This window comes from Typopeltis vanoorti, chromosome 16 (assembly GCF_054136105.1).
Source record: "Typopeltis vanoorti isolate ZY-2024b chromosome 16, IOZ_Tvanoo_1.0, whole genome shotgun sequence".
Lineage (NCBI taxonomy): Eukaryota > Metazoa > Arthropoda > Arachnida > Uropygi > Thelyphonidae > Typopeltis > Typopeltis vanoorti.
The window spans coordinates 48917904-50071336 of NC_143564.1; the positions used below are offsets into that span (position 1 = coordinate 48917904).

A 1153433-nucleotide genomic window follows, 5' to 3' on the forward strand; every position below is an offset into this window, starting at 1 on the left:
GATCAATTCACTCCACTAATTTTTCTCAGAAAAATTAGGGTAGTAATTATGAGGGGACCTCAGATATCAGGATCTCTAGTCTTTGATCAAGTTCTTTATTTCTAACCAAATTCTCAGATCCATAACTTAAAATGGTATTAACATTGTCTTGTATACTGCTAGTTAGGTGTTTGGCTAATTTCTCTCTTATTCCATATTAATTTATTCACTTATTCTGTGATCTATGATGGTGGTCTGAAAAGTTTTCAGCCTCGACTGTAGATGGCAACACTATCGGCAAGATTTTTTTCTAAGTTGGTACATCTGTCATAAGCATCCATGTGAAATCGCAAGTCATTCTATCAAGTAGTTTGTTTTATACAGCTGTCTGAAGCAAAAGTGTTGTCTGTATCCCTTGAAATGGATAAAATTGAGTATTGTGTGGGTATAAAATTATTTGTAAAAGAAGGTTTAACGGTAAAAGAAATTCATTCGAAGTTCATAAAAGTTTATGGGCACTTTTCTCCTTCGTTTTCGATAATTAAGAAATGAGCTGCCGAGTTTAAATGTGGCCGTACCAGCCTTGATCCATGTGAAGGACTTCCAAAAAGTGTAACAACACCAGAAATCATTGATCAAGTGCACAATATGATATTGGATGACTGGCGAGTCAAAGTGCTTGAAATTGATGAGACTATAGGCATTTCAAAAGAACATGTAAAATATATTTTGCATGAAGAATTGCAAATAGAAAAGCTTTGCGCAAGATGGGTGCCACGCTTGCTCACAGCAAATCAAAAACATGCATGAAAAATCTCTGAACAGTGCTTGGAGTGTTTTAACAAGAATAAAACTGATTTTGTGCATCAATTTATTACTATGGATGAGACTTGGATTCACCATTACACACCAGAATCCAAATCAGCAGACAGAAGCCAGTTGTTCAGCACCAGAGAAGACAAAGTTGGTTCTATCAGCAGGAAAGGTCATGGCATCAGTGTTTTGGTATGCTAAAGGCATTTTGTTTATTAATTAAACAAAAAGGGTAAAAACAATAACCGGGAAATATTATTCCAATCTTTTTAACCAGACGACAAAAAAATTCATGAGAAAAGACCTGGTTTGCAGAAGAAAAAAAATCATCTTTCATCAGGACAATGCACCTGCCCACAAAGGTGTTTTGGCAATGGGAAAATTAAGGGAGCTGCACTATGAATTGTTGGAACATCCACCCTATTTCCCAGATTTTTCTCCCTCTGACTTCTATCTCTTCCCAAAACTAAAACTCTTCCTTGCTGTCAGCATTTTTCTTCGAATCAAGAAGTGATTGCAGCTGAGAGGGGTATTTGGCAGATCTTACTGAGAACCACTACAGGTACGGAATAATGGTGCTGGAGCTTTGCTGAAATAAATGTATTAGTCTTAATGGAGATTATGTTGAAAAATAAAAATAATTTTGAAATTATAAATTCGTTTTTTCATTGCTAGGCTGAGAACTTTTCACACTATTTCCAAATATAACCTGCCATCCTCACTAAAAATTGCACCTAAATAGCCAAAATATTTTACTTGTTCTATAGGCTCTCCATTCAGAATGCAGCTGATTTATATATTCCTGCCTATTTTCATAGATTTAGTCTTTATATTGCTAATTTTCATGCCAAATTTATTACAGCTGTTGTTCAATTTAATTAGGGAATTTTGGAGATTTGCACTAGATGTATGTAGGAGCAGAACAGTACTCGAAAATTTTCGAGTACTGTTCTGTCACTGCTTGGTTCGATTAAGTCTTTCAAATAATCATTCCAGACATTTAGGATATCCTTATCTTCAGTTTTCACATCACCTCTATCATATTTGATTCTTTTTACAGTACTCTTCCCTCCATTTCTAAGCTTCTTCAATAGCCTCCAGAAGATTTTACCACATTCCTGATATTTATTTTTCATATTCTTACGAAAGTCTTCCCATGACTTTTGTTTAGCTACATTTACACATAGCTTAGCTTACTTACATTTTTTTCTGTATTCTTTTAAGGCATCTGCTGACTTATTTGCTAGAAACTTTTGGTATGCTTTCTTCTTTGCCACACCTGCTTCTTTAACTTCTTGTGTCCACTGTGGTGTTCTTATTTTTTTCTCCTTCCAGACAACTGCACCATATACCTCTCTAGCTGAATCAATCGGTGTCTTCATCAGAATTTGCCACTAAGACTCCAAGGCTAGGTTCTTGTTTTCAATTTGTTTCATTTTCAGTGTTGTTTGTGTAGTCAAGTTTACAATTTATCTGTAAAAGCTGCTCAATTGTAATTAATTTTAAAACTCTCTTACATACTGTTCTTTTCAATGTGGTATCGATTTTTATCCTGCTTAGTACTAAGTAATTGTCACTTTTAATTTCGAATCCTTTGTCCATTCTTGTATCCTGGTTCAGGATTATGATATCATGAAATTATGTGAAATTATTATACGGTCATCCCTCGATTTACATCCGTTCAAAGATATATCTACGATCCCATAAGGGAATAAATAACATTTTCGACTATACTTTCGAACAAGATGCAAGCGGGCATAAAGTAAAAAAGCAGGGCTGCATGCATTTACCATGAGGCACAAGCTTGGGGCCTCACTCTTCATGGGGGCCACATTTTAAAACCTTACTCCTCACAAAGAACAATAAAAAAAAGCGTAGTTATAGTTGCAAAATAAAATACTTATTTCTAAATATTAAATTCATAATATAAAAACTAGAGGCCCCTAAAAAATTTTGAGGCCTCCTGCTTCCATTTGAAATACATTGTTCTTTCCTTAGAATATAAAACTAACAGTATTCCATAAAATTCATGTATGTAAGCGTACCATTTCTTTGCTGGACGTGTATACACATCTAGCAAACCTGGATAATATTCTGTTAGAAGGAGCAATAATCCTTCATGCAGAAAAGAACGTTTAGCTAGATTACCTGGCATACATAGTAGCTACGTTCAGTTGCCTACAGCAAGAAACGCAGTTGCTTGCCATTTGCTCAGTAACCGGAATCTAAGTTATATTAATTTTTTCTGCTTGTTTTTATCGTATAAATATAGTTTTTAATGGCAGTTCAAAATAAGAAATCCTTTCATGCCTTCTTTCTCTTCATATTGTGTCTTTGGAAGATTACTGTCACTATCAATTTTTTTGCTAATTATTTTAATCTCCAGTACATTTTCAAATTCTCCCAGAACTTGATTGAAGGTAATTATTTTTTGTCAAACAATTATTTTATAAATTCATGAAAATCCGAGCCTCCATCTGTTCCAAATTAAGTTGTCTTTTTTATTCATAATCTTAGTTCGAAGGTTCGTTCACAGATTGCGCGAAGGTTCACACTTTTAAATTTTGCTTTATAGAGAATCATACGTAAATCTTGAATGATATCATGTAATGCATAATTTTTATAACGTAATCTGTAGGTTTTTGAACTTTCTTGGTTTCCCCTAATCACTCACTACAAATCGAAATAAATGGCAGTTTTGAAGTCAACTGTTATGTACATTTTTTCGGCTAATTTTGATATGCGGCAGTTTTGAAGTAGAGATATTTTCCCCACATTTTATCTTTCGAAACGTGTAGGTGCATGCGTCAAAATGAAATTTTTATTTCCAAAATTTTCATAAAAATTCTGTTATGAAAATTAATTCGCCTTTAATGGCTAACTCCCCCCCTCCCTCCCAAAATTATCACCACACACACAAAAAAAAAAAATACTGCTAGATAACTTGTGTACTTTCTTTTTTTTTTTTTTTTGCAAAGTAATTGTACGAGAGAACTTTTAATATTCCGATACCGAAATTAAATTGTGATTATTATAAATTAGGAAATTTTGTATATTTTTACATTTATATTATTTCCTGATAAGTATAAATCATTAAATTATGTAATATTGGGGAAATTAATGTTTAAAAAAAAAAACAGTTTCATCCTACAAAAGCAATATCAGAATAAAATGTTTTTGAACATCGGTAAAGCAATCAGAAATGTGAAAAATATAATAAAATAAAATAAATTTCTGTGTGTATTCGGCTATTGTTAGGGACTTTTTGGTGCGTTTACTGGACGTGGTCGTTTTTTGTTAGCTCATGGACTGTTATTTGAGCAGAAAGGAAGAGGTCTATAACCCTCTCCCCATATGTATTACGTAATCATATATATATATGATTACGTAATACATATGCGCTTTTCTTTTAAATAATTCAATTTTTTTTATTCAAGATAATTGTATCATATTATTTAGAAATTTTCGATAATAAAAATGAAACCGATCTTAATTTAGAAATCATTTTGGTATAACTGTTGTATCAGCCAGTAAAAGATATGTCAGTATTTCTGTGTTAGAATGTCTGTAATCAACAATGGAAAACGAAACGACATTCTTGATGTATTCTGCACTACAGCTGGGCAATTCAGTGTGATTTCTGAGGAAACTTTCTCTCTTATCTTTCTCAATAGCAGTGAGAGTAATCGCTGGAGGCAAAGTTTAGCTTTGCCTCCAGCTAAGAGGATTATTGAGTATTTCGAAGATGCAGTAATATTTAGAATTAAAAAAAATAAATAACAAAAATAACACTGCTGAAATTTCAGCAGACCGCTGAACAACTGATTTCTGATTGCAAAGAAATAGTACAGAATTAGAAGCTTCGACGGGACAACAATATTATGGCTGTATTTTATTTTATTTTATTTTTTTTGTCAAAACGGTAAATTGAAATTACAGATTTTGAATACTGTCTGAAAGCTTTCAAACCAGTGGAAATTTAAAGTAGTTATGTAATTGAGTTCCAGGAGAGGAGAAGAGAGGTAGATGCGGCAGAAAACCTTCAAAATGACATAAATTTTGAATTACTTCGAATAGGATATCCTTCATATTATATTTTCAGCATATGGTGGTTACACTGGATATTATAGTAATGTGGATCCTAAAAAAAAAAAATCTTGCAGTTTTAAGCAAAAGACAAAGGCGAAGAGTCTGATGAAATACCATTGGATATAAATTTTTGATATTGAAAAGACTCGCATTCGGAAACCCCGAGTAATGCAGTTTAACATCATTTGTTGTTCACAAAAAAAAAAAAAAAAAACGTTCCTAAAATTGAAATGTTACGATCCATATAACGATATTTTGCAAGGAAAGAAAGCAAAATGTCATATTTATTTCAATAAATGTTATTTAAAAAAAATATATATATTTCACACAATATTTTAAATGAAACAAACATTTGAAAATTCGCGAAAAAAAATCTATATTGTCAGTAAAGTGAAAGAAAATAAATTTGTCGTATTCCGTGACTGATCTGAAAAATAAAAGGCGTTAAATTTACTATTTCTAATTAGATTCATTGCAAAGGCTGATCTCTGGTCATTTCAGGATTGATTATTTTCGCACATGTGAAATTCGATTTTATTTTGGGGAAAAGACAATAATTGTACAGGAAAATAAAGCAAACAAACAAAACAAAAAAAAAATCAAATATCGTAGGACAATAAAGAGCGTTCCAAGTAACATTGCACAAGTAAAGTCAAAGGTTGTTGTTCCACCACAGTTAATCCGTTAACGGCTCTAAAATCGCCGTTAAGGGATTAACGGCGAAGGGAGGTAATTGCATGATGAAAAGTAGAATGCAGTTAAATTCGTTAAAATTTAATTGGCAACGATGTCCCGGATTCTTGTCCGGAAGCAGTATTTTTGTTTTATTCAAAACGTATATAATTACTCTTCATCTTCAACAAGAAGATGGAGTATACTTCTTAAACATTTAGGGAAAAAAAAAAAATCTTTAACAGTTAAAAGATTGAGTGAAACGAGGTGGTCCACAAGAGCTGAAACTATTGCTTAGAAACTGTGGATATAAACAAATTAAAGAGGCATTACTTGAAGTATCCATTTCTCCTCATGAAAAACCTATTTCAAAATTAGAGCTGATCATTTTGACAATTCAGAAACAGCAATTTTAACAGTTGTGTGGGACAAAATTTTACAACGAATAAATACTACTACTAAATCTCTACAAGATCCCGTTATGGATTTGTTTTTAGCTAATAATTTGTTAGTCTTTAGTTGGTTTTATTTTTCATATAAGAAATTGTTTTTGCTGCTTTAGATGAAAAAGCAAATTTATTAACAGATGAGAAGGAAAGAGTGAAAAAACGAAAAAAAATGTCTCACGAAATTTCACAATCTAACGATGAGATTACTCATATATTACACTGGAAAGAAAATTTCATTGTTAATACTTTTAATGTCTTTGCGATAAGCTAATTTGGAAATTAATGAAAGAGAAAAAAAGCTATTTAGACAGATGTTTGGCATTTTTTGAAGAAAGATATAACTCAAGACTAGTATTAATAAAATTTCACAATCTTATGGGACTGATATTGAATCAGAAAAATTTATTGGTGAAGTTAAGCAATTTTTAATAATGATAAAAGAAGAAAATTTTTCAATTAAAATATGTACAAATTTATAAACGATGGGTTAAAGCCTACTTTTCCGAACGTAGAAACAATTCTAAAAATATTTTTGAGGATGCCTATTTCAAATGCAAGTGCTGATGTAATATTTTATGTTTCGTTGTTCTATCGTTTCCTTTCAGTTTATACCCCTTTTTCTTACAATTCACTCGTGATCCCTTTGCATATTCTACCTTCAGTGATTCAGTACTTCTTTTACCTGAGAACCATGGATATTCATATTAATTTCTGACTGCGTCTCCATGTCCCAAGATTGGTACAAGAAATTATGAAAACTTAAGGCAGACTATGATTTAACCAAATTTCAAAATATCTTAACAGTCGTGGCATCTCTCTCTAGTATGATTCTAGTGATTGCCCGCTTACAGGCTCGGTTTATTTCACATCAGTGCATTGCGATGAAATAAGATCATTCAACAAATTTTTGTAAAAATTCAAAGGACTTATTTAATGAATGCTAAGTAAGAAATACACAATACAAAAGGTACAGGGGAACTATCCTCTGTTAAATCTCAAATCAATCAAAATCATGCAGTTTATCTAAATACCTCTCCTAACAAACATCCTTCTGAATATTCCGTTAATTGATAAAACTTTTCTAAGCTAATATCTCACACGTCAAATCCTCTGGTATCGCAACAATAATAAGATATTAATTGCAAATACTCTGATTCATTAAAATAAATGTCGATCCTTTCCAGTCACTCAGTTAACTTATGTTACTTAATTTATCACATGAATTTTAGTACCTTAGTTTAAACTGCATTTTTATTATCAGTACATATACATTAATTTACCAATTATATCAAAACGCAGACTTAACTATTTACAAGTTGCAGATCACTCTTAAAACCCATGTAACTCTTCAGGAATTTGCTATACTCTGCTCTACACATTAACTATTAATTTCTATGACAAAGAGTGGATTATTTTTTCTCTGGCTATCCTATCCTATAAATCTCAACAGTCAGTTATGTCTTTCTTACAGCACACGTAACTTATAACAAATGATATCACACTCACGAGAAATATTCTTCTATTGATGCATCGGCTATTTCTATCAGTCACGGCGTCTGACGTTCCTATATTTTCGCTGCGGGCTTTAGGATTCTTTACCTCGAAGTTCACAGAGTACCGTCGGGTAAGCAAACGGGGTGCGAGGGACAACTTTCCCGTGTGGAAACTTGGGCGGGATTGCGGTCGTCGACTTTTCACAGACTCTGTAGGAGCGGAATAGCATTTGGACATTTCGTTTTCCCGCAGTGTTCGCCTCGGGACATCCGTGCTTTTAGACTGGAACGGCTTTATGGCAGATCGAACTCCGGATTCTTTCCGCCAGATTCTCTCTGCATCTGGGCAGCAACTCCTCCTGGTTCACTCACTAGGTGACTATCTCTCTGGGTATCGATTCCTATCACTCCCCAATTCCTCACTTATATCTTCCTCATATTCCATGCTTTGTTTTCAGTTTTGGATCCGCCTTACAATGTCACGTGATAGCTGGTTTCTCGAACTTTCGCTGCTATCTCCTTTCATGTTACTAATCCGATTGTGGATTCTGCAACTTTCACCGCTGTCCTCTTATGTTCTTAATCCCATTCTGTTGGCCAGCGGAACTCCTGTTTGATTTCACTCGTTCCTTTCTGCTCTGACGTTGAAGGCCACCTGTGACTGACTATGCAATCAGGAATCAAACAGCTTCCGGACTGCTCAGTGTTGCCATTGGCATTTTCAATTTTACATGTTTTGTTTTGGTAAGGAGTAAACTAATTCCTGTACATATTCTATAAACAACACTAAGAGATAATACAATAGGCATATTTACATGTTCTCGAGGTTTGACCTTCAGTAAAAGGTCGATGCGTTAGGCGAACGAAAATTTCTGCCGCATCGAACTTTTACACAGGCCCCCCCTTTCATGAAAAATTTTCATACATTGAATAAATGGAAGACGAGTTTTTTTGTTTCTCATGTCCCTTGGTCTCTGATCATAAATTCTCTAGGGTGGATAGTACTCAGTTTCATTGGCCATTTGCGAGATAAGAAAGCACTCAGTCTGCCGTGTGGGCTCTCTCTCTTTTGTGACATGGGTTGGGACCCATATATCTTAGATTTGGTGTTCAATTTGTTTCCCAGATGATTGCTTTCTACCTTATCCCAGGCTCTATTTTTGTTCCCTTTCTTTATCCGTGGTTTGTCGCGATCCAGACGCGTGGGATGTCTAGTGCTGATCCCCTTTTCTTTTTTTTAAAAAAATTTGTTTTTTCATTGTGTCCTTGGGTTCTGCAATCTCTATGTCTTCTGCTTGATTTGTTTCCATTTTCACACTCGAGATGTGAAAAGCCTCCTTTATTTCCATATACGGGGCACCTTCATTCTCTGAGGGACTATTCTTGCTTTCTCTTTCAATTTGACTCACCTCAACATTTTCATCCTCCTGGTTGTTGTGGTTATTTATACTTCTTTATTTGCTGGCCTTGTCAGTTCGAAATCCCTGATTATTTCTTTTAAAACATTTAACTCCCATCAGAGAAAATCCCTGGGTATTGAAGTTGCATTGGAACCCATGACCTTTCTAAGAAATATGTCCCGAGTATAACTCGGTTCCCTTGTCTAGAGGTTTCTGGTAAAATTAGCATCTCAGGCATTACATTTAACTCGAGACTGGGGAACCACAAGTTTACTCGTAGCTGTTTGGAGCATAAATAGAGGAGTTTATGATTCCAGACAGCTTCACCGGTCTCCTTAGCTCCATTACCCAATCGGATACTCTGGATTTTAACTTTCTGAACAGGGATCCTGTTATCACCAATACTTGGGATCCAGTATCCAGTAGGACTTCACACTGTATCCCTTTTATTCTGCCTTGAACTACAGTCAAGAGTTCAGTGTGTTGCTTCTGACTTTTTCTCCTAAATCTCAGTAGGTTCGTGGCATGGCAGCTAGTGTCCAGCACATTATTTCAAACTTCCTTATTTTATAACAGTATCTGGCTATGTGCCCAAATTTGTTGCGACTATAGCACTGGGGTGCTTTACCTCTTCTTTCCCCCTCATTAGCTACTCGTTCCTGACTGGAGGTCTCTATGGATGGCCTTTCTCTGATTTCTTGCAGCTGCTTAGACACAGAGTCAAGTTTATCCATTAGGGGTCGAATTGCCCTTTTCAGCTCTCTTTTTATCATTGAGTGTATCTCTTTGTTTGTGAAAGAGTCTGTACCACTCGAGGTGATCACTTCATCTCTTTCCATTTTGTTAATCTCACTTGTCATACTTATGTTTTCATTTTTCTCTATTTGCTGTTCCTTCATCCTCTCCTTTGAACTTTCAGAATTCTTTTTTCGTTTTTCATCCTTCCCTAATTCAATTTCTTTAGCGATAATGTGAATTGATTGGCGCCCGATGTTGGATGAAAATTGCCTAACCCTTCCTCCCTTTCCTTTACCGCTAGGTAGCACTCATTTAATGTATTAATTTTATTTTTGAACGCTGTTTCCCTGTATTCTTCCCTAATCTAAATTGTTGAAACATTGCCCAGTCTAAATGGCTCCTGTCATTATTTGATATGCTAAAGCTGTTTCCCAAAGTTATTTTCCCAAATTCATACATGCATTCCTTTCTGTCCTGAGTGCATTTCTGTAATCTCCAGAGGTTTGGACCTAATGCTTCTGACCTTTGAAAACTGGGCTCTTCTCGTATTGCAAAGTGTCTCTTAGTATGCGGGACGAATACAGGAAGTTTTTTGTCCTGCCAATGAGTTTGCGCTTTGTACTATCAGAAGCTGTAAGTCCAACCACTTGCCGATGTTCCTTAATTCTTCAGCATACCTGAAAAAGGACAATACATCATCGTTGTCCTCCCCAGAGAATTGTGGGATAACTAGTTGGGAATTAATTGTACGAAAAAATTCCCTGTCACCCATTATGTTGGTACTTGTGGCTTTTGAGCTTATGTTATCCACATTCATGTTAAAAAAAAATTTCTTACAGAATTTCTATCTATTCAAATATTTCTAAAGTTAATACACTTATTCAATTTGTTAGCCTGATCTTATCGCAAAAATGATGTAATCCACTCTTCAATTATTGTGGATTTTTATCCTGTCGATTGCGCCATTGTATTATTTAATGTTTTGCTTTTCTATCGTTTCCTTTCAGTTTATACCCTTTTTCTTACAATTCACTCGTGATCCCTTTACATATTCTACCTTCAGTGATTCAGTACTTCTTATACCTGAGAACCATGAATATTTATATTAATTTCTGACTGCACCTCCATGTCCCAAGATTGGTACAAGAAATTATGAAAACTTCTGGCAGACTATGATTTAACCAAATTTCAAAATCTCAAAATATCTTAACAGTCGTGGCATCTCTCTCTAGTATGATTCTAGTGATTGCCCGCTTACAGGCTCGGTTTATTTCAGGTCAATGCATTGCGATGAAATAAGATCATTCAACAAATTTTTGTAAAAATTCAAAGGACTTATTTAATGAATGCTAAGTAAGAAATACACAATACAAAGGGTACAGGGGAACTATCCTCTGTTAAATCTCAAATCAATCAAAATCATGCAGTTTATCTAAATACCTCTCATAACAAACATCCTTCTGAATATTCCATTAATTGATAAAACTTTTCTAAGTTAATATCTCACACGTCAAATCCTCTGGTATCGCAACAATAATAAGATATTAATTGCAAATACTCTGATTCATTAAAATACATGTCGATCCTTTCCAGTCACTCAGTTAACTTATGTTACTTAATTTATCACATGAATTTTAGTATCTTAGTTTAAACTGCATCTATATTATCAGAACATATACATTAATTTACCAATTATATCAAAACACGGACTTAACTATTTGCAAGTTACAGATCACTCTTAAAACCCATGTAACTCTTCAGGAATTAGTTATACTCTGCTCTACACATTAACTATTAATTTCTATGACAAAGAGTGGGTTAGTTTTTCTCTGGCTATCCTATCCTATAAATCTCAACAGTCAGTTATTATATCTTTCTTACAGCACACGTAACTTATAACAAATGATATCACACTCACGAGAAATATTCTTCTATTGATGCATCGGCTATTTCTATCAGTCACGGCGTCTGATGTTCCTATATTTTTGCTCCGGACTTTAGGATCCTTAACCTTAAAGTTGACTAAGTACCAGCGGCTTCGTCGGGTAAGAGAGCGTTGTGCGAGGAACAACTTTCCCATGTGGAAACTTGGGCGAGATTGCGATCGTCGGCTTTTCACAGAATCTGTAAGAGCAGAATAGCATTTGGACATTTTGTTTTCCTTCCTTGTTCGCCTCAGGACATCTGTGCTTTAGACTCGAACGGCTTTATGGCAGATCGACCTCCGGATTCTTTCCACCAGATTCTCTCCACATCTGGGCAGCAACTCCTCCTGGTTCACTCACTCACTAGGTGACTATCTCTCTGGGTGTCGATTCCTATCACTCCCCAATTCCTCCCTTATATCTCCCTCATGTTCCATGCTTTGTATTCAGTTTTGGATTCCCTTTACAATATCACGTGATAGCTGGTTTCTCGAACTTTGCCACTATCTCCTTTCATGTTATTAATCCGATAAGTGAGGAATTAGATTACTAATTCCTCACTTATATCTCCCTCATATTCCATGCCTTGGGTTCAGTTTTGGACCCCTTACAATATCTTTCGCCGCTATCTACTTTCATGTTACTAATCCAATAAGTGAGGAATTAGATTACTAATTCCTCACTTATGTCTCTCTCATATTCCATGCCTTGGGTTCAGTTTTGGATCTCCTTTAGAATATCACGTGATGGCTGGTTTCTCGAAATTTTGCCACTATTTCCTTTCATGTTACTAATCCGATTGTGGATTCTGGAACTTTCGCCGCTATCCTCTCATGTTCTTAATCCCATTCTATCGGCCTGCGGAACTCCTGTTTGATTTCACTTGTTCCTTTCTGCTCTAACCGTGAAGGCCACCTTCGACTGACTATGAAAACAGGAATCAAACAGCTTCCCGACTGCTCCGTGTATCCGTTGGCATTTTCAATTTTACATGCTTTGTTTTTGTAAGGAGTAAACTAATTCCTGTTGGATTGTACATATTCTATAAACAACACTAAGAGATAATACAATAGGCATATTTACACGTTCTCTAGGTTTGACCTTCAATAAAAGGTCGATGCGTTAGACGAACTTTTACACTGAACGCTCATTTTCAGTGTTGAAATGAATAAAAAACGATTTAAGAAGCAACGTGCACCAAAATAAAACGAGTGACCTGTCGCTGTCGTTATTATGCATTGAATCCGACGTAATAGACAGGATTAATTATGATATCATTTTAGATATATTTTCTAAAACCAAAGCCAGAAAAAAACTTTTAGTTATTTTTTCTTTTTTAATTTATTATTATTATTAGTTTCGCCCATTTCTCCAAACTTTTCCGAAACATTTCTCTATGCCAGGGTTTCCCAAACTGTGTTCCGTGGAAGGCGAATAAGTGTTCTGTGAGAAGTTCTTTTGGAATTTGTCATTATACCTTTCTACGCATTTTCATGAATAAATACGGCTATTTAGCCTGTTTTTGTATAGGAGTGTCCCTTATTTAAATACATTGGCTATCAATACTCAAGAGGTGTATATATATTTAGGGCATTATTGGTGAGTATAGAAGGCAATTAAGGTAGAATAAAAGAGGTGGAAGAATTTGGTACATACTTTTTTGATTCTACGATGTCTTCCACTTCCATGATCTCGCTGAAGGTTGTTTACAGATGGGGGAGAAGAGGGAGGGAGCATGGGGGTGTGTTTAGCCGTGGGAAAATAAGTTTGGATAACCCGGGTTAATATTAATAATATACATATAAATATATACATATATTATTTTGAATTAGGGCGCATTTTTGTGGGGGGGATAAGGGGAGGAAGGGTAAACTTATGTATAAGTTTACCCTTCCCGGGTTATCCAAACTTATTTTCCCACGGCTAAACACACCCCACGCTCCTTCCCTCTTCTCCCCCCATTTGTAAACAACCTTCAGCGAGATCATGGAAGTGGAAGACATTGTAGAATCAAAAAAGGTATGTACCAAATTTTTCCATCTCTTTAATTCTACCCTAATTGCCTTCTATACTCACCAATAATGCCCTAAATATATATACCCCTCTTGAGTATTGATAGCCAATGTATTTAAATAAGGGACACTCCTAAACAAAAACAGGCTAAATAGCCGTAATTATAATAATAGTGTTTAAGAGGAGTAACATGGGAATTTTCCCTTAGACTATACTTAATGAATAAATATTTTATAGTGGAAATATTCTGAGGTGAATAATCGTGAATATTTCGAAAAGCTCAGACCCAGAACGCCTAATAACATCTATGTAGCAAATGTTAGTGACCAAGCCATGTATTTTTAAACTTGAAAGTACAGCAATCCCTCGATTAATGGGTTCTTTAAAACATGCGCATTAATCGAACCGCACTAATCGAATATAATAACCTATGGGAAAAGTATAATTCGTTCCTCAAATTTATTTTTTGACACTTAATTTTTTTATAAACGAATTAGGGTATGTCTCATGGCCTAGTAAAAGGAAAACCATGAAGCTGAATGACAATAAAACATTCAGAATATAAATTTATTATTCTGCTTCTTAACAAAGAATTCAGTTAACGTAATTTGGCGGCCATTCTGTTTCTTTTTTTCATGCAACTGACGGTATGGCCCTATTGCCTCTACGTCTGCAAATTTTACTGCTTCTCTCTTTATCAAGGTCAGCCTCTAAGCATTACTGTTTAAGATCTTCGGTTCCACGAAAAATATTTCAATTTGTTTCTGTGAAATCTCTTTGGACTTGTCGGTGATTAAATTTTCTTCATATTCTTTGGGATCTTCCTGCTGTGCATCTAAATTTAGCAGGTCGGAATCACTCAATTTCTCAGAATGAGATATAATTGACTTAGATTCATTTAAAAAGCCTCTAAAATTATTTGCACAATGTGGAAGAATGTGCTTCCAAACGGCTCACATATTGCTCACAGTAATTTCATTTGACTTTGCGACTTTATAACCAGGCTGAGATTTCTCTGATTTGACCAGAAAAGCATTGGAAGGCGTTCACTTCCAAAAAGGCCAGTTTCATTGACATTAAATATTTATTGGTCAAAATATCCCCCATTGTCCACAATTTTCTTCCAAGTCTCTGGATAATTTGCGGCCACTTCCTTATCTGCACTTGTAGCTTCGCATGATTAGAGCACTATGTAGGCTATTTCTCTTTATGAAACGTTCAAACCACCCAGCACTAGCATGAAATTCTTCTTTTCTATCATTGATAGCCCTTTCCTTCAAGGATGCAAAGAGACGTAACTTTTGATTTAATAAGGTCAGTGCAGTGGATCCGTTTTTGGTTACAATCTTCGATCCATGTAGAAAGATGTCTCTCTAATTCAATGATCATAATACCTTGATTTCGGCTGCATGCATGATGAACTTGAAGCAACCTTACCTTTCTCTATGTATTCAGCAGTTTTGCTTATAATTGCTGTTATAGTTGATTCACCTGTTTTTGTGTTCTTGTCCTATCTTTGCTATGGACTCGACTTGTTCATTTACTTTATTATTTCAAGTTTTTCTTCCAATGAGATTACTTTTCGAATCATTTTCACACTTCCAGATTTTTGCTCACTAATTCTTTTACTCATAATGAAAGATTGGGAAAATGCTTTAAAATAAAAAAACAGTAAGGAAAACAATTGCAATGGAGGCACGAGATATGATCATCAAAATGCTATGTAATTAGCAGACGACATTAATTAACCGTTAAATTTGGACCATAGTGTAGATAGAAATAATGTAGTATTCCATTAAAAAATAACTTTGTAAAATGTTTAAAACCGGTAGCTAAATTATTTCATCTTGGTGAGTGAATTTTTAAAATAGTTAGCCATAAAAAATGTATAGATAGAAAATTTTTAAAATCAGTAACATTTATTTTTAAGGTGTATGTTGGCGCACTAATCGAATTTTAAAGGCGCACTAATAGAACTTGGGTATAGAAAAAAATTACGCACTAATCGGGGGTACATTAATCTAGGCATTGCTATATTCATGAATTATCGTTAATTTTCACACATCGAAATCTTTCAACAGTCGGGAAAGAGAATACATCTGCTTATGACCATTCATAAAAATTGCCTGCAAGCGGATTATAACAATGGGTGGAGTATCCTCTGTTCTCAAAACTGAACGAAATAACATCTGTGTTGCAAATGTTAGGTGACCAATCAGCAAGGAAGTATCAATAAAACTTTTCCACTGAAATTGAATATCAAGGTAGTCTTTATCCGGTTATCAAATCTAGTGATACTGAATACTTTCTTTGCAAGTCGTATTGTAGGGTGAAAGTTTCGAAACCGTAGTGCCATGATTTTTTAAAAGTAATAGGCCTGCAGATTTAAATTTGAATATCAATAAGAGACAAGGGACTTTGTTTAATTTTGTATTAAGAAATCTCTTATTGAAGGTGTTTGTGACGCAACAGATAGTGAGTCATCCACCACCAGCCTACAAAGCGATCTCCAGGATGTACAAAAGGATGGGAAAACTACCAGCACACAGGAGAAAAAGTCTGCATTCACTCGTAAGTACTTATATAATAATATTATAAATTTTTGGTGATCAGAATGGGATATGTCAATGAAAATCAGCACAAATTAATTTAATGATGTTTATGTTAATTGAGGTTTAATTAATAATTAATAATTAATGATCAATTATTAATTAATAATAAAAATCAGATAAAAAACGGCCTCGCCTACTCACTATGCGGGAATAAAAGGCATCAGTTGATTTAAAAAAAAATAAAATAAAAATCAGCTAAATTAACAATTAATTATTAATTATACATTATGAACTAACCAAGGTGTTTTGTGAAAATTTCATGATTTGTGAAGTGTTGGGTCATAGGAAAAGTTTGGGAAATGCTGCTCTATGCTTTTGCAGGATTCATTTCCTACTCTTTTGTTTATATCTCCAACAAGTACCACTTTTTCCATTTCCTTTATGTCGACTGCCTGCCTTAGTGGCTCAAAAAATTCTTCCACTTCTTCCTTAAGACAACCTTTTCTCCTATGGGACCATAGCCCCAAATCGGTTTCATTCTCACTTTCCCCAATTTAAACTACCTTCCAATCAAGAAGTTTAACTTCATGTTTGTCATTGAATGCTAATCCTAGTCCTTCCTTTCCTTGACCATTAATTACGAGAATATAACATCCTATACTTCTTTTTTTAGTAAGATCTCACCTGTTTTTGTCTTCTTTATATCAGTGATTTAAGCATGGTATTTCTCTGATGTTGGGTTTGTTCTTCTAGATGGCGAACTTCAGTCTGTTCCACGAGCTGACCTTTCACTGTTCGGCTTGCTTACCTGACTAAAATAGTGGAGGCATTGTTTAGCCAGTTGATGCCCCCCCCGGCTGTTGCATTATCATGATATTTATCGTTTAAATCAATGTGAGTACAATTTGGTCAGCTAAGTTCAAAATTGCCAATCCATCCTTGTTCATTCAGTACCTAGTGGATACCTACTAATGGGACTCACCATTTGGGGTGAGGATTTGGACATTAGATCAGTTGCCCAGTCAGTTCTCCACATTCCTTAAAGGCACTGTGAAGGTTTCCTCCCATTTATTTGGCTTTGACCATTAAGTAACCAATCATATTTGATATATGATATTAAAAGGTTTTGCATTTTTTTAACCATCTTGTGTTATATGTCTCCCTATACTTGCTCTCTGAAGTAAAATCAAATGAAAAATTGAAAATTGTTCTTTCTCTCTCATTAACTGTGAACAAAATCAGATCTAATACAAAAATATGCAAACATATGTTTCTGTGTGCACATTCATCTTCATTTTTGGCATGACATCTTGCCAGCTTGGTACTTTACTTCCAAGCACATACTTGCTAATAGTTTATGCCTAATTTCGCTCATTACAGCTTTGGTTGGGGGGGGGGGGGGGGAATTGCACAGTAAGGCATACGTCCAACAGAAAATTCTGGTAGCAAAGAAGTAGAGAAATTTTTTCCCTTTTTTTAATCATTAGAGTGGGAAGCCAAAATATAAAATGAAAAGCTGTTTTTGTTGGATATCTAAACATCAGATAGATAATCTATCATAGACATAGAGGTGTTACTGGAAAATTTGAAGAAAGGAACGTAGGTAATAACAATGGTAATTGCTGCTAACTATGACCTACTTTACTGATTATAGTTGAACATCTTCGCACTGGTTCACTATATGCAAAATGTGATATAGGAATAGGTAAGACGCTTTCAGAGCTGAATTGTAGACTCAAACAAATATTATTGCAGAAAGAGGGAAAGCATTTGAAAACAAAAGCAGACCTTAGAGACTGAGGACAAAATCTGAAGAAAACATTTAGATTGATTCAACAAAGGGTAGATGTGTAAAAAATGTTTCTTTTTACACATAAACTTAATATCGCAGGTATATTAAGTTTATTTTCCATTTGGTTAGACTATAATAAATTTAGTTTAATCCTTTATCCATATGTAAGCAAACAAAGTTTGCGCATGAAGTATCTTCAGGACTGAGGCAACTCGTAGTAAAGGTGTTTCATCACTCCTTGTCTCAGTATCTCCTATAATGCAAAGCACATCTCCTTGCGGACATGTATAATGCTATGCATTAAGGAAAGGGCCACTATCCAGACCGGTTTCGACATTTATTGAGGTCTCGTCAGTGGGAGCCAGACCGAGAAGTGGTAATACTGAGGCAGAAGCAATATAGGGGTCATATTTACTTATTCGAGTTTCCAAAAGGCAACTCGATTACTTATAGTAATTTAATAATGTGTACCACTTTATTATTAAATTACTCTGGATTTAGAGAAAGATGTTAAAAGTTTATTTTCCACTTGGTTAGACTATAATAAATTTAGTTTTATCCTTTACCCAAGTATAAGCAATAAAAATTTGCGCCTGAAGTATCTTCAGGACTGAGGCAACTCGTAGTGAAGGTGGCCCAAGCTCTCATCACTCCTTGTTTCAGTATTTCCCATAATGCAAAACACATCTCCTTGCTGACATGTATCATGGATTAAGGAAAGGGCCACTATCCAGACCGGTTTCGACCTTTATTGAGGTCTCGTCAGTGGGAGCCAGACCCACAAATGGTGAACGTCTGGGTCTCTATTGTTTCTGCCTTAGTATCATCACTTCTGGGTCTGGCTACCACTGATGAGACCACAACTCGATGTACGAGTATTAACTTTGCCAAATGGATTTCGTATCCAGTCATAATTGTGTGTATTTAAGGAAGGAAAGTGATTTGAAATCTTTTTTTCCGATATTGTTAATTGTTCTGTTATAACGCAAATAATTCCATCGACATTTTTATTTCGAGTAGCTAATTACACTCAGAACTGTGTTATGTGACATCTTTCACCGGCGGAACACTTGGAACCAGTTCGTAGAACACAAGTGCTCCTGGGAAAACGCCCGTTAAGAACCACTGCTTTAAACCAACAGACAGTAACTTTAGGTGAATACAAAGGAAATTGATGGATTGCATGTGAGTTTATAAATTTCGCACACTGGGAAATTTTGGGTCTTCATAGCTCCGTTCAGGAGAAAGTCAGCCTCATCTCACCACAAAATCATTGATGTCCACGAAGTGTTAGATCCACTAGAGCAAGGAACGTTAAAGAAAATTTCAGTTCACTTTTCAAGTCATGCTGGGGCAACTTCTGTGTCAGAGTTATCTTGAATGGAAATTCAAGAAATGCAGACTCTTTTAGGTTTTCCAGATACTTGTGTAAGGTCCATCTATGTGTCTTGACACAGCACGTGCACTGCAGGAAGTAACGCTGTTATTCATGGCCTATTCCAAAACGGCAGTAGCAGCTTCATACGCTTGCTGTGAACTGATTGGTTTGCGAGCTCTAACAGATCTAATTCCCAACGATCCCGTTTCTTCAAAACGACTCATTTCGTTGCAGAGGACAGAATTAACGAACCTCATCGACATTTGTTCAGGGGTGGAAATTCGTGGAATGCTATTAAAACTATACTTGCTTATAAAACTATACTTGGTAGTATAGTTTTATAAGCAAGGAATGAGGGGGGGAAGGTTAGTTCCATTACTATGAACATTATTAACACCATAATAAAGGAATAAATCATGTGTCCACCTTTTACGCTCTCCAGGCACCTGATGAGTTGCGTGATATATAAATTCCGTGAATTTGGTATTTATAACGTCAAGTGGTGGTGGATTTTGGAACTGCTTTTTTCTCAGATATCGCTTCCGTATCACGCATAATGTATTCCTGTAAAGCTTTAGCATTTGGATCACTGAACGGCGCTTCACACATCCTTAAACAGGGATACTTTAATTATGATCATTCTGTATTATTTTCTGAAAGCGTATTGTTTCTGTGATCTATATTCTTGGGTTCACCAGACGTAAAGGTGTAAGGTCTAATTTTTCTGAGTTAAAAAACGCTTGTTTGTGCAGAAATTGAGTAACTCCGGACCGTATCGAAGAAAGGCATATGTAAAGGGTTCTCTAGTTAGCTACCAGAATCGAACTTAGGATGGTCTAACGTTCGGTAGTCTAGCGATATCGATTCAAACTCCATATTTAGAATATTTAGAAATGGTTGCATTACTTTTATTGCCATTCCCTGCTTAAAATCATCAAAAAATAATGGAATATTCACTTAATTATTCCTTGTATATATATATATATTTTTTTTTTCCCCCCTATATATATATATATATATATATATATATATATATATAGGAAAGAAAAAGGAGTGTTCTTAGCACAGAGCCCTCAGGCATTAACTCAATAAATTTAGTTTAATCCTTCATCTAAGTGTAAGCAAGCAAAGTTTGCACCTGAAATATCTTCAGGACTGAGGCAACTCGTGGTAAAGGTGGTATAAGTTCTCATCACTTGCCTTAGTATCTCCCATAATGCAGACATGACATGTATAATACTGTAAATTAAGAAAAGGGCCACTACACAGGTTTCGACCTTTATTGATATAATTGGTAGCATTGCCAAGTGAAAAAACTTCCATTAACTTATCTCTAATGCAGAGAATTTTAATAATATGGTGTGGCACCTTTTGGCAACTCGTATAGGTAAATACGACTTCTCCATTACTTCCACCTTAGTATCACCACCTCTGGTTCTGGCTCCCACTGACGAGACCTCAGTAAAGATCGAAACCGGTCTGGGTAGTGTCCCTTCCTTAATGCATAGCATTATATATGTCTGAAGGAGATGTGCTTTACATTTTAGGAGATATTAAGACAAGTGATGAGAGGTCCACCCTTACCACGAATTTCCTCAAGTGTAAGCAACCTTTGTTTGCTTTCACATGGATAAAGGATTCAACTAAATTTATTATAGTCTAACCAAGTGGGGAAAAAACTTCCAACAACTTCAAACAGGCATTAACTCGTTACTGGAATTCTTATGGATCAAACTCTACCATATATACATACCGGTGCCTGAATTAGAAATTTTTATTTAATACCGGTTGACTTCCTTTAGCCCGAATTACAGCATGTATATGTCTTTGTTATAGATTCCACAAAGTGTTGTATTTACCCAACAGTCTTTTATCTGTCTGAAATTTGATGGAAGAGGACTTTGCTCCTGGATCACTTTTTCGAACATATCCCTTACATTCTTAACCACGCTACTGGCCAGGACGTATATATACGTCGATATTACCGTGGATGCGAAGTGCATATTAAAATTGTAATACCATTGATATTACATTGAAATTTATGATGGATACGAAGCTTTTGAGGATGCATATTTGATCATTAATTTCCGGTAAGGTGGTTAATGGGGGCTCAGATCAGGACATTGTGGCCAGGAAAGATGGTTAAACTCGCATCATGCCTGTGAACGACTGCTAAGTAATTCTTGCAGGATGAACATTAGCGTTGTTGTCCATGAAACAACCATCACCTGCTGGATAAAAAGGCATCAACAGTACGGGACGGACGTGATCGGCAACAATGTTCAGATATTCGTTGGAGGACACTCACCTTCCAGCAATATCAGAGAACCTCTTTCGTAACAATAGAATACCCCACATTATTACACCATCTCTTGCACATTGAGTTGTCTTTACAAGGTAATCTGTGTTCATAGATTTATGGAGCTCCCACCAAAATCTCTATGTACCTGCAGCACAGAACAAGGCGACCGAGTCTCTTGTGATCAAATGACATTTTCCCAGTCTTCCAGCCAAGGTGTGCCTCACTAATGTAGACGAACTCTCCGATTCGCAGAAATCAGTGGTTTCTGTATAGTTATGAAACTGTCAATACCAAACCTGTTCAATTCCCTGCACATGGGTGCGCACATGAAGCTCTATTTTCGTATTAGCCTTCTCAGACGTCGCTCTGCTGAATCTCTGTCCTGATAGACTCTCTTAGAAACACATTTATTCCACTTAGACAAGAAATGTAGGATAATTTCCCACTGATTAAACACCCAGGATACATTAGCTTTTGAGATACCAGTCAACTCTGCTGTTTTCATTATAGTAGCTCCAAATAGACGGGCACCAACAGTATGTCCTTAATCGAACTCCGAAAGATCCTTTGTTTTTCCCATTGCGATCAACACTCTTGACAATTACCGACCAGAGTTTCCAAAAACGTTGCATAGAAGAAGTTGTGACACACTCTTGAAGTATTTTGCATATATGCTGCGTAAGTGACGTTTACGTACATTTACATGAAAGGTTCCACTTCATTGGGCGGTATATGTACTATTATCCGATGTTATTAATTTATTTCTCTCGTCTGTTCTATCAATTTCACATTCATTTCGATTTTTTACAACTCATGCAATATCTTTCGATGAGGTATTTTGTGTAATGTCTTTGGAAAGCGCAGCAGCACCATCGTGTAGTAATTTCGTTTATCTAATCCATGGTCGTGCAAAAACCGGTGTATCCAACAATCAACCAGTCAGTATCTCAGCAGTGGTCTTGAATATTTGGAAAAGTTGGTCAGGCTCACGTTCAAAAATGGATTGACAGAGAACTTGCTCATATTCTATTATAATGTTACTATTGAGTTAGACAAGGAGAATGGATACACCATGATACTTTTGGATTTTGATAAGGCTTTTGACAAAATAGAGCATTGAACACTGTTGCATAAATTGGAGAAAATGGGATTGAATTATAAGTAATTGGAATGGATAAGAGATAGCTGATTCACAGATATCAAAACGTGGTCTGTAAGGAATTTACTGATGTATTGGTGCTTCAGAGCGATTTGCGTAAATTGGCCATGTGGACTAAAATGTGGAACATCGATGTAACACCAGTAACTCTAATGTTTTGCACTTTGAATCTTAAAAAAGTAAAGCTGTTTATCATATTAGAGACGTTGTATTACAGGAGATGGAAGAAGCGAGGGATCTTGGGATATTGGTGGATAAAGAATTGATGTTCAAGGGACATATTACAAGTATGATAAAACAGCCAAAAGAAATGGCAATATACTAAGAAAAACACTGATGAGTGGAGATATGGATGTAGTCACCTACGTTCCTGGATGAGAAACAAACGCCGCAAAAAGTTCAGAGGCGAATTACAAAAGCAATATTGGAACTGTGGAATACTGACTATGAAGACCGGTTGAGAGAATGTAAATTACAGACTTTAGTCAATAGGCGGAAAAGGAGCAATATGGCTGAGACGTATAAATTGTTAAGGAGTGCTTATCAAATAGATATCTAGAATAGTTTTCAAAGGATTGAAGTAGGGAAGGGAATAGAGACAAGAAGACATTATTGTGAGTTGTATAAAAGTGTGGTGCATAAAAGAGTGCGGCATGACTTGTTTGCATGGAAAGTGGTTGGTGCGTGGAATTTATTGCCAAATGAGGTAGTAGTGCTTGAACATTGACCAATTTAAGATGCGGTATGATAAACATTATCTCTGTTAGAATGTATTTTACTGTTCCTCCCTTGAAGAGTCTTGACTACAGGATATGTTTGTATATTAAAAAAGTAATAAATGTAAGAAGTATTATTTTTATTATAATATAATATTTTTATATTATTTAATATGTTGTATTATTATAATATTAATAATTAATCAATAATAATATGTTATTAATATATTTATTTTAATATATATATATATATATATATATATATAAAGTTTTTCAAATACCACGTGTTATTATTTGTGGTTTGATATAGGGTTCATTCTGCTATGACGAGAGTTTGAATATTATTCTTATGAGTGCACTAGTGTTCCACTATGGATGAAATGTTGGTGAGTTTGGTATTTGCTTTGATTTTTTTTTTTTTTTTTTTGTTGTAATATGAAAATTGGCTCTTCAGATTTTTAACTATTTCGCATTATTTCAGGTTTCTCCCTTTATGAAAGATTTGCCTGTCAAAATTCAGGCAGGAGAGCTGTCTATAAGAAAGCAAGTTTTTTGGGAGCTGCAGCGCATGTTGAAATTGGGTAAGTTAACTACTCTTGTTATTTACCGATTTTGTTTTCAGTGATATTGAGTCAGTTGTATTTGGTAAGAGACAGGTATCTTTTACTGGCGTTATGTACATGTCTTCATTATTATTTGCAGTTTTATTTGTCTCATCTGGTCCTGCATAAAGTGCAAATAATAGTGACTTGCTGCATACAATTTATTATAATAATTCGCTGTACATTACTTACTGCACTAGGATTAGTAGTTTACTTAAAAACTATCACTTGACTGACTTAAAAGTGTGCTTAGAACTGACATTATATGTTGAACCCTGGACTCCATAAAATTGCTGATGCAGTAGTAATTTATGATGCTCCTCAACTTTGCACCATCAGCAAATGGCTGAAGATGCAGTTATAAGAATCACTGCTGGTGTAAATTCCCTTCAGGAATATTTGAACTGACTTTTAGCTTTGAAAAATAAGTTGGGTTGTAGTTTTGATGTTAACAAGTGCTTCAACTTTGAGTGCGGAGATATAAGGCTATCTACAGAATCAGTGGAATTGTGCTTCAGGAGGTGAATGAGATTTGTAGTTGGGACAGGGGTTACAGTGGACTGAAGTTTAGAGGTCACATTGCAAGTGCTGCAAAGATTGCACATCACATTTCTGCTTTGATAAAAAAAAATATACTAACATGTATGGATAAGGGATTGGTTGTGCTATTGTATAAAGCACTGATCACACCACACTTGGAGAGTAATGCTCTATTTGGATACCTAGTTCCAGAGACAGATGAGTGACTAAACTTAGCACTATCAGGATTGGAATGAAAATTTTTGTTTGTTGGATGGGAGATAAAGAGGTGATATGATAGGAACTTAAGTTAGTGAGGGGAATTATAAAAAGAGGTAATCCATGGAGGTTGTGTAGGAAGGTAGTGAAGAAATGTCAGCAGTAGATTTTTTCAAATGGAGAATTATGGGTGAATGGAACACATTACCAGAATACACTGTAAATGTGGTATTTTGAGGTTCAGTATGATTAAACATGTAGCCTCCATAGCCTCAGTTGTTTTTGATGGAGCCCTTTGGTTCTAAAAATCTGGGTTCGAATCCAGTCTATAACATGAAGAACCTTTATCAGGGCTTTTCAATTTATTTATTTATTTATTCGTGTGGAGTTTCCTCCCTTTTTCTCCCCTGTCCTTATTGGACTGAGTTGAGCCCCCTCATGGGGGGTTAAGTATTTATGGCTGTAGATCCGCGTGTGTTCACAGCGGGTTTGCCTGCTTTGCGGGATGAAAAACGCCAGATAAACTGATGGAAAAAAACCTTACTGCCCATGCCAAAGACCAGCTAACTTGGCTATGCCTAAGGAAGATCCTCAAGTTCCTCACGTCTTCGACGGGAATCGAACCTGGGACACTCCTTCCCCAGGCATATGGTTGTGAAGCGCAAAGCCACTAGGCTAACTGTGCTGACAGTGCTTTTCAATTAAAGATAAGTTAGCCAGTCTCATACAGAATGGATTTTTCACCCTCCAAAACAGGCAAATCAATCTCATGACAAAACCTATCTATGACATAAATACTTACTGTTGGGCAAGGAAGGCAACAGGAACCACCTTGTTCTGTAATTCTTCCCCAGTGGGGGAAAAAAAAAAATAGATGAAAGGTAGCATTGCTATCCAAACAGTCATTAGGTTGAGGAGAGATGATAAATGTTGTTGGTTGAATGAACTTCTTGTGATGAGCCTGCTGATTCTATGGAAGTTGGTGAGATATAGTAATATATTGCTGCTCTTTGTTTTAGTGCTTTTATTATGACATAATCTAAAATTTTTCAGGTGTTTATTTGAGTGAAATGGAACTATCATAAGAGTGCAGAAACAGGTGAGGAAGTAGCTAGCATGGAAATCAGTAGCCACACAAAATGTACTCTCATACTGTATTCCAAGAGTGGGGGGAAAAAAAAAGGAAAAGTTCATCTAGAAAGCATGAAATTAATTAATTTATTAATTTATATTTTTACAGCAGGACATGGATATGCACACTACATATTTTATGGTTAGTAAAAGAAATGCACCGATAGACTATGAAATTAGGTAATTACATTTGTTTCACACTTCAGTGATAGAAGTCAGTAAACCACCATGTTCTGTTCTAATGTGCTGGAAGTTAGTAAAGTGATATGTTTTATTGAAACATGCCATTATCATGATAACATGCTTTGTTTATTTTCAACCAGATTTCGTAAGATTCTGATAAAAATCTTACAACAGAGCATGAAATCAGCTTCCATTTCTTTATGGGGTGATATGAGTAGATGGCCATAGGTATTTTTATCATATTCCATATTCATTTTGAAAAAAACGAACAGCTATTAGTTTATAGTCCTAGAAATTATTAATGTGAACCTTGCCATTCCTGAATGCTAAATATCTCATCAGTTCTGGCTCCCACTGATGAGATCTCAGTAAAAGTCAAAACTGGTCTGTATAGTGGCCCTTTCCATAATGTATTATACACATCCAAAAGGATGTGAATGTAATTTAGCTTTCAGTTTCAAGAATAAAATACTATTCATGGTAACTAAAGTATCAGCAAACTTGTGATTGCAAATTATTTAACTGCTACCAGAAAACGGCATCTATAGAAGTGTTGCTTCTAATCAGTATCTTTTCAACTTTATTTGTCCTAAAGAATGGAAGAAAGTTAAACAAGACCCTGTTTTTTTTTGCCAGGGAACAAGGGCAAACATCAAAGTCATCTAATGGAGCAAATCCTGAAACACACTCTGAATGGCAAAGAAATGGAGCTAGCTGAAAGCCTATTTATGAATAACTGTTGTAATAGATTTGGTATGAAGGTCAGCAATAACAAGTCAAAGACAATGACAATATGCAGAAGCCTTAAATGTCAACTGCATTGTGAATGGAGAACCTATAGAACAAGTGAAACATTTCAGCTACTTAAGCATGATTTTTAGTGAAGATGGCCAATTAAATATGGAAATAGACAACAGAATCATTAAAGCTGGTATGGTAGGAAGTCAATAGGATAAATTTATACGGAATAAGAGAAATTAATAAGAGAAACACTAAATTAGCTATATACAAGACAGTGTTCAAACCAATTTTAACTTATGGATCTGAGAGCTGGGTCAGAAGTAAAACACTCGACCAAAGACTAGAGACTACAGATATGAAAATCCTGAGAAAGATTAGGGGCATGAACAGATTGCATCAGTGTCATTGTAATATTAAGAACGAGGATATTAGGAAAGAACTTGACATGATTAGCATCCAGAAATGTGTTAGAAGAGCTAATCTCAGGTGGTATCGTCACTTAAACAGAATGGGAAAGGAAAGTGTTCTCTGCCAGTTTGGCAGGAAAAAGACCTAGAGGTAGACCAAGATATAGGTGGATTGATGTAGTAAAAAGTGCCTTAGAAGATAGAAATATAAGATCTGATAGTCTTGACAGGTAACCGATTGATTTGGAGGAAAATTGTAGATAGGATGTTAGTAATGATGTAAGTTTTTCATGTAGTACTACCATTGGTATTATTTCTGGTAAAATTTCCATGTTACTCCTATAAGTAAATATTATATTTTTGGCCGTTTAGCCTAATTTTGTTTAGGTGTATCCTTTTTTATAACGTCATTGGCTTTTTACTCAATTTTAGGGCATTACTGATGTTTTATAGACAGATTTATGAAGAATATATCGGAAGGATAATTTGGACATATCTTTGTAGGATGTTGCTGGTTGTCTCCTTATCCATCGGCATCCAGCTTATGGCAATATACATTCATCTGCTGTTGAAGTATGACTGAAAGGAAGGCGGGTTAGAAATATGTGGGAGAATTATTGGTGTGGCAAGAAGTATGTGAACCTTTAAAAACCTGGGTTTTTTAAAAGTAGGGTGGGCAGAGAATTTTTTGGGAGGGAGGTGGAAGATAGAAATTTTTGGGGAAAGAGAAGGATATGATGGGATAGGATCAGGGTTGGGAGTAACAGGATGTGAGCCGTTCCGACTGTGCATCGTCTTCGGAACTCGTGTGGGAAGTGGAGGCTATATCATGCAACCTTGGTGTTTTTGTCTTTGGTATATCTGTGTTTTCTATTGGTCGGGGTCATGATTTAATTTTTTTGTTTTGGAGCTTCCGCCTCTCGGAGATTATGTAGGGTTGGTGGGCGTTTGAGTTTTTATCACATTTTATGGCTATTGTTTCTGATATTCTAAGCATTGTTTCATTTTCCTGTATATCTATTATTATGGCTTTGTCAATTTTTGGGGTATGCTTGTGTTCAAGGATGTGGACTTCTATTTCTGTTTTTCCTGTATTTTGTATTCTTTTCTTTTGGTTGTTGCATTTTTTATTGTTTAAATGTTCTGGAATTGGTATATTGCAGTCACGGAAGTGTTCTTGTAGTCTTGTCCACAAAGATCTGATCGTAGAACCTGTGTAGGTGACATCACAATCTTGTTGGCAAAGAAATTTGTAAACTGCAATTGTGGTGTTCTAGTATTTCTTTGTGTGTGTGTGAGAGATTTTTTAGGTTTTAGAAGTGTTGCTAATTTTTGGTTTGTGGTGAATGCCAGTTTATAGTTTGTGTTTGAAAATCTTTTTGTAGGCTTTGATGTGTTCTGGATGTATGGCAGTTTGATGATTTTTTGTGTTGGAAAGTTTGTTTTGGTTGTTGGATTGTTTTGATGGATTTTTGCTGCTTTTTTGGTGTAATTTATTAGCTGTGTTGGGTAATTTCGTTTTTTTAAAAATCTGTTCATTTCTTTATTTCTGTGTTGAGATAATTGTGTGTAGTCGAAAACTTGTAAGCATTTAGTATTACTGATTTTTTAATAGAAATAAACCCACACAAACCCGATATGTGTGGGTTTGTGGAATATTTTTGTGGCTGTTTTGTTGTTTGTTCTAATTAGTGTCATGTTTAGGAAATTAGTGAATTTTTCATGTTCTGTTCATCCTGTACACCCTTTGAGGATACATATGAAGAATTTGATGATGGTTTGCTTATACTTGGATAATGGATTACACAAGAATAATAATTTCTTGGCAAGTTTAATGTATAACAAGTGAATAATTTTTACTTCCATAGATGTCCTCTTATTATACAACGGAATACTTACTGAGGAAGAATTTTACATTCATAAAGCAGTGATATTACCTTCCCTTCTGGAAAAGATTCAAAATTAGCAAACAGTTACTGTCTAGTTGCTGTGACCAGCTCTCTCTTTGCAAGATCAGGGGAAAATGCTGAATGCCAGCTTTCTATGGTGTTTAGAGGGTAGTGATCCTTCTGTTACTAGTTGATGTTAGATACCTTTCAAAACAGAGCAAATTGTCTATCAGACAAACATTCCTGAAATTTGAACATATGATTTCAGTTTTCTTTGATATAAAAAAAAATCTTGCAATATAATCTGGAGATAAAACTGAGATCTACATTATAGACGACCTTCATAATGTAGGGCTTGGTGCATCTCCTTCTTTGTATTTAAAAACTTGCTCTAGCTGAATCTTCTAAGCCCATGAGAAAAGCAGTTTATCTCATGCATGCTCACCAGAGGAGGGTTTTCCTTAAGGCTTTCTCAGTCACTGAACAGCTTTCTTATATGCAGTGCTCTGTTTGCTGATGACTGCAGTTTTCTATCATTCTAATTACGTGAGGGCATTGAGAGAGAATTTCAACAAACAGTTGATATATATGTTCATGGGTTCAGTTTTTCAATAGATAAGTGTCTATATACATTTTTTTAGAAAATGCAGTTTTTTACACAGACCCAGAGTTGAGGACAGGACAGTTGAATATCTTAGTAACAGAAGCCAAGTATTATTATTATTATCAGATCTCCATGCAGTCAAATGACTCATCACTGGATGTCTCTCACACACACACCCACCCTCATCATATACCATGACCTGAATGCATTCACTGTCTCCACACTCACACTTTCAGGCAGTGCATTCTAACCACCTTCCACTCTATACAAAAAATGTACTCCTTACCCCCTTGTTCACTCCCCATTCCATTAAAAATCTTTTCCTTATTAATCTGTAATAATCTCTTGTCAACTTATGTCTCAATCATGCCCCCTCCCCTTCTAACCACTAGACTGCAAATTTCATTCCTTTAATCTGTCTTTATACTAAAGGTAAATACTTCAGTCTAATCAGTGAACTGCAATATATGGGGATGGATATAGGGTTGGTGAGATGGATAAGAGGGTGGTTGATGGAGAGATATCAGAGAGTAGTTTATTCAGGAGTAGAGTCCAAAAGACGTCCTGTGACTAGTGGTGTGATGCAGGGTTTCTGTTCTTGGACCACTACTATTTAATTTATTCATTAACGATATAGGAAAGAATTTGAGAGGAACTGTTAATTTGTTTGCTGTTGATGCAAAGTTGGGTAGAGCAATAGTGAATGCACATGATGTCAAAATTTTGCAGGATGATTTGGATAGATTGAAGGACTGGGCTAAGGAGAATGGATGTCAATTTAATGTGGCAAAGGGTAAGGTTATGCATTTTGGGGTGAAACGATTAGCAGCAGTATACCACATTGGTGGAACTGTACTCCAGAAGATTGACGAGGCCAGGGATTTGGGAGTGTTGGTGGATAGGGAGTTGAAGTTTAAGGGGGCACATTGCAAAATTGGCTAAATCAGCTACTCAGATCTCTTGGTTACTTACTGAAAAATACTTTGATGAGCAGAGACAAGCAAGTTATTGTTCCTTTGTATCGAGCCTTAATAAGACCCCATCTTGACTACTGTGCCCAGATTTGGGCACCAGGGTTTCTTCTTGATGGGGAGGAGGTGGAGAGGATCCAGAGACGAGTGACCAAGATGATAGCAGGTTCTATGGAATGAACCTTATGAGAACAGGTTGAAGATTTGTGGGTTGCACAACTTGGTTGATAGGCAGAAAAGGGGTGATATGATTGAGACATTCAAATTACTGAAGGGTTTCTATAAGATTAATTCAGAGGATATTTTTGAGAACAGGACTGGTGGTTGGAGGACTAGGGGGCCATCCATGGAATCTGGTCAAGAGTGTAGTTAGCAAGGGTGTTAGAGCTAAGTTTTTTACTTGGAGAGTGTTATATGAGTGGAATAAGCTGCCAGAGTCTGTTGTGGGTGCCATGCCTATGAATGAGTTCAAGGCAAAGTATAATAGATACTGTGTGAATGTTGAATAGTTGTTCTTGACATGATGTTAGGGCCTCCCTCGATGAGTCTAAGGACTCCTTGGAGTTGCTCATAATAATAATAATAATACTCAGCATTCCAGATACCAGCTTAGTCAACTGTTTCTGAATCCTTTTGAAAACCATTTGAACAAATTTGTACATGGTAATCCATATGTGGTCTGATCAAAGCCTTACAGTGGAATCGTAATATCCTTACTTCCACACGTTAGTGTTCTCTGCATCATTGCTGTAATGTGCTCTGCTGCCCTCACAATTTAGCAAAATGTCTCTGAAATTTCAGGTTTCTATTAACCAACACTCCCAAATCTTTCATTTCCTCCACCAGATATTTACTCTGCATCCAATCTTAGCTTCCTGAATTTTAAAACCTTACACTTTGAACATTGCTACATTGAACTGCTATCTCCCCACTCATTTGCCTGTTCACCCAGTCTATTCGAGTCCATTTGCAAGGCTACTACATCCATTCTACTACTACACAGTTTCCCAACTGCACATCATCTTCAAACAATGGTATATCACTAGCAAGCCCTTCTCAATAACTTGTATAAATTAAACAGAACAGATCCTTGCAGCACACCACTAGTATGACTTTCCTCTTCTGGAATATTGCTTCCCCATACACAACTTGCTCATACCTATCAAACAGCGATAAATGTCACCCGAACTCAACTCCTCCCTATGATGCACATATTCATGGTGGAGGGGATCTCCTAGTGATGGTAATGGCCTTTTTCATTCCTTTTTTTTTTTTTTTTAATCCAGTGCAGTCATTTACTATCCAACCTTATCTGTTTTATTTTAATTACCAGCGTTTTGTGTGGCAGTCTATCAAAGGCTATAGCAAAATCTACATTTGTCGCCGTGTATGTGTTGCCCTTGTCCAATGCAGCTGTCACTTTGTTATAAGTAATTAGAATGATGAAACACAATCTTTCTTTAGCAAACTCATGTTGTCCATCAATGAGAATGTTGCTGATGGCAACCCAATTCTGAATCCTTGTCTTCAGTAGCCTCTCTTAACACATCAATTTCAACTCCAGACAAACAGATGGGACTGTAATTCAAATCCTTAGTCCTATAATTTTCTTTATGATGTAGAACAATTTTGCCCTCTTACCATTCCTTTGGAACCTAGACCAGACTTCTTTAGCAAGAAGCTTCTGCTATCAACTGAGTCACCTTTCTTGCTTGCTCTTTGTGCTCCTCATGATGAAAGCATTGAATATCCTCCAAACTGTCCTTTCCAAAATGGGGTGCTAATTGATGGGCCCTGTTTCACCTTTATCATGCACTCATTCATTCATTCTAGGCATGATTATGGGCCACAGGTCTATTCTTCTGTAAGGGAGAATATCTTGTGATGGTTGGAACTTATCTATCATCAAAGTATATGAATTGCTACTAGTGTATTTCTCATTCAGAGCCATTTTATGGAAGCAAATGAATCTATTCCATGTGTATTTGTGTAATTTTCCTTGCATTTGTAAGTTCATTATAAAACTACCTTGTTTCATATCTCTATGAAAGAGATTACACAATTGCTTAGCATGAATCTAGACAACATTATTTGCACTGAAGGTCTTTCCCCATGGAAGGTTGCACTATATCATACAACCTCTTGCTGTGGTAATTAAGAAGTTTCTTATTCCATATCATCTCCATCTATCTGCAACTGTTTAATGCACAGAGTAGAGTATTTGGTGCAAACTCTTACAATTGGCACCGAGTTCCCGGCATCCCTTAAATGGGATAGGGGGTGCGAAAAATCTCTGGGCTCAAAATGATGTCCACTTTTAAAATTGCAACTTGGAATGTCAGAACTCTATATGAAGCTGGCAAATTAAGAAATGCCACAAGAGAAATGAAGAGGCTGGGCATCTGGATTTTGGGAATTTGCGAGACAAGATGGCCAGTATCTGGAAAGTGCCAACAAGATAATATGACAATGTATTACTTTGGGATTGATGAGAACAAACATTGACATGGTGTAGCCATAATAGTAGATGAATAAATCAGTGATAAATTGGATCCCATTTTCTGAAAGGATAATGCTGTTACAACTTAAGGGAAACCTTAAGGGAAACGTTAATATTGTTACACCCTGATATCTTGAGAATGTAAAATTCTCTGCTATCATGGTGTAACATGAAGAATAAATAAAATAAATTAGAACCCTGCATAAAAGATAATAGTTGAATTTGTTAAAAGAAAAAGAAAGATTCTTGCATTTAATAAAATATATAAAATATAAAGGTTTTGTTAAACTAACTAACAAAAGAAAGAATATATTAATATTGTGATATGATTTAAATAAGAAAAGTTAAATAAATAAGACAGAAAAGGATTAGTCATAAAAGATGGTATGTGAGAGGCTAGAGATTAAGTTTTTAAGTAAGTTCATAGAAAAAATTTGAAAGGGGATTAAATTAGAGGCTAGCAAAGGAAAACAACTGACTATCGCTCAGGGCCAATTCCCGGATTGAGACATCGTTACGGGCCCGCTGATCAAATGACGTTTGGCAGAAAAACGCCACCCTAATTGGTCGGTGAAGTAAAAACAAGTAGGGGGCGGAGAAAAGAAGTTAGAAAAAGTGCCGAGAGGAGAACAGGTATAAAAGGGTTGGAACCCCCCCCCCCCCCCATGGGGCTTTTTTGGTTTTGATTTTGATTCTGTTCCAGGAGAGTCCTTCGCGAGCTCTTTCGTAGGGATTTCACGGTGTTTTCCTGAGTGACAATATGGGTTATATCTCCACGTCACAACACGGAAACGAAAGTGAGCGGAATTTCGGTTCCGTATTTCCTATGTGAGAAGCGAAGAATTCCATATAGTCGAGGAAAAGAAAGCATATTCTTTGTGTTTCGACTTCAGTGACAACTACGAGAAGGGGAAAGAAGTAAAGAAATCGACGTCCACGTGGTGAGCTGCACAGCCGATATATAGATGATCCAAAGTGTGTTCGGAGTTACGAAAGGTTAAGCCAGCGTAAGCCTAATTCAATTCCAAAAGGAACATAGGAGAAGCAGATTATCAGTGAGGTTATATCAAGATAGTTCAATCAGAAGAAGGTAAAGGTCCATATGAAAATCCTAAGAAAGAAAGGTACTGTAAAATATATCTAATGTTAACTAAAATTTTTCTGTGATAAGTATCATTATTCTAATACGGAACTGTTAAAGTGACCAAGGAAAATTTATACTAGGACTTTAGTATCTGACAGAATATATTAAAAGTAAGCTGGCTAGTGTTAATGTTATGTGAAAAATTAAGTGTCCTGAGAATTTTGCATGTCTATTGTAATGTATTGGAAAGTTAAAATGTCATAGTTGTGTGTTGGTGCAGAAAAAGGTTTAGTTAATCTACTTAAGTTTGAATAGTGTGAATTAATCTTATTTGTCCATGTCAAATGAAATTACGTGTTGAATGTGTATGGCGGCATGATCGTAATACTAGTTATGTGTTAGTGCAGTAAATGGTTTAGTTAATCTACTTAAGTTTGAATAGTTGAATAGTGCCATTCTTATTTGTCCATGTCAAGTGAATTTATGTGTTGAATTGTTATGGCGGCATGATCGTAATACTCATTATAGGATCATAGCCTAATTACTTGTAATAAGCTAATATTAGTTTGTAAGTATTTTGTTTAGCATTAAATTGAGTGATAACAAAAATTAAATTGTACCATGTTAAGGAATTTAATAAACCTTTGTTCAATGAAAAAAGAGTTGTCTGAAATTGCTGTCCAATGCACCACTTGAAAAATTACGAACCTAATCACGCGGGAAATTAATATTAAGAAACGAGATAAAGTGTCACGACTGCAACATAGTTACACTTTCAGACATATTTGCGTTCTTTCTCCTTGTTTTTGTATATAATATCTTAAACTAAATATCCCAAAAGGCGCAGTATAAATACAAATATTAGGGGTACTAAGGGGAGAAATAACTTAGATATTAGTAAAAATTTTGGTGATATTTCGTGCGTAGATAATAGAAGAACATAGATAAGAGGAAGTTATAAAATAGAATAAAGATAGTAAATGGGACACAACATAAATGGCGCAGCCGGTAGGATATAAAATATAAGAAAGTTAATAGAATAAAATAAGAAGGATGGGACACAACAATATAAATATCATCCAAGCTTATGCACCCACAGCTGAAAAAGTGAAGAAGACATTGAAGAGTTTTATAAACTCTTAAAAGAGATTAAAAAGCTAACAAAGAAACATGATATAACCATAGTGATGGGTGACTTCAATGCAAAAGTTGGCAGAGGGGGGGGATGGAGAACATGGCTTAGGCACCAGAAATGACAGAGAGAGAGAGATCGCCTTGTGCAGTTCTGTCAGGAAGAAGATCTAACAATAGCAAATACCTGATTTAAGCTTCCACCCAGAGGACTGTACACTTGGGATGTACAGTCTTCTGGGTGGAAGACTGTACATCCCAAGATAATCGCCTCAAGATAACCAACATAACATTGTCAGAAATCAAATTGATTATATACTGATAAATAAAAGATTCCACAGTAGTATAAAGAGTGCAAAGACTTATCCTGGAGCAGATATCTCATTAGACCACAATTCTGTAGTTGCAGAAATACTTCTTAGATTAAAATCAGCTAAAAATCACAAAAGAAGAAAAAGAAAATTGATGGAGAAAAACTAAAAGATCCAAAAACTAAATAAACGTGTCAGGACATAGCTTAAACCTTTGATTACAACAGATTAACATAGAAGAAAATAAAAGAGTGGAATCTCTTTGGAATAGCTTAATGAATGCCATCGTAACAACAAGTATTGAAGAAGTAGGTTATGTGAATAATGTAAAACAACAAGACTGAATGACAAATGAGATTCTTTCTCTTATTGATACAAGAAGAATGTACAAAAACAAAGATCTAGCGACATATACGGAAACACATAACATCAAGAAAAAAATAAAAGAAGCCAAGGAAAATTGGATGAAAAATTTATGTACTGAGATTGAACTGCTTCAGAAGATGCATGATAATTTCAATCTGTATAAGAAATCAACAAAATTTCTGGAAAACTCAGAAAAAAGCAAACAGTGTCTCTAAATGGAAAAATAGTTCCAGAAGAAGAGAATAAAGCACAGATTTGGATAAAATATGTAACAGAACTTTTCAATGATACTAGACAGAAGCCTATAAATATATAGGTTTCTGTCTAGCCTATATGATATGTGAGCCAGCAGTTATGATATGTGAAATAGAGAATGCTATAAGATCAAGTAAACAGGAAAAGCCAGTGGACCAGATGATGTGCAAACAGTATTTTTAAAATTAATAGAACCAGATAACACCAAACTTCTTGAAAAACTATTTAATAAAATATATGAAAGTGATGAATTTCCATCAGATTGGCTCAAATCTACATTTATCACTATCCCAAAGAAACCCAAAGCGAATTCCTGTGGCAACTTCCGACTTATTAGTCTAGTGAGCCAAACATTAAAAATATTTTTGAAAGTAATTCAGAATCGTGTTTATAGAAAACGTGAAGAAACTCTAAGTGAAACGCAATTCGGCTTTTTCGGAATGGTTTTGGTACTAGAGAGAGAGAGAGACCTTTTTCTGTGCCCAAATATTGATACAAAAAATGCATAGAAAAACAGAAATCTGCCTTTATGTGTTTCATAGATTTTGAAAAAGCATTCGACAAAGTCAGACACACTAACTTAATAGAAGTCCTTCAACAAATAGGGCTAGATGAACAAGACATAAGACTAATAAGAAATCTGTATTGGAATCAATCAGCTACCATTCAGTTAGACAACATTACCACCAGTCATATTAACATCAAAATAGGAGTGATACAAGGTTGTGTGCTCTCATCTCTTGTTCAACATATATGCAGAGGTAATATTTAAAAAAGGCATTGGAAGAATGTTCAGAGGGAATCACAATAAATGGAAAGATTGTTAACAACCTACGATATGCAGTGACACCTTGCTAATTACAGATATTATGTTGGAAGCTCATTTTGTACTTGGTTAGACTATAATAAATTTAGTTTAATCCAAGTGTAAGCAAACAAAGTTTGCACCTGAAAATATCTTCAGGACTGAGGTAAGGTGGTACATCCCTTGGCAACTCGTAGCAAAGGTGGACCAAGCTCTCATCACTCCCTGTCTCAGTATCTCCCATAATGCAAAGCACATCTCCTTGCGGACATGTATACTGCTATGCATTAAGGGAAGGGCCACTACCCAGACTGGTTTTGACGTTTATTGATGAGACCTCAATAAAGGTCGAAACCATTTGGGTAGTGGCCCTTCTATATATATATTTAAATCTCTTATTGGACAATTAATCTGGAGATTAGTAGTTCACTGTAGTTATGTATGTTCAAAGGCTTAACAACATTAGGAGCTAGGTTGTTCCTGAAGGTGCTGATTTGAACAGAAATGAAATATGTTTCAGTACATATTAATCAACTCTGCAGCGATGCATTGGTAATAAGTGTAGATATAGATATATGGTTATAGATACTGCAAGTGATGTGCACTGTCCATCTTGCGTTTGCTGGAGAGGAATAGCAGATGCTTATTAAGTTACTTGTGTGCCATCATATCCAGAGTAAATGCCGTGTGTGTGTTTGAGTGAATGCTTTGCAAATGTTGTCACATCCATTTTGAATTGTAGGACATCAGTACAGTGATTAATAATGTGCCCCATTACCATTTGCATGTATGAAAACACCTGATTTAACACATACTGAACTTCATCTGATACAATTAGTATACCTTCCCTTTCTTCACTACATTTTACATGAATTCTCCTTTTTTGTTGAAAAGACCTTGGTGTGAATGCCATCTAGGATGTGAATAACCTTCACAAGGGCTTTTTTTTTTTTTCAGCTGAAGGTGAAAAAAAAGCTGGTTTTATATTATAGGTGCAGGGTTTTCCTTCCACAAAACAGGCTAACCAGACATATTGGTGTTCTTGTTTTAGTTGCTTAGGTTGTAATTTCAAAAATTGCTTCTTCCAGAAGGGTGGAATGTCTTTGTCATATCTGATATTCCATGCCAGAGATTACTAAACCTTGAATTCTCTCTATATGATCTGCTTTCCAAAATTTCCTTCTTTGCTTTGTTGCCTTTACTGTGCTGCTAATTTACGAGGGGGGGGGGTTGGAATGTTCTGATAAACACATAGAACAACAAAAAAAAAGACATTAAAGCAACTGTTTCTTGTGGTTAAAGACATTAACCACAAGAAAGAACATACCAGTAACAGAGTTGTTCTTATATCTTCATATGTTCTTTCTTGTGGTTATATCAGTTGCTTTAATGTCTTTTTTTTTTTTTGTTGTTCTAGGTGTTTATCAGAACTTTCCATCCCCCCCCCCCCATTCCTCGTAGATCATTAGGCTAACTCCTTTGATTCTAATGCCAAATGTCAGTTTCTTACAGTTTCAGGTATCCAAATAGTGAGCCTCTACAGCTTAGTCAGAGGTGGTAGGATTTTTCCTCTTAGAAGCTTGGGTTTTCATAAAGAATATCATTAACAAATTTCAGTGCTTTTAAAACATGGTCTTATTTCTTGGAAGAAAGATCTTATTTCACTCTCCTGCACTTTCTTTCTTTTTTTTTTTTAATAGCATTCTGAGTTGAAGCATGTCATTTGCATGATGAAGAAAAACATATTCCAAAACAGATGATTAGATGCTTGCTTAGTTTTTGTTCAAAATAGCTGCTTGTGAAACCTAGCATTCTAAAACAGCATTATTACTCTGGACAAGAGTTAGTGTTTTTATTAATGATATCCTCTTGCCAAAAGATAAAGCTCAGAATGTTGATTACCAAGTTCACCAATACCGAAAGATATTTAGTTTAATCCTTTATCCAAGTGTGTGCAAACAAAGTTTGTGCCTGAAAGTATCTTCAGGACTGGGGTAAAGTGGTACAACACCGGGCAACTCCTTGCAAGGGTGGAGCAAGCTACCAACACTCCTATCTCAGTATCTCCCATAATGCAAAACACATCTCCTTGCAGATATGTATAATGTTATGCATTAAGGGAAGGGCCACTACCCAGACTAGTTTCGACCTTTATTGAGGTCTCTTCAGTGGGATCCAGGCCCAAGTGGAGATACCAAGGCAGAAGCATTAGCAAGGTCATCTACTCCGATAGGAGCTGCCAAACGGTGTGCCACCTTTTTATTAAATTACTCTGGATTTAGAGAAAGATGTTGAAAGTTTATTTTTCACTTGGTCAGACTATAATAAATTTAGTTTAATCCTTTATCCAAGTGTGTGCAAACAAAGTTTGTGCCTGAAAGTATCTTCAGGACTGGGATAAAGTGGTATAACACCGGGCAACTCATTGCAAAGGAGTTTTCTAAGAGTCCTTTCTCTAAGTCTTTATCCAAGTGTGTGCAAACAAAGTTTGCACACTTGGATAAAGGATTAAACTAAATTTATTATAGTCTGACCAAGTGAAAAGTAAACTTTCAACATCTTTCTCTAAATCCAGAGTAATTTAATATAAGGGTGGCACACCGTTTGGCAGCTCTTATAGGAGGCGATTACAATACTTCAGTGATTTGAAACTTCATCTGCAGGGTAAAAATCATACTATGTTTATTATTAAGAATGGAAAAGTTTTGCAAACAGACTTGTTTTATTTAGTAAGGATAGACATTGCAGATTTTTCCGTGGTAAAAAAAAAAATAAATAAATAAAAATAAAATTCATGACAGTGGTCAAGAGCCAATTGAAAATTTAACTGTACAATTCTTAAATGATTATATTGAAAATATGAAATTGGAATTTGAAAATTGATTTCAAAATTTGATTGTGCATGGTGCTATATTTAACTACATAATTAATTCAGAACATTTTGATGAAACTAAAATTATGCATATGTTGGTATTTTGAATTTTTAAGGATAGATAATTTAGAAATAGAATTGATTGAATTTAAAAGTTCAATCATATGGACCAATAAAGTTAAAGAAATGCACAAGGAGCTAGAGAAAGTTATCAAAATCAAATTATCACAGAATGTTGGCATAAATTCCTTTAACATTTACATTAATGAAAAAAAAATCGTAGTAGCTATTCTATCTGTATTTGGTTCATCATATATATATATATATATATATATATATATATATATATGCGAGCAAATATTTTCTCAAATGAATTAAATTCACAAAGAAACAAACTAATGTGAAAATTTTTTTGAGTCATCTCCATGTAAAAGTTTCCAATTAAGAACCAAATTTAGATATCCTCTGCAAAGATAAACAGAACCAAGGAAATCATTGTAATTGTATTTAAAATAGTATTTTTCTATTATTTGATTTTATGTATACATTTTATGATTGTTATGTATATTTATCATTATTTATATACTTTTGTGATAATTTGCATATAAATTTGATTTAAATATGTTTGTGTTTGCTAATATCAAAATAGTAATCGACAGATTTTTATACTATTTTTTTCATATTCATTTATAAGATTTTCTTTAATGCTTAGTACTTTGTTTATAACCCCCCCCTTTTTTTTTTTTTTTTTTACTGACATCACCCCTTTCCCTTGTATGATCTCCACGTTAAATGACTAACATGCAAATTGCAAAACTTGACCTATGGTGAAAAGAGGTTGCCAAACTCTGCTTTATACAATGGGACCACCACACTTTTATCTCTCTCATGTGTCAGTGTCTTCGACATTGTAGCAGTTCTCTGAGATGTTTTACCATCTTTCACAATGTGTTCTCTGAACTTCAGATTTCTATCTACAATCACCCCAAGATCCTTTGCTTCCTCCACTTCTTCTTTTAGTATAATTCCAGAGTATGAAGCATCCAGAGTATGAAGAAAAGAGGTTGCCAAACTCTGCTTTATACAATGGGACCACCACACTTTTATCTCTCTCATGTGTCAGTGTCTTCGACATTGTAGCAGTTCTCTGAGATGTTTTACCATCTTTCACAATGTGTTCTCTGAACTTCAGATTTCTATCTACAATCACCCCAAGATCCTTTGCTTCCTCCACTTCTTCTTTTAGTATAATTCCAGAGTATGAAGCATCCCATCTGTGGATCTCAAAATTTAAAACCTCGCATTTTGTTGCATTAAACCGACATCCCTATTCGTTTACTCACCTTTCCAGCTTATTCAGATCCTCTTGAAGAGCCAAAACATCAGCACTATTACTAGTAGTTCTCCCAAGCTTCACATCATCTGCAAACGGTGAACATCTCTGTAGTCCTGTAACAATATCATTGACACAAAGATTGAACAGTAATGGTCCCAGTACTGAACCCTGTGGACCGCAACTTATAACTTTCCTATTCCCTTATACTGCACTGATATCTATCAGAAAGCCAGTCCATTACATTAACTTGATATCCAAACTCATATGTTGCTGTTGCAACTTAAAAACCAACTTGTCATGCGGCACCCTGCCTTTAAAAAATATAATATAAATGTAATCTTAAAATAAAAACATGATAAAAAATATTAAAAAAATAAATAATATATACATTTTACTTATTTTTCATATACTTGTATAATAAATTTATGCTGCATAAACTGTGTTACATTTAGGATAGATGACGGATGATTGTGAAAGATGAAGACAGTATAGGGAGAATCCAATTCGTATTTGGGGGAGGGACAGGCTTGTTGGCATGTGTAAGTTATTCAGGATACTTCCGATTTCTTTCTGATGAAAGACCAGAGGCAGCATGGAGATTGATGATTTTCTAAGTACATCAATTTGCCATGGTCATTTGTACAGGAGTTGAAGAATGATGCCAGGAAGTTAGCTTTATCTTTGGTCACAGTTCTGACAATGATCTGGTTATGAGAGAGAAAGGTATGGAAAGCAGACATTGCATCAGTTGGCCATTTCCAATCTCATGCAGACTCTTGGTCTTACTATTTTCTGTTTATATTATCATCATCATCATCATCATCAAATTCCTGATATATACCCTTGAGGGGGTGTATAGGATATGATAGTACTACATGAAAAATTTACATCATTACTAACTTCCTATCTACAATTTTCCTCCAAATCAGTCTTACCTTGAAGACTCCAACATTATCAGATCTTATATTTCTATCTTCTAGGGCACTTTTTACTGTATCAATCCACCTATATCTTGGTTTTTCTGCCAACTGGGCAAAGAACACTTGTTTTGCTAATCTTTCCTCTCCCATTCTGTTTATATTATTATACAATAATTTGGTATATTATTGGGTATTATTATTTTAGATGCAATATTCAGCCCAGTTTTTGTTTAATTATTTCATTTTACTTTTATTTTATTGCTTATGTAGTAATTTGTTTTCATATTCAGATATTGTAAAATCAAATTGTTGTTCTGTGGAGCTGCATATTCAGCTGTTTTCTAGACATATACATTTTGTATTATTTATAATGGAAATTTTCATTCATTTTTCCAGAATTACCTGAACATCTTCTGAAAGATCTCTGTAAAGTTCTGCAGTTGACTCTACATCGTTACTGTGATGTCAAGTCCAGGCACCTTGTTGATAATTCAGTGAAAATACTTATTCATCATCATCCACTTGCATCTAAATATATCATTAGAATGGTTGCTGGTATAGCTCAAGACCAAAAAAACCTCACAGCAACGTAAGGAGTTTTAATTACATGAAAAAACAACTGAAGTTTGTATTATTGTTTTTTATATGTAGCCAGTAATAAGAAAAGTAATTGACACTAATAAAAAAAAAAAAAAAAAGTATTGTAGATGGGTATGCAGTAGGTGCTCACTAGTGCAAGGTTTGTAATAGTGAATTTAAGAGGTGGGGGGGAAGCTCCTTCCACACCATTCTGAGGATATAAAATATAAATAACCAAGAAGGTATTGACATTCAGTGTGGTAACTATGACTTTTTGAACTTATCGCATCAAGTTTTAATGTGTTTGTGGAGATAATTTCCCCTCCCACAGAACCCTGTAATTGGTCCTTTTAATTTACTTCCTATCATGCACTGCATTGTCTCAAGTGTTGGTATCCTGTGGTTGGTATCATTTGTCATACAGTGGTCATTTAATTGAAGGATTATTGTTTTGAAGGTCATATAAATGGTTGATCACTGTTATTAGATTAGGCAGGGTGAAATTTTTAGTTAGATTTTGCTATGGAATTAGAAAGTTTTATTGGATTACAAAGTATAATATATGGAAACCAGTTCATCAACAGTAAATAAAGTTTGTTTGTGAAGTATTTTCACACTAGTCTACTTGTAGAGGTTGTTGACTTCATGTCAGTTGCCTCAGTATCTCATAATGCAAAAACACTAGAGGAATGGGCCACTACCCAGACCAATTTTGACCTTTATTGAAATATCATCAGTGGGAGCTAGACCCTGTACCAAGTTAAATGCAGAATCATATATTTTGCACATAAGTTCTAAAAGGTGTATTACCATATTATTAAATAACCTGGATCAGGAATAGTTGTAGAAACTGGTCTGAGTAGTGGCCTTTTCCATAATGTTTTTGCATTATGAGATACTGAGGCAGTTAATATGGAATCAACAATCTCTATATACAAGTAGACTAGTTGTGGAGATACTTTGTTTGCATATGCTTGGGATGAAAAATGAATATAATTTCTTGTCAAGTATAATATACTTTGTGATCATCTAGTGGTAAAACTTTCTACGACTATCTCTAAGTGTTTAATAATATGGTGTATAGTTCGCCCACCGATTAGAGATCCTTCGACATTTCTGCGCATGTCAGAAAAAGGAGAATCCCTTCCAATAATAGGGTAATCAATCTGTCTTCTGGGATGAGTTTGTTTATTATTACAGGTCGGAAAATTTAGCTTTTCTTTTACGAACATTGCTGTTTTTAAAGTGTAACTATTTTGCTTGTATAACAGTTGGAAAAATATACGTAGAGTATTAACAAAATTAAAAAAGGTATAGCATAAAACAAAAATTTAACTAAGATTATTTTTAAGAAAGCTTTCTATAAAATAAAAATAATTATACAGAAAAACAGAAATTTTTTTCAAATGAACTTAGATATTCTAAACTTACAGTTTAGAGAACTGAGACACTTTAATGTCCTAAACCGATTCATTATTTATGACTTGTTGTGACTCTTTTAGCAAACCCATGCAAAAAAAATGTTGGAAAACAATACCATTATCAAATCCTTTTAATCTTCAGAGTCCTCTGAATTGGTATCCGAATCGCCATCACTTTCACTTAAACTGATCCAAAGGTTTGCATGAATTATGCAAAATTCTTTGATAACACCGTCTCTGTCCCAATACATATTTTCCAATGAGGTGACATGAGAGCAATATTTTCCCCAGTTTTGAACTGTAATACTTTCAATCGCCTGTTCTGAAAGCTTAAAAAGTTTCGACATGTCAATATCCCCGGTACGTTGTGATGGCGAATGAAACTTTTCACTTCTGCCCAAACATACTCAATAGCATTAATATCGCAATGATATGGTGGTAGCCTCAAAGCTAGAAATCCATGCTCTTTGAGCATCGTGTCGAATTTAAATAGTTCAGTTGTGGGCGAGTTTCTTTTGACCAAATTAAGCAATTCAATTTTTTGCATGTCTGGAGAATGAGAAATGTTATTTGCAGAGAGCCAATCCATAAGAATTTGCTTCTTATTAGACCAATTTGGAACTTTGTTTAATCGAATAGAGTGATATGAAGCGTTATCAATTACGACAACAGCATTTTTAGAAAGGTTTGGAATCAGTTTTACTTCTGCCCACTTTTTGAAGATCGTGGAATTTATTCGCCCATGGTAATCTCCAGTAGTTGAATTGGCTTTGTATAGTAAGTTTGAATTCGGTAAAAAACCCATTTCTCCATCCGCACACAATTATTATGCACCACGGGGCATTTCCGGTTTGTAGCACTCTGCATTCTTCTTTAGACTGCCAACATTTTCCATAAGTTAAATTACTATCAATCCAAGTTTCATCTAGATACACAATCGGTCTTTTCTCCTCCCCGAAACGTCTTATTGCTCTCAAACACTGCGTTCTAGATAAAACAATGTCACTTCGTTTCACGATAAGTTTCATTTTATTCTGGGACTTTTTAAAACAAAATCCGATTTTCATGAAGTATTTTCCTTAAAGTTTCTCTTTTCCAAGGAAAATTAATTTTTTCTTTAAGTACAGGAATCAATTTCGGAACAGTGGCACTCTTTTCTCGACCACGTAAAATTCGTGAATAGTTCTTCTTATAACGTCTACATCAAAATCATTCAAAGCTACGATTTCGATGGTTTTCTTTCTCTGGAAAACCATCGGCGCTTTTTTTTTTTTTTTTTTTTTTTAGGAGATTCAAATTTTGGCTTACCTTCACCTTTTGATTCCCTGCGAATTCTTTTAACAGTCGACCCCGATATGCCCGCAGTTGCACTTGCACGTTTTATAACTTGAGAAAGGGGAACAAGGAGATGGCCTTCTGATGATTTTTTTCGCAGAATGTCAGCACATTATTCAACATTCTTTTGCAAGAGCTACTGAATTTGTATGATGGACTGGATCCATCATACAAATTAATAATTAAAAAAAATGCAAAAAAAGCGACAACAAAAATCAAGCTACTACTAGTACAGCGACAGAGAAGAAAGCACGTGATTTCGCATGTTGGCGACCAATTCGTACATCCTTCAGCATGAATCGACTATTGGCAAAATGCCAAGGAGAGACCTACAAATGGTGGGCATATTACATCATTTTACTATTTGTACTTAGAAAATATGATTTTTGCATTGATTTAACCTTGGTATTTTCATGGATCACTGATAGACAAGGTCAAAACTAGTCTGGGTAGTGCTTCTTCCAATAATGCTGTTATATAAAAACTGTTACATAAAGCATTATGTAACAGTTTTTGCACTAAGAGAGAAATTATTCAAACATAAAACTAGATGTATTCAACTTATGGATCTGAAAGCTGGGTTAGAAATAACACTTGTTCAAAAGCTGGAAACTTGGATCTGAGAGATCTTAGATAACAGGAGTGAAAAGATGGCAGTATCATATTAACATTGGAGATATTTGGAAGGAACTTGACATTTTAAGCATACAAGAATGTAGGAGCAGAGTTAATTTCAAGTGGTGTGGTTACTTAAACATTCATTGGCAAGGTTAACAAAACAGATACTTTTTGTAATGATGGCAGGAAACAGGCCCAGATGAAGACCAAGATTTAGGTAGATTGATATAGTAAGAAGTGCCTTGGAAGTCCTAAATATGAGATCTGGTATTGAAGTCTTGACATGAGATGAATTTGTTGATAGGAAGTTAGTGATGTAACCTCTCCATGTGGAACTATCACGTTGTCCTGTACACCCGTTGAAGATACATATCAGGAATGTGATGATGATGTTAATCACCAAAATGTCTTATACACTGAGTTAGCTTTGCATTAGGAGCACCTACCTAATAATATGTTGGTCCACCTCTCTGTCAGTCACAGCTCACAAATGCCTAAGAACAGATTCCACGAGGTGTCGGATATCCTCCTTGCGTAACTTGACCCATATCTGCTGCAACAACTCCATCAGTTCAAGTTCATTCCATGGAGGATGATCAGCAGCAGTTCTCACATGTGTTCCGTTGGGTTGATGACAGGGTGTGTTGTCCTGTTGAAGGTCTGTGGTTGGGATAGACCACCTGCAGATATTGATTGAGATAGTTGGCACAGGTCCCTGTAGCATTCAGTGTTTGTGGGGTGATAACCAACGTACCTAGGGTATGCCAGGAAAAAGCGTATAGGGTATGCTTATAACGCGGTACTCTTATAACCCGGTTTCCATTCAACAACATTCCATCAACTTAATTGGTTTAAGAAGATTCTCTATAGCATGAATTTATCTGTGTGTTAAATTTTTACAGTTGAAATTAACGGGGAATTCCCTTCTTTTTGGTGAAGGTACATCACCATTTTCCAATTTCGGTTATCAGGGAATTCCCCTATAAGCGAAGAAACAATGCGAGATTGTTCACACTGCTCTGTTTTAATGCTTAAAATAGACCGTATGATTGGCTGTTGCGTATTTGCGTGAATTTTTTATCCAGTAGCTGCCGAACTTTCGCTGTTGCAACCACTCACTTTGTCATCAATTTTAAGTGCAACTTAGTAGGAAACTGTCTGTAAATCCGTGCAGACGTATATATCACGATTAGTGTTCAATAAAGTGCCTTTTGCTCGCTTAATTTGTGTTATCGTAATTGGACAACATTACACAATACTGTAGGTAATATTTTTTATTTGTTGTGATATAATAATAAAATAATTGTTAACCCCAGGTTTGCATAATGTCAGACACAAAAGAAACAAGAAAACAGTTAAAAAGAAAGTTTATATCTCTTGAGGACAAAATCCAAATTTTAAATCGTTTAAAGGGTGGTTCCCATATAACGCGGTACAAATCAATCTGATTCGTACTAATTCTGAGTTTCTTATAGTGCGGTTTCCATATAACGCGGCACAAATTAACCTGGTTTGCACGTTAAATCTGAGTTTCTTATAACACGGTTTCCATATAACGCGGCACAAATTAACCTGGTTTGCACGTTAAATCTGAGTTTCTTATAACACGGTTTCCATATAACGCGGCACAAATTAACCTGGTTTGCACGTTAAATCTGAGTTTCTTATAACACGGTTTCCATATAATGCGGTACGAATTAATCGCGTTATAGGAGGGTTGACTGTACTGTACTCCAGTCATAAATTTCATTTCATTGGTTACTGAGCTACACTATTTTATGTTATCTATCTCAATGGCTTTAACAGGCCTTTAAGGCCCACAACCTTCCAAGCATGCTTGGATTTCGTAACCGAAATACGAGGATAGAATGGTCACTCCTATGCCTCAAGGTATTCTTGGCTGTATCCCTGTGTGTTCAAGGGGCCGGTTTGCCTGCTTGCGGGATGAAAAACACCAGATAAACTGGCGGAAAAAACCCTACTGCCCGCGCCCAAGACCGGCTAACTTGGCTATGACTGAGGAAGATCCTTCAGCTCCTCACGTCTCCGACGGGAATCGAACCTAGGACACTCCTTCCCCAGGCATATGGTTGCGAAGCGCAAAGCCACTAGGCTAACCGCGCGGACATTTTATGTTATGCTTTTGTATTTTAAAGTAATTTCATCTATTCATATGAAAATCATAGGACTTCAAACAAAATCCCTATAACCCAATCATTATATTATTTGATTCCTTTTACATTATTCTTTTCTGGATTTCTCATTTTTTTTTTCAATAGCTTTCAGACCATTTTTGCTATTTAAGTGATGTTTATATTCTTCTCAGTCTTCCCATAACTAGCCTAGAGAACCACTTTTACACATAACTTAAATTGCATCTTTCTTCAATAATTTCTAAGTTTATATGCTGACTTACTAGGAACTTTTGCTGCTCTCTTATTTTTCTTGATTATCTTTTAAACTCGAGTCTTCTACTGAGTTTTCAGTTTTGCAGATTTATTTATTTATTCATATGGCATGAATATCAAAACATGCAGTACAATACACTTTAATAATATATAAAATTAAGTCAAAAGTCATTTTAAAAACCAATAAAATTAAAAGGTTACATCCATATTGGTCAGATAGTTCATAGCTTCGGGTGTAGCACTTAAAAAGTCCAATTTGTCTCCTGGTTATGCTCTGAGATAACACTGAGTCACAATATGGTTCACAGTTTGTCTCTGAGCTCCACAATCACAATGCGGGGATGGTCGTTTACCCCATTTAAAAAGCATGTCCGCACATACACCATGACCAGTTTGTATTCTATTAAGCTGAGTCCAGGATTTTCGTGGGAGGTGTGAGCAAGCATCAAAACTTTCTTGTAATTCATTGAGAGAAAATTTTGTGATGTCATCTGTATGGCTCCCCCACTGTTCTTGCCACTTTTGCTTCAGTTCAAAGTTAGAATGTAGTAGTAGTAGTAGTTGGGCTAATTGTAGTGGTGGATGTCTTGATCTCAATCGTCGTACACTTAAGTCTGGGAGATCTAAATGTATTGGTAGGGCTGTGTTCTCCAAGATTTTCTTATACTCCTGTAAGAGAGCCTTAGTCTTGCGCAGATTCGGTGGAACAGTGTTACTAAGAGCTGGAAGCCAGTGTGTGGGTGTTGATTTAATTGTGCCAGAAATCAGTCTCATTGTATTATTTAGTTGGCTATCAACAAGTTTAACATGTGTGCTATTTAGCCACACTGGTGAGCAATATTCAGCAACAGAGAAAACTAGACCAGGAACAGTAATCCGCAGATTATCGGCTGTTGCTCCCCATGTCGTGCCTATTAGTTTTTGTATTATGTTGTTACGGGTTCTTAACTTAGCAGAAACGTTTGTTAGGTGTTGCTTGTAAGAGAGCATGCGGTCCAGGGTAACGCCCAAGTACTTTGGAAACTTATTGTGTCGTAGTAAACATCCTTCAAAGAAGATATGTAAAGTGACATCTGCCATGTGATTATTAAGGTGAAAGCTTGATACTTCTGTTTTGTCTGGATTGCACTGGAGCCTCCATTTTTTATAATATTCACCTATAGTTTTCAGATCTTTTGTAAGTACGTCTTCAGCCTGACTCATGTTTTTGTGTCGAATGGCAATTACAGTGTCAGCAGCATAACAGAACTTGCGTGAGATGGTAGCAGGCAAGTCATATGTGTATGGGTTATAAAGTAAAGGTGCCAATACTGACCCTTGTGGAAGACCATTATTAAGTTTTCGTTGTCAGGACATTTTATTTTCTAATATAACTTGAAAGAAACGTTCAGTGAGCATGGAGGAAATTAAGTGTGCAGTCTGTTTACATGGGGACAATGCTAAGAAACTTGTATATAAGACCTTCACGCCATACTGTATCATAGGCTGCTGTTAGGTCCAAGAAGACAGCTGATGTTTTATCTTGCTTCTGAAATCCAGCTTCTATGTATGATGTTAAAGTGAGCAATTGATCACAGCAACCACGTTTTTCTCTAAAACCAGCTTGCTCAATCGGGACATGCTGCATAATTGGTGTGGACAGTCTGTTGTAGAAGGCGCTCTAACATTTTATAGGTGCAACTCAATAAAGCAATAGGTCTGTAACTTTTTGCCTCCTGGGGTGGTTTTCCAGGTTTAAGAATAGCAACTATTTTTGACTTCTTAAACTGGCTAGGTAGTCGGCCAGTCAATAATATATCAGAAAAGAATTCACAGAGCCATTTTATAGTATTTGGCCCGCTATTAATCAGATTCAGGATGGACACCGTCGAAGCCTGGGGCCTTGCCTACTTTGATATCTTTTATGACGGCTTTTACTTCATCTATAGTGAAGATTGAGGCATATTGTGAGAAAGCAAGGCATTTATTTTTAAAGCTCTAAGTTCTTTCTTAACTTTCTTGGTATGTTCACGGTCCTTAGGTGCCCTTGATATATTAACTATTTTCTCAGGGGAGATAATTAGCTATTTTAGAAATAGCTAATCCCTGAGTAAATAGCTAATCAAGTGCCCTTGATTAGCTATTTTCTCAGGGGAGATAATTGTGCTTTTTCTTTTAGGTAGATTACTTGTGGATAGTTGTTGGAGAAGATAGCTTTTCTACTTGATCGTTTGAAGTCAAAATTTTCAACCGTATCAATCCATTTTGTTTTTCGAGATGAGTTCAGGCTATGTAGTAATTCATCTGCTATTTCAGGATCTTCACTTTTCAGGAACTCTCTGTAGAGATGTTCACTCTCTTCATTCCATCCAGGGACATAATCTTTTCTGTAACCTCTAGGGATATATTTTTTTGCAGTTGATATGATTGCTCCTACAAATCTCTTGTACTCTGCAACTCTAGCAGGTATCCACCGAACACATTTATCCAATTCATTCGCAAAATTTCTCCAATTTGCTTTTTTAAAATTCCAACACGGTCGTGGAAAGGTCGTGGAAAGGATAGTTAATGTCATACCAATTTCCAGTAACACCGGTCGATGTTGACTGTGTGGGAAGTTAGAAAGTACATATCGTTTTGCTGGTAATGTTTGCCCTTCTGTGTTTATTGAAACAAAACATAAGTCTGGATTAGACTCTGTTTGCCATGCTGATGATCTAAAGGTGTTTCTATCTTTGGCATCAAATACAAGGTGTATATTATTTATTTCTGCCCATTGAACGAGGGTAGTCCCGCAGTCGTTGTTATCATGGTACTTCCATTCTTCATGATGGCTATTAAAATCACCAATCCATACTGTTGGATGTTGATAAGTAGGTATCACATCAATAGACCATGATGTTAAAGGAGGTTTATAGACATTGACTATTATGTTGTGAATTTTCACACTCACAAGATGGGTATCGTTATCACATCTCATTGTCAGGATAGAAGCATTTTCTATATCATCCTTGATATATGTTGCGATGCCATAATTTCGGTGGTATGTAGCACCAGTCAGAGTGTAACCAGTTAATTTTCCTCTTCTATTAAGGTCGTCTTCGTTTTCAGCATGTGTTTCTTGAAGAAGCACAACGTCAATGTTATTTTCTTGTAGTATTTTGCAGAGATAGTCACATTTTGCTCTGTTAATTCCCCCGATATTCAGTTGACACATCTTAAGGCTAAATCCCAGTTTTTTGTCAGCATCAATAAAATTAGAAAAATCAGTATTGTTTGACTGAATGTGTTAGCCATGAGAACTAAGTGTTAGACTGGCTGCCAAATCGCTCTAGCTCAATTAGCGTTACCCAGGGTGCACCATGAGGAGGCGAGCTAGATTACATCCCAGTTTTGCAGATAATTTTATTCTCTTTAAATGTAGATTATTTTGCAGAGCAATATCTCATTATTTTCTTCTGATTTTGTTACCGGATTGTGTATTTGAGTACTATTAACATCTGAAAGTTTGTTGACTATGTCTATTCTTAAAACTTTTTCTCTATTCATTGTTGATACTCAGCATCATACTTTCTCATATCTGCTATTTACTTTTGTATCCTGGTCCAGCATTAAGATATGCCCCTCTAATGCAATTGGAAACACAACTGGGCAGTGCATCCTTTGACTGGAAAAGGCCTAGGTTCGATCCTTATCATGAGAGTAATCATTATATGGACTTTTTTTGAAGGGGAGTTAGCTGATTTCATTTGGAGATAACAGAGTTTGATTAATAAAAATCAGTTTTTCAGCTCTCATAAAGGCAAATTGGCCAGAGAATGTATGCGATTAATAATATACAAAAATACAATTAGTATTCAACAGTAGATGAATAATAATATACAAAAATACAAAAATAGTATTCAACAGTAGATGAATCATTTTGGATGGAGGATTAAGTAGTGTAAATGGCGGATTGTGTGGGGTGCAGAGTGCCCTTTCATAGTCAGTTTCTGAACATCACCATGGAGATATTACATAATAATCATTCACTATTAAGACAGTATGATGTATTTCTTTTGTGTTCTGTCTTAGGTGGGAGATGAATTTCATTGCATTTGTGTGAAACCACCACCAAATTTAATGGAGGCCTGAAGTTGCTTGAAAAATATTCATGAGTTGATATAGAACAGGGTTTCTGGACTTATGTAAAAACATAAAATTAATAAAAAAATCCTTAACCTGCCCATGGTACAAATGTACTATAGGTTTACAAAAGCTTTCATGGGTGGGGTCGATATATATATATATATATATATATATATATATATATATAAAAAAAAGAGAGTTTATGCATATCATGTTTATGGTGAGACATGGTGTTAGTTGATATCCTCTAGAGAATATCAACTAACACCATGTCTTTTATTATTATTAGCTACTCTGTTTTCTCAAAACATTTGTGAACTTCTGGGAATCATTTCCTACTCTGCTGTTTGGGTCTTCAATAAAAATTTACTTTTTCTTTGTTAGTTTGTCCTCTGTAATGACTCATCATTCCTTCTACAGTATTAGAACCTTTTGTAGGTACAGCACATAATATTATTGTCCAGTGTCCCATTTTAAAATTTGTTCATAAGGAGAGTCATGACCCTCCTTAAAATTGGCTACTATTCAAGTTTATCTTCATATTTAGTATTGAATACTCTAGCTACTACTTCCTTTCTTCAGTCACACTTTTCCAAATACAGTAGATGCCACTTATTGTGATCACTTTGGGACAGTTGCTTTTCGATAACAATAATTGGCTTTTAACATTAAGCAAAGGATATAAAAAAATTGCATAATTTATTTCAATTTATTGTTATAAACAACTTTTTAATAAGCAACAACATAAAATTTATTTTAAAAACTTATCTAGTGTTTTTTGTTGTGTCTTTGAATATAGTAGGTTACGAATCAATTGCTCATACTCGTAATGCCTTTCGAAGTTTGTTGTTCTACGTTGCACACCACAACGAAGTATTTGTAGAGCTTCTGGCATTGATTGTCGAGCTTCTAAAATTTGTTCTTCTATACTTGTATTAGATTCACTTTCTTCTATTAGTTTAAAGTTCTCATCAGAAGCAGCTTGCCATATTTCTGACACTGTCATTGTCAGAAAAAAAAAAAACCAATTTTCTAATTCTTCTTTTGACATACTGTCTCGAGTTTTATCAAAAATTTCGTTTGCAAGATATTCAAATTCTTCGGAAGGAGTTTCAGAGTTTGTCTTAAAAAAATCCATCTTTTGGAAGCAGTTTTCAATAATCTGAAACTTGCTTCCATGACATTGCTACCAAATGCAATGCATCAAGAAGGGGAAATCTTTTTTTTTTGCAATTGCATCAGATTGGTCTTTTATATAATCAAGTTTAGCTATAATTCTTGCACAAACTTCCCTGCGATAATAAGCTTTAAAAGCTTGTGTGATACCTTAGTCACATGGTTGAATTAACAATGTAGCGTTCGAAGGCAAGAAAATTACTTTGATGTTCTTTAATGATAAATTGTTTGTATGCAGTGCAGTTGTTTACTAACAAGACAATTTTTCGCTTTAATTTAAGATCCTGCTTAACTAACCAATTGTTGAAAATGTCATTAGTCATCCAAGCATTTGCACTAGATCAGTAGTCAACAGGCAAACTTTTGACACCTTTAAAACACCAAGGATTTTTACTTTTTCCAATCACTAGGAGCTCTCGTTTCTCACTTTTCCTATTGACACAACAAAGAATTATCATTCGCTCTTTTGAAGATTTAAATCCTTTAGTACTTTCATTTTTAAGCAAATAAGTATGCTCAGCCACTGCATGAAAATAGAGCCCTGTTTCGTATGCATTGTAAATATCCTCGGGAGAATATTGAGCAATAATTTTTGGCCACTCGGTCTTAATCCACACATGAGCTGATAAAAAAAAAAAAAAAAAATCAGCACTTTTTCCTTCACCATGAATGCCCTTGTACACAATATTCTCTCGCTTTTTCCACATGTTAAACCATCCATTAGTTGCGTGAAATTTTCTTTGCCCATTATTTATGCAAGTTCTGCTTTTTGACGCATCAGAGGCCCATTAATCGTACATCTTTTTCATGAACATTACTAAACCAAATTTTTAATGCTGATTCAACTTGAGTATCCTTACCAGATCGGGATCTCGTCTGATCTATCTTGTCATTAGTAAGAACTGAAGTTTCAATGTTTGATTTGTTTATTGAGATCTTACACAAGAGTGATTGTGAAATTTTTAAATGTACAGCCGCACTATGCTGACTCATTTTGGGCAGCTTATCATAGAACTCCAAAAAAAATTCTTTGTGTTTCTTGAAAAGATAAATACGTATAAATCTTACTTCTGCTGTAATGCTAAGGGTGGTTTTAATGGGCACTTAAAGTTAAATTCACTTACTGAAAGAGAGCATGCAAATAAACTTGAAAAATCACAATTAGACTGTATTTCTGTATTTATCCCCCCCCCCCCCCCCCCACACACACACCTGGAAGATTTAAGATTTACGGAAGATTATGATTATCCACCTGCATTTGCCTGGAAGATATAAGATTTACGGAAGAATAAGATTAAAGGAAGATTAACAAAAAAGTCAGATTTCGACAAATGTTCTTTGTCAAATTTTCTCCTGATTAACCCTTATTTCTTAGAATTCTGAGATGCAAAAAGGATTTTGATAACAATAACCGGAACTTTGATTATTATAGGCGGATTATTTTTAATTCATTTTAAACTTTGATTATTATAGGCGGATTATTTTTAATTCATTTTAAATGCCGTGTTTTGGGACTGACTGATTTTGATAACAATAGCCGATTGATAATATTATCCGTGATCACAATAAGCAGATTCTACTGTAACATCTTGTAATTAGAAGTTTATTTAGAAGAATATCATCTGCTCTCTTCATCTTAGCAGTCCAATTAATTTTGACATGGTATTTTTGTCTGCTAGCCCCACCTATTTTTCAGTGTTGCTCCTTTTGCATGCAAGTTGCTGGCTGAAGACTTCTTAAAAGTTAAGTTTAAAGAAACTTCTGTATTAAAGATAATGTTAAATTTTAACATTGTTACATTTATTTAAAAATTTCATTTAGGAAAAGATTATTTTTTAAAATAAATGCTGTAATAATTTTGTAATTTATAATAATTTTTTCTCTCTCTCTCTCTCTCTATATATATATATCTTTAATTTTCTTCAGGAAAACAACAGCCATAACATCAGTGACGGCACTTAGTTGGTCTGTTCATGCAGCTAACTGTATATTATCTGATAATGTAGAATGTTCTCAACAAGAAATTAAATTATTGGTAAGTATGCACTAGTACTGCTTTTCATTAGCCTGTATGGCATGTGGGTCTCTGTATATCGTCTACTTGATCCCATAAGTTAACTGTATATTTAATTTTAGTCAACATAATTAAAGAAAAACATCATCATCAAATTCCTGCCATGTACCCTCAAGTGGTGTACAGGATATGACAGTACTACATGAAAAATTTACATCATTACTAACTTCCTATCTACAATTTTCCTCCAAATCAGTCTGTTACTTGTCAAGACTCCAACATTATCAGATCTTATATTTCTATCATCTAAGGCACTTTGTACCGTATCAATCCACCTATATCTTGGTCTTCCTCTGGGTCGTTTTACTGCCAACCTGACAGAGAACACTTGTTTTGCTAATCTTTCTTCGCCCATTTTGTTTCAGTGACCATACTACCTGAGATTAGCTCAGATAACGCATTCCTGGATGCTGACAATGTCAAGTTCTTTCCTAATATCCTCGTTTTTAATATGATATTGCCATTGATGCCATCTGTTCACGCCTCTAATCTTTCTCAGGACTCTCATATCTGCGGTCTCTAGTCTTTGGTCAAGCGTTTTACTTCTGACCCAGCTCTCAGATCCATAAGTTCAAACTGGTTTGAACACTGTCTTGTATACAGCTAATTTAGTGTTCCGACTAATTTCTCTCTTATTCCATATGAATTTATTCAATTGACTTCCCCCCATACCAGCTTTGCTGATTCTTGTCTATTTCTATATTTAATTTACCATCTTCAGTAAAAATCGTGCCTAAGTAACTGAAATGTTTTACTTGTTCCACAGGTTCTCCATTCACAACACAGTTGACATTTTCAATGATTCTGCCTATTTTCATTGTCTTTGACTTTTTATTGCTGACCTTCATACCATATCTATTACAACAGCAATTGAATTTAGTCAGAGAATCTTGCAGACTTGTAGCGGATTTATTTAGAAGTATAACATCATCCGCATAAAGCAAAGAGCTGACATTAACATCTCCAATTTTGATATCAGGTTTAATACCACTTTCCTTCATAATGTGATCCATATAGATAATGAATAACAGAGGGGATAATGTACATCCTTGTCTCACACCAGATTTAACATTAAACCATCTTCCTGTACTTCCTTCAATTCTAACTGCTGACTTACAACTCAAATAAAGACTAAGTATTGCTTGATATAATGCCCCATTGACACCATATAACTGCAGCGTATTGAATAGCTTCTCTCTTGGCACCTTGTCATATGCCTTTTCCAAATCGACAAAACTTAAATATAGATCTTTGTTATATTCCCATGCTTTCTCAACTATTTGTCATAAAGTGAAGATCTGATCCTGACAGCCTCTATTTGGCCTGCATCCAGCTTGTTCTTCACCCAGCTTTTCTTCCACAATTCTTCTCAACTGTTTCTCAAGTATACTTGCATAGATTTTGCCAGGAACACTCAGTAGGGAAATACCTCTGTAATTCTCGCATTCAGTTTTATTTCCCTTTTTATATATGGGTACTATGAGAGCTCTACTCCAATCATCGGGAATTCGTCCCTCTGTCCAGGCTTTCTGAACTATGCAGTGCAGCCACTGTAAGACTTTTATACCACCATACTTCAGCATTTCTGGTCGAATATCATCTACTTCTGCTGCCTTTCCACATTTCAAGCCTTTGATGGCTTTTTCTACTTCCAGTATGGATATGTATTCCTGACTGCATGCCTGGTCAGTGTTTTTTATCACTGTGCTGTCATCACTGCTTGTTTCATTTAGCAGTTTTTCAAAGTAATTACTCCATACTTTTTCTCCATATTTTTTTCCATTGATAAAATTCCATTGATAAAAGATATCAATGGATATCTTTTTCTCCATTGAGAATGCAGCTGAAGTTTTCTATGTTTCTACTTATTTTTATAATTTTGGTCTTTTTATTGCTGAATTTCATGCCAGATTTATTAGAACTGTTATTCAGTTTAGTTAGAGAATCCTGGAGACTGCACTAGATGTGTTTCGGAGTACATCATATTCATAAATCAGAGAGCTAAGTTTGACATCTCCAATTCTAATATTGTGCCTAATGCTACTTTCTTTCATAATGTGATCCATACAGATGATGAATAAGAGTGGAGATAATGTGCATTCTTGTCTTACCCTTCATTTTTAGATCAAGCCATCTTCCTGTATTTCCATCAATTCAAATTGCTGATTTATGACTTAAGCTATGTATTGTTCTGTATAATGTTCCATTTACTCCATATAATCATAGTGTTTTAAAAAGCTTTTCCTTAGGTGCTTGTCATATGCCTTTTCCAGATCTAGGAAACTTAAATATAGATCCTTGTTATATTCCCATGATTTCTCAAATATTCATCGTAAAGTGAAAATCTGATTCTGACAACCCTTCTTTAGCCTGAATCTCATCTTCTCTTCCACAATTTTTCTCAGCTTCTTTTCAAGCATACTTGAAAAGAAGCTGAGATTTCTTTGCATATTGTCCTCACAGGAACCATATTCTACACAGATGCCCATATGAAAAATGGACCATGTTGACTAGAACACTTTTTACCATCTTGCAAAATTTAATGCTGATATAGTCATTCACACACCAATTAGTGAAGCAGTAAAGTATCTAACAGACTGCATCGTCAGGCAGCAACAGCCTCCATTTCAAGAAAATCAACTAGGTTTCCACTGTATCCAAAGCCTTGGTAGAACTCAGAATTCCAGACAGCCAAAAAAGATCAACACAGAGCATGGGTTATATTTCATAGATACCCCATCACCATGAAACTTAAAGTTTTTAAATGTAATAATGTGCTCAGGCCAAAGCATATTATGTGAGATGTCAGAGTCAAAAACAGTCTTGGATCTACTTTATATCAATTAATCAAATGACCAGTGCAAAAATTGTTGTTTCTTTCTTAATCTTTCCCTCTTTTACCTTTATGGTGTTGAGGGTTTCTATTCCTTATAACCGCAACCATTATACTAGGATAAGGTGGTTGGCTCTATCCCTCCCGGTGTATCCTATGTCTGTAGAAGCATGATGATCTCAAGGCCGGTTTGCCTGCTTGAGGGAGGGAAAACCCTAGATAAACTGGAGAGAAAAACCCTGCAGTCCACGCCCAGGACCGGCTAAATTGTCTATGTCTGAGAAAGATCCTAAGCTCTTCACATCGGTGATTGGAATTGAACCCAAGACTCTCCTTTCTCAGGCATATATGGTTGTGAAGCGCCCCACTCGGCTAACCACACGACTTGCAAAAATCGTTCAGGGTAAAACCTAGAAAATGAAAGGTGGATATAGAACACACCGTTTGTGTTCCAGTTTACCTTATCAATTAATCAAACGAACAGTGCAAAAATTATATGGGATAAAATCTGGAAAATGAATGGTAGATATAGAACACACTGTTTGTCTACATTAGACCATAATGATTATTGCCGATCATAAAGCTATTTACAGACATGTTGAGAGAAAATTTTGCCAGAATCTCACCAACAGCTTCATATCCTCCTGAATTTTTAATACTGAAAGAACAGCAAGAAAAACAAAGACTGAATTTTTCTACCAGTGATCTTGAGCCATATAATCAGCCATTTGTTAAGGAGGAACTAAAACATGCTCTTTAGTCTTGCCCTAGTGCAGTAGGGCATGACATTTCAACCTTATAGTTCAACCCTATCAATAGCAGAATTGCTCTAGTCCGCCTGAGAGGAATACCACTCAATATCACCATCATAGAGGTCTATGCCCCAACCACAGATCACGAGGACTCCAAAGTAGAGGAGGTTTATGGTCAGCTTAATGCAACAATCACCAGAGCAAATAGAAAAAACCTTTTGATTGTACAGGATGATTGGAATGCCAAAATTGGAACAGACATCGGCAAGGATTATCTCACATTTGTCGAACTGGCTATGGGGAGACAAACAAAAGAGGTTTTGAATTGATCAATTTTGCCTCACAAAATGAACTTACCATTACTAACACTCTATTTCCCTATAAACCTTCCAGAAGATGGACATGGACGTCTCCGGATGGTAAAACACACACCCAAATTGGCTTGTAAGCACAAGATTTAAAAACTCCATCAATCTCACCTATGGGCCTCGCACCCACTCTGGGTCACAGCCCTGTTCAGGGGGCTTGAACTCACTCTTCAAAGTTCTTTGCAACTTTCCCTCACGGTACTTGTTTGCTATTGGTCTCACGGACGTATTTAGCCTTAGGTGGAGTTTACCACCCACTTAGGGCTGCACTCCCAAGCAACCTGACTCCAAGGAGATCACACCCGACGGAGACAGCATCAGCTATGGGCCTCGCACCCACTCAACCTCACATTGGCAGTGACCACAACATGGTCATCGCAATTATGAATATGAAAATGAGGGAAAGATTACTTACAAAATCAACTCATAAAAGATATAGAAAAATTAGAAGATCTCCAAATAAATACACTACATAAATAGAAATTAAAACAAATTTTTGACACAAACTTCAAGAAATATAATAGTATCGAATCTAAAACAAATACTTCTCACAAAAGATAACTGAGACAGCTGAAGAAATCCTTGGACCTATGTGATGAAAGAAGATATTTGAAATCTCATATTAATAGTGGTGATAATAGAGAACAGTATAAAAATATTACTAAGATTATTAAAAAAGAAATCAAACATGCTAGAAACTTATGGATATTGGATGAATGCAAAAATATAGAAGAGGACTTAAATAAAAATAATTCTAAAAGTGCTTTTCAAATTATCAATAAGTTAACCTAACCTTTTACCGCAATTAATTGGAGCATAGAAGATGAAGATGGAACTCCTATCACGGATAACCAGAAAATAGTTGATAGATGGAAATGTTACGCAACCAAACTTTTTCAAAAAGACACTCAACTGACTGATGATATTTTGAACAGAATTTTACCAGGAGGTTCGGAGGAAGGAGATTACCCGATATTAAAAGAAGTAATTGCAGCAGTTAGCTCCTCAAAAATAGGAAAATTACCGGTAAGTGATGGTGTCACAGTGGAACTGATACGCGAAAGAGGTGACATCATCATAAACAACTTGCTAAATTTATTCCAGGAAGTATGGAATACAGAGACTTGGCCTTCTGATTGGCAGACTTCTGTCCTTGTACCTATTCCTAAAAAGGGAAACAGCAATAACTGTAGCAACTATAGAACAATAAGCCTTATTAGTCATCCAAGCAAAATCCTGTTAAAAATACTATTGTCAAGAATCGAAAAGAAAATAGAAAGTAGACTATCAGGTGAACAAGCAAGTTTTCGGAAGTCCAGAAGTACAATTGACCATATTTTTACAGTACATATACTAGACGAGGGGTGCTTAAGGGTCGAAGCTGTATAACTGAGAGGAGACCTCCACATAGCCTTTAAAGGAATGCGGACAACCGACCAGGGCTTCTGACCTAATCTCCGATCCTCGCCATCTCGTGGTGCACCTTGTTGGGTATCTACTTGGATACTGAACGAACGAGAATGGCCTGGCAATTTGGGATTTAGCCGACCAAATTGTATTCTTATTGGTTAAACCAAAATAAAAAATGATAATACAACATGACAAAATTTCATGCCGGCTGGGGTGTCGCCCAGTTAAACAAAACCCCCATTGTTTTCGCCAGGGAACCAGGGCAACACAGCGAAAAGTCAGCTACTGGAACAAATCTGAAAACACACCCTAACTCAACATCACTAAAGATCGGTACTATCAACAAAAGAAGCCTGAATGGCAAAGAAATGGAGCTAGCTGAGGAATTAGATAAGTACCAGTTTGACATAATAGGGGTGACTGAAACAAAAAAGACCAAAACTGGTGAGATCTTTCTGAGCAATAAATGCAAAATGTTATATTCAGGCAATGACAATCAAGGAAAAGGAGTTGCCATAATATTCAACACAAAATATGAGGCTAATCTCCAGTTCCCCATTCTCATATGGGCAAATATGAGGTACTCAGTTAGAAGTGGAGGAATTTTTTGAGGCTTTAGAAAAAGCAACTGACAAAATGAAAAAGGAAAAATTGGTCCTTGTTGGGGATCTAAATAGCGGAGTAAGAAATGAGTGTGAGACATACAGAAATATTTTGGGAAAATTTTAGAGAAAAGAGCAAAGCTAATAATAATGGCAAATATCTGTTGGATTTCTGCTCAGGACATGGACTGGTTATTACTAACACCATGTTCCAACATAAAAATGTGCACAAATTCACATGGAGAGAAGAGGCTAGGAATAAGAAAAGTCTCATTGACTATGTTATTGTTGATAGTGATGTTTTCTCCCTGGTGCAGGACCCCAGAGTGTACAGAGGATTTGAAATTGGAAGTGATTACTATTTAGTCTTGACCAGGATAAAATTGAATTTCATATTGAAAAGAATAACATATAAGAAAGTTTTAAAGCGAATAAAAGTTGAGCAGCTCTCAGATGTGAACTGTAGACTAAAATACACAAAGATTATTGAAGAAAAAATGAAGGAGTTTGAGAACAGGAATCAGACCTTGGAGATTCAGTGGCAAGCCTAAGAAAGCCCTGATTGATTCAGCTAGAGAGGCATGTGGTGAAGTTGTCTGCAAGGATAGAAAAATCAGAACTCCATGGTGGACACAGGAAGTTAAAGCGGCAGTGAAGTAAAAGAAGAAAGCCTATCAAAAGTTCCTGGCAAATAAGTCAGCTTGTGCTCTTAGAGAATACAGAGACAAATGCAAGAATGCTAAATACTGTGTAAAACTAGCTAAACAAAAGTCATGGGAGGACTTTGGCAAGAATATAGAAAATAAATATCAAGAAGGTGGCAAAATATTCTTGAGGTTGTTGAAGAAGCTTAGGAATGGAGGAAAGAGTGCTGTAAAAGGAGTTAGAGATGATAAAGGTGACAATGGAAACCGGAGAAAAAGATATCCTTGAAGTATGGAGTAATTACTTTGAAAAACTGCTAAATGAAACAAGCAGTGATAGCACAGTGGTAAAAAAACACTGACCAGGCATGCAGTCAGAAATACGTATCCATACTTGAAGTAGAAAAAGCCATCAGAGGCTTGAAATGTGGAAAGGCAGCATTAGTAGATGATATTCGACCAGAAATGCTGAAGTATGGTGGTATAAAAGTCTTTCAGTGGCTGCACTGCATAGTTCAGAAAGCCTGGACAGAGTTACGAATTCCCAATGATTAGAGTAGAGCTCTCATAGTACCCATATATAAAAAGGGAAATAAAAGTGAATGTGAGAATTACAGAGGTATTTCCCTACTGAGTGTTCCTGGCAAGATCTATACAAGTATACTTGAGTAACTGTTGAGAAGAAATGTGGAAGAAAAGCTTGGTGAAGAACAAGCTGGATTCAGGCCAAATAGAGGCTGTCAGGATCAGATCTTCACTTTACGACAAATAGTCGAGAAAGCATGGCAATATATCTATATTTAAGTTTTGTAGACTTGGAAAAGGTATATGACAAGGTGCCAAGAGAGAAGTTATTCAATACACTACAGTTATATGGTGTCAATGGGGCATTATATCAAGCAATACTTAGTCTTTATTTGAGTTGTAAGTCAGCAGTTAGAATTGAAGGAAGTACAGGAAGATGGTTAATGTTAAATCTGGTGTGAGACAATATGTACATTATCCCCTCTGTTATTCATTATCTATGTGGACCATATTATGAAGGAAAGTAGTATTAAACATGATATCAAAATTAGAGATGCTAATATCAGCTCTTTGCTTTATGCGGATGATGTTATACTTCTAAATAAATCCACTACAAGTTTGCAAGATTCTCTGACTAAATTGAATAGCTGTTGTAATAGATATGGTATGAAGGTCAGCAATAAAAAGACAAAGACAATGAAAATAGGCAGAATCATTGAAAATGTCAACTGTGTTGTGAATGGAGAACCTGTGGAACAAGTAAAACATTTCAGCTACTTAGGCACGATTTTTAGTGAAGATGGTAAATTCAATATAGAAATAGACAACAGAATCAGCAAAGCTGGTATGGGGGGAAGTCAATTGAATAAATTCATATGGAATAAGAAAGAAATTAGTTGGAACACTAAATTAGCTGTATACAAGACAGTGTTCAAACCAGTTTTAACTTATCCATCTGAGAGCTGGATCAGAAGTAAACACTTGACCAAAGACTAGAGACCACAGATATGAGAGTCCTGATAAAGATTATAGGCATGAACAGATGGCTTCAATGGTAATATCATATTAAAAATGAGGATATTAGGAAATAACTTGACATTGTCAGCATCCAGGAATGCGTTATCTGAGCTAATCTCAGGTGGTATGGTCACTGAAACAAAATGGGTGAAGAAAGATTAGCAAAACAAGTGTTCTCTGCCAGGTTGGCAGCAAAACGACCCAGAGGAAGACCAAGATATAGGTGGATTGATACGGTACAAAGTGCCTTAGAAGATAGAAATATAAGATCTGATAATGTTGGAGTCTTGACAAGTAACAGACTGATTTGGAGGAAAATTGTAGATAGGAAGTTAGTAACAATGTAATACTATCATATCCTGTACACCCCTTGAGCGTACATGGCAGGAATTTGATGATGATGACATACTTGACGAAAAATACATTGTACATAACAAAATAATCTGTCACAACTTTTTAGACCCTCAAAAAGCTTTTGACTCAATATGGCATGAGGCATTATAGAAAATTTTAGAACAATATGGTATTGACAACAAAATCATTAGGATTATTAAATCTCTTTATTCCTCATCTGATATGAGAATTTAAATTAAAAATTATAGCAGTGAACCGTTCCAGGTGGAACGGGGGGAATAAGACAGGGATGCATCTTGTCCCTTCTTCTTTTTAATTGTTTTCTGGAATATGTTTATAGATGATGCTCCTTATGAATATGACACTGGAATAGTAGTTGGCGGACTAAGAATAAATAACTTACGTTTTGCTGACGATATCGATTTTCTGTCAGAAAGTGAAGAAGAATTACAAGAGATAACCTGCCGTGTTTTCAGAACATTAAAAAATATGGATTATACATAAACCTACAAAAAACAAAAACAATGATAACCTCAAAATTAGACATTGAATTCTTAAAGATACAAATTGGCAATTAGCAAATTGAGAATGTAAAGAAGTTCACTTATCTAGGAAGCACGTTGAGTCAAGATGGTCGTTCAAAAACTGACATTAAATACCGTATTGCTAAGGCAACCATGGCCCTACAGAAGTTAAAACCATTGTGGGGAGATAACAGAATGGCAATCACAACCAGACTAAGACTAATTGACACCTTGGTGAATTCTGTCATGGTTGTGAGGCCTGGACTTTATTGAAGGAAGATGAGAGGAGACTCCTGTCTCTTTTGAAATGAAAACTTACAGAAGACTTTTGAGAATTCCCTATACCTCTCATGAAACCAATGAAAATGTATGAAAACTGACTGATTCAATAGATGGGAGAAAAACGGAAAATATTCTGACAGTCATCAGAAGAAGACAGATGAAATGGTTCGGAAATGTGGAGAGGGCTAATGGTATTCCAAAGCAAGCACTAGAATGAATCGTTCCGGGATCAAGGGTTAGGGGCCGACCTCGATTAAAATAGACTGATAACATCAAAAAATGGACAAATTCCTCAACTGACATCAAGAACAAGAGACCGAGATGACTGGAGGAGGCTAGCAAAGAGCATCACCTACCAGCCACGAATGACCCAACGGTTTATTTAGGACTATGGGAGAAGAAGAAGTGCAGTAGGGCCTGATGGGATCCACTATAAATTGATCCACAAACCTTTCTTTCAGTGTTGCACAGTGATCAGCATTCATATTAGAAATTATGGACTTTACAACGTGTTATAAATAACTCTTTTAATTTCCTGACGTTTCAATCTTCATATTAAGATCATCATCTGGAGCATATACAGATATACTGGACAAGCTGAGTTACATTACATACAGTAAGTTAGAGAAACAATGATTTGATCATAGGTTATTCTACTGGCATGACCTCAAGTGAAAAAAAAAATTTTTAATTATTTAGAAACTGCATCAAGCTAAATTCTATTTATGATAACATGAATAAACATTCTTTCTCACCATCATCATCAAATTCCTGCCATGTACCCTCAATGGGTGTACAGGATATGATAGTACTAGATGAAAAAAATTACATCATTACTAACTTCCTATCTACAATTTTCCTCCAAATCAGTCTGTTACTTGTCAAGACTCCAACATTATCAGATCTTATGTTTTTGTCATCTAAGGCAGTTTGTACCGTATCAATCCACCTATTTCTTGGTCTTCCTCTGGGTCGTTTTGCTGCCAACCTGGCAGCAAATCTTTCTTCGCCCATTCTGTTTAAGTGACCATACCACCTGAGATTAGCTCAGATAACACATTACTGAATGCTGACAATGTCAAGTTCTTTCCAAATATCCTCGTTTTTAATATGATATTGCCATTGATGCCATCTGTTCATGCCTATAATCTTTCTTAGGACTCATATCTGCGTTCTCTAGTCTTTGGTCAAGTGTTTTACTTCTGACCCAGCTCTCAGATCCATAAGTTAAAACTGGTTTGAACACTGTCTTGTATACAGCTAATTTAGTGTTCCGACTTTCTCTCTTATTCCATATGAATTTATTCATTTGACTTCCCACCATACCAGCTTTGCTGATTCTGTTGTCTATTTCTATATTTAATTTACCATCTTCACTAAAAATCGTGCCTAAGTAGCTGAAATGTTTTATTTGTTCCACAGGTTCTCCATTCACAACACAGTTGACATTTTCAGTGATTTTGCCTATTTTCATTGTCTTTGTCTTTTTATTGCTAACCTTCATACCATATCATCTATTACAACAGTTATTCAATTTTGTTAGAGAATCTTGCAGACTTGTAGCAGATTTAATTAGAAGTATGACATCGTCTGCATAAAGCAAAGAGCTGACATTAACATCCCCAATTTTAATATCATGTTTAATACCACTTTCCTTCATAAAGTGATCCATATAGTTAATGAATAACAGAGGGGATAATGTATATCCTTGTCTCACACCAGATTTAACATTAAACCATCTTCCTGTACTTCAATTCTAACTGCTGACTTACAACTCAAATAAAGATTAAGTATTGCTTGATATAATGCACCATTGACACCATATAACTGCAGCATATTGAATAGCTCTTCTCATTTGCCTTTTCCAAATCTACAAAACTTAAATACAGATCTTTGTTATATTGCCATGCTTTCTCGACTTTGTCGTAAAGTGAAGATCTGATCCTGACTGCCTCTATTTGGCCTGAATCCAGCTTGTTCTTCACCAAGCTTTTCTTCCACATTTCTTCTCAACTGTTTCTCAAGTATACTTGCATAGATCTTGCCAGGAACACTCAGTAGGGAAATACTCTGTAATTCTCACATTCAGTTTTCTTTCCCTTTTTATATATGGGTACTATGAGAGCTCTACTCCAATCATTGGGAATTTGCCCCTCTGTCCTGGCTTTCTGATCTATGCAGTGCAGCCACTGTAAGACTTTTATACCACCATACTTCAGCATTTCTGGTCGAATATCATCTACTTCTGCTGCCTTTCCACATTTTAATCCTTTGATGGCGTTTCCTCCTTCAAGTATGGATATGTATTTCCGACTGCATGCCTGGTCAGTGTTTTTTACCACTGTGCTATCACTGCTTGTTTCATTTAGCAGTTATTCAAAGTAATTACTCCATACTTCAAGGATATCTTTTTCTCCTGTTTTCATGTCACCTTTATCATCTCTAATTCCTTTTACAGAACTTTTTCCTCCATTCCTAAGCTTCTTCAACAACCTCCAGAATATTTTGCCACCTTCTTGATATTTATTTTCTATATTCTTGCCAAAGTCCTCCCATGACTTTTGTTTAGCTAGTTTTACACAGTGTTTAGCATTCTTGCATTTGTCTCTGTATTCTCTAAGAGCACAAGCTGACTTATTTGCCAGGAACTTTTGATATGCTTTCTTTCATTGCCTCTTTAACTTCCTGTGTCCACCATGGAGTTCTAATTTTTCTAACCTTGCAGACAACTTCACCACATGCCTCTCTAGCTGAATCAGTGAGGGCTTTCTTCAAGGCTTGCCATTGAATCTCCAAGGTTTGATTCTTGTTCTCAAACTCTTTCGTTTTTTCTTCAATAATCTTTGTATATGTTAGTCTACAGTTCACATCTGAGAGCTGCTCAACTTTTATTGACTTTAAAACTTTCTTACATGTTATTCTTTTCAATATGAAATTAAATTTTATCCTGCTCAAGACTAAATAGTGATCGCTTCCAATTTCAAATTCTCTGTACACTAGTGTCCTGCACCAGAGAGAAAACATCACTATCAACAATAACATAGTCATTGATACTTTTCTTATTCCTTGCCTCTTCTCTCCATGTTAATTTGTGCACATTTTTACATTGGAACATGGTGTTAGTGATAACCAGTCCATGTCCTGAGCATAAATCCAACAGATATTTGCCATTATTATTAGCTTTGCTCTTTTCTCCAAATTTTCCCAAAATATTTTTGTATGTCTCACAATCATTTCCTACTCTGCTATTTAGATCCCCAACAAGGACCAACTTTTCCTTTTTCATTGTGTCAGTTGCTTTTTCTAAAGCCTCAAAAAATTCCTCCACTTCTACCTTAGTAGAACCTTCTGTGGGACCATAGGCACAAATGTCTCATTGTCCAGTTCCCCATTCTCATATTTGCCCACATTACTCTACTTGAGACTGACTGCCATTCAAGAAGATTAGCCTCGTATTTTGTGTTGAATACTATGGCTACTCCTTCTTTTCCTTGATTGCCATTGCCTGAATATAACATTTTGTATTTATTGCTCAGAAAGTTCTCACCAGTTTTTGTCTTTTTTGTTTCAGTCACCCCTATTATGTCGATCTGGTATACTTATCTAATTCCTCAGCTAGCTACATTTCTTTGCCATTCAGGCTTCTTATGTTGATAGTACCGATCTTTAACTCTTGTGATGTCGAGTTTTAGGTGTGTTTTCAGATTTGTTCCAGTAGCTGACTTTTCGCTGTTCGCCCTGGTTCCTTGGCGAAAACAATGAGGGCCTTATTTAACTAGGTGACGACCCAGCCGGCATGAAATTATGTCATGTTGTACCATCATTTTTTATTTTGGTTTAACCAATAAAAATACAATTTGGTTGGCTAAATCCCAAATTGCTAGCCCATTCTCGTTCGTTCAGTATCCAAGTAGAAAACCCAACAGGGTGCACCACGAGAAGGTGAGGATTGGACGTTAGGTCAGAAGCCCTGATCTGTTGACTGCATTGCTTTAAAGGCTGTGTGGAGGTCTCCTCTCAGTTATACAGCTTTGACCTTTTTCAGTAACAATGATGTCCTATTTTTAGCATTACAATTGTTTTTTTTTTTGATTTAGGATCCTGGATTAACTACCGTCCTGTTTATAGTTACTCTTAGAGAGGTAGGTTCTGTGGGTCTAATATGTACCTTCCATATGTTTGGGATTTTTAGACCATCATTGTTCAGATTGGGGTGGTTGATAATAATCTCACAAGCTCCCTTAAATTTGCATTCATTCCATGTTTTGGTGTGATGTAGACAACCAGTGACTATCAGACTTTTCCAGTCAATTTTATGTCAGGTGTTCAGGGCATGATCAGTAAGGCCAGCTTCACCATAATTATTATATTTAATGTGTTGTTTATGTTATTTTTGTCTGATAGGAATTGTGTATCCTGTTTCTCCTATATATGGTATGTTACACGTGCAATAAATACGATATACTCCAGGGTGTGCCAGCGGAGGGAGTGGGTCTTTGGATGAGTTGAGCAAGCTCTTTAATTTTGCAGGAAGTTTAAAGGTGACTTTGAGGTTTTATTTTTGTTGTATTCTGTTTATTTTATCTCATGTCCCTTTAATGTAGGGAATGGTTATAGTTTTATTGTAGTCTGGTTTGTCTTTGTTTTTTATTGAGGTCTTGTAGAGAATTTTGTTAATAGTGTTTTGACTCTACCCATTTTTTTAAAAAAGTATTGCTGATAACTTTAAATTCATCTTTCATTGCATGTTCATTGGAGCAGATCTTCAGAGCCTGTTTTTTAGAGTATTAATTACACCTAGACTTTGTGTTGGGTGGTGGTGGGAGTTTATGTGTATATATTATCCAGTTTGTGTTGGTTTCCGGTAAACAGTGAAGGAAAGATTGCCAAAAGGAAGATGCGTGACAAGTGTATCTAGAAACGGAAGTGTGTTCTGTTTTTCAATCTCAGTTATTAATTATATGCGTTTGTGTTGTTTGTTTAGGTGGCTAAGGAATGTGTCTGGTGTCTGGCGGCCATGCCACCAGATCGCAAAAACATCGTCAATGTATCTAAGCCAGACTTTGGGTTTTAAAGGAGAGGAATCTAAAGCATGTTGCTCAGAATGTTCCATATAAAAGTTAGCAATATGGGGGAATAATAGCAAGCCCATGGCTGTGCCTGTGTTTTGTAGGTAGAAAGCGTTTTGCCATACAAAATAACTAGAGTGTAATACATGTGCAAATAGCGCTGTGATATCTGGAGAGAATTTGTTCTGTAAAAAATGTCCCAATCAATGACAGAAAATGTTCTGTCATTGATTGGGACATTCGTAAAGAGGGCAGAGATGTCAAAACCGACTAATAAATCATCTTTTTCTAATGTAATGTCTTTGATAATGTTTATGAAGTGTTGTGTGTGTTTCTGATATAGGAGGAGGAATGACCTACCAACTCCTTGAGTGTTGGTAGGTCATTCCCCCTCCTATATCAGAAACACATAACATTCATAAACATTATCAAAGACCTTATGTTAGAAAAAGATGATTTATTAGTCAGTTTTTGACATCTCTGCCCTCTTTAAGAATGTCTTAATCAATGACACAATCCTTCTTTTACAGAACAAATGCCCTCCAGATATCACAACGCTATTTGCACATGTATTACATTCTGGTTATTTTGTATGGGAAAACGCTTTCTACCTAAAACAAAGGCACAGCCATGGGCTTGCCATTATACCACCTATTGCTAACTTTTATATGGAACATTTTGAGCAACATGCTTTAGATTTCTGTCCTTTAAAACCCAAAGTCTGGCTTAGATACGTTGACGATATTTTCGCAATCTGGTCCCATGGCTGCCAGACACTGGACACATTCCTTAGCCACCTAAACAAACAATGCAAACGCATATAGTTCACAATTGAGATTGAAAAACAGAACACACTTCCGTTTCTAGATACACTTGTCACACATCTTCCTTTTGGCAATCTTTCCTTCACTGTTTACCAGAAACCAACAGATACTGGCCAATACATACTCATAAACTCCTACCACCACCCAACACAAAGTCTAGGTGTCCTTAATACTCTAAAAAACAGGGCTCTGAAGATCTGCTCCAATGAATATTAATTGAAAGACGAATTTAAAGTTATCAGCAGTACTTTTCAAAAAAAATGGGTACAGCCAAAACACCATTAACAAAATTATCTACAAGACCTCAATAAAAAACAAAGACAAATCAGACTAAAATAAAACTATAACCATTCCCTACATTAAAGGGACATGAGATAAAATAAACAGAATACTACACAATACAACTCAAAGCCACCTTTAAACCTCCTGCAAAATTAAAAAGCTTACTCAACTCATCCAAAGACCCACTCCCTCCGCTGGCCCACTGTGGAGTATATTGTATTTATTGCACATGTAACATACCATATATAGGAGAAACAGGATGCACAATTCCTATCAGACAAAAAGAACATGAACAACACATTAAATATAATAATTATGGTGAAGCTGGCCTTTCTGATCTATGCCCTTACATAGAATTGACTGGAAAAGCACAAGTTATCTACATCATGCCAAAACATGGTATGAATGCAAATTTAAGGAAGCCTGTGAGATTATTATCAACCCCCCCCAATCTGTACAATAATGATAGTCTAAAATCCCAAACATATGGAAGGCATATATTCAAACCATGGAACCTTCCTCTCTAAGAGTAACTATAAACAGGACTGTAGTTAATCCAGGATCCTAAATCAAAAATAACAATTGTAATGCTAAAAATAGGACATCATTGTTACTGAAAGAAAACTATCTATAAGAAAGAATGTTTATTCATGTTATCATATATAATATAATTTAACTTGATGAAGTTTCTAAATAATTTAAATTTTTTTATTTATTTTTTCCCCCACTGGAGGTCAAGCTAATAGAATAATCTATGATCAAATCATTGTTTCTCTAACTTACTGTATGTAATGTAACTCAGCTTATCCTGTATATTTGTATATGCTCCAGATGATGATCTTAATATGAAGATCGAAACGTCGTTAAATTAAAGGAGTTATTTATAACACGGTTGCAAAGTCCATAATTTCTAATATGAATAAAACATCTACCATCATCTTTTATGGATCTTCTTCTCTTAATATACAACAGAATACTTGCAGAGGAAGAGTTTCTGGATTCAGTCAGTTGTTATTGCTATTCCAGAACGAGGAAAGGATCCAATACAAACAAATGGACTTATTGCTCTGACCAGCTGTCTTTGTAAGATATTAGAGAAAATGGTTAATGTGAGACTTCTCTGGTATTTAGAAAGCAACAATCTTCTCTCCAATACACAATGTGGTATCCATAGATACTCAATTTTAGACCATTTGGTTTGTTTAGAAACTTGTATAAGAGGGGCATTTCTGAAACAAGAACATCTGGTGTCAATTTTCTTTGACATGGAAAAAGCTTTTGACACAGCCTGGAGATATGGCACATTAAAAGACCTCTATAACCTATGTCTCTGAGGATACCCTCTTATATTTATTAAAAACTTGGTCTGGACAAAATCTCCAACTCAGATTATATCATTTCCCAAGGCTGTCTTAAGTGTGTGACACTTTTTTGTTAATTCAATCACTGAACAGCTTTTTTCCACTGTAGGCAATGCTCTATATGTTGATGACTTCACAATTTACTGTCACTCTCATAACAGTAAATTGTGAAGTAATTGAAACGCAATCAGTGAGTAATGATCATATTTCTCTATGGACTCTTAGTCACAGGTTCATGTTTTGAACAGAAAACATTGTCTGTGTACACTTCTGTTGAAAACATGCTTTTCACACTGATCCTGAATTAAGAATGGAGTGAACTGTTATTCCAATAGCAACAGAAGCGAAGTTCTTGGGACTCATCTTTGAAGAAAACTTACATTCCTTGCACACATTCAACTAAGACAAAAGTGAAAGAAAGCATTGAATCTCCTTTGCACTTTATCCTCTACTGAATGGGATGTTGATCGATCTTCATTGCTTCATTTTTATCATGCACTTAAACGTTCAGAGCTGGATTTTAGCTCTGAAGTCTATGTTTCTGCAAACCTGCAATGGTTTGATAGCTACTGGTGCCATTCACATGTCAGCCACTCAAAAAGTTGAGTGTTGAAGCAAATAATCCGGCTCTATCACTTTGACGGAAACAGTTTTCTCTTAATTATGCCCTAAAGATAAAGTCTCTTCCAGATCATCCTACGTGGGCTAGTCTCATTTCTCTGTGTTGGGAAGCTCAATATCACTTGCTTCAGACTACCATACGTCCTTTTGTTGCATGTGTCAAAGAGAACATGCAAGCTTTTGGCATGAATGTTGACAACATTGCCTGCAGCAAACATAACAGCATCCCACCATGGCAGGTTTGCACTCCATCCTGCAACCTCTCACTTTGTCAACTATAGGAGTCTCGTATGCCATCATCTAATTACCTGTAGTTGTGTAATGCACACAGAGTAGCCCACTCTGATTTTGTGCCCATCTATACTGATAGCTCAAGAACTGATGCCTATGTTGGTTGTGCTGTGTTTCCTGGCATTACTTTCTCCAACCAGATCCTGCCTGATTGCAGTAATTATACAGTGGTGTTGTATGCCATTCAGCTTGCACTTTTGCATATAAAAGAAAACTATCAACAGTGTTTAATTTATACTGACTCATTGAACTGTTTACAATCTATCTCCTGTCCTATGTATAATCCACATCCAGTGTTGTATGAGGTGTTACACCTGTTTCACAAAACAAAACCCCTTAATTTTGAGGTTCGGTTTTGCTGGATTCCCAGCCACATTGGAATTAAGGGAAATGAGACTGCAGATTCAGCCTCATACTTTTTCCATGTACTGTTTGACAATACCATATACAGACTACAGACAATTTATAAGATTTGAAGCTAATTGCTCAATGGCAGTCATCATGACAGGAAGGATTGACAAACAAGTTATATAACATTAAGCCTGAAATTAAGCATTTGCATTCTAGTCAACGTAGAAAGAGAAGAGAGGAAGTAATTCTTGCTAGGCTCCTCATAAGTCGATCATCTTATACATTTTTATTTACTGAAAGCTGATGACCCAGTTTTGTGTGTGAAAAATGCAATACACATCTTCCTATTTGTCATATTCTGGTGAAGTGCCAGCACTTTACATGAGAGGAATAAAATTTTTGCCTATTTAGACAAGCCATATGCACTCAAACAGGTGTTATCAGACTCGGGCAGATTGCATGATGTTTTTAACTTTCTTCAAAGAATTAATTTGTACAAACATGTTTGACTAATTTTGTTTATATGTAGATAAGGCATTGCTTTACTTAATTTTTGTACATACATTTTGTTTACTAATTTCTCACTAACTTTTTATGTACTGCTGTAATTTTATTTATATGATATAGTTAAGCTGGTTAACAGATAAATCTTGTAATATTTCTGTATTATTCAGTTTATTATAAACCAGTGTTTCTTAAACTGTCCTTAACTTTTATATGTTTTTCATATATATTGTATGTTTTCTTGATTAAAATATTTTGCAGGAAGTGGTTCATTGTCATGATTCCTTTCTGATCATTTATGAAAATTTGCATAGGGGTTTTTGAAAAAAGAAATATTTTTGTATTGGATTCCACAGTCTCAAAAAAAGTTTAAAAAAATGCTAATATAAATTATTTGGTAATCTCTAGGTCCACTTTAATTTGTTTTGCTTTTTAAAGAAATTACCTACATATACAATTCTTGCCCCTGAATGCCATGTTTTCGTCCTCTCATTTCTTTGTCCCACGCTGCACACAAAAAGCACTTTCTTCTTTTTCCGCACAGTTAATAATCAGAGAAAATAGTTCCCACCTCTCTAAATGAAGAAATAACAGAAAACAAAATATTTCTTTTCTTGCACAAGTGAGGCTTGTTTTTTATATACAAAATATTTGGTTGAAAGGGTACTGATAATACATAACATATAAGAATGATTTAAAACAGTATTCCAAGATGCCCTTAATTGTCATAGCCTAGTTTTTAAAGGATAATTCTTTATTTGGTTATTGAAGCTAGATTGATACATAGACATGATAAACTTATTACTTTATACATGTAAAAGAATAAGTATTTATCTTGGGCTCTTGGTAAAAGCAGTAATCTTATTATTGATATGTTTATGCAAATACTATTTTTTACATGCATATACAAATATTTAACATTTAATATGTATATGACATTTTCATGCAGATATCTATTTTTTACTTTAGCCTTAGTACTCAATTGGTTTTTGGCTATTTTATATTTTGTCTTGTAGTTTCCCAGTAGGGTCATTACTTACTGGCTTGAGAATGGTAGAAAGAATGCACTCTGTATTATATCATGTAATGGTATGTCTTTGTATGTGCTCACTCTGATGTGATAAGATGCCCATCACAAAATGTGTGTGTGTATATTAAATACTTAATTTTGTCTTTGTTATATATGTACGGGGGCTGTTCAATAAATAATAAGACTAATTTTACTGTCATGAAACCACTCATCACAATATTAATTTCTGTAGAATAAAGAAATGTTGGTGTCTGTATTAACAAAAGAGGTTGATAGATGCCGTATACAGGCTGATGTGCCAGAGTGTCACGTGACTAAACGCAAGCTTGTTTCAGCGTGCCTATGAGCCGCGACCAGTCGTCGAAATGGAAGCATCCTTGGAACAGCGTTATGCGATTAAATTTTGTGTGTGTTTGCAAAAATCTGCATCGGACACTTTTAACATGATACGCGAAGCTTTCCACGATGAAGCAATGTCGAGGGCAAGTGTTTTTCGCTGGCATAAAACTTTTAAGTAAGGAAGGCAAAATGTGGAAGATCTTGAACGTGAGAGAAGACCTTCAACGTCCATCACAGAGACAATGATCAACACAGCAGCGATTATCATCAAGGAAGATCACAGAATATTACTGTGATCACAGATCACAGTACGGCAGCTGCATGTTGTCCTGAATATTTCTGTGGGAAGTGTTCACTCAATCATGGCTGAACATTCGGGACTGAAATGTGTTTGCGCCCGATGGATTCCCAAACTCTTGACACCAGAGCAAATGCAGCATCGAGTGGATGTGTGCACAAAATGGAAAGAAAGACTGGAACAATAAGGCGAAAACTTCTTAAAACGCATCATTACAGCAGATGAAGCTTGGTTGTGTCACTATGACCCTACAATGAAACAACAAAGCAGTGAATGGAAGCATCCGTCTTCACCTACCCTCAAGAAAGAAAAACTGTAAAATCGGCTGGTAAAGTTATGACCATAATGTTTTTTGACTATGACGGCATTGTTTACCAACACGCTGTAGAACCCAGGAATACTGTAAACGGCTCGTATTATGCGGATGTTTTTCGGACAATGGTACAGCACATCAAAAGGAAGAGTCCATTGCTGAAGAATGGCTTCTTATTGCACCACGATAATGCAAGGCCACATATTGTGGTTGTGCAGTGGACGTTTTGAAGAAGAACAACATAGATATCCTACCACACCCTCTATACAGTCCTGATCTCGCACCGTGCGATTTCTGGCTGTTTCCTCAGCTCAAAAACCGCTAAGAGGCCGCCATTTCGAAAGCAACAAAACATGTGTAAAAGATGCGGAGGGGGTTTTGAAAGAACTCTCAAAAAACGGACTTTCACATGTGTTTAAGAAGTAGATGCAACATTGGGACAAATGCATCGCGTCTCACGGTAGTTACTTTGAAAAAGACCATGTAAATGATGACGATTAAAGGTAATCTGTTTTCTGTTTAAATATAGTCTTATAACTTATTGAACAGCCTCCGTATATACTAAAGTTCACCACATCATTCTTTATGTATTTGAGAAATAACTGTGGATGGCATCTTTCATAAATAATTCTAGTTTGTTGTGTTCCATGAAAGTTTTTTCAGTAGACATTAATTTCTAGAACTGTTTTTTTTTTTAATTTTTAGTGGAACCTGTGGCATAGTTACGTGTTGATTTATTATTTCTAGAACTGTTTCATGCTCTGGTTTGGCCAGGTTCTCTTTATTCACTGTTTATGCTTCTGCGACCGAATAATGACTTTCTCTCGGTTAAATATCCACACATAAAACTTAGGGGAAGATATCCTTCTTAATCTTGACAGATATATCAGCAAATCCTTATTAAAAGTACATCCCCAGAAAGAAAAAAAAACATAACCCCTTGCATTCTCTACTTCGAATGTTATTTCTCTCACTCACTTCATTATGCTGTTTTCGAGCATTACATCATATGGTATCAATGACTCGCTTGCGTCACATTAGAACACAGCAGTTCTAATACAAAATTATTGACGACTATTGATGTTGTCACTAATTTTGTCCATGGTGCCAGAACTGATGAAAATGAAACTTGCAACATTCAGTTAAATATATTTTCACCATTTAAAGGAATAATGTTAACCAAGTAGCTACTTGGCTAAACTGAAGGCAACCTATTGCTTTTTTTTTTAACTGTTTTATGTATATGAAAAGTTTTTCTTAAAGACATTACCAAGATCTGCACAGCTCACATAGTGCCTATTAATATCATTATTATATCTTGATATAACAAAATAAAGTACTGCTTTTAATTTTTGATTAATATTTATATTATTAATAAATGTATTTGTCTGCAGCTTTCTAATTTTTACATATTTTAAATATCTAATGTCTATCTTTCCTTTATAGATTGAGAGTCAGGCATTATTGCTTTATTCAATTGAAAGTGTAACTAGTGAACGAATAAGTAGGAAAGGATATAAAAAACTTTATCTTCAGTGGAAGAAGGTGTGTAGGTTTTTTTTTTCTTTTTTTCCCCATTACCATACATTAGAAATACAAGTTTTATATATACATGTTGATTATGAATTTTTCCTGTTACTTTTCAATTTGCAAGTTTTTTCTTTCTTCCATTGTGTTGGATGTATCCTGCTGAATAATCATTCTAATTAGAATTCTAATTAGCAATAATAATTGCTAATTAGAATTCTTATTTCTAATTGAAATTTTGATTATCATGGATTATGAGCCTCTGTAGCTTCATCTTTATTGGAGCTTTTCATCTGAATGTGAGTTAGCTAGTCTCGTACGAAGATGGCAGGATTCTTTTTTTCCTGGAAACTTGAGTTTTTCGTCCTACAATACAGGCGAACCAATCAGAAGAACTCTTGTAGTATAGAGACATAAAGAGACTGTGGAAATAAGGATTAATCACCCAGTTCTGTTGGATTCTGATTTTGAAAGCCTACATAGTATGGTGTGGGGTCTATGCGTAAGTGTAAAATGGAAAGAAAGGACCATGGGTTAAAAAAAAAAAAAAAAGTTGATTAGAGACAATGGAAAAGTAACCTTGTTTGGTTTTGTTGTCTTCTCTGCCTAAGAACGAGGAGAGAGAGGCTCAGATCACTGTGATTGGTGGAAATTTATTAGGCCTACTTCAAACAGTACTAAGCCCACCTCTTTTTTTTGGCTGAATTGCTTATAAAACAAACTAATCAGAGGTATTACATAATTTATAGTATCATTTTACTATGTAATATTTATTTTATTATTATTCTGAGACTTCTAGGGAGTCATCCTCTTTGAAGGAGGCCATGGATCACCCACACCAGCTGTCAGTACTTTCTCTTAAACTTATTCACACTGGATGCAATCACTATTTCAACAGGCAAGCTGTTCCACTCACTCACTCCTCTGTGAGAGAGAAATCAAATCTAGCTCTCATCCCTTTCTTAACTGTACACACAGACTTTGATGTCCCCTTGTTCTCCTCCAACTTTTATATAAGAAAAAATTTCATCAGTTAATGCTCTTTCAGAAGTTTATAGACCTCTATCATGTCATCTCTCTTTCTCCTGTTTACCAGTGTCTGCAGTCCACATACTGTCAATCTGTCCTTGTAAAATACATTCCATAATTCCAATATCGTCTTTGTTACTTTTCTTTGCACCTTTCCACAGCTTCTTTACCTTAACTTTACCTTAACTTTACTTTAACTTTACCTTCCACATCTCCTTAACTTAATCCTTAACTTAAAGAAAAACAAAGATATCATCATTGCCAAGGCTGATAAGGGAAATTCAACAGTCATCTTTAACTCTGAAGTCTATTATGATAAGTTAAATGTATTACTATCAGACAACTCTACCTATAAGATCCTAGACAAAGATCCCACCATAAAAATCACAATGAAACAAACCAACTAATCCCGTAATTGCAACATTTGGCCACAAGAGGTGAAGCGAAGAATAAAATCCTCACATCTCATTACTCCCAGACTATATGAGACACCTAAAATACATAAAAAGGATATACCTCTCAGTCCAATTGTTGATGGGAGATCATCCCCAACTTACCTTTTGGCTAAGCATCTTGTAAACTTATTAAATAACAAAATAAGATCAACAGAATCCTATATCAAGAATAGTCAGCATTTTGTAAATAAACTCCAAGCCATTAAGATTGAACCAACTGACATATTAGCCAGTCTGGATATTGTGTCCCTCTTCACCAATGTACCATAGAAGAGGTAATAAACATCATTCAAGAGCTCTTTCCTCTAGACATCACATACATGTTTAAACACTTCCTTCAGTCTAATTTCTTCAAGGTTAATAACACCATATACCAACAATTAGAAGGCCTAGCAATGGGAAGTCCGCTATCACCATCTTGTGCAGACCTTTTCATGGAAAAACTTGAAAAAGAAATTCTCTCAACAATCTCCCCTAGACCATCTATACAGTGGAGATATGTTGACAATATCTTCATTATATGGCAAGATAGCTTAGAAAACCTAAAATTGTTTGTGAATAAAATCAACTCCATACATAACAAGATAAAATTCACTCTGGAAGTTGAAAACAACAACCATCTGCATTTTCTAGATATCTCGATAAAAAGACAATCAAATAGTGTCAATTTATCTATTTACAGAAAGCCGACAGACACTGGAAAATACCTTCATTATACTTCTAACCATCACAAGACACACAACTAAGCATTATCCATAAGTTGAAAATTAGAGCACGTAAGTTTATATCAGAAGAGGAGGATACAGTGACTGAAATCTCACTAATAGCCAAAACATTATCACAAAATGGATACTCTCTGAACATCATCAAAAAATATCTATACGGTGACAACCCCGGACAAGTAGAACCAAACTCCCAGCACATTTCTACTAGTGATTCCCTTCAAGTCAATTTCTTACCAGAATACTAAAAGCCCACAACATCAGAGTGATCTTCAAACCAACCACCAGCATCAAACATTTTTTAGGATCAACAAAAGACAAGGTGCCATTCTACAAATATCCAGGAGTATATTACATTCCTTGCTCCTGTGGTCTCGCCTACATCGGACAAACTTCACGGAGTTTGGAGATCAGACAGAGAGAGCATGTTGGTGATGTACACAACAGAAGTATTTCTTCTGGCTCAGCACATCATTTCTGTACGTCTAACCACACGATAGAGTGGCATAATAGCTCCATGCCATATTTAGACGACGATTATAGACATCGTTTATTCAAGGAAGCTGCAGGTTAAAAACTGGTGGAAACCTCAACAGAAACCGGGATACTATTCTTAACAGTTCATGGAAAAACCTCATCCTCTCTCTCTAAATCCATCTGAACTACAGCTAGCTAGTAATCACATTATGTGTTTACAACAAACACGCATGCGTGATAATGATTAAGAACAATAAGTCCACTCAGTCTCTGTCATGCGAATGTGCAACCTTAGCTACTAGTGTTTACAACGTTTTTAATGTTCCTTTCAATTTGCATTTACTAGTATTTTTTATTCTTTTCCGTCGACGCCTTGAAAAAGCTAGACAGTTTGCTAGCGAAACTGGTAGGCAAAGCATGTTCAAATGTATATGGTCAGTATTAAACAATAAGTTTTTTATACTTAAACATGAAGCATATTGGATGTAATAAATTCTGTGCTTTCTGTATGTGTGTTCAGTGAAAATAATTTTTCTTAATGTCATACAATTACAAGGGTGGTCTGAAAAGTTCTCAGTCTTGACCATAGATGACAACACTATCGGCAAGAGATTTTTTTTTCTAATATGGTACATCTGTCATAAGCATCCATGTGAAATTGCAAGTCATTCTATCAAGTTGTTTGTTTCATACAGCTGTCTGAAGCAATGTCTGTATCCCTTGAAATGGATAAAATTGAGTATTGTGCGGTTATAAAATTCTTTGTACAAGAAGGTTTAACAGCAAAAGAAATTCATTTGAAGTTCATAAATGTTTATGGGCACTCTTCTCCTTCATTTTTGACAATTAAGAAATGGGTTGCCGAGTTTAAACATGGCCATACCAGCCTTGAAGATGATCCATGTGAAGGAAGTCCAAAAAGTGTAACAACACTAGAAATCAATTGATCGAGTGCATGATATGGTATTGGACAACTGGCGAGTCATAAGTGCATGAAATTTCTGAGACTCAAAAGAATGTGTAGGATGTATTTTGCATGAAGAATTGCATATGAAAAAGCTTTGCGCAAGATGGGTGCTGCGGTTGCTCACAGCAAATCAAAAATGAACTTGTATAAAAATCTCTGAACAGTGCTTGGAGCGTGTTAACAAGAATTAAACATTTTGTGCATCAATTTATTACTATGGTTGAGACTTGGATTCACCATTACACACCAGAATCCAAACAGCAGTCAAAACAGTGGACAGAAGCCGGTTGTTCAGCACCGGTTCCATCAGCAGGAAATGTCATTGTGTCGGTGTTTTGGGATGCTAAAGGCATTTTGTTTATTAATTATCTTGAAAAGGGTAAAACAATAATGGGAATATTATTCCAATCTTTTAACCAGACTAGACGAAAATATTCGTGAGAAAAGACCCAGTTTGCAAAAGAAAAAAAATTATCTTTCATCAGGACAATTCACCTGCCCACAAGTGTGTTTTGGCAGTGGGAAAATTAAGTGATCTGCACTATGAATTGTTGGAACATTCACCCTATTCCCCAGATTTTTTCTCCCCCTGACTTCTATCTCTTCCCAAAACTAAAACTCTTCCTTACTGTCAGTGTTTTTCTTTGAATCAAGAGGTGATTGCAGCTGTAGGGGTGGGGGGTATTTTGCAGATCTTACTGAGAACCACTACAGGGACGTGGTATGGTGCTGGAGCATTGCTGGAATAAATGTATTAGTCTTAAGGGAGATTATGTTGAAAAATAAAAATAATTTTGAAATTATAAATTCGTTTTTTCATTGTTAGGCAGACCACCCTCTTAAAATGGATCAGGAAAATAAGACTTTTTTTCATTTACTGTTGCACAGTTTGTTTTTCTTCCTTCTGTATAATAATTCATTTATCATATCACTAGTGTCCTTCAAACAAGAAAGAGTAAACATAATTTTCCTTTTATCATTCTTTTTTTTAATATTGAAATAAATTCCTATTGAGTGTCTTTTTTCTGGTTCTATCCATTTTAATTATGCTATTAGTTTGTCAGCAAATATGATTCACCTTTGCTGAAAATTTGATTTTCTTCCTGTCTGTTATTTCTTGAATCCAGCTGTTACTCTTCCATGAATCTCTTTGCTTTCTGTCTGTCTGTTACATTGATACTGATGCTTGAATCCAGTTGTCAATCTCTGACGAATCTCTTCACTGCATCTGTTCAATTGTTGTTGGACCAGATGGCAAGCAGAAATCAATAATGGCTGCAAACTTGGGAATATCTTTGCGACAAACAACTAGTATTACTGTACACTTAACAAATTCCATAAACTAAATAAAAATCATTGAAATTATTGCAAGTGTTATATCTGGTAAGTAGAGTTAGTATTACTGTACACTTAACAAATTCCATAAACTAAATAAAAATCATTGAAATTATTGCAAGTGTTATATCTGGTAAGTAGAGTTATAATCTAAAACATCTAAAACAAAAAAAATCTAAACATCAATATCCATACTCTAATTTATGATAAATGCCAATAGTATAAAGTTATGAAACAAATCAGTTAAGAATTTTAACATACAAAAGCAGTGTTGTAAAAAGATTCTTCTTCTTCTGCAGCTTATCCCACTTAAGTAAGGTCGCTGTTTCTATTGGGCCTCCTCTACATCCTCCTGTCTTGGGCTGTAACCACGTCCAAGTTCTTCATCATCAGGTCCTCCTCCATCTCTTCTTTGGCCGTCCCTGCTTCCTTCTCCCTCGCACATCCATTTTGATGACCTTTCTTCCCACATAATTGTCTTCCCTCCTCGTCACATGACCAAACCATCTCAACTTTGCCTCCTGTATCTTTGCACCTAAGTTCATGACTTTCATCGTTTCCCTTACGTAGTCATTTCTCAGACAATCCTTTCTGGTCACACCACAGATCCACCTAAGCATTTTCATCTCTGCTACCTCCATCCTGCAAATGTTATTTTTCCTCATGGCCACAGTTTCCATAGCATACATCATAGCTAGTCTTACCACTAGATTGATATTTTGATTTTTTTTTTTATACCTACCCTACATTAAAGCTACAACAGATAAACTGGGTTTGCTTTAAAACAGCAGAGAATTAGAACGGTCTAACACAGGGGTTCTCAACCGGGGGGAAAGGTTTGGGACCATAGTGGGGATGGATTATGTGTTATGCAAATATTTTAAATACTGTATGCTTTACAATTAAAAAAGATTTCTTAATAGTTTATCATTATATTTAAAAATTTTTAATTGATGGCCATAATTACTGAAGTCATTAGACAGAATTAACTATAGCGTGAATCCATAAATTTAAGATATTAGGACTGTAAAAAAAATTTTTAGGTTGTAACCTATTAATTTTATTTAGATACATCTGTGAAACTGAATATGATTTTCAGAATTCAAGAGATTAACAAACATTTGTTACGAACCAAAATATATTTGACATATTTAGAGAATCCGATGTGTCGCACACGTGTGATCTTCACACTAAAACATGACTAAATAAGCCCTGCCTTTCAAGTCAGTTACATCTTTTCAAACTGATAACAGCAAAGTTGTTGTAGCAATTGTGATATGCTGAAGTGGTAAGGGTAACATTAAGATTATCATCGCTCTGCTTTCACTTGCAGTATTTTGAGATGTGTATAGTAGTATGTACATGTACGTTTTTTACTTGTACATTATTTTTTCCCATCATGAGTGTTAAAAAAGATACAATGATTGATATATTCAATATGGATTCAATCTATCATCAGTGGAAAAGAAAGGCTTCAATGTGTTATTTGTAGCAAAGCTTTGTCAAATGATTTTATGAAACCAACAACATTGGAGCAACATTTGCAAAATGTTCATCCTCAATGCAAGGACAAGGACAAAAGCTTTTCTGAACGTCATGGGAATTCTCTCAAAAAGATAAAGCTGGATTTAACAGGGGTATTCCAAGAAATGAACCACAAGGTTACCGAAGCTTCCTGTCTTAACACTGGATATAGCAAATCAGAAAAAACCACATACAATTGGAGAAACTTTTGATCAAACCTTCCACTCTCAGATGGTGGAAATTATGTTGGGAAATGGATTGGAGTAAAAAAATTGCCGCTATTTCACTTTCAAAGAATACTGTTCAAATGAGGATTAGTGAGATGGGCAATGACATCAAGGATCAAATTGTGCAGGCGATCAAGTCTGCAGTTTCGCTTATTTGCAATTCAGCTTGATGAATTGATTGATCTGGCATCATGTTCCCAGTTGTTAGTGTTCACAAGATATGTTCACTCAGGTTTATTTGAAGAGGAGTTTCTCTTTTGTTCTCCTTTTGATACAACTACTGAGGCCTCAGGTATTTTGGAAAAAGTTCCATCTTTCTTTGAATCAGAATCTATTGTGGGATAATGTCTGTGGATACTGTACAGATTTAGCACCAGTTATGTTGGAGACAAACTCTGGATTTCAGGCTTGTTTGAAAAAGCGAGCTCCAAAAGTGAAAGGCATTCATTGTATGATCCATTTCAAGGCACGATCTCAAAAACACTTCCAAATCCATTAGAGAAGATTTTGGATCAAACAATTTATATTGTGAATTTTATCAAAGGAAGAGCTGACTTTTCAAGCAGAGGACATGGACATTGACTTAGATGCATGCCATCATTTGCTTCTTTTCCACACAAATGTTCAATGGCTTTTAAGAGGAAATGTAATTCAGCGAGTACTACTTGTGCTTAGAGATGAACTGAAATTATTTTTTCAAGTTCAGGGTAAAACAAAATATTTCGCCTGGTTGGGTGATGTGGAATGGATCGTGCACCTTGCCTATTTGGTTGACATTTTTGAGCAGCTGAATAAACTGAATCTTCAGAATCCTAGGAATGAATACAAATATCATATATTTATTAATTCCTTAAAAACTTTTATGAGTAAGTTGTGAAGAAAAAAAGTCAAGATAGAAAATGTTACAATGTTTGAAAAACTGTCATCAATTCTTGTTGCTGGTGAAACCAACAACAAGGTGCTTCCAGAATTTATGAAACATGAAATTTTGCAGCATTTGACAGCACTGTGAAATGAATTCAGCCAATATTTTCCTGAACTTAGTGATGAGTTGAATTTAGTGCAAATTCCATTCAAGTTGTCAGTGGAGAAAGTTCCTGAAGATCATCAAGATGAATTTCTGGAGCTGAAGACTGGTTCGGGAGCAAGAGATATGTTCAATGAGAAAACGATCACAGAATTTTTGCCCTTGATGTGCAATTCCTACCCAAAAGTGGCAGAAAGATATTGGTTCCATCTGTGGTGACATATCCTTGTGAGTCAGTCTTTTCAACTTTGTTCCAATTGAAAACGAAACAACAAGGTAGGATGGAGATTGAAAATGACCTATATTGTGCCCTTTCAACCACTTCTCCTTGTATCCAAGAATCGGTGAAAGAAAAACAATCAGATTTTTCATCTGAATAAAATGAATTGCAATATCCTGTCATTCTTTTGCACTTTTTGTTTATTGAAGTAGTTTTGTCCGTTAATTAGTTATGAATATAAGAAAACTATTTTTATTCAATTTTTAAAATCTATCAACCAACATTTTCTATTGCTACTAAATGTGTAAACCTCCATCATAAAAATAATCCCAGTGAATGTATATGTACTAATATAGAAAATTAATGAAAGATTTTCAATATTGGTCCATTTTATCTGAACGCACCTTTTAGTCACACAATATTGGAAAGGGGGGAATGATATTCAGACATGGTAAAAGAGGTGCATGGACCAAAAAAAGGTTAGAAATCACTGGAACAGATATCTGAATATTTTCTACCTCCTGAGAGAAATCGAGGGCTTCCAGGATCATCTCTCCATCCTTGGTGCCTACAGTATTTCCTGTCATTTGTAGGACGTAGTATTTTGGAGATCACCTTGGTCAGAAAGAAAGAACATGAATGCATTCACTACCAGCAGCATAAAAGTAGAGTAGTCCAGAATTTGTTGGGCTAGTCTACTTTTAGGCCATTTCAGTAGATGAAAGAAAGCTAGACTGATTCACAAAATTGCAATTTCAATTTAAATCTCACTTTAAAGCATAAACTAATTGAAAGTGGCTCTAGTTGTATAGAATCCCATTTAACTGCAACAGAAACTGATTGTGTGGTACACAATCAGTACAAAATTTTGCAGCAACCTCCCCTTCTCATGATCAATAATCACAGAAGATTACTACGAGTTGCACTGTCACTTTCATGTATGTGGTTGTCTTGAGAATGTTCTCAAGGCCATTTCATTTTCAGTTTAGAGTGTGTAAAATGCCTTTGAGAATGTTACCTTAAGGTTGCAAAATGGTAGTGCATAAATATTTAATTTAGTTATTTTTAGTTATGGTTTCAAATCACAGTATTAGAAATATTTAACCTTGTATTAGGTTGAAAAACATATTTAATTAATTGAATTATTTGCACATTGATGTATACATTTTTATTTAATATATATTGTTTTTTAATATAGCATCCATCTGTCCTTGAAAAATACATTTCGCATCTTTCTGACTTGGAGCCATCTTTCTGTTCAATAATTCTGTGGGGCTATTTGATAAGATTTCTCTCAGAAGATAAATCTGGCAACCACATTTTGAAATATAAGGTATGAAGGTTAGAATATTTTACATTAAGAATTCTGCATTATAATGTTATGGTCATGTTTATGGTCGTAAATATAACAATAGCATGATAGTTAAACATAGCTGGTGTCAGACTGTGGTAATGCTGTACATCCCTGGATGGACACAGAAATGAGACATGATAACTATTAATTTTTATTACTGTTTTATAATTATGTAAAAGTTAAACATAAAAATAAGACCACCAAGAAAGTTTTGCAATTTTTGGCTGGTACTATTCTTCAGCTACCTTTATTTGTATTTATTTTCTTATTTATCCCATCCAGACTTTGCTAATATACCATTTGGTCATTTATTCATTTTTTAGAATTCATAGAATATATTTTATTTTGAATATAAAACTTTAAAAATAGATATCCAAATTATATTAAAAAAAAGGTGCAATTACACAGCCATCCTATTTACACAGCTGATCAAAAATGTTATCATTTTTGTTGTCAGTTTAACTGTTATCATTTAAACTGACTACTTCAGTCACCTAGTTTGATTAACATTATTACCATATATGCTAAATATATTATCATTCATTAACACAACAGTTGAATCTAGCTTTCTTCTTTTTTTGTTCTCTGTAGGCTAGACTATTGATTGTCTGACATGTAAATATGTACAGCCCAAATTGTTTTATATATTTTGGGAATAAAAATGTTCAAATAAAAACCAAAATTGAGACAAATTTTAGGCAAGATTACAAGTACCAATTTCCTTTTAAAATCTGCCCAGTCTTGACTAATTATGTAGGTAACTGGACTAACAGATAGACAAAATGAATTTAATAGACCCTTAACTAGCATTGTTGCAAAGTGCCCAGTGTGTACTTTGTATAAAATAAATTTTATGCATTTGATTTTTATTGATTTGTAGGCCGCAATTTATAGACAAAGTAAGATGTATGAAATTAATACAAACAAATCAATAAAAATCAGCACACTATACTTTATAGAGAATTTATTTGGTCAAAATGGGGAAACTTCACACCATTTTATGTATGTTGATGGCAGTCATGCCACATGTGCAAATCTCCAAAGACCAATACAAAAATTGACTAATTTTTATATATCGTCTTTGTGTATTTGGCCATTAAAAATATAATTACATCTTTTCACTTTATTAATATGATTTAATTTGTTTTTGTATGAATTGCTTTTTTTTTTTTTTAAGTTCAGAATATAAAAAAAACTCTTTTGATTTTTGTGTTCATTGTATCATCTGATGTATAAAGATTGATATTAATTGTATGCAACAATTTTGTTTAAACATTTGGTATTAAAATGTGATAATGTTGTTTAGTATGTTCCCCCATCCCCAAGTGAAATTGTTAGTAAGGGTCAAAGCGGTATAACTGAGAGGAGACCTCCACATAGCCTTTAAAGGAATGCGGACAACCGACCAGGGCTTCTGACCTAATGTCCAATCCTCACCTTCTCGTGGTGCACCCTGTTGGGTATCTACTTGGATACTGAATGAACGAGGATGGGCTGGCACTTTGGGATTTAGCCGACCAAATTGTATTCTTATTGGTTAAACCAAAATAAAAAATGATGGTACGACATGAAAAAATTTCATGCCGGCTTGGGCGTCACCCAGTTAAACAAGGCCCCCGTTGTTTTCGCCAGGGAACCAGAGTGAACAGCGAAAAGTCAGCTACTGGAACAAATCTAAGAACAAGCCACAGCTCAACATCACCAGAGTTCAAGATCGGTACAATCAGCATAAGAAGCCTGAATGGCAAAGAAATTGAGCTAGCTGAGGAATTAGATAAGTATACCAGATCGACATAATAGGGGTGATTGAAACAAAAAAGACAAAAACTGGTGAGAACTTTCTGAGCAATAAATACAAAATGTTATATTCAGGCAATTGCAATCAAGGAAAAGAAGGAGTAGCCATAGTATTCAACACAAAATACGAGGCTAATCTTCTTGAATGGCAGTCAGTCTCAAGTAGAGTAATGTGGGCAAATATGAGAATGGGGAACTGGACAATGAGACATTTGTGCCTATGGTCCCACAGAAGGTTCTACTAAGGTAGAAGTGGAGGAATTTTTTGAGGCTTTAGAAAAAGCAACTGACACAATGAAAAAGGAAAAGTTGGTCCTTGTTGGGGATCTAAATAGCAGAGTAGGAAATGATTGTGAGACATACAAAAATATTTTGGGAAAATTTGGAGAAAAGAGCAAAGCTAATAATAATGGCAAATATCTGTTGGATTTATGCTCAGGACATGGACTGGTTATTACTAACATTTTGTTCCAGCATAAAAATGTGCACAAATTCACATGGAGAGAAGAGGCAAGGAATAAGGAAAGTCTCATTGACTATGTTATTGTTGATAGTGATGTTTTCTCCCTGGTGCAGGATACCAGAGTGTACAGAGGATTTGAAATTGGAAATGATCACTATTTAGTCTTGACCAGGATAAAATCGAATTTCATATTGAAAAGAATAACATGTAAGAAAGTTTTAAAGCGAATAAAAGTTGAGCGGCCTCAGATGTGAACTGTAGACTAAAATACACAAATATTATTGAAGAAAAAACGAAAGAGTTTGAGAACAGGAATCAAACCTTGGAGATTCGGTGGCAAACTCTGAAGAAAACATTGATTGATTCTGTCAGAGAGGCATGTGGTGAGGTTGTCTGCAAGGATAAAAAAATCAGAGCTCCCTGGTGGACACAGGAAGTTAAAGAGGCAGTGAAGGAAAAGAAGAAAGCATATCAAAAGTTCCTGTCAAATAAGTCAGCTTGTGTTCTTAGAGAATACAGAGACAAATGCAAGAATGCTAAACAGTGTGTAAAACTAGCTAAACAAAAGTCATGGGAGGACTTTGGCAAGAATATAGAAAATAAATATCTAGAAGGTGGCAAAATATTCTGGAGGTTGTTGAAGAAGCTAAGGAATGGAGGAAAGAGTGCTGTAAAAGGAGATAGAGATGATAAAGGTGACATGAAAATGGGAGAAAAAGATATCCTTGAAGTATGGAGTAATTACTTTGAAAAACTGCTAAATGAAACAAGCAGTGATGACAGCACAGTGGTAAAAAACACTGACCAGGCATGCAGTCAGGAATACATATCCATACTTGAAGTAGGAAAAGCCATCAAAGGCTTGAAATGCGGAAAGGCAGCAGTAGTAGATGATATTCGACCAGAAATGCTGAAGTATGGTGGTATAAGAGTCTTACAGTGGCTGCACTGCATAGATCAGAAAGCCAGGACAGAGGGCCAAATTCCCAATGATTGGAGTAGAGCTCTCATAGTACCCATATATAAAAAAGGAAATAAAACTGAATGTGAGAATTACAGAGGTATTTCCCTACTGAGTGTTCCTGGCAAGATCTATGGAAGTATAATTGAGAAACGGTTGAGAAGAAGTGTTGAAGAAAAGCTTGGTGAAGAACAAGCTGGATTCAGGCCAAATAGAGGCTGTCAGGATCAGATCTTCACTTTACGACAAATAGTCGAGAAAGCATGGCAATATAATAAAGATCTGTATTTAAGTTTTGTAGATTTGGAAAAGGCATATGACAAGGTGCCAAATGAGAAGAGCTATTCAGTATGCTGCAGTTATATGGTGTCAATGGGGCATTATATCAAGCAATACTTAGTCTTTATTTGAGTTGTGAGTCAGCAGTTAGAATTGTAGGAAGTACAGGAAGATGGTTTAATGTTAAATCTGGTATGAGACAAGGATGTACATTATCCCCTCTGTTATTCATTATCTGTATGGATCACATTATGAAGGAAAGTGGTATTAAACATGATATCAAAATTGGAGATGTTAATGTCAGCTCTTTGCTTTATGCGGATGATGTTATACTTCTAAATAAATCCGCTACAAGTCTGCAAGAATCTGTGACTAAATTGAATAGCTGTTGTAATAGATATGGTATGAAGGTCAGCAATAAAAAGACAAAGACAATGAAAATAGGCAGAATCATTGAAAATGTCAACTGTGCTGTGAATGGAGAATCTGTGGAACAAGTGAAACATTTCAGCTACTTAGGCACGATTTTTAGTGAAGATGGTAAATTCAATATAGAAATAGACAACAGAATCAGCAAAGCTGGTATGGTAGGAAGTCAATTGAATAAATTCATATGGAATAAGAGAGAAATTAGTCGGAACACACTAAATTAGCTGTATACAAGAGTGTTCAAACCAGTTTTAACTTATGGATCTGAGAGCTGGGTCAGAAGTAAAACACTTGACCAAAGACTAGAGACCACAGATATGAGAGTCCTGATAAAGATTATAGGCATGAACAGATGGCATCAATGGCAATATCATATTAAAAACGAGGATATTAGGAAAGAACTTGACATTGTCAACATCCAGGAATGCGTTAGCACGGCTAATCTCAGGTGGTATGGTCACTTAAACAGAATGGGCAAAGAAAGATTAGCAAAACAAGTGTTCTCTGCCAGGTTGGCAGGAAAATGACCCAGAGGAAGACCAAGATATAGGTGGATTGATATGGTACAAAGTGCCTTAGATGATAGAAATATAAGATCTGATAATGTTGGAGTCTTGACAAGTAACAGACTGACTTAGAGGAAAATTGTAGATAGGAAGTTAGTAATGATGTAATTTTTTTCATCTAGTACTATCATATCCTGTACACCCCTTGAGGGTACATGGCAGGAATTTGATGATGATGATGATTAACTCCTACTACAGCAAAGATCACTACAAATTCATTTACTGGAACAGATTGTTTAAAAGTTATGAAGACTTTTATTTAAAAATTTTTATTTTAAAAGAGATACTTCTTATTGGTCCCATACACAAGAGATCAAAGAATCTATGAGCATATCAGTGCTGTGTGGGGTGCAGATGAGTCCTGAGATTGATCTTTTTTTAAAGAGTTGCAGGTTGTAGTTGTTTGTGAATACTTCATGAAGAAATCTGTTCCAGAAGACAGAAGTGGATGGAATAAAAGAGGATGAATAGTAGCAGGTTCGATGTGTTTGTAGTTGCACAGTAAAGGAGTGTTGAACAGCTGCAACTTTTGTATTAACAGGTACAACAGAAAGTGGAGGAATGATTGCTTTCAATTCACCAGAGCAGTGACCATGGAAGTACCTGTAGAACAGACACAGTGCTGAAACACTGTACCTGTGAAATAGAGGTTGAAGTGAATTCACTATAGCGAATTATCTGCAATAACAGATCTTTGGTCCATATGAGTTTGCTATACTGAAAGCCAGCTGTATTGCATTGTTTTATTTCACATATTATGCTAAAATTTGTGGCATGTGTGGATAGGTGAGAGTGTTATTACAAGTAATGATCTAAAAAAAAAAGTAAGGAAATTGTTGTGTTATGCAGTTGTAAAAAGGTGCATTTTTATAATTACATTCTATATTGGCTATCATTCATTGAAATAACTTTGTAAGGGGAACAGTGATAGTCACAAAATTAGGAGTGAAGATACAGGAGACAAGGTTGAGACGGTTTGGTCATGTGATGAGGAGGGAGGATGAGTATGTGGGAAGAAAGGTCATGTAGATGGATGTGCAAGGGAGGAGAAAGCGGGGATGGTCAAAGAAGAGATGGGCAGAGCTGGTGGAGGAGGACCTGAAGATGATGAACTTGGATGTGATTACAGCCCAAGACAGGAGGATGTGGAGGAGACTCATTAGAAACAGCAACCATACTGAAGCAGGATAAGCTACAGAAGAAGTGACTATCATTCATTATCACACCATTTGAATTTGCCAGTTTTTTTTTTTTGCATGTGTAGGCATTTCTTCTTAGAGGGGTTCTCGGACTCCTCTAAGAAGTCTGAGGACTCATTGAAAGGATTCTTCGTCCCTTGTACCTAAATACCTATCATATCTTCTTGAACATATTCACCAAAGAGGCATTCACAACTTCTAATGGTAGCCCCATTTCACATACCACTTGCCATGAAAAGAACATGGATCTCATACACTTTCTAAACTCACATTTGTTAGCTTCCATGGATAATCCCTTGTTCTACCTACACCTGCCGTAAACTGCAAAATCTTGCTCATATCAGTACTATATCATTTCTTCACCAACTTATAACTTCCATCTATTCTTCCAACTCTGAAGACTTCATTCTTTTAGTCTGTCCTCAAATGTGCAGGGACATGGAAGAGCCTTTACAGCTCAGTTGATATTGATGATACCCTTGGTTGGAAACACCTAGGTTTGAATCCCATCTAGGATATGAAGAACCATCATGTCTATTCAACTGACAGTGAGTTAGCTGGTCTCATATGGAAGTGACAGAGTTCCCTCTGTTTCTGGAAATGCAGAGTTTTCTTTCCACAAAACAGGCAAACTGGCCAATTTACCTGTTTTGAAATATGGCCATAATGCAAAACAACCCAACAGTTTCATAGGCCAATTATCATCTTGGTTCACCAACACTCTCATCAACTTGAATCCATTTGACAATATATGCACTGCATCCAGTAGCCAGATGGAATCTTATCAGAGCCTTGTAAAGTGGAAGAATATTTTGCTTTTTGTTAGGTTAGTGTTCTTTTCAACAGTGCAGTTATTAATTCAGTGACTTAACTATCTTTAATCCCTATCTGTTAACCCCCAAAAGCTTATAATTTCATTAACTATTTTTAGCAAATTCCCATTAATATAATTCTGCTTTTTATGTTTTACATTAGTGTATACAGGGGATAACCACCCACCTAGTTGAGTGTTCAAGTAGCAATCTAGGGGATTCTTCAACCAAATCCCCACCACATTTCCACAGTTTCTACATTTCTTAGTTCCATTGTTTCTAGGGTAAATCTTAACTTACTTCCGTTCTCTCTTTCACTCTCTCTCTCTCTCTACTGTTACATTCACAACATCAACCTCTTAACTTAATGTAAATGTTCATGCAGCTATCCAGACACATCTAGATTTCCTGACTATTTATGTTCACTCTTTCATTGAACAAAAATTTCTCTAGGCACATACTCAAACTACTCAAGTATAATTCATGTTGAAAGTACAAGTCCTTTTGAACACCAGAATCATCCCATACATTAACATAGTGCTCATTATTGGGACCAAGCTGTATAACTGAGCATTTAAAGGAATGTGGAGAACCGACCAGGACTTCTGACCTAATGTCCAACCCTCACCTTTTCGTGGTGCACCCTTTTGGTATCTACCCGAATATTGAACAAAAGAAGATGGCAGTCTGAGATTTAGTCAATCATATTGTTATTCTTATTGATTTAAACCACAATGAAAATGATGGCACAACATGACAAAATTTCATGCTTGCTGGAAGTTGCCCAGTTAAACAAGACCCACTCTCACTGTTTTTGCCAGGGAACCAGGATGAACAGCGAAATGTCATCTAATGAAACAAATTCTGAAACACACCCCAACTCAACATCACCAGAATTCAAGATCAGTACCATCAATCTAAGAAGCCTGAATGGCAAAGAAATGGAGCTAGCTGAGGAATTAGATAAGTACCAGATTGATATAATAGGGGTGACTGAAACAAAAAAAGGCAAAAACTGGTGAGATCTTTCCTAGCAATAAATACAATGTTATATTCAGGCAATGACAATCAAGGAAAAGAAGGAGTAGCCATAGTATTCAACACTAAATACGAGACTAATCTTCTTGAATAACAGGCATATCAAGTAGAGTGATGTGGCCAAATATCAGAATGGAGAACTGGACAATGAGACTTATTTGTGCCTATGGTCCCACAGAAGGTTCTACTAAGATAGAAGTGGAGGAATTTTTTTGAGGCTTTAGAGAAAGCAATTGACACAATGAGAAAGGAAAAGTTGGTCCTTGTTTGAGATCTAAATAGCAGAGTAGGAAATAATTTCCTGATATACAAAATTATTTTGAGAAAATTTGGAGAAAAGAGCAAAGCTAATAATAAAGGCAAATACATGTTGGATTTCTGCTCAGGACATGGACTGGTTATTAGTAACTTAAAGTTCCAGCATAAAAATATGCACAAATTCACATGGAGAGAAGTGGTAAGGAATAAGAAAAGTCTCATTGACTGTTATTGTTGATAGTGTTGGTTTGTTAACCTTATCTTTACTTCTTTAAATTCGTTTTTATTCATTAGTTGTTGATTGATGTTCATCTGAATATAAAGAATTTTATATTATACTGCGCCAACCCATATTCAGATTAGTCTAAATAATCTAAATAATATAGAGGAATGAATCATCAATATATTTATATTATCACTTTATCTTCAGGCCAAGGTTATTAATAGCTTTTAAGGCTTCCGCAAAGGTCTGATTAATTTTATGAGCGGTACAATGAAAGAAAATCAGGCAAACACCAAGTTTAACTCAACAAAAGAAAACATTTAATGTGGAATAGTACAATATATATATTGAAGTATAACTATCTGCTAAAGGTTATCAAATTGAACAATTACAAAAATTCATATTCAGATATTAGTAACTTCTTATTTAGGTTTGAGGATTATGGCTAATGTTGACACTTCTTAATTCTTAAAGCATCAGTAATTCTTTCACATAGTTCTCTCTACCCAATTAGATGAATTAAGTCATAAATATATTAGCTCAGTATTCAGAATAATTACAATCCGTTAACTATCAAACATTCATTTTTCAGTTCTTTATGCAATTTCCTGCTTTTTGTTCTTTTGAACCCTCTCTTGGAAGCATTGATTGTTTTTTTGCATCTCTTTTGGGCTTGGTTATAAACTCTAAAGGAGGATGGAATTCTTGATTTGAGTCTGTTGTGATATGTTTGGTTTTTTATTTGAACAGCCTTGGTGCATCTTTTGGAAAAGCAGGGTTTAGTTAAGGAATGGCAGATCAGAGTACTGTGGGGAATGTATGTTTCTATGCCAGTGAGGATTACTTTGGTTATAAGTTCGGTGCACATGTTTGGGTTGGAAGGTCGGAAGCAATAGTCCATCCATGGGAATGAGGCATAGAAGTTGTGCAGGCTGTCCCACTTGGCACTGTTATAATGCCAAACTACTCATGTATGGGAGTAGCTGTGTGAGCATTGCTGCATGGGGGAGGAGATGAGCACTACTTTGTTGTCAGAATTGCCTGGGGCAGGGGGACAATCTACATGTATGAAGTCAGATTGAGGAAATAGTTTGCAAAGACTGATGGATGGTAGGAGGGGTGGATATGATTGAAACATAACTTGCTAAGGGGTTATTTCCAGATTAATCTGGAAGAGGTTTTATGTAGAATGGGAGAAAGACGGGGAGAACAAGATATCATCCTTGAATGCATTGTATGATAAATTGTGTGTGTGATAGTGGTACTTACTGCGATGAGTCAGACTCCATGGATGTCTGATGATGATAATTTTATTATATGCAGATGTTAAAAAAGAAATAAATATCTGAAAATAAATTTCATTATAATTATTTGTGTTTGAATGAAATATAACTTCTGTCAAGTTGCCTTTACCTAAGAGGGGATATGCTGGTGTTATTAAAATTTGAAGAGGATGTGCCGATGTTAGTAAAACTTTAAAAGTATTATGCAGATACTGAAAGCTTGAGAAGCATTGATTTAGAATGATGTATGTGACTGATGTTAATGTTACTGCTAACCATTGTTTTCATTCATGCAGAATGATTCTGAAACTGAAAGATAATTCCTTTCCACATGTGTGTTTGTTTTTGGTACCAAATAAATGAACCAGTTTGTTATCTTCAAGCATTTTTCTGGTCCTGTAGATGACAGGGAAAGATTGTATTTCTACAAATATTTATCAAAGGAATTTTTTGCAGTTATAACAAGTTTGTGTCAACCTTGGCAAAACACAAAATGGTAATCAGTAGTAAATGCTTTACCTTGTTATCTAGAACAGTGTATAGTTTCAAATACAATTTCAAAATTAGAAGACTTTTTTTGCTTTTCCTCACTCATCATGGTCATCTGTTGCCATATGTACTTGCAAACTGATTTTTGACTTTTTTGGAATTGCAAAGTATATACAGTGTTCAGGTAACTGTTCTCTTTGGTTGATAATATGGGATGCCAGTGCAGATTACCTAGGTCAAAAGGGAAAAAATATAGCAAGTTCACATGCATGTATATGTATGCATAGAGTAATGCACTTAGAAAAGCAAAATATGAGGGACATAAAAAGAAATGCCTTCTTTTTTGTTTGGTATTTAAAATTCTGAATATCAACATGGTATGGGATATACCTTTACAATTGATACCAAACATAATGTACAAGGAAAGAATGAATGAATAATAAATATCATCATTATCATAATCAAATTCCTGATATATACCCTCAAGGTACAAGATATTATGATAGTACTACATAAAAAACTTACATCATTACTAACTTCCTATTAACAATTTTTAAATAGTTGAAATTGGTTTCAAATCATTTTCAAATATGGAAGATCCAAGGCCTCAGCTCAAATCAAATTCTAAATTTTGCAGATCAGAATGATGTCCAATCCACCAGACATGTAATAAAAATGAGACTTCAGAGAGTTTATACCATTGCTATGATGAGATTGAAGGAAAATATTAGAATCTATGGAAATCATACTCAACCCTGTTTGTCTGAATAAGTTTAATCCCACTACAACTTACTCGATAGTTACTCAGCTGCAGTTTAGCTATGACGAATGTGAGCCTCCATGCACACGAGTTCAAGCATTTCAGTCTAGAATAGCTTCAAATGAATCAATCATTTTTAATGTAGTGACAGTTATTTTACTTCTATATTTATTGTATGTCTGTATCTTTTTTTCTAAAAAAACAAAAAATAAAATATAAAAAAATCAACTAACACCTTTTATTCCCTAATAGGGAGTAGGTGAGGCTTTATACCCTATCTAGCTTTTGGAGACTGAGTGGGCAGTTCAATCTCCATCGGTAGCTAATCAGAGATAGCTTGCCCATGTCTATCATTAATTATAGGCGGCTACTGATGAAGAGATTAGCAACCAAGTGCTGCCATCTCTTGGTGCCTAACCCTAACAGGATATTTTATTGTCTGAAATAATGTGGGTACTACGGTCAATTTTCTTGAGTTTCCGGGAGGGAAAACCCAATTGCCTGTGCCAGAGATCGACCAACTCGGGAACTGTCGAAGATAGGCTTAGAAAAAGTTCCTCCAGTCAGCGAGTAGACTTGAACCTAGGTCTAACTTTGAGCAGCCAAGCGCCACTTCCACTGAGCTACACAGGCCTCTTCTTTTTTTCTATTAAATATATATTTAATTTATATTAAATTTAATAGAAATTTCTAAATTTAAAAACCTGTAGTATCACCACCATTGGTGAGCCAAAAGCTTTATAATCTTTGAGTGTTGCTTGTTCTAGAGATTGGACATGGCATTCCTTTGAGTCACTTCATGCCTCATTAGCAGGCTGGTGGTGGTGGTTTTGTACTGGTTAATGAAAAATGTCTACTGCCTAAAGTGGTATATAATAAGTTATGTTATCAGTAACTGTAAATAACTTATTAAAAATTCCAAATAATTTACAGTTTATAAGTCAGATCTAGTTTTGACACACAACCTACAAGTTCTCTACAAGCCTACTTGTAGAGAACTGTAGACGTCACTTCAACCGTCTTAATATATAATATTTATAATACTACATAATATAATATTTAATGAATTTATATAAATCAGTTTTAAATTAAACAGATTGATAGGTATTTAGTTACTATTCCATTTTAAGGAATGTGCTGCTAAATGTCTGTCATTGTGTAAATGTTTACTAAGTATCTAACTTTATGTATACTGAAAAAATGACTTCTTCATTGATTTAAGACTGGTATCTTCCCGAGTCTAGCTTCCACTGATCAGACCTCAAGAAAGGTTGAAACTGGCCTGGGTAGTGATACTTCCATAGTGTTTTTACATAATGGGATATTGAGACGGTTGAAGTGAAGTCTACAGTTCTCTACAAGTAGGCTACTCATGAAGAGACTTCACCTACAAACTTTGTTTGCTTACACAACTTCAAGCTAATTTTAGCTATTTTTTTTTCTCTTTTTCAGCATGTTTAATTAATCAAGAGTAATTAAATCATGAATTGAAATTATTGAACAGAACTGGCGTTTTTACTCTTTTAAGTATTAATATTGTTTGTTAAAATATGAATTATAAAAGTTTTGATATTATATATTAACCTTTCTTATTTTATTTTATTTTTTAGAAAACCTTCCTTGATTCATTTTCCAGGGTAGTAATTGGCAGCAAGACAGAGCCTCCAGTACATGCCTTGGTAATACAATTTTCTTTATTTATGTATATATTTATGTATGTATTGAAGCAATAGTGTTCAGGGAAAAAATATAACTAGTGTATTTATTTACACTAATTACAACTATAAATATCTTGAATGGCAGTGAATTCATGTAGTGATGTGGACATACACATTGCTCAATTCCTCACATATTTTAAAATGTGAGGAATTGAGCAATGAGTTTTTTCCAGGATATTGACTAGTCATTACTTGCACAATGTTCCAGCATAAATTCTCATGGATTGTAACACACACAGGATATAAGAGAATGCTTATTGACTGTTATTTTGATAGTAATTTATTCGAGTTAGAATAAATTACTCCCTCCCTTGGAAGGCTTGGGAACTTTCACTTACTCTCAATAGTGCTTGTGACTGGTTAATTGAACTGCCAACTGTATATAGTTTTGCTCGTTAATTTTTTCTGATTTTACCCATGCGTTACATAATTAAATAAAGAATAATTACTAAAAATTATAATGCTGGTTAACCATATTTTTACTAAACAAAATTTTTACTGAAATTCCTTGGGTGACTTCATGTTATTGCTTAAAGGTTACCTGCAAGAATAGAATAATCATACAAAATTGTGTTAGAATATTGTGAAGATATTAAGAAAAGACTCATAATAATATTTATTATATGATTATATAGCTGTATTGGCTTATTTCACTTCACACGTTCGTTGGGAAGGTCAAGTTGCACATTTATCTTCCTGACAGAACTTCTCATTTCCTTTTGTGTGCTGCTCCGAAACTGTTACGAAAGTTCCGACACACAGGAATGAAATTGGCAGTAATTTGCTTCTTTTGACAGATGGTTGGTTTTGTGGTGAGTAAGCTACGATCACCCTGACCTGAACATGTTAAAGATTATTGTGTAATTCATGCAGAAAGCTGTGTTAGCCATGTGTTGTTGACCTAGACCAGTGATGGTGAACCTTTTTACTCAGGTGTGTCAAACATTTTTTTTTTTTAAATATTGACATTGTTGATGTGCCATTTGCATACATGCATGCATTATAAATTTAACTACATAATCATAGATGGTGACTTATACATATCATATTAGGCTATTTATTTAATAGGACGGGGTGCTTAAGGGTCAAAGCTGTATAACTGAGAGGAGACCTCCACATAGCCTTTACAGGAATGCGGAGAACCGACCAGGGCTTCTGACCTAATGTCCAATCCTCACCTTCTCGTGGTGCACCCTGTTGGGTATCTACTTTGATACTGAACGAACGAGGATGGGCTGGCAATTTGGGATTTAGCCAACCAAATTGTATTCTTATTGGTTAAACCAAAATAAAAAATGATGGTACAACATGACAAAATTTCATGCCGGCTGGGGCGTCGCCCGGTTAAACAAGGCCCCCGTTGTTTTCGCCAGGGAACCAGGGCGAACAGCGAAAAGTCAGCTACTGGAACAAATCTGAAAACAAACCCCAACTCAACATCACCAGAGTTAAAGATCGGTACTATCAACGTAAGAAGCCTGAATGGCAAAGAAATGGAGCTAGCTGAGGAATTAGATAAGTACCAGATCGACATAATAGGGGTGACTGAAACAAAAAAGATCAAAACTGGTGAGATCTTTCTGAGCAATAAATACAAAATGTTATATTCAGGCAATGACAACCAAGGAAAAGGAGTAGCCATAGTATTCAACACAAAATACGAGGCTAATCTTCTTGAATGGCAGTCAGTCTCAAGTAGAGTAATGTGGGCAAATATGAGAATGGGGAACTGGACAATGAGACTTATTTGTGCCTATGGTCCCACAGAAGGTTCTACTAAGGTAGAAGTGGAGGAATTTTTTGAGGCTTTAGAAAAAGCAACTGACACAATGAAAAATGAAAAGTTGGTCCTTGTTGGGGATCTAAATAGTAGAGTAGGAAATGATTGTGAGACATACAAAAATGTTTTGGGAAAATTTGGAGAAAAGAGCAAAGCTAATAATAATGGCAAATATCTGTTGGATTTCTGCTCAGGACATGGACTGGTTATTACTAACACCATGTTCCAACATAAAAATGTGCACAAATTCACATGGAGAGAAGAGGCTAGGAATAAGAAAAGTCTCATTGACTATGTTATTGTTGATAGTGATGTTTTCTCCCTGGTGCAGGACACCAGAGTGTACAGAGGATTTGAAATTGGAAGTGATCACTATTTAGTCTTGAGCAGGATTAAATTGAATTTCATATTGAAAAGAATAACATGTAAGAAAGTTTTAAAGCGAATAAAAGTTGAGCAGCTCTCAGATGTGAACTGTAGACTAAAATACAGAAATATTATTGAAAAGAAAATGAAAGAGTTTGAGAACAGGAATCAAACCTTGGAGATTCAGTGGCAAACTCTGAAGGAAACATTGATTGATTCTGCCAGAGAGGCATGTGGTGAGGTTGTGTGCAAGGATAAAAAAATTAGAACTCCCTGGTGGACACAGGAAGTTAAAGAGGTAGTGAAGGAAAAGAAGAAAGCATATCAAAAGTTCCTGGCAAATAAGTCAGCTTTTACTCTTACAGAATACAGAGACAAATGTAAGAAAGCTAAACAATGTGTAAAACTAGCTAAACAAAAGTCATGGGAGGACTTTGGCAAGAATATAGAAAATAAATATCAAGAAGGTGGCAAAATATTCTGGAGGTTGTTGAAGAAGCTTAGGAATGGAGGAAAGAGTGCTGTAAAAGGAATTAGAGATGATAAAGGTGAAATGAAAACAGGAGAAAAAGATATCCTTGAAGTATGGAGTAAATACTTTGAAAAACTGCTAAATGAAACAAGCAGTGATGACAGCACAGTGATAAAAAACACTGACCAGGCATGCAGTCAGGAATACATATCCATACTTGAAGTAGAAAAAGCCATCAAAGGCTTGAAATGTGGAAAGGCAGCAGGAGTTGATGATATTCGACCAGAAATGCTGAAGTATGGTGGTATAAGAGTCTTACAGTGGCTGCACTGCATAGTTCAGAAAGCCTGGACAGAGGGACGAATTCCCGATGATTGGAGTAGAGCTCTCATAGTACCTATATATAAAAAGGGAAATAAAACTGAATGTGAGAATTACAGAGGTATTTCCCTACTGAGTGTTCCTGGCAAGATCTATGCAAGTATACTTGAGAAACGGTTGAGAAGAATTGTGGAAGAAAAGCTTGGTGAAGAACAAGCTGGATTCAGGCCAAATAGAGGCTGTCAGGATCAGATCTTCACTTTACGACAAATAGTCGAGAAAGCATGGGAATATAACAAAGATCTGTATTTAAGTTTTGTTGATTTGGAAAAGGCATATGACAAGGTGCCAAGAGACAAGCTATTCAATACGCTGCAGTTATATGGTGTCAATGGGGCATTATATCAAGCAATACTTAGTCTTTATTTGAGTTGTGAGTCAGCATTAGAATTGAAGGAAGTACAGGAAGATGGTTTAATGTTAAATCTGGTGTGAGACAAGGATGCACATTATCCCCTCTGTTATTCATTATCTATATGGATCACATTATGAAGGAATGTGGTATTAAACCTGATATCAAAATTGGAGATGTTAATGTCAGCTCTTTGCTTTATGCGGATGATGTTATACTTCTAAATAAATCCGCTACAAGTCTGCAAGATTCTCTGACTAAATTGAATAGCTGTTGTAATAGATATGGTATGAAGGTCAGCAATAAAAAGACAAAGACAATGAAAATAGGCAGAATCATTGAAAATGTCAACTGTGTTGTGAATGGAGAACCTGTGGAACAAGTAAAACATTTCAACTACTTAGGCACAATTTTTACTGAAGATGGTAAACTAAATATAGAAATAGACAACAGAATCAGCAAAGCTGGTATGGTGGGAAGTCAATTGAATAAATTCATATGGAATAAGAAAGAAATTAGTCGGAACACTAAATTAGCTGTATACAAGACTGTGTTCAAACCAATTTTAACTTATGGATCTGAGAGCTGGGTCAGAAGTAAAACACTTGACCAAAGACTAGAGACCGCAGATATGAGAGTCCTGAGAAAGATTAGAGGCGTGAACAGATGGCATCAATGGCAATATCATATTAAAAATGAGGATATTAGGAAAGAACTTGACATTGTCAGCATCCAGGAATGCGTTAGCAGAGCTAATCTCAGATGGTATGGTCACTTAAATAGAATGGGAGAGGAAAGATTAGCAAAACAAGTGTTCTCTGCCAGGTTGGCAGCTAAACGACCCAGAGGAAGACCAAGATATAGGTGGATTGATACGGTACAAAGTGCCTTAGACGATAGAAATATAAGATCTGATAATGTTGGAGTCTTGACAAGTAACAGACTGATTTGGAGGAAAATTGTAGATAGGAAGTTAGTAATGATGTAATTTTTTCATGTAGTACTGTCATATCCTGTACACCCCTTGAGGGTACATGGCAGGAATTTGATGATGATGATGATGATGATGATTTAATAGGACATTAATATGAAATCTATGAATTCATATTATACAATTAATTTAATAAATTGAAATTACAAACTTACATTACATTTAATGACTTTTCTGTTGCTGAGTACTGGTAGAAAGTTGCTTTATAGAAGAGCTATAGTGTGTACATTTTAATGCTACACAGGCAACGCTCAAATCATTGCTCAATCTATTTCTCCCTTTTGAATTGATATTATTTAAGGTAGAAAATAGAGCTTCACAAGAGTATGCAGAAGAGAAAATTGTTAGAAGAGCTTTAGCAAAGATTTTAAGAGCATGAAAGTTTTCGGGAATGCTCTTCCACACGCTTAGAATTTCACAGTCTGAATTTTTACACGTGGTATCATGCAGACGTTCTTGCTCAAGTACTTCTAATTCATTTCTAAGAGCAATAAACTTTCTTTTCCTGATAAGATTACATTGGAAGTCAGCTAGTTGCATTTCTAGATCTTTTAAATCCAACCACTCAAAACCATCCAATTTAAGATCCATGAATTCTGTTTCATCTGGATACTTTTGAATTGGATTGTTTGTTCCAACATTCGAATTTGCTCAAATCTAGAAGAAAACTGCTCGATTACTGACTTCAGAACTTCGATAGATTGATTGATATATTGTTCATGATTTTTGGGGCTGGTTTCGTTAAAAAAAATTTCAGTCTTGGGAAATATTTGAAATTGTTACTTTCTAAATCACATTGAAATATTTTGAGTTTATTCTCAAAGCTCTTGATCGTGCCAAACATAACATCGACAGATTTTCCGAAACCTTGCAATTATATATTAAGTTCATTCAGGTGCAGTGAAAAAGCTGTGAAAAACATCAGCTTACTGAGCCAAGGAGAATCGTTAAACTGAGGAAATTCGTGCTCCGTGCCCTTCGTATTTAAATATAATTTAATTTCATTTAAACATTCAACAAACTGTTCAAGTACTTGGCCATGAGTCAACCATCGAATATTATTGTACATTAATAGACCATTGTACACCGATTCAACTTTGCTTAAAAGTGAATTAAATTCTCGTTTGTTTAAAGCCCTGGCAGCAATAAAATTAGTTACTTTTGTGACAATTCTCATCACATCATCCAAATCCTGTAAGCCTGATTTTGCACACAATGTCTCCTGATGTATAATACAATGGAAACAAACCAGGGGATGATCAACATATTCTGGAAATTGTTTGATAAAACCGACATTACGGCCAACCATATTAGGCCTGCCATCAGTTGTAATCGAAAATATTTTCGATAAATCTATCTATTTCTCACGGAACTCTTTAACAACACAGTCACATATGGCTTTACCTGTCACGTTTTGATGTAAATTTTCTAACTTTATCAATTCCTCGTGCATAGAATCACCGTGAACATACCTTGCAATAATAGCCAATCGAGCTGATGACGTAATATCTGTAGTTTCTTAGAGACAAATGGAAAAACAGTGGTATGAGTTCAAATCTTGTTGTATTTGATTTTCTATACTAGTATTCATTGATATAACTCTGTCTTTAATAGTATTTCTACTTAATGGTAACTCTTTCATGCGCTTTACAATAGCTTCCTTATTATGAAAGTCCTGAAATAAAAATGGTGGACACTTTACGAAAGCTTCTTTAATATAATCACCATCACTAAATGGTTTCCCATGTTCAATAATAGTATGTTAAATACTGTAACTTGAGGCTACGAAATTTGAAGGTCCTGAAACAATTTTAATTAAAGTCCCTGATTGTGATTCTGCCAATTTTAGATGTTGCGATATGTATTCTTTGCATTTTTCAAAAGTTTTTTCTAGGAGCCATTTGTGCTTAGTTTCAAAATGTCTTCTTACATTCCAAGTTCTACTCACAGATAGCTCACCACACAATTTACAGAGAACTTTATCGCCTCTATCAATAACACCATATTGTTCAGTCCAGGCATCTTGAAAATTTCTTCCACTTCCTTTCTCTGATAATTTTAGTTTTTTTATTAGCGCTAGCTGCCATTGTAAAAGGGTTCACAAATTAAAAAAGAGCACAATTATATACAGCGGTAATTAAGCAGTAATAATTAATAAGAACTAACGATTACTGGAAATGAATTGCACACCAGCAACTCAAATTACTTAAGTGGCAGACCATGCAATACTACCGCTGCTTCTTTCAGCAGGGTTGCCAGATTTATTACCGGTACGTTCGTAGCAACCTTGTTACGTTTTGCTCTCTATCATGCTAATAATAGCAGCTAATTAGTAGGTTTTGTTACAATGTCATCGTAAGTTGTTACTATTTGCATTATTTAACAAAATTTACTGAATTTAATGCAACTATAAAAATGTTTTCATTATTTTCTCAGATAAATTCAATATTTAATGCTGTGAATTATATTTTTCTAAACATATTTAAAGTGGTTTTAAATATGTTTAGAACTTGTATCAGCGGAGAGACTTGGAATGCATGGATGAACGAACTGCACACAGAAATCAAATGAAAACTTTGTTTATAATACGGAGACTGTTCAATAAGTTAAGACTATATTTATACAGAAAACAGATTACCTTTAATCGTCATCATTTACATGGTCTTTTTCGAAGTAACTACCGTGAGACGCGATGCATTTGTCCCAATGTTGCGTTCACTTCTTAAACACATGTGAAAGTCCGTTTTTTGAGAGTTCTTTCAAAACTGCCTCTGCAGCTTTTACACATGCTTTGTTGCTTTCGAAATGGTGGCATCTTAGTGGTTTCTTGAGATGAGGAAACAGCCAGAAATCGCACGGTGCGAGATCAGGACGGTATGGAGGGTGTGGTAGAATATCTATCTTGTTCTTCTGCAAAACGTCCACTACACCACCAGCAATATGTGGCCTTGCATTATCGTGGTGCAATAAGAAGCCATTCTTCAGCAATGGACGCTTCCTTTTGACGTGCTGTACCATTGTCCGTAAAACATCCGCATAGTATGAGCCGTTTACAGTATTCCCGGGTTCTACAGCGTGTTGGTAAACAATGCCTTCATAGTCAAAAAACATTATGATCATAACTTTACCAGCTGATTTTACAGTTTTTGCTTTCTTGGGGGTAGGCGAAGACGGATGCTTCCATTCACTGCTGTTGTTTCATTGTAGGGGCATAGTGACACAACCAAGCTTCATCTGCTGTAATGATGCGTTTTAAGAAGTTTTCGCCTTCTTGTTCCAGTCTTTCTTTCCATTCTGTGCACACATCCACTCGATGCTGCATTTGCTCCGCTGTCAAGAGTTTGGGAATCCATCGGGCGCAAACACATTTCAGTCCCAAATGTTCAGCCATGATTGAGTGAACACTTCCCACAGAAATATTCAGGAAAACATGCAGCTGCCGTACTGTAATTCTGTGATCCTCCTTGATGATAATCGCTGCTGTGTTGATCATTGTCTCTGTGATGGACGTTGAAGGTCTTCTCTCATGTTCAAGATCTTCCACATTTTGCCTTCCTTACTTAAAAGTTTTATGCCAGTGAAAAACACTTGCCCTCGACATTGCTTCATCGTGGAAAGCTTTGCGTATCATGTTAGAAGTGTCTGATGCCAAATTTTGCAAACACACACAAAATTTAATTGCATAACGCTGTTCCAAGGATGCTTCCATTTCGACAACTGGTCGCGGCTCGTAGGTGTGCCGAAACAAACTTGCGTTTAGTCATGTGACACTCTGGCACATCAGCCCATATATGCCATCTATCAACCTCTTTTGTTAATACAGACACCAACATTTCTTTATTCCTCAAAAATTAATATTGTGATGAGTGGTTTTGCGACAGTAAAATTAGTCTTATTACTTATTGAACAGCCCTCGTATATAAAGCACGTATTTATAATTTTGTATCGTATAATATTGATTATGATTTTTATAAGTTTGTATCATATAATATTGATAATAATTTTTATAAGTTTTTATAATATCATATGACTGCAGAAATTATAATGATTAAGAAAGAAAACGTAAACTTAAAACGCTCGTTGTTTATAGGCTAGTTACAAAATAAAATAGAAATAGGCTAACATTAAAATATAATTCTTTCAATGAACCAAAACCTACCTCCGTCTTAACTGATAGCGATCTTACACGATTTATCACAATTTTTTTCATCAGAATAGCAATATCTTTCAACATCCAAGGTGTGTCACCTGAAACCCTCAAGTGTGTCAGTGCTGACACAAATGATCAAATGTTTTATTTCTATTCCAGCCATCTGGTGCACATGTTGAAACTGGTTTGAATACTGCATTGTATACTTGATTATTTAACTTGCTGATTTGTTTAACTGAGTTCCACATTTATTTTGCCATCTTTATTAAACATTTTTCATAAATGGTTAAAATGTATATCAAATTCAGCAGATTTACTGCTTAAAATTGAGTTTTTTCTATTTTCCTGACCACTTGCAGGTTTTATTGCTAGTGGTCAGGAAATCTAGCAGAAAATCTTTTTCTGCTAGATTTTTCTTAGCAGTTGACCAGTTGATTAAACAGTAACTGAAGTATGCCCTTCAGTTCTTTATAAAAAATTGTCTAATTTGCTACTTTTGTCTAAGTTGTGTATTGCTTTATATAAGATTCAATTATGCCATGCAGTTTTAGATTTCCTTACCTAGAACCTTATTTGCTTTTTTCAAGAAGTCTGAAGAAGAGTTACGCATAAATAGAAATCCTTATTATATTTGAGTATTTATTATGTTATCAGGCAAAAAATGTTTCTTAGAAACCTCTGTTTTTGCTAACAGTTTTTTCTCCAATAATTTTTCTTGGCTTTTCTCAGGTATGCTTGCATAACTCCTTTCCTATAAGGAAATTCTCTATAATTCTTATATTCAGTTTTTTTGTATCTTTTAATACTTGGGTACTAGGATAGCTCTCCTGCAGTCACCTGGGATTTGACTTTGTGACCAAGCAGGAGACGCACAGTTGGAGATATTACCACCACTGTTTTGGATTTTGGAATGGTGAAAAAAAGGCACAAATTTATTTTTTTTGTGTAATTCCAAAAAAAGAGCTGTTCTTATCTCAAAGAATGAAGGAAATAGATGAAGAAAATTTGTACTTTTATTTTTTATACATGCAACTAGCTCTACCAGAAACAAAATCAAAGTAAGCATGGGGCTAGGAAGTGTACCACTTGCTCATGATTGAACTACACTCACACACCCAAGAGGTCATTACAAGATCCATAGAGAAAGTGGCTAGGAAGAAAGAGAGAATCTCTTAACAAGTTTCTTGAAAAGCTGGCTGTTGTATTTATTAGGAAACACAGTATGGGGAAGCAATTTTCCTAATCTGTTTTAGAAGTAAAATTAAGCAACCGTACTTGAGAAGAAGCTAACAAAAATTCTGTGAAATGAAACTTGGAAAGAACAAGCTGGTCCACATAAATATGGATTGTCAGGAATAATTTTAATTTAAGACAAATTAGTTGAGAAATCATATGAACATAGCAAGGATTATAATTATCTAACTTTGACCCTAGAGTGACCCAGGACAGTATACTCTTATACTAATTCTGTGCAAGTCTTCAGGTTTCTTCAACTTAATTGAGTAACTTCTGGAACAGCTTTTGTAGTCAGTGTAGTAGTTGACTTTTCGTTTATATATAAGTAGATGATTTTTAAATTATGTTGGTTTTCTGCATATTTACAGATACTTTTTTCCCACTGCAGCCTTAGAGCCTGTATACTGCTCTGTACTGAAGCCTTTTTCATGCACTGAAGTCATCATCATAGTTTATTCACAATATATGATGAAATGTGAAAATAGAAAAGAGATTTACATCAAATATAATTCTTCCCTTCTTCTTCAACCTTTTGGTTTTGTCCATCCACTGCTGGATGAAGGTCTCTCCCCATGGTTTTCCAGATCACTCGATTTTCTGCCTCTCCCATCCATCTCACTCCTGCAATTTGTTCCAGTTTATCCCTTCACCTTCTTCTTGATCTTCTTCTTTGTCTTGCTTAATCCATTGGTCTCCACTCTGTTGTTCTCCCATCATTGCAATTGCATCTGGCAATATGGCCAACCCATCTCCACTTAGCCTGTTTATCCAGGTATTTGTCTTCCTATCTCTTAATGTTATTTTTAGCATACTTCTCTCCATGCAATGTTGTGTTGTTAAAGCTTCTGTTAAAGTCCGTGTTTCTCCCCCGTATGTTAGGACAGAAAGTATGCACTGGTCGAAAGCTTTCCTTTTTAGACTCATAGGGATGTCTCTCATTTTCCCATAAGCCATCCATCCAAGGTGAATTCGTCTTTCAATCTTTTCTTTGCCAATCCTCAAAGGATAACAGTTGGCCCAAATATACATATGAAGTAACTTGTTCTATTTCATGGTTTTCAACTTTGACAGTTCTACGGTTTATGTATTTATTCATCATCATTATTATTTTTTTTTTTTCTATTTCTTTTTAATCCAATTACTCTGGAGGCTTCATTTAGCTGATTTAGCCTTTCTTCCAGATCTTCAAGATTATCTGCTATTAGGACAACATCATCTGCAAATTTCAGATGATGCAGCCTTTCTCCATTTATGCTTATTCCTTTTGTTTCCCAATCAAGGCTTCTAAAGACTTCCTCTAGTGCAGCTGTAAATAATTTGGGAGAAATGGTGTCGCCATTCCAGATGCTTTTTGTATTGGAAACTTTTCACTGTTTTTATATAATTTAATTACAGAAGTTGCATTATTGTAAATATGTTTTAGTGTTTCAATATATGGTTTCTCAGTTCCCTGAGTTTCAAGTGCTTTTAATGTTACAGATGTTTTAACTGAATCAAATGCTTTTTCATAGTCGTCTATATAGGCTAGACACAAGGGTTTATTGTATTCAATTGATTTTTCAATGAGCTGTCTTAATGTGTGAATATGGTCCAAAGTATTGTAATTCTTCCTAAATCCAGCTTGTTCACAGGATTGCATTCTCTCTAGTTTAGATTTTATTCTATTATTTATAATTCTTGTGAAGACTTAGGTCTGTAGTTTTTAATTTCCTCCTTATTGCCCTTTTTAAAAATTAATATTAGAAGTGAATTTTTCCAATTTTTTGGAATTTTTCTTTGTTTTAGGCATTTATTATAGAATTTAGTCTGTTGTTTGATGACAGGGCTTCCTCCCAGTTTTAAGAAGTCTTCCATAATTCCATTCTTCATTTCCTTCAGTGCCATTTCCACTCTACCTTGTAAGATCTCAGCGGCATTGTATTCTTCCTCACTCGAGTTATCCATAGATGATTCTTGGATGTCTTAGTCTTTGTCTAAAGTTCAGTATAAAATTCCTGAATTCTTTTGATTATTGCATCTCTATTTTTTTATAAGTTCACAATTTTTACCTCTTACAGCAGCTATTTCCTTTGTTCCAACTAATCTTCATCTTATCTTCATCTTCAACTAATCTTATAATCTTCATCTTAGGACCTTCATATTACTATTTTCTATTGTTTCTTTAATTTTCCTAGTATTATACAATCTAATTTCATGTTTCATCCTTTTACTTGTAGTTTTACAAATTTCCGCATATTCTATTTTATTGGTGTCATTCAAATCTCTTTTCTTCATCAGATCTAAGGTTTCCTCTCTTTGTTGCCTTTTTATACTTCCTATTTTTAGTGCACAATTCAAGATAGATTTTGTTAAGATTTCTTTAGCATCATCGATGGTAGTAGTTGTGTTTAGCTTTTTTAGTTCATTTTTGAGTGATTCTCTATAACAGCTTTTATTGTGGTAGAGGTTTTGTAGATTCACTAAATTGGACTTTTTTCCTTATGAGCTTCTGTTCCCATTTTTTTTGTTAATCTATACTTTTGCCCTTACTAGTCTGTAGTTACTTCTTGTATTGAATCTATTAAGCACTTTGGTATTATTTATTATATATATTCTGTTGGAGAGGATGAAGTCTGTTTCATTGTAAGTTTGTCCATTTGGGCTTCTCCAAGTCCATTTTCAGTTGATTTTCTTCTTGAAAAAGCTGTTCATAATAAAGAGGTTATTTTCTTCTGCGAATTCAATAAGTCTTTCTCCTCTTTCATTCCTCTGTCCAAATCCAAATTTACTGATAGAGTTCAGATTGTCATCTCTGCTTCCAATCTTGGCATCAAAGATTGGAAGCAGAGATGACATTATAATTATGTAGAATTCTTTAGAATTATTTAATGCAGATTCTAATGTTTCATAGAAATCTTCTATCTCTTCATCTGGATGGTCCATAATTGGGGCGTATATTTGTGTAATTTTCAGTTGGTTTTGTATGAAGAGACTTAGTTCAGCTATTCTTGATGTTATTTTATTAACAAACAGGACATTAAAACCAGGTTTAAAATAGCTTGGTATCTTTAACATTTATTATACCCAAGGAAAAATACTTTCTACATTTATATCTCCTCCTGAGATTTTTATTTAATAATTTTATTTAATACCAGAACAAGTTACCTTATGGTAACTTGTTCTGGTAAAATACTTATAAGCTCTATATTACTAAAATCTTGGTATTTCTAGCCTGGCTCCCACTGATGAGAGCTCAATAAAGGTCGAAACCGGTCTGGGTAGTGGCCCCTTGCCTTTAATACAAAGCATCATACATCTCCTCCAGGAGATGTACTTTGCATTAAGGGTAAATATTAAGATTAGTGATCAGAGCTTATACTACTTTTACCATGAGTTGCCTTGGTCTTGCACTACGTGCAGGGTCAGCTTGACTTGCAACACTTGCAGGCACAAACTTGACTTGTTTGTCTGTTTGCTTACTTGGGATATGGAGTAAAACCAGGTTTAAAATAGCGTGGTATCTTTAACATTGTCCTTGATTGTTTTATTTATTAGGAATCCTACACCACCAGTTGAGTTTCTGTCACATGCACAGTGGTAGAGTAGATTTCCATCTTTTAATCGCATGAGAGTTTCTTCTTTCCTTCTTATCTCTGATATGCCCACAACATCCCATTTTATATGGTCCAATTCCTTCATCAGTTCTTGCAATCTATCATTATCCCGTAGAGATCTGTAGTTATATGATCCTACTAATATCCTTCTATCATTGTGCACTGTAGGTGGTCTCATTGTAGCTAGTGGAGACTGTAGCATATTTTTTGACCTAGACCCTCTGCCTAAGTCCAGGACGCATCCCTTTTTATGCTGGGTAACGGACGAGCCAGTATGTAATTTTCCTACTTGATTCATCATTTGCATTGTCCTCATGGTTAGGTATTTGGCCTTATAGCACCATGCTGGCCAGATGGGTTGGTGCCTCACAATAGTACATAAGATGAAATGACACAGCAAAATAGGAAAGATTCACCCATAGCCCTTGAATGCTCTAATAGCATTGGGGTAAGGAGCAAGGAAGGAAGAGGAGGGACCATTCTACAGATAATGTAACAGATGTATATTACATGAAGTAAGGCATGGTCCAGCATCAGGGACCTCGGGTTTGCCACACCCATACTCACTAAAGTGAGCCCCCCGAGGATACAAATTATGGTCTTCCAAGGCTCTCTATATTGTGCTAACTGGTAGATGTCAGGTGGAGTTTTACAGTTCAGTCTATTAATGGTTTCACAGATGTATTGCCAAAATTGTTTGCATGGTCCTCCTCTATGGCAATTGCCATTTTCTGGTTTGTACAGAATGAGAGATTTAAAAGGGGTGAGACTTGAGGATGTCTGAGTTGATGTCCAAGCCATTAGAGTTGTAATTTTTTGGCTGTATTGATAAGTGGTTCTTGCTTATCTAGATTTAGCACAGTAGTGTTAATGACATGGTCCATCCAAGTGTATCCAAAGATCAGTCTGAGACATGTAGTTCCAAAGGAGTTAATTAGATCTGTAGTTTTTTTGGTGCTTATTGTCCAGGTTTGAGAACCATACGTGATGATGGATCTGCTGGTTGCATGATGGTTTCCAGATGGGTGTAGTTTTTTGTGGAAGACTAGAGCCAGCTGTTTAGGTTTTCTTATATCATTTTCTGTATTGCTGATGTATGATCCAAGATATTGAAAGTCTTCCTGTTGTCCTTTCCGGTGACAACAGGAGTCCTGCAAGGTGATGTACTGGCACCTTATTTGTTCTTGATGTGTTCGGACTATATCTTCTGGACTATCAATACAGAAAATATTGGTTTTACCATTAGAACACTTCGGACTTTTGGATGTTGATCTATAGACCAATAAGTTTAGCTGGTGCCTCTAGTAGACTGAGATGTTTTTGTGCATTAGTTGGTTCTGTATCAATAAGTACAACATTGTCTGCAAAGCTAAGATCAGTTATTTGCATGGTGTGGGTGGATGTTCTATTGGTAAAACCAAGATCTTCTGTGTTGATTTATTATTATTATTAATTATTGGATTTTCATTGGAGCTTAAGAGAAACGTCATCATGGTTCAAGTACGCATGAGCAGAAACTGTGTTCTTGGTATTTTCCATAATGTAAAACACATTTCCTAGGAAATGTATGCTGTTATTACATTATGGTGGGCGGTCACTACCCAGACCGGTTTCGGTCTGGAAGATGTAGTCCAAGCACATCAAGAACAAATAAGGTGCCAGTGCATCACCTTGCAGGACTCCTGTTGTCACTAGAAAGGATTCAGATGTCTCTGTTTTAAAGATTACTGTAGCATTGTAATCTTTATCAGGTGCTGAGATTGCTTGTATGATTTTTGAGGTAGACTATAGAAGCTGAGTATTTTAAACACTGAAGTAAATAAAAAAAAAAAAAAAAAAAAAAAAGAAACCATGATATGCTATACTTCAATTTTTTTAAAAACAGTTTCATATTTCAGAACACCAGCAAGTACTTGTTGAAACAATCTACCCACGATGACTTTAATCAAGTTCTTCTCCCAGCTATTCAGAAAGCATTACTTAGGAATCCTGAAATTATTTTAAAAAGTAAGTTCTTAGATTTCAAGTGATCTTAAGGTGAACTTAATTTTTAATTAAATTTAATCTAAAATTTGATTATTGCCATTGTATATCAATATAATTTTCTTATGTATACACAAACATTGTTAATAAAATATTTTAAAAAAAATTAATTTGAATATTTTGAATTCCTAAAGTCTTATTTTCTAGTATCTAGCATAGTTAAATTCTAAATTTAATTTAATCTAAATGAAATCTAAATTAAACTCTAAATTATTGGCCTGAGGATATTAAATAGTTTAATTAGAAGGGGGAAAAGATATTTATATTAGATGGCTTAGTCCATCACAGGATTAGTTAACTCAGTAATTTTGTTAAGGATTTAACAGAATTATAGTTAACATACTTGTATTTATTCTCCCACTTCCCCCCAAAATCATTGAAACAAGCGGTACTGCTAACCAACACCCTTTTACATTCCATCTTGAAACTCACTGCATTCTCTTTGATTCCATCTATCCCTGTCCTTGGGAACAGTTTCTCCCACTCATAGAAGTTTATACTGATAAAGAAATGAAGATACTTTATCAGTATAAAGATTTCCCATGCACTACATTTTTTGCTGCTAGTCCTGAACTCTGTTGTAAATAGTGACACCCAGCCAACCTCCAAAATAACCATCTCATATTCATGCTTGCAATAAGTATTGAAAAGTTGCCCACATTCTTATTCTTATTATTTCTTAAAAAATTCTAGTGACAACAAAAAAAAAAAGGTGCTTTTTTGGTTATAACATAGCTTATCTGCAAAAAAAGATATGTTTACTATGGAGACAAACGTGGACTGAAATTATATTTAACTGTATTAATAGTTGTCATGAGAATTCATTGAGCAGTCAGATAATTCTGTAAGTACTGCTTCTAAAGATTGGGAACTTTTTTTTTTCCCTGCAGTTTATCAAAATCATATATTCTGCAAAGTGGGTCACAAGTTTGTAAATTAGTGTGGCCTATGATTCTATTAAAAATGATATTTTTTAAGCAGAAAAACATATTATGAAAAGGTCAAACACTGAAACAATGTTTTGAAAAAAGCTCATACCTACAACAGAATTTTAAACGAGACATCTCCACAATAAGCATTAATAGAAAAGAAGAAAGATGCAGAACTGGCAGGAAAAATTAAAGAATTAACCACTGGTGACATTATTGGTATTATCCAATTATGTTACCAGTGGTGACATAATTATCCAATTATGTCACCACTGGTGACAATATAAAAATAAAAATATATATAAAGTATAAAAATAAAACATAAGGATAAACAATTGCATGCTAGGCAGGTTCCCTTTCTAATGTGGACAGATTCTAAAATAGATAATTGGACAATGAGATATACCATTCCACGGAGTGCTTAAGGATCAAAGTTGTATAACCGAGAGGCGAACTCCATATAGCCTTCAAAGGAATATGGAGAACTGACCAGGGCTTCTGACCTAATGTCCAATCCTCACCTTCTCGTGGTGCACCCTGTTAGGCATCTACTGAGATACTGAATGAACGAGGATGGGCTGACAATTTGGGATTTAGCCAACCAAATTATTCTTATTGGCTTAAACGAAAATATAAAATGATGGTACAACATGACAGAATTTTATGCCAGCTGGGGCATTTCCCAGTTAAACAAGCCCCCCCCCCCCCCATTGTTTTCGCCACGGAACCCTGGCAAACAACAGAAAGTCAGCTACTGGAACAAATCTAAGAACAAGCCCCAGCTCAACATCACCAGAGTTCAAGATCGGTACAATCAGCATAAGAAGCCTGAATAGCAAAGAAATTGAGCTAGCTGAGGAATTGGATAAGTTCCAGATCGACATAATAGGGGTGACTGAAACAAAAAAGACAAAAACTTGTGGGATCTTTCTGAGCAATAAATACAAAATGTTATATTCAGGCAATGACAATCAAGGAAAAGGAGTAGCCATAGTATTTAACACTAAATATGAGACTAATCTTCTTGAATAACAGTCATATCAAGTAGTGATGTGGTAAAATATGAGAATGGGGAACTGGACAATGAGACTTATTTGTGCCTCATTATCCCACAGAAGGTTGTACTGAGGTAGAAGTGGAGGAATTTTTTTGAGGCTTTAGAGAAAGTAACTGACACAATGAAAAAGGAAAAGTTGGTTCTTGTTGGGGATCTAAATAGCAGAGTAGGAAATATTCAGACATACAGAGAGATTTTGAGAAACTTTGGAGAAAAGGGCAAAGCTAATAATAAAGGCAAATACCTGTTGGATATCTGCTCAGGACATGGACTGGTTATTACTAACACAATGTACAATCAACATAATAAATTTGTGCACAAATTCACATGGAGAGAAGAGGCAAGGAATAAAAGTCTCATTGACTATGATATTGTTGATAGTGATGTTTCCTCCCTGGTGCAGGACACCACAGTGTACAGAGGATTTGAAATTGGAAATGATCATTATTTAGTCTTGAGCAGGATAAAATTGAATGTCTTATTTAAAAGAAGAACATACAAGAAAGTTTTAAAGCAAATGAAAGTTGAGCAGCTCTCAGATATGAACTGTAGACTAAAATACACAAACATTATTCAAGAAAAAATGAAAGAGCGTGAGAACAGGAACCAAACTTTGATGATTCAGTGGCAAGCCCTCAAGAACATACCTGATTGATTCAGCCTGCGAGGCATGTAGTGAGGTTGTCTGCAAGAATAGAGAAATCAGAACTCTATGGTGGATTAAAGGGGCAGTGAAGGAAAAGAAGAAAGCATATCAAAAGTTCCTGGCAAATAAGTCAACTTGTGCTCTTATGCTTCTTGAGAGAATACTGAGACAAATGTAAGAAAGCTAAATACTGTGTAAAACTAACTAAATAAAAGTCTTGCAAAGACTTTGGTAAGAACGTAGAAAATAAATATAGAGACGGTGACAAAATATTCTGGAGGTTTTGAAGAATGGAAACAGTGCTTTAAATTGGAATTAGAGATGATAAAGGTGATATAAAAACTGAAGAAAAAAGATATCCTCGAAATATGGAGTAATTACTTCAAAAAATTGGTAAATGAAACAAGCAGTAATAGCACAGTGGTAAAAAACACTCAACAGCCATGCAGTCAGGAATACATATCCATACTTGAAATAGAAAAAGCCATCAAAAGTCTGAAATATGGAGAAGCAGCTGGAGTAGATGATAATCAACTAGAAATGCTCATGTATGGAGGTTTAAAAGTCTTACAGTGGCTGCACTGCACAGTTCAGAAGGCCTGTGCAGAGAGACGAATTGCAGATGATTGGAGTAGAGCCCTCATAGTACCCATATATATATAAAAAGTTAAATAAAACTGAATGTGAGAATTATAGAGGTATTTCTCTACTGAGTGTTCCTGGTAAGATTTACGTAAGTATATTTGAGACATGGTTGAGAAGGATTGTGGAAGAAAGGCTTGGTGAAGAACAAGCTGGATTCAGGCCATATAGAGGCTGTCAGGGTCAGATGTTCACTTTCAAACAAATAGTTGAGAAATAATAGGAATATAACAAAGATATGTATTTAATGTTTGTAGATCTGGAAAAGGCATATGACAAGGTGCCAAGAGAAAAGCTGTTCAATACACTACAGTTATATGGTGTCAATGGGGCATTATATCAAGCAATACTTCGTCTTTGAGTTGTAAGTCAGCATTTGGAATTGAAGGAAGTACAGGAAAATGGTTTAATGTTAAATCTGGGTAAATCAGACAAGGATTTACATTATCTCCTCTGTTATTCATTATCTATAGGATCACATTATGAAGGTAGGTGGTATTAAACATGAAATCAAAATTGGAGATGTTAATGTCAGCTCTTTGCTTTATATGGACGATGTTATACTTCTAAATAAATCTGCTGCATGTCTGCAAGATTCCATGACTAATTTGAATCGACAAAGACAATGAAAATAGGCAGAATCGTTAAGTTGAAAATATCAACTGCATCGTGAATGGAGAACCCATAGAACAATTGAAACATTTCAATTACTTAGGCACGATTTTTAGTGAAGATGGTAAATTAAATATGGAAATAGACAACAGAATCAACAAAGCTAGTATGGTTGGAAGTCAACCGAATAAATTTATATGGAATAAGAGAGAAATTAGTTAAAACACTAAATTAGCCCTATACAAGACAGCTTTCAAACCAATTTTAACTTATGTATCTGAGAGCTGGGTCAGAAGTAAAACACTTGACTAGAGACTGTAGATATGAGAGTCCTGTGAAGGATTAGGGGCATGAACAGATGGCATTAATGGCAATATCATATTAAAACGAGGATATTAGGAAAGAACTTTACATTGTCAGCATCCAAGAATGCGTTAGCAGAGTTATTCTCAGGTGGTATGGTCACTTAAATAGAATGGGCGAGGAAAGATTAGCAATACAAGTGTTCTCTGCCTGGTTGGCAGGAAAAAGACCCAGAGGAAGACCAAGATATAGATGGATTGATACGGTAAAAAGTGCCTTATATTAATATAGAAATATAAGATCTTATAATGTTGGAGTCTTGTCAGGTAAGAGACTGATTTTGAGGAAAATTGTAGATAGGAAGTTAGTAATTATATAAATTTTTAATGTAGTACTATCATATCCCATACACCCCTTGAGGGTACATGGCAGGAATTTGATGATGATACCATCCCACAGAAGGTGGAGCATATTTTAAACGTGTTTGAGTTTCAAAAGAAGCAGCTAATCCCTTGAAAATATTTGGAAATGCAGAACTAATAATAATGGTGATTATATGCTTTATTGCTGTTCAGTACGTGGACTAGTCATTACTAACACCATATTCCAACAAAAGATATGTACAAATTGACATGCAGAGGACACACAGGAAATAGTCTTATTGATTGTTATTTGTTAGTGATGTTTTAAAATTGGTTTAGGATGCAAGGGTATACTAGAGATGTGAAATATAAATTAATCATTTAGTTTTGAGCAGGATAAAATTGATCCTCATGTTAAGTAAAAACATTTAAGAAAATTTTAAAAAGCATTAAATTCAGAATTTTAGTAGACACACACGCATGCACACATGCTATAATAAATATTACTCACACAAAATGGTGTGCGATAAGATATTATAGCACACCAATAAGGAAAAGATCCTATCTAAGTTCCATCGAACTAATGCTATTTTAAGCTCACTGTTGCAAACAGTAAAAGTATGGCATGTTCTTGATAGCAAACTGAATTTCATCTGAAATGTTGTCAGAAGATACAGCTTTTTTGCAGTAATCCTATGGGAAGTACTGCTTAAAATTTATTTGTATTTTGTATTAAAACTAGAAAATAAAAGAAAATAGAAAACTGTAGCTGATATCAGTAAGCATTTTAGACATTTTAAAACAAACGAAATGGTGGGAAATCATACATTGACGGCAGAACATAAAAAGGCTTAACAGGAACCATACATGAAAAACACAAAACAAAAATAATATGAAAAGTAGAAATGCAAACATTAAGGGATATATAAGAAAGAGGAGAACTAAAATAGTATGAAATTATAAAAATGAAAATCCAGGATGAATGTTTAGAACTGTTATGATAGCTTAAATCATTGTCACCTGAAATATTCATAATTTATTATGATGATTCAGGTGGCAATGATTTATGTGTGATCTGTTCAGATGAGATCAAAAATAACCTGAAAACTTAGTTATTCAGCTTCATAATTTGTCACCTGCATTTATAAAGAGGAAAGGGACACAAGTGATGAACAGGTAGTTTGCATCAGTCAGCTGACTTGTTGACTTCAGCTGTGTCAATGCATGCCTTTAGGCTGACTAATTCAAGCAAGCTTTTCACTACTTGAATCTTTTCAAATGCAAACAGTAATGGGGGACATGAAAGAATTAGAAAAGTATGAAATTAGAAAAAATTAAAAATCAGAATTAATGTTTACATTTTTAAATTTTACTTTAGCTTAAATTAATGATATTTTTATCCGAAATCTTCATAGTGAACCACATAAGTGCACTGTGTGCCATTAAGATAAAAATAACCTTACAATTTTCAGAAGTCAATGAACTTCATAAAATTGACTAAAAGTTGAGCCATGATTTTCAACTTAGATATTCTGGTTACTTCAAAAACAAGTTGTCAACTTAAGGCTTAGTCTGATAAATCCATCCCATTTATGTGCCATCTCCTATCCAGGAGGTTGACTACCATGATATGAATCATCGCCGACTATGGGCATAACGACATGTGATCAGGACTATATCTTCCACATATTGTTGTAAGTATTCCTGGCTGTAATCCATGTGTGTGTGTTTTTACGGCACGTGAACACACATGGATTACAGCCATGCATGTTTACTGAGGGATGAGAAACCCGAGTTTCCAGGTGAAAAAAACTCCCTACACTTGTATGAGACCGGCTAACTCAACCCTTAGTTGAAAGAGACCATATAAAGGTTCCTCACATCATGGACGAGAATTGAACAATGGTTTTTGACCAAAGGGCTTCCTCTGTATCAGAGGTCGGCAAACTGCGGCTCGCAAGCCACATGCGGCTCTTTGGGTACACACGTCTTTGAAGTAAAAATTAAAATAAAGCTATCATAGTTTCATTTATAAAATTTTTAAAGGATTTTATTCACATAGCAAATGGCATCCTTGAATGCATGGAAAAAAAAATCATATCCCACTCAATAAAATTGTGTCAGTTGCAACCGATGGTGCAAAAAGTATGACGGGAGCGAAAAGAGTTTTGTTTCAATTTTAAAAGGGAAAATTAATCATGAAGTGATTACTTTCCATTGTATACTTCACCAGGAAGCACTTTGTGCACAAACATTTACAGAAGAAATTGGTAAAATTATGGAATTGGTAATTAAGATTACCAACACCATTATAATAAGGGGACTTAACCATCGACAATTTAAAGAATTGTTAAGTGAAATGGAGAGTGAGTATTCAGATCTTCTCCAGTACAACATGGTTCGATGACTTTCCAGAGGCAACATTTTAAAGTGTTTTGCATTTTGCATAAATGAAATCAAACTATTCCTCGACAACAAGGATGTTCAATATCCAGAATTAACAGAAGATCAGTGGTTGCAAAAATTGTACTTTATGGTGGACGGTACATCACAACTGAATCAGCTCAATTGTAAATTACAAGGCAAGGGAAATACTGCTTTTTCAATGCCAGAGGAAGCTATTTTGTTTGAAAAGAAATTGATTCTGTTCGCTGAAGGTTTAGAGAGGGGAACTTTAGTTCATTTCCCAAACTTGTCTCAATATCGCCGAGAAAACCATGCCCTCATTAACAAAGATTATTTCAAGACAGCAGTTTTAAACATGGGAGAATCTTTTCTTCAAAGGTTTCAGGAATTCAGAAATAATAAAGCGGCTCTAGCTTTTATTATAAATCCTCTTAATGCCAATGTGAAGGAATTAAATTTTTCTCCATTTGATATCGACACAGCCAATTTTGAAATACAATTGCTGGACTTGACAAGCCAAGACTTATGGAGCTCCAAATTTGTACGTCTTGGTACTGAAATAGAAGAACTGGAAAAAGAAAAATGCACAGCGCAAGCAGACTGCTATAAAAGAACTACAGAAGGTAGACTCAATGATTTTCAATACTTGGAATAGTCTTCCAGACTAATCACGAGTCAAAAAAAATTTGCATTTGGTGTTCTCAGTATCTTCGGGTTTACATATATTTATGTGAACAATCGTTTTCTAACATGAATTTCATTAAATCTAAATTGAGGAGCCAAATTACTGATGCCAACTTGGAATCATGCCTTAAATTAAAAACGACTAGTTACAAATCAGACATACAGAAACTTTGTAAGCAAATGCAAGCTCATTGCTCACACTGATTAAAACTAACGAGAGTAATTTTTTGTGATTTTTTTCTTCATTTAATAAAGATATAATTAATATTATAACTTGTTATATATTAATATAAATTTCTATAATATTACTTTAAATTTTCCTTATTTGTAAAAATTTATGGCTCTCAAATAATTTTTAAATTGTGAGGGACAGGTTTGGCTCTTCTGTCTCAAAAGTTTACCGACCCCTGCTCTATACCATAGGTGGCCAACAGCAGGCCTGCAGGGCATGCGGCCCGTGACGTGATTTTGTGCGGCCCGTGGCAGGATAAAAACTATATTAAATTATATGTATTATCAATCAGATTTTCTGATTGATATACTACTTATATTCATTCTTTCTAATGACAGAAACAATTTATATTCTCAACACAGAATCAAAATTGCTTTAAAAAGATTACTCAGTTTATAAAATATACTGCTTCTCTGTGTGAGTGGTAGATTTCTACATGCTCTAGAATAACACATCATTGAAAGTCACTTGCCCTGCTATGGTTACAGCGACCAGTTTCAGAGACTCAGTTTCACAGTTAACAGTGTTGTTATTGTTGCAGAGTTTGTGTCCCCTGGTTAGTTTCTTCAGCCTTTGTGTACTATGAGTAAGAAACGTAAGATCTGTGAAGAAAACAGTTATTTCAGGAGAAATGGGAAAATGAATTTCTGTTTATAAACAATAATGACAACAAACCACAGTACCTTGTGTGTTTGCAAGTATTGTCTGTGCACAAGGAATATAACCTCAAACACCACTACATACAGCACCATGCCGCTAAATACCAAGAATACGTTGGACAAGTATGTGATAAAATTGTACATAATTTGAAGAGAAAGGCTAGTGCTCAGAAATCTTCACTAAATTTTTAAAAAATTTTTACTAAACCGACATCAATACAAAAAAGCTCACTCTTGGCATCGTTTGTAAGCGCAGAGATAACAAAAGCAAAAAAATCATTATCTGATGGTGAATTTGTAAAACACTGTTCTGCGAAAATGGCACATGCATTTGGGGAAAATAAAATTGCCAGTGAGTTTGAAAGCGTCCACTATCAAAATAAACTAACCAAAAAGATTCGAGGAAATAGGTTCTCACATATTAAATAAATTAAAAAGTGTTATTACAGATTCAGCTTACTTCTCATTGGCTCTGGATGAATCGACTGACATAACAGATACAGCTCAACTTCTAATTTTCATTCGAAAGACTGTTATTAATGAAGAGCTACTAGCATTAGAGTCATTGCATAACACAGCCAAAGGTCAAGACATTTATGATGCAGTTATGAAGATTGTAAATGGTACTGGTGACATCAACAATCTCACAGCTATTGGGACAGATGGTGCCAAATCAATGTGTGGTACTCAAACAAGCTTAGTTGGTTTACTACTAAGGAAGACTAGAATCAATTGCACTGCATTTTACATCAGGGGGCTCTGTGTGGTAAAATTCTGGAAAAAGAGGATATTATGAAAACTGTAATGAAGTGTGTGAATCTAATTAAGGACGGAAATCGGGCCTTGACACACCACAAGTTTCTTTCTTTTCTAACAGAAATGGAGGCAGAATATGATGATTTAGTGTTGTACACAGAAGTACGTTGGCTAAACAGAGGGAACTGTTTGAAATGGTTTTTTGCTTTGAGAAAGGAAATAAAAGTTTTTAGAGGAACACGAGAAGACAAACAAAGAACTAATCACAAAACTTTGTGATCCTTATTTTAACAGCTTACTCACCTTTCTAACAGACATCACACACTACATGAATGAACTCAATGTGAAGTTACAGGGACGTAACTAAACAATCTCAGATTTAGTTGGACTCCTAGATGGGTTCATAAGTCGACTGAAGGTTTTTAAATTCACCCTAGTCAGAGGAAACTTGGTACATTTCCCTTCCTGCAGTGAGTTGATGGAGGAGAGCCATGACATTGACTTCAAGTTTTCTGTTCCAATGTTAGACCAACTTTTGGAGCAATTCAGTAAGTGATTTTCTGACTTCAGTGATATGCGGCCACAACTGATACTATTTAACAATCCAATGAAATGCGACATTTCAGAGCAACATGACACTATTCAATTGGAGTTGTGTGACCTTCAAAGTGACCCCTTTTTCCAGTCAAGGGTGGAGATAGGCATTGACTTCTGGAAACTGGCACCAAGGGAAAAATATCCTACATTGAGTGATTTCAGCTTGAAAATTGCATCTATGTTTGGAAGCACATATGTGAATGCACTTTCTCAACTATGATGGTGGTTAAATCATCACAAAGAAGCTGACTGACTGATGACCACCTTCAGGATTTGTTACAAATATCAAATACGTCATCATCATTGTAAATAGACTTTGATGAACTTGTTGCCACACATGAACACCCACAGTGTTCTCATAAGTTGTGTTGCATGTAAACAAACCAGAAATATGTAATTAAATTTAAGTTAACAACTTATATTTAAATCAAACAAGTATTTTATATTGTTCTCCCGGTAGTAAAATGATTTAACAAATATAGTCATTCAATACATATAACTATTCCCTTGAAAAAAGGCAGAGTTTATTTTTATTTAAGTTCTGTCTAAAAGTGTGCGGCCCGTGACGCTACCACTCATCACATATTGGTCCTCGTATAGAACGAAGTTGGCCATGCCTGCTCTATATACCAACTGAGCTATGGAGGCTCTCAAGCCTGATAAATTGTCTAGGTTAAAAAAAAAAATCACTTAAAAAAAATCAGTGGGGACAAGAACTGAACAGAATTATTAACATATAAAAAATGCTGTAGGAAATAATTAGCTTTTAAAGATTTTAATTTTTTTATAGTTGAAATGAAAATAATCATTTTATATGTCACATAATTATTTTGTTATAGAGAAAATTTCATGCTGTTGTAGAGAAGTGGTTTGTCAAGTGGATAACACTCTTGCTCTTCCACAAATACAGCCTGTATTTGAATCCTACTGTATGTTTTTTTGATGAATGATTTGGTGTAGATTAAATTCATTGTTTGGTGTAAGACCATCATCCTATTTAATGGAAGCCTGAAATAACTTTCAAAAGTTTTGTTTAGTTTCTAGCAGGGGTTAAGATTTATTTAACCTGTAGTTCACCTGCTATACTAATGCTTGATAAGGTATACAACTGTTCATGGATTGGCATGAGATTAAAATTGTCAAGCCAGAAACAAACACTGGCCACCCCTACTCTACAGTATAGTTATTAAATTAATTATAGTGATGTTCTTGAGTAAAATTTATATTTTCTGGTTCCATAATTTTTTTTTCTATTTTTACTTTTCAGCTGTTAATTATATTCTTCAGTTAATTCCTCTTGATTTAAGTCAGTATGCTTTGTACCTTGGAAGAAGTCTTGCAAGTAAGTGTCATTAATTTGCCATTCTGTGTTAAAGTGATACCTGTCTTTTAAAAAAAATTGTTTTTTGTTAATAATTTGTTTCTCCTAAAAACGAAATGAAGGTAAAAGAGCTATTCAAATGGTAAGTAGAATTAGTACATAATGCAGGATGAATTTACTAGGATGACTACTTTTGAGTAAAAATAATTTTGGAAACATAAGTCCAATTTCTTCTGAGTAAGCATGATTTGTCCTGCTCACAATAGCACATTATTTTGAAGTTTATGATAAATGTTACATTCAGATAAAACATAAATGATTCACATTTGGCATCTTGTTTAATAAGAGCACATAATGAACACTGTCATCTCATAACACAACTAAGTTCTCACAATGCATGTACAAGAATTAGACTATAACCAGATCATGAGACATTGTAGTGAGGTAGCATTTTAACTACTGGTGGTTGATTCTTGAAATTACCATTTTCTCATCTGTCAGAATCTGATGATGAATATGAACACTTTTTTTTTTTTTTTTTTACTTAAAATTACTCGAGAAAAAAATCCAAGGAATATCAAACTTCAGAAGTTTGATATTCCTTGGATATTTCAATGAGGATATTTGGTGAACAGCTGCTGATTGAACAGAAAGGATGGAGCAGATAGATAAATATTCGTCTTTCTGCTTCATTTGCTAATAATATTAGCAGTGCTTTGCTGATAATTGAGTGTGTGATAGTTAGCCATTAAGAAAAAAGTTGTATATATTATACTCAATATTGTATACTCAATATTGTTACCATGGTGCCAGTACATAATTGTGTAATGACAGTCAAGATGCCTTTGTTAGGGAATCAATAACAACCATGGCAAAAAACTGTCTATCTTCCTTCCTCCTAAGGGGAATCTGGAAATAGCCAGAGTTCAGGTCTAATTTTGAAAAGAACGTTGCTCCCTCTAGACTTGTTAGCAATTCTTCTATGTTGCAAAGGGTAAAATCAATGGGCTTAGTGACCTTATTAATCTCACAGGTGCAAGATAAATCTTAGGCTCCCATCAGGTTTCTATACTAATATGAAGGGGGCTGTTCCACCTGGAGTTTGATTTTTCTATGCTTCCCACCCTTTCATATTCACTCAAGAGGTCCTGAAGTCTATCCAGATATTTTAGGGGGGTCTTGTACTGTTTTATGTACACGGGAGAGTCCATGGTAATCTGAAGGGAGTGCTCGATTTTCTCAGCACAGGTTAATGAGCCATCCTCCATAAAGACTCGAGGATATTTTAGGAAGATTGATTGAATAAATTCCTCAATTTTACTCTTTATAGTTTCCGATTCGGTTGAGCTGATGGCTTCACTCAATAACCTCTTTTTTTTTTTTTTTCAAGACCCTCCTCGGGTCTTACTACTTCTATCTCCATTGTATCACGCTCTTTGTTCCCAGTTCCTTTTGAAAACTTTGGCTGGTAACTTGTGCCATTCAATGCAATGGTTCCTGAGGCAAAATCGCACATGAACTTATTCTTTTCTAGGAAATCTTGACCATATATGTCTGCAATCTCAGGAAAAATGATGGGCTCATGCGAGAATGAAATGGGGAAGCAAGGAATGTGGAAATTAGCGACTATCTTTATAGGGTTCTGGATCAAGGAGGCATTATCAGAAATTTGATTATTGAACTTACTTACCAGGGAACTTGAAATAACAGATATATGGGTGCCAGTATCCAAAAGCATCTCACAAGGAACCTCCTCGACTAAGCCCTGTATGAGTGACAATGGCAATCTCCCAGTTACTTTGGCTACAGCTGCATTTTGCATTTTTAGAGAATTGAAACCGCGGGAATCTGGGCTGTCTTTATAGCTGATAAGGTTATCAGATGATTGATCATATCTGCAGAAGTTTAAAGGCTCAGCTTGTTCTTTTAGAGTCCCAAGGTTACAAGGGATTTTGTCAATAGACTTAGTTGAACTTATCAACTTAGGGTTTGTCATCTCATGGGGTCTAATATAGGGTATTCATCTTCCTTTCTTTCAGGTTTGAGTGGCTTCCCTATCATTTTCCCATCCAGAGATAGTTTCTGAGGGACAACAGAGAGCCTCTTTGGTGTTGCCTTTGTTAGGTGAGTGCCACCTGATGGATACATAAGAGTTGATAAGGAGGGGACTTGAGCATTACAATCTTGGGCTAACATTTGCCTCATTGAGGAAATTTGATGCATTTCCTCTAGGATCCTCTCTCTTCTTTTTGCTAGTTCAAAACACTCCCCCCCAGATCAGTAGCCCCCCTTCTTGTAAATAGCTTCCCTTAAATTATCATGTTATCCTATTCTAAATTGCTGGAAGGTAATCCATTCTAAGTGGGGTTTCTCAGCAAAGGATATCCTCATTGACTTGGCAATGTTTAACAGTCTATTGAAATAGGTAGTCACACTTTCCTTATCACTTTGAACACATTCATGTAGTTGTTTAAGGATTTGGTATCGATTTGTTGTGTGGGAGAATTCTGAGATTAGCACTTCTTTAAATCGTTCCTATTCTAAGGTTTTCTTAAGGACAGGGGAAGAGCATAAATACGCTTTAGCCTTACCAATTAATTTGTTTCTGAGCAATATCAGTAACTGAAAGTCAGTCCAATTAGCTGTCTCTCTGAGTTTCTCAATATAGGTAAAAAATGACAATACATCATCTGATTCCTCTCCTGAAAATTTAGGAAATACCTGTTGGGGGTTCACCATTCTGAAGAATTCACTGTCTTCCATTTCTGTGCTAGATGCAAGAGCCATATTGGATTATCATTTACTACTTTAAATTTCATCAAGTTTAAAGCTATTCAAATTATAATTCTTTGCCTGATTTGTTTCACAACCAACTCACCGTGATTCACTTAACTTTACCACTAAGTTTTAGGAAATAGTTCCTCTAGTTAAAAATATATAAAAAAAAACTTAATCTCTCAAGCAATACTCGTGAATCAGCATCCTGTCGGCTGCGCCATTTTGTTGGATCATAACTTCTTCTCAATCACGTTTTATCATCTTATAATTCTCTCTCTTTAGTATTTAACTAGTTGTAGGCTGATATATCAATCAAATATGAAGAAAATTTATATTATACTGTGCCACTCCATATTCTGAATTGCAAGAGCAACTTAGATAAATCAACCTTCAACTGTACTAGGCTCATAAGCTGATTTTAGGCCGAGATTTTTATTTTTATTACATAGGGTTCCTGCTGAGATTCATATTATTTTAATGAGCGGTGCAATGAAACAATCAGGCAAATACAAGGTTCGATTCAAACAAAATTATTTAATGCAGTGTCACATAAATTACATCATAACACAGCATTCCAACAGGGACATTACAATTAAACGAATACAAAACTTTCATTAAGATTCTAGTATACCACTCAGCTGAGCTCAAACTTTATAATTAAAGATTATATTTAACAGATCTTACCCTTCTTGTTACAAAGGATTTCTATCATAACTTTACTCTGATCAAGGTTATATTTCAAAACATTGAAATATCAAATCAGTTCAAGATATTCAGAATGAATACAACTCATGAACCATCAGACATTCATTTGTACTTCTCTAAGCTCAGTTAATCAATTTTAGTTCTTGTAAGTTCAAGATTCCTAAATTACAACAAATAGGCTTCTCAGTATTCTCATTCAGTCAATGAACACCATTCAATAATATAGCATTTATCACTTGAAGAAGGAAAAGTCTTAGCACATCACACATTAAATCTTGACCCGCTGAATGCAGCAACTAGGAACAATATACTATCGGTGGAATTAATTTTCGTTACTTCTCCCTAAGTATAGCAAAGGTAATCTTACCAGGATATATTTTCAACACATAAGTAGATTGAACAACAATTTTTAAGTCCTTGCTGACTTTTACTATGCACTAACACAAACTTAAAAAAAAAGTCTTCCAATTCCAGGACTGATATATAGACTCGGGAGAATATAATCTTTATGCACTTGGTTTAAGTTACCTACTTATTTCTTCGTTTTCTTATACGTATTAACCTATTTCTTGCACTATTTCACTGCGAGGCGTTAGGAAGTTTTGGTAAAATTCCAACTCAGAAAAAAGGTAAGTTAAAATACCAAGCGATTCCCGGTCATTTAAATACCGTTTTCCGCACGTCAAAATTCCCCTTCAGTCTCCAGCTACCATTCTCTGTACTCTCCTATTCGATTCTGTTTTTATTTTCGTTTTCATATCTATTCCTTCCCTTTTCCCTCAAACAACTGGTTCTCATCGGTTTAGCTTTCATCAAACTTGCTTTTCCTTTCATATATAGCAGTTCGCGTTCCATCATGCGCTAGGAGAAATTTGCATGTTCTCTCATAGCAACCAATCAAATGATACCACAAAGAATCTTCTGGATATATTAAAATTACATATATTATAGTTTCTTATATTATATTAAAGGAATCATTCACAAAATTAATGATATTTTAATACACAGCTTTTCATAACTGTAATTTATCCCAAACATATATATATAAATAAATAAATATAGATTAGCATAACTTGAAGAAATTTAAATAGCAAATAATGAGCATGAGACTATTAGTTTAAAAAAAAAAAAAATGTTCAGGGAATGTTAGATTACATTGGACTCTGAATGATATATTAACAATTTCCATTTCTCTTCATTCAGAATCCAACACAATTCTATTCCTTCATGAAAAGAGCTGCTTTCAAACACTATATTGTTGAGTGTTACCACATGACCCCTTTCTGTGCAATTTGAAAATTTGTTTACCTACCTGCTTACTACTCAATATCATCACTTACACAAATTGCTAAAGGTGATTCGACTGAATTTGCATTTGCTATCTTCAGAAATAGTGTTCATCCTTAGGTTTTTGGACATCATTGTAGTTAAGTTCTATGGAAAGAGTTGCATCATTAGGACAAATAACCATGGCTCTGTTTGTAATCGTTTTTAGAATACCATATTATTGGATTGGATGATGTTTGTTTATATAAGTATCTTATGTGTGTTGACTTTTTATAAATAGAAAATGATAGTGAACCCTCTAAAAAGTGAGTGACTAATTGGTACAAGGAAAGGCAAAATTTATTAGATTCTTTTTCTACTGTGAAGTGAATTTTGGAGTGTTGGCCATTGAGGTAAGATATAAAAGAATCCAAAGTGGCTTGCCCATGGGTCCAAATACAAACTCATCATCAAGAAAGTGTAACCACACTAAGTGTTTGCGAGTAGCTGCAGTAAGTATTTTTGTTCTTGAAGTGTTCCATGTAAAAGTTAACTAAAACGGGAGGCGGCATTGCAGTACTATTAATCTTCTTGTAGATTTTTCTTTGACAAGTAAAGAGTTATTAGTAAGGTGGGGGGATACAAGAACTTACTTTCTTGTTGAGCAAGTTTATAACTAGGATATGCTATCGACTATAGGACATAGGGAAATATTAGATTTATGGATTTTAGTACCCAATAAATGTTAGGTGGTTTAATAGAACAGGTTTGATTTTGTTGATAATTTCTTTGAGCCAGTGATTCGTGATAACTGTATTATTACCCTTATCAGCTTTAGTATTAACAATATTTTATGTTTATATAGCTTTTTTAAAGAAGCTATTTCTAAACCATGTTTAAGTGGTTTAGATTTATTTATGATGCTTTCTAGTCTAAATGAACATTATTGGCTATTGAAGATTGTAAATGTAGCATTCTATGTTCATCATAAATTTTTGTGTTTAATAACTTGTTTAGGTGTAGCAGTGAAATTGCTACACCTAAACATCACCCAAACTACATCACCCAAACTACAAGCCATTATTTGGCTTGTAGTTTGGGTGATGTTCGTAACAATACCAATTCTCTATATCTGAGGTGCACCTGAAAAGATAGTCTAATTACTAATAAAATATAACTTTTTCAAACCACATTCAAATGGCATGTAAAATTAGCAACTTTGATCCACTCTCGTAAGGACAAACTCCATCCTCTAGCTCAGTGTTTCCCAAACTTTTCCTACGACGGAAGACTTCACAAATGTTGAAATTTTCACGGAACACCTTGGTTATTTTGTAAGGTATTAATTAATAATTGTTAATTTACCTGCTTTTTTATTAATTTATAATTGATCATTAATTAGTAATCATTAATTAATTAAACATCAATTAAATATAAACATCATTAAATTAATTTGTGCTGATTTTCATTGACATATCCCATTCTGATCACCAAAAATTTATAATATAAGTACTTACGAGTGAATGCAGACTTCTCCTCTGTGCTGGTAGTTTTTCCCTCCTTTCGTACATCCTGGAGATCACCTTGTAGGCTTGTGGTGGATGACTCACTATCTGTTGAGTCACAAACGCCTTCAATAAGAGATTTCTTAATATCAAAATTAAACTAAGTCCCTTGTCTCTTATTCATACTAAAATTTAAATCTGCAGGCCTATTACTTTTAATAAATCACGCCACTACGGTTTCGAAACTTTCACCCTACAATACGAACTCGTGAAGAAAGTATTCAGTATCTAGATTTGAGAACCGGATACAAGACTTGATCTTCAATTTTAGTGGAAAAATTTTCTTTATACTTTGCTGATTGGTCACTAACAATTGCAACACAGATGTTATTTCTTTCAGTTTTGAGAACAGAAGATTGGCCGCCCATAGTTGTAATCAGCTTTCAGGCAATTTTTATGATTATTCATAAACAGTAGTATTCTCTTTCCCGATTGTTGAAAGATTTCGATGTGTGAAAATTAACGATAATTCATGAATATTTCCATGTTTGAAAATATGCCGCTTGGTCACTGACATTTGCTACACAGATGTCATTTCCTTCAGTTTTGAGAACAGAGGATATGCTGCCCATTGTTATAATCTGCTTGCAGGCAATTTTTATGATTGGTCATAAACACTGGTATTCTCTTTCCCAAATGTTGAAAGGTTTCGATGTGTGAATATTAACGACACACAGATGTTATTAGGCATTCTGGGTCTAAGCTTTTTCGACATATTGACAAATATTATTCTCCTCAGTATATTTCCACTATAAAATATTTATTCATGAAAAATTCACTGACAAATTCTAGGAGAACTTCTCACGGAACACTCATTCTTCTTCCGCGGAACTGAACACAGTTTGGGAAACCCTGCTCTAGCTTATCATGGAGTGTATGAAGTTGTTCCCTGTGACTTAGCCTACTGTGGATTGATAGAAAGATCTGTTACATCTATCTTGGAGAACATAAAAAATACATTCACTACCATTATTATGGCAGGTCTTGACTGGTAGACCATGCTTTGGACATCCCTTCACATAGAATTACATGGAAAGAAAACCACTATTCTATATGTCAAAGATTATTTTTAGAGTCAGCAGTGTCTATGAAGCATTCTCCTAACCTTATGTAAGGTTGCATTAATTGGGTGACTGTTATCTTAACATCAACCCTTACAACTGTAATACTTCTTTTTAAAACCTTAGAGGGTGCCAAATTAGGACTTCAGATCTTTCGTACGTTACAATTTGAAGTGTTTCACTTCTTTACTCATCATCGTATGTAAACTGTCACATCTTGTTTGCTCTGAAGATGCTGGTTCGAAATCCAGTGAAATATGAACCCACTTAATAAACATCCTTAATAAACATATTTTAGTTCATCTGGCATTGTATTATTGTTCATGTCCAACACTTAAGTTTGCCTATTAGATGGAAAATACCTGTGAAACTAATGCAAAAATTCTATAATTAAATACATTTTTATGTGAGTCTCCTCTGTTTTTATAAATTTGTTAATATTATGCAAAATTATGAGGTTCCAATTTTGAAATAAATCAGTGTTGAATATGTTGTGCTCATTTAAAAAAAAAAAAAATTTCAGATTAAAAAGATTTGAAATAATGATTATATATTGCAAAGAAATTTCATGCTAAGATTTCTTGGCAGTACATTGTAAATTGTGTGTATCCCCTAATGCTGGAATCCTGAACAGTAGTTCAAGTGTCTTCCCAACAGCTTATCATATAGCATGGGTCATAAATTATCTTTCGGAAATTTTTTAAAATGTTTTTTTAAATAACCATAATTATATGGTTCTGTATATTTCACAATAATTAAAGAACTTTACAAACCATAATGTTCCAGGAAAATCTTGTGGAGTAATTTTATAATTTTACTTGTAAATTATTAAATTATTTAGCCAGTTATTCCAAAAGAAATGCATTTAGGCTTCGTGAAATAAAGCATATGACAATCCACATATAATTTAGAATGCATATTGACTTTTTATCAATGCACTAGTATATAGAGTTCACTTGTAAGAACAAAGGAATAGTTTGTTATTATAGAAGGTTAGTTAATATTCTTTAACATAGAATTGATGCTGTGAATCTCTAAGTTTTTTTAGCACTTTCCTCTAGTAGTATGCAGTTTTGCTATGGTGAGTCAACCATACACCAAAGGTATTTCAAAAACAAGGTAATTCAGAAATGTGTTGAGTGGAAGTGGCCATTACTTTATTAAATTTTAGTTGAGTTTCTGGTCTTGTTTTTTTTTTATTCACTGATTTTTCTGATCACATTCCTTTGGAAAGCATCTTAGTTTTTAGTGACTTGTACATATAATGATACTTTTTGCTTTATTTAGTTTATTATTTTTATTTTTGTTTTGTTTTTAGCTTATTCACATTCAAAAGAATCTGCTTGTAGAGAAAGAGCTATAGAAGCATGCAAAAGTTTGGCACAGCAATGCAGCAGCAAGCAGTCTATCACAGAACTTCTTACACATTTCTTTGGTGTTTTGAATGGTAAGAGTTATATATAAACATTGTTTTTGTATGATAAATCCAAAGCTATTATATAACATTATTTTCTGAATGCTTGATCAGTTTCATTTTTTTTAATACATTCATATTTTTGTTTTGTTTAAATAGTATTTATCTGTGTCACAGATCTCTGACTGAATAGATTAATAAAATGTTTCAAAGGTTTTATATTACAATAAATATTTTGTTGCAACACCGAGATTAAACATGGCATTACTATAATATTTCTTTTTATTTGATTTTTAAATCTTAAGCTTTCAGTGTTGCTAGGTTTCAAATGCATGAATTCAATAATTAGAGATTTCTCTATATCCACCCAGTTCATGAACATAAATTAGTGGCAGTTGATTTTATTAGTTAAAAGTTAAAATTGAAAATGTTTAGTTTCTTGAAGTGTTGTTAATAAATCATATTTTTATCTATAGACATTGATTCTTGTTTGGTCATTTTGCTGGTGGTTTGTGATCAGGAATTGCCCACAGATGTCATTATAATGTATATTGCAACACTGTTATCAGCCACTGATTTATTTTGTGATTTCAGAGAATGTATAAATATAAACTTAAATTCCACGTGGAATGAGGCTTAGAAGTCTGACGATTGTTGATTTTGATTGTTGATCTTGCTGATATTGTGCATCCTATAATAAGCTTTTGCTTTATCCTTATAATGTAAGGTAGTTCACATACATCATACATTCACGTATCAATAGTATCTAATTATTACTGTCTTTGTCATATCCCCATGTGCCCTCGAGGATACAGAGATCTGACATATGTCAGTTTACAGGCTGAAATTAATCCTGCGAGAATGGCCAGTCCTCAGCAGAGTGGCAACAGCATTGAACGATTTTCCCCTTCTAACTACTAACCGTGCTCAGACTTGCTTAACTTGGGTGAGCCATTAGTTGCGGAGACTCTACCAATTGACCAACCTTTGCTTGCATTACTGTCTTTAGCTGACCCAATTTTTGTTGAAATATATTTTGACAAAATTTAGGTCAGCTGAAAACAGTAATAATTAGATAGTCTTTTCTGATGTATGAATAATACTGTCTGTTTGTAGTGTTGGAATAATGTATTTCAGAAAAACAACATTCTGTGTCTCTCCAGAAGGTTCATGGAATATGTAATAAATGCTGAACATTAAATCTAGTTCTATCAGGTAAAATTATTCTGTCCTTCTAGGTATAATTTTGATGAAAAATTTTGGGAAGCTCTTGAAATTAGAAAATAGCCAAGAAATGTGAGAGGAATGCAGACAACATAATGAAGGACATATGAACAATTCTGGATTATAGGCTACCAATATAATTAGCAAACAGGTTACCCTGTAGAAGTACTCCTTGTATGTGGACACTAATGAACTCTCATTAAGAAAATTTGCAGCTATTTTTATCAGGAATGATTATTACAAATAACTGTTGGTTCATATGGGATTCAGATGTAATTTTTGAATTTTGGTGTATGTAGATCATATATGAGAAAAATGTTTTATTAGCTGAAACTCTTGACTAGCATGTGTACTGTTTAGTATATTTCTTCAGTAGAATTACAATATATAAGTAGGATGGAAAGAAAAAAGATGGTAGCTGCATTCAGGCTAACTGTAAAGTCTCCGTTGTTGAAATTTTTTACTAAATGAGGACCAGATTTAATTATGATAATTGTTTTGTTTTTATTACATGGGGTGAGTTATATAAGATTCAGCAAGTTTCTTTAAATTTTCTGACAAAAGTGTTGGGTATATTTCTGTTAGCTGCCAAAGTACTTGATGATTTTGATTTTTGTATTGAGGACCATCCAGATTTGCGTTATTTCTTTTCAACATCTTTGCCATTTTCAGACATGCAGATATCTCTAGTTAATATTTCCAGTATTTCAGCAAAGTCAATGCCATCATTAGGGATCGAAGAACAAATTGATGATGGCATTCAGGCACTACATAGGGTAAGTATGACTGAAGCAGAATAACAGAGACAAGTCCAAAATTCTAAATAATGAGATTTATGTAGTTACTTAAAGCAGAGGCAAATTCCAGGCAAAGTCTCGTATTTAAATATGCTTTGGTGGAGTATGATGGCCTTTTTCCATTGTATTCTGTGTTGAGTGTTCGTCCAAGGTGTGTTCAGTAAGTCCCAAGTTGCTGTAGTGGTAGAAATGGAGAGTTCCTGTGTTTAGTGATTAGATGTTGGCCATCCTGCCTGTTTGGCAACAGTAGGACAGCTTCTTACAGTTGCATGGTGCCTTGTAGACACTGACTCTGTTTCGAGACATAGGTGGTGCTACCAGCACCACCTATGTCTTGGGACAGGGTCTGGAATGCCAATTTGTTCATCATCAAATTCCTGCCATGTACCTTCAAGGGGTGTACAGGATATGATAGTACTACATGAAAAAAATTACATCATTACTAACTTCCTATCTACAATTTTCCTCCATATCATTCTGTTACTTGTCAAGACTCCAACATTATTATATGCCAGTTTGTTATATGATTAAAAGATTGTTTTCTTGAGAATTTTTGCGAGTTTTTCAGATGTGCTCTGATATATGGGATGTGATATATTTGGTGCAGCCTCTGTTCTGAAGAGGAGTGTGGTTTTGGGGTTGTAATAATTTTGGGATTTTGATTTGTACCAATGGCTAAGAAAGTGTTGAGTATGTTCAAGCTCATTAGTTGGGAGCATCATTATCAGAGCTAATAAATTTTACCCTTTTATATGGGTTGTAATAATCCCAAATTGAGAATGCCAAGGATCTGTCAGATGGATGTATAATCAGGGTGTCTAGGAAGGGGAGTACTTTTCAAGTTGAACTGGATCCTGAGGTGCTGGTTATTAAGATGTGGTAGGAAGGTGTGTTATATGAGCCGCCTCAGAACTGTATGGTTGAATGGAGAATATATTATGTATGCAGTTTAGCCAAACAGTTGGCTGTGTGGGGCAGAGGTGAAGGCCTTTTTATTCAAAAGTTTTGATGAAGTAGTTTACTTTGTTTATAGAATTTTCCTTGCCAGGCGAAATAGCTGGAAAAAAACTCTGCTTTTGATGAAGTATGCTTCATTAAGAGGAACATTGGTGAATAGAGAGGCAACATCAAAAATGATCATTATGTCAGTGTGTTGGAGTATGATGTTTTCTATACTGCCCTTTAAAGTTTTTTTTTTTTTTTTTAATGTGTGAATAGGTGTTGCAGGTGAGTACTTTGGCTAAGTGTTCAGCTAGTTTGTATATGGATGAATAAATGCCATCCATAGTTCATAGTTGGACATAATGGCATATACTAGTTGTGGATTTTTGGCAGCCCATGTATCTTGGGGGTGAGGTCTGGAATTGTATGGTTTATTTGTAATTTCCACAGCCAGGAGGTAACTTTTTTTAGGAGACTGGGGGAGGGTTCTGATCTGGGTTGGTAGGATTATACCAACACACAGATCGACTACAGTATCATTCCTGTTTATTTGTAATTGTAATTTTTTTTATTTAATTTTATTTTTTTATATCTCTACTAGTGGTTCAAATTCCTTGCAGGAGAGGTTGCTTTTTGGCAGTCTTTGCTTGTGTTAAGACTCTTCTTCTTCTGCAGCTTATCCCACTTAAGTGGGGTCACTGTCTTTGGTGAGTCTTCTCCACATCCTCCTGTCTTGGGCTGTAACCACATCCAAGTTCTTCATCCTGAAGTCCTCCTCCACCAGCTCCCTCCATCTCTTCTTTGGCTGCCTGTGCTTCCTCCTCTCCTGCACATCTATCTGCATGACCTCTCTTCCCACATATTCGTCCTCCCTCCTCATCACATGACCAAACCATCTCAACCTTGCATCCTGTATCTTCGCTCCTAAGTTCGTAACTTTCACCATTCCCCTAACACAGTCATTTCTCAGACGATCCTTTCTGGTCACACCACACATCCACCTAAGCATTCTCATCTCTGCTACCTCCATCCCACTGATGTTATTTTTCCTCAGGGCCACAGTTTTCATAGCATATGCCATAGCTGGTCTCATTACTGTCTTATAGATTTTGCTTTTTAGATTTATCGGCATCCTCTTATCACATAGCACTCCAGCTATCTCTCTCCAGTTCCTCCATCTCGCTTGTATCCTGCATCCCACTTCCTTCTCAGCCTCTCCATCCTCTTGAACTGTTGAACCTAAGTATCTAAAGTCCCTAACCTTCCTGATGACATTTCCTTCCAGCTCCAGATCTGTCTCCTGGCCACCGTCCACTTTGCAACACATATACTCTGTCTTACTTCTGCTCAGTCTCGTACATTTCTCTTCCAGTACTTTCCTCCATCTTTCTAGTTTAGCTGCCACTTCTTCTCTTGATTCTGCACACAACAAGATGTCATCCACATACAACATTGTCCAAGGCATGTCTTCTCACATCTCCTCTGTTATCGTCTCCATCACAATATTAAACAGGAACAGACTTAATGCTGACCCTTGATGCAAGCCAACTGTCACTTGAAAACTTTCTGTCTGTCCCAGGCAGGTCTGAACTTTTGTCTTTACATTTCTGTACATCTCTTGCACCAACCTGACATATTTCTCCCGTACCTTCTTCTCCCTCAGACACCTCCAGACTTCTTGCCTTGGAGTTAGACTTCTCAACTTCCCCAGATGTGGCTCCCGTTATTTCTCTTGAAACTTTTCCATCATCTGCCATAACTCGAAGATAGCATCTGTCGTTGATCGACCAGGCATGATGCCTAATTGCTCCTTTGCAATTACCACCTCCTCCCTCAATATTCCATTAAGAGAACCCTTCCTAGGATTTTCATTGTGTGGTTCATCAACTTTATTCCTCTGCAATTCTTAGTCTTGTGTATCCCCTTGTCCCTTGTAGATGGGGACAAGAGTACTTTCCCTCCACTTCTCAGGTATATTTTCTTGTTGGTAAACTTTCATAAACAGGTTCCACAGCAGGTCAATTCCCTCTCCCTCCCAATGCCTTCCATGCCTCCACTGGGATCCTGTCAGGGCCCACCAATTTTCCATTCTTCATCCTCTTCATGGCCTCCTTCATTTCCACTCGTTTTAATTTTAGATTCAAGGGAGCAATAACCATGTTGTGGTCACTACCAAAATTGGTTCCTGGAAAAGATCTAGTCTTAGGAAGGTTATCTGATGCTTTATGTGTTGTCCAAACAAATATATAATCAATTAAATTGTGGGCCGATCCATTAGGGAATGTTCATATCCATGTTCTTGATGGTTTATGAGGATAGAAAGTGTTAGCAATTGTTAAATTATTTTGAAAGGAAAATCAATAACTGTATTCTCTGTTATTGATTTCACCAAACCCAAATGCAACATAATGAGAGAGAAAATTTCTTCCAGTATTTCACACCTTTTTGCATTCCTGTCTCTTTGGACAGTGATATACTCTTTATTTGGAATTTGTTTTATCATGGAGTTTATTTGTCTGTAGAGGTCATTAATACCCTCTTCATCATATAACAATATAGGTGCATAGACCTGTACCTTTATTGTATTATTATTATTCAGAGAGACCTGCAGGAGGAACTCATCGAGGGAGACCATACTATTCGCACCAGCTGTCATATTTGTTCTTGAATTCATTCACACTGCTTGCATATACCATATCCAATGGCATTCCATTCCAATAGCATACCGTCCTATGAGAGAAAAATCTAACCCTCACCACCTTTTTATGGCATTCATTCTCAGCTTCCAAGGATACCCTCTCGTCCTTTTCCAACCCTCCATAAAATAAAAAATTCCATCAACTGAAATCCTGTATGACCCTTTTAGAAGTTTGTATGTCTCAATCATATTACCCCTCTTTCTTCTGTTTGCTAGTGTCTGCAGTCTACAAATTCTCAATCTGTCTTCATAATCAATATTCCACAATCCTGATATCATTTTAACACTCTCCTTTGCACTTTCTCTACTGTATCAGAATCACAACGGAAACCAGGAGACCAGACCTGTGCACAGTAGTCCAAGTGAGGTGTTATCATGGCCTTGTAAAGAGGTAAAATGATATCCTCATCTTTACATGTCAAGGTTTGTTTCAGCAATGTCATTATTTTCTGAGTTGTATTCACAATTTTTGCTATATGACCCTTGAACTTCATCTCACTGTCTACCAAAACTCTCATGATCCCTTGCCTCCTCAATTTCTTCTAGCATTATCCTAACCCACCAATGTAATCTAACATTGGATGTCTAATCACACCAAAGTGCATGACTTCATTTACTGATATTCAACTGATATCCATTTTCACATGCCCACAATTCTAGCCTATTCAAATTATTCTTCAAGTACTGCATATCAGCAGCGCTTCTGATTACCTTACCTATCTTTGCATCATCAGCAAATAGCTGTATGCTGCATGTTAAATCCTTCCCAATGTCATTAATGTACAGATTGAAACAGGGGACCAAGGATTGATCCTTGTGGTACATCACTGGTTACTTTGAATCTTGCAGATTCACACCCCTATATACAACTTTTTGATATCTGTCAATTAGCCATCCTCTTACCCATGCCAATAATTTATAATCCAATCCCATATTCTCCAATTATGTAAATGTAACAGTATTTCATGCTGCATTCTGTTTAAAGTTTTGATGAAATCCAAAAGTATCATTGGTATGTCCATTCCTCTTGTCTAACTCAGTGGTAATATTATTATAGATTGTGAGCAAGTTGCTTAAAACATGACCTTCCCTTAGTTAAGCCATTTCTGAATGCGAGTCCTGACCAACTTTTCCAAAATCTTCACCACCACTCCTGAGATATTGATTGTGCAATGGGATCACCATATATTCTTTTCACTCCTGTGGAATCTTCCCTGTTCTGAGACTCATTATGTAGCCTAATCAAAGGAATAGCCAGTTCAGCTGAACACTCTTTTAGCATCCATGCTGATATCCCACCAGGTCCTGTTGCAGAATTCATATTCAGTTTATGCAACTCTAATACTTCCTCCTTGTCCACATGAGTTTCCTCGTACGGAGAAGAGGTAGCTGTGAGTTCATTGCATATACCAGATTGATAGCTTTTATTTGAACTATCACTTGTGCATTGGTTGCCTGCATACCGTCTGCATTCAGTTGAGTTATTCTTTCAGATTGATTTTTTTATTTTATTTTTACTTGCAGCATAATGATAGACGTCTTTTGGATTGTCTTTAACTTGCAAAGCCAGTTTCTTTTCATACTCAGACATAGCTTTCTGTACAACACTCGTGACTCTTCTGCCCTGCTTCTTATAATTGCCATAACAGACATATTTTTCTTAAGAATCTCTTGTTTTATTAGATTACACATTCATTTTGCTCCTACTCTATTTATTCTTTGAACTCTAGGGACACATTCTGATATCTCATCATTTAAGTACTTTTTAAACGCTTCCCATGCACTGTCGATATCCTTCCCATCCAACAATTGATACTATAGCACATAACCTAGCATATCCTGAGGTGGTCATACTTTTCGGCTTTGTAGTTCTTTTTTGAATTTAGCCACTTCACAAGTGAGTACTATTGCATGATTACTGTCACCAGTAATCATGCAGTAGTAACTTTCTGGAGGCAGAAAGTTAAGTCTTTAACTGAAACCTCCTCTGGCACTATAATCAGATCTAACACTCTTTGACCACTAGCTCCTTCTGTCACATGTTACTTGAGGAAGTTGTCTTGTAACAGCTCAACAAATTCAGTTTCATTCTTCTCTTTTGATTTCATATCTACCCAATTAATGTTCAGATAATTAAAGTCCCATACTATGATTAGTCTTGTCGCACCCATCGTATTTATTTGGTGCTGCATTTCTTCATCACTAGCAACCAATCCACCAGGTCTGTGACAACACTCCACTATGTATTTAATCTTGTTAGACTCCACTTCACATTAGATGGCATGTAACTCACTGTTACATGAAAAACTGTTACTAGTATTAGAGTCGCAAGTCTCAACTGACTGGATTCACGTCATCTGATGTCATTAGCAGCATTCCCCCCCCCATCTCCTTTCCTATCCTGTCTATCCTTCCTAAAAATACTGCATCCTTTGCACTAGATTTCAGTTAGTACGTCTATTTGTGATAGCCAGGTCTCGCTAATGCCTACAATTTGTGGTTGCATTATATTAACCAAGGTGACAAACTCTACTCCTTTGTTTCATATACTCCTAGCATTCATGTACAGACAATAATTTCCCTGCATGCTCTTTTGCATATACTTGTCTGTGGTCTGCATAACACAGTTTGATACCTTGCAGATCTGTGTTCTTATCTGTAGCCTTACTTATGCAGGCATCATTACACATTCTTGATAGGCCCAAACTGGATGAATACAGAATCTTTCTCTCTTCATAATAATTTCCATAATAATAACAACCATTCCCATCGTTAACAGAGTTACCTAACATTGTCACTCTTACACAGATTCTCACGATTCCTTCCACCAGAATTCAGCTTCCCTCTATGTTAGGTCTTATATCAATTGTAAAAATAATCATAATTTTAAATTATGAATATTTTTACAAATTGTTTGGGTTAGTATATTATTAGTTTAGGTTTCATAACATGTACATCGACATTTGCAATGTGCCCATTATTGATATTATTGTAAAAATGAAATGTAAACCATGTGAAATTGATATACTTACCTGGATTCTGATAGTTGTATTAAATTTTTTTATTGTAATTTAAAATGATTAAGTGTTGTGTTTTGAAAAGTCTTTTTCGTTACTCTAATGGAGACATGTTCAGCCATTATACTTAGCTTCTCACTTGCCATTTACATGGGGTGCGCATACTCGCCGAAGATGATGGGTGATTGCCAGCCGACAGAGAGCATTCGGTATTGGAGTAACGAGGAAAACAAGAGTGAGCTAATGGAAATTTATGAGCACAGACCAGAGAAATTTTACTCTTAGAAAGTTTTTTAAGTTTTATGTGACATTCGGGTGATTATTAATACAATATTCCGAAAAGAAATCGTAGAACTGCGAGTCTTTAAACTGGAGGAGTTGTGACTGTCAAGTATTTAGTAAATAATAGAAGATATTGCAGCCATTATACTTAGCTTCTCGCTTGCAATTTACATGGAGTGCGCATACTCGCCAAGGAGATTGATGGGTGATTGACAGCCGACAGAGAGGGCATTCAGTATCGGAGTAACAAGAAAAACAAGAGAAAGCTAAACGAAGTTTAAGAACACAGACTAGAGAAATTTTGCTCTTAGGAAGTTTTTTAAATTTTGTGTGCCGTTCGGGAGAATGTTAATACATGATTCCTAAAAGAAATCGGAGAACTGTGGGTCTTTAAACTGGAGGAGTTGTGACTGTCAAGTATTTAGTAAATAAAAGAAGATATTGTAGTTGGTATTCTAATTGAATGTTTGAGGAAAACAAGAGAGAGCTAATGGAAGTTTTAGAACGCAGACTGGAGAAATTTTATGGTTCTGTGTTCTTAAATTTCCATTAGATCTCTCTTGTTTTCCTCATTACTCCGATACCAAATGCTCTCTCTCTCTGTTGGCTACCCATCAATTTCCTCATCGTTTTTTGTGACAGTCGGAAGAATATTAATAGAATATTCTGAAACAGAATCGTAGAACTGTGAGTCTTTAAACTGGAGAAGTTGGGACTGTCAACAATTTGTTTAGTTTATAAAAGAAGATATTGGAGTCGAAGTTTTAATTTGAATGTTCAAGGAAACTCTGATTGGAAGGTTTCATTTGTCTTAAAGATGTTGAATCTATTTGTTATTTCTACTGGAAAGGGTGATGGAATTAGCTCAACTTAGATATGTTGTTTATGAAGTAGTGGAAGAGACTTCTTTCTTCGGTACAAAAAATTAGCAAATTATGAGTCGAATTGAATTGCAAGTGGTAAGAATATTTATACTTAAGTGAGACAGGAGGAATAATATTGTATGCTACATAAAAATGGATCCTGTGAAAAAGAAGAAAATTTTATTTTTTTTGGAAAGGGCCTAACAAAGAAACTGACTGAACATTTTTGTTATTGTGTAAGCAGTAATTAGTCTCATAGACATGATTAAGTATATGTCAAACAATTCAATAATAGAAAGAGTCAGAGAATGAATGATATTAATATTTTTGGATAAGAAAATCTAATGTATAGATTTACTTTAGAAGGCCTTGGATCTAGTATTTTGTAGTTATGTAATTTTATTTAAAGTGAATATATTGTTTCAGTTTTATTAAATATTTCTGTATTTGGTCTTGAGTCAGTGATTTTCTGGATTGTAAATGAAACATTAAAAGTTATTACACCAATTGGAATTGAACCCTTGCGTGAATAATAAACTCTTGGAGTAAAAAATCTTCTTTATAGAGATGAAATAAAATAAGCAATCTTAACAATTTTCATAATAATAATCATTCCCATCATTAACAGAGTTACCTAACATTGCCACTCTTACACACACAGATTCTCATGATTCCTCCCATCAGAATTCAATTTCCCTGATGCCAAACGCATTCAAGTGTAGACCATCCCTCTTATACAAATTTAATCTTCTCTGAAACTCACTCCACACATCCAAAAACTCGCATCCATTCTTTCTACACAGCCTACATATTGAATCGTTTGCCATCATAGCCCCTGCTTCGTAATTCATTTCTGTCATATCTAGGTAAATTACTAATGATTCTTGCTTTCTCACTCTTCATTCTTGCTTCTTCCAACAAACTTTTCATGTCCTCTCTCATACTGAATTTATTGTTAGTTAAGTCATTGGTACCTACCAGAATTATGAAATCTTTTGCTTTTCTTTTGTTTCTCAATTTATTGCTGTTTGCCTTGTAATTTTGTGTATATCAGAATTTAATTTTAGGTACCTTTTGTAACCTTTTTAATAGCACATATGATCTTTGCTTTCCTTTCCTGGTAAACCTCAAGCCAGCCAATCAAGGTGGGACTTGTCCCCTTTTACCTGTTAGCTGTTATAGCTTTCGAGATTATAGGTATATCCAAGCACTTCCCCATGTACACCATGTCAAGGTGCATTTTTTTTTTTGGTGAGTGGGGAGAGAGATTGTAATGATGTTATTTCCACTATCATTTTATATATATATATATATATATATTGTTTTATGAAAAATATTGAATGACTAGAACCGAGATTTAATTAAAAAGGTTTTAATATAAACACACTACTAGTTTCAGCCTGTAACAGCCTTCTTCAGGTGACATTATAAAAGAAAAAACACTAAACATTGAGGGTTAAAAGACTATGAACATCATAGACAGTCTTTATACATAATTAGCATTAAAACGCTGTAGTTGTATTTGAAGCTGTTCTTTCATTTGTTGCATTGTTGGGAGAGTGCGTGCTTGCTGCATCACGTGAACGCCAGTACATGATTACAGCTGAATGACTATCCGGGAGGTTGTAGCTTAAGTTATTTAGATGAACAGGATTGAAGATGATTTCTCTCGATTCCACAATTTTTCTCTCTATTTCGTCACTGCAACGGAAGATGTTTGTAGATTTTTCCCAGCAGACTTTGTGACTTTGGTTATTATCATTAGGATTAGCCGAGAAGAGGATATGACTTGATAATGCACTTGCTCGCTGTCTCTTGTAAGTAATGTCTCTCATGTGTTCTTCCATATGCATTTCGACAGATTTGTCTGTCTGCCCGAAATAAGGAATATCGCAGTCACATAATATTTTATATACGCCAGGGTATTTGAGTTGATGATGACAAGGTTTTGGGTGGCTAATTAAGGAACGGATCTTTGGAAGTGGAGTGAACAAGGTTCTGATATTGTATTTTTTTTTAGAACTTTTGCTAATTTATGTGAAACAGTACTTATGTAAGGAATAGATATATTGCTTTTGAATCTATTTGTTTCTTCTGAGTGATGTCTGGGAGGATTAAGAAGGAATTTGTTAATGATTTTCTTGGAATATCCATTAACTTCGAAAGAAGTTTTCAGATGGTTTATTTCTGTAAGCAGTTCATTTGGATCATCAAGAAGAGAACGGGCTCTATGTCCCAAGGTGGAAATTATTCCAAGCTTATGAGGAGGGAAATGATGAGATTGACTGTGCAGATATCTGTTGGTATGTGTGGGTTTTCTATATATCGATATTTTTAGTTTACCAGCAGAAGAGCGAGTCAGTTTGACATCAAGAAAAGGCAAGGAATTATCCGTTTCAAGCTCAGCAGTAAACTTGATACTTTGATGTCGGCTATTGAGATGTTCGAGGAAAACCATATGGGATTCATGTCCATGGCTCCAAACAATGAAGACATCATCCACATAACGTTTCCAAACTTTAGGTGTTAAAATAAAGGAAGAGATAGCTTTGGTTTCAAAATCTTCTAAGTAAATATTTGCAAGAACAGGAGATAAAGGATTACCCATAGCCAGTCCATGATTTTGTTTGTAAATATTATCTTGAAATTTGAAGTAACCGGACCTGATGCAATGTGTAAGCAAGGCTAACATTTTTTTGGATAACTTGTCCTTGAGTAATGTTAGGACTTCATCTGTTTGGAGCCATGGACATGAATCCCTTATGGTTTTCCTCGAACATCTCAATAGCCGACATCAAAGTATTAAGTTTACTGCTGAGCTTGAAACGGATAATTCCTTGCCTTTTCTTGATGTCAAACTGACTCGCTCTTCTGCTGGTAAACTAAAAATATCGATATATAGAAAACCCACACATACCAACAGATATCTGCACAGTCAATCTCATCATTTCCCTCCTCATAAGCTTGGAATAATTTCCACCTTGGGACATAGAGCCCATTCTCTTCTTGATGATCCAAATGAACTGCTTACAGAAATAAACCATCTGAAAACTTCTTTCGAAGTTAATGGATATTCCAAGAAAATCATTAACAAATTCCTTCTTAATCCTCCCAGACATCACTCAGAAGAAACAAATAGATTCAAAAGCAATATATCTATTCCTTACATAAGTACTGTTTCACATAAATTAGCAAAAGTTCTAAAAAAAATACAATATCAGAACCTTGTTCACTCCACTTCCAAAGATCCGTTCCTTAATTAGCCACCCAAAACCTTGTCATCATCAACTCAAATACCCTGGCGTATATAAAATATTATGTGACTGCGATATTCCTTATTTCGGGCAGACAGACAAATCTGTCGAAATGCATATGGAAGAACACATGAGAGACATTACTTACAAGAGACAGCGAGCAAGTGCATTATCAAGTCATATCCTCTTCTCGGCTAATCCTAATGATAATAACCAAAGTCACAAAGTCTGCTGGGAAAAATCTACAAACATCTTCCGTTGCAGTGACGAAATAGAGAGAAAAATTGTGGAATCGAGAGAAATCATCTTCAATCCTGTTCATCTAAATAACAACTTAAGCTACAACCTCCCGGATAGTCATTCAGCTGTAATCATGTACTGGCGTTCACGTGATGCAGCAAGCACGCACTCTCCCAACAATGCAACAAATGAAAGAACAGCTTCAAATACAACTACAGCGTTTTAATGCTAATTATGTATAAAGACTGTCTATGATGTTCATAGTCTTTTAACCCTCAATGTTTAGTGTTTTTTCTTTTATAATGTCACCTGAAGAAGGCTGTTACAGGCCGAAACTAGTAGTGTGTTTATATTAAAACCTTTTTAATTAAATCTCGGTTCTAGTCGTTCAATATTTTTCATAAAACTATGTATGTTAACCGAGTCAATGATCATTCTGTCATATATATATATATATATATATATATATATATATATATATAAAATGACTTTATATGTTTTATATATTTATTTTAAATGACTTTATATGTTTTATATATTTATTTTAAATGACTTTATATGTTTTATATATTTATTTTAAATGACTTTAAACCGAGATAAAATATTAAATTTTAATGATAATGATACAACTAGTTTCAGCCTTTTACAGCCTTCTTCGGGTATCCACTAAAGGTAGAACACAGTAATAAAAAATTGAAATTTCTAAAAACTTAGAATTACAGGTAAATGCAATACATAATTTTGTGTCAATTATGTATTGCATTTTATTGATTACATCAATAAAATGCAATACATAATTGACACAAAAACGTATTTTTCAAGTCGTTCTATCTAACGTGCTGTTGTTTGTTGCATGCATGCATGCTTGCAGGTTCTCGTGAGTGCCAGTATTGAACAACTGCAGTATGGCTGTTAGGGATGTTATAACTCAAATTGCTGTTCAAATGTTCAGGATTAAGGAGGATTTCTCTGGACTCCACGATTTTCTTTCAAACTTATCACTACAGCAAAAAATGTTTTCGGATTTATCCCAGCAAACTGAGTGACTCTGTAGATCGTCATGAGGGTTATTAGAGAAAAGAACATGACTGGATAGCGTAGATGCATGTGATCTTCTATAGGAGATGTCTCTCTTATGCTCCTCAATACGCAGTTCAACAGATTTGTTAGTCTGTCCAAAATAAGGAATATTACAGTCGCACCATAACTTGTAAACAACTGGATATTTCAAGTTATGATGAATAGGCTTCAGATGGCTTATAGAGAACAGACTTTAGGGAGTGTAGTGAAAAACGTCCTGATGTTGTAGTTTTTAAGGACTTTTGCCAATTTATTGGAGACTGAACTAATGTAAATTATTGACATGCTACCTTTAAAATCAATAGTTTCCGTAGTATGCTGCCTAGGAGGATCCAGAAGAAATTTCTTAATAGTTTCTTCAGAATATCCATTTTGTTTAAAGATAAGAGAAAATTGTTCAATTTCTTTTTTGGAGTTCATCTGGTTCATTTGAAAGAGATCGTGCTCTGTGTCCTAAGGTAGAAATAGTTCCGAGCTTTTGTGGTGGAAAGTGATGAGATTGACAGTGCAGATATCTGTTAGTATGAGTTGGTTTTCGGTATATGGAGATTTTAAATCTATCAGAGTATCATGTAAGAATTACATCCAGTAAAGGAAGGAAGTTATTTTGTTCTAGTTTGGCAGTGAATTTTATATTAGGATGCTGGTTGTTAAGATGTTGAAGAAAATCCATGAGAGATGTGTGTCCTCCATATAATGAAAATGCCATTAAAATAACGTCTCCAAAGTTTCGGCTTAAATGAGAGGGACGATATGGCTTTTGTTTCAAAATCTTCCAGGAAAATGTTTGCTAGAACTGGGGATAAAGGGTTGCCCATTGCTAGGCATTTGTTTTGTTTGTAAATGGAGTCCCTATATCTGAAGTAGCCAGATTGAATACAGTGCTTTAATAAAGCAAATATCTTTTTAGACAATTTGTCCTTAAGTAATGTTAATACCTCCTCAGTAGAGATATATATATATATATATATATATATATATATATTTCAAAATATTTATTAAAATAATAATATTGATGTACAAAATTAATACTTTTGCTTTTCTATAAATAAAATAACTAAAATTATGAACATTTAATCACAGAATTGTTACTTGCTTTTAGGTTCAGAAGGCAAATTAACAGTTGTTACTCAGAGACAAGGTGTTCTTAGTGGTATTGGTAATCTTAGTTTCCACGGAGTTTCTGGCAGTTCCTCTGTACAGTTATTGAGTGAGATAGCTGCAGAGCATTTTATTGCTGTTCTCAAACAGGAAGGTAATGATTTTAATTAAAATTAATGTAAACAAAAATCTATTAATGTGAAGATTTCATATTTTCTTTATTTTTTCCCTCCTTAAGAAATGCAGCAATAAAAATTGCAAGAATCACTCAGAAAAGTTTTTTGAATTTTGCTGTTATATGTAGAAATAAGTTTGCAGGAAGTGATCAGCATATATAAACTTTGGAATTGGAGTAAGATGGATTCAGAACAATTGCATGAAGTTATTACAAACACAATATGTTACTCTGACATAAGCAGCAGTATTTCAATTTCATGAACACCCACTTCTACTAAGGAAGAAGTGGAGGAATTTTTTGAGGCTTTAGAGAAAGCAACTGGCACAAATGAAAAAGGAAAACTAGGTCCTTGTTCGTGATCTAAATAGCAGAGTAGGAAATGATTGTGAGACACAAAAATATTTTGGGAAAATTTGGAGAAAAGAGCAAAGCTAATAATAATGGCAAATATCTGTTGGATTTCTGCTCAGGACATGGAATGGTTATTACTAACACCATGTTCCAACATAAAAATGTGCACAAATTCACATGGAGAGAAGAGGCTAGGGATAAGAAAAGTCTCATTGACTATGTTATTGTTGAGATAGTGAGGTTTTCTTCAGGATATGCCACTCAATCTCCAAGGTTTGGTTCCTGTTCTCAAACTGTTTCAATTTTTCTTGAATAATATTTGTATATTTTAGTCTACAGTTCACATCTGAGAGCTGCTCAACTTTTATTCGCTTTAAAACTTTCTTACATGTTATTCTTTTGAATATGAAATTCAATTTTATCCTGCTCAAGACTTAAATAGTGATCACTTCCAATTTTAAATCCTCTGTACACTTTGGTGTCCTGCAACAGGGAGAAAACATCACTATCAACAATAACATAGTCAATGAGACTTTTCTTATTCCTAGCCTCTTCTCTCCATGTGAATTTGTGCACATTTTTATGTTGGAACATTGTGTTAGTAATAACCAGTCCATGTCCTGAGCATAAATCCAACAGGTATTTGCCATTATTATTAGCTTTGCTCTTTTCTGCAAATTTTCCAAAAATATTTTTGTAATCATCATCATCATCATCATCAAATTCCTACCATGTACCCTCAAGGGGTGTACAGGATATGATAGTACTACATGAAAAAAATTACATCATTATTAATTTCCTATCTGCAATTTTCCTCCAAATCAGTCTGTTACTTGTCAAGACTCCAACATTATCAGATCTTATATTTCTATCGTCTAAGGCACTTTTTACTGTATCAATCCTCCTATATCTTGGTCTTCCTCTGGGTCATTTTCCTGCCAACCTGGCAGAGAACACTTGCTTTGCTAATCTTTCCTCGCCCATTCTGTTTAAGTGACCATACCACCTGAGATTAGCTCTGCTAACGCATTCCTGGATGCTGACAATATCATGTTCTTTCCTAATATCCTCGTTTTTAATATGATATTGCCATTGATGCCATCTGTTCACGCCTATAATCTTTCTCAGGACTCTCATATCTGTGGTCTCTAGTCTTTGGTCAAGTGTTTTACTTTTGACCCATCTCTCAGATCCATAAGTTAAAACTGGTTTGAACACTCTTGTATACAGCTAATTTAGTGTTCCGACTAATTTCTCTCTTATTCCATATGAATTTATTCAGTTGACTTCCCACCATACCAGCTTTACTGATTCTGTTGTCTATTTCTATATTTAATTTACCAGCTTCAGTAAAAATCTTACCTAAATAGCAGAAATGTTTTACTTGTTCCACAGGTTCTCCATTCACAACACAGTTGACATTTTCAATAATTCTGCCTATTTTCATTGTCTTTGTCTTTTTATTGCTGAACTTCATACCATATCTATTACAACAGCTATTCAATTTAGTCAAAGAATCTTGCAGACTTGTAGCAGATATATTTAGAAGTATAACATCATCCGCATAAAGCAAAGAGCTGACATTAACATCCCCAATTTTGATATCATGTTTAATACAACTTTCCTTCATAATGTGATCCATATAGATAATGAATAACAGAGGGGATAATGTACATCCTTGTCTCACACCAGATTTAACATTAAACCATCTTCCTGTACTTCCTTCAATTATAACTGCTGACTTACAACTCAATTAAAGACTAAGTATTGCTTGATATAATGCTCCATTGACACCATATAACTGCAGCGTATTGAATAGCTTCTCTCTTGGCACCTTGTCATATGCCTTTTCCAAATCGACAAAACTTAAATACAGATCTTTGTTATATTCCCATGCTTTCTCGACTATTTGTCGTAAAGTGAAGATCTGATCCTGACAGCCTCTATTTGGCCTGAATCCAGCTTGTTCTTCACCAAGCTTTTCTTCAACAATTCTTCTCAACCGTTTCTCAAGTATACTTGCATAGATCTTGCTAGGAACACTCATTAGGGAAATACCTCTGTAATTCTGACATGCAGTTTTATTTCCCTTTTTATATATGGGTACTATGAGAGCTCTACTCCAATCATCTGGAATTCGTTCCTCTGTTCAGGCTTTCTGGACCATGCAGTGCAGCCACTGTAAGACTCTTATACCACCATAGTTCAGCATTTCTGGTCGAATATCATCTATTCCTGCTGCCTTTCCACATTTCAAGCCTTTGATGGCTTTTTCTACTTCAAGTATGGATATGTATTCCTGACTGCATGCCTGGTCAGTGTTTTTTACCACTGTGCTGTCATCACTGCTTGTTTCATTTGGCAGTTTTTTTCAAAGTAATTACTCCATATTTCAAGGATATCTTTTTCTCCGGTTTCCATGTCACCTTTATCATCTCTAACTCCTTTTACAGCACTCTTTCCTCCATTCCTAAGCTTCTTCAACAACCTCCAGAATAATTTGCTACCTTCTTCATATTTATTTTCTATATTCTTGCCAAAGTCTTCCCATGACTTTTGTTTAGCTAGTTTTACACAGTGTTTAGCATTCTTGCATTTGTCTCTATATTCTCTAAGAGCACAAGCTGACTTATTGGATAGGAACTTTTGATATGCTTATTTCTTTTCCTTCACTGCCTCTTTAACTTCCTGTGTCCACCAAGGAGTTCTGATTTTTTTAACCGTACAGACAACCTCACCACATGCCTCTATCGCAGAATCAATCAATGTTTTCTTCGGAGTTTGCCACTGAATCTCTAAGGTTTGATTCCTGTTTTCAAACTCTTTCATTTTTTCTTCAATAATCTTTATGTATTTTAGTCTACAGTTCACATCTGAGAGCTGCTCAACTTTTATTCGCTTTAAAATTTCTTACATGTTATTGTTTTCAGTATGAAATTCAATTTTATCCTGCTCAAGACTAAATAGTGATCACTTCCAATTTCAAATCCTCTTTACACTCTGGTGTCCTGCACCAGGGAGAAAACATCACTATCAACAATAACATAGTCAATGAGACTTTTCTTATTCCTAGCCTCTTCTCTCCATGTGAATTTGTGCACATTTTTATGTTGGAACATGGTGTTAGTAATAACCAGTCCATGTCCTGAGCAGAAATCCAACAGATGTTTGCCATTATTATTAGCTTTGCTCTTTTCTCCAAATTTTCCCAAAATATTTTTGTATGTCTCACAATCATTTCCTACTCTGCTATTTAGATCCCCAACAAGGGCCAACTTTTCATTTTTATTCTGTCAGTTGCTTTTTCTAAAGCCTCAAAAAATTCCTCCACTTCTACCTTAGTAGAACCTTCTGTGGAACCATAGGAACAAATAAGTCTCATTGTCCAGTTCCCCATTCTCATATTTGCCCACATTACTCTACTTGAGACTGACTGCCATTCAAGAAGATTAGCTTCATGTTTTGTGTTGAATACTATGGCTACTCCTTCTTTTCCTTGATTGCCATTGCCTGAATATAACATTTTGTATTTATTGCTCAGAACGATCTCACCAGTTTTAGTCTTTTTTGTTTCAGTCACCCCTATTATGTCGATCTGGTACTCATCTAATTCCTCAGCTAGCTCCATTTCTTTGCCATTCAGGCTTCTTGTGTTGATAGTACCGATCTTTAACTCTGGTGATGTTGAGTTGGGGGTTTGTTTTCAGATTTGTTCCAGTAGCTGACTTTTCGCTGTTCGCCCTGGTTCCCTGGCCAAAACAACGGGGGGCTTGTTTAAGCGGGCAAAGCTCCAGCCGGCATGAAATTTTGTCATGTTGTACCATTATTTTTTATTTTGGTTTAATCAATAAGAATACAATTTGGTCGGCTAAATCCCAAATTGCCAGCCCATCCTCGTTTGTTCAGTATCCAAGTAGATACCCAACAGGGTGCACCACGAGAAGGTGAGGATTGGACTTTAGGTCAGAAGCCCTGGTCGGTTCTCAGCATTCCTTTAAAGGCTATGTGGAGGTCTCCTCTCAGTTATACAGCTTTGATCCTTAAGCACCCCAGGTTTTTTTTTGTATATCTGACTATCATTTCCTACTCTGCTATTTAGATCCCAACAAGGACCAACTTTTCCTTTCTTATTGTTGCATTTGCTTTCTCTGAAGCCTCAAAAAATTCCTCCGCTTCTACCTTAGTATTACTTTCTGTGGGACCATAGGCACAAATAGGTCTCATTGTCCAGTTCCCCATTCTCATATTTGCCGACATCTCTCTACTTCAGACTGCATGCAATTCAAGAAGATTAGCCTCATATTTAGTGTTGAATACTCTGCCTACTTCTTGTTTTCCTTGATTTTTCTTTGCCTGAATATATCATTTCGTATTTATTGCTCAGAAAAATCTCACCATGTTTTTTTTCCATCAGTTTGAGCCATCAGTTTTCATCACCCTGATTATGTCGATCTGGTACTTATCCAATTCGTTAGCTATCTCCATTTTTTTCCATTCAGGCTTCTTATGTTGATAGTATTGATCTTGAACTCTGTTGATGCGGATTTGGGGTGTATATCAGGATTTGTTCCAAATTTTCGCCTGTTTTTCCCTGGTTCCCTGGCAAAAACAAGTGCTTAACCAGGCGACTCGCTAGGCAGCAGTAAATTTTGTCATGTTTTACCATTTTATATTTTGGTTTATTTCTATAAGAATACAATTTGATCAGCTAAATCCCAAATTGCAAGCCCATCTTTGTTAATTGACTATCCTTGTAGATTCCTAACAGAGTGCCTCACGAGAAGGTGAGGATTGGACATTAGGTCAGAAGTGATGGTTGGTTTATACAGACAAAGTTTATGTAGTTATACAGCTTTGAGCCTTTTTACCAAGTTCATTTAAGTGCAAGTATTGCAGAACAAATGCAGTTTGTTCTATGTGAGCTGAATCAGGAGTTGTATCAACTGTTATTGAATGATATGTTGCCTCTGCTCTTTTGAGAATTCTTTTCCTTACAGATTTTGCACAGCACTCCATGAATTAATTTTTATCAACAGATAAATAATACAGTTGCATTTGGTTATATGATAATTGGGATTGTTTTATGTTACCCAAATGTTTTTTCATTAGACATTCATAGTGACCTAAAAGTTCTAAAATTCCTAAAAATTCTATTTCTGGAATCACCCACCAAATGTGTTTTTCCTCTGGATGCTAAACCTCTTTTGCTCAAAAATAAAGTTACATTTAAAACTTTATGTAATATCTTCTTCCATTCATGTTCGTGGTACATAATATGCTTTTGGAGATAATGATGCATAGTTGTTGTTGAATTGCTAAGACTTTTTCTAACTTCTGCAGCTCTGTATATTGCTTTTTATGATTAACATTGTTTTAGTGTTCACAAATTTTTTTTTCATGACTTTTTTCCATTTTTGTTTAGTTGAGTAACTAGACTTTGAAGCAGAAAATGGATGTGTAGGCCAACAAATTTTTATGGAAAAGTCTGCAATAGAAGAAAAAGTGTGCTTGTTTACCTTTTGCTCCAGACAATCCAATCTCTTGATTTTGTTCACCATTCTCCAGCATTATTTTAAGTAAATTAACAGGAAATTTGTGATTATATATATACCATTAGGAAATTCAGTAGAATGTTTTGGTTTGCCTTGGCATACCACTTTCTTTACTTGAGCCCATGTACAATTTTTTGTTTGTTATACCTACATCAAAATCAAAAACATTTACCGTATTTGCCGGCATATAAGGCGCACTTTTTTTCTTTGAAAATAGGTGTGAAAAACAGGTGTGTGTCTTATTATGTACTTTCATTTCTGGAAATGTTCTCTTTTCTGAGTTACGCAATTTCTTTCTTGCTTCCTTGCGGTGTGTGAGAGCATTCCAGTTACGTAGAGTTCAGTGGATGCGCATGCGCTGTCATCGACGATCACAGCTGTTAAAACACAGATATGCCATTAAATTTTCTCTAAATTTCTTTAGAGAAAATTTAATGGCAAATTAGAGCAAATTATGGCAGAAAAACGTTGGCATTATTGCATACAAGCTACTTTGTGTATGCTAAAGAACATGGAAACAGGGCTGCAGAGAGGCATTTCAGGCCACCCCTAACTCAGAAAATGATAAGAACTTGGTGAAATCAGGAAGAGGATCTAAAAAAAAAAAAAAAAGCAACTCACAGTAAACATAACCTATGAAGTGGAACTGCAAAATGGCCAGAACTTGAGGCTGAATTGAATACTTGGATTTTAGTCCACAGAAAAGCAGGTCTTTCAGTGTCTACAAAAATGATTATTCATCAAGCGAAAGCGATAGCCACTAACGGAAAGATCGCCAACTTTACTGGATCAACATCATGGTGTTCAAGATTCATGAATAGAAACCAGCTATGTATGTGGACTAAAACAAAAATATCACAAAAGATGCTAGCTGAATATAAAGAAAAAATTATTGAATTTCCTTATGTAAATTCATTATAATATTCAGTGATAAAGTTTTTTTCCTAAAAAATGTGTACAAAAAGGAGGTGCGTCTTATACACTGGCAAATACACTAAATTTGCTGCACCAGTGTTGTCTAACATAGTAACGTTAAAGTTTGAATGTTTTATCAATTTTTCTAATACATCATTGTTATAGACTCGTATTTTTTTTTAAATTTGTACGTTGCTTTCAGTCTTATTTTCTGCTTCTGGTTCTTGTACTGGCAATTCATTGGTATTTGGTTGTTCTCTTTGCAAGTCATCATTATTATCTTTATTTGGTGCAGTTTTGTTGCTTCTTTATACTGTTTATAGCTACTTTATATTGTTTATCCTTATTACTATAATAAATTTAGTTTAATCCTTTATCCAAGTGTATGCAAACAAAGTTTGCACCTGAAAATATCTTCAGGACTGAGGTAAGGTGGTACATCCCTTGGCAACTCACAGGAAAGGTGGACCAAGCTCTCATCACTCCTTGTCTCAGTATCTCCCATAATGCAAAGCACATCTCCTTGCAGATATGTAAATGACTATGCATTAAGGGAAGGGCCACTTCCCAGACCGGTTTTGACCTTTATTGAGGTCTAGTCAGTGGGAGGCAGACCCAGAGTGGTGATACTAAGGCAGAAGCAATGGAGAGGTCATATTTACCTATACAAGACAGTGTTGAAACCAATTTTAACTTATGGATCTGAGAGCTGGGTCAGAAGTAAAACACTTGACTAAAGACAAGAGACCACAGATATGAGAGTCCTGAGAAAGATTAGGGGAATGAACAGATGGCATCAATGGCAATATCATATTAAAAACAAGGATATTAGGAAAGAACTTGAACTTGACATGGTTATAATTCCAGGAATGCGTTAGCATAACTAATCTCAGGTGGTATGGTCAGTTAAACAGAATGAGAGAGGAAAAATTAGCAAAACAAGTGTTTTCTGCCCAGCTGCCTGGAAAAACTCCGAGAAGGAAGACCAAGATGTGGGTGGATTGATACAGTAAAAAGTGCCTTAGAAGACAGAAATATAAGACCTGATAATATTGGAGTCTTGACAGGTAACAGACTGATTTGGAGGAAAATTGTAGATAGAAAGTTATTAATGATGTAAATTTTTCATGTAGTACTATCATATCCTGTACACCCCTTGAGGGTATATGTTAGGAATTTGATTATGATGATGATGAACATCCACTTGGAACATGGAACGGGGGGTGGATGAGAAGAGTAAGTGGATCCTTAGGAGGGCAGATAAGGTCAGCTAACTTTAAACGAATTTTGATACCAATGTGGAGATTGTATTCAAAGTTTTAGCTTTTTTTTCCCCTGAGGTTCTCCAGTTATAGGGAATAGTAATAGCATTATTGTAATCAGTATGTTGAGAGGGATATGAGAAAATGGCAGTGGAGAGGGAACTATTTTATTAATCTTTTTGGCATTATAGCCATTTTAGATGAGCAAATAAAGGAATTGTGAGGAAAGCCTGTTTGAAATGTCTGTGAGTTGCCAAGGGATGTACCACTTTACCTCAGTCCTGAAGATATTTTCAGGCGCAAACTTTGTTTGCTTACACTTGGATAAAGGATTAGACTAAATTTATTACTAACCAAGTGCAAAATAAACTTCCAACATCTTTCTCTAAATCCAGAGTAATTTAATAATAAGGTGGTACACCGGTTGGCAAATCGTATAGGTAAATATGACCTCTCCATTGCTTCTGCTTTAGTATCACCACTCTGGGTCTGCCTCGCACTTACTGGACCTCAATAAAGGTCGAAACCGGCCTGGGTAGTGGCCCTTCCCTTAATGCATAGCCATATGCATGTCTGCAAGGAGATGTGCTTTGCATTATGGGAGATACTGAGACAAGGAGTGATGAGAGCTTGGTTCACCTCTGCTGCAAGTTGCCAAGGGATGTACCACCTTACCTGAGTCCTGAAGATATTTTCAGGCGCAAACTTTGTTTACTTACACTTGGGTGAAGGATTCAACTAAATTTATTATAGTCTAACCAAGTGCAAAATAAACTTCCTACATCCTTGTTGCTACTTTAAGAATTTTTCTTTGTTTCATTGTTCCCCCAATTTGTGATGATAGTTCATCAAAATTATTGTAAAAAATCACATAAAATCGGTATTCTTAAAAAATAGATAATAAATGGAAGTAATGGTGAAACTTATTAGTTGTTGTTAGCATCATTAAAATTTATAAGTTTCAGAATGTATACATGAACATACTGTACATTCATATAAAATGTGTCTTTTATTTTTTGAATATTGTAGTTATTTTATGCTTCAAGTTATATTGTTCAAAATTATAGCATTATAGCTTCATTTTCAATATTAGGGTACATATGCCCATAAACAGTGACAATACACGTTTTGTTTAAAACTATTCTGTAAAAATATCGCATGCAGTTTATTTTCATTCCAAAATTGAATTCTAAAAAATGCATTACTTTCAGTATTGTGTATGTTATCAGGATTTCTAAATTGAGAAAATTCAAAGTATTATTTAAATAAACACATAAATGAAATGCCAATGTGCTAGTGATACCTGATACTCACCGATTTATGTTTCATGCTATTGACAGTGATTTGTTTTATATAGATATACTGAACCAAAGTTAATAAAAACTGCAGAAAATAAGATGCAAATATTAACCACTCATCATTAGATGTTCACTACTTGTATCCAGTGAATGGTTAGGCGATGGTAGTGTGGACATTTGATAATGTAAAGCTTGTATATGTAATGGCCATAAAGTCATCAAAAATGTTATTAAGACCGCTGTCGCAATTTCTTTATATTAGATGAAACACTAACATTAACTGATCATTCTCAACAATGAGTACTTCCAGAAACCTGGAGAGGTTATAGAAATTAAATTTTACAAAGTTAAGATAGCCTGTCATGATGTAGCCATTTTTGACAGTGGCTGTTGGATGTTATTTCATGCTGCATGATACATTAGCATTTTAATTATTTTATTGTTTATTTCATTCACAAAGAAACAACTTATGTCTGGGCTTTTAAAAAATCATGTGCCCAGAAAAAAAAAAAAAATCTCATCTCCTTCTCATCAGCCCTGATGAGAAGGGAGTGAGAAGGGTAAACACATGGAAAAATGTGACCATCTTCAGAGATCTTTTTCTCAGCTGCAGGGCCACTCTCTTCAAATTGTCATTATCAGAAAGACCTGAGAAACAGCCAACAGTGTCTTTAGCCTTGTTTGCAACTTTGTAGGAACCTGATGAGAAGTCACATGGCATATTGAGCAGGGCATCTGCAACTTCCCTTCAAATTAGGTCCAGTGTAAACTAACATCCTTCTGTAAGCTTCACCACCTAAAAGAAATCACTCCAGCAACCAGCTCTACACTCTCTCTAAATTATGCAAAGACAGCATCATAATTATTAGAGCTGACAAATTTTCCACTTATAGTCACTTGTGACTATAAGTGGAAAATGAATGTATTACTTGGAGACTGCATAACCTATAAAAAACTACTAGATTATGATCCTACTGATTCTTGGATGGGGAATTAAAAATCTTCTCAAAATGTCACATCTTGGCTTCCTAAAGTTATAAAAATGAACTCGAACCTTTTAGCACCCTCCTTACCCTCCTGAGATATATGGGTTGCCTATAATTCATAAATATAATTATCCTCTCCACCCCATAGCAGATGCCACTGACACCCCCCCCCCCCCCTTCCAGTTTAAATTAGCAAAACAGTTATCATCATTAGATTCCAGATATGATAGTACTACATGAAAAACTTATATCATTATTATTATTATTATTATTGTTCCGGGAAACTCCAAGGAATCGACAGACTCATCGAGGGAGGCCCTAACATCATGTCTGGAACAACTATTCAACATTTACACAGTATCTATCATATCTTGCCTTGAACTCATTCACGTTCGTAGCACCCACAACAGACTCTGGAAGCTTATTCCACTCATTCACCACTCTCCAAGTAAAAAACCTAGCTCTAACACCCTTGTCAACCACGCTCTTGCCCAGCTTCCATGCATGGCCCCTAGTCCTCCCACCACCAGTCATATTTTCAAAAATATCTTCTGGATCAATCTTATAAAAACCCTTCAGCAATTTGAATGTCTCAATCATATCACCCCTCCTTCGTCTATCGTCCAATTTCTGCAACCCACAAATCCTCAACCTATTCTCATAAGGTTCATTCCACAGATCATTACTAACTTCCTATCTATAATTTTCCTCCATTAGTCAATGTGTTACCTGTCAAGACTCCACCATTATGAGATCTTATATTTCTATCTTCTTAGGCACTTTGTACCATATCAATCCACCTATATATTTGTCTTCCTCTAGGTCTTTTTCCTGCCAACCTGGCAGAGAGCACTTGTTTTGCCAATCTTTCCTCTCCCAAACTGTTCAAGTGACCGTACCACCTGAGATTAGTTATGCTAACGCATTCCTGGATGCTAAAGCTCTTTCCTAATGGCCTCATTTTTAATATGACATTGCCATTGATGCCATTTGTTCATTCCCCTAATCTTTCTCAGGACTCTCATATCTGTGGTCTCTAGTCTTTGGTCAAGTGTTTTACTTCTGACGCAGCTCTCAGATCCATAAGTTGAAATTGGTTTCAACACTGTCTTGTATACAGCTAATTTAGCATTTTGACTAATTTCTCTCTTATTCCACATAAATTTATTCAGTTGAACTTCCTATCGTATCAGCTTTGTTGACTCTGTTGTCTATTTCCATATTTAATTTACCATTTTCACTAAAAATCGTGCGTGTCTAAGTAGCTGAAATGTTTTGTTCTATAGGTTCTCCATTCACAGTGCAGTTGATATTTTCAATGCTTCTGCCTATTTTCATTGTCTTTGTCTTGTTATTGCTGACCAACAGTTATTCAATTTAGTCAGGGAATCTTGAAGACTTGTAGTGGAGTTATTTAGAAGTATAGCATCATCCACATAAAGTAAAGAGATGAGATTAATACCACTTTCCTTCATAATGCGATCCATATAGATGATAAATAACATCACAGAAATTTCACAGAAGCATTCCAACAATGGAAGAAACATTGGGAATGGTGTATTGCCAGTAGAGGGAACTACTTTGAAAGGGACAGTGCTTAAAATGTACAATGAACAATCAAATCTTTATAACTAAAGTTCGGTCTTTTTGAACATGCTTTGTAAGTGGCAACAGAACTATACTAAAGCATTTTCAAGAGGAATGCAAAAAAGATTAGTACATACCAGTACTTGACGTAGAAATGGGAGTTTATTCCAGGAGAAATATGCACTATGTTGATGTAATAATCTGTTTATTGTCAGTCAGATTTTAAATAAGCAAATTGGAAACCTTATTTAATTTCTGATCATCATATCTGTACCTAATCTTATAGAAAAAGTTAGAATTTTTTTCCCCCTGTAAATTCTGTGATTGTCCTTTTTTACATTAGTCATCATTTTATTTAGTTTTATATGAATGCACACTCAGAGTGATGACTTTGCACTTTTTGTGGGATTCATTGCAGAACATCTGGAATGAGTCATCTCATCACTAGACATTTTTTTTTCTTTTAAGAGTGGTGTCACAGTACTTCAGAAATCTGTAGGTATTTTTCAGGGGTTATTTCACCTATTGATAGACGATGCTATTTGCTTATGAATTAAACTTCCAGTGATGTTGTATAACAAACCGACAACATTAAGACTTTTCAGATGCAAAGTTTTTTTCTTTGAGTACATGGTTAAAAGCTTCATGAATCTGCATGTTGCATAGAGAATTTGTATTTGGCTTGATTGATGAAAAATACTGCACTTTTTACATCTAAAAATGTCATTGTTCGGTATTAGCACAAAACTAGACCACCACTACTGCCTATCTTCACTTGTGCAAAGCCAAACTTTAGATATAGATGATTTCTAATGGTGGTGTCACTAGTTATTTTTCTTCTTCTTCCTTTTTCCCTCTTTTACCTTGAGGTGTCGATGGTTTTCTATTCATTTAACTGCAACCGTACACAAGGATGAGGTGGTTAGCCCTATACCTCCCGGTGTATCCAATGTCTTTAGAAGCATTGTCTTTCTGAAGGCTGATTTCCTGCTTGCGGGATTAAAAAACCCAGATAAACTTGGGAGAAAAACCCCGCAGTCCATGCCCAAGACCTGCTAATGTGGCTCTGTCTGAGAAAGATCCTAAGTTCCTCACGTCGGTGACGTGAACCGAACCCAGGACACTCCTTTCCCAGGCATATGGTTGCGAAGCGAATAGCCACTGAGCTAACCACCAGATTGTTATTTTTCTTAACACCCATATTTGGTGATTTAGTGTTTGGAAAGCTGGCAATCATGTAGGTTTCCACATAAGCATTTAAGCCAATTAACAAATTGTCACATTTTTTGGCCAATGATTAAAGGTTCTTTCAATAGGAATAGTATTTACTGATACCAATTACTTTAATTTTCTTTTTTATTTTAGTGCATGAAGATACTCTCCTTCATACTTTAAAAATGTTATCTCTGTGGTGTACACGATCTACACTTGAAGTTCCTACTTCTCTACTTGAAGGATTCAGAGTAGGTATTATGTTCTAGTTAGACATTTTAGACACAATTATCATTAAAAGTGGAATTGTTTTATGACTAATAAGCTGTTGTCTATTTATTGTATATTAAGTATATTTCGTGTATTATTAGTATATTACTTGGTCAGAATATCTGGCAGTAATAAAGAGTAGAATTGAAAGTGTAGTATCTAGACATGTATATATGAGAACTAGTAGCCATAAAATTAGAAAGTTACTCAGTGTTCTGGAGTGATTTTTAAGCAACTTGATTCTTTAGCTGTGAAATGTATCAGATGTAAAATGTATAATTCTTCAGCTGTAAAAGGAATGTGTTACTGTATAAATTATTATATATACTATTATTATTATTATTCTTATGGGCAATTCCAAGGAGTCGATCGACTCATTGAGGGAGACCCTAACAGCATGTCAAGAACAACTATTCGACATTCACACAATATCTATCATACCTCGCCTTGAACTCAGTCACAGTCATGGCACCCACAACAGACTCTGGTGTTGTGACGTTCTATTTTCATGTTGTGTTCTAATCTGCCATCTTGTTTCAAGTCACTCTTATTAATAAAAGAACTAGTTGCAAATTGATCACCGATCCAAAAGTAGGGAAATTTATAATTATACTGCGCCACCCTATTTTTAGATTAGTCTATATAAAATAGTAGGATCAATTCTTAATTAAGTTAGCAGCTTCTCATTTAGGCCGAATTATTTACTATTCTGCTTGGGGCACCCGCAAGATTCGAATTTTTTATGAACGGTGCAATAAAAGGGAATTCAGGCAAACACAATATTTAGATTAATAAAATAAAACATTTAATATATGATATATAACAAATACAAGAATTCTACTTTTAAATGAAACAATACAAATAACTTAATACATCTTGCTAAGTCACTCATTCCAGATCAATGTTCCAAACTTTAACATACAATTCACAGCTTCAAAATTACAAGCTTTCTTAACTCAAGTTAATAAAATAAAAACTTCTCATTTGATCAGTCTGCACATATCTATCAGTTGTACTTAATGTTTAAATTCACAGCAGGCACTAATCAAGGTAGACAATATTCCAAGCAATCTTATTTCGGACCTTGAACTTCGAAGATGTTAGAATAAACAAACATATATGACTACTCTTACCAGATACAATCTTCAATACATCAATTTATTGTGAGCACACTTATGAATTAACTTATTTAAGCTAGCGGAACACATTAAATAAAATTCTCCAACGCTTTAACTGAACTACTGTTAATCGCGCTACTCTAAACAACAGCAATAAGGTACTGATATCCTTGTTATCTTTTCTCCAACTAGTTAAATTCATTATAATTCTTCTCAGGGCAACATAAAATTAAGACGTAATCCTAGACTAACTGGAACTAATCAGAATTTCCCATTGAATGTCCAGTTCTTTATTTATCCGATTACGACATCAATTTTCCTCTGCAACAACAGCTGATTTCACTTGCAGCTGAGTATATTATTCACTACGTTTTTGCTCACTTCAAAACACTATTCTCATGAATTTCTGCCCTAAAGAATTTATAATTTTCCTTCACGTCTTTGCTTGTATCCTACCTTCCTTCAGGCTCCGCAAAACTCCCTCTTTTTCTCTAATTCATAATTCTTATTGCCTTTCTTTCTCCTTTTTGTTCCAAGGTCACGCACTCTTCGACTCGTGCTTGTTTATTTCATGCGTCTCCATGACAACCAATCAACGCAAACATTTCGCTAATGTAATACAACGCTCTACTACTACATAAGTGATTACATAACGTTAAATTTTTACAAATAAGAATAAACAGAATATTTGAGCTACTTAATCAGCTTTTTCATCACGTATACAATTATTTATAATAACACTTTTCGTTACTTTATATATATTTTAGTTATCATAAATTTCTACACATATTATTATTTAATAAATTAATAGTAGGTTAAGTTTAGAATAAATATTTAAATAGTAATCCTTAATTTAGGAACAATAAATAATTTTTATACAAATCATGATTAATATATAATAAGCAATGTTAAATGTGAATGAAAAAAATAAATTACACAACATAGTTTCATTCACAATTTAACACTGGCAGCTTATTCCACTCATTCACCACTCTCCAAGTAAAAACCTAGCTCTAACACCCTTGCTAACCACACTCTTGCCTAGCTTCCATGTATGGCCCCTAGTCCTCCCACCACCAATCCTATTCTCAAAAATATCTTCTGAATTAATCTTATAGAAACCCTTCAATAATCTGAATGTTTCAATCATATCACCCCTTTTCCGCCTATCAACCAATTTTTGCAACCTACAAATCTTCAACCTGTTCTCATAAGCTTGATTCCACAGACCTGCTATCATCTGGGTCACTCGTCTCTGGATCCTCTCCACCTCCTCCCCATCAAGAAGAAACCCTGGCACCCATATCTGGGCACAGTAGTCTAGATGGGGTCTTATCAAGACTCGATATAGAGGAACAATAACCTGTTTGTCTCTGCTTGTTAAAGTATTTTTCAGCAACCAAGTGATTTGATGAGCTGATTTAGCCACTTTTGCGATGTGCCCCCTAAACTTCAACTCCCTATCCACCAACACTCCCAAATCCCTAGCCTCGTCAATCTCCTGGAGTACGGTTCCACCAATGTGATATACTGCTGCTAACTTTTCACCCCAAAATGCTTACCTTACACTTTGCCACATTAAATTGACACCCATTCTCCTTAGCCCAGTCCTTCAAACTATCCAAATCATCCCGCAAAATTTTGACATCCTGTGCACTCACTATTGCTCTACTCAACTTTGCATCATCAGCAAACAAATGAACACTTCCCCTCAGATCCTTTCCTATATTGTTAATGAACAAATTGAACAGTAGTGGTCCAAGAACAGAACCCTGCGGGACACCACTAGTCTCACAGGTCGTCTCTTGGACTCTACTCCTGAATAAACCACTCTCCGATATCTCTCCATCAACCTTCCTCATATCCATCTCACCAACCCTATATCCATCCCCCACATGCTGCAGTTTACTGATTAGAATTCCATGTAGTATCATGTCAAAGCCCTTAGCAAGGTCCAGTAGAATCACTGTAAACCCATTACCCTTATCAAGTCCAACCATCATAAAACGTGAGCAAGTTACTGTGGCATGATCTTCCCTTCACAAAACCATGCTGTCCCCAATACAGTATCCCATTTTCATCTAACCAATCCTGTATTTTCCTCTTGACTATTTTCTCCAAGACCTTGACAACGATTCCTGATATGCTGATCGGTCGAAACAAAATGGTCAAGGGCACTGACAATTCTTTAGCCGCTTCACGTACGACACAAGCTGGTATACCATCCAATCCCACAGATGTATTGACATTGAGGTTTTGTAATAGACTATTCACCTCCACTATATAAGCTATTACATAATTAAAAACTTAATTAAAATTAATTTTTTTGTGTGACACTGGCATCTTTACAACTAACAAAATGTCTTAATGAGTGTGTAAAAACCATTCAGTATCAAAGTATAATTATCCTGGAATGTAATGCATTGTCTCAAATATATTTTTAAAAAAAATAATACATACATCCACATAGATCTATGTCATCTGAACATAATGGGTTTCAGAAAAAGGCCACTTAAAGTGACCATTCAGAATGGAACAAAAATTCATTAGTAACAGAATTCACTTCAGAAATGAAATAAGTAACACTTATGAAATTAAGTTCATCTTATATTTAACAAAATGTGCTCTAATTGCAAATGTACTGATTCTGAGTTAATTATAATCATAATTGCTTTCTGAATTGTAATTTTTGTGATGAAATTGTAAGATGGTACAATACAACATCCTTCACTTTCACATTTTAATGTTAATGATGATTATTAAGTGTATCATAAAAATATTAAATATTCAAGAACTTCATTAGTTTTCCTAGACACTTCTCTTAAATCTTTGATATTCAAATCATTCCATTTTTAAAGCTGTTAACATCCCATCATCCTGGTTATAAATTTATGTTCCCTTTCTATTTGCTCAAATGAATCTCTTCAGACTAAAACATTTGTCTGTTAATTATGCCCTAAAGATATAGTCCCTTCCTGAGCATCCTACATGGACTAGTGTGTTCTCTCTATGTCAGGTGATCCACTATCATAGTGTTGGAACGTCCTTCTTGGCTCTATGGTTCGCCATCTTGTTGTAATGTTGTTGTTAATAAAACCAATTAATTGCTGGTTGATTACTAATCAAAATGTAGGGAAATTTATATTTATACTGCACCACCCTATATTTAGATTAGTCTATGTAAAATAGTAGAATCAATCTTCAATTAACTTAGCAGTCTCCCTATTCGTACAGGCCGAATTTAATATTTTTCACTTAGGGCTCTTGCAAGGTTCAAACTTTTTTTATGAACAGTGCAATGAAAAAGAATCAGGGACACACAATATTGAAATCAACAAAACAAAACATTTAATACAAGGTTATATGACAAATACATAAATTTAATTCCGAAAATAAGATAATACAATTAACTTAGTTCTTCAGGTCAAAACATTCATATTAAATTAGACTTCAAATCTTCAGATACAAAATTCACAGTTCTCTCAATAACAAAGATTGTTCACGCTGATCAATACTACAAAATTTCTTGCTAAATAAATTTGCTGGTATCACTCAATTACACTCTATATTTAACACTTAGCAAGCACTTATAACATTATTAATTGCAGCAGTTATTGCTTCAAGGGGAATTATTTTCAACTTCTAACTTCGGCTAAATTCAGTGAAATGCCACAGTAAATGTTAGGATATTCAAGATGGAACTATCACTTAAACCTTCACATTGAAATAAATAAAATAGGACTGTTCTTACTGGGGTTAATCCTTAGCACATCAGATTCACTGCGAGCACATTTCAAACTTATATTCACTTATTACTCTGATGGAACACTATTCAAAAGAATTCTTCAAGGAGATAACTGAATTATTATTTATCGCGCTACACAATTCTTGACGGGCTTACTATAGGGCAGAATAATTATTCCATGTTTACTACTGTATAACAAATTGATCCTTGTACAATCTTTCTTTAAAGCGATATAGGAATACGTAGTAATTCTAAAACTTAGTGGATTTATTCTGAATCTTCTATTAATCTTCCGGTCTTTTAGTTATCTCATTACGGCACTAAATTCCTATTACTGCCACCGTTGACTTTACTCTCAGCTATCTATAAGTTTTCTCCTCGTCTCCTTGCACTTCTGAATGCTACTCACTTGAATTCCCTGCCCTTCAATGATCTTGTTTACTTTTACCTCTTGCTTATATGCCTTCCTTCTTCCCGCCTCAAACTTGTTCACCTTGTCCAACTCATTAATTTCTCTTCTCCCAATTATCGAAGCTCATGCCCTACGCTCGCGCATTCTATTTTATTTCTATCTCCATAGCAACGATCAAAACAGAACGTAAACATAAGCATTAACATTACATAAGGTTATACCTTTACAATGAGTAATGAAAAATAATAATAAAAATATTATAGTTACTTAATTTTCTCTTTCATTTCATTTACAAATAATAATAATGAAATATATGTTACAGTTTATATAAGGCACATAAAAGTTACATACATAGAATTCCTCATAATATTATTGAAGGAATAAAGTAATAAGATAAATGTTATTTACTACAGAGTCCTTTCAATAGTATAATATACATTAAAATTATATAATTAAATAATAGCTGATAAAATTCAAGGATAATACATGAATAATAATTCTTAAGCAAGGGACTAACAAATAATATTTAAACAAATCTTGCTTAGTATATGGTAGATTATGTTAAATGTGAATGAAGAATAAAAACATACAAAACAATTTCATTCACAGTTTAACAATAGCTTCCCAGACTGTGGGCCGCAGCCCCTTTGGGGGCTGTAAGTTTTGTTGAGGGGGGGGCATGAAATAATGAAAACAACTTTAAAATGTTTTAAAACTAAGTAGATTTTTTTTATTTTAAAAGAAGCGTATTTGATTTTTATTATTTATTATTTCTTTTTTGTTATTTTTTATATTTTAATGGAAAAAACCACACGTTGGTGTTGGTTCAGAAATTTTGCTTCCTGCGCATTTTGGTGCTTAATGAATATTAGTAAATATATGCTTATTCGTATAAGTTTCATTTCAAAGATATTCATAAAAAGCACAAAAAAAAGTTACAAATGCAAAATCTTGAATATAAATTGTATTGAATACAAATATAATAAATATTATAATAATATATGTCTGTATTATGATTTTTTTTCGATGGGGGGGGCCATGAAATATTTAAATTTTTCCAAAGGGAGCCTTTACATCCATAAGTTTGGGAAGCACTGCACTATCACACACATGAGACTGCCATTCGTCCTTTTGGTGTGCGTGTTAGAGGCTATGGAAGCTACAGGCATGAATGTTGACATTACCTGCACCAAACAAAACAATAATCCTCCTTGGCTTCTTGCCCATGTATACTGATGGTTCAAGATCAGAGATCTTTTGGGCTGTACTGCTGTGTTTCCTAAAATCCCACTCGATTGCAGTAAATGTGCAGCAGATTTGCATGCCATTCAGCTTGCATTTGTGCAAATCAAAGAAAACTCCTACGAAAAGTGTATAATTTATACAGACTCCTTATGTTCTTTACAGACTATCTCCTTTCTGGTGTATAATCCATATCTAGTGCTTGGTGAGGTGTTAAAACTTTTGTACAAAACAAAGACCCTTAATTTTGATGTTCAATTGTGTTTGAATCCCAGTCACATTAAAATTAAGGGAAATGACATTGCAACTGCCAGACCACCTCATACTTTTTCGACACACTGCTTGAAGGTACCATATGTTGACTACAAACAATTTATAAAATCAGAGTTAACTTCCCAATGGCAATACTCCTGGCAAGAAGCACTGACAAACAAATTGGATGAAATTAATCATTTACAGTCTAGTCAATGTAGGAAGAAGAGGAAGTTGTTCTTGCTAGGGTCTGTGTAGATCAAAGTCATCTTACACATTCTTGTTTGGCTCACCTATGTGTGAGGAATGCAACTACCATCTCACAATTAATCATATTTTAGTTGAGTACCAGCACTTTACATGAGAGAGGAATGATATTTTTACTTATCTGGCTGAGTCCTACATATTTAGGCAGATGCTATCACTTGGATGACAAATTGCATGACTTTTTAAATTTTTACACAGAATCAGATTATACAAATAGATTATAGATTTTTTTTATGTAAGTACCATGTTGTGGATACTAAACCTTGTACTGATTATAAAATATAGAGTCAAAAGCTTCAGTTCGGCAATGTAAAATTATATAAGTCAAGTGGATATTAGATCAAAACCAAAGAGCTTACGGAATGGGTTTCCTGGCATTCACGCATCGACCGAGAGTTCACTTATGAAAAATACATCTCTGACATTTCAAGTTCCTTAGTACTGAACGAGAGTTTTTGCTCTCTTAAGGTTTTTAACTGATCTCTGAGGAGAACCAACCAGTTTGAAACAGCTGTCAGGTCAGTGAAACCTTATCAGAATGGACCAATAAAATATGAATATATAGACACTTGGGTGGCAATTATGTCTTCTATATGGTCCATATTAAGGCAACTCGTGAATGCTGGGGAATGTGTTCCTTTAAGTTCTCTGGTCAACTTACTTGATGAAACTGTTATAGTTTCTACATTCGGCTTTATCATATTTGTCATAGTTTCTACATATCTTCTCATAACTATTTTTAATACTTTGTATAGATAACTATTTATTAATACCTTTAATATATAGATGTTCCATGTTTTGTGCATACTTTATTTATCACTTCTTATAACTATTTATTAATATCTGCTGTACATAATTTTATTGATATCTTTAACATGCAGATAACAGTTTGTGGCTAATTTATCTCCTTATAACTATTTATTTATCTGTGTTATGGTGCAGCATGATCTTAGCTGTCCTTGCAGCTTAAAACCCTCCTAGTCACAAGTCAGACAAACAAACTGCAGTCCAAGAACAGAAATTTTAAAAGCTGCTTCATGTGAGCCTCCGAATTAGCAGGGTAGTTATCCCACAATTGGCAATGAAATATACCTTGCCAAAACAAGAATTCATGCCATTAGTGGGATTTGGATTCACAGCCTATTGATAAAAATGAGCTACAAGAGCAGCATGTTAATGAAGTAAGAAGATAAAATTCTGCTGATGTATTCATGCAGACTTGTGATGTATGGTTAAGGAAAAAAGAGCACTTATCACATATCTCAAAGACCTGGCTGACATTTCCAAAGTATTTTTTTTTAAAAAATCATCTACTGGATTAACAAGTTTAAACATGCTTAACTTGTTAACATGTTTAAAAATGTTAACAAGTGTTTTAACTCTCTTCCTCTTATCTGTGATATAACTACCTTATGACATCATCTCACTCATAAATTAGAACTTTCAGAGTGATGTGACACAAAAACTATTGCATAGAATCAGTTTTTGTAGCCTACCTTGCAAAATTTTTACCTTAAACTGTGTGTGTACAACATATACATATGTTCTGCATACATGTATATATATATGCCTAAAAATGTTTATAGTGTATACAATATATATATTAATAAATAATTATAAGAAGATAAATGAGTAAATAAAATCTGTATACAAGGTTTAGTGTGTGTGTGTGTGTATTAGTTTTAATGTATCCTTAAATACACTGCTAGAAAAGAAGTCAGTGGACCCCCCCTCCCCCCAAGGCATTTTACCTTGTAGCGAGTCACATGTTTGCAGCCAGTATAAATTGGGAGAAATATTATGCTCCCAAGTCAATGCAACTGTCTCCGGGTGAAATGACTGCATTAAGGGACTGATGGAGTTTGAAAGAGATGTTGTGATAGGATGCCATTTTGCAGGCCTTCCTGTTCGTCAAATTGTTGACAAGTTGGGCCATCCCAGATCAAGAATGAATGTTACAATGAGATGGAAGCATAGGAAGTCAACTGCAAGTGCTGCCTTCAGTGGACAACTTGCCACACTCACCAAACGTGACCGTAGGGTGCTACGAAGGATAATATGTAGAAACAACTATTTGTCAGCTGTTATGTTGAATCTGGAGTTCCATTGACTGGAGCACAAATACAAAGTCATTCAGAACTGAGGCTCACAACATAGGTTTCCATGGACCAAAATATGCAGGTCCCACATTACCCGAACCAACATGCAGCATTGTTTTCATTGCTGCAAAGAGCATGTCCAGTGTGACATGGAAACTTGGAAAGCTGTGTTATGGAGTGACGAATCACACTACATCCTCTGTTAAGTAGATGGATAGGTGTGGCAGATGCCCAGTGAATGTCTCTTACCAGGGTGCATAACCCCAACTCTGAAATTTGGCAGTGCGATGGTATGGTCCTGGTTTGTCCTCAGACCTGTATTTGTGATTTTATGGAACTGACCATTGTCTCTTTCAGCAAGACAATGCACCATGTCATAATACTGCTGTTGTAACTGCGTGATTTGTGGACAGACTAGCCTCTACAGATCTCAAGCCTGTTGAACATAGGAGCATTGGGTGAGATCAAGGACCATCCATCTCAACAGTCCAGGACCTCATTACATGCCTACATGATGAATGCTTCAAAGTTCCACATGTCTACAGGATGAATAGTTCAAAGTTCCCATTGATTGTTATTGGGGAAATATTCACCCTTGTGGAAAGTGTGTCTCATATGATTGCTGCAGTCATCTCATTGAAAGGAGGTCCTACATTTTATTAAGATGGGCATCCTGGCTGTTTGTTCCTCACACTGTGTTATATGTCAACATATATTGACTTCTTTCCAAGCAGAGTATATTCTAGCTGTCAGTTAATGAGTAAGTACTGTCATTATGATCATAAACCTTCAAATGACCCCTTAACTACACATGTGCACTAATGTGCTGTGGACTGCATAATCTCTCATGTGTAAGATTGATTTCAAGAAAAAAGAAAAATGGGACCTAAGTTTTCTTTTTAGTCATGATTTTAAATCACATTGAGCCTATTCATACATAAGCATGAATAGGCTCAATTCTGAAAAACTTGTGCATTTTTATATCATGATATAATTTTTTTTTTTTTTTTTTTTTTGCATAGTAACTTTTGGTTGATTTTCTTGAAGGTTGGTTTAGGATTAAAGACATCCACTACATTAGTGAGAAATGGTTATTTTCATTGCATGAATTGTGCTTTCCATGGTAAGTAATTATTTTAATTAATTTAATTTTTTTCTATTTAAGAATTATCACTAATTATTTCATTATTTTTATCATTACACCCCCATGAAGCCAAAAATTTCTCATGGAAGGTCTGTCACACGCATAATTCATTATAGCATTTTCTTAAATGCATTCACCATCTCTGCACTAACCACAATCTCAAAAAGTGCATCTGAATCGCATACCACTCTGAATGCTAAGAATCTGATTTTCCCCCACCTCACCCTGTGCACATGCTCCTTATGAAGCTTCATAGATGGCGTCTTGTTCTCCCCATTCTATGAAACCTTATTTATATTAATTTGGTAATTCCTTATCAACTTATGTCTCAATTATACCCCTTTTTCCTAATCTATAAGACTGCAGATTATATTTCCTCACTCTGTCTTCATACTCACTTATAGAGACTAGAAACCATCTTAAGTCATGGCCCATTTTGAAGGATGGGTCACAGTTGTCTGTAGTTTATCCTTCTGAAAACCAGGTAACCAAATCTGTATGCATCCTGATCCAAACCTTGTACACTGGAACCATAACATACTTCCACACATCAGTGTCCTTTGTATTGTTGTCGTAATATGATTATGACAAAGTTCCTATCATAATCATATTGCTTTCATAATTTGCTAAAATAGCTACTACAATATCAGCAGTTTCTCCAAAATTTTAGATCCTTATCCACCATCACCTACAGATCTCCAATCTCCTCCATTTTCTCTTAGATATACCCACCAATGTATGCTCTACAATCCCACCTTTGCTTCCCAACTTTTCATTGTTCCAAAGTTTAAGGTTTTCACTGGTAACCCTACTCACTTGCTCATTCAACCATTTTATGCAAGTCCTCTTAAAGAGCCAACGTCTGCTCTGCTCGTCATAGTTTTTTCCAACTTTGCATCATCTGAAAACAGCATATTACCATTCAAACTTTTCCCAATGTCTTTAAGACATTGGGAAAAGTCTTTTATACAAATTAAATAGCAGTGATCCCAGAAAACAGACCTTTGAGGCATGTCACTAGTGAATCATCTTCTGGGATATCACTTCCCTATACACAGCTTTATGATACCTATCAGACAGCCAATCTATGCACTAACCACAGTCTCAAAAAGTGCATTCCAGTCACACACCACTCTGCACACTAAGTATCTACTTCGCAAGTATCTACTACTGAATGCTTCACATTCAGCTTTGTTCTTCCTTTTATAGATGGGAACTATGAGAACTATACCCAGTCACCTGAAATTTGACTCTCTGACCACACCTTCTGAATCATACCGTGTAACCACTGTAAAACTTTTATATATATCCATATTTCAGCATTTCTTGTCAGATACCTTCTTCCCTTTTCTCTCTTTTACTTTGCATTGTCAAGGATTTTCTATTCATTTAACTGCAACCGTACACAAGGATAAGGTGGTAAGCCCCATGCCTCCCAGTGTATCCTATGTCTATAGAAGCGTTGAGTTCTCAAGGCCATTTTACCTGTTAGCAGAATGAAAAAACCCCAGATATATTGGGGAGAAAAACCCTGTAGTCCACACCCAAGACCGGATAACTTGGTTATGGCTGAGAAAGATCCTAAGCTCCTCACATCAGCAATGGGAATCGAGCCCAGGACACTTATTTACCAGTCAAATGGTTGCAAAGAGCATAGCCACTTGACTAACTGCATGGATCTGGTCAAATATCAGGTTTATTTAACTTAACTGAATGGAGGAATGATGGTGGACAGGTCAGTATCATTTGAGTTGTATTTTCAATCTTTGCTTTATGGCCCCTGAACTTCCAACTTCTTACCAACCTTTTAAAACTCCAAGGATTTCTGATCACATCAAAGTGCATGCCTTTACTAACATTAAACTAACAACCAGTTTAATATTCCCACAATTCCAGCCTATTCAAATTGTTCTGCAAATACTGCACTGCATGTTATTTGCATTCCTGATTACCCTGCCTGTCTTCAAATCATTGGCAAATAGGTCTGTATCTCCCTTGAAATGCTTTTTGGTATCATGAAAGTAAAGATTGAATAACAGTGGACCACAGACTGATTCTTGGTATACACCCCCGTCACCTTAAATCTTGCAAACACATCTCCCATACGCTACTTTTCTTGATACCTGTCAATCAACATTCATCTTATCAATGCTAATAATTTATAATCTAATTCCATATCCTTCCATACTGTATCCTGTCAATAAATACCCTTAACAAATTTTAAAAAATGTCATGGTGTATCCATCCCCTTTTCTCATTCAACCATAAGATTATGGTAAAAGTGCAGGCAAACTATTCAAACATGATCTTCCCTTAGTAAATCCATGCTGTTCATGGCAAAGTATGGATTCTCTGCCAACCGATTTCTGTATGTAAGTTCTTACTACATTTTCCAAAATTAGCACAAGCTCTGCAGATAGTGGTAGGTCAGTAGTTAGATGCATTATTTTTTCCACTACCCTTGTGCATTGGCATTATCTTACATTCTTTCCACTTCAGTTGAATCTTCTCTGTCAGACTCAAGCTATACAGTTAGATCATATTGCAACCATTTCAGCTGAGCACTCTTATAGCATCCATTCTTGTATCCTGTAGTTTTGCTTGTGGGTACTCATATTCAGTTTATGCAGTGACTCTGGTACCACCTCTTATGCACTTGAGTTTCTTCATCTGGTGTAGAGATAACATTGGGCTCCATGTTGCGTGTGAGCACTCATTAGACAATATTCACATTATTCTATTCTTTTACTTGTAACATAACGATAGAATTCTTTTCTGGGTTACTTTTAGCTCACAAATCAGTTTTTCATATTTAGAATTAGCCTTCCATACAGTGTTCCATATCTTCTGGCCTGCATCTTATAATTTTCATAATGGACATTTTTTTTTTTTTTTAAACACAACATTCCCTCCACATAATCATTTTCTTGAGAATATCTTGCTTAATAAGATTGCATAATGCAAAGCACACATCCTTTTGAGTGTGTATAATGCTATGCACTATAATAAGGGCCACTGCACAAACCAGTTTCAGCCTTTATTGAGTTACTGTTAAAGTGCATACAGGTACCTCTCTCAAAAAAAACCAACTGATGATCACTCTGGATCACTCCTAAACTCATCAAACTCTTTATTGGTGGCTCTGTTCTCCAGAATCGAGCCCAAAGATGAATATTACTTAAATGTCATCAGTTGGAACCAGACCCAGTAGTGATACCAAAGCTTAACTGTTAATTGTTCTGATAAGATGGATTGATTGGACCTGTGGTCCTTTATCCCTTTGTTGGATTTGCAGTGAAATTTTTGGATAGATGTTATTGATCACTTGGCTCACATATTGTGGACTATTGACCATAAATGTTTTTTTTAACTTGTTCATTATGGGTTTTTTTGGGACATTTCCTTGAGATATTTGTTTGTTTTAATCTACTACTCGGTGGTAGTCTTTAAGGTTTTTAAGGTCTCAATAAGATCTTGGGATATTATTGAGCCTTTAGCTTGCCAATTTTGGGCTTTTGGCAGTGGGTTTAAAAAATATTTATCTGTTCAGTATAGTTTTGGGAAGTTGGTGTTTTGCAGTCATGCTCATTGTAGTTGACTGCTTGCCAGATTAATGGATTAGGACAAAAGCACCAATTTTGTCAGAATTTTGCAGCCTTTTCATGTAGAATGTTTTTCATCTCAGAGATATTGGCTTCTCAGTGAAGCTGTTGAACATTATTTCGAATAAATGTTTATTCAAAATAAACATTTATTTTGAATTAACTGTAGTTGTCTTACATTTTAATCTACTCTGTGGCTCCACCCATATGGAGCTTACAGTGGATTCAAATGTTAGAAAAATGCAAATACTTTTCCACTTGGGTGAGCAATATATTAGGACTGGCCTGATCAGCATCTTGTATAGCAGTACTTTAAGTTCTGTCCTTAGCTGTCTATGATGATTCAGTAACGGGTATAGTTGTCCCATTGTCCTATTTGCTTTTAAGTAAACATAATTGATATGTGTTGTGAAGCAAAGCCGTTTATTTAGCCTTTTATTTAGCTTTTTCCATGACAGAGTCATGGAAAATGTGGCTCTGTGTGATCAAATCATTGTTTCTCTAGCTTACTGTATGTAATGTAACTCAGCGTGTCCTGTATATTTATATATGCTCTAGATGGGGTAGTAGTTCCTCAGAACTACCACCCAATTAGCTTGATCTCCTGTCTTGGAAATATTGCTGAGTGATACTGATTGAGATCAAAAAAATCATTGGGGGGGGGGGGGGGGGCTCTCATATCCAACGAGCAGTTTGGCTCATTGGGTATGAGAGTTTGCCTCATTCAAATCATCAGAATTCCAATACAGCTGGAGACAGCATGCTGGTGCCATCTTTCTTCACATTTCAAATCCATCTTTCTTCACATTGCAAAGGCATTTGACAAGGATTGGCATAAGAGGACTACTCTGTAAACTAATGAAATCAAACTCCCATTAGGCCTGACCAGCCTAATCAGTTCCTATCTTGAAGATCAGAAGCTTCATGTGAAACTATAGTGAATCAGATCATCTGAATATAGGATTACAATGGCAGTTTCTCATGGCTCCCTGTTTGATATCCTCTGCACGGTTACAACAGCACTGGCTCTACATGGGCAACACTGCTTTACTGGTGCAATCCCTAAGGCTAAGATTGGCAACTGAAAACTGCAGACTGCTATCTCAGAATCAGAGCAGTGGTGCAGGAGATAGCGCATCGACGTGAATGCAGACAAGAGTATTGCTGTCATTTTTATGAGGAAACGGACACATCCTGAAGGTGAATTAATTTTTCACATTCCCATCCCCTGGCAGTCAGTTGCCAAATATTTAGAGGTGCAGCTAGAGAAAGGACTCTGCTTTGCATTCCATGTAGATTATGACTACTCAAAAGCAAACAGACCAATAGGACAACTTTATTCATCACTAAACTGACACAGTTAGCTAGACACAGAGAATGAGCTGATCCTATACAAAACGATGATCAGACCTATACTGATGTATGGATTGCCAAGCTGGGGATATATGGCAGACTTGAACATTAAAAAAAATAAAAAATCACACAAATCAAGTGCATTCGCAAGAGGAATGCTGATATCCCAGATATTGCAACCCTCCTACACAACACAATCACAAACTCTGTTGGAAGTTTTTCCACTTGGTTATACTATAAATTAAAGATACCTTGAAATTGTATACTTGATTTAATCCTTTATCCAAATGTAAGGAAACAAAGTTTGGATAAAGGATCAAACCAAGTATATAATTTCTTGGTATCTTTAATTTATAGTATAACCAAGTGGATAAACTTCCAACAACTATCTCTAATCCAGAATACCTTAATATTAAGGTGTGGTACCTTTTGGCTACTCGTACATGAAAATATGACTTTTACATTACTTCAACTTTAGTATCATCTCTGGGTCTGGCTCCCACTGATGTGACCTCGATAAAGGTGGAAACCAGTCCGGGTAGTGATCCTTCCCATAATGCGCATTATACATGTCCATAAGGATATGTGCTTTGCATTATGGGCTACTGAGGCAAGTGATGTGAAGTCATTAGCTTCTATATACAAGTTACCCCAGCCCTGAAAATACTTCAGGCGCTAACTTCGTTTGCTTACACTTGGATAAAAGATTAAACCAAGTATATAATTTCTTGGTATCTTTAATTTATAATCGCAAACTTTTTTGCAAATACTGCCACCCACTCTAACTCATTAATCTGCCAGGCAGTGGACTATAATGAACAATTGTCTTCAAGGCACAAATACCACAAAACCGCATTGTGCAAGTATGAAATACACTGATAATCACCCCCAATGGACAAGCCAAGTACACTCACTAAACAAACCTAATTTGCATTTTTTCTGCCAGAAACTAATAAAGAATCAAAGATTGAGTCGTTCTCCCCAGACTTGGTAACCCTTCTGCATCTGGCTCCTACTGATGGCAGCTATCTTCCTGGGGGAGTGGAGTGGTTCTACTTGGTGAAGGTTTTTTTTTTTTTTTTTTTTTTTTGCTGTCATTCTGGTCCTGGAGTGTTTCAGGTCATGAGTTTAGTAGTGATCCTTCAGGGTCCCTCCCTGAGATTTAGAATGATCCTGTAGATCACTCCGAATGTTGTTTAGAGAGGTCCCCCCCCCCCACCCACACACAGCAGCATCTCAATAAAGAATGAAACTGATCTGGGTAGTGGCCTTTCCCAAAATAGCCTTGACCAGATGCAAGGTGGCATCTGTGCATATATCCACTCTGACATACTCTGTAACAGAGAGCAACTAACCTAGAATTGCCCACCTTTGACCTTCTTTGACAAAATTCCTCAGCAGCAAAATAACTCGAGTTTTTGCTGCTGAGGAATTTTACTATTCAAGTCTTTTTGCTAGTAAACTTTTAAGACTGCTTTTCACACACACAATAATTTTATATCAGATTAATCAATACTGTAGAAAGGTGACCAGTTATGACAAACTGTTTACTGTTCATTGGTTTGCCAGTTTCATCAGCCTTTATTGTTTAGTTGATGTCTTTTTATCTAGATATGGATAAAAAGACATCAACTAAACAATAAAGTTTAGTTGATGTACAATTTTTAATTTGAATTTTGTTTTGAATGAATTGTATACTTTTTCATTGCTATTGTGTTTAAGTTCAGAATGATAATTTTCAGATGAACGTCATAGCTGTATAAAAATACTTTTCTTTTTATTAGGAAATACACTTCATCAGGCTAAGGATTTCTTACCAATTTTAATTAAGGCTGCAGAAAAAGCTATATCACAGTCAAGCCAAGCTTTACTAGTTTCTGAAGGCTTATCTGCAGTTTGTCTTTTACTTCGGCTTTATAATGTAGACATAGAAACTGGTAAGGAGTATTTCAACTATGCATAATTGATTGACTTGGTTAAAACAAGAAGAAAAATGTACATGCTAACATTTTCTGAATTGGAAATTTAAAATTATATATAATATATATATATATATATAAAGCAATATAAATAATTCTTTACAAGCTTCAATCTTGATATTTAATATGTTCATGCTGGGATGTGTTCAGAGTGTATTAATGCATCATAAGGCACAAGATACAGCATGAACATGTTAAATTCAAATTGCAAAGGAATTTCTTTCCAAACTAAAAGGGAAAATCTTTTAGAAACTGATTTTGGCAAAAATCAGTTTCTAAAATACCTACTTAGAGATACTTAAATTTATTTCCTTACTTGTATTAAATGTTTTGAAGAGAATGGTTAAGTACAAGGGATGTCCAGAAAGTAAGTTCTGATGGGCTGTCAGAGGAACAAAAATATACTTACAAAAAAACTTTATTGGAAATTAAAGTAGACATCTTTCACTGCTTTTCTACATAATTTCCGCCATTGTTCAGGCACTTATCATAACAAGGCACCAAGAGTTGTATACTTTCATCGTAGAAGGTTGCCGTCTATGACGCAAACCGCATATTGACTGCTTCTCTGACCTCATTGTCGTCTTGAAACTGCTGGCCACCAAGGAGAGATTTCAGATGTTTAAGCAGGTGAAGGTCGCTTGGCAAGAGGGTAGAACTATATTGGGGGGGGATGATGGAATTGTTCCCAGCTGAAGGTGGTGAGAAGTTGTGTAATGCTGGCCATGTGTGGTGGCAGGCGTTATTGCAGCGAGAGATGTTATAGGGAATCCCCTATTCTGTTGAATCTTCTCTTCAACTAAATGCACCAAATCGTCAGCCACTAAAGATGGTCTTACCCATCTTTGCACCATTGAATCACTCATTACGTGTTCTCCATAAACCTCAATAATTTGCCGATGAATTTCAGCTGCTTTAACATTCCTCACACTCAAGAAATGGATAACTGACCTAATTTCACATGTGGCAGGCAATTCAATTTTCTTAGACATTATATACACACACTAAGAAATGTACACGCTGCGAGAATATCTGAAAATGGCACTCCAATACCTTGCTAATGAATCAACAAACGCATGCATGCACACCATTGCTATCACAGTGCTGCAGTGAAAACATTTAAAAATGGAACTTACTTTCTGGACATCCCTTGTATATACTTACTGCCTACCTATATATACCATTTATGGGTAGATGGTAGTACAGAATCTAATTTACTGCTGCTGCCTTTGATTCACACAAGTTAGATAGTCAAAATGATATCTGTAAAGTCCACTTTTGCAACAGTGGATATTTTTTTATCTCATAGAAGCTTCTGATTTTATTCTCAAAACAGATTAACTGGCCTGGGAACCTCTGTCACCAACATCACAGATGCAGTCATCTGACATAATGCACTCATCACATAGCCTTAGTTCCTGTACAGAGTACATGAAGATCTCACTTGAATTTTTTTTAGTTGATGAATGTGTTCAAGGAAGACAAGCTTTCTGTTAAAATTGAGTCCAGGGAACATGGCTTCTGTTACTAGTTGGATAATGGTCTGTCCCATCCAAGCCTGGGTCTTGGTGAGAAGGCTGTGGTTCTAGATTCGATGATCAGATGCCTTGGAAATATCAACAGCGACCACATAGATCTTTCTGTGATCTGTGTTTAAAGGTGATGCCAGGCCAACAAGTCTCTAGGTGATGAACAAGCTGGTTCTTGATCTTTTTCTCCATCACTTTTGTGGATATTGAGGGATAATGGTTTTTTGAGTTTTTTTTTAATGAGATAATGATTTTTTGATGACATCTCCTTTTTAAGGTATATGATGGATAAAACTTTGCATCCATGCTATTGGATGGACACCAGATGAGTATGACAGTCAAGAGGGTATATTATCAATATTGTTTCTGGAGTACAGGTTTATGGTACAACTGGAAGAACAGTTTACGGGGGGCAGGGTATTAGTATCAAGGCTATCAAGTTTGAGTATATTTCTGGTGTCCTTCTGGTGAAAGATCAGAGAACACATACTTGGGTATCTTGTGGAATAGCAAAAGAAGATTTGCTTTGTTATTTAAACATGAGTTACAAGAGGTGGAGAATGCAAGAGGTCTGCTTATCCTTAAAAGACATTACTGAAGTCCCATCAGGATGAGAGAGAGAGAGACATAAACATAGGACAGAAGTTTTGCACCACAAGGAGACATGCTAAGTATTTTTTCCCCTTATCTGCTTCAGATTTGTTGATTGTTTTGCAAGTGTTATGGGCTGTAGTACAAACTGAGTGAGAGGCCAGAGTTTTATCTCGAGCCATTTGAGCATATGCTGTATTTTTATTGTAGACTGCTTCGGCACTTTTGTTGAATAACAAAGGCTTACATAAAGGTTGAAAATTTTGAATTTAGTTAGAGAACAAAGGGGCACATACCAAAAATGACAATTTCAGTTATTGGACTCGGAACAAGTACTAGGACTTGTTCTGAGTCTTTTTTTGCTTTCCTATTCTCCAGACTACCATCAACTGGATCCAATATTTGGCTACTGTGTTTTCCACATGGACATCAAGAAAGGGAAATTCTGGTGGTGCACATACAGTGTCCATGACCACCCAGCTAGCAGGCAATGCATTTGATTCTGGCTGCTGGACTATTTGGGGCTGCCTATCTTTCCAAAGGAGAGACCAAAAACTGAAATTGTTGTTTTTGGGATCTAGTTAGAGAACCTTTGTTCTCTAACTAGACTCAAAATTCTCAGGTTTTATGTAAGCCTTTGTTATTCAACCAATGTGCTAAAGCAGTCCATGATCAAAATACATCATATGCTCAAGTGGATCAAGATCTCTGGAGTGAAGGTCACTCCAAAGATACAAGGCCCCAGCAAAATGCAGAAACTGCAGATACACCATTTAATAACAAAAATAGACAAACAAGAAACTTTTCACGCTTTATTTAAAATGTTTAGAAGGTTTTCCTAAAACTGTTTAAAAAAAAAATGCTTTGGTAATATTCTAATGGAAACATAATGTTAACAACTCAGAGAAGCTACTGCAAGCAAATTCTCTCGGGGAAATACCAATTATAGTAATATCCTATAAAATGCTCAATGTTTTTACATGAGTGTTATTGGAAGGATGGGATCGCCTTGATGTTCCAGATGAGGAGATATGTTCAGTGCTAAAGACCAAAGAGTGACATGATTAGACTCATTTTGATACACAGATAAGGAGGTCAGCATCGGTAAAAGTGAGATATCACAACTGATGGGCTTTACATCCTTAGATCATTTTCAGTGCTTTAAATGCATAGCTATTATGATCTTCAAACTGCTTCCTCCCTTGGTAGCATATTACATTATGTGAACCATCACTGTATCAGTCCTGAAACAATTCCTAAAGTGATCCCATTAGTAAAAGAAAATAGTGGACAGAGCACTACATGAAATCAGACACTTTCATATAAAAAGCTGATAACACCTTACCAAGATATAGTGGATGATGTATTAAACACTTTTCCTGAGAAGATGGATGCTAGTTGTCCATACCAGCAAAATAAAAGGTCAGCTTTTAACCTCATGGAAATTGCATAAGTCTACAAAGCTAAATGCATAGACATTCTTATGATTGAAATATGGAATCTGCTAACATATCAATGACCTTCAACAGAAACAAATCTCTTACCAGTCTCTTGATAATTTGATAGTCTCTTGATGACTTTAAACAACACAGTACTCTGTTGTGGGGTAGTGCAAACAGCAATGAGACAGAGGGCAACGTGGCATATGCTTTTTTAATGCAGCTCCCACCCAAGTAAGATTGTAAAAATCTATAGTACATTAGTACCTTGGTTTGGCAAAGAATTTTTTCCTCATATTTATTTTATATATTTTTTGTATTATTTATTAATTACATAATCTGAAAACACTTCTCCTTCAAGCCACTTTAGGCTTCCAATAAGAAAGGTATGTCTCACACCAGGCAATGAAAATCCAGCATCCTTGCCCATAGTGGGATTCAAATCCACAACCTGTTGATTGGAAAACAGATATGTTAACCACCCAGTTAGCCACAACGGCAATGCTTCTCAGCTACCCTTCCACTCACTCATAAATTTTGGATTAAAGATTTGGAATTTGAAATATTTGAAATTAATATATGATAAAGAATAACCTATAAGTGGGGGGTTAAGGATTGGGGACTCAGTAGTATCCATTATAGGATGGGAAGGTTATTGAGTTTATGAATTTTTGGCAGTCTGTATATTGTGGGGAAGGGGAACTAAACAGTTTGAGTTTAACTATTTCAGGAGGCCATGATGTGACATTTTTAAGAAGCCCCCTTTTAATGTTTTCTTTTGAGTAATGGTAGGATTATAATCCATTGGTTTGTAAATAATGTGATCTCTGTGCAAGACATTCATCTTCTGATTATATTCACAAGCAGTGGCATTACCCTTATTGACTATAGTGTACAATTGTGTGTTTTTGCAATTTTATTAGTTTCTCTGACAGGGTCTCAGTGACAGACATAATATGGGATTGATTAAACATGTTTAATTATTTATATGTGCTGTATTCCATTAAATCTTATAATAAGACCACCCTTCCACTATTCGTGGGTGTTGTAGAAACATACATGAAAGCAATCACTCCACTGTCCTTTCCAATATATCCTCAGAGCCTTGGTCTCCTTCATGTATGCCCAGCTGAAAAACTAATGAAACTTACTGGAATGCCTTTTCACAAACTGAAGGAATTAATCCTGATAGTCAACCATGTAGTGATGTATGTGACAGATTACTGTCTGACTAATGATAACTGCAGTTACAGTTCTAAATATCTCAATTTCACTCTATCCCAACCTATGATGGAGCCCTGAGTGACAGAAAGGCAACCATATTGGGATTTTAATTCAGAGATGCACTGCATACATCAAATCTTACAGCTATTATACATGCATAGACACAGTTTACATCATCAGTCAATCATACAACCATTGCAAGTAATAATAATGCATTCATCTACAACTGAGAAGAAAGCTTTACAAGGATATCAACAATGACTTCATATCCTCATAAATTTTTGGTATTCAAAGAATGATAAAAGTAACAGCTGCATAACTTCTCTTCAAACGATCTAGAACTATGGAATCAGCTTTTCATTAAGAGGAACTGAAAGAACACTTTAACACTCCTATGCCATTGCCACAGATTTTGATATCTTCATTAGAAGATGATAAAACATCTCCCACAATTTTCTATGATTCTCCTCCACTATACAACAGAATACTTACTGAGATAAAACTCTGAAGATTGATGGGAAAAGGAAGCTATCACTGGCATCCCAAAGCCAAGAAAAAAGATTCAAGCTAGCAACAATTCTTGTCCTATTTTTTAAGCAGTTTTTCTTTGTATGCTCTCAAAAAATAAATTAAAAAAAAAGGAGAGGCGCCTGGTATCTATAGTATCAGGAAAGTATGGGATGTAAAATGTTCTGGCTGTAATGCCAAGAGAGAGGTGTGAAAACAAGACTTAAGTGCCAGTGCATTTATAATTTTTGGCTCTTATGGTGTTATGGACAGACTGGTCGTTTTGCACAGATTTGTGTTAAAAAAAACATCAAGAAAGATTTATTGGGCTCTTTAAGTGGAATATTACTATTACTATTATTACGGGCAACTCCAGGGAGTCATTAGACTCATCGAGGGAGGCCCCAAATCATATTCATCACAACTATTTGACATTCATACAGTATCTATCATATCTCGCCTTAAACTCATTCACTGTCACAGCATCCACCACAGACTCAGGGAGCGCATTCCACTCATTCACTACTCTAAAAGTAAAGAACCCAGCTCTAACACCTTTACTAACCACACTTTTGCCCAGTTTCCATGGATGTCCCCTAGTCCTCCCACAACCAGCCCTGTTCTCAAAAATATCTTCTGAATTAATTTTATAGAGACCCTTCAGTAATTTGAATGTCTCAATCATATCTCCCCTCCTCCGCCTATCAACCAATTTTTGCAACCCACAAATCCTCAACCTGTTCTCATACAATTCATTCCACAGACCTGCTATCATCTTGGTCACTCGCCTCTGGATCCTCTCCACCTCCTCCCCATCAAGAAGAAACCTAGGTGACCAAATCTGAACACAGTAGTCTAGATGGGGTCTTATCAAGGCTCGATACAGAGGAACAATAACCTGCTTGTCTCTGCTTGTCAACGTATTTTTCAGCAACCAAGTGATTTGATGAGCTGTTTTGGTCACTTTTGCAATGTGTCCCCTAAATTTCAATTCCTTATCTACCAACACTCCTAAATCTCGTGCCTCATCAATTTCCAGGAGCAGGGTTCCACCAATGCAGTAAACTGCTGCCAATCTTTTCACCCCAAAATGCATAACCTTACATTTTGCCACATTAAACTGACATCCATTCTCCTTAGCCCAGACCTCCAATCTATCCAAATCATCCTGCAAAATTTTGACGTCATCTGCATTCACTATTGCCCTACCCAACTTCGCATCATCCGCAAACAAATGAACTGTTCCTCTCAGATCATTTCCTATATCATTTATGAACAAATTAAACAGCAGTGGTCCAAGAACAGATCCTTGTGGCACACCACTAGTCACAGGCCGTCTTGTGGACTCTACTCCCGAGTAAACCACTCTCTGATATCTCTCCGTCAACCACCCTCCTATCCATCTCACCAACCCTATGTCCATTCCCATATGCTGCAATTTACTGATTAGAATTCCATGTGGAATCCTGTCAAAGGCCTTGGCAAGGTCCAGTAGAATCACCGTAAACCCATTACCCTTATCCAGTTCAGCCGTCACTGTGTTATAATACGTGAGCAAGTTACTGAGGCATGACCTACCCTTCACAAAACCATGCTGTCCCCGATACAGTATCCCATTTTCTTCTATCCAATCTTGTATTTTCCTCTTGACTATTTTCTCTAAGACCTTGACAATGATTCCTGATATGCCAATTGGTCGGTAATTTACAACAGCAGTCTTGGAACCACCTTTATGCAGTGGAACTATTTTCCCCTCTTTCCACCCGCTCGGGACTAACCCAGACCCGAGACTCAAATTAAACAAAATGGTCAAGGGTACTGACAATTCTTTAGCTGCTTCTCGTACAACACGAGCTGGTATACCATCCAATCCCACAGATGTATTGACATTGAGGTTATGCAATAGACTACTCACCTCCACTTCATTAACCACAATTCCCGTATAATCTACTGGTTTATTCGTTTCTGCAATGTCACCACCTGGATGATATACTTTTGCAAAGTGCTCACTCAGTAACTAAACTATCTCAACTGATTCAGTTACCTCCCTACCATCGGCATTCTTTAAAATCAATCTGCCATGTTCATTTTTCCTTTTACTTGCTACATATCTAAAAAACTGTTTAGGATTCTCTTTAGCCTGCATGGCCAATGTTCTTTCGTAATCCTTTTTTGCTTTTCTTACCACACTCGTCACCATTCTGGCCTGCGCTTTATACCGTTCATGTGCCTGCCGGTCACCCTTCTCCTTAAATTCCCTCCATAGTTGTTTCTTTTTTTGCAACTCAAGCTTAATGGTGTTATTCATCCATTTAACCCCTACTTGATTTATTATTCGGACTCTAGGTATACAGTCAGCCATTGCTTCATGCAAGCACTTCTTAACTACCTTCCATGCACTATCAACTTCTAGTCCTTGCAGTTGTACATGCCATGGCACTGAACCAATCAAACTCCTAAGTTTGTCATACTTTCCAGCCCGATAATTCCACATGTACCCTGTCTTAATTGAAAATTCTACACCTTTAGCCACCTCCCAAGTTAAGACCCTATGATCACTCTCACCGATTGGTGGCAATGTGGTCATATTTGTTACAGCCAAATCCTCAGATGTAATTACTAGGTCAAGCACTCTCTGACCCCTAGTATTTTCCATTACATGCTGTCGCAGATAGTTATCCCTTAATAACCGCATAAAATCCAGTTCCTTCCTCCCGTGTGTCCTCTCTTCACTCCAATCAATGCTACCATAGTTGAAATCTCCCATAATAATCACCCTCCTTCCACCCATTTCTTCTATTTGCTTGTGCATACTGTCACCACCATCTTTTCAATCACCTGGTCTATAGCAGCACCCAATTGTATATTTAGTTCTGCTAGCCACAATCTCACACCAAATGGCCTCAAATGTGCTCTTTTCTCTATCCTGCAATTCAACTTCTATTCTCCTTGGCTGGAGCTCATCAGCTATCATCAATAATACTCCTCCCCCATTTTATTCTCTCTGTCATTCCTGAACACACTATACCCATCACATTCAATCCCACTAGTTATATCATCTACAGTCAGCCATGTTTCACTAATACCTATAACCTGTGGTCTGGAAGTGCCAACCATGGCCAAAAACTCTTCCTTCTTGTTCCTAATACTCCTAGTATTAGTGTACATGAATTTAAGACCCCCATTAGCCTCAACCCTACCTTGATGCCTTATATTAACTATCCCACTCAGATTTGTTGTCCTTATTTGCTCTGGCATATTATATTCATTCTTACATTCAACTGCCTCCATAAGGACTGTATCTCTACTCCCCCCTCCTAACAAATCTAGTTTCCCTGAATTTGCACATCCACTACATTCAGCAACACTTTCTCAAGTCTTCTTACACCGTAACCATTCAAATGCAAGCCATCCATCTTATATAGATCCTTTCGCCCATCAAACTCACTCCACACATCCACAAATTCCACACCACTTGTCATACATAACCCACGCATAAAGTCATTTGCAATTATAGCCCTCCTTTTAAACATTTCACTGTCATACCATGGCAAAAGACTAATCATTCTAACTCTCTCACTCTTTTCTTTTGCTACCTCAAACAATTCATTCAGGTCTTCTATCATTTCCATTTTATCTCCTTTCAAATCATTCGTACCTGCCACAACAATCATTTCTTTCACCCTTTCCGTTTGCTCTCTAATAGATGCAGTTACGTCCTTTATGGTCGCACCAGGTTGGTACGATTTTGTCAAATCCTCTACTAACACACCTCGTACTAACGAGTCTCCATACAGCACTCTATCCTTCATTTTGTTCATGTTCACATTCATACGTCTATTTTTCCTGTCATACCTTTTATTATTGGTTGGTTCATTCAGTCTACTTTTGTTCATGCACTCTAGCTGCTGTTTTGCTCTTTCTATCGCACTATTCAACAACGCGATCTCACTCAATGCATCTATCTCATCCTTTTTGTTCTCTGAGAAACCATTTATACTATCATTCACACTTTCTACATTCACACTCTCACAATTTTCATGTACAACCTTGCCGTTTCTTGTCATATCCCTATTTCCTTCATTCTGAAGGTTGACAAAAATATCACACTCACGATCCGAAATACACTTCAATTCCGCATTCTCCCTACATTTTCTACACACATTCAATCCTTTATTATCATCTAACCACACTCCGACCGCACTCCGCAAAGCGTACATTTCACAGCTAGTACACTGACTCATTTCTTTTATGCTACCGTTCTTTGATAACGATGGCGAACCTTCATTACTGGACGCCATTTTCCTTCGCACAGGTGGCATACTTATTTGTAACGTTTTTTGTCAAATTATACGTTATAACACACCAAAAATAGACGCACTAAAATACGCAAGGCAAACAAAACAAAACTACACAATATTAAGTAATTTGTATCGATAACTGAAAATGATACTTATCTTATCTGGAGCTTACACTACACATTACGAATTCATCTAGCGGCGACTTCCCGACATAGATTATGTTATAAAACACTTTAGTACACTAACCACGCTAATAAAGTTCCAATAATATACCAAAATTAAACACTTAAGTCCATTAAATTGAATCCAAAACACCAATAAATCAACAAAAAACACAAATCTCTCAGGAGCTCTCCGATAGCACGTCCGTTCACCAGCTAGCCTCGACACCAAATTCCCTGGAGGTAGCTTATAACTAAATTCTGTAATGGGTGACCTACTGCTATTACATGCTCATTTTCTATGAACTTAAAATTAATATTCCCAACTAAATTTTATATACACATTTATAAACACATGAATAATAATACACACAAAATAATGTAAAATTTAGAGATCTACACTATTTCTTGTTTTACTCCAAAATTATGCAAGCTTATTAAATAACTTAAAGAGCCCAATAAATCTTATTTAGCAAGCCATGCCTTATCTACAACACAGAATTCAGTAGAATAATACCAAAGTTCTACACAAAAACTATTTTCTTCTGGAAATACCGTATGAAGAAAGCCCTAAAACATTCATTCACCATCCTAACCTTAAAAAAAACAATTGCCTTAAACTTTCTCAATTTTGGGAAGTTATCCTATTACTTGCCATTTATATGTTTCAGAAATTTGTAATTATTTAAATTTAAAATATTTTATTATTTTTATTTTATTTCTTGATGTCTATTAATGCAGTTGGAGTTGTTCTCATGTGGTCAATTACATGTATATCACACACACTTTCAGTTTAATTTGTGGTTATCTTCTTGCAATGTATTGAAAAAATCTATGAAACAAAGCTGAAAATTCTGCAAATAAACAATTTTGTGTAAGTTTCCACTTATGTCTTAATTTTTAAATCAGTTCCTTAGAATATTGTTCTCACATTTGGGTTAATGCACTAAAAGCCTTTCCTAGGATGCTTGATTATATCCAGAAGAGAACTATTCTCAGTATTATGTGATATTAGATCTTAGATGTTCTGTTTCTGCATTATGAACTATGGATTCTCCTCCACTGAAATGGTTGGCACCATTCCTACCCTTTTCCTTTATTCTAATTGGGTATGAATATGGGTAGCTGCTAATCAATAACTAATCCATACACAATTTAGCTCAAAACTCACCAAACCAACTTCTCATCCTCTACCTTCATTCCATATATATATATATATATATATATATATATATATCCTTTGGAAAAGTTTTCCCTAATTATTATGACCAGCAATTTTCAAGAAACACACACACATGCCTATCTTCTCTTTGTTCATTTGCCTGCTCATGCACAAAGTGATTCTCTATTCTCACAAATAATTTGAGATTGTTGCTGTAGACTAATTAGTGTTATTACCTAGATTGCAGCATATGGAGGTAGCTTATAACTAAATTCTGTAATGGGTGACCTACTGCTATTACATGCTCATTTTCTATGAACTTAAAATTAATACCTCCCCAACTAAATTTTATATACACATTTATAAACACATGAATAATAATACACACAAAATAATGTAAAATTTAGAGATCTACACTATTTCTTGTTTTACTCCAAAATTATGCAAGCTTATTAAATAAAGAAAAGTAATAATTAAATCATCTAAATGATAATACAGCAATCCCTTGATTAATGTGCCTAATGCATTCTTTAAAACAGGTGCGCACTAATCAAATATAATAACTTATGGGAAAAAGTATAATTCATTTCTCAAATTTCTTTGTTGATCCTTATTTTTTTTATAAAGAAGTAGGGTATGTCTCAGGACCTAGTTAAAAGAAAACTATGAAACTGAAAGACAAAGCATATTCAGAATATAAATTTATTATTCTACTTGTTAACAAAGAATTGAGAGCTAGCGTAATTTGGCAGGCATTCTGTTTCTTTTTTTCATACAACTGACAGTATTGCCCTATTACCTCTACTGCGACTTCTGCAAATTTTATGCTTCTCTACATCAGGGTCAGCCTCTAAGCATTGCTGCTTAAAAACTTCGATTGTATGAAAAATATTTTCGATTTTCAAATGTTTATCTGAAATCTCTTGGGCTTGTCATTGATTAAATTTTCTTTTAGCCCCCCCCCCCCCCCCCCCCTTCTTCCACAATTTTCTTTAAAATCTCTGGGATAATTTGCGACCACCTCCTAACCTGCACTGGCCTGTGATTCGAACGTTAGGTAGGCTCTTTCTCTTTTTGAAACGTTCAAACCACCCAGCACTAGCGTGGAATTCTTCTTTTCCATTATTGATAGCCCTTTCTTTCAAGGTTGCAAAGAGACTTAATGCTTTTGACTTAATAAGGTCAGTGCTTAGCAGGATCTGTTTTTGGTTACAATCTTCAATCAACATAGAAGTCTTTTTAATTCAATTATTATAATACAAAGGGTCAAAGCTGTATAACTGACAGGAGACCTTCACATAGCCTTTAAAGAAATGCGGACAACCGACCAGGGCTTCTGACCTAATGTCCAATCCTCACCTTCTCGTGGTGCACCCTGTTGGGTATCTACTTGGATACTGAACGAATGAGGATGGGCTGGCAATTTGGGATTTAGCCGACGAAATTGTATTCTTATTGGTTAAACCGAAATAAAAAATGATGGTACGACATGACAAAATTTCATGCCGGCTGGGGCATTGCCCGGTTAAACAAGGCCCCCGTTGTTTTGGCCAGGGGAACCAGGGCGAACTGCGAAAAGTCAGCTACTGGAACAAATCTGAAAACACACCCCAACTCAACATCACCAGAGTTAAAGATCGGTACTATCAACATAAGAAGCCTGAATGGCAAAGAAATGGAGCTAGCTGAGGAATTAGATAAGTACCATATCGATATAATAGGGGTGACTGAAACAAAAAAGACAAAAACTGGTGAGATCTTTCTGAGCAATAAATACAAAATGTTATATTCAGGCACTGACGATCAAGGAAAAGAAGGGGTAGCCATAGTATTCAACACTAAATACGAGACTAATCTTCTTGAATGGCAGACAGTCTCAAGTAGAGTGATTTGGACAAATATTAGAATGGGGAACTGGACAATGAGACTTATTTGTGCCTATGGTCCCTACTCTACTAAGGTAGAAGTGGAGGAATTTTTTGAGGCTCTAGAGCACATATGGGCAACCCCCGGCCCTCTACTTCTTTTGATCCAGCCGTAATCTATTTCAGCGAAGTTTGTCTGATTCATGGTGAAAGAAAACATGGTGTGTTCTACTAACTCACATTAAGCTGACGTCATATGACTTGCACAAAACACATTTTGTTTTTTCCAACCAAGGTCTCTTTCTCACTTTGACTAGCGGGGTGTGTGAATGGGTTACAACGTGTCAGTTCGGTACTCGCGTTGGTGTTGTGCTTTGTTCGGTGCCTGCATTGATGTTGTGTTCTGTTGAGTGCCTGTAGTGTAGAAGGCAGTTTTGTTTGACAGTTCTGAATATCGCTTATAAATTTGGAACAGTGTCAGGGGTTATTGCAAAAAAAGAAAAGTAGATGCAGAGAATTGTTAATTTCAAGACAACTGGACAGAGGATTATTATTTTATTCTGAATAAAGGTTTGCCTGTATGTTTGCTGTACAACGAATCCGTATCCGTCAACAAAGAATACAACTTGAAGAGACACTTTACTTCGAGACATGCAGATCACCCAAAAATTGATGGACAACTACGAAAAGATGAAATACAGAAGTTGAAGAAGAACTTTGATACCCAGCAGCAAATGTTCAACAAGCAAAGAAAGCAGCACCACAGCATTGTCAAAGCCAGCTTTGTGGGAAGCTAAAAAATCGCTAAGCATTCTAAGTCATTTGGTTAAGGAGAATTTATCAAATAATGTCTGCTGGATGTTACAAGTATAATATGTCCTGAAAAGAAAAAAGATTTCGAGAATATTCATTTGTCGAGACATACTGTTGTTTGATGGATAGAAATTATGGCTAATGATATCAAAAAAAGTTTAAAAGAGAAGATTGCTAGATTGGAAGCATTTTCAGTTGCTTTGGATGACAGCACTGATGCCTCCGATACAGCACAACTAGCAATAATTAATCGAGGAGTTGATGCGGATTTCAACATCACAGAAGAATTATTGGTGCTTTGGCTGTTAAAAGGAACAATTACTGGTGAAGACATATTTGAAACAGTCAACACAGTCTTCGAGAGATTTGGGCTTAAATGAAGTTCACTATCTGGCATGTGCACTGATGGAGCCCCTGTAACAGTTGGTGCACAGAAGGGATTTATTGGAATAGTTCATGGAAGAGCAGTAGAACTACAGATCCATCTGGAAAATTTAACAAACTTTCACTGCATTATCCACCAACAAAATCTGTGTGCAAAATCGATTAAATTCACAAATGTTATGGAAGTTGTAGTATCCAGTATTAACTTTATTAAGTCACATGCACTTAATCATCGCCAATTTAAGGAGTGTTTGGCAGACCTATTTTTGGATTATGAAGATGTGTCTTATTATTGTGAAGTGGTTGAGTAAAGGTAAAATGTTAAAACGATTTTATGATCTGAGACAAGACATTGCAGATTTTATGGACATAAAAGGAAACACAGTTAACCAAATAAAAGATGATGAGCGGGTGAGTGATTTAGCATTCCTTGTAGATGTTCACCGGAAAAAACAAGGACATTTGGTTCATGAACTGCATGGACATGTCGAAGCTTTTTGTAATAAACGAAGATTGTTGGAAACAGATAAGAGCTAAAAATTGTTATTGTTTTCCTACTCTAGCAACTCATAAAAATATCCCTTATAATTGTTATGGTGAACTGAAGGCATTAATAGAGCACTCTGATACAAGGTTTGCAGACTTCAAAAACAAAGACTCCACATTCACTATATTTGCTCATCCGATGGATGCTGATGTAAATAATGTGCCAGAAAACTTACAGGTGGAACTTATTGAGCTTCAGGCAAATTTAGTGCTAAAATCACAATTTAACAACTTTTCAAGAAAAGTCATTTGTCTTTACAGCAGCACATATGTGTGAACAGTTTTTTTCGAGGATGAAATAAAATAAATCAAAAATTCGGACAAGAATAACGGTCGAAAACCTCAAATTCTATGCGATTATCCTTAAGTAATATTAACGTCAGTATTGATAGTCTCGTAGTTGAAGTACAAGGCCAATCTTCACATTAAATTGTTATGTCATTCATTATATTATAAAATTTATGTAGAGCTTTATAACAAAGCATTATAATATAAATAAATGAAATATGAAGCAGCAACTTGTTTTAATTCATTTAATATTAATTTATTTTATTTAATAATTTGGTCCGGACCTTGACTCGGAGACAGAATGATAATTTGGCCCCCGAACTAGGAAAGTTGCCCATGCCTGCTCTAGATAAAGCTGCTGACACAATGAAAAAGAAAAAGTTGGTCCTTGTTGGGGATCTAAATAGCACAGTAGGAAATGATTGTCATACATACAAAAATATTGTGGAAAAATTTGGAGAAAAGAGCAAAGCTAATAATAATGGCAAATGCCTGTTGGATTTCTCCTCAGGGCATGGACTGGTTATTACTAACACCATGTTCCAACATAAAAATGTGAACAAATTCATATGGAGAGAAGAGGCAAGGAATAAGAAAAGTCTCATTGACTACGTTATTGTTGATAGTGATGTTTTCTCCCTGGTGCAGGACACCAGAGTGTACAGAGGATTTGAAATTGGAAGTGATCACTATTTAGTCTTGAGCAGGATAAAATTGAATTTCATATTGAAAAGAATGACATGTAAGAAAGTTTTACAGCGAATAAAAGTTGAGCAGCTTTCAGATGTGAAGTGTAGACTAAAATATACAAAGGTTATTGAAGAAAAAATGAAAGAGTTTGAGAACAAGGACCAAACCTTGGAGATTCAGTGGCAAACCTTGAAGAAAACCCTAAGTGATTCAGCTAGAGAGGCATGTGATGTGGTTGTCTGCAAGGATAGAAAAATTGGAACTCCATGGTGGACAAGAAGTTAGAGGCAGTGAAGGAAAAGAAGAAAGCATATCAAAAGTTCTTGGCAAATAAGTCAGCTTGTGCTGTTAGAGAATACAGAGACAAATGTAAGAAAGCTAAACACTGTGTAAAACTAGCTAAACAAAAGGCATGGGAGGACTTTGGCAAGAACATAGAAAATAAATATCAAGAAGGTGGTAAGATATTCTGGAGGTTGTTGAAGAAGCTTAGAAATGGAGGAAAGAGTGCTGTAAATGGAGTTACATATGATAAAGGTGACATGAAAAAGGAGAAAAAGGTAACTTTAAAGTATGGAGTAATTACTTTGAAAAATTGCAAAATGAAACAAGCAATGATAGCACCGTGGTAAAAAAAAAAACTCAACAGGCATACAGTCAGGAATACGTATCCATACTTGAAGTAGAAAAAGCCATTAAAGGCTTGAAATGTGAAAAGGCAGCAGGTGTAGATGATATTTGACCAGAAATGCTGAAGTATGGTGGTATAAAAGTCTTACTGTGGCTGCACTGCATAGTTCAGAAGGCCTATACAGAGGGACGAATTCCTGATGATTAGACTAGAGCTCTAATAGTACCCATATATAAACAGGAAAATAAAACTGAATGTGAGAATTAAAGAGGTATTTCCCTACTGAGTGTTCCGGGCAAGATTTATGCCAGTATACTTGAGAAACGGTCAAGAAAAATTGTGGAAGAAATGTTGGTGAAGAACAAGCTGGATTCAGGCGAAATAGGTCTGTCAGGATCAGATCTTCACTTTACGACAATTAGTTGAGAAAGCATGGGAATATAACAAAGATCTGTATTTAAGTTTTGTCGATCTGGAAAAGGCATATGACAAGGTGCCAAGAGAGAAGCTATTCAATACACTACAGTTATATGGTGTCAATGGGGCATTATATCAAGCAATACTTAGTCTTTATTTGTGTTGCAAGTCAACAGTTAGAATTGAAGGAAATACGGGAAGATGGTTTAATGTTAAATCTGGTGTGAGACAAGGATGTAAATTATCCCCTCTTATTCATTATCTATATGGATCACATTATGAAGGAAAGTGGTATTAAACATGATATCAAAATTGGAGATGTTAATGTCAGCTCTTTGCTTTATGCAGACGATGTTATACTTATAAATAAATCTGCTACAATAAATTTAGTTTAATCCTGTATCCAAGTGTGAGCAAACAAAGTTTGCACCTGAAAGTATCTTCAGGACTGGGGTAAGGTGGTACTACACCAGGGCAACTCCTTGCAAAGGTGGAGCAAGCAACCAACATTCCTATCTCAGTATCTCCTATAATGCAAAACACATCTGCTTGCAGATATGCCTAATGTTATGCATTAAGGGAAGGCCACTACCCAGACTAGTTTCGACCTTTATTGAGGTCTCTTCAGTGGGAGCCAGTCCCAAGTGGAGATACCAGGCAGAAGTATTAGCAGGTCATCTCCACCTATAGGAGTTGCCAAATGGTGTGCCACCCTTTTTAATAAATTACTCTGGATTTAGAGAAAGATGTTGAAAGTTTATTTTTCACTTGGTTAGAGTATAATAGATTTAGTTTAATCCTTTATCCAAGTGTGAGCCAAAAAAGTTTGCACCTGAAAGTATCTTCACTACTGGGATAAGGTGGTACAACACCAGGGCAACTCCTTGCAAAGGTGGAGCAAGCTACCAATAGTCTGGGTAGTGGCCCTTCACTGAATGCATGACATTAGACATATCCGCAAGGAGATGTGTTTTGCATTATAGGAGATACTGAGATAGGAGTGTTGGTAGCTTGCTCCACCTTTGCAAGGAGTTGCCCTGGTGTTGTATGTTGTACCACCTTACCCCAGTCCTGAAGATACTTTCAGGCACAAACTTTGTTTGCTCACGCTTTGATAAAGGATTAAACTAAATTTATTATACTCTAACCAAGTGAAAAATAAACTTTCAAATCTGCTACAAGTTTGCAATATTCCGTGACTAAATTGAATAACTGTTGTAATAGATATGATATGAAGGTCAGCAATAAAAAGACAAAGACAATGAAAATAAGTAGAATCGTCGAAAATGTCAACTGTGTTTTGAATGGGGAACCTGTGGAACAAGCAAAACATTTCAGCTACTTAGGCACGATTTTTAGTGAAGATGGTAAATTAAATATGGAAATAGACAACAGAATCAACAAAGCTGGTATGGTAGGAAGTCAATTGAATAAATGCATATGGAATAAGAGAGAAATTAGTCGGAACACTAAATTAGCTGTATACAAGACTGTGTTCAAACCAATTTTAACTTATGGATCTGAGAGCTGGGTCAGAAGTAAAACACTTGACCAAAGACTAGAGACCACAGATATGAGAGTCCTGAGAAAGATTAGAGGCGTGAACAGATGGCATCAATGGCAATATCATAATTAAAAACAAGGATGTTAGGAAAGAACTTGACATTGTCGGCATCCAGGTGTGCGTTAGCAGAGCTAATCTCAGGTGGTATGGTCACTTAAACAGAATGGGCGAAGAAAGATTAGCAAAACAAGTGTTCTCTGCCAGGTTGGCAGCAAAACGACCCAGAGGAAGACCAAGATATAGGTGGATTGATATGGTAAAAAGTGCCTTAGATGATAGAAATATAAGATCTGATAACGTTGGAGTCTTGACAAGTAACAGACTGATTTGGAGGAAAATTGTAGATAGGAAGTTAGTAATGATGTAAATTTTTCATGTAGTACTGTCATATCCTGTACACCCCTTGAGGATACATGGCAGGAATTTGATGATGATCATACTTTGATTTCTTGTGGTCTGCATGCATGATGAACATGAAGCAGCCTTATCTTTTTCTCTGCATTCACCAGCTTTGCTTAAAATTGCTCTTATAGTTGATTCACCCATTTTTGTGTTCGTGTCATGTCTTTTCTCTAGAGTTGCCTTGTTCATTCTTCTTTATTATTTCAAGTTTTTGTTTCAGTGAGATTGCTTTACGAATGATTTTTACACTTTCACTTTTTTGCTCAGTAATTCTTTTACTCATGATGAAAGGTTGGGAAAATACTTTAAAATGAAAAAAAAAAAAAACCAGTGAGAAAACAATTGCAAAGGAGACATGAGATACGATCAACAAAATGCTATGTAATTAGCAGACGATATAAATTTTTCTATATAAATTTGGAACATAGTGTACATGGAAATAGTGTAGTATAACATTAAGATATAACTTTCTAAGAGGCTTTAAATTGGCAACTAAATTATTTCGTTATGGTGAGTGATTTTTTAAAAATAGTTAGCCATAAAAATGTATAGATAGAAAATTTTTAAAATCTGTAACATTTATTTTTAAGCGGTATATAGGTGCACTAATCGAATTAAGTTTAGAAAAAACATGACGCCCTAATCAAAAATGCGCTAATTGGAGGTGCATTAATCGAAGGTTTGCTGTACTTAAATCAACTACCTCCAGTATGAAAGTAATTATTTCTTCAGTGAGGTCTCTCTGAAATGGGTAAGGACCTTCTCATCCTGTGTTTTATGCTAGATTAGTATATGTGAGAAAGTCAATCTCTTAATCTAATGCTACATTTTGCATCAGGATTTTTCTTAGTCATAAGTATTTTGAGAATTTGTATTTTCTGAAAGATGGAATCGTGACTCAGTAGGGAAGAAGACTGTGTCATCCTGTTCTTCTGATTAAAAAATAAAAAAAAAAATCCAAATAGAACAGTCACAATTACAAGGTTCTTTTACTTCAGTTTGAATGCAGTACACTTTTAAGGAAACATTAAATTCTGTATAGCTCTTTCGGTCTGTTTTGCACATTTCTGTAGAACTTGCAGTGACTCGATTTAAATTTCAAAATTGAATTTCATCAAAGACCCTTAGTACAAGCAGAGAGTAATGCTTTGAGACTTGGGCATTCCCAGTCTTTTTGTACTCTTTCACAAACTTTCAAGCTGTGTTTTTAGTGCTTTAATAGATTCAGATTATTGTCAGTCATGTTTCCCCTCCCCCCTTCCCAAATGCTATTTATATTGCCATTATATATGTGTTATTGCCATTTCTTATTGCCAATCTGATTCCTGTGGTATGTTGTTATCAATACTTTCAAGAACTCTCACTTCTTTCAGACTCCCTGTTTACTCCTTATATATACAATTAAGAAATCTTATTTGTTTTCAGAAAATAATCTGAAGGGACTTATTGGACTATTATTGGAAACAGAGAAGCAACCATTTCTCTCAGAAAAATTTGTTTTACTTGCTAATGAAGACAGTAAGTTTTTGAACTGAGATTAATAGTAAATAATATTAAAGGAAATTAGTTAAGTCTATTGTTCGTATTAACCCTTTTTAAACAACCTTGTCCTATACAGGGTGTTTTTAAAATTTGGCCAAATTCTGGATACTTATTCCACTATCAATTCTGATGACAAAAGGTCCTTTAAATATATGACTGAAATTGCTTTCCTATAGAACTATTGCATGTGTGAAACTGCAGTTCATATGCACTGAGAAAGTAACAAGTTTGTATTCCAGGTAGTACCATGCATAGGAAATGATAGAGGAGAGCAATTACCTACAGCTTCATCATAACAACTGTTCAAAATTAGCTCCGTGAGGAACAGTAATTGGCTGAGCAATTGTCATACAAAACTAAAATCTTTTGATGCAAAGCCTGTTCGTTAAGCACAATTGTAGCTCAAATATTAGCCTTTAGCTGGTCCCCATATAAAGAAATTTAGTGGATTCTTATTGAGAGATCATAGTGACCTCTCGACTGACCATCCTCTACCCATCCAACAGCCAGGATAGACACAGTTGAAATATTCCCTAACATTTAGATAAAAATGTAGTGGTGCTCCGTCATGCATAAACCACATGAGCTGGTATGTTGCTAATGACACATCCTTCAAAAAGTGCTGGTACTGCTTACCATTGAGTATTGGTGGCAAGAACAATGGATAAGTGAGGTGGCCTCCAATCTTAAGGCCATCCAGACATTCACATTGAGATTCATCCATAAAAAGCACACAATGAAGAAAACTTGATTTGGTAAATCTTGCAGGAGTGATTGAGCAGAGCTGACTTGAGAGAAAAAATGCTGCTGAGAATGGTTGTACCCATTACACCTGGTAAGGATACAATTACTCCTGGATGCAGATATGTACTGTACAGTTGAATGTGATCCTGCAATCTCTGCAGCTGCTCTTGTGCATGTTCGGGGCAACTCCAACACTATGTGCAGCACCCATTCCTCTAATGCAGGTTATATACACATGTATGGATTGCCTCCAAAATTGTGAGGCATTATTAATCCCATTTCTTGTAGGTGAACTTTGGACAGCTGTAAATGTAGCTGAGATAGGACATCATCAGTGTGGAAAAGCCATCCTGTCAAGCAGTTATGCTTCCATGTACTCATCCATACATGAAGTGAATGTCAGCCTATTTAGTGTTGGTAAATGACGTCAGCATGTTCATGATTTCATGCACCTAACTTTTAATCCAACCTGCATGTAATTAATACATGGGTGATAAGTGAAACAACTACTGATAGTTCATTTTAAATAGTCTTATTGCACACTGGAGTTGCACAATTGTGTCACACATTGCATTCATGGCCAATGCCAGGCAACAACATGCTGCAAATGAAGTTCATTCTCATATCACTGCTGTTGTTTGCACACAGGGATGACAGTTCTCCTCATGTCTTGTTTCATACTTGACAATGTGTGCTAGATCTCTGTAGGAAAGCATTTCCAGCCTTATATCCTTTTGTTATGAATCAGTAATAGATGCAGAGATTAGCCAAACATTTTAGAAACACTTTGAAAGAAATATTTAAGTGATACATCCCATGAAAATAATACTATGTTCAGTTTGAAACAGTACGCTACCAGCCACTACTTGCTTTAGAACTCATACGGACTAAGTTACAGCTAGAGTGGGATTTGCTGTAGTGTATTTCCTTTAGAATATTATTGATGCTGTGGTTTTGGGGGAGACTTTTCTTTAGTTTGTTATAATGAGTAAGTTATAATCTTCATGCTAAAATTCTGTTTCACTCTCCTTTCAGGAGGTGGTGGTGGATTAAATGACGGTGCAACCTTAACAAACTGCTGAGTCCAACCAAATGCATTTAGGTGCTAGTTTAAACTCATAAGTTTAAGAAAATTTTAATGGAATGAATAGAGACAAAGAGAAATATTTAAATAGCCGGTTTAATTATTGATATTTCATCTTTATCATAGAGACATCTTCAGGAATTATTATTATTATTTCGGGCTACTCCAGGGAGTCCTTAGACTCATCGAGGGAGGCCCTAAACATCATGTCCACACAAATATTCGACATTCTCACAGTATCTATCATACCTTGCCTTGAACTCGCTCACTGTCATAGCACCCACAACAGACTCTGGCAGCTTATTCCACTCATTTACCACTCGAAAAGTAAAGAACCCAGCTCTAACACCCCTGCTAACCACACTCTTGCCCAGCTTCCATAGGTGTCCCCTAGTTCTCCCACCACCAGTTCTAATCTCAAAAATATCCTCTGTATTAATCATATAGAATCCTTTTAGCAATTTGGTCTCAATCATATCTCCCCTTTTCCGCCTATCAACTAGTTTCTGCAACCCACACATATTCAACCTGTTCTCATAAGGTTCATTCCATAGACCTGCTATCATCTTAGTCACTCGCATCTGGATCCTCTCCACCTCCTCCCCATCAAGAAGGAACCGAAGTGACCAAATCTGGGCACAGTAGTTGAGATGAGGTCTTATCAGGGCTCGGTACAGAGGTACAATAACTTGCTTGTCTCTGCTCGTCAAGGTATTTTTCAACAACCAAGTGAGTTGATGAGCTGATTTAGCTACTTTCACAATGTGCCCCCTAAACTTCATCTCCCAATACAATATAATTACAATATTATAGAATACAATATTAAAATTGTAGTAACGCATACAAAACAATTAGTGAAGGGTGCCCTCTATGGGTGCTGTTGGTGGGAGAGCTAAGAATTAGTTCCCCAAATCTTGGGAAGTTTAGCTCAACCATATTTATTTAGATCAGGTAGTTTTTTAAATCAGATGCTGATTTTAAAAAGAATCAGCAGCAGATAGGGCCTCCTGTCCAACATCCAAGGTTGACTAGCCAACAGCACCCATCAGGGGTACTCTTCATAGAACTTAAGGCTTAATTATTATTATTATTATTATATGACACTTCCAGGGAGGGCACTGACTCTACAATTCTCTGTCTCCACCAAACGCAACTACTATCATCATCTACACTAACGCCGTCTACTTTCCACCACCACTAGATTTTCAAATGCCCATAGCGGGATCCAAGCCTGCAGCCTTTTGGCTGGAGAGCGGATACACCAGCCACTCACCCAACCAGGCTGGCCATATAGTCTTATATGTTCTTATTTGTTCAATTTATTATTTTGTATGTTATTAAATTTTAATATCGTAAACTGCTGTTTAATTATTTCTCATTATGCTATATTCATTCCATTAAATTTTATTATGAGAAATTCAACAGAAATCCAGTAGGCACAATGTTGTTCTAAAAGAATTTTGCAGTAGCATACTATTTCTGTGGTCTTTAGAAGATTTGTTTTATTGAGAATTGACTGTGTGTTTGTGTATATTCTGTGTTTAAGTTGTATTATTTTAAAAGAAGAGTGCAGATGGGGGGAAGTTGCTCTTGAAATTTACTATTGGCCTGTACCTGCCTTACATGTACTGATATAGCTAAAAAAAGCCATTTCCGAATTTAAACAGGATCCGAACTATAAACATAACTTAGGCCATGTGAAGCCTGTTTGGGTTTGATATATACAGAGTTAACAAAATTAAAGTATCCCTGTTTAAGGGCTGGTGGAACTTCATCCAGTGATCCAAATGCTGTGAAACTTTGCAGGTATACATTGTGTATCATGCAGAAGTGATATTGGGGTGCGATGGGGGAATAGTTCCAAAATTTACACCAATACCATTCCACCAAATGCATGGAATTTGCATATCACTCATCTTGGCAGGTACCAGGAGGATTAAAAAGATAAACATGAGATTTCCCCCTTCATTCTGGTTGTTAATACTGTTCACAACAATAGCACTAACCTTGTCCCAATGTGCTTTGCTTGTGAAGTTGTACTGCCTAAATAATTGCAGTGCTGTTGTTGCACTCTGCAAATTTCGTCACCTGAACAATAGTGGACCTCAAACGAATGTCTGAGGTCCACTATCTCCATGTGCTCTGTGACAGATGATTAGTTGTTTTGAAAAATGGGATTGTTGGGAGTTAGACCTGGCAGAGGTCACAGAACAGTCAATTCACAACAAGTGAATAAAGCTGTTACAGGGATGTGCCATAAACAACTGTCTGGAAAATTCTATGGAAGATTCTGAATTTCTAACCATTCAAGATTACCCTGACACAGGGTTGCACCCACAAACTTTGAAAGTTGACTGACATTCACTTTACCGTTCCTTGTTCGAGTTGGATATTACGTGGCTGTGGATGATTTTGTGGGGAGATGAGGCTAACTTTTGCATGAATGGAGCTGTGAATACCTGTAATTCCTGTGTATGGACTACACAACTCACATGTTTACAGCTTCATTTATCATTGGACTATTCTTCTTTGAGGACATTTGCCGGTTGGATTCTGTGACCTGCTCAGTTACTGCCGAGAGATATGGTATGATAAACAATTTTATTATGCCACAGCTACAGCAGCACCTCTGCATAGATTCAGTCATATTCGTGCATCATGGGGCCCCCTCCACACATTGATCAACCTATACAGAAAGTTCTTCAAAAACATTTCACAGAAGTTAGCTATGTGTTTCCTACTGATGGCCACCTCGTTTACCTGATCTGATCCCCTGTGACTTCTGGCTCTGGGGGATTTCTTAAAGATGGGGTTTATCAGGATCATTCTGATAACTTGCTGAAAGACAGCATAATGCAGCATGTGTGTGTGTGAACATCAGTCTTGACCAGCTGCATTCTACTGTTGAACATACTTTGCAAAGGATGCAGTTTGTCTCATACCAGGAAGGTAAGCATGCTGAACAGTATAGCCTGTGAATGCATAATAGAAGTGAATAAAAGTGTGTTATTTATGTTTGTGTTGCTTTTCTACTACTTATACACAGAAAAATTACTACATCTACATTTGGTACAGTGGCGAATTTTGGAACTACTTTTTTCAGATATCTCTTCCTCATGACACACAATGATTTCATGCAAAGATTTCTAGCATTTGGATCACTTGGTTGTGCTCCACAAGGACTTAAACAGGGATACTTTAATTTTGATCACCCTGTACACGCACACACGCACGCGCGCGCGCGCTGTTCGGTTCTCATTCTAAAAATGGGTTCTGTTCTGACAATTGCTCTATAGGTTGGAAATCACTACATGAAACAAAGATATGTTAAGAATTAACATGCCTGAATGCTAAAATATGTACGTCTGTTCTGTTACATTCTTTAACTAATTTTACTCATTGTTTATAGCAGTTTGCCAAAATTTCTATACCTGCCTACCCTTTTAAAATTTGGTAGTACTGATGTATCCTCTCTCAAGCAAATGCAATTTAGGAGAAATTATATTTCATTCAAACACAAATAGTTATAAGGTATTTTTTAAAAAGTTTTTTAAATTATTAAATACATTTTAACTGTATCAATACAATATACATACATTAAAAATTATGAAATTTAAATTTCAATAATAAAAAAAAAAAGAAGTTTAATCAGATGAATGAAATTTAGTTCTGACCATGTGATAGTTGGAACTCACTGCTAAATTTCATTCATCTGATTAGACTTTTTTGAACTATTTAAATTTAAACATTTATTGCAAGCAATTTAAACCACACCTCTGAATGTGACTGTGCCATGAACCAGACACATCCCAAATGGAGGTCAATCAGTAGGTGTCAACAGACACATTTTAGCAAAAACCTCTAGATTTTTTATGTTGTTGAAAGTTTTATCACTTGGTTATGACTTAAATTAAAATGCCAAGTTTTTTTGGCAGTCCATGGGACTCTACTGTGTCATCTGCATATCTTGAGTTGTTTATATTCCTGCCTCCTATGCTGACTCCTTTAAATTTTTCTAATTAATGGAAGATATTTTCAATATAGAGGTTAAACAATATATTGTAACAACAATTGTTCCTGTTGTATATTGTCAAAGGCCTTTGTGTAGTCAATAAAACATAAGTAGACCTCTTTCTGCTTCTCCAGATATCTTTATATAATAGTTCTAATGTTGAAGAGTCCTCTGGTTTCTTTATTTTCCTGGAAACCAGATTGTGTTTCATTAATTTCCATCATCATCATCATCATCATCAAATTCCTGCTATATACCCTCAAGGGGTGTACAGGATATGATAGTACTACATGAAAAATTTACATCATTATTAATTTCCTATCTACAATTTTCCTCCAAATCAGTCTGTTACTTGTCAAGACTCCAACATTATCAGATCTTATATTTCTATCCTCTAAGGCACTTTGTACCGTATCAATCCACCTATATCTTGGTCATCCTCTGGGTCGTTTTGCTGCCAACCTGGCAGAGAACACTTGTTTTGCTAATCTTTCCTCTCCCATTCTGTTTAAGTGACCATACCACCTGAGATTAGCTCTGCTAACGCATTCCTAGATGCTGACAATGTCAAGTTCTTTCCTAATATCCTCGTTTTTAATATGATATTGCCATTGATGCCATCTGTTCATGCCTATAATCTTTCTCAGGACTCTCATATCTGTGGTCTCTAGTCTTTGGTCAAGTGTTTTACTTCTGACCCAGCTCTTAGATCCATAAGTTAAAACTAGTTTGAACACTGTCTTGTATACAGCTAATTTAGTGTTCCGACTAATTTCTCTCTTATTCCATATGAATTTATTCAATTGACTTCCCACCATACCAACTTTGCCGATTCTGTTATCTATTTCTATATTTAATTTACCATCTTCAGTAAAAATCGTGCCTAAATAGCTGAAATGTTTTACTTGTTCCACAGGTTCTCCATTCACAACACAGTTGACATTTTCAATGATTCTGCCTATTTTCATTGTCTTTGTCTTTTTATTGCTGACCTTTATACCATATATATTACAACAGCTATTCAATTTAGTCAGAGAATCTTGCAGACTTGTAGCGGATTTATTTAGAAGTATAACATCATCCGCATAAAGCAAAGAGCTGACATTAACATCTCCAATTTTGATATCATGTTTAATACCACTTTCCTTCATAATGTGATCCATATAGATAATGAATAACAGAGGGGATAATGTTCATCCTTGTCTCACACCAGATTTAACATTAAACCATCTTCCTGTACTTCCTTCAATTCTAACTGCTCACTTACAACTCAAATAAAAACTAAGTATTGCTTGATATAATGCCCCATTGACACCATATAACTGCAGCGTATTGAATAGCTTCTCTCTTGGCACCTTGTCATATGCCTTTTCCAAATCGACAAAACTTAAATACAGATCTTTGTTATATTCCCATGCTTTCTCGACTCTATGTCGTAAAGTGAAGATCTGATCCTGAGAGCCTCTTTTGGCCTGAATCCAGCTTGTTTTTCACCAAGCTTTTCTTCCACAATTCTTCTCAACCGTTTCTCAAGTATACTTGCATAGATCTTGCCAGGAATACTCAGTAGGGAAATACCTCTGTAATTCTCACATGCTGTTTTATTTCCCTTTTAATATATGGGTACTATAAGAGCTCTACTCCAATCATCTGGAATTCGTCCCTCTGTTCAGGCTTTCTGGACTATGCAGTGGAGCCACTGTAAGACTCTTATACCACCATACTTCAGCATTTCTGGTCGAATATCATCTACTCCTGCTGCCTTTCCTCATTTCAAGCCTTTGATGGCTTTTTCTACTTCAAGTATGGATATTTATTCCAGACTGCATGCCTGGTCAGTGTTTTTTAGCACTGTGCTGTCATCACTGCTTGTGTCATTTAGAAGTTTTTCAAAGTAATTACTCCATACTTCAAGGATATCTTTTTCTCCCATTTTCATGTCACCTTTATCATCTCTAACTCCTTTTGCCACTATATTTTGCCACCTTCTTGATATTTATTTTCTATATTCTTGCCAAAGTCCTCCCATGACTTTTGTTTAGCTAGTTTTACACAGTGTTTAGCATTCTTGCATTTGTCTCTATATTCTCTAAGAGCACAAGCTGACTTATTTGACAGGAACTTTTGATATGCTTTCTTCTTTTCCTTCACTGCCTCTTTATCTTCCTGTGTCCATCAGGGAGTTCTGATTTTTTTATCCTTACAGACAACCTCACCACATGCCTCTCTGGCAGAATCAATCAATATTTTCTTCAGAGTTTGCCACTGAATCTCCAAGGTTTGATTCCTGTTCTCAAACTCTTTCATTTTTTCTTCAATAATCTTTGTGTATTTTAGTCTACAGTTCACATCTGAGAGCTGCTCAACTTTTATTCGCTTTAAAACTTTCTTACATGTTATTCTTTTCAATATGAAATTCAATTTTATCATGCTCAAGACTAGATAGTGATCACTTCCAATTTCAAATCCTCTGTACACTCTGGTGTCCTGCACCAGGGAGAAAACATCACTATCAACAATAACATAGTCAATGAGACTTTTCTTATTCCTAGCCTCTTCTCTCCATGTGAATTTGTGCACATTTTTATGTTGGAACATGGTGTTAGTAATAACCAGTCCATGTCCTGAGCAGAAATCCAACAGATATTTGCCATTATTATTAGCTTTTCTCCAAATTTTCCCAAAATATTTTTGTATGTCTCACAATCATTTCCTACTCTGCTATTTAGATCCCCAACAAGGACCAACTTTTCCTTTTTCATTGTGTCAGTTGCTTTTTCTAGAGCGTCAAAAAATTCCTCCACTTCTACCTTAGTAGAACCTTCTGTGGGACCATAGGCACAAATAAGTCTCATTGTCCAGTTCCCCATTCTCATATTTGCCCACATTACTCTACTTGAGACTGACTGCCATTCAAGAAGATTAGCCTCGTATTTTGTGTTGAATACTATGGCTACTCCTTCTTTTCCTTGATTGTCATTGCCTGAATATAACATTTTGTATTTATTACTCAGAAAGATCTCACCAGTTTTGGTCTTTTTTTGTTTCAGTCACCCCGATTATGTCGATCTGGTACTTATCTAATTCCTCAGCTAGCTCCATTTCTTTGCCATTCAGGCTTCTTACATTGATAGTACCGATCTTTAACTCTGGTGATGTTGAGTTGGGGTTTGTTTTCAGATTTGTTCCAGTAGCTGACTTTTCGCTGTTCACTCTGGTTCCCTGGCAAAAACAACTGGGGCCTTGTTTAACCGGGCGACGCCCCAGCCGGCATGAAATTTTGTCGTGTCGTACCATCATTTTTAATTTTGGTTTAACCAATAAGAATACAATTTGGTCGGCTAAATCCCAAATTGCCAGCCCATCCTCGTTCTTTCAGTATCCAAGTAGATACCCAACAGGGTGCACCACGAGAAGGTGAGGATTGGACATTAGGTCGGAAGCCCTGGTCGGTTCTCCGCATTCCTTTAAAGGCTATGTGGAGGTCTCCTCTCAGTTATACAGCTTTGACCCTTAAGCACCCCTCATTTTGATTTTGTTTATTTTTTTCTAGGATGATATATAACATAACTTTTGCTATCTGACTGATCAAACTGATTGTTCTATATTCTTCATATTTGATTGTCTTCGATTTTTTAGGTATTGGTAGGAACCATTGTTACATATGTCAGTCAGTGACTGACATATGTAACAATGGCATTTGTTACTTTCCAGGTAAGAATAGTAGGCCCTCCAAATCTTATTGCTTTTTCATGAAGTTTTCTGGTGTTGTGCTTTTTGTCCAGAAGTTCAATTTCCTTGCATTTGTTGTTGAGCCATAGTTCTTTTGCAATCCTACATTCTTTCCTGATCTCCTTGTTTAAGTTCTTGTATTCAGGACGATTTTTCTGTTTCTTTCTTTCCTCCATCATTTTCAATATCTTGTCATTCATCCAGGGTTTACTCATTTTCTTTTCAAATTTGGGAATTGTTTGTTTTACTGTCTTTTTTATGCCCTCTTTAAATTTCTGCCATCTGTCCTCAATCTCATCTTTAGGGTAAGGATACTTGGTGGGATCAGGAACATTAACAGCAGTGGATTGTGCCAGTTCCTTTAAAAATTTACCTTGTATTTCTTGATTTTTCAGGGGGCCAAGATCATATTTTTCTATGTTTAGAGGTTTCATTGTTTTCTTTAATTTTATTGCTGCTTTAATGACCACAGGGTTGTAGTCTGATCTAATATCAGCCACTGGGTATGTTTTGGCTTGTAAGATGTTATTCCGGAATCTTTTTTTAATCATTATATAGTCAATCTGGTTCCTACAGCTGTCTCCGGGACTTTTCCATGTGTAAAGTCTTCTAGGTAGGTGGATAAATAAAGTATTTGCTATTACCAGATTGTTTTCTTCACAGAACTGTATTAATCTTTCTCCTCTTGGATTTCTATGTCCCAAGCTCTGGTTTTTCCCATGCAGAAAGAGATCTTTTCTGAACCTACTTTAACATTTAGATCTCCCATAACGATAGTTATGTCATCCGATTTAGCATTGTTTAGTGCATTTTGAATGTGTTCATAGAAACTTGCACCATAACATTCCACCATTTACCAGAAACATTCTACCACTTTACTACACCATAGCTGATATAAATATGAACGATTGCTCTTGGAATCAGCATCAGCTCTAAAAAACTTCCAAAATCTCAATAAATTTGGGTGCATAGATTTCCCCAAATTTGGGAAACTTGCATCCTTAGAACATCCGTTTAATCCCAGTAGAGTGCACCTTTAGGATTCTAGGATCAATGCCAGTTGCCTTTTTCAGCCTCATTTGCTCATTATTAGTGCCTGTGTGCACATATCATAGTTTTATGTTCCCAGAAGATAGCAGTGTAACGTTGCCGAAATATAGAAAGGTATTGATTAAAGTTTTTTAATTAATATTTTAATATATGTTGTCATTTCCTGAAAAATTTGTGTAACTAATGTAAAACCAAACAATGGCATCTAAACCCAAACCTTTTAAAAACTGAAGTGTCTATCTCCCATCTTAATAACCATCAGGCTAATTTCAAACCTACTGTCTTCTTCAGAGATACATTCCTGAACTGTAATAGTACGCCTAAATATTTAGGTGTTATCCAAGATAGAACACTCACCTTCAAAGAACATCTAGTGAAATTAGCCCAGAAAATAAATACTTGTAATAACATAATTCAGAAGCGGGCTGGTTCAACTTGGGGTGCAGATGCTGAAACCTTACGTCTATTAGCTTTGGCCTTGGTTTATTCAACTGCGGAGCACTACTCCCCAATATAGCTCAGCAGTGTTCATACTTCTATGGTGGACATTCAGCTTAATCAAACAATGAGAATAATAACAGGAGCTATAAATTGTTGGCTCCCTGTCATTGCACAAGGAGCCAACATTGCACCTCCTAACTTACGCAGAAAAGCAGTCCTTGCTAAATTATGGACAAATTTTACTAACAATGTTAACCTACCTAACCATGAAGACATACGAAATGTCCTTACAAGGAGACTAAAATCAAGAAATCCTAGTTGGAGAACAGCAAAGGGATTAATCTTTCAACCTGACTATATGGAAAGTCTTCAACACTATAACAATCCCAGATTAGTAGTGCAATCTGGGATTGTTGCACATATAGTGCAAATCTAAACTACCTAGATTTGCACTATATGTCATCTTTGGATAACCTTAAACCACATTAGAACTAGCCATGGTAGAAGTAAACACCATATACATAAATGGAAATGGACCGACTCTCCTACTTGTGACTGCGGTTATCACTTTCAAACTATTGATGATGTTTTACTGGACGGCCTGATATGTGCTTTTGAGGTCACTATACAAGATATATTGTTACAACAGAAGCTATAAACTAGCTTGAAAAATTGAAAATTTGCTTCGTAAAACTTTCGTTTATATGACTTTTAGTTGCCATACATCTGTTATATTGGTGTATTATATTTCTCACTGTATTTTACCATCATACGATAAACAAATATAAATAAATAGGAGAAATTGGCTATGGTCTTCATAATTATAGTTAAAGTAAACTTTATTATTTTATTTTATGAGATATGAAAAAAAAATTTAGTTGTATCATTTTCAATTTTGTAGCCCTGAAATATATCTTGGCAATGATAGAACGGCTAATTCTGGATCACGGAAACATCTTGAATAACAGAATGAGGTATGTGTTTGTGGATATATTTATTTATATATTTGCATTGGGGAAAATGAACCCCTGTTGTTTTTTTTACATATAGGAAGTTTGCCTGTCAATGACAAATGCCAACTTTTTATGCTTTTGCTTTTCCTTATTTGTTGTTATCTTCTCCTTTTAAGAAATGTTTTGCTATTCTCACATATCTAAATAACATCATATTAAGAAACTCATTATATATTAATATATTTACTCTATCTTAGCCCATCAATATGATGATTATAAAAAGAGAAAACGTTTCTTCTTTGTGGAACTCATAATATATATATTATGAGTTCATATATACATCATCTCCTACACATGATCCATCATCAGTGTTGGGATCTGATAATGGTATCAGAAGATGTATCCATAACTTTTGGAAGAGCGCCATGGCTGGAGAAGCTACAAGGTAAAGAATGTCGTTAGTGCATGGCAGGTGGTCAGAGACTTCTTGAGATTAGCAGTATCAGACTGCATACCCTTTGGGTATACAGTCTGATTGTTGGAATTATGTGGATAATTAGGGATATAAAGCAAGAGCTACAAAAGAAAGATACCATTTTGCAGGAAATATAAAGAAAAAAGTGATCAGCATACTCATGAGCAGTACAACGTGCAAGCAAGAAGAATGACTAGTATTGTAAGGAAGGCCAAATCAGACTATGAGAGAGAATTAGCCAAAGTAAACCCAAAATATTTTTTCGTTATGTAGCAAGTAAGAGGACAAATAACTATAGTAGAATATTATTTATGACTATTTTAGCCTGTTTCCGTTTAGGAGTGTCCCTTATTTTAAATACATTGGCTTTTTACTCAAGAATTTTTTAGGGCATTATAAATGTATTTTAGAGGTAAATATATGCAGACTAATAGAGGAAGAAATTTTGCGCATACCTTGTTTGGATGTTAGGATGCATTTGTTCTCCATACTTCTGCTGTTAGGCCGATAAAGGGGGATAGGAAACGTGGGGAGGGGGGGGTTGTTTGAGGCAAGGTGGGAAGATTAAATTAGAAAACCTGGGATTTTTTAGAAATAATATATATACATATATATTATTATATTTAAGGGCGCTTCTTTGGGAAAAGGAAGGGATTTATGGGAAACAGGGTCGGCGGGGATTGTTAACAGGGTGAGAGCCGTTTCTATCGTGTATTGTCATCGGAACATTTTGGGAAAAGTGTAGGGCTCTATGTCATGACGGCTTGGTGTATTTGCCTTGGAAGGAGTTTTGTTTTCACTTATTGGTCAGAGTCGTGACCTAATTTTTATGTTGTGGAGCTTCCAACACTCGAAAATTAGGTAGGGTCGGTGGACGTTGATTGAGTTTTCGTCACATTTTATGGCTGTTGTTTCATTGTCTTGTTTGTCTATTATTATGGCCTTGTCAATTTGCGGGGTATGTTTCTGTTCAAGGGCGCGAACTGCTATTTCTTCTTCCCTGCACTCTGTATTTTATTTTTCTTTTTGATGTTGAGTTTTTTTGTGTTTAAATGATCTGGAATAGGGATGTTAAAGTCACTGAAGTGTTCTTGTAGTCTAGCCCATAAGGACCTGATTTGATGGTAGAACCTGTGTAGGTGCTATCACAGTCTTTTTGTCAAGGAAATTTGTAGACTACATTGTGGTGTTCTAGCATTTCTTTGTGTGTGAGAGATTTAATGGATTTTAGGAGAATTGCTAATTTTTGATTCGTGGTGAATAGTGGTTTATAGTCAGTGTGTTTGAAAAATGTATTTGTAGGCTTTGTATGGGTTTTGTTTGTATGTCAGTTTGATGATCTTACATGTTGGGAAGTCTGTTTTGGTTATAGGGTTGTTTTGATGGGTTTTTGCTGTTCTGTTTGCATAATTTATTAGTTATGTGGGATAGTTGCGATTTTTAAAAATCTGTGTTAAATTATTTAATTCCGTGTTGAGATAATTACGGTTAGTTGAGAATTTGTAAGCATTTATAAATTGTGATAGGATGACCGATTTTTTAACTGAATATGGATGGTATGAGCTGAAATGGAGGTAGTTTCCGATATGTGTTGGTTTGTGGTATATTTTTGTGGCTGTTTTGTTGTTAGGTCTGATTAATGTCAGGTTTAAGAAATTGATGGATTTGTTCTGTTCAGTTTCCATGGTGAATTTTAGTCTGTTGCTGTAATTGTTAAGGTATGTTTTGTAAGGTTGGTGATGTGTGTGTAGGTTCTCCAATGCATAGAATGTCGTCCACATATCTGCCATGAAAAGTGATGGGGGGGGGGGTGAGTAGGAGTGATTCTATGTGTGCCAGGAATAATTCTGCTAGTTGTCCACTGATGTTTTCGCCCATAGGGAGACCGAAAATTTGAACATATATGTTGTTGCTGAACTTAAAGAAGTTAGCCGATATTATGAGTTTGATCAAGTTTATGCTGTCATTGGGTGTTAATTTTGTGCATACATGCAGAGTGTGGTCCTCTGTGAGTAGTGTGTACGATGTCTGTTCTGAGGACGTCCACGTTAGTGTATAATGAAGTTGGATCCATGCACCATTAAAGTTACCCATGAGTAGTTTGGGCTAAGGCAGTTACAATATAAGAATATCAAATTCAATCTAATTTAACTCACAACCTGGTGGTAAATAAATAGAACATACTGTAATAAGAAATTGCACAGATGTGCAAAAATTTTGTCCTTATGAATAACAGTAAAATGCCTTAAGGTTTGATCCTCACTGAGTTTTAAATATGTTTTCTGCAGACAGAAACATAAAAGTTTGTGTTTCTACATCAGAACCCTGATATTAATATTATGGTGAAACCCACGACAGTTTTACTTTAAAAAAAATTCATATTGTTTTGGCTTTGTGGGCTTGTCCAATTTTTGAGATGTTGAGGACTTACCTTTGTCAGTCATTCTTATATTTATCTATTGACTCAGAGAGGTATGGATGGCCAGTATCCATTTCCTCTTAAAAACATTTAATACGTCATCTGATGTGTCAGATCATATGGTGAGTTTAGCTTACTTTCAGTGGATACAGAAATATCCATTTTTTCTGTGGGGGGATGCCTAGCAGTATAACTTGAGGTAATGCTATAATTTTCTTGACAAGTGCATGACCTTAAGGATCCACTTATCTCATCATGTTCTTAAGGACACGATGAGATAAAAAAAAGCAACCATTATTTTATCTCATCATTTATTTTAAGGACATGATGAGATAAAAAAGCAACCGTGAAAATGCAAATCATTTTTGGAGTTGTTTCAAGAGCGAGACTATGTGATATGACTGACACACCCCACAGAGAAGCATGCATGCTCATAAAGTTCAGGTATGGGGAAATTATCAGATACAGGTGTAAGTTGCCATTGATATTTTCTTAATTGATAAATTTTCTGCATAAGCAGATTTTAGTATAGGTGGGATGGTTGTGGTAGCTAGTTTTCTCTTTGTCTCCTGATATCATATATTTTGTTCTGTTTTTATCTTTTGTATTTCTTTTTCATCTTTCCACCTCTGATATGCATGGGAGTAAGCTGAATGATCTCCCTGACAGTTGACATATTCAGCTTTGTTTTCAGAGCAGTATTTATTATCATGTCTTTACTATTGCATTGGGCAGGGTTTCTCAAACAACTTTTTTTATGACGGAACACTTCACAAATCCTGAAATGTTCACGGAACACCTTGGTTATTTTGTAATGAATTAATTAATAATTAATTGGTAATTTAGCTTATTTTATTGGCAATTAATTATTGACAATTAATTAAACATCAATTAAACTATCATTAAATTAATTTGCGCTGATTTTCATTGACATATCCCATTCGGATCACCAAAAATTTAAAATATTATAAGTACTTACGAGTGAATGCAGACTTTTCTCCTGTGTGCTGGTTTTGTAGGTTAGGTAAATATAAATAAGTAAATCTAAGCATTAAGAAAAAACAATCATTTATTGTCAAATGTTAATTAGTGAAAACAAAACAGATAAAATTAGTAAAACGTATAGTACAAATTAAGTCTTAATGTCACCGAAGTTTTGGGGTCTTTGAATTACAAATTCTTTTGATATCAGGCACAATATTAGAAAGTTTAATTCTCATATTTGGTGTAGCGTCGAATCTGTTCCTGGACTTAGATTTGGTTGCAGCATAATATGAAAATCCTGCCTCGCATAAATATGCCTTTGTAAAAGGAAGTAAAACAAAAATAGCTAGATTTGACGCGCTTGTCCAGATATTATTTATTGGCAGTTCCTTGTATTTTTGTTTTAAATCAGTCACTAATTAAGTCAATTAGATTTTCATAGTCACTTGCGCTGAAGCCTGCTGGCTTAGCTGTCACTGTAAATGGATTCAGAATCCAGGAATTGTCCTCACTGGATTTTGTAAAATATTGCAAAAGGGTTGATTGCAAGTCATGCAAGGGTTCTAAAATTACATTAGATACCTCTTCATTTACTTTAGATTGCAGCATAATATGAAAATCCTGCCTATTTCAGTCAAAAATTCATGCAAGGTGGGAAAATAATCAAAATTATTCTGTTCAACTGTAGAAATCCAGAATTGCAACTTCCTATCAAAAGATGCAATTTTATCTCTTGTATTAAAAATTGTAATATTCTTTCCTTGTAATGATAAGTTAATTTCATTGCACTTTGTAGAAATATCTGTCAGATACGCAAGACTCATCAACCATGAAGAATTTCTTAATAATTCAATAAAATTTTGTCCTAAATTATGTGACATCAAGAAGACCATTATCTCACTACGAAGTTCAAAAAAAGCCTTGATAATGCTTTTCCTCTGGATAGCCATCTCACTTCAATATGTAATAAAAGTGCATTATGCGCACTACCCATTTCATCACACAAAATTTTAAATAATCTGGATTGAAGTGGTCGAGATTTTACATAGTTGATCATTTTTCGGCTTCATCTAAATGGTTTTTAAATATGTACGAATTCTTTTTGTTACTAGTGCTTGTCTATGCAAAACACAATGCCTTTTGGTGGCTCTTGTAGCTACTTGCAGGATACGTGTTACAACTCTCTTCCTCTTTCCTGCGATTGCTTGAGCACCATCTGTACAAATATCAATACACTCCTCCCTACCTTTTTCCTGTTTTGTAATATAATTATTAATACAGTTGAAATATATCTTCTCCGGTAGTGTTTTCTTGTAGATATTCAAATATGAGTAAATCTTCTTCAATACTTTTATCAAATATGTAACGAACAAACACTAGTAATACAGCGAGTCCTGCGACATCTGTAGGTTCATCCATTTGCAATGAATATTCACTGCAGTCTAAGTCAATGAATTAGCTCTTTTTCTATGTCAGCAGAAAGATCGTTGATGCGGCGTGAAACAGTATCATTTGATAATTGTACTGCATCTATTTTTTTAGCAACCTGCTCGTTTAACATGCATGATACAATGTCTTTCACACAAGGCTTAACGAGCGTCTCATCAATTGTATGAACTTCACCATGAAGTGCAATGCGGTAACTCACGCGAAAAGACGCCTCTGTTGCATTTTCAGTTGTAGCAATTGTAGCCATTTGAAGTTTAGATTTTTCTAGCGAGTCACGTCGCCTCTTAAAAAAATGTATATCTTTTCCTTTGTAATCAGTGTGTTTCTTTTCGAAGTGCCTACGAAATTTAGCTGGAGCCAAAGAACTGTTTACTAGTATTTTATTACATAAAACATCAGGAGCATGTGTATTGCCAATACACGTAAATCCATAATTTAAATAACTTTCATGGTACTTAAGTTTTGGTCTGTTCTTAGATGACCCTTGTTCTTTAATATTAGCTTTTGAAGAAACCACAGTTTGCAATTCCATGTCTTCTCCAATCATATGAGTAGATGTGTCAGCAAAAGTACTTGCTCCTCCTTGTGTTAAAGTTCCTGTCTTTAAACAAGTATCCATGGGTATTTTTTCAATAACATTCAAATTCCAATAATTGTCAGAACTATAATAAAAACAAATAGAATTTTGTTGTAAAGGTAACTTTAGTATGAAAAACAATAAGATTATAAAGTAGAAATGTCGAATAATATAAAAGTAAATGAATAATGCAAAATAGTAAAAAAAGACTGCAACACACAAAAGTAAATATGAATTGTAACAATACTTGTAAGAAAAGTACTAAACTGTATCAAATAATGTAAAAGCAGTTGTAATAAGAATGATTTGATAAAATGTTCAGTAGCAAAAATTAAACAGTTCGAAATAAATTGGATATTAATTATAAAATTAGTTAAAAGAGTAAGAAGAATTCTTTTTTTTAAAAGTCGCCTCGCCTACTCCCTATATACGGAAATTAAAAGGCGTTAGCTGATTTTTTTTTTTCCCCAAAGGCCTGGTCCCAACAAATTTACTGGACTAATGAAATGTTGTAGCATGTCGTAGTTTATTCAGGCAAACATCATTAAATTAATTTTTTCTGATTTTCATTTACATATCCCATTCTGATCATGAAATATATTTATAATATTATTATAAGTACTTATGAGTGAACGCAGACTTTTTCTCCTGTGTACTGGTAGTTTACCCCTCCTTTTGTACATCCTGGAGATCATTGTAGGCTTCAGGTGGAGATGACTCACTATCCGTTCCGTCACAAACACCTTCAATAAGAGATTTCTTAATACCAAAATTAAACAAAGTGAATTGTCTCTTATTCATATCAGATTTTAATCCTATATTCCTATTACTTTTAAAAAATCACGGCACTCCGGTTTCAGAACAAGCACTTACACACTGCAATACGAACTTGCGAAGAAAGTATTCAGTAGTAATTGATTTGAGAACCAGATACAGACTACCTTGATCTTCAATTTCAAAGTATTAGCAAAAATTATTGTACAAAATGATAACATATCATTCCAGCTGAAACATTGTGTGGAAAAAACTCCCCCCCATTACCCCCACTCTTTTTTTTGACAAGAAACCAGGATGAACTGGTAAATGTCAGCTACTGTAACTGATTGAAACAAACTCAACATCAACTGAATTGAAGATAAGCACAATAACTGGTATAAGTATCAATGAAAAAAAAAGTGGAACTGGCAGAAAAAGTAGAGAAGTAATACCTTGCCAACTTATTTTCCAAACAAAAGTGACAGAAACATGTTAGTTTCTTCTAAATAACTCTACATTATCATCAATTTCCTGATATATATACCCACAAGAGGTGTTCAGACTACTATGACAGCACCAGCACTACATGATTAAGTTTACATTATTATTAATCTCCTATCCACAATATTCCCCAAAATAAATCTCTTGCTTGTAAGCACTTCGATATTGTTATATCTAACAGTTATTAGTTAGGCTATTAGAATCAGACCTACTAACTGGTATCAAGTGCCAAGGGTACAGTATTTTTAGGAAGGATAGAGAGGAGGAGATATGCTGCTAACGATATCGGATGACTTGAATCCAGTTAGATTGAGACCTATGATTGTAGTACTACTACTAACAATATTTCATGTAGTACTACTACTAACAATATGCCACTAAGTTTGAGGCCATCTGGTGTGAGGTGGAATCTAACAAGATCAATTACATAGTTGGGGTGTTGTTACAGACCTGGTGGATCGGTTGCTAGTGATGAAGAAATGCATCACCAAATATAAAAGATAAAAGCACGAAAAGAGTAACCATAATGGGAGACTTTAATTATCCAAATATTGATTTGGTAGCAGTAGAATCTCATGAGAAGAATGAAAATGCATTTATTGAGCTCAAGCAAGCAACATGTGACAGAGGGTACTCAAGGGCAAGGAGTGTTAGATTTGATTATAGTGTCAGAGAGCATTTCAGTTAAAGACGTAACTATTCTTCCTCCAGTTGGTGACAGTGATTCTGTGGTTCTCACTTGGGAAGTGACTAAGTTTATGAATGTACCCTTCAGGAAAGGTTATATGCTAAACTACAAAGCAGGAAATTATGACCAACTGAGGAGTATACTGAGTTCAGTGGAATAGGATTGGTTGCTGGATGGAAAGAATATTGACAGTGCGTGGGAAGTATTGAAATAATATTTAAATGATGCAGTATCAGAATGTGTCCCGAGAGTTCGAAGAATAAACAGAATAGTAGTCAAATGGATGTGTGATCTTATTAAGCAAGAGATTCATAAGAAAAAGGATGATGTGGAAGGTATACCATTTGCATAAGGATGAAATCCGTTATGAACGTTATAAGTAGCAGGCTGGAATAGTCACACCTGTTGTGTGGAAAGCAAAGTCTGAGTATGAAAAGAAACTGGCTCTGCGTGCTAAAGACGACCCACAAGAATTCTATCGATATGCTACAAGTAAAAGAAAGAATGGATATGAAAGGATTCTTCTTCTTCTTCTACTACGCGTTATTCCCGCTTCCCATGCAGGGTCCGCGTGTTACTTTAGATGCGACTTCTTGTTAGTACTACTCCCAACCGACCCGTCGCCTGGTCTGCCGCTGGGGGGATCTATTTTTTGACTGTAGAGGCGTATGTTCATGGGGCCGGTTTGCCTGTTTGCGGGATGAAAAACGCCAGATAAACTGGCGGAAAAAACCCTACTGACCGCGCCCAAGACCGGCTAACTTGGCTATGCCTGAGGAAGATCCTCAAATTCCTCACGTCTACAACGGGAATCGAACCTGGGACACTCCTTCCCCAGGCATATGGTTGCGAAGCGCAAAGCCACTAGGCTAACCGCGCGGTTAATGAATATGAAAGGATAACTCTTCTAAATCCAGATTGCATGAGGGTTACAGATGCAGAAGAGGTTGTTTAGTTAATGAGTGCCCATTTTGTTAAAAGCCATGAACTTGGTGAACGCAACATTGAGCTCACTGTTACCTCTTCACTAGATGAAGAAATGCAGGTGTGTGAGGATGTGGTATTAGAGCTGTTGCACAAATTGAATAAGAATTCAACAATAGGGACTGATGGAATATCAGCATGTGTGCTAAAACAGCGTTCAGCTGAACTGGCCATTGCAGGTGGCCATTTCATCTGTAAATAGCCTTTGACCAGGCTGTTTAATATGAGTCTCAGAACAGAGAAGATTCTGCAGGAATGGGAGGAATGTATGTTAATTCCATTGCACAAGGGTGATGTATCCAACTATCGACCAATTAATATCTGAGGCGTGGTGGGGAAGATTTTGGAAAAAAAATGGTTAGTGCTCGTATTCAGAAATGGGTTGACAGTGAATCTCTACTTTGCAATGAAAACATGGGTTTACTAAGGGAAGGTCATGTTTTAGCAACTTTCTCACATTCTATAATAATGTTATCATTATTATAGAATGTGAGCCCCCCCCCAAACCGTTAGACATTTCATTGTTATTCATAAGGACAGAACTAGTAATGGTCCTGCTCATGGTGCAATTGCTATTGTAATGGGCAACAATATTCCTTTCTAATGTGTCCAGCTTAATAGAGCTGTGGTGGAAGGAGCCATTTCCCTGTCTGTGGAATATCTTGTTACAGTACTTCCCATTTACCACAAGGTTTCATATTAAATGAGTGCAGCCTTTATAACCACACATCGAAACTGCCTCTACCTGTACTTCTTATGGGTGACTTCAATGGATCCAATACTATGTGGATTGGTGCCAACATGAATGCATCAGGCTATATCATCATATGCTTGACAATAATGACTGCTCCATTCTTAATAATAGATTCAATACCTTCTTCCTACCTCATATTCCACAACTGATCTTCATTCTATTCCATGCTCATCGAAAAATGATGAAATGATCAGTCAAATGCCTATCAATAAAGCAGTGATGTATAGAATAGATTGTTATAGTCCAGGCAACAACTGCAATTCCAAACACCATATCTTGATTTCCACTCTCTCTAAAGCTCTCAGAGAATCATGATTGGGGAAAGAAAAAAAAAATCAACACAGAGCATGGGGTATATTTGACTAATATCCTACTATATCAAATCTTATAGCGTTTAAACATGCTCAGGAAAAGCATGTTAGATTAGATATCCAAGTCAAAAACATTCTTGAGTTCGGTTTACATCATCTCTTAATCAAACAAAACCAGTGCAAGAATTGTATCATGTAAAATCCAGAAAATGAAGGGTTGATATTGAAAACACCATTTGTCCATAATGGATGTATTTTATTGAATGAACTCAAATCCATTCCAAGACAGTTTAGGAGAAAATTTCTGTGAACCTCAACAACTTCATATCATCCTGAATTCTTAACAATGAAAGAACAACAAGAGAAATGGCAGCTAAACATTTTTACAAATGGACTAGAGTTATACAACTAGCCATTCATTAAGGAGGAACCAAAACAACTGTTACTCTTTTATGCCAATGCAGCAGGGCTTGATGTCATCCATTATGAGATGATAAAACATCTTCTATCATTGTTGTTGTTGAAAGTTTTTCACTTGGTTATATTATAAATTAAAGATACCAAGAAATTACACTTGGATAATGGATTAAACCAAATATATCATTTTTTGGTATCTTTAATCTTTCATCATCTATAGTGAATCTCCTTTTACTATACAATAGAATATTACAGAAGAACATTTTATGAATTCTTGCCATAAGTCAATTGCCACTGCAACCCCCAAACCAGGAACGATTCAACAAAAACAATCAATTGCTGACCTAATGCTCTGACTAGATGTATTCATAAGATATTGGATAAAATGATAAATGCTGGACTTCTTGGTATTCAGAAGGAAATGATCTACTCACACACAATGTGGCTTTCCTGGACACTGATTGATACTGGATCATTTAGTACATCACAAAACCTGTATAAGAGATGCATTCCTGAAACGTGAACGTCTGATTTCATTTCTCTTTGACATGTAGACAAGAAACCTGGTGGCGTCTGTCTCAGAGATCACCTAACCGTTTCTGTTAAAAATTTTTTTGCCTAGCCAAGTCTTCCAAGTTGGAGTGAGAAGCACGTTATCTTCCCACTCTTTTATCATGGACCTGTTCAATAAAAGCTGGATTATTAGGTCCCAAGGTTACTATTCTGTAAAGGAGAGCACACCACAATAGTTGATCCTATCCATCATCAGGGTATACAGTATGCAAAACTGGTGTGTTCTGCACATTGCCCATTCAGAGCCTTTATATCAAAGCAAATGAATCTGCTCTTTTACATCGATGAAAACAATTGTCTCCTAACTATGCCAGAAAATAAAGTCGCTTACAAATATTCTGTTTTGAATAGTATTTTTTCTGTATGTTGGAAAGATCAATATCACTCACATCAGACTGCCATTCCTACATTTGGTATGCATGTGCAGGGCTCCAGAAATACCACTTAAATTACTAGTCACAATAAAATTTACTTGCACAAAAATATGAATTATGGTAAAAGATAATATATGAGGTGATATATGTATATCACTATTTCAATTTCAACAACAAAGAGCACATCTTAATAAAAGAATTTAAAACGGCCAGTTTTAAATTTGAGTGTTTCAGGTGACACACCTTGGATGTTGAAAAATATTGGTATTCTGATGAAAAAACTGCAATAAATCGTGTAAGATCGCTCTTAGTTAAGGCGAAGGTAGGTTTGGGTTATTTGAAAGAATTATATTTTATAGTTAGCCTATTTCTATTTTATTTTGTAGTTAGCTTATTTCTAGTTTATTTTGTAACTAGCCTATAAATAATGAGCGTTTTAAGTTTACGTTTTCTTTCTTAATCAGTAGATTTTGTTAATTATAATTTCTGCATAGTCATGATATAAAAATTATTATCAATATTATACGATACTACAAACTTATAAATACGTGCTTTATATGTTATAAACTTAAAGTTTTCATTTGACGTCTGTGTGAAATTCGTTCGTGCATGCATTCCAAGTCTCTTGACTGAGTAATACAAGTTCTAAACATATTTAAAACCACTTTAACAGAAAATATAATTTGCAGCATTAAATATTAAATTTATCTGAGTAAATAATGAAAACATTTTTATAGTTGCAATAAATTCAGTAGATTTTGTTAAATAATGCAAATAGTAACAACTTACGATGACGTCGCAACAAAATTTACTAAATAGCTGCTATTTAGTAGCATCATAGAGAGTAAAACGTAACAAGGTTTCTACGAACGTACTCATAATAAATCTGGCAACCCCGCTGAAAGAAGTAGTAGTGGTAGTATTGCATGGTCTGCCACTTAAGTAATTTGAGTTGCTGGTGTATAATTCATTTCCAGTAATTGTTAGTTCTTATTAATTATTACTGCTTAATTACCGATGTATATAATTGTGCTCTTTTTTAATTTGTGAACCCTTTTACAATGGCAGCTAGACTAATAAAAAACTAAAATTATCACAGAAAGGAAGTGGAAGAAATTTTCAAGATGCCTGGAATGAACAATATGGTGTTATTGGTAGAGGCGATAAAGTTCTCTGTAAATTGTGTGGTGAGCTTTCTGTGAGTAGAATTTGAAATGTAAGAAGACATTTTGAAACTAAGCACAAATAGCTCCTAGAAAAATCTTTTGAAGAAAGAATACATATCGCAAAATCTAAAACTGGCAGAATCACAATCTTGTCATCCCTCAAAACAGGCAAACTGGCGAAGTAAAGTGAACACTGCTACCCCACCAACCATTTTAATTAAATTTGATTCAGGACCTTCAAATTTAGTAGCCGCAAGTTACAGTATTTCACACACTATTGTTGAACATGGGAAACCACTTAGTGTTGGTGATTATATTAAAGAAGCTTTCGTAAAGTGTGCACCATTTTTATTTGAGGACATTCATAATAAGGAAGCTATTGTAAACCGCACGAAAGAGTTACCATTAAGTAGGAATACTATTAAAGACAGTTATATCAATGAATGCTAGTATAGAAAATCAAATACAACAAGACTTGAACTTATGCCATTGTTTTTCCATTTGTCTTGATGAAACTACAGATATTACGTCATCAGCTCGATTGGCTGTTATTGCAAGGTGTTCACGGCGATTCTATGCACGAGGAGTTGATAGATAAAGTTAGAAAATTTACCTCAAAACACGACAGGCAAAGACATATTCTGCTTTGTTAAAGTGTTCTTTGAGAAACAGATTTATCAAAAATATTTTTGATTCCAACTGATGGTTGGCCGTAATGTCGGTTTTATCAAAGAATTTACAGAAAATGTTGGTCATCTCCTGGTTTGTTTCCATGTATTATACATCAGAAGACACTGTGTGCGAAATCAGGTTTAAGGGATTTGGATGATGTAATGAGAATTGTGACAAAAGTAACTAATTTTATTGCTGCCAGGGCTTTAAACAAACGAGAATTTAATTCACTTTTAAGTGAAGTTGAATCGGTATACAATGGTCTATTAATGTACAATAATATTCGATGATTCACTAGTGGCCAAGTACTTGAACGGTTTGTTGAATGTTTAAATGAAATTAAATTATATTTAAATACAAAGGACACGGAGCATGAATTTCCCCAGTTTAACGATTCTCCTTGGCTCAGTAAGCTGATGTTTTTCACAGCTTTTTCATTGCACCTGAATGAACATAATATACAATTGCAAGGTTTCAGAAAATCTGTCGATGTCATGTTTGACTCAATCAAGAGCTTTGAGAATAAACTCAAAATATTTCAACGTGATTTAGAAAGTAACAATTTAAAGTATTTCCCAAAAGTGAAAAATTGTTTTAACGAAACCAGCCCCAAAAATTGTGAACAACATATCAACCAATTTATTGAGGTTCTAAAGTCAGTAATTGAGCAGTTTTCTTCTAGATTTAAGCGATTTCGAATGTTGCAACAAACAATCCAATTCATAAAGCATCCTGATAAAACAGAATTCATGGATCTTAAATTAGATGACTTTGAGTGGTTGGATTTAAAAGATCTAGAAATGCTAGCTGATTTCCTGTGTAATCCTATGTGGAAAAGAAAGTTTATTGCTCTTAGAAATGAATTAGAAGAACTTGAGCGCGAATGTCTGCATGATACTGTGTGTAAAAATCCAGACTGTGACATTCTAAGAATTTCACAGTGGAATAGCCTTCCTGAAAACTTTCATGCTCTTAAAATCTTTGCTAAAGCTCTTCTAACAATTTTCTCTTGTACATACTCTTGTGAAACTCCATTTTCTGCTTTAAATAATATCAAATCAAAAGGGAGAAATAGATTGAGCAAGGTTTTAGGCGCTGCCTGTGTAGTATTAAAATGTACACTATAGCCCTTCTATAAAGCAACTTTCTACCAGTACTCAGCAACAATTTGATATTGATATAAAATCTATAAATTCATATTATTTCAGTTTATTAAATTAATTGTATAATATGAATTCATAGATTTTATATCAATGTCCTATTAAATAAATAGCCTAATATGATATGTATAAGTCACCATCTATGGTTATGTAGTTTAATTTATAATGCATGTATGCAAGTGGCACATCAACAATGTCAATATTTAAAAAAAAAAAAAAAAAAAGATGTTTGACACACCTCGGTAAAAAGGTTCACCATCACTGGTCTAGTGGAGCAGATAAGGGATGCCAATTTTCTGTATGGTCTGTAATAGGTCGTCTTTTTTTTTTTTAAGATTTTGGTAATTTCTTCCGAGGTGCCTCGGATGTAGGGAATGGTGATGGATTTACAGATCCTTGTTGTGAAGGGGGTTGTGGTTTGTTGGTTTCAATATTTTTTGGATTTTATGGGAGGGGTAGCCATTGGCTGAGAAAGTGTTGAGGATATGATTTGGTTCAGTGTTTAGGGCCTTGTCGTTTGAACAGATTAGTTTAGCCCTGTTGTATAGTGTTTTCACCACTCCATATTGTTGTGGAGGAGGGGGTGGTGGTGGTGAATGTATCTGCCTGTATGGGTGGGTTTTCTATAAACTGAGAAAACCAAGGTTCCATCAGGCTGGCGGGTGACTAGTGTGTCTAGGAAAGGGAGGCTGTTGGTTTCCTCTTTTTCCAGAGTGAACTTGATTCTGGGGTGTTAGTTATTTAAGTGTGTTAAGAAGGAGTGTATCAGAGCCATGTGGCCAAATAGCAAACACATTATCATTGTTCGTTGTGAACTGAAATAGGGCTGAGATATCGGGAGGAAATTTAGCTTGGATTAGCTCTAAAGTTTCCTTGAGTGGGACATTTGTGAATAAGGAGGAGACATCAAAGCTGACCATTATGTCAGTATGTTGAAGTGTAAGGTTTTCTATGCTGGCTTTGAAGTAGGCTGAGTTTTTTATGTGTGATGGTGTGTTGCCAGTATAGTGTGTGAGTGCTTTGGCCAAATGTTTAGCTAATTTGTATGTGTGGGGAATCCATGCCATCCACTATGGGACATAATGGCACATTTTCTTTATGTATTTTTGGGAGTCCATAAATACGAAGGGGGTATAGAGTTAAACGGCTTTAATCTGTTAATAACTTCTACAGGCCAAGAAGTGACCTTCTTAAGTAGCCTGTGAAGTTTTCTGATTTGTGAGTTGATGGGATTGTATTCGATAGGGAGGTAAGTAGCTGATCTAATAGAAGAGCTTTAAGTTTACCTGTGTAGCTTAACGTTTGGTTAAGTACTAGAGTTACGTTTTCCTTATCCACTTTGGTGATAACTATTTCTTTATTATTCCTCATTTCCTGCAGAGCTTTATAATCCTTATTGGATATGTTGGTTTTTGTTGGTCTTGCTTTGGAGAGGACACAAGCTGCATCCAGTCTTACACTGTTGGCGATTTGATTTCGAAGGTGGCTGATTCCACGTTCAATCTGGATCATAATATCTTCACTAGGTATTTTTGGGAGCAATGGCGAAGTTGTGGCCACGTGAAAGGGTTTTGAGTGCTTCAGGATTCAGGGTGACCGAAGAAAGGTTGATTGCAGTGTTAGCAGGGTGTTTTGGTAGAGTTCTTTGTTAATTTTTCGAATTTTTTGATATGTCGACTGCTGTGGTAAACGAGATGTCATGTAAAATTGACCAAAGCTCGTGATTTAGAGTGCACAAAAGCTCTTCTTCAAGTGCACGGATAGCTTTGTTAATATCAGCTAAGAGAAACGGCGTGGCGGCAATTTGTTCCCGAAGCAAAGTAGCTGGTGTGGTTATAGATACGGAGAGCTTTTTGTGAAATGAAACGGTGCTTCAATTTTACACAGGGGATTACCCGATTATCTCGGCAGCGGATAATCGGGTAATCTTGATAACTCCAATTTTGTTGTCTTGATAACTCCAACTTCATTTTGCCGTATTGGCGGACCTTCCGTGCAATGGAATCTCTGTGGATGATGGTAATTCTCGTAGAGAAGCTTATACATTGGTTATGCATTACTAAATCATCTATTTATTAAAGTGTAATTTAATTTATATTCTTATATACGTTATCAATTTCTTAAGTGATTTAGTAATGCATAACCAACGTATAAGCTTGTCTACGAGAAATAATAGATAACAAAAATATGCAAATTTTAAGAAGCCTGATGATTGGAAACAAACACTTGATAGCAATAAAAGAAAATGATACCAAGAAATCCAAAAGGAATTATCATAATACTGGAAGAATTTTACAAAGAACTTTTTATAAAGATGAATCAGATAAAATCATACAGAATAATAGAAATAACTCCAATACTGAAAATAATTTTGAACTACCAATTACCTATAAAGATGATGAAGATGAAATCAAAATTGAATTAATAAAAATTGCTGGTGAAGAATTAATAAAGGATTAAATTACTTATGTATTGATAAAGAGAATATACCTATAATCTGTAATAATGCAATATTAACATTAAAAAAAAAAAGAGATAAAGAAGCCAAAAATTACAGACCAATTGACTTATTATCAATTCTGTATAAAGATGAATACAAAAACATTCACTAATAGAATAACATCTATTCTGGATTTAAAACAACCAGTAGAGCAGGCTGGATTAAGGTTAAACAATATAGGTCCTAGTACTGAGCCCTGTGGGACCTCACTTGTAACTCTCTGCCTCCTTGAAACTGCTCCTCCATACACAGCTCTCTGATACCTATCGGACAGCCAATCCTGAATCCAGTTGACCAACCTGACATCCAAACCCATGTGCTGCAACTTAAATATCAGCTTATCATGTGGCACCCTGTCAAATGCCTTTGTTAAATCCAAGAAAATGGCAGTATATGCCTTTCCCTCATCTACTGCTCTTGTAACTTTATTATAAAAGGCCATATTACTAAAACAAGAGCGCCCCCTCACAAATCTATGTTGACTTTCACAGAAAACATTACCCTCATCTTTCTAATATACGGTCCCTAACTAATTTCTCCAAGATCTTAACAACTACTGATGACACACAGACTGGCCTATAATTAGACACTTTCAGTATGCTACTGCCCTTATGCAATGGCACTATCTTGCCTTCCTTCAATTCCCTGGGCACCTTTCCTATAGCCAGACTTTCATTGAAAAGCCAGTTTAAAGGAGCTGTCAGTTCCGTAGCACATTCTCTCAAAACTCTTGGTAAAATATCGTTCAGTCCCACAGCTTTACTGACATCCAGCGTACTCAGTATTTGGAACACATTCTCCTCCTGCACCTCTAAACCTCGAACCTGCTCTATCCCTCTAGTATTAAAATTTATTCCTCCAGGATGAAATACTCCAATAAAGTGTTCATTGAACAATTTTACTATGTCCTCTGCATCGGTCACTCTATTCTCATTTTTATCCCACAATGTCATTCTTCCACAATCATTTCTCCTCCTACTGGCCACATAGCTAAAAAAATTCCCTAGGATTTTCATTGGATCTTAGGGCCAATCTCTTCTCATGTTCCAGTTTTGCCTTTCTTACCATACTAGTCACTCTTCTGGCCTGTGTCTTATATTCTTCATGCATCTGGTCTTCACCTATCTCCTTATATCTCTTCCATAGCCTCTTTTTCACATGCAGTTCCTGTTTAGTATTGTTTGTCATCCACTTTTTACTAAATTGTGTCTGCTTCTTCACTTGTGGAATACAGCTTACTATTGCTGCTAACAAATATTCCTTCATAATTTCCCAAGCACTAATGATATCCCAGCCTTCCCATTCCTCCATCCATGAAAATTCCCCAAGTTGATGTCTAAGACTATTGTAATCACCTGCTTTATAATTCCACATATATTCCCGTCTCTTTGATACTCCTGCATGTCTATTCATCTTCCAAGTCAAAACAACATGGTCACTCTCTCCAACTGGTGGGAGAGATGTCATCTCACTTATTATCAACTCTTCTGATGCTACTACCAAATCCAAAACTCTTGAACCTCTTGTTTCCTCCATTACATGTTGCCTAAGACATTTGTCCCTCAAGAATTCTAGAAATTCCATTCCCTTATTGCTACATGCATCTTCCTCTCTCCAATTTATACTGCTGTAGTTAAAATCTCCCATAATAATCATTCTTCTTGCACTTGCCAAGCTCAACTGTCTAAACATCTCCTGGTCCCCACATTGCCCATCTCTTCCTCACACCATATGCTTTCAAAATCATTAGTGTCACTTCCTTCCAAAGCCTCCACTCGTAGGGGACATAAGTTGTCACTTATCATAAGCAGTACTCCACCACGACGCTTTCCCTTTCTATCCTGCTGAAAAATGCTGTACCCTGCTACTTCTATTTCTGTTATTATAACCTCTTCTGTCAACAGCGTCTCAGTGATCCCAATAATCTTTGGCCAGGCTGATGCTATCAGCTCCACCAATTTCTCTCCTTTATTCCGGATACTCCTGGCATTAGTATAAAGCATAAAAATGCCACTATTTCTATACCCAGCATTATCCCTCTAGACTCCACTGGGCTCACTGCTATCTGATGTGTCCCCCCTTCTCTCAAGTACCCTTTCCCACATGAGGCCACCCCTGCTACCATTCTAGTTTCCCTGCTAGACACATGACTCGTTCAGAATAGCAATCTCTCCAGATGCCTATGTCCTTTGTCATTCAAACGCAAGCGGTCTCTCGCATACAATTCCTCTCTGTCCTCAAACGCTGTCCAAGCATCCACATATACCAATCCTCTTTTCTGACACATTCTAGCTATCATGTTATTCAATATTCAATATGACTTCTCTTCAGCTCAGCTCGTCACAATCATACCTAGGCAACACGCACACTATCTTTCCTGTCTGCGTCTTATTTCGTACTACCTCAGGCAGGAATCTCATATCTCTCGCTGCCCAATTTACATTGCCTCTCAAGTCATTTTTTCCTACCATCACAATCATCTCATCCACCCTTTCACCCTCTTAATTGCCATAGCCACACTTTCCATTGTTCCTCCAGGCAAACACTCCTCATGCATCCTATCTTGCACACCATGGATCATTGAGTCACTGTACATTACAGCTCTTACCATTCCCTTTATCCTCTTCTATCATTCCCATAACTCGTTCTCATTTCCTCTCTTCCACTTATCCTATTCATCCTATTCTCTCCTCCTCCATCATTCCCATAACTCTTTCTCATTCCCTCCCGTCTACTGTTCCCATTCTCTCCTCTTCTATCATTCCCAAACCTCTCTCCTACTGCTTCTATTCTCTCCTCTTCTATCATTCCCAAAACTTTCACTCCTATTCTGATTTGCCTTGCATACATCACTTCCATTCTCCTAATGTCATCTCTCATACTTATCTTGTTCACAAGATATTCCACCCCTCTTTCATCTCATCTATCCCTTTTTGCAAGTTAGTCACTCTTACTCACCATTCTTTTACCCAATCAAAATCATCTTCGTAAACTTCAGTCATTCAAGCCTTCCACACTGCCGACTTTTATTTTCTCATTCATACTGTTTTGTTTTCATACATTTTGTTTCATGCTCATTCATATATTTTGTTTAATTTGAGTCTCGGGTCTTGGTTAGTCCTGAGGGGGTGGAAAGAGGGGAAAATAGTTCCACTGCATGAAGGAGGTTCCAAGACTGCTGTTGTAAATTACCGACTGATCAACATATCAGGAATCGTTGTCAAGGTATTGGAGAAAGTAGTCAAGAAAAATACAGGATTGGATAGATGAAAATGGGATATTGTATGGGGGACAACATGGTTTTGTGAAGGGTAGATCATGCCTCAGTAACTTGCTCACGTTTTATAACACAGTGACGGCTGAACTGGATAGGGGTAATGGGTTTACAGTGATACTACTGGACCTTGCCAAGGCCTTTGATAGGATACCACATGGAACTCTAATCAGTAAACTGGAGCAGATGGGTATAGATATAGGGTTGGTGAGATGGATAGGAGGGTGGTTGAAGGATAGATATCAAAGAGTGGTTTATTCAGGAGTGGAGTCCAAAAGACGGCTTGTGTGCCGCAGGGTTCTGTTCTTGGACCACTACTTTTCAATTTGTTCATTAACGATATTGGAAAGGATCTGAGAGGAAGTGTTCACTTGTTTGCTGATGATGCAAAGTTGGGTAGAGCAATTGTGAGTGCACAGGATGTCAAAATTTTGCAGGATGATTTGGATAGTTTGGAGGACTGGGCTAGGGAAAATGGATGTCAATTTAATGTGGCAAAGTGTAAGGGTATGCATTTTGGAGTGAAAAGATTAGCAGCAGTATATCACATTGGTGGAACCGTACTCCAGGAGATTGATGAGGCCAGGGATTTGGGAGTGTTGGTGGATAGGGAGTTGAAGTTTAGGGGACACATCGCAAAAGTGGCAAAATCAGCTCATCAAATCACTTTGTTGCTGAAAAACACTTTAACGAGGAGACAAACAGGTTATTGTTCCTCTGTATCAAGCCTTGATAAGACCCAATCTAGACTACTGTGCCCAGATATGGGCACCAGGGTTTCTTCTTGATGGGGAGGAGGTGGAGAGGATCCAGAGACAAGTGACCAAGATGATAGCAGGTCTGTGGAATGAACCTTATGAGAACAGGTTGAAGATTTGTGCGCTGCAGAGATTGGTTGATAGGTGGGAAAGGGGTGATATGATTGAGACATTGAAATTACTGAAGGGTTTCTATAAGATTAATTCAGAAGATATTTGTTCTTCTGAATTTGAGAATAGGACTGGTGGTGGGAGGACTAGGGGCGTACATGGAAGCTAGACAAGAGTGTGGTTAGCAAGGGTGTTAGAGGTAGGTTGTTTACTTGGAGAGTGGTGAATGAGTGGAATAAGCTGCCAGAGTCTGTTGTGGGTGCCATTATTGTGAATGAGTTGTTCAAGGCGATGTATGATAGATACTGTGTGAATGTCGAATATTGTTCTTGACATGATGTTAGGGCCTCCCTCGAGTGTAAGGACTCCTTGGAGTTGCTCGTAATAATAATAATACTTCGCTTGTCATTCTCTCCTATCACACTACTCGTCTTCCGACGTTCATTTCCCGTCCCTGAAGCAACTAGGTCTGTTATCGATATATCCTATTCATTAATTTCCTCCCACTGTCTGTATTTTGTGCATATACGCACTTCCCCTTCTCTCACTTGCCACATATCCAACTCCTGGGAGTTATTGCGGCATGGCAAATACATGCTGCAATAACTGCATGCCACAAATTCCTTTATTATGTTACATATCGTAGAGTTCTTAAATGGCAGAGGACTCGGTGACACTCCATTTATGATTTCAGTTGCGTCTGCCATCATTCCTTACTGCCAAGTACGTAAACTACTAAAGTAATCGCTAAAAAATATATATGAACAATGTATCACAGATATATATATATATATATATATATATATATATATAAATAAATGCTAAATATAAACATATATATATATAAATATAACGCTATAATCAACTATACTATAATAGATAGCGAAAACTTCTCTTCCACCGCAATGCTGCCGACTGTGACCTGGGCTTCTCGGTAAAACTTAACGAAACTCCAAAAGCAGAACCACTAAATAACACTTGTGTCATTGAGAAAGAAATGCAGCACAATTCACAAAAGAATTCACACTATACACCGTTTAAAAAAACACTTTAAAAATGTACCAGAAAAGTAACAGAATGGATACCAACTGGTAAGAGAAGATTCGGACACCCGAAAACAAGATCGGGCAGATGAAGTAGAAAAACTAGCTGGAAAGGGATAGATGGTGGGAGCAGAAGACATAGAAAATTGGAAGAGCATGGAAGAGGCCTTCATTCAGCAGTGGATTGAAAATGGCTGAGGAAGAAGATATATTGGTGTCACTAGAGGTCACAACGAATGCTTGACTCAACATCACTTGGTTTAAAAACAAAAAAACTGTTTAGTTTTATATGTGTGTTGCTATATTGCAGTACTTCATATGTATTATCATTTTATAACAAGCTGGATGAGTAAAAGTTTAATTTGTTTATTAATTGTTTTAAAAATTATATATAACAAATATATCAAATAAAAGGAAAGAACGATTAAGGAGTAGCAACATCATCAATTTCCTGTTAAGTGCCTGAAGGGGGTGTGTGTACAGAATAATTAAGATGAAATATGGTTAATATAATTAAGATGACTATATGAAAAAAGTTACACCATTACTAATATTGATCAATAATTTTCTTCCAAATTAATCTGCTATCTGTCAACACTACAATATTATCACATCTTATATTTCTGAAAGTGGCAACTTTGTTTCACTTAAAACCTTACATAGCCAAATGACAACTCGGTGACATGGCGAGTAGTGCCGCCATTAAATAAGCACCTGCTGGGGTCACTGCCCCTGACATTGGGAAGCAGCATTGTCAGTACTGACAATGCTACTTCCCAATGTCAGGTTGAAGCCAAATGATGATGGAAAAGCTTGTGATCAGAGATTTGCAGATGGCAATATGATTATATTGTGTATGTCTGTAATACTGCAGAGCAGAAAGCAAACGGAGAAACTACTGCTCTACCTCATCTCCAGAACAACCACCATGGTGAGCAAACCCTTGCAATTGGCCCCAAGTTCCCGTCGTCCCTTAAATCGGACAGGGGTGCGAAGAATCTTCGGGCTCAAAATGGTGTCCACTTTTAAAATTGCAACTTGGAATGTTAGAACTCTGTATGAAGCTGGCAAATTAAGAAATGCCACAAGAGAAATGAAGAGGCTGGGCATCCAGATTTTGGGAATTTGCGAGACAAGATGGCCAGGATCTGGAAAGTGTCAAGATAGTACGACAATGTATTACTCTGGGAATGATGAGAACAAACATCGACATGGTGTAGCTGTAATAGTAGATGAAGAAATCAATAAATCAGTAATAAATTGGATTCCATTTTCTGAAAGGATAATGCTGTTACAACTTAAGGGAAACCCCATTTACATAAATATCATCCAAGCTTATGCACCCACAGCTGACAAAAGTGAAGAAGATGTTGAAGAGTTTTGTGAACACCTAAAAGAGATTAAAAACCTAACAAAGAAACATGATATAAACATAGTGATGGGTGACTTCAATGCAAAAGTGGAAAGAGGGGGGTGATGGAGAAATTGTTGGCGAACATGGCTTAGGCACCAGAAACGACAGAGGAGATCACCTAGTCCAGTTCTCTCAGGAAGAAGATCTAACAATAGCAAATACCTGGTTTAAACTTCCACCTAGAGGACTGTACACTTGGAAATCGCCTCAAGATAACCAACATAACATTGTCAGAAATCAAATTGATTATATAGTGATAAATAAAAGATTCCACAGTAGTATAAAGAGTGCAAAGACTTATCCTGGAGCAGATATATCATCAGACCACAATCTCATAATTGCAGAAGTTCGTCTTAGATTAAAATCAGCTAAAAAATCACAAAAGAAATTGATGTAGAAAAACTGAAAGACCCTAACATAAATAAAAGTGCCAAGACACAGCTTAACCTGCAATTACAACAGATTAACATAGAAGAAAATAAAAGTGTGGAATCTCTTTGGAATAGCTTAAAGAATGCCATCGTAACAACAAGTATTGAAGAAGTAGGTTATGTGAATAATATAAAACAACAAGAATGGATGACAGATGAGATTCTTTCTCTTATTGATACAAGAATGTACAAAAACAAAGACCTTGCCAGGTATACAGAAACACATAACATGATCAAGAAAAAAATAAAAGAAGCCAAGGAAAATTGGATGAAAAATTTATGTACTGAAATTGAACTGCTTCAGAAGAAACACGATAATTTCAATCTGTATAAGAAAATCAACGAAATTTCTGGAAAACTGAGGAAAAAGCAAATAGTGTCTCTGAGAGACGAAAATGGAAAAATAGTTCTAGAAGAAGAGAATAAAGCACAGATTTGGATAAAATATGTAACAGAACTTTTCAATGATATTAGACAGAAGCCTATAAATATAAAAGATAACATTCAAGGACCAGCAATCATGAAATGCGAAATAGAGAATGCTATACGAACAAGTAAAACAGGAAAAGCCAGTGGACCAGATGGTGTGCAAACAGAATTTTCAAAATTAATAGAACCAGATAACATCAAACTTCTTGAAAAACTATTTAATAAAATATATGAAAGTGATGAATTTCCATCAGATTGGCTCAAATCTACATTTATCACTGTCTCAAAGAAACCCAAAGCAAATTCCTGTGGTGACTTCCGACTTATTAGTCTAATGAGCCAAACATTAAAAAAATTTTTGAAAGTAATTCAGAATCGTATTTATAGAAAAAGTGAAGAAACTCTAAGTGAAACACAATTCGGCTTTCGGAATGGTTTTGGTACTAGAGAGGCCCTTTTCTGTACCCAAATATTGATACAAAAATGCATAGTAAAACAGAAATCTGTCTTTATGTGTTTCATAGATTTTGAAAAAGCATTCGACAAAGTCAGACACACTAACTTAATAGAAGTCCTTCAACAAATAAGGCTAGACGAACAAGACATAAGACTAATAACAAATCTGTATTGGAATCAGTCAGCTACCGTTCAATTAGACAACATTACCACCAGTGATATTAACATCAAAAGAGGAGCGAGACAAGGATGTGTGCTCTCACCACTCCTGTTCAACGTATATGCAGAGGTAATCTTTAAAAAAGCATTGGAAGAATGTTCAGAGGGAATCACAATAAATGGAAAGATTGTTAACAACCTTCGATATGCAGAGGACACCGTGCTAATTGCAGATAATATTATGGATCTCCAAAAACTCATTGACAGAGTATACATAGAAAGCCAAAGAATGGGAATAAATATAAACATCAACAAGACAAAATACATGATCATCAGCAAACATCCAGCTTCATCAATGAAACTGACACTCAGTGGGAAAAATATTGATCAAGTGTCAAGATATAAATATCTTGGTTGCTGGCTTAATGAACGGTGGGATCCAGAAATTGATATAAAGACAAGGATTGAAGTTGCACGGCAGTCCTTCATGAAAATGAGAACACTATTCTGCAATAAAGACCTAAACATGGAAGTCAGATGCCGAATGCTGAAATGCTACGTGTGGTCTATTCTGCTCTATGGAGTTGAAACATGGACATTGAAGGCGACAACCATCAAGAAAATCGAAGCCTTTGAGATGTGGCTATACAGAAGAATGCTAAAGATATCATGGACAGAAAAAATTACCAATGAAGATGTCTTAAAATCCATTGGCAAAGCTAAACATCTTGTACAAATAATCAAGAAACGAAAAACATCATATCTTGGACAGATCATGAGAAACAGCAAATACCAACTTCTACAAACTATTTTGATAGGAAGAATTGGTGGCAAAGGAACTAGAGGAAGAAAAAGAATATCATGGTTTGACAACATCAAGACGTGGACAGGAAAGAGCAGTGCACAACTGCTCAGATTAGCACAAGAACGCAGTTTGTTTGCCAAGATGGTCGCTGACCTTCGATACAAGATAGCACAATAAGAAGAAGAAATATTTCTGAAAGGAACTTTTTACTGTATCAGTTCATTTACATCCTGGTCTACCTCTAGATCTTTTAACTGCCAACCTGGAAAAGAACACTTGTTTGGCTAATCTTTCCTCTCCCATTAGGTTTTTAAGTGGCTGACCTGAGATTAGCGAATAGCTCTGCTAACACCTTCCTAAATGCTAACAATGGCAAGTTTATTCTTAATATCCTCATTTTTAATGTGATACTGCCATTGATGTCATTTATTGATTCCACTAATCTTTTTCAGTTAATTAACTAAATTAATCTTCTGAATGACACATTCTAAGTCAAAATGTGTCATTCAATCATCTGAATGACACATTCTGATTTAGATATTCATGTTCATATCCAAACTAACAGGTCGTAGAGCTTAAACCTTTAAGTTTTATTGGCTCCCTTTTTTTTGAATTCTGCTGACCAAGCTCGAAGAAAAGCAGAGATATATAACAAATTATTCTTGTTCCACTCAGGATCCCTGAGAAACCTCTCCACACACCCAATATTCTAGATCTTTTCTTAACCATTTCACATTTCATGTACACTGGTGACATGACGTTTCCTCATGACAGTTCAGATTATAACTTCATAATCAATGGTAACAATTGCAATTCGTCCATGATCGATTACTGTATTAATAATTTGTTTTATATGGTACTCTTTTAGGAAAGATAAAATCCCCTAGTATTACACATTATTATATAGTATTACATCCCCTAGGGGCTGTTTTTACATTATGAGAAAATATTAAGGATAGTGAGGGAGCTTGCTCCACCTTTGCTTCGAGTTGCCTTGGTGTTGTACTACGAAGTGGTCATTTACACTTGGATTCGCCGATAGTTTTTCGGTATATATATACAGGGTGTTCGGGATAAATTTGACATATTTATAATTAATTATATTTTTCCGTAAGTTACATGTATTAACACACACTTCTCTTCATTTAAAAGTTTGGACCCTTCTTCATTCATATACAAGATGTCAGAAAGGATGGATAGCTGGAACCCACCTGAATCATGGAAGAGAATAACTTGTATCATGATGATTCGTGCCCGCCATCAAAATAAGAATATTACGACTGCTGCCCAATGCTCCCTGAATACAGTAAAAACAATCAGGCATGAACTAGAGACTTGCAATGGTGACTACGAGGATGTAGCAAGAAGAAAGATCCCTAGCAGACGATCTGATTGCGTTCGTACAGCAGAATTCCTCGCAAATCTGCAGGAACAGGTGTTGAAGAACCCTGGCATTGGAATTCGGGCTTTGTTCGTGGAGTTGCTAACTGTAGTCAAGCCCTGGATAACAAGGGTAGCCAATGGTAGGCCGTATATATGGCAGCAGGATTCGGCCCCTTGCCACACCTCTGGGAAAAGTCAAAAATGGTTGTCTGAAAATTTCTACGACTTCACCAGTCCAAATGTTTGGCCTCCAAACTACCCAGACCTTAACCCCATGGATTACTTTGTATGGGGCGCAGTTGAAAAAGACACCAATCGCACTTCCAGTAATACAAAAGCCCAGTTAATGGATAAAATTAAAACAGTTTTTGCGGCCCTTCCCAGGGAGACTGTAGCATCAGCTTGTTCGAGGTTCCGAAGCAGAATTGAAGCTGTGATCGATGCTAATGGTGGTTATTTTGAGTAAATCTTGTTGATAGTATTGTAATTAACTCTGCCTGTAATGTTTTTTTGTCAATTCATTAAATTTAATAGATACAAAGAAGATTTTCTTTTTCCTTACGAAACTGTCAAATTTATCCCGAACACCCTGTATATATATATATATATATATATATATATATATGAAACTCATAGATTCGTAGTTCTCGATCTTAGAGTTTTGCTTACTGGCAGTTGAACAACAAGGGATTTGAATCCCCTTAATTATTAAGCATATATTCTACAATAACAAGCAAAATGACTCTCTAGACCTCGGCAAACAAGCATTCTTAGATTAACATCTGGATCCACATCCATTACTTGCTGCTTAAGCAATTCTAAACTGCGAAATATTCCATCCAGTTCTTTGATTGTTATCTCCTTTGGAACCTCATCTTCACATTCCATTTGCTTGGTGTCTTCATATGTGCTTTGTTGTTCAATTTCAAGAAGATCATTGTCACTGAAATCTTTTGAATTTGAATCCAATAATTCTTTAACATTTTGAATGTTTTTTCCCATTTTGTTAGACTATATAATTTAGTTTAATCCTTTATCCAAGTGTAAGCAAACAAAGTTTGCGTCTGAAATATGTTCAGGACTGAGGTAACTTGTGGTAAAGATGGACCAAGCTCTCATCACTCCTTGTCTTAGTATCCCCCATGATGCAAAACACATCTCCTTGCGGACATGTATAATGCTATGCATTAAGGGAAAGGCCACTACCCAGACCGGTTTTGACCTTTATTGAGGTCTCATCAGTGGGAGCCAGACCCAGAAGTGGTGATACTAAGGCAGAAGCAATGGAGAAGTCATATTTACCTATATGAGTTGCCAAAAGATGTCTCACCTTATTATTAAATTACTCTGGATTTAGAGAAAGATGTTGAAAGTTTTTTATATTATATTATATTATACTAAGACAAGAAGTGACGAGAGCTTGATCCAGCTTTACCACGAGTTGCCCCAGTCCTGAAGATACTTCAGGCAAACTTTGTTTGCTTACACTTGGATAAAAGATTAACCTAAATTTATAATCTTTAACATCTTCTGCATCAACACCATCAAAACCATGGTCTTCACCACACTTCCTCCCACTAGTCATGAATGTTCTCAGTTGCATGTTTAATGTTAAAATTTTTCCAAAATTCTTGGAGCCTAATCGCATTTTCTCTAGTTGTTGTTTCTACTGCATTTGGGAATGCCTTTTTAAGAAAGTAGGCTATGAAAGTTGCAGTGACGCCCATGTCCTTGGTTTGTAGCAATGATGTCGTATTTGATATGGAATTTTGGTAAATTTAGAGGTGTGTTAATTAGAACTCTTGCCACGTATATAAAGGGATTGTTGCAATTAATTTCGTCGCATTAATGAAATCCTGCGTTAAGCAAAACTGTGTTATGCAAGGGATACAAGGGAAGGCCTTCCTGACTTTTACTTCTCCTTTCCATGGGATGATGACTGCTTCCATTCTTCAATCCAGATACTTATTGTGATCTGGTTATAGAAATTATCCATTTTGGAATGGAGGTTTTCATTCTTCACTGTGTTCAAAATTCGCATCCTATTTTCAAACTATTTTTTTCCAAAATAGTGTGATTGATTTTCAAGGACAGTCCAAGAAAGAAAACTACTTTTCAGGAGTGACTTGAGACAAAAACCCTGCCTTCATTCACAACCTATACTAATGCCCACAATACTTGCAAGACTATCATCAAAAAAAGTGAAATCTGACTTTGATGACTTTGATCATTCTTCTCATCAAATTCCAATGTATATGATGAAAGCAAATCACTATCCCCTACATCTCAAGCACTGCATTGCAAGCTTTCTGTAATCTTCTGCTCCGAAAGACAGAAGAAGAATCTTAAATAATCTGAATACTTAAAAAGCTTCTGCTTTGATAGAATTCTACTTGTTATGCTCAAGATGTATTGATTTTGCCAGTCAAGAGCCACAGATCTCTTGGCCTACATCACCCACCTCTGGACACATGGCATTGAAAAGTTCGTAGAGATGTAATGTTGCAATTGACATCTCCAAAGCATTTGAAGGGGGGGGGGGGGCATTGAGGGCTTCTTAACCAATTGCTATCTTATGGTCCACCTTTGCAATTTGATTGCCAGTTTTCTCTCAGGTGGTTCACTATATGTAATGGTAAAAGGTGTTCTCTCTTTAGATTTTCCTGTTTATTTTATTTATTTAATGTACGAGGAAAAATACAAGAAATTAATGAGAAAAGCTATATACAGAATGACAATTCATTTAACCATGTTGTTTAATTTTGACGGTATATATCAGAACACAGAATTATAAGTAAATATTTATTTATTGACTTATTGCTGATATTTTGCTGGTGTTATAACCAGCATCTTCAGAGCACAAAAACACAGTTTGCCACAGTACGCGAGACTACAACAACATGGTGTAACGAAGGGACTAGTTTAACAAATTAGTAGCAACAACACAAAGACTAAAGTCCTAATTAGGTGCCCTCTATCTAAAAAATAAATAAATTAAACTATAGCTACAACAAAGACTAAAGTCCTAAAAAAACAGAGAAAGCAGGTACTAGTCATGTCTTAAGACATGACTAGTACTTGGTTTCTCTCGCTGTTTTTTAGGACTTGTCTTTGTGTTGTTGCTACAGTTTTATTTTATTTTTTTATGTTTTTTTTTTTTTTTTTTAGATAGAAGGTGCCTAATTAGGATTTCAGTCTTTGTGTTGTTGCTACAATTTTGTTAAACTAGTCCCTTCGTTACACCATGTTGTTGTAGTCTTGCTTACTGTGACAAACTGCGTTTTTGTGCCCTGAAGATGCTGGTAATAACTCCAGCGAAATATCAGCAATAAGTCAATAAATAATTATTTACTTATAATTCCGTGTTCTGATATATACCGTCAAGATTAAACAATGTATGATGAACACAAGCTTTTCTACACATTTAATTCATTTAACCAATCGTTGGCACTAAGTGGAAGTAAGTACAAGTTACTGAGGCCTCCAGGGAAGGGGTGTGTGGGACAGTCATTAGTGATATGATGCTTAGCACCACACATATGAAGGGTGAAATTTTCTGCAGATATAAGTGGGCACTGTGGCCTTGTCCGGTCTTAAATCTGTTAGCTAACTCCAGAGGTCAAGGTAGATTGGATCCTGGTGGATTGATCATTGGATCTCTGATCAGATACTTGTTTGTAGTTCATTTCTAGAGTTTTCTCCACCAGTCCTGGGGAGCATCATCTGGTATTTCCACAAGCCAGTTGGGAGATCTAGACACCAGAAGAATTGTGGAGAGAAATCTTGATGTATAGGAAGGCTCATATATTATTTCTGATTTTATTTATTTATTGGATGGTAGCTTCTTCTCTGAAGCATGAAGTAGTAGTGATGTGGGAAAGAACAGGCAACAATGGGAGAGAAGTGGACCTTAAGCACCAGAGATGATTCATTATGTTGAACTGTGTACCTACAAAAGCTGTTAGGTGACCGAAGCTCCAAACTGGCAAGCAGTACTCTACCACAGGGAAGACAGAGCCAGGACTGTGGTTCTGAGAATTGAAGCATTACAACCTCATGGATGTTTATAAGTTTATGAAGTTGTTCCTGGCAGATATCTTTAACTTAGTTTATTTATTTTTCAAATTGTCAGTATGGAAGGCCGCAATGATGTGTGACACCAAGGTAGCAAGGGCTATTTTCATGGATGAGTCCTGTTGGGATTGGGAGATAGCCCACAACTTTCACAGTAGTTTAGCAGTGAGGTGCAAAATCTTTGTTTGGCATTTCCTCAAGGCCCCTTGGGAGGTATTGTCATTTATAGCAATTGCTATATCATCAGTGTAGATAAACTTTCGACTGGCTGTTGGAGGGATGTCACTTGTGAATGTAAGATAAATAGAGCAGTGGCAAGGACAGATTCTTGCAGCAATACATCCTGTAGTACAGTGTTTTTCAAACTTCAGATATCCGCATACCCTTTCTTAAATTTTCATTATTCCGAAGTACCATTAATTAATTAAAAATTAATTAAAATTAATATCTATTTTATTTGAATTTATATGTTCATGTAAACAAAAAATATGAATTATTTTTAAAATTTGGTTCTCTACAGATGTCAGACAACACACTCTTATCAATTTCATTTGATCCAGATGCAATATCAACGTTTTCTTGTTGCTTACAGCTACTTGTATTTGCTATATTGCTCTCTTTTGGATGTTTTATAAATTCAATCTTTAACCAATGATCCATACATAAGAATTTGAAAGCTAAAAAAATACTGTATTTTTGCAAATCTTTTTCCCCAAAATTCAAGCTAAAAAATCGTGTTGCGAGATACGTGCGGGAATGTTCGGCAACTAAAGTTTTCAGAAAAAAACTGAAAATGGTGTGACTTACCAAAAAGATCCTACACGCTATCACTACTTTTGGCATCAAGAACAGTTTTATTGTGTGCATCGTCAAAGTCATCTACCCAAATAGCATCATCTTCTTTCCCATTATTTCAAGCAAAAATTACCAGTAATTTACAAGACTTGAGATACGTAGAGCAGCGAAGAACTGCATATGATTGGTGCGGTATTAACAAAAGATCACGTAAACCAAAGACAAATTAGCATATCAACAGTTGAGTTGAAATGCTAATTCCCTTCAACTGAATTCCATATCTGAAAAACATTCACTATATATTTCTTAGTTTTAACACGTTAATGGGGTGGTGTCAAGGAAAACCATATGTTCCTCCGGCAACACATGGTTTTGCTTGGTCTATACAGCAGTTTCTGTTGGAGAGGGGATGTGATTCATTAGTTAGTGCCGTTATATCCCGGTTGTCTCTAATTGCACTGTTTGTTGAGAAATATAATGACTCCTTTAATTATGCATAGCAGAAAATTGCCACGTACCCCTTAATGACTTTCGCGTACCCTGGGGGTATGCGTACCACACTTTGAGAAACACTGCTGTAGTATATACATGTTATATTTTTTTGTGAATTCAAATGGACCTTTAGTTTTTTATTGGAAAGCATTTGTTCTAGGAGTTTTTTGGCAGCCGATTATTTTGGCTATTTTATACAGTAAGCCCTTTTTCTATATGATGTCATAAGCTAATTTTAGGTCTATGAAGGGTACCTGTTTCTGAACACTTCCGGTATCCACCTTCTGTGTGGATTGTGATTTTCTTGTTAATGTAGATGTTTCTCAGGACTCTGTTATTTCAACAACCCTTTTCCATATCAATTTGCATCATCATAGAAAAAGTAACCTGTTGACAAATTTGGCAATCTTCTGTAATAATTTGTTCAATTCTGTAACATACCTATATGTAGCCTTGTCATGTAGGCAAACTATAGAAGCATGTAGGCTTTGCCAATTCATGAATATATAAATAAGAATTTATAAGGCAGTAAACTTGAATAAGGTGGTAATAAAGTTCCATTTATACTATGTGTGTGTATATCAGAGGCAAATATTCTCTGGGTGTGCAGTGCACATCCACAGAATAGCAATATCACTGATATTATATTTTTGCATTTTTTCCATTTAAAGACCCCTGATTGTTTCCTGGCTTTGCATTATTCCTAAAAATTAAATACAACATACTAATGCTTCATGAAGAGGACACTTTTCAATGGTTAAACATTGCATCACATTCACATACATACACCTTTGAACAGACGTATACGAGGGTGGTCTGAAAAGTTATCGGCCTAACAATGACAAAACGAATTTATAATTTCAAAATTATTATTATCCTGTCCCTGTAGTGGTTCTCAGTAAGATCTGCAAAATACTTCTCTACAGCTGCATTCACCTCTTGATTCGAAGAAAAACATTGACCAGTGAGGAAGAGTTATAGTTTAAGGAAGAGATAGAAGTCAGAGAAAGCCAAATCTGGGGAATAGGATGGATGTTGCAATAATTTATAGTATAGATCCATTAATTTCCCCATTGCCAAAACACTTTTGTGGGAAGGTACATTGTCCCGATGAAAGATGATTTATTTCTTCTGCAAACCAGGTCTTTTCTCATGAATTTTTTTGTCTAGTCTGGCTAAAAGATCGGAATAATATTCCCCAGTTATTGTTTTACCCTTTTCAAGATAATTAATAAACAAAATGCCTTTAGCATCCCAAAACATCGATACCATGACCTTTCCTTCTGATGGAACCGACTTTGTCTTATTCGGCTGGTCAACCGGCTTCTATCCACTGTTTTGACTGCTGTTTGGATTCTGGTGTGTAATCCAAGTCTCATCTGTAGTAATAAATTGATCCACAGAATCAGTTTTAATTTGTTAAAATGCTCAAAGCACTGTTCAGAGATTTTCATGCAAGTGCGTTTTTGATCTGCTGAAAGCAAGTGCAGCACCCATCTTGCATAAAACTTTTTCATGTGCAATTCTTCATGCAAAATATATCCTACATGTTCTTTTGAAATGCCTATAGTCTCAGCAATTTCATGCACTTTGACTCGTTGGTCATCCAATATCATATCGTGCACTTGATCAATTATTTCTGGTGTTGTTACACTTTTTGGATGTCCTTCACGTGGATCATCTTCAAGGCTGGTACGGCCACATTTAAACTGGGCAGCCCATTTCTTAATTGTTGAGAATGAAGGAGAAGAGTGCCCGTAAACATTTATGAATTTCGAATGAATTTCTTTTGATGTTAAACCTTCTTTTAAAAAGAATTTTATAACACACAATACTCAATTTTATCCATTTCAAGGGTTATAGACAACACTTTTGCTTCACACAGCTGTATTAAACAAACTACTTGAGAATGACTTGCAATTTCACATGGATGCTTATGACAGATGTATACCAATTAGGGAAAAAAAAAAAAAAAAACCTTACCAATAGTGTTGCCATCTATGGGTAAGGCCAAAAACTTTTCAGACCACCCTCGTAGATGTGCAGTGGGTCAAATTGTTAGCGTTCCAGTGGTTTTAAACTTCCCAGAAGGTGAGATACCATGAGCACTGAAACAATAGCACCTAGTGGCTGTGATAAGTTATTGTCTGATGCACGCAATAATGCAAAGTGATATTCAAATTGTCACTAATTACACTAATTGTCCTAGTACACAGATGTTGATGGAAATTTTTTCACTTGGTATGCTACCAATTATATCATCATCAAATTCCTGCCATGTACCCTCAAGGGGTGTACAGGATATGAAAGTACTACATGAAAAATTTACATCATTACTAACTTCAGGGATTTGGGAGTGTTGGTGGATAGGTAGTTGAAGTTTAGGGGGACACATCGCAAAAGTGGCAAAATCAGCTCATCAAATCACTTTGTTGCTGAAAAGCACTTTAACGAGCAGAGACAAACAGGTTATTGTTCCTCTGTATCGAGCCTTGATAAGACCCCATCTAGACTACTGTGCCCAGAAATGGGTGCCAGGGTTTCTTCTTGATGGGGAGGAGGTGGAGAGGATCCAGAGACAAGTGACCAAGATGATAGCAGGACTGTGGAATGAACCTTATGAGAATAGGTTGAAGATTTGTGGGCTGCAGAGATTGGTTGATAGGTGGGAAAGGGGTGATATGATTGAGACATTCAGATTACTGAAGGGTTTCTATGAGATTAATTCAGAAGATATTTTTGAGACTAGGACTGGTGGTGGGAGGACTAGGGGCATACATGGAAGCTGGACAAGAGTGTGGTTAGCAAGGGTGTTAGAGGTAGGTTGTTTACTTGGAGAGTGGTGAATGAGTGGAATAAGCTGCCAGAGTTTGTTGTGGGTGCCATTATTGTAAATGAGTTCAAGGCGATGTATGATAGATACTGTGTGAATGTCGAATAGTGTTCTTGACATGATGTTAGGGCCTCCCTCGATGAGTGTAAGGACTCCTTGGACTTGCCCGTAATAATAATACTTCGCTTGTCATTCTCTCTTATCACACTACTCATCCTCCGATGTTCATTTCCCGTCCCTGAAGCAACTAAGTCTGTTATCGATATATCCAATTCATTAATTTCCTCCCACTGTCTGCATTTTGCACATGTACTTGTTCATTGGAGCAAATCTTCATAGCCCTGTTCTATGTTAATGACATCTAGTTTTTGTGTTGGGTGGTGGTAAGAGTTTGAGTATATATTGGCCAGTAAGTGTAGGTTTCTGGTAAACAGTGAAGGGAAGACTGCCAGAAGGAAGAGGTGTGACAAGTGTATTTAGAAAAGGAAGTGTTCTGCTTTTCAATCCCAATTGTGAATTCTACGCGTTTGTTTGTTTAGGTGGCTGAATAAAGTGTCTGTCTGGCGGGCATGGGACCATATAGCAAAAACATCGGCAACATATCTAAGTCAGACTTTGGATTTTAAAGGAGAGGAATCTAGAGCATGTTGCTGAAAATATTCCATATAAAAGTTAGCAATTGGGGGGGGGGGTGAGCCCATGGCTGTGCCTTCTTTTTGTAGGTAGAAAGTGTTTTGCCACACAAAATAGCCAGAATGTAGTACATGTGCAAAGAGTGCTGTGATACTGGGAGGGAATTTGTCCTGTAATAGAAGGATTGTGTCATTGATTGGGACATTTGTGAAGAGGGCAGAGATGTCAAAACTGACTTTTTCCAGTGTGATGTCTTTGATTTTGTTTACCAAGTCTTGTGTGTTTTTAATATAGCAGGGGAAACGACTACCAGCTCCTTGAGTGTTGATACTAGTTTCTTGGCTAGTGATAGTTTGGGCTGCGTATACCTTCAATTATCGGCTGGAGTGGTATGTTCTGTTTGTGAATCTTTAGTAAATCATAAATTCTCGAGCAACAAGCATAGTGTGGAAGTAATTGTTAGCTGTGTCTTCGAGCCAAGAAGTGACTGGTTTAAGTAGCTTTTCTGTTTTCTTTTTTATTCAGTTGGTTGGGTTAGTTAACAAGCTGATAGGTGCTGCTATCTAAGACTATTTGATGAATTTTTTCTAAATATGCTGTTTGGTTTAAAATAACTGTGGCAGTTAGGTTGCTAGTTATTGTTTTCGTATAAGTTAAATTTAAAATGTTTGAGGTTTCCGAACCTATTTTATTAGCTATGGTGGTTTGGAGAAATCTTAAGCTTCTTTCAGTATGGTAAATAAAATCTAGTTTGTTAATCTACAGCCAAGTTTAAGCCTTTACTGAGTAGCAATTGTTCAAGGCTTGGTTAAATAGGTTGATTACGAGACTGTTTGCTGAAGGCTGTTGGTGGCTGCTGTTATCCCTTACTTCTGGTTGATTGTTGTTATCACTGGCTTGTGATTGGCTGTTTTTGCTCACTGCAGAGAAATTCAAATTTGTCTGTTGGCTTTCTGAATATTGTCAATCTTTAAGTCTGAGAAATTTGGATACGAATTTTACTTTCTTTGTTGCTATGCATATGATTAACAGACTTTTCCATAATCCTCTGAACGATATCCCAAATATCCTTCAGAGGATTATGAAGGATATTTGGGATATTTTAATTCAAACTTTTTAGATTTTAAATTCCGGATCTGATTTTGACCAAAAGCCAAGTTTTTTTTTTAGTGCTTTGAATCTTTTCTCTGAGCAACGCTTTCTCCATATGGAGGTATATTTGTAGTGTCTTTGCCGAGGTGAATTTTTTTTTGGTTTGATGCAGTTTGGAATAATATTGCTGTCTCTACAACATTTTAAAAATCCCAGTTGATTAATCAAAACAGAAACATGCTTCTTTAGCTTACTGTAGTGATTGCATCTCTTGTGTATCAAATCTCCATGAATTATGAGAATCATTTCCTTTAGTGTTACATGGTGATCAGTGTTCATTTCGAACAAATTATGGAGACTATAACCATGTTAGAAATAACTATTTTAATTTCCCGACGTTTCGACCTTCATATGAAGATCATCATCTTGAGTATACGCATATATACAGAGACATGTATACTTCTGATTACGACCTTAATATGAAGGTCTAAACATCGGGAAATTAAAATAGTTATTTCTAACATGGTTATAGTCTCCATAATTTGTTTGAAATGAATGCTGATCACTGTGTAGCAATAAAAGAAAGTTATTTCTTTTATTGCTACACAGTTGTTCATTGAGCTAGATCAAGGGAACAAATAACTCTATATCTATGTGTTAGTTTTTAGGATCCCATATTTTTATATTTAGGTGATTGCTTGTAAGTATTTTCAGTATGTATTGACTTTCTTCAAATAGAAAAAACTAATGAGCTATTTGTAAATCCTCTAGAAAGAGCATACTGGTTAATTATTTTTCTGTTGTAAAGTATACAACAAAAAAAGAATATTGTGAAGTGTTTTGAGTGCATTGGCTTTAAGTTGAAATGCACTGAAAAATGTTTCTGATATGTCTGCACCATTGCATCACATAGCAAATATCTGTGTAATAGCACAGCCAGACAACATTAACATTTTTGAGAGCTTGGTTCTCTTAAGTCTTCTGTGTAGTTGCATTTTAATTTTTTTTTATGCTAAAATATCCATAATGATGTGTTAACTGGTTCATTGATGATAATATAAAGGATTCTTGCTGTTTATAATATTGTCAACAGGTGTTTGTAGAGATTCTGAAACATTGATAATATGTAGTTCACAAATAAAAAATGCACAAGTTTTGATTGCAGTTTGTTATAATAGAGATTAGCATTCTCCCACAGACAGGATGATCTGATTTAATTGCAGTTGTTATATACTTATTGTTTCAGGCTGCTTGTTTTTTCCCACTTACAACAAAGAATATTTCCTTTCGACTAAAATGCATGCATTTTAATCGAAAGGAATCTATAGGGCTTGCAGATATAGATTCTTATAGATAATATCGTATGATATCACCAGTAGCATTTTCTCACAATTTTTATTGTGGTTTAGAAACATTTATATATCTGTTTCTTTTCTTATAGAAAAGAAATTACACTTTCTTTTCTTATAGAAAAGAAAGTGTAATTTTTTATTACTCTCTCTCTCTCTCTCTCTATATATATATATATTTATTATTTATTTATTTATTTTTTTTTAGGCCAGTGAATCTTGTGCTGCTTCACATTCTTACTCATACTTCTTACAAAGTTCGAAAGCATGCTGAATCAGTAATGCATAAGTTGCTTTCTGTGCTGGGAGGTACAAGTATTGCATGTTCACTGTTAAAAACATTTCCTGCATTTGTGGACAATATTAAGGTAAATTGACCAAACATTTATATAATATATATTCACATTCACAATGCATATAGTATCCCACTCGCCTACAATTCTATGTAAATCACCCCTTCTCCTGATTTCTATAATCTTATGCAACTTCAAAAGATGATTTGTTCTTCACCTGTCTTCTGCCATTGTTCTGATTACCATATTAATGTACTAAAATTTCCTCGATAAGTTGAATGTTTCCCTGCAGTTTACATTTTCTCAACTTCTCATATTAGTGAATGGCAGATATCATGCGCAAATAGTAGACTATGAAGTGTGATGAATTCCAAGAATGCACACTTTAGAACTATATTTGTTTACCTATAGACTAGCAGCTACTACACCTTCAAAATAATTCCCTTCTACAGTAGTGTGCTTAGGTGATGCTGCCATTGTTCAGAACATTTCTGGAACTCATCTTCTGAAATGTTTTTTAATATTCTCACCACATGATGTTGGAGGTCAGAAAATTACATCCTTTGAGGGCATTCTCTTCAGTTTTGGAGAACGGCCAACTGTCACATGAGGCTAAAATTGGAGGATGGTCCAATGTTGCAATTTTTTACTCAAACTCACAGATAGCTATTGCGTTATATACATAGGAATTGTTATGATGCATGATCCATTTGTTTGGCACGCTTCTGTTTTTTTGAACAGTTTCACATTGGTTCACTGTGTGTGTTTAATGAATTCAAAGTGAACTTATGCCCTTATAATATATATATATATACACACACACCAGGGGGACTCTGCGTCCCCCTGGTGTGTGGAAAGTTGGAAAGCATCATAAACAAGCTTGGAGTACGGAAGAGGGCACTATAGAAGAGTTTAAAAACGAACTCAAGGGGCTGGAGGCTCTCTCTCTTAGTTCCCTCTACATTTTGGTTTTCGTTCCTGTGGTGTTCCCATATGGGTTACTGGCTCATAGTTCTGAAGCGGGTCAGCATGGCTGATATCTGATAAGACGGCATGGCAGCAGCAAGTTTATGTGTCATAATTCCGAAGCGGGTCAGCATGGCTGATATCTGATAAGATGGCAGGGCAGCAGCGAGCTTATTGCTCGTAGTTCCGAGGCAGGTCAGCATGGCTGATATCTGATAAGATGGCATGGCGGCAATGTGTTTCTAGTTGATGAGTGGCGCATATCGAAGAAGTTGAGCACGAGATGACGACATTGTTTCAAGTTTCGGCCATCAGTCTGGTTCTAACCGATGAGAAGGCAGCAAAGGATTCCCTTTGAAGATAATTTGTGTTAAAAGCAGCATCGCGAAAAGTTCGTAAGCCCAGAAGAAACAGAAATTGGGACGAGCATGTGACTCCACGTGGTGGCAGATCACTGTAAAAGGGGACAATCCATAACAAAGAACAGACGAAAGGATCGAGAAATCGTCTAACAAGGTGGTAACATACAAAAATCTTCATTTTTGTATAATCTATTAGTGATGAGTGTAAAAAAATGGACAGAGATTAGAAAAGAAGATAGTGAGAATTTAGAGACAGTTTCATGTGTTAAGTTGATTGAATTGGACTGGTAGTCTACGTTCTTAGATTGTCTAAACCCTAGTTAATGTGTATGGGTCATTAGTAGCACTAATTTAATTTGATATTGGGAACCTTGTTTGTGATTTAGATGAATCATGAGAGTGTATAAATAAATTGCCTGTTTGATTACCACTGCCTTGCTTTACCTGTTTTTTTGTATTGATCTTGATTAGCTTTGAATATACATGTTAGTCATATTGATCTAGTAGTCTGAAAGCATGAGAGCATGCAACACTTAGTTGAATGTGAATTGATCTTTGTTAGCAAGTTTTATTTAGAATTTGAACTAGTGTTTTATGATGAATGTGTACTTTACCCTAGAGATGTAAGATTAGAGTATTTTGATAATTAGAATGGTCCTTATTGTTTAGCTAGTAAATTAGAATTTTGATATGACATATCTTTGATGTGTGGAAGCTTAATGTATGTAATCTTGATAATTAATAAACATGTTTTTCCTATGTAAGTCTGAGTCTGTCAGTATGAGATTGAAAGTACCACTCGCTAAAGTTCGAACCTCTGAATAAGGGGAAATTAAAGAAAGTTTAGAAAGTTTAGGCCATGACTGCAATGTTGAAGTTTCTATAGGCACTTAATACTTTAATAAGATTAGGTAATACTTAAACTCTGGGAAGGTTTCTTTGTACAAGAACTCTTCTGTACTAGAACTCTGGCTGGCGCAGCTAAAATAAATAAATTTTGTCAGTGTTCTGAATAGAGAAGCAGCCCCAGAGAGATAGGTTAGAGATTTCAGGCTTAGTTGGTACGACAAGGATTTAAGATAGAAAATTAACAAAAAAGTGATGCCACTCAAAGACAAAGAAGAAGAAGGAGATATAACACCATGTATAGACATGGTATCTCTCAACTCTGGGTATGTGATTTTTGTCCAATTTTGCATAAAACTTGGTGTATACAGCCTATCATCTACTAACTTAATTGTTTTGTTATGGCTCAAGACAACAGTACAAGACCATTCTGAGGAATTTGTCACATTTCATATTACTGGACAGTAGATTGCATAGTTTGAATCCCTTGTGAATAGAGATTTCATGAAATTTAATGCAGTTATCCTGCCATTCTGCTGCTGCTGCATCCCATGAGGTAGTTTATATCTGTAGGTGTGTGTGTGTGTGTGTGTGTATGCTGGGTGACAAACTCAAACTTTCCTGATAGAAAAATCTTGCCACCTCCCTATGGGACAAGCTAACTCACCTTCAGTTGAAAAGCCATGATGAAGTTCTCCATTTCCTATTTGGGATTTGAACGCATGCCTTTTCCAACCAGAGGGTTTCGTCTATACTGACTTACCATATAATATAGTAATATATTCCAGAGTTTTGATAATTCCTTAGTTATTCATTGCAGGATGCTTGGGAATTTTTTGTCAGACCCAGACAAACCAGATTTGGGCACAGTATTACAGTTTCATGTATATACACCTTTTAGTAATTAAAATACCAACCAAATATAGGATTTCTTTCAGTTGTTGGTTTGTAATATATCCTGACCCCCCCCCCCCCCCCACTTCATCAACCATGAGATTTTTGTTTTGATTGAAGTTCATGCCATAATTTGCATGAACCACAATTTGCATGCAAATAGGAGGTACCGTATTTTTCTGTGTATAAGACAAATCCTACTTTTTCAAACCCAAAATTAAGAAATCAATATTTTAAACATAAAGCAAAACACATTTGATATTTTTTTAAATATTCCAAGTATATTTAGTAACTAGGTAATACTTTTAAGATACATACTAAGATGCATTTTCTGGGCTAACTTGGTTTGTGTTCTCATGGCCAACCCTTCTCTCCTCATGAAGTTGAAGCACCATTTTGCCCTTTCTGTGAAATCAACAGTTTTCATTTCTCTTACAAACCTTTTTGCCTCATATTAAATAAGCTTGGTTGACACACTTATCCCATTCTGGTGCTGCTCCATAACCCAAATCTTAAGCTTCTGCTCCAAGTTTGGCCATTTTGCTGGTTTTTCCTTTTTGGCATCTGAGAGGAGACCTCCACATAGCCTTTAAAGGAATGCGGAGAACTGATCAGAGCTTCGGACCTAATGTCCACTCCTCACCTTCTCGTGGCGCACCCTGTTGGGTATCTACCTGGATACTGAATGAACGAGGATGGGCTGGCAATTTGGGATTTAGCTGACCAAATTGTATTCTTATTGGCTTAAACCAATATAGAAAATGATTGTACAACATGACAAAATTTCATGCCGGCTGGGGTGTCGCCCGGTTAAACAAGGCCCCCCCATTGTTTTCACCATGGAACCAGGGTGAACAGCAAAAAGTCACCTACTGGAACAAATCTGAAAGCACACCCCAACTCAACATCACCAGAGTTAAAGATCGGTACTATCAATGTAAGAAGCCTGAATGGCAAAGAAATGGAGCTAGCTGAAGAATGAGATAAGTACCAAATCGACATAATAGGGGTGACTGAAACAAAAAAAGACAAAAACTGGTGAGATCTTTCTGAGCAATAAATACAAAATGTTATATTCAGGAATTACAATCAAGGAAAAGGAGGAGTAGCCATGGTAATCAACACAAAATATGAGGCTAATCTCCTTGAATGACAGGCAATCTCAAGTAGAGTGATGTGGGCAAATATCAGAATGGGAAATTGGACAGTGGGACTTATTTGTGCCTATGGTCCCACAGATGGTTCTACTAAGGTAGAAGAGGAGGAATTTTTTGATGCTTTAGAAAAAGCAACTGACACAATAAAAGAGGAAAAGTTGGTCCTTGTTGGGGATCTAAATAGCACAGTAGGAAATGATTGTCATACATACAAAAATATTGTGGAAAAATTTGGAGAAAAGAGCAAAGCTAATAATAATGGCAAATGCCTGTTGGATTTCTGCTCAGGGCATGGACTGGTTATTACTAACACCATGTTCCAACATAAAAATGTGCACAAATTCATGGAGAGAAGAAGAAGCAAGGAATAAGAAAAGTCTCATTGACTATGCTATTGTTGATAGCGATGTTTTCTCCCTGGTGCAGACATCAGAGTGTACAGAGGATTTAAAATTGGAAGCGATCACTATTTAGTCTTGAGCAGGATAAAATTGAATTTCATATTGTAAAGAATAACATGTAAGAAAGTTTTAAAGCGAATAAAAGTTGAGCAGCTCTCAGATGTGAACTGTAGACTAAAATACACAAAGATTATTGAAGAAAAAATGAAAGAGTTTGAGAACAAGAACCAAACCTTGGAGATTCAGTGGCAAGTCTTGAAGAAAATCCTGATTGATTCTGCCAGAGAGGCATGTGGTGAGATTGTCTGCAAGGATAGAAAAATCAGAACTCCATGGTGGACACAGGAAGTTAAAGAGGCAGTGAAGGAAAAGAAGAAAGCATATCAAATGTTCCTGGCAAATAAGTCAGCTTGTGCTCTTAGAGAATACAGAGACAAATGCAAGAATGCAAACTGTGTAAAACTAGCTAAACAAAAGTCATGGGAGGACTTTGGCAAGAATATAGAAAATAAATATCAAGAAGGTGGCAAAATATTGTGGAGGTTGTTGAACAAGCTTAGGAATGGAGGAAAGAATGCTGTAAAAGGAGTTAGAGATGATAAAGGTGACATGACAACAGGAGAAAAAGATATCCTTGAAGTATGGAGTAAATACTTTGAAAAATTGCTAAATGAAACATGCAGTGATGATAGCACAGTGGTAAAAAACACTGACCAGGCATGCAGTCAGGAATATATATCCATACTTGAAGTAGAAAAAGCTATCAAAGGCTTGAAATGTGGAAAGGCAGTAGGAGTGGATGATATTCGACCAGAAATACTGAAGTATGGTGGTATAAAAAGTGTTACAGTGGCTGCACTGCATAGTTCAGAAAGCCTGGACAAATGGATGTTGATTGGACTAGAGCTCTAATAGTACCCATATATAAAAAGGGAAATAAAGCTGAATGTGAGAATATCAGAGGTATTTCCCTACTGAGTGTTCCTGGCAAGATCTATGCAAGTATACTTGAGAAATGGTTGAGAAGAAGGTGAGAGAAAAGAACTGCTAATAGCGTTTTTTTTTTTTTTTTTTTTTTTTTTTTTTTTTTTTTTTTTTTTTTTTTTTTTTAAATCCCATTGCGTTTCCATCATTATTACTGGAGATATAAATATTTCTGCTAATGAGATAATTTTAGATCAGGGAAGTTTTTTTTTATTCCTTATGCAACTTTAATGACAAATATTGTAGATTTACAGTACGTTAGTTGGGGGAATGAATATCTAAGTGATTGCATGGGGACTTATTGCTTTTACTGAGTGTTGTTACTGGAAGGCTAGCCTCCATAGCTTGGTCGATATAGACGAAGCGTTTTTGGCAGAAAGACCTGGGTTCTGTTTTCCTGTCAATGATGTGAGGAACCTTTATCTAGTCTCTTACGAAGAAAGGTGAGTTAGCCGGTCTCATATGGAGGTAGGGTTTTTTTTCACCCAGAAACTCGGATTTTTCGTCCCCCAGAACAGGCAATCTAGTCCCGTGAACACACACATCTACAGACATAGGACACTCAGTGAGTCATATGGCCAACCACCTTATCCTTTAATTATGGTTGAGAAGTCCAAGAATAGTTGGATGATCGTGGACACTTAAGTGCCTGTTAGGACCACTGATGGTGATGATGCTGATGATACTGGAAGGCTGGCTCTGAAACTTAAAGCTTTGTGTTTTTTTTAAAAAAACCCATTTAAATCTTTTAACTCATTAGTTAGGAGCAAAGATACAGGTGATAAGGTTGAGAAGGTTTGGTGATGTGATGAGGAGAGATGACGAGTATATGGGAAGAATGGTCATGCAGATGGATGTACACGGGAGGAGGAAGAAGGGGTGACCAAAGAAGAGATGGGGGGAGTTGGTGGAGGATGAAGAACTTGGATGTGGAGACAGCCCAAGACAGGGGGATGTGGAGGAAACTCATTATAAACAGCGAGTATTATCCCTACTTAAATGGGATTAGCCGCAGAAGAAGATTTAAGTCTTCAGAAATGTTTGCAGTTGAGCTTCGATTTTTCTTGATGACTGTTTATATCACTGGTGATATTCCACATTTTTCATGAAATGAAATACATTTAGTGATTGAAGCCATGTTCATTAAAAGATGCATCACTGTTCCTTTGTCATAATAATATGTAAGCAATGTCAGTATATATTTCTGAATTTCATTGATATGCTTTTTGCTAAGAAAAAATTCATGTAACCTATTTGTGAACCGCAGTTTAAGAGTATTAGTTTATGGTATGTTTATTTTTGATGATATTTATAATTTATTCTTTCAGCCAGGAAGCACTGAAAAAGATTCTGAGGAAAGCAGCAGACAAAAAATAAATCCACAAATTTTAACGAGCTGTTTATTTGTTCTTTGCTCGGGATCTAATCTAAGTGATAGTGATTGCGAGCAGTTAGCAATAGAAACGTTAATTCCTTCGCATCTGCCTTCAGTGAGTGAGTACCTTTCACATATTTTGCTAGTGTATCATGGATTTGTGTTGATGATTTTTACTGCAAACAGTCAACTGTATTTTATAAAATAAAAAAATGTATATTACAATAAAATTCTTCCACATGTCAGCTTGCAGGAGGGCAGCTAAGTGGTATGTTGAAGTAGATTGTAATTAAGAGTGTTCCAAAAAGAAACTTATTTTATTAAGAAATTGATATTAACTGATAATTTGTATTAATTTCATCCTAGTTTGGATTTAGATAATGAGTAAAATTTTTGATTATTGTATGATAACACTGATTGTTGGCATGACACCAGTGCATTGTAATAAAACTATGGCAGTCGAGAAATCTTTGTTAGGGTAGTTTAATATGAGAGATTTTGTTTGATGTTCTGTGCAGGAAATCTTTTCATTACTGAAGTGAAACATTTGTAGAAGAAAATCGAGACTGGAGAGCAGGTATATAGGAAGTGTTTTTGAACGTGAGTGCCAGTTGTGTGTGAGGTGAATAAAATGTGTAATAGCAGATTGGAGAATGTTGAAAAAATGTTGGTGAAAATGCATATCAGGAGAATGGAGTGAATCTCATGAAAAAAATAGCATGCTTATACAGAGTTTTCACAGAACAAAGTGCGAGCTTGAACTATTGTACACAGGCTTGCCATAAATACTGTTGCAATTTCTCCACATCCCCATCCTACTCACAGAATTGTGTAAGCCTTGTTCCATTAGTGGTGCTGTGTGCAGGGAACATTTGCATGTTTATCAGTAGAGAGAAAGTTGTCCAACTGTATGGGTTAACATGCAGTGTGGAGATTATGGGAACCATGTAGCTGTAATAGCACTTTACAAGGTTGGAATGCAGACACCTGTTATTTTCAAAATGCTAAAAACGTTCTGGATCAGTGTGATGTTTGTGTTTCAGACTATTAACCATTACAACAATACAGAAGACGTATCTGCTGACAAAGAACAGGTCAACCACACTGCATTAGGATGCAACAGCTTGCAAGGGCTGTGAAAGCATGCCTCCACCATATTCCTGCGAGAATGCAGAAAGCGATGTCACAAGAGGTGAATGGTTAGCTGAGAACAATGTCACTCATACTAACTAACGACCTGGAGTGAGAGCCTATCATTGTTCTAATGGGCACTTCCTAATACCATAACTTATGCAATAGTGGGTGATAAAATCAGAGGCACTTCTCTGGTGATATGAGAGAGGATTCAGAGAGGTCACCTCTCTGCTTCAGTGATGGTTTTATGGGACGGGGGTGATGTATCTAGGAGTATCCAAGTTACCTTTCTCTGAGAAAGGGATCAAAACTGCCGCCAAAGTGTATCAAGACACCGTGCTGGTCCTGTGGTTTGGCTGAACAACACCTTGTTTTGCAGCAGGCAGTGGACCTTCCAACAGGACTCAACCCCTGCACCCAAGGTGAGGATCACACAATAGTGGTTGGAAGTGAATGTGCCCGACCACATATCACCATGTGATTGGCCATCTGGAAATCCTGATCTGAATCCATTGGACTTCAAATTGCAGTGGGGCTTGAGAGAGCGTGTACCCTTCAAGAAACGACACCCTAGCATCGTCAGCCTGAAGGTGTATTTAAAGCTATTAGTGACAGCCTTTCCATTGGATGTTGTGTGCTGCAATCGATATGTGGCCTCACAGACTTTGGACATTGGTGAAGACAAAAGGGGGACATTTTGAGCATTGGGTGCTGCTGAATGCACATTACACATTGTATGTGCTGAAGGCTATAAAGGCTTTTACTGATAGATTAAAGCTTTATTATGAAGTGTTCATGTTGTGACTGTATTTATGGCTAGAATAAGTAGAATCATTAGGCAAGTGTTAGAGTTGAGAAGAAAAAGGAAGAAAGTGCATGGTAAGAAAAAAGAATACATGTGGTGTTTCCATAATCAGCCGAGTACTTAATGAGAGTGTGACAGTATTGTTTTCCTTGTGCCAAAATGAATGATATCACAGAGGCTGTCAGGAAGCAAAAATGTAGAGAAACAAACAATTGATTATTTTGGCAGGCACTGGCAAAATAATCAGAAGTTAGTTGATTGGCAGAAAAGAGGAGAAATGTTTAACATTCTAAAAGGGTTTTATATGATTGATACAGAGGAAATTTTTAAGGACTTATGAAAATTGAGTAAGAATGTTGTTATCAAAGGCCTTAAGACTAAGTTTTTATTTCTTAGAGAGTGATGAATAAGTGGACTGGGTTGCCAGAGTCCATGGTTAGTGCTTTCTCAGTGGATGTATTCAAGGAGACTTATATTGGGAAATTGTATTGATAGACTGGGTATCCAACATTGAGCTTTCAGATTCCTTGGAGATTTGCAAGCAATAGTAATAATAATAATTATAAATAATGCCAAATAAGTTATCTTATAAACATTTTGTACTCATTTTGACATCATCATTAAATTTCTAACAGTGCACCTTGGGCATGGGGATATATAGAATATGTAATAGTATACATTAAAGCTGACATTATTATAAACTTACTTGTAGCAGTTTTCCTTCAGATTAATCTGTCAGGACTCCAATATTGTATTACTTTTGTATTTTGGAACTTCTAACTACATCATTCCACCTATTTTTTGTTGATTCTTCAGTCTTTTTTGTATCCTGGCATAGAATAGCTGTTTTACCAACCTGTTTTTTGTTTAAGGTTGTGCCACCTGAGATTAGCTATGCCTACTCATTCCTGAATGTATTCCAGAAGTCCAGATCCTTCTTAATATTTTCATTTTTAATGTTATTGTAATTATTTTATTATTATAAATATTAACAGTTGAACCGAGACTGGAGAATACAAATATGCTCCAGTCTCGGTTCAACTGTTTTATTTTTAACCCAACTTCCAGATCCATAAGTTAAAACTGGTTTCGACATTCTCTTGTATGTAGATACTTTATTAGTGTTTTAACTAATTCTCTCTTATCCCTTATAAATTTATTCACCCTAATAAATTTATTCAATTTTGCTAATTCTGTTGTCAGTTTCTGTATTTCTGAACTTTACTTAAAAATAGTGCTTAAATATCTGAGTATTTTATTTGTTATGCAAGTTTTTTATTCAGGATGCAGTTGGTGTTTTTATGTTAATACCTATTTTTCCATTTATTGCTGATTTTATATCAAATTTGTTACAACAGTCATTCAACTTAGTTAATGACTTCTACAGACTTATACTGGACCTATTTAAGAGTATAACATGATCTGCATAAAAAAAGATTAGGTGAGCATCTCCCATTTTGATTTCAAGCCTAATGCCAATATCTTTATAATTTGACTAATATAGATGAATAGCAGTGCATCATTTGCTCACACCATCTTCTTCTTGAGTCAAATTATAAAGATTAAATTAAATAAAGACCACATATCTTGATATAACATCCTTTTTATACCATATAATTGTAGCATGTAATATATGTCTTTGATGTTGAAAACTTAAATATAGATGATACTTTTATATTTCAACGATTTTACAAGTGTTTATGTTAAAGTGAAAATTGATGGTGTCCTGTATTGGGACTAAACCCAGCTTGTTTTACTCCAAGTTTTACCACCATAATTTTTCTTAGCCTCTTCTGAAGTATACTTGCATGTATCTTACATGAAACACTCAGCAGGGAACTTCCTTTGTAATTCCCACATTCAGTTTTCTTTTTCATAGCTGGGCACTATATAGCTCTGGCAACTTCATCTAGAATTTAGACTTAAGACCGTGCCTTCTGAATTAAGCAGTACAGCCACTATGAAACTTTTGGATTTCCATACTTGAGCATTTCTGGTTGAATATCATTTACTCTGACTGCTTTTCCTCATTTCAGGTTTTTGGCTTTTTTCTACCCAAATATTGTTTTGTACTACTGATTGCATTCTTTGAATGTTTTCTGCCGCTTCTGTTTCAATTTTTTTGACATACTCTCTCCACACATATCTGGAATATGAGGAAAAGCAGTCAGAGTAAATGATATTTACTCTGACTGCATTTTCTGTCTCCTGATTTCTTTCAGAATATGCTGTCGCCTTCCTGATGTTTATCATCTGTATTCTTGCCAAAGTTACCTCATGACTTTTGTTTAGCTATGTTACTTTGCTTTCTTATATATTTCCTTGTTGATTTTTCTATCCTTGCAGACAGTTTCATATTTTCTTTTTCAGTGTGATATTTTCATCCTGCTCACAACTAAATTGTGATTACTTCCTCTTTCAAATACCCCTGTTGCTCTTGTGTTTCAAAACATAGATATTACAGTCATCATTAACATAGTCAATGAATGTTTTATTTTTATTTTCATTTATTTATTTTTTATTTTGTGTCTTCTCTCGATGTGAATATTTAGATATGTTTTTGATGGAATATGCTTTTAAAAATTATTGTAAATTGAACACGTACGTAATATTATGATTAACTTAACTCTTTTCCAAATTTTCCCCCCAAAATGTCTGCAATTTTCCAAAAACATTTCTGGATATCTGGGATTTATTTCCTGCTGTGCTGTCAGATCTTTAACAAGGACCAATGTTTTCTTTTCTAAGCTTTCTTCACTTCTTCTTTAGTAGAACCTGTTGTGTGACCATATAATTAGAAATAACTCAGTTTTCAGTTCTCCCATTATGATATTCACTTTCACAGGAGTTTACTCGAAATTGCTTGAAGAATCATTAAAGAAGATTATTTTTGTATTTAGTGTATTTATAGTATTCTTGTATTTATATTATCTTGTATTTATTATTTAGAAGAATTGTGTCTGAATTGTGAAATCAGCATCATCAGAAGATGATGCTGATTTCACTTCTTTTCTATTGATACTTCTTCCATTGATTTCTCATATCTCAAAATATTCTGAATTTGAGTTTAAGTTTGTGCCAGTACCTCACTTTTAACTGTTGGACCTGGTTCACTGCCAAACATGGCAGGACTGTGTTTAACCAGGCAATGTTACAATCAGCTTGAAATTCCACCATGTTGTAGACTCATTCTGTTTTGGCATAAGCCAATAAGAGTGCAGCTTGGTTGGCTAAATCACAAATTACTACTCCGTCTCATTTGTTAATATCCAGGTAGATACCTAGTATGAGAAAGTGACTATATATATCAAATGTATTAGGGACATTAGGTCAAATTAGATCCCTATATTTCCTTAAAAGGCAATATGGAAGATTTCTCCCAGTTAATTTAGCTTCGATCATTTTTCTTTCTCTTCAAAATGACAATATAATAATATTATGTTGATTACCTTTCTTGTGTTAGTAACCTAACAGAGTGTAAAGATGTTAAATTTGAATTACAGTTTCCATATCTTCAGATTAACATCCTTCAAAATATAGAGCTTGACATTAAGAGCTAAAACCTTCAATAAGAAGTACATTCATTCTCCCTTTTTTTTTAAAATTTTTAATAATTTTGTTGTAGACAATTAAGATTTTAACAAAGAAAACTGAAAAACGAATTTGTTTCTTTAAATTTGTTTACAAATTTAAATAAGTATAAGTATAAATGATGAGTGTATACTCTCCCATGAATATTGTTTCAAACATTTGATTAATGATTTTAAATTATCTGTCAAAATCAATTGTAAATCTTATTTTTTGTTATAAAGTCAGTCACTTCATACTTCATTTAAGTTTGCTGCTAACATGTTTATAATATCGTTACACGTGTACTCCACTGTTTCTCATCACTTGAAAAATAAGTATATTTTTCAGACTTTGTCAGTAGCAAAATTTAAAATAAATGGAATAAATTTAAACAAGAACTTCACATATAAATGAATTTCTTGAATTACCTTAGCAAAATGTATTCATAGAAAATTGTTGAACATAAAAAGAGCAATTTTTTTAAAAAAAAAAAGTAAGGAAGAATGATTTAAGTTAAACCCATGGAGTATGAGAAAGTGACTATGGTCAGAAATTTTCAGTAGTTTATCAATAGTGGTGTTTCAGTGAAATTCAAATGTATACATTTATGAAACAAGTCATTGATTAATTCTTTACCCAGTTAATATATCTTTATGTATATATATATATATATATATATATATATATATATATATATATATATATATATATAGTGATACTCCGACATGTCACAGTCATCATAAGAATTTCAGTATCAGATGAAAAGCAAAAGTTTGTGCACAGTGTTTATGCATTAAAATCTGGCAATATTGAATGGCTCTCTGTTAGCAATCAAAGGTATTTCACAAACTCCTAATATTCTTCATCTGTTTTCCAGAAAACAGTTGAAGAATATTAGAATAGATTTTGACTGTGTATAGAATAAGGAAATCAGTTTCATCATGAGAAAAAAAAATTATGGTCAATTCTGATTGAATTTGAAGAAGCTATTAAGAAGAATAAGTAAGCTAGGAGTGCATGCACCTACACAAGCTGTGGAAGAAGAAATAAAAGATAAATTCTGAGAATAATTGGAAATAATTCTTGAATAAATTACATGACAGGTTATTATTATTTCATTAGATTTCACTGCAGAAATTGGAAAAGAAGATATATAAAATTATTGGAAACCAAAGCATTCATGAAGAAACAAATATTATTGGACAAAGATTGATTAATTTGGCCAGATATAGAAATTTAATAATAAGCAACACTAGGTTTATGAGGTGGGTGGTTAAGGGTTAAAGTTGTATAACTGAGAGGAGACCTTCACATAACCTTTAAAGGAATGCAGAGAACTGACCAGGGCTTCTGACCTAATGTCCCATCCTCACCTTCTCATTATGAACCCTGTTAGGTATCTACCTGGATACTGAACAAACAAAGATGACAAGTAATTTAGAATTTAATTGACCAAATTGTATTCTTATTGGCTTAAAACAAAATATAAAATGATGGTACAACACGGCAATATCATATCTTGTTTAACCGGGCGGGAATTGCCCAGTTAAACAAGACCCCTGTTGTTTTCGCCAGGAAACCAGGGAAAACAGCAAAAAGTCAGCTACTAGAACAAATCCTAAAACACACCCCATCCCAACATCACCAGAGTTGAAGATCGGTACTATCAACATAAGAAGCCTGAATTGCAAAGAAATGGAGCTAGCTGAGGAATTGGATAAGTACCAGATCGACATAATACGGGTGACTGAAATAAAAAAGACAAAAACTGGTAAGATCTTTCTGAGCAATCAATACAAAATGTTATATTCAGGCAATGTCAATCAAGGAGTATCCATAGTATTCAACATTAAATATCAGACTAATATTCTTGAATGGCAGGCCATAACAAGTAGAGTGATGTAGGCAAATATCAGAATGGGGAACTGGACAATGAGACTTATTTGTGCCTGTGGTCTCACAGAACATTCAAGAGTCTCATAAAATTCCTCCACTTCTACTAAGGTAGAAGTGGAGGAATTTTATGAGGCTTTAGAGAAAGCAATTGACATAATGAAAGAAAAAGTTGGTCCTTGTTGGGGACCTAAATAGCAGAGTAGGAAATGATTGTCAGAAATACAGAAATATTGAGAAAATTTGGACCAAAGAGAAAAGCTAATAATAATGGCAAATACCTGTTGGATTTCTGCTCAGGACGTGGACTGGTTATTACTAACACAATGTTCCAACATAAAAATGTGCACAAATTCACATGGAGAGAAAAGGCAAAGAATAAGAAAAGTCTATGATATTATAACACAGGAAGTTAAAGAGTCATTGAAGGAAAAGAAGAAAGCATATCAAAAGTTCCTGACAAATAAGTCAGCTTGTTCTCTTAGAGATTACAGGGAATGTAAGAAAGCTACACACTGTATAAAACTAGCTAAACAAAAGTCATGAGAAGATTTTGGTGAGAACATTAAATATCAAGAAGTTGACAAGATATTCTGGAGGTTGTTAAAGAACTCAGAAATGGAGGAAAGAGTGCTATAAAAGGAATTAGAGATGATAAAGGTGAAATGGAAACAGGAGAAAAAGATATACTTGAAGTATGGAGTAATGACTTTGAAAAATTGCTAAATGAAACAAGCATCACAGTCGTCAAAAAAACACCGAACAGGCATTCAGTCAGGAATACATTTCCATACTTGAAGTAGAAAAATCCATCAAAGGCCTGAAATGTGGTCAGGCAGCAGGAGTAGATGATATTTGACCAGAAATGCCTCCAGAAGTATTTAGGTATAAAATTCTTACAGTGGCTGCACTGCATAGTTCAGAAGGACTGGACAGAGGGATGAATTCCGTATGATTGGAGCAGAGCTCTGATAGTACTCATATGTAAAAAGGGAAATAAAACAATGTGAGAATTACAGAGGTATTTCTCTACTGAGTGTTCCTGGTAAGATTTAAACAGTTGAGAAGGATTGTGGAAGAAAAGCTTGGTGAAGAACAAGCTGAATTCAGGCCAGATAGAGGCTGTCTGGATCAAATTTTCACTTTACGACAAATCGTTGAGAAATCATGAGAATATAACAAAGATCTGTATTTAAGTTTTGTAGATCTGGAAAAGGGATATGACAAGGTGCCAAGAGAGAAGCTATTCAAAAGGCTACAGTTATATGGTGTCAATGGGGCATTATATCAAGCAATACTTAGTCTTTATTTGAGTTGTAAGTCAGCAGTTAGAATTGAAGGAAGTACAGAAAGATGGTTTAATGTTAAATCTGGTGTGAGACAAGAATGTACATTATACCCTATTTATTCATTATCTATATGGATCACATTGTGAAGGAAAGTGGTATTAAGCCTGATATGAAAATTGGGGATGTTAATATTATTGCAGATGATGTGATACTTATAAATAAATATGCTACAAGTACAAGATTCCCACACTAAATTGACTAACTGTTGTAATAGATGTGGTATGAAGGTCAGCAAGTATTCAACATTAAATATGAGACTAATATTCTTGAATGGCAGGCCATAACAAGTAGAGTGATGTGGGCAAATATCAGAATAGGGAACTGGACAATGAGACTTATTTGTGCCTATGGTGTCACAGAACATTAATAAGTCTCATAAAATTTCTCCACTTCTACTAAGGTAGAAGTGGAGGAATTTTGAGGCTTTAGAGAAAGCAATTGACATAATGAAAAAGGAAAAGTTGGTCCTTGTTTAGGACCTAAATAACAGAGTAGGAAATGATTGTCAGACAAGCATTGAAAATATCAACTGCATTGTGAATAGAGCATCTATAGAACAGGTAAAACATTTCAACTACTTTGGCACGAATTTTAGTGACGATGGTAAATTAAATGTGGAAATAGACAACAGATTCAACAAAGCTGGTATGGTAGGAAGTCAAGTGAATAAATTTATATGGAATAAGAGAGAAATAAGGCAATTTTAACTTATGGATCTGAGAGCTGGGTCAGAAGTAAAACACTTGACCAAAGACTGGAGACTGCGGATATGAGTGTCCTGAGAAAGATTAGGGGTATGAACAGATGGCATCAACGGCAATATCATATTAAAAACGAGGATATTAGGAAAGAACTTGACATTGTTGGCATCCCGGGAATGTGTTAGCAGAGTTAATCTCAGGTGGTATGGTTACTTAAACAGAATGGGAGAGGAAAGATTAGCAAAACAATTCTTCTCTTCCAATTTGGCAAGAAAAAGATCCAGAGGAAGACCAAGATATAGGTGGATTGGTAAAGTAAAAAAGTGCCTTAGAAGACAGAAATATAAGATCTGATAATGTTGAAGTCTTAACAGGTAACAGATTGATTTGGAGGAAAACCCTCAGATAAACTGTGGAGAAAAACCCTGCTGTCCATGCAGAGGACTGGCTAACTTGGCTATGTCTGAGAAAGATCCTTAAGCTCCTTACGTCGGTGATGGGAATCATACCTAGGTCACTCCTTTCCCACGCATATGGTTGCAAACCCCATAGCCACTAGGCTTACCGTGTGGATGATAGGAAGTTAGTAATGACATAAATTTTTCATGTAGTTCTATCATATCCTGTCCCTTGAGGGTACATGTCGGGAATTTGATTGTGATGTCTATGAGGATGGATAAATGGAAAATGGAAATTTCTTAATGTATATACATTAATCAAATTGACCATATCATAATAAGTAAAAGACATAAGAATTCCAGCCATCCAGAGATTCATAAGAGCTGAGCACAATAATGATAATTTTCTAATTGGTACTGTTCTTAAGGTTAAAATAAACAGTAAATAGTTTTTGGCATATGCGAATCATCTGTGATACAATATAAACTAACTAGATAAAACAGAAAAGAGAAGAAAATACTAGTTTGAATTAAAACAAAAGCTGAAAAACAGCTGTAAGCGAATGAAAAATTGAAAATATCTGGAATTCTATCAATGATAGGAGCAGAAAACTCAATTGGAATTCATTGTAAAATACAGTGTTAAAAAAAAATGGTTTGCAGAATGTGAAATGGTAATAAAGAAAAAAAAAGATAGCTGTAATTGGCATAATAATCCATCTGATACTCATGCTGCTCAGAAGATACAAAGAGAGCAGCAAGTAAGCCAATAAAGTAATCAGGCAGCAGGAAAGAAAATTTTACATGAAAAGATTGATGAAATCCAGAAATACTTTTATGTTAAATAACCATATAAAAATATCCTGTGAAATTAGAAACCAAAAAACAGGTCCACATTTGAAAAGAACAATAGTCATCAATAGTAATGTATAAACCTAGCCATTTATAGAGATGAAATAGCAAATAGGTGAAGAGAGTACTTTAACCATCTTCTAAACTGTGATGAACCTGCTGAGATTTTTGAACAGAATACTTGTCATACCTGCCACCCAGAAATATTTAAACCTTCACTAGCTGAAGTAGATAAAAGTATAACGCCTAAAATCAGAGCTTAAAAAAAAAATGTACCAATGGACAAGTAGGCAAACTTATATCAAATGTAGTGGAGGTGAATTAACTACACATATACATAAACTGATAAATTTAATTTTGCAAAATAAAGATATCCTCAAAATGGAAAGAATCACTCCAATATGTAAAAAGGAAACAAAAGTGAATATTACAGAGGGATATCACTTATGTCAGCAGGCCACAATATTTTATTTCATATTATACTAAAAAGAATCTTAGTATATGCAGAAGAAAATATAGGCAAATATCAATCAGGATTCCAAAAAAATAGGTCTACAGTTGACCATATTTTTATGCTAAGGCATACCAGAAAAAAAGAGGGGGAGGTAGAATATGATCAGAAGATCCTTACTTTATTTGATTTTAGAAAAACATTTGTGTGAACACACACACACACACATATATAAATTTTTAATTAGAAGAAAGCAAATGATGTATACTCTGATTTTGATATGTTTTCTATTAGTTTCTCTTAAGATCAAATGATAATATTTTCTTTTCCATTTGTACTTATCATGCTTATGTGTTATTAATTTCCAGTAAATGTACAACCAAATATGTGGATAAAGCTTTTGGCCAGACTTCATCAGGATCCAGTTACATTCCTGTCTACAGCATCCTCAAAAATTAGTAACCTCATTTTTGATCCTCTGGAATTTTTTCCTGTGAGTACTTGACTTACCATTTTGACTTTGTGTAATTTTTTGTGCTGTCATCATCAAATTCTTGCCATGTACCCTCAAGGGGTGTACAGGATATGATACTACTACATGAAAAAAATTACATCATTACTAACTTCCTATCTAAATTTTCCTCCAAATCAGTCTGTTACTTGTCAAAACTCCAACATTATCAGATCTTACATTTCTATCGTCTAAGGCACTTTGTACCTTATCAATCCACCTATATCTTGGTTTTCCTCTGGGTCATTTTCCTGCCAACCTGACAGAGAACACTTGTATTGCTAACCTTTCCTCGCCCATTCTGTTTAAGTGACCATACCATCTGAGATTAGCTCTGCTAACGCATTCCTGGACGCTGACAATGTCAAGTCCTTTCCTAATATCCTCGTTTTTAATATGATATTGCCATTGATGCCATCTGTTCATGCCTCTAATCTTTCTCAGGGCTCTCATATCTGCAGTCTCTAGTCTTTGGTCAACTGCTGTTGTGTTGTTGTTTTTTGTGCTGTTGTTACTGTTTTTCTTGGTTCATAATGGAATTTTTAAAACCATGAAAGTATTATAGGTAAGACTTTTTTTTTTTTTTTTATTATAAAACTTACTGGGACTGACTTGTTTGTGATAATTTCTACCCCTTGCAATAGTTAAAATGAACAAAAAAAAACTAGACAGACTGTGGGATAATGTAGATCTTTACTCTGCAATTTGGCTTAAAAAGTAAAGCAATATATGGACTGTAATCTTTATGCTGAGTCTGGTATCATATAAAAATGAATGGCACTGTTAGCTGTTATGCAAATAAGCCATGGCATAAAAGCAGGCATTTTGGAGTAGTTTTTCCATTTTGTGATAGCAAACTACTTGGATGTGACTTTAAGTCATTTAGTCAATGAATTCAGGTGATGAGCCATCGTAAGACTAGAGATTGGTCAAAGGTAAGGCAGAGGTAGCCAGATAGTTGCACAAGTCATTCCATGATTCAGACTGTGGAACCAATTTAAACAGTAATTGGTTCAGAAGATATCATTATTGAAGTGACTATAGTAGTACATTCAGAAATACTACTGAATGCAGCATCTATTGAGGGAATAATTACAGTTACCACCCAGAAAACCTTAAGCTTTTCTAGAGGAATAATATCAGAGTAGGACCTCCTTGATGTCTCTGATGAAGAGGTATGCTGAACTCTAGCACAAAGGAGTGACAGTGATAAGAAGAATCCTGATACGTAGGGATGCGCATCTGCTTCCACCAGAAACATCATCCTTATCTTCAGCATGCCAAAATCAACCAACATCACTGATAGCAGGATATCTCCCCTGTCCAGTAGGGCTCTGTATCCAAAATCCTGTAGAGTGATTTAAATATCAGAAAAATGGTCATTCTCAAACTGCCTGTCATGGCTGTGCCATCTCTGCCCGATGTGGCAGTAAAGAACACGAGAATAGTAAGTGAAAACACCAAAAAAATTAGGTGGTAGATAAATTTCATTGCCCTGCTTATTTAGAGGCCTGAAGTGGCTTCTTAAAAATTCCATGTTTGGTCTCTAGAGCATGGTTTCCGGACTGTGTAAAATTAATATAAAATTGATAAAAATAGAAAAGGGGGCGGGGAAATCCATAGCTTGCCCACAGTACAAACTGTGCTGTACGTTTGTAAGTACTGTATGCCCACAGATTTGACACTTCTGTGCTTGTCAGAAGAAGGAGAATCCATTCCGATAATAGGATAATTAATCTGTCTTGTGGGAAGAGTTGTTTATTATTACAAATTGGAAAATTAACTCTTCTTTATGAACATTGCAGTTTTTAAAGTGATAACTATTTTGCTTGTATAACAGTTGAAAAGTTTTACGTATAAAGCACTTGATTTCGCATGTTGGTGACCAATTCATACATCCTTTATTTCTTTCTTCCCTTCAACATGAATTGACTATTCTTGGCGATTTGCGAGACCTGGTTCTATGAACTGTGAGCATACAAGAATTTTATATAGGTGGGAACAACAAAACTCAGAGTGACTACCTAGATTACTCCCGAGTATGTGAAAGGTGGAAGGAAGAAAGGAGATACAAAAGTTGAAAACAAAGCAGTGTATCAGAAAATGAAGAGGCAGTATGCAGCAGCATTTGCTAAACACTCTTATACTGAGAGATTGTTCCTGAAGGATATGACTTCCTCGCTGTCTCCTTTGAGTGAATGAAAGAAAGCAGTCATTATGGACTCGCATCTGGCGACTGCCAAAAATGTTCTCATTGCATGAAAATCCTCATGAAAAATAATAGGACAGGAGATTAAAGACATGGCTCCAAATTCTTTATTAGGTGGTCCATCAACAGATAGCATGGATACCTCCACTTTTCCTTATGAAGAAAAAACAATTAATATACCCAGTGTCCTGGAGAGAGGGGAATTTGACAACGTCTTGTTTATTTTCTAGAAGAAGAAGAAGAAACGATGGATCCACAATTCTCAGAAAAGAGTCTAAGACTAATGAAAGCAAAATTTCTTAACACAAGAAACTAGGTGATACCACCAAAAGAAATGATGGCAAAAATAATCCTACAGTGGAATTGTGGATTCTGACAACATCAGAGCTCTCTTGCAGAAGTATAAACTAATCTGCTTCTGTCTACAGGAGACGTACCAGAAGCTGAGTGATGATCCAGCTATCTGTGATGCTATCATCATAAGGACAGGATGGGTTGGATCTACCTATGGAGGAGTTGCCCTCCTTTTGAGTTACCATAACTACTTCTAACCAATTCAAATTAATGCTAATGTAGAAGCAGTTGCTATTCAAGTCAGTTGGAAATAGAATAACAGCATGCTGCATCTATCTTCTTCTTGTTGGAGATAATTTTCCATATGACCTTAATGATCTCATATTACAGTTACCATCCCTTTTACTTTTAATGGAGGATTTAAACAGACACATTAGTCTGTGGGGCAGTGCCCAAACAAACATCAGAGGAAGAGGTATTGAGCCTGTACTCGACAACAATAATCTGTCCCTCTTAAACACATTCTTTCATGTGTATTCCCAAACATTCATTATGTAGGAACTGACAATGTATTTGGGAGCAATCACTTTCCCATGACATACTTTTCTGCATGGGCTTCCACATACCATATCATGCATATCACAATGGAAAATTAAGCAGGCTGGCTGGTCTACCTTTTCCACATTAACTGAATTCAGTTCTGTGGTAGTCAGTTCATCCTCTATCAATGATGCATGTAATGGAGTGTATTATAGGAGCAGCCAGAACACAGTTTCTAAAACATATAGTTGGTTCCCACATTTTTCTAAACCTTGATGGAATGACAATTGCATAGCAGCCAAAGTGATCCGGATGAAAGCTTGGAATATTTTCCACTATCCACAAGAAAAAACCTGATTACTTTCAAACGTGCTCAAACCCAAGCAAGATACATCCATAATCAGAGCCAGAAAGAATCCTTGATCCAATATACTTCTTCTATGTCAAGATCCACCAACAACAACAAAGAAGTATGAGAAAGAAAAACAGAAAATGAAAGACAGATATACCACCAATAGCTCTCCATCCGAGAACATAATGGTTGCACAGTTGCTGAGTAACCCAGTTGAGTTGCTGAGAGTAATGCTGAGTGGATTTCTGCTTTGAAAAAAAGCAGAAATCCACTTTTTTTCAAACAGCACCGAAGAATACAACAGACTGTTTATTAAAGAACTGAAAGCTGCTTTGCGTAATTGCTATACAACTGCTGATATATCAGCAGATTCTTCCAGATGATGGAAGTGTGTTTAGTGTTGTGGCCATGATGTCCACTGCTATTTCTAGAGCTTGAAGAGAGCTATTACTCACAAACCAAAGTTTCATGATAGCCTGTGGGATGTTATACAAACTCCCATCATGGATGAAGAATAGTTGGCCACATGGTCTGGAAGGGATTTTATTTCATTGCGCATAACAGAGACAGCTGTTATGTGCAAGGAGATGGATTGATAGTGAACAGGAGTTAGCCATTACAGTGTACTCTCCCAGGCAGAAGTATATACTTCGGACCCACAATCAAGTTGTTTTGACTTGTCAATGCCCTGTACAAATGAAGCAAAGAATATAAGTCAGCACCCCAAACATTAGAAGATAAAGCACTTAGTATGTTCATTGCTTTGCAGCACTTGTCTCATAACTGACGTATGCGAGGGAGCAAACTTGCCCCCTTCAAAGCTTCCTATGAAATATTCTACACCAAATGCCTGGTGCTCCCAAATATTTGGCTTCTGGTGCAGCTGGAATTAATGTTTGTCCTAGTCAGAGTTATAGGTCAGGATGAAGACCACATCTGTGGCTGGCAAAAGTGAAAACAAACTGTCTTCTGCTTTGAAAACCAGAATCAACTTTGAGAGATGGTCGATGGCTTGCTGCAGCTGCTTTACTATTACCCTCATATTACGGAAATGGCAGATGGTGAAGTCGTCTACATAGAGGGCATAACTTACTGTTTGAGGAAGATGTTCTGTTATTGAGTTGGGTGAATAAAACTACCTTTACCACTTCAACATGAATAGCTGTCTGTTGTTATATGCAATGAAAATAAAATCCCTTCCAGACCACTCCACATGGCCAACTATTTTTCGTTCATGATGGAAGAGATTGTATAACATCCCACAGGCTGTCATGGAACCTGTTGGTTTGTGAGTAAAAGCTCTCCTTAAGCTCTAGAAATAGCAGTGGACATCATCGCTAACAATGCCACTAAACACACTTCCACCATGGCAGTCATACATACATACTAACATGTAGCATTTCTTTCAACAGGCTACCAAAATTTTCCATTATTCCTCTTTGTTGCCTATCAGCAGTGCTTTTAAACTTATAGAAAATTGATTACTGATTTTGCACCTGTCTACATGGACAGCTCAGGGGACTTAATGGGATATTCTGCCATCTTTCTGGACATCATTATATCTGCAAAAGTATCGCTACCAGAGGTGCATAATATATTCAGACTCACAAAGTTCTCTTCAGGTAATAAAATGCCTAGTGCTACCAAAACATCCGATGCTCTTTAATCCAATACTTCCTTCTTCAGTTATGGAAATTACATAGACGAATGCTTTTGTTGGATTCCAAGCCATGTATGGTATCAAAGAAAACGAGGCCGCAAATATTGCAGCAAGGCCAGCTGGCCTATAATTTGCTACTTCTGTCTTGAGCCTCCTTTATGTAATGGTACTATTTTGCTCTCTTTCCATTCCATTGGCAACTTCCAGTAGTGAGGCTTCTTCAATCATAAAAGAGGACCTTATCTCCTGTGCAGAAAAAGCAGTTGATTGCACAAGGTTCTGGAGGAACATCTGACCATATTTATTGTATATAATTTATGTTTAGTTTCTTTTCCCTTCATATTTTACTTATTATTCCCTGTACAATTTACCTGCTAAATTTAAACTATTTTCATTGTAATGTATCTTAATTTGTTGTAAATAATGACTGTACCACTTGTTTGGATACAAAATAAATAATAGTGAGGCTTATATTGAAAGCTTAGTGAGAGGACCTGATAATTTGCTTTCACATTCTCGTAATATATATCAGTCTTCTAACTCCATGGCTGTGTTTGTATTTAGACTCTGTAATATTTTAAACACCTCCATTTTTCAGCCTCCATTCTGCTATTAGTCACTGTCACATCTGACATTTTGACATCACCACCTAGATGGTACACCTCCGTAAAATACTCAGTAATTCAACTATTTGGTTTGTTTCTGTTACCTCAACACCATCATTACTTTTCAGTCATTCTTCAATAGTCATTACCTCTTTTACTTTTTATTTATTCGTATGAGGTTACCCCTTTCCTCGATCAGTCCCTTAGGACTGGTTGAGCCCTCCTAGTGAAGGATTATATGTATTTTATGACTGTAGATCTGCATGTGTTCACAGGCTGGTTTGCCTGTTCTGAGAGAGAAAAAAAACCTGAGTTTCCGAGTGAAAAAAATCCTCTACCTCGTATGAGACCGGCTAACCCACCTTTAGTCAAAAGAGACCATGGATGGGAATCGAACCCAGATCTTTCTGACCAGTGGGCTTTGCCTATACCGACTGAGCTAAAGGGGCTCACTCTTTTTACTTGCCACATAGTGAAAAAACTTTTGAGGATTTCTTTTGGCCTTATCAGCTAGCTTTCTCAGAGGAGAATAGCTTTGGTCTTCCTTACCAGACAGGTCATCATTCTTGTCTCTGCCTTATACTGGTCATGGATATGACGATCATCATCAAATTCCTGGCATGTATTATCCTCAAGGGATGTACAGGATATTATAATAGTGCTATATGAAAAACTTACATCATTACGAACTTTCTATCAACAATTTTCCTCCAAATCAATCTGTTTATCTGTCAAGACTCGAACATGATCAGATCTTATATTTCTGTCTTTTAGGCACTTTTTACTGTATTAATCCACGTATATCTTGGTCTTTCTCTGAGTCTTTTTCCTGCTAATCTGGCAGAGAACACTTGTTTTATAAATCTTTCCGATCCCATTCTGTTTAAGTGATCATATCACCTGAGATTAACTCTGCTTAACACCTTCCTGGATGCTAACAATGTCCAGTTTTTTTCTTAATATCCTTGTTTTTAACATGTTATTCCCATTGATGCCAATATTTAATTTATCATCTTCACTAAATAATGTGCCTAAATAGCTGAAATCTTTTACTTGTTCTATAGGTTCTCCATTCACCATGCAGTTGTTATTTCCAAGGTTTCTACCTATTTTCATCGTCTTTGTCTTGCTATTGCTGATTTTGATATCAAATTTATTACAACAGTTATTCAGTTTGGTCAGAGAATCCTGAGACTTGTTTATTCTGGAGTTATTTAAAAGTACATCATCTGCATAAAGTAAAGAGCTTAGATCAACATCTCCAATTTTGATATCAGGTTCAATGCCACTTCATAATGTGATCCATATAGATAATGAATAACAGAGGGGATAATGTATATCATTGTCAGACACCAGATTTAACATAAAACCATTTTCCAGTATTTCCTTTAATTCTAACTGCTGACTTTCAACTCAAATAAAGACTAAGTATTGCTTGATATATTTCCCCATTGACACGATATAACTGTACTATTTTGAATATCTTTTCACTTAAGTTTTGTAGACCTTATTCAGATCTACAAAACTTAAATGCAGATCTTTGTTATATTCCTACGATTTCTCAACTATTTTTTGTAAAGTGAAAATCTGATCTTGACAGTCTCTGTGTTTGGCCTGAAACCAGCTTGTTCTTAACAAGTCTTCCCTTCTACAATTCTTCTCAATTGTTATTTTGAAAGTTTATCAATTGTTTCTCAAGTATGCTTGCATAAATCTTACCAGGAACACTCAGTAGGGAAATACCTCAGTAATTTTAACATTCAGTTTTATTTCCATTTTTATGTATGGGTACTATGAGAGCTCTACTCCAATCACCTGGAATTCGTCCATCTGTCCATGCCTTTTGAACTATGCAGTGCAGCCACTGTAAGACTTTTACACCCTCTATACTTGAGCATTTCTGATCAAATATCATCTACTCCTGTTGCCTTTCCTCATTTCAAGCTTTTTCTACTTTAAGTATTATTATTATATTTTGGGCAATTCCAAGGAGTTGACAGACTCATCAAGAGAGGCCCTAACATCATGTCAAAAACAACTATTCGACATTCACACAGTATCTATCATACCTCGCCTTGAACGCATTGACGGTCATAACACCTACAACAGAGTCTGGCTGCTTATTCCACTCATTCACCACTCTCCAAGTAAAAAACCTAGCTCTAACATCCCTGTTAACCACATTTTTGCCCAGCTTCCATGTATGGCCCCTAGTCCTCCCACCACCAAAATATCTTCTGGATTAATCCTATAGAAACCCTTCAGTAATTTGAATGTCTCAATCATATCACCCTTTTCCGCTATCAACCAATTTTTGCAACCCACAAATCTTCAACCTGTTCTCATACGGTTCATTCCACAGACCTGCTATCATCTTGGTCACTCGTCTCTGGATCCTCTCCACCTGCTCTGCATCAAGAAGAAACCCTGGCACCCATATCTGGGCACAGTAGTCTAGATGGGGTCTTATCAAGGCTCAATATAGTGGAACAATAACTTGTTTGTCTCTGCTTGTTAAAGTATTTTTCAGCAACCAAGTGACAATTCCCTATCCACCAACACTCCCAAATCCCTGGCCTCATCAATCTCCTGGAGTACGGTTCCACCAATGTGATATACTGCTGCTAATCTTTTCACTCCAAAATGCATAACCTTACACTTTGCCACGTTAAATTGACATCCATTTTCCCTAGCCCAGTCCTCCAAACTATCCAAATCATCCTGCAAAATTTTGACATCCTGTGCACTCACTATTGCTCTACCCAACTTTGCATCATCAGCAAACAAGTGAATACATCCTCTCAGATCCTTTCCTATATCGTTAATGAACAAATTGAAAAGTAGTGGTCCAAGAACAGAACCCTGTGGCACACAAGCCGTCTTTTGGACTCAACTCCTGAATAAACCACTCTCTGGTATTTCTCCATCAACCACCCTCCTGTCCATCTCACGAACCCTATATCGATCACCATCTGCTCCAGTTTACTGATTGGAGTTACATGTGGTATCCTGTCAAAGGCCTTGGCAAGGTCCAGTAGAATCACTAAATCACTGTAAACCCATTACCCTTATCCAGTTCAGCCGTCACTGTGTTATAAATCGTGAGCAAGTTACTAAGGCATGATCCACCCTTCACAAAACCATGTTGTTCCCATAGAGTATCCCATTTTCATCTGTCCAATCCTGTATTCTTCTCTTGACTAATTTCTCCAAGACCTTGACAGTGATTCCTGATATGCTAATCGGTTGGTAATTTGCAACAGCAGTCTCGGAACCTCCTTTATGCAGTGGAACTATTTTCCCCCTCTTTCTACCCCCTCAAGACTAACCCAGATTCAAGACTCAAATTAAACAAAATGGTCAAGGGTACTGACAATTCTTTAGCTGCTTTACATACGACATGAGCTGGTATACCATCCAATCCCACAGATGTATTGACATTGAGGTTTTGCTATAGACTACTCACCTCCACTTCATTTACCACAATTCCTGTATAATCTATTGGTTCATTCATTTCTGCAATGTCACCACCTGGAAGATATATTCATTCAAAGTGCTCGCTCAGTAATTCAACTATAGTAACTGATTTGGTTACCTCCCTACCATTGGCATTCTTTAAAATCATTGTGCCATATACATTTTTTCGTTTACTTGCAACATATCGAAAAAACGGTTTAGGATTCTCTTTAGCCTGTATGGCCAATGTTCTTTCGTAATCCTTTTTTGCTTTTCTTACCACACTCGTTACCCTTCTGGCCTGCGCTTTATGCCGTTCATGTGCCTGTCAGTCACCTTTCTCCTTAAATTCCCTCCATAGTTGTTTCTTTTTTTGCATCTCAAGCTTAATGGTGTTATTCATCCATTTAACCCCTACTTGATTTATTATTCGGACTCTAGGTATACAGTCAGCCATTGCTTCATGCAAACACTTCTTAACTGCCTGTACAACTGTGGCATGTACAACTGCCACGGCACTGAACCAATCAATCTCCTAAGCTTGTCATACTTACTAGCCCGATAATTCCACATGTACCCTGTCTTAATTGTAAATTCCACACCTTTAGCCACCTCTGAAGTCAAGACCCTATGATCACTCTCACCAATTGGTGGCGTGGTCATATTCGTTACAGCCAAATTCTGATGCAATTACCAGCTCTAGCACTCTCTGACCCCTATTATTTTCCATTACATGCTATCGCAGATAGTTATCCTTAATAACCGCATAAAATCCAATTCCTTCCTCCCACGTGTCCTCTCCTCCTTCCAATCAATGTTACCATAGTTGAAATCTCCTATAATAATTGCCCTCCTTCCACTCATTTCTTCTATTTGCTTATGCATACTGTCACCTCACCACCATCTATTCCATCACCTGGTCTATAGCAGCACCCAACTGTATATTTTGTTCTGCTAGTTTCAATCTCACACCAAATGTGCCTCAAATGTGCTCTTTTCTCTATCCTGCAGTTCCACTTCTATACTCCTTGGCTGAAGCTCATCAGCTATCATCAATAACACTCCTCCCCCCTTTTTATTCACCTTGTCTCTCCTGAACACGCTATACCCGTCGCATTCAATCCCACTAACTTTATCATCTTCTGTCAGCCATGTTTCACTAATACTGACAACCTGTGGCCTGGAAGTGCCAACCATGGCCAAAGACTCTTCCTTCTTGTTCCTAATACTCCTGGCATTAGTGTACATGAATTGCAGAAGCCGATTTGTCCCATCCCTATTTTGATGCCTTATACTAACTATCCCATTCTGATTCGTGGTGTTTCCTACTCACTTATGCATATTACACACATTCACATACTGAACTGTCTCCCTAAAATCTGCATATTTACCCCACCCCACCCCTTAATAACTCTGGTTTCCCTGATTCTGCACATTCACTTCCACTACATTCGACAACACCTTTTCAAGTCTCCATACACCAAATCCATTCAAATGTAAACCATCCATTTTATATAAATCCTTTCGCCCATCAAACTCATTCCACACATCCACAAATTCCACACCACTCATCAAACATAATTCATGCATAAAGTCATTAGCAATTATGGCCCTCCTATACTCTTCACTGTCATACCACGGCAACAGACTCACCAACCTAACTCTCTCACTCTTCTCTTTTGCTACCTCAAGCAATTCCATCACATCCTCACTCCTAGCCTTTTTTGTTTCCTTTCAAATCATTCGTACGTGCCACCACTATCAATTCTTTCACCTGCTGCTTTTGCATTCTAATTGACTCGCTTACAATCTTAACGTTTGCACTAGTTTGGTACAATTTTGTTAAACTATAAAAATTTCCTCTAGTCGGAGACTAGATTTGAACCACCAAATCCTTTCTTCTTGCAGTCAAGTGCCATAGAGTGCAAACGCCACTTCTACTGAGATACACAGGCTACTTGGATATATATTCCTGTATGTATGGATATATATATTCTTGATTGCATGCCTGTTGAGTGTTTTTTACCACTGTGCTGTCACTGCTTGTTTAATTTAGCAATTTTCCAAAGTAATTATTCCATACATCAAGAATATCTTTTCCTCTAGTTCATGTCATCTTTATCATCTCTAATTCTGTTTGCATTGCTCTTTCCACCATTTCTGAGCTTTTTTTCAGAAATGTTTCCAGAATTGTTTGCCACTTTCCTGATATTTATTTTCTGTGTTCTTACCAAAGTTTCCTATGGCTTTTGTTTAGCCAGTTTTGCACAGTGTTTAGCTTTTTAAAATTTGTCTCTGAGCACAAGCGGACTTATTTGCCAGGAACTTTCAATATGCTTTTCTTTCACTGCATCTTTATCTTCCTATGTCCACCATGAAGTACAGATTTTTCTTGCAGACAACATCACCACATGCCTCTCTTGCTGAATCAATGTTTTCTTCAGGGCACGTTTTTCTTTGTAATCCCCTCCACAACCTTTTCTTTGTGTGCAACTTCTGCTTAATGAAGCCAGTTATCCTTCTCTAACGCCTACCTGATTTATCCTTCTGTCTCTCGGTATACATTCTGATACTGGTTTCTTCAAACATCCTTGACCATCTCCCATACACCATTAATCTCCCCCCCCCCCCCCCATCTCCCTTCCTTCATCCCTCCAAATTCTTATACCACGGCACTGCTGAAAGTTGACTTCTCAGCTTGTCATAATCACTTGCTTTGTAATTGCACACGTATATCCCTTCTGAACAAAAAGTTCTGTATGTCTGGCAGTCTCCCAGATCACGAATGCATAGTCACTTTCTCCAAGTGGAGGCAGTGTAGCTGGATTGGTTAGTGTTAAGTTCTCTGATACTGTGATCAGATGTAGCATTCTCGTACTTCATTTAATTATGTTTCTGTAGCTATTTAAATTCCATTTCTCTTCCCAATCTATGTCCCCATAGTTGAAATTCCCCCTTCCCCCATAATATTTATTTGACCTGTAGTCATCATGCTAATTTGCAACTGTTTATCATCTGTATTCTCCCTTATACTCTCTGGATTATAGCAGCAACCAGTTTCATGCTTATTGGCCTCTTTCTCACACCAGATAGCCTCAAATGAACTGTCCTCAGGATCCCAGCCCCAATGTACTTCTACTCTTTTTTGACTTTACTTCCCCTGCTATCATTAGCAAAACCACTCCTTTCTATCCTTTTCCTTCTGTCCTCTCTGAAGATACCGTATCCCTTGCATGATATTCTTATGATTATATCATCCTCACTCATCCAAATTGCACTAATGCCTATAACCTTTGGCTAAGTTATGCTAACCAGTGCCACTGCACTTCCCTTACACCTTGTGTTGCTTAGCCAACTAAAGGTAAAATCCATTTTGAATTATGTGACCACTCTCCTACTTATTAACCTCTAGGTTGTCTGGACTCATGCTCACCTACATCTCCCCTAAACATTATAGTTTCCCTGTCTCTGCACTTCTCACAGAACAAAACTTTTGTCAAGACTCATGACATCAAATCCATTCAAAGGCAAGTCATCCACCTTATATTAATCCTTCTTTTCATCAAACTCACTCCACACATCCACAAACCCCACACCATTCCTCCTGTACAATCTGCACATTGACTCATTTACAATCATAGCTCTTCATCTCAGCTCACTTCTATCATAGTATGGCAGTAGACTTGCAACTTCTTTTTCACTCTTCTTTTTCACATTCACTAGCAACTCTTTCATGTCTTTTCACATACCACACTTGTCACCTGTTGAATCATTTGTACCACTCTAAATAAACATCTCTTTTCATCATAACTTTTCTGCATCTTTGCAGCATTGCTGACATCCTTAATCTTAACACCAGGAAAACACGATTGTCATGTTATGTTATCTCTTTTTCTTTTCTCTAATATCTTCCCTTCTAACATATTTACAGTATATTGAATAGAAGGGAATAATCTCCTTTTATTTCCTCTTCTTGTATTCTTCACTACTCGTTTCTTGATTAGTTCACGTAAGACTTTTTCTTTCTTGTCAGTTTACCCCTAATAAATTTCAATATTATTATTATTTTTATGTGACACCTCCAGAGGGTCCAAAGACTCATCAAGGGAGAGTGTGCCAATAGCATCGCATGATTGAATCCCTTTCAATTACTAACCATGCTCAAACTTGCTTAACTTTTTGCAGGAGCCATTAGTAGCAGTGACTCTACCTTTGCTGGCAAAGGTTGGTTATAGTCTAAATTTATTATAGTCTAACCAAGTGAAAAATAAACTTTCAACAACTTCCTTCTCTCCTCTTCATAAATTAACTTTATCATTGGGTAAATTAACATTTAAATGAATTTAAGTAAATTCAGTTGTTTAGATATTGATTTGATTAGGTAAATTAGGTAACCTATAATTTCATAAAATACAAAATTTCATTAAGTTGAATATTTTATTGTACTTTTTTGTTCAATTCTTGATTAGCATCCAGAATTATGTAACTTCTGCACATTCTGAAATTATTGGTTATGATCATAATTTATGCTTTCTTTAATATTATCAGCTGCACTTTACTGAATTTGATAAATAATCATTCCTATGTTATTTTTGTTTTCCTTCTGTGGTATTAGCATTAAAAAAAAATCTATTATTTTTTTAAACTCTGTCTTAATATTTTTAATTCTTTCTGACATATTAATTTTTTATATATATTTAATCAAACTATTTTTGATTTTGCAATTATAGCTTGAGTCCTATTATGTTTTTGTTTTAGAGATATTTGCTTGATCTTTCCTATTATGTTCTATGTGAATGAAAAGGCCCTTGATAGTCAGAACCTGTTAAGTTACCTCTGAACCCATGACAACTGGAAAATATTGAAGTGTTGGGTTACTTATTCCTTGATGTGCATTCTTGTTACTCATCTCTTCACAGCGAGTCTTTTCTAGATTGTTGTTTTCAGGAGAAACAGCATATCTTGTGTTAAAACTCAGATGCCAGAAAATATTTAGGAAAAAAAAAACTTCTTCTGTAGGTGGAATATTAAATAAATTGCTATTCGTTTTAAAATAAAATTAAAAAAAAAAAAAATGTTTTTTTTTTCTTGGACTTCTTTTGAAACAGAACAACTAAGCCTTGATACAGAGTATTTTAATGTTTTTTCAATCTCATTGCAATCTGTGTTGTTTTATTGATACGCAAATTTTGGTCCACCAACAGATTTGGGAGAGTTTTATAATGTTATAGATAATTCTTTAGTATTGCTATTCGCTATTGGACTCAATGTATTTATGTTTTGTGTTTTTATATAGCCTTTAGAAAATGTTGTACAAACTTTAGTGAAATTGGCTCCAGAACAGTATGTGCCACTTATGGTGAATCATGTATCCTCATTATTAAGTAATCCTCGGCTTTCTGAAGTAACTAAAGAGGAGTACAGTATCTTTCTTACCCCTGAAGGAGAACTGTTTGATACATCAGTTATTGAGAAGTAAGTAATTTTTAATTTATCACTTCTGCTTCTTTTCTCTTCTCTTCTCTTCATTATTTTTATGTAAGACAACAACAAAAAACAGGTTCTCTGTGGCATAGTCTGCTGTATTTCACTTTTTTTTTTAAATCACTCCTTTTGCTAAACTTCTTTAGATTAGATTTGAATAGCATGGCTGAAAAATGCCTCTCTTTAAATTCAGTTGCAGTCAAAGGAACATTTCTAGGCAAGTCATGATTAAACAGTGACAGAAATTTTATCATGCAAGTCTCAGGTCTTGTATGCCACACTGAAAATATATTAGCTATCAGAGAATGATTTAAAATCCTAAGAAGGAAATACAAAAAAAAAAATCTAACATGATGATCACAGTTATAGTTACACAAAAGTGAGGAAGAATTACATAAGCAGAAAATAAATATATCTTTATGTTAAATTGAATTTAGACCTCAATGTTTTGTTGACTAAAAAGCATAGTGTTTTTTCTTTTCCCAACTGCATTACAGGAGGATGGATTAGTTGGTCTTATCCTCAGAATGAGACCAGTTATCAAGCTTTGATCCCTAAAGATACTTAGGGGTCAAAGCTTGATAACTGGAAGGAGACTTCTATATATAGAAAAATTCATTTCTATGCAAAAAAAAAAAAGAAAAAGTTGTTCTTTATTGGAGATCTAAACAGCAGAATTTAGACATAGAAATGTTTTTGGAAAATTTGGAGAAAAGAGTAAAGCAAATAATAATGATAATGGTAAGTGCCGCTAGATTTCTGTTCAGGATCTGGACTAGTTATTACTAACACCATGTTTCGATATAATGATGTGCATAAATTCATGTGGAGAGAACATTTGAGAAATAACAAAAGCATCATCATTGACTGCATTATTGTTGTATCCTGAAGCAACATGAAGATGCACAATATTTGAAATTGGAAATGATCACCATTTAGTGTTCAGCAGGATAAAATTGAATATCATATTGAAAGAAGTGTGTGTGTGTGTGAGAGAGAGAAAGTTTTAAAAAGAAACAAAGCTGAGCTACTTTCAGAGGTGAACTATGGACTTAAATACCCAAACATTATTCAGGAAAAATGAAAGAGTGTAAAAACAAGAAACAGAATTTGGAGGTGCATTGCAAACTCTGGTTGTTTAAGCCAGAGAGGTTGGTGAGGTTGTCGGCATAGATAGAAAATTCAGAGCTCCATTGTAGATTGAGAAGATTGAGATAAAGAGGAGGCAGTCAAGTTAACCTGGCACTGGTGAGGTGGGAAAATGTAACAAAAGTGGTAAGGTGGGGTCCCACAGACCCACCCAAATAGTGTAGTGTATTATAGAAATCCATATATTTTTAATCAATATTAGTGGATTCTCTGTGGATTCTTTCTCACAGTCTTGTTCTGATACAGAACAAGACTGTGAGGAAGTATCTTCTGTATCTGCCAAATACCTCATAACTCATCTGGTAAAAAAAAAAAAAAAAAAAAAAAAAAGGACGAAAAATATTTACGAAAACATATTTGCTTATAGTTGGTATGTAAAAATATAGAAGACACAGCAGTAATGATAATATTTTAGTAGAATATACATGAAAACAAGTTATGTTTCGGAACTAAACATGGTCACACCTTTGGTAAGGTGGGGTCTGGTGGTGTTGGACCCTAGCACACTTTACACCTCTGCACATTAAACTTGCTTGCGCCCAACAGCCTGTCATCTATGGCATTGAGTAGTGGGATAGGGGAGGAGAAGCTATACTGAAGCATGACTCACTGCCACTCATTAAAAAGTTTGTCAATTTAAAATCTTTGGGGTCTGTGACACCCCACTTTACTAACGGCAGGTTAAAAAAAAGAAAGCATATCAAAAGTTCCTGACAGGAACTTTTGATATGCCTCAGAGTACAAATTGATTAATCAGCTTGTACTCTGAGGGAATACAGAAAAAACTAAGAAAGCTAAACAGAAGTTATGTAAAAAAAACTTTTGTAAGAATATAGAAAATAAATATTAGGAAGGTATAAAATATTCTCGAAGCTATTGTATTCATATTAAAGGGATAAAAATCCTATGTTGTTATATAGCCAGTAAGTGAAACTCAAGATCGAGAACTACGATCTATGAGTTTCAATGCCGAAAAACTATCGGCGAAGGCAATTCGAAGCAAAGATGGAGCAAGCTCCCTCACTATTCTTGATATTCTCTCATAATGTAAAACACAGCTCCTAGGAGATGTAATACTGTCATTACATTATGAGGTGAGGTCACTACCCAGACCGGTTTCAACCTTTTTTGAGGTCTCATCAGTGAGTAGGTAGACCTGGAAGATATCAAAGCTTAGTGAAAAGAACTTGCATACCTTCACTATACAAATGCCATAAAGGTGTGCTTATATTAAATATAAGCATATATTACGAATTATTACGAAATATTACAAATGCCATATATATTTGTGGCATTCGTAAAGGTGTGCTTATATTAAATATAAGCACACCTTTATGGTATTCGTATAGTGAAGGTATGTAAGTTCTTTTCACTAAGCTTTGATATCTTCCAGGTCTACTTACTCACTGATAAGACCTCAAAAAAGGTTGAAATCGGTCTGGGTAGTGACCTCTCCTCATAATGTAATGACATTATTACATCTCCTAGGAGCTGTGTTTTACATTATGAGAGAATATCAAGAATAGTGAGGGAGCTTGCTCCATCTTTGCTTCGAATTGCCTTCGCCGATAGTTTTTCGGCATTGAAACTCATAGATCGTAGTTCTCAATCTTGAGTTTCACTTACTGGCTATATAACAACATAGGATTTTTATCCCTTTAATATCTATTAAGTTGCCAGAAAACTAGCCGTTTGGCTTTTCATTTTAGCTACTGTATTCAATTAGGAATATCAATTCTTGAACATTTTCCCAGCAGCAAAAAGCAATATACCCCCCAATGCATACATCAAAGAAAAGAAGCAGTTGTGACCAAACTATTTCTGACAGTGAATTGCTAACTCCATGTAAAAATACTGTTATTAAGAGAGACCTCCAGGGAGTCAGGTACTCATTGAGGAAGGTTACATATTACACACATCAGATATCATACTTGCTCTTGAATTCATTCACACTGCTTGCACAAGCAATGTCTAATTGCAATCCATTCCAATCATGCACCACCCTATGAGAGAAAAATCTAGCCCTCACCCCTTCTTAGTGACATTCTCAGCTTCCAAGGATACTCCTCTTGTCCTTTTCCCACCATGACATAAAATGAAAAATTCCATTAACTGAAATCCTGTATGACCCTTTCAAAAGTTTGTCTCAATCATATCATCCCACTCCTGTTTGCTAGTGTCTGCAGTCTACAAATTCTCAATCTGACTTCATAATCAGTATTCCACAATCCTGATATCATTTTTAACACTCCCCTTTGCATGCTCTCCACTGTATCAGAATCACAATGGAACCAGGAGACCAGACCTGTGCACAATAGTCCAAGTGAGGTCTTATCGAGGCCTTGTAAAGAGGCAAAATGACAGCCTTATCTTTACATGGCCCCTGAACTTCAGCTTGCTATCTGCTAACTCTCCAAGATCTCTAGCCTGATCAGTTTCATCTAGCATAATCCCATCAATATAATACGACATTGGATATCGAAACACACCAAAGTGCATGACTTTGCATTTACTGATATCCCTTTTCTCATGCACATAATTCCAGCTTATTCAAATCATTCTGCAAGTACTGCATATCAGCTGCGTTCCTGATTACCCTACCTATCTTTGAATCATCAGTAAATAGCTGTATGTTGCCTGTGAAATCCTTCCCATTATTGATCCTTGTGGTACTCCACTGGTTACCTTGTAAAATTTTATGCAGTGAAATTTTATATAAAGATTTTCTGACATTGATTTTTACAGAGGTCATAAATCATGTGAAAAGAACAAAATTGTAAATTACTGCATTTTAAAGGAGAAGTGCTGATTGTAATCTGGTAAAGCTAACTAACAAAGAGAATGATATAGAAATTGTTCACAAATTATAAAAATATTGTAAACGGTTAAAATTGTGCATTATATTGATTTGATGTAACAGAATGTTAAAAGTAATTCTGCCTTAAGCTAAGTTGATTAGACAAGATTATGTTGGCAACTTGAAAGTAAACAAAGGTATTGAAGGTCATTCAGATGTAGAGATTGTTACTGCCAAATCTGAAGGTCAAGACAACAGTTATGTCAGTTATTTACAAAAGATTTGGGGTCTCTACCCTAAAAACAAGGCGCTTCTGAATCATATAAAAGAGGTCTTTAGAACCTAGAGAGGGTCTTTTTGTTTTTCGTCGTTCTGCAGTCCGTTGGCCCGCTTGAACCTCCGTATTTCATCATAGGATCGTGAACCCCAGCACGGGGAAAACCCAGGAGAGGCAGATCATTCTACGGAGATGATTTTTTAGTAGTGGAACATGCCACATGCGACCAGATATGCGGTGCCAACAACAGGTCCAAAACCGACAGTGAGCTATGCTACAAAATCCTGGAAGAGGACTACACCAGGTCGACCGCCAAAAGCCGTTCAGCAAAGGCTAGGAAATAGGACTGAGGAAAGCAGTCAGCAGAACCGCCATAAATCTTCAAGACTGGTAGGACTGTATATGTTTCTACGAATTTGTGAATAGATTCTAATGTATTAACGCTGAGATAGTGATTAAGAATTGTATGTCTGCTGAACGTAGCTTTGTTAAAATAGTTGTATAAGTCACTATAAGAAGTAATTGAGGCTGCAAATTAGCTAGTATATTTATTGAGAAAAATGTTAGGTAATGATATTAATTGTAACAGCCAGTAATTGCCTATAGTTTGTAAAGCAAGTTATTCAAACATTGTAAATTGCAGGTCTAAATTGTAAGGTTACGATTTAAGTTTAAAAATAGGCATTAGAGATTGGAATTAGAAATTGTTCAATGTGTATCATATTGTATAATGCTGAAGTAAAATAAACATGTTTTGTTTGTTTAAAACTATCGCCTGATCTTTGACCAATGCACTGTCGCACAAAAATAACCAAACCTGTGTGCTTAAATTAGAGAAATTGCCATGACTATTTAAGGTATTATTTTAGAAAGTGATCTATAAGTGTTATTACTATTCTTCCCATGCTATAACATTATTTCAGGGTGGTGCAGTCAAAAAACAAATAAAATTTCCATGAATTACATCACATGGGAAATAGCTAACTGTAACAGCGAGTTGCTTATTCTAGAGGCCTTTTCACTAACAGCGCTAATACTTGTAGGAAGTATAAGGGATCAATCTGAAAGGCAAAATTTATAGGACAGTAGTGAGGCCAGCTATGACATGCTATAGAAACTGTAGCCCTGAGGAAAAATAACATCAGCAGGATGGAAGTAGCAGAGATGAGAATGCTTAGGTGGATATGCAGTGTGACCAGAAAGGATCGCCTGAGAAATGACTATGTCAGGGGAACAGTGAAAGTTACGAACTTAGGAGCAAAAATACAGGAGGCAAGGTTGAGATGGTTTGGTCATGTGATGAGGAGGGAGGACGAATATGTGGGAAGAAGGGTCATGCAGATGGATGTGCAAGGAAGGCGGAAGCGTGGGCGGCCAAAGAAGAGATGGAGGGAGCTGGTAGAAGAGGACTTGAAGATGAAGAACTTGGATGTGGTGACAGCCCAAGACAGGAAGGTGTGGAGGAGACTCATTACAAACAGTGACCACTTAAGTGGGAGAAGCTGTAGAAGAAGAGATAAGGGATCACAAGCAGGAACTAAATTAATTGGCTTAAGTTAGAACAAGGTAAAGAGTACTTAACTGAGAGTTAGAAGTTACAGTACACATAGGAAAGATAACGAAAAAAGAGTAGAATTAATACAAAGACGAAACAGCTGAGATATCGACAAAGAAATAATAAATAACATAATATTACAATTTTAAATCTTGCAGACTTGCATCCCCCATGTACTACTTTTTGATATCTGTCAGTCAGCCATCCTCTTATCCACGCTAATATTCTATAACCCAAACCCATATTCTCCAATTTTTGCAAGTCTACCATGCTGTATTCTGTCAAAAGCATTAGCAAAATCCAAAAGTGTCATGATGTATCCATTCCCCTTGACTAATTCAATGGTAACATTATTACAGAATGTGAGCAAGTTGCTAAAACATGACCTTTCCTTATTAAACCCATGCTGTTCATTTCAAAGTAGAGATTCAGTGTCAACCCATTCCTGAATGTGAGCCCTAATGAATATTTCTGAAATTTCCACCACTGCTCCAGAGATACTGATTAGTTGATAATTGGATACAGTTTCTTTTCATACTCAGACTTAGCACTCTGTACAACAGTTGACTATTCTAGCCTGCTGTTTATAATTTTCATAACAGACACCATTCTTATGCACACAGTATTCCTTCCACATCTGTTTCTTATGAATCTCTTGCTTAATAAGACTACACATCCATTTGACTCCTTTTATTCTTCGAACTCTCGGGACACATTCTGATATTGCATCATTTAAATATTTTTTATATACATCCCATGCACTGTCGATATTCTTCCCATCTAACAACGAATACCATTCACTGAACTCAGTATACTGAGGAGTATAATACAACAGAATATATGAATTATTTTGGAATGTAAGAAAATCTTGTCTTTCATTGTAAACTGCATGTTATGCAAAATTGCAGAAGGTAGTTTAAGATTGCTCCAGTAGGTAATATAATGAGCAATCTACTTTTATTTGAATTATTCAAGGGAAGGGAAGCAGTAAAAGTGAGTATACTTATGTCACAAAAATAAAATAAAAATCCATTCCTTGAATATAGGATATTTCAGAATGAAATTCCAGACCTAGAAAAATGAACCCTTTTGCTATGTATAAACATATTAATTCTCTTTATGTAGGTCTTAGGCAATAGTAACATTTATTTATTTACATCTTGACTTACAGAAAGAGAACTTGTTTGACAGTTGTCAGATACATAACACTATACAATTTACCTTTCTTCAGTCAACTAGAGAAGTTCACATCATATTTACTAACAATAAAGGTAAATTACACCCACAAAATTTTTCTCCTGAGCAAAAGCTCATAAAGCTGTTATTCTTTCTTCATTCTTCTAAAGGGGATTTTTCAAATCTTCCCTTCCTTTACATCATCATTGTTCTGTCTTGTCTTACTCTTCACTTTTCATGTGTTCATCAGCTGTTCCTCTGCTATCCATATACAGTAGAACTCGGTTATAATGAATTCCACGGGACCGCATATATTTGTTCGTAATAACTGTTATTCATTATATCCAAGAAGGTCATAATTTGAGCAAATTAAATATGTTTTCAGATTTTTCTCAGCATAGGTATATTGGGTAACATAAATACATATGTGCATACCTACATATAAAGAACAAAAATTTATTTTTAAAACTTCACATTTTTACATAAAAAATCATCAAGCGTGCTTTGCTTTGCACAAGATGCATATTTCATACGTTTGAAATTGTTCCTTATAACACTAAGATGTTTGAATGTGTCGTCTGAACTTACAGATCACGATTCCATAAATCTTGTTAAAATATGTAAAGCACTTTCTGCTTCACACCAGGTAATGATTTGCTCATCATTGTTATTTTCTTCCTCGGAGTCACTACTACTATTATCTTCTTCTAGTGTATGAGAGATTGTTTTAAGATGTCAGCGTCTGTCAGTATATCCGAAGTTGCGATGCCATTATCATTGTCTATAAAATTATCAATCTCTGTGCACGTTTCAAAATTGTTCAAGTTTCGCGCTTTTAACTACACCGATAATGGTAAGTTATCTTCTTCAGATTCGCACTTGTATTCCGCAAGACTGGCTTTCTTAAAACAGTTTTGTATCGTAGACGATGACACCAAATTCCAAGCATCACTCATTAAACGTATTGCGTGAAGTACACTGATCTTCGAGTCCTAAGCATAAGCATTTTCCGTGGATTTTTCTCTGCGTTTTATCAGTTCCAAGACTAACAGATGACGAAAATGGGATTTAAAACACCTGATACACCTTGATCAAGTGGTTGCAAGACAGATGTCACATTCGGTGGCAAAAAAACAAGTTTTATGTTTGTTAAATTAGCCACTACAGGATGGGCAGGACAGTTGTCTATCAATAACAAAATCTTCCGGTTTTCACTGCGAAGATTTTTATCCCACTTGCGAATTTCATTTTAGAAAATTGAAGATGTCATCCAGGCCTTCTTATTTGCTGTATAATCAACGGGAAGTTTCTTTATGTTTTTAAAGCTTCTAGGCTTTGCCGATTTTCCAATTACAAGAAGCTTTCTTTTATCGCTACCGGTCATGTTCGCACAAACTAAAACTGTGAGTCTATTTTGGATAAGTTTTTCGCCAATGCACTTTTTGTGTTTAAATTGAAAAGTTTTATCGGTCGTTAAATTATAAAAATCCCCTGCTTCATCTGCATTATAAATGTTGTTGTATCCATACCTTCGTTTGATGTCCGGCCATACATTCTTGATCCAGTCAGAAACAACTTTTTTGTCAGTGGACAACACCTCGCCACTTACTTTTGCGTAGACAATATTGTTTCTGTTCTTAAAGCGATCAATCCACCCATTGTTGCATTTAAAATTGTTATAACCAAGTTGAACAGCAAATTTTTCGGCTTGAACTTTCAAAATTGGTCTGCTAATAGGTAAGCCAGTGGTTCTTTGCACTTTAAACCACAAAAGAAGTGCCTCATCAACGTCACTTTTATTACACTTTTTAGTTTTTTTACATTTCGATAAATTGTTTTCAAAAGCTTTCAGAGTCAACTCGCGATTCTTTCAAATTGTTGATATTGTAGATGCGGACAAAGCATACTTCTTTGGTACTGTCAGATTTGATTTGCCACTTTCCACCTCCCGTATAATTTCTACTTTTTCGGAAACTGATAAAATTTTCCGTTTGACTCCCGACATTTTTCCACAACCAGAAAATGCGTACGTATGAAATGTCAGTAAAGGAAGGACTAACGTGTATTATTCGTTCGTTATTCCCGTGAAACGAATTCGTAATAAACATGAAATACATGCATTAAATCAAATGTAATTCAAATATACCTTCAAAATTATTCGTTATAAATGTGAATTCACTGTAACCGTGATCGTTATAACTGAGTTCTACTGTATATCACACCGTATCCTATCAGTCGTTATGACTGCACAGCACGTCAATGGGAGCCATCAGCAAATGGCAGAGAATGCATGTTTATCAGTGATGGTGGAAATGAAGCTTCTCATTAAGTTGATGGCTTTTAACACATTTCAAATTCACCAAAGTAAGATAACAGGTGTATCTCACTTTAAAACAAATTATAAGTGGTTTTAAATTGTAGAGTTGTAACAAGGGAAGTGCAGTATGTTGAGTTTTCTTGAAATTTCTGAACTGAATCATGATTTCTATCGCAACTTTTAGACAGGAGCATGGTTAGACTATCTTTCTGTCAGTAATAATAATTATTTTCATGAGCATCTCCATGGAGTTGAACACCTATCGCTGGATGCTGACACCAACCATTATTTGTACAATACCTATCATATTTTTCTTTGACCTCATTCACTGACATAGTGCTCACAGCCTCCTCTGGCAATCTATTCTACCGATTCGTTACTTTCCAAGTAAAAAATCTAGTCTCTAGTCTTAATACTCTTACTAATCAAACTGTTGCATAATTTTTGGGGTGTTTTTTTTTTTTTTTTTTTGTCAATCCTATAAAATTCCTTTAGCAACATATCTTTCTATTATATCTTCTCTTTTTTGCATATTGAAAAGCCTAAGAAAAATTGTGCAAGACATACTTGGTGAAGAAGCCAAGTTCACTCCAAATAGAGTTAAAGTCATATTTTCACTTAAATAGAAACAGCTGAGAAATTGTGGGAATATAAAAATATCTGTTGAGTTTTCAATATCTAAAATAGACATTTGAGAAAAGCTATTTAAATGCTACAGCTATAAAAGGGATGTTATATCAATATATGTAGTCTGTATTTAAGTTATAATCAAGTAAAACTGAAGGAGATCGAGGAAGACCGTATGATGTAAAATTAGGTGCGAGAGAATTATGCACTGCCTCCACTGTTATTTATATACATCGATCACATTATGAAGGTTAGTAGCATTAGGCCAGATATCAAAATGGAAGTTCACTTTGGCTCTTTTATGTAGATGATAAATACCTATTTAAGAGTAACAAATTTGTAACAATTTTGACATGAAAAGATAAAAATGAAAATAGGCAAGAACATAGAAAACTTCAGCTGCATTCTCAAGACCCTATAGAACAAATAAAATGTTTCAACTATTTAGGCACAAGTTTTAGTGAAGATGATAAATTAAATGTGGAAATAGACAACAAAGACACCACTCCTCAGCACTCTGCTAGAGGAAACTTCATCAATGGGCCCGCTACCCATTTGGGGAGGTGTTCAGGGGCAGCGCAAAGAAATGGTTCTGCAAAAGGACGGAAATGGCAACGACAACAGCACCAGACTATGGCTTTAGGCAACTGGAACATCTTCTCTCTGACAGGGAAGGAGTTGGAACTGGTTGAGGAAGCCAAGCGCTACCGACTAGACTTAGTCCGACTTTCTTCAACCAAGAGAAGAGGCTCTGGAACTGTCGACCTGGATAAGGGGTGGAAGCTCTACTACTCTGGTGTGAGCCCGACAATGTCTGCTCAGGCGGGTGTGGGAATACCCGCAAGCCCCCAGCTGTCAGACTGTGTTGCTGAGTGGATTCCATTGGGGGGACGGGTATGTGTATTAAGGCTTCAGATGAAAAACCATGATTTGGCTGTGGCGCAAGCCTATGCACCTAATCTGGAGTCAGAATACTCTGCCTTCCTAGAGGAAGTGGATGCTGCTTTTGACAGGGTGGCAGACGTGGAATCAGTCCTGCTAATGGGTGACTTCAATGAACATGTTGGAACAGATGACCAGAAATGGAGGGGTGTGGTTGGGAGGAACGGTGCCCCTGACCTTAATGCGAATGGGTTGAAATTATTGGACTTCTGTACTAATAGCTTGTCCATAATGAATACCTTCTTCCAGCACCGAGAAGTCCATAAGTATACCTGGTATAGGGATACACTAGAACAAAGGTCTCTGATTGACTTCTTTATAGTCTCAGTAGACCTATTTTCCTCAGTGTTGGACGTTCGTGTGAGAAGAGGGGCAGAATTGTCAACTGACCACCACCTTGTTGTGTGCACTCTACGGCTTCAGAAACCAGATGCTACCATCAACGCTGGTAGGCCTAAGCAGCTATACCACGTGAAATGGGAGACATTGGAAAATGAGGCTATGAGGAAGAATTTTGCAGATGACATTTCCTCCAGGTTCAAAGAGATTCCCAAACATACTGCAGATGTTGAGGAGGAATGAAAGCTGTTCAGAACAGCTGTCACTGCCTCTGCACTCTCATGGTGTGGCAGAAAGCGGCTCAGCGTGGCAACAGGCAGTGAGAAAAGGACACCTTGGTGGAACCAAGAGGTCCAAAAAACTGTCCAGGCAAAAAAGGAGTCCTACCTAACATGGCTTAGAGTCAGGTCACCTGAGATGCGTTTGCAGTATGCTGAGGCACGAAGAGCTGCTGCTAAGGCAGTAAAGACAGCAAAGCAGAAGGCTTTGGAATCCTTTGGAGAAAGATTAGATTCATCCTATGCAAATGCAAACAAAGTATTCTGGCAGACCATCCGTTGTTTTCGAGGAAGGAAATCGTGCACAGCAAAGGTAATTAAGGCCTCTGATGGTGCACTTTTAACAACCGAGAAGGATATCCTCCACAGATGGAGGGAATACTTTGAGAGCCTTCTTAACCCAGGTGACCCAGCAGTTGTGGACATCCAAGAGGTGCAGATCGGGGCAATGACTAGTCTCATAGCAGAAGAGGTCCATTTAGCAATAAAATCGATAAAATCGGGCAAGGATGCTGGCGATGATGAAATTCGGCCTGAAATACTAAAAGCCTTAAATCGAGACAGTGTTCTCTGGCTGACTCGAGTGTGTCAGGCTGCTTGGATATCTGGGCGAGCACCAAAGCAATGGCAGACAGGCATAATAATACCAGTCTTTAAGAAGGGAGACCAGAAGGATTGCAGTAACTATTGTGGCATCTCTCTGCTCAGCCTGCTTGGGAAAGTGTATGCTAAGTGCTTGGAAAGATGGTGCAGGAGCATAGTTGAGTCAAAGTTCCAGGAAGAACAATGTGGCTTTCATCCTGGTAGAAGCACAACTGACCAAATCTTCACTTTAAGGCAAGTCTTTGAGAAATCTTGGGAATATGCCAAGAATGTCTACACATGCTTTGTGGACTTGGAGAAGGCATATGACCGCGTTCCTCGGGATAAGCTTTGGCAAGTAGTACAGGAGTATGGAGTGGATGGTCAACTATTAGTTGCCATCAAGTCCCTGTATGAATGCCCAGAGTTTTGTGCGTAAACAGCACAAAGTCTGAACCTTTCACAGTCTCCGTTGGCCTCCGCCAAGGGTGTGTTCTGTCACCCCTCCTTTTCATAATATTTATATACTGGATTGATAGGCACAGCCGAGGCAGTGAGTGTGTCAGAATTGGAAAATGTAGCATTGGACGTCTGCTTTTTTGCAGATGACTTAGTTTTGCTTAGCTCTTCCACAGATGACCTCCAGCAGACCCTGGATAGGTTTGTAGCTGTTTGTGCAGACGCCAGAATGAAGATCAGTGTAGCCAAAACTGAAACATTTGTGGTCTCAAGACAACCATCCCAGTGCACTCTAAATGTAAGTGGAGTCCCAATGAGACAGGTGGAGAAGTTTAAATACCTTGGGTCCATATTCACGAATGATGGAAAATGGGACGTAGAGCTAGATACTTGAATTTGCTTAGCAAGCTCAATATTGCGGGAGCTTGGCCGTTCAGTAGTATTGAATCGGGAGTTAAGCCAGAAGGCAAAGCTGGCTGTCTTCAATACAGTCTATGTCCCCATCCTCACCTATGGTCATGAGAGTTGGGTAATGACCGAAAGAATGCGGACACGAATCCAAGTGGCTGAAATGAGGTTCCTTCGAGGGGTTGTGGGGCTGACAAAACTCAACAGAGTCAGAAGCTCTGCAATTCGGGAAACCCTCAATACTCAACCGCTGCTTCTCTGTGTTGAGAGATCACAGTTACACTGGTACAGGCACCTGGTCAGAATGCCACAAGAGAGGCTCCCTCAGCAGGCCCTCTTTGCCAAGCCAGAGGGTGGGAGGCACGTAGAAGGCCAAGGACTCACTGGATAGATTATATCCAAAACCTTGGGTGGACACGTTTGGGAATCCCACCAGAACACCTGAACTTGGTGGCAGAGGATCGTGACCATTGGAAGTTCTTCTTGAAGCTTTTGCCCCCACAACCCAATTAGGAAGAGTGGGCCTTAAAGATGTATGTATGTATAGACAACAAAATTAGCAAAACTATAGCAGGGAACCAGTTGAATAAATGTATATGATATATGCAACAAATTAATCCAAAATTCTAAATGAGTAGTATACAAGACAGTGTTTAAACCAGATTTAAGTTATGGATCAGAGTTAATTTTGGGATTAAATAAAGCACTGGATCAAAGGTTAGATACCACATAACAGAGCTCTGGGAAAGATTAGGGGGGAAGTCAACATATGGCATCAAATGCAGAATCATATTAAAAATGAAGGCAATATGTGCATTCAATAATGAGCGAGCAGAGCTAATCTAAGGTGGTATGATCACATAAACACAATGGGGGGGGGGGTAATAAAACGAGTGATCGATGTCAAGATAGCAGAAACAAGACCCAGAGGAAGATCTAGGTGGATTGATTCAGTCAGGAGTCTGAAATGTTATATACAACATTATTGGAACTCTTACAGGTAATAGACTAATTTGGAGGAAAACTTGATTGATAATGTAAACTTAATCCTGTATTACTGCCATAGTAGCCTGCATACTCCTTTAAAAGTACACATCATGAAATTTGTGATGATGATAATAATAACCCCAGTCCCTGCTTGTCCATGTGTTTAGCAACCAAGTAATCTGTTTTGGCTACTTTCTGCATGTCCTCTAAACTTCATCTCCCTGTCTAGACTCATTTCTAAACCCTTGGCTTCATCAGAACAGTGTCAATTTAGGCCAGCTGTACATTATGGGTCTGTCTAATCTCAAAGTTGACATTCACCCAAGCTGTATATATCACTTTATTCTTCTCTCATGCTGACTAACTTCTTTTCCTCTTCTCTTTGTAATTGAAGGTGATCAGATTGACTGAACACATCATCTTTGACTGTATCATCTTTCGTTGTTATTTTTCTTTATACTTTTTCATATTGTCATGTTGTGTGCTTTTATGTATGCATGGTTCCTGCCATACATACATAATTGCCAATCTTTTGTGTTGTCACATCGGTATGATTTCCTTGTGTTTCTTGTGATATCATTTCTATTTCTTGCAGTTTTGTTTTATTTTATTTTCTTATACTTTCTTTTGTTATGTTTCTAGATTTCTTTTTTTTTTTATTTTGGATTTCTTTCTGTTATTTTCTCTTATTTCTTTTGTTCTATTTCAGGTGATTTTCATTGTTTTGTTTCCCTGTGATTTCATTTAATAAGCTCATTAATGCTAATCTTGCGTTATAACAAACAGTCTTTGGTTCCTAGGTATTTATGGTAGCAGTTGTGTATACTTTTCTATTCTGTTATTTGATATTCATCAGTCACCAGCTTCATGTCTTTCCACATATGTTCAAATTTATGCAAGAGCATTTCACATGGTGTCCTGCCAAATGCTTATGCAATCTGCATAGTAACTTTATCAAATTCAAAAGTGAGGGAATTACTAAGGCAAGATCTACCCTCCAAAAAGCATGCTACTGCTATAGAATATCGTATTGTTGTCCACTAATGCTTGAATTTTGCCTTTTACCAACTTCTCCAATGTCTTAATCACTGAACTTAACCACTCCTGAGATACTGATTTGCCTATATCTTGGAGACTCATTCATGCAGTGGAACTATTTTGCTCTCTTTCCACTTCATATGCAACCTACCAGATCCCAGACTTAAATTATACAGCTTGGACAGATGAACTGACAATCCCCTTGCATATTTTCTTAAATATAGGTTAATATCCCATATAATCTCACAGCTATATTTGCTTTAAGGTTGTCTGCAATATTGTATGCATCTCCAGTTCATCTTCCTGTATTCTCTCATCTGTCATTGTCACATCTGACACTGCAGTATGGTACACTAGGATGGTATACCCTTGCAAAATGATTACACAGTAACTCAACTGTTTTTCCATGCTATCAGCATTCATTAAAGATATCCACCCATATTCGTTGTTTCTTTTATTTATTACACAGCAAAATAACTCTACATTCTTTGTCCTGCTTGGCTAGCTTTTTGTCACAATCTCTTTTGCCTTCCTTACCATACTGGGTACCCTTCTTGCTTTTGCCTTGTACCACCACTGAGCTTGCTGATCATATCTCTCTCTCTCTCTATATATATACATGTAATGCATCTAAAACTCCTTTTGACTCTGGGTATGAAGTTTTGTACTGTATTTCCATAGTGTACTGATTCATGTTGACATTTCTTGAATAAACTATGTAGAGACAGGAATAAAACAACTAAATTAAGTATTTACAACCTCGCATTTTGCCAGTTCAAGCTAGCATTATTAAAGGCATTTTTAAAATATATACTCAACAGAGACCAGAATTATAATGACCTCCAAATATTCTCTAGTTATTATCCAGAAATTTCAACATGAATCTGGTACTGCTTTTTTCAAACTTCCATTCAATGTTAACATTTTTCTCCTCCATAATTTCATGTCCTGGCACTCTAAGAACAGTCGTCATTTTGTCATAATCACCTGCTTTATAATTCCTTTTCTTAACTGAAAATTCCATGCCTGGCAATCTCTCAGGTCAACTATGTCATTGACCTTGGTTACTGAAAAGTTCTATGATACTGTCACTGATCCAGCACCTGCATCCTGAGTCCCCTCCATTACATGCTGTCTCAAGTAATTAACATATAAATTTAATTTTTATAACCATTCTTCCTTCTCTCCCCTCCCTGACTATAATTTCATTTCCTTGTCGTCTCTTCACACCAGGTAGCCTCAGATGAGCAGCCCTCTGAGTCACTATCCTCTAGATGCACTTGGGTACTTTCTTGGCTGCATTTCTTCTGCCTATCATTCAAACACTATACCACTTGCATTCTCTTTGACTGTGTCATCTTCCATCAACCATATCTCATTAATGCATATAACTTTGGCCAAGTTCAATTCTTTTTCATCTTTTCCAAATACTTCTGGCATTAGTATACATAAACTGCAGTATCCCTTTCATCCCACAATCTCCCTCAAAATTTCTGTTGATTACATCATTCGCTTTCAGAACCTGTGAATATTGCCTTGAAATACTGCCAACGTGGTGTGTTTATTACATATTTCTATATTTGATTTGCTGTCTTCACTTAAAATTTATATCTGAGTTACAAATTTTAAATAATTTCCATACATGAGGTGATGCTGCAAAGGCTATATCAGATCAATAGCTTGTGCTCGAAGTGATCAAGGAAAATATGGTCTGTTGATAATTCTTTTTGATGAGCTAGACATCATATTAATAGGTGGTGCAGAACAAAAGATGAGTGGGAATAGCAGCTTCAGTGAGTCAACAATTCAACTATAAATGTTGGACAGCTGTTTCTTGCAATATTTGATGGGGATGGAGTATGGGTACATGGGGGGGCATTATGGATGCCAGTCAGTTCTTAGCAGTGTCATCGAAATATCTATAGAAAAGACAGTGTGGTAACCATCTGCAAGACCGACTGTGAGGACAGTTTATGAAAGAAATTGTCACTCAACCAAACCATCCTCTTATGAACAGCTTTGAAGAACTTCTAGTGAGGTCTTAGGTGCACCATCTCAAATGTGATAGCATAGCATTCTGAGATTTAATGGATTTGGAATTTGTTGAGAAATCTTCAATGCCAAATTGCTTTGGATCATTGTAGCAGCACAGGTTTCTCCAAACCTTTCCATGGTACATATCCAGAGGAAGTAACATATGCAAGGAAATCTGTGGATCTCGATGATAGAAAGGATATCGATGGTCACTGATTAATTGATAGGTCTCTAAGTTAAAAAAGTGTGACTGATTCCTGTGGAGAGACTGATGTGGTCAAACCAAATAGTTTTAGCACAATTTCCTAATGTTTTGATGACACAATATTCCTGGGATGGGTGGTGATGTGATAGATGATGGATGTTACCTTCCAGTGTGGGTAGATTTTTTTGTAGATAGAAAATGATAAAGATCCACTGGGCATTGGATGATGAGTCAAGGAAGGGCAGACAGTTATTGCTTTTCTTTTCAAGGGTGAAATGGATCCTCATGTGTTGTCTGTTGAGGTGTGCTAAAACATTTGCAAAGTATCCCTGTCATATTGTCAAATACAGAACTTGTCAATGTAGTATAGCTACATTGTGGGCTTGAGAGGGACATAGTCAACATTTAGAAAATATTGTCCTAAACTCACCAAGATGCCTTTGTCACTAAAAAGTCTACATAAGTTCAACATGCATGATAATCAATGGTAAGCATCCATACCAGATATGTGGTATTCAAGTTGGACAGATTCTTCTGACAGAAGGCCACAGGATATAATGTTCTAGGTGGAGATGGAGGTGATTTGCCTTGGTCATTGAATAGCAAAAATTGAAGTTGTCGAAGGAGTTGAATAACAAGAATGATGCCAGGAAGGTCAGCTTTGTGTTTAGGTAGCACAAGGAGCAACTTTTTTATTTTTTTTATTTTCAAAGTCATATCTTAACATTGTTAATAGTTGTGTTGTATATATTCAGCTTATTTCCTTTTTTACCTTCCCCTCTGTATCACTACTTTTCATATCCAATTTGCTGTATTAGTCTTTTAATTTTCATTAAAAGATTATAATTTTCTTAACTCCATAGTTTACCGAAAGTTTGGTATTGGGATTTGACTGTTTAGAGGAATCTATTTAGATAGCCACATTGCAAAGGCAATTTGCTGTTCTGATAAGTGAAGGGTCAGCTAATGATACCGGAAGTACAGCTACGTGGTGTTGGTATTAAGAAGTCAATATGCACTGTCAGTTAATTGAAGAGTCATTTCGAATGTCTGATATACAAGTGATTACTGTAATATCACAAATACAGCAATTACTTGGTTAATTTTGTGTCCAGATAAAATGCATTAAATGAATTTGTACTAATTGTATATGCCATTCAATATGAAAGATTATAATTGGTACACAGACTTGAAAAATATTTGTGTATTTTTTTATTTATTTATTTTTTCGTAGATTGATGGTAACTGGAAAAAGCTTCCTCCAGTTTTGATGGAACTGCATACTTCACTCAATGATAGGCTGATCATTCTTAAATTTGTTGAACATATATCTAATATGCAAAACATCAGGTCAAATTCTTTTATAGTTATCTTCTTCAGCTGCTCAGTCATTTACTTCAGTATTTATGCATTTTCATAAACATTCTCTTCATCTGAGGTTTTCATCATAACTAAGGTTTTCTGAATGTAATTCAGGTAATATTTTAACCTTTACAGGATTTGTTTATTCTAAATCATGTTCCAATGTTATTTCTTCAGTCCCATTATCTGTTTGGAAAGCCAGGATGTCACTTCATGCTATTGTTTATGAATATTTTCAATGAACAATGCACCTGAAAATACTGCAGGCACAAACTTTGACGTTATACCACCTTTGCCACGAATTGCCCCAGTCCTGAAAATACTTCAGGCGCAAACTCTGTTTGCTTACACTTGGATAAGGGATTAAACCAAATATATAATTGGTAGTATAGCCAAGTGAAAAAACTTCCATGAACTATCTCCAATCCAGAGAATTTTAATAAGGTGTTGACACCTTTTGGCAACTGGTATATGATGATATGACTTTTGCATTGCTTCCACCTTAGTATCACCACTTCTGGGTCTTGCTCCCACTGATGAGACTTCAATAAAGGTCGAAACTGATCTGGGTAGTGATCCTTTCCATAATGCATAGCATTATACATACCCATAAGAATGGATATAAGTTGGGCAGAATTCTGTCAATAAAATTGCAGCCTGCCATTGTAGCTTTAAATGCTTGTACAAAAGTTCTTCATAAATAATATGCCTCAAAAGCTGCCATCATCCCTTGGTCTGTAGGCTGTAATAATGATCTATTTGCCATTAAAAATACTTCTTTCACATTTGCATGGAAGTCACCAAGTCCACTGGGATAGCCAAAGGCATACAAAAGCAATAAAGCATTAAAATTAAGATTAATATTCTTTGGTCGCCTATAGTTTTTTATTTGCATGCCAAACATCAAGGAATTAAACTTTCACCTACAGTTAACTTAAACACTCTCCTCTTTGCAGACAACCAAATAATAATTACAAATTCTGAAGATAACTCACAGAAAGCTATTTTAAATCTAAATGAGATATCCAAAGATTATGTTATGATAATATCAATGGAAATATCTAAAACTATGGCCTTTAAAGGACAAGATCCAGCAAGAACTAAAATAGTAATAAATAACAAGATCTTAGAACAGGTGAATTCATTTAACTACCTAGGATGTATGATCACATATGAAAATGAAAAAGATATAAACGTAAAAATTGCAAAATATTTAAAAATAACAGGTGTAATTAACTCTATATTTAAACCAAACCTAGTTCAAAAACAAACCAGGTTAAAAGTATGCAATACATTAGCCTTACTGGTCTTAATGTATGGAAGCGAAATCTGGACAATAAAACAAAAAGACAAAGATTAACAACAGCAGAAATGAAGTTTACGAGAAAAACTGCAAAGTATACCCTATTTGATCACAAAAGAAACGAAGATATTATGAAAGAATTAAACCAAGAACCAGTAATAGAAAAAATTAAAAAATATAAACATAAATGGACGGAACACATTCAAAGAATGAAAACAGAAAGATTACCAAAACAAGCCTTTCTTCATATTTTACAAGCCATTAGGAAAAAGAAAACCAGGACGTCCTCTTAAACAATTCAATGATGACTTCTAAGGCCGGAACAGGCCATGCTAGGCCTAAATCCTTGATATGTATGATGATGATGATGCCAAATTTCTGATAGCAGTTGTTGGTTATAGCCTCTCAGAGCCCTATAAATTCTGTTTACTTATGAGATACTTGCATGGGTTTCAGTTTGAAATCTTCTTCAGCATAACCTCCTGATAACTGTTAATCTTTTGCCACTATACTCAGCTTCAGATTTTTCTTAAAGAGAATGTTTGGAAGGCTTTCATTTTTAGAATAATCCTGTTTTATCAACATGAAATAGTGATAAATATTTATCACTTTTCTATCTATCTCTCATTATAAATCCTCCTCCTTGTATTTCTTTCCAAAAAGTATCTGAAAAATTGTTTGCTGCATTCTATTTATCTTCACTTGTAGATTCACCTGTCATTTAAACATTGTGGCATCTTGTTCAAATTTTTGTGATGGTTGTGCCATTTAGAACTACCAGTAGAAGTTTCTTCAGTTTCTATTTGAATACCATTTTCTTTTACTGCAGTAAAGGGTCTTTCATGCATTTTTAATTGCAGCCTTTGAACTGAAATGATATGATAGATGCTCCATATCAATCATTGCAATGTTTCTACTCTTAGTGGTCTGTAAACTTACTGAAGTTGATTTAACTTTATGTTTTGCACTTTTGACTTATTCATTTTGAAATCTTTTCCTGTTTTTGCTTTACTATCATCAGTTCATATGTTTTTATTTCTTCCAAAGCAATAATCTTTTTCTTTTTTCTACCATGGGCGCAGTTTCCTCCATTCTTTCTTTCATCTATAGTTACTAAGAGATGTTATTAAGTTTTAATTAAAAGTGTGTGTGTGTGTATATATTGATAGAAACAAGCAACCACGTGTGTTTACCTAGTAACTGTTGAAAAAAAAGTAGTTAGTTTCAACAATGTGTGTATTTGTGTTGGCATTCATTTTCTACACTAGTTTCTTGACAGACTTCACATTAGCTGAATTTTAACCCCCCCCCCCCCAAAGTAAAAACTTATTATCAATTTACAAAGCATTTTGAGAAATGTGTTAATCAAGCCTACATTAATTGAAGGATTACTGTATTCTGTTAATACAAAATTATTATTGCTGTTTTGATATTTCAGTCTGAAAGAAAAAGAAGCTAATACGAAAAATATAAAAAGAGAAAGCAAGCTTTACTCATATAAAGAACAGATGGAAGAATTGGAACTAAGAAAGGTATGCACAATTAATTTTAATGCATGATATTGTTTATATTATCAACATTATCAGCATTTACAATTTTTGTAATTAATAGATAATTATTTATGTTAATTTGTTTTACAGTACTGTATAAATTCCTCATTCTGCTTAGATTCCATCGAAAATTGATTGACATAATTATATATGGGATCAGTTCACTCAAGTATGTCTTGAATACATCTTGAATGTTTCTCATCAAGGAAGGAAACAATCATATCATAAAAATGACGCGAGTTTCTTATAGCATTCTTATATGGTGAAATCTTTCATTTTTACAAACTGCAGGCATGTTTATTTTGCAATTGAAATGAAAACAAAAGATGTGACTACATATTGTAAAGCTATTTTTAAATATAATACCAAATTGCATTAGATTCATTCATCCAGAGGGCTCTTACTTTTTTAATCCCAGTTATAATTGGGTGCAGGAGTCATCCATCATCTAGTGCTGAGCCTATGAAGGAAAATAAAGTAGGGATGGGTTGCTGTAAGATTGACCATAAGTACGTCCCATACATCCAGTGTTGTGTTAAGTTCACTGTTAAGAATAATATAAAGCTTAAAACCCTCACAAATTATTATTTTTATTATTTATTATTCCCGACACCTCCAAGGAGTCTGTAGACTCATCGTGGGAGGACACCTACAACTGTCTCAACCACTACACCGAATCTGTACTATGAATCATCTCCATCAACGCCATCTACTGCCCACCTCCACCACAACTAGTATTTTTTTTATATATTTTTTTTTTTGTCTGTAAATTGCGTGTGTTCTGAAGGGACAATTTGTCTGTATTTGTCAAATAGAGTACTAAATTTCTGTTCAGTCTTCATTTCTTTAGTAAGGACACAATCATATCATAAAACACTTAAAAACCCTCAAGAGACAAGACTTCAACAATGGCTTTCTCTATACCTGGAGAATAATACTGGTATTCCAACAGCCGAACATCTTCCACTGGTGCCCACTTGGACTGGAATACTTGGAAAAGCCTCAACAGACTTCAAATGACAGGATGCTGTAAACAAAATGTCATCAAATGGGGCTACCTCACTGGACCAGATAATTGTGAGTGCGGGACAACCCAGACCATGGAACACCTTCTTTCTTGTCTCCTTCTTCAATCACCTTGCACAAAAGAGGACCTTATATCCTGCACAGATAGAGCAGTTGATTGTGCAAGATACTGGAGGAAAATCTAACCATATTTATTGTATATAACTTATGTATAGTTTCTTTTTTCTTCATATTTTACTTATTAGTCCCTGTGTAATTCACCTCCCAAATTTAAGTTGTTCTCATTTGTAACGTATCCTAATTTGTTGTAAATAATGTTGTACCGCTTACTTATTACTGTACCATTTGTGTTTGGATATGAAATAAATAAATAGTCCTTTAGTCTTCACAATCAGAAGAAAAAGGAAATGGCAGGAACCATGCATAACAGAATGAGATTGGAGGAAATGTTATCAAACCGAAAGAATGAAATGCAAGAAATGGAACAGTGGATATCACAGTAAACAGAACAAGGTCATTGTGGGAAATCGTACTTTGAGGAGTCTGCACAAAGGCAAAGGACTGGCAGAAACCAAACATAAAGAACTTAAAGCGACAGCATGAAAAAGCATAAAATGCAAACACCAATGGGAGCCATAAGAAACAATGAAAATGAAAATCCAGAATTAATGTGTAACTTTCACAATGTTACTTTATCTTTATTAATATCACTTAGCTGGGAGCTTCATAATGAACTAAATTTGTGCACACTGTACGATTAAGATCAAAAGTTTATATCTATAATTCTAAATCAGAATGTACTTTAAACTTTTTATATAAAGAATCTTTCAGGCATAAAATGTGCTGTTATTCACACAAAATGGATAGTTTTTTAATTAAACTTTGAATTATAAAAACTGCATTGTGTCATATTTCTTTAATAGTTATCATAGTTAATCATTAGAATAGAGTTACATGATATCACAGCTGAATGTTTAATTACCTAAGATTGGTTAAAGGATAGATATTTTGAAACACATTGTGAGTCATTTTCATTGTATTACAGTTGGAAAATAATAAAATCAGTCAGCAATGAGGGTAAATGGAGAAAAGAATCTTTCCTTGAATGTGTTCATAAGATAACCAAGTAAAAAAAAAAGGATGCTGTGAGGTAAAATCAGGTGTTTGTGTGTGAGTTTAAATCTCATAGTGGGAGGGGGTTATAATATTTAAGCCATATAGTTCTTTGTGATAATTTTCCAAAGATTTGCCATAGAAAGTTTGTAGTAAAGGTTTTGATCAGGGCAACACAAAAGAACACAAGCACTTTCTTTAAAGATAAGGATATTTTTCATATTTATGTGAACATCTGTGTACTAGCTTAGTATCATTCTAAATGAATAAGAAGGAAAGTTTGCAGAAGATGGATGTTGACAAGGAACCATTTAATTCCCTTTTTATAAGAACATCTAAGGAAAATTTAGTTTCATTTGATTTTGTAATGCAGGCTATTGACTTATTGTAAGAAGATTTCTAGTTGTTGCTGAGTGTTTGAATTAAAGTGGATATTGTGTCAAATAATTATTTCATCTAGAAGCTCTCATAGTACCCATCTATAAAAAGAAAAATAAAACAATGTGAGAATTACAGAAGTATTTCTTTCTGAATGTTGTAAGATTTATGCACGTATACTTGAGAAAAAACTAAGCTTGGAGAGGAAGAAACGGGATTCAGGCCAAATAGAAGTTGTCAGGATCAGAATTTAATTTTAAGACAAATAGTTGAAAATCATGGGAATATAACAAAGATCTGTATTTAAATCTCATAGATATGGGGAATGCATATGACATAGTACCTAGAGGGAAACTGTTTAAAATGCTTATTATGGTGTAAATGTGGCATCATATCAAGCAATACTTGTCTATATTTAAGCTGTACGTCAGCAGTTATAATTGTAGGAGTTACAGTAAGATGGTTCGATGTTAAATCAGGTGTGAGATAAAGTTGTACATTATCTTTACTGTTATTTATCATTGTATGTATCATATCATGATACATACAGATGATGAATTCAACCTCATATATCACAGTAAGTGGTATTCAACCTTGATACCACAATTGGATTTGTTCATCTTAGCTCTTTACTTTATGCAGATAATGTTATACTTCTATATAAATCTAGTATAAATATGCAGGATTCACTGACTAAATTGAATAACTGTTGTCATAAACTTTGTATGAAAATCAGCAATTAAACAAAAAAGACACTGAAAATAGGCAGATATATTGTAAACATCCATTGCATCCTGAATGGAGAATCTATAGAACAAGTAAAGTATTTCAGCTATTTAAGCATAATTTTTAGTGCAAATGGCAAATTAGATATGAAAATAAACAACAGAATTAATAAAGCTGGCATAGTAGGAAGTCAAATGAATAAATTTATCTGGAATAAGGGAGAAATTAGACAAAACTAACTGTATACAAGACAGTGTTCAAATCAGTTTTAATGATTGATTTTAGAACTGGATTAGAAATAAAACATTTGACCAAAAACTAGAGTCCATAGATATTAAAATTCTCAGAAAGATTAAGAAAGTGAACAAATGGCATCAATGACAGTGTCATATTAAAAATGAGGCTAGCTATTAGGAAAGAATTGATGTTTGCATTCAGGAATGTATTTTCAGAACTAGTCTCAGGTGGTCACTTAAACAGAATGGGAGAGGAAAGTTTGGAATAACAATCCATTCTTCACTAGGTTGGCAGGGGAAAGATCCAGAGGAAGACCAGGTTGATTGATACAGTAAAAAAGTACCTTAGAAGACAGAAATGTAATAATATTGAAGTTTTGACAGATAAGATTAATCGAGGAAAATTTTCGATCAAAAGTTTGTAGTAATGATGTACCTTTCATTTAGTACTATCATAATATCCTATACGCTCTCTAGGGTATATGTCAGGAATTTGGTGACAATGTTGAAACTTAATAGTAATACTACTATTACTAGTTCAAATTTTGACTAAAATTTGTTTGCACCAAATAATGTAAAGAAATTGCTTGTGGACTCTCATGTGAATGAGAAGTAGGAGGAATCTAATAGCACGAATGAAGTGGAAAAAACCATGTAGCATTATATGAGGATTCAGTGAGATTCAGAAAAGAAGGAATCTGTTTGAGTATGTGAAAATTGTGATTTTGATAGTTTAGAGTGTTTCCAAAAAGGAGATTTACAAAGAGTAGTCAGAAAACAGATTGAAGTGCTAGCAATAATGGTAATATAAATGGAATGGGAAGAAAGCTTAGGCAAGAGTTCATGAAAATTAATGGTGAAACGAAGCACCTGGAGGTTGAAATTGATATCTAAAGAAGCGGTGTGAATCAGGAGTGAATTAAAAATATATGCAAAGAATTTTCATTATGTGTAAAAGTACTAAAATTTCATCTATGAAATTAAGTTTTTTATTTACGAACTTTGTGTTAATCAAATGTGTATCACATGAGGTGTTACGTCATCGAGTCTCAATGTTAGCACTTTCCAAATATGAAAATATTGAGCACCACACGTGTGTACTGTGCAGAGTCCAAGGCATATATAAGTTCTTGCATCACAAATGAGAGTATTTAGGGTTTTTCCAGTCCAGTTCCTTCCCTGGATCCACTGCCATGTGAAATTTACTTTTGGCCACAGAGTCTTGCATCAGGAGGGCAGCACAAGTTGCCACAGAGGGCTCATCACAGAAATCATTCATTGAATGAATGCTTTTTGTGATGATCATTTCTGAGCTGCCACATTAATGATTAATAGGCTCCGAAGGTCAAAGAATAGTGAACAGAAGACAGAAAATGGCAGGAAAGAAAGGACAGGCATACAGTCAGAAGAAAGAAAGATCATGTAGACAAAGGAATCAAGTAAGGACTGTAATGAATGAAGGTGGTATATAAAGTTTAAACCATTGTAAGTACATAGAAATATATGTAAAAAAACTTCCAAACAATTCACATTGTGTGTTTTGCTTCACAGTCAGTTGTATTAATGTAAATATTATCATAAATTGAATAAATTCGTTAAATTATAGAGTGTGAGCAAAAGTAATAAAGTCAGATAAGTTATAACATAAAGTAACAGATAGATAGAGCAGACAAATTATAACACAGTGTAAAATGGTGTGTAACATATAGAAAGGAGGCAGCTAATAGGGTAATTAAGAGTTAAAGATTATGATTCATAGTGACACCACTTCCTCATCTCCACTTATTAATATACTTTTTATCTCAGCAACAATGAGTGTGATGTAATGTGATATGCAGTCAGAGTTGTATGAAATGTTGATTGGGATAGATGATTATAAGGTTGTGGAAATAGATACTATTTTGCTATGTATTTTTAAGGAATGTACAAAAGAGTTAGCTGTGCTCTTGACCTGGTTCTTTAGTGAAAATCTTGCAGTGAAAAGGCCTAATGGAAAGAAGACGGGATAGTATCAATCCTATAAATATGGTTCTAGGATAGAAGTTTCCCATTAGAAACCAGTCTATATATCTGTAGTTGTAGGCCAAGTATTGGAGAAGTTAGTCAAGAAGACTACAGGAATGGGTTTCAAGTATGCTTACATAAAGTTTACCTGGAACACTCAGTGAATTTCCTTTGTAATTTTCATTTTCAGTTTTACTGTCCTTTTTTATAGATGAAAAAAATTTATATGGAATTTGACATTATGAAGAGTCCTGAATGATGCTAGGCATCCACTGTAAAACTTTTTTACCTTCATATTTGAGACTACTAGTCAGATATCATCTGCTCCAGCTGCATTTCCACATTTCAAATTGTTGAAATTACCTATCAATACTGATAGATAATCAGGATTACCTATCAGTATTGATAGGTAATCCTGATTACATTTGTCTTGCTTATTTTCTGCCACAGTGATGACACTGCTTGTTTCATTTAGTAGTCTTTCAGAGTAATTATCCCTAGACATCTAGAATGTCTTTGTATTCAGTTTGTTTATCACCTTTATCATCTCTGATTCCTTCTACAGTACTTTCCTCCATTTTGAAGTTTTTTCAGTAGCCTTCAGAATATTTTCTGCCTTTCTAATATTTATTTTCAATGTTCTTACCAAAGACTTTTCATGACTTTTGTTTAGTAACTTTTACACACTGCTTTGTTTTCTTTCATTTTTCTCTGTAGTTCTTTTGAGAAAATATGGAGAAATAGAATACATGCTTAGTTGTAGGAAATTTTTACCTGCTTTCTTCTTTTACATGGCTACCACTATTTTTCAGAGTCCAGCATGGATTTCTTAATTTCTTATTCTTGCATACAACCCCATATGCCACTCTTGCTGAATTGATATTTTTCTCAGTCTCCAAATTTGGTTCTTGTTTTGAAACACTTTCTCTTTCTTGAATAATTCTCATATTTTTGAGTACTCTTCACCTGTTAAAGCTGCTAAACATTTAAAACATTGCACTTATTTTTCCTTTAAATATAAAATTCACTTTTATCCTGCAACTAAATGGTGATGATCTTCTGTTTTAATTCCCTGGTATACTCTAGTTTCTACAACCAGCATTAACTTGTTGCTATCATCGGCAAGCTTTTTCTTGTGTCTTGTCTCTATGTGAATTTCATATCTTTATGGTGGTAGCAATGACTAGCTGATATCCTGAACAGAATTCTGGCAGATACTTATTATCTGTTTTTTCATAAATCTCTCAGAACTCTCTATGTGTTGTGTTCATTTTGTTATTCTATTGTTCAGCGCTTTAACAAGGATCAACCTTTCCTTCTTGTGAGCTGCCACCTCTGATTACTGAAGAAATTTCCCTTCTTTTTTTAGTTGACCTTTCGGTAGAATCCTAGGCAGAAATAAGTCAATTGTCCAGTGATTTCTGCCAACATTTTCAACTTTGATCTTTATCCATATCACTCTACTTGAAATTGTCTGCAATTCAAGAAGACTGTTTTTTATATTTGAATACTATTGCTACTTCTTGAGGAGGGACTCATGATTATAGGGTCTTTAATGTCTAGAAGTTATTTAGAAGAATCTCCTATTTTTTATTATTATTTCATTTCTTCTTAACAGTTAAGTCAACTTAGTACTTTTTATTCAATCTTCTCTCAGTTTTGGTCCACAGCAGGTGTGCAGCACTCTGCTTTATGAAAATAGATTTTCATTAACTCAAAGATCATTTCGGTTTGTTGATATATAACCGAACTATGTTACAACTACTAGTTTGATAAATGTACGTGTTGTGGCATTTGGTTAATTAATGTATATTGTTAACCCTGTAATAAATTTAGTTTAATCCTTTATCCAAGTGTAAGCAAACAAAATTTGCGCCTGACGTATCATCAGGACTGAGGCAACTCGTGGTAAAAGTGGACCAAGCTCTCATCACTCCTCGTCTCAGTATCTCCCATATTGCAAAGCACATATCGGACATGTATAATGCTATGCATTAAGGGAAGAGCCACTACCCAGACTGGTTTTGACCTTTATTGAGGTCTGCTCCCACTGACGAGACCTCAATAAAGGTCGAAACCGGTCTGGGTAGTGGCCCTTCCCTTAATGCATAGCATTATACATGTCCGCAACGAGATGTGCTTTGCAATATGGGAGATACTGAGACGAGGAGTGACGAGAGCTTGGTCCACTTTTACCATGAGTTGCTTCAGTCCTGATGATACTTCAGGCGCAAATTTTGTTTGCTTACACTTGGATAAAGGATTAAACTAAATGTATTATAGTCTAACCAAGTGGGGGGGGGGAATTCCAACATTGTTAACCCTGGTTTTATTTTGCATATATTCACGAGACTCTGTGCCATGCTTTTCTGTGATTTTCAAAACATCACTGATGTTTTTATCTGAAATATTTGGTTTTCCTAATTCTTAGTTAGGGATGATTTTAACATCAAGGTTTTATTAAATCATCTTTAGACTAGTTTTTATTGGTGGTTGTGACATAATAGTTTATTAGACACTGTATTTACAAGAATAATTTCTTTGTTGACAAATGGCCATTCAACAATCATTGGTACCATACTGAAATATAAGCTCAAGGAGTCAACTGCAAGTTCTACCCACAGTAACACCCACTGACTGTGGGTGTTACTGCAGGTAGTGTTGTGATTGTGCAGCACTCACTGACTGGGTGCTACACAGGATAATATGTAAAAACTGCCATTTGTAGGAATTCCTAGTCAAGCCAGTTTTTCCTGGTTGGTCTTTAGAACTCTGTGTTTGTGGTACCATGAACATTGAACTCCAAGAGGTATCTGAACATTCTGGATAATACAGTGTTTCTTACTTTGTAGCCTTTCTATGGAACGGACCATTTTTTTTTTTTTTTTCAGCAAGACAATGCACTGTCAAGGCTGCTGCTGTAACTGCATGATTTGTGGACATGAATGTCACCACACTCGACTGTCCTCCGCAGATCCCTGATCTCCACTCCATTGAACATCTTTGGAACGAACTCGAATGTCTGGTGAGGTTGAGATATATCTGCTCCACAACAATCCAGGACCTCCCCATGCCTGCAGGAAGAATGGTCCAAGTTCCCATTGATTGTATGGTATGCTTGTGGAAAGTGTGCTCTGTAGGATTGTTTCAGTCATCACAGTGAAATGAGGACCTATATCTTATTAAGATGGGTGCCATAGCTGTTTGTTTGCACACTGGGGTGTCTGTAGACTTTTTTCCAGTCAGTGTATTTCATTCATATGGCTAGTCTGGTGGTAAATTTTATTTTACATAGTTGTAAGAAATAGTGTTTTTTGGCTTTCTTAAAATTTAATCTTATTATCAAATACATTTTTGTTCATCCAAGTACAAGGTTCATTTTCAATGAACCTTGCTTTTGGAATGCTTCACTTGGATATCAAACATAAGGTTGGGTGAAGAGGATCCAGAGACAAGTGACCAAAGCAGTAGTAGATTTATGAAATGCTCATTATAATAGGTTGAGGATTTGTTGGTTACAAAAAAAAAAAAAAAGAGGACACTAGATGACAGACTGAAAAGGGGAAATAAAATTTACTTAAAGGTTTTTATAGGATTGATACAAATGAAATATGATACATCACTAATGGGGGAAAGAACTAGGTGCTAAACCATGGAAATTGAGCAAGTATGGTAAAGGGTTGAGGACAAGACTTTTTGCTTGGAGAGTGGGGAATATGTCTAATGAATTTGCCAGCATTAGTTGATTGCTTGGTGAATGAGTTCAAAGCAAAGTTTGTGTAAATGTTGGTTAGTGCTTGTCCTCTCTTAATGAGTCTGTGCACCCCATGGAGATGCCCATGTAGTAATAATAATAAGTAGGATTGGTTAGAAAATATTAACTCTTTTCTAGGAAAAGTGATTGAATGTCTTAAATTGGTAATTTTATTTGATCTTGATCATTGGCTACATGTTTAAGGCTGAACTAACTCTACTGTTCGAAATTTTATACTAGCCATTCTCTAATGTAGGACTAGAAGTATTCTTCTAATACTAAGAATATATAATACATTATTTAAAGTATGAGATTATAAGAGATTTTATTGAAGAAGAAATTTCAAATCCAAAATTAATTAGTAGTGTTATTTTTTACTGTTGGGTGATAGTTGCATTCCAACTGGCATAGACGCAATTAATGTTGTGTGCAAGCCATCTTATATCTTCTTCCAGTTAAAATCTCATGTTTCAGAAGTTTGTGCTGAGATATATTAATGCTGTCCCATGTTTATAAGTAATAACAATAAATAACAAATGCATTTTGGTACTAATTTTCTTAAATGAAATGAGAACATTTATTAATCATGTTTTTTGCAAAGCTTGGATTAACATACTCGGTAATTAATTCAGAAAGATATAGTTATTAAATAAACATGATAAAATACAAAACAGTATAAATTGCGCTAATATAGTTATTAAATAAACATGATAAAATACAAAACAGTATAAATTATGCTACTCAGAGAATGCTCCTTTAGCTGTACAGTTAAATCAAATTTTTTAATTTTCTTTATTTTTAGACAGCATGGAGTATGTACAATAGTGACACATATTAGACATACATGAATCTAAATAGGCATTTAATTTCTCTCAGACTGTCTTTTTTTCATATTCACACACACTTTTATGAACAGACATTATTATCCAGAATTAAAAACAAAAACATTCTAGTGTAAGAAAGATATCTGTTTAATGGGTTTCTGTGTAAGTCTATCCTTTTTCTAACTTTACAAAATATCTCAAGTTTGGTCACATAATATAAAATAGGTCTTTATGTTAATTACCCATTCTATATTATGTGACCTTACAACACTGTTAAACTGCTGATTGATAATTTTTTTTTTTTTGTGTGTGTGTGTGTGTGTGTGTGTGTGTGTGTGTGTGTATATATATATATATATATATATATATATATTTAATGAATATCCATTTATTTTAGGAAATAGAAGAAAGAAAAAGAGCCAAAGGTTTAATTAAGGAACCAGAACTAACCAAGAAACAAGTAGAAGCAAAAAAACTGCAGTTAGAAAAAGAAAATAGCATTCGTAAAGATGTTCAAAAGGTTGGTATTGCTTGATACTATAAACTTATATATGGTATATTTGGAAAGTGTTCTATAGTATTTGTACATCTAAAAAAAGTGTATAAAAAATTTAAAAAAGAATAATTGTCCAGCAGTTTTTGGGGTGGGGACTACACATTAAAATATACAAATGTCATGAAGAATGACTGAGTAGTTAGCAGTCTTTATCTTCCATCTATTGGGATGTAGTTTTAATCTCTATGGTATGGATATTTGTATTCTTTAGATATTAGATAATTTTTGTTACCAGGTATGACTATCACCTTGCTTACTTGGAATTCGGGAGCAACTTGCATAGGTCCAGGTCTCTAGAACTTGGTAAAATAATCAACTAAATATTATTATTTACTTGATTATTTAACCTTTGCCCTTATCACTAATACCACAGTTTGGTTAGTTGAACTGATATGAAAAAAATAAATAAAAGAAATTGCAGGCTGTATTTTTAATATATGCCATCAAAATGATCATACCCACATTGGTTAAATAGCGATGGAATTCAGAACCTTTTCATATCGTACTGTAAAATAATTTGCAAATGTAGTTAGATCAGCAATCATGCGGTTGTGTCTTTCTTTGTGTTTATAAACTTTATAAGAAAATAGCAAAATAATCAGTGTTATTAATTATAAAATCTAACAATTTGAATAAATCAGGAGAACAGCTTATATTAATTCCAAGAAAACCCAAAGAAATGTTTCCGAACAAAGATAATAACATTATTACATCAGATTCCTGCAGTTGTAAGTTGTATAGGTTATTCTTAGCATCTGATGAAGAATTGAAATAATGGAATAGGATTACTCAAGACTTTACGGAGTTGAATGGTGCATGGAGAATGGTTGGTGTGTTTAGTTTATAAATAAGTCGTAATTTAGTTTATAATTGATGATATTGTGTAATATTTTTCAGATTTAAATTATTGAAAGATAATGTAGAAAATGAAGAGAGGAATATGGAAATAAGTGAAGAAAAAAATAGTAGCAAGCTAGCTTTAATGAGTGAAATAGCATACTTAATGTGCACAGGCCAGGGTATGAGCTGAAGTGTTGTTTTCATGACTCCTACCTCTGAAAGGTATTTATAAACCTATAATGCATTTGTACAGTGGTTGGATTAAGGTTTTTTTTAGTCAGACTTAGTACTCCCCCGTACTTTACTTTGAATGGAGTATTGGTTCAAATCCTGCAGTGGGCATGAATGTTTATGATATCTCTAGGTAGCAGATGAATTTCATTTCTCCACTTGGTCTGAAGTGGCTGGAAAAAAAGTTCCATGTTCGGTCTCTAGAGCAGGGTTTTTGTATTTTTATTGAGTTTTTTACATCAGTAACCCTGCTCTAGAGACCAAACATGGAACTTTTTCCAAGCCACTTCAGGCCTCTAATAAGTGGAGAAGCGAAATTCATCTCCCACCTTAAAGACGATCATAAACATTCATGCCTTCTGTGGGATTCAAATCTACACACTACTTAAATTGGGGAAGGGGGTGCTAATCAAAGTAGTTCAACAGAAAAGGCACAAGCCAGTAGGAGAGCAGATACAATTACCACTTGGCTAATCTGAAATCAGACTGGCAAGCAGTGTGGTAGAGAATAATAAAAAATTAGAGTTGGAAGGGAAAATTAGATAAGTATTAATGAGGGAAATTCCAACAATGGTTGGTCGATTGGAAGAGTCTCTGCTACTAATGGCGCATGCAGAAAGTTAAGTAAGTCTGAGCGCAGTTAGTAGTTGGGAGAAGATGAATCATTTGATGCTGCTGGCACTCTGCTGAGGACTGGCCATTCTCACAGGGTTAACTTTGGCCTGTAAACTGGCATATGTCAGACCTCTGTGCTCTGGAGGCACATGGGGATATGACAAAATCATGAGTGAAATGTCATATACTAAAGAGACAATCTATTAGAGTACTGCAATTAGGAGTAAGTTTGTTACAAAATCACTCCTTTGGAGTGTAATGTAAAGGGTAAATATATTACCAGTGATGCCATTTTTCAAAAAGGGAAAGAATGATTTATGACTTTGTTCCTAATGAATGATTTAGAAGGTGAAATCTATAGAGTGTGGTTGGGTTAGGCTATTTTGGATATATGGCCGAATCAACACAGGCTATGAAGTCTGCATATTATGTCTATTAATTGCATGGGTTCTTCTGGGGAGTGTGACAGGATATGAAAGAATTATTGGCAGAAAGGAAAAATAAGTGTAAGATTAAATTTGTAAGTCTCTTGCAAGGTATAATAGAATTGAATAGAGTTGAAGAGCCGTGAAACAGTGCAGAAATTGAGTAGGCTCCCTTAAAGGGAGTGAATGAGTGCAAGATCATAAAAACTTAATGCAGATTCTCAGGTCTCAAGTTTGAATGAGCTGCTCATTAAAAGATTCAAAGATACCCGTGACAAGTGTACTGCTATGCATATGTGTAGTATCAAGAATGAAGGTGAGATTGGCTGGTTAGCTTAATTGATTAAAAATTGTTGGTATTAGATACTTAGTTAACAAAGGAAGATATTGCCAAAGGATTAGAATGTAAAGGATGCTGGATTTTTTTGGAGGATAGAGTAGGCTTGGGAGGGAGGGGTGCTAATGACAGCAGAGAAATTACAACTGACAAAAGTAGTTCGACAGAAAGGCATAATTGAAGGCAGTAGTATGTTTTGAAGTATTTGGTGTGAAACAAAAACCTAGGAAATATATATACGCATTTATTCGTTTACTAACAAGCGAGAGCGGTGAGCGCTCCGATTCTGATCTGCGCACCGCTTTGAATAATAGGCTATATCTTCGGGAATTTTTCGAATTTCTTGATAAAAAGTTAGGAACAGATTTTTAAAAGTACATACTTTTAGAAAATAATATTAAAAAATCGATTTTTTTTGATCCTCTAAATAGTACTGCCTCCTTAAAACTATTAAAAAACTTACAAATTAGCAAAAAGAAAATGCCATAGAGGAAAAACCTGACGTGATAGAGAAAAATGGGTTTGATATTTGAAATCAGTGCACCGAAATTAGTAAAAAACAAGTGTGAGATCTTAATCAGCAGAAAAAAAAATTTTTTTTTTTTGTTGGCCAGTGTAATTACAGATGGATAGGGTTAATAATTACTGATGGTTATGGAGGTTACAAAAGTATTTTGAAATAGTTGAATTACTGGGTGATCCCTTTTGCAGGTGCATATTATCCAGGTGGAGATAATGCAGTGACTGAAATCGAGGCAAGAAGTAGATGAACTGGAGGTGTTTTGAACATTAAGAATGTGTATACACCCATGGGTTTTTAATGTGTCATTCTCATGCCTGTGGTAAATCGATGTCAGGTGTAGGCAGAGGTTAAGCAAAAAGTAATCTATTGATAAATTATAGAAGGCTGGTCCACAGAACCATAGAAGATGAAATGAAAGATGAACAGTATCATTGAGTCAGCAATTGAACTGAAGTTGAATATTTAGCATCTCTTGCTCATGCATTACAAGATTAACAGAAATGGAGGCATGACAGATTCTAGGTCTGCTGAACATGTCCATGGCAAAATCTGTAGTAGAGACATATTGTAGAAACTGTCTGTGAAACAGTGGCTGAAGAGTTTCAGGCAAACTACTCTCTGCTGGATATCATCAAGAATTTTTATTATTCAGATGATGATTTTGATTCAGTATCGCAAATGTGAGTCCAGTTTTTCCAAGATTAGATGGAATTGGGAATTTGTGCAGAGTTAGTAACTGGACACATAAATTAGTAAGGAGTTTTATTGAACTCAAGGATGTTGTGCAAGCCGTGTTTGTAGCAGGAAAGGTCAAGTATGAGTCCAAGAAGAGAAATCTATTGACTGTTGATCTGCACATTATCAAACTTAAGGACAGAAGAACTAAGTTTTTTTTAAGTAACAAAAAAAATTGTATTTTAGTAGTATTGAATGTTGGTTAGGTTGTTATGAAAAGAATGGTTTAGAGATCAGAAATTGACATTGATTTTAAATTATCTTGAAATTTGAAATGGTTGGGCACTGAAGAGTTTGTTGTATGAGTAGGAGGAATAGTGAGTGCTGTCATCAGCAAAACTGTGATTAATGTTTGAGTCAGAGAAAAGGTTATTTTTGTATATGAGGATGAGACTGAGTGAAATTATTATCATTTTATGGTGTCTGCATTAAGTTTAGAGAATCTTAGTGGGAGATCCAAATTAACCATTATACACACAAATCCCATCATACCTCTCCTTGAATTTCTTCCACTCGCTCACCACTCTCCGCACAAAAAATCTGGTCTTCACACCCCTCTCTTACACAACTTTCACGGATGGTCCCTAGTTCTCCGACTACTTGCCATATGTTGAAAAATTTCACTTGCATCAATTTTATAAAACCTCTTTAATATCTTAAACATTTCTATCACGTCTCCTCTTTTCTGCCTATCAACTAAATTATGTAACCCACAAATCTTCAACCTATCCTTGTAGGGAGTATTCCACAGACCTGTCACCATCTTGGTTACTTGTTTCTGAATCCTCTCCACCACCTACTGGTCCCCAGAAAACCAAGGTGACCAAATCTGTGTGTGTAATTGCCAAGATGTGGCTGGATTATGGCCATATAAAGAGGAATAATATTTCCCTATCATTACTTGTTAACATGTTTTTCAAACATCCAAGTAATCCTGGGAGCTATTTTACCAACATTTGCAATATGCCCTCTGAACTTCATCTCTTTGTCCATCATTATCCCCAAGTCCCTAGCCTCATCAATTTCTTGCAATTCAGTACCATCAATATGTTACACTACATGCAATCTTTTTAATCTGAAGTGCATAACCTTACATTTTGAAACATTAGTTTGATAAGCGTTATCCTTTGCCCACAAGGCCAAGTTATTTATGTCATCTTGCAGGTTATCTTCATCACCTTTATCAACTATTGCTCTCTCCAGTTTTGCATCCACAATAAACAACTGAATATCCCCCCCCCCTCTTAAATCTTTTACTATTTCACTGGTATAATGGGATTATCATAAATTTTTTTCACTCCTGTGGAATCTTCCCTGTTCCGAGACAATTATTAACGTGACAAGTTGTGTACCTCAGAATTCAATCTTTTAACCGATGTTGTTCAGTCTATGCATTAATGACATTGAGAAGGGTCTCACAGTAGATGTGCAATTGTTTTCTGGCGATATGAAGATGAGCGGGGCTGCCGTGATGCTGCTGATATCCGGTACTTGCAGAATGATTTGAATGGGCTGAAATTTTGGGCAAATAAAAATGGCTATCAATTTAATGTTGGTAAGTGATAATTGCAATGCTTTGGCAAGCTTTGACATGAGGGAATAGGGCCTTGATATGACTGCTCCTGGATTGTTGTGCGCAAATTTGGTCTCCCGGGTTCCAAGAGGATAAAGAAGCTGTGGAAAGAGTGCAAAGAAGAGTTACAAATATTATATTTAGATTATTGAATTTCTATTATGAGGACAGATTGCAAGTATGTGGATTTAGACACTGGTTAAAGGGAGAAAGGGATAGGTGATATGATAGACTTCTATGAACTTGTGAATGGTTGTTAAAGGATATTTCTGATTAAATTTTTTGTTATATGGAAGTTAAGGAGTGAACATTGGTCATCCATGGAAAGTAAGTTTGTTTGCAGTTGGGAAATGGATGGGAGCTGGGTTTTTCACTCGCGGAGCGGTGAGTGAGTGGAATGGTTAAAGAAGATTAGTGAGTGCATCCAGTGTGAATGAATTTAATGGAAGGTGTGACAACTGGTTTGAGTGATTTTTAGCCTCTGTTGATGAGTCCTTGACTCTGTGCAGGTCTCAGATAATAATAATGTTTGTATATTTTATGCTATGTTTCACCTCCAAAAGTTACTTAGTTTTGATTCTTTTCAAAACTTACTTACACACTCTTCTTTTCAATCTGAAATTCAATTTTATCCTACTCAAAACTAAATGGTAATCATGTCCAGTTTATAATCTTATATATATTCTTCTGTCCTGAACCAGTAGGGAACCATTACTGTCAACTATAACATAGTCCATGAGACTTTTCTGGGCATATCAACTGAGAGGAGACCACCATATAGCTTTTAAAGGAATGCAGAGAACCAATCAAGGCTTCTGATCTAATGTACAATCCTCACCTTCTCATGATGCACCCTATTAGGTATCTACCTAGATACCGAATGACCGGATGGGCTGTTCATTCGGTATAATTTGGTTTTGATTTAGCCAACCAAATTGTATTCTTATTGGCTTAAACCAAAATATAAAATGATAGTGCAGCATATCAAAATATTATACCAGGTGAGCCGTTGCCCGGCTAAACAAGGCTTCCATTGTTTTTGCCAGGGAACCAAGGCAAATAGAGAAAAGTCAGTTACTGGAACAAATCCTAAGGCAACTCTAGCTCAACATCACCAGAGTTCAAGATTGGTACTGTCAACATAAGAATCCTGAAGGGCAAAGAAAAGGAGCTAGCTGATAGGAATTGGATAAGCACAAGATCGACATAATAGGGCTAACTGAAACAAAAAAAGGCAAAATCTTGTTAGATCTTTCTGAGCAATAAATACGAAATGTCATATTCAGGAAATGATAATCAAGAAAAAGGAGTAGCCATAGTATTCAACACTAAATACAAGGCTAATCTTCTTGAATGGTTGGCAGTCTCAAGTAGTGTGATGTGGGAAAATATGAGAATGGGGAACTGGACAATGAGAGTTATTTGTGCCTGAGGTCCCACAGAAGGTTCTAGTAAGGTAGAAATGGAGGAATTTTTTGAAGCTTTAGAGAAAGCAACTGATGCAATAAAAAATGAAAAGTTGGTCCTTGTTGGTGATCTAAACAGCAGAGTTGGAAATGATTGTCAGACATACAAAAACATTTTTCGAAAATTTGGAGAAAAGAGCAAAGCTAATAATAAAGTTGGATTTCTGCTCACGACATGGACTACTTATTACTAACACAATGTTCCAACATAAAAATGTGCACAAATTCATATGGAGAGAAGAGGCAAGGAATAAGAAAAGTCTCATTGACTATGTTATTGTTGATAGTGTTCCTGCTGGTGCAGGACACCAGGTACAGAGGATTTGAAATTGGAAATGATCACCATTTAGTCTTGAGCAGGATAAAATTGAATTTCATATTGAAATGAAGAATACGTAAGAAAGTTTTAAAGCGAATAAAATTTGAGCAGCTCTCAGATGTGAACTGTAGACTAAAATACACAAAGGTTATTGAAGAAAAAATGAAAGAGTTTGAGAACAGGAACCAAACCTTGGAGATTCAATGGCAAACCCTGATTGATTCAGCCAGAGAGGCATGTGTTGAGGTTGTCTGTAAGGATAGGAAAATCAGAACTGCCCAGTGGACAGAGGAAGTTAAAGAGGCAGTGAAAGAAAAGAACAAAGCAAATCAAAAGTTCCTGGCAAATAAGTCAGCTTGTGCTCTTAGAGAATACAGAGACAAATGTAAGAAAGCTAAACACTGCGTAGAACTCACTAAACAAAAATCAACGGAGGACTTGGATAAGAAAATAAAAAATAAATATCAAGAAAATGGCAAGATATTCTGGTGGTTGTTGAAGAAGCTCAGAAAAACAAAAGGAAAATAGTGATGTAAAAGGAATTAGAGATGATAAAGGTGACATGAAAACCGGAGAAAAAGATATTCTTGAAGTAATGAGTAATTACTTTGAAAAATTGCTAAATGAAACAAGCAGTGATGACAGCACAGTGGTAAAAAATAATAACCAGGCATGCAGTCAGGAATACATATCCATACTTGTAGTAGGAAAAAGCCATCAAAAACCTAAAATGTGGAAAAACAGCAGGAGTAGATGATATTCAAACAGAAATGCTCTAGTATGGAGGTAAATAAATCTTACAGTGGCTGTACTGCATAGTTCAGCAGGTATACAGACGGATTAATTCCAGATGATTGGAGTAGAGCTCTCATAGTACCCATATATAAAAAGGGAAATAAAACTGAATGTGAGAATTGCAGAGATATTTCCCTGCTGAGTGTTCCTGGTAAGATATGTGCAAGTATACTTGAGAAATGGTTGAGAAGGATTGTGGAAGAGAAGCTGGATTCAGGAAGATTATGGAAGATTTGGATTCAGGCCAAATAGAGGCTGTCAGGATCGGATTTTTACTTTATGACAGTTGAGAAATCATGGGAGAACAAAGATCTGTAATTTAAGTTTTGTAGATCTGGAAAAGGCATGTGCCAATATGCCAGAGGGAAGCTATTCAAAACGCTACAGTTATATGGTGTCAATGGGGCATTATATCATGCAACACTTAGTCTTTATTTGAGTTGTAAGTCAGCAGTTAGAATTGAAGGAAGTACAGGAATATGGTTTAATGTTAAGTCAGGTGTCAGACAAGGATGTACATTATTCCCTCTATTATTCATTATCTATATGGATCACATTATGAAGGAAAGTGTGGCATTAAACATGATATCAAAATTGGAGATGTTAATCTCAGCTCTTTGCTTTATTGCTGATGATGTGATACTTCTAAATAAATCTGCTACAAGTCCAAGATTCCCTAACTATTTTAACAGATATGGTATGAAGGTCAGCATTAAAAAGACATACAATGAAAATAGGCAGAAACATTGAAAATATCAGCTGCATTGTGAATGTAGAACAAGTAAAACATTTCAGCTACTTAGACACGATTTTTAATGACGATGATAAATTAATTATGGAAATTGACAGAATCAACAAAGCTGATATGGTAGGAAGTCGATTGAATAAATTTATGTGAAATAAGAGAGAAATTAGCCAAAACACAAAATGAGCTGTATACAAGACAGTATTCAAGCCAGTTTTAACCTATGGATCTGAGAGCTGGGTCAAAAGTAAAGCACTTGACAAAAGACTAGAGACCGCAGATATGAGAGTCCCGAGAAATATTAGGGGCATAAATATCATTAAAAACAACGATACTAGGAAATAACTTGACATTGGCTGCATCCAGGAATGCTTTAGCAGAACTAATCTCAGGTGGTATGGTCACTTAAACAGAATGGGCGAGGAAAGATTAGCAAAACAAGTGTTCTCTGCCAGGTTGGCGGGAAAAAGATCCAGAGGAAGACCAAGATATAGGTGAATTGATACAGTAAAAAGTAATTTATAAGATAGAAATATAAGGTCTGATAATGTTGGAGTCTTGACAGGTAACAGATTAATTTGAAGGAAAATGTAGATAGGAAGTTAGTAATGATGTTAATTTTTCTTGTAGTACTATCATATCCTGTATGGTATGAATTTGATGATGACTAATTAAAGAGTAGTGGGCCTAGTATAGAACCTTGTGGTACTACACTAGTCACCATCATTCTCCTAGATTCCACTTGATCATGTACTACTCTCTGGTGTTCTGTCTGTCAGCCACCCTCCATCCATGCTACTAGCCTCATATCTATTCCCGTTTGTAATAGTTTTCCATATGGTATTCTGTGAAATGCCTTGTCAAAGTCGAGTAGTATATCCATTACCTTTATTCAGTTCTGTTGTTACTTCATTATAAAATGTGAATAAGTTCTAAAACAGGACCTACCTTTACAAAACCATGCTGTTCACTATAGAGTATCACATCCCTATCCACCCTCTGTTGTATTTTAACTGTCATGAGCTTTTCCAATACGTTAACAACCATTTCTTATATATTAATTGGTCTGTAGTTTGTAATATCTGTCTTGAAACCACTTTTATGCAATGGTACTTTCTTACCCTCTTTCCACTCCTTTGGACACCCTGCCAGAGCTGAGAGTTAGATTGAACAGCTTCATCAGAGATAATGCCAATTCTCTTGCTCATTCATGTAGTACACTGGCTGATATGCCATCCAGTCCCATTGTTATGTTCACATTCATATTTTTTAATATGCTGAACTCCTCCTGTTGTCTACCTCAATGTGGATATGCATCTTTAACATCAGCAACTATAAAATAACCACTGGATGATACACCTTTGCAAAATGATCACTCAGCAACTCAACTATCTCTTTTGGTTCAGTCACCTTCAAGCTGGTCAATGCCGAAACACCTCATCCTTATTCCTGATACTTCTTGTATTCGTGTACATGCATTTCAACATCACTTTGTACCCGTTGTTTGAAGTCATTCTACTATAGTCATTTTTTTCTCTTACTTGCTATGTAACAAAAAAATGTTTTGTGTTTACTTTGGCCTGGTTAGCCAATTCTCTCTCATAGTCTGATTTGTCCTTTATTACCATACTACTAATCATCCTTCTTGTTTGCACTTTGTACTGATCATGAGTATGCTGATAATTTTTTTCTTTATATTTCCTTCACAATGTTTTTTTTTTATTTTTTTATTTATTTATTTTTATGCTCTTGCTTTTATATCCCTACTCATCCATTTGATTTCAACTAGGGTTTGTCCTTCTGCCCTTGGGTATGCAGTCTGCTGCTACTCTCAAGCAGTGTCTTACCACTTGCCATGGACTACTGACATTCTTTCCCTTGCAGCTTCTCAAGCCATGTCATTCTTCCAAGATAACTCCTGATTCTCTCATAATCACCAACCTTATAGTTGAACATAAACCCTTTCTTGACAGAGAATTCCACATGTTTGGCAACTTCCCAGAACAAGACAGCATGGTCAATCTTCCCAACTGGGCCAGAGTGGCCACCTTGGTTATGAATATATCTTCTGATGTTATTATCAGATCCAACAGTTCCAAACACTTTTTTCCTTCTATAACATGTTGTTTCATATAATGATCCCTTTAGCAACTGTATAAATCCCACTTCCAGCCACATCCACTTTCCTCTCTCCAATCAATGTCATAAAAGTTAGACTCCCATAATATTGTTCGACCTATGTGCTCTAATCTGCCGATATGTGACATCTATATTTTCCTGTGGATCCCATGGTCTATTGCAGCACCCAACAACGTTTTGTGTTCTATTTGCCTCTCTCTCTTACACACACACACCAGACAGCCTCAAATGAACCATCTCCCTCAGACTTAAAATCCTCTTTAACTTCTAATTTTGTTGTTTGTAATTCCACAGCTATCATCATCATCAATACCCCCTTGTGTCCTGTTCCCTCTATTTTCCCTGAAAATACAGTGCCCTTTACACTCTATCCTTGTAACTATATCGTTTTCAGTTAACCAGTTCTCTCTAATGCCTGTAGTTTTTGACCAAGTTGAGTTGATCAATGCCAAAACTCCTCACCCTTATTCCTGATACTTCTTGCATTCGTGTACATGCATTTCAACGTCACTTTGTACCCATAGTTACCCTTGTGTAATGTCATTACCAACCCATTCAAATCAGAAACCTGTGAAAACCCATTCGGCATTGCATAATCATTATTGTACACATGCTCATTTATCACAAGGGTAGGAAGACACAGTCTTGATTTCATCCTTCCTAATATCTCTAGTTTCCCTGGTTTTGCACTACCACACTTTCACTAAACAAATTTTGCATGCCACACTCTCACACTTTCTCCAAACATTAACTCCAAAACCATACTCTGTCAGGCATATATAAGTCCTTTCATTCATTAAATTCACAGACATCAGTAAACTACACACCATTTCTCCTGCATAATCTTCTCATTAACTCATTGGCAGTCATGGCCTTCTTCTCAGTTCTCCTGTTATACCAAGGCAGCAGTCTCACAATCTTTACTTTCTTACTCTTGTTCAGCCCACACTCTTGTGCTAATTTTGCTTCTACTAACAACTTTCATATCTTCTCTCACTGCATTTCCCCTTTCAAAAGAAATAACAGAGCCCTGAAGAATGTGTATATTAATAAGATAATCTGAAAAAAAAAACTTCCTCCACTATTGCATGCAATGAACAGCCTAAGAGAAAACTGGTAATCCAGTTACAAATGAAATGCCTTGATATGTCAGTTAAATAGTAAGGTTTTTCTGCAATTTCCATGGCATGTGACATTGGATGCAGGCAAAGAGATCTGCCATGGATATCGATTGGCAAAATCCATTCTTTGTGATTTTTAGTGGAATTCTTGTGTTTATTCCACTAAACATCAACATGAGTGATAATGATATCAGATTGTCAAAATCCATATTGGCAAATTGTGGGTATGATGGCAATTTACTGGTTAGTCAATCATACTGAACTTTATCAAACACTTAGGTAATATTATGTGCAATAGCACATCTCTCGCCCCCCCCCCCCAAAAAAAAACCTTTCCTTTATAAAACTTTTCTTTATCCAACAATAGATGATGCAAAATTGTGGCTTTAGTTCTTTGTTTTAAACCATTCTCAATGAATTAATTGTTGCTGTTTGCCTATTGTGACAACCTGTTTGTGCCCTGAAGAAGGATATAAAACCATTTCAATGTTATCCGCTAAATAATTAAATAAATGTATAATTTATTTACTTTTTTATTTTTCTTTGTGTCATGAATTAAACTATTAAAAAAAGTCAGATGAACAACTTCCAACACACAATTTCTACACATTTCATGAAATTTGCACATGGAATTAACATTTATATATTGAAGAGTAGTGCAATTTGTCTTCTTTCAAGTAGTCAAATAATTGTACTTTTATTCGCTGTATTCAAATGATATGATATATTGCCTTTGTTGTTTCAGTGCATTTCCTTAATTTTTGTCCATTTGGGGATATTAAATATCTTCATTAATCTACCGTATACTAAATAAATATGATGAATCTTTAATGGAACTAGTTAATTAAGTTGTATTTTTTTATGTTTATTTATATATATATATATATATATATATTTTTTTTTTTTTTTTTCCCCAGTTAAATAATCGTCTGTGTTGTGGAGTTGCAATTCTTCGTTCTGCGCTCAAAGGAAATCCAGATGCCCTTGCACTTTATATGAAAGATTTAATTCAGACATTGCTTTCATTGTTATCCTCACCTTTATGCGCTGAAATGATATGCAAAATTTTTATTGAGCTTTGTCATTCTGTTTTTCGTCATGATTTAGCCAAGTGGGGTGAGTAATAATTAACTAATGAATTAGATGTTTCTTCTCCCTCCCTCTCTCTATTTGTGTGTGTGCATACTCACGTGTGCATATATACATACAGTTATTCTGATTTGCCAGGAATGAGAAGTGACTTTTTTTGTATATGCTCTCGTGTTCCTTTTTTGTGAATCAAATATCATTATTAGATTCCACAGTAATTATTTACCTGTTGCCTCCCTCTAGGAAACAGAATGGATTCAACAATTTTTAGCACTTCTTAGTTTAATGTTATACGCAGAGGCTTCTATATCACGCATCAAGATTAGAACTTCGATATATGTCAGGAGATTGTTGAGCAGGGTTGATACTGCAAGCCAGTATTTGTTTATGCTTCTTATGTTTGTGTGTAGTATATAATTATTTCATTTTCAAGCTGAGGTGAAATGATTTATTATTGTTCTTGAATCTTGAATATGCAGCCAGCTGTTTATCATAATTCTTATATTGAAAATTATATAGATTTGATGTAGAATATCATATAAAATCACTGATTTATCAATCTTACTATTCCAGTAAGTAAACAAATGACATTGCAAAAAAAAAAATAATAAATAAATTAAATAAATAAAAAAATAATGGTTCTTTTTGTGGCCCTTTCCTATAATCTTTTTGCCTGCACATCTCCTGTTTTGTTTTAATCAATTTCTTATGATAATACTTTGACTTCCAGTTATTTCTATAACTCATTTCTCTTTGTATTATTTTAACCCAGTTTGAAGCATTTACTTATGCTTCACACATTGTTGCATTTCTATGTATGAATATTAGCTATTTAGTAAAAAAAAAAAATTGCTCTTTCTCAGTAGGGAACTGATAATTATATGATATCTACCTTTTTCTTTTTTTTTTTCTTAATTAGTTTGTCAATCATTCAGTTGAAATCATCATCATCATCATCATCGTCATCAAATTCCTGCCATGTACCCTCAAGGGGTGTACAGGATATGACAGTACTACATGAAAAAATTACATCATTACTAACTTCCTATCTACAATTTTCCTCCAAATCAGTCTGTTACTTGTCAAGACTCCAACATTATCAGATTTTATATTTCTATCGTCTAAGGCACTTTGTACCGTATCAATCCACCTATATCTTGGTCTTCCTCTGGGTCGTTTTCCTGCCAACCTGGCAGAGAACACTTGTTTTGCTAATCTTTCCTCTCCCATTCTATTTAAGTGACCATACCATCTGAGATTAGCTCTGCTAACGCATTCCTGGATGCTGACAATGTCAAGTTCTTTCCTAATATCCTCATTTTTAATATGATATTGCCATTGATGCCATCTGTTCACGCCTCTAATCTTTCTCAGGACTCTCATATCTGCGGTCTCTAGTCTTTGGTCAAGTGTTTTACTTCTGACCCAGCTCTCAGATCCATAAGTTAAAATTGGTTTGAACACAGTCTTGTATACAGCTAATTTAGTGTTCCGACTAATTTCTTTCTTATTCCATATGAATTTATTCAGTTGACTTCCCACGATACCAGCTTTGCTGATTCTGTTGTCTATTTCTATATTTAGTTTACCATCTTCAGTAAAAATTGTGCCTAAGTAGCTGAAATGTTTTACTTGTTCCACAGGTTCTCCATTCACAACACAGTTGACATTTTCAGTGATTCTGCCTATTTTCATTGTCTTTGTCTTTTTATTGCTGACCTTCATACCATATCTATTACAACAGCTATTCAATTTAGTCAGAGAATCTTGCAGACTTGTAGCGGATTTATTAAGAAGTATAACATCATCCGCATAAAGCAAAGAGCTGACATTAACATCTCCAATTTTGATATCAGGTTTAATACCACATTCCTTCATAATGTGATCCATATAGATAATGAATAACAGAGGGGATAATGTACATCCTTGTCTCACACCAGATTTAACATTAAACCATCTTCCTGTACTTCCTTCAATTCTAACTGCTGACTCACAACTCAAATAAAGACTAAGTATTGCTTGATATAATGCCCCATTGACACCATATAACTGCAGCGTATTGAATAGCTTCTCTCTTGGCACCTTGTCATATGCCTTTTCCAAATCGACAAAACTTAAATACAGATCTTTGTTATATTCCCATGCTTTCTCGACTATTTGTCGTAAAGTGAAGATCTGATCCTGACAGCCTCTATTTGGCCTGAATCCAGCTTGTTCTTCACCAAGCTTTTCTTCCACAATTCTTCTCAACCGTTTCTCAAGTATACTTGCATAGATCTTGCCAGGAACACTCAGTAGGGAAATACCTCTGTAATTCTCACATTCAGTTTTATTTCCCTTTTTATATATGGGTACTATGAGAGCTCTACTCCAATCATCGGGAATTCGTCCCTCTGTCCAGGCTTTCTGAACTATGCAGTGCAGCCACTGTAAGACTCTTATACCACCATACTTCAGCATTTCTGGTCGAATATCATCTACTCCTGCTGCCTTTCCACATTTCAAGCCTTTGATGGCTTTTTCTACTTCAAGTATGGATATATATTCCTGACTGCCTGCCTGGTCAGTGTTTTTTATCACTGTGCTGTCATCACTGCTTGTTTCATTTAGCAATTTTTCAAAGTAATTACTCCATACTTCAAGGATATCTTTTTCTCCTGTTTTCATTTCACCTTTATCATCTCTAATTCCTTTTACAGCACTCTTTCCTCCATTCCTAAGCTTCTTCAACAACCTCCAGAATATTTTGCCACCTTCTTGATATTTATTTTCTATATTCTTGCCAAAGTCCTCCCATGACTTTTGTTTAGCTAGTTTTACACGCTGTTTAGCTTTCTTACATTTGTCTCTGTATTCTGTAAGAGTAAAAGCTGACTTATTTGCCAGGAACTTTTGATATGCTTTCTTCTTTTCCTTCACTGCCTCTTTAACTTCCTGTGTCCACCAGGGAGTTCTGATTTTTTTATCTTTGCACACAACCTCACCACATGCCTCTCTGGCTGAATCAATCAATGTTTCCTTCAGAGTTTGCCACTGAATCTCCAAGGTTTGATTCCTGTTCTCAAACTCTTTCATTTTCTTTTCAATAATATTTCTGTATTTTAGTCTACAGTTTACATCTGAGAGCTGCTCAACTTTTATTCGCTTTAAAACTTTCTTACATGTTATTCTTTTCAATATGAAATTCAATTTTATCCTGCTCAAGACTAAGTAGTGATCACTTCCAATTTCAAATCCTCTGTACACTCTTGTGTCCTGCACCAGGGAGAAAACATCACTATCTACAATAACATAGTCAATGAGACTTTTCTTATTCCTAGCCTCTTCTCTCCATGTGAATTTGTGCACATTTTTATGTTGGAACATGGTATTAGTAATAACCAGTCCATGTCCTGAGCAGAAATCCAACAGATATTTGCCATTATTATTAGCTTTGCTCTTTTCTCCAAATTTTCCTAAAATATTTTTGTATGTCTCACAATCATTTCCTACTCTACTATTTAGATCCCCAACAAGGACCAACTTTTCCTTTTTCATTGTGTCAGTTGCTTTTTCTAAAGCCTCAAAAAATTCCTCCACTTCTACCTTAGTAGAACCTTCTGTGGGACCATAGGCACAAATAAGTCTCATTGTCCAGTTCCCCATTCTCATATTTGCCCACATTACTCTACTTGAGACTGACTGCCATTCAAGAAGATTAGCCTCGTATTTTGTGTTGAATACTATGGCTACTGCTTCTTTTCCTTGATTGTTATTGCCTGAATATAACATTTTGTATTTATTGCTCAGAAAGATCTCACCAGTTTTGGTCTTTTTTGTTTCAGTCACCCCTATTATGTCGATCTGGTACTTATCTAATTCCTCAGCTAGCTCCATTTCTTTGCCATTCAGGCTTCTTATGTTGATAGTACCGATCTTTAACTCTGGTGATGTTGAGTTGGGGTTTGTTTTCAGATTTGTTCCAGTAGCTGACTTTTCGCTGTTCGCCCTGGTTCCCTGGCGAAAACAACGGGGGCCTTGTTTAACCGGGCGACGCCCCAGCCGGCATGAAATTTTGTCATGTTGTACCATCATTTTTTATTTTGGTTTAACCAATAAGAATACAATTTGGTCGGCTAAATCCCAAATTGCCAGCCCATCCTCGTTCGTTCAGTATCAAAGTAGATACCCAACAGGGTGCACCACGAGAAGGTGAGGATTGGACATTAGGTCAGAAGCCCTGGTCGGTTCTCCGCATTCCTTTAAAGGCTATGTGGAGGTCTCCTCTCAGTTATACAGCTTTGACCCTTAAGCACCCCTGTTGAAATCATTGGTTTTGTTATGTTTTTAGTGGCATTGTATGTTACTAGTAAGATATTACACATGCTCTCTTTAATTGTAATAACCTGGAATTGTATTTTGTCAAGATGAGGAACACTTCTTGTCTCCAAATAAAAATCACTTAGAACATGATTAATTCTTATGGAAACTCAGACCCTCCCCCCTCTTCCCCCTTCAGAAATATTCAAATTGACCAGTAAAACAAGCATAATATTCTCTTTTCTTGTGCTTTCAAATAAATAGCTACATCTGAGCGTAGGTGGGAATTATTATTAGATATGAAGTTTTTTGTTAGTACATCTTCTTCTAGCCATCACCTAAAAAATGTATAGCCAGAAAGGAGAAATTTCCATTTTATCTTTACATTTAGGGAAAGGCAGTAGAGTTTCTTGAATAAGTTATTCTGTAAGTTTTGTTTTCACAGTGGCTAATAATATTATTGAATTCAAATGAAAATAACCTTGGCCTTTTGAGAGTGGCTACTGGCTTTTATGACAATGAAAATTAAACAGATAAGCAAATAAAATAGAATTTACTCTATTAATTTGTAAATGAAGAAAGTTTTCCTTAACAACATTAAAAAAAAAAAGCATCATGGTCAGTTATTTTCATAGTTAATTTTTGTTTAGTCTGATTTTTATAAAACATTTTTTGGGCTTTTTCATTAGTTATCAATTTTATTAATAGAAATAAATAAATTAAGAGATTATTACCTAACAACTCCATGAAGTCTGATGAATAGCTCATCAGAGGAAACTACTGTAGACTACACAATCTCTTGCATATCTACATAATCTTTTTTTTTTCACAACACTACAGAGTATTTTTGCCATTCATACCTACTATCCTCATATGAGTTCAGTGACTCTCTCTCTCCCTCTCTCTCTCTCTCTCCACATGCACTCGCATGCGTGCGCACACACACACACAGGGTTATTTATACCTAAGCTTACAGATAAGTGAATGAGATAGTGCTAAAATAATGCCTTTATAATTAGAAGAAACACACATATAAACCACAGTGAAAATTATTTAATTGTAAGTATTTCATCCTAAGTATCTTAGGACATCATCAGTACAGTATTAAACAAAATTAGGAATAACATAGTTAGAAATATTTACAATTAAATAATTTTCACTGTGGTTTATACGTGTGTTTCTTCTAATTATGAATGCACCACAGGTTTCGTTATTTAAAAAAAAAAATAATGCCTTTAATTTAATGCAGCACTGAAAAAAAAAAACAACAAAAAAAAAAAAACTACAGAATGCAGCTTTAGAAATAGACTAATATCACATACTGCTTATTTTACCATATTTATTTATTACATGCAAAATGTTCCATTAAAATTGAAACTCCATTCATATGTCATGAAATAAAATGGAAGTTTATGACGATAAATATATTTCATGTAGCGTGTCTGGTTTCAGGCTATTTTAAATGGAGACGTTTAATTTGAAGCTCCTGTATGTTGGACTTCTTGTATGATGTGAGTGCCTTCTTTTTTTAAGTTTTTTTTAGATTTGTTAGTGTTCTGTAAAGCATCATGTCTAAACAGAAAAGAAATAATGCCCAGGTAGGCTCAAATATGCTTGGAACTGTGGTGTCAGGGTGATGTAGCAGGCCCTGCTGTATTGTCAGTCTGTGACTGTTATAAAGAAACGCAATGCAGAAATTGCTTGATTATTGCTACTTGGAATGCAAGAGGATTGAATAAATGTGGGAAATTGGCTAATGTGATGAGAGAGATGGAGAGATTGAATATTAGTATACTAGGGGATAAGTGAAACCTTTTGGAAAGGATCATCAGATTTTGAGTTGAAACTTCCAAATGGCAAGATATATAAAATATATATGTCAGGTGGTGAAATATCAAGAAGAGGTGTAGTGTTCGTTGTAGAGAAGAAACTAATAAAAATATTATCCATGTCATCAAAAAAATCAGATAGAGTAATTACAGTTCTAGTGAAGTCTAAACCTAGATATATGCTGATCATTCAAATATATGTTCCTACAGAAAGAATGAGGGAAGCAGAAATAGATAACATGCATGATGAAATAGAATGGTGTATGAAGGAAGTTGGAAGCAAGAAAGATAGAGTTAATTGTACTATGGGTGATGAATGCAAAAGTTCAGTCAGAGAGAGAACATCTACACACGTGGGGTTCATTCGGACTTGGAATTCGGAATGAGAGAGAGGACAAATACTGATTGATTTGTTTAATGCAGTGCAGCCACTGTAAGACTTTTATACCACCATACTTCAGCATTTCTGGTCAAATATCATCTACTCCTGCTGCCGTTCCACATTTCAAGCCTTTGGTGGCTTTTTCTACTTCAAGTATGGATATGTATTCCTGACTGTATGCCTGTTGAGTGTTTTTTACCACTATGCTATCACTGCTTGTTTTATTTAGCAATTTTTTGAAGTAATTACAGTGGTATCTCACTAATCCGAACTAATAAAAACTGTACAAGTTCGGATTATCGAAAAGTTTGGATTAGTGAATTTTCCTCCAAGAGGCAACAATAACTAGCGTTCAAGACAAAAATAATCAGATTCCAATGATACATGAAATTAATTCTGTAAATAAATTAACTGATAGAAAAAAAAAGCTACTGTATTGTAATGTAAAAAAAAAAAAAAAAAAAAAAAAAATACAGTACACAAGTTTATTTTAGTAAAAAAAATTTAATTTGTATGTACCTGTATTGTTGAGGATTCTGATTTAATAAAATTGCATAGTTTAGTACTTAACTTAATTTGCATAAAAAATATCACTTTCTTGTACACAACACAAAAAAAAAGTTTTACAAAATAACACAAAAAAGTTTTTTATTTCTTTGTAAAAAAAAGTCACTGATTGCGAAAATCAGTGACTTTTCTTTTTTTACTTTTTTTTTTTCATCGAGTTCATCATAGTCTTCTAATTCATTCTGTAGTATCATATTTATAATTTCAGCATCTGATTTGATTTCGAATTCGCTTTTGGTTTTCTACTTACAACCCATTCCGTAACATCTGTTTGTGAAATTTCAACATCGGAATTTATATTTTTAACCAAATTATGCACTTTTTGAATTTCCTATTTTTGTGTATACTGTATTTGTGATTCATGCCAACAATACAGTATGTACTGTACAGTATAAAAAAAGCAAATGTGAACACACAACAAATCAAAATAGGCCTCCAGTATAATGGTATAATCGACAGTATGAAAAATACTGTACTGTAATAATAATAAAATAAATAATAATAGTTAAAATATTAATTATTAAATAAAAATAATAGTACATAAAATAATAATACGCAATAAATAAAACTTTTATTTTTTTCAACTGCAGTTCGGATTACTGGAAGGTTCAGACTAAAGAGGTTCGGATTAGCAAGATACCACTGTACTCCATACTTCAAGGATATCTTTTTCTCCTGTTTTCATGTCACCTTTATCATCTCTAACTCTTTTACAGCACTCTTTCCCCGATTTCTAAGCTTCTTCAACAGCCTCCAGAATATCTTACCACTTTCTTGATATTTATTTTTTATCTTCTTGCCAAAGTCCTCTCATGCCTTTTGTTTAGCTAGTGTTTCGCTTTCTTACATTTGTCTCTGTATTCTCTAAGAGCAAAAGCTGACTTATTTGCCAAGAACTTTTGATTTGCTGTCTTCTTTTCCTTCGCCGTCTCTTTAACTTCCTGTGTCCACCATGGAGTTCTGATTTTTCTATCCTTGCAGACAACCTCACCACATGCCTCTGGCTGAATCAGTCAGGGTTTTCTTCAAGGCTTGCCACTGAATCTCCAAGGTTTGATTCTTGTTCTCAAACTCTTTCATTTTTTCTTCAATAATCTTTGTGTATTTTAGTCTACAGTTCACATCTGAGAGCTGCTCAACTTTTATTTGCTTTAAAACTTTCTTACATGTTATTCTTTTCAATATGAAATTCAGTTTTATCCTGCTCAAGACTAAATAGTGATCGCTTCCAATTTCAAGCCCTCTGTACACTCTGGTGTCCTGCACCAGGGAGAAAACATCACTATCAACAGTAACATAGTCAATGAGACTTTTCTTATTCCTTGCCTCTTCTCTCCATGTGAATTTGTGCACATTTTTATGTTGGAACATCTTGTTAGTAATAACCAGTCCATGTCCTGAACAGAAATCCAACAGGTATTTGCTATTATTATTAACTTTGCTCTTTTCTCCAAATTTTCCAAAAATATTTTTGTATGTGTGGCAATCATTTCCTACTTTGCTATTTAGATTCCCAACAAGGACCAACTTTTCCTCTTTCATTGTGTGAGTTGCTTTTTCTAAAGCATCAAAAAATTCCTCCACTTCTACCTTAGTAGAACCTTCTGTGGGACCATAGGCACAAATAAGTCTCATTGTCCAATTCCCCATTCTGATATTGATCCACATCACTATACTTGAGACTGCCTGTCATTCAAGAAGATTAGCCTCATATTTTGTGTTGAATACTATGGCTACCCCCTTCTTTTCCTTGATTGTCATTTCCTATATATAATATTTTGTATTTATTGCTCAGAAAGATTTCACCAGTTTTTGTCTTTTTTGTTTCAGTCAGTCCTATTATGTCGATCTGGTACTTATCTAATTCCTCATATAGCTCCATTTCTTTGCCATTCAGGCTTCTTACGTTGATAGTACCGATCTTTAACTATGGTGATGTTGAGTTGGGGTGTGCTTTCAAGTTTGTTCCAATAGCTGACTTTTCGCATTCTCTCTGGTTCCATGGCGAAAACAACAGGGGCCTTGTTTAACTGGGCGACGCCCCAGCCAGCATGAAATTTTGTCATGTTGTACCATCATTTTGTATTTTGGTACAAACCAGGCCAATAAGAATACAATTTGTTAGGCTAAATCCCAAATTGCCATCCCATCTTTGTTCGTTCAGTATCCATGTAGATATCCAATAGGGTGCACCACGAGAAGGTGAGGATTGGACATTAGGTCAGAAGCCCTGGTCGGTTCTCTGCATTCCTTTAAAGGCTATGTGGAGGTCTCCTCTCATTGGTACTATCGGCACTAATATCAAGGGGTGCTTAAAGGTCAAAGCTATATACACTTCTGTCCCTTAATCACCCCTTGCAAAACATTGGATAAAAGAATCAAACAGTTATGCAGGAGATTGAAAGAAAACTGGATAAATAAGCAGCACACTGAGATAGAAGAATTACAGAATAGGAACAAAACTAGAGAAGCATTCCTGAAAGAGTGAAAGAACTTAATGGAAAAGCAAAACGTACACAGTCTAATAACATCAAGAACAAAAAGGGAAACATAATCAACGATAAGGATAAGATAAATGGAAGATGGGTGGAGTTCTTATCAGATGGTCTGTGATGATGGTAACATGATTGCTTATTCACAACACCTTAAATTAAACGTAACAACAGATATCACTCTGCCGACAAGAAAGGAAATAGACCAGGTAATTAAGAATCTTCCTAATAATAAATCCCCTGGATGCGATAATATCCCAGCCGAGCTGCTGAAAGCTTTGACTATCAATAATAACAACTACTTAGTGAAATCCATTCAGGATATCTATAAAACAGTAGAATTACCTAAAGTTTTTACAACATCTATCTGCTTACTAATTCCAAAGAAAAAAATGTACGAAATTGCGGGATTACTGCACTGTGAGCCTAATATCCTATGCATCTACAATTATTTTAACCATTGTTAACAAAGAAATTGAAAGAGCCTTAATCGGCGAATTGAGTGAACATTAGAAAGGTTTCAGAAGAGGAATGGGAACGTTAATGCTATCCTGGAACTAAAAATACTAATAGAAAGATCACGTGAAAAAAATATGAACATTTACATATGCTTCATAGACTTTCAGAAGGCCTTTGACTGGGTAAAACATAATAAAATGTTCAGTATATTAGATAAATTAGACATAGATCATGTACTTAAGATTATAAAAATGATTTACACCAAACAGAAAATTCAGCTGTTTAACTCTCAGGCGTCTGTAGTGAAAATAAATAGAGGAGTTAGACAAGGTTTCATTCTTTCACCGAATCTATTTAATATCTGTAGTGAGACAGTGATGAAAAAGATTGAAAAACAGAAAATAGGAATTAGTATCAATGGTATAAAATGCAACAATCGTAGATATGTTGATGAAACCATAAGTGTGTTTCAGACCACAATATGATGTGATCTGAAACACACTTACTCCATTGTTATCAATATAAATTCGAAAATATATAGCGATATAAAAATATAGAAAGCACCGAAGCCTTACTTCATCATCTGAACTTCAATTGGAATGACTGTTTCTCTACCATATCTTTGATACTGAGATAAATGTCTCAGTATTATCTCAGTATCAAAGATAGATATCTTTGATACTGAGATAATCTACTTAAATCCAAAGTGGAATGCAAACAATGAATTGACTTGAAACAGTGAGAGCCTTGTGATGTTATATATGACAAAATGCAAAGGTATAACTGTGTACCAATAATATAAGACATTATACTATTACTTATTAACTATTATTAATTAAAACTTTAATGATGTGTGATTAAAATAACTCTCCCATATCTTTGATATTGAGAGACTGTCATTCAGATTCAAGTTTAGTTTATGAAGTAAGGCTTTGGTGCTTTATTTAAATAAACATAACTTATAGTGACAACAATGGAGTAAGTGTGTTTTAAACCATATGATATTGTGGTCTGTATCTATTCCATGTTTTGCAATTTTCAGGCTGAAATGTATTGCCTTTGAATAAATATTATTCACTTATTTTGGGTTTTGCATGAATTGAGGAAATCAATTCATGCAAATGTTGTAGCTTCTCATTCATTAGTAGTATGGATAAGTAAATAAATAGATAATCCATTAACCCAAGTTTGGAAATCAGACGTGGATTTCAGTTTGCTTCAGTCGTCCATCAGTGATTGAAAGCAGTGGATATGAATCCATACCCAAGATTCAAATCCACTGCCTGCTGGAGTGCAAATGCTAGAAATGCCATCTACTCTGCCAACCGACAGTCTGGTGAATTACATTTTCTTTCTCCAGTGTCTGTGTTAATGCAAAATTCCTGAATTTCTGTGAGGAAAATGCTATCATCTCCATCTGAGATTGGGTAACACTATGAGAGTGTGAGATATGTGGCTACTCTCATCCACATTGTCTTGCATTATAAGAATACTAAGCGAGGCATTTTGATTTTTGTGCTTCATTTCCTTCATTAGATTGTTTTTCACTCTTGTCATTCAAATACCTTTGAATGAGAAATAATATATCTACATCCAAAACTATACTTGTTGAATTTCAAATTATACTGGTTTTGAATTTAAAATGATAAGTAAAATGCTAATGTAGGAATCCTAAAAGTTTTTTATTTTTTTTTTAGGCCTACCGGTTTCTTATGTTACTCTTCGGGTGCTCGCCCCAGAATGTCATTTAGATCCCTCTTGGACTGAAATGAACCTTGAAGCTGCTATAATCAAAATAGTTGGTGTTATTTACAATCATACCTGTCAAGCCAGCAGTGGAACTACATATGATGAACATAAGTCTGCGGCTGTTGCTATGCAACGTCTAACCTCTCCTGCTTTTGCGTATTGTTTTCCTCTGTTTGAATATGTGTTGTTGAAATATAATGCAGAAGATAATTTAGTAGTTGAAGTTATACACATAATATCAGAGCATGCTCAACTTCGGGACTCAGCTAAGTCCCTGGTAATTTTTTAAATAAATGTTTTTGAATAATTTTCATATAATTTTAAACTATGTTGTTATGAGCATCAGTTATACATTAATCACTTAAGGAATTAATAATGCAGTTTTTTATGTAGATATATATATATATATATAGATTTTAATGTAAGAATCACTCTTGAACTTTTAGTAACCCATTGATAAATTTTACAGTATTTAATACACATAATAGTATCATTGTAGTTTTTAATACCTTTGACCCATTTAGCTTGAGCTTTTGTTGTATTTTGTATATATGAGGTGTGTATGTGTATATATTAATGGAGGAAGGAATGCTGTAAAAGAAATCACTTTAAGACAAATAGTTGAGAAGTAGTGTGAATGAATTCAACAACAGTTGTGACAACTGGTGCAAATACTTTGGCCTCCCTTGATGAGTTCTCTGACTTCCTGGAGGTCTCTCTTAATAAAATAATTAGTCAAAACACTAAACTCTCTCTATGCAAGACAATGTTCGAACCAATTTTCACTTGTGGATCTGAAATCTGGGTTAGGAAAAAAAAACATCTCGAAGACTGAAGACCCTAGATATGCAAATTCAAACCCCCTCAACATTTTGAAGTGATGTGATAAGGTCTGACAGATGCTTTCTTCACAAACCTATCAAAAACACAGACTATCTTTTTGTAATTTTTACTGTTTTGAAGACAACCTTGTGTTTCTTGTAACAATGAATACACAACTGATTGACAGTTTCACATCCTCAGCTTGCAATTAATTTGACAGTCTAGGACTGCTTTGTAGGACAGTCTTTACTACTTTCAGATGAGGGCCATCCCAGTTGATTGATCCCATCCCACCCGACCTCACAGTCTCATTCCAAATTTAAGAATAAAGAGAGAAGTCTTAGTATTGAGATCAAAAGTCTCAATACTAAGACTTCTCTCTTTATTCTTATGATTGAATTATCCCTGTGATTGAATACCTGATCCAATGCCACTTTTGCTGTATGGCACAACCCATGAACATTCAGAAAGGTATCATGTAGTCTTGTAGTATTTTGGCACCTGCTTTGGCAAGATGGGCAGTTCTGGAAGATCCAATCCAAATTGGCTGGTGAGCTTGCTTGCAGGTGTCAATGGTGCTGCAGTAAGTTGCCTACTTGCACAGTCTGGGAATGGGATAATTGTGGCATTCCACTATAAAGTTCGTACATTGCTCACTGGATGGTGGATATCTGTATGTGGCTCTGTGGTTGGCAGGGAGGCTCTAGCCAGCAAAAAATCTCTTGAGCATGAATTCTCCATCCTCATATTTTCAGGGGTCCACACAATGTCCCAACCAAGTACAGATACCACACAGATATATCATTTGATAACAAAAAAAACAGGGCATGGGATATCATTATTGTGCACCAATGTTTCCCATCAGTGCAACAGATGAAAAAGCCAATAGGAAAATGTCACCATTCTTTATTCAGGACTAGCAGGATCTCCCAAAACTGCTATCTAGTGTGGTATTCTTGTGGAGGCAACATTCAGAAAAACTACTGAGAGCAGTAATGATGAGTGGAATGCCAATTATGGTAACACCTCATAAAATATTAAACTCTTCTAGAGAAGTGATATCAAAATGGGATCCTCTTGGTGCTCCAGATGAGGATATATATTCTGAGCTTGAAGATCAAGGAATGAGAGGTATGAGATGCATTCTGATACATAGGGTTGGTCACTCAGTTCTGACCAGGAATATCACTCACTTTAATACACCCAAATCTCCAACATCTATAAAAGCAGATTATCTCAACTCTCCTGTTATGATGTATATCCCTAATCCCCTGAGATTCTTAGAAATATGGGTACACCTCAATTGTCTGTTGTGGCCCCACTGCTTATGCCTGACATGGCAGCAAAGAACATAATAAATCTTACTCTGTCAAAAAGCTAAATCTGTCAACTGTTAGGAGATCATGCAGCCTGCTCCCAGGCATGTCTGCAGTGGAAAGATGAAAAAGAAATTCAAAAAAAAAAAAAAAAAAAAAAGCGCCATTGCTGCACCTGTCCCTATATCCTCTTATGCTGAAAAGTTGGCAGTTAAGAAAATATCAAAAGGATCTCAAATGTACATCTAGTACCATATGATAATTTCACTATAGCTGAACTTTATGATCGTGAGTGCCTCTCTGTGGAGCACATCAGTTGCACGACCTAAATCTCACTCCTGAAAGAACTTTCAAAATGATACCATTCAATGAAAGCCCACTTGAAGATAATTATGGCATGGATATACATGAAAAATAAACCACCAGACACTGCAACATGGAAAACTGGATATTTCTATATTCACAGAAAATGAACTGAACTCAACAAATGATCTTTGACATATTAGACAATGTATTGTCTAATATGTCAAATTGAATTTTTAAATATTTTGTTCCAGAGAAAGAAAATGGACACTGACTGTCTATACTTTCCTAAATCAATAGATAAATATAAACCTGCCACAGATAATCCTTCATCCTCTCAGAAATTGGACATTGCCACAAAAGCTAAAACAGTAGGAACATTTTTACAGTGGAGCTGTTGTGGCTTGCATGAAAATGTCGATATCAATATTCTGCTGCAAAAACACGAGCTATTCTATTTCTGTTTGCAGAAATAGAATAGCTCGTGCAGGAAACATATTTAAAACGTAGTGAGGACCCCATCTTAAGGAATTTCACTGTTATTTGTAAGAATAGAGTTGGAGATAGTGCTGCTTATGGTGGAGCAACTATCGTAATGGACAGTCATACTCCTTACCAAAATGTCCATCTTGATACTGCTTTCAAAGCAGTATCAAGATGGACATTTTGGTAAGGAGCATGACTTAGTGATGTGCCTATCCATGAGATTTATTAAGTATTTCAGATTTCTCATTACAGTTCCATTTATTTACTACTGGGTTGTAATTTAAATAAGACTGACCTTGATAACCTTATATTGTAACTGCTTGAACCCATACTTCTTCTTATGGGTGACTTTAATGGACATTGCACTCTGTGGGATGATGTCATATCATTGAGTGAATGTGTGACAGTAATGACCCTTCCTTCTTAATAATAGACTTAATACCTTCTTCCATATGTCTGTCTGCTTGTATTATGTAGTAGACTAAATCTGTTTCACTTCTCCTGGTGCACTCTCGACTGATTCTTGAAATAATGCCAAAATCACTGCAAATAATATTATTAAACATCTATACTGATTGGAAAAGAAATGTAGTAAACATTACCAATTGGCCTAAATTAAAAAAATTACAATCTGCTCCCAGTCCATTTTTCTACTGCTCATGTGGGATGTAGAAAATAACATATACTGACGCTGTCATTTTCCTGTTATTTGCACTATGTCCTTACAGGAATGATTTTCCCCTATAGAAATGTCTATGTGGAAAATGTACTAGACAGGAATAGCTTTACCTATCTTGCAAAATTTAAAATGCTTCAGTATTTTAAACAAATACCTATTAGTGATGCAGTTGAGCTATATAACAGATGTATTATTCAGGAAGCAACAGCCACAATTCCCAAACCATCATCTTGATTTTCACTCTGTACAATGCCTTGTTGGAACCTCAAGTGGCAAGCAGCCATAAAATATCAAGACAGTGCATGTTATATTTGTATATTCCCTATCACATCCAATCTAATAGCTTTTAAACATGCTTTGGACTTTATCTGAGACATCAGTGTCAAAAATTAACTTTTTAAAATTTCATTTTTGTACATAAGGTGTTATTTACTAATTTATCTCTTTATTGTTACCTTGAGTACTGCTATAATCTTCGGTTTGGTGCAGTATGGCCTTCACTGCCTTGCACTAGTGAACTCCTAACCAACTAGTCAACACAAGACATTTCTTTATTCGTGGGGTTCGTTTCCTACCCTTTATACAACATTAAGAACATAGAAAAGTACCCACTTTTCTATTTTCTTAGTGTTGTCTGCCTTTTCTGTTGGCCCATAGGCATAAATAAATTTCATTGTCCAGTTTGTCTACATAACTACATATCCAGCAGTTTATTTTTCTGTTTGTTATTGAATCCCCTATCTCACTCTCATTTCCCTGAAAACTGTTACCAACATCTTGTATTTTATTATTTAGCAACATCTGTTTTTTTTTTTTTTTTTCTTCTTTCTCTCAGTAACACTGTTTATGCCTTTGTGGTGTTTTGCATTTACTATATATATATATATATATAATATATAATGAAAAAAGATGAAAAATTCTGTACAATTTTATTTTATAGGCACTGAATATAGGATTAGTCTGTCTTGTGTGATTAATTTACTTTATTCCTATTAACACCAGTAATATCATTCTTGAATAAAAAGCACACATTTTAATTTTCCATTTAAATACAGCCATACAAAGTAAACAAATGATAATAGCTCTCCAAGCCTGAATTTGTGAATGGTTAAAACTTTCAGAATGGAGGCATGTTGAATGATGGGAGTTTGCTTAATGTCCATTGTGCCAGACCCAGTCAATAGCCTTGGAGATATCGAGAGCAACCACTTGGGACTTGCTAAACTTTTCCATAGTATTCATCCAGATATAGATGATAAGTGAGTAGATCATTTGTTGAACAACATTGACTGAATCCATACTGGTCGTCATTTATTATGTGAGAGTCTTCAAGATAGCATAGCAGATGAGTGTTGATAGTTCTTCCCATTACTTTGGAAAGTATTGGAGTAAGAGAAATTGGACAGTAGTTTGCAGGTATAGATTTGTCACCCTTTTTAGGAATAGGTTGGATGCATACTAAATTTCAGACTGCAGATTTGATACCAATTGAATAAGACAGTGTAAAAAGAGGCAACACAGAATGGAAGTTGGCTTTGGGACATAAACCTTTAGGAGAGTTGAGGAATGTCATCAAGGTCAAGAGAATTTGAGGGATATCCAGTTGGGGAGAATATCCAGTGTGTGTCGGTTTGTCACAGTATAAAGTTATGTGCTTGGATAACACATCAACTTGATGGATCCTTGGCACTCTGTGTTTGCTAAAAACCCACTCATCGAGGTGCCTTTCATCAATAGTAACATCAAATAATAAAATGCTGGCCTGTTTCCTGAGTGGTTAGCATATTTGCTGCCCAGCCAAAAGGCTACAGGTTTGAATCCCACCATGGGTATAGATGCCAGGCAATCACAAACATCCATGGGCATGGATGTTTGTGATTGGCTGTGAAAGTCGTGATAGATGGCATTGGTATAGATTATGATGGTAGTTGTGGCTCATTGTAGTTGGTGGAGACAGAGAGTTGTAGAGTAGGTGCCCTCCTTCAATGAATCTTTGGACTCCCCAGAGATGTCATATAATAATAATAAATAAATAATAAATTCCTCTCAGCAGAATTGATATGGTTCGATAATAATGCCCTCACTACTGATCTTAACTCATACACAGTACTTTCATAGCTAATGGCTACAATCACCAGCCAATCAGAAAAAATATCGACACTCCAAAACTCGCATTCCCTCCCTCTTCTCTACCAAACACAACAGTAAATTCATCGCCATCCAGTTATCTGTGGCAAGTCTAGAGCGTTGCCAAACTAAGTGCGTTGCAATAAAGTGAAAATCGAGTCTGCATTTTGCAAAAGCATTTGAAAAGTTAACACACAGAGTCTATTACATAAGTTGACATCTCTTCAATTTGTACATCAGTGATATTGGAAATGTTTTGGGGAGAATATCCAGTGTTGGTTTTTCACAGTGTAAAGTTATGTGCTTGGAGATGAAACAACTACATGCTGTGTATATCTGTTAGTTGCCAAAAGTTGATGAGGCTAGGGATTTAAGAGGTAATGGCTGGCAGAATTGGATGTCAGAGAACATGTCAAAAATGATTTCAAAGGATCACCTTGTAAGGTAAGAAACACATTGGCAGTCGTTACATAACATTACATTGGAAACCAGAGTTATGGAAAATATTATCCCTTTTTAATAATTTTTTGATACCACCATACTATTGTGTTCAGATTTCGTTACCTTAGGAATTTAGGGATGGCAGAGAGGATTCAGAAGTGAATAATCAAAATAGTAGAGTGCTAGTTCTCTACGAGGATAAACTGAAGGTTTATAGGTACCAAAGTTTGGATAACAGGCAGAAAAGATGGAATGTGTTAGAACATATAGGTTTTTAAAGGAGTTTTATTGAGTGGATGCCAAATAAATTTGTAGTATGTGAATATACAGAGAATGGGGTGGAAATTAATACTGGATATTGGGTAAGAGTGTAGTTAGTCCAAGTGCAAAAAGAGTACATTTTTCTTGGAGAGTTAAAAATAAGTTGCCAGAAACTTTTGAGTGCTTTCTTGGTGAACAACTTTAAAGAAGCAATGTGAAGCCAGTGTATTGTGAAGAATAGAAAATATAGGCCTCTCCACAGTGTCTTTGGAATCCTCATGGAGATTTTTTGAAGCCATTTCAGGATTCGAATTAACTGGATGGAGGTGGTGTCTTATAATAGACAATAAAATACTTCCCACCTTGAAATCTAAACTTGATAATTATAATTATGCAAAAATAATTATCCCTATCTTAAGTTTTTGTAATTATTTTTACACAATCCAGAAATACTGCTCCAGAGACCAAACATAGTATTTTTTCAAGCCACTTCAGCCATTGGATTAAAAATGTGACGAGAATCAAACCCTACCATATGAATGGATGTTTGTGATCGTCTGAACTGGATAGATGGAAGGTGGAATACATAATTGATATTATAAATTATATAAACAATTTACTAAAGAGATTTTTTTTTTAGATGATTGTCAGACATACAAAAATATTTTGGGAAAATTTGGAGAAAAGAACAAAGCTAATAATAATGGCAAATACCTGTTGGATTTCTGCTCTGGACATGGACTGGTTATTACTCACACCATGTTCCAAAATAAAAATGTGCACAAATTCACATGGAGAGAAGAGGCAAGGAATAAGAAAAGTCTCATTGACTATGTTATTGTTGATAGTAATGTTTTCTCCCTGGTGCAGGACACCAGAGTGTACAGAGGATTTGAAATTGGAAGTAATCACTATTTAGTCTTGAGTAGGATAAAATTGAATTTCATATTGAAAAAATAACATGTAAGTAAGTCTTAAAGCGAATAAAAGTTGAGCAGCTGTCAGATGTGAACTGTAGAATAAAATACGCAAAAATTATTGAAGAAAAAATGAAAGAGTTTCAGGAGAGGAACCAAACCTTGGAGATTCAGTGGCAAGCCTTGAAGAAAACCTTGATTGATTCAGCCAGAGAGGCATGTGGTGAGGTAGTCTGCAAGAATAGAAAAATTGGAACTCCATGATGGACACAGGAAGTTAAAGAGGCAGTGAAGGAAAACAAGAAAGCATATCAAACGTTCATGGCAAATAAGTCAGCTTTTGCTCATAGAGAATACAGAGAGAAATATAAGAAAGCGAAACACTGTGTAAAACTAGCTAAACAAAAGTCATGGGAGGACTTTGGCAAGAACATAGAAAATAAATATCAAGAAGGTGGTAAGATATTCTGGATGTTGTTGAAGAAGCTCAGAAATGGAGGAAAGAGTGCTGTAAAAGGAGATAGAGATGATAAAAGTGACATGAAAACGGGAGAAAAAGATATCCTTGAAGTATGTAGTAATTACTTCAAAAAATTGCTAAATGAAACAAGTAGTGATAGCACAGTTGTTAAAAAAACACTCAACAGGCATACAGTCAGGAATACATATCCATACTTGAAGTAGAAAAAGCCATCAAAGGCTTGAAATGTGGAAAGGCAGATGATATTCGACCAGAAATGCTGAAGTATGGTGGTATGAAAGTCTTACAGTGGCTGCACTGCATAGTTCAGAAAGCCTGGACAGAGGGACAAATTCCCGATGATTGGAGTAGAGCTCTACTAGTACCCATATATAAAAAGGGAAATAAAACTGAATGTGAGAATTGTAGAGGTATTTCCCTACTGAGTGTTCCTGGCAAAATCTATGCAAGTATACTTGAGAAATGGTTGAGAAGAATTGTGGAAGAAAAGCTTGGTGAAGAACAAGCTGGATTCAGGCCAAATAGGGGCTGGATCAGATCTTCACTTTACGTAACAAATAGTCGAGAAAGCATGGGAATATAACAGAGATCTGTATTTAAGTTTTGTAGATTTGGAAAAGGCATATGACAAGGTGCCAAGAGAGAAGCGATTCAATACGCTACAGTTGTATGGTGTCAATGGGGCATTATATCAAGCAATACTTAGTCTTTATTTGAGTTGTAAGTCAGCAGTTAGAATTGAAGGAAGTACAGGAAGATGGTTTAATGTTAAATCTGGTGTGAGACAAGGATGTACATTATACCCTATTTATTCATTATCTATATGGATCACATTGTGAAGGAAAGTGGTATTAAACATGATATCAAAATTAGAGATGTTAATGTCAGGTCCTTGCTTTATGCGGACGATGTTATACTTCTAAATAAATCTGCTACAAGTTTGCAAGATTCCCTGACTAAATTGAATGTGTTGTAATAGATATGGTATGAAGGTCAGCATTAAAAAGACAATGAAAATAGGTAGAATTGTTGAAAATGTCAACTGTGTTGTGAATGGCGAACCTGTGGAACAAGTAAAACATTTCAGCTATTTAGGCACGATTTTTAGTGAAGATGGTAAATTAAATATAGAAATAGACAGCAGAGTCAACAAAGCTGATATGGTAGGAAGTCAACTGAATAAATTTATGTGGAATAAGAGAGAAATTTGTCAAAACACTAAATTAGCTGTATACAAGACAGTGTTCAAACCAGTTTTAACTTATGGATCTGAGAGCTGGATCAGAAGTAAAACACTTGACCAAAGACTAGAGACTGCAGATATGAGAGTTCTGAGAAAGATTAGAGGTGTGAACAGATGGCATCAGTGGCAATATCATATTAAAAACAAGGATATTAGGAAAGAACTTGACATTGTTGGCATCCAGGAATGCGTTAGCAGAGCTAATCTCAGGTGGTATGGTCACTTAAACAGAATGGGAGAGGAAAGATTAGCAATAAAAGTGTTCTCTGCCAGGTTGGCAGGAAAACGATCCAGAGGAAAACCAAGATATAGGTTATTGATACAGTACAAAGTGCCTTAAACGATAGAAATATAAGATCTGATAATGTTGGAGTCTTGACAGGTAACTGACTGATTTGGAGGAAAATTGTAAATAGGAAGTTAGTAATGATGTAAATTTTTCATGTAGTACTATCATATCCTGTATACCCCTTGAGGGTACATGTCAGGAATATGATGATGATGATTTTTTTTTTTTTTTTTTTGATATGGTAACGAAATTTTGCAAATCATCATGATGGAGAGTTCAGCGAAATCCTCCCGACATCACTGCTGTTATAAATAAATTGACTACAATAAGTACACTCTCAATACAAGTGAGAGTGTACTTCTTCAGTTGGTTGTCACATATATTTGCATAAAATTTAATTTGGTAAAAAAAAAAAAAAGTAATGATTGATTGGGTGAAATATGAAATACGATCTTCAGAGGACAGGAATATTATTACTGGTATATAGAAATACTCTGTCATAGCAGATTTACGTATGTGAAATTAAAAAGAAAATGATAATAAATAAATTAGATAGCATAGTTGCAATAGTTCGTTTAACAAAAAAAAAAAAAAAACTAATTCTAATATGAACAAAAACATCAGTATATGTCATCTGACCTGCAGATGTCATGGTATTCCTTAATCAACTTTACTTTTACCTTTTTAATTTACCTTTATTCCAAGCATAAGGTACTTTTTTTCATTTCATCTGAGTGTTTGGGTAGCTGTTTTCAAATCTTCTGTCTTTTATTTATTTTTTTAAATCAATCTTTTACTTCTCCTTTTCTTTAGAAAAATCCTGCATATTTGCCTATCAAGCAGATGTTATATGCATTGATGTGTATTATAGAGAAATCTACAGGACAAGTGCAGGTAATAATTTATTCATAATGATAAAGTACAGCTGGTTTTATCATTTATTAAGTAATTAAAATTATATGATTATTAAATAATGTTGATTACCATCTGATTTCCCTCACCTACCTATTCTCTGGATATGAATCCCACTCTGGTATGAGTTTTAGTGAATATCTTTAAATGGGTATTTTCATTGAACAGTGCAAGATCACTTCCAACACCCCTTATTTCTGAGGCTTTTGGCGGCTTGAAAAAGTACCATGTTTTATCTGTCAAAGCAGGATTTCTGGTTGGTATAATCCTTTGCTAATCCATCTTCCTAATAAATTATAGGTTAATCACTTTTCAAAACAAAATGAGATGGCAGAATATTGTGCCGCCGCCTTGTGGCACTTACCATAAATATTTTAAATTTGCATAATTTAAACATGTCAATTAAGAGGTCACTGAATAAACAGACCTGAACATTGGATACATTTATCTTTTCTGGTACAAACCTTCTAGAAATTACTGTACATGGTAATAGCCAATGATCATTTACATTTTCTGTATAGCAAATTCCATTTTACCAAATACTGTCCTATTGTGAACTATTGGATGATTAAAATGTCTGGGTTTACTAACAACTATGTCACAAACTAGTTTCATGTAAAAAGGACCAGTAACTTCTTCGGAGGGGTGGGGGGGGGTATTTAATTAAGAAAGGACTAAACATTAAAATAAATCTCAGGTAAAGTGTTAGAACACTAGAATTTACTCTTATTGACCAGACTTAGTATTTATTTGCTGTAGGTCTTGCTGCCTCTCATGTGTGAAGTAATTTAAAAAAGAGGGAGGGAGAACATTGGTGATGCATGGCATGCATCACATTTCTCTTTTGATATTTTTGAGGAAGTGTTGGTAAAGTCAATTCTAGTATTTTGAGAAATCTGATTATTTCCATGTCCCATTTAATATGAGATCCTGGTTTCTGTTGAGGGAACCATGTGAATGAATGGCCTCAATGTTCTCCTTAATTTGAGGTAATAGGAAGTTATCAACTGTATAGGGCATGGTAACTGTATCCCAATTATTGGTGTGATTTGTGGTATATGGTTGATATGCAAGCCCATATTTTGTTTATTTTTAGTATTATATACATCATTGCTGAGATGTTCATTTTTTATTATTTCAAAACCTCTGATAGTCTACAAGTTAATCCACAAGAACATGAATTTCATACACAGCCAGATATTTGTAGAAATAGTTAGATTGTCTGAAATCTAAAGATGCTATGGCTTTTATTCAAGAGTGAAAAGTGATATTAAAAGGATAGCTGTGTATTAGAAGAGGCAGAAGTCATATTGGATATTCGTAATTAGCCATTGAACTTTTACACAATAAAGAAGTTGATTTTTAATCATGTGTGACATAGCAGAAAATTACATTTAGTTTACTAATATTTTATCTTTGCAAGAAATATCAAGTAGAGTAGCATGGGGCAAATATCAGAATGGGGAACTGGACAATGAGACAATGATCTGCAGAAAGTTTTGCTGAAGAAGAAATGGAGGAATTTTTCAAGACATTAGAGAAAAAAAGGAGAAGTTGGTCCTTGTTAGAGATCCAAGCTGGTGAGCAGGAAAAGATCACCAGACATAGAAATGTTTTGGAAAAAGTTGGAGAATAAAGCAAAGTTAATAATAAGTGCCTGTTGGATTTCTATTCAGAAATGGACTGGTTATTACTAACACCATGTTCCAGAATGAAAATGTGAACAAATTCACATGGAAAGAAGATGCAAGAAATAAGAAAGGTTTCATTGACTACGTTGTAGTTGAAATTGATGTTTACCTAATGGTTCAGACACAAGAATATGTAGAGCATTTGAAATAGAACAGGAGTGTTCACCCCGTCGATCGCGGAGCGATCGTTGGTCGATCTCTTGTGTATTCCTCCTTACTTACAAATTTAATTAAAACTGAAAACATAATATTTTATTTATCATTATTTTGTATTGTTTTTAATTCGCTTTAAGTGTATTGCTATTGTTTATTTATTTTTCGTTAAAATTGTCAAATCAGTAATTTTCTTATAAGTCCGGGTAAATGAATCAATTTGGATCAGTGGAAGTCAAACAGCGAGCTGAGTGAATACGATTATAAGCAAAGTGTAAAAACTCGATTGTAGCTTAAATATTAAATATTCCAAAGCACATTACATCGATTTTTTTACTTAGGTTAAGTCCCATGTGAATGTTGTAAAAAAATAAACTTTGTTTGTCTCTGTATAGTTTGTATTAGATGTTTTTTTAAATAACTCTTTTGAAGCTAACTGTATATACTGCTTTAATAAGAATACATTGGAGTGTTAAAAACAAAGGCAATGTTTTTGTTGCCGAAGCTGTACATGGCGGCATTAGAAAGATTGTTATTGAAACTTGTATGTATGAGAAAGGCTTGTAGGCTCTAAGTGTAAACATATCCGAAGTCAGTCAGAAAGAGTTCAAACAACTTTCCGATGGCCAGCAACTTACAATCAAAAGAAAGCGGAGGAGAACAAAAGGCGTGCAAAACTTGAAACTTAAGGTGAAAGACTCATACCGATTCTTTGGGGATTGCTGAACTTCATGTGAGGTCTCAGAGGAGTCCTAATTAAAAGGGATTGAAGCAAGCAGAAGGGATCCTGGTTCCAGAATTGATGTCAGAAAGGAGGCCGCCCAGTCCAGAGTTGCAGCCAGAGAGACTGCCCAGATCCATGTTGCTTGAGAGAGGAGTTTCCTGTTTCCAGGAAGGAGCTTCTTGGTTCGAGACGTTGCTAGAGTGAGACTACTTCTAGGCTGCAAACAAGGTTTCAAATTGCCGAAAGGAAGAATTCCAATTGCTGGAGAAAAGTTTCCAGGCCAGGTTAATGTCAGACATTCACCAGTGTGTTGCGTTTTCATTACAATTTGATGAATCAAATGACTTCACTGATATTGCTCAGTTAATGGTATTTATTCTCATGGTATTTCAAGATTATTCAAGTAAAGAACTTTTGAAAATTATACCATTATTGGGAAGGACTAGGGGAGAAGACATTTTTTTGGCATTCGATGAATTTGTGTAACAACGCAAACTTCCGCTTTTTAAACTTGTGTCTATTACTACTGATGGTGCTCCTGCAATGATAAGTAATAAATCAGGCTTCATTTCATTGTGTAAAAACAATGACAAATATCCAGATTTTTTTAATGTACCACTGTATTATTCACAACAAGTACTGTGTAGTAAAAGATTAAACACAAAAGATGTTTTGATATTACATTTAAAATTATAAATTCTGTTAGAGGAAAAGCCCTGCAATGTCGGTTGTTTAAATCACAGCAAATGATGATAGGGAACTTCTGTTGTACAATAATGTTCGCTGGCTCAGCAGAAGTCACTTTTTAGAAAGATTTCTTCTATTAATTAAGATATAAAAATTTTCTTGATGAAAAAGGAGATATTTATCCACAATTGAGTGATAAAAGATGGTTGTTACATTTATCATTTTTAGTAGATTTCTGTACGAAATTAAGCAATTTAAATTTAGAGTTACAACGTAGAGATAAAAATTTAATTGACATGTTAAGTAGTTCAATAAAAACTTGCCAACGATACTTACTTTTATTAAAGAAAAATATAAATGACCACAAATTTAGACATCTCCCATATTTATTAAAATTTTTTGAACAAAATCAAGAAATGCTTTGCTATGATTTAAAAAAATTACTCATGAAATAGAATTAGTTGAGGAAGAAATAAATTCAAGATTTAAAGATTTTAATAAAACTGAAATGATTGTATCTTTTATCAGTAATCCATTTCAAAAAAACTTGAACATCACAGAAATTTCAAATAAAATTAGTGTGAGCTGTTTGATGTAAACCAAGCTGAAGTAGAACTTAATATAATAAACATTCAGAATAGTTTACATTCTGAATTTAAAATCAATAAACAATGAAGTCATTTGGAAGTATGCACATGAAAAATTCCCAATATTTACTGATAAATGTTTATCAATTGTGGATAAATATCTCCTTTTTCATCAAGAAAATTTTTATATCTTAATTAATAGAAGAAATCTTTCTAAAAAGTGACTTCTGCTGAGCCAGCGAACATTATTGTACAACAGAAGTTCCCTATCATCATTTGCTGTGATTTAAACAACCGACATTGCAGGGCTTTTCCTCTAACAGAATTTATAATTTTAAATGTAATATCAAAACATCTTTTGTGTTTAATCTTTTACTACACAGTACTTGTTGTGAATAATACAGTGGTACATTAAAAAAATCTGGATATTTGTCATTGTTTTTACACAATGAAATGAAGCCTGATTTATTACTTATCATTGCAGGAGCACCATCAGTAGTAATAGACACAAGTTTAAAAAGCGGAAGTTTGCGTTGTTACACAAATTCATCGAATGCCAAAAAAATGTCTTCTCCCCTAGTCCTTCCCAATAATGGTATAATTTTCAAAAGTTCTTTACTTGAATAATCTTGAAATACCATGAGAATAAATACCATTAACTGAGCAATATCAGTGAAGTCATTTGATTCATCAAATTGTAATGAAAACGCAACACACTGGTGAATGTCTGACATTAACCTGGCCTGGAAACTTTTCTCCAGCAATTGGAATTCTTCCTTTCGGCAATTTGAAACCTTGTTTGCAGCCTAGAAGTAGTCTCACTCTAGCAACGTCTCGAACCAAGAAGCTCCTTCCTGGAAACAGGAAACTCCTCTCTCAAGCAACATGGATCTGGGCAGTCTCTCTGGCTGCAACTCTGGACTGGGCGGCCTCCTTTCTGACATCAATTCTGGAACCAGGATCCCTTCTGCTTGCTTCAATCCCTTTTAATTAGGACTCCTCTGAGACCTCACATGAAGTTCAGCAATCCCCAAAGAATCGGTATGAGTCTTTCACCTTAAGTTTCAAGTTTTGCACGCCTTTTGTTCTCCTCCGCTTTCTTTTGATTGTAAGTTGCTGGCCATCGGAAAGTTGTTTGAACTCTTTCTGACTGACTTCGGATATGTTTACACTTAGAGCCTACAAGCCTTTCTCATACATACAAGTTTCAATAACAATCTTTCTAATGCCGCCATGTACAGCTTCGGCAACAAAAACATTGCCTTTGTTTTTAACACTCCAATGTATTCTTATTAAAGCAGTATATACAGTTAGCTTCAAAAGAGTTATTTAAAAAAACATCTAATACAAACTATACAGAGACAAACAAAGTTTATTTTTTTACAACATTCACATGGGACTTAACCTAAGTAAAAAAATTGATGTAATGTGCTTTGGAATATTTAATATTTAAGCTACAATCGAGTTTTTACACTTTGCTTATAATCGTATTCACTCAGCTCGCTGTTTGACTTCCACTGATCCAAATTGATTCATTTACCCGGACTTATAAGAAAATTACTGATTTGACAATTTTAACGAAAAATAAATAAACAATAGCAATACACTTAAAGCGAATTAAAAACAATACAAAATAATGATAAATAAAATATTATGTTTTCAGTTTTAATTAAATTTGTAAGTAAGGAGGAATACACAAGAGATCGACCAACGATCGCTCCGCGATCAACGGGGTGAACACTCCTGTTCTATTTCAAATGCTCTACATATTCTTGTGTCTGAACCATTAGGTAAACATCAATTTCAACTACGAAATCTGTACGAAATTAAGCAATTTAAATTTAGAGTTACAACGTAGAGATAAAAATTTAATTGACATGTTAAGTAGTTCAATAAAAACTTGCCAACGATACTTACTTTTATTAAAGAAAAATATAAATGACCACAAATTTAGACATCTCCCATATTTATTAAAATTTTTTGAACAAAATCAAGAAATGCTTTGCTATGATTTAAAAAAATTACTCATGAAATAGAATTAGTTGAGGAAGAAATAAATTCAAGATTTAAAGATTTTAATAAAACTGAAATGATTGTATCTTTTATCAGTAATCCATTTCAAAAAAACTTGAACATCACAGAAATTTCAAATAAAATTAGTGTGAGCTGTTTGATGTAAACCAAGCTGAAGTAGAACTTAATATAATAAACATTCAGAATAGTTTACATTCTGAATTTAAAATCAATAAACAATGAAGTCATTTGGAAGTATGCACATGAAAAATTCCCAATATTTACTGATATTGTGCGAAAAATTCTGTCGTGTTTCGGATCGACATACTTGTCAGAATCGGCTTTTTCAAATATGGCTGTCATAAAAAATCAATTAAGAAACCAAATTACAATTGATCATTTGGATGATTGTCTGCGATTGGCTACTTCTTCATATTAACTTGACTATGAAAATATTTTCATAGTCCAAACAGTGCGAGGTCCAAACAATGCCAAATTTCACATTAACTTTTTTTTTTTAATCAACCAGCATTTCCTGTAACTAGTGAGTTTGTAATCAATCTGTTGTTTTTTCTAAATTTGGTTTCCCAAAATAGAGAAATATTTTATTCCAATATACAGGTATCCCTCCATTAATACGGTTAATTAATCCCTCAATCTAATCGCGTTAATCAAATCTAATAATAATCAATGGTAAAAAGTACAATTCATCCCTGATCGATTACTGTACTAATAATTCGTTTTATATGGTACTCTTGTAGGAAAGATAAAAAATGAATGCAAAGTAAATTTTTAATAAATACTTGTACCTACATTAGTTACTGCAATTTTTTTTTAATCAAAAGAAGTTTTAAAGAGTCGTTTGAACAGTTTTGGTTTTTTTCTTATCAGCATAAATTCTACGATGACAAGCAAAATGACTCTCCAGACGTTGGCAAACAAGTATTCTTTGATTAACATCTGGATCCATATCCATTACTCTGCTTAAGCGATTCTAAACTGCGAAATATTCCATCCAGTTCTTTGACTGTTATTTCCTTTGGAACCTTCATATTCCATTTGTTTGTTGTCTTCATATGTGCATTGTTCAATTTCAAGAAGATCGTTGTCACTGAAATCTTTTGAATTTTAATCCAATAATTCTTTAACATCTTCTGCATCGCATCACACCATCAAAACTGAGGTCTTCACTAATTGCAACGATTTCTTTGATGATATTGTTCACTGGATTTTGAAAACAACCTAAGTTATTAGCTCATTCTGGCCGAAGGTTTTTCCAAACAGCTTTCATTCAACTAGAAGACACTTACTCCCACGGCTCACGAATGTTCTCAATTGCGTGTTTAATGTTAAATTTTTTACAACATAATCGTATCGTATTTTCGTACGTACACCATAATCGTATTTTCTCCTGTTGTTGTTTCTACTGCCTTTGAGAATGTCTTTTTAAGAAAATAGGCTTTGAAAGTTGCAATGACACCCATGTCCATGGGTTGTAGCAATGATGCCAAATTTGATGGGGAAAATAAAACTTTCACATTCTCGCACAGATCATTAAGAGAATTTGGTTGCGTGAGCATGATTTTGCATGGTAAATTTAAAGGTGTGTTAATCAAAACTCTTGCCGCAATTAATTTCGTCACGATAATCAAATCCGTGTTAAGCAAGGGATACCTGTATTTTTTTTTTTTTTTTTTTTTTTTTTTTTTTTTTTTTTTTTGTTGTATTAAAATAATTAAAAGTGATAAATAAATTTTTGAATACACAAAGTTTTTAGTTCTGCATTTTTTTTAGTTGTTCATTTGTGCATAATCAGATATCAGGTTGGGGGAAAGTGATCTATATAAGAGAGTAGATTGCCGAATAACTTTTTATAGAAAAGTAGCTCTTGTAGTAAAAAAAAAAGGTTCAACACCACTGAAATAGGAAGTGATTGCTATTAGTTATGAGCAGGATAAAAGCAAATTTCATATTGAAAAGATGACTGTGTGAGAGAAAGAACACATGATAGAGGTATGATAATTATTTATAATGCAATCTATTTAAAATGAATCAAAGATGCAGCTTTCAGAGGTAAACTGTAGACTCAAATACAGAAACAATCATTCAAGAGGGAAAAAAAGTTTGAAAAAAAAGACAATAAGAAACAAACCTTGGAGATTCAATGACAAACCCTGAACAAAACATTTATTGATTCAACCAGATAGAGATGTGACGAGTATATGATAATATACTCATCACATCCATTTCAATACATCGTTACAGCACTTGATGTATTATACATCAAGTGCTGTGTGCTAGAGTTTTAAATATGAAAGAATTATGAACATAGCTTTCAAGATTTCCAATTCTTGGGTGAATTGGAAAGGCACCTTTTTAAGTTGCAAATGGAAGAAAGTGATAATGATGGACCTTCTGAGCTGCTTATGCATACTGATGTCAGGTGGTTAAGTCGGGGCAAATTCTTCAGATTTAGGCATTTAATTGAAAAAATAAACAATTTCTTGCTGATAGGAGCGATGAATACGAGCAGTTAAAAGATGATATTTGGCTATTGGATTTAGCTTTTTTGGCCGACATAACCAGTAAATTAAATGAATTAAAGCTAGAACTTCAGAGTCCTGGAAAAACAATTTTTGATATGATTAGTTCTATCAATGCTTTTAAAGAAAAATTGAATCAACTGATAGTGAAGCTTGAAAATAACAATTTATGTAATTTTCCGAATATGACTGCACAATTAAGTAGTTGTGCTTTTGCCAATTTCAACGGAAATAAATATATTGGTGAAATTCGGAAAGTAATTGCAGAATTTGACGACCGCTTTCAGGATTGCAAGAAACTTGAGAATGTAATTCTCTTCATGAGTTTTCCATTTGATACCAACGTAAAGCCAGAAATAACAGCACAAAACCTTTCCTCTATTTTTGATATGCATATTGTTATGTGCTAGAAGAAGAAATAATAATAAGAAGAAATGATGTTTAAGTCAAAGCAAGGACACACGAACAGAGATTTTGGAAATATTTACCGTAATGCAAGTATCCCAACTTAAGAAAATGTGTGAAAAATATTTATGCTTGTTTTGGTTCGACATGCTTGTGCGAATCAGCATTTTTACAAATGAACATTATTAATTCAAAATATTGTACCACACTAACATTCGAGCATTTGGAGTCATGTTTGAGAAATGCATTGACTAATTACACACCAAATTATGCAAAAATTATGAACTCGTTGCAGTGTAGAATAAGTAATGCTGGTTCATCAGGAAGTTCAAAATGAAATGTTTATTTTAATCAGCGTGGTTAAAAGACTGCAATATTCCTTTAAGCATTATAACTAATTAATATTACAATAATTATAATAATATATTGTAATAATAAATAATATTATGATAATTTTTTCTTTGTCTAAACATAAATTAGAAATCTTATACCTTATACTCCAATTTTGAAAAAGGTAGATCACAGGTATATCTGTATGGACAATGTAGATCTTATGCAAACATTAGTTGACACCCCTGGATACATCCTCTATATACAACATCTGTGTGAAGATACTGTGTGTAATCATTGCCATTGTTTGTTTACACTTCAGTGAAGGATTACACAATAATACAATTTCTTGGCAAGTACTATTTACTTTGTGACCAAGTGAAAAAAATTTATGCAGCCAAAATGAATTGAGATCAGAGTTTAAAAACTTGCTAAATGCTTATATGCTCGAAATTCACCATAGCAAAGTCAGAGGGAAATCAGAATAGTTCAGATTAGCTTTCTGTTTCACCTTTCTGGTCGCTAACCATATCTAGGACCCTATGCCTTGTTACAGTTTATTTTTGAGTGTCTTCTTCTTTTCAGCCATTTTCTGTCCACTGCTGGATGAAGGCCTCCTCCAGTTCTTTCTGCCTTTCCCCGTTCTTGGCATTTTTAAATGTAAACCACTCAAATTTAGTCTTTTCCAAACTTTCCCAGACTCTTTCCTCTTGAACCCAATCAAAAGCTTTTTCCAAATCAAGAAATGCCATAAACAGAAAAACTATCATGTTTTTCTATCGTTTCTCTATTATTTTTCTTACAGCCAAAATCAGATCAACAGTTGGTTATCCTTTTTCTGTAACCAAACTGCTCTTCTCTTAGACCTTGTATTTTATCTGTTATTCTTGTTGCCATTATCCTTTATATTATTCCATTTATCCATTTTTATTATTCATTATATTATTCCTCTATAACTACTACTAAACTCCATTCTTGAACCTCCTCAGTTCCATGGTCCAATCATCAGATATCGCCTTTCTCCAGATCACTCTAATGATGTCACATAAGCATGCCAATCCTGTACTACAAGAAGCTCTGATCAGTTCAACAGGCAAACCATCACTGTATTCATTCCATTTTATTTCATCATGACCTTCATCTTTATTTAACAGATCTCTGAAATAACATTGCAACATTATCCTAATCCCTCTTTCAGTGGTCACAAGATTTCCATCACTATCTATTAAAAATAACCTGGTTTTGCATTTCTTCTCCTTCGATTTTTCATTTGTCATATAGCATTTTTCCCCTCCATTAATATTCTTCCAGCATATGTGCAAATTCAACCCAGCTTTATATTTTCCTTTTTTTTTATATTTTCCTTACATTATTTATTTATTTATTTATTTTATTTATTATTATTATTATTATTATTTTTTTTTTTTTGCATGGCTCTTTCTCTGATTCTAAACAAGTCTATCATCATTTGATCTAGTCTTCATAAATCTTCAAAAGACTTTATTTTTTAACTTGACTGCTTCTTTAATGCTCTCATTCCACTATTGTTTCTTTTCCTTTTTCTGGATCCATTTGTTCTTCCACGTTTCTTTTCCTGTTTCTATCTCATCTCCTATCTCATTGAGATGTATTCTATCTCCATTACATCTCAAAAATTTCCCCATTCTTCATCTACATTATCTGTAGTCAACTCATCATGGCCTTGGCAATAATCCAGCACTCAAATTTTCAAACTTGTTCATTATGGTTTTATATGATGAATGAATTCCTTGTATTCATCTCTTTTAATTGCTGACACCCTCATGAACTTGATATTATTATGAAATGATAGGGTTAGACACAATTATCATTTTTCTAGTCTCTTTATATCTGTGAACATACGTATTGCAATTTTGTGAGTTGCCAAAGTTCACGTTTTTCTTCAGTGATGTGAAATGCCAATCCTGACTTATATGCCAGTTTCTTCTCTACATCTTTGATATGCTCTTTGAGGCATATTTCTTCAGATTGACCTCTCCGTTCAAGATAACAGATACTGCATGATGTACAGAAAATTTTGTACACCCTTGGTCATTTAAGAGGATGGTGAGGATGCTTTTGCCTTAGTAGCTTGAACACCTTTTGTAGTGGTGTCAGGGTTACTTTTAAGCTATATAACTTGAGTATTTTTGTTATTCTTTTTCTAACAGCTAATAATAGTTTGCTGATATCTGGATTCTGAAGAATATGAAAAGATTGAAGAGGAACTACAAAGAAAGGACCCTTGAAGTGCTTTCCAAACAGTAAATGGATTAACAAAAAAAAAAAAAAAACATTCACTAATGCTAATTGTTCAGTTGAGGATGAAAATGCACAATTTTGACAGGAAATGAAATCTTGCAGTGGTGGCATGATTACACAGCAAACGTTTTCTCAGAAGACAGTAGGTTTATTAATCAAAACCTTGAAGATATAATGCAAATGATATTAGATGAAGGATACTTCCCTTTTTTTTTTTTGTAATTTTAAGTCCAATGAATTCAGATTGCGACTTCCAGATGGTGATATGTGGTCAGGCAAATGCCTGACCACTTATCACTATCCAACCACTGTTGTGTACTCACCTTGTGTGCAAGGCTTGAGTCCTATTGGAAGGGCCACTGTTTGCCATGAAACAAGGCATTGTTCATGGGCTATACTACAAGTTCCAGCACAGTCATGATACATTTTGGCATAGGTTTGACTCTTTTCGCAGAAATGCAACTTGGATATCCCTGATACGTCACCCCAACCAAACTAGTTAGTACATGTGACATTGTTTTTTGTGAAACGTTCATCTTTTGCAAAGTCACTCTTTGCATTCTCACATGAATGTGGCAGACCTCTTCATAGCCCTCACAAGCTGTTGTATCCTAATGCAGCATGGTCAACATGTTCTATGGTACTTAGATATGTCTTCCGTATCATTATAACAGTTAGTAGTCCGATACACAAACATCTTACTTCCAAGTGTTTTTAGCATATTAAAAATAATAGGTGGCTGCATTCCAACCTTGTGAAGTACTATTACACCTACACAATTTTCCTAATCAGTTTACTGCATCTTAACCTGTACAGCTAGACAACTCTCTCTCTCTACTGATAAATACATGACTTTTGGCTGCTAATGGAACCAGGCTTGGTGGACAGTGCAAGGATGTTATATGTTATAATGGTATTTATGGTAAGACTTTGTAGTTCAGTGGTCTGCTGCAATGTTGTATGTGGTGTGCACTCACATACTTGTTTACATCTGCAGGTTTTGGTGGTGATCCCTTAATTTTGTGTAATTTCGAAACATCCTCCATTTCATAGTGGTGGTGTCAAAGTAAGTCCATATCAATACAAGATAGGGTAGGAATGTTGAAACCACTAGATCCTGGTGTATGATGTGGAAACTGTGTTATAAATTTTTTGTTACTTTCTTCAGCATGAGTTACTTCAAAATTGCAAAATAATTCATTGAAAAAAATTGTGCACTTTTCCATTAGTCCTACGGATGTGCAGCATGCTTGGAATAACTTTTTTCCTGTGATAATTTTATGAATTCAGTAAGGAAAGGTAATGTAGCAAAGCTCAAAGATAGGGTGCTACCCACCATGACATACATTACTCAATACAATGTATCACTTCAGAAAATGCATAAGACATTCAAACCTATTTCTTTAAAAGGCATTCATGTTTAGCATTTAGGCCTACTTTGCAAACTGCCATCTTTTGGTCTACTTGCATTGAATAGCCAGTTTTCTCTCTGGTCATTCATTCTATGTCATGGTGGGCAGCACCCTATCTGAGCTTTTCTACCAGTGTAGGAGTGCCTCCAAGTCCCATTCTATCATCATCTCTCTTTCTCCTATGCATAAATGACTTGCTGTCATTCATCACTAATCCTGTTCACAGTTTATTGAAAGCTTGAAATGACTCGAAAAAGTTAAATAATTTATCTTTGATCTATAGAGAAAGATTTTTTCATTTATTGAAATATCTTGGATTGCCCATTTATAAATAATGAAAAGTTTTTTTTATGTATAGTAATATTGTTAGTTTCTATACCTAACATTATTTTTTTACAAAGTATGCTGTAGTTGTTTTCAATGTTTTAATATATCATAATGTGTAAATTATTAACTAACTTTGATTCAAAATATTTTTTTTAATATGATTTTCATTTATAATCTAATAGCAGGTTTAATGTTCGAAAGGGAAATCATTGAATAATTTTGTTTAACTGTAAAAAATTTAAACTTGACTGTTTTAGGCCTTATCAACTAAAGCCCTTTTAGAAGTTTGTCAGTCTGCTTCAGGAAATGAAGGTTGTGCAGTTGCTTCAGTAGAAGAAGTTCATGTTCTCCTACAAGCATTGCAGAATTGCAACAGTAATGTTAGAGCAGCAGCATTAATGGTAAATAGATTTGTTTTATTTAAGCATGTATAAGTACACCCAAACATTGTTATTTGCTGACTTTATTTCCATTTAAAAGTTGCTATCTGTACTCTGCCCCCTTAATCCCACCTCCTTCTTTCATTCTTTCTTGGAATATGCTTATAAAAATAGCATTTGATGAACACATTTATTACTTTACAGTGCAAAATAATAAAATTACTTTGCATTGCAACTTTATTAATTATATTTCATTCATGTATATTTGTGTATTTTAATCAAAGAGGGCTTTTCATTAATACTATGTAAACATAATCAATACTTGATTCTGTACCTGCAAAAGTAAATGTCATAGCACTTCCTTTGAATTGCCATAAGGTCAGCTATGAAATACTATGGAAAACATACAGTTGCAAGAGTGCAATCTAAGTTGTATCCTGTAATGTCTATCTTCATTTGAAGTATTTCTTTTTCCTGGAGTGGCATCCCCCCCCCCTCAAAGGAAGAATTTTCTGTGTTGTGAATATTCCTTTCTGTACACAGGGGGACCATGGAGAATTAGAGTGCTCCAGGGTCCCCCTTAAATTGGGCCTAATTATTTGAGGCCCCAGCTAGATCCTCATGCATTTGTGCATAATTTCAGCCATGTCTGTACACGAATTTCAGTATTGTATGATGAAATATTAGTAAAGAGCAATAAGCAAGCATGATGAAATATTAAGCGATTAAAGCTTAATTCAATCATTATATGATATGATGCTGTTCATTGGAGCTGTATCATTGAGTGGATGTTTAGAATTCTACTACCAAAGATATCCAGCAACTGTTGATGACTAATGATTACTTAACTTTCTGTTCTTTCAGTTATCCTTAATTCATTACACTGCTTGCTATTTTAATTTGTACAGAGATGGCTTCCATTTGGTTCTTTTAACTAACTCAGATATATTTTATATTATTTTATATTCTTTTAATTTCTCTTAAAATGTGTGTTCATGGGGCCAGTTTGCCTGTTCTGAGGGAGGAACCCGAGTTTCCCAGTGGGTAAAACCCTCTACCTCCACATGAGACCAGCTAACTCACCTTTAGCCGAAAGAGACAGATAATATTTCCTCACATCATAGATAGGAATCGAGCCCAGGTTTTTCAGGCCAATGGGCTTTGTCTATACTGACTGAGCTACAGAGGTTCTCATTTCTTTTAATGTGTTAAGACTATTTTATAGAGAATTTTATTTCTAAGTATATGTATATTTACCTATAATAAGCATATTTCAGACTGAGACTCTTTGTTCACGCATCCGCTCTCAGCCTTGAGTCCTTTGGCATTACTCTGACGTTGAGTGGGATTATCCCCTTAATTTCTATCCTTCCACCCAATGGTCTAACTTAACGAGGGGGATGACTATCTTTGTTTCTGCCACTGTCACATTCAAATGATGCTATCAAAACATTACTCAAAAACAAAGCTGAGGTCCAGACACCATTCTTTTCTCTAAAGCCTGCATACATGATTTAGGTAAAATCATTTACTGTGCCTATAATGATATGCAGAATGCATTAAAACTTTATCTATTTCAGTTGCTTTTTTGAGTGGTTTATATTTAAATGTTATTCATAATCAAATTCCTGATATTACTATTAAAATGTGGCAAGGATTCATCGCAGGAGGACACTCTGTGCTCTGCTCCAATACATATTGCCGTCTCCCCTACTACTTAATTCTCCAACTACCACCTACTGTATTCACCTCCCATCACCAACAACAATGTTTTTTGTCTGTATAATGCACATATTCTGATTGCCAATTTGTCTGTACATGGGATGAAAAACCAGAGTTTCTTGGAGGAAAAACAATTTCATACCTACATATGAGATTGTTTAACTCATCCTCAACTGAAAAAGCATGTACCCTGAAGGGGTGGTGTACAGAATACTGTGTTAATACAACATGAAACTCTTACATTTTGATATCCTTATACCCTTATCATTTAGAACAGGGCTGTCCAAAGCACGGGTGGCCTGCAGTGTGATTTTGTGCGGCCTACCTGTGGGTTTTGATTTTCACGACCAAAAAAATAAAATAACAATTTGAATCGAATGTTATTAGATATTTTAATTCTCTCACTAATCGATAATCTTGGTGTTGATAATTTTATTTGGTGTTTTTACATCACTATATACCCATGTGTTTTTTAAATATTAGATGTGTCAAAGAAGCATTCTAATACTGTTTAGTTCCAATGCGCATGCTTCGGGCACTTATGTTCATCATGAGCACGTGATTAATGTTATTCATTTGTTCAGCTATTGAGGTTGTGTCGCTGCTACTCACCAAATTACTAGATATGCATTGTGATGTTGCCCTCAAATAATTTTTTTTTAACGTGGCCCTCTGATTATCTAAGGTTAGATGGGACTGATTTAGATAATGCATTCTGGTTTAATAATTAAATTAATTTCAAAAATTAAATTATTTTTATGTAATGTAATACAATTTATGCTATTTTATATAATATAAAAAGCATAAACTGTATTACATTATGTATTGCAATATCAATAGATCATTATGAATTTTTAATTTTCTAATGATAAATAAATTCACTTTGTCTCTATAAATATTTATTTATTAACAGGGAGTTGTTTTTTTTGTAAGATTTCATGTTACAGTTTAATTATATTTTGGGCAGCTTTGTTTACTTAGGTTTTGTTTATAAAGTCCTAAAATTCAATGTTTCATAATGGTGATGTCCTAAAGCATGTTAACAGTTTTGAAATTTAAGAACTGTACTTCTTTTTGGTGTGCATCAAGAACTTTACCTTTTTTCATTAATAGACTGAAAACTATATTAGTTATCTCAGAATTTGTTTTATATACTATTTCCTCTCATACATAAAAGGAGAACTTCGAGTTTAACACTTTTTGTTAGCAAGTTTACATGTGTGAGCATTTCCAGCAGTCAGCACAACTCACTTTGAACAGCAGTAATAATTTGATATTTGAATGGAATTCTTTCCTCAGGATATAGAAAAGAAAGTTAAGTAATGAAAAACAAATCAATAGATTTAACCGAAGGAGTTTTTAGCAATGAATAATCATCTGATATAAATCTAAAAAAGGCCTCCTTAAATATTGATTGGCAGTACTAGCATAGTGCAGAGCAAAAGCTGTGTGTTGCACATTTTCTATAGATAATTCATTTATTTTAGTGTTTATTAGTAATTTTAGTAACTATTATTGGTTTTATCTTACTTATTTTAGACTGTAAAGTTGAATGTGTGCGTTTGTTTATGTGAAATTTAATATGGAATATTGTTTTAGAAAGTGTTTTCATACATATCACTGATGCGTATGAGGGAAATGGCAGTCGAGATTAGCATGAGGAATCTTGTATGATGTAGTGTGTGTGTTCTATGTATGGATTGCCAAGAGTGGTTGAGAGAGTTAATTGTAAATGTTTTGTGTGCCGGTGCAAGAAACGAGTCTTGTAGAGAGTGGGAAAATGAATTGACAGATGGTAATGATGTAAGGAAAGATAGTGGTCTGGCAAATGTGCAAGTAGTGAATGATAATGCTCAGAATGAGAGCATGAGATATTAGGGATGATGCAATCAAGCATGTGTCTGGCCACTCCTGTGATAAATGGGTGTTTGTGTGTAGAAATGATTATGCAATGCTGAATGCTATTTCACAGGTTTCCTATTTGAATAAGTTGGTAAATGACATTACTCAAGGGTAATTGTGGATACATGGGGATATTGAAATGCATGTCCACAAATGCAAGAAGTATCAGGAATAAGGGAGAGGAGTTTTTGACTTTGGTCAGCTTGACTTGGACAAAAATTATAGGCATTAGTGAGATCTGGTTGAAAGAAATGATCTAGTTATAAGGATAGAATGTTGGGGTATTTTTAGATTGGGAATAGGACAGGAGGTGGGGTATTGCTGATAACTGAAGAATTACAACCAACAAAATTAGAAATTGGAGCATTTTAGCTCTTGGGGAGGTGGTTCATTTAAGGCTATCCAGGTTGAGATATGGGCTAATAGGACAAAATATATTGTTCAGTGCTGCCTATAGACCAGGGGTTCCACAGCAAGATCTATGTGCCATGTATTTGCAGATTAACACAATGAGTGGCAGACCAGACAATTATTATGGAAGACTTTAACTATGGGGACATAGACTGAAGGGAGGAAAGGGAGCGTAGCAAGATGTAAGTCAAGGGATAATTCACATGAAACAATATGTGAGAGGGGACAAGAGATTTGGGAGTGTTTGATCTCATAATAGCATCAGAAGATATATTCATAACCAAGGTGGCCACTCTGCCCTCAATTGGGAAGAGTGACCATGCAGTCTTATTCTGGGAAGTTGCCAAACCTGTGAATTCTCTGTCAGGAAAGGATTTATGTTGAACTATAAAGCTGGTAATTATGACAGACTTAGGAAGACTCAGGAATTATGAAGAATTATGACGTAGTGGCATAGTTTGAGAATGGCAGTAGTGCAAAGTAAGTGGTCAGAGATTGTTTGCGAGCAGTAGTATCAGGCTGCATATCAAGCTGAATTAAGCAGGTTAGTAGAGATGTAAAGCAAGATCTGGGGAAAAAAAAAAAAACTGTGGAGAGAATATAAAGAAAAAGTTGATCAGCACGTACTCATGAGCAGTACAAAGTGCAAGCAAGAACGGTGTCAAGAAAGGCCAATCAGATTATGAGAGAAAATTAGCTAAACAAGCCAAAGTAACCCTAAAATAGTATTTTTCACTATGTAGCAAGGAATAGGAAAAATGAAGGTAGGATGAATTTAAATAATGCTCATGATAGAAAGATGACAGAGGCAAAAGAAATAGTTATGTTGCTGAGTGATCATTTTGCAAAGGTATATCATCCAAGTTGTGGTTGTGATAGAGACGCATATCAAAATTGAGGTAAATGAAGGGAAGTGTTCGGTGGGACTGGATGGCATGCCAGCCTGTGTACTGTGTGAATGTGCAGGAGAATCTGCATTGTCTTTGATGAAGTTGTTCAGTCTGTCTCAGCTCTGGCAGGATTTCAGGGGATTTTTTGTTTATTATTTATTTATTTATTTTTGTTGTTGGGTCCATAAATGAGAGTTTGGTTGATCAACCTATAGTACGTTAGTACCATAAGAGGAGAAAGTTTATTACATTTGATTTAAAAGTCTGTATATTGTATTTTTTGGGAAATACATCAGGGGGATGATTATTCCACATCCCCCTTGAAACCCACAGAACACGAAACTTGTTCTGTGGGTTTCAAGGTGTACTCTGAAAGGAAGTTGAGCAACAGCTGTATGTGTGGGCTTAATATTAGTTAGGGGAATTATTGATGCTATTTCAGATGAGCATTTGCCATGGAAATATTTATAGAATACACAAATTGCAGAGACCAAACGTCTATATGAAAGTGAGGAGAGTGAGTTGGTAAGAGATGAGTCATTTATCACCCTAATTGCTCTCCTCTGTATTGAATCAAGCAATTTGAGGAAGCTTTTAGGAGCCCCACTCCAAATGTGAATAATGAGAGCAGTATTTGATAGCTGGGTGGATTTGTGATTTGTATGAAGTTAACAGGTGTTCAGAGGTGAAGTAATGTTTTGAGTGAAAGAGAAATCCTAGTTTTTTAGAAGCTGAGGATGCAATGACTGTGATGTGTTTATGCCAGGTCTTTCTGACCAAAGGACTTTGTCTGTATCGACTGATATAGACGAAGTGAGCTACTGATGCTCACAGTGGATGGATAGAGATGTGTCTATAGTGGTCAGCACGGCTTAGTGAAGAGTTTGTTCTGTCTTTGTAATTTATACACATTATAATATATTATTATAAAGTGACAGCATAGTTAGATAAACGAATTGGCTACACCATGATACTGCTGGACTTTGGAAAGGTATTTGCACAGAATACTACATGGAAAAACTATTATTTAAATTAAGGGGATATTAAATCCCACAGTTTTAAAACTGAATAAGAAACTCAAAGATTGGAATCAGAGTTTCTTGCCGAATATAGTAAACTATAAAGTATCGGCGACCACTGGTGTGAGCAAATGCAAGTGACCCTAGCACATAGTGCAATACCGGAAGACTCGCAGCAAAGTCGGTAAATTCTGATCGCTATTCTTAGGTATTTTCCATAATGTAAAAACACATTTCCTAGGAAATGTATGCTGTTATTACATTATGGTAGGGAGGTCACTACCCAGACCGGTTTCAGCCTTTTTTGAGGCTTCATCAGTGAGTAGCTAGACCTAATACCAAAGTGTATAGCGAAAAGAACTTATATACTCGGCGATACGAGTTTCCAAACAGGAGCAACCATTAAGTTACTTAAGTATAAAGAGCTAATAAGCTTCATTTCGGCAATGAAAACATTATTTAAATTGCCGAAATGAAGCTTATTAGCTCTTTATACTTAAGTAACATGGAAAAACTATTATAAAAGTTTGGAGCAAATGGAAATGGATATGAAGTAGGTAGTATTGATAGGGGGAGTTGGCTGACAGACAGACACCAGAGAGTAGTATATGGTGAAGTAGAAACTAGGAAAGAAGGGTGATAGTGGAGTACCTCAAGTTCTATACTAGGCTCACTACTCTTTAATTTGTATGTCAGTGAAATAGGGAAAGATTTAAGAGTGGGATATTCAGTTATTTGCTGATGATGCAAAATTGGGGATAGCAGTAGTTGATAAAGGTGATGTACATGTACTGCAGCATGATACAAATAAATTGGCATTATGGGCACAGGATAATGATTGTCAATTTAATGCTGAAAAATGTAAGGTTATGCACTTCTGATTGAAAAGGTTGCATACGGTGTATCATAATGATTGCACTGGATTGCAGGAAATTGATGAGGCTATGGTCTTGAGGATAATTGTGGACAGAGAATTGAAGTTCAGAGGTCATGTTGCAAAAGTTGTTAAAATGGCTCAAAGGATTACCTGAATTTGAAAAATACTAGGAAGTAAATATAGAAAGTTATTATCCCTCGTTATAAGGCTATGATTCGCCTGCATCTTGACTGCTGTGCAGAGATTTGTTCACCTAGGTTTCTTTAGGACCAGGAGGTAGTAGAGAAGATTCAGAGATGAGTGACTAAGCTGGTGATTGGGCTGTGGATACTCCCTATGAGGTTAGGCTGTGAAGGTTGGTGGGTTACAAAGTTTAGTTGATATGTGGAAAGAGGGGACATAAAAGAAATTTGTAAGATATTATTGGGGATGTATGAAATTGATGCAAAGGAAAATTTTCAATATACAGTCGATTCTGGTTAATTGGACAACATCAGGACTAGAACACTTTGTACCAATTAAGCAGCTGCCCCAATTATGCAAAATTTTATTAAAAATTGACAAACTTTCAGTATGCCTTTGTTAACCATGTTTTTATTAAAAAAAAAAAAAAAAAACTAAACATACACGTGTCAGTATCCCTTAAGGAGGTACTTATATAGGTATCTATCAAAGAAGCATATTTTCCATAATAATTATTTTGGAGAAATTTATCAAGTGTACCCTGACGTGTTCCCTTTCTTGACTACAACTGAACAAAATCAGCACAGTTATCTAATTCAGTAATAAATATCCTGGCTTTCTGGTTGGTCAGTTGCTCATGTTCAGTTTTGTCATCCTTATTACTTTCCCTGTCTTCTGGTGTTTTGCAGCAATTTTTTCAACAATTGCTTCTTCACAATCTTCATTTTCATTGTAACATAAGGCTATTGTCAATGCATAAAAACTCTTCATAGTTTCTGATTTGTGCATTTCAAAAATTATTTCATTTTCATTCTCAGTCATATCTGGCATTTCCTGGTCTAAATTCTTAAAATCACAATGAGCAAAGCAGTTTTGAATTGTTTTACTGCTTATTTCTCACCATCTGTATGCAACAAATTATACTGCATATGCCTTTGTAGGTATCTATCAAAGAAGCATATTTTCCCTAACAATTATTTTGGAGAAATTTATCAAGTGTAGCCTGTGTGCTGATTTCTTTGGCCATTGAAGATTATGTTAGTAGATTTTCTTCAGTTCTCTCTGTGTGCCTTCTTAAATTTTATTTCATGTTTGCTTTTCCATTGCGATAACCAGTCATCTGTAGCATTAAAACTCACATAACCCAGCTTTCTTGCCAACTCTTCTGATTTGGTTTTTAACATTTGACCATTAGCACACATGCCTCATCCAGTTACAATAGAGAACTATTAATTGAGATCCTGCTGAATGTCTGGATCCTTGCCTTCTTGCTTCCATTTTTGGGATTTTCCCTGTTGTCCATTGTGCAAAGCCCATTCTTCTCACAATTTGTTCTGCTGACTTAACAATGTGCGATTATAGGATTTGAAACTTTGGTTATCTCTGTCAGCTGACGATGACTTTTGTTAGACTGCTGGCTTTTTATTTTATCAAGTAAGGCAGTTTTATCTGCTAACATGAGATCTTTCCTTTGCATCTTGTTAGGGCCCTTATACAAAATATGCACATCCTCTCTACTCTGTATCCAGTTGCGATTGACAGCAACACTCTCTATGTAACTCACTACACGTCTGCCATCTACAGCCACTGTCTCGATAAAGTGGCAAGTTGGCTCAAATAAGTGAAGCAATTTTGGGTTATATTCCTGATTTGTTTCTGTTCTTCAATATTTGTCCCGAATAAATGGCTGCTCTTGTTAATTGAGGCATCAGTTAACCAGAATCTATTATATAACAAATAGAGAAGTAGTGGCCATCTGTGGGAATTGTGTAAGAGTGTAATTAGTAGTGGTGGTGTGTGGACCAGATTTTGTGTATGGAGAGTGATGAATGAGTGGAATGGATTGTGTGTTCACCGACAGTGAACGAGTTTAAGTAGATATGATAGGTTTTGTTTGTATAATTGTTAGGTTGAGTCTCCCATGAAAAGTTTCTAGATGTACTGGAGATACTGTATAATAATAATAAGAATAATATTGTTTTTAATAATTAAAACTGTAGTATAATTTGAAAGAAACTTGTTTTTGCAGATTGATTATTCGTGATTTTTTTTTCCCTTCTGCTTCTTTTTCAATAATATTAGTCGTGAATTTTATGCAGTTTAAGACAAAGGTGCGTTATAACGATTAGCTAGGAATTGTGAAGACATAGTAGCAGTATGGAAGAATCGGAATGGAAGAATTGGAAGAATTCAATCAAATGGAAGAATTGTCTCGACAAAGCAGTCGTCATTATATGTTTGTGTGCTTTGTTCCTTTTGGATATTTTCAAAAGGAGAGCAGTTTTTATTAATATCATCATCTGAAGTCTGCTGAGGTTGCACAAGTTTAATTTTTTTCTATTTCAGTTTAGGAGGGGGGGAATGAATCAATGAAACTAGCAAAACCTGTTCTTTTATTGAATTTTTGAACTAAATTTTAGATTTTTTTTAAGGAGACATTTATAATACAGCTTAATGATGTTCACACTTGCATATTTATTTTATTTTGAGTGGGTGAATTTAAAGAGCTATCTGAACTGATTGTGTCTATACATGTGCAGTGGATAGCTAAACTAAAATTTTGAAAGCATTAACAAAAGTATGTGTTTTAGTTTGTTAGATTTTAAATTAAATTTTTTTTTTTAATATAAATGGAGATGGGCAGATCATGATCAAATTAACAGATAAAAGATGGATAAAATTTGCCATAAGCAAGAATGCAGAATTACCTACAAGGGTTTGACATAAGATCATGATCTGCGTGATCTTTTATAAGTCATCCTTGCATCTTGCTTTATGGGAAACTTTCCTTGTGTTTGTGTGCTTTGTTCCTTTTGGATATTTTCAAAAGGAGAGCAGTTTTTATTAATAATATCATCTGAAGTCTGCTGAGGTTGCACAAGTTTAATTTTTTTCTATTTCAGTTTAGGAGGGAGGGAGTGAATCAATGAAACTAGCAAAACCTGTTCTTTTATTGAATTTTTGAACTAAATTTTAGATTTTTTTTAAGGAGACATTTATAATACAGCTTAATGATGTTCACACTTGCATATTTATTTTATTTTGAGTGGGTGAATTTAAAGAGCTATATGAACTGATTGTGTCTATACATGTGCAGTGGATAGCTAAACTAAAATTTTGAAAGCATTAACAAAAGTATGTGTTTTAGTTTGTTAGATTTTAAATTAAATTTTTTTTTTAATATAAATGGAGATGGGCAGATCATGATCAAATTAACAGATAAAAGATGGATAAAATTTGCCATAAGCAAGAATGCAGAATTACCTACAAGGGTTTGACATAAGATCATGATCTGTGTGATCTTTTATAGGTCATCCTTGCGTCTTGCTTTATGGGAAACTTTCCTTCTTTGAGTATCTGCACAATGCTTATTTTTATCCATCTTTTATCTGTTAATATGGCGAGCCCATCTCCATTTACATGTCTTTATGGTACTTTAAAATATCCTTGCTCTAGTCATCTCTCTCTCTAATTGTGTTATTTCTAATTATGTCCCTTTATGTTAAATGGAACATTCTTCTCTTCAAGGCTGTTTGGGTGTCCTCATGCAACCATTGTGTTTATTAATCATTGCCATAAACTGCCATAGTGTAAACATACTTGATATAATGCAGATGTAAATGCCTTTTTATTTAAACATATAGGTAAATCTCCTAGCTGATAATCTTTATGCACCAAAAGCGCTTTGTTTGCATAATTCTTCTATTTATTTCTTTATCTTGTTTTTCCTTAAGCAAACTAACAGTGATATGATCAGCTGTAACCACATCACTTATGGTTTTATATAAAATTTTTCTGAATTTCTATTGCTAAAATTAAATCTGTAAACTTTATAATTTTATTGCAGGGTTTACACAAACTTGCATCTATTCTCCCCTCTCTTGACAAAGATTATTCTGGCAATATGTATCTTCTTAGGCGATTGTGGGTTGCATGTTTTGATATGACTGAGGAAAATAAAATCTTAGCTGAAAAGTAAGTCTGAAAAGAATTTTTAAGCAGATTTGTACAAATATATACATGGTTAAGTTATATATAATGATATTTATTTATTTATTTATTTATTTTAGGTTGTGGAAGAAAGCAAGTTTGGAAACAAGTCCAGAATTGTGTTTTCTTCTTTTAGACGACATTGCGCATTCAGTTGCTGAAATTCGTGAAACAGCAGCAGAAAGTCTCTCATCCATACTTCACAATTATCCAGATTATGTGTTGCCTGTTGTCATGGAATTACTAGATATTTATAAAAAGAAATTAGTAGTAAGCAGAGTTAACTCTTATTTTATTTATTCTATTTTAAACTTACTGTTTATTACTGTAAATAAATATGCTTTTCGTGACTTGCAAAGGGTTTGCTTAAAGTCCCAAGTTACATAACTGGGATGAAGCTTCCACGCTTCTGACAAAATGTCCATTTTTTACACACTTCTAACACATCATAACAGCCCATCCCAGGATCCAGTTCAGAATTTGTTGTTTTTTCTTTTTCTAAACAAAAAAAAAAGTCTCTCTTCCTAGTCACTTTGATTGCACACTAACCTGACATATTCTTGTATTTTCAGTTTTACAGAAAAATCACACACACAGTATATAATATCACCAACAGTCACCTCATCCCCACTTCAAACATTATGAGATTATTAAAACAGGACAAAACTGATTTGCACCAATAATGTCCTTGCCCCATTGAACTTGAAGACATTGACAACACCTTCTTACCCAGTGGCTGTAATCCTCACGAAATCAAAAAATATTAAAAGCTCAAAACCACACTTTTGAAAAACTAACCCCCCCCCCCCCCCCAAAAAAAAAGTAGAACATTGTGAGCACTTGCAGTCCATTTAATAATTGCATCCCTTATTCACTCTCCAAAGACCACCCACAGTTGTTTGGACCTGTCAGGTGTCTGTAAGGTACCAGGCAGTTGTAAGCTCTCCAACACTGTCTAGACTATAGGTTCACAAACTTTTTCGGGCCACCGCCCACTTTGCAAGACATAAATTTTGTAATGCACCCCGATTATATAAATTATATAAAATTGGGTTTATTTTTGTACAAATAAATTAGAAAAGTGGTTTTATATATTTTATATATATTTTGAAATGAAATATGACGAATATATTTGCTACTGTAAACATAACCTATTATATACACATATATACATGCTCTATTTTCTCATTGACATCTATTTCTATCTGACATGGTAAATTTTCAAGTGATTAAATAATTGAAATAGAAAATTGATAAACAAATTGATCGTGTAAGACGGGCATAAGATGAATTAAAATGCAATATTTAAATTTTAAATGATTATCTAATCGCAAAATCACAAAAATAATTAATTTTTAAATATATATTATTAATTTCTTCTATAAAGAGCCACCAACCCCTAGACCGCCTGAACGTCCCCAAATGCTTCCGGTCCCACTATACCCCCCCCCCCCCCCCCCGAAGGCTTCAGCGCCCACTGGGGGGGGGGGTACTGCCCACTTTGGGAACCTATGGTCTAGACAGAGGAGAACATCCAGCTCCATCACTTTGCCACTCAGGGCTTACTGACCTCACTTTGGACACCCATCACAGGATACAATGAAAGAAGAGCACTTTGCTCCACAGTACCAAATTTAAATATGAAAGACTTCCTGAAATCTGTTTCAGCCTTAAGGAACCACACAAACCTCAACAAAAATTTAGTTGCATTAAACTTTTTTCAAATCTGGGAAACACTCATCTTTAGCCCAGCAAGAACAACCACCCTAACCCAAAACTTGGCATTATTTAGCATTTTACATTTGCCTTTGTTGCTCTGCTTTGGTCTTATTTATTGATATAGTGCCTGTGGGAACATCTCAGTTTGTTCATTGTTCCCTGATAAGGGCACAAGTTTTTTGACTTTGCCAAAATATCAGAAATATTAATTAAATATTATTCTAATTAATATATAGTGTACACTGTAATTTTGTTATATAATACCATTGTGAACAACCAATGTATAAGCAATACTACCACCAGACATATTGAAACATATTGGGTTTTCTTATTCAGCATGAAATCTGATGAACATGTTCCCAAAAATATATTGCTGCTACCGTATTTACTGTTTTTAGTGTCTTGCAGATTATAATATATTTTTGTTTATTTTTTTTTTTTTTGTTTACTGTATTGATTAATTTGCACGAGGGATTATTATTCTTGACACACAGACTACATTAGAAAACTATTAGCTGCAAAGTTGGTTCTGGTTCTAGTTATTTCTTTGATTATTTCAGAGTTTCACGCTGTTGGATCCGACATGTTTGTCATTACGATGTTCTTAAATAAATAATAATTGCTAGTTGATTTCTAATTCAAATATAGAGAAAATTTATATTTAAAGACTGCGCCACTGTATCTGAATTAGTTCAAGAATTGAAGAAAAACCAACTCTCAACTACCTCTCCTTTATATGTTGTTATTATATATACTGGCTGAGTATATTTAACTTATTTATCTCTCCCGCTTTGGTTCGAATATTTTATGAATGGTGCAGTAAAAGAGATTCAGGCAAAATACAACTTTTGATTAACAAAAACAAACATTTAATTTTAGAATCACAAATTTTACACTTAAAATCAAATCACTAAATAAGTTATTATAAACACTTCAGCCTTTCTGATAATACAGTCATACAAACTCAGACAATGGTAAATCTGTTATCTGTAATACAGTCTTCTCACAGTTCCTTAAGTTCCAAATACAATAAAATTGCAGTAACACCTCTTCACAAGCAAACACTTTTAAATCTACACTTCGGCTAATCTCCGCAATAGTTACTGTTATTATGAGGAAATTCTAGAATGAAATTCACATATATCTCTGTATAGGAATATTAATGGTTGGAATATTTTTACCGATAATCTTCTTTCTTCATCTACTTATACGCAAACACTTTTTATAACTGTAAACACTTTAAACAATAAACAGCACTCATTAAAATAAATCTAAGTAATAACTGAATTAATCAAACGTTCTTGCACAGATCAAAACGCTTGTACTACATTTGACATCACTTAACTAATTCAGTGTTCTACTAACAACTTTTGTACTAAGGTAACACACTATTTCCTTAAACTTGAAGTTTTTACGTACAGTTGCCTATTCCTCTGACATTCATTTAATCCTTTAGGCATTATAATTCTTAACACCGCTATCGTTAAACTCAACTTTTGTTGCCTCTAATTATTCTCTAGTTATTCCGTGCTATGCTTCAAGATTTCATGTGTCCTTGAAAGGTCAGCCCTGAAATTAAATCTCAACTCAGGTATCGCTAGTCTATCAGTAGTCACTTAGCTATCTTTTGTAGCTTTATTTGTTATTCCGAAACTTATAAGCTAACTGCTTCTCGACTAGTAGACTTTAATTAGCTGCTTGAGTGACTCGCCGACTCGCTATTATCGCACTCTGATTTACCTCCGAATGCCGAATGCTCAATTTTTTCAGCGTTCTTCGCTTATATATCCATTCTTCCCGCCGAAATTATTCTCGTGCTCTCTTCAACAAAAATCCTTTCCAGCCCTTCAATTCTCTCTCTCACGCACTGTTCCAAACTCACGCTCGCTCTCTTACATACGTCTCCATGATAACCAAAACAAAATATAATAAAATTGAGGTATTGCATAACGCTGAACTTCTACAAGTAGGAATAAATAAAGAATATTTACATTTCAATTAATGCGCAGTTAAAATATTGAATACAAATTCTTATAATATTAACATAGCAATAAATAAAATAGCTTAATGATATTTAATACAGAGTCTTATTACTATTAACACATATCTTTGATTAAATAATTAAATAGTAGATAAAATTAAAGGTAGTTATATGAATATTAATTTATAAACAAGTGATTTACATTAAATAATATTTACAAGTCTAGCTTATGTGATGGAAGATCATGTTGGATTCTGAAGCAAATAATAATTACTCTAATCTCAAAATTTTCAGAATCCAGCAATGCAAAAAATAAGACATTCAACTGTTAAAAACTGACTTGTTAATTAGCTTCGACATTGTCTCCCTCTTCACTAACATTCCCTATAAAGAAACCGTAGAATTATTAACTCAAAAATTTCCGTCTGATATAGTTGAATTATTCAAATTTGTTATTACATCCGGTTACTTCACTTGGAAAGGTAAAATTTACAAGCAAGAAGAAGGAACAGTAATGGGGTCTCCTTTATCACCAAACTTAGCAAACCTGTTTCTAGAACACCTGGAAGAAGAAATTTTCACTTTTGAACCTAAACCAAAAATTTTCTTATGATATGTCGACGACGTCTTTCCAGTCTGGGATCGTCCCAAACATGAATTAGACCTGTTTCTAGATAAAATAAACCTTCTTCGCCCTCACGTGAACTTTACTCTAGAAAAAGAATCTCCACAGTGTATCTCCTTTCTGGATTTACACATTCAAAGAAAAGAAGACGGTTCCATCACCACGTCTGTCTATCGCAAGCCTACATTTTCAGGTTGCTACATTCACAATTCTTCTGCTCATCATCCATCTCAGAAATTTGGCATCATTAAATCACTAGTTAACAGAGCACACAAATTCTGTTCCTCTGAAGAATCTCTAAACCAAGAACTAGTAATAATCAAAAATACAGCCATACTAAATGGATATAATCTTAAAACAACTCAAAACTTCATCAGTCACTTCCCCACACATCAACCTAGACAACAAGAAGCCCATAGGATTCCCATACCTTATGTTATAGGCATTTCCGAATGTCTTTCAAAAATTATGAAGAAATAGAATTTTGCCACTACTTACAAACCCATCAACCATATCTATAACTTGTTACCTTTTCCTAAGGACAAACTCTCACCTCTGATGTTATCTGGCATTTATGAGATCCCATGCTCCTACAATTTGTCTTACTTTGGAGAGACAGGTAGATAGATGTGTTCAGAAACGCATCTCGGAACATCAATACGATATTCGTCTTTTCAAACCGCAGAAATCTGGTCTCTCTCAACACGGAGTTGAAAACCCAAACTATAGGATCCATTAGGAAAAGTCGAAACTTTTACATATATCTATACAAACATGAACATTTATATCAAGAAAGTGCTGAAGCCCTATTATACAGATACCACATATAAACCTCAACGACGTTCTTACTATTCCTAAAGTATGGGAAATTGTCATACAAAATTGTGTAAAATAATCTTTTTCTATATATACGTGTGGATAGGCTTATGTGTTCATCAGACATTTTAGGATAAGAAAATAACTATTAACTTAAAAGCTAATATTTCGCTGGTATTATATCCAGCTTTTTTTTTTTTTTTTTTTTTTTTAGCTAGATGGCACCATATTAGGACTTTAGTCTTGTGTTGCACGCTGCAATTACTTTTACTAGCCCCACTGTTACACTGGATTGTGGTTGTTTTGCATTTGTAACAATGTAAAAAACTTTGTGTTGTGTTCTCTGAAGATGCTGGATATAATACCAGCAAAATATTAGCTTTTAAGTTAATAAACAGTTATTCATATCCAACCGTGAAATTTATTACAAAATTTTTCTATATATGTTTTTTTTTCTTTTTTTTTTTTTCCCAGTTATATTTTAATTTACTTCTATAACATGCTACTGCACGCATATTGAAATTCCATTGTAATCATGCGTCCTAACTGTATGTTATTCCAAGTATTGTTTAAATTACTGTACTGAGGATGTCCCAAGATACTTGAGATGAAATATTTACATATTAAAACTTATCACTGTGGTTAGTACGTGTGTTTTTTAGTGATGAATTCACCACAGGTTTCATTATATAAAAACCAATGCAATTGATGTGAAATCCAATAGCGTTTGTATACAAGTAGCCTGTTTTTGAAGTTACTTCATGCCAAACTTTTTTTACTTACACTTGGGTAAAGGATGAAACCTAGAATATAATTTCTTGGCATCTTTAATTTAATGATAAATGCATGTAAACACAAGAAAGATATTTAATTAACCAAATATTTTGGTCTGGAAATAGTAGACCATCTTCAGTGGTATTACAAGAACGGTTTTAAAAAATACAAACTAGAATACTAACAACAGGTCGTTAAAAATGGAACACGGCGCGCGATGTTATATCACTAAGTATTAAGTATAAAATGGAACATTTTGAAGTACAGACATCATTGGGGGGGGGGGGGGGGGGGCAATCAATGAGTAATCTTGATTAGACTTTCCCGGATTTTTGATATAGATATACAGTCATTACGATTCAGGTTGGGACAATGGAGTAAGGCTTCCACGCTTTCCTTGAACAAACATTCGAACCTATAATGGGATCTATGTAAGAGGCACATCCTGGACCAAAAGATGCTGTGGTCAGTTTCAATCCTGTGTTGAGCCAATCCAGACTTTTCAGGTTTGTTGTGAAGAATGGAGGATTGATGTTCTTGGATTCTTTTTTCAAGAGAACGTCCAGTCTGTCCAAAATAGGAAAGATCACAGTTTCAAGGAATTTGATAAACTCCAGGAAGAGATAAAGTTGAGCGTTTGTCTTTAGGAGAAGGAAAATGAGAAGACAATTTGTTAATAGGTGAATACGTAGTTGTTAAATCATATTTCTTTAAAATTCTTGCGATAGGTTCTGAAATACCAGAGATATAAGGAATAGGCACTCGATGTATTGAAACTTTGTTGTTTTGTGGAGGATTATAAGAATTGAGAAGATGTTGAGTACTTTTTTTTAGAAAAGCCATTGAGTTTCATGTGTTGTTGGATAGTAGAAAGTTCTTTCTGTAGATAATCAAAAGTAGAACAATTAGTTTTGGCTCTTCTGATGAGGCATTTTATAATTCCTGCTTTTTGACAAGGATGATGGGCTGATTCTTTAAGAATAATAACTAAGAATATAAGAATATAAATATGTTGGTTTCCTGTATACTGTAGTTGTAAGAATATTTGAAGGTGACCGGATGAGGAGAATGTCTAAAAAAGATAACTGGTTGTTTTCTTCTATTTCCATAGTAAACTTTATATGATGATGCAAGGAATTAATACTGTTTAAAAAAGAAGGTAAAGAGTTTTTGCTGTGAGGCCAAATAGTAAAGATGTCATCTATATATCTTACCCAAAAGGATTGTTGAGGGAAAATAGATGAGAAGAGGACTTTTTCTAAATGTTCCAAATAAAAGTTGGCTAAAGCAGGAGAAAGAGGACTTCCCATGGCCGTTCCTTCTACTTGGCTGTAAAATTTATTTTGACATACGAAATATCCAGAATGTATTACGAAATTGAATAGTTTTATGATGTCTTTAGGAAAGATGTCGGCAAGTAATTTTAAAGTTTCCTTGAGAGGTACATTGGTATATAAAGATTCTATATCAAAGCTAACCATAAGATCTGTAGGTTGTAATGAGACATTTTTTAATTTTTCTAAGAAATCTGAGGAGTTTTTTAAAAAAAAGGATTAGAGTTGCCAATGTAAGATTTAATAATTTAGCTAGATATTTGGCTATACGGTAAGTAGGAGAATCAATACAATCTACTATTGGACGAAGAGGATAGTCAATCTTATGGATTTTTGGAAGGCCATAAAATCTAGGAGGTCTTGCAGAATGAGTTTTAAGTCTTTCAATCGTGTCTTTATCTAAACTGATGACTTCATCTAAGAGAGAATTTAATTTCTTTAGTTGTCTGTTGGTTGGATTATAATCAATTTCTTGATATATGTGGAGCGATCTCGAAGCAAAAGAGAAAGTTTTCTTCTGTAATTTGCTGAGTCCATAACTACTGTTGCTTTTCCCTTGTCAGCTTTGGTGATTATTTTTTCTCAAGGACTGAAGATTTCATTTCAGAAGGAGATATGTTGGAAGGTGGAAGTTTGGCCTTAAGTAGAGAAGAATCAACTTCTAGGCGAACAGCATTAGCTTCATCACTAGTTAGATGATTGAGATTCCTTGCAATGTTAACTAGGAAATCTAGATATGGTATCTTATTTGGAACAATAGAAAAATCATGCCCTTTTGACAGGATGAGGGTTTCGCTTTCAGTCAAAGGACATCCGGATATATTGACAATCCAATTATCTGTAGTTATGAAGGGCTTGGATTGTCTAGACGAAAGAGCTTCATATTTACGGTTAAGATGTTGACTTAGTTTATTATAAGCACATTGAGTAGAACGTTTAGCCACATTTAGAACTATGTGAGAAAATACCACTGAAGATGGTCTGCTATTTCCAGATCGAAATATTTGGTTAATTAAATATCTTTCTTGTGTTTACATGCATTTATCATTGTGTTATGTCACAAGTATCCTTAAAACAGCAAAATCTTTAATTTATAGTATAACCATGTGAAAAAACATTCAGCTTCATCTTTGTTGGTTGAGCTTTGTCTCTACTGATGAAGTATATGTAGATTTTTATTATTATTATTACTTGACATCTCCAGGGAGTCCAAAGACTCATCAAGGGAGGGCATCTACTTTACAGCTCTCTGTATCCATCAACTGCAACTACATCAATGCCATCAACCACCCATCTCCACTACTAGTATTTTCACAGACAATCACAAACATCTATTCCCAATGCGGGATTCGAACCCACAGCCTTTTGGTTGGAGAGCGGATACGTTAATCACTCAGCCAATCAGTCTGACATTTGTAGATGACTAGAGTATGGCTGACAGCTGCTTATAACTGTTTGTTTGGATTTCATATTAGTAATTGTAACTCTTGTCATTATATGAAATAGTTTTAGTTTTCTGGTTATATTTTCTTAATTGGAGAGCACCTGTGTAGCCTCCTGTTTATGTCTAGCTTTAACCCAGATCTTTTTCTAAGGGTTTTTTTTTTTAAGGGAGACCCTACTTGCTGATGCAAAGATGATTTCAGTTGGGAACCTGAAGAAAAAAAAAAGCTTAGAAAAAGTTCTGGATTGAAGCTTGATATGAAGAGGAGGCTACATATATGCTCTCCTTTTTTTATATAGGGGTTCACATACACATTTATATATTATATAAAGTGAAATTTTCAGTAATTATATTTTATTAACATGAATGTTTAGAGACTTCTGTAATATTGGTAACTCTTCCATTGTTGTTCTGTTAAAAAAAAAAAAAAAAAAAAAAAAACCATGATCTTTTTTTCCAGCTTACTTCTCAACCACTGTTGCCTGAGAGAGGGTGAAGGAAGTACCTATTTTACATACCAGTATACAGTAACTGGTTAATGTGTTCATTAATCAGAGTAGCTATTTTATTTGAGGGGATGTCTGGAAGAATGAGAATAGAATAAGAATTTGCTCTATTTATTCAGGAGACAATGATGTTTAATATGGACCAGCCAGTAACCTCTACTACATAGTGTTAGAAAAAATGAAAACAGTTGATCATGTAACAGTGTTATACTTTTCATATGTATCAGGAACTGGCAATAGAAGGCTGTTAGTTATTGGAAAAAGGATTATTGAAAAAATTGTAAAAAAAAAATTCTAATCCCTTTAAAGGGTTTAGAATAGAGAGTTCAGTGGTTCGGTACTATGGCAACAAAATGCAAGGATGGCATCTGATTTTTTTTAAGAAGTGGCTAATGAGTTGGTACATGGAATTACAATGGAAATCAAGAAAAATATTACTGGTTTATGGCAGTTGCTAATGACATCAGTGCAAAAGTTAGCCTTTTATAAGCAACACAATTTATGGCCTATAACTGATGAGGAATAAACAAGTTGATTCAGAATTGCTTTATTCGCTATGGTTTTAAGCATTGTCATGGATATGCCAGATGTGGTCGATAGTGAAAATAACATCCTATTAGACACGAACAATGTCAGAAACTATGACAAGTTTGCATTTATTGATGACAGTCTTCAATATTATTATGAAAATTTAGATATTAAAGATGAAATCATGGAGGAAATTACAGTGAAGCATCAGAATACATTAGAAGAAAATGAAAGTGATGAGGATGAGACACTCTAGTTTGAACAAGTGACTACTCAGGACACGAAATTTATTACTTTCTTATGGCTGTTTCATGCAGGAAGATAATGAAGGCGAAGGCAGTGCTATATCTGCATTAGATACCTGACAGAATTATGCTTGATCAAGTTTGTCCTGAATGTTATTAACTGATAAGAACTGCATGCATGTTTAATGTGTGTGTGTGTGTGTGTGTGTGTGTGTGTGTGTGTGTGTGTGTGTGTGTGTGTGTGTGTGTGTGTGTGTGTGTTATATAAATGAAATTGTTTATGGCTAATATTTTACAATATTTAAAGCAAATTGTTTATGAGTCAGTAATTTTGCCATGCAGTAAATAAAAAATTTCTCTAGGCTTGTATTTTGTCTTATGTACATATGCCCTTTCAACTGTTGACGTGCAGCTTCATATAATTGGGGCAGCTTCTTAATTGGGCTAAACTATGCTATTCTGGTGCCCCTATTAACTAGAATCCACTATAAGTCCATTAGCTTCTCCTAATAGTACGTTATCATTCCAGTTCTTTTCTTAGTTTTTTTTTCTGAGAAGACTTTCAAAATCTTTCTTTAATTTGTTATTCCGAAATTAGTTTAGCATTTTAAAAATTTTATGAAGATAACTATGCAAAATAATAATTTTTACTATATTTTTAGCAACCCTCTCCATTAAAAAATGACTTTGGACGCCAGACAACAGAATTGCCTCCAGATGATTGGGAGCCACGAAGTGGTGTTGCAATGGCACTAGGTAGAATGGCACCATTTTTGAATCAGGAGATGTTGTCACATTTGATGTCATTTTTTGTCCCTGATGGTCTTGGAGATCGACACCAAGAAGTTCGTAAGCATATGCTAGAGGCTGCAATTATTATTGTCGACAAATATGGAAAAGTAAGTTGTATATATCATTGGGGACTGTGTTCAGAGAGTTTTGAATAGAAAGGCTAAAAATTTTACTTATTGCACAGAATTAGTTTAATGATGTCTTTTATATTAGCATAAATTTTGACAGTAGCCTTTTCTCTCTTTTTTTGTGCAAACCACAGAGATAATCTTTTTTTTCATTTTACATGCAAAATTAAAACTATATACACTGTGGAAATAATTGAGTTACCAGCTTGTAATTTCCACCTACAAGTAGTTGTAAACTTATAGTATACATTAGTACTGTGGATGGAATGAGGTGTTTTTGTGATTTTTATATATTGTTTTGTATTTTTTACATAATTTGGAACTTTTTCAAGCAACTTCTTACACTAGGTGATGAATTTTGTCTTCCACCTAAAGATGAACACAGTTATCAATGGCGATGGTGAGATACAAACCTGGAGCCTGTTGGCTAGAGAATATATGCTACCCATATAGCCAGCCAGGCTAATAACTGCAGTATAAATAATCAGTATGCAGTTTTTACAGAAGGGGAGGCTGTACATCCAGCCATCAACTAGCAGTCTACAGTGTTAGCTATAGTAAAGAACATCGTGTCTTTCTATAGATTTTTGAAGTCTGGTATGGTGTGAGAAATTCTAAGTTTTTTTCATTTGGATGGAAAGGTGTAACTGTGCCAGGCAAGTGGTGAATGACTTATGTGTGAAGAGTATTGTTAAAACCCTCTTGTAAAATGACTTCAGGCTCTGAGGTTTGAAAGACTCATTTTAGCAGTTTGCTAACTCCAACATTTCACTTCTGTCACAGAGACATCTGTAAATCTTTATAGATACAATATAAAAACTATCCTATATGCAAGCAACACAAAGTAGAGCCAATTAGACTTAGCTCCCAGGAAGTGTACTATCCTCTCTGAGCACTTGTAGGGAAGCCTTGCTTGTTAATTGAAGATTTCTAAAAATTTTGCTTTCACACAGCCATATTTAAATTTGGTGTTTAAGAGTAACTGCACATTCTAATAAAATGCATCTCAGTGATGAAGCATGTTAGTTTTCTTCAGTTTGAACCTAGGGAGTGTCCAGTCAAGACGGTTAGACTTGCTTTTAATAATGATGACTGTGCACTGTGATTGTTAATAATTGTGTGCATCTCCAGCATGGTTGGCTGAGCGATTAGCATATCTGCTCTCCAGCCAGGATGCTGCGGGTTCAAATCCTGTCGTGAGCATGGATATTTGTGATTGTCTGTGAAAATACTGGTGGTGGGTAGTAAACATTAGTATAGATGACGTGGTTTGCTGTAGTTGGTGGATTGAGTGCTGGTGACAGAGAGTTATAGAGTAGGTGCCCTCCCTCGATGAATCTTTGGACTCCTGGAGGTGTCACTTAATAATAATGATGATGATGATAGTGACAAAGCCATTATATAACGACTGCACCATTAGTATGTTTTATCCTATTTCTTTATAGTTTTTTTAATGTAACAGAATAGAGAACACTTTTTTTGTGTGTGTGTGTGTGTGGGGGGATAATAATTAGATTCTAAATTATTATTTAGAAATATTAGATATTTAGGAAATGTATGAACTTTCAACTGAGATTTTAAAAAATTAAAGAAATCATAAAAATAAGACTTGATTCTGTTTGAATTGAGAAAGAAAAATATTTCTTTGTAAGTAAATAAGTAAAAATCTTTACAAGAAATTTTCTTTCTGTATGTATGCATGTATATATATAAAAATATAAACTTGCTCACCCTCTCACTTGAACTGTACAGTTAAAAAGATGTTTCAGAAAATAAATAAATAAATAAAATGATATATATATATACACACACATATACCGTGCGCCCACAGATGCGAGACCCCTCAACACTTCTGCACATGACAGAAGAAGGCAAACGCATTCCGATAATAGGGTAATCAATGCTTTCGTGGGATGAGTATTTGTTATTATATGTTGGAAAAGTAGCTTTTCTTGTATAAAAATTCTAGTTTTTAAAGTGGTAGCTATTTTGCTTGTAGAACAGTTGGAAAAGTTTACGTATAAAGCCCATAATTTCACTGTTGGCGATGTACATGCCCCTATTTTTTTTTCCCTTCAACACGAATTGACTCTTCTTGGCACATTGCCAGGTTCTCGTATATGTGGTCAGATGTTATATGCCATGGAATAGAGTGTCATGAAAAAGTGACTATAATCTTAGTTTAGAAAATTAACAGCTTAATAACATATATTTTCTTATATGACTTATGTATTTTCTTATATTGAAATTTTTAACATCTCCTTGGAAATCCAAATTGCTTGCATGACTCTCAAATCAGTATTTTCTTTCTTTCCAAAATGGTCAGCCAATTTTCATCCAATCTCAGTCTAGTTGGCAACTTCCACACAGATAATAACACTCCAAACAGAAGCAAAAGGAATGCATACTGTATTTACTTGAATTTAACTCACATTTATTTTCCCCAAAATTAAAGCTAAAAAATTGTAGTTCGAAATATATGCGGGGATTTTTGGAAACTTAACTTTTTCAGGAAAAACTAAGTTGATGTTTATAATTAAATCCTCAGTAGTTATAATTTATATTTGTTCACAATATTTCTACAATGAATGTATTTAAATTTTAATTACTGACATGATTTATACAATCCACTGCTCACCTTCATCACACTATATATTTGAATCTTTAGCAACAATGTTTCTGTAATTAAATTAAAACAAACAGTTTCATTTTTTGCTTGTTCTTTTATTATTTCAGTATCATAAAATCATGGTCTCCTTAAAAAAAAAAAAAAAAAAAACTGAAAATGTGTATGAATTATCAAGAATCTCCTATATGCTTTTGCTACTTCCAATCTCCAGAGTGGTTTCCCTGTGTTCATTGTTAAGGTCATCTACCTGAATATTGTCATCTTTACTCCCATCCAGGGGCATTAGAGATGCTATTTTTTTAAAAACTCTTGGCAATTATTTCTAGCAAAATCATATCCCAAGCTCTCAAAATCCATTCTTGAGAGAAACTTGTGATATGAAATTAAGAATTATCAACACTTTAGCACAAGAATATATTAATATTTTGCCAAATATTTCAGTCTGAAATTAACAGACTATCATCAGTGGCTTAATAGGAACAGTTTGTACAAGGTGGAATACAAACAATTGATCATTCAAAAGTAGGACGAGCCTACATAATGTTACATTGCTAAGCATTAAAGAGAAGTAAATTTCATCAGAGTGATGAATAAATTATAGGTATCGATTCACAATTTCATACAACAGTCTTAATTTATAAATTCAATTAAAGATAATATTAGATTAATGTAAGAATTAGGTCTCAATTGGGAGAAGAAAAAAAAACGAAAAAAACTGTTATCCGGATTAAACTTTCTCATATTTTTGACAAGCATAGGCAATCATTTCGATTCAAGTTAGGGTGTTTAAGTAAGGCCTCAGCACTCTCTTTGAATAGGCATTTGAATTTATAGTGACATCTATGCAGAAGGCGAGTCCTGGATCAGAGAATGTTGTAGCTTATCTCTATCCCGTGTTGCGGCAATCCAGACCTATCGGATTTGTTGTGAAGAATGAGCATTTATCTTTAGAAGAAATATATAAGTGGCTATTAAATCATATTTCTTCAGAATTTTTGAAATCCTGGAAATATATGGAATTGGAACTCGGAGTATTGATTGGATTGTAGGAATCAAACAGATGTTGTGTAGTCTTTTCGGAGAAGCCATTTAATTTCATGTAATGTTTGATAGTGGAAAGTTCTTTCTGTAATTTGTGGGGAGTTGAGCAATTAGTTCTAATTGATGACATCTTCCCACAAGATGTCATAAAATTATTCGATTTCATGATGTACTCTGGATATTTCTTGTGTCAAAACAAATTCTACAATCATGTAGAAGGAACGGCCATGGGAAGTCCACTTTCACCTGCTCTAGCTAACTTTTATTTGGAGCATCTAGAAGAATCCTTTTTTTATCTATATATACCTTTAAACTTCCTTTTGGGTTAGATATATAGATGACATTTCTTCAATGTGGCCTGACAACAGAGATTCCTTACCTTCCTTTTTAGCCAAAATCAATTCTTTACACTCTCGTATCAAGTACCATGGAGATTGAAAAAGACAACAACTTATCCTTTTTAGACATCCTTCTCATCCGCTCAGCTTCAGGTATTCTGGCAACAACAGTTTACAGAAGACCCACTTTTACTGGAAGTTACATTCTCATACAATCTGCTCATCATCCTTATCAAAAAAACAGGAATCATAAAATGTTTAATTCAATGAGCTAGAACTAATTGCTTAACTCCCCACAAATTGCAGAAAGAACTTTCCAATATGAAACATTACATGAAATTAAATGGCTTTTCCGAAAAGACTACACAGTGTCTGTTCGATTCCTACAATCCAATCTAGAACAACAATAAACAACAAGAAAGAATCAATACACCGAGTTCCAATTCCATATATTTCCGGAATTTCAGAACCAATTTCAAGAATTCTGAAGAAATATGATTTAACAGCCACTTATATCCCTATTAATAAAATATCACCTATTTCCCCCTTCTAAAGATAAACGCTCAACTATGTCGCTGCCTGGTGTATATCAAGTTCCGCGTGACCTCAGTCTGTCATACTTTGGACAAACCGGGCACTTTATAGAAAAAATAATACAAGAACATCAATCGTGCATTCTTCACAACAAATCCAATAAGTCTGGATTGGCACAACATAGGATAGAGACAAGCCACAATATTTTCTGGTCCAGGACTCTCCTTCTACACAGATTTGAACGCATATTCAAAGAGAGTGCTGAGGTCTTACTTCAACGCCCTAACTTGAATCGAAATGATTGCCTATCCTTGTCAAAAATATGGGAAAGTTTAATCTGGCTAACACACTAAGTTTTTTTTTTTTTTCAATTGAGACCTAATTCTTACATTAGTCTAATGTTATCTTTAAGTGAATTTATAAATTAAGATTGTTGTATGAAATTGTGAATTGATACCTATAATTTATTCATCACCCTGATGAAATTTACCTCTCTTTAGTGCTTAGCAATGTAACACCACTCAGCTCGTTATACTTTTGAGTGATCAAATTGTTTGTATTCCACCTTGTAAAAACTGTTTCTATTAAGCCACTGATGATGATAGTCTGTTAATTTCAGACTGAAATATTTAGCAAATATTAAAATATTCTTGTGCTAACGTGTTGATAATTTTCAAAATCCAGTTGCATGGCAGTTCTAATAATGATCTCTTAATCTTCTTTGCTGGAGTCAGATCGTAGCCAGTCGCTCCCATCCACTCCGTGTAGAATTTTTGTACTTAGTCCTTGAATGGTTTGTTGACTGGTACATTCAAGTGCTGTAGACAAGGTGTAAGGCTACTATGAATGGCCACATCATTTGTCATTATTCATATAGTAAAACAGCTTTCACATCCGAAAGTTGTGATTTTTACTATTACTATTTCTATTAATTACTATTTCATGTGCTAAGTGTCCATGAAAACTATCCGAGATGAGGAGAGGCAGGCATTGAAATAAAGCCCCCTGCTATTTGTCCCAAACTGCTCTAATCCAATCTTGAACCATTATAGTGTCCATGTACCCTTTTTCTTGAACTCTTACAATATTTTTATGATTTAAATGAATTCCAGGGAGAAATTTCCCGTTCAACATTGTTTTCCTTTTGAATATTATGTAAGGAGGAAACTTTCTTCCATCTGCAGTAATTGTGAGCATGATTTGTGCATCCCTGTTTTTCACTTCCAGTTGTGTGCATTATCACACTTTTTTCACTGTTTTCTGTTATTGCTGTTTGGTGTGAAAACAAAAGATCATGCAATTCAAAGACAAAGGCAAGTCTTCAAACTGAATTCTGAATATCTGGAACTGCCATTACTATCTATTCAACATTCACTATCTATTTCTTAAAGTTTTTAACTTTTTTTTGTGTGAGAAGTACATGTGAAACTTTTTAATTTATTTTTTCATAAAGTAAAATCAGGGCTGCAAGATATACTTGAGGGCGAGTTATATTCTAGTAAATACAGTATTCTTTCCCTTGCTTAAAGGTTTGTTTCATGTAGAAAGTACATATTAGAATTATCAGTTTTCATTATATCATCATACATAGTGATATAATGAAACTTTTGCATAAATAATTGATATGCTAAGTTTCATTAATATATTTATATAAATAAATGCCTGCGTAGCTCAGTGGAAGTGGTAGCACTTGCATTCTCTGCGCTAAGCCGCACGAAGAGAAACTTAGTGTTCAAGTCTAGTTGCTGACTAGAGGAACTTTTGCTAAGCCTTTCTTCGACTGGTTCCCGAGTTAGTCGATCTCTGGCATGGGCAAGCAGGTGTTTTCTCCCATTAACTGAAGTTTTTCAGCCCGTAAACTTAAGAAAATCGACCATAGAACCCCACATTATTTCAGACAGTAACATATCCTGTTAGGGTTAGGTACTAAGAGATGGCAGCACTTGTTTGGTGGTCTCTTCATCGGTGACTATCTCTGATATGCTACTGGTGGAGATTGAACTGCCCACTCTCTAAAATGCTAGGTAGAGTTTAAAAGGCCTCGCTTACTCCCTATAGGGGAATAAAAAGGCGTTAGCTTGTTATTACGTATATATTTTGTTGGACCCATACATGAGAGGTTATGTTTTACTAAATTTTACATAGGCCTTTTCTTCTATTACTGGAACTCAAAATTTTTTTCCACCATCATATAAGATTTGGAGTTCATATTTCTTGCATAAGGAAATTTATTGTTTTCATTTAGTTAAATGTTTACAAAGTTTAATTTTTTAATTCGTTTGAAAAGATTATAAACATATACTTAGTGAGCTGTTTTTACAGGATTATCTTGCCCTGCTTCTTCCTGTCTTTGAAGATTTCCTGGATAAAGCCCCAAATTCTTCGAGTTTTGATGCTGTCAGGCAAAGTATTGTAATTTTAATGGGAACCTTAGCAAGGCATTTAGATAAACAAGATCCAAAAGTGAAGCCGATTATTGCAAAATTAATCGAAACACTTTCAACCCCTTCCCAACAGGTTAGATGCTCTATTATTTAATTATTTGTTCGTTTTAATGTACAGTAATGATTTTCTTATTTAATTAATTGTGATACAGTGTATAATATGAATTACAAAGTGAACTCATTATTTTGTTTATCCATATTTTTCCATAATAAATATGACATCATTAGTCATATTTATTGAAATTAACTATCAATGAAATAGATTTGTTATATGAAGTTTTTTTCATTCTACTTAGCAACTAGCTACAAAAAATGTTTATTAGCTAACTAATTATATATAATTAAGTAATTATTCTTAATTGTGGCATCTGTTCTATAGTATACAATTAGCTTTTCTTGTTGGAAAATTCTTCATTTTAGGAGAGAAATTATTCATTCATTTCATCATCATTGCTCATAATCTGATATATGATGACTTCACAACTTGAGCCATACCATCCCTTAATTTCAGGTCCCGTTCCTTCACTTCCTTCATATATTTCCCCCAAATTGTATGTATGCTTCACACTTCTGTGACTACCAAATTTCAACACCTTGCACTTCCCAATATTGAAATAGCTCTGGTTGCTTGCCTCCCTGATTTTGCATAATCTGCAGATAGCTGTATAGTTAAACCTTTCCCAGTATCATTAATATCCAGGTTAAACAATGATGCCTCCCTGTGAGGCATCATTGTTTAACCTGATGATTTGTTCACTGAATAGCTCATATATATTTAGCAGTTATCAATATACAATTTTCATTCAGTTAGATCTTACCATACTTAAGATTCTCATGCTGTCACATGAGGATGAAAAACTGCTGAATTTCTTACTGAATCCTTAGACTCTATCTTCTAAGTAGTTAGCAATCTACTATTTTCATCCATTAACATAATCTTACTATAAACATTCTTTCTTTCTTCTGGTTGCCACACATTAGAATAATTCTAAATTCTAATTCTAAAATGCCACATTAGAATAATTCTGTAGAATTTTTATTTTCCAGATATTTTTTTGCTCATATTGCACTTTTCCAGTCATTGCCACGAGAGTTACTTTAACCATGCTTATTCTCTTCATTTCTCCACTTTACACTTACTCTGTATGATGATTTATCTTTTGGAATACACTCAGCCATTCCATGCTGTATCCCCAAGTTGTCTCCTAAGGTTTGCTTAATCACCTGCCTTTTGGTTTCCCCTCCATGCGAGGGATTTGTTCATGGTGGAGGGGACGTCCAGTAATGGTACTGGTCCTTTTTATTCTTATTCTATGTCTGTGCTTTTCTTTCTGTATTCTTTGCTCTACTTCTCTGGAGACTTTTTTACTATTCTGTGTTTCAGACCACCATCACTAGGATCTAACACCTTGCCACTGTGTTTGTCATGCAGTGTGACCTATGGATATCTGGAAAGTAGGGATCTTAATAGTCTTGCACTATTATGGCCTCTGCTTCAGCAAGATAGGCTTGGATGACCCAGTCAGGATCAAATGACTAGTGGACTTGCCTGCACGAGTCAATAGTGTTGCAGTAAGTCTCCTTCTTTGTGATCTGGGGACAGGGCCAAGGCTCACTGTGGTGCTCATGTAGAGTCCAGAGTAGACCTGGTCATTCACTCCCAAGAACAGTAATTGCTTGCTGGTGAGTGGGCATCCATTTGTGGCTCCTTCATGGGTGGGGAACCCTGAAGCTGAATACAGCTCCTCAGAATGAACACTTCTTCATTCTCTTGTTTATCAGGACACCCTCAACAAGCCGAAACCATCTACAGAAACCATAGAATCATCAACAGAAAAGCAAAGTAAAAGCTGCAACAAACACACCAATGTTCCTAATCATACACTGAAGTGTATGATTAACAAAGGGGTTGGCAGGATCACCAAAAAAATGTAAAGAAACTGTATTCAGTAGATATCCTTATTGAAGCAGCCACAGTAGCACAATCACAAAAATTACTCCATGCAACAACTTTTAGGAAATACCGATTACAGTTCCTCCCCCCCCCCCCCCCCCCGCCCCCCTACACACAGAAAACTTCAAACTTTTCATCATCATCATCAAATTCCTGACATGTACCCTCAAGGGGTGTACAGGATATGATAGCACTACATGAAAATTTTACATCATTACTAACTTCCTATCTACAATTTTCCTCCAAATCAATCTGTTGCTTGTCAAGACTCCAACATTATCTGATCTCATATTTCTGTCGTTTAAGGCACTTTGTACCGTATCAATCCACCTATATCTTGGTCTTTCCCCTGGATCGTTTTCTTGCCAAACTGGCAGAGAACACTTGTTTTGCTAATCTTTCCTCGCCCATTCTGTTCAAGTGACCATACCACCTGAGATTAGCTCTGCTAATGCATTCCTGGATGCTGACAATGCCAAGTTCTTTCCTAATATCCTCGTTTCTAATATGATATTGCCATTGACGGCATCTGTCCATGCTTCTAATCTTCCTCAGGACTCTCATATCTGCAGTCTCTAGTCTTTGGTCAAGTGTTTTACTTCTGACCCAGCTCTCAGATCCATAAGTTAAAACTGGTTTCAACACTGTCTTGTATATAGCTAATTTAGTGTCTTGATTAATTTCTCTCTTATTCCATATGAATTTATTCAGTTGACTTCCTACCATACCAGCTTTGTTGATTCTGTTGTCTATTTCCATATTTAATTTACCATCTTCGCTAAAAATCGTGACTAAGTAGCTGAAATGTTTTACTTGTTCCTCAGTTTCTCCATTCACAACACAGTTGACATTTTCAATGATTCTACCTATTTTCATTGTCTTTGTCTTTTTAATGCTGACCTTCATACCATATCTATTACAACAGTTATTCAATTTAGTCAAGGAATCTTGCAAACTTGTAGTGGATTTATTTAGAAGTATAACATCATCCGCATAAAGCAAAGAGCTGACATTAACATCTCCAATTTTGATATCATGTTTAATACCACTTTCCTTCATAATGTGATCTATATAGATAATGAATAACAGAAGGGATAATGTACATCCTTGTCTCACAACAGATTTAACATTTAACCATCTTCCTGTACTTCCTTCAATTCTAACTGCTGACTTACAACTCAAATAAAGACTAAGTATTGCTTGATATAATGCTCCATTGACACCATATAACTGTAGCATATTGAATAGATTCTCTCTTGGCACCTTGTCATATGCCTTTTCCAGATCGACAAAACTTAAATGCAGATCTTTGTTATATTCCAATGCTTTCTCGACTATTTGTCGTAAAGTGAAGATCTTATCCTGACAGCCTCTATTTGGCCTGAATTCAGCTTGTTCTTTACCAAGGTTTTCTTCCACAATTCTTCTCAACCGTTTCTCAAGTATTCTTGCATAGATCTTGCCAGGAATACTTAGCAGGGAAATACCTCTGTAATTCTCACATTCAGTTTTATTTCCCTTTTTATATATGGGCACTATTAGCGCTCTACTCCAATCATCGGGAATTTGCCCCTCTCTCCAGGCTTTCTGAACTATGCAGTGCAGCCACTGTAAGACTTTTATACCACCATACTTCTGCATTTCTAGTCAAATATCACCTACTGTCTTTCCACATTTGAAGCCTTTGATGGCTTTTTCTACTTCAAGTATGGATATGTATTCCTAACTGTATGCCTGTTGAGTGTTTTTTACCACTGTGCTATCACTGCTTGTTTCATTTAGCAATTTTTCGAAGTAATTACTCCATACTTCAAGGATATCTTTTTCTCCTGTTTTCATGTCACCTTTGTCATCTCTAACTCCTTTTACAGTACTCTTTCCTCCATTCCTAAGCTTCTTCAACAACCCCCAGAATATCTTACCACCTTCTTGATATTTATTTTCTATGTTCGTGCTAAAGTCTTCCCATGAGTTTTGTTTAGCTAGTTTTACACAGTTTAGCTTTCTTACATTTCTCTCTGTATTCTCTAGACTTATTTGCCAGGAACTTTTGATATGATTTCTTCTTTTCCTTCACCGCCGCTTTAACTTCCTGTCTCCACCGTGGAGTCCTGATTTTTCTATCCTTGCAGACAACCTCACCACATGCCTCTCTGACTGAATCAATCATGGTTTACTTCAAGGCTTGCCACTGAATCTCCAAGGTTTGGTTCTTGTTCTGAAACTCATTTTTTCTTCAATAATCTTTGTGTATTTTAGTCTACAGTTCACATCTGAGAGCTGCTCAACTTTTATTCGCTTTAAAACTTTCTTACATGTTATTCTTTTCAATATGAAATTGAAATCTATCCTGCTCAAGACTAAACAGTGATTGTTTCCAATTTCAAATCCTCTGTACACTCTGGTGTCTTGCACTAGGGAGAAAACATCACTATCAACAATAACATAGTCAATGAGATTTTTCTTATTCCTTTCCTCTTCTCTCCATGTGAATTTGTGCACATTTTTATGTTGGAACATGGTGTTAGTAATAACCAGTCCATGTCCTGAGCAGAAATCCAACAAGTATTTGACATTATTATTAGCTTTGCTCTTTTCTCCAAATTTTCCCAAAATATTTTTGTATGTCTGACAGTCATTTCCTACTTTGCTATTGAGATCCCCAACAAGGACCAACTTTTCCTTTTTCATTGTGTCAGTTGCGTTTTTTAAAGCATCAAAAAATTCCTCCACTTCTATCTTAGCAGAACCTTCTGTGGGACCATAGGCACAAATAAGTTTCATTGTCCAGTTCCCCATTCTCATATTTGCCCACATCACTCTACATGAGACAGCCTGCCATTCAAGAAGATTAGCCTCGTATTTTGTGTTGAATACTATGGCTACTCCTTCTTTTCCTTGATTGTCATTGCCTGAATATAATATTTTGTATTTATTGCACAGAAAGATTAGCTAGTTTTTGTCTTTTTTGTTTCAGTCACCCCTCTTGTGTCGATCTGGTACTTATCTAATTCCTCAGCTAGCTCCATTTCTTTGCTATTCAGACTTCTTATGTTGATAGTATCGATCTTTAACTCTGGTGATGTTGAGTTGGAGTGTGTTTTCGGATTTGTTTTAGTAGCAGACTTTTTGCTGTTCGCCCTGGTTTCCTGGCGAAAACAACGGCAGCCTTGTTTAACCTGGCGACGCCCCAGCCGGCATGAAATTTTGTCATGTTGTACCATGATTTTGTATATTGGTTTAACCAATAAGAATACAATTTGGTCGGCTAAATCCCAAATTGCCAGCTCATCCTCATTCATTCAGTATCCAGGTAGATTCCCAGCAGGGTGCAGCACGAGAAGGTGAGGATTTGACATTAGGTCAGAAGCCCTGGTTGGTTCTCCGCATTCCTGTAAAGGGTATGTGGAGGTCTCCTCTCAGTTATACAGCTTTGACCCTTAAGCACCCCTCAAACTTTTCTAGAGGAGTAATATTTGAGTGCGACCTCTTTCTTCACCTCCTGATGGAGATACATGTTCCAGATGTATCTCAATGAAGATATATCTGGTTCCCACTAGAAACATTATCCTTTAACATAAACAAACCAAAACCACCAACATCTGTGGCCAGAAATGCCCCCTTGGCAATTCTGACCACTATCTAATGCTCATCTCCTCCCCCTATGCAACGACATTTATACTAACACTCTCATGCAAGAGTAGTTTGGCACTATAACAGTGCCAAGTGGGACACCCTCCACAACTTCTATGTCGCATTCTCGTGGTTGGACTACTGCTTCCGCCCTTCCAACCCAATCATATGCACCAAGCTTATTACGAAAGTAATCCTCACTGGCAGGGAAACATACATTCCACACAGCACTCTGAACTGCTATTCCCTAATGAAACCCTGCTCTCCAAAAGATATGCCAAGGCTATAGAGTTGAAACACCAGCCATACCACAGCTGACTGAAATCAAGAACATCATCCTTCTTCAAAGCTTACACCGAAGCCCGTAATAGATGCAAAAAAAAAAACAATCAATGCTTCCAAAACAGAGTTCGAAAGAGCAAAAAGCAGAAAAATAGCAGCCTGTCCAAGTGGCAGCCGAGGCTTTTGGTCTCTCACCAAAGCAATTGGCCGTAACTTCTGTCCAACACTATTCCCACCCCTATCATACCCAGACGGCTCTACTGCATCATCACCCACAGAAAGAGCCAGTCTTCTGGCTTCATACTTTGCTTCTAATGCACGCATAACTGACAATGGTAAATGTCCCCCAACCATTCCATACACCCAACATACAATGCACCCTATATCCTTTTTCCAGGACGAGATCAGAAAAATACTCTCCAAATTAGACACAAAAAACGTTCCTGGCCCCGATGACATTCCCCAAATTGTTCTGAAAGTTTGTGCTCCAGAACTGACCCCTATCCTATGCACCTATATACACTCTCTTACTCCACTGGAATCTATCCCACAAACTGGATATTGGCCTATATTCATCCCATTCCCAAGAAGGGTGACAAGTCACTGCCATCTAATTACTGCCCTATCTCTCTTACCTCAGTCCTGTCAAAAGTAATGGAAAAAATCATCAAGTCCAAACTCCTATACTATCTTGAAGACATTCACCAAATAAATGACCACCAGTATGGATTCCTCCACTGCTGATTAACAGGCGATCTACTCACATTCGTCACCCATCTATGGACAAATGCCATGGAGAGGGTTTGGTGAATCTCAAGTGGTTGCACTAGATATCTTCAAAGCCTCTGACCGGGTCTGGCACAAAGGCCTACTAGGCAAACTACCATCATTCGGTCTGACTCAGGACCTCTGTAATTGGATTGCCAGTTTTCTATCTGGATGCTCACTGTGTGTGATGGTGGACAGCTCTATATCATATCACCACTCAATTAATGCTGGGGTCCCATAAGGTTCTGTCCTCTCACCAACCCAATACACAGTTTTGCAGACGACAGCACACTACACTCCTCGCTTACGTTTGATAAGCCTTACCCTATACAACTCGCCTCAACCTACAGAACATCAACTACCACCACCCTCAGCTCCGATCTCCAAACCATCACACAATGGGGTTCGGATAACCTTATAAATTTCAATGCCAATAAAACTCAGTTCTGTACTATTTCCCATAAAAAAGAACCATTTTCCCCCAGTATCCTTTTTGACAATACCCAAATTTCCAGATAGTTTGAGATCTCGTTTCTTGGAATCGCCCTCACATCAAACCTCTCCTGGCATAAACATATCACAACCATTGCATCCTCAGCCTCAAAAAAACTGGGATTTGTCTTTTGCTCAAGACGTTACTTCACCCCCAAACAGCTATTAACACTATACAAATCACAAATCCGTCCAGCTATTAAATACTGCTCCCACATATGGGGTGGGGCCCCAAAAAAGCTCTCTCAAAATGCTCGACTCAATACAGAGGAGAGCAATTAGACTTATCAATGATCCATCCCAGTGGCGGTCTGTACATAAGCACTGCCCCCCCCCAGGAAAAAATGAAAAAATTAAATATTGTTTGTGTTTATTATTTATAAATGCTTACAACATTATATAAATGCAATACAACACGTTAAAGGTTACAGCTTATGTTTTGATGTTGATTGAATAGTTAATAATGGGAATTGTTCAATTAATGCTTTAGATTAAGAAACAAATGCGCTGTGATCTAAATGCCAATATTTGTTTGCACTTGTCATTGCATGTTACGTCATTCCCACACTGCACAAACGGCAGTGTATCTTTAGTATGCTTACGTGCGTTATTTCTGTGAGATATGAAACGTTTATTATTGGTGTGTGTGCGTGGTGAACTATTTTATTGAAATCTTATTTTATTTTGTTAAAATAACATATTATTTATTAGTATAGATACAAGGCTGAATTATAACGAGTGTTACTGTTAAAATATGAAAAGAATTATCTTTTTTTTTCAATTATCGTTACACGAAACAAATGCACTGCATCTAGCGCCTATATTCATTTGATCTTATCGTTGCTATTGATACGAAAGGTGTTTGTTCGTGGTGAGGATGAAATATTTTTAATAAAGCAATTTTTAATATGTAAATTTATTTATTAATAAATTCGTTACTGATTAGGATTTTTTATTTTTTTTTATTTATTTTTATTTTTTTTTATGCAGCACCCCCACTTAAATTTTCACCGGCCGCCCCTGATCCATCTCTTACCAATCTCTCCCACTTTCACACAGACGTATGGTCTCTGCAGTATGTATGTTGTACAAATATTTCCATGGGAAATGCTCATCTGAAATAACATCAGTAATTCCTCCACTCAGTACTAAGCTTATTAAAACATGTGCAGCTACTGCACAACATCCCTTCACAGTACACCTAGAAACAAACAGAACAAATTTCTTTTCCTCTTCCTTCATCCCTGCAACTGCTGCACTGTGGAACAGTCTCCCACTTGCTGTGTTTCCCAAGTAATACAATTTAAAGTCATTCAAATCAAATGTAAACAAATTCCTCCTTTCCCAACCCACTATCCATACACGGTACTAATGCACTGTAGGTTGACCAACCAACCTCCTGTGTATGGGCTCAACATTAAAAAAAAAAAAAAAATCTTTCAGAAACTGTCTAGTATAGCTATATGTATATAAAATTCCTTATGCTGCTTTAAATGCCATAAATATAGTCATTCACCAGCTGCCTGTCATGGCTCTACCATTTGTGCCTGATGTGGCAGAAAAGAACATGAAAATAAAAACTGTAAGAGCAAAACACCAAAATGCTCTACCTATGATGGAGACCACCTGGCCTAATCCCAAGCATGATAAAGGTGGGAGGATGAAAAGGAGATGCAAAAGTTGAAAACAGAGCAATGTATTCACATACTAGGAGGCGAAAAGGCAGTACATCACAACAGTAACAACATATGCTCTCTCTTATGTTGAGAAGGCAACTGTAAAGAATGTTGGGTTATCGACAACAATGTCAATTCTGCCTTCTCACAACAACATCCCTGAAAGATATGATTTGCTCACTATCTCCTTTGAGCAAATGAAAGAGAGAACTCAGTATGGACACACGTCTAAAGATATGCCAAAATGGGTCCCACTACATGAAAATCCTCATTAAAAATAATATGAACATGTAATGGAGGATCAAAGATATGCTCAAGATCCTTTTAGATTGCCTAGCAGCTGATAGCATGGGCACTTCTGCTGTCTCTCAGAAAGATAAAACAATCAGTGTACTGAATATTCTACAGAGAGTTGAGGAAGAAGAATTGATGGATACTGGCAGTCCACAGTTTTCAAATCAGAATAAATCCAAGTATGGTCATTCTTGCTGCTCTGCATCACTGCTGCTCATCATGGGAAGCCAAATGATGCCTAATGATGATTATTAATCCCTCGACACCGCAAAGTAAAAGAGGGTATAAAGAAGATGAGATGTGATTATTTTTGCTTTTCTGTCTTATTTAAAAGCATATGAAATAAAATTAAAAAAAGAAGCTGATAAAATTTAAGGGAGTTGGGACACCTACCTATCACAACTGTAAGTGTACTTATTTTGCATTTGAGTTTAACTGTTATGATAGCATAAATGTGTATAAGACTTTTTTCTTCTCTTTCTCTGCCCCTCTCTGTGGGGCACCTGTTTGTGATGGTACTGGCTCTTTTTATTCTTCATTTTTCTATGCTTTTCTTCCCTAGAGTTACAAGAATAAATAGGGTGGGAGTGAAATGGATGTGCAACCTTATTAAGAAAGATATCCATAAGAAGATGAAGTGGAAATAATGTCGTGAGAATAACAGTGAGAAGTTATAAGGTATATAAAGCGCAAGTCAGAAAAGTAACAAGAATTGTGTGGAAAGCTAAATTGGAGTGTTAGAAGAGATTGGCTATGCTGTGCAACCTAAAGGCAACCCAGAATAATTTTGTTATGACACAAGCAAAAGAAATAATGAATGTGGAAGAGTAATGCCTATGGTACTAATGTCAAAAGCTAATGAGATTTTTCAGTTAATGAGTGTTCACTTTGCTAAGATATACATGAATTAGGTGTATGTAATATGGTGCACAGTGCTACTATTACATTGGATGAAGAGATAGAGGTGCATACGAGTTGTTGAATAACCTGAATTAAAATTTGGCAATAGGGACAGATGGAATAACTAACAGAATAACACCTATTCCAGATTTAAAACAACCAGTAGAGCAGTCTGGATTCTGAAAAGAATATATTACAGTCGATCATATACATGTTCTGAGGCAAATCATGGGAAAAAACAGAAGAATATCAAAAACCTCTTTGTTTAGCATTTATAGATTATGAAATTGACAGCATCAAAACTTCTGCAATAATAGAAACTCTAGAAAATCAATCCATACCAAGTAAATATGTGGAATTATTAAAAGAAATATACCAAAATGGAACAGCAACTATAAGACAACAAATAGAAAGCAAGAAGATCCCTATGCAGAAGGGAATAAGACAAGGAGATTCTATTTTACAGCAGCACTTCAGAAGATGATTCAAAAAATTAACTGGAGTTCCAAAGGCATGACAATAAAAAGTGAAAAATTAACCAATTGAAGATATGCAGATGATATTGTATTAATTTCAGAATCAACACCAAACCTACAGGAAATGATAAATATACTGAACAGAAAGCAAGGAGGAGATAGGTCTTAGAGAAAAACAAAAGCTATTTTCAATAGGTACTTAAGTACTTGGAGTGTTAGAAGAGATTGGCTATGCTGTGCAGCCTAAAGGCAACCCAGATACTTAAGTATACCAAAATAATCCATTTTCAATGTCAAAAACAAAACTTGATGATGAGCCGTACTTGGGGCAACTTTTTGACATTGAAAATGGATTACAGAGCAAAATTAAAGGAAGAATGCAGTTATCCTGTGCTCATTTGGGAAATTGAACTGCATCTTCAAAAATAAGTTACTCATCTGCCTGAAAAGTAAAGTATTCAACCAATGCATATAACCATTAGTCACCTATATATATCACAGAAACCTGGGCACGAACTAAACAAATGAAAAAACAAATACTGGTGACGGAAAGAAGAATGGAGAGAAACATGTTTGGAATAACACTAAGGGATAAAAATAGGAAGGAATGGATCAGATCACAGAGAAAAGTCTTGTATGCAATAGAAATTGTAAAAGCATCCAAATGGAGATGGGCAGGACATCTGGCTTGACGAATGGACAATAGATGGACCAGAAAAATAACAGAATGGATACCAACTGGAAAGAGAAGACAAGGACACCCAAAAACAAAATAGACAAATGAAATAGAAAAACTAGCTGGAAAGAGATGGATGGTGGAAGCAGAAGACCAGGAAAATTCAAAGATCATGGGGGGGGGGGATAAGACACAAGCTATACAAACATGTGAAAGGCCTGGTCAAATCAGCTGAACATGACAAAGGAATGTTCAGTTGATATTCCTCCTCCTTTTTTTCTAAGCCATTTTTGATCCACTGCTGACTTATCTCAGGAAAGTATGATATATGATAGTTCCATTGTACAAGGGTGGTGCAAAAACTGATATGTCTAACTATACTGACTTATCAGTCTCTGGTGTGGTGGTGGTGGAGATTTTAGAGAAGTTGGCAAGAACTCGCATACTGAAATATGTAGACAGACAAGGTGTACTCTGCAAGGTCATGTTTTAGCAATTTGCTCATATTTTATAACAGTGTTATGGCTGAGTTGGATAAAGGGAATCTATACACCATGATGATGATGGATTTTGCTAAGGGGCTAAGAATAGGATACCAGATGAAAGACTGTTGCATAAACTGGAGAATATAGGATTGGAATATAAACTGTTGACTTGGAAAGTGGATGGTTGACAGGCAGATATCAAAAAGTGGTGTATGAATCTTCCAGATTGGTGGGTGCAAATCTTCCAGATTTAAAGTCACTAGTGGTGTTCATCAGGGTTCAGTCTATATCTGTGTGTAGAGGCTTAAGTGCTGTGAGGACATCATATTGAAGGCTTAATGGATTGTATACAGCACTCAGAAAGTATTAAAACAGAATTTAATACTTCCTATATTTCGTCTCAGTCACTGAGACATCTTCAGGGATTACAAAAAAACTAATTTAACATAAACACAAATAACACACAATACTAAGCCCAACCACGTGGGTGACACTAAAGTCCTATCTAGGTGGAGCACCCTCTAAGGGCTGTTTTAAGTGGCCTGGAATGTAAGGTGGGATCTCTGATGATAAGTGTTTCCCACATCTCTGGACCAAGCTCTCATCACTCCTTGTCTCAGTATCTCCCATAATGCAAAGCACATTTCCTTGCAGACATGTACTTTGCATTATGAGAGATACTGAGACAAGGAGTGATGAGAGCTTGGTCTGCCTTTGGTACGAGTTGCCAAGGGATGTACCACCTTACCTGAGTCCTGAAGATATTTTCAGGCACAAACTTTGTTTGCTTACACTTGGATAAAGGATAAACTAAATTTATTATTTTAATCCTTTCTGAGTGCTGTATACAATCCGTTAAGCTGCCAACATGATGTTCAGTCTATACATTAATGACATTAGGAAGGTTCTGACAGAAGATATGTAATTGTTTGCTGATGATGTAAAGATAGGCAGTACAATCAGGGATTCTTGTGATATCCAGCACTTGCAGAATGATTTTAATAGGCTGGAAATTTGGGTAAACAAAAATGGCTCTCAGTTTGATGGTAATAAGTGTGAAGTTATGCATTTTGGTATGATGAGATTTCCAGTAGCATATTAGATTAGCAGAATTATTCTATGAGAAACTGATGAGGCTTGGGATCTTGGTGTAATGGCAGAGATAGGAATTTGAAGTTCAGAAGTCACATAGCAAAAGTTTCAAATACAACTCGGAGGATAATTGCGCTGTTGAAGCGAACCTTGATATGTAAGGATAAGACAGTCATTTTGCCTCTTTATAAGGCATTGATAAAACTGCATCTGGACTACAAAGAAGTTACAAAGATTATATCTTTGTATGTGAGAGGGGGAAGGGATAATATAATAGTGGTCTAGAAATTTCTGAATGGGTGTCATAGGATATTGTCTGATGAAATTTTTTATCAAAAAAGAAGGTAGGGAGAGATATCGGGAGCATCCATGAACTTCCCAGTTTGTTCTTGGGTAATAAATGGTTGAGAGCTTGGTTTTTCTCACACATAGCAATGAGTGAGTGGAATATCAATATAGTCTATATCATCTATACCATCTAGTGTGAATGAATTTAAGGGAAGGTATGACACCTGGTTTAGATGATGTATAACCATCCTTAATGAGTCCTTAACTCTCTGAAGGTCTCAGATTCTTCTTTTAGCTCTTCAACCCTTTATAGGTTTTGGCTTGCTTCACAATGCAGAAAATTTTCAGTTCTTAAAAGTCTTTCTCAACCTCATCTAACCATCTCTTCTTCTTTGTCCAGTTATTTTCCATTTATATATATTTTTAACCTCTCTGCTTTTTTCCATCCTTTCTAAATGGCCTATCTGTACTATTCTTTGCGCCTTGATAAATCTAACAATATCTTCTCCATTTATTAATTCACTAATTTCACTATTTGTTCTTATTCTCCAATTTTCATTCTTCTCTTTAATTGTTCCATAAATTTTTCTCATTATTTTCCTTTCAAAAATCTTTAACATATTCTCTTCTTTTTGGGGTAAAGTCCATGATTTATATCTATATGTTATTACTAGTCTAATTATCGATTTATAAATTTTTAGTTTAGAATTCTTATCAATAGCTTTGCTACCCAATAATCCTTTATGCATGTGATAGCATTTATTTCCAACTATTATTCTGTTATTTCTTCTGCTCTGTTATTAGGGATCCTAGATATTTAAAATGATTTGCTGATTCAAAATTATAGCCATCTGTACTACATTTAGAGGCAATTCTATTTCCATTTCTTCCATATTGCATATATTTAGTTTTTTGCTCTTCTTTGAACTTTCTAAATCTTTTTTGGTACAACTAATTATTGCAGTATCATCTGCATACACAAATCTGTACAGGCTATATTATTAATATAGTCTCTTATATTGAGTCTTCTTATTATATATTCAAGTGTCAAATTAAAGAAACTTGCAGACAGCACATCTCCTTGCCTCACTCTGGAACTTATTTTGAATGCTTCTGTTAACTCACTTTGTATTTTAACCCTTGCCTTAGATCCTTCTAGTGTTATTTCAGTTATTCTAACCAATTTTTGTTGAATTCCAAATCTTTTAAGATTATTAAAAAAAAATTCTATTTATTTTATCAAAAGTCTGTTTAAAATCAATACATAAATTATATAATTCTGAATTATTCCATACATTTTTCATGTATATTCCTTAACATAAATATATTATCAGTGGTAAATCTCTTTGGTCTAAAACCAGATTGGTAATCTCCTAAAATTTCTTCAGTATTATAGTTCTAATCTACTATTTATTAAACTTGATAACATTTTATATGTTACATTTAGCAATGTGATTCTTCTATAATTACTACAATTCAGTTTATCTTCCTTTTTTATATATTGGTTGAATCACTCCTGTTTTCCCTTCTTCTGCTAATTTTTCTTCATTCCATATTTCATTTATTAATTGCCAGATTTTTCCCCATAATGGTTTTCTAGCATTCTTGATAAGCTCCCTTGTTATTTCATCTATACCTGGTGCTTTAAAGTTTTTTATCTGTTTTATAATTTTAACTACTTTTATAAGTTCGTTCTTTTATTTTTTTTCTTCATTTATTCTAAATTCACTCATTCTCATCTGCATCTTTATTATCATTAATTTCTTCTTCTGATAACAATTCTTCAAAATACTCTTTCCATCTCTTCATGATTTCTTCTTTTTCAGTTATTTTCCCTTTTTCATTCCTACATCCTATTATTATAGGGTTAAACTTTTGTAAAAAGAAGAAGGGAAAAGAAGAAAACATGTTTTATTTGCTTCCTTTCTCTTTTCTTGGTATTTTTATCTATTAGTTCTTGTATTTCTTTGTATGTATTATTGCTTTCTTGATTTATTTTTAATTTCTATTGCTTTCCTGCATTCATCATCAAACCATTCCTTTTTGATTCTTTTATATTTCCCTATTATTTCTTCTGCATTTATAATTTTTTTTTTTTTAATTATCTCCATTTATCTTCTATCTTATTTTGATTTTCAAATTCTTTAATGTCTTCTATTTTTTCTTTGTAAAATTTAATAGTCTCTTTATTTGTGAAAGCTTCAGTATTCCATTTCTCAATTCTGCTTTCTCTCTTTATTATTGATATTCTTTGTCTCAATTTTGCATCAACCAACCAACATATGGTCAGAGTTGCAGTTTGCACCTCTAAATGCTCTTACATCAATGATTGATGCTTATTAACTGGAATAATCCATGTTCCTAAATGTATCTTTTTATGAAAAAAATTTGTGCTCATTACTTAATTTATTAGTTGTTGCAAACTGAGCAACTCTATTACCATTATCACTAGTTTCTTTATGTAGACTATATTTTTCAAACACCTCTTTATATCTTCCCTAATTTAGTGTTAAAGTCTCCTAATACAATCATAGCATCATTTTTTCACATACCTTCACATACTTTTTGTAAATCATCATAAAATTGTTCAATAACGTTTTCATCAGCATTCACAAGTGGAGCTTAAATATTTAGGAACGTAATTATGAAATTCACCCTTTAATACGTATTTTACATATTCTCTCATTTATTGGTGTAAATCTTAATATTAATTTGTAGACCTTTTTTTTTATTATAATAAAAGCAACTTCATGTTCTCTTTGTTTTATAAGACCACTAAAGTATAACTTATAATATTTTTTATTAATTACTCCCTGTCCTTTCCATCTTATTTCCTGTAAGGGCTGTGATATCTATACCGTATTTCAATAATTCTTCTGCTACATTTTTGCATTTTACCAGCCTGTAATAACGTCCTGACATTCCATGTTCTGAATTTCATAATATTTCTCGTTAACCTTTTCCTGTGCATATGCCGTTTCCGTAGAGTCAGTCCAGTTTCTTATTGTTCAATCTTCTCAACAAAATATTTTTTCTAGGAATGGATTATTAGCCCATTGCCAAACCCTCATCCTTTATCTAGGCTTGGGACCATCAACAGTATCGATGAGCTACTCATTCCACCCATCGAATACTGCAGGTGGAGTTGCAGGTCTCAGAATAATAACAATAATATTCCTTGCTCTACTACTCCTGAGTCTGTTTTACTGTCCTTTTTTAAAAACCACCATCACTGCGATCCAATGTTCTGCCATTATATTTACCATGCATTGGTGAACATCAGGAAGGGGGGGGGGGGGATCCTAGTCGTATATTGCACCATCTTGGTCTCTGTTTCAGCAAGATGGGCAGTCATGGATCAGTTGGCTAGATGGCATGCTTGCAAGGGTGAGTCAATCAGGTTGCAGTTCTAACCCATGGTTCGGAAACAGGGCTTGAGGCTTGCTACACTGCTGTAGTGTAGTGTAGTGCCAACGGTAGTCCTGGCATTGCACTTCCATCACAGTCATTGCTTGTATTGCATTGTATAGGACGATGGTGGGTGAAGAACTTGGTACTAAACAAAAAATCTCTTGAGCATGAATTCTTCATCATGAAATGTTTCAAGATCCCAACCAGACACCGATACCATACATACATCCATCATTTGATAACAGAAGTAAGAAACAAACTATAACATCTGTAAAAGCAAGTATCTCAACTGTCCTTATACATCCATAATCCACTGAGATGCTATGAATGTCAAAAATATAGACATGCTCAAACTGCCTATTGTGGCTCTATTACCTGTGCCCAACATGGTAGTAAAGAGCATGATAACAAATCTTGTTATGCAAAGAAAGCTAAATGTGTCAATGTCAGGGCAATCATCCAATTTCCTTCAGTATATGTCAGAAGTGGAAGGATAAATGCAAAAATTGGAACATTATATATTATATCTGGATGCAAAAAGGAAGTTAGCCACGTCAACTATCCTGAAATCCTCTTTTGCCGAGAAGATGGCATTTAAGAAAATGTCAACAGCAACTCAAACTCGCGTGCCTCTTTGACTATCTGAAATTTCTCCATACCTTTTTGATCGTGAGTGCTTCTCTCTGCAGTGCAGCATTCACATGTCTCACTTCAGAAACAACTCCAAAAATGATTCCAATTGATGAAACCCACATGTCAAAAAAAATTGTGTCTAGAATATCATTTAAAGATGCCTCCTCTCACTCACTCACACACGCGCGCGCGCACAGAAAAAAATGGACACTTCAATATCCACTGAAAGTAAACGTAACTTACCAAATGATCTTGATGCATCAGCTGATGTATTGAATTTTTTCCAGAGGAAGAGATGGGCACTGGCCATCTGCACTTCCAGAAATCAATTCATTAATATAAAACTTACAAATGTAGTCATAGTCACTCATCCTTTCACCAATTGAACAGGTCAAAAAAAAAAAAAAAAAAAAAAAAACCAAAATTGGAAAATTTTTACAGTGGAATTGTTATGGATTTCTCCAGAATCTCAATATCAACATTTCACTGTAGAAACACAAGGCTTTCTGTTTCTGCCTGCAGAAAACCTAGTGAGGATCCTATCTTTAAGAATTTCCCTGTTGTATGCAAGAACAGAACTCGAGGTTGTCCTTCTCATGACAAAGTAACTGTCATAGTGGGCAGTTGTACTCCTTTCCATCATGTCGTGGAAAGGAATACAATTTCCTAAGTACACACCTAATACTGCTATGCATCCAATAGCTATTCACCTATCTGTGGGATTTCTTATTATACTATGTTAAGGTCAAAACTCAGTTCCATTTCTTTTAACTCAGGGTTATAAGTTAAAAGAAATGGAACTTGATAATCTTATATTGCAACTTCCTGAGTCCATGCTTATGGATGGCTTTAATGGTCAGTAGTGCCAACACAAATGGATGAGTTTGTATCATTGAACAAATTCTTGACAATGATGTCCTCTCTGTTTTGAATAGCAGACTCGATGTTTTCATCCATATGCCTCTCCACTTATCTGTAATAGATTTTACAATCTGTTCTCCTGCCATTTTTCCACTGCTCATGTGTGATGTTGAAGGAAGCACATGTGGAAAAGATTTTCCAGTTATTTGCACAATATCTTCACAGAAACTGTTCTCCTACACGGATACCGTGTGGGGAATGGACTGGACTGACTGGAATACTTTTCCGATATTGCAAGTTAATGCTGACACTATCAGACAAGCACCTATCAGTGGAACAGTAAAGCGTTTTTTTTTGGCCCTAATGTCATATCAGAGCATACCATAGTGATTTATTAACATTTTAAACACCAAGTCCAAATTTCTCATCAAGTCTGTCTAAAAAAAATGATTCAGTATCAAAAAATTATAAGTATCTCCTCAGAACCAAAAAAATCATCTTAAATCTTCTAAACCAAAATGAGGTTGCAGCTTTTCTGAACTGGTCACTAATTAATAATGATACCCTTATAACAGAAGCAACACGGGATAAAAAATGGGAAAAATTAACCAGTCAACCTAAAGTTCTCGGTTTCTCTCCCACCTTAACTCACATCTCTTCACTTACTGAAATTAATACCCTAACTCTGATCATTCAGCAATAAACCTATCTTGATCCTTTCTTTTAGGCTTACACGGTAATCTGGATACATTTTTGAAAATTATGGAGACAATTACCGTGTTTGAATAAAAACGTTAGTTTAATATAACTGAAATCTACATTCGACGTTTCGACCTTTATGTCAAGGTCATCTTCTGGAGCATACATATTATATACAGAGAACAAGCTACACTACTATCTAACTTGTATATACAGAGAACAAGCTACACTACTATCAAGCTACACTACTATCTAGCGGTTGGTCAGTCAAAGTTACTGACCAACCGCTACAACAATTGTTGGCCTGACCTCTGGTGGGAAAAAATAAAAAATACACCAATGCTAGAGTTCTGTTATTAGTATTATCTGTTGGTTGTAGAATTACATTAGGCGCAACAGCAAGTCTGTGCGTGTGTGTATGTGTGCGTGTGTATATATATATATATATATATATATATATATATATATATATATATTTACAATATGATTATACATGTACATTCCACCGGTTGGTATGGAATGGTTTCTAATACTTGCTGGAGGTTGGCTACAGTCCTGACTTATGCTGGATCTTATATATTAGGTAGGCTGAATGTGTGCCATCCAGATCCTTGGAATTTTCATGTCATCTTTGTTGTTGATATTTGGGTGGTTTATCAGAATTTCGCAGGCTTCCTTAGATTTCCTTTCATGTCAGGTTTTTGTATGGTGTAAAGAGTGGGTGCTTTTCCAGTTCATTTAGCGTAAGGTGTTGAGCACGTGATCTGAGAGGCCTGCTTCACCATAATGGTTATATTTAATGTGTGTTATGTGTTCTTTCTTGTATATAGGGATTGTACGTCCTGTTTCACCAATGTATGGTAAGTTACAGGTGCAGAGGATGCAGTAGACTCCAGGATGTGCCAGTGGGAGGAGAGGATCCTTAGAGGAGTTGAATACGGTTTTAAGTTAGTAGGTGGCATTGAGGTTATATTGTTGTAGGATTCTGTTGATTTTTTCTGATAACCCTTTAATGTATGGGATGGCTATGGTTTTACTGTAATCTAGATTCTTTCTTGTTGATGTTTTATGGAGTATTTTATTAATAGTATTTTTGTTATAGCCATTATTTATGAATGTGTTACTGGTGATTTTTAGTTCTTGTTTCAGGGCTTGCTGGTTAGAGCAAATTGTTGCAGCTCTGTTTTTAAGGGTGTTAATTAATCTATATTTTTGTGATGGGTGGTGGTATGAATTAGCATGTATGTATTGGCCCGTGTGTGTCGGTTTTCAGTAAACTGTGAAGGATAGACTGCCTGAAGGAAGACATGTGACTAACGTGTCTAGGAACGGGAACGAGTTTTGATTTTCGATTTCGATGGTAAATTGTATGCATTCGTGTTGTTTGTTCAGGTGGCTAAGGAATGTGTTTAGCGTTTGTCGCCCGTGCGGCCAGATACCGAACACATCGTCAACATATCTAAGCCAGACTGTCAGTCTTAGTGTGGTGGAATCAAGAGCTCTTTGCTCAAAAGTTTCCATGTAGAAGTTAGCGATTGGGGGGATAGTGGTGAGCCCATGGCTGTAACTTTTTGTAGGTAAAATTTGTTTTGCCACACGAAGTAACCGGACTGTAGTACGTGGGCAAAGAGGGCCGTAATGTTGGGCGGAAATTTATTCTGTAGTAGGAGAATTCTGTCATTGATGGGAACATTTGTGAAAAGGACAGTAACATCAAAACTGACTAATAAGTCGTCTTTGTTGAGTGTTATGTTTTTAATTTTGTTTATAAAGTGTTGTGTGTTCTTTATGTAGGAGGGGAAATGACCTACCAACTCCTTGAGTGTTGATGCTAATTTCTTGGCTAAGTGGTAATTAGGGCTGTCTATTCCTTCCACTATCGGTTGTAGCGGCACATTTTGTTTGTGTATTTTAGGGACTCCATATATTCTGTGGTCCCGATTGTCTGGTGGCCAGGAAATGATGGACTTGAGTAGTTTCTCTGTTTTATCCTCTATCCTGTTAGTTGGGTTGTAGTTTACCAGCTTATATGTGTTGTTATCAGCTACTAGTTGGTTCATCTGAAGTATGTATGTTGACCTGCCAAGGACAACAGTGGCATTGCCTTCATCCGATTTTGTTATTATTATGTCTTGGTTGGCTTTTAACGACTTAATTGCTGCTAGTTCCATTTTTGTGAGATTGTTCTGTATGGTTTTTGTTATTGTTCAGGACATTACTAGTTTCTAATCGTATTTTATCGGCATTATTGTTGAGTAGGGACCTGATGCCTCTTTCTATGTGGTAGATCAAATCCAATTTGTTTACCTTTTTAGGTGCTATTGCGTAGTTAAGTCCTTTATCCAGTAACATAAGTTCGCCACTGTTTAAGGTGTGACTTGATAGGTTGATCACATGGTTCTTGCTTGCCAGTGGTTGGTCGCTCCTTGTCTCCCTTGTTTGTTGATCATTATTGGTGTTTGCCGGGGAGGAGGTCTCCTGATTGGTTGGATTTCTGTGATTGGCCGCCATATTTCACCGTTGTTTCAAACTGTGAAATTTGGTCTTGAGTTTTTCTTTATTCTTTTCCAGGGTATATTTGGCCGAATTGTCAGTAATTCTTTCAAGTACTTGTAGAATGTCTGTATTTATATAGCTCGATAGTTCAGATTACAATTTTGAAACTAGATTTTGAGTTATTGCCAAGTTTTGGTGGGCTGTTTGGATCTGTTCTCTAAGCATTGCTTTTTCTGTGTGGTCATATATACGGAGTGCTTTAGCGGACGTAAATTTCTTTTTCAGCTTGATGCAGATAGGAATAAGGTTATTGTCTCTGCATCTCTTTAAAAAGGCCAGCTGACTGATCAAGAGGGAAATATGTATCTTTAACTTACCGTACCGATTGTAGCACTTGTGAGTATCGTTTCCATGATAGGTCATTCCCCTTCCAACATAAAGAATACACAACATTTTATAAACAAAATTAAAAACATAACACTCAACAAAGATGACTTATTAGTCAGTTTCGACGTTTCTGCCCTTTTCACAAATGTTCCCATCAATGACACAATTTTCCTACCACAGAACAAATTTCCGCCCGACATTATGGCCTTCTTTGCCCACGAAGGTGCAACCATGGGCTATACATTTGCTTAAGAAGGTACATTTAACAAAATACATTTGCTTAAGAAGGTACAGCCATGGGCTCACCACTATCCCCCCCCCCCCCCCCCAATCGCTAACTCTAACTTCTACATGGAAACTTTTGAGCAAAGGGCTCTTGATTCCGCCATGCTAAGACCGACAGTCTGACTTAGATGTGTTGACACAATGTGTTCTGTATCTGGCCGCACGGGCGACAAACGCTAACCACATTCCTTAGCCACCTGAACAAACAACACGAACGCATACAATTTACCATTGAAATCGAAAATCAAAACTCGCTCCCGTTCCTAGACACGCTAGTCACACGTCTTCCTTCAGGCAGTCTATCCTTCACGGTTTACCGAAAACTGACATGCACAGGCCAATACATACATGCTAATTCATACCACCACCCATCACAAAAATATGGAGTCATTGACACCCTTAAAAACAGAGCTACAACAATTTGCTCTAACCAGCAAGCCCTGAAACAAGAACTAAAAATCATCAGCGACACGTTCATAAATAATGACTATAACAAAAATACTATTAATAAAATACTCCATAAAACATCAACAAGAAAGAATCTAGATTACAGTAAAACCATAGCCATCCCAGATATTAAAGGGTTGTCAGAAAAAATCAACAGAATCCTACATTATAACCTCAATGCCACCTTTAAGCCACCTACTAAACTTAAAACCATATTCAACTCCTCTGAGGATCCTCTCCTCCCATCAGCACATCCTGGAGTCTATTGCCCATTCTGTTTAAGTGACCATACCACCTGAGATTAGCTCTGCTAATGCATTCCTGGATGTTGACAATATCAAGTTCTTACCTAATATCCTCGTTTTTAATATGATGTTGCCATTGATGCCATCTGTTTACACCCCCTAATCTTTCTCAGGACTCTTATATCTGCGGTCTCTAGTCTTTGGTCAAGTGTTTTACTTCTGACCCAGCTCTCATGTCCATAAGTTAAAATTGGTTTGAACACTGTCTTGCATACAGCTAATTTAGTGTTTTGACTAATTTCTCTCATATTCCATATAAATTTATTCATATAGATTTATATGGAATATTGGTATGGTAAGAAGTCAGTTGACTTCTCACCATACCAGCTTTGTTGATTCTGTTGTCAATTTCCATATTTAGTTTACCATCTTCATTAAAGATCGTGCCTAAGTATCTGAAATGTTTGACTTGTTCTATATGTTCTCCATTCATAATGCTGCTGATATTTTCAGTGCTTCTGCCTATGTTCATTATCTTTGTCTTGTTATTGCTGACCTTCATTCCATATCTATCACAACAGTTATTCAATTTAGTCAGGGAATCTTGCAGATTTGTAGTGGATTTATTTAGAAGTTTAACATCATCCGCATAAAGCAAGGAGCTGACATTAACATCTCCAATTTTGATATCAGGTTTAATACCACTTTCCTTCATAATTTAATCCATACAGATAATGAATAACAGGTGATAATGTGCATCCTTGTCTGACACCAGATTTAACATTAAACCATCTTCCTGTACTTCCTTCAATTCTAACTATTGACTTACAACTCAAATAAAGACTGAGTATTGCTTGATATTTTGAGCCACTGACATATGACTGTAGCGTTTTGAATAGCTTCTCTCTTGGCACCTTGTCATATGCTTTTTCCAGATCTACAAAACTTGAATACAGACCTTTGTTATATTCCCATGACTTTTCAACTATTTGTCGTAAAGTGAAGATCTGATCCTGATAGCCTCTGTTTGGCCTGAATCCAGCTTGTTCCTCACCAAGCTTCTCTTCCACAATTCTTCTCAACCATTTCTCAAGTATACTTGCATAAATCTTTCCAGGAACACTTAGTAGAGAAATACCTCTTACTAAATATTATAACAACAGAATTAACTCACGTAAAAATTAATGCACTTCATCCAAATATCCTGTTCATCCTAGAAGTAGAAGTAAATAAGCAGTTAGCCTTTCTAGACCTCTTGATTCCTACCATCCAGATGGTTATCTGCAATTCACAGTGTATAGGAAAAAGACTCATACAGACCAGTACATCCACGCTGAATTACATCACCATCCCAGCCTCAAGGCACGTACTATAAAAACACTAGTTCATAGAGTCAACTCCTTTTGTTCTTCAGCAGAACTTTTACAAAAGAATTACTGTATATTAATTCCTCCTTCATATCCAATGGCTACAAGAAGTCCTTCATAAAAAGAACTTTAAGTAGTCATGCTCCAGCATCCCCTTCAAGTACAGAAGAACCTACACATATTACCTATCCCCTATGTACACGGGGTTAGTGAACGCATAGCTAAGGTCCTAAAACCGCTAAATATCGCATAGCTAAGGTCCTAAAACCGCTAAATATCGCATAGCTAAGGTCCTAAAACCGCTAAATATCAGTGTGGCTTATCGGCCCATCAGAAAAATCTCCACATTCCTAATGTCTCCAAAGGACAAGCTCCCACATCTCAGCTATCCAGGTGTCTACCAGATTCCCTGCTCATGTGGATTATTATATTTCGGACAAACAGGAAGATCTGCTCAGGTCCATTTAGAAGAACACCAGTCGTACATCCAGTATTTTGAACCCGAACAGTCTGGAATTGCAGAACATGCCATCAACATCAGACATAGAGTTAAGTGGAACAAGACAAAAGTCATTCACAAAAGTCGGTTCCTAATGGAACAGCTATACAAAGAAACATGTGAAACATTATTTCACTCCTCTAACGTAAAAGATCCAATGGTCTACATCTTTCCCCCTTGTGGGAGATAGTACTTTAATGGCGCTTTGTGAATATAACAGTTATTGTTTAATTAACCTTGTACCTGTACTGATGATGACTGTGATACTCAGGTGAAAATTCTACAAATAAAGAATAATTTACTTGAGTTAATTCTGTTATTATAATAGTTAGTAATATGCCTACTCACGGTACTTCCTTACTGAAACTTAGAAATACCTCTGTAATTCTCGCAATCAGTTTTATTTCCCTTTTTGTATATGGATACTATGAGAGCTCTACTCCAATCATCTGGATTCGTCCTTCTGTCCAGGCCCTCTGAACTATGCAGTGTGTAAATCTTTTATACCTTCATACTTGATCATTTCTGGTCTAATATCATTTACTCCAGCAGCCTTTCCACGTTTCACACTTTTCATGGCTTTTTCTACTTCAAGCATGGATATGTATTCCTGATTGCATGCCTGGTCAGTGTTTTTTTATCACTGTGCTGTCATCACTGCTAGTTTCATTTAACAATTTTTTGAAGTAATTACTCCATACTTCAAGGATATCTTTTTCTCCAGTTTTCATATCACCTTTATCATCTCTAATTCCTTTCACAGCACTCTTTCCTCCATTTCTGAGCTTCTTCAACAACCTCTAGAATTTCTTGCCACCTTCTTGATATTTATTTTCTATGTTCTTACCAAAGTCTTCCCATGACTTTTGGTTAACTAGTTTTACACAGTGTTTAGCTTTCTTAAATATGTCTCTGTATTCTCTAAGAGCACAAGCTGGACAGGAACTTTTGATATGCCTTCTTCTTTTCCTTCACTGCCTCTTTAACTTCCTGTTGTCCACCAGGGAGTTCTGATTTTTTTATCCTTACAGACAACCTCACCACATGCCTCTCTGGCAGAATCAATCAATGTTTTCTTCAGAGTTTGCCACTGAATCTCCAAGGTTTGATTCCTGTTCTCAAACTCTTTCATTTTTTCTTCAATAATCTTTGTGTATTTTAGTCTACAGTTCACATCTGAGAGCTGCTCAACTTTTATTCGCTTTAAAACTTTCTTACATGTTCTTCTTTTGAATATGAAATTCAATTTTATCCTGCTCAAGACTAAATAGTGATCACTTCCAATTTCAAATCCTCTGTACACTCCAGTGTCCTGCACCAGAGAGAAAACATCACTATCAACAATAATATAGTCAATGAGACTTTTCTTATTCCTTGCGTCTTTTCTCCATGTGAATTTGTGCACATTTTTATGTTGGAACATGGTGTTAGTAATAACTAGTCCATGTCCTTAGCAGAAATCCAACAAGTATTTGCCATTATTATTAGCTTTGCTCTTTTCTCCAAATTTTTTCAAAATATATTTGTATGTTTGCGAATCATTTCCTACTCTGCTATTTAGATCCCCAACAAGGACCAACTTTTCATTTTTTGTTGTGTCAGTTGCTTTATCTAAAGCCTCAAAAAATTCTTCCACTTCGACCTTAGGAGAACCTTCTGTGTCACCATAGGCACGAATAAGTCTCATTGTCCAGTTCCCCATTCTGATATTTGCCCAAATCACTCTACTTGAAATTGCCTGCCATTCAAGAAGATTAGCCTCGTATTTTGTGTTGAATACTATGGCTCCTCCTTCTTTTCCTTGATTGTCATTCACTGAATATAACATTATATATTTATTGCTCAGAAAGAGCTCACTAGTTTTTGTTTCAGTCACCCCTATTATGTTGATCTGGTACTTATCTAATTCCTCAGCTAGATCCATTTCTTTGCCATTCAGGTTGATAGTACCGATCTTCAATGCTGGTGATATTGAGTTGTGGTGTGTTTTAGGATTTGTTCCAGTAGCTGACTTTTCGCTGTTCGCCTTGGTTCACTGTCAAAAACAACGGGGACTTTGTTTAAGTAGATCAGTGAACATCCACTTTGAAGAACACAAACATTGCATCTGAGATCATTTTTATGGCAAGTTAATTGGCAGACCATAATCTGGATACGTCTTCACATAGGATCAGATGGAGAAAAACATTTATTATATAGTTGCTGCAGGTCTGAAAGGCTGTTCTAGACTCAGCATTGGCTATGAAGCACTCTCCCAACCTCAAGAAATATGATTGCATTCATTTACCAAATTTTTCTGAGAGACTAACATTTTTAAGAGTTCATAGCTGGACTCTATGAATTAAATTTGGAGTTATCCAACCCATATATGGTGCCATGCAAGTATATTAGATGTTGGTTACAATTTATATTGTGTCTACAATTACTTAGTTTAGTGCTGTGTGCTTTTCACAGTTATTGTGCTCTGATGATGCTGGGTAGAAAACCAGTGAAATATTATGAAGGAAAAGATTGAAATTATAATTTCCTGATATGGACCCCTCAAGGAAGGATAATTCATAATTTTAATGAATTTTTCCAACAACTGTATTATGTGCAATATGATTTTGAATACTGATATTCATAGGTGCTCTTTTTAATGCTATTTTTAAAAAAATTTACTGGTTTCTATTCACTTTATTTTATTTATTTATTTTTTTTTATTATTTTTTTTATCATGTAAATTTTTAAACTTGATCCAGATTCTATTGAGATAGTGGTTTTATCATTTTAGGTTCAAGAAGCAGTTGCCAATTGTTTACCTCCTTTGGTTCCAGCAATTAAAGATGAGGCTTCAGCACTTTCAAAAAAATTACTGGATTTATTATTAGATTCTGAAAATTATGGTGAAAGAAAAGGTGCAGCATATGGAATTGCTGGATTAGTAAAAGGCCTAGGAATACTCTCTTTAAAACAGTTAGATATTATGAATACTTTAACTACTGCTATTCAAAATAAAAATAACTACAGACATCGAGAAGGTTAGTGTAGTGCTTTATATTATATTTTGTTATAAATTTTCCTATGTTTCATTCTTGTCCATAAACTTATTTTAAACTGAATTTATTTAATAAATAATGAGGAAAAATATCACTTAGATTGTTTGATGTATATGTCATTTTGGCTTTGTTAAATTCATTACTTCTTTTGGGACTTCTGTTTATATTCACTGTTCTTTATAGCATTTTTAAAATTTAAACTTTTTAGTTTGAAATTAAACAACTGTTGATTTGATATTTGATTTTGTTTACATTTGAAAAATTTGGAATATTCTTCTTAGGGATAGAGAAGGCATTAACTCAGTACTCTCTTATGTACAGAACCACTGAAGAAACTCAGAGTTACTACATTCTGAAACTTGCTTTCATTTGTATTGTGCTTACATGCACATGTTCTGAGTTTTGCTCCAAAGTTCATAGCACATCATGTTTCGCACACTAAATGCATTTGTGAAAGTTAACCTCCCTGCCAGCTGAAATAGGTCAAACACACGAACCACCATATGAATATTCAAGGATGAAAATATCAGCAGCTCCTTTCTCTCACAATTACCCTCCTGATAATTATATAATTGGAGCCATTTTTGGATTAACTATAAAAATGGCTCCAATAATGTAATTATCAGAAGGGTAATTGTGATATTTGAAACCATTTGACTTAATGTGAACTTTTTGGAATTTATTGTATCAGAAATTGTTTTTCAATATTTTAGTATTTTTTCTCTATACAGCTGATTCCAGTTAATTGATCCACACTGGGGAATAGCATAATTTGGCCCAATTAAGTGGCACCCAAAAATAGTCAGAGTTTCACATCAAGAGTTTAAAAGGTGTATGTAGATAAAATAAAACATGAGTTTAGACAAATTTTTTATTTATTACATAGCATGATTATTGACATATAGAGAAACATAAACAATTGGCTTTAATCAAAGCAAAATATTTGTCATAAGAATAATTTCATTTATATATGTATTAAACATGCATGCAGGTCATGTCAATTAATGACATTTTTGGAATTGACCGAGTGTATCTTGTCATTTTTTTTATTTCAATTAAACAAAGTCAGTGCAGATATAATTTTGTCTTCCTGCATGAAATAATCATAATTCAGTAATAAATTTTCCTGCATTCTGGATAGTTACTCATTCAATCTCAAGGAGTATTATCCTCATCACTTTCTTTTTATTCTAATGTCCTGATGTTTGGCTTCAGTTACCCCCTCAAATCCTTCATTTTTATTATGGTATTGAAGATGGCTGTGAATGAATGGAAATGCTTCATAGTTTCTGATGTGGTTCATGTCTGTATCTATTAAACATATCCATGCATGGGCGGCTCCTACCAACAGTGCAACACGTGCATTTGCATCGGGCGATGAGTTTTTGAGGGTGCCAAAATTTGGCCTAAACTGTATGTAAAATAAATCATAAAAAAGTCATTTATTCCTTCTTTGTTGAAACCAGACTTCAGGATGTTAGTTAAATTTTTAAATAATAAAACTTCATTGAACTGTATATTTTTTAAAAATCATAATTATTTAAAATAATGTAGTATTTTGTTGCCTTTAATATTGAACTGTCAGTGTTAATATCAGACAATGCGACAATAGCAGAACACCTTCTATCTAGCATTTATTTCTGATTCCATTGATGGCCGTGAGCTGACCTTGACCTGAGGTTAAAATACATGCATAGTTATCAAAATTGTTTAATGAAAGTAAAGTAACATATTCTTAATGATTATAGAATTACAAGATTAGATTATATTTATATATAAAATTTCAGAATGATTGAATTCATTTGAAATTTTGTACGACATGACAATGGTCGTTATTCTATCTTCCATTTGCGATTTGTATGCGAAGCAAGTAAAATACCATTGCATTTCAATTCAAATCATTTGTTGTGAGAACTGTGCAACTGGGCCTAATTTTTCCCAGAAAATAATGAAAACTGTATGAGAAACTTTTAAACAAGATCATGCAACACACTCCTAATTTGTAGTGTTTTAGCAAGTTGAATCCGATTTTTTATAACTAATCGTACAGCAAATTTCTATACTTTTTTCTATGTTCATGGATTTTTCATAGTTTATAAAAAACAATATTTTTTTAGGTTGTGTTGATTAATTTTGCAGCAATAAAATTATTGATTATTCAAATAAACTAATTTTTAGTAATTGCTTATTTGTTATAATTTAATTAAAATTTACAGCAGGTGCATTTACTCCATGTTTGACGAGTATACTCGTCTTCGCTTGATTTTAATTACCCATGCAGATGCACATATTTAGAACAAAATTCCACTGTTAAAGGGCTAATTGTCTCTCTCTTTCTGTAAAAAATATAGCTTGTAATCATTTTTCATTAGCAAATGTTACTATTTAGAATTTATGATCGGACATATTGAAGCCTAGCTTAACATCATGGCTTTTAAGACGTCATTAAAAGAGTTTCTTAGGGGTAAAGGGGCAGCAAAATTCCTAGGTTCAACTCTGTTTCCATGATTGATTGCTAAAAACCACAGGTAAGTAAAACAGTTTTGAAATAGTCTTGTTGCTTAATCCTTGCTGATTATCAGCCATAAACATTCAGATATCATCTATGCATTTTTGTTTGCATGGAAGTCGAATGGTAAACTCTCCATTCTGATCCCTTTAAAGCAGCGTTTCAAATTCATTTAACCTTTCTAAGGCCCAGGACCAGTAAAATGCTGAAAACAATTCTACGGACCACTAAGTTAGAGGCGTAGCTGAGATGGGGGGGTATAAATGGCGCAGCAGCTGTGCCATTTATAACATAATAAATCTAAAAGCATGTTTTGAATACATATGGAAACATAATTGATTATATTGGAATTAAACAAAAGTGTATCATCATTGAACAAAGTTTTAGTTTTTATTAAACGTATAAATAATATGAAGCCTGAATGGCAAAGAAATGGAGCTAATTGGGGAATTAGATAAGTACCAGATCGACATACTAGGGGTGACTGAAACAAAAAAGACCAAAACTGGTGAGATCTTTCTGAGCAATAAATACAAAATGTTATATTCAGGCAATGACAATCTAGGAAAAGGAGTAGCCATAGTATTCAACACAAAATAGGAGGCTAATTTTCTTGAATGGAAGTCAGTCTCAAGTAGAGTAATGTGGATAAATATGAGAATGGGGAACTGGACAATGAGACTTATTTGTGGTCCCACAGATGATTTCTGGTCCCATAGTCCAAAAGTAGAACCTTCTGTGAGACTATGGTCCCACAGAAGGTTCTACTAAGGTAGAAGTGGAGGAATTTTTTGAGGCTTTAGAAAAAGCAACTGACAAAATGAAAAAATGAAAAGTTGGTCCTTGTTAGGGATCTAAATAGCAGAGTAGGAAATGATTGTGAGACATACAAAAATATTTTGGGAAAATTTGGAGAAAAGAGCAAAGCTAATAATAATGGCAAATATCTGTTGGATTTCTGCTCAGGACATGGACTGGTTATTACTAACACCATGTTCCAACATAAAAATGTGCACAAATTTACATGGAGAGAAGAGGCTAGGAATAAGAAAAGTCTCATTGACTATGTTATTTTTGATAGTGATGTTTTCTTCCTGGTGCAGGACACCAGAGTGTGCAGAGGATTTGAAATTGGAAGTGATCACTATCTAGTCTTGAGCAAGATAAAATTGAATTTCATGTTGAAAAGAATAACATGTAAGAAAGCTTTCAAGCGAATAAAAGTTGAGCAGCTCTCAGATGTGAACTGTAGACTAAAATACACAGTCACCCCAAAGATTATTGAAGAAAAAATGAAAGAGTTTGAGAACAGGAATCAAACCTTGGAGATTCAGTAGCAAACTCTGAAGAAAACATTGATTCTGCCAGAGAGGCATGTGGTGAGGTTGTCTGTAAGGATAAAAAAAATCAGAACTCCCTGGTGGACACAGGAAGTTAAAGAGGCAGTGAAGGAAAAGAAGAAAGCATATCAAAAGTTCCTGTCAAATAAGTCAGCTTGTGCTCTTAGAGAATATAGAGACAAATGCAAGAATGCTAAACACTGTGTAAAACTAGCTAAACAAAAGTCATTGGAGGACTTTGGCAAGAATATAGAAAATAAATATCAAGAAGGTGGCAAAATATTCTGGAGGTTGTTGAAGAAGCTTAGGAATGGAGGAAAGAGTGCTGTAAAATGAGTTAGAGATGATAAAGGTGACATGAAAACGGGAGAAAAAGATATCCTTGAAGTATGGAGTAATTACTTTGAAAAACTGCTAAATGAAACAAGCAGTGATGACAGCATAGTGGTAAAAAAACACTGACCAGGCATGCAGTCAGGAATACATATCCATACTTGAAGTAGAAAAAACCACCAAAATCTTGAAATGTGGAAAGGCAGCTGGAGTAGATAGATGATATTCGACCAGAAATGCCTAAGTATGGTGGTATAAAAGTCTTACAGTGGCTGCACTGCATAGTTCATAAGGCCTGGACAGAGGGACGAATTCCCGATGATTGGAGTAGAGCTCTCATAGTACCCATATATAAAAAGGGAAATAAAACTGCATGTAAGAATTACAGAAGTATTTCCCTACTGAGTGTTCCTGGCAAGATCTATGTAAGTATACTTGAGAAACAGTTGAGAATAATTGTGGAAGAAAAGCTGGGTGAAGAACAAGCTAGATTCAGGGCAAATAGAGGCTGTCAGGATCAGATCTTCACTTTACGACAAATAGTCGAGAAAGCATGGGAATATAACAAAGATATATATTTAAGTTTTGTCGATTTGGAAAAGGCATATGACAAGGTGCCAAGAGAGAAGCTATTCAATATGCTGCAGTTATATGGTGTCAATGGAGCATTATATCAAGCAATACTTAGTCTTTATTTGAGTTGTAAGTCAGCAGTTGGAATTGAAGGAAGTACAGGAAGATGGTTTAATGTTAAATCTGGTTTGAGACAAGGATGTACATTATCCCTTCTGTTATTCATTATCTATATGGATCACATTATGAAGGAAAGTGGTATTAAACCTGAAATACAAAATTGGAGATGTTAATGTCAGCTCTTTGCTTTATCCGGATGATGTTGTACTTCTAAATAAATCCGTTACAAGTCTGCAAGATTCTCTGAGTAAATTTAATAGCTGTTGTAATAGATATGGTATGAAGGTCAGCAATAAAAAGACAAAGACAATGAAAATAGGCAGAATCATTGAAAATATCAACTGTGTTGTGAATGGAGAACCTGTGGAACAAGTAAAACATTTCAGCTACTTAGGCACGATTTTTAGTGAAGATGGTAAATTAAATAAAGAAATAGACAACAGAATCAGCAAAGCTGGTATGGTGGGAAGTCAATTGAATAAATTCATATGGAATAAGAGAGAAATTAGCCGGACCGCTAAATTAGCTGTATACAAGACAGTGTTCAAACGAGTTTTAAGTTAAGGATCTGAGAGTTGGGTCAGAAGTAAAACACTTGACCAAACACTGGAGACCACAGATATGAGAGTCCTGAGAAAGATTATAGGCATGAACAGATGGCATCAATGGTAATATCATATTAAAAATGAGGATATTAGGAAAGAACTTGACATTGTCAGCATCCAGGAATGCGTTAGCAGAGCTAATCTCAGGTGGTATGGTCACTTAAACAGAATAGGCGAGGAAAGATTAGCAAAAGAAGCGTTCTCTGCCAGGTTGGCAGGAAAACGACCCAGAGGAAGACCAAGATATAGGTGGATTGATATGGCACAAAGTGCCTTAGACGATAGAAATATAAGATTTGATAATGTTGGTGTCCTGACAAGTAACAGACTGATTTGGAGGAAAATTGTAAATAGGAAATTAATAATGATGTAATTTTTTTCATGTAGTACTATCATATCCTGTACACCCCTTGAGGGTACATAGCAGGAATTTGATGATAAATAATATGATCTAATTATGTTACTACTTTATTTTAATGAGATGGTTGAGCTTTTCGTCCCTTGCAGAGTTGCTGGATATCTGGCTCAATTTTGGTCAAATTCAGTAGGCACACACGAAGACAATTTCTGTATTTTGTTTTTATTTGAAGGAGTGATCAAAAACCTCTCTGACAAAGATAGGTTGTAGAGAACTGCATGATGATTTTCAATGCTTCTTCAGCTAATTCGGGAAATTCACTTCTCACTGAAGGCGAGATACAAAATCGAGCCAAACAAAGATCACGGAATTGCATTTTAAGTCCAATGTCACTTGAAAGCTCAATTAACTGGTCTTTTTTCGATAACGAAAGATCGTTCATGTGATTGCAAGCCTGAAATGGATCGCGAACCCACAGAAATTTTTTACAAATATTATTTGGAAAATATGTTTCAAAATTCTTTTTCAGATTTTTGAGGTGATCACAACCCCTTTTCAGAAACTCAGAATCAACAAAAATATCATTTTCCACTAAAAAGGATTCCAATGTTGGAAAAGGTGCAAATTGTCTGTCTTTTACATAATTAATCCATAAAACCATTTTTTTCTCGAATGCCTTTATTTTGTCATAGGCATCAAGAACAGTTAAAGAATTTCCCTGAAGAGAGATTTAGTTCATTTAATTTTGAAAAAATGTCTGAAAGATAGGATAGTGTCTATCCATGCGTCGTCAACAAGGAGTAGTGCAAAATCAGAATTACTTTCATTTACAAATAATAAAATTTTGTGCCTTAATTGAAATGACCTTGTTAGTACTTTGCTCCTGGAAAGCCAGCGAATTTCAGAATGAAGCAAAAGTTGTATATCTTCACTGCCCATTTCATTGCAGAGTACTGAAAATAACCCATTATTTAACGGTCGAGCTTTAATAAAATTAACTAGCTTTAGTGTTATATAGCACAGTTTTAAATTCTGGTGGCATTCCTTTGGAGGCTAACGCTTCCTTATGTATGAAACAAATGTACCCTATTGATATCCTGAGCTACTTCCTTGACCATAGAAACAACCCCACTATGCCTGTCTGTAAGGGCACAAGCTCCATCCGAACAGAAGCTTACACATTTTTCTCACTGGATCCTTTGTGTATTATGTAATTATTGAGAGTGTGAAATATTTCTTCTCCAGTTGTTCGGGGTGGCAAAGTTCTACAAAACAGAATATCATCACGAATATTGTTATCATGTGCATATCTTATGTAGCATATTATCTGCGCATCACTTGTAACATTAGTAGTCTTGTCTATTTGTAACGCATAATAAGAGCTCTTCTTAACTCTTTCGATTAACCTGAGATTCTACATTACCTACCATGTCATTAATTATGTGACAGTGTCATTTAAATGAGAAATCAAATTAACATCTTTTAGTAACTTGTTGCCAAACATCATTTTTACTGCATCTTTTATAGCTGGAAGTAGCAAATTTTCCCCGATAGAATGAGGTTTCCCTGTTTTCGCTATGCACAAACTTAAGAGATAGAATGCTTCCAGTGCCATGCTATTAATGGAACCCATGGCCGAATCTATATCTTTCCCATGATTTAATGTCCCTAAGCGTTGCTGGAAAAAATTCAATTGGCTTATTTTTCACATCACAATGTTTAGTTTCTAAATGTCATTGGAATTTAGCAGGTTTCATGCACTCATTCGACAACACTTCATAGCACAAAACACATTGAGGTTTCTGTTCACTCTCATCTCTATACCAAGTTAACCTGAATTCCAAATATGAACTGTTATATTTCCTACTGTATTTTTTTTTTTGAACTGCTTGTTTCTAGTATCAGATTTACTTGGCGTTACAACACTTGTATCACAAATAGGATTAGCATCACTGTTTCGTTTGCCCTTCTTTTCAAAGTCCTAGTTCTAATCCACTTTTCCATTATTGAAATACATTTCCAAAAAATATATAAATTCATAATACTGGGGTTAACTCAGGACACACTTTTTCCAAGTGTCACTTAGCACTTTTCAAGATACACTGAGCCTTGGTTGAAGGAGGGAAACCTTCAATAATAAAAATCAATAAACAGCAAAACATTGATTGAAATGTGGATAACATATGTTCACTTCAAATCTGACAAAACAGCAAGGGAAGGCAGAAGCAATAAAACTATATTATTGTTCACTGCACCCTCTTTTATTATTGTCATTGTACAAATTTAGTGGCAGAATGACGAATAATAAAAAGGGTGAAGTGAACAACTATAGTTTTATTGCTTTCACCTTCGAACATTCTGAAATTTTTTTGTTGTTTATTTTTAAGTCTCCATTTGACTTCAATAATTTTTACTTATTCAATTTTAATTTGTTTAGATAATTAAAAAAATGTATATTTATTTAATTAATTTAAGTCTGCTGCGAACCACCTGTCCCATCGTCACGTACCACAGTTTGAGAACACTGCTTTAAAGCATTGGGGCCTGACCCTTTTTCCAGTGACTAACATCTTTTCTATACTAGTTTGTGACATATTTGAACAGCATACCACATACAATCTTGGTTTCATTGATCCATAGTGCAGTGTGTTTAAAACACAGGGAACCATTCAATGTAGTATACAGTGAAATAGCTCTGTTTTTGTTAGTGTTGCAGGTGTTATCAGCACTAAATTTTTGAATGAAGATTACATAATTTTTCAACAGTCCACGTGATAGAGGTAAGTTATTAGCTGACGTAATTAAACTGCATCATGTCCCAAATAACTGAATCAAATTCTTGTTATATTCTCATTTTGTTTTTGTTCTTCCAGACTTGTCCCAATAACACAGCTGCCCCTGTGTTAAATAGTGATCCAGTTAATCAGAATCTACCATATTTTTCTTACCATATTTTTTGCAAACATTTGCAAAAATTTATAAATTTTTGCAAAATTAATGAACTTACACATTATTTCAAACATAATGTGAAATCTATCTTAGCAATTAATTTATTGCTGGAAATGTTTGCATTCGTTGATTCTTCAGTGTAATAGAACAATTTCATTCTGATTTTTTTTTTGCTTTAATTAAAATATTGCAGAAATTATATTTGCACTGTTTTCAGATGCTTATATTGGAAATAGTTTTTGTTAAACATTTGTTTTAAAAAATGTATTTATTGAAATAAATGAGATGTGAACATTTTTTTTTTTTATTTCCTCAGAATTCTAAATATGGCTATATATGTAATTGCCATCCTGCTTAAAGTTTTTAGATACATTGTTCCGCTTATATGAGCAGATTATATTCAATGAAATCAATGCTTTCTGATTTTACAATGTATTGCTTTTTAGATGTACAGCAGTCGATTTTAAAATACATATTTTCATAGAAATTTGTATCTTTTAACTACCTGAAATATATATAGTAAAAATGTCTGAAGCATATCATATGCATGCTAATTCAAAATTTCTTATTTAGAGGTATTCCAATTACATCGTTCCTCTCTCTGTGTGGGAAAATGAATTATAAACAACTAATTTTTGTCTAATTTAATATATGTTTGAAAATTTTCATTGGCTGTATTTCATATTTCAGTATCCAAAATCAGGTCACTTATGCATCAAAGCCAGATAACTGTAGGAAGACAAAAATTAGCTCTTAGGAACTCAGTTCATCATTATCCTAACTAATATTCTAAGACAACTCACCTCTGAGAACAGTGCACTCGATGCGGAACTCATCCACATAAAAACACTTCTTTTTGGCCAATGGCTACACCTCCTGAGACATACAAATAAATTTAACACCATGCACACATATCTGTCATCACTCCCAAACATAGATTACAGCAAACCTATCACCATCCCGTGGCATCTCAGAAAAGGTGGCCAAGATACTAAAAAGAGGCATAACCTTGTGACCACCTATAGACCACAAAATGCTAGCAGCTCTTATCTACTCTCCTTAAAACTGGTTTGAACTCTGTCTTGCATTATACTGCTAGTTTTCAACTGCTGACTTATAAATTAAATATAGACTATGAGTGCTCTGTATAGTGTTCCATTTACCCAATATAATTAGTATTTTGAAACACTTTTCTCTGGGCACATCATATTCCCATGATTTCTCGACTATCTGTCTTAAAATTAAAATCCTACCTTGACAAACCAAACCCAGCTTATTCTTCAAGTTTCTTTTCCACAATGTTTCTCAACCTCTTTTCAAGCATGTGTCCATAAATCTTATCTGGAACACTTAATAGAGAAATTCCTCTGTAATTCTCACATTCGGTTTTCTGCCTTTCGACATTTCAAATTTTTGATAGCTTTTTCTACCTCGAGTATTGATAAGTACTCCTATTTGCCTTCTTGATACTACTGTTTTTTTGTCACTTCTTATTTAATTTAAGCCTTTCAAAGTAACTACTCCAGGCATGTAGTATAGATATCCTTATCTTCAGTTTTCATGTCACCTTTATTATCTTTATTTTCTTTTACAGTCCTCTCTCCTTCATTTCTATGCTTTTTCAATGTCCTCCAGAACATTTTGCCACTTTTCTGATATTTATTTTTTATATTCTTACCAAACTCTTCCTATTACTTTCGTATATCTACGTTTGCACACAACTTAGATCTCCTACATTTTTTCCCCTATATTCTTTTAGGGCATCTGCTGATTTAGATGTAGTTTTTTTTTTTGGGGGGGGAGTAGTGAGAGATCACTCAAACAACGAAAATTTGCATCAGAAATGTAGTTGATTTCAGTGGTGAGGGTGATAATGGGTCTAAACAAGTTGTTTTAACTAATGTTTTTGTAATACTATATTATTAGGAAGGTGATGTAGGAGATGATGAATGTATATTCCACTGTGAATAAGTTTCATGTAAACAAAATTAGATGAATATTCATTAGCTAGACTAGTAATCAATATTCCCTCTCATTTTTGCCTGCCCATGTGTGCATAAAAAACATTTTTTGTGCAAATTTCTATTCTCAGACTCAATGTGTGCAGTAGTCTGTCCTTATAATAGCAAAAAGTCACAAGTCACAAATCCTAAATTAATACCTTTAATCTGCGTAGCCATAAAAATCCATCACCGTTTGTATGAGTTCAAGTGACTATACTGTCTAGACCAGTGGTTCTTAACCGGCGTTCCCCGGAACCCTTGTGTTCCACGAACTGGTTACAAGTGTTCCACCAGTGAAAGATGTGTCACATGACACAGTCTGAGTGTAATTGGTTAATTGGAAGAAAAGATTTCAACTTACTTTTCTTCCATAATACACACAAGTTTGACTGGATACAAAATTCATTTGGCACAGTTAATACATCCAGTTGCGAATTTTCATTACAAGAAGAAGAACAGTTATCTTGTCAACAGATCGTACCCTAAAAATGAAATTCTCTGAAATAACTCTTGAGGAATTTTGGATTTTTGTCCAAACCCAGCTCTCTCCACATGAACACTGAAAATTTTCTTACAGTTTTCAACATCATATTTGTGTGAGCTCAGTTTCTCAATATTAACTAATATAAAAACTAAAAAGCATGAAAGATTTGCTAATATAGACAAAGAGATGAGGATAGCTATATCACATATTAGATCTGATATTGCTGAAATCTGCAAAAGCTAACAAGCTCAAGTATCGAATTAAATAAGTTCCATTTTTATAAAAGGCAAGTCCATTCATATTTTTTGTTGTTACTTTTATGATCCTAATGCTTTTAGTGTTCCCCAAACTTATAATCAAAAGTGTTCTGTGACTTTGAAAAGGTTAAGGACCACTGGTCTAGACAGTAGACACTAAACAAATATGCCTCTGCAACTTGCTGATGTCAGTATCAGTTTGCCCACACAGCATGGATTAATAGTAACTAGAGTATATTAAGTTGGAATGGGTTAGAGTAATATTGGAGTGGAGACATTGGCAAAGTTACTAAATGAAATAAGTCACAAGTATGATTTATCATTTAATTTGTTTTTATAGTATGTATCAAAAATTATCGACTGTAAATTAGGAATTCTGAAAACAAAAATTTTTTTGAGTGCAGTCGCTACCTGTGTGCACTCCATTTCTTACCTGTGTACAAGCACACAGCTTAGAGGGAACATTGCTAGTAACTAGACTATTAATGAAAGGTAGTAAATTATTTGGTAATTTTTTTCTTTTGTAAAATTGATTCTCAAGTGTTGGCTATTAAGGTATGCTTAAAAATGTTTCTGAAAAATTCATACCATGTGAACCAAAGGAAAATTCTTAATTTACTTAGCATAGCCAATATCTTAAGACATGCTGAAAGTCCAAAAAGAATCTGTCCAAATAGTCACAGTTAAAAAACTATGTTTGAACAGAATTGTCATTATCACCATAGGATAATACTGTTGGTATCTTTTGTCATTTTGATTATTATCAGCAAAAAAGTGTGTCCTACTCGGATTCTTTCTACTTATGCGTTAAATGACTTATTCTACCGAGATGCGAACAATTGCACTTCTGGAGTTGCAAGATATAATTGTAGAATTTTGCCTCCTGAAATGATTCTGATACTTGTACACTATAATCCTGTCTCCTCCTCTTCCCCCCCCCCCAAAAAAAATTATGGTAGGGTGAAAACTGCATTGCTTCAGAAATACAATTTAAATCTACTAGCCATAAAAAATGTTAAGATGACAAAATAAGAAAGACATTCTTTAACCTGACTTTACATTACATGTAATTATGCAGATTCCTTTCCTTTAATGTGGGTTTAAAATGTATGCCACAATGCAGCTTTTATTTTCTTTCATTTATTGTTCATAGTGAAGATTAATTTATTAAACTATCTATAAATAATAATTTAATAGGAAAGGCAAATGATTAAATTTACGAAAACAAGAAAGTAGGTAGCACTTACTGTAGAGCCAGATCCACATTTCTTATTGTACTTAGTCACATGATCCAGACTTTGACTTATCTTTACAAGATAATTGTATTTTATTTTAAATAACAGCATTAATAAGCTTTTTAATTATTTAAAATGCTCAAGTATTTAATTACACTAAGTTCTTTTGAGCTATGTAAATAAGCATAGGACAATACTATATTACAGTTGGGAACCTACTTAAATGGTAACAGATATTGGAAGAATATGAAGTATAGATGTACAGAAGCAAACAAATTAATCTGAACAAGCCAGATTTTCATCAACTGAAACAAATACAAAATTTGTTTCAGTTCACAATTTTGGTTTCGGTTTAATATTTTCAGATTTTGTTTTAGTTCATTCTGACTCCATTGAGGTCAAATGTTAATACTAATAATATTAAAAAGCAAAATATGTGAGAAATTTTGAACAGCAGCTTTTAGAAGTGAAATGTACATACAAATATTCAAAAAAACCATATGTATGTGTGTGTGTACACACACACACACACACACACACTCACTCACTCACTCTCTGGTCTCTTTTTATGCGGTTTTGAAGTTATGCACTGCATAACTTCAAAACTTATGTACCGTTGTACATAAGGAACAGCGTGTTGCAGCACATTCTGGCATAATGTAATGTGCAAGCAGTGAGTGTCTGTGAAGTTTAATTTTGCATCAGAGTGTTTGCCTTTTCATTATTGTAAGTCTAAATTTTGCTAATTTTTATTTTAAAGATTTAATTTGATAAAGGCTGATAAAGAATTTTCAGCTAGCAAAGAATGGCTAAACAGGTTTTTAAAAAGAAACGCACTTTATAACGTGAAAAGTACAGGCAAGATTGCAGCAGCAGATGAAGAAGCAGCCAAAATTTTCAAAAGAAGTTAGCCAAAATTATTGAAGATGGTGGATATTGACCTGATGAAGTGTTTAACGCTGACGAAACAGGATTGTTTTGGAAGAAAATGCCTAGTCGAACTTGCATCACAAAGTCTGAGAAAAAATCAAGTGGGTTTAAAGCAAGCAAAGATCGAGTAACTTTGTTACTTTGTAGCAATGCATCATGGGATCGAATGTTGAAACTCCTCCTAGTAAATCGATCTCTAAGACCACGTGCTCTAAAAGGCAAAGATCTAAAACAGCTGCTGGTACATTGGATGGTTAGTACAAAGGCCTGGGTAACAACTGCTGTATTTATTGAATGGTTCAATAATTGCTTTGTACCAGAAGTGGAAACATATAGGAAGCAAAAAAGCTCTTGATTTTAAAGTTTTATTAATTGTTGACAATGCACCAAGTCATCTGCATTTAGAACATCCAAATGTGTAGGTAGTATTTTTTCTATCCAATACAACAAGCATTATTCAGCTATGAGATCAAGGCATAATTGCTATTTAATTAAAAAATACTACATTAAGCACACTTTTCAATTTATATTGGATAAAGTCGAAAATGAATTATTAACAGTAACTAACGTTTGGAAAAAATGTTCTATTTTGGACTGCTTAAATCATGTTGCATCTGCTATCACTGAAATAAGACCACGAACTTTAAATTTCTGCTGGAAAGCAGCTTAGCCTGGATGTGTTGCAAACAGTGCAACCATTCAAACATCTACATTATCAGCTGAAATCATTACTTTGGCACATGAAATTGGTGGAGAAGGTTTTGATACATTTAGCCAGAATGATGTAGACTCATTGCTTGTGGATAATGCCTTAAGTGCCGATGATATTATTGGATATCGATTAACTTTAGATATTGTCGAAGATTCCGAAAACGATAGTGAAGCTGCAAATAATTTGAGAAGGACTTGAACTGTGCAATAAATTGAAAAATCATTTTCTTGTTAATGACAGAAATTCTGAACAAGCCTTTAAATTCCGATGTGAGCTGAAGAACTGTATGTATGGATATCGCAAGCTGTATAAAAAATTAGTAAAATCATCATCACAAAGTTTAATCACTGATTACATTGTGAGAAGAAAAAAATCAGCACAGAACGAGGGTGAAACTAATTCTGTTTGTGAAGAACCATTGTCTTTACCTATAGATGTGGTGCGCTATCTATCTCTTCTGGTGAAGAAAGTGATTTTGCACCAGTTTGCAAATGTTGCCGAATATTGTCTAATAGCAACGATAATTCTGATGAAAAAAATGTAAAAATTGTTACTTTTCAATAAAATTAAATGAATAAGGCTTTAAAACAAACTTGGGCATTCTTATTTTCCTGAATTTTTATAAAAAAATTTATGCGATTTTAGGTTTATTTTAATTCATTGTTTTGGTTTTAGAAAATTATGGAACATATCCCTAATTTTTCAACGTGTGATTTTTTATATGCGGTTTTCTGGAACATGTCTACTGCATAAAAAGAGACCTGACTGTATGTGTGTGTGTGTGTGTGTAGTTTTAAACAAGAAAAAGGCAGAATCAGAAGATAATACTGATTGATTTCTTTATTTAAAGCCATAACATTTCAGCCTGAATAATACAGGCCATCATCAGTGGCAATGATGGTTAATTACAAGGTGAAATGCAAACAGTGGATTGATTTAATAAAGTAAGAGCTACATAATGTTAAACATGAAATAACAGCTTAATTCCATGGTGTCTTAGCGAATCTCCTCTATATATCTCAGTATGATTTTTTGTTTTGTTAATACAACTAATGAATAATTAATAATCCAGTGTTCCCTCAGTTATACCATTGTGTTGTTTGCATTCTATCTTGTAATTTACTGCCACTGATGATAGTCTGTAATATTTACAGACTATCTGGAAAACACATGACAGGGTGCTAAGAAAAAAACATTTTTAAAATAATGCAGTTATGTTGTTGAAACAAGGCATTGTGTTAAGCAGCCTCTAGACTATTTAAGTTGTAAGTCTGCAGTTAGAATTTAAGGAGATACCGGAAAATGGTGCAGTTTGAAATCAGGTGTAAGACAAGAAGGGGGGGGGGGGTGCAAACCATCTCTGTTAATATTCACCATCTGTATGGATCACATTTTGAAGGCAAGTATCATTTAGCTTGGCATCAAAATTTTGATGTCATTTAACTCCAAGGATTCTGCAAACTTGTACTGGATATATGTACGGAGGATATATTCATCATCTTCATATAGATGATGAATGTATATTCCTTACATATATCCAGTACAAGTTTACAGGATCCTTTGAGTTTAATAAATGTATAATAAATTTGGCATTAAAAGCCAGACTACCAAAATAAGTTTGAACATCAGAAAATACCAGTTTCATCTTGAATAAAGCATCTATAGAACAATAAAATATTTCAGCTGCTTAGGCACAGTTGTTAGTGAAGATAGCAAATTAAATGTGGAAACAGACAACAGAATAACTAAAACGAGGAGAAAAAATTAGCTTTTTTTTCCCCCCCTCCTCTTTCTTAAAGGAAATTTTCTAATCTAAGACAGTATTGTCACTTAAACAGAATAGGAGAGGAAACTATTCTGTTTAGGTTTTAGACTTCAGGATAGCAAGAAAAGACCCAGAAGAAGGATCTAGATGCACTGATTCATCATCATAATCATCAAATTCCTGCCATGTGTACCATCCAGGGGTGTACAGGATATGATAGTACTACATGAAAAATTTACATTATTACTAACTTCCTATCTACAATTTTCCTCCAAATCAGTCTGTTACTTGTCAATACTGCAACATTATCAGATCTTATATTTCTATCATCTAAGGCACTTTGTATTGTATCAATCCACCTATATCTTGGTCTTCCCTTGGATCGTTTTCTTGCCAACCTGGTGGAAAACACATGTTTTGCTAATCTTTCTTTGCCCATTCTGTTTAAGTGACCATACCACCTGAGATTAGCTCTGCTAACACATTCCTGGATGCTGACAATGCCAAGTTCTTTCCTAATATCCTCGTTTTTAATATGATGTTGTCATTGACGGCATCTGTCCATGCTTCTAATCTTTCTCAGGACTCTCATATCTGCAGTCTCTAGTCTTTGGCCAAGTGTTTTACTTCTGACCCAGCTCTCAGATCCATAGGTTAAAACTGGTTTGAACACTGTCTTGTATATAGCTAACTTAGTTCTAACTAACTTCCCTCTTATTCCATATGAATTTATTCAATTGACTTCTTACCATACCACCTCTGTTGATTCTGTTGTATATTTCCATATTTAATTTACCATCTTCACTAAAAATCGTGCCTAAGTAGCTGAAATGTTTTACTTGTTCCTCAGTTTCTCCGTTCACAACACAGTTGACATTTTCAATGATTCTGCCTATTTTCATTGTCTTTGTCTTTTTATTGCTGACCTTCATACCATATCTATTGCAACAGCTATTAAATTTAGTCAGAGAATCTTGCAGACTTGTAGCGGATTTATTTAGAAGTATAATATCATCCGCATAAATCAAAGAGCTGACATTAACATCTCCAATTTTGTATTTCAGGTTTAATACCACTTTCCTTCATAATGTGATCCATATAGATAATGAATAACAGAGGGGATAATGTACATCCTTGTCTCACACCAGATTTAACATTAAACCATCTTCCTGTACTTCCTTCAATTCTAACTGCTGACTTACTACTCAAATAAAGACTAAGTATTGCTTGATATAATGCCCCATTGACAGCATATAACTGCAGCGTATTGAATAGCTTCTCTCTTGGTACCTTGTCATATGCCTTTTCCAAATCGACAAAACTTAAATACAGATCGTTGTTATATTCCCATGCTTTCTCGACTATTTGTCGTAAAGTGAAGATCTGATCCTGACAGCCTATATTTGGCCTGAATCCACCTTGTTCTACAAGGTTTTCTTCCACAATTCTTCTCAACCGTTCTCAAGTATTCTTGCATAGATTTTGCCAGGAATACTTGGTAGGGAAATACCTCTGTAATACTCACATTCAGTTTTATTTCCCTTTTTATATATGGGTACTATGAGAGCTCTACTCCAATCTTCGGGAATTCGTCCCTCTGTCCAGGCCTTCTGAACTATGCAGTACAGCCACTGTAAGACTTTTATACCACCATACTTAAGTGTTTCTGATCGAATATCATCTACTCCTGCTGCCTTTCCACATTTCAATTCTTTGATGGCTTTTTCTACTTCAAGTATGGATATATATTCCTGTTGGGTGTTTTTTATCGCTCTGGTATAACTGTTTGTTTCATTTAGCAGTTTTTCAAAGTAATTACTCCATACTTCAAGGATATCTTTTTCTCTCGTTTTCATGTCACTTTTATCATCTCTAACTCCTTTTGCAGCACTCTTTCTTCCATTCCTAAGCTTCTTCAGCCACCTTCTTGATATTTATTTTCTATGTTCTTTCCAAAGTCTTCCCATGACTTTTGTTTAGCTAGTTTTACACAGTGTTTTGCTTTCTTACATTTGTCTCTGTATTCTCTAAGAGCAAAACTGACTTATTTGCCAGGAACTTTTGATATGCTTTCTTCTTTAACTTCCTGTGTCCACCATGGCATTCTGATTTTTCTATCTTTGCACACAACCTCACTACATGCCTCTCTGGCTGAATCAATTATGGTTTTCTTCAAGGCTTGCCAGTGAATCTCCAAGGTTTGGTTTCTGTTCTCAAACTGTTTAATTTTTTCTTCAATAATCTTTGTATTTATATTGTATTTTAGTCTACAGTTCACATCTGAGAGCTGCTTGACTTTTATTTGCTTTAAAACTTTCTTACATGTTATTCTTTTCAAAATGAAATTCAATTTTATCCTGCTCAAGACTAAATAGTGATCACTTCCAATTTCAAATCCTCTGTACACTCTGGTGTCCTACAACAGGGAGAAAACATCATTATCAACAATAACATAGACAATGAGACTTTTCTTATTCCTTGCCTCTTCTCTCCATGTGAATTTGTGCACATTTTTATGTTGGAACATGGTGTTAGTAATAACCAGTCCATGTCCTGAGCAGAAATCCAACAGATATTTGCCGTAATTATTAGCTTTGCTCTTTTCTCCAAATTTTCCCAAAATATTTTTGTATGTCTCACAATCATTTCCTACTCTATTTAGAACCCCAACAAGGACCAACTTTTCCTTTTTCATTGTGTCAGTTGCTTTTTCTGAAGCCTCAAAAAATTTCTCCACTTCTACCTTAGTAGAACCGTTTGTGGGACCATAGGCATAAATAAGTCTCATTGTTCATTTTCCCATTCTGATATTTGCCCACATCACTCTACTTGAGACTGCCTGTAGGAAATTTGTAATACTGTTAACCTATTGTATACTCTCATTGCATGAACAGCACTACTCGTGTGGAGCTGTCAAAAATAAATGCAACGATCAACATTCTATGTGACAATCTCTGATATTTTAAACCGGAATTTTGAGCTATCCTTATCAGCATATCCGACACAAAGACAAATAAATGAATTCAATAAATTGAAAGCTGACATTACAAAAGATTTGAAATCCTCCAGCATTTTAGTGCTATGAAACAATTGCAATTACAATAAGACCATGACATTGTAAATTTATCATCAGTAGTCCTAGATGAAGCTGTAAGCACATCAAGTCAAGGACATAAATTTGCCATTATGCCCTTAGCAAGTTTCAAAAGTAAAAATAATTGCTTCTGTTGAATGAAGAATGTACAGACCTTCCTTCAGTTATAGCTACTAACATTCTTTTTAATGTATTCAACTTCTTAATCCAATCCAAACCTCCCAAAAACAACATGCAAAAGAAAGAAAGAAAAAAAGAAGAAAGAAATCATTGCTCTAAAAGAGCCATACAAAAATAACAATATTAATGACTAAAGCAGTAAAGGTTATGAATCTAACCTAGAATATGAAAGCAAAATATACATACTTTTACCAGATCAATCTACAAACAGAATCATAGATTGTGATCCTACTAATCCCTATGCCCAATTGTGGATAATGTAAACAGTCCTATATACAAACTTGGTAAACACTTTCTAAATTACTAGTGCGACCCCACCCCCCCACACACACACTCACACATACACCCAAGTAATTCTTTCTCTTTGTTAAAAATTCTGTTCACCTAAAAAGTATATTAAAAGATCATATTTTAAAAAGTTCAGTAATAATGATTAGTTTCAATATTATTTCGCTATTTACCAATGTACCGTTAATTGATACACTGGATTTGCTAAATTTACAGTACATAGAGGTTATTTTGCATGACATGGGAAGATTTACAAGCATCTAGATGGGACAACAGTGGGTTTCCCCATCCTTTCTCTCCTTTTAGCCAATTTCTGCATAGAACACTTAGAAAACCAAGCTATGAACATAGCTCTTTTCAAACCAGTGGTTTAGCTGCTTGGTCCAGACACATTAGATACATTTTTATTGAATTTAAATATCTAACACCCTAAAATCTACTTCATAATGACTGTCTGCCCTTTTTAGATACACTCTTACATTCCTACCTGATTGTTCATAATCTTTTCTGTTTATGTAAAACCTACACATATATAGAGATATTTTCACAAATAATAACACCATCATTCATCTCAAGAGTATGGTATCCTATAAACAATAACTTACAGAGCCAGAGCTATCTGTTCCAATGACAATGCTCTTACCACTTAACTTGCTTACTTGCATCATACTTTTTTAGCCAGTGGCTATAATCTCCAAAGAATAGACAAAATACTAAATGCTCCCTGGAAATCTCCTCCATTGCTATTAGGATTACAGCAAAACTGTTACTATTCCATACATTTAGGACACATCTGAAAAAAAAAATCTATTAACAAGAAAAATAACTATCTGCTCTGTACCACATTTAAACTCTATATGAAATTGGCAGCTCTCATCTGTTCACCTAAGAGCAAACGCTTTCCTTTATCACATCGAGGAGTATGTGAAGTACCCTTGTACTTGTGACCTGGCTTACTATGGACAGACAAGAAGAGCTGTTGACATCTACCTTGGTGAATATAAAAAAATCCATTTGGAACTATCATTATTGCAAGTTGGGACCAGCAAACCATGCCTTGGGTACCTCTTCACACAGCATCAAATGGGAGAAAACAAAAGTTCTACACAGAAGTCGGAAGTCAGAGAGATTGTTTTTGGAATCAGCAACAGCTTTAAAACGTTCTCTAAACCTCAACAAGTATGGCTGTATAAATTTACCAAAATTCTGGGAGGCAGTCATTTTAAGATCTAATTAATTTCTCTTTCTGTCTCTCTCTCTGTCTATCTATCTAACACAATAGATGTTGCAATTAGGACTTTCGTTCCTTTTGTTGCCCTTTACAATTTCTTTAAACTAGTCCCACTGTTAAACCAAATTGTTGCTGTGAGAAACTGCTTTCTCACAGCAACAATTTGTGCTTTGAAGATGCTGGATATAACACCAGCAAAATATCAGCAAATGTGTTAAATAAATATTATTTTCTTATTATTCTGTGAAGTGAATTAATACTCTTAAACATAATGTGTGACATGAACTGCCAACACATAAGCCTTTGTACTTATATGCTATTATAGTATTGTATATCTCCTCTGACCAGTACATATCCCTTTTTTAAATTTTATTTATTCGTTTTGGATTAGCAGAGGTGTGTGTATGTTAAATTCCCACAAGAGGAGTTGTATAAACAGCTCCTCTTGGATTCTAGTGGAATCCCATTAATCACTATTTCGATCTAGGCAAGCTGTGTCTAAATTGTAGTGTCTAAGCAGTACTATCATATCATCACAAAATGCAGAAAGAAATGGCTGAGTAAGTATAAAATAGCCATATTTTATCAAATATTTATATTTCTGTTCCGAAATTATTTCTTCTCAGATTATGTTGATTGCACTTCTTAAGACACAATTCAAGAGATCTATTTTTTCCTCTTACCATCTTGTACCATCATATGTATTTGTGAGCAATAACAATCATGGAAAGAAAGAAAGGACAGCATTCAACACCAAAAACGAAGATAAAGTTGTTGATTGGAAGACAATTTCAAGTAGTCTAATGTGGATAAACTTCAAAATGGAGAAATGGACAAAGAAACTTATTTGTGCCTAAGGTCCCACAGAAGGTTCTCCTAAGGAAGAACTCGAGGAATTATTCAAGTCATTGGAGCAGTCACCTGACAAAGAAAAATGAAAGAAATTGTCCTTGTTGGAGATTTAAACAGCACAGTAAGAAATTAATCTTACTAGCATATACAAACATTTTGGGAAAATTTGGAAGAAAGAGCGATTGCTAACACACCATGTTCCAGCATGAAGATGTGCACAAATTCGTGTGGAGAGAAGACGCAGAAAAAATAAGAAAAACCTTGTTGATAGTGATATATTAATGCTGGTTCAGAGTATGAGTGTATAGAGAATTTGATTTAGAAGTGGCCAGCACTTAATTCTAAGTACACACCATGTTAAAAATTAATATCACATTGAAAAGAACAGTGTGTAAGAAAATGTTAATAAGGATTAAAGTTGAGCAGCTTTTACAGGTAAACTGTAAACTCTACTATAAACATTATTGAAGAAAAACTGAAATAGCTTAAAAACCAAAGAACCAAACCTGAGAGTCTCAGCAGGAACCTCTGAAGAAAACATTGATTGTTTCAGCCAGGGAGGTACACTTTTTATGTTGAACGCATATGTGAGAGGTTTGGAAAGGAAAAACTTGTTTACATTTGATTTAAAAGCCTATATATTGTATTCCTTGGAAAACACATATGGAAGACTGTTCCACAATACAGCAGTAGCTGAGATGGAGAAAAAAAAGAAACTTGTTCTGTGGGTTTCGAGTTGCACTCTGTAGGAGATGTTGGTTGGTAGCTACACTTGTTCCAATGGACTTAACATCAAATTCCTCCACTCAGTACTATTTTATGTAAATATTTACAACACACATATCACAGAAATGTGTGTTGTAAAAAACACCAGTGTGAGAACGGGTGGAGTGAGTTGTAAGAGATGGGTTATTAATCAATTTGATTGTCTTCCTCTGTATTGAATCAAGCATTTTGAAGGAGCTCTTAGGAGTGCCACCCCGAATGTGAGAGCAGTTTTCAATATCTGACTGGATTTGTGATTTGTTCAGAGGTGAAGTAATGTCTTGAGCGAAAGAGAAATTCTACTTTATTGGAAACTGAGGAGGCAATTGTTTCTGATGTGTTTCTGCCAGCAGAGGCTTGAAAAAAAATCTCCTGGCAATGCCATCAGTGCCAGGAGATTTTTTTTTTTTTTTTCCCTCATTTGGACAATTTTTTTCTGATTGATGAAAGGACTGAAGGTGCATTCAGTGTTATTTGGCATCTAGAATGGCTAGGGGACATTCTACAATCAGTTTGTGCATGAATTGTAGGCAAAGCGTGAACCAGGAGATTGACATTTTCTGTGGTTGATTATGCAATCTAGCCATCTGAGTAGGGGTTAGGCAAAAGTTCCAACCAATGGCAAGAAACCAAAAGGCTCAGCTGTTTTGGAAGCATTGATAATTTTTCGCAGCTCATTCCGGTTTGAATATAACACTAAAGGAGGATGGAGTTCTTGATGTAAGCCGGTTGTGATATGCTTGATGTTTTTTGTTTGTACAGCCTTGGCACATCTTTTAGAGACCCAGGACTTAGAGGGCAGCAGTTCAGAGTAGTGTGGGGAATGTATGTTTCCATGCCAGTTAGGATTACTTCAGTGCATATGTTTGAGTTAGAATGCCAAACTACTCTTTTTTGGGAGTAGTTGTGTGACTATTGTTCCATGGGAGGAAACAAGCATTAGATTGTGGTTAGTAGTTCACTAAATTGTGAATGTAGTGGCCCCTAGGTGATTACCTACTGGCCCACTACATTCACTGTGTATTTGGAAGGGTTCACCAGTGAGGAAGAGATCTAGGGTATTTGGGAAGGAGTCAGGGTTATCTGATATTCTGGTTGGCATGTGAACAATTTGTGTCAGGTTGTTAGTGATGGCAAATGTTTCCGCATCTCTACCTGCTTGAAAGGAGTCAAAGTGTATAGTACCCCAACTATACACTTTGATTTTCACTTTATCACAAATAGTTTAAAACACTAAACCTCCTTTAGTGTTTATGACCTCAAATCATTATTTCTTCTGCCAATTTTAATTCCAACTGAAGACTCCTACAGCCCTGCCATACTTAAAATGTATTCGCTATACAAGTTAAACAGGTATGGAGATAAAATACATCCTTGTAACACCCCTTTATCTATTGTGAAATATTGTTACTTTCAGAATACAGAACATAGAAAATAGCGTTATTAATGTTAGTAGTAGTAATATTTTACTAAACTTGAGATAAAGGGACTTTTTTTCATGTAAGTACCAATTTATGTCAGTGATAATAACAATAGTTACATAAAAATAATATAATATTCTATTATTCTCATTCACTCAGGAAGAATGAATAAAATAAGATTAACTATTACTGTTATAAAATTTTTATTTCTAATGGAAAAGAAAGAAAAACAATTACGATTTGAACATGCAATGTTCCAAATTGTTAAATTTTTACTTCCTTTCTTTGTTTTAGGTGTGTTATTGTTTTTACTTTTAATTGTTATTATTATTTGAATGTCTCTATTACTTGACATAAATTCTCGCGATTGCTTTCACCCTTTTCGTTCTGTGGCCACTACTTAAATTGCTCACATGTGCAAAACTTGGTAGACAAAGAAATTGCCCCCGGATAGAGCCAAATTTCTTTGATACAAATTTGGAATTAACTCTGTGTCAGAATTTGAAAAAATTTTGTTTGTTAAAGCTGCACCATCCAAATTCTTAGACAAGAGAATCTTCCTTGTCAGGGATTAACACTCAGAATGACACACTATTCGATGACCAAGCAATTAAAATTCCCAATTACAAAAACTTCATATATTTTTACTCTTACTGCAGTCGTAACTATCCCCAAATTTTAACTCGCACTGGTTCTATTTTTATGAGTGGTGCATTGAGTTCACAGATCAGGCAATTTGTTAGGTAAGAAAAAGAAAGGTTTATTCATTGCTCTAATACGATATACAATTATTAAGATCACTTAACAAAACTGAATCTCTCCTACAAATTGAAAATTGATAAACCAGACATAACCTTATTACTCCTAGTCTTAAACAATGTGAGACAATTTCTACAACTAGTTCTAACTTCATCCTATTCAGCTAACATTCCTGTACAAGCATTAATCTTATTCTAGATTCAAGAACTATCGGGCTATAACATACTTCCGCAATTCAATACCACTGTGCATGAATTCTTACTCAAAGCTAAGACAATCTACTAGTTGATTAGATACTAAAGTCTTGTTTCATTTTAGTAAGTCCAATCACTGAGTATCTATACATTATTGCACACTAACTCTTTCTTGCATACGAAGGAATTGAAAAGTTTCTACATTACTGAGCATCAGGATCTCTCCTGCCTTTTCTCTCGATCTTCTGTAAAATTCACATGGCTTGTTACTCTCTGTTACGGTCAGCTGTTTTCAAATAGGACAAACTAATGATTACGATCGCAAATTACCTTTTCCGATGTAGGCAAAGCTGCTCTGCCGGTTTCGGTCCACATGGTTCCGCATGTTGATCGGTTTACGCTGTCTTTTCTGCTGTACCGATGGTTATGCCCACACTGGATTGCTATCTGGCCACATAGCTGCCACTAGACATCATTCCTTTTGACCGCTCTCACTCACTTTCTTCCGGAATCACTGGAACAGGAATCCCGAACAAAAAAAGAGGTCCCGAGTTGGCATCGCCAAGCTCTATATATCCTTGCTGAACTGTTTTCCCCCTTACATCAATCTTTTCCGGCCGGCACCTAAAATTCTTGCACTCGGTACCGTTCTCCACGCGCACAACTTGGACCTCGCGTGCGTGACTGCCTGGGGTCATTTCTTTAAGCCGATTATCTCGTTGTATACTTAGATCTAACTTTCTCATGTTAATATAACTTTCACTAAATTCCAACCCTTATTGGTTTTACAAGGACACTTAATAATATAATACATAGGAGAATTTACAATTAAATGACTTTCGTTATTTCTTATCAACCATTTCACTTATACCTACAAGCATTTACTCCGGGAATTTTTGTACCTGTTAAATCTGAATGAAATATTTTACAATATAATAAACCATTCATTCAAGATTTAACAGAATACCTACAGAAATCATCAACAGAAGATGCTCATGTTATCTCTCATAATACTCAAATTCTGTTTTTCATGAAAAATCGTTTTTATCAGTCGGGAAAACATGCTACAATTGAAAAGTAAATTTACTTCACCAAAAAAATAAATGCATAATAGAATAAATAAAATACATAAATAATAAAGTGAACATTTTTTCCTTGCTAACACATAGCACTGATGTGGTTCCAAATTTCTTGTGTGGGATATATATATATATATATATATATATATATATATATATATATATATATATATATATATATATATATATCAGATGCTTTAATTATATTCCAAACAATTCTGAATAGTAGGCTAAATCATAAGATGTTTTATTGCTTAATTTTTGAAACATTCTGTGTACCAGAATCCCTCTTAATACAACTGGTTTTGAAAATTGCCTATTATAAAATAGGTTTTAGTAAATAAGAATATGTTTGCTGAAAGTGGAACATCGTCTTTTAAATTTTAATGGCAGTGTGTCTGCCACAGATAAGAAATTTTCAAAGTAGCACTAATAATATATTTAATTACTAAACAGCGAAGTGGAAAAAAAAAAGGATGCTATAACATATTTAAAGGGGAAAAAATAAGATTTTTTATAAACAGAAGTGTAGAAAAAATTATTCCGTGCAGTTCAGCTTCCTTCCTTAATTTTTTAATATTAAAAAAAACCTGATCTTTATATCCAACTTTCATTACATAAAGATAGTACTTTTTTAAGTACTAACAATAACAGATAATATATTAGTAAAAATGGCAATTTTAGATTATTGCTATTCCCTAAACTGAATAGCAATAATCATAAACTAATCTACAACTGAATACTAGTCTAGAATATGGTGGTTGGAATAATCAAATAGCAAAGAAATAATATGGATATAGATAAGAGAATAATTATTTCATTTCTCGACGGGTAGAATGAAGTTATAGATTTCAGATACTGAAATGCGAAGCACACGCTGCAAAAATTATGAATAGAAAAGAATAAAAAACTAGATATTTATAATGCAATTACTATGGACAGTTATAGCAATGGGGGTGATTGGAATACTTCAAAACGAACATATTTTATAAATTGTAAATATTACTAGAAATAGTAATATTTACAATTTTTTTAAAGAAAAATAAACAAAAATAACACTACAGAACTTTCTTTTATGTGGCATGTATATAAACAGCTTTACATGGTGAAATTATAGCATAGTATTTCTAAAACTTAGAATAATTTCAGCAGACAGCTGAATAGCTGCTTTTAGATGGCAAAGAAATAGTAGAATTAGAAGCTTTGACAGCACAACATTTTTGCCTTATTTCATTTGTCAAAACAGTAAAATGAAGTAATAGATTTTGAATACTGTCTGTGAAAGCTTTCAAACCAGTATGAATTTAGAGTAGTTATGTAATTGAGTTCCAGGAGAGGAGGAGGGTGAGAGGTAAGCAGTAGAAAAATCTTCAAAATGAGCATAAATTTTGAATCAAGTCTGTAGAGGATATCCTTCATATTATATTTTCAACATATCTACAGTGGTTACACACTGGATATTATAATAATCTGCATCCTACAAAAAAAAAAAAAAAAAAAAAAAAAAAAAAAAAAAAAAAAAAAAATTTTTTTTTTTTAATCTGTTATAATTTTAAGCAAAAGACAAAGGCGAAGAAGAGTCCCTGCTAAAATATCATTAGATATTTTGATATTAAAAACGACTCGCAATCAGAAACTGAGTAATGGAATTTAACATCATTTATTGTTCATAAAAACAAAATAAAAAATTTTTTTTCTAAAACTGAAATGTGATGATAATGATATTTTGCAAGGAAAGAAAGCAAAATGTTATATTTATTTCAATAAACATTATTCAAGAAATATAAATATTTGACATAATACTTTTCAATGCAAACAAACATTTGAAATCTGCAAAAAAAAAAAAAATTGCTTGTATATTGTCAGTAAAGTGAACATGAAATTGTCTTGTTCCATGGCACTGATTTGAAGAATAAAAGACAACAAATTTGCTACTACAAAATAAATTCATTGCAAAGGCTAGTCTGTGTTCATTTCAGGATTGATTATTTATTTTTGCACATGTTAAATTCGTATTTATTTTTGGGAAGAGAGTCACAGTAAATAAATTGTGCAGCAAAAGTGGTCAAATATTGTAGGAAAGTAAAGGAAATTCTAAGTAACACAATACACATAAAGACAAGTGACACAAAGGTCACTCCACAATTAATCTGCTAATTGCTCTAAAATTGCCATTCAGGGATTAACGACAGCAGAGGAAAATTACATGATAAAATGTAGAATGCTGATGAAGTTTTGATCCATGAAAAATGCTAGGGTGATCTGGCTATTTCATCCAGCTCAGTTGGTAGGGAGGTTAATATACCACATTTATTAAGATTCGGTTGATTTTATAAATTTGCTGCTTATTCTAAAAAAAGTCTTTCAAATTTGTGTTTGTTGTGGTGAAGCATAGTACTTTTCTTCTGTTTCATTCTGTGCAAGACATCCATGGCATGGTCTTCTAGACCTGACTGAGAATACATATGGTGGTGGCAGATGTATTTTTTATGTTCTTCAAGGCAGATATTTGTAGATCTCCCATATAATGTGATGAGTTGGAAGAACAAGGAATCCTATAAGCAACCTGAAACAGAGAGAGAGGAGCCTTGGGAGAGCAGATGAGGGCAACCATCCATCTTCAGATGGGGTTTGAATGCAGTGCAAAGATTGTACTTTTTAGAATTCTCTTTTTTTCCAAGGCACCCTAGATAATCAGCATGTTGAGATGGGAGGAACAATTAATAAGTTCATCTTTTTAGCATTATAACTATTGAGTCAGAAGGTCTGACCAATAAAGGAAAATTCAGCAGTAAATTCAGCCCGGGTAGAACAGGATTGGAGACAGGTAAGTCTAAATACTCAGCTGTTATACTCATTCATAACAGTGCTGTAGTACTCAACCATTTGACCTGTTGTGACAGTTTTATTGGTCTTCACAAACTTGTCAATTCTTCATCTATGTTTTTTGTGACAGTTAGCTTTATTGCCACATATCCTGTGTTGATTTAATATTCTCTGCTTGTAGCTATCCTAACAGCTTGTGTTTCTGAAAGTAATGCTTTTACAAGTTCATCATGCTCCCATTCAGAATCAGCCAGGTCAAAACTCATTTTTCCCCTTAATTGCTTTTATTTTCCATTATTCAGTAATTTTCCTTAATGTTATTTATTTTAAATTCTTGTCTTCACTACTTCTGTTTACTTATCAACAACTTATCTTATCAAAATGTGATTGGGAAGGTAATTAACTGTATCCAAATTATATAAGAAACATATTAATTTCCAAGATGATGATGTATTTTTACATTGAGCAAATAGCAATACATCTTTTCAAGGTTTCCAGGAAAGATGCACTTAGGAAAAAAATAAATACCCTTGATAGCAATGATGAATGTATATACAACATGAGTTTAAGAAATATTTACCATCACAAGAACAGTTACTGTAGTGATTGCTCCTGGCAGTCATAATTTTCATTCATGTTCTGTTTCTAATAAGTATTTGATTCTTTTGTTACAAATACCGTAAGTTAAGTAATTAATGAGAACATAAGAGATTTTTGTTACTTTTGCTCTCCAACAAAAGTGCTAATAAATTTAGAAATCAAAATTGTACTGTTTTCAGTATACACAACAGTAACATTTGTTTTCATGAAACATGAGTCAAGTCAGAATAAACTTTGGTGCTGCAATTTTTTTTGCATTTTTTTGTGTCACATAATCTAGATTTTTCACTTTCTTTCACTGCACAGTAAAAATTTTATACCTCTTTCCCTTAATAACAGAATGCAGTCGTCTAACTTACTTTCTTTTCATATCTAAAACAGTAGATTTCCTGTAGTTGTTTTGTGTTGTTGTTTATCATGTCCTGCTTTCTACATGAAATAAAAGGAATTGGGTTTAATTACTCTTTGCATCATTCTTTTCTCTTGGTATTTAATGATTCAGCATATAGTCACTGGCCGGAATTAATGTTTTGGGCAGGAGTCAACTTAATATATTGGCATATGTTTAAACAGTCAGGAATACATATCCATACTTGAAGTAGAAAAAGCCATCAAAGGCTTGAAATGTGGAAAGGCAGCAGGAGTAGATGATATTCGACCAGAAATGCTTAAGTATGGTGGTATAAAAGTCCTACAGTGTCTGCACTGCATAGTTCAAAATGCCTGGACAGAGGGACGAATTCACGATGATTGGAGTAGTAGAGCTCTCATAATACCCATATATAAAACGGGAAATAAAACTGAATGTGAGAATTACAGAGGTATTTCCCTACTGAGTGTTCCTGGTAAGATTTATGCATGTATACTTGAGAAACGGTTGAGAGGAATTGTGGAAGAAAAACTTGGTGAAGAACAAGCTGGATTCAGGTCAAATAGAGGCTGTCAGGATCAGATCTTCACTTTACGATAAATAGTTGAGAAAGCAGGGGAATATAACAAAGATCTGTATTTAAGTTTTGTCGATTTGGAAAAGGCATATGACAAGGTGCCAAGAGAGAAGCTATTCAATTCGTTACAGTTATATGGTGTCAATGGACCATTATATCAAGCAATACTTAGTCTTTATTTGAGTTATAAGTCAGCAGTTAGAATTGAAGGAAGTACAGGAAGATGGTTTATTGTTAAATCTGGTGTGAGACAAGGATGTACATTATCCACTCTGTTATTCATTATCTATATGGATCATATTATGAAGGAAAGTGGTATTAAACCTGAAATACAAAATTGGAGATGTTAATGTCAGCTCTTTGCTTTATGCAGACGACGTTATACTTCTAAATAAATCTGCTACAAGTCTGCAAAATTCTCTGACTAAATTGAATAACTGTTGTAATAGATATGGTATGAAGGTCAGCAATAAAAAGACAAAGACAATGAAAATAGGCAGAATCGTTGAAAATGTCAACTGTGTTGTGAACGGAGAAACTGTGGAACAAGTAAAACATTTCATCTATTTAGGCATGATTTTTAGTGAAGATCGTAAATTAAATATAAAAATAGACAACAGAATCAACAAAGCTCAAATGGTAGGAAGTCAATTGAATAAATTTATAAGGAATAAGAGAGAAATTAGTAGGAACGCTAAATTAGCTGTATACAAGACAGTGTTTAAACCAATTTTAACTTATGGATCTGAGAGCTGGGTGAGAAATAAAACACTTGATCAAAGACTAGAGACTGCAGATATGAGAGTCCTGAGAAAAATTAGAGGCATGAACAGATGGCATCAATGGCAATATCATATTAAAAACAAGGATATTAGGAAAGAACTTGACATTGTCAGCATCCAGGAATGTGTTAGCAGAGCTAATTTCAGGTGATATGGTCACTTAAACAGAATGGGCGAGGAAAGATTAGCAAAACAAGTGTTCTCTGCCAGGTTGGCAGGAAAACGAACCAAGGGAAGACCAAGATATAGATGGATTAATATGATTCAAAGCGCCTTAGACGATAGAAATATAAGATTAATGTTGGAGTCTTGACAAGTAACAGACTGATTTGGAGGAAAATTGTAGATAGGAAGTTAGTAAAGATGTAAATTTTTCATGTAGTACAATCATATCCTGTACACCCCTTGAGGGTGCATGGCAGGAATTTGATAATAATGTTTAAAGAGTGAAATATGCAATGTTTTATTTATTGTTTAAATGAAAAACATTAATGTACAAGATAATGCATAGGTATTTCTTCCCTTCCTCTCATTTCTGCAGAATAATTTGTGTACATTACAGATATCAAACAGCTCTTTTTATTCTGAAAAATAAAATTCTGTAAATTGATTTGCTTGACTAAAAATATTGAGACTATATTTATCATTATAGTAGTGATATATTTTATACTTTTTTCCTTCTTAGGTGCATTATTTGCTTTTGAAATGCTGTGCAATATGTTGGGACGTCTTTTTGAGCCATATATAGTTCATGTTCTACCACATTTACTTCTGTGTTTTGGTGATGGAAATCAATATGTTAGAGAAGTGAGTAACATTAGAAAACAATGCATGAATTTAGATTTCAATTTGTATGTCAGACTTCTTTTATCAGTTATTTAACTTAGGTGTCTGTGTGTAATGAAAAAATGTACCTATTTTGCATACTTAATATTCTGTAAATAATCATAATATAGGAAACTTTAACTATAAGCAAACTTGTATGTGGGTGAGAAGTTTGCTGTAGGGAATATGGTCAGGTTCCCCAAAAACTCGACACACCCAAGATATTTAACTGGGCTCTTCAGGTACTTATGGGACTCATTCAACTATTATAATTATGATTTCATATATTGAAGCATTCTGCAGGTTGGTTCTTAAATTGGATATGTAAATCTGAACAAATTCCCTTTTTTTTTATTTGATAAGGAATATTATTTAAGTTAAGGGGATAATTAATCCCTCATTATTTTAAAGCTGGATACGAAACTCGGAGATCGAAATCTAAGAGTTTCACGCCAAAGAACTATCGGCGAGTCCAAGCGTAAGTCATCACCTGGGTAATACAACACTAGGGCAACTCGGAGCAAAGGAGCAAGCTCCATCACTCTCCTTAATATTTTCTCATAATGTAAAACGCAGCTCCTAGGAGATGTATTACTGTTTTACATTATGAGGAGAGGTCACTACCCAGACCAGTTTCGACCTTTATTGAGGTCTCATCAGTGAGGAGATAGACCCGGATAATACCAAGATTTAAGTGAAACGAACTTACATAAAAACCCATACTATACGAATTGCCAGAACGGTGTACCCATGTATTATTACTATGATAAAGACCTCTTGGCTCTTTATCCTAGTTTAAAATAATGAGGGATTTATTATCCCCGTAACTTAATTTACGCCGCCGGAAAAAAAAATAGCCTCTTGGCTCTTTATCGTAGGAATATTATTTAAGTAAGAATAATGAATGGATTTTGGTAGGAACTATTTACTTATGTGAACCATTGCTACAGTATTTACAATGATTGTTTTGAATTTTTATAATGTTTAGATTTGTTATAAAATAAAATCCATGGACTGCTTTGATATTGAATAAAAATTCAATTGTAGTAGAATATATATGCTTATTGGAGTCCATCCCTGAAAGATTTACCACACGGCAGTTGTTAAGTTAAAGTTTTAACTCATACTCATCGTTCCATATTGAATGTAACATGTCTGTTTAGAATTGTTTTCCTCCCACCACACCCATTAGAAGTTGTTACACCTGAGGTTATCATACTCTGCTATGTGGTGGCTAGTTAATTAGTGTTATATTTCTGAGATTCATTCATTGATGCTGCACTATCTCAGCAGATTGTTTTCAGCATCCTTTTAGACATTTTTGGAGGGGCAAGGTAGGATGTCATGCATATAGTTGGGGATATATGAAACGATCCAGGAGGAGATAATGAAAATTACCAAAAATTGTGAGGACAGCACAATTGAAGACAACGGTGACGTAATAGAAGAAAATAAATTTAAATCATTTTGTTTCTAGTTTTCTGCAAGAGGTATTTCAGAAAAGGATCCAGAGAAGAGGCAAAACAGGAAGACATTCCTTGAAATTGTGTATCGTAAATGTAAGCAAAGGAGTAAGGGAGTAAGATGAAAGTTTGGACATGTTGAGCAGTGAACGAATATATTGTGCACATATTGTGAGTGTGGAATCAGTGAAGAACTTTAAGTCATAGTTTGCATCATATTTACAAGTGGAGTAACTTTTTATATCTGGGAGGCTCATTTCTAGATGTTTCATAAGTGCTCTTGGTGCTCTTGCTCTTGTCACTCTTATGAAGTTAGAACTATTGTTTTCTTGTTACAAAGTCTTCACTCTCCAGATCCTTATACTTGTCAGCTTAATCTTCTGTCACCTGGTATTAATATCAATAAACGACACATTGTTCAATTAAGTGATACCTGACATTATGCTCCAGATATCTATCTGTGAATTTTAAAGTCTCATGTCTTTCTATTATCTTTTTCATCTGTGTGTTCCCAAGGAGTTATGCAATTTAAGAAACCACATTTCTTACACAGGCTCTAGTTTACAGCTTTTGCTTCCCAATGATGCCTTTGTTTATAGTATTTATGAATAATCTTGCTACAAGAACTAATTAGATGATCCAGTGACCCTTCTTTATATCTGCATTGTTGGCATTTGCTGTTACGAATCTTTTAAATTTTCACCTTTATTGCATTCGTGGCATGTTCCTCAACTAAAGCTACTTGCGAAGTTAAGTGGCTCTCTCCCATCCTTTTAATATTGACTATGGAGTGCTTTATATTTCCAACTTTCTGATCTTTTTGCCATTTCTTTTTCCTTATACTGCATTTTTGAATCTATTACATTCACTACTTCTTTGTAAACTTCATTAAGAATCTTTTCGATGCTTTCCTGGATGTAATCATTCAGTTCTTGCTTTTCATTTCCACAGAAAGGCCTTCATTTCTGCCCAAAATTCTCATCCACTTTGCAAGTCCCATGCTGTGGCACACAATAGATGCAGCATCTGCTGACTTGTGACTTTTTCTTTCTCTATCTCATTCAGATGGTGTCACTGTTACACCATCCAAAGATAAAGCTGACTGCCTAGCATCACTCTTTGCCTCCAAGTCCTACATAGATGACCAAGCAGCATATGCCTCCTGTGGTTTTTCAGCAAAAAGACAGAGAGTACTAACTTTGAGAGTAAAAACTTCCATTTCTGATGAAATCTTTCCAGTACAAACATTGTGCTGCAGAGCTAACACCTTTTCTGTATAGAAATATACTTTTATTAATACAGACCAGTATTTTACAAATAAACATTTATTAAAACCTACCAGTTAAAGATAAAGTTCCGCTCTACAAATATCCAGGAGTATATTACATTCCCTGCTCCTGTGGTCTTGCCTACATTGGACAAACTTCACGAAGTTTAGAAATTAGACAAAAAGAACATGTTGGAGATGTAAACCACAACAGAAGCATTTCTTCCGGCTTAGCACATCATTTCTGCACATCTAACCACACGATAGATTGGCAAAACAGCTCCATGCCATATCTCGATGAAGACTACAGGCATCGTGTATTTAAGGAAGCCACAATAGTACTAATAACCGGCGGAAACCTCAACAGAAATCAGGGTGTAATTCTCAACAGTTCGTGGAAAAACTTGATCCTCTCTCTCTCTCAATCAATCTGAACTACAGCTAGCCAGTAATCACATTACAAGTCTACAACAAACACGCATGCGTGATAATGAATAAGAACAATAATCCATCTTTGTCACGCGAAACGTGTAACCATAGATACTAGTTTGGTTTACAACGTTTTTTATGTTCCTTTTAATTTGCATTTACTTTCATATCCCCGTAATACCTTGAAAAAGCCAGACAGTTTGCTGGCGAAACTGGTAGGTTTTAATAAATGTTTATTTGTAAAATACTGGTCTGTATTAATAAAAGTATATTTCTATCTAAAAAAACAACCAAAAATGTATACCTTGAATACCTTTTCTGTATATCATCTCTACACTCTTCTACAATTGGCACTTATGTGCATGAACGCAATCATGTATCCAGCCTCTTCCAAAGAAAGGAGGATCGAAGTCTACTGTCAAACTTATGACCAGTTGTCATCAGTCCTCTGCAAATTAATGGAGAATGTTTTCAGTAATCAATTTCTCAACTATCTATAGTCCCACCTATTAATCAGTGACCACTAGTAAGTCCATGGCCGATTTCTTAACCTATGTCACTCATGGGCATGTGCTGACATAACTATTGACATAACTAGTGTTTTATCCTTTGGTGTACCTGCTATCTTTTGTAATTGGGTAGTCAACTTTCTCTGGTTGTTCACTGTTTATCATGTTGGATGGCTTATTGCGTTGGATTTGTAACAAAGCTCTCTTTGAGCTTTGTTACCAATTCTGAAGTGCTCTATAATAAATTTAGTTTAATCCTTTATCCAAGTGTGAGCAAACAAAGTTTGTGCGTGAAAGTATCTTCAGGTCTGGGGTTAGGTAGTACAACATCAGGCAACTCATTGCAAAGGTGGAGTGTTCCTTCATCCTACTTATTTAACAAACCATGTAGTTCTGAGACATCCCAAGCTTCAAGATCATCTTCAGTCAATACCTTAAACATTGATCTCCATATCATTCTTCAGTTTTGCTAGGACAATCTGGTAATTTTCTGTGCCATCAAAGTGCACTGAAGAGTCCAGCAACCCTATTGAGTTCAACTGCAGACTCACCATCCCACTTGTATTCCAGCTGAGTCTATCCTTTGGAGTAGCCTTCGTCATGAAGTATTTCTAAACAACTACAACATGCATCTCTTCAAGAAAAATGTCATTAAATTTCTTTCTCAATTTCACCTTCACCCATTACACACTGCTGATGTGCTTTATAGGTTCTTTTACCCATTTTTTATGGGATTAGTTTAAAAGGAGGGGAGGGTAATTATGGTTTCACATCGAACACTGTTGGGTCTGAGGAATTACCATTCTGGATGATATTAGAGAAATACTAAATAGAAAAAAATAAATGAATAATAATCCCATAGCTACAACAATTGAAATAACAGCTTATGCTATCAGGCAACACCTCATCCCACAAATTAAAAAAAGTTACAGTTCTTGATTTTTCATAAAATGAAACAAAACTGTAGCTAGCAAAACTGATAGTCATGTGATAAATATTTATCACCCCTATATTATTTCAGAAATTTGACAGCTGAACAATAGTATAATCAACTTGCAACTCACAACCAATCTTAAAACCCCATGCCTGGGCAGTGTGATTTGTACGTATTTGTATTTTTCCCTTCAGCCTTGTTGCTAGTCAGGTGGCATAGGCTGCAAACCAAGGAGATGATTATGAGTAAGGTGGTTTGCCATTTGTATAGGAAGCACTATTTTTCCTTTTATTTATTTTTCCCCCTTTCATATTTCCTTTACACCACACTTCTGAGGATGACTTCCTTTGAAGCTGCTTCGTTCTGTATGATTCATTCGCATCTTGATTTAATCCTTACAGAAAAAAACAAGAAAAATAAAAAAAAATGCTTTTACCTTTCTTCTTTCTTGGCAATAAATGAATAAAAGTATAATAAGTGATTGTACTTGTGACGATAAAGGAAGAAAGATAGAAAACCTTTTTTAATCTTATTTTTAAGCCATGTTCATTTTTGAGTAAGAACAGAAGAATTTACTATATTCAGAATTTCAAATTGTTAAGACAGAGGTCTTTCATTCTACTGTAATTTTGAATTTGTAGTTGAAGTACAGTGCTCCATAAATCTATAAATTGCTACATATATTTTTATGTATTAATTTCAAGGAGCAACCTGAATCTGAAGTTCAGAATACTTGAAATAGTTAAAACGTTTAGTAACTTTATGCAACAGTGAGATTTGAATTCACAACTACTTAGAAATAGAGATGCTTGTACTTGGCCGAACAGATCTAATAAAAACAAATGTGAAACAATTTCTTTGTCTCACATAATATGATAGATTATTTGCTTATTTTTTGCACATCTTCTGGTCATTTTTTCTTGTTTAAGGAATGTTTGCCTGTATAACAAAATAATTTTCTTCAATTAAATGAAGTCATACTGAAAAATTTAAGCACCCTCCTGAGATTTTTATGGTAGTTCTCCTCTGTGCTTTCTTGGTTGTCTGATTGGTTAACCTCTCTGTTCTCCAGCAACAGTTCATGGGTTTGAATCATAAACTAGGCAATGAAATTGTTCTCCCACTGAAAGACAATCAATGCCTTTCAGTAGGAGAACAATTTCATTGCCTAGTGAAAGACCACTGCTGTCTTCATTGGATGTCTGAAGTTGCTTGAAAAATTCTGTATTTTGTGTCCAGACTATGTTAAAAATAAATAAAAAATTATGAAATAAATAAATAAATAATAAAACTTTTTATCCAGCCATGTTATGATGTACTATATATAGATTGACAATTTTTGGTAGGAGATGCATAAAAATATTGAATAAATGAATTATCCTACAAATCTCAAGGGGATAAATAAAATTGGATAATATACTTTTGCCAATTTATGAATCCCAGGTATTTTTATGTTCCTATATGTCTAATGTTGAAGAGTCAGTATCTGTGTAGCTTAAAAAGCTTGGGTAAGTATTTCAAATAGTGAAGAAAAGTTCACTTCCATTAAAAAAAAATTCTTCTTTTAGTTTGGGTCTACACATATAATTAAGTGTACTGTTAATTACAGAAGAATTAAATTTAGTCAGAGAAACAGTAAGTAACATTTTGATGGATATGATATAGGAATGGGAGAAATTTCGGCAAATTTTAGTGATGAGCAAAATCAGTCACAGTTTCATGTTTGTTCTGATCTTTCTTCACACTTGGCTCTTTTTCATTGCTATTACTGATGATGTAACTTGTTGTTTCGGTATGACCTCGAAACAAAGCACCCAAGCATGCAATGGAAAACATCATCTCTCTGCCAGAATCTTGATTTAGTTGATGACAACATTGATGACTTTCATGTGAATGTTACGTTCTCAGATTAAAAAGTGCTGTTTTTTTTTTTTTTTTTGATTGCAAGGGGTTTACCTCAGATTTATTAAACAAGAAAAGCAGAGAACCAACATTGTTATTTAAAAGTGCTACTAGATTACACGAAGCTGTTTCATGAGATAGATCTGAAGTTTGAGATGTGGGGAGATACTTCAGTGATGAAATAATAGCTTCATCCTGTTCTACTTGCTCATGATAATCCAAATTAATCCCTGATTTCAAGGGTTCATGTCCTTACTCAGTTTCCTTTGTATAATCCTCCTATTCTTTCTTTTCATATATTTCTACATGTGTCTTATAAAATCCCCTTAGTAATTATTTGTTTTTATTGCATCAGATTTTGGAAGTTTTTTTTCACTTGGTTAGACTATAATCAATTTAGTTTAATCCTTTATCCAAGTGTAAGCAAACAAACTTTGTGCCTGAAGTATCTTCAGGACTGAGGCAACTCGTAAAGGTGGACCAAGCTCTCATCATCCTTGTCTTAGTATCTCCCATAATGCAAAGCACATTAAAGGAAATTAACCTTAACTACTTAGGTGGCACTTTGTGAATATAACAGTTATTGTTTAATTAGCCCTTTGTACCTGTACTGATGATGCCTGTGATACTCAGGCGAAAATTCTATGAATAAAGAATAATTTACGTGAGTTAATTTCGTTATTATATTAGTAAGTAATAGATATCCAATGTTGTATTTTATTGATGGGATTATTCTTGAGGAAACATGATGAGGCTAGGGATCTTGGGGTTTTATTAGTCAGGAAGTTGAAATTCATGGATCATATAGCAATAATTGTAAATACAACTCAAAGAATAATAGTAATGCTGAAACAAACCTTGACATGTAAAAATAAGGAAGTCATTTTGCCTCTTTACAAGACCTCACTTGGACTTGCATGTGGGTCTGATCTCTGGTATCTGTGGTGTTTCTGATACAGTGAAGAGAGCGCAAAGGAGAGTGTCAAAAATTATATCAGGATTGTGGAATACTGATTATGAAGACAGATTGAGAATTTGTTTGCAGACACTAGCAAATATATGAAAGAGGGGTAATATGATTGAGACTTACAAACTTCTAAAAGGATTATATAGAAAATCAGTAGATGGAATTTTCTATTTTATGCAGGGGTGGGGAAAGGACACGAGGGCACCCATGGAAATTGAGAATAAGTGGTGTGATGGCTAGATTTTTCTCATATACTAGTGCATGATTGGAATGGATTGCCATTGTGTGTTGAGTGTGCAAGTAGCATGAATGAATTCATTAATAGGTATGATAGCTTTGCGAATGGTATGGTCTTTCTCGATGAGTTCCTGACTCCCTGGAGGTCTATCTTAATAATATCAATGTAGTATGTTGTTAATTACCAGTGATAGATATTATGGTGAATGAATGAATTGTTAATCCATTGTATATTTATTTGTTTTATTTTTATTTTTTCAGGCTACAGATGATACTGCTAGAGCAGTGATGAGCAAATTAAGTGCTCATGGTGTTAAATTAGTGTTACCATCCCTTCTGGCAGCATTAGAGGAAGACTCATGGAGAACAAAGGCTGGTGAGCATTTTTAGATAATATGCAGAGCTGTTCTGAGTGATCACATTTTTATGACATCTGACTCCCATTGGTTCCCAACTAAAGCATAATGCTCTTCTAAAGACAATTCACTATATCTCCAAAAAGCTCTCTCAAAATGCTTGACTCAATACAGAGGAGAGCAATTAGACTAATAAATGACCCATCTCTTACCAACTCACTTCCCTCACTTTCACATAGACATTTGGTCTCTGCAATTTGTATATTCTATAAATATTTCCACAGGACATGTCCATCTGAAACAACATCAATAATTTCCCCACTCTGTACTAAGCCCATTGGAACACGTACAGCTGCCGCCCAACATCCTTTCACAGTACACCTTGAAACCCACAGAACAAGTTTCTTTTTCTTCCTCCTTTATCCCTGCTACTGCTGTACTGTGGAACAGTCTTCCACTTGACGTATTTCTCATGGAATACAATATGCAAGCTTTTAAATCGAATGTCAAGTTTCTCTTTTCCCAACTCACTACCCATATATAATACTAAAGTACTATAGGTTGATCAGCCAACCTCTCGTGTATGGGCCCCAACATAAAAAAAAAAACATTTCAGCAGTCCCTTCATATTTTCTAGTCAGAGTTGACTATATTAGTTTTCATGTGTGCAAATTCAGTTTATATCTGGAATATGAGATTTTTTTTTCCAAAAGATTTTCTCTAGTATTTAGAAATAATTTTCTCTGTATCGTCCTCTAACATGTTGGTGTGGTTGTTTAAGCTTGTTCTACATTGGTCAAGTTAGTATCTTGGATGGACGAAAAAGTTAAGAACTTGTTTAACTGGAATTTGTTAAGCTATAGATTGTACTCTTTAAGAAGTATATAAGAAGAGAGCTATTGCAAAAGTAGAGCTTGTGTAGCTCATTGCTAGTGGCATGTGCCTTCTACGACACGAGACTGTCTGAAGAAAAAGCATTGCTAGTTCAGTTCTAGTTAGAAGAACTTTTTCTAAGCCTTTTTTTTTTTTTGACAGGTTCCCAAGTTAGTTGATCTCTGGCACATGCAAGTGGGTTTTTCTCCCAGAAACTGGTTCGCACGGTTAGCTTAGTGGTTGGGCGCTTCACAACCATATGCCTGGGGAAGGAGTGTCCTAAGTTCGATTCCCGTCGGTGACGTGAGGAGCTGAAGGATCTTCCTCAGCCATAGCCAAGTTAGCCAGTCTTGGGCGTGAACAGTAGGGTTTGTTCCCCAGTTTACCCTGTGATTTTTAGCCTTTTAACCATGTATCTGGGGAAGGAGTGTCCTAGGTTCGATTCCCATCGGTGAGGTGAGGAGCTGAAGGAACTTGCTCAGCCAAAACCAAGTTTAGCCAGTCTTGGGCGTGAACAGTAGGGTTTTTTCCCCAATTTATCCTGGGGTTTTTCATCCTGCAAAGCAGGCAAACCGGCTTTGAGAACTCAATATTATGGACATAGGATTCACTGGGGCATAGGGCTGACCACCTTATCCTGTGAATGGTTTGAGGTCCGATGATTAACTAACCCTTGACACCGCAAGGTAAAAGAGGGGAAAGGAAGATGAGATGAGAAACTCTGTTTTTCATCCCGTGAAATTCAAGAAAATCAAACTTAGAACTCGCACTACTTTTTTATTAGAGAGCATGAGATGTGGCACCTCTCAGCCACTTCTCTTCACTGGATGCTGTATATAATTAGTGGTAGTCTTTGATTGGCTACTGGTGGAGATTGAACTGTCCCCTCAAGTCTCCCATTTAGATAGGACTAAAACAGCCTTGCCTACTCCCTATTTGTTAGCTTGATTGATTTGATGAATTATTGCAAAGATGAATAGCAGGAAGGAAGAAAAGTTTTTTCTCCTTTTTGCAGAGTAAAAGTGTGGAATAAATTTTTCTCCTTTTTGTGTTAGCTTGATTGATTTGATGAATTATTGCAAAAGATGAATAGTAGGAAGGAAGAAAAGTTTTTTCTCCTTTTTTTCAGATTGGACTGTGAAGAGGGGTTGAATAGCTGTTGATATATATTTTAACAGAATGGAGAAATTGCTGACCCCAATTTGAATTGATGTTGACCAAGAAAATATTTGTAGAAAATGCAAGTAGCTAAAACTGAATGAGGAATCAGTTGGTGAGTGACAGATCACTAATCATCCTAATTGGTCTCCTTTCTGAACTGAATAAAGTATTATTAGGAAGCTCTTGAGACACTGCCTAAATGTGAGAATAGCATTCAGTCATTGGACAAATTTGTATCGAGTTATGTAAGCTGTGTTGAGCAAAAACCTACCGTATATATCGACATATAGATGACTCTCAAATACTACAGAAAACCCCTCGAAATCATGGATTGTCTTACACGGCGAGTATAAAAAGGGAAGCTTAATTTGTTGGATGAACATTTAGGTAGTTACAATACATCATTATATAAGAAAATAGGCAGTGTTTATAAATTTTGATTTTTTGTTACATAAATTGATTTAAAATATTACAATAGATGTAAGTCTTAAAAAACAAAGAATAATTATTAACCTCAATTTTCATGTTAATTTTCTTCATCTGTTGAAAATAGTTCTTCAGATTCATTGTTTAAATGATCGTCATATGGATCCTAGTTTGAATCCGGTGAATTGATTTTGTTTTCATCGTCATCAGTGTCCCACAACAGATCATCTTCCATACCATCCATAAGATTAGAGATATCTCACTTTTTAAATGATTTTATTACAGTCTCTACTTTATTCCATGCTTTGATCACAAAATTGCACAACATATCAAGTGATGCAGCGCTCATAGATCCACCGTTTGTAAATGATTTTTCACCAGTCAACATCTAATTATTCCACTCTTCTCGCATGTGATCTTTAAATGGTTTGTTCAAGCAGACGTCTAGTAGTTGCAATATAGAAGTTAAATGTGATTTTCCAGTTGCTGCCATCAGGTGATCCCCATTCTCGTCGCACATTTTTTCTTTGGCAATTTTTTTAAAATATCTTCTTTCTTCCTCCATTCTCTTACCATCTTCTCGGTTATGTCAAACTATCTTGCAGCAGCACAGTTATTAGTTTGCTTTGCCATTTTAATTACCTTAATTTTAAATCGATAACAATTTTAATAATCCTAAAATGTAAAAAAAAGTGCAAAATTAATAATTAATTAAAATTGGGGCTAATCACTTTTAATTAGGGTAATTCGCATAGATATAAAAATAATGGATATAACAACAATACCTAACGTTTCATTAATAAAAGAAAGAAGAAATTGGGGAGTCGATTTATGCAACTGACATAAGATTAAAACCTAAAAATACCCTAAAATTTTGGCCTTGTCTTCTACGCTAGTCGTCCTATACGCTGACATATACGGCAATTTCTTGAATACTGAGGAGGTAATATTTCTAAAATGTTCATGATAAAAGTTTTACATTTCATAATCCTGAAGGTTGAATTGTGGATAACTAGAGTAGAGCTCTCATAGTTGCCCTCTGTAAAAAAAAAAAAAAAAAGCTAAGAAAAATTACAAAAAAGAAACTTGGTGAAGAATGACCAAACTAGGATCCAGTTTTCACTTTCAGACAAATCATTGAGAAATTGTAGGAATAAAGCAAGGATACTAAATTAACAGATATCTGGAAAAAGCATATGCCAATGTACAAAAAAAAAAAAAAAAAGCTTTTCAAAACACTCTAGTTAAATTGAGTAATTGGAACACTATACACATCAATACATACTCTATATTTTAACCCTTTGACATATAAATTATTTTTAAACTCTAAATTTGTTTGAAATTGACACAAACTTCATAATGTCTGTGATACGTAAAAATCAATTTTGGTGCAGTAAACAAAAGACGTGTCACAGACGTCTTTGTATGTTAACGGGTTAATTGTAAATCAGCAGTTAGAATTAAGGAAGTTCAGAAAGGTGGTTTGATGTAAAATCAAATGCAAGACAAGGAGGTGTGCATGAAGGCACCATAAAGGGGAAGGGGTAAAGTTAAGTTTTAAAAATCAATTCTCCATTCCAAACGCCTTCCATATGTGTTCATTTACATATCAACTGTGCGTATCTGAAACTGTGCAATCTGAAACTGTCAACAACTGCTGACATCTTCTGGTGAGCATAATTATTGCAGATCTGGGAAGCTCAGTCTAACAAGTACAAGCTGAGCCGAGTCTTCTTCTATACTAACCAACACTCTTCCATCTTTCTATTTTTTCTCTAAGTTAAAGCTTCGTAATCATTTGAATGCAATATTCGATTATTGAAATACTGGAACATTCGTGTTAGCAGTGTACTGAAGGATTTCGTTATTATCATGCATTGTAAATTAAAGATGACAAGAAATTATATTCTTGGTTTGATCCTTTATCCAGGTGTAAGCAAACAAAGTTTGCTCCACTTGTATATTTCCATATACGAGCAGCCAAAAGGTGTCACACCTTATTGTTAAAATACTCTGGATTAGAGATAGATATTGGAAGTTTTTCTACTTGGTTATACTATAAATTAAAGATGCCAAGAATTTCAGGAAATATGACTTCTGCATTACTTCAACCTTGGTATCACTTCTGGTTCTGACTCTCACTGATGACACCTCAGTAAAGTTCAAAACTGGTCTGGGTAGTGACCCTTCCCATAATGCATAGCATCATACATAGTACATAGCATCAATGAGGATATGTACTTTGCATTATGGGATACAAACGCAAGTGATGTGAAGTCATTAGCCTCTGTATATGAGTTGCCCAGCCCAGAAATTAATTCAAGTGCAAACTTTGTTTGCTTACACTTGGGTAAAGGATTAAAACCGGGTATATGATATCTTCATATCTTTAATTTATAGTATAACCAAGTGGGAAAACTTCCGATATATACATGCATCGATTGTGATTGGAACTCTGTTGTTGTGGTATTTATGTAAGAGTATAGTCCTATTTTCAAGAACGATAAGTAAAAAAATACTAGGTTTTTTTGATAAATGTATCATTTTTATCAGTGGGGGGGGGGGGGGGGGACTTTTTGCACAGTGGTAGTACTGAAGACAAGAAAGCACACTATCTCTGCCAGTGGTGCATGGGGGGAGGGGGCTTCTCTTCCCCCCCCCAAAAAAAAAGGAAAAGGGAAAAGATTTTCCAAAAATTTTTTTATTTATGTTATTGTGTCTTCTATTTCTATACTACTTCTGAATTAGTGGTCACTTAAGGTGGGAATACCATATAGCTCTCGGGAATCACAGCCGCTGTGAACGAAGTAGTGCTCGGTCCACCCGAGCACTACTTTGTTTTTCCAATCTGGGACAGAGGAGATCATGGGTATCATGTATTGGCGATCACTTCAGATGCTCAGTCATAGGTTGTATATGCAATGTGTAGTGTTTATTCTCAAATCATCTACTGAACTTGCCCCCACCCCAAGATTAAATCTTGAGTGCACCACTGATCTCTGCTCTCATTCATCATTTATATGGATCACCTTATGAAAGGAAGTGGCATTAAACCTGGTATTAGAATTGTAGTTATCAAAGCTTTTTGTTTCCTATAGATTATTTTCTCCTAAACAAATTCATTGTAAGTTTTTTTTTTTTACCACCTAGGTTGAATATCCAGGATTCTTCAACTAGATTGAATAACAGCCGTAACAAATTTGGTATGAAAATTGCCAAGAACATAGAAACCTTCGATTACAGTTTCAGTGAAAAACCTATAGAATAAGTAAAATATTGCAGCTATTTAGGTGTAATTTTTAGTGGAGGTGACAATTTAAAAATGGAAATAGACAACAGAATGATCAAAGCTGGTATGCTGGGGAGTCAATTGAACAAATTTATATGGAATAAGAGAGAATTAGTCAAAACACTAAATTAGCAATATAACAAGATAGGAGATTAATAGTAATATAAGCTTAATAATGCTGTACTGTGCATCTGCTTGAGGGTACGATTAGGAAATTGATGATGATTAAGCGAAGAGACATTGGATTTTAGAGAAACTCAAAAAATAAATTTCATCTTGCCTTCTAGAGATGTGGGTATCATCAAATGTTAAGATAATTAATGGGAGAAAATTTTTCTAAAAAATTTGGTTTGGGTTTTACTATTATTTTACTATTATCAGCCTTCAAGCATGATTAAGGTACATAGACGATTGAAAAAAATTAAATCAGAGAAATATATCACTTATCAGGAGGTGAAGAAGCAGTATATCACAACGGTAGCAACAATATAATGCCAAATCCTCTCATGTAGAAGGCAACTATAAAAAAAAAATCATTGAGGTTTCAATCAATGATAATCATTGATGATTATCCTATCTTCTTACAACAACAACAATATCCTTGAATGATATGACTTGCTTACTATTTCCTTAGAGCGAATCACGGATAAAAATCGATATAGACTCACTTTTGAGGACATGTCATAAATGGTGCCACTATATTAACAATCTGCGTACTGAAAAGTTAATTAAAACGGGCACCACAAAGAATCAAAGACATGACTCCAGATCCTTTAAGAGATAGCCTGTTAACAACCATCATGGATACCTATTTGTTGCTAGGTCTCCTGTTATACCTATTATATACCTAATTTATTATACCTATTATATAATTCGTTTCTTGGTCTCCTCATGTCTGAGAACTTGTGATCCTAGCCACAATGTCACTCCATTTCTTTCTGTCTTTCATTGCAGCAGTGTCCAACTCCAAAATAAGTAAGCTCGATGATCTTTTTAATCTGGTTCAACCATCTTGGTCTTGGGTGTCCTGTTTTTCTTTGTCCTTCTACTTTGTCCTGGATGATAAGTTTTTCCAGGTTGTTATTGTCACATCTTTTTTTGTGTGTCACATATTTTCCATAGGCCAATGCTGCAATTGCACCATTGCTGATCTCAGTGTGGTAATTCTTTTAATTTCTGGTTAACATGTCTCTTGGTGCTTATTAGAGCTCCAAAGTAAATGAATTCATCCAACTTCTCGAAGTCGGTGTTGTAGGCAAAATTGTCATTTTCAGCTATGGCCATGTATTTTGTTTTATCACAATTAATTCTGAAATCATATTTCAGGTTTTCCCATTCAACTCTTTTATAAGAGACTCCAGTTCTCCTTTGCTGCTGGTAATAAGAATGGTGTCGTCAGCATACCTAAGATTATTTATCTTTTTTGCCATCAACTGAAAAACCACTATCTTATCCATTAAGTGCCTTTCTCATAACATATTCTCCATAAAGATTGCATAGATAAGGGGAGAGTATGCATCCTTCTCACACCTTTCTTGACATTGAACCACTGAGATGTTTTTCTGTCTATCTTCAATGCAGCCTGATCCCTCTCATAGAGTTGTTGTAAAAGATGTGTAAAGTGTTCTTGTATGCCCATTTTACTTAGTATTTTCCATTGATCCTGCCACCCTGACACAGTCAGATGTTTTGGCATAATCAGTAAAGCAGATACTAGGGAATATTAAATTCTTGAGCCTTTTTTAACCAAGTGCCTTAAATTAGAAATTTGATCTCTGGTTCCATGTCCTTTTCTAAAAACCTGCCTATTCTGCAGGAAGTTGTTGCTCGACATGTTTATCTTTCTTTAATAATATAGAGAAGATTTTTCTTGCATGTTGAATCAAGGTTATAGTTCTATAATTATTGCATTCATTGACTTTCCATATTTGTACTTCGGGATAAACATGGATTTTACCCAATCATCAGGCCAATCTCCTGTCTCCCAGATTTACAAATATTTTTGATGACCTTGATTCCTATGAGTCCTAGACATGCAAGAAGTTCACTTGGAACTTTCACCTCTTTTTAAAATGCAAGGTTCCTTATGGAAGTTTCTGGTGTTTTCTTTGTCTATTTTTCTGATGAAGAAATGATTGATAATGGCCATCTACAATTCTCAAAAAAAATCCAAGTCTAATGAAAACTAAACCTGTCAGCATATGAATCCAGATGATATCACCAAAAAGAAATAATGAAAGCATTTCTATGATGGAATTGTTGTTATGGATTCCAAGAGTCTCTTACAGAAGTATAAACTAATATGCTTCTGTTTCAGGATACATGTCTGACAATCTGGCATTAAAAAAATTAACTGTCATTCGTAAGGACAGAACAGGAGATGGCTCTACCTGTGAAGAAGTTGCCATCCTAGTGAGCAACCACACTCCCTTCCAGCAAGTCATTCTTAATGCTAACGTAGAAGCAGTTGGCATCTGACTTTCACTTGGAATGCTAATAACAGTATGCTTTGTCTACCTTCATTATGCAACAGATATCTCTCAAGATGGTCTTGATGGTGGCATATTGCAATTCTCAAATGCTTGAAATAAACAATCTCTCACACTTAAAAACACTGGAAGCATGTTCTCCTTCCTCCTACCCGAACACTCACTGCCATGACTTAACTGTCTGCTTATCTTCCCTCTTTCCACTTTCCAAGTGAGAAACTGAAGACAGCATGTATGTGAGAGTGACTATTTCCTTGTGATGATCTTTTTTCATATTGGGTAACCATGTACTACATTGTGGATATCACAATAGAAAATTGACAAACCAAGTCTCCCACCTTCTCTACCTTAGCACACTTCAATTCTGCAGAAATTAGCTCACCTCCTATCTGTGATGCAGTGTACCAGATGACAGAGTGTATTACACAAGCTGCAACAATTGGAATTCCTTAAATCATGTAGTCGGCCACATTTCTCACAACTGTAGTTTAGTGATGATTGTTCAAAATGCCATGAAGCTCTGAAAAAGCATGGATACAGAATTAATCCTGTATTCAATATATATCATCTATAGGAAGATCAAACAGAGCAAAGAAGTATGGGTTAAAATCTAGAAAATGGTAAATAAACTATCCACCTGATCTCTATTCTTTAAACATAATCAATTCATTCATATTTACGAATTTAGGGACACAAAACACGTGTTGAAATGATTATTTTACATATTATTAATAAAATAACAATTGACATTTCTACCCCTATATTGAGGTCATCATCAGAAAAATACACGTGTATATGAAAACAAGCTACATGCTCTTGCAATCTACAGAGGTAAATTGAATCTATGCTGTTAATTGATATTTTACTTACCCTGACCTCTAGTGGTAAAAAAAAACCCACAATAAACCCTGCTAAAATCCTCCCGTCTAAGCTTTTCTTCAGGACTTGTACAGTTCAGGTTGCTATTGAATGTTAAAAAAACACTTCAAGTTTTCTTGTATTGAGATTTTTCTTTGGCTTGTTCTGGTTGCTATAATGGTTGCAAATGGGTCCTCCACATTCTTGGAATGGTTAGACCTCATTTTTGTTCAGGTTAGGATTGTGTTTAAGTATTTCACATGCTTCTTTAAATTTCCTCTCGAACCAGGTTTTGGTGCGGTGTAGGGACTTGGTACCTTTTCAATCAATTCTGTGGTGTGTCTGGAGTGTGTGATCTAAAAGGCTGGTTTTTCCAAAATGGAGGTATTTATTGTGTTGTTTGTGTTTGTCCTTCCTAATTGGGATGGTTTGCCCTGTTTCCCCTATGTATGGTAAGGTACATGTGCATTGTATTTTGTAAACCCATGGATGGGCTAGGTGTGGAAGAACTGAATAGGTGTCTTAATTTTTTCGAGGGTTTAAAGGTGGTTTTGATGTTGTATTTGTGTAGTGGTCTGTCAATTTTTTCCGAAATGCCTCTGACATAAGGAATGGCAATGGCATTCTTGAAATCTTTTTTATTTTTAGTGGTGTCTCTGCGAAGGAGCTTGTGAATAGTTTTTTTTACTGTATCAATTTTTTATAAATGTATGGTTGATGATCTCGTATTCTTGGTTTAGAGCTTGCTCATTTGAACAAATAGTTTGAGCTATGTGTTTAAGGGTGCTTATGGCACCTAGTTTTTGTGTTGGGTGGTGGTAAGAATTTTTATGTATGTACCGGCCTGTGTGTGTGTGTGTGTGTGTGTGTGTGTGTGTGTGTGTGTGTGTGTAGGTTTGTGGTAGACTGAGAAGGAGAGACAGCCTGAGGGAAGATGTGTGACAAGTGTGTCTAGGAAAGGAAGAAAGTTTTTTTTCCCCATTTCAATGGTGAATTGGATACGCTTGTGTTGTTTGTTCAGGTGGCTAAAGAATGTATTTAGTGCTTCGTGACCGTGGGGCCAAATGGCAAAAATACCATCAACGTACCTGAGCCAAATTTTGGGCTTTAGGCACGCTGACTCTAGAGCTCATTGCTCAAAGTTTTCCACATAAAAGTTAATTATTGGGGGGGGGGGGGGAGATGGTGAGCCCATGACTGTACTTCTTTTTGAAGGTAAAAATTGTTTTGCTACACGAAATATCCGGAGCAGAGTGTGTGGGCAAAGAGGGCTGTGATGTTTTGTGGAAATATGTTCTGTAGGAGCATAATAGTATCATCGATCAGGACATTGGTGAAAAGGACAGTTATGTCAAAGCTGACTAATAAATCTTGGTTGTTGAGTGTAATGTTTTTAATTTTGCTTATGAAATGTTGTGTATTTTTATGTAGGTAGGAGAATGACCTACCAATTCCTTGAGTGTGGCCACTAATTTTTTGGCTAAGTGGTAATTCAGGCTGTCGATTCCTTCAACAATCAGACATAGTGGCATGTTTGTTTTATGTATTTTTGGCAGGCCATAAATTCTGGGCGTGCGGGCATAATAAGGTATTAGTTTTTTGGTAGTTTCTTCTGCTCATATGTTAACGGATTGAATTAATTCAGTTGTTTTCTTTTTGATGCGTTTCGTGGGGTTTGTAGTTTACCATTTGGTAGGTATTGTGGTCCGATACCAAATGGTTCATTTTTTCTATGTAGGTTGTCTGATCTAAAACAACAGTAGCATTCCCTTTATCTGCTTTTGTAATTATAATGTTCTTGTTATCTTTTAGGGATTTAATAGCCAATCTTCCATTTTGTTTATGTTGCTGCTTAGTTTTTTGTTTGAGTTTAGTATGCAAGATGCTTCCATACGTATTTTGTCAGCAAGATTGGTGCAGAAGGATCTCAGACCTCTCTCGATATGATAAATGATATCCAATTTGTTTACTGACCTTGGCACACTGGCATAATTTAGGCCTTTTTCCACTAGAGAGAGTTCATATGAATGCTGATTACCCTGTAACTTTAAAAGAAAGAGTAATGAATTCATAATTGCTGACAGTCGAAAATTTTGCTACATTAGCTGTATCTCCTCAAGTTCCTTTCCCAAAAATGCAAAGCAGGGGAAAAAAAAACAGATTTGGTTTTCTTCAAATGGTACTGAAGAATATAACAGGTCATTCATGAAAGAAGAAATTAATTCTGCATTATGTGTGGTCCGTCTGCTGCTGGGTCAGATAACATCCATTCTTAGAATGTCAAACATTGCACAATCAGGCATGGATCACCTCTTGAATAGAATTTTCTATGACAACTGGTTTCCAGATTCTTGGCTAAAGCCTATTATTATTGCCTTTCCTAAATCAGGAAATATTCCTAATAAACTATAAACAATAAACTATGGTACCATTTCTCAAAAAAACAGTTGCTTGTGCAAGATTCTGGAAAAAAAATTGGTTAACTCTCATCTTTTTAACTCTAAATCTCATCAGATCATCTGATCATCTACTTGGGCTGAAATAATTTGATATGGAAGAAGCATACCAAACTACTTGGAGATTTGGAATATTGAAAGGACCTACATAATTTTGGCCTAAAAGGAATCTCCCTCATTTTTTCAAAAGCTTTTTATCCCACTGATTCGTCCAAGTGTAAACTCCTCTCTTCCAACCATCCAATAGGATGGGGTTCCACAAGGTTCAGTTTTAAGTGTCATGCTTTCTACAATCAAGGTTAACTCAATAACGAGATTAATTCCTCCAGTTAAAAGTAATATCCTTTGTGTGACTGACTGCTATTTTCTGTCATTCATGTAATATGAGGGTCTCATAGAAAGACAGTTCAGTAGGCCACTGAAGACTTTAAAAATGGGTGCTTGCAAATGCATTTAGATTTTCATTGCAGAAGCCAGTTGTGTGCATTTTTGCTGCATACATGATCCCTGCCCATAACCTCATATTAAAATAAGCTATAATCTCTTGCCCAAGTTCATGAGCTCATATTTCACAAGAAAACAATTTCCTTCCTTCCTGACATGATATGTGAGATATATGGTCCCAGGTCTATGCTTTTGTCATAGAAAGTTCCTTGTGATGACTGGCCCGTATCTACCATCAAGTCATAAGAATAGCACCAGCAACAGGTGGAACTTCACTGATCTCTGGTCTCTACATTGAGGCAAATAAACCACTTTCATCGCTTCAACAACAATGGCTGTATCTGTTATTATATGCTATGAAAATAAAATCCCTGGGAGACCCTGTACAACAGGGGGTCTTCAGCCTTTCAGACAATGCAGGCTGCATTAAAAATTTCAATGAAGCCACGGGCCACTAAGCTATACTTCAGTATTTAGAATTGTAAGATGCTTTCCAGATTCGCAAGGAATGCTGTTTGATAAATCCTATAAAAATATAAAAATAAAATCAGCTTTAAGAGCATAGGTAGGAGTCGAGTTCATGATAAGTAAATGCAATCAATACTTGAAAAAAGATAATTTAATGAAGAAAACATTCATTCTTTACAATGTCAATGGGCAACTTGGCAATGTTTTTCCTTGACCAGCTTGTCGATGTTGGCATCAATGTGGGAAGTCGCTTTGCGCAGAGTATTCTCGAGATGTTAGTCCATAATCTGAGTTTTTGTCTTGGACTTCACATGCTTCATTCTGGAGAAGAACTGCTCACATAAGTATGTGCTTCCTAACAAAGCACACATCTTCAAAGCATGCCGGTGAAGATTAGGGAATGCGTCCTTAGAAATGTAGTCTTTGTAAAATGTAAGCAAGAGCACATTGAATAATTTTTCTCTCAAAGAGAGTTGTTTTGGAGTTCAAACAGCTCCATTTTTACTGAGCCTGGCATTTCGGCAGCATTGACACTGAATGGCATTTAAAATAAATCTAAAGAAGACTGTTGGTTACGAAAATCACTAAATCTCTCTTCGAACTCACTTTGTAACACGGCTAATTTTGTAGCGTATTCATCAAGAAACGAACAGTTGGACTCGGTGAGAAACTGAAAATGACTTGTCTTTTTTTGCGAGTTGTGCCTCCCAAAGTTTGAGCTTGGCCACAAAAGCTTTGATGTGAGCAAACAGAGTATGCACTAGTTCATCTTTGGATTGTAGCTGTGTATTTAGGTCATTCATATGCAACTAGATGTTGGTCACAAAGGCAAAGTCTGTCATCCACTTCAGATCGTTAAATTCCGGATTCCCCTTGGTTTGCATGAACTGCTGTATTTCACTCCTTAAGTCAAAGACTCTTTTAAGAACCTTCCCTCTGCTAAACCAATGCATATCACTATAATAAACCACGTTGCCATGATCCGCTTCACACTCTTGGAATTGACGATGATTCAATCTTCTTTGCCCTAATAATGTTGACGACAGTCACAGAAACTTTCATGGCATTCTCAAATCCAATAATTTTCATTCACAAATTTTCCTGGTGGATTAAACAGTGGTAATGGACGAAATCTTTTCCTTCTAGTTCCGGTTCTTTCCGTAGCAACGCAACAAACCCTTCATTGTTTCCACACCCTTGAGGTTGGTTAAGCTGAGGTCAAAATGCTGGAGCGTTTTCTTGGCAGCTTCAAGAATATCAGTGCCTTTCGTCATTCCCTTCATAGGTACAAGCGTTAACAGTTCTTCTGCTACATTGATTTGTTGATCAATGCCACAGACAAAGATAACCAGATGTGCTGTATCCTTCACATCTGTGCTCTCATCTAAATCAAGTGAATATGACATAAATTCGGACGACCATTTTTCTAAAGTTCTTTCGTTGTCACGTTCTTCAACACGTCATGCTATAGTTACCCCAGACAATCATCATCATCATCAAATTCCTGCCATGAACCCTCAAGGAGTGTACAGGATATGATAGTAGTACATGAAAAATTTGCATCATTACTAACTTACTATCTACAATTTTCCTCCAAATCAGTCTGTTACTTGTCAAGACTCCAACGTTATCAGATCTTATATTTCTATCGTCTAAGGCACTTTGTATCATATTAATCCATCTATATCTTGGTTTTCCTTGTCATTTTCCTGCCAACCTGGCAGAGAACACTTCTTTTGCTAATCTTTCCTCGCCCATTCTGTTTAAGTGACCATACCACCTGAGATTAGCTCTGCTAATGCATTCCTGGATGCTGATATCATCATCATCATCAAATTCCTGCCATGTACCCTCAAGGGGTGTACAGGATATGACAGTACTACATGAAAAAATTACATCATTACTAACTTCCTATCTACAATTTTCCTCCAAATCAGTCTGTTACTTGTCAAGACTCCAACATTATCAGATCTTATATTTCTATCGTCTAAGGCACTTTGTACCGTATCAATCCACCTATATCTTGGTCTTCCTCTGGGTCGTTTTCCTGCCAACCTGGCAGAGAACACTTGTTTTGCTAATCTTTCCTCTCCCATTCTATTTAAGTGACCATACCATCTGAGATTAGCTCTGCTAACGCATTCCTGGATGCTGACAATGTCAAGTTCTTTCCTAATATCCTCATTTTTAATATGATATTGCCATTGATGCCATCTGTTCACGCCTCTAATCTTTCTCAGGACTCTCATATCTGCGGTCTCTAGTCTTTGGTCAAGTGTTTTACTTCTGACCCAGCTCTCAGATCCATAAGTTAAAATTGGTTTGAACACAGTCTTGTATACAGCTAATTTAGTGTTCCGACTAATTTCTTTCTTATTCCATATGAATTTATTCAATTGACTTCCCACGATACCAGCTTTGCTGATTCTGTTGTCTATTTCTATATTTAGTTTACCATCTTCAGTAAAAATTGTGCCTAAGTAGCTGAAATGTTTTACTTGTTCCACAGGTTCTCCATTCACAACACAGTTGACATTTTCAATGATTCTGCCTATTTTCATTGTCTTTGTCTTTTTATTGCTGACCTTCATACCATATCTATTACAACAGCTATTCAATTTAGTCAGAGAATCTTGCAGACTTGTAGCGGATTTATTTAGAAGTATAACATCATCCGCATAAAGCAAAGAGCTGACATTAACATTTCCAATTTTGATATCAGGTTTAATACCACATTCCTTCATAATGTGATCCATATAGATAATGAATAACAGGGGGGATAATGTACATCCTTGTCTCACACCAGATTTAACATTAAACCATCTTCCTGTACTTCCTTCAATTCTAACTGCTGACTCACAACTCAAATAAAGACTAAGTATTGCTTGATATAATGCCCCATTGACACCATATAACTGCAGCGTATTGAATAGCTTCTCTCTTGGCACCTTGTCATATGCCTTTTCCAAATCGACAAAACTTAAATACAGATCTTTGTTATATTCCCATGCTTTCTCGACTATTTGTCGTAAAGTGAAGATCTGATCCTGACAGCCTCTATTTGGCCTGAATCCAGCTTGTTCTTCACCAAGCTTTTCTTCCACAATTCTTCTCAACCGTTTCTCAAGTATACTTGCATAGATCTTGCCAGGAACACTCAGTAGGGAAATACCTCTGTAATTCTCACATTCAGTTTTATTTCCCTTTTTATATATGGGTACTATGAGAGCTCTACTCCAATCATTGGGAATTCGTCCCTCTGTCCAGGCTTTCTGAACTATGCAGTGCAGCCACTGTAAGACTCTTATACCACCATACTTCAGCATTTCTGGTCGAATATCATCTACTCCTGCTGCCTTTCCACATTTCAAGCCTTTGATGGCTTTTTCTACTTCAAGTATGGATATGTATTCCTGACTGCATGCCTGGTCAGTGTTTTTTATCACTGTGCTGTCATCACTGCTTGTTTCATTTAGCAGTTTTTCAAAGTAATTACTCCATACTTCAAGGATATCTTTTTCTCCTGTTTTCATTTCACCTTTATCATCTCTAATTCCTTTTACAGCACTCTTTCCTCCATTCCTAAGCTTCTTCAACAACCTCCAGAATATTTTGCCACCTTCTTGATATTTATTTTCTATATTCTTGCCAAAGTCCTCCCATGACTTTTGTTTAGCTAGTTTTACACACTGTTTAGCTTTCTTACATTTGTCTCTGTATTCTGTAAGAGTAACAGCTGCCTTATTTGCCAGGAACTTTTGATATGCTTTCTTCTTTTCCTTCACTGCCTCTTTAACTTCCTGTGTCCACCAGGGAGTTCTGATTTTTTTATCCTTGCACACAACCTCACCACATGCCTCTCTGGCAGAATCAATCAATGTTTCCTTCAGAGTTTGCCACTGAATCTCCAAGGTTTGATTCCTGTTCTCAAACTCTTTCATTTTCTTTTCAATAATATTTCTGTATTTTAGTCTACAGTTCACATCTGAGAGCTGCTCAACTTTTATTCGCTTTAAAACTTTCTTACATGTTATTCTTTTCAATATGAAATTCAATTTTATCCTGCTCAAGACTAAATAGTGATCACTTCCAATTTCAAATCCTCTGTACACTCTGGTGTCCTGCACCAGGGAGAAAACATCACTATCAACAATAACATAGTCAATGAGACTTTTCTTATTCCTAGCCTCTTCTCTCCATGTGAATTTGTGCAGATTTTTATGTTGGAACATGGTGTTAGTAATAACCAGTCCATGTCCTGAGCAGAAATCCAACAGATATTTGCCATTATTATTAGCTTTGCTCTTTTCTCCAAATTTTCCCAAAATATTTTTGTATGTCTCACAATCATTTCCTACTCTACTATTTAGATCCCCAACAAGGACCAACTTTTCCTTTTTCATTGTGTCAGTTGCTTTTTCTAAAGCATCAAAAAATTCCTCCACTTCTACCTTAGTAGAACCTTCTGTGGGACCATAGGCACAAATAAGTCTCATTGTCCAGTTCCCCATTCTCATATTTGCCCACATTACTCTACTTGAGACTGACTGCCATTCAAGAAGATTAGCCTCGTATTTTGTGTTGAATACTATGGCTACTCCTTCTTTTCCTTGATTGTCATTGCCTGAATATAACATTTTGTATTTATTGCTCAGAAAGATCTCACCAGTTTTGGTCTTTTTTGTTTCAGTCACCCCTATTATGTCGATCTGGTACTTATCTAATTCCTCAGCTAGCTCCATTTCTTTGCCATTCAGGCTTCTTACATTGATAGTACCGATCTTTAACTCTGGTGATGTTGAGTTGGGGTTTGTTTTCTGATTTGTTCCAGTAGCTGACTTTTCGCTGTTCGCCCTGGTTCCCTGGCGAAAACAACGGGGGCCTTGTTTAACCGGGCGACGCCCCAGCCGGCATGAAATTTTGTCATGTTGTACCATCATTTTTTATTTTGGTTTAACCAATAAGAATACAATTTGGTCGGCTAAATCCCAAATTGCCAGCCCATCCTCGTTCGTTCAGTATCAAAGTAGATACCCAACAGGGTGCACCACGAGAAGGTGAGGATTGGACATTAGGTCAGAAGCCCTGGTCGGTTCTCCGCATTCCTTTAAAGGCTATGTGGAGGTCTCCTCTCAGTTATACAGCTTTGACCCTTAAGCACCCCCTGGATGCTGATAATGTCAAGTTTTTCTCTAATATCCTTGTTTATAATATGATATTATTATCAGCATCCAGGAATGCGTTAGCAGAGCTAATCTCAGGTGGTATGATGCTATCTGTTCACGCCTCTTATCTTTCTCAGGACTCTCATATCTGCAGTCTCTAGTCTTTGATCAAGTGTTTTACTTCTCACCCAGCTCTCAGATCCATAAGTTAAAATTGGTTTGAACACTGTCTTGCATACAGCTAATTTAGTGTTCCGTCTAGTTTCTCTCTCTTATTCCATATGAATTATTCAATTGACTTCCTACAATACCAGCTTTGTTGATTCTGTTATCTATTTCCATATTTAATTTACCATCTTCACTGAAAATTGTGCCTAAGTAGCAGAAATGTTTTACTTGTTCCAGGGGCTCCCCGTTCACAACACAGTTGACATTTTCAACGATTCTACCTATTTTCATTGACTTTGTCTTTTTATTGCTGACCTTCATACCATATCTATTACAACAGTTATTTAATTTACTCAGGGAATCTTGCAGATTTGTAGCAGATTTATTTAGAAGTATAACATCGTCTGCGTAAAGCAAAGAGCTGACATTTACACCAATTTTGATATCAGGTTTAATACCACTTTCCTTCATAATGTGATCCATATAGATAATGAATAACAGAGGGGATAATGTACATCCTTGTCTGACACCAGATTTAACATTAAACCATCTTCCTGTACTTCCTTCAGTTCTAACTGCTGATTCACAACTCAAATAAAGACTAAGTATTGCTTGATATAATGCCCCATTGACACCATATAACTGTAACGTATTGAATAGCTTCTCTCTTAGCTCCTTATCATATGCCTTTTCCAGATGAGAGGAGGTCTCCTCTCAGTTATACAGTTTTGACCCTTAAGCCCCAGACAATCTCGGTTTTTTAAACACTTCCTTATTATTTGGGCATAGAATATCCCCAGCAGCGATGAGACACTCTTTCACAAAATCGCCCTCCAAGAAGCCTTTTGATTTTTTAGCAATTTTTTCAGCTATTACATAACTTACGTCGACCCATGCTTCGCTCTCTTCCCACTCCCTTTTAAACGTACCATGATGGCATTTTAAATAATTTTGGAGATGGTTCACTTTGTCAACACAAAGTCACCCATGAAAGTGATCAAAATTGGATGCTTGCTTTGTCTCATAGTGTCGTTTTATATTGTATTCTTTTGATACTGACACTGACTCACGACAAATCAGACACCCTGGCTTATCGTTGATCGACAGAAAAAAGTAAAAATTGGTCCACTTTTCATTAAATACCAGGCAAGAATCACTTAATTTATGCTTTTTACTTGTAGAACCCATAGTGATGGAAGATGAACCCAAAAAATGATCCAAAATGGCTGTATAATGGTTATTATCCACTGAATATGTCTCACACTAATGAAAAAAGTCTGGCAATATAAAACCACAATAAACTATGGCTGACACGACGAACCTGTATGTGCTTTTACGCAAATATCACACACTGTTCACGACTGACTGACTATGGATGAGATCCTCTTGTATTTATATCAAAATAACAAAGTATCGAGAACCTTTGAGATGTATCAGCCATCTACCTGCGACACTAGTACTTAAGTACCGCTTGGCGCTGGTAGATGGCTGAAGAAGCATGCCTATTTAATATCTATTTTTATAGGATTTTATGCAAAGTATCAAATGCACAGCATTCCTTATGAATCTGGAAAGCATCTTACAATTCTAAATATCACAGTATAGCTTTGTGGCCCGCGGGCTTCTTTGAAATTATTTTTTTTATTTAATCACGTTTTAATGTTAAATAGTTATTTTTCCAAAATGGCCGGCAGGCCATGTGTTGAAAACCCCTGCTGTGCAACATCCATCTGACAGCCATATGACCATTTGGTTTACAAATAAATGCTCTCTTACAAACTCTAAATATCAGGGTGCACAATAGCATAGATGCCACCAACTGCCACTGTGATATTCACACATACATAATGTAGCTTTCCTTTGTGTAGTTCACCGATCTTTTCCAGTCCTCTTGTCTACTAGCAGCTCTTTCAAGCTCATAGAAATGAATGCTCTGATTTTGTTAAATCGTGAATGAAGATATTTATAATTAATAATACTTCATTCATAATTAACATTATCTACCATATCATAAGCAGGACTTATTTAAATTTATTTTGTTGGTCTCTTGTTATTCTTGTTGGTCTTTAGTTTTGTTAGTTAATTTTATTTATGTAATTTTAGGGTATATCATAGACATGAAAAGGCTCTGTGTTAAAGTGTCATTTATTTTATTTGTTTTATTCCTTTAATAATAATATAAGAAACTGTGATGTATATAATTTTAATATATCCAGAAGATTCCTTGTGATATCATTTGATTGGTTGTTGTGAGAAATCATGCAAGTTTCTCCTAGCACGTATTGGAGCTTGAACTACTATATATCAAGGGAAAAGCAAGTTCGATGTGCGCTAAACCGGTGAGAACCAGTTGCTGGTGGGGAAAAGGAATGAGTGGACACGAAAATAAAAGTAAAAAGGAGAAACAAGGGGGGGGGGGGTATAGAGAGCGGTAGCTAGAGATTGAGGGGGATTTTGACGTGCCGAAAACGGAATAGAAAGGACCGGGAATCCCTTGGCATTTTAGCTTTCCATTTTGGGAATTGGATTTCTACCAAAACTTCCTAATGCCTAGCAGTAGAATAGTGCTAGACATAGGATAATATGAATAAGAAAAGGAAGAAATTGGTAGTTAATTTATACCAAGTGCAGAAAGCTTATATTCTCCCGACTCTATAAATCAATCACGGAAATAGAAGATTCTTATAAGTTTGTGTTACTACAAAGTAAAAGTCAGCAAGGACTTTAAAGATGTTGTTCGATCTCCTTATGATGTGATGAAGCCTGGTAAGACTTCCTTACTATACTTAGTGTGAAGTAACAAAAATTAATTCTGCCGAAAGTAATTTATTCCTAGTTGCTGTATTCAGCAAGTCAAGATTGAATGTGTGATGTGCTAAGACTTGTCCCTCTTCAAGTTACAAATGCTATGTTATTGAATTAAGTGTACATTGACTGAACGAGAATATTGAGAAGCCTATTTGTTGTAATTTTGGAATCTCGAACTTACAAGAACTAATTTTGATTGACTGAGCTTAGGGAATTACAAATGAATGTTCTGATGGTTCATGAGTTGTATTCTTTCTGAATATCTTGAACTGATTTGATATTTAAAATGTTTTGTGATGTAACCTTGGTCAGAGTGAAGTTGTGATAGAAGTTCTTTGTAACAAGAAGAATAAGATCTGTTAATATGGTTTTTAATTATAAATTTTAAGCTCAGCTGAGTAGTGTACTAATATCTTAATGAGAGTTTTATATTTGTTTAATTGTAATGTCCCTGTTGAAGCATTGTGTTATGATATAATTATGACACTGCATTAAATGTTTTTTTTTTTTTTATCTAAGATCAATCTAGAGTTTGCCTCATTTTCTTTCACTGAACTGCTCATTAAATATTTCGAACCAAAAGTGGGCGCTTTGCTTAATTGTGAGATCCTTGGCCTAAAATCAGCTTTATAATAACCTGGTACAGTTGACGGTCAATTTATCAAAGTTGCTCATGCAATTCAGAACATAGAGTGGCGCAGTATAATACAAATTTTCTTTATGTTCGGATGATATATCAGCCTACAACTAGTTAAATACTAAACGAGAGAGAACTATAAGACTATAAAACTTGATTAAACAGAAGCCATGATCCAACAAAGACCCCTGCTGTACAACTTCCATCTGACTGCCATGTGACCATTTGGTTTACAAATAAATGCTCTCTTACAAACTCTAAATATCAGGGTGCACAGTAGCATAGATGCCACTAACTGCCACCATGGTATTTACACATAATGTAGCTTTCCTTTGTGTAGTTCACCGAACTTTTCCAGTCCTCTTGTCTACTAGCACCTCTTTCAAGCTCGTAGAAATGAATACTCTGATTTTGTGCCTGTACACTGACAGTTCCATTAATCAGAGCCAGTAATGGACTCTTCTGCTGTTTTCCTAGACAGCACAGTATTTGCTCAGATCCTGCTAGAATATAACAAGTTTACTGCTGAGCTGCATGTGATAGAGCTTGCATTAAAATACATAAGATCACCACCAAAGGTGCATAGTATATTCAGATTCACAAAGTTCTTTATAGATGATAAGATGTCTAGAGCTCTCGAAACATCTAGGGCTCTCTTGAATCCAGCATGTCCTCTATTGCAGCGTTTCTCATCCTTTCTAAGCCCAAGGACTAGTAAAATACCTGAAACAATCCTACGGACCAGTAAGTTACAGAGGCATAGCTGGGGTAGATCCGCCCCGAGTGGCACTTTTTTCTCGTAAGAAAACTTGCTATACTGTCTATAAAACAGCAACTGAGTAATCAAATCGACTTCCACAATGTCATTGACAATTTGGCGAACAGAAAAGCAAGAAAAATAACATTTTAGAATGTTGGCATTAAAGTTTTACTTCAGAAATAAACATAGTGTTTTTAATTTAATTCCCTATACGTCGTTTTAACATTTTTGTAATTTTTTTAAAAGCATATGTAGGAATTACCAACATTTCAGAAAAATTGTGCCATTTATAACAGAATAATCTAAAAGCATGTTTTGAATACATGTGGAAACAATTTTGGAAGTAAGCGATTAAAAATGTATCATCATTGAACAAAGTTTTAATTATGGATAAAATACATCACTCCTCTACACTTCATATCCATCACATATTTCAATGTATTATCAATGGTATTACAATTTAATATGCACTTCGCATCCATGGAAACTTGGGCGTATATATACATCGTGGGTGGTTAACTAAATAAATAAATAATATGATATAATTATGTTACTACTTACTTTAAATGAGATGGTTGAGCTTCTCAGCCCTTGCAGAGTTGCTGGATATCTGGCTCAATATCGGTCAACTTCAGTCGAAGATCGGCATACACACTAAGGTGAATTCTGTATTTTGTTTTTATTTGAAGGAGCGATGAAAATCCTTTCTCACAAAGATAGGTTATAGAAAACTGCATGACGATTTTTAATGCTTCTTCAGATAATTCGGGAAATTCACTTCTCACTGAAGGCGAGATCTAAAATCGAGCCAAACCAAGACCACGGAATTGCATTTTAAGTCCACTGTCACTTGAAAGCTCAATTAACTGTTTTTTTTTTTTTTTATAATGAAAGGTTGTTCTCGTGACTGCAAGTCTGAAATGGATCGCAAACCCACAGAAATTTCTTATAAAAAAAAGTTATTCAGAAAATATGTTTCAAAATTCTGTTTCAGATTTTTCAGGTAGTCACAAACCCTTTCCTGAAACTCATCATCAAATTCCTGCTATGTACCCTCAAGGGGTGTACAGGATATGACAGTATTACATGAAAAATTTACATCGTTACTAACTTCCTATCTACAATTTTCCTCCAAATCAGTCTGTTACTTGTCAAGTCTTCAACATTATCAGATCTTATTTTTCTATCGTCTAAGGCACTTTGTACCGTATCAATCCACCTATATCTTGGTCTTCCTCTGGGTCGTTTTCCTGCCAATCTGGCAGTGAACACTTGTTTTGCTAATCTTTCCTCTCCCATTCTATTTAAGTGACCATACCACCTGAGATTAGCTCTGCTAACGCATTCCTGGATGCTGACAATGTCAAGTTCTTTCCTAATATCCTCGTTTTTAATATGATATTGCCATTGATGCCATCTGTTCACACCTCTAATCTTTCTCAGGACTCTCATATCTGCAGTCTCTAGTCTTTGGTCAACTGTTTTACTTCTGACCCAGCTCTCAGATCCATATGTTAAAACTGTTTTGAACACTGTCTTGTATATGGCTAATTTAGTGTTCCGACTAATTTCTCTCTTATTCCATATGAATTTATTCAATTGTCTTCCCATACCAGCTTTGCTGATTCTGTTGTCTATTTCTATATTTAATTTACCATCATCATCATCAAATTCCTGCCATGTACCCTCAAGGGGTGTACAGGATATGACAGTACTACATGATAAAATTACATCATTACTAACTTCCTATCTACAATTTTCCTCCAAATCAGTCTGTTACTTGTCAAGACTCCAACATTATCAGATCTTATATTTCTATCGTCTAAGGCACTTTGTACCGTATCAATCCACCTATAGCTTGGTCTTCCTCTGGGTCGTTTTCCTGCCAACCTGGCAGAGAACACTTGTTTTGCTAATCTTTCCTCTCCCATTCTATTTAAGTGACCATACCATCTGAGATTAGCTCTGCTAACGCATTCCTGGATGCTGACAATGTCAAGTTCTTTCCTAATATCCTCATTTTTAATATGATATTGCCATTGATGCCATCTGTTCACGCCTCTAATCTTTCTCAGGACTCTCATATCTGCGGTCTCTAGTCTTTGGTCAAGTGTTTTACTTCTGACCCAGCTCTCAGATCCATAAGTTAAAATTGGTTTGAACACAGTCTTGTATACAGCTAATTTAGTGTTCCGACTAATTTCTTTCTTATTCCATATGAATTTATTCAATTGACTTCCCACGATACCAGCTTTGCTGAGTCTGTTGTCTATTTCTATATTTAGTTTACCATCTTCAGTAAAAATTGTGCCTAAGTAGCTGAAATGTTTTACTTGTTCCACAGGTTCATCATTCACAACACAGTTGACATTTTCAATGATTCTGCCTATTTTCATTTTCTTTGTCTTTTTATTGCTGACCTTCATACCATATCTATTACAACAGCTATTCAATTTAGTCAGAGAATCTTGCAGACTTGTAGCGGATTTATTTAGAAGTATAACATCATCCGCATAAAGCAAAGAGCTGACATTAACATCTCCAATTTTGATATCAGGTTTAATACCACATTCCTTCATAATGTGATCCATATAGATAATGAATAACAGAGGGGATAATGTACATCCTTGTCTCACACCAGATTTAACATTAAACCATCTTCCTGTACTTCCTTCAATTCTAACTGCTAACTCACAATTCAAATAAAGACTAAGTATTGCTTGATATAATGCCCCATTGACACCATATAACTGCAGCGTATTGAATAGCTTCTCTCTTGGCACCTTGTCATATGCCTTTTCCAAATCGACAAAACTTAAATACAGATCTTTGTTATATTCCCATGCTTTCTCGACTATTTGTCGTAAAGTGAAGATCTGATCCTGACAGCCTCTATTTGACCTGAATCCAGCTTGTTCTTCACCAAGCTTTTCTTCCACAATTCTTCTCAACCGTTTCTCAAGTATACTTGCATAGATCTTGCCAGGAACACTCAGTAGGGAAATACCTCTGTAATTCTCACATTCAGTTTTATTTCGCTTTTTATATATGGGTACTATGAGAGCTCTACTCCAATCATCGGGAATTCGTCCCTCTGTCCAGGCTTTCTGAACTATGCAGTGCAGCCACTGTAAGACTCTTATACCACCATACTTCAGCATTTCTGGTCGAATATCATCTACTCCTGCTGCCTTTCCACATTTCAAGCCTTTGATGGCTTTTTCTACTTCAAGTATGGATATGTATTCCTGACTGCATGCCTGGTCAGTGTTTTTTATCACTGTGCTGTCATCACTGCTTGTTTAATTTAGCAGTTTTTCAAAGTAATTACTCCATACTTCAAGGATATCTTTTTCTTCTGTTTTCATTTCACCTTTATCATCTCTAATTCCTTTTACAGCAATCATTCCTCCATTTTTGAGCTTTTTCAACAGCCTCCAGAATATTTTGCCACCTTCTTGATATTTATTTTCTATATTCTTGCCAAAGTCCTCCCGTGACTTTTGTTTAGCTAGTTTTACACACTGTTTAGCTTTCTTACATTTGTCTCTGTATTCTGTAAGAGTAAAAGCTGACTTATTTGCCAGGAACTTTTGATATGCTTTGTTCTTTTCCTTCACTGCCTCTTTAACTTCCTGTGTCCACCAGGGAGTTCTGATTTTTTTATCCTTGCACACAACCTCACCACATCCCTCTCTGGCAGAATCAATCAATGTTTCCTTCAGAGTTTGCCACTGAATCTCCAAGGTTTGATTCCTGTTCTCAAACTCTTTCATTTTCTTTTCAATAATATTTCTGTATTTTAGTCTACAGTTCACATCTGAGAGCTGCTCAACTTTTATTCGCTTTAAAACTTTCTTACATGTTATTCTTTTCAATATGAAATTCAATTTTATCCTGCTCAAGACTAAATAGTGATCACTTCCAATTTCAAATCCTCTGTACACTCTGGTGTCCTGCACCAGGGAGAAAACATCACTATCAACAATAACATAGTCAATGAGACTTTTCTTATTCCTAGCCTCTTCTCTCCATGTGAATTTGTGCACATTTTTATGTTGGAACATGGTGTTTGTAATAACCAATCCATGTCCTGAGTAGAAATCCAACAGATATTTGCCATTATTATTAGCTTTGCTCTTTTCTCCAAATTTTCCCAAAATATTTTTGTATGTCTGACAATCATTTCCTACTCTGCTATTTAGATCCCCAACAAGGACCAAATTTTCCTTTTTCATTGTGTCAGTTGCTTTTTCTAAAGCCTCAAAAAATTCCTCCACTTCTACCTTAGTAGAACCTTCTGTGGGACCAAAGGCACAAATAAGTCTCATTGTCCAGTTCCCCATTCTCATATTTGCCCACATTACTCTACTTGAGACTGACTGCCATTCAAGAAGATTAGCCTCGTATTTTGTGTTGAATACTATGGCTACTCCTTCTTTTCCTTGATTGTCATTGCCTGAATATAACAGTTTGTATTTATTGCTCAGAAAGATCTCACCAGTTTTGGTCTTTTTTGTTTCAGTCACCCCTATTATGTCGATCTGGTACTTATCTAATTCCTCAGCTAGCTCCATTTCTTTGCCATTCAGGCTTCTTACGTTGATAGTACCGATCTTTAACTCTGGTGATGTTGAGTTGGGGTTTGTTTTCAGATTTGTTCCAGTAGCTGACTTTTCGCTGTTCGCCCTGGTTCCCTGGCGAAAACAACGGGGGCCTTGTTTAAGTGGGCGACGCCTCAGGTGGCATGAAATTTTGTCATGTTGTACCATCATTTTTTATTTTGGTTTAACCAATAAGAATACAATTTGGTCAGCTAAATCCCAAATTGCCAGCCCATCATCGTTCGTTCAGTATCAAAGTAGATACCCAACAGGGTGCATCACGAGAAGGTGAGGATTGGACATTAGGTCAGAAGCCCTGGTCGGTTCTCCACATTCCTTTAAAGCCTATGTGGAGGTCTCCTCTCAGTTATACAGCTTTGACCCTTAAGCACCCCATTTAATTTACCGTCTTCATCAAAAATCGTGCCTAAGTAGCTGAAATGTTTCACTTGTTCCACAGGTTCTCCATTCACAACACAATTGACATTTTCAATGATTCTGCCTATTTTCATTGTCATTGTCTTTTTATTGCTGACCTTCATACCATATCTATTACAACAGCTATTCAATTTAGTCAGAGAATCTTGCAGACTTGTAGCGGATTTATTTAGAAGTATAACATCATCTGCATAAAGCAAAGAGCTGACATTAACATCTCCAATTTTGATATCATGTTTAATACCACTTTTCTTCATAATGTGATCCATATAGATAATGAATAACAGAGGGGATAATGTACGTCCCTGTCGCACACCAAATTTAACATTAAACCATCTTCCTGTACTTCCTTCAATTATAACTGCTGACTTTCAACTCAAATAAAGACTAAGTATAGCCTGATATAATGCTCCATTGACACCATATAACTGTAGTATATTGAATAGCTTCTCTCTTGGCACCTTATCATATGCCTTTTCCAAATCGACAAAACGTAAATACAGATCGTTGTTATATTCCCATGCTTTCTCGACTATTTGTTGTAAAGTGAAGATCTGATCCTGACAGCCTCTATTTGGCCTGAAGCTCAGAATGAACAAAAATATCATTTTCCACTGAAAAGGATTCCAACGTTGGAAAAGTTGCAAATTGCCTGTCTTTTACATAATTAATCCTTAAAACCATTTTTTTCTTGAATGCCTTTATTTTGTCGTAGGCATCAAGAACAGTTAAAGAATTTCCCTGAAGGGAGAGATTTAGTTCATTTAATTTCAAAAATTTTATGAATGACCAAGAATTACCTGGCTGAAATTTATAAAGAACATCTCGGGATGCAGAACATGTAAGGAACTTTTTCGAACAGCAAGGAATAGAGAAGACTCAACCCGTCTTAGACGGAAGAGAAGACTTTTTAAAAAAATGTCTGAAAGATAGCACGGTGTTGATAACCATGCTTCATCATCAAGGAGTGATGCAAAATCAGAATTATGTTCATTTATAAATAATAAAACTTCGTGCCTTAATTGAAATAACCTTGTTATTACTTTGTTCCTGGAAAGCCAGCAAATTTCAGAATGAAGCAAAAGTTGTATATATTCACTGCCCATTTCATTGTAGAGTACTGAAAATAACCTGTTATTTAACGGTCGAGCTTTAATAAAATTAACTACCTTATAGCGTTGTATAGCAGAGTTTTAAATTTTGGTGGCATTCCTTCCCTGTGTATGAAACAATATACCCAATTCATATCCGGAGCTACTTCCTTGATCATTGAAACAACCCCACTATGCCTGCCTGTAAGGGTGCGAGCTCCATCCGAAAAGAAACTTATACATTTTCCGCACTGGTTCCCTTTGTGTATTATGTACTTACTGAGAGTGTGAAATATTTCTTCTCCAGTTGTTCGGGATGGCAAAGTTCTACAAAACAGAATATCATCATGAATGTTGTTATCATGCGCATATCTTATGTAGCATATTAACTGCGCATCACTTGTAACATCAGTAATCTCGTCTATTCGTAACGCATAATAAGAGCTCTTCTTAACTCTTTCGATTAATTGAGATTCTACATCACTTGCCATGTCATTAATTATGTGACAGTGTCATTTGAAAGAGGAATCAAATCAACATCTTTTAGTAACTTGTTGCCAAACATCATTTTTACTGCATCTTTTATAGCTGGAAGTAGCAAATTTTCCCCGATAGAATGAGGTTTCCCTGTTTTCGCTATGCGCAAACTTAAAAGATAGGATGCGTCCAGTGCCTTGCTATTAATGGAACCCATGGCCGAAACTATATCTTTCCCATGATTTGATGTCTCTAAGCGTTGCTGAAAAAATTCATTTGGCTTATTTTCACATCACAATGTTTAGTTTCTAAATATCGTCGGAATTTAGCAGGTTTCATGCACTCGTTTGACAAAACACATTGAGGTTTCTGTTCACTTTCATCTGTACCCCAAGTTAACCCGAATTTCAAATATGAACTGTTATATTTCCTACTGTATTTTTTCTTTGAACTGCTTGTTTCTTCTACTTTAATAGTATCAGAATTACTCACCGTTACAACACGTGCATCAAAATTAGGGTTAGCATTATCTGTTTCATTTGCTCTTCTTTTCAAAGTCCTAGTTCTAAGCCACTTATCCATTATTAAAAAACGTTTCCGAAATATATATATATATACTGGGGTTAACTCAAGACACACTTTGTACAAGTATCACTTAGTGTGAAGATATACTGAGCCTTGGTTGAAGGAAGGAATTCTTCAGTAATAAAAATCAATAAACAAGCAATTGGTTGAAATGGGAATAACACATGTTCACTTCAAATCTGACAAAACAGCAAGGAAAGGTGGAAGCAATAAAACTATATTGTTGTTCACTTCACCCATCTTTAATTATTCGTCATTCTGCAGCTACAAATTTAGCAGCAGAATGATGAATGATAAAAGAGGGGTGAAGTGGACAACAATATAGCTATATTGCTTCTGCCTTTGAACATTCTGATGCTATTTGTTGGTTTTTTAAGTCTCCATTTGATTTCAATAATTTTTACTTACTTATTCAATTTTAATTTGTCTTATTTGGATAATTAAAAAAATATATATTTAATTAATTTAAGTCTGCCTGCGGACCACCTGTCCCATCGTCGCGGACCACAGGTTGAGAAACACTGCTCTATTGGTTACTGAAGCTACACTTGGATGTCTGCTTGGAATTCCAGCTGCATTGGGATTAAGGTAAATGAGACTGCAGCTAGGCCAGCTCGTTTCTCAAGATTCCACAATCTGCCTATTCGATACACAGATTACAGGCAGATCATGTGACAAAGACTTCAGACAATGTATTTGTTTTTGTTCACATTTTTTACACTAACCTTTTTTTTTATAAGTTTTTATCTATACCTGCTTGTGCTTTTTTTTTTATCAAGTGATTTTTCCTTGAGTAATGCGTTGATGTTTACTGGTATGGTATCACCATTGTCCTTGTGTCATAAAACCATAAACAAACACTCATTCAAAATGCACTCCTACACAGTGCATGCATGTACACACACAAAACAAATTATCCTTCAACAGGTTTGGTACTCATAAAAATCTGACTTCTACAGACCTGGGCAATGAATGCATTACATCACAAAACATGAGAGTACTAACTTCTATACCATCTTTCATGCATTCATTGTTTAATTTAATTTTCAGCTATTGTATTCTTTCTGGTCTCGTCAATCTCCAGGAGATTGACGAGGCCTGGGATTTGGGAGTGTTGGTGGATAGGGAGTTGAAGTTTAGGGGGCACATCGCAAACGTGTCTAAATCAGCTCATCAAATCACTTTGTTGCTGAAAAATACTTTGACGAGCAGAGACAAACAGGTTATTGTTCCTCTGTATCGAGCCTTGATAAGACCCCATCTAGACTACTGTGCCCAGATTTGGGTGCCAGGGTTTCTTCTTGATGGGGAGGAGGTGGAGAGGATCCAGAGACAAGTGACCAAGATGATAGCAGGTCTATGAAATGAACCTTAGGAGAACATATTTTGTGGGTTGCAGAAATTGGTCGATAGGCAGAAAAGGGGTGATATGATTGAGACATTCAAATTACTGAAGGGTTTCTATAAGATTTATTCAGAAGAATTTTTGAGAATAGGACTGGTGGTGGGAGGACGAGGGCCATCCATGGAAGCTGTGCAAGAGTGTGGTTAGCAAGGGTATTCAAGCTAGATTTTTTGCTTGGAGAGTGGTGAATGAGTGGAATAAGCTGTCAGAGTCTGTTGTGGGTGCCATGACTGTAAATGAGTTCAAGGCGAAGTATGATAGATACTGTGTGAATGTTGAATAGTTGTTCTTGATGTGATGTTAGGGCCTCCTTTGATGAGTCTAAGGACTCCTTAGAGTTGCCCGTAATAATAATTATATTGCATGATGTGTTTCTCTTTTTCCTTTTTGTATTGTAATTAAGCTGCTGAAAAAGATATATATATATATATATATATATATATAGCATGATGTGTTTACTTTTTTTTTGTATTATAATTAAGCTGCTGAAAAAGGTATATGTGATCACATGGTCAAGATAAATTTCAAAGACATCATAGTATGCAGCAGTCAGCTACTACTCTCCTATGAGCAGTATATTGAACCATGTTGCAGAGTATACATTGTGTGCTCCAACAACTGGAATACAAAATGAATAACAGCGAAGAAAGTTCAGAACAAAGCTGCTGGATATCTTCTTCAGATCTCACTAGAGAAACCTTAATTGCATTCAAATCTGGTTGTACTTAAACACACATGCCATTAGAGCTAAAAGAATGCCTAGATCCAATTTCCATTTTCCATAACCAGATCAGCCAACATGGAAGCTGTTCAATGTTTGCTTGAGCACTATGTTTTGCTGTTATAATAGTCTGCATTCTGACTCAGAATACTAGACAAACGACACTGCACTTGTGGTAGAGGTGAAGTTCTTGGACACATTAAAAAGAAATTCTCCTCCTAATCATAAGATCAGCACCAGAAAGCAATGAACATTCTTTTTTCTGTGTCATGTGTGTGCCTCTGCCACAAACAGCACACTTCAATGGTTTGATCCTGTTATGTTGTAGGCCTATGTGTTTGGAAAATTGGACCATCCTAGGTCAATAATCAGTCAACCCACCACGCTCACCAAGCGTGATCGTAGGATTATACGAAGGATATGTAAAAACTGCCATTCATTGGCAGAAACATTAAATGCAGAGTTCCAGGCATCATTTACAACATGAATCAGAACAAAAATTTCAGGATTGAGGCTCAGAACATGAGTTTTCATGGTAACGCTGCAATATGCAAGCCATACATTACCGGAACCACCATGCAGCATCATTTTCAATGGTGCAAAGGCATGTACAGTGCAATGTGGAAGGCTCTGTTATGGAGTGTCAAATCATGTTAAACCCTCTACCGAGCAAATGGATTGATGTGGGTGTTGTGGATGCCTGGTGAAAATTTCTTACCAGAGTGCATAACCCCAACTATGAAATTCGGTGGTGGCAGCGTGATGGTATGGTCCTGTTTTCCAGGTTTGGCCTCAGACCCCCTGTTTGTGTTCCACAAACATTGAGCTCCAAGAGATATCTGAACATTCTGTACAATGCAGTGATTCCTACTTTCTGTCGTTTCTACAGAACTGACCACTGTCTCTTTCAGCAAGATAATTGACCATGTAGAAAGGCTGCTGCTGTAACTGCATGGTTTGTGTGGAGGCCAGTCAAGTGTGGTAACATATGAATGTTACCATACTTGACTGGCCTCTACAGAGCCTGATTTCAACCTTATTGAACATCTGTGGGAATAAATGGAATATTGGATGAACTCAAGGGACATCCTCACTACAACAGTCCAGGACCTCATTACATGCCTACAGTAAGAGTGATTCAAAATTCCCATTGATTGCTGTCTTATGCTTGTTGAAAGTATTCCCATAGGATTACTGCATTCACTGCAGCTAAAGGTCCTACATCTTATTAGGGTGGGTGCCATCGCTGTTGGTTCATTACACTATGGTGTCTTTTGACTTCTTTCCAAGCAGTTTATACTCTTGTGTCTAGAATGAGTAAGAAGATATTGCTGTCATTGTAACAGAGTGAATGAAATTTTTTTTGTCCATGTTAATTTGTGAGCATATTTAGGTTGGAAGATGGTATTAGTAATACCTGCTACCATGTTCCAATATAAAGATTTCAATATGCATTCATATCCTAATCAGAAATCCAGCAAATACTTACCGTTATTATTAGCTCAAATTATTAGTTGCATGTCTGGTATTCATTTCTTAAACTACTTTGTACAATCCACATCCAATGCTTTGTGAGATTCCTCAATTGTTCTGAATTCTCAGCCTCATTGGAATTAAGGGAAATTAGACTGCAGATGCTATATCAGCTGATAATTTTTTTACATGCTGTTTTTCAGTCCCTTATATAAGCTTATAAGATCAATGCTAATAACACAATGGCACTCCTCATGGCAAGAGGCACTGACAAATTTCACAAGATAAAATTGAAATTAATCATTACCTGTTAAGTCAACATTGAAACAGAAGAGAGGACATTGTTCTTGTTAGGCTCCATATAGGTCACAGTCACCTTACACGTTCTTATTGTAAACGTCACTTACGCGGTGTATATGCAAATACTTAGTCGCATGCATCATCATATGTTCTAGGCAGCTGTTTAAGAATGCTGCTGGTCAGTAATTGTCAATAGTTGTTAGAAATTTTTCCACTAGGTTATACTATAAATTAAAGATACCAAGAAATTATATACTTGGTTTAATCCTTTATCCAAGTGTAAGCAAACAAAGTTTGCTCCTGAAGTATTTTCAGGACCGGAGCATTTCGTATATAGAAGTTAATGACTTCACATCACTTGCCTTAGTATTCCATAATGCAAAACACACATCCTTGCAGACATGTATAATGCTAATCATTATGGGAAGAGTCACCAGTTTCAACCTTTATTGAGGTCTCATCAGTGGGAGCCAGACACAGAAGTGATACTAAAGTTGAAGTAATAATAATGCAGAAGTCATATTTTCATATACGAGTAGCCAAAAGGTGTCACAACTCATTATTAAAATACTCTGGATTAGAGATAGTATAGTATATAGTATAACCAAATGGGAAAACTTCCAACAACTATCTCTAATCCAGACTATTTTAATAATAAGGTGTGATACCTTTTGGCTACTCATATATTAAGAATATTAAGAAAAGTAGAGAATATGTAGCCAATTGAGAATTTGCATCATCTTCCAATTCCATATATCTACATTATTTCATTTCTGTACTTTTCTTCAAACATTTTAGTTAAATTATTAGAATTTTTTTCTACACTTACAGAATCAACACTCTCATATCAAATTTTAAAGGCTGAGATTCTTTATCTTCTCTACTAAATCTGAGGTATTCTTACTTTCTTCGGGCATAGTTAACTAACCTACGGTACTTTGCAACTATATCATCCATGTTAGATTATAATTAATATCACCCTGATGTTGTACATAATGTGAATTATGTAGTTTTGGGTTTGTGATACTTCTTGTTTGATTTGGCTTTATCTTTATTGTTTTGTATTTGGTCATTTAACATTAAAACTTGAGTTTTTTCTTGGTTTTATTCGTTGACCATATATTAATAATGATATACACAAATTGTCAGCAAGTTTCACCATTTTTTTAATTAAAATTAAAACTGACGCCTAACATCATAATCATGGAACGTGGTGTCTCAGCCATTGTTTATTGGGTGCATTGTATAGCTTTTAGCTAAATGAAATTCTGGTAAGCTGAGTGAATTTATTAGGCTTTTCCAGATGTCTTTCAGAATCATTCCTTGATTTCTGTTTAGATTTTCTCCTGAACGGCGTACAACTGCGGCTTCTTTGAAGTTTCTGCATCAAAAATCTTCTATATAAGGTTGTTGTTATTAGGTTATTAGGTTACACCACGCCAGTTGTCGTGACGACTCTTTTCTGTCGTGTTCTAAATCTATCTAGTTTCAAGTCACTTTTATGAATAATACAACTAATTACGAAATGATCACCGATCCAAAAGTAGGGTAATTTATATTTATACTGCGCCACCCTATTCTTAGATTAGTCTATATAAATAGTAGGATCAGTTCTAAATTAAGTTAGCAGTCATCTCATTAGGCCGAATCATCTATTATCATTTTTACTTGGGGTTCCCGTAAGATTCGAATATTTATGAACGGTGCAATAATAAGGAATTCAGGCAAACACAATATTTAGATCAACAAAATAAAACATTTAATATATGATATGGTTAACAAATACAAAAACTCTATTTTAAAATGGAACTATACAATTAACTTAACACTTCTTCTTAGGTCACTGATGCTAATTCAATGTTCTAACTTTAATATATTATTCACAGTCTCAAAAACACAAATCTTCTTATCTCAAGTTAATATAACAATTTCACATCTTATTCAGTCTTCACAAATCTATCAGCTCAATGTTTATATTCACAGCAGGCAATAAACTACGTAAGCTATATTCCAAGCAAATATATTCCCGGACCTTGAGCATCGGAGGTATATTACAGTTAATGCTAGAATAGAGAAACTTATACAACTACTCTTACCAGACAAATTCTTCAATACATCAAATTATTGAGAGAGCACTTATGAATTAACTTAATTAACATTAGCGGAACACACATAACAAATATTCTCCATAGTTTAAACTGTATTACTGTAAGTCGCACTTCACTATTCCAAACAACAGTAATTAGGTACTAATATCTTTTCCTGTTCACTTTTCTCCAAGTAACCAATATAACCTTTTCCTAGGGCAACATAGAATTTAATCGTAATCCAGATTAACTGGAACTAATCAGAATTTTCGCATTGACTGTCCAGTTTCCTTTTATCTGATTACGGCATCAACCTTTCTTCATAACAACAGCAGTTTTCACTTATAACATTAAACTTTATGTTTCACTACTTATAGGTTCACTTCCGAACACTATACTCATAAATCTCTGCCCTGAGGATTATATAATCTTGGTTCCGCAAAACTCTCTCCTCCTTCTTAATAATAATTCTTCTCTTCCTTTCTATCTTATCTATCACCTTCCTTCCTCTCTCTCTTTCTCTCTATATTCTTCTAATTCTGACCTTCACTCCCACCTTACGTTCGAACGCCACGCTCTACTCCACTCGTGGTTGTTTACGCGTGCGTCTCCATGACAACAGACTGCACGTAAACATTTCACTAATGTAATGTATGGTCTATTATTATTCATGAGTGATTACATAACATTAAATATTTCACAAATAAAAACAACAGAATATTTAAGCTACTTCTTTAACTTTTTGATTACGTATACAGTTAAATATAAATTAACACTTTACGTTACACCATATATATTTAGTTACACAAAATTCTAAACATATTATTATTTTATAAACTAATAATAGGTCAGGTTTTGAATAAATTTTTAATTAGTAATTCTTATTTAAGGAATAATAAATAAATTTATATGAGCCATGATTAATATTTAATAAGCAATGTTAAATGTGAATGAAAAATAATAAATTACATAACATGGCTTCATTCACAATTTAACAATAAGGCATGGAGCTGTTCTCTCAATCGATGGTGTGGTTAGAGATCGAGAAATGATGGGCTAATCCTGAAGTGTCTGTTCTGTTGTTGTTCACGTCCCCTATATGTTCTTTTTTTTCGAATTTCCAGGCTTCTTGATGTTTGGCCTATCTAATTTAATCCACAAGAACATGGGATGTTGTATACGCCTGCATATTTGAAGAAGTCATTAATGTCCTTAGGAGATCTTAAAATGTGGAGTATAGTTTTGACAGGTTTGAGAGCAACTCGGACATCGAAAGACTTCATTATTTGACTGTGTTACTCCATTCTTCTTTTTTACTAGTAAATATTATTGTACCATCATACTTGTCCTGAAGAAGCCAGACAGAATAGCTGGTGTAACTTGTTGACAATTTGTGTATATCATTTATTAATATATGGTCAATGAATAAAACCAAGAAACAAACTCAGGTTTCGGCTTTATCTTACTAGTTGTTTTTTTTATATTTTTCCCACAATATCATATCCTATTTATGTTCTCCCCTATCATAATTAAATTTCTACTTCCTTAAAAGTACATTTACAATTCTACTGGGATTTCTCACATCCTGAGTCTTAAAAGTTACAGGAGAAAACTGGTCCACACTTTGGGATACAGAGATATGAGGCTATGTACTATATTGGTGGAATTGTACTTAAGGAAGTGGATGAGATTCATATCCTGGAGAGATAGTGGACAGTGGACTGAAGTTCCAAGGGCACATTGTATGTGTTGCAAAGATTGAACATCGTATTGCTGCTGTGATAAAAAAGTACATTGACATGCAGTGATAAAGAGGTGGTGGTGGTGCCTCTATATTAGATTTGGTCACCTAGTTTTCAAGATGTGGTAACACTGGAGAGGGTCCAAAGATGAATAACCAAAGTGATATCAGTACTCTGGAGTGTTTGTTATTAAGAGCATTTTAGAGAATGTGGATTTACATAGGTTGGTGGATAGGAGGAAAAGAGGAGATATGATAGAGACCTTCAAGTTAGTTAAGGGATTCTATCAGATTAATATAGAAGAAATTTTAAAAAGCATGGATGTTAAGTTGGGAAGAACGAGAGACCATCCCTGGAAGTTGTATAAAGATGTGGTGAAAAAGGGTGTGAGGAGTAGGTTTTTTACATGGAGAATTGCTAGTGAGTGGAATGCATTTCCTGAGTGTGTTGTGAGTGCAGGTAGTGTAAATAACTACAAAGTTCATTATGATAAACATGTTACTGGTTTAGTGGGCCTCCCATGATAAGTCTTGACTCCATGAAGGTTACCAAATAATAACATGTTATGCACGATTCTTGCGTGATAAAGAACTATTCTCAAGTATTTGTCAGTCATTTATTTAAATTATTAAGACATTGGAAAAGTACAAAAAGATCAAATGGCAGACCTGAAAAGAAGATACACACTGACTACATTGAATTATTGTAAACACAACATTGTTGAAATAATAGCCACTGTATTCAAGTCATCAGTAAATTTCTGTGCATTTTTTCTGTTAAGATTTTAAATGTTGAATATGTGGCAATCAAATGGTAATAGTAATTATTTTTTTATTTTAAGGGTCGATTGAACTGTTAGGAGCAATGGCTTTTTGTGCCCCAAAACAGTTGTCTTCATGTCTGCCTAGTATAGTTCCAAAGCTAATTGAAGTCCTTTCAGACTCACATGTCAAAGTTCAAAAAGCTGGTGCTCAAGCATTGAAACAAATAGGATCTGTGATTAGGAATCCAGAAATCCAAGGTATTAATGAAGATTTTATTCATTAAAATGAATCCAAGGCTTTAGTAAATATTAAATAAATTATATTATAAATATTTTTGAAATAATTAAATATTTATATATTATAAATGTTATTAATAATATTATTCATTATTATTAATTTAAAAATCTTTGTGGACTAAATGAACTATATATCCTTCAGAAAATGCTTTTATGAAGATGTCTAAATATACAAATACTTCATGAGGCTTTGTAGCACTCATTGACTGTTACTTGGACTCTAGATATTTCTTTTTATTCTTTTCTTTTTATTTTAACTTTAAAAAAGTGAAGCTGTGAATTGCATTAAAAATGTATTATAAAAACTGCCATAACACTACAGTATCCAAAACATTGGGGGGGGGGGGGGGATCATAGTGTCCTTCTCCTAAGCACCAGGAAGTAACTTCTTCCCATTGCTTAGTAGGAAGCAGTAAACATCATCCACAAGAGCAGCATTTTCCTGTGTGTCCTGTCAGTGTCCACCTTTCTCCAAATCATGATAGAATTCACATCAACCAAGAAAGCTTGAGGTTTCTGTGTTATAATTACTATCAGAACAAAGTGGACTTTGCTGTAATGGCTGAAGTGTTGTGGCACACAATAGCTATAAAAGATATATCCGTTGGACATCTTCTATAACCAGGTTGACTAGTGCCAAAGCACCATGAAACAAAATCTGTAACATGAATAAATATATCGCCCTCACTTTCAAGTGTGTTTGGTGCATTAGATATTAATGTGCCACAAAAAAATTAAATGATATTAAAACTTACTGACAAAATTAATAAAATAGTCCATTGGATGTATTAAGATGTGACAAAATAACAATGCTTTGCAGAATCGTTCCATAATGAATGTTTTCTTGTTCTACACTTTTTTAGAACTCAGTGCTCAGAGAAAATAGTAAATTCTACCAGTCGAGATTGCTGAAATTCATGGTGTTAGTTGAAAGTTTTTCCACTTGGTTATACTATAAATTAAAGATGCCAAGAAATTATATTCTTGGTTTAACTCTTTATCCAAGTATAAGCAAACAAAGTTTGCACCTGAAGTAACTTCAGGATTTGTCAACTCATATATAGAGGCTAATGACTTCACATCACATACCTTGGTATCACTTCAGGGTATGGCTCCCACTGATTAGACCTGAATAAAGGTCGAAACCGGTCTGGTTAGACTGGTTTCGACCTTTATTGAGATCTTATTGAGGTACATATCCTTTCGGTAATCTTTCAAAAGGATATGTGCTGTACATTATGAGATAGTAAGGCAAGCGATGTGAAGTTTTTAGTCTCAGTATATAAGTTGCCCAGTCCTGAAGTTTCTTCAGGTGCAAACTTTGTTTGCTTACACTTGGATAAAGGATGAAACCAAGAATATAATTTCTTGGCATCTTTCATTTATGGAATTCATGGTTATGTTCCCTTCTGCCAAACTTGCCAATCTTATAAACGAAAGTTAGCAGAAGAGGCCTGCTATACTCAGTGGTTATTCAGATGTACAAGAGATGGATATATAATTAACTTCCTTTTGAAAAGAAAAAGGAAGCTCTCATAAGTTATTCATGATTTTGTTGATGAATGATCTGCTGAAACCATTAGTCAGGAAAGCTGACTTAATACTTTTGTGTTGAAGTATATGAGTCTCACTGGAGCAGAGTAAGCAATCTTTGTATACAAGGGTCCTTATAGTAGCAACTTAGCACTGTATAATGACTTATGCATGTATTCTTCTAAAAGATCATGCAAGAATCCAGAGACCTAAAGAAAAGACATATGGTTATCCTCCATTTCTAAAGCGCCTTGAGAGGACATTCATAATGATAAATTCTTGAAGTTCAGTTACAGAACATTTCCAAATTGCAAAGACAAGCATATTTATATACCAAACTCAAGCTCATGGATATTAATCAGGGCCGGCACTACCATTTAGGCAAACTAGGCAACCACCTAGGGTGCAAGCCATGAAGGGGCGCAAAACTTCAAGCTATGCTTTATTCATACTTTACTAAAATATCAAAATTAAATAGTGATATATGATTTAGGTATCGATTCTTTTTCCTTATCCCTCGCACATCACACTATTTTACTATTTAACTCTTGGTTCTTTTTTGTTCCTTATCTAAATGATTTGAACTTACCTCTATTTAAAATTCAGTTAAGATAAATATTTTAAAACGTTAACATTTTAAAATATTAAATTTCGGTATTTTATAACTTTTTTTTTTTTTTGTAAATGAATTATAACAGAGAATTTCAATTAATTAAAAAAGAAAATAAAAAAGCCCTATTAATTTACCTATTAATTTAACCTGAAAGACAATTTTATTTTGTTTAATGTCAATTAGAAACATTTTAGTTTATGAAATAAGGGTTGCAATTGTAAAGTTTGCTTAGGGTGCAAAATAACCTGGCACCGACAGTTGATATTAATATTATGTAGGAGATGCTCAAAATGCACTATTAAGTAATTAGACAAACGGGAGAAAGACAACTTTCCATTCATGGTAGTATAACATGCAGAATTTGATGTTTTCTTTGTCATCCAAAAGAGATCAGAATTTTATTTGAACTGGATACCAAAATATGTTCTGTTTTGATGTTATTTCTCCATTTTACCTGAAGGTTTGTGCTCAAGTGTTGGATCCTCTTCCGTGTCTTTTTATTGTCTGCAATTCCTGGAATGAATCACTGGAATTTGTCTTGCCAATATTAACCCATATAAGAAATGCAACAAATTATTAAATCAAATTTCTGTCCAATTTCTTTCCCTTCATTTCTTCAAAAAGTAATGGAGAAACCCATTAATAGTGAATTTGTACACTACCTGAAACCTTTCTACTAATCCAGTTTTATATTTAACAGCATCCAAATCTTTGGACATGACGAAATTTCTCTTCTTAAGATAACTCTGACCTTCAGCCTATCAACAATTCGATTTTTCTCTTTCATTCTTTGTAATGCTCTCCATATGGACAGCTGTTAACTCTATGCAACTTACAAATCTGTTCAGCTATTGAATGTTGTTCTCACAGTGGGATAATTTAACATCTTTCCAAAGATATTTGACTTAGCACAGAAGAGAGCAGATTTCTTGCTTAGCTGTTCATCAGGTCACCCTGCTGTTGACATTTTCTACAAATATTTTAACGGACAAGATTTACCTATGGTGTGTAATACAGGAGGCAGAAGTTCTTCCCTTACATCACTTCAGAATTAATAAAGTTGGATTTAGGGAAGTATATCAAGGTTGATCAGTTCATATTTGATTATCTTCAATAAATTGCTGATATTATGGCTAATACCTTCTGGTTGGAAATTTGCAAGAGTTATTCCAATCATAAAATTAATTTATTAAATAAAGTAGAGAATTATAAACCAGTGAGTCTTCTTAATGTTAAAAAGTGATGAAAACTTAATTAACAATCATATCAAGGAATATTCTCAAGAGGAAGCCTTTGTTAAGAAGGACACATTATGGTTTCTTTAAGAGCAATTGGTTATTACAGATCTACTTTTTTATAATGAGAAAACTGACCACAGTTATGACTGTAGTGCAATTGGAAGAACAGCAGAACATTGCTCCCTTCAATTGGAAAAGACCTGGGTTCGATTCTTGTCAAGACAAGGGGAATCCTTATATGGGCTTTTTAAGGGTCAAAGCTGTATAACTGAGAGGAGACCACCACATAGCCTTTAAAGGAATGCGGAGAACCGACCAGGGCTTCTGACCTAATGTATAATCCACACCTTCTCGTGGTGCACCCTGTTGGGTATCTACTTGGATACTGAACAAACGAGGATGGCGGGCAATTTGGGATTTAGCCGACCAAATTGTATTCTTATTGGTTAAACCAAAATAAAAAATGATGGTATCACATGACAAAATTTCATGCCGGCTGGGGCATCGCCAGTTAAACAAGGCCCCTGTTGTTTTCGCCAGGGAACCAGGGCGAACAGCGAAAAGTCAGCTACTGGAACGAATCTGAAAACAAACCCCCAACTCAACGTCACCAGAGTTAAAGATCAATACTATCAACATAAGAAGCCTGAATAGCAAAGAAATGGAGCTAGCTGAGGAATTAAATAAGTACCAGATCGACATAATAGGGGTGACTGAAACAAAAAAGACAAAAACTGGTGAGATCTTTCTGAGCAATAAATACAAAATGTTATATTCAGGCAATGACAATCAAGGAAAAGAAGGAGTAGCCATAGTATTCAACACAAAACACGAGGTTAATCTTCTTGAATGGCAGTCAGTCTCAAGTAGAGTAATGTGGGCAAATATGAGAATAGGGAACTGGACAATGAGACTTATTTGTGCCTATGGTCCCACAGAAAGTTCTACTAAGGTAGAAGTGGAGGAATTTTTTGAAGCTTTAGAAAAAGCAACTGACACAATGAAAAAGGAAAAGTTGGTCCTTGTTGGGGATCTAAATAGCAGAGTAGGAAATGATTGTGAGACATACAAAAATATTTTGGGAAAATTTGGAGAAAAGAGCAAAGCTAATAATAATGCCAAATATCTGTTGGATTTCTGCTCAGGACATGGACTGGTTATTACTAACACCTTGTTCCAACATAAAAATGTGCACAAATTCACATGGAGAGAAGAGGCAAGGAATAAGAAAAATCTCATTGACTATGTTATTGTTGATAGTGATGTTTTCTCCCTGGTGCAGGACACCAGAGTGTACAGAGGATTTGAAATTGGAAGCGATCACTATTTAGTCTTGAGCAGGATAAAATTGAATTTCATATTGAAAAGAATAACATGTAAGAAAGTTTTAAAGCGAATAAAAGTTGAGCAGCTCTCAGAAGATCTGTGCAAGTATACTTGAGAAACGGTTGAGAAGAATTGTGGAAGAAAAGCTTGGTGAAGAACAAGCTGGATTCAGGCCAAATAGAGGCTGTCAGGATCAGATCTTCACTTTACAACAAATAGTCGAGAAAGCATGGGAATATAACAACGATCTGTATTTAAGTTTTGTCGATTTGGAAAAGGCATATAATAAGGTGCCAAGAGAGAAGCTATTCAATATACTACAGTTATATGGTGTCAATGGGACATTATATCAGGGTATACTTAGTCTTTATTTGAGTTGTAAGTCAGTAGTTAGAATTGAAGGAAGTACAGGAAGATGGTTTAATGTTAAATTTGGTGTGCGACAGGGATGTATATTATCCCCTCTGTTATTCATTATCTATATGGATCACATTATGAAGGAAAGTGGTATTAAACATGATATCAAAATTGGAGATGTTAATGTCAGCTCTTTGCTTTATGCAGATGATGTTATACTTCTAAATAAATCCGCTACAAGTCTGCAAGATTCTCTGACTAAATTGAATAGCTGTTGTAATAGATATGGTATGAAGGTCAGTAATAAAAAGACAATGACAATGAAAATAGGCAGAATCATTGAAAATGTCAACTGTGTTGTAAATGGAGAACCTGTGGAACAAGTGAAACATTTCAGCTACTTAGGCACGATTTTTAATGAAGACGGTAAATTAAATATAGAAATAGACAACAGAATCAGCAAAGCTGGTATGGGAAGTCAATTGAATAAATTCATATGGAATAAGAGAGTAATTAGTCGGAACACTAAATTAGCTGTATACAAGACTGTGTTCAAACCAGTTTTAACATATGGATCCGAGAGCTGGGTCAGAAGTAAAACAGTTGACCAAAGACTAGAGACTGCAGATATGAGAGTCCTGAGAAAGATTAGAGGCGTGAACAGATGGCATCAATGGCAATATCATATTAAAAACGAGGATATTAGGAAAGAACTTGACATTGTCAGCATCCAGGAATGTGTTAGCAGAGCTAATCTCAGGTGGTATAGTCACTTAAACAGAATGGGCAAAGAAAGATTAGCAAAACAAGTGTTCTCTGCCAGGTTGGCAGGAAAACGACCTAGAGGAAGACCAAGATATAGGTGGATTGATACGGTACAAAGTGCCTTAGACAATAGAAATATAAGATCTGATAATGTCGGAGTCTTGACAAGTAAAAGACTGATTTGGAGGAAAATTATAGATAGGAAGTTAGTAATGATGCAATTTTTTTCATGTAGTACAATCATATCCTGTACTCCCCTTGAGGGTACATGGCAGGAATTTGATGATGATGGTAAGTTAGCCATTCTCATATGGAAGTATCAGGATTTTTTCTCCCAGAAACTCAGATTTTTCATCCCGTGTACAGATAAATTGGCCTTCAGAACACACGCACCCAATTTACAGACAAAAAAATACTGCTGATGGTAGTAGAATTTAGTAGTTGAGAGGGTGAGTGTATTTAGTGGAGTAGAGGAGAGTGCCCTCCCATGACGAGTCCTTGGAGGTGTCATGTAATAATAATGTGATTTATTTTTATTTTAGCACAGCTTTTGATAGTGTTCCATATGAGAATCTACTGATTGGTGTCATGAAGTTTTCAGAAAAACTTCATGAATAACATTGATATGGCAGCTAGTAAAATTCACCAGATTGTAGGAGTAACAACGATATAATTCAGACCGTGGCTCCCACCTTTATCCACTAAATTTTTTAACTGAATGTGAAGAAATTAATTATAATCAGAGAAAAATGACTAACAGTTTAAAGGGATTATATCATGATAGTTATGTGATTTGAATGATTAGTCATAATACAATGACTTTACCATTATAACAGGGAGATTTATTTATTTATTTATTGTTTACTTGTGTATATCACACTAATCTGAGATTAGTGTGATATACATAAATAAACAATAAATAAACCTGTGAATAAGTTACGTGAAACTTGTGCTCCCACATTTTATCGTAATTGCAAGTGTTTTTTTGTGCAAAGTAATCAGTAAATGGAAAAGTAAGAGAGGGTACTAAGGAGCCAATTGCTTCCACACAAATTGTAACTGCCCATAGTCTTTCAAATAAGTTATTAAAAAACAGCCTCATGAAAGCACTCACTATGTCTACCGTGTGAAGTAAAGATGGCAGCAACAAAGGCCAACAATGAAAGATTACTTCGAGTCCCGCCAGCAAAGCACAGCAAATCGCCAAACGGAATGACAATATGAAGTGCCGCAGCTGTGAATCCGAAGTTACCAAAAGAACAAATAAAAAGGTATATTGTGTGATTTCTGTTGCCACTGGCTACCTACTTCCTGCATGAAAATAGATTAATCAGCACACAAGCTTTTTATCAATCTCGACCAGCCTTTCTTCTGTTCAGTGCGCCTTCCTTCCTTCCTCTAGGCAGACGAGTTGAAAACCTCGAACAACAACTTAATACCGCAATCGATACTTTCTCTTACAAAATCCGAAAGTTGGAAACTAAACTCGAGATATCGACGAACTTCGTGACTTTATCGCATCAACGGTACACAAGTCACTCGAGGCCAAAAACAGGAGACTCAATGCCATTATTCTGAACTTTCTGGTGGAAAACGGTAAATCATTAAAACAAGACATCAGCAAGTTAGCAGTGAATGCAATTTCGACCCCAGAAATATTGTCAAATGTCATCATTTCGGACCCATAAAGAAAGGACAGAATGAACTTTCTACATCTCGTGAAAGTGTCCTGTGACACACTGACAAACACATCCAAATTAATAATGGCAATAAATAACAAGCTAAAGGACACCTGCCCCCAGTCGTGCATCCGTACTCAACCCGATTTAGCTTTTGCCCAGAAGGAACAAAGACGGAACTTCGAAAATGCCAAAATGGAGATAATAGATGGATCATAGACTACAAACAAACCAAACTAGTGCAAAAATCAAGTGACGCCATTAGTAGCCACCAAGGAGACCAGTATGCAGGCACTGCATAAGAAATGTGCAAGACCCTTGCGGTCAAATACATGCCTCACAGATCCTTGCATATCCACTTTAACCAACGTCCGTGGTCTCATCTCCAACCTTAATAGTGTTCACTCCCATCTGCAGTCCAACAAACCCCACCTACTCTTTTTAACAGAACCTCAAATTTCACCTTCCCCCAGCACTGTCATCTCAACCTTCCAAACCATACATTATTTAACTCCTTTCTACCCAAGGGTGGCATCTGCTCATATTTATGATCAGAGAGCACCTAACCTAGAATTGCCTAACTTTGACCTTCTTTAGTTAAAAATATTCCTTCCCCACACAGTCATATTCATCTGCTGTCTCTTTTGCTCTCCTAATACCACCAACCACTCCAAGCTCTTTGATTTCCTCTCCTTAAAAATTGATTTTCTCCAGTCCCACTGTCCCACTCTCCTAACAGTGAAATCATCCTCTTAGATGATTTTAATGTCCATAAAACCAACTCTCTTTCCTCTTCCAGTTATATAGATCCTGCAGGCAGAGATGCTGAAACATTTGCCATCACTAACAACCTTACACAACTTGTTCAAAAGCCAACCAGAATATCAGATATAACGTGAATCACTCCCCAAATACACTAGATCTCTTCCTTACCAATGTCCCTTCCAAATATGCAATGAATGTAGTGAGCCACCTGGGTAATTCTGACCACAATCTAGTATTCATATCCTCCCCCATGCAACGATGCTTACGCAGTCACACCCACACAAGAGTAGTTTGGCATTATAACAGTGCCAAATGGGACAGCCTCCGAGACTACTATGCTTCATTCCCATGGTTGGACTATTGTTTCTGGTCTTCCAATCCAAATATCACCAAAGTAATCCACACTGGCATGAAAATATACATTCCCCACACTTCTCTGAACTGCCATCCCCTCTCTAAACCCTGGTTCTCCAAAAGGTGCCAAGCTGTACAAATGAAAAACCAGGCATACATCTGGCTCAAATCAAAAACTCCAACCTCCTTCAGTGCCTATACTGAAGCCCGAAACAGATGCAAGAAAATTATCAATGCTTCCAAAACAAAATTTGAATGGGCGAAAAGCAGGAAACTTGCAGCCTGTCCAAACAGCAGCCATGCCTTCTGGTCTCTCGCCAAAGCTATTTGTCGTAACTTTTGCCCTATGCTATTCCCACCCCTATCATACCCAGATGGCTCAATTGCAACATCACCCACAGAAAAAGCTAATCTCTGGGCTTCACACTTTGTCTCCAATGCATGCATAACTGACAATGGCAAATGCCCCTAGTCATTCCAACTTCCCTACATACAATGCCTCCCTGTATTCTTTTGTCAGAAAAAGATCATAAACCTGTTGTCTAAATTAGGCATAAAAAAGGCTCCTAGTCCTGTTGGCATTCCTCCAATTGTCCTGAAGGTGTGTGTACAGTTGAACTGACTGATATATGCTATTTCATCTGTGCATACTTTCTTACTCCACTGGTATATTTCCCAAAGCCTGGAAATTGGCCTATATTCAACCCATTCATAAAAAGGGTGACAAATCGCTCCATGTAATTTAGCAGTGTTGAGCATGTTGTCATTGTTATGTGTTTGTTTATAAATGTATATGAAAGTAAACTTAAAAAAGGGATGTAAGAATAGAGAAGTACATAAGGTAACCAAACTTATAGGTTGTACAATCCAGTCTGTATATGGATAGTAATTTTCCTGATAATCATTGGTTGGTATTGGGCTCAGGAAGTTTTTTTTGCATTTTACTCCTGGTGTTGTGGTTTTCTCCTCTCACATATAAAACCAGCTGTTAGTCATAAACCCATGTATAAGTATGAATTTAGATGATTTGTTGAGTTTATACCTTTGCCACCTGAGATGGATGTCTCCTGCTCGAAGGCCAATAATAATAATATCCATAGTTAATCTTCATGAGAATTGTCATGGTGATTCCCCCCCCCCCCCCAATATTTTGAAGTATGAAAACATTTTTTTGGTCTTTTGACTAAATGACACATTTTCATATGAACAGTCTCTCATGTTATGTATTTCCTGAGAAGTACACAGTGCTGAGCTTTGAGTCCGATTTTATGATCATGGCAGTCTCCTCTCTCTCGTAGGATAACGATTAATAATAATAAATTCGCAATTTTTTCGATTTTCAGCCAGTGCTATCTATGCTACTTCTTAGCTGCGACTTTTCAACACCTTCCCTTGGCCTTAGTAGTCTGGATATTACCTGATAAGTGTGTGTGTTATGATCAGAAGGCACATATTAAAAATAGATTTGCAAACTAACATTGTACTGAATTAAGATTTTAGATCTTTAGGCATTATTGAAGCTTGATTTCATGATTTGTTCAAGTAAGTATTTTGTAACCAATATCGCTCTTTATGTGGACATGGTGCAGAAATTGCATCATAATTTTTAGTTTGATAAAAATGATTATCATACAAAAATTGAATGTTTCTGAAACTTTTGTAATGATTCTATGTTACACTTCTTTGTTAATTATAAATGCTTAAAAAAATTTGTGATGCTGCAATAAAAATACTAAAATACAATCCTTAACAAGTTCTTACCCTGCATTTTTATTTCCCTCCCCACTCCTTCAAGAAATGAAAGAGTCACTCTTTCATCTCTTTGCTCCTCATAATGTACTTCTAACATTCCCACTAGAATTTTCATAAAATTAATGATATAGTTACATAATTATTAATAACCTAAATTAGAATATTTCATGCTTAGTGAATTTGTTTTTATATTGTCAGTTGTTTGATTTTTAATTTTTTCCCCCCTCTCAAATGTTATATAAAACATTGTGAAAGATGGCTGGCACTGATGGTTAATGAACAGAAAGTATATGAGGAATAGAGTAAACTTGATTTGAATAAGACTGTAGAGTTTGATGATATATCACCATGTGTTTTGAGAGAATGTTCCAGGGAGTTTAAATAGCACCGGTATGGCTTTTTATCCTGAGTCAGATTTGGCCAAGTTTCAAAGTAGTGGAAAGAGGGTGGAATTTTCCCCCATTCTCTATGTCTGAGGTTGTGGTTAAAGTGTTAGAGAAATTAGTCAATACCAAGATTTAGAATTCAGTTGAGAATAGCAGCATCCATCTTTGTTGGACAACATAGGTTTTCTGAAGGAAGATTGTGTTTTAGCAATCTTGCTTACTATAACAAGGTGTCAAATGCATTAGACAGGGGTGATGCAAATTAAGTGGTATTTGATATATTGCTACATGACATGCTGGTAATTAAATTGGAACAGATTGAGGTTAGATAGATTGGAGACTGGCTGTCTAATAGGTAACAGCAAATTGTGTATTGGGAAGTGATATCACAGAAGATGGATGAAAGTCATTGGTGACACCAAGAGTCTGTTTTGGGACCATTGTTTAATTTCTGTGTTATTAATATTGGGAAATGTTTGAGAACTATGATAGTAAAGAAAATGCAGCTTTGCAAGAGGATTTGAAGAACCAGGGGAATGAACAAATTTGTTTTGCTCCTTCACCTAGCTTACAGTTTATTGTGGCAAAGTGTAAGGTTTTAAAAGCAAAGATGGAATGCACAATATGCATTTGGTGAGGATACTTTAAAGAGAGTTGAGGTGATAAAGGATTTGGAGTGATGGTGGACAAGGACCTAAAATTTTGAACGCATTGCTAAAATTGTAAGGATTGTGTTAATGATGTGGAGGATAAGGAGGCTATAGTTCCACTCTATAAGGCTTTCATTAGGCTCAATATGTAGACACCGATTTGATCACCTGGTTTTCAAAAGGATGAAGAGATATTGGAAAGGCTCCAGAGACAATTGACCAAGATATTTTTCTCGCCTCTGGAATGTTGACTAAGGTAACTGAGGCAAATAAGGCCCAGTGTATAATAAAGCCTGTTTAAAAAAATCGCATTTACAGTAAGTTTTGCTGGTTTGGTTTCTTACATACACACACAGAGGACACAATAAGCAATGGCAAATCAGTGGTGGCATATTGTCTAGCGACTGTATTGTGTCAGTTTGACCTAGACCTTTGTGGGAGGTGGTTGTGTCTTCCCATTTAATAATATTACCCCACAATAATTCGTAAGTTTAATTGAAAATATTGTTCTTTTCGCATTGTTTTTATATTTAATTGTTTTCTTTCAACATTCAGTTTTATGATAAAAAGTTTTAATTGATTTGAATTTATATTTTACGTGAAAATAGATATGATCTAATCTGGTTCGCATCAGTTAATAAGGCCCAGTAAATTTGTTGATGGGCCTTATTAAACTGCTATAATTTATGATTTTATTTTTTGATGATTGCTCATAATTACTTATTTTATTGCTAAAGGCCTCTGAAAATGTCAGAAGTTAAGAAGAAACAGGGTCTTTGGACTGATGAAAGACTAGAAGCAGCTATGAAAGCTGTACAAAGAGGACAACTATCACAACGTGCAACATCAGAATGCTATGGAGTATCTAGAAGAACATTGAGGAACCATTTAAAGACAGAGAAGAAGATGATGAAAAGATTAGGAAGAAATACTGTACTAACAAAAGAACAAGAGAAGAACTTGGTAGAAAGAATAGTAAAGTTTGCTTCAATTGGCATCCCTTTAACTCCAAAAGCTATATGCAGGCAAACTTTTATATTTTGCAAACAAAATGAAATTAGGAATATCTTTAATGAAGAAAGTGGCCTCACAGGAAAAGATTGGTTGAAGTTATTTTTAAAGAGAAACCCAACAATTTTTAAATGTAAAGCTCAATTTTTGAATCCTGCTCGAGCTGTAAGAACATGTCCTAATCCTCTATCATGTGATTCAGATAACTCCGATGATGAGATTCCACTGGCAAATCTAAAGTTGAAGTCATCATTTCAGGAGTTAATGACAACGCCAAATTATGCAGTTGTAAAGGCAACACCACGAAGAAAAGCGTTAAATTATAAGTGCCAGAGAGTGACCAAAGATCTTTTCTTTGAAAAGATCTTTGGTTATATTCTTTTTTAAATATTTAATTTTGTTCAAGGGCTTTATTAAACTACTATTGTTTAATAAGGCCCACACAAGGTGTTTTTTAAAGACTTGGTTAAAATATAAATTACTACAAGAATTGTTATTTGTCTTTTTTTTTTTTTAATTAGTGATAATACAAACTTTAATATGAACACTGTTGTTTCAATTAATCTAAACAATTGTCTAATTTATCAAATTTTAAATAAGGTGGACCTTATTTGCCTCAGGTACCTTATGTAGACAGGTTGAGGAAATGCTATTTATAGAGTCTGGATAGAAGGAAAAATGAGGATGTGACTGAGATATACAAGTTGGTAAGGGATCATTACCAGATTGTGGGTGGGAATATGAGATGGAAAGGAGGCCATTTCCAGACACTGTATAAGGAGGGTGTCAGCAGGACAGGTGAGGAATAGTTTTTGTATGAAAAACCGTGAGTTATTGGAATGCATTGCCTGAGAGTGTGGTGATTGTGGAGGGAATGCATTTAAGACATGGTATAATGGACCATGTGTGAGAGAGAGAGAGAGAATGACCTCCCACGACCAGTCTTTGCACTCCATGGTGATCTAATGGTAATAAAATAATAACATATTAGTAATGTATTAATAATGTTTTATTTTTAAGGCTTGCCTGTATTGGTTTTTTGATCTGCTATCTCTTGAATTTTCAAATGTGTTTTTAATTGAGGAAGTCCTTTCTATATGTTCTAAAATCATAGTTTTTCATTTATATGAAATGAATGGGTCTTATAGGAGGAACCCATGAAACCATATTAATGGACTTTTTTTTTTTTTTAATAAGCTATTGTTCCTGTGCTTTTGGATGCTCTCCAAGATCCTTCTAAGAAAACATCCATGTCTTTAGCAACACTTCTGGACACAAAATTTGTTCACTTTATTGATGCCCCTTCTCTTGCTCTTATCATGCCAGTAGTTCAACGTGCATTTCAAGACAGATCTACAGAGACGAGGAAAATGGCAGCTCAGATTATTGGAAATATGTATTCCCTTACTGATCAGAAGGTAAGTTTTAATAAGCATGCGCTCTTTTGTGAACTTGAATTTTTTAATCTCAACTCTGCAAATATTTTTGGTTGGTAATGATATTTTCAAATAAATTAAAGACCTAGTTACCCATTAGCAATGTCACATATTAGGGAAGGAATCTGGAAAATAACATATGGTAATGGGAGGAGAAGGTTTTATAGGGTATGTGTTTGTAGAGAGAGAGAGAGAGAGAAAGAAAGAAGGAAAACATCCTCTAAATAATCCATCATCACAAAATTGGTGCATTTTCTTAGAAAACTTTTAAATTTATTATTGTTATTTTGATACTTTCATGGAGTATCAAGAGACTCACTGCAGGAGCCCACTATACATTCCACTATCCACACTTTTGATCACCCTTAGTAAAGCTAAGAGAAATGGCATCTTTCCTTTTTTGTTTTAGAGGGGACTACCCAGTGATAGTATTAATTCTTTTCAATTTTCATCTATTCTTACTATTTCTTCCAGTCTTCTTGGCCCTTTTTTATTTTCCTATCCAGCACTGGGATCCACATCCTACTGCTTTGTTTTCCATGTGGCCCAACCTCTGGACTTCCAGAAAGGGGGGGGGGGATTGGTAGTCATGCACTGCTTTGGAAAGACTGATGGGCCTGGATGGCCCAGCCAGATCATTGGTTAATGGACTTGCCTGCAAGGGTCATCAATGTTGCAGTAATTTTTCTTCCCTTGGGTCTGGGGACAGGATTCAAAACTTATGACGTGAGAATGGTGTATGTGGTAGCCTTTGTATTAAACTTCCAGGTAAAGTAATTGCTTGCTGGATAGTGGACATCCATGGTGTGTGCAGAGCTCTGGTGCTGAATTCTCAATTTTGTTAGTGTTAGGCTTTCATTCAAGTTCCTCAGGGGCCACTTGCTAAGTTCCAACCAAGTTCAGCATTGCCATATCATCAGATAGCAAAGATATGAAACAGAAAACATCCTACTATTGTACCATTATTCCTCATAATACGTTTGGTAGTTGAACATCTGTTGGGATTTGGAGGAAAATTGTAGATAGGAAGTTAGTAATAATGTAATTTTTTTCATGTAGTACTATATTATCCTGTACACCCCTTGAGTGTACATGGCAGGAATTTGATGATGATGTTGGGTAAATGTCACCCTTCTTTATCTAGCAGAGTTTAAAAGAACATCTTTCTAGAAATATTTTACAGCGACTTTTGTGTGCGGCCTCAGTTGAAGTTGTAAAATGTATGCCCTTCTTGATGAGGATTTTTTCTCTGTTTTCAAAGAACAAGGAGCTAGGGTGTAAATCACATATGCATTGAACAAGAGATTTGAGGTGTAGAATAGTCTGCATGACAATTGAGATACCTTATTACACTGATATACTGTTGATGGAGTGAAACCAAGGTATCTCATTTATCCCATTAGACTCTACATCCCAACTCCTTTCACTCCTTCAAGTTTCAGAAGTATAGACATGCTCCAGACTGTCTGTCATAGCTCCACCATTTGTACACATTGTGACAGTTTAGAGGCTGAAAATCATGATTGCAAATCTGTTGTGTCTGAGAGAGAGAAAGAGAACACACTACATAATCATGAGTATCAAAAGTGTAAGGGTGTGAAAGAGATTCAAATGATCACAACAAAGCAGAATGTTTTGTATCATGAGAAAATGAGTAAGTATAACTACAATATCTAGTGTAACTCTTTGTGAAGTTTTAAAGAGACATTATTAACACATTATCATCTCAACTTGTTATAACCATATCATCTCTGAACAGTATAGTATCTCAGAATTTCATGGAGACACCATACAACAAAAATCATCCCACTAAATGTAAACCCTACATTTAGAAAAATAATGGAACATGCACATTAAAAATTGAAGGATGTGGCTCCGTACCCATTAATAAATAAAATTAATACCTCTATGCCCACAGAAGAATCTGAAACTATTAAAATACCCAGTATCCTAGATTAAGCTGAATTTAACTTCTTGGATATTTTCCTGAGGAGGAAAGATGGATCCTGGCTGTTCAGAATCTCCCTCCATAGACAGTCCTCCCCCCCCCCCCTAATATTAAAAAAAAAAAAATCATCGTGGATTTCTGGTTTTGAATCAGGACTTGGAGATCTTAGTATTATCAAAAGGAGGAAATGAAGGTGCGATATATCTTTACAAGAAAAAAAGTGCAACTATTTTAATATCAGTGAAGTTTTCTAAGTCCTCATCCTTCTGGAGAAGAGAATTTCACTGAGATCACAATTTATGACATTGGTTAAGAAAGATATTATGAAAAATTATTCAGCTTAGTTATGGATTCCTAAAAAGTTTATTGAATTTATTTGGAAGTATAATATGATCTTTAAGAACAAAGGGCTGACTTCATTATCTGTAATTTTGATATCACAGATATTAAATTTGGTGGTATGAAACTACTTTCTTTCTATTAAAGTTTTTTCATACCACTTTCTTTCATAATGTGTACAGTGTAGATGGTGAATAACAGTTGATATACTATCCACCTTGTTTATACATGATTTTTATATAACGCCATCTTCCTGTGCATAAATCTTTCTTTCCCACAAAGATCTCATTTATTATTCAAATATAAGCTCTTATCATGAAATCCCCAAAGTCATTCATCATTACTAGTTTTGTGAAAAATCATTCCATCAATTCAGATTTTTCTGTAATTGAATTTAAAAAATGTTATTTTCTGTAGAGCACAGAAGTTGAAATCTTATTTATTTTCCTCTAGGATCTAGCACCATATTTACCAACAATAATTCCTGGTCTGAAACAGTCTTTATTGGACCCGGTTCCTGAGGTAAGTGTATTATAATAGTAGAACAACATGAAAATGTTTGGAGAAGATCATTAAAAATGTTCTCTTTTTATATCTAACTCTACTCTAAGCTTAAATCAGAATTCAAATAACCGGAGCATTTCTGTAATATGCATGTAGGCTATGCTAATGTATGTTTTACACTTGTTCTTTGTTCTGCAAAAGACACTTAACCATATTAATATATTTAAATTGGAACTGTATCTGGTAAAAGAGTTACTCGATTCAAAACTTTCTATAGCAGATCTGTCAAGAACAAGATTTATTATACTGCTAAATATAGTATTTAAGATCTGCTTTATTTCTCTGAATAGCATTGATGGTATAGGCCAAGTTAATTGTTTTGGAATTACTGCAAAAGAATTACGGCCAGCATATTGTGTTGTAAATAATGTATGTTTCTTCTGGCAAGTTTGCCAAATAGGTGGGAGGGAAAACCCTGCCACCTCCATATCAGACTAGGCAATTTTGGTAATATGTTATATAGTTAGTGACTTCATTGTACTTGTATTTGCTCTAGTGAGAGTTGATTGTATCTTCTCCTAAACAACCAACCATCTGTCTGTATTTTGCAAGACAGTTGGTTAGTTGCCTGGCCAGGATCATTTGTCTAGTCTGGTTGTCTGCAGCATCACTGGTGTTACAGTAAGACCCTTTCAAATGCTCTGGGAACAGGATATTAGTTTTGCTGTAGTGCCAGTGTGGCATCTTGGCTACATTGCTATTCCATTTTCAAGGCATGGTGATTGCTTGCTGTGACCATGTGTAGCTCCATAATCATTGCTGGCTGAGTAGTTAGCATATCCACTCTCTAGCCAAAAGGCTGCAGGTGGTAGATAGAGTTGTAAAGTAACCCCCCCCCCCCCCTCGATGAGCCTTTGTACTCTCTGGAGGCATCATGTAATAATAATATCCAAGATGTATCATATGTAACCAAATGCATGTAATGCACGTATCACATGTAAAGGATGGGGAAAGCGCCCTCCTCTTTTTTGAGTCTGAGAGTCTTATACTCAAATATTTCAGGTCCCTCAAAAAAACCCAACCATTTTCAGAGGCTAATGCCATTATTGGCTTTAAAAAAAAAAAAAAAAAAACTTTAAAAAAATCTCTGTTCAGAAGATATTTTTGTCTCCTTAACACTTCAGGATTCAATGAAGAGGATGAGAAATTGGTGGCATTTTGGAGCCAAATATTGATTTTGAGACATGAGCAGCTGCCCATGTTTGTACATGATTAGAGAAAATTTAAGGAGCAGTTGTTGATCAGTTTCATCTCGAAGCAACATCATCTATGGAAATACCTATAGAAAATAAGTTATTTAGAAACAGTGTCTGTGGGAATGTGATTAGAGCAGGGGAGTCAGTAAGGGATGATAATCTGTTAAGCAAATAACTATTCTGGAAAATGAAGCATTCTGAGAAGGGGTGTGTTTGGTATGCCACTCCATATGTGGGAACGGTACAGTGAGCTCTGTGTTATCGAAATAGCTTAGGAAAAGCTTTTTTGAATACTGGAGAAAATAGCAGGGGGGGGGGTATTTTTAACAATGATTATCATAAATATATGTAATCCTAAATTTCGACAGGAAGAATGCTATGTTTAATTTTGTTTTTCAGCAACTGATTACATTTTCAATTTTGTGGGACTTCTGTCAACTTTCTCACTACTGAATTATGAAGTAATGTAGTCACTAGAAACTGAAAGGTACTTTAGGACAATTTCAAAAGCATCTTTAAAGAAACAAATTTGATTTATCTGCTTGATTACATTTACACTTTATATGATTATTATATACTCAGATAAATTATGACCTAAGAATGCCACTAGTAAAAATTGTGTAGAACCAGCAAGTAGTGACATTATAGCCATATTTTGTATTGTTGGATGAATTATTACTATTTTCCTAATCAATATAAGGAAAATAATAAAATGCCTTTCACCTTTGCAGCCAACAAGATTCAAAAAAAGGTCACTGCATTCTAAGGTTGGGCATGTTTAGGAATTATAGTGTTAGCAGTTGAGCAAAAGAGGAGTAATGTTTAGAATAGGTAAAGGAATACCAGTCTTTTTGTAGGATAAAGATGCCTTGGATGTGATGTGTTTGTGCCAGGATAATCTAGATATAAGATTTACTCAGGAAGAGAAAACTAGTCTTGATTGGTGAGAAGAATATTATGAAAAGTCAAGGAGAGTGTAGCACTTTTGCTAGCTATATTAGATCAGTAGTTCAGTTCAGAGTAGCATGATTTCTTTTGTTTATAATTAAGTAAGACAGTTTCTGAATTAGCTTGACAAATTTGCAAATAAAGTTGAGTTGTTATATCTTTACACACACACACACACAGATTTTTATGCCAACAGTTTCTCATTTCATTTGAAATATTCCAGTTAAATACACTGCCTCCTTAATTCACTCAGTATTAGAACCCCTACATACACATAAACAATTTGCAACATATCATCATTACCTTCATTGAAACTGATCATAAGAACACATAATGCTCTTTTTTACCTGCATTTTACTTACAATCTGCTCTATAAGCAAAACACACATTCCTCACTCCCTTACTCATACCTTCCTCATACAAATTACAGGAATGGTTTCCTGTTATACCTTGTTATCTGTTCCATGAAAAATATTTCTCTTTAATATAGTATAAACAGTTTCTTGATGAACCCTTAACCCATCCCTACCACTAATGGACAACAGATTTAGATTTACAAGTTTAATTGGGTGAGTTTCACATAAAAAGCATATGGATATTATTGTTCTGGCTTTTCATTTTTCATTAGTTCATCCATCCTGCTTCAAGTATTCTTCTCGTTCTCTCTTCTTACTCAGTCTGTATTTATTTGCTTCTTTTCGTAAATGATATCTTAGATCGTATTTTCCATATGAACTGGAGAGCGATAAAATTCTTTCAGCTTCTGAAATGTATCCTATATAGAGTAATGAATGCAATAAACTTCATACTTATCTCTTTATACAATCAGTCTTCCATTTTTTAACTCTTTTTATAATTTTTGTCAAATCTTCATATATTGAAGACACAGAAACTCCAAGTTTTCTCCTGCTGTGTTCCTTTTCTACTTATTAACAACTGAATGCTTAGCATCATTCTGAGCTATTGTGCATTACCATTATCGCTTTCAGCACTGTACTTGAAATGGCAATAAGAGATCTCTTTTATAGTGCAGGAAATGTAATTATAATTGAATAATGAAACAGCCAGAATTTATAACAGTTTTGTCAAGTTCATTTAATTATTCATGCAACATAAATTGCAGTGGTAACATTGGCTTCTCTCATAAGTGACAACATGATTCATAAACGTTTGTCTAGATGCAACCAGTACCAACATTTTAGCCCTTTACAGCAATTAATTATTAATCATTTAATATATAATAAATAATAATAAATATATTATATACAAAAATGTGACAATCAAGGAAAAGAAGTAGCCATAGTATTCAACACAAAATACGAAGCTAAACTTCTTGAATGGCAGTCGGTCTCAAGTAGAGTGATGTGGACAAATATCAGAATGGGGAATTGGACAATGAGACTTATTTGTGCCTATGGTCCCACAGAAGGTTCTACTAAGGTAGAAGTGGAGGAATTTTTTGATGATTTAGAAAAAGCAACTGACACAATGAAAAAGGAAAATTTGGTCTTTGTTGGGGATCTAAATAGCAGAGTAGGAAATGATTGTCAGACATACAAAAATATTTTGGGAAAATTTGGAGAAAAGAGCAAAGCTAATAATAAATGGCAAATACCTGTTGTATTTCTGCTCAGGACATGGACTGGTTATTACTAATACCATGTTCCAACATAAAAATGTGCACAAATAAACATGGAGAGAAGAAGAAGCAAGGAATAAGAAAAATCTCATTGACTATGTTATTGTTCATAGTGATGTTTTCTCCCTAGTGCAAGACACCAGAGTGCACAGAGGATTTGAAATTGGAAACAATCACTATTTAGTCTTGAGCAGGATAAATTTGAATTTCATATTGAAAAGAATAACATGTAAGAAAGTTTTAAAGCGAATAAAAGATGAGCAGCTCTCAGATGTGAACTGTAGACTAAAATGCACAAACATGATTGAAGAAAAAATGAAAGAGTGTGAGAACAGGAACCAAACCTTGAAGATGTATTGGCAAACCTTGAAGAAAACATTGATTGATTCAGCCAGAGAGGCATGTGGTGAGGTTGTCTGGAAGGATAGAAAAATCAGAACTCCATGGCGTACTCAGGAAGTTAAAGAGGCAGTGAAGGAAAAGAAGAAAGCATATCAAAAGTTCCTGGCAAATAAGTCAGTTTTGCTCTTAGAGAATACAGAGAGAAATGTAAGAAAGCAAAACACTGTGTAAAACTAGCTAAACAAAAGTCATGGGAGGACTTTGGCAAGAATATAGAAAATAATTATCAAGAAGGTGGCAAAATATTCTGGAGGTTGTTGAAGAAGCTTAGGAATGGAGGAAAGAGTGCTGTAAAAGGAATTAGAGATGATAAAGGTGAAATGAAAACAGGAGAAAAAGATATCCTTGAAGTATGGAGTAATTACTTTGAATAATTGCTAAATGAAACAAGCAGTGATGACAGCACAGTGGTAAAAACACTGACCAGGCATGCAGTCAGGAATACATATCCATACTTGAAGTAGAAAAAGCTATCAAAGGCTTGAAATGTGGAAAGGCAGCAGGAATAGATGGTATTTGACCAGAAATGCAGAAGTATGGTGGTATAAGAGTCTTACAGTGGCTGCACTGCATAGTTCAGAAAGCCTGGACAGAGGGATGAATTACTGATGATTGGAGTAGAGCTCTCATAGTACCCATATATAGAAAGGGAAATAAAACTGAATGTGAGAATTACAGAGGTATTTCCCTACTGAGTGTTCCTGGCAAGATCTATGCAAGTATACTTGAGAAACGGTTGAGAAGAATTGTGGAAGAACAGCTTGGTGAAGAACAAGCTGGATTCAGGCCAAATAGAGGCTGTCAGGATCAGATCTTCACTTTACGACAAACAGTTGAGAAAGCATGGGAATATAACAAAGATCTGTATTTAAGTTTTATCGATTTGGAAAAGGCATATGACAAGGTGCCATCAACACACTACAGTTATATGGTGTCAATGGGGTATCATATCAAGCAATACTTAGTCTGTATTTAAGTTGTAAGTCGGCAGTAAGAAATTAAAACAATTAAAACATTACAGGAAGATGGTTTAATGTTATATCTGGTGTGCGACAAGGATGTACATTATCCCCTCTGTTATTCATTATCTATATGGATCACATTATGAAGGAAAGTGGTATTAAACATGATATCAGAATTGGAGATGTTAATGACAGCTCTTTGTTTTTTGTGGACGATGTTATACTTCTAAATAAATCCGCTACAAGTTTGCAAGATTTCTTGACTAAATTGAATAACTGTTGTAATAGATATGGTATGAAGGTCAGCATTAAAAAGACAAAAACACAAAATGTCAACTGTGTTGTGAATGGGGAACCTGTGGAACAATTAAAACATTTCAGATACATAGGTACGATTTTTAGTGAAGATGGTAAATTAAATATGGAAATATACAACAGAATCAACAAAGGTAGGAAGTCAATTGAATAAATTTATATGGAATAAGAGAGAAATTAGTCAGAACACTAAATTAGCTGTATACAATACAGTGTTCAAACCAGTTTTAACTTATGGATCTGAGCTGGGTTAGAAGTAAAACACTTGACCAAAGACTAGAGACCGCAGATATGAGAGTCCTGAGAAAGATTAGAGACGTGAACAGACAGCATCAATGGCAATATCATATTAAAAATGAGGCTATTAGGAAAGAACTTGACATTGTCAGCATCCAGGAATGCATTAGCAGAGCTAATCTCAGGTGGCATGGTCACTTAAACAGAATGGGCAAGGAAAGAGCAAAACAAGTTTCTCTGCCAGGTTGGCAGGATAACGACCCAGAGGAAGACCAAGATATAGGTGGATTGATATGGTACAAAGTGCCTTAGATGATAGAAATATAAGATCAGATAATGATAATATTGGAGTCTTGACAAGTAACAGACTGATTTGGAGGAAAATTGTAGATAGGAAGTTAGTAATGATGTAAATTTTTCATGTAGTACTATTGTAACCTGTACACCCCTTGAGGGTACATTGTCAGGAATTTGATGATGATGACAAAAATGTAATGATAGAATCCAAAAATAATATCTCAAAAATCCTTGTTCATAACATACAAAAAGAAACATATTTAACTACTTTTATAAGATAATGACAGTTTAATTTCTGGGATAACTGAATTTTAATACAGATATGTCCTACAGAAAAGTTTTACAAATATTTCAAACGTCTGGTAATTTTCAGGGAAGTTTTCTGGCACAATTCTTTCTCATGTAATATTTTAATTAGTAAGTAAACAAACAAAATGTGTATCTTTTGTTATATTGTTGTGATCTAAAATCATTTCATGAGTTAAATAAGCCTTCCATGCTTGTCAAGATTGCAAAAAAATAAATCATTAACCATATTTCTATTAACTGTTTTTGAGATCTTTAGATTGTTGTTATAATGTGTTAAATTCATAACTGATTTTTGAAGTCAGTTATCTTCTAATTTAATTGGTTCATCTTCGATACTATATTATTAACAACATTTCTTGTATTGTGTTCTTCTAGGTTTAGAATTTTGTGTAAGGCTTGTTATCTGATCAGATAATAAGATTAATGATAAACTGCTTGATGCAGAAACTTTGCGAAGAGGAGAGATATTTCTTTACTTAACAGTCAATTTAAATATTACTTGCTTATAGCTTTTTTTAATAACTTTAGGTTCGTAGTGTCTCAGCCCGAGCGCTTGGTGCAATGGTTAAAGGAATGGGTGAAAGCAGCTTTGAAGATCTTTTGCCTTGGTTGATGCAGACTCTGACATTTGAAAATAGCTCAGTAGATCGGTCTGGGGCAGCTCAAGGTCAGTATTCTCTTTGTCATGTTAACATTAAGAAGAATAACAAAAATTTAATTCAGTTGTAAAATGCATTTTGGTTAGAAAAAGTATCTTGGAGGATTTAAACCAATCCATCGAGTAAGCAGTTATAATAATAGTCTTTGTGTTTTAGAAATATATTTGAATGAGGAAAATTATTCTTTTTATCTAATCCTAATAGATAAATTAGTTTGTTTGCTCCCTTGCATAAGGGAGCAAACAAAGATAATGGACATTGCATTAGCAATAAAAGATAACAAATGGTGCTGGGTAGGATGTGATGAGAATGTCTAACAACATATGGGCAATGGGAACAACGGAATGGACACCAAGAATTGGTTATCAAAAAAACAGGTAGATCAGTGGTAAGATTGAATGCTAAGAGGGATAACAAGATGCTATGATCGTTTACGGCATCTTGTTGTCTTCGTCATCTGATCTTAAGCCAAAATGGAAGAAGCATGGAGAGGCATTTGCCCAGCAATGTACTGAAGAAATCTGTTGACGATGGTGGGGATTTCATAACATGAAAAGAGATTAAAGAGTTAATGAGTCTTTTCTTTGAAAAGTAATGTACCATTTATTTCACTATATTGGGAAGGCAATTTGCTATTGCTGAAGGCAAGGGTCAAGTAACCGAAGTACAGTTATGTGATGATGTACCAGAAGTCACTTGAAATGCAGGGGTCAGTTAATTAATGGGCCATTGTTTTGAAAGTCAGATAAACAGTACATTGCTGTACTGTACTGACAACATCAAGCATTGGCTGATGTCATGTAAAGATTGCTGCTATTGGACTTTCAAGCATTGGTAACATGTTCTCTGGAGTAAAGAACCACACTTTACTATCTGGCATTCTGATGAATGAGTCTGGATTTGGCAGATGCCATGAGAATGCTACCTGTCCAAATGTGTTATGCCATGGTTTATCATGGTTTGGGGCTGTTTTTCATGTTCATGCCAGGATCCCTATTTCCAGTAATGAGGAATCTTACCACTGCAGCATATGGTTGACATTCTAGACCAGGGGTCGGCAACACGGGGCTCACAGGCACCCAAGTGCCTGCCACTGTGCCAGATATTGAAGCGTCGAACAACCTTCAACATTCCTTGCTCTTACAGTTTAAATTACATAGGACAAACTTCTAGAAGTTTAGAGATAAGACAAAAGAATACACCGAGGACGTTAACAACAACAGAGAAAACAATTCCGGTTTAGCTCTCCATTTTTCTAATACCATTCACAACATTGAATGGGATAAAAGTACTATGCCATACTTAGAAGAATATTTTCATACCCGCAACATCAAAGAAGCTGCAGTAGTGATTCGTTCAAGAGGCAGTCTTAACAGAAACCAAGGGATGGTGACATCTGGAAAAGACTCATAAGATCACTCAACACGTCGGAGTACTAATCTGCAGCTAATTGCAGAACACACCTGTATAACAATGACTGCTAACATACACACGCTTCATGCGCTTGATGTAAGGTTTCATTTGAATTTTGATATTAATGGGTCATTGTTTTGAAAGTCAGATAAACAGTATAAATATTTAGCATTCTGTTATGTTTTTAGCTGTTTTGTTGCTTTTTGTGTGCCCAGACGAAGCCAGCAGTCAAGTTGGCGAAACTAGTATGCTATATCTCTGTACAAATCTCTGACCAATTAAAACCCAGTTTTATGTTTCCTCGTATAACCTTCAAATTTTTTAGTGTGCATGCGAACCACACATCACCAGTTACGGGTTATGCACTTCTGTCGCACTAGCCCTGAATTCTTTGCTACAATGACAACGAGTTGTTTATTTTATGTGTGTCTAATAATTTTATATATCTATATTATATTTTTTACAGCCCATAATAGATAACATACATAAAAAGAAGAAGATTTATAACTTTAACACAGTGGGAAGAACAATTTGGTTTTATTTATTTTAAGGGAAAATGTGTATGCTTGTTATGCAATGCAAGAGTTGACCGCAATGAAAGGAACAAAACATGGATTAATCGCGTTATGTAAACAAGACCATTCATTCCCAAAATTTGCATCATCCAGTAGCACACTCGGGATTTAATCTTGGTGGGGAGGGTTGAGTAGACGATTTGAGAATAGATGCTATGCATCACATATGACCTATGACTGAGCATCTGCAGTGATCTCTAATTCATAAGTAGTATAGAAATAGAAAACATTGTTGTATCCAATCTTTTAAACTGTTAATTTTGTGTTCTATTCTTCTGATCTTCCCTAAAGAGTCACATGGTACCTCCAAGACACAAAGGGATTGCCTCAGGAGCGAGCCAAAACCAACGTGGCAAAGTTCTTAAAATCTGTCTTCTCATAGAGCTCTAGAATATTTATTTATTTTTTTTGCTGTGCCACCTAAAACAGTTAGATTAAGTAAAGTTATCTTAACGAAGAAGTAATTTCAAGACGTACACAAGTGACTATTATTTTGAAATCACTTTTTGGTTAAGATGACCCACAATGTGACCTATTCTTCCCCGCTCAGATTTGAACCTTTTACAAGTGGTGCATTGGATACTAGAATTCAGACACTTAGGTTTAAAAATAACAAAGGTTTATTAAGCATATTAACACATTTACAATACAATTAACATTCATACTAAATTCCAATACTAATCAGATAAGATTACATGCATCCTTAATGAAACAAGAGTATCAAAAACCATCATCATCATCAAATTCCTGCTATGTACCCTCAAGGGGTGTACAGGATATGATTGTACTACATGAAAAAATTACATCATTACTAACTTCCTATCTACAATTTTCCTCCAAATCAATCTGTTACTTGTCAAGACTCCAACATTATGAGAGCTTATATTTCTATCATCTAAGGCACTTTGTACCATATCAATCCACCTATATCTTGGTCTCAATTTGGGTCGTTTTGCTGCCAACCTGGCAGAGAACACTCGTTTTGCTAATCTTTTCTATTCCATTCTATTTAAGTGACCATACCACCTGAGATTAGCTCTGCTAACACATTCCTGGATGCTGACAATGTAAGTTCTTTCCTAATATCCTCATTTTTAATATGATATTGCCATTGATGCCATCTGTTCACACCTCTAATTTTTCTCAGGACTCTCATATCTGTCATCTCTAGTCTTTGGTCAAGTGTTTTACTTCTGACCCAGCTCTCAGATCCATAAGTTAAAACTGGTTTGAACACTGTCTTGTATACAGCTAATTTAGTGTTCTGACTAATTTTGCTCTTATTCCATATGAATTTATTCAATTGACTTCCTACCATACCAATTTTGCTGATTCTGTTGTCTATTTCTATATTTAATTTACCATCTTCAGTAAAAATCGTGCCTAAGTACCTGAAATGTTTTAATTGTGCCACAGGTTCTAGATTCACAACACAGTTGACATTTTCAATGATTCTGCCTATTTTCATTGTCTTTGTCTTTTTATTGCTGACCTTCATGGCAAATCTATTACAACAGTTATTCAATTTAGTCAGAGAATGTTCCAGACTTGTAGCAGATTTATTTAGAAGTATAACATCATTCGCATAAAGCAAAGAGCTGACATTAACATCTCCAATTTTGATATCATATTTAATACCACTTTCCTTCATAATGTGGTCCACATAGATAATGAATAACAGAGGGGATAATGTACATCTTATCTCACACCAGATTTAACATTAAACCATCTTCCTATACTTTCTTCACTTCTAACTGCTGACTTACAACGCAAATAAAGACTAAGTATTGCTTGATATAATGCCCCATTGACACCATATAACTGTAGCGTATTGAATAACTTCTCTCTTGGCACCTTATCATATGCCTTTTCCAAATCGACAAAAGTTAAACATAGATCTTTCTTATATTCCCATGCTTTCTCGACTATTTGTCGTAAAGTGAAGATCTGATCCTGAGAGCCTCTATTTGGCCTTAATCCAGCTTGTTCTTCACCAAGCTTTTCTTCCACAATTCTTCTCAACCGTTTCTCAAGTATTCTTGCGTAGATCTTGCCAGGAACCCTCAGTAGGGAAATAACTCTGTAATTCTCCCATTCAGTTTTATTTCTCTTTTTATATATGGGTACTATGAGAGCTCTACTCCAATCATCAGGAATTCGTCATTTTGTCCAGGCTTTCTGAACTATGCAGTGCAGCCACTGTAAGACTCTTATACCACCATACTTCAGCATTTCTGGTCGAATATCATCTACTCCTGCTGCCTTTCCACATTTCAAGCCTTTGATGGCTTTTTCTGCTTCAACTATGGATATGTATTCCTGACTGCATGTCTGGTCAGTGTTTTTTACCACTGTGCTATCACTGCTTGTTTCATTTAGCAGTTTTTCAAAGTAATTACTCCATATTTCAAGGATATCTTTTTCTCCTGTTTTCATGTCACCTTTGTCATCTCTAACTCCTTTTACAGTACTCTTTCCTCCATTTCTAAGCTTCTTCAACAACCTCCAGAATATCTTGCCACCTTCTTGATATTTATTTTCTATGTTCTTGCTAAAGTCTTCCCATGACTTTTGTTTAGCTAGTTTTACACAGAGTTTAGCTTTCTTACATTTCTCTCTGTATTCTCTAAGAGCAAAACTGACTTATTTGCCAGGAACTTTTGATATGATTTCTTCTTTTACTTCACTGCCTCTTTAACTTCCTGTCTCCACCATGGAGTCCTGATTTTTCTGTCCTTGCAGACAAACCTCACCACATGCCTCTCTGGCTGAATCAATCATGGTTTACTTCAAGGCTTGCCACTGAATCTCCAACGTTTGGTTCCTGTTCTGAAACTCTTTCATTTTTTCTTCAATGATCTTTGTGTGTTTTAGTCTACAGTTCACATCTGAGAGCTGCTCAACTTTTGTTCGCTTTAAAACTTTCTTACATGTTATTCTTTTCAATATGAAATTCAATTTTATCCTGCTCAAGACTAAATAGTGATCGCTTCTAATTTCAAATCCTATGTACACTCTGGTGTCTTGCACTAGGGAGAAAACATCACTATGAACAATAACATAATCAATGAGATTTTTCTTATTCCTTGCTTCTTCTTCTCTCCATGTTTATTTGTGCACATTTTTATGCTGGAACATGGTATTAGTAATAACCAGTCCATGTCCCGAGCAGTAATCCAACAGGTATTTGGCATTATTATTAGCTTTGGTCTTTTTTCAAAATATTCCCAAAATATTTTTGTATGTCTGACAATCATTTCCTACTCTGCTATTGAGATCCCCAACAAGGACCAACTTTTCCTTTTTCATTGTATCAGTTGCTTTTTCTAAAGCCTCAAAAAAATTCCTCCACTTCTACCTTAGTAGAACCTTCTGTGGGACCATAGGCACAAATAAGTCTCATTGTCCAGTTCCTTATTCTCATATTTGCCCACATCACTCTACTTGAGACTGCCTGCCATTCAAGAAGATTAGTCTAGTATTTTGTGTTGAATACCATGGCTACTCCTTCTTTTCCTTGATTTTCATTGCCCGAATATAACATTTTGTATTTATTGCTCAGAAAGATCTCACCAGTTTTTGTCTTTTTTGTTTCAGTCACCCCCTATTATGTCGATCTGGTACTTATCTAATTCCTCAGCTAGCTCCATTTCTTTGCCATTCAGGCTTCTTATGTTGATAGTACCGATCTTTAACTCTGGTGATGTTGAGTTGGGGTTTGTTTTCAGATTTGTTCCAGTAGCTGACTTTTTGCTGTTCACCTTGGTTCCCTGGCAAAATCAACGGGGGGCTTGTTTAACCGGGTGATGTCCCAGTCTGCATGAAATTTTGTCATGTTGTACCATCATTTTTTATTTTGGTTTAACCAATAAGAATACAATTTGGTCGTCTAAATCCCAAATTGCCAGCCCATCCTCATTCATTCAGTATCCAAGTAGTTACCCAACGGGGTGCACCACGAGAAGGTGAGGATTGGACATTAGGTCAGAAGCCCTGGTAGGTTCTCCGAATTCCTTTAAAGGGTATGTGGAGGTCTCCTCTCAATTATACAGCTTTGATCCTTAAGAGTATCAAAAACAGCATTCCTAATAAATTATTCACAAAGAAGGTTATTCTAGAGTAATATTTTCTCATTAAACATTCATTATATATCTCGTTACTCATACTAATTCATCTCAGCTTTCTCTAAAGCATACACATTAAATTAACCGGTATATGAGCTAACTCACTGTACTTTCTAATGTTAACATGCTACAGTCCTGCTCTAAATAAATCAAAGTCCTCGATCCTTAATGTCTCTTAATTTCACTTAACTTAACACCATAATAAGTTACACACATGACACACAGACAAAGGAAATTTTGACGTTACCATACACTAAGGCTTTTCATACTTGTTCCTTCAATTTGGACTTCAAGTCGATCTTTCTAAGAAGAAAGATCGACTGCCTTCAGTCGATCTTTCTTCTTGTCTACTTAGATGATAAGGTAACTTGGATTCTCCGATCATTCTGTGATTTCACACGATTGTGGCATGACTGACTTGTTCTAGGCATAACTGTGGCATTGGGCGATTTCTCTTTCACGATGTCTGCTACTTAGATGCTGAGTGTTTCCAAGGACTGTGGATACACGAGTGGAGATGTACTCCTTCATCATATGATCAGGAGCTTATAACATCGCCAGCACTTGGACAGCATTTCCTGCTATCGCTCACCGGACTCTGAACATAGCTTGCTGCTGTTCCTGGTCTGAGCACTTCGGGCCAGAGCTGCTCCCCCATGCAACGTTCTATATGCCAGACGACCTCCGACCACCAGCCAAGTGAAGAAAAAGTATACGTCCTAACCCTTTTATTTCTTTCGCCCCTACCGGTAATCACTGTAACCATCGTAACTCACCCAATGCCTAGCTCTTCACCCACATGGGTCTCCTTCATACCGTTTGTTTTCTGATTTTCTTCTGACCACGCTCTCCACTTGCCATGAGCATGTAACTGCCTAAGGCCACCTCTCCTTCTGTTGGCGTGCCTTTGCTCTTTGAACCATTGTTCACAATATTTTATGCAAGTCATTCCTCAGACAAGTATTACAAATTTTAGTAAATCTTTGTTTAATTTATACATTATTAATGGCCTTGCACAATCAAAAAATTGTTATTTCCTCTAACAATTTACAATCTCTTTTCTTTATGCTAACATAATTTTATATTATATCACATGTATATAAGCACATACTTAGCAAGCATTTTCCTACATAAAATTTTGTATCTTATTTTTCTATCTGTTAAGCGATGATAGATGTGGAATTCTTTATAATTCCCACATATCAAGGTTTAATAACATGACACAACATAAATAAAAAAATGAATTTTAATTAGGAAAAGATTTTTGGAAAATTTTCTTTATTTTCCCCCTTAGAATGACCTTAGCCCCCCCCCCCCCCCTCTGGTTTGCCAGTGGAGTTTCTAATGTTGTGGAATGAATCTTGCTTACAGTTAGAAGAAAAAACATGGTTACTTGATTTTGGATTTCTTACTTACTGATTTAACAGGAAAATTCAATGAATTAAATTTGAGTTTGCAAGGAATTTTGTACAAATAAATTCATTTAAAATAAATATGTATTGAATATATTTTAAGCTTAACTTCCCCTCCAGCAATATTAAGGTAAAGTGCCCTTTGTCATATGCCAGCAATTTGGGGTGTTGTTTCTAGTTCTAGACAATTATCTCCTTCCAACTTTATGGCAACAGTTTGGTGAAGGCCCTTTTGTATCAATACAACAATGTCCCCATCCGAAAATTTAAGTTTGTGCAGTAATAGTTTGATGAGATGGGTGTTGAAAAAGTTCACTAGCCTATTTAAACCTCTGATATCAATCCCATCACACACTTGCAGGATGAATTGGAACAGCAGTTGGAAATAAAACCAAATTGCTCGACATCAGTGACCGACTTTGCTGATGCTCTTTGAAGAATGGAAGTATTACCACAACAGCATACAGAATCTAGCAGAAAAGGTGAACCAGCTTCACACTAATTCCTTTCATATTAGAGTGAGAGTTGGGATGAGCCAGCGTCTGGTTATTTTTGATCAGATAATGTCATCTTCACATAATTCAAATTACATTTCCAGTCTAGTAGGAACTAGGCTGGAGATGTAATTTCCAGTCTAATTCCTACTATTGAGATTGCAGAAGAAGTTCTAATGCAGTCTGAGTAGTGAACATATGTATCTAAGTATACAAAAGGGAGTATGCTGTTCATTTTAGGACACTGGGAAGTCTAGTTTGTGAAAATACTTAACATGCAGACTTTTGTTTGATCATTCTTGTGTAAAGTATGAAAACAAAAATATAATTCATCACTTATAATGTACTTTTAATACAGATGTTTCCTACATCCCAAGCACTAGAAAGTTTGTTGTGGAATCTCTGGACACGATTCAGATTACCAGCCTTTGCTGTCATCAGCATTTGTAAACTTTTTCTAAACTGTGTTGCTTTTTTTTTTCTCTGAAAAACTTCAGAGCAATAAAGATATATATAAAATTAAAATGTCTCGATGGCAGGTTGCCTTCTGGGTAAAATTTAGCAACTCTTTTCAGAAGAGTATTCTCTCTGCATGTGTTCCCATTTCCTAGGTTATTTTGCATTAGGATAGATAAAATGAAAGATTCAGTGAATCTTGTTGTTTCTTCTCAAATGCTGCTACAAGTGTAGAATACATATGTTTGACATAACATTAACAACTTCAAAAGACTGTTTGAGATTCAGGAGTGTTTCCATCAACCAGTTTACATCTGATACGATGTGCACTATATCAAAATGTACCCTATAATGAATTATAGAAGAGACACAGCCTTAGTCTCACAGAACCAATGCTAAAATACGCTCACTATTCCAAACAGTATAAGCACAAAATCTTCCTCACGTATCATGCCACAATCCATGTCACAAAATACAACTTTGAGGAATAATGCTGTTCTCAGTACTGAATACTTATTGACAAAGCTATGTATAAAATAAATTAAAGATGCCAAGAAATTATATTTGTATATTTTACAAATATAATTTCTTGGCTTCTTTAAAGTGGTGAAATCCACAATTGTGATCATTTGTTAATAAGCAGGATTCAAGGTAACTTAGAAGCAGCATGCAATGGTTTTCTCCAGTATATCAGAAAGAACTAGCATGATTATAGATGGATGGTAAAGAAGTGATTTGTCATCCTTCTTAAGAATGGGTTGAATATGGACTAATTTCCAGGCTATGGCATAGTTATCAGTAAAATTGTAAAGAATAAAATTGCAACACAGAACAGGAATAAGCTATAGAACACAAACCATCAGTACAGTTGGAGAAATGCCTCAGCACAAGAGGATTTTTTTGATATCCAAGTTTGTACAAGATTCTTATCTCTCTGTGGTGAAAAGTCAAAGGGGACATCCAAAATTAGTTATGCAAGAATTAGACGTTAAGTAAGAAGATATAATATTGACTTTGTATTAATGCATTAGAACAGCCAGGTGCAAAAGAAGTGGAAGCATTGGCAGACAAACGTTATGGCTGATAGATTTGACAAGAGACCAGAAAGAATTGTTGCTATTTGGGCATGATGTAAGCTTTCTGCTTTTCTCCCTTTCAGAATCAGTTTCAAATGCAGTATGCTTGCAGCTGTTTTGGGTTCTGATAAAAACAGAAAAAAAAAAAAGATGCAGATTTCAGTGAAAAGCAATTGTGATATGCCTGATTCTTTAGTATAGTCTTGACAGTATAGTACAGTCTAGTATAGTATGGTTCTTGGAGAACCATACTATTATAGATCAGGGAAAAGATATAAAGTGGAACAGAGATCTTTAAAGTAACAATCCAACTAAGGAAATGAGTTAGAAGTAATGAAGTTCATTCACTTTGGTTTCTTATAATGACAGACAACACATGGTTCAGAGACCATGAGTTCTGCTGTATGGGAGAGGTCACCACTTGGTTTTGGTTCCAACTGCCTAGATGACAAACAGCATTGGCAGCACGTAATTTAATAATAAGGCGTGACACCTTATTATTAAATTACTCTGGATTAGAGAAATATGTTGGAAGTTTTTATTCACTTGGTTAGACTATAAATTATCTATTTAGTTTAATCCTTTATCCGAGTGTAAGCAAACAAAGTTTGCACCTAAAGTATCTTCAGGACTGGGGCAACTCATGGTAAAGGTGGATGTCTGCAAGGAGGATGACAAGCAAGACAGAACTCTTTGGTGTTTGGAATGTAATTATCTGATATTCTAGTAGCCATACATTTGTGCAAAATCTTTGCTAATAGCAAATATCTAAGCATCTCTGTTTGGAAAAGGAAAGATTGGAGCTATGAAAAGTAAGGTCTCTAAAGAAGATGACTATTTGGGATGATGGACTGGACAAAATCAGCATTTAAAGAAAGCACATAAAAAAAAAAAAATCAGCATGGTGGATGGCATTAGGAAAGTGATAGAGACAACAAATTAATCTAATAGAATGGGCTGAGAATATACAATAATGGATTCATTGCTAAGCCATATGCATGCACAATTTCACCTCTCTGCAAATCATGGCCTTGACGGTATCCCCCCCCCCCCCCCCATCCATCCAACCACTACTAGATTTCCTCCAAGTACACCTAGCAGCTTAATGGCAATAAGATTATTTGCTAGCTGACCTGGAAGCCCACCAAAGCTTTATCATTACATATTAGTCCGGTATACTATTTAGTGTCTGTCGCAGAATAACCATTTTAAAACTGAACCCTTGAAAAAAAAATTTTGGTTCTCTTCTTAATGCCTGACATATGGTATGCCCACACTTTGTAGAACCGAGCTTGGCAATGTGCCAAGAATAGTCAATTCATGCTGAAAGGGAGAAAGAAAGAAAGGATGTATGAATTTGTCACCAACATGTGAAATCACTTGCTTTATACGTAAATTTTCTGACTGTTGTACAAGCAAAATAGTTACACTTTAAGAACTAGAATTTTCATAAAAGAAAAAGCTAATTTTCCAACGTATAATAATAAACACTCATCTCATGAAGCACGTTGATTACCCTAATATTAGAATGGATTCTCCTTCTTCTGACATGCGCAGAAGTGTCAAAGGGTCTCTCATCTTTGGGGGTATAGTAATTTTGTAAACACCATCATGGCATGTTGGAAGAAATTGGAGTAAGAAAACTGGGATAATGTTCTAGAGTCCAAACATGATTTTTAATTAAGGCTAAAATGCTGGGAGAGAAACTCACTAACATGAGTTTCTCTCCCAGCTTAATGGATTAAAACAGCACTGAGAAAGGATTAAAGATAACGTTTAACTTTTCCTATTTCATCTCAGTCGCAGAGACATCATTTACATGTTTATCTTAGTTTTGTGTTGCCTTTGTGTGTGACTAGTCTCATATTGTACTTCCTGACAATGTCCCTGTCGCTAAGATGAAATATTGGAAAAATGAAATATTATTTTAAATACTTTCTCAGTGCTGTCTTACTCCATGAGTGTGAATTCTCCAGGTTTAAGGTGACAAGTGGTGTACCTAAGGATTCAGTTCTTGGGCCATTATTGTTCAATCTATTCATTAATGACATCAGATGTGCAATTGTGTGCCGATGATGCGAAGATAAGCAGGGCAATCAGGGATACTCCCTGATATTCAGCACTTACAAAATGATTTGAAAATAAATTATATGTTTAGTTTAATCCTTTATCCAAGTGTAAGCAAACAAAGTTTATGCCTGAAGTATCTTCAGGACTGGGGCAACTCGTGTTAAAGTTGGTATAAGTTCGCATCACTTGGCTTAGTATTTCCCATAATGCAAAGCACATCTCCTTGCAGACATGTATAATGCTATGCATTAAGGGAGGGGCCACTACCCAGACCAGTTTCAACCTTTATTGAGATCTCATCAGTGGGAGCCAGACCTAGTGGTTGTGAAACCAAGGTGGAAGTTTTGGAGAAGTCATATTTACCTATATGAGTTGCCAAAAGGTGTCACGCCTTATTATTAAATTACTCTGGATTAGAGAAATATGTTGGAAGTTTTTATTCACTTGGTTAGACTATAAATTATCTATTTAGTTTAATCCTTTATCCGAGTGTAAGCAAACAAAGTTTGCACCTAAAGTATCTTCAGGACTGGGGCAACTCATGGTAAAGGTGGATGTCTGCAAGGAGATGTGCTTTGCATTATGGGAGATGCTAAGGCAAGTGATGAGAACCTATACCACCTTTACCACGAGTTGCCCCAGTCCTGAAGATCTCTGCGGGGAAGTCAAAACCTGAAACGGATGGGAAGCCAGAGGAACCTAAGAAGGAACTATGAGCAGGTGCATAATAGTGTTAAAGAAGATATGTGAATTAATTTCATTGTGTTTGCTTATGATATGATATGTGAAACTGTCTGAGAAGGGCTGATAAGAAGGACGGAGCTGATCTTTGGTGGAATGGATAAGGGTAGCAAGTTTACGGTGAGGCTTAAAAACTTGCTATCCTTATCTGTTCCACCAAAGATCAGCTCCCTCCTCTCTCAGTGCCTTGTTCCTGTAAACTGGCTTACTTCGGACAGATAGGTAGATCAGCAACCATCCGATTAGAAGAACACAAGTCATACATCTGCAATCACGATTATGGTCAGTCTGACCTTGCAGACCATGTTTTGGATGCAACCCACAGGATCTCCTGGAAAAAAAACACCATGCTCCACCATAGTCAATTCAAAAAAGAAAGACTGTTCTTGGAATCTGCATCTGCACTCAGGAATCAACCTAATTTAAACAAATACGGTTGCATAAAACTTCCAAAAATTTGGGAAACATTAATTATCAGAGATCTCTCTTTACATACTAGGCCACTTGCAAATGCCCATAGAGGGCACACCACCTAGATAGGACTTTAGTTTCATTCACTGTTGTATTGTATTTATGTGTGTTGTTACAAAGAGTTTTTTGTAATCCCTGAAGATGTCTCTGTGACTGAGACGAAATATTGGAAGCATTAAAATTAGTTTTAATCCTTTCTCAGTGCTGATAATATTCCATTAAACCTCCAACATGGATTTCAACATTATTTAGTACTCCTTCTGTTGTAGCCTTCTTTTTTCTATATTGATGCTTATATTGTTATCTTTATGTCTCTAAGGTAACGGTAACTTGGTGAACAAGGCTTAATATTTAAGTGGTCATTTAATTGTTATCCATAAACTGGTTTCCTTCATTAAGTGAAATCATGAGGGATTATTGCAGTGGTAATGAAGTCATTTGTTAATAAAAACAGAAGTTACAGTTCCACTGTCAGTTCAACCTGTTGCTTGTGGACTACAGTGTAAAGATTTGGTTACCTGATTTTTTGGAAAGGAGATCCAGAGAATGGTAAGACATGTCAGGTTCCCTAGAATGTTGAAAACAAATTGTGGTAATATCATCTGTGAAGCTTATTGGGTAGAATGTGGAATAAGTTGGTGAGTAGTTTGTATACAAGATTAATGTTGTGGAGATTTTCACAGGGTGGAAAAAGGGAAGTTGAACAAGAAACATATCTTTAAATTGTATACATCTCTCGAAATTGTAAGAGCTGTAGATAACTTCAAAGCATAGTCTCATGCTGCTCACTGTGGATGGTAAGGACTTCTCAAGTCTTTTAACTCAATGAAGGTAATATTATTATCAGGGACGTATATTCAGGGTGTGCGGTACATACCCACAGAATAGCAACATCACAGATATTATATTATATTCCTGTTGAATACATTCCTAATTGTTTCTTGGCTTTCCATGATTCTTAAAATTAAATACAATATACTAATACTTCATGAACAGAACGCCTTGCGAAGCGTAAACATTGTATCACATTCGTGTTAATAGTCCAGCTATGCAGTCACAAATATGAACACCTCTTGTACCTTTGAGCTGACCAAATTCTTAGCACTCCATTGGTTTTAAACTAAACAAGAACGTGAGACAGAGTGTGCACTGAGACAATAGCATCCAAAAAATCGGTGATTGTGATTGGTTATTGTGTCAACCAATCCAGTTGAACTTTGTTTTCTGAGTTTCATTTATTTTGTGAAGTGTGAACTGGTGCAACTGGGCAAGTGTGAATTGGGACAACAATATAGATGTTTTTAACATATAACTTTTTTTTGCCTGTATTTACAATGGGAAAACAGTGTTGACGATCTACTAAATGTCCATTTTCTGCCAAAGCTTTGCGGATTGTGTGATTATATTTGAAGGGGGTTGGAACTTGTGTATAAATAAGTAAAATCATTAATTTCAACCTTTCATTAATTTAACTAAGAAAATAATAATTGCCCAAGTGATTACATTTTCAGATTTCTGTGCGTATTGCATGACTGTATTTAAAAATCGCACCAAAATTCAAATTATCCCAGTCTCACTCCAGTTTTGCCAGTGTTAATCTAATCTCACCATGAAGTGCTTCTCATATACACAGTGCAAGTGAAGCACAGCTATTGCTGATTTGACCTTTATGCGTTCCATATATAAAATTACATTAATTGATAAATTGAAGTATTCTAAGTTATCCTATAATTAATTGCATTGGACCAATTAAGATGAGTGCTGATATGCCTTGCACTCTTAAAACTTTCATACATCAATAAAAATTCAACCATACAGTCAAATTGGTATGAATTTTGTAGTGCGGACTGCATAAGCCACACGACAGCAGACCCAACCTAAATGAGTACGCGACTCCACTGATTATCATTAATAGAGACCTCAGACAGTCAAGAACTCATCGAAGGAGGTAATACTATTCACACCAGCTGTAATACCTTTTCTTGAATTAATTTATGCTACTAGCATACACAACATCCAATCACTCACTACTCTATGAGAGAAAAATCTATCCCTACCCCTCCCCCCCTCCTTGACAGCATTCAATCTCAACTTCCATGGATACACTCACATCCTTTCCCCACCCTGCATAAAATGAAAAATTCCATCTATTAAAATTCTGTATAACCCTTTCAGAAGTTTGTAATTCTCAATCATATCATTCCTCTTTTTCTTGTTTGCTTGTGTGTGCAGTCTACAAATTCTAAATCTGTCTTCATAATCAGTATTCCACAATCTTGATATCATTTTTGACACTCTCTTTGCCACCCACTGCACAGTATCAGAATCACCACAGAAACCAGGAGACTAAACCTGCGTGCAATAGTCTAAGTGAGGTCTTATCAAGGCCTTATAAGAGTCAAAATGACTTTATCTAGGATGATCTTACTTGTGTACTTAGATTTCAGTATAGAAATCTGATTCCACTTGCAGCCTTTATCTTTACATGTTAAGGTTCGTTTCAGCATTTGCCATAAGTTATTATTTTTTGTATATGACTCTTGAACTTCAACTTCCTGTCTATTAAAACTCCATGGTCCCTAGCCTCATCAGTTTCTTCTAGCATTATTCCACTAATATAATACGATATTGAATATCTAAATATGCCAAAGTGCATGACTATATTTACTGACATTGAACTGATATCCATTTTCACATGCCCACAGTTCTAGTCTATTCAAATCATTCTGCGCATACTGCATATCAGCAGCACTGCTGATTACCCTGCCTATCTTCGCATCATCAGCAAATATCTGTATATTGCAGTCAAATCCTTCTCAATGTCATTAATGTATAGCTGGAATAACAACAGACCAAGGACTGATCCTTGTGGCACACCATTGGTTACTTTGAATCTTGCATATTAACCCCCTCCCCATATACAACTTTTTGATATCTGTCAGTTAGCCATCCTCTTACCAATGCCAATAGTTCATAATCCAATCCTATATTCTCCAATTTATGCAACAGTCTTCCATGCTGTATTCTGTCAAAAGCCTTAGCAAAATCCAAAAGTATCATGGTGTATTCATTCCTTGTCTAACTAAATGGTAACATTATTATAGAATGTGAACAAGTTGTAAAAACATGACATTCCCTTAATAAACCATGCTATTTGTTACAGAGTAGAGATTCTCTGTCAGCCCATTTCTGAATGCAAGCCCTAGCCAACTTTTCCTAAATCTTCACCACCACTCCTGAAATACCAATTGGTCGGTACTTGGTTACGTCAGTCTTTGCACCATCCTTGTGCAATGGGGTTACCAAATGTTCTTTCCACTGCTGCAGAATCTTCCCTGTTCTGAGACTCAAATGATATAGCCTGGATAAAGAAATAGCTAATTAAGCTGAATACTCTTTTAGCACCTGTGCTGATATCCCATCAGATCCTATTGCTGAATTCTTATTTAGATTGTGCAATAGCTCTAATAACTCCCCCTCCTCTTACACCCCAGTTTCTTCATTCACTGAAGAGGTAGCAGTGAATGTTGCCTACACCAGGTTGATAGCTTTTAGCAAAATGGGTACTCTTTAATTGAACAACCTCTTCTGCATCTGGCATATGTCAGCCTCACACCATCTGCATTCTGTAGAGTTATTCTTTCTTTAACTTCCAGATCTGGTTTCTTTTCATTTTCACACTATACTTTCCATATAACAGTTGTGACTCTTCTGGCCTTCTGTATAGCTGAAATAACAACAGACCAAGGACTGATCCTTGGTCTGTTGTTATGTTGTTGTTGATGATGTTCGGTATGAAAATTATAATGGACATCATCGTTATGCACACTGTATTCCTTTCACATCATTGTTTTCTTACGAATCTCTTGCTTGATAAGGTTACACATCCATTTTACTCATACCCTGTTTATCCTGTTTATTCTTTGGACTCTCGGGACACATTTTGATATTGCATCATTTAAGTGTTTTTTTAAATGCTTCCCATGCACTATCAATATTCTTCCCTTCCAGCAACTGATACCATTGCACTGAACTCAGCCTACTCCTCAGTTGGTCATAATTTTTTGTTTTGTACTTCAGCATGTAACCTTTCCTGAATGGAACATTCATAAAACTTAGCAACTTCCTGTGTACTGAATGATCACTGTCATCAACCGGAGGAAGAATAGTTACGTCTTTAATTGAAATACCCTCTGACACCAAAATCGTAGGTCTCACCTCTAACTGAATTCGAGTCATCTGATATTATTAGCACAATGCCCATTCCTCTCCAATCTTGTCTATCCTTCCTAAAAATACTGTGCCCTTTGCACTTAATACAGAGAGAAGACCTCCACATAGCTTTAAAGGAATGCGAAGAATCGACCAGGGCTTCTGGCTACCTGGATACTGAATGAACGAGGATGAGCTGCCAATTTGGGATTTAGCCGACCAAATTGTATTCTTATTGGCTTAAACCAATATATAAAAATGATGGTACAACATGACAAAATTTCATGCTGGCTGGGGCGTCACCCGGTTAAACAAGCCCCCCCCCCCCCCCGCGCATTGTTTTTGCCAGGGAACCAGGGCGAACAGCGAAAAGTCAGCTACTAGAACAAATCTGAAAGCACACCCCAACTCAACATCACCAGAGTTAAAAATCAGTACTATCAACATAAAAAGCCTGAATGGCAAAGAAATGGAGCTAGCTGGAGAATTAGATAAGTACCAGATCGACATAATAGGGGTGACTGAAACAAAAAAGACAAAAACTGGTGAGATCTTTCTGAGCAATAAATACAAAATGTTATATTCAGGAAATGCAATCAAGAAAGAGAAGGAGTAGCCATAGTATTCAACACAAAATACTAGGCTAATCTTCTTGAATGACAGGCAGTCTCAAGTAGAGTGATGTGGACAAATATCAGAATGGGGAATTGGACAATGAGACTTATTCGTGCCTATGGTCCCACAGAAGGTTCTACTAAGGTAGAAGTGGAGGAATTTTTTGATGATTTAGAAAAGGCAACTGACACAACGAAAAAGGAAAAGTTGGTCCTTGTTGGGGATCTAAATAGCAGAGTAGGAAATGATTGTGAGACATAAAAAAATATTTTGGGAAAATTTGGAAAAAAGAGCAAAGCTAATAATAATGGCAAATACCTGTTGGATTTTTGCTCAGGACATGGACTGGTTATTACTAACACCATGTTCCAACATAAATGTGTACAAATTCACGTGAAGAGAAGAGGAAAGGAATAAGAAAAGTCTCATTGACTATGTTATTGTTGATAATGTTTTCTCCCTGGTGCAGGACACCAGAGGGTACATAGGATTTGAAATTGGAAGCGATCACTATTTAGTCTTGAGCAGAATAAAATGGAATTTCATATTGAAAAGAATAAGATATAAGAAAGTTTTAAAACAAATAAAAGTTGAGCAGCTCTCAGATGTGAACTGTAGACTAAAATACAGAAAGATTATTGAAGAAAAAAAATGAAAGAGTTTGAGAACAGGAACCAAACCTTGGAGATTCAGTGGCAAGCCTTGAAGAAAACCTTGATTGATTCAGCCAGAGATGGATGTGGTGAGGTGGTCTGCCAGAATAGAAAAATCAGAACTCCATGGAAGACACAGGAAGTTAAAGAGGCAGTGAAGGAAAAGAAGAAAGCATATCATACGTTCCTGCAAATAAGTCAGCTTTTGCTCTTAGAGAATACAGAGACAAATGTAAGGAAGCGAAACACTGTGTAAAACTAGCTGAACAAAAGTCATGGGAGGACTTTGGCAAAAACATAGAAAATAAATATCAAGAAGGTGGTAAGATATTCTGGAGGTTGTTGAAGAAGCTTAGAAATGGAGGAAAGAGTGCTGTAAAAGGAGTTAGAGATGATAAAGGTGACATGAAAACAGGAGAAAAAGATATCTTTGAAGTATGGAGTAATTACTTTGAAAAATTGCTAAATGAAACAAGCAGTGATAGCATAGTGGTAAAAAACACTCAACAGGTATGCAGTCAGGAATACATATCCATACTTGAAGTAGAAAAAGCCATCAAAAGCTTGAAATGTGGAAAGGCAGCGGGAATAGATGATATTCGACCTGATATGCTGAAGTATGGTGGTATAAATAAAAGTCTTACAGTGGCTGCACTGCATAGTTCAGAAAGCCAGGACAGAGGAACGAATTCATGATGATTGGAGTAGAGCTCTCATAGTACCCATATATAAAAAGGGAAATAAAACTGACTGTGGGAATTACAGATTTATTTCCTACTGAGTGTTCCTGGCAAGATTTATGCAAGTATACTTGAGAAACGGTTGAGAAGAATTGTGGAAGAAAAGCTGGATTTAGTCCAAATAGAGGCTGTCAGGATCAGATCTTCACTTTACGACAAATAGTTGAGAAAGCATGGGAATATAACAAAGATTTGTATTTAAGTTTTGTCGATCTAAAAAAGGCATATGACAAGGTGCCAAAAGAGAAGCTATTCAATACCCTACAGTTATATGGTGTCAATGGGGCATTATATCAAGCAATCCTTAGTCTTTATTTGAGTTGTAAGTCAGCAGTTAGAATTGAAGGAAGTACAGGAAGATGGTTTAATGTTAAATCTGGTGTGAGACAAGGATGTACATTATACCCTCTGTTATTCATTATCTATATGGATCACATTATGAAGGAAAGTGGTATTAAACATGATATCAAAATTGGGGATGTTAATGTCAACTCTTTGCTTCATGTGGAAGATGTTATACTTCTAAATAAATCTGCTACAAGTTTGCAAGATTCCCTGACTAAATTGAATAACTGTTGTAATATATACGCATGGATAGGCTTATGTGTTCATCAGACATGTTATGATAGGTTTCACGGTATAAAAAGAACACAGATGGTTAAGAAAATAACTATTTATTAACTTAAAAGCTAATATTTCGCTGGTAATATATCCAGCTATTTAAATTCACAGTACAGGCAGGTTATTTTACATGGAAAGGGAAAATATACAAACAGTTAGATGGGACAGCTATGGGTTCACCTCTTTCTCCCCCCTTAGCCAACTTCTACATAGAACATCTGGAAAAATTAGCTATCAACACAGCCACTCTCAAACCTAGCCTCTGGCTACGCTATGTTGACGATGTGTTTGCCATTTGGCCACATGGCCCAGACACATTGAATACATTTTTAGTGCATCTAAATAGCCAGCATCCTAAAATCCACTTTACAATGGAACTAGAAGCCAATGACTGCCTGCCTTTCTTGGACACACTGATCACACGTCTTCCAGAAGGTTCCTTATCATTTTCTGTTTACAGAAAACCCACACATACAGGGAGATACTTACATAAACAATCACACCACCACCCTTCTCAACAATATGGTATCTTAAAAACACTAACCCATAGAGCTAGAGCAATTTGTTCCAATGACATTGTTCTCACTGCTGAACTTTCTCACCTACGTCAAACCTTCTTAAACAATGGTTATAATCCCCGTAAAATAGATAACATACTAAATGCTACCCATAAATCCCCTCTATTTACCACAGAAGACTACAACAAAACAATCACCATCCCATACATTAAAGGCACATCTGAAAAGATATCTAGGGTGCTTAATAAACACCAATTACTCACAGTATTTAAACCTTATAAAAAATTAGCAACTCTCATCCGTTCACCTAAGGACAAATGCACTCCTTTATCACATCCTGGTGTCTATGAAGTGCCCTGTTCTTGCCACCAAGCCTACTACGGACAGACAGGAAGAAATGTGGACATCCGCCTCAGTGAACACAAAAAATATATCCGACACTTTCGCTATGGTAAGTCGGGTCTACAAGCTTCTACAAGTCAGAGAGGTTGTTCCTGGAATCAACGGAAGCCTTAAAACATACTCCAAACCTTAACAAGTATGGCTGTATAAATCTACCAAAGATTTGGGAGATAGTCATCCTAAGACCAAATTAATATTTATTACTTTTATTTTTTATCATTTGTACTACTAATTCAAAACTTTTTTTTTTTTTTAACCTAGATGGCACCATATTAGGACTTTAGTCTTGTGTTGCACGCTGCAATCACTTTTACTGTCCCCACTGTTACACCGGATTGTGGTTGTCTTGCCTTGTAACAAACTTGGTGTTGTGTGCTCTGAAAATGCTGGATATATTACCAACGAAATATTAGCTTTTTAGTTAATAAATAGTTATTTTCTTAACCATCTGTGTTCTTTTTATACCGTGAAACCTATCATAACATGTTGTAATATATATATGATATGAAGGTCAGCATTAAAAAGACAAAGACAATGAAAATAGGAAAAATTGTTTAAAATGTCAACTGTGTTGTGAACGGGGAACAAGTAAAACATTTCAGCTACTTAGGCACGATTTTTAATGAAGACTGTAAATTAAATATAGAAATAGACAACAGAATCAGCAAAGCTGGTATGGGAAGTCAATTGAATAAATTCATATGGAATAAAAGAGTAATTAGTTGGAACACTAAATTAGACTGTGTTCAAACCAGTTTTAACATATGAATCTGAGAGCTGGGTCAGAAGCAAAACAGTTGACCAAAGATTAGAGACCGCAGATATGAGAGTCCTGAGAAAGATTAGAGGCGTGAACAGATGACATCAATGGCAATATCATATTAAAAATGAGGATATTAGGAAAGAACTTGACATTGTCAACATCTAGGAATGCGTTAGCAGAGCTAATCTCAGGTGGTATGGTCACTTAAACAGAATGGGCGAGGAAAGATTAGCAATACAAGTGTTCTCTGCCAAGTTGGCAGGAAAACGACCCAGAGGAAGACCAAGATATAGGTGGATTGATACGGTACAAAGTGCCTTAAACAGTAGAAATATAAGATCTGATAATGTTGGAGTCTTGACAAGTAACAGACTGATTTGGAGGAAAATTGTAGATAGAAAGTTAGTAACGATGTAAATTTTTCATGTAGTACTATCATATCCTGTATACCCCTTGAGGATATATGTCAGGAATTTGATGATGATTGCACTTAATACCAGTTAGGACATCTGCTTTTGATAGCCACATCTCACTGATTCCTATGAGTATGTATGAGTATGAGATCGCAGTATATTAACCAAGGCAATGAACTGCTAGCATTTGTGTTCAGACATAATGTATTACCCGCTGCTCTTGTTTATACCTGTCTGTGGTCTGCATGACACTTTGACAACATGCTGATCTCTGTTCTTATCTAGTTCCTAAGTTATGCAGACATAGTTACGCATGCTTTGATAGTCTGAACTGGATGAGCACAGAATCGTTCGCTCTTCATAATTATTTCCTTAATAATAACCATTCCCATCATTAACACAGTTACCTAACATTGTTGCTCTTACACACAGATTCTCACGATTCCTCCCATCAGAATTCAGAATATCTAGCTTATTACTTTTGTTATTTATGTTTCTGTTGTGTCCTGTTTTCCTTTGATGAAATTACTCAATTGCCAACCCATTAGTGTATTCCCACAGTAAGTATTCTGCATATTTCTTGCCAGATTTCTTACTTGCCTTTGAATGTTCTCCACCATTTGTCATCCCGCTATATCCATTCAATCAGATCTGAGTACAGTTCTTCAAGATTGGACATATCAAATCAAGTTTTTACGAAGACAGTAATTTCATTATTTGTAGCTGTCAGCGTGTTTTTGATATTGAAGTTCTCCTGTGCTCTCTCTATCTACTTTTGTATTGTGTCCCATTAACTTTGGCTTTTTACCCACTGTCACTCCTAGATCTCTAACCTCATTACTGTTTTACAGTCCAATTCCATTAATGTGATACACAGCTTACACTCTTTATAGTTCCAGTGCATAACTCTGTAGTATACAACATTATACTTACCTACTCCCCTTCTGTCAGGGATGGGTTCAGCCTTCCTTGTTTCCACATGAACCTCCAGGAGTCTCGGTTTCTTGCTCGGCTGGTGAGCTGCCTATAGGTTTGTAATCCGGAGTTAATCTTTATTGATGTTATCCATTTTGTTCTTAGTCTTCCTTTTTTACTTTTTTCTACTAATCTTACATACAGAGTGAGGTTGAGTAGCCTCCTTTTTCGTGGTATTCTCTCAACATATCCATACCATTCAAGTTGCTTTTTTTTCTGTTCATTTTGTTTTATTTATTTTTCTGAATCATTTCATCTCAAAGGCCTCTAGTTTTCATATCTCTGTCTTCTTTAGTGTCCAGATTTCTTAGGCATATAGTATTTTTCCAGATTTTACCTAGCTTATTAAATGATGACCATGCAGCAGTCGATATTCTATGTTTAATATAACTGGTAATTAGTTTACGGAATTAACAACGCATATAAAGTATATTAATTAAAGGTAACTTTAATGAATAACTTCTATATTTCGGCAACGTCACATTGCCATCTTCAGAACATAAAGATATGGTATGTGCACTCAGGAACTAACACAAAGCAAATGAGGAAGAAAGCAAGAAACTAATATTGTTCCTAAATTCTACAAACAGATAGAGGGGACAGCCATGGGTTCACCACTTTCCCCACCCTTGGCCAATTTCTTTATGGAGACATTTGAAGAGAAAGCCTTAAACTCCGCCCCACAAAAACCCACTATTTGGCTTCGTTATGTGGATGATGTGTTTGCTATTTGGCCACATGGCTCAGACACACTCTCCACTCCTTCCTAACACACTTAAACAACCAACACCTTAGAGTCCAGTTCACCTTAGAAAAAGAGGAAAACAATACCCTCCCCTTCCTAGACACTTTAATCACCCACCAGCTTGATGGATCTTTGGTTTTTTCTGTTTGCAGAAAACCCACCCACACTGGCAGATACATTCACCAGCAATCCCCCCCCCCCCCTCACAACAATATGGGGTGATAAAAACACTATATAACAGGGCAAAATTAATCTGCTCAGATGACAACGCCCTGACTATTGAACTAAACCACATCCTCAACACTTTCTTAGCCAATGGCTATAACCCCCAAAAAATCAAAAAAATACTAAAACCTGTAAACCACAACCCCCCCTCCACAATAAAGATTACACCAAGTCTATCACCATCCCCTACATCCAGGGCACCTCTGAGAAAATAACTAATATCCTCAAAAAATATGACCTTACTTCCTGTTACAGACCATATAAAAAGTTGACATCCCTTATCCGCTCTACCAAATACCAACCACTTCCCCTAGACCTACCTGGTGTATACCAGGTCCCTTGCAGCTGCAAATTGTCCTACTTTGGCCAAACAGGCAGAACAACAAATATCAGGATTTCAGAACATCAAGAATACATCCGGTTTCACCAGTACAGCCGCTCTGGGCTGGCAGACCATGCCTTAGATACCCACCATAAAATTCGTTGGAAGAAAACAAAAATAATCCATCGCAGCAAGTTTAAATACGAAAGATTATTCAAAGAATCTTCAGCAACTCTAAAAAACGTTCCTAACCTCAACAAATTTGGGTGCATGAAACTGCCCCAAATTTGGGAGACTTTCATTATGAGAACTTCAGCCCAACTGCCAAGACTACCAAATTAGCCCGCAAGAGGGCACCATTAGGACTTTAGGAACAATATTAGTTTCTTGCTTTCTTCCTCATTTGCTTTGTGTTAGTTCCTGAGTGCACATACCATATCTTTATGTTCCTGAAGATGGCAATGTGACGTTGCCGAAATATAGAAGTTATTCATTAAAGTTACCTTTAATTAATATACTTTATATGCGTTGTTAATTCCGTAAACTAATTACCAGTTATGTCTAACCAACGTATAAGTCTTGCTACTAGAATCTATGTTTAATAGTGGTCATGGTATCTAAGTGTTTGGTTATTACTGTTCCTAAATAGTTGAATTACCTATTCAATTGTTGATCCATTCAAGGAGAGGTTTTAAATTTTTTCCAATTATCAGAAATTATGTTTTGTACATATTTATCGTCATGCTATATTCTTTAGCCGTGTTGTTTAGTTTGATTATTATTAGGTTTACCTAATAATAATCAAATATATCAAATAATCAAACAAAAATGGTGACAAAACAGGAAATATTGCATTTCCTGTTTTGTCACCATTTTTTGTTTTGTGTCCACTATCATTATGATGTCATCTGCATATTTTATGTTATTAAAGTTATAACCATTCAGGTTGACCCCTTTTTCTCCTTTCAAGGCTTGGTTAACCATGCCCTCTAGGTAGATGTTAAAAAGGTATGGGGAGATGGGGCATCTTTGGGCCACTCCTTTATTGATGCTTATTTTATGTTATACTGTTGAATTTAATTATTGCTTCTGTGAGACTAATATTTTTCTAAAAAGTTCAAGGGTATCTTCTATCTTCATTGATTTGTTTCTGTTTTAATATTGTTGATAAAGTTACTCTATTTATTGAGTCAAATGCCTGTTTAAAATCTATAAAATAGTAATAGATATTTTTGTTATGTTCCCTGGTATAATTCTGCTAGTCTTTGTGTTATGAAGATCTGGTCTAATGTGGAGCTATTCTTGCTGAAGCCTGCCTGTTCTTCACTAAGAATGATCTTGTATGTGCTCTTTGTTCTGTTCTGTAATACTCTTGTAAATATTTTGTAAGCATGACTGAGTAATGGGACTGGTCTGTAATTTTTACAGTTTTTCTTACCACCTTTCTTGTCAATTGGTATAATATTTCCTGTTCTCCAATCTTCTGGCATTTCTCCTGTTGCAATGATTTGGTTGAAAAGTGTGGTAAGTAATTTTAAAGTTCTTTGCTTTCCTTTTTTCCAGAGTTCCGATGGAATTTGGTCTATCCCTGGTGCTTTGTCAGATTTCATTTGATTTAGAGCATTCTCCGCTTCAGATGGAAGGATCATTAAGGCATCATGCCTTGGAGTTAGTGTGGGACCTTGTTATTAGGCAGTTGTTGCTTACATTATTGAAGGTTTGTTGGTAGTGTTCCATCCATATTGCTTTTATTGTATTTGGATTTCCTGTTTCCTCATCCTGATGATTGATCATTGTTAGAGGTATTGTTGAAAAGTATTTTGTAATTTCTTTAATTGTGTTATATAATATTTTCAAGTTATAGTGTTTATGTCTCATTGCCTGTTTAGCCAGTTTTCTTTAGCCTGTCTGCAGAGTTCATCAATTTCATTTTTGGGTTGTTTGTATTTCTTCGGAGGTATGTCTGTTTATTTTTGTTTTTCATTATCTTTTTTCCTCACATTTTTCTAAAATTTAGATGTCATCCATTGTTATTGGGTATCTTATAAATTCCTTAATTTCCCTTGCTGAATTAATTAATATTTCGTTTCCTGTTTTCCAGAGGGTTTTCAGTTTCATCTGTTTGAGTCATATTTATTCTTCAATTTTCCTAATGTAGTCATCTAATCTTATTTGGTTATTTTTTAACTTTTCCATTGGAGTTTATCAATCCTATTTCTTTCATAGCTGACTGAATTTTATCCGCATTGTTCCAGAGAAGAGTTCATGGTCTATGTCCAGCTCTAGGCTTTTAAATGTTCTTACATTTTTGATTGATGTTTTCCATTTATTTCTAATTAGGATATAATTTTTACAATTTCGTATTTCTCCATCTGGTGAGGTCCAGGTGCATTTATAACTCAATCTATGGTAAAACCTCACGTACATCGAAAGACAAATTAGCCAAGCATCCCAAACTTTTGAACAACTAAATAAAATATGGAATTCAAGAGACATCAAACAAGTAACGAAAGTAAGAATGTATGAGACAATGGTCCTCCCTATACTTCTCTATGAAAGTGAATGCTGGAATCTCAAAAAAGCTGAAGAGGAAAAAAAAAAATTATTAACTACTGACATGGGTTGGCTAAGAAGATTACTTGGAGTATCTTTGCTGGATAGACTAAGAAACAAAGACACAAGGAAATGTCTAAAAGAAGAAATAAAAATAATAGACAAAATCCAAGAAAGAAGACTGCGATGGTTTGGCCATGTGACCAGAATGGGAACAGCAAGATTACCAACTAAAGTATACTTTGTTACTTACTTTTGTTACTTGTTTGATATCTCTTGAATTCCATGTTTTATTTAGTTGTCCAAAACTTTGTTGCCCTGTATACAAAGATGGAAGGTAAATGATCCAAACGACCACTTAGAATCAGATGGATAGACAAAATAAAAGAGGACCTGGAAACCAAATCACAACAAGCGACACCAAACTGGACAGAATTGTTCGGACTCTCCAGGGACAGACAGAAGTGGAAAGAGTTCATTCAGCCTCATCATCATCCACATAGATGATAGAAGAGAGAAGAAGAAGAAGAAGAATGGTAAAACATTGTATTTGAGATGATGAGGTTGTATTCTTTTGAAAAATTGAGTATGGTTTCTCTCTTTTCATTTTTGATTCCAATTCTAAATCTCCCTAATACATCTTTTTGCTCTTCTCTGAAAGTTCTGATCTTAGCATTGAAATCCCCGATTATGAATAAGATGTCTCTAGAGTTACTATTATCTATTTCTTTTTTGGAGACCATTGTAGAATAGTTTGATGTCTTCTTCATTATGACTTGTATCTGGTGTGTAAATATGAATAACCTTTATATGTAGTCCTTTTTCTTTGGCTTTTAGTCTAATTCCTATTATTCTAGATGAGATAGGCTTGATATCTGTTATAAATGCAGTAAGATTTTGTTTTATTAGAATTGCAACTCCTCTGTATACATAGTTTTTCTTCCTGAATAGAATAATTTGCTCTCTGGCATGTTTAGGCATCCTTCTCCTGACCAGTGAGTTTCTGAGATTCTTATAATATCCCACTTTATCCCTTTCAGATTTTCTTGTACAATTTGGAGTCTTCCCACTTCTGATATTTACAGTAGCTGTATATTTATCACATTTTGCTAACACATGGATGATTTCTCACCAACACTATATGTGAGGCGTGTGTTTGTGCATCGGTTACCCTGGCAATAGGATATTTATTCCCGGTAGTCAAGTCATCCATGGAAGTTATTGGCATATTAGTGTGGCTGGCTTGCCATTCCTCTACCACACCCTTTGGTCCATGGCCCCTTATTCTTTATTTGGAGCATCCTGTTGGGGCTTCCCTCATCTGCCACCCAGACTCCTGGTAGGAGTCTGGTCTCTCCAAGGAAACATTATACTACTAACCATTATTCTTTGTATGCAGTGTCAGTTTATTCAGGTCTTCATGTAGGGTTCTTACAATGAAGGTGGCAGAGTTATTCCCTCCCGAAAACTCAAGTACTTTCATCCTGGAAAGCAGCCAAACTGGCCTTATAGTCTTTGTTGCTTTTGACATAATTCCAGGCAACTGCAACCAACCCACCTCAATATAGCATCTTCAGCAAATAACTTGATATTCCTCTACAACAAGTTAAATAGCAGTCATCTTGCAAGTGAACTGTCCACCTGACAAGTTAGAGATTTATATTACACTGTACACACTACTGCTTGTGAATGTCTTCAGCTGGCAAGTTGAATTTCATCTCTTAATACGAAATAGTAATAATGATGCATATTTGGAGGCCTTAAGAAGATAAAAGTTCTGTATGTAGTCTCTCTGGAGCAGCAGTCATGGATTATCTATACATACTCCACCTACATTACTAATGTTTTATATTGCTTGTAAGTATTACTGCTCTCTTTTCCATCTTCATTTTTGCAATATCATAATGTGGGCATTTCCCTTATCTAACTTGTATGCTTACTGGAGGCATGAACTGACTTGAAAAAAAAATTATTTTATTCCTTCAATTTTTGTAATTTAATAAGTTAAACAAAACTGCAAAATTATATATAACTTATCACTGTGTATAAGGGCTTCTCAGTAAGAGTCATTGTTTGTCTTCTGTTGTTGATAATTGTCTTGATATAACGAATTAAGGATGTAAAAAATATATGCTCAGATAATATGGTGTTTTTTTTTTAATTTGCATTCATAGTTTTCTCATTTATTGAAGAAACTGTTCTTAATACTTGAGCAGCAAACTCCAACTTCAGAATCTCAAGAAACAGTGATTCTTAAGACTTGTTAGTACACAGTTCTGACAGTAAAACTTTTTTTTTTTTTTTTAAGGGAGTGGGGGTACAGTTTCTAAATAAAACCAACTTGTAAATTTTATAAGTGGCAAGTACTTTTTTTTTCTTCTATTCATATTCTATTGTTGTTCTTGACCTCATCACTTTCTTGGGTATTTCATAAGTTTCATAGAGCAGTGATCTCCCGTATTACACAACTTTTGGCTTTTAGTTTGCATCTTGAATATCTACTCCACAATTAAGGAGAAAAAAAAAAGGGGTTGGAACTTTTTTACTGTCATTTCTTAATTTTATTTTAGGTCTGCTTAGCAGTGAACAGTTAAGTCTGTGATCCTTTACTTATCGATATATCCGAGAAGCTTCCTAAGCTGAGTTTTTTCTGTTTCTGTGTGACAGGATTTAAAAAAAAAAAAAAAAAAAAAAAAAATCTATTTTTATAAATATTTTTGGCAAATATCATACTCCTCCTGTCCAACTCTCCCTCTGCAAAGTAGATTTTGTTCTTCTAATGAAGTATTAACATCCATCATAATAGTACACTACATTTTTTCAGCTTATCATGTACATAGCATGTTGCAGAAAATATTGGCAGTTATTCATTAGGATATAAACATCTGAATTATGGTTTTTGTACAAAATTATGTGCATTTATGTACATACTTTTTATCTTTTATTAGGTTTGAGTGAAGTAATGGGAGGCCTTGGTGTTGAAAAACTGAATAGACTGATGCCTGAAATTATATCTACAGCTGAAAGAGCAGATATTGCTTCCCATGTTAAAGATGGATATATAATGATGTTTATATATTTACCTATGGTTTTTAATAAGGAATTTACTCCATTTATTGGGCAGATAATTAATCCAATTTTGAAGGTATGTTTTTTTTTTTCTTTTTTTTGCAAATCTTTTTAATATTTGACATTTAACATTTATATTTATTTAAATACTTATAAATATTTGACAAATAAAAGAAATATCTAAACTGTGGATCTAAATAGCAGAGTAGGAAATGTTTCTCAGACATACAAAAATATTTTGGGAAAATTTGTTGAAAGAGCAAAGCTAATAATAATGGCAAATACATGTTGGATTTCTGCACAGGACATGGACTGGTTATTACTAACACAATGTTACAACATTAAAAAATGTGCACAAATTTACATGGAGAGAAGAGGCAAGGAATAAGAAAAGTCTCATTGACTATCTTATTGTTGATAGTGATGTTTTTCCACTTGTGCAGGATACTAGAGTGTACAGAGGATTTGAAATTGGAAGCGATCGCCATTTAGTCTTGAGCAAGGTAAAATTGAATTTCACACTGAAAAGAATAACATGTAAGAAAGTTTTAAAGCGGATAAAAGTTGAGCATCTCTCAGATGTAAACTGTAGACTAAAATACACAAATATTATTCAAGAAAAAAATGAAAAGTTTCAGAACAGGAACTAAACCTTGTAGAATCAGTGCCAAATCCTGAAGAAAACCTTGATTGATTCAGCCAGAGAGGCATGTAGTGAGGTTGTCTGCAAGGATAGAAAAATCAGAACATGGTGGACACAGGAAGTTAAAGAGGCAGTGAAGGAAAAGAAGAAAGCATATCAAAAGTTCCTGCCAAATAAGTCAGCTTTTGCTCTTAGAGAATACAGAGACAAATGTAAGAAAGCTAAATACTCTGTAAAACTAGCTAATCAAAAGTCATGGGAAGACTTTGGTAAGAACATAGAAAATAAATATCAAGAAGGTGGCAAAATATTCTGGAGGCTGTTGAAAAAAGCTCAAAAATGGAGGAATGATTGCTGTAAAAGGAATTAGAGATGATGAAGGTGACAAGAAAGAAAGGAGAAAAAAAGATATCCTTGAAGTACGGAGTAATTATTTTGAAAAACTGCTAAATGAAACAAGCAGTGATGACAGCACAGTAAAAAAAACACTCAACAGGCATACAGTCAGGAATACATATTCATACTTGAAGTGAAAAAGCCTGAAATGTGGTTCAGAAATGCAGTTCAGAAAGCCTGGACAGAGGGATGAATTCCAGATAATTCAAGTAGAGCTATCATAGTACCCATATATAAAATGGGAAATAAAACTCAATGTGAGAATTACAGAGGTATTTCCCTGCTGAGTGTTCCTGGTAAGATATATGCAAGTATACTTGAGAAGGATTGTGGAAGGGAAGCTTGGTGAAGAAGAAGCTGAATTCAAGTCAGATAGAGGCTGTCAGAATCAAATTTTCACATTACGACAAATATTTGAGAAATTGTGGGAATATAACAAAAATCTGTATTTAAGTTTTGTAGATCTGGAAAAGCATATGACATGGTGCCAAGAGAGGAAACTGTTCAAAGTGCTACTGTTGTATGGTGTCAGTGGAGCATTATATCAAGCAATACTTAGTCTTTATTTGAGTTGCAAGTGAGCAGTTAGAATTGAACGAAATATAGGAAGATGGTTTAATGTCAAATCTGCTGTCAGACAAGGATGTACATTATTCCCCTCTGTTATTTATTATCTATATGGATCACGTTATGAAGGAAAGTGGTATTAAATCTGATATCAAAATGGGAGATGTTAATCTCAGCTCTTTACTCTGTGCAGATGATGTTATACTTCTAAATAAATCTGCTACAAGTCTGCAAGATTCCCTGACTAAATTGAATAACTCTTGTAATAGATTGAGTATGAAGGTCAGCAATAACAAGACAAAGACAATGAAAATAGGCATTGTGAATGGAGAACCTATAGAACAGGTAAAACATTTCAGGTACTTGTGGTATGATTTTTGGTAAATTAAATATGGAAATAGACAACAGAAACTAAACGCTGGTGATGTAGGAAGTCAACTGAATAAATTTATATGGAATAAGAAAAAAATTAGTGAAAACACTAAATTAGCTGTGTACGAGACAGTGTTCAAATCAGTTTTAACTTATGGATCCGAGAGCTGGGTTAGAAGTAAAACACTTTACCAAAGACTACAGACCGACCGCAGAAATGAGAGTCCTGAGAAAGATTAGAGGCGTGAACAAATGGCATCAATGGCAATATCGTATTAAAAACGAGGATATTAGGAAAGAACTTAATATTATTAGCATCCAGGAATGTGTTAACACAGCTAATCTTAGGTGGTATGATCACTCAAACAGAATGTGAGAGGAAGGATTAGCAAAGCAAGTGTTCTCCGCCAGGTTGGCAGGAAAAAGATACACAGGAAGACCAAGATATAGGTGGATTGATACAGTAAAAGGTCCATTAGAAGATAGAAATGTAAGATCTGATAATGTTGGAGTTTTGACAAGTAACAGATTGATTTGGAAGAAATTCATAGATAGGAAGTTGGAACTTCCTGTGATGCCATCCTTTATGATCATATTTCTTATTTCTTGAAGAATCCAGACAGACCCTAGCTGGTGAAACTTTGACGATTATGTATATATGTTTATCAAAATTTTGGTCCAATAAAAAATCCAATATAATGTATTATATTTCGAATATATTATTTTTTTTGTTCCAGCATGTGTTTTTTAATTGGAATATAATACATTCAGAAATATACTAATAAAGAGATATTTATAGAAGTAAAAGCCTGCACAATTAAAATGCAACAATTATTAAAAAAAAAAAAAAAAAATCAGCTAACGTTTTTTTATTCCCATATATATAGGGAGTAGTTGAGGCCGTTTTTAGCCCTATCTAACTTTTGGAGACTGAGTGGGCAGTTCAATCTCCACTGGTACCCAATCAGAAATAGCTGGCCCAAGGCTATCACTAATTGAGTGGCATGCAGTGAAGAGTGACTGTCAACAAGTGCCCCCATCTCTTGGTCCCTAACAGTTGTATTTAATGTCTGAAATAATGTGGGTTCTATGGTCGATTTTCTTGAGTTATGGGATGAAAAAATCGCTTGCCCTTGCCGGAGATCAACTAACTCAGGAACCAGTCGAAAAAAGGCTTGGGAAAGTTTCCTCTGATTGCCGACTAGACTCGAAATCAAGTCTTCCTTTGTGCGGCTAAGCGCCGTCATGTGCAAATGCCACATCCACTGAGGTGCACAGACTCCTTGCCTACAATTATACGATGTAAATGTGACATTGTGTAGAGGAATAGAGCAGTACATAATTTATATTTAAGTTGTAAGTCAGTAGTTAGAATTGAAGGAGATACAGGTATATGATTTGATGTAAGATATGGGTACATGCATCTCCACTGTTATTCTGCTATGTGAATCAGCTACATAAAGGATAGCATCATTAAATATGATATCAGAATTGGAGATCTTAATTTCAGCTCTTCTCTGTGCAGGTGTTGTATCTCTTAAATAAATATGGTAAAGGTCTGCAGATTTCTTAGCTAAATTAAATAATTGCTGTAACTAATTTGCCCTGAAAATCATCAATAAAAAGACCAAAATTCTGAAAATGGCACTAACAAGGGTGCTAGCATTGTCCTTATTATGCCATACACCTGTTGCTCTGCTAAGTAATTATTTTTTAGTAGATATTAGTGATATTGTTATATGTAATTGTTGGCATTTTGTTTATTTTTGACTGTGTTAAGTGGTGGTGTTTAGTCAACTATTCTTATGCGATGTACTCTCAGAAACGTTTTTTGTTATGGTACTAATGCATACGAGAATAATAGCAACTAAGACATTGATGTAGACTGATATCAGTGTGCAGGATTTAGTGCAATGTAGCATGTGTTTAATGTATTCATTGCTGGGTTTGTGGTATGAAAATGTAGAAAATATTTGTCAGAAATGTTTTGTGGGTGTGTATAAGAAATGTGAATCATGTAGGGAATGAAAGAATGAAATGACTGATTATGTGGTGGTTATAAGGCAGTATTATCAGCATTGTGGAGAATGTAGTGGAAGCAGTGAAGTATAGTGCACAAAATATGAATGAGAATTTGAAGGAAGTGTTGAAAGTGTCAATGTGGATGATGAGATGCTAGCACAGAAAGAAATAGCACACTTACATGTACTCCCTCACAGGTCAAAACATGAGCTGGAGTGACTGGAGAAATGATTGGTGTATAGTACAGAAGAATGGAGAATGGAAGAAAGAGTGAATAGGAAAAGCATAAAAGTGTGAGAAACTGGGAGAAAAGAGTATATTATAAAGAGATTCGATGATAAGAGGTATAGTTGATGAGAAAGTGACAAAAGCATGTTTTTCAGCTGCAATGATGAAGGATGTTATCAAAGATCTAAGTTTGCAGAAGAAAGGAGCAAACGGATTGATTGTTTTGACGTGCCAAATGATTTGAAAGTTGAGAATTATGCAATAAAAGAAGATATGCAACAGTTGTTAGAAGAAGCAAAAATGAAGAGCAAGAAAGTAAAGATTGTGAGTCTGCTGCCTCAGTATGAAAGGATGGAATTGAGAAGGGCAATGATTATCAATGAGAAGATTGTGTAGGAGAAATGGTGTGCAGATTATAGATCTGTGTAGTGAATTTGATGGATGTAAGGACCTGTATATAGCTGTTCAGCTGCAGTTAAATGGTTTTGTAGTTAGGTGTGGAGAAAATGTTGCTCAATGAGAGTTTTGAGGTGAAAAACCAGAAAAACTAGAGTACATCATGAAAATTATGGAAACAAATACAGATTTAGAGTAAAACTAGTTTAATATAAACCAAAATAAATACTTGGCACTTCAACCTTCACATTAAGGTCATCATCTGGAGTATACACATATATATGTATATATATATATATATATATATATATATACTGCTCAAAACAATTAGGGGATAGTTTGGTTTTCTTGTAAATTATAAAGGTATAAAAATAATTTACAAATGTAACACATTTATTTTAAAATATTCATCATATACAACAGTGTAGAACACTAACTGCATATAAAATCGTGTTAAGACTTGTCGAAATGTGTCTTAGCCGTAATACCATGTGAGGGGTATAAAAGTGTGGCTTGTTGCGCTCACTTCCACAGTGTATAATTATCACTTCAATTGTAAACTTGTGTCACCTACCACCCATTATTTTGTTAAAAATGGCAGAGCAACATGCCATCCCGGAATCTGTGGCTTGGAGAGCCATTGGTCGATTAGAAGCTGGACAAACGTAGCAAGTTGTCGCTCGAGTGTGTTGTGTATCTCAAAGCGTAATTTCGTGACTTTGGAATCGCTTTCTGGAGACGGAAAATGTTGGAAATCATCTTCATGCCATAGGTTTATATGCTCGATGACCAATGGTTTGCATTCCACTTACTGAAAATCACAAAAGAGCCTGAAGAATTTGGGTACAGGAACACTGTAATTGGACAAATGAGGATTGGGCTCGTGTACTCTTTAGTGACGAGTCCAGGTTTAGTCTGCAACCAGATAACCGATGTATCTTGATATGGCGTGAAAGTGGAACAAGAAATAATCCACAGTTTGTTTGTGAAAGACCCCAACATCAAGGTTGGGGTCTTTGATGGTATTTGTTGGAGTTTGATGGTATGGGCTGGAATAAGTATAGGTGGCCATACTGATTTCTATTTTATCAGAAATGGTTCCTTAACAGCCCAAAGGTATCACGATGAGATTTAATCTATAGTTCTTCCATAATTAATTCTTCACAAATGGCGAAGAATTAATTTTTATGGATGACATTGTTCATCCATGCCGTGCAAATTTGGTATAAGGGTGGTTTGAGGAAGAAGGTATTGAACGAATGGACTAGCCTGCATGTTTACTGGATTGTAATCCAATCTAACATGCCTGGGATGCTTTAGACAGGCACATTTCTGCTCGACTGGAGCCACCGCGATCACTTTAAGAGCTCGAAATTGCTCTCACAGAAGAGTGGGGAAATATCCATCAAGAACTGTTTGATTATCTTATCCTGTCGATGCAATCAAGATGTACTGCTGTTTTGACTATTAATGGAGACCATTAACAGAACTCTAGCTTTGATGTAAGGTTTTTTTTTTTTCCACCAGAGGTCATGCTAATAGTTTTAACAGTTGATCAATAACTTTAGCATACCATGTAGATTGTAGTTTCGTATGTGGTGTAAATGGGACATCAAATTAAATTACAATATATTTTCTTTTTAAAAAAAAGAATTGAATGACTTAAACTGAGAGAAATGGAAAAAACAGTTTATTAGTACTACACAACTAGTTTCAGCTTTTTAACAGCCTTTGTCAGGTGCACATTATAAAAGAAATAACCATTAAACATGGAGTAAAAACTGTAAACATCATGGAAAATAAATATATATATTTAACATTAAAACGTTGAAGTCAACGTATTCAAAGCTGTTCCCTCATTGGCTACATTGTTAGACGTGTTGAAAGTTTATTTTTCACTTGGTTAGAGTATAATAAATAAGTTTGCTCACACTTGGATAATCCTATAGGTAGCATTAGCAGGTCATCTCTACCTATAGGATATATCCTATAGGTAGAGATGACCTGCTAATGCTTCTGCCTGATATCTCCACTTGGGCCTGGCTCCCACTGAAGAGACCTCAATAAAGGTTGAAACTAGTCTGGGTAGTGGCCCTTCCCTTAATGCATAACATTAGACATATCCGCAAGGAGATGTGTTTTGCATTATAGGAGATACTGAGATAGGAGTGTTGGTAGCTTGCTCCACCTTTGCAACAAGTTACCCTGGTGTTGTACCACCTTAACCCAGTCCTGAAGATACTTTCAGGTGCAAACTTCGTTTGCTCACACTTGGATAAAGGATTAAACTAAATTTATTATATGTTAGACGTGTGCATGCGTATGGCATCTCGTGAGCGCCAGTATTTGATCACAGCAGAATGACAGTCTGAAAGGTTGTAGCTTAGGTTGTTGTTTAGATGTACAGGGTTGAGGATGATTTCCTTAGATTCTACAATCTTCCTTTCCAATTCGTAATGGCAATGGAAAATGTTGTTAGATTTGTCCCAAAGGATTGTATAGCTATGGCTTTCTTCATCAGAATTGGCCGAAAACAACATGACTAGATAAAGCACTGGCACATGTTCTCTTGTAAGCGATGTCTCTCTTGTGCTCCTCAATGCGTAACTCGATTGACTTATCTGTTTGGCCAAAGTAAGGAATGTCACAGTCACACCAGATCTGATACACACCAGGATATTTAAGATTACGATGACTAGGTTTTGGATGGCTAACTAGAGAATGGATTTTTGGAAGAGAAGTAAATAAAAGTTCTTATGTTGTATATTTTAAGAAATTTGGGAGAAACAGAGCTTATGTATGGTATAGAGATATTGCCTTTTACATTATTCATCTCTTCATTATTCCGACCAGGAGGATTAAATAGGAATATTTTAGTAATCTTTTGAGAATATCCATTTAGTCGAAAAGTAGATCTAAGAAAATTGATTTCTTTATGTAGTTCAATTTGATCATGAAGAAGAGAGCGAGCTCTATGTCCCAAAGTAGAAATTATTCCAAATTTCTGAGGAGGATAATGATGGGGTTGACTATGGAGATATCTGTTGGTGTGGGTAGGTTTCCTGTAGATCGAGATTTTTAGTTTTTCTGAAGAACGGGTCAGTTTGATGTCTAAAAAAGGAAGGGAACCATTAGCTTCAAACTCAGCTGCAAATTTAATATTTGGGTGTTTGACCATTTAGATGTTCAAGGAATTTCAGGAGAGATTCACAGCCATGGCTCCAAATTAGGAAAATGTCATCAACATATCGTTTCCAAATTCTTGGTTTTAAGGGATAGGAAGAGATAGCTTTAACTTCCAAATCTTCAAGATAAATGTTGGCAAGTACAGGAGATAAAGGATTACCCATAGCAAGACCATGATTTTGTTTATAGATGGTATCCTGACTTGATGCAATGAGTAAGTAAGGCTAAAATCTTTTTAGATAATTTATCCTTGAGTAGTACCTGAACTTTGTCTGTAGGAATATTTGTGAACAAGGAGACTATGTCAAAGCTAGCCATGATTTCACCTTCCTTGACAATAATATCTTTAATATATGACACAAAATCTGCAGAGTTATTAATAAAAGACGGTGACTTGCCAGAAAAACATTTGAGAGATTTTGCCAGATATTTGGAAAAGTTGTATGTTGAAGAGTCAATACTTTCAATGATAGGACGAAGTGGGGTATTTTCCTTGTTGATTTTGGGGACTCCATATAAATGTGGAATCAGTGGATGGAGAGAGCGAAGAGAAAGGCAAATGTTTCTAGACAGTTCAGAGGTAGTTTTCAGTAAGTTGTTGGTCTGGTTTAGGAGTTCACGAGTGGGATCTCTCTCTCTCTCTCTCTCGAGGATTGAGTAAGTGTCACTCCATAACAATTCAAACATCTTATTTTTATAATCTTCTAAGTTAAGAACAACTGTGGTGTTGCCTTTATCTGCGGGAAGAATAATTATATTTTTGTTATTTCGTAACCTCTTAAGAGCCTGTCATTCCGAAGAAGAGGCATTATCTGTAGGAGGTTTTGCATTGTTGGTGATAAAAATGGATTCAATACGGGGTAGTTTTGCTTCTTGGGAAGGGAGAAAAGAGGTAGCTTTTTCTATCTTAGTAAGTAGTGATTCTTTAGGGAGAGATCTTGGAGATGGAATAAAATTTAATCCTTTACTAAGGATACTTTTTTCTGCATCAGGATGGATGTGAGGTTTTGAGAAATTCAAATTATTTTGTACTTTTTTCAGGGCTTCAAATTTTTTAATAAGTTTCAATTTATTGTCATTTTGAATTTTGGTTGTTTGAGATTCACTGCTCATTCTGATGAAATACCAACTGTCACTATCTAGAGATTCTTCAATTTTTTGAGATAATGCGCTTTTTTTGTGAAATAAAAAAGCAAGAGTTCGTTTTGTGTCGAATATCTTCTCAGCTAGAAGATCTAACTTTGTTTTGTAATAAATCCTTTTAGCCTGTTCTGTTGTAATGTTTTCTTTAAAGGATACTTAGGAAACACAGCATGGAATTTACAGCTTTTTAGGAACACTAACCTGTTGATGTTCAGACCTGTCTTCTTCAGTGTTTTCTGGAAATTTCTTATATTATTAAGAGAAGCCTCATCATAAGCGCTATAGATGTATGAAGATTGATTTACTCAGTTGTTATACATATTTTTAAAAAGAATTGAATGACTTAAACCTGACGAAGGCTGTTAAAAAGCTGAAACTAGTTGTGTAGTACTAATAAACTGTTTATTCCATTTCTCTCGGTTTAAGCCATTCAGACATTAAGACACACACACACACACACACATATATATATATATATAATTAGTTTGAATGACTATACACTAAGAATGAAAAAGAATAAAGGTTTAATGTCAAGATACTACTAGTTTCGTTGAATAAATCAACTTCTTCAGGTATCACAGGCAAAGAATATAAAATAGCAGAGCCATGATAAAATTACATCAACAGATCTAGCATAAAACACAATCGTACATTTTAAAATAGGAATGTGTGCTGGAGTTCCAATAGAAGTTGACTATGTGCGTGAGCTTTCACGAGTGCGCCAATATTGGACAGTGGCAATGTGTGTGTCAGAAAGATTCGATAATCTTTCTTTCAAGTACATCATAACACACATGGATATTAGAAATTTGCAGCTAGTCTACGAGGTGTTGGCAGCCTTCATCCAAGTTGATAGAGAAGGGAACGTAGCTAGAGAGAGCACTGGCCCTGGTCCTATTGTAGGATATGTCTCTTTGGTGTTCTTCCATACGTAAAAGGATGGATTTAGCTGTCTGGCCATAATATGTCCAGATTTCTGGCAAAAATTCTTAAGAAATTCAACATTAGAACTTGCCTTCACTACGTTTCCAAAACTTCGCTCCGTGCTAAGTAGACCTAAAGTGAAACATCTTCCTATTCACTATCCAGGAGTCTACAAGATTTTGTGTGAATGTGGCAAACCATATTATGGCCAGACAGCTAAATCCATCCTTTTACGTATGGAAGAACACCAAAAAGACATATCCTACAATAGGGCTAGCACTCTCTCTAGCCATTCTCCTTTCTATCAACTCGGATGAAGGCTGCCAACACCTCGTAGACTGGCTGCAAACTTCTAATATCCATGTGTGTTATGATGAACTCGAAAGAAAGATTATCGAATCTAGAGAAATTTCCCAAGTTCCTGTTGCAAACAGGAACATCATCCTTACTTTATATACACCTAAACTTCCAGCATCTGTAAAAGCAGGAGACCTCAACTGACCTGTCAGGCTGTACATCCCTAATCCACTGAAATGCTTCAAATGGCAGAAATATTAGCATGCCCAAACTGCCTGTCATGGTTCTATCACTTATGCCTGATGTGCATGATAATAAATCTTGTTCTGCAAGGAGTGCTAAATGTGTCACCTGTCAGGACAATCATTTAATCTTCTCCCATGTATATCCAAAACTTAAGAATGATGAAAAATAAATACAAAAGATAACAACATAACTAAATCTCTCATAACAGGATGCAAAGCAGAATCTAGCTACCACCACTCCTGTTCTGAAATTGTCTTATTGCCAAGAGGACGAAAGTCAAAAAATATCAAAAGCCACTCAAAATCATGTCTATTCTACCATCTGATAATTTCACACCTGAACTTTATGATTGTGAGTACTTGAATGTGAGTTCAAGTACTCATTTGTGAGTCTTGAATAGCATGTCATATAACCTACAATCACACTTCTGAAACAACTTGAAAAATGATCCTATTTGATGACAACACACTTTTCAAGAAAAATATGAGAAGTCTATCACTCAGAGATAAACCACCAGACACCTCTATAGAAAAAATTGATTCTATATCCACTGAAAGTAAACTCACCAAATGATCCTGTCGTATCAGATAATGCATTAAACATTTTTCCAGAGGAAGAGGGAACACTGGCCATTTTAATGTGGCATCATTAAATCACTAAAAGCAAAAGCATACATACAATATTCAGGTGCCAGTAGTGGTTTCCTAGATTTTTGTCTGTAAAGCAGTGATGTCTAACCTGTAGGCTGCTTGCAGCCCTGGAGTGTTGGTAATGCAGCCCATAAGATCTTAAACTTTTAACATTATTATGTGATGCAAAAAATATGCTGTCTTTCTTTCAATTTTTATATAGGAATTTGAGAATAGGTTTCAAGATTTCAGAAAAAATTATAAATTTTTTTGTATATTTGCGACTCCAGTGTCATTCGACATAAATACATTACTTTCGCAATTTTCAAATGGAATGTGTAGAGTTGCAATCAGATATTCAATTCAAAGAAAAATTTGATCGTGTCTCTTTACTAGATTTTTATGAGACCTATCTTCCCAGAGAAAAATATCCTTCACTTCACAATCCCCATTTGTTCATGTCATCACTTTTTGGTAGTACGTACATTTGTGAACGACTACTTTCAAGAATGAAGCATACAAAGAGTAAAGTTACATCAAAAATTTTGACGAGAACCTTGAGAGCTTGCTACGAATTGCAACTTCCATTGAACCAGACATCGATGCATTGGTTTCACGTAAACAATGCCAAATATCTCACTAGTTTTGTGTTTATGCTGTCCTCTTTTTTTTAATGTTATAATAAAAGATTTAAAAAAAAAAAAGAAGTTTTGTTACTTTTTTACATTAACTATATTATACATTTTATATACGGCCCAAGACAATTCCTCTTCACTCAGTATCTCCCAGGCAAGGTAAAAGGTGGACACCCATGCTGTAAAGTAATAATGAAGAATTCACACCATGAAAACTTCATTTCATTTTCAGTATTTTGTTATGAGGAAAGTACTGTATTTACATTCATCATAACAATTAGATGAATGGAATCTCACACTTGCAGTAGTTTTGTGGTGAAATAAATAGGATCACTGAATTAAAAGGAAAAATCTGAAGACATTCATTATATAAAGGAGTTTTTAAAGAAACTGACAAGAAAGAGTAAGATGATAAAAAAACAAAAATAATAAAATTTTTAATTTTATTATTTATTAGTATAATGTGTAAACTATAATTTCATTGTTTAATTGAATATTATGGTATTCTGTATACTACTTGCACCAATTTTAAATTGCCTCTGCACAATTTTTTATTTATTTTATTTCTTTATTTTTTTTACAGTGCATTTTGAGTCTTTCAGTTATCTGATTGCCTTAGAAAATCATAGTACTGGTCTGATAATTTCATCATCATCACCACCTATTGGTGTGCGATGCCTTCTTGACTATCTTCTTTCACCTTTCTTTGTCCAGCGCACTGTGTCGCAGTTTCTGTACACCCATTCCACACCAGCCCTTCATGTCGTCTATCCATTCTCTGTATGGTCTACCTCTTCTGTTTACACCACCCATAATACCAAACATAAATGACTTTACCTTCTGGTCCTTACTCATTCTGCAGATGTGTACAAATAATTGCAGCTTCCCTTTTATAATCTTCTGCATTAGATTCTCTTTTGGTTGTATCTTCCGATAGAGCTCTTCATTTGTGATATTCTGTACCCAACCTATTCTTAGAATCTTCCTGTAACCAGTTCTTTCAAATGCCAAAATTCTTTTTCTTGATTCCTTATTTATTACCCATGTTTCAGATCCATACAGTACACCGCTAAAGATGCATGTCTCCAGTACTCTTAGTTTTGTTTGCAGGCTGATCACTTTACTTTTCCAGATGTTATCCATGGCCTTCAGGTTTTTTCTTCCCTTTGCAATCCTGATCTTTATTTTTTTTATAGTCCAAATTATATGTCATTTTACTTCTTAAATATGTGAATTGTTCTACATTTTCTTTGTCAATTCCATTCACTTGTATCTTTTGTTTCATGTTCTCACCAAATACCATTCTCTTTGTTTTTTCCAAGTTCATAACAAGTCCAAATCTTTTCCCTTCCTCATTTAACAGTTTCGTTTTTGTAGTTCTCTTTCATCTTCTTCAATAATGACAATGTCATCTGCAAATCTCAGATTGTTAATTCTCATCCCATGTACTGGTATTTCTTTTGCATCTTCCTTCATTTTATCCATTGCTGTTTCTAAGTGTGCGATGAAAATGCTTGGTGATATCCCCCCCCGTCCCTCTGCTTGTTTTAAACCATTTCCCCAAATCATCACCTATTCTAACTGCTGCAACTGCATTCTTATAAACATCTTTTAATATAGTTATTAGTTTTCTGTCAATTCCATAGTATTCTAGCACTTCTAATGTCACGTTCTGGTTGATACTGTTAAATGCCTTCTGAAAATCAATAAAGCAAACATATATGTTTTTGTTTTTTCTCCTAGCTTTCTCTGCTATTAACCACATTGTCAAAATCTGTTGAATTGTAGTTCTATCTTTCCTAAATTAATGATAACCTGGAGTATGTCCTAGAATTGTCCAAGGTAGGATTAACTGATTGGGGAACTGTGATGTGTCTGCACTCTGGATTTAGGAGCTGTAAAATATCGGAATCTTAACCCAGTGTTAGTAGAGGTGGGGGTGTCACAGACCCCAAAGATTTTAAATTGACTAACTTTTTAACAATGCGTGGCAGAGAGTCATGCCTCAGTATAGCTTCCCCTCCCATAACCTGTTACTCGATGTCATAGACGACGACAGGTGGTTGCATGCAAGCAAGTTGAGTGTGCTGGGGTCCTGACCCCACCTTACTAATGCCAGGTTAAATAGGGTACATTAGCAAATAAATTTGCAACTCCAGACCAACCTTAGGGCTTCATGTTGGAACCAGTACTCACCTGTGTAATAACCATCCAACCCAAGCATTGGTAAGTGATCACTTCTGCATGATGGCTGTAGTTGTTGATATGATCCATTCCAAATTCTGATGATGATGTTATTAATTCCAAATTCTACTGCTCCAAGTTGGTTTGCAAACATATTGCTGGCAGAAACCACCACATATTAATTCTAAAAAAAATTAGGTCCATTCCATTTTTCATAGCTGTGTCTTTCTACCAGTAAATAGTACCAGTATTAAAATCCCTCATTATTAATGGTTTGCTGTTTCTTACCTAGCTAAATAAGTGACCCATAACATTACTGTTGTATTTTCCCCTTATAATAGAATTCCCCTCCTAATTCTATATTTTCCATTGTTAACAAATGCCATACTTTCTCACTCTTCCCCAATATACAGAATTATTGCATTATCAGTTTCATATATTTAGGAATTTCTTTTAAACATTTCTGGCCACCCTCGTACTTCATCACTGAGAACTTCATCATTTACTAAGCTTTAGAAACTTATAATGCATTGTATAATGTCTCTAATTTGAATCTTGGAATTTACTCTTGTATTATTATGTGGAAATGTACACGTTAATGTCACTTTAAAGTACTTGCATATCAGCCATTAATGTCACTATTTCTTTGCTATTTACTCTGATAACCTGCCCATCCTTTGATATATACTGTCTCTGTAATCTGTTATAGAAATCCTCCTTTAATTTTTCACCATTTTGAATGTTTTGCAGTGAGCAAAATTTGGTCACTGCAAATTTTCACCGCTTTGCAAAGAAAGGCATTTAACAGAAAATTACATGGAGGACCTTTACATATATGAAACAAATGAGAATGGATGCAAATCTAGCAATGGATAAGAGAGGGTTGCGTTGCTTATAAACAGATATCAGAGATTAGTATATGATGTAGTATGGCCCGCCTAAGCAAATACAAATAGCAGTGTTCTACAAGAGAGAGAAGAATATCTACTTATTTGCTAATGATACTAATCTGGTGAAAGCAGTAGTTAAGGATACTGCTGAGGTCCTGCATGCAGAAGTGTTTGATATATAGATTGATATTATTAATGACGTGGTCAGTGTGGATTTTTTTTTTTTTTTAACTTGGAATTTTTTTTAATAAGTTATTTTTTTTATTGATTTTTGTTGGAATTTAACTGCAGTGTCACTTATTTACAGAGATATACAATAGAGGTGAAAGACTTGTGGACAATGACTCGCATAGAGTGCTCATACTCCAGTCTAAGCATGGTCTCCACAGTGCTGTCTGCATACCTCATGCATGATCTGGCAGAGTAAGTAGAATTATTTGCTAAAATGGTCGGAAAACATCCTGATGCATTACCTTCAGGTTCAATCCTATGTATTCTAGTGCTCTGCCTGCCATCACCCACACGGCACCGCATTGAAGAGAAGGGATAGACAGAAACCAAAGCTCTGCCCTACTTTATAGATGAAACATGGCAGTAATGTCTTCACACCTCTGCTAAGCAAAGCAGTGGCATTTCACTAGGTAATGAAAGTCATCTACCACTTAAAGATATAGGTGGCCATTTTTCCCAGAACCGTGTTTGTGGAAACAAACTATACCATGGAAAGGTAGATCTGACCTCTCTGGAACAGGCTATATATTTTACATCACCAGCCTGTTAATAAGCCAAATTGTCATCAAGGCAGAAGCTACATACAAAATGAATTCTTATGGAAATATACCTTCAGAATGAATAATGCTATAAATTCAGAACAAAATTTAGATCTACTTCCACACAGAAGGATGACAGTTAAATATCTTTTAAAAAATCAAACAATCTTGGTTTTCATATAGTTTAGTTGTGAATAAATTGCATATGTGTAATCTAACCAATTCAAATGCAAATAATCATAAATATTCCCTAACAAACACACTCGAGGTCTGGCAGGGAAAACAAAATCCTATTGCACATTGCTGCATACATCCTATATCTCCATGTGCTATTATAAGTGTTATCTCATGGTATTTATTACCTTCATTATTGCATTGTCTGTGCAGTGAATAAAGCACTCGAAGCCTACTTAAAATTATTGTCTTCTCAACAATCAGAGGAAAATTATAATTTACAACGACTCAAGATCAGCTATGGAGGCAATCAAAAATGACAATACCAAGATATCCATAAACTCTTAAACTAACTAAAGTGTTTGGGGAAAATTTTCATTTTACAATGGATTCCTGCTCATGTAGACATTGATTATAATGAAGCTGTTGATAAATTAGCAAAAGAGGCCAGAGAACTCAACCAAGAAACTGACATAACTTTTGCTGATGCTAATGCACTAGCTGAATCTAAACTAATTCCACTAAAATCAAGGGGACAACACCAAATTCCCAAAATTAATGTTGACTGAAAGACCTCTGCCACGATAGCAAGACTCCGAACAGGACATCTTAGAGGAATGAAGATCAATACGGATTATACGAGAACATAGAAACTGCAATAACTGCCCTAATACTGAATTGATACCCACTTGCATTTTTACCTGTCCAGCAATTACAGCAGCCTTAGACCCTAAGCAGTAGTAATAGGCCCTAATCCACAACAACTCTTTATGAACAAAATCATCGACATAGCCAAAGCAGTTCAAAGAGCATATGGAAATATCTAAGACCCCTCAAAGGACAAGATGACAACAGCAATGCATTGTCTTCAGTTGCATAAAAAACCATTTTTCTCTCCTCAGCTGGCTTACATTGAGTTCTTCCTCTGTGCCTGAACTCAATGCAGAACTTGCTTATTATACTACTTAAAATGCAACAAGAACCTTGATTTTTCAGTCATCATTCTTGCATAATTGATAGCTACTGAAAGGCCTCCAGTGATGAGTCTGTTTCAGCTCATAAAAATTTGTTAATAAAAATATATTATAGTATGTAAAGTACTATAATATAAAGTACTACTAGTTTTTCCATTGAAAATTCAATCCGACCAGTGTAAAATCTTTCTTAACAATTGCAGTTCTCATTAATCTTGTAGCACATTTAAATGTATTCCTTCCCCTATATACTCTCAGTGATAATTATTTCTACACATCATGTTATTATGCTGGCTGCCCCCTCCCCAAAAAAAGTACATGGATTGTTCAAGGAAGTGCCCCAAAAACTCACAACACAAATCTGTAATTCATTCCACACACACTTTGAACCTCTATGAGAAGATCTGGAATCTTATAAGTGCTTCTTAACTACACCCTTACTATTATCTTCCATAGATAATTCCAAGTTCTTTCTCCCCCCCCCCCCCACCCACCCACAAAAGCTCACTTGTATTTATTCTGTATGTAACTTTCCCTTACCGTCTTGTATGTCCATCATATTCCTCTCTGTTTCTCACATTTTGAAGAGACCACATTCTTTTAATTTTTCCTCATGTACAAATTTCTATATAGATATCATCTTGGTTACATCCACTGGATCTTTTTTTACTGTCTCCTTTTCTCCACAAAAACCATGTGACTTTATCTTAGTATAGTAGTTCAGATAATATTGTCAGGGGCTTGTAAAGTGTGAGAACCCCCCCCCCCCCCCCTTTACTATTTAGCGTTCTCTTCAGCACAGTTATCCAATGGATGCAATAATCAACACTGCCCATTATTACTTCCACATGTCTAGCATCTGACTACTTGCATTGCTACATTCCACTATGCTGTAAGGCTCTACTTTCGGTGTCCTCTTTCAAAACCTTTTCACCAGGCACAGTATTTTGGACTGTATTTTCAGTTTGCAGTCCTTTCTATACTCTTAAAGTGCTACTAGTAGAGATACTAAATAGGAAGAGTGGAGAGTTCTATTGTCTTCAAAGCTGTGGATGAGATTAGTAGTTGCTGTATGCCTTGAGGCTTTGCCTCAAGGCTCACAATTTCCCACTCTTCAAGTTTTAAAGCTTAAAGAGAGGGAGCCATCTATCATGACTCACAGTGAATGACCAGAGAGGAAAGCCAGCTACCCAATTACAGAAGGTGACATGGAGGCTGAAGTAATGCAATTTGTTTAGTAATCCTTGATGCCACACACTGTCGAATGCTTTGAAAATGTCAAGGGTGACAGTACATTTTTTCCCCGAAGTGTTCCATAGTAACTTGTAACTTACATCACCCACAGTGTGGTGGGTGATGTAAGTTACAAGGTTAGCTGTGGATCTTGAATGGCAGAATCTGTACTGGTGGTTGCTGATTAATTTGTGGGCCTCTAAGTAGCAGAGGAGTTGGTTAATGATGATTTTCTCTATTATTTTGGAAAGGTCAAAGGTGATTGCAATTGGTCGATAGTTTAATGGTAGACTTCTGTCAGCCTTTTTTTTTTTTTTTTTTTTTTATAGAATAGGTTGGATATGAGATTGCTTTCATGCATTGGAATAAATATCAGATATGTATAATAAATTATGGAGACAATGCAATATGGTTCTTAGCTCTGGAGAACAATGTTTGAGAACAGTTGGGGAGATGCCATCAGGACCAGAAGACTTTTAACATTCAAGTTATTTAGTAGTTTTCTGATGACTTTGTTGAAAAACTATAGGAGGCATACTGTGCTTGGATTCTGGTATGTTAGGTGATTTCCTTTGGTTAACTATGCAGGAGTTTGAGGAAAAAAGTGATGTCACAAGGTCAACTTTATCTTTGGGTGAAATAGGATTTCACCCAAAGATAAAGATTTCACCATTAGGATGAGACAGAGGTGGAAGTGCAGATCAGAAATTGCATCCAACAGCCTTAGCAAGCGACTAGAAGGAAGTGCTTCCATTTGGACATGAGGCAAGTTTTCTGCTGATGGCTTTATGAAATTGGATTTGGATATACTGATGACTGAATTGCATATGCTGCATGTTTTGGTATTGGCAGAGTATGAAGCTGGAATTCTTGATGTGTGAGCCACTTGTGATAAGCTGAATTTTTTTTTCTTTGATTACTTTGACACATTTTTGGTTGAACTAGGACTTGGAAAGTGGATGTAGATTATAGATTGAATGCGGGATGAAAGCCTTCATACCAGTGAGAATAATTTCTATCACTCATTCACAGCAGGTGTTGGTCAGGTGAGTGGAAGCAATAGCCAGATTCAGGAAAACAAGAGTAGAAATTTCATTCATCATCCCAATTGACTCCTTTGTAGTACCAGAGGATGCGGGGGCAGGAGTGGTTGAATGAGGAGTGTTCTGTAGAGAGGAGACTTGTACGAGATTGTGGTTGGAGTTGCAGAGAGGAGAGGTGACCTCTTTGGTGTATCTGGAAGGAGAACTGGCCAAAAAGAGATTCAGAATAATCCTCGATTTGGAATCGAGGATTATCAGTGTTTCTAGGTCACCCAAGAAGATTACTTCACTATTTCTATAGCCAGAATGCAGGTGGTCAAGTTTCATGGAAAGTAGAGTGTGAATAGATCTGAGTGGTTATTAGTGTTTGGAGACTGGTAAATGCAACAAATGAAAGGTTCTAAATTGGTCAAGGAAACCTTGAGCCAGAGGTCAAAAGTAGAGGATTTTAAATTAGCCATTCTCTGACAGGCTGTATCAGAATTCACAAAGGCACAGGTGCCACCCTTGTGTTGAGAATCATGACCTGTGTAGATTGGGCACTGGAAGTGGACAGTAGTAGATGTAGCTGCGATTTTGGTTTCTATCAGAAATAAGATGTCTCTGGTCTTGAAGACTGCAAGTGATGGTGGAAGTCATTTATGTTAATATCACATATTAATAAGTGAATATGAAAGTGAGCTATTAGTGAAGAGATTCTGTTTTGGTTCATACGTTGTGACTGGTTACAATGTGATGGGATTGGTTTATTGGGAAGATTTGCTTTTTTCACAGCATCACTGTTATTGTTTGTGAGAGTCTTAATAGGTTTGATCATAAGTTTGATTGGATCGAAGGATAGAGTGGGAATGTGCAGTGACAGAAGATACTCTTGGACATGACTTCCATACAGAGAGAAACCAGTCTCCATACCAACATGTGGCCTTGACAGTGGTACACTTGGCAAAATTTGAACTGTCTTTCATTGTTATTTCCTCAAAAAACAAGGAGTCTGCCCAAATCTGCTTGCCCCAGTTCTATATTGGATGGATCTCTTATCACTCTCCCCAAGTTTGTATCATCAAAACGTAAGAGGATGTTACTCTCTTGGTCATCTTCCCTTGCCCACACAAGTGGATACCATATCCAGTACACCTGTAACCTACTGTACATTGGTGAAACAGGTCATATAATCCCAAAATGGAAAGAGCATAAATGGCACATCAAATAGTTTCATTACAATAAGCAGGCTTTTCTGACCATGCACTTAAAACATTTCTCTGGAAAAGCCCCCAATCCTTACATTGGAACAAAATATGATATGAACTCAAGGAAAATTGCAAAATGCTTATCAATCATCCAAATTTCAACCAAAATATTACAAGAATTTGGATGGTGCACATACCATCAGAAAAAGAAGAGTAACTGACATGGTGGATCCCGGAAGAAAAGAAATTTAATAGGAAAACAACATGGTAACTGTCAGACAGCAAACAGAAATTTAAAGTTGATTCACTAACAGCAGTTTTACCAATTAATGTATGCTTTTTAATTTTTTCATATTTTTCCATTTATATATTCACCATTAGAGGTCAGGTTATGGTCAGCAGTTGACCAAAGAGTTCTCACCATACTGTATGTATTAATGTAGCTTGTGATACAGTGTGTGTGTGTATTCCTGCAGATGATATCAAATTTTAATTTAATGTAATTAGAGTAAGTTCTAGAGTAACAAGGGAATCTGTCTGCTTAGTTATTTATAATGATATAAGAAAGAAGAGTATGCAATTCTTAAACTAAAATTTTAGAATTGGCATTTAAAGTTTGAAATGTTATATTATCTTAAATTAATATCATTTACCTGAAATCTTCATGAGGAACTAAAGATGTGTGGGCTATATACCATTAAAGTCAATTGCAACCCCTGCAAACTTAGGCAATCAGCTTGATAACCTCTAGTTGCAAAGAGCTAAGAGATACAAATGATAAACAAGTGATGCTGCATTATCCAGCCAGAGGTAAAGAGGAAAAGTCATAAGCAGGTGGCGTGAAGAAGTCGGTTTCCTAATTGGACAGAACTATTGTCCATCATTAGGCCGATCATTGTCCTTAGGCTCACTGATGCAGGCTAGCTGTTCATCACCTGTGTCCTCTTTCCCAATCAAATTGGGGTTGGCCAATAAAGTTTTTATGCTGTATTTGATTTTAATGGTACAGATAGCATGTATTTTGTACACTGGAAAGGATTTTTATAAGTTGAATAATGATATTTTGGAAATTTTAAAATATCAGAAGTGTCATTCTTTTTTCCCCTAAATTACTTATAGAAACTTTGCAGCAGAAAAAAATATTTTTTTGGTTCTTAGAGTTTTCTATAATGAGCATCTTTTCTACATAAATGTATTCCTCTCTTTCATTCTGATTGTTTTCATTTGTTAGCAGTGAAGTTATTGTTTCATTTCTGGTAAATGTTCATTTCTTGAGTGTATTGTTCAGGATTTTTAGTTTTGTTTGCTGACATTTGTACATAGGATAAACCAGAACACTTGTTCTCATCATTAACATCTGTGTGGTTTGTGTATATTTTTCACTTACAGTAACACTGATTATCACTTCAAATGTAAGCTGTCATATTGATTCACTTTAACATGAGCATTCAGGGTTGACCTGCTACATGTCTTATGCACACCTAATCTTAATATTTTTAGCCAATTACCAATAAAGTCATGTTTGTTAAATTTTCCCTTTAGTTACCTTAAATGATTCTAGGAATATTCATGCAGCTCTCTCTCATTCACACAAAAGAATTACTTTTTATGACGGCACACAACCTGTTATTTTTTTGGTTGTGTTTATAAATCAACTAATTTAATCTCTCTCTCTCTATATATATATATATATGTGTATATATATATATATATATATATATATAAAACCAAATGTTTGATAGAAAATAAAACACAGGCCAATTATAATTATTCAAATAATTTATTTCAATCAATATACTCTCCCTCAGCTTTGACACAGTGGTTTGGCATGGCCAATTAATCCATTAAATGAGTTTTTTATATCAGTTTTTGGGATACTGTTGAGGGTCGTGGTTACTGCTGCTTGAACATTTTCAGTGGTGTCGTATCACTTTCCTTTCATTGGCAAATGAAGTTGGGGGAAGAGAAAGAAGTCACAGGGTGCCAAATCAGGTGAATACGGTGAGTGATCCAACACACAAACTTCGTTTTTGCTCAAAAACTGTCTCACATTGTTTGAACGATGAGATGGTGCATTATCTTGAAAAAGTGACTAGCTGCCTGCACATGATATTCATGCCATACACAACAAATTCTCGCTATCAATCACTTCAAAACTCTGAGATAAAACTCACCATTGACCGTTTGGCCAAGCGGAACAAATTCTTTGTGGATAATGCCCTTGGAATCGTAGAAACAAATCAGCATTGGCTTTACTTTTGACTTCTCCAAGCGATTGGATTCCCCCCCCCCCCCTTCTGGTGGTTTCCAATCAGCACTCTGGTGCTTTGTTTCAGGCTCATACTCAAAACACCATGTTTCATCACCAGTAATGATCGTTTCAAGGAAGTTTAGTCCTTACGAGCGGTTTTAATGCGGTTCCTTGCAGTGTTCAATTCGATACATTTTTTAGTCATTGGTCACTTGTGGGGAACAAATCGCAAATTCAATTTACAAAGGCCCAAACTCTCGGTCAAAATGTTGTGCGCAATTGATTCTGGAATCTCCAATTCATCTTCAATCAATCTCATGGACGATTTCAGGTTTTCTTTGATGAAATCATGCACTTTTTGGATGTTAACTTCGCTCAATCCAGTTTTGGATGGCCCTGCTTTTCGTCGTCCTCAAGTGTCTCATGACCACTTTTGAAATCACTTAAACCACTCGTAAACTTGAGTACGGGATATGCATTTATCACTGTATGCTTTTTGAAGCATTTGACGCGTTTCAGTAAAACTTACCAAGTTTAACACAAAAGTCAATCACAGCTCTCTGTTTGAAACTCATTTTCCGACCATTCATCAAAACACACAGTCACTCTTGTTACTATAACTCGGCTTCTAATGAAACAAATGTCATAAACAGTTGACACAACACTAATGAAGGTTGCTGCTTTCGACAACAAAAAATATACAACAGGTGCACCACTAGTTCTATTTTCAAAAAGTTCAGTTTCTTTTTGGACAAAGGGTGTATGTCTCTTATAGTTGTTGCTCCCAAGGCCCATGGCACTGTAACCTCTTGCTGTGATGCTTTAATATCCACACTGTGCTGAATATAAAAATTCTGGTGCAGTGAACAATTCAATATGTTATGTAATCAACCAGTTCATTGCATACCCAGTTGTTCTGAACTGATCAAAAGTGTTTCATCTTGCGAAATTGCCACAGAGCACTGCTTGCCAGTGATGAAAAGGCATAATTATTTACACCTTAACAGTCAATCCTCAGGAATGGCTCTGCATGTTAGTGACAGTGAAAGGCATTATTCAGAACAATGTAGGTGACCTTTCTGTTGATAAATTAAAAATTTGGATAAACCACTTCAGGAAAATTAGATCTAAATATCTCCATGCTAAGTGGAGTATTCTACAATCAAAAACTTGATCATTGCATGCTGTTTCATTCACACTGATATTGTCTTTCCACAGTGTACCATTTTCATCACTATGATTTGAGAGCTTTGGTGACAGAACTGTGATACTTGGAACAAATTGCATCTATGAAACTGAATGATTGAAGTATTGTTTATGCTACAGCATGAATTTTTCATTTAAAAAAGTATTGCAGTACTCAACCTATTATTTGGTTGTGTTTATAAATCACCTAATTTAATGATCTCTCTCTCTATATATATTTAATAGGCACTAGCTGATGAAAATGAATTTGTACGTGATACAGCCCTCCGAGCTGGCCAAAGAATTGTAAGCACTTATGCTGATACTGCAATAACTCTACTTCTCCCCGAGTTAGAAAGAGGATTATTTGATAATAACTGGCGAATCAGATATAGTTCTGTCCAACTTCTTGGAGATCTACTCTATAAAATTTCAGGTTAGTTTTTTACTTCTTTTCAACCTTTACCTCTCTCGATTTTTCTATTTTATTTGATTGCCTTAAATTATTCACTCTTAAAATCTAAGAGTAAAATGGCATGACATCTTAGTGTCTGTCTATAGTGTTGAGTACTATAAGTTTGGAAGAAAATCAGTGGGAATCTAATAATCAAATCTTAATAATGTTGTACAACACAACCAGGTTCCAACATGAAATGGACATTTTGAATATCCACTTTTATGTCATAAAGAAATACAAGTAAATAATTGCATTAGAGATTTACACAATTTTCAACTTCCAATAAAATGCCAAGTGAAAAACTCCACTCAGCATTTTGTTGGTTCTTCAAAGAATAAGCAGAAACCATCTGAAGTCAATTATGCTCTCATGGAATCTCTTGTTTGAAAGTTGTATTTTTTATAGTATCAGTATAAAAGGAAAGCATCTCAAGAACTTCATTTGACATTAAAAAAAAACATTGAAAGATATAAATATTTATTATTTATATCTTTCAATGTTTTAATATAATATATATTATTATAGCCAAGTATTGCAAGATTGTTTTTGAAATATTAACAATTTGAAACTGAAGACCTTACAAGTATTGCCCTTGATGCACACTGCATAAAAGACAATGATCTCCATCCATGCATACAGCTGTTTCTTATCAGAGAGGTAGACAGGAACATTAAATGAGTAGGAAGTGTTATTTCTCATAAATGAACTCTGTGCTGATGTTTAAAAAACATAATTCTAGAAGAAAAGAGCCTGAGAAACTTTATTTGTTGGCAAAACTTTTAAAATAATATGTTATTATTTTTTTTAAATAACTGCTCTAGGGACCAAACTTGCAATTTTTATCAAGCCACTGTAAGCTTTCAGCAAGCAAAGAGAAACACTAACTTTTCCAGCACTGATCACAAACTGTTAATTAAAAGACAACTATCTGTATTCAGAGTCCCTAAACCTTTCATTATTTCTTTCAATTAAAGTTTTGTTAGCCTAACAGTGAATCAGTAAGAGCTGCTGTTTTGAGACAATCACAGACATAATCCAATATTGATTAAAGCCAACATCAGATTTCTGATGCTTAGAATATTGCTATCACCAGATGTTAACTTTATGTTTCACCAATAGTATATAACATTAGATGACAATCAATTTGCATCTTTATGTATACCATAGCTATTAACCCACCTTTGGACATAAGGCTTGATTTGGATAAGGTTTCTTCAAACCATAGGAACGTTAGGAGAAATTTGTGTGGTTGCTTGTGGCATTTTCAGACCATTTGATTGATCAACATAGAAGCCTGCTTAGCAAATTATCATATGTTCTTCCAGACATCCTTTGTAATTGTCAATCCAGTCCATGTTTGGAAGAATATTCATTATTTGCTAGGTGTCATAGTTGACGGTTTGGTCTCTACAGGTTTCTCTATCGATGCTGGATTGTCCCTGGGCTCTGTGCTTTTGTCTATTCATTCTTCCTCTGTTTCATAAATGACTTTTTCTCACTAACCTGAAATACTATCTATAGTTTTGTTGATGACAGTATTCTCCCTTTCTCTTTTTCGCTTGACAGATATACTGCTCAAATGTTCCAGACTTCACGATCTTCCGTACCTGTGTCTTAAACACTGAACCCCTTTCGTTCTCCAGTGAGATATGGACGACCTACTGTACTTCACTATTACCAAAATACCTCATTTCACTTCCACTTGCCTTTGATGATAATGAGATCACTAGACAGGATCATATTTCTCTTCATGCTTAGTCCTCTAGCCTTTTATACCATATCCATAGCCTTCAAAGTTAAACTTTGAAGGCTATATTGTTCTTTTTCATATAGTATGTAAGAAAGCATTTCTGTAGTTGTGTATGTGTGTTCTAGCTAAAGGAATAGTGACTATTCATCTATATTTAATTATCCATGATACAGTCAGCTCTCAATGTCGCAAACACCACTATAATAAGCATACTGTAACAAACTATTAAAAAGTCCTGACTACTATCCCAGAGATAGAATGCTGTGCTGAAAGAATTTACTATTTGCTTTAACAAACTATTTGTATGGTCCCTACAAGTTTGCTAGATTTAGTCAACTGTACCCCATTCTGAGATTGTACTCAATAACTATTTTTTGTTCATTTGATAGGAGTGTCTGGGAAGATGTCTACAGAGACTGCTGATGAAGATGATAATTTTGGCACTGAACAGTCACATAAGGTAATTACATTATATTGTGCTATTATTTGAGTTATATGTGATCACAGAAAGTAAAAAATGATAGATTGGTTAGGATTATTACAATCCATTACAAAAATGCAAAGGATTATAATAATTCTAACCGCACTCTCTTAGTATGAATTTCCTCTCGTGGTCCTTTTCATTTGTATGAGAAATACTGTAGAATTTCAGTGATCTTGATAATTTAGGATGCTGGTTTTCATTTTGCTAGAGCAACATCCCAGTCTAATGTCTGTGATTATTTCATTATATCTGTTTTTTAATGTCGATCCTACTTAGAAAAAGGCTGTTAGCCTATTAAATTGTTATTGGTGCCAGGGACGGACCAAAGATTAGATAATCTGAAACCCTACTCTAGAAGACTAAACATGGAAATTTTTCAAGCCACTTCAGATCTCTGGTAAGCCTTACACTGGATGAAATTCATCCACCATTTAAAAACATTGATACACATTCTATCGCATGGTGGATTTGAACCCTGTTTGAAGAATGAATATGCTAGCCACTCAGCTAACTATGCCAATAGTCATACTTATTGGTATCCTGCTTTCATTCTCTTGATTCAGGTAAAAATTAAATGTGTTTGTAGTTCCTATAAAAGGAAAGCCTTCATTCCTTATCCTACTTTAAAACCTTTTAATCTGAGCCTTAATTTTCACCAGAAATGTACCATGGCCAGCAAATTATAAAATAGGCATATCATAAGTATCTTGACAAAATTTTGGTTTCCTCTCTCCTACTTTTAATGAGATCCATAGTTGCAGAAAAAAAATCACTTTCAGCTCTCAATATTTTAACAGCCTGTCTTTCATTTGATTTTCTTCTGACCTATTTACATCCAAGCAGTTCCTCAAAATTCAAAGATGAGTTGGTATTATACTTCAATCTTTTAAGAAATTCTGCCATGTCACTTCATTATATTTTCTATCTCATTTGTTGTTTCATCCTTAGAAAGATATCAAAACTTTGATTTATGTGATAGCCAAAAAAAAGTCAGGCACTATGGAATTTTTGCAATACTTGAAATGTATGTAATATAAGAGCCAAGTCCTTCATTGCTTTCACTTTTTTAAGTGAAAGCAATGAAGGACTTGGTTTGATGGCATGCACTATTACATGCCATCAAACCATCCATATTTTTTAAATGCTTCCCCATACATTGCCAACCTTCTTCCCATCTAGCAACCAATACTGTTTCACAGAAACTAGCATACTTCCCAGTTGGTCATAATTTTCTGCTCTATAGTTCAGATGTAACCTTTTCTGAATGAAGCATCCAAAGATTTAGCCACTTCCCAAGTCACAACATCATGATCACTGTCACCAACCCTAGGCAGAATGGTCATGTCTTTTACCCTCTTGAATGCTGTTATCTGATCTAATGTTCATTGACCATGAGTTCCTCATGTTCTTTTCTTAATGCATTTCATTGTCAACAGCCACCAATCTAGTTTGTAATAACACCTCACTATTTATTTGATCTTGTTAGCCTCCATGTCTCACCAGAGCTTCAAACTCATTGCCACATGGAAAACTGTTACTGGTATTGCAGTCATAGGGCTCAACTCTAACTAGATTAAATCATCCAATATCATTAGCAGCATACATCCTGCCCTCTCCTTTTCTATCTTGTCTATCCTAAAAAGACTGTACTTGACACCACCTAGTATCCCTGCCTCTAATAACTAAGTCTCACCGATGCCTACAATCTGAGTCCCAACATATTCATCTGCATAAAGTAGAGCTAAGATTAACATCCCCAATTTTCATATCAGATTTCATACCACTTTCCTTCATAATATGATCCATATAGATAATGAATACCAGTAGAGATAATGTGCACCCTTGTCGCACACATATTTTACCTCAAATCATCTTCCTGTATCCACTTCAATTCTAACTGCTGACTTACAGCTTAAATAGAATTAACTCACATAAAATATTCTTTATTAGTAGAATTTTCACCTGAGTATCACAGGCATCATCAGTACAAGTACATAGGCTAATTAAACGATAACTGATATATTCACAAAGTGCCACCTAAGTAGCTAAGGTTAAATTTCCTGAATTTATATTTCAACAAAAAAAAAAAAAAATTAAATAAGATGTATATATATATATATATATATATATATATATATATGTATACAATTACAAAAGTTAGGAAAGATTTGCTGATTTTTATAGAGTACTATCTCCCACAAGGGGGAAAAGATGTAGACCATTGGATCTGTTTAGGTTATTCCCATATCATTTTCCATGAGGAACCGACTTTTGTGAATGACTTTTGTCTTGTTCCATTGCCATCAACACTAGACATAGAGTTCAGTGGAACAAGACAAAAGTCATTCACAAAAGTCGGTTCCTCATGGAACGACTTTACAGAGAAAATGTGAAACGTTACTTCACTCCCCTAACAGATCCAATGGTCTACATCTTTTCCCAACATATCCAATGGTCTATGTCTTTCCCCCTTGTGGGAGATTCCTAACTTTTGTAATTATATACACATATATATGAATTAAAATTTTTTTTGTTGTTTTGTTTTGTTTTGTTTTTGTTGAAATAAATTTAGGAAATTTAACCTTAGCTATTTAGGTGGTGCTTTGTGAATATATCGGTTATTGTTTAATTAGCCTTTGTACTTGTACTGATGATGCCTGTGATACTCAGGCGAAAATTCTACTAATAAAGAATATTTTACATGAGTTAATTCCATTATTATAATAGTAAGTAATATGTCTACTCATGGTATTTCCTTACTGAAGCTTGAATAGAAATAATGAGAATAATGAGAAATAGATATAATGTCCCATTTACATTGCATAACTGTAGCATTTTGAAGAGCTTTCCTCTTGCCATCTTGTCTTATACCTTTTCTAGATCAACAAAACTTGAATAAAAATCATTGTTATATTCTTGCGATTTCGCAACTATTTGTCTAAAAGTGTCTGATCCTGACAACCTGTATTTTACCTGAATCCAGCTTGTTCTTCACCAAGCTTCCCTTCTACAATTTTTCTTAGCCATTTCTAAAGTAGACTTGCATAAATATTTAAATATATCATCATCATCATCATCAAATTCCTGCCATGTACCCTCAAGAGGTGTACAGGATATGATAAGACTACATGAAAAAAATTACATCATTATTAATTTCCTATCTACAATTTTCCTCCAAATCAGTCTGTTACTTGTCAAGACTCCAACATTATCAGATCTTATATTTCTATCGTCTAAGGCACTTTGTACCGTATCATTCCACCTATATCTTGGTCTTCCTCTGGGTCGTTTTGCTGCCAACCTGGCAGAGAACACTTGTTTTGCTAATCTTTCCTCGTCCATTCTGTTTAAGTGACCATACCACCTGAGATTAGCTCTGCTAATGCATTCCTGGATGCTGACAATGTCAAGTTCTTTCCTAATATCCTCGTTTTTAATATGATATTGCCATTGATGCCATCTGTTCACGCCTCTAATCTTTCTCAGGACTCTCATATCTGTAGTCTCTAGTCTTTGGTCAAGTGTTTTACTTCTGACCCAGCTCTCAGATCCATAAGTTAAAACTGTTTTGAACACTGTCTTGTATACGGCTAATTTAGTGTTCCGACTAATTTCTCTCTTATTCCATATGAATTTATTCATTTGACTTCCCACCATACCAGCTTTGCTGATTCTGTTGTCTATTTCTATATTTAATTTACCATCTTCAGTAAAAATCGTGCCTAAGTAGCTGAAATAGAGATTGGTGTCAAGGCTAGCTGGTGAATGGACGTGCTATCGGAGAGCTCCTGAGAGATTTGTGTTTTTTGTTGATTTATTGGTGTTTTGGATTCAATTTAATGGACTTAAGTGTGTAATTTTGGTATATTATTGGAGCTTTATTAGCGTGGTTAGTGTACTAAAGTGTTTTATAACATAATCTATGTCGGGAAGTCGCCGCTAGATGAATTCGTAATGTGTAGTGTTCGTGCAAGCTCCAGATAAGATAAGTATAATTTTCAGTTATCGATACAAATTACTTAATATTGTGTAGTTTTGTTTTGTTTGCCTTGCGTATTTTAATGCGTCTATTTTTGGTGTGTTATAACGTATAATTTGACAAAACACGTTGCAAATAAGAATGGCACCTGTGCGAAGGAAAATGGCGGCCAGTAATGAAGGTTCGCCATCGTTATCAAAGAACGGCAGCATAAAAGAAATGAGTCAGTGTACTAGCTGTGAAATATACGCTTTGAGGAGTGCGGTTGGAGTGTGGTTAGATGATAATAAAGGATTGAATGTATGTAGAAAATGTAGGGAGAATGAGGAATTGAAGTGTATTTCGGATCGTGAGTGTGATATTTTTGTCAACCTTCAGAATGAAGGAAATAGTGATATGACAAGAAACGGCAAGGTTGTACATGAAAATTGTGAGAGTGTGAATGTAGAAAGTGTGAATGATAGTATAAATGGTTTCTCAGAGAACAAAAAAGATGAGATAGATGCATTGAGTGAGATCGCGTTGTTGAATAGTGCGATAGAAAGAGCAAAACAGCAGCTAGAGTGCATGAACAAAAGTAGACTGAATGAACCAACCAATAATAAAAGGTATGACAGGAAAAATAGACGTATGAATGTGAACATGAACAAAATGAAGGATAGAGTGCTGTATGGAGACTCGTTAGTACGAGGTGTGTTAGTAGAGGATTTGACAAAATCGTACCAACCTGGTGCGACCATAAAAGACGTAACTGCGTCTATTAGAGAGCAAAAGGAAAGGGTGAAAGAAATGATTGTTGTGGCAGGTACATGATTTGAAAGGAGATAAAATGGAAATGATAGAAGACCTGAATGAATTGTTTGAGGTAGCAAAAGAAAAGAGTGAGAGAGTTAGAATGATTAGTCTTTTGCCACGGTATGACAGTGAAATGTTTAAAAGGAGGGCTATAATTGCGAATGACTTTATGCGTGGGTTATGTATGACGAGTGGTGTGGAATTTGTGGATGTGTGGAGTGAGTTTGATGGGCGAAAGGATCTATATAAGATGGATGGCTTGCATTTGAATGGTTACGGTGTAAGAAGACTTGAGAAAGTGTTGCTGAATGTAGTGGATGTGCAAATTCAGGGAAACTAGATTTGTTGGGGGGGGAGTAGAGATACAGTCCTTATGGAGGCAGTTGAATGTAAGAATGAATATAATATGCCAGAGCAAATAAGGACAACAAATCTGAGTGGGATAGTTAATATAAGGCATCAAGGTAGGGTTGGGGCTAATGGGGGTCTTAAATTCATGTACACTAATACTAGGAGTATTAGGAACAAGAAGGAAGAGGTTTTGGCCATGGTTGGCATTTCCATACCACAGGTTATAGGTATTAGTGAAACATGGCTGACTGTAGATGATATAACTAGTGGGATTGAATGTGATGGGTATAGTGTGTTCAGGAATGACAGAGAGAATAAAATGGGGGGAGGAGTATTGTTGATGATAGCTGATGAGCTCCAGCCAAGGAGAATAGAAGTTGAATTGCAGGATAGAGAAAAGAGCACATTTGAGGCCATTTGGTGTGAGATTGTGGCTAGCAGAACTAAATATACAATTGGGTGCTGCTATAGACCAGGTGATGGAAAAGATGGTGGTGACAGTATGCACAAGCAAATAGAAGAAATGGGTGGAAGGAGGGTGATTATTATGGGAGATTTCAACTATGGTCGCATTGATTGGAGTGAGGAGAGGACACACTGGAGGAAGGAACTGGATTTTATGCGGTTATTAAGGGATAACTATCTGCGACAGCATGTAATGGAAAAGACTAGGGGTCAGAGAGTGCTTGACCTAGTAATTACATCTGAGGATTTGGCTGTAACAAATATGACCACATTGCCACCAATCGGTGAGAGTGATCATAGGGTCTTAACTTGGGAGGTGGCTAAAGGTGTAGAATTTTCAATTAAGACAGGGTACATGTGGAATTATCGGGCTGGAAAGTATGACAAGCTTAGGAGTCTGATTGGTTCAGTGCCATGGCATGTACAACTGCAAGGACTAGAAGTTGATAGTGTATGGGAGGTAGTTAAGAAATGCTTGCATGAAGCAATGGCTGACTGTATACCTAGAGTCCGAATAATAAATCAAGTAGGGGTTAAATGGATGAATAACACCATTAAGCTTGAGTTGGAAAAAAAAGAAACAACTATGGAGGGAATTTAAGGAGAAGGGTGACCGGCAGGCACACGAATGGTATAAAGCGCAGGCCAGAAGGGTGACGAGTGTGGTAAGAAAAGCAAAAAAGGATTACGAAAGAACATTGGCCATGCAGGCTAAAGAGAATCCTAAACAGTTTTTTAGATATGTAGCAAGTAAAAGGAAAAATGTACATGGCAGATTGATTTTAAAGAATGCCGATGGTAGGGAGGTAACTGAATCAGTTGAGATAGTTGAGTTACTGAGTGAGCACTTTGCAAAAGTATATCATCCAGGTGGTGACATTGCAGAAACGAATAAACCAGTAGATTATACAGGAATTGTGGTTAATGAAGTGGAGGTGAGTAGTCTATTGCATAACCTCAATGTCAATACATCTGTGGGATTGGATGGTATACCAGCTCGTGTTGTACGAGAAGCAGCTAAAGAATTGTCAGTACCCTTGACCATTTTGTTTAATTTGAGTCTCGGGTCTGGGTTAGTCCCGAGCGGGTGGAAAGAGGGGAAAATAGTTCCACTGCATAAAGGTGATTCCAAGACTGCTGTTGTAAATTACCGACCGATTAGCATATCAGGAATCATTGTCAAGGTCTTAGAGAAATTAGTCAAGAAAAGAATACAGGATTGGATAGATGAAAATAGGATATTGTATGGGGGACAACATGGTTTTGTGAATGGTAGATCATGCCTCAGTAACTTGCTCACGTTTTATAACACAGTGACGGCTGAACTGGATAGGGATAATGGCTTTACAGTGATACTACTGCACCTTGCCAAGGCCTTTGATAGGATACCACATGGAACCCTAATCAGTAAACTGGAGCAGATTGGTATAGATATAGGGTTGGTGAGATGGATAAGAGGGTGGTTGAAGGAGAGATATCAAAGAGTGGTTTATTCAGGAGTGGAGTCTAAAAGACGTCTTGTGACTAGTGGAGTACCACAGGGCTCTGTTCTTGGACCACTGCTTTTCAATTTGTTCATCAATGATATTGGAAAGGATCTGAGAGGAAGTGTTCACTTGTTTGCTGATGATGCAAAGTTGGGTAGAGCAATTGTGAGTGCACAAGATGTCAAAATTTTACAGGATGATTTGGATAGTTTGGAGGACTGGGCTAGGAAAAATGGATGTCAATTTAATGTGGCAAAGTGTAAGGTTATGCACTTTGGGGTGAAAAGAATAGCAGCAGTATATCGCATTGGTGGAATCATACTCCAGGAGATTGATGAGGCCAGGGATTTGGGAGTGTTGGTGGATAGGGAGTTGAAGTTTAGGGGGCACATTGCAAAAGTAACTAAAACAGCCCACCAAATCACTTGGCTTCTGAAAAATACTTTAACATGCAGAGACGAACAAGTTGTTGTTCCTCTGTATCGAGCCTTGATAAGACCCCATCTGGACTTCTGTGCCCAGCTATGGGCACCAGGGTTTCTTCGTGATGGGGAGGAAGTGGAGAGGGTCCAGAGACGAGTGACCAAGATGATAGCAGGTCTGTGGAATGAACCTTATGAGAATAGGTTGAAGATTTGTGGGTTGCAGAAATTGGACGATAGGCGAAGGAGGGGTGATATGATTGAGACATTCAAATTACTGAAGGGTTTTTATAAGATTGATCCAGAAGATATTTTTGAAAATATGACTGGTGGTGGGAGGACTAGGGGCCATGCATGGAAGCTGGGCAAGAGCGTGGTTGACAAGGGTGTTAGAGCTAGGTTCTTTACTTGGAGAGTGGTAAATGAGTGGAATAAGCTTCCAGAGTCTGTTGTGGGTGCTACGACCGTGAATGAGTTCAAGGCAAGGTATGATAGATACTGTGTGAATGTTGAATAGTTGTTCTTGACATGATGTTAGGGCCTCCCTCGATGAGTCTGTCGACTCCTTGGAGTTTCCCGGAATAATAATAATAATAATAATAATAATGTTTTAATTGTGCCACAGGTTCTAGATTCACAACACAGTTGACATTTTCAATGATTCTGCCTATTTTCATTGTGTTTGTCTTTTTATTGCTGACCTTCATACCATATCTATTACAACAGTTATTCAATTTAGTCAGAGAATCTTGCAGACTTGTAGTGGATTTATTTAGAAGTATACCGTCATCCGCATAAAGCAAAGAGCTGACATTAGGATCTCTAATTTTGATATCATGTTTAATACCACTTTCCTTCATAATGTGATCCATATAGATAATGAATTACAGAGGGGATAATGTACATCCTTGTCTCACACCAGATTTAACTTTAAATCATCTTCCTGTAGTTCCTTCAATTCTAACTGCTGACTTACAACTCAAATAAAGACGAAGTATTGCCTGATATAATGCCCCATTGACACCATATAACTGCAGCGTATTGAATAGCTTCTCTCTTGGCACCTTGTCATATGCATTTTCCAAATCGACAAAACTTAAATACAGATCTTTATTTTATTCCCATGCTTTCTCGACTATTTGTCGTAAAGTGAAGATCTGATCCTGACAGCCTCTATTTGGCCTGAATCCAGCTTGTTCTTCACCAAGTTTTTCTTCCACAATTCTTCTCAACCGTTTCTCAGGTATACTTGCATAGATCTTGCCAGGAACACTCAGTAGGGAAATACCTCTGTAATTCTCACATTCAGTTTTATTTCCCTTTTTATATATGGGTACTATGAGAGCTCTACTCCAATCATCAGTAATTCGTCCCTCTGTCCAGGCTTTAGTCAAGGAATCTTGCAGACTTGTAGCGGATTTATTTAGAAGTATAACATCATCCTCATAAAACAAAGAGCTGAGATTAACACCTCCACTTTTGATATCAGGTTTAATACCACTTTCGTTCATAATATGATCCATATAGATAATGAATAAGAGAGGGGATAATGTATATCCTTGTCTGACACCAGATTTAACATTAAACCATCTTTGTGTACTTCCTTCAATTCTAACTATTGACTTACAGCTCTTAAGTTGGATCCCTTGTATTGTGGCTTATCTTATTTTGGTGAAAATTCTACAATTAAAGTAACTGTATTTAAATTAAGCTATCCATATTGAAATTTTATATATCTGGAAACAGAATTAATGTGCTAGGCGAAAAATTCAAAATATTATAGTGGTGTTAATAGGACATTGCACTGGGCAGCATACAGCCTTGAATATGTAAATTGACATTTGAGAACTGAAGGATGTAGAAGAATGTTCTCTGCTATAAAATCAGGTGTACGACATGTAATCTCTCTCTCTCTAATCATTCATACTTAACTGTATGGATCTCATTATAAATAAAAGTGGCATTAAACCTGACATTAAAACTGGAGATATTCGTTTTAGTTCTTTACTTTATGCAAGTGTTATTCTCTTGAATAAATCTTCATGCCTTGAAAACTGCTTAACTGATTGAATTAATTGCTCTTATAAATTTAGTATAAAAAAATTAGCAATGTAAAGGCAGACTATGAGAATAGGCAGGAATGCAGAAAACACCATTCTCAATGATAAACTTATAAAAGTAAAATATTTTAGCTATTTGGGCATAATTTTTAGTAAAGATTGCAGTTAAAATGGAAATAGATAATACAACATTCAAAGCTTTATGGTATATAGCCATTCAAATAAATTTTTATCTGGTAAGTGGCAGAACACCAAACAAGCCGTATAAGATATGGAGTAGAAACCAGTTATTTATGAATCTGAGAGCATGGTTAGAAATAATTCGGTTGATCAAAGAACTGTGGGCTCTGAAAAAAATTAGGGTTGTGAACAGATTTTTATTCACATCAGAATCGTATGAAAAATGGAATTTTAATAATTTAACATTGTTTATATTCACAAATATATGAGCAGGACTAATGTTAGCTGGTATAATGACTTAAACAGAACAGGAAACATTAGCAAAACAGGTGTTTGCAAGTTGGTAGAAAAGGACCCAGTTAAAGACAAAAATTACTTTTAGGGTGGATTGATGCAATTAGTGTATACTATCTTTCATCCATGTAATATTCCTTAAGGATACAGTTGAGGTCATTAAAATGTCTAGAATAGCCACTTCGCACCAAACTTTGGTGCGAAGTGGCTATTTTAAAGTAAGAAACTTCATTCTTACTTTTTTTACAATGCCTAAATCTCTAAAGATGAGATTTTCCTATCCATAATCCCATCTTCTATTTTTTTCCTTGGAATAACTGTGTCATTAGTATTAATCCCTCAGCCTCTAGGAAATTGGGTGTTTTCTTTTACTCTATGACTTTATCACTGAACAGCTGTTCAGTGGTAAAGTAAAATTCATGCGGCTATTAATTAACTCTGTGCAAAACTGAAATCCATCTAGCTATTTAAACCTTTAACTGCTACAGTCAAGTTAACTTGAGCATGGAAAAAATAGTGCCCTCAAGTGGGCACCCCTTGCAGATTATGCAAATTTTATAAAACACTATTATTGCCATTTTTGTGAGTGAACAAGTGTATATCAAGAATGTATGATGCTGTCCGGACTTCTTACTTGTAAGAATTTTAATTGATTTTATTTATAAATTTTTTGCAAAATTAATTCAGCACATGGGACAATGTCAGTAGAATATAAAATCAGCAGTTAAAGGATTAATAATTCTTCTCACTAATTGAGAGAAAAATATTCTCTCAATTAATTGCTCAAATCTCTGATGGAATTCTGATGAAGAATAACAGTATAATTTTTTTCCCCTCTTTGTTTTCTGTATTTCTTTGATACCTCATTATATATTTTGAAAATCATGCACTCTTCAGGTCTTCATACATAATATTAACCATCTTGCTCCTAAACTGTTTCTGCCCAAAGTTTGTCTATCCATAGTAGTAATAATAAATAAAAAGAAACTTTTTTCTGGTGTTAATTTAGTGTTCTGTGATGTTTTACCTTGTTTTGTTATAAGTGATATGAATACTATATCTTTTTTCTTCTTAATTTTTTATTAGGCTATTCTGTATGCACTAGGAATGGAACGTAGGAACAGGGTACTAGCTGGTTTGTATATGGGACGCTCAGATGTTGCTGTAATGGTGAGGCAAGCTGCACTTCATGTTTGGAAGGTAGTGGTTACCAATACCCCCCGCACTTTGCGAGAAATTTTGCCAACATTGTTTTCCCTACTTCTAGGTTGTTTAGCCAGTAATAGCTATGAGAAAAGACAGGTAATATTTTTAGCTGTGTTACAAATCATACTTTTATAATATACTTTAATCATTGTAGAAAGTATGAAATTTTTTATTTTACATCTAATCAGTGTTTTAGAAATCATGATACACGAATTGCTGTTATTGTAAAGTTGAATTTCATTCAACTTATCTACCAACTAGGTAGATATGTTTTATAATTTTTTTTCATTATATGTTATGGCTCTGGATTGGCTTTGTGGACTAGACATTGACCTATAGCTACTTTGTATTCTTTTTGCCATAAGAATAAATAAATTGCACGTTATACCATTTTGCTCTCTGTATGGGAAATATCTGTACACAGTTTGTGTGTATATCAGTCCCACACATAACCGGTCTCATAAAGGATTTCATTAGCATGTACCTATCTAGATCATGAATGATGGTGGACTGGCAATTTTGGATTTAGCCAACTAAATTATATAATGTATTGGCTTAAACCTTGTCATGTTCAATGCCACCAAAACACAGTCTTCTCTTTCCTCTCACAAAAGAGATCTTAGCTCACCTAACCTTACCCTCTGTAACACATTAATCACTAGGCATGATCAGATCTCTCTCTGCTTGAACTAATGTTTACGTATAGTCTCTCCTGGCATAAACACATCACATTAATTGCCTCCTCAGCATCCAAGAAACTAGGCATTCTCTTTCATTTGAAAGATTATTTTGCACCCAACCAACTCCTGACTATATACAAATCCCAAATCTTCTCATGCTTAGAATACTGCTCACATGTTTGGAGTGGTGCACCTAAAATGTACCTTAAAATCCTTGATGCTGTCCAGAGGTGAGCATTTAGGCTCATTGGTGATCCCTCTCTAACAGATTCACTTCAACCTTTATCTCACAGATACAGTTTCAGCACTGTGTCTGTGAAATACAGGTACTTCCATGGTCACTCCTCCATTGAATTCGCACCTATTATTATATTATTACAGGCTACTCGATGATTAGACTCATCAAGAGAGGTCCTAAACATCATGCCAAGCACTATCCAGCATTTGCACGTATCAATCATACTTTGTTATGAACTCATTCACGGTCATTACACTCACAACAGACTCTGGCAACCTATTACACTCATTCATTACTTTCCAAGCAGAAAACCTAATTTTATAACTAACAACATACTTGCTCAGTTTCCAAGGATAGCCTTTAGTTTCCCCATCTTCAGACCTGTTCTGAAAAATTTCTTCTGTATTAATCTTATAAAAGTCCTTCAGTAATTTGTATGTCTCAATCATATCACCCCTCTTTTCTGCCTGTCAACAAGTTTGTAACCCACAAGTCGTCAACCTATTCTCATAAGGTCCATTCCATACACCTTCTACCATCTTGGATTGATGCAGTTAGTATACTATCTTTCAATTGCAATTAGTATACACTCACTTCTGGATCCTCTCCACCTCTTCCTCATTGCCAAGAAACTCAGGTGACCAGATCTGCATGCAGTAGTCAAGATGGGATCTTGTCAATGCTCTATAAAGAGAAATTAAATCCTGCTTGTCTCTGCTCATCAAAATATTCTTCAGTAACCAAGGAATCCGATGAGCTGCTTCAGCCACTTTTGCTATATGTCCTCTAAAAACTTTTAACTCCTTATCCACTAACACTCCCAAATCTCTGGCTTCATCAATTTCCTGGAACTGGAGTACAGTTCCATCAATTTGGTATACAGCTGGTAATCTTTTCACACCAAAATGCATAACCTAGACTACCAGTCTCTCCAAATCATCCTGCAAAATTTGAACATCATCTGTATGAACTGTTGCTTTATCCAATTTGCATCATCTGCAAACAACTGAACAGTTCCTCTCACATCCTTTCCTATATCATTAATATACAAATTAAACAGTGGCATACCCCTAGTTACAGGCTGCCTTCTGGACTTTACTCCTGAATAAACTGCTCTCTCTCTCTCTCCATCAACCATCCTCTTATCCACCTTATCCAGCCCCATGTGTGCAGTATATTGATTAGAATTCCATGTGTTATTTTGGTCAAAGGCTTTTGCAAAGTCTAGCAATATCACTGCAAACTCATTACCTTTATGCAGCTCATCTGTCACTGAGGCATGACCTACCATTCACAAAACCACATTGCTCCTCATACAGTATCCCATTACTGCCTATCCATGTCTGTATTTTGCTCTTGACTAACATCTCCAGTACCTTGACAACAATTCCCGATATGCTGACTAGTCAGTAATTTGCTACATCAGTCTTGGTGCCTCCTTTATACAGTGGAACTATTTTCCCTTCTTCCCATCTCCTTGGCACTAACCCAGACCCAAGACATTTGATTAAACAATGTGATTAAAGGCACCAACAGTTCCCTAGCACCTTCATGTAAAACACAAGCTGATTATACCATCTAATCCCCCAGCTGTATTCACATCAAGATTCTGTAACATGCTATGCACCTCCATTTCATTTACCTCATTTCCCATATGTCTTTTCCTCTCTCATTACTGCAGCATCTCCATCTGGATGATATACTCTTGCAAAGTGTTCACTTAGTAATTCTACTATTTCGACTGAATCGGTTACCTCCCTATGATTGGTATTCATTAAAATCATTCTTGCCATAAGCTTTCTTCCTTTTACTTACAACATATGGAAAGAACTGTTTGGGATTATCTTTGGTCTGCACCTCTAATTTCCTTTCATAATCTCTTTTGCCTTTCTTACTACACTGGTTACTCTTCTGTTCTATGCTTTGTACTGCTCATGTGCCTGCTGGTCACCTTTCTCCATGAATTTCCTCCATAATTTTTTTTTTGGTTGCTCCAGCTTAATGACGATATTCATCCATTTAACTCCCACTTGATTTATTCGCCTGACTCTAGGTATGTAGTCTGCCATTACTTTTCTCAAACACTCCTTTACCCATGCACTATCAACATTCAAGCATCCAAAACCCTTGCAGTTTCACATGCCATGGCACTGATCTAAGCAATCTCCTAAGTTACCTGCACTGTAATTCCACTTATGATCACTCTCACCAGTTGGCAGCAACATGGTCATATTGGTTATAGACACATTCTTAGATACAATTGCTGAATCTAGCACTCTCAAACCAGTAATATATTCTATCACATGCTGTCTCAGGTAATTATTCCTCAGTGACTGCATAAATTCCATTTCTTCCTTCCAATTTATGTTCCCATAGTTGCTTATTTTGCTGATGCATACTGTCCTTGTCTTTTCCATCCCCTGGTCTATAGAATCATCCGACTGTATATTTTGTTCTGCTGGCCTTTATCTCATACCAGATAGTCTCAGGTGTGTTGTTTTTACTGGCCTACAGTTGAACTTTCTATTCTTTGGTTGCAGTTCATTGGATATCATCACTAACACTCCTCACCCCCATTCTTTTCTCTCTATCCTCCCAGAACACACTGTACCGCTCACATTCTCTTCCACTAACTATGTCATCTTCTGTCAGCCATATTTCACTAATGCCAATAACCTTTGACCAGGATGAACTAACCAGTGCCCAAAACTCCTCCCCTCCCCTTCTTCTGAATGCTCCTGACGTACATCATTCCATCACTTTCAGTTGCACCTGTTAATTACAAGAGCAGCAGCTGCCTAGCATCTCTTTATTGTGCAACACCAAATCTGCTTCTCTTCCTCTTTTATTCCATCCACCTCTGTCCTCTGGAGCAGCCTTGTGAAATATTCCTAATTACAACTTATAGCTCTCAAGGGGAAAAAAGAAAAAAAAAAAAACATCTACCCTCCACACACAGAACTGATGTGCTTATAGATCACTACTTGACCTCTTGTGTATGGGAGCATTATATACTGTATATGTCGGCGTATAAGACGACTCTCAAACACATACTACAGAAAACCCCTCGAAATCATGGGTCATCTTATACAGGGAGTATAAAAAGGGAAGCTTAATTTATTGGATGAACATTTAGGTAGTTATAATACTTCATTATATAAGAAAATAGCCAGTGTTTATAAACAAATCAGATTAATATTTTGCTACATAAATTTATTTAAAATATTACAATAGATGCAAGTCTTAAAAAAACAAATAATTATTAACCTCAATTTTCATGTTAATTTTCTTCATCATCTTTTGAAAATAGTTCTTTAGATTAATTATTTAAATGATCTTCATATAGATCCCAGTTCAAATCCAGTGAATTGATTTCATTTTCATTGTCATCAGTGTCCCACAACAGATCATTTTCCGTACCATCCATAAGATTAGAGATACCACACTTTTTAAATGATTTTATTACAGTCTCTACTTTTACTTTATTCCACTTTGATCACAAAATTGCACAACATAGCAAGTGATGCAGTGGGCGTAGATCTACCATTTGTAAATGATTTTTCACCAGTCAACATCCGATTATTCCACTCTTCTCGCATGTGATCTATAATTGGTTTGTTTAAGCAGACATCTAGTGGTTGCAATATAGAAGTTAAACCACCTGGTATAACAGCAATTTTTATGTTATTTTTTTCTAGAAGACTTTTAGTATTCTCAGTTAAATGACTATGAAACATATCCCATACTAATAAACTGTGTTTCTTCATTATACCATCTAATCGCGTGTTCCACATATTATTTAATCACTTTTAATTGGGGTAATTCGCGTAAATACGAAATCTATGCTATGCAAAAAAATAACGGATATAACAACAATACCTAATGAAGAGGAAACTGGGAGGTCATCTAATACAACCGACATAAGCTTAAAACCTAAAAATAGCCGAAAATTTAGGCCTCGTCTTATATGTCAGTATATATATATATATATTTATCAGGGGTGTATGTTCAGGGTGTGCTAAGTGCAGCAATATAACCGATATTATTTGCATTTATTCTTGTTAAAAAAGTTTTCCTAAAATTAAACCCAATATGCTAATGCTTAATGAAGAGAACACTTTTCAGCATGTAAACATTGCATCACATTTGCGTTAGTAGTCCTTGTGTGTGATCACAAATACAGACACTTTTGGCTCTTTGCACAGACTTACAGATGGTAATTGGTCAAATTCTTAGTGTTCCAGTGGTTTTAAATCACCTACTAAGTGAGGCAGGATGTGCAATGAGACAATGATACCGAGAAATCAGTGGCTGAGATTGGTTATTGTGTTAACCAATCCAATTGACTGTTGTCATTCGTTATGAGTTGCTGTTTTTGTTTTCCGAATTTCATCTCTTTTGGATGCGTGAAGCATGAGCTGACATGTTTAGGACACCGATGTAGACAAGTAATTTTCTATAAATAATTTATAACTTTTTTTGCCCACATTTACCATGGGAAACAGTGTTGATGATCTACAATGTCCTATTTTCTGCCAGAGTTTTCACGAATTGTTTGATTATAGTCAGAGGTTGGAACTTGGGTATAAATAAGTAAGAAAGTGAGTTATTTCAGCTTTTCTTTGGTTCAATCCATCAAAATAATTTCCTAAGTGATTACTTTTTCCAATTTCTGTGAGTATTAAATGTCAGCATTTAAAAATTGTATTCAAATTCAAATTATTCTTGCCTCACTCTAATATTTGCCAATGATAATCTAATCTCACCACAAAGCTTTAACCCTTTGTGCTTCTCATATAAATGGCATGCATGAAGCATAGCTATTGTTCATTTGACCTTTAAGGTTTCCATATTTAAAATTATATTAATTGATAAATTAGAATATTCAAAGTTATTCTACAATAAATTGCATTGGACCAATTAAAATTAGCCCCATTGCACTATGCACTCTCTTAACTTTCATACATCACTAAAAATGCAATCATACAATCAAATTATATGATTGCATTTCATCATCATCATCAAATTTCTGCCAAGTACCCTTAAGGGGTGTACAGGATATGACAGTACTACATGAAAAACTTACATCATTACTAACTTCCTATCTACAATTTTCCTCCAAATGTTACTTATCAAGACTCCAACATTATCAGATCTTATATTTCTAACCTCTAAGGCACTTTGTACCGTATCAATCCACCTATATCTTGGTCTTCCTCTGGGTCGTTTTCCTGCCAACCTGGTAGTGAACACTTGTTTTGCTAATCTTTCCTCTCCCATTCTATTTAAGTGACAATACCACCTGAGATTAGATCTGCTAACGCATTCCTGGATGCTGACATTGTCAAGTTCTTTCCTAATATCCTCATTTTTAATATGATATTGCCATTGATGCCAACTGTTCACGCCTCTAATCTTTCTCAGGACTCTCATATCTGCGGTGTCTAGTCTTTGGTCAAGTGTTTTACTTCTGACCCAGCTCTGAGATCCATAAGTTAAAACTGGTTTGAACACGGTCTTGTATACAGCTAATTTAGTGTTCCGACTAATTTCTCTCTTATTCCATATGAATTTATTCAATTGATTTCCCACCATACCAGCTTTGCTGATTCTGTTGTCTATTTCTATATTTAATTTACCATCTTCAGTAAAAATTGTGCCTAAGTAGCTGAAATGTTTTACTTTTTCCACAGGTTCTCCATTCACAACACAGCTGACATTTTCAATGATTGCATTTAGAGACCCTAATTTCCAATCCTCACCTTCTCAGGGTGCACCCTGTTAGGTATCTGCCTGGATACTGAACGAATGAGGATGGGCTGGCATGGGATTTAGCTAATCAAATTGTATTCTCATTGGCTTAAGCCACAATATTAAATGATGGTACAACATGACAGAATTTCGTTCTAGTGGGGCGTCGCCTCGTTAAACAAGGCTCCCGTTGTTTTCGTCAGGGAACCAGGGTGAACAGCGAAAAGTCAGCTACTGGAACAAATCTGAAAACAAACCCCAACTCAACATCACCAGAGTTAAAGATCAGTACTATTAACATAAGAAGCCTGAATGGCAAAGAAATAGAGCTAGCTGAGGAATTAGATAAGTACTAGGTCGGTATAATAGAGATGACTGAAACAAAAAAAGGCAAAAACTACTGAGATCTTTCTGAGCAATAAATACAAAATGCTATATTCGGGCAATGACAATCAAGGAAAAGAAGGAGTAGCCATAGTATTCAGCCCTAAATACGAGGGCTAATCTTCTTGAATGGCAGGCAGTTTCAAGTAGAGTGATGTGGGCAAATTGTGTTCTTATTCTATTCTAAAGCTAAAATTCTAAAAAAACTATTCTAAAACCTCAAAACGTTCCTCCACTTCTATCTTAGCAGAATCTTCTGTGGAACCATAGGTTTTAGAGAAAGCAGCTAACACAATGAAAAGGGAAAAGTTGGTTCTTGTTGGGGATCTAAATAGCAGAGTAGGAAATGATTGTCAGATGTACAAAAATATTTTGGGAAAATTTGGAGAAAAGAGCAAAGCTAATAATAATGGCAAATACTTGTTGGATTTCTGCTCAGAATATGGACTGGTTATTACTAATGCCATGGTCCAAAATAAAAATGTGCACAAATTCACATGGAGAGAAGAGGCAAGGAATAAGAAAAGTCTCATTGACTATGTTATTGTTGATAGTGATGTTTTCTCCCTGGTGCAGGACACTAGATTGTACAGAGGATTTGAAATTGGAAGTGATCACCATTTAGTGTTGAGCAGGATAAAATTGAATTTCATATTGAAATGAGGAACATGTAAGAAAGTTTTAAAGCGAATAAAAGTTGAGCAGCTCTCAGATGTGAGCTGTAGACTAAAATACACAAAGATTATTGAAGAAAAAATGAGAGTTTGAGAACAGGAATCAAACCTTGGAGATTCAGTGGCCAAACTCTGAAGAAAACATTGATTGATTCTGCCAGAGAGGCATGTGGTGAGGTTGTGTGCAAGGATAAAAAAATCAGAACTCCCTGGTGGACACAGGAAGTTAAAGAAGTAGTGAACAAAAAGAAAAAAGCATATCAAAAGTTCCTGGCAAATAAGTCAGCTTGGGCTCTTAGAGAATACAGAGACAAATGTAAGAAAGCTAAACACTCTCTAAAAAAAAAAACTAGCTAAACAAAAGCAATGGGAGGCTTTGATAAGATGAAAATAAATATCAAGAAGGTGGCAAGATGTTCGGGAGGTTGTTGAAGAAGTTCAGAAATGGAGGAAAGAGTGCTGTAAAAAGAATTAAAGAAGATAAAGGTGACAAGAAAACAGGAAAAAAAGATATCCTTCAAGTATGGAGTAATTACTTCGACAAATTGCTAAATGAAACTAACAGTGAAGACAGCACAGTGATAAACACTAACCAGGCATGCAATCAGGAATACATATCCATATTTGAAGTAGAAAAAGCAATCAAAAGCCTGAAATGTGGAAAGGCAGTTGGAGTAGATGATATTCGACCAGAAATACTCAAATATGGAGGTATAAAAGTCTTACATGTCTGCACTGCATAGTTCAGAGGGACAAATTCCAGGTGATTGGAGTACAGCTCTCATAATACCCATATAACAAAAGGGAAATATATCTATGAGAATTTCAGAGGTATTTCTCTACTCAGTGTTCCTAGTAAGATTTATGCCAGTATACTTGAGAAAAAGTTGAGAAGGATTATACAAGAGAAGCTTGGTGAAGAACAAGCTGGATTCAGATCAAATAGAGGCTGTCGGGATCAGATTTTCACTTTATGACAAATAGTTGAGAAATCATGGGAATATAACAAAGATCTGTATTTAAGTTTTGTCGATCTGGAAAAGGCATATTACAAGGTGCCAAGAGAGAAGCTATTCGATAATCTACAGTTGTATGGTGTCACTGGTGGATTATATCAATCAATACTTAATCTTGATTTGGGTTGTAAGTCAGCAGTTAGAATTGAAGGAAGTACAGGAAGAAGGTTTAATGTTAAATCTAGTGTCAGATAAGGATGTACATTATCCCCTCTGTTATCTATATGGATCACATTATGAAGGAAAGTGGTATTAAGTCTGATATCAAAATTGGAGATGTTAATGTCAGCTCTTTGCTTTATGCGGATGATGTTATACTTCCAAGTAAATTCGCTACAAGTCTGCAAGATTCCCTGACTAAATCGAATAGCTGTTGTAATAGATATGGTATGAAGTTCATGAATAAGAAGACAAAGATAATGAAAATAGGCAGACACATTGAAAACATCAGCTGCATCACGAATGGAGAATCTATAGAACAAGTGAAACATTTCAGCTACTTAGGCATGGTTTTTAGTGAAGATGGTAAACTAAATATGGAAATAGACAACAGGATCAACAAAGCTGGTGCCGTAGGCAGTCAACTGAATAAATTTATATGGAATAAGAGAGAAATTAGTCAAAACACTAAATTAGCTGTATAATAAGATAGTGTTCAAATCAATTTTAACTTATGGATCTGAGAGCTGGGTCAGAAGTAAAACACTTGACCAAAGACTGGTCAAGTGTTTTACTTCTGATGTGAGTCCTAAGAATGATTAGAGTCCAGAGGAATGAATGGAGCAATTAGACTTATTAATGACCCATCTCTTACCAACTCCCCCCCCCCCCCCTTTCATTCAAAAGTTCATCATCATCATCAAATTCCTGCCATGTACCCTCAAGGGGTGTACAGGATATGACAGTACTACATGAAAAAATTACATCATTACTAACTTCCTATCTACAATTTTCCTCCAAATCAGTCTGTTACTTGTCAAGACTCCAACATTATCAGATCTTATATTTCTATCGTCTAAGGCACTTTGTACCGTATCAATCCACCTATATCTTGGTCTTCCTCTGGGTCGTTTTCCTGCCAACCTGGCAGAGAACACTTGTTTTGGTAATCTTTCCTCTCCCATTCTATTTAAGTGACCATACCATCTGAAATTAGCTCTGCTAACGCATTCCTGGATGCTGACAATGTCAAGTTCTTTCCTAATATCCTCATTTTTAATATGATATTGCCATTGATGCCATCTGTTCACGCCTATAATCTTTCTCAGGACTCTCATATCTGTGGTCTCTAGTCTTTGGTCAAGTGTTTTACTTCTGACCCAGCTCTCAGATCCATAAGTTAAAATTGGTTTGAACACAGTCTTGTATACAGCTAATTTAGTGTTCCAACTAATTTCTTTCTTATTCCATATGAATTTATTCAATTGACTTCCCACGATACCAGCTTTGCTGATTCTGTTGTCTATTTCTATATTTAGTTTACCATCTTCAGTAAAAATTGTGCCTAAGTAGCTGAAATGTTTTACTTGTTCCACAGGTTCTCCATTCACAACACAGTTGACATTTTCAATGATTCTGTCTATTTTCATTGTCTTTGTCTTTTTATTACTGACCTTCATACCATATCTATTACAACAGCTATTCAATTTAGTCAGAGAATCTTGCAAACTTGTAGCGGATTTATTTAGAAGTATAACATCATCTGCATAAAGCAAAGAGCTGACATTAACATCTCCAATTTTGATATCAGGTTTAATACCACATTCCTTCATAATGTGATCCATATAGATAATGAATAACAGAGGGGATAATGTACATCCTTGTCTCACACCAGATTTAACATTAAACCATCTTCCTGTACTTCCTTCAATTCTAACTGCTGACTCACAACTCAAATAAAGACTAAGTATTGCTTGATATAATGCCCCATTGACACCATATAACTGCAGCGTATTGAATAGCTTCTCTCTTGGAACCTTGTCATATGACTTTTCCAAATCGACAAAACTTAAATACAGATCTTTATTATATTCCCATGCTTTCTCGACTATTTGTCGTAAAGTGAAGATCTGATCCTGACAACCTCTGTTTGGCCTGAATCCAGCTTGTTCTTCACCAAGCTTTTCTTCCACAATTCTTCTCAACCGTTTCTCAAGTATACTTGCATAGATCTTGCCAGGAACACTCAGTAGGGAAATACCTCTGTAATTCTCACATTCAGTTTTATTTCCCTTTTTATATATGGGTACTATGAGAGCTCTACTCCAATCATCGGGAATTCGTCCCTCTGTCCAGGCTTTCTGAACTATGCAGTGCAGCCACTGTAAGACTCTTATACCACCATACTTCAGCATTTCTGGTCGAATATCATCTACTCCTGCTGCCTTTCCACATTTCTAGCCTTTGATGGCTTTTTCTACTTCAAGTATGGATATGTATTCCTGACTGCATGCCTGGTCAGTGTTTTTTATCACTGTGCTGTCATCACTGCTTGTTTCATTTAGCAGTTTTTCAAAGTAATTACTCCATACTTCAAGGATATCTTTTTCTCCTGTTTTCATTTCACCTTTATCATCTCTAATTCCTTTTACAGTACTCTTACCTCCATTCCTAAGCTTCTTCAACAACCTCCAGAATATTTTGCCACCTTCTTGATATTTATTTTCTATATTCTTGCCAAAGTCCTCCCATGACTTTTGTTTAGCTAGTTTTACAAACTGTTTAGCTTTCTTACATTTGTCTCTGTATTCTGTAAGAGTAAAAGCTGACTTATTTGCCAGGAACTTTTGATATGCTTTCTTCTTTTCTTTCACTGCGTCTTAAACTTCCTGTGTCCACCAGGGAGTTCTGATTTTTTTATCTTTGCACACAACCTCACCACATGCCTCTTTGGCAGAATCAATCAATGTTTCCTTCAGAGTTTGCCACTGAATCTCCAAGGTTTGATTCCTGTTCTCAAACTCTTTCATTTTCTTTTCAATAATATTTCTGTATTTTAGTCTACAGTTTACATCTGAGAGCTGCTCAACTTTTATTCGCTTTAAAACTTTCTTACATGTTATTCTTTTCAATATGAAATTCAATTTTATCCTGCTCAAGACTAAATAGTGATCACTTCCAATTTAAAATCCTATGTACACTCTGGTGTCCTGCACCAGGGAGAAAACATCACTATCAACAATAACATAGTCAATGAGACTTTTCTTATTCCTAGCCTCTTCTCTCCATGTGAATTTTTGCACATTTTTATGTTGGAACATGGTGTTAGTAATAACCAATCCATGTCCTGAGCAGAAATCCAACAGATATTTGCCATTATTATTAGCTTTGCTCTTTTCTCCAAATTTTCCCAAAATATTTTTGTATGTCTCACAATCATTTCCTACTCTACTATTTAGATCCCCAACAAGGACCAACTTTTCCTTTTTCATTGTGTCAGTTGCTTTTTCTAAAGCCTCAAAAAATTCCTCCACTTCTACCTTAGTAGAACCTTCTATGGGACCATAGGCACAAATAAGTCTCATTGTCCAGTTCCCCATTCTCATATTTGCCCACATTACTCTACTTGAGACTGACTGCCATTCAAGAAGATTAGCCTCGTATTTTGTGTTGAATACTATGGCTACTCCTTCTTTTCCTTGATTGTTATTGCCTGAATATAACATTTTGTATTTATTGCTCAGAAAGATCTCACTAGTTTTGGTCTTTTTTGTTTCAGTCACCCCTATTATGTCGATCTGGTACTTATCTAATTCCTCAGCTAGCTCCATTTCTTTGCCATTCAGGCTTCTTACGTTGATAGTACCGATCTTTAACTCTGGTGATGTCGAGTTGGGGTTTGTTTTCAGATTTGTTCCAGTAACTGACTTTTCGCTGTTCGCCCTGGTTCCCTGGCAAAAACAACGGGGGCCTTGTTTAACTGGGCGACGCCCCAGCCGGCATGAAATTTTGTCATGTTGTACCATCATTTTTTATTTTGGTTTAACCAATAAGAATACAATTTGGTCGGCTAAATCCCAAATTGCCAGCCCATCCTCGTTCGTTCAGTATCGAAGTAGATACCCAACAGGGTGCACCACGAGAAGGTGAGGATTGGACATTAGGTCAGAAGCCCTGGTCGGTTCTCCGCATTCCTTTAAAGGCTATGTGGAGGTCTCCTCTCAGTTATACAGCTTTGACCCTTAAGCACCCCTTCATTCAAAAGTTTATTTTCTGAATTATGTATATTCTACAAATATTTTCATGGGAAATGCTCATCTGAAATATCATCAATAATTCCTCCACTCAGTACTAAGCTTGTTGGTACATGTGCAGCTGCTGCTCAACATCCCTTCACAGTACACTTAGAAACAAACAGAACAAGTTTCTTTTCCTCCTCCTTCATCCATGCAACTTCTGCACTGTGGAACAGTCTCTCACCTGCCATAGGCACAAATAAGTCTCATTGTCCAGTTCCCCATTCTCATATTTGCCCACATTACTCTACTTGAGACTGACTGCCATTCAAGAAGATTAGCCTCGTATTTTGTGTTGAATACTATGGCTACTCCTTCTTTTCCTTGATTGTTATTGCCTGAATATAACATTTTGTATTTATTGCTCAGAAAGATCTCACCAGTTTTGGTCTTTTTTGTTTCAGTCACCCCTATTATGTCGATCTGGTACTTATCTAATTCCTCAGCTAGCTCCATTTCTTTGCCATTCAGGCTTCTTACGTTGATAGTACCGATCTTTAACTCTGGTGATGTCGAGTTGGGGTTTGTTTTCAGATTTGTTCCAGTAACTGACTTTTCGCTGTTCGCCCTGGTTCCCTGGCAAAAACAACGGGGGCCTTGTTTAACTGGGCGACGCCCCAGCCGGCATGAAATTTTGTCATGTTGTACCATCATTTTTTATTTTGGTTTAACCAATAAGAATACAATTTGGTCGGCTAAATCCCAAATTGCCAGCCCATCCTCGTTCGTTCAGTATCGAAGTAGATACCCAACAGGGTGCACCACGAGAAGGTGAGGATTGGACATTAGGTCAGAAGCCCTGGTCGGTTCTCCGCATTCCTTTAAAGGCTATGTGGTGGTCTCCTCTCAGTTATACAGCTTTGACCCTTAAGCACCCCTTCATTCAAAAGTTTATTTTCTGAATTATGTATATTCTACAAATATTTTCATGGGAAATGCTCATCTGAAATATCATCAATAATTCCTCCACTCAGTACTAAGCTTGTTGGTACATGTGCAGCTGCTGCTCAACATCCCTTCACAGTACACTTAGAAACAAACAGAACAAGTTTCTTTTCCTCCTCCTTCATCCATGCAATTTCTGCACTGTGGAACAGTCTCTCACCTGCCGTGTTTCCCAAGGGAAACAATTTATAGTCATTTAAATCAAATTTAAACAAGTTTCTACTTTCCCAGCCCACTACCTATATACACGGGCTAATGTGCTATAGGTTGATGAACCAACCTCTTGTCTATGGGCACAAAAAAAAAAAAAAAAATGACATTAATTTTCTAGCTTGGGTTGCATAAGCAACATGACAGCACAACCAACCAAAATTAGCATGCGATGCCACTGATATATAAAGACCAATGATAATGCAAGATGAAATGCCATTTCAGCTAGGACAAACAGCAAAGGACAGCTGCTAGACCATCCCACTCAATACCAGCAGCATTCAGGAGAGGCTTTACCAGTATAAGAAGTAACAGTTTGGGGGAGAAAAAAAAAGTGAAACTGCTAGAAGTTCCAAGTTGATGTGTATGGGTGATACCAAAATAAAGAAAACAAAAACAGATGAAAATCTAAGTAATAACTGCAAGATATTATGTTCCAGCAGTTTATTTATTTATTCTTATGGTTTCATGAAACTGGTAAGTGAAACTACAATCACAATTTCCAGAAACAAATGATGAAAATCTTAACATAAGTTCATGACATAAACGGCACAACCTGTTTACTGAGTCTTTCTTTTTTTTAAAAAAAAAATATAAAGCAAAAGTAACTTGTCATAATTTTAAGCCAGAGACAATTATCGTCCTGCTGCACCAAGTATGACAAGACTGCATGTTCTCACAACATAAAAGTGGCTGTATCCGAGGTTTAAGTAGTGAGCAGTTGTGTCTTGTGTGAGAAAACTTGATCCATTAGAGGAGGCTCATTTCACACTGTATCATCATCTTCTAACATGAGGAGATCTGTTGATACTATGACGAGGACTATGAGAGTGACTATTAGAATAACGTCTTCGTGGTGAGACGGGACAATGATCTTCTGTTTCCTCCATAACCACTGCCACCACCATACCAACTACAGGTCAAGGTCCAGGCTGGAAAGCCAATTCAAGGCCTCATCCGTCACCTTGTGAATGTCCTGTCGGCCACCACTGTGAAATTGGCGCCTTGGGCAGTCGTACACAATATGAGTAATCGTTTGATCCATGGGAGAACAATCACAATAAGGGTGATCTGACAGCCCCCATTTATGTAGAAGATAACCACATCTTCCCTGACTAGTTCTGATCCAGCAGTAATGATCATCCTATGGAATTGACAGATAACTAATAGCTATATTAAAAGATGTTTATAAGAATGCAGTTGCAGCAGTTAGAGTAGGTGATGATTTGGGTAAATGGTTTAAAACAAGCAGAGCTACTAGATAGGGGGACCCAATATCACCAAGCATTTTCATCGCACATTTAGAAAGAGCAATGGATAAAATTATTGAATATATAAATGGAATATCAGTGCATGGGATGAGAATTAATAATCTGAGATTTGCAGATGACATTGTTATTATTGAAGAAGACGAAAGAGAACTACAAAAAATATTGAAACTGTTAAATGAGGAAGGAAAGAGATTTGTTGTGAACTTGATAAAAACAAAGACAATGGTATTTGGTGAGAAGAATATGAAACAAAAGATACAAGTGGATGGGATTGATACAGAAAATGTAGAACAATTCACATGTTTAGGAAGTAAAATGTCATATGATTTGGACTGTAAAAAAGAAATAAAGATCAGGATTGCAAAGGGAAGAACAAATCTGAAGGCCGTGGATAATATCTTGAAAAGTAAAGTGATCAGCCTGCAAACAAAACTAAGAGTACTGGAAACATGTATCTTTAGTGGTGTACTATATGGATCTGAAACATGGGTAATAAACAAGGAATCAAGAAAAAAGAATTTTGCCATTTGAGAGAACTTATTATAGGAAGATTCTAAGAATAGAATGGGTATAGAAAGTCACAAATGAAGCTCTATCAGAAGATACAACCAAAAGAGAATCTAATGCAAAAGATTATAAAACGGAATCTGCAATTATTTGGACACATTTGCAGAATGAGTGAGGACCGGAAGGTAAAGTCATTCATGTTTGGTATTATGGATGGTGTAAACAGAAGAGGTAGACCATACAGAGAATGGATAGACGACATAAAGGACTGGTGTTTAAAACAGGTATACAGAAACTGCGACATTGTGCACTGGACAAAGAACGGTGGAAGAAGATAGTGAAGGAGACATCGAACACCAATGAACAGTGAGCCCATAGTTTGTGATGATGAATAATGATCAGGGAAATGAGAGAGTGGTTAGTGTTTTCAACACTAATATAAGAATAATCTTGAATTGCACGCAGTATTAAATAGATCAGATCTGTGGGGCCACAGGCATGTGACTTTTATGCCTGTGTCCCACAGAAGACTACTGAGATATAAGTGGAGGAATTGTTTTGCAGTCATTAGAAAAGACATTAAAGAAAAGGAAAAGTTGGACTTTGTTGGAGATCTAAACAACAGAGTAGAAAATGAATACCAGAGAAACAGAAATGTTTTGAGAAAATTTCACAATTTTATTATTATTATTATTATTATGGGCAACTCCAAGGAGACTCATCGAGGGAGGCCCTAAAAGATCATTTGAAGAACAACTATTCAACATTCACACAGTATCTATCATACTTTGCCTTGAACTCATTCATACTCATGGCATCCACAGCAGACTCTGGCAGCTTATTCCACTCATTTACCACTCTCCAAGTAAAAAACCTAGCTCTAGCACCCTTGCTAACCACACTCTTGCCCAATTTCCATGGATGGCCCCTAGTCCTCCCACCACCAGTCCTGTTTTCAAAAATATCCTCTGAATTAATCTTATAGAAACCTTTCAGTAATTTGAATGTCTCAATCATATCACCCCTTTTCCTCCTATCAACCCATTTCTGCAACCCACAAATCTTCAACCTGTTCTCATAAGGTTCATTCCATAGACCTGCTATTGTCTTGATTGGGAGGAGGTGGATCCTCCCCACCTCCTCCCTATCAATAAGAAACCCTGGCACCCAAATCTGGGCACAGTAGTCAAGATGAGGTCTTATCAAAGCTCGATACAGAGGAACAATAACTTGTTTGTCTCTGCTTGTTAAAGTATTTTTCAGCAACCAAGTGATTTGATGAGCTGATTTAGCCACTTTTGAAATATGCCCCCTAAACTTCAACTCGCTATCCACCAACACTCCCAAATTCCTGGCCTTGTCCATCTCCTGGAGTACAGTTCCACCAATGTGGTATACTGTTGCTAATGTTTTCACCCCAAAATGCATAAATACAAGATGCAATGCAATACAATAGTATATGGAGTATTTATAATAGGAAGTGAATGCCATCTAATTTGGATTAGTGTAAAAATGAATTCATATTGAAAACAAAAGTATGTAAGGAAGTTTTAAAAAAAAGAAATGAAGTATATGAATTGATAATTGATTTAATTTGAGAGCTATGACTTTCTTAAGACTAGTTTAAAAATTATGGATATTTAAAATGTGTACAAATATAAATTTATTAATTATGTAATGTCTTTTTTTGTGTGAATGTATTGTCTGGATATTTGCCTGACTGTGCTGTCATGTCATATGTCATTTTGAATAAATTTTTATTTTTGAAGTTTGATCTCCACATACCTTTTCTTGGGAGTGAGAAAACATGTATTTTCAGTATAGTTTAGTAGTTGGTTTAATGAAATATGGCATGACTGTGCACGTGTATCATTCAGATACTATCCAAAAAAAAAAAAAAAAAGACAACAGCTTCAGTAATCAATATTTCATTAAATGACATATTTTCTTAGTTTAGATTGACAGAAAGTTTGTCATATAGCATTAAGATTGAAAGAAAATTCCATATATAACTGCAAAAATCTTTATAGGTTGCAGCTAGGACACTTGGTGACCTTGTTCGTAAGCTAGGAGAAAGAGTTTTACCTGAAATTATTCCAATTTTAGAAAAAGGACTTGATTCAGAACGTACTGATCAACGTCAAGGAGTATGTATTGGTTTGAGTGAAATTATGGCTTCTACTAGTCGAGAAATGGTGCTGACTTTTGTGGACAGTTTAGTTCCCACTGTTCGGTAATTATTTCAGTCAAAATATTTTTTTGCTTAAGTGTGTAAAGATTAATTTAATTTTTTGGGAATATATTTAAAGCAATATGAACTGTTTTTTCCCAATAAGCTTTGTGACATTCAGGTGTTGCAGTTACTCATTTTAGTTTTAGAAGTATTAAGCACAACACCAAAATGAAAATAAATATTGCAAAGGATCATAAGAAGATATCAATTTAAACACAATCATTAGTAATGTTGAAACTTATGTAAGAATTTAATTCTATAATATTTTTGCACAAGTATCAAGAACATGTCAGTATGAAATTTAAATTAAACAAGTTTAATTTAATTCAATAAGTGACAAAATAAAGATTCAGCAGTGAGGTATGAATAAATTACAGTTAGCATCATCTTATAAGTAATAACTGCATTGTTTCAGTGTTCCAGCAATAATGAACAGGGAAAGGAAGGTGTAGCTAAGGTTTTCAACACTGAATATGAAGATTTTGAATGGCAGGCAATATTATATCAGACTTGTGGGACCACAGTAATATGACTTTTAATGCCTTTGGTTAGTGTAGTTGTAAGACTTCATTTGACTTCTGCATTTGAGATTTGGTGAGAGAGTTGATTAAACTGAATATTTACTGACTGTTATAAGTTAAAAAATATATATATATAATAAATTCATATGTTAAGCAGTGAAGCTTGGTTTTGAATATACTGCTTAGTTTCCCTTACTAGCTGTAACTATATTCCTGGTCCATAATTTGGATGAAGTTGTATATCTGAAATGAGCTAATAAAGACAGATATTTCTTGTTATAAAGAATATTTTCCTCAAACATTCAGCATTAATTTTCTGCAGTGCCATTCCACATTGTTCTTCTCTGTTTATATGTTTCCGGAAAACTTTTAAAGTGAATCCCCTCGTTTGTGGGCTTTTGTTCATGATGGCCCTTTTCAAATTCTTACTCTTTTCCTATACTTGTCTTCCATATTGTTACTCAACTCCTTGAATTTTTTTTTTACAGGAATGGATTGATGAAAATGAGACGGTATGGGGGACAGCATGGCTTTGTGAAGGGTAGATCATGCCTCAGTAACTTGCTCAAGTTTTATAACAAGGTGGCGGCTGAACTGGATAAGGGTAATGGGTTTACAGTGATACTGCTGGACCTGGCTAAGGCGTTTGACAGGATACCACATTTAATTCTAATCCGTAAACTACAACATATGGGAATGGATATAGGGTTGGAGAGATGGATAGGTGGGTGGTTGATGGAGAGATATCAAAGAGTAGTTTATTCAGGAGTAGAGTCCAAAAGATGGCCTGTGACTAGTAGTGTGCTGCAGGGTTCTGTTCTTGGACCACTGCTGTTTAATTTGTTCATTAACGATATAGGGAAGGATCTAAAAGGAACAGTTCATTTCTTCGCTGATGATGCAAAGTTGGGTAGGGCAATAGTGAATGCAGAGGATGTCAAAATCTTGCAGGACGACTTGGATAGATTGGAGTTCTGGGCTAAGGAGAATGGATGTCAATTTAATGTGACAAAATGTAAGCTTATGCATTTTGGGGTGAAAAGATTAGCAGCAGTATACCACATTCGTGGAACTGTACTCCAAGAGATTGATGAGGCCAGGGACTTGGGAGTGTTGGTGGATAGGGAGATGAAGTTTAGGGGGCACATCGCAAAAGTAGCTAAATCAGCTCATCAACTCACTTGGTTGTTCAAAAATACCTTGATGAGCAGAGACAAGCAAGTTATTGTACCTCTGTACCGAGCCTTGATAAGACCTCATCTCGACTACTGTGCCCAGATTTGGTCACCTTGGTTCCTTCTTGATGGGGAGGAGGTGCAGAGGATCCAGATGCGAGTGACTAAGATGATAGCAGGTCTATGGAATGAACCATATGAGAACAGGTTGAAGATTTGTGGGTTGCAGAAATTAGTTGATTAGTAGAAAAGTGGAGATATGATTGAGACATTCAAATTGCTAAAGGGTTTCTATAGGATTAATACAGAGGATATTTTTGAGATCAGGACTGGTGGTGGGAGAACTAGGGGACACTTATGGAAGCTGGGCAAGAGTGTGGTTAGCAGGGGTGTTAGAGATGGGTTCTTTACTTTTAGAGTGGTAAATGAGTGGAATAAGCTGCCAGAGTCTGTTGTGGGTGCTATGACAGTGAGCGAGTTCAAGGCAAGGTATGATAGATACTGTAAGAATGTCGAATAGTTGTGTGGACATGATGTTTAGGGCCTCCCTTGATGAGTCTAAGGACTCCCTGGAGTAGCCCAAAATAATAATAATTCCTGAAGATGTCTCTAAAAAAAGGGCTACCTTTTTCGGACCTTTAGAGCCCTCTTTTCTCTTACGAATCTTTTCCTGACACTCACCTTCTTTTCCCGCTAGTCCATCCAGGTTACCGCATTTCCTTAGGTCTGTGAATTCGAGCATGAGCCACTTTCCGATAATTTACACTGCCGCAAGCGCAATGCTTGCCCAAACACCTTGAACTTTAGATTACATACGTTTCACATAGAACATATTATGGCCATTACAATTAACTAAAACATAATTCTTTACACAGAATAATTGTCATTTTTGATTCGTGCTTTGTATCATTATATAAATTATTCATTCTATATACCCCTTTCACAATCAGTTTCTATATACTAAAGCTCACGTATCTCTTAATTGTTTTCCAATTCTTGTTGAATCCTGAATAAACCAAATTTAAAAATAACATTTTCCATTCACGATTCAGACTAGTCAATTACAAATACTTATCTAGATGCATCATCTAATAACAGAAATATACTGTTGTCCCTCATCATCCATGAAAAGCCATGTAAAATGGCATTCTTTATTCAGATGGATTGGCAGGATCTCTCAAAACAGTTAAAAAAAAGTGTTCTCTGGATAACATTGTCAGCAGTGTCAGTGAATGAAGGAAATACCAAGTGTAGTAACCTCATGAAACACTCAACTATTCTAGTGATGTGATACCAGAAGGAAGATCTCCTTGATGATCCAGATAAGAAGGGAAGTTCAGAGTTTGCAGATCAAGCAGTGACAAGTATGATAGCCACACTGACACTTAGAGATGTTAGCCTAGATCTGACCAAGAATATTACCCCTTGCTTTTGACACACCTAAACTTCCAATTTCTTAATCTCAAACACCATGTTTTTCCATAGACTATCGCACAAATAAACATGGATATCTCCAGATCGTATGATTAAAAATTGTATTGATTACATTCTGATAAAAAAAAATTGCTGAAAATCCTCAATTCGAAATGCAAGAACACTAAAGAAAGCAGATTTTGACTCAGATCACGAATTACTAGCTGCAAAAAGTAAGCTGAAATTTAAAAATTGCATACTGAAGACTCCAAGGAACATTATTAATATAACAAAACTGAAAGATATAACTATACAAAACAACTACAGAAACATAATAGAAACAGAGTTAAAGAAAATAACCTTTGACAGGGTAAAAAATACATTAAAATAAATGGGCAGAGCAGTTATGGTAAATGCTGTAAAAAAAAAAAAAAAATAAAAATAAAAAAAAACTACAACAAACTTTAGAAGAAAAAGAAAAAATAATCTGAACAGTGAAAATACAGAGGAAAATAAACAGCATTATAAAAGACACTGAAAAACAAAATAGATAGAATGTGCTGATCTGCTAAAAATGCTTGGTTTGAAGAAAAGGCAAAAATGTGTGAAGAAGCCAATAAAAAGAATGATTACAAGACTCTATATAAAGTTATAAAAGAATTAACAAAAACACTTCAAAACAGGCCACTAAAAATGAAAGATAAAAACAATATTGAAAGTGGAACAATTGAAGATATTAAAAAAATTTGGAAAGACTATTACCAGATACTTTTCCAGGGGGAAGAAAACTGGAAAAACACGAACAAAGAGACAGAAAGAGAGAGAAAAAAGACAGTTCGTAATAAAAGAAGAAATTTTGAATGCAATAAACCAAATGAACTTATCTAAGTCACCTGGTTATGGTGAACTTCCTTCTGAACTGTGGAAATATGGTGGCATAGCAGCCATCCACTTCCTGCTTGAACTGTTTAACCAAATACTGTATGCTGATAAATTCCAGATGACTGGAAGATAGGCATCATAATACCAATTCTCAAAGAGGGAGATAAATGAAGGCCTGAAAATTATAGGCCCAACATTGCTAAGTCATAGCTATAAAATCTTCACATGCATCATTCAAAATAGAATCCAGATTTTAATGAATGAGACAATAGGAAGATCTCACCAGTTTTGGTCTTTTTTGTTTCAGTCACCCCTATTATGTCGATCTGGTACTTATCTAATTCCTCAGCTAGCTCCATTTCTTTGCCATTCAGGCTTCTTACGTTGATAGTACCGATCTTTAACTCTGGTGATGTTGAGTTGGGGTTTGTTTTCAGATTTGTTCCAGTAGCTGACTTTTCGCTGTTCGCCCTGGTTCCCTGGCGAAAACAACGGGGGCCTTGTTTAACCGGGCGACGCCCCAGCCGGCATGAAATTTTGTCATGTTGTACCATCATTTTTTATTTTGGTTTAACCAATAAGAATACAATTTGGTCGGCTAAATCCCGAATTGCCAGCCCATCCTCGTTCGTTCAGTATCAAAGTAGATACCCAACAGGGTGCACCACGAGAAGGTGAGGATTGGACATTAGGTCAGAAGCCCTGGTCGGTTCTCCGCATTCCTTTAAAGGCTATGTGGAGGTCTCCTTTCAGTTATACAGCTTAGACCCTTATCTTTCTGAGCAATAAATACAAAATGTTATATTCAGGCAATAACAATCAAGGAAAAGAAGGAGTAGCCATAGTATTCAACACAAAATACGAGGCTAATCTTCTTGAATGGCAGTCAGTCTCAAGTAGAGTAATGTGGGCAAATATGAGAATGGAGAACTGGACAATGAGACTTATTTGTGCCTATGGTCCCACAGAAGGTTCTAGTAAGGTAGAAGTGGAGGAATTTTTTGAGGCTTTAGAAAAAGCAACTGACACAATGAAAAAGGAAAAGTTGGTCCTTGTTGGGGATCTAAATAGTAGAGTAGGAAATGATTGTGAGACATACAAAAATATTTTGGGAAAATTTGGAGAAAAGAGCAAAGCTAATAATAATGGCAAATATCTGTTGGATTTCTGCTCAGGACATGGACTGGTTATTACTAACACCATGTTCCAACATAAAAATGTGCACAAATTCACATGGAGAGAAGAGGCTAGGAATAAGAAAAGTCTCATTGACTATGTTATTGTTGATAGTGATGTTTTCTCCCTGGTGCAGGACACCAGAGTGTACAGAGGATTTGAAATTGGAAGTGATCACTATTTAGTCTCGAGCAGGATAAAATTGAATTTCATATCGAAAAGAATAACATGTAAGAAAGTTTTAAAGCGAATAAAAGTTGAGCAGCTCTCAGATGTAAACTGTAGACTAAAATACAGGAATATTATTGAAAAGAAAATGAAAGAGTTTGAGAACAGGAATCAAACCTTGGAGATTCAGTGGCAAACTCTGAATGAAACATTGATTGATTCTGCCAGAGAGGCATGTGGTGAGGTTGTGTGCAAAGATAAAAAAAATCAGAACTCCCTGGTGGACACGGGAAGTTAAAGAGGCAGTGAAGGAAAAGAAGAAAGCATATCAAAAGTTCCTGGCAAATAAGTCAGCTTTTACTCTTACAGAATACAGAGACAAATGTAAGAAAGCTAAACAGTGTGTAAAACTAGCTAAACAAAAGTCATGGGAGGACTTTGGCAAGAATATAGAAAATAAATATCAAGAAGGTGGCAAAATATTCTGGAGGTTGTTGAAGAAGCTTAGGAATGGAGGAAGGAGTGCTGTAAAAGGAATTAGAGATGATAAAGGTGAAATGAAAACAGGAGAAAAAGATATCCTTGAAGTATGGAGTAATTACTTTGAAAAGCTGCTAAATGAAACAAGCAGTGATGACAGCACAGTGATAAAAAACACTGACCAGGCATGCAGTCAGGAATACATATCCATACTTGAAGTAGAAAAAGCCATCAAAGGCTTGAAATGTGGAAAGGCAGCAGGAGTAGATGATATTCGACCAGAAATGCTGAAGTATGGTGGTATAAGAGCCTTACAGTGGCTGCACTGCATAGTTCAGAAAGCCTGGACCGAGGGACGAATTCCCGATGATTGGAGTAGAGCTCTCATAGTACCCATATATAAAAAGGGAAATAAAACTGAATGTGAGAATTACAGAGGTATTTCCCTACTGAGTGTTCCTGGCAAGATCTATGCAAGTATACTTGAGAAACGGTTGAGAAGAATTGTGGAAGAAAAGCTTGGTAAAGAACAAGCTGGATTCAGGCCAAATAGAGGCTGTCAGGATCAGATCTTCACTTTACGACAAATAGTCGAGAAAGCATGGGAATATAACAAAGATCTGTATTTAAGTTTTGTCGATTTGGAAAAGGCATATGACAAGGTGCCAAGAGAGAAACTATTCAATACGCTGCAGTTATATGGTGTCAATGGGGCATTATATCAAGCAATACTTAGTCTTTATTTGAGTTGTGAGTCAGCAGTTAGAATTGAAGGAAATACAGGAAGATGGTTTAATGTTAAATCTGGTGTGAGACAAGGATGTACATTATCCCCTCTGTTATTCATTATCTATATGGATCACATTATGAAGGAATGTGGTATTAAACCTGATATCAAAATTGGAGATGTTAATGTCAGCTCTTTGCTTTATGCGGATGATGTTATACTTCTAAATAAATCCGCTACAAGTCTGCAAGATTCTCTGACTAAATTGAATAGCTGTTGTAATAGATATGGTATGAAGGTCAGCAATAAAAAGACAAAGACAATGAAAATAGGCAGAATCATTGAAAATGTCAACTGTGTTGTGAATGGAGAACCTGTGGAACAAGTAAAACATTTCAGCTACTTAGGCACAATTTTTACTGAAGATGGTAAACTAAATATAGAAATAGACAACAGAATCAGCAAAGCTGGTAGCGTGGGAAGTCAATTGAATAAATTCATATGGAATAAGAAAGAAATTAGTCGGAACACTAAATTAGTTGTATACAAGACTGTGTTCAAACCAATTTTAACTTATGGATCTGAGAGCTGGGTCAGAAGGAAAACACTTGACCAAAGACTAGAGACTGCAGATATGAGAGTCCTGAGAAAGATTAGAGGCGTGAACAGATGGCATCAATGGCAATATCATATTAAAAATGAGGATATTAGGAAAGAACTTGACATTGTCAGCATCCAGGAATGCGTTAGCAGAGCTAATCTCAGATGGTATGGTCACTTAAATAGAATGGGAGAGGAAAGATTAGCAAAACAAGTGTTCTCTGCCAGGTTGGCAGGAAAACGACCCAGAGGAAGACCAAGATATAGGTGGATTGATACGGTACAAAGTGCCTTAGACGATAGAAATATAAGATCTGATAATGTTGGAGTCTTGACAAGTAACAGACTGATTTGGAGAGAAATTGTAGATAGGAAGTTAGTAATGATGTAATTTTTTCATGTAGTACTGTCATATCCTGTACACCCCTTGAGGGTACATGGCAGGAATTTGATGATGATGATGAGACAATAGGAAGAGATCAAGCAGGATTTGCACCTGGAAAGTCTACTATAGACTACATTTTTACAGTTAATAATCTGACTCAAAAGTACTGGGGCATACAACTTACCTATATACTGCATTTGTATTCACTTCAAACATGCATTTGATTCTATTGACAGGAACAAAATGATAAACATCTTAAAATACGTGATTCTAGATTCAGAACTATAAACCTATATTGCAAATTATTATAAAGATACCAAAGCAACTGTCAAATTTAATAAAATAAGAACAAACAGTTTCAAAGTAGAAAAAGGAGTCATGCAGGGTTGCCTACTCCCACCAAATTTATTCATTATCTATCTCGAAGAAATATTCAAATCCATAGCGGAAGAACTAGGTCTACAAATAAATGGCATGAATATCAACCTCATCAAATGTGTAGATGATGATATTTTTGCAGACTAAAGAATTATTGGAAAAAAAATAAAAATTTTAAATGAAGAATGCAAAACGTTTGGAAAGTAAATCAATATAAGCAAAACTAAAACAATGAAAATAGGAAGAAATGAGGAAAAAATTTCAATAAACTTAGAAAATCACATACTTGAATAGTAAAGCAATTTATATATCTTGGCAGTCTTATTACTCACAACCTTGAAAACACAGAAACAGTAAAATAAAGACTTAACAAAGGATGGTCTAATATGAATAAATCAAACAACATATGGAAAAATAGCAGCATTTCAAAAGGCCTCAGACTAAAACTCTACAAAACCATTATTATACCTACAGCAACATATGGAGCTGAGACTTGTACACTCAGTCAGAAAGAAATACAGAAAATCAGAGAATTCGAAATGAAATTCTTAAGAAAAATAAGATTCACTGGTCAGAACACCATACAAATGAGCAAGTCAAACACAAATTATAGTGAAGATATCATAGCTGTAATTCTTAAACAGCAATTAAGATGGTTTGAGCACCTCCAGAGAATGTCCTTTAAAAGATTGCAAAATATTGTCTTGAATGGAATCATTTGAGGAAGACGATCAAGGGGTAGACCAAAAAGAACTTGGGTACAGTCTTTGAAGGAAAGGTCACAATTATTGGGCTTCAGAGAGATGACAGAAATTGTCAGAGATGGAACCAAATGACAGAGATTTGTAGGGGACTCAACCCGTCATTTGACAGATAAGAAAAAGGAAGAGGAGGAAGAAATTTCCAATAGCTGTAAAAGTAGGATATCTCAACTATCCTTTCAGTTACTATATCCATAATTCACTAAGATGCATTAATTGTCAGAAAGGACCAATTTGCTTTTTGGCTCTGCCTGATATGGTGTAATGATAATAAATCTGTTCTGTAAAGAAATATATGCATTAACCCTCCTACCGGCCAAGGTGGATGAAATAGCAAGACTACCCCAGACTTTTTCATGGATTAAAACTTCATCGGCATTCTATCTTTTATCAAGTATTTACCCTCCTCCCGCTGTTAATCCCTTAACAGCAATTTGAGAGCCATTAGCGGATTAACTGTGATCGAGCGACTTTTGTGTCACTTGTCTTTACATCTACTCTGTTACTTCGAATTTTCTTCACTGTTCTAGGATATTTGATCTTTTTTTTTGCTGAACAATTTATTTCTTGTGTCTCTTTCCAAAAATAGCAGTTTCACATATGCCAAAATAAATAATCAATCCTGAAATGACCATAGATCAGTTTTTGCAATGAATATACTTTAGTAATAGTTAATTGCCTCCATTTTACTGACAATATAGATTCTTTTTCCCAAATTTTCAAATGTTTGTTTATGTTTAAAATATTTTGTCAAATATTTATATTTTTAAATAACATTTAGTGAAATAAATATGACATTTTGCTTTCTTTCTTTGCAAAATACCTTTATATGGATTGTCACATTTCAATTTCAGGAACGATTGTTTTTTTAATGAACAACAAATGATTATAAACTGCATTACTCGGTTTCTGATATTGTATCTTTTTTTATTATCAAAAATTTATACCTAATGATATTTTATCAGAGACTCTTCGCCTTCTTGTTTTGCTGAAAATTGCAACAGAGGTTTTTTTTTTTTTTTTTTTTTTTTTTTTTTTTTTGTAGGATGCACATTATTACTATAATATGTAGTGCTTAACCACTGTAGATATGTTGAAAATATAATAGGAAGGATATTGCAATGAATATACTTTAGTAATAGTTAATTGCCTCCATTTTACTGACAATATAGATTCTTTTTCCCAAATTTTCAATATAGATTTAATCATTCCTGTATGGAATGATTAAAAATTTATGCTCATTTTTAGGATTTTTTACTGCAATCCTCCCTCTCCTGTCCTGGAACTGAGTTGCATAACTACTTTAAATTTCTATAGCTTTGAAAGCTTTCACACGGTATTCAAAATCTCTTATTTTAGTTTACCGTTTTGACAAAAGAAATGAAGCAATAATATTGTTGTATATCGAAGCTTCTAATTCTGTACTCTTTCTTTGGATCTGAAATCAGCGGTCTGCTGAAATTATTCTAAGATTTAGAAATACTATGCTGTATTTTCAACATGTAAAACTGTATACCGCACAAAGAAATTTCAATTGTGTTATTTCTGTTTCTTTTTTCTTTTTTTTTTTAATCTAAATATTACTAAAGTACTTCTATTTCTGCTGATTGCTATTTCTGAAATACGTCTTAGAAATGCGGGACAATAATCCTCTTACCTAGAGGAAAAGCTAAAAGTCTTAGATTACTCTTTTGAGAAACACAAGACAGAAAGTTTCCTAGAAGTCGCACTAAATTGCCTCAAGCAAGAATGTCTTGTTTCGTTTTCTGTTGTTCAGATATCCTAACACAGTAAAACTGACATTTCTTTTACAGGCTGATGAAGTATTTATGCCAAAAATGATTTCTTTATTTATAGTGATCAGTTTCACTTTTATTATCGAAAAATTCTAAATTATTTGATAATTATCTTGAAAAAAATTACTGCTATTGCTGCTGCTTCTCTTGCTTGCCATCTCACAAATGAATTGTATATTGGGTATACTTTCTAATATTCCTTTCTGCCCAGTAACAAGTTGTAGACTAACAGAGATTACTAACTCTCCCCCCCCACCACCACCACTAGGAATATAATAAAATTAGTTTAATCCTTTATCCAAGTGTGAGCAAACAAAGAGCAAACACGCCTGAAAGTATCTTCAGGACTGGGTTAAGGTGGTACAACACCAAGGCAAACCAGGGCAACCCAGTCCTGAAGATACTTTCAGGTGCAAACTTTGTTTGCTCACACTTGGATAAAGGATTAAACTAATATTATTATACTCTAACCAAGTGAAAAATAAACTTTCAACGCCACTAGAAACCAGATCAAAAGAACATGCCCAGAAGGCAGCACACTAAAGTACCTCGTGCAATAACTGAATATTTTACAGGCAGAAATTCCTTGTTCTGTTTTTCCATCTTTCTGATTGATTAGCAGACATTCAAAGCATATTCTGATATTGCATTTGTAGGATGACAGTGTTTTTAAATATCAATTTCCCCTATTTGCCAACTTCACATAACTTCCTGATTTATAATAATAGAGAAATAAGATATATATTTTCTTATTTATAATTTGCAAATTTATAATAATCAAAACTTAGTTTCTGTGTTGAAAAAATTAAACGTTATGTCGAACAATTATTATGGAAAAATCACGAATGAAATAAAAACTATACCTATGTTTCATAACAGCTTTCGGGTGTCTGGTAATGTTGCAACGGGAGGGGGCAGTGCTATCAAAGTCGAAATAAAGTTCATTTGTATTGTGAAAGGAAATGAAATTTCACATTTGATGCATTTGATATACATATTTTGAATGATAAAAATAAGCAAATGTATCGCTTAATTTAAAAATTGGAGAATAAAATATCTGAATTATGCAGTATCTATAACTGTTAATTTCATTTTGTAATGACCAATTATACAGGGAAACCAAGAAAGTGAAAGTACAAAGGACAGTAGATTACTATATAATATAAAGAAAAAATTTAGTGATATGATTAAAGAATTTCATCTTATTCTCTATAAAGCAAAGTTGCTCCAACGTGTCCTAAAGGAAATCTGTGAAGTATTATTCAATTCCGATGGTTTTGTACAAAAATAAAAATAATATAATCTGGAACATCAGCAGCCAGTTTTCTTTTCTTTTTTTAAAAGAATATTTCAAATAATTATCGTGAATTAATTTCTTCGAGAACAAAGAATAATGTTTTGTCTAGAAAGCGATTAGAAAAAAAATTAGTGCAAAAAAATTAAAAAGGAAATTGGTTCTCCAAGATAAGGCAATATTTAAGTGAAGAAATTATGCAAGACCTTTATTTTGTCCAGAAATTAAAATTGTATTGTACAATAAAAAGAGAAAACAAAAATATAAATAATTTCTCTATTTTTAGTCTATCCTATATAACTAAAATCCAGTTAACTAGCATAGAACAAGGATGTGCATTTCTTGTTATAGGCAACTGAGAGGTAGCTATGAACGTGAGATAATCCGATTAACCGTTCTCTTCAGTGTGAGGGTTTATCACACCTTCTAATGGACAGGACGGTCAAATTGCACTTCTTATCCTGGTTTTTCAAACAGGTGGACTGAATCATATTCAGATTTAGTTGGACATCTATAGACGTCCTGGCCGTTTGGGAGGTTAAATGAGGGGAAGTATCTGTCCTCCTCCCAATATGCCAAAGGTGGAGAGATGAAAAGAGATACAAACATAAAAATCAAATAGAACATCTCGCATCAGAATGGGAAGAGGAGAGCCTCAACTACTCCTCTGAAATCCTCTTATGAATGGAAGTTGGCAATAAATATAATATATAAAAGGTGATGCAAACAACCAATATGTCTAACTCACCAATTGATAATTTCAGCATACTTGAACTTTATGATCATGAGTAATTTTTGGAGTACATTAATCATCCAAACTATTATGGTCTAACTCCTGAAATAACTCCCAAAAATGATTCTGCTAAATGAAAAATCACTTAATGTTTTTTTTTTTTTTTTTTTTTTTTTTTTTTTTTGTGAATAAGTTAGGAAATTATTGATCTGTTATAGTTGTACTTTTTAGAATTTTCTGTTGATATTTAATTGTCATTCTGTGGTCTTATACTGTCAATGCCTGTGATATTTAGCCAAAAATTCTATGATAGAATCCTGAAGTTCAGGGGACATATTGCAAAAGTGATGAAGGTAACTGAAAGGGATAGCTGACCAGCAGAGATAGAAGAGTCTCTGTATGAAGTCCTAATTTATTTATTTTTTTATCTTTATTTTTTTTTTATGTTGAACCCATACACGAGAAGTTGGTTGATCAACCTATACTACATTAGTACCGTATGTGGGTAGTGGGTTGGAAAAGGAGAAACTTTTTTACATTTGATTTAAAAGCCTGTATATTGTATTCTTGGGAAACACATCAGAGGGAAGACTGTTCCACAATACAGCAGTAGCAGGGATAAAGGAAAAGAAATTTGTTCTGTGGATTTCGAGGTGTACTGTGAAGGGATGTTGGGCAGCAGCTGCATGTGTTCCAAGAGGCTTAGTACTGTGTGTGTGTGTGGGGGGGGGGGGGATTATTGATGCTATTTCAAATGAACATTTCCTATGGAAATATTTGTAGAAAGTAGGGGGAGTGAGTTGGTAAGAGATGGTCATTAATAAGTCTAATTGCTCTCCTCTGTATTGAGTCAAGCATTTTGAGGGAGATTTAGGGGCCCACCCAGTATGCGAGAGCAGTATTCAATAGCTGGACAGATTTATGATTTGTATAAGATTAACAACTATTCAGACAGTTAACAACTATGTAGTAATGTCTTGAGCGAAAGAGAAATCCTAGTTTTTTTAGAAGTTGAGGATGCAATTTTTGTGATGTGTTTATGCCAGGAGAAGCTTGATGTTGGGGTAATTCCAAGAAGCATTTGTCCAGAGATGGGCGACATATATGAGCAGATCTCCTGGTGATCGGCAGCAACAAAATTCATACTGGTAGTCATTTATTAGGTGGGTGCCTTCAATGCAATGTAGGAGTTGGGAATTGATGATTTTTTTCCATGACTTTAGGCAGGACTGAGATGAGCAAGATAGGATGGCAGAGACTTGTCACCCTTCTTGGGAATGGTTTGAATATTAGCTAGTTTCCAGGCTGTAGGATAGTGGAGTAAGAGAGTATATACAGGCAGCATAGGATAGGAGGCATTTCTGGTGCAGGACAATTGGAGGAATGCCATCAGAGCCAGAAGACTTTTTTTGTGTGTCTAATTTGGACAGTATTCTTCTGATCTCTTTATGGCAAAAGGATGTAGGGCATCTGGAATGGTTGGAGGGCATTTACCATTGTCAGTTATGCATGTATTTAAAGTACAATATAGGCCAGGAGATTGGCTTTCTCTGCAGGTGATGATGCAATAGGGCCATCCTTGTATGATAGGGATGGGGATATTGTTGGGCAGAAGTTACGACCAATTGCTTTGGTGAGAGATCAGAAGGCTCGACTACCATTTGGACAGGCTACTAGTTTCCTGCTTTTTGTCTTTCGAACTCTGTTAAGGAAGCATTGATTTTTTTTTTTTCATCTATTTTGAGCTCGAGTATAAGCTCTAAAGGAGGATGGAGTTCTTCATTTCAGCCAGTTATAATATGTATGGTTTTTCATTTGTACAGCCTTGGTGCACCTTTTGGAGAACTAGGGGGTTTAGTTAGGGAATGGCAGGTCAGAGTTTTGTGGGAAATGTATGTTTCCATGCCGGTGAGGATTACTTTGGTGATAAGTTCGGTACATATGTTTGGGTTGAAAGGCTGGAAGCAATAGTCCAACCATGGGAATGATGCATAGAAATCATGGAGGCTGTCCCACTTGGCACTGTTATAATGCCAGGCTATTGAATGGAAGTGGCTGCGTGAGCACTGTTGCATGCGGGAGTCGATGAGCACTACATTGTGATCAGAATTACCTAGTGGTGCTCACTACATTTACTGTGTATTTGGAAGAGTTGTATGTAGGGAAGCAATCTAGGGTGTTTGGGGGAGTGGTTCGGATTATCAGGTATTCTGATTGGCATCTGAATGAGTTGTGTAAGGTCGTTAGTGATGGCAAATGTTTCAGCATCTCTGCTTGCAAAATCTGTACAGCAGGCGGAAAGCCAGTTTATTATTATTATTCGTGACACCTCCAAGGAGTCCGAAGACTCAATGCGGCAAGACACCTACTATACAACACTCCATCTCCACTACTACACCGAACCTCTACTACCAATCACCTACATCAATGCCATCTACTGCCCACAACCACTATAGCTAGTATTTTTGTCTGTAAATTGTGTGTGTTCTAAAGGGCCGATTTGTCTTTATGCGGGATGAAAAACCCAAGTTTCTGGGAGAAAAAACCCTGCTACCTCCATATGAGATCAGCTAACTCACCTTCAATTGAAAAAGTCCATATAAAGATTCCTCCCATCATGACGAGAATTGAACTTAGGCCTTTTCTAATTGAAGGGTGCAACGTACTGTCGTTCTTCCAATTGCGCTACAGAGGTGCTTAATGTAGTAGACATTAAAATCTCCTAGGAGGAGGATTTCAGTGTTGGGAAAGTGAGACTGGAGAAAATCAATTTTAAAGAGATTAAATTAAAGATCTCAGAGTGGTGGGTTGCATTAGAGGGTGAGCCAGTTACTGAGAGGAAGAACCGCTGAGTTAAATGATCCTTTGGGTCACTTATTGTTGGGGGATCTCACGAGTTTTTTGGAGCGGTAACCCATGCATTTAAACAGGGAAACTGGTCTGGGTAGTGGCCCTTCCCTTAAGGCATAGCATTATACATGTCTGCAAGGAGATGTGCTCTCATCACTACTTGTCTTAGTATCTCCCATAAGGCAAAGCACATCTCCTTGCAGACATTATACATGTCTGCAAGGAGATGTGCTTTGCATCTTGTCCTGAAGATATTTCAGATGCAAACTTTGTTTACTCAAACTTATAGGATTAAACTAAATTTATTATAGTCTAACCACCAAGTGAAAAAAAACTTCCAACAAGAAAGGAGTTAAAGAGTGTACAGTTTAGAAGGCTGAGATGGAGGGGGGGGGGAGATTTGAGTTTCTGCCAGAAAGAGTAGATAGGGTTTGGTAGACTGAGATGGTAGTGGACACTATTAAGGTTTGAGTTTAGGCCACAGATGTTGGTGAAGTGGATATGCAAGGTTCTGTGAGGCATATGTTTGACCCTAATGGTCTTGCACATTGACCACATATGCATTATTGCTCAGAATTGGTCCTTGGCGTTTGAAAGGGATAAATTAACTTTGGAAAGTGTACAGAAGTGGATAACAAAAATATCAGGACTGTACAATGTTAGTTATGAGGATAGACTAACGGAACGTGGATTACAAAGTTTGGTAGGTAGGAGATGTGATATGAATGAGACATTTAAACTGTTGAGAGGTAGTTACAGGGTTGACACTAGGGAGTTTTTTTGTATTCTAGAACAAGAGGACAAGAAAACATCATCCTTGGATGGAAAGTGATTTCTTTGCATGAAGTATGGTTGAACTTGGAATGCATTGTCTAATAGGGTGGCGAGAGCACTAACAGCAGATGAGTTCACGGAGTGGTATGATAAATTTTATGTTTAGGATAGATGCCCCAAGATGAGTCTTGTGACTCCATGGAGGTCCTGGGAGTATAAATAAAATACCGGCCTGGTTTGCCAAGTGGTTAGCGTATCTGCTGTCCAGCCAAAAGGCTGCAGGTTTGAATGCCGCTGTGGGCATGGATGGTTAGTGATTGTCTGTGAAAGTGAGTGGTGGTGTGGTAGGCAGTAGATCATGGTGTAGTTGTGGATTGAGTGAGTGCTGGAGACAGAGTTGTAGAGTAGATGCCCTCCCTTGATGAGTCTTTGGACTCCCTGGAGGTGTCACTAATAATAAATACTGTGGAATAAGTCGGAAGATAAAAAATGCTTGCTTGGGAAGTATTTGTAAGATTACAGCCAGTGTTCTAAAGCCAGTTAAGACTATGCCAAAGGAAAGTTTTTAAGCACTGCATTCTTCCTATATTGACATATGGCTATGAAATATGGACATTAAATAAGTTAAGAAGTCTAAAGTCAGTTAAGACTATGCCTGAAAAGGAAAGTTTTTAAGCACTTCATTCTTCCTATATGGCTATGAAATATGGACATTAAATGCTAAGGAAATGCTGAAAAATTATGAACAGCACAATTTTGTATGGAAAGATGTATGCTTGATATCACAGTACTGAATCACAGAAGGAATACTTAGATAAAAATTCAAACCAAAAGTCTCTTATGTTATAGAAACATCAGAAGTGGCAGTGGATTGGGCTTATTGTTCAAAGACAAGAATGGCCAAAAAAGAAGTACTGGATTAGATTTCAAGGGAGGAAAAATGATTGTAACACCTGCCAAAATCATTGATGAAATCATCAGAATTGAATGAGCGACATGGGTAAGATAAGCTGTTGGTAGTCTTGGAGTCATCTTAGAAAAGCCTTCATCTTACAGTGGATGGATAAAGGCTGATTATGATGATGATTATTATTATACAAGCATCTCCATGGAGTCCAAAGACTTGTCACCGCAGACCCAGTCTGTCCACACAATTCATCATATCACTCCTTGAACCCATTAACAGACAAAGCACTCACAGCTGACTCTGGCAACCCATTCCACTCATTCACGACTCTCGAAGCAAAAAAATCCGGTCCTCACACTCCTATTAATCACACTTTTATTCAACTTCCAGGGATGACCCCTTGTTCTGGTCCCTCGAGCCAAGTGCTGAAACATTTCCCCTGCTTAAGCAACTTAAGTGTTTCTATCATATACTCTCTTTTTCTCATATCAACCAACTTTTGCATTCCACACACCTTCAATTTATTCTCATAGGGAACATACCACAGGCCATTCGCCTCTGAATCCTCTCCACCACTTCCTCATCCCCAAGAAACCAAACTTGAGCACAGTAATCCAGATGTGGGCATATCAAGAGGAATGACAACGTCTTTACCTCTACTTGTTAATGTGTTCTTCAATAGCCAAGTAATCTAATGGACTACTTTAGCAATATGTCCTCTAACTTTAACTCTCAGTCTACCACCACTCCTAAATCTCTAGCTTCATCTGTTTCCTGGAGTACAGTGCCATCAGTGTGATACACAGCTTGTAATCTATTTATTCCAAAATGCATAACTTTGCATTTCTCAACATTAAACTGACACCCATTTACTTTTACCCATACTGATCAAAAAAAAAAAAAAAATCAACTAACAATCTAGCTTTTTTGGAGAGTGAGTGGGCAGTTCAGTCTCCACCAGTAGCCAATCAGAGATAGCTGGCCCGTGTCTATCATGATTTACAGCAGCCACTGATGAAGAGGCTGGTAGACAAGTGCTGCCATCTCTTGGTACCTAACCCTAACAAGATGTGTTACTCTGAAATAATGTAGGTACTACGGTCGATTTTCTTGAGTTTACGGGAGGAAAAACCCTTTGCCCGTGCCAGAGATCGACTAACTTGGGAATCGGTCGAAGAAAGGTTAGAAAAAGTTCCTCCAGTCGTTGACTAGACTTAAACTTAAGTCTGACTTTGAGCGACCAAGCGGAGAGGACGCAAGCACCACTTCCACTGAGCTACACAGGCCGCCCATACTGATAGCCTATTTAAATCATCCTGCAAGCTCTCCACATTGCCTTGACTAACTATTACGCTACTTAATTTTGCATCATCAGCAAACAACTGAAATACCCTTTCAGGTTATTTCCTATATCATTTATGTACAAAATAAACAGCCAAGGTCCCAGCACTCGAACCTTGTGGCACATCACTAGTCAACTGTTTTCGCCTTGATTCTGCCCTTCCATATGCCACTCCATCAGCCCATTGATTATCCATCACCATTTGTTCTGATTTGCATAACAGAGTTCCATGTGGTATCCTGTTGTAAGATCTCTCACAATAAATTTAATTAAAATTTTTGAGTTCAATTTTACAGAGGTTTCAAAACATAAAATAGAATTTGTTGTAACAAAATAAATGTTATAATTTTATTGTAAAAATGCATAATTTAATGCCCATTGAGCTGTATGTAAAACGAAGAAGAGGGGATTAACCCAGATTAGAATGATGACTAGACAAAAAATGTTTGCAACGTCTTGCAAACATAAAAATATGTGCCCATGACTGGAAGGAGCCGAAATGATGTCATCATGCTGGTGGGTAATCCTGGAAACTATATTGTAGTAGTAAAGTATTACAGTAATACCAAGAATCAGTAATAGAAAAAATTAAAAAATATAAACATAAATGGATGGAACACATTCAAAGAATGAAAATAGAAAGATTACCAAAACAGATTACCTTAGCTACATCTAAGGGTAATAATAACTTAAGGAAACTTTGGGACCCACATTAGAAAGAATGCATGCTGTATTGTGAAACTGTACTGGAGAAAGCTTGGTTGGTTGATTTGAGATTTATTGGCACAAGGACAGCAATGGTCATATTGCACCACTACCAGTGTTACAGCAGTTCACTGGATTAAATAACAACTAGACTCGATTAAAAATAATAATAATAAATAAAATGAATAGATAAATAAGTAAACATAATAGTATGCCATCATTTTTCCTATAACCTGGTATGTGTTCCTAAAAGTCACTTTATAGAACTTTGCATAATAAAAAATAATGTGCCGTTATGGGTATAATAGGATTAAGTACAGAACTTTCAAAATAGTATAGTTCTCATCGGTTATACCATACAATAAAAATGCTACTAATAATATCTTTAATACCTAATAAATAAAGAAATACAGTAAATACTATATTTCTTTAGGTCTAGTTCTGATTGACTTACAGCATTCACATTTGTTGCTGCTAAACTCTGATTCCTTTAGACCTGTTGTTCTTATAATATATTGCATGTTCTGTGATTTCTTTCAAAACATTTTATTATGTCAAGCTTATCCTCAATACTTAAGGGTTTCTTATAAATGGGATTCTTATTTACATTTTTTATGCTGTACATTTTTTCAAGAAAAGTACACAAACTGAGGAGAACAGTGACCTATGAGTAAGAGGACAAATCATGGTCAATCACCTTGTATAAAATTGCATATGAACAAATTCACACATTACAAACATGTTATAGGAGAAACAGTGGTATTTACAAGAAAATAAATTTTAAAAAAGTTGAACAATGCTATATAAGCAAAAGTTAAAATCTATGCAGTTTTTCTGCCTAAAAAAAATTGCCTCTGGATATATTACCCAGCCAAATTAGTTAAACTATTATAATTATGGCTATTTTGCCTGCTTCAGTTTAGGAGTGCCCCTGTTTAAATGTCATTGGCTATTTACTCACGGATTATTAGGGCATTGTAGATGAAAATTTACCAAAAAGTATATGTAGTATAAAGAAGAGAAATTTACACATACCTTTTTCTGGGTGTTGCAGTTTTTCTTCTTTCTGCGATATCTGAAAACTACTGAGTGTGTGGAGGAGGGGTGAGGTAATTTGGGAAAATTAAATTAGAAAAACCCGGGTTTTTTTTTCTTCAGTAACATATATATAAACATATATATATGTTATATTATTATTATGTTATATAGGGTGGGGAAAAGGTGAAAGGGTTGATTTTTTATATAGGGAGGGGGAAGGGGAAAAGGGGGTTGACGGTGACTACCAAAAATAGTCGAAACGGACCGCACCCCGTCAACTCCCTTTTCCCCTTCCCCTCCCTATATAAAAAATCAACCCTTTCACCTTTTCCCCACCCTATATAACATAATAATATAATATATATATGTTTATATATATATATTACTGAAAAAAAACCTGGGTTTTTCTAATTTAATTCTCCCAAATAACCTACCCCCCCTCCACACACTCAGTAGTTTTCGGACATTGCAGAAAGAAGAAAAACCGCAACACCCAGAAAAAGGTATGTGTAAATTTCTCTTCCTTATGCTACATATACTTTTTGGTAAATTTTCATCTACAATGCCCTAATAATCCGTGAGTAAATAGCCAATGACATTTAAACAGGGGCACTCCTAAACTGAAGCAGGCAAAATAGCCGTAATTATAATAGTTTATTAAGAGGAGTAACATGAGAGTTTTCCCAGAAATAATATACATAAATTGGTTAAAAATTGCACGCTTGAGCAAATACTGGTACTCCACCAAATGATGACATATGATAAGGCAGGTATTGTGGTGTTTAAATATAGGTTGATAATCTCCCTTGAATACATAAGAATGTAAAAGAGGTCTTATCTATACAGCTGTCTCTCTTCTGTTTCTATGAAGACTGGATGGCCGGTGATTAATTTTGAACTTAATCTAATGCAGTTTATTTGTCTGTGTTTCATGGCAGGATGACTGTCACTATTAATTAACTTTGCTTTTATTTACTTTCTGTATTGGCGACTGGCAAACAGTACATGGAAAATACAGGATGACTTACCAGCTGTTTCTGCAGTCTCATTTCCCATTCCATTGTGGTTGGGAATCCACTACCATCAAACATCAATATTAAAAATCTTCATCTGATACAATACTTATTGAACATTATAGAGTACTGGATGTGGATTTTGCACAAGAGGACAAATAACTTTTGAAAAACTCTGTACTTCATTATGTTCTGATTATTGTGGTATCAGATGAAGACCTTTAATATGGATGTTCAGTTGTACTGAATTACTGAATTCCACTGCTATATCATCCTGGATGTTTTCCATATGTACTATAGTTTCCCTTTATTAGTAGAAGTGTAAGCTGTATGCATGCATCTGAAGTTAAGAAATCAGAGTACTTCTCTCTCTCTCTCTCTCTCTCTCTGTGTGTGTGTGTACACGTGCACATATATACACACACTGCAGTCTACCTACAGCTGTAGGTAGACTGCAGCTATTGTAACTATACTGTAACCATTTTTAGCTGAGATGACATTGGCATCTTCAGTACAGCTAAAAATGGAACAGCATAACACAGAAATTAACAGAAAACTTTTATAAAGTGCTGCAACAGCTTTAGTAAGTAACAAAAAGTCATCTCAATTACTAATTAAGAATATTAACAGATTAAAAAGTTATCTCCCATAAGGGAAATAAACACAGACCATTAGATCTATTTAAGTTAAGATTATTATTAGTTACAGCATGTCCATGGAGTCTGGAGACTCATTCCAGGAGACCCAAATCAACTATTATACATAAAAATCCTGTCATACATCTCCTTGAATCCATTCACTGTAGGGAACTTACAACCAATTCTGGCAATCCATTCCATTTACACGACTCTCCAAGCAAAAAATCTGATCTGCACACCCCTACTAACCACACTCTTACACAACTTCCACAGATGGCCCCTAGTTCCCTGACTTTTTTTTTTTTATCATATATTGAAAATTTTCTCTTGCATCAACTTTATAAAACCCCTTTAATACCTTAAAAGTTTCTATCATATCCCCTCTTTTCTGCCTATCAACTAAACTTTATGGCCCACAAACCTTCAACCTATCTATGTAGGGAGTATTCCACAGACCTGTCACCATCATGATCGCTCGTCTCTGAATCCTTTCAACCACCTCCTGATTCTCAAGAAGCCCAGGTGACCAAATCTGTGTGCAGTAGTCAGCCAGATACTGCTTTACAGACAGTGCACTGTGAGAATCCAAGTGTTGTTCTTCCACAGATCGGGTCTCTTCTTCCTCACTCATTCTCTCAGCTTTGGTCAGAACCTCAAGGTAATAATGTTGGTTAACTGTCTGACCCTCTAACCATTACCATGCCACTGATATCAAAAAAAAAAAAAAAATCGACATTGCCTTCAATTTTGACTTGCTCATCCTTGGTGACGTGGGAGTTAGTTTTCCAATGCATCGATTGTCTCTTTGTTTCTGGATCATACTGTAAAATCCACATCTCATCACATGTGATGATCTCCTCCTGCAAGTCCAGCTCCGCTGTCAGCCATTCCATGATGTCAGTGCAAATTTGTTTCCGGACATCTTTCTGCTCCTGACACAAGTTTTTGGGAACCATTTTGGCCCAGACTTTGTTCATGTTCAATTGCTCATGCAAAATTTGTTGTACAGTCTCCTTATTAATGTGCACCATGTCTGCTATCATCTGAATGCTTAATCAGCGATCGTTGCAAACAATTTCATTGATTTTCACAACATTTTGTTTGGTTGCTGCCATGACTGGGCGACCCGGTCATTCGTCATCTTTGGTATTTTCTTGACCTTCACCAAAGCGTTTGTGCCATTCAAACATTCACGCACGTGACATTACATTATCATCGTACATCTCCTGCAACAGTTTCAAACACTCAGTTAGCGATTTCTTCAATTTCACAAGGAATTTGAGATTAGTGCTCTGCTCAAGTTTAACGTTAGACATTATTCCGGCAAAGTGACTTCATGTGTGTTTCTTTTGTATCTGCCTACAGACTAACTATGAGTGACAGTGAACAATGCTTATCTCAACTTCTTCTAGAACCTTCAAGTTCATTCATGGCGCAAGCGCATCCCACTGCTATGAGTACATGATTCACAGCGCATCTTGTCTCGTTATTTAATAGCCATACCTTGTATACCAAATCAGCTTTCTTGAGAAATGGCTTCAATGAAACCTTTATTAACAAAGCATTCAGAAGTTATAGGATTACTGAAAAATATTCCACTCATCTCAGTTAATCTTCCACCTGGATATTCCTAAAAGAGAACATTGTTCCTGTGATAACATACATGAATGCAAAGGAAATATGGTTGCTTCCATTTATGTTCTCTTAAATTCCACATAAACAGCAGAAGAATTGCAAGAAAGCAGATTCTATTTGCAGAATATCAGCATATGAATGCATTTATTGCATCCATTATCAAAAATGCTATTTTGATGACTTGTCTTTTGAGGATAGAATTGAGGGATGTAATCTACAGACATGGGAGGATAAAAAGACAAACAGATGATATAATTGAATCATTTAAACTGCTGTATAGGATATTCCTAAAAGAGAACAATGTGACCATATGGTATTTACCACACGGTCACTGAGCTGATTGTTCCAATTGTAGAATGGAAAAAAAAAAAAAAAAATGGCCATTCCTGGAAGCTGTTCACATATCTCTTAGTGCATGAGAATTTTTTTATTTGTATGGAATATGTCCATGTAATGAATTGCCTGAGAGCATAAATCAGTCATCAATCAATCAAAAATACTTTATAAATAACTTGTATATTATATATATATGTATTTTTTTTTTCTCATGAAGTTGTATACAATTTAGATGATAGATAATGCTCTGTGGATCTATTTGTTGTGTCCCAGCAGGCCTATAAAAGTGAAAAGTTCTATTTTGTTTTTCTTCGAGATTCCTGGATTATTTATTCATTATACTTCTGTCCTGGTGGTACTAAATGTAATCTTTGTTAATTTTGTCTGAGATATCTTTGCCTCTTTTATTCTTCATGAGAATATTCTGTTACCAAGGCTTAATTATATGTTGACAGTTTTTTTAATCAAAAATTTGTTAGGAAAGAAGCATTTAAAAAATTAGCATCTTTATTTTTGCATTACATATAGATACCTTTCCTACATATAGATAATGTCATGATGTGCAGGATTCAATATCTACTATTCAGTTATGTTTATTTAAAGAGAGAGAATGAAATAATTTGTTTGCTGGATTACTTAAAACTCTAAATGATTACTAGAAAACTATTCTGATTATTTATGCGTTATCAGTTTTTGTTTGATTTTGCATAGACGTGCTCTCTGTGATCCTCTGCCTGAAGTAAGGCAAGCTGCAGCAAAAACATTTGATAGTCTGCATTCTACTGTTGGTGTTAGAGCTTTGGATGAAATCCTTCCATCACTTCTGCAGCAGTTGGTATGGTATTCTTTAACATATCCCTTAGCTTTGTGTTTTTTTATTTAATTTACCTCAACATTATTACTAACACTATTCTTAAATGAATATAGGCAATTTAGAATAAATATTGTAATTCTTATATAATATTTACATTGTTGGTAGTGTTAGCCTTACTGATGTCTGTATTATCTACCTGTAAATAACTCATGGTGTTCTTATCCAGATATTATTATTATTATTTGACACCTCTAAGAAGTCCAAGACTCATTGAGGGAGGGCACCTACTCTATAACTCTCTGTCTCCACCGCTCGACCTGACCACCCATCACCAATCACATTCTCTACACCATTGTTTCTCAACCTTCAGATATCCACGTACCCCTTCATAAATTTTCATTATTACCAAGTACCCCCTTACCAAATAATAAATAAAGTATGTTTCATTGTAAATGTCTATTTTATTTGAATTTATATGTTCATGTAAACAAAAAAATATGATTTATTTTTAATAGAACAAAATTTGGAATTTCCCGTCCATGAAAATCCACATTTCAAGTAATTCATATCATACTTACGAAAATTTTCATCTTCTTCCTAGTTGGTTCTGTACAGATGTCAGATGACACATTATCAATTTCATTTGATCCAGATGCAATATCAACATTTTCTTGTTGTTTACACCTACTTGTGTTTGCTGTATTGCTCTCTTTTGTGGTTTATAAATCCAATCTTTAACCATTCTTAAGAATTTGAAATTGATCCATTCTTAAGAATTTGAAAGCTAAAAAAATTGCCATAAATTTATCTACTCGAATATAACTCGCACTTTTTTCCCAAAATGAAAGCTAAAAAATCGTGGGGTGAGATATATGCTGGGATTTTCGGAAACTACAGTTTTCAGGAAAAAAAAACTGCAAATGGTGTGACTTACCAAGAAACTCCTACTCTCTATCGCTACTTCAGGCATCAAGAACAGTTTCCTTGTGTGCATCGTCAAAGTCATCTACCCAAATAGCTTCAGCTTCTTTCCTATTATTTCAAGCAAAAATTACCAATAATTTACAAGACTTGAAATACATAGAGCAGCTATGAAGAAGTGCATATGATTGGTGCGGTATTAACAAAAGATTGCACGAACCAAAGACAAATTAGCATTTCAACAGTTGAGTTGAAATGCTAATTCTCTTCAACCGAATTCCATAATATCTGAAACACATCCACTATATATTTTTTAGTTTTAACACGTTCACAACATATGGTTTTGTTGCACCGGCAACAAAACTGTCCACCACTAGTACTTTCATGAACAATCATGGATTCAAACCGCAGCCTTTTGGCAGGAGAGCCGATATGCTGACCACTTGATCAACCAGGCCGAGTGGTTTGCATATTCTTCACGGTTCTGGAATATTGCATGATAGTGTTATCATCCTGGATGATTTCACTGTCCTTTAGTTTTTTCCCTTTAGGCCAACAGTTTTGAAATTGTGGGACATATCCCACAGGGACGGGGCACAAGATCCCTTCTTGGGTGGGGAGGTGCAAATCGATGGACAGTATTATTATTTTTATCGCTTTGAGACATTACAAGACACAAACACACCATCTAGATGATTTCGCGCAGGGGAGAATTATTAGAAAGTTTGAAGAAGGTCATAAATTACTGATATTGCCAGAGAGTTTCGAATATCATAGAGTGCTGTATTCAGGCTCTGGGCAGCATTTCAAACCAATGGAATGTGTTCCAGACGTTTGCAAAGTGATTGCTCTCACTCTACCATAGAGCATCAGCACAGATTTTTGGGTGCAAAATGTAATTGACGCAACACGGAAGGTCAGCTTGTAATTTGGCTACATTCAAACACAGTTATGTGGATATCTCGACAAACTGTGGCAAGTAAGTCTATATGCCCACAGGCCTGTAGCCTGTGGGCATATAGGCATCCCATTATCTACAGATCAGCACATTTTCAGTGGTGTTGTATCCATAAAAATTGGACAAGATACCAATGGGCTAACGTGCTCTTTCGAGATGAGTCATTTTAGTCTTTCCTCTGATTCTACGTGATTTGGCGTGAAAGTGCTACTACTTACCATCCTGAGAATATTCTTGAAAGGGATAGATACACTGGTTCTAGGGTCATGGTCTGGGAAGACATTATGTTTAATAGATGCACCGAGCTACATGTGCTGGAAAAAGGGACGATGACTAGTGAACGATATTGCAATGAAGTTCTTCAATGCCATGTCATGACTCCAGTAATGCTAAACATAAAATGCATTACTAAAAGCAAGCATTATTTTATTCTTTTACTTTATCATATAACAAAACTTAAATATCATTAACAAATGTTACAATCAGTATGTGTAATACTCTAAAAAATGAACATAATAAGAATGCCTTTTGATGATAGATGGATTTGATAGCCCATTTGAGACCACACCTTTCTTAAGATTCTTGTTAGAGGAATTAAGTGCTTTCAAATTCATGTTTGGTCTCTAGGACATTGTTTCCTGATTATATCCAACCCTTTCCTCAGACTGTGAAATAACATCGAGAAATAGGTATGTATGACATGGTATTTCTGATCTTGAGTTTGCAAAAGCATTTGACAGACTGTTCCATGGTGAATTAGTACTTTAACTGCAATAATGTGCTTGGTCAGTAAACTGGCTGTGGAAACTGCATGTGAAAGGTGAGGGGATAAGAAATGGGATACTGCAGGGAATCAGTGTTTAACTCATTGCTGTTCATTCTGTATAAATAATGATATTGTGGATTGTTTTGGGAAGGGGAAATATTCAGTTCTTTATTGATATTGTGGCTCTTCAGGATGATATGAATTCATAAACTGAAGAGTGCATACTGTATGGGGTTTTGTACCCAATTCAAGTAAGTGGTACTGAATTTTCCAGGATATAACACAGCAAAAGTCATGATGACATGCTGAATAAATGCATATAAATTTTGAACTATAAATAGCTATCTTAATAGAGAAATTAACAGATTTTCAAAAACTTAAATTATCCTGTGCAACTAATAAATTACACAAGCCAAGCAACTAAAATTTGATCAACTAGACCTAAAACCAAAGAAAAGTTTCCAATACATATATAAAGCATTTCAGTATATTTACAGACTACCTATCACAAACTGGCTATGCTTTTAAAAACTACCAAATATCACTCTCACAAAGAATGCCACAATTGATATACAAACTTCCTTGTCAACATGATTGCAAAGTTTCCTACATAGGCTCGATGATCAGGTCACTATGGTTGCAGCTACAAGAATATTTTTGCAACTGTAACGTACCCATTCCCGAATACCTAAACAATAATAAAATCAAATACTGGTAAAACTGAAATCATGATCCACGCATTCGAACAGAACCACATTTCTCAAATTGAAAAGCTACAATACTGGACTTTCAAAATAACCAAACTACATTAAGAATTTCAGAAACCATAGCTATTACATGTAACAGAAATTCCATAATGTCCATCGCCCCTATGTGATTTCAAAGAATTGGAAGCTCCAACATATTCAAATTAACCCAAGATTTTTGCAATGAGCAATGACTAAAAATTTGATGCACTCATATAAGAAAACTTAAAAAATCCTTTACCTTTTCTCTTTCCCTTGAATATTCTTCATACCTTCTGAAGATGACCCCTGAGTCAAAATGGTTCACACACTGTTTCACACATTTTCATTTTTGTTTGTTCATTTTTTATGGAATTCACATTATGTCACCACAATATGTATTCCTCTGTTTTTAAAATTCCCATATACAGTATATATATATTTTTTTTAATCTTTATTTCCTTCTGATAGGAAAAATTTTCCATGCATTTTTTAAATCTAATTTATAGTATAGTTCAGTTTCAAATTCCTCTTGTAATTTATTATTCCTCTTTGAGTTCATTTTATAGTTTTATATTTACCAACAATGTCTCATCAAATTTATGTTCCAAAAATGATAAAGTTAACAAAAAAGAACACACAATGATCTTCCCCAAGGTATGTCTAAATATCATTTATGTTTTAGTTTTTATTCATATAAATGACAGAAAAAACTCAGTGTTTTGGGATGTAGCCACCTGTTATATTCAACATGCTAAAAACACTTGGGATCAGTTGGATGTTTGTGTATTAGACTGGTAACCATTATAATGATACAGAAGACGTATCTGACTGCCAAAGAACAGGTTGACCATGCTGCACAGCTCATTAGGGCTGTGAGGCATGCCTCCACCATAATCCTGTGAGAATGCAGAAAATGATGTTGCAAGAAATGAATGTTTCGTAGAGAATGATGTCACGTTTACTAACTGATGATCTGTGGGGGAGAGTCTATCATTGTTCTACTGGACACTTCCTATCACCACAACTTATGTGCCAGAGGGTGATAAATCAAAGGCACTTCTCTGCTGACACATGAACAACAGTTACAACGATATCCTCTTCACAGATAAGATTTTCACCATTGAAGAGTCATTTAACCACCAAAACAATCAGGTATATTCTCCAGATGGTCGCAGACACATCTGGAGAATATACCTGACCATCACTGACACAGGGTGATGACCTCATGATTCAAAGGGGTCATCACCATGTGTCAGTGATGGTTTGGTGGGCCTATCCAAGTTGCATTTCTGGGAGAAAGGGATCAAAAGTTAAATCTCAGCCAAAGTGTATCAAGACACCATACTGGAACCTGTGTTACGGTCCCTGAACAACACTTTGTTTCACACTAGTCAGTGGACCTTCTAACAGGACTCAGGCCCTGGACACAAAGACGAGAACAGTGGTTGCAGACAAATGTGTCCCTAAACACAATCACAATGGGAGATGAATGTCATTGTTGTTTGTTACCACCACTTATTGCAGGCCTGAAATGGCTTGATAAATGTTACTAGTTTAGTCTCTACAGCAGAGTTTCTAGACTAGATAAAAAATTAATAACTAATAGATAGAAAAAAAATCCTTAGGACACATTAATGCTACCATCCACAAAAGGCTTACAACCTTTTGTAGATAGTAGCACAATGAAAAAAAAAAAAAAGATTTTTAAGGGTGGATGGAGAAAGATTGAAATGCTTCTCTATAAGGTACATAGCATGCAGTGAATATTTTTTGCATCAAAGTGATGCATGATTGAAAGGCATTGTCAGAGGTTTTTGCCAGTATAATGACTATGAATTTAAGATGTGTTATGGGAGATATTTTGTCATTTATGGTCACTTCTGGTAATGGAGTTTTTGATACCATGGAGGTGACTTTATTCATAATAATATTCTGTTTGAATTGCTTGAGATGAATCTGAAAGAATGGTTTCAAATTAACTAGTTTTTTTTTTTCATATTATTATTTTTAAGAGAGACTTCCAGGGAATCAGGAACTTATCAAGGGAAGCCATACTGTCATCTGATTCTTGAATTAATTCACTCTATTTGCAACAAACATCCAACGATAATCTATTTCAATCACACTACTCTATAAGAGAAAAATTTAGCCCTAACTCCTTTCTTGACAGCATTTATTCTCAACTTCCATGGATTTCCTCGTGACCTTTCCCCACCCTCCATAAAATGAAAAATTCCATCTACTGAAATTCTGTATAACCCTTTCAGAAGTTTATGTCTCAATCATATCATCCCTCTTTTTCCTGTTTCCTACTGTTTGCAGCGTACAAATTCTCAGAGTCTCTACATAATCAGTATTCTACAATCCTGATATTATATTTTATGATATCATGTTATGATATAATATATCATGTTATGATATCAATATTATCACTTAGCCAAAAAAATTAGCAGTCACACTCAAGGAGTTGGTAGGTCATTCCCCCCCCTTACATAAAAAAATGCACAACCCTTCATAAACAAAATTAGAAACACCACACTCAATGACAAAGATTTAATAGTCAGCTTTGACATAACTTCCCTTTTCACTGATATCCCGATCAGTGATATTATCAGAACATATTTCTGCCTACCATCACAGCCCTCTTTGTCCACATGCTCAGCTCTGGGTATTTTGTGTGGCAAAATAATTTTTACCTACAAAAAGAAGGTACGGCCATGGGCTCACCACTTTTTTCCCCACTAGCTAACTTTTACATGGAAAACTTCAAGCAGTGGGCTTGAAATTCTGCCAGCCTAAAGCCCAAAGTCTGGCTCAGATATGTTGATGATATTTTCGCTATTTGACCCCATAGCCACGAAACATTAAATATATTCCTAAGCCACCTATACAAACAACGCAAACGTATCCAATTCACCATTGTAATCGAAAACAGCTCTCTTCCTTTTCTAGACACACTCATCACGCGTCTTCCCTCAGGCTGTCTCTCCTTCACTGTCTACTGCAAACCTACACACACACACACAGGCCAATAAATACATAAAAATTCATACCACCATCCAACACAAAAACTAGACGTCATCAGCACCCTCAAACACAGAGCCCTAACAATTTGCTCCAATGAACAAGCTCTGGATGAAGAATTTGAAATTATTAACCATACATTTGTAAAAAAAAAAAAAAAAAAAAAATTTGCCAGATCCTCCATAAAAATGCCATAAAAGCAAAAAAGATTACAAGAATGCCATAGCCAATCCCAAATTAGGGAGATTTTGGAAAAAATAGATAGAACACTGCTGAAATACATAAAGATATTTTTAATTATAATTTTTTTATTTAATTTTTATTTTTAATTTTTTTCCCATGAGAGGTCAGGCTGTAGTAAATGATTAAAAAGCATATACATTCGTGTTACTTTTGTATAGTGCAGTGTCATTTAGCTTGTATCTTATACATATATATTTTTCCTAATGTTAAGTAAAGTAATTATTTTAACATGTGTGCTCTGTTTCCATAAATTTTTCAATCTGATTCCTGATATCATTTTTGACACTCTCCTTGGCATTCTCTCCACTTTATTAGAATCACCACTGAAACCAGGAGACCAGACGTGCACACAGTAGTCCAAGTGAGGTCTTATCAAGGCTTATAAGATGCAAAAATGACTTCCTTATCATTACATGTCAAGGTTCATTTCAGAATTGCCATTATTCTCTGAGTTGTATTTACAATTTTTGCTATACGACCTTTGAACTTCCTATCTACTAAAACTCCAAAATTTCTAGCCTCATCAGTTTCTTCAAGCATAATCCCACCAATATAATATAACATTGGATATCTAATCACACCACAATGCATGACCTTACATTTATTAACATTGAACTGAAATCCATTTTCACATTTCCAGCTGTTCAAATCATTTTGGAAGTACTACACATTAGTACTTGCAATTACATTCCTGATTACTCAGCCTATCTTTGCATCATCAGCAAATAGCTGTATGTCACATGTCAAATCCTTCCCAGTGTCATTAATGTACAGATTGAATAACAGTGGACCAAGGACTGATCCTGATCCTTGTGGTATATTACTAGTTACCTTAAATCTTGCAGACTCACATCTCCCATATAACACTTTTTGTTATCTAAGTCAGCCATCCTCTTATCCACACTAATATTTTATAATCCAATCTCATATTCTTCAGTTTATGCAACAGCCTTCCATGGTATATTCTTTCAAAACCCTTAACAAAATCTAAAAGTATCACGATGTATTCATTCCTGTTTTCTAACTCAGTGGTAACATTATTATAGAATGTGAGCAAGTTGCTAAAACATGACCTTCTCTTAGTAAACCCATGCTGTTTGTTGCAAAGTAGAGATTCTCTTTCCAACCCATTTCTGAATGTGAGCCCTAATCAACTTTTCCAAAATATTCATCACCACTCTTGTGCAATGGGATTATCATACATGCTTTCCACTCCTGTTTAATCTACCTTGTTCTGAGGCTCAGATTACATAACCTGACCAAATGAATAGCCAGTCCAGCTGAACACTCTTTAGCATCCGTGCTGATATTCCATCAGTCTATTATTGAAGAATTTTTATTCAATTTGTGCAACAGCTCTAATATCTTCTCATACACTTCAGTTTCTTCATCCAGTGAAGAGGTAGCAGTGAGGTGAATGTTGCATACACCAGGTTGATAGCTTTTACAAAATGGTCACTCTTTAGTAGAACAATCTCTTCTGCATCTGTCATACTCACACTATCTGCATTCAGTATAGTTATTTTTTCATATTCATTCTTTATTTAACTTGCAGAGCCAGTTTCTTTTCATACTCATATGCACTGCTTGTTGTTTATTTGAAATGAAATTGAATCCCATTTTAATCAGAAACAATGTTATTTATTTATTTATCTATTTATTTATCCTAGAATGACCCTAAACACTCAGAAAATACTCTTGATGGACTCAGACAAGTAATGGCAATCAAGAGTAAAGTTGTCTTACCCTATCTAGTACCTCAGGTAAATATTATTTTAAAAAAATGTTTCTCTTAATAGAAAAGAAAAAGCTAAGTTATTTTTAGGGATAGAACAGACATTTAATATAAACTAGACTCAAGAGTTTAACTTGATAGGGTTTAAAATGAAGAATATTAATTAACATACTTATGTGCAAGTCTTAGAGTATAGATAGTGAAAACTTGAAAATAAAATTTGATTAGAGCCAAGATTTGATCATAGCAACAACTACATTTAGAAAATACATGAAGATAACATAAGTGGTAAAAACTGATGACAAAAAAAAAAAAAAAGGTTAAAACTGAAAAACTAATTATGCAAATTTTGGATTTTGAAGGAACTGGAAAAAAAGAGTGAGAATAAAAATAATTTCATATACTTGTACATAGTATGCCAGCAATAATATATATAATAGGACTTTTTTATTCACTTTTTTTTTTTATCAGTTCCTTCAAAACCCAAAATTTGCATAATTCCTCTTTTTATACAAAAGGTTTGCTGTATCGTCAAATGTAGCTTGCTGTTTTCTTTCCCACTGTAAAGATTTAGGAGAATGATGATTTTTCAATTTTTCAATTATTAATATTTTGTTTCTGTTAATTGCAAATGAAATTTTACAAACGTTTGCAGAATTGATGCATGAAGTACAAATCAGTGTTTTGATTATGTGATGGTATTTGTATGCCTGTTTAAAATTTTAATTTCAATAAATTAAATTTGTATTGTATTCGAGAAAAATCGTTCTCTATTGGTAAGAGGTTTAACGTATTTGGACATTAGGAATGAAATTACTGCATTACTTCCTCTCCATTTTTAATTTATAGCATATCTTCATTTATATATGCTATCAGTTATTTCAATTAGTGTTTTCTGAATTCAGTGCATTATCAGCACAATTAATCTATTAGTCTAGCAACATGATAATACAGTTTGTAGAAAGTTTTTTCAGTTATTTGGAAATTAAATTAAAATTTCCAAGAAATTATATTCTTGTTTAATCCTTTATTATAATGGAGGATTAAACAATGTGTAAATATAAGATTACACATTGTGCGTAAGCAATGTTTTCACATGAATTAACATCATGACTAGGGTATTTGTATATTGAAGCTGATGATTTCACATTAGTTTCTTTAGTATCCTATTATGCAAAGTAAATCTCCTTTCAATAGTTATATTGCTATGCATTATGGAAGAGTCATTACCCAGACTAGTTTTGACCTTGGGATGAAAAAGTAAAAGAGGTGCAAGAGAGCAGCTGGTAGTATTAGGAGAAAGAGAAGACGGATAAATAGTATGAGAGATAGAGAAAATGGCCTCAGCTTTTTTATATCATCATATAGTCAAAGGCTATCATTTTTTTTTAACCAGTTTCATGCAGATGAACAACCAAAAGACCAAGTTAAACTAAAGCGCATAAATGACTGATACCTGGGTGGTTAGCTTTTATCTGAGTTAACTGTCTTGAGTTAGCCTTCTCTTCCAGGTATTGCCCTTCAGTCATCCCTGCAACTGACCATAAGACCACATTGAACTAAGAGGATAGAACTATGTAAAAAAAACTTCATGTAGTAAAAATAGACAGAATTTTATCTTCCCCTGGTGAATATTGCATAATGTTGGGTGGTCTATATCAAAAATACCACCTAGCCAAAAATTTGTTATCTCCTAGAATGCTTCTTTCTAAATACTAAAATCATCAGACTGAATAATAAAATTACTGCAATACAATATTGTAAAGCATTTGTATATCATATTTCTGGTTTTCAAATCCATGTTTCTTCCTAATATCTGTCATAAATGATATTTTAATTCATTAATTATAAAAATCAAAATTTTCTTCCTGTTCCTGACAGGTGGCTGGTACTGCAAAAAAATAACCCGTATGTAAAACAATGCTGAACACATTACATCATCTGTTCCAAATATGCAGGGCAGGAGGACAGCTGTAGAATGCATGTTCTACTGTTTGCAATTGTTAACAGATGTCACAGGTTGGATCTCCAGTGTTAAATACCTCCATTTGATAGTATTGACTGGAGGGCGAACATGTGCAATTCTCATCAGTGGGAGCCAGACCCAGAAGAGACACCAATAACATGGAAGAAGGCTACCCTAATTCTGATACATAAAAAAGGTGAGATAGAAGACTTGACAAACTACCGACCTATCAGTCTACTATCAGTGGTTTACAAAGTGTTTACAAAAGTCTTAGCCCATAGGCTTTGTGCGAATCTAGACCTAGCACAACCAAAAGAACAGGCAAGCTTTCGAAGGTGCTTTAGTACAATGGATCATATTCAAGTCGTACAGCAGATTATTGAATGATGTAATGAATATCCGTTACATGTCTTGGTTTTATTAACTATGAGAAAGCCTTTGATTCACTTAAAACTTGTGCAATACTTAAAGCATTGCGAAACCAACAAGTGGAGGTGCCATACATCAGAACCATCAAATCAGCATACACTAATGCCACAGCAGCAATTCATTTCAATGGAAACTTCTCTACTGTGAGAATACAGAGAGGTATAAGACAGGGTGACACAATATCTCCAAAATTATTCACAGCGTGCCTAGAAGAAATATTCAAACTTCTTGATTGGGAAGGGAAAGGTGTGAAGATAAATGGAAGATATTTAAGCCATTTACGCTTTGCAGATGATATAGTTATGTTTACTTCAACTGCACATGAATTACAGACTGGTATCCATGAATTCCAAATTGCTAGCAAAACCTGGCCTAAAGTTAACGATGACCCAAATTATGTTCAATAGCTATGTCCAACTAGAAATAATAAAAATCAATGAGGAAATTAAACAAGTAGATCATTACATATACTTAGGACAACAGATATCAATGGAACAAAATATCATGAATGAAATTAAAAGGCACACGATGCTTGGGTGGAAAGCATTTGGAAAATTACATTCAATATTCAAAAGCCAACTACCATTATGCCTGAAGAGAAAAGTTTTTAACCAGTGTATTTTTCCTACATTGATATATGGCTGTGACTCATGGACCCTAAATGCAAAGGAAATTCAAAAATTAAGAACAACACAATTTAGTATGGAAAGAAGTATGCTTGGTTTCACAAGATTGGATCACAAAAGGAATACATGGATAATAAATCAAACCAAAGTCTATGACATCATAGGAGGCGTGAAACATCTGAAGTGGCAATGGGCTGGGCATATTGCTTGAAGACAAGATCAACGATGGACAAAAGAAGTACTGGATTCGATTCCACGAGAGAAAACACAACCACGACTGACCTAAATCATGGTGGATTGATGATATCATCAAATTTGCAGGAGTGACATGGAAAAGGAGAGCCATGGGCAGACAGTTTTGGAGTAATTTTGGAAAGGCCTTCATCCAGCAGTGGATTGACAATGGCTGATAATGATGATGATATTTGCTATACAGTAATCCCTTGATTAGTGCGTTCTTTTTTTTTATATACCCAAATTCGATTAGTGCACCTATATACAACTTAAAAATAAATATTACAGACTTCAAAAATTTTCTATCTATACATTTTTATGGCTAACTATTTTAAAAAATCACTCACCAGAATGAAATAATTTGGTTTGAGGGCAGCTTGTCCAAGATTTTTGTCCTTTTATAAGTTTGTCCAACGGAACACTCGTCCATTCGGACATTTCGTCCAATCTCAACTCAACTTGAGGGTACATGGCAGGAATTTGATGATGTTGATGAATAGACTCGTCCAGTCGGACAGTTCGTCCAATCTCAACTCGTCTGGTCGAACATTTCGTCCATTTCAATTTGTCCCATCTATGTCAACTGACTATTATTGTCGCCTGTGTCAACTGACTAACCTACTACTATGCGAACTGACTAACCTGACCAACCAATGTGTCAGATTAACCCACCCCAACTGGCCTGACTAATATGACCAACTGATGTGTGAACTGACTAACCTACTGGACAAGAAAAGTAATTGGATTGGATGAATAACCTCAAACCCAGGTGCTTTCAGGGCATTTCGTGCAATTATTTTCAATTGGACGAAATGTCCTACTGGACAAGATTTTGATTAGACGAACTGCCCTGAAACCCCTTGGACTAATATCAAACCCAGGTGCTTTCAGAGTATTTCGTCCAATTGTTTTCAAATCGAAATAGGATTGGATGAATAAGATTGGACAAAATGTCTTACTGGATGAGAAAAGTAATGGATGAAATAGGATTGGATGAAATGTCCTACTAGACGAGAAAAATAATGGGCGAGATTTTCATTGGATGAAAATTATTGGACGAGCTGCCCTGAAACCAATAATTTAGTTACCGATTTGAAACATTTTACAAAGTTATTTTTAATGGCATACTACAATACTTCCATGTACACTATGTATATTATGTTCCAATTTTTTACCGTCAAAATTTATGTCGTCTGCTATAGTGCGCCCACAGATTCGAGACACTTCTGCACATGTCTCAAAAAGCAGAATCCATTTCGATAATAGGGTAATCAATCCGTCTTCTGGGATGAGTTGTTTATTATTACACGTCGGAGAATTAACTTCTCTTTTATGATGATCGTTGCAGTTTTTAAAGTGGTAACTATTTTGTTTGCATAACAGTTGGGAAATTTTATCTATAAAGCACGTGATTTCGCATGTTGGCGACCAATTCGTACACCCTTCATTTCTTTCTCCCGTTCAATGATAACGTCCGAGAGTTAATTAAATCTCATTCTTACGAATTTAGTGATTCCGACCTGCTAATTTCAGATGCACAGCAGGAAAATCCCGAAGAATATGAAGAAAATTTAACCACTGATAGTCAGCCAAAAGAGATTTCACAGAAACAATTTGAAAATATTTTTCATTCAATCGAAGTTTTTAAGCAGCAATGCTTAGAGGCTGACTCTGATGAAGACAGAAGCAGTAAAATTTGCAAAGGAGTAGAAGAGGTGTAGGGCCATACCGTCAATTGTATGAAAAAAAGAAACAAAATGCCTGCCAAACCATGTTAGCTCAATTCTTTGTTAAGAATTAGAATAATAAAATTTATATTCTGAATATGTTTTATTGTCTTTCCGCTTCATTGGTTTTCCTTTAACTAGGCCCTGAGACATACCTTAATTATTTTATAAAAAAAATTAAAGTTCCAAAAAGAAATTTAAACAAAAATGTTATATTCAGGAAATGACAATCAAGGAAAAGAAGTAGCCATAGTATTCAACACAAAATAAGAGCAAATCTTCTTGAATGGCAGGCAGTCTCAAGTAGATTGATGTGGGATGATATTAGAATGGGGAATTGGACAATGAGACTTATTTGTGCCTATGGTCCCACAGAAGGTTCTCCCTGGTGCAGGACACCAGAGTGTACAGAGGATTTGAAATTGGAATAGTTTCCTGTTATACCTTGTTATCTGTTCCATGAAAAATAATTCTCTTTAATATAGTATAAACAGTTTCTTGATGAACCCTTAACCCACCCATACCACTAATGGACAACAGATTTACAAGTTTAATTGGGTGAGTTTCACATAAAAAAACATATGGATATTTCCGTTCCTTTTCATTAGTTCATCCATCTTGTTTCAAGTATTCTTCTCGTTCTCTCTTCTTACTCAGTCTGTATTTATTTGCTTCTTTTCGTAAGTGATATCTTAGATCGTATTTTCTATATGAACTGGAGAGCGATAAAATTCTTTCAGCTTTTTCTGAAATGAATCCTATATAGAGTAATGAATGCAATAAACTTCATACTTATCTCTTTATACAATCAGTCTTCCATTTTCTAACTCTTTTTCTAATATCTGTCAAAACTTCGTATATTGAAGACACAGAAACTCCAAGTTTTCTCCTGATGTTCCTTTTCTACTTATCAACAACTGAATGCTTAGCATCCTTCTGAGCTATTGTGCATTACCATTATTGCTTTCAACCATTATTGAAATTACCATTATTGAAATGGCAATAAGAGATCTCTTTTATAGTGCAGGAAATGTAATTATAATTGAATAATGAAACAGCCAGAATTTATAACAGTTTTATCAAGTTCGTTTAATTATTCATGCAATATAAATTGCAGCGGTAACATTGGCTTCTCTCATAAGTGACAACATGATTCATAAACATTTGTCTAGATGCAACCAGTACCAACATTTTAGCCCTTTACAGCAATTAATTATTAATCATTTAATATATAATAAATAATAATAAATATATTATATACAAAAATGTGACAATCAAGGAAAAGAAGAAGTAGCCATAATATTCAACACAAAATATGAAGCTAATCTTCTTGAATAGCAGGCAGTCAAATATCAAAATGGGGAATTGGACAATGAGACTTATTTGTGCCTATGGTCCCTCAGAAGGTTCTACTAAGGTAGAAGTGGAGGAATTTTTTGATGATTTAGAAAAAGCAACTGACACAATGAAAAAGGAAAATTTGGTCTTTGTTGGGGATCTAAATAGCAGGGGTAGGAAATGATTGTTAGACATGCAAAAATATCTTGGGAAAATTTGGAGAAAAGAGCAAAGCTAATAATAATGGCAAATACCTGTTGGATTTCTGCTCATGGCATGGACTGGTTATTACTAACAACATGTTCCTACATAAAAATGTGCACAAATTCACATGGAGAAAAGAAGCAAGGAATAAGAAAAGTCTCATTGACTATGTTATTGTTGATAGTGATGTTTTCTCCCTGATGCAGGACGTCAGAGTGTACAGAGGATTTGAAATTGGATGCGATCACTATTTAGTCTTGAGCAGGATAAAATTAAATTTCGTATTGAAAAGAATAACATGTAAGAAAGTTTTAAAGGGAATAAAAGTTGATCAGCTTTCAGATGTGAACAGTAGCTAAAATACACAAAGATTATTGAAGAAAAAATGAAAAAGTTTCAGAACAGGAACCAAATCTTGGAGATTCAGTGGCAAGACTTGAAGAAAACCCTGATTGATTCAGCCAGAGAGGCATTGGTGAGGTAGTCTGCAGGGATAGAAAAATCAGAACTCTATGGTGGACACGGGAAGTTAAAGAGACAGTGAAGGAAAAGAAGAAAGCATTATCAGAAGTTCCTGGCATATAAGTCAGCTTTTGCTCTTAGAGAATACAGGGACAAATGCAAGAAAGCTAAACAGTGTGTATAACTAGCTAAACAAAAGTCATGGGAGGACTTTGGCAAGAACATAGAAAATAAATATCAAGAAGGTGGTAAGATATTCTGGCGGTTGTTGTAGAAGCTTAGAAATGGAGGAAAGAGTGTTGTAAAAGGAGGTAGAGATGATAAAAGTGACATGAAAACGGGAGAAAAAGATATCCTTGAAGTATTGAGTAATTACTTCGAATAATTGCTATATGAAACAAGCAGTGATAGCACAGTGGTAAAAAACACTGACCAGGCATGCAGTCAAGAATACAAATATCCATGCTTGAAGTAGAAAAAGCCATCAAAAGCCTGAAATGTGGAAAGGCAGCAGGAGTAGATGATATTCGACCAGAAATGCTGAAGTATGGTGGTATAAAAGTCTTACAGTGGCTCCACTGCATAGTTCAGAAAGAATGGACAGAGGGACAAATTCCCGATGATTGGAGTAGAGCTCTAATAGTACCCATATATAAAAAGCGAAATGAAACTGAATGTGAGAATTACAGAGGTATTTCCTTACTGAGTGTTCCTGGCAAGATCTATGCAAGTATACTTGAGAAACGGTTGAGAAGAATTGTGGAAGAAAAGCTTGGTGAAGAACAAGCTGGATTAAGGCCATATAGATGCTGTCAGGATCAGATCTTCACTTTACGACAAATAGTCAAGAAAGCATGGGAATATAACAAAGATCTTTATTTAATTTTTGTCGATCTGGAAAAGGCATATGACAAGGTGGCAAGAGAGAAGCTATTCAATACGCTACAGTTATATGGTGTCAGTGGGGCATTATATCAAGCAATATTTAGTCTGTATTTGAGTTGTAAGTCAGCAATTAGAATTATAGGAAGTACAGGAAGATGGTTTAATGTTAAATCTGGTGTGAGCCAAGGATGTACATTATCCCCTCTGTTAATTCATTATCTATATGGATCACATTATGAAGGAAAGTAGTATTAAACATGTTATCAAAATTGGAGATGTTAATGTCAGCTCTTTGCTTTATGCGGATGATGTTATACTTCTAAATAAATCCGCTTCAAGTCTGCAAGATTCTCTGACTAAATTGAATAACTGTTGTAATAGATAAGGTATGAAGTTCAGCAATAAAATGACAAAGACAATGAAAATAGGTAGAATTGTTGAAAATGTCAACTGTGTTGTAAATGGGGAACCTGTGGAACAAATAAAACATTTCAGCTTCTTAGGCATGATTTTTAGTGAAGATGGTAAATTAAATATGGAAATAGACAACAGAATCAACAAAGCTGGTATAGTAGGAAGTCAATTGAATAAATTCATAAAAAGCCATCAAAGGCTTGAAATGTGGAAAGACAGCAGGAGTAGATGATATTCGACCAGAAATGCTGAAGTATGGTAGTATAAAAGTCTTACAGTGGCTGCACTGGATAGTTCAGAAAGCCTGCACAGAGGGGCGAATTCCCGATGATTGGAGTAGAGCTCTCATAGTACCTATTTATAAAAAAGGAAATAAAATTGAATTCGAGAATTACAGAGGTATTTCCCTCCTGAGTGTTCCTGGCAAGATCTATGCAAGTATACTTGAGAAACGGTTGAGAAGAATTGTTGAAGAGAAATGTGGGTGAAAAACAAGCTGCATTCAGGCCAAATAGAGCTGTCAGGATCAGATCTTCAATTTACGACAAAAAGTCGAGAAAGCATGGGAATATAACAATGATCTGTATTTAAGTTTTGTTGATTTGGAAAAGGCTCATGACAAGGTACCAAGAGAGAAGCTATTCAATATACAGTTATATGGTGTCAGTGGAGCATTATATTTGAGTTGTACGTCAGCGGTTAGAATTGAAGGAAGTATAGGAAGATGGTTTAATCTTAAATCTGTTGTGAGATAAGGATGTACATGATTCCCTCTGTTATTCATTATATATATGGATCACATGAAAGTGGTATCAAACATATCAAAATTGGAGATGTTAATGCCAGCTCTTTGCTTTATGCAGATGACGTTATACTTCTAAATAAATCCGCTACAAGTCTGCAAGATTCTCTGACTAAATTGAATAACTGTTGTAATAGATATGGTATGAAGGTCAGCAATAAAAAGACAAAGACAATGAAAATAGGCAGAATCATTGACTATGTCAACTGTGTTGTGAATGGAGGCCCTGTGGAACAAGTAAAACATTTCAGCTACTTAGGCACGGTTTTTAGTGAAGATGGTAAATTAAATATAGAAATTGACAACAGAATCAGCAAAGCTGGTATGGTGGGAAGTCAATTGAATAAATTCATATGGAATAAGAGAGAAATTAGTCTGAACACTAAATTAGCTGTATACAAGACAGTGTTCAAACCAATTTTAACTTGTGGATCTGAGAGCTGGGTCAGAAGTAAAACACTTGACCAAAGACTAGAGACCGCAGATATGAGAGTCCTGAGAAAGATTAGAGGCGTGAACAGATGGCATCAATGATAATATCATATTAAAAATGAGGATATTAGGAAAGAACTTGACATTGTCAGCATCCTGGAATGCATTAGCAGTGCTAATCTCAGGTGGTATGGTCACTTAAATAGAATGGAAGAGAAAAGATTAGCAAAACGAGTGTTCTCTGCCAGGTTAGCAGGAAAAGGACCCAGAGGAAGACCAAGAAATAGGTGGATTGATACGGTACAAAGTGCCTTAGATGATAGAAATATAAGATCTGATAATGTTGGAGTCTTGACAAGTAACAGACTGATTTGGAAGAAAATTGTAGATAGGAAGTTAGTAATGATGTAAATTTTTCGTGTAGTACTATCCTATCCTGAAACCCCTTGAGGGTACATGTGAGGAATTTGATGATGATGAAAAGAAATTGGAATAACGAATTATACTTTTCCCCATAGGTTATTATATTCGATTAATGCACCTGTTTTAAAGAACGCATTAGATGCGCTAATCGAGGCATTGCTGTATATAAAACAATGTTTCTTAACATTTTTTTTTGGATCATGCCCCACCTCAACGTCTCAAAGATTTTGATGCCCCCCCTATCATAATAGTCAGCCAAATTCTGAAAAAGTATAACATAATTATGTACATGTACATTTTCTGATTGTCTCCCTGTGTGGCGTATACGCCCCACTTTGTGAAACACTGATATTAGGAGTAAAAAGGTGTATCCCCTTATTATTAAAATACTCTGAATCATTGCTGAAATAAAGAGCCAAAAGGCTTCACTTCCGTGATGTAAAATTATTCAAATTAAGTGGATATTGAATCCAACGTTTTCTCAAAGCCGAATAGAGAAACTACATGAGTTTCGTGCTGAATATAGAAAGAAAAAGTTTCGGCGGATCCAAGTGTAAGCAAACCTTTCATGACCATTCATGATATTACGCTTGGATCCTCCAAAACCTTTATAGTTTCTATATTCAGCACGAAACTCTTGTAGTTTCTTTATTTGGCTTTGAAATAATGTTGGATTCAATATCCGCTTAGTTAGAAATTAAACTAGCCAAGAATTTTTTTTAATCTTTTATCCAAGTATAAGTAAAGTTTGTTCATGCAGTATATTTACAATTATAATGTAGTATAATATAATAAAATATAATAATGCAATTAATGAGGAATATAATTTCTTGTTAAGTTTAATTTAATTTGTAACTAAGTTTAAAAACTTACTACAACTATCTTTGATCCAGAATATTGTAATAATAAGGTGATATACCTTTTTAATGCTTGTATATAGGAAATATATAACTTCTGCATGGAAATGCCAGCAGCCTCAGCTACAAAATTCTTGAACTACAAGCTTTTGTCATTCAGTATAATCTAGAAATAATTCTAATTAGTGAAAGCCACTTTCAGCCAGCAAACAATCCAAAATTAAGAGGATTTATCATATTCAGAAATGATAAATGATGCTAGAAGTGTTAGTTTCTAACATAAATAGCACTGCCATTTATGTTAGAAACTACTTCAAACATAATATTGCAGCCAACCCAAAAACCAGAAATTTAGAAATCATAGGAACTGAAGTTCATACCAAGAATGCAGGAAAATTAAAATCTATACAGTCCAGAGCTCATCTAAATGCCAAACATCCAGCATGGATAATAAATTTAGTTTAATACTTTCAACATCCAGCATGGAATAGTAAAATGACAAACAGTAATGGATGTATATTATATTATTGTGTTACTTCCAGTTACACAGCAATAGCTGGTCTCGAACCCATTCATTTTGGTAGCTTCCAGATGATATAGATATTGCTGTCCTACAAAACATCAGATATCAGTATCAACTACAAATGATTAATGAATTATCTTCAGATCACAACCCAATCTTACTCAAATTAGGCATGCAGGATTCACTTATCCCACCTCAATCCTTCATGGCTTGGGAAAATTTTTCCAAAGTAATCGCAAACATATCAGTCCAGTACCTACTATAAAAAAAAATTCATAAATAAATAAAGATATAGATGAAGAAATAACCAAATTCACAAATGAAATCAACAATACGCTGGTGGCAGTCACCACGACCAAATCTCCCTATAAACCTAACTGACTTCCAGATGACGTCATGCATTTATTTAGATAAGAGTTAAGCCTAGAAAAGATATCACAGTATCACAGAAATCATGAGTGGGAAAACAAGCCCACATCTCTCAGTCCTAAAGACCACTCAACATGGAAATTCCTTTAAAACCCTTTGTATCAGACACAAATATCTCTCTCCCTTTCCTCCCAATGCAGGCTGAACAGGGCATCATATATACAGATGAAGATAAAGCTGAAGTTCTTGTCAGCAATCTTGAAAAGCAGTGCAGTCCAGTATACGAATGCATAAATAGCAACTTTTTTTTACAAGATTCAGCAATATCTCAGATGCACCTCAAGTCAAGCCACAAACAACCTGGAAGTGATTTGTCCAACTTCTCCAACTGAAATAACTAGGAACATCAAACATCTTAATAACAGAAAAGTACCAGGTCCAGATGGTGTTATAACAAAATCATCAAACTTCTGCGCAAAGCTGTAATGCACCTTAACATCATAAATGCAATACTAAGATTGCAGTATTTTCCTCCACCTTGGAAAATTGCAGAACTGTGGTGTTCTGCAATTCTGATACATAAGCCAGGAAATGATCTACAGTTCCCTCAAAACTACCAGCTCATCAGGTTGTCATCCAATTTAGGGAAAATTACAGAAAGAGTTATCCTAACCAGATTACAAGAAGCAACAGATAAATTTAATATCATACCAAATGAATAGTTCTGTTTCCAGCACAGTTCAGCAAATTTATAGACTCGTTGAATATATTACCACAGGACACAACTCTAAACAACACACAGGTGCTGTATTCCTGGACTTTGTCAAAATTTGGTATCAAGGACCACCAAGTAACACGATACTATTAATTAGATCATATCTCAGTGATAGGAAAATTCTGGTTAAAATTAACAATATCAAATCCACCCAATGCAAAATTACAGCTGCAGTTTCACAAGTCAACAACACACAAAAAAAGTTAAGCCATACTCTTCACCAGAAAGCTAACATGCTCCAAGGAAATTCAGATGTGCTTAATATTAAATCCCATGGCAAACAGAAACAAAATATCTAGGCATATACTTGGACAAAGGACTACAATTCACTAAGCACATCAAACTCATCTGTATGAAAGTATCCAAAGCTATCACTTAATTATACCTGATGATTAACCGACTTAGCAAACTAAATTCAAGAAATAAATTATTACTCTACCAGATGGTAATAAGACCTCTAATTACTTTGCCTTGTATAATCTTATTCTTATATCTTGTAGCCATCCAAAGATTACAAAGGGTGCAAAACAAGTACTATATTTACATATGATACTAGATGCTCCATGGTTCATCAGGAATGAACATATCCACTGTGATACCATCACCCCATATATCTCTTTCCTTCATTCAGTAGCAGTAAAGTATCAAATGCTGCCATGCACTCAAATCAGTTTATCAAACGAGCTACAGATTACAATGAAAAGAGATCACTCCAAGCATAAAAGACCAAAAGCCATTCTCCTATCCACTGGTTTCACCTAATCTTAGCCCCCAAAAGGCAAGCTTAAAACTCGAAACTATCCATAATCAAAGAATAATTCCACAGGAAAGGGAAATTATGAAAAGCACATGCTTCACCCAACCAAACAGTAGCGGTAACAATAACCTGTTGTCTCTTCTGGGTAGTGATCCTTCCCATAATGCATAGTAATATGCACCTGAAAGGAAGTATGCTTTGCATTATGGGATACGAAGGCAATTGATAGAAAGGTATCTGCCTTTATATGTAAGTAGCCTTGTCAAGAATATAATTTCCAGACAAGTTTAATGATGGTACAGTATTTCCAATAGAGATTAAATGGGAAACAAACTTTAAACACTTGTGGGGGGGGGGGAGTGTTTATGAACATATTTTTGCTTGAATAGCATGATTATGCCAAAAAATTAAAAAAACAAACAAAACTGTCATATTGTATGAGGGAAAGCAGGGAATATGTTTATGCTGTTAAATTTAGATTCTTATATCTTTTTTAAACATAGGTTGCATTTCATTGTATATCACATCAGCATATCTCCATACTATGAACAACTGAAAAGCCTTTACCAAAGAGCTCCATAGTAGCAGTGTTGTTTTAAATTTACTTTGAAGGAATTTCCCCTCCCTCCCACCCTTCAGCTCTGTATTCACAGTTTTGATTCTATTATTTCTCAGTTTTTTTATGGAGGACCCACTAATAAGAGGTTGGTCAATGTTTAGTATGATAGTACTGTGGATAGGCAATAAGGAACTTGTTCACATTTGACTTGAAAAGCTGTGGATTATATTCCTTCGGAAACGTGGGGAACTTCCAGAGGGCAGCATGGAGAGAGAGGGTGTGAGTGAAGGAGAAATTTGTTCTGTGAGTTTAGAGTTGAACTGTGAGAAGGTGCTGACTGGTTACTGCACACATTTGGATAGATTTGGCAACAGGGGGGCAGAAAGGTTGATGCAAGTTCTTATGAATAAGTAGCCATAGAAGTATTCATAAAAGATGCAGTCTGCATAAGCTGTGTCAGAGTGAGTATATTAGTGGGAAAGAGAGGGATCATCAATCAATCAAACTGCCCTTTTCTGTATAGAATCTAGTATTTTTAGGGAGTATGGGTACTGCTCCAGATGTCAGAATAGTATTCAATGGTCATTGGATTTTTGTTAATTCTTTAGGATTAGCAGCTGTTTGGAATTAAAATGATGCTTCAAGCAAAAGAGAAAACCTAATTTTTGGATGCAGAAGAGACAGTATTTGTGAGAGTTAGTTATCAAGAAGATAAACCTAATCTTAAATAGAGATTTTTTTTTGTGGGAAATGATGCAGATCTGTGTTTTGTTAGCATTGAAGTTGACAAGGTTATCCAAATCCCATTGATGAATGCTTTGAAGAACAGAATTTAAGGAAGTGGAGGTTAAAGTTCTGCTGGTTTTGTTGATTTGTAGTTTGCATGGTTTGTCAAACAAAAAGGAGGAGGAGTGCAGTGTGCTGTCACCAGCAAAACTGTGTACTCGATTGGCAGTCAGCTGGATCTCAGCGTTAGTTGTATAGTTAGAAGATAAGGAGGCATCATTCAAGATGAGCGAGCATCCAGTCAGAAAGCTGGCTACTCAATTGCTGACATCAGGGAGCAGACCAAATGATGAGAGTTTACTTAATAGACTTTAATGTCAAACTCTGTCAAAACCTTAGGAATATCAAGATAACTACTTATAATTTGTCAAACCTTTCCATCCAAAGAATGAGTGACATAAGTTAGCAGATCTCTTGTTGAACGGCAGTGATGGAAAGTTATTTTGTCAGTTATTTCTATTATTTTTGATGAGATTATATCATATACTGAATATTAATTACAGTAATTTAATTAATACTTCCAATATTTCAGTTAAGTGAAATAACAATTATATGTGCATGCAGCCATTAATGCTGGGTAAATAAGCCTGCATTTAAAGTTATTCTAATTAATATTCAGTATACATTGTTTCTTCAAAAACAGTACTTTATGAATAACCAATGTATAACCTTTCTACCAGAATTGTCAGTCATTTATTAGATGAGTCTTCAAGGTAGCATAAAAGATGGGTGTTGATGGTACTTTCCATTGCTTTAGAAAGAATTGAGGTGAGAGAAATTGAATGGTAGTTTGAAGGTAAAGATTTGTCACTCTTCTTAGGAATTAGTTGTATATGGGCTAATTTCCAGATTGCAGAATAAATACCAGTGAAACAAGAAAATGTAAATAGAGCATATAGTGGGAATCAGCTCTAGAGCACATACCTTTTGAACAATCGGAAGAATGCCATCAGGACTTAGAGACTTTGGTATCCAGATCTCTTTTTGGCAAAAGATCAAATGTGGCATTCAGCATTGATTGTTTGAAATGGTTGGGGTTTTTGTTGGATTTGACTTCAAGTACCACTGCTTGAATTACTCTTCCAGGATGTTCAGGTCTGTGTTCAAGGTTGATTCCAGGTTGGCAAAGGAATTAGATTGATGTAGGATTGCTAGGTCATCAGCGTACATATACTTGCTTGAGCTGGCATGTGGTAAGTCATACATGTAGATGTTAAAGAGTAAAGGGGGATAACACAGACCCTTGTGAGAGACCATTCTGAAGGAATCTGGGCCTGCTCTTTTTTCTGTTGGAGAGACTGGATTCAAAAAGTTGGAAAGTTTTTTTTTTGCACCTTATAATATTTCCTAGCTTTAGGAGGAAGCCCCTGATCCAGACTGTGTCATAAGCTGATGTTAGGTCAATGAAAGTGGCTCTGGATTTAAGTTTCTTCTGGAAGCCTACTTCAATCTGTGTTGTCGGGGCCAGGACCTGGTCACAGCAACTTCTTCCCGGCCTGATGCCAACTTGTTCAATCAGGAGTGCTCTTTCGATGAGTGGTGAAATTCTTTTAAGGATGTTCAGGATTGCTAGGTCATCAGCATACATATACTTGCTTGAGCAGGTATGTTGTAAGTCGTACATGTAGATGTTAAAGAGTAAAGGGTGATAACACAGAGCCCTGTGGGAGACCATTTGTGAAGGAATCTGGGCCTGTTTTTTTTTCTGTTGGAGAGAATGGATTCAAAAAGTTGGAAAGTTTTTTTGCACCTTATAATATTTCCTAGCTTTAGGAGGAGGCCCCTGATCCAGACTGTGTCATAAGCTGATGTTAGGTCAATGAAAGTGGCTCTGGATTTAAGTTTCTTCTGGAAGCCTACTTCAATTTGTGTTGTCAGGGCCAGGACTTGGTCACAGCAACTTCTTCCTGGCCTGAAGTCAGTTTGTTCAATCAGGAGTGCTCTTTCAATGAGTGGTGAAATTCTTTTAAGGAGAATTCTTTCAAAGAGCTTAAAGGTGCAGCAAAGCAAGGAGATAGGTTGCAGATTTTTGACATCATTTGGATCTTTCCCTGGTTTGGGCATGGCAATTATTTTGGCTTCCCGCCACAGGTTTGGTAGTTTTCCAGTCATTATAATTTTTGAGAAAAGGGTGGCCAGCCATGTTTGGCCTTGTTGACCAAGATGTTTTAGAAACTTGGGGAGGATACCATCCACTCCTGCAGCCTTGCCATTCTTGATTAGTTTTTACCTGTACCTCTTCCCGAGATACTGGGTGTACAAGTTCAGGAAGCTTGGTGCCCGTCTTCAGGATTTCTCTGATGGAAGATTTTCCTGATAGAGCTGGGACGTATCTTGGAGATTTTCAATAAATGATAGCTATTTGATCAGGAGTTATCTCTGTTGTTGGTTCTGCCCCACCCAATTTTCTCAGAAGTGAACAGTTTTTCTGGATAGATGTGGTGAAATCGAGTTCATGGATGGGTGAGATCCAGCTTTCCTTTCTGTTTTTTATCCAGCATTGCTATGAGCTCCTTAACAACAGTTGGGTCTTCAGTCTCTTCATATTTGGCTAAAAGTTCCTCAGTTTCTCTACTCCATCATGGGATGTATTGTTTTCTGTAGTCTCTAGGAATAGAGGCTTTGGCTGTAGTTTTGATTAGTTTAACAAATCATGGATAGCAATTAGGGGTGGGTGGAATTGCTCTAATGGTTTGCTCGAATTATGTTTTGTGTTGCTCCATGGGAGAAGAGATCTGCAGTAGATTGTGGTCTGAGCTGCCTAGACTAGTACAGACAACACTCACTGCATATTTAGATAGATAACTAGTGAAGAAGAGATCCATGGTGTTTGGGAAATGTTTGGGGTTGTCTGGTATTCTGGTGGGCATATGGACAATGTGTGCAAGATCATTTGTGATTGCAAATGTCTGAACCTCTCTACCTCCTTGATCTGTACAGTTCAAAGAAGGCATCCAGCTACTGAAGTCTCCAAGGAAGATGACTTCTAACAACTGTTAGAACTTCAATCCAACTTTCCTAACGGACAACTGTTAGGAAAGTTGGATTGAAGAAAATCAGCATTTAGGGAATGGAAATTAAAGAGTTCAGAATGGTTGTTGGCATTAGGAAGAATGGTAGAGATGCAGCTGCTAGATCAGCTCATACTTTTTCGACGCACTGTTTAATAGTCCCTTATGCCGACCAAACTTGAGTTATAAAATCAAAGTTAATTGCCCAGTGGCAGTACTCCTGGTAGGAAGTACTGATAAACAAATTGCACTAGATTAAGCCTGAAATTAAGCACTGGCAGCCTAGTCAATCTAGGAACAGAAGAGAGGAAGTTGTTCTTTCTACACTCTGCATAGGTTACAATCATCTCAAACTTTCATGTTTACTGAAGGCTGATGACCCACCCATCTGTAAGAAATGTAACACTGTCTTACAATTAGTAATATTCTGGTGGAGTGTGAGCACTTCACATGAGAGAGAAATAATATTTTTTGCTTATCTGGCTGAGTCCTATACACTCAGCCAGATGCTATCAGACTCAGAAAAATTTCATGAAGTTTTTAAATATTTACAAAACATTAACTTATTCAAGGACATCATAAATGTGTTTATATGTAGATAGCAGCACATTATAAATACTAAACCTTATAGACACATTTGACTTATTTTTCATCTTATAACTTTGTATATATATATTATATTATTCACTACTTTATCTCCTTATAGCTATTTATTTACCTATCAGCACTCTATGTATTGATGTAACCTCTGTCCTGGTGCGATATGCTCTTTGCTATCCTTGCACCATGAAGCCAGAAATCAATTTACCAGTCCAAAGCACGGCTTTGCCTATTTTCTCAAAAAAAAAAAAAAAAAAAAAAAAAAAAAAAAAAAAAAAAAAATCCATTCTCCTCCATTTACCTTTGATAACTCTTAACAGCTAAGTCCAGATCTCTTTCCTGGCAAAATCACATCACTTCTGTAGCATTTTGGTATCATCAAAAAAGTTTTTTTTTTTGCTCAAGATGCTTCTCTTCTCCCATTTGTTTACTTTGTACAAATTTAAAATATGCCCAACCTTGGGATATTGCTCAAACATTTCAGATGGTACAGCTAAAACTTCTCTAAACATTCTTGAAGCAGTTCAGTTGATTGGTGATTCCTGTCTCACAAATTCTTCTCAGTCAATGTCTCATAGCCAGTATCTGTATTTAAATTAAGAGGATATTAAATCCCACATTATTTCAAAGCTGAATAAGAAACTCAGGAATCAAAGAGTTTCATGCCGAATATAGTATAGTAAACTATAAAAGTTTCGGCAGATTGTAGTGTAAGCTAAAGCATATAGTTCGACACTAGGGCAACTCGTAGCAAAGGTGGGTAAAGTTCTGATCGCTATTCTTAGTATTTCCCATAATGTAAAACACATCTCCTAGGAGATGTATGATGTTATACATTATGGTGGAAGGTCACTACCCAGACCGGTTTCGACCTTTATTGAGGTCTCATCAGTGAGTAGGTAGACCTAGATAATACTGAGGTTATAGCGAAGAGAACCTTTATACTTTGCTATACGAGTTGTCAAAAAGGTGCACCCATAAATTACTTAAATAAAGAGCCAATAGAGTCTATTGACTCCTTATTTAAGTATCTCTATTAATTTCTTCTGCAGATATTTTCATTGGCATTGTTCAGCAAAACTAGCATCCATTATTTTTGCTAAACCTATCGGAGCTTGAACAACAGCTGCTCAACATTCTTTTACAGTTGAATTGCTGACTCTCCAAACCTGTTACTCTCAGTCATCTTTAATTTCATCTACCTCAGTTCTGTGAAATAGACTTCTCCCATGAATCATTTTCCATGGACTACAACCTTCAGATCTTCAAAATAACAGATTAGTTTGCTGCTTATCCCAGCCTGCTTGCAGTAATTATATGTCATAGGCCTTTGCAGTTGCTTATATACTGCTTGGAAAGAAGTCAGTGGACATGGGCAAGGTACATCATGCCAGGTAATGAGTCATTTGTAGCCAGTATACATTGGAGGAATATGATTCTTCCAAGAGTTCAGTGCAACTGTGTCCAGATGAAATGGCTATGAGAATGGAACTGATGGAGTTTGAGAGAGAGGCGTTGTGATAGGATACCATGTTGCAGTCCTATCTCATCGACAGATTTTGCATCCCAAGTCAGCAATCAGTGATATTATACTGAGATGGAAGCACAGGGTGTCAACTCCCTGCTTCAAGTGATAATATGTAAGACCATCATCATTCATTGGCCAACAAGTTGAATGCAGAGTTTCAGCATTCGACCAGAACATGATTCTGCACATTCAGAAGCAAGACTCACAACATGGGTTTCCATGGTAGAACCACAATGTGCAGGCCCAACATTACCTGAACCAACATGCATCATCATCTTCAGTGGGACAAGAAAGCTTGAGAAGCTGTGTTATGGAGCAACAAATCACGCTATGCCCTCTACCTAGTAGATGGACACGTGTGGGTGTGATTTCTGCCTGATGAACATCTCTTACAAGAGTGCGTAACCTCAACTATTAAATTTGGAGGTGGCAGTGTGATGGTACGGTATTATTTTTCCTGGTTTGGCCTTGGACCTCTGTTTGTGGTTTCATGAACATTGAACTCCAAGAGGTATCTGAATATTCTGGACAATGCAATGCTTCCTACTTTGTAGCATTTCTATGGAACGGTGACCATTGTCTTTTTCAGCAAGGCAATGAACCACGTCATAAGGTTGCTTCTGTGACTGCATGGTTTGTGGATATGAACATCATGACACATGACTAGCCTCCACAGAACCCTGATCTCAACTCTATTGGACATCTTTGGGATGATCTGAAGTGTCAGGTAAAGTCAAGGGACATCTGCCCTACAACAGTCCAAGACCTCATTACATGCCTACAGCTTTTTCAGCAAGGCAATGAACCACGTCATAAGGTTGCTTCTGTGACTGCATGGTTTGTGGATATGAACATCATGACACATGACTGGCCTCCACAGAACCCTGATCTCAACTCTGTTGGACATCTTTGGGATGAACTGAAGTGTCAGGTAAAGTCAAGGGACATCTGCCCTACAACAGTCCAAGACCTCATTACATGCCTACAGGAAGAATGGTCCAAAATTCCCATTGATTGCTATCATACTTTTGTGAAAAGTACACCATGTAGGATTTCTGCAGTCATTGCAACGAAAGGCAGTCCTATATTATTAAGGCAGGTGCCTTGGCTCCTCACTATATGGTGTCTGCCCACTTTTGAGTAAGACTTTTTATTTTATGTTTAAAGAAGTACAATATCAAATACATTATTTTGAATACTTTTCTATTTTAATGAACAGTAATATCAGAATTAAATGGTTTACTTCTATTTCAGTTAACAGCATCACCTGTGAATACCAAAGCATTGTCATTTTTGTCAGCAGTTGCTGGAGAAGCTCTAACTAAACATTTGCCAAAAATATTGCCTGCATTGCTATCTGCATTAAGTTCATCTTTGGATACAGCAGGAGAGCAACAGGTAAGTTTCTATTAAAAGCTTCTTTTTTTTTTTTTTTAATCAAATATCCACGCTTTTCTTTTCTTTGTTTTATTTTTGGATTAACTAATCAATATATTATTAATGTCAAATACTATTAAAGGGGTTTCAAATGTAATCTTTTGAATAGTATTATACAGTATAAGTATACATTTGTCAGGAATAACATTTGCAGTTGTTAATTTTTATTCTGAACCACTAGTTGTAGCAGGGGTCAACAACCTTTTCAGACTCGCAGGCCACATTCAACTTTTATTTTTAATAATCGGGCCGCAAACATTTAATTAAGAGAAAATAGTGAGTGAAAAAAATACTTAAGTTATCAATTTTTATTATCTCAATCTTAAAAAAAAAAAACAGAAATAACTTCTATCAAGGATTCTTAAAATTGGCAGTGTTTCAGACCGTTGCATCGGATTTAATTTACAGTTGATATCATGATGTCCATAACATTTTTCATTGATGATCAAATTTTGCAACAAAATGCTTCCTAATGAATGATTCAGTGGAACACCATTGGATTATCAAAACCTGAATTCTTTAATTCTGCACAAATTCGACTTGTTACACGGTGTTAGAGCCACATATATTTCTACCACCATCGGTTGTCATGCTTTTTAATTTTTTCCAGTCTAATTCTAAAAAATCAATAGTTTCTTTTACTCTTATGAACAAATCATTGCCAGTTGTAGTACCTTTTAAACTACACAAACTGTCCAATTCTTCATGAACATTAAAGCCACTATCGATGCCCCAAATAAATATCATTAACTGCACGGTGTCTGTTACTTCGGTACTTTCAACCATTGCCAGAGTGTAAAGATCAAACGATTTTGCTTTAAATTTAAGCTGCTCAAATAAATTGGTACCGATTTCTTCTACTCGTCTTGTACAAGTCCTGACAGATAAACTATATCTTGAAATAATGTCTTCTTTTCTGGGCATATTTGTTCATTTACAGCTAATAAACATCGTTTAATAAATTCTAAATTCTGAATCTGTATAAGGCCTTCCTTCTTTTGCAACCAGTTCCACTACAACATAACTAGCATGAACAACTGATTCATTATGAATACTTTGCTTCTTAAATATGTTTTGCTGAGATGTCAAAGAAGCTTGTAATTTATTAATTTGATTTTTTCTAAGTTCACAGTACAAATCCTTGTATTGGCTTTCATGTTTCATTCTTGTAATGACTGATATTATATTCTTTTATAACAGCAACACTTTTATGACAAAAGACAAAAGGGGCTTACCCTCATTTTCAATAAAGAAGTACTTGCTGTTCCATTCATCATTAAATTTTCTTCCTTCATCTTAAATTTTATGTTTTCTTGAACCCATTTTTGAAATTATTTTTAACATATATATATCTTCTGAAAATAATAGTTGGTGTTATTGAATTATATTAAAAGACAGACCAGGGAACATGACTACAAAAGTGCACCAAAATCTCAGTCGTCGCCAGATGAAGTTGCCTTTGTTATCCCCACTCATGATGACTTACACGATTGACTTGCACTACATTGCATGGCAATATCATGAAGTATATGTATTATTTTCAATTCATTATTCATATTATAAAATGTATTATTTAAATAATTCAACATACAAGCCACATGCCATGTACGTGTGATCAATCTTCTATGGGTCGCCAAAAATGCACATTTAGGCCACTGGTTGCCGACCCCCTGTTCTAGAGGTTAGCAACCATCTGTTTCTATCCTCTTTATTTTGGATATATGGAATTCCAACAGTCATGCTGGTCAATTTCTATTAGTTATTGCATTCAGCACTCTTGTAAAGTATTCTGTATATTTGAAGTTGTGGTTATGGTATTGGAAAGATTAATTAGGAATAGAATACAGGATTAGATGGATAAATATAGAATTCTTAACAGTCAGAATGAGTTATATATAGGATTCGCTTAATTTAGCAATCCACTTGCATAATAACTGCAAAATAGCAAGATTTTACCCACATTTAATAGAAACAGGCTCATTGTTTCTCATGATTTTGCTAACTGCTGATCGCTTCTTCAAGGAATTTGACCTTCGAAAGTTTCAAATTTTTGACCAGAAAGCTTATGAGAATACAGTCCTCAGCATCAGAGATGCCTAGTTTGCACTACTTAAAGAGACAAGTGCTGCCTAAGCATCCATATATTTGCCATTTATTAGTGTATTTTGATGGTGGTTTCATTGGCCTGACAAGCCATTTCAAACTGGCTGGTTCTCTTCAGAGATCAGGCAATTCAATTTGTTCAAAAGAACCTCAGCAGTCTGGTCAGTCATGGGTTCATTCCATCCTCTTGAATTCTCATGGTCTTCATTCTGCTCCTGAAAACCTGAAAGAGGGAAGGGAGTGGGTGAAGTCCTGGGTGGGAGCTCACTCAAGACTAACTGCCTTGTGTTAGCCTTCTCTGCCAGGGTTTCATAGGACCCCCACCTTCAGACATTATGCTACTCATTGGATTACTTGCTGACTGTGAAGTTACTAAAGGTAAACAAATGGAAGCATCGGATAAATTTGAATTCTGTCATTACTTGACCTGCATAGTATTGGTGTATTTTATGAACCAAGACTTCTCCAGAATGGACTGTTCTAAAGGCAGAGATAAAGCTTTAGAAAACTCCAATTATTGTAGGGTATAACTTGCTAGATGGGGTTTTGTACATCCCATTTCTAGATTCTCCATAAATGGTACTTGATTCTGTAATTAGAAAGATGATGATTTTGATTTTGCTAGTGATTGATGGAGAAAACTTCAGAAATAAGATTTCTGCTACTGTCAACATGGGAACACATAGAGCCATTCTAATATGAAACAAAATACACCTTATCAAATTGTGTTGTCTGTCTGTCAAAAATTTGCTGTATTTTAATCACTTCACCGGAAAGTTTGTGTGCTATCTTCCAGGGCAGGTCTTCCCTGGAAGGGTAGCAGTGAAGTTTGTAGAGGCTACTTGAAAAGATTCCTGTATCCATATTCAAGTTCGGTGCTAGGTGATTATGCATTCGGAATATTTTTGAGTACAGAGTACAGCTGTTTGCATTTTAGAGATGACAGATTTATTCCTTTGGCTGATGAGGACATGCAGTCTGATAGCATTCAGGGATAATTTCTGCACAGGTATATATGTATGTGTGTGTGTGTGTGTATATATATATATATATGTATATACCTTGTGATTACTTATATCAAAGTGAGATAGAGAATATCCTAGGAAGTATTTGACTAGATGGTTGCTAAGATGAATGGAAATAAGATTTTTTTTAATCATTCTAATGGTATTAATAAACCAGTGATTTCTGAGCACTGGGAAGCCAAATCTGCCTTGTGAGTAAGGAAGAAGTTGATGTTGAAGCTCCACCTCTTGCTTGTGGCAATTCCAAAAGAACTGAACAAGGGTTTGTACAAATTTGCTTCTGTTTTCCCTGATATCCAATGTAAAATGGATGCCGTGTAGTACTGCAGAGACGGCAGCAGTTTTGGTGATAGTGAGTGACTTGCTGATAAGGAGAGAAGACTGATGTCCCATTCACATAAAGTGAATTTTGGTCTTGCTGGTCAAGTGTTCTGCTGTAAGTGTTGGAGCCTCGAAGAATGGCAATCCTAGGATATTTATAGGATCTGTTCTTGGGATTAATCCCAGTGGTAAGTTAGCAATTATCTACTGTCTGAATGATTAATAATTTGGTTTTATTAGGATTGGTTTTCAATAAGGAGAGAAGACTGATGTCCTATTCACATAAAGTGAATTTTGGTCTTGCTGGTCAAGTGTTCTGCTGTAAGTGTTGGAGCCTCCAAGAATGGAACTACTTGGATATTTATAGGATCTGTTCTTGGGATTAAGCTCAGTGGTAAGTTGGAAATTATCTACTGTCTGATGATTAATAATTTGGTTTTACTATGGTTGGTTTCAAGACTGCTACTTTCTCTGAACTGATGGAGTATGTTAAAGAACATGCTGATAGAACTATTATCTCTGAAGGTTCAGCTTAAATCATCTGCATAGGTGATGGTTTTGCACTCTTGAGGTGTTGATAGTACTGGTATTCCTCATATCATGATGGTGGTATTGTTCACCAGTCTCAGAACGGTTGCAATACCAGAGATAAAAGTAGTGGGCTCAAAGGACAACACTGATGTACTGCTTTGCAAAGTGAGATAGGATCTGATATTTAGAAATTTACTATCAAATTGGTTTTGGCTGAAGGAGAAATTCATGTTGAACTCAGCCAAATGCTTTTTTCTAAGTCTGTGCTAAGTACTGCCAAGGGGTACTTAATCTCAGAAAGCATAGCAGAAGAGGTTATGTCCCATACCAGCACACAGACCATACGTCTGTGTGCTGGTAGAAATATTTGAAAGATTGATCTTCATTCGGTTAATTATTCTTGTGAATAACTTGTAGTCTGTGTTATTCAGAACAATGAGATGCCAGTTGCTTATGATTCTGTCATCTCTGTCTTTCTTGGAGAGGAATATTGTGTTACTGTTGGTGAAGTTTGCAGATATGTCCCTGGTCTGAAGAAATTTATTAAAGGAACTTGATTAGTATGGGTAAGTTGGTGTTCCATGTTGCTTTATAAAATTCTATTCCCAGGTTAACTGGCCCTGGAATTTTTCTTGGCCTGCATTGCTTAGCTGCTAGTTTGATTTCACCCACTGTTATAGGGTTGTTTGTTGTGGATCACCTGAACATCAGGCAGCAAGCTTGGTATGTGCCCCATGCCTGGAGTGACTGCTGCTTGCTTATCCGAGAATGTTTCTTTGTAGTAGTCAGTAAATGCCTGCAGAATTCCTTAGCATTTACTGTGTTCTCCTACAGCTTGATTTCCTTGATAGTTTCTTCTCTGTAACAACCTACAATCGCTTTTTGTAAAAGCGATTGTAGAGAACCTGTTTCCTTAAATTACTTTAAAGTTTTCTTCTTCATCTCTAGATTCTATGTAATTAAGTATGCTTTGTATTAGTCCAGGTTATGGCATGCCTAATTTCTTGTTGTCGATATACCATCTTAGCCCTTTGCATAGCCAGTGAAGCATCTGATGTTGTTGCAGTTGCCTTTCTTCTTCCCAAGACTTGAATTTACATTGTATGACAGTTTTGAATTGGAACTATGCATCCATTCCCATTCAGCCTGTGCTCATTCCTGACATAGTTCTTGAATTTTGTCTTGAAAGAGCACAAGATTTGGTTTTTACATGTTTATCTGTGTTGTTAACTGGGTTAAGCTTTAAGAGCACCATTTTGTGATCCGAAGTTTGCTGTTGGTCAGGGATATCTAGAAGTCTTATGTTAGCTATCTGATGTTCTATCATCATTATCATCAAATTCCTGAAATGTACCCTTAAGAAGCGTTGTACAGGATATTATAATATTACTACATGAAACTTACATCATTGCTGACTTCCTAACAACAATTTTCATCCAAATCAATCTGTTATCTGTCAAGAATTCAACATTATCAGATCTTAAATTTCTATCTTCTAAAGGCATTTTTTACCATATCAATCCTATATCTTGGTCTTCCTCTGGGTCTTTTTCCTGCTGACCTGGCAGAGAACACTTTTTTTGCTAATCTTTCCTCTCCCATTTTGTTTAAGTGACCATACCACCTGAAATTAGCTCTGCTAATGCATTCCTGGATGCTGACAATGTCATGTTCTTTCCTAATATCCTCGTTTTTAATATGATAATGCCATTTATGCCATCTGTTCATGCCTAATCTTTCTCAAGACTCTCAATATCTGTGGTCTCTAGTCTTTGATCAAGTGTTTTACTTGACCAAAGTTAAACACTTCTGACCAAGCTCTCAGATCCATAAGTTAAAATTGGTTTGAACACTGTCTTGTATACAGCTGATTTAGTGTTTTGACTAATTTCTCTCTTATTCCATATAAATTGATTCATTTGACTTCCAGTCACTTCTGTTGTCTATTTCCATGTTTAATTTACCATCTTCACTAAAAATTTTGCCTAGGTAGCTGAAATGTTTTACTTGTTCTATAAGTTCTCCATTCACAATATGTTTGATATTTTCAATGCTTTTGCCTATTTTCATTCTCTTTATCTTGTTATTGCTGATTTTCATACCTAATTTATTACAACAGTTATTCATTTTAGTCAGGGAAAGTTGCAAATTTGTATGGGATTTATTTAAAAGTATAACATCATCTGCATAAAGTAAAGAGCTGTCTCCAATTTTGATATCAGATTTAATGACACTTTCCTTCATATTGTGATCCATATAGATAATGAATAACATAGGGGATAATGTACATCCTTGTTTGACACCACATTTAACATCAAACCATCTTCCTGTATTTCCTTCATTTCTAAATGCTTAAATAAAGACCAAGTGCAGCTTGATATAATGTCCCATAGATATGGGACATTATATGGGACATTATATAATGTCCCATAGATATGATATAACTAGTGTTTTGAATAGCTTTTCCAGGTCAACAAAACTTAAATACAGATCTTTGTTATATCGCAATTCCCACGATTTCTCAATTATTTGTCATAAAGTAAATATCTGATCCTAGCAGCCTCTATTTGGCCAGAATCCAGCTTGTTAATTACCAAGCTTCCCTTCTACAATCCTTCTCAACTGTTTCTCAAGTATACTTGCATAAATCTTACCAGGAACACTAAGTAGGTAAATATCTCTGTAAATTGTTGATTTATTAAGTGTTTCTTAGATATCATGGTGTATTTTTAATATATTATTGTAGTAGAGCATTTTATAACATAATTGCAGAAATATTACTTTACTACTCTTAAGAATGGCACTGAAAACTCGTCACAACAGTGCAGTGTCTAAAGCTCAAGTTATTACTACTGACGAGAGCATTTGTCCTTATGAACAAAAGTGCTGCTGCAGTGATGGTAATTTATCTGAGAATTAGCTGACATTAGAAATATCTCGATTAAAAGAAATTATTACAAAATTGAACACTTCTTTTGCTAATCTTTGCTCTCCCACTTTATTTAAGTGACCATACCACCTGCAATTAGCTCTGCTAATGTATTCCTGGATGCTGACAATGTCATGTTCTTTCCTAATATCCTCGTTTTTAATATGATAATGCCATTTATGCCATCTGTTCCTGCCTAATCTTTCTCAAGACTCAATATCTGTGGTCTCTAGTCTTTGATCAAGTGTTTTACTTGACCAAAGTAAAACACTTCTTACCTAGCTCTCAGATCCATAAGTTAAAAATGGTTCGAACACTGTCAACTTGTATACAGCTGATTTAGTGTTTTGACTAATTTCTCTCTTATTCCATATAAATTGATTCAGTCGACTTCCTGTCATACTAGATTTGTTGATTCTATTGTCTATTTCCATGTTTAATTTACCATCTTAAATAAAGACCAAATGTAGCTTGATATAATGTCCCATAGACATGATATAACTAGTGTTTTGAATAGCTTTTCCATGATATGTTTAACTAAATTTTGACGGGATAAGTAAAAGAATCAGAACAAGAATAGGAAGGAAAGCACTGAACTTGGTAATCTTAATATTAATGACAACAAGGTAAGTCAGTTAAAATCTAAGAAAAAAGAGGTGATATGGTATGGGGTGCTTAAGGGTCAAATCTGTATAACTGAGAGGAGATCTCCACATAGCCTTTAAAGGAATGCGGAGAACCGACCAGGGCTTCTGACCTAATGTCCAATCCTCACCTTCTCGTGGTGCACCCCGTTGGGTATCTACTTGGATACTGAATAAATGAGGATGGGCTGGCAATTTGGGATTTAACTGACCAAATTGTATTCTTATTGGTTAAACCAAAATAAAAAAATGATGGTACAATATAAAATAGTTAGAGATGATAAAGGTGACATGAAAACGGAAGAAAAAGATATCCTTGAGATATGGAGTAAATACTTTGAAAAACTACTAAATGAAACAAGCAGTGATGACAGCACAGTGGTAAACAACACTGACCAGGCATGCAATCAGGAATACATATCCATACTTGAAGTAGAAAAAGCCATCAAAGCTTAAAATATGGAAGGGCAGCAGTAGTAGATGATATTCGACTTGAATATCATCTACTACTGTTTTGTCGAATTGGAAAAGGCATATGACAAGGTGCCAAGAGAGAAGCTATTCAATACGCTACAGTTATATGGTGTCAATGGGGCATTATATCAAGTAATACTTAGTCTTTATTTGAGTTGTAAGTCAGCAGTTAGAATTGAAGGAAGTACAGGAAGATGGTTTAATGTTAAATCTGGTGTAAGGCAAGGATGTACATTATCCCCTCTGTTATTTATTATCTATATGGATCACATTATGAAGGAAAGTGGTATTAAACCTGATATCAAAATTGGAGATGTTAATGTCAGCTTTGCTTTATGTGGACGATGTTATACTTCTGAATAAATCCGCTGCAAGTCTGCAAGATTCTCTGACTAAATTGAATAACTGTTGTAATAGATATGGTATGAAGGTCAGCAATAAAAAGACAAAGACAATGAAAATAGGCAGAATCATTGAAAATGTCAACTGTGTTGTGAATGATGAACCTGTGGAACAAGTAAAACATTTCAGCTACTTAGGCATGATTTTTAGTGAAGATGGTAAATTAAATATAGAAATAGACAACAGAATCAGCAAAGCTGGTATGGTGGGAAATCAATTGAATAAATTCATATGGAATAAGAGAGAAATTAGTCGGAACACTAAATTAGCTGTATACAAGACAGTGTTCAAACCAGTTTTAACTTATGGATCTCAGAGCTGGGTCAGAAGTAAAACACTTGACCAAAGACTAGAGACGACAGATATGAGAGTCCTGAGAAAGATTAGAGGCGTGAACAGATGGCATCAATGGCAATATCATATTAAAAATGAGGATATTAGGAAAGAACTTGACATTGTCAGCATCCAGGAATGTGTTAGCAGAGCTAATCTCAGGTGGTATGGTCACTTAAATAGAATTGAAGAGAAAAGATTAGCAAAACGAGTGTTCTCTGCCAGGTTGGCAGGAAAAGGACCCAGAGGAAGACCAAGATATAGGTGGATTGATACGGTACAAAGTGCCTTAGACGATAGAAATATAAGATCTGATAATGTTGGAGTCTTGACAAGTAACAGACAGATTTGGAGGAAAATTGTGGATAGGAAGTTAGTAATGATGTAATTTTTTCATGTAGTACTATCATATCCTGTACACCCCTTGAGGGTACATGGCAGGAATTTGATTATGATGATGATAGGGAACGTCTGTTGTACAGTAATGTTCGCTGGCTCAGCAGAAGTCAATTTTATGAAAGATTTCTTGTATTAATTAACAATATAAAAAAGTTTCTTCATGAAAAAAGTGATATTTAACCATCATAAAAGATGGTTGTTACACTTATCATTTTTAGTAGATTTCTGTACGAAATTAAGCAATTTAAATTTAGAGTTACAAGGTAGAGATAAAAATTTAATTTACATGTTAAGTTCAATAAAAATTTTCCAACAATACTTACTTTTATTAAAGTAAAATATAAATGACCACAAATTTAGACATCTCCCATATTTTTTAAAATTTTTTGAACAAAATCAAGAAAGGCTTTGCTATGATTTAAAAGAATTTATTCGTGAAATAGAATTAGTTGAGGAAGAAATAAATTCAAGATTTAAAGATTTTAATAAAACTGGAATGATTGTATCTTTTATCATTAATCCAGTTCAAGAAAACTTGAACATCACAGAAATTTCAAATAAAATTAGTGGGCTGTTTGATATAAACCAAGCTGAAGTAGAAATTGAGATAATAAACATTCAGAATAGTTTACATTTAAAATCAATAAACAACGAAGTCATTTGGAAGTATGCACATGAAAAATTCCCAATATTTACTGATATTGCGCGAAAAATTCTGTTGTGTTTCGGATCGACATACTTGTCGGAATCTGCTTTTTCAAATATAACAGTCATTAAAAATCAATTAAGAAAACAAATTACAAATGATCATTTGTCTGTGATTGCCCATTTCTTCATATCAACTTGATTATGAAAATATTGCATGGTCCAAACAATTCAAATTTCACATTAACTTTTTCTTTTTTTAATCAACCAGCATTTCCTGTAACTTGTGAGTTTATAATCAATCTGTTGTTTTTTCTAACTTGGGTTTTCCAACATAGAGAAATAAATATTTTATTCCAATATATATATATATTTTTTGTATTAAAATATTTGTTGTATTAATATAATTAAAAGTGATGATAAATAAATTTTTAAATACACAAATAAAGTTTTTAGTTGTGTATTTTTTTTTTAGTTGTTTATTTTTGCTTATATATAAGAGATAATTTATATATAATAAATAACTTATATATAAGAGAGTAGATTGCCGAATAACTTTTTATAGAAAAGTAGCTCGCATAGTAAAAAAGATTGAACACCACTTGTATATGTTTTCTCTGAAGGTGCAGATTAAATCATCTGCATAGGTAATAATGATTTTGCTTAGGGTGTTGATAGTAGTGGTATTCCTCTTGTCATGTTGGTATTGTTCACTCATTTCAGAAATGGTTCTAATATCAGAGATAAAAATAGAAGACTCAAAGACAACCCTTATATACTCCTTTGCAAAGGGAGATAGCATCTGATATGTAGCCATTTACTATTAAACTGCTTTCCTTCATGGTTACACGGCAATCAGAATACATTATAAAAATTATGGAAACTGCTACCGTGCTAGAGTAAATATTAAAAGTTCAGTTTAATATAAACTAAACTGAAGTTTTATTCTAACACGGTAGTTGTTTCCATAATTTTTGTGATGAGTACTATCAAACAGGTTTTTGTTTCAGCATAAATTCCTCTGATTGCTCAACTTAAACTTTCAACCCTGTAAGATATAAAATGTGAAATCTAATTTGTGTTCTTCTAAGCCCCCAATCAATGGCTAATATTTTTCCATTAATATCTTATTGTACATTAAAGAATGAACCAATAATGATGGAGCTATATCAATATTTTGACTCCATGACTCCTGCAACCCTCAACGCCCCAGACAGTGGGTAGCAGCTTGAAAAGTTTTGTACGTCACTGTGATTTTAAAAGTTTTTTTTACATAGGTTGCCCTCGTAATTGTTCTGTAAAGGTGGTTCTGATGTTCACAAAGGTTTGTATCGCCTCTAGCATAATAAATTATTCCTTCACATGTAGCTGTGTATCAGTGCTCTGCAATATTGCATGCAGAAGGAGGGAATGGTTAGCATCTGGATATTACCACATTAACACTCCAAACTTGAACCTTGTTAGGACTTTTTTTTACATAGTAGTTGTTGCTTTTTCCAGAATTAGCTGTAAGAAACTTTGCTGGTCTTGGCTTGTCTGTACCAGCTATTTTTCCTGTGATTTCTGTATTTGGACGCAATCTTCAATAGTGGAAATTGTAAAATTGCCCATGTCAGTAGAGATACTGACTATTTCTTCTTATTCAACAATGACAACAACTTTTGTTGTTGTTGGTAGTTGCTCCTCTTTTAACTATCCAGCTTTCATACTGTATATTGTTTACAATAAGTTGGATAAGGAAAACCCTAGAAGTTTAGTTGTATCTGGAGGTTGACATTGCCTCTTGAGTAGATTGCTGTTGTGCTTTTTAATTTTCTGCTACTGCCTCTATTTCCTCTTTCTTTGGGAGACTTTTTCCAAGTATTGTTAGCTGATTGTGTAGAGATAAAAGTCCTAATCTGACATGGATGCTTCTACCAGTGTCTTCGATGGTACCACCAAGCCTTTCCACTGCAGTTCTCTGTGGAGAGTTGTTTACTTTATGCAGTGTGCTTTGACATTTTCTCTTCAGGAGACCAGACAGAAACCTTAAGAGAGCCAAAACTCTCATTCAGTACCAAAGCAATCTGATATCAGAGAGTTGTTGTATTTTTGATATGTGAACCCTTAGTCAGCACAGTGGTAATTATTGAAAGAAAAAGCCATACTGCTTCATTTGGGTCATAATCATCATCATGAACCATTGGCTCACTGCCCGTTGATGTCTGATGCCTGTTTCACTATCTTCTTCCACCTTTCTTTGTCCAGTGCACAGTGTCGCAGTTTTTGTACACCCATTCCACACCAATCTTTTATATTGTCTATCCATTCTCTGTATGGTCTACCTCTTCTGTTTAAACCATCCAAAATACTAAACATAAATGTCTTTATCAGACTTTATATAATACTATAATACTTTATATAATACTAAACATAAATGTCTTTATAAAGACTAAGCAATACTTAGTCTTTATTTGAGTTGTAAGTCAGCAGTTAGAATTGAAGGAAGTACAGGAAGATGGTTTAATGTTAAATGTGGTGTGAGACAAGGATGTACATTATCCCCTCTGTTATTCATTATCTATATGGATCACATTATGAAGGAATGTGGTATTAAACCTGATATCAAAATTGGAGATGTTAATGTCAGCTCTTTGCTTTATGCGGATGATGTTATACTTCTAAATAAATCCGCTACAAGTCTGCAAGATTCTCTGACTAAATTGAATAGCTGTTGTAATAGATATGGTATGAAGGTTAGCAATAAAAAGACAAAAACAATGAAAATAGGCAGAATCATTGAAAATGTCAACTGTGTTGTGAATGGAGAACCTGTGAAACAAGTAAAACATTTCAGCTACTTAGGCACGATTTTTACTGAAGATGGTAAATTAAATATAGAAATAGACAACAGAATCAGCAAAGCTGGTATGGTGGGAAGTCAATTGAATAAATTCATATGGAATAAAAAAGAAATTAGTCGGAAAACTAAATTAGCTGTATACAAGACAGTGTTCAAACCAGTTTTAACTTATGGATCTTAGAGCTGGGTCAGAAGTAAAACACTTGACCAAAGACTAGAGACCGCAGATATGAGAGTCCTGAGAAAGATTAGAGGCGTGAACAGATGGCATCAATGGCAATATCATATTAAAAATGAGGATATTAGGAAAGAACTTGACATTGTCAGCATCCAGGAATGTGTTAGCAGAGCTAATCTCAGGTGGTATGGTCACTTAAATAGAATGGGAGAGGAAAGATTAGCAAAACGAGCGTTCTCTGCCAGGTTGGCAGGAAAAGGACCCAGAGGAAGACCAAGATATAGGTGGATTGATACGGTACAAAGTGCCTTAGATGATAGAAATATAAGATCTGATAATGTTGGAGTCTTGACAAGTAACAGACTGATTTGGAGGAAAATTGTAGATAGGAAGTTAGTAATGATGTAATTTTTTCATGTAGTACTGTCATATCCTGTACACCCCTTGAGGGTACATGGCAGGAATTTGATGATGATGATGAAATGTCTTTATCTTCCGGTCTTCACTCATTCTACAGATGTGTCCAAATAATTGCAGCTTCCCTTTTATAATCTTCTGCATTAGGTTCTGTTTTGGTTGTATCTTCTGATAGAGCTCTTCATTGGTGATTTTCTGTACCGATCCTATTCTTAGAATCTTCCTGTAACAAGTTCTTTCAAATGCCAAAATTCTTTTTCTTGATTCTTTATTTATTACCCACGTTTCAGATCCATACAGTACACTGCTGAAGATGCATGTTTCCAGTACTCTTAGTTTTGTTTGCGGACTGATCACTTTACTTTTCCAGATGTTATCCATGGCCTTCAGATTTGTTCTTCCCTTTGCGATCCTGATCTTTATTTCTTTTTTATAGTCCAAGTCATATGTCAGTTTACTTCCCAAATATGTGAATTGTTCTACATTTTCTATATCAGTTCCATCCACTTGTATCTTTTGTTTCATGTTCTTCTCACCAAATACCATTGTCTTTGTTTTTTCCAAGTTCATAACAAGTCCAAATCTTTTCCCTTCCTCATTTAACAGTTTCAGTGTTTTTTGTAGTTCTCTTTCGTCTTCTTCAATAATAACAATGTCATCTGCAAATCTCAGATTGTTAATTCTCATTCCGTGTACAGATATTCCTTTGGCATCTTCCTTCAATTTGTCCATTGCTCTTTCTAAATGTACGATGAAAATACTTGGTGATATTGGGTCTCCCTGTCTAGTACCTCTGCTTGTTTTAAACCATTTCCCCAAACATCACTTATTCTAACTGCTGCAACTGCATTCTGATAAACATCTTGATTCTAATAGCTATTTAATATAGCTATTAGTTTTTTATCAATTCCATAGGATTCCAGAACTGCTAATGTCACTTTCTGGTCAATTCTGTCAAATGCTTTCTGAAAATCAACAAAGCAAGTATTTATGTTTTTGTTTTTTCTCCTAGCTTTCTCTGCTATTAACCTCATTGTCAAAATCTGTTGAATTGTAGTTCTATCCTTCCTAAATCCTGCTTGCTTGCCTGCAAGGTATGCTTCCAATTGTGTTCTCAATCTTTCTGTCAATATGATCATCATCACTTTACCAAGGTGACTTATCAAGGCAATTGTTCGTTAATTTTTACATTCTAGCTTATTTCCTTTCTTGTATAATGTTGCTAATATTGATTTCACCCACTCCTCTGGCATTTTCCCTTCTTTCCATAGTTGGTGCATTTCTGTAACCATACTTTCACCACCATATTTACTCATTTCTCCAGTAATGTTATCGTTACTAGGACTCTTGTTGTGTTTTAGCAGTCCTATTGCTTTTTCTACCTCTCCTCTTAAAATGTCCATATCATGCTCATTACCTGGTGGTGATATCTGCTTCAATTCTTCAGTCAGTTTCCCAATGCTATCTGAATCTAGTTTTTCTTCATATAACTCACTACAGTATCTTGTCCACCGCTGTACAATTTTTTCTTTATTCATCAATAATTTGCCTTTTTCATCTTTAATTGTGGTCTGTTTTGGTTGCCACTTTCTATTAATGGTTCTGATCATTTTGTATACCTCCCTTGTTTTATGCTCTACGTAGTACTGTTCTATATTGTTGCATTGGCCTTCTAACCATTTCATCTTATCCATTCTGACTGCTTTTTTCACCTCATTACACTTTCTTCTATATTGCTCTTCTATTTGTTCTGATGTATTCCTTCTTATCTTCAACATTCTTTTCTCCTGTACTAACCAGTGTTTCTTGTGTAATCCATTTCTTCTTGATCTTCTCTTCTTCTGGTACTGTTTCTCAACTGCATCTTCTATCACTCTTAAATTCGAGTTTTTTTCTTTCTCCACGCTTTTAAGTTTCTCTTCTAACATTCTGTACCTTCTTCCTATTTCTGCTTCACTTATTTATGCTGTATTTCTTCTATTCTGATGTTGGGGTTTATATTTCTTTTTTAATTTCAACTTGATGTTTGCAATCACTAAACTATGGTCCGAGTGTTTATCTGCTCCTTAAAAAGTTCGACATTGCTGTACTGATGTTATCCATCTTCTTTTAATCATAATCATATCAATCATGTGTTTGGTTTTCCCATCACTTGATCACCACGTCCATTTTCTACACTCCTTTTGTTGGAATCTTGTGTTACAGATCATCATCTCGTGGTCCACAGCAAATTCTAACAATTTTTCACCTTGTTTATTTCTTTCTCCGAAACCATATTTTCCCATGACTCTTTCCCAACCATCATTATCTATTCCAACTTTGGCATTCCAATCTCCTTCAATAATTAGCACGTCTTGCTTTGGTATTGTTTCTATTGTGACTGTCAGATCTTTGTAGAATAAGTCAATATCCTCATCTGTGTTGTCAGTGTCAGTGTGGGTGCATATATCTGGACTATTGATATGTTGAATGGCTTTGCCTGAAATCTTGCTACTGTGATTTATTTATTAACTGGTTTGTAGCCTAACAGTGCCTCTCGAGCTAAGAAGGAAGCCAACTCCTGCTTCGTGCATGGTGTCATGTCCTGACCATATTACTTCGCATCCATTGATCTCTCCAGATGATGTCCATCTCATCTCTGCCAATCCTAGTATATCCCACCGATATCTCTTCATTTCCTCATGAAGTAGTTCTAAAAATCCTGACATCCAGAGTGTCCACATATTCCACGTTCTTACTGATAACAGTTCTGTTAGTTTCATTTGGGTACTGTAAATTATATAGAAATGGTGGATATTAAAGCTCCAATGTTATTTCAAAGTTTCCTGCAATCAAATTCACCCTTAGGGAATTTGATTGCATGAAATCAATGATTTTCTGAAATGGGTGAAATTACATAATGATACATAATGCATTAAATCAAGAACAGAAGATCAAGTTTGAATGCTAGCAGAAATTTTTAATTTGATTTTTTGTGGTGTGTTATGGGGGATATGGGTTTATAATATGTCAGTATATTATACTTTGATAGCCAAGGCATTGTACAGGTATGTAGATAAGAACCTACACATTGCTGTAGTCCTCAGGATAATTAATGAAATAAAATTTTTATTCCCATATGTTTGTTCCTCTCACCATTAAACAAATATTGGTAATAATCAACATATAAGTATTAATACCAAAATATGTAGGTGTAGTGCCTAGGTGATGCACTTTCTGTTTATAACATTTAGTTTAAAGAGCACTGACATAAATATAATTTCATTTTTCAGTTACTCTTTGGGACTTGTTTTACAGGAATTACTGAATTTTTACAGGAAATTAAATTAAATAAACTACATAATTAGTATATTTGATCCTCTGTTAGCTTTAACTTCATTGTGTATACATAAAACAGTGTAATTACTTATATCCTGTTTCCTGCAATCAAATCATATGTATTTCCTTCTTAGGAACTAGATTATTGTCAAGCTGTAATATTATCGGTTACCGATGAACTTGGTGTCAGGACTATTGTGGATCACTTGTTGGATGCAGCAAGGAAGGAATGTTCTAATCAGAGACGTGCATCAGTGGCTCTTCTGTACAGTTTCTGTTGTCATACAAAATCAGATGTTACACCACATGTACCTCAGCTTTTGCGTGGCCTCATCCATCTTTTTACTGACACTGATCAGACTGTAGTACAACTTAGCTGGGAAGCTCTTAATGCTGTAACAAAGGTAAGATTTTAAAATTAAAGTATGACTGTGTTTATTTTTGTAACCTGGTTGTCTTTCCAATTGAAACGTCCTGACTTCTAGAACATCACAGAAGTATTTGAATGTTAAATAAACTAATTATGATAACACATTGTTTTGCTAAATTATTGAAGGAATCTGCTTTCTGATTTATATTTCATTCTCTCTCTCACACACGTGCCCGCACACACACACACACAAGCAGTTGCAGAACATATAACACGACAGTTTATATGTTCCTTTTACAGCACTCTTTCCTCCATTTCTGAGCTTCTTCAATAACCTGCAGAATATCTTGCCACCTTCTTGATATTTATTTTCTATGTTTTTACCAAAGTCCTCCAATGACTTTTGTTTAGCTAGTTTTTTTTACACAGTGTGTTTAGCTTTCTTAGATTTGTCTCTGTATTCTCTAAGAGCACAAGCTGACATATTTGCCAGTAACTTTTGATATGCTTTTTTCTTTTCCTTCACTGTTTCTTTAACTTCCTGTGTCCACCATGGAGCTCTGATTTTTCTATCCTTACAGACAACCTCAGGTTGAATCATTCAGTGTTTTCTTCAGGGCTTGCAACTGAATCTCCACGGTTTTGTTCCTGTTTTTAACTTTTTCATTTTTTCTTCAATAATCTTTGTGTATTTTAGTCTACAGTTCACAAATTGAGAACTGTTCAACATTTATTTGCTTTAAAACTTTCTTACGTTATTCTTTTCAATATGAAATTCAATTTTATCTGGCTCAAGACTAAATAGTGATCACTTCCAATTTCAAATCCTCTGTACACTCTGGTGTCCTGCACCAGGGAGAAAACATCACTATCAACAATAATATAGTCAGTGAGACTTTTCTTATTCCTTACCTCTTCTCTCCATGTGAATTTGTGCACATTTTTATGTTGGAACATGGTATTAGTGATAACCAGTCCATGTCCTGAGCAGAAATTCAACAGGTATTTGCCATTATTATAAGCTTTGCTTTTTTATCCAAATTTTCCCAAAATATTTTTGTACATTTGACAATAATTTCCTTCTCTACTATTTAGATCCTCAACAAGGACCAACTTTTACTTTTTCATTGTGTCGCTTTCACTAAAGCCTCAAAACATTTCTCCATGTTGTCTATTCCTGCAGAAGGTTCTACTAAGGTAGCATGGAGAAATGTTTTGAGGCTTGAGACTGCCTGCCATTCAAGAAGATTAGCCTCATATTTAGTGTTGAACGCTATGGCTGCTACTTCTTTTCCTTGATTGTCATTGCGTAAATATAATATTTTGTATTTATTGCTCAGAAAGATCTCGTAAAAGTCATTGATTGTCATTGCGTAAATATAATATTTTGTATTTATTGCTCAGAAAGATCTCGCCAGTTTTTGTCTTTTTTGTTTCAATTTGCCTTATTATGTCGATCTTGTACTTATCTAATTCCTCAGCTAGCTCCATTTCTTTGCCATTCAGGCTTCTTATGTTGATAATACCGATCTTTAACTCTGATGATGTTGAGTTATGGTGTGTTTTTCGAAAAGATTAAAAACAATAACTAATAATAAAATAGAACAATTATAATAACATACTGTAATAAAAGTGAATGTGAATGGAATCTTAGCAACTTGAGCATAGGTTTTTATTTATTTATTTATTATTTTATGAACTCAAAAACTTTCACCTTTTCACTTAAAAGGAAGCACTCTATAGCTTGTCTTTGTCATATCTGAATTGCCAGCATTACTTCACTTGCACTTTGGGGCCATTATTAAGTAAAATAACAGTTGCTTGAACACAAGCTGCGATACCGCAATAGTCAATCTGATAGCCGAGAACTACTCTGAATGGTGTGCAATTTAAAACTTATGAATTGTTTATATCTGAAATTTTCCATTTAATATTTTCGGATGGCTACTGAGTGATTAATGGGCAGGTAATGTAGTGGTGATTTGCATCCTGAGCGGGATGCCTCAAGGTTTTATAACGTAATTCAGAATGGCATGCAATTAAAAACTTATAAATTGTTTATTACTAAAAGAAAGGGCCATAAAGCTTTGTTTCAGTGATGTAAAATTACATAGGCAAAGTGAATATTAGATCCAACATTATTTCAAAGTCATGTTTGTAGAGACTGTGAAAGTTTCGTAAGTTGATCTGAGAGCTTATGATAATACAATCCTCGGCATCCCCAGGTTGCCTTAGCTAGCACGATGCACTACTTCAGTAATGCAGGCTAAGGCAACTCGGGAATGTTGAAGGTTGTATTATCGTAAGCTCTCAGGTCAGCTTACATAACTTTCATAGTTTCTACAAACATTTGGTTTTGAAATCATGTTGGATCTAATATCCACAATGTATTCGATGGAAGAGAATATATTTAGCATCTGCAATCTTGTTTTCAACAGTTAAAATAACCAATAATAAATATTTGAAATTATTTTTTGTGTAAAATATTTTCTTTCATTTCCTGAAAGAAAATATTTTACACAGGCATGGTTATCCAATGCAATCATTTCAAACGTGTTGTAATTTTGTGTTTTTTTTTCACCTATGTCACATTTTTTTAGATTTGTTTATAATGTTAAATAATGTTTGTTTTGGTTTATTTACTTTAGATAATGACTGCTTACTTGTCATTGCATTTTGGTATGATGTTTGTATCATTGTTTTGTTTTACAAATTCAATAATTATGCTTGTGTTTTACAAGATTAATCATATATGTACCAACCTGAGATATTTGTTGTTTGCATAGTTTACATTTTGCAAATTTTTATTATTCATAGCCAAAACCGTCTTACTTTTCAGTTTTAAACCTGCATAACAAAAATGCAGACACAGATAACACCAAATAAAATGTCTATAGCAAACACAACAAACCTTGATATGTGGTTTTTGAGATAATGGGAAGCTTTTACTGATTTAACTTGTTTGCTGTTAATCTGTTGTCTGTCAAGATTCAAATATTATCAGATCTTACATTTCTGTCTTTTAAAGCACTTTTTACTGTATGAATTCACCTACATCTTGGTCTTCCTCTGAATCCTTTTCTTGCCAGCCTGGCAATGAACACTTGTTTTGCTAATCTTTCCTCTCCCATTCTGTTTAAGTGATCATATCAAATGAGATTAGCTCTGCTAGCACATTTCTGAATGTTAACAATGGCAAATTCTTTCCTAATATCCTCATTTTTTTGATGTGATACTGCCATTGATGCCATCTCCTCACTCCATTAATCTTTCTCAGAACTCTCATATCTATAGTCTCCATTCATTGATCAAGAGATTTATTTCTAACCCAGCTCTCAGGTCCATAAGTTAAAATTGGTGTGAACTCTGTTGGTATACAGCTAATTTAGTGTTTTGACTAATTTCTTTCATATTCCATATAAATTTATTCAGCTGATTTCCTACCATACAAGTTTACTAATTCTGTTGTCTATTTCCATTTTTGATTTGCTGTCTTCACTAGAAATTGTGCCTAAATGTTTTACTTATTCTATAGGTTCGCCGTTCAGGATACAGTTTTTAATGTTTCTGCATATTTTCATTGTCTTTCTCTTTTTATTGGTGATTTTCGTACCAGATCTATTACAACAGTTATTCAATTTAGTTATGGAATGTTACGTACTTGGGCTGGATTTATTCAGAAGTTGAACATCATCTGCATAAAGCAAAGAGCTAAGATTAAATCTCCAATTTCGATATCAGATTTAACACCACTTTCTTTCATATTGTGATCCATTATGAAGGAAAATTCATTAAATAATGAATAACAGTGGAAATAATGTGTACCCTTGTCTCACACCTGACTTTTGCTTCAGACCATCTTCCTGTAGCTCTGTCAATTTTAACTAGTGACTTATATCTGAAATAGAGGCTTTTTATTGCTTGATATAATGTCCCTATAAATTAAAGATGCCAAGAAATTATGTTCTATGTTTAATCCTTTATCCAAGTGTAAGCAAATAAAGTTTGCACCTGAAGTAACTTCAGGACTGTGTAACTCGTACATAGGGGCTAATGACTTCGCAATGCTTGCCTTAGTATCCCATAATGCAAAGCACATATCCTTGCAAACATGTATTGGGTTGGCAAATAAGTTCGTTCCATTTATGCGTTAGTACAAGTTTACGCCGCTTCGCCTGTCGCTGTTGTTGCTCTACCATGCAACGCAATTGCGCAGTTGAAAGGTGACATTTCACATAACCTTTCAGTGAATTTTCATTCGGCCTACTTCAGTTGTGTGTGTATAACATATTTTTAGAAATGGAAGGAAATAACTTATATTACCGGCATATTTTGCTTTTTTATTTCAAAAAAGGCAAACGAGCTGTGGAGGTTATAAAAAAAAATATATGCAACGTATATGGGGGATGGTGCCTTAACAGAACACATATGCCAAAAGTAGTTTGCCAAATTCTGTTCTGGAGATTTCGACGTCAGTGATGCGCCGGTTGCCCGACCAAGGTTGATTTGAGTGTTGTGAAGGATATCGTCAACAAAAATCCGTCACAAACAGTGTGGGAGATTGCTGCAGTACTGATCATATCCCATACAAGCATTGAAAACCATTTGCACAAGCTGGGATATGTTTCAAAACTCAATGTTTGGGTGTCGCATGAATTGACTGAGGCCAATATGACCGCTTGCATATCCATCTGTGATTCACTGTGATGTTGCCAAGAAAACGACCCATTTTTGAAGCGGATGATTACAGGAGTGAAAAATGGGTCATGTACGATAATGTGGCATGTAAAAGATCATGGGGGCACAAGAATGAATCACTGCAAACAACCTCGAAAGCGAGATTGCACCCAAAGAAGATCATGCTCTCTGTGTGGTGGGATTATAAAGGTATTGTCCACTACGAGATGTTACCGTCAGGCAGAACGATTGATTCAACCGTCTATTGCTCACAGTTAACGTGACTGGCCCATGCAATTAGCACAAAACGTCCTGAATTGCCAAATCGTAAAGGAGTTGTCTTTCACCACGACAACGCCAGACCCCACACATCGTTTACAACCCAGATTAAATTGTTACTTCTTGGCTGGGATGTTTTGCCGCATCCCTTGTATTCACCAGACCTGGCATCTTCCGATTACCACTTATTCCGATCATTTCAGAATTCTCTGAATGGGAAACCTCGCTAATGAAGAGGCTGTCAAAAGACACCTGGATCAGTTTTTTGCCAGTAAACCTCAGGAGTTTTTTATGCATGCAGCATAATGAAGTTGGTGGACAGATGGCAAGAGGTCATTGATAAAGAGGGTCAATATGTAATTGACTAGTATGTATTATATATATTAAATAAAATGTGTTTCATTCCACTCTGAAAAACCGAATGAACTTATTTGCCAACCCAATATAATGCTATGCATTTTGGGAAGGGTCACTACTCACACTTCAATCTGTTAATTGGCTCATCTGTAAATGTTAATAATATTTCAGTAAGTTATTAAAAAATAATAATAAATACTGAATTTTACTGCTTCTACTCCTGCTGTTTGCCATTTTTGAAATAAACTCTCTCTTAGAAATATTATCTCGTGATTCTCTCTCTCTCCCTGTCTGCCACAGACTGAACTCTAAGATTGCTAACTACTAGTGAGGGGTGGGGGGGGGGGAGAGAAAAGAAAGAACTAATCCCAAAAGTCGCAGTAAAGAGCCCCAACAGTAGGCCAGTATATATGAGAAATTTCTTATTTTATTTTCACCCATTTGATTGACTTAAGAGTAGGAAAAGTATAGCTACTTCAAAAATGCTAGTAGCAAAACTAGCGGTAAATAAATGTTTTCAAATAAGTAGTATTTTTTTCTTCACTTTTCAGAAGCATATTAAAAAAATATATAAAAAAAAGCATAAAATTAATTTCTTGGTATTTTTGACCCCTAAACATTAGAAATATTTATAAAAGTGACCTTATTAAAATTATTTTCAAAGGTGTTTATACCATAAGAACTGAGAAGTTTGAACATCCTTTGTCTATTTATTAATCAAAGGCTTTGAGAAATTTATGAAGTTCAAGACTAAAGGAAGGTTTTTTCTGTTGCTCTCTGTTTTTTAAGAAACCTGCTTAATTTTTTGGACAAAAGTGATGCTATATATGGTTTAATTCAGTTTAAAATCATTCTATTATAAATTTTTAGTGCATTAGAAAATGGTGTGGTTTCTCTGTAATTTTCTTCATTGTTTAGATTTATTTTTGGGGAGTTGGTTTAATGTATAGAAGTTAAAAAACAAGATAGTATGTAATGAACAACTTTGTAGAATAATGTAAAATTGTCACACATATCCTAATATTGCTCATGAAAACACTGTAAATGTTCACAATTAAAAGTTCAACTCGGAGGAATAATTTCAGACTGAATTATATTAACTGATTGGTTATGAAAGGTTGATGAAAGATTGCAAAATTATGTTTCAGTAATTTTGCTAACTTGGCTATGCACTTCGCAACCATATGCCTGGGGAAGGAGTGTCCTGGGTTCGATTCCTGTTGCCGACGTGAGGAGCTTAAGGATCTTCCTCAGCCATAGCCAAGTTAGCCAGTCTTGGACATGTACAGCAGGGTTTTTTCCCCCAGTTTATCTGGGGTTTTTCATCCCACAAGCAGACAAACCGGCTCAGTGAACACACAGATCTACAGCCATAAATACTTGACCCCCCCCCCCCTTTGAGGGGGCTCAACTCGCTCCAGCAGGGACAGGGGGAAAAAAAGGGAGGAAACTCCATATGAATAAATAAATAAATGATTGTCTGAAATTATTTCCATATTTGTGGGATTATTAGTTTTGGTAAAAATTTGTTGGAATGTTTATGCATATTGCTAAATGCTACATGCTGTTTTTAATCATTTTATTTTTTTTATATAGACTTTAGATCCAACTGAACAGCAATATTATGTTCCTGATGTAAGACAGTCCATTCGTTTTGCAGCTGGTGATCTTAAAGGTCAAGAACTACTGCCTGGCTTCTGTGTACCAAAGGTTAGAAGGATTAATGAAAATATATGCAGTTTACAATTCTTTCTTAAATAATAAAATGCAAAACTTACTTGAAATCTCCCCTCTTTTTTTGTAATTATAGCTACAAAAAAAAAAAAAAACTTTGAACTGGTGGTTATCAGAAATATAATAATGGTATTTGATTTTCTTACAAAAAAAAAAAAAAAAGCTGTTTCTTACAACTGGCATATGGTTAAACTAACTTTTTTTTACCAAAAAAAAAAAAAAGTCCCGTATCTCACACAGTTTCATTTATACTGAGTGGCTAGTTTTTTATTTGCCTCTGCATAATAGTAAGTAGTTTCCCCCCACACACACACGCACACATTGTCTTTAACCCTCAAAACAGACTTAGCACATCATGGCATGGACTCCAAAAAAGTTTTGAAAGCTTTCCACAACAGTGTTGTCTGTGAAGACATTGCCATGTTGTGCAGTTGCCTAACATTCAATTATACATAATCCAATCACAAATGTTCATTTAATTTTGAGATCCTGAGCAGTCATTGGATATCTCTTCAAACAAGCAGTATTTTCTTCTTCAGTTTTCAGGAGCATATTTAAAAAAAATAATAAAAAAAAAAAAGTGTAAAATAGGAAGAAATAGAAGTAAATCTTCAAAACTAGAAGCCAGATGACATCACCAGACAACAAATTCTTACAATGGAATTGTTGTAGCTTCCCCAAAGCATGGATGATATCCACATCCTCTTGCAGAAGCCAGAGTGCTTCTGTCTGCAAGAAACAACATATTTGAAACCTGGTGAGGGTCTTATATTGTAGTATACCTCTGCCATCCTCATGGATAGCATAGGGGATGAAACAAGCCAGTAAGGAGTTAGGATCCTTGTGATCAGCCATACTCCTTTCCAGCAAGTATCTACTTGTTGGAAAGCAGAGGTATTGTATTGACATAGAGGCTATTGTAATTTGCCTGTCAGTAAATATGCAAATTACATAGTCCATTAAATATCTATCTTCTGTGTCTATACTGTATCTATCTTTCAGTGTCGATGTTTCTCAGGATGACTTTGACCTCATGTTGCAGTTGCCACCTCTATAATTTTACTGTGAGACTGAAATCGCCACAATGCTCTGTGGTGTATTATACAAAGGAATAATACACCACATCAGAGGAATAGCTGTGAAGTGCATCTGCAACAATAGCAGAACCCTCTTAAACAGTTGAAGTATATCTCCCACAATGTGGAGCACCTGATCATAGTGGAAGAACCTCCCAGTAATGGTCCGGAGCTATTTCATTATTACTTTCCTGTACTTTTCTTCCTGTGTTGGTCCCTCCACTTCTCCTAAGTTTCCTTTTTTTAATCTCGTACCTTCCAAACTACTACTACAAGAATCCAGTACTCTGCCACTATGTTTGCCATACAATGTTATCCATGAACATCTAGAAATGGGGATTCTTATAGTGTAGTGTAGTCTTTGCAGTGACTCCTCATTCAACAAGATAGGCAGTTCTTGATGACCCATCAAGGGTCAGTTGTCTTTCAAGCAATGATCAACAGCGTTGTATTAAGGCTCTTTCCCCCATGATTTGGGAACATTGCCCAAGGTTTAGAAGTTAGAGGTGATAGAGGAATGGTGTTTATTCTGTTACAAGCTTTTAGCACAATGGTGGGAGACCAAATGACTTGATGTCCAATTTATTCAGCATGCTTCTGATTTTTTTTCTTTCTGACAGAAAACTAGAGAATGGAATGGGTTAAGCAGTTCTTAATAAAATGGAAGGATAAATTTGTCTTGGTCATCTGGAAGTGAGAGCAGAGAAAACATGGATGGAAGGCAGTTCTGCCCTATGGCCATGGCAAGAGATTAGAAGGCCTAACTGCCATTTGTACAGGAGGAAAGTTTACAGCATTGTACTCTTCCCAAATTGTATTTAAATACAGGATTGCTATAGTACTGAGAGTTGACCAGCATTTATATTTTGCTTTAACTGTTGGAGATTGAAGTCCTGTGGAAATGCTTCATGAGGAAGGCTGTTCCATAGAATTGATGAGTTGGAAGGAATGAAAGTTGACTGGGAGTAGCAGATTCTGTAAGTGTGTGGTTCAACTGTAGAGGGGTGTTGATAGCAGCTGCATATTTCATCTGCTATGTAGCTAAAGAGTTAAAGCTCATGTAGCTAAGGTTGGTATAGCTGCTTTGGAAGATCAAAAAATAAGAATCATTCAGATTACTGACATTGTAATTAAAAGACTCTTTAGGATAAAAGTTGTTGATAGTCACAATATTAATTGTGAGCAAATGAATGGGGAATATCATTTTAATACAACTAAATATAAGGTTTAGAAATTCAAAATCTGTCGAAGGAAGCTTGTATACTCTATTGGGTATAACTGTCATAGAGAGAAAGAGTGGGGGAGACAAAGGATTTAAAATGATCGTCAATAAAATCAATCACACGTGTGTGTGTGTGTCGGATATAAATAGAAACACTATTTTTTATTTAATCAAAGCACAACTAGTTTTGTCTTCTTAGAAGACTTCATTGGGTGCATTACATGAAAAGAGAAATACAAAAAAAAAAAAAAATTGCAAGAGAAAAGGTATAAATTAAATCACCAGCATTTACTGACATTTGAAGGCATTCTGGGTATACCACTGTAATGTTGGGCACGTACATGTGGTCATGGCCTCATGAATGCCAAAGTGGATAGCAGCATAACAATCAGAGAGATTATAGGTGAGTTTAGTGTCAAGATGTAATGAATTGAAGACGATTTCCTTAGATTCCACAATCCTCTTGAGTTCATCATAGCATCTAAAGATGTTCTCTGATTTATTCCAGGTGACTGGATGAATGATAGAATCTTCATCATTACGGTCAACAGAGTTAAGTGATTAGACACTTAAATTTCACCAGGAAACTCTAGTTTTTCATCTGCCAGAACAGGCAAACTGGCTCCATGAACACATGCATCTACAGACATAGGACACACTGGGAAGCATAGGGCTAACTACCTTATCCTTGAGTTACGGTTGCAAGAAATAAAAACCTCAACACCATAAAAGGTAAAAGTGGAAGGATTAAGAAGATTAGACAGTGTATACTGGCTCTAGTTCAGCCGTGGAATGGCTTTCATATATTCTTCCAGGTGTAATTCAGTGGATATTTCAGTCTGACCAAAATAGGGCATGTTGCAATTGCACAAAAGACAGTAAACACCAAGATATTTTAAGCTGTTATGTTTTTGTTTAGGCTTACTGAATAAGGAATGGAGCTTGGGGAGGAGTGAAAGAAGTCTGGATTTTAAATTTCTTGAGAACTTGGGAAAAATGGAGCTGATGTATGCTAGAGGTATGTCGTCTTTTACATCCTTCCTCTCTTCAATATGGCAAGGAGGTGGGTTAAATAGTAGTTTTCTGTCTGTTTGGAATAACCATTTTTCTGAAAGGTTGTAAGAAGAAACTGTGGTTCTTTGTTGATATCCTCTTCTTCATTAAACAGAAAACTATTTAATCCATCAGCTTCCAAAAACTTTGGATGCTAATGATACTATGGAAAGTTATATGATTGTGCCAGGAAAGGGTTGGAGTAAGAGTCATTCCGAGAAGAGAGATTTTGTCTTGACTGTTGAGCTGAGCATTATCAAAAGTGGTGAAGATCTGCGGTCTTTTTTTATGCACAACTGCATTTTGGAAGCACTGAAGTTGACTAGGTTGCTTTCATCCAAATCAAGGATATTGTGGAGATCAGTGTTCAAGACACTTATTACAGATGATCTAGAAGCTTGAGATGTTTGAGCACTGCATTGTTTGTCATGAGTGGAGTGTGCTATCATCAGCTAAACCATGAATAGGGTTTGCAGTCATTGAGAGCCGCCATTTACATAAATAAATTAGGAAGAGAGTGGATGAAATGACAGAATCCTGACAGCATTGACAGGAAAATCTGAGTAAAGAACACCATCCACTATTACTCATAGGGATTGATCTGAGAGAAAAATGGCAATCCATTTATATAATGACAAAGGCAGTCTTGAGGAGCCCCTTGATGGCAAATCCTATCAAAAGCCTTGGAGATGTCATGCACCTTTGCAAAGGTGCATGACATAAGATCTCCTGTGGAACTAGAGTTTCAAAATCCATACTGGCAGTCACTAATTAGACAGCAGTTTTCAAGGTGGTGAAGAAGTTGACTGTTGATAGCCTTCTTCATTACTTTGGACAAAACTGATGTTTACCATCAAAAGAAATAGGTTGATATCTTGATGGTAAACATCTCCTTTGATGGTAACTTTGTATGTGAGCTTTCTTCAATGCTGAAGAGTGATAGTTCCATTATATAAATCTCTGATCAGACCATATATGTATTATTGTGCTTAAACCAAGTCACCATGATTTGAAGGGATGAAGTATCTTTCAAGAGAATATAGAGAAGCAGATAGCAAAAATTATATCAGATTGAAGGTATGCAAACTGCAGAATTTGGCAGATAAAAGACAAAAGAGTAATATGTTTGAGATGTTTAAACTGTTGGGAGGCATTTACAAATTAAGGTTGTTTATATGATAGAACTGGGAGACAAACAAACACAAGGGACCATATCTCGAAGTGGTTTGCTTGAAATAGAGGGTAGTTGGATTATGGAAGAATGCATTCGCCAGAGAGGATAGTGAGAGTGCAGACAGTGAATGACTTTAATGAATGGTATGATGGACTCTTGTTGTCTAAAATGTATCTCCTACAATGCCTCCATGGAGATCCTTAATAATAATAATAATAATTGTGCCATCATCATTATATCTTATACATCCCTTGAGAATAAACATAAAAAATGATGAGTTCTAATATTTCATGAATTAGTTTACATTTTATGATTTTCCAACATAATTCATTTAGTATCAGATATATAAGAACTCTCTGATTTTGTCAGATGTGTAACGTATATTTTTACTTCTTTCAGGGAATTACTCCAATTTTGCCAATTTTTCGAGAGGCTATCCTTAATGGTCAACCAGAACTTAAAGAACAAGCTGCTCAGGGCTTAAGAGAAGTCATTAAATTAACAAGTGCAGAAGCTTTAAAGCCTTCAGTGGTGCAGATAACTGGTCCTTTAATACGTATATTAGGAGATCGTTTTAACTGGAGTATCAAAGTTGCCTTTCTTGAAACATTAGCCTTGCTTTTATCAAAAGTAATTTTTTTTTTTATCAAACTGAAATATTTATAATAAAATTAAGGTATACTTATCTTTTTCATAGTACTTATTTATTATTTTTTGTGTGTGTGTTAAATGAATTAATGCTAAACAAACAAACAAATTTCCCCATGTTGGTTAGTGCAAATAGTGTTAAAAGTTAATTACATCAAATATTTTGACGTCTATGTGATCATTCATATAGATATTCAATGATGAAATTTAATAAAACTTCATCATTTCTAGAAATGTACAGGATCCCATTACATCAGCACTTTAGTATTACATAATTAAATTATTGTTTACATCAGCATTTCCGAAACTTCAGATAGCTATGGACAGTGTGTGTGTGTGTCATCATGTATACATGCAATATATGTATGTACGTCTGATGGTAAGGTTTATACATTGGCTATTCATAACTGTAGTTTTTAAGGAAATTACAATGCAGACTAATATTAATTACAATAAATTTCCAATCTTTTGGCACAGTCAGAGTCATCAGGGAACATAATACAATATACACGTGTGTATGACACATGTACATAGGCACTACACTGAATATTCTGAAACATGGCAACTTAAAGTAAGCCTGAAGTACTAAATATTGTGTCCTAGTAAATTCTAAAATGGGTGTTCTGGGCAGTTGGGATGAGAGCTTCCCATATTTAGAGCAGTTTCATGCAACCAAATTTGTTGAGGTTAGGGTTTGTTTTTAAGGCAGAAGAAAATTTCAGGAATAGCATTTCATATTTATATTTGCTGTGGTGGAGTGAAGTGGCCCTTCTCCAGTGTATCATGGGTGCCCAAAGCACGGTCACCAAGTCCTGAATGACAGTAATGGGTGGAAATTGATATCCTAAGTTATGTTCAGTAATTCTGATATTGGCTGTACTACCTATTTGCCCATAGTAAGATAGTTTACAGCTGCAAGGAATGTGGTAAACACATGGCAGATGGAACAGATAAGGAATGTGAATTTAATGTGGCTTTAAGTGGTAGTAAGATTGTATGTTTTTTTAAGGACTTTGGAGAGTTTCTCAGATATATCCTGAATATACAAAATGGTGATAGTTTTAGTGCAGTCTTTGATCTGAAGAAGGAAAAGGGGAGTGTGGTTTTGGGATTTTAAATATTTTTTGGATATGATGGGAATTGTAGCCATTGGCTAAGAAGGTTTGTGAATGTAATCAAGTTCATTGGAGGGGAAAACTGTTATCTCGACTAATTAATTTTGCCTTATTATGATTCCATATTGTTGGGAGGATGGAGAGTAATTTGTGAATGTATCTACCAGTATGTGTAGGTTTTCTGTAAACAGAGAATGCCAGTGAAACCATCAGCTGGTGTGTAATTAAAATGTATAGGAAAGGAAGACTTATTATTTTCCTTTATCAAGATGAACTGGAACCTGGGATGTTGCTCATCTAGATGTGTTAAAAAACTGTTGAGCAGTTTTCACTTTTAGTTGTCATAATTAGCCTCATTACTCAGTGTAGTACCTGCATGCACATATTGTATTGTATTATGTTCCCTTTCGATGGCAGTTTAACTGTCAAAATATTGCCTTTTATTTCTGAATACTCTTGGCATATGCATATAGAAAAAAACAGTGCATTAACATAATTCCTATAACTGTTCTTACTGTCTGTAAATTCCACTTTTTTATTGGAAGCTCTGCAAAATACTATATATACTGTCATCCTCCCTTATTGCATCTTTTTTGCAATCTTGCCATCCCCCATTTTTGTTGTGGCTCCTCTTGTGGATCACTTGTTCATGGTGGAAGGAACCTCCCAGTATTGGCCCTTTTTGTTTTTCCTCTTTTTCTTTGTTTTCTTTCTATACTGTTTGCTCTACTTTTCCTGAGTCTTTTTTACTTTCCCCTCTCCCAGAACACCATCACTGGAATCCAACGTCCTGCTGCTATGTTTACCGTGCAGTACGACACGTGGACATCTAAAAAGGAGGATCCTGGTAGTCTTGCACTACTTTGACCTCTGCTTCAGCTGGGTCAGCAGTCCTGGATGGCCTGCAAGGGTCATCATTGTTGCAGTAATTCTCCAACCCTATGGTCTGGGAATGGGGCTCAAGGCTTGATGTAGTGTAGGTATAGTGTCTTGAGTAACCCTTGCATTCCACTCCCAAGCGCAATCATTGCTTGCCAGTCAGTGGACATCTGTGGGGGGGATACATCATTTAATAACAACAGAAATAAGGAACAAAAGTCATGAGATACCAGTATAAATGTATCAATTTGTCTCCTTGTCCATGCAACAGGTGAACAAACCCAAAGGTCAAAATATCACCCTTTATTCAAAATGGTTTAGAAGGACTGGCAGGTTCTCTCAAACCAATTAAGATACTATATTCTGGTGATATCCTTGTGGAAACATCATCATGTCAGCAACATTCTGAAAAACTACTGAGATAAACATCGGTGGGTAGAATACCATTCACAATAACACATAACAAAACACTCAAATCTTGTAGAAGACCAATATCAGGATAGGATCTCAAATGTTCCTGATGAGAAGATATGATCAGAGATTAAAGATGAAAAAGGAATAAGTATGAAATACACTTTGATATGTAGCGATGGTCATCTGCTTCTGACCAGAAACCAGATGACCAAGTGATGCTTCAAATGTCAAAAATATGGGCATGCCCAAACTGTTTGTCATGGCTCTACTACCTGCACCTGATGTTGTAATAAAGAACATGATAATAAATCTTGCTCTGCCAAGAAAGGAAATGTCTGTCAACTGACATTCAGATCATCCAATCCACTCTCTAGTATGCTGGGAGTGGAAGGATGAAAATGAAATATTAATGATAAAAACAGAACTAAGTAATAAGACTATATTTATAGAAAACAGATTACCTTTAATTGTCATCATTTACATGGTCTTTTTCAAAGTAACTACTGTGAGACTCGATGCATTTGCTCCAACGTTGCGTCCACTTCTTAAACACATGTGAGAGTCCATTTTTTGAGAGTTCTTTCAAAACTGCCCCTCACAGCTTTTACACATGCTTTGTTGCTTTCGAAATGGCGGCCTCATAGTGGTTTCTTGAGCTGAGGAAATAGCCAGAAATCGCACGGTGCGAGATCAGGACTGTGTGGTAGGATATCTGTGTTGTTCTTCTGCAAAACGTTCACTACACAACCAGCAATATGTGGCTTTGCATTATCGTGGTGCAATAAGAAGCCATTCTTGCAATGGACGCTTCCTTTTGACGTGCTTAATGATAATCGCTGCTGTGTTGATCATTGTCTCTGTGATGGATGTTGAAGGTCTTCCCTCACGTTCAAGATCTTCCACATTTTGCCTTCCTTCTTTAAAAGTTTTATGCCAGTGAAAAACACTTGCCTTCGACATTGCTTCATCGTGGAAAGCTTCACGTATCATGTTAAAAGTGTCCGATGCTGATTTTTGCAAATGCACACAAAATTTAACCGCATAACGCTGTTCCAAGGACACTTCCATTTTGAAGACTGGTCGCGCCTCATAGGCGTGCCGATGAGCACTTGCGTTTAGTCACGTGACACTCTGGCACATCAGCTCGTATGCGCCATCTATCAACCTCTTTTGTTAATACAGACAGCAACATTTCTTTATTCCACAGAAATTAATATTGTGATGAGTGGTTTCGCCACAGTAAAATTAGTCTTATTACTTATTGAACAGCCCATGTATATAAGGATGCAAAAGATGAAGTTAACTACCACCACTACACTTCTTATCCTCTTATGCTGAGAAGGTGGCAGTTAAGAAGACATCAAAAGCTTCTCAAACTGGTATGTCTTTTACCATCTGATAATTTCACCTTACCTGAACTTTATGATCATGACTGCTTCTCTGTGGAAGGCATCAGTCGAACAGCCTACTGTCTCACTCCTGAAACAACTCCAAAAATGGTTCCATTAGATGAGAACCCACTTCTAAAAAAAAATAATGGCATGGATATTAGGCCGGCCTGCATGGCTGAGCAGTTAGCATATCTGCTCTCCAGCCAAAAAGCTGTGGGTTCGAATCCCGCCGTGAGCATGGATGTTTGTGATTATATGTGAAAATACTAGTGGTGGTGGTAGATGGCGTTCATGTAGATGATGATGGTAGTTGCAGTTCTTTGTATTTGATAGATTGAGTGGTGGAGACAGAGAGTTGTAGAGTAGGTGCTCTCCCTTGATGAGTCCTTGGACTTCCTGGAGGGATCATATAATAATAATAATATTATTGAAAGATAAACCACCAGACATCCCCATGATAAAAAAATTGATAATACTTGTAAATTTAATTACAGTGGAAACCACTGTAAATAATTAAATGTACAAGATGCTTCTGACACATCAGATGCATTAAAAATTTTCTAGATGAAGAGATAGATACTGGTTGTCCTTACTTTCCAAAATCAACTGACAAATGTGAACTTGATAAAGATAAGCTCTAAACTTTTCAGAAATCAGGCAAGGCTACAAAGCCAAAACAATAGGAAAATTTTTACAGCGTAATGCTCTTGGGTTATTCCAGAATATCTATGATGTCAAGATTCTGCCACAGACACACAAGCCTTTCTGTTTCTTTCTGCAAAATATAAATTTAAAACACAGTGAGGACCATACAATAAGGAAATTTTACTGTTATTTGTATGGCCAGAACTGGAGATGGTCCTTCTCATGGTGGAGTAGTGATCCTAGTGGGTAACAGGTCCAGCTTAATATTGTGCTGGATGCAGTAAATGAGTCACCTATTCGTGAGATTTCTTATTACAGTATGTTCCATTTTTTTACTACTAGCTGCTGAGTTAAATGGAATCGATCTTGAGAATTTTATCGTGCAACTGCTTGAGTCCATACTTATGGGTGAATTTAGTGAGAACAAGACTCCATGGCTTAATGCCAACACAAATGGTCAAGGACATATCATTGAACAAATGCTTGACAGTAATTACCTCTCCCCTCCCCCTTTTGAATAATAGACTCAATTACTTTTTTTGTATATGCTTACCCACTCATATTCTGTAATAGATCTAACAATCTGCTCTCCTGCCATTTTTCCACTGCTTGCAGGATGTTGAAGAGAACATATATGGAAGTGATAATTTTCCTGTTATTTGGCCAGTGCCTTCATAATAGCCATCTTCTCCTAAATGGATGAGGTTGATTGGAATACTTTTTCCCATAATGAAAAATTTAATGCCAAAGCAGCCAGTCAAAGACCTATCAATGAAGCAGTGCAGAATGTAACAGATTGTATTGTCCAGGCAAGCAACAGCCTCAGTTCCAAAAACATTATCTTGATTTCCATTCTCTCCAAAGATTCATAGATACCACACATATTCACATTCAGAGATACCACACTGCATGAAACTTAACGGATTTTAAACATGTTCAGACCAAAGCATTTTATTTGTGGCTCAGAGTTAAAAACAACATTGGATCCAATTTACATCATCAATTAATCAAAGAACCAGTGCAAAAATTGTAACGGATATAATCTAGAAAATGAAAGATAAATACAAAGCACACCATTTTTTGTTTACTTTGAACCATAGGGGATGTGTTGCCATTGATCCCAGAACTATTGCATACACTATGGGAGAATATTTTGCTAGAATCTCAGCAACAGCTTCATATCCTCCTGAATTTTTAATATTGAAAGAGTAAGAAGAGAAATAGCAGCTAGTTGTTTTCCTACCAATATGCTATTTGCTGATCCTGGCTGAGTACAATCAGCTATTTGGTGAGCAGGAACTAAAAAGAACTCTTGTCTCACTCCAGTGCAATAAATCCTGATGACATCCATTATGAGATGATAAACATCTTCCATCCTCTTCTCTGGATCTCCTCTTATTATACAACATAATATTTACAGAGATAGAGACTCCAGATTCTTGGCATTAGTCGGTTGTCACTGCCATCCAAAAATCAGGAAAGGATCCAACACAAGCAAACAGTTACTGACCTCTTTCTCTGACCAACTGTCTTTGTAAGATATTAGAGAAAGTGGTTATTTGCAAAGCTAATAATAATGGAAAATATCTGTTGGATTTCTGCTCAGGACATGGACTGGTTATTACTAACACCATGTTCCAACATAAAAATGTGCACAAATTCACATGGAGAGAAGAGGCAAGGAATAAGAAAAGTCTTATTGACTATGTTATTGTTGATAGTGATGTTTTCTCCGTGGTGCAGGACACCAGAGTGTACAGAGGATTTGAAATTGGAAGTGATCACTATTTAGTCTTGAGCAGATAAAATTGAATTTCATATTGAAAAGAATAACATGTAAGAAAGTTTTAAAGCGAATAAAAGTTGAGCAACTGTCAGATGTGAACTGTAGACTAAAATACACAAAGATTATTGAAGAAAAAATGAAAGAGTTTGAGAACAGGAATCAAACCTTGGAGATTCAGTGGCAAACTCTGAAGAAAACATAGATTGATTCTGCCAGAGAGGCATGTGATGAGGTTGTCTGCAAGGATAAAAAATCAAACTCCCTGGTGGACACAGAAGTTAAAGAGGCAGTGAAGGAAAAGAAGAAAGCATATCAAAAGTTCCTGTCAAATAAGTCAGTTTGTGTTCTTAGAGAATATAGAGACAAATGCAAGAATGCTAAACACTGTAAAACTAGCCAAACAAAAGTCATGGGAGGACTTTGGCAAGAATATAGAAAATAAATATCAAGAAGGTGGCTAAAATAAATATCAAGTGGTTGTTGAAGAAGCTTAGGAATGGAGGAAAGAGTGCTGTAAAAGGAGTTAGAGATGATAAAGGTGACATGAAAACAGTAGAAAAAGATATCCTTCAAGTATGGAGTAATTACTTTGAAAAACTGCTAAATTAAACAAGCAGTGATGAGAACACAGTGGTAAAAAAACACTGACCAGGCATGCAGTCAGGAATACATATCCATACTTGAAAGCCATCAAAGGCTTGAAATGTGGAAAGGCAGCAGGAGTAGATGATATTTGACCAGAAATGCTGTAGTATGGTGGTATAAAAGTCTTACAGTGGCTGCACTGGATAGTTCAGAAAGCCTGGACAGAGGGACGAATTCCAGATGATTGGAGTAGAGCTCTCATAGTACCCATATATAAAAAGGGAAATAAAACTGAATGTGAGAATTACAGAGGTATTTCCCTACTGAGTGTTCCTGGCAAGATCTATGCAAGTATACTTGAGAAATAGTTTAAGAAGAATTGTTGAAGAAAGGCTTGGTGAAGAACAAGCTGGATTCAGGCCAAATAGGGGCTGTCAGGATCAGATCTTCACTTTACGACAAATAGTCAAGAAAGCATGGGAATATAACAAAGATCTGTATTTAAGTTTTGTCGATTTGGAAAAGGCATATGAGAAGGTGCCAAGAGAGAAGCTATTCAATACGCTGAAGTTATGTGGTGCCAATGGAGCATTATATCAAGCAATACTTAGTCTTTATTTGAGTTGTAAGTCAGCAGTTAGAATTCAGTTAGAATGTCATCATCATCTGATGACAAATCTCTTTGTCATCAGATGATGATGACAAAGAGATAAATTGCTAAATAATATGTACAAAAAAATATACTAAGCAAACAATTACGTTAAATAATGCAGTATTTACATATAAATATAAACTTTTAGCAAAATGTGATTGTACAAATTAATTCTTTTTACAAAGTTAAAAACTTGTACACTTGTAACACTTCACGAAGCACTTGCTGCAGATTATACACAAGATAGGAGACGGCCAGTGAATAACTCAATGAGTCTATAAATTACACACTTATGGTAGTGGTTTTCTTTTATATACACAAGTACAAGCTGAAAGGCATGCAACTCTGCTGTACAATTATTGCAATCAACTGGGATGTAGTTGGTTATAGTAACATCAGGAAACAGCTAAACAGAGATCTCAGGTCTTGAATCATCAGTACAGATGGGCAAGAAATCAGTGTGGGTTGCTCTGTGTGCAATAAACAAATGAGTATGAGATTTCTATAGCTGACAAAGTGAGTGTGTTCAGGATAGAGAGCATACCTGCCATGGAAGAATGATATTATATTTGTGGCAGGTAATGTCAACATTCATCAACAAATTCCATAATCTCTTTAATGTGAATAAAAAAAAAAAAAAAAAGATACGTAGCAGTCCGACGTGTGTGATATTGAGCCTCACAACATAGAGAAAAGAGACTAGTACATGTAGCATGCACTGGAAGAGACGTTATTTTTAGGACATAGTTAAGAGACAACTGTTTTAGTCTAATTGATAGGGCTGGTTCATTTGTTTCAACATAAAGACAATGAGGAGGTGATGTGCAAAAGGCACCAATAGCTATATGTATACTCTGATGATGGATGGGATATACCAGCTACAGGCTACTTTGCCTTGCAGAACTATAGATTTATTTAAAATCCCAAAACCACACTCCCCTTTTCCTTCTTCGGATCAAAGACTGCACTAAAACTATCACCATAACTCAGCTATGAATGTATAAGTGCATGATAAAGTTGATGAAGATGGATCTGAACCTTATTCAGTAAAGGATGGAGTGCAAAGCAAATTGCACTCTTATCTTAGCTGAAGAATGTGGTAAGGAATGTAAGTTTCCGGTCAAAGATGAGTCACAAGAACTTAGCTTCTACTGCTAATGGAAGTGTCTGTCCCATCCTTAACTCTGTATCTGGGTGAAGAGTGCGTTTTCAGCAGAAGTGTATACAGACACTTTTTTCTGCTGAAAACTTGAACCCATTACTAAGAGCCATGGAGAGTCACAATCAACTGCTTGCTGAAGTTCTCTTTCAATTACCCTAAGGTTACAAAAGTGACAGTAAATTTATGAAGTTTCCAACATGAGCATTAACTAAAATCAGAGGAAACTGTTCAGTGATTGAGTTAACTTTGATAGCAAAAAGTGTCACACTTAAGACAGGGACATGGGGAACATCTTGTACTCAATAATATTGCTAGGATGGTATCCTTCATGCTCTGACTTGGAAGACTCGGATGGACAGGAAGTTTTTAATAAATACAGGAAGGTGTCCTTGAGACCTAAGTTACAGAGATCTTTTAATATGTCATATCTTCAGGCTGTGCCATAACCATTTTCCATGTCAAAGAACACTGAAACCAGATGGTCTTGTTTCAGGAATGCATCTCTTAAACACATTTCTAAATGGACAAAAGGTGCAAAGTAGAACGATGTCTATGAAAGCACATCGTGAATTGCAAAGAAGATGGTTGCTTTCCAAATAACCATCATCATCGTCAAATTCCTGCCATGCATCCTCAAGGGGTGTACAGGATATGATAGTACTACATGAAAAAAATTACATCATTACTAACTTCCTATCTACAATTTTCCTTCAAATAAGTCTGTTACTTGTCAAGACTCCAACATTATCAGATCTTATATTTCTATCATCTAAGGCACTTTGTACCGTATCAATCCACTTATATCTTGGTCTTCCCCTGAGTCATTTTGCTGCCAACCTGACAGAGAACACTTGTTTTGCTAATCTTTCCTCTCCCATTCTATTTAAGTGACCATACCACCCGAGATTAGCTCTGCTAACGCATTCCTGGTTGCTGACAATGTCAAGTTCTTTCCTAATATCCTCATTTTTAATATGATATTGCCATTGATGCCATCTGTTCACGCCTCTAATCTTTCTCAGGACTCTCATATCTGCGGTCTCTAGTCTTTGGTCAAGTGTTTTACTTCTGACCCAGCTCTCAGATCCATATGTTAAAACTGGATTGAACACAGTCTTGTATATAGATAATTTAGTGTTCCGACTAATTTCTCTCTTATTCCATATGAATTTATTCATTTGACTTCCCACCATACCAGCTTCGCTGATTCTGTTGTCTATTTCTATATTTAATTTACCGTCTTCACTAAAAATTGTGCCTAAGTGGCTGAAATGTTTTTTTGTTCCACAGGTTCTCCATTCACAACACAGTTGACATTTTCAAAGATTCTGCCTATTTTCATTGTCTTTGTTTTTTTGCTGACCTTCATACCATATCTATTAAACAGTTATTCAATTTAGTCAGAGAATCTTGCAGACTTGTAGCGGATTTATTTAGAAGTATAACATCATCTGCATAAAGCAAAGAGCTGACGTTAACATCTCCAATTTTGATATCATGTTTAATACCACTTTCCTTTATAATGTGATCCATATAGATAATGAATAACAGAGGGGATAATGTGCATCCTTGTCTGACACCAGATTTAACATTAAACCATCTTTCTGTACTTCCTTCAATTCTAATTGCTGACTTGCAACTTAAATAAAGACTAAGTATTGCTTGATATAATGCCCCATTGACACCATATAACTGTAGCATATTGAATAGCTTCTCTCTTGGCACCTTGTCATGTGCCTTTTCCAAATCGACAAAACTTAAATACAGATCTTTATTATATTCCCATGCTTTCTTGACTATTTGTCGTAAAGTGAAGATCTCATCCTGAGAGCCTCTATTTGGCCTGAATCCAGCTTTTTTTCCACAATTCTTCTCAACCGTTTCTCAAGTATACTTGCATAGATCTTGCCAGCAACACTCAGTAGGGAAATACCTCTGTAATTCACACATTCAGTTTTATTTCATTTTATATATATATGGGTACTATGAGAGCTCTACTCCAATCATCGGGAATTCGTCACTCTGTCCAGGCTTTCTGAACTATGCAGTGCAGCCACTGTAAGACTCTTATACCACCATACTTCAGCATTTCTGGTCGAATATCATCTACTCCTGCTGCCTTTCCACATTTCAAGCCTTTGATGGCTTTTTCTACTTCAACTATGGATATGTATTCCTGACTGCCTGGTCAGTGTTTTTTACCTCTGTGCTGTCGTCACTGCTTGTTTCATTTTGCCGTTTTTCAAAATAATTACTCCATACTTGAAGGATATCTTTTTCTCCCATTTTCATGTCACCTTTATCATCTCTAACTCCTTTTACAGCACTCTTTCCTCCATTCTTAAGCTTCTTCAACAACCTCCAGAATATTTTGCCATCTTCTTGATATTAATTTTCTATATTCTTGCCAAAGTCCTCCCATGACTTTTGTTTAGCTAGTTTTACACAGTGTTTACCATTCTTGCATTTGTCTCTGTATTCTCTAAGAGCACAAGCTGACTTATTTGCCAGGAATTTTTGATATGCTTTCTTCTTTTCCTTCACTGCCTCTTTAACTTCCTGTGTCCACCATGGAGTTCTGATTTTTCTATCCTTGCAGACAACTTCACCACATGCCTCTCTAGCTGAATCAATCAGGCTTTCTTCAAGGTTTGCCACTGAATCTCCAAGGTTTGAATCCTGTTCTCAAACTCTTTCATTTTTTCTTCAATAATCTTGCTATATTTTAGTCTGCAGTTCACATCTGAGAGTTGCTCAACTTTTATTCGCTTTAAACTTTCTTACATTATTCTTTTCAATATGAAATTCAGTTTTATCCTGCTCAAGACTAAATAGTGATCACTTCCAATTTCAAATCCTCTGTACACTCTGGTGTCCTGCACCAGGGAGAAAACATCCCTATCAACGATAACATAGTCAATGAGACTTTTCTTATTCCTAGCCTCTTCTCTTAATGTGAATTTGTGGACATTTTTATGTTTTAACATGGTGTTAATAATAACCTGTCCATGTCCTGAGCAGAAATCCAACAGATATTTGCCATTATTATTAGCTTTGCTCTTTTCTCCAAATTTTCCCAAAATATTTTTGTATGTCTCACAATCATTTCCTTCTCTGCTATTTAGATCCCCAACAAGGACCAACTTTTCCTTTTCCATTGTGTCAGTTGCTTTTTCTAAAGCCTCAAAAACTTCCTCAGTTCTACCTTAGTAGAACCTTCTGTGGGACTATGGCTACTCCTTCTTTTCCTTGATTGTCATTGCCTGAATATAACATTTTGTATTTATTGCTCAGAAAGATCTCACCAATTTTTGTCTTTTTCGTTTCAGTCACCCCTATAATGTCGATCTGGTACTTATCTAATTCCTCAGCTAGCTCCATTTCTTTGCCATTCAATACCGATATGTATTGAATTGCAGTTTGATAGTACCGATCTTTAACTCTGGTGGTGTTGAATTGGGGTGCGTTTTCAAATACGTCTCTTTGTGACTATCAATTAATATGTTGCACACTGCTGTAACCTTTGATATGGTACAGTATGACCTCCTTAAGTCAACCAACCATTGATATTTGTCAGATCCAGAAGGAATTCTCTTTTATTATTATTATTACATGACCCTTCCTGGGAGTCCAAAGACAAGGAAGGATACCTACTCTGCAGCTTTCGATCTCCACCACTCAATTCAACGACTATAAAGAACTGCAACTACAATCATCATCTACCGCCCATCCCACCAGTAGTATTTTCACAGACAATCACAAACATCCATAGCCTTTAAAGGAATGCGGAGAACCGACCAGGGCTTCTGACCTAATGTCCAATCCTCACCTTCTCGTGGTGCAACCTGTTGGGTATCTACTTTGATACTGAACGAACGAGGATGGGCTGGCAATTTGGGATTTAGCCGACCAAATTGTATTCTTATTGGTTAAACCAAAATAAAAAATGATGGTACAACATGACAAAATTTCATGCCGGCTGGGGCGTCGCCCAGTTAAACAAGGCCCCCGTTGTTTTCGCCAGGGAACCAGTGCGAACAGCGAAAAGTCAGCTACTGGAACAAATCTGAAAACAAACCCCAACTCAACATCACCAGAGTTAAAGATCGGTACTATCAACGTAAGAAGCCTGAATGGCAAAGAAATGGAGCTAGCTGAGGAATTAGATAAGTACCAGATCGACATAATAGGGGTGACTGAAACAAAAAAGACCAAAACTGGTGAGATCTTTCTGAGCAATAAATACAAAATGTTATATTCAGGCAATCACAATCAAGGAAAAGAAGGAGTAGCCATACTATTCAACACAAAACACGAGGCTAATCTTCTTGAATGGCAGTCAGTCTCAAGTAGAGTAATGTGGGCAAATATGAGAATGGGGAACTGGACAATGAGACTTATTTGTGCCTATGTCCCACAGAAGGTTCTACTAAGGTAGAAGTGGAGGAATTTTTTGAGGCTTTAGAAAAAGCAACCGACACAATGAAAAAGGAAAAGTTGGTCCTTGTTGGGGATCTAAATAGCAGAGTAGGAAATGATTGTGAGACATACAAAAATATTTTGGGAAAATTTGGAGAAAAGAGCAAAGCTAATAATAATGGCAAATATCTGTTGGATTTCTGCTCAGGACATGGACTGGTTATTACTAACACCATGTTCCAACATAAAAATGTGCACAAATTCACATGGAGAGAAGAGGCTAGGAATAAGAAAAGTCGCATTGACTATATTATTGTTGATAGTGATGTTTTCTCCCTGGTGCAGGACACCAGAGTGTACAGAGGATTTGAAATTGGAAGTGATCACTATTTAGTCTTGAGCAGGATAAAATTGAATTTCATATTTGAAAAGAATAACATGTAAGAAAGTTTTAAAGCGAATAAAAGTTGAGCAGCTCTCAGATGTGAACTGTAGGCTAAAATACAGAAAGATTATTGAAAAGAAAATGAAAGAGTTTGAGAACAGGAATCAAACCTTGGAGATTCAGTGGCAAACTCTGAAGAAAACATTGATTGATTCTGCCAGAGAGGCATGTGGTGAGGTTGTGTGCAAGGATAAAAAAATCAGAACTCCCTGGTGGACACAGGAAGTTAAAGAGGCAGTGAAGGAAAAGAAGAGAGCATATCAAAAGTTCCTGGCAAATAAGTCGGCTTTTACTCTTACAGAATACAAATGTAAGAAAGCAAAACAGTGTGTAAAACTAACTAAACAAAAGTCATGGGAGGACTTTGGCAAGAATATAGAAAATAAATATCAAGAAGGTGGCAAAATATTTTGGAGGTTGTTGAAGAAGCTTAGGAATGGAGGAAAGAGTTCTGTAGAAGGAATTAGAGATGATAAAGGTGACATGAAAACAGGAGAAAAAGATATCCTTGCATTATGGAGTAATTACTTTGAAAAACTGCTAAATGAAACAAGCAGTGATGACAGCACAGTGGTAAAAAACACTGACCAGGCATGCAGTCAGGAATACATATCCATACTTAAAGTAGAAAAAGCCATCAAAGGCTTGAAATGTGGAAAGGCAGAAGGAGTAGATGATATTCGACCAGAAATGCTGAAGTATGGTGGTATAAGAGTCCTTGCAGTGGCTGCACTTCATAGTTCAGAAAGCCTGGACAGAGGGATGAATTCCCGATGATTGGAGTAGAGCTCTCATAGTACCCATATATATATAAAATGAAATAAAACTGAATGTGTGAATTACAGAGGTATTTCCCTACTGATTGTTCCTGGCAAGATCTATGCAAGTATACTTGAGAAACGGTTGAGAAGAATTGTGGAAGAAAAGCTTGGTGAAGAACAAGCTGGATTCAGGCCAAATAGAGGCTGTCAGGATCAGATCTTCACTTTACGACAAATAGTCGAGAAAGCATGGGAATATAATAAAGATCTGTATTTAAGTTTTGTCGATTTGGAAAAGGCATATGACAAGGTGCCAAGAGAGAAGCTATTCAATACGCTGCAGTTATATGGTGTCAATGGGGCATTATATCAAGCAATACTTAGTCTTTATTTGAGTAGTAAGTCAGCAGTTAGAATTGAAGGAAGTACAGGAAGATGGTTTAATGTTAAATATGGTGTGAGACAAGGATGTACAGTATCCCCTCTGTTATTCATTATCTATATGGATCACATTATGAAGGAATGTGGTATTAAACCTGATATCAAAATTGGAGATGTTAATGTCAGCTCTTTGCTTTATGCGGATGATGTTATACTTCTAAATAAATCTGCTACAAGTCTGCAAGATTCTCTGACTAAATTGAATAACTGTTGTAATAGATATGGTATGAAGGTCAGCAATAAAAAGACAAAGACAATGAAAATAGGCAGAATCATTGAAAATGTCAACTGTGTTGTGAATGGAGAACCTGTGGAACAAGTAAAACGTTTCAGCTACTTAGGCACGATTTTGACTGAAGATGGTAAATTAAATATAGAAATAGGCAACAGAATCAGCATATCTGGTATGGTGGGAAGTTAATTGAATAAATTCATATGGAATAAGAAAGAAATTAGTCGGAACACTAAATTAGCTGTATACAAGACTGTGTTCAAACCCATTTTAACTTATGGATCTGAGAGCGGGTCAGAAGTAAAACACTTGACCAAAGACTAGAGACTGCAGAAATGAGAGTCCTGAGAAAGATTAGAGGCGTGAATAGATTGCATCAATGGCAATATCATATTAAAAATGAGGATATTAGGAAAGAACTTGACATTGTCAGCATCCAGGAATGCGTTAGCAGAGCTAATCTCAGTTGGTATGGTCACTTAAATAGAATGGGAGAGGAAAGATTAGCAAAACAAGTGTTCTCTGACAGGTTGGCAGGAAAACGACCTAGAGGAAGACCAAGATATAGGTGGAATGATACGGTAAAAAGTGCCTTAGACGATAGAAATATAAGATCTGATAATGTTGGAGCCTTGACAAGTAACAGAGTGATTTGGAGGAAAATTGTAGATAGGAAGTTAGTAATGATGTAATTTTTTCATGTAGTACTGTCATATCCTGTACACCCCTTGAGGGTACATGGCAGGAATTTGATGTTGATGATGATGATGCTATAGGAAGATTAGAGGGCACAGGACTATAGGATGAAATCTGGAAAATTAAAGGCAAATACACTGTCTACCAGTTCTCTATCCTTGAGAATGCTCAGTTGCTGATGCACCAAAACATCAGCAATATCTTTTTATCCCCCCCCCCCCCCTTGCTCTAGAGTTCCTTGGCCAAAAGTATACAAAGGCAGAAATACAACAAATTCTGTTATCTTTAAGTAGTGCTGAAGATTACAACAGACCATTCACAAATTAAGAAATGAAAGCTACTTTACTTAAATATCGCCTATGTACTGTTTGAGTAGATAATATACATCAGGCATCTATCACCATCAGTCATTGATCAACTGCTGCACTTTTCAGAGTTTTCTGTTAGAATGCTTTTCCACAACCTGGCAAAAGGCTATTATTGCCTTTCCTAAGCCAGGGAAAGATTCAAAATTTCCAGAAACTTGTCTAATTGCTCTGACCATGCAAGATTATTCTAGAAAATATAGTTTACTTTTTTTCTTTTATTATTTCTAGAGAAAAATGTCCTTCTTTTCAGACCACAATCTGCCTTCTGCAAATATCATTCAACAACTTTTATAGTCCTTCTGGAGGCATCTATCAGAGACGCCTTCCCAAAATGCAAAGTACTGGTTTCTTTGATATGGAAAGATCATACGACACTTCTTGGAAATTTGGAATATTGAAAGACCTACACAATTTTTGGTCTTTAAGAAGAACGTTTTATCCAGTTGAATCTTCCAAGTTGGAGTGGGAGCCACATTACCCCAATCATATACCCAAGAGGAGGGAGTTCCACATATTTCAGTTTTTTAAGTGTCATGCTTTTGGAAATCAATATTAACTGTATAACCAGACAACTTCCTCCAACTGTAAGTAATGCCGTGTATATATTTGACATTACCATATTCTGTCATTCATCTAATATGACAGTCATAGAAAGACAGCTGCAGCAAGCCATTGGAACATCTTTCAAACAGATTGAGATTTTCACTGCAGAATACAATTTGTGTGCATTTTTGCCATAGATGTGGTCTTCATTCTGACTCAGACTAGGACAAATTGGAATCCCAATTGCAACAGACCAAGTTCTTGTGGCCCATATTTGACAAAAAAAAAAAAAAAAAACTCAGTTTCTGCTTTCTCTTATACAAGTTGCAAGATAAGTGCCATAAAGCCATGAACATTCTTCCCTCACTATCTTCTACTGCTTGGGGTGCTGACAGATATTCTTTACTTCGATTTAATAGGGCACTGATTAGATCAAAACTTGATTATAGGTCCCAAATCTGTGTTTCTGTCAAAGAGAGAGCCTTGCAATTTGAGCACTGAACTTTACCCCCTGTCTCTCCCTAGCCTGTATATTGAGGCATGTGAACCACCTTTTTGCTTCAACATGAACAAGTCTCACTACATTAAAGAACATTCATGCCAGACCATCTCACAATGCCAACAATTTTTTTCTTATGGCAGAAGAATCTGTGCATCATTCATTTGATTGTCATATGACTCTTTCGTTTGCAAATAAGAGACCTCTTAGATGCTTCAGATATTGAAGTAGACAGCATAGCATATATGTACCTAAATATACCACCTTCGTGACATTCATACTTACCGCCGTGCAGTTTTTCTTTCTGCAAGCCACTCGAGCTTGAAAGAAAATGACTTTCAACTGCCAGTATAGACAGATCCTATCTATACTGGCAGTTCAAAATCATACCCTAGTGGATCTTCTGCTGTCTCTGCAGACAGCACTATTTGCTCATATCCTACTAGAATGTAACAACTTACTGCTGAACTGTATACAATGGAGCTTATATTAAAGTACGTATGATTGCATCACTACCAAAGGTGCATAATATATTTAGATTCATGAAGTTTTCTACTTAGGCAATATGATGGCTAGAGCTGCAGAAGCATCCAGGGCTCTCTTGATTACTACATATCAGTTATGGTAGCTACACTTATGTATACTTCTGTTGAATTCCAAACCACGTTGGGATTAAGGGAAATGAGACTGCAGATACTGCAGCTGGGTCAGCTCATTTTTCATGCTTCCACAATCTGCCTATCCCATACACTTTATCTGTGACTATATGAGCTGATCCAACAAAAGGCTCTGTCTTATCATGCCTGAAATTAAATTGTTGCAGTCCTGTGCAAGGATCATAAAGAGAAAGTTGTTCTTGTTTGACTCCACATAGGTCATAACAGTACAGTAACAAGGGTATGAAGCGCCTGTGGCAAGTGTGTAACTTGCGCCCCCCCCTAACCCAAAAATGACAAAAATTTTGAAAAATTTAAATGTAACAAGTTATATTTTACTAAATGCAGTATGTTAAATACTTACTATTAACCCCATCAAAATTAGTTGCAATGTGTTGCAGAATTTGTGTGTCTAAAGCAGCGTATTGCCGAAATTTAAAAATGCAATATAAAATAGCGGACTTTTATATCTATTTATTTATTTTTATTTTTTACGTTTTGCGACCCAAACCTAGTTGTGCCCGTGGTGGGTGCTTCTTTCGCCATGCCCTCATTACTGCACTGGGTCATAGTCATCTTACACACTCCTTCCTGTTGAGAGGTGATGACATGCCTGTCTGTAAGTTCTGTGGTACTGGACATCAGTCGTATTTTAATTGACTGCCCTCATTTTGTCAGTGAGCATAGTCACTATTTTAGCTATATTCGTAATTTCTCTGTGTCGTCTATACTCATGTACATTTTATTAGACTCATTCTAGTGTCTTATCTGTTTTTAAATTTCTGCAATAAAATCAACATTTTTCATAGATCTTTTTATACCTAATATTTACACAACTTTTTTTATAATTTTTATCTATACCCATTTACGCTTTTGTTTATTTGTCAATTATTTTTGTTTGCATACAGTTTAATCATTATTGGCATAATATGTCAATATCTCATACATGCATTCCAGTATGTTATTGCATTTCTTACACCCTGATAATCTTCATTGTAGTTCATTCATGCAGTTAAAATTTTTGACATAGTTCTTTACATCTGATGTCATTTTGACACCACATAGTCACTCTTATATCTCATTGGAATTTGGGAAGTTTTCTGCTCCAAGAAGTGGTAGGGTTGCAGATTCCCTTTGCACAAAGAGTTAATAGGGCACTCACAATATATATATATATTGAAAAGCAGAGGTGAAAGGGTACATCCTTGTCATACTCCTCTTGATATATCTTTCCATTCTGAGATGTGTTCTAATTTAACTGCTGTTTTATTTCCTGTATATGTATTTCTTGAATGGATTGTAAAAGTTGGTTTGGTATATTTAAATCGGTTAATATTTTAAACCGTTTTTGTTTACTAATTTTGTCAAAGGCTTTTTCATAATCAATAAATACCATGTGTGTTTCTTTCTAAAATTCTCTTCTCTTTTCTAGTAATAATTTTAGACTAAAAATTGGATCTATGCAGGATCAGCCTTTTTGGAAACCATTTTGTTCTTCTAATAGTTTGTCCTCTACAACACTGTTTAGCTTCTCTTTTAATATTTGTGCATATATTTTATATCCTGTATTTAGCAGTCTTCTTTATTTCCATTTTTATAGATTGGGATAACCAGTGCTTTTTTCCATGAGTTAGGAGTTTTTCCAGACATCCAAACCATATTAAAAAATTTCAAAAGTGTTTCATTAATTTTTTCAACTGCATTTTTGTATAGTTTATATATATATTGTCTTCTCCTGGTGTTTTCCTATTTTTCATCTTCTTTATTGTATTTTTCAGTTCTAACATTGTAATATTTTCTGTTAGGTCATTCTCTGCTTAATAAAATTTTATTTTGGTGTTCTCATCTGTCCAGAAATTTTGGAAATAGGTCACCAGTTTTTCTAAATCTATTGTTTGTATTTTTTTTTTTTTAATTTATTTCTTTATTCATGTATTTTATTACTTTATAGGTTTTGGGTTGTAGCTTAAATATATCCTTTTCTGGTTCTGTTATGAAATTGCTCCATCTCTCTCTATGGTTTTTCCTTCTCATTTTGCGATTGCAACGTTTCTTTTATGCTCTATTTCTGCTTCTGTTGTTTTGGAATTTAGCCATTTCTGGCTAAATGTCCTTTTTTTTCTTTTAAGGTTACACGGTGATTAGCATTCATATTTATAAATTTAGGGACACAAAAACACACATGTTGAACAGATTATTTTATTAATTACTAATAAAATAAAACTTGACGTTTCAACCCCTGTATTGAGGTCATCATCGGAAGAATACAAGTGTATGAGGAACCAAGCTACATGCTCTAGCCCTGTATACTGGTAAACTAAATCTACGTTCACCAGTACAGCCACTCTGGGCTTGCAGACCACGCTCTGGATACTCGCCACAGAATAAGATGGAAGAAAGCAGCCACAATAATACACTGCAGCAAGTTCAAATATGAAAGACTATTCATGGAATCAGCCTCAGCCCTTAGGAACATGCCAAACCTCAACAAATTTGGATGCATGAGAGTGCCCCAAATTTGGGAAACATTTATCAGAAGAACTTCAGCCCAAAGGCCAAGAACTACCAATATAGCCCGCCAGGGGGCACCATCAGGACTTTAGGAAAACGGTAGCTTCCTAGCTTCTGTTCTCATTTGCTGTTATGTAGTACTTGCGTGCACTTGTCTTTGTATCAAGTTCCCAAGAAGATGGCAACGTGACGTTTGCCGAAATATCAGAAAGTATATATTAAAGTTTATTTAATTTATATTTCTAGTCTACACTGTCAATTCCTTAATTATTAGTTATTCATATTTAAATCTATGTAGTTAATTAATCCTTTTCTCTAGCCTGACCTCTAGTGATAAAAATAAATAAATAGAACTACAATAAACTGCTAAAGTCCTCATGTATTAATATTCTTCTGGATTTGTACAGCTCTGATTGTTATAATATGATTTCTTTCAGTTGCTGTTGAATGTTACAAACACTTCACCAGGTTGTCTTCTTGTAGTGGGATTTTTCTATGGCTAGTTTAGGTTGTTATAGGTTGTAGATGGGTCCTCCACATTCTTGAAATAGTTAGGCCATTATTTTTGTTGAGATTTGGGTTGTGTTTGAGCATTTCACATAACTCTTTAAATTTTCTCTCAAACCAGGGTTTGGTGCGGTGTAAGGACTTGGTATTTTTCCAACCAATTCTGTGGTATGTTTGGAGTGAGTGGTCAGAAAGGCCGGTTTTCCAAAATGGAGGTATTTAATGTGTCGTTTGTGTTCGTCTTGTCTGATTGGGATAGTTTGCCCTGTTTTCCCTATGTATGGTATGTTACACGTGCATTGTATGCACATGTAAAATTTGGCTCAGATACGTTGACAATATTTTCACCCATTTGGCCCCACGGTTGCGAAGCTCTAAATACATTTCTTAGCCACCTAAACAAACAACACAAACGTATCCAATTCACCATTGAAATGGGAAAAAAAAAAACAACTCTCTTCCTTTCCTAGACACACTTGTCACATGTCTTCCCTCTGGCTGTCTCTCTTTCTCAGTTTACCTACACACACAGGCCAATACATACGAAAATTCTTACCACCCAACACAAAAAAAAGGTGTCATAAGCACCCTTAAACACAGAGCTCTAACCATTTGTTCTAATGAACAAGCTCTAAACCAGGAATACAAGATCATCAACCAAACATGTATAAAAAATGGATACAGTAGAAAAACTATTCACAAGATCCTCCATGAAGATACTAGTAAGAACAAAAGGGAATTCAGGAATGCTATTGCCATTCCTTATGTTAGAGGCATTTCTGAAAAAATAGGCAGAACACTATGCAAATACAACATTAAAACCACCAAATAAGTTAAGACACCTACTCAGTTCTTCTAAAGATCCTCTTCCACACCTAGCCCACCCAGGGGTATACAAAATACAATGCACATGTAACATACCATACATAGGGGAAACAGGGTGAACTATCCCAATCAGACAAGACGAACACGAATGACACATTAAATACCTCCATTTTGGAAAAACCGGCCTTTCTGACCACGCACTCCAAACATACCACAGAATTGATTGGAAAAATACATTTGGAAAAATTATTATATGGAGTCTACTCTACTCTCCTGAAGACTGCAACCCCTTCTACATACATCCCAGGGTTTACAGAAAACCCTGCTTATGTGGCCCTTCATATCTAGGTCAGATTTTGAATAGTTTTGAAATGAGACAAAAATACCTCTTGGAGCCATTGCTCACAACAGATAAGACAGCTCTGGCTTAGCTTTTCACTTGAACCACACACACACCATGAGATTGATTGGAACAAAAGATCTGTACCCTACTTAGAAAAAAATTCATATCTCACAAGATACAAGAATCAACTATGGTCATATTTTCACATGGCATTCTTAATAAGAACCAGGACATGATCCTTTGTGACATTTGGAAATCTCTCATTAAATCCTTGCACATGCCAGATTTCAACTTCTTAGTAAACCACCTGATAACAGCTGATTCATACTGCCTCCAATGCTTCTATGTGTTTCCTGACTTACTTGTTCCACCACTAAAAACTGTGTGGCTTCTTCTGGGAAAACACAAAATATATAAATGTAAAGTCTGCCCAAATGAAGCAGCACTGTTTTTGGTGGCTGAAATAATAAGTCAGTTAATCCTTGTACAGTAGTTTTTATGACCAATAAAAGCCAGTTGTTCTCTTCTTCACTAGGTTAACATTACTCCATTTGAGAATGGTGGGAAGATCACTTTCAAGGCATTGGTTAAAGAAAAACTTGAAGTATTAGTTACCTAAGCACTACAAGCTTATGGAAATAAAAAAAAAAAAGAGTAGAAGAGAGTATTATCATCATCAAAGGTATGAATAGGATTAAACATCATAGAGAGAAGATCATTGATGTATAAGAGAAGGAGTGTATATGAAAGCTCAAAAGCCCTGTGGTACACCAGCATTGATTGAAAAATCTGATGAAAGGAAAAGCCATCCAACTGGAGCAGTTGGCAATCAATCCATTCACAAAGAGAAGAGGAATACCATAAGATGGTACTTGGTAAGAAATCCATGATGCCAAACTCTCTGAAAGGTCTTGAAAATATTCAGCAACAACTTCAATTTCTCCAAGTGGTTAGTGCATCTGCTCACCAGCCAACAGGCTGTGGGTTCGAATCCTATTGAGGGCATGAATGTTTGTGATTGTCTTTAGGTGGGAGGTGAATTTCATCATCCAGTGTGAGACCACCACCCTGCTTGTTGGAGGCCTGAAATGGCTTGAAAAAGTTATCTTCATCAAAGCTCAAAATAATAAGTCAGTTAATAAGCATTTTAGTTTCAGACTAAAATGTATAGTCTCTAGAGCAGGGATGAGAATGGTGGAATCCATACAGGTGATCAAGTAGTGAAGCAGTTGGCTATCGATGACTTTTTCCATTATGTTTGAGAATATTAAGGTTAGAGCAGTAAGGTGATAGTTTGATGGCTTTTTATGTCCCTTTTTGGGAAGAGGCTGGATAAAAGCTTGCTTCCACCTGTTGGGTAGATGTCAGATGAGTATGACAGCTTGAAAATATGATATAAGATATAGGTGTGTGGGGGGTTGTTTGTTTGCTTGCTTGCTTTGGGGGGGGGTTAAAATTTTTTTTTTTTGCTGATGCCAAGCTTGGGAGTATTATCAGAAATGTGGCTGATTCGCATTTCAGGATAATTGAAAATAATAAATGTGCGAATTTTCTCTATAAATTCAAAGATAGATGAAAGCATATTGAGAGATTGATGCTGAAAAAGTAGAGATGGGAAAAAAGTGATCTTGGAATAGTGACCATAATGTTCAAGTTCCAAGGACACTTTGCATAGGTGGTAAAACTGTTGCAAGGAGATGATTGTTCCATTGTGTAAGGATTTCATCAGACCACACCTTAGTTAACTGTGCATAGTTCTGTTAACTTAGTTTTTGTGAAAATATGAAAATATTAGAAAAGATTTAAGTAGTGGGTAAGTAGAATAATTTCATATCCTCACAACTTCATTCTACAGCCCATTCTAATGGGCTATAGAAGGAAGTTATGAGAATAGATTAATTTTTATTATTATTATTATTATTATTTTTGGGCTACTCCAGGGAGTTTTTAGACTCATTGAGGGAGGCCCTAAACATAATGTCCACACAACTATACGACATTCTCACAGTATCTATCATACCTTGCCTTGAACTCGCTCACTGTCATAGCACCCACAACAGACTCAGGCAGTTTATTCCACTCATTTACCACTCTAAAAGTAAAGAACCCAGCTCTAACACCACTGCTAACCACACTCTTGCCCAGCTTCCATAGGTGTCCCCTAGTTCTCCCACCACCAGTCCTGATCTCAAAAATATCCTCTGAATTAATCTTATAGAATCCTTTTAGCAATTTGAATGTCTCAATCATATCTCCCCTTTTCCACCTATCAACCAGTTTCTGCAACCCACAAATCTTCAACCTGTTCTCATATGGTTCATTCCATAGACCTGCTATCATCTTAGTCACTCGCCTCTGGATCCTCTCCACCTTCTCCCCATCAAGAAGGAACCGAGGTGACCAAATCTGGGCACAGTAGTCAAGATGAGGTCTTATTAAGGCTCGGTACAGAGGTACAATAACTTGCTTGTCTCCTCATTAAGGTATTTTTCAACATCCAAGTGAGTTGATGAGCTGATTTAGCTACTTTCGCAATGTGGCCCCTATACTTCATCTGCCTATCCACCAACACTCCCAAGTCCCTGGCCTCATCAATCTCTTGGACTATAGTTCCACCCATGTGGTATACTGCTGCTAATCTTTTCACCCCAAAATGCATAACCTTACATTTTGTCACATTAAATTGACATCCATTCTCCTTAGCCCAGAACTCCAATCTATCTAAGTCATCCTGCAAGACTTTGACATCTTCTGCATTCACTATCGCCCTCCCCAACTTTGCATCATCAGCGAACAAATGAACTGTTCCACTTAGATCTTTCCCTATATCGTTAATGAACAGATTAAACAGCAGTGGTCCAAGAACAGAACCCTGCGGCACACCACTAGTCACAGGCCGTCTTTTGGACTCCACTCCTGAATAAACCACTCTTTGATATCTCTCCATCAACCACCCACCTATCCATCTCACCTACCCTATATCCATTCCCATATGTTGTAGTTTACGGATTAGAATTCCATGTGGTATCCTGTCAAACACCTTTGCCAGGTCCACCAGTATCACTGTAAACCCATTTTCCTTATCCAGTTCAGCCGTCACCTTGTTATAAAACTTGAGCAAGTTACTCAGGCATGATCTACCCTTTACAAAGCCATGCTGTCCCCTGTACAGTATCTCATTTTCATCAATCCATTCCTGTATTTTTCTCTTGACTAAATTAATTGCAAAATTAATTTATTAAATCAAAATTAAATCAATTACTAAATAATTGCAAAATGTAATAAATAAAAGGGATGATGTTGACAAGGAATAAGAACAAGAAATCATCTCTGGAAATTACTTGTCTAGTAAATAAGGGTGCAAGGATTCGTGATTCTGTTTATGCATGGCAAGTAGTTAGTAATTGGAATGCACTACCAGAGAATGTCATGAGTTCAAGAATTATGACTGAATTAAGATGATGACAGGTGCTGTATCTCAGGCTGCATCTTCCATAACATATCTTTCAGTTTCATGCATCAAATATATTAGAACAAGTCATTTCAGACTAAAATGAATACAGGGATTTTGAATTTAGTACAGTATAAATCCTTCATTTCCTGGAAGTAAATTAAACAAATTTTAGTATGTATAAAATAAAAATCCACAAAAGTTTTATTTAAAAAAAAAAAAAAGACATAAAATCAATTACATGATAACTTTTCTTATATCTCTTTAGGTTGGAGTAATGCTGAAGCCATTTTTACCACAGCTACAGACTACATTTCTTCGAGCTTTAGGTGATGCACATCGTCTTGTTCGCCTTCGAGCTGCAACAGCCCTTGGATATTTAATTGTTGTACATACTCGTTGTGATCCTTTATTTACTGAACTTCAGAATGCAATCAAATCTGCTGAAGATCCATCGTTAAGGTACAATAGAAACTTATACTCTGAAATTACATGTCAAAGTGAAATCTTACTCATTATGTAATGTGCTAGTTATGTAAGCATTTATTCAAGATTTATGGAAGCATGCTTGAGATGAGACCAAGAGAAGTTGTGTGGGGGGGGGGGATAGAGAAAAAGACTTCAAGAAGAAAATCTTAGAGTTTAGGTAGGGATTATCAATTTTTTTATTATTTTTTTTATTTTAAGAAAATTAAGAAATAAAAAGCATAGGTATGTAAAGTTTCTTAGATCTTGAAAAGGAATATAAGGTACCAAATGAAAAGCTTTTCAGAATTATATAGCCTATACTTATGTTGTAAATCAACAGTTGGAATTGAAGGATATATACAGGAAAATGGTTTGATATAAAATCAGGTGTAAGACAAGGGTACACACTGTTTTCACTATCATTCATCATTATATGGGTCACATGATTTGAGGGATAACTATCTTAGGCATTATGTGCTTGCAGGATATCTAAGGTTTGAGTCTTGGATTTCATCAAGAGTTGATCCTCAGATGCCCTTGAAAATATTATTTTAAAGGATATCAAATCTCTCTCCATTCAATGAGAGTGACCATGAGGTAGTCATCCAGGTGATTACCTCACACCAGCCATATGAGAATTTCTGTGAGAATAAGATATGTGTGAAATTATGAAGTCAGTGATTGGAATGTAGAGTTGACAGTATGGAGATATATTATGGGATAAAGATTTTGGTGGAAAGGAGATCACTGCTGCTTAGATGCAAGTCAAGAAATGTTTAACAACAGCAATGTCTAAATGTGTTCCAAAGGTCAGAAAGTTTTACAATACATTAACCTCCCAACTGGCCAAAGTGGATGAAATACTCAGATCCTTAGGATTTTTCATGGATCAAAACATCATCGGCATTCTGCCCTTCATCATGTAATTACCCTTTCCACCGTTAATCCCAGCAGATTAACTTTAATGGAATGACCTGTGTCTCACTTGAATTGAAGTACAGTAAAGCCCCGAAGTTACAGTAAGTGGGACCAACAAAAAGTGCCTAAGTCGAATTCGCGTAACTCGAGGTATAATTTTGCGTGTAATTTATATATACAAACATACAAAATATTAGTTAATTGGGACCAAAGGTCCCAATTAACTAATATTTAACTAACAAAAACTAATTAACTAACAAAAACACCTATATTTTTTACGAAATATAATCATGATTGTAGTTTTTTTGTATATAAAAAAAAGAAAGTTATTTCGATGTCGATGGTTTCATAAAATCTAATAGATTCGTCTGTCAGCATAATGTCTTTTTCTTGTCAATGCAAAATTTCTTCATAGCAGGCCAATGATTTTTTTATTCCTTGCCTTGTGGCTACAATTCGTTCCTCGTTAGAATCTATGTTTCCTCCAAAATCTGTAAACCTTTCTTAATTAAGCTGAGACCTGTTAATTTTGCAATTGTCATGTGCTTTTCTGGTAGAACTGGATCTGAGGTTTCGGTGTCTTCAGTAGCACTTTGCTCAATGAAAATTTTTTGCTCGCGCATCTCTCATAGAGATGCATGAGCAAAAAAAATTATGCTCATTATTATCAATAATGAGCATAACTTTAAACGGAATTTTTTTAAACTGGCAATAACGTTCAACTTCAGGTATGAAGTGGTGGCCAAACCAGTCTTCAAAAATAGAAGCTGTCACCCAAGCTTTAGAATTTGACTTCCAAATCACTGGTAAGCCAGTTTTAAATTTTTTTTTTTTTTTTTAGAGCTCTTGGATTTTCAGAGTGATAAATTAAGAGAGGTTTTAACTTGCAATCACCAACGGCATTTCCACCAAGCATTACTGTCAACCGGTCTTTGGAAGCCTTAAAGTCAGGAAACGTTTTTTTCTTCACGTGCAATGAAAGTTCTCTTGGGCATCTTTTTCCAGAACAAGCCGGTCTCTTCTACATTAAATATGGTTTGACTGCTATAGCTACCTTCCTCGATGATAGCCTTAAGTGTCTCAGGAAAAGAGGACGTAGCCTCTTTATCAGCGCTTGCTGCCTCTCCACTCTCCTTGATGCTGTGCCAGTTACAGCGATTTAAATTGGTTGAAGCAACCATTACTGGCCACGAAATTTTCTTCTTTGGCCGCTTCTACTTTTAGCCTCTCAAAAATCAGCTTGGTTTGGCTTGGCTACATATTGTCGCTTGATCAACTGGACAATTTTTTACTCTCACTTGATTATCACACCATAAAATAAGCATCATTTCCATCTCACCAATAATCCCATGACGTTTACGAATTATGCTTGAATTCAATGATTGGGCATTTTTCACAGCAGCGAGAATTCTTTCTTTATCTTTTATGATTGTTCTTACTGTGGATTCCTGTAGATCGAACTTCTTTGCTAGCTCACAAATTTTCATTCCACCTTCAAAATCCTTAATAATGTTGAGTTTTGTTTCCAAAGTCAATGTTTTTCTTTTCTTGCTAGCTGTAGAAGAATCAGACTTGCTTCTTTTGGACGACATTATTATTTTTTATGTGATAAAATTTTTATCAAGAACATAACATTAAACAATCGCAAGGTTTTTAGACTATAAAAATTGTGTATGAATGGAGACCGCACGAAACACGTCAGTGCTTGTTCACTGCATGTGCAACACTGGCAAATGCGGCCGCCACCGAAAAGATATGACTAGTGGTGAAGCGGAACGGGAATACATACATATAAGAAACCACGTAACTCCGGATTCACGTAAGTTGGAGTATTACTGTATACTATATTATTGGAATTTCATCATTGTTCTTTGATATTTGAACTTTTTGTGGTACAGTTTATTTTATTGTCTGTCCCAAAGATGAAAATGAATTTCATATGTGGGAAAATAATCAGTCCTGAAATTATCACAGATCAGCCTTTGCATTGAATTCGTTTATTAGTAGTAAATTTGCTGCCTTTTATTTTTTAAATCAGTGCAGTTGAACAAGACGGTTTGTGTTCTTTCATTTTACTGACATTATTTCAGAAATTATTTTCGTACAATTTTCAAATGATGTTACATATATATATATATATATATTTTTTTTTTTCAAATAACATTTATTAAAATCAATATTCGTTTTGAAAATATCATTATATTGTTTAGAGAAGATTAATTATTAATCATCATTTGTTATGAGATTATTAAGATTGTTTTTATATTCCGAGTGTGATATACAAGTTTAATGACTTCTGTTTCTTTTAGATTCCAGAAAATCAGTGAGTGACTCAAGACCAAATACAAAAAATATGCAAATTTAATAAAACTTAAACAATATATACACTTGAAATAAAATTACAATATTGCAAAATAACTGGATCCAAAGCCTTCTAAAATAAATCTACACGTTAGAGATTTCCTTATTCAAAAATATTAAAATCGCCCATTCTCTCACTCATTCTATTATTGACTTGTTTACCATATACAGTACTTAATCACGTCTAAACACCTTGTTTTCAAAATAACAAATATTCCTAGTCAGTTTCTTTGTTAGGGCCTTTTTCCAAAAACATAAACATTTTCTTCCTTTCCATAGGATCCTTTCTTATCTGACTCACTGAAATATAAATACTCTTACCTCTTGCAGTTCAGTTTGATGCACAATTTACTAAATTTTGTACTGGAGAAAAAGGTTCTACTACTACTTCAAAACAACATATCTAAATTGAGCTAATTCCGTTGCCCTTTCCAGTAGAAATAACAAATATATCCAGTTCGAGGAAATTAGCGTTTCTTCGAACATTCCTTTAGAACGTCGATTACAATATCTTCTTTTATTTACTAATTACTTGTTGACAGTCTCAACTCCTCCACTTTAAAGACTCGCAGTTTTACCATTCCTTTTTGGAATCTACTATTAATATTCTTTCGGCTGTCACATAAAACTAAATAAATAAACTTCATAAGAACAAAATTCCTCCGGTCTGCATTCTTAACCTTCCATTAGCTCTCTTGTTTTTTCCATTACCTCAATATCGAATGCTCTCTCTTGTTTACTCCCCATTACTTCGATACCGAATGCTCTCCTTGTCAGCTGTTAATCACTCATCAAACTCCTCGTTAAGCATACGCACTCCATGTAATTGGCAAGCTAGAAGTTAGGTATAATGGCTGACTCGTCTCCGTTAGCATAACGAGAATGTCTTTTCAAAACACAACACTTAATAATTTTAAGCTACAATAAAATTTCTTAAAGTAACACAACTATCCAAATCCAGTAATTACATAAATTTTTTAAATGCTTTACATTTTCATTTTGACAAAATAACTCAATAACGGGCACATCGCAAGTGCCAATGTATGTGTTATGAAATGAAAACCAATAATGTACTAACATAAACAATTTGTAAAAATATTCAGAATTTTAAATTATAATTATTTTTACAATATGGATAATGACACATCATTTTTAGAAACAAGTTTTTCTGTTTTTATGAACAACAAATGATGTTAAATTGCATTACTTGCTTTCCGATTGTGGGATTTTTTTTTAATATAACAAGTTTATATCTAATGATATTTCAGCACAAACTTGCTTAGTTTCGCCTTTTGCTTAAAATTGCACCAGACGATTTTGTCAGGTGAATATTCCTATAATATCCATTGCTTAACCACTGTAGATATATGAAAATAGATGAAAGATATCTAATACAGACTGATTCAAAATTTTTGCCCATTGAGAAGATTTCCAGTTGTTTTTCCCCATCTCTCTTTGCTCCTGGAATTGAATTATAAATATCACAGACAGTAATCAAAATTTATTACTTCATTTTACTTTTTTTGACAAAAGAAATAAGGCAATAATATTGTTGTATCTGTTGAAGCAAGTACTTCTTATTCCAGACTATTTCTTTGCATGTATAATGAGTTATTTGTTGAAATTCTAATTTTCAGAAATACTATGCTATATTTTCACCATATAAAAACTGTTTTTTATATATACTGCAAAAAAAAAAAAAAATTCAGTAGGTTTTTCCTCTCCTTAAAATATTACTTTTACTGCTACTAGTTGTCATTTCTGGAATACGCTATGTCTTAGAAATGCTAAATAATAATCCTCTCAGCTGGAGGAAAAGGCTAAAAGTTTAGGTTACTCTCTCTGCTGTTGAGAAAAAAAAGTTTGTTTTCTCAGAAGTCTCACTAAAGAGCCTCAAGCAGCAGTGTCTTGTTTTGTTTTCAATTGATTGAAAATATAGTCTTTATGTATAGCTTTATGTCAAAATGATTTCTTTATTTATAATAATCAGTTTCACTTTTATTATCAAAAAATTATAAATTATTTGATACAGAGAGATGCATATGTGTGACATAAAAGTTCACTTTTTTTTATTTTGGGGGGGGGGGGGGGGGTTGGACATGCCTATTCAACCTGCAGATATTTCAGATAATTTATTTTTAAAACGTTCACAAGACAATTGATACAAATGTAAATTCACTTAGGGAACATGCCCATACATTTTAGTCTAAAATAGTAGTAATAGTACAGCTACTTCAAAAGTAACAGTAAATGTATTTTTCAAATGTGCTGTGATTTCTTCTTTGTACTACTAGAAGATACCAAATAACAATTAAAAAAATATTGTAATATTCTCTTTTTCATTGGGATTTCAGAACGAAATGTTATTTATAATATTATTGGTTGTTTTTTGAAAAGAAAGTGCACGTGATTATTTTTTTGCTGTTTTTGACAAGTGAACATTGGAAATTATAAGAATGACATTAACTTAACTGTAGTGAAGTTGCCAACTTTATGACCTTTTACCTGAAGAGTGAACTGTGTTACCTGTAAATTCCTCTATTAGGAAATGAAACAATTATTATGATATTTGTAGAGTGCTCATTTCACTAATAATAATTCAGTTTCTTAACTGTTGTAAAGTAACCTTTTGGTGAGAGCAACAAAAAACAAATATGATGAAATTATCTGAGACATGTCCTATGTGGAATTGATTTAAATTTTATGTTTATTTTGAAATATTCCAGTCACAGCTGCCTGGCCACATACACTCGCCGCTCACAGCAGCTGAATCATAAATGTCTGCTTGTTTTGTAATTTCTTATTTCATACTTTTTTGCAGTCTTTTTTTCACATTTCTGTATCCAAAATCTATAACTTCATTTTACCCATCAGGAAATGAAATAATTATTCTTGTCTATATCCATATACTTTTTTTTTGCTATTTGATTATTCCAACCACTAGTTTCTTTTCTTTCTAAGTCGCAGTATCCAGTTGTTTAGGGACCAGCGATCAGTTAAAATTATTCTATTTTTTACAAATATTGTTATTGTCTAGTTAAAGAGTGTTATCTTTATGTCATGAAAGTTAGCTATGAAGTTAATGTTATTTTCTGTCCTTAAAAACAAAGGAAGGGAGGAAGCTAATCAGCGTGAAATAACATTTTTTTTCCTTTCTATTTTGTAATAAAAATAATATCAGTACTACTTTAAAATTTCTCATCTGTGGCACACGCTGCTATGAGAATTTTTGAAAAGACATCAGTAAATATTTATAAGATGACATGAACATCTTTTGTTGAGGATTGCTCTGTAGTGTTTTCTATAAATTGTATGTTCTAATAGTAAATGGTTTTCTTTATTTTCCATTAGAAATGAAATTTGATAATGGCAATAATAATTAATCATACTTTCATTTGCTCTTTCTGAGTTAGCAAGAATAATAGATTATTATATAGCTATTGTTATCGCTTTACTGTTATTATAGAATACATTTTACATTATGATAACAAATTGCTATGTGCATAAAAATAGTCCCTTTATCTGACTTTGTAAAATACTGCTACTACTAATTATAATTATAATAATTCTGTTGTGCAGAAACTTGGAATTTACTTTTGATGCATGCATCTATATATATTTTGAATAATAAACTTTTGTGATAGTATCGCTACTTCAAAATTGTCAGATAATATCTAAACTAGCAGAAAATATATACATACCAGTTTACTTCATAATCATTCATTTCAATTTGTAGTGAGCAATTCAGAGAAACCAAGAAAGTTGAATTCCAAAGAACTGCATATAGATTATTCATTTCATGATGTGATTAAAGATTTTTGTATTGTTTTCTATGAAGCAAAATTGTAAAGATGCAGACCTTCACACAACCTGTGAAATATTCTTCTTTGAACTATTTAAAACTATTATATTTTTAAAACCATATATTACAGCCTGAATATTACAGGCCATCTTCAATGGAAATTTGTTAATTACAAGGTAGAACACAAAAAACAGAAAGAGCTGTATAATGTTATATGTAAACACAGTGGCATAACTGAGGAAACATTGCATTATTGGTTATTAATTAACTGTATTAAAAAAAACTGTAATGATGTGTAATTACAATAAGACTCCCCTATCATAGATAGTGAGAGGCAGTCCTTCTGATTTCAGTTTGGACAGTTAAGTAAGACTTCAGCACTTTCTTTAAATAGACATTTGTTTAAAGAAAGTACTGAAGCTTTACTTGACCCATCCAAACTTAAATCAGGACTGCCTTTCACTATCTAAGATATGGGACAGTCTTATTGTAATCACACATTAGTTTTTTTTTACCCTATTGAAGAGATCCCGCTTGTGAAGAAAATTATAGCAAAGGTATTGCTGAAAAATAAACCAAACAGGCATGCCAACAGGGAATAGTTAATTCTGTAACTACTGAAAATGAACTAAACTCATCAGATGATGTACTGAACATTTCTCTCATCTCGGTTTTCACTCCATCCAAAGCCTTTAGTGGAAATGAGAGTGCCAGGCAGCCAAAATAAATCAGGATAGAGCATGGAATGTATTTCGTAGATATCCTACCACAACAAACTTAATAGCATTTAAATGTGCTTGGGCCAAAGCACATTACATGAGACATCACAGTCAAAAACAATCCTGGATTAAATATACATAATCACTTATACTTACACATTCATTTCTCTACCTTGGAACATAATGGGTATATTGTTGCTGATCCCAAAGCTATTGCAGACACTTTGGGAGAAAACTTTGCCAGGATCTCAGAACAGTTTCCTATCCTGATTTTTTTAATTTTGGATGAGCAACAAGTAAAACAGCAGTCAAGCTTTTGTACCAAGGAGACTGAGCCATACAATTGGCCATTTGTTAAGGAGGAACTAAGAACACTTCTCTCTCTCACCTGGTGGTTGAACCCCATCCATCATCAAGGTATCCAATTAGCTACTGGTGCTTTTTGCACATCACCCATTTCAAACCCTGTATGTTGAATCAAATGAATCTCCTTTATTATTTAGACAAAAACATTTGTCTCTTAATTATACCTAAAAATAAAGTCTCAGTTCATCCTACATTAGTCTCTTTTCTCTATGGTGGGAGGTCCTGTGTCACACATATCAGACTGCCATCTGTCTATTTGGTATGCACCAAACAAAATAGCATTCCTCCATGGCAGGCTTTCATCTCATCCTGTAAACTCTCACTTTGTCCACCAGAAGTCTCATACACCCTCATCTATCTGCCTTCAATTATCTAATGCACACTGAGCAGCCCACTCTGATTTCTTGCCCATCTACACCATTAGTTCACGATCAGGGATTAAACCTGAAAATCAGCACTGGCAGTCTAGTCAGTGTAGGAACAGAAGAGAGGAAGGTGTTCTTACTAGGTGACCAGGTCCTATATACAGGGTGTTTCAAAAAGAATGACCCGATTTCAAATAATTATATTTAATAATGAAAATGTGGTACAGTTACAAAATAAATTACCAAGTAAATTAAGCCATCTTCTCATTAACTGAGCTTAGCGGCTATTTGGATGCTAGTAGTAGTCATCATATCAAACTCTGGGCCAAGGCCATTCACATGGTACAAGTTGCATTCATTTGTGGTTCATGGTTGCAGAGATATACAATTTTCAAATCGGAACATTCTTTTTGAAACACCCTGTACTTGAACAGATTGCATGATGTTTTAGATTTTTACAATACATTAATTTATTCAAAGACATTTGTTTATATGTAGATACTAAACTTTGTACATATTTTATTTTATTCAATAATTTATCTCCTTGTGACTATTTATTTTCCTACTACACGTTTGCTGCCCTTATCATGAAACCTCAAATTAATCATCAATCTGTCTAAAGTGTGACTGACTGACTCTTTGCTGTCAAAGTGAACTGTCACTGAATAACTTCCTCCAACTGTAGGTAATGCATTATATGTAGATGACTCCAATATATTCTTGTAATATGAGGATTATTGAAAGGCAACTTTGACATGGCATCAATCACACTTCTTCCTGGACTCTTAGTAATGGATTTAAGTTTTCTGCTGGAAAAAAAGTGTCTATGGACATTTCTGTGGACTTCTGAGAATGCATTCTTCACCCAGATCCTGAGTGAATGACGAGACAAAGTATTCCAGAAGAGTCTGTACTGAAAGTTTGAGATCTGGGACCTCTGTTGTGCTGCTCTGTTTCCTGACTACATTATATCTACTCAGATCCTCCTGGACTGTAGCAATAGCACAAATCAGTTGCATGCTCTCTTCAGCTTGAACTTCTGCATGCAAATGAAAACTGCTGCCAAAAATGTATGATTTATTCAGATTCATTGAGTTCTTTACAGACTATTGCATCTCCTTTGTATAATTAACATGGAATGCGCATGTGAAATGTTACAACTGTTGTATGAAATGGATGCCCTTAATTTGGTTGATTTGTTGTGTTAGATTCCTAGCTGTATTGGAATGAAGGGAAATGAGACTACAGATGCTGTTTCTAGATCAGTTCATACTTTTTCTGCATACTATAAATTAAAGATACCAAGAAATTATATACTTGGTTTAATCTTTTATCCAAGTGTAAGCAAACAAAGTTTGTGCCTGAAGTATTTTCAGGACTTGGACTCCTCGTATAAGTAAGCTAAGACTTCACATCACTTGTCTTAGTATCTCATAACATGTATAATGCTATACATTATGGGAAGATCACTACCCAGACTGGTTTTGACCTTTATTGAGGTCTCTTCAGTGGGAGCCAGACCCAGAGGTGATACTAAGGTTGAAGTAATGCAGAAGGCATTATAACATGTCTGCAAGAAGATGTGCTTTGCATTATGGGATACTAAGGCAAGTGATGTGAAGTCTTAGCTTTGTTATACAAGTTGCCCCAGTCCTGAAAATATTTCAGGTGCAAACGTTGTTTGCTTACACTTGGATAAAGGATTAAACCAAGTATATAATTTCTTGGTATCTTTAATTTATATACTTGGTTTAATCCTTTATCAAAGTGTTTTTCACTAGTATATTTTCATATACAAGTGAAAAAACGTCTAACAACTTTCTCTAATCCAGAGTAATTTAATAATAAGGTGTGACACCTTTTGGTAACTCGTATACGAAAATATGACTTCTACATTACTTCAACCTTAGTATCACCTCTGGGTCTATCTCCCACTGAAGAGACCTCAATAAAAGTCAAAACCAGTCTGGGTAGTGACCTTTCCCATAATGCATAGCATTATACATGTCCACAAGGAGATATATATGCTTTGCATTATGGGATACTAAAGCAAGTGATGTGAGGTCTTAACTTCTCTATACGAGTTGCCCCAGTCCTGAAAATACTTCAGGCCAAACTTTGTTTGCTTACACTTGGATAAAGGATTAAACCAAGTATATAATTTCTTGGTATCTTTAATTTATAGTATAACCAAGTGAAAAAACTTCTAACCATTTTCTGCATACTGTTTGACAGTTCCATGTATAGACTACACACAGTTTACAAGATCAAAGGTAATTGGTAGTCATTATGGCATGCCGGTACTGACAAACAAATTGCATGAGATTAAGCCTGAAACTAAACATTGGCAATCTAAGCAATGCAGAAAAAGGACGTTGTTCTTGCTAGGCTGCACATATGTCACAGTCATCTAACACATTCTTATTTACTAAGGCTGATTACCCACTTCGGTTCAAAAAATGCAACATGTAGCTCACCATTTGCTATATTCTGATGGAGTGTCAGCTCTTCACATGACAGGAATAAAATTTTCACTAATCTGGCTAAGCCATATACTTTCAGGCAGTTCTTAGCAGACTTGGATAAATTGCATGACTTTCGAACTTTTTATGAAGAATTAATTTATGCAACCACATTTGATTATAAATTCTATTTATATGTAGATACTAAATTGCTTAACTTAATTTTTTAATGCTTTTTTTGTTTCATTATTTACATATAACTATTATTTACTAAATTATCTCTCTCTCTCTCTCTCTCTCTCTCTTTCTCTCTTTTTTAAACTATTTATTATTACCTTGTGTACTGCTTGCTGTGACTTTTGATTTGTCACTATACGACCTTTGCTATCCTAGTCCGAATAAACGCTAAATCAACCAACCAAACAATCTCTCTCATATACAGTCCAGTGCTTCATGATGTTCTACAGCTATTGTATAAAATGAAGATCTTTAATTTTGAGCTTTGCTTATACTGGATTTCCAGCAACATTGGAATTAAGGGAAATGAGACCAGATGTGCAGCTGCCTCATCAGCCCATAGTTTTTTCCATCTACTCTTTGTCAGTCTTGGATACAATCTTCAGATATGTTATACACTTCTGAATCAAAAAATTAAAATAATCAAAGAAAATGTGTTGAATGATTTGCAATTCTAATTTATTGCATAAAAAATAATTTACCAAATATGAAATAGCATGATCTAAATCAGTGGTTCCCAACCTTTTTCCATTTGCGTATACCCCTTTTAAACCCATTTCTGTAAATTATACCCCTTGTTTTTAAATACTGACACTTTTTTCAGTACCTATCTTAATGTAAAATAGCTTATTTTACTTTACTTGTTTTTCTGCCATTACTGATTATTTTTCATGTGCTCCTGAAATGCCCAGTACCCCTGGGGGCACGCATACCACCAGTTGGGAACCGATAATCTAAATCTATGTACTTTGTAGATTGTAGGCCAAGGAATAAACACATAAAAACATAATACAGTCATACTCCGAAGTTACGTGGTAGGTGGGACCAACAAAAAGCACGTAAATCAGGTATAATTTTACATACAAAATATTAGTTAATTGGGACCAAAGGTTTACAAAAACACATATCTTTTTAAGAAATATAATCATAATTGTAGTTTTTCGTACATAAAAAAAAAGAAAGTTATTTCGATGTCAATGGTTTCATAAAATCTAATAGATTCGTCTGATGGCATGTCTTTTTCTTGTCATGCAAAATTTCTTCATAGCAAACTAATGATTTTTTTATTCCTTACCTTGTGGCTATAATTCGTTCCTCGTTAGAATCTATGACCTCCAAAATCTGTAAACCTTTCTTTTATGATTGTTCTTACTGTAGATTCCTGTAGATCAAACTTCTTTGCTAGCTCACAAATTTTCATTCCGCCTTCAAAATCCTTAATGATGTTGAGTTTTGTTTCCAAAGTCAATGTTTTTCTTTTCTTGCTAGCTGTAGAAGAATCGGACTTGCTTCTTTTGGACGACTTTATTATTTTTTGTGATAAAATTTTTATCAAGAACATAACATTAAACAATCGCAAGATTTGTAGACTATAAAAATCGTGTATGAATGGAGACCGCGCAAAACACGTCAGTGCTTGTTCACAGCATGTGCGACACTGGCGAATGCGGCCGGCGCCGGAAAGATATGACTAGTGGTGAAGCAGGATGAGAATACGTACATATATGAAACTGCGTAACTCCAGATTTGCGTAGTCTGGGTATGACTGTATAAATTATAATTAAACTGTTATTTGTAATTTTGTAAATTATTCTAATTTACAAAATTATAATAATTTTTAACATGGTTCAAAGTATTAGAATAATGCAAAAATAAATGCACAAAGCTTGCAGTCAAAGAGAAACAACATGATAATTAGTACTTTGTTTCCCACCTTAGCTTTTATGATTATTCGTAAACTGTTGTGAATATTATTTACTAGCGGTTCAGTCTTTTTTTTTTTTTTTTTTTTCAATCAAAACATACCCATATTGTCTACAGACTAGAAACAAGTTCATATTTGTCTCTTGGAGCAACTTCTTGAAGACGTTTTTTCATAATTCTCTACAAATTCTCAATGGGGTTTAAATCTGGTGAGTTTTCTGGCCAAGGAATTACATTGATTTGCCTTTCTTTGAACCGTCTAGTAGTTGGAAGTGTGACAAGAAGCTGAATCTTACTGAAAAAGGAAATCACCCTCACATAAATCTTCCAATGCAGTAACATAAAGTGCTCAAGAATTTCTTGTTGCACTTTGGAATTGACTCGTCTGTACATAGCCTACCTGGATCGTCTGTGGTCATACAAGCCCATACCATGACAGAAGTTGCAAATTTTGCTGAACATTGTATGCATTCTTTATCAAATGCTTCTTGCTTAAGAAGCCTAGCACGTATCCCTTAATGACCATGGACACACAAGACATACTTTCATTGTTAAAAAGTACCTTTTTTCCAGTCCTCTTGACCCCACAAGTCTTTGCTTACACCATCGCACTATAGCTGCCTTTTGTTTGGAAGTCATAAGCAGCTTCATCTTAGGTACATATGATTTAAAACCCAATCTGTGAAGTCATCTCAATGTTGTAGATTTAGACACATTCACACCTAGTTCTTTCCATCTCCTCTGAAAATATCTTATTACATTTCAGAAGCAGTTTTTCTTCAGTCATAGTCCTCAAGGGATAGCTTCTTGTTTAAGACATCGAACATAGTGTCTTAAGCAAGAAGCATTTGATAAAGAATGCATGATATTCTTCAATCTCCTTTCATCTCTTGATGTAGTTATTACCTTTCGACCACTATTGCAGCGATTATTTTGAAAACTGGTTATTATAATACTGTCTCAATACTCTACTCACGCTTGCTTGAAAAAATTTCAATTCCTTAGCTATGAACCGTTGAGTTTGGCCTTCTTTGTGTAGAGACACCATATGAAACTTCTTAGCTTCCGATATGTCACTCATTCGACCCATGTTTAGCAAATTAATTGAAATTCACATGCAAACAATTCCTCATACACAAGTCAGTCCTGCAGCTACTGAAATATGTTATTTCTATGCCTTCCTCAAAACCAATCATTAAAATTTGGAATATTCTAATATTTTGAACTTAAAAATTATTCTCATTTTATGAATGTTTTCAAATAACAGTTTTCTTATAATTTATATTAACGTTTTTATGTGTTTACATGGTTATATAATCTACAAAACATGTGGATTTAGATTATGCTAATTCATATTTGCTAATAATTATTTTCCATGCAATAAATTAGAATTGCAAATCATTCAACACATTTTGTTTGATTATTATAATTTTTTGATTCAGAGGTGTAAGATCAAAGCTAATCAGTCCATGGCACCCATTATGGCAAGAATTGCTAACTAATAAATTGAATAAATTCAAGCCTGAAATTAAGCATTGGCAGTCTAGACAACATAGAAACAGAAGTGAAGAAGTTGTTCTTGCTATGCTCTATAAATCACAGTTTTCGTACATTCTTATTTGTTGAGAGCTGATGATCCACCTATGTGTGTGCAGTGTCACTCATCTTACTATTTGCCATATTCTTTTAGAGTGCGAGTACCATACTGTAGAAAGGGATGAAATTTGTATTGACTGGCTGAGCCATATGCACTCAAGCTGATCTTGCAGACTCTTGGACAAATTAAATGAAGTTTTTAAATGTTTATTTAATGAAAATTAATTTATACAAACACATTTGATCATAAATGCAATTTTTTGTAGATATGGCTGTTATAGTGCCTAGGATAACCCTGACATTCCACTCACATGTGAATTTATTTATTAAGTAAAGGTTACCAATTATATATTTGGTTTAATTCTTTACCCAAGTGTAAGCAAACAAAGTTTGCGCCTGAAGTATTTTCAGGACTGGGGCAACTCGTAGTAAAGGTGGGATATTTTCTGATCACTTGCCTTTTGTATCCCATAATGCAAAGCACATCTCCTTGCAGACATTAAAAAACTTTCATCGTCCATTAAGCAAAGGTTCTTTTACTTTGCATATGTGATATAAATGACATATCATATAGGCTCTTAAGTCCTCTGCTGTATTTAGTTTTTTAAATTCTAATGCTTATATAAATAATTAAGAAAAATGTTTCCTTGGTTTTCTCAGACAGTTTACAAGGTCCCTCCTCCTTACCCCCCCCCCCCCACCTTTTGGATGAGACTTTTTTCTCCCACAATGAGGTGTTCTCCCAGCTGAGAGTTATGTAGTTACATTTTCAAACAGCATTTCTTGATGTTTTGAAAATAATGCTGGGAAGGGCATAGTTTGTTTGGTAAGTCTCTTAATTTATTTCAAAAAAAATAAATTAAGGGCCTTAGAGAAACCTTAATTCTTGGACATGAGGGTTTTCAGACAGTTCAGTGCCATACATGCAGCACTACCAGTTAAAGAGAACCATTTTTGTCTTGATATTAAGAAGCTTATAAGGTATAAGATTTGAGGATATATAAATTTTGCCTCTCCAAATATTTTGTTAGCATAAATAATATCAGTTATGAAATATTTTAACTTTTCGAATGAAAAATCATTACCAATATTGTAAGCATTAGAAAATTTTCCTTATAGGGAAACTACATTGCATGCATTACGTTGTGTGGTTGTGCCTGCAGGAGACAAAATATCAGAAACTGTTCGAGGGAGTATTACATCAACAATATCAGGATTGTTGGTACAACCTGATGACACATGCAGAGTGGTGGCAGCAGGATGTTTAGGAGCATTATGTCGGTGGATGTCTTCTGAAGAATTAGCAAGCACTGTCAGGGAGCATCTTTTAGGTACAGATTTTTATGTTCCCAGAAATATTTTCATTAAAAATCCTTGAAATCTGTTTATATTAATATGCTAATTATTTCATTTATAAAAATAAAATAAAAATGCTGCCGCGCAGTTAACCTAGTGGCTGTGTGCTTCACAACTATATGCCTGGGGAAGGAGCGTCCTAGGTTCAATTCCTGTCGCTGACGTGAGGAGCTGAAGGATCTTCCTCAGCCATAGCCAAGTTAGCCAGTCTTGGGCATGGACAGTAGGGTTTTTTCCCCAGTTTATCTGAGGTTTTTCATCCTACAAAGCAGACAAAGAACAGTTTGAGGTCCGATGATTAATAAACCCTTGACACTGCAAGGTAAAAAGAAGATGAGATGAGAGATAAAAATGTTGCATTCTGTTGATAAAAAAACATTATCTGTCCCTTCTAAACCATTTTATATTTACACAGCAGTGTTACTTTTGATGCATATTAGATTTATAGTTCTCTGTAGTATATTAAAATCATCATATCAGTGGATTACAGGGATAATGTATATCAAATACCAATTTATCACTGTCATTTTTGCAACTTTGTCCATCTGTTGAAGTTTTCTAGCATGTTGAATAGTATATTTTAGGAAATTTTTGCATATTCCTATATAAAAATTGCTGTTAATTATATCTACAATTTCTAGTTTATTAAAAAAATTGTTTTTGTAATCTGTTGTAAGTCTACATAAAAATGATAAGTAAAATAAGAGGAAAATCAAGGATGAGAAGGAGTAATAATTGGATGAATTGCAGTTTGAAATGAGTAATAATCTAAAAGAAACATTACAGATATAGTACAAAAACTTGTATTCTAAGTGTAATTTGAATATATGTACATCAGGATTCAGTGTAGATATAGAATATGTAAAGTTATGTTCAAAAAAATAAAATTTTGCATACAAAGGGATGGAAGCAGAAGGACATTTTTCCTGAACAGCTCCAAGTTCTTGGTGAAGACTAGATAAAGAAGGCAGTTATTTAAGTAAGCGTTTCAGTTAACTGAAATCCATGAAAGTGCAAAATGGCATAAGACAAAAAGATACTCTGTGTGTGTGACAGCAATTGAGATGGATAAAGAAAGATACGTTCTAAATTAAATCAATACTAAATTCATTATCCTTGTTTGAAATAAGGAGAGGTGAAATTTTTCTGTTGCTCTCACCCTTGAAAGGGGGTATTTGCAAACCTGTAGTACATTTTGTACTATGGGTGGGTTAAAGATTCCCCCCCCCCCCTATTTTTATCACTTTTATGTGTGTGTATATATGTATGTATGTATACTAGGGGCTCTGCCCCCTGATGCCTATGGCGCCCAACACCCCGTGTTCCGGACTGGTAGGCAGGGGCTACCCTGAGTGTTGAGTCTTCAAAAGGGGGCTCCGCACCCCTGGCACATACGGAAAATAAATAGTAGCCATAGTATTCAACACTAAATATGAGGCTAATCTTCTTGAATGGCAGGCAGTCTTAAGTAGAGTGATGTGGACAAATATGAGAATGGAAACTGAACAATGAGACTTATTTGTGTCTATGGTCCCACAGAAGGTTCTACTAAGTAGAAGTGGAGGAATTTTTTGATGCTTTAGAGAAAGCAACTGACACAATGAAAAAGGAAAAGTTGGTCCTTGTTGGGGATCAAAATAGAAGAGTAGGAAATGATTGTTAGACATACAAAAATATTTTGGAAAAATTTGGATAAAAGAGCAAAAATAATAATAATGGCAAATACCTGTTGGATTTCAGCTCAGGACATGGACTGGTTATTACTAACACAATGTTTCAACATAAAAATGTGCACAAATTCACATGGAGAGAAGAGGCAAGGAATAAGAAAAGTCTTATTGGCTGTGTTATTGTTGATAGTGTTCTTTTTGACCTGGTGCGTGACACCAGAGTGTAGAGAGGATTTGAAATTGGAAGTGATCACCATTTAGTCTTGAGCAGGATAAAATTGAATTTCATATTAAAAGAAGAACATGTACAAAAGTTTTAAAGAGAATAAAAGTTGAGAAGCTCTCAGATTTGAACTGTACACTAAAATACACAGATTATTGAAGAAAAAATGAAAGAGTTTGAGAACAGGAACCAAACCTTGGAGATTCAGTGGCAAGAACTGAAGATTGATCCAGCCAGAGAGGCATGTGGTGAGATTGTGTGCAAGGATAGAAAAATCAGAATGATATGGTGAATTCAGAAGTTAAAGAAGCAGTGAAGGAAAAGAAGAAAGCATATCAAAATTTCCTGGCAAATAAGTCAGCTTGTGCTCTTAGAAAATATAGAGACAAATGTAAGAAATCTAAAAACACTGTGTAAAACTAGCTAAACAAAAGTCATGGGAGGACTTTGGCAAGAACATAGAAAATAAATATCAAGAAGGTGGCAAGATATTCTGCAGGATGTTGAAGAAGCTTAGAAATCGAGGAAAGAGTGCTGTGAAAGGAGCTAGAGATGATAAAGGTGACATGAAAACAGGAGAAAAAGATATCTTTGAAGTATGGAGTAATTACTTCGAAAAATTGCTAAATCAAACAAGCAGTGATTGTACAGTGGTAAAAAACACTCGAGGAATACGGTCAGGAATACATATCCATACTTGAAGTAGAAAAAAGCCATCAAAGGCTTCAAATGTGAAAGGCAGCAGGAGTAGATGATATTCGACCAGAAATGCTGAAGTATGGTGGAATAAAAGTCTTGCCGTTGCATTACTGCATAGTTCAGAAGGCCTGGACAGAGGGACAAATTCCCAGTGATTGGAGTAGAACTCTAATAGTACCCATATATAAAAAGGGAAATAAAACTGAATGTGAGAATTACAGAGGTATTTCCCTACTGAGTGTTCCTGGTAAGATTCATGCCAGTATACTTGAGAAACGGTTGAGATGAACTGTGGAAAGCTTGGTGAAGAACAAGCTGGATTCAGGCCAAATAGAGGCTGTCAGGATCAGATCTTCACTTTACGACAAATAGTTGAAAAATCATGAGAACATAACAAAGATCTGTATTTAAGTTTTGTAGATCTGGAAAAGGCATATGACAATGTGCCAAGAGAGAGAAGCTATTTCAAATGCTACAGTTATATGGTGTTAATGGGGCATTATATCAGGCAATACTTAGTTTCTATTTGAGTTGTAAGTCAGCAGTTAGAATTGAATGAAGTAGAGGAAGATGGTTTAATGTTAAATCTGGTGTCAGACAATGATCTACGTTATCCCCTCTGTTATTAATTATCTATATGGATCACATTATGAAGGAAAGTGGTATTAAACCTGATATCAAAATAGGAGGTGTTAATCTTTGCTTTATGTGGATGATGTTATAATTCCAAATAAATCTGCTACAGGTCTGCAAGATTCCCTGAATAAATTGAATAACAGTTGTATGGAAATCAGCCAAAAACATTGAAAATCACAACTGCATTGTGAATGGAGATCCTATAGAATAAGTAAAACATTTCATCTGCTTAGGCACAATTTTTAGTGAAGATGGTAAGTTAAATATGGAAATAGACAACAAAATCAACAAAGCTGGTATGGTAGAAAGTCAACTGAATAAACTCATATGGAATAAGAGAAAAATTAGTTGGAACACTAAATTAGCTGTATACAAGACAGTGTTCAAACCAGTTTTAACTTATGGATCTGAGTGCTGGGTCAGAAGTAAAACACTTGACCAAAGACTAGAGAACGCAGCTATGAGAGTACTGAGAAAGATTAGAGGTGTGAACAGATGGCATCAATGGCATTATCATGTTAAATACGACCATATTAGGAAATAACTTGATATTGTCAGCATCCAGGAATGCATTAGCAGAGCTAATCTCAGGTGGTATGGTCACTTAAGCAGAATGGGAGAGGAAAGATTAGCAGATCAAGTGTTCTCTGCCAGGTTGGCAGGAAAAAGACCAATATATAGGTGGATTGATACAGTAAAAAGTGCCTTAGAAGACAGAAATATAAGACCTGATAATATTGGAGTCTTGACATTTAACAGTCTTATTTGGAGGAAAATTGTAGATAGGAAGTTAGTAATGATGTGAATTTTTCATGTAGTACTATCATATCCTGTACACCCCCTGAGGGTATATATCAGGAATTTCATGATGATGATGAAGAAGAAGAATGGTAGTAGAAAATCTTCAAGAGGAATGTAATCAAGAGTACATAATAATAATACTTCAGATAGAAAAACCATCAAAAATCTTAAATGTGGAAAGATTGCTGAAGTGAGTGATATTCAATCAGAAATGCTCAAGTGTGAAGGTATACAACTCTTAGAGTGAATGTACTACAGTATTCAGAAGGCATGGTCAGATGGTTGAATTCCAGATTATTGAGGTAGCCCTCCTCTCTTATAGCATATTACCCATTTAGAAGAAAGAAAATAAAACAAACAAGCCTCAATTCTTCAAAGGTCTGTATAATTAGATTTTACCAAAAATCAAGACTTTTTCTGCTATACTTTACACCAGTAGTTGCAAAGTAACAACAGAATTGATCCTATGATTGTCTTATTCAGTTTAAAGAACTGCAGAAATTTGTCTTGGTTGCAGAAATTTCAAAAACCACTTATGTGAACATTGTTTATTGCACAGTGCTAAAGAGCTTAGCTATTGAGTAATGCCTTAGCTTAATATATATATTCATGCAGGTCCAAATGCATTAGGTAGCACTCCTACCACTCTACTTACTGCATTTTGGCTAGCAACCAATCTGCAGGAAATATTCTTTGCTTTTAAATCTCACAAAGATATGAAAAAAGGACAGTCAATTATGGATGTCAGACCTGGCCTGAAAAAGAATATGATTTGGAAAAGGGAAAGCATTTTAAAATTTGCCATCTGGAGTGTCCAAGGAATTGGACATAAAGAAGAACAGTTAAATGAAATTTTATCTAAAAATAAAATTGCAATATCTGAAACCAAGAAGTTGCAAGGTTCAAAATTTATATCCAATTACCTGCAGTTATACTCAGGTGTTATGTGGTCATGAACATATGACAATTCTTGCTGTATATGCACCAGTAGAAGGTAAGAATGAAGAAACTGAAAACTTTTGCTTTTAACTACAGGAAATATTCCACAAAATTAAAATGACAGATTACATTATTTTAATGAGAGATTTAATTGCTAGAATTGGAAACAGGTTCAGTGATTGCATGAGTGGAATGGGAGAAGATATTTGCAATAGTAACGACACAAAATTAATAGTCTTTTCACTTTTTAAGAAATTGAGAATAATGAACACTTTCTATAAACATAAAAACTGTCTTAAGTTCACCTGGTCAGTAATTGATTATATGATTGCTAATCCAAACCTATCCAAACACTTTTTACATGCCTGGAGTTTTCTGTGGGAATGAAATAGAAACAGATCATTTCCTTGGTAAAAGGCAAAAAATACCCAAATATCAACATACAATACTAAATAGCTCATTTAAAGTCAGTCTCCTAAATGACCTTAGCAATCTAAATTAAAGATAGCAAGAAATTATATACTTGGTTTAATCCATTAACCAAGTTTAAGCAAACAAAGTTTGCACCTGAAGTATCTTTCAGGACTGGGGCAACTCGTGGCAAAGGTGATGTAACTTCTCATCACTTGCCTTAGTATCCCATAATGCAAAGCACCTTGCAGACATGTATCATGCTATGCATTAAGGGAAGGGTCACTACCAAGACCGGGTTCTACCTTTATTGAGGTGAAAAAGTAAAGAGTTCCTCATCATAGGCCCAGAGTAGTTAGTATAGAGGTGTAAGAGAACCTGATAGTATTAGGGGGAAAAAAGCCAGATAAATAGCATGAGAGAGAGAGAAAAGGCCTCAGCTCTTTTATATCATCATATAGCCAAAGGCTATCATTTTTCCTTTTTCACCAATCTTATATAGATGAACAACCAAAAAACCAATTGAAACTAAAGTGCAAAGATGACTGATACCCAGGTGGTTAGCCCCATCTGGGTTAATTGCCTTGAGTTGTCCATCTCTGCCTGGGATTGCTCTCCAGTCATCCCTGCAATTGACTATAAGACTACATTGAATTAAGAGGATGGAACTATTTAAAAAACCTCATTTAAAATTTATATAATACAATATTATAAAGCATTTGGATGTCATATTGCTGGTTTTCAAATCCATGTTTTTTTCTAACCTTCCATAAATGGTATTTTAATTCATTAATTATAAAAATTAAAATTCTCTTCCCATTGCTGACAGGTGGTGGGTATTGTAAAAAAATAACCTGTTCTGTTGTAAATAGTTGCATGCCCAACATATTACATAATCTGTTCGAAATACGCAGAGCAAGAGGGCAGCTGTAGAATGCATGTTCTACTGTCACAAATTGGAACTCCGGTGTTAATGTACCTCCATTTGATGGCATTGACTCGAAGGCGACCATATGCAATTCTCCAAGCAAGATCCTTCCTATTAGGGTTTCCTTGGAATTCAAGTTATGAAACAAAATATTGTTGTCAGTTCCCAACTGTGGAACTTCGCAGTGGAAGAGATTAAAGATCTTTTTTTAGTGGAAAGAATGTAAATTCCGGAGTGTTTTAGCAGTTCTTAGAGTAAAGCACAGAGTGTTGTAGTATTCAGTCTCAGCTTTTGGACCTTTATAATCATTAACTTCAAACAGGGGAAGATGAAAACTCAAGTAGTTCAGGAGAAGGTCTGCACATGTGTGATTAGTTTGCAGTATTTTATGGATTTTTGAATCTGTATTGCTTAAATGGCAGAGTTTTAAGACTGGAAGTCCAAATCCTACATGCTTCATTGATAGTTGAAGAAATTCCTTTTTAACTTCTTGGTATTGGCTAGACCAAAAAAATTGCAGGCCTTTACTATATAATTGCTTTTCTTCAGCTTCTATATGTCTGTAATATTGATTATGTACAACTGAGCAGGAAAGATTATGGTTTTGAGTACTATGGCTTTAAAAGAAAAGGAGAGCGGCCCTATTTTCCAGTCTTCTAACATTTCCAAGTTCTTGGACTGGTAATATTGGGTAAGTGGAGAAGGGAATTCCGAGTATAATGAGGGGGTTCTCTCTTTGGGGTTAGTCCAGAGGGAATGCCTCCAAGATCCCACAAAATTAAAAGTTTATTTCCATAAACTTTTAATTTTGTCTTATCTGCATTAATAATTAATCTGCTGCTTTTGCTGAATTTTTCCAAAATACCAGAAAATATATATATGAAATCATTATCCTTCAAAGTTCCGACTATATCATTGGCATATGCTAATACCTTGTTTTCCTTTTTAGTTGAAGGAACTGTTATTCCTCACACAGCATGTGCATTGTTGACTTGTTGTAGGAAGGATTCAAGAACCAATGTAAAGTGCAGCGGACTAAGAGGGCAACCTTGCTTGACTCCTTTTTGAATTTTTACAGGGTCGGACAGGAACCCATTAACTAGGAGGTGGATAGTTGAATTGTCATAGGCTCCTTTGATAACAGATAGCAGTTTTTACCTACACCAATTTGCTGGAGGATGTGGAATAGAAAAGAATGCCAGACATTATCGAATGCTTGAGTAAGGTCTACTGATAGCACTGCCATCAACTGCTTTTTCGTATTAACTAAGCGGATTAGATTAAATTCTTTTCATATCTGTACTCCATACACCTGTGTGCTTTTAATTATATATTTCATTCCCACTTTGAGCCTGTTATTGATAATGTAAAAAATCTTGTAGTCAGTATTGGATAGGTCTCCAGCTGCTGATTAAGGTGTGATCTCTATTAGGTTTAGGAATGAGGACAGTATAGCTTGCTACAAATTGACTTGGTATGTGTCCTGATGAAAGGAATTGAATAGTGTAACTAGAATGGGAAGAATAAAATCCCAGACCTCATGATAAAGTTCTATCCCTAGACCATCAGGCATTGGGGATTTTCTTGTCTGGCATTCTTTATAGGCTGTGGTAACTTCAGATGCTGTAATGTATCAAGCCCATCTTGGATATGAACAGGAAAGCCATTAATGTTCTAAGAGTTATAATTTCCAACAGTACTATTGTCTTCAAACAGATTTTTGTAGTGTTTTTGAAAGGAGTCAAGGATGTCTTTAGTGGTGGACATGTCTTCTCTATCAACACAGATTTGAGTGATAGTCCTTTCTTTGTGAAGTTTGCTCACACTTGGAAAAAGGATTAAACTAATTTTATTATACTCTAACCAAGTGAAAAATAAACTTTCAACATCTTTCTCTAAATCCAGAGTAATTTATTAAAAAAGGGTGGCACACCATTTGGCAACTCCTATAGGTAGAGATGACCTGCTAATGCTTCTGCCTGGTATCTCCACTTGGGCCTGGCTCCCACTGAAGAGACCTCAATAAAGGTCGAAACTAGTCTGGGTAGTGGCCCTTCCCTTAATGCATAACATTAGACATATCCGCAAGGAGATGTGTTTTGCATTATAGGATATATATGATATACTGAGATAGGAGTGTTGGTAGCTTGCTCCACCTTTGCAACGAGTTGCCCTGGTGTTGTACCACCTTACCCCAGTCCTGAAGATACTTTCAGGTGCAAACTTTGTTTGCTCACACTTGGAAAAAGGATTAAACTAATTTTATTATATGTCTTCAAACAGATTTTTGTAGTGTTTTTGAAAGGAGTCAAGGATGTCTTTAGTGGTGGACATGTCTTCTCCATCAACACAGATTTGAGTGATAGTCCTTTCTTTGCGAAATTTTGTAAATTGTCTATTGAAGAATGCAGCTGAAGGGCTGTCTGCTGTGCTGACATCTTGTAGTCAGTATTAGATTGTATTCTTATCTTAAAATTTCTTTCTTCTATTTGTCTCTGTCTTTCCAGTTCTCTATGTTAATGTTTCTAATGATGTTGCTACATTCTATACCATTGCATTGGTTTTTACAAACCAGCTTCTCTCTTTATACAGATCTTTCAACTTTTTCCTTTTGAAGAAAGCCTGTTCCTTTCCCCATTCCATCATATTCTGCTTTACTGCTTGTTTGAATTTTAACCACATATCCCAATTCCAGGTAACATTATTCCAATTCGAACAGAGGGTCTGGAATTTAGTTGAAAAGATCAATGGAAAATTTGGCGGAAGTCTCCATGGTCCAGAAAAGATCTCTACTTTTTTCCATGCAGTGGAACTTAAGTATAACTGGATTATGATCTGACATGTTGATGTCAAGATGTTTTATCTGAATTATCCTATTTATAAGGGAAGAAGAGGTATAAATTCGATCAATACGAGTACCAATACCTTGATTCATGGATGTGTATACTGGAGATTACGATTGTGAATCCTCCATATGTCTACTAGTTGAGCATTGTCAAGACATGTTTTTAACTGTGCGTATCCCACTTTTCCACTCCTGGGGGTGTCCTCCTATTTTGTCTAATGTTGGGTTTTCAATACAATTCCAGTCTTCAACTGCTATGATGTAGTGGGCACGATATAAATATGGCTCCAATTCCTGAAAGAATTTTTGTCTAACTGTTCCATTGAATGGAGCATAAACATTTATAAACCTTATTACATATCCACAGTATTTCCAATCTATTGTCAAGATTCTTCCTTCTGCATCCCTTTGGATATTACAGAATGACCCAAGGAGGGGTGGGGGGCAAGAATAAGCACTCCTACTCCAGCCCTGTTAAATCTTCCAAAGCTCCAATAAGAAAGAAGTGGATATCTATCTGTTAAAACTTTTTATATCTTTATATCTGCAGAAAAGTGTTTCTTGGAGAAACAAAAACCTGATATTATGGCGTAGCATAAGTTTCCATATAGTTTCTTGTTTAATTTGCATATGGAATCCTTATTACATTTAATGAGGCAATGCAGAAAGGAGATGCTATGATTATTGAAGTGTCACTGGTAAGTCTTTAACTTCTAAATTTTGGATGAACCTGATGAGGTCTTCAGTCTGTGAAGAAGCAATTGTGTAACTTGCTTCTTGTAAACTGTTTTCCAGTTGCTTTCCATTACTTCAGTTTCATGGCTATCATTTTCGATTTGGAAGCTAGTTATTTTCTTTTCATGTAGGTGATAACTGTACTGAGAAAACTTTGAATCAGTAAACTTTATTATATTTTCTTTAATTTTATCTCTTGCTTTCTCTTTATTAGCATGAGTTGGTTCTTCCTAATCCATAAACTCTTCTGAGCCTAAAGAGTTTTTATTTGATGATCCATGGCCTTCTCCATCTTTACATTTTTTATTACTTCTTTTTCTTTTAGTTGTAGTTCTTAATTTTTTTTATTAATTTGTCTTTCCTTTTTGATGATCTCGTCTGCATATTAAGTTCTTTCAGTTTTACTTGCTTTTCTGTTTCTTCTCCAGTTTCTCCTTGTAGAACAGTTGTATGTTTTTGCATTTCATTGTGTACCTGTTCAGTTGTTATTTTAGGTTCATTATTGGTAATTTCAACTGATGTTCCATCAGTTTTTGACTGGAAAGTTGCTCCTGCAGATCTGGAATTTTGGGGCTAATTTCTAACTGATTTGGTAGCGCACCTCTTGTGATTTTACCAAGTGTAGTCTGCTTAAAAGTTCTGCCTTTACTAGACTGAATTGGAAGATCCGGGAACTCTTCATTATGCCTCTCTGATATGTATGGTGTTCTAATTGGCTCTACAGGAGCTCCCACTCTTTCCGCAAAAGTTCTTAAAAGGACAGGTGTTAAAGCGTTGTTCAGAACTTTCACATTTCTGAGTTTGAGCCACAGATTAGCAATATGTCCGATCTCCATGCAGTTGAAACATTTAGATTTGGGACATTTACCACCTAAGTGATCGTATGATCTGCAATGCAGGCATTGACGGTGTACTCTGGAGTAGTTTACCATAACTCGGGTTGTACCGATGTTGACAAAATTTGTTATAGGTATCTTCATATCCATTGTGAAGGTGACATCATCAGAAAACCAATTTGGATCTTCACCTGACAAACCCTTTCATATATTACTAATCTTCATGTTGGAGGCTTAATGGATTTTTTTACAACACTCAGAAAGGATTAATCAGAATTTAATACTTCCTATATTTCGTCTCAGTCACTGAGACATCATCAGGGATTATAAAAAAACTAATGTAACATAAACACAAATAACAAAAATTTCTAAGCCCAACCATGTGGGTGACACTAAAGTCCTAATTAGGTGGAGCGTTCTCTAAGAGGGATTATAGGTTGCCTGGAATGTAGGGTGGGACCTCTGGTGATAAGTGTTTCCCAAATCTTAGGAAGCTTAATGCAACCGTATTTATTAAGATTTTGTTGATTTCTGAGAGCTGCTGCTGATTCTAAGAATAGTCTCTCTTTTTTGAATTTGCTGTTGTGGAGCATGGTGGTTTTTTCCCATGAGATCCTATGGGTTGTATCCAAGACATGGTCAGCAAGGCCTGACGGACCATAGTTGTGGTTGCTGATGTATGACTTGTGTTCCTCCAGGCAGATGGTTGCTGATCTGCCTGTCTGTCCAAAGTATACCAGGTTACAGGAGCAGGTTACTTTATGAACTCCAGGCACTGTGAGTGAGAGGAGGGAGCTGATCTTTTGTAGAACGGATAAGGGTAGCAAGTTTGCGGTGGGGCTCAAATGCTGTGTGTATAGGTTGTGCTTGTTTAAAATCTTGGCTATTTTTTGGATGTGCCACATTATTAAACTCTTATAAGTTGCAACTTGTATAGGTCAAGTTGATAAGGCTCTGTATTACTAAAACCTTGGTATTTCAGGGTCTAGCTACTCACTGAGGAGACCTCAAAAAAGGTTGAAACCGGTCTGGGAAGTGACCCCCACCCATAATGTATAACAGTATACATCTCTTAATGAGATGTGTTTTACATTATGGAAAATACTAAGAATAGTGATCAGAGCTTTACCCACCTTTAGAAGAACTACATTCAGGTGCAGACTTAACTGTTTTGCTTACTTAAGTAAGCAAACTTACTTAAGTACATAATTAAAAACAAGTTTATAAAATTACTTGGTATCCTTAATATATATATATATATATTTTTTTTTTCTTTTTTTTTTTCTCCTCAGAAATTTGACCAATTTTAAATAAGCATGCTCATCACATAAAAAGATATGCAGAATGAATTCATATGCTCAATCAACAGTTACATTCTTGAGAAAAAAAGCATGCTTCTGAATAAAATAATTTCAATGTAGTCTGATTTATTTAATTATTTCGGGCAGTGTACCAGACAGTAGTAGGAAAAACAAAGGATAATGATTGTTTCGCTTGTTGACTGATGGTAAATCATGCGACATCATTGAAAGATCTGGTAGCGGTTTATTTTTTTCATTTTTGTAAAACTTTCCTTAGGCTGTCAAAGCCAAGGATGATATTCCTTTCACAGTATCTTTCTCTTTGAAATTTCTTACTTTCATTTACACACACACACACCCATTTCACTCCTACTCAGTTTATTCTTCAAGCTCTAGAGATACATTCTGATACTATATCCTTTAAGTATTTTTTTAGATGCTTCCCATGCACTGTCAATATCCTTTTTATCCAACAATGTTTGGATAATTATCAACATCATCATCAAATTCCTGACATGTACCCTCAGTGTACAGGATATGATAGTACTACATGAAAATCGTACATAATTACTAACTTCCTATCTACAATCTTCCTCCAAATCAGTCTATTATTTGTCAAGACTCCAATAGTATCATTATCAGATCTTATATTTCTATCATCTAAGGCACATTGTACCATATCAATTTACCTATATCTTGGTCTTCCTCTGGGTCGTTTTTCCTGTCAAACTGGCAGAGAACACTTGTTTTGCTAATCTTTCCTTGCCCATTCTGTTTAAGTGAACATACCACCTGAGATTAGCTCTGCTAACGTATTCCTGGATGCTGACAATGCCAAGATCTTTCCTAATATCCTCATTTTTAATATGATATTGCCATTGATGCCATCTGTTCACGCCTCTAATCTTTCTCAGGACTCTCATATCTGCGGTCTCTAGTCTTTGGTCAAGTGTTTTACTTCTGAACCAGCTCTCAGATCCATAAGTTAAAACTGGTTTGAACACAGTCTTGTATACAGCTAATTTAGTGTTCCAACTAATTTCTCTGTTATTCCATATGAATTTATTCAATTGACTTCCTACCACACCAGCTTTGTTGATTCTGTTGTCTATTTCCATATTTAATTTACCATCTTCACTAAAAATCGTGCCTAAGTAGCTGAAATGTTTTATTTGTTCCACAAGTTCTCCATTCACAACACAGTTGACATTTTCAAAGATTCTGCCTATTTTCATTGTCTTTGTCTTTTTATTGCTGACCTTCATACCATATCTATTACAACAGTTATTCAATTTAGTCAGAGAATCTTGCAGACTTGTAGCAGATTTATTTAGAAGTGTAACATCATCTGCATAAAGCAAAGAGCTGACATTAACATCTCCAATTTTGATATCATGTTTAATACCACTTTCCTTCATAATGTGATCCATATAGATAATGAATAACAGAGGGGATAATGTGCATACTTGTCTAACACCAGATTTAACATTAAACCATCTTCCTGTACTTCCTTCAATTCTAACTGCTGACTTGCAACTCAAATAATAAAGACTAAGTATTGCTTGATATAATGCCCCATTGACACCATATAACTGCAGCGTATTGAATAGCTTCTCTCTTGGCACCTTGTCATGTGCCTTTTCCAAATCGACAAAACTTAAATACGGATCTTTATGTTCCCATGCTTTCTTCACTATTTGTCGTAAAGTGAAGATCTGATCCTGACAGCATCTATTTGGCCTGAATCCAACTTGTTCTTCACCAAGCTTTTCTTCCACAATTCTTCTCAACCGTTTCTCAAGTATACTTGCATAGATCTTGCCAGGAACACTCAGTAGGGAAATACCTTAGTAATTCTCACATGCAGTTTTATTTCCCTTTTTATATAATGGCACTATTAGAGCTCTACTCCTATCATCAGGAATTCGTCTCTCTGTGCAGGCTTTCTGAACTATGCAGTGCAGCCACTGTAAGACTCTTATACCACCATACTTCAGCATTTCTGGTCGAATATCATCTACTCCTGCTGCCTTTCCACATTTCAAGCCTTTGATGGCTTTTTCTACTTCAAGTATGGATATGTATTCCTGACTGCATGCCTGGTCAGTGTTTTTTATCACTGTGCTGTCATCACTGCTTGTTTCATTTAGCGGTTTTTCAAAGTAATTACTCCATACTTCAAGGATATCTTTTTCTCCTGTTTTCATGTCACCTTTATCATCTCTAATTCCTTTTACAGAACTCTTTCCTCCATTCCTAAGCTTCTTCAACAACCTCCAGAATATTTTGCCACCTTCTTGATATTTATTTTCTGTATTCTTGCCAAAGTCCTCCCATGACTTTTGTTTAGCTAGTTTTACACACTGTTTAGCTTTCTTACATTTGTATTCTGTAAGAGTAAAAGCTGACTTATTTGCCAGGAACTTTTGATATGCTTTCTTCTTTTCCTTCACTGCCTCTTTAACTTCCTGTGTCCACCAGGGAGTTCTGATTTTTCTATCCTTGCACACAACCTCACCACATGCATCTCTGGCAGAATCAATCAATGTTTTCTTCAGAGTTTGCCACTGAATCTCCAAGGTTTGATTCCTGTTCTCAAACTCTTTCATTTTCTTTTCAATAATCTTTCTGTATTTTAGTCTACAGTTCACATCTGAGAGCTGTTCAACTTTTATTCGCTTTAAAACTTTCTTACATGTTATTCTTTTCAATATGAAATTCAATTTTATCCTGCTCAAGACTAAATAATGATCACTTCCAATTTCAAATCCTCTGTACACTCTGGTGTCCTGCACCAGGGAGAAAACATCACTATCAACAATAACATAGTCAATGAGACTTTTCTTATTCCTAGCCTCTTCTCTCCATGTGAATTTGTGCACATTTTTATGTTGGAACAAGGTGTTAGTAATAACCAGTCCATGTCCTGAGCAGAAATCCAACAGATATTTGCCATTATTATTAGCTTTGCTCTTTTCTCCAAATTTTCCCAAAATATTTTTGTATGTCTCACAATCATTTCCTACTCTGCTATTTAGATCCCCAACAAGGACCAACTTTTCCTTTTTCATTGTGTCAGTTGCTTTTTCTAAAGCGTCAAAAAATTCCTCCACTTCTACCTTAGTAGAACCTTCTGTGGGACCATAGGCACAAATAAGTCTCATTGTCCAGTTCCCATTCTCATATTTGCCCACATTACTCTACTTGAGACTGACTGCCATTCAAGATGATTAGCCTCGTGTTTTGTGTTGAATAGTATGGCTACTCCTTCTTTTCCTTGATTGTCATTGCCTGAATATAACATTTTGTATTTATTGCTCAGAAAGATCTCACCAGTTTTGGTCTTTTTTGTTTTAGTCACCCCTATTATGTCGATCTGGTACTTATCTAATTCCTCAGCTAGCTCCATTTCTTTGCCATTCAGGCTTCTTATGTTGATAGTACCGATCTTTAACTCTGGTGATGTTGAGTTGGGGTTTATTTTCAGATTTGTTCCAGTAGGTGGCTGTTCGCCCTGGTTCCCTGGCGAAAACAACGGGGGCCTTGTTTAACCGGGCGACGCCCCAGCCAGGATGAAATTTTGTCATGTTGTACCATCATTCTATATTTTAGTTTAACCAATAAGAATACAATTTGGTCGGCTAAATCCCAAATTGCCAGCCCATCCTCGTCCGTTCAGTATCCAAGTAGATACCCAACAAGGTGCACCACAAGAAGGTGAGGATTGGACATTAGGTCAGAAGCCCTGGTCGGTTCTCCGCATTCCTTTAAAGGCTATGTGGAGGTCTCCTCTCAGTTATACAGCTTTGACCCTTAAGCACCCCTCTCGGATTTTTAGTCAGTTTATATAAAAAAATGAACATATCCCAACTACGAGTTAAATTAGTAGTCATCATATATATGTATATATATATAGGATTAATTCAGTTCCAATTTTATCGTGCAATTATTAAGATTTATTCAACTCCAGATTTGATTTTTTTTAAGTTGCAGTAATAAGCATAATAATTCCAGCTTTAGTTAAAACATAGAAGCAATCAGTAGTAATGATAACTTGTTATGCTCGCTAACATCCACTTTTTTACTTGACATTTTACCCTAAAATAACTAGAATCTTGATGCACATAAAAATCAACTGAAAAATCAATTTAATTTATAAATAATAATAAACTTGAAAATCAAATGATCTGTTTATGTGATATAGAAACTGCTCTTACCCAATAATTAATACAAATAGCAGCAGCACACACAAAAAAAATATCTGTTTCTTAACAACTTAAAAACTTACCATATATTTAATCTCTGGATTAAACTGCTAAGTCAGTGGTTTGTCACACAAGTAAAACATTTAGTAAGAGAAAATTTCCAGAGAAGGAGATTGGGATTTATAAGAACAATAGTCCAGGTAGTTCAGAAGCAAAAACCATCTGTGACAAAATGAAACTAGCTTATTTAATTAAAAACACAAAAATACAACCAATTTATTAAATATATCTTTATAGAGCTCATAATTAAAAGGACTCCAATGATAATAATAGATTTCTACAGATGTGTCTGATCTTGTTTTGGTATTATCAAAATTGTCAAGTTATTCTGAAGCATGAATTTTGCTATTTTATTATTATGCTGCTAATATTTCTTCAAATGCAGCACTTTTTACAACAAAACTGGCTAAGTTATGTTGAATATATCTGTTTGCAAATATACTCAAATTCCCTTTGACCTAATAAAAATGTAGAATGCTGATGAAACTTCATCATCATTCTATCCGCTAAAATGCAATTACCCCCCCCCCCCTGCACCGTTAATGGATTATTGTCTTTATGTGTACTGTATTACTTGGAATTTCTTTACTCTCATACGATATTTGACCATTTTTTGCTGCACAATTTATTTATTGTGTCTCTTCCCAAATAAAAACGAATTTCACATGTGCGAAAATAATCAAAACATTTGTTTACATTGGAAATGTTATGTCAATATTTATATTTTTTAAATAACATTTATTGAAATAAATATGACATTTTGCTTTCTTTCCTTGCAAAATAAAATTATATGGGTTGCACATTTCAATTTTAGGAACGTGTTTTTTTATTTTTTTAATGAACAACAAATGATGTTAAGCTGCATTACTCGGGATTTCAGATTGTCAGTCTTTTTAATATCAAAAATTTATATCCAATGATATTTTATCAGAGATTCTTTGCCTTTGTCTTTTGTTTAAAACTGCAACAGTACAATTATTTTGGAAAAATAATGAATTCAAACAAAAAGAAAGTGCACATACGTTACTAGCAGTATTTTGTGTGTGTGTGGTGATAATTTTTTTTTTGGTGGAGGGGGGGGGGGGGAGTTAGCCATTAAAGGCAAATTAGCATATTTGCCAGCATATAAGCTGCACTTTTTTTCTTTGAAAATAGGTCTGAAAAACAGGTTGCGTCTTATATGCCAATACTCAGTTTTTTATTACTTTCATTTCTGGAAATTTTCTCTGTTCTGAGTACGCAATTTCTTTATTGCTTCCTTACGGTGTGTGAGAGCATTCCAGTTACGTAGAATTCAGTGGATGCGCATGTTGTCTCAGTTGTGAACAGTGAGAAATTTCTGCCGTTAAATTTTCTCTAAATTTCTTAGCAAATTATGGCTGAAAAACGTCGGCAATATCGCATACAAGCTACGTGTGATTGCATATGCTAAAGAACATGGAAACAGGGCTGCAGAAAGGCATTTCTGGCCACCCCCTACTGAGAAAATGAAAGAACTTGGCGGAATCAGGAAGAGGATCTAAAAAAAGCAACTCACAGTAAACATTACCCACGAAGTGGAACTGCAAAATGGCCAGAACTTGAGGCAGAACTGAATATTTGGATTTTAGACCACAGAAAAGAGGGACTTTCAGTGTCTACAAAAATGATTATTTATCAAGCGAAAGCGATAGCCACTAACAGAGGGATCGCCAACTTTACTGGATCAACATCATTGTGTTCAAGATTCATGAAGAGAAACCAGCTATGTAGACTAAAACAAAAAGATCACAAAAGATGCAGCTGAATATGAAGAAAAAATGATTGAATTTCATCGATTTGTCATTAACACAAGGAAACTATAAAATTTTGAACTTGCGCAAATAGGAAAGAAACATGGACGAGGTTCTGCCTACTTTTCATGTTCCCTCAAACAAAATTGTAGATTCCAAGGGCACAAAAGATATTACTGTTAAAACTTTGGCGCACGAAAAAAAATCACTACACGGTTATTTTATCCTGCTGTGCTGATCGGACAAAATTGCCACCACTATTGATTTTTAAAAGGAGGACGATACCCAAAGAAAAACTGCTTAAAGGAGTAATTGTACATGTTAATGCAAAAGGCTGGATGGATGGAGGAGGAATGAAGTTATGGATAGATAAAATTTGGTCTAGGCACCCTGCCGGACTGTTGAAGAAGCCTGCCCTGCTACTATGGGATCAGTTTCATTCTCACAGAACAGAAGATGTTAAAAATAAACTCAAGGAATTGAAAACTCAGTTAGCTGTAATTCCAGGAGGTCTAACTAGTTAACTGCAACCTTTAGATGTCTGTATTAATAAACCATTTAAGGGATTTATGAAGGAGAAGTGAAACAGTTGGATGCAGTCTTCAGATTTTGAGGTTATGCCTAATGGCATAACCTCAAAATGCCTAGCATTTCGCAAGTTTGTGAGTGGGTCAAAGCGTCATGGAATGCTGTGAAAACTGAGACAGTGGTTAAATCATTTAAGAAGTGTGGCATTAGTAATGCACTAGATGGTACAGAGAACAATTTGTTGTATGAGAACTCAGATTCTGATTTATAACTGGTTTTCAAGTGTCTCTTATTTAGCTCTGGAGATGAATTTCTGGGTTTTGACGAAGAATATTAAAAGGTGGGTACTCTTTCCTAGTTAGAGTAGGTATTTGTTGAAAGTAGACCTACTGATTACTTTATATTTGAAATACTGTTAATTCATTATAATATTCAGTGATAAATTTTTTTTCCTAAAAAATGTGTACAAAAAAGGGGGTGCATCTTATAGGCCAGCAAATACAGTAATTCTGTTATGAAAATTTTGGAAATAAAATTTCATTTTGACGCATGTACCTACACATGTTTCGAAGGATAAAGTGTAGGGAAAATATTGCTACTTCAAAACTGCCGCATAATACTGAAAATATGTACATAATAGTTGAATTCATAACTGCTGTTTATTTCGATTTGTAGGGAGTGATTGGGGGAAATCAAGAAAGTTGAAATGCAAAAACCTGCAGATTACAGTTATAAAAATTATGCATTACATGATATGATTCAAGATTTACATATGATTCTCTATAAAGCAAAATTTAAAAGTGCAATCTGTGAACTAACCTTCGAACTAAGATTATGAATAAAAAAGAAAACTTAATTTGAAACAGATGGAGGCTGTATCCGTTTTTAGATTCAAATTTTCATGAATTTATAAAATAATTGTTTGACAAAAATAATTATCTTCAATCAAGTTCTGGGAGAATTTTAAAATGTATTGGTGATTAAAATAATTACCCAAAAAATTGTTAGTGACATTAATCTTCCATAGTGATACAATATGAAGTGAAGAAAGTATGAAAGGATTTCTTATTTTGCGCTGCCATTAAAAACTATAATTATACAATAAAAACAAGCAGCAAAATGAATATAACTCACAGGTATTTAGTCTGATATAACTTAGATTCCAGTTACCGAGCAAACGGCAAGCAGCTGCATTTCTTGCTGTAGGCATCTAAACATAGCTACTACATACGCCAAGTAATCTAGTTAAGGGTTCTTTTCAGCGTGAAGGAATATTGCCCCTTTTCTAATGGACATGACTGTCAAACTACACTTCTTATCCATGTTCTTTCAGCAGGTGGACAGAATATTATTCAGGTTTGCAGGACGTGTATATACGTCCAGCAAAGAAATGGTACGCTTACATACATCGATTTTATGGAATACAGGAGTTCCTGTTAGCTTTATATAGTTTTATATGTAGCAAAATCTGGTGCCCCGAACTCTCGGTGCCCATAGGCGATTGCCTAGGTTTGCCTAATGATAAAACCAGCCATGGATGAAGGCAGTGGAATGCAGCAAAGAAATTTGAATCAGTGAAGATCAAAAAAGAAGTGGTGGACTGAGAGGTTGGCTTTTTTTTGGATATGAAATGTCATAAGGAATCATAAATGTAGTTTGGAATACTTGGAGTGGACATCGCAAAACCACTTCCAGTAAAGGCCTCAATTGGCATTGCCTCATTTTGCCCTCATTTTCTACTCCCACTTCTTACATACAGTGCATATGATACCCATCATTATCATGCCAAGCACAGCAATTAACTACAAAGCCAGTAGTTCCTCTATCTGAGAGTGCAGCAGTAAAATTCTGTGGGTTAGTTGTTAGAGAGCATACAGGATTGAACCTAATTAAAATGCATCAAGAAGCTTTCTACTCAGCTGGAAAATAATCCACCACCAGTCCCCATCCACATGGAGCACCTTTGTAATGAAGTGCACCTCCTCAGTGATGGTGCTGACCCTTTTCATTCTTTTTTTGTACTTTTTTTCTCATATTCCTTGCACTACTCCTCCTCCTGAGTCCTTTTTTTCTTTCCTATACTGCACACCACCATTGGTATCCAATGTCCTACTAATTTTTACCATGCAGTGCAACCTTTGAACATCCAAGCCCCTGCTTCAGCAAAACAGGCTGCCTTGGATGACCTGGCTGCAATCAGGCAGCTAATGGGCTTTTTTGCTAGGGTAACTGGTTTTGTAGTAAGTATCCTTCCCTGTTGTCTGAGGACTTGATCCAAGGCTACTATCAACACTAAAACAAGTGTTGTTTTAGTGTTGATATAGCATCTGAGGTGATACTGGTGTTTTAGTTATTGAGGACATTTTATTACTTTCTAGATAGTATGCTTCTGTGTATGGCTCTGGGGATGATGGGAATCTCTAGTGCTGATTTAAAAATCCATATGCACATGAATTCTGCACACTCAAATTTTTCAGGATTCCTCCGAATGCCTCATCCATTTACATCATCTGATAACAAATAATATGTAAGATCCAGAAAAAGTCTGACACATATATAATTATACATTGCTTCTCATTATCCATACTCAGCAGAAAAGTTTTGCTCCAACCAGGAATATTATACTTATTTTTTCATGCAGCTAGAACTCTGACATTCATAAATACACACAACTGAACTGTTCTGCTAGACTTTTCAATCTAATATGATGTTTTGAAATGTCAGAAATATGGGCATATCCAAACTACCTTAGATAAATGACAGATTATGTCAATGGTCTGGAGTTCGTGGACACGTAGAAGTAATGAAGTTATGGTTCAGTTGTGTAAGTCTACATGTGTATCACTTCACACAGATTTGTCACTTGTTTTTCAAAATGATGAAAGTATATATTTGAAAGCATCCAGAGACATTGAATAAGGTAGTTTCTGGAATGCTCACTATGAAGAAGAAAGATTGAGAAAATTCAAATTGTAGAGTAGAGTGGAGACAATGGTTAAATTCTAAACGAATAAGTTCTGGAATCCTATACGAAATGACCAATTGTATTTACCTTCGAATGCGATCCACTGGTCGAGTGTCCAGCAAGTCTGCAAATCTTTCCTTTCATTCAGCATATTAATATTATCACATTGCAATTGGTGGGAATTCTATGTTTCTGTGGATTCGTTACAGACCTCTTTCTCTTCAGAAACTACACACAAACTGTTATTACAAACTCGTTTTGTAATTTTTCCATTTAAAGAAGGTACCAATGTACTTATCCATAGTTGAAATACCATACTTACTCGAATATAACTCACAACCCTGATTTTACTTTTCGAAAAAAGAAAAAAGTTTTGCAAATAATCTTGCACATGAAAAAAAGCTTAAATACTTTCATGTTGGACGATTGTAACTTGCTTGCAATGGTAAACAACATGCCCTCCCCAACAGCCACTATACTTCGGAGGCAAGAAAAACAAGGTGGAATGAAAAACTTTTATTATGTCAGTGAATAAAGTATGAGTAGTCTGTGCAATATATTTCTCAACAAATAGTGCAATTAGAGACAACTGAGATAAAAAACGACACTAATTAATGAATCACATGTCTCCTCATACAGAAACTATGCTGTATAGACTCAAGCAAAGCCATATGTTGCACCGGAAAACACAGTATCTAACTAAAAACTATTGTTATTAATTAGATGTGTGTGCGAGTTTGCCTGCCACAAAGGCAGCAATAAAATTCAACCAAACGGGTTAAAATTTGGTTGAATTTTAACACAAAATTGCAACAAAAACTCCTGCAACTAAGAAATATATATATATAGTGAATGTTATGGCAATTTCACACATAGAATTTGGTTGAAGAGAGTTAGCATTTCAATTCAGTTGTCGGCTATGCTTTTATCTTTCAGTCGCGTGATCTTTTGTTAATACTGCACCAATCATATGCACATCTTAATAACCTGCCATTGCTGTCTGTTTCGCGTTAGGCTTAATAACCGTAAAAGGAGAAAAGTCACAAAACAGAAAAATGTTCTGGTTCTGGTGCATAAAAAAGTTCCGGAGCTGGGCCCCAGAGAGCCTTGGCTGAATTTAACCACTGAGTGAAGAGGAAGAGGGAGGATAGAAATTTGATTGAGACATATAAGATGGTAAGGGGCTTTTCTAGATCAGTGGAAAATATTTTTCAGAGCATAATGGAGATGGGAAGAATAAGATGCCATCCCTGGAAGCGATATAAGGAAATATTAGTGTGGAGTGAGGATTAGGGTTTTGTATGGAGAGTGTGGGTGATTGGAATGTGTTATTTGAGAGTATGGTGAATGCAGAGATGATCAGTGAGTTAAGGCATGGTTTCATGAACTTAATGTGACAATGGATCTTCCCAGTGTTTTTTTTGTTTGTTTGTTTGTTTGTTTTCAATTCCTGGAGGTCTGAAAATTATAATTAAAATAATAAAGCATTAGGTGCATAGCCCTCTTCTTTATATTGATATTAACATGGATAAATAGTTTTTTTTATGTTTGTCTTTAACTTTTGTTATAACGTTTCCTATAACAAATGTTAATGCATTGTTTGAGATCTAGTGATGCATTAAATTAGATGTTTTAAATTTAATGTAATTTTATTATTAATGAAAAAAATTAAAAGAAAAATACATTTATTATTTCTGGTAATGTTTTACATAAATTTTAGATGATGATCCTTCTCAAGACTGGATGTTGCGTCATGGTAGAAGTGCTGCATTAATGGTCGCATTAAAAGAAGCTCCTGATAGGTTATTGGTTTCAGAGTGGGTTGAGAGAATAACTAAAACTCTTTCTGCATTTTTAACTGCAGATAGGGTAAGTATTTTAGCTATACACTAGCGGCCAATATTGTGGAAACCTTTTGGAAAAAGTGTATTTTTGAGGTTTGATGGCTCATAACACCACTTTTTTTTGGTGTAATACCATAAAATTATATATCAATGGAAAGATAATTTAATCAAGAATGTAATGCAACAAAGTTTGTTCAATTATCTGTATTCTATGAAAAGTTATAGCCAAATAACCAGAAAAAGAAGCTCAACTTGCTTAGGTTGATATGAAGTAGCTTTCCTTCATTTGAATGTAGCCAATGAGCATGAGTGTTTAGAGAGCCAATCAGGTGTCATCTTGTTTTGGCTATGAGCCAATAAGGTCACAGTAGGATTCAGCTATTGATGTCATGTATTGGAGCTGAGAGGAGGATATTTGTGATTGCTCTCAAGTTGGTTGGGTTTTTTTGTGTTCCTTTCATTTAGTGAGCTTGTAAAACGTAATAAAATTAAAGAAATGGCGCAAAGAGTTGACTGGTCACCCAGAAAGCGATGTAAAATAGTACTATTAAGTGAACAAGGCTACAGTTATGAAGAAATTAGAAGAGAAATTGGTGGAAACTTAACCAAAGGTGGCATTTCTAAATTTTTGAAGAGGTATAAGGAGACTCAGTCACTACAAAACCAGACTGGTAAAGGCAGGAAAAGGTGCACAACAGCAATTGATGATAGAAGTATTGACAGACTGTGTCTATGTGACAGAAGAAAATCATCTGGATGTATACAAGATGAAATGGCGCAATACAATGTGAAGTTGAGTGCAAGCACTGTTCGGTGCAGACTTTGGGAATTTGTTCTAAATGCTAGAATTCCACGAAAAAAGCCATTTTTATCTCTCCAACAAAGGTTGAAAAGATTAAACTGGGCTAAAACCCATGTTAACTGGACAGCGGAACAATGGGACAGTGTTATTTGGAGTGATCAGACTAAAATCTCCCTGTTTGGTAGTGATGGCATAAAATACGTAAGGAGAAGAATCGGAGAAGATTTGCATCCTGATTGCATTACACCTACCGTGAAACACCCACTTAGTGTTATGATCTGGGGTTGTATGACATCAAAAGGTGTGTGCAGAATTTACATGATTAATGGAAATATAAATACCCAAAAAAACATAAATGAAATACAAATACTTGAGCCCAAATTGAAGCCTTCTGCACGTGATCTTTTCCAAGATAATGAAGTATTTATATTTCGACAAGATTTAACTCCATGTCATGTTGCTGATGTGTGCAAAAAGTGATTTCAAGAGAATCATATTCCACTGCTGGAATGGCCTGGGAATAGCTCAGACCTTCCAATCGAAAATCTATGGAGTTGACTAAAGAAACTTGTTAGTCAGAAGCAACTCACCAATAAAACCCAATTAATAGAAACAATAATTCAATCTTGGTTTCACATTATAACAGCTGCAGAACTAAAAAACTTGGTTCACTCCATGGGAAGGCGTTGTAAGGCCGTAATTAACGCTAAAGGTTACCCAACTAAGTATTAATTCACATTGTGAGAATTTTTGTTTATCTCATTTTTTCTGTGTTTCACTTTTCTTCTTTATAACTGCTGTTCTAATAAAAAAAATCCTTCATAAAATTTATTGCATTACATTCTTGATTAAATTATCTTTCCATTGATATATAATTTTATGGTATTACTCAAAAAAAAAGTGGTGTTATGAGCCATATTCAAACCTCAGAAATACAATTTTTCCAAAAGGTTTCCACAATTTTGGCCACTAGTGTATGTGTATTTTTTTTAATATACTAAACTCTGAAATCTAAAATTTAATACTGCTCATTGACATGCACATTTAGAAAAACACACATACAGTTACACCCCGAGTTACGTAACACGCGACTTACGTAAATTCGCAGTTACGTAATGAATCTACTAGGGCGTTTGCAGCTTTGCACAGGTGTGTTTTTGACAGCCTTATTGTAGTACAGTAGTAGATGCCTCACACAGTTAGCTCAGTCACTTGTTATTACTGCTAGTTTCATTGTTTTTTACCTTTAAATGAATGCAAACGCAAAACTGAATGCACTGGTAATAAATCTAAAAAAACAAAGATCTGAAATTACTTTAGAAGAAAAGTTGAAAATAATTCTTATGTATGAAGGCAGGAAAATGCTATCAACAATATCTCGGGGAAATAAATTGACCCATTTCGACAGTGAATACAATAGTGAAGGATAAAGTTTGCATTGTTGAAAGCATGAAAGGTGTGGTAGTGTTGAAGGGCATAAATAATTATTACCAAGAAGAGGCTGGGTCCGGTTATAAAAAATTTAAGACAGCGGTATGAGTAGCCATTGAACATTTTATTGTATGTATGTAATTTTCAGATTCGAGTCACGTAAAGGTTTGCGGAACGCATTACTTACGTAACTTGGGGTGTAACTGTATATTAGAATGCTATTAAGTGATATTTTTAGTGCAACTGAAGGTAAATTAACTGAAATCAGAACATTATCAAATTGAAACTTTGGCTGTGAAAGACAGACAGTTGACATATTGAGTCAGTTAGTGGAAGAATTTAAATTCTTCTTGGATTTTTAACATTTCTTGCTTAATATTATAATTTACTTCAGATTTTCATTCTTAATATTTATTTGAACTCCTTAATTTGCATGATAATTCAATAAAAAAAACATTTAATAGTTCTATTTTTTGTTATTTATTATTATTTTGCTGTGATTTCTTGAGATGAAGAGCATGTGCTCCTTTCCCACATCTTTGGATCTGTGAATGGTTCAACTAGATATAACAGTTTTGAACTAAACTTTTTCCTCCTGCAACAAAAACCATGCTACTGAGAATGAGAAAATACCCATGCACTCCTTGATATGAAATTTTTGATTTAGCAGTAAACTACAAAAGCTGAAAAATCTATTGTACATTCATACTGATGAGTTCATATCATTTGGAATGAAGACAAAAATCTTTAACACAACACCTGAGTTTTAGACTACCCTAATAATTGTCCAAAGTTGAAAAGAGCTGTATTCAGAAACTAACTTTGCAAGATTCCTGTGTAGATTTATTATTATAACAAAGTAAACTTCTATATGGTTCACTGTTAATTAACAGCATTGTCTGGAACATAAGCATACAGTAATATGATGCCTTTCAATTATGACCAATGCCCATTTATACAACACTACATTCGCTCATAGCATATGACAGTTTTTACGACATGATACTGCCACGAATCAAATGATGTGCAGCATTCCTGAACTTTATGATGTCCTTTCTCACTTAATCTCTGTATTTCGGTGTTTCACTGTAAATTATAAATTGTTTATAACTATTTATTTTATATTATTGTTGTCAATAATTTCTGATAAAATTAAAAAGGAGGGCACTGTTGCTTAGGTCAAAAGAAGAAGATGCATAAACCTATTACATTACATGCTAAGATTAAAATTATTAAATGTAGTGACAACGGTGTTTTGAACAATGAGATAGGCAATAGGCTAAACTTATTTTGCACTACTGTTGTTACAGTTATTAAAAAAACAAAAAAGTTCTAAGTGAAGTAAAAAACCATTGTGAAAAGTGCTATGTTAGTTAATACCACAGTTATCCTGAAATCTGACAATATTATTGCCAAAATAAAAAAAAATAAAAAAATAATTCCCCTGTATTTATTTGATAGGCTCCTCTCAACCAGTTTATATGTCCCAGTCACATCACCCCCTCCTCTTTGATCTACCAGGTTCTGAAGACCATGTTCTATGTTAGTTAATACCACAGTTATCCTGAAATCTGACAATATTATTGCCAAAAAAAAAAATAATAATTCCCCTGTATTTATTTGATAGGTTCCTCTCAACCAGTTTATATGTCCCAGTCACATCACCCCCTTCTCTTTGATCTACCAGGTTCTGAAGACCATATTCTGTCAATCTGTCCTCATACTCAATATTCAAGAGTCTTAAGACAGTCTTAATTATTCACCCCTGCACTCTCTCCAATGTTTCCTTACTACCATTATTGTCAAGTGACCAGATCTGTGTGTAAGTAAAAAAGTGAAGTAAAAAACCATTGTGAAAAGTGCTATGTTAGTTAATACCACAGTTATCCTGAAATCTGACAATATTATTACCAAAAAATAAAAAAATAATTCCCCTGTATTTATTTGATAGGCTCCTCTCAACCAGTTTATATGTCCCAGTCACATCACCCCCTCCTCTTTGATCTACCAGGTTCTGAAGACCATGTTCTATGTTAGTTAATACCACAGTTATCCTGAAATCTGACAATATTATTGCCAAAAAAAAAAATAATAATTCCCCTGTATTTATTTGATAGGTTCCTCTCAACCAGTTTATATGTCCCAGTCACATCACCCCCTTCTCTTTGATCTACCAGGTTCTGAAGACCATATTCTGTCAATCTGTCCTCATACTCAATATTCAAGAGTCTTAAGACAGTCTTAATTATTCACCCCTGCACTCTCTCCAGTGTTTCCTTACTACCATTATAGTCAAGTGACCAGATCTGTGAACAGAAATCCAAGTGAGACTTAATTAGCTCCTTATACAGTAGAACTTTCACATCCTTATCTGTACATCTCAGCATTCATCACATTACAGCAGCAGTTTTTTGGGTAACTGTTACAAATTTCACAATGTATCCCCTGAACTTCAGTTCCCTATCCACCAAGATCCCTTGCTGCCTCCATCTCCTGAAGCAAAGTTTCTTCGTTATGGTAATACTCATTCCATCTTCTCTGGCCAAAATGCATAACTGTATACTTTGAAACATTGAAATAATATCCTCATTCTTCAACCAAAAGCATTAATCTGTTTAAATCTTCTTGTAATAACAAACATCAGAACTTCCTGATATTGCTCTTCCTAATTTGGTATCAGCAAACACCTGATTTCACACCGTGAATTACATGATTGATATACAAGTTAAACAATGGTCCCAGAACAGAACCCTATGGCATCCCACTGATCACCTTCCTTTTTTAGGACACTGCACCTCCATACACAACTTACTGGCTCCTGATAGTCAACCAACCTTGTAACCAAGCTGCTAAATGACTCATCTCCATCCCTTTCAATTTCAACAGTAGCTAATCGTGTGGTACTTAATCAAATGCTTTAGCAAAATCCAAATAAATCTTTGGTCTAGAATCAATTTCAGAAGTTCTGCACAATTCTAAGAACAGGTTCACACTTCACGCATGCAAAACAGATGAAACTGTTTTGCGTGTGTGAAGTGTGAACTGCCATGGTAGGATAAATTCGATAAATTTATCGAAAATATATAATTTTCAATAAATTTATATCTGTTTTTGCCCATTTTTAATATTTTATTGAAAATATATAATTTTCAATAAATTTATATCTGTTTTTGCCCATTTTTACAGTGGGAAACAATATTGTAGTCGAAGGAGGGAAGTTTCGTCCTCCTCCTCCTCTTCCAAATTTTACACCTTTGAGTAATTCATATATACCAACCAAATATAGCATTCTCTTTCATTATTTTTTTCTAATACACAGTATCTTAAAACAAGCACATTGTCCCCCACTCTGCACAGATTTGGTTACAATTAATTGACAAATTTAAGTATTCAAAGTTATCCTGCATTTAATTGCATTAGATCAATTAAGATGAGCACTGATGTGCTGTACACTCTTAAAACTTGCATACATCGATAAAAATGCAATCATATGGTCATACTGATGTCAATTTTGCAGCACGGTTTGCATAAGCCACATAACAGCACATCCAGCACAACCTTAAATTGGGCATGCAATGCCATTGATGTTCATGAAGTTTTAGTAATGGGCTGAAGTTTTCATCAGAAAAAAAGTGTACTCTTTACCTAGATCTAGTATTAATGATAGGGCAGACTATTTCTTTTGGACTCATTTTTGAATAGCTTACTTTCCTTGCACACATCAGTCAGCTAAGAGAAAATTGAAGGGGGAAAAAAGCATTGAATAACTTTCGCAGTCTTCTATAGAATAGAGTTCGGATCAGTTCTGTAGAAGACTGCAAAAGTTATTCTTTTGCAGTCTTCTATATTATTGTGCATTTTTTTGTTCAAATTGATTGTGTTCTAAGTCTGTTTCTGCAAGGGAGAGTGATCAGCATTGGTTGGATCTTATCCACCATCAGGATATACAAACAGCTACTGGTGCATTTTACATGTCATCCATTCATATTCTTTATATCAAAGCAAATGAACCTGATTACTCATTTTGACAGAAGCAGTGATGTCATAACTATGGCTTAAAAATAGTCTACTTGATCATCCTACATGGGCTAGTATTTTTTCATACATTCAGTATGGTTCACTATTACTATAGTGTACATGTGAAAGATTTTTGCATACTGTAGGCATGAATACTGGTGCATTTTACATGTCATCCATTCATATTCTTTATATCAAAGCAAATGAACCTGATTACTCATTTTGACAGAAGCAGTGATGTCATAACTATGGCTTAAAAATAGTCTACTTGATCATCCTACATGGGCTAGTATTTTTTCATACATTCAGTATGGTTCACTATTACTATAGTGTACATGTGAAAGATTTTTGCATACTGTAGGCATGAATATGCACATCAATTGCATTGAACATGCCTTCTCCTTTTGGAGGTTTCCACTCCATCATGCAGCCTACTACTGTGCGAGCTGAGGACATCACTTTTCCTTCTTAAGTCTACCCACAGTTGTCTAATAAATCCAGAGCAGACTGTTCAGATTTTTTACATATCTATAGTATCTTGAAATTTGAGTCCTCTTTTCAACGAGCTACTGTGTTTCCTGACCACATTGTCTCCATTTCAGTTGTACTTAAATACAGTACCTATACTCCTGAACTGCATGCCATACATAAAAGAAAACTGCTACAAAAATTGTAGATTAATTTCTACGGTCTTACTGGGCTCATCTCATCATTTATGTGCAATCCACATCCCCTGTTCTGTATGTTCTGCAATTATTTTATCAAATGATAACTCTTCATTTTGATGTTCATTTGTACTAGATTCCTAGTCATATTAGAATCAAGTGAAATGAGAATGCACATCTGGTAAGCAAATAATACTTTCTTCATGTAGTGTTTGCAGTTTGGTATATGGTCTACACACATATAATAAATGCAAAGTTAATTTATCAGTGGCAGTCCTCTTGATAGAAAGCACTAACAAATAAATTTCACAAGAATAACCTTAAGAATAAGTTAAGTCTTGACAGGTCCATCTACATAGAAACATAAGAGCAAGTCTATCTTGCTAGGCTTTTCATGGGGCACAGTCATCTTACCCATTCTTATCTTCTGAAAGTAGACTTATGTGCAAACACTGTAACATACCTTACCATATGTCATCTTCTCTGGATTGCCGGCCCTTCACTTGAGCGAAGAATGGAATTTTTACTAATCTAGATTGAACCATATATGATCAGGCAAATCTCATCTCCATGTGAGGCACCTGATTTTGATGGAGGGAATCTCTTAGTAATGGTAGTGGCCCTATTTGTTCTTGCTCTTATTCTATACTTTTCCCTCTGTATTCTTCATTCTACCCCTCCATGTGAGGCACTTGTTTATGGTGGAGGGGACCTCCCAATGATAGTATTTGGCCTTTTCATTCTTCCTCTTTTTATTTGCTTTTCTTCATGTATTCTTTGCTCTACTTCTCCTGAATCTTCTTTGCTGTCCTATCTTCCAGATTATCATCACTATGCTCCAATGCTTGTTTGCCTTGCAGTGCAACCTGTGGACATCTGAAAATAAGGATCCTGGTAATCTTACTCTGCTTTGACAAGATGGGTAATCCTGAATGGCCCCAACCAGGATCATTCGGCTAGTGGGCTTGCCTGCAAGGGTCAAGGAGACTTACTACAACATTCTTCTTCCTTATGGTCCAGATATAGAGCCCAAGGCATGCTGTGATGCTTGTATAGCATCCAGGGTAACTGCATTCCACTCCCTAGCACAGGCATTGCTTGCCAGAGAGTGGGGCTCCATAGTGGGCAGGGAATTCAACTCCTGAGAATGAACTTGTTCATCCTCTTGTTTATGGGGGGGGGGACCCATCAACAAGCTCCAATCAGGTACAGAAATGATACAGTCATCAACAGAAAAGCAATGTGTGAAACAAAGAAAACATCAGAAGCTGCATCAAATATACCATTGTTCCTTATCATACACTCATCGGGTGAATGGCTAGTAGGAAATATGTCACCATCCTTTATCCAAAGGGGTTTGGAAAGGTTGACAAAATCTCCAAGAAACGTTTCTTTACGATTCTTGGAGAAAGAAACTGTGTTCATGAAATATCTTTATTTGAAGCAGCTATAGTAATGCAATCAGAAAAACTACCCATGCAACATTTACTGAGGGAATACCAATTAGTTACCCACCCCAAAAGAAATTTTCTAGAAGCATGATATCAGAGTGGAACCTCCTTGATGTCTGTGATGAAGAGATATGCTCTGAACTCAAAGACCAAAGAGTAACAACTATAAGAAGAATCCTGATACCAGAAACATCATCCTTACCTTCAACAAACCAAAACCACCAACATCGATCAAAGCAGGATATCACAACTGTACAATATGACTCTATAACCCAAACCCCTTATGAGGAATTAAATGTTAAAGTTGTCTCTATACTATATTTAGTGATACAATAATGCTACTTGTTTATCTTGCTTCTGCAGTATAGTGTCTGTTGAGGATAGAATGCTTTTTTTTTTCTCACTACACAAATATTTTTATTCTAGTCTTCAGAAAACACAGATGTAGTGAGTAAAAAATCATCTGCTTTTTTACTCACTACACCACCTGATTAAAAATGAATTGTATTGTGTTAAGAAGTAGATTACATCCATTTGTGATATGAGCTTCTGTCTTATCTATTATTGATAAGACAGAAGATCCACTTATAAAAAGGGAAAAAAAAGTTTTCTAGTGAACATAGGGTTCATGATAGAGTGGATAATTCCAAGATGATGATCAGAAATTATTTATATATATATTTTTATGTAAAAAGTGTATACTGATCATCAGTGAAGAAAAGAAAATCCTTAGAAAACCAAGCAAAATATAAATAAAACAGAAATAAATACACATAACAAGCACAAGAAATTGTACAAAATGATTTACTGCTTCATCAACCATGTCTTCCTGCCATGCCTAGAATGAATCACCTGATCACGATCATTAATTCACATCCAAGAAATGTGGATTCCAAGGAATCCACATTCCTTGGATTCCCTCCCTATAGTTATTTATATTGCATAAACAAATCTGTTTTCCTCTCCTCATATGACTATCATAAATGAAAAAACTTAATGAGAGGGAACAAGATTTGTTGGCCTAGAGTTTATAGGTTCACATGTAATTAGTTCCACCCACAACTAATAGGACATGCACATATAAATGAAAAAATTTTTTTGCCAGTAATGAAAGTATTTCTCTTCACACCTGTCCTTTCTTTCACTTATGTTTCCCATTCTTACATGGCTCGTTAATGATGGCTCACATATTTATAACTTTAGTAATTCAAAAATACCAACCAGGTATAGCATTCTCCGTAATTATCGTTTTCTAATATATTCTAAAACAAGCCCATTAGTTCACTCCCCCCCAATACACAAATTTGGTTACCATCAAAGATCCTGTCATCATATGTAGTATGTCAGCTGATACACAAACACAAAATTGTGGCTGGGCACGATGTGCTCCCTTTTCCCCACCAGAAGGTCAAGGTGGCAGTGAGAGAGAGAGAGAGCTCGAATCACTCTGCTAGAAACGTGCTAATGGAATTTTAAGGTCTTTTTATTGGATGATTCCATCATAAAGAAATTTATGAGAATGAGCTGATTGCCACTTATTTATAGTATAGTGTAATTTTTTATTGAATACACTAATCTCATCCTATGCAAAAAAAAAGATAGGCAATAAAGTTATCAGCAGGGGCAGCTCATGCACAGGAACTGCAGCACCCCCAATTTTTCTCGATATGTAAATATATTTATTAATTTATTTATATTTGCTTATAATATTTAATTTTATGATCAACAATCCTATACAATACTCTTATTTTGTATAAAAAATAATAAAAATACATCTTGTAGAACTTAGGAGGGCGAAGGATGCTAGCAGCGCTAGGTTTACCACAGTGTCATATTGCTGCGCACGCAAGCATATGCACGTCATAGTGAGATGCAAGCTATTAGCATAATGTGGCTGTCCGTCGTGCAGTTCCACTGTTGTTTATATGCAGTTTGCACCAGTAATAGAGTGTTCGTAGTGCTTATCGTGTTTGCTCCGTCTCTTGAAATATTTGGACATTACAATTAAAGACACAACATTTGTTATAGTTTTTATTTTAGAACATTATTGGGGTTATGATAATGGATTTTATTTTTAAGTAATTTTGAATTATATCAAACTGTATAATTTTATCGATAATAAACAATATTGTTTCATGTTTAATTTTTTTTAAATTTTTACCATCATTTTGATATTTTATCCAAGCACGTATACGCTATACATACAGTGTGTATGTATATTTCGAAAGTTGCAGTATCACCCCACTCCCCCACCCACACACACACAATTTCAAGCCACGAGCCGCCACTGGTTGCCAGTATTAAAATTTCCCACCATCTGGCGGGAAATTTTTTTTCCCACCAAAATATTTGTCTTTTGGTGGAAAAAGCTTTTCAGTCTTTGTTTCATTAATATTCCTAAGCTTATGAGTATTAAGCCAGTATTTGTGATGCAATATACATGTTACTACATGAATTATGCATGGTATTTATGCTAGGAATTAATAGCTTTGTTATATAATGATCAGATTTGAACTTTTTATAAGTGCACAATGTATATAGTTTACAGTATCTCACCTATTTAATAATTATATTTTTATTACTATTTTCCCCCCCTTAGATGCCTATAACATTAAATGGAGTTAAAGGAACAGGATATTTCCTATGCTATAAATTAAAGTCTGCTGATCTGATTCCTCATACCCTTTTAGTAACTTTTGCAAAGGTTTGTAGATTCATAAAAAAAATTAGCCATTTGTATTGTACTTTGAATTGTGCTTTCTTTAAATTCCATGCATACACATACAAAAAGTCAGTATGATTATATCCACACTAAATCTACAAACACCATCTCTTATTGGTATATATATAAATGAAATTATTCATGGATATAAGAGAAAAAGTGTTTATATTATTAAACTGAATGTATTTACATTTATTGTTTAATTCTGCGAAATTTTTTCCTTTCCCATTTTTCCCTTGCATGTTAGGCTCATTGTCATAGCAAAGTAACCTTGCTTCTTTGAAATTAATAAACCTTAATTAATTTTTTGTTTCTAGATGTTTACTTGGTTATAAAATTGCTGTAACAGAATTTTCATTTGTGACACTTTAATTTAGACTAAAAACCTCTATATTCATTTAAACTTAGTAAATTTCATTGCCAAAAAAACTCAAGCCTTCCTTATTACCTGCAAGAAAAATCCTACCTCATCCCCCTCTCATTTTTCATAAGGTTCCAGTTTCCTTTCAAGATCAACTTCTCTTGGGTTGCTTGTCACATCCAGTTTATCCTGGCACAATCTCACATTCCTCACATAATCTCCTTAACCTCTAAAAAGCTTGGTATTCTTTTCTGTTCTAAACTTTACTTCTCTTAACTTCAGACACTCAGATCTGCAGTATTGTTTCCACATTTGGGGTGGAGCACCTAAGACCTCTCTAAGAATTGCTGATGATATTCAGAAAAGGGCATTTCCCTTAATAGACAACCCTTCCCTCACAGACTCCCTTCAGTCATTTTATCATAGGTGCTCTGTTTCAGCTGCATGCCATTTCTACAAGTATTGGTGGGCATTTTTCTCCTCTGAATTGGCTGCTACCATTCCTCCACCTTGTAACCATAGAAGAACTAGAGCAGCCACTGGTCAACACCCATATGCTGTCCAGCTTCAAACACACTGAACTAACTTCTCATCAGCTTCCCTCATTCTGTTCTTTGAAACAATTTCCCCCATACTGTTTTACCCACTGAATACAACCTCCCATTCTTTAAAAAAAAAAAAAAATCTTTACATAATTTGTCTGTGGCAAAATTTTATTGTTAATTGAATTCTTAAAGTACAGTGAGTAAAATATGTAGATAAATATGTTGATATGTTTTTAGCCTATGCTGTCAGTATGGTATTCCATTGTAAAGAAAATTAAGCAGCACTCATGTAGGGTTTCATTTCATTAAAATTTTCAAAATTTTATTGTTAATTGAATTCTTAAAGTACAGTGAGTAAAATATGTAGATAAATATGTTGATATGTTTTTAGCCTATGCTGTCAGTATGGTATTCCATTGTAAAGAAAATTAAGCAGCACTCATGTAGGGTTTCATTATCGGTTGAAAAACTAGAAAGGCTTGTTAAGCCTAACCCCAGGTCACTGTAAAAAGTACAATTGGGAAATATTTCATTTAGCAGCAAGAAGAAGAAGAAACAGCAGAGTATACTTACCTCTTTACATCATAAATTAAAGATACCAAGAAATTTTATACTTGGTTTAATTCTTTATCCAAATATAAGCAAATAAAGTGTGCACCTGAAGTATTCAGGACTGTGGAAACTCATATAAGGAAGTTAAGACTTTCAATCTCTTTACATCATTGAAACTAAAATACTTGTTGACAATTTTCTGCAGATTGTATTAAATATGCATCAAGTGGAAGAGAAGTTTTGTCTTAGTTGTGTCACTGATGTACCTTATTCACCATTACTGAACTGCTTTTTACAGTACAGGCTGTGATGTCATTCACGCAGTTGCAATGATTGAAAATACATAGCATTCTATAATTAGAAAGAGCAACTAATGGGCACATCAGGTGGAGAATGCATTAGGAGAAGTTATATAAAAGGGAGAGTGATTAAGAATTCCCTTAAAAATGAATACAGCAAAGGAATATTGGTGTTTGCTATTATGGTGTGTTTTTCTGTGGATAATTAATGGAAGTGTGATTTGAACTTTCTATGATTGACATGGGTGTTTGCCATTATGGTGTGCTCCTGTGGATAAATTAATGGCAAATGTGATATGAACTTTCTATGATTGACATTTGAAAGGAAATCTATATATAATGTTATTTATGGACCTGACAGATGTCAAATAAAATCACAAGAATGTTCCAGAATAATTGTTCTTTTCATTCATTCTTTAAACATTTAATCAGTAATGCAAATAATCAAAGATACTTGGTTTCTGCTTGATTAGAGTCTAAATATAATTACAGTATGGTGCAGCTTTAGGTACGGGTATGGATTTTTATTGACCTCTGCGTGTGACTGCAAACAAGAACATTTGTACTCTATTTCTATTTCTCTTGGAAAACCTTTACTAAATCAGTATATAAGGGTAAGGTTTTGTAGTTATTTTGATTGCCAGACACAAACACTGGAAAGCATGTGCACACTTGTATATATATGTGTGTGAGAGAGAGAGACAAGATTTGTAGATTGAATATGTTAATTTATATCTCCACATATATTTACAAGAAAGCCTTGACCCAAGAAATTTCAGATATGAGTTGTGCGTGAGTGAGAAAAAGAACTTTATTATTCTATATAGTTCTTTCAGTTTTCTTTATACTGAATTGTCATATATTCACACAAACACCTCAATAATAAATACCAAAAGACATATTTTGGTCTGATTCATTTAAATGTCTGAAATGTTTCACTATACCTAGTGAAACACTAAATACATAAGCCAGGAGATACCCTATTAAAAATAGAGAAATTGATTTTCTAATAGAGAAAAGGAGTAATTAACGTTTTTCTGCAATTTGTGGCAAAATTAATAAACTAAATTTTTAAAAAAATAGCTTTTAGCCATGATATTTAATCAGATAACACATATTTTCTTTCATTTAAGAATAAAATATTCTGGTTTCTTTCATATTAAAATTTCTTTAACAAATTTTTCAAAAAATATTTTATTTCATAGTTTTTCACTTTACATTATTAAGCATTAAATTTAATTGTAAAGTCTATTTATAATGAAAATTTTATCAAAAGAATTCTCTTAAAAACATTTTGCATCCCTCTGCTGTTTTTTCCTCAGAAAATGTCCGACTAAAAGCAAGACACAGTACTCTCTCTCTTTCTCCTGCCCTCCCCTCACCTTCTTTAATCTTAATTCTGTCAACATTGCCAGTCTGGTTGGCCATGTGATAAGCAAAGCCACTCTCTGACTAACAGACGTCAGTTTGAATCCCTAGGATGTTTGTCATTGTTTTTAGGTGGGCAATGAATTGCATTGCTCATTGTGAGACCATTGTCCTGCTTATTGGAAACCTGACTGAAATGCCTTAAAATTTTTCCATTCGATCTCCAAGACAGAGTTTCCAGATGATGTAAAAAAATAAATTTAAAAAATACAAAACAAAATCATATAAAATTAATAAAAAGTAGAGAAAAAAAATCATTAGCACTATCCAAAGTACTAATATGCTCTAGATTCAAACTTTCATGGGTGGGAGTCATAAAAGAAAAGTGTGGATTTTTTGTTTTGAAAAGTGGAATAAATATTCTTCAGTTTTACTTTGTGAAATCCCATGAAAGTTTTGGAAACCTATACTATGTTAGTTGTGTTGAGCCAGGATATATAAGTTGGGAAAATTTGCTCTAGACAACACAGCATCATATTCTTTAAATAATTTCTTATTCAAGAAATTATATCCTTGTTTAATCCTTTATTCAAACATAAGCAAATTGAAATTAACTTACACTTGGGTACTTCACATGCAAACTTTGTTTTTGGATGAAGGAATAAACAATAATATACTTTCTGGGCAAGTTTAAGATAAATTATAACCAAGTGAGTAAACTTTCACAACTATCTCTAATCCAGAGTATTCTGATAATAAGGTGATGTGCCTTTTCACTACTTTTATGAGAAATCATCTGGATATGGTTCGCACTGATGACATTTTAATGTTTATCTTTGGGCTTGATTTTGGGGAGTAGAATGTTTCTGTAAAATCCATCATGATATGTTATTATGTAACTTATTGTGTTTGTTTTTACGTTTTTCTAGAAGATTGCACTTAAAGTATGTCAGTTTTGTCTGTAATAGTCTTGTATTTTAATAATTTAACCATCAGTCTTTGTTAAAATAATGTGGGGCATGACTTCATTATGTAACGCTGTTAGCTCATGTCCATATATGGCAATTTCAAAAAATGTGCAAAGTATGTTGTCATCATGATCGGATGTCAATATGTGATGATACATGGAAGTTTTCAATTGATGTGTGCATGCGTGCAGCGGAAGTATGGGCCTTTATAAGGTGAAATGTTAAGAAGGACTTGGTCTTGTTTTTCTCAATCTTCTCTTACCTAGGTCTGCCACCACATGAGGTCTGTTGTTGGTACTCAAAAGAGAAGTGTCACAAGTCTTAGTTTTCCACCTCTTCTCTTGCCTGGGTCCTCTACCACATGAGATCCAATGTCGATAATCGAGAGAGAAGTGTCGTAAATCTCAGGTTTCTAAATCTCTTGCCTGGGTGCCTCGCCAAGGTCTGTTGTTGGTAATCAAAGGAGGAGTGTCACAAGTCTTAGGATTCTTAATCTTCGCTTGCTTGGGTCCACTGCCATGTTAAAAGTCCTAAAGGGAATAGAATGCCCAGAATATAGGGAATAGTAATGGCATTACTGCAATTTTTATGTTGAGATGGATAATTTGTCGATTTATTTGGCATTGTAACCATCAGACAAGGAAGGTTTGGCGAATAAAGGTTCTGCTGTAAGGGAAGCTTAGGTGGAACAGGTTGGAGGCTATGTTGACAAGATGAACACAAAAAATACATCCACTGACAATTAATGGTCAGTCAGATCTAGCACACCTTTTCTTATGGATACCTTGTACAGAATCAGGTGGAAGAAAGCTATCATGCTCCACCACAGTAAATACAAACTTGAAAGACTCTTTTTAGAATCAGCAGCAGATTTAAAAAGCTAGCTTAATCTTAATAAATAGTTCGTATTAAACTTCCTAAGATTTGTTAAATTTGGATTCTTAGGCCTCATATCCAGCATTTAAGGCTAGCCAATAGCACCCATAGAGGCTGCCCCTTCATGAGACTTTCATTTCTTCCACTTATTGTTATTTGTGTGTTGTTACAATTTTAACATTATATTTCTGAAGACATCTCTCTGACAGAAATAAAATATTGAAACAATTCAACCTGTTGTTGAATTATTTTTGTTTGTGCTGTAAATATTCCATTAAATTGTATTATGAGTGTAAACCAGCACCTAAGCCTAAATACTCATTTTGTCTTTCAAAATAATTACTTCAGATATCCAGAATATCTTATCTTTCTATTTTTATCTCCAGTTTTATGGCACTTTTATCATTCTTATACCTTGTACAGTACTCTTTCTTTCATTTCTAAGTTTTTCAATAGCTTGCTGAACATCTTTTCTTTAATTACTTTTACACATAGCTTTCTTTCAATTTTCTGAGGGAATCTTCTGACTTACTTCCTCGATTCTTTTGTTATGCTTTTCTCTTTTTCTGACTTTCTCCTTGAGTTTACCATGAAGTTAGAATTTTTTCTCCTTGCATACAATTTCGCTGCATGTGCCTTTCTGTCAGAATCAGTCATTGTTTTCTCGAGTCTATGGTTTATCTCTGGAAGCTGCTTGAATTTTTTTTTTTTTTTTTTTTTTTTAATTTATGTAAAAAAGTTCTAAACAGAATTGAAGTTGAAGTTATGATTTATGTTTGAGCATACTTTGAAATAACAGTGAATTTGAGAATATGTATGCTTTTTAGTTGTCAAGATAGTATTTAAATCATTGAAAAATTTTTTAATGATTTTTATTAATTTATATATTATTTTTTATGATAAAATAATACCATTTTATATGATAAATTGGTATTTATCATATAAATACCTATGGTATTTAATGGTATCTCTCAACAAGAGATATTTCTGGTTGAGAGATACCATCTCTAGTAAGTCTTACTTCCTGAAAGTTTGTTAATGATAATAATAAAATATCCACTTTTTTAAAGTATATAGGATAATTTTTTCACTAGATTAGTCTATTTATAGGCAACAGACATTATATTCTCTCTCTCTCTCTCCCCATCCAGAGTATGAACCATCCAACAAATGAAGTAAAGCAAACAGTTGCACTGACTGTTAGTTATTTAGCCCGAAGGATAGAAAGGCCACTACCATCTGTAGTTATGAAAACTCTTGTTCCCCATTTGGTTAATGGTACAAAAGAGAAGAATACAGTAGTGAAAGCTAACAGTGAATATGCTTTGGTAGCTATCCTTGAACTCAGAAATGGAGAAACAACAGCCCAAGTGAGTATATGTTTTGACATTTTGGTTCATATTTTTTAATAATTAATATATTATCAAAATAGCATATTGTGTTGTATTTTAAAAACATCATCAGGTTGTGAATTTTTTGAGAATAGTACAGTGCTGTGAAAATGTGTATGTATTGCGAGATATTGAGGATATCTATGTGGAGAAGTTGAATAAGAGAAGTGAGTGAGTAAGTAAGTATGGGTATGCAAAAGTGTGATATGCTCTTGTACTATGAAGCCTCTTCGAACATGCACTATAGGACAGAAGGGGGGAAAAGAAACCATAAATATTGGTATGGAAGCAAGCAAGACTGGTGGTAAGATAGCATGTGAAATTAAGATAAAAGTTCAAGACTGATGGCAGGAAATACTGTGACTGATGGTAAAATATTGTGTGAGATTGACATTGAGAAAGAGGGTACAACTGATGATAAGATACTATGTGAGACTGATGGTAAGATAGTGAGCAGGAATGGTGGCAAAAAAGATAATTTGGGATATGAAAGTGAAATTGGTGAAGTCATATGAGGCAAGAGATGAAGTGAATGTGGAATGAAATGAGGTGAATTGTGATATTCATGGATGAATGATTTGAAAGATGGCCATGTGAATGAGGTACTGAATGATTTGAGAGTGGACTGTAAGGTAATTCAGTTATTAGATGTGTGGTTAATGAGAAGGTGCACAAGGTATGTTTTCCTGGAAGTAGAATAAGCAAAGAGATTGAGTTGATTGATTTGAGGAATAAATGAGCAAAACAGTTGGTAATGGTAGTAGGAATGAATGATTTGATTGGGAATGTGCAAATTGGATATCAGGAAGTTGTTGAAGAGAGTAAAAAATTATAGTATTGTAAGAAAGATAATCAGTGTGCTAATTAGCACATTGACTACCTTTCTTACAACAGGTATCACAGTGATTAGTCGAGATAGCAAGTGAAGATCACGAATGGTATTCTAGCAGAGCTGTGTGAGGAGAAAGGAGTGCATTTTGCAAACATATAGGATGAATTTGAAGGATAGATTTAACTGAATGAGAAAAAGAGAGTGCATTCAGCACTCTCTTTTTCTTCCTTCAAATTCATCCTATATGTTTGCAAAATGCACTCCTTTCTCCTCACACAGCTCTGCTAGCATACCATTCGTGATCTTGGTTTGTTTTGATGTGAGTTAGCTGGAGAAACTGTTGCTGGAAGTGAGCATAATGACAGCAATGAATGGAAGATCTTAGGAAGTTACAGGTGATGTGGAAGAGCAGGAAAGTACAGTAGAAGAGAGATAGAAAATTTGTGGGAGAGGTGAGTAGAGCATGAAAGGAATGACAGAGCAGGAATGCAAGACAGAGATATGGGGAGTCAGGGTGAATGGGAGAGACACTGTGAGAAGTGTAAAAGTGTGAGTAGACAAAAAGAGATGGTCTGGAATGTGAGAGGGGGGGGGGCACATTTGGGTCAGGAAAAGATTGTAAAATCAGTGGTGATAGAGAGGAATGGCTAAGATGAGGTATAAAGGAGTCACATCTGAGAAGTGGTTCAGTGAGAATTGATTATAGAACCAAAAATGAGCTATTGTGTTTGTTTTAAGAATGTCAGAATTATCTGAAATCAGAGAAGAAACTTGTTGAATTGGATAAGGATACTATCCTGGCAGGAATAGGGATGGGAGGGATATGGTAGTTTTTTGTCTGATGTGATGGTAGTAGAGGAGTTATGCCACTGCAAGGGTGAGAATGCAAGTGGTTCTGAGGCAATCTGGTGTGAGGTAGAGGTGAACAGAATGAAATATTCATGTCGATGTTGCTGTAGAGGTGGTAATGTGAGGGCATTGAGAAGGGAAAATGTATAGAGATTAGCTCAGCATATAAGAAACAGATGATCATTATAGGTGATATTAATTACAATCAGTACCGTCAACAGGGTGTAGCATAGAGGCAGCCTGCAACATGGTGTGGCTTAATAAGGGCGCTCGTTCAGCCATATTGCGGTAGGTGCCGTCGCTATGCTAACAATTCCTGTTAGCGTAGCAAGTGCAGAAAGAAGTTTTTCCAAACTTAAACTGATTAAAAATTATTTGCGAACAGCAATGACCCAAGAAAGATTGGTCGGTCTAGTAACTATATCATTAGAGGTGGACATAGCTTATAATTTAAATTTAGAAGATCCTATAAACAGTTTTATTGTGTGATATACCCGTAAAGCAAACATTTGATTAATGTTATTATGTAATCGTTTTGCATTAATTTTTCTCTTGTAATAAAGATGATGATGATGAGATGAGACATTTGGAGATTTTCTTATATTTTTGTCTTATAATTCATCAGGGGAGATATTTAATTGTTTGCCTCAGGGTTCACACCCTGACCACAACCTTCTGTTGTGGTCAGGGTGTGAACTATTGTAATCAGGGTGCAATCTGTTGACAGCCCTGATTACAATAGTTCTCCCTTATCCATGGGGGCATATGTTCCAAGACAACACGCAGATACCTGAAATTGCAGATAGTGCCGAACCCTATATATACTATATTTTTTCCTCTATATACATAACTATGATAAAGTTTAATTTATAAATTAGGCACAATAAGAGATTAACAACAATAACTAATAATAAAAAAGAACAGTTGTAACAACATACTGCAATGAAAGTTATATGAATGGAATCTTAGCAACCTCAGCACATGTTTTATTTATTATTTTATGAAGTCTAGAACTTTCACCTTTTCCAAAGAGAAGCACTTTATGGCTTCTCTTTGGCATTTCTGAATTGCTAGCATCACTACTCTTGCACTTTGGGGCCATTATTAAGTAAAATAAGGGTTACTTGAACACAAGCACTGCAATACTGCAACAGTCGATTTGATAACCAAAAACTACTCAGAACAGCTGGCAGTTTAAAACTTATGAATTGTCTATTACTAAAAACAAAAGAGCCATACAATGATATGTAAATTTACATAGGCTAAGTTTATATTAGATCCAACATTATTTCAAAGCCGAATATTTGTAGAAACTATGAAAGTTTTGTAAGTTGACATGAATGCTTAAGAGAATACAATCCTCGGCATCCCCGAGTTGCCTTAGCGTGCACTACTTAAGTAGCTAAGGCAACTCGAAATGCTGAAGATTGTATTCTCGTAAGTGCTCAGGTCAACTTAAGAAACTTTCATAGTTTCTACAAACATTTGGTTTGGGATGTAATATTCTTTGCCAGTGTAATTATAAATTGTTTATTTCTGGAATTTTCCATTTTATATTTTCAGACCAGGGTTGACCGTAGATAGCGAACCTGCAGATAAGGGAAGAGGGACTATGGTATAGTAAGACTGGAATGAAAATTGCATCAGATTATAATATGACATTAGAAGAGGAGTTAAGCCACTCCATGGTGGGGATGCAAGAGGAAAATAGTTACAGTGATTCTGAGGCAATCTAGTTTGAGATAGAGGTGAACAGAATGGGATATTTAGGTAGATATTGCTGTAGACCTGGTAATGTGTTGAGCATTACCCTCTACATTACCAGATTTACATAATTATGGGTGATTCTAAGTAGAGTAATATAGATTTGTATGAAAATATGGCATCTGCATCTGATGGCAAAGCAAATGTATTTCTCAAAGTTGTGAGAGACAACTAGTTCAGGCAGTACATAACAGGATACACAAAGGATCAGGAGTCTTGGATTTGAAAAATCTAAGTGGGGGTAAACAGAATGTGTTTGTTCAGGAGATATGTTTTTGCAAACCTATAATTAAGGAGAATCCTTTATTTCAGTGGTATATTTAAAGTACTAAAATGTGTGAATCAATTAATGAGGCATAAAGCATGTAAAAATGATCGGCATCTATGCAGAGAGGGAAAACAATAGGTGTGAATATAAATATTTGCATTAAGAAGCAAATGAATTACATGCGCATACAACTGCAAATGAATTGCAGTTGTATGCGCATGCATGCATTCATGTGCCCGTCTGTCCTTCCAATAACCTGCTGTGAAGCAAATTGAATTACAGCATGTAAAAACTCTGAACATACATTTTCACAGCTGTGATGAAAATTAAAAAAAAAAAAAACCTTATGAATAGTAGGAATGAGATAAAAGTATTTTTTATAGAAATTAAAAAAAAAAAATTATATATATATAGCTTAGTAATTAACTATAGTGAAGGCAAAAATTAGATTCCCTCAATTGCAGGTCCATGTGGGCATAAAAAAACACTTTGTGCAATGACTTGTTCTCACAACAGCAAATGTTATCTTTAATTTTGACATTTTGAGAGTTTAATGCACTAAAACCACTAACGTAATTTTTTTTTTTTTTTTTTTTGTCTAGCTGTAACCTGCAAAACTATGAGCACAAGATTAATTTGCTTCAATCCTTGTAGCTCCAAAAATCCATCGTTGTTTGCACTAGTTCAAGTTACCGTACTCTCTTGACAGTAAACACTCTAAACCAGTGAGGGATTTTCACCCTTGATACTTTTTTAGTATCAAGGGTGAAAATTGCTAATTTAAAAACTTTTGCAGGCAACTGGCAAATTTTAACTCTTATATATATAGTGTATGTAGTGTGCAATATATATCTCAATAAGTAAATGTGCAACATTCTCATCTGATATGGTATCTTTTAATTACTATTGTGTAGACATATAATTATAACAATCAAGCAAAGGCTATATTTAATTTATTTAAAAAATAATATTTATTTTATTTTAACTGAGAACTTTATTAAAGCAATAATAGCATAATAAATATTTCATCAAAGTTAATGAAGCTTACCTTTAATCTTAAACTTTTTAGTGAGAAGGCTGAAACTGCTTTTTTTGTGAAAGCTTAGAAATATTAGCTGCTCTTGATGAGACGGCTATTCGTAGTTCATTGGCGAGATTTTCTTCAGTGAGTCTTGTACGAAGGCAATTTTTTGCCAGACTTAATTTTGAAAAAAATTGCTCACATTGATAAGTAGTAGAAAACTGAGAAGCTATTTTCAAGGTGTTATTTTTTAAAGAAGGGAATTTCTCAGAATCATTAGATTTGTAAAAGTCCAATATAGGCAGATTACTATATTTTGATCTCAAAGTGTTATCACACTGCAAATCAATCAACCAACTCTAATTGCAAGGAATCGGAAGCTTCCTCGGGGCATATATCAAAAGATATTTCAAATATTTTTAACTCAATTCTTTTTTTTTTTATATCTTTAAATCTCCTTTTAAATTGATTCAAAACACTTTGACACTCATCAACATACTCACTTGTTGAGTTTGGATTGTGTTCTCTTAATTTTGGAAAATGTGTAAAGCAGTTTTTTTTTTCAGTTGGATAAGAAATTATTGAAGCATCGATTCAAAGCTCTTGATATGAGTGAGCAAAGAGGTCATTAGCTGATTGAGGCCTTGTAATTTCAAATTTAGATTATTCAAATGACTAGTTATGTCTACTAAAAATGCTAAATCACTTTTTAATCTTAATGCACAGCTTTAGAGGGGGGGGGTGACCATTAGTGAGGATCATATCCATCAAATTAATAATGTTGATCAGATGATGATTCATCTGATTTAGAGAGGATTTTGGATGGACTAGAAAGTGTACAAGATTGGTGGAGACAGTTCAAAACCAATTTTGAGCTGTGCAATCGAGGTGCTTGGTGAAACATCCAGAAAGATTAGAGAGCAGGAGGAGGATTAGTGGTGGAATAATAATGTACAAGAAGCAGTGATAACTAAGACAAAGGCAAAACAGAAGTGGGACGAGTCGAGTGGAAGATGACAGAGAGAGAGAAAGCGAGAAGCCAAGAGAGTTGTTGTTCAGGTGAAGGCCATTGCATATCAAGATCCTTATGATCAATTAGAAACAAGGGAAGGACAGGGAAAAATTTATCAATTGGCAAAATGTAGAAATAAGGCATCAAAGGACATCTTACATGTGAGGCAGATCAAAGACTCTGGAGGAAGGGTATTTAGGAGAGATGTGGATATAAGAAACAGTTGGAGAATATACTTTGAAGGGCTTTTGAATGAAGAAAATGTGAGGACTTGCAAAAAAGATGGGCAGCCTTATGAGGAGATGGTGCAGAACATTAGTAGAGTGGAAGTGAAGGAGACCATAAAGAGGGTGAAGAATGGAAAATTGGTGGGGCCTGACAGGATCCCAGTGAAGGCATGGAATGCACTGGGGAAAGAGGGAATTGACCTGCTGTGGGACCTGTTAAAAAAAGTTTGTCAACAGGAAAATATACCTGAGGAGTGGAGGGAAATGCTCTTGTCCCCATCTACAAGGGTAAAGGGGGGAATGCACAAGACTGTAAGAATTACAGAGGAATAAAGTTGATGTCCCATACAATGCAAATCCTAGAAACGGTTCTTGATGGAAGACTGGGGAAGGAGGTGGAGATTGCAAAGGAGCAATTTGGCTTCATGCCTCATCGATCGACAACAGATTCTATCTTTGGGTTACAGTAGATGATGGAAAAGTTTCGAGAGAAACAACAGGAGCTGCATATGGTGTTTATTGATCAGGAGAAAGCGTACAATAGAGTGCCAAGGCAAGAGGTCTGGAGGTGTCTGAAGGAGAAGAAGGTACCTGAGAAATATGTCAGATTGGTGCAGGGAAGGGACAGAAATGTGAAGACAAGAATTTGGACCTGCCTGGGAGAGACAAAGTTTTCAAGTGACAGATGGCTTGCATCAAGGGTCAGCATTAAGTCCGTTCCTGTTCAATATTGTGATGGAGGTGGTGGCAGTGGAGGTGAGAGAAGACGCACCTTGGGGTATGTTGTATGCAGATGACATTGTGCTATGTGCAGAATTAAGAGAAGAAGTGGCTGCTTAACTGGAAAGTTGGAAGAGAGAGGTATGAGACTGAGCAGAAGTAAGACAGAGTACGTGTTGCAAAGTGGATGACAGCCAGGAGACAGATCTGGAAGGAAATGTCATCAGGAAAGTAAGTGACTTTCAGTAAAAGAGGATGGAGAGGCTGAGAAGGAAGTGGGATGCAGGATGGAGAAACTGGAGGAAGATGGCTGAAGTGCTATGTGATAAGAGGGTGCCGGTCAATCTAAAAGGCAAAATCTACAGGTCAGTAGTGAGACCAGCTATGACATATGCTGTGGAAGCTGCAGCCCTGAGGAAAAATAACATCAGCAGGATGGAGGTAGCAGAGATGAGAATGCTTAGGTCGATGTGCAGTGTGACCAGAAAGGGTCATCTGAGAACTGACTATGTAAGGGGAACGGTGAAAGTTACAAACTTAGGAACGAAGATACAGGAGGCAAGGTTGAAATGGTTTAGTCATGTGATGAGGAGGGAGGATGAGTGTGTTGGAAGGAAGGTGTCATGCAGATGGATGTGCAGGGGGAGAGGAAGTGTGGGTGGCCAAAGAAGAGATGAAGGGAGCTGGTTGAGGAGGATTTGAGGATGAACAACTTGAATGTGATTACAGCCCAAGATGGAAGGATGTGAAGGAGACTCGCTACAAACAGCCACTTTACTTGAGCGGGACAAGCTGCAGAAGAAGATGATGATTCATCTGATTAACACTATTAATTTGTGAGCAAATCATTTACAATTTGTTATGCTTCTTGTATTTATTTCTATATTTTATTTATATTTTGTCTCTTTGCTATCTAAGAATAATTTTGTTAAAGATCACTTTTCTTGTAAAACATAATTTTTTTTTTTTTCACAGGAATAAACAGATTTTTGCTCACTACTTCTGTTGTTTCCAAAGACTGGAATGAAAACGTCCCTGTATAGTAAATAAAAATCCCTCCCCTTCCTAGGTGGTAAATGTCTTTCATTTCCTGATGAAATACTACCACCTTACCTATTAGGGACCTAAAATGGCTGCAGCCATGTTTGGTTACTAGAGCAAGGGTTTTCTTTCTCTTCCCTCTTCCCACATGCAGTGAGAATACCCTCAAATGAAATTCCAATCATACTGTAGGGACCTCTCCTTCCACTCCCCCCCACCCCATTTGAGGGTAAAGCAGTAAAACAAACCAGTTCTGAAGGCAAGCTGCTTGTTAGTGCATGGGACAAAACCAGTTAGCAATGAATCTAGAGTTGTTTCAATCAGCTAGTATCAAGCCTGCAGCCACTTATCTCGCCAGTTCATGGCTGGAGGAAAACCAAGTACTGCAGGGAGACCTGTCAAGGCCACTTATAGAAAGTAGACTGGGTTTTTTCTCTGTGGGCAGTATGTTTGCAAGTCTAACACCTCTCAATACATGCCCCATTTTCATTTTATTTCTTCTTCTCCGCATATATTAGATCACAACTCAAAGAAATAAGCTTTTACTGCAGATCATAAAAATTCTCCTACAAAATATAGTTTTAAAAAATCCATAAAAAAACAAAAATGAAACAAACAAACAAAAAAAAAAAAAACAAACTCACCAACATTAATTCTGACCAAAAATAAAGTTTCTGCATCCACTGCACCACCACCACCTGCAGTTATCTAAACCAGAATTACTATTCTTATCGGAACTCCAACTATCAACCACCACTGTCTGCCCAAACTACACATTACTTTATGCCACAAGACCATCAGAACTGACATACAGAGATCGCAAAACTGCCTTCCCCCATCCCCATTTGATATGCATTGGCTCAAAATTTCTCTACGAAACTAACCTGCCCTTTTCATATGCTCTCTAATAATAATAAATTTAGTTTAATCCTTTATCCAAGTGTGAGCAAACAAAGTTTGCTCACACTTGGATAAAGTGTGAAAAAAACTCGTCAGTGGGAGGCAGGCCCAGAGGTGGTGACACTAAGGCAGAAGCAATAGAGAGGTCATATTTACCTATAAGAGTTGTCAACCGGTGTGCCACCTTATTATTAAATTACTCTGGATTTAGAGAAAAATGTTGGAAGTTTATTTTGCACTTGGTTAGACTATAATAAATTTAGTTTAATCCTTCATCCAAGTGTGAGCAAACAAAGTTTGCACCTGAAAATATCTTCAGGACTGTAGCAAGGTGGTGTAACTGTTGGCAACTTGGAGCAAAGGTGGACCAAGCTCTCATCACTCCTTGTCTCAGTATCTCCCACCATGCAAAACACATGCCCTTGCCGACATGTATAATGCTATGGTGGGAGATATCGAGACAAGGAGTGATGAGAGCTTGGTCCACCTTTGCTCCGAGTTGCCAACAGTTGCACCACCTTGCTACAGTCCTGAAGATATTTTCAGGTGCAAACTTTGTTTGCTCACGCTTGGATAAAGGATTAAACTAAATTTATTATAGTCTAACCGAGTGCAAAATAAACTTCCAACATCATATGCTCTCTCTGTCTAAAACTTGCCTTTCTACATTTGAAATACCCTGATCTAATAGTGAGGCCATTCTTCTTGGGAACTTCAATGTTTACTACTTAAATTGGCTTTCCTTCTCCAGTTTCACTGACCAAGGTATTTTCATTAGCAACGACCTATTGCAGATCATCAATTTCCCTACCTGAATACCTGACAACTCCCCTTCCCTCCAAATTGCTAGTACAGTTGATCTCTTCCTAATAAACTCCTATTCCAAGCATACTGCAGATGTAGATGTCATTTCTCCTCTTGATAACTCGGATCACAAATTCATACAAGTCCCTTTTGCCACAGAACAACCTTCACCCATCATTTCTTGCTCTCGTGTCATTTGGCACTACAAGGGTGCTAAATGGGATGACTTCTATGTCTCCTTCTCATTGTCCAAAATCATCCTCACAGGAATGAAGGAACTTCATCCTTTATTCCACTCCAAATTCACAGCCACCATCCAAGCCTTGGTTCTCAAAAAAAGCCCATGCATTAAAAAAAAAAAAAAAAAAAAAAAAAAAAACCTCTACATACCAGGAATGACTGAAGACCAAATATCAAGCTGCTCACTCCTCCTATACTGCAGCTTACAACAACTATAAAAGAATCATCACCAAATCCAAATCAGATTTTGGAAGGCCAAATGCTGCAAACTCACCTTTTGCCAAAATGGCAATCACTCTTTCTAGTCCCTTGCTGTTGGGTTCAACTTCCCACCAAGGGTTCTGCTACTCTCACATTCAGGTGGTACTGTAGTTACTTTGCCTAAAGACAAGGCCAACTTATTGGCATCACTTTTCTCTTCCAATTCCTGCATTGATAACGTGGGCAAAGTTCCCTTCACCAAGAACTGATCTCCCCCATGTCACCCATAGTCTTCTGTCAGAAAGAAATCCAAAGAATCCTTAATAATCTGAACATAAGCAAGGCATCTGTTCCTGATAGTATCTCATGTATTGTGTTAAAAACTTGTGAACTAACACCTATCTTCAATCTATTCTATTCAACTGTGATCTACCCTTCAACTTGGAAATAGACCCACACCCAATCTTTCCCAAAGAAAGGTGATAAAAAGACAGATGAACTACCATCCAATTGCTCTTACTTTTTTCTCTAAAATTATGGAGGTCACCAATCACCTGTTAAACCACCTAGAGACCTCCAACTCATCAGTGACCCATGGTACAGATCCCCACCTCTTGCAATCTACTGCTGATCTTCTTTCACTACCCTCCTCTGGACTCAAGCCATGGAAATATTCAGAGAAACTCATGTGGAACCCTCAATATTTCAAAGGCATTTGATTGGGTTTGGCACAGAGGCCTATTTTGGTCTGCCTTTCACTCTGCAACTGGATCGGCAACTTTCTCACTAGTGGCTCACTACGTGTCACAGTGAATGGGTTCCTCTCCTCAGATTTCTTCACCAGTACAGGAATACCTTCAGCATTCCATGCCTTCACCTACTCTATTCCTTTTGTATAAAAATAACCTGCTCTTACGGAGTTCCAATCCTATCCATAGCTTTTGCTGATGACAGTATTATACTCCATTACTTCTTTTCATTTGACAAGTCTTGTAGTGCTCAAGCATTAGAATCCTCAAGATCCATCACGACCAATGTCCTAAGCTCCGATCTCCTAGTAGTATCCAAATGGGGCTAGGACAACCTTGTAGACCTCAATGCCAACAAAATTTGGTCCTGTCTGATCTCTTGCAAGAAAGCACTTTCATTCCTTCCCCTTTACTCTCAATAATCCCAGATATTGAAAGACAATCAGATTTCCCTTAGACTGACCAATACCTTCGACCTTTCCTGGCATAAACATGTTTCAACTATAGTTTGTGCAGCAACCAAGAAACTTGGTGTACTATTTTGTACAAAAATAATACTTCACAACTGCTAACTCTATACATATACCAAATCTGTCCAACCATGGAATGGTGCTCCTGTAATTGGGTTGGTTCATTAAAATCCTCTCTAAGATTGCTGATTGCTCGAATCTATAAAGAGGATAATCCAGTTAATGATCCCTCTCTCGCAGACGTTCAGTTTCTTCTGCCTTGTGCCTCTTCAGATATTTTCATGAACATTGTTCTACTGAATTGGCCACTTTTATTCCTCCACTTTCCTCCATAAATCATTAGAACAAGAGCCATTGCTAACCAGCACCTTTTACAGTTCACCTTGAAACTCACCAAACCAACTTCACTGCCTCCTGTTTCATTCCATCTACTTCTGTTCTTTGGAATGACCTTTCCCAAAAAATACAACTGTCATATGTTCAAAAAAAAAAAAGAGTAAACAGATTCCTCCTTTCTTCTTATTCTCTTGCCCATACATAGCTCTGATCTATAGATCTTGTGACCTTTTGTGTGTTAGTCAGATATATATATAAAAAGATAACCTACTGCACAGAAGCAGGCAAAAAAGGTTTTTATTATATCACTAAAAATACGTTACAGAGGTAATTTGATGTTATTTCCTATATTTAATTTTAATTAGGCAGTTTAATTAGACAACTGGAATGAAAATGACTCTGTATAATAATAATAAAATAAAAAAAATCTCTTCCCAAAAGCATTGTGTAAACACAAGCAAAACAAAGTATTTGTTTTATTGCAGTACTAAATATTGCCATTTCAAACTAAATAGAATATCCTAATGATCTACTTCAGATTTTCACTTTAGAAAATGTGATCACATTTATTCATATTACAGTTCACTGGAGTAAAACTCAACCAATTTATGTAAAGCAAAGTTTCAGAAGCAACAAAAATTCTTTTTGGTTGCTTCTGATAGTATGAGTTTTTGATTCCATGGAGGTTCTGATGGTAATGATAATATCAGAATGGTGTTTTAATTTAAACAAAAATATGAATTACAAACAGGAAGGTGATAGTGTGGAGCATGTTTTTTTGCATGGAAATTAGTGGATGAATGGAACAATTCTTGAGAGTGGAGAACAGTAAATGAGCCAGAGGTATCATTATGATAGTGAGGATCCCCACTCTGAAAGCTCTGCATTGATTGTTCCTCCCTTCAGCATGAAGTCGATCAACAGAATGCCTTGCCAATCCTAGATTCTAACACTGTGGCATTAACTTTGGTAGCAGGAACAGTTTTAGTATTATTTATTTATTTATTTTTTTTTTTTTTTTTCACTCAGGAGATTATGGATGTTTCCAAGTCATGGAGTCTTGTTTGCTCTCCGGGTAAAGTGATGAACTCTCATTTTGTCACCATATTGCAACAGATTCTCCAGACACATTCCCATGCGTGTTGCCTTGTGCTTTTCTGACATTTGTCGAGCACCCAGCAGTATTGCACCTTTTTAAGAGGTGCAAAAGCCAAGGACTTTGTGAACAATTTTGTAAACAATGCACTTATTAAAATTCACCCTCGTGCAAAAACACCTACTTCTTTGACATCGCCTTTTTGCCATAAACAGCAACCAGTTCATGGTGAATGTCACTTGGTGAAGCCCCTTTTACATGCAAAAAAAATGAATAAATTCACGGACACCTGTTTTGGACCACACTCTGATGGTAGCTGCCATCTTGAAACTGGAATTAGCTGTGAAGTGACAGTAGCACCACACTGCAATAGCAATCTTTTTGAACATTATTAATGGGTCTATCTGTCCACCTCATTTTATCTCATTCTCTTTCACCAAAAAAATGGTGAAAGAGAAAAGTTACCTTACTTATCGGAAATCCTTCATGTGTCTAAGGGGACACTTCCTCTTTTTGTTGAAAACTTTCTCTATGGTGGAATCTTGAGAGTCTGAGTGGTAAACATATCCCTGCCATAGTGTCAAGATGGGGAGGTGGGGGTTCCAAGGCTGTTTTATGTGTAACACTCTTTTCTCTCAGAGCAAACTCAGGCACTGAACAGCTTCCTCCCATAGTATGCAGTGCTGTTTATCTTGATGACTTTACAATTTTCTGTCGTTATTATACATGGACATTATCAAGAGTCAACATTCACAAGCACTTGCTCACGTGTGCATTTGATCTTAGAAATGGATTTATGTTTTCAATAGGGGAAAAAAGTGTCTGTATACACTTTTGTCAGAGATACAATTTTTAACCAGATCCAGAGTTAAGAATGGGATATATTGCTATAACAGTTGGAACTGAAACCAACTTCTTAGGACTCATTTTTGACAAAAAAAAAATTTACATTACCTGCTCATGTTTGTCAATTAATTAAAAATTCAAGAGAGCATTGAATATCTTTTACACACTGTCCTTTACAGAATGGGGCTGATTGATATTTTGTTGTGCCTTCATTGCCAGTTGTTTGCTCAAACCTTGAATGTGGATTGTAATCAAGGTATATGTTTCTGTATAGGAAAGGGCTCTGAGATACACATACTGGCTACTGAATTAGTTTTATTTTACGTATGCGTATAGGTATGCAATTGCCAGTGCCAATCCTCTTTAGTTCCCTGTGCATAGTTTGGTGAGATATGGGTCAGGAACAGTCTTCATTAAATGCTTTGGTTAGTTGCTGCACACACAGGAAGTTCTGTCTGTACAAGCCTTCTCAAAACAGCAGTCTCATTCCTCACAGACTGTCTTAGGACCACAGTTATGCCTTTTAGATGAGCAATGCAAGTTATTTTTCCACTGATTAAACACCAACAATATCTCACCTTTTGAGAAACTAGCCAGCTCTGCTGTTTGCAAATTCATGGCTCCAGCCAGATAGGCACCAACAATAACCTCTTTATTGAACTCTTTTGTTTTTTCCATTGTGATCAATCTCATTGACATTTATTGAATAGCAACATTCTTAAATAGCTGACTAGAACATGTAACCAAGTATTTTGCATATATGCTGCATGAGTGACTTACGTATATCAATGGCCAGTACATGTAGTTGGATTCTTTTCATGCTATCCATTTAAAGTCTTTTTTTTTCCCCCATGACACTTACTCTCGTTTCAATAAAAATCGGTCGATATTTAACCATGCCCTAAAAATGAAGTCTTTGCCAGAGTATCCTGTATATGTACTAGTGTTTTTTCTCTTGTATTGGGAATTTCAATATCACACATATCAGAATGGTGTTTGTCCATTTTGTTTATATATACAAGCTTTCAGTATGAATGTACACATCCTGCTTTTGACGTATAATATTTATTGATGGCAGGCACATCATCATAAGACCTCTCGCTATTCCAGTTAATGAAGTTGCGTACTCCAACTTATGATCTGCCTATACCAGTGGTTTGTAATCTGAGTCCACTGTTTGTTAGAACAGAACTTAGATTCCACTTGAATGCATACTAACTATACTGGTGAGCTGCATACCTTATTTACTTGTTCTTCTATACATAAAATCACTAGCAAAAAATGTATGATTTATACAGAGATTCATTGAGATCTTTATAGACCATATCATCTCCTCTCATCTGCTGGCCTGTTTGACCAAGTGGTTAGCATATCCACTCTCCAACCCACAGGCTGCAAGTTCAAATCCCATTGTGGACATGGATAATGTGATTGTAGGAGATGACTCTCATAGCTCAGTATGAGACCATTACTTTGCTTATTGGAGGCTTGAAGTGACTTGAGAAACTTCCATGTTTGGAGTCTAGAGCAAGGTTTCTGGATCAGTTAAAAAATTCATTAAAAAAAAGTACAATAAAAATTATTAAAAAAATTAATTTAAAAAAATAGAAAAAATGCTTACCTTACAGTACAAATGTGCTATGGGTTTACATAGTTTGCATTGGAGAGGGGGGGGGGGGCGCACACATTCAAAAAAATTTATATTCCATATCTAATGCTTTATGATTGATTCTACTAGGTTTCCGGCTGCATTGGAATTGGGGAAAATATGACACTTCAGCTGCCTTCTCCATATACTTTTGTCAATTCCCTGTATAGACTTATAGACATTTGATAAGAGAGTTAATCAGTGTTAGTTAATCTGGAAGGAAACAGAAACAAATAAAATGCATGACATAATGTCCGAAATTAAGCACTGGTAGTTGAAAGTTTATTTTTCACCTGGTCAGACTATAATAAATTTAGTTTAATCCTTTATCCAAGTGTGTGTAAACAAAGTTTGCACCTGAAAGTATCTTCAGGACTGGGGTAAAGTGGTACAACACCTTTTGCAAGGAGTTGCCCGGTGTTGTACCACTTTACCCCAGTCCTGAAGATACTTTCAGGCGCAAACTTTGTTTGCACACACTTGGATAAAGGATTAAACTAAATTTATTATAAGCACTGATAGTCTTTGTAGAAATAGAAGAGAGCAAGTTGTTCTTGCTAAGCCCTGAATAGGCCACATTATCTTACACATTTTCATCTGCTGCTAGCTGATGATCCTTCTACAGGTGAACAACTTGAAACACTTCACCATATGCCATGTTCTCATGGAATGCCAGCTGTTTCTGAGAGAGAAATGCAATTTTTGCTAATCTGGCTGAGCCTCATACACACATGCAGGTTTTTATTATGCTAGGACAAATTGCATGAAGTTTTAACTTTTTATCATCATCATCAAATTCCTGATATGTACCCTCAGGACTTTTTATCTTGAATTAATTTATATGGATATATTGGATCATTAATGTATTTTATATGTTAAGTATGCATTTGTTTAATTTTCTTATCTTGTACATAAGATGTTATTTACTTATTTGTTTGTATTACATTGTGTACTGCTGTGACCTTTGCCATTCATGTTCCCAAAAAAAAAAAAAAAAACCAAAGCATATCAACTGTGATCTGCCTCCTAATCCAGTATTTCTGCTGATTGCTGTACTTAATCTATCAGTAATATCCTTGATATACATCCCGCATGCAGATTTGGTGTATGTCAATCCCATGTAGTCCATAGATTCATCAGGGGAGGCACTAGACATTATGGCAAGCACCATCCATTATTCATACAATAACTTATTCACAGTCATTGCACTCACAGCAGACTCTGGCAACATATTCCACTCATTCACCTCTCTCCAAGCAAAACATCTACTCATATCCTTACTAACCACACTCATAGTTTCCAAGGATGGCTCCTAGTTCTTTCACTACCAGATCTGCTCTGGAATTTTTCCTCTGTATTAAACCTGCAAGAACGTTTCAGTAATTTGTATGTCTCAATCACATCACTCCTTTTCTATCTACCAATTTCTGTAACCCACAAAGCTTTAACACATTCTCATAAAGTGAATTCCATAGACCTTCCACTATCTTGGTCACTTGCCTCTGGATTCTCTCCACCTCCTCATTCCCAAAAAAAACCAGGTTAACATATCTGTGCAGAGTAATCGAGAGAGCAAGGCCTTCTAAAGAGATATAATGAACTACTAATCTCTCTTCATCAGGGTGTTCTCTTTAACCAAGTAATCTTCTGAGTTGTTTAACCACTATTGCAGTAGGCCTTCTAAACTTCAACTCACTATCTACCAATACCCCAAATCTCTGGCTTCATCAGTTTTGTGGAGTAGCACAGTTCCATCAAAATACAGTACACAGCGGGTAATCTTTTCAGCACCAAAAGCATAACCCTACACTTTGCCACATTAAAATGACATTGGCAGTATGGGCAAAGAAGAATCAATCTGTTTAAATCAATGCTAACATTGATTTAAATTAACATTAACATTAATGCAAAATGTTAACATCATCTTTATTGACTAATGCTTTACCTAATTTTGCATAATTGGCAAACAATAGAATATTTCCTCTCAGATAATTTCCTATATCATTAATGCACAAATTAAATAGCAGTAGCCAATCCTCTTATCCGCTTTACTTACTTCATATCCAACCCCATTTGTTGCAATTTATTTATCAGCATATACATTATCATTATCCATCTCAATTGTCACTGTATTTAAGTAAATTATCCTGTTATTGGATGGATAAAATAATTATTTTATCAGTCCATTATTCTTGAAATGTTCCATTCTTCTCATTATAGGACTTCAGTGTCTGCTCTAAAAGCATTTTAATGCAAATTAGTTATTCAACCCACTACTTTGTCTTTGTGTAATAATATCACATGTAATCATGATCATCACAACTGTAAGCATTCTTTGGAGGTGGGGGAAGAAATTCATGAAAAGAAACATGTTTCTGAGCAAGTCTGCTAATTGTAGAGAACTGAGAGCTGTGATTGTTCAGTGGTTTACAGTGACTGTTAAACATATGGGCCTGTAATAGGATATTGCAAACCCTTGAAGTTGTTAAACAAAATGAAGGATGTATTGAACATGTTATCATAAACAATATTTTCTAAGTCAAATTATCAATTATTATTATTATCTGAGGCTTGCAGGAAGTTATGGACACTCGAGAGTATAAATCACCCAAACCGGCTGTCATACCTTCCCTTAAACTTCCATGGATGCCCCTCCATGTTCTCTCCCCACTTTCCATATAATGAAAAATTTCATCAGATAATATCCTATACCACCCATTCAGAAGTTTAGACCTTTATCATATCACTCCTCTTAACCAGTCTATAATCCACATAGTCAATCTGTCCTCATAATCTAAATCCCATAATCTGAATATAATCTTTGTAACTCTTCTTTGCATCCTTTCCACAGCTTCTTTTATCCCCTTGGAACCCAGGAGTGGTCATGTCAAGGCCTTATAAAGAGGCAAAATGATTTCCTTGTCCTTATATGACAAAGTTTACTTCAACATCACAATTTAAGTTACAAATACTTTAAGTTGTATTTGTAACTTTTGCTATGTTACCTTTGAACTTGAAATTTTTATCCACCATCTCTTGTAGTATAACCCTGCTAATATAATATGTTACTGGAAATCTCATATACCAAAGCGCATAACTTTACACTTACTAACATTAAACCGATAGCCATTTTTGTTTGCCCAAATTTCCAGCCAATTCAAATCATTTTGTTAGCACTGGATAGCATAGCATCCTTGATTGCCCTGTCTATCTTTGCATCATCAGCAAGCATCTCCTGTTAGAAACCTTTCTAACATGCCATTAATCTATAGACTGAACAACAGTGGCCCAAGGACTGAACCCTGAGGTACGCCTCTGGTCACCTTAAATCTGGCAGATTCATACCCACCGTATACCATTTTTTGATATGTCTCTCAGCCATCCACAAATCCAACCTCTCATTATTAACCTCTTAAGGTTTATAATATTTGTCATTATGTCTTGCTGCTCTCTAATATTTATTCATTTTTTATTGAGGTTGATTTATTATTGATTTTATGCTGATTTTAAAACTAACTATATATATATATACACATACACACACACTCTGAATGCATTTTAACTAATTAACAAAAGATACCTCTACAAATTCTAAATTTTTTATTTTTATTTTTTATTTTATTTTTTTTTTTTTTTATGTAGACCTGTATGAATTTCCTTGATGTAGGAGCTAAAGATGCCCTCCAAGATGTAATCAACAAAGTATTACGGAGGGTAGCCAGTCAACCAGAACCTAAGGTTGATGAGGATTTAGATGACACCTTGCTTACTTGACCTCAGCCTTTTGTAATTATTCTGTAATTTTCAATTGTGATTTGTAACCGAGATGTACAATCTGCCATAATAAATTTATTCTATGGTTTCTAAAAGATTGTAATTTTATAATATAAACGTCATGTTAAAAAAAATAAATTAATTAAAAAAAACAACAACCTGAAAAGCAGTTCAGAGTAGTAACAAAACTTTTCATCTTGCTTGGCATAGTGGTTAGCATATCTGTTCTCTTACCAACAGGCAATATATTTAAATCCTGCTATGGCCATGGATGTTGATTGTCCTTATGTGGGAGGCATATTTTTATCACCTGGTGTGAAACGAAGTTATTTGAAAACTTTGGCAAATTACAAAATATAAAATTCATAGAAAAAATCTTTACCCCATCCACTAATACACTGTAGGTTTACAAAAAAAAAAAAAAAAAAAAAAAAACTTGAGAGTCATATTAAAGAGAAAGAGAGCGATGGTAAAATATTCACAAATCTCAATTTTCTACTTGCTTCCCAACAACCCTTTTGACTTCTGAAATGATACTGATTTCATTACAAAAAAAATAATCAGCTCAATTCATTGCATTAACCTTGCACATTAGGCCTGATGATCAGCCAGTTAAATAAAGTTTTGTAAATCTAATTCATTTTCTCATGTTACTTGGATGGTTTGTCTGTTTTGCCTGTCAGAGGAAGTTGCAAAGAGGAAAAAGTCAGTCATGCACATGAATGGCTGGAAACCCAGAGTGCATCCAGAAACTAAACTCAAGTCCCTTCAAGGTGGTCAAGTCTGAGAGCAAACAATGAAACTTACTCTATCTACTTTAATAGGTATAGTTTAAGTTTCATTATTTGCTGTTAGACTTATGATCATTCATGCCACTGAAAAATCTGAACCTACCTAGAGCTTGTTGGATAGGGAGCAGAAAGGCTCTCTGCTCAGCCATCTAGGCAGGTATAAGATCATTAATAGTATTTTATTATTCAAGATTGTATTTCCAGTTTTTTATTTTATTATTCAAGATTGTATTTCCAGAATCATGTTTCAAAATCTTTGCTTCCTTGCTTAGGATTTAATACTGAAAGAAAAACCCCACACAGCAGATGTTTTTTATGAATCAGTTGTAAACCAAAAATTGAATTTGATTTTCTCCTTCCAGACATGTTTGGTAAAAGAAATACAGGGTAGGGGAATCAAAATTAAAGTAGCCCTGTTTAAGACCTTGTGGAGTGCCATCCAGTGATCCAAATGCTGCAAACTTTGCAGGAATGCACTGTACATCATCCATAAGCAATATCTGAAAAAAAAGTTCTAAAATTTACCACCAGGACATTGTAAACACCAAATACGTTGATTTGCATATCACGCAACTTGGCAGGTACCATGAGGATTTAAAAAGATGGACACAGAATTTTTCTCTTTATTCTGGTTAATGCTGTTCACAGTGATGACATTAACTGTGACCCAATGTGCTTTGCTCCTGAAGCTGTACTATTTAAACTAAATATGTTGACGAGGTCCACTATTTCCATGTGCTCTGTGCAGAATGATTAGTAATTTTGATGAAACGGGATCATTGGGAGTTAGACCTGGTAGAGGTCGCAAACCAATCTGTTCACAACAAGTGAATTAAGTTGCTACTGCTATTGCAGATCAGGCAAAGAATACCAGTGTTGCTTTCTGCATGCACCTGCTGTATCCAGACACATGGATGTGCCTTACACCACTGTCTGGAAAATTCTAAGGAAGATTCTGCATTTCTACCCATTCAAGAAAACTCTGACATAGGAGTTGCACCAGCATGACTATGAAAGTCTACTGACAAAAGCTTTAATAAATAGAAAACTAGTTTTAATACTTTAGCCATTTCAACTAAGAAGTGCAAGTTATGTTTATGAAGTTCATAATTTCATAATTATCTGTGGATATTTTAACAATAGCACAGAATCGACTAGCCAAAAATCTCATTTACTTGCATGCAAACTGCTAGTATAAAATGAAAATTTCAAATTAAAAAAAAAAATGTTTAAATCCAAACTTTATTTTCTTTTATTAATTAATAATTCTAATTAGTATTATCAGTACTATTATCTCATGCTTTGCTTTATTTTCCTACTGTTATTCTAAATTTAAGATTATTGCATATTTGAGAAATATTGTATTTAGAGAACTGATTTTTGTAGACGATAAGGGCTAATAATTTTCAATTTTTCTACTATTTAAGTTTAATGGGTTACAATCAATGAAGTGAGCATCAGTGATAAGAAAGTGGCCTGATACAGATAGGCGATGCTACAGTATTTTGTCACCAATCTGATATGTGCTTGTCTTACTGAACACACGTTTACACAGTAGGGCATACTTTTATTCAATGTTTGATTTGCAAATTAAACATTCTATAACTGAGAATTATTGCTGGTTTCTAATACAGTGTGAAAATAAGATCTCAACATTTCATTAGGATTTGCAATTTGAGTTTATTTTCCTTATTTCACTCATTCTGATGATGGTAACAGTATTCATAACAGCATACATAAATGACAAGGAGTTGCAAAGTCAATATTTCAATACTAAGAGTTTTTAAATCTGTAAACTGTATTCTCATGGCCGATTTGCCTATGTGCAGGATAAAAAAAACTGACTTGCTGGGTGAAAAAAACCATGCTACCCCTGTATGATATGAGATCAGCTAACTCACCTTCAACTGAAAAATGCCTATAAACATTCCTCTTGTCATGACGAGAATTGAATGCAGGTCTTTTCCAATAAAAGGGCGCAATGTTTGTTGTTCTTTTAATTGCACTAGGAGTCATGACATCTTTTCCATAGTAGACCTTCAATTGGCATCAAAGTTCAGTCAAGCATGCAAACCAGCTTCATTATTAATCTCAGATGTGTTGAGCTTTGTTTTCTGAAAGGAACAATAAGGAACAACTTTAGAACATTCAGTTTCAGATAAACCCTTGAAGCTAAGCAAGAAACAAAACTCGTGTCATTTGTACTAAATTTATTTTTTCGAAATAAAATCTAGTATCACAATTTATGTAGCTTTATATACTGCAACAATTTACAATAAAAAAAAAATTAAAGACTTTATCTTTGGTGAAAAATAATGAAATACAGAAATCAATATTTCGTGCAAGGTTCTAAAATGAATTCTAAGATGGCATGGAATATAAATAGGAATGGGGATTTTAAGTAGGGAAAAAATTCAAAATATTTCAAGATAGCAAATGATCTGCAATCAGTAACATTACTCTGAAAGTGTGAAAAATGGCTTAAATAAGTAAATATCGACAGAAAAAGAACAGAACGGCAGCTAAGAGCTCTATTAAAATAATATGTCCGTAACTGTTAAGGAAATCCTATTTTACATTTTTGTGATTGTGTTATCTTGAATCCCTTGTCTGAACTTCTTTGAAGAGAAGTCATCTTAACCATTATTTGGATTATGTATTATAGATTGTAAAGAAACATTTTTCTGCAATTGATGAAAGGGGGAAAATAAACTGCACCTGTTTCCATTAGAATCTAAAATATTCATAACCCCACATGAAGTAGCTGCCAATATTTAACTGTTCAATACAATGTTCTTCTGTTGAGGTTAAATACACTGCTTGGAAAGAAGTCAACCCCACACTGCAAAAAAAGAAAAAAAAGTGCATTGTGTCAAGTAATGACTCACATGTTTCTAGCTGGTGTAAACTGGAGGAATATGCTCAAATCAGTGCAACTGTGTCTAGGTGAAATGGCTACGAAAAGAAAAACTGATGGAGTTTTAAAGAGGTATTGTAACAGGATATCATGTTGCAGGCCTATCTGTTCAGCAAATTGTTAACAATTAGCAATCTCAGGTCAACACTTACACCACAATCAATGAACATAACCATAGGGATAAGTAAAAACTGCTCCTAAGGATAAGTAAAAACTGCAATTTGTTGGCCAGCACATTGAATGCGGAGTTCTGAGCATTGGCTGGAACATGAATCTGCTCAAAATCATTCAGAACCGAAGTTCACAACATGGGTTTCCATGGTAGGACCACAATATGTAAACCCCACATAAGGATTAAGAAAACTAAGTACAGAAGAGAAGAAAATACATAATGGGATGGAATATTTAAACAAAAGACAAATTATGGAACTCACAGAGGAAATATTCTATAAAACTCAGAAATTAGTATTAAAAAATCCAGAAGAGTCATATTTAATTCTCCATAGAATTAAATATATTAAGTGATTCTGATAGGGGGATGGAGTGCAAAGGAGTGTTAAAATATCAGGACTATGGAATACTGATTATGCAGCCAGATCAAAAATTCTTCATAGGAGAATTGAAAGTAAAAGAATCAAGTGTTGTTTGGGATAGATGTTAATAGGGCTGTGTGGATGGATCACGCATCGCCATGCATTTTTAAAGAATGTGCAAAAGAGCAATGCCCTTAATCTGGTTATTTAATGAAAGTCTTGCAGTCGGGATGGTTCCTAAAGAAGGCAAATAATCTCTCCACAAGCATGGTTTGAAAACAGAAGTTTCCAGTTACAGGCTGCTCTATATATATCTGCATCTGTGATCAAAGTGTTGGAAAAATTAGTTAGAAACAGAATACAGGATTGGGTGATGGACACAAGATTGTCAAGAATGGGTGTATGAAGAGCAGGTGTTGTTTTAGCAATCTGCTTATGTTTTATGACTAGGTGACGAATGTGTTGGATAAGGGAGTATCATATACATGTTATTCTTGGACTTTGCTAAAGAATTTGATAGATTACCAAGTGAGATTATGTATAAGCTGTAGAGGAATAGGAACAGAATGATGCCAGCAAATTGTGTATGATAGAGCAGTACCTCAGTAAAGGAAGGTGACCAGTGGTGTGCCTCTCAGGGTTGTTCTTGGGACCTTACCGTTTAATTTCTTATTTAATGATATTTCATGTGGATTGACTGGAGGTCTTCAAATGTTTGCCAATGACTAAAAGTTAGTTATGAAATAGTGATGATTGTAATTCTCTTCAGGAAGATTTGACTAAACTTAGCTTGGATAAATAAGTGGGGTTGCAGGTGTAATTTTAATAAATGCAAAGTGTTACACTTTTGGATACAGAAATATAAGGCTACATGCTGTATTGGTGGAACTGTACTTCAGGAAGTGGATGAGATTTAGGATCTTTGTGATGGTAGACAGTGGACAAGTTCCAAGGGCACATTGCAAGAGTTGCAAATCTGCTTATGTTTCAACCAATCGACCAACCTTCGCCATTAAAGGTTAGTAGAGCAGAAGCTTTACCAATCGACTAACGGTGCGTACATGTAAACAGTTTTTATATGACGAAAATATAGCAGAATATTTCCACGACTTACTTTCATCAGACAGCTGCATAACTGATTGCAGATCGCATAGAAATAAGTCGGAAATAGAAGCAGCACCTGCTTCGACTGATACAACAGTATTATCGCCTTACTTTTGCGAAAACGGTACAATTGAAGTAACAGATTTTGAATACCGTCAGTCAAAAGTTTGAAACCAATAGAAAACCGGACAGAACAGTTATTTATAATTTAGTTCCAAGAGCGGAGAGGGAGGGGAATGCAATTGGAAATTTTCAAAATAAACATAACTTTCATCCTGTATTTTTCAAATATCTAACAGTGGTAAAACACTGGATATTACTGTATAGGAATATGCATCCAAAAAATAAATAGAAGTGAAAAAAAGTCACCTTTTGCAAGGTGAATAAGTTACTACAGAAATATCCGTTGGATATAAATTTTTGATCATCTTTAGTTTTTCCCACTTAAGTAGGGTCGCTGTTTGTAGTGAGTCTCCTCCACAACCTCCTGTCTTGGGCTGTAGCCACATCCAAGTTCTTCATCCATCTGCATGCTCTTTCTTCCCACATATTCTTCCTCCCTCCTCATCACATGACTAAACCATCTCAACCTTGCCTCCTGTATCTTTGCTCCTAAGTTCGTAACTTTCACCGTTCCCCCTTACGTAGTCATTTCTTAGACGATTCTTTCTGGTCACACCGCACATCCACCTAAGCATTCTCATCTCCGCTTTGTCCATCCTGCTGATGTTATTTTTCCTCAGGGCCACAGTTTCCATGGCATACGTCATAGCTGGTCTCACTACTGTCCTGTAGATTTTGCCTTTTAGATTAATCGGCACCCTCTTATCGCATATCACTCCAGCCATCTCTCTCCAGTTCCTCCATCCTGCTTGTATCCTGCATTCCACTTTCTTCTCAGCCTCACCATCCTCTTTCATTGTTGAACCTAAGTATCTAAAGTCACTGACCTTCATGATGACATTTCCTTCCAGCTCCAGATCTTTCTCCTGGCTGCCATCCAGTTTGCAACACATACTGTGTCTTACTTCTGCCCAGTCTCATACCTCTCTTCAGTACTTTCCAGTTTAGCTGCCACTTCTCTTGATTCTGCACACAGCACGATGTCATTTGCATTCAACATAATCCAAGGTGCGTCTTCTCTCACCACCTCCATCACAATATTAAACAGGAACGGACTTAATGCTGACCCTTGTTGCAAGCTAACTGTCACTGGAAAACTTTCTGTTTCATCCAGGCAGGTTCGAATTCTTGTCTTCATATTTCTGTACATCTCCTGCACCAACCTGACATATTTCTCAGGTACCTTCTTCTCCCTCAGACACCTCCAGACTTCTTGCCCTGGCACTCTATCATATGCTTTTTCCAGATCAATAAATACCAGATGTAGCTCCCGTTGTTTCTCTCGAAACTTTTCCATCATCTGTCGTAACCCAAAGATAGCATCTGTCGTCGATGGACGAGGCATGAAGCCAAATTGCTCCTTTGCAATCTCAACCTTCTTCCTCAGTCTTCTATCAAGAACCCTCTCTAGGATTTTCATTGTGTGGGACATCAACTTTATTCCTCTGTAATTCTTACAGTCTTGTGTATCCCCTTTATTCTTGTAGATGGGGACAAGAATACTTTCCCTCATTCCTCAGGTATATTTTCCTGTTGACAAACTTTTATTAACAGGTCCCACAGCTGGTCAATTCCCTCTCCCCCCAGTGCCTTCCATGCCTCCATCGGGATCCTGTCAGTGCCCACCGATTTTCCATTTGTCATCCTCTTTATGGCTTCCTTCACTTCCACTCTACTAATGTTCTGAACCATCTCATAAGTCTTCCCATCTTCTGTGTGAGTCATTGCATTTTCTTCATTCAAAAACCCTTTAAAGTATATTCTCCATCTGTTTCTTATATCCACATCCCTCCTTAATACCCTTCCTCCAGAGTCTTTGATCTGTCTCACATGTACGATGTCCTTTGATGTCTTATTTCTACATTTTGCCAATCGATAATACTTTCTCTGTTCTTTTGTTTGTAATTGATCATAAATGTCTATATGTCATGGCCTTCACCTGTGCAACAACTCTCTTGGCTTCTTGCTTTTTCTCTCTGTACTCCTCTCTGTCCTCTTCCACTCTTGACTTGTCCCACTTCTGCTTTACCTTCCTCTTAGCCATCACTGCTTCTTGTACATTATTATTCCACCAACAACCCTCCTGCTCTCTTATCTTTCCAGATGTTTCACCAAGCATCTCAATTACACAGCTTAGAATTGCTTTGGAATTATGTCTCCACCAATCTTGTACACTTTCCAGTCCATCCGAAATCCTCTCTATCACCCTTCTCCCTGAAACGGTTCCTCATACTGTCTTCTTTTAAGCGAAACCACTTAATTTTCTTCCTCCCATGGCTTCCAAAGGTTCTTGCCTTCGACTTTATTTTAAAGTCTGCGCACAGTAGCTGGTGTTGCTGGACCACTTGATCTGTTGGGATTACCTTACAATTTGTTACTGCCTTAAGATGTAGTCAATCTGTGAACTGTTGTTCCCACTTCTAAATGTTATCAAATGCTCTTCCCTCTTACAGAAAAAGGAGTTCACAATTGCCAGATCAAACGCTGTTGCAAAGTCTAAAATTCTCTCTCCTTCCTGGTTCATCATTTCCACTCCATGGCCACCATGCACCCTTTCACAGTCTCTATTCTGTCAACCTATGTGCCCAAGTCTCCTCCGACAATTACCATCTCGTTTTCTTCCAGTTCCCTCATTTCTTCATCTAGCACGTTCCAGAATTCATCTTTCTCTTCTGCTGTACAGCCAACTTGTGGGGCGTATACACATAAGACAACCAGTTGCTCTTCTCCAAGACCCAGTTTCATTCGCATGATCCTGTCGTTTCTCCTACTCACTTCCAGTACTTCGCACTTCATTCTGCCATACACCACAATTCCGACACCATTCTCTCTAGAATAGAACAATTTATACCCATCTAGTTCCTTTGCCTTTCCCCCCTTTCACCTTGTCTCCTGCACGCATAAAATGTCCAATTTCCTCTTCCTCATCATGTCTGCCACCTCTCTTCCCCTTCCAGTCATGCTTCCAACATTCAACGTTCCCACTCCCAACATTCTCTCCGCTTGCTGGGGTCGCTTCTTTAACCGCACCCGCCCTTGATGCGGTAGCTCTCGTCCACTTCTCACAGCTGTAGGGTGATCTGGCTGCTTAAGGGGTACGCCCTAGGTGTGAACTCCTTGTATCACTTTCTTTTCGACTCATTTGATCATAGCTAGAACTAGCAGTGAAGTTTTATGACCGGATGCCCTTCCTGACGTCAACCATCGCCATTTATTCGGGCTTGGGACCGTCACCTATTAGGGCTAGCTTGTCCCCTTCGATGGCTGCAATAGGCGAAATGACATAGCAAGATAGGAAAGCTTCACCCCTAGCCCTCAAATACTCTAATAGCATTGGGGGTGAGGAGCAAGAAGAGAACCAAAGAATGAAGGGGAGAGGACCAGTCTACAGATAATATAACAGATGTATATTACATTAATTAAGACATGGTCCAACATCAGGTACCTCGGGTTTGCCATGCCCGTACTCACTAAAGCGAGACCATTTTATTAATATTAATATCTCACTAAAGTGAGATATTAATATTAATAAAAATAAAGGTCTCAAAATCGGAAAGCGAATGATGCAATTCAACATCATGTGTTGTTAATAAAAAATAAAATAAAATAAGTTTGGTTCCAAAACTGAAGTGTAACAATCCATATAATGGTGTTTTCTAAGGAAAGAAAAAAAAAGTTCTTATTTATTTCAAGAAATGTTATGATATATGTTAAAGATACCAAGCAATTTTAAACTTGGTTTTACTCCATATTTCCCAAGTAAGCAAACAGACAAAAATGTCAAGTTTGCGCCTGCAAGTGATGCAAGACAAGCTGATCCTACAGGTAGTGCAAGACCAGGGCAACTCGTGGTAGACGTGGAACAAGCTCCGATCACTAATCTTAATATTTACCCTTAATGCCAAAACACATCTCCAAAAAGGGGATGTATGATGTTTTGTATTAAAGGCAAGGGCCACTACCCAGACCGGTTTCGACCTTTATTGAGGTCTCATCAGTGGGAGCTAGGCTAGAAATACCAAGATTTAGTAATACAGAGCTTGTAAGTATTTTACCAAAACAAGTTACCATAAGGTGTTCTAACCTTATTAAATAAAAATCTCAGGAGGAGATCTAAATGTAGAAAGTATTTTTACCTTGGGTATAATTATGTTAAAGATACCAAGCAATTTTAAACTTGGTTTTACTCTCTACTTTCTACTTTCTACATTTAGATCTCCTCCTGAGGTTTTTATTTAATAAGGTTAGAACACCTTATGGTAACTTGTTTTGGTAAAATACTTACAAGCTCTGTATTACTAAATCTTGGTATTTCTAGCCTAGCTCCCACTGATGAGACCTCAATAAAGGTCGAAACCGGTCTGGGTAGTGGCCCTTGCCTTTAATACAAAACATCATACATCCCCTTTTTGGAGATGTGTTTTGGCATTAAGGGTAAATATTAAGATTAGTGATCGGAGCTTGTTCCACGTCTACCACGAGTTGCCCTGGTCTTGCACTACCTGTAGGATCAGCTTGTCTTGCATCACTTGCAGGCGCAAACTTGACATTTTTGTCTGTTTGCTTACTTGGGAAATATGAAGTAAAACCAAGTTTAAAATTGCTTGGTATCTTTAACATAATTATACCCAAGGTAAAAATACTTTCTACATATATATATATATATATATATATATATATATATATGTGGTAAACCTTGTTATGGACAAACCGATAAGTCTGTCTCACTTCGTCTTGAGGAACATCAACGTGACATCTCTTACAAGAGAACCCGTGCTTGCGCCCTCCAGTCATGTTCGTTTCTCTGATAACTCTAATCTAGAAGAGCGTCAACACCAGATAGACTGAAATCTTACGACCAATATCCATAAATGTAGTGACGAACTAGAGCGACGTTTCTTAGAATCAAAAGAAATAGTTCTGGACCTATCACACATGAACAATAATTTAAGCTACAGCTTACCTGACTATCACAGCGCGGTGATTCAGTTTTGGTGCTCTCGAGTCAGTTGCCACTCACTTATGCCTGACGCTAGACTTGCCACGCGGACACCAGTTCAAATTTGACTGTTCCTATTCCTAATTTGTTTATATGAGAAGTCCATTTTTTTATCTTGTTATTTTTTCCAGTTTTTTGTAATTATTTACACCCCTGAAGAAGTCGGCATCCGGCAAAACTAGTCGTGTTTTATTAAAGTTTTTATCATACCTTTCTCGGTGTTCCTAGTCAGTATAATTATTTTTAAAATGTCTGCAACCCGAGTTAATACAAGTTACAATATATATATGTTAAAGATACCAAGCTATTTTAAATCTGGTTTTTACTCCATTTCCCAAGTAAGCAAACAGACAAATGTGTCAAGTTTGCACCTGCACGTAATGCAAGTTTAAGTGACCCGTAAAGTAGTACAAGTCAAGGCAACTCGTTGGTAAAGTTGGAACAAGCTCTGATTACTATTCTTCATATTTACCCTTAATGCAAAGCCCATCTCTTTGAGGAGATTTATATGCTATGCATTAAAGGCAAGGAACCACTACCCAGACCAGTTTCGACCTTTATTGAGGTCTCATCAGTGGGAGCCAGGCTTAGATATACCAAGGTTTGAACTTTGAACTTAATTGGTTGATGGACTGAGTCCTTGACTCTTTATCCCTTCATCTGGATTTTAGATTGTGGGTGATGAGATTATTGTGGGTAATTTACCCGCTCATTGTGAGCATTGAGGCTGTATCAGCTTTCTCTTGCGATGGAGGATTTCGGTGTTTTATGTTTGAAACGATCTGAGGGCTTGTAGTCCGCTGCCTGTCGAACTAGCTGATTTGGGTGATTATCCGTGAATGTGAAGAATTTCTCCACAAAGCTTGTCATGTAGGTCTTAATATCTGGAAGATTGGCTTCTTGATGTAACTGGATGTTTCTGATGAACCATGGGGCATTAAAAGCCATTCTTAGGCATTTATTCTGTATTATCTGAAGTCTGTTGATGTTGCTTTTTGTCGTGTGACCCCAGGTTGGAGAGGCATAAGTTAGTTGCGGTCTGATTATCGATTTGAAAAGGAGGATTTTGTTGCTTATGCTTAGTAAGCTGTTCCTATTCAAAAGTGGATAAGGCAAGTCAGACCATAGCTGTGCCATGGTCTAACTTTGCCTTAGTGGCGACACTATCCATATATGACTTGAAGTTTAGACGTCTATCAAGATGAACTCACAGATATTTGGTAGAATTGCGCCACGGGATGATTTTACCAAACATTTGCATGCTTGTATTCGGTTCTGCTTTACGTCTGGTGAAAAGTACTGCAGAGCTTTTGTTTGGATTAATTGCGATACGCCACTTGGTGTACCAATCCTCCAATTCATTGACTGCTGTCTGCAGCTTGATTGTGGCCAGTTGTGGACGGAGGGATCTGGCTATAATGATTGTGTCATCGGCATATAGAGTGATGATAGCTGGGGACAGTTTGGGGAGCTCTACCATGTATATGGAGAAGAGTAGGGGAGATAGCAGAGAGCCTTGAAGGACTCCGGCCGTGATTCTCCTCTCTGTGGATCTGATGCCGTTGAGTTTTATTTTAAATTTTCTGTTATTTAGATATGATTTGATAAGTAGAACTACACGAAGTTGGAATACCAACTTCGTGTAGTTTAAAAATTAGTCCGTGATGCCACACTCTATCAAATGCCTGAGTGATGTCCAGGAAAACTGCGCCAGAGTGTTGGTGCCATTCATACCCTTGGGTTATATGGCCGATAACTCTGTAAATTTGTAGCGTTGTGGAGTGATATTTCCTAAAGCCGAATTGTTCATCTTGAATGACATGGTTGATATTTGTTGCCTCTTGAACCCGTGTGAGAATAGCATGTTCGGCTATCTTACCTTTGCATGAAAGAAGGTTGATTGGTCTGTAATTTTCAGGAAACTGTGTATTTTTCCATGTTTGGGAATTAGGAACACGTCGGCAATTTTCCATCGCTCTGGGAAATAACTTAGCCGGAGGATGGCATTAATGATGGCTATCAGATGCAGAACTCCTTTGCCGGGAAGTAACTTGAGTACCTTTTTTGTTATTCCATCTGGACCCTGAGCCTTTTTGTTATTTTGTTTTCTTAAAATCTCATATATTTCTGTTGGTGACACGGATTTGTTATTGGATTGGATTATTTTACGCACTTGGGTGTGAATTTTACTTATGAAATTTATATCTGTATTTATATAATTGGGGCTGCATTGTTTTTCTAAACTGTCAGCAAATGCTTCAGCTTTTTCCTCGTCGTTGTATTAGATTCACCTTGGATTTGAGGAAATGTAAAACGCTTTGAACGGAGCTATTTCATCATTTTCCATATTGATTGATCCTCTATGTTTAATTGGTGAATTTTGTTTTTCCAGAGTTGGTTACGGTGGTCCTTTAGGGCATATCGAACCTGGTTTGTTGCTCTATTGACTGCTTGTTTATCCGCTGGGTCCATTGTTCTCTGATATTGTCTTCTTAATCTGTTTTTCTCTTGGATAAGACGTTTTATATCCTCTGGGAGTTTATTTGATGGTGTACATTTGGTTTTATTTGTTACCTGTGTTATAGCTGTCAGTAGTTGTTTTTCAAGAGTTTTCACTGCTTTTTTGACATCTTCGGCAGATGTTATATGCGGTCAATACCGCATATAACATCTGACTAAGGTTTTCCTTGAAGGCTGAGGGAAGTTGTTTCCAATTTATAAATGTGGTGGTGTTTTCCGTTAAATCTTGTATGGTGGCTAGTTGTAATATGATGGGGTTATGATCAGAATTTAAATCGTTGATTGCTTGTATCTGATAGCTGTGCGCTATGTTTTTTAATATAGCTATATGTAGTACATCAGGACGTCCGGTTGCTCCGTAATGTGTGGGTTCAGTGGGTCCTATTACTGTTATATTTCTTGAAGTGGTGTAAGAGTTGAGTATTCTTCCGTTAATATTTGAGTTTCTGCTGTTCCAGACTGAATGTTTGGCATTAAAATCTCCTGCTAGAATCACTTCTCTGCCTGTATTTAGTATCACATCTAAGTCAGATTCAAGGAGTTTTTTATTTGTGGGGTTGTAGGCTGTATATATCGTAATGCTGCTTGTGTTTTCCATATGTATTTCTATTCCTGTAGTTTCCATGTGTTCTGTTTGGGGTTCGGCTATTGAATTATGTTTCATGTTTCTTTTCACAAAGATGGCAGTGCCTCCACCTCTAGCAAAGCATCTGTCTGTACGGTAAGTGTGTTATAACCGTTGATTCTGATTTCGTCACTTGGACGAAGATGTGTTTCATTTATGAGGATGATGTCTGCTTGGGTTTCTGCTGCAAACTCCTGCAGCTCCTGTAATTTGATAGATAAACCATTTGCGTTCCATGAATCAATTTGTAACGATTTCGGTTTTCTTTTAGACTTATCCATTAAGAATTTCCATAAAGAGTGATTGTGTGTGCCTTAAGATGATATCCTTGGCTTCTTGAGTTCGGTTGGTTTGTCTGAGTTCAGCAAGCATTTCACCTAAGTGGCTTGTTATGTTCAGTAGGATAGGTTTGTTGGTTTGCTGTGACTGATTTGGTTTGGGGTCTTTTTGGAAGGTTGATCTTGTAACTTCAGCATACGTTCTGCCATCCGTTGTGGAGACTATGGTTTGATGGGAGTATGTGCGTTCTTGAAGAGGTTTACTGGTTTTGAGTTGTATCTTTTGGTTTTGGGGAAATGCTACACAGCCCTATAGTTTGCAGGGTGTGGTCCTCCGCAGTTTGCACACTTTGCTGGAAGTGTGCGGGGTTTATGGCATTTTGCAATAGAAAGTGCAAATATCAAAGAATAACCAAGAAATTCCAAGTACACAGTATACTTTAGTTACAAAGGTCTCTTCATGGCAGTTAATCCACTAATGTCTCTACAACATAATTACATGATCAAAGGCAAAATGCCGATGATGTTTTTTTCCGTGAATAATCTTTGAGTATTTCATCCACATTGGCCAACTGGGAGGTTGAAACCTTAATTCTAGGCTAAGGTTTGTGCTATTTTTTCATACGAAAATTTTGCTTGGTTTTCAGAATTTTCTTTTTCTGAAATCATAATATTCAAGACATCTTTTACTTGACAGTAATTTTCGTAAAGTTCGTCCATGTTTATTAAGCTATCAAGACATAATTTAATCAATGTTTCACGAAGTCTGTCAAACTCAACATATTTTTTAGGTAAAAAAAATTGCATTGTAGACAAAATGCTATCTTATGAAAACCTGAAGAGTTCTTCAATACTTCAAAACATTTTTGTACTACCACATTATTAACTTACTTTTAATAGAACTTTGCTCAACTGTCAGCAAACGTTTTAAAGCATTTGAAGCTACAAAACCTATAAATTGGTCGGCATTCCTTTGTGTCAGTTTGGTCTTAAAATTAGAAAATATCTCAGATATTTCAGAACTTAGAATGTCTTTCTTTTCTAGTAACATTATAGTTTCATGAAACACTTTCAAAGCACAAGAAAGAAGGCTAGATAACATTCAGTTTTCTCAATATCTGAAAGATATCTCAGCAAAGCGGTTGGATAATTTTCTCTGAGTGATACAAAGTAAATTTTTAAAACAGGAAGTCCCTTTAAAAGTGTTCGAATGCTGTATGTGAAGAAAGCCAACGTGTAGTAACATGTCTAAGTATATTTTGATACTGTATATCAACTTCTTCAAAACAAGATTTCAATTTTGCCACACGCTCTACGTGATCAGATAAATGACTGTATACCGTCAAAACTAAATTTTCGACGTGAAAATCACATTTATCTATTGCAAGTTTAATGGAATTATGAAGCATGTGTGCGGCACCTTGAGAAGGATAAAGATTTGCATTATCTTTCAATAAGTTGATAAACAAGATGATGAATTCCAAAATTTACAGTCGTATTTCAGTTGAATAGCTTGAAACGTTCTTTAAATCTAGCCTAAGTTGTTGCAAACGAGTTTTCAAATTAAAATGGATTGCTGTGGCAGTTTCATCAGGATCTTCGTAGAAATCCAAAAGACGAATTCGTAATCCGCGATCAACAGAATAATACTTGCTAAAAAAACTTTGACACATCCGTGATTTGTTGCATCAGGCGTGATTTGTTACATCAGATATGCAAAAATATACACCATTTCTCAACTAGCTAATATGCTGTTCTAAAGAACTTGGTCCCAACACGATGTGTGCAGGAGCAGTTTTGATTGAACAACAAGGGAGTGTGGATTATGATCGAGACGGTTAGGACCGGCATGATGGTTGTTGTTACGAAGAATGTTTTTGATTTCAGTGGTGATTAGTGAGTTTTAGATTTTGTGAATCTTCTTTGATAGCAGAGTACAAGGTAAGACTTTGATTTTTGATGCAATTTTCCGGCACTTGCCTGTTCTCTTCGCCATTATATATGTTTCTCAGGTAAGCATATTTGAATAATTTTTGAACAGTTTAAGTCCCGACGACTTTGTCCAATCTCTGGATAAGAAGCTGGCGCTATTCAGTGACAGATGACTCCACAGAAGGGAACAACTCAACACCAGGGGAAGAAGGGAAGATGAACCTGATAATCTCTGCTTCCACATCAAAAGACCATACAGAAACCCATGCTCGAAAAAAGCGTAAAGCAGCGGATACTCAGGTAAACGAGGGGATGAAAGAAGATGCTTCCAACACTGACCTCTCCACACCCAACAATGAAAAAGTCCCGCCAATTGTACTACGGGAAAAAGAACGATGGACGGCCCTCAGGCCTATTATGCAAAACCATCAAATTGCCTATTCATGGGCAAAAACCGTAGACGAGGGAGTTAAAATCCAGCCTACCACAGTAGGCGACTACAGACACCTCACAAAAACCATGGATGAGTTAGATATTAAATATCATACTTACTCACTGAAGTCAGAGAAAAACCTAAAAGTTGTACTCAGGGGAGTAACAGAAAACATCTGCGCAGATGAAAGAACTGAAGATCTCTGCCTCCACGAATTCCCACCTGTCAAGGTCAGCAGAATGTTGTGGGCCGACAAGAGTCCAATGCCCCTAGTACTCGTAAAGATACCTAACACACACAAGAACATATACAACATAACAACGATCTGTGGTCTGAAAATCACAACTGAACCACTATGGAAAAGAGCCTTGTCGGGCCAGTGCCACAGATGTCAGAAATACGGACACGCACGGAAACTCTGCTGAGCAGACTACAAATGCCTCAAATGTGGACAAAACCACCCCACAGCAACCTGCTCAAAACCCAGGACCTCACCAGCCAAATGCGCGAACTTCGGGGGCCCCCACCCGGCAAACTACAGAGGCTGCAGTCACTACCCTAAGAACAAAACAGACAACCAAAGGAAACAGATCTCTCAACCCTGCCCACAGGCACCAGAGTCAACGGCTCCCCAGTTGCCTGACACACCAACAAAAGACAACCAAACACCAGCTCTCACAAATGGAAAATACCAACAGTCTGGAAAGCCATCGTTGAAGCAGGACATACGCCGAAGTACCCGCCCATCCAAAGATATCCAGCAGGACCAAATTCTTCCAAACATGACAACAGTCATCACAGCCTCATTAGCAAACTTGCTTCAAGACTTCAGTAAGTCAAACCCTTCACCAAACTCCACAAAAAGATTTCTAAAAGAAACTCAAACCATCTTATCAATGCTTGTTAATGAACAAAACTAGATTACTCCAAGACTCACTACAGATCGCCGCTTGGAACGCCAATGGCCTAAAAAACAAGACACTGGAGCTTCGAGAATTCTTTTACAGATACAACCCCAACATCATTCTAATTAATGAAACTCATCTAAGACCTGAAGGCAATCCAAAACTGAGAGGCTACAAACTGTATAGAAATGACCGACTGGACTACAGAGGTGATGGTACGGCCATATTTACGAGGAACTGTATCAGGCACAGTGGAATACCCAACCCCCCCAACCTCCAACCTAGAACTCACCAGTGTCGAAGTCCACACAAACTCAACTGGAAGACTTAAAATCTATGCCGCCTACAACTCCCCTGCTATTTTCTCACTTGGATGCTGTCCTGGGCATAAATGAATCCATCATCGTCGCTGGGGGCTCAAACTCCAAACATCCCTCCTGGAACAGCAGAACCAAAAATAAAAATGGCCGTATCCTCTTCAGCTACACAGGATTGAACAATGCTCTCGTAACAGGACCCACCGAGCCAACCCACCACAGCCAACATCCTAGACATCGCCATCCTACACAACATCAAATACCAGTACAGCATTCAAGTACTGAACGAATTATCATCAGATCACAACCCAATCCTACTTCACTTAGGGAACAAAGACCAGTCACCCGCCCCCCAAACCTCCATAGTCTGGGAGAAAATTAGGAAAGTGCTACCAGAACACATTGGTCCGGTTCCGCATATAAAAGTCAAGGAAGAAATAGACACGGCAATAAAGAACCTCACCAATCAAATCAATAAAGCCATAACAGCAGCCACAGTATCCACGATTACCCACAAACAAAACCGTCTCTCGGAAGAAATCATGGACTTAATAAGGAAAAAAACAGACAAAGAAAAAGATACCACAACACATGTGCTCCCCAGGACAAAACAGCCCTCAACAGACTAAACAAATCTGTCCGAGAAGCTCTCCAGAACCACAGGAATCAACAATGGGACAACAAGCTCACCTCCATCTCCACAGCAGATCATTCCATATGGAAATTCCTAAACAACCTCAGGAACAAGTGCAAATCCCTCCCCCCTCTCCAAGCAGAATAGCACCTTGCATACACAGATGGTGACAAAGCTGAAGCCATAGCAAGAAACCTAGAGAAACAATGCAGTCCTGCATATGAGAACCTAAACATCAGCCATGTATACAAGATGCATCGTAAAGTGAGGTTCACAGTAAATCGTCCCGATGACAATCCAAGCCATATAATGCCTACCTCACCTATCAAAATAATTGACACCATCGACCACCTCAAGACCCCAAAAAAGACCCCAAATTTAGGTCCCGACGGCATCACTAACAAAGTCATCAAGGCACTACCACGCAAAGCCATAGCACATCTGGCAAACATCATAAACTCCATCCTCAAATGGCAGCACTTTCCCCAGTCATGGAAATTAGCTGACATCATCCCAATTCTCAAACCAGGCAAAGACCCACACCTACCTGAAAATTACAATCCCATTAGCCTGCTATCCAATTTAGGAAAAATAGCAGAGAAAATCATCCTCATCAGACTCCAAGATCATGTCAACCAACTAAATATCATTCCACAAGAACAATTTGGCTTCTGTCAAAATCACAGCACCACCCAAGAGATCCATAGACTGGTAGAATACACACCACAGGATTTAATTGGAATCAGCACACTGGAGCCGTCTTCCTAGACATCTCAAAGGCCTTCGATAAGATCTGCCACCAAGGCCTCCTCTACAAACTTATCATCGCTAACCTTCCACTAAACATGATACGCCTGATCAAATGACACCTCTCCAACAGGAGGATGCAAGTCAAAATCAATGAAACAGTCTCAACCCAACGGAAAATCCTCGCTGGAGTTCCTCAAGGATCACTACTATCCCCGATCCTGTTCAACATCTACATGGTAGACATCCCTCAAAATCCTCTCACATCCACCATCGCCCTTTATGCAGATGACACGGCTATACTAGCCAGATCCCGCCAACCACATCTCGTTACCAAAAACTACAAGACACCATTCTGAATCTAGAAAAATGGTTTACAGACTGGCGACTTCAATTAAACCCCCAAAAAACCACATCGCCACTCTTCACAAGAAGACGAGCATCCCCCAAAGGAGACATCACCCTGTTCAACTCTAAAATTCCCTGAAAAACTGAAACTAAATACCTCGGAATATTTCTCGACAAACAATTATGCTTCAACAGCCACATCAAGAACACATGCACCAAAGCTTCAAAAGTTATCGCCCAGCTGTACCCCTTGATCAACAGACACACAGCAAACTAAGCAGAAGAAGCAAAATTCTACTCTACAAGACAGTGATCCGTCCCACAGTTATATACGCCTCCCCAGCCTGGAGCCACACCTCCAAGACAAACATTCTTAAGCTTCAAAGACTACATAACAAGTGCCTGCGAATGATCCTGGACGCCCCGTGGTTCATCAGGGACGCCCAGATCAACCGGGACATAAATATCCCCTACATCTCTCCACTACTATGCTCCCTAGCAGAAAAATTCTTTATGAAGACATCTACGTATCTAAATCAACTAATACAACAAGCCGGAAACTATGACGGTAATGACCACTGGAAACATAAAAGACCTAAAGCCATCCTAACACTCAACGACGTGTAACCACTTCTGTCCACTCAGGGCGAGCTGAAATAGCTCACAAATCTCTCCCATCACTGCTCCCGAAACAGACAACAGGGAATATAAAAAGCATCAAGATTCGCCCTCTGCGCCATATATGTCCTGCGTCCTACGATGTGTGCAGTAGCCGCTGCTTTGGTTCTTCCGAAAGTAATTTTTACAGCACCCTTTAAATCCGAGAATAAAATAGATGATAAATTTGCATGGCAGCCAATAGATCTGTACGAATTGTATGTTTGACAGCGTGATAAACTTGAATAATTTCAGCAACCACTACTTTTTCTTCTTCGGAATTTAGAATACCTTTGTTCAAAAATATTGTCATGTTTTTTTTTTTTTTTTTTTTTTTCGAAGTTCCGCTCACAGAACTGATGCTCTGATCCAGATACAAACAAATTGTTTAATATAAGTATTCTTACACAGTATCCAGCTTGGAGGTCATGACTAGCTGCGCATGCGTATATCACAAGAAGGGGCACCCACAAATAAGCCCTTTATCGATCTCAGAAAGAAAGAATATTTCTTTTGCCCATTGTGGTCAATACTATTGTCAATACCAGCAGTATTATTAAATAGTGGCCTAGAACATGATGACGCACGTGACCAAGTATTTTGCATACACGATGCGTTTCTTTATAACGTTTTAAGTTTAAAAAATGTGTTTAATTTTAAAACTGTATTTCTGTTTGTTTGTTTTTTTTTTTAACTTTAATCATCCCTTCCTGAGATGATCAAAGTTAAGAATATTTGTAAATGAAGTAATTTTTAAATAAGAATTTTAAAATAATAAGTTTAGTCATAATTATATGACGCAGGGTGCAATTGTACTACTATACCGGATATTTATTATTTTTACGTAATACAGAAAGGTTTATAAGTGTAATGTATTTATATTTTTCAAATAAATAAAACAATTGTCTACTGAATTTGTTAATAACATTACAAAGTCATCTATTTATCTCAATCAAATCGATATCTGGAGGACGCTTAGACGTTCTATTGCGGGAAGCCACATGCTGCTCGCTAGGAGATCCCGATTTTTCCTTTAACCTACTGCTCATTAGAATTGCTTTCTAAAGTGAAAGGAAGTAGTGAAGGTAATTTGAGGTGTGTCTGGTCAGCGAACTACTATTATATAAATGAGTATAGAAGTGTCCTCGTTTTCCAAGCATTCTAAAAATAACTACCACTCTCCACTGCAGTAAGGCAGATATAGGACAAGTAATACGGCTCACCTCATCTTGTTTCCCATGATTTACTCTCCGTTCTAGTCAAACACCACCGTCGTCAAGTAAGAGTGTATCTCTGTTTCTCCGGTCACAATCTTGTTTTTCTTTAAACTCCTTCCCCATCTACTAGCAATCATTTCCCAAAATTACACTGCCAAAGACAGATGCAATGTGCATGCTATTTGTAGCCACGTGTCCAAATCCACGTAGGGATGGCTATTTGCTCGTTTTGGCCAGCACCAGAGATGAATTCTACATCCGACCAAGTCGAGTTTCTCACTTTTGGGAAAGGAATCCAACCATAGTAGGAGGTAAGGGATCGATTAAAAAAAAAAGTGTGCTTGCTTTTTTTATTCAGGGAAATGCAGTTTTACTAAACTGTAATTAATTTTTGTAATTTAATGCGATTTTAATAAATTATAATTTGATATGAGAAGTACTAAATGTTTATAAAACATTAGCGGGTATTTTCGCCTTTGATTTATTCATCAGCCCGCACATGTACGCCGCACACACACCAGCATACGTGTGTTTTAGGACATATTCTTAAGTTGTTGAAATGTTGGATATTTCTAATAATCTATGAAATAATTTTATTTCTGAGCTGTATCGGGGGAGGGGAGTGAATGCTTGTTGCATAAGTATCGCATTGTTATTGTTATTATTACAGTGTGATTATTTCATTGTGTTAAATTTTAAAAAAAATTGTTGACACGGTTATTTTTAAGAAAATTAAAATAGCAAAAGTTCCCCCTTTTAATGATTAGAAAAAGGAAAATATTGTAACATATCCAATTTTAAAGCGAATTTTTCTACAATTGAAAAGTGGGAAGTATTTTATCGCATCGGGTAAAGATCAAAAACCAACACTATTGATTTACTGAAATATCGTTCTAACTGTTCGATGAAGAAGTCGGCTTTCCAAAATACAATTGTTGCTGTAACTTACACTATTTTAGTTAGCATTGTTTATCTGTCATCAACAGGCAAAACCAAAACAAAAGCAACCATGTAGAGAGCTATTGTAACAAATCAGTCATTCATGACTGAGTTGGCATCAGGGATAGACTAGCCCTATCAAGACTATTCCAATGGAACAACAGAAAATCTGCTTTATTTGGGGGGGGGGGGGGAACTAGCTACGGCAAAATTTGTGTAATCGATATTTATAACAGCAGTATATTGTTACGTCAGTTTTTCGCTTTATGTTTCGTTTCTTAAATTACAAAACTCCGCACGCATCCCTACACAAACATTTCCAAAGTCTGTTTTTACTCTCATGTGACCTAAAAAAAGTTTATAAAGCAGCAGCATATTAGTACCGTGAGTGGGCTACGGATTTTTTTTTTTTTTTTTTTTACATTTTTATTAACATGTTACCCGTGCCTTATATTGTACACGGCGGGAAACTCAACTTGACGTGAATATGTTAAACATATATGTTTGTATTTTTATTTTTTATTATTTATTTTTATTTATTTATTTACATAATCCGGCAGCCTTGCTTGGCTTCATGTTTGGTCTCTTTTAAAGACCAAACATTGAACTTTCTCAAGATGAAATTGCATTATTCAGAAGCGTTGCAATGTAGTTTTAAACTGATAGAACTAAAAGCAAATTTTTTTTAGGGGGGGGGGGGACTCTTTTGGTGAATTATTTTTATTATGCTTCTTTCAAATAAAAAAAAAAAATTAAAGCAATCATACTTTGTCGATGTAAAAAAAGAAAAAATACTTCTGACACAAGAAATGTGAGGAAGCAGAGTTTTATCTTAAAATAATGTAAATACATTTAACCGCTTTTATTAAATAGTAACTAATGCCTGAAGATTGTATTTTATTTCTCCTGTCTACGAGAAATAAATCAAGAACCACACCAAAACCTGTTACCAAGCCATCTTAGCGTCCGCTGATGCCACATTTCTCTACACCAATACGCACGCCACCACTATGAGTTACAACCACGAAACATTCTTGAACCTCTCCAATTCTTGTATCTGCCTCCTACTTTTTTTTCCATGGCTAAATCTATCAAGAAACATTTTTCTTCTATGGAATCGGTTAGGTCATTCTAACATCCTGAACATTCATAATGACTATCACCATCTTTATTCTCAGCACTCATGTCGTCAAATATCTAATATTTCCCATTGTAAACAAAATCGAAAACCGAATACTGTCATGACTAGCATCCAAAGCGCGACTTTTCTCCAACTTCTGCCACTGCCTCATATTTTCCTTCAAACTATAACCATACTCCTTAAAACCTCACAAATCTGCCTTCACTAATACCTAAATTACGATACTTCAAAAAGAATGAATATTGTTTATTGCTATAATATATTTCTTACTTCCCCAAACAGCTATTCATAAAAATCAAATACTGAACACAGAAAGCGCTCTCATTTTTAAAGGCCATCGAATATTATAACTGTAGGCTACCATTTTCAGACACTTATTTCAAATTATGCATTAAATATTAAATTATGTGTGTGTATTACAGTCATTTGCATGGCTCCCTTCATACAGTGGGATAGCAAATTGCTGCTTCATTGGTGGCTCCAGATGGTGAAGAATTGAAGTTGATGGGGGAGCAATTTTTTTTATTACTGACTTTTATCTCATTTTTTTTTTTTATAGAATGAATATAGGTTTACTTTCCTGTTGTTGTACGGCAGATAGATGCAGTGTTAATTCTGGTGCAGAAGTGATAATGATGCACAAATGGCAGTCATCTGTGTAGGACAGTGCCGTAGCTAGAGGTTTTGCCGCCCGAGGAAGTCCCTGAGTTTGCCGCCCCTCTCAATACACACCAAAAATACTACAAAAAGTCAAAACGACATATAGGGAAATAAATTAAAAAATTATGCTTATTTTTGAAGTAAAACTTTAATTTCAACATTATAAAATGTATTTTTCTTGCTTTTCCGTTAGCAAAATCGTCGATGACATTGTCGAAGTCTATTTCATCACTCAGTTGCTGTTCTATAGACAGTATGGCATGATTTCTTAAACACGAAGTGCCGCCCGGGGCAGACTCCACCCCCCCCAGCTACGCCCCTGGGTGTAGGAGATGGTCGAAATGATTTTCAAAGTTACTATATAATATTGTTGTGCTATGCAATCTGGCAAAGAATGTTGCCAGAGGTGTAAACATGGATGGCAGAAATTGTGCTCGGTGACCTGCCAGAGGTCAAGAGACCCGTTTCACTAGGAGAAAACTTTCTGTTCTTTTAAAATCTTTTAATTTTGATTTATTGATGGTTTGTTTACAGAATCTGCGATTTGCAGTAGGCTGCGTTTGGCATTTTACCTCGAGCTATTTCTGGTATAGTGATTTTTTTTTTACTAGAATTACCTTTGAACACTTGTTGGAGAATTAAAGCTTCAACAGAGAGCGAAGATTTCGATCGGAATGAAGGACTTCATTTCAGCCTGCCATGGATCATGAGTCTGAAAGTTACTGCAGAAGGATCTTTCGTAAATTTGCCAGTGTATGTACAGTATAATACATAAAATGATATATATTGACTTATTGATAGCGAATTACATTTCTTCAAACCCTAGCAAATATATGTCTAATTTCTTCTCCCCTTCGCACAATAAACTGCCGTATTTAAAGCGTATTTATTAAAATCGCTGAATTTTCCTTCCTCTGCCCACAACACCTGGATTATGGAGTACGTATCTGCATCACTGGTTTCAAATACAATTGAGAATAAAGCTTAACGTTAAAATACGAAGTGACAGTTTGAAAAATGTGTCGGTAACCAGGAACTAATGACACAAGGAAGTTACTCAGAACAGAAAGTAAACGTTACTTCTCTCTCTCTCTCTCTCTCTCTCTGAAATTCGTCGCATTTCAAGAATTCTCTGTGGGATCATGCTTTCGATCCAATAATACAACTATCCTTGATTTCGTTTCGCCACTTGCATGCTCCCTTGGCGTTTAATGAGTTTCATACAGGTCAGAAAGAACTAGTTCATCACCAGGAAGGATCACCGCCTAGAAACGGGAACACCCATCAACCTAGGAACAGGAAGAGTACCATGACTTTTGCATTTCTTAATAAGAATGATGATTCAGATATTTTCAAATGCATTCATAAATGTGAATATGCGACCCACATGGATACAAGTTTAAACAGCGGGCCTATTGAAATTCATTTCAATTCATATTTTAATTCTCCTTTAATATTTGATTTGGTGCTCTGCGAAAATTTATGGTGTAATTAAAACTGTTTTCTATATGACATGCGCAGTTTTTTATTTTTTATTTTTTTAATATATATTCCACATCACCGGATGAGAAGTGACCTCGCAAATCATTAAAGTATTGCAAAAATGGAAAGATAATACAAAACAATATATTTAACGAATTATTATTTTCGTTGTTATATTTTCATATAACAACGAAGTTAAACTAAAGGCTTTAATTTAGCATTTACACCAAGGAATGATTTATTTAAAAAAATAAATTATCCAATTCCTTTTGTCATGTTCCAGAAAGTTTAGATGGAGCTGTTGTAGCCCAACTGACTTTTGGAAATCGATGGGCAGCTAGTCTGACTGTAACCCAGCTCATGACTTTTGATAATTTTCAAAGCGCTGGAGCTAGAGCGGCAGACGACTGTTTCATCTTTTGATCCTAAAACCATAACATTCAACCATGTCAGAAGTAGAACGTTGTATGGTCGAATGTTTTACTTGAGGTTAAAAATCTAAATGTTTTGAAAGAACCAACCTACTTACCCTTGCTAAAATAGCTCGAGAACTAGCTTGAAAAAAAAAAAAAAAGGCCTAGAAAAAGCTCCTCTGCAGCCTTCTTAAGTTCACTGGGTAGCGCCAATGTTGTTTTATTAGAAAGATCAGTGTTCGAATCTCGTCTAGAAATGCGTACCTGCACCAGAGTAAATCAGTAAAGGAATTGTTCCTTTACTGCGGTATGAAAAATGGAAAACTATTTTTCATACCGCGGTAGACGGTTCTTTCCCCCCTCCTCCTCTCCTGCTGGAAACATGCAAAACGGCCAAAGAAGAACTCCTAGCTTAAAGGCATAGCAGACAATGCAGATAGGATTAATCGGCCTGTCATAAGCATCAAAGCATAAAGCAGGTTCCATGACAAACCGTTAAGCCTACAAACAAAGTAGATGGGAAGATGGAAAATATTTCTTTTGGTTGGTGGCTGGAATCGAACGTGTGACGGTCTTCCATCTCGCAGTCCAGCATTAGGACTTAAACACAGAAATTAAGCCACCACAACATCTATATTTAAGTTAAAAACATAGATATCGATGTTTACGCTATAAGCTTTTTGAAATTATCCAGAAACGTAACTTGCTTTTTTTAAGTAGGTAAAGTGCCGCCTGGGGATGACCTCCCCCTTCGCCCCTCCCTAGTTACGCCTCTGCTCTTCAATTCCTAGCGCACAGTTCGGTGAAATATTGGTCGGGACAGCCTTCATTGAATGCTTCGGTCAAACTGCTGCACACAGGAAGTTCTGTTTGTCCGTACAAGTCTTCTCAGACGACGACTATTTCGTTTCTGATGTGTCTTAGGACCACAATTACGCCTCTTAGACAAGTAATGTGGATTACTTTTCCACTGATTAAACACCCGGGATATCTCACCTTTTGAGAAACCAATCAGCTCTCCTGTTTTGAAAATCGTTGCTCCAGCGTGAGAGGCATCCGCAATAAGCCATTTATCAAACTCGGGAAGATTCTTTGTTTTTCTCACTGCGATCAACACTGTTGACAATTACTGACAAGCAACATTCTTAAATGGTTCTCTAGAAACAAGTGGTGACCAAGTATTTTGCATATACGCTACGTAAGTGAAGTTTCTATATATATGCATAAACGGTTATAATTCAGAGACCGATATGTGTATGAGGATGAATAATGTATGATGGTGAACAGTCATATCAAGAGCCTTAAATTCTTGTTTAATATAAGATTTTCCCATTTACTCATAAAAGCAGAGATGAAATACGTTATTGTAGTGAAATATTTTTTAAACACGTGAAAGATTTTGTAACATTTTAAAAATATATTTTAAATATTTCTAAATGCATGAAATTCATATAATTGCATTTCTAATTGTTTTTTTTAGATAAATGAAATGTTTTTAAACAAACATCACGGTTTAATTATAATATATATATACGTGACTTTTTTCATTTCAACTTTTAAAAACTCTCAACGCTCTTAATGATTTTGTGTTTGTAAGCCTTCCGTGTTTAATTTGTATAAATTAAATATGTTAAATTCTTTTGGTTCTGTTTTCCGTATTATAATTTAAATTATGCCATTATTTTAAATATGATGATGTGCTTACGTACTTTTTTTCTTTTCTTTTTTTTTTTTTTTGAGATGGCGATTCGCGTAGAAAGACCTGAATATTAATATTTCGCTATTAAAAAAAAATAAAATTACAAAATTCAAAATAGCAATACTGTATATAATAATAATCAATCATAATAAAGAGCACGAACCATTGTAAAAACACAGTCGCTTTGCACTTCACCAAGATTTTGTGAAACAGCAAAACCTGTAGAATTATCAATGTCATACTTCAGCTAGGTTCAGTGACATCGAGTGTTAAGATGAGGACGATTTGAAACTGCATAATGGAAACAACTTTCCTCTTCTTCTTTTCGTTTTCCTTATGGTTTACTTGTGAAAATGAAACAGAATAGGAAATACCTGAGACACTTTCTTCAGGAAAGCATTTGCTAGAAATACATTGCCATAAGGAAAGGAAACTTTCTTCAGAAATATTTTCCTCATATATTTACTATCATCGGTCATACGGAAATGCGGCAGTATTAGTAACCTCTGTTAGCAGCAACCTTTTACCACTAACCTTAATAACATTCGCAGGGAGACTAAAAATAACTTCCTTGCCATTTCGCAGGAAATTGCTGTCCAAGTAGTCAGCAAAAATGACTTATTCTTGTGTTCTTTTAGTAACTTTTATATAATAACAGCACCCTAAATAACACACGGTCTCTATTACATTATTTTACTAAGCATTTTGGGCTTCTATAGTCGCAAGTTGAGGTGGCTATGGAATATACAAAATCTCATGATCTTACAAGAAGACCGGAGGTTCTCTCCGCATTCGTTTCGATGTTTTATGCCGAACACACACACACACACACACGCACGCACGCACACACACACACACACACACACACACACACACACACACACACACACACACACACACACACACACACACACACACACACACACACACACACACACACACACACACACACACACACACACCTTGTGCACAAACAGCTACGAACGTCCACTTCACTACAGTAAGTGAGCTCACCCAGCAAAGAGAACAAATACCAAGGAGAAGGAAAGCTCTGAAATTAACGAATCCCATATATATACTGACGGAAGCAAAACCAGAGGAAACGTGGGTTGTTCTTTCGTTGCATATAACATGCAGTCCATTATACAAGAACGCTGCTCCTCTAAACTGCAACCTCTCTTCTACCAACCAACCACAACAATTTGCTATAGTTCATTCGCTTACATATCTCCAGGAATTAGAACTCAACACCTCTCATCAAAAGACAGCAACAATTTACAGTTATAATAGAAACACTATTGACGGCACACAAAACCAGAACAACCATATAGCGTTAATAGAACAGACAAGAAAGCTGGCTGGAATCTCACTTTGTCGGGGTGGGAAATCAAGTTCTGTGTGGTGAACGCGAATACTGCGGTAGCAGGAACGATAGACCGGATCAGCTGGCTAAAGAAGCGGCTAGAAACAAGTTAACAAAAGTACTCGAAATCTGCTATAAAAATACTTGCAGAATAAAGAAGCCTAGACGTGTGGGAAGAAGAAAGGAAAAACAATAAAAAAATAAACAACAACAAAAGAATTCTTGCGAAGCATCGGAAGCAGATTCCAGCTGAAAAAACATGCCATTTCTCCAGGTTTAACCACAATACTAACGGGACATTTGTAACTTGTAACTTCTGTGGCTTGATGGAACTCAATCCCATGGATTATTATCCCTTCATCGCTAGGAAATAGATTTGTGTTAAAGATTAACGAGCACTTGGCTCACCCTATTCAGGGCAGTGCGGAAACGCCTGAACCGAAAAGCAGAGAAGCTTTCGGGCGCTTAGAAAACTCCTGAATGAGTTTCTTGGGATGGAAAGCCGCTTAGGTGAATAAGTAGTGGTAGTGTTAGAGCAACGAGAAAATATCTGGGATATCAGCAACGATATGCAGGAGAGCATGTCACTTGTTGATCATAGAGAAGATGACTTGGGTATTCCTCAGGAATTTGTTGGTGTCGGCTTGGCTGGGGTTCATTTTGCTAAAGGCTGTTAGCATCTCCCCTAGTGAGGCAACAAGAATCAGTGCAGAGTTTTGGCTATAAGCTGCCGAGGCTCCGGGTAAAATTCGCGGAGAAACCGTAGAAGCGAAGGTTTTATCCTGTAACACCCCGCGCTGAAATCTGGCGCAGGTTTCATGGCTTGATTCTGAGTGGGCGGGGCTAACCCCGCTCTTGTCTTCTGTGGGTTAGAAGGGTGAATTTGAACAGCCCTTATAGTTGGATGGATGTGGGCCGCCATAATTCGCGCATTTAGCAGGTATAGACCGTGTTTTTGTGCATGTGTGCGAGGGATGGCTGTCACCGCACTTTACACACTTGTAATCTGCTTTACATTACTTTTGTGCATGCCCAAATTTTTGGCAGCAATAACATTGACCAGCGGATGCCCTTCTTCTGAGTGGTTCGGTCTTGATGACTAAGCTGCAGACTATCTTAAGGTCGTAAATTTCTCTGTGGTCTTTACTGATCTCCACTAAGACCAGAGGCATGGGTCGCTTGTCTGCGCGAGATCTTAATTGGTTCAAGGCCTTGTGATCTGAGGTCAGTAGCTATTTCATCAGATGTAATGGTTTCTGCCAGACCTCTGATGACTACTTTTAGGTTTTTTTCACTCTTGAGTTGAAATACCGAGAACACTCACTCATAATCGCTAACGGGACATAGAAAACTAAGCCACTACCACTAAGACACTGCAAATGCACGATGGAATCACCATCGTGCATTTGCAGTCCACGCCTTCAACAGACTGTTGGCCACATGCTTTACGACTGTCAGCTATTGGACTCCATCCGGATGTCCCTAATACAACACGTCATCACTTCCGGAGACAAGTGGCCAGCATGAAGACAGAGACTTATCGAAAAGTATTACTCAGGATTAATTATATTTGTCAATAAGATCAACTTTCAATCGTTGAAATCTAACATAAATTACAGATATTGTAATGAATTATATAGCGTAAATATATGTATATATAAAAATATAAATATGAATGTAAGGGTCGGAATATGTACATATAGACGTAAAATTATAAATGTAAATATGAATATTGATACAAAAATATAAATATACACTGTAAATGTTAATCAGTACTTGGAAGCTATATGTAATATATGCATTGTATGCAATTGGAGCATGTAGGAATAAATTACCTCCTGGTGGGGGAGGAAAAGGCAAAACACACACACACACACACACACACACACACACACACACACACACACACACACACACACACACACACACACACACACACACACACACACACACACACACAAGAGCACCATCGTTTCAGGGGATAATGACAGCTAGATGTCATTTTGAAAAGAAAATAACAATAAAAAAATAAAACTTTTGTTTTTTTGTCTGTTTGAATGTCTGTAACGTGCAGTTGCTTAGCAATAAGTCCAAAATGAACAGAAATTCGATGTGACACTGAACTCAACTTATGACTTTGCATACTTCAATTACTCACTGACTAGCGGTGGTAGTAGCACCATGAGAGGCCGTTAATTTGATCTCATCACCTGCCAGGGAGAAGTTGTATTTGAACATGTGAGTAAGTCACAAGTGATCTCATAAATGTTACGACGACAAAGAGCTAGACGTCATGAATTTTCTCCGATGAGTTCTCACAGTACTTTTGGGACCTTTGGTAAAACACAACAAACACGTTTTGGCGATGAAGATCAGTCCCCTGGAGAGATGACTTACGTATGGAAACTGAAAAATTTTTATCTGAATGCGCCCTCCCATTTGAACTAAAACTAGTTCAAATGGGAGTTCAAATTCAAAAATTAGTACCAATTTTTGGTACTAACCCTTCCAACATAACATCACTCGAGATCAAGAAAGCAATGACTTTAAAAAGATTTCTCTCTTTTGAAGAGGATAAACTTTGAACATTGCAATTACTAGCAAAGTGCTCGACTTGAAACCAACAGAATGAGAATGCAGGATTACACTTAATTCTGTATTTTCTCCATTAGCAAAACTTACTGATATTTTCAGCCTTTCACGATACTGAAGCATTTATTTTGGGACTGTCAGGCATTATTAAACTGAATAAATAATTTCATTTCTGTCAATATATGTTGTTTTTTTTTACTTGCGTCACATGACTTCTAATAGGATAGGTTCCACTGTGTTGAAATAACTATTGCAACAAACCCTGTTTAAGAAAGAAATATACTAATGTGTACATACTATCTTATTGGCCTATGTTGCTGTATAAGGCTGTACCCCCCCCCTAGAGTTGACAATATACAGAATATACTGTATATAACTAAGAGATTATAAGGCAGAAAATCGTAATAATATAATGTTTATTTTAATTAACAAAAACGTTTCATCCTAATTGCACAGGATTTTGTCAGGTGTAAATGTACAAACTAATAGACAAAACCATAAAAACTAACATTGATGACAACTATTATGTACAAGTTGATCAAAATTGAAGTATCCCTGTTTAAGACCTTGTGAAGCGCCATTCAGTGATCCAATGCTGCGAACTTTGCAGGAATACATTATGCGTCATGCAGAAAGCATATTTGGTGGAAAAAAACAACAAGAACAACAACAAAAAAAAAGATAGCTCTAAAATTTCACCTACATGGGGAGTTGTAAACACCAAAAGCCAGATGATGAACACTTTGTGCATGGTTTTACTCATTATGCCGATTCAGGCCGTATAATAAGAATTAAACCACAGATTACAGAAATATGGAAAGAATGCTATATACACTGCTTGGAAAAGTCAACGGACACCATAGTATGAGGAACAAATACTACAGTTTCCCCCCCCCACACCTTAATAATATGTAGGCCCACCTTTCGCTGCGATGACTGCAGCAATACCTCCCAAAAGCGTACGATAGCGATCAATGGGAATTTTGGACCACTCTTGCTGTAGGCATGTAATAAGAACATCCACTGACTTCATTCGATGCTGCATTCCATCTCACAAATGTTCAATGGGGTTGAGATCAGGGCTCTATGGAAGCTAATCAAGTGGGGTGGCGTTCGTATCCACAAATCACGTAGTTACAGAACCAGCATTATGACACTGTGCATTTTCTTGTTAAAAGAGACAATGGTTGATTCCGTAGAAACACAAATTAAGAAGTATTGCATTGTCAAGAATGTTCAGATCTCTCGGCGTTCAATGCTCGTGACACCACAAACAGGGGTCCAAGGTCAAACCAGGAAAAAGAGGATCATACCATCACATCGCCACCTCCGAATTTCATAGTCCATCTGCTCTAGCGTGGCACAGCATACCAAGCTTCAACGTCACACTGTACACGCTCTTTGCACCACTGAAGACGACGGTGCATGTTGGTTCGGTTAATGTGGCGCTTGCGTATTGCGGTCCTGCTATGGAAAGCCATGTTTTAAACCCGGTTCTGATTGTTTTTGTGCAGATTCGTCTTCCAGCCAACGTCCGAAACTCCGCATTCAATGTGTCATCCGATCAATGGTGGTTTTACATATTATCCTTCGTAGCACCATATGGCATCCTATCACAACACCTCTTTAAAACTCCGTCGGTTCCCTTCTCGCAGCCATTTAACGCGGAGACAGCTGCACTGACTTGGGAGCATCACATTCCTTCAATTTATACTAGCTACAAATAGGTGACTTCTTACATTGTACAATGCACCTTGCCAATGGTGCATTGTTCGTTGACTTCTTTCCAAGTCATATATATATACTTGATTGGGCATATATGGCTTGGAATCAATGAATTATATTCCACTCTTTGTGATCAGACAAAGAACAGTAGATCTAAAAGATGCCTAGGAAATATAATTTTTCTACATAACTGTGTGTGTGTGTGTGTGTGTGTGTGTGTGTGTGTGTGTGTGTGTGTGTGTGTGTGTGTGTGTGTGTGTGTGTGTGTGTGTGTGTGTGTGTGTGTGTGTGTGTGTGTGTGTGTGATAAATCAGAAAAAACCTGATTCATCAGACAGCTGAAGAGTTTTCAAGTGGACAGTTTTATTGTTCTCCGTGAAAAGAAAGACACAAAGGTAGAGTTGCAATTACAAAAAAAAAAAATGAAAGTGGATTGTCTTGGATTAGTGATGCTGAGAAGTTGAGAATATATTTCTGTTAATAAGGAATAACTATGAATTAGTTGAGCAATAAAAGCAACAAGAGCAAAGATTATTAAAGTAATGTCGTGAATGTGTCCCGCTGGCTTACGTTCTAAACTGATTCTATTTAGTTTGTGGTCAAAGTGATAATATAATTATATCATAAATTTCCAAGTTCAAAATTAGTCATATTAGTAGCTCTTAAATATATATAATATATTATGTAGTATTTAATATTTAACATACAGTATATGTAATATATATGTAATTAATATATATATATATAATGGCAAGAATTGCCATTATAGAAAGATGGAAAAACATCTCTTAATATTTTAAAAAATGTTATCCTTCGATGGAATTTTCAGTCTTACTTGCAAAAAACTGCCGATGAAGTTTGATTTGTTTTTACGTGCTCACGTGTTTTACAGCTCACGTATTTTGCTTTCAAGCCGTCTCTCTCTCTCTCTCTCTCTCTTCCATACTTCCTCCACCTCCTCCTCTGTCACTTTCTCTGTCTTTCTATTATTCTACTACACTTTTTTCTCCCCTCTTTCCCTCTCTCACTTTATCTCTCTACCACTCTATCTTTTCCACTTTCCCCATTGGCCCCCCCCTCCCTCCCTCCCTCTCTCTCTCTCTCTGTCTTATTTTTCTTTTTTACTGAAACAGAAATAACGATATGTTCTAATATGTTTAGTTTTCTCCATATGATTGCTTCCCAGAAGTGAAGATAGACCGATGTTTTTTTTCTGAATCTATTCATGGAAAATCTGCGCACGCACATTTAAAGCACTCCGTGCTTATTTTATAGCCTATAGCTCTTAAATAAATAAATAAATTTATTTATTTATTTATTTAATAAATAAATAAATAAATAAATGGAGTCCAAAGACTCATCGAGGGAGGGAACCTGCTCTACTACAGCTGTCTCCACCACTGACTGTAACGACACCAACGCCATCTACCGCCAATCACCACTACTACTGGTATTTCCTGAGACAATCACAAACATCCATGCCCAGGGCTGGATGTTTGTGATATGGAGAATACTCTATAATATATTATAGAGTATTTAATTTTTAATAATATATATATATATATATATATATATATATATATATATAATATTTAATATGTAATAGGCAGTGTTAAAGAAACGAGAGGTTAAAAGACGACTAATCACAAGATCACACAGACTGACTTAGTGTATGCTATAGAATTCCTTGACGCCATAAATCAAGTTTATTTACGAGTTGCTTCATAGCAGCTCGTTTCTTGCATGTTTAAACTAAAAACGTCAAGATGAAAACAGTGAAATAATATAAAAAATATTATAAAAAACTGTATATAATATAACAGTCTCTTCTATAAGTACAGTGTAATCAAAATTAAAGTATCCCTGTTTAAGGCCTTGCGAAGCGCCATCCAGTGATTCAAATGTTGCGAAGCTTCGCAGAAATACATTGTGCATAATACGGAAAGGAGGTCCAAAACTCACCACCAGGGGTGCCGTATGATGTACCGAATGTAGATGTGTGTGTAAGAAAGAGAAGGAGGATGCTAATGTGTGTGAAAGAAGGAGAAAAGCGACACAAGGATAAATAACATATTTTTATTCACTACCATTATGCATTCACGGGCGATATTATTCTATGTGGAGCCCTTAACCGGTTTGCCACAAACTGCATCCTTTGCAGTGTGTATTCAAAGGTAGAATGCAGCTGGTCGGGACTGATGTTGCTCAAATGCTGCGTTATTCTGTCTTTCAGCACTGGCAGGTTATCAGGATGATTCCGATAAATACTGTCTTTGAGAAATCCCTACAACCAGAAGTCACAATGGGCCAGATCAGATGAACGAGGCGACCATGCAGTGGGAAATGCACGGCTGATCACTCTGGCTTAAATGTTCTCGAAGAACCTCCTGTACGGATCAACCAATGTGTGGAAAGGCCCCATCGTGCATGAAAATGATCCACGCACAGGCGCTGCTGTAGCTGTGGCAAAATCATTTATCATATCGCGATACATCTAGGAAGTAACTGAGCAGGTCACAGGACCAGATTAGCGAATGCCCTCAAAGAAAAATGGTCCAATAATGAACGAAGCTGTAAACCTGCACCAGACAGTAACTTTGGGTGAATGCAAAGGGATTTTTGGAACAGTCTCAACTCTAACTGGATTCAAGTCATCCAATATCGTTAGAAGCACACCCCCTTCTTCTCATATCCTGTCTATCCTTCCTAAAAATAGTGTACAGTTTACAGTTAGATACCAGTTAGTATGTCTGATTCTGAAAGACATGTTTCACTAATGGCTACAATCTGAGGTCCAAACATATTGACTAAGGCAACAACCTCTAACCCTCTGTTTCTGATACTCCCAGCATTCGTGTACAGACATAATAATCTACTTGCAGATCTCTATTCTTCTCTTGTGCCTTATACATGTAGACATCTTTGCACACGTTTGACGGGTCCGAACCGGACGAACACAAAGTCGAAATCGTTCTCTCCTCGTCAGCATTTCCATGACAAAGCCCATTCCCGTCATTACCATAGCTATATAACATTGTCACTCTTACACTCTCATTTTCACCATTGCTCCCTTTATAATTTAGTTTCCCTGACTCTCTGTGTTAGTTCTCAGAGCAGTTATTAGTTTTTCTAGACTCCTGCTACCAAACGAATTCAGGTGTGGGCCGTCCCTCTTATACAAATCCCATCTTCCCTCATACTCACTCCACATATCCAAAAACTCGCATCCATTCCTTCTACAAAGCCTACGCATCGAATCGTTTGCCATCATAGCCCTTCTTCTTAATTCATTTTTATCATATCGAGACAAAATACTGACGATTTTCACTTTCTCACTCTTCACTGTCGCCTCTTCCAACAATCCTTTCACGTCCTCTCTCATACTGAACTTATCGCTAGTTAAGTCGTTAGTAGCTACTACAATTACGATTTCGTTTATTTTTCTTGTCTGTTTTTGAATTGCTTCCTTTCTATTCTTAATTTTCGCTCCAGGAAAACTCGAAGTTATAACTCGCTCATCAATAGCATGTTTTATTATAGAGTCACCATACCAAATAATTTCTTTCTTTTTACTAATAACGTCACTTACCTGATTTCCGTTACTTCCTGACTCACCTGTTTTAGTGCTTTGTTGTTTCTTATTTTGGAACTACTTTTTTTTCTTTTTTCTTTTTCTTTTTCTTTTTTTTTTTTCAAATATCGCTTTGGCATGACGCACAATGTATTCCTGCGAAGTTTCACAGCATTTAGATCACTCAATGGCGCTCCACAAGGTCTTAAACAGGGATAATTTAATTTTGATCATCCTGTATAAATATATTCGATTCCGACGGGTTCGATTCCTGTCCATGACGTGAAGAACTTTTATCTGGTCTCTTTCGACTAAAGGTGAATTAGCCATAGTAGTCTGACGGGGAGGTAGATGGTTTTTTTCACCCGGAAACTCGGGTTTTTCGTCCTTTAGAACAGGCGTGCCGGTCCTGAGAACACACACGGATTTACAGCAATGAATACTTGCCCTTAGGGGATGCAGTAGAGGAGGGACGAGCTGGCTGCATTAATTCGTCGTAAACTCCTCATCAGGGGACTCAACCCGTCTTAAGGGACGGATGAGAAAAGGAAGGAAGATTACACACACACACACACACACACACACACACACACACACACACACACACACACACACACACACACACAGAGAGAGAGAGAGAGAGAGAGAGAGAGAGAGGACCATTGAACAACGCGGGTTTGAACTGCGCGGGTCCACTTACATGCGGATTTTTTTTTTTTTTTTTTTTTAGATTTGACAATTTGAAAAACTCGTAGATGAACCGCGTAGCCTAGAAATATCGAAATAAGTATGTCATAAATTATTTCATAAAGTATATTTGGATACTAGTCTATTTTATCATTTACTATCATAAAATATACATAGATCTATTATAAAATGTTAAGATTTATCAAACTTCATTGTTGATATGAAGCCCATAACCCCCGCGTTGTTGATGGGTCAGCTGTATACACACAAACACACACACATTGCTTGGAAAGAATTCAAAAGGACACTCCATTGGGTAAGGTGCATTGTGCCATGTAACGAGTCATGTGTTTGTAGTCTTTATAAATTGGAGGAATATGATGCAATTAGTGATAGCATACTGAGATGGAAGCGCAGCGAATCAACTGCAAGTGCTACGCGTAGTGCATGACCCACCACGACACTCACCGAAAGTGACAGTTGTGCTGCTGCATATGTGATCCTTAGACCATTGTCCTGTGGTTATCTAACCAAAGGAGAACCGATCTAACAGTTTTATTCCGGTCCCAATTCAGGTTCTTGAATTTTCTTCTTTCTCGAGATGTTTTCAATGCTCTAATCCCTGATTCGGATCATACTGTCCACCTCCTATCAAAAAAATCAGTGCTCCCTATTAAGGATTACTTAGCCTACTTTCAACCAACATTGTATTCAGGCTGTCTCTAGCAGGTCCATTATATGTATTGATATTCTTCCGTGAGCTGTATGTTCTCGGGCTAGATTGCTTTTGTTTTAAGTTATTCATTAGTGAATGAATAACTTAAAATTACCGGAAGAAAACAGTGCAAATCTCAATATGTCATTGTCTATACACTTTCGGTTTAAGAGCTTTTTTACTCCGAGATGAAGTTTCTCACATCAGTGAAGAGAATCGAACTCTGACCTTTTCCAACCAAAGGTTGGAAGGGTAGCATGGAAATCATTGAAGCGAATGTGGAACTCTTCAACTCAGGCAAGAGTTCAAAGGCGTTTGTGGTTCATTTTATTACTTCGTCAGTATTGTTTGCGTTGGCATCTTCGATGTCTAACACTGCATAAATATATGTAATTAGTGAAGTCTTTATGAAAACTTCTGTATTATAGAATTATTTGATCGATTATTCTTGCGATGTTTTAATCGATCATTTATGTTCAATGATTTTTTTTAGATCTCTGTTTAACTGTTTCTGATGTTGAAATATGCTTATCTAAATTCCTTGATATTTTTCTTTCCACAATTGGCATTCTTTTTGAAGTATGCACTTCAAATTTCTTTTATCTGATTTTTTAAATACTCACAGGAATGGATTTTGAAGAAGGGAAGCAAGGTGGAACTTGGTTAGCTATGACGACAAGTGGTAAAGTAGCATCTGCCCTCAACATAATGAGACCACTTAACGAAATGGCTGGTGGCAAGCAAGACAGAGGTAAGCATTCTATTATTTCTCACCGAAAATATATAAAAATGGTTTTATTTTCTTTTTAATATAAGGCTAAAAGTCGTTACAACTTGTTTGCATCAGACAGCAGACGATTATGGACAGTGGAAATTATGTATACTCATGAAAATTGGACTCATGGATAACAAAAATGCGATCGTATTTTTCTCCATTACCAAAGAAATAATTCTAAATATGAGCGAGTACTTTATCTCTGATTCGCCAGGGGAGCTAATTTTTTATATTCTCTCTCTCTCTCTCTCTCTCTCTCTCTTTGCACACACACACACACACACACACACAAAAAAAATTATAAATAATTCTGTTTACGTTTTGGTCTGCTGTAAAAAGTGAAAATTTTACTAATACAGCAATCCCTCGATTAATGCGACCCCGATTAGTGCATGATTTTTTTTTTTTTGATACCCAAATTCGATTAGTGCGCCTATCTTAAAAATAAATGTTACAGATTTCAAAATTTTTGATCTATACATTTTTATGGCTAACTATTTTAAAAAATCACTCACCAGAATGAAATAATTTAGTTACCGATTTGAAACATTTTGCAAAGTTATTTTTTAATGGCATACTACACTATTTCCATGTACGGTATGTTCCAAATTTACCGCTAAAATTTATGTCGTCTGCTTTACATAACATTTTGCTGATCATCTCGTGCAATTGTTTTCCGTACTTTTTTTATTTTAAATTATTTTCCTAACCTTTAATCATGAGTAAAAGAATTAGTGAGCAAAAAATAGAAGTGTGAAAATGATTCGAAAAGTAATCTGATTGAAAGAAGAACTTGAAATAATAAAGAAAAACGAACAAGGCGAGTCCAGAGCAAAGATAGAACAAGAACACAAAAATGGGTGAATCAACTGCTGAATACAAAGAGAAAGGTAAGGCTGCTTCAAGTTCATCATGCATGCACTCGAAATCAAAGTATTATAATGATTGAATTAGAGAGACTTCTCTTTTTTTACATGGATCGAAGATTGTAACCAAAAACGAATCCCGCTAAACACTGGCCTTATTAAATCAAAAGGATTGTCTCTTTGTAACCTGGAAAGAAATGGCTATCAATGATGGAAAAGAAGAAGAATTCCACGCTAGTGCTGGGTGATTTGAGCGTTTTAAAAAAAAGAAATAGCCTACATAATGTTCTAATCATAGGCGAAGCTGCAAGTGCAGATAAGGAGATATCCAGAGATTTTGAAGAAAATTGTGTAAGAAGGGGACTATTGCGATCAATAAATATTTATTGTCGATGAAACCTTTTTTTGGAAGCGAATGCCTTCCAAGACTTTTCTAGCCAAATCAGAGAAATCTCAGCCTGGTTATAAAGTCGCAAAGTCGAATGAAATTACTGCTAGTAATATGCGAGCCGTTAGGAAGCACATTCTTCCACATGGTGCAAATGATTTTAGAGGCTTTTCAAATGAATCTAAGTTAATTAAATCTCATTCTGAGAAGTTGAATGATTCCGACCTGCTAAATTTAGATGCACAGAGGGAAGATTCTGAAGAATATGAAGAAAATTTAATCACTGACAAGCCCAAAGAGGTTTCACAGAAACAATTTGAAAATAGTTTTCGTACAGTCGAAGTTTTTAAGCAGCAATGCTTAGAAACTGACCCTGGTGAAGAGAGAACCAGTAAAATTTGCAGAAGAGGCAAATAGGGCCATACCGTCAGTTGTATGAAAAAAAGAAAGAGAATGTCCGCCAAACTACGTTAGCTCAATTCTTTGTCAAGAAGCAGAATAATAGATTTATATTCTGAATATGTTTTATTATCTTTCAGCTTCATGGTTTCCTTTATCTAGGCCCTGAGACATATTCCAATTCTGAAGGAACCACTCTCATTTAAATATTTATTTAAAATAAAATAAAATGTTATTTTAAATATTATTTTTTCGTCAATTTATGAAGATTCACTTTACGAACAGTGGTCTGGAAATACCATCCCTTCCGTAAATAAGGGAGAGAATATATACTGTGTTGACAAAAGTATTTCGACAGCTAGTTGTGGTAAAAAAAAAAAAAAAAAAAAAAAAAAAAAGCGTTTTATTTAAAAAAAAAAAAAATTAAGGGTCAAAAAAGAAATCTGAGGAACGAATTATACATTTTTGCATAGGTTATTATATTCGATTAGTGCGTTTTCGATTAATGCGCCTGTTTTAAAGAACGCATTAGGTGCATTAATCGAGGAATTGCTGTATCTGTATTTCAAACAATAAATTTAAAATGTCGTCTAAGTGTAGAGCCGATTATATGTCTTCCTCACCTAAAACAAGCGGAAAATCATTTACCATTGATGAAAAAAAAAAAAAAAATGGACGTGATTCGACGTATCGAAAAATGGTGAGAGTTTTTCTAATGTGTGTAAAGCGTTCTAAAGTTTCAACAAATGTAACCAATGCAGATAAGATAAAACGTCCAATTGTTTAGGCAAAAGTGTCAAGAATATCATATTCAAGGAGTGAAGCAATGAAAAAATATGGAAAAATTATTAGTGCTCTGGACTGACGATGTTAATCAAAACAACATTTCTGTAACTCAAACAATAATCATGGACAAGGCAGTTCTTCTTTAATTAAACAAATATAGAAGCTGGTGGAAAAGAGTCATACGTGGGAGTCATTCGTACTGAAGGAACCACTCTCATTTAATATTTATTTAAAATAAAATAAAATGTTATTTTAAATATTATTTTTTCGTCAATTTATAAAGATTCACTTTACGAACAGTGGTCTGGAAATACCATCCCTTCCGTAAATAAGGGAGAGAATATATACTGTGTTGACAAAAGTATTTCGACAGCTTGTTGTGGTAAAAAAAAAAAAAAAAAAAAAAAAAAAAAAGCGTTTTAGTTACATTTCTAGTACCGAGTATGACCACCTTTGGCCTGAATGACAGCAAATACCCTTTGGGGCAAGCTTTCAAACCAATTTCTGATACGCCGCCACAGGAATATTCTTCCATTCCTCGAGCAAAGCTCCTCCCATTGCAGATGGCGATAACGGACGTTGTGGTCTGGAGAGAATTCGACGTTCTAATTCGTCCCAAAGATATTCGACGGAATTGAGCTCTGGACTGTGAGTCAGCCAGTCCAACACTTCAACGTTGTTTTGTGGAAAGTGGTTTCGGACTGGCAGTGCAGTATGACATGGAGCATTGTCGTGCTGAAACGTGCAAGGTTCACTGACGAAGTATTTCCACGCGTCGAAAGCATAAAATTTGTTCAGGATGTTCAATAGCCATCAGATGTCATGGTTTTGGACACGTCCACCAATGGACCAAGCACCATCCAACTGACACCTCCCCCCATCCATTACGAGTCTCCACAAAATTTGACAATTGGAATGATGCAGCCCTCCCGGAACCATTCCCCGGAAATTTGGAAGCGTGATTTGTCGTTCTACAGAAACCTTTTCCAATCATCTATCTATGATCCAGGACCAGTGTGAAAGACACCAGTCCAAACGTCTTTTGGCATTCAGGGGTGGAGATGTGTGGCAAGCTCGCAGTAGCTCTGCCATGGTAACCCAAGGTTTGCAACTCTCTGCGGACAGTTCTAGTGTTACAGATATACCTGCAGCATTTTCCAGGTTGACTGTCCGCTACACCGACTGTTTTGGTGAGGTAGATGACCAGCCACTGATGACGTGTGTGATGCTCAAACATTCCGGGAAATATGCGCCCTGGGAGACCATTCCGCGATGGTCTCCCAGGGCGTTTTCGTGCTGTGCAGAAGGTCCCACATCTTATTATTAAAAGTCAACGAACTATGGTGTTCGTTGACTTTTTTCCAAGCAGTGTATAACGAGATGTAAATTAATTTAATCCGTTTAGGGATATTTCATTCTACTCACTTATTACTTTTATGTTATATATATATATATATATAACTGAACAGCACTCGTACCGACCTTCCATTCTTATGATTGTTGGTATTTCGATCACGGAACGAAATACGGTCAAAATTGCATCACTTTCCTAAATTTATCCCATTTATTTCGGTTAATCTTTTAATGCTTTTTACAGTATAAGATATTTTAATGATTTGTTAGCTTGTTTATTATTGACATTATGTTTTCATTATTTGCTAATTTAGCATATTTTTCTTTTCCGTTGGTTCAGAACAGAAGAAAAATTCTATAATTTGGCATAAAGTTAAGAACAGAAAAATTATAATCACAATGATTTATTATTAGTTACTTGTTTATTATTTTTATTATTAGTTACACAACTATATATATACACATGAATTTTGTGTTAAACCTGGGATTACTTATGGAATGTTAGCGATGTGATTTTTTTTTAACGCAATGATGAAAAAATTCACTCAGCAACTGTTTTCAGTCGATTTAAGTGTTGTAAGAAATATCAACAGCAGTTTGTGTTATTCAGATTTACTGATGAAGCAGGTAAATCTATGAGACTTTTGCATGATGTGTGGATTATTTAGCCTGTTTAGCTGTTTTGCGAAAATTCTGCCACACACACGTGAGATAGGCTAACTCATATTCTGTTCTAATGCTATTACCTGAAGGTGATATCAGTACAGAACACCATGATAACGGGGTTTTTTTTAATCATCAGGGTGTCATGAATTTATTCAAGAAATTACTCGAATGTAAGCCGAGCACCGTGAGGGTCAGGAAACTAGCTATTAGCACAACAAAGATTATTGTTTATGAAATAAACTATTCTGCCAGGAAGAGTGTAATATTTTTCTTTTATTAGTGATGTTGATGAAGGGTTCGCGGATTCTTGCCAAATACTTTCATTGGATCTTCACTGGTTTAAATAATTTTACATCACTGTTCAAGAACCCTCAAGTAACTAATAATAAATCATTGTGATTATAATTTTTCTATTCTTAACTTTAGGCCAAATTATAGAATTTTCTTCTGTTCTGAATCAACGGAAAAGAAAAATATGCTAAATTAGCAAATAATGAAAACATAATGTCAATAATAAACAAGCTAACAAATCATTAAAATATCTTATACTGTAAAAAGCATTAAAAGATTAACCGAAATAAATGGGATAAATTTAGGAAAGTGATGCAATTTTGTTTTTCGTTCCATGATCGAAATACCAACAATCATAAGAATGGAAGGTCGGTACGAGTGCTGTTCAGTTATATATTCTCATTCAGAAATTCGGTCTTACGAACTTTTCACGAATAGTATTTTATCTCATTAATGATGAAAATACGAGAGTTGTTCAAAAAAAGACCGAAGTTTTTAAATAGCACGCCAACCGTCAAAGAGAGCGCTCTGCGGCTACTGAGCACACCTAGCAGCAGGTTTGTCAACAAACTGCCATTTCCCCCGTTTTGCTATGAGTATTAGTCGTCGATTTACATCCGCTGTGAGCACGTGCACAAGCTGTTCGTCGGATTAGTGACAAAGAGACAATGAAACAGCTTGAAAAACAACGCGCATGTGTGTGTGTGAAATTTTAATTTCACACACACACACACACACACACACACACACACACACACACACACACACACACACATAAATAAACCCACGTCTCAGTAACGTGGGTTTATGTTGAAACCAAGACGTGCAATCGACGCAGTGGGTGAGAAAAAGGAAACAAAAACGCGGAGATGAGTCGATCAAAGAGATGTTGGTTGTGTTTTTTTGATTGGAAAGCATTGTCCATTATGAATTTGTATCATGTGATCAGACGTTTGAGGGATGCTGTGCGCAGGAAGAGGCCTGAATTGTGGGAAAACCAGATTTGGATGTTGCACCACGACAACGCGTCTGATGTTTTGCCACAACGTATGGCACATCAGACATCTGTTGTGCCTCTTCCACCCTATTCTCTGGACTTAGCCCCAGCAGACTTTATCCTGTTTCCCAAACTTGAAACCACTTTGAAAGGACGTCGTTTTCAAACCACAGAGGAGATTCAGGAAAATGCGATAAGAGAACTGCACGCCATCACAGAAAGTGCGTTCAAGGAAGCATTTCAACAATGGAAGAAACGTTGGGAATGGTGTATCGCCAGTGGAGGGGACTACTTTGAAGAGACACAGTGCTTTAAATATAAAATGAGCAATAAAGTCGTCATAGCATCGGTCTTTTTTTTGAACAGGCCTTGTATTCAACCTCTGTTTATCTTGAAGTTGAATAAATCACGGTGCACTAGATTTTAGCCAAAGTGAAAACTGTAATACAGGAAGAGGAAATGCTCTACTCAGAGCCACAATGTATGGGGGGGTGAGAGAAATATTATTGTTTCTGTGCAGTTGGGAACATTAAAATAAGGATTGTTGCAACTTTAATGCTGACACTTTATGCAGTTTACAGGGAGAATCCATTCACAGCATGACTAGGTCCCGAAGTAATGAATACTTCCTACTGTTATCTAAATTTGTAAAAAGAGGGATGATGTTTGTATATATTGTGTGGAAATCGGTGATGAAAAAAATATAAAAAAAGGTATAGTAATTATTTTAAGAATCAAAAGATCTACTGGAATAGAACAGAATGGGCGTTAAAATTCTAATGATGTGGTATTTTGTATAGCTCGTGTTATGGTATTTGACAGTTTTCGCTTGACAGAGAAAATCCAACCTGCTGTCTTCTCATGTTAACAAGTCACCTAAAACCTTTTTCTAATAAAAAAATTCCTTAAACTTCATTATTGTAGGAAGATTAACACTCTTCGTCAAGTTATTACTTAGGGAAAATAGTTCAGTATCCCTTCAAACTTGGACAGTGTAAGTGGGGGGAAAAGGAGCTAGTGAGTTGCGTCCATTAAATGTCACAGTGACTTCACTGTTAGGAAAGTTGAAGTGCAAAATATCATGCCAACAAGGAGACTGACTAACTCACCTTCAGTTCAGTTCACAAGTCTGTTATTATAATAGCACAGTGTTTTTATGTTTTTTAATTTGCTTTAAGTGTTACCACACCTGAAGAAGTCATTTTTGACGAAACATGTTGTGTGCTCCATTAAATTAACTTATCTATTTCTCGGTTTCAGTCAGTCAAAAAAATATGAATATATATATATATATATATATATATACACAGTGTGGCCATAATAAAACTTTCCCCATTCAGGGAAAAAACTTGAAGACATCCTCAATTCCCAAACATTAAACTAAATCAGTAAACTTTTTGGACTAGAATCGCTAGAGGAATACATTAGGCAAGAAGCAGAGAAACAACAAAGACCGATACTAGAAGGGCAAGAAAGAATATTCATAATGTTAGAAGAGCTCAAAACAAATAACTCTAGTAATACTTGGGATGAATCGTCAAGTGAAACTACAAGTAAGGAAGTATTGAAAAAGAGAGTTCCTCCTAAATGCTACAACTGCAACAAAATAGGGCATATAGCTAAGTATTATTATAGACAGAAAAGGTTCGATTATAAAGAAAGAAAAAGGAATAAGATATGACGCAAATATTGTGTTAGTAAATAGTGACTTGCCGAATAATCAAACTAGCAGATTTAATTGCGACTCGTGTAGTCAACTTAGAGGCCTTTCATGTGCTATTTCAATACTGCTAAGTTGCCTAAACGAGTCGCAATTAAATCTACTAGTGAACAGTCTAAGGTAGGACAGAAAAAGGTTGTTGAAAAGAAAACGATAAATAAAGCTAAGAAAGAAGACTTGATAGGACTGAAAGTAAAAGAAGTAATTGACGTCGTGAAATTGGAAATTTCGCTGGACACTGGATGGGGAAAAGTTATCCTGAAGGCGTGGGAAAGAAAATTTTTTTTTTTTTTTCCCGAGAAAGATTAAGCATTTATATAATCTCTTATGATATGTGACTTCGTAACTTATCATGCTCGTTTTTTAATTTTTTTTTGTTTAGGAGAATATTATTATTATTTTCATTATTATTACATGATCCCTTCAGGTAGTCCAAAGCCTCATCGAGGGAGGGCACCTACTCTACAACTCTGTCTCCACCAGTCAATCCATCAACCACAATGAAACGTAACTACCATCATCAACTACACCAACGCCATCTACCGTCCACCATCATCACCAGTATTTTCACAGACAATCACAAACATCCATGCCCACAATGGGATTCAAACCCACAGCTTTTTGGCTGGAGAGCGGATACGCTAACCACTCGGCCAACTAGGTCGGCTCTAATATACTTAGATACTCTAACATCACTGTAATATACTTAGAGTAATGTTAATTTTTTGACGGAAATAATCTTTTCTGTAATATTATTGTATTTGTTAAAATAATGTGGCGCATGACGTCATCATGTGAGGCTATTAAGAATGTTAAATCAGTAAGTCATTAGCGAAGAATTCTGAGAATTGCAATAAATGAAAATTTCCAAAGAAGCGCGAAGAATGACGTCCTCATGTCCGAAAGTCAACACGGGACCATTTTGGAGAGAAGCGCGCATGCACACAATGGAAGTCGGGCCTATATAAGGCAACTCACCGGGAAGAAATTTTGTCTTAGGATTTTCTAGGCCTTCTCTTGCCTGAGATCACTGTCAAGCAAGATGTCGTTGTCAGGAACTGAAAGAGAAGTATCGTTTGTCTTCTACCTAGTCGCCATCGTGTGAGAAATATTGCGTCGAGTCATCGTGAAAGGAAGGAGCTGTATATAGCCGCCATGTTAAGGATCAAATAAGGAAAGGCACACTCGACTACTCGAACAAGGAAGAAATTTAGCGGGAAAACAGGAACGAGTCAGTAAGCAGAAAGAAAGACAAGAAGAAGACTTAAGTATGAACAACAGGCTAATGTGAAGGACTGTATACTGAAAATGAATTGTAAGTAGTTGTAATACTGAACAGGATTATATGCAAAGTGCCTATGTTTGTGAGATATTGTATATTAATGGTGAATTAGGCTTAACCAAGGCATATCTTATATTCAAATAATGTTATGATAAATTGTGAATTAGCTTAGAACAAAGAATTAGTTTACACAAAGTTTAGAGTAGAAAGAATTGAGAGTAGCAAGACTGTATCATTCTGTAAATCAGGGTCCCAAACTGTGTTCCGCGAGAAGTTCTCTCGGAATTTGTCATTTTAGTTTTCTAAGCATTTTTCATGAATAAATATTTTATAGTGGAAATATTCTGCAGAGAATAATATTCGTGAATATGTCGAAAAGCTCAGGCCCAGAACGCCTATTAACATCTGTGTAGCAAATGTTAGTGACCAAGCCGTGTATTTTTAAACATGGCAATATTCATGAATTATCATTAATTTTCGCACATAGAAATCTTTCAACAATCGGGAAAGAGAATACCGCTGTTTATGACCGATCATAAAAATTGCCTGCAAGCCGATTACAACAATGGGCGGCTTTTCCTCTGTTCTCAAAACTGAAAGAAAAAACACCTGTGTTGCATATGTTAGTGACCAATCAGCAAGGAAGTATAGAGAAAATTTTTCCACTAAAATTGAAGATCCAGGTAGTCTCTATCCGGTTCTCAAATCTAGTAATACTGAATACTTCCTTCGCAAGTTTGTATTGTAGGGTGAAAGTTTCGAAACCGTAGTGCCGTGATTTTTTAAAAATAATAGGCCTGCAGATTTAAATTTTAATTATGAATAAGAGACAAGGGACTTTGTTTAATTTTGGTATTAAGAAATCTCTTATTGAAGGTGTTTGTGACTCAACAGATAGTTAGTCATCCACCACTAGCCTACAAAGCGATCTCCAGGATGTACAAAAGGAGGGGAAAAACTACCAGCACACAGGAGAAAAAGTCTGCATTCACTCGTAAGTACTTATAATAATATAAAAATTTTTGGTGATCAGAATGGAATATGTCAATGAAAATCAGCACAAATTAATTTAATGATGTTTATGTTTAATTGATGTTTAGTTAATTAATAAAAATCAGCTAAATTAACAATTAATTAATACATTACAAAATAACCAAGATGTTCCGTAAAAATTTCAGGATTTGTGAAGTGTTTCGTCGTAGGAAAAGTTTGGGAAAAGCTGCTGTAAATAATGCCTTTTGACTTAATTAAATGGTTTGTGAACAACACATTGGACTGATTCTGTCAATGCACTATTCTAAAAAAAAAAAAAAATCGAACCTGCATAAGATAGAAGTTTATGGGATTTATAATTAGGTCACGGCATGGCTAGTTTAAAGTGCATGTATATATATATATATATATATATATATATATATATATATATATATATATATCGGGGTAATAAACGATGTATGCTTTGTCTTTGAATTAAGATCTTATACTCTCGCACTCAAAATATAGTCTAACTGGCGCAGTCGTTAAACAAATAAATTTGTTGGATTGTAGAGCGTGAGAAATAAGGAACAGTAGAAATAGATAGATGGCGGCAGTCGATACTTAAGGCAGGAGAGATAATTAAGTAAAGAGAAAACAAAGCAAGATAGTGGAATTCACGATGATTATGAAATATAGCAAATGGGCCAGTCCACTAAAATATTACACCACCACGGGTAATTGAAGAAGTTGCCACCGCGATTGTCAACACATCACACAAAAAAGTTGTTGGTAGCAGTAGCGTCAGTGGAGTAACGCGACAGTTGCACAAAATTATTACATTTTATCCATAAAAGATCAGCAGCTACTACACGATGATTATGATAAGCACCTGACATTTGCACTGATGTTTCGGCTCAGATTGGAAATCGACGATGCTTGTAGGTGCTTGGCCTTGGAAAATTCTCTGGGGGAGATGAGCCGCATCTGTAAGCACCCAAAATTTTGGCTTACGAATAACCTCCATGCGATCCAGGAACTTCCATTACATTCACCGAAAATTACCGTTTAGTGTGGCTTCACAGCAGATTTTGCAGTTGAATTACAAAGCATGTGATACCATTTTATTTACTGTTACTTGTTTGTTATTTTTTTTACTACTTCTTTGTGCTATTAATGTTTCGGCATTTCATATCATGCTGAATTACAATATGCATTGACCGTTTCTTTTTAATTACTTTTACGAGTTAAATAAATTTTTTAAAAAAATTGTGAAACTAATTTTTTTTAAAATTCCATTCATCTCGAAAATATAATATTTTGAGCGTAAATATAATATTTACGCGAATTTTCAGTTGCGCAATATTATCGGAAATTATTAATCGCTTAACTTGAAGCATTACAATATTATATACTGTTGTATTGAAAACATTGACAATATTCGAAACATGTACGTTGATTTTCATCTGTTATTTTTTTGTGAGTCCGAAGTCGTGACTTTTCAGGGAGATGCACCTTATTGACGTTGCCTTAAGGCTACGACACGAGGGCATAAACTATAGCTGAACTTTCCTTGCTCCTGACAGAATATTTTCCCGGCGGCAATCGTTAATGGATCTTAGAGCTTCAACGTTACCACTATCGAGATGCGGAATAGAACAACGCAAGTCTCATCCTGGGTCATTACCCTCAGTGTCAATGCTGTGCTATTTTCATCCCATAGTTGGACGTTTCTAGGATGGAAGCTGTTAATTGCAACGTTTGTAACGCTTTTCAAAATGTAAAATCACTGAGGAAAGTGAACAGCAATATTATAATTTGTAAATTTCACTTCATATTGCTCTTCTTAAATTTTACCATATAGGTGTCTTTACCTATGTAAATACTTTGTAGATACTTATCTTTATCCTTATCTTACTTATACTTATCTTACACTTTGTAAATACTTATCTTTATATTTAACTTTTAAAGCTTTCATCCTATCTGTTCTCACCAGCGTATGTTAAAATAGAGAAATTAATCTTGTTTTAGTCATTCATCTACTTAATAAAATTGTCATAATACTAATTAATGGTGCCATTTATCCTTGTGACGATGTTTCTGGTTCCACAATGCTAGACATCCAAAAGAAAGTCCGTCATAGATTTAAATTCTTTTCATAGACTAGAGAAACCTTTTCAAGGAAGTCGTTACATTAGTCAATCTTTGGTACATCAAGAAGGATTGTCCCCAAAAACTCACATTTCAGCTCCGCAGCTCAGAAAAATCGATAGAATTTTTTACACTATTTCAGACAACGATACAAACAAAGATTTAGAATCAGTAGATGAAGATGAAATTGATGTAAATCATAATGCAGTCTTAATTTGCGCATCATATGATTGCACTTAAAACACGCGAATCACCGTATGATAATTGTGGAAGCAATGTCTGTTAAAGAAGCACTGATTATATATACAAGTATACATGCCTACTGGAGAAACTGTTGGACCTGAGGTTTACATGAAGTTTTACAATTTAGAATAACAGCTGCACCTGACACAAAGCTAACTTGAACGGAATAACATGTTTCTATGTACAGTTTTTAGATTTTTTATTATTATTATTTTTTTTTTTGGTAAAACTGAATATGTGTTTAAAAGTAACTACAAGTTCATTTCCCTGATAATCCATGTCATTTAGATAAATAACTTTTAGATAAATAACTGATCGATATCAGTTTAACGACACAGTTGGTAGACTATATGAGGCAACTTCATTTCTCCGGTTTCCTCTCCTGCTCCATCCTTCATTTTGGTCCAGTTGTGCAGAAATTGAGACTGTAAATAATGTAATATATATATATATATATTTTTTTTCTTTCAAATTTTGCTGTAAATAGCTGAATGATGCGAGCTGTACGAACAGTTCGCATCATTCAGCTTAAATTTGAACACTATTGAGCAACGGAAACAACCATTTTTTTTTTTAACTATGGTCAAAACGTTAAAGGACAAGATTTGTAAATGCGTCTACAGAGATCCCCCCCCCTTTTTTTTTTTTTGGTCCGATCAAGCGCTGAATTTATTCCGAGATCTTTAACATCCTAACCAATTATAACCGAAATTCGTGCGAATTTGGTTGAAAGATGGAAACCGGACATGTTTTCCTGAAGGAAGCGCTCCCCTTACAGTTCTTCCTTTTATTTTATGATTGGTTGAATTTTTAAGAGAACCTTAAGCAATCGCTGTATATTTTAAACTTAAATCTAAATCTAAAGCGATTGTTTCGATTCAAAATCGAAACCGGTTGAATATCATCCTCCTCATCATCAAATTCCTGCAATGGAAACCATCAAGTGTGTGTGTGTGTGTGTGTGTGTGTGTGTGTGTGTGTGTGTGTGTGTGTGTGTGTGTGTGTGTGTGTGTGTGTGTGTGTGTGTGTGTGTGTGTGTGTGTGTGTGTGTGCAGGATACTATGATGGTACTAAATTTTCCTTCAAAATGTGTGCGTTGTCTTCTAGAACTCCAATAGTGTCCGATCTTATATTTTGGTCTTCTAACTCATTACAAACTACAGCAATCCAACTCGATCTAAGTCTTCCTTTGGATCTTTTCCTGTGCCTTCTTCGCAGCAGATACCTGTTTTTGCTAACCTTTCCTCTCGGGTTCTGTTTAAATGACCATTCTACCTTAGGTTAGCTCTGCGCACATATTCCTGAATGCTAACAATGTCAACTTCCCTTTTAAATTCCGCGGTTTTAATACGATTATGCCACTATGCCTCTTCCTTAAACTTTCTTACTCTCTCATATCGGTAGTAATCCAGTATTTGATCGGTTTTTTTTTTTTTTTCTAACCCAACTCTCTGATCCATAAGTTAAAATTGGTTTGAACTTAGTCTCGTACTTTGGTGTTTTGGCTATTTCTTTCTCATTTCCTTATAAAGACATTTAGTTTGACACCGATATTTCGATATTTAATATGGCATCGTTATTAAAACTTGTGCCTAAATAGCTGAAATACTTTACTTGTTCCTTGTTCTATAGGTTCCTAAATTTTTATTTTATTTATTTTTTTTTTTTTTGTAGTCGTTTAACATTACTCTTTATTACAAAATAAAATAATAATAATAAATCAAATTTATTTTGCTTTGGTTATTATTATTATTATTATTATTATTGGGGGAAAATAAATATACTTAGTACTTAATGGAATCTTTGAACTGAATAGGAAATGCAATGTTAGTGATATTTCAATGTAATGTCAATGATTTTGTCATTTTAATATGCACTTCATTCATGGAAACATTGACGTATATGACGTCAAAGCCAGTTGCATGACAACGTAAAAACGAGTAAAAAAAGATGAAAGCAGACATGACTAAAGAAGAAGTAATCCCAACAGAAACTCCTTCATTTGAATCCTATATGCCGAAATTTCAGATCTTATGCAATGTAAGAATATATATTCATTCCAAATTTGATCAATATCGGTTCGTGACACATGCGTTGTGTGGAGGAAAAGAAAACGATAGTGTTTTGGGCGATTTTCGATATTTTCAACTTGCCTCAAATGTGCCTTGTTTGGATTCAATGCTTAAAATTTGGCGGGCTGTGTCCCGTTGAATACTTTGTCAAATGAAAATGTGACGAATTAATAATATTCAAGTTCCATTAGTTCAGGAGTTACATTAGTTCATATTTGCATTCTGATGATTCTTGTTATAAGAAGAGTCATTGACTCGTGCAGTGCTTTGCTTAGAATCACGATTAATTCTCTAAAGCATTGTCGAAGGCAAGTGATACAGGAAAACTGCAGTGGCTACGAAGTGTAGCGTCCACAAAACTATACTTTAATAATAATAATAATAATAATAATAATAATAATAATAACAGATTTCTTCTTTTCTAACTTCATGCGATTCTGCTGAAATACCTCACCCATGTTTATGACGAAAATAATTCATAGAACCCACGCACAGCTCCTTTGGTGTATCACTGGTATCCAGATGTGGCAATCAGTGCTGTTAATACAAAAGAAAGGGCATTGACTTTCACGCTTTGAGCACTTTGATAAAAGAAACAACCACAGTGTCGAAGAAGCGTGGCATTAATGACGACAAACTGTTATTTGAATGACAGCATTTAAAATTGCGGGTTAGTAGGTCCACCGATATTAGTACTTTGTAAAACAGAAAAATAGCGTCATAGAATGCTGTATTTATTTATAGAAAAAAAAATTAAATGAAAATTGAGGTTGACTTCGTGTGTTTCTGGTAAGGAATTAAATAAGATTAATTCACAATGCAGTTACTTTTTTTAACCTGTTCTGCACAAGTTATAAATAAACTTGACATATTTGATGACTAAATAAAGAAATTGGCACTATATAGACAATGCTACCGGACTACCAAATGTACACTAGTATATTATGCTAATTCACCCGATTAGCATAATATACTAAATGGCATACTTATTCTTGCAATAAGATTAGTCGGGAACTTGCTACAATCTCTGACTTCTGTTATTTCTGATTAGAAATTGCAAGTAAGTGAAATTAAAGCTGGCTCGAATAAGGGGATCGCAGACGTTTTTATTGAAAGCTTATTATGATGGAAAGGAAGAAAATTATTTAAATTCTGGATGCAGTATTCCAGCAGAAAATCATTTCGTTTTCTGAATGGTGCGTTTAATTTCAAATCTAGATGCGCCATAACATTGTTAAAGTAACATACTCCTACTTTTAGCGTATTTCTTTTAAAATGGAGTCTACTGGCTACATGAGATGTTTATTTGCACGAATAGATCAGAAAAAACTTTCAAACAATCTATTGTATATACTCTTTTATAATAATTTCTTCGTTTCTTAATACTTATTTTACTCATTTAGCGTTTATCTGCAAAGACGTAGAGATATTTTTGGCATTTCAACACAAACCTGTAACTTTGAGGAAATTCCTTTTGCATCTATAGCGCTAGACCGCCTAAAGAAAGACTGTTCTAAGTTGAATTCTAGTTGCCAACTAAAGAAACTTACTTTCCATTCCTTACTCCCAGAATTAAAATCACTCAGAGTCATCAGATATGCCGGCCTGGTTGGCCGAGCAGTTAGCGTATCTGCTCTGCAGCCAGAAGGCTGCGGGTTCGAATCCTGTTGTGGGCATGGATGTTTGTGATTGTCTGTGAAAATACTGGTGGTGGTGGGCGGTAGATGGCGTTGGTGTAGATGATGTTGGTTCGTTGCAGTTGATGGATTGAGTGGTGGAGACAGAGCTGTAGAGTAGCTGCCCTCCCTCGATGAGTCTTTGAACTCCCTAGAGTAATCACGTAATAATAATATACAGTAATCTTCGAGGGTGGAGACTGATGGCAACTAGGCTCCACCGGATTTTTTTAAATTTCAATCTTTAAATATTTTGCTGCCACAAAATAGAAAATAAGTCATTTGAACATTATAATAAAACATGTAAAGAACGCATGTTATAGCTGCTTGCTGATAATTTACATATTTGAGAATTCATTGCTTCCATGATGAGCTCACTTCCAATGTCCGGCTCTTGAATAATGTCTGTTATTGGGATGGTTTGTAATGTAGAATTAAACACACATGAAACCAGTCTCACAGAAGTAGGAATTAGGCATGGATGTTTGCGAATGTTTTTAGGTAGGAGATGAATTTCATCACCCAGTGTAAGATCACCATCCTGCTTATTGGAGATTTATTTTATTTTTATTTTCTAACTTTGCACTGAAACAGTGCTACATACTATGATCCCGCATGTAGGACCAGAACTCTGTCCTTTATTGAGGGCTGTCTCTTAATTGGGTTTCAGAAATCTATGCTGATTTATTATCCCCACCATCATTTTGAGCTTATTACATATTCCTGCTCCCTCGCTATCATTGTAATCTCGTTAATATTGTATGTCCTACCTATACTTGATACTAGTTTAAGAATTATTTTTGAACATGGTCAGAGGTGAAAAAAAAAGTGAAAATTATAAATTTTTCCCTTTGCATTTTGTTAGTTTCGTACATTTGAATAAATTAAACTCCTTCGTTTCATTTTTCTCTTTTTTAAAGGTTTTTTGGCAGTCCGTTACTTAGAAAGTGCAGATGATGGCTTGTCTTACTTACGCAGGTTGCAGAAAACTGCTTTAAATTACCACGGCTTTCTTTTGGTTACCATAGACGTTAGGTATGTGCTAAAAATGCTGATTTCCATTTTAATTTTTAAAATAATAAAAATTAAGCAGGTGCTTGATTGAGTAAGTGCTGATTTTTATAGCCTATTAGAATGATTTGTGTTCATCATTTTAAGTAATAAAATGTATATGAGGATAGATAAAATACATATTTTGTGATTTTTGCTTGGTTGACCGAGTAGTTAGCATCGTCATTCTCCGGCTGTGATTTCGAATATCACTGACGACACACACACACATCATTTAACGCATTTTATTTTCCATCGGGAATATCCTAACACTTTAAGAAATTTAGCCATAAACAACCTTTGGAAACCTGAATTGGTAAAAACGGCCATCCGTCTTTACCAATGCATGTTTTTTTTTTTTTTTTTTTTTTTTTTTTTTTTTTTTTTTATTGGAGGATAAGGCGTACGCAACGGTACTGCGTACTGGCACTTCTGTTAAAAAGTGACATGTGTCGACATACGGATGAGTTCCATTTTTCTAAATGTAATATTGTAATATTCAGTATTTTTTACACGTTTACGAGTATGCAGTATTAAAATAAACTTAGTTATTTAATTAAATTTGCATTTTTACTGCGCCTGTTTGGTAAGATGTTTGCTATAACTATTTTTAAAATTTTAAATTACTTTCATACTTATATATTAGCATGCTTATTCCAGTCTGTGTCTCATGTGGGTTACGCCACAAGAAAGAAACTATACTGTATTTATTGCCATAACAAAACGTTTACTTCGGTTGCAACTATGCGTTCTGTGTTCATTCAAGATGTTGCTCATTATTCTGTTTTTCACTACATACGATATACGAGTACATTGGCTATGTGTGTGAATTTTAGTGCTACAATAAAAATGTTTTTATTGTAGCACTAAATACTGTTTTTCTTGCATCTGTGTTGTATGGTGCTTGTGTGGGGAGATGTGTTTCACTATTCTGTTCATCTAAGTAATGCAAAAAATAATGTCTTCAACTCTAAAGTAAAAAATGAAAAGGATTATTACTTTCTTTTCCCCCCTTCCACAGTTAAGAAATTAAAAGCAAGTGAGAAAATGAGTGAAGAGTTAACTACAGAGGCTGCGTTAAAGACATCAGCGTCCAACAGCAAGGAATGACTGACATTAATGACTGGCCAAGGTGCTGGACTGTTGATAAAATAAATAAATAAATAAACTGCGAAGTAGTTAAATTGTTGAAATAAGACAAGTGCAGCACCATGTTGCTGAGTGAGTTACGATGGCCCTGCTGGAATGTGCATAATACACATCCATTCCAGACTCTTGGAATGAAAAAGATGGGCATGAAAATTTCTAAGCAATGAACAAATAATGAAGTTGCGTATTTCGGCGAAAGCAGACAGCAACAGCTACTACTGTATATTTAAGAAAGAAAATGTTATTACACCATGAAGTAACAATATAGGTAAATACTTTTTATTTTTATTTTCCCATATGTTTAATCTTCAATTTTTACTGCTAGCAAAGAATGAAAAAAAAAAAAAAAAACTTGAATTCATAGCTACTGATTATCTTGAAGCTATCGGGGGAGAGAGTACAACAGGTATTTGTTCCTAAACCATGAATGGCATCATTCTCTCAAATAGTATGGGTTCTACAGTTCTTTTCTGAGCTGCTGAATTAAAAACAATGTTGTTGCATATCTACTTAAACTTGCTCAATGAAAATTCACAACTCCTCTAGTAATCTATTCACCTCTCTCCCCAGGCAAAAAATCATCACGGCTTTACTAACGACATTCTTATTATTGTTATTATATTCTATTTGAGATGACTGCTTGTTTTCCTTTATCTTTCCTAATCAAAATTTTGTTCCATCTAAAATATCCCTCTTTCTAACCAATATGTTTTTAACGTATCTGCTCTCTTCTACCAAATTTTACAACCTACTATTCCATTTATCCTGAGAGCGAGATTCATTCCACAAAAGTCTGTCACCGTCATAGTTATCTGCCTCCGAATTCATTCCAGTCGAGATGTGGTCATATAAATGCCTAAAATGTGGAAGGCTAACTCCCTCCCCCCCTCTCAATTTGCTTTTCATCATCCACGTGATCATTTGTTCTGTTTTGCCTACTTTCGCAGTATGTTCCCTAAACTCGTGCAAGAGAATTGGAATTAACTCTGACCAAGCTCTTTAATTTAAATATTTTGAGTAGTAAGGTCCCAAGAGAGGTAAGGTAGTTTCAGCACATAAGGGGGGATACAAAACGTAGATAGGAAATTATGGACCTCTTAGTTTCACGGGTCTGGTGGTGGTGGTTAAGATTTTGGAAATGTGAATTGACAAAATTCAGGATAGGGTACATAGAATACAGTATGATACTCTTAAGAGGACAGTATAGGTTTGTAAAAGGGAGGTTAGGTGGGCAGTTATAAGAAGTCTGCTTTTGTAATGGTGACTGTGAGTTGTGCTACGCCAGGATATTATTGTATTTCGCAAAGGCATTCGATACCGCAGCTGATCTGTAAGTAAACTGGTGCAAGGGATAGATGTGAAGCTGGTAATATGGATGGAGTAGCTGACAGACAAAGAAATTAAAGAATAATGGATGGGTTGGATAGATTGGAAGAGACGCCATACAGCATGTACAGTGGTCCATTGCTGTTTATTTTGTATATCAGCGATATTTGAAGAGTGATATCGGTTTTTTGCAATATTTCAAAGCAAGGGAGGACAATAATAAATAAAAGTAATATAGAAATTATGCTGGATAGGATGACATGAATTGTTATTCTTTTATTGTTATTTCTGATACCTCCAAGGAGTCCGAAGACTCATCGCGGGAGGACACCTACAACTGTCTCAACCACTACACCGAACCATCTCCATCAACGCCATCTACCGCCCACCTCCACCGACATTGTGGCACTTTCCACATTGTACTTGTTCAATGTGGAAAGCCCGAATGGGCTAAAGAAATTCAATACTGATAGAGTGGCACCGCTAGAAATGACAGTGGACAGGGAATTAATGTTCAGAGGACATGCTACAACAGTGAGCAAAATAGCACAACATACTATTTGAAAAACGCCCTGAAAAGTAGAGATAGAGAAGTTATTATCTCTCTTTATAAGGCTTTGATGCGTCCGCATCTGGACTATTGTGGATGAAGAAGTGACGGAAAATATTTGAAAAAGAGTGATCAAGATGGTAACAGGATTATGGAATGCTTCGTAGGGGGAAACATTAATGGTTTGTGGGTTGTTAAAACTGGCTGATAGACGGTTTTAATGCTTCTCTCCAACAATCATTTTTTCTGTCATTATTTGTCAACTTAGATTACGTTTTCCTTTTTTTTTTTTTTTTTTTTGTGATCCTTGTAAAGCTATCCTTGAAACTTCTCCTCTCTCCCTTATCAGTGCATGTTGCAACTATTTTTTTCCCCACTGACTATATATTTATTTTCCGTCTCTTTATCATTTACTATACGCTACAAAATATTATTAGTATTTTATGCAAACACTTCGTTTGCAAACTATTTCAAACTTTCATTTGGTTTCCTGTTTCTTTGTCAGTTTCAATATCTCTGAATATTAAAACTATTATCTGCATAATCTAGATCTAGCTGAGATGTGAGTTTCATTTTATGCTTCTTCTTCTTCTAGTGGTAACCTTTTTTCATAATTCAAACAATGACCATGTTAAAATGTAATCCAAACATTATGCAATCTCACACGGGGGCGAATGCTGGTCTTGAAATTCACGCTTGCTCTTGTTATCATTCAGGGAATGAGAGGTGTGATCGAAGTCTGATTAGCGGAATAATGAATTACGGTCCATTTAAAACTATATATGTATTTAGAAATTTATGTACATTTAATCATACAAATACAACATTTATTTTACAAATGATATTCTACCTTTTTCAATTTAGCTACTTGAATACAAATTCTACCCTACAGTTCTTTATGAACTGGTCAATAACATCGTCATAAAAAGTTGGTTGTAACCTAATTTTCCCAACCAACACGCACACTTGTAAAGGCTGGCTGAAGCTCACTGGCTAGAGCTACTTTGACTGCGTATGGCCTGTGTTTAATACCACGCCATCTCACTCTGTTGTTTAAGCAACAGGGTGAGATGACGTGGAGGGAGCGGAAATGGCTATGCGCGCGCATGAAATCACAGTGCTGAAGAGAGGACCTGGATGCTCCCACAACCGAGCAAGGCAAGGTAGCTTGACTAGGTCGGCCTTCGATACACAACGCAAAGCTCAATTATTGCCGCTCAAGCTTAAAACGTCTTCTGTCTACAAAAATAAAAGCCTAAATGGAATGCTTCTAAATGCATGCATTTATTAACAAATAAATATTACTTCTTTCTCAATTAATGAGCTTGCGCAGCAAGCATGGAGAATTCGCCACTGGTCTCACACCATTCGTTATCTGAAATCATTCGGATGGTCTTTGCTACGCATTAACAGAACTTTCACTTTCATTATACATTTATTTTATTATTCTTATATATTTATCAGGAATTCCATAGCTTCTAATAGATATCCACGATGTCGTTATATCAATACTGTCCAAGTTTGGACAAAATCTATAAAATGTAAGTATAAAGAAGTTCAAAATTCTTTACTTTGTTTAATGATATTCCTTAGTCTTTTGCAGATACTGGCAAAAGAAATTCGCTAATATTTTTTTTTCTTCACATTTTATAAGATTGCCTTTCTTTGTATGGATATCTTTTCATTCTCTAGCATTCCGTTCTGTCATGCGGCTGGTGGGGTTAGCGATATGCTACCATACCAGGGAAATGATTATGAGCGAGGTGGTTTCCCGTTGCCTTTCTTGCTGTACTATATCCTATGACTGTATCCTATATGACTGTATACTATATCCTATGACTGTAGCCTGTGTGTTCAATGAACACACAGGCTACAGTCATAGGATATAGTACAGCTAGCCTGCAGCTGACTGTAGCTTGTGTGTTCAATGAACACACAGGCTACAGTCATAGGATATAGTACAGCGGGATGAAAAACCCCAGATAAACTGGTGAAAAGAAACCTGCTGTCCACCCCCAAGACTGGCTTACTTAGCTATGGCAGATCCTTAAGCTCCTCACGTCATCGGCGGGAATCGAACCTGGGACACGCCTTCCTTAGGCATATGGTTGTGAAGCGCATAGCCATTAGGCTAACCGTGCGGATATCTCTAGCATATTATTAAATATTACTTTCATTTCATCAGCATCAATTTCTTTAGCTGCCTTAAGCATTTCAATTGCTACACCATTATTATCATTGCCACAATTTATTAGTTTAAGTGTAATATTCAAATCCATACACGTCGGGGGCTTAGCATCATTCTTCCGTACTTATTATGTCAGCTATATGTTGTTTTCTCATCAAAGTGCATTCTCCATCTTTCAAAAATTCTTATGCCATTTTGATCCCTTATTGCATTTTGTTGATTCCTTCTTTCAGAACAAACAGTGCTTTCTGTGTTAACTCACTTCATGAATATCTTGTTTTTCTATACCTTTCTCAGGTGATATTTTTTAAATTCTCTGAGACCTTATTATCTTCAAAAACCTTATTATTATTATCTTATTATCTTAATTCCATGACTTTAAAAAAAGAATTTCCAGGTCTTGCTTCATAGCCAATCCTGGTTCTCTCTCTCTCTCTCTTTCTTTCTTCTATTACCCAAACAGTCTCTTCCCACCTCATTATATGTTATCCAAATTTTTTTCCCCATCACATTTCTGTCATCATATCGTCTGGGATAATTCTCTTCGGCTATCATTCACCAAAATATAAAATTGATTTTTAACCATAACTTAAAATTTTCCTTTATTTGATTTATTTTTAACTGAGACATATCATGTTTTCCTTCCAATTTGATTTTTAATTTTCTCATTCCTACACTGCCTTTTAAGTTGAGAAACCACGTTGTAAAGATCAGATTCGATATTAGCCCCTTTCCTACTTTAATAATGTATTTAACAGAAAACTTTTAAATCTTCCCGTGATTGCAGTACGATAGTTATGAATTTTGTTTTTAACATCGGGTGATATCGAAATCATTTTATGCATTTCTTAATACACATACCGAGCAGTGAATTAGAAACCTTTATGCAGTAAACATCACTTACGAAGTGTATATGCGTTTATAGTCGGTATAAATTAGAGGAATATGATGCTCTCAAGTCAGTGCAACTATCTCCTGGTGAGATGGCTGCGAGAAGGGAACTGATGGAATTTGAAAGAGACATTGTAATAAGATGCCACGTTGCATTCCTATTCGGCAAACAGTTAACAAACTGGATTATCCCACGTTAACAATCAGTAATACCATACAGAGATGGAAGCGCAAGGAGACAAGTGCTACCCGCAGTGGACAACCCACCACATTCCCCGAACGTGACATTGGGGTGCAAAGGATAACATGTAAATACCGGCATTCATTCGCCGACATCGTGAATGTGGATTTCCGGGCATCGACTGGAACAAAAATCGGCACAAAATCATTCAGAACCGAAGCTTACAACATGGGTTTCCACGGTAGGAGCGCAATATACAAGTTCCACATCACCCGATTCAACATGCAGCGTTGTCATCAGTGGTGCAAACAGCGTGTAGAATGCGATGTGGAAGCTTCGAAAGCTGTGTTATGGAGCGACGAATCATGCTACACCCTCTACCGATTAGATAGACGGTGTGGATGTGGTGGATGACCAGTGAACGTTTGAAAGATGGAGAATGCATTTTGATGAGATTATTAATCCCAACTATGAAATACGGAGGTGGCGGTGTGATGGGATGGTCCTGGTTTGGCCTCTGACCTCTGTTTATGGTGCCACGAACATTGACTCCAAGGTATATGAACATTCGGGATGCAATCCTTCCTATTTTGTGCGTTTCTACGGAACTAATCATTGTCTCTTTCAGCATGACAATGCATCGTGTGATAAGTCTGCTGCTGTAACTACATGGTGTGTAGACATGAAGGTCACCATACTTGACTTGCCTCCGCAGAGCCCTTATCTGAACCCTGTCCATTGCACAAGAGAGCTGTTCAGCAATGGTTCAGCGAGAATAACAGTGACGTCTACCACGAAGGCCCGATCTGAACCGCATTGTGAATGGAGAAAACCAGATCTGGGAGCAAAGTCCTCTTCCGTCAAATCTGAACCAGTTAAAGAACTGTCTATGAACACTTGGAATGTTGTTCACGTAGATGCAATCCAACACCTTGTGCAATCTATGCCAAACCGCATATGTGTGCTGTAATTCGGGAGCTGAAATACTGTGTAATTCGTGAAATATACGGTACTTCAGCAGCGCTATGTCTAGATAAGCCTCCTCATTCTATGGCAAAATTAATAATTTTGCCATAGGAGGAGATAGCACGAAATGCAACCAACAAATCACCGTTCTCATTTCTTTGATCACATGCTTCATTACCTACTACTCTTTCATCTTCGTTATTTCTGTTTTCAACTTTGGCATTCACATAACTCATTATAATAATAATAAATAATGATGTCGTGCTTTGTTATTGTTATATGCACTTCTGTAATCGTTCATAAAAGATCTCGTTTCCTTCAGGAATCTTATCGTTTATTAAATCTGTATGATGGTTCATTTAATACATTTTGAAAGAACTAGCCTATAAGTGATCAAATAATTTATTATTTGATCACTTATAGGCTTCAATTTCATCATACTTTGGCTTCTCTCTTTACTCAGTGTAATTTGCTGCTCTTCTCCTTTCACGTTTTTATCAGGTCTGGAATACAGAATTTGATAACCATCTACAGATTACAATTTTCCAAAGCCTATCCGGCCTATCACTTTCTGAAAGTATCTATTCTCTACTATCTAATTTCTCTGATAATTTATTTTGTTTTTCCAATTTGGAACACACACTATCTACCAATAATTGTCCGGACACTTTAGCAATTTACAATTGATACCAGCAGGCGAAACCTAATATTGGGTATGTCCACCTTTGGCTTTGGTCACCTCCTGCACTCTTTAATGGAGGCTTTCCTTCAATGTGCGACACACATCAGGTGGAATTTCTCTCCATTTCTACCATCAAAGCAGCATTGAGTTCAGTGACAGATCGAGGACGTGCTGCTCTGCTCCTCAATCGCAGCTCCAATTCGTTTCACAAGTCACAAGTGTTCGACAGGGGTTGAGCTCAGGACTCTGCATAGGGCAGTCGTTTAACACCCATTTCTTCATACCATACCAGAACAGCTGCAGATATCTGGCATGAGCATTGTCGTCTTGATCGTAACGCGGGTCTTATCCATAAAAACTCTACAGTGTAGGCAGCACCTGATTATCCAGAATATGAAGGTACTGAGCTGCTTTCATCGAACCATGGACAACGACTAGAGGTCCCAACTCTAAACCAGCTGAATGCATCCCACACAATTACTCTTCCACCACCAAACATTATGAAACTTGATTCATCTCCCCAGAGTACAGTTTTTCACTGGTCTATTGTCCAGTTCACGTGCTCTTTACACCACACCAGATGAGCCACCTTGTTCTTTGTTGTGAGGTTAGTAGTAGAGGATGCACTAGTGAAAAGATCAAGATAAAATGAGGAATCGTGACGTATTTGGTTGTTCATTTCATGACGTCATTGAGGGCGTGACGTCATGAGATTGGAATGTTAGGAATTTCCCTGTGGACATATGTGTCAGTGACTTGAGTTTGGTTCACGTATGGAATTATGGGTGATGGTAGAGATAAGGATTCGTGTTCTGATTGGTGGGGCACCACTGACAAGATCAAGATAAGATAAGGAATCGTAACCTGAATGTTTGTTTTATCAGATGAAGATAAGTGACATCATTTGTTAGTTGTAAATAAGTGACGTCACTATTAGTTGTAAATAAGTGACATTATTGTTTTGAATGGAAAAGGGAATTATATTAGTGGATAAGGAATCGTGTCGTGATTGGTGGGACACTAGTGACAAGATCAAGATAAGATAAAGAATTGTGACGTGAATGTTTGTTGTTATCAGATGAAGAAAAGTGATGTCATTTGTTAGTTGTAAATAAGTTTACATTATTGTAAACTTATTTACAACTAATAAGTTTACTAATAAGTTTACCATTACATAATAACTAATGGAACCACTAATAAGATATATATTAGTGGTTAAGGAATCGTGTCGTGATTGGTGGGACACTACTGACAAGATCAATTTCAAGACAAGAGGAGGAATCATGACATGAATGTTTGTTATTAGCGAGTTTGGAATTTCGCTGAGCCCTCGTCTGTCAGGGATATGATGTGGTGTTTTTGGTTCGTTTATTGCCTTGTGGATGATATTTAGAGATAAGAATTGTGACGTTATGTGTTTGGAAATTTCTGGGGAACATATGTCTCTCTGTGATATTACATGGTGTTTTGTTTTGGCTATGGAATTGTGGGCGATGTTTTTGAGATAAGATATCTTGGAATTTTCCCAGGCTGACAGACATCTGCCATTGTCATCATGTTTTGTGTTTGGTTGTCTATAGATGCATGTACTAATTTTCCAATACAGTTTGGGGTATTTCTTTCCTGTTAAAGGGTGGGAATTCTTAGAGTAGACTAGAGTCTAGTGGTGGCTGTGTTTCGAGCTTTTCTGAATAATTTAATTATATGCTGGTGTGCCTACTGCATTTTAAAATAAATTAAAATAAACGCATAGTTAAATGGATTACAAAACCTTTTCTATGTATTCTAGAAATTCTAATGATAATTAAAATTACTTACTATCTTTCCAGAATGGCTCTTCTAAATGCGAATATTCGAAAATAGTTGAATTTTATATCCACACCACAACACAAAAACCAGAAAGAACAAAATTTCTGTAAATACTGTAACCTGAAATAGTTGAGTACTTCTTCCTTTAGATTTCAGCCCATAGGATCATGCTATGTTATCGTCATGAGTAATACCCCCCCCCCCCCAGCGAGCAGTTACTTCAAATCGCGGTTTTCTTCAAAGGGGTCTTTTCATGAAGATGACATGAGTCATATACGTATTTTGCGGTATTGTTCAAAAGGTATCATTTTCCCAAGTTTGGATGTTTCTCAAATACTTACATATGACTAAGTGATTAGCATTCACATGATTGTGATGACACATATCCTAAAATTATTCATTCCTGATTAAGGATTTTATACAGTTATTGTTTTCAACTAGATAGGTTGTTTGTTTAATTACATTTTGTGTAGCTAGAAAACTGGAATTTATTTCAAATGAATATTAGCTCTGTAGTCTCTTATCCGTTCGCCAATTTTGTTGTACGTAGGTGAGAAATCGTGTGTTTTAGTTGGAACTCTTCATTCCCATGGGAAATTATTGCTGTATTAAATTAATGCTTACATCTATTTTTTTTAAAACCAGTATTGACTATTAATTTTACCTGCAATTCCTTGTGCTCTTAACCTATTTCTGTAACTGAAAGTGATTTATTTTATTTATTTTTTTTAGCATTAGTAATTTTAAGTAACGGATATGCGACAAACAAGGTTTTGAACTCACCATTGCATTTTCTTTTAGAAATTTCCTTTGCCAGCACAACAAATAAATAGTTATTTCTTATTATTTCAAATGAATATTAGCTCTGTCATATATACTTTGTTAATTTCTATGTTACCTTTTATCTGACTGTAATATTATTAACAAATGGCTCTGTAAAATAGCCAAATTCTTAGAGTATTGTAACTTTTCAGGTGAAATCTTCTCTACTGAAATTCTGGCTATTAATTCAATACCGGATTATTCCTTTTGTTTCCAAGAGTTGAATTTCTTGAAATATATGAGGGCTTGTATGAAGAAATAAAACTTTTAATTCAGTGAGTCAAAAAAAAAAGTCTCTGGTTAGTTTGTGGCATGAAATTTCACAAGGAAAAAAGAATGTTATGGTCTTATTTAAATTTGTATAACACGTTGATGACACCCAATTGTTCATTTAAATTTACACATTTTATTTGAATGAAATATTATTTACAACTTGTATTTACTAAATCTAACATACAGAAATAAATAAATAAAGTGAAAAATACAATCTATTTTTCCCCTTAATCTTCTTATTGTTACATTTGCACTGTTGTTCAAAGCTTCTTCCCATGATTGTGGAATTGCCATCACGTGGTTTTTGACAATGTTACTCATAACTGTTAGTTAATTTTCATTTAGTGATCGTTGGGAATTTATTACTGTAGTAAAATAAGGGTTGCATTTTTTTTTAAAACAATACATATACTTCTGAGAAGTATTAAAAGCACAGAATCATTCATTATGTTTCCAAATGCATTTAAAAGTACATGTTATGTTTTCATGTTTTGGGCATCCAATTTCATTTAAATCAAGAACACACCTCCCTATTAACCTCGTTAATGTTTTCGATTTTTCTCTTCCTTTGGTGAGTAATATTTGATATTTGCATGTTGATTCCATCATCCAATTTCTTAGTTTGTCCAGAGATAGTGGACCAACTTCCCACTTCAGCTGATCGTTATATTTTATTAACCAAGAATTCTGTTTTTTAACTCTTTCAGGTAATTTTTCCAACTACAAGGTGATTTTGTCAATGCATATCTTACAATAATTCCATCAGAAATACAAATTTCTTTAGGAAATAAATTTGAAGTCTTATTCAAATGAAATTGGCAATCAATTATCCCAATGATAACTGAAAATTCGTATTTTTCACCCACTGCCGATTTTTCATAATCGTTTTCTTCATTTTTCTTATTCTTAGATTACTTCATATGGCACCACAAATAAATAGTTATTTATTATTATTATGATTATTTCACTGATTATTAGCTCTGATCGTATATTTTATGTTAACTTTCTGTTACAAAATTTTAAACAGTTAGAACTTTTCACAAAGAAACTTTCAAAGAATTTTGTGGCTCACCCATTATTTTTACATTACCAAACACAAAACACCACAACACAAAACAGCAGCTGCAGTGGATGAAAGATTACCTTAAGTCCAAAGTCACTCGACTCTATGGTATTTTCTTATAGTGCTGTTTACACTTACCATGCCCTACTCTGACCATTCCTTCAAAAATGAACCTTTTGTGCAGATGACTCAATGACATGTTTTCACATGCTGCTAGATATACTGTTGGTGTGTTTTTATCTTATTATGTGTGGGAAAAGGTAAAATTTGTATATGTGTTTTCTGGAGAGTAAAAACATTTTTTCTATACCAAACTTTAAGAGTTTAAGTCACGTTTTGGGGTTAATTATCTGCTATATCTCTGTAAAACAACCAAATTCTAACAGTTCGGATTTTCGATTATGTGAATGAATTGTTTTCAGATAACTCAAACAATGTCAATAGTTAGCATTAGATAATTGCTAAAATAATCAACACATGGATATCAGTTTTCAACACTTTTTCCCCCGTTCCTGGCATCAGTTTCACAGTAGTGATTTTTTTAAATAATTAAACAGAAGTGCATTATGGTATAAATTTGTGGATTTAAATATCAAGTTCTAAGCAGAATAACAGTAAAAAATTCGGAAAAACACAACAACAAAAGCACACATCTTTGTACATTTAAGTTTACAAATGCATATTTTATTTTGCTGAAATACTATTTACAAGTATATTCACTGAGAAAAATTCGAAACATGTAATTACCTAAAAATATTTCACAATATTTAATTTTGACTCTTTTAGAAATTTCTAAAAGAAAACTCAATGGCGAATTCAAAACCTTGTTTGTCACATATCCGTTACTTAAAATTACTAATGCTAAAAAAATAAATAAAATAAATCACTTTCAGTTACAGAAATAGGTTAAGAGCACAAGGAATTGCAGGTAAAATTAATAGTCAATACTGGTTTTAAAAAAAATAGATGTAAGCATTAATTTAATACAGCAATAATTTCCCATGGGAATGAAGAGTTCCAACTAAAACACACGATTTCTCACCTACGTACAACAAAATTGGCGAACGGATAAGAGACTACAGAGCTAATATTCATTTGAAATAAATTCCAGTTTTCTAGCTACACAAAATGTAATTAAACAAACAACCTATCTAGTTGAAAACAATAACTGTATAAAATCCTTAATCAGGAATGAATAATTTTAGGATATGTGTCATCACAATCATGTGAATGCTAATCACTTAGTCATATGTAAGTATTTGAGAAACATCCAAACTTGGGAAAATGATACCTTTTGAACAATACCGCAAAATACGTATATGACTCATGTCATCTTCATGAAAAGACCCCTTTGAAGAAAACCGCGATTTGAAGTAACTGCTCGCTGGGGGGGGGGGTATTACTCATGACGATAACATAGCATGATCCTATGGGCTGAAATCTAAAGGAAGAAGTACTCAACTATAACATGTTTGAACTTGTCGCAGCATTTAAAACCATTCCAGGCTCATATTAATTTTGATAATTTTTCACGGAACACTTATTTACTTTCCGCGGAACATAGTTTGGGAAACGCTGATCTAGATGATTTCACATGGGGAAAAATTATAGGAAAGCTTGAAGAAGGCCACAGAAATACTAATATTGCAAGAGAGTCTGGAATCAAGGATAGAATCAATCAGGCTCTGGGCAGCGTTTCAAACTAAGGAAATGCGTTCTAGACGTTTGCTAAGAAGTTGCCCTCGCTCACCCATGGAACGCGAAGACAAGCTTTTGATGTTTTTTTTTCTTTTTTTTTAAAGATATTATTTTATTGTAAGCTTCATATTCTAGTACAAAATTTTGAACAATCATATGTGTAACAAGAGAAATCGCTCGTCCAGGTTACGATATGCATAAAGTTATTACCAAATGTTTTGTAATGCATCATCATTATGTACTTCCATATAATATAAATATAATAATAATAATACATAATAAAATCACAGGAGACATACTAATATGTATAGAGAAAATTGCATAACATTAATTAGGAACAAAAAAAAGTAGTCAAACCAGATACACAAAACAAGCTACTATTATGCCAGATGGTGATACACCCCGTAATCACATATACCTCCCCAGCATAAAGCCATACTTCGAATTCAAACATTTTAAAATTGCAGCGAATACAGAATAAGTGTTTGCGGGTGATACTTGACTCCCCATTGGTTTATTAGAAACACCCAGATCCACCGAGAGACCAAAATCCCATACATCTTTTCTGCTCCTTCATCACCTATCTGAAAAGTTCTCAAAAGCAAGCACGCACCCAAACCCACTAGTCAGACAAGCTGCCAACTGCAATGAATTCGAACACTGCAAACACAAAAGACAATCCTGCTCCCAGCTAAACACACCTAACTCCACAACCCCCAATGGTCGAGCATAAAGCTCACTCCCGATCCCCAAAGTTTCCTTACACAGATAAAGGGGAATATAAAAAGCATAGTTGCTTCACTCATCTAGTCAGTAATGTTGTTGTTCCTAAGTCAGTGCGACTGTGTCCCAGTGAAATGGCTGCGAGAAGCACCACATATGGAAACACCGGAATACATGCGAAAAAGATTCACAGCGTCCAAGTCCTTTTCATTGTACTGTTTAAGTTCTACAACTTTCTTTGTGAACATCGAAAAGGAATCCTTAGGCGAGTTTAAATTCAGGAAAACATGGTGCAGGAGGCTCATTTTATGTGCCACGAGGGATGGGTTGGTTAAATTTTGTCTGTTTCTGTTATACTGATTTTTCTTTCTCATCAGAATGTAATTTTGAGTTCTAATTGTTACAGAACCTTCTATGGTCGTTCCCGGAATGAGTGGACGATAACCCCAGAAGTGGCAAATCATCCGAGTATCGCTCACCATTGGGTCTGTCTCTGAGTTTTATTTTAATCAGCACACGATAAAAGAGGCAACAAATAGCTTTTAGCTAATAAATTGAGAATTGCGAGCTGAAGTCTTTTCCTACTACTTCTATTATTGCTACTTTTTTTTCTTCTTTTATTCCCTCTGCTTTGAATGGTCTCACTTGCCCTATGTAATTCTTTCATAGGCCGATGATGTGAACCCGCACTCTTTCATCGAGCAAGGAACCGACGGAGTTTGAAAGGAAAAGTATGCCGAATAGGATTGCTGCCGTCATCGCAGCGAAAGGAGGTCCTACATCTTATAAAGGTGGCTGTTTGTTCCTCACACTATGGTGTGTCTGTTGACTTCTTTGCAAGCAGTGCATACTGTATATTAGAAAGCAACATTTATTGACAAATAACAGCCCTTGAGTTATTTATTGTGTTTTTGTGAAAAGGTTCATATACTGTAGTTAGACTGCAGTTCTGTTCGATCTTAGTCACTCTTTTAGTAATTTGTATATCTTAGCGTTATTAGTTAGTATCCAACATTTCTTTTTAAAAAATAATGACCTAGACGATTAATAAAATTTAATAAAAGCAGCATAATATACAACCATAAGCGGAATATGGTAGAGGATTTTTAGAAGTACAGTTTTTTTATTGTTTTAGTTAATATTTTGAAGAAAAAGGAAATAGTATTTAATATGTATTTAATATTTCTTCTTCTTCTTCTTTTTCCTAACATGGAATTTAGGCCATGTGGCCTGTTCCGGTCTCATGCCATCTCTTTCTTGGTCTTCTGATTCTTCTTTTCCCACTTATTTTGTATCTGTATAATATTTTTGGTAGTCTGCTGTTGCCCATTCGATTTAAATGTTCTAGCCATTTTTGTTTATACTGTCTTATGTTTGTTTATAATGTCTTATAAAACCAATCCAATAATTAATTGGATTGGTTTTATTTTCAGGGATTGTAAGATTTCTTCATTTGTTTTGTGGTCCCACTTGGTATATCCAGCTGTTTTTCTGAGGAACTTCATTTCTGCTGTTTGAATTCGTTTTTCATCTTTCCTTTTCATGGTCCATGTTTCGCTTCCGTATGGTAGAGTTGGTTTTGACAAGACATTATATAGTCTGATTCTAGTGTGTTTTTGTACCACGGATGGCTTAAATATATTATTTATTATGCCATTTACTTTGACAAAGTTTGATATTTTAGTGTCTATGTCTTTTTCTTCATCGTATGATAGATCACATCCCAAGTATCTGAAAGTGTTTACTTGTTCTAGTATTTTATTATCTATCACTATTTTACTTCTTATTGGGTTTTCTCCTTTGAATGCCATTATTTTTGTTTTTTCTTTGGATATTGTCATATTACATTGCTGTGAGATATCATTTAATGATTTTAATGATCTCTGTAAGTCATCTTCTGATGTAGCTAATACTATTTGATCATCTGCAAATAGTAATGTATCTATCTTCATTTGCGGGGTCATTTGTATACCAAATGGGTTATGTTGTTTCCAGATTGTTAATATTTCATTTATATATATATTAAAAAGCAGAGGTGAGAGGGTATATCCTTGTCGTACTCCTCTTGATAGATCTTTCCATTCGGCCAGTAATGAAGGTTCGCCATCGTTATCAAAGAACGGTAGCATAAAAGAAATGAGTCAGTGTACTAGCTGTGAAATGTACGCTTTGCGGACTGCGGTCGGAGTGTGGTTAGATGATGATAAAGGATTGAATGTGTGTAGAAAATGTAGGGAGAATGCGGAATTGAAGTGTATTTCGGATCGTGAGTGTGATATTTTTGTCAACCTTCAGAATGAAGGAAATAGGGATATGACAAGAAACGGCAAGGTTGTACATGAAAATTGTGAGAGTGTGAATGTAGAAAGTGTGAATGATAGTATAAATGGTTTCTCAGAGAACAAAAAAGATGAGATATATGCATTGAGTGAGATCGCGTTGTTGAATAGTGCGATAGAAAGAGCAAAACAGCAGCTAGAGTGCATGAACAAAAGTAGACTGAATGAACCAACCAATAATAAAAGGTATGACAGGAAAAATAGACGTATGAATGTGAACATGAACAAAATGAAGGATAGAGTGCTGTATGGAGACTCGTTAGTACGAGGTGTGTTAGTAGAGGATTTGACAAAATCGTACCAACCTGGTGCGACCATAAAGGACGTAACTGCGTCTATTAGAGAGCAAAAGGAAAGGGTGAAAGAAATGATTGTTGTGGCAGGTACGAATGATTTGAAAGGAGATAAAATGGAAATGATAGAAGACCTGAATGAATTGTTTGAGGTAGCAAAAGAAAAGAGTGAGAGAGTTAGAATGATTAGTCTTTTGCCACGGTATGACAGTGAAATGTTTAAAAGGAGGGCTATAATTGCAAATGACTTTATGCATGGGTTATGTATGACGAGTGGTGTGGAATTTGTGGATGTGTGGAGTGAGTTTGATGGGCGAAAGGATCTATATAAGATGGATGGCTTGCATTTGAATGGTTACGGTGTAAGAAGACTTGAGAAAGTGTTGCTGAATGTAGTGGATGTGCAAATTCAGGGAAACTAGATTTGTTAGGGGGGGGGGGGTAGAGATACAGTCCTTATGGAGGCAGTTGAATGTAAGAATGAATATAATATGCCAGAGCAAATAAGGACAACAAATCAGAGTGGGATAGTTAATATAAGGCATCAAGGTAGGGTTGGGGCTAATGGGGGTCTTAAATTCATGTACACTAATACTAGGAGTATTAGGAACAAGAAGGAAGAGTTTTTGGCCATGGTTGGCACTTCCAGACCACAGGTTATAGGTATTAGTGAAACATGGCTGACTGTAGATGATATAACTAGTGGGATTGAATGTGATGGGTATAGTGTGTTCAGGAATGACAGAGAGAATAAAATGGGGGGAGGAGTATTGTTGATGATAGCTGATGAGCTCCAGCCAAGGAGAATAGAAGTTGAATTGCAGGATAGAGAAAAGAGCACATTTGAGGCCATTTGGTGTGAGATTGTGGCTAGCAGAACTAAATATACAATTGGGTGCTGCTATAGACCAGGTGATGGAAAAGATGGTGGTGACAGTATGCACAAGCAAATAGAAGAAATGGGTGGAAGGAGGGTGATTACTATGGGAGATTTCAACTATGGTCGCATTGATTGGAGTGAGGAGAGGACACACGGGACGAAGGAACTAGATTTTATGCGGTTATTAAGGGATAACTATCTGCGACAGCATGTAATGGAAAATACTAGGGGTCAGAGAGTGCTTGACCTAGTAATTACATCTGAGGATTTGGCTGTAACAAATATGACCACATTGCCACCAATCGGTGAGAGTGATCATAGGGTCTTAACTTGGGAGGTGGCTAAAGGTGTAGAATTTTCAATTAAGACAGGGTACATGTGGAATTATCGGGCGGGAAAGTATGACAAGCTTAGGAGTTTGATTGGTTCAGTGCCGTGGCATGTACAACTGCAAGGACTAGAAGTTGATAGTGCATGGGAGGTAGTTAAGAAGTGCTTGCATGAAGCAATGGCTGACTGTATACCTAGAGTCCGAATAATAAATCAAGTAGGGGTTAAATGGATGAATAACACCATTAAGCTTGAGTTGCAAAAAAAGAAACAACTATGGAGGGAATTTAAGGAGAAGGGTGACCGGCAGGCACATGAACGGTATAAAGCGCAGGCCAGAAGGGTGACGAGTGTCGTAAGAAAAGCAAAAAAGGATTACGAAAGAACATTGGCCATGAAGGCTAAAGAGAATCCTAAACAGTTTTTTAGATATGTAGCAAGTAAAAGGAAAAATGTACATGGCAGATTGATTTTAAAGAATGCCGATGGTAGGGAGGTAACTGAATCAGTTGAGATAGTTGAGTTACTGAGTGAGCACTTTGCAAAAGTATATCATCCAGGTGGTGACATTGCAGAAACGAATAAACCAGTAGATTATACGGGAATTGTGGTTAATGAAGTGGAGGTGAGTAGTCTATTGCATAACTTCAATGTCAATACATCTGTGGGATTGGATGGTATACTAGCTCGTGTTGTACGAGAAGCAGCTAAAGAACTGTCAGTACCCTTGACCATTTTGTTTAATTTGAGTCTCAGGTCTGGGTTAGTCCCGAGCGGGTGGAAAGAGGGGAAAATAGTTCCACTGCATAAAGGTGGTTCCAAGACTGCTGTTGTAAATTACCGACCGATTAGCATATCAGGAATCATTGTCAAGGTCTTAGAGAAAATAGTCAAGAGGAAAATACAAGATTGGATAGAAGAAAATGGGATACTGTATCGGGGACAGCATGGTTTTGTGAAGGGTAGGTCATACCTCAGTAACTTGCTCACGTATTATAACACAGTGACGGCTGAACTGGATAAGGGTAATGCGTTTACGGTGATTCTACTGGACCTTGCCAAGGCCTTTGACAGGATTCCACATGGAATTCTAATCAGTAAATTGCAGCATATGGGAATGGACATAGGGTTGGTGAGATGGATAGGAGGGTGGTTGACGGAGAGATATCAGAGAGTGGTTTACTCGGGAGTAGAGTCCACAAGACGGCCTGTGACTAGTGGTGTACCACAAGGATCTGTTCTTGGACCACTGCTGTTTAATTTGTTCATAAATGATATAGGAAATGATCTGAGAGGAACAGTTCATTTGTTTGCGGATGATGCGAAGTTGGGTAGGGCAATAGTGAATGCAGATGACGTCAAAATTTTGCAGGATGATTTGGATAGATTGGAGGTCTGGGCTAAGGAGAATGGATGTCAGTTTAATGTGGCAAAATGTAAGGTTATGCATTTTGGGGTAAAAAGATTGGAGGCAGTTTACTGCATTGGTGGAACCCTGCTCCAGGAAATTGATGAGGCACGAGATTTAGGAGTGTTGGTAGATAAGGAATTGAAATTTAGATGACACATTGCAAAAGTGACCAAAACAGCTCATCAAATCACTTGGTTGCTGAAGAATACGTTGACAAGTAGAGACAAGCAGGTTATTGTACCTCTCTATCGAGCCTTAATAAGACCCCATCTAGACTACTGTGCTCAGATTTGGTCACCTAGGTTTCTTCTTGATGGGGAGGAGGTGGAGAGGATCCAGAGGCGAGTGACCAAGATGATAGCAGGTCTGTGGAATGAACCGTATGAGAACAGGTTGAGGATTTGTGGGTTGCAAAAATTGGTTGATAGGCGGAGGAGGGGAGATATGATTGAGACATTCAAATTACTGAAGGGTTTCTATAAAATTAATTCAGAAGATATTTTTGAGAACAGGGCTGGTTGTGGGAGGACTAGGGGACATCCATGGAAACTGGGCAAAAGTGTGGTTAGTAAAGGTGTTAGAGCTGGGTTCTTTACTTTTAGAGTAGTGAATGAGTGGAATGCGCTCCCTGAGTCTGTAGTGGATGCTGTGACAGTGAATGAGTTTAAGGCGAGGTATGATAGATACTGTATGAATGTCAAATAGTTGTGATGAATATGATTTGGGGCCTCCCTCGATGAGTCTAATGACTCCCTGGAGTTGCCCGTAATAATAGTAATAATAATAGTAATTAGTATTATTATTTTGTCCATGACATGAAGGTTATGTATCCCTCTTTCTTCATAAATGATAATAACACTCTCTACAATGTGTCCGATACAAAAGCAAATAATCGAATAAGAATGTTATTATGTTAATAATAACATATGAACTGCATAGCTCAGCGGAAGTGGTATTTGCATCCTCTGTGCTAAGCTGCCTGAAGTTAGACTTAAATTGAAGTTTAGTTGCTGACTGGAAGAGCTTTTTCTAATCCTTTCTTCAACTGGTTCCCGAGTTAGTCAATCTCTGCCCTGGGAAAATCACATTTTTCATCCTGTAAACTCAAGAAAATTGACCATAGAACCCACATTATTTCAGACAATAAAATATCCTGTTAGGGTTATGCACCAAGAGATAGCAGCACTTGTTTGCTCATCTCTTCATTGGTTCCACTTATAATCAGTGATCTAAATTAGTGAATAATAAAAAAAGCATTATCTCATTATTTTTGTATTATTATAATATAGTAACATTTGTGCTTATTTATTTTATGCTGAGGTCTAAAACCTAAGGATGAACACTATTCTGAAGATTACAACACTACAAATTCAGACAAATTAGCTTGTGGCAATTTATACAACTGACGATTTCAAGTAGAAATCAGGTACACATTCACAATTTCAAATCGTGTGCTAAGGGTGACATGGTAGCACTCAACAAGGATAAAAGGAATAAGGCTACACTAAGCGAATTGTGTTTGAAGGAAGCTCTTTTCAATGAGGAAAGTTGCCAGCTTGTAACTCAAAGACATAATCTAGATGATTTCATGCAGGAAAAAATTATTGGAAAGCTTGAAAATGACTGCAGAGACACTAATACTGCCAGAAAGTTTGCAATCAAACAACATGTTCATCCCACAGATGTTCAGTAGGGTTGAGTTCAGGTTTCTGTTGATGGCAGTAAAGTGTGGTGATGTTCATGTCGACAAACCACGTAGTTATGGTAGCAGCCTTATGACACAGTCCTTTGTGTTGCTGAAAGAGACATTCTTCACTTCTATTGAAACGCCCCAAACTATAAAGCATTCAGATACCTCACAAAATTCAGTGATTCAGAAAATCACTAAGACATCTTCAAATTGCCTTAATATTTTCAAGTGGCTTTTGATAATACAAAATTGTATAAAATAAAATAAATCTTCTAATGCCTTTTAATCTCAATGTTGATTTTTTGATATCAGTAGACAGCCATTCCACTCTTAGCCTTTAGTAGTTGTTGACTTTATGGATACCGATGGTTTCAAGACATCAGGGATTAGATTACAGCAGACAACTACCAAGATCATGTGTTTCTAAACCCAAATGGAGGAATAAAGTTGCCAACTTGTAACTCAAAGACATCATCTAGATGATTTCATGCAGGAAAAAATTATTGGAAAACTTGAAATGGCTGCAGAAACACTAATACTGCCAGAGCATTTGGAATCAAACAATGTATTCATCCCACAGACGAACTAGGAAGTTCATCTGCCGATGATTCTATCGAGTTAGCAGGACAAAAAACCAAATTTCAGGGAGGAACATCTCTACTTGCCTGCATCAAATTTTGAAATTTTAAAAACATAGAAAAAAACATTTCTTTATCTGGTGACTAGAATCGAATCAATAACAAGACCTCACTGACAGCATATTATTCATATCCTTCTTCAGAAAGTCTGTTATCTGAATTGTTCATTCCTACTTCTACAGCAATTTCTTTCACTTAATTTTCTGTAATATGTGCTGAATAAAATTGGAAATCATTGCTTGTTGATGTTTTGGGAAATGATAGCTTCTCGCATCACTGGCATCAGACAATGAGATGTTTGCTTTTTTGGTGGGACTAGGTTCCCATAATCTTATGTACTAAGGCCCATTCACAGATCTTCCTCACATCCACTGGTCCTTCTCTTTGTACCTGGCTGTTGTTTTCCAACAGCAGATGCAATTCAAATATTCCTATTCTGATCTAATGCTTCCTGATGGTTAGTACCTTAAAAATTTGGTGTAGATTTCCACACAAGGTACTGATTTTCTCCTATACAATCACTAACACTGTATAAATCTGAAATCTGCCCAAACATGGCATGCTGCTCGTTCATTTGGAACAGTGCACTGAAAGCCTCACTAGTTGCTTGATGTTATTCAGAAAATGGCACTCAGATTAATTGATATCCCTCTCTCTCTCTCTCCCACACAGAATCTCTCTCTCCATTCTCTCACAGATGTTTACTTTCCACCCTATGCTTCTTCTACCAGTGTTTTCAAGGTCAGTGCTCTTTGAACAGGACGATATCATTCCTCCACTTTCTTCAAAAACTGTAAGAACGGATTGGTGGTTGGTCAACATCCAATTACCATCCACCCTGAATATTATTGCATCAGCATCATTTTCTTTTCTACTCTTCTCATTCTATATACCTCGTATTATAAAATCCATATGATGCTTAAAATGTGAATAACGTTCTCGATTATTAATTTTTTCATTATACTTTTTTCGGGTATCCTAAGGAACATTTGGGAAATTAATCATGGAAAAAGTTCACAACCCAAGAATGAACCAAAATTGTGCAGTTTTATTTATTTTTTTTGTGAATATTTGTTGTGAAGATCTATAATTAATTGGTCATCATATTCTCCAGATCTGATGCTTCCCGACTTCCTGTAGGGTTACCTGAAATAAAATGTCTATGTGATCAAGCCTTAGATAATTCAAGAGGTGAAGGAATACACTTGTGCATAAATTTAGGTGTTCAGCCAGAACACCTAAATTTTAACTCATGACAAAAACTCAGGTTTCTCTTCCCTCAGAAGAGGCATACCTGCCCTGTGAACACACACAGATTACAGTCAGGAATACATTAGACCTAGCTATAGGCCTGATTCGTCAGCTTTGCTGGTCCTGGGCCTTGATAAAATTAGGGGGAATTGAGATGTGTTGTACTACCTACCTGTAAAAGGGGCTCACAGTCGTATCATCATATGAAATAAATAGTAAACTTCATATCACTAATGATTAACATGATGTTTAGATGAGTTTTCTAGAGCCTATTTGTGAGTCCTTTCTAGCTAAGTCTCTCTCTCTCTCTCTCTCTCTCTTGCTGATGTGGCATCAACCAAGCTTTCATTAATAACCGGTTAAAAACAACATATTAGAATGATAATTTTACTTTTAAGAAAAAAAAGTTGCAATCCCTACTTAATTTTTTAGTGACTTTTGTTTTTACCATAGGAGATTCCAATGTTAAATTTAACAGTGCATTGCTACTCTCAGTTAGTCAAACTTAAGAAAGTAAAGATTAAAAATCAAAGCCTTTTCTACCACTCATACTCCAGTATATAACTTTTTTATATAATTGCACATTGAATTTTCATGTTGTTGACATGCATGTTAACAGCATCAAAATTTCAGCCTTTAGAATCTCTCTCTCTCTCTCTCTCTCTCACACACACACACACACACACACACACACACACACACACACACACACACACACACACACACACACACACACACACACACACACACAATAATAATAACCTTCACACAATTTTCATTCTGGGTTCAAATAAATGATCACATTACAATTTAGAGACATTGCAACAATCAATTTTCAGAATTTTCCAATGTTAGATAGCAGTTTGACTTTCAGATAATCTAATTCAAACTGCCTATCTAACATTGGCAGATTAAATATTTCAGATTATTTGGACATTTCTTTGCTCTTTCCTTATTTTGCAGACTTCACCTTCATAGAATTATTATTATTATTATATAAAAAAAAATTATTAGATGAGGGCGCTGTGTAGGCAGCGCATGGTGATATTACTGCTCCAGTTTTTCATAGTTTTAAAGTGGTTCCAACTCCTGTTTTAAGTTGAAAGTGCTCCCAAGTAACCCTACTTATCATGCCGAAGACAGTGATATAAAATTCAACGAGATCGGCTAAGAAGAAACTAAATTTTGAAGTGTTGAAAAGGGAACAGAGAGGACTGTGGTCAACAACGAGCGAAGAACAAAGGACGTCGCCATCTTTATAATCACGCCATACTGCCTAAAGGAAGAAAGGCGAGTCATGAAGTGTATCAAATGCCTGGAGGATTTATCGTCCAACGGAAATAATATAACTTGTACGAAATGCAGTAGGATTCTACACTTAAAATGTGCCGGCTTTTAAGAAACAACCGGGCAACATAAATATGAATCCAATGTAACACGCGAGGAATGGAAGTGCGTACTCTGTAGGAAGAACAAAGAAACGCACCTAAAGCAGCCACCTACGACGCAGCCGATTATACCGGAGGCAAAATCAGACAACGAACTGAACAGACAAAAAAATGCAGGTGAGTCCTATAATTTCAACTCTTTAAATAAACTAATAGGAAACGGTCTAGAGACCATAAAAGCCAGCTTAGTAGACCTTGTGCAAGAACTCTTTAACAAACAGAACGAACAAATAACAAAAAAACTAGCGAATATGAAGATTTGGTAAAACATAATAATTTAGCAGTTATAGAAGTGTTGCAAACAGTAAAAGACATTAAAATGAGAATTAACACACTAAATGACAGGCAACACAATTTGATGAAAGAGACATCCGAACTCTGACAAAAACTTCATTCTCTAAAACTACAATATGAACATTTAAATCAGCAACAACATAAAAAAGATCTTGTCATAAACGGTCTTCCTGAAACTGCACCTACAGAAAACCTCAGAGACGTGGTTTTAAAATTAGGCCATGTAATTGATATCCCCCTACAGCTTAACGACATTCAGACTGTAAATCGGATTCCTAGGAAGAGCAAAAACCAAGGCATGCCACAACCTGCACCAGTCATAATTCATCTTAAGAGCAAGTCCACAAGAGACAATCTCATAAAAGCCAGCAGACAGAAAAAACCAGTTGCCAAGGCCTTGAACGCACAGCAAGACAATACACCAATCTTCCTATCCGAATATTTAACACCATTCAACCAGAATCTGTTGTACCAAACAAGAAAAGCAAAAATGGAAAAAAATTACCAATTTTCGTGGACCAGAGATGCCAAGATATTCATAAGGAAGTCACAAACTTCAAAGCCAATACAAATTAAAATTACACAAGACAGAGAAAGGCTGCCACTGTGAAGATAAAGGCCTCCTAAATAGTTCAAAAAGAAGCCCACAATAAAAAAGAATGTGAACCATCAAGACAGATGCAATAACACAGGATATATCGGCAATTTCACTTTGATCAGACCTTTCAGATCATTCATTTGACCTCCCAAAGATCTGCCTACTTCCAACACAGCAACCAAATCAATAACAAATATATATATATATATATTACAACCACTGTCATCCTCAGATAAGCTAATTACAAAGCTTCGAGGGTGCAGTTGAGACATTAAGCAAGTAAAAGGAAAAATGTACATGGCAGAATGATTTTAAAGAAAGCCGATGGTAGGGAGGTAACTGAATCAGTTGAGATAGTTGAGTTACTGAGTGAGCACTTTGCAAGAATATATCATCCAGGTGGTGACATTGCAGAAACGAATAAACCAGTAGATTATACGGGAATTGTGGTGAATGAAGTGGAGGTGAGTAGTCTATTGCATAACCTCAATGTCAATACATCTGTGGGATTGGATGGTATACCAGCTCGTGTTGTACGAGAAGCAGCTAAAGAATTGTCAGTACCCTTGACCATTTTGTTTAATTTGAGTCTCGGGTCTGGGTTAGTCCCGAACGGGTGGAAAGAGGGGAAAATAGTTCCACTGCATAAAGGTGGTTCCAAGACTGCTGTTGTAAATTACCGACCGATTAGCATATCAGGAATCATTGTCAAGGTCTTAGAGAAATTAGTCAAGAAAAGAATACAGGATTGGATAGATGAAAATGGGATATTGTATGGGGGCCAACATGGTTTTGTGAAGGGTAGATCATGCCTCAGTAACTTGCTCACGTTTTATAACACAGTGACGGCTGAACTGGATAGGGGTAATGGGTTTACAGTGATACTACTGAACCTTGCCAAGGCCTTTGATAGGATACCACATGGAACCCCAATCAGTAAACTGGAGCAGATGGGGATAGATATAGGGTTGGTGAGATGGATAGGAGGATGGTTGAAGGAGAGAATCCAGGGAGTGGTTTATTCAGGAGTGGAGCCTAAAAGACTTCTTGTGACTAGTGGAGTGCCGCAGGGCTCTGTTCTTGGACCACTGCTTTTCAATTTGTTCATCAATGATATTGGAAAGGATTTGAGAGGAAGTGTTCACTTGTTTGCTGATGATGCAAAGTTGGGTAGAGCAATTGTGAGTGCACAGGATGTCAAAATTTTACAGGATGATTTGGATAGTTTGGAGGACTGGGCTAGGAAAAATGGATGTCAATTTAATGTGGCAAAGTGTAAGGTTATGCACTTTGGGGTGAAAAGAATAGCAGCAGTATATCGCATTGGTGGAACCGTACTCCAGGAGATAGATGAGGCCAGGGATTTGGGAGTGTTGGTGGATAGGGAGTTGAAGTTTAGGGGGCACATTGCAAAAGTGACTAAAACAGCTCACCAAATCACTTGGCTTCTGAAAAATACTTTAACATGCAGAGACAAACAAGTTGTTCCTCTGTATCGAGCCTTGATAAGACTCCATCTGGACTTCTGTGCCCAGTTATGGGCACCAGGGTTTCTTCGTGATGGGGAGGAAGTGGAGAGGGTGCAGAGATGAGTGACCAAGATGATAGCAGGTCTGTGGAATGAACCTTATGAGAATAGGTTGAGGATTTGTGGGTTGCAGAAATTGGACGATAGGCAAAGGAGGGGTGATATGATTAAGACATTCAAATTACTGAAGGGTTTTTATAAGATTGATCCAGAAGATATTTTTGAAAATATGACTGGTGGTGGGAGGACTAGGGGCGATGCATGGAAACTGGGCAAGAGCGTGGTTGACAAGGGTGTTAGAGCTAGGTTTTTTTACTTGGAGAGTGGTGAATGAGTGGAATAAACTTCCAGAGTCAGTTGTGGGTGCTACGACCGTGAATGAGTTCAAGGCAAGGTATGATAGATACTGTGTGAATGTTGAATAGTTGTTCTTGACATGATGTTAGGGCCTCCCTCGATGAGTTTGTCGACTCCTTGGAGTTTCCCGGAACAATAATAATAATAATAATAAAAAATTACATTCCAGTAGTAGTATTTATCTAACATTATTCACTTAACATTCTGTAATGAATTCTAGTAGTAAACAGAAAATGTGATAGTAATACTTCAGTTATATATTTAAGTTTAAAATTATATATTTAATTTACATATTTAAATTAAAAAAAGTATTATTATGTAAACTGCAACATAAGTAATATTGTTTAACTTGTGAGTTATTAAGTGTAAAGTATTACTATGATTATTATTAATGGTAATAATACACACCTTTTACTCTTGTGTCAATGAGAAATTCTGCAAATCATTATGATATTACAAGTAATTATAATTCTTACTAAACCATTTTGCAAGAAAAAGTTGCATTGTATATATTAGTATATATACAATGCAACTTTATAATATTAGTATATTATAAAGTTGCAACCTAAATATTAGTGTATTCATGTAATTATTTGAGAGATAATAAACTATTATTATTAAAAAAAAAAAAATTATTCAGGCCTCCATGGAGTTAAGAATGCTCCTCATAATTTGGAAACTACTGAGTTATGTATAAGTATTGCTCTAAATCATGCATGTAACATTCATTACAGAAAGATTTCTTTATTAGTTTATGTACAAATAAAATCCATATGATGCTTTTCTTATTTGCAGTGTGTCAACAAGAGATGTAAAGACATCTTACTACACTAATGTAGGAGGTGAACTTCCAGTTCTGTTGCATCCAGGTCAGTAATTGCATTCTTAATTTGTAAGTGATTCAATATTTACCTTTACCAAGACATTTGTCAATAGAAAGGAGAAGAGAGAATATTTAATGAACTTACAAATCTAAATAAACCCACTCACACTGAAATTTAATAATCTTACAATAACTATTTATTATTATTATTATTATTCCTGACACCTCCAAGGAGTCGAAAGACTCATCGCTGGAGGACACCTTTATATAATATAATTCTCTGCAGAGAATTATAAAAAGTAATGTATCCTTCAAGAATATTTCACATTTCACTACTTAACTCATGAACAGGCATAAGGCTTCATTTAGCATCAAAGCATTAAAAGAAAGGATAATAAATATTGATGTTTTATAACTAGAACTAAACAGTGCTTGCCTTTAAAAGTTTAGAAAGTGACTGACAGCTGACAAGAGCACAACTGTTATTATTATTATTATTAACATTTGACCTCCATGGAGTCAGAGACTCATCGTGGGAGGTACTCACTATTGCATACAATAGTGAGTACCTCCACATCTTAAACTGATTCAATATGTCCACATCCACAACACACTCAGACAATACATTCCACTCGCCAGCCACCCTCCATGCAAAGAATCTGCTTCTCATTCCTTATACAGTTTCTAAGCTCACACCCTCCTTATACAGTTTCCAGCAATGGCCTCTTGTTCTATTCCCCTCTCCCATTCTATAAAAAATCTCTTCCATGTCTACCTGATAACAAACCCTGACCAGTTTATATATCTCAATGATATCCCCCCTCTTTCTCCTATTCATGAGGCTCTGTAACTTACGTTCTCTCAATCTGTCCTCGTACTCCACATTCCAAAGACTACCTTTGTGAATCTTCTCTGTACTCTTTCCAACATATCCTCATCACCATGAAAACCCGGCGACAAATCTGTGCACAGTAATCCATATGCGGCCTGATCAAGGCCTTATACAATGGAATCATAACCTCTCTATTTCTGCATGTCAGGGTTCTCCACATCATTGCCATTATTCGATGTAATGTCTTCACAACTTGTGCAATGTGGCCCCTGAATTTCAGGTCCTTGTCCACCATCACTTCTAGATCTCTCTTCTCCTCTACTTCTGTTAAAGTTTCCCCACCAAGTGTATACTTAGCACTAAGCAGGATAAAAATGGATATCACATTGAAAAGTAAGAAAAGTTATGTAAGAAAGTTTTAAAAATAATTCAAGTTGAGCAGCCTTTACAAGTAAATTGTAGACTTTACTATACAAACACTGTTGAAGAAAAAATGAAACAAAATGAAAACAAGAACCAAACCTTAGAGTCTCAGTGGCAAACTCTGAAAAGACATTGATCGATTCAGCTAGGGAGGTATGTGGTGAAGTTGTGTGCAAAGATAGAAAAATAAGAACACCATGGTGGACACAAGAAGTGAAAGAAGGAGTTCTGGAAAAGAAGAAATCATACCAAAAGTTCCTAGCACATAAGTTGGCAGATGTCCTAAAAGAATACAGAGATCAATGTAAGAGAGCTAAGCTGTGTGCAAAAGTAACTAAACAAAAGTCATGGGAAGACTTTGGTAAGAATATAGAAAATAAATAATATCAGGAAAGTGGCAAAATGTTCTGGAGGCTATTGAAGAAGATTACAAATGGAGGAAAGTTTACAGTTAAAGGAATCAAAGATAATAAAGGTGACACGAAAACTAAAGATAAGGATATCCTGGATGTCTGGAGTAATTATTTTGAAAGACTGTTAAAAGAACCGAGCAATGACAGAGCCATACTAGAATATTATCAAGAGGAGTACATATCAATACTTGAGTTAGAAAAAGCTGTCAAAAACTTGAAATGTAGAAAGGCAGCTGGAGTAGATGATATTCAGCCAGAAATGTTTAAGTATGGAGGTATAAAAGTTTTGTAGTGGCTACACTGCAAGGTCAAATTTCCTATGATTGGTGTAGAACTTTCATAGTACCCATCTATAAAAAAGGAAATAAAACTGAATATACTGGAAAAGAGGTTGACAAATATTGTGGAACAGAAACTTGGAGAACAAGCTGTGTTAGGGCCAAATAGAGGTTGTCAAGATCAGATTTTCACTTAAAAACAAATAGTTGAGAAATCGTGGGAATATTATTATTATTATCTCAAGACCCCATGGAGTCAAAGACTCATCTCAGAGGTCTTTTTGTCATATACACAGTCATCATACTGTACCTTAAACACACTCAAATTCTCTGCAGACACCACTCTCAAGCAAGGCATTCCAATCATTCACAACTCTGCATGCAAAAAACCTGCTTACCAATCCCCTGCTCACACCCTCTTTATACAGCTTCCAGTGATAACCTCTGTTCTCCCCTGACCTCCCAGTGTTTTCTGTAAAACCTCTCCAAAATTGATCCTATAACAACCCCTTACTAGCTTGTAGGTCTTTATCATATCACTCCTCTTCCTCCTATCCACTAGACTCTCTAAATTGCATCTTCTCAACTGTTCCTCATATTCGACATTCTAGGGATCAGTCACCTCTGAACACTTTACAACATCTGTCCTTTTGAAAACCAGATGACGAAACCTGTGCACAGTAGTCATGTGTGGCCTAATCAAAGCCTTATACAATGAAACAAGAATTTCCTTACTTCTACAAGTCGGTGTCCTCCTCATCATTCCCAGAATTCTTTCTGTTGTCCTCACAATTTTGGCAACGTGTCCCCTAAATTTCAGATCCTTATCTACTATCACCCCAATATCTCTTATTTCCTCCACCTCCAACAACATATCCCCACCAGGCATAAATTCTACATCCCATCTTTGTTTCCCAAATTTAAAAACTTACAGATGGTGTTTAAACCAGCTTTAAGTTATGGATCTGAGAGTTGGATTAGAAATAAAGCACTTGATCAAAGACTAGAGACCACTGATATGAGTTCTGAGAAAGATTAGGGGAATGAACTGATGGTATCAATGGCAGAATCATGTTAGAAATGAAGATATTAGAAAGAAACTTTACATTATTAGCATTCAAGAATGTGTCAGCAGAGCTAATGTAAGGTGGTATGGCTGCTTAAATAGAATGGGTGAAGAAAAACGTTAGCAAAACAGGTGTTTGATGCCAAGATGGCAAGAAAGAGACCAGGAGGAAGACCAAGGTCTAGGTGGATGATTGATTCTATCAGAAGTGCCTTAGAAGCACAAAATATTAGGTATGACAGTATTGTAGTGCTCACAAGTAACAGATTGATTTGGAGGAAAATTGTTGATAGGAAATTAATAATAATTGTAAACTTAATCATGAAGTGGTGTTATGGTAACCTGAACACCCTTTGAGGGTACAAATCAGGAAAGTGATGATGATAATGATATAAGAAAATGCATTTATTCACTTAAAGGCTAAATATAAAGAGTTTAAGTATTTTGGGTTTCCACATTTCGTTTGTTAATATGGATTATAGATATTGGTAGCTAGTGAAGAGAATCTGCTATAGAACCGGTAGTGAAAATTCCTGTAAATAATATTTCGTTGGATAATTAATATGCAGGCTAAATGGCAGTCTGGTAAACTGAAAACCCCCTCATTGGAACTGCTTTCTTTCTTACAAGTCTGGGGAGAATTATGAATGCCACATCTGATGAAAGATGGCCATAAAATTATTTGTATAACATGCCAACAGCAGAAACTAAATGTTTGTGTGAGAGACAGTGGAGTGGAGTAATAACCAGATTCATGCATAAGATATATGTTATGGCACAAGAATCTCTGAAAATCTATTAAACCTAAAGTTTACACAGTAGAGAAGGCTCTTGAAAGTTAGACCTTAGGGCACAGCAACCCAAGGGAATGACTTAGGTGCAATTTATTAAGGATTCTTGTCTCCGATAACTCAAGTCAACAAAATCACTAGACCTACTGTCATATGATGATCATTGCCAGAGGGGATATCAATCATTTGACACTGCATTATAGAAATTAAAGAAATGATTCAGATAAGAAAATAATATGAAGCTTCCAAGAAATATATGTCTAAATGACCAAAACATATGTGACAAAAAAACATACAACAGTGATACCAATATAACCAATTTTGGTAATTTTTAACAAAATAGATAAAAAATAAACAAAATATAATAATAATAACCAGGACTGTTGCTGCCACTAAATTTACAAACAAAAATCAGTGATAGATACAATTTTGCAGATTTTTGCCACCCTCCAAACTTGCTGTTCCTAGGCATTGCCTTAGTTGCTTAGTGGATTACCATGGCCTCAATAATAGAAATAAACTAATCATATGGGTGCAGTATCGTGCTTATACCACACCCACCTTATAAAATAAAGAAATTATTAATGCATCAAACACTAGAAGATACTTGTTTTGTGTTGAAACAACTAAAGATAAAAAAGAAAATGTCCCAGTAAGGAAATGTCAACAATACATCAACAATAATTTCAAGGAATGGTATGATAGACTTTGTGTTTCCTAGGAAGGACCTCCCGTAATGAGTCTTTTGACTCCATGGAGGCCTGAATAATAATAATAATAATAACAACCTCAACAGAAATATTAAGAAAACAAAGAAGATAAAAACAACATAGACAACTTTCAGTTCAGTCACAGTAACAATAATGACAAGTGTAAAAAAATACAAGAATTTACAAAATGCAACGTAACAATCCTGTGTTACACAGATTTTATCAAAAAGGATAATTACGGTGATAATTTGCCAAATTTATCTATTTGGTGAATTATTATTGCACATAAGATAATTTATTACGAGAAGTTACAGCAGAGAATAAAATTCCAAACATGAAATAAGAATAACAGATACAAAACACTAAACATATAAAAATTATACAAAAACATAACTACAAATGCTATTACCAAGAACCAAAAATAAACTACTAAACACCTCTAATGCAGCTCATTAATAAAAAGTAAAATATAATTTCATGGACATCGAGAAGGCAATACAGTAAGACCCCAGTTAATGATCTTCATATGTTCATAGAATTTAGAGGACTAAATAAAACAACATAAAACAGGGTATTATTTGTGCAAACACAAATAGAACATGAATATTGAACTTTTATTCAGTATATCTCAGATATCCTGTATAACCCTGGATGTTTCACCTTTTGAGAAACTAGTAAGCTCTGCTTATGTTTTCAAAATTTGTGGCTCCAGCCAAACGGGCACCTGCATAAGCACTTATTGAACTCCAAAAGATCCTTTGGTTTTTCCCATTGTGATCAACTATATTGATGATTATTGATAAGCAGCAAATCTTAAATAGCTGCATAGAATATGTGGTGATGCACATGACCGAGTATTTTGCATATATACTTATATGCAAAATACTAAGTGACATTTATCATATACACTGCCTAAGTGACATTTAACTCACCTTTGATTTTCAATCGAAGGTGAGTTAGCTTATCTCATACGGAGGTAGCAGGGTTTTTCTCCCGGAAACTCGGGTTTTCATCCCACATACAGACAAATCGGCCCTTCAGAACACACGCAGTTTACAGACATAGAATACCAGTTGTGGTGGTGGAGGTGGGTGGTAGATGGCGTTGATGGAGATGATTTGTAGTAGAGGTTTGATGTAGTGGTTGAGACAGTTGTAGGTGTGTCCTCCCGCGATGAGTCTTCAGACTCCTTGAAGGTATCAGCAATAATAATAATAATTACCTACATCTGCATAAAAGTTTCTAATTCAGTTATGATATGTGTATATAGAAGTTATTTTTTCGCCTAAATAGTGGGAAAAGCGAAGGTGAGCAGACATTTAAACAAATGTTCAGATAAGTATACAGAAGAGGGTGTTACTTCCTGTGTTGAAGAGGGAGTGATTACTATTGTTGAGCAGATGCTCTATGACTCTTCCTTATCAGTATGCACACTACCCCGCAGAGTATCCTCTGAGAGATATCTTTAGCAGGAGGTAAGTAGATGCAGCATACTATTATAACAGATCTGACTATGAATTGGATGCAAACTGCCTCTACATTAGTATTTAATTGGAACCTGCTGGAAGGAGGTAGGATTGCTCACAAGGATGATAACTCATCTGTGAACAGGTCCATTCCTATCCTGTCCTTATGAATAACAGCTACATTTCATAATAATGGATTGTCAATGGGCTTCAGCTGTTTCCTACAGGCAAAAGCACGTTGCTTATACTTATGCAAGAGAGAGAGAGCCTTGATGTTTTCAATGTTTTGACAGAATTCAAGACAATTCTCTTGTAGAAATGTTATTTTTGATGTAGTCATTTGGCTTCTGATGTTGTAGGTCTTGTTTACATTGGCCATGGATTTTTTCTTTCTAGAGAATTGTGGATGCCCAGTGTTAATGATTTCTTCTTCTTCAGGAAAAACATTCAAGATTTTTCAAATTGAAGTCAGTTAATATACCTGTTTATATTAATTTAATATACCTAGGTATATTAATTGTTTTATCTTCTTGTAGGAGAAATGCAATGACCATCTTATTATTGATGGATATTTATTTTTTTTTACTAGTAAAAAAAAACAAACAATAATGGATATACTTTAGAGACAGCAAACATATCTTACTGTTCAGATATGTTGTAGTTGTGAGAAAGTGGGGTGGACATATGCAGTTAAAGTTCCTATTGACACTTTATTTACAGTTGCCTTCTCAGTGTAAAAGAGGATTTATCACTATATGTCAAGGGTGTTCAACCCGTCGATCGCGAGAGCGATTTTTGGTCGATCTCTTGTGTATTCCTCCTTACAAATTTAATTAAAATTGAAAACATAATATTTTATTTATCATTATTTTGTAATATTTTTAATTTGCTTTAAGTGTATTGCTATTGTTTATTTATTTTTCATTAAAATTGTCAAATCAGTAATTTTCTTATAAGTCCAGGTAAATGAATTAATTTGGATCAGTGGAAGTCAAACAGCGAGCCGAGTAAATACAATTTTAAGCAAAGTGTAAAAACTCGATTGTAGCTTAAATATTAAATATTCCAAAGCACATTACATCGATTTTTTACTTAGGTTAGGTCCCATATGAATATTGTAAAAAAAATAAACTTTGTCTCGGTATAGTTTGTATTAGATGTTTTTGTAAATAACTCTTTTGAAGCTAACTGTATACACTGCTTTAATAAAAATACATTGGAGTGTTAAAAACAAAGGCAATGTTTTTGTTGCCGAAGCTGTACATGGCAGCATTAGAAAGATTGTTATTGAAACTTGTATGAGAAAGGCTTGCAGGCTCTAAGTGTAAACATCTCCGAAGTCAGTCAGAAAGAGTTCAAACAACCTTCCGATGGCCAGCAACTTACAATCAAAAGAAAGCGGAGGAGAACAAAAGGCATGCCGAACTTGAAACTTAAGATGAAAGACTCATACCAATTCTTTAGGGGTTGCCAAACCTCATGCGAGATCTCAGAGGAGGCCTAATAAAAAGGGACTGGAGCAAGCAGAAGGGGTCCCGATTCCAGAATTGCTGTCAGAGAGGAGGCCGCCCAGTCCAGAGTCACCGTCAGAGAGACTGCCCGGATCCACATTGCTTGAGAGAGGAGTTTCCCGCTTCCAGAAAGGAGCTTCTCGGTTCGAGACGTCGCTAGAAAGAGACTACTTCTAGGCTGCAAGATTTCATGTTTCAAGATTTCAAATTCCAAAAGGATGAGTTCCAATTGCCGGAGAAAAGTTTCCAGGCCAGGTTAATGTCAGACATTCACCAGTGTGTTGCGTTTTCATTACAATTTGATGAATCAAACTACTTCACTGATATTTCTCAGTTAACGGTATTTATTCGCATGGTATTTCAAGATCATTCAAGTAAAGAAGAACTTTTGAAACTTATACCATTATTGGGAAGGACTAGGAGAAAAGACATTTTTTTGGCATTTGATGAATTTGTGAAACAACACAAACTTCTGCTTTTTAAACTTGTGTCTATTGCTACTGATAGTGTTCCTGCAATGATAGGTAATAAATCAGACTTCATTTCATTATGTAAAAATGACAAATATCCAGATTTTTTAACGTACCTCTGTATTATTCACCAACAAGTACTGTGTAGTAAAAGATTAAACACAAAAGATGTTTTTGGATATTACATTTAAAATTATAAATTCTGTTCGAGGAAAAGCCCTGCAATGGCGGTTATTTAAATTACAGGCAGATGATGATAGGGAACTTCTGCTGTACAGTAATGTTTGCTGGCTCAGCAGACATTATTGTACAACAATTTTTTGAAAGATTTCTTGTATTAATTAATGATATAAAAAATTTCTTGATGAAAAAGGAGATATTTATCCACAATTCGGTGATAAAAGATGGTTGTTACACTTATCATTTTTAGTAGATTTCTGTACGAATTTAAGCAATTTAAATTTAGAGTTACAAGGTAGAGATAAAAATTTAATTGACATGTTACGTTCAATAAAAACTTTCCAACAATATTTACTGTTATTAAAGAAAAATATAAATGACCGCGAATTTATATATCTCCCATATTTATTAAACTTTTTTGAACAAAATCAAGAAATGCTTTGCTATGATTTAAAAGAATTTATTCGTGAAATAGAATTAGTTGAGGAAGAAATAAATTCAATATTTAAAGATTTTAATAAAACTAAAATGATTGTATCTTTTATCAATAATCCATTTCAAGAAAACTTGAACATCACAGAAATTTCAAATAAAATTAGTGGGCTGTTTGATATAAACCAAGCTCAAGTAGAACTTGAGATAATAAACATTCAGAATAGTTTACATTTAAAATCAATAAACAATGAAGTCATTTGGAAGTATGCACATGAAAAATTCTGTCTTGTTTTGGATCGACATACTTGTCGGAATTCACTTTTTCAAATATGACCATCATAAAAAATCAGTTAAGAAACCAAATTACAAATGATCATTTGGATGATTATCTGCGATTGGCCACTTCTTCATATCAACTTGACTCTGAAAATATTGCGAGGTCCAAACAATGCCAAATTTCACATTAACTTTTTTTTTTTAACCAACCAGCATTTCCTGTGAGTTTGTAATCAATCTGTTGTTTTTTCTAACTTTAGTTTTCCAAAATAGAGAAATAAATATTTTATTCCAATATATTTGTTGTTTTTTTTGTTGTATTAAAATTAAAAGTGATAAATAAATTTTTAAATACACAAATAAAGTTTTTAGTTGTTTATGTGCATAACCAGATATCAGGTTGGGGGAACATGATCTATATAAGAGCGTAGATCGCTGAATAACTTTTATAGAAAAGTAGCTCGCGTAGTAAAAAAAGTTGAACACCACTACTATATGCTGCTAATTTTTGGTATATAGCCTCTCTGCCTCCTGATAGGAATACTGAGCTTAATATTAATTTTTGTATTTCCTTCCACCTTTGCTTTGCAGTAGGCTGAATGATCTACCACAAAATTAGAACATTTTGGTTTTATGTACTTACTGCCTTTGCACTCATGATATTTACTGCCACATGAAGCACAGATGGCAGAGCTGCACAAGAAGTCTGGAAATGACTATACTTCTGACATACAAGGCAGTGTAACCAGATCAAGATGTAAAGCCTAACTGGGTGGTTGAACTAACTTTCACAGATGTTGGTAGTTTCAATGTGTTAAATGTAATGATCATGTTCCTGGTGTGAGAACCAGGTGCTGATTCCTATGTATATGGATTCTGCTCATTATTATCACCTTTATTCTTCAATTCAGAGCAGATCTCCTCATCGGGAACATCAAGGTTCCATTCTGATAATGCACCTCCAGAAAGGTTTTGTGGGAGATCCTGATTGGTATTCCCCCAGGTGATGTTGCACAAATTAGTTTTTCAGATTGTGTCTCTGGTGCTGCTTCAGTATGACTGTCAAATAACAGGAGTTTCTTGACTGATTTTTAAGATCTTGCAAACTTTTTCTGCCCTTCTGGATGAAGACAGGTGACAAGTGGATGTTCTCCTGTTAAATATAAGATTAAGAAAAATCGTGTATTTGTTGCTGTCTCTCATGTTTTTCATTTCTTATGGTTCTTCTTCTTATCTTCCAGTGGGTTTTGAACTTAGTTGAGGGTCTGTGATGACAAGAGGATAAAAATGTTTCATTCTCAGGAGGAATTCTTTCTTTTAAGGTTACACAGCGGTCAGCATTCATGGTTGAGAATTTCGGGAGACAAAACACACCTGTTAAAATGAATACTTTACTTAATACTAAGAAAGTAACAGTTGATGTTTCAACTCCTGTATTGAGGTCATCATCAGAAAAATACATATGTATAAGAAAACAAGCTACATGCTCTTGTACTGTACAAAGGTAAAATGAATCTAAGCTGCTTATCAATCTGTTATCTAGCCTGACCTCTAGTGAGAAAGAAAGAAAGAAAGAAAAAAAATCGAAGTTTAAAATAAATAAAAATAAAATAAAGTTAAAAAAAATTATAAACAGAACTACAATAATCATTCCTAAAGTCCTCTCGTATTGAGATTTCCTTCTGGGCTTGTTCTGGCTGCAGATGGGTCCTCCACATTCTTGGAATGATTAGTTCGTCATTTTTGTTCAGGTTTGGATTGTGTTTAATCATTTCACATGCTTCTTTAAATTTCCTTTCAAACCAGGTTTTGGTGCCTTTCCAGTCGATTCTATGGTGTGTATCAGTGGCAGCCCGTACATAAGCACTGTGATAGTGCAGCACTCCCAAGGAAAAAATGAAAAATTTAAATTTTTTGTGTTTATAAATAATAACAATGCTTACAACATTATATAAATGCAATACAACATGTTAAAGGTTACAGCTTATGTTTTGACATTGATTGAATAGTTAATAATTGGAATTGTTCGATTAACGCTTTAGATTACGAAACAAATGCACTGCGATCTAACGCTGATATTCATTTGACCTTGTCATTGCATGTTACATCATTAGATACACTGCCACTTGGGCAGTGTATCATAAGCTTGCGTGCATTATTTCTGTGAGATATGAAACGTTTATTGTTGGTGCGCGTTTCGTGGTGAACTATTTTTTGTAAATCTTATTTTATTTTGTTAAAATAACATTTATTTATTATAGATACAAGGCTGAATTATGATGAGTGTCACTGTTGAAAATATGGAAATAATTATATTTTTTTAATTATTGTTACACAAAACAAATGCACTGCGATCTAATGCCGATATTCGTTTGCACTTGTCATTGCTATTGATACGAAACTTTTATTATTGGTGTTTGTTCATGGTGAGGATGAAATATTTTTAATAAAGCAATTTTTTAATATGTAAATTTATTTATTAATAAATTCGTTACTGATTAAGAAAATTTTTTTTGTATATGCAGCACTTAAAATTTTCACCAGCTGCCACTGGTGTGTATGGAGTGCATGTTCTGATAGGCCGATTTTTCCATAATGGAGGTATTTAATGTGTCATTTGTGTTCTTCTTTCCTGATTGGTATAGTGCATCCTGTTTCCCCTATGTAGGGTTGGTTACAGGTACACTGGATTTTGTAAACCCCTGGTTGGGCCAGGTGTGGAAGAGGATCTTTGGAAGAACTGAGTAGATTTCTTAATTTTGTCAGGGGTTTGAAGGTAGTCTTGATGTTGTATTTTGTGTAGTGTTCTGTCTATTTTTTCTGAAATACCTCTGATCATGTTCTCATGTGGTATGGATATGGCATTCTTAAAATCTTTTTTGTTTTTAGTGGTGTTTTTGTGGAGGATCTTTTGTTTTTTTATTATAGCTATTTTTTATAAATGTGTGATTAATGATCTCGAATTCGTGGTTTGGAGCTTGTTCATTCGAGCAAATAGTTAGTGCTCTGTGTTTGAGGGTGCTTATGACTCCTAGTTTTGACTTAGCTTTGACTAGCTTATGACTCCTATTTGCTCGAATGAGTAAACTCTAAACCAGGAATTCGAGATCATTAATCATACATTTATAAAACATGGCTATAATGAACAAACAATTCACAAGATCCTCCACAAAAACAAAAAAGATTCTAAGAATGCTATATCCATACCATATGTCAGGGGCATTTCAGAAAAAATAGAACACTACACAAATACAACATCAGGACTACCTTCAAACCCCCGACAAAATTAAGAAGTCTGCTCAGTTCTTCCAAAGATCCCCTTCCACACCTGGCCCAACCATGGGTTTACAAAATCCAATGTACATGTAACCTACCCTACATAGGGGAAACAGGACACACTATACCAATCAGGAAAGAACACAAATGACACATTAAATACCTCCATTATGGAAAAACCAGGCTATCAGATCATGCACTCCATACATACCATAGAATCAACTGGAAAGGCACCAAGTCCTTACACTGCACCAAAACCTGGTTTGAGAGGAAATTTAAAGAAGCATGTGAAATGATTAAACACAATCCAAACCTGAACAAAAATGGACTAATCATTCCAAAAGTGTGGAGGACCCATCTGCAACCATTATAGCAACCGGAATAAGCCCAGAAGGAAATCTCAATATGAGAGGACTTTAGGAATGTTTATTGTAGTTCTGTTTGTAATTTTTTTAAACTTTATTTTATTTTTTTAAATTTTTTATTATTTTTTTTAAACTTCGATTTTTTTTTCTTTCTTTTTCACTAGAGGTCAGGCTAGATAACAGATTTGTAAGCAGCTTAGATTCATTTTACCTTTGTAGAGAAAGAGTAGGTAGCTTGTTTTCTTATACATATGTATTTTTCTGATGATGACCTCAATACAGGGGTCGAAACGTCAATTGTTACTTTCTTAACACGTGTGTTTTGTCTCTCTAAATTCTCAACCATGAAGTCTCAGGAGGAAGCTGGATCAGCACTAGAGCTTCCCATCCCCCCATGAAACCACACTATGAACACCTGCTTTCCATCTGCACTCGGGAGCAGAACACCAGGGCTATACTAGATACCATACTGGCACTACAGCTACCTTGGGCACTGTCCTTTGACCATGGGGAAGGAGAGTTACTACATCATTTACTCTTGCAAGCAAGCCTGCTAACTGTTTGAACCTGGCTGGATCATCCAGAAGCAGAAGCCAAAGCAATGAAAGACCAGCAGGATTCCCTTTCCAAATATCCTTGGGTTGCACTGCACAACAAATATTGCATTCCAGTGAAGGCGTTCTGGATAGCAAAAAAAGACAAAAGACTCAGAAGTGGACTCAACATTTCTGGAAGAAAAGCATAGCAAAGCATAAGAATGAACAGGGACAGTACCATTACTGGGAGGTACACTCTGTCACAAACAGCTGCCTCACATGGAAGGGCAGCTAGCAAAAAGAGGGGATAATTTTGAGACTTATCAGTTGTCAAGAGGGGCTTATCAGGTTGATATAGGAGAACTGCTGTGCAGAGAAGTGAGTAATAGGTTATCCCTGGATGCTGCACAAGGGTGTTGCAGACAAGAGAATAAGAAGCAAATTTTTGATATTGAGGATGGTGGTTGAGGAGGATGTGCTGTCAAATCGATAGCAGTTGTGTTGAAAATGAGTTACATATCCAATTTTCTAATATATGTGGCCTTCCAAATATCTGATACTTTTATACTCTGACATGACATCCAAAATCAATTGTGCAAATGTCTATTTGCAATTTTACAAATTATTTGAAACTAAACCAAAAGTTCCAAAACCAATTTATTATCTGCAATTTAGAGTTTTATCAATAATGTGTATGTGAAATCCCTACTTAAGATTGATTCAGAAGAAGATTTAAGATTAATCAAATTGTAAGGAATTCAAATAAAAATTATTTGAATATATTTCCTAATTTATTGCCTGAGGCCATTAATGAGAGCATTTGTATTTTATAATTAATTTGCTTAATGAACTGTTTTTTGCAGAACATATCTTCCAGGAAATGATGATGATATCCAGTTAGTGACAGTACTAACTGGATATCATCATCATGAAGATGAATAATTGTTATTTCAGCTGGATATATAATTCATATGGTATACTGAAATGTGCAATATATGAAATTGCTTGTTGACATTACATAAGGTAAGTAGGTATTACTACATAGTCTTTAGCTCAAATTATTTGAATATATTTCCTAATTTGTTGCCTGAGGCCATTAATGAGAGCATTTGTATTTTATAATTAATTTGCTTAATGAACTGTTTTTTGCAGAACATATCCCTTTATCATCAGTTCTCCATAGAATCAACAAACTTATTGTAGAAAGTCCTACTCTGTCTCTCTCTCTCTCACACACACACAGCTCATGAAACTGCTTTAATTAAACTCATTCACTATCTTCACACTTACCACATGCTCAGGCAATGCATTCCACTCTCTCTCTCTCTCTCTGTGAAAAAAAAATTCCCTTTGCTGCTTACATCTTCCTTATACAGCATCCAGAGATGATCTCTTCTAATCTATGTCCATTCTATGAAAAAAATATTCCACATTTATTTGGTAATGGCCCCTTTCCAATTTATGGTTTTAATCACAAACCCCCCCCCCTCATCCTCTAGTCCATAAGGATCAGTAAATTTTATTTTATTTATTGTTTTATCTCAATCAGATTTACAAAAGGCATTTAGTCTTTGTACACGGGTACCTATAATGTGGGTGGATTACATGTTAAATATTCTGCTCTGATCTTGAGACTAAATATGGTACTTGTTCAAGCCCTAAAAGCCTCCAGTATTCTGGGCAGTGAGTGGTCTTATACCAGGCAATGATATCTCCATACCCATAGTGGAATTGAAACCCCAATCTGGTGGCTGGAGAAGCTATCTAACCATTCAACTAACCTGATCAGCAAGTTAATCTTTCATCATAATCATGCATTTTAAGGATTTAGAACTATTAATGACAGCTGGCTGGCCTGGTTAGTATCCAGCCAAAAGGCAGTGGTGTAGCTAGAGCTTTTGCTGCCCGTCTCAACACACACCAAAACTACTACAAAAAGTATAGGGAAATAAATGAAAACACTATGTTTATTTTTGAAGTAAAACTTTAATTTCAACATTCTAAAATGTTATTTTTCATGCTTTTCTGTTGGCAAAATTGTTGATGACATTTTCGACATCTATTTCATAGTAATGTAGGTAATTCTTAATCAATTTTATTTAGAAAAAATTCTCTCACAACTAGCAATTGTGAGGAAAATTCACAGTAGTATTACAATATTTGGAAACGAGTTCTCGAGACTGTATTTTAGAATTAACTGCAAAAGTTCAAAAAAGGTTCAAAGTGTCACCCGGGGTTGACCGCCCCTCCCTAGCTATGCCTCTGTCAAAAGGCCATGGTTTTGAATCCCACCTAGGACATGGATGTTTGGATTGTCTTTTACCTTCATAGATTCATTCATACAAATATATACATACTCTCTCAATATGTGTATATTTGTATGAATGAATCGATGTCTATGAATCTATACATACTCTCCCAAAATGGTTGGATCTACTTCTCACATGGTGAGAAGTAGATCCAACCTTCCTGCAATTGGAGAGGCCTTCACCCAGCAGTGGAGATGATACAGGCTGAATATCATTATAATTATCATAGCCAGTTTCAGCCTCAGAAGCCATTAGCAAGTCTCTTCAATGGATGACATGCATTCTTTTTCTTGATGGTTTATAATGAAATACTTTTTTTGCATTCTTTTTCATGTGCTCCATCAATTGTTTATATTTCTTTTTCTCTGTTACCGATTACTGGTTTATTTTGTTATTTCTTTTGATAAATAAGATATATCTTGCTGCTTTTTATCAAAAATTTCCTTTCAGCTGCTATTAATCTTTGCTTTTTCGTTTTATTGTCCAAATTTCTTCCATATAGTAATGTTGATAAAGCTAGTGTTTATAAACTTTTGAGTCTGTCCTTGTACCAGGTTAGGTTTAAGAACAGAATTTATTGCATTCCTTTTGTTTTAGGTATTTTGTAATTTCCATATTTATGTTCTTTCATCTTCATATGAATTGAAATCATGTATCTTAAATATGCAAACAAATTAACCTGCTGCAAAATTTTATTTTATTTCTAATTGGATTCTAATCTTTAAAAGCCACTGTTTTTGATATTTTGTTGATATTATCGTTCCAAAATCTTCCACTATATCTTTTACATTTCAAATAGATTTTTTATGATTATTTTCAAAATCTGTAAATTTGTAATTATCATCTGGCAATAAAGCAAAAAAGGAGTATATCAGAGGATTAATGCTTGGATGTTTTTTTCCCTTATTTTATTATTATTATATATATATATATATTGTGAACAATTTATTTTATATATATATATATATATATATATATATAATAAATGGAGTTTCTGATAGAGAACATTTCTGTCGAACTCCTTGGTTTATTTCTCCCCATGATTAGTGTTCACTCCACCTGTATTTCATTATCCCCATTCTAAGTGTATAATTGCTATTAGAATGCTATATGGTATGGTATTTGTCAGTGGTTTTGTAATATGTTGATTAATGTTTTCTTTTCCTTCATTCTTACACAGTGATCAGAATATATCTTCAAAAATTATGGAAACAATCACCGTGTTAGAGTAAAACTTCAGTTTAATATAAACCAAAATAATCACTCGACGTTTCAACATTCACATTAAGGTCATCATCTGAAGTAGACAAATATATACAAAGAAACAAGCTGCACTACAATCTTCATGGTATGCTGAAGTTACATTGATTTGGTCAACCATTAAAACTACCGGCCTGACCTATGGTGGGAAAAAACCTTACTCCATCAAAGCTTTGACCAAATCAATGTAACTTCAGCATATGTAGATTGTAGTGTAGCATGCTTCTTTGTATTTGTATGTATGTGTATACAAATGATGATGACCTTAATGCGAAGGTCGAAATGTTGAGTGATTATTTCTGTTTATATTAAACTGAAGTTTTACTCTAACACCATAGTTGTTTCCATAATTTTTGAAGATGTATTTATTAATGTTTCTTTTTACCTAATTAAATGCTTTTTTTTCCTCTCCTTTCTTTTTTTGTTAATGCCAAACAGAAAACTGGATATACAGTGGTATCTCGCTAATCCGAACTAATAAAAACCATGATCGTTTGGATTAGCGAATTTTCTCCCAAGAGACAACAATAACTAGCGTTTAAGACAAAAATAATCAGATTCTAATGGTACATCAATTTAATTCTGTAAATAAATGAAGTAACTGATAGAAAATATGCTAAATCTACTGTAATATAAAAATTAAAAAATAATACAGTACACAAGTTTATTTTAGAAAAAAAATTTAGTTTGTGTGTACCTGTAATGTTGAGGATTCTGATTTAATAAAATTGCATTGTTCAGTACATAACTTAATTTATGTAAAAAATATCACTTTCTTGTACACAACACACAAAAAAAAAAAAAAAACACCAAAAAAAAGTTTTTGATTTCTTTGTAAAAAAGTCACTGGTTTTCTTTTGCTTCTTGGAAGCTAAACTTTTTTCGAATGCTTCTTCTCGGAGCTGCATTAGCAATAAAATTTTGTGGAATGGTGTATCATTCAGCTTAGCCCATTCTATACACACATTAAAACTGTCAACTGCCTCTCCATGTTTTACTTTTTTTTCCCTTCGGGTTCTTTATTGTCATCATCATCTTCTAATTCATTCTGTAGCATCATATTTATAATTTCAGCATCTGATTTGATTTCAAATTCACTTTCAGTTCTACCTGTAATCCATTCCGTTTGTGAAATTTCAACGTTTGGATTTATATTTTTAACCAAATTATGCACGTTTTTAATTTCCGCTTTTTGTGTATCACCGTAGTTATCTTCGTAAATTCTAGAAGGCCACAGTTTTATCCATGACTCTCGACAGTGGTGATTCATGCCAACAATATAGTACGTACGGTACAGTATTAAAAAAAGCAAGCGTGAACACACAATAAATCAAAATAGGCCTACAGTGTAACTGTACAATCACAGTATGAAAAAAAAAATACTGTAGTGTAATAATAATAAAATAAATAATAATGGTTAAAATAATAATTATTAAATAAAAATAATAGTACACAAAATATAATAATACGTAATAAAACCTTTTTTTTCTTTCAAACCACAGTTCGGATTACTGGAGGGGGTCGGACTAAAGAGGTTCGGATTAGCGAGATACTACTGTATTATTATTATCATTGTTATTATTCAGGCCTCCATGGAGTCAAAAGACTCATTGCGGGAGGTCCTACCTAGGAAACACAAAGTCTATCATACCACTCATTGATGGTTCTCGCTCTCACCACCTCTACCTGGCAATGCATTCCATAGTTCAACCCTCCATGCAAAGAAACCACCCCTCACCCTCTTTCTCACAACTTCCTTTCGTAACTTCCAGGGATGGCCCTTCTTTATCACTCCTTCTCGCTGTTCTGCTAAGCAAAATAACTCCACAGTGTCAGCCCTGTAACTACCTCTCAACAGTTTAAAAGTCTCAATCATATTTACCAAACTCTGCAATTCACATTCTCTCAGCCAATCCTCATGACTAACATTCTACAGTCCTGAAACCATCTTCGTTATCCACCTCTGTACCCTTTTCACAGTTAATTTATCCCCTTCAAATCCTGGGGACCAAATTTGAGAACAATAGTCAAAGTGTGGTCTCTGATCAGGGTCTTATACAACGGAATGATAATTCTTTTATCTCTGTAGGTCAGCATCCTTTTCAGTGTTGCAGCAATCCTCTGTGCTACCTTCACCACCTTGCAATATGTCCCCTGAATTTCAGGTTTCTATCAGTCATCAACCCCAGATCTCTTGTCTCCCTTACTTCCTCCAGTATGACTCCTCCAATAGAGTATGAAGTGTTCAAAACCTCAAGACCTTACATTTTGTTGCATTAAACCGAGACCCCCATTCATTTGCCCATCTGTCTAGTTTATTCAAATCCTCTTGCAGTGCTACCACATCTGCACTATTACTAATAACCTTTCCCAGCTTCACATCATCTGCAAACAACTGAATATCCCCCTGCAAAGTTATTAATATACATTAATAACTTTTGCTAAAACCATTCTGTATCTAGAATAAAGTCTTCTGAATATTTTTTATGATTTTTATTAAATGTTCTACTATATATTTTGTAACAGGAATTCAGAATGCTTATATGTCTCTATTTAAGATCCCATTTATTATCTTAAGAAAAATGTTAAACAGGCATTACTATTGCCCTTTTCCATTCTTTTGGTAGATTTCCTGTAGAACAAATTTTAAAAACATAAGACTCTCTCTAAATCTCCTTCCTGCATAGTGATATAATTCTGAGCCTAATCTTCTCCTGGTGATTTTCCTTTTTTTTTTTTTTTGTCATTTTTTAAAATTAATTTTTAATTATTTTGTTGTTATGACTATTGTTTCGATTATCTGTTTGCCAGTGTTTTTTTAGTAATTATCTGGCCATAATTCTGGATGAAAATTTAGAAATACTGTTGTTTTTAATTCACTGCTTATAATTTACATTTAACACACATCATTTGTACTAATGTGCTTCAAAATTATATATGCATGGGTCTTATTTTATATATATACATATATATACACACACACCATATTCTAAATTAGAAACAAACATGTTCTAAGAATGGCTCTGTTTTTTTTTTATCTCTCTCTCTCTCAGGTATTGTTGTTATTCTTTTGTATTCTATTTCAATCTTCCAATGTTTTACTACTTCACCATTTGTGGTATGTTTATTTATTCTGATTATTTTCTCAATCTTCATATCCCAAAATTACAGAAGCCACCTTAGTCAATTGTCTCTGGACCCTTTGTGAACACTGATCCATATGCAATGTGATCAAGGCCTTCATACAATGATGTCCTGCATATCATTGCCAAAATTCCATTCTAATATGGAGATTTTAGTCAACCAGCCTTCGTAGTGCAACTGGAAGAATGACGGCATGTTGCACCCTTTGATTAGAAAAGGCCTAAATTCGATTTCCGTCATGACGGGAGGAATCTTTATATGAGCCTTTTCAATTAAAGGTGAGTTAGCCGATCTCATACGGAGGTCACAGGGTTTTTTTCTCCCGGAAACTCGATTTTTTCATCCCGCATGCAGACAAATCGGCCCTTCAGAAACGCAATTTACAGACAAAAAATACTAGTTGTGGTGGTGGGCAGTATATGGCAGTGATGTAGATGATTGGTAGTACAGGTGTGGTGGAGACGGGGAGTTGTACAGTAGGTGTCCTCTCGCAATGAGTATTCGGACTCCTTGGAGGTGTCACAAATAATAATAATTATTTTTTATCCCCTCTACTTTCTGTAAGCTATTCCCACCAACTACATACCTCTCATCTGTGCTTTCCAAATTTTAAACCCTCACTGCAACACTGAACTGATAATTCCATCCCACTTGTCCCCCCCCACACACACAGTCTATTCAAATCCTCCTGTAATCCTCCTTACATCTATTTTACTCCTCATAGTTCTTTCCGACTCTGCATCGTCAACTAACCAAAGCAAAGTAACTAAGCACATCCTCATATTACTGATATTGGGAGAGGTTTAAAGCTTTTCTCGACAGCATTGGCTCCAAAACAGATTCCCAGGACATACCACTGGTGATTTGCCTCTTCCAAAACAAACACTGCTCTCATATACACCTTGCTGTACCTGTCGGCCAGCCAGTTTCCTTTCCAATATAATTGACCAACCTGTTGTGTGGTAATCTACCAAGTTTTTAGCACAATCTAAATATATCACTATATGCATGTTTTCCTTTAGAAAATCCATGCTGACTATCAAAGCTTGTTGCAGTTATGAACCCAGCTCTCTCACTAACCTCTCCAACACTAACCACTCCAGATACAAATGCACAGACTGGACTATAATTCAGACTCTGCTTTATAATCTCCTTTGTAAAATGGAACAATTTCACCTACTTTCCACTCTTTTGGAACCAATGCACAATTTATTAAATAAGTATGTCAAGCTGTCATTAACTTCCTTAAAACACAGTTATATGTCATCAAATCCTACCACTTTATTAACATCGTTTACTTAATTTTTCACACATCTTCTGCTTACTCACATCAGAAACTCCTCTATTCCCACTACACAACGTCACACTCGTGAGGATGAAATATCTTTATAAAGCACTAATTTTTATTCCAACTATATCCTCTGCAGTGGTCACCATTCTGCTATCTTCCATAATTGTTCTCTCTCTCTCTCTCTCTCTTCTATAGACCACATATCAAAAATCTGTCTAGGATTTCTTTTTCTTGGCTAATTGCTTCTTGTCCTTATTCAGCAAGTCACCTTCCCAGCCTGTTCTTTGTATTCCTAATTATCACTCACAATGCCTTAATTATTGCCACAATGTCTTTTTTTTAGAATGCATGCTTACTCTCTTCGTTCATTGATTTCACAGCTACCTTATTTAACCTTCTTTGGAATACATTCAGACACTGCTGCTGCTGTTAAACAGTTCTTGAGCCAAGTAATTGATCTCTTTTCCACTTAATTCTTTATTCCATGCTATAGCTCCAAGCTTCCCTTCTTTTTTCTCATAACAGTGGAACTGCCAGGGCCTTGCAGTTCCACATATATCTTCTTCTCATGATGTTGACTACCGTCCAGGTGACCACTTCATGGCCACTTTTTTTTTTTTTTTTTTTGCTAAACTATTCCTGTATAGGGGTTAGTTTTAGTAAATTCATCTAAAAGAGAAGCTGCAATTAGTTGTATTACACCAATTAAAAGAAACTTCATTAGCTTTAATGGATGTAAAACTATTTGCTGATCCCTTTAAATGGAAAGACATGATGTAATGCAATTAATGAAGAATCTTTACACAGTAAAAATTGCTGCTTGCAATTTTTATTTATAAGCAATGCCTTTATGTGATGTTGCATTTGTTCATTGAAATTACACTGTATGAATCAAACCATCTGCAGTTTTTGTGGACTCTAAGATGTTTTTGCCTCACTGCATCTCTCTGTATTTCAGTGTTTTCAGTGAATTATAAACTGTTTATTTATAACTATTATTATATTTTATTGTTGTTGATAATAGCAGATAAAAATAAAAGCATTGTTGCTTGCACTGAAATAAAGAAGACTCGTAAACCTATTACATCACATTCTAAGATTAAAATGATTAAAATTTAGTGACAATCATGTATCTAACACTGAGATAGGCCACATGCTAAACTTATCATTTACTACTCTTGTTATGGAAACAAACTTCTTAATAAAGTGAAAAGTGCCACACCATTAGAGAGAGAGATGACTAAATTAGTAGGTGTGTTCCATTAAAATACCATATTCAAAATAACTTTTTGGTTTGTGTAATTGATGTAAATAAAGCATTTATTTACATTAACTACGCACATACTATGTATGGCTGCTTCAAAATGTTATAACCATTACATGCATCTACAAGTAGAGAAAAAAAAGTAATAATTTGCTACACAATAGTGGTCTGGAACCTAATGTGTCATATTAATAGGGTACACCTATATAGGACTCTTATACAAATATTCATACATTCAGTTTTTATGTTTTGGGAAAGGATGGTAGGTAGGTCCAGGTAGAAATTCTACTATTTTTTGTACAGAAGTTAGTAAGTGAAATGCGTTGGTAGAGAGGGGGGAGGGAGAAAATGATGAATGCATCGATGTAATTTGAATATTAATAAGTATACCAGGCATGGAAACAGTTTGATGATATCTTCCCTTGTAATGTCTTGTAATGCCTTGAATGTCACAATGAATGATCCTAATAAAGCTAGTGAAATATTTTTCCCCCTTAGGTATTCATGTTTTTGGCAACAATTCACCATCTTCACCTTGGAGAAAGACAGAAGCTGCGAAGAAAACATTTTCTTCCATTATAGAACAACACAGAAAAACAGCAGACAAAGAAAACTTGTTACACGATCTCTTCCGTATGCTGCGTGATGACACACCGTAAGTGTTTATTCTTCATGTCATTTCATTTAAAATGCTTGAAATGGCTGTAAATTTAAAGCTCATTGATTACTGATATATTGTAATAGCTCTGCATATATTTCAGCATAAAATTTAAACCTTGTGTAAACTGTTATACACATAGAGCCATGAAAGTGTCATATTTGTTAGGTTCGTCATATCAATTAAGCCCTCACTATCGAGATATTTTCTTAATTTAATACCCCTTTTGCAAAATGACATCCATCTTTTCAAATATTATTATAACAAACCTACATGGAGTCAACATTCATCTTGGGAGGTCTTATTCAGCAAGCATAATATCATATTGAACCTTAAACTCATTCATACTCCTAGCATTCACAGTGCATTTCACTTACCCACTATTGTTCATGTTAAAAATCATCGCCCCCTCACCACACCTTTACTATTTGGAATTACTGGCCATGCATCTAAGACTATGAGGCCAGTGTATTATGTCTGTTAATTGCATGTATTCTTCTGGCCAGTTTGACTATTCTGTAGGATGAAAAATCCAAGTTTCTGAGAGAACTTCTAGGGATGACTTTTCATTCTCCTCACCAATGTAAACATTTTTATCCCACCACGACCTCTAATTGATGATCCCTTTAAACCTGTATCCAAAAAAGTGGGTGGTGAATGAATGGTTAGAAGATTGCTGTGAAAGAGTGAAACCCACATTATTGGTCACTAATTAGCCAGTGAATCTCTGGGTGGCAGAATGGTGGGGGTGGTGATCTTCATGATTTTTATTGAAAAACTGAAGAAAATAGATGCTGATAGTTTAAATAATAAATTATACGATAACCACAGTTGACTAAACAAATCCATTCAGGACTATCACTAGCAGCAGTAATTGAATTTGGAATGCTAACTAGAAAAAGATATCTGAACGATCCACTTGTCAGATCGCCATCATTCAATCCTATGTTCATTCTCTAATCCTTTTTTTCCCTCCATGCCTTAATTTTATGGTTCATGGAATTTAATGGTTACAACCCTAATCAAATCCAGCAGATAATTGACTCCTAAGTTCCAACACCTCAGGATTCTTCAACAGACCGCAGGGTTCCAATCCCTTATATTTCTGGTATCTCGGAACAGATTTTCAGAATTTTGAAGAAGTATCATCTCATTCCCACATATTTTCTGATCAACAAAGTTTCTCACCTATTGCCATCTACAAAAGACAAAGTGGCACTCTATCATTAGTTGCCGTTTACTAGATATGGTGTGAATGTAATCTATCACACTTTGGACAAAAGAATTAATGAACATCAATATTGTATCGAATACGTGAAACCTCAAAAGTCTGGTCTTTTAAGAATAATTTTAATAATATTCTTTATTCATATTAATTTCTAGCACGTGGCAACAGTTTTTAATTGGTAATCCACCGACTGTTATGTACTTTGTATTCCATTCCTTTGAATTGCTTGTTGTCTACAATGATGATTCACTGTTAATTTCAATAAAGTTAATTAAAGATATGCTGATAGTTTGTTGGTTGACTTTTATCCCCCCCCCCTTTTTTTTTTGAATGGACTGAATATAGGCTTGTTTTCATGCTGTAAAGTAGATAAATGCCAGTCAGGTAATAAAGACTGAAAAGATGATACAGTACAGATGTTAATTCTGGAGTGGAGATTTCTTTTTAGCACATTAAGAGAGATAATATCTGGACCAAATGACTTGTTGGCATCCAAGCTCTTCAGGATTCTTCATTTTTTTCTGGTGAATCTGGTGAAAGATGGGAAGCATAGAGTGTTGGTAATATGACAGTAATTGTCATATTACCAACATTTATTAGTTGTCATTTATACAGGAGTTGGAGGAGAATAATAATACCAGAGATCAGCTTATCTTTGGATGATAATGCAATCATACCATCAAAACAAGTGAAAAGTAGGAACATGGAAACAAACCCATGATAGACAGCAATATCATCCAAAGATGAGCAGACCAACTCTTTGCATAAATGATAATAAGCAAATTACCATAAACAGCTGTCTGTCTTTCAAAAGAAAGAAATGAAAATTTTGAATATCTCAGATGTCAAAAAGTCATGCAGTCATGATGTAATCTAGCCTAAAGCACTAAAAAGCCTCATTCTCCACAATGAACAATTATCTTCCATTTTCTTTCCATGCAATCTGGATTCAAAGGCCTTGCTGAAGATCTTGGGTCCAGAATGCTTAACTGCCATTTGAGTAGAAGACAAGTTTTATGCTTTTGGTTCTCAAAATTATATTTCAATCTTTCAGTTGTTGCTAGCTATGGTAGAGGCTGAGTCAAAGTTGAACTTTCAGTCTCTAGCCACTTCTGAAATACTGAATTTTTTTCTTGGACCGAATTTCTTGGAGACCAAGGCACGTGGTTGCTGATTTTGAATGGAATTGGAAATGGTCTTCGTTCCAGTCACATAATAAGTATACAGTTAATATAAATCATATATTTAATAATATACTAAAAAACTTTTTTTTTAATGGAATTGCCAACTCAAAGATAAAGCTTGAAGTTTGGCTAATATACAATTGAAGACATAATGCTATTTGCAGTATTTTTAACAACAGTATACTACAGGTTTCCAGCTTTCCATTTGCAGCAAATATTTATTCATTTAAAATGTACATGCTTTAATAGCATGATATAGTGGCAGAAAGGCTTCAATTTAGCAAATGAAGTAATATCTAATGAAGATTATTAGATGATGATGATGACGATTTAAAATTTTACAAGTTTCATTTTATTTGATTATAAGCTCATCTATAGTGTAATTGGAAGAACGATGGTACATTGTCCCTTTGAATGGAAAAGGCCTGAACTCGATTCTGATTGTTATATGGGTTTTTTTCATTTGAAGGTGAGTTAGCTGATCTCATATGAAGGTAGCAGGATTTTTTTCTCCCAGAAACTCAGATTTTTCATCCTGCATACAGAAAAATCGGCCTTGAGAACACATGCAATTTACAGATATAAAAAAATACTAGTGGTGGCGGTGAGCAGTAAATGCCGTTGCCGTAGATCAGCGTTTCCCAAACTTTTCCTACGACAGAACACTTTGCAAATCCTGAAATTTTCATGAAACACCTTGGTTATTTTGTAATGTATTAATGAATAATTAATTGTTAATTTAATTAATTTTTATTAATTAATAATTGATCATTAATTAATTAAACATAAACACCATTAAATTAATTTGTGCTAATTTTCATTGACATATCCCATTCTGATCACCAAAAATTCATATTATTATTATAAGTACTTACAAGTGAATGCAGACTTTTGCTCCTGTGTGCTGGTAGTTTTCCCCTCCTTTTGTACATCCTGGAAATCGCTTTCTAGGCTGGTGATGGATGACTCATTATTATTATTATTATTATGGGTAACTCCAAGGAGTCGACAGACTCATCGAAGGAGGCCCTAATATCATGTCAAGAACAACTATTCGTCTTTCACACAGTATCTATCATACCTCGCCTTAAACTCATTCACGGTCATAGCACCCACAACAGACTCTGGCAGCTTATTCCATTCATTTACCACTCTCCAAGTAAAGAACCTAGCTCTAACACCCCTGTTAACCACATTTTTGCCCAGCGTCCATGTATGGCTCCTAGTCCTCCTACCACCAGCCCTATTCTCAAAAATATCTTCTGGATTAATCTTATAGAAACCCCTTCAGCAATTTGAATGTCTCAATCATATCACCCCTTTCCCGCCTATCAACTAATTTTTGCAACCCACAAATCTTCAATCTGTTCTCATAAGGTTCATTCCACAGAGATGCCACCATCTTGGTCACTCGTCTCTGGATCCTTTCCACCTCCTCCCCATCAAGAAGAAACCCTGGTGCTCATATCTGGGCACAGTAGTCCAGATGGGGTCTTATCAGGGCTCGATATAGAGGAACAATAACTTGTTTGTCTCTGCTCGTTAAAGTATTTTTCAGTAACCAAGTGATTTGATGAGCTGTTTTAGCCACTTTTGCAATGTGCCCCCTAAACTTCAACTCCCTATCCACCAACACTCCCAAATCCCTGGCCTCATCAGTCTCCTGGAGTACAGTTCCACCAATGTGATATACTGCGGCTAATCTTTTTGCTCCAAAAAGAATAACTTTACACTTTGCCACATTAAATTGATATCCATTTTATCATCCTGCAAAATTTTGACATCCTGTGCACTCACAATTGCTCTACCCAACTTTGCATCATCAGCAAACAAGTGAACGCTTCCTCTCAGATCCTTTCCTATATTGTTAATGAACAAATTGAAAAGTAGTGGTCGAAGAATAGAACCCTGCGGCACGCCACTAGTCACGAGCCGTCTTTTGGACTCCACTCCTGAATAAACCACTCTGGTATCTCTCCATCAACCACCCTCCTATCCATCTCACCAACCCTATATCCATCCCCATCTGCTCCAGTTTACTGATTAGGGTTCCATGTGGTATCCTATCAAAGGCCTTGGCAAGGTCCAGTAGAATCACTAATTACCCTTATCCAGTTCAGTCATTACTGTGTTATAAAATGTGAGCAAATTACTGAGGTATGATCTACCCTTCACAAAACCATGCTGTCCCCCATACAGTATCCCATTTTCATCTATCCAATCCTGTATTCTTCTCTTGACTAGTTTCTCCAAGATCTTGACAACGATTCCTAATATGTTAATCGGTTGGTAATTTATAACAGCAGTCTTGGAACCTCCTTTATGCAGTGGAACTATTTTCCCCTCAGGACTAACCCAGACCCGAGACTCAGATTAAACAGAATGGCGAAGGGTACTGACAATTCTTTAGCTGCTTCACGTATGACATGAGCTGGTATACCATCCAATCCCACAGATGTCTTGACATTGAGGTTTTGTAATAGACTACTCACCTCTACCTCATTCACCACAATTCCCGTATAAACTTTTGGTTCATTCATTTCTGCAATGTCACCACTTGGATGATATACTCTTGCAAAGTACTCACTCAGTAATTCAACTATATCAACTGATTCAGTTACCTCACTACCATCGGCATTCTTTAAAATCATTCTGCCATATACATTTTTTCTTCTACTTGCAACATATCGAAAAAAACTGTTTAGGCTTGTCTTTAGCCTGCATGGCCAGTGTTCTTTCGTAATCCTTTTTTGCTTTTCTTACAACACTCATTACCCGTCTGGCCTGGGCTTTATACTGTTCATGTGTCTGCCAGTCACCTTTCTCCTTAAATTACCTCCATAGGTGTTTCTTTTTTTTTTTGCTCAAGCTTAATGATGTTATTCATCCATTTAACTCCTACTTGATTTATTATTCAGACTCTAAGTATACAGTCATCCATTGCTTCATGCAAACACTTCTTAACCGCCTCCCATGCACTGTCAACTTCTAGCCCCTTGCAGTTTTACATGCCATGGCACTGTACCAATCAATCTCCTAAGCTTGTCATACTTACCAGCCCGATAATTCCACATGTACCCTGACTTATTTGTAAATTCCACACCTTTAGCCACCTCCCAAGTCAAGACCCTATGATCGCCCTCACCAATTGGTGGCAACGTGGTTATATTCGTTACAGCCAAATTCTCAGATGCGATTACTAGATCAAGCACTCTCTGACCCCTAGTATTTTCCATTACATGCTGTTGCAGATAGTTATCCCATAACTGCATAAAATCCAATTCCTTCCTCTCATGTGTCCTCTCCTCCTTCCAATCAATGTTACCATAGTTGAAATCTCCCATAATAATTACCCTCCTTCCACTCACTTCTTCTATTTGCTTATGCATATTATCTCCACCATCTCTTCCATCATTTGGTCTATAGCAGCACCCAACTGCATATTTTGTTCTGCTAGTTTCAATCTCACACTAAATAGCCTCAAATGTGCTCTTATCTCTATCCTGCGGTTCCACTTCTATTCTCCTTGTAGCTCATCCGCTATCATCAATAACACACCTTCCCCCATTTTATTCTCCCTGTCTCTCCTGAACACAATGTTGTGTCCCTATCTACAATTATTAAACTTTCTTTTTTCCTTTCAAGTGAATCTCTATATTTTCTTTATTCAAAACTTAACTATGCACGAGATATTACAAAATTCGAATATTTAAGCTTTTTCTCCCCTTAGTGTCCCTAATATTTATATTATACTGCACCTTTCAGGACATTTAGTTTAAGATATAAAATTCAAAAACAAGGAGCAATTACAAAAATATGTCTGAGTGTGAAACAATTAGGCAGTCGTGACCCTTTATCTCCTAACTTAACACATTAATTTCCCGTGTGATTAGGTTCGTACGTTTTTCAAGTGGTGCATTAGGCAGCAATTTCAGACAACTGTATTATTAATGAATAAAAGTTTATTTAAAATCTTAAACATGGTACAATTCAATTTCTATTATATAAAACACAATTCACTACTAAGAATAAAATTACAAATTACACAAGCAAAATACAAGTATTAGGGCAAAAATCCTATATGGGGATTTGATCGTGCCATCATAACAGGCTTTATACATATAGATATACACGTATAATCCTGGAACAAATTAACACTTCACTTAATCATATAATAGTCAGAATGCTCTATATTGTCATAATACCATGGACATTAATATTTATATTCAGTCTACCTTATCTAACTTACAAACAAACAATATAGGTTAAACTATCCTTTCGCTATGCCCATACATACATTTGACCTTTAAGACACTCTCATATGAAATACCTTGCGCATACATAAATCTCTACCACATGAATGCTTATCAAATAATATAAACTAGTTTACTCTCATTCTACTCTGATTTGCACTAAAGTCCTAGTATATCTTCGACTGTCCAGTAATTAACAATGATTGCAACTATATGCGATTTCAATTGATACAAGATTTTACAGTACCTTTCTAGGACGAACCCTGGTTTTCACGATCTATACCTTTCGTGCTTGAATTAAGGACACACACAGGATCTTCTATTCTATCACTATGGGACTCATCACGTGGGCATGGAGTTCTGTATGGATTTTCTTTCCCTCGATACGTGTACTGGATGATGAGATACATAGACAATTCCTTCCTTCTTGTAACTATACGGCGTTCCTCGTCTCTTGCAATAGGAATACGGGATAGAATTCCTGCACATTTTGTTTCCTTGTTGCGTCGGACGGAGATAACTCCTACGCCGTCACTCAGGAAAACCCGTGTTACTTATATATGAAAAATTCGTGAAGAAACTCTGAGGAAAAAAGCTGTGTGTGTGTGTGTTGGGGGGGGGGGTCCCCACCCTTTTATACGAGTGAACCCCACCAGCACCTTCTTCAACCCCCCCCCCCCCCTTACTGGAGTCGATTTCACTCACCAATCAGAGTGGTGTTTTTCTGCCAAAACATGCTGCTATCCGTGTGCATGCGACTGACACGTGACGACGTCTCACTTCGGGAATTGACCTTGAGCGCTAGTCTTTTGTTTACGCTAGCCTCTATGTCATATATACAAAATTAATCCCCTTTCCAAAATTTTCTAAGAATTTAATTGAATATTTTAATCTCTAGCCTCTCACATACAAATTCTTATGACTAATCTTATTTGTCATACTCAGTGGCGCAACCAGGGGGGGGGGGGGCAAGAGGCCTGGGCACCCCCAAAGAAAAGGAAAAAACACTAGAAAAATTTCCAAAAATCTTTTCCTAATTAAAATTCATATTTTTTATTTATGTTGTGTGCTACTTATGAATTAGCGATCACTGCAGATGCTCAGTTATAGGTCATATGCGATTTGTAGTGTGTATTCGCAAAATGTCTACTCAACTCCCCCCCCCCCAAGGTTAAATCCTGAGTGCTCGGCCCCCTCCAAGATTAAATCCTGAGTGCGCCACTGGTCATACTTAACCTAATTTTTTTCATATCTCAACTGTAATAAAATTCCCTTTTTTATTATTTAGTTAAACAATTTCAGCTATAATTTTCACTTGGATGCAAGCATATTTTTCTTTCTTTAAATTTTATGTATTAGCTACTTATACAGAGTTTTTATCTTTTTCTTTCTTCTTGTTACACCATGATAACTGAAATTTTTACATTCTTAAGTTATCAGGGTGTAACAACACCATACCCCTCACATTCATTCCCACTAGCTGTGTCATCTTCTGTCAGCCATGTTTCACTAATGCCAATAACCTGTGGTCTGGAAGTGCCAACCAAGGCCAAAAATTCTTCCTTCTTGTTCCTAATTATCTGTTGTATCACAAACACCTTCAGTAAGTGATTTTTTAATACCAAAATTAAACAAAGTCCCTTGTCTCTTATTCATATTAAAATTTAAATGTGCAGGCCAATTACTTAAAAAAAAATCACGACACGACAGTTTCGAAACTTTTACCATACAATACAAACTTGCGAAGAAAGTATTCAGTACTACTAGATTTGAGAACCGGATAAAGACTACTACCTTGATCTTCAATTTTAGTGGAAAAATTTTCTTTATACTTCCTTGTTCTAACATTTGCAACACAGATGTTATTTCTTTCAGTTTTGAAAACAGAGGATATGCCACCCATTGTCGTAATTGGCTTGTAGGCAATTTTTATGATCGGTCATAAACAGCGGTATTCTCTTTCCTAATTGTTGAAAGATTTCGATGTGTGAAAATTAACAATAATTCATGAATATTTCCATGTTTAAAAATATGCTGCTTGGTCACTGACATTTGCTACACAGATGTCATTTCCTTCAGTTTTGAGAACAGAGGATATGGCACCCATTGTTATAATCCGCTTGCAGGCAATTTTTATGACCTGTCATAAACAGCGGTATTCCCTTTCCCAAATGATGAAAGGTTTTTTTTCGATGTGTGAAAATTAACGATAATCCATGAATATTTCCATGTTTAAAAATACACGGCTTGGTCACTAACATTTACTACACAGATGTTAATAGGCATTCTGGGTCTGAGCTTTTCGATATATTCACGAATATTATTCTCCTCAGAATATTTCCACCATAAAATATTTATTCATGAAAAATATTTAGAAAACTAAAATGAAATTCCAGGAGAACTTCTCGCGGAACACTTATTCACCTTCTGCAGAACACAGTTTGGGAAACCCTGGCATAGACGATGATGGTAGTGGTGGTTCGGTATGGTTGGTAATTGTGGTGGAGACTCGATGAGTCCTTGGAGGTGTCACATAATAATAATAATAATAATTATAAAATTATGATAAATCTTTAAAATCCTCATCATGTTTTACTTAATTTGTCAAACTGAAGTCTTTCTAGCTCTATATCCTGGTATGTACTAATCAGGAGAACTCTCTGATATGTGACTTTTTTGCTGTTAGGTAAGAAAAATCTAATCAATACACTACTTCTTTAGCCTCTTTCCATCTCTGCTGGATATAGGCGGCCTCTTAACTTTTCAGTTGTCTGGCTGTCTTTGGCTGATGTCTACCATCTCATGTCAAATCTCTACAGACCATCCCCCCCAATCTTGTTCTCTGGCAACTTTTTCTTTTCTTGGTATACACTCATTGCTTAATTTTTCCACCTTTCATCTGGCAATCTAGTAATATGCCAGCCCATCTCTATTTACATGTTTTACTTAACACTTATTCTGTCTCTTTTTGTTTTATTATTATTACCCCAAGACCCCATGGAGTCAAAGACTCATCTAGGATGTCCTATTATCATACACACAGCTCATCATACTGCACATTAAACACACTCAAATTCTCTGCAGACATCACACTCTCAGGCAAGGCATTCCAATCATTCACAACGCTGCATGCAAAAAACCTGCTTCTCACTACCCGGCTCACACCATCTTTATACAGTTTCATGGGATGACCTCTGGTTTTTCCCTGATCTCCCACTGTTTTCTGTAGAACCTCTCCAACATTGATCCTATAACAACCCCTTAGTAACTTGTACGTCTCTATCATATCTCTCCTCTTCCTCCTAATCACTAGACTCTGTACATTGCATCTTCTCAATCTTTCCTCACATTTGACATTCCAGAAGTCAGAAACTACCTTAGTCAGTCGTCTCTGGACCCTTTCCAACATCTCTTTGTCCTTTTTGAAAACCAGGTGACCAAATATGGGCACAGTAGTTCATGTGTGTGGCCTAATCCAAGCTTTATACAATGGAACAAGAATCTCGCTACTTCTACAAGTTAGTGTGCTCAGAATCACTCCCAGAAGTCTTTGTGTTGTCTTCACAATTTTGGCAATGTATCCCCTAAATTTCAGATCCTTATCCACTATCACCCCAAGATCTATTCCCTCCACCTCTGACAATATATCCCCACCAAGCATAAATTCTACATCTCATCTTTCTTTCCCAAATTTTAAAACCTTACATTTTGCAAAATTAAACTTGCATCCCCATTCTCATGCCCAATCACTCAATTTATTCAGGTCTTCTTGTAAGGCCACAACATCTTGTCTACTCTTCATAGTTCATACCAACTTTGCATCATCTGCAAACAACTGAATATCTCCATCCAAATCTTCGCCAATATCATTAACATACAAGTTAAACAGTAATGGCCCTAAAACAGACCCCTGGGGGTCACTACTAGCGACTTTCCTTTTCCGGGATATTGGTTCCCCATTACACAATTTGCTGATACCTATCAGATAGCCAGTCTCAGAGCTAATGCACTAATTAATATCTAACCCCATCCACTCTAGTTTGACTCTCAACTTATCATGCAGTAATCTATCAAAAGCCATTGTGAAATCTTTGTACTGTGTATCTCTCTCCTCTGTCCAAGGAAGCCATCACCGTATTGTAATAAGTAAGATTGCTAACACATTTGCTAAAGGGATTACTCCCTTTAGCAAATCTGTGCTGTCCATCAGAGATAATACCATTGTTGTCAACCCAGTTCTGGATCCTACTTCTCAACAGTTTCTTCAACAACTTAACCACAATACCTGACACACATAGATAGGCCTATAATTTGATGCTTGAGTTCTATCACCTCCCTTATGAAGTGGCGCAATCTTGCCCTCCTTCCACTCCTTAGGAACTTGACCCAGTGCAAGACTCATATTAAAAAAAATATGTCAAGGCAGATGTCTACTCCCTGGCACATTCCTTCAGAATATTTAGTGATATATTATCAAATCCCATAGCTTTATTAACTTCAGGTTTGTTCAATTCCCCATACACCTCTAGCTCACTTACAATCAGCCTCTCTTCCCCATCATCAACTGCTCTCAATCTCTCCATGAAGTCACATTCACAAGAATGAAAGACCTTTATGAACTGCTCATGAAGTATTTCCACTATATCTTCCACAACAGCTGTCCTTATACCATATTCTCCATCAATGTCATCCTTCCATAATAGTTCCTTTTTTATCTGGCTACATATCAAAAGAACTCCCTATGATTCTTTTTAGCTTCATTAGCTAACTGCTGCCCATACCTCATTTTTGCTATCCTTACCAACCAAGTCACTTGCCTTTCCTGGTCTTTGTAATCCTCATGGAATTGGTTATTTCCACTTCTCTTGTGCTGCCTCCATAAATGCCCTTTTTCTCTGTATTGCATGCTTAATCTCTTCATTCATCCATTTCACATTCCTACCTTATTTAACCTTCTGACCCTTGAAATACATTTAGACATTGTCTCTACTAGATAGTTTTTGAAAATCCCCCAAGCTACATTGATCTCTTTTCCAGCTAACTCCTCATTCCATGCTACATCTGCAAGCTATCTCCTGAGCTCTTCATAATCACCACCTTTGTACTTCCACATATACCCTTTTCTCACAGAAGTTCTCACACTGCAGGTAATCACTCATGGTCACGCTCACCAATTTCAGGGTGATTGGACACCTCAATTATAATTACGTCCTCTGATGAGATGATCAAATCCAAGATCCTCAATCCTCGTGCACCCTCTGTTGCATACTGTTTGAGGTAGTCGTCCCTCAAAAACTCATTCTCTCTGCTTCCAGTTGCTATTTCATCTTCCCAGTCTATATATTGCCATAATGATCATCCTTTTATTTGCTTGGCTAATTTGATTATACATTTCATAGTCACTACAATCCACATTACCAGGTCTAAACAACATCCAACCAAGTATTTCATTCTATTCCCTTCTATCTCACATCATACTGCCTCAAAGCCACTGGCACTATTTCCCTCTTGCATCTGTACTTTGTATGTATATAACTCTTTCTCTATCATCAGTAGCACTCCTCTCTTTTTACTCTTTCAATCCTCACGAAACACTTTTATACCCTTCCATCTCTATTCCTGTCAGGATATCGTCCTCATCCAACCATATCTCACTTATTCCAACAATTTTTGGGTGAACAGATTCAAGTAATGCAACCATTTCATCTGCTTTGTTTCTTACACTTCTAGTATTTGTATACAAACACAGCAGCTGATTCTTGGATCCATAGCTAGTTCCACTGATACCACTCATTCAACGTGATTTGTCCATGCTCACCTCAAACCATTTCCCTTTCTTCTTATTCATTTTAGAACCCTCTTCAAATCCAACTGTTTCCTCTTGATCCCAGGTCATCCCCTTCCTTTTCTGTCTACACAATTCACAGCCCCTTGGAGCATCCACCTTTCTCATGCTGTGTTCCCCTGTCCACTTTGAGCCTCCCCTTTTGTGAGGCATTCTTCTCTCCAAGACTCTTTGGACCACACACTACCTTTCTTCCTGTTTTTCAGTTGTTGCCCATGTGTCACTTCCATAGTAAACACTGGAATAATGCATATATTAAAGAGCCTTCTTTTTAGGCACACAGGTAAATCTCCTAACAGATTTACATACCTTCATCCAGGGGCTCCTTTTGTCATACATACACACAGTTCATGAAACTGCACCTTAAACACATTCAAATTCTCTCTAGACACCACACTAAGGCAAGATGTCACAGTCATTCACAACTTGCATGTCTCAATCATATCCCTCTTCTTCATTGCACTAGGCCAATGATGGCGAACCTATGACATGCGTGTCAGCACTGACACATTTGAGGGTTTCGGTGACACACCTTGAATGTTGAAAAATATTGGTATTCTGATGACAAAACTGTGATAAATCATGTAAGATCGCTCTCAGCTAAGATGAAGATAGGTTTCAGTTCATTGAAAGAATTATATTTTGTAGTTAGCTTATTTCTATTTTATTTTGTAACTAGCCTATAAACAATGAGTGTTTTAAGTGTACATTTTTTTTCTTAATCATTATAATTTCTGCAGAGTCATATGATATTATAAAAACTTATAAAAATTATTATCAATGTTATACGATACAAACTTATAAATACGTGCTTTATATATTATAAACTTAATATATAAAGTTTTCATTTGACTTCTGTGTGAAATTCGTTCATGCATGCATTCCAAGTCTCTCGACTGAGTAATACAAGTTCTAAACATATTTAAAACCACTTTAACAGAAAATATAATTTGCAGCATTGAAATATTGAAAATATTGAAATCAGATAAATATTGAATTTATCTGAGTAAATAATGAAAACATTTTTATAGTTGCAATAAATTCAGTAAATTTTGTTAAATAATGTAAATAGTAACAACTTACGATGACGTCACATTAAATACTACTAAATAGCTGCTATTTAGTAGCATGATAGAGCAGCTCTTCCCAAACTGTGGGCCGTGGTGCCCTTGGGGGACGTAGATTTTGTTGAGGGGGGCCGTGAAATAATGAAAACAAATTTAAAATGTTTTAAGACTAAGTAGTTTTTTTTTTTTTTTAAAGGAAACGTACTTAACTTTTATTATTTATTATTTCTTTTTTGTTATTTTTTATATTTTAATGGAAAAAAATCACACATTGGTGTTGGCTCACAAACTTTGCTTCCTGCATATTTCAGCACTTAATGAATATTAGTAAATATTGCTTATTCATATGTTTCATTTCAAAGCAGTGGTTAATTGTATTTACTTCAAATGCTCTCCAGGGAAGCTCCAAATCTTCCTGTCCCTTTCATCATGCATTCGTAATCAGGGACTGTTCATATTGACTTTATATACATATCAAAACTCATTTTATATTATCACTGTCATCCGAGCTAGTTTTCTGTTACCAATAAAAGTTTTGCATAAAGTTCACACATGAAAAAAAGCTTAAACAAGTTCATGTGGAGAGATAATAACTCGCTTGCAGTGGTAAACAATACACCCTCCCTAACAGCCACTATACTGCAGAGGCAATAAAAACAAGTACTTTTATTATGCCAGTGAATAAGGTTATGAGCAGTCTGTGTAATATATTTCTTAACAAATAGTGCAATTAGAGACAAATGGGATAAAAACACACTAATTAATGAATCACATGTCCCTTCATACAGAAACTATGTTATATAGACTGAAACAAAACCATATGTTGCATGGGCAAACACAGTATCTAACTAAAAACTATTGTTATTAATTAGATGTGTGTGAGTTCGATTTCCCAAGGCAGCAATAAAATTCAACCGAACGTGTTAAAATTGTAAACATGTTAAAACTAAGTAATATATATATATATAAATAATGAATGTTATGGCAGTTTCACATATAGAATTCGGTTGAAGAGAGTTAGCATTTCAACTCAATTGTCAGCTATGCTTTTATCTTTCGGTTGCGTGATCTTTTGTTAATACCGCACTAGTCATATCCACGTTTTAATAACCTGCCTTTGCCTGTTTCACGTTAGGCTTAATTACCATAAAGGGAGAAAAGTCACAAAAGAGAAAAATGTTCTTGGTCCGGGGATTCCCTTATTCAGGTAATATTCACTAATTTCATGTTATCAGTCTGTGGTGATATTATTTGATCTATTCTATGTTAAAAAATTTAACCCTGAGATGGATAAGTGGCTGATAAAAAATCCCGTGAACAATAAGAAGAAGCAGAAACAGACTCAAAAAAAGGACAGTATTTCATATTTTACTAGAACAGCCCGCATCGTCTTCAGAACCAAACGGTAAGAGGCAAAAAATGTAATATATGCATTTGATTTTTGCAGTATTCACTGTGTATGTTTTGTATTGAATATAAATACAGTATATATTATAATATCTCTCTATTACGATTTTTTTTTGAGGGGGGGCTGTGAAATATTTTAATTTTTGCAAAGGGGGCCCTGACATCCAGAAGTTTGGGAAGCACTGTGATAGAGTAAAACATAACACGGTTGCAAGGAACGTACCGATAATAAATCTGGCAACCCTGCTGAAAGAAGTAGTGGTAGTCTTGCATGGTCTGCCACTAAAGTAATTTGAATTGCTGGTGTATAATTCATTTCCAGTAATTGTTAGTTCTTATTAATTAGAACTGCTTAGCTCATCTCAACTTTGCATCATCTGCAAACAACTGAATATCCTTATTCATATCTTCCCCAATATCATTAATACACAGGTTAAACAGACCCCCAGCACACAACTAGTCACTTTCCTCCTCTGGGATATTGTTGATACCTATCAGACAACCATTCTCCAATCCAATGTACTAGTCTAACATCCAACTCCATCCGCTCAAGTTTTGACTATGAACTTATCATGCAATAATCTATCAAAAGCCTTTGTAAAGTCTAAGTATACTACTCTGTATCCAATTCTGGATCCTGATTCTCCAACACTTTGACCACACCTTGTGCACAGATTGGCCTGTAATTTGATGCTTGAATTCTGTGACTCCTATGAAGCAGTATAATCTTGCCTTCTTTCCGCTCTTTTGGAACTTGACCCAATGTAAGACTCATATTAAACAAATATGTCAAGGCAAATGTCGATTCCCTGGCACATTCCTTTAAAACAGGGGTTCCCAATCTTTTTGTTTCCTAGAGCACATTCTAAAATACTGGTAGGGCGAGGGGAATCATCCATTTTTTCAAGCAAATTTTTTGAATTCTTTTGTTAAATGAATACATACAAAGTTTACATTATACTCAAATGTTTTATTACTTAAACGTTTGCATTATATAAAAATTTAAATATATATATGTAAGTTAGTGTGATCTTTGGCATTGCATTTAATTGGCCAGTGCTTCATAATTAGGAGAATATGATGATATTCCAGTTCTTAAACAATCATCAAGATGCTCATCAGTGAGTCGTGATCTATATTTTGATTTTATGATATTCATGGTTGAAAACAATGATTCGCAAAGGTATGTGGAACCGAAAAACGATTTTATCTTGTACGCTGCTCTTTTTAAGAATGGAAACTTTTTTCAATCCACTAGATTCCAGAAGTTTTCATCTGTTATATGGGATTTTAGCATAATGTCATTCTGAAAATCCAAAATTTCTAGCTCCAGTTCTTCAGCATTTATTTGAACAAGCTTCTTTCCAATGCATGCAGCTATTTCCATTATGTTTACTTGGCAAGTAAAAGGATTGATAAAAAAAAGGAGATCATTGACTCGATGATAGTAAATTCCTGAAATCTCTTTTCAAACTGTTCTTTAAGCACCTGAAGATGTTTAACAAATGGTGACAAGTTAAATTCATTATTGCCTACCATTTTTTTCATATTTGGGAAATGAACAGATCCCATCTGCAGATGTGATATCCACAAATCCAGTTTTGCTTTAAATGAGTTTACAGAGCCCATCATTTTAGCGACACATGTCTATCTTTTCCTTGCAACTGCAAATTTAAAGAATTCAATTTTTCCATGATGTCTGTGAGAAAACATAAATCCAACAGCCAGCAAAAGTCATTTAGTTCATAAAAATTTTAATTTTTGACGTGAAGATATTTTTTATTTCTTCAATTAAGCTTAAAATCTTGTAAGGACTTTACCTTTACTGAGCCAACGTACTTCAGAATGCTGGATGACATCAGGTTCTTTATCTTCAATGTCTTGCAATAGGGCCTTGAAAAGTCGGTGCTGCTCGAATGGAGTTGATTATTTTTCTAACAACTTTCATAACATGTCCAAAGGGCAGTATTTTACTGCACAAAGCTTCCTGGTGGATAATACAGTGGTAGGACATAAAGTTTGAAAATGAATGACCTTTCTTGCAGAGTGCAACAATAAATCCATTGATATTGCCAACCATTGCTGGTACCCCATCAGTAGTTACCACAGACAGCTTGTGCAAAGGCATATCTATCGACTTGGTGTATATTCTGAATGTATTATAAATATATTCACCCGTTGTTCGTCCTTTAATGGGTAATATTTTCAGTAGATCTTCTTTTACAGTGAAGTTACTAAATACTATTCTCACCATAACTGCTAACTGTGCTGTGTCTGATACATCTGTTGCCTCGTCAAATTGTAAAGAGAACCGTTACATATTTCCAAGTAACTTTTTAACTGAGTTTGTATGTCCATTGTATTCTTCTTGTGACGGTGTTATTTGACAATTGCAAATCTTGTATTGCTGACATAATCTCACGTTTGTTAGAAAATCCCTCAAATAAACAATTGGCACCAGTCAAAAATGCTTCTTTTAACAACTCGCCATCGTGGAACGATTTTTTCTTCTTTGGGAGCATGTGAAAAATTTTTAAAGATGGTGGCATTTTTAGATGTTACCACATGTCTAGTGAAAACCGACTGTTGGGCAGACAGGTTCGATTTTAGTTGATTTATTTTTTTTGTTCTTATTTCAGATTTAAGTGGATAATTCGTATTAAAAGTAGCATGCATTATCTGGAAGTGACTTTCAACATTATGTTTTTTCAGAATTGCAATGCTACTGTTGCACAACAAACAAATTCAATTATCTTTAAAATTAATGAAACAATACGTTTCCTCCCAGTTAGTGTTAAAATTATAGGTTCGTTGTCTTTTACTTGATTCACTCATTTTAGGATTAAAAATTAAAATATTTCAAAAATTTAAGTACAAGACACCATTAAAATTATGCACATATAACTAACAACAGATAATGAACAACTTCGAATGCGTGTCTACTTTACATCGTATGCATTTAATACTCGTCATGTGTCATTAACGCATGCGTCATGTGTCATTAACGCATGCGTCATATAGCATGCCATGAATTGTTGCATGATGATGTGCACGTGATTATTTCAAACTATACGGCACACGGTTGAACAGTGTCGGGCATACACAAATTGGTTGATGGGCGCCATGGTGTCCGCAGGCATAGGGTTGGGAACGCCTGCTTTAAAATATACGGTGATATATAAAGTCCCACAGCTTTATTATTTATTTTTTAATGAACTGCTCATTAAATATCTCAACTATATCCTCCACAGCAGTTGTCCTTATACCATTTTCTCTAGAAATTGACTAGTCAATTTCTAGACTAGAGAAATTGACTAGTCAATGCCATCCTACCATAATAATTTTTTTTTTTTTTTTTTGCTGGCTATATACAGTAAAGCCCCTTTTTTTACACTTTTCAGGGGACTGATGGAAAAAAGTGTAAATAGCAGGAAATGTAAAAAAACATTAAAAAAGGCTGAAAGAAGACTTACTGCTAGTATGTGAGTCTACATACTAGATTACAAAATTTAATAACTGAAAATAAATGAATTTACAATTACTTACGTTTATCTATTTAAAAAAAATCTTTAATTGTTGATTGTTTTTGCTTTCCGTTTTTTTTTTTTTTTTGACAGTGCCACATTGCTTTGTATTGAGTTCAATGCTTGACCTGGTTTTTACTATAGTGTTCAAAGTGGACATGGAGAGTCCAAGATCTTTTGCTAAATGCACACGTGTTCCGGCATGCCAATCTACACATCGCAGAATTGCTATCTTTTCTTCTACCGAAATACATTTTCTGTCTTTTTTCTCCATAACATGGATAATCCACCACCACAACTTGAAAGCAACTATCACACACTAAATTACATAGCAGAAATTCTGCAATATCAATTCGTACTGTGATTGAAAAACCATGGTATTGCTCATCACTACATTACTGCTGCAAGCGTGCAAGTCACCATGATGGTGGAAACGAAACTACAGCCAAAAGAACAGAAATGCGCAGATTTCTGCCGAAATCAATTCGAAAATCAGTATTGCTACCCAAGGAAAAAACACAAATCATAGGAAATAACATCCACATCAAGTTGTTAATGGCAGGAAAATAATATAGTGTAAGAATAGGCTTTAAGACGGGACCAATGGAAAATGATGTAAATGGCAGGAAAACGTAAATTGTGGGAACGTAAAAACGGGGTTTTACTACACACACACACACACACACACACACACACATATATATATACACACACACACACACATTGAAAGAACTCCCTAAGATTTTTATTTATTTATTTATTTGGTTTTGTGACTTAACTGCTGCACTTTTTGCTATCCTTACCAACCTAGTCACCTTTCTTATCTGTTCTTTGTATTCCTCATGGAATTGATTATTACCACTTCTCTCATGTTGCCTCCACAATGCCTTTTTTCTCTATATTGCATGTTTACTCTCTACATCGATTTCACACCTATTCCTATTTAACCTTCTGACCTCTGGAATACATTTAGACATTGCTTCTACTAGATAGTTCTTGAATATCACCCAAACAGCATTGATCCCCTTTCCACACAACTCTTCATTCCATGCTACAGCTGCAATCTGCCTCCTGAACTTCTCATAATCACCAGACTTGTAATTCCAAATATACTCTTTCCTCACATGGATGGCAACCACCATGGTAATTGCTTTATTGTCAATCTCACCAACTGGAGGGAGATTTGACACCTCATTTATAATAACATCCCGTGATCAAATCCAATACCCTCAATCCTCATATGCCCTCTGTATACTGCCTAAGGTAGTTGTCCCTCAAAAACTCAAGAAACTAGTTTTCTTTACCTCTGGTTGCAATCTTGTCATCCCAATCTATATTGCCATAATTAAAATCACCCATAATGATAACTCTTTTTCCATTTGCTTGGCTAATATGCTTATACATTTCTTGGTCACTAATCTCTACATTACCAGGTCTAGAGAAACATCCAATGAAGTATTTTATTCTGTTCACCTCTAATTCACACCATACTACCACTGTCACTATTTCCCCCTTGAATCTCTACCCTGTATGACAACTCTTTTTCTATCATCAACAGCACCCACCTCCATTTTACCCTTTTAGTCTTCACAAAATATGTCATACTCTTCCATCTTTATTATTGTAAAGATGTTATCTTCATCCTTGTTAATTTTTCTTTATTATTTCAAGTTTTTCCACTTTTTTACTCACTAATTCTTTTACTCATGATTAAAGGTTGGGAAAATGCCTTAAAATAAAAAAAAAGTAAGGAAAACAATTGCAAAGGAGGCACAAGATATGATCATCAAAATGCAATGTAATTAGCAGAGGAGATAAATTTTGGCAGTAAATTTGGAACATAATGTACATTGAAATAGTGTAGTATACCATTAAAAAATAACTTTGTAAAATGATTTTAACCAGTAATTAAATTATTTCTTGGTGAACGATTTTTTTAAAATAGTTAGCCATAAAAAATGAATAGATAGAAAATTTTTAAAATGCATGTAGGCACACTAATCGAGGGATTGCTGTTTGGCACACATTTAAATATAAAATTTATTTATCTTTCTTCCTTAGTATTCCATAATGCAAGGCACATATCCTTACGGTACATGTATAATGTTATGCATTATGGGAAGGGCCACTACCCAGACTGGTTTCAATCTTCATTTATGTCTCATCAGTGGGAGCCAGACCCAAAAGAGATATGATGGCTGTAGTAATGCAGAAGTCATATATTTCCCATATACAAGTATTCAAAAAGTATCATACCTTATTATTAAAATACTTTGGATTAGAGATAGCTGTTGCAAGTTTTTTTCAGTTGTTTATACTATCAATTAAAGATGCCAAGAAATAATATTCTTGGTTTCATCTGTTATCCGAGTGTAAGCAAACAAAGTTTCTCCATGAAAAAGCCCGGGTCTGGCTCTCACTGATGAAATCTCAATCTCAATAAAGGTTGAAACGGTCTGGCTAGCGACCCTTCCCATAATGTATGGTATTATATATATATGTAAGGATATGTGCCTTGCATTATGGGATACTAAAGCAATTGATGTGAAGTCATTAGCTTGTATATAGAAGCTAATGACTTCACATCAATTGCTTTAGTATCCCATAATGCAAGGCACATATCCTTACAGACATATATAATACCATACATTATGGGAAGGGCCGCTAGCCAGACCGTTTCAACCTTTATTGAGATTGAGATTTCATCAGTGAGAGCCAGACCCGGGCCTAGTCATGAAGTTACTTCACATGCAGAATGTTTGCTTACGCTGGGATAAAGGATAAAGCCAAGAATATTACTTCTTGGCATCTTTAATTTATAGTATAACCAAGTGAAAACACTTTCAACAGTATTAATAGAGTGTATTAATAACAGTAATAAAAGGCAAATATAAGGCAACTCTGATGCCAAAGGTTATATTCTCATAACCTCTGGTAAAATTTCAGAACTTTTCAAGTTTCCTTTTATTTGGTTACAAAAAGATGATGGATCTTTAATATTCTCATTAGGCATATCCATCCTTTAATTTCAGGAATTATCCTGATAAACAACTGGAAAAAGATGCAAATGGCAGACCAGAGGAATCTTTACAGCGCTTGAGTGCTATTTATGTTAAGATACCAGAAGCAGTGTATGGATCAAGGTAAGTTGTAGCTTAGGTCTTACTACCATGCCCTAATTCTGGTACCTATAATATTCAGAATAATGTAAAACTTTATTTAAATATTAAAGTACTGAGTTCAGTAAAACATCATGTTGAAAGCAAAAGTGATATTTAAAATTATTACTCTGACTTTCCAAATTATGCTTTACTGTTGCAATGATGCAGGAAGTTGAAGGCATTAACTTGTCCCTCCATCATTGTAACAGAAAAGCATAATTTAATGTCGTAAAATGCAGTTAAGATTATCAGAACTTGAGTGATAATTTATTTCTTTCTAACAGATAAGCTTAGGTGTTGATGGTTATTCATGACATATTTTTCATGGTATTAACAACACCACAAACACTTTTAACAACAAAGATGTTTTATTAACGCTTATATTTCGCTGATTTTCAACTCAGCATCATCAGAGCACAACACACATGTAAATGCGACGGTGAGTGAGTGAAACAATATAATTGCAAAAGACAAAAGATCTAAAGTCCTATTTTTGGCGCCCTCTAACGAGAAAAAAAAAAAAAAAAAAAAACAGTAGTTATCCAGGAGTTTTTCTTAGGATAACCGTCTCCCAAATTTTTGGCAAATTAATGCAACCATATTTGTTAAGGTTGGGAGAATTCTTCAAAGCCATTGCTGACTCAAAGAATAATCTTTCAGATCTATAACGACTCCTAAATAGCACATTCGTTTCCCTCCATCTAATCCTGTGTGAAGGAGTGTAAGCGTGGTCTGCCAGTCCCGACTTGCCATAGTAATAGTAGCAAATGTATCTTTCATGTTTTTCCAGGCAGATGTTCACTGTGTAACTGTGATTTGCCCATAATAGGCCAAATCACAGTTACACAGAACTTCATACACTCCTGGGTGTGCTAAAGGGTGAAGTTTATCCTTAGGCGAGCGGATCAGAGTTGCCAGCTTGACACGAGGTTTGAAAGTGGTGCGAAGGCCATGTTTCAACAATACTTTGGCTATCTTTTCTGATGTACCTCTGATATAGGGAATAGAAATGGTCATGTTGTATTCTTGTGTATTAGGGGAGGGCAGAGTAATGGGCTTATGTAGTATTTTATCTATTTTGTAGGGATTGTAGCCATTGGCTAAGAACGTATGGCGCAGGTATTGGAGTTCAGTGGTCAGAGCTGTATCGTTAGAACAAATAGCTCTGGCTCTGTGTGTAAGTGTTTTTAAAATGCCGTACTGTTGGACTGGATGATGATGTGATTGTTTATGTAGGTATCTTCCTGTGTGTGTAGGCTTTCTGTAAATAGAAAAAGATAGTGCACCATCTGAAAGGCGGGTGACTAATGTGTCAAGAAATGGTAAACAGATATTTGATTCTTTTTCTACTGTGAAGTGAATTTTGGGGTGTTGGCTGTTTAGGTAGGTGACAAAAGCATCCAAAGTGTCTTGTCCATGGGGCCAGATGGCAACCACATCATCTACATAGCATAACCACACTTGTGGCTTGTATGTAGCTGTGGTAAGTACTTTGTTTTCAAAGTGTTCCATGTAAAAATTTGCTAACGGGGGAGCCCTGGCCCCATGGACAAGACACTTTTCAAACCTCGTGTCAAGCTGGCAACTCTGATCCGCTCGCCTAAGGATAAACTTCACCCTTTAGAAGTTGAAAGTTTATTTTTCACTTGGTTAGAGTATAATAAAATTAGTTTAATCCTTTATCCAAGTGACACTTGGATAAAGGATTAAACTAATTTTATTATACTCTAACCAAGTGAAAAATAAACTTTCAACATCTTTCTCTAAATCCAGAGTAATTTATTAAAAAAAGGGTGGCACACCATTTGGCAACTTCTATAGGTAGAGATGACCTGCTAATGCTTCTGCCTGGTATCTCCACTAGGGCCTGGCTCCCACTGAAGAGACCTCAATAAAGGTCGAAACTAGTCTGGGTAGTGGCCCTTCCCTTAATGCATAACATTAGACATATCCGCAAGGAGATGTGTTTTGCATTATAGGAGATACTGAGATAGGAGTGTTGGTAGCTTTCTCCACCTTTGCAACGAGTTGTCCTGGTGTTGTATCACCTTACCCTAGTCCTGAAGATACTTCAGGCGCAAACTTTGTTTGCTCACACTTGGATAAAGGATTAAACTAATTTTATTATTTCACCCTTTAGCACACCCAGGAGTGTATGAAGTTCCGTGTAACTGTGATTTGGCCTATTATGGGCAAACAGGAAGATCAGTGAACATCCACCTGGAAGAACATGAAAGATACATTCGCTACTATTACTATGGCAAGTCGGGACTGGCAGACCACGCTTTGGACACTCCTTCACACAGGATTAGATGGAGGGAAACGAATGTGCTATTCAGGAGTCGTTATAGATCTGAAAGATTATTCTTTGAGTCAGCAATGGCTTTGAAGAATTCTCCCAACCTTAACAAATATGGTTGCAATAATTTGCCAAAAATTTGGGAGACGGTTATCCTAAGAAAAACTCCTGGATAACTACTGTTTTTTTTTTTCGTTAGAGGGCGCCAAAAATAGGACTTTAGATCTTTTGTCTTTTGCAATTATATTGTTTCACTCACTCACTGTCGCATTTACATGTGTATTGTGCTCTGATGATGCTGAGTTGAAAATCAGCGAAATATAAGCGTTAATAAAACATCTTTGTTGTTAAAAGTGTTTGTGGTGTTGTTAATACCGTGAAAAATAAGTCATGATAATTTATTTATTTTCAACCAAGGTGATATGATCATTCTTGTCATTGTCCTTGTCACATTGATGACTTTTCTCCTAAAATCTCTTTCCAGAGCCAATGTGAATTGCATACAGAAACCTTTGATATGTTTCTAGACATCTGAAGGTTTTAGTCCTTGGGAAAAACAATTTGTTTTTTGTTCCAAAGAACAGACATAAGTGGAAATTGTTAATAACTGGGGTGCAGCCCTTGATACTTATTCCAACATTTTTATTTATTTTTTATTGCAATTCCAGAAATGAAAGATTTTAGTGTAATCTATATTATGCTGGTACCAAAATGGTTAAAGGTTAGAGAAAAGAAACTTACTGATATTTGATTTAAATTCAATGAGGCTATAATCTTCAGAAAAATTCCAATAAAGGAATATGCTTTCCAAAATATAATGTGAAAGGAATTAAGAGAAAAAGCTAGGTTTGTGAGTTTGAAGAGCTATGTGTCTGAGCACAGCACATCAGACTTAAGTCATGATCTGAGATTTGTTTGTCACTTCATACTAGTTCGGAACAAACCAAGTTTCATCTGTCTTAAAGACATGTTTCTGCATTTGGGTTGGTACATCGTTATCTGAAGGCTTGTAGAACCTAATAACATCTTTTTTGTTCAGAAATTATGTTAATTAAATCTCTTTTCTTACTTCCTCCTGGGCATCTCAATAAAAGATTTAGCAAATGGGCTTTTAGTTAACCATAACAGCCCCAAATAACCCTGAATGATGTTTTAAAATAAGGTGGTTCTGGGACTCCCCCCCCCCCCCCGGATTAAATAGTTGTTCCACAGAGATATCATTAGGGTATTATCAAACATAAATAGCTTTTTTTTTCCTTTTTTTTTCATCTGTTTATGTTCATACTTGGAGCACTTAGAGATTTGTACTGGCACCAACGTTGATCACACTGCTTTCCTTTCTCATTTCATGGCATGGTTGTAATAACATAATTGTTCTTCCATCTACTGACTGACATAACATAAAAATATTATACAAGTTTCGTTAAGCTGAGAGGGAAAAAAAAGTAACAAAGCTTACTTAAAACATTTCCATATTAAATATAAGTGAAGCTAGGATAATATACAGGTATCCCTTGCTTAACGCGACAAACTTGATTGCGGCAATCCCTTGATATGTGCAGCAAGAGTTTTAATTAATGCACATTTAGCCCTGCGGAGCTTGCAGCTGATCTGACAGATACGTGCAAAATGTTTAATATAAATATTTTTACACAATTCAGTGTATAGCTTGGAGGTCATGAGTAGCTGTGCATTCATATGTTACAAATGATATTCCGCACTTTTTTTTTTTGCTATCAGTTTGGTTTAACGCATGTTATGTAAAAGTTTGTGATATTTGACAGTAAATTGTATCCGAGAGATACCACGACCTCCAGTGTCAGTACAGCATGGTTTAGTTTTTTTTTTTTTTTTTTTTTTTTATTCTTTGTTCAATAATTTATAGATTGTAACTGAAATTAAATAAACCATCTTGTATTACTGAAATAGAGAGCCAAAGACTTATTTATCATACATGTCCTCTAGGAGATGTGCTTTACATTATGGAAAATACTAAGGAAAGTGATCTGGAGCTTAATCTACCTTTACTATAAGTCACCCATAAGGTTGTTTATGCTTGCATCTGCCGAAACTTTTAGTTTCTATATATTCGGCACGAAACTCTTGTAGTTTCTATATTCGGCTGTGAAATAACTGGATTCAATATCCACTTAATTTGTACCATCATGTATTATATTTGCAGTGTTTTTTCCTTTATGTTTGATTGCTTGTTTGCCGAGGTCGAGGTCTGGAGAGTCATTTTGCTTGTTATTGTAGAATTTATGCCAATAAGAAAAAACTAAAACTGTTCAAACGACTCTTGATAACTTCTTTTGATAAAAAACATTGCAGTAAATAATGTAGGTTCAAGTATTTATTAAACATTTACTTTGCATTCATTTTTTATCTTTTTTAAAAGAGTACCTACCATATAAAACGAATTATTAATACAATAATCATTCATGGACGAATTGAACTTTTTACCAAAGATTTGATTAGCACGATTTTGATATATGCGGTAATATCGAGGGATTAATTAACCACGTTAATCGAGGGATACCTGTATATGAAATGTAAGTTGATTCTGTTATGAGATGATTATAAAAATTTGCTTTACGATCTGAGGAGATGGATGTTGCTACTACATATCACTGTCATCCTTTATTATGAGTCAACCGAGTATCACTATCAAAGCTTGCAGTGCTTTTGTGTAAATGTGGTTTAATTACTCAGTTGTGTTTTGCAATTTTTAAAATATGTGATGTAAACAGCAAAGAGATTGAAATATCTGATTTCAGCTTCATTTTGATTAAACTGTTCAAAAATCCTTGATTCAGTCAGAACAAATAGATGCAGTCCATCACTTCATCAAAAGAAAACTAGACAAGTACAGTCAAATGTGGAAACAACTAAGAATGTGTTTTCTTTAAGTGTGATGGGATTGTGCAACCTGAACTGATTGCTGCAAGCCAAACTATCAACCAATCATATGCATGAAAAATATAAACTGCAGGCCAGAAAAGTAACAAGCATGGTTAAAAAATAAAAATTAGAATGAGAGGAGATTGGCCAGTCAGATCAAAGCTAATCCAAGGATATTTTTCTGCTATATGGCAAGCAAGAGGAAAAATAATTACAGAAGGTTGACACTGGTTCCACTATATCATTTACTATGGTTACTCTGCTACCATTACTATAGTAAATGACACAGTGGAATTATTTAATGAACACTTCAATGTATATCATAGTGGTGTGCAGGAGGCCGTACAACATGCAGAAGGGAGGCATGGATCAGGAGAATTAAAGGCGAAAGAATCAGAGGTGTATCAAGTATTGCTTGAGTTAGATGTTAATAAGGCTGTGGGAATGATGACATATCACCAAATGACACAGTGGAATTATTTAATGAACACTTCAATGTATATCATAGTGGTGTGCACGATGCCGTACGACATGCAGAAGGGAGGCAAGGATCAGGAGAATTAAAGGCAAAAGAATCAGAGCTGTATCAAGTATTGCTCGAGTTAGACGTTAATAAGGCTGTGGGAATGATGACATATCACCACGTATTTTTAAAGAATGTGCAAAAGCCATACTCTTGACCTGGTTATTTAATAAAAATCTTGTAGTGGGGAAGGTTCCTGAGGAGTGGAAAAAAAAGCAAAATAATGCCTTTTTTTCCCACAAGGCAAACCACAAGCATGGTTTGAGAACAGAAGTTTCCAATTATAGACCAGTCTGTATATCTGCAGTTGTGATCAGAGTGTTATTGGTGCAGAAGATGGGATAACAGATTGGTTAGATGGATTGAAGATTGGCTTTCTGAAAGTACCAGTAAGTTGTGTATGAATGAGCAGTGTCTCAGAAAAGGAAGGTGCTCAGTGGCATGCCTCAGGGTCCTGTTTAACTTATATAATGATTTTTCATGTGGATTGACTGGAGATCTTCAAATGTTTGCTGATGATGATGCAGTTAGGTAGAATTATCAGGAGTAGTGCTGATTTTAATTCTCTATAGGAAGATTTGAATAGACTTTTAGCTTGGAAAAATTGGGGGATTGCAGTTTTAATATTAACAAATGCAAGGGATGAGATGAGGGATCTTATGGTAGACAGTGGACTGAAGTTCTGAGGGCACATTGCAAGTGTTGCAAAGAGTACATCATGTTGCACACTACCTGCTTACCCCCTGCATCTCAATGTTTGATAAGAAATATGTTGAAATGTAGGAATAAGAAGGTAGTGGTGTGATCGTACCACTTATGGACTATTGTGCTCAGATTTGGTCACCTAGTTTTCGTTGTGATATGGAAACACTAGAGGATCCAAAGATGAATGATATCTGGACTCTGGAGTGTTGATTATGAAGAGTATTTGAGGGAATATGGATTACAGAGGTTGGTGGATAGGAGGAAAAGAAGACATATGATAGAGACCTTCAAGTTAGTTAAGGGATTCTATCACATTAATACAGAAGGAATTATAAAAAGAGTGGATGTTAAGAATGAGAAGCAATCCCTGGAAGCTGTATAAAGATGTGGCGAAGAAGGGTGTGAGGAATAGATTTTTTTACATGGAGAGTCGTTAGTGAGAATGCATTGCAAATGTAGGTAGTGTAAATAACTTCAAAGCTCATTATGATAGATATGTTACTGGTTGAGTGGGCCCCCCATAACAAGTCTGTTGATTCCATGGAGGTTATCAAAATAATAATAATAATACTTAAATATCTTCAGGCATTTTAAGGGAAGATATACACTAAAAATAACTAGAAAAGTGGCACGCACGCACACACACATATCTGGTAGATTTCTGTGACACTATTGAAAATTGGATTCTGTTGTGGAGTGGAATATATTTTTGATATAAGAATCCAGTCATCATATGCAAAGGTCTGTAGGATAATTGGTGAATAAATGACCACATAAGAGAGATCATAAATGGAATATTAGGACTAAGCTGCTGTTTACAAATCCAGGCCAACTCTTCCCATGCTAATCTGTTTCAGGACTATTTTAGTAGAAACAGTTAAAGTAATAGGCTTACAGCAGTGGTAGATGATACCAAAGAAGCAAATATACAGTGAAGTAATGCTGTCAAGCTTATATAAGGAAGATTCCAAGGTGTCCATAGTTCAATTAATTACTGAGGTGATATGTGTACTGTCCTCATGAATATAGTTAAAGCAGAATTTTTATGTAGGTTAAGGATTGGATCATTTGAAAAGTGCTCTAGAAACAGCATATCTATATATTAAGTTACTTCATGTCTCTATTTAATAATATAGACCTGATGTGGCTTAATATACAGATATGCAGTTATTCAATAATTCTGTTTTAACTGTATTCAGAATCCTTGATAGTTCTTTAACATCACGCCATCCATAACATAGTGGATGTGAAAGTAGACAGAAAATCTATCTTGGCATGCCAAAAACTCTGTCAGACAGATCTTTGACATTCCATAAATGAACTAGCTATCAATTTGTAGAAGCAGCAGCACAATATTCATCAATATGCCATGAAAATTTCAAGTATATTTTGCAGCATTACTGTAGTCCTTTTAAGGCACTGTCCATTATTATTATTATACTGGTACCTCCATGGGGACCATAGGTTCACTGCAAGTGACCCCACCTATCACAAAATCTGTCATCTCCTTGAATCCATTAACAGACAAAATACTAACATCTGATCCTAGCAACCCATTCAATTCATTTACATCTATAAGCAAAGAATCTAATCCTCATGCCCATACTAACACACTTTTATTCAACTTCCAGGGATGATCTCTTCTTCTCCCCCCCTTTCTAGCAAAGTGCTAAAACATTTCCACTGCATCAATCCTATAAAACCTTTCATGGAACTTAAATGTGTCTATCAAATCCCCTATTTTTTTCACCCATCAACCAACTTCTGCAGATTACACACACCCTCAATCTATCCTAATATGAAGGTTCTGCAGAATAGTCACCATCTTGGTTGCTTGCCTCTGCCATTTCCTTATCCCAAGAAACCTAGGAGACCAGACCTGAGCACCATGATCCAGGTGAGAATGTATCACGGCTTTATAAAGAAGAATAACAACTTCATTATCTCTACTTGTTAGTATGTTCTTCAACAGCCAAGTAATCTTATGGGTTACTTGAGCAACACGTCCTCTATACTTCAGCTCTGTCTACTGACACCCCTAAATCCCTAGCTTAATCTATTTCCTAGAGTACAGTTTCATTAGTGTGGTGCACAGCTTATAATCACATTAAACCAAAACCCATTATCTTTTGCTCATACTGACATCCTATTTAAATCATCCAGCAATCTCTCCACATCATCTTGATTCACTGTTACTCTACTTAATTTTGCATCATCAGCAAACAACTGAATAATTTCTTTCAGTCATTTATTATTTTTATTATTATTATTATATTTAACATCGTACCATCCATAACATAGTAGATGTGAAAGAAATACAGAAAATCTGTCTTGGCATGACAAAAACTCTGTCAGACAGATCTTCCACAATCCATAAATGAACTAGCAATTTTAGTAGAATTTAAAAGTAAAAAAAAAATAACAATAAATTACAATTCAGTTTTATTCATTATACTCATGAGTTTAAAGAACTGGTCTCTTATGCCTATTATTGTAAAGCTTACTGATAGTTTCCAAAAGCAGCTTTTATCAGCATGTGTCTATAAATTTTGAAAGCCATAATATTTTAGTGTATATCTTCTAGTAGAATGCCATAAACTTAGTCAGTATGCATTTAACGTTTACTGAATTCTTAATACAGATGCAACACAGAGATGGTGGCCAAATTAGTATTTTCAGCAGAGGTGATTTCTCCCCCTCTCCCATACACACTTTAACATGAAAAATTATCCTCCACATCTGGTTTCATGATTCAGGTTGATTAGGAACTTCAAAGAGTTGGGTGCTAAGAAATATATATGATATCAATCATTATTGACTATTTTCTGCATTTGGCCTTATTATCCAGAATGATCAGAAACTTTAAGAACTTGGTTGGTAGCTAAGAAATATCTGATATCAACCATTATGGCCCCACTGATAAAATTATAAAGTAATGCACTGATACCTTTCTTTTAGGCTTACACGGTGATCCAAATGCATTTTTGAAAATTATGGAGACAACTACCGTGGTTGAATAAAAACTCTAGTTTAATATAACTAAAATCTACATTAGACGTTTCGACCTTTATGTCAAGGTCATCTTCTGGAGCATACAACTATACACAGGAAACAAGCTACACTACAATCAAACTGGTTTGTTAAAGACACTGACCAACCACTACAACAATTGTTGGCCTGACCTCTGGTTGAAAAAAAAAAAAAAATTATACATCAACGGTAGAATCCTATTATTAGTGTTATCTGTTGGTTGTAGAAATACATTGGGCACAACAACAAGTATCTATCTCTATACATATATTAACATCATGTACACATTCCAGCCAGTTGGTATGGAAGTTTCTAATACTAGCTGAGGATTGGCTAGAGTCCTGACTTATGCTGGATCTTATATATTAGGTAGGCTGAATGTGTGCCATCCAGATCCTTGGAATTTTCATGCCATCTTATCTTTGTTGTTGATATTTGGGTGGTTTATCAGGATTTTGCAGGCTTCCTTAAATTTCCTTTTGTACCAGGTTTTTGTGTGGTGTAAAGAGCAGGTGCTTTTCCAGTTGATTTGGTGTAAAGTGTTGAGTGCATGGTCTGAGAGGCCTGCTTAAAAGGATAAAGGATAAAACAGAGAAACTACTCAAGTCCGTCACTTCTTGGCCACCAGACACGGTTAAAAAACTCAAACCCCACTACGCCTGCCCCCCAGAATATATGGGGTTCTGAAAATACACAAACAAAACGTGCCCCTTCGACCAATCATGGAAGGAATAGACAGTCCCAATTACCACTTAGCCAAGAAATTAGCGGCAACACTCAAGGAGTTGGTAGGTCATTCCCCCTTTTACATAAAAAACACACAACACTTTATAAACAAAATTAAAAACATAACACTCGACAAAGACGACTTATTAGCCAGTTTCAACATTTCTGCCCTTTTCACTAATGTCCCCATCAATGACACAATTCTCCAACCACAGAACAAATTTCTGCCCGACATTACGGTCCTCTTTGCCCACATACTACAGTCCAGTTACTTCGTGTGGCAAAACAAATTCTACCTACAAAAAGAAGGTACAGCCAGGCTCACCACTATCCCTCCCAATCGCCACATGGAAACCTTTGAGTAAAGGGCTCTTGATTCCACCACGCTAAGACCGACAGTCTGGCTTAGATACGTTGACGACGTGTTCGCGATCTGGCTGCACGGGCAACAAACGCTAAACACATTCCTTAGCCACCTGAACAAACAACACGAACGCATACAATTTACCATCGAAATCGAAAACCAAAATTCGCTCCCGCTCCTAGACACACGTCTTCCTTCAGGCAGTCTATCCTTCACGGTCTACCGAAAACCGACACAGACTGGCCAATACATACATGCTAATTCCTACCACCACCCATCACAAAAAATATGGAGTCATTTACACCCTTAAAAACAGAGCTATAACAATTTGCTCTAACCAGCAAGCCCTGAAACAAGAACTAAAAATCATCAGCGACACATTCATAAATAATGGCTATAACAAAAATACTGTTAATAAATTACTCCATAAAACAACAACAAAAACGAATCTAGATTGATTACAGTAAAACCATAGCCATCCCATACATTAAAGGGTTATCGGAAAAATCAACAGAATCCTACAACATTATAACCTCAATGCCACCTTTAAACCACCCACTAAACTTAAAACCATATTCAACTCCTCTAAGGATCCTCTCCTCCCATTAGCATATCCTGGAGTCTATTGCATCCGCTGCACCTGTAACTTACCGCACATTGGTGAAACAGGACGGACAATCCCTATACACAAGAAAGAACACATTAGACACATTAAATATAAACATTATGCTGAAGCAGGCCTCTCAGACCATGCACTCAACACCTTATACCAAATCAACTGGAAAAGCACCTGCTCTTTACACTGCACAAAAACCTGGTATGAAATGAAATTTAAGGAAGCCTGCGAAATCCTGATAAACCACCCAAATATATTAACGACAAAGTTGGCATGAAAATTCCAAGGATCTGGATGGCACACATTCAGCCTACCTAATATATAAGATCCAGCATAAGCCAGGACTCTAGCCAATCCTCAGCTAATATTAGAAACCATTCCATACCAACTGGCTAGAATGTGTAGATGATGTTAATATATGTATATAGATAGATACATGTTGTTGTGCCCAATGTATTTCTACAACCAAATAACACTAATAATAGGACTCTAGCATTGATGTATAATTTTTTTTTTTCCACCAGAGGTCAGGCCAACAATTGTTGTAGCGGTTGGTCAGTGTCTTTAACAAACCAGTTTGATTGTAGTGTAGCTTGTTTCCTGTGTATAGTTGTATGCTCCAGAAGATGACCTTGACATAAAGGTCGAAACGTCTAATGTAGATTTTAGTTATATTAAACTAAAGTTTTTATTCAAACACGGTAGTTGTCTCCATAATTTCCAAAAATGCGTAATGTACTGATACTTGCATTGGGAAAAACTTATTTAATATCTGTAGAACTTTCAGTAGGTTTCCTAGCCATTGTCAATATAGTTGAAAAGAGATAAACACAATAAGAGTAATAATACTTAATTGCAAACATGTGACAATATATGCTGTCAGTTGTAAGAGGATAACTCAATCTACAACTATCAGAATTCAAATAAATAAATTTAAATAATTACAATTTTAAGAAACACATAAATAAATGAGGAGTGTTACTTAGGATGACTTCCCAAAATCAAGAAGTTTAAGACAATCGTTTTTTTTTTTTTTTGGCTATGAATGTGGGTTTCACAATTTTCTTTATATAATCTTTCCAGAAGAAAATAACTTCTGTGTAGGACTTTAGTTTTATTTCAATGAATTCTGTGCGTAATGGATAAAGCATGGCTAACTAAACCAAACTTATCAGGCTCTTGAAGTAAATGATATTCATCATGTTCTTCTAGACAAATCTGAGCTGAACAACCGGTCTGTCCAAATTAAACATATTTGGTCGTTTGAAAGTTAAGCATAAAAAACTTATTGTTTAATACTGACCTTATACAAATATTTTAACATTCTTTGCCTACCAGTTTCGCTAGCAAACTGTCTAGCTTTTTCAAGGTGTTGACGGAAAAGTATAAAAAATACCAGCAAATGCAAATTGAAAGGAACACTGAAACGTTGTAAACACTCAAGTAGCTAAGGTTGCACGTTCGCGTGACAGAGACTGAGTGGACTTATTGTTCTTAATCATTATCATGCATGCGTGTTTGTTGTAAACACATAATGTGATTACTAGCTAGCTGTAGTTCAGATGGATTTAGAGAGAGGATGAGGTTTTTCCATGAACGGTTAAGAATAGTACCCTGGTTTCTGTTGAGGTTTCTGCCAGTTTTTAACACTACTGCGGCTTCCTTGAATAAACGATGTCTATAATCGTTGTCTAAATATGGCATGGAGCTATTTTGCCACTCTATCGTGTGGTTAGATGTACAGAAATGATGTGCTAAGCCGGAAGAAATACTTCTGTTGTGGTATATAAAACCATAATGCAAGAACAATACTAAACAGCTTAGACACTAAAAAAAAAGGTCTTCTGGTCCTGATGCTCCTGAAACATTGTGCTCTAGAACTAACACCTTTCATCTCTACAATCTTCAATATATTGGTGGGATTATGCTTGGAGTAACTGATGAGGCTAGAGATCTTGGAGTTATGGTGGAAAGAAAGTTGAAATTCAGAGGTCACATAACAAAAATTGCAAACACAACTCAGAGGATAACTGTAGTGTCAAAGTGAACATTGACATGTAAGGATATGACAGCCATTTTGCTTTTTTACAATGCCTTGATACTACTGTGCACAGATTTAGCCTCATGGATTCCTATGGGATAAAGAAGCTGTGTAAAGTCTGCAGAGAAGAGTTACAAAAGTGACATCAGGATTATGGAATACTGGTAGACAAGAGGTCTATAAACTTTTGAGAAGTTGTTATAAGATATCAGTTGATAAAATTTTTCAGATTTTTCTCTCATAGAGCCACGAGCGAGTGGAAACAGTTTGCCTGTTGAAGTAGTGAGTGCATCTAGTGTGAATAAGTTTAAGAGAAGGTATGACAGCTAGTGTGGGAATGTATGGCTTCCCTCGATGAGTCATTGACTCCCTGGGGTTTAATAGTAGTAATAATAATATTTAGCTGGCACTTATCTTAATGCATGGAAGCAATCATATTCAACCTATTTCAATAAAACACAGAGAGAGGTCTATCATCAAACAACTACCAACCAATTACCATTACCTTCGTCATTTACAAAATAATTAATGATAAAGTAATCAAGTCAACTTCTCTGTGATTATGGGCCCAACAGTTAATCAGTGACTGCTGGTATGAATTTTGCCTCAATGGCTCACCTCTAAGCTTACATCACCCACCACTGAACATATGCCATTTAAAGGTTCAGCTGTCCCTCTTGACATGCTGCTCCTTTTGACATTTCCAGAGCTTTTGAATATGTCTGGAATAAAGGTCTGTTAATCAAATTGCCATCATTAAGTCAACATGATGCCTTCTGTAATTGGGTAGCCATCTTTCTTTTTCTGGTTGCTCACTGTGTGCCATGGTGGACAGCTCCCATTCTTTGAGCTTCATCACTAATGCAGGAGTGTCTCTGTTCTATCACCTACCCTCTTTCTACTATACATACATAAATGACTTACCCTTATTAATCACCACTAATCCTATTCATAGCTTGGCTGATACTACTCTCCCATTCATCCTACTCATTTAAAAAACCATGCAGTTCTCAAACATTTCAAGCTTAAAGATTATCTTCAACCAATGCCTTAAATGCTGATCTCCATACTATCCTTCAACACAGCTGCAAGGACAATCTAGTCACCTACCATACCACCAAGATACAGTCTTATCTTTTCTCTCACAAAAGGAATCTCAGCTTACTTACCTTAATCCTCAGTAACACACAAATCACCAAACAGGATTAGGCCTCACTTCTAGAATTAACATTTACCTGCAGTCTTAACTGTCATAAACATTGAATATCTGTTTTTTAGATGCTTTTTTCCACTCAAGATGCTATTTTTCACCAACTCAGTTACCAACTCTATGCAAATTTCAAATTTGCCATCCTTAGAGTACTACTTACATGTTTGGAGTGGTGCACCTAAAACTGCACTAAAAATTCATACTGTCCAGAGGAAAGGTTATTATGGGTTATTCAACTTCTAATATATGCATGTAGGTATTAGGATCACTATAAAAACACAAAAATATACAGCATCTCTATAATAGCATCCAAAGGCTCTTCACAGAAGAGCCTACACCACTAATTATTCACATAATATTTCGATATTTCTCATTACATGTTTACTACTTACATGTTTGGAGTGGTGCACCTAAAACTGCACTAAAAATTCATGCTGTCCAGAGGAAAGGTTATTATGAGTTATTCAACTTCTAATATACGCATGTAGGTATTAGGATCACTATAAAAACACAAAAATATACAGCATCTCTATAACAACATCCAAAGGCTCTTCACAGAAGGCCTACACTAATTATTCACATAATATTTCGATATTTCTCATTGAATTCATTATTAACAAAGCATTCACTGACAGTCTATTCCACTTATTCACCACTCTCTAAGCAGATGATCTGGTCGTCATGCCCTTTCTAACCACGCTGCCACATAATTCCCAAGGACGAAATCCCTTGTTTGTTTTCTTCTTATCATGTACTGAAAAACTTCTGCATCAATCCTATAAGATCCTGTTAAGTAGCTTATATGTTTTTATAAACATCCTTCTTTCCACCTATCAGCCAATTTTGTAACTACAAATCTCTGATCTATTCTCAAAGAGAGCAATCCATAGACCTGTCACCATCTTGGTCACTTATACCTGGATCCTCTTCTCAGCTCCTCATTCACAAGAAACCAGATGACCAAATCTGTGCACATTAGTCCAGATGTGGCTAATCAAAGCCTTATAAAGAGGAATAACGATTTCCTTATTTCTATTTGTGTGTTCTTCAGTACTGAAGTTATCTGAAGCTGTTTTGCTCATTTTTGCAATATGTTCTTTGAACTTCACCTCTCCTCCTATATACCAGCATCCCCTAATTCCAATCTCATAAATTTTCTTCAGTTGAGTTCCATCAATGTAACACACAGCTTATAACCTTTTCATGATTACATGCTTTCATTTTTGTAATCCGTTTTTTAGATACTCTGTAAAATCTTATCGATATCTGCATCACTGTAGATATTGATATTTAGTATCAAACAATGTGACTCAATGGTTATACAAATGATTGGTATCCATGATGTTGATACACGATTAGTTTATGAATAATAATTTATGATTGACCAATATTAAAGTATATTTATAGTTTTTATTAAAAACGGGACATTTTTGACATTTTTTTTTAAAATGACAGGATGGCCGGAAAATATGAAAAAAAAATGGTCCTGTCCCATTCAAAACATTTCATATGGTGAGTCTATCAATTGCTGTCTTGTGTAAGTGTTCTCACTGCTTATCACTCACTATATGTTTTTCAGCAAAAGAAGTGCAGATGGGAATGAGGAAAATTGATCTTTAGTGACACCTTGTTATTTTATTAAACACATCATCAATATCTTAGAATGATTTTCAGGTATCTAGCTTTTATTTTTTTGTTTTTTGAATCCTTCTCTTAATACATCTCTCTGATCTGAGCTCTAGCAAATTTACCTTTCTTAAGGTATATTAAAAAAGAGGTTAAAAAGCAGGGGATGTTTAGGCAGTTGAGCTTGGCAGGTGCAAGAAGAATGATTGTTATGGGAGATTTTAACTAAAGCAGTATAAATTGGGAAGAGGAAACTGCATGTAGTAATAAGGGAATGGAATTTCTGTAACCTTCTTCCTCCTTGATATTTCTTGTGGGACAAATGTCTTAGGCAACATGTAGTAGAAGGAACACAAGGTTCAAGAGTTTTAGATTTGGTCATAGCATCAGAAGAGCTGATTATAACTGAGATGGCATCTCTTCCCCCAGTTGGAGAGAGAGTGACCATGTGAATAGACCAAGATGAATAGACATGCAAGAGTATCAAAGAGAAAGGAATGTATGTGGAATTATAAGGCAGATGATTATAATAGTCTTAGGTATCAACTTGGGGCAGTTCCATGGAGGGAGCTCCATGGACTTGGAAGGACAAGATATGTGAATAGACCAATATGAATAGATATGCAAGAGTATCAAAGAGAAAGGAATGTATGTGGAATTATAAGGCAGATGATTATAATAGTCTTAGGTATCAACTTGGGGCAGTTCCATGGAGGGAGGACTTGGAAAGACAAGATATCATTAGTGCTTCAGAACTTGCAAAGGAATATTTATTAGCAGCAATAGCAAGCTGTATACCATGAATGAAGAAGAAAGCACAATTTAGTGTAAAGTGGATGACACATAACATCAAACAGGAACATCGGGCAAAAAAAAGAGGTTATGGAAGATATAAGGAGAGGGGTGGAGAGCAGTATGAAGAATATAAGACTCGTGCCAGAAGAGTGATTAGTATGGTAGGAAGGCAAAACTGGAATATGAGAAGAGATCATCCATGAGATCCAAAGAAAATCCTAAGGAATTTTTTCACTCTGTGGCCAGTAGGAGGAGAAATTATTGTGGACGAATGACACTACTGAATAAAAATGGGAATAGGGTGACAAATCAATGACATAGTGGAGTTGTTCAATGAACATTTTATTGAGATATTTCATCCTGGAGAATCAGGTTTTAATACTAGAAAGGATAGAGCAGGTTTGAGGTTTAGGAGTGCAAGAAGAGAGTGTGTTTCAAACACTGAGTACTTTGGATGTCAGTAAATCAATGGGACTGGATGGGATTCACCATGGGTTTTGAAGGAATGTGCAAAAGAAAGCTCCATTGACCTGACTTTTCAATAAAAGTGTGGCCATGAGAAAAGTGCCCAAGGAGTGGAAAGAGGGTAAGATAGTGCCATTGCATAAGGATAGTAGGACTGGAAGTGTCAAACTATAGACAAGTTTGTATTTCATCAGTAGTTATTAAGTAGTTATCTTGAAGAAATTAGTGAGCGATCTTTTGCAGTGATGGGCAGGTGAGGGTAATGTTAGCTGTGAGAGTCAGCATGGATTTGTTAAGGGGTACTCTTGTTTTAGTAAAGATTGCCTTATATAATAAAGTAACAAGAGCAGTTAATGAGGGAAAGGTATATTCTGCCATTTTTTTTTTTTTTTTTTTTTTGATTTTACAAAGATATTTGACTAGGTACCACATGATAAGCTGATATTTAAATTGCAGCACATGGGTTTAGAAGTCAGGTTAGCGAACTGGATTTGGGATTGGCTATCTGATAGGTATCAGAGAGGTGTGTATGGGGAACAGTATCAAGGAGGCAGAAGGCTACAAGTGAGGTACCACAGGACTCAATACTGGGATCTGTATTGTTTAACTTTTATATCAATGACATTGTCAATGGATTGCAGATGATGTGAAGCCAGGAAGGGTTATTAGTAATAGTGCAAATGGGAAAATGAATGGGAGTATCAGTTTAATTTAGCTAAATGTAGTCTTGAAGTTTGGGATACATCAATAGGAGGCTGCATACTCTGTTGGAGGAACTGTACTTGAGAAAGTAAGGGAGGAAAGGGGTAAGGGAAAGAAAGTAGGGGTAATAGAAACCTGAAATTCAGAGAACATATTGCAAAGGTGGTGAAGGTAACCCAGAGGATTGCGGTAATACTGAGAGGGATGCCAACCTGCAAAGATAAGAGTTGTCATTCCATTGTATAAATCCCTGATATCAGACCACATCTGGATTATTATGCTCAAATTTGGTTCCCAGGATTTGAAGAGGTTAAAATAATCATGAAAAGAGTGCAGAGGCATATAACAAAGATGGTATCAGGACTGTACAATGTTAGTTATGAAGATAGGCTGAGGGAATGTGGACTGCAGAGTTTGGTAGATAGATGGAAGAGAGGTGATATGATTGAGACTTTTAAACTGTTGAGAGGTAGTTACAGGGTTGACACCAGGGAGTTCTTTCATTTGGTGGAATGAGGAAGGACAAGGGGCCATCCTGGAAGTTACAAAAGGAAGTTGTGAGAGAGGGTAAGGAGTGGTTTCTTTGCATGGAGGCTGGTTGAACCACGGAATGCATTGCCTGATAGTGGTGAGAGCACGAACAGTCAGTGAGTTTAAGGAGTGGTATGGTAGACTGTTTTCAAGGGTGGGCCTCCCAACAATGAGTATTGTGACTCCACAGGGGTCTGAATCTCAAGCATAATAATAAATATTTGGAAACCTTGTGGTTAAAGTACTGAAATATATATATATATATTTCAGAATTTTAACCACATTAAATAGACCTGCTCAATACTTTCACCATATCCAGTTTATTATGCAATTGTGGCAGAAGTATGGTCTTAGCATGTAATAAGTTTCATTTGACATAGTTCTGTCATTGCTCTACTGTACCATAAAAGCAACAGTATTTTGTATATATTCTCTGCATATATTTACCAGTAATGTAATTACATTCAGATTTATTGCAAGTCCTTCAAGCTTATTACTTCTATCAACTTGTACATATTTTCCAAATTTTTCTTAATATTTACAGCATGTGCAAGAGGTATGGACAAGTTCTCATTACTATTACTTAACAAAACTACTTTTTTACAGCATGTGCAAGAGGTATGGACAAGTTCTCATTACTATTACTTAACAAAACTACTTTTCAGCTTGTGTTGAAAGAGTCTTCAAAACAAAAGCTCATCTTTGGCCTCATGAAGCTTCAGTCATTTCTTAACAATGTCCATCTATGTCACAGCAGTAATTTGGCTCAATAGATTCTAGTAAAGAGTCTACCTGTAGACTTGTGGAAAGAACCAAGAGATGATGTACAGTAGTCTTCCCTTACCAGTGGGAGATACGTTTCAAGACCCCCCCCCCAGTAGATACCTGAAACCGCAGATAGTACAGAACCTTATATATCACCATCATTGTTTATTTATAATTTTACAATTATAAATAGGAAAACAAATCAAAACAAATGAGTCTGTGTACCCTGAGACAGGACTTGGAGGTTCTTATGACGTGAAGGAAAGCCAGGCTTCTCTGTCGTATACTAATTGACGGATCTCTAGTGCAGAGAGTTGGGGGGAAATGAAGAGAATGTTGCTGATGTATTTCCAATATCGATTTCTGGATCTGCTCTTTTTTCTTTTCCCATCTGTATTGGTGTAAAGGACCAGAGCATCAAAAGGTGCAGAGGGTGGGTGTCTGAGTTGGTGGCCAAGTCATTTTATTTGGCTTATTCAGCATATGTTTTTATTTTCTTTCCTTATGAAGTCTAGAACTTTCACCTTTTCTAAAGGAAGCACTTTACAGCTTCTTTTTGGCATACCCAAATTGCTAGCATCACCACTCTTGCATTTTGGGGTCATTATTAAGTAAAATAAGGGTTATTGAACACAAGCATTGCAATACTGCAACAGTCGATCTGATAACTGAGACAGCTACTAAGTGACTAATGGGCTGGTGGCGTGTAGATACACTGGACAAAGGGATGATTCACGTCCCAGGTGGGACAATGCGAGATTTTATCATGCTACTCAGAACAGCATACAATTTAAAACTTATGAATTGTTTATTTCTGCAATTTTCAATTTAATATTTTTGGACTGGGATTGACTGTGGGTAACTAAAAAAATTGTGAAAGCGAACCGGCAGATAAGGGGGGGGGGCTACTATAATAGATTTTTTTAAATAGAAAATTACATTAAACAGAAATAACAAAAATTGATATAGTACATAAAGGATCTGTCATAAGATCAGTACCACTCTTAGATTTTTCCAATGCTTGCTCCACACAAGATCCAGTTCTTTCTGACCAACAGAAAGAATATGATGATTATGTTAGAGATTTTGAATCTATCTAAATGACAATATGAGCTGCTCAAAACATGTGTCCTCAACAATGGAATTCATTATCTTCAGGAATGAAAATTTCTAATTCAATAACAAAAACAAAATCCTAGATTCACATAAAAAAAAAAAAAAGACTGGAATTTCTTATTGCTGTGACACAGTTCAGGGAAATAAATGAATGAATTTCATGAGCCCAAAGACTGGTGCCTGCTTTATAGACTTCCAATATTTTTGAAGTTTACAAAACAAGCTTTGTAAGTGTTTAAACTTATTAGCTTAAAGGCAGTTTTGTTTTATAACAGTAAGAAGTCATCCATATGTCTCACATATTCAATAAGGAATGCAATGAGAGAGAATATGAAACAAGCTTCTCATTGACCTATGAAAAATATTTCCACCATAGTTTCTATGACAGTTCATAGTTCATGCATTAAATGTGCTGTACATCAGTAAAGTTGCATTTGATTTCCTAACTGCAAGATTTCCAAAAAAATCAGAAGCCTAAATATACCTTCAGAAAGGTATATCTGTTGGACCTAGTATTAGTGAATTATTACAAGAATTCAAAAAGGGCCTCACTAAAACGGAATTGGAAGCTTGAAAATTGTTCGGCGATATCGTTGAAGGGTTGTTTTGACAGTAAAATTAAAACTGAAGAGTATTATGAACTAGTTGATCTACTTATAATGAATTACTACAGGATGAAGAATTCACTGAAGATTTGCTTCTTTCATTCTCACTTGGAAACTTTGATGAAGTGAGTGACAAGTTGTTGGACAGTTACACCAGGACATCACAGGAATTAAGGCAGAAATACCAGGAAAATGGAAAGCTAGTAACGATGAAAGATTGCTTTTGGTTTACTATTATTATTATTACATGACACCTCCAGGGAGTCCAATGACTCATCGAGGGAGGGCACCTACTATACAACTCTCTGCCTCCACCACTCAATTCGCCAACTACAATGAACTGCAATTACACCAATGACATCTACCACCCACCACCACCACCACTAGTATTTTCACAGACAATCACAAATCATGCCCATGGCAGGATTCGAATCCGCAGCCTTTTGGCTGAAGATTAGACATGCTAACCACTCGGCCAACAAGGCCAGCAATGGTGACTGCATTATCTTTTAAATAGGGCAGTTATTATATATATATAATAAGTGCACTATTTTAAAGACCTATATATTTATTATTATTATTGTGGGCTACTCCATGGAGTCCTTAGACTAATTGAGGGAGGCCCTAAAATTCGTGCCCAGCACTATCCAACATTTGTGCAGCATCTATCATGCTTTGAACTCATTCACAGTCATGGCACCCACAACAGATTCTAGCAACCTAGTCGCTCATTCACCACTCTCCAATCAAAAAATCTGGTTCTCACACTGCTGCTAACTACATTCTTGCCCAGTTCCCAAGGATGGCTCCTAGTCCTCTCACTGCCAGACCTGTTCTGAAAAGTTTCCTCTGTATTAATCTTGTAAAAATCTTTCAGTAATTTGTATGTCTCAATCATATCACCCCCCTTTTCTGTTTGTCAACCAATTTCTGCAAGCCACAAATTTTCAACCTATCCTCATAAGCTTCATTTCAAAGACCTGATACCATCTTGGTCACTCGTCTCTGGATCCTTTCCACCTTCTCCTCATTCCCAAGAAACCCAGGTGACCAGATCTGCTTGTCAGGATATTCATCAGTAACCAAATAATCTGATGAGCTGCTTTAGCCATTTTTGCAATATGCCCCCTAAACTTTAACTCCCTATCCACTAACACCCCCCCAAATCCCTGGCTTCATTAATTTCTGAAGTACAGTTCCAATCTCAACTAATCTATTTAATTAACATAACTCTTCATAACTAGATGTCTTAAAGGAATATGTGTATTAGACATTGAAAGTTTATTTTTCACTTGGTTAGACTATAATACATTTAGTTTAATCCTTTATCCAAGTATGAGCAAACAGAGTTTGTGCCTGAAAATATCTTCAGGACTGGGGGTAAGGTAGTAGTACAACACAGGACAACTCATAGCAAAGGTGGAGCAAGCTACCATCACTCCTATCCCAGTATCTCCAATAATGCAAAACATCTCCTTGCATAATGTTATGCATTTAAGGGAAGGGCCACTACTCAGACTAGTTTCGACCTTTATTGAGGTCTCTTCAGCGGGAGCCAGGCCCAGAGGTGGAGATACTAGGCAGAAGCAATAGTCATCTTTATCTATAGGAGTTGCCAACTGATGTGCCACCTTTTTATTAAATTACTCTGGATTTAGAGAAAGATGTTGAAAGTTTATTTTTCACTTGGTTAGCCTAATGTACATTTAGTTTAATCCTTTATCCAAGTGTGAGCAAACAAAGTTTGCACCTGAAAATATCTTCAGGACTGGGGTAAGATAGTACAACACCGGGCAACTCGTAGCAAAGGTGGAGCAAGTTACCATCACTCCTATCCCAGTATCTCCCATAATGCAAACCGCAAGGAGATGTGTTTTGACTGAGAAATGTAGGTTACCATGTGGTTGGCAAAGAATTAAAAGTTCTAAAAAGGCTAACTGCTTATTTATTTCTACTTCTAGGGTGAACTGGATCCTTGGATGAATTGCATTTAATTTAGAGAGAAACTGTTGTAATCATCCAATTATTTGTCCTTTAAAAACAAGTTTTTTAAAGACTCATAAAGGCCATTATATCCATGCTGAATCTCATCACCATCCCAGTCAAAAGGTGGGAACTATTAAAACACAGGTTCATTGGGCCCACTCCTTTTGTTCTTCAGATGAACTATTACAGAAAGAATTGTAATATATTATTTCCTTTTTTTTTTATCTAATGGATATAAGAATTCTTTCATCAAAAGAGTTTTGAGTAGCTTGGATATATCTTTCTCTTCAAATACAGAAGAAATAACACATATTCCTATCCCTTATGTGCAAGGCATTAGTGAATACATAGCAAAAGTTTTAAAGCCACTATATTTTTGTTGCCTTTTGACCAATCAGAAAAATCTCCACCTTTCACACTTCTCCAAAGGACAAGCTTCCACATTTCAGTTATCCAGGTGTCTACCAGATTCTTTGTTCTTGTGGGTTATCTTATTTCGGACAAACAGGAGGATCTGCTTTTATTCGGCTAAAAGAACACAGGTCTTATATTCAATACCTTGAGCCTGAACAGTCTGGACTTGCAGAGCATGCCACCAACACTAGACAGAGTTCATTGGAACAAGACAAGAGTCCTTCACTAAAGTTGGTTTCTCATGGAACGCCTTTATAAAGAAACACGTGAAACTTTACTTCATGTTTCTTTATAAAGGCGTTCCATGAGGAACTGGGGAAAAGTACTATCTCCCACAAAGGGATAGACTACGCCTATCCCCTTTGTGGGAGATAGGAAAGATTACATGATTTAAAAAGTACTAACTTTTTTAATTGTATCTATATATATAATTTATTTAGTTATTTATCTATTTTTTTTTAAAATAAGTTAGGAAATTTGACCTTTTTTAGTTATCTTACATTAGCTACTTAGGTGGTGTCTTTTGGAATTGTTCAGTTATTGTTTAATTAGCTTTTTACATGAACTGAAGATGCATGTGATACTCAGGCGAAAATTCTACTAATAAATAATATTTTATGCGAGTTAATTTCGTTATTATAATTTGTATTAGACATATTGTTAATAACTGTTAACACGTACACACAAAAATAGAATTTACTGACTGATATATATTTCTTCCTTGTTACAAAGATGTTAGAGACAGAAGAAAAGATTGATAACATTCGAACACTAAGTCACATAGCACGTGTTTACTTAATTGTGTTTTTGTGACAGTTGAGCAAACAGGAGAATACACCATTCTCCTGTCTGCTTGACTGGGAAACAATGGTCATCTTTTGTAATTCAAATAGGTTACATAACTCACTTGTTATTACAAAAAGTATGAACAGTTAATTGTGATTACTTCCCAAACCAAAGATGCAGGCATGCAATCAGAAGAGTTAGAGTTTCACAAGTTCCAATGAACAGATTATCAAATGTAAAGTGACTCTAGTGTAGTCTTGGTTTAATGTTAAAGAACTCTGTGTCTAGTGGCAGTGGCATGATAAGCAAGAATTCATAATTCCTGCCTTGCATCATCTTCCTTTTACCTTCTTTTACCTTGCAGTGTCGAGGGCTTAATAATCATCGGACCTCAAGCCGTTCCCAGGATAAGGTGGTCATCCCTATGCTCCGGTGTATTATATGTCCTGTAGTGTTGAGTTCTCAAAGCCTGTTTGCCTGCTTTGCGGGATGAAAAACTCCAGGATAAACTGGGGAAAAAAACCTGCTCTCCACGCCCAAGACCGGCTAACTTGGATATGGCTGAGGAAGATCTTTCAGCTCCTCATGTCACCGACGGGAATCGAACCTAAGACACTCCTCCCCCAGGCATATGGTCGCGAAGCGCATAGCTACTAGGCTAACCGTGCGGACTGCCTTGCAAGATTCCAGAAATTTGATGAAGTCCTGGTGTTCTGAGCTTCTTATCTAGGGCAAGAAGGGAGGAGGTAATTTATTTTGGATATGAAAACAATTTACAAAATGGTTTCAAAGTACTTTTGGGAAATCTATATTATTTGTTCCAGTGTTCCTTTAGGGTAGGTTATGGAAACTCATTTTATATCAGATTATAGTTTGGATTATCACAATATATTAAAAAAATATATTACAGAAGAATTTCCTTATCAAGTGATCCAGATCTTGTATACTTGAGAAAAAGGCTACAAACTAAAAGTTGAATACCTTGAACCAAACTAGTAAAGAACAAGTTTGATTTTGGATGATTACTATAACTAGATTTCTTGAAAATAATCAAGAAATAAAGCAATAAGAATATAATGCAATATAAAGAATAAAGAACATGTCAGTAGTGAAAGTAGTGGTAGATTCATGCTATGCTGAAAAAAGTGTTTTAAAATAGTGTATGTGTGGCTGTTTATCAAAAATTGTGCTGCATTTTTTTTTTCAGTCCAAATACAAAGTGTCCTTCAGTAGTGTTTGTTGTTGGAATTTTTGTTTGTTTATATTGTGTTTGCTACTTGTTTGTTCTTACTGCTTCTGCTTCTAAAAATGGCATCCATAAAGAAGCTCACATTGGTGTATGAAGATTGAGTTCTGCCTTGGATTTTTTCCAATGAATGTGTTGAGAAAATTGCTTCGTGTATGGTGGTGATGGTGGTTGTGGGCAATAGATGGTGTTGATGTAGGTGATTGGTAGTAAAGGTTCTGTGTAGTAGTGGAGACGAAGAGTTGTACAGTAGACGTCCTCCCGCAATGAGTCTTTGGACTCCTTGGAGGTGTCATGAATAATAATAATAATAATATATATATAATATATATACACATAAACAATGGCATATACAACAAAAATAGATTTTTATTTAATCAAGTAATTCATGTAAGTTAAGAAAACAAACTATGAAACAAATACAGTACTATAAAATTATAAAAGTTACAAATTGTACGTGTATACAATTTGAAATTTTTATTTAAGTGCAAAGCACATTGCTCACATACACGAGCAACGCTCTTTGCATTTATTGCTGACACAGCAATAACACTGTCTCCGATTTTATGTTCGTTTTGTTTAATCGTTCGAACTGTAGATTCATTTAAATTCGAAGTCCTTGCAACTCCTGGTTTTTCTCCTTTTTTCAACCGATCCAAGATTTAAATTTTTTTCTTTGAGAGAAATTAATTTTCTTTTCGATGTTTTTTTCCCTTTCATTGCAGTTTCAGTGGTCATTAGTATACAATTTTTTTTTTACATAAAAAAAAAAACATTAATTATGTAACTCACCACAAAATAAAGTGCTCAGCTTGAGATTAACCATGCTACCGGCCAGGATGTATATATACATACACATTACCATGGAGGTAAAGTGCATATTTAAAATTGTAATTCCATTGATATTACATTGAAATTTATGATGGATATGAAGCTTTTGAGGATGCATACTTGATCTTTAATGGCCAGTAAGGTGGTTAATATAGCCATGATTTTTAATGCGCTTTCCTGGCAGAAAACGAAGACAATTTTCAACAATAAACACTTTATAAGGTAAACAATTGACATAACATGCATGCTAAAGGGTATTTCCTCTAATATAAATTTGCTTCTTATAACTACATGCACGATACGGGAAGACAAATTTAGCGCAGTGAAAAATATATGAAAAGATCAAGGGTTTCTACAATTTGCAGACCGCGTTATACGAGGGTTACCTGTACACTGCTTGGACAAAAGGCAATGGACACCCCCCATGAGCAAAGTACATCATGCCATGTAATGAGTCATGTGTTTGGAGCCAGCATAAAATTTAGGAATATGATGTTCCCAAGTTAGTGCGACTGTGTCTGGTTGAAATGGCTGCAAGAAGGGAACTGACAGAGGTTGAAATAGGTGTTGTGATAGGATGCCATGCTGCAGGCTTATCTGTTCAGCAAATTGTTAACAAATTGGGCCATCAAAGGTCAACAATCAATGATACCATACTGAAATGGAAGTGCAGAAAGTTAATTGCAAGTACTATCTGCAACAGATGGCCCACCACACTCACTGAAGGTGACTATAGGGTGCTATGAAGGAAAATATGCAAAAAACCGCAATTTGTCAGCTGACACACTGAATCTGGAGTTCCAGGGATTGACTGGAAAACTATGTTATGGAACGACTAATAACATTACACCCTCTGCTTAACAGATGGAAAGGTGTGGGTGTGACATATGCTCGGTGAACATCTTTTACCAGCATGCATAGCCCCAACTATAAAATTCGGAGGTGGTGTGATGGTACGATCCTGTTTTTCCTGGTTTGGTCTCAGACCTCTGTTTGTGGTGCTATTTAACTCCAGAGACAGCTGAACATTCTGGACATGCAATGCTTCCTACTTTGTAGCATTTCTACAGAATCGACCATTGTCTCTTTCGGCAAGACAATGCACTGTGTCATAAGGCTGCAGCTGTAACTGTGGTTTGCAGACATGAATGTCATCACACTTCACTGGCCTCAGAGCCCTGATCTCAACCCTATTAAACATCTGTTGGATGAAATGGAGCATTGGGTGAGGTCCAGGGACATCTCACAACAATTCAGGACCTCATTACTTATCTACAGAAAGAATGGTCCAAAATTTCCATTGATCGTTATCATATGCTTGTGGAATGTATTCTCTGTAGGATTACTGCAGTCAGTGCAGCGAAAGGAGATCCTACATCTGATTAAGGTTGATACCATGGCTGTTTGTTTCTTTTCTCACACAATGGTATCTGTTGACTTCTTTCCAAGTGGTGTATGTTACTTTATAAGTTGGTTCAGTAATTTCCTTATTTCATCCTGTCATCACTGGTGTTTTTGAAGCTTCATATTTATAAGCATAGATTTTCTTGGTTCTTCCAATTTTGCATATTTGTGGTCCTTATGCATACCATAGTGCTGATGACCGCTGTATTGTTTCACGTTTATATCACAGTATCACAAAATAAACACAATTTGATATTTGATTGCAAGCATGTAATAATGCAGTTCCCATTTTTCATTAAATACTTTATTCTCCTCTTTTATTTTCTTCATATTTGGAATATTTAGATATCAAAATTTGAAAAAAAAAAAAAAAATTAAACTTCTACTCATTCAGCTTGTTATAAAATGACAATACATACAACAGCACTGCAATATTGCAACACATGTGCAAAAATAAACAGTTTTTTCCCCAAATGATGCTGTTGTTGCACCCAGTACTAATGACTTCTAGTGACAAATTAATATATTATTCATCATATAAATTATGGAAACAACTGCCATGTTAGAGTAAATAAGAGACAAGCTGCGCTGCACTACAATCTACGTGATATGCTAAAGTTACATTGATTTGGTTAACCATTAAAACTATTGGCCTGACCTCTGGTGGGGGAAAAACCCTTTACCACATCAAAGCTAGAGTCCCGTTATTGTTATTATCTATTTGGTTACAAAAATAAATTAAGCTAGAGAGCAACATGTTCACACAAAAGTTACTTATATAAGTATACATACAAATTAAAACAGTATCGATGGTGGCCAATAAAAGTTGAAATAATTGCTTAGAGTCCTAAAGTCAAAGTTTGCTCAAAAACTTGACGAACTAAGTGGGCTGAATGTGTGCCACCCAAATTCTTGGGATTTTTATGCGACCATTAATTATTGTTAAGATTAGGATGGTTACTCAAAATTTCACAAGCTTCTTTAAATTTCCATTCGTACCAAGTTTTTGTATTATGTAAAGAATTCCAATAAATTCGGTGGAGGGTGTTAAGAGCATAATCTGAGAGGCCTGCTTCACCAAAATTGTTAAATTTAATGTGTCTTTTGTGTTTTTTTTTTGGATAGGAATTGTACATCCAGTTTCATCAATATAAGGTAAGTTACAGGTGCAATAGATATGATAAACTCCATGGTGAGTCAATGGGAGGGGAGAAGATCCTTAGGGGCATTGAATATGTTTTTTTAATTTTCTAGGTGGTTTCAAAGTGGCATTAAGATTATAGTGGTGTAGAATTCTATTACTTTTTTTTTGATAACCCTTTAATGTATGGGATAGCTATGGTTTTACTGTAATCTATATTATATATATTTTTTAATGAAGTTTTATGAAGAACTCTATTGATAGTATTTTTGCTATAGCCATTATTTATAAATGTATTGCTAATAACTTGTGATTCTTGTTTAAGAGCTTATTCATTAGAGCACATTATTATAGCTCTGTTTTTGAGGGTGTTAATGACTCCAAGTTTTTGCAAAGGGTGGTGACATGATTTAGCATGTATATATTGGCTGATATGTGTAGGCCCGTGGTAAACAGTGAAGAATAGACTGCTTGATGGAAGATGTGTGACCAGTGTATCCAGGAAAGGAAGTAATTTCTGATCTTCAATTTCAATAGTGAATTGTATGCGCTCATGTTTGTTTAGGTGGCTGAGGAAGGTGTTTAACATTTTGAAACCACGTGGCCAGATAACGAAAACAATATGATAAACTGCAGAACAATGAATAAGGATGAAACACCACCTATAGAACAATGGGTAGATTGATAATAATGGTCGATTTTTTAACATTGTGCTTTAAAGATAACGATTTTTTTAATATAATTAATTAAAACACATGCTGTTTGAAAATTAAAAAGTTAATAATTTGTAAATGATGACAATGCACAATTGACAAAATATGCAAAAAGGATAAACACCTCAAAGGGCCACAGATTGTCCCTTCCCTAGTATAAATAACAGAAAAGATGGAGATGTGCTTGATTCTTTCTTATACAGTCCTGGTGGCACACAGCCTGGATTAGGAGCAAGAATTAAAGTAGGATGGGGAATGAATGCTTCCGTGAATTGTTTCAATCAGATAACTTTCGATCTGATTGAAACAGTTGGATCAGATAACTGAAAACAATAACCAAGGAAATGCAAAGAAATCACAAAGATAATTCCACACAGCATTTTTATATTATGCCAGTTAGACACGTATATGACAGCAGCTGTACGAGTGTGGCTTCATGGGAGATGAAATCGACATTACAATATCGTTTGAATTGTCTTACTGACAAACAATATCCAGATTATAATCAGGTCACTAGTGAGGAAGAGATAAAGTGTGTTTGTAAAGTTATTAGGGTTATCTGATAGGCATGTGAACAATTTGTGTGAGAATAGTTATGTCCTGGCAATTCTACCCATTTGGAAAAGGAAAGACTGACCTGTGGACATCAAAATCTACAAGGAAGGCAACTTTGCTAGTTAGAAAAATGGAATGCACAAATCAACATTCAAAGGGGGGGGGGATTCAAAATTTCATTAAGGATGGTGCTACTAGGAGAACAACAGACAATCTGTTAAAAAATCAGATAAAAAAAAAGAGGGGACTCCAAGCATTACATTTTCTGTTATGGCATATCAGAGGACATTGCACTTCCAAGGTAGAAAGATTCAAAGAGAAAGTAAGTGGGAAAAAATGAAATGAGTGGACACTGAAAAAGTTTAAATTTCAGTTGGTTAGGAAAATGTGATGTGGTTCTGATGATTGGCAATAGAAGAAATGAACATCACTGAGGTTGGAGCTAAAACTTAACAGTGTGAAAGGAATTCGGGATATCTGCCTTCTTTCACAGGTAATTATTTTTCTTTTCTTGACTTTACATAGTTTTTTTTTAAAGTTTGGCTGAAACTGTTGAGGAATATGGAGTATACAGTAATAATTCTTTACTAAGCCATACACAGAAAATTTTACCCAACTCCTCTGTAAATCAGTCTCAGCAATTTTCTCTACATATCAAAGATTTTCTCAAGACACACAAAATATAGACATGTGAAAAGATTTATTTTTTATTTATCCCACACATGAAAGGTACAAGAACCTATAGCACATCGGTGCCAGGTGCAAGATGCACAGACGGGCCGAGAAAGAAGAAACCTATTGATATGCTTCTTAAAGAGCTGTAGGTTGAAAAAGTTGGGAAACACATCATGGGAAAGGCTGTTCCAGAGAACAGAAGTAGATGGAATAAATGAGGATTTATATTATCTATGATGTCTGACAGAACTCTTATAATCAAACTAATGTGAAGGAGCCTCTGTAGCCCAGTTGATACAGATGAGCCCTTTCAATGAAAAGACTCAGGTTAGAATCCTGTTTATGACGCAAGGAACCTTTATCAGGTCTTTTTATCAAATATTAAGTTCATCCATCTCATATGGCATAGAGGGTTTTTCCTTCCCGAAAACTTGGGTTTTTTGTTGCTCAGAACAGCACAATGGCTCCGTGAACACAAATTCTACAGACAAAAAAAAAATGCTTACCTTAGAGGAATAGCAAGATGGCTGCATTAAATTTCCTGAAGCCCCTAATCAAGGTCAACCCATCTCAGATGTAAGAAATGGTCCAAACAGTCATAGTTTCATTGTAAAGTGCAGTACCACCCCTTTATTTGCTGGAGACTTGAAGTCTATTGGCTGGGGATACAAATACACATACACAAATCGACCAATATGAAGGTGTAAATAGGATTTGGCTGTTGTAGGTTGATGAGATTTCAATGAAGTTAGATGTACACCACATTGTCGTGGCTTGAACACCTATCCTGTACAATCTATCTTATCTATTTAATTTCCTTTTAAGCATACACAACATCTTATGGTCTGCCTTCCACTGTTTGCAAATGATTGCCAGTTTCCTCTCTTTGGTTTTCTTTATTATTGTCAGCGTACTTCAGGGCTCTGTACTATTACTACCCCATATTAATTATCTTCTTTCACTAACCTCAAATCCTATTCACAGTTTTACTGATAATACACTCCACTCCTCTCTTCATTTTACAAACTTTTTATTTTTTAAATGATTTGCGTTTCATTTTCCATAACCAGTGTTACAGTTTGGCGATCTCTTGCCATTCTTCTGTGAGATGAGAACATAGTGATTCAATGCTACAAAAATGCAGTCCTGTCTTATTTCTCACAAGCTTTCTAAACAAACACTACTATTTATCTATAAGTGAAAACACTATAGAATTCTCAAACATGCCCAAATCTCAGAATACTTTACTCACATTTTGGACGATGCACCAAAAACCTTCCTAAAATGCATCATACTCTCTAGAAGAAGATAATGCAGTTAACCCTCTCTCACGGACTCACTTCTATCACTCACTTAAAGATGTTTTATTTCTACCTTTTCTAATACAGAGAGAAGAGGAATGCTGGTAGCTAAACTAGCTAAAATCATTTCCCCACTTTCCTCTAAGCTTGTGAAAATGTAAACTGGTCAATGTCTACACACAGTTGGTGTCAACCTTACCAAACCAACTTATCATCCTCCTCCTTGCCAGCTAGTCAAGCAACTCACCAGTATATTTTGTTATTTTTCTTAACGTTTTCCACACACATAGGGCAGTGTTGTGGTAGAGGTTTTATGATCTCTTGTGTAAAAGAATTACTTGTATATGTATAAAAGTAATATCAGTTATTTATAAAGATCTTGAACAGGTGAGGAAGAAGGACTATCAAAAACTATGTGTGTATGTATGATGATTTATTTTATTATTAATCATAATATATGAATCTATAAAAATAATCTCCCACTTACAGGACTCACACAGTTATCCTTATTGACAGCCTTGGCCAAGTAGATTATGTGGAAAAAACATTACAAGAACCAATTAACATTGATTTAGAATCGTGGGTGAGTACTAGACTGCAGTTTATGATTCAAGATCCAAATCATCTTGTATCACGATTATAGCAGTGTTACACACTTATATTAAAAATTTGTAACAACTGTCTTATAATTCTAGTCTACAAAAGTGAATTTTTTTTTTTTTTTTTTTTTTTTTTTTGTAATAAAGCATGTCAGCTATTGGAGAGTTTTAAATGTCAATAAAATCTCTTGTCCAGATTAAAAAAAAAAAAAAAGAAAAGAAAAAAAGTTATGTGAATTACTTAAATTTATATTCTGTGATAATAGTGTTTTATTTATTTCTAAACCCACTCAGGTAACTTAATTTTAGACAGAATTCTTTGATTTAAAGTTGCATTATTCATGAGTAATTACGTTCTAGATTGATGCACTCAAGTACTGATAAAATACAACTTCTATTTTCAATATTTTGCTTCTAATGTATTGGAAATTTTCAGAGAATTACATTTAAACCATAAGAAACCATGATGTGAAAGGAAAGAAATGCAGCATACTGTGTCTGCAGAGCAGGATTAGATGAAACACTGTTCATCAGATTCACCATTTCAACAATAAAGTGAACTGCAATTAATAGCAGTTTTTAAATCTCTCTTGGATTTTGAGGATTACAGCAATCTTCTGCTCCATTTTACAATCACTATAAAAGAACTTGCTAGTCTTGATTTTCCACTGCAAGACACTGTTGATGACTATCATATATAAACTCTCCTATCAGCTTATCCAAAATACAAAATTTAATATCTGTGGAATCATATATTATTATATCATGCCTCCAGGGAGTCCAAAGACTCATCGAGGGAGGGCATCAACTCTACAGCTCGTCTCACTATTCCACCAACCTTCATCATCTAACACCAATGCCATCTATTGCCGACTACCACCACTAGTGCTTTCACAGACAACCACAAACATCCATGCCCACGGCGGAATTCGAACATGCAGCCTTTCGGCTGAAGAGTGGACACGTTAATCATTCGGCCACCCAGTCTGAAAATTGTCTTGCAAGCTATTATTTTAAAAAATGCTGCTACTTCTTATAATACTAGTCTTACATACCAAATTACTCCACCACCTTAAAAAAAATTGATAATAAACAGTGCTAAACATTAAAATAAACTTTTGTGGGTAATTCAAAATCTATTTTGACACTGCTTTTCTATATCAAATACACAAAAGAAAGAAATTTTAATTCAGAAATCAAGAGATTTCTGAATTAATTTTTTTCAACAAAACAAGAAATCAGACATTCAAATTTAGAGATTTAAAAATTTATTAAGATAGTCAAAAAGTAGTAAAAGATTTTCATCACTTGTCTGGCCTGCTTGTTAGTGATCTAAAGTGGCCATATAACTATGTCTAATCTCCAGATTAGGGTTTCCTGCTTATCTGGTAATCATGCAAACCCATTCAGTATCAACAGCTCATGTTTACTTTCAGTCAGGAAATTGTCTTGCAAGCTATTATTTTAAAAAATGCTACTACTTCTTATAATACTAGTCTTGCATACCAAATTATTCCACCACCTTAAAAAAAATTTCAAAAAAAAAAAGGATTTATTATTAACTATTTAAGAAATAATGGATAATAAACAGTGCTAAATTTTTAAAAAACAGTCATCATCAAATTCCTGACATTACCCTCAAGAGGTGTGTAGGATATGTACATGAAAACTTATGTTACCACTAACTTCCTATGTACAATTTTCCTCCAAATCAATCTGTTACTGTCAAGACTCCAACATTACCCGATCTTATATTTCTCTTCTAAGAGCACTTTTTATTGTATCAATCCACATATATCTTAGTCTATATCTGGGTCTTTTTTCTGCCAACCTTGTTTCAGAAAACAAGGCAGAGAGCACTTGTTTTGCTAATCTTTCCTCTCCCATTCTATTTAAGTAACTATACCACCTGAGATTAGCTTTAATAACACATTCCTAGATGATAACAAAGTCAAGTTCTTTCCTAATATCTTTGTTTTTAATATGATATTTTCACTGATTCCATCTGTTCATGCCCCTAATCTTTCTCAGGACTCTCATATCTGATTCTCTAGTCTTTGGTCAAGTGTTTCATTTCTAACCCGGCTCTCAGATCCATAAGTAAAAATTGGCTTGAACTGTTCTTGTATACAGCTAATTTAGTGTTTCGAATAATTTCTCTCTTATTCCATATTAATTTATTCAGTTGACTTCCTACCATACCTTGTTGATTCTATTGTCTATTTCCATATTTAATTTACCATCTTCATTAAAAATCGTGCCTAAGTAGCTGAAATGTTTTACTTGTTCTATAAGTTCTCCATTCACAATGCAGTTGATATTTTCAATGTTTCTGCCTATTTTCATTGTCTTTTTAATGCTGATCTTCGTACCATATCTATTACAACAGTTATTCAATTTAGTTAGGGAATATTGCAGACTTGTACCGGATTTATTTAGAAGTATAATATCATCTGCATAAAGTAAAGAGCTGAGAATATCTCCGAATTTTGGAATCAGGTTTAATACCACTTTCATTCATATAATATGATCTATATAGATAATGAATAACAGAGAGGATAATGTACATCCTTGTCTGACACCAGATTTAACATTAAACCATCTTCTTGTACTTCCTAATTCTAACTGCTGACTTACAATTCAAATAAAGACTAAGTATTGCTCGATATAATGCCCCGTTAACACCATACAGCTATAGCATTTTCAATAGCTTTTCTCTCGGCACCTTGTCATATGCTTTTTTCCAGAACTACAAAACTTAAATATAGATCTTTGTTATATTCCCATGATTTCGCAACGATCTGTCGTAAAGTGAAAATCTGATTCTGACAGCCTCTATTTGGCCTGAATCCAGCTTGTTCTTCCCTTCCACAATTCTTCTCAAGTATATTTGCATAAATTTTACCAGGAATCTCACTAGGACAATACCTTTGTAATCCTCACATTTATTTTTATTTCCATTTTTTGTATATGGGTACTATGAAAGCTCTACTCTAATCATCTGGAATTCATCTGTCTTGTCCAGGCCTTCTGAATTATGCAGTGCAGCTACTGTAAGACTTTCATACTCCCATACTTGAGTATTTCTTGAATATCATCTACTTCCTGCTACCTTTCCACATTTCAGGCTTTTGATGGTTTTTCTATTTCAAATATGGATATGTATTCCTGATTGCATGCCCGTTGATGTTTTTTTTTTCTTTCCACTGTGCTATGTTACTGAGTGTTTCATTTAGTAATTTTTCGAAGTAATTACTCCATACATCAAGGATATCTTTTTCTCCATTTTTCATGTCAATATTTATCATCTCTAATTCCTTTTACAGCACTCTTTCCTTCATTTCTGAGTTTTTTCAACAACCTCCAGAATATCTTGCCACCTTCTGATATTTATTTTCTGTGTTCTTGCCAAAGTTTTTGTTTAACTAGTTTTACACAGTGTTTAGCTTTCTTACATTTGTCTCTAAGAGCAAAAGCTGACTCATTTGCCAGGAACTTTTGATATGCTTTCTTCTTTTCTTTCACTGTCTCTTTAACTTCCTGTGTCCACCATGGAATTCTGATTTTCTATCCTTGCAGACAACCTCACCACATGCCTCTGGCTGAATCAATCAATGTTTTCTTCAGGATTTGCCACTGAACTTCCAAGGTTTGGTTTCTGTTCTCAAATTCTTTTATTTTTTTTTCAATAATCTTTCTGTATTTTAGTCAACAGTTTACATCTGAGAGCTGCTCAACTTTTATTTGCTTTAAAAGTTTCTTACATGTTCTTTTCGATATGAAATTCAGTTTTATCCTGCTCAAGACTAAATGGTGATCACTTCCAATTTCAAATCCTCTGTACACTCTAGTGTCCTGCACCAGTGAGAAAACATCACTATCAACAATAACATAGTCAATGAGACTTTTCTTATTCCTTGCCTCGTTTTCTCCATGTGAATTTTTGCTCATTTTTAGTTGGAACATTATGCTAGTAATAACCAATCCATGTCCTGAGCAGAAATCCAACAGGTATTTGCCATTATTTTTTCTCCAAATTTTTACAAAATATTTTTGTATGTTTGACAATCATTTCCTATTCTGCTATTTAGATCCCCATCAAGGACCAACTTTTCCTCTTTCATTATGTCAGCTGCTTTCGCTAAAGCCTCAAAAAATTCCTGCACTTCTAGCTTAGTAGAACCTTCTATGGGACCACAGGCACAAGAAAGTCTCATTGTCCAGTTCTCCATTCTGATATTTGCCCACATCACTCTACTTAATACTGCTTGCCATTCAAGAAAATTAGCCTCGTATTTAGTATTGGATACTATAGCTACTTCTTTTCCTTGCCTGGATATAACATTTTGTATTTATTGCTCAGAAAGACCTAGCCAGTTTTTGTCTTTTGTTTAAGTCACCCCTATTATGTCGATCTGGTACTTATCTTTCTGTGAATCTGTGAAAAGGAGAAAGAACATTAATATTGATGTGTGAATTTTTTTCACATGCGAAGTTTACAGCAAAAATCCCAATGTAAATCTCTAATAAAAAAAAGGGATGATAAAAACAAGTAAATTTAAGTTTTGGTTATCATTCAAAAGCTTTCTTCAGGAGTCAGGATTGCAGTTTGTTTTACAAGGAGATGATTTTTATAGAAGACAAAAATAAAATAGTATTCAATTCACATTTAGAACATAGCTAGTACTGCAGATATATTTTTTTTTTTTTTTGCTCCTTGTAAAACAAACTGGAATCCTGAAGAAAGCTTTGGGATATTTATTTCACTACTTCAGTGGGAAAGTTACCATTCATGAAGAAAAAAGACGAGCAGTACATGCAAGATCCACTAGTATCTTTTCATCCAAGTTATATTTCACACTGGAGCCAAGAAATGCACAATCTGAATCTGTCCAAGCAACAAATAAAGCTGCAGGAATGGAATTCTTCAATTCTCATTCAGAGAACTGAAGAACTGCTAGCATTTTATGGCATGCAAATTAATATTGGATCACAAATCTGATGAACAGAGGCAAATTATTGATTCTTCTAAATTCAGTTTAAAGACAGTTTTGGTGCATGGTGAACATAACTAAACTCAATCACTAAAAGAAAGAGCCGGAAGGCTTCAGTTTGGCAATGTAAACTTACATAGGCATACTGGATACTACATCCAACATTATTTCAAAGCCAAATGCTTGCAGAAACTATGAAAGTTTTGTAAGTTGACCTGAAGGCTTAGGAGAACCCAATCATCAGCATCCCCAAGTTGCCTTAGCTTGCATTAGTTAAAAGACATGAGTGCTGCCCAAGAGTCCATATATTCACCTTTTATTAGTGCATTTGATAAAGGTTTCACTGGCCTGACAGCTGTTTCAAACTGGTTGGTTTTCTTCAGAGAGAGCAAAAACTCTTGTTCAGTACTAAGGAAATTGAAATGCATTTTTCGTAAGTTAATGCTCAGTTGGTGCGTAAAAGTAATTACAAGAATGCAATCCTTGGCATCCCTGAGTTACCTTAGCTTGCACTACTTAAAAGACATAAGCAATGTTGTATTCTCGTAATCTCTCAGGTCAACTTACAAAACTTTCATCATTTCTACAAGCATTCAGCTTGGTAATAATTATAGATCTAGTATCCACTATGCCTATGTAACAACAAAAAACTTTAAATATCTGTCTCATTTGACTGAGATGAAGCAACTGAGAGCAGCATGCTCATACCAAATGCAATGAAATACAAGGAATACTGGCTAGCTGACTAGCAGTTATGTGGTAGGTTGTCTATGGATTTGAATATGAGAACAGTAGCATAAGCAGTTCTTTTATTTTATGAAACACGTTCAATATATATATACTATTAGGGAATCCCAAGTTTACAAAACTGAGTGATACAAAATTCAAAAAGAAGTTATCCTTGTTGGTATATGTAAATTAGATAATGTTTGTATAATAACAGTTATAAACACCAGTTAAACTCCGCTAAATTAGCTATATATAAATCCTTTAACGTTGTATTTCCTAGTTTATGGAAACTAGTTAATTTTAACTGGTTTCATTTTCTCACTGTTAGCAATGTTAATAAAGTTATCAATAAACAAGGTGAAAGACTCCAAGATATAAGTTGACAGACTGACTGCTACATGAATATTGCTTCTGCTGTCCATCCAAAATTTGTGGGTTTGAATTCCATGGTGGATACGAATATTTGTGAATTTCATTGTCCAGTTGGAGATCACCCTCTTTATCGGATGCCTTAAGGATTTGAAAAGTTTGATCTCCAAAGCAGAGGTTTTGGATTACATAATCCTTGTATATCCACAGTATTAATGAACAATAACGTTTACAACCTTTTCTGTTGGAATTCACATAAAAAAATGTAGAATGATGATACTAAGAAGAAACATAATGCAGTACATATGAGAAAAAAATAACTCCTCCGTAATGAAATTTAGTCTGAAGAGAATTGTCATCATCATGTTCCTGCCATGCATCCTCAAGGGGTTTACAGGATATGATAGTACTACATGAAAAATTTACATCATTACTAACAACTTCTTATCTACAATTTTGCTCCAAATCAGTCTGTTACTTGTCAAGACTCCAACATTATCAGATCTTATATTTCTATCATCTAAGGCACTTTGTACCGTATCAATCCACCTATATCTTAGTCTTCCTCTGGGTTGTTTTCCTGCCAACCTGGGAGAGAACACTTGTTTTGCTAATCATTCCTCGCCCATTCTGTTTAAGTGACCATACCACCTGAGATTAGCTCTGCTAACACATTCCTGGATGCTGACAATGTCAAGTTCTTTCCTAATATTCTCATTTTTAATATGATATTGCCATTAATGCCATCTGTTCACACCTCTAATCTTTCTCAGTACTCTCATAGCTGCGTTCTCTAGTCTTTGGTGAAGTGTTTTACTTCTGACCCAGCACTCAGATCCATAAGTTAAAACTGGTTTGAACACTGTCTTGTATACAGCTAATTTAGTATTCTGACTAATTTCTCTTTTATTCCATATGAATTTATTCAATCGACTTCCTACCTGTTGTCTATTTCCATATTTAATTTACCATCTTCACTAAAAATCATGCCTAAGTAGCTGAAATGTCTTACTTGTTCCACAGGTTCCCCGTTCACAACACAGTTGACATTTTCAACAATTCTACCTATTTTCATTGTCTTTGTCTTTTTATTGCTGACCTTCATACCATATCTATTATAACAGTTATTCAATTTAGTCAGGGAATCTTGCAGACTGTAGCAGATTTATTTAGAAATATAAAATAAGTCTGCAAAAAGCTGACATTAACATCTCCAATTTCGATATCATGTTTATTACCACTTTCCTTCATAATGTGATCCATATAGATAATGAATAACAGAGGGGATAATGTGCATCCTTGTCTCACACCAGATTTAACATTAAACCATCTTCCTGTACTTCCTTCAATTTGAACTGCTGACTTACAACTCAAATAAAGACTAAGTATTGCTTGATATAATACCCCATTGACACCATGTAACTGTAGCGTATTGAATAGCTTCTCTCTTGCCACCTTGTCATATGCATTTTCCAGATCGACAAAACTTAAATACAGATCTTTGTTATATTCCTGTGATTTCTCAACTATTTGTCGTAAAATGAAGATCTGATCCTGACAGCCTGTATTTGGCCTGAATCCAGCTTGTTCTTCACCAAGCTTTTCTTCCAGAATTCTTCTCAACCGTTTCTCAAGTATACTAGCATGAATCTTACCAGGAACACTCTGTAGGAAATACCTCTGTAATTCTCACATTCAGTTTTATTTCCCTTTTTTTATATATGGGTACTATGAGAGCTCTACTCCAATCATCAGGAATTCGTCCCTCTGTTCAGGCCTTCTGAACTATGCAGTGAAGCTACTATAAGACTTTTATACCACCATATTTCAGCATTTCTGGTCGAATATCATCTACTCCTGTTGCCTTTCCACATTTCAAGCCTTTGATGGCTTTTTCTACTTCAAGTATGGATATGTATTCCTGACTGCATGCCTGGTCAATGTTTTTTACCACTGTGCTGTCATCACTGCTTGTTTCATTTAGCAGTTTTTTGAAGTAATTACTGCATACTTCAAGGATATCTTTTTCTCCCATTTTCATGTCACCTTTATCATCTGTAATTCCTTTTACAGCACTCTCTCCTCCATTTCTAAGCTTCTTCAACAACCTCCAGAATATTTTGCCACCTTCTTAATATTTATTTTCTATGTTCTTGCCAAAGTCCTCCCATGACTTTTGTTTAGCTAGTTTTACACAGTGTTTAGCTTTCTTACATTTGTTTCTGTATTCTCTAAGAGCACAAGCTAACTTATTTGCCAAGAACTTTTGATATGCTTTCTTCTTTTCCTTCACTGCCTCTTTAACTTCCTGTGTCCACCAGGGAGTTCTGATTTTTTTATCCTTGCAGACAACCGCACCACATGTCTCTCTCTTGCTGAATCAATCAAAGCTTGCCACTGAATCTCCAAGGTTTGGTTCCTGTTCTCAAACCCTTCCATTTTTTCTTCAATAATCTTTTGTGTATTTTAATCTACAGTTCATATCTGAGAGCTGCTCAACTTTTATTCTCTTTAAAACTTTCTTACATGTAATTATTTTCAATATGAAATTCAATTTCATCTTGCTCAAGACCAAAAGTCATCACTTCCAATTTGAAATCCTCTGTACACTCTGGTGTCCTGCACCAGGAAGAAAACATCACTATGAACAATAACATAGTGAATGAAACTTTTCTTATTTCTTGCCTCTTCTCTCCATGTGAATTTGTGCACATTTTTATGTTGGAACATGATGTTAGTAATAATAACCAGTCCATGTCCTGAGCAGAAATCCAACAGGTATTTGTCATTATTATTAGCTTTGCTCTTTTCTCCAAATTTTACCAAAATATTTTTGTATGTATGACATTTTTTTCCTACTCTGCTATTTAGATCCCTAACATTATGTTTGTTTACTTATTTATTTCTTTTGAGTAATCCTAATGTGATTCCAGATTTAATAGTGATTCCAGATTGTCTCATTTAGTAATGTCCACTTTTAAGAATGCATGTAGGAGCATTCTGAATAGAAATAAAAATTAAGACATAGCAAACTGTGTTACAAATTTCTATCATTTTCATAAATCAGTGTATCTCATATAATTAAAAAAAAAAGTTTATTCTATATTACTGACAAGAGGTAAAGCTTTGTTATTTAATATAATTTACATAAAGACCTTGGAAGGAAGAAAGATGAACCTCTCCCCCATCCTCATCTGCAGTAATAATTTCACTAATTCCTATATGACAAATTTAAACTAAATACAGTAATACCTTTGCAAACTTTCTACATCTCGTAAAAGTGAACCATGACACACCGACAAGCACATCCAAATTAATAAACAGCAATAAATAACAAGTTAAAGGAACTTGCTCCCAATTGTGCAATACGTACTCGACCTGACTTAACATTAGCTCAGAGGGAACAAGGACGCCAACTTCAAAGACTTGAAGAAATACATCAAAATGGAGACAACAGATGAATCATAGACTACAAACAAGTTCAATTAGTGCAAAAATCAAGTTACACCACTAGCAGACACCATGGAGACCAGTATGCAGGCACTGCACAGAAAATGTGCAAGACTCTTACAGTCAAATATATGTTCTACAGAACCTTGCACATTCACTTCACTAACATCTGTGACCTCAACTTCAACCATAATAGTGTCCACTACCATCTTCAGTCCATCAAACCCCACCTATTCTTTTTAGCAGAAACTCAAATCTCACCTCCACCCAGCATCATCCATTTCAACCTTCCAAACTACACTGTTTAACTCCCTTCAACACAAGGTTGGCTCTGTGAATATATCTGCTCTGAGATACCTTGCCAGAGAGCACCTAACCTAGAATTACCCAACCTTGACATTCTTTGGTAGAAAATATCCCTTCCCCACTCAGACAAATTCCTTTGCTGTAATCGCTCTCCTAATGCCACCAACCACTTTGAGCTACTTAATTTCACTCCTTAAAAATTGATTTTCTCCAGTCCCATCCCACTCCTAACAGCAAAATCATCCTCCTGGGACACCAACTGGCTTTCCTCCTCCAGTTGTGCAGATCTTGCAGGCAGAGATGCTGAAAATATTTCCCATCACTAATGACCTTACACAAATTGTTCACATGCCAATCGAATACCAGATAACCTGAAATTCCCCAAATACCCTGGATCGCTTCCATACCAATGACCCTTCTAAATACACAGTGAAAGTAGTGAGCCCCCCGTCTAATTCTGACCACAATCTAGTGTTCATCTCCTCCCCCATGCAACAATGCTTACACAGCCACTCTCACACATATCACCAAAGTAATCCTCGCTGTCATGGAAACACATTCCCCGCACTTCTATAAACTAAACTATGGTTCTCCAAAAGATGTGCTAAGGCTGTACAAATGAAAAATCAAGCATACCACAACTGGCTCACATCGAGAACTCCATCTTCCTTTAGTGCTTATACTCAAGCCCAAAATAGATGCAAAAAAACTATCAATACGTCCAAAAGAGAATTTGAATAGGCAAAAAGCAGTAAACTTGCAAACTGCAAAAATGACAGCCATGCCATTTGGTCTTTTGCCAAAGCAATTGGTCATAATTTTTGTTCAACACTATTCCCACTCCTATCATACACAGATGGATCTATTGCATCATCACTCACAGAAAAAGCTAATCTCCTGGCTTCACACTTTGTCTTCAAAGCAAGCATAACTGAAAATGGTAATCTGCCCCCCCCCTCCCCCCCAATCATTCCAGCTGCCAAACATTACAATGCCCTTATATCCTTTTGGCAGAAAGAGATCATAAACCTATTATTTAAATTAGATGCAAAAAAAAACTCTCCTAGCCCTGAAGGCAGAATTGTCCTGAATGTTTGTGAACCAGAATTGACTCCTATCCTATGCTGCCTGTACATGCTCTCTTACTCTTACTCCGCTGGTATCTATCCCAAAGCCTGGAAATCGGCCTATGTTCAACCCATTCCTAAAAAGGGAGATAAATTACTGCCATCTAACGACCGTCCTATCTAAAATGATGAAGAAAACCATCAATTCTCAACTCCTACACCACCTTGAAGGCATCCAGCTATTAAGTGACACCAGTACAGATTCCGATGCTGCCAATCAACAGGAGAGCTACTCTCATATATCATCCATCTCTGCACAAATGCCATGGAGAAATTTGGCAAATCTCAAGTGGTTGCACTGGATATCTTTAAGCTTTTGACCGGGTCCGGCACAAGGCTTTCTAAGCAAACTCCTATCATTTGACTGTCTCAGGACTTCTGCAGTTGGATTGCCAGCTTTCTGTCTGGACACACACTATATGTGATGGTAGACAGTTCCTTATCCTCTCACTATTCAATTAATGCTGGGGTTCCGCAAGGTTCTGTACTCTCACCAACCCTTGTCCTTCGGTATATCAATGATCTACTTCAGTTGACCTCCAACCCAATACACAGTTTTGCAGATGATAGCACATTGCACTCTTTCCTTTCATTTGACAAACCTTGCTCTACACAACTCACCTCAATCTACAGAACATCAACCACTACTGCCCTCAATTCTGATCTCCAAGTCAGCCTCCAATGGGGCTCAGATAACCTTGTTGATTTCAATGTTTGTAAAACCACCCAGTTCTTTCTTATTTCTCACAAAAAAAATAACCATTTTCTCTCAGTATTATTTTTGATGACACTCAAATTTACAGACAAGATGAGGGATCTCCCTTCGTGGAATTACAATTGACATCAAGCCTCTCCTGGCATAAACACATTATAACCATTGCATCCACAATTTCTAAAAAACTAGGATTTCTCTTTCACTCAAGACATTACTTCATCTCTAAACATCTGTTAACCTTATACAAATCACAAATCCATCCAGCTATTGAATACTGCACTCACATTTGGAGTGGGGTTTTCTAAAAGCTCCCTCAAAATGCCTGACTCAATACAGAAGATAGCAATTAGATTGATAAATGACCCATCTCTTACCAATTCACCTCCCCTCCCCCACTTTCACATAGATGTTTAGTCTCTGCAATGTGTGTATTCTATAAATATTCCATGGCAAATGTTCACCTAGCATAGCATCAATTCCCCCACTCAGTACTAAGCCCACTGCTGGAACACTTACAGCTGCTGCCCAACATCTTTTCACAGTACACCTTGAAACCCACAGAAGTTTCTTTTCCTCCACCTCCATCCCAGCTACTGCTGTATTGTGGAACCGTCTCCTCCCCTTGATACATTTCCCAAGGAATACGATATACAGGCTTTTAAATCAAATGTAAAGAAGTTTCTCCCTTCTCAGCCCACTGTCCATATACGGTGCTAGTGTACTATAGGTTTATCAACCAACCTCTTGTGTATGGGCCCAACATTATAAAACAAAACAAAAAAAGCTTTGCTTTATGACACTTTTCAATTGTGATCAGTGCCCTTTTATATGATGAGGCATTCATTCATAGGACACTTTTCAATTATGATGCTGCATTCATTCATGTCAGTTTTAGCAACACGATACTGCCATGAATTAACAGATGTGAAGTGTTCATGAACTCAGCTCATTTATAACATTGTTGCTCACAGAATCTCTCTGTGTTTTAGTATTTCAATGTGAATTACTGACTCTTCCAAAGAAAAGAAGAAGGCTTGTAACCTATTATATTTGATACAAAGATGAAAAGCCAAGCTTTTCAGAATAACTTTTTTGTTTGCATAAATGATGTAAATTGATGCTTTATTTATGTCATTTATGTACACATAAGACTACTTAAAAAACATTAAACCATTAAAAGTACAAGTGGGGAAAAAAAAAAGCATTTGCTATGCGATAGTAGCCTGGAACCTAACATGTTCAATGACTGGGGTATGTCTGTATTTATACATGTAACACCAAATAAATATAAAGTTACAGAAAAAAAAGTATTTGAACAAATAGATTTTAAAGAAAAAATATTTTTTTATAGAAATCTAATAAAGAAATTTTTCTGCAAGACTTAAAGAGCATTGCATATGATGGTGATAATCTACAAATGAACTTTTAGTTTTAAAAAATACACCCTTTCTATATAATCCTTTGCCATGCCATCAATTTTATAACAATGTTATGAAATTGAAAAATGAAATTTAAATTTTTAGAAGAAATGAGAAACATGCTATATGTTCAGTTAATTATAGAAAGTTGCAAAAAACTATTTCAAGATGAATTTTTATTATTATTACGTGACACCTCCAGGGAGTCCAAAGACTCGTTGCAGGAGGGCACCTACTCTACAATTCTCTATCTCCACCACTCAATCCACTAATGCTACCTACTGCCCGCCACCACTAGTATTTTCACGGACAATCAAAAACATCCATGGATACAGCAAGATTCGAATCTGCAGCCTTTTGGCTGGAGAGCAGATACACTAACCACTCGGCCAACCAGGCCAGCACTAACTTTCTTTTAAAATTATAATGCTACAATCATTTATAAAAAATGACAAGCAATGAAACTATTTCATCACATTATTAAATTACTTTATTATACAACATAAGAATTTACATTTATGTTTTTGCAATTATTTAGACGTTTTTGGAAAGATTAGGTGAAAGCTGAATAAGTTCTACTACTATTACTTTAACTTCTGAACTATCACAGCATTTAAAAGATTTGCATCTTTCACTGAAATATCATCATCCTCTAATTCTCTATTGGGATAAGCAGTCATCAAAGTAAAAATACTAGCACCGTATTCAGGACGAGCTCTGAATATTGTTAAGGAAGACACTTCAATTACACAGCCTTTACATTAAGCATCATTATTAAGAGGAGTTTCCGAAAAGTAAGGGTAACACATATTTTCCTCTTAATAATGCTGAAAGGTAATGAGATAAAACATGGTGGACAGATAGACCTGTTAATATTGTTCAAAAAGACTGCTACTGCAGTGTGGCGGTACTGTTGCCTCACAGCTAATTCCAGTTGCAAGATGGCAACTACCATGTGATTGTGGTCCCAAACAAGTGCCCATAAATTTATTCACTTTTTCAAGAAAAAGGGGCCTCAAAAAAGTGACATTCACTATGAACTTGCACCACTGCTTTTTTTGACAGGCACAACAAAAAAAGGTGATGACAAAGAACCGGTGGTGCAATGAATTTAAAGGGTGGACAAGGCTTTCAAGCAAGACAGATGACAACATTTCATGCATTAATGGCATTTATTGAACACTGGTGAGTGAAACTGCACATGTGGTGAGCTCTTAAGTCTAATGTTTACAAAACTGTTCACTATGCTCTTCGCTTTCAAAAGGTGTGCTCTGACAATTGTCAGAGGAGCACAAGGTAACATGCATGGGGATGTGTCTGGAGAATTTGTTGTGATACAGTGACAAAGGAGAGGATTTTCTAGCTCACCTAATCACAGGAAAGAAAACTTGGATTCATCACTCCAGAGAGCAAACAACACTCCATGACCTGGAAACATCCACAATCTCCTGTGCACAAAAATATTAAATGATCCCACTATCCGAAAAGTCATTGTCACAGTGTTTTGGGATTGGCAAGGCATTCTGTTGGTGGACCTCTTGCCAAAGGGAGGAACAATCAATGCAGAGCTTTACTATGCAATGTTGGACAAACTGAAAGCCAACATTTGACAAATGACCAGGATTCCTGACAAGCGGCATGATTTTGGCAAACAACAATACTACTCCACGCCCTGAGTGCACCACTCATCAGTGGTTGAGATGTAAGTGTTGGGAAACTTTGTCCCCCCCAACCCAGACTTCCATTTGTTCAGTTCCCCCCCTCCCCAAGAAACACCTTTCCAGAAGGGTGAGGAAGTTCATCAAGCAGTGTGATGTTGGTTACAGGGTGTGGGCATGGACTTCTTCAGTATTGGCATTGATAAACTGATTCATAATTGGGACAAGTGCATCAATAAATTTGGAGACTTCGTAGAGAAGTAGCACGTGTTCATTATTTCTTGGTGTAAATTTCCAAATTTACACCAAAAAATAATGAACGTGAATAATGAATCAACTTCCTATTATTAAACATCCTTGAGAAAAAAAAGTGCTACCTTACTTTTCGGAAACCCCTTGTACAATACAAATACTATTCTATGCTATGCAGGGAATGTAAGCATTTGAGTAGCACTTCTCATGTAGTTAATTTTGCTTGAATCTGGCATTATATTAAAGTTTCCGAGTCATTTTCTAAAAACAATAACCAGTACTGCTTCAGGAAAAAGAATGCAAAGTACAAAATAAAGCAGCTTATATAGTAAAGTATTAACGAAAATAATTATAACAAAATATTTTGGCATTTTGATATAAAATAAATGCAGATCATGCATAAAGTTAGAATTGCTCACATCATGGAGAATCTGTTATTTAATATAATTGACATAGAATTTGGAAAGAAGAAATATGAACCTATCCCCTCCCTCTCAGCTGCATGCACCTATGTGATAAAAATAGCTATTGAGATAGTGATGGGTATGTAGATTTTTCAAGCAAAAAACGAATGTGACAAAAAATAACTGACACTAGGTTTAATAGGTCATGATAATATAGATAGTTAAACCTACTAGTTTCACAATAAGTAAGTGGTAAACATTACATAATTAAAACTACACATAATGTAAGAAATGTTACACACAAAAAAAATAAATAAAAAGTGGGGCATGGAAGCTGACATGGGTCAGTCATTATTTAGTAGGCATGTATGATAGTTGGCAGAAGAGTTAAAGGCTTACATGTGGAAAGAGCTAATAAGTGACTTTCAAATACCACATAAAATCATTCCCTAGTTTCTGTTGTCTTGTGAGTGGATAACCACTGTAGACTCTGCGATGTTGCAGGCATTGAACTTGTGTTCTCTCTATGTAAGGTTGGAGCTCTTGTTGCATTTAATATTGTGGTGAGCATGGGAGAAGTGGAAAGTTAGGCCTGAGCTATCTTCTCTGTTGTTATTAATGTCTCCAATATGTTCTTTTTATCTCATTTCCAAACTTCTTACCAATAATTGCAAAAATCAAGTGACACCACTAATAGCCACCATTGAGACCAGTATGCAGGTACTGCATAGGAAATGTGCAAGACCCTCGCAGTCAAATATATTCCCCACAGAACTTTGCACATCCACTTCACTAACATTTGTGGCCTAACTCCAACCTTAATAGTGTCCAGTACCATCTTCAGTCTACCAAACTCCACCTACTCCTTCAGACAGAAACTCAAATCCCCCCCCCCTAGCACTATACATCTCAACCTTTCAAACTACACTTTTTAACTCCTTTCAAGGTAGCATCTGCACATATATCTGCTCTAACATAGTTTTCCAGAGAGCACGCAACCTAGAATCATCCAACTTTGACCTTGCTTGGTTGAAAACATCCCTTTCTCATCAGGCAAATTCATTTGCTGTTTCTATAACACCCGAATGCCATCAACTGTTCTGAGCTCTTTAATTTTCTCTCCTTAAAAACTGATTTTCTCCAGTCCCACTTTCCTAACAGTGAAATCATCCTCCTATGAGATTTTAATGTCCACACCAACTGGCTTTCCTCCTCCAGTTATACAGATCTTGTCTTGCAAGCAGAGATGCTGAAACATTTCCCATCACTGACCTTACACAAATTGTTCACATGTCAATCAGAATGCCAGATAACCTGAACCACTCCTCAAATACCCTAAGATCATTTACATACCAATGACCCTACTAAATACACATTGAAAGTAGTGAACCCCCTGTGTAATTCTGACCAAAAATCTAGTGCTCATTTCCTCTCCATGCAACAACGCTTACATAGCCACTCCAATACAAGAGTAGTTTGGCATCATAACAGTGCAAGTGTGACAGCCCCGTGACTTCATATATGCTTCATTCCTGATTGGACTGTTGTTTCCAGTCTTCCAGTTCAAACATATACACCGAACGTATCACCAAAGTAATCCTCACTGTCATGGAAACACATTCCCCACACTTCTATGAACTGCTGTCCCCTAACTAAACTGTGGTTCTCCAAAAGATGTGCTAAGGCTGTACAAATGAAAAATCAAGCATACCACAACTGGCTTGCATCAAAGAACTCCATCTTCCTTTAGTGCTTACACTCAAGCCCAAAATAGATACAAAAAAACTGTCAATGCTTCCAAAAAAAAAAAAAAAAAAAAACAGGCAAAATGCAGGAAACTTGCAAACTGCCCAAATGGCAGCTGCACCTTTTGGTCTCTTTTGCCCAACACTATTACCACCCCTATCATATCCAGATAATAACTCTATTGCATCATCACTCACACAAAAAAGCTAATCTCCTGGGGCCTATCTCACTCACACTGTCTTCAAACCACACATAACTGACAATAGTAAATGCCTCTCAACCATTCAAGCTGCCCAATATACATCATCATCATCAAATTCCTGCCATGTACCCTCAAGGGGTGTACAGGATATGATAGTACTACATGAAAATTTACATCATTACTAACTTCCTATCTACAATTTTCCTCCAAATCAGTCTGTTACTTGTCAAGACTCCAACATTATCAGATCTTATATTTCTATCATCTAAGGCACTTTGTACAGTATCAATCCACCTATATCTTGGTCTTCCTCTGGGTCGTTTTCCTGCCAACCTGGCAGAGAACACTTGTTTTGCTAATCTTTCCTCTCCCATTCTATTTAAGTGACCATACCACCTGAGATTAGCTCTGCTAATGCATTCCTGGATGCTGACAATGTCAATATACAATGCCCCCTATATCTTTTGCCAGAAAGAGATCCAAAATTTGAATAAATTAGACACAAAAAAGTCTCCTAGCACTGATAGCATTCCTCGAATTGTCCTGAAGTTTTGTGCACTAGAACTGACTTCTATCCTGCGATGACAGTATATACTCTCTTACTCTACTGGTATCTATCCTACAGCCTCGAAACTGGCCTATATTCAACTCATTCCCAAGAAGGGCAACAAATCACTACCATCTAATTACCATCCTATCTCACTCACCTCAGTCCTATCTAAAGTAATAAAGAAAACCATCAATTCCCAACTCCTACACTACTTTGAAGACACCCAGCTAATAAATCCCCACCAGTATGGATTCCATCGCTGCCAATCAACAGGATATTTATTCACATATATCACCCATCTCTGGACAAATGCCATAGAGACGTTTGGTGAATCTCGAGTGCTTGCACTTGATATCTCCAAAACTTAAGACCGGGTCTGGCACAAAGGCTTCCTAATCAAACTCTCATCATTTGGTCTGTCTCAGGATTTCTGCAGCTAGCAGATTGCCATCTTTCTGTTTGAATGCACACTATGTGTGATGGTAGATGGTTCCTTATTCTCTCACAATTCAACTAATGATGGTTTCCACAAGGTTTTGTTCTCTCACCAATCCTCTTCCTTCTGCATATTGATGACCTGCTTCAGTTGACCTCCAACCCAATACATAGTTTTGCAGATCACAGCAGATTCCGCTCCTCTCTTTCATTTGGCAAACCTTGCTCTACACAACTCATCTTAACCTATAGAACAACAGCCACTACTGCCCTCAATTCTGATTTCCAAGTCAGCCTGTAATGGGGCTGTCAATTTCAATGTTTGTAAAACCCAGTTCTGTCTTATTTCTCACAAAAAAAAGAACCATTTTCTCATAGTATTATTTTTGATGACACTCAAATTTCTAGACAAGATGAGGGGATCTCTCTTCTTGGAATTACCATGACATCAATGTTCTCCTGGCATAAACACATCACAACCATTGTGTCCGCAGCTTCTAAAAAAACTAGGATTTCTGTTTAGAGGTGAAGTAATGCTATCGAATACTGCTCTCACATTTGGAGTGGGGCTCCCAAGAGCTGCCTCAAAATGCTTGACTAATACAGAGAAGAGCAATTAAATAGATTAATGACCCATCTCTTAGCAATTCACTCCTCCTACTTTCTCACAGGCATTTAATTTCTGCAATTTGTGTATTCTATAAATATTTCCATGGCAAAATGTTGATCTGACATAGCATCAATAATTCCCCCAACACAGTACTACGCCTGTTGGAACATGTGCAGCTGCCACCCAACATTCCTTCACAGTACACCTCGAAACCCACAAAACAAATTTATTTTCTTCCTCCTTCATCTCTGCTACTTCCATATTATGAATCAGTCTTCCCTCTGCTGTGTTTTCCAAGAATACAATATACAGGATTTTAAATCAAATGTAAACAAGTTTCTCCTTTTCCAACCTACTGCATACTGCACTAATGTAATATAGGTTGATCATGCAACCTCTTGTGTCTGTGCTCATCATCTCTTGTAATAGAGATTGCCCTTTTTTCAGGGTATGTATAACACCTAATTTTTGCAATATATGGTGCAATTAAGAGAAATCTGGGTAAATGAGTGGGTTTACAGTATACACTAAGAGAGGCCTCTTTCTGCTTTTTTTGAAATTAAAATATCTAGGAAAAGTAATTTTTCTTCATTTTCAAGTTGTATCATCATCATCAAATTCCTAGCATGTACCCTCAAGGGGTGTAGAGGATATGATAGTAGTACATGAAAAATTTACATCGTTACTAACTTCCTATCTACAATTTTTCTCCAAATTAGTCTGTTACTTGTCAAGACTCCAACATTATCAGATCTTATATTTCTATCATCTAAGGAACTTTGTACAGTATCAATCCATATCTTGGTCTTCCTCTTGGTCGTTTTCCTACCAACCTGGCAGAGAACACTTGTTTTGCTAATTTTTCCTAGCCCATTCTGTTTAAGTGACCATACCACCTTAGATTAGCTCTGCTAATGCATTCCTGGATGCTGACAATGTCAAGTTCTTACCTAATATCCTCATTTTTAATATGATATTGCCATTGATGCCATCTGTTCACGCCTCTAATCTTTCTCAGGACTCTCATATCTGTGGTCTCTAGTCTTTGGTCAAGTGTTTTACTTCTGACCCAGCTCTCGGATCCATAAGTTAAAATTGGTTTGAACACTGTCTTGTATACAGCTAATTTAGTGTTCTGACTAATTTTCAAGTTGTAAAGTGAATTTAATTTTATGATGGAAGGAGGTAATAGAAGAAAGAAAATTATGTAACTCAGCCACAACATGTTTCCAGATTATAAATATGTCATCTATGTATCTCCAACAAAGTGACCATTTTGGATTTGTAGATACCAAGAAATCTTTTTCAAAGTTTTCCATGAATAAGTCAGCATATGGAGGAGATAGAGGATTTCCCATTGAAGGCCAAATGGTTGTTTCTGGATTTTCCCATTCCATTGGAAATAATTTGAGTTCAGAAAATGTTTAAATAGTTGAGAGATGTCACGAGGGAAGTGCCATAACTAATGTCATCCACAAGTGCACCAACTTTGTGTACAGTAACATTTGTGAACAAAGAATACCTAGAATGTTCATTGATAGAAATTTCTCCTAGTTTTTCTACAAAGTGTTGCAAGTGTTTGTGGAGTCCACATTCCGATATGCCCCTGTAGAAGATCAGCCGGATGTTTTGATAATAAATAACAGGCTAATAAACCACCTGAGGCAAGGAAAGTAGAAATCTTCCTGATAGGATGAAAGGACACAACAATGTTGAGAAGATTTAGAACTTCAGCAATACATTGAGAAATTGCTTTAATATGTGGAAATAACAAATAACCAACCAGAAGAATACACTAGCATATGTGGCAAAGTTAGCCAGTTTAACTATATATATTATCATGACCTACCCAGTGTAAGTTATCATTTGTCACAGTTATTAATATCATTTAAAAGTCAGTATATCAAATACTTCAATAATCTGTTATAATGGTCAGGAAAATGCTATAGCTAATTAAATTAAATTAATATTAAAATTTATAAAGCAATAATTTTAATAAAATTAATTCATAATTAATTTATACAATGAATATAAATAATTAACAAGATAAAGGATACATAACAATATACCTGCTGATATCACCAATAGTGTGGCTGTGGTTTACTGTTAACACCATTCTAAAAAAAACAAAAAAATGTACACACACATATATATATTTATTGTATATACATATAAAATTATTATTATTATCATTATTAAAAGAGATCTCCAGGGAAGGGACTCATCGAGGGAGGCCACATACTACACATACCAGCTGTCATACTTGTTCTTGAATTCATTCACACTGCTTGCACACACACAACATCCAATGGAAATCCATTCCAATCACATACTACTCTATGAGAGAAAAATCCAATCTCCTATGGTTGGCATTCTTCCTCAGTTAAGCTCTGCAGAATTTCGAGGAAGAAATCAGAAATGCCTCCCAAAATATTATTATATTAGTTATTCACTTAAAAAAAAAAAAAAAAAACTGTATAATCATCACTGTTAATATTAGAACACTCGTAAATGAACAATACAGAGGCAAAGAGTGTTATTAAAATTCTTAATTGAAATCCAATGTAGAAAAATTTTGTGAAATTATACTCAAGATAACTATTGTATATATGTGTAAATATTTTAGCAATGAACAAAAATATTATTTATTAAAAAAAAAAAATTATTAACTCGCAAGTATCTATTATTCACAAATGTAATGTATTATAAATATTATATATATATATATACACGTGTATATACAACTATTATTGTATCTATGTATGTAATTTATCTGAGACATAATAAAGTGTTTAAAAAAAAAAAAATTAAAAGAGATCTCCAGGGAAGGGACTCATCGAGGGAGGCCACATACTACACACACCGTCATACTTGTTCTTGAATTCATTCACACTGCTTACACACAATGGAAATCCATTCCAATCACATACTAATCTATGAGAGAAAAATCCAATCTCATATGGTTGGCATTCATTCTTAGCTTCCAAGGCTGCCCTCTCATCCTTTCCCCACCCTACATAAAATGAGAAATTCCATCAACTGAAATCATGTATGGCACTTTCAGAAGTTTTTAAGTCTCAATCATATCACCCCTCTTCTTCTTAACAAGATAAAGGATACATAACAATATACTTCCTGATATCTCCAATAGTGTGACTGTGGTTTACTGCAATCTACAAATTCTCAAATCTATCTTCATGAACAGTATTCAACAATCCTGATATCATTTTTAACATTCTCCTTTGCACTCACGGCTGTAAACAGAATCATAACGGAAACCAGGACACAAGACCTGTGCACAATAGTCTAAGCGAGGTCTTATCAAGGCCTTCTAAAGAGACAGAATGATATCTTTACATGTCAAAGGTATCTTATAATGCAGTTATCTTTTGAGCTGTATTTCAAATCTTTGTTACATGGCCCTTGAACTTCAACTTGCTATCTACTAACATTCCAAGATCCCTAGCCAGATCAGATTCTTCCAGCATAATCTCACCTATATAAAATGGCATTGGATATCTAATCATGCCAAAGTCCGTGACTTCATATTTACTAACATCCATTTTCCCATGCCCACAATTCCAGTCTATTCCAATCATTTTGCAAGTACTGCATATCAGCCGCATTCCCAATTACCCTACCTATCATTGCATCATCAACAAATAGCTGTATGTCACCTGTCCAAACCTTCCCAACTATTAATGTACAAATTTAATAACAGCAGACCAAGGAGTGATCCTTGTGGTACACCAGTGGTTACCTTAAATCTTGCAGACTCACATCCCCCATATAACGCTTTTTGATATCTGTAAGTCAGCCATCCTCTTATCCATACTAATATTTTATAATCTAATCCCATATTCTCCAATTTATTTAACAGTCTTCCATGCTGTATTCTGTCAAAACCCTTAGCAAAACCCAAAAGTATCATGGTCCATTCCCCTTATCTAGTTCAATGGTAACATTATTACAGAATGAAGCAAGTTGCTGAAATATGACCTTCTCTTAATAAACCCATGCTGTTCATTAAAAATGAGATATTCTTTATCAACCGATTTCTTATTGTGATCATGACCAACTTTTCCAAAATCTTCACCACCACTCGCGAGATACTGATTGGTCGATAGTTGGCTACATCTGTCTTTGCAACACCCTTGTGCAATGGGATTATCATACATTCTTTTGACTCCTGTGGAATCTTCCCTGTTCTGAGGCTCAAATTACATAGCCTGGTCAAAGGAATAGCCAGTTCAGCTGAACACTCTTTTAGCACCCATGCTGATATCTCATCAGTCCCTATTGATGAATTTCTTCATCCAGTGAAGAGGTAGCAGTGGGCTCAATGTTTCATACACCAAGTTGATAGCTTTTAGCAAAATGGGCACTCATTAGTTGAAGAACCTCTTCTGCATCTATAACCATCACATCATCTGCATTCAGTAGTTTTTCTTTCATATTAATACTTTTTTTATTTGCAGCATAACAACAGAATTCTTTGGGGTTGTCTTTAGCTTATGAGCCAAATTTCTTCAGAAATTTGGCTCACAAGCTAAAGCTCACAGAGCCAATTGTCTCACCTATATAATTTCTTTTCATATTCAGACTTAGCTTTTCTTGCAACAGTTATGACTCTTCTAGCCCACTGCTTATAATTTTCATAACAGACATCATCCTTATGCACATGGTATTCCTTCCACATCATCCTTTTCTTATGAATCTTTGGCTTGATAAGATTATACACTTATTTGACTCCTATTTTTCTACGAATTCTAGGGACAAGTTCTGATATTGCATCATTTAAGTATTTTTTTTTAAATGCTTCCCATCCAGCAACCGATACCATTGTGCTTAAACCCAATATACTCCTCATGAAAGACTACATGAAAATCTTACATTACTAACTTCCTATCAACAATTTTCCTCCAAATTAATCCGTTATCTGTCAATACTCAAACATTATCAGATCTTATATTTCTGTCTTCTAAGGCATTTTTTTCTGCTAACCTGGCAAAGAACATTTATTTTGCTAATTTTTCCTCTCTCATTCTGTTCAAGTGACATACCACTTGAGATTAACTCTGCTAACACATTCCTGGATGCTAAGAATGTCAAGTCTTTCCTAAGATGCTTTTTTTAAATATGATATTGCCATTGATGCCATCTGTTCACACTCTTAATCTTTCTCAGGACTCTCATATCTATGGTCTCCAGTCTTTGGTCAAGTGTTTTTTTTTCTAACCCAGCTCTCAGATCCATAAGTTAAAATTGGTTTGAACACTGTCTTGTATACAGCTTTAAGGATACTTGCGACATAAGACTGAATGCTATTTCCAGACCGAAATATTTGGTTAAATAAATATCTTTCTTGTGATTACGTGATTATATCATTCTGTATACAGCTAATTTAGTGTTTTGACTAATTTCTCTCTTATTCCATATAACGTTATTCAGTTCACTTCCTACCACACCGGCTTTGTTAATTCTGTTGTCTATTACAATATTTAATTTGATATCTTCACTAAAAAATATTCTTATATAGCCGAAATATTTTACTTTCTATAGGCTCTCCATTCACTATGCAGTTGATAATTTCAATTTCATACCAAATTTATTACAACAGTTATTCAATTTAGTCAGAGAATCTTGCAAAATTGAAAGGTGGGTTACACATACACATTTGTCTACTAGTATGTATATTTACACCTGAAGAAATCATGTGCAATTAGGATGAAATATCATGTTGTCAATTAAAATAAATGTTACATCTTATTCCTGTGTTCTGCCTTATAAATTCTTTAGTTATATACTATATATAGATGTAGGTTTGAGAAGTGGGTTAGTTAGAAATATCATATTAAAAATGAGGATATTAGGAAAGACCTTGGCACTGTTGGCATTCAAGAATGTGTTAGCAGAGCTAATCTCAGGTGCTATGGCCATTTAAACAGAATGCAAGAAGAAAGATTTGCAAAACAGTTTTTTTTTTTTTGTTAGAATGAAAGACTCAGAGAAAGACCAAGATTTAGGTGGATTGATACAGTGGAAAGTGTATTAGAAGGCAGAAATATAGCAATCTACCATTTATCCAACCACACTAGGAAAACAATTTGGCATTCTGATAATGTGTACATATCAGGAATTTGATGACGATGATGATATATATATTCTTTCTTTTCAGGTTATACGGTGGTCAGCATTCATAGTGAAGAATTTATGGAGACACAACACACGGGTTAGAATAATTACTTTACTTAATATTAAGCAATTAACAATCAATGTTTCAACCTCTGTATTGAGGTTATCATCAGGAAAACATATGTACAATATACAAGCTACATACTGCTGCACTATACAAAAGTAAACTGAATCTAAATGTTTGTTAATCATTTATCCTAGCCTGGCCTCTGGTGAAAAACAAAACAAAAAAAGATGGAACAACATTAAACAATTTCGACAGTCCTTTCGTATTGAGATCTTCTTCTGTCTGGGGTTGTTCTGGTTGCTATATGGGTCAAAGAAGGGTCCTCCACATTTTTGGAATAATTAGTTAGTTAACAAATTAGATTTTATTTATCACATTGAAGGAGGTCTAAAATCCCTCCACTCCAATTTAGCTGAAAAAAAAAATAAGAATAGAAACATCATACATATTAAACTATAATAAACTAAGTTGCAACCTAAGCAGAAGAGAAAAAATTGGCCCTTAAATCCTCAAAACATAACCCAGTCATTGTGATTGCAAAAGCAGATGAAGGTAATGCTATCGTTGTCCTTGACTGGACAGCATACCTGGAAAAAACGAACCTATTGGTATCCAACCACAACACATACCAAATGGTGAATTACAATCCTACAAATCTCATCAAAAAGAAAACAACAGAATTAATCAAATCAGTGATCACATAGTCAGAGGAAACAACCAAAAAACTTATAATGCATTATGCCTGGGCTCCCAGAATTTATGGCCTACCAAAAATACACAAAACAAACATGCCACTATGACTGATCGTTGAAGGAATCAACAGCCCTAATTATCACTTAGCCAAGAAATTAGCAGCCACACTCAAGGAGTTAGTAGGTAATTCTCCCCTCCTACATTAAAAATAGACAACACTTCATAAACAAGATTAGAAACATCACTCAACAATAAAGATTTATTAGTCAGCTTTGACATAACTGCCTTTTTTCACTAATGTCTCAATCAATGATACTATCCCCCTCCCCCTCAATAGCTAACTTTACATGAAAGACCGAGCAATGAGTTCTAGATTCGGCCAGCCTAAAACCCAAAGTCTGGCTCAGATATGTTAATGATATTTTCACCATTTGGCCCCATGGCTGCAAAACATTAAATACAATCCTAAGCCACCTGAACAAACAACACAAACATGTCCAAATCACCATCAAAATAGAAAACAACAACTCTCTTCCTTTTCTAGACACACTCATCACACATCTTCCCTCAGGCTGCCTCTCCTTCACTGTCTACCGCAAACTTACACATATATAAAAATTCATACCACCATCCAATACAAAAACTAGGGGTCATCAGCACCATAAAACACAGAGCCCTAACAATTTGCTCCAATGAATAAGCTCAGAACCAAGGATTTGAGATCATTAACAAAACATTTGTAAAAAATGGCTATAAAAAAAGTTCACAAGATTCTCCACAAAAATGCCATAAAAGCAAAAAAAGATTACAAGAATGCTATAGTCATACCCTACATTAGGGACATTTCAGAAAAAACAGATACAACACTACTTAAATACAACATCAAGACAATCTTCAAACACCCGACAAAGTTAAGAAATTTCCTTAGCGCCTCCAAAGATCCTCTTATACCTTGCCCACCCAGGGGTTAACAAAATTCAATATACCTGTACCCCACCTTACACAGGGGAAACAGTTTTCATTTCAGACAAATTATGGAGACTAAAACTGTGTTAGAAATAATTATTTTAGTTTCCCAACATTTCAACCTTCAAAATGATGCCATCATCTGGAGTATACACACACACACACACACACACACACACACACACACACACACACACACACACACACACATATATATATATACACACACACAGAAACAAACTAAATTACATTTCACATAGTATGCGAAAGAGACAATGATTTGATGAATGTTTATTCTACTGGCCTGACCTTCAGTGAAAAATAATTTTATTTTCTTCTTCTCCTGTAGTCCTAAATGGACCGTTGGGTCATTTATGGCTGGTAGGTGATAGTCTTGGTTAGCTTCCTCCAGTCATCTCGGTCTCTTGTTCATTTGAGATGTCAGTTGAGAAAGGGAGGAATTTGTCCATTTTTTGATGTTACCAGTCCATTTTAATCGAGGTCGGCCCCTAACCCTTGGTCCCAGAATGATTCCCTCTAATGCTTGCTTTGGAATGCCATTAGTTACATGTCCGAACCATTCCATCTGTCTTCTTTTGATGACTGTCAGAATATTTTCCCTTTTTCTCCTGTCTATTGAATCAATCAGTTTTCAGACATTTTCAATAGTTTTGTGAGCAGTATAGGGGATTCTCAAAAGTCTTCTGTAAGTTTTCATTTCAAAAGGCAGGAGTCTCCTCTCATCTTCCTTCAATAAAGTCCAGGCCTGACAACCATACAAGAGGACAGAATTCACCAAGGTGTCAATTAGTCTTAGTCTGGTTGTGATTGCTATTCTATTATCTCCCCACAATGGTTTTAACTTTTGTAGGGCCATGGTTGCCTTAGCAATTCAGTATTTAATGTTAGTTTTTGAATGACCATCATGACTCAACATGCTTCCTAGATAAGTGAACTTGTTTACATTCTCAATTTGTTTATTGCCAATTTGTATCTTTAAGAATTTAATGTCTGATTTTGAGGTTATCATTGTTTTTGTTTTTTGTAGGTTTATGTATAATCCATATTTTTTTAATGTTCCAAAAACGCAGCTGGTTATCTCTTGTAATTCTTCTTCACTTTCTGCCAGAAGATCGATATTGTCTGCAAAACGTAAGTTATTTATTCTTAGTTCACCAACTGCTATTCCAGTATCATATTCATAAAGAGCTTCATCTATGACATATTCCAGAAATCAGTTAAAAAGAAGAGGGGACAAGATGCATCCCTGTCTTACTCCCCCCCCCTGTTCTGCCCAGAATGATTGCTGTAATTTTTAATTTCAATTCTCATATCAGATGAAGAATAAAGAGATTTAATAATCCTAATAATTTTGTTGTCAATACCATAATGTTCTAGAATCTTCCATAATGCCTCGTGCCATATTGAATTAAAAGCTTTTTGAAGGTCTAAAAAGTTGTGACAGATTATTTTGTTATGTTCTATGTATTTTTCGCCTAGTATGTGTATTGTAAAGATATGGTCAATTGTACTTCTGGAAACCTGCTTGTTGATCTGATAATCTGCTTTCTATTTTCTTTTCGATTCTTGACAATAGTATTTTTAATAGGATTTTGCTTGGATGACTAATAAAGCTTATTGTTCTATAGTTGCTACATTTATTGCTGTTTCCCTTTTTAGGAATACGTACAAGGACAGAAGTTCGCCAATCAGAAGGCCAAGTCTCTGTGTTCCATATGTCCTGGAATAAATTTAGCAAGGTGTTTGTGATGGTGTCACCTAATTGGAATCAGTTCCATTGTGACACCATCAATTCCCGGTGATTTTTCTATTTTTGAGGAGTTAACTGCTGCAATGACCTCTTCTTTTAATATCGGGTAATCTCCATCCTCCAAACCTCCTGGCAAAATTTCGTCCAAAATATCAGTCAGTTGAGGGTCCTTTTGAAAAAGCTTGGCTGCATAACATTTCCCTCTATCAACTATTTTCTGGTTATCTGTGATAGGAGTTTCGTCTTCATCTTCTATGCTCCAATTAGTTGTAGTAAAAGGTTTCATTAACTTATTGATAATTTGAAAAGCACTTTTAGAATTATTTTTATTTAAGTCCTCTTCTATATTTTTGCATTCATCCAATATCCATAAGTTTCTAGCATGTTTGATTTCTTTTTTAATAATCTTAGTAATATTTTTATACTGTTCTCTGTTATCACTGCTATTAATATGAGATTTCAAATATCTTTTTTTGTAGCATAGGTCCAAAATATTTTTGGTTATCCATAGTTTATTTATTTTCCTTTTGTATCCAAGGATAGGTACAAAAAATTCTTCAGCTGCCTCAGTTATCTTTTGTGAGAAGTATTTGGTTTTAGATTCGATACTATTATATTTCCTGAAGCTTGTGTCAAAAATTTGTTTTAATTTGTATTTATAAAATAATAAAATAAAATGAATAAATGAAATAAAATAAAATAACTACAAAGCTATATTCTGTTTATGACAACATCAGAGAAATTTTTTTTTTCATATAGATAGTTTTATTACAGCAAAAGTAATGTCCTAATTTAACATGAGAATTGTTATATTAGATTTAAGATCATCCTGGATTACCTATAGTTCTGTTTATAAAAATTTCACACCATTATCAACCACCCTAATCTTGGTAATAATGATGGTCTAAAAATCCTAAGAATATGGAAGGCACATATTCTACCCACATAATCTTTCTCTCTAAGAGTTAATTAGAAATAGGACTATATGTAATCCAGGATCTTAAATCTAATATAACAATTCTCATGTTAAATTAGGACATTACTTTTGCTTAAATAAAACTATCCTATAACAAAAAAAAATTTTATGATGTTGTCATACACAGAATATAGCTTTGATGTAGTTATTTTATTTTTTTTCACTAGAGGTCAGGCCAGTAGATAAACTGTTGATCAGATCATTACCTCTTTAGCATACTATGTGAAATGTCTCTGTATATATGTGTGTATACTCCAGATGATGACTGTCAGGATATTAAAATAATTATTTCTAACACAGTTGTAGTCTCCATAATTTGTCTGAAATGAATGCTAATCACTGTGTAACACTAAAGGAAAGGATAGGGGAAACAGGACTCACCATCCCAATTAGAAAAGATGAACACAAACATCAAATTAAATACCTCCACTATGGTAAAATGGGCCCCATCAGACCATGCACTCAAAACATGTCACAGAATTAAAAAGGAAAGGCAGTACACTGCACCAAAACCTGGTTTGAAAGAAAATTCAAAGAAGCTTGTGAAATGCTGAAACATCATCCAAATCCAAACAAAAATAATGGATTAATTATTATTCCAAGAATGTGGAGGACCCATCTTCAATCCATATAGCAACCAGAACAATCCTAGACAGAAGAAAATCTCAACACGAAAGGACTGTAGAAATTGTTTAATGTAGTTCCGTTTTTGTTTTTTATTTTTCTCACCAGAAGTCAGGCTAGGATAAATGATTAACAGATATTTAGATTCATTTCACTTTTGTATAGTGCAGTGGCATGTAGCTTATATATTATACATATGTATGTTTTCCTGATGATGACCTCAATACAGAGATCAAAACATCGATTGTTACTTGCATAATGTTAAGTAAAGTAATTATTCAAACAGGTGCGTTGTGTTTCCATAAATTCTTCATTATGATATGTATATATTTTGCTTTGAAAGATTTTATGGTAGTTTTACAATGAATTTATAATGAGTGACATCTCTATAAATCAAAATACCAGTCTTTGATAGTGGCATATGCACTATATTAAGAGAAATATCAAAATTTTGTTTCTCTTGAAACATATTACTTTTGCACATGAGTGCACTCATGCACACACACATCTTCACTATAATTTTCAAAGAAATCTTGGTTCAAAGTTTGAAAGAACTTTTATCTCTTCACAAAACAAACTTTTACATTATGACAAAATCAAAAACACCACTTGGCATTTTTCATACATTTTTTTGCAATTCATTCCTGACTTACGTATGCCTCACATTTAAAGAATTTTCTCTGTCAGCTATGAAATTTGTTTCAACTTTGCAAGGCTGTGCCTGAATATAAGCAGCTAAGAAATATAATGTTCAGGACAATGCTTGGGGCTGAGCACTCCCGGTGTAGGAGTTGTTTTCACAAGTCACTCATTCTTGTTGTATGTCACAATTCTACAAACCTTCCCAATATTCCAATAGCATGAAAGACAGCATCCAGACCAGTACCTAGGTCACCTGCAGATGACCTAGGAACTGGTCTGTGTGTCATGCTTAGAAGAGCAGCCACCATACTATGATCTATTGAGATTCATCCAATGCCTGAGAAGGTAGCAAGAATGCAAACTCTGAATGATTTTAGAGTAACATCAACTTTTTGGACCTAGAGCTTAAATGGCAGATGATTTTCATTTACCAGTGTGAGACCTAGAATCCTGCTTACTGGAGAGTAGCTTGCAAAAGTATTGATTCATTTATAGAGCAGGATTCTTGGATCATTTAACTGCTATCCCACCCAAAGTACTAAATACACAGTAAGCATACAATCGTTCATAGGTACAGTTGATTCACATCAAAATCCTGCAATGAATTTCCTCAACAATTCTATGATACATAATGATAAATTATTTTATTTTATTACCTGGATCCATCAACAAGCCGCACTTGAAGATTTGTTGTTGGTTCGGAGTCATTCAGTTGTAACATTTGTTTAGCTGACTCTTCATTCTTCTGAGAATCACCTTGTGAATCTGATTTAGCATTACTCCCTAATACTGGAGGAGAAGGACTTTAAAAAAAAAAAAAAAAATTATTACATATGTGAAGTATGCTATATACACCTTAAACATTTCAGAAATAACCAGCAAAAGTAACAGCTGGTACAACTCAAGCACATTTAATATTAAGGATATTTAGTTTTGCTTCAATATTTGACCGATGCAGCATGTTTTTTAAACATCTGGCTTCCGCTGAAACTGAAAACTTCCTTTTACATGCTTCATAACAAACACAATCAGAAAAAGCCTGCCTTTATCTTTCAAAAACTTGTTGCATTTGCTATTGGTATATTCTTTGGTGTTTCTGTTTTAGTTTATAATTTGAAGTATTAAAATTTGTGTTAGAATACTGAAAAAGAGTAGTTTTGGCTGTGAATAATGATAATAAACAAAGTAACATTCAGAAGTTTTTTGATTTATGTAAAGATTCAATATTTAAGAAATGTAAAATATCTTGATGAAACAGGAAAAAAGAAAGAATATATGGTACATCTATGATTAATCATATAAAATAAAAGCAGGGTGATGAATTTGTAAAACAAAATGAAACTGAAATATCAAAACACAATACTTGAACAAGCAAGCAGTTAGAATCTAAAGTAAAGCTGCCAAAACAGCCAACATTTTTGACAATAATGAATAATCTTAAAAAAAAAAAAGGATGCAGATGGCAAACAGAAAATATCTCTGCATCACACTATGGCTGAAATGATTGCATTGGATACAAACCATACCCATTTTCAAAGGTAATGAATAAACTTACTCCACAGTACAATTTTTTAGAAAGAAAATATTTATGAAGAAACCAGATGTAGGTTCACTCAAAAAAAGCTGGAAAATTTCCTTTCTTAAATCATCATTTATTACAAATTCATTATGATTAATAAATTCATAATTATTCTCTATATTTTGCAATTTAAAATGTACGCTAATATTTTTATTTTGTTATTTGAGGAATTCAATAAGTACAAGATCAACAAAACATAATAAGGGTGACTGAAACAAAAAAGAGAAAACCTGGTGAGATCTTTCTAAGCAATAAATACAAAATATTATATTCAGGCAATAACAATCAGGGAACAGAAGGAGTAGATATAGTATTCAACACTAAATATGAGGCTAATCTTCTTGAATGGCAGGCAATATCAAGTAGAGTTATGAGGGAAAATATCAGAATGAGGACACTAGAGTGTACAGATGATTTGAAATGGGAATTGATCAAAATTTAGTTTTGAGTAGGATAAAATTGAATTTCATAATAAAAAAGAACATGTAAGAAACTTTTAAAGCAACTGGCACAATGAAAAAAGAAAAGATGGTCTTTGTTGAGGATTTAAATAGCAGACTAGGAAATGATTGTCATATATACAGAAATATTCTGAGAAAATTTGGAGAAAAGAGCAAAGCTAATATTACTAACACAATGCTCCAACATAAAAACGTGCATAAATTCACATGGAGAGAAGTAGAAGGAATAAGAAATGCCTCATTGATTATGCTGTTGTTGATAGTGATGTTTTCTCAACTGGTAAAGGACACTAGAGTGTACAGAGGATTTGAAATTGGAAGTGATCACCATTTAGTCTTGAGCAGGATAAAACTGAATTTCATATAGAAAAGAACATGTATGAAACTTTTAAAGTGATAAAAGTTGAGCAGCTCTGAGATGTGACTAAAATACACAAAAAATATTGAAGAAAAAATGAAAGAGTTTGAAAATAGAAACCAAACCTTGGAGGTTCAGTGACAAATCCTGAGGAAAACACCGATTCGGCCAGAGAGGCATGTGGTGAGATTGTCTGCAAGGATTAAAAAAAAAAATCAGAACTCCATGGTGGACACAGGAAGTTAAAGAGGCACTGAAGGAAAAGACGAAAGTACCTCAAAAGTTCCTTGTAAATAACTCAGCTTGTACTCTTAGAGACAAATGTAAGAAAGCTAAACACCGTGTAAAACTAACTAAACAAAAGTCTTGAAAAACTTTGGTAAGAACATAGGAAATAAATATCAAGAAGGTGGCAAGATATTCTGGAGGCAGTTGAAAAAACTTAGAAATGGAGGAAAGAATGCTGTAAAGGGAATTACAGATGATAAAGGTGAGATGAAAACTGGAGAAAAAGATATCCTTGATGTATGGAGTAATTACTGTGGAAAAATTGCTAAATGAAATATTCAATAACAGCATAGTGGTAAAAAAAAAAACCATCAACAGGCATGCAATCAGGAATACATATCCATAGCTGAAGTAGAAAAAACCATCAAAAGCCTAAAATGTGGAAAGGCAGCAGGAGTAGATGATATTCAAGAAATGCTCAAGTATGGAGGTATAAAATTCTTACAGTGGCTGCACTGCATAATTCAGAAAGCCTAGACAGAGGGATGAATTCCAGATAGTACCCATATACAAAACGAAAATAAAACTAAATATGAGAATTACAGAGGTATTTCCCTAGTGAGTGTTCCTGGTTAGATTTATGCAAGTATACTTGAGAAATGGTTGAGAAGGATTGTGTAAGGGAAGCCTGGTGAAGAACAAGCTGGATTTAGGCCAAATAGAGGCTGTAAGGATCAGATTTTCACTTTACAACAAATAGTTGAAAAATCATGGGAATATAACAAAGATCTGTATTTGAGTTTTGTAGACCTGCAAAAGGCATGTGATAAGGTGCCAAACAGTGGCATTGCATGCCCATTTCAGTTGGGTGTGCTGTCATGTGACTCCAGAATTCACATTAATTTGATTGCATTTTTATCGATGTATGAAAGTTGTAATAGTGCATAGCAGATCGGCACTCATCTTAACTGGTTTAATGCAGTGAGCTGTGGGTTCACTGCAATGTTAACTCTGAATACTTTAACTTATCAATTAATTGTAATCAGATCTGCGTAGAGTGGGGGACAATGTGTTTGTTCTAAGACATATTAAAAAACGATAATGAAGGAGAATGCTCTATTTGGTTGGCATATCTGAATTACTCCAAGCTGTAAATATGTGAACCATCATTAATAAGTCATGTGAGAATGGAAAATGTAAAGGAAAGAATAAGAGTGAGTAGAAATACTTTCATTAATGGCAAACAATTTAATAATTAACATTTGTGCTATGAGTATCCTATATGCTGCTGGGTAGAACAAATGGAATGCAATCCTATTAAGTCTAGACATGAATAAGTGAATTTATGATGGCATAATTAAAAAAAAAATCTTATGAGAAGAGAGAAAGAGATTTGATTACAGAGTATAATTAACTAACTGACAGTAAACAGCCACTATACACATTTAGTTCAGTTCAAAAGTATCGGGAGAGGCTAAACCAATGAACTAATACTACTGATCAGGTGATGATTCATTTAGGCGTGGCAGGATACTAGGAATAAGAAAAGTCTCATTGACTATGTTATTGTTGATAGTGATCTTTTCTCCCTGGTGCAGGATATCAGAGTGTACAGAGGATATGAAATTGGAAGTGATCACTATTTAGTCTTGAACAGGATAAAATTGAATTTAATATTTAAAAGAATAACATGTAAGAAAGTTTTAAAGCAAATAAAAGTTGAGCAGCTCTCAGATGCGAACTGTAGACTAAAACACACGAAGATTATTGAATTAAAAATGAAAGAGTTTGAGAACAGGAACAAACCTTGTAGATTCAGTGGCAAGTCCTGAAGAAAACATTGATTGATTCAGCCAGAGAGGCATGTGGTGAAGTTGTCTGCAAGGATAGAAAACTAAGAACTCCATGGTGGACACAGGAAGTTAAAGAAGCGATGAAGGAAAAGAAAAACATAACCAAAGTTCATGGCAAATAAATCAGCTTATGCTCTTAGAAATTACAGAGACAAATGTAAGAAAGCTAAACACTTCGTAAAATTAGCTAAACAAAAGTCATGGGAGGACTTTGGCAAGAACATAGAAAATAAATATCAAGAAGGTGGAAAAATATTCTGGAGGTTGTTGAAGAAGCTTAGAAATGGATGAAAGAGTGCTGTAAAAGGAGTTAGAGATGATAAAGGTGACATGAAAATGGGAGAAAAAGATATCTTTGAAGTATGGAGTAATTACTTCGAAAAATTGCTAAATGAAACAAGCAGTGATAGTACAGTAGTAAAAAACACTCAACAGGCATACAGTCAGGAATACATATCCATACTTGAAGTAGAAAAAGCCATCAAAGGCTTGAAATGTGAAAGGCAGCAGGAGTAATGATATTTGACCAGAAATGCTGAAGTATGCTGGTATAAAAGTTTTACAGTGCATAGTTCAGAAGACCTGGACAGAGGGACAAATTCCTGATGATTGGAGTAGAGCTCTCATAGTACCCATATATAAAAAGGGAAATAAAACTGAATGTGAGAATTACAGAGGTATTTCCCTACTGAGTGTTCCTGGTGAGATTCATGCCAGTATACTTGAGAAACGGTTGAAAAGAATTGTGGAAGAAAAGCTTGGTGAAAAACAAGCCAGGTTCAGGCCAAATAGAGGTTGTCAGGATCAGATCTTCACTTTATGACAAATAGTGGAGAAATTATGGGCATATAACAAAGATCTGTATTTAAGTTTTGTCAATCTGGAAAAGGCATATGACAAGGTGCCAAGAGAGAAGCTATTCAATACGCTGCAGTTATATGGTGCCAATGGGGCATTATATCAAGCAATACTTAGTCTTTATTTGAGTTGTAAGTCAGCAGTTAGAATTGAAGGAAGTACATTAATAGGTTTAATGTTAAATCTGGTGTGAGACAAGGATGTACATTATCCCCTCTGTTATTCATTATCTATATGGATCACATTATGAAGGAAAGTGGTATTAAACATGATATCAAAATTGGAGATGTTAATGTCAGTTTTTTTTTTTTTATGCGGATGATGTTATACTTCTAAATAAATCTGCTACAAGTCTGCAAGATTCTCTGACTAAATTGAATAGCTGTTGTAATAGATATGGTATGAAGGTCAGCAATAAAAAGACAAAGATAATGAAAATAGGCAGAATCATTGAAAATGTCAACTGTGTTGTGAATGGAGAACCTGTGGAACAAGTAAAACATTTCAGCTATTTAGGCACAATTTTTACTGAAGATGGTAAATTAAATATAGAAATAGACAACAGAATCAGCAATGCTGGTATGGTGAGAAGTCAATTGAATAAATTCATATGGAATAAGAGAGAAATTAGTCAGAACACGAAATTAGCTGTATACAAGAGAGTGTTCAAAACAATTTTAACTTATAGATCTGAGAGCTGGGTCAGACGTAAAACACTTGACCAAAGACTAGAGACCGCAGATATGAGAATCCTAAGAAAGATTAGAGGCGTGAACAGATGGCATCAATGGCAATATCATATTAAAAACGAGGATATTAGGAAAGAACTTGACATTGTCAGCATCCCGGAATATATTAGCAGAACTAATCTCAGGTGGTATGGTCACTTAAACAGAATGGGCTAGGAAAGATTAGCAAAACAAGCGTTCTCTGCCAGGTTGGCAGGAAAACGACCCAAAGGAAGACCAAGATATAGGTGGATTGATATATAAGATCTGATAATGTTGGAGTCTTGACAAGTAACAGACTGATTTGGAGAAAAATTGTAGATAGGAAGTTAGTAATGATGTAAATTTTTCATGTAGTACTATCATATCCTGTACACCTCCTTGAGGGTACATGTAGAGTAATGTGGGCAAATATGAAAATGGGGAACTGGACAATGAGACTTATTTGTGCCTATGGTGCCACAGAAGGTTCTACTAAGGTAGAAGTGGAGGAATTTTTTGAGGCTCTAGAAAAAGCAACTGACACAATGAAAAAGGAAAAGTTGATCCTTGTTAGGGATCTAAATAGCAGAGTAGGAAATAATTATGAGACATACAAAAATATTTTTGGAAAATTTGGAGAAAAGAGCAAAGCTAATAATAATGGCAAATATCTGTTGATTTCTGCTCAGGACATGGACTGGTTATTACTAACACCATGTTCCACATAAAAATGTGCACAAATTCACAGGAGAGAAGAGGCTGGGAATAAGAAAAGTCTCATTGACTATGTTATTGTTGATAGTGATGTTTTCTCCCTGGTGCAGGACACCAGAGTGTACAGAGGATTTGAAATTGGAAGTTATCACTATTTAGTCTTGAGCAGGATAAAATTGAATTTAATATTTAAAAGAATAATACGTAAGAAAGTTTTAAAGCGAATAAAAGTGGAGCAGCTCTCAGATGTGAACTGTAGACTAATAAATAAAAATACACAAAGATTATTGAAGAAAAAATGAAAGAATTTGAGAAGAGAAATCAAACCTTGGAGATTCAGTGGTGAACTCTGAAGAAAACATTCATTGATTCTGCCAGAGAGGCATGTGGTGAGGTTGTCTGCAAGGATAAAAAAATCAGATCAAAGAAGACAAAGTCTGTTATATCAGCAGAAAAGGTCATGGTATCTGTGTTTTGGGGGTGGACACAGGAAGTTAAAGAAGCGATGAAGGAAAAGAAAAACATAACCAAAGTTCATGGCAAATAAATCAGCTTGTGCTCTTAGAGATTACAGAGACAAATGTAAGAAAGCTAAACACTTCGTAAAATTAGCTAAACAAAAGTCATGGGAGGACTTTGGCAAGAACATAGAAAATAAATATCAAGAAGGTGGCAAAATATTCTGGAGGTTGTTGAAGAAGCTTAGAAATGGAAGAAAGAGTGCTGTAAAAGGAGTTAGAGATGATAAAGGTGACATGAAAATGGGAGAAAAAGATATCTTTGAAGTATGGAGTAATTACTTCGAAAAATTGCTAAATGAAACAAGCAGTGATGACAGCACAGTGGTAAAAAACATTGACCAGGCATGCAGTCAGGAATACATATCCATACTTGAAGTAGAAAAATCCATCAAAGGCTTGAAATGTGGAAAGGCAGCAGGAGTAGATGATATTCGACCAGAAATGCTGAAGTATGGTGGTATAAGAGTCTTACAGTGGCTGCACTGCATAGTTCAGAAAGCCTGGACAGAGGGACGAATTCCTGATGATTGGAATAGAGCACTCATAGTACCCATATATAAAAAGGGAAATAAAACGGAATGTGAGAATTACAGAAGTATTTACTGAGTGTTCCTGGCAAGATCTATGCAAGTATACTTGAGAAACAGTTGAGAAGAATTGTGGAAGAAAAGCTTGGTGAAGAACAAGCTGGATTCAGGCCAAACAGAGGCTGTAAGGATCTGATCTTCACTTTACAACAAATAGTCGAGAAAGCATGGGAATATAACACAGATCTGTATTTAAGTTTTGTCGATTTGGAAAAGGCATATGACAAGGTGCCAAGAGAGAGGCTATTCAATATGCTGCAGTTATATGGTGTCAATGGGGCATTATATCAAGCAATACTTAGTCTTTATTTGAGTTGTAAGTCAGCAGTTAGAATTGAAGGAAGTACAGGAAGATGTTTTAATGTTAAATCTGGTGTGAGACAAGGATGTACATTATCCCCTCTGTTATTCATTATCTATATGGATCACATTATGAAGGAAAGTGGTATTAAACATGATATCAAAATTGGAGATGTTAATGTCAGCTCTTTGCTTTATGTGGATGATGTTATACTTCTAAATAAATCTGCTACAAGTCTGCAAGATTCTCTGACTAAATCGAATAGCTGTTGTAATAGATATGGTATGAAGGTCAGCAATAAAAAGACAAAGACAATGAAAATAGGTAGAATCATTGAAAATGTCAACTGCGTTGTGAATGGAGAATCTGTGGAACAAGTAAAACATTTCAGCTACTTAGGCACGATTTTTAGTGAAGATGGTAAATTAAATATAGAAATAGAAAACAGAATCAGCAAAGCTGGTATGGTGGGAAGTCAATTGAATAAATTCATATGGAATAAGAGAGAAATTAGTCAGAACACTAAATTAGCTGTATACAAGACAGTGTTCAAACCAGTTTTAACTTATGGATCTGAGTGCTAGGTCAGAAGTAAAACACTTGACCAAAGACTAGAGACCGCAGACATGAGAGTCCTGAGAAAGATTATAAGCATGAACATGTGGCATCAATGGTAATATCATATTAAAAATGAGGATATTAGGAAAGAACTTGACATTGTCAGCATCCAGGAATGCGTTAGCAGAGCTAATCTCAGGTGGTATGGTCACTTAAACAGAATGGGCGAAGAAAGATTAGCAAAACAAGTGTTCTCTGCCAGGTTGGCAGGAAAACGACCCAGAGGGAGACCAAGATATAGGTGGATTGATATGGTACAAAGTGCCTTAGATGATAGAAATATAAGATCTGATAATGTTGGAGTCTTGACAAGTAACAGACTGATTTGGAGGAAAATTGTAGATAGGAAGTTAGTAATGATGTAATTTTTTTCATGTAGTACTATCATATCCTGTACACCCATTGAGGGTACATGGCAGAAATTTGATGATGATGATGATAATGTTGGAGTCTTGATAGATAACAGATTGATTTGGAGGAAAATTGTTGATAGGTAGTTAATAATAATGTAAGTTCTTCATGAAATATAAACATAATATCCTGTATCCTAATATCCTTAACACCCTTGAGGGTACAAGTCAAGAATTTTATGATGATGATGATAAATGTTTTGATTTTTAAGATTTTTTTTTTTTTAAATAAATTTTCCATATAAAATTTAATGACAGCTTTATTATATTGAAATGGAGAATGTTATGGATTCAACCACATTTTACAGCCACGTGTAGAAAGAAACTTAAGTTTTGAAAATTTACCCGAGATTTAGCAAAGACTTAACAGTACAATAAGAACAGCATCTTCAGCATCAGAATTGCCTTTGCATGCAATTTATAGGAAATGAACTCCGCACAAGATCCTGTATACCCACTTTTTATTAGTGCATTTAATCGGTTTCTCTGGCCTGATATGCTATACGAACTGTTTGTTCTCATCATAGACCAAGCAGAAACCTTAAAAAGAGCAATAACCTTAGGTTAAATATACCATAGCAATCCCATGTGAAAAAGTTAATTTTCTGTAGGTGCATAATCACATATTAGAATATAAAATAAAGAACTTAAATTTGGAATAACTGAGCTACTACAAGAGATGATATTATGGATCCATTTCTATTTTATAGCCAAATATAGAAAAGACTTTTGAAAATTTACCAGTGAGTTTATGAGAAAGTTATGTCATAAGCTGTGATTTTTTCACATTTTGCTATAAAATATGGAAGGATCATAAATATCCTGCTTCAGAATCATACTATATACCCCCCCCCCAGTTTCCTCATGGCTATGGAATATGGAAAATTAAGGAACAAAGAAAAATCACAATAACGTGGGGGGAGGGGGAGAGAAACACATGAAAGTTAGGTATATTATATAAAAAGTAACGGTGAGTTTGCTTACCATATACAAATAAGTGGTGCTATCTGCAAATGAGCCACGGCATGAAAATAGGCATTTTGGAGTGGTTTCCCATTTCGTATCTGGCGCAACAGACACATTTAGTGATGTCAAAATATCATTTAACAATGAATTCAGGTGGCAAACCATCATAAGATTAGAGGGTGGGCAGTCAGGAGGAGGCAGCCAGATGATTGCATGTAAGTTGTTATGTGGTTCACAGACCTTGAAGCCAATTCCAAGTCACAAACAGTATCCTGGAGATACAGTGAAAAGGAAGGGCATGGGCTACAACCACAGTGGGTAACTGATATCTCTGATTATCAGCTTGTTGAAATAGGAGGGCCACCCTGAATTAGCTATGATCTGATCTCATATTAGCTACAGGGACATCGGTACTTGCTTCCACTGTGCACAGAAAGTGGTCTGTATGCTAGGTGACCGGTAGTCTGCATACCCTTATCCCAACACCACACCATAGGAGAACAACTGAAATGGGCCAGGATCTGGAGAGAACCATATCATCCCTGTAACATCTATTAAAGGGACACTTATGGTGGAGGTGGTAGTGTAATGGTTTGGGGAAGCATCTCATCAGGTAGATGCACCAACCCGTATGTACTTCTTAGCGGAACCTTGAATGCTACAACATATGGAGAGACAAGGTCTGGATCCCTATGTTTGTCCATATGCAGGTACAATAGGGGAGACATTTATCCTACAAGACAATGATGCTCTTCCTCACAGACTAATATCTTCAAAAACAGACTCTTGTACATATGGAATGCCAGCCAGATCTCTAGGCCTTAATCATATTAAGCATGTCTGTGATGCTCTAAGTAGACAAGTTGCTGTTCTCAACTTCCCCCACTACCCCCCCCCTCCAAGATCTTGATGGACCTAGCTTTGCAAGAGCAATGGTTGTTGTTAACAACTGAGCTCCTGGACACCATTACAAACCAATACAGTGCGGAGTGAAAACATTTCACATTGAGGAACTTTGACAATCTCATTTTCACATCTTGTTTTAGAACTCTGTACCCACTGAATTAAACCATTTATTTACAATTTTTTAGGTGTTTCTTTCACATCTCATATCACAGTGTATGATGCATTGCATAAAAAATTCATCATACAGTTTTTGAGTTGTGATTTTTCTGTTTGTTCCTTAATTTATGGAATCCAGTGTTTACGTATATATGAAGCCATGTGTACATGGCTATGGAATATGAATTGGCCTTTTCATTTTACAATTCTGAGATGAAAACTTTTAGACTCTTCTCTGATAAATTAATTTATCAGAGAAGAGATTACATAAGAGTAACTAATTACTCTTATGCAGTGACCATGGTGTACTAATGGAAAAATACAACTCTCTTCTCTAGGCTCTTCTCTGAAAAATTAATTTATCAGAGAAGAGCCTAAAAGTCTTCATTTCAGCATTGTAAAATGAACAGGTCAATCCATATTTCACAGCCATATACACATGGCTTCATATATATATATATATATATATATATATAAATAAAAAGGTGAATATACAGGTACCTGGGAGTGCAAGCTAAGACAACTCCGATGCCACAGGTCATTTTCTCATAAGCTCTCCACTCTTTTTCAAAACTTTCCAATTAAGGATGGTCATTTTCACATTTTCATGTGGCTAAATAGTTAGATGAAGTATTATTACACATATTCTTCTTCATTGTGCAATTTGGCCAAAGCACCAAATATTCAGCTGAAGCTGCTAAATTAAATTTTTAAATGCATTTTTGGAAATTATGGAGAAACTACCGTGTTTGAATAAAAACTTTAGTTTACTATTACTAAAATTTTACAATTCGACGTTTCGACCTTTATGTCAAGGTCATCTTCTGGAGCGTACAAATATACACAAGAAACAAGCTATACTACAATCATACTGGTTCGTTAAAGACACTGACTAACCGCTACCACAATTGTTGGCCTGACCTCTGGTGGGAAAAAAAAAAAAAAATTATACATCAACGCTAGAGTCCTATTATTTGTGTTGTCTACTCTATACATATATTAACATCATTCCAGCCAGTTTGAGTGGAATGGTTTCTAATACTAGCAGATTGGCTAGAGTCCTGGCTTATGTTGAATCTTTCATATTAGGTTGGCTGAATATCCAGATCCTTGGAATTTTTATACCATCTTTATTGTTGATATTTGGGTGGTTTATCAGGATTTCGCAGGATTCTTTAAATTTTCTTTCGTACCATGTTTTTGTGCGGTGTAAGGAGCAGGTGCTTTTCTAGTTGATTTGGTGTAAGGTGTTAAGTGCATGGTCTGAGAAGCCTGCTTCACCATAATGGTTATTTAATGTGTCTAATGTGTTCTTTCTTGCATATAGGGATTGTCCGTCCTGTTTCACCAATGTACGGTAAGTTACAGGTGCAGCGGATGCAATAGACTCCAGGATGTGCTAATGGGAGGAGAGGATCCTTAGAGGAGCTGAATATGGTTTTAAGTTTAGTGGGTGGTTTAAAGATGGCATTGAGGTTATAATGTTGTAGGATTCTGTTGATTTCTTCTGATAACCCTTTAATGTATGGGATGGCTATGGTTTTACTGTAATTTAGATTTGTTTTTGTTGTGGTTATTTATAGAATATTTTATTGACAGTATTTTTGTTATAGCCATTGTTTATGAATGTGTCACTAATGATTTTTAGTTCTTGTTTCAGGGCTTGTTGGTTAGAGCAAATAGTTGTGGCTCTGTTTTTAAGGGTGTTTATGACTCCATATTTTTGTGCTGGGTGGTGATATGAATTCGCATGTATGTATTGGCCCGTGTGTCGGTTTTCGGTAGACCGTGAAGGATAGACTGCCTGAAGGAAGACGTGTAACTAGTGTGTCTAGGAATGGGAGCGAATTTTGGTTTTCGATTTCAATGGTAAATTGTATGCGTTCGTGTTGTTTGTTTAGGTGGCTGAGGAATGTGTTTAGCGTTTGTCGACCGTGCGGCCAGATCGCGAACACGTCGTCAACGTATCTGAGCCAGATTGTCGGTCGAAGCGTGGCAGAATCAAGAGCCCTTTGCTCAAAGGTTTCCATGTAGAAGTTCGCGATTGGGGGGGGATAATGGTGAGCCGATGGCTGTACCTTCCTTTTGTAGGTAGAATTTGTTTTGCCACACGAAGTAACTGGACTTTAGTACGTTGGCAAAGAGGGCCGTAATGTCGGGCAGAAATTTGTCCTGTAGTAGGAGAATTGTGTCACTGATGGGGACATTAGTGAAAAGGGCAGAAACGTCAAAACTGACTAATAAGTCGTCTTTGTCGAGTGTTATGTTTTTGATTATGTTTATAAAGTGTTGTGTGTTTTTTATGTAGGAGGGGGAATGACCTACCAACTCCTTGAGTGTTGCCGCTAATTTCTTGGCTAGGTGGTAATTGGGACTGTCAATTCCTTCCACTATTGGTCGAAGGGGCACATTTTGTTTGTGTATTTTCGGAACCCCATATATTCTGGGGGGGCAGGCATAGTGTGGTTTGAGTTTTTTTTTTTTTTTTTTTTTTAACTGTGTCTGGTGGCCAAGAAGTGATGGACTTTAGTAGTTTTTCTGTTTTGTCCTTTATCCTCTTTGTTGTTATAATTTACCATTTTATATGTGTTATAGGCTACTAGTTGGTTCACTCCATATCTATGACAGCACAGAAAAAGCAATGCTTAGAGAACAGATCCAAACAGCCCGCCGAAACCTAGCTACAACACAAAATCTAGTTTCTGAATTACAATCAGAACTATCGAACTATGTTAACCAAGACATTCTACAAACATTTGAAAGAATTACTGACAATTCGGCCAAGCATACCCTGGAAAAGAACAAAGAAAAACTTGAGAAAAAATTCCACAGGTTGAAACAACGGCAAAATATGGCGGCCAATCAGAGAACTTCCTCCCCGAGAAACAACAATGAACAACAAACAAGGGAGACAAGGAGCGACCAACCACCGACAAGCAAGAACCATGTGATCAACTTATCAAGCCACACCCTGAACAACGGCGAACTCACGCTGCTGAATAAAGGACTGAACTACGCAATAGCGCCTAAAAAGGTAAACAAATTAGATTTTATCTACCACATTGAAAGAGGCATCAGATCCCTACCTAACAACATAGCAGACAAAATACGACTAGAAACCAGTAATGTCCTAAATACCAAGAAAACCATACAGAACATGACTAAAACAGAATTAGCAGCAATTAAATCATTAAAAGCCAAAACAAAACATAATAATAACGAAAGCTGATAAAGGCAGTGCCACTGTTGTCCTTGAGAGGTCAACATACATACTGCAAATGAACCAACTAGTAGCCGATAACAACACACATAAAATGGTAAATTATAACCCAACAAAGAGGATAAAGGACAAAACAGAAAAACTACTAAAGTCCGTCACTTCTTGGCCACCAGACACAGTTAAAAAAAAAAACTCAAACCGCACTACACCTGCCACCCCCAGAATATATGGGGTTCCGAAAATACACAAACAAAATGTGCCCCTTCAACCAATAGTGGAAGGAATAGACAGTCCCAATTACCACCTAGCCAAGAAATTAGCGGCAACACTCAAGGAGTTGGTAGGTCATTCCCCCTCCTACATAAAAAAACACACAACACTTTATAAACATAATCAAAAACATAACACTCGACAAAGACGACTTATTAGTCAGTTTTGACGTTTCTGCCCTTTTCACTAATGTCCCCATCAATGACACAATTCTCCTACTACAGAACAAATTTCCGCCCGCCATTACGGCCCTCTTTGCCCACGTATACTAAAGTCCGGTTACTTCGTGTGGCAAAACAAATTCTACCTACAAAAGGAAGGTACAGCCATGGGCTCACCATTATCCCCCCAATCGCAAACTTCTACATGGAAACCTTTGAGCAAAGGGCTCTTGATTCCGCCACGCTTCGACCGACAATCTGGCTCGAATACGTTGATGACGTGTTCGCGATCTGGCTGCACGGTCGACAAATGCTAAACACATTCCTCAGCCACCTAAACAAACAACACGAACGCATACAATTTACCATTGAAATCGAAAACCAAAATTCACTCCCGTTCCTAGACACACTAGTTACACGTCTTCCTTCAGGCAGTCTATCCTTCACGGTCTACCGAAAACCGACACACGGGCCAATACATACATGCGAATTCATATCACCACCCAGCACAAAAATATGGAGTCATAAATGCCCTTAAAAACAGAGCCACAACTATTTGCTCTAACCAACAAGCCCTGAAACAAGAATTAAAAATCATTAGTGACACATTCATAAACAATGGCTATAACAAAAATACTATCAATAAAATACTCTATAAATAACCACAACAAAAACAAATCTAAATTACAGTAAAACCATAGCCATCCCATACATTAAAGGGTTATCAGAAAAAATCAACAGAATCCTACAACATTATAACCTCAATGCCACCTTTAAACCACCCACTAAACTTAAAACCATATTCAGCTCCTCTAAGGATCCTCTCCTCCCATTAGCACATCCTGGAGTCTATTGCATCCGCTGCACCTGTAACTTACCGTACATTGGTGAAACAGGACGGACAATCCCTATATGCAAGAAAGAACACATTAGACACATTAAATAACCATTATGGTGAAGCAGGCTTCTCAGACCATGCACTTAACACCTTACACCAAATCAACTAGAAAAGCACCTGCTCCTTACACCGCACAAAAACATGGTACGAAAGAAAATTTAAAGAATCCTGCGAAATCCTGATAAACCACCCAAATATCAACAATAAAGATGGTATGAAAATTCCAAGGATCTGGATGGCACATATTCAGCCAACCTAATATGAAAGATTCAACATAAGCCAGGACTCTAGCCAATCTGCTAGTATTAGAAACCATTCCACTCAAACTGGCTGGAATGATGTTAATATATGTATAGAGTAGACAACACAAATAATAGGACTCTAGCGTTGATGTATAATTTTTTTTTTTTTTCCCACCAGAGGTCAGGCCAACAATTGTGGTAGCGGTTAGTCAGTGTCTTTAACGAACCAGTATGATTGTAGTATAGCTTGTTTCTTGTGTATATTTGTACGCTCCAGAAGATGACCTTGACATAAAGGTCGAAACGTCGAATTGTAAAATTTTAGTAATAGTAAACTAAAGTTTTTATTCAAACACGGTAGTTGTCTCCATAATTTCCAAAAATTCATTCGGATCACCGTGCAAGTCTAAAAGAAAAGGATAAATTTTTAAAATAAACGTTTTGGGAAAAAAAAAATTGCTACTTGTATATAGAGGCTAATGACTTAATATCAATTACCTTAGTATTTATCCCATAATGCAAAGCACTCAACCCTTTTTGGACGTGTAGAATGCAATGCATAATGGAAAGGATCACCACTCAGACTGGTTTCAACCTTCATTGAGGGCTCATCAGTGGGGGCAAGACCTGGGAGAGACACCAAGGTTGAAGTAATGCAGAAGTCATATATATCTCATATACAAGTAGATGAAAGGTGCTTACCTTTATTGATAAAAATCTCTGGATGAGAGAAAGATGTAGAGACTTCTGCATTACTTCAACCTTGGTATCTCTCCTGGGTCTGACTCCCACTGATGAGACCTCAATAAAGGTTGAAACCGGTCTGAGTAGTGACCCTTTCCGTTATGCAATGCATTATGGAATACATACTAAGGCAGGTGATATGAAGTCATTAGCCTCTATATACAAGTAGCTCAGAAGTGAATATATTTCACAAGCAAAACTTTGTTTTGCTTCCTTGGGAAAAGGATTATAACCAAGTATAAAATTTCTTGGTATCTTTAATGTATGATAAACCCAAGGTAATTCTACACATACATATACATACAAGGGTGGTCTTAAAAGTTCTCGGCCTAACAATGAAAAAACGAATTTATAATTTCAAAATTATTTTTATTTTTCAACATAATCTCTCTTAAGACTAATACATTTATTCCAGCGATGCTCCAGCGCCATTATCCCGTCCCTGTAGTGGTTCTCAGTAAGATCTGCAAAATACCACTCTATAGCTGCAATCACCTCTTGATTCGAAGAAAACAGGTGACTAGCGAGGAAGAGTTTTAGTTTTGGGAAGAGATAGAAGTCAGAGAGCCAAATCTGGGGAATAGGGTGGATGTTCCAATAATTCATAGTGCATATCCCTTAATTTTCCCATTGCCATAACACTTTTGTAGGCAGGTGCATTGTCCTGATGAAAGATGATTTTTTCCTTCTGCAAACTAGGTCTTTTTTCACGAATTTTTTTGTCTAGTCTGGTTAAAAGATTGGAATATTCCCCAGTTATTGTTTTACCCTTTTCAAGATAATTAATAAACAAAATGCCTTTAGCATCCCAAAACACCAATGCCATGACCTTTCCTGCTGATGGAACTGACTTTGTCTTATTTGGCAATGAACAACCGGCTTCTGTTGCTTCTGTCCACTGTTTTGATTTTGGTGTGTAATGGTGAATCCAAGTCTCATCCATAGTAATAAATCAAAATCGGTTTTATTCTTGTTAAAATGCTCCAAGCACTGTTCAAAGATTTTCATACGAGTGCATTTTTGATCTGCTGTGAGCAAGCACGGCACCCATCTTGCGCAAAGCTTTTTCATATGCAATTCTTCATGCAAAATTTATCCTACACGTTCTTTTGAAATGTCTATAGTCTCAGCAATTTCACGCTCTTTGAACTCACCAGTCATTCAATAGCATATTGTGCAATTGATCAATGATTTCTGATGTTGTCACACTTTTTGGATGTCTTTCACGTGGATCATCTTCAAGGCTGGTATAGCCACGTTTAAACTCAGCAGCCCATTTCTTAATTGTCAAAAATGAAGGAGAAGAGTGTCCATAAACTTTTATGAACTTCTAATGAATTTCTTTTGCCATTAAACCTTCTTTTACAAAGAATTTTATAACAGTACGATACTCAATTTTATCCATTTCAAGGGATACAGACAATACTTTAGCTTCAGACAGCTGTATAAAACAAACTACTTGATAGAATGACTTGCAAATTCACATGGATGCTTATGACAGATGTACCAAGTTCGAAAAAAAAAACTCTTGCCGACAGTGCTGCCATCTATGGTCGAACCCAAGAACTTTTCAGACCACCCTCGTGTACACACACATATATATTAATAAAGAAAGAACTTTACAGCTTCATTTCAGTGTGGTAAACTATATACAAATATTGGGTATTAAAGATCCAACATTATTTCAAAACCAAATGCATGTAGAAACTATGAAAGTTTTGTATATTTGACCAGAAAGCTTATGAGAATACAATCCTTGGCATTGGAGTTGCTCTGGCTGGCTTTCATTACTTAAAATAACACAACCGATGCCCAAGTGTTTATATATTTACCTTTCATTAGCGCATTTGATAAAGGTTTTACTGGCCTGATAGCTGTTTACAACTGATTGGTTCTCTTCAGAGTCCACTATAAATGAAGGGTCTTCTCCAAAAACTTGGGCGATCCTTCAGATCAGATCACCCAATCAATGAATGACCTGAAAGATCATTTAACTCATTGCTCAGCAGGGGTTCTACTCAGTGACAGGCTCACTAAATCACCAAGCAAAACTGCTCATATTCCAGGCATTCAAGCAGCTCCATTAAGGCCACCTCAACAGATCCCAATTCATGGAAGCTCAAGAGCTCTCCAGGCAGAAACCCCAAGAGAGCAAAAACTCTCATTCAATACTAAATTGATCTAATGCCAGAGAAAAGTATTTTTCATAAGTGAACTTATGAAAGTCTCAGTCAGTGCATAAAATTAATTAATAAAGACAGAGCCTTTCAACTGGACGACATTAACTGTATAGAAATAGTGGATATTAAAGATCTAACATTATTTCAAAGCCGAATATATGTACAAAATATGAAAGTTTCATATACTTGACTAGAGGGCTTGTAAGAACTCTGGTCAAATGTATGAAACTTTCATACTTTCTACATACTTAACTTTGAAATAATGTCGGATCTTTAATATCCACTATTTCTACAGAACCATTATTGAGTTATGAGTTAAAATAATTCTTTAGTCACTCACTGATAATAAAGTGAACTGAGGGATTACGTAGTTTTTGGAGAAGACTCTTTACTTATACAGTGGTCTCTGAAGAGAACTAACCAGTTTGAAACAGGTGCTAGTGAAACCTTCATCAAATGCACTAATAAAAGGTGAATATATGGACAATTGGGCATCTGTTGTGTTCTTTTAAGTAGGTGCAAGCTAGGACAATTTCAATGCTTAGGATTCTATTCTCATAAGCTGTTTGGTCAAATATATGAAACTTCCATAGTTTCTAGATACATTTGGCTTTGAAATAATGTTGGATCTTTAATATCCACCATTTCTTTCCATACACATGTACACACACACACACATTAATTTTTTTTTTTTATCAGTTTTTAATGGATGAATTTTTTTCATCAAAGATATTTGTTCATAAGAATTAATTCAATATGCTTAGGCCAAATATGAAACCAAATATTTGGTATTTGATCAAGTCACGGTTTTGAAAGTTCTCTATTTTTTGGTGTTTCCCTATGTAATACACTGAGTTAGCTTTGCATTAGGAACACGTTTCTCTGGTTAATCATGGCTTGCAGATGCCTTAGGAACAGATTCCACGAGGTGCCAAACATCCTGCATGTGTTATTTGATCCATGCCCATTGCAGCAACTCCATCAGTTCATGTTCATTCTGTGGAGGAGGATCAGCAGTTCTCACACCCTGTTCTAGCATATCCCAAACACTCAATTGGATTACAGTCAGGATAGTTTGGGGACCAAGACAATATGGCAAATTTGTTGTTGTGTTCCTCCAACCACTCATAGTTGTACAAGCCTGGTGACAAGGTGTATTGTCCTGTTGAAAGATGGCACTATGGTCAGGGTAGACCTTTTGTAGATATGAATGGAGATGGTTGGCTAATGGGTCTCTGTAGTGTTCACCATTCAGTGTTTGTAAGTCGATAACTAACAGACCTAACACATGCCAGGAAAAAGCTCCCCAGACCATAACACTATCTCCACTGACCTGTTGAACCCCAACTGTGAAACAAGAGAATAAGGCTTCATGCCAATGTGAACCTTGCCATCAGTATGGTGCAGTAGGAAATGGGACTCATCACTCCAGGTGACCTTCTTCCATCTGTCAAGGGTCCACTGCCAATGTTCCTTATCCCATGCGAGGTGTTGTTAGCGATGCCTGGCCATCATCATGGATACCCTTGTTGGTCCCTAGCTGTGGAACCCTACGTGAAGCAAGTTATGGCACATGGCATGTAGAAATAGGTCAAACTACCCTGTGTTATACTGATGGGTGAGCTGTGTGACTGTTGCACATCACTGCTGAGATACCAGTCGTGACAACTGACGCTCACCTCTAGGATCAACAATGCATGGCTGAACAATGTGTGCCTTTCTGCTAGATGTCTGTTCATGGCTAATTCAGCCGTTGATACAGTAGTACAGGAGCAACCAACAAGTGTGGCTGCTTCTGAAATACTGGCACCTGCCCTCTGGGCCCAAACGATATGCCTGCAGTCAAATTGGCTTATGACACTACGTTTCCCCATTACTGGCAAACATTTACTGATTATGTATAGAGGATAAGTGTGCTTATTTATAGTAGCCGCATGTGATGTTGATATCACATGGTACTTCGTTATTGTGTTGAATATGTAAAGTAAGGAGGTGGGATGTTTCTAATGAAGTGCATATCGAAATTAATTCATCATCATCATTAATTCATCAAAACAATGAAAAAAGACAGCAAAATCACCATTCTCATCATCAAATATCAGATATGCATATAATATTAAGGGAATATATAAGATACTATAACAGTATTACATGAAAAATTTACATAATTGCTAACTTTCTATCAACAATTTTATTCCAAATTATTCTATCACCTGTCAGTATTCGAATATTGTTAGATCTTACATTTCTCTCATCTAGGTCACATTTGACTACATCGTCCATCTGCCTAAATTATATAGACAAGATGCAAAGAGGAAAACTATTCAAAATGCTACAGTTATATGGTGTCAATGAAGCATTATATCAAGCAATACTCAATATTTATTTGAGCTGTATTAGCAGTCAGAATAGAAGGAAGTACAGGTAGATAGTTTGATGTTAAATTTGGTGTCAGACAATGATGTACGTTATCCCCTCTGTTATTCATCATCTATATGGATCACATTATGAAGGAAAGTGGTATTTAATCTGATATCAAAATTGGAGATGTTAATCTCAGCTCTTTACTTTATGTAGATGATTACTTCTAAATAAATCCAGTACAAGTAGGTAAGATTCCCTGACTAAATTTAACAACTATTGTAATAAATTTAGTATGAAAATCAGCAATAACAGGACAAAGACAATGAAAATAGGCAAGAATGAAAATATCAACTGCATAATGAATAGAGAACCTATAGAACAAGTGACACATTTCAGTTACCTAGGCACAATTTTTAGTGAAGATGGTAAATTAAATATGGAAATAGACAGCAGAATTAATAAAGCTGGTATGGTAGGAAGTGAAGTGAATAAATTTATATGGAATAAGAGAGAAATTAATCAAAATACTAAATTAGCTGTATACAAAACAGTGTTCAAACCAACTTTAAGTTATGGAGCTGTAAGCTGGGTTAAAGACACTTGACCAAAGACTGGAGAGTTCTGAGAAAGATTACAGAGTGAACAGATGGCATCAATGACAATATCATATAAAAATGAGGATATTAGGAAAGAACTTGACATTGTGAGCATCCAGGAATGTATCAGCTTAGCTAATATCAAAAAGTATGGTAATTTAAACATAATGGGAGAGGAAAGATTAGCAAAACAAGTGTTCTTTGCCAGGTTATCAGGAAAAAGATACAGAAGACCAAGATGTACGTCGATTGATACAGTAAAAAGTGCCTTAGAAGACAGAAGTCCGTGTGGTTAGCCAAGTGGCTGTGCGCTTTGCAACCATGTGCCTGGGAGATGAGTGTCCTGGGTTCGATTCCCATCGCTGACGTGAGGAGCTTAGGATCTCTCTCAGACGTAGCCAAGTTAGCTGGTCTTGGGCATGGACTGCAGGGTTTTTCTCTCTAGTTTATCTGAGGGTTTCATCCTGCAAGCAGGCAAACCATCCTTGAGAACTCAAACTTCTACAGACATAGGATACACTGGGAGGCACAGGGCTAACCACCTTATCCTTGTGTACAGTTGCAGTTCAATGAATAGAAAACCTCAACACGGCAAAAAAAAAAAAAAAGAGAAAAAATAAGAAGTAGTAGTAGAAGACAGAAATATAAGATCTGATAATGTTGGAGTCTTGACAGGTAACAGATTGATTTGGATGAAAATTGTTGATAGGAAGTTAGTAATAATGTAATTTTTTCATATAGTACTATCATAATATCCTGTACATCCCTTGAGGGTACATGGCAGGAATTTGGTGATGATGATGATGATGGTATATAGCTGAAGTTTTGAACAGCTCTCCTCTAGGCACCTTGTCATATGCCTCATTTAACAGTCTTTCAAAGTAATTACTGTAAACATCTAGAATATCATATCTTGATTTTTTAATCATGATAATATTGATACATCATATTCTATCCTTCTCTTTTCCAATAAAAATATTCTATCTTTCACCTTCTTCGCAAAAGAATTCATGGTCCCCTTGAAACTCTGGTTTTAAATTCATATAGCTTTGTTTTATCCACAATTCTTCCACATCCTTCTATCTCCCCATTTCTTCCCCCTCCCCTCTTCCTTTCTGTCATACTTCAACAGTGGTATAAAAATGCTTATCGCTATACACCTGACGCTCCATATTTTTCCGTGTATAAGACGTCCCATGTATAAGATGAACCCTACTTTTTTGAACCCAAAATTAAGAAATCAATATTTTAAACATAACACAGATTTAGTAATTAGGTAATATTTTTAAGATACATATTAAGAAATTATGCATCATCACTCTCAGTTCCAGGCATATCATTTTCTATATCACTATTAGTTCCACCCATCACTTTCTTCAACCTCCACTGTCTAATCATACACTCAGTGGGAGGAGGTCCATACTGTCTCTTTGAAGCTTTATTTCCATGTTCTTTTGAGTAATTGATGATTTTTAACTTGAATTTTGAAGAATATGACAATCGTTTTTATTTTCAGACATTTTTATGGGCTAGTGCTCAAAATATTGTTAATGCATTACCACACCCCATAAACGAGCTGCATATGTATGAATGCTTTCAGAGTTCTGATTGGTTTATTCAGAATCAGCCGTTAATGACATCAATCGACAGGGTTAACAAAGGCTAGTGATTGGCGGAAGCCTGTTCACGGAGACAAGGTACCGCAGTTTCACCACGGCAACTGTGGATCTCTCAACCGGTTAACCCCATGTATAAGACGACCCCCAATTTTTGGTCTAAAAATTTTAGACCAAACTTTTTTACCACTTTACTGTACAAATTATTAGCAATTGCATTACTAATAATTTATAATTCTTGTTAAAGAGTTTGCTTATTAGAGAAAATTGTTGTAGCTCTGTTTTTAAGGATGCTAATGACTCCAAGTTTTGTGAAGGTAGTGATAAGAGTTAGCATGTATATATTGGCTGGTATGTGTAAGCTTGCAGTAGAAAGTGAGTTTTGATATTCACTTTCAGTGGTAAATTGTACGCACTCATGTTGTTTGTCTAGATGGCTAAGGAAAGTATTTAAAGTTTGGCAGCAGTGTGGCTGGATAATGAAAACATTGTCAACATATCTAAGCCAAACTGTAACTTTCAAAGTAAAGGAATCTAGAGCATGTTGCTCAAATGCTTCTATATAAAAGTTAGCAACTGGGCAGGGGGGGGATAGTAATGAACCCATGGCTGCACCTTCCATTATGTACCTTTAGGTTCTGTTGGTTTATATTAAACTGAAGTTTTACTATAGTGCAGTAGTTGTTTCCATAATTTCTAAAAATGAATGCTGAAACTGTAACTATAACAAGATTCTCACAATAAATGGAGATCTAACTCATAAGGCAGTGCAATCATTACGGTAAGCTAAAGGTAGGTGTATCACTATGGACTGAAGACTTTTCTGTCTTCAGTCCATAGTGATACACCTACCTTTAGGAATAAGTAGCTATTAGGAATAAGAGAATCAAGCTGAAAAAGAAATTTACTTTGGTCAAAGCATTTTAAATCTATACTCACACAGAGAGAGCAATACTTAGGTAGCAAATTCAAACAGCCTGCAAAAATCTATCAATGGCCCAAAATCAAGTTAAAAATTTGAAACATGAACTCTAGTTATATGAATCCTGATATTTGGAATGTGTGCTTAGAAGAAATCACTGATAACACAGCCAAACATATTCTGGAAAGTAATTAAGCAAAACTTGTGGCTAAATTTCATATTAAAACAAGAGCAAAATATGAATGCTAATTTTAACCAATCAGGATATCTCTTCCCTTGTACATCACTCTAGAACTAGCCAATCACAAACAAGGGAGATAAGGAGCAACCTTATCTACATACAAGTAACAGCCATGTGATCAACCTATCTAGCCACCTCCTAAATAATGGTGAACTTTCGCCACTTAATAAAGGTATAAACTTCACAGTAGCACCGAACTGTACATTAAAAGAGGCATTAAATTTCTTTCAAGTAATATAGTTGATAAAATTCATTTAGAAACATGTAATATTTTGAATAATACAAAAGCCATATGTAGCAATCTCACTAAAACAGAACTAGCAGTCAAGTTATTAAAAACTAATAATAATGATAAAGCTATAATAAAATCTAACAAAAGATAATACTATGGTTGTTGTAAATAAATATGTCTACCTTCATCAAATGACTCGATTAGTCTCTGATAGCAGCACTTATCAACTTGTGAACTATAATCCAACTAACAGGATTAAGAATAAAACAGTTAAAATTTTGTCACTTCTTAGCCATCGGATACTGTTAAAAATAACTGTTATTACCACATTACTCCCAGAATTGATGGGGTTCCCAGAGTTCACAAACATAACGTTCTACTTAAGCCAATAGTTGAAGGCATAGATAGCCCTAACTATTACCTAGCCAAGAAATTAGAAATAAACCAAAAAAATTAAAAAACACAATGCTCAGCAAAGATTATTTATTAGTCAGTTTGACATTTCTGCCTTTTTCACAAATATCCCAATCAGTGATAGAATTCTTCTCATACAAAATAAATTTCTGCCTGATATTACAGCTACCTTTGCCTATGTACTACATTTCAGGAATTACTTGGTGCAGCAAAGTAATTCCTCCAGTTGCTAATTTTTATATGGAAGCTTGTGAAGCAACATGTTCTAGATTCCTTTACTTTGAAAGCTAAGTTTGGCTTAGATACATTAATGATGCTTTCGTTATCTGGCCACCAAACTTTAAACATCTTTCTTAGCCACCTGAACAAACAACATGAGTACATACAATTTGCCAATGAAATTGAAAAATCAAAACTCACTTTCCTGGATACACTGGCCATACACCTTCCCTCAGGCAGTCTGTCCTTCACTGTGTTCTGCAAGCTTACACATACCAGCCAATATATACATGCTAACTCTTACCACTACCCTTCACAAAAACTTGGAGTCATTAACACTTCAAAAACAGAGTTATGACAATTTCCTGTAATGAGCAAACTCTTAAACAAGAATTACAAATTATTAGAAGTACATTTATAAACAATGGCTACAGCAAAAATACCGTCAATAAAAACCTTCATAAAATTTCAAAAATGCAAATAATACAGATTCCAGTTAAATCATAGCTATCCCATACATTAAAGGAGTATCAGGTAATCCAATCAAGAGCTTTTTCCAAATCTAATGATATAAATAGGTTTTTTTCAAATTCCCAGCATCTTCCCATCATTTCTCTTACACCAAAAATAAGATCAACAGCTGAGTGTCCCCCTTTTACAAAGCCAGATTGCTACTCCGTGAGACCATCCTCTGTTTTATCTCTTATTTTTCTTGTCATTATCCTTTACTGTATCTTTGCACAGTGACAAATAATGTCACTCCTATAGTTACTACACTTTCTTTTTGACCCTCCTTTATATATTGGGACAATAAACCCCTTGATTCCATCATCCGGTATCATATCACCTTCTTTCTTCAGATCACTCTAAATATGTCACATAACATTTCAATCACGTACTACTAAAAGATCTGATCAGTTCAAAGCAAATCATCCATCCCAGGGGATTTTCCATTCTTCACCTTCCTTAATGCTTCTTCAATCTCTGACAGACTTATTTCCCTATCATCTCTTTCATTACTGTATTCAATCCAATTTATTTCACTGTATCTTTCATCTTTATTTAACAAATCTCTAAAATAACATTTGCCAATGTCTGTTCTGTAGCCACAAGATTTCTATCCCCATTTATTAAAAAACCTGGTCCTTATTTCTTCTTCTATTCTTCATTAGTCCATATAACATTTTTTTTTTTTTTGTTTCCATTAACATTTTTCAACATGTGTAAATTCAACCCAGCTTTTTATCTTTTACTCTTTACACTTTTTTTTATTCATTTAATTATATTCAGACATTACTACTTATTTCCTGGTAGGCCTTCAATCTCTACTGGTTTCCTTCCACTTAATTATCATTCATTCACGATGCTACAATTAGCTATTGCTAATTATGAAAACTCTTCTGTATTATGAGTTTTTCATAATCACTCACCTTACATTTCCTAATTTTTTTTTTCTTATAGAAGCCACAGTATGATTAGGAGCAGCTTAGGTAATATGATTATTTTCACCATCCTAAGCAGATTTAAAGATGTGTCAATCACAATAGCATCCTGATATAGTGATCAAATTTAAGACTGCAACTCCTTGTGTGCTAACTCTTACATATTGACTTAGATGCTGTCTTCAGACACTCAAGATTATTATCTGGGATTTTAATTATGGAAATCTAGATCAGAATGAAGAGAGACAGAGAAGCTGTAAGCAAGGGCAATGAATTTTTTAAATCTTATTTGCCAAATAACAACATTCCCTAAATATCTCATATGGCTCTACCTCCACTGCACACTATTACTATCCCCCCCCCCAAACACACCACTGCAACTCTGAATGGACACATTCAAAGTCACAATGGTGTGTGTCTCCCTTGCTACTTCTGCAGAGATCTTGCCTACATTGCATATTATACATAATTATAAGAGCATGTTGTGGTGCCTATTTTGTCTGAGATAAATCATTCTTAGGTTTAAGATTGACTGATTGATAAAAAAAATTTCCCCTTTAATTATAGTTCCAGTTTTATTGAGAGCATTATTCAAAATGATATTTCCTATCAATCCAACAGCTTGATGAAATTTGGTCTTTAAGATGTTTATAAGCTGTTTTCAGTTAGATCATTAAAATTTAAAAATTTTGCTAAAGAAAATTATTTCTAAATACATTTCCAAAAACAGCTCTACGTTCACTTATAATGAATGAATGATACAAAAATGTGATTATGAAATGCATCTTTATGATTAATTATAACGAATTTCTTGTTCATGGATGTGAAAAGTATTCATCTGGAGCAAAACCAGCATCGTGAGGATGTTAGAGGAATTATGGTTTGGCTGTGCAAATTAGCAAGCATTGTATAGTGCCAAATTTAAATTATTTAGAGTAAGCATATAATCTGTTAACTTGAATTAGATATTGTGAAGTACTATGTTTTGATAATAATGTCTGTTATAGAGTATCTGATGGTTATGAGTCAGATATGCCACATTATTATTATGACACCTCCAAGAACTCATCACGTGAGGACACTCCACTCTAGACTGCTATACACATCTCAGTGTCTCCCCTACTACTTAATTCTTCAAATACACACAACGCTACTACTACCATCAAACACCATCTACTATACCACCACCAACAGTATTTTTTGTCTGTAAATTGCTTGTGTTCTCGTGGCCAATTTGCCTGTATGTGGGGCAAAAAATCCAAGTTTCTGTGAGAAAAAGCCCTGCTACTTCCATATGAGATTGGCTAACTCACTTTTAATTGAAAAGCCCATATAAAGAGTCCTCTTGTCATGATGAGAATCAAATGCAGGTCTTTTCCAAACAAAGGGCTCAATAAGTTTCATTAAGGAAATACCATGAATAGATATATTACTTACTATTATAATAACGGAATTAACTCACGTAAAATATTCTTTATTCATAGAATTTTCGCCTGAGTATCACAGGCATCATCAGTATAAGTACAAAGGCTATCTATATTCACAAAGTGCCACCTAAGTAGCTGTGATACTCAGGCGAAAATTCTATGAATAAAGAATATTTTACGTGAGTTAATTCCGTTATTATAATAGTAAGTAAAAAGGGTTCAATATTCTGCTGTTCTTCCAATTGCACTATGGAGGTGCAATTGGAATAGCAGAACCTACTTCACTCCCTCTTACTTTCTGCTCTAATTTCCAGTAAAGATAAGTTTCCCTTTCAAAGGACTGACTTTCACATCTAGCTCACCTGTGCATAAAAATATTACATCCATGGCCAACTCTGCTTCTAAAAAATTTGTATTCCTTTTTTTTTTTTTTTTTCAAAACATTATTTTTCTCCTGCTCAATTACTAACACTATAAATCCCAAATCTGACTAACCTTAGAGCAGTGTTTTCACATTTGGGGTGGTGCACCTGTAGCTTCCTGAAGAATATACAGAAGAGGACAATCCACCTGACAGATTTTGTCCCTTCCAACCTTCTTTCTCTCTTGAATTCCTTCCAGTCACTTTTTTATAGGTTCTTATATCTGTATATAAGTACTTTCATAGGCACCGCTCCACAATCTGCACTCCACTGGCTTCCTCTAATCATGTAATAACAGGAGAAGCCATTAATCATCATCTCTACACACTCCAACTCCAAACATACTGAATCAACTAATCTTCTTCTTTCATTCTATCTAACCTGGTTATTTGAAACAGCCTTCGCAATACTGTTTCGTCTAATAAATACTACCTCTAGCTTTTCAAGAAACATGTTAAGAAATTCCTTCTTTCTCTCCTTAACCATTTGTTCACACATGGCACTGTTGTGTTATATGTTTTGTGACTTATCTTTTGGATCTGTGTATGCATGTGTGTGTATAAATTAGCAAAAAATCAGAATATAATTTGATATTCTGTACCTTATTAATTTTCATTTTTCTCAGTTCAATGAATATAAACTATTTTCCTTGAGCACTTATCACTTTTAGTTATACTGTATCAATGAACATTTTTTCAATAAATGCCATTTCAGTATTCTGAAAGAAACAAGCAAGAAAGAAGGAGAAAATGTTTATATAATTTGCACATACTACCTTCCCAACCTGTGTCCAGTGCCAGAAAAAGCACGAGTTTTTGACTTTATAGGAATATAATCTTCATGACGACGATCTTCCATGTTCAAATTGACCTCTACTCCTCTGGATTGTACAACTAGTTCTTGAGGAATTTCACTGTGAAATAAATTGACATTTGCTTAAATATTTGCAAGTCTTATGAAGACTTAAAAAAAAACTTCCTTAAGTTTTTTTTAAGATGTTGTCAGTTAAAATAAATTTTAACGGACAACATCTGGGCAACAACATGAATCCCAAGACAGTAGTGTAAAATAAAAATCTACATACTTAGAGAATATTTTTTAAACAAATGTTCAAATTTTAAACAAAGAAGCATCTGAATTTCTAATAATATCCATAAAGAAAAAACTATTGTGATGAAGCAGTTAAATCTAATTATCACCTCTACAACTAGTGAAGTGAGATGATCATGAGGCAGTTATCTTTTTCATTGATATATTTCAGTTTGTCTGGGTGAGGTGTGCATGTGTGTGTTGGGGGGAGGGGGAAGACCTTAGATTGCCAGGATGAAACTTTTGATGCCTACATTTTGAACTGATTTGAAATGTTTCGAAATGATTTTCAAATTGAAAGTGTTATTATAATATAATGCCTTTGACTTCATTATAAAAAAACACTCACCAGGTGCATTTCAGCATGTTCATTGTCAATCACGTGATACGAGTTCTCGCCTCTCGGCCGATCACGTGTTATCGCGTGAACGTCGCTAACAAGTTTCTAGGCGGGATAATATAGTGGCCACAGCGAAACGGCGCGTAATATTTATATTAGCCACTAGGGAAGGGATCGACTTTCATGGAGTGGGGATGGCCGCTAGCCATTGTCTATTGTTTATGTTAGCCAGTGCGCACAGTGGCTGCGTTCGGACAAGGTGACGATTTTGTTTAGTTATTTGTTGATTTAGCGTGCTTGAAGTTTGGTTTTTATTTATTTTGAGTTTTTTTTTTTTTTTTTTTTTTTTAGTAAGTTTCCTATAAATGTTGATTTTGATAATTATTTTTTTCTATTTGTACATTATTTTTAAAAATTCTAGGTGATTATAAAAGACTGATAATTAAAGTTATAATTATTATATTTAAATGTTTTTTATTTGTAAAATATATAACTTATTTGACCGAATTACATATCACGCGATATCGCGAAATAGGTATTTAGAGTTCATAAATCCTATGTACATAATAATAAAAGCATATAAATAATATATTTAACTTATTTTGAGCACAATAAAAACTAAATAAAAAAATAAAAAAAATTTGGCCACCACACGAAATTCCAATTTTCAGCTTGGCAATGAACGTGTTAAAGGAATGCTATCATACTAAATGTAATGTAGTAAGTGTATTTAAGAAACAAACCACAATTCTGATGTTTAACCAAATACAAAGATTGCTACTCCTTTTGCTGCTTCAGGATACAATAATGCAGAAGATTTAATAACTTATTAATTATTAATTACAATATTTCACCAAAGTTAAATTGGCATTATCAGGAGAACCCTACATACAATAGTACTGTATTGTATCTATTGCATAGATACAATACAGTATTATATAGATACGTGCACACAAGCACTGCATTGGTAAGTGAAACTGAGGGGGGAAAGGCTAGCTATAACCTCTGCATTTGCTATGGATCTACCAGGTATCCTGTAGCTGCAAACTTCTTACTTTGGCCAAACAGGCAGTATAGCCAACATCGGAATCTCAGAACACCAAGACTGCATCCAATTTTACCACCATGGCTGCTCAAGGTTTAGCAGACCATACCTTGGATATCCACCACAGGAGGCACTGGAAAAAAAACTACCCTACTCCACATAAGCGAAGATAAATAATTGAATTTTCCTGTAATCTGCTTCAGCTCTCACAATTTCAACAAATCTAGTTGCATTAAGCTGCCTCTGAAAAATTCTCATCCATAAGCAATCAGCCCAAGCTCAAAGCACAATCAAGATCAATAGGTGGTGCTATTTAGGACTCTAAACCTCTGTGTTTTTTGTCTTTTCTCAGTCTCACTTACTGATGTATCTATATTACTGTATGATTCTGAACAATGTCAATTTAACTTTGATGAAATACCGTAATTAATAATGTACACTGTAATTTCCTGAAAAAACCAAAAAACAAGCAAAATATTGAGTTTAATAAATCTATTTTTTTTTCCTCTGTTGGTTTTACTTCTAAGCATTATTATTAATAATGAACAATATCTAAGCCTTTCTTTATGTATATTTTAAAAATAATTATCTTCAGTTTAATTTTAATTTTTTTTACTTCTTTACTGTACAAAAAACTTTATATAAATGAGATTATGACATTTATTTGAGCTACCTGGTTGATTGAGTGGACAGTGTCTCTACTCTCCAACATGTGGGTTTGAAATCCACTATAATATGGATATCATTAGATGATGATCATTGCCTTGCACTGAGACCACCATTACACTGCTCACTCAAGGCCTGAATTGACTTGAAAATTATCATATTAGTTCTCTAGAGTAAGGTCCTTTGATCATTTAACTTTTAGTCGACCCATATTAATATTGGATACATTTAAAACTTTTCATGAGTGGGATTAATTATCAATTAATTCCACGAGTGGAATCAATTATCAATTAACTCCACGAGTGGAATCAATTATCAATTAACTCCACGAGTGGAATCAATTATCAATTAACTCCACGAGTGGAATCAATTATCAATTAACTCCACGAGTGGAATCAATTAATCCCACAAAAAAAGTAATACATATAACTTTAATCCTTACAAAATATTATCTGAAATTAAATATATTTATATGGAAAATTATACAAAAATGCATACCATTTTTTTTTTGAATTGCATCTAATTCTCTGAAACCTTTTATAATCACATTTTCATTGACATGCTTTATATTGTAAAATATTTTATAATAATTATTATTTCATCTCTTGAAATGTAATTCACTCTATAATATTTGCAAGGATTTGCTAACATTTGCAAGTAGCAGGGATTATGAGTTATTTTATATAAATTACTTGACATTATACTTTATGATGTGTATAAGCTATTTTATTGTATGTACCACACACTCAAATCTCACATCATAGTATCATATTTGACAGTATGAAAAAAATACTTATAGTTTTGTCGATTTGGAAAAGGCATATGACAAGGTGCCAAGAGAGAAACTATTCAATACGCTACAGTTATATGGTGTTAATGGGGCATTATATCAAGCAATGCTTAGTCTTTATTTGAGTTGCATGTCAGCAGTTAGAATTGAAGGAAGTAGAAGAAGATGGTTTAATGTTAAATCTGGTGTGAGACAAGGATGTACATTATCCCCTCTGTTATTCATTATCTATATAGATCACATTATGAAGGAAAGTGGTATTAAACATGATATCAAAATTGGAGATGTTAATGTCAGCTCTTTGCTTTATGCCGATGATGTTATACTTCTAAATAAATCCACTACAAGTCTGCAAGATTCTCTGACTAAATTGAATAGCTGTTGTAATAGATATGGTATGACAGTCAGCAATAAAAAGACAAAGACACTGAAAATAGGCAGAATCATTGAAAATGTCAACTGCGTTGTGAATGGAGAACCTGTGGAACAAGTAAAACATTTCAGCTACTTAGGCACGATTTTTACTGAAGATGGTAAATTAAATATAGAAATAGACAACAGAATCAGCACTGGTATGGTAGGAAGTCAATTGAATAAATTAATATGGAATAAAAGAGAAATTAGTTGGAACTAAATTAGCTGTATACAAGACAGTGTTCAAACCAGTTTTAACTTAGAGATCTGAGGGGCTGGGTCAGAAGTAAAACACTTGACCAAAGACTAGAGACCACAGATATGAGAGTCCTGAGAAAGATTAGAGGTGTGAACAGATGGCATCAATGGCAATATCATATTAAAAATGAGGATATTAGGAAAGAACTTGACATTGTCAGCATCCAGGAATGCGTTAGCAGAGCTAATCTCAGGTGGTATGGTCACTTAAACAGAATGGGCGAGGAAAGATTAGCAAAGCAAGTGTTCTCTGCCAGGTTGGCAACAAAACGACCCAGAGGAAGACCAAGATATAGGTGGATTGATACAGTACAAAGTGCCTTAGATGATAGAAATATAAGATCTGATAATGTTGGAGTCTTGACAAGTAACAGACTGATTTGGAGGAAAATTGTGGATAGGAAGTTAGTAATGATGTAAATTTTTCATGTAGTACTATCATATCCTGTACACCCCTTGAGGGTACATGGCAGGAATTTGATGATGATGATGATGATGATGATGATGAAAAATTCCATTTTTTATACTTTATGTTTGGTAACACTATTCAAAAAATTGTATGTCTGACAATACTGTTCAAATTTATTCGCTACTTACTTTTTTGAATTTTTATACTGAAAATTAAGTAATTATGCTACTTTTTGATCTGAACATTGAAAATAATTCATTTGGGCTATTTTTAGCAGAATCCAGTACTTTTTGTAAGCTTTAACTGATACTTTTCCTAATGCCTATCTGACAACCCTGGTTTGATATAAGTTAAGAGGATAAAAATCCCTTATTGTTTTTTCAGCCAGTAAGCGAAACTAAGATCGAACACTACGATCTGTAATGTTTCATGCCGACGTACTGTCAGCGTATCCAAGCGAAAGTGCCCACTTGGTAGTGCCACACCACGGCAACTCGTTGCAAAGGTGAAGCAAGCTTCCTCACTGTTCTTGATTTACATTATGAGGCGAGGTCACTACCCAGACCGGTTTCAACCTTTTTTGAGGTCTCATCAGTGAGTAGCTAGACCTAGTTAATATCAAAGTTTAAGTGAAGAAAACTTACATACTTTTGCTATACGATTGACCGAAAGGTGTGTCACTATATTACATTATATAACATAGTATAACTACGATGAAAAGCCAAAAGGCTATTTTTTTTCCTTTAAACCCTGGTTTGAGTTTACATCTAGCCCGTGAAATCGTGTGGCGACTTCGCTGATATTGCGTAGCACTGTAGCCCATTAAAATGAGCGAAAAAAGAAAGTGTCGTCAATATTCAAGTAAATATTTAAAATATGGAGTTATTTTGTCTATAAATAATGAACAGTTACCAATGTGCTTAATATTTGAAAAAACTTTCTCAAACAAAGGAATGAAGCTATCAAGAATGATTGAACATTTAAGAACAAAGTATTCAAATAAAGCAAAAAGGATGTGGAGTACTTTTGAGAAAAAGACTAAATTTAAAAATTGTCCTCAACTTAAAGAGTTGATTGCAAAACAAAGTAACCAACAAGAAAAGGGACTTATTGTGTCTTACAAACTTTCAAAATTAATTGCCAAAAGTGGAAAGCCACATACTATTGGCGAAACTCTCATCTTACCAGCTATAAATGAAGTTTTAGATACAATGATTGGCCCAGGTAAAAGTAATATGACGTCGTCAATTCCTCTCAACAATAGTTCAGTTTGATACTGAACTATTGTTGTATAGTTGAACAATTCTTGTTGAAATATCAACAAGAATTGGCAAAATGGCTAAGCCTTTAAAAAAAAATCTTTTGTGATGATTTAAAAACCATAGAATTTCCTTCGCAACTCAATGAGACAACTTTATATGACAACGAAGTTTTGTTAATGGCCTACGTGCATTATATTAAAACCAATGAAGAAATTATTGAAGAGTTTCTATTTGCATGAACAATTGAAAATTGACACAAAAGGTTCTATAATTTTTAAGGTTGTTAAAATCTTTTTTTTTTAATGCTAAAACCATTCCTCTCACAAATATTGCGTGTGCAACTGATGGAGAACCAGCTATGATTGGTTGTCACCGTGGATTTATAGAATATTTAAAAGAAGCAGTTCCAAATATCTTTACAATTCACTGCATTCTTCATAGACAGCGCTTAACTGCAAAACATCTTAGCAGTAGACTACATAATATTTTGAATGATGTTATTAAACCAGTGAATAAAATAAAGGCCCAGTCATTGAATACCTGTATTTTTTGGGAACTTTGCCATGAAAATGAAGAAGAATTTGAGTGTGTTTTGCTTCACACTGAAATTAGATCTCTCAAATGGAAACTGTCTGCAACGCTTTAATGATCTCTATGATACTGTTTTGGAATTTCTTATTTCACGTGATGAGAACGTGTGTAATGTTCTAAAAAAGGAAAATTTTGACATCTCATATCTTACCAATATTTTCACCAAATTAAATGAGGTTAACATCAAATTGCAGGAAAGCAACATGAATCTTATTAAAGAAGAGGGAATTATAAATGCTTTTATCAGCAAAGCATTATTATCAAGCAGAGCATTGCAAGATGAGATTTTCTGCAGTTCCCAAGTCTACAAATAATAGATGATTTAATATGAGATACAGATTTGGATTGTTATTGTTCTCATCTTCTGACACTGAACAAAGACTTGATAATCAGATTCAAAAACTTTGAGGAGCTTAAAATACCTGATTGGGTCATAAATCCATTTCTGTTCATCCAAATTTGTGTAAAGAATTTATTGACTTAAACACAGTAAGTTTATATATTTTTCGAGTAAAAATTAATTTGTATCAAAGTCATTAATTTTTAATTAACCATCAGTTCAAATATGTTGATGTTAATTTGTGTTTGCCTAATAACATATTATAATTATCTTATTGAGTTATTAACTTAGTGTAAAATTGAGCAGGGGCCACCATGCAAAAAAAAGGTTAAGAACCACTGTTTCTATATGGATCACATTATGAAGGAAAGTGGTATTAAACCTGATATCAAAATTGAAGATGTTAATCTCAGCTCTTTACTTTATGCAGATATTTTATACTTTTAAAAAATTCCAGTAGAAGATTGCAAGATTCCCCAACTAAACCGAATAACTGTTGTAATAGATTTGGTGTGAAGGTCAGCAGTAACAAGACAAAGACAATGAAAATAAGCAGAAGCATTGAAAATATCAACTGCATTGTGAATGGAGAACCTATAGAACAAGTAAAACATTTCAGCTACCTAGGCATAATTTTTAGTGAAGATGGTAAATTAAATATGGAAATAGACAACAGAAACAACAAAGTTGGTATGGGAAGAAGTCAAATGAATACAATTATATGGAATAAGAGAAAAATTAGCCAAAACACTACATTACATTAGCTGTATACAAGACAGTGTTCAAACCAATTTTAACCTGTGGATCTGAGAGCTGGGTTAGAAATAAAACACTTGGCCAAAGACTAGAGAATCAGATATGAGTCCTGAGAAAGATTAGGGGGCATGAACAGATGGAATCAGTGAAAATATCATATTAAAAACAATGATATTAGGAAAGAAGTTGACTTTGTTAGCATCTAGGAATGTGTTATTAGAGCTAATCTCAGGTGGTATGGTCACTTAAACAGAATACGAGAAGAAAGATTAGCAAATGAAGTGTTCTCTGCCAAGTTGGCAAGAAAAAGACCCAGAAGAAGACCAAGATGTAGGTGGACTGATACAGTAAAAAGTGCCTTTGGAGTCTTGACAGGTAGCAGATTGATTTGGAGGAAAACTGTACATAGGAAGTTAGTAATTATGTAAGTTTTTCATGTAGTAATATCATATCCTGTACACCCCTTGAGGATACATGTCAGGAATTTGATAATGATGAAAAAATCAATTTGCTTTGCATGTGCATATTTGTTTGTGTAAGCATTCCACATTAATTTTAAGTTATTAAAATTTTATACTGGAGCATCCATAGATTAGCTGGTGTATCCAGTGGATACCTACTTTAATATTCATTCAGCAGCTTGGGTTGAGGAATTTCTTTTTTTTCCCCTTCTTATGTGGAGGTAGTTCATTTATCTAGGAAGCACGGTGAGTCAAGATGGTCGCTCAAAAACCGACATTAAATACCAAATTGCTAAGGCAACCGTGGCCCTACAGAAGTTAAAACCATTGTGGGGAGATAACAGAATAGCAATCACAACTAGACTAAGACTAATTGACACCTTGGTGAATTCTATCCTCTTGTATGGTTGTGAGGCCTGGACTTTATTGAAGGAAGATGATAAGAGACTCCTGTCTTTTGAAATGAAAACTTTTTAAGTGAACATCTTTTCAAATAAAGTTCAGAGGTGCTGTTACAAAATTCTAATTTAAATCTGAATAATTGCCTCTGAAACCCAAATATTCAGATGATTTTCATTCAGAGCTAATATCAAACATGATCATAAGTTTGATATTACCCATCTAAGCTCAATCACTTGTGGTGTTCTGGTTAACCTATGTTGTATTCTGTATCATTAAAATTGCCTGTTTGTTCCACACTGATGGTATACTGCTATTTTCAGTAGAAAATATCTGTTGGCAACATGATTCTTCTATTTACAGGTGTTGTCATTGAAGATATTCTCCTCCCCCATCTTTCTTCAAATGTCGACATGATTTGGTTTTTCTTTTCAAACTTGTTCAATTTTTCACTGATAATATTTCAATACACAATTTATACCTGGAAAAATGTTCAACTCTTGATTTTTTTTAATTGTCTTATACATTTTTTCAAATGTGATATTTGTACCTAATGCTGCTCAGAACTAAATACTACACACTTCCTACACATTTTAAAACCATTATATATTTTCACATTTTGCATGAATGTGAAGATATCAGCATCAATGGCAATGTAATCAGTAACAATTAAAGTACAGTGGTATCTCGCTAATCCGAACTAATAAAAACCGTGCTCGTTCGGATTAGTGAAAAGTTCGGAGTAGTGAATTTCCCCCTGAGAGACCGCAATAACTAGCGTTTAAGAAAAAAATAATCATATTCTAATGGTACATCAATTTAATTCTGTAAATAAATGAAGTAACTGCTAGGAAAAAAGCTACTGTACCGTACTGTAATGTAAAACTTAAAAAATAATACAGTACACAAGTTTATTTTAGTAAAAAATTTAGTTTGTATATATCTGTATTGTTGAGTATTTTGATTTAATAAAATTGCGTAGTTCAGTACATAACTTAATTTGCGTAAAAAATATCACTTCCTTGTACACAACACACAAAAAAAAGTTTCACCAAATAACACCAAAAAGTATTTTTATTAGCAATAAAATATTGTGGAATGGCGTATCATTCTGCTTAGCTCATTCTTGCACTCATTAAAACTGTCAACTTGCCTCTTCATGTTTTACTTTTATTTTTCTTCGAGTTCTTTATCGTCATCATCGTCTTCTAATTCATTCTGTAGCGTCAAATTTATAATTTCAGCATCTGATTTGAAATCGAATTCACTTTCGGTTCTACCTGTGATCCATTCCGTAACATCTGTTTGTGAAATTTCAACATCTGAATTTATATTTTTAACCAAATTATGCCCGTTTTGAATTTCCTCTTTTTGTGTATCACCGTAGTTATCTTGGTAAATTCTAAGAGGCCACAGTTTTTAACGACAGCGGTGATTCATGTCGACAATACAGTACATACTATATTCTCCAGTATAACCGTACAATCCACAGTATAAAAAAATACTGTACTGTAATAATAATAAAATAAATAATAATAGTTAAAATAATAATTATTAAATAAAATAATAGCACACAAAATAATAATACATAACTTTTTTCTTTCAAACCGCAGTTCAGATTACTGGAGGGTTCGGACTAAAGAGGTTCGGATTAGCGAGATACCACTGTACTTCTTTGGTTGCACCCCCCCCCCAAAAAAAAAAACTGTGCAAAACACTCATGTAAATATGGATTGTTGGTATACTAAACAGTACTTTAGGAAATGTACTGTCTTAGAATGCCAACAGAAAACCCTTTTTTTTTTTTTTTACTTTAAGTCCCACTGTACCTTAAACACTCTTATTTCAAAAAATATTTCAATCTTCAACATTTCTGCTATAAATACATAGGAATTCATCACAGAAAAAAAAAAAAAAAAAATCAATAAATACATAATAAACTTCTTTGTATAATTTAAATTGCATGTAATACTTTAACAGTCGATGCTCACTAGAGCAAATTCATATGGTCAAAGGAAGAGTTTCACTGGATGATAGTTTGCTAGTGATTTTCTTTCAGATTGTGTTTAAAGAACTTTAGTCAGGTCCACGCGGTTAGTCTAGTGGCTGTGCGCTTCGCAACCATATGCCTGGGGAAGAAATGCAGCTCCTCACATCACCGACGTGAGGAGCTGAAGGATCTTCCTCGGCCATAGCCAAGTTAGCCGGTCTTAGGAGTGGACAGTAGGGTTCTTTCCCCAGTTTATCTTGGGGTTTTTCATCCCACAAGGCAAGCAAACCACCCTTAAGAACTCAACACTACAGGACATAGGATACAATGGGGCGTAGGGCTGACCATCTTATCCTGTGAATGGTTTGAGGTTCAATGATTAATAAACCCTCGACACCACAAGGTAAAGGAGGGTAAAAGGAAGATGAGATGAGATAGTCAAGACTTTTCTGTAGTTTGTTAATAGGCCTGCTATGCTGGGAGTCAACTGTGATAGCCAACAGCATTTAATTCTTGCTGTAATAATTTGGAAATAAGTATCTTGTCAACTTAATATCACAAATTTTCACTGCTGCAAGGATACAGTCAAAATATTTTAAATTTATAATATGGCACAGTTATGATCTTATTAACTATTAATAAGATCAAAGTTTGAAAAGCTTTACCCCACTTATATTATTATTTCTTTTATTTCGTATGATGATACGATAGCCGTGAGCCCCTTTTACAGGGAGATATAGCACCATCTCAATCCCCCCCCCTATTTTTATCTGGCTCAGGAGTGGCATAGCTGAAGAATCAGGTCTATAGCTGGAAGGGACTGTCTTAAGTATTCCTGACTGTGATCTGTGTGTATTCACAGGGCCAGTTTGCCTGTTCTGAGGGATGAAAAACTTGAGTTTCTGGGTGAAAAAACCTCCAACCAGCTAACTCACGTTTCGTCGAAAGAGACCAAATAAAGGTTCCTCATGTCATGGACAGGAATAGAACCCAGGTCTTTCTGACCAAAGGACTTCGTCTATACCAACTGAGCTACAGAGGCTCATACTTTTTATCACTTAAAATTCATCACATAAAACTTTGAAGGATCAAATTAGTGGCTATCATAATTATTCAAATACTATGAGAGTGAAAATAAGTATTTGTGAGATTTAATATTAACAAAGCATACAACTGTGTATTTTTTAATACATTTTAAAAGTATGACTTAAAAATATTGTTATGCAATATTTTGATTTCAGAATTAAATAAGTTAATAAATTCTTAAAGTTAAATAAAACATGAAATCTGCAGTAATTAATGCAATTATGCATTCTATAAATTAAGTGGATTTTAAATCCAACATTATTTCAAAGCTGAATACAGAAACTGTAAAAGTTTTGTGCCGAATATAGTTAGAAACTATAAAAGTTTTGGCAAAGTTTGACCAGAGAGCTTACGGGGATACACTCGCCGCCATGCTACAAGTTGACCTAGCCAAATGATAGGAAGCCAAACGATAGGAAGCACGATTGCTAGTAAGCATCCGTATATTCACCTCCTATTGTTTGTTTGATAACGTTTCACTAGCCTGACAGCTGTTTCAAACTCATTGGTTTTCGTCAGAGACTAGGCATTATTGTGTATTATTGTGTTATGTAGTATATTTTTGTCATCAAGATTTTTAACTCATATCTAAACTTAACCAACTTATAGATTATAAAAAAACAAATAAGCATGTTTCCTGCTTCTTAAGGAAAGTAATCAAAAAAGGCTAAGGCACAACATTAGAAAATATTAAAATTTTTTTAATGTCATCTGTAATATACGAGGGTGGTCTGAAAAGTTCTCGGCCTAACAATGAAAAAATGAATTTATAATTTCAAAATTATTTTTATTTTTCAACATAATCTCTCTTAAGACTAATACATTTATTCCAGCAATGATCCAGTGCCATTATCCCGTCCCTGTAGTGGTTCTCAGTAAGATCTGCAAAATACCCCTCTACAGCTGCAATCACATCTTGATTCGAAGAAAAACGCTGACCAGCGACGAAGAGTTTTAGTTTTGGGAAGAGATAGAAGTTAGAGGGAGCCGAATCTGGGGAATAGGGTGGATGTCCCAACAATTCATAGTGCAGATCCCTTAATTTTCCCATTGCCAAAACACCTTTGTGGGGAGGTGCATTGTCCTGATGAAAGAGGATATTTTTCTTCTGCAAACTAGATCTTTTCTCTCAAATTCTTTGTCTAGTCTGGTTAGAAGAGCAGAGTAATATTCCCCGCTTATTGTGTTACCCTTTTCAAGCTAATTATTAAACAAAATGCCTTTAGCATTCCAAAACACCGATGCCATGACCTTGTCTTCTTTGGCACTGAACAATTGGTTTCTGTCCATTGTTTTACTGGTGTGTAATGGTGAATCCAAGTTTCATCCATAGTAGTAAATCAATGCACAAAATCAGTTTTATTCCTGTTAAAGTGCTCCAAGCACGGTTCAGAGATTTTTATGCGAGTGCGTTTTTGATCTGCTGTGAGCAAGCGCGGCACCAATCTTGCTCAAAGCTTTTTCATATGCAATTCTTCATGCAAAATATATCCTACATGTTCTTTAGAAATGCCTATAGTCTCAGAAATTTCACGCACTTTGACTTGCCAGTCATCCAATACCATATTGTGCACTTGATTGCACAATGATTTCTACTGTTGTTACACTTTTTGGATGTCCTTTACGTGGATCATGAAGGCCGGTACAGCCACGTCTTAAACTCTGCAGCCCATTTCTTAATTGTCGAAAATGAAGGAGAAGAGTGCCCATAAACTTTTATGAACTTCGAATGAGTTTCTTTTGCCATTAAACCTTCTTTTACAAAGAGTTTTATAACTGCACGATACTCAGTTATATCCATTTCAAGGGATACAGACAACACTTTTGCTTCAGACAGTTGTATAAAACAAGCCATTTGATAGAATGACTTGCAATTTCACATGGATGCTTATGACAGATGTACCAACTTAGAAAAAAAAAATCTTGCCATCTATGGTCGAAGCCGAGAACTTTTCAGACCACCCTCGTAATTATATATATTTACCCTCGTTTTATAGACTCCAAAAATGGCTTGTTAGAAGGATCTATATATTCCCTGAGTGGTCCATTATTTACACTGAAGCCATTTTTCCACATTCTTAAACAAATTTCTGTAGGATGATCATCATTAGCTACCCTAGAATCTTTAACTACTTCTGTATCTCCTTCTGTAGAGCCTAATTTGTATCCAGTACCACAAAATGCTACTGTCTGGGGAATCCCTCTGGATGTTTCAGGAGAGTCAATAACCTGAGCTCCATGTCTATAAAAGTTAAATAAATGGACTTTAGTCAGGACTTTTCTGTTGTTATAAGGATGTCTGCTATACTAAGAGTCAACTGAACATTTATAAAAAATGTATTGTGTTGTCAACACAAAGACATTTATGAAAAAATGCCTGTGCATTGACCTCCCACAATGAGTCTTATGACTCCATGGAGATCAAGAAAATAATAAGTCAGTACATTTATAAAACTTTTCCCTTTAAATGATTATTTTTCTACACCATTTAAAATTAATCCAGCAAAAAAGTTTCAATTTACTTATAATCATTCTCTGGTGAGATGACAATGTCTTATATACTTTTGGGCACATCTTTCATTCTCTTGTATATGCATGCAGAAATGTCAGCAGCACAGAACAGTTGGCAACATATATTTAAAAGACTTATGAAGCATTAAAAATACTATCACTGAATATACATCATACCAGAAGTAGTTTTAGTGAAATAAATGAAGATCATGATGTATAATTGAAATATGATATCATGCTAGCATTACACATTTGCACTTAGGAAAATAATAAATTTTCAGGCTGAGATGATGCTCATTCCCCAATACTTTAACAATTAACTATAATTTTTTATTCTCCACTGCCATAAAATGGGCTTGAAACCAGACAAAAGCTCCCTAAAAGCATTAAGTCAGCATATTCATGAAATCTAAAGTGCTGATGTGCATTTTTTTAAAATCAATTCAAGTTGATTTTATAGCAATGGAGCAGATCTTTTGTAACAGCTAGGCTTAAATTTAATAGGGTTTTAATTGAAGAATATTAATTTACATACCTATGTAAAAGTCTTGAAGGTATAGATGGTAAAAGCTTGACAAAAGATCTGATTGGAGGAGACAAGATGCTATTTAATTAAAAGTGGTGAGCACAAGGTAGTGACAAGAAGCACAGAAAATACATTCAGATAAACAAGACGTAAAAACCAATGACAAAAAATTAATAAGAATAAGATGAATGATGCAAATTTTGGATTTGAAAAACTGAAAATAAAACACCTGCTATACACACAGTAAACCAGCAACAAACACGACACAGGTGCTGGCAGTTTTTTTAAAACATCATTAGATGAGAAAAGCCAAAAACTAACTGCTAGCAAGTTGCATGGTTTTTTGTAAAACATGCTAAGAGAAGTTTGGTTGGTTTGAGAGTATTTGGGAATTGAGCTGGTTTGAGAGTACAAGGGAGTAATTTATTTTGCTCAGTTGCCATGACGGGAACAAGTAAATAGGGTCTTTTTGTGCTTATGGCACACTGGGTGGTTCTTATTGCTAATGATTCAGAACAACATAATTTGGATTCATTTTCCTGTGGAAATAATGATATTTCCAGGAAAATTATTATCTCTTTGATTTCAGGGGTATGTTTAGATTAGATGGAATGATTTTTGTTGTTTCTAGTATGTTTTTGTTTGTTTTTTCTTTGTGCTGGAAAGTAGATAGTCACTATGGTAATATCATAATCTCGGTAGTGTTCAATTAAACGAGACTTAAGAGAATGAATGGCGGAACCAATGTAATAGGTGCTACATCCTGACTGGCAGTTAAACTTATAAATTGCATAGTAGCATGTCGGCCCAAGTAATTGTGGCTCTATGTTTTAGTAAATTTTGTAGTTTGCTGTTAGAAACGAAGACAATTCTGTAATTTGAATATTTGTTTTATGGCTTTATAGATGTTTTGCATGTGTAGTAATTTTAAAGCTTTATGTGGGCTATATATAGGGTTTTGGGCACATCGTTAGTATATAGAGATGAAGCATCTAAAGAAGAATGAATATTATTGGAAAATATGGTAGGTTGCTTGATATGTTGGAAGAGATGATCGGTATTTTTTATAATAAATTTTGAATATTTTAACAAAAAAAAAAAAAAAGCTGAGCCATAAATAGCTTAGCTTTTTTCTTTCTCCCTACTTCAAGCACTTTAGGAGCATCATGATTTTTCAGAAAATTTGGAGTATTAATTATAATGTTTTTTTTTATTACTGACTGTTTTTTTCAAGTATATATTAATTATCAATATAAATGCCTCAATTGAATATCTATTTTTTTGTGGGGATATATATATAAACAGTCTCTTTGGAATGCATGTTTCTAATGAACAAGTATTTTGTCAAAATTAGATAATTTAGGCAAAGCACAGCCAAAAATGTTTTCATTATCAAGAACAATTTCACTGTTACTAATGCAGCATGTGCTTTTCTACAGTTTAGTACTAAACACTGCATTTAAAGGAACATGAACAAAAATACCCTATAGACTGGATACTGAAAAGTCTTGATCACAGCTACATTGATATGATGCTATGCTAAAAAGAAATTCAGTACAGCAAACTATCCACCACAAACTATTCTTATGAGTTCTCTATAGTGAGTTGACTGTAGAATAAGTAATAGAATTTTTGGGTAATAACTTTGTCAGGAAAACAAAAAAAAATAAAAAATAAAATAACAATTAGAAGCTCCTTTATACTGCACTGTGATAACTGACAGGGAGAAAGTTAACTTCAAAATGTGAAGAAAAATTTTAGTGTTCACATAATACAGGTTTCTATTCTGCTATGAAAATTTCATTAAACTCATCGACTAGTTTCAAAGGAATTAGAAATGGCCTCTTGAAAGCCTTAAAGGTGAGTAAAATGACCACATAAATTACAGTCAAGGAATCACAGGATTATATTGAACCTATTTGGAAAACAAAACGCATCTTCATTTCTTCTCAAAATTCTTCTCGGCAGCCAAGCATTCCACTTACATAACAGAATCACCACATCACTTCCAACTGAAAATACAAACTTACTTCAAAATAGTTATTCCTTTTGAGAGTCTTCAGATGTCATCATTATGATGACTAAAACTAATGTTTCTTTATTATATAAGCAAAGTTGATATTAGATTCAGCATTATTTCAAAGCCGAATGTAGAAACTATAAAAGTTTCATAAGTTGACCAGAGAGCTTGCAGGAATACATTCCCACAAGCTCTCTTTATTCTCTCAGTATTCCCGAGTTGCCTTAGTGTGGACTTCTCAAAAGACATAGGTGCTGCTCAAGCGTCTATATATTTGCCTTTTATTAGTTCAGTGTGATAAGGTTTCACTGGCCAGACAGCTGTTTCAAACTGGCTGGTTCTCTTCAGAGACCAGGCAGAAACCTTAAGAGAGCAAAAGCTCTTGTTCAGTACTAAGGATTTGGCTTTTTATTTTAGTAATTACTTTTACACACCAACCAAGAGTTCACTTACAAAAAATACATTTCTCTGATATCTCAAATTCCTTAGTACCAAATGAGAGTTTTTTTGCTTTCTTAAGGTTTCTGCGTGGTCTCTGATGAGAAGAACCAACCAGTTCAAAACAGCTGTCAGGCCAGTGAAACCTTATCACAATAGACAAATAAAAGGCGAATATACACCCTCTGTCCAAAAAGAAACCGAACTTTTGATAGAAAATAAAACACAGACCAATTATAATTATTCACATCATTTATTTCAATCAATATACTCTCCCTCAGCTTCGATACAGCGTTTTGGCACGGTCAATTAATTTGTTAAATGAGTTTTTTATATTGGTTTTTGGGATACTGTTGAGGGTCGTGGTTACTGCTGCTTGAACGTTTTCAATGGTGTTGTATCGCTTTCCTTTCATCGGCAAATGAAGTCGGGGGAAGAGAAAGAAGACATGGGGTGCTAAATCAGGTGAATATGGCGAGTGATCCAACACACAAACTTGGTTTTTGCTCAAACACTGTCTCACAATGTTCGAATGATGAGATGGTGCATTATCATGCAAAAGTGACCAGCTGCCTGAATCACAATATTCATGATGTATGCGACGAATTCTTGCTATCAATCGCTTCAAAACTTCAAGATAAAACTCACCACTGACTGTTTGGCCAGGCAGAACAAATTATTTGTGGATAATGCCCTTGGAATCGTAGAAACAAATCAGCATCGTCTTTACTTTTGACTTCTCCAAGCGACTTTTTTTCAGATGCTCCTCTTCTGGTGGTCTCCACTCAGCACTTTGTTTTGACCTCATACTCAAAACGCTACATTTCGTCACCAGTAATGATCGTTGGAAGTTTGAGTCCTTATGTGTGATGTTAATGAGGTCCTTGCAGTGTTCAATTCGATACATTTTTTGGTCATCGGTCAACTTGTGGGGGAACAAATCACGAATTCAATTTACGAAGGCCCAAACTCTCGGTCAAAATGTTGTGCACAGTTGATTTTGGAATCCCCAATTCATCTTCAATCAATCTCACGGACGATTTCGGGTTTTCTTTGATGAAATCACGTACTTTTTGGATGGCCCGGCTTTTCGTTGTCCTCAAGTGTCTCACAACCATTAAAATCACTTAAAACACTTGTAAACTTGAGCACGGGATAAGCATTCATCAGCGTATGCTTTTTGAAGCATTTGATGCGTTTTGAGTAAAACTTTTACTAAGTTTAACACAAAAGCCAATCACAGCTCTCTGTTTGAAACTCATTTTCCGACCATTCAAAAAAAACACGCCGTCACTCTTGGTACTATAACTCGGCTTCTAATGAAACAAATGTCAAACAGTTGACACAACACTAATGAAAGTTGTCGCTTTCGACAACAAAAAGATACAACAGGTGGCACCACTAGTCTATTTTCGAATAGAAGAAACTAGTGGTGAAGAAACAAGAAAATGAACTTTTCGGTTTCTTTTCTTGCCAGAGGGTGTATAGATGCTTGGGCAGCACCTATCTTTTAAGTAGTCCACACTAAAGCAACTTGGGGATGCCAAGGAATGTATTCCCACAGGCTCTCTAGTCAACTTACGAAACTTTCATAGTTTCTACATTAGGCTTTGAAATAATGCTGGATCTAATATCCACTTTGCTTCTGTGGCTCTTTATTTTAGTAATTATTAATGTTTCTTGCCAATTTCTTTGGTGTTTTTTTTACCACTGGCCTCATAACTTTAGTTGATTTGGCAGTATATATAAAATAACCAAACCATCTTTTTAGCAAGATAATAATAGTAGTACATATTGATGTGTGCATACATAATAAGGTAAGTAAATGCATAACAAAAGCATTTTACTCAGAAATCAATATTTTCATTCTTTCCTAATTATTGAAATGTCATGTCAACCTGTGTATCAACATAAATTAATCAAGGCATTGAAACATGGACTTCTGCCATCATAAACCTTACATCTTTTCAAACTTATCCCCTTATGAGTTACTCATTATGAACCAACAATCATATTATTCAATTGTTCTACTTGCCTGCATATGACTATGGTCACGTTGTGAATCTTAACTTATGGAAAACATACTTTTATTGCTTGTGCATCCAGTGATTAATATGTATGAGAAAAATTCATTATTTGAGGATGTTATGTTAGCCAATTCTCATACAGAGTGAAGGGATTTTCCTCCCAGAATCACAGGTTTTCTGACTTGTAATGTATAGCCAGAGAGCACACACATTAAAACTATCCTTACAGAATGCAAAAGTCAGCAAGCCAGATGCAGTAAAATGTTAATACTCCCCCGCCCCCCTCACCTCCATTAAGAGAAGGAGGAGAGCAGGAGAACTCAGCCTTTCTAGGGAAGAAAGAGATAACTCAACTCATGATTTTCTGCCCATTTGTTGTCTGCATTTTTTCTGAATAGCAAGATAAATTACAACAGTTTAAGTGTTTATTATAATCAACAATTTAATTATATATAACAACTCTACAATGGATGTAACATAATTGAACAACAAATAACTCAATGCAGAAAAGAGAAGGGGGAGAAGAAGAGTGATAGGGAATAGCACTGAAAGTTTGATGATGAATTAAATCTTTTTATATAATACATAAACTTTTAAGTTCAGTTTATATGAGAAAATTTAGCTAATGAACACAAACAATTCATACTTCAATTTGAAATGTTAAGATCACATACCCCTTTGCTGCTTTAAACATCTCTTCCACAATATCTGCTCCTGCTTTTCTCTTTCCTGGACCAAGGACTTGCTGACCACTGTAACATGATTAATGCATTAAGCAGGAAGGAAAACAGAAAATGAAACTGTCATTCTAAGTATCATCAAGAAAAATTTCCAAACATTACATAAGCATGACCTATAAGATTTATCCCACTTTCTTCCACTACAGTGCAAATGTTCAAAAAAGAAATGAATTAAAAAGCAGCATAAGTTAATATCAGAACACTGTATTTAAAATCATGTGTTAACCTTCTTACAGAAAAACTACTGAATGCATTACTATAATAATACTGTATTACTATTACTGAAAACTGAAAATGACTTTGATGAGGAGAGTGAATGTGAAGAAACTGGACAATTAGGACTAGGCAGGATGTATGCAAAAGGAGAATGACTGTTAGATTTCTGAAAACAACATAGTCTTATAGTTGGTAATACACTTTTTGAAGTACCAACACAAATGACACTATATATGGAAATCACCAGAAGATGTTGCATGGTAGCAGATTGATTACATACTAGTCAAGAAAAGATACAAAAAACAATTCAAGTCATGCTATAGCTGCCCAGGAGCTGTAACAGAGTGACCACTCACTTGTTATTGCAAAATGCGAAATAAAACATAAGAAAATAAATAGAATAAGGAAGAGAAAATGAAACACTGAAAATTTCAGATGCAAAAAATAAATTTAAAAAAGAAACACGTATGTTTGAGAAAAAGTGAGAAACACTGGATGGTCATCAAGGAAATAACTAAAAGATCAGCAGACAAATTATTAGGATTTACAAATTTACAACTGCAGAAGTGTGGGATTACACAGGAGATATTTAAGTTAATAGAACAAAATATCAGGGGGCAAAACAAGCATAGCCTTGCCTCTCTCCCCCTATTTAAGTTAATAGAACAAAATAGGGGAGTGAGACAAGTCCATATCCCTGTCGTGCTCCCTGGGACCTTCTGTATCGTACGCTCCCTAAAAGGATGCTAACGGACCTTTGTGAAGAACAACGGACAAATCAGCAGAAGAGGATTCATATCCTAACAGTGAAATGTGCAGAAGAATCTTCAGCGGAGCTGACCTCTATAAACAACCCGAGCTCAGCTGGCTCTGGCTGTCATATCAAGATGTGCAATTTTTTGCATTATCATTCTAAAGAAATTGTATACGAACTTCATTATCTGGTTAGGACCCCTACCTAGGGTTACAAAGGAAATTAAAGGATTCAATCCTCTGACAAAGGGAAGCAGCTTTGTCAGTACTGACACAAGGTTAAAGTCTCATGATGACAGTAAAGCTTGTGGTTAGAAAATTGCAGATGGTAATAGTTTATTGTGTACATCTGTAATACTGAGGAGCAGAAAGCAAATGGAGAAACTACTGCTCTATTCTCTCCAGACTAACCACCATAGAGAGCAACTCTACACAAATGGCTCCAAGTTCCCAGCGTCCCTTAAATGGGACAGGGGTGCGAAGAATCTCCAGGATCAAAATGGTGTGTCCACTAAAACTAAGAACTTGGAATGTCAGAACCCTGTGTGAAGCAGGTAAACTAAGAAATGTTATCCAGGAAATGAAAAGACTTGGAATTGGGATTTTAGGAATGAGTGAAGTTAGGTGGCCAGGATCAAGCCAAACTCAAGTGAATGACATGACAACGTACCACTCTGGAAGTAATGTAAACAATCATCAAAATGAAGTTGGAATAATATTAAACAAAGATGCCAATAAGTCACTGTTGAGCTTCATCCCCTACTCAGGATGTTATTAAAACTGAAAGGTCAACCACTAGATATTAATCTTATACAGGTCAATGCCCTTACTGCTGACAACAATGATACTGAGATTGAAGAATTTTATGATTAATTAAAAGAACTAATGAAAAACACAAAGAAACATGATATTAACATCATCATGGGTGATTTCAATGCTAAAGTTGGGAAAGGTAGAAGTGGAGATATAGTTGGCAAACATTGACAGGGAACGAGAGGAGACAGTCTTATTTAATTTTGCCAAGAGGAACTAATAATCACAAACACATGGTTTAAGCTACCATCCCAAAGGCTATATACTTGGTGATCACCACAGGATAATAATGAAAATATAGTCAGAAACCAAATTGATTACTTGCGAATTAATCAACAATTTCGAAGTTCCATAAAGAGTACAAAAACTTATCTTAGTGTGGATATTACTTCTGATCATAATCTACTGGTGACAGAGTCAAAACTTAGACTGAAAGCTATACTTAAGAAACATCAACAAAAATGGTAAGTTAAAAAAACCCAGAGATAGAAAAAAACTGAGTCAAGAGATAGCACTTATCGTGAATGATGACGTCATGAGGGTTGATGAATCATGGGACAAATTAAAATCTGTCTTTTAATTAGTACATTTCTCTATGTACCAAAGTATTGGTACATAGAGAAATGTACCAATACTTTCTCCTGACAGAACAGTAATAAAGAAAGATTGGATAACTGACAAAATTCTTTCTCTCATGGATCAATGTAGATCATATAAAAATCATAGTCCAACAAAATATAAAGAGGTTCAGAAAATTATTAAAGACAAGAACAAAGAAGCAAAAGAAATCTGGATGAATGAAAAATGTAAAGAAATAAAAATTCTACATGAAAAGCATGACAGTTTTAATCTATACAAAAAGCGGAAAGAGACCTCAGGTATATTATATTTAAGAAAAAACAACTATGTATCCTTTGAAACAAAAAGGGAGAAATAATATCCGAAAAGGATGACAAAATAAATAGAATTATAATATATAGAACAAAATATACATTATTATCAACCTAATGAGTCAGATTCTCAAAATGTTTCTCAAAATAATTAAAAAAGAATATACAGAAAATGTGAAGACACCATCAGTGATACCCAATTCGGCTTTAGAAACGATTTGGGAACGAGAGTGTTCTCAAATCTTATTCCAAAAATGTAGTGACCAAAACAAGGAAGTATTCTTTTGCTTCATCGACTTAGAGAAAGCATTTGACAAAATCCAACATACTAAAATGATTGAATTATTAAAAAGAACTGGATTAGATGGTAAAGACATCATGATCATTGAAAACTTATATTGGAACCAAAAGGCATCTGTTCAAGTTAATGACATTATTACAGACTCCATTAACATCAAACGAGGAGTAAGGCAAGGATGTGTGCTGTCACCTCTTCTTTTTAACATATACTCAGAAGCCATATTTCAAAAAATCTTACAAGGAAGAAAGGAAGGGATTAATGTAAATGATGAAATCATCAATAACATCTGATATGCTGATGATTGGTTGGTTCGGTGGTTGGTTGCTCCTAACTGCTTTTGTGGGTGATTGGCTGCTCCTTTCGTTATGGCGTCATAATTGTCTTGTGCTTTCCTGTAGTTTTAATGCTTGAAACCTTTTATTAATTGTACTTTGTTTTTGAGTAATAGGTGCTTGGCCGAGTCGTCTGTGATCTTGTCTAGAACATACCAAATTTACGGATTAACATAACTGGATAGCTCAAATTTTAGTTGTGACACTTTGGCTTGGGTAGATGCTAAGTTCTTTCGTGCCTCGTGGATCTGTTCTCTTAACAACGCTTTTTCTAGCCTAGCATAGATACTGAGTGCTTTAGCTGATGTAAATTTCTTCTTTAGTTTAATGCAGTTGGGTATTAAGTTGCTGTCTCTACATTGTTTCAAAAAGGCTAGTCAATTAATTAACATGGAACTATGTATCTTTAGCTTACCGTAGAGGCTGCACTGCTTGTGGGTCACATCTCCATGGATTATGATGACTCTTTCTTTTAAGGTTACATAGTGATCAGCATTCATATTTATGAATTTAGGGACACAAAACACACATGTTGAAAAGATTATTTTAATGATTAATAATAAAATAATAACTTGACGTTTCGACCCCTGTTTTGAGGTCATCATCAGAAAGATACGTGTGTATAAGAACCAAGCAACATGCTTTTGCACTCTATACAGGTAAATTACATCTATGTTGTTAACTAATCTTTTTTCTTAGTCTGACCTCTAGTGATTAAAAAAAAAGAAAAAAAAAACTACAATAAACTCTGCTAAATTCGTGTGTAGAGGCTTAAGTGCTGTGAAGACATCATGTTGGAAGCTTAATGGATTTTTTTTTTACAACACTCAAAAAGAATTAAAATAGAATTTAATACTTCCTATATTTCGTCCTAGTCACTAGGACATCTACGGGGATTACAAAAACAATTAATGTAACATGCACACACAAATCTTACAATGCTAAGCCCAACCACGTGGGTGACTAAAGTCCTATCTAGGTGGAGTGCCCTCTAAGGGTGGTAGTAGGTGGCCTGGAATATAAGGTGGGACCTCTGGTGATGAGTGTTTCCCAAATCTTTGGAAGCTTAATGCAACTGTATTTATTAAGATTTGGTTGGTTTCTGAGAGCTGCTGCTGCTGCTTCTAAGAAAAGTCTCTCTTTCTTGAATGGTGGTTTTCTTCCATGATACTCTATGGGTGGTGTCCAAAACATGGTCAGCTAATCAAAAAATAATCAGTTCCTCCCCCATTCCCCATCCTTCTCATCAGCAAGATTTTAAAAATGCCATCACCATACCCTACATCCGTGGCACATCTGAAAAAATAGCCAAGATACTAAAAAAGTACAACCTACACACAGCATATAAGCCCTACTGCATACTTGCTACCCTTATCCGTTCTACGAAAGATCAGCTCCCTCCTCTCTCGCTGCCTGGAGTTTACAAAGTACCCTGTTCCTGTAAGCTGGCATACTTTGGACAGACAGGCAGATCAGCATCCATCTGCCTGGAGGAACACAAGTCTTACATCGGTAAGCACAACTATGGCCATTCAGGCTTGGCTGACCATGTTTTGGACACCACCCATAGAGTATCATGGAAGAAAACCACCATGCTCCGCCACAGCAAATTCAAGAAAGAGAGACTTTTCTTAGAAGCAGCAGCAGCTCTCAAAAACCAACCAAATCTTAATAAATACAGTTGCATTAAGCTTCTGAAGATTTGGGAAACACTCATCACCAGAGGTCCCACCTTACATTCCAGGCCACCTACTACCACCCTTAGAGGGCACTCCACCTAGATAGGACTTTAGTGTCACCCACGTGGTTGGCTTAGTATTGTAAGATTTGTGTGTGCATGTTAAATTAATTGTTTTTGTAATCCCCATAGATGTCCTAGTGACTAGGACGAAATATAGGAAGTATTAAATTCTATTTTAATTCTTTTCGAGTGTTGTAAAAAAATCCATTAAGCCTCCAACATGAAAACTCTGCTAAAGTCCTCACATACTAGAATTCTTCTGGAATTATACAGTTTATATTGTTATTCTACGATTATCTTCTGGATTTATACAGTACACAGGTTGCTATTGAATGATCAAGGGGGGGGGGAAAAAAAAAAACAAATTCACCAAGTCTTCTTGTATTGGGATGTGGTTGCTATGAAGGTTGCAGATGGGTCCTCCACATTCTTGGAATGGTTAGACCATCATTTTTATTCAGATTCGGATCACGTTTGAGCATTTCACATGCTTCCTTGAATTTCCGCTCAAACCAGGTTTTGGTGCAGTGTAGGGACTTGGTACCTTTCCAATCAATTCTGTGGTATGTTTGGAGTGCGTAGTCAGAAAGGCCGGTTTTTCCAAAATAGAGGTATTTTATATGTCGTTTGTGTTCATCCTTTCTGACTGGGATGGTTCGCCCTGTTTCCCCTATGTATGGTATGTTATATGTGCAATCTATTTTGTAAACCCCTGGGTGGGCTAGGTGATATAAGCACCCTTAAACACAGAGCTCAAACCATTTGTTCAAATGAACAAGCTCTTAACCATGAATATGAGACCATCAAACATACCTTTATAAAAAATGGATACAGTATAAAAACCATTCACAAGATCCTCCACAAAGATACCACTAATAACAAAAAAGATTTCAAGAATGCTATTGCTATACTATATGTTAGAGGCATTTCTGAAAAAATAGACAGAACACTACACAAATACAAAATCAAAACCACCTTTAAACCCCCAACAAAATTAAGACACCTACTCAGTTCTTACAAGGATCCCCTGCCACACCTAGCCCACTAAGGGGTTTACAAAATAGATTGCACATATAACATACCATACATAGGGGAAACAGGGCGAACCATCCCAATTAGAAAGGATGAACACAAACAACACATAAAATACCTCCATTTTGGAAAAACCAGCCTTTCTGACCACACACTCCAAACATACCACGGAATTGATTGGAAAGGTACCAAGTCCCTACACCGCACGAAAACCTGGTTTGAGTGGAAATTCAAGGAAGTATGTGAAATGCTCAAACATGATCCGAATCTGAATAAAAATGATGGTCTAACCATTCCAAGAATGTGGAGGACCCATCTGCAACCTTCATAGCAACCATGTAGAAAAATCTCAATACAAGAAGACTCGGTGAAGTGTTTCCTCCCCCCCCCCGATCATTCAATAGCAACCTGTACTGTACAAATCCAGAAGATAATCATAGAATAACAATATAAACTGTATAATTCCAGAAGAATCCTAGTATGCGAGGACTTTTGCAGAGTTTATTGTAGTTTTTTTTTTTTTTTTTTAATCGCTAAAGGGCAGGCTAAGAAAAAAGATTCGTTAACAACGTAAATGTAATTTACCTGTGTAGAGTGCAAGAGCATGTAGCTTGGTTCTTATACACATGTATCTTTCTGATGATGACCTCAATACATGGGTCGAAACGTCAAGTTATTACTTTATTATTAATCATTAAAATAATCTTTTCAACACGTGTTTTGTGTCCCTAAATTCATAAACATGAATGCCGATAACTGTGTAACCTTAAAAGAAAGAGGGAAAAAATACAAGATGTGTTTTCAGGCAATGATGGTCAAGAAAATGGAGTAGCTATAGTATTCAACACTAAATATGAGGATAATCTTGACATCAGGCAGTAGAGTATTGTGGGAAAATATCAAAATGGGGAACTGGACAATGAGATTCATTTGTGTGTGTGGTGAAGTAAAGGTTCTACTAAGGGAGAAGGGGAGGAATTTGTCAAGGCATTAGAGAAGGCTACTGACACAGAAGGAAAAGTTGGCCCTTCTTGGAGACCTAAACAGCAGAATAAAAAATGATTACCATGTCTGGGTTACTAAATCACTTAAGGAATTGAACAACGTAGATAAGAATATAAATTAAATTACACTTTAATAAATATTTCCGATATTTCGGCAACGTCACATTGCCATCTTCAAAAGGGAACTTACAAAAAAACGCATGTGCACGTAGGTACTACAACACAGTAATTGAGAATGAAGAGATGAAGCTATTGTTCTCTAAAAGTCCTGATGGTGCCCTCTAGCAGCTAAGTAGGTGTTCTTGGCCATTGGGCTGAAGGCCTGCTGATGTAAGCCTCCCAAATTTGGGACAGTCGTATACAACCAAATTTGTTGAGGTTTGGAGAGTTTCTTAGGGCTGAGGCTGATTCCATAAATAGTCTTTCAAATTTGTATTTACTATGGTGTATTAGTGTAGCTTTCTTCCACCGTATTCTGTGGCGTGTATCCAGAGCATGGTCTGCAAGACAAAACGGCTGTACTTGTGAAAACAGATGTAGTCCTTGTGTTCAGAAATTCTGATATTCGCTGTCCTGCCTGTTTGGCCAAAGTAAGACAGTTTACAGCTGCAAGGGACCTGGTATATACCAGGTAGGTCTAGGGGAAGTGGTTGGTCTTTAGTGGAGTGGATAAGAAATGCCAATTTTCTGTATGGACTGTAACAGGAGGCATATTGAAGGTCATGTTTTTTTAAGATTTTGGCAATTTTTTCCGAGGTACCAGGGATGTAGGGAATAGTGATGGATTTAGAGTATTCCTTGTTGTGGAGGGGGGGAAGTGGGGTTGTGGTTTGTAGGTTTTAATTTTTTTGGATTGTTTTTGGGAGGGTAGCCATTGGCTGAGAAAGTGTTGAGAATGTGATTTAGTTCAGTGTTTAGGGCCATGTCATTAGAACAGATTAGTTTAGCCCTGTTGTATAGTGTTTTCACCCTACATATTGTTGTGAGGGGGAGTGATGGGATTGTTGGTGAATTTACCTGCCTGTATGGTTGGGTTTTCTATAAACTAGAAAACCAAGGTTCGGCTGGCAGGTGACCAGTGTGTCTAGGAAAGAGAGGCTGTTGTTTTCCTCTTTTTCCAGGGTGAACTTGATTCTGGGGTGTTGGCTGTTTAAGCGTGTTAAGAAGGAGAGGAGTGTATCAGAGCCATGTGGCCAAATAACGAACACATCATCAATGTAGCGAAGCCATATGGTTGGTTTTTGTGGGGCTTTTTCTTCAAAGGTCTCCATAAAGAAATTGGCCAAGTGTGGGCAGAGTAGTGAACCAATGGCTGTCCCCTCTATTTGTTTGTAGAATTTTCCCTGCCAAACGAAATAGCCTGAGTTCATTGTGAACTGAAATAGAGCTGAGATATCGGGAGAAAATTTAGCTTGGATTAGCTCTAAAGTTTCCTTGAGTGGGACATTTGTGAATAAGGAGGAGACATCAAAGCTGACCATTATGCCGGTATGTTGGAGTGTAAGGTTTTCTATGCTGGCTTTGAAGTGGGCTGAGTTTTTTTTATGTGTGATGATGTATTGCCAGTATAGTGTGTGTGAGCACTTTGGCCAAATGTTTAGCTAATTTGTATGTGGGGGAATCCATGCCATCCACTATGAGACGTAATGGCACATTTTCTTTATGTATTTTTGGAAGTCCATAAATACGGGAACAGGCCAAGAAGTGACTTTCTTAAGGAGCCTGTGAAGTTTTCTGATTTGTGATTTGGTGGGATTGTATTTGATAGAGAGGTAAGTAGCACGATCTAATAGAAGAGCATTAAGCTTACCTGTGTAGTCCTTTTGGTTAAGTACTACAGTTGCATTTCCCCTTATCCACTTTGGTGATAACTATTTCTTTATTATTCCTCATTTCCTGCAGAGCTTTATATTCCTTGTTGGATATGTTGGTTTTTGGTGGTCTTGCTTTGGAGAGGACACATGCTACATCCAATCTTACACTGTTGGCGATATGATGTGGAAGGTGGCGAACGTTTGATTTGGATCATAATGTCCTCACTAGGTATTTTTTTTGGGAGCAGTGGCGAAGTTGTGGCCACATGAAAGTGCGTACATTGCTTCACGCTTCAGGGTGACTGAAGAAAGGTTGATTACGGTGTTGGTAGGAAGTTGAGGATTGACAGCGGAGTTCTTTTTTTATGGAACCCTGGTGGAACCTTGGTTTTCTCAGTTTATAGAAAACCCACCCATACAAGCAGGTACATTCACCAATGGATTGGTCAAAATATGGAGTGGTCAAAACACTATACAACAGGGCTAAACTAATCTGTTCTAACGACATGGCCCTAAACACTGAACTAAATCACATTCTCAACACTTTCTCAGCCAATGGCTACCCCCCAAAAAAATATTAAAACCTATAAACCACAACCCCCCCACAACAAGGATAACTCTAAATCCATCACCATTCCCTACATCCGTGGCACATCTGAAAAAATTACCAAAATCTTAAAAAAACATGATCTTCAATATGCCTCCTGTTACAGGCCATACAGAAAATTGGCATCCCTTATCCGCTCCACTAAAGACCAACCACTTCCCCTAGACCTACCTGGTGTATACCAGGTCCCTTGCAGCTGTAAACTGTCTTACTTTGGCCAAACAGGCAGGACAGCGAATATCAGAATTTCTGAACACAAGGACTACATCTGTTTTCACAAGTATAGCCATTCTGGTCTTGCAGACCGTGCTCTGGATACATGGCACAGAATACGGTGGAAGAAAGCTACAGTAATACACCGTAGCAAATACAAATTCGAAAGACTATTTATGGAATCAGCCTCAGCCCTAAGAAACTCTCCAAACCTCAACAAATGTTGTTGTATGTGCGACTGTCCCAAATTTGGGAGGCTTACATCAGCAGGCCTTCAGCCCAACGGCCAAGAACACCTACTTAGCCTGCGAGAGGGCACCATCAGGACTTTTAGAGAACAATAGCTTCATCTCTTCATTCTCAATTACTGTGTTGTAGTGCCTACGTGCACGTGCCTTTTTTTGTAAGTTCCCTTTTGAAGATGGCAATGTGACATTGAAGAAATATCGGAAATATTTATTAAAATGTAATTTAATTTATATTCTTATCTACGTTGTTCAATTCCTTAAGTGATGCAGTGATTTAGTAATGCATAACCAATGTATAAGCCTGTCTACGAGAATTACCATGTCTGGGATATGTTGGGGAAAATTTGGAGAAATGAGCAAAACTAATAATAATGGTAAGCACATGTATTTCTGCTCAGGACACAACAACTATTTATTAGTAACAGTAGGTTTCAACATAAAGACACACAGGGGGGTCCTCGACATGAGTCATTTCGACTTTACGATGGTAATCCCATAAATAATTTAAAAAATAAATTTCGACTTGAAGCAGTGCGACGTAAAATTCAAACGTCACAGGCAAACTTGTTTGTGAGCGTGAAGAATACGCCGTTACGTGCCGTTTGTTTGGGATAGGTGGCATCGCTTGGGTCCCAGCATACACTCTTTGGATACTGCATGCTTTGTTTACATCCGCTCTCTCACTTTTGTGTTTGTGTTTTTTTTGTGACTTTTTACCCTTCAATATGGCTCCCAGACGTAAGAGAGATGGCAAGGAAGAGTCTGCCTTTTCTTCGACATTGGAAATGTCGAAGAAAAGGAAAGCCATTACATTAGAAGTGAAATTAGACATTATTAAAAGGGAGAAATGCCAACGAACATTGGCCTTGCATTGAACTTAAGTTCGTACCACAGTCGGGACTATTATTATTATTATTTTTTTTTTTTTATCACCTGCAAAGAATGTACAGTTTCACTTGTCATTTTGGGAATTGTTCTAATTTTTATGTTTGTTTTTTTTTATTACAGTTTCATTTTTGTCATTTTTCTGTACTATACAGTAATTATGTTCTCCTTTTCATTTTCCTATGGCCTAGTTCTGTTTCTTGATATATACATATGACTTTAGGGTGTTTTAGGTTAGGTAAGTAACTTAGGCTATGGTAATTCCGACTTGCATTGAAAATCATCTTGCATCGGTCTGTAGGAACGGATCTCCGATGTAACTCGAGGACCCCCTACATTCATATGGAGAGAAGATGCAAGAAATGAGAAAAGTCTCAGTGATTACATTGTTTATAGTGATATATTTAACACTGGTTCAGAACACAAGAATAAACTAAGGATATGAAATTTGAAGTGATCACCATTTGAACAAGATAAATTGAATATCACATTGTAATGAAAAGTGTGTAAGAAACTTTTAACATGAATCAAAGTTAGCAGCTTTCAAAGGTGAACTGTAGATTAAAACACAAATATGATTCAAGAAAAAAAAAATGAAAGAATTTGAAAATGAGAACCTCACCTTGGATCTTCAAAGGCAGATCAGTCAGTCTTTTCTTTGTCTTCTGTGATGAAAACAATGACTGATTCAGCACGAGAGCTATGTAATAAAGTTGTATACAAGGAAAGAAAAATCAGATCTCCATGGTGGACTCAGGAAGTTAAAGAGGCAATGAGTAAAAAAGAAAGCCTATTGAAAGTTCCTGGAAAGTAAGCCTGCTTGTTATCTGAGAGAATACAGAGAAAAATGTAAGAAAGTGAAACAATGTGTAAAACTAGTTAAACAAAAGCATGGTAAGACTTCGGCAAGAACATAGAAAACAATATTCTAGAGCATATTGAAAAAGCTTAGAAACAGAAGAAAGATTACCATAAAAGGAATCAGATGATAAAAGTAAAAAAAAAAAAAATATATATATATATATATAAATAAAAATAAATAAAAAAAACATATTTTGAATGTCAGGAGTAATTACTGTGAAATATTGTTAAATGAAAAAAAGCAGTAACAGAACGGTGGTAGAAAACATTTGAGAAGATTAAAATCAGGAATACATGAGGCAGAAAAAGCCATCAAAAACGTGAAATGTGGAAAGGCAGGTGGAATAGGCGATATTTGACTAGAAATCCTGAAACATAGACACAAAAAAGTTTTACAGTGGCTACATTGCCTAATTCAGATGACCTGGTCAGAAGGCCAAATTCCAGATGATGGGAGTTCACCCATGGTCTCCATCTATCAAAAGGGAAATAAAAATGTGAGAATCGCAAAACAATTTTGCTAATGTATGAACATTCCTAGTAAGATTTACACACGTATACTTGTATAAAGGTTAAGAAAAATTGTGGAAGGGAAGCTTGGTTCAGGACAAATAGAAGTTAACAGGATCAGATTTTTAGTTTAACACAAATAGTTGAAAAATCATGGATATGTAACAAGAATCCATGTACATCACCTGTGACTAAGCATGACAATCAATAATAACGTAACATGGGTTCATAATTCTCGTGGTAATGGAGAAGTTCCACACAGATGAATTTTGAGTTTATTTGTTTTCACTGTTCAGCACTTTTGGAAACCTACAAAGTCCTGAAAGAAGAAATACAAGGTTTGTGCATTCTACTGAAACACAAAGGTTTCAGTAGAATGCACAAACCTTGTTATAGCTGACGTCATTGTAAATTTGCTGAGACAATCCTCCTTTATCAGACATCAATGCTACTCTTGCCACTTTGGTTTCAACACTCTTAAAGTTTCAAACCAGCAACTAACTATGCTCAACAGCATAGTCTCCACATATGTTTCAGAGTTACCAACAGACTCATCTTCTGCAATAAGGAATGCAATCATCACTCTGCTTCATGTGTGCATTTATAACAGCCACCATTTTTAACTACTTGTGTGCTGCACACTTGTATGACCTATTGTAGTGCCACTCACTGTGGTAGAACTAGAGACTACCTGTCCACTCAGTGACATTTAAAGCTTTCCGCAGTGTTCAAATCAAAATACAGCACAAATTACTTTTATCCTTCTAGTATGAAAATTCATAATAGTTGAAATCAATGATACAATTACAGAATGGATAAAAATAGAGGGGTAAGGTAAGGATGCAGCTTGTCTCCAGTCCTTTTTAACAAATATTATTAATGAAATATTAAAGTGCCTAAATAACACAGGAATAAGTTAAAATCCATTTAATCTAAACACCATTATTATATGTATATGATCATATATTAACTGCTATATAGAAGATGAATTACATTTAGCTCTTTACAAGATTGCTACTAAATACAGCATGATAATATTTTCTGATAAAACAAAAGTTATTGCATTTAAAAGCTATAATAAATTTAGTTTAATCCTTTATCCAAGTGTGAGCAAACAAAGTTTGCAGCTGAAAATATCTTCAGGACTGGGGTAAGGTAGTATAACACCAGGCAACTCGTGGCAAAGGTGGCACAAGCTAACATCACTCCTATCTCAGTATCTCCCATAATGCAAAACACATCTCCTTACGGATATGTATAATGTTATGCATTAAGGGAAGGGCCACTATGCAGACTAGTTTCGACCTTTATTGAGGTCTCTTCAGTGGGAGCCTGGCCCAGAGGTGGAGATACCAGGCAGAAGCAATGGCAGGTCATCTTTACCTATAGGAGTTGCCAAATGGTGTACCACCTTTTTATTAAATTACTCTGGATTTAGAGAAAGATGGAGTCAAAGCTGTATAACTGAGAGGAGACCTCCACATAGCCTTAAAAGGAATGCAGAGAACCGACAAGGGCTTCTGACCTAATGTCCAATCCCCACCTTCTCGTGGTGCACCCTGTTGGGTGTCTACATGGATACTGAACAGACGAGGATGGGCTGGCAATTTGGGATTTAGCCGACCAAACTGTATTCTTATTGGTTAAACCAAAATATAGAACGATGGTACAACATGACAAATTTTCATGCCAGCTGGGGCGTTGCCCGGTTAACAAAGGCCCCCGTTGTTTTCGCCAGGGAACCAGGGCGAACAGCGAAAAGTCAGCTACTGGAACAAATCTGAAAATAAACCCCAACTCAACATCACCAGAGTTAAAGATCGGTACTATCAACGTAAGAAGCCTGAATGGCAAAGAAATGGAGCTAGCTGAAGAATTAGATAAGTACCAGATCGACATAATAGGGGTGACTGAAACAAAAAAGACCAAAACTGGTGAGATCTTTCTGAGCAATAAATACAAAATGTTATATTCAGGCAATGACAATCAAGGAAAAGAAGGAGTAGCCATAGTATTCAACACAAAATACGAGGCTAATCTTCTTGAATGGCAGTCAGTCTCAAGTAGAGTAATGTGGGCAAATATGAGAATGGGGAACTGGACAATGAGACTTATTTGTGCCTATGGTCCCAGAGAAGGTTCTACTAAGGTAGAAGTGAAGGAATTTTTTGAGGCTTTAGAAAAAGCAACTGACACAATGAAAAATGAAAAGTTGGTCATTGTTGGGGATCTAAATAGCAAAGTAGGAAATGATTGTGAGACATACAAAAATATTTTGGGAAAATTTGGAGAAAAGAGCAAAGCTAATAATAATGGCAAATATCTGCTGGATTTCTGCTCAGGACATGGACTGGTTATTACTAACACCATGTTCCAACATAAAAATGTGCACAAATTCACATGGAGAGAAGAGGCTAGGAATAAGAAAAGTCTCATTGACTATGTTATTGTTGATAGTGATATTTTCTCCCTGGTGCAGGACACCAGAGTGTACAGAGGATTTAAAATTGGAAGTGATCACTATTTAGTCTTGAGCAGGATAAAATTGAATTTCATATTGAAAAGAATAACATGTAAGAAAGTTTTAAAGCGAATAAAAGTTGAGCAGCTCTCAGATGTGAGCTGTAGACTAAAATACACAAAGATTATTGAAGAAAAAATGAAAGAGTTTGAGAACAGGAACAAACCTTGTAGATTCAGTGGCAAGTCCTGAAGAAAACATTGATTGATTCAGCCAGAGAGGCATGTGGTGAGGTTGTCTGTAAGGATAAAAAAATTAGAACTCCCTGGTGGACACAGGAAGTTAAAGAGGCAGTGAAGGAAAAGAAGAAAGCATACCAAAAGTTCCTGTCAAATAAGTCAGCTTGTGCTATTAGAGAATATAGAGACAAATGCAAGAATGCTAAACACTGTGTAAAACTAGCTAAACAAAAGTCATGGGAGGACTTTGGCAAGAATATAGAAAACAAATATCAAGAAGGTGGCAAAATATTCTGGAGGTTGTTGAAGAAGCTTAAGAATGGAGGAAAGAGTGCTATAAAAGGAATTAGAGATGATAAAGGTGACATGAAAATGGGAGATAAAGATATCCTTGAAGTATGGAGTAATTACTTTGAAAAACTGCTAAATGAAACAAACAGTGATGACAGCACAGTGGTAAAAAACATTGACCAGGCATGCAGTCAGGAATACATATCCATACTTGAAGTAGAAAAAGCCATCAAAGGCTTGAAATGTGGAAAGGCAGCAGGAGTAATGATATTCGACCAGAAATGCTGAAGTATGGTGGTATAAGAGTCTTACAGTGGCTGCACTGCATAGTTCAGAAAGCCTGGACAGAGGGATGAATTCCCGATGATTGGAGTAGAGCTCTCATAGTACCCATATATAAAAAGGGAAATAAAACTGAATGTGAGAATTACAGAGGTATTTCCCTACTGAGTGTTCCTGGCAAGATCTATGCAAGTATACTTGAGAAACGGTTGAGAAGAATTGTGGAAGAAAAGCTTGGTGAAGAACAAGCTGGATTCAGGCCAAATAGAGGCTGTCAGGATCAGATCTTCACTTTACGACAAATAGTCGAGAAAGCATGGGAATATAACAAAGATCTGTATTTAAGTTTTGTCGATCTGGAAAAGGCATATGACAAGGTGCCAAGAGAGAAGCTATTCAATACGCTGCAGTTATATGGTGTCAATGGGGCATTATATCAAGCAATACTTAGTCTTTATTTGAATTGTAAGTCAGCAGTTAGAATTGAAGGAAGTACAGGTAGATGGTTTAATGTTAAATCTGGTGTGAGACAAGGATGTACATTATCCCCTCTGTTATTCATTATCTATATGGATCACATTATGAAGGAAAGTGGTATTAAACATGATATCAAAATTGGAGATGTTAATGTCAGCTCTTTGCTTTATGCTGATGATGTTATACTTCTAAATAAATCTGCTACAAGTCTGCAAGATTCTCTGACTAAATTGAATAGCTGTTGTAATAGATATGGTATGAAGGTCAGCAATAAAAAGACAAAGACAATGAAAATAGGCAGAATCATTGAAAATGTCAACTGTGTTGTGAATGGAGAACCTGTGGAACAAGTAAAACATTTCAGCTATTTAGGCACGATTTTTAGTGAAGATGGTAAATTAAATATAGAAATAGAATCAGCAAAGCTGATATGGTGGGAAGTCAATTGAATAAATTCATATGGAATAAGAGAGAAATTAGTCGGAACACTAAATTAGCTGTATACAAGACAGTGTTCAAACCAGTTTTATCTTATGGATCTGAGAGCTGCGTCAAAAGTAAAACACTTGACCAAAGACTAGAGACCACAGATATGAGAGTCCTGAGAAAGATTATAGGCGTGAACAGATGGCATCAATGGCAGTATCATATTAAAAACGAGGATATTAGGAAAGAACTTGGCATTGTCAGCATCCAGGAATGCATTAGCAGAACTAATCTCAGGTGGTATGGTCACTTAAACAGAATGGGCGAGGAAAGATTAGCAAAACAAGTGTTCTCTGCCAGGTTGGCAGCAAAACGACCCAGAGGAAGACCAAGATATAGGTGGATTGATACAGTACAAAGTGCTTTAGATGATAGAAATATAAGATCTGATAATGTTGGAGTGTTGACAAGTAACAGGCTGATTTGGAGGAAAATTGTAGATAGGAAATTAATAATGATGTAATTTTTTTCATGTAGTACTATCATATCCTGTACACCCCTTGAGGGTACATGGGAATTTGATGATGTTGAAAGTTTATTTTTCACTTGGTTAGACTATAATAAATTTAGTTTAATCCTTTATCCAAGTGTGAGCAAACAAAGTTTGCACCTGAAAATATCTTAAAAAGGTAGCACACCGTTTGGCAACTCCTATAGGTAAAGATGACCTGCCATTGCTTCTGCCTGGTATCTCCACCTCCTCTGGGCCTGGCTCCCACTGAAGACAATTTCTCCATATGCTTCTTTTGACAAGATTATTAATGTTTTTTGCTATACAATTTCTAATGATTTTGGTAACAGGATCTTTCACTTTTCTTCAATGACACTGTCATATTTGAGAACACAATTCAAAACTGAGATAAATATATTCAGCCTTTGACTCAAACTCTCTCATGCATTATTCTTGTAAGATACCTATATTTATCCTGTTCAGAACTAATAACATCTAATTTTAACAATAATTTCCTACAACAAAGTGAAGATATCACTATCATCAATAAAATCTTGTTTCTGGTATACTTGCTCTCTTCTACTGAATTCATGTTGAATCTCGCACTGAATTTTGGTGCCAAAACAGGGTGTTGCAATTAATGAATAAAAGGATAAATATTACAGGTATTTATCACTGATATGATTTTCTGCCTTATGTTCCAAATTTTCCCAAAACATATCAATACCAATAAGTCTGGGTATTATTTTCTATCCTGTTGGTTAGGCCTCCATAAAGAACAAGTTTTTCCTTTTTCTTTCATATAAGTTTTCCTTTCTGAAATTTTAAATTAAGATTATGAAGAAGAAAGAATTCTTTTACATCTTCATAACTTGACAAGCATTTGTAAGTAAATAAGTCAGGCTGTCTTTTTTTTTTTTTTTTGTTCCAAAATGAAAAAAAAATTTGCTTCAGATTATTTGAAAACTGCCTCTTATTTATGAAGTTTATCTTTCTTTGGATTTAGTATTAAATAATATTGTATAGAATTTTTCCTGGTTGTTGTTGTCTAAATAAATCAACATAAACATCTTTAGATAATATAAGTTGATTTATTATAATTTATCCTGCAAGTTTTTCATGTCTCAGAACACAGCATCTTAGCAATGTGATATTTCTAGAATTTTTCAATGACTAAATATTTCACCTTCTTTTTTAGTGGTGTTTTGTGTAGTGAATGTCAACTTCAATTTTGCTAGGTTGTTCCAATAGTTGCCTTTTAAAATACTTATTCTTGTTTCTCAATAAAACAGCAAGCTCTTGTTTAAGTATCTGCAACATTAAATAACAAGTCTTAATACTCGCAACCACTATAAATTCAGTCAGACTCCCCCGCCCCTTTTTTAACATCTTTTAACATCCAAATTATATCTGTAACTTGATGAACACTAAAATTAATAAGTTAGTTTGTATTTGATGAGATGTTGTATTTAAACAAACCAAAATAAATTGATTTTGTATTCAAACAAACAGAAATAAGCTAGTTTTGTATTTAAGCAAATTATAAAATTAATAAACACGTGAGCAAGTCTTGTCCTTTAAACAATACCTTCTTTCCGAACCTCCTGCATAGAAAGCTTGTCCCTCTTCTGTTTCTTCACTGTTATCTTCCTGAATTAGACTAGCAAGAGTGGCAAACCTAAGAAGTTAAAGTTAAGTAAAGATTTTCTTTCTGGAATGAAAGGATGCCAAGAGAAAATACTATATATTTAAATTCCTATAAATTAAAATCATGCACATAAGGAAAGAGTATATGACATTAGATATCAACTGCATTTACAAATAAATCAGAAGTTGCAAAAAAAAAAAAGGAATGGCAAACTGGCAGAACTTCAGTAAGTTTTACTACTACTTCACCAAGATAAGCAGTCACATGCTAAGTTCACTATTACAGCCATGCACTTTAATACTGTGCACCAGGAAACCAATGTGTAACAGACATTTCAATTTGAGAATGTACCTGAAAAAAATATTCTAATGAAGAAATTTTAAGAAACTAGTTTATCTATATTTACAGTTAAGTTCAAAAATACAGCAATACCAAGTATAATGAGGTTTCAAACAGTGCAGGTTTCACTATAATGTAGTTTGTAATTAGAGTAAAATGAATTAGATCATGTTTATTGTAATTCTGTCAGAAAGGCAATTATATTGATTACATTTAACATTAATAATTATTCATTGCATTGGAGTAGCAACATGTATAAAATTAAGGCAGAACATGTTTGCAAGCATAAAAAACATTCCATTTTAACCTTTTCATTCACATTTATTGCACTGAAATGCTAACCACAGTACAGTTTTACAGCAGCAAAGATGTGGCTGCTTTGCAAACTTTTTTTTTTTTTTAATGTACAACTTATTTACACCTTTATAAGCAATTGAGTAAAAACAGGAACTGTTCTCTTGTTACATTTATGTTTCTTAGGTGAAAGATCCAAGAAGTGCATATGTAACAAGAGAACAAAAAAAAATCATAAAGGTGTCATGTGTATATATTCAATCGAGTAGTTATATCCAGGGGCGGCTTGTGCATTGGCACTGCGGAACTGCAGCACCCCAATTTTTCTCAATATATAAATATATTTATTAATTTATTCATATTTGCTTTTTTATCATGAACAATGTTATACAATTCTCTTATTTTATATAAAAAAAATAATAAAAATCCGTCTTGTAGCACTTAGGAGGGCGAAGGATGCTAGCAGCACTGTGTTTACTACAGTGTCATATTGCTACACGTGCAAGCATATGCATGTCATAGGGAGATGTGAGCTATTAGCGTAATGCGGCACTGTCCGCCGCGCAGTTCCACTGTTGTTTACATGCGGTTTGTACCAGTAGTAGAGTGTTTGTACTGCTTATCATGTGTACTCCGTCTTTTTAAATATTTGGACATTACAATTAAAGGAATGGATTTTGTTTTTAAGTAATTTTGAATTATACTAAACTGTATAATTTTATCGATAATAAAAAATATTTTTTCATGAAACAAAACAAGAAGAATATATTTTATTTTTAAGTAATTTTGAATTATACCAAACTGTATAATTTTATCGATAATAAACAATATTTTTTCATGTTTAATTTTTTTTTTAAATTTTTACCATAATTTTGATATTTTATCCAAACATGTATACACTGTACTTACAGTGTGTATGTATATTTCAAAAGTTGCAACACCTCCACGATTACAAGCCATGAGCCGCCACTGGTTATATCAATCCATTTAATCATAACAGTTAAATTATTTCATTACATTAAATAATGCCTGTTAAGGACCTGTTTGATCGTGTTCCCCCACCCCCTCAACAAAATGGTAATTGTTTGGAACAACGCATTACACTGAAACTTGTTACATTAATGCTGTACTCAGTGCAGTTTCAATTAGTACTTAATACTCAGCACACATTAACTGCACCATTTGAGATATTGGTTTATTTTGAAGAAAACTAATGAATGAATGAAGAATGAATGTTAAATGCCATGATGACAAAGCAAAAGTATCACATTCTTTAATTCTTGCTACACGTTACACATAATTATACAGAAATATCCTTTCCTTTACAGGGGTTTAAGATGTATGCTCCTCTCACACTTGCATTTCCTTCCGTTTTGGACTATTTAACAAATTTAAGAATAGTTTGTTTCCTTTAATTTACTGTTCATGATGGGTATATATTTATATCATTTATCCATAAACAATAATCCATTCAACAGGAAAGACAAATAATACAATTTATGAAAACAACAAGAAAGTAGTTAACACTTGCTATGGAGTTAGACTCACTTTTCACTATATAATATCGATCACAAGAAATGTCTCAGACTCACAATTACAAACAAATTGCATTTTTACTTAACAGTATTAAAAAGCCTTTTCGACATGTAAATATTCAAGTACACTAAGCTAACATGTTGAGAATTGTGAAAATAACCATATGCAAGTAACTATATTACAAATGAGCTCATACTTAAAGGTTAAAGAAAGTGTTGAAAGAATAAGAATACAAATTCATCTTATTTGGTACAGTTAGTAAAAGATATGAAAATCAATCTTGTTAATTTTTTTTTTTAATGGAATTCTGTTTTTTTGTAAGAAGCATGGTGATGATTGCAAGCTTTACAAAATAAAATGTTTTGAGAATTCTTGATTCCAAATTAATCTCAGAATGTTAGGTAGGCATAAGTTTATAACACAGAGTGAGAGATAAACAGTGCCACCTGTTGCCATAGTTTGGAATTACTTCACCTTCTGAAGATGACCAAGCTAGCTTTTAACAGGGAAATTAAAGAGTTTACAAAGGAACTCATTACCATCATCAATTTCCTGATATGTAACCTCAAGGGGTGTTTGGGCTACTATGACAACACTACATGATTAAGTTTATATTATCATTAATCTCTTATCAACAATTTTCCTACAAATTAGTCTATTACTTGTCAGCACTCCAAAACTGTCATATCTAACACTTGTGGTTTTAAGGCACTTTTGAATGAATAAATCCACCTAGACCATGGTCTTCCTCTGGTCTCTTTCCTGTCATCTTGGCATCAAACACATTTTGCTAACCTTTCTTCACATTCACTTTAAGTGGTCATACTACTGTAGATGAGCTCTACTTACTCATTCTTGAATACTAACAATGTCAAGTTCCTTCCTAATATCCTTGTTTTTAATATGATTCTGCCAATGACGTCATCTGTTTACTCTTCTAATTTTTCTCAGAATCCTCATATCTGTGGTTTCAAGTCTTTGATCAAGTGTTTTATTTCTAACCCAATTCTCTGATCCATAACTTAAAACTGATTTGACACCATCTTGAATACTGCTAGTTTTGTGTTTTGGCTAATTTCTCTCCTATTCCATATAAATTTATTTAGCTGGCTACCTACCCACCATACCAGTTTGTTTTTTTCCAGACTTTAAATTGCCATCTTCACTAAAAAAAACTGTGCCTAAATAAGCTGAAATATTTTATTTGTTTAAAGGCTCTCCCTTCAGAATGCAAAGAAATTAAATTATTAAATTAATAACACAAAGTACTATTTTCTGGTTGTAAATAACTTTAATAAAATAACTTGGCAATGAATGATATGAAAAACAAGTAAATTATGCAAAGAAAATAAGATAATATATTTTCAACTGATTTAGAATGAGGCTGAATATGCACTTGTCTCTATTAACATGTCTGTGGTGAGTGGTGGCATAAGAAGTGGATTTCTGGAGACCTATGATGTAATAAGTTAAATTATACATTCTTGAAATATGATGATCATATCTGTGATCCATATACTTACAAATCAAATAGTTTATATGATGCCAAAGTCACAATGCCTACCAATTCCTTGAAATTCCAACAGTGGAGTGGAGTGGATGTGAAAATATGAGTTCTTCACAGTTTCAACTGGACTAGATTGTTGTTTAGAAAAAGAACACTGACGATTAAAACAAAAAGGACCCAAGTTTTTCAAGATTGTTGACTAGTGAATCAATAGAGATGAGTAATGACATAAGCATGACTTACAAGATTTCACATGGACCCTAATGTTTATATACTGATGCAAAGACAATTGGAAATATGGATGCTAATCTTGTGACAATGATCAAGTCAATGAACTCAACAATTACTGAAAGAAAAATTTGTTAACTGGTACAATATAGACAGGAACAGAAACTGAGGGATATACAATCTGTGGAGGGGAGGAAGGCAGTACAACTAATGACACAGGAAATGTGCCTGCTTAAGGCGGAAATAAAAACTGGCTGCAAATGTACTGATATAACCAGAAAGAAAATGAATATTTCAGGTACCAGAAGTGAATAAACCAGGTATGACATATAAATTAAAGATACCAAGAAATTATATACTTGGTTTAATCCTTTATCCAAAAGGTGTCACATCTTATTATTAAAATACTCTGGATTAGAGATAGTTGTTGGAAGTTTTCCATTTGGTTATACTATAAATTAAAGATACCAAGAAATTCTAGAGCTTCTATATACGAGTTGTCCCAGTCCTGAAAATACTTCAGGTGCAAACTTTGTTTGCTTATACTTGGATAAAGGATTAAACCAAGTATATAATTTCTTGGTATTTTTAATTTATAGTATAGCCAAGTGGAAAAACTTCCAACAACTATCTCTAATCCAGAGTATTTCAATAATAAGGTGTGAAACCTTTTGGCTAGTTATATATGAAAATATGACTTCTGCTTTACTTAGGGTTCCCATTTCTCCCATTTTTGATAAAAATATCTCGAGTTAATTCCAAAAGTCCCAGTTTTTTAAGTATCCTTCAGGAAAAAGTGGATAAATGGATTTATCTCGTTTTTAGTACCAATTTCTATTACAATGTTCATAATAATAAATTTTATTTATTTATTATTTATAATAATAATCTTTAGTATTATAAATAATATAACTAACTAATAGTAACTAACAGCAATGTTCTTTTTTCCCCATGCTTCTGTTATAACAGTATCTTACTTGATCAATACTTTGCGTGTTATAATTTTTATCGTCTTCTACCCCTATAATGCCAAAACGTAAGTGCAGTGTTAATGATAATGTTAGAAAAGAATTTCCTTTCATTAAAGGTCTAGATGAAAATGTGGAATGTACTTTACGTAACTGTAAATTTTGCATTTCTCATGGCGGTCGGTCAGATGTAGTCAACCACGTGGAGAAAAAAAAAAAAAAAAGCAAAGCTGCTGTTCAAAGTAAGGCTTCCAACTGCAGTATAAGTAATTTTTTAATTGTGAAAACCAAGAGTGAAAGGGAAAAAGAGTTATCACTGGCAGCAAAGGAAGCAACCTTCACGTATCACACAGCGGTGCATAACCACAGCTTTAACTCCATGGACTGCACAACAACCATTGTGAAAAAAATTTTCAACGATAAATTCAGGTGTTGGCAAAAAATTGCAAGACATTGAGAGTTTATTTTTCACTTGGTTAGACTATAATAAGCTTGGTTTAATCCTTTATCCAAGTGTGAGCAAACAAAGTTTGTGCCTGAAAGTATCTTCAGGACTGGGGTAAGGTAGTACAACACCGGGCAACTCGTTGCAAAGGTGGAGAAAGCTCTCATCACTCCTATCTCAGTATCTCCCATAATGCAAAGCACATCTCCTTGTGGACCTTTGCAACGAGTTGCCCAGTGTTGTACTACTTACCCCAGTCCTGAAGATACTTTCAGGTGCAAACTTTGTTTGCTCACACTTGGATAAAGGATTAAACTAAACTTATTATAGTCTAACCAAGTGAAAAATAAACTCTCAACATCTTTCCCTGAATCTGGAGTAATTTAATAATAAGGTTGTAGATCTTTTGGCAACTCCTATAGGTTGGGATGACCTCTCATTGCTTCTGCCTTGTTGTCTCCACGACTGGGCCTGGCTCCCACTGACGAGACCTCAATAGAAGTCAAAACCGGTATGGGTAGTGGCCCTTCCCTTAATGCATAACATTATACATATCTGCAAGGAGATGTGCTTTGCATTATGGAAGATACTGAGATAGGAGTGATAGAGATTTCTCAACCTTTGCAACGAGTTGCCCGGTGTTGTATGACCTTACCCCAGTCCTAAAGACACTTTCAGGCGCAAACTTTGTTTGCTCACACTTGGAAAAAGGATTAAACTAAACTTATTAAAGTGCAAGACAATAATAACCAATGTTATTGCGGCATTAGCGACAAAGCAGAACTTTGGATAAATGGATTTTAGTGCCTCTAGTCATTAGATACTATCATCCAGAAAAAGGTGTGAAGGTGAGTGTGTTGGAGTTAGTTAATTTAGGTGGTGAAACTTCAGAACTTTTACTTTCTTATGTGTTAGAAGTGTTACAGAAGTTAGATCTCCTGAAAAAGGTTATTGCTATATTAGCAGATAATACAAATACAAACTTTGATAGAAAGAAGAGAAAGGGAAAGGATAATATGTACTTCAAAATGCAAGCAAACACTGTGAACAATTTAATTGGAATTAGTTGCCTTGCAAACATGATACATAATGCTGTGCAGACTGCTTCAGATTGCTTACCTATCAATTTTCAGTTAATAATTAACAAGATTTACAAACATTTCCACGTATATTGTGTATGAGTTGAGGAACTTAAGTCATTTTGTGAATTCACAAACAGAGTATAAAACCTTTTTGGGTAGCAGCAAGACAAGATGGCTCTCTCTTTTACCAGCAATCCAGAGGGTTATTGACATGTTCCCTTCATTGAAGTCATTTTTTTTTTTTTTTTCTATTGACAAATGTCCCATCAGTCTCAAAAATTTCTTTGAAAATCCACTTTCAATTAGTTAATTTTCACTCCTGCATTTGCTTGCCAGCCAGTTAAAAACCTTTTATGATACCATTAAATGTATTGAAAAGCAAGATATAACAGTAATTGAAGTGAAGGATGAAACAAACAAACTGGTGGAAAAGTTAAATTATAGGAATGCAGAAAAGTTTCTTACAACTACTGTGAGAAAACAGTTGCAAGAATTAGAAAAAGAAGCACATAACAGTTGAAAAGTTTGAAAGCTATGCAGTAGATTTCTACTGCACCTGTATTGAATATATTCAGGAGTGGTGTACACCATTTCTCACACCTCTTCAGTCTATGGATTGGATTAATTTGAAGGAAAAGGATCCTGTGCCTTGGAAGAACGTACAAGAAAGCTACATATTCATGCAGACAGTGTCACCAAGTTTTACTGTGAATGAAGAGGACTTATTTGATGAGTTTGTATGTGTGAGAAAATATTGTGAAAGCAAATTTGAAGTGTGGAGTGAACAGAAGGATCAAAGCATCAGTGATAAAGGGTGTGAAATTTTTGTTCATTTTACAAAGCAGGGTATAAATTCTGGGAGTATTAAATGCTTAGTTAGTTTTTGTTTAGCACTGCTAGGAACTAATGCAGCTGCTGAATGTGTTTTTTCATTAATAAATGCCCTCTGGACAGATGAAAAAAACAGACTTAAAATTGAGAGAGTAAAAGGCTTTAATCAGTGTAAAGACATATTTTAAGAATTTCTCTGGTGCTGAGTTCTATGATCAAATATTTTTGTTCTATGTTCAAGAATTTTTTTTTTCTTTTGATATCAAAAGAAAAAAAAAAATTCTTGAACAGGTCCATAAATCTGATAAATATTTTTCTAATTAAATATGTATAATTAAAATATAATCCTTTTTTAAAGTGGATTTAATGTTAATGTATGTTTATAGCAGTATTTAATTTAAAGTGCAACATATATAATCGTTTTATTTTTGGTTTTCTTAATTTTTAACATGTCTGTTTTTTTACAAAATGTCCTGGGTGTTTTAAGTAAAAATTTCAGAATGTCCCAGATTTTAGTAAAACATTATGGGAACCCTAGCTTTACTTCAACCTTAGTATCATCTCTGGGTCTGGCTCCCACTGTTGAGACCTTAATAAAGGTTGAAATCTGAGTAGTGACCATTCCCATAATGCATAGCATTATACATGTTCCCAAGGATATGTGTTTTGCATTATGGGATACTAAGGCAAGTGATGCAAAGTCATTAGCCTCTATATATGAGTTGTCCCAGTCTTGAAAATATTTCAGGTGCAAACTTTGTTTGCTTACACTTGGATAAAGGATTAAACCAAGTATATAATTTCTTGGTATCTTTTTAATATAAAGTTATAGAAACTAGAAAGTTATACTATAATTTATAGTAAAACCAAGTGGAAAAACTTCCAACACGTATACACGTATGACATAGTAAGATGGTTAGATATTAATGAGGCTATACAGTTCAGATGATATTTTTAAGAACTGCGCAAAAGAAAAAGAATTGATTATGTCACTCACTTGCTGTTTAAAGAAAGTCTTGCAATGGGAATGGTCCCAAAGCAAAAGAGCAGAAAATGGGAAAAACAGTGTCACTGCACAAAAGTGGTTAAGACAGATGTTTCCAGATACAGACACTCTGATAGTTATGTATATGCTATTGTAGTTAAGGTGCTAGAGAGAATGGTTAGATATTAAATACAAGATTTACTTGTATTTAATATCTTATAAATATCTTATAAATACCTTTAAGACCAATAGTAGATGGAAGAGATTCACCGACTTCCACTTGGCAAAATACCTCACCAACTTGATCTCACAACATATAGGAAAAACATCTTCCTTCATAAAAAATAGTAAACATTTCATAGAAAAAGTGAAAGATATACATATTGGTCCAACAGACATCTTAGCAAGTCTCGACATTATCAGCTTGTTTACAAACATCCCGAGACAAGAAATTTTGAATCTCCTAGAAGACCTCTTCCCTCCAGACATCTTGAATCTTTTTAAACATTGTATAAACAATACTTTTTTTCACCTATAAAGATAGAATCTGGGAACAAAAAGAAGGACTGGCCACGGGTTCATCATTTTCACCGGTATTAGCAAATCTATTTATGGAAAAATTTGAAAACAATGCTCTTAAGAATTACCATAAAAAACCAAAAATATGGCTACGCTATGTGGACGATATTTTCATCATATTTAGTGGAACAACAGATGAACTTATCAATTGCAAAGATTACCTCAACAATTTGTACAACACCATAAAATTCACTTTAGAACAAGAAAAAAACTTCCTTTTCTGGATATGCTATTAGAAGTTAATGAAGAAAGTAAACTCTCCTTCCCGGTATATAGGAAGCCCGACAAACACTGGAATATTTCTAAATGCAACCTCACACCACCATCCTTCACAAAAAATAAGCTTAATTAAAACTCTTAGAGACAGAGCATACAATATCTCCAGTACACAAGAAAGATGTAATGAAGAACTAAAATACTTAACACAAATCCTCCAATAGAATGGATATGAAACAAAAACCATTAAGAGAATCCTTAAAATGCCTCCAGCTAACAACACAATAAAACAGGATTACAAAAACGCAATCTCGCTTCCTTATATCAAAAATGTTACAGATAAGCTATCCAAATTAATGAACAAACACAACATAAAAGTAGCCTTCCTTCCTATGGAAAAAATCTAAAGATTCCTACATCCACCAAAACAACCTCATCATCCTCTTAAAAACCAGGAGTCTACAAAATCCATTGCTCTTGCGGGATTTGCTACGTACAACAGAGAGGAAGATCTGGAGAAATACGCATGGCTGAACACCAAAAAGACGTACAATACAAAAGAGAACAAAAAACGGGTCTTGCTTTCCATACCATTTCCACTGGACACGATGTACTCTGGCATAAAATGACGATGTCATACATAGTTATATAAGAAAATTTAAAGAAGCTGCTAATATGCTAGAAAACCCAACCCAATGCAATAAAAATCAAGGTTTAATTCTCCATCAAGTGTGGTCAGCTCTAATAAAAAATCTACCTCAATCTGAGCTCGGACTGTATGAACGAGAACAAGAACACGTGACATCGTCCAGTATTGTTCAACGTCAATAACGTTATATATCTGCATTCTGTTATTTGAGTTTTATGAATAGCCAGACGGTTATGATTTGTATTTATTAATTCTCTTGTTTAAACTTTAAGCTATACTATTTACCCCCTGAAGATGTAAATCCTACGATTTACGAAACTTGTCGGGAACTATTATTTCAGTGTTTTATATAACTGAATAATAAAAAAAATGTGGTGTAATCACCGAAATATATCTTTTGAACCAATTAGCCATAGAAGTCTACACCTGCAACTACTTTAACTGTTATCAGTCACTAATGGTATTTATTCCAAGTGCCCTGGGTTGAAGCAAGAAGGTGTCATCCTACTATACAATAAGATTATGCCAGACACTAACAACCATACATAAGCAGTCATATCACTAAAACTAGAAGCTTCTGAGCCACAATATGCTACACTGCCCTTATATGTACCCAGTGATTTGCATCTCTCTGGATCAGTGAAAAAAGACTGGGCTGGTAAGCAGTGTGCAACCGATTGTGATGCAAATAAAGTTGTCGACTGTGTTGATGCTACCATGAAACAAATACACAAGCATTTTGGGCAACTACAAAAGTGTCAATACATTACATGAGAGGATTTTTTTTCTCTTTTTTTAAACATCCTCATATTTTAAACCTGATTTTGAAGAAAGAGAAGGGGGGGGAGAGAGAGAGAGGGAATATGGCTGGCCAGGTAGATAGCATCTGAGCTCTCCAACTAATAAGCTGTCAGTTCAAATCCTATTGTGGTATGAATGTCTTTGAAGATTTTAAGTGCAGATGAATATCATTACCCATTTGAAACCACTGCCCAGCTTAACAGAGGCCAAAAGTGGATTGGGAAAAAATTCCAGATTACCTCTAGAGTAGGGTTTTCAGACTTCTCTCTTGGCCCAACCATGGTTACTAACATACCAGAGGTTTACATTCTTCTGGTGGGTGATATTCAGAGTAAAAAAAGTCACAGTGCTTTAACAAAATTTGCTTTTCACAAGATAGCACATCGAATGCAAAATGTAGCAGCCAACAATGTGTCAGATATTGCAACTTTCAAGCACACTGGCCCTTTTTAAAACTTATTCATGCATCAGCAATTTTATTTTATGAGCTGTGTATTTCTTTATATTTTTGTGCTTATGTTAATTAATACTTTTATGCTTTCCTCATGAAAACTAGTCAGATTTAAATACTGAAACAAGTGATAAAAGTTACTGACTAAATATAATATAGCAGCTGATTTTAATTAACACAAATAAGAAAGTATATGTTTGTAGAGATACAATATGTTAAGAGAGCATCCAGAAAGATATCATCATCCAATTCTACCTAATAAAAACACCAGTCTGGGTAGCCAAGGGGATAGCATACTCATTTTCCAAACAACAAGTGGTGGATTCAACCACTGTAGGCATGGATGTTTGTACAAGTTTGCTCTGGTATAGCTCTTTTAGTTTATAAAGCTTGCATTAAAAAAAAAAATTAAAAAAAAAATCCAGCCATGTTGAGCTTCAGGTTTTTTTGGCATATATCTTTACCTTTCAAATCATTTGTAAATTACATGACCATGATGGTCCCTAGGAAGTGGAAGTTAGGCAAAGTGGTTCCTTTGCATAAAGGTGTCTCTAAAACTGCGGTAAAGTTATGGAGAATGTACAAGGAGAAATGTGATCAGTACACTCATGAGCAGTACAAGGCTCAAGCTAGGAAGGTTACCAGCATAGTAAGAAAAGCTAAATCAGATTATGATAAGACCTTAGCCAATGAAATCAAGGGTAATCTCAAAGAGTTCTTTCGCTATGTGGCAAGTAAAAGGAAGAATGACTTTGGAAGGATAACTTTAGTGGGTTCTGATGGTATTGAGGTGACAAAATCAGATGTAATAGTCAAATTACTGAGTGATCACTTTTCAAAAGTCTATCACCCAAGTGAGGATATCTCTATATCTCAATAACTAATGTGAGAATTGAAGTTAAGAAATCAGAGGTATTTAATATACTGTAAAATTTAAATGCAAACACTGCTGTAGGTTTAGATGGAATAACAGCTCGGGTGTTACGTGAATGTGCAAAGGAATTGTCAACCCCTCTTACTTGGATATTTAACTTAAGTTTGAACTCTGGTATGGTCCCTAGGGTGGAAGTTAGGCAAAGTGGTTCCTCTGCATAAAGGTGGCTCTAAAACTGCAGTAGTTAATTACAGACCAGTCACCATCTCAGGAGTAGAGGTAAAAGTATTGGAAAAGTTGGTTAAAGACAAAATTCAAGAATAGGTGGATCAGGATATGATACTCTATAGAGGCCAACATGGTTTTGTTAAAAGGTAGATCCTGCCTTAGCAATCTATTAACTTTTTGTAATAGAATGACATCTGAGTTTGACAAAGGATCTGGCTACACAGTGGACTTCTGGATTTTGCTAAGGCCTTTGACAGGATACCCCATGGAACACTGTTATGCAAATTGGAGCAGATAGGAATTGAATACTAAATTGGTGATATGGATAGGAGAATGGCTCAGGAAGAGATACCAGAAGGTGGTGTATGGAGGAGCAGAGTCCAGGATGAGGCAGGTGATCAGTGGTGTGCCTCAGGGCTCTGTGCTTGGGCCATTGTTGTTTAATTTGTATATAAATGATATAGGAAATGGCTTAAAGGAAGATATTCAGTTGTTTGCTGATGATGCAAAGTTGGGTAGCGCAATAAAAAATCAAGCTGATTTGAAAGTTTTCAGGATGATTTAAATAAGCTGGTAGAATGGGAAAAGGTTAATGGATGTCAGTTCAATGTGGAAAAGTGTAAAGTTATGCATTTTGGGATTAAAAGATTACCAGCTGTGTACTACATTGATGGAACAGTACTCCAAGAGATTGATGAGGCTAAGGACTTAGGGGTGTTGGTAGATAGGGAGATGAAGTTCAGGGGACACATTGCTAAGGTGTCCAAGATTACACATAGGATTACTTGGTTGTTGAGGCACACACACTGACATCCAGAGATAAAGAGGTTATTATTCCCCTTTATAAAGCGTTGATACTTCCACATTTGGATTACTGTGCTCAGGTCTGGTCACCTGGATTCCTTGGAGATGAGGAGGCTGTGGAGAGGGTTCAGAAGAGTGACTAAGTTGGTGAGTGATGTACATTGATAGATTGAGAGCTTGTGGATTGCAGAGGTTGGTTGATAGGCAGAGAAGAGGGGGTATGATAGAAAGATTTAAATTACTGAAAGGTTTTTATAGGATTGATGCAGGGAAAATGTTTCAGCTGTGTGATAGTGAGGGAAGAACAAGAGTTCATCCCTGGAAATTAAAGAAGAGTGTGGTTAACAAGGGTGTAAGAACAAGGTTTTTGCCTAGAGGGTAGTGAATGAGTGGAATTCATTGCCTTACTTAGTTGTGAGTTCTTCGTCTGTAAATGAATTCAAGAAGAGATATGACATATTGTTTTGCTAGTTTGGATCTCCTGCGATGAGTCTACTGACTCCATGGAGATACCCGTAATAATAGTAATAGTAATGATAATTATTTTTTCTTTAATATCAGCCCCACACACAAGGTCCAAAGACCTATGACACAAGAGTGAAATGTGTGCACGCGATATGCACACATTGTTGTAACTTTCAATACTATTAATTAGAGAGTTAACAAATAACAGCATTCACAAATGAAGCCATATGCTAAAATGATTATATGTGAAACATACCTTGAGGGAGATGGCTTAGATATACCTTGTTCTTGTACCTGAGAAGAATTATTTTGTTCATCGTTATCTTCATCAGTTTCTTCAAAAAAACTTGAGAGAGCCAACTAAGCAAATGAAAGATTTTTAACATTATAAATTTTCAGACATAAATGTATGGTAAATGGTGGCAAAATAACAGGTATTAAAATTGAATGAACTGCAATCAACAGCATATTTTATGGTGGTATTCAGTTTTAAATGAATTAAATTTTTTTTGACTCATTTCCATTGATATTTCAATGACAAAGCTCTGCAGATAACAATCTTTCTGTATCTTCCATACATCTAATATTACTTATGTTAATTTCCCTTTTAAGAATTTATTTTCCTATTTAAACAACTAGATCTATACACAATGGCCTTCAAGTAGATTAAACCCATCAGCAGTGGAGAAAATATTTTCTTCTATTACTTGCCAATATGGCTTGAAACTTTTTACTTCCTCTCTACTATCACTAGTTTTAATCCTAAAACAGAGCATTTCATAGGTTGTTGTCTCTCTCAACGAGAAATGATTCTTAAAAGAATACGTGTCCAAAGGGAATAATATTAGTGCTATTATCTTCTCAATGTTGCATGCTTCTCAACAGAGTGAAACAATTCTAAAATAAGATAACATTAATGTTCCAATTAATCTAAGATTTTTTGAGAAGGGGGGACCTAGGAATCAGATTTTGTGCTCTCTGAGACAATTCAAAATAGTCTTAGCTTGTCCAAAGAGATGTACATCATAATTGTGGATTATAATAGCAAATGAGTTGATGCATAGGTTATGCAGGAGGAATAACATGGAGTTTGTGGAGGTGTGGGGTGAGTTTGATGGAACAAAGGATTTATACAGGAAGGATGGTTTGCATCTGAATGGATTTGGTGCTCCGAGTCTGGAAAAATTGTTAAATAAAGTGAAAGGGGATGTGCAAAATCAGGGAAACTAGGGCTTTTATGAGGAAGTGAAGCTGCTGAGTAGGCACACAGATATCAATGAGGCAGTTGAGTGTAAGAATGTGCATAAAATGCTTAAAGTCAGTGCTGCTGATAACAAACCAGAATGGGATAGTTAGTATAAATTGTCAGAATAGTGATGGGCTTAAGGGGCTTTTACATTTTATGTACACTAATGCCAGGAGCATTAGGAACAACAGGGAGGAGTTTTTGGCATTGGTTAGATCATCCTAGTCAAAGGTTATTGGCATTAGTGAGACAAGGCTAACAGAAGATGATATATAGTTAGTGGAATAGAATTATATTATTATTATTATGTGACACCTCCAGGGAGTCCAAAGACTCATCAAGGGAAGGCACCTACTCTACAACTCTATCTCCACCACTCAATCCATCAACTACAACGAACCACAACTACACCACCGCCATCTACCACCCACCAGCACTAGTATTTTCACAGACAATCACAAACATCCATGCCCACAGAGGGATTTGAACCTGCAGCCCTTTGGTTGGAGAGCAGATACGCTAACCACTTGGTCAACCAGGCCGGCAATGTGAAGGGTATAATGTGTTCAGGGAGGAGAGAGAGAGAGGGGAGGAGTATTACTAATGATAGCTGGTGAACTGCAAACAAACAGAGTAGAAGCTCAACTGAAGAACAGGGGAAATAGCACATTTGAGACCATCTGGAGCGAGATAGTGGCCAGCAGAACAAAATATACAGTTAGATGCTTTTATAGACAAGGGGATGAAAAGGATGACGGGAGACAGTATGCATCAACAAATAAGCTCAATGAGGTAATTATAATGGGGAATTCAACTATAGGAATATATATTGGAAGGAGGAGAGGATGCATGGGAAAAAAATGACTAGATCTAGTAATTCCATCAAAGAATTTGTCTATAATCAATATGGCCACGTTGCCACCAACTGGTGAGAGTGATCATATGGTCATGACCTGGAAGGTGGCTAAATGTGTGGAATTTTCAGTTAAGAGTAGATGTGAAATTACAGGGTTGGTAAGTATGGCAAGCTTAGGAGATTGCTTGGATCAGTGCCATGGCATGAGAAACTGCAAGGACTTGATGTTGATAGTGCATGGGAAGTGGTAAAAGAATGTTTGAGGGAAGTAATAGTAGGCTGCATACCTAGTCAGGAGAATAAATCAAGTGGAAGTTAAACGGATAAATATCATCATTAAGCTGGAGCTACCAAAAAAAAAGTAAAATTTGTAAAGCAAATTCAAGGAGAAAGATGACAAGCAGGCACATAAGCAGCACAAAACACAGGCCAGAAGAGCAACCAGTGTGGCAAGAAAGGCAGAAAAGGGGAGATTTGTATGTCTCAGTCATACAAATCATCCCTTTTCTGTCAACCAATTTGTGTAACCCACAAATCTTCAGCCTATCCTCAAAAGGTTCATTCCATACACTTTCTACCATCTTGGTCACTCACCTATAGACCTCTCAACCTCCTTACTGTTAAGAAACCTAGCTGATCAGATCTGCATGCACTAGTCAAGGTGAGTTCTTATTAAGGCTCAATAAGGAGGTATAATAACCTGCTTGTCTCTACTCACCAGTGTATTCTTCAGTGATGAGTTGCTTTAGCCAATTTTGAAATGTGACCTCTAATATTCCCAAATCTCTGGCTTCATCAATTTCCGGGAGTACAGTTCCATCAATGTGGTACACAGCTGGTAATCTTTTCATCCCAAAATGCGTAACTTCACACTTTGCTGATATCCATTCTCCTTTGCCCAGACTGCTAGTCTGTCCAAATCCTGCAAAATTTTAACATCATATGTACTAATTATCATCTGTACTGAACATTTTCTCTCAGAGCTTTTCCTGTATCATTATTGTACAAATTAAATAGTAGTGGCCCAAGAATAGAGCTGTGCAGCATGCCACTAGTTACAGCCCACCTTCTGGACTCTACTCCTGAATAAACTACTCTCTGATATCTTTCAATCAACCATCCTCTTACACCTCATCATCTCCATATCTTTCCACATGTACTGCAGTTTATTGATTAGAATTCTGTGGTATCCTGACAAAGGCTTTTGCAAAGTCCAGCAGTATAACTGTAAGCAAATTACTGAGGCATGACCTATCCTTCACAAAACCATGTCATTCCCATACAGTATCCCATTTCTGTCTATCCATTCCTGTATTTTGCTGTTGACCAACTTCTCCAGTACCTTGACAACTCCTGATATGCTGATCAGTCAGTAATTTGTTACATCAGTCTTGGAGCCTCCTTTATGCAATTGAACTATTATAAGAAAAAATTTTTACAAGATTAATACAGAGTAAATTTTTTTTTTGAACAGGTCTGGTGGTATGAGAAATAGGGGCATTCTTGGAAACTGAGCAAGAGTGTTAGAACTAGATATTTTGCTTGGAGAGTGGTGAATGGGTGGAATAGGTTGCCAGTCTGCTGTAGGTGCCACAACTGTGAATGAGTTCAAAGGAAAGTACGACAGATACAAGTCTATGGACTCCATGGATTCACCATAATAATAATAATAATATTTAACACATAAAAAAATAAAAAAACTCAAATGTTTTCAAGAGCCATTATTTCTATAAATTGAAATTTATGGAAATAACAGATATTCTAAACCAGGGGTTCCCAACCCTATGCCCGCGGGCACCATGGTGCCCATCGACCAATTTGTGTGTGCCCGCCGCTGTTCAACCGTGTGCCGTATAGTTTGAAATAATCACGCAACAATTCATGACATGCTATATGATGCATGCGTTAATGACACATGACGAATATTAAACGAATACAATGTAAAGTAGACGTGCATTCGAAGTTGTTCATTCCAGTTTAAGAACTGGAATATCATCATATTCTCCTAATTATGATGCACTGGCCAATGAAATATATAATGCAAACTTTTAAGTAATAAAACATTTGATTATAATGTAAACTTTGTATGTATTCATTTAACAAAAGAATTCAAAAAATTTGCTTGAAAAAATAGATGGTGCCCGTTAACCCTACCGGTAATTTAGAATGTGTTCTAGGAAACATAAAGGTTAGGAATCCCTGTTCTAAACGTTTGAGTTTTTTTTTGGTCTGTGTTAAATATCTTCATGAAGATGCTGTCAGCCATAAAGACAGCGAAACATGCCAGACAAGCATTCAGTTTTAATGAATTAAGTCTCCAAGTCAAATCTAGTTAATCATTAATAGTTTTTTCATTCATAGAAGTAGACATAATTCATTAGTTAAAAATGTTGAAGCAATGCAGAAGTCATATTTTCCCATATACAAATAGTGAAATTTTGTATCACATTATTATAATAATGTGATACAACTGGATCTGCAAAAGTTGTAGGAACTTTTTTCAGTTATAAAATATATTTTTTATCTGCATACATATAATAGCTTTATAAATGACTTCTGCATTGCTTCAACATTTTTAAGTAATGAATTATGTATACTTCTATGAATGAAAAAAACTATGAATGATTAACTAGATTTGACTCGGAAACTTAATTTTCAGTCAAGTGTAAGCAAAAAAAAAAAAAAAGTTTGCATGCAAAGTATCTTAGTGACTAGTCTACTTGTATACAGTGGCTGTTGACATATTGCTATGTATTATGGGAAAGTTCACTAATCAGACTGATTTCACTTATGAGTAAAGAAATGGTCTCCAAAAAACTAGACGGTCTTTCAGATTCAGTCTTTCAATGAATGACCGAAAAGGATCACTAACTTATTACTACTTATTATAATATGGATCACTCCAGGATACTGAGCTATGGTTTTGCCAAACAATACCCGCAAAAGCCTTGGCTTCACCAAGTGACAAGTATTGTTTGGCAAAACCATAGCTGAGTATCCTGGAGTGATCCATATTATAATAAGTGATAATAAGTTACTGATCCTTTTTGGTCATTCATTGAAATTGAGTGATCTGAAAGACCCATCTAGTTTTTTGAAGACTGATGTGATTTTCCATATACAGACCACAAGTAGTGGTCTGGAAGATATACAGCAGCCCAAATTCACTTCAGTGAAAACTACGTCCATGGAAAATCACATCAATGAGAGCCAAACCTAGGGAGACACTCTGCACAGTAAGCAAGATGCAACCATATAATAGCTTTATAAAGAGAGATGATAATAATAACTCTCTCTACCTTTACTTTTCAATGTGTTCGACAACCAAGTAATCCTATGAATGCCTTGGAAACTTTTTTGTCAACTTTTGCAATATGCCTTCTGAACTTCAGTACTGTGTCCACAATAACCTCCAGATAACTAACCTCATCAATTTCATGCAATCCAGTACCATTAATGTAATATGCAGTATGTAATCTTTTCATCCCAAAGTGCATAATCTTAGATTCCGCTATATTAAACTGATCACCATTACCCTTTATCCACACTGCCAATTTTTTATATCAACTCGTAGGATCTTTACATTGCCTTTATTATTATTACTCTCCTAAGCAGTTTGTATCATCCACAAACAAATGAATACCTCCTACATTAAATTATGTCCTATATCACTAATACACAAATTAAGTAGTAGTGTCCCTAGTATAGTGCACTGGGAACTTCACAAGTTACTTATTCTCCTGAATTCAACTTCACCACATTACTTTCTGGTGTCTGTATATAAGCCATTTGCAAAATCCAGCAGGATTATGATATAGCCAGTTCACTTATCCAATTTACATATATAACTCTGACACAGGAGTTGTGCTTGAAAGATTTTCTATTCACTATAACATTTATTTCTCAAGTGGAGTTGAGAAAATTACTGAACCTATTTACAGGTGCTGCTGTAGCTGTAGCACAACAAAATTCTTTATCATATTGTGATACCTCTCTGCAGTAACTGAGCAGGTCACAGGACCCCTGACTGTGAATGATTTTGTGGGGAGATGATGCTCACTTTTGTCTGAAACGAGCTGTGAATACCCATAAATGCCAAGTATGGGTTAAGCAAAATTTGCATAAATCCAACAAATTCCTTTCCATTCACCCAAGTTACATCTTGTGCAAGTTTGCAGTGTTGTTTATCATAGAACCATTCTTCTTTGAGGACATTTGCCAGTCAGGGGTCCTGTGACCTGCTCAGTTACTGCAGAGAGGTATCACAATATGATAAAGAATTTTGTTGTGCTACAGCTACAGCAGCACCTGTAAATAGGTTCAGTAATTTTATGCAGGATTGGGCTCCTTCACACATTGGTTGATCCTTAGAGGAAGTTATTCGGGAACATTTCTTGGAAGCCCGAGTAATCAGCCATGCGTTTCCCACTGTATGACTACCTCATTCACCTGATCTGACCCACTGTGACTTCTCAAAGACAGGATTTATTAGGTTCATCTTGATAACTTGCCAGTGCTGAAAGACAGCATAATGCAGTTACAGCAGCACCTATGCATGAATTCAATCATTTTCATGCAGGATGGGACCCCTCCACACATCAGTTGATCTGTACAGGAAGTTCTTGAGAACATTTCATGGAATCCAGAGTGATCAGCAATGTGTCTCTTTATCATCTGCTGTCATCATCAGCTGTGACAGAAGTCACAGGGATCAGATCAGGTAAACTGATCTGATCCCTGTGACTTCTGTTTCTGGGGATTTCTCAAAGACAGGTTTGATTGGGATCATCCTGATAACTTGCCAGCACTGAAAGACAGCATAATGCACAACATCAGTCCCAACCAGATGCATTCTGTCAGTGAACACACTATGCAAAGGATACAGTTTATGGCATACACTAAAGGCATCACATTGAACAGTAGAGCCTGTGAATGCATAACGAAAGTGAATAAAAATGTGCTATGCTTGTATCACTTTTCTCCTTCTTTCACACACAGAAAAATGACTACATCTACATTTGTTACATGATACAACACCCCTGGTAGTAAATTTTGGAACTACTTTTTTTCTCTCAAATATCACTTCTGCATGATGCACAATGTAGTCTTGCAAAGTTTCTCATCATTTGGTTCAGGGGTGGTGCTCTACAAGGCCTTAAAAAGTTATATTGTTATTTCATCATCCTGTATTTTCAGGTAAGATAGGAAGAAAGGATGGGTGGGTGGGGGATACTAATGATGATGACAGCAGATGAACTGCTGCCAAAAAGAGTAGGAGACAGGTGTGCAGATAGCAGTTCCTTCATGAATTCCTCTTCCCCCACAGACAAAATATGCAGTTGACTGCTGTATTAGCCTGTGGGGAAGAGGAATTCCATAGATGATATGGATGGCAAATAATTAGCACAGGTAAAGTAATTATTATATGGAACTACAAGGCAGGTGATCATAATAAGCTTAGGAAACAACTTGAAGCAGCACCATGGCATAAAATCTGCATGGAAAGAATGTTAGTGGTGCAGGGGGGGGAATAGTCAAGGTGTAACTGAAGGAAGCAATATTTGACAATACCCAAGGTCAGAAGGATAAATCAGGTAAGAATCAGATAGATCAGTAGTATCATTAAGCATGAACTGCAACAATGTTGTATTTGACATATAAGGAGGAGGGTATTCAGCATGCTCATGAAAATAACAAGGATCATGCAAGAAAGGAGGCCAGCATGGTAAGGAAGGCAAAATCAGATTATGAGAAGAAATGGGCTGAGCAGGCCAAAGGAAATCCCAAAGAGTTATTTCATTAATGGACAAGCAAGGGGAATACTGACTATGGAAGAGTAATTTGAATAAGTACTGATGGCAGCGAGGCGAAAGAGGCAGATGAAACAGTTTAGTTACTGAGCGACTACTTTGCAAGGGAATATCATTCAAGTAAGGGTTTTGCTATGACAGGGACTGATGTGAGAATAGAGATTGATGCACTATAAATACTTAAGATATTGCAAAAGCTAACTGAAAACAGCGCTGTGAGATTAGATAGGATATAAGCTCACATTTTATGAGAATGTACAAAGGAATAGGCAGTGCCTCTAACTAGGCTATTTAACTTAAGACCAGGCCCTGGTAAAAGTCCTAAAGGGAGTAGAAGGATGGCAAGATTATTCCTTTGTATAAAGAAGACTCTAAAACTGTGATAGCATACTACAGACCAATCAGTATCTTATCTCAAGAGTAGTTTTCAAAGTATTGGAAAAGTTGGTCAAAGAGAGAATCATGAATAGGTGGATAAGAATGTGATACTCTAAGAGGGGCAGTAGCTGATTTTTTTGTTAAGAAGGAATGCAACAAAGTCAGGCTTAATTTACACACTAGCAAAACAAAGTGATGGCTTTTGGCAATTTAGATGACTATATGACAGAGGCAATAAAACAGAGATCACTGAAAGTTATTTACTGGGTGACTACTTTGCAAGGGTATATCATTCAAGTAAGACAGGGGTCCAGAAGGAGAAATGATTGTAAATATGAAGATGTGAAGATTAAAAGAAGGATAGTCATGGGGGAAAAAAACTATGTTAAACCTGATAAAAATTATGAAAGATAGATGTGCGAGTATGACCATGAAAGTTAGAATTGTCAAAACAATGGTATTTCCAGCAGTAATGTATGGATGTGAAAGTGGGATTATTAAGAAAGACAACATATTGATGTACTTGAATTATGGGCATGAAGGAGACTATTAAGAATCCCATGGACTGCAAGAATGAAATGATTTTAAAGAGTATAACAACAGAATGTTTCTTGGAGGCAATGATCACTAAACAGAAGTTAATGTGCTTTGGACATATTATGTGAGCAGATGAATCACTGGAAAAGGCAGTTATGTTGGGGAAGACCGAGGACATGAGAAGGAGAGGAAGACTGCAAAATAGATGGAGAACAACATAAAGGAATTTAGCAACTTAAAAATGCTGAAAGAAAAAACAAAAGGCTGAGTTAGATGGAGAGCCTTTGTTCACAAGATCACCAAGAGTCGAAAACAACTGAATGGCACATGACAACATGAGGGCAGCATGGCTCCATGAAAGTGAAGTCATGCCTTATTAATTTACTAACTTTTTATAAAGTGACAGCTCAGCTGGATAAAGGGAATGGCTACATGATTATACTGCTGGATTTTACAAAGACATTTGACAGGATACTACATATAACTGTTATGCAAACTGGAACAAATGGGGAAGGATATGAAACGAGTGATATGGATATGAGGGTGGTTGATGGACATATATCAAAGAGTAGCATATGGAGGAGCAGACAGTAAGAGAAAGCAGGTGATTAGCGATGTGCTGCAAGGCTATGTGATTGGGCCACTACCATTTAATATTTAATTTGTACATAAATGATATAAGAAATAAACTGAAGGGAAGTATTTAGTTGTTTGCTGATGATTAAAATTGGATATGGTAATAAATCAAGATAATGTAGAGAGCTTACAGACTGATTTAAACAGGCTGACAGTATGTGGAAAAATGAATGGGTATCAGTTTAATGTGAAAATGTGTAAAGTCATCCATTTTGAGATAAAAAGATTACAAGCTGTGTACCACACTGAAAGAACTAAACTCCAGGAAACTGATGAAGCTTGGTGTGGTAGTAGATACAGAATTGAAGTTCAGAAGGCATATTGCTAAGGTTGCCCAGGTAGCTCATAGGATACTTGGGTACTGAAGAACACAATAACAAGCAGGGATAATGAGGTTATCATTCTGCTTTGTAAAGCCTTGATACATTCACATCTAGATTCATATGCTCAGGTCTGGTCATCTGAGTTTCTTGAGGAAGACAAAGTAGCAGAGATGATCTAAAGATGAATGAAGATGGTGAGTGATCTGTGGTGAGCAGAAAGAGGGTATATAATAGAAACATTCAAATTACTTAAAGGGTAAGTAACTTAAATTAAAAGGACTGATGCACAAAAAATAACTGTACGTGGCTATAAGGGAGGAACAAGAGGAAACTGTCATCCGTGGAAACTGAGTAAGGTTGCCAAGTCAGATGTAAGCACTTAGTCAGTAGGCTCAAGGATACTGTGTAAATAGTTTGGTCTCCCAAGGTGAGTCATCTGACTCTCTGAAGGTGCCCATGCAATAATAGTAATAATATATTATTTCCATGAGGGACACTGAAAAAAGTGTCCCTCTGTCTTGTTGGTGTGTTTTATTATTGGTCATGAGGTGGGTTCACAATGCTCTTGCTTACTTTAGACCGTTCCTAAACTGTCATTATCAACGCATTGTACTTATTCACCGCTAACTATGAGGAAAACTGCTCGCTGACTTGTATTCCTGCTAATTTTCACTGATGGCATCATGAAAACGTCATGTGATTAATGTACACGATATGCTATACCATATCTCGCCATTCTATTGCTATCCACAAAGCTCAACGATCCACATATAAAACAATTTTAAATATTCAAAAATAGTGTTTATTACAGACACAAACACACTTACGTCTAAAGACCATCCTGCAGATTCTAAATAACTTTGCGCTCTCCGAGGTTCTACACCACTTACTTTACAAAATTCATCAATTAAATATTGTTGATTTTCTGACATTTTTAATATATATATATATATATATATATATATATATATATATATAACTATGTAAACTTATCACGAACACAGGAGAACACGTACTACGAGGTGCTACAAACTAAAACGAACGCCATAAGTCATTAGTCTGGAAAGGTAAAATTATAACAGGTATTGTATTAAAATAAATAAATAAATATTAAAATACACGCATCGATTCTCAAAAGTCTAATTCACTCGTACATATATTCATCTATTTCAGAGAATTCTGCCGAGTAAAAATACCAGGAATTTTATTAATTTTTTTTTTTTTTTGAACATTAACGATACCATTCACGGAAAACATCTGCGAAGAGACTAAAAGTTTGTATTACTCCAAATACCTTGTATTTGAACCAGAAAAGTAAATAATAATGAATAAACAATTAGATACAAAAATTAATAAACTTTAATAAAAGAATTGCCATTTTAAATAATGACGTAATACAATGATTAATAATAATCATAATAATATTTCTTAAAAATTTAAGACAAATGGCCTGTTATTGCCTAGAAACTTGGCCTCAAGCTTAATTCAAGTCTGATCAGCTACCCAGCTCGCGAGAGCTAACGTAATATGTCGCTCCATAAAAAATTTACCAAGATTCTACGTCCCACTGTACACGCACTTTGCACTACTGAAGACGACGGTGCATGTTGGTTCGGGTAATATGGGACTTCCACATTGAGGTTCTACCATGAAATCCCATGAAAGACACCACAATCTTTGTATGCAGATTCGTGTTCCAGTCGATGCCTGGATATCTACATTCTTTTTACATATTATCCTTCATAGTACCATACGGTTCACGTTCGGTGAATGTGGCATGTTGTTCACTGCGGATAGCAATTGCAGTTAATCCCTACACTTCCATCTCGGTATGATATCACCGACTGTTAAACTAGGATGGTCGAATTTGTCAAAGAGATAGTCTTGACACAGGATGTTCCAAAAACACTGCAGCTGTGTCTGGATCAATTAGCTGCGAGAAGGTGATTGACGGAGTCTGAGAAACGCATTGTTATCGGATGTCATATTGTAGTCCTATCTGTTTGGCAAACTGTTGACAAATTGAGCCGTCCCATGTCAATCAGTAATATTAATCAACCTACCCAAACTAATCAGTGATATCAGACAGAGATGGAAGTGAGGGAGTCAACTGCAAGTGCTACCCACAGTGAAAGAATCACCACACTCACAAAACGTGATCTTAGGGTGCTACGAAGGATAATACACTAGTGTCAAAACCCGAAGGGCGAACACTACTTCTGAAGATAACAACCGCAAATTCAGATTAATTAGCTTGTGACAATTTGTATAATTAACCATTTCGAGTAAAAAGCTGGTATACATTGAAATTTTCGAATCGTGCGCAAAAGGGTTATGTGGTATCATTCTATAGGACAAAAGGCAAAATACTGCGCTAAACGAATTGTGTTTGAAGGAAGATCCTTTCATGAGGTAATAAATTTGCAAACTTCGATGTCTTGTAATGTCTCAGAGACATATCGCCTCCATAGCGCAATTGAAAGAACGATGGTACATTGCACCCTTCGATTGGAAGAGGCCTAAATTCGATTCTCGTCGCGACGGGAGGAATCTTTATCTGGACGATTTCAAACGAGGGTGAGTTAGCCAATGTCATATGGAGGTAGCAGGGTTTTTTCTCCCGGAAACTCTGGTTTTTCATCCCACATACAGACAAATCGGCCCTTCAGAACACACGCAATTTACAGACAAAAAATACTAGTTGTGGTGATGGTGGAGATATGCGATAGATGGCGTTGATGGAAGTGATTCGTAGTAGAAGTTCGGTGTAGTGGTTGAGAGAGTTGTAGGTGTCCTCCCACAAAGAGTCTTCGGACTCCTTGGAGGTTCAGGAAAATAATAATAATAATAATATCTAGAAGATTTCACGCTGGAAATAATTATTGGAAAGTTGAGGAAGGTAGCAGAATTATTGACATTGCCAGAGAGTTTGGAATATCACACAGCTTGTACCCAGGCTTTGGGCAACCTTTCAAACCAGTGTGTTCCAGACGTTTGCTAAGAGTTCACCATCATTCAAACAAGGAGCATGAAGACAATTTTGGCTATAATCGCAAAACGTAATCGACTCACTACAGCAGATCGGCCTACAAGTTGGCTCCCTTCAAGCACAGGTACACAGACATTTCAACGAACTGTGGAAGGACGCCTGCGGCAAGTAGGCCAATACGCCCGAAGATCTGTACTTGCGTCCCTTTATACACAGCTCATCGTATAGCACATTTTCAATGCTGTTATATCCATAAAAATTGGACAACACACCAATACGCTGATATGCTATTTACACAAGAGTGTCGTTTTAGAACGGTCTCCAATTTTAGACGACATTTGATTTGACATAAAAATTGTAAAAATTGTACTGCTTACCATCGCGAGAATTCTTGAAAGGGATAGATACGGTGGTGCCGCGTTCATGGTGTGGGGAGGCATTATGCTTAATGGATGTCCCAAGCAACAACTGCTGGAAAAAGGGTCATGGTTAACCATTGGAACTGTAGTTCTAGAAATCATTTATATGGATGACAGTAACATACTACATCATACACATGTAGTGGAGATACTTCCAGAGACCGAGGATATTAATCGCATCGACTGGCAAGAATACTCCTCAAATATCAACCCCATAGAATACGTTTGGGATGCAATGTGGATTGCGTCCCATTGCTTCTCGCAATGGGACAAAGTGTTTCTCACAATTTCCTTCCAGAAAATGAACAAGGCCTTGTCATTGCACTGAAGGAGGAGTGGGCGAGTTTTCCTGGAGAACTCTTGAATTACTTGGTGCTAAGCATAATACCCCACTGTGTGGGCTACATCGCAGTTCACGGTGAACATGTTCCATAATGTATTGTGTCTCTGCATAATTTTCTGTAAGCACTCAACATTAATTCGTTAATTACGTCCTTAGGAAATTTGCAAGCTTTGTCAAAACCTACTGCAATTTAATTTCAACGAAATTCATAACCCACGTTTTGTGTAACATAATGAATTAGTGTACTTACAATCAATTTATGTCCTCATTCTGTTGAAGTTAAGGAAATGTTTTCCTATACTAATAAAAATGTATTTCTTCCTTAGCTCTTTTTACACTAGTGTATGTATAAAGCGAGGTTCGTCGGTTGCCACATTGAATGCACTGAAGGGCGTAGACTGGAACACGGATCTAGACAAAAACCTTCAGAACTGTAGCTCGTGTTTGGGTTTCCAAGGTAGGACCGCAATATACGAGTTCCATATTTCCCGATCCAATATGCAATGTTGTATTTAATTGTGCAAAAAGGTGAAGGGTGTGACGTGCAAGTTTGGAAAGCTGTGCTATGGAGCGACTTATCATGCAATAACCACTTCCGAGCAGATGGACGGCTGTGGGTGGTGGATGCGAAGTGAACATCTGTTACCAAAGCATATAACTCCAAGTATGAAATTCGGATGTGGTGATGTGATTGTATGGTCCTGTTTTCCCTGGTTTGGCGTCGGACCTCTGTTTGTCCTTCCATGAACACTGAACTCCTAGAGGTATTGAACATTTTTGAAAATGCAATGCTTCCTACTTTGTGGCATTTCATTAAAACCGACCATTTCTCTTTCAGCAACAAGACAATGCACTGTGTCATAATGCTCATGCTGTAACTGTGATTTATGGGCTTCATGATTTCAAATTTGACTAGATTCCACAGAATTCTGATCCAAAATTCCAATTGATCGTATCATATCTTGTGTAAATATGTCCCATGGGACTGCTACGTTCATTGCAGTGAAAGGTGGTCCTTCATCTTATCAAGGTAGCTGCTTCAGTTGTTTGTTCTGCAGAATATAGTGCCTGATAACTTCTTTCTCATGCAGTGTATTCCGGCTACAAACACTTGACTCTTTGCATTGCATGATACACCTTGTCCATGTGGATGTCTGTTGATTTCTTTCCATGTTGTGTATCATTGTACACATACCAACCACTGAATTAAAACCTTTATCCAGACATACATAAACACCACTTACGAAGAGTTTCGCTGGGGCCAAGTGAACAATGAACTCGGCTTGCTTTGTAAACACGACTCATGGTTCTGGAGGTGGTATCATTCTGTGGGGAACCTTCTAATAGGTTTGTACACAACGGGTTTGTACCAACAGAAATGTAGGTCCCTTGATATTTCTGTAATTTTGCATAAAGTGCCTTTTGAGAAATCCAAGGGATTTCTCAAAAGGGAATTTATGCAAAATACTTGTTTATGTGCATCACATCCTGTTCTCAGCAACTCTTTAAGAATGCTGCTGGTCAGTCATCGTTAATAGTTTTGATCGCAATAGAAAAAATAAAGATATGTCTGAGTTCGATAAAGGACTTAATAGGTTCTTGTCTGGCTGGTGTTCAGATTTTGTAAACAGCAGAGCTGACTGGTTTCTGAAAAGAGTAAATATCCCTGGTGTTTATCGCAGTGTATAAGAAACCACATTGGTTATCTAAGAGGCATACCTGTCATTCTAAGACAGTTTGCCAGGAACGATATGACCGTCGTCTTAGAAGGCTTGCATGAGCAATCAGAACTTCTTTAGTGCAGCAATTGCCCAAAGCATGTAATGGAGGATGTTCACAAGCCATATTTCTCTGAACAATGCACAGGAAATTGAAAAAAAATCTGTATTTGCAGACTCATACCTTTAACACTTTCACTTTCATTGCCAAGCTGAAAATTGGAATTTCGTGTGGTGGCCAAATTTTTTATATTTTTTTATTTAGTTAGCGACGTCCACGCGATAACGCGTGATCGGCCGTTTGGTGAGAACTCGCATCGTGCGATATCGCGTGATTGACAATGAACATGTTAAAGAAACCACGGATTTCTAAGAACCTGAAAGTTCATTTACAGTGATGACAGCAGCCATGTATCTGAACACTGGAAGATTGGAAAAAATCATTTGGTTCGAGTCACTGTACAACTTGTTCTGTACCGACAGTCGGCAGAGAGTTTGTCTGGGACCCAGTGAACAATGAACTCGTCTTGCCTTGTAACACAACTAAAGGAAGTGGTGTCATTCTGTGGGGCATTTTCTGTTGGTGTGGAATGGGATCGTATACAATACAATTCTAATATATACAATATATAAATACAGTTCTAATACAATATCTTTTGTCTGAAAATAGTGTGGGTTCGACGGTCATGCAGTGTTGACTTTTTGTCCAGTAGGTGATTAATCTTCACCTACTGGACAAAAATTCCATCTCGCAGTAAGCAGAATGTCGGCAAATTTCGTTATTGCCGAGTTCATTGATGGTATAACCACTTTAGTACTCTTTGACAATGGGTACCGTCAAACATATGCATTCTTTTCAAGATATGAATGTAAGTAAAAAAAAATCAGCTAATGTATTTTATTTCCATATAAGGAGTAGGCGAGGCCGTTTTAGTTCTATTTTGCTTTTGGAGACCGAATGGACAGTTCAATCTCCACTGGTAGTCAACCAGAGATAGCTGACCCAGGGCTATCACAAATGTAATTGGCATGCAGCGAAGTGACGACTATCAAGTGACGCCATCTCGTGGTCCCTAACGCTAATACAATATCTTTTGTCTGAAAATAGTGCGGGTTCGACGGCCGATTTTCTTTAGTTTATGGGAGGTAAAAACCGCGTTTCCGGGAGGAAAAAACACCCTTACCCATGCCGAAGATTAACTAACTCGGGAACCAGTCGAAAAAAAGGCTATTAAAACATATCTCTATTCGGCGACTAGATTATGAACCCTAGTTTTCCTCCCTGCGGTCAAGCGTAGTGGAATGCAAACGCCATTTCCACTAAGCTACATTTTTTTCTCCACTTGAGCTACATAGGCTCTGAATGTTAGTACACAACTAAAATGAATATGGCAGAAGACACATTCTTTATTAATAGAATTTTTTTACATGTACTACAAGCATCGTCCTCACAAAAACAGATAAAAGAAAAAAGTTAAAAAGTGGAAAGACAGCTTCTGTAAAGTAACAATCATGAAATAAATTCATAAAGTTAATTATAAGCGGGAAAAAAATGGAAAAAGTTAGCATATTGAATAAGTATTATTCCCATAAGGGAGATGACCATAAGCTATTCTTCAGGTTTGGAAGATGTAAAAATGATTCACACCTTTTTTTGCATAAAGATTTCCATTAAAAATATATTTTTGGTACCGAATACCTGTGTTCTTTCAAGACAGTATTAGAGATGTTATATTCTTTAAGAGCAGATTATTCTATTTGATGATCTTTGATGTTCGTTTTATCTTTCTTGCAATGAAGAGACATAGATCATCCAGAATGTTTAAAACGAAAACTACATAAAAGCAACTCCCCACTGATGAGACCTCAATAAAGGTCGAAACCGGTCTGGGTAGTGGTCTTTCCCTTAATGCATAGTATTATACATCTCCGTAAGGAGATGTGCTTTGCATTATGGGTAGGCTGACCATAGGTACCATTTTGAACGGTACAGTACCGTTTTTTTTATATTTCCCAGAACCATGGAGTCGCATTGTTCGATACTAAATATCGATATGTGCAGTGAATTATTTAGAGAAAATAAAAAATGTATGTTGGTAACACTTACGTGTCTCAGACGCGCCATCTCTTCTGCTGTAGCTTTAGTTTTTGTTTTGCTATTATGCTAACTGGTGGCTTTATAATTCAATGTCAGTGGTTTAAATTTCATATTTTTAAAACTTTAAGTCTATTCTTAAGCTTGTGTAGCTCAGTGGATGTGGCATTTGCACACCATGCCGCTTGGCCGCACGAAGATTTGGTTTCGAGTCTAGTCGGCGACTAGAGGAAATTTTTCTAAGCCTTCTTTCGACGTTCCCGAGTTAGTCGATCTCTGGCACGGACAAGCAGGTTTTTCCTCCCGGAAACTCAAAAAAATCGACCGTAGAACCCACATTATTTCAGACATTCAATATATTGTGTTAGGGTTAGGGACCACGAGATGGCGGCACATTTGAGACGTCTCTCTTCACTGTGTACCGCTTAATTAGTGATAGCCTTGGATCATCTATCTCTGATTGGTACCAGTGGAGATTGAACTGCCCACTCAGTCTCCAAAAAGTTAGATAGGGCTAAATGGCCTCGCCTACTCCCCGTATGCGGGAATAAAATGGCGTTAGCTGATTTGATTTTTGATCAGTCTATTCTTGCAATGTCAAAGAGACGAAACTGCAGTTTTAATTTCAATTTCCAGAAAGAATTGAAATTTATTTAACTGGACGACCTTTGTACCGGTGATGGAACAAAAATACAGATTTGTTTCTGAAATGAGCGTAAAAGGTATAGACTTTCAAGACTTTTGTAATATTGTAGAGTTTATTCTTTGTCTTTCAGGAAGTACACACCTGTTGAGAGAATATTTTCTGTTACGAACAGTATGTGGTCAAATCTAAAGTAAGTGTTGAGACAATGAGAGCTATGTTAGTTTTAAGACAAAATTGTGTAATGGAGTGTGAGAATTTTTATGATATGATGTTGAAAGACCGAAATTTGCTGCGCAAGATCACTTCATCGGAGAAATATTCATGGTACGATCATACTGAAATACACTCCTCCCTCCATGTCTACCTAAATTTTTGTATGGGGTCTGTTACTGAAGAATCATACTGAGCTCAATATGTTTATTTAATAAAACTTATTTTTAACGTCTTACTTTTTCATGAATACAGAATATTCATAACCCCCGTCCCGTTTTTGACATCCCAATGTCCTGTTCTTGTCTTGAGGAAACATGGTCAGCCTAATTATGGGGGATACTAAAATAAGTGATGAGAACTTTCCACGAGTTGCCCCAGTCCTGAAGATACTTCAGGCGCAAATTTTGTTTGCTTACACTTGGATAAAGGATTAAACTAAATATATAATTTATAGTCTAACCAAGTGAAAAAATTTCCAAAATAAGAGCAAGAAATCTGATAGACCTAGAAAGAATTATGGTGGGAAGTTATCTTTAGGTCAAGAAAGACAGGTGTAATTTTTCTGGTACGGTAAAACACTACATGAGCAATAAAGCTGCATGAGAATTTCAGCAATTCGTTCTGATATTATATTAGTTTAACATCAGTAGAAAGCAAGGAATTTCTTCTTGAAAGTTATCTCCAAATATTGCAGCTATCAGTGTAAATCATCTGTAGGACATAAAGTATAGACATGATGCATGATACTTTAAATAGTCTATGTTTTTTGAAAATGCCCTCTGTTCGACTGCAGATGGATGTAACATCTTGTTTGAGTTTTCATGCAAAATACAAGAGAAGCAAAGACCACAGTTAATGCATACTTATTATTATTATTATTATTATTATTCCTGATACCTCCAAGGAGTCCGAAGACTCATCGCGGGAGGACATCTTCAACTGTCTCTACACCTTACCTCTACTTAACCATCTAGAAAAATCTAATTGATGTGATCTATATGCTATGAAAAATTGAATTACTTGTATACATAAACTTTGAGTCAGAGGAAGAATTAATACTTATTCCAAACCGCTAAGACATAGTAAACATATCAGTCTCATGATCTACGTTTAGCCACAGAGGTGGCTGCCCATTGGAGCAATTTCACATGGAAAGAAGATGCAAGAAATAAGAAAGTCACATTAGCGATGTTATTGGTGTTGCCAATATCATCATGCTGTTCATGGGTTACAGAGGATTTGAGATGAGAAGTAGTCACCATTTAGTTCTGAACAGGATAGAATGAATCCTGTTCTGAACTAAATCATATCAAGAAAGAAAAGTGTGTGTAGTGGATCAGAATAGAGTGTCCTCCAGCAATGAGTCCTTGGACTCCTTAGAGGTGTCATGTTATAATAATAATAATAATAATAATAATTTAAAAACTGCTAAGGCTTTATTCTCCAAGGAGAGTAGGCAAGCCTTTAGCCCTAACTTTAAAAATTTTAGGCAGTCATCTTCCACCTTTAGCTGTCAATGACACCTGGTTCTTATTATTATTATTATTACCTGACACTTCAATTGTCAAATATTCCAATAAGAGATCACTGGAGGTACCTTGATTCTTCACAATCTATGGTTTATCTTTAATATTTAACTCTCCATCTACACAACTACCACCCACTATTCCTATTTTTGCTTTAAGCTGGTGTGCTCACTGGCCGATTTGTCTCTATGCGATTAAAAAACCTTTGTTTCCAGTAAAAAAACATTAGCTCCTGCATTTGAGATTGAGTACCTCACCTTCAATTAATAAAGCACGTGCTCTCCCTCCTCCCGACTAAAATGAGGTCTAGGTATGTTCTATTAGGAGGGTGCAATAATCCATTCATCTTAAAAATGCGCTACGGAAGCACTAGTTATAGAAATAATGCTCAAGAGGAATTGTGCATACTATTCCATATTATTTTAATCTGACATCTTTTATGGCATAAATTTATCTTCATTATGGGAAATAGTATTTCTTCAATCAGCTAACATTTCCTAATTTTTGCGTTTTTAATGAATTCTAGGAATTCATTAAAAAGAGATTTTCTAGATTTTCTTCAGTCAGTTAAAGAGTTAGTCGATCTTTATCAAGTACGATCTATTCCGTCTGTAGACTCATGCTTTTAACTCAAAATCTCAACACATCAACAGTATAATTCACTGTGTCAGGAAATAATGCGAGTATCACAGTTTAGATCAACGAGATGGCGGCTCTTGTCTACCTAGTTACGTGCTGATCAAGTCTTTTTGTTGCTTTCATTTCTACCGCTGTCACTAACAAAATCTTCTCCTATTCTATTTTCTCTCTCTCTCTCTCCTCTCTGAAAATACTATTATTACTATTACTACTACTACTACTACTACTACTACTACTACTACTAATAATAATAATAATAATAATCAGTTTTTGTTGCCTTATTACGAGTAGGTAAGGCCTTTCAACCCTACTGGCTTTTGGACTGAGTGGGCAGTTCAATCTCCACAAGTAACCGATCAGAGATAGCTGGCCCATGGTGCCTATCACTAATTATAAGCGGTGACCAATGAAAAGATGAGGAAACAATGCTGTAATCTCTCGTTACTTACCCTAACAAGATGTTATTGTCTGAAATAATGTGGGTTCTATGGTTGATTTTGTTTCCTGAGTTTCGAGGAGAAAAACCTGCTTGTTCGTTCCAGAGATCGGCTAACTCTGGAAATCGTCAAAGATAAGCTTAGAAAAAGTTCCTCCAGTCAGCGACTAGACGAACTTAAGTCTGTCTTCGGGCGTCATAATGTAGGTGACACTTCCACTTAGTACATAGACCTTTTCTGAAAATACTATACCCACTGTATTCTATCTCATGTCTATATCATTCTGTTTGAACCAATACATTTTACCTTTGACTAATTTCAACACTGATAAATGCTCAAAACCCTCTCTGTTCCAAATGCTTCTGACATTTGTATACATAAACTGTAATATACCCTTCTGCTAGCAAATTCGTCACATCTTGGTTCTGTATCTTCCCTTCAATTTCAGATTCTGAATATCTACCATAATCATCGTCATCTGAACACTTCCATAACAACTCTAGCTGTGGTTTCCCTGACTTCGTATTTCACCGAACAACACTTTCTAAAGGCAATTAACTCCAAATCCATTCAAATGCAAACGAATAGCGTTATATAAGTCCTTTCATTGATCAAACTCTCCCCATACATCCACAAGTTCCCCTGTACATATGCATTTTTCACCAGTCCCCCTGTACATATGGATTTACTCATTTAAAATCATCGCCCTCCTCAACTCATGTCTATCCGACCGCGGCAGGAGAGACAAGGCTGATTAATGGCATTGGCATAACACGCTCACATATAGATTTTTCAATCAAGACGCAGTTGCTATTTTTTAATGTTCATGCCTATTTTTGTCTTTTAATTGTTGATTTTCATGACAAGTTTGTAGCAGTTATTCAATTTAGCTAAGAAATAATGCAGCCTTGTACTTTCTTTATGGTAGAGAATAATCTCATTTATATAAAGTAATGAGCTGAGTAATAAGACATGAACATGTCACATTATGATATTAGATGTACTGCTACTTTCCTTCGTAATTTGATCCGCATAGTTGAAAAATAATAGTAGAGATGGAATGCACGCTTATCTTAAACCTAACTTTACTTCAAACCATCTTCCTGACTTTAAACTTAAATATGGCTTATTTTTACATAATGTTCTATTTATATATAATATAACACATTCGTTCTCAAACTGTGGGGCGCAACCCCCAGGGTGGGGAGCGCGAATAGCTAGAAAGTGGGTGCGGCATACTCTCCTACAGATAAAAATTAAGTCTGCCCTAAATCAGTTTTAAAAATAACAACAAATAAAAATACAGAAAGAAAAAATTTGAAGATACAGGTTTTAATTATCATGAATTTCAAAATAAATAACAATTATTTTCTTCACTCACACTTATAAAACGCATGTTGATAGTTAGGCAGCGACCCCATCCTCTTCCAGGTAGCACTGTACACATGCAGCTGAAAACAGCGACTAAATAACATTTCATTGGCGGTTGTTGGGCCGGGAGGGGGAAGTTTGTCGCCAGAGTCAATGGTGATCAGCGGTTATACCTGTATGAGGTTGTGTTCTTATGTATTCAAAGTTTCAGTGCAATTGTGCTGATTTGTTTACCTCTTAAAGTTGACTTGATTTTGAACAATTAATCCGGATACATGTTGGCAAGGAATTCCCAACTTTGAGCCAAAAAGCATTGAAAATCCTTATTCCTTTCGCAACAACTTATTTATGCGAGAAAGGCTTTTCTGCTTTGGCAGCTATGAAGTCAAAATATCGTTCAATACTAAACATTAGAATTGATATTACACCACGTTTTGATAAACTTTGTTCTCAAAAGCAGGCCCGTCCATCACATTAGACTTTCACATTCAAATGTTTGATTATTTTTACAGAGAAAAATTAAATACTACTTGTTAGTTAAGTATTGTTTCATTTCTTACATATTTTGGTTAATTGCAAGTGTTAAAACTAATTTTTATTATAGACCTAATATTGTGATACTTTAATTAATTACACAAAATAAACTGAATAAAACATCAAACTTAATATGACTTCTATTTTGATAAATAAAACCGGCGGGAGGGGGATGACATTGTTTTCTCTTTTGTCAGGTGGGACTCAGAGGTAAAAAGTTTGAGAACCACTGATATAACACAAATATTACACAAATTTCGAACATTTCTGTTGCCACCTTATGATAGCATATTTTTCTACCACATCTAAAACACTTAAACACGAACAATATTCCCACAATTCCCAAAATTAGAACTGATTTCATTATCATCAGAGCTTGAATTGGATTTAAATTGCTTTCACAGTCACCACTAAGAATGCTTTCAATAATCTGTTCTGTGGGGCCACTACCCAGACCAGTTCTGACGTTTATAGAGCTTTACAGTGGGAGCGTGATGCCGAAGTCATATTACCTATATACAAGTACTCAAAAGGTGTCACACCTTATTATTAAAATACTCTGGATTAGAGATAGATGTCAAAGTTTTTTCACTTGGTTATACTTGGTTAAGGATACCAAGAAATTATATTCCTGGTATAATCCCACAAGTAGCCCAGTCATTTGTGTGTGAAGATACTTCACACAGAAACACTTGCTTACACTTAGGTAAATGACTAAATCAAGAATATAACTTTTTGGTATCTTTAATTTATAGTATAACAAAGCGAAAAACCTTTCAACAATGATGTTATCAGCAAGCCCATAGCATATTCTTAAAAATAATCTACCTTTAATACAATTCAGCTCATAAGTATTTTTTTATTTTTTAATTTAAGCAAACATCAGAACATTATGAGAGTTTATCAGGGTTTTCAGCACTAATATCCAACATTTCTCAAAAATTTATAGAAACCGTGTTAACAACAACAAAAAATCTTGGATAGACTGAAGCACTTTTCAGGTTCACCTTATATTCTGAGAGCTTTTTCATGCAGTATTGTTGTGGTATGTCCTGAATCAAGAAAGTACACGTTAAATATCACTCCAAAAGGAATTAATTTCCTGTGTTGTTTTAAATAATCTATCAAGTATGAGTTGTTGAGCCTCCGCAGCTCATTGAGTATAAATGAAGCCCTTTGGTAGGAAAGACTTGGGTTCGATTCCCATCAGAATGTGAGGAACCTTTATTTGGTCTATTTTGACTAAAGGTGAGTTAGCCGGTCTCATACGAAGGTAGGGGTTTGTTTGTCTCCCCAGAACAGGCAAGCACACATAAAATTGTGTGTTTTATGTGTGTTTGCACATAAAACCGTGAACACACATAAAATTACAGTTATGAATACATCCCGGCCATATGTCGGTCCCGAGCCTGAATAAAATTGGGGTTTTGGGAAAGTAATGGTGACCTACCCTGTAAAAAAAATCTCACCAGGAATACTTTGTAGGCAATACCTACGAAGTCACCTATGGTCGGAAACAATTGAAAGGGAAAATCAGAATCAAGTATGAACATTATCATTCACAAAAACATTGCATTAAAACTTAATCATGTTTCTAGTCCACTCTCGTACAACAGATGATTTAAAATCCGAAGAAGTGGTGGTGATGTTATAGGCACGTAGGTAAAATTAAAATAAATATAAAATAAAAATAAAATTCAGTATTTCAATCAAGAAGAATGAACAGAGAACTCAAATAAATGAATTTTATCAATTAGCAGTTTAATACCAGAATATGGTGAATTCCTCATTAAGAAACTATGAACGATACTATTTGTATTTTGATACAAAACATGATTTAGTATAATTTTTCAGTAGAAATACCTTAAAAAAAAATTTATAAAATAAAATACTAGTTAAAAAAATTAATTTAAAGTTTGACAAAATTCCCACGAACATAATGAGGATAATGATGCAAGGACATAATTCAATTAAACATTTAAATTTATTATCCAAATTTTTACTTAGTGGTACTTAAGGGTCAAAGCTGTATAAATGAGAGGAGACCTCCACATACCTTTTAAAGGAATGCAGAGAACCAATCCTCACCTTCTTGTGGTGCACCCTGTTGGGTATCTACCTGGATACTGAACGAAAGAGGTGGACTGGCAATTTGGGATTTAGCCAACCAAATTGTATTCTTATTGGCTTAAACCAAAATACAAAATGATAATACAACATGACAAAATTTCATGCTGGCTTGGGCGTCACCCAGTTCAACAAGGCCCCTGTTGTTTTCACCAGGGACCGGGGTGAACAGCGAAAAGTCAGCTACCAGAACAAACGAATCAAGAAATACACTGAGGCATTCATTAACACATTCATGATGATTACAGATATCTCTTCATGCGCTTGACCTCAGAGCAGGACAAGAATGTCATGTACTTCCTGTTTGTGTATTGGATGAGACACACCACTAATGATGGTGTTCACTTTCATTGAAACCCAAAGTATAGAGTGTTTGTGTGTGGAGGGGGGGGGGTTCTCTTTCAGGATATATTAGAAACCAGTAAAGGAAATTCTATATATTTTTGATAAATTTGAATTATTAAATAGTGTAAAGCAGTGTTTCTCAAAGTGTGGTACGCGTACCCCTGGGGGTACATGAAAGGTCTTCAGGGGGTATGTGGCAATTTTCAGCTATGCATCATTATCAATATCGCCATGATGTTCACATCCTGGCGATAGTAACTCGCTCCCTGCGATAAACAACACGCCCTCCCCAACAGCGTCACTATACTTAAGACACAAGAAAAACAAGTAGTTTTATTGTATCACTAAATAAGGTACAGAGACATTTGCAGTCTGTGCAATATATTTCTCAACAAATAGTGCAATTAGAGACAACTGGAATAAAAATGGCACTAACTAATGAATCACATCTCCTTTCCAACAGAAACTGCTGTATAGACTCAAGCAAAACCATATGTTACCAGTGCAACATATGGTTTTGCTTGACACCACCTAGTTATGAACATGTTAAAACTAAGAAATATATATTTTTACTATATAATTTAAGGAAATTACAACGTACTAGGATATACATTAAAATAAATTTTAATATACTTCAATATTTCGGCAACGCCACGTTGCCATTTTCAAGAACTTAAGTACAAGACAAGTGCATGCAGGCACAACAACAAACCAGTAAGTGAGGAAGAAGTAGAAAGCTATTATTTCTCCTAAAGTCCTGCTGGTGCCCTCTAGCGGGCAATGTTGGTATTCTTGGGCGATTGGGCTGAAGGTCTTCTGATGTAGTGATGTAGGTTTCCCAAATTTGAGGCAGTCTCATGCAGCCAAATTTGTTGAGGTTTGGATCGTTTCTTAGGGCTGAAGCTGATTCCATGAAAAGCCTTTCATATTTGTATTTGCTATGGTGTATTATCCTGGCTTTCTTTCACCTTATTCTATGGCAGGTATCCAGCGCATGGTCAGCAAGACCAAATAGTAATTTCCTTAAATTATATAGTGAAAATGCATAACCAACGTCTAAGCCTTTCCACGAGAAATAAGAAATATATAATGAATGTGTTTCAGATATTATGGAATTCAATTGAAGAGAATTAGCATTTCAACTCAAGAGTTGAAATGCTAATTTGTGTTTGGTTTGCGCAATCTTTTGTTAATTCCACACCAATCATATGCACTTCTTCATAGCTGCTCTACTTATACATTCTTTGATGATCCATACAAGGAAATTGTTCTTGATGCCAAAAGTAGCGATAGCAAGTAGGAGCTTCCTGGTAAGTCAGACCATTTTTAGTGTTTTTCTGAAAACTTTAGTTTCCGAAAATCCTCACACATATCTCACACCACGATTTTTTTAGCTTTAATTTTGGGAAAAAAAAGTGGAAGTTATATTCGAGTAAATAACGTAATTTTTTTAGCTTTCAAATTCTTAAGTATGGATCATTGGTTAAAGATTGGATTTATAAAACACACAAAAGAGCAATATAGCAAATACAAGTAGCGTAAGCATCAAGAAAACGTTGATATTGCATCTGGATGAAATGAAATTTATAAGGGTGTGTCGTCTGACATATCTAGAGAACCAACTAGGAAGATGATCAAAAATATTCGTAAATATGATATGAATTACTTGAAATGTGGATTTTCATGGACAGGAAGTGAAGAGAAACCTATTCCAAATTTTGTTCTATTAAAAATAAATCATGTTTTTGGTTTACATGAAAATATACATTCAAATAAAATAGACATTTACAATGAAATATACTTTAATTAATTATTTATTTATTATATGATAAGGGGGTACTTGGTAATAATGAAAATGTAAGAAGGGGTATGTGGTTATCTGAAGTTTGAGAAACACTGGTGTAAAGAATTATATATAAGCCCACATTAATAAGATATGATCCTAAGTGATTGGGACATTTAGAAAGGGGAAGAACAGGATGAAAAGAAAATGCATTCATAAGAAGGAAAGAATTACCAGATGGAAGGGTTTATATATACTCATGGACTGCACTTAAATGGATTTGATTTACAAAAATTAAAGCAATTAGGGTAAATGCAGATGAATGTCGGTGCAGACCTATAAAACAAGTAATGAGTGTGAGAATGACCAAAAAAATGTAGAATTTGGTCTCTCAAGCAAAAATATGAAATGGACAGCTGAGAACCTAAGTAGATGTTTAGATCTCAATCTCCAAAAATACACATCGATTAAAGAAAGTCTAACTGCACTTCTGCAAACACTACTTATTTCTGAAGAAAACGTTTTTGCTTCACCTTTCAAGCAAACATTGCATATACACTCATTCTATGTGGAAATGTGAAAATGTAACTGTTATTTTTGTAAGATCTAAACACACAAATTACAAGTAACTGTACCAATCTGTTGCAAATTTCTTACGTTACTTTGCTTTTCTTCCTTAGCAGGCATTCTATCCCAGAAACGATGAAAAGGTGATGGCAACTCTACATCGGAAAATATCCTCATTTCATGTGGCCATATATTTAATTTTCTGAAAGATTTATTTAATTTTCAGTAATTATTTTATAAACAAAGTGCAAGTAACTGAATGAAATGAGATAATATAATTTCCTGCAGTTGTTATATATAAAGACAATGTTCAAGTAAAAAAAAATGAAATAGCTATACTACTGAATGGTAGGCAAACATCAGAATGGAAAATTGGGCAATGAGAATAATTTGTAAATACTGAAATAAAGAGCGAAAAGGCTTCACTTTGGTGCTGCAACATTATTCAAATTCAATATCCAACTACCGGTTTGGGTAGTTGGATAATGAATCCAACAGTCTTTCAAAGCCGAATAAGTATTATTGAGGTCTCATTAGTGAGAAAGTACACCCTGATAAATACTGAGGTTTAAGTGATATAGAAGTTATTCCTTATTCATACAAGTTGCCAAAAGGTGTACTACTCAAAATACTGAAATAGTCAAAAGGCTGCACTTTGGCGATGCAACATTATTCAAATTAAGTGGATATTGAATCCAACATTCTTTCAAAGATGAATAGGAAACTCTAAGATAAAAAATCTAAGAGTTTCATGCCAAATATAGTGAAGTGACTCCTTTCCTGGTCGTGTAATTTCCCGTTTTGGTGATCAGAATTGGCCGCCCAAATCACGTGACTTAACGGCGTTGGACTTTTTTGTTTGGGTTTTTTTGAAGTCTAAGGTTCATGTCAACAAGCCCACGACCACCCACGCCTTGGAAGGAGGAAATTGAGCGCTGTATCAACGAAATTCAGCCACATTTATGCAAAACGGTCATGGAAAATTTCGACAAAAGAGTGCATATGTGCCAGCAAAGCCGTGGAAGCCATTTACCCGATATGCTGTTTCATGCATAACCCTATACTGTATACTTTATGAATCAATAAGAAATTATAATTTTTAATTAAAATCCTGTGTTTTCTATCAAAATCACTTCTTGCGTCAATTTTGGGACACTCTTTATATAAAATACTGCTCAATTCTGTATTGAGCGATACCAATTGCACTTAAGTTGTAAATCAGTAGTTAATAGAGAAAGAGAAATAACATGATCTTGTAGAATCCGTAGCTGTCAGGTTAACCACATCAGGTTATCTCACATTTTATAAATTTTTAGCAAAGGCATATTTTGAATAAATAAACAAAATGGAAAGAAGAACTGTAGAAAGTTTTTTACCTTGGGTATAATACATGTTAAAGATACCAAGCTATTTTAAATATAAATAAACCTGGTTTTAATCCATTTCCCAAGTAAGCAAACAGACAAGTAAGTGAAGTTTGCGCCTGCAAGTAAGGGTGATCCCATACATAGTGCAAGTTTAAGCAACTAGTGGTAAAGTTGGAATAAGCTCTGACCACTATTCTTAATATTTACCCTTAATACAAAGCACATCTCCTGGAGGAGATGTATGATGCTCCAGAATTCCACCTTCTGACCATGCCCTCTTAATTAGACAATGCATAAATCAGAGTGCACAAATTTTATACCTCCACATTTAAGATTTCTGGTTGAATATCTACTCCAATTGCCTTTTCATAATTCAAGTTTTTGAATTATGAAAAGGCAGTTGGAGTAATTTTCTACTTCAAGTATTGGTATGTATATCTGTTGTCATTACTCTTGCAAATTTTCTACTTTGTTCTATCACTGCATGTTTGGTCTAACAATCTTTCAAAGTACTCACTCCAGACTTCTAGGATATCCTTATCTTTACTTTTCATATCATCTTTGATTTCTTTTACGGTACTCTTTCCTCAATTTCTATGCTTTCTCAATGTTCTCCAGAACATTTTGCTACCTTCCTGATATTTACCTTCTATATTCTTACCAAAATCTTCCTGTGATTTTCTATTTTTCTCTGTATTCGTTTATGATATATGCCGACTTATTTGCTAGGAACTTTCAGTATGCTTTTTTTTTTTAAACTTTGTGTCCACCATGGTGTTGTTATTTTTCTATCCTTACAGAAAAATTCCTGATTATGCCTTCGTAGCTTAATCAATCAATAGTTGATTGTAAACTATAGACTCAATAGTTGAGTCTACATTATTCCCTGATATATGTCCCCAAAGGGGGTGTATCTTACTTTTATCTATAATATCTTAGTTTTTCATATGATTTTGCACTGATATCATCTGTTAACTAACCTAATTTTTCTCAGAACCCTCATATTTGTCGTCTCTAGTCTTTGATAAATGCTTTATTTCTAACCCTACTCTCAGATCCATAAAACTGGTTTGAACACTGTCTTGTATACTGCTGGTTTGGTGTTTTGCTAATTTTTCTCTTATTCCATATTAATTTATTTAGCTGGTTATCCACCATACAGTTTTGGTTATTCTGTTGTCTATTTCCAGATTTAACCTGCCATCTTCACTAAAAACTGTGCCTAAATAGTGAAATATTTTACTTGTTCTATAGGATATCCACTCAGTATGTAGCTAAAATTTTCTATATTCCTGCCTATTTTCATAGTTTTGGTCTTTTAGCTTATATTAACTACATTAACAACTATAAAATATATGGTTGCTCTGTACCAGTAACCAATTAGAACTACTTATAAAAATTATAAAAATTAGATAGTTGTCAATGCATTACTTTGTTCTTTCTTCCGAGTTTTTATTACAGCAGCCGGTCTCCCTCTTAGCTAAACCTGAAAATAAGAAAAAAAGAAAAATCAGTTAGTACTAAATAACTGAAATTCGTGGAGGACATTTTATCAAAACTGAAATGTATATTGTGAAAACACATATATTCCATATTCAAATGGAATATACGTGTTTTCAAATTACTTTAAAGTGAATCTTGGTACAGACTTTGTGAAAATTACTATGAAGTGAATGATAAAATATCTAAATCAAAAATTATTAAATGAGGCAACTCAAATTCTTTCAAAGAAATAATGTTATGTATATAACAGGCAGTTTGGTCGCTTGATGTCGCATTGATTAGATCGTCGGCTTGTCGAGAGCTCCTGAAAAGATTAGTAGTATTTTGTGTTAACATTAGATATTTAAATTTTAAATATCTAATGTTAACACGAATTTTAAGTAGTATTGTTTGCTTTTTGTTTCTTGGTGTGTCTGTGCAATTTTTGCGTGTTTTCTGTTATTTTAATTATTATTTTTAAGATAAGATAGCGTACATATGGCACCGATAAAGAAAATAATGGCGGCCAGGTCGCCATGTTTGTTTAAGAGTTTGGATGTAAACGAATTTATGCAATGTGCTGTCTGTGAGATGTATGCCTTGCGAAGAGCGGTGGGAGTCTGGTTAGAAAGTGACAGTGGAGTTAATATGTACAGAAAGTGTAAAGAGAATGAGGATTTCAAGCGTGTTTCGTGTGTCGAGAGTGATATCGTTAACGATGGCATAGCGTGAGAAAGACCGTATCGAAGCTAAATTCCGATATTTTCAAAAACGATACATTCTTGTTCAATAAGTACCTTAACGATAGTCAGAATGTAGAAAATGGCGGTATGCTAGAGAATTGCGTGGTAGTGCCAGATAGGTGTGAGAGCGTCGCTGAAAGTGTAAATGAAGGTAGAAATACAGAACGAATGGATGATTTGATGGATAATGAAAATGTGAGATAAATGCGAGTAGCGAAATTGCCCGTTTGAACGGTGCGATACACCGAGCTAAAAGACAACTGGAGCGTATGGAAAAATGTGTGTTGAACGTACCGACAAATAACCGGCGGAAGTCTGTGACGGCAAATAATAGAATGTTCGTAAACGTCAACAAAATGAAGGAGCGAGTGCTGTATGGGGATTCGCTATTAAGAGGTGTAATAATTGAGAGTTTAACGAAGTCGTACCAGCCGGGTGCGAACATAAAGGACGTCAGCGAATCTATTCGACTGCAAAAACAGAGGGTGAAAGAGATGATAATCGTGGCAGGAACGAATGATTTGAAACAGGACAAAATGGAAATGATAGAGGATGTGAGGGAATTATTTGAGGTAGCAAAAGAGAAGAGAGAGAGAGTTAGTATGGTGAGTATCTTACCGCAGTATGACAGCGAAGTGTTTAGAAGGAGGGCCATAATTGCCAATGACTTTATGCGTGGGTTATGCATGGAGAGTGGTGTGGAATTTGTGGATGTGTGGAATGAGTTCGATGGGCGAAAGGACTTATATAAGATGGATGGGTTATATTTGAATGGAGTTGGTGTACGGAGACTTGAAAAGGTGTCATCGAATGTAGTGGAAGTGATTTACTCTCCCCATGTAAATGGGGAGAGTAAATCTTGCACAAAAAAGCATACCAAACACAGTTCTTATGAACCATAGTTCCGATTTAAATCAATACTTGGTTCATGCATGCAGGATGTTTCTCTCCTACCCCTTCACACATTACTACACAAATATGACATAATCCACACAAGATTCTCTTAATTCAGGAAGTGTCATAATTCATGCACTTTTCCTGAACAAAGAGAACAGCAATGAATATATCAATTCTTTTTTTAGAGTGCCAATTTTTTTAAGATCGACTTTTTCATGTAATTCGCATGTATAACATCATACATCTCCTAGGAGATGTGTTTTATATAATGGGAAATACTAAGGATAGTAATCAGAACTTACTCCATCTTTACTGCGAGTTGCCCCAGCATGTACCAGGTGTTTTGGCTTATGCTTGGATTCGTCAAAACTTTATAGTTTACTATATGGTAGCCAATAGAGGGCTACATGGTGTGTTGTGTTTGCAGATAGCTCCTGAACAGATAAGTGTCATTTTGAATAATAATTAGTGAATTTGCATAATATTTGCATAGTATTGTTTACTTTTCGTATTTTAGCATATCAGGACGATTTTTGTGTTTTCTGAGTATTTTAAATAGTACACTGATAGATACGATTATTTGTGCACATGGCCCCCATAAAGAAGAATACAAAGATGGTGACCAGGTCACCATCTTTGTCTAAAAATTTTAATTTAAAGGATTTAATTCAGTGTACCGTTTGCGAAATGCATGCATTGAGAGCGGTTGGAGTCTGGTTAAACAACGATGGTGGAGTGAATGTGTGCAGAAAGTGTAAAGAATGTGAGGCTTTAAAGAGTGTTTCAGGTTCTGTGAGTGATATCATTGTTGAAAGTGAGAATCTAGATAACAGTGATACGGACAGGGATGTTTGCGAGGTAGTACCTGATAGCTGTGAGAGTGGCGTTGAAAGTGAGAATGAAGGTAAACATACAGAACGAATGAATGAATTACTGGAGGATAAAAATGATGAGACCGATGCAATGAGTGAGATCACTCGGTTACGTGGAGCGATACACAGAGTAAATCGGCAGCTGGAGCATTGGCAAAAATGTTTACCAAGCATACCAACTAATAAACAGCAAATGTATGATAGAAAAAATAAGAGTATAATAGTGAGCTTAAACAAAATGAAAGTGTTGTATGGAGATTCCTTAGTAAGAGGTGTGTTAGCTGAGAGCTTAACAAAATCATGCCAACCCGGAGCGATCATTAAGGATGTAAGTGAGTCAATTAGAATGCAAAAGTAGCGGGTGAAAGAATTGATAGTGGTAACAGGTACAAATGATCTTCTGAAAGAAGACAAAATTGCTATGAGTGAGGATGTGAAGGAATTGCTTGAGGTAGCAAAAGAGAAGAGGGAAAGAGTTAGGATAGTGAGTCTGTTGCCATGGCATGACAGTGAAGAGTATAGAAGGACGGCCATAATTGCTAATGACTTTATGCGTGAATTATGCAGGACGAGTGGTGTGGAATTTGTGGATGTGTGGAGTGAGTTCGATGGGCGAAAGGATTTATATAAGACGGATGGTTTACATTTGAATGGATTTGGTGTAGGGAGACTTGAAAAGGTGTCATCGAATGTAGTGGAAGTGAATGTGCAGAATCAGGGAAACTAGAATTATTAAGGGGGAGGGGAAGTAGATACAGACTTTAGGGAGACAGTTGAGTGTATTAATGTGTGTAATATGCCCAAGGGAGCAGAAAAGACCATGAATCGCTATCAATATAACTATCAATGGGATAGTTAATATAAGGCATCAAAATAAGGATGGGACAAATCAGCTTCTGCAATTCATGTATACTAATGCCAGAAGTATTAGGAACAAGAAGGAAGAATTTTTCACCTTGATTGGCACTTCCAGGCCACAGGTTATTGGCATTAGTGAAACATGGCTGACAGAAGATGATATAGCTAGTGGAATTGAATGTGAGGGGTATGGTGTGTTCAGGAGTGATAGGGAGAATAAAATGGGGGGGGGGTTTATTGATGATAGCTGATGAGCTACAGCCAAGGAGAATAGAAGTGGAACTGCAGAATAGAGAAAAGAACAAATTTGAGGCTATTTGATGTGAGATTGAAACTAGCAGAACAAAATATACAGTTGGGTGCTGCTATAGACCAGGTGATGGAATAGATAGCGGAGAAAGTATGCATAAGCAAATAGAAGAAATGAGTGGAAGGAGGGTAATTTCAACTATGGTAACACTGATTGGAAGAAGGATAGGACACATGGGAGGAAGGAATTGGATTTTATGCAGTTATTAAGGGATAACTATCTGCGACAGCATGTAATGGAAAATACTAGGGGTCAGAGAGTGCTTGACCTGGTAATTGCATCTGAGAATATGACCATGTTGCCACCAATTGGTGAGAGTGATCATTAGGTCTTGACTTGGGAGGTGGCTAAAGGTGTGGAATTTACAATTAAGAAAGGGTACATGTGGAATGATCGGGCTGGTAAATATGACAAGCTTAGGAGATTGATTGGTACAGTGCCATGGCATGTACAACTGCAAGGGCTAGAAGCTGACAGTGCATGGGAGGCGGTTAAAAAGTGTTTGCATAAAGCAATGGCTGACTGTATACCTAGAGTCCGAATAATAAATCAAGTAGGAGTTAAATGGAAGAATAACACCATTAAGCTTGAGCTGCCAAAAAAGAAACTATGGAGGGAATTTAAGGAGAAAGGTGACCGGCAGGCACATGAACAGTATAAAGCCCAGGCCAGAAGGGTAACGAGTGTGTAAGAAATGCGAAAAAGGATTACGAAAAAACATTGGTCATGCAGGTTAAAGAGAATTGTAAACAGTTTTTTCAATATGTTGCAAGTAAAAGAAAAAATGTATATGACAGAATGATTTTAAAGAATGCTGATGGTAGGGAGGTAACCGAATCAATTGATATAATTGAATTATTGAGCGAGCACTCTGCAAGAATACATCATCCAGGTGGTGACATTGCAGAAATAAATGAACCAATAGATTATACAGGAATTGTGGTGAATGAAGTGGATCGGCTGTCTTTATACCATTTTCTCCAATCAATGTCATCCTTCCATAATTATTCTTTCTTTTGCTGGCTATAGAAAGAATTCCTTGGAATTCTTTTTGGCTTCATTAGCCAACTGCTGTTCATACCTCTCTTTAGCTACCCTCACCAACCAAGTCACCATCCTTGCTTGGTCTTTTTAGACCTCATGGAATTGGTTATTTCCACTTCCCTTATGCTGCCTCCACAATGCCTTTTTCTCTGTATCGCATGCTTAATCTCTTTATTCATCCATCTCACACCCACCTTATTTAACCTTCTCACCCTGGAATACATTTAGACATTGCATATACTAAACAGTTTTTGAAAATCCCCCAAGCTGCATTGATCTCTTTTCCAGCTAACTCCTCATTCCACACTACACCCGCAAGCTGTCTCATGAGCTCTTCATAATCAACCCCCCCCCATCCCTTGTAGTTTCACATATACCCTTTTCTCACAGGGTCCTCGCACTGCTGGCAACCACCCAGGTAATCACCTCATGGTCACTCTCTCACCAATTGGTGGATGATTTGACACCTCATTTATAATTACATCCTCTGATGAGATGACCAAATCCAAGACCCTCAATCCTCGTGTGCCCTCTGTTACATACTGTCTGAGGTAGTTATCCCTCAAAAAAACTCAAGAAACTCATTTTCTTTACTTCCAGTTGCTATCTCACAGTCTATATTGCTATAATTAAAATCACCCTTTTCTTATTTGCTTGGCTAATTTGACTATACATTTCACTATCACCACCATCCACATTACCTGGTCTATAACAACATCCCACCAAATATTTGATTCCATTCACCTCTATCTCACACTATACTTCCTCAAAACCACTGGCACTATTTCCCTCTTGCATCTCTACTTTATATGGACATAATTCTTTCTCTAACATCAATCGCACTTCCCCTCCCTTTTTACTCCTTCTAACCTCACAAAACACATCATATCCTTCCATCTCTATTCCTGTCAGGATGTCATTCAATTCCAACCATGTCTCACTTATTTCGACAATTTTTGGGTGAACAGATGCAAGTAGTGCAACCATTTCATCTGCCTTGTTTCTTATACTTCTAGCATTTGTATACAAACACAACAGCTCATTTCTGGATCTACAGCTAGTTCCACTGATACCACTCACTCGATGTGATCTCTCCATGCTAGACTGGGGCCATTTCCCTTTCTGCTTCTTCATTTTAAAACTTTTCAATTCCAACTGTTTCCTCTTGATCCCTGGTCATCCCATTCCTTTCCTGCCTACACATGCTCACCTCCTCTTGGAGCATCCACCTTTCTCATGCTGTGTACCCCTGTCCACCCTGAGCCTCCCCTTTTCCCTGCTCCTCTTGCACACCCATTCTCTCATTTTCTATACTCATACCACTCACCTCTCCATTCATTTCCACCTCTTCAATCTCTCCTATCTTACTCTCCCACTCTTCCACATCACTTCCCACTTGATCTGATTCATTCTCTCTATTCACTTCTCTACCTTCCAGCAGCAGTCTCTCCAAGCAACTCACACCATAACCACTCAGATGCAGTCCATCACTCCCATACAGCTCACTTCATCCCTCAAAGTCATTCCACACATTAACAAACTGTACTCCCATCTCCTCACACATTTCAGCCAAAATATCATTCATAATCCTTGCTCTTCGCCTCATTTCACCACAGGCAATACGCTAACTACCCTTCCTGTCACACTATTCTCTTTTATCCTTCTAAGCAGCCTCCTGATATCCATTCTGACACACTCTTTGTCCTCGCTCAAATCATTCGTACCTATTAATACCATTAACTCTTTTGCTCGCTCCTGCCTCATATCCAATGCCTCAATCACTCTACTCATTTTACTGCCTGGAAAACATACCTTGTGCATCCTCTCATCCAACACACACCTTTAATAATGGAGTCGCCATACAACGCCACTTGCTCATCTTTCGTTAACTCTTTCATGCCATCATTATTTATTTTAATAGTTTTTACCCGAATTTTCTTAATTTCATTCTGCATCCATTTCATTTCTTGTCTCATCCAATCCATTTCAACTTCCAAATCTCATGACACATTCTCTCTATCATTCAATCTTTCTAACTCTTGACCCCCCTCTTCTCACTTTCACTCTCATTCATCCTTCTTTGTTTCTGTACTTTCAGTCCAACATGCGTCGAACTTTCGCTATCATCCATTCTTTTGATTTTTTTTACGTTCGATTTCTGCGTCACGCCATTTCTAGTTTCATTTGTTCTCTCAATTTCGTTTCCTTCCGCCACTCTCATCTCACTTTCATCTCTTTTAACATTCGTTATGGTTTTCAAATCGCATTTTTTCTTTTTTACTGATTTCTTTAACATTTTTTCGCCTCTCTTACTCATCATCCTTTTCTTTCAAACGTGTACTCATTTTCCCTGCAACAATTTCGCTACTAACACTTTCTGTCATCAATTTCATATTTGCATTCATCAATTCCTCGTTCAGGTCACAGTTCGCACCCATCCTCCTTCCATCCTCACCAAATATCCACAAATCATTTATGTAATCAAAAGAATACATATAACAGACCTTACACATAATGAAATGACTGAAATCTAAATTAAAGTCATGGAATGACAATGCTGCTGCCATTTTTTGCAGGTTACTAAGTCTAATAATAACGATTTTGTAATTAAGTTTTGGCAAAAAAAAATCCCCCACATTAATAAAACCAGTAGCGCACAACGTTTACATCCTCTCTTACTCAAACAATTACGCATATATATTTAATTATTTTCCTAGAAAACTTATCCCAATCAGGAGCTCTTCTTATACTCACTGCGCTTGATTCCATGTCATAATAATATGAAGGAGAAAAAGACAAAATTAAAAACTTCAAAATTTTTACAGATTATAAACCTGATAAAAAGAACACTCAACCCAAATATACTACAAAAAAAAAAAAAAAAAATTGAAAATATACAATACTTTAGCAGTGCCAACATTATTATATGGCAGTGAAATCTGGGCAATAAACAAACAAGATAAACCAAGAATAAAAACAAGTGAAATGAAATTTACGAGAAGAACTGCAAAATACACATTATTAGATCAAAAAAGGAACTAATACATTTAAAAAAAAAAAAATCAATAGAAGAAAAACTAAACAATTATAAACAAAAGTGGATTGAACATGTAAACCGAATGACCAACACCCGATTTCCTAAACAAATACTAAAATATAAGCCAACTGGAAAGAGAAGGCAGGGTAGACCTCAAAAAAAGATACTGGATGGATAACGAGACCAGAACAGACCAATATGGTCTATATCCATACTTAATGTTATGATGATGATAATCATTACAAAAGACGACTGTTAATACAAAACAAGACAAATGTGGTTACTCAAATTAACTCCATGCATAATGGATTTAGATGTGTGCTTTGATTTGCCCAGTACTGAATGAATCATAGCTATATAATGGTTAAAGCTGAGACTAGTACAGGTAGAGATAAAGTGTGGAACTCTTGCTACTACACACTGAAACAACTAGGTCTATTATCCATGCCAGTAGCTCACAGTGGTGGACGTCATATCAAAGATAAACAGTAATTATCAAAATAAACTTCAGTTCCTACCTACTATACCATGACTACAGATATGGAAAAATATATATATAAATTTCAATCCAACCTGCCCCCCCCCCCCCCCCACACACACACACACACAAATACATGAATGGAGAGCTGTCCATTATTAAAAACTTGGAGAATAATTTTAATAAAGGTGGAGATTCAAAAATTTGACTGTACATAATCCCAGCAAAAGAAATTTTAAAAAATCAGAATTTCACTAGTTGTATCTATAAATAACAGTACCAAAAACAGCTATCACAGATTCTCCACTCTGCCCATGAGCACACAGCTGCTATTTAATTCTCATTATAATACTGGAGCAACACCATAACATAGACTTATCTGATTGAAGACAGATATGTCCTATGCTACTTTATTCAATTCAACCTATACGTTCTACCTACAAAAAGAAGACACATTACTGTACCTTCTTTTTGTAGGTAGAACATGTTTTGCAACACAAAATAGTCAGAACCTAGTATATTTGCAAAGAGTGCTGTGATATTGGGAGGGAATTTCTCCTGTAATACAAGGATTGTGTCATTGATAGAGACATTAAAAGAGGACAGAGACATTAAAACTGACTAATAAATCATCTTTTTCCAGTGTGATGTCTTTGATTTTGTTTACAAAATGTTGTGTGTTTTTAAAGAAGGCACCATTATCTCCTTCCATTGCTAACTTCTACATGGAATATTTTGAGCAATGTGCTCTAGGTTCCTCTCCTTTAAAACCCAAAGTCTGGCTTAAATATGTTGACGATGTTTTCGCTATCTGGCTCCATGGCCACAAGACATTATATACTTTCCTCAGCCACCTAAACAAGCAATACAAATGCATACAATTCACAATTGAGAGTGAAAAGCAGAACACACTTCCGTTTCTAGATATGCTTGTCACCTGTCTTCCTTCTGGTAGTCTTTCCTTTACTGTTTACCAGAAACAGACATACTGGCCAATATATGCACACAAACTCCTACCACCACTCAATACAAAAACTAGGTATCATTAATACACTAAAAAAAGCCTTAGAAGATTTGCTCCAATGAACAAGCACTTAAAGATGAATTAAAAGTCATCAGCAATACCTTCCTAAAAGTGATTACAGCCAAAATACTATCAACAAAATTCTGTACAAGAGACCTCATTTAAAAACATAAGTAAACTAGACTACAATAAAACTGTAACCATTCCATACATTAAAGGGATATCAGATAAAATAAACAGAATACTATAGAGTTACAACCTTAAAGCCACCTTTAAACCTCCTGCAAAATTAAAGAACTTACTTAACCCATCCAAGGGAACCACTCCCTCTGCTGGCCCACCCTATACCACATTTATTGCACCTGTAATTTGCCCTATACAGGGAAAACAGGATGTACAATTCCTATCAGAAGAAAGGAACATAAACGACACATTACATACAATAAGTGTTCAAGCTGGCCTTTCTGATCATGCCCTGAACACTTTACATTAAATACATTGGAAAAGCACCTGTTGTTTACATCACACCAAAACATGGCATAAATTTAAGGAGATGTGTGAGATTCTTATCAACCACCCTAATCTTAACAATAATGATGGTCTAAAAATCCCAAGAATATGGGATATTTATAGACCATTTGTAAAACTATTCACATTTAAACTATCTCTATAAAAGACCATTTCAACTACCTGTATAATGTTTCTCTGATGTTGTCTTAAATAGAATATAGCTCTGATGTAGTTTTTTTTATATATTTTATTTTCACTAGTGGGTAGAATATGGAAGGCACATATTCTACTCACTTAACCTTTCTCCCTAAGAGTTAATTATAAATAGGACATCGGTAATCCAGGATCTTAACTCTAATATAACAATTGTCATGTCATGTTAAATTAGGACATCATTTTTACTGTAATAAAACTATCTGTATGAAAGAATGTTTCTCTGATGTTATTAAATAGAATATGCTAGTAGAATAAGCATTGATCAAATCATTGTCTCTTGAGAAACTCAAAACTTCACACACGTTGTTCTTAGCTTTTACAGTGTCACTTTGTCACTAACCTGACAAACAGCTTGTGCACATGCTCACGTCAGTGGATGTAACTCAACAACTAATGCTCATAGCGGAATGGGACAAATGGCAGTTTGTTGTCAAAACCTGCAGTTAAGTGCGCTCTCTGTGCCAGTTGGCACGCTATTTAAAAAGTTCGGTCTTTTTTCTGACCATGCCTTGTATAGTGCTTCATAAAATAAAAAGCTAGTTCGTATATTCTTATGTTTTAAACTTAGAGCAACATGAACCTAAAATGCAGAATACCGTGCAATAATTATTTACTAAAGAGAAGCAGCAAAAATCTTTTAACTGAAATCTATTAAAACTGAATTTTGTAGAGAATTTTAAAGCCTAGTTTTTGTGTTGTTGTTGAAAATGGCAAATTAAATATGGAAAGAGAGAAAGACATTCTCTTATCTTTATAGCAAAACTGGTAATGAAAAGCAAAGTGAATAAATTTACACAGAAATAAAAATATCAAGTTAGTGGTATACACAAAATATTCAAACCAGATCAGAGGAATCACAGGTATGCGAATTATGAGAACTAGAGAAACACATACATTACATAGATCTTCAAGGCCCACCTTTCCTAATTGGGTTGTGGGGGCAACAGCTGCAAGAGGAACTTCCAATGGTCATGATCCTCTCCCACCAAGCTCATGTGTTCTGATGGAATTCCCAAACGTGTCCACCCAAGGTTTTGGATATAATCTATCCAGTGAGTCCTTGGCCTTCCACGTGGCCTCCTACCTTCTGGCTTGGCAAAGAGGGCCTGCTGAGGGAGCCTCTCTTGTGGCATTCTGACCAGGTGCCCGTACCAACGTAACTGTAATCTCTCAACACGGAGAAGCAGCAGTTGAGTATTGAGGGTTTCCCGAATTGCAGAGCTTCTGACTCTGTCGAGTCTTATCATCCCCGCAACCCCTTGAAGGAACCTGATTTCAGCCGCTTGGATTCGCGTTTGCATTCTTTCAGTCATTACCCAGCTCTCATGACCATAGGTGAGGATGGGGGACATAAGACTGTATTGAAGACATCCAGCTTTGCCTTCTGGCTTAACTTCCACTTCAATACTACCGAACGGCCAAGCTCCCGCAATATTGAGCTTGCTAAGCCAATTTGAGTATCTAGCTCTACGTCCCATTTTCCATCATTCGTGAATAATGACCCAAGGTATTTAAACTTCTCCACCTGCCTCGCTGGGACTCCACTTACATGTAGAGTGCACCGGGATGGTTGTCTTGAGACTACAAATGTTTCAGTTTTGGCCACACTGATCTTCATTCCGGTGTCTGCACAAACAGCTACAAACCTTTCCAGGGTCAGCTGGAGGTCATCTGTGGAAGAGCTAAGCAGAACTAGGTCATCTGCAAAAAGCAGACGTCCAATGCTACATCTTCCAATTCTGACACACTCACTGCCTCGGCTGTGCCTACCAGTCCATAAATATTATGAAAAGGAGGGGTGACAGAACATACCCTTGGCGGAGGCCAACAGAGACTATGAAAGGTTCATACTTTGTGCCATTTACCCTGGCACAAAACTCTGGGCATTCATAGAGGGACTCAATGGCAGCTAATAGTTGGCCATCCACTCCATTGCGAAAGCTTATCCCAAGGAACCTGGTCATATGCCTTCTCTAAGTCTACAAAACATGTGTAGACATTCTTGGCATATTCCCAAGATTTCTCAAAGACTTGCCTTAAAAGTGAAGATTTGGTCAGTTGTACTTCTACCATTACAAAAGCCACATTGTTCTTCCTGGAACTTTGACTCAATTATGCTCCTGCACTGTCTTTCCAAGCACTTAGCATACACTTTCCCAGGCAGGCTAAGCAGAGAGATGCCACGATAGTTACTGCAATCCTTCTGGTCTCCCTTCTTGAAGACTGGTATTATTATGCCTGTCTGCCATTGCTTTGGTGCTCGCCCAGATATCCAAGCAGCCTGACGCACTCGAGTCAGCCAGAGAACACCGTCTCGATTTAAGGCTTTTAGCATTTCGGGCCAAATTTCATCATTGCTAGCAGCATTGCCCAATTTTAGCGATTTTATTGCTAAATGGACCTCTTCTGCTGTGAGACTAGTCATTGCCCCGATCTGCACCTCTTGGATGTCCACAACTGCTGGGCCACCCGGGTTAAGAAGGCTCTCAAAGCATTCCCTCCATCTGTGGAGGATATCCTTCTCGGTTGTTAAAAGTAACCTTAATTGCCCTTGCTGTGCACGATTTCCTCCCTCGAAGGCGACAGATGGTCTGCCAGAATACTTTGTTTGCATTTGCGTAGGATGAGTCTAATCTTTCTCCAAAGGATTCCCAAACCTTCTGCTTTGCTGTCTTCACTGCCTCAGCATACCGCAAACACATCTCAGGTGACCTGACCCTACGCCATGTTAGGTAGGACTCCTTTTTTGCCTGGATAGTATTTTGGACTTCTTGGTTCCACCAAGGTGTCCTTTTCTCACTGCCCGTTGCCATGCCGAGCCGCTTTCTGCCACAGCATGAGATTGCAGAGGCAGTGACAGCTGTTCTGAACAGCTTCCACTCCTCCTCAACATCTGAGGAAATGTCATCTGCAAAATTCTTCCTCACAGCCTCATTTTCCAATGCCTCCCATTTCACGCAGTATAGCTGCTTAGGCCTACCAGCGTTGATGGTAGCATCTGGTTTCTGAAGCCATAGAGTGCACACAACAAGGTGGTGGTCAGTTGACAATTCTGCCCCTCTTCTCACACGAACGTCCAACACTGAGGAAAATAGGTCTGATGAGACTATAAAGAAGTCAATCAGAAACCTTTGTTCTAGTGTATCCCTGTACCAGTTATATTTATGGACTTCTAAGTGCTGGAAGAAGGTATTCATTATGGACAAGCTGTTAGTACAGCAGGTCCAATAATTTCAACCCATTCGCATTAAGGTCAGGGGCGCCGTTCCTCCCAAACACACCCCTCCATGTCTGGTCATCTGTTCCAACATGTGCATTGAAGTCATCCATTAGCAGGACTGATTCCATGTCTGCCACCCTGTCAAAAGTAGCATCCACTTCCTCTAGGAAGGCAGAGTATTCTGACTCCAGATTAGGTGCACCACAGCCAAATCATGGTTTTTCATCTGAAGCCTTAACACACATACCCGTTCCCCCAATGGGATCCACTCAGCAACACAGTCTCACAGCTGGGGGCTTGAGTATCCCCACACCAGCCTGAGCAGACATTGTCGGGCTCACACCAGAGTAGTAAGCTTCCGCCTCTTATCCAGGTCGACAGTTCCAGAGCCTCTCCTCTTGGTCGAAGAAAGCCCGACTAAGTCTAGCCTGTAGTGCTTTGCTTCCTTGACCAGTTCCAAATCCTTCCCTGTCAGAGAGAAGATGTTTCAGTTGCCTAAAGCCATAGTCTGGTGCCTTTGTCGTTGCCATTTCCGTCCTTTTGCAGAACCATTTCTTTGCACTGCCCCTAAACACCTCCCCAAACAGGTAGAAGGCCCATTGATGGAGTTTCCTCTAGCAGAGTGCTGAGGAGTGGTGTCTAAGGGAGACTGTAACATATTTTTTGAACGGGTCCCTCTGCCTAAAACCTGAACACGTCCATTGGTAACCCGTGCGACGGACGATGCGGTAGGAACATTTTTTGATGGCCTGATCATGTTACAGTGTTTGATAATATCCTGTTTGCACAGATGAAACGACACAGCAAAATAGGAAAGATTCCCCTCGAATACTCTAATAGCAATCGGGGGAAGGAGCAAGAAGAGAAGAAAGAAAGAAGCAAGGGAGGAAGAGGAGGGACCAGTCTACAGATAATATAACAGATGTATATTACATGAAGTAAGGCATGGTTCAGCATAAAGTACCTCGGGTTTGCCACGCCCAAACTCACTAAAGTGAGCCCCTGAGGCTAACTACAGAAATGAAAAGACAAAATACGAAAATGGATTATTTGGAATTCCAGCTGAGTATCTAAACCAATGTGGTAAACTGTACGTAAGGATGATCATTTCATGACCAATATGGTAGAATAAGTTTGGAATAATTGAGTTTAATAGTGCCTTAGATCAAAATATAAAATCTGAACCACTGATAAAAATTAATAGAAATAAAAACTTAATTATGTGGTACAATCATGTGCACTATGATACATGTCTAACATTTACATGAAAGGAATCCCCTACGTATAAGTGTCATCCCAAAGCTATGTGGAGTTTGTGTGGAAACATGCATACTAGATCATTCACAAAAGAAAATTTCAAATAACAAAAACAAACAAAAAATAATGCCTAAATATTGTTATCATGTCACTGTAGCTCAGTCAGAATAGATGAAACCCTTTGGTTGGTAAGACTTTTGTTCCAATACTGCCTATGACAAGAAGAACCTTTACCAGGACTTTTCACTTGAATTCACAGTCTCATACAGAAGTAGCAAGATTTTCACTTTATGGACACATAGATTTTTTTATTGGACAAAACAAATCAGCCAGAAGAAAATGCCCAATTTACAGTCATAGTACGAAATATAGAAAGGGACCTTATCTTTAAAGGAGCAAAGATAAAGTCCCTCTCTTTATTGCATTATGTGGCAAAAGATAACATAATATAGGATGATATGCTATCTGGTCATAAGTGGTCACTGAGACTAAAAAGGTAAGTGAGACAGGATGAGATGAGATAAATAGGAGTGTACACAGTACACTCCTATTCAGTTTACAATTTTTCATCCAGAAATTTCATAAAACAAGCCATGGTGTCTACCTTAATAAGATGTAGGACCTTGTATTGCTGTGATGATTGCAGTAATCCTATGGGGCATACTTTTCAAAAGCATATGATAGCAATCGATCGGAATTTTCGATCATTCTTCTTGTGGGCATGTAATGAGGTCCTGGATTGTTCTGAGGCAGATGTCTCTTGACCTCACCCAAGACTCCAGTTTATCCCACTGATGTTCAATAAGGTTGAGATCAGAGCTCTTGAGGCCAGTGGTGATGTTCATGTCCACAAACCCCATGGTTACAGCAGCAGTCTTATGATACAATACATTGTCTTGCTGAAAGAGACAATGGTCAATTCCATAGAAATGCCACAAAGTGGGAAGGACTGCATTGTCCAGAATATTCAGATACTGCTTGGAGTTCAATGTTCATGAACATAGGTTCATGCACAGAGGTCTAAGGCCAAACGAGGGAAAACAGGACCATACCATTGCACTCCCACCTTCGACTTTTTAGAGTTGGGGTTACACACAGGTAAGAGACATTCACCAGGCATCCACCACATCCAAACCGTCCATTTGCTCAGTAAAGGGTATAGCATGATTTGTTGCTCCTACAGCGTCCATGTCTGGCTGTACACACTTGTTGTACCACCGAAGACGCTGTTGGTTCAAGTAATGTGGGGTTTGCACATTGCAGTACTACCATGGAAACCAATGCTGTGAGCCTTGGTCCTGAATGTTATTGTACAGATTTGTGTTCTAGTCAATGTCTGAAACTTCACATTCAACTGTCAGCTAGCAAATGGTGGTTTTTGCATATTATCCTTCAAATCATCCTATGGTCACGTTCGGCGAGTATAGTGAATCATCCACTGTGGGGTGATTCACTATACTTGCCGTTAACTCATTGAACTTCTACCTCAGTATGGTATCACTGAGTATTGATCTAGCCTGGTCCGATTTGTGAACAATTTACCAAACAGATTGGTCTGCAACATGGCATCCCATCAAAATACCTCTCTATCTACAAACTCCATCAATTCCCTTCTCACGGCCATTTCACTCAGACACAGTTGCGCTGACTTGGGAACATCATATTACTCCAATTATACCAGCTACAAACACGCGAGTCACAACATGAAATGATGCACCTTGCTTGCAGGAGGGAGGATCCATAGACTTCTTTCCAAGCATTGTGTCTTTATATATACAGGGTTATTCAGAAGTCCATGAAACATTCACCATTAAGAAACCATATGCAATAGATAGCTGTAAGTTTTATGCCAAAAGAATTACAAACTCTCCAAGTTTGTTTGAGAAAACCACTCGCACATAGTTGCCATAATTTGATGCTAGGAGGCAAAGCAGCAAAGATGGTGCTGAGTTAGCGTGAGAAGACATTTTGTGTGTTAGAATATGCAAGAATCATGTCCGTTGTGACAATGCAGCGATGATTTCGAGGGCACCATCCTGCATAAAAACTGTTGAATCCAGCACTGACGCTGTTGAAATGAATGCAAAATCGCTAGCCATTAACAGTGCAGGTAACAAAATGAGCTTGTCACAAAAGAAAAGTCTGATAATGAATTTTGCTGTAAAATCACACTAAAGGTGACCTTCGGAATTGGAATCTGTTGCACGAAGTGTGGGTTACCGAATTCTGCAGTTGTGCATATTCACCTCACCATCCAGATAGAAACGAACCTCTTCAGTCATAAATGTTCCATGGCCAACTGTTGTCCAGTTTAGTCTAAGCAAGAAACTGCAGACAAATGTTTCTCATGCACCCACACTCAGGATTAAGCAACTGCTGAACGTGGGAAATCTTGTAAGGATAATAGTGCAGAATTTGCCTTACAACTTTGTGAACCATGCTTATGGGTTTGTCTAAAGTTCATGCTATTACATTTGTCATCCTTTCTTCTTGTAACACTGTGATACTTCCTTCACTGAATACCATTCGATGAACTTCCATCTTGTCAGGTTTGACATCTATGGAACCTGTCTCTTCAAATTTATGGATCATTTTGTATAAACCATTTGCAGCCACAGGACTCATTTTTAATTTCTTTATTCTCTATCTTCCTTGAAAATATTAAATCCTTCACACTCCATCCCTGTAACTACGTTATCTGCTATTAGCGAAGTCTCACTAATGCCTATAACTTTTAGTAGGGTTGCACTAATAAATGCCAAAAACTCCTCCCTTTTGTTCCTGATACTTCTTGCATTAGTGTGTAGAAACTACAAGCATCCCATTACGCTTCAAATCATCTTCACTTTTTGAATTGTCTATGGTGTTCAATATTTTTGTATGACAAACTAGATTCTGCATTTGTTGGTCATTCTAAAAAGGCATGTAACCGTGTTGCAGGTTTGCAAAATTACTGACAATATCACCACAAAAAAGCTCTAAATAAAGTAATTAAACTATGTTTTATTATTGTGGAGTAGCTGATGAAAGGAGTTTTTAAAAATTACATGTAAGGTGAAATAAATTTCTTGCCTTCTTCTTCTGCTTACTAACACCTGTGACATTCTACCTTCTGGGTAGAAATACAACAAGCAATGAAATACATAATATGTGATTTTACAGAGTGCTATATTTAACATTTCTGTCAGAATGCTAGAACAATTTGAATGTTTTTTTCAATTGATTTAGGCATTTTACTTAATGCATATATTTTTACTTCTTACTGGATAATGTTTTTTTTATTAGTAGCTAAATGTTACCTACTAGAGATGGTACTGTCAATATATTCATAACTACAGGTGTCTGTCATAATTGAATCTTCTGATAGCTAAAAAATAAAAAAATAAAAAAAACATTTGTTTTTAAGAAATTCCTACCCTATATAACACACAAAATTATTAGTATTATTTGTAGAGTTAATATTGAATTATTATCAACTCTATTAACTATTATTAAAAGTAGATTGACTCTATAACAGATTACAGATACAATTAAGTCTTAATGTTGTTATATCCTGAATGAAGAATTTTATTAAAGAAATAATTCATGCAGGATTTAACAAGTCAGAAAATTCAGCTGAGAGAAAATCTTGTACTAGAGCAGAAGAACTAAAGTACTAACTGTAAAGGGAAATAGAATTACTTTAATTTAGCAGAATTGTAAGACCTTGTAAAGAACTTTGTGTATAAAGTAGTATTATATAAATGCATCTCGCATACAATGAATGGGCAAATTAGATGTAAGCAATAGTCCAAAGGTCACGGGCAGTCCTGAGGCAAATTTAATCTCTGAAAGTGATGCACGTTCATTTCCCAGAAGACGCTGCTATGATCTCACGATGTACCGAAGTTGCCATTGTCAATGGAAGTAGCTGGCGGGAAAAGACCAGAGAAAAAAAAGTAAGAGGGCGCTATCGTGGTAAGAACAGGGTGCTGAAAAGGGGGGGAAAGTGAAGGAAGAATAAAAAGGGTTTGCACCCCCTTCTCAAGGCTTTTTTTCGCCTATTTCCCTGGATGATGATTTGACTTCTCTCATGGAATGGTGGTTAATGAGGGTGTTCGCGGCGGCAGTTCAATATCGGAGGGTGTGCTTTTCCCTTCAATGTCTGAACTTCTGTCGGTACTACAGCGTGAGATGTCGGTAGATACGGCCTTTCCTGAAAGTACCGACAGAATACTATCGTGGACGTGCATCATAACCGGCAGCTAGAGTTGAGGATGGCCCGAAACAGATCGAGAATAGACGAGGGTAACTGATAACCATAGTGACCCACCACGTGGACGCAGGCTTATGGAAGATTCGAAAGGTAATCCAAACAAAGAAGGACAGTTCGGACGGACTGGGAGACCCTGCCCCAAGAAATGGGCAAGTACAGATTTTGTTGTATAATTATCCAGTCGGTAAAAGGGAAAAATCATTGCAGTGTATTAATTGAGTATGGACAGTATTCAAGGACTTGAAGTGATTATTTAGCAGTGACTAATGTCCATAAGACAAATTGTTAGGAATGATTATAGATGATTGTGTCTAGCTTAATATGGTAGATTAACACAGTAGGTAGAATATTGATTAGGAAGGAGTAATGTGTATATTATGTGTGTTAATTCTCTAACTTGAAAGAAGGGTTTGATGTTCATGTATTAGGGTATCAATCAGTTTGATACAGTTTGGTTGTGACTAGTTTAATATGCAAGACTAACATAGTGGGTAGAATATTTTAGAAGTGTACATTATGTGTGTTAATTCTCTAACTTGAAAGGGTTTATTTTTAATGCATTTGAATATTAATAAGCTTGATATAGTTTGATTTATCATGTCATTGAACTAATTGAAATTAAGATTGATCTAAGTGCATATTATGCCTTTAGATTCCAATAAATATGCTTTTTCTTTTATACCTGAGTTTTGCCTGTGATATGAACCAAAACTACCACTCATTAACTCGAACCATAGCGGGAGGAATTGAAAGAAAGGTATAACATGTTGTTATAAAGGTTACGACTGCAAACCAGAATTTACTTAGCCTTAGTAGAGCATTTTGATTTCTGAATATAAGCTCTAAATTTATTTCTCCTATGTGCACCAAAGGTATGGAAAAGTCTCCCTGAATAAGAGTCCTTTCTATTCTAAGATATTGGCTGACGCAGCATTAAAAAATAAATTTGTCGATATCTGAAGAGGAGACGGCCCCAGACAGAAATTAGAGGACTCGTTTCTTATAGCAAGGAATAACCTTTAAAAGTTGGGGTATGCACGCGAGTAAATTTAGGAATCGGCCAGAGATATACAATTTGCTTTCCTTATAGAATGAACACGTAAGAAGTGATACAGATGTTGGAGTCAAGGAAATTTTCTTAGTCATGTAGTTAAAGTAGGGAGGTTAAAAGAATGAGGGAAGTAAAATATTTTAGGAAAAGAGTAACGACAAAAAATGGCGCATACGGCGATACATAACAATGCCAGTGAGCCACACACCACGTGGCAGCAGATATAATAATGTCCCCTTTTTTCCATTTGAAATTGGTCCAGTCCTTATTTCCTGATGAAAAGAATATAGTTGATTCTGGTAGATAGACTTATACGTAGGTTATGCATTTCTAAATCACTTAGGGAATTGAACAACGTAGATATGAATATAAATTAAATTAAACTTTAATAAATATTTCCGATATTTTGGCAATGTCACATTGCCATTTTCAAAAGGAACTTACAAAAAGGCACGTGCATGCAGGCACTACTACATAGTAACTGAGAAAGAAGACAATGAAGCTATCGTTCTCCTAGAAGTCCTGATGGTGCCCTCTAGCGGGCTAAGTAGGAGTTCTTGACCGTTGGGCTGAAGGTCTGCTGATGTAGGCCTCCCAAATTTGGGGCAGTCGCATACAACCAAATTTGTTCAGGTTTGGAGAGTTTCTTAGGGCTGAGGCTGATTCCATAAATAGTCTTTCAAATTTGTATTTGCTACGGTGTATTACTGTAGCTTTCTTCCACCATATTCTGTGGCGTGTATCCAGAGCATGGTCTGCAAGACCAGAATGGCTGTACTTGTGAAACCGGATGTAGTCCTTGTGTTCAGAGATTCTGATATTTGCTGTCCTGCCTGTTTGGCCAAAGTAAGATAGTTTACAACTGCAAGGAGCCTGGTATACACCAGGTAGGTCTAGGGGTAGTGGTTGGGCTTTGGTGGAGCGGATAAGGGATGCCAATTTTCTGTAAGGCCTGTAACTAGAGGTCAGGTCATGTTTTTTTAAAATTTTGGCGATTTTTTTCCGAGGTGCCTCGGATGTAGGGAATTGTGATGGATCTAGAGTAATCTTTGTTTTGGGGGGGGGGAGGGGGCTGTGGTTTGTAGGTTTTAATATTTTTTGGATTTTTTTTTTGGGAGGGTAGCCATTGGCTGAGAAGGTGTTGAGGATGTGATTTAGTTCAGTGTTTAAGGCCAAGTCATTAGAACAGACTAGTTTAGCCTTGTTGTATAGTGTTTTTATCACTCCATATTGTTGTGAGAGGGTGGGTGAGATTGTTGGTGAATGTATCTGCCTGTATGGGTGGGTTTTCTATAAACTGAGAAAACCAAGGTTCCATCAGGTTGGCGGATGACTAGTGTGTCTAGGAAAGGGAGGCAGTTGTTTTCCTCTTTTTCCAGGGTGAACTTGATTCTGGAGTGTTGGTTGTTTAAGTGTGTAAGGAAGGAGATGAGTGTTTCAGAGCCATGTGGCCAAATAGCAAACACATCATCAACGTAGCGAAACCATGTGGTTGGTTTCTGTGGGGCAGAGGCTAAGGCTTTTTCTTCAAAGGTCTCCATAAAGAAATTGGCCAAGGGTGGGGAGAGTGGTGAACCCATGGCTGTCACCTCTGTTTGTTTGTAGAATTTTCCCAAGTATAGCTTGGGAAATTTCACATGCTAGAAATTTCACAAGTACAGCCATTCTGGTCTTGCAGACCATGCTCTGGGTACATGCCACAGAATACGGTGGAAGAAAGCTACAGCAATACACCATAGCAAATACAAATTTGAAAGACTATTTATGGAATCAGCCTCAGCCCTAAGAAACTCTCCACACCTCAACAAATTTGGTTGTATGCAACTGCCCCAAATTTGGGAGGCCTACATCAGCAGACCTTCAGCCCAACGGCCAAGAACACCTACTTAGCCCGGTAGAGGGCACCATCAGGACTTCTAGGAGAACGATAGCTTCATTGTCTTCTTTCTCAGTTACTATGTAGTAGTGCCTGCGTGCACGTGCCTTTTTGCAAGTTCCTTTTGAAAATGGCAATGTGACATTGCCGAAATATCGGAAATATTTATTAAAGTTTAATTTATATTCATATCCACGTTGTTCAATTCCCTAAGTGATTTAGAAATGCATAACCAACGTATAAGTCTATCTACCAGAATCAACATCATCCACGGAGATACTATCGCACGGAAGGCACGCCAATATGGTAAAATGAAGTTGAAGCTGTCTAGACAATCAAACCGTCTAACTTTCCTTAAACGCTGCCGGGATAATAAGGTAATCCCGAACTGTGTAAAATTCAAGCACCGTTTTGTCTCGCAAAAAGCTCTCCGCATATATGACCGCGCTAGCTATGCGTTGCTTCGCGAACAAATCACCGCCACACAGTTGCTCCTAGCGGAAATTAACGAAGCCATTCGTGTATTATGAATTGCTACTAACACCGTAATCAACCTTTCTTCAGTCACCCTGAAGCATGAAGCACTCAACGCGCTTTCACGTGGCCACAACTTCGCTATCGCTCCCAAAAAAATACCTAGTGAAGATATAATGATCCAGATCGAAAGGGGAATCCACCACCTTCCACATCAAATCGCCAACAGTGTAAGACTGGATGTAGCTTGTGTCCTATCCAAAGCAAGACCACCAAAACCCAACTTATCCAGTAAGGAATTTAAAGCTCTACAAGAAATGAGGAATAATAAAGAATTAGTTATCACAAAAGCGGATAAGGGAAATGCAACTGTAGTACTTAACCAACAGGACTACAAAGGTAAGCTCAATGCTCTTCTATTAGATCGGGCTACTTACCTCCCTATCAATTACAATCCCACCAACTCACAAATTAGGAAACTTCACAGGCTCCTTAAGAAAGTCACTTCTTGGCCTGTAGAAGTTACCAACAGATTAAAACCGTTTAACTCTATACCCCCCCCCTCCTCATTTACGGACTCCCAAAAATACATAAAAGAAAATGTGCCATTACGTCCCATTGTGGATGGCATTGATTCCCCCACATACAAATTAGCCAAACATTTGGCCAAAGAGCTTAGACACTATACTGGCAACACACCATCACACATAAAAAACTCAGCCCACTTCAAAGCCAGCATAGAAAACCTTACACTCCAACATACTGACATAATGGTCAGCTTTGACGTCTCCTCCTTATTCACAAACGTCCCACTCAAGAATACTTTAGAGCTAATCCAAGCTAAATTTCCTCCTGATATCTCAGCCCTATTTCAGTTCACAATGAACTCAGGCTATTTCGTTTGGCAGGGAAAATTCTACAAACAAATAGAGGGGACAGCCATGGGTTCACCACTCTCCCCACCCTTGGCCAATTTCTTTATGGAGACCTTTGTAGAAAAAGCCTTAGCCTCTGCCCCACAGAAACCAACCACATGGCTTCGCTACGTTGATGATGTGTTTGCTATTTGGCCACATGGCTCTGAAACACTCATCTCCTTCCTTACACACTTAAACAACCAACACTCCAGAATCAAGTTCACCCTGGAAAAAGAGGAAAACAACTGCCTCCCTGTCCTAGACACACTAGTCACCCGCCAACCTGATGGAACCTTGGTTTTCTCAGTTTATAGAAAATCCACCCATACAGGCAGATACATTCACCAACAATCCCACCACTCCCCCTCACAACAATATGGAGGGTGAAAACACTATACAACAGGGCTAAACTAGTCTGTTCTAATGACTTGGCCCTAAACACTGAACTAAATCACATCCTCAACACCTTCTCAGCCAATGGCTACCCCCCCAAAAAATATTAAAACCTACAAACCACAGCCCCCTTCCCCCCCTCCAAAACAAAGATTACTCTAGATCCATCACAATTCCCTACATCCGGGGCACCTCGGAAAAAATCACCAAAATTTAAAAAAAAAAACATGACCTGACCTCTAGTTACAGGCCTTACAGAAAATTGGCATCCCTTATCCGCTCCACCAAAGACCAACCACTACCCCTAGACCTACCTGGTGTATACCAGGTCCCTTGCAGTTGTAAACTATCTTACTTTGGCCAAACAGGCAGGACAGCGAATATCAGAATCTCTGAACACAAGGACTACATCCGGTTTCACAAGTACAGCCATTCTGGTCTTGCAGACCATGCTCTGGATACACGCCACAGAATACTGTGGAAGAAAGCTACAGTAATACACCGTAGCAAATACAAATTTGAAAGACTATTTATGGAATCAGCCTCAGCCCTAAGAAACTCTCCAAACCTGAACAAATCTGGTTGTATGCAACTGCCCCAAATTTGGGAGGCCTACATCAGCAGACCTTCAGCCCAACGGTCAAGAACACCTACTTAGCCCGGTAGAGGGCACCATCAGGACTTCTAGGAGAACGATAGCTTCATTGTCTTCTTTCTCAGTTACTATGTAGTAGTGCCTGCGTGCACGTGCCTTTTTGTAAGTTCCTTTTGAAAATGGCAATGTGACATTGTCGATATATCGGAAATATTTATCAAAGTTTAATTTAATTTATATTCATATCTACGTTGTTCAATTCCCTAAGTGATTTAGAAAAGAAAAGAATATAGGGCATGATTAACTGGGTGACAATGCAGACAGCTCACATTTGACAATTTTGTATTATCATATTTGTACTGTGGTTTAACTCAATTTGGAATACAATTGCAATGGATAGGTCCCAAATTCTCTGATCCTCAGAATTCAGGGTGAAGATGTGCCATGAAAAGGTGAGGATCGCAGAGCGGACCAGAAGACAAGGATCAGTTCTTCACATTTCTTACAGGCTACACAAAGTACTGCTGATCTAGCTGTGACCCTTAAATAACTGCATGCAGTATGTGCACACACACACACACACACACACACAAAGGATAACCCCCCCCCCCACACACACACACAGTTTACTAACCCAAATGACTGTATTATCAAAGAGATATGAAAGATACGATTTATTTTGCAAGAAACAAGACAAAATTTATCGTATACGCACAGGCCCGGCTGGTGGCGTGTGCGAAGTGTATAATATACACAGGCGCCACAGAAGAAAAGGCACCTAAAAGATGTCAAAAAATATGAGATAAGAGTTCAAACAAACAACGAAATGTATAATTATGAATTTCCGTCGTCTTCTGTTCGGGTCCCTTCAGATCTTCCCAGAAATGAAGAAATAAATTCTGAAATTGTATCCTGAACCTGATTATACCACTGTAATTTTTGATTAAAATTTACAAAAATATACCTAAAATAGTTCTTTATTTTTTGATGTATCATAAATCAACTTATGATTAATTGTTGAGTTCCAAGTAAAAAAAATTTGTATTCTTCTTCTTTCACTATGCCTTATCCCATGTTAAATGGGGTCGGCACACCAATCTTTAACCTTCCTCTTCCAAGTTCTTTGGTCCAGGGAGTCCTTTGGACTCCATCCTTTCTCCCTAAGATCCTCTGTCACCTCATCCCTCCACCTGCGCTTGAGCCTGCCTCTTTTCCTTCTTCCCTTCAACTCCATATACTCTACTTGTTTACCAACATATGCCTCACCCTTCCTCTCTACATGTCCAAATCACCTCAGCCTACTTTCTTGTATCTTCTTGCCAATTGGTCCCACCTTAACCGTCCCTCTGATGTAGTCATTCCTTATCCTGTCCTTTGTCACACCACTCATCCATCTCAACATCCTCATTTCCACTACCTCCATCTTCCTCTCCTGTGCCTTGGTTATAGGCCACGTCTCCACACCATGGAGCATTGCGGGCCTCACCGCCATCTTATACAGCTTTCCATTCCTCTTACAACTCACTCTCTTGTCGCACAGGACCCGCTCATCTTCCTCCAATTCATCCAACCGCATGTCATTCGGTGCTGTATTTCCTCATCAGGTCACTATTCCTCTCGACAACCGACCCAAGGTACTTGAATTTCTTCCTTGAAATTAGCCTGCATTGATGTATTCACAATAAAACTACTCATAGAAAAAAGATAAGAATTTAATCACTCAACCTAGCATTCATATATTATGAAAAAACCTTTGATCGTGTTAACAGAAAAAAATTATGGAATATAATAGAAGATTGAGGCCATCTAAAACAGTTATTAAATGCAATTATAAGCTTATAACAATACAAATACAAATCATAAATATTTATGATTGTATGAATACATATTGTATGAAAGGAGAATATTGGCATTTGAGAGGAAGTGCTATAGAAAGATCTTGAGAATAAGCTGGATATAAAAGTGAACAATGAAGAAATCTACAGACAAATACAACCAAAAGAAAACCTGATCCAGAAAATAATCAAAAGGAAACTATATCTATTTGGCCATATATGTAGAATGAATGATGAGAGGAAATTAAAAACATTGCTGTTTGGAATGATTAAAAGAAAGAACAAAAGACGAAAACCAAACAGAGAATGGAGCAAAAACTCTATACACAAACTGAGTCATCTTGCACAAAATAGAATGCAATGGAAGAATCATATCAAGATGGCAGCAGACACCTACGGGCATTGGACCCATGGCTGTTGTCGATGATGAATACATAGCAGAAGAAATAGAAACTAATCAGGAAGTCCAATAAGGATGTAGCCTTTCTACCTTATTTAACACACACACACACACACACACACACACACACACACACACACACACACACACACACACACAGGTGATCTAATAAGGAAGTGAAAATTTGTAGAAAAGCAAGGAATAAACATCAATCAACATACAACAGTAAACACAATACTTTGTGTAAAGATCAAGTAATTATATAAAAATCAGAAGATGATCTACAGAGCTCTGTTCACCATCTACAGCAATTAACTAGTGAATACAATTTACAAATCTCATATATAAATATTACACATGAACAAAAATAGTAATTGCATACCAAACTCAATAAGAATACATTTTATTGAGGTTGTGATCCATATTTAGGTTGTGACATAACATTTGATACATATAATGATATAGACAACAAATTACATCATTTTCAAGCAATCTATGGTAATATAAGACAAACAACAAAAGGCAAAACAAGGAAGGAAACAATTAAAATTTTATAAAGTCATGGCAGTACCAACTATACAATATGAATAAGAAAGTTGGAAAGAGAGAAAAAAAAATATGAAAGCAGAATACAAACAGCTATATAATACATATAGGCTGCAATAATTTCTATATTTATATGCTTTTAATTGTTCTAAAGAATTATTATTATTCATCATCGGAACAGGTTTAGGCATTTTATGTCCTGTTCTTGCTCTGCAGATGAAGTCTCTTTCCATCTTTATCTTGGACGTCCGCTGTCTCTTCTTCCTGTAGGTTTATATTTATATGCTAGTTTGGGAATCCTATTGTTATTCATCCTTTCTATGTAGTGTTGCCAATTATATTGGTATTCTTCTATTTCTTGTATCTAATTGCTCTCTTATTCCTCCCATTCTTCTTAGAACCTTTATCTGTGCAGCTTCCAATCTTTGGTCTGTTTCTTTGTTTTAGAATCCAAATTTCACTTACAAATTTGAGAGATGATTTAGAGATCATATTATGTAATCTTAATTGAGTTTCTTTGGCCATTTGTTTTCCAAAATTTCTTTTAAATATGCCATTCATTCTATTGTAAATTTGTCATCTTCTTTCAAATTGTGAATCAGTATTGTATTGCAAGATTATATTTCCCAAGTATTTCAATTCTGTAACTTGTTCTATTATTTTATTGTTAAGCATAATTTTTACTCTTTGAATGGTGTTTCCACACATTGCCATAGCTTTTGTTTCTATTTTAGAGGTTTCATTTAAAAATTTTTGCTATTTCATTTACCTGGTTAGTTTAAAATACACAAAGAATGGTCAGAAGTAAAACACTTGACCAAAGACTAAAGACTGCAGATATGAGAGTATACCATCTGTTTATACCCTTGGGGGGGGGGGGGTGTAAACAGATGGTATACTCTCATATGGTCAATGGCAATATCATATAAAAAATGAGGATATTAGGAAAGAACTTGACATTGTTAGCAACCAGGAATGTGTTAGCAGAGCTAATCTCATGTGGTATGGTCACTTAAATAAAATGGGAGAGGAAAGCTTAGCAAAACAAGTGTTCTCTGCCAGGTTGGCAGGAAAAAGACCCAGAGGAAGACCAAGATATAGGTGGATTGATATTGTAAAAGTGCCTTAGAACATAGAAATATAAGATCTGAAATATAAAATATACAACAGATTGATTTAGAGGAAAATTGTAGATAGAAGTTAGTAATGATGTAAATTTTTCATGTAGTACTATCATATCCTGTACACCCCTTGAGGATACATATCAGGAATTTGATTATGGTGATGGCTAGCTGCAATTTGGAGTTTATCTTCTGAATTTGAAATTAGTACTTGATCATCTGCATAAAGTATTGTATTTAGCTGTATATTATTTGTTAGTTTAATTCCATTTTTGACAGCTGTTTTCCATTCTTTTAAAATTCTGTTTATATAAATGTTGAATAGGATTGGAGATGAATCACAACCTTATCTTACTCCTTCATTTATAGTTATAAGTTCTGATAATGTTCCATCTGTAAATCTGATAAATTTTTGTTTCTCTGTACAGACTTTATTGCTTTAATTAACTGAAGATGTATTTTATTGTCTTATAATATTTTCCTTATTTTTCTGGAAAATATTATTATTATATTATTAGTAGTGTTATTATCATGGAGTCAGAGACCGATCATGGGAGGCACACAATGCTCATCCAACTGTACTTTAAACTGATTCGGTGTGTCTAGATTCACAACACACTTAGGCAATATATTCCACTCACCAAACACTTTCCATGCAAAGAACCTACACCTCACTCCTCTGCTTAACCCTCCTTATACAGTTTTCAGCAATGTTTGCTTGTTCTATCCCCCCCCCTCCCATTCTATGAAAAATCTCTTCCATGTCAACCTGATAACTCCTGACTAGCTTATATTCTCAATCATACCCCCCTCCCCTTCTCCTATTCACAGGGCTTTGCAACTTACATTCTCTCAATCTGTTTCATACTCCAAAGACCACTGACCACTTTTATGAATCTTCTCTGGACACTTTCCAATATATCCTCGTCACCATGAAAACCTGGTGATCAAATCTGTGCACAATAATCCATATAAGGCCTGATCAAGACCTTATATGGATTATTGTGCACATAACCTCTCTTTAGAGGTTATGACATCATAGCTTCTCTATTTCTGCATTCCAGGGTTCTCCACATCATTGCTATTCTCTGATGTGACGTCCTCACAACTTGTGCAATGTTGTTCTTAAATTTTGGGTCCTTGTCCAATATTACTCCTAGATCTCTCAACTCCTCTACTTCTTTTCAAGCTTCTCCTCCAAGTGTATACTTTGCATCCCATTTGTTGCTTACCAAATCTCAAAACAACAACAAAACCTTTGCAACAATTAACTGATAGTTGCACTCACCTGCCGATTCATGCAATTCATTCAAATTTTCCTGTAAGGCTATAACATCCGCTTGAGTCTGCATTGCTCTCCCCAGTTTTGCATCACCTGCAAACAGTTGCATAGCAACTGTTTGCAACCTTGTATAGGTATCTAAAATGGAGAGTGCAATAAAGAAAACCGAATATAGGTAGCCAGCTTCATTATAAGGTATGAAAGGGAACGAAAAATTGATTGAAGGCAATGGCTAATTTTTCTAAGATTCTGTAGATATAAGGATTAGTAATAGCATGCTGGAGACAGTGGCATTGCTAAAGCTTTTGCCGCCCCTCTAAGTCAAAACGACGTACTGGGTAAGGTTCAAAGTGCCGCCAGGGGCAGACTGTCCCCTTCCCCTCCCAGCTACGCCACTAGATGGAGAGCACTTACTTTTTCTCTCCCTTGTTGTTCGGCGATATTAGAAAGGTGGATATTTGAAATTTCCGGAATAAAAAGCGTTAGCCGATTTTTTTTTTTTTTTTTGATTTAAACTGCATTAATATCACATATGTAAAAACAAAAAAAAAAAAAAAAAAAAAAACGAAGATTTCATTTGCACGGAATATTATATTCTCCTGCTAATAGTATTAATTTAATTCAAAATAATATTTATATCTAAAATTGAGTCTAAGGTCAGTCTTTAAAAGAAGTGATGGAATCCATTACCTTCTCTTCAATTTTATTCAGTCTATACAGGCGTCTAAATTTTAACAGAATTCCATCCTGAATACAGTCATTGAGGATCTCAACTATAATTTCTTTTTGCTCTTCATTGTTTCCCTGGAAGGACTTCAGGAGTCCAGACTTTGTGAGAGAAAGAAACAGAATGTCAAAATGGGTTTCCCCGTGTTTGCAAAGGTATTTCAGTAAACACTTCCTAATTTTTTTGTACTTGTTTGTTGATAGTTGAGTAGCCATTTTATGAAACATTTATAGAACGTTTGGAAATTACGCACGAGAGCTATCATACACGATAACCCTCGCGCTTAGAACATGAGATATCTCCAGTTATACTTGCAATATTGTACTCTTTTGAGTAAATTTCGAAATCAAAATTAATATATTTATGTATATTTATATTATATTATATATACATATTCATCTCCTTAGGAAAAGGATTAAAACCAAGTATAAAATTTCTTGGTATCTTTAATACACACACACACACACACACAGACAGAACGTTACGGGTTTTTCATATTCCCAATTGTCTGAGAGGGGAGGGGGGTTCTTTGAGTGGAGAATTATTGAGCTTTAAGCTCACCCTGGAAGGGCAGTGGCCTGGAATTAAGTGGCCTTAGAAAATCACTGCAACAAAACTTATAACTCCTATTTTAAGCAAATTAATGTAGAACAGAATCTATATGGGTAACTTTCTACAATTATGCAACAAAGCTTTAGAATTCCTTATAATTAAGGATTAAACATTTGGCGGAATTACTTCTTAGGAATTTTCTAGGCTCTGGTCTATACACTTAATAATTCCAACCATAAATTTGCATTGATTACTTTCTGGCTATATCTATCTTAGCACTATAAACTTAGCAGTTCATTTAAGGTATTCTCCTACATCACATAAAAATAATATGCAACAAATAACTCACAAGAGTTCTTTCTCCCTTTAGTGCACCTCGTCTCTGTTCATCTTGGAGTCCTTAGTTTCCTTTTCCGTCTCGGGTTTTGGATTCTTTCCTTAAAGGTTCTCTGAGCACTGATGTCTCATTCAGAACGGTTGGCAAAGTCTGGAACGCGATTTCCCGGCGTCTTGGAGTTCAGGAGAAGGGGGTCAATAGTCGGAGCATATGCAATTTGTCTGATAGGCAAAGCATCGGGTCCGGCTCGGCTACTTCCTCCGTGGCTAATCGCTTCTGGTAACTGTCATTTTTGATCTGGACGACTTGCGCGTTGAATTGAGCTCCTTCTCTTTTCCTTCTTCCGACTTCCGTGTGTCCCGGCCGAAAATTGTCGATATAGATCATTGAAGATCCATGGCTTATATTCATCCTTTAAGGGAACCCTGGGTTAAGGATTGAGACCCCCAAACATTTCCTCGTGATTCTCTTGATCTATTAACGTCAACTTTCCTTTCTCCCCTTACATGCATCTTTAATCCATTTTACCGGACTGAATGGAACTATGTTTGATTCACACCGCCCCTTTCACCACTGACCTTGCAGGTGGACTTTGACTGAGCTTGTAAACAGAGGCCTTCTCTTACACTTCAACAATCAGAGCACTAACATCAAATAACATTCAGGTGACAAAGGCATTGCTCTTGGCTTTAACATTTAGACATTCTTGGTTTTATACATGGGCTTTTAGTATTATATTTACATACAAGTGAGCCCATGTATGTAAATATAATACTAAAAGCCCATGTATAAAGTCCTTTGGGCTTTATACATGGGTTTTTAGTATTCTATTTGCAGTAACAAAGTTATTTTTGTAAGCTTTCTAGATGTGACTTCTGTAAAAATCGATCGATGCAAAGAGCCTTAAAAATTTCCACTGCATCGAATTTTACAACTTAAAGCATTGTCAGAAACATCTGTATTATTCTAAATTTGGAGGAAAGCAACTGAATGGCGTTGTTTGCACAGGTAGCTGCGGAGAAGACGAACTCTACATTTGCCCTTCTCCCTGCCTCTTTCTTCATTTTAGTCTTATTAAGCTGAATTTCTCAGATGACTTTAAGAAACCTCAGAAATAGTCATATTCCAAATTTGGTTGAAGTAGAGTGATTTTGGAAGTGGTAAGGAATGTAGAGGTGTTTGCATATGACATGACTTACAATTCTCCTTCACTTTTATTTGATTTGGCTGAACTTCGTATGCGAGTATAAACAACTTTGAACTAAATTCAATAAAATCAACATTTCCTGTTTAAAGCTGCTGATTATTTACATCAGATGGAACCACAAGAAATCTTGTTTATACAGGGTGGCCATAAATTAACTTTCCCTCTTTGGAGGTATCTGTAGCTAAAACTAATGTACGAAATGAGATCAGATTTTACATTGAGACTTTCGAAGGCATGGGGAGATGAATTCCGCGAAAAAAAAAAGATTTGGTAGCAAAAGTCGCTGATCGGGGAAATTTTGGCACTGGCAGAGCCAAAAGCAGTCAAATATTTGCAGGAAATGCAGGTAAAAAGGATTATGCACAGGTTACTGTGCATACATGACAGCAGCGCCACCAATTCCACTTAAAAAGGGATTGGGAACGTTCAGGCAGTTATTCGAATGACTGAAAAATTGTGCTCAATATGCGTCCTAACTTGAATCAGCGTGCTTTACTTGTTAAGTTGTTTTACCTTAAACAGTGATGCCGTAGCGGTTGTTCGGAAATTTAGTAGGCTTCATAACCTGCGTACAGGTCCTATGTCAGCCGTAGCACTGAGAGCTATGATTAAGAAGTTTGAAGAAACTGGATCACTAGGAGTTAGACCTGGCAGAGGACAGAAAGCAGTGCAAGAACAGACAGTAACAGACGTTGCTACTGCGGTGTTTAACGACACAAGGACCAGTATTGATCCAAGTGCTCATGCCATAGCTCACAAACTTGATATGGCTTATGGTACAGTCTGGAAAATCTTACGGAAAATGCTTCACTTCTATCCGTATCCAAGTTCAGTCGTGTGCAAGCACTAACTACCACAGATTAGGATAAACGCATGACCTTTCTTGCCCGAATGGTGGTCCACAATGACTGGCCTTGGAGAATATTGTGGGGTGATGAGGCTCATTTTTATCTGAATGGTTCTGTCAACACTCACAACTGCAGAATTTCGGCATCTGAACATCTTCAAGCGATTCGGTAAGTAACTGCATTCTTCAAAAGTAACTATGTGGTGTGGCTTCACAACCAATTTCATAAGAGGACCATACTTTTTTGAGCGTATTACCCCTACAGGTCCTGTAACCTGCTCCATTACTGGAGAGATTTATCGACGAATGCTGGAAAATTTTGTCATTCCTGCATTGCAGCAAAGACAATGTTTGGACTCCAAAATTTTTATACAAGAAGGAGCACAGCCACACATTCAGTACAGCGTCTTTTATGCCAGCATTTCAGTAATGAGAGAGTTATCAGTCAGTTCTTTCAGACGGCATGGCCGCATCGATCCCCGGACATCACTAAATATGACTTTCGGCTGCTGGGGTATTTGAAATCCGTTGTGTATGTTCGTGGCATTTCCAACTTGCATGTCTTGAAAGAGAACATAAAACAGGCTGTTATGAACATCCAATCCAACTCCTTACGCTCAGCTGTAGAGCATGTCGCACACCGGATGCAATTTGTTGTACACAAGAAAGGTCAGCACATTGAAAATCGTGTATGTGGTCCAGGGGACCCTGATTCTGCTGAATCAAACATTATTTCCCATGAATTCAATCACTACATCAATTTCTGTCTCTCGCAAGTTGTTTTAGTTTAATTATCATTATCATCATCATTATAACGAGCCATTTATCCAGCTGGAATGAGTGACGTCGCTGTTGCTTACACCGTCGCAATGTTATTATTCCATTTTAAGTATAAAGAGCTAATAAGCTTCATTTCGGCAATGAAAACATTACTTAAATTAAGGGGATATTAAATCCCACATAGTTTTAAAACCGAATAAGAAACTCAAAGATCGGAATCAGAGAGTTTCTTGCCGAATATAGTAAACTATAAATTATCGGCGACACTAGCGTTAGCCAATGCAAGTGATCCTAGTACGTAGTACAATACCGGGCAACTCTTTCCCAGTCATATGGTTGCGAAGCGCAAAGTCACTAGGCTAACCGCGCGGACTACCTATACTATACTTCTCATAAAAAAAGTTCTGTTTCATTGGTGCGTAGGTTTAAAGAAGGTTAGTTAAAATATTAGTCGGAACTTCATATTAATGTTCAATAGATTAGTACCACAGATTTGTCGTTCTGTTGCCTTTTAGAGGTTACGAGACCTGGTTTGAGGCGTGATTTATAAATGATTTATTCCGTGGAGGCAATCGTACCTGGAAAACAACTTTCAACATGTCAAATGAACAGGAACTGATTCCTACCGGTTTTAATAATATTTAGACCAACAATTGTAGAGAAAATGATATGCTTGTTCGTAAATACTTTATTTACTTCTTTTGTGGCAAAATTTTACCGAAACAAAAATTATCAAGTTAATGACTTCTGTGATTCTAGGAAAAAAAGCTTTTGGTTTCTTTCAGTGGAATGTACGACTCATAAGAAGCATCTCATTAAAATATACTGCAGCTATGTTTCCTGAGGGTGGAAGGGGTGGTGAAGCGCAATACATAGCCTCTCCCACTCAAATGTCAACCTCACCTTCCCGTGGTCCATCCTGTTCTAAAAGTACAAACGAGGCACTGGCGACCGAGTATGGGCGGTATAACCTTAACACCCTAACAGAGTAAATGCTGTTAGATCTGCCTGTCCAGAGGCGTTAGGTAGCAGCCCTACCACTGGACTTACCCAGCGACAGGTTAGTAACCTGCCCTGGGGAAATTCAAAATACTTTCAAGTTTCATGCAAAGAAAAGCCGGACGGACTGTCAGGGAAAAGACTACAACCCAGGAAACGGTAAACGAAATTGGAAAAAGGAACACATAATGAAGATTGCAACGTGGAATGTGAGAAGCACTGCACACAAAGAAGAAGAACTTGATAAACAACTAAACCAAGCTAACATAAAGATATGTATAGTAACAGAAACAAAGAAAAAACAAAAAGGTACAAAAGAAACAAACAACTATATACAAATCTACAGTGGGGTAAAAAAAGAAGAAAGAGCAAAAGCAGGTATAATGATTATGGTACATAAATCCCTAAAGAACAATATTGTATATTACAACTATTTGAATGAAAGACTAATAGAAATTAGACTCAAGACATCAAGAGGCCACATAACAATAATTGGTGCATATGCACCAGAAGAGGGAAAAGAAGAAAACAGTAATATATTTTATAAAGAATTACAGAATGCCATAGATAAAACAAACAAAACTGACTATTTACTGCTAGCAAGAGATTTAAATGCCAGAATAGGAAACAAAAAATACAAAACAAACATAGGCAAATTTGGCGAAGATACATGTAATCAAAATGGTCGCAGATTGCGCGATTTTGTCATTTATAATAATATGAGAATAATGAATTCAATGTTTAAACACAAGGAAATACATAAATATACTTGGTCAGCCAGAGGATACAAATCAGTAATTGACTACGTTATCACAAATTTTAAATTAGCGGAGTTAATTTTAGACGTAAGAGCATATCGAGGCTTTGAATTAAACTCTGATCATTACATGGTATCAGCAAAAATTCGTTTTAAACCAAAGTGGCTAAAAACACATAGAATTGAAAATTCTTACCAGCCAAGCTACAAAATTTCTTCATTACAGGATCCTCAAGTTAGACTACAATATCAAAAATGCACAAACTTAAAAACAGAAACCACACATGAATCAAGTGACATAGAAGATGAATGGGAAAATTTGAAACAAATTCTCACAAAAGCAGCAACAGAAACCTTAGGAATAAAGAACAAATGGATTAGAAAAAGAAGACTACGAGACTAGAACAAAGAAATAGAAAATATAATAAAAACCAAAAAGGATAGTTACCAGAAATGGCTAAATTCCGAAACAATAGAAGCAGAAATAGAGTATAAAAGAAATAGTGTAATTGCAAAACGAGAAGTAAGGAAAAAACAGAGAAAGATGGAACAATTTCGTAACGGAATTAGAAAAGGATTTATTTAAGCCACAACCCAAAACCTATAAAGTAATAAAATACATGAATAAAGAAATAAAAGAAAAGATAAAAATACAAACAATAGATTTAGAAAAATGGGTGACCTATTTCCAAAATCTCTGGACAGATGAGAACAATGAATTAAAATTTTAAGACAAAGAATGACCTAATAGAAAATATCACAATGTTAGAACTGAAAAATATAATAAAGAAGATGAAAAATAGGAAAACGCCAGGAGAAGACAATATAAATGTAGAACTATACAAAAATGCAGGTTAAAAATTTAATGAAAGACGTTTGAAATTTTTTAATATGGTTTGGATGTCCGGAAAAACCCCTAACTCTTGGAAAAAAGCAGGGTCATCCCAATCTATAAAAAAGGAAATAAAGACAATTGCAATAATTATAGGGGAATTAGCCTGCTGAATACAGGATATAAAATATATGCAGGAATATTAAAAGAGAAATAAGCAGCATTGTAGAAAACAAATTACTAGAAGAACAAAATGGCTTCCGAAAAGGCCGATCCTGCATAGATCCAATTTTTACTTCAAAATTATTAATAGAAAAGAGAAGAGAATTTCAAAAAGAAACACATGTGGCGTTTATTGATTATGAAAAAGCGTTTGACAAAATTAGTCGACAAAAATTGTTTAAAATATTAACCAATTTAAACATACCAAACCAACTTTTACAATCTATTCAAGAAATATATACAGGGAATAAAATAGCAGTTAAATTAGAACACACACCTCAGAATGGAAAGATATATCAAGAGGAGTACGATAAGGATGCACCCTCTCACCTCTGCTTTTCAATATATATATATAAATGAAATATTAACAATCTGGAAACAGCATAACCAAATTTGGTATACAAATGACCCCGCAAAGATAGATACACTACTATTTGCAGATGATCAAATAGTATTAGCTACATCAGAAGATGACTTACAAAAGATCATTAAATGATATCTCAAAGCAATATAATATGACAATATCCAAAGAAAAAACAAAAATAATGGCATTCAAAGGAGAAAACCCAATAAGAAGTAAAATAGTGATAGATAATAAAATACTAGAACAAGTAAACACTTTCAGATACTTGGGATGTGATCTATCATACGAAGAAGAAAAAGACATAGACACTAAAATATCAAACTTTGTCAAAGTAAATGGCATAATAAATAGTATATTTAAGCCATCCCTGGTACAAAAACACACTAGAATCAGACTATATAATGTCTTGTCAAAACCAACTCTACTATACGGAAGCGAAACGTGGACCATGAAAAGGAAAGATGAAAAACGAATTCAAACAGCAGAAATGAAGTTCCTCAGAAAAACAGCCGGATATACCAAGTGGGACCACAAAACAAATGAAGAAATCTTACAATCCCTGAAAATAAACCCAATTAATTACTACAAAGACAGTATAAACAAAAATGGCTAGAACATTTAAATCGAATGGACAACAGCAGACTACCAAAAATATTATACAGATACAAAATAAGTGGGAAAAGAAGAAGAATCAGAAGACCAAGAAAGAGATGGCATGAGACCGGAACAGGCCATATGGCCTATATTCCATGTTAGGAAGAAGATGTTTTTTCCTGTTCATTTGCTTAAAATATATCGCACGTTATTTCTGAAACACATTTACGTTGCTGTATCATTGATAGTGATTACTTTTTCTCTAAATGTCTGAATTATATTGCAAACCCCCCCCCTCTTCCGGTGGGTGGATATCATTTCTGCTCTCCCGACTTACGCTGTGGATTTTAATCCACATGCCATGGATGTCTTGAAATGATGGAGGTAAATGAATTTCATTATCTAGCGTGAGACTACCACTCCACTTATTGAGGGTCTAAAGTGCCTCTACCATGTTTGAGAGAGTTGGTTTCTCTGATAGTCATACGCTTAGCTCAATCACAATAATAATGAATAATATGTTCACAAACTAAGTAGTCTACTTTGAAACAACAGGCTAACTGTGAAGTGTAAGCTTTTAACAGTAATTACTTTTTGTCCATTTTATCTTATGCAACAGAGACCTGGAATTGAGCAACAACAACAAAACAAATACAGAGTGGGATGAAGTTTTGAAGACAAAGTGGGCAAAAAACAAGGGAAGGTAGGATAAGAAATATGGATATTAGCATCAGAATATATAGAAGAAATGCATTTATTAAATTCAACACTTTCTCCATTGGACTGAAAGAGGAATGTATAGAACGAAATTCATGGAAGAAGACCAAGAGGAAGACCACGAAAAAGATAGACCAAATAGGAGAAAGTTTAGCGATTAAATAAAATTAACCTTCAACTGAAATAGTGATTACTACATTAAGGATACACTCAAATAACCTCAGTGGTTGCGAAGTTTAATTGGTTGGAGTTACTGACGACGTAACGAATGTTATAAAGCTGGTGAGTTATAAACTAACCGTTTTCATTTCTGAGTTTGACTCAACTGAAAAGTCCTTATAAAGGTTATACTGACTTCTAGACGTGATTCTATACTTAGTCATTCTAACACTGCCGTACTTAGTATTGTAATTCACCTACAATTTTAGGTAATGTTAATCCCTTACAAAAAAACCATGGTTTCATGTGCCAAGATACAGACAGTGGCACGAGGATGATGAATTTACCGAGGGAGTAACCACAAATATTTTGATTGCCACTCCCTTTCATTGAAAATTGATTTTAAAATATCATCACGTGTATAAGATCTTTCCAGGTTAATCTTGGCCTTTCTAGCTAATTGTAATTAATTAAAATGTTTCTTTGCAATGCTCAATTAACCGTTGCTTATAATTATTGTACTTAATAATTATTTGTATTATTCGTTACTCCTTTCGTCGCTTCATCTTATAATGCATTTCTTTAAGTTTATTCAATCAGCTAACCACAGTTTTATTGCTAATCCTTTTGCGTTATTGTCTTTGTCATTCCATCGAATAATTCCAACAACAAATTGTATTATACTTTCAAAGGTAACTTTTTTTTTTTTTTTTAAAAGTTCACCCTCGATGCATTCATTTATTCCATCATTCAACGGAAAAAGACATTAAACTTTTTAATTTTCATTTCCCTGTTACTCTTAAACTTCCTTTTCAAGGTCAAATAATCGCTGTTACAAAGCAGTTCCAAGTAATTGATCTGGTGAATCACTAATTCTCCTGATGTTATCACATCCAAGATTCTATCTCCCCCCCCTCCCCCAGTGGTCTCTCGTACCCGTTGTTATACATAACAATCACCCAGATCCACCAAAATTTACTACCGTGTGCATTACCAGCCTTTTTTCATTCTCCAAGTGTCAATATCTCCCATATCCAAATCTCCATTAATAAAACTTTTATCTCTTTAAATAGTTGACTCATAATATCATCGCCACTTCCTACACTACGGTAGCAAGTTTTCGCCCGCCATTTCATACACTCGACCTTTATTATGCATCGCACTGTCTCAACTTCTTGTCTCGAATAGGAATTCAGTGTATCGTCGATCTGATGATCCGAATCTGCCCTGTTAAGCAATACCTGCCTTATCTTCCCTTCTCTGTTCGGTTTGACCCGTCAGCATTCCAATTATGATTATGCATTTCGATATCAAAAATGTCATCTTTAAGTCCACACTGGGAAATCTTCGCAACTTGATTTTTTCCAGCTGATAATTTACCACGTGACCTTTTTCTTTAGCTCCTTGCATTATTATCTAAGAGCATGATGCCGTTCAAGGTACAGTTTAACGTCGATTTTCCAGTCAATGAGAACATCATTTCTGTTATCACTTGGTGCATACCTTCAAATCTACATCATTAAGACACTTCCCGGACAGTCTGTGTGTTCTTCTTACAGCAGATGGAATTTGACCTCATCGGTCCAGGATTATCTGCAACCAATTCGTTTTTGTTTTAGTTTTGATTCTGGTTTTGTTTTCTATTACACTTCTTTAAAAAAAAAAAAAAAAAAAAAAAAAAAGACTTGATCCAATGCCAAGAAATAATAAATATACCTTTCACATGTACTAATGTTTTTCTACTGGGAAGGATTTATAAACTTCAGATTCTCTGCACTAAATGATTAACATTTTCAGGTGTTATTTAAAGAATCAAAACATAAATCAAGAAAGGCTTGATTTAGCAATAAAACCTATGAAAAATTGGATGAAAATATGTTACTGTCTTTATAAGCCAATTAGGTATTTGAATTTGTCCATGAAATTATTGGATGTTTCGAAATTACAGTCACCTGTGCAAAAATGTAACCTTCGAGCTAATGAATTGATTCGAATATCACACAAACACGCGATAAATTTATGCCGCAGGTTGTTTAGTAATAAACTAAATGTTTTTGGTATTGCTAAGCTAATTGGGTTTGTCTGGTTACTTAATTTCCTTTGCCATCTTAGAATATATATTCTCAAATATTCACTCAAAATCACAGAATGTTCCATTTAAAAAAAAAAAATTAAAAGTAATTTTTATAATTGTTAATTCCAAGAATTGGTGACATCGGATGACATCAAAAACAAGTTTTAAAGTAATCTGCATTTGAATATGAGCAGTAACTAAGAAGCGAATTCAAGTTTTGAAACGAAGAAAAATCGATGAACTTTTTAGTGAATTAACTTCGTAGTTGCTGCTTATTTCTGAATTATTTATCTTTAATAATGAAGTCATGGTAAAAGTAGAATAAGCTCTGATCATTTTACCATGAGTTGCCTTGGTCTTGCACTACGTGCAGGGTCAGCTAGACTTGCAACACTTGCAGGCGCAAACTTGACTTATTTGTCTGTTTGCTTACTTGGGAAATGGAGTAAAACCAGGTTTAAAATAGCTTGGTATCTTTAACATTTATTATACCCAAGGTAAAATACTTTGTTTGTTTGTATGTATGTTTATGTTATGAATGAAAATTAGATAGATAAAAAATTTTTACCTTGGGGATATTGTATATTAGGATAACCAAGTTATTTTATAAAGTTAGTTATTTTAACTCCTAATCCCAAGTATGCAAACAATTAAGTTCGCGCCTGAAACAAAGTTCAAGTGTAAAGATGATACAACACCAAGGCAACTCATTGTAAAGGTGGGTAAAGCTCTGATCACTATTCTTAGTATTTTCCCATAATATAAAGCACATCGCACTAGAAGATGTATACTGCAATGCACTATGAGTGGGGCCACTACCCAGACCGGTTTCAATGAGTTGCCCTGGTGTTGTATCATCTTTAGACTTGAACTTTGTTTCAGGCGCAAACTTAATTGTTTGCATACTTGGGATTAGGAGTTAAAATAACCAAGTTTATAAAATAACTTGGTTATCCTAATATATATATATATAAAAGGAAATATTTTTATTTGTTACAATAAACAATCAGCCCAAAATAAATGTAAAAACCAAGGAAAACATGTTGACAGGTATACTTGAATTGTATATTTATAAATATTGCTTGTGTGTAATGAGAACAAACATTGTCATTGCGTTAAAGATACCAAGCAATTCTTTAAACTTGGTTTTAATCCTATTTCCTAAGTAAGCAAGCAAGCATTTTCGTCAAGTTTAGTCCACCTTTACCACAGGTTGCCTCGGACTTGAACTATATTCAGGCGCAAACTTGACTAACTTGTCTGTTTGCTTACTTTGGAAATAGGATTAAACCAAGTTTATAAAATTGCTTGGTATCTGAATGCATTGTATAGGCAAGTTAAAAAAGACTTTCTAAACATTGTCATGGTTAAAACTGCGCAGGTAATAAATTCCTGAAGAAGCTAACTATAAGCACTGAAACTATAAGAATAATACTAAACAAACGAGATAAATATCTATAATGTCATAATTTATATAAAACTCAATGCTTAAAAAAAAAAAGAAACAAACAAAAAAAGAACACGGATGCACCATATATACTGAAACTGAATAATCACCACTGTGATAATTCAGTGTATATGGTGAATGACAAGAGCATCAACAGTCCATTTACGAAGTGTACAAGATATGCAGAGGTTAATTCTCATATTCAGAGTTTATCTTTTCCCTGTCTTCCTTAGTTACAAATTTATACTGAATCAGTTAAAAACGACATATTCAATAATTTAATTTAATCCACGGTTTTGGACTAATTAAATTCAGAAATTTAATTAGTCTATCCTCAAGGAATAACAACTATCTTCGTAAACTCATCTGTATGACCAGTTGCTGAGAGTTTTTCTAGATATTTTCAACCATATCATAATTCAGCCAAAAAAAAAAAAAAAAAAACCTTATATACACACACAACGTTTCTTCCTTATCTGCTTATTATACTGATAGTATTCTCTGGAGACTCCAGCAGGTGTCTGGTTCAGACAAATGTAACTTCCGCAATATATCTTATAGTGTATATCCTCCGAATTGAGGTATGAACTTCAAATAAATCTCCTCTTAATCTAATATCAGCTACAATTAAAATAAATAAAAATTCACAGGTTGACTTGCTTACCAAGTAGCATATAATCACCGCTCTCCTATGTACAGGCTGTAGATTTGAATCCTGTTGTAGGCATGAACGTTTATGAAGGTCTTAAGGTTAAAACGAATTTCATTGTCTATGTGAGATCACTACTGCTGAATGGAAGCCTGAAGTGGCTTGAAAATGACACCATATTTGCTTCTCTAGTTATTTAAAGCTTAGCCCACGCAAAGTACTGCACAGACGACAGATTTACAATATTTCTTAGGTAATATTCACATAAAAAAAAATTGTCATGATGCATTCACTAAACACACTTAAATATTTTCAGAATACCTTCGGGTCTCTTGGTATCCATTAAAATCTTGGGTAAGTGAAATCGTAAGGCATAAACTAGCGCCTTGGTAGAGACTTGTAAGTATCAAACTTTTTTTTTCCCTACAAGTGTAGCTTCTTTTAATTAAAGTAACAGTGTTTTTTAGCTTTACTCTTTGGCTTACAAACACGATTCCTAAACTTTGATTCTCTATCCACCAAATATCCAAATCTTTATATTCATTAACTCGGGTCAACATTGTTAATTTCTTCTGAAATAATGTTTTAAATGACATACTTCATTAATATGTAGTTCGCATCAATAGTACAGTCCTCCATTAATATATCAAGCGAAAATTAGATATTAATTAATTACCATACTGTTAACATAGATAGACAGAAAATATAGATTATATATCCGACTTATTAAAACTTGTGAATTTAAAATGATTGCCTTTAAATCTTATTCTGCTGCAAACAGCATTAGAAAACAAAGGAAAATTTTCATAAATGAAAAGTTCAGTAGCTAAAGTTCAGACTTCAAATTCAATGATCTTGCTTATCATTCTGTCTAGTTTTAGGATTTCATTATTTCAATGGAGTAAACATTTTGCTTAAAACATCAGGAATTCCTCATGAAGATAATTTATGTTAATAAAATAACGAATTCCTGCTGTACTGCCACTAGTGTCTGAGTTATGTTGATCAGCCACTAGTCGCAGTACAGCAAGCATTCGTTTTCTGAGAGATCATAGAACCAAACTTACTGTTTCGAACTATTATGTGCAAATTACATATTATGTTATGTAGTAATGTCACAATTAATCGTTTATTTTCTAATAGTTAATATCTGAATTAGGAATATTTCAAAACTTCTCTATTTCCTAATGTTCAATGAGGATCAATTGCACCGTGCATATTATGCTATTAGCCGCATAACATTCTTTACAAAACAGGATGGTGGTGCATTCATTTTTTCTCTTGGAGGGGAGGAAACTTTGAAATAATGCATACGCCTAACTGATATTCAGATCTTGCGAATCAAAGAGATGACGCTCTTGCCAAATACCTGAAAACAAAGGGATTAAAATGATTAAAAACACTACGAGACGCAATTAGTCTCAAATTCATGCCTCCATACAGATACTTTTAAAATAAAAACAGATATAAAAACCTCAATCACAGTTTCAGACAATTCCAGAAAGAGATAGATGGAGTAGATAAAAACAATGATAAGTGTGTGGCTGAAGGGCTTATAAAGTGTTGGGTTATACCCGAATAACAAACTAATAAAGGGAATGTCACACAATGACACTGCTAGGTATTTTCGATACCATTCATTAATAACGATGAATTAATTGTTATTAATGCAACTCAATTGAATCGTAGGGGGGTTACCCCTTTCTCCCCCTCCCTTTGGGGGAGGGACGGGTTGAGGTCTGCTAATGAGGAATTAAGTATATATCTTATGGCTCCGTGTTTTTATGAGGCCGGTTTGCCTGATCTGAGGGACGAAAATTTCGAGTTTCCGTCTGGAAAAACTCACCACCTCCGTAGGAGAGTGGCTAACTCACCTTTAGTCGAAAGAGGCTGGATAAAGGTTCCTCACATCATAGACGGGGAATCGAATCCAGGTCTTTCCCACCAAAGGCCTTCGTCTATACTTACTGAGCTACGGAGGCTTTATGCAATTCATTAATATCCACCGATTCATTTTTACGGTAGAAGCTTTTCTGGATATAGATATAGACGCCAATAATTAAGGAAATGTTATGGTGCAATCATCATCCCATCTTCATTACATGTTAGGCTCAATCTTCTGTCGCGGCCAAGTAACTTACCTTCTTTGAAAACTGATAATACCTATGATTGGGCGGTTAATCCTATCTGCATTGTTTGCCATGGCTGCAAATGCGTTAATTCGGCCATTTTGCCTGTTTTGAGGGATAAAATACCCAAGATTCCAGAAGGGGAAAAACCTTCTACAACAGTATGAGACTGGTTAACTTGGTCTTCAGTTGATAAACCTGATAACGATACTATGCGTCCTGGATGAAATTCGCCGTTAATCTAAGCATAGCAATTCGTTACTATGCTTAGATTTTAAGCATGCGGTGGAAGGGCCACATCCCTGCATCATTCTCACTAGCTTTCTGAGTTTAAATATATGGCTATCCTAACCAAGGGAGTGTCAAAGCCTCCTTACATAACTCAAAAATAAATAAATAAAATTACATTGAGATTTATACTTGGAAACAACCTTCAACAAAAAACTAAGGAAAAACGCATGCATAAACCGTAAAGAAACGGTTTATGCATCTGAAGACTTGAGTTGTACAACAAAGCGAATGCAAAGAAAGAACGCAAGGCGCTCAAGATTGGTTTTCCAGTTCGTAATTTAGCATTGCAGGATTCGTATTCGGCTTTGCTTATTCAGTAATGTCAATAAGATAGGTGATTACTAAAATTCAGTATATATACACACACACACACGTGTGTGTGTGTGTGTGTACTGTCAATAAGTGTGTAATGTCAATAAGATAGGTGATTACTAAAATTCAGTATATATACACACACACACGTGTGTGTGTGTACACACATTGTCACTGCCAAACCCGGAGTTTGGCAGTGACAATGAACACTGCCGGCAGTGAACTTCCCTATTCTGAAAGTAAATTGGGAAGTTCAAGCACCATAAAAATTAGTATTAAGGTCAGTCACTTGCTCAAAGAAATCAGTTGGGTCAATCACGGAAAGTCCATTTGCGCATAACTGAGTCATTGAGATATCCATTTACTGATGACACCGTCATTATTTATATTAATTTGTCCTTAAAATTAAAGATTAATTTGCTTTCCCCCCCTATAGACAAATTATAGGTATTTAACCAAAATATTATGCAATACTGAAAGTATTTGAAATCATTCTGCTTAGAAAGAAAAAATAAATTACGTATAGAAGTAAGTGATACACTGTCACAATCAGCCTCGTTTTCGTATTTGCAATGCTGACAAGCATTAGAAATATATAAACATATGACTTCTAAGGCCGGAACAGGCCATGCTAGGCCTAAATCCTTGATACGCATGATGAATGCTGACGAGAATACAGATATCCACGGCTATCACTTTAGAAAAGTGAAAGTACCTCGCGAGACATAAGCTTTCCCGATTGACGCATTCCTGGTGGCTTAGTTATTTCATCTCAGTAACACTGGAGAGGGACAAGTTATACTCGTATATAACACCAATTCCAATGTACGTATAACACAATTAAAAGTAAAGATACCCTATGGGGGAAGCGGCTATGGAGGGAAGTCTATGTCGTCCACTTCCTCGAGAACTCCGAAGACGACGCACTGTCGAAACGGCTCATACCACGTCACTCCCATTCCCGAAACTATCCCATCATATCCTTCCACCAAAAATTATTTTCTATTTTCACCCTCCCCAAAATATTTTCTGCACACCCTTAATAGTATATATATATTATTTTCATCTTTACTCGGTAGAAATATAAAAAATTAGTTAAATGACTATATACCGAGAATGAAAAAAACAAGGTTTAATATTAAGATACAACTAGTTTCGTTGAATGATTCAACTTCTTCAGATATCACAGGCAAAGAATTATACAACAAAATGACATATGATAAAATTACATTAACAGATCTAGTATAAAAGACAATAGTACATTTAAAAACAGGAATGCGAGCTTGAGTTCCAATTAAAGTTGACTATGTGCGTGATATATATATATATATATATATATATATATATATATATATATATATATATAAACAAACCTGGGTTTTTCAAAAAGATTCACATATCCCTTACCTACTATTGCTCTAACCACTCTTTTCCAAAACCCCCTTCCTTTCAATAATAATCCAGCAGATGAATGTTGTCGCCACACTCCAGAATGCCGCTTAATAAGAAGACAGCCAGCAACATCCCAAAAAGGTATGTCCAAATTTTCCTTCTTATATTCTTCATATTTATCTATGTAAAACTTCAATAATGCCCTAGAACTGAGTAAAAAGTCAATGACTTTATAAAATGGTACTCTCCTAAACAAAAATAGGCTAAATAGCCATAAAATTAACAAATACTGGGTATTTTGTATTTTTATATTTAATTCGCGTTACAAAACTTGAAATGAATGAAGGCATTTAATATGTTTCTATTCTAAAGAATCGAAATATACAAATACTTAATGATTTTGTCTAAACTTTAGTTTTGTATTTACGAAGAGCTACAGGTATTGTTTTGTATATTAGACAGAGTTCTATGCAATCCTTTTGTAAAACGATTCCATGGTAAGTTAGGCAAGCAACACATGCGTAATAAAGCACTTAAGTTGGCTTGAAAGGCGTCACATTCGCCTTTTACGTTGGTGCTAATCAGCATGCACAACATCTAAACGTTCGGGACGAGAACTGTCTCTTGCTTTCAGCGAAAGATTTCGGAATGACAGAGTTTGGAAAAACCTCCTTTATTTGCAATGTTGTTGTGGGCCGAGTCCGTTTACCTCATGTGTAGTCAATTTTATGTCGTTTTATCTACTTCGATAGCCGTTTGCGTTATGCAAACAACGATTTCTTATCAAGAATGGAAAGCTCGCAATACCTTCGGAATGGGAGTGGAGTGGAGGGACTTGGAAATATGAAATGCCACATTTGTTATCAAAAATTGCATAAAGGGTTTAGTTTAGTGGGTGGGGTTGAATAAAAACGATGCCATATTAAAGAATAAGTTCTTTTTTGTCACAGACTTCAGATCGTCAGTATTATGATACATCATAACACTGACGCAAGTACTTAAAAATTAAGGACCTGCTTAAAGTTTTAAAGTTCATGGCATCTAACTTCAGCAATTAATTATTGCATTTAATGCAACTTAACATTTTAAATGTTTTGGCATTTTTAGAAAATGTTTGTAATTCGAAATATTCTAAATTCTCTAAAAAAATGTCACTCCAAATAGCTTCTTCCATTCAACCCCTGGCAAGGATTATCGCATTACCCCAATTACCCCACAAAAGGGGAACGACATCCCTTAAGGATGATTCCCTTTTGCAAACACAAATCAAAGTCAAGCAACGCAGCCGAGTTAAAATTATGAGTGAAGTACATGAATGAATCATTGTATCCCAAAATAAAGAACTAAATGATTGTCTTTCCCTAAACAATTAAGCAATACTGATTTTCTGATCGAATAAATTTCACTGCAGTTACTCCGTTTTGGATGTAAAGAAAATAAGAAGTAAGTAACCGACATAGTGGAGAGATTCATCTTGATCATCATGGTGAAAGGACATCTTAAATAATAGAGCATATCCTTAATGACAGCAACGAATTAACTCTTTAGAACCAGTTTAATGAAAACAAAAAGGGGGACACTTACCTTTCTCCACGATCCGTCTGGAACCTTGACTAAAACCTCCACACCTTTCCAGGTGACTGGACGATAACATTTGTCACTCCGAGAATGACTAAGACTTATTACGCCATAAAGAAAGACGACCTATGGACGGCACTTGTCGTTTGCTTCTCTTCGGAGCCCATGTGCGTCTTCGTTGAGGACCGACATTCAGCATTTTACAAACATTTACACTCCTGAATGGACATGGCACCGAAAGAATAAGTGTACCTCACAGGAAATCATGTGTTACCCCATTATATACCCGCCAAAATCACACGTAAACACGGACGAACTAACAGCGTTATATCCAACGCCATGAAAGCAGAGGCACCCGCTGTGTTTGTCAGCTGAGCAATCTGCTCCGTAGCGAGTGACCACACACACACTCTCGTTCTCAAAGCAGCTTTCTCGCGTCCCACGTGATTCCTACGCACCAACTCGGTAACTATGGACTGAGACGCCGACGAGCCCAAATTTGGACACCACAATATGCTGCATTCAAAGAGCCGCTTCATGATATCCGTGTTTCTGTGGACAAAGATCAAGGTGCTTGGCGGGACATAATTAACGAGAAATCTTCTTGAACTCCCGACTTCAGTGTAAAAAAATGAGGAGGATGCCCGTAATTACCGCGAGATAAAACAAAGGTAGCCTTGGGCTCTTCCGTGGGGACAGTTAGGGGGGAAGTAATTTATTTTGATAAATATCGTAAACAGATGTAGGACCAGATAAATTTGAAAAGAATATGAATTATAACTATGTGTATATAATTGTACATGCACAAGAGTACTCTTTTTTTTTCTCGAAGATTTTTTCGCAGTAGTGATACGTGTAACATTTTGTATTGTTTGCAATAACAAACCTTACGCCGGCTATGCTATGAGGCCGAATATGTAATAGGTGTTAACTGTAGGTATTCTTTTGGCCGGTTTGCCTGCTTTGTGAAATGAAAACCCTTATTTGTTCACGAGGTAATATTCCCCTCCCCCCGCACGCCCGCGTACTCACCTCACGTTGAAAAGAACGCGCGCTTGTGTGTGTGTGTGTGTGTGAGAGAGAGAGAGAGACTTTCTTGGAAAGTAGGGATACATACTAATATTCGAATAAGCATCAGGTAAAGAAGAGCATTCTTTCTTGCAATTTTAAGTACATCGAGATTTCTACTTATAATAAATGAGCGTTCTCAAAATGCTTCCAACCTCCTCCTTAAGGAGCTGTCTGATTCACTGATCATGTAACATCCGGTAGGAGTTACCCAAACACTAATTCCCCTTTGATTAAAAAAAGGGAAAGTAGCAAAGAAAGAGGATTCTGGAAGTAGCAAAGCCTTAGTTACTATCGGAAATTACTTCCAGAACCTTTTTTCCGTTTTTATGCTATTTTTTAATATAATTTTAATTTAAAAAGTGATTTTTATCGTCAAGTTCTGGACAATGCAGTATAGTGGAAATGGAATAAAACGAACGAAAAAAAAAAAAAAATCAGCTTACTGAGGGTTGCTCGCATCAAGAACTCCAGCTTCATTCTCTACCCGTACCAAAGCACGCAACGAATGCAAAACAATCATCATCATCAAATCTAAATGCGATTCCATAAAAGACAACAGCAGGAAATTTGACTCCGGTTCAAATGCAAACCATTGCTTCTGGTCTTTGCTAAGGAAAAGCAAACCTCCTAGTATCACTCTTTTCCTCGAACTCCTGCATAGATGACCAAGGGAAATCATCTACTACCATACTGGACCAAGAGCACCGTATGCATCCTACTGTTTATCGACAAAAGACACTGGAAAAGTTCTAAATAATTTGGACATTACAAGTCCTTGGCCCTGATGGCATCTCTCCAATTGTTCTTTAGCATTGTATTCCACAGCTAACACCAGCCCTCATTAATAGCCAACTTCGTCACCACGCAGAACCCCACCAATGAATCATTGATCACCAGTATGGATTCCGTCATTTAAAATCCACAGCTGACCTCTTACCTTACATCATCCACCACTGGACAAGTGCTGTGAAAAGGTTCAGAGAAACTTGTGCTGTCCTTTTGACATTAGCATAGCTTTTATTCGTGTTCGGCATCAACGTCTGCTAAACAAATTGCCATCTTCTATATTTGGATTGCCAGCTTCCTCTCTGGTCTTTCCCTGCGTTTCATGGTGGATGGTTTCCTCTTATCGAGCTTCTCAACTAATGCAAGAGTACCTCTGAGCTCCGTCCTATCACTTACTCTCTTCCTCTTTTACACAAATGACCTACTCAATCACAAGTAATCCTATCCACAGCTTTGCAGACGATAGTACTCTCCATCCATACTACTCATTTGACGAGGCCATCTTCAACCAATGCCTTAATAAATTATCTGGGTATCATCCTTCAATGGAGGAGGACAGTCGAAGCACTTTCATTGCTACCAAAACGCAGAATTTCCTCTTCTCTCGCAAAAGAAATCTCAGCTCACATTCCCTTATCCTCAATAATAAACAAATCACTAGACAAAATCAAATCTCCTTGCTTGGACTAACATTCACCTCCAGCGTCTCCTGACAGAAACACATCACATCAACAGCTTTCTCAGCATCCAAAAACTAAGCATTTTTTTCGTTCAAGATGCTGTTTTACCCTCAACCCACTGTTGACTTCATGAACACTCCAAATTCGACAATTAATTGAATACTGCTCACAGTTTGGGGTGATGCATCAAAAGCTTCGCTAAAAATTCTTGAAGCTGTCCAGAGAGACCACTTCGGCTCAGAGATGATCCTACTCTTACAGATTCACTTCAACTTCTATCTCACAAACGTTTGATCACGGTGTTTCTTCTCCAGGTATTTCCATGGTCACTGCTCCAGTCGAATTGACAATCATCAATTCCTAAACTTGCGGTTGCATCTGTTAAAACAAGAGCAGCTGTCTGGCTTCCATCTACCTTCGTCCTTTGGAGCAGCCTTCCTCATGAAATATATCTAAACCACTACAATCTGCAACACTTTAAAAAGTCAATAAACTTCTATCCCGCATAATGAAATATGTTTTTTTTATAGTTTTCAAAGAGAAATCTGAAAAACAAATTCTAATCATCAAAATCTCATCACTAAAATTGCGTCCTTTTTAATTATTTGCTTTCCATCTATGCTGTTAAAGAAATCTTTCAGGTGGGTTTCTAAATTATCATTTTTATAACTCTCTTTAATACTCTTAAAATCGATGGTCTAGTTTTCTTTTCGAATGCCCAAGGACAACGTCTTGTGATTCATGGGCATCTAATGATGGCATTATTAACATAGTGCTCTGAAAACATTACTTTACTTTCATGTTAAAATTGCATAATCAACTTTTTCTAATGTGAAGAATGGATTATAAATAAATGATGTGTATTAAAACGTGATCAAAACAACATGCATTCTTCTCTTCTCTTCTCTTCTCTTCTCTTTTTTTTTTTTTTTTTTTTTAAACTCGAATGTTATTAGTCCCGAAAGGCATCTGTGTGATTACCTCCGATTCAAAGGAGCAAACTACTTTCCAAAATTTCCAAAACTGTTTTTTTAAACAAAAAATGTTAAAATGTGCGTAAGAAATATAAAGACTCGTATACTGCAGTTAGCAGTATTTTACAGGGACCGATCATGCCGGCTTCCAGCGATTGATCCTGTTTTTACAGTAGGATCATCTATTTAAAAGAAAAAAAAATTACACCATCTCGGAACACATCACGGTGTACAGGAAAGCAACGCAAACTAAATGTCTCAAAATGCACAAATGGAAACGGAAGATCATTTGGATCACTCTCTTTTTATGAATTATGGCGTACTTGAAAAGAGGGAAACGCCTCGCCACATCTTCCCTTTACATGCTATGTTCAATGACCTGGTACAGTCAAGTAACTCAGTTTTCTAGAAAACCTAATTAATGCTAAAACAGGGAGAGAGGTTATTCCTATCTATATTTGTCTGTTTGCACCATTTATCCTTTGCCTGTGCGATTTAGTTAACCAGACAGTTAACAGGCTAGTTAACTTATCTTCGGATGACTCACCTGGAAATCCCTTAAGAGAGGAACAGATTGAAAAGTGTTACGTCGTTGTTTTTTGGTTATAATTCACCTCTATTATTCTCTTTGTGCCTACTGAGATCTGGCTTCTAAAATGACTTTCTGGGGCAGTTTCTCTCTCTCTCTCTTCGAGCTCGGACGAAATTTATTTGTTTATGCTGCACCAGTCAGAACTCTAGGATAGAAATTTTTATCCGAAGAAACTTTCCTAGAATTCAAGTAATACTTTATATAGATTACGTAATTAGGTAGATTGAGTTCTCAGTATATATACAGTCATGGCCTTGACAATCTTAAATTCCCCCTTTTTTCTCTAAACATAGGTTCGATATTTTCGTGAGTGGTAAAATTCAATCTCTTACTCAGACAAACTCAGGTATACATGGGAAAACATATTTATTATTTATCTAAGAACATTACAATTTAAATAACACATATAATCAAGCAAATCAAGGTTAATACTAAAGTTCAAGTAAAGCAGGGTAATAATAATTAAACAGACAGGTTATTCAAACACACTCATGAGAACCTTATGTTCATCTATATCACAAACATGGATGTCGGTATTAAACTAGATTACTGCTACTAACGACCCATTCACATTCAACTTGGTCTAGACAACTTATGAACGTAGACTACCAGTCCAATTCGATTAACATAACACAGGAAATTGTCTCAAAAATCTCTCTCTCTCTTCTTTTCTAAACTCTGTCCATATTACACCTTCGTCACTAATAGATAACACATAAAAAGGAAGATTTGTACATTACCACCTTGTTAGATAATTTCTCGATCTTTCCGTCTGTTATTTGTTATCGATTGTCCCTCTGTACGATGGATTGCCGCCACTTGGGAGTCACGTGCTCATCCCGAATTAGCCACTTGTTTCTTCTGGGCTTACGAACTTTTCGCGTCGCCGCTTCTAACACGATTTACCTTCAAAAGAATTCTTTGCTGCTTTCTCATCAGTTAGATCCACACTGATGGTCTAAAATTCGAACACTGCCGTCATCTCGTGCTATATTTTCTTGGACTCGCGTCGCTCAGCAACGGGAAACACGCTGCTGCTTTACCGTCTTCAAATGTCTTGTCGGGTATCAGGCATGATGATCCGCTCAGGAACTTCGAGCAGGAGACCCACGGGGAGGGCACACGCGACCGGGGTCACGTGTGCCCTCCCCCCGCCGCTGTCACCGAGTGACGTCACCTCCTTGCTGTACGCGCATCGCTCTTTTCAGGGACGCGAATTTCTTGTGCCTTCCACGAATGCCTACTCATTGCTCGTTACGTCATCTTTTGTGGTCAAACTGCAACCTTTGAACTTTGGTTCGCACGATGATACACGACTTTATACATGGCATAATTTAACATTTATGTTTTTGACAATTTATGATTTCATTAAGATTCAACCTCTTCTTTTATATTTTAATTCCTTTTTAAGCAAAGTTAATATCTGCATCTTCACATATTATGTCTGCTTTGCCAAGAGTATAAGTGTTCTTTTGCTTGATATTGTTCTCTTGTTAAACCTTGAATGGAGCGGTTCTATTCTTGATAAAGCCATCATTCAAGATCTAACAAAAGCAACTCAAAACACTCAGCTGGAGAGCATAAAATTAAAAAAAAAAAAAAAGATTGAAAAGTGCTGAAATGGATTAATGTTCCTCCATTCGTACATCGGTGGTTCTCTACTTTGCTCTCCACGCAGTAAAGATTTGTGTTTCAGAGAACTTATGTACTGAAATACATAGCTTAGGTTTCCATTAAATGGATGCTGCGTACAAGGTCAGTCATCACCGAGAATTTGCCGTTCTAGTAAAGAAAAGTAGAACTCGTGATTGGATGGCAGACCGCTTAGAGGTGCTACAATGGATTCGCAAACAGCTACACACACACACACACACACACACACACACACACACACTCGAAGGCTCTTCTAATCAAATGGACGTGCTTCGATCTGTTGACTGCTAGGAGAGTGTTAATCCCACAGTATATTATCTAATCTGTTAAATGTGGTGTCTTGGTTTAGGACCCTTCTTCTGGTACGAAACAGGATTCCCATTATCGAAATGTTTGGAAATACAACACAAAATGTTGTTAACGTTCCGAACATTCCCATGGAAGCAACCAGGTCATTGTCAATCTGATAATGTACCATGTCACATTACAGGTTCTGTGGCGGCATAGTTTGAAATGCGTCTGCAGAAATGATTGGCCAAAAGAGAATCCGTATTGGTACTAAGCACAGCACCTTTGTGATTAGATCGTTCTGTGAGGTGGACACCAACACATCGAACTTCATTCCAGGAAATGAATTTAGTGAAGGAACAGGTTAAAATCTTTGCGATTTTTTGTCTGAACTTCGTAAATAGTTCAATTAGACGAGTATCATGTAGTTAAGGATGGTACTGAAGGTTGTTTGAGAAAATAAATAGCACAGCTTCTGAAAGTCAAGGCGTCTGTACAATCACGACCTTTTTCGTAGAGTAGGCAACTGGCTTATTTGCTGGTAGGATGCTTGGATATTACATTTGCTTTTCCTTGCGAAATACAACTTTCATAAGATAAAAAGAACAGTGGATGAGGTGGCTAGTTAGTTTTTCCGCTAGAGCATGACAATAGCAAATGACATGCTCTTCTTTCCTTTCATCCATTCATCAAGTTTACGCAGCATGCATGAAGTGTTCAAATTCAATCTCCCAACGGAAAAATCAAAATTCTAATTATTGGGTGAGCTTTACTGTCCCCGTCATAGGCAAATATGATTTTTTTCATTCAAGCTGTCCATACACTTGGAAAACATTGGTTGGAGAATTCAAGATAGCGGGGTCCTTTTCTATATCACAAATGAACAAGGGTATTAAGAGAGTAAGTACCCTTGTTGATTGGAATTGGCCACCATACCAACTCTACATAGGCTGAGATTTTGATATCACACTCCGTCTACCTCCCATCCCCACCTCTTAGCTACAGTTCTAATCCACACGTTCTACCCACCTGATGCTGAGCTCATTTAGTATGCAATTATTTCTTACCAAAATATATGAGAAATATCCATTACGCTTTTCTTCTTAGCTGTGATTCGATGCAAACATTGTTCATTTTTTTTTTTTTTTTTCCAGATGTCAAGCGATCATTGTCAGCACTAAATGCAAAAAATTACAGTTTTTCAGTCCTACTAAAGCGTTACTGTCTTGTGTTCCCAAAGCAAATATGTAATTCTTATAAAATTAGAACATTAGATATGTCGAAGAGCATTTTCAATTTCTGTGAATAAAATGTTTCTATAGAGGAGGAGTGCGTGGCTTGCTAATGAGATTGAAAAATTTGTATGAGAAATTGGTTATAAATGTGAAAATAAAAATGTGATAATTTCTGCATTTCTGAAGCAATGACTTCAAAAATGTCATCTTGGAAAACATACAAAATTGTTAAAGTAACTCACAAATAAAAAACATTTCATTTATGGTATCACAGTGATAACAACACGTTTTGATAGCTCCCTTTATATCATCTTTGCACTGAAGATCGCAAGGGATGTGTAGAAATTGAGAATTTAGAAAACTTTTCGGGCTGCTTCATATATGAATTGACAGCTGATCATCACATTTAACATTTTTCTAACTAGTTTATTGTTTGAGCAGAGTTTCTTTCCATTTAATTTGCTTTTTTTTTGTCAGTCAATCATTTATCGTTTACCCCCCCCCATATAGACATTAGTAGCACTATTTTGTATCTGTTGTGTCTAATTGTTCAGATTATGACTCCTATTTTTACTCTGTAAATGTAAGATTTCTACACGTGTGTCACAATAAGAGATGCACCTGTAATGAACTTGGACAGTAGCATTATAACTGGAAATGATCATGCAGACATGAAACAAATTAAATGTATTGCTGCTTCAAAATATAATAGTTCATTATGTGCTTGCACGGTAAAGAGACTACTAGTTCAAGAATAAGCATAGTAAGAAAACTTAAAGACGCGTGCCTTATAGGCAACACATCTTTAAGAGAAACTGAGAAACATCCGTTTGTCAAAGACAAAACCGTATTTGGAAAAAAAATAATAAAACGTCTTTTTTATGAACGAACCATTCAGATGTTTTTTAAGCATTCCCAACTTATCTGTTTCA

General features: G+C 35.6%; 3 protein-coding genes across 4 annotated transcripts; 2 read left to right on the top strand and 1 right to left on the bottom strand.

Moving 5' to 3' along the window:
- Nucleotides 1–23803: 23803 nt before the first annotated feature.
- Nucleotides 23804–793832, top strand: l(3)80Fj (lethal (3) 80Fj). Its single transcript, XM_090405954.1, has 54 exons — nt 23804–23856; nt 23952–24051; nt 42713–42905; nt 55887–55995; nt 78075–78173; nt 87337–87471; nt 99660–99728; nt 114987–115095; nt 126284–126358; nt 135031–135159; nt 150626–150778; nt 164119–164216; nt 174418–174493; nt 181254–181406; nt 201388–201480; nt 213469–213541; nt 252020–252179; nt 259043–259208; nt 270611–270735; nt 285166–285344; nt 306627–306720; nt 317197–317319; nt 330137–330335; nt 342034–342362; nt 352264–352344; nt 365772–365915; nt 376746–376873; nt 376969–377158; nt 387523–387759; nt 394645–394839; nt 421886–422132; nt 454027–454148; nt 462136–462250; nt 499997–500176; nt 513842–514062; nt 516821–516889; nt 523765–523903; nt 553433–553629; nt 577375–577564; nt 579725–579795; nt 590939–591154; nt 609000–609202; nt 633641–633764; nt 642054–642146; nt 663080–663223; nt 679958–680227; nt 687103–687216; nt 692165–692395; nt 718008–718201; nt 733857–734068; nt 757368–757516; nt 768457–768561; nt 774700–774918; nt 793606–793832. Exons 1-54 carry the CDS (start codon nt 23842–23844, stop codon nt 793735–793737), a joined length of 7986 nt encoding a protein of 2661 aa, XP_090262080.1. The 5' UTR covers nt 23804–23841; the 3' UTR covers nt 793738–793832.
- A 21154-nt stretch (nt 793833–814986) lies between these two features.
- LOC150098011 (transport and Golgi organization protein 2 homolog) lies at nt 814987–955032 on the top strand. The gene is made up of 7 exons (XM_090406655.1): nt 814987–815128; nt 832429–832554; nt 849364–849478; nt 877667–877740; nt 900489–900645; nt 922189–922299; nt 954879–955032. The coding sequence occupies exons 1-7, from the start codon at nt 814987–814989 to the stop codon at nt 955030–955032; spliced, it is 879 nt and encodes a 292-aa protein (XP_090262781.1).
- A 13531-nt stretch (nt 955033–968563) lies between these two features.
- LOC150098012 (NSFL1 cofactor p47-like) lies at nt 968564–1077512 on the bottom strand. Of its 2 annotated transcripts, XM_090406237.1 has the most exons (9): nt 1077272–1077508; nt 1066915–1067018; nt 1053317–1053406; nt 1034756–1034833; nt 1028544–1028801; nt 1015439–1015576; nt 986484–986630; nt 976011–976070; nt 968564–968813 (listed from the first exon to the last, which is right to left on the bottom strand). In XM_090406237.1, exons 1-9 carry the CDS (start codon nt 1077374–1077376, stop codon nt 968681–968683), a joined length of 1113 nt encoding a protein of 370 aa, XP_090262363.1. In that variant the 5' UTR covers nt 1077377–1077508; the 3' UTR covers nt 968564–968680. The 2 variants fall into 2 exon arrangements, with proteins under 2 accessions (XP_090262363.1, XP_090262364.1); XM_090406238.1 differs by lacking the exon at nt 1028544–1028801 and having other exon boundaries at nt 1077272–1077512.
- Between the last annotated feature and the right edge of the window lie 75921 nt (nt 1077513–1153433).

Excerpts from the sequence above, each read along its gene's own strand:
- LOC150098011 (XM_090406655.1), top strand. The coding sequence starts at position 814,987 with ATGTGCATGCTATTTGTAGCCACGTGTCCAAATCCACGTAGGGATGGC. Across the intron at positions 849,479-877,666 it reads TTGGTTACCATAGACGTTAG|TGTGTCAACAAGAGATGTAA; the intron begins GTATGTGCTAAA and ends TCTTATTTGCAG. Across the intron at positions 877,741-900,488 it reads TCCAGTTCTGTTGCATCCAG|GTATTCATGTTTTTGGCAAC; the intron begins GTCAGTAATTGC and ends TTTCCCCCTTAG.
- LOC150098012 (XM_090406237.1), bottom strand. The coding sequence starts at position 1,077,376 with ATGTCAGAAAATCAACAATATTTAATTGATGAATTTTGTAAAGTAAGT. Across the intron at positions 1,067,019-1,077,271 it reads CTGCAGGATGGTCTTTAGAC|TTGGCTCTCTCAAGTTTTTT; the intron begins GTAAGTGTGTTT and ends TCATTTGCTTAG. Across the intron at positions 986,631-1,015,438 it reads ACTGGACACAGGTTGGGAAG|TCCTTCTCCTCCAGTATTAG; the intron begins GTAGTATGTGCA and ends TTTTTTTTAAAG.